The sequence below is a fragment of the Bubalus kerabau genome, chromosome 4, assembly GCF_029407905.1.
Source record: "Bubalus kerabau isolate K-KA32 ecotype Philippines breed swamp buffalo chromosome 4, PCC_UOA_SB_1v2, whole genome shotgun sequence".
NCBI classification, from domain to species: domain Eukaryota; kingdom Metazoa; phylum Chordata; class Mammalia; order Artiodactyla; family Bovidae; genus Bubalus; species Bubalus kerabau.
The window spans coordinates 118,284,834-119,132,794 of record NC_073627.1 but is presented as its reverse complement, the minus strand read 5'-3'; the positions used below and the strand labels follow the sequence as shown (position 1 = coordinate 119,132,794).

Below are 847,961 nucleotides of genomic sequence, written 5' to 3'. Positions count from 1 at the left end.
GACTGACGTAGAAATAAGTTAGCACTTATGTAAATTAAATATTCCTAAAATTCCCAGAAATTAAAGAAATTGAACTTCTAATATATTTATCCCTAATACTTCTAAAATGAAATTTTAATACTCAGGTGGCTGCAGCCATGAAATTAAAAGACGCTTACTCCTTGGAAGGAAAGTTATGACCAACCTAGATAGCATATTGAAAAGCAGAGACATTACTTCACCAACAAAGGTCCGTCTAGTCAAGGCTATGATTTTTCCTGTGGTCATGTATGGATGTGAGAGTTGGACTGTGAAGAAGGCTGAGCGCCGAAGAATTGATGCTTTTGAACTGTGGTGTTGGAGAAGACTCTTGAGAGTCCCTTGGACTGCAAGGAGATCCAACCCATCCATTCTGAAGGAGATCAGCCCTGGGATTTCTTTGGAAGGAATGATGCTAAAGCTGAAACTCCAGTACTTTGGCCACCTCATGCAAAGAGTTGACTCTTTGAAAAAGACTCTGATGCTGGGAGGGATTAGGGGCAAGAGGAGAAGGGGATGACAGAGGATAAGATGGCTGGATGGCATCACTGACTCGATGGACGTGAGTCTGGGTGAACTCCGGGAGTTGGTGATGGACAGGGAGGCCTGGCGTGCTGCGATTCACGGGGTCACAAAGAGTCGGACACGACTGAGCGACTGATCTGATCTGATCTGATCTGAAGAGTACTTTCAAGGTACTTCTGCAGAAACTATCCCAAATATTTAAAGAATTCAGGTTCACATAATTTAGGTAAATATTTGGAAAATAACACTAGCCTGATATTGTCAGTTTAATAAAAGTTTTTAATAAAAACTTGTCTTCTGAGTTATCGTCATCAAGCATAAAAAAAGCACACATTTTTTATTCTATTTGGACACATTCTTCCTAAAATTATCTAGATTTTCTAATTAATAAGCTAACATTATTGGAAAAATCCCTGATGCTGGGAAAGGTTGAGAGCAGAAGAATAAGAGGGCGTCAGAAGATGAGATGGCTGAATGGCATCACTATGGATGTGAACTTGGGCAAACTTCAGAAGATGGGGAGGGACAGGGAGGCCTGGCTTGCTGTAGTCCATGGGGTTGCAAAGAGTTAGCCGTGACTGCGGGACTGAAAAACAACAACAATATCTACTATATGTTTGTGGTAGTGGTGTAGTCACTAAGTCCTTATCGATTCTTTACAATCCTATGGACTGTAGCCCGCCAGGCTCCTCCTCTCCAGGCAAGAATACTGGAGTGGGTTGCCATGCCCTCCTCCAGAGGATATTCCTGACCCAGGGATCAAAGGAAACACATGGCTATAGAAAAAAGTTTTGAAATGTATATTCTTTAGCTTGGCCAGTCAGCTACAATATGGCAATATATAAGAGTCTGCAGTTGTTTACATCATAGTTCTCTCTGTAAGTGTATTATTAAATAGTTTTCTAAGGCTACACTAACCAAGTATCAGAGCCTGGCTGGCTTAACCAACAGCACTTTATTTTCTTACAGTTCTGGAGGCTGGAGGCCTCTAGGCTTGACACAAGTCAAAGTGTTAGCAAAGTTGATATCTTCTGAAACCTCTGTCCTTAGCTTGTAGATGATTGTCTTCTCCCTCTGTCTTCCTACAGGGACCCTGTCTGTATCGGATTAGGACCTACTCTAATGACCTCATTTAACTTACTATTTGAAGACCCTATCTCCAAATACAGTCATATATGGGGACACTTAGGTGTTAGGTCTAAAATATATGAATTTTAAAAGAACATAATTCAGCCCATAATTCATGGCATCCAGTCCCATCACTTCATGGCAAATAGATGGAGAAACAGTGGAAACAGTGGCTGACTATATTTTTGGGGGCTCCAAAATCACTGCAGATGGTGACTGCAGCCATGAAATAAAAAGACGCTTACTCCTTGAAAGGAAAGTTATGACCAACCTAGATAGCATATTCAAAAGCAGAGACATTACTTTGTCAATAAAGGTCCGTCTAGTCAAGGCTATGGTTTTTCCAGTAGTCATGTATGGATGTGAGAGTTGGACTATAAAGAAAGCTGAGCACTGAAGAATTGACGCTTTTAAACTGTGGTGTTGAAGAAGACTCTTGAGAGTCCCTTGGACTGCAAGGAGATCCAACCAGTCCATCCTAAAGGAAATCAGTCCTGGGTGTTCATTGGAAGGACTGGTGTTGAAGCTGAATCTCCAATATTTTGGCCACCTGATGTGAAGAGCTGACTCATTTGAAAAGACCCTGATGTTGGGAAAGATTGAAGGCAGGAGGAGAAGGGGACAACAGAGGATGAGATGGTTAGATGGCATCACCAACTCAATGGACATGAGTTTGAGTAAACTCCGGGAGTTGGTGATGGACAGGGAGGCCTGGTGTGCTGCAATTCATGGGGTCGCAAAGAGTCAGACATGACTGAGCAACTGAACTGAACTGAACTGAATTCAGCCCATAACAGTGAGTGAGACTCTACTTGGAGAAATACTACCAGAAAGAGACAACTTTGTATGTAAGGTCTACAGGATATATTTTTTTTTAAGAAAGGGAAAGTAATTTTGCCTAGAAGATAAACATTTTAGATCTTATCATAGTAACTTCCTGTGCCTTGGGTTGACTTTATCATGTTCTTGATTATGTAAAAGAAAAACAAAGTTGATTCACTTTTGAAAGAGCCATGGTTCTTTAGAGCCATGTTACCTCCTATATTTACTTCTAGAATCTTCTATTGCTACTGCAGGCAGATAGCATATAGGTCCCCTGGAAGAAGAGAACCAGACATAGCTCTTTTGACATATCGAAGATAATGTATCAGTTGTAAAGACTCCTAGTTCTTTTTTGAAGGTAAAGATTAGTCTGAAAGACATTCTTGAGGAGTTCTGTGGAACCCAATGCCCTGGAACACTAGGGGCTAACTGGAACCTAAGAAATGTTATCATTGACTTCACTGACTCTCCTAGATCTCAATCAACTGGAGCCTGGACTCTGTCAACCTTTACCCTACTCTATGCCGAATTCTCCTGTGTTCAAGACCCTTCATGAATATGCATGTACCCTTAACTTAAAACTTTCCCAATTTTTTTAAAATTTATTTTTGGTTGTGCTGGGTCTTTGTTGATGGGCAGGCATTTCTCTAGTTGTAGTGATTGGGGCCTACCCTCTAGCTGCTGTGTGAGGGTTTCTCATGGTGGTGGCTCCTCTTGTTGGGGAGCACAGGCTCTAGGGCACGTGGAGTTCAGTAGTTGAAGCACATGGGCTCAGTAGCTGAGGCTTCCGGGCTCCACAGCACAGGCTCAATAGTTGTGGTGCATGGGCTTAGTTACTGCACGGCATGTAGGATCTTCCCAGATTAGGGGTTGAACGCATGTCTCTGGCATTGGCAGGTGGATTCTTTACCACTGAGCCACCAGGGAAGCCCTCCTGCTTTTACTGTTCAGGGAGACACTTCTTTGGGAAACATCCTCGGGTTTTCTCCTTACTTGTTGCAAGTAATAAATCCTTCCTTCTGCTCTTGGGCTTGATTGTGTCTTTTGGCTCCACATCCACCAAGAGGCAAACCCTATTTTCAGGTAAAACCCCTTTGATTTTTGGATTGACTTCATTCTTGTATGCCACATAAACAAATTTTCTTGCTTCTTGCATTATTTCTGTCATGAATTCTCATCAGATCTTCCACTTTTGAAAATTACCAGGTATAAGTTAACCCTGGTCATTCTAAGTGTTTCATCATCTACAGATAGTTCTTTTTGTTTTACTCTGATGCTTCTTTAAACGTGCCTACAAATCAGCTACAGGTCAGAGTGTTTTGTCTTCTGCAGAGAAGGACTATCCCAGAGACCCAGGGGAAAGAACTCTGCCAACTGAGCAATCCTGTGCACAGACTTCCAATGGCATCACTTAAGTACCTTTGAGGATATACTAGTGGAATGAGTCGAGATTTCCAGAACTCTAGAGAAGCAGATGCATTCATGAGATTGCAAACCAAGATCAATCAGAACATTAATTACTTAAAACTGAATGAAGATCTGATAAAAGATGATTCTGAGTTTTATTTAAAATATTACTGATTCCCCAATATTCTATTTTTTTTGGATATACAGAACCTCTTTCTCTTTTCCCTTAAGCTATCTCTAACTCATAACAATTTAGTAGACTACATTTTTATAAACAGAAATGAAATTTAGGGACTTTTCTGGTGGTCTAATGGCTAAGACTACACACTGCCAATGCAGGAGACAGGGGCTTGATCCCTGGTCAGGAAACTAAGATCCCGCATGCCATGCAGCATGCCCAAAATATTAAGTAAATATATAAAAATAAAATGTAGAAAAAAGAAAGAAGTTTATCTTTCTTTTCCCTGCTTTCTCCCTCAGAATTAAGAATCTCTTATTGAACATTCTTATTTTCATGACAATATAATTATTTGTATAGGCTCAGTAAGACTCTCTCCTCTTTGTTAATAGGATATGATAAAACCAAGGCTTTGACTGGAATGTCAAATTTGAGAATGATGCTCACTTACTTTTATTCACTTTCAAGAAGCTAATGTTGACTTTATTCTAGAGCCAAGGCTTACTAAGCCCCTTTAGAAAAACTGGCCTGGTACCTGGCTTACAGGTTTCCAGCCTTACAGGTGGGCAAGAAAGGTCACTTTGAGGGGTCCAGGAATCTTAGAAAAATTTGGGGACATAGAGAAAGTGAAATCGCTCAGTCGCTCAGTCATGTCCAACTCTTTGTGACCCCATAGAATGTAGCCTACGAGGCTCCTCCATCCATGGGATTTTCCAGGCAAGAGTACTGGAGTGGGTTGCCATTTCCTTCTCCAGAGGATCTTCCTGACCCAGGGATCAAACCCGGGTCTCCTGAATTGTAGGCATACGCTTTACCATCTGAGCAACCAGGGAAGGCTAGGGACATAGAGAGAAGAGGGATTTACGCAAATCCATAGATACTGCAGGTGAAATGTGATGGCAAGTTCATGAGTTGGGTTCCTAACCTTCAGATGTCTGTACAAGTCTAACCTGAAATTCCCTATGAAAAAATTCCAGTAAAGCAAGCTTTAAAAGGTTTATATGTCAAATTAGCATTCTTGCTGCACCCATGTAAATTATCAGGTCAATCTTAATGAGGCCAGTCTTATTTTGTGATAAAGAATAATCTTTCTTTAAGGCTATTTTTCATCAAAAGAGGAATGAACATAGAAATTTCATGTTTCATAGAAAATAAAATCACACCCTCTGGAGTGATCAAATTCTGGTTCTATTCATTGCTTTTGAGCTATTTTGCATGTCTTTGTAAATTGCAGGTCACTGATGGATGTGCAAACTCATTTGTCAGGTAGGAATTTCATTTGTTTCTTTATTGCTATGGAAAAGCCAATTACATTCCTTACCTGTGACTTGGACTAGTTCCTGTCACCTAGTAAAAATTGTCAGCCCTTGCAAGTTTTCAATTCTTCCAGTTTCATGCAACATCTGGTTACAACTTCCAGACTAATGTTTCCTTTTTTTTTCCCTCCCTCTTGACCAAGAACTAAAATCTGACTGCCCAGACTGTTATCAGGACTCTGCCTTGTTGTTTTTCAGTCACTCAGTCATGTGCAACTCTTTGCAAAGCCATCGACTGCAGCATGGCAGGCTTTCCTGTCCTTCACCATCTCCTAGAGCTTGCTCAAACTCATGTCCATTGAGTTGCTGATGCCATCCAACCATCTCATCGTTTGTTGTCCCCTTCTCCTCCTGCCTTCAATCTTTCCCAGCAGCAGGGTCTTTTCTAATGAGTCGGCTCTTCACATCAGGTGGCCAAAGTATTGGAGTTTCAGCTTCACCATCAGTCCTTCCGATGAGTATTCAGGGCTGATTTCCTTTAGGATTGACTGGTTTGATCTCCTTGCAGTCCAAGGGACTCTCAAGAGTCTTCTCCAACACCACAGTTCAAAAGCATCAATTCTTTGGTGCTCAGCTTTCTTTATAGTCCAACTCTTACATCCATACATGACTACTGGAAAAACCATAGCTTTGACTAAACAGACCTTTGTAGGCAAAATAGTATCTCTGCTTTTTAGATTTGCCATAACTTTTCTTCCAAGGAGCAAGCGTCTTTTAATTTCATGGCTGCAGTCACCATCTGCAGTGATTTTGGCGCCCAAGAAAATAGTCTGTCACTGTTTCCATTGTTTCCCCATCTATTTGCCATGAAGTGATGGGACTGCAGGCCATGATCTCAGATTTCTGAATGTTGATCTTTGCTCTCCTCTTTCACCTTCATCAACATCAAGAGACTAGTTCCTTGTTGCTTTCTGCCATGAGAGTGGTGTCATCTGCATATCTGAGGTTATTGATATTTCTCCCGGCAATCTTGATTCCAGGTTGTGCTTCATCCAGCTCAGCATTTTGCATGATGTACTCAGCATGTAAGTTAAATAAGCAGAGTGATGACAATATACAACCTTGCTGTACTCCTTTCCTAGTTTTGAACCAGTCTATTGTTCCATATCTGGTTCTAACTGTTGCCTTTTGACCTGCATACAGGTTTTGCAGGAGGCAGGTAAGGTGGTCTGGTATTCCCAGCTCTTGAAGAATTTTCCAGTTTGTTGTGATCCACACAATCAAAGGCTTTAGCCTAGTCAATGAAGCAGAAGTAGATGTTTTTCTGGAATTCTCTTGCTTTTTCTATGATCCAACAGATGTTGGCAATTTGATCTCTGGTTCATCTGCCTTTTCTAAATCCAGCTTGAACATCTGGAAGTTCTTGGTTTACATACTGTTGAAGCCTGGCTTGGAGAATTTTGAGCATTACTTTGCTAGCATGTGAGATGAGTGCAATTGTGCATTAGTTTGAACTTTCTTCAGCATTGCCCTTCTTTGGAACGGAATGAAAACTGACATTTTCCAGTCCTGTGACCACTGCTGAGTTTTCCAAATTTGCTGGCATATTGAGTGCAGCACTTTAACAGCATGGGGACTTAAATCTGCATAACAACCTTTTGGGTTGTCTAAGGGTTGCCTCATAGCTGGACTTTTTCTCCAGGATCTGAGGAAATGTGGGAACTGAAGATAAGAAAGCCTTCCTCAGTGATCAATGCAAAGAAAGAGAGGAAAACAACAGAATGGGAAAGACTAGAGATCTCTTCAAGAAAATCAGAGATACCAAGGGAAAATTTCATGCAAAGATGGGCTCAATAAAGGACAGAAATGGTATGGACCTAACAGAAGCAGAAGATATTAAGAAGAGATGGCAAGAATACACAGAAGAACTGTACAAAAAAGATCTTCATGACCAAGATAATCACAATGGTATGATCACTCACCTAGAACCAGACACCCTGGAATGTGAAGTCAAGTGGGCCTTAGAAACCATCACTACAAACAAAGCTAGTGGAGGTGATGGAATTCCAGTTGAGCTATTTCAAATCCTGAAAGATGATGCTGTGAAAGTGCTGCACTCAATATGCCAGCAAATCTGGAAAACTCAGCAGTAGCCACAGGACTGGAAAAGGTCAGTTTTCATTCCAGTCCCAAAGAAAGGCAATGCCAAAGAATGCTCAAACTACCGCACAATTGCAGTCATCTCACACGCTAGTAAAGTAATGCTTAAAATTCTCCAAGCCAGGCTTCAGCAATATGTGAACCATGAACTTCCAGATGTTTAAGCTGGATTTAGAAAAGGCAGAGTAACCAGAGTTCAAATTGCCATCATCTGCTGGATCATGGAAAAAGCAAGAGAGTTCCAGAGAAACATCTATTTCTGCTTAATGACTATGCCAAAGCCTTTGACTGTGTGGATCACAATAAACTGTGGAAAATTCTGAAAGAGATGGGAATACCAGACCACCTGACCTGCCTCTTGAGAAATCTGTATGCAGGTCAGGAAGCAACAGTTAGAACTGGACATGAAACAACAGACTGGTTCCAAACAGTAAAAGTAGTACATCAAGGCTGTATACTGTCACCCTGCTTATTTAACTTATATGCAGAGTACATCATGAGAAACGCTGGACTGGAAGAAGCACAAGCTAGAATCAAGATTGCCTGGAGAAATATCAATAACCTCAGATATGCAGATAATACCACCCTTATGGCAGAAAGTGAAGAAGAACTAAAGAGGCTCTTGATGAAAGTGAAAGAGGAGAGTGAAAAAGTTGGCTTAAAGCTCAACATTCAGAAAACGAAGATCATGGCATCTGGTCCCATCCCTTCATAGGAAATAGATGGGGAAACAGTGGAAACAGTGTCAGACTTTATTTTTTGGGGCTCCAAAATCACTGCTGATGGTGATTGAAGCCATGAAATTAAAAGACACTTACTCCTTGGAAGGAAAGTTACGACCAACCTAGATAGCATATTCAAAAGCAGAGACATTACTTTGCCAACAAAGGTCCGTCTAGCCAAGGTTATGGTTTTTCCAGTGGTCATGTATGGATGTGAGAGTTGGACTGTGAAGAAAGCTGAGCACCAAAGAATTGATGCTTTTGAACTGTGGTGTTGGAGAAGACTCTTGAGAGTCCCTTGGACTGCAAGGAGATCCAACCAGTCCACTCTAAAGATCAGCCCTGGGTGTTCTTTGGAAGGACTGATGCTGAAGCTGAAACTCCAGTACCTTGGCCACCTCATGCGAAGAGTTGACTCATTGGAAAAGACTCTGATGCTGGGAGGGATTGGGGGCAGGAGGAAAAGGGGACAATGGAGGATGAGATGGTTGGATGGCATCACGGACTAGATGGATGTAAGTTTGAGTGAATTCCGGGAGTTGGTGATGGACAGGGAGGCCTGGCGTGCTGCAATTCATGGGGTCGCAAAGAGTCGGACACGACTGAGGGATTGAACTGAACTGAACTGAACTGAAACCCAATAACTTAATACATCCCTGAAAGACTCGTCATCACCACAGACCATGCATACACTCGCTGGAGTCTTCCCACACAAGCCCCTGGTTGGGCCACCAGAAGTCCGACAAAATGATGCTCACATCATACATGCCCTTCTGTGAGAGGCAATCAAGATCATAGATAACACTGCTAAGGGCAGACATTTTTGTTTTCAGAAACAATGACCAGTTCTTCCATAATCTAAAGATCTCTTAGACCGTTAACATGTCTTTTTTTCATTGTAAGTATATCTCTTTTTAGAGCCTGACTTATGCTACTATCTCTCTACACATGGTTCAATTGATTTGGCAGGAACAAAACCAATAAGAGACCTCAAGAAATTATTTCTTAGTCCCTGTCTTGCCTTGCTGAAGAGGTTCATGATTGGCTCTGGGTTGCTCAGCCATGGTTAATATTCACTCTTCTTAAATCTGAAGGGATACAAAATATACCACCCCAAGGTATGCCTTGTTTATTTTAATTGATTATTTTAATTATTGATTAATTTAATTATTTTAATCTGGTTATTTTTAATCTGGTTATTTTTTCTATAAAAGCAGACACAGGTGAAGCTCTGAAAACTGAGTGGCAGTTGCCCTTCTGTAAGAAATATTTACATTTATAAGGGAAATCTTCATTTGTAAAGGGTGTCTTCCTCTCTGTACCAGGAAGAGAAGGATATCCAAATTTCTAGAAAACTCTTGTCAATGAGAAGATGAGGACTTAAATCTACATAACAATCTTATACTTGTTTTCTGCGCTTTTCCTGGTAACCTCCCATGACTGACTCCTCACCACTATCATCTTTTGTCTTAGCTGCCTATGGTATTTCAGATGGCAGCTTTAGCCATTTCAGAGAGTTACTCAGTTTTCCTGGGTTTCTGGCATTGTATATAAGGAGGTATGTGCTCAGTCACTCAGTCAGTATACACATTATTAAACTTTTGCTTGATTTTCTATTAACCTGTCTTGTATTAATTTAATTGTTAGACCAGCCAAAGAACCTAGAGGGGAGGAAGGAACAACTTTTCTACCTCTACAGGTGGCAATGCAGTTGGGACTCTGCCCACTGCAGGGTTGCTGCAACTGAGGGATCCCAGGACCTCTGAGACAAGTATGCAGAGGGTGAGAATTCTCAGCATGCCATGAAACACTGTTTTTACTGATTTAACTGGACAGAAATATGGATCACACCCCATCTGCAGCTAGATCTTTCTTAGGGAGTGGATCTTCTGCATTTTTTGTACTTTCTTATGGACTACCTCTTGCAGCCTTGGTTAAACCATAAAAAGGATCATTTGTTTGAGTTGCTATTGAGGCTAATATTAGATGCAACTTGTCAGTGGCTACGTGATGGATCCCTTGAATTGGCTATGTTTAAGAGAGAAAATGGTAGAGGGCACAGCAGCCCGTTCCAGTATTCTTGCCTGGAGACTCCCACGGGCAGAGCAGCCTGGCAGTCTATGGTCCGGGCTAGGCTTGCAAAGAGTCAGACACCATGGAAGCGACTTAGTACACAACAGAGAAAAGTGGATACCTATGGAAATATCAAATTGAAAAGAAGACAGGGAAATATAATGCTAGCCACAAGGACTCCCTTAAGAAGAAGGGACAGAAATTATGTCCCTTAACAAGAAGAAAGGACAGAATTAATGTCTACATCCAATGTAAATTCCCCTTCTAAAAATCCAGACCCATCTACCTGCTTTAGCTTCTTCTTCCCTATAAGATTTATGGAAAGCACGGCAGGCAATCTCTAGGCCCAGAGTATACAGGTTACTCATAAAAATGCCAAAAGTTAGGAACTGAATTTAGCAGAAGCACCTGGTACAGGCAGGAGGGCTCCCTTGCTGTCTCTTCAAATTCCCCCTACTCTGCAGGGCTCTATGAGGCTCTGCCAACTTCAGACCTTCCTATGAAATGTCCTTTGCTGATGTATCCTGGACCTCCATGGCAATGCATTCACATCTCCTGACCAGCAGCAGATCTTCTGATTTATGAAGCCCTTTTATCTCCACCTTCAGAAGATCCTATTAAATTTAGAGAGGAATTGAAAGATTAGTGCATTTCCAACTAAGATGGAAACCAAAAGATCTCTACATTTTTAGAACTTCAGGTTTTAGTATGGTAAGAATACTGGAGTGGGTTGCCATTTCCTTCTCCCAGAGATCTTTCCAACCCAGGGATTGAACTCACATCTCCTTCATTGGCAGGCAGATTCTTTGCTACTGAGCCAGCAGAGAAGCCCAACTTAGGTGATTTTAGAGGGAAAAATTATGTTTCAGTAGCACATGTTTGTGGATTCGTGCGTGCTTAGTTGCTCAGTCATGGTCTGACTCTTGGTGACCCCACAAACTATAGCCTGCTACGCTCCTCTGTTCATGGGATTTCCCAGACAAGAATACTGGAGTGGGTTCCATGTCCTTCTCCAGGGCTTCTTCCTGACCCAGGGATCGAACCTACATCTCCTACTTTGGCATGAGGATTCTTTTACTGCTGAGCCACCAGGGAAGCCTTCCATAGAAATGCTTCTTATTAAACCCTGATTCATGTAATACAGACCTGAAAGGAGCATCATTCACCTCCTGAAATGAGACACAACTCTTTAACTGAGTGGACTTACTATCAAGACAGACTGGTTCAATAAGACGTGGAGCAATCTATTAATTTAGCTTTTGAATTGTGAAACTTCTTTAAAGTTTTGAAAGTAGTACTGATGAGAAACAAAATATACTGCCCCCAAATTATGCATATTGATTATTGTAAACTGGTTATTTTTAAAGAACAGTAGTTTCTAGAATTTCTAGAGCTTTAGTCATCCTCCTATTCCTGGTATGGTGAGGAAGACACCCTTTCAAATGGAGATTCCCCTTGTAAATATCCCATACAATAGGGTGGCTTCTACTCTGTTCTCAGAACTTCACCTGTGTCTCTTGTTTCTTAAAAATAACCAACCCAAGATAATCCTTATGCCAGAGAGGTATATCTAGGGGTGGCATATTTTGCTGCTGCTGCTGCTGCCGCTGCTAAGTCACTTCAGTCCTGTCCAACTCTGTGCGATCCCAGAGACGGCAGCCTACCAGGCTCCTCTGTCCCTGGGATTCTCCAGGCAAGAACACTGGAGTGGGTTGCTATTTCCTTCTCCAATGCATGAGAGTGAAAATTGAAAGCTCCTCTTCATATATTAACTATACTTCAATAATACTGATTTTTTTTTAAAATCTGTTTAAGAAAACTAGAAGGTATAAGGAGAAAAGAGAGAGATTTGTTGAGCAGGATCTGGACACACTGCGTTTGCAATGATGATGGATCTCAAAGAACAGAGGCTTTCTAGGCTCCTAGAAATATACCTGGACTTCATCTGTTTCCCATCTAGAAGTCACCTAGGAAGGGACGAGAGTACTTAAGAAAAGCTTTGAGGAAGTTTCACATTTAGGAAGCGTTAGTACAGCAAACAGAGAAGGCAATGGCAACCCACTCCAGTACTCTTGCCTGGAAACTCCCTTGGACGGAGGAGCCTGGTAGGCTGCAGTCCATGGGGTCGCTAAGAGTCAGATACCACAGCGACTTCACTTTCACTTTTCCTTTCATGCTTTGGAGAAGGAAATGGCAACCCACTCTAGTGTTCTTGCCTGGAGAATCCCAGGGACGGGGGAGCCTGGTGGGCTGCCGTCTGTGGGGTCGCACGGAGTCGACCACGACTGAAGTGACTTAGCAGCAGCAGCAGCAGCAGCAGCAGTATAGCAAAGGAAGGGGAAGGGTTGGAGGCAGTGGAGGAAAAACAAATTAACATTGTGCTTCCCTGGTGGCTCGGGTTTCCCTGGTGGCTCAGTTGGTAAGGAATCCAAATCCACCTGCAATGCGGGAAAACTGGGTTCTGTCTCTGGGTTGGGAAGCTCCCCTGGAGAAGGAAAAGGCTACCCACTCCAGTATTGTGGCCTGGAGAATTCCATGGACTGTATAGTCCATGAGTTCGCGAAGAGTCCGACACAACTGAGCGACTAAGCACAGCCTGGACACCAGGAAGAGTGGGCTGACATGCTAAGGGAAACAGAAGAGCCAGGTGGGCTCACAGAGTATTTTAAGCTGAGGACTAGAGTTCTCTTTCTATATTAGCGGGAACATCCCAAAGATAAATTTAATTCTGACTTGTAAGTGGTTGAAATATGACTAAAGTGCCCTCTGCTGGTAGTATGCAAAGCCAGATGTGTAAACATAAAATAGTTGAGAAATATGAGGAAAAGCAACTCCAGTTTTTATGTGTATTGAATATAATAAACTTGGAAAATTCACTACAGCTAGCTAATTTTATCTAAAATAAAGGGCTTGATAGAATTCAACTAGAAATGGAAGGAGGGAGCTGATTTACATGCTGTTAAAAACAAGACAATAGGCTCAAAATGGAATCACTTATATTAAGCTCCATGTCACCAAACCAAGGCTTAACTATAATTTTTGCTCTCCCAGAAACAGAAATTTCAACTAGTCAAACAGGAATCACCTGTTCAGTGTTAGTTAGCCAATCTGCCTCATTGGTCTCTGCCATCCCCTATAGGGAAAGTAACATTGCAATAACCAATTTGAATTTTTTTTTGCCTAGTATAACTCCCTTGTTCCTGTCTCCTATGAAAGTCTCTCATTTTGTACAGCTCCTTGGAGCTCCTTTCTTATCTGCTAGATTGGAATCCTATTTCTAGAATATTGAATAAAGCCAACAAAAGTTTTAAAACTTACTCAGTTGGGTTTTGTGTTCTAACACTTCCCATCTGAAGCAAATAAGAAATCGTACAAAATATATCAAAATTATTTTTGAAATAATGATTTTAAGAAATTGGGCATTGGGCAGCACAGGACAGTGATTCCTTCAGAACAGGAAACAAATCAGGTGAGCCATGTGATTGCCCTGGAGAATGCTTCCTCACGTGTGTGAGACTGCACATCTTTTCATAGAATAACAATGAAAGACATATAAGTCTCTAGTGCTACCAAGGCCAACTCTTCTGCTTGAGCACCTGATCCCTATCCTTCCGTGATACTTGAGAACACCAACCAGCAATTTTTTTTTCTGCAACATCAATTTTTATTCTTTCTCCTGAATCTTTTCAGCATACACAAATGTTATTTCATTCTTCTTTTATTTATTCTGTAGCCATGAAATTAAAAGACGCTTACTCCTTGGAAGGAAAGTTATGACCAACCTAGATAGCATATTCAAAAGCAGAGACATTACTTTGCCAACAAAGGTCTGTCTAGTCAAGGCTATGGTTTTTCCAGTGGTCATGTATGGATGTGAGAGTTGGACTGTGAAGAAGGCTGAGCGCCGAAGAATTGATGCTTTTGAACTGTGGTGTTGGAGAAGACTCTTGAGAGTCCCTTGGACTGCAAGGAGATCCAACCAGTCCATTCTGAAGGAGATCAGCCCTGGAATTTCTTTGGAAGGACTGATGCTAAAGCTGAAACTCCAGTACTTTGGCCACCTCATGCGAAGAGTAGACTCATTGGAAAAGACTCTGATGCTGGGAGGGATTGGGGGCAGGAGGAGAAGGGGACAACAGAGGATGAGATGGCTGGATGGCATCACTGACTCGATGGACGTGAGTCTGGGTGAACTCTGGGAGTTGGTGATGGACAGGGAGGCCTGGTGTGCTGCGATTCATGGGGTCGCAAAGAGTCGGACACGACTGAGCAACTGAACTGAACTGAACTGAACTTTTATTTATTTATTTTGGCTCTGCTGGGTCTTCGTTGCTGCACTTGGGCTATCTCTAGTTGTGGCCAGTGGGGGCTACTCTTGGGTTGCGGTGTTCAGGCTTCTCAATGCAGGGGCTTCTCTTGTTGCAGAGTTTGGGCTCTAGGGCTTGCAGACAAAGTAGTTGTAGTTCTTGGGCTTAGTTGCCCCTTGGCATGTGGGATCTTCCCGAACCAGGGACTGAACCCGTGTCCCCTGAGTTGGCAGGCAGATTCTTAACCATTAGACCACCAGGGAAGTCAAGTGGTCCTTAGGAAGCATCACTATGAACAAAGCTAGTGGAGGTGATGGAATTCCAGTTGAGCTATTTCAAATCCTAAAAGATGACGCTATGAAAGTGCTGCACTTATGCCAGCAAATTTGGAAAACTCAGCAGTGGCCACAGGACTGGAAAAGGTCAGTTTTTATTCCAATCCCAAAGAAAGGCAATGCCAAAGAATGTTCAAACTAACACACAATTGCACTCATGTCACATGCTAGCAAAGTAATGCTCAAAATCCTCCAAGCCAGGCTTCAGCAGTACGTGAACCATAAACTGCCAGATGTTCAAGCTGGTTTTAGAAAAGGCAGAGGAACCAGAGATCAAATTGTCAACATCTGTTGGATCATAGAAAAAGCAAGAGAATTCCAGAAAAACATCTACTTCTGCTTTACTTACTATCCTAAAGCCTTTGACAGTGTGAATCACAACAAACTGTGGAAAATTCTTCAAGAGCTGGGAATACCAGACCACCTTACCTGCCTCCTGAGAAATCTGTATGCAGGTCAAGAAGCAACAATTAGAACAGGACATGGAATAACAGACTGGTTCCAAATCAGGAAAGGAGTACATCAAGGATGCATATTGTCACGCTGATTATTTAACTTATATGCTGAGTACATCATGTGAAATGCCAGGCTGGATGAAGCACAAGCTGGAATCAAGATTGCTGGGGAAAATATCAATAACCTCAGATACGCAGATGATACCACCCTTATGGCAGAAAGTGAAAAGGAACTAAAGAGCACTCTTGATGAAAGTAAAAGAGGAGAGTAAAAAAGCTGGCTTAAAGCTCAGCATTCAGAACACTAATATCATGGCATCTGGTCCCATCACTTCATGGCAAATGGAAGCAGTGACAGACTTTATTTTTCTGTGCTCCAAAAATGACTGCAGCTGGTGACTGTAGCCATAAAATTAAGATGCTTGCTACTTGAAAGAAAAGCTATGACCAACCTAGATTGCATATTAAAAAGCAGAGACAAAAAAAAAAGCAGAGACATTACTTTGCAGACAAAGGTCCATCTATTCAAAGTTATGGTTTTTCTAGTAGTTATGTATGGATATGAGAGTTGGACTATAAAGAAAGCTGAGCGCTGAAGAATTGATGCTTTTGAACTGTGGTGTTGGAGAAGACTCTTGAGAGTCCCTTGGACTGCAAGGAGATCAAACCAGCCAGTCCTAAAGCAAATCAGCCTAAATATTCATTGGAAGGACTGATGCTGAAGCTGAAATTCCAATCCTTTGGCCACCTGATGAGAAGAGCTGACTGCATGGAAAAGACCCTGCTGCTGGGAAAGATTGAAGGCGGGAGGAGAACAGGACAACAGAGGATGAGATGATTGGATGGCATCACTGACTCAATGGACATGATTTTAAGCAAGTTCTGGGAGTTGGTGGTGGACAGTAAAGTTGGAGTTCTGCAGTCCATGGGTTTGCAAAGAGTCAGACATGACTGAGCAACTGAATTGAGACCATGAGGGAAGTCCTATTTCATTCTTTTTTAAAGCAAAACAAAACAAAAACCTTTTCTTAAACCCTTTCATCGTTTACTCACTGCCTTAATTCATTCTCTCTCTCTCCCTATTTCCAACAAAGCATGGCAAACTTTTCTGGAAAAGGACAGAGAGCTAGTAAATATTTAAAGCACCATGGGCTCTCTTGTCTCTACCCAAGACAACACATAAATGATTGGGTGTGGCACCCTTTGCATTAGTTTACCCACCCTGCCTTACAGAAAGCGGACCATCATCTCATCCTTACAGTGACCAGTCAGGAAGCTGTCATTATTCTATACCTTCCCCTGTGCAGGATTCTAGATAGGAGTTCTAGAACAGAACAGAGGGGCTGGGGACATAAACCTCCCTTTGAGCATGGCAAAGGGAGTTTCTGGAAGAACCTGATTGTTCGTGTCTGTTAAATCCTCTCTAATCCAGGGTTTCCTCCTGTGCCCCCAGGGACATCACTCTTGTCAAATTCAACTCCACGTTATCCAGCAGGCATTTATCTGAACTCATCTTATTTGTCATCTTGGCAGCATTTCAGACAAATCATCACTTTGTCCTTGAAAAGCTTTCTTCAGCTGGGCACTGAATGCTCTCTGTTTTCCTCCTGTCACTCCTTCTAAGCCTGCTGGTTCTTTTTCATCTCCCTTCATCTTCCAGGCCTTTTAACACTGCGAAGCCTCAAGACAGGCTTCAGATCTCTTCTCTTTTGTCCCTACACTCCTTTATTATGACCTCACTGTCTTGTTTGGGGGGGGGGTGCAGGCGGGGAGAAGCAGCAGGTTATATGAGATTGTCTTTCTTAATATTTTATTTAACACAGGTCCAATGTGGAAATTACAATAATTTCACAAGTCAATAGCATAATGTCTCAATTAGTTGCATTACTGTTCCAAGCAAGGGAAGATGAAAGGAATTGTTGTTTGGTCGCTAAGTCATGTCTGGCTCTTTTACGACCCCATGGGCTGTATAGCCCGCCAGGCTCCTCTGTCCATAGAATTTCCTAGGCAAGAATACTGAAGTGGGTCACCATTTCCTTCTCCAGGGGATCTTCCCAACCCAGGGACTGAACCCACATCTCCTGCATTGGCAGGTGGATTCTTTACCACTGAGCTACTGGGGAAACCCTTCTCAGTACCATATCCACATTTAAGTCAAGAAGGAGAAACAGAGCAAAGATGGAACCACTAGTCACTTTTGGAAAAAAAAAAAAAGTCCTTTCAAACCATATCCTGCACATATGTACAGACTTCCCTTAATGTCTCAATGACCAGGGCACTATACCCCCAGCTACAAGAAAGTCTGGGAAAATGAGGAAATGATTACTTTAGACCAATCATGACCTAATGTCTGCTGATGGGCATACTGCTGCCAGAAAGAGAATTTCCATTTGGTTAGCAGAAGGGTTCCAGGTTTAATAAATAAATATACAGGATGCCTTGTTAAATTTTATTTTCTGTGAAAAAAATGTGTTTTTTTTTTTTTTTTTTTTTTTTTAGCATAGGGGTATAATATTGGGGACATATTTATACCAAACATTATTCATTATTTATTTGAAATTCAGATTTAACTGGGCATCCTCTGCTTTATCTGTCAAGTAAAAGGGGAAGATAATGGTCACTGTGGAACTCTCAAGATCTTCCATGAGAGGGATTGCATTTCATTCTAAAGTTTGAATTTATGGTAGAAGAATTTCAGATCTCATCCGCAGGCTGGTGGGGGAACTCTTCTGTAACAAGTCCTCTAGGAGAATGTTGACCTTCCATTCACATATTCATAGTTTCAGGATATTCTATATAATCTCCAGGTGAGACAAATCTTCAGGGAGGTTGATGGAGTTTTCCACTCTGATAATCCAAAATCAAAGGGCTTCTCCTTTCCAGTGATGTTTTCTGCTCTGCTCATCCCAGTGCAGAAATCGTTCATTTCTGGAAAGCAAAATAGAAAAGTGACAGAAGCAGCCGAAACGCAGTTCTACTGAAAGTAATCCTGGCCCTTCTTTTGACTGATTCAGCTACTGGTTATGATGAGGTCGAGCTGGGAGGATCCCCTGGAGAAGGGAATGGCTACCCACTGCAGTATTCTTGCCTGGAGAATCCCATGGACAGAGGAGCCTGACAGGCCACAGTCCATGAGGTTGCAGAGAGTCAGACACAGACTGAACGACTTTCACACTAGACGCTAATGATGAGATTAGTAATTTATAACCAACACTCAATCAGAGAAAAGGATTATTAAAAATATAAAACTAGGGACTTCCCCTGACAGTCCACTAGTTAAGACTCCACATTTCCACTGCAGCGGGGCATGGGTTCAATTCCTGGTTGAGGAATTAAGATCTGCCTGCTGAGGACAAAAAAAAAAAAAAAAAAAAAGAAATTTAAAACTCTAATTTTCAGAATAAAAGCTCTGTCCCTATCAACTCCTTTCCTCTCATTTTTTCCCCCACTGTAATTTAAATATTCTGTAACCATCCAGGACATGGATTCCGTGGCCTGACAAGTCCTTTGGTCTGATATTTTTGACATTTGTTTTGAGCCAGAGCTGATGAACAGAAGTATCTCCAGAAACACATGGTGTGAATTGCTATGGAACACAGTTAAAGTATTTTGATGTTGATTCTGACCACACGTGAGCATTTCCCACAGTTGTTAGTCAGATTTAATATTAAAACCAAAACCATACTGTTAATTTTAAAAATTCATGATCACTTTACTTCTTCAGGGTTCTGGTTTCTCACACAGAAAAGCTTAATTCAGAAATTAATGCATGATGATTCCATTCAAATTGCCTGCCTCCTTCATTTATTGATAGATTCTCCAAACTCTTTTTGGTCTCTGGAAACCTCAAAGACTAATACAGCATTTACCAAGTCTCAGTCCTTGATGAGCACAGTGACACTTCCATAACCCCCGTAACAGTTCATTTGTGGCCTTCCTTATGAGTCACATTTTCCCTTTATGTATCAAATTTCCCATCTGTGAAACAGCAAGTGACGACAGTATAACTAATTTAGCTATGTGAAGTGCTTTGAACAAAATGGTTATGATGTCTTAGTGTAGTATATGATTGTGTACACAGTCTGGTCCAGTGGCTCTCAAACTGGCTGCATTTTGGAATTACTCAGGGAATTTTCTGGTGCCTAGGTCTGTACCAAAGATTCGGATTTAACTGATGTAGAGTATGGCCAGGGTGTCAATAGCAACAATGCTCCCCAGGTGATTCTAACGTGCAATTAAGTCTGAAAGCAGATAACACTGCACCCCAGAAGCTATAAACTGACCTCGTTCAGATGTGCACTTGTTAGACAGAGTCCCTCAGTGACACCCTGTGGATACAACCTTCATTCTGCCCGCTGGGCTTGGCTCCCTGTAACCAGGAGGGAGGCCGAACAGTGGGGGCAGGACCCGACCCACACTAAGGGGGCCTCACCCAAGTTGGAACAGCCATATAAAAGGAGACTCTGGAGTCTGACTGGACCAAACCATATCATGGAAACATGATATGGTTTTAATTCAGGTTTTCTCTGCCAATGTAGGGAAACATCAAGTGATGTCACCCTTGCTCAGGACAGCTTTGGTGAAGCCTGGGAGCTGAGGGAGCTCTTTGTTCACAAGGCAAACAAAGCTTTTGGTCTCAATATAGTTCCTCCAGTTTCCTTGAAGATAGTATTAGCTTGCAGGTGGGTGTGGGATAAAGACTTTTGAAACTTTTATGGGCATTGAACTGAATTTAGAAGAAAATGTCAAAGAGAATGCATGGGGCCAGGAACTGGAAGAGAAAGACTGCCCAAAAGCTGCCAAGCCAAGAAGAGAGGTATGGGAGAAGAGCTATCTCAAGTAGGGGATGGGAGGAGATGGAGGTGGGTTGGGGAACGTGGGCAGAATTAGCTTTTTAAAAATGTTTTTTATTTATTTGGCTGTGTCGGGTCTTAGTTGTGGTGCACAGGCTTAGTTGCCTTGTAGCATGTGGGATCTTTGCTCCCCGCTCAGGGATCAAACCCAGGTCCCCAGCACCGCAAGGTGGATTGTTAACCACTGGACCACCAGGGAAGTCCCCAGAATTAATTTTTTCAAAAGCAAAACCCTGAGACCACGCTACTCAGCCCCTCTCCTGGGGCTCTCCTCTAACATCTTGAGTATGTTTTATTTTCCTCACTAATGTGCTAGTCCTAGTGCAGAGAGAATACTGTTTTCAAAGATCTCAGAAAAGACAAGAGAAGATCCGAGTATGAGTCAGGGTATAAAGAAACAGGCTGTCACCTTTTACAAAAAAGTGGTTTGCTCCCATCTCTGCTAAGAACACGCAGACAAATATTTAAAGCCTGTCTCCTGGAAGGACTCAAAGGTATTAGTCTGCTAAGGCACCCACCTGCCTCCGTTCTGCACTGGGCAGAAAAATAAAAAGAAGGGTTATAGGGAGGCTTACAGCAGTGGTTTTCAAACCCTAGCAATGCATCAGAGTCCCAAGGAGGGTGGATTAAAACACAGATTGCTGACTCCACCCCCAGAGTTTCTGATTTAGTAGATAAGGACATTTCTAACCAGTTCTCAGGTGATGCTGACATTGCTGGTCTGGGGACCACCCTTTGAGAACCTCTGGTTCCTCATGCTCTCATAGAAATTTATTTCCTAGTGAAGTGTTTATTATGATCTGTTTCTTGACATTTTAACGGGTTTTATGAGACGAGAGTGACAAAGTTGAGTTGGAGAAACACTGGATTGAAGGAAGTTTTTTAAATTATTTTTTATTTGGAGTATAATTGCTTTACAATGTTGTGTTCATTTCTGATGCACAACAACACGAATCAGCTAAAAGTATACATACATCCCCTCCCTCCTGAGCCTTCCTCCCACCCCACAGTCCCGCCCCTCTAGGTCATCACAGAGCACCAAGTTGATTTCCCTGTGCTATACGGCAGCTTCCCACTAGCTAGTTATTTCACGCATGGTAATGTATGCATGTCAGTGCTCCTCTCCCAGTTCATCTCACCCTCTCCTTCCCGCTCTGAGTCCACAAGTCTGTTCTCCACGTCTGTGTCTCTATTCCTGCCCTACAAATAGATTCATCAGTATCGTTTTAAAAGATGTTAAAAGAGGTTTCTTTTGAGACACTGAAATAACTTCCTGTCTACACATACACAACTTTATTTGACATTCTTATTCCAGGAAACTCTTAGAAAGATGAAACGCAAAAAAAGATGATTATTTGTTCTAAGAACTTCCTGAAAATCCATTAATTGGAACTCTAGACTACTCAGTTTATGTTCATAAAGTAAATATGCTTTCCCAGGAAAGTATATACACAGAGGAAAGATCATGTGAGAACACAGTAAGAAAATAGCTGTCTACAATTCAGAAAAAGAGATCTCACCAGAAACCAACCCTGCCACGACCTTGATCTTGGACTCCTAGCCTCCAGAACTGTGAGGATATAAATTTCTGTTAAGTCACCTAGTCAGTAGTATCTTGCCATGGCATCCCAAGCTGGCTAATATACTTTTCTTAAGGCTGAACTCTAAACCAATGCGTCATGACCATGACCCTGACCTATGGCTCAGAAAACTCCTTGCCCAGCTTATCCCCTGACATTATAGCTGTTTTATTTGTTAATTTATTTCTGGCATATGGAACTTCCTCAATCATGGATTGAACCCATGTCCCTTACATCGGAAGAGTAGAGTCTTAACCTCTGAATCACACGATTATAATCATTGTTTTGATGTTACTCTACAGATTCTTTCAGAGACATGAGCTCAGAGGCCCTTCACAACAATTGAGAGATGTAAGGAGTTTTTTAAAAAATATATTTATTTATTTGACTTTATCAGGTCTTAGTCCTGGCATGCTGGATATTTTGTTGTGATACGCAGGCTTAGTTGCCCCGTGGCATGTAGAATCTTAGTTCCCCACATCCCCTACATTACAAGGTAGATTCTTAACCACTGAACCACCAGAGAAGTTCCAGATGAAAGGAATTTTACTGAAAGCCTGGAAACTGAAGACTTACTTAATAGTCACAGCCACTAGAATATAGAAGGGCCAGTACCCTGTGTTGTTCCAAATTTATCTCAAATCATCCTGTCTGATTATATTAAACTAACTAGATAGTAAACATTTCTAAATTCAATTGCTGGTGTTTTCAATGTGTGTGTGTGTGTGTGTGTGTGTAGTCACTCATTTGTGTCCAGCTGTTCATGATCTCATGGAGTGTAGCTCACCAGGCTCCTCTGTCCATGGGATTTCCCAGGCAAGAATACTGGAGTGGGTTGCCATTTTCTTCTCCAGGGGATTTTCCCAACCCAGGGATTGAACCCAAGTCTCGTGCATCACCTGCATTGGCAGGTGGATTCTTCACCATTGTGCCAGTTGGGGAGCCCATTGTTTTCAATAGACCATTTTAATTGTCATTGCCCACATATTTTTTGGACTGATGTACTATATTTTATGTTTCATAATAAAGAATTTATTGGGTCTTCATCTCAGGTTTCTGGCACAGAGCTTCTAAAAGCCTTGGAATTTTCTCAGGGAAAAGGTATCTTTGTTATGCTAAAGAGATGATTTGTATTGATACTGGCCCAACCTCCCAAAGCTTATAGATGGCTGCAGATTGAGTTCACTTATGTAGGCAATGACTAAACCAGTCATGCCTCCGTATTGAAATCCGAATAAAAATTCTAGACATGGAAGGTGATTGGAGCTTCGTATTTGGTGAATAGATGCATATTGATGTGCAGAGAGGGTGACATGCCTGTTTCTCCAAGAAGAGGGCAAGGATCTTTGTGTTCCCTCCCAGACCTCACTCTGTGTGTACCTTTTATAATAAAACTGTAAAAATAAGTATAGCACTTTCCTGAGTTTTATGAGTGAATCTAGTGAATTATTGAACCTAAGTGAGTCATGGGAACTCCTAAGTCTACAGACAATAGATCAGGAGTATAGGTGGCTTAGGGACCTTACTTAGAGCTGGCATCTGAAATGATGGCTGTCTTGTGAACCACAAAGTCTTTAATTTGTGGAGTCTGATGTTACTCTGTGTGGTTAGTGTCAGAACTAAATTGTCGTACACCCAGTTGGTGTTAGTTCTGTTTGGGATTTTACCAAAATATTTTAAATGAGAAGTTATTTCCCTCCTTCTGACTTACTTCACTCTGTATGAAAGGCTCTAGGTTCATCCATATCACTAAAACGGACTCAATTTCATTCCTCTTTGTGGCTGGGTAATATTCCATTGTAGGTATGTGCCACATCTTTATCCATTCATCTGTCAATGGACATCTAGGTGGCTTCCATGTCCTGGCTATTGGAAATAGCATTGCAATGAAATTTGGGTTACATGTGCCTTTTTGAGTTATGGTTTTCTTAGAGTATATACCCAATAGTGGGATTGCTGGGTCATATGGTAGTTCAATGTTTAGTTTTTTAAGGAATCTCCATTATGTTCTCCACAGTGGCTATACCAATTTACATTCCCACCAGCAATGTAAAGAGATTCCCTTTTCTCCACACCCTCTGGTCTCTAGAAAAATGGTTCAGACAAAGTTCAGGACTAGTGAATGCAACAGGGGAAGGAGAGGTAGGACGAAGTGACAGAGCAGCATCGGCATACACACACTATCATGCGTATGGACAGCTAGCGGAAGCCGCTGCACAGCACAGGGAGCTCAGCTTGGCGCTCCGTCATGACCTAGACGGGTGGGGGGAGGGCTCAAGAGGGGGCGGTGTATGTATATATGTGACTGATTCACCATGTTGTGTAGCGGAAACTAACACAACTGTGTAATGCAATTATATTCCAATTAAAAAATATATAATAAGGCTGCCACAACAAAGTACCACAGACTAGGTGGTTTATACAACAGAAATGTATTTTCTCACAATTCTGGAGGCTGGAAGTCTGAGATAGAAGTGTTAGCGTGGTTGGTTTCTTCTGAGGCCTCCCTCCTCTTATAGATGGCTGTCTTCTCCCTGTGTCTTCATGTGGTCTTCCTTACATGTGTGTCTGTGTTCAAATTTTGTCATATAAGGATATCAGTCTCATTGGATGAGGGCTTACTCTAACAACATCATTTAAAAAATGTTTTTTTGTTTGGCTGTATTGAGTTGGGGCACACAAGCTCAGTAGCTGTGGTGCGTGGGCTAAGTTGCTTCACGGCATGTGGGATCTAAGTTCCCCAACCAGGGATCAAACCCATGTCCCCTGCATTGCAAAGTGGATTCTTAACTGCTGGGCCAGCAGAGAAGTACCTGACAACATCATTTTAACGTAATTATCTTTCTAAAGACTTTTTCTCCAAATAGTCATATTCTGGGATATTGAGGCTTAGGTCATCCATACATGAATTTGGGGATAACACAATTCAGTCCATAACAGATAGTGAATGTTTTTTCATAGATTCAGTAACCAACTGAATTGTTCTATTGAAAATTTTTATATTTGTGTCCTTTGTCCTTTTATTGCATCCTCTTACAGGAACACCACCCTTATGGCAGAAAGTGAAGAGGAACTCAAAAGCCTCTTGATGAAAGTGAAAGAGGAGAGTGAAAAAGTTGGCTTAAAGCTCAACATTCAGAAAACAAGATCATGGAATCTGGTCCCATCACTTCATGGCAAATAGATGGGGAAACAGTGGAAACAGTGTCAGACTTTATCTTTTTGGGCTCCAAAATCACTGCAGATGGTGACTGCAGCCATGAAATTAAAAGATGCTTACTCCTTGGAAGAAAAGTTATGACCAACCTAGATAGCATATTGAAAAGCAGAGACATTACTTTGCCAACAAAGGTCCGTCTAGTCAAGGCTATGGTTTTTCCAGTGGTCATGTATGGATGTGAGAGTTGGACTGTGAAGAAAGCTGAGTGCCGAAGAATTGATGCTTTTGAACTGTGGTGTTGGAGAAGACTCTTGAGAGTCCCTTGGACTGCAAGGAGATCCAACCAGTCCGTTCTAAAGGAGATCAGTCCTGGGTGTTCTTTGGAAGGATGATGCTAAAGATGAAACTCCAGTACTTTGGCCACCTCATGCAAAGAGTTGACTCACTGGAAAAGTCTCTGATGCTGGGAGGGATTGGGGGCAGGAGGAAAAGGGGACAACAGAGGATGAGATGGCTGGATGGCATCACCGACTTGATGGACGTGAGTCTGAGTGAACTCCAGGAGTTGGTGATGGACAAGGAGGCCTGGTGTGCTGCGATTCATAGGGTCGCAAAGAGTCGGACATGACTGAGCGACTGAACTGAACTGAACAGGAACTTTTGCTTATTGATTTATAAGAATTTATTATATATTAAACTACTTGTCACAAAAGTTGCATGTTGTTTAAAAAAATGATTAGAGAAGACAATTTAGGTGATACAAACAAACTTTATTTAATATTTCCTGAAGTGTATGGTCTCCATTTAAAAAACTGCAAGACGGTGCAGAAGACAGGAGCCTTTTTAGCATAAAGAATTAAGAAGAAAGAGGAAAAATGGAAAATAACTGATTGGCAGGAGTCACACAGTCAATCTTGTTTGGACTGAGAAGGAATAATGAACTAAATAAATAACAACCAAAGTGGTTGACTAGTCATTTCAGGCAGAACATTTACAAGGACAGAAAAATTATTTAAGTTTCAGCTTGCAGACATGGTACCTCATGCCTAGAAAGTTTTTTCAACTATATTTTTTCCCAGTTTTTCATCGGTTATTTGACAGGATTTTGTTTCCAAGTAGAAGAATTTTGTTCCCATTCAGAAGTTTTATGTAGTCAAATGAAAGTCTTTTCTTTTATAGTTTTCTGCATTAAGAGTACCAAAAGCTTCATCTTTATACAGTTTTTCCTTGGCATTCACTTAGAATACCATTTCTCAAGAATGGTGGTGGTGGTGGTGGGAATCTCAAAATCTAAGGAAGTTCACCTTTTTTATGTAAAATATTATAATATTTGCATATAACCTTTGCACATCCTCCCATATCTTTAAAATCATCTCTAAATTACCTATAATAACTAACAAAATGTAAATTACATATGCATGAGTGCTAAGTCACTTTAGTCATGTCCTACTCTTTGTGACCCAATGGACCTTAGCCCACCATCCTCTGCTGTCCATAGGATTCTCCAGGCAAGAATACTGGAGTGGGCTGCTGTGCCCTCCTCTAGGGAATCTTCCCAACTTAGGGATAGAACCTGAATGTCTTATGTATCACATTGGCAGCTGGGTTCTTTACCACTAGCACCACCTGGGAAGCCCAAATTACATGTAAATAGTTGTAAATATAATGTAAATGCATAGCATACAGTTGCTAGCAAAGGGCAAGTTCAAGTTTTGCTTTTTAGAAATTTTCAGATTTTTTTTTTCTGAATATTTTCAATCTGCAGTTAACTCCATGGATACAGAAACTGCAGCTATGGAGAGATGACTATATATTCCACACACATTAAAAAACTTTTACTTGTAATTCATAGATAAATTTTACCTATAATTTACTTTACTTTTATGGTTTGTTTTTTACATATAAACACTTAAGCATTTTTTACATGTAAGTATTTAATCCAGATGCAATTCATTTAGGGTGCATTATGAAATGTAGAATTAAAATTTTTCCTAGAATAGCCATTTGCCTAAACTTGGTAGTCTTTATTTTTGGTAAATATTAAGTATTTTAAAAGCAAAATAAAAATAAAACTACTGTCTCTTCTTTTCGCTTCTCTTCTTTTCACAGCTATTTGTAAGGCCTCCCCAGACAGCCATTTTGCTTTTTTGCATTTCTTTTCCATGGGGATGGTCTTGATCCCTGTCTCTTGTACAATGTCACGAACCTCAGTCCATAATTCATCAGGCACTCTATCTATCAGATCTAGTCCCTTAAATCTATTTCTCACTCCCACTGTATAATCATAAGAGATAGCTGTGAAAAGAAGAGAAGCGAAAAGCAAAGTAGAAAAGGAAAGATACAAGCATCTGAATGCAGAGTTCCAAAGAATAGCAAGAAGAGTTAAGAAAGCCTTCCTCAGTGATCAATGCAAAGAAATAGAGGAAAACAACAGAATGGGAAAGACTAGAGATCTCTTCAAGAAAATTAGAGATACCAAGGCAACATTTCATGCAAAGATGGGCTCGATAAAGGACAGAAATGGTAGGGACCTAACAGAAGCAGAAGATATTAAGAAGAGGTGGCAAGAATACACAGAAGAACTGTATAAAAAAGATCTTCACGACCCAGATAATCAGGATGGTGTGATCACTGACCTAGAGCCAGACATCCTGAAATGTGAAGTCAAGTGGGCCTTAGAAAGCATCACTACGAACAAAGCTAGTGGAGATGATGGAATTCCAGTTGAGCTATTTCAAATCCTAAAAGATGATGCTGTGAAAGTGCTGCACTCAATATGCCAGCAATTTGGAAAACTCAGCAGTGGCCACAGGACTGGAAAAGGCAGCTTTTATTCCAATCCCAAAGAAAGGCAATGCCAAAGACTGCTCAAACTACCGTACAAGTGCACTCATCTCACACGCTAGTAAAGTAATGCTCAAAATTCTCCAAGCCAGGCTTCAGCAATATGTGAACCGTGAACTTCCAGATGTTCAAGCTGGATTTAGAAAAGGCAGAGGAACCAGAGATCAAATTGCCAACATCCGCTGGATCATGGAAAAAGCAAGAGAGTTCCAGAAAAACATCTATTTCTGCTTTATTGACTATGCCAAAGGCTTTGACTGTGTGGATCACAACAAACTATTTTTTTTTGTGGAATTGTGTGGAATTTTGTGGAATTTGTGGAAAATTCTGAAAGAGATGGGAATACCAGACCACCTGACTCGCCTCTTGAGAAATCTGTATGCAGGTCAGGAAGCAACAGTTAGAACTGGACATGAAACAACAGACTGGTTCCAAATAGGAAAAGGAGTACGTCAGGCTGTAAATTGTCACTCTGCTTATTTAACTTATATGCAGAGTACATCATGAGAAATGCTAGGCTGGAAGAAGCACAAGCTGGAATCAAGATTGCCGGGAGAAATATCAATAACCTCAGATATGCAGATGACACCACCCTTATGGAAGAAAGTGAAGAGGAACTAAAAAGCCTCTTGATGCAGGTGAAAGAGGAGAGTGAAAAAGTTGGCTTAAAACTCAACATTCAGAAAACAAAGATCATGGCATCTGGTCCCATCACTTCATGGGTAATAGATGGGGAAACAATGGAAACAGTGTCAGACTTTATTTTTTTGGGCTCCAAGATCACTGCAGATGGTGACTGCAGCCATGAAATTAAAAGACTCTTACTCCTTGGAAGAAAAGTTATGACCAACCTAGATAGCATATTAAAAAGCAGAGACATTACTTTGCCAACAAAGGTCTGTCTAGTCAAGGCTATGGTTTTTCCAGTGGTCATGTATGGATGTGAGAGTTGGACTGTGAAGAAAGCTGAGCACCAAAGAATTGATGCGTTTGAACTGTGGTGTTGGAGAAGACTCTTGAGAGTCCCTTGGACTGCAAGGAGATCCAACCAGTCCATTCTGAAGGAGATTAGCCCTGGGATTTCTTTGGAAGGAATGATGCTAAAGCTGAAACTCCAGTACTTTGGCCGCCTCATGCGAGGAGTTGACTCATTGGAAAAGACTCTGATGCTGGGAGGGACTGGGGGCAGGAGGAGAAGGGGATGACAGAGGATGAGATGGTTGGATGGCATCACTGACTCGATGGATGTGAGTCTGGGTGAACTCCAGGAGTTGGTGATGGACAGGGAGGCCTGGCGTGCTGTGATTCATGGGGTCGCAAAGAGTTGGACACGACCGAGCGACTGAACTGATGTGAACTTAACTGTCTCTTCTTAGCCTTTTGGTCATGCTTTACATATAAACTTATGTGGTTCAATATACTTTTTCCAGTGGAAGTTCTGGAAAAGTGTATCTGTCTGTTGATTTTAGTTGTAGGTTGACTGATTTCATTTTTACTGTTGCCTGAGGTGGAGTAAAGGAATCATGTTTGCCCTGATGTCAATATATAACTTCTTTCCTTTTCATTTTGAACAGGGTACACAAAGAGATTAGCTACTGTTCATCTCCTAGTTCTATGTTACTGAGATCAGTGTAGAAATGCTTCTATTTATAGGTTCGGTTTAGCTTTCGAAAAAAAGAAGGAACTCTAAGTATTGAATTACTGAAGATTTCTCATAACAGTCAACAAGAGAATAAAGACTGATTTTTTTTTTTTTCTATCAATGAGGATGAATATTCATTTCACTAGGGGAAAACACACTCTTCAATTCTTCCCCCAGCCTTGGTGGCTCCTTAGAAAGTATCATAGTTCAGAAAATGTTTAAACAGTCAACGCTATCACCTTTTATTCAAAGGTAAACCACTCTTTGAAATCTCTACCACGTAGTAGTGAATGCAAGGTAGATAGAAAAATGTCAAAACATAGTTCTAACAAGGCAAATTTAACTATGAACCGATTCTGTCCGATTTGAGCAAAAGCCAACGTTTGAATTATTTCAGAAATCAAAACAGTATTCTGTCTCAATAAACTCCTTGCCCATTCCACACTGGAAAGTTTAACAATAGCAGCACATTGACTCACTTCTATGGATTTCACTCAACTGTGTTATAGTGTATGTTATTCTTAGAAGAGTTGTAGAATTCTCAGCCATGGAGGCATGAAAAGCATCTGTGATATTCTCCATTTCTTTCTTGTTGCAGAACTGCAAGGGACATGTCATTTTGGGGAACAAATCTAGCCATTCTTTTATTCATAAGGGTTTTTGAAATGGGTTACTGTGTTGACCTGGAAAGAGGAAAACTTTGTGGCTAGAGGCAAGACGGGGAGAGGTGGCAGTAGTGGGAACTTACTTCTCATTCTATATCATATATTTGTACCTTTTCAATTCTATACCTTGTGCGTGTATAATATATTTAAATGAGTTCTCTTTGAAGTTATTTTTAAACAGTAATTTTTATGTTAGGGCCCAATTACATTTGGAATAAATGCAAGCCAGAGTGTAACAATAGGATGTACCACTGCTCCAGATAGAAAAAATTGATTTACATTTTAAACAATTTCTTTTTTCTTTCATTCATTCAACAAATATGTAGATAACAACTCTGCCAATAATCATGTAAATAAGCTGATGAAGATCGTGGTGGGGCCCTAAGGGATTCTGCACAGAGAATGGAGACGGGGGGATTACTGAGATTATACCGTCTGCACACCAACTAATAAAGCCATCATACAGGTGAAGAGTGAGTGAGATTTGCTATAATCTTGCTGAGATTCAATTAGTTGCCAGAAAAGTACACTCTGATAAACACTGAAATGGGTAAAAAAAATGATGACACATTTTGTCAAATATCTGTCACGCTTCTTTCTCTGCTGCCGAGGTGACATTTTTCATCCGTATGCTTCTTGTGCTGTCTTCCTAAATTACGATCCTTGTCTTAGAGTCTGAAGAGGGGGAGTCAAGGGAGGATTCCTTGTATTTTACCAGTACTTATCGAGGCAAATAATTTGAGGAACTTCTAAATAACTTTATAATTGATTCCAAAGAAAATTGTTTCTTGTATCATTGTTTAGATATAAAGCAGATAAAAGACAAATTTATGACCAAACGTGGTTCATAGCTTCTAAACTGCTAAGTATCATAAAAAAAAGCATTCTCATTGTCTTCAACACTTAAAAAAAAAGTTCTACCTTTGAGTGCAAACGAACAGAAAACAAGCCCTGCAAGGGCTTAAATGCGAGGGTGTGGCTTTTGCTCCAGATCTTACTATTAATTACCAAGATGCAAAGGGTAAGCTTGGCAACAGAGTTCAAAACGCTGAATAAACTTGATTTGAGGGCAGAACATAGGAAATCACATAAAAAGATAAATGCAAAATCTTTTAAGTTTTTTTCTGTTTGTCCTTTGTCTTGAGGATGAAGAGAAATACTTTTCTAAAGCACAACTATTAAATTATCTTTCATATCTATTTTCCCCACTCAAATACTGTTAGAGTTACCTTCTACTATTTCTTTTCAAAACCAATATTTCCATTTCATTAAAAACTGCCTGACCTTCTAAGAAAAGCCCAAAGGCTATAAGAGAAATTTAACCACATTCTTCTCATGTTTGTAGTAAACTTCATAAATTCAGAGAAGTAAACTTTTTATAATATAAATAAATTTTACATCAAAATGACCTTTTGATATAATTATTTAACATGTTTTTTAAGATATCAGATTTAATAGGGAGTTCTTATTCATTCCAGTAACACAGGGAAGCTAATGCAATTTTCCTATGGATTAGAGTTTTTATTTTGGAACCAGTGAGTCACATTATATGCCTAGAGAGGAATGAGAACAGCTTGATGGAACCAAATGAGATAAGAAGGATCAAATTCTCAACTAAACATCCAGTAATAATGTAATGAGTATTTTCAAATCAGAGCTTTCCTAACTATAAAGTAGAAAAACATTGGAATTGGTGCACTGATCTGTGCAATATTGTTTTGCTAAATATAGCACTATTCCAATTTCATTCAAAAAGCTTAGCTCACTTCTGTCAAGTGACAAAAACAGCACAATTTAGTAATGAGGTTGATGATTTTATTCAAGGGAAAATAATCCTTGGATTGTGGGGAATACAGCGCCTCATAAACAGTGGAATGCTTCTGGACGGATTTTGAACCGGAGAAAATTTTATAGAACGTTCATAGAGACAATGCAGAAGTGGACATGAGTGGCTAGGAGATCTGCGATTTCCTTACAAGGCTGGCAGGTCTTATTTTCTAGGATAAGCTGAGCTGGACGATTGTGATTGGGGGATGTTAGATCTCCTTGATTGGAGTTTCCCATAAAGTGCAGACTGACTTAGGTTTTGATCTGTAACATGGGCCAGGCCACTGGGGTGGCCTGCATTTTGTGGGTCCTGATCCATATATGGGGGATTGGGGTGAATTGGGAGATTGGGATTGACATATATATATACACTATTGATAGAAGAAGAAGAAGAAGTAAAAGTCGCTCAGCCATGTCCAACTCTTTGTGACCTCATGGACTATACAGTCCATGGAATTTTTAAATAGATAACTAATGAGAAGTTCCTGTATAGGTCAGGCAACTCTACTCAGTGCTCTGTAGTAACCTAAATGGGAAGGAAATCCAAAAATAAGGGAATATATGTATATATATATATATATATACACACAGCTGGTTTACTTTGCTGTACAGCCGAAACTAACACAACATTAGGAACAACTATCCAATAAAAATTAATTAAAAAAACAAATGAAAAACTTTTAAAAATGTTTCAGTGAATAAGTTTTAGCAGTTCAACTTTATAACAATTATAAATAAACCTGTTACATTTTTTTCTGGGCAATGCAGCATTGATATTTTTTAAAACAAGTAAATTTTTTATTGACTGCAAAGTAGAAACTAAAAGAATTAGCTATCACTTCATTGTTTACCTGATAACAACCTACCCTGTGATATTAGCTTAACATAAAGAGCAAACAGTTTGAGGAACTCACACAAAACTCTGTAACGGTGGGCAAAATTTTATATTACACAATGTTTACTTTTATGTATTATATATTTAAATACATTCTTAACATAGCTTATTTTTAATGATAAAATTTTTAAAGTAGTTTTTAAAATTAGCTTTGATAAGAAACACATGTTGAGTGAACATTCTCTTTCCCACCTCTATTAACTCCTCCCCACCCCCACCTCAGGTTCTCAGGAAATCAGCTTCTTGAGTAAGGAATTCTATACATACCTAAGCATTATATATGTATGTGACACCTTGGTTACACAGGGGTGTGATTAAATTTTATATTTTCTTCCTCTTGTCCATTTGACATTAATTCAACAGGCTTTATTTTCCTGTCCTGGATGAACACTCAGCCCGGGTGCAGCTAACACAGGACACATTCTTAGTTCAGTGATTTGTTCAGTCATGCATTAACAAACTCCAAAACTAACTTAAGGCTTCTTACTGCCACTACCCCATTCCCTTTGGTATTTTTATTATTATAAATTAATTTCTACTGTGGTATAGTTGCTTTACACTCTTGTGTTAGTGTCTACTGCATAGGAAAATGAATCAGCTGTACATGTAAATATATCCCCTTCCTTTTGTTTTCTTCCATTTAGGGCACCACAGTGCATTAAGTAGAGTTTCCTGCAATGTGCAGTATGCTCCCATCAGTCATCTATTTACATAATATCAGTAGTGTATTGCTTCTCTTTGAAAGTGGTGGCTTCCAAGAGGACTGCAATAGCCATCTTCAAATAAACCTATTCATAAATCCTCCCTCCTCCCTATACTCTATTTTTAAACCATTATTTTAAACACATGTGTTGTCATTCCCAGACACACATAGAATTTTTCTTACCTGATCATCTTTGGTCCCATCTACTACAACAGATTACTCTGTGTTTTGGAATGAAAGATGGGGCAAGAAGAACTAGACAAGGCTTTGATAAAACTTTTTTCACATCAGCATCACAATTACACTGGCTAGAGGTGGAGGAAAAGTAGATGATGAAATCTTTAAGAGATACTTTCTATAATGTATATTTAGTACTCTCTTTCCTGCACTGCCTTGCACAGTGATGTTAGTATTCAACACAGTCTTATTATCTGATTAACACTACTTTAGCCACCAACTGATGAGAACAGAGGAAAGGGAGGAAGTAGGTGATTAAACAGTTAATCCCCCTAGGGGATCAGAGAGAAAAAATATGGGAGCCCTAGTATGTTAATGATCACCCAAGAAATTACCCTTACTTAACAACAAAACCAAACAGGCTTGCCTAGCAACAAAACCAAGCAGATTTGCTTAATAACAAAACCATGCAACGGTAGCATGAGACATGCCCCAAACCATAGAACAGTGGTGAAACGATACATACCTATATCCTGCCCATTGGAGTCAGCAAGTTAGTGATCCTTTCGGTTCGGTTCAGTTCAGTCACTCAGTCGTATTTGACTCTTTGCGACCCCATGGACTGCGTCACGCCAGGCTTCCCTGTTCTTCACCAACTCCTGGAGATTGCTCAGATTCATGTCCTTTGAGTTGGTGATGCCATCCAACCATCTCATCCTCTGTTGCTCCATTCTCCTCCTGCCTTCAATCTTTCACAGCATCAGGGTTTTCCAATGAGTCAGTTCTTCACATCAGGTGATTCTTTAGCAGCTTTTTCCACATGTATGAAACAGAAATATAGGGAAAAGGTGACACACTGAAACCTGACATGACTTACTACATTTTAGTGTATGTTACTGCCTCATCAAAAAAGCAAGAGAGTTCCAGAAAAACATCTATTTCTGCTTTATTGACTATGCCAAAGCTTTTGACTATGTGGATCACAATAAACTGTGGAAAATTCTGAAAGAGATGGGAATACCAGACCACCTGACCTGCCTCTTGAGAAACCTGTATGCAGGTCAGGAAGCAACAGTTAGAACTGGACATGGAACAACAGACTGGTTCCAGATAGGGAAAGGAGTACATCAAGGCTATGTATTGTCACCCTGCTTATTTAACTTATATGCAGAGTACATCATGAGAAACGCTGGACTGGAAGAAACACAAGCTGGAATCAAGATTGCCGGGAGAAATATCAGTAACCTCACATATGCAGATGACACCACCCTTATGGCAGAAAGTGAAGACGAACTAAAAAGCCTCTTGATGAAAGTGAAAGAGGAGAGTTAAAAATTTGGCTTAAAGCTCAACATTCAAAAAACGAAGATCATGGCACCTGGTCCCATCACTTCATGGCAAATTGATGGGAAAACAGTGGAAACAGTGTCAGACTTCATTTTGGGACTCCAAAATCACTGCAGATGGTGACTGCAGTCATGAAATTAAAAGACGCTTACTCCTTGGAAGGAAAGTTATGACCAACCTAGATAGCATATTCAAAAGCAGAGACATTACTTTGCCAACAAAGGTCCGTCTAGTCAAGGCTATGGTTTTTCCTGTGGTCATGTATGGATGTGAGAGTTGGACTGTGAAGAAGGCTGAGCGCCAAAGAATTGATGCTTTTGAACTATAGTGTTGGAGAAGACTCTTGAGAATCCCTTGGACTGCAAGGAGATCCAACCAGTCCATTCTAAAGGAGATCAGTCCTGGGTGTTCTTTGGAAGGAATGATGCTAAAGCTGAAACTCCAGTACTTTGGCCACCTCATGCAAAGAGTTGACTCTTTGAAAAAGACTCTGATGCTGGGAGGGATTGGGAGCAGGAGGAGAAGGGGACGACAGAGGATGAGATAGCTGGATGGCATCACTGACTCGATGGACGTGAGTCTGGGTGAACTCCGGGAGTTGGTGATGGACAGGGAGGCCTGATGTGCTGCGATTCATGGGGTCTCAAAGAGTCGGACACGACTGAGCGACTGAACTGAACTGAATTGCCTTTTTGCTTATTTCTGTAACATCATGACAGTTCTGGTTGGGCCACATAGGGTCAAAAACTCCCCTGCCCAACATGGAGGAAGAACTGATGACAGAAGCTTAGCGTCTACTCAAGAGAGAGGAAGAAGGTGGCTTTCTTCCCTCCCCACTCTTCCTTTGATTACAAAAATGTAGCCCACTAAGCTCTCAGTGCAGCATTCCCTTACCCTCTTGCTTGTATCTCTCACAACTATCCAAAACTAATACAGTTTTTTTCATTTAGTAATATGCATTTAAGTTTCCTCCATGTATTCTTATGACTTGATAGCTTTTTTTTTTTTTTTAATGCTGTACCGTATTCCATTATCTGGATGTACCATAGTTAATTTATCCATTTTCCTACTGAAGGACACCTTGGTTACTTCCAAATTTTGGCTATTATGAATAAAGATGCTATAAAATCCATGTGCTGTTTTCTGTGTGGAAACAAATTTTGAACTCCTTTGGAGTAAATACCAAGGAGTGTGACTGCTGAATCACATGGTAGAAGTATATTTAGTTTTGTAAGAAACTGACAAACTGTCGTTCAAAGTGGCTGTACCATTTTCATTCCCACAAGCGATGAAAAAGAAAGTCCTATTGTTCCCCATCCCCAGCAGCATTTGATGTTATCAGTGTTTTGGAGTTTGGCCATACTAACCGTTGTGTGATAGTATCTCACTATTCACCTTAATCTGCATTTCCCTGATGACATACGACGTGAGCATCTTTTTATGTGCTTCTTTGCCACCTGTATATATCTTTGATGATGTATCCATTTTGTTCTTTGGCCCATTTTTAAAGACACTGTTAATTTTCTTATTGTTGACTTTGAACTCTGTTTTAGATAATAGTCCTCTATCAGTTACATCTTTAGCAAATATTTTCTCCTAGTCTGTGGCTTGCCTTCTTATTCTCTTGACAATGTCTTTCAAAGAACAGAAGTTTTTAATTTTAATGGTCTAGCTTATCAATTGGAGAAGGCAATGGCAACCCACTCCAGTACTCTTGCCTGGAAAATCTCATGGACAGAGGAGCCTAATAGACTGCAGTCCATGGGGTTGCTAAGAGTCAGACACGACTGAGCAACTTCACTTTCACTTCTCACTTTCATGCATTGGAGGAGGAAATGGCAACCCACTCCAGTGAGAATCCCAGGGACGGGGGAGCCTGGTGGGCTGCCGTCTATGGGGCTGCACAGAGTCGGACATGACTGAAGTGACTTAGCAGCAGTAGCAGCAGCAGCTTATCAATTGTATGTTTTATGAATCACATCTGTGGTGCTGTGTTAAAGTCATCACCATATACAAGGTCATTTAGATTTTCTCCTCTGTCATCTTATACGAATTTTATAGTTTTGCTTTCTTACATTTAGGTCTATAGCTCATTTTGAGTTAACATATTTTGTTGGATCTATATCTAAGTCTTTTATTTTTGGTGATGCTAATATAAAGGGTAATGTGTTTTTTGTTTCAAATTCTACTTTGTTTTTGTATATGTGCCATGTATCCTGCAACCTCAGTTTAATCACTCAGTTAATTGATTAGTGGACTTTTTTCTCTCAGCACTTTAAATATTTCATTTCACTCCCTTTCAGGTTGTATGCCTCTGAGAAGTGGGATGTAATTTTTATTTTTTCTCCTCTATGGGTAAGATGTTTTTCCCTCTGGTTTCTTTGAAATTTCTTCTTTGTCTTTGATTTTCTGCAACTTGAACATGACCTAGTTTTTCTGACGTTTACTTTGCCTGATGGTCTCAGCTTCCTGGGTCTGTGGTTTGGTGTCTAACATTAATGGGGGGAAATTCTCAATCATGATTGCTTCATATATTCTTCTGTTCCTTTCTTTCATCTCCTCCTGTTAGCCTCATTAGGCACATATTACACCTTTTTAGTTGTCTCACTTGTCTTGGATGTTCTGTTCCAATTTTTTCAGGCTTTTTTCTCTTTACTTCTCAGTTTTTGAAGCTTCCACATATCTTCAAGCACAGAGATTCTTTCCTCAGCCCATCAAAGGCATTCTTTATTTCTGTTACAGTTTTTTTTTTTTTTTGAGCTCTAGCATTTCTTTTTATTTTCAGAATTTCCATCTGTCTGCTTACATTGCCTGCCTATTCTTGCATGCTGTCTACTTTTTATATTAGAGCCCCTAGCGTATGAATGGTAGTTGTTTTATTGATAGATTCACAGTGAGATAATTCTAACATCTCTGCTTTATGTGGGTCCGGTTCTGATGCTTGGTCTAGTTCTTCAAACTGTGTTTTTTGCCTTTTAGTATACCTTGCAAGTTTTTTGTTGAAAGTTAAGTTTGGTACACTGTATTTTAAAAACTGCTATAAATGAGCCTTTGGTCTTCCCAGGTAGCTCAGTGGTAAAGAACCCACCTGCCAATGCAGGAGATGTGGGTCCGATCCCTGGGTCAGACAGAATCCCTGGAGAAGTAAATGGCAACCCACTCCAGTCTTCTTGCCTGGGAAACACCATGGTCAGAGGAGCCTGGCAGCTATAGTCCATGGGGTTGCAAAAGAGTCAGACATGATTTAGTGACTAAACAGCAACTTAAATGAGCCTTTAGTGATGTGATGGCAAACTGAGGGGAAGGGGAAGTCCTATGCTTAGGTCTCTGGTCTTTTGATGAGCCAGTACCAATGGCATGTGACCTTCACAGGTGCCTCTTAGTTTTTCCCCAACCTTAGGTGGGACAGGATGTCTGGAGGGGGATGGAGCTGAGTATTTTCTTTCACTCAGGTCAGTTAGACTCTGATAAAACTCAGTAAGTTAGGCTTTTGATAAAATAGTTTCTCTGAAGGGCAGACTTTCTTCAGAAGAATGAAATGCTATGTTGTATTTGAAATGGTTACTTTCCCCTTACCCTGCTGAAAGCCCAAGGATATTTTCCTCTGATATTTACTGTGAGCACCTTCCTGGTAGAGCTCCAGACAGACTGGTAAACATTGAAGTGAAGAAGAAGTGAAGTTGCTCAGTCGTGTCTGATTCTTTGCGACCCCACGGAGTGTAGCCTACCAAGCTCCTCTGTCCATGGGATTTTCCAGGCAAGAGTACTGGAGCAGATTGCCATTTCCTTCTACAGGGGATCTTCCCAACCCAGGGATCGAACCCGGGTCTCCCACATTGTAGACAGACGCTTTACCATCTGAGCCACCAGGGAAGTCCTTTAAGCATTGAACATCCAGCAATTCACCAATTACAGCTCAGATTTTCCTACCCTGGAAATAATTCCATGGAGGTTTCTGCTCCACTGAGTTGTATCTCCCTAATTCCTCTTTCCATTTTGGGGAGCAGTCATTTGTCCTGTGAACTCAGTTTTCTGACAGATCTAAGAAGACTTGTTTATTTTTCAGTTTGTTCACGTTTTTACTTGTTGGTCAAATGGAGTGGTGACTTCTAATCTATTTGCATGCCAGACCAGAACCTAAATTCCCTTTCATGATCCAGTATTCCTATAAACAAAAGGAAAATGTGATTTTGGAACCACAGAACACATCTCAGGACTCAGTAGAGCATGGGTTCTTCTGTCTTGACACAGAAAGCATTCAATGAGAGGCAGAGTGACAGATGAGGAAAGAGTTTACAGTAATCTAAAGAGACTGCATCGGAGAAGGCAATGGCAACCCACTCCAGTACTGTTGCCTGAAAAATCCCATGGGTGGAGGAGCCAGGTGGGCCGCAGTCCATGGGGTCGCTAAGAGTCAGACACGACTGAGCAACTTCACTTTCACGCATTGGAGAAGCAAATGGCAACCCACTCCGGTGTTCTTGCCTGGAGAATCCCAGGGACGGGGGAGCCTGGTGGGCTGCCGTCTCTGGGGCCGCACAGAGTCAGACACGATTGAGGCGACTTAGCAGCAGCAGCAGCAGCAAAGAGACTGCATACTATATAATTTCAACTATATGACATCTGGAAAAGGCAAGCCATGGAGATTATAAAAAAAAAAATCAATTGCAGACTTCCCTGGTGGTCCATTGGTTAAGAATCCATCTGCCAATGCAGGGGACTTGGATTCAATTCCTGTTCTGGGAAGATGCCACATACCACGGGGCCACTAAGCCTGTGTGCCCCAACTACTGAGCCCATACTCTAGAGCCCCTTTGCTCTGTGACAAGAGAAGCCACCACAGTGAGAAGCCGGTGCACAGGAACTAGAGAGCACCCCGCTGCTTGCTGCAGCTAGAGAAAGCCTGCGCACAGAAACAAAAACCCAGCACAGCCAAAAATAAATAAATTTAAAAAAATGTTGTTTAAAAAGATCAGTTGCTAGGAAGCACAATATAGGGAGGAATGAATAGATGGAGCACAGGTGATTTTGGGCAGTGAAACTATTCTGTATGACAGTAAAATGGCAGATAATACATCATTACACATTTGTGGAAAAGCACAGAATGGAAAATACCAAGAGTGAACCTGAAAGCAACACGAACTTTGTGTGAAAATGATGTCAGTGCACGTTCATCCATTTTAAGAACTGGACCGCTCTGGTGACGGATGTTGATTGGGGGGAAGCTGTGCACACAGGGAATCAGGGATATATGAAAACTGCTCAGATTTGCTATGAACCTAAAACCAAAAAACAGAAAACGTCTTCAAATTAAAGACTAACTAAAAGAAAAAAAACAAAAACAAAAAAACAGTGCCGGCAAAACAGAGTTCACTAGCTGGCTAGGATATCTATTCCTGCAGAACAAATTACCCAAAACTTAATGACAAAACACTTTAAAAAAAATTATTTGTTTATGGCCACACCAACACATATGGGATCTTAGGTCCCTGACCAGAATCAAGTCTACACCGCCTGCATTGGAAGCGCAGAGTCAACCACTAACCATCAACAAGTCCCAATTTTTTTACTTTTCATGATTCTTTGGGTTGACTGGGGCTCAACTGGATATTTCTTCTTCTGGGATCTCAGCTGCGGCTGAAATGTCCATGACGTATTAAGGTCTCTCTTCATACAGCTCTCTCACTGGCAAGGTGGCTGTACTCTTGATATGGCTAGCTTCTAAGAGAACATTCAAAGCATGTGAAATGAATGCTGTAGATCTCTTTGGATCTATTCTGTGAAGTTACAGAGCATCACTTCTGCCTAATTCTACTTGTCAAAATTACAGATTCAGGCCAGTTTAAAAGGGAGGGGAAATGGGTTCTGCCTCTCCATCGAAGGAGCGGCAAAGAATTTGTGAACATTTAAAAACTACCACGCTATCTTTTATTCAACTTGTGACCACTTTTCAATCTGAATCACTCTGCGTAGGTATACTTTTTTTGTCTTCAAAGTATAGCCATAATCCATAATGAAAACAACACGGTGAATTAGAGAAATTTTCTGTGTAGAGATGTTTCATACTGGGAAGAAAAAAAATGGCAGATTTAGAAATTTCATAGGCAGATTTAGGAATTTCATATCTTAATTGTGAAAAAGGAAACACCAGTAATTTTAGAGACAAACTGAAATAATTAAATATGTAATTAGGTTTCATAACACTGATATTTTTAACTTGATTGTCACATGGTGAAGCTATCATGAAGTTGAGAGAAATCAAGATAGGGGACTCTCATTGAAGATAGAATGGCCATTTTTATGATGAGTAAATCCTGCCTTAAAAAAGGAAGTTTTCTAGGAATTCCCTGGGGGTCCAGTGAATTAGGATTCCATGCTTCCACTGCCAGGGCTATGGGGAACTAAGATCCCATAATCTATGCTGCAGAAAAAAAAAAAAAGGAAGTTTTCTGAAAAGAAGTGAAAATGTATCTCCACAATCTGAGAAGTATTTACTAATTATTCTGAAAATATTCCAGCCTCCCGGAAATTTTTTATTACCTTTCTTCTCAGAAATTTTAGCATCTCTTTTACCCCACGGCTTCTCTGATGGCTCAGACGGTAAAGAATCTGCCTGCATTGCAGGAGACATGGGTTTGATCCCTGGGTCCGGAAGATCCTCTGGAGGAAGGCTTGGCAACCCACTCCAGTATTCTTGCCTGAAGAATTCCATGGACTGAGAGCCTGGTGAGCTACAGTCCATGGGTTACAAAGACTCGGACATGATTGAGCAACTAACAATTGCATTTTCTCCTATATCGTAGTCACACCAAATATATAATTTAAAACATTTTTTTTTTATGGGAAAGAAGTCTGTACTCTTCCATTGAATAATTATGGCTTCTCTTCCATGTTATTCTTCTTAAATGAATTCAAATGGAGCTTCAAAACTTATAAACTTTTCAAATTAGAACAATTGATTCTCAAATACTCTCATGATTGAGGAAAGTTCAAAGGTCCTTCCTTAACAAAGAACCAAATCCAAGTGCAGGGGACAGTGAGTAAGTCAAACTCTTCTGCTGAGGGTAGAATTCTCCTGTGACTAGTAGTGTCTGAAATGAACACGATTACTTCACTTTTGATTTTCTGCTGGCATTTCTAATTGCAAGTATCAGAGAAATAATAAAAAACAAAGTGGTAATGTGCCACCTTGTGGATGCACATGGAATGGAACGATTGTAGGATTTTTTTTTTTCCCCATGATAAGAATTTAACATTGTATTTTTATGCTTTTTCCAATTATATAAGCAATAATTGTTCAGTTCGAAAACTCAGAAAAGCATAAAGAAAGTGGATACTTGACTATTCCGTTTAGTTGCTCAGTCGTGTCCTACTCGCGACCCCATGAACCGCAGCATGCCAGGCATCTTTGTCCCTCACCAACTCCCAGAGTTTACCCAAACTCATGTCCATTGAATCAGTGATGCTGGTCAACCATTTCATCCTTTGTTATCCCATTCTCCTCCTGCCCTCAATCTTTCCCTAGTGAGTATATTTTTTCAAATATATGAAAAAAAATTAGTAATTATCCTAATCTTGACTCGGAAGATGCTCTACTGAAGCAGCACAATGAACGAGTGAATGAATGAATGAATTTTTTTAAATCTGATTTTTAAGGTCAGCTGCTGCCCAGCCTGATGTTAGGATCTTATCTTCCAGAAATATTATTATTGTTCCATTAGGGCAGAAAGTTTTCTTTACATTCTGTATGAAAGAAAATATTCTTTACATTCTGTATGAAAGTGGAAGTGTTGTTGCTCAGTTGTGTCCAATTCTTTGTGACTCCATGGTCTGTGCATGGAATTCTCCAGGCAAGAATACTGGAGTGGGTGGCCATTCCCTTCTCCAGGGGATCTTCCCAACCCAGGGATCGAACCCTGGTCTTTTGCATTGCAGGCAGATTCTTTACTATCTGAGCTACCAGAGAAGCCATTACATGCTGAAGGTAATAAAAATTATCTGTTAGTACTATTGACAACTCTCTGTCTCCATGTGTGAGGTGCATCACCATCAACCACAACATGTGTTTCACCATGGGTTACTATGGGATGATTGAATATAGAAGACCTGGACACAGTAGACTCCCTCAGAAAGGGTGATCTTAGGTCCATAGCCATCAGAGGTGGATGGCTCCCCAGAATTCTAGAGATTCTTCATGTTCTTCTGGATTTAGCAAGTTTCAGGCTCTAGGTCTGTGTTCTTTTCTGCAAAATAATACTGTTAGACAAGATTAGTAAATGTCAAGCTGTGTGTTTTAGTTTTATTATAAATATATATTTTATGAACTTAGTTCACAATATTTTTCTTATAATATATCGATACTTTCTGGATGTAGCATGTTATAAAAATGTATACAGTAATATGAACCAAATTTGGAGATATTAGAGATTGTCAATGCATTAATGTTTCCTCATTGAAAAAACTTAAAATATAAAAGTGGTCAAACAGGAGGTGGCAAGAGTGAACGTTGATATTTTAGGAATCAGTGAACTAAAATGGACTGGAAAGGGTGAACTTAACTCAGATGACCATTATATCTACTACTGCGGGCAAGAATCCCTTAGAAGAAATAAAGTAGCCATCACAGTCAACAAAAGAGTGTGAAATGCAGTACTTGGATGCAATCTCAAAAATGACAGAATGATCTCTGTTCGTTTCCAAGGCAAACCATTCAATATCACGGCAATCCAAGTCTATGCCCCAACCAGTAACACTGAAGAAGCTGAAGTTGAATGGTTCTATGAAGACCTACAAGACCTTTTAGAACTAACACCCCAAAAAGATGTCCTTTTCATTATAGGGGACTGGAATGCAAAAGTAGGAAGTCAAGAGATACCTGGAGTAACAGGCAAATTTGGCCTTGGAGTATAGAAAGAAGCAGGGAAAAGGCTAATAGAGTTTTGTCAAGAGGACTCACTGGACATAGCAAACACCCTCTTCCAACAACACAAGAGAAGACTCTACACATGAACATCACCAGATTGTCAACACCAAAATCAGATTTATTATATTCTTTGCAGCCAAAGATGGAGAAGCTCTATACAGTCAGCAAAAACAAGACTGGGAGCTGACTGTGGCAGAGATCATAAACTCTTTATTGCCAAATTCAGACTTAAATTGAAGAAAGTAGGGAAAACCACTAGACCATTCAGGTATGACCTAAATCAAATCCCTTACAATTATACAGTGGAAGTGAGAAATAGATTTAAGGGACTAGATCTGATAGATAGAGTGCCTGATGAACTATGGACAGAGGTTTGTGACATTTTACAGGAGACAGGGATTAAGAACATCCCCAAGAAAAAGAAATGCAAAGAAGCAAAATGGCTGTCTGAGGAGGCCTTACAAATAGCTGTGAAAAATAGAGAAGCAAAAAGCAAAGGAGAAAAGGAAAGATATACCCACTGAATGCAGAGTTCCAAAGAATAGCAAGGAGAGAGAAGAAAGCCTTCCTCAGCGTTCAATGCAAAGAAATAGAGGAAAACAATAGAATGGGAAAGACCAGAGATCTCTTCAAAAAAGTCTTAGAGCTACCAAGGGAACATTTCATACAAAGATGGGCTCAATAAAGGACAGAAATGGTATGGGCTTAACAGAAGCAGAAGATATTAAGAAGAGGTGGCAAGAATACACAGAAAAACTGTACAAAATAGATCTTCACGTCCCAAATAATCACGATGGTGTGATCACTGACCTAGAGCCAGACATCCTGGAATGTGAAGTCAAGTGGGCCTTAGGAAGCATCGCTACAAACAAAGCTAGAGGAGGTGATGGAATTCCAGTTAAGCTATTTCAAACCTTAAAAGATGATGCTGTGAAAGTGCTGCACTCCATAAGCCAGCAAATTTGGAAAAGTCAGCAGTGGCCACAGGACTGGAAAAAAGTCAGTTTTCGTTCCAACCCCAAAGAAAGACAATGCCAAAGAATGCTCAAACTACCACACAATTGTACTCATTTTGCTTCTGCTGCTACTGCTGCTAAGTCGCTTCAGTCGTGTCTGACTCTGTGCGACCCCATAGACAGCAGCCCACCAGGCTCCTCTGTCCATGGGATTCTCCAGGCAAGAACACTGGATTGGGTTGCCATTTCCTCCTCCAATGCGTGAAAGTGAAAAGTCAAAGTGAAGTCACTCAGTCACATCCAACTTGTAGCGACCCCATGGACTGCAGCCTACCAGGCTCCTCCATCCATGGGATTTTCCAGATAAGAGTACTGGAGTGGGGTGCCTTTGCCTTACACACTAGCAAAGTAATCTTCAAAATTCTCCAAGCCGGGCTTTAACAATACGAGAACCGTGAACTTCCAGATGTTCAAGCTGGTTTTATAAAAGGCAGAGGAACCAGAGATCAAATTGTCAACATCCACTGCATCATTAAAAAGCAAGAGAGTTCCAGAAAAAACATCTATTTCTGCTTTATTGACTATGCCAAAGCCTTTGACCGTGTGGATCACAACAAACTGTGGAAAATTCTGAAAGAGATGGGAATACTAGACCACCTGACTTGCCTCTTGAGAAATCTCTGTGCAGGTCAGGAAGCAATAGTTAGAACTGGACATGGAACAACAGGCAGGTTCCAAATAGGAAAAGGAGTACATCAAGGCTGTATATTGTCACCCTGCTTATTTAACTTATATGCAGAGTACATCATGAGAAACGCTGGACTGGAAGAAACACAAGCTGGAATCAAGATTTCCAGCTGGCAAAAGCTGGCTTAAAGCTCAACATTCAGAAAACGAAGATCATGGCATCCGGTCCCATCACTTCATGGGAAATAGATGGGGAAACAGTGTCAGACTTTATTTTTTTGGGCTCCAAAATCACTGCAGATGGTGACTGCAGCCATGAAATTAAAAGATGCTTACTCCTTGGAAGGAAAGTTATGACCAACCTAGATAGCATATTAAAAAGCAGAGACATTACTTTGCCAACAAAGGTCCGTCTAGTCAAGGCTATGGTTTTTCCAGTAGTCATGTATGGATGTGAGAGCTGGACTATAAAGAAAGCTGAGTGCTGAAGAATTGATGCTTTTGAACTGTGGTGTTGGAGAAGACTCTTGAGAGTCCCTTGGACTGCAAGGAGATCCAACCAGTCCATCCTAAAGGAAATCAGTCCTGAATATTCATTGGAAGGACTGATGTTGAAGCTGAAACTCTAATACTTAGCCACCTGATGCAAAGAGCTGACTCATTTGAAAAGACCCAGCTGCTGGGAAAGACTGAGGGCGGGGGGAGAAGGGGATGACAGAGGATGAGATGGTTGGATGGCATCATTGACTCAATGGACATGAGTTTGAGTAAACTCCAGGAGTTAGTGATAGACAGAGAAGCCTGGCATGCTGCAGTCCATGGGGTCACAGAGTCGGATAGGCCTGAGCAACTGAACTGAACTGATACTATAGAAAGTGAATTTTCTACATTTAAACTACAAAATACACTGGGGTGATACTTTTTTTTTTGCTTCATTTCTCTTTTATATTGGGGTTTCATGTGAGATCTTACATGTCTGTTTTCAAGAATGGCATTCTGAAGACATTTACACCTCAGCCAGCCCCTTTATGTATGATCAGGGCACTCAAGATGGCCGTTCTCTTGGTCTCTGTACATTTCCTGCTCAACCAGTGCCTGCTTCACATATACCCTACTCATGTGACGGGCCTTTTTACATCCTGGCTCCGGCCAGTGATTGTTTTATTAATAGCTTTAGGTTAGAATATCTCCACTAGGAGATCAAAGGGGTGGTGAGGGGCGGTGAGGGGTGTGCCCACCGCTGGTTTCCCTGGTAAACAATGAGCCAACTGTTATCAATTCCCCCTATAACTGGTAACCTCCCTCTCCCCAGAAGGAGTGAAGGCTGGGGTGCTGGCTGCTCCAGGACCTTGCTTCAGTCATGCAAGTTTTCTCCATCCATTAAACCATTGAGTCTCTGAGGCTGATTTCAGGCTCTTTCTTTGGTCTTGAAGCTGGGCAAATACAGGACTTGCAGACCTGTTGGAGGCAGCCCAACACCTGACTATAATAAATTCACTACAGCACATCAACAGGTATAGAGGAGAAACAATAATTTTCTGTTTACATTCAGGTTCTTGGCAGAGACCCCTTTGTAATAAAAGGCAGATTAAAATGAGAAAAACAAACAGAAGTTTACTAACATGGATAACTCCTGTATACATGGGAGTTCTGGGGGTAAAGGGGTAGGAGAGTTTCAGAGAAAAGGAGAAATTTGACAAGAGAATCAGTATAGGGGATTTTAGGGTAAAGTGGAGAGGTAGTTGGCATAGAAGTGAAGGCAGAAGTGGTCCTAACCACTGTACCAACACCTTGCCTCAGTTAATCTTAAAATTTTATTTTGCAGAGAGTAATTTTAGTTTACTGATAATGTTGGGATATTTGAAATAAATGTTCCACTGAACTCTGGAGATTTTTGAGTTATTGTATTCCAGTTCAATTTTAAGAAAATTAAGTTTGGAGATTTCAAAAATTCCCTATAGTGGTCACTGTTACTCTAAATTGCCTTTGGTCATATTGGTCCATTTAGTTAGAAATATGCATGAAGAAGGGCCATGGATTTTAAACATAAAATTGGCCTGAGTCCCTATGTGTGGCTTCCCTCAAAATACTTACATAACTGGAAACCCCCATCCTAGAGATTTTTCCTTTAGAACAAAGGACAATTCTCAAATGGCTTAAGCAACTTAAAGCATAAATGGCTCAATTTAAACAGCTTGCAAGCTAACCCCAGCCAGTTTTAAGAAGACAGGTTGGTTTGGTGGGAGCCAGGCCAGAGACTTTTTTTCAGCCATCTCCAAAAGACAGCCATTCCAAAGGAATAGGTCAAATCTGAAAAATCCTGGCCATTCTTCAGAAACAGTTTCAGAGAAACAACCCCTGATTTCGATGAATGGCCAGGACTAGCCAGTTTCAGTGAATCATTCTGATCGCAAAATCAGAGCAAAGTGCCAAATGAATACTTTAATATAGAACAAGGCCTTAACCAGAACAGAGAAACCTTTGCATATATCCTGAGTAAAACCTGGAGAGATAAAACCTGAGTAAAGCAAAGAGGGCGCAAACTCAGATCCAGGAACTCTAGGGCCTGTGAGAAAGCAGTGAGTGGCAGTGGCTCAACTGTGGTCATCAGAACTGCGTGCTCACCAGCCCCAGAGCTATCAGGAGGCTTTTTTTTTTTTGGCTGCACTGGGTCTTCCTTGCTGTGCGCAGGCTTTCTGTAGTTGTGGCCTGGGCTACTCTTCGTTTTGGTGTGAAGGTGTCTCTTTTTGCACAGCACAGGCTCTAGGACACACAGGCTTCAGCTCTGCTGCACACAAGCTCAGTAGCTGAGTTCAAGGGCTCTATAGTACCGACTCAGGAGTTGTGATGCCTGGGGTTAGTTGCCCTGTGGCATCTTCCCAGACCAGGGATTGAACCTGTGTCCCCTGCATTTGGCAGGCAGACTCTTAACCACTGGATGACCAGAGAAGACCCCATCAAAAGTCTTTTGTGGTCTCCTACTAGTCACAAAAATGTTGACTTGAAATGAATAGACTACTAGATATTTCTCCAGCAAAGATGGGTCTATTTGGGATTAGCAGAGAATTGTATTTGGGGTTAGCAACCATTGTAAATCATGTACAAGTCCCCTACATAGAAAGGGAAGGAGAATGCTTTTATAGAGAGGAAAAGGAATTTTGGAAAAATGAAAGTGTTAGTCACTCAGTCATGTCCAACTCTTTGCAACCACATGGACTGTAGCTCACCAGACTCCTCTGTCCATGAAATTCTCCAGGCAAGAATACTGGAGTGGGTTGCCATTCCCTTCTCCAGGGGATCTTCCCTACTCAGGGATCCAGCTGGGTCTCCTGCACCTGCAGACAGATTCTTTACTGTGCAAGCCACCAAGGAAGCTTATATAGCAAATAAAGAGTCTATGGCTTTTTTTTTGGCTGAGTTCTTGCCAGGGAAGGAGTCTTCTTCCAGTTGAGCTCTGCTATCTGCCCAGAGATAGAGAGTTCCCCCTTATGGTCTTCCAACTCTATTTGAGGTTTTTGTTTAATTTTTTATACTTCTAAGTTTTGCAATTCTGAATGAAGCTACTATAAACATATAAACATAAATGTGCAGGGTTTGTGAGGATATACGTTTTTAACTCATTGGATAAATACCAAAACTGTTGGATCATACAGGAAGATTATGTTCACCTTTGTAGGAAACTGCCAAACTGTCTTCCAAACTGGCTGTACCATTTTGCATTCCTAGCAGCAATGAATGAAAGTTCCTGAAGTTCCACAACCTTGTTAGCATTTAGTATTGTCTGTGTTTGGGGTTTTAGCCATTCTAATAGGTAGTGGTATCTCATTGTTGTTTTAATTTGTAATTCATTAATGACATATGATGTTGCATGTCTTCAAATATGTACTTGACATCTTTATAGATTCTTTGGTGAGGTTCTGTCCAGACTATTTGTCCATTTTTAAAAACTGGATTGTTTTCTTATTGTTGAGTTTTAAGAGTTCTTTAAATTCACTTTTTTAATTGTTCATTGTTTAATTATGGTGGGCCCTCTCTTTTTACTTCACAAGTCTCTCTAGTTCTGCTCCTGCTTGATTCCCCACTGTGCTCTCTCTTCCTGTTGAAAGTAAACTCAACAGCAGAGAAGTATGCTCTTTGCCTACTGCAGAGGAAATGATGCTGCCAGTGCAGCTCATAGGGCAAATCTAAAAGCATATTTCTAATATTTCTTTGGTTAAAAGTTCGGAGCTTCATAAAGACACACAGACATACACACTCTAGATTTACATCTGAAAATGCTGTAGCATATTTTTATAGTCAAAGGAGTGGGAAAAGCAATAAATCCATTAGGTCAGGGGTCCCCAGCCTCCGTGATCTATTGCCTGATGATCTGAGGTGGAGCTTATGTAATGATAATGGAAATAAAGTGCACAGTAAGTGTTATGTGCTTGAATCATCCTGAAACCATCCCCCATCCCTGGTCTGTGGAAAACGTTTCTTCCACAAAACCAGTCCTTGGTGCCAAAAAGGTTGGGGATCACTGCTTTAGGCTACAGAATAATCACCAGAATTGTTTCAAGCATATTCTTTGGCCACTGAAGTGGGGTGTGTGTGTGTGGGGGTGTCTCTGACTAGACTAGTCTATAAAGTACTTGAGGGGAGTCCTTAGAGATAAAACCCAGATGGTAAATTGAAGGGGACCCTTGAAAGGCTATTTTATTCTGTTGTACCAGGGAGCCATTGAGGGCTATTGAGTAGCAGTAGAAAAGAGTTAGGCTTTTGCTTTTCATATCCTGTGCTGATAACACAGTATTTAGGCATAGTAATTGACATGTCAACACACAGTTTAAAAAATTGGAGCCCAAATGCCTCATCTTAGAAATTCTCCAAATCTCCCTTTCCCTCTTTTTAAATTGGGGTTAATGCTTTACTCCAAAGCTGATATGAGGGTTATGTGAAATACTGTCAGAAGTACTTATTACCCATTTCATTAAGACCACTCCTCCTCATTTATCCGGACTCATTTAATTATTTTACTTCATTTAATTGTCACACTTCTTGTAATGTTGAAGGAGTAGGACCCATCATATATCCTTTCCCAGGCTCTGATCTCTAGGCTTTTCTTTTTTTTTAAATTAATTTATTTTTAACTGAAGGATAATTGCCTTAATACATTGTGCTGGTTTCTACCATGCATCAACATGAACCAGCCATAGGCATACATATGTCCCCTCCCTTCTGAACTTCTCGCCCACGTTCCATCCCATCCTATCACTCTAGTAGTCACAGAGCCCCAATTTGAGTTTTCGGAGTCATACAGCAAATTCCCACTGACTATCTATTTTACATATGGTAATGTATCTCATTGGAAAAGACTCTGATGCTGGGAGGGATTGCGGGCAGGAGGAAAAGGGGATGACAGAGGATGAGATGGCTGGATGGCATCACCGACTCAATGGATGTGAGTTTGAGTGAACTCCGGGAGTTGGTGATGGACAGCGAGGCCTGGCGTGCTGTGATTCATGGGGTTGCAAAGAGTCAGACACAACTGAGCAACTGAACTGAACTGAATGTATCTGTTTCCATACTACACTCTCCATTTGTCCCACCCTGTCCTTCTCTGACTGTGTCCACAAATCTGTTCTCTATGTCTGTATCTCCATTGCCACCCTGCAGATTTGTTCATCAATACCATCTTTCTAGATTCCATATATATATGCTAATATACCATATTTGTTTTCCTCTTTCTGACTTACTGTATTCTGTATACTAGGCTCTAGGTTAATCTACCTTATTAGAACTGACTCAAATGCATTCTTTTATGGTTGAGGAAAAATATCAATAACCTCAGATATGCAGATGACACCACCCTTATGGCAGAAAGTGAAGAAGAACTAAAGAGCCTCTTGATGAAGGTGAAAGAGGAAAGTGAAAAAGATGACTTAAAGCTCAACATTCAGAAAACTAAGATCATGGCCTCTGGTCCCATCACTTCATGGCAAATAGATGGGGAAACAGTGGCTTATTTTATTTTTCTGGGCTCCAAAATTACTGCAGATGGTGATTGCAGCCAGGAAATTAAAAGACACTTACTCCTTGAAAGGAAAGCTATGACCAACCTAGACAGCATATTCAAAAGCAGAGACATTACTTTGCCAACAAAGGTCCATCTAGTCAAGGCTATGGTTTTTCCAGTGGTCATGTATGGATGTGACAGCTGGACTATAAAAAAAGCTGAGTGCAAAAGAATTGATGCTTTTGAACTGTGGTGTTGGAGAAGACTCTTGAGAGTCCCTTGGACTGCAAGGAGATCCAACCTGTCCATCCTAAAGGAAATCAGTCCTGTGTGTTCATTGGAAGGACTGATGCTGAAGCTGAAACTCCAATACTTTTGCCACCTGATGCGAAGAGCTGACTCAATAGAAAAGACCCTGATGCTGGGAAAGATTGAGGGCAGGAGAAGGGGACGACAGAGAATGAGATGGTTGGATGGCATCACCAACTCAATGGACATGGGTTTGGGTAAACTCCATGAATTGGCGATGGACAGGGAGGCCTGGCGTGCTGCGGTTCATGGGGTCACAAAGAGTCAGACACAACTGAGCGATAGAACTGAACTGAATATTCCATTGTATATATGTACCATTCATATTTATCCATTCATCTGTTGATGGACATCTAGGTTGCCTCCAGGTCCTAGCTATTGTAACTAGTGCTGCAATGAACATTGGGCTACATGTGTCTTTTTCAATTATGGTTTTCTCAGGTTGCATGCCCAGTAGTGGAATTGTTGGGGCATATGGTAGTTTTATTTCTAGTTTTTAAAGGAATCTCCACACTGTCTTCCATAGTGGCTATATCAATTAACATTGCCACCAAGAGTGCAGGAGGAGTCCCTTTTCTCCACACCCTCTCCTGCATTTATTGTTTGCAGGTGTTTTGGTGATGGCCATTTTGACCGACATGAGGTGATATTTCATTGTAGCTTTGACTTGCATTTCTCTGATAATGAGCGGTGTTGAGTATCTTTTCATGTGTTTATTAGCCATTTGTATGTCTTCTTTGGAGAAATGTCTGCTTAGGTCTTCTGCCCACTTTTTGATTGGGTTGTTTGTTTTTCTGGTATTGAGTTGCGCAAGCTGCTGTATATCTAGGCTTTTCTTATTTAGTGTATCACTGATAAAGATGCTCCTGCCATTGTTGCTGTTAGGCCAGGCAATTTGTTAAGTGCAGTGCACACATTATCTCACTTAAAACCCACAAAATTATTAATATCCCCATTTAGTTGATAAGAACACTGAGACTCAGACAGAGTATTTTGCCTAAAGTCACCCAGCAATTAATGAGGCAGAGCCTGCATTCAAACCCTGGCTTATCTAGCTCTAGCTCCTACGCACTTCACCATTAACTACACAAAATGCCTTTTATGTGCAGGCTTCTCCCACTGGCAACTTTCCAAGCACTTTATCAGGACTTCATTGGCCTATTTACAGCATAGAATGCTATGTTATCAGGCTTCCCAATAGGTCTCCCCCACTAAACTGAGTCTTCTGAGGGCCAAGTCTTTGTCTCAGACACTTTTGTTCCCCAAGCACCCTGTATTGTGCTTGGTGAACACTGGGCTCATTAATTCATTCCTTCTGCAGATACTTACAAAATGTTTGCTATAAACCAGGTGCTATGCAGGAAGAGGAGAAAGGGACAACAGAGGACGAGATGTTTGAATGGCATTGTTGACTCAATGGACATGAGTTTAAGCAAACTCCGGGAGATGGTGAAGGACAGGGAAGCCTAGCATGCTGCAGTCCACAGAGTCACAAAGAGTCAGACACAACTGAGTGACTGAACAACAACACAGGTGCTATGCTAGTGTTAGGTAAATAAAACAGTGATACCAACAAAGCCCCCTTTGGTACTGTCAACTTAAAAAATATTCAACCTAAAACTTGAGTTATGTTATGTTTGGTGGGAGTTTTTAGGACTTCAAGCCCCAAAGGCAGCATCTCAAGTAACCCTGAGAGAACTGCTCTGTAGAAATGAGGGGTGGGGGAGTCAAGGTTATACAGAAGTTTTGCAACAAAGGGCAGTTACTCCAAAGGTCAAAAGATTATTGTTAATTAAGGAAAACTAGGTATCCCAAGTTCATAAATTCAGTGCTTTTCTATGTATGAGACTATGCAAGAGTCTGGGCTCACTGAAATCATTCCTTTGATAAGCACCTCAGCTATCTGGGGCCAATATCCTACAGTTTCACATCCTGCATTCGGTCAGCACTCACCAGTAGGTAGTGGCTACAGTCTGATGGTTACTAGATGGCAGGCATTCTTTCCTTCCAGAGTTCCCTCAGGGCTCACCAGCTCACTTTGGAGGGCTATAATCTCTAATGATGTGACATTCTTTGTTTACTGATTTGGCGGGCAATAGCCCATTTCTCAGTACCAATATAGGGAGAAGATAATTGGAACACAGGGTAAGCATATTGTCACCCTGCTTATTTAACTTATATGCAGAGTACATCATGAGAAACACTGGACTGAAAGAAGCACAAGCTGGAATCAAGATTACCAGGAGAAATATCAATAACCTCAGATATGCAGATGACACCACCCTTATGGCAGAAAGTGAAGAGGAACTAAAAAGCCTCTTGATGAAAGTGAAAGTGGAGAGTGAAAAAGTTGGCTTAAAGCTCAACATTCAGAAAATGAAGATCATGGCATCCAGTCCCATCACTTCATGGGAAATAGATGGGGAAACAGGGGAAACAGTGTCAGACTTTATTTTTCTGGGCTCCAAAACCACTGCAGATGGTGACTGCAGCCATGAAATTAAAAGACCCTTACTCCTTGGAAGGAAAGTTATGACCAACCTAGATAGCATATTAAAAAGCGGAGATATTACTTTGCCAACAAAGGTTTGTCTAGTCAAGGCTGTGGTTTTTCCTGTGGTCATGTATGGATGTGAGAGTTGGACTGTGAAGAAGGCTGAGCGCCGAACAATTGATGCGTTTGAACTGTGGTGTTGGAGAAGACTCTTGAGAGTCCCTTGGACTGCAAGGAGATCCAACCAGTCCATTCTGAAGGAGATCAGCCCTGGGATTTCTTTGGAAGGACTGATGCTGAAGCTGAAACTCCAGTACTTTGGCCACCTCATGCGAAGAGTTGACTCATTGGAAAAGACTCTGATGCTGGGAGGGATTGGGGGCAGGAGGAAAAGGGGACGACAGAGGATGAGATGGCTGGATGGCATCACTGACTCGACGGACGTGAGTCTGGGTGAACTCTGGGAGTTGGTGATGCACAGGGAAGCCTGGAGTGCTGCGATTCATGGGGTCGCAAAGAGTCGGACACGACTGAGCGACTGAACTGAACTGAAGGTAAAATGATGACTATATAAAGTTTGGACAGAATTTCACTCACGTTTGTAGAGAAAAGTAAGGGAACAATTAAAACTTCTATCTCAAGAACAAGAGGATGTGTCTTGTGAGCAACCCAGAAACGATTTCCAGAGGTAAAGTTTACAGTTCCAAGAGTCTGAAGGCCCAGAAAATTGCAGTTCGGTAGAGATCAAGTCTTTATCAAGCTTTTAAAGTTCCTCAGAGAGACCAGGAGATCAAGAGGGAGAGTGGGTAGACAGCCCTGTCCTTATCAAAAAAATTGCATTGCTGTAACCTTCCGCTAGTCTCTGGGATTGCAGGTTTACAGATCAGGGCACGCTCCCTGGAGCTTGAAGAAGTGAAGTGAAGTGAAGTCGCTCAGTCGTGTCCGACTCTTTGCGACCCCATGGACTGTAGCCTACCAGGCTCCTCTGTCCATGGGATTTTCCAGGCAATAGTACTGAAGTGGATTGCCATTTCCTTCTCGAGCTGATCTTCCCGACCCAGGGATGGAACCCAGGTCTCACGCATTGTAGAGACGCTTTACCGTCTGAGTCACCAGGTAACTTCAGATCGTGGACAAGTGGTCTAGAGAAGAGGATCACTTCCGGTAGGTAGTCGTGAAAATCCCAATGAAGAGGTGATTTCCGAGTTGAAATCTTTGAGGTTTATAAAGTGTTTAAAGAGCGACTGATTGATGAATGAAGAGCAATCTAGCATTTGTCAAGGAGCTAAAGAAAGTTTCTCTTTGGCGTCAAATCATAATGAAAAGGAAAAGGGGGGAAGAAACACTTAGGAGTGTCCGAGAATAGTGCTTTTCACAGCCCTCAGGCTGAAAAAAACGCGTCTCTGCCTCAGATCCCAACGCCAGGGATACACCTGAGGAAGGGCAAAGCAGCGACTCCCCAGCTACGGCTGGGGGCGGGGCTACGGAAGCCGAACGGGCGCAGGGGCGCTCCGCCGGAACAGTGTGCGCAGGCCCGGGGCACTCGGTGGGCTGGGGTGCCTCCGGCGCCGGCCCGCCCCCGCCGCGCTCCCCGCCCACACCCGTACTTACTTCCGCAGTCGCCGGCTTCCCGGAGCCCAGACGCAGCCTCTGAGTCGTCCGGTACCTTCTGTTGGGTCAGCAGGCGTGAGGCTCTCGCGGCGGCGTGTAGTCCGCACCGCTCTGCCGTTGGGCACCCTTCCGCTCGCCCGCCCGGCGGGCCGGCCGAGCTCCCTCACGTGTCTCCCGGCTGGTCCGGGGGGTCAGGGCACCGCCTCCACGGCGGCCCCGCCGGACTCGCGGTCGGGGCCGCAGCCCGAACCTGAAGCGGACGGCGTCATGAGGCAGCTGCCATACTTCTGCCGCGGCCAAGTGGTGCGGGGCTTCGGCCGCGGCTCCAAGCAGTTGGGCATCCCTACAGGTGAGCGCAGAAGAGCGCGGAGTCCCCGACCCGCACTTGGCTGGGTCACCTGGGAGCGGAGCTGGGACGTCAGCCGGGGGAGCTCCAAGCTGGGTCGTAGGACTACGGGCAGGGATGACACTTTCCTCCACCCAGGTCCCCCTTTGTTGAGGCAGAAGACCTTTGGTCGGGCTGATGGAGCGCGTCCTTACTCGTGGCTCAGAGCTCACCCGGCTTGTGGGGTGGTGACCTCAGAAAGCTGAAGCTGAGTTTCAGGATCCCCCTTTCCCGCCTCCCAGTCTAGCTGTGATCAAGCCGCCAGGCGTGGCGCCTGTTTTCCCTTTTAGAAAATGTAATGTGGGCCAGATAGGCTAAATTCTTAAGCCAGCAATATGGTTTTCTTCCTTTAAATACGTTAGTAAATTGTGTCCAAATGACGACGCAGGCACTTGAATGAGAACCAGGTATCATTTTGATCTTTTTACCTTAGTTTTCGTAGTTAGGACTTGAAGGTATGCTTACTCATCCTTAAAAGTACATTCCCGGGCTGCCTTTAGGCCTGTTAAAGTAGACTTTGAGCTTGGGGCCTAGGCATGTGTATTTCAAATAATAAGAATCTTCTCAAGAGATTCTGAGCCTCTTTAAGAAAGACCAGGGCTAAAAATCCAGCTGTTCATGTATTTGTTTTCTTCTCCTACTGTGAGACTTTACATTTTTTGATACACTTATATAACTAACCTGGTACCTTACACACTTATAATCTGGTACTTTTTTCCTAACCAGTTGGTATGAAGAAGAGAAAGAAATCCTAGCCAGAGTATGAAATGATGGTATTAATAGTCTTAGAGTCCTAGGAATCTTGTTTGATGATTTAGACTAGGCTTGCATGTGACTTTTATAAATATTGAATATGAAACTCTAAACAGCATATTTTCTTCTATTTAGCTAACTTTCCTGAACAAGTAGTAGATAATCTTCCAGCTGATATATCTACTGGCATTTATTATGGTTGGGCCAGTGTTGGAAATGGAGATGTCCATAAGATGGTGGTGAGCATAGGATGGAACCCATACTACAAGAATACTAAAAAATCCATGGTAAGAATTGTATTTCACTCCATAAATGAGGATGAGATGATGATTTGGAGTAATACACAGGTAGAACTCATCAGCGGTGATCACAACAATAATCCAGATTCTAGAATTTTGGCAGTGTATCTGAAGGGTTTAAAAGTGAAGTGTTTAGTTACTATTTGAATGGAATAACTTTTCCATCCTTTCACTTTCAAGCTGTTTGTGTCTTTGGATCTAAAGTGAGTCTCTTATAAAGAGGGTATAGTTGGATTTTGTATTTTTTAACTAGGCTGCTAATCTCTGACTTTTGGTTGGAGAGTTTAATCCATTTACATTTCGAGTAATTACTAGTAAGGAGGGACGTCTGCTATTTTACTTGTTTTTTTTAATACGCCTTCCAGCTTTTTTGTCCATTGGTTCTTCGATTACTGCCTTGTTTTAGCTGATTTTTTTTTTTTTTTGTAGTAACACGTGTTGATCCCTTCTCATTTCCTTCTGTGTATTTTCTATAGATATTTTCTTTGTGTATACCATGGGGACTGCATTTAACATCCTAAAGTTATAAAAATCCATTTTGAATTTATACCAAATTGGTAGTATACCAAAACTCACAGATTATGTCATTGTGTACCCAATAACATAGATTAATAAATTTTATAAATTAGAGAAAATAGAAAGTGGAATCACAAACCAAACTACAATACTTAAATTTTATAACTGCCTGTGTATTTACCTTTATTAGAAATAAAAGTGAAATAAAGTTGAGTTTGCTGCAGTTAATGTAGGTCATTTGCCCTTTAACTATTGCTCACTCTGTTAGGGCTTCCCAGAAGGCACAGTGGTAAAGAATCTGCCTGCAATGCAGGAGACCCAGGTTCAATCCCTGAGCTGGGAAGATTCCCTGGAGAAGGAAATGGCAACCCACTCCAGTATTCTTGCCTGGATAATCCCTTGGACAGAGGAGAATGGCAAGCTACAGTCCATGGGGTCTCAAAGAGTCGGACATGACTTCAGCGACTGAGCACGCACACACCCTGTTAAGGTAGAACTACTCACTCTATGAATGGTGCTTTCTGATAAAATTGCAGAATGATGCTTTTTCTCATCTTCCAGCCCCCTTTGAGGTTATACATATTCTGTTCTTATCATCAAATTTACACAGCTTTAGTGCATAATCTTCTAGATATGGCTGAATCTTTTGGTCATCTAAATTTCTCTTTGAAGGGTTTATAGAAATCTGTCACAGTTGGAAAGCTAGCTGAAAAAGTACTGGCGTAAGCAGTAGAAGTGGTTCAGGACTACTTAATGTTATGCTCAATGGTCCGCTTATTTTTCAGGATTAAGGGTGTGTTGGCGTAGATAAAAGAATTGATGAATGAACACAAAATATTTTTCTGTGGAGTGAGGGAGGAAATGAAAGGGAGGGGAGGCTATCCCATGACTAATTTTTTCTTATTTAGCTACTCAGATAACAGAACTGTTATTACAGAGCCAGTTAAGGAGTGCTTTCTGTAGTTAGGAGAAACTTAGTTTTCCATTGGTAGGAGGTTCATTTTAGAGTTTTTCTTTTCCTTTTCTTTGCTGATAACAGATGTACATGATGTACCTGTTGAAGTCTTTACTCCTTTTTTAAAAAATGGGATTGTCTGTCTTATTGACTGAAAGAAGTTCTTAATATTCTGGATCCAGTTCTTTGGTTGGAACTACGTATGACAAATGTCTACTGTGTTGCTTTTTTTTTTTTTTTTTAATTTGATTAATGGAATGGTGTCTTTTGAGAAAGAGTTTCTTTGCTCATTACCTCTTTGGTGTATTTGCTCAGTTTTTTTGCCTTAATAAGAGTCTTATTTTGTTGCGTGTTAACTTTTTCTAAAAACAGCAAATCACACCAGATTTGTGGGATAGCATCTACCTTACTCAGTTACAATGTTTACCTGTAAGGTCAGGGTCAAGAACAGGAGCAATGGAAGAGTTTAGAAAAAACTGCATGTATATTTTAACCTGTCTTTAAAAATTTAAGGAAGGTTGATTGTTTCATTTCAGTGACCCCACCATAAAAATAAAGATACATTCAATTTTAACATTTTTTAACTGTAGGAAACTCATATCATGCATACTTTCAAAGAGGACTTCTATGGGGAAATCCTCAAAGTGGCCATCGTTGGCTACCTCAGACCAGAAAAGAACTTTGATTCTTTAGGTAAGTTCTTTTTTAGATCTTCTTAGATATTGCTGCAGCCCCTTTTACTGCTTCTCCTAATAATAATCACGGCAGGACAGATTGTATTTGAGCATGTAATATGCCAGGCCTTGTTTTAAGAGCCTTACATGAATCAACTCACTTAATCCCCACAACGACCACATGAAGTATTATTTAGTCTATTTTGCAGGTGAGGAAATTGTTAGAAAGGTTAAGTAGTTTGCCTGGGGTAACATAGTAAGTGATGCAGCCTAGATTCAAACTGACTCTGTCTCTCCAACAGTATGAAGTTAGTGAAATATATTTCCTTTTGTATTTTAAGAACAAGTAAGAATTAATATTGTGAATAATGGGTGCTTAGCAGTACTTGAAATGTAAGAAACAGTAAATCAGAACATTTAAACTAATTGGTGCTGAGTATCTTATTGTAGTGTGATAGTTTTAATTCTAATGTAGAGTTTCTTTTACAAGTGTAAATATTGAAGAGAACTGATAGTGTTTGTTTCATTTAGTATGTGACTTGTACCTTTTTGCTAATGCCTTTCTCTAAGTAATTGCAAGACAATTAGGGACATCCTTTATGTACCATTGACTTTTACTTAAGTCTAGAAGAAAGGATGAAACAAACATTACTGGGCACCTACCCTGTGCCAGGGACACTGCCAGCTTCTGAGATTTAAGGAGAAGCTGAACAAAGTAGTAGTAAAAAGCACAGCAGCAGTTTTTCATTATCTTTACCTGGTATATTCTCTCCGCAGAGGCACTTATTTCAGCAATTCAGGGTGATATCGAAGAAGCTAAGAAACGACTAGATTTACCAGAACATTTGAAACTCAAAGAAGACAAATTCTTCCAGGTTCCTAAAAGCAAGATAATGAATGGCCACTGATGGAAAAATCATCTTATTTATTCATTCACTGTTGTCTAATATTTTACTGCTCATAACTCTGCAGTCTCATCTTGGTTATATTTTAAAAAAACATTTTCCTACAGCTGTGATTTAATTTAAATAGTGCAATGTAGTTACCATATTATGTTCCAACCGTTCAATTAAACCCATCATGTCACAGTACTAAAAAAGTTTATTTTAAAAAAATCAAGATTTTTATGTAATATGTTGATTAAAATATACCACTAGAAAGGTCTTAAGTATCTTATAATGGAAATGAAATATGTATAAATATGGTTAACAGGCAGGTCATTTTGAGATGAGAACAATAATTCTTATGGTAAAATTCTAGCATGCGTGTACTTGTATAGCATGCTCTGCTGATCAGAAAGCTTATAAAAGTAACTGTATTAAGCAGAGGTTTGACAGTTTATTATAAACCTAAGGGGAAAATCCAGACTTCATATTTTTTATATTTTGGGCATTTATGTATTATTAAAGACATGAAGACTGGTGAAATTTCATTTTAATTAGTCATTTCCTTTAAGGCCTCAAATCATTGTACTGTGTTCCATTTTTCATTGCAGCTGCCTCAGTTCTAATTGGTCTAGACTCCCTGCCTCTTATTTGTTTGTTTTTCTTTTAAAACAGTAAAATGAGTCTTTTTCATATCTCTAGGTCTCATTTTTGTGTTGTATAGCACTTCTCTCTTTTTAGGAGTAGATATTCTTCAACATTTTTCTTTAACCTTTGTTTCCTGTAAACAATGGTCAACATCAGTTTTTCCATTTACAAAATGTAGAGTTTCATCTGCATCTGTATCTGCCATTCCACCCCTTCAGTATATGAACAGTGGTGAAGTTGCATATCTCTTGTATTTAAGAAAAAACACCCCAAAACTTCATCTTTAGGTTTTCTCAAAGTTTAAATGAACACACAGCTGTTCATTTATATATACCAGTTTCCCAATGTAAGATACTTATTTCCCCCCCGCCAGAGAAAAAAACTTATTAAAGAGCCAACTGAACTGTGAAGTAGAAATTTACTTATTTTTAATGTGATTATATGTTCCTGAGCAAATACAAACTGTTGTAGTTGTGTGCACACAATGTAATTTAAGGCTAAAGAGTGCTTGTGGTTGGGGGGAAGGCATAAATAATAAAGTTTCAGTTAAATAATGTTCATGCTATGCATTTCTTCCTCTTGCTGACTACTAGGAAATGATTCTTAGCCACTCAAACTTCTGTTTATATCGGCAGAACAAAAACAGATATTTGGGATATTTAGGAAATTGAGACTACAGATTGTTGTGGATTTTGTAGCACATTGTAATATTGTCCACTTTAACACCAGATTTGGGGAGGGGATTGGGGGCAGAGTATCTAAATGGTAATTTTAAAAATTCATAAAATCATTTTCTCCTAATGTGCATAAATGAGAGAACTGATTGGAACAAAGCTGTTTATATAATATTTAGAGAAACATCTAAAGCTAATGTTGGAGAAGGGGGAAGCATGAGTAAAAGCAATTGGGTTGTTTTTCATTTTGCTGTATGAATTTAAGGCAAACAATGTAGTCTGTGTCTTTTTCATTTCTTTATAGAAATACTTAGGAGATGTAATTTAATGTTAGAAATCCTATACTTGAAAGAAGCCTCGATTATCAGTGGCTCTTTGAAACACAGTTAAAAACAACATGGAAAGTGTAAAAACATTTGTGTTTGAATAGCTTGCTGCTGGTTATGTCTTCATTAAGTGTGAAAATTGTTTGATATTGTCACCTTACGTCTTGTTAAATAACTAGCTTTTGAAAATCATATAGTGTGTGGTTTCGAAGTTAGTTAATAGTGTCTACATTTTTTTTAAGTTTTATATTAAGTATTTATACATTATAAGAAATTGCAGTAGGGCCTTTTTCAATTAGTCAGTGTTTTCAGGCCTTGAAATAAATCTTGACCAAGTGATGTTTCTTCTTTTTCTCTGTGTCAGTCTTGGTTTGTCTGTGTGAATTCCTGATTTGTTGGTTGATGGTTATTGGTTACCGTAAGGTTGTTAGAGGCCCTGAATAGTGAGTTACAGGCAACAGTTACAGGGAGAACCTGGCGAGCAGCAGCGGTTCTACAACCAGAGGCCTTGCCTTTAAGGGGCCCTGTAAGTAGGTCTGGATGCTTCCCTGATGGCTCAGCGGTAAAGAATCTACCTGCAGTGCAGGAGACATGAGTTTAATCCTGGGTTGGAGAAATCCCCTGGAAGAGGAAATGGCAACCCACTCCAGTATTCTTGCCTAGAAAATCCCATGGACAGAGGAGCCTGGTGGGCTACAGTCTGTGGGGTTGGAAAGTCTGACATGACTGAACACACACGCACTCAAGTAGGTCTGAGTATCTTTCCATATCTTCTGCTTCAAAACAGTTCTGTAACCCTCATGACTTGCCACCAACCCCACAGCAGTGAGTTGGGACTCTTGCCTATCTCTACTATATGCAGAAATTCACAGATGCTCTTTCAACACTTCATCACCAGTGCTGTCAATTATGAAGGCTTAAAGGCTTGCAGTTAGGGCTGTTAACATGGTTCTGATCAGGGAGACGTAAGCGGTAGTCTACTTGGAATTTATGAGGACAGCTCCGCTTTCCCTGGTGAAAGTGCTAGCCTTTTCCTGTTCTCTTCCTTGGAAAACGGACAGGGGCTGATAGAGGAGAACCCATCTGACCTTCAGGGACTGAACTAGGAAATAAATCTACCTTGTATAAAGAGATGCCATCATAAGTAAGAGTTTGCAAAAACAAAGTTACAAGATAAGCTCTACAAAGATGATGGATATAGGGATTATCAGACACTGAACTTGAAATCATTGTTAAAGAAGAGTGTCAAAAATGGGGAAATAACAAAGTTCTATAAAAACCAGGCAGATTTAAGAATTGTCAGAATTTATTTTGATGAAAAAATAATTGAAATTTAAAGCTCAGCAGACAGCTTAAGTACAGCATAGACACTGAGCTATGAGATCTGAGTCTGACTGCTCTCATATATTGTATGTACACTCCAAATTCACCTCTCACGCTCTTTGTGATGTGGCTGGGACTTAACATTTCTTTGAAGTTGGCTTCCTTTTGGGTCAAGTCATACATGGAGGTTGAGCCCAAGCTTGCGTCACAAGTAACTCAGCCCTTGGCCCTACAGTCTGCTTACCTCCCCTGTTCCTGAGTATGTATTTGGGATAGACATACATGCCTGACAACTGAAAGAATCCCCATTTTGATTCCCTGACCATAACAAGGGCCAAGTAGAAGTTGGAATAGTAAACCACATCTGCTATATCTTGGGAAATTGCCAAGTGCCATCATTAAAAATACAGAAAGATTTAAGGTAAAGTCTCCTATCTTCTGAGGACTTCCTTGGTGGTCCAGTGAATAAGACCTGTGATCCCAATGCAGGGGGCCCAGGTTCGATCCTTGGTCAGTGAACCAAGATCCCACGTACTGCAACTAAGCCCAAGGTCCACAACTACTGGGTGTGCATACTGCAGCTGGAGAAGCCTGCATGCTGCAGTGAAAAACCCAGCGCAGGTGAGAGGTTCATATCTGTTCAGGCTGTGCAGAAACTTGATGGGTCTCGGGAAATGACTGTATTATCAAAATTGTCAGGTGATGACCTCAGCTGCAGCTGTTGTACAAGATATATAAAACATCTCAACATTTCTAAGGATTGGTGAATGAACACATCACAACATAATGGAGAAAAATCAGTATTTTAAAAGTAACACAATGGAGAGCTATGTTGAATGATGGTATGCAACGTGCAAAAGTTCATAGGTTGTAACTAATGCTATCAAAATATTACAGCTTTAAATACAAAGAAAAGAAAGATCAATGACCTAAGCTTTGATGTGTTAATGCAGTTCATCCTCGGTTTAAAAAAAAGAGTACCACTCTGTTGATAATGGCTATGCATGTGAGGGGAGGGAGTATATGAGGAATTTCTGTTCCTTCCTGTCAATTTTGTAAACCTAAAACTGCTTAAAAAACAGGGAGGGGCCTCAAAAAATTAATATGCAGGGTAGATGTTTTTGGCAAAACTTTTGTTTCACTTTTATATATGTATATATATTATATATGTGTGTGTGTATGATGGATTGTGATACCAAATGTTATTTTTTTAGATCAAAAATGTTGCATATCACTGTAGTTAAATTATACTGGCAAATAAGAACACAGATTAACGTAAATCCCTGGTCTGGGAAGATTTCACATTGCCTCAGGGCAACTAAGCCCATGCATGCACCCACAGCTATTGCGCTCGTGCTCTTGAGCTGATCCATGCTCTGCAACAAGAGAAGGCACTGCAAAGAGAAGCCTGCACACTGCAACTGCAGAGTAGCCCCTCTTCGTCACAACTCGAGAGCCCACATGCAATAAGGAAGACCCATTGCAGCCCCACCCCCCCCCCCAAAAAGAAGGAAAAAAGACCTCAGTGAGCGCTCTCACTGTCTTTCCACTATGTGAGGATATAATGAGAAGTGGACAGTCTGCAAACTGGAAGAGGGTCTCACAGGAGGACTGGACCATACTGGCTCTATGATCTCAGACTTCCAGACTTAAGAACTGTGAGGAATAAATTTCTGTTGTCCCTGAGTCCTCCAGTCTGATATTTTGCAGAGTAGCCTGAACAAACTAAGCCAGAAACCCTGATGTGAAACAAAGTAGATGACCTCTTCCCTCCCCTCTCCCCTTCTTCCTTTACCTCTTGTTCAGGCTCTCCTCCTCTCCCACCTCTGTCTTCCCCCTTCTCTTCTCTTTTCTCTATCTCTAATGGAAACAGGTGTGAGCAGTTGAATTGAGAGCAAAGAAGATACAAAGGCATTATCTGTTTGTAACATTTCTCTTTGGAACTAGATACGAAATGCCCCAGGGCTTCCCTGGTGGCTCAGACTGTAAAGAATCCACCTGCAATGCAGGAGGCCAGTGTTCAATCCCAGGGTCAGGAAGATCCCCTGGAGAAGGGAATGGCTACCCTCTCCAGTATTGATGCCTGGAGAATCGCAGGGACAGAGGAACCTGGTGGGTTACAGTCTATGGGGTTGCAAGGAGTCAGAGATGACTGAGCGACTAAGCAAGCACACACACACACACACATGAAATGACCCCTAGGGTATTAGTCTTAATAGAAGTTATTAAGGTTAATGCTCCAAACCAGTACTAGTTACTCAGGACAATGGGGAGGGCATAGCTGCCGAGGGGTGTGCAGGAAAGGGGTTGTTGCTAGTCCCTGTACATTTAAGAGTCTTGTGTGCTTACCATTGCTGGGCAGAGTGGAGCCTCATCTTAGGAAGAGGTTAGGTTGTAAAGTCAGCAAGCATGGCCAAAAGGCAGATACAGAGGTCAAAAGGACCCCAAAAATTTTTTGGCCACATGGCTTGCAGGATCTTGGTTCCTCGACCAGCGGAACTTGCAGTGGAAGTGTGGGATCTTAACCACTGGACCATCAGGGAAGTCCCAGAAAACTTAACTTACCTTTAAATTTCTAAAACCTAGGTTGTTTGGTAATGCAAACCTAATTTAATTCTTTTGTGTCTCTCTGCATTTTGGCTACAGACTCTCAACTCTGGGATAGCAGAGGTTGAGTTTGAACAGGCCCTGGTGGCTTAGAGGGTAAAGAATCCTCCTGTATTGCTAAAGACCTGGGTTGGGAAGATCCCTTGCATGGCAATACCCTGCAGGCAAGAATACTCCAGCATTTTTGCCTGGAGAATCCCCAAGGACAGAGGAGCCTGGCAGGCCACAGTCCATGGGGTCACAAAGAGTTGGACAAGTGAGCAAATAAGCATAGCACTGTTCCATCTTTTATATTTCCCATAGCAGACAGCCTCATAGTTACCATCTCAGCTGGGAATCTGTTTGTAAGTAGCAAATGGATTCTGGCTGATTTAGTCTAGAAAGGAATTTACTGGATGGATGATGGGGAGCTCAGGGAACAGATGGGAAAGCTGGAAACTGGGTGGGAAAAGGGGACCTCTGAGCAAAGGGAACCTCAAAGCAGGGCCAGAATGACCACAAAGAGCTCGTTCACTGAGGGCAGTGCCACTGCTGCTGAGTAGGGAGGTCACAACTTCCCATCAAACGCCAGCAGACCCATGCCCTCCACACTGCTACCTGGCTCTGTTGCCCTAGAAACCAATGTTTATATGATTAGGATCAGATAGGCCAAGCTTCAGCCATGTGCCCATATGTTAGCTGCAAAACGGGCTGGAAAACAGTACTGGCTATTTCAGCTTCTTGGAGAGGAACTTTGCTAGCAAGGCTCACACAGTGGGAAATAAATTCCCTAATATATTTATCCCATATATATATATTTTTTTTTCAGAAGGGGTTCCGATGCTGTGCATGTGTGTGCTCAGTCATGTCCAACTCTTTGCAACCCCATGGACTGTAGCTTGTCAGGTTCCTCTGTCCATGGAATTCTCCAGGCAAGAATACTGGAGTGGGTTGCCTTGCCCTTCTCCAGGAATCTTCCCAACCCAGGATTGAACCTGCATCTCCTGCTTTGGCAGGTAGGTTCTTTACCAGCAGCACCACCTGGGAAGCTTCTGATACTGGGCATAAAAAAAAAAAAAAAAAAAAGACAAATATCCACTACTGTTATCTAATTCTGAAGGAAATGATCTTAGTATATGCCATCCATCCTCTCCTTCAGCCGCTCTGAACAGCATTCTTTATATTAAATTAGAATGTTTCAGAGAGACTGATGAAAACTTTTGTTTTATTGAAAGAAGAAAAAGTGATCCACAGTATCTCCCTTTTTATCTTGATTTGCAGGCTGCTAGCCCAGGGCTAGTGTTCAATCACAGTACCTATAATTGTCTAGAACCCTAATTTTCAAAATGTTCTCCAAAGAGCTGCAGAGCTTAGTGGAAGTGCCCTGGGCAATGGGCAAGCCAGGGGACCTCTGCCCCTTTCCGCTCTCCTTATTTTAAGGCAGCACTCTCAACTGTCTGGTGGAAACTATGGTTGATTAAAGGCCTCCGTTGCTAGGAAATATTTAACTTCTGCTTGGATGGATTAACCTACTCACACCCTCCTCCCTCAGGGTTCACGTCTTTGATTTCCATGTCAACAATTTCATTTGTGTAAAAGACAGCACTGCAGGCACTTTTCTGGAAGCAGATGGATATAAATCCTAGACGAGTCGCTCCTTCTGGGGCTTCGAGAGGATTCCCTGGTGTAGGTTCTGCCTTGGCTCCATGTAAACAAAATACCTGCTTCTAACTAGGAGTCACACATGGGAATTCCAGGTTAATCTCAGGTCTCTTTTGGGCTTCTCTGAGCTTCAAAATATTTTCTACCGTTGTTCAGGGAGTTGTTTTGCTTACAGATTTGCTTATATTTCAAATGAATTAAAGGCTTCCCATCCATGACAGTATTTCTGTCAAATGAAGTGTTGTTTTTTTTTTTTTTTTCCCCACATCTATCTCCTGAATCTGACAAAATGTAATACTAATATTCTGAGATTTCCACCATATTCCAAAAACAGGATTTCCCCCTAGCTCTTCGTCTAACCAGCTAGGCCTATTCTCTGTTGTTTCCTATTGCTTTGGTTTGAATACTTCTGTGAAGTTTTAGAAGATAGAAGGAAGTGTTATCTTGGATTCTCTGCTCCTTTTGAAAGTTTACTTTCTTCATTTCTTTTGAAACAGTCTTGCAAAGGTATGGCTAATGTGAAATATCACTGCAACAATTTAACTACCCAAAGGAGATCATGTTCTTTGTAAGAATATACGTTTAAAAGTCAAGCATAGATAACTAAGCACGCACTGAACATTCAGAAGAAGAGTAAGGTCCGCACGTTCCTCTATAGAGATTCAGATGGGAGTGGTTACGTTCTCTCCATCTCATCTATTGCCCCGTGGTAAACTGCAGTGACTGTACCCCCAGGAGCTTCGATGTATCTTAACTCACATCACTTCATTGTTCCTCACAAGCTAGGTGTTATTCTAACTACACTTCAGATGAAGAAATTGGAAGTCAAAAGTAAACTCACACCCACTTGAACTGCGTTGGCAGAAGATTTCAGAGCTGAGTGTGGAACCCAGGTCTTCACCCATTACAGGTGGGAATAAGTCTTAGTAGACTCAGGCTTAGCCTCCCAGTCCTGGAGGAGTTGAGTATATGGGAGTCTGGGAGCAATGGATGGTGGAGCGGTAGGTGAGCACAATCCCCAGGCCCATCCGTTAGCAGCTTTATTTTTAAAAAGTTATTTTTTAAATTGGAGTACAATTGCCTTACAATGTTATGTCAGTTTCTGCAGTACGACATCATGAATCAGCTATCATGCTCATACTTAGTCATTCAGTTCTATCTGACTCTTTGTGACTGTTTGGAGCCCACCAGGCTCCTTTGTCCATGCGGTTTTTCAGGCAATAATCCTAGAGTGGGTTGCCATTTCCTCCTCCATGGTGTCTTCCCAACCCAGGCATCCAACCTGCATCTCCTGGGTCTACTGCATTGCCGGCAGATTCTTTACTGCTGAGCTATCAGGGAAGCCCCTGAATCAGCTATATGTATATATCTATCCCCTCCCTCTTGAGCCTCCCTCCCACCTCCACTCCCATCCCACTCCTGTAAGTCGTCACAGAGCACTGAGCTGAGCTCCCTGTGAGTTTGCAGTTTTTGCACGAAATGGCAGCTTAGTCTTTGCTTGTCTCTTTCCTCTACTAGCTGGAGTGTTTTAGACACAGGATAGAACTAACAATGCTGAGATCAACCTTTTAGTTGAGGTAGTAAAAAGGCAGAAAGTTCACAAACACATAAGTCTTCATTCCATCACATATGGACCCTCCATGGCAAGCTCATGTTCCCTAGTACTCCCCAGACTCTGCTTATCCCAGACACCAAGCCTCTGATAATTCTCTTCCTTTCCCTCCACTTACCCATAGCCCATCCATCTGTAAAATGATGTGAATATGAAGCCTTTCTTTTCATCCTGCTTTTAGAAGAGCTTGCCAAGGAGAAAATCTCTGTAATAGATGATGCTAAATCTCCCATATTTCAATACTAAATCCTAGGAAATCTAGGCCATGCTAAAAGAATGTGAAACTGTTCTGCCCACCAGCCGTCTTCTACTTATGGGGGAGTGGAGTTGAAGAGGGGAAGAGGGAACGTTCCTTTGGAGATAAATAGCAGTGTACTCTGTAGCCCCTTCAAGTGTATCCAATGGAGAGCCTCTGGGCCCTCAGTTAGGAAGTGGGACATAAAAATTGTATGTATGAGAAGCTGTAGCTGGATTGGCCTTAGCCAACAGGGCAGAGAGAAGGGGGCACTTTCTTCCTCAATGGAGGGGAGAGGGTAAGGGGCAAAGGTGCCTGCTTCCCATGGACCAGAACTGCAGATATGGCTGGTTGTTGTATTCAGTTGCTCAGTCATGTCCGACTCTGCGATCCCATGGACTGTAGCATGCCAGGCTTCCCTGTCCTTCACTATCTCCCGGAGCTTACTCAAGCTCATATCCATTGAGTCAGTGGTGCCATCCAACCATCTCATCCTCTGTTGCCCTTTTCTCCTCCTGCCCTCAGTCTTTCCCAGCCAACTCTTTTCCAATGAGTTGGCTCTTGACCTCAGGCAGCCAAAGTATTGGAGCTTCTGCTTCAGCATTAGTCCTTCCAGTGAATATTCAGGGTTGATTCCCTTTAGGATTGACTGGTTTGACCTCCTTGCTGTCCAACAGACTCTCAAGAATCTCCTCCAGCACCACAATTCAAAAGCTTCGGTTCTTCATAACTCAGCCTTCTTTATGGTCCAGCTCTCACATCTGTCCACGACTACTGGAAAAACCATAGCTCTGACTATATGGACCTTTGTCGGCTGGAACCAAATCTAAATGAGACTCTACCCAAGATGGCAGCCTGGAGCAGTGATGTAACACAGAAGATGAGCAGAGGAAGGATTTCCTTCCTTCCTCAGGCTCAGGCTCCAAGGGGCCTAAAAAGGGCTTGGATGCATGACAAACATTGCAGTATATTTGGCCCAATAGAGAAATTTCAGAGAATCCATTTTAAGTACAGCAAGCTCAGTCAGCCAGGTAATCTTGAATTCTTTTCCCTCACCCAGGGTTTTTAAAGCTATGCATTGTGAAATCAAATTAATTGATGGTAGTAAGCTTCAAAAAAAAATTAGAATATGATGGAAAAAATGTAATTTGTGTAAGTATCTTTTCTTGAAACTTTTGCTTCAGTTTTATACAGGTATTGGTATAAAAAAATTTTTTTTTTAAATTGTGGATCATAGTCAAAAGACATTCCAAAGCCCCTGTTTTAATTTGCTCTTCTTGTGCTTGGTTCTGGAAGGATTAGGCAGCTGTAGTTTTGGAGATTAGAAACAAGGCCTGTGGAGCCAGTTTCTATTCAAACTTGGGCAAGTTATTTTACCTTTTTTTTGGTTTAGAGTCTTATCCGTAAAACAAGGATAACAAAAGCGCTTACCTCATCGGGTTATTATGACAAAAGGATTAAACAAGTTGATCCCTGAGTAGTGGTTCCCACAGTACCTGAAAAAGTATTTACTTGATAAATGCTAATTATTGTTGTAAAGTGGTTATTTTCTCCTCTGGCCAAAGGTAACATTGTAACTTTAAGGACACTGAAAACTCTTTTATAGATTATATGCAGAGTGTCTAGTATTGTTCAGCTAAAGACAACAACTTCTGTGAGCACAGAGGACCTCCACAAATATTTATAGAGCAATTACTGCGTTTTAGAACTCTGTTGTGCATTAAGGATACAAAGTGGAATAAGACAGTTTTTGAGGAACATACAGTTTCCCAAAGAAATTGCACGTTATTTGACTTGATCTCCATCAGCCCCATGTGGTGCCTGGTATATTTTTGGTCCACAGTAGATATATGTGTGTGTGTGCGCTAAGCTGCCTCAGTCATGTCCGACTATTTGTCACCCTATGGACCGCAGCCCCATCAGGCTCCTCTGTCCACGGGATTCTCCAGACAAGAATACTGGAGTGGGTTGCCATGCCCTCCTCCAGAGGATCTTCCCCACCCAGGGATTGAACCTGTGTCTTTTACGTTCCTGTGTTGGCAGGTGGGTTCTTTACCACTAGTGACTCCTGTGAAGCCCGTATGTTGAACGCATTCTGTGACAGGAATCACGAACTTTCTACCTCACCCAGATGCAGTAAATAAGGGAGCATCGCGTCCCTTTATTTTTTCCAGTATCTTCAAGATGTGGAGCAAAGAACAGCAGCACCGGAGACTTTTCTGTGGATGCCAAAAATCTACCCTTGAGGAAACATGAGTTTGCTCTCCTAGACATCCTCTGTTGTCTATTTCACTGTGTTTATTGGAAAAGGTTTTCAGAAAAGAAATGAGAGAGGGAACAGATTGAAGCTAGATGACAGAGAAGAAGTTTACAAATTTCATCTCTCTCTGCCGCTCAAAACAGCTGACAAGTCAGCAGGAAAGAAGAGCTGCTGTAGCCTCCTGAATCATCCATGCAGTCCCCTCCCTCCATTCCAACATTCCCAGCCCTTCAACTAGGTAAACAGAGCTCTAATGTCACAACCCAAGGAAGGTCAGGCTGGGTAACTATGTCCAGCCCTTCTTCCCGCTGGCTGCCCTTTGAGCAGGGCAAAGACGTCCACGCAGGTTACACATAAAATCAACAAACTGATAGGGTGGTTTGCTTTTCTTTTTAGCTCAGAGGCAGTGGAAACTAGAAAAAAAGAGGGAGAGAGACAGAGGGAGAGGCTGATTTGGGAGACTATAAAGTCCTTCCTGGGGCTTCCTAGGTGAAAAGAACCCACCTGTCAATGCAAGAGACATTAGAGACACAGGTTCAATCCCTGGGTTGGGAAGATGCCCTGGAGGAGGGCATGGCAACCCATTCCAATATTCTTGCCTGAAGAATCCCCATGGACAGAGGAGCCTGGAGGGCTAGTTCATGGGGTCGCAAAGAGTCAGACACGACTGAAGCGACTTAGCACACACGCAAAATCCTCTCTATCTGTTGCCTTGGAAGGAGTATACCGCTGCATCTAGGTGGCAACCAACTCAGAATGTGTGTCTGTCTTTTCTAAAAGGACCAAGAACTACCCTTAAAAATGGCAATGGTAAAAGTTTACACTTTGTTTCGCAGTTTACAAGCTTACAGTATACAAAGCACAGCCTGTGACATCATCTCCAAAGACTCACTCAGAATCTCATAGAGCTACGGTGGAAATGAAGTTATCCTGACTGGAAGATCAGTTGTCTTTCGATTTAGCTTTTCATCCTGAAAAGAAATCCTTCCTCTTCCAATATCTTGAACTCTTCCTTCATGTCGTCTTTACAGCTACATGTTTTGTAGATCTTAACGACCTTCTCATCCCCTTTCCCCAAAGTCACCACCTTTGGTGTCTAAATACTTGGACTCATTTGCATTAGTGGATGCATTTTGAAAACCTCACATTGCTTTGGCTATACTGAAGTCATGTTTAGCTTCATGGCTGTGCTACCTGAGAAGATGAACAGGGCCTGATGCTTACAAGGGCCCCAGGCTTAGTTTCAATGCTCTGTGGCCACCATCTTGAAATTCTCAATTTTTATTCTGGGTCCCATGACTTACGTAGCTGCCTCTGACTGACCCAGTTAGTTTTTCTGAGGAACCACACCCAAATGGTTGGCCTGAGAAACTTGTTTTTCTGTTTTGTTTTTTAGTTTCTTTCTTTCAAGCGCACTTGTGGGATCTTAGTTCCCCAATCAGGGATCTAACCCATGGCACCCTGAAATGGAAATAGCGATCCTAACCACTGGACCACCAGGGAATTCCCCAAGAATATTGTTTGATTTCTCTCAGTTTCCACAGTGTAAGTGGCATGCCTGCCTAGGATGGACTACAGGTGACTAGGGGAAATAACATTGATATAGCACCGTAGGGTTTACCATAGATATTCACAAGTCTTATCTCCTTTAATGCTCATGTGCAAGTGTTAGCAGGCAGGTCTATTTAAGGCCAACAGAAATCCACCTACAATGGATGAAATTGGGAAACAGCAAACAGCTGTTTAAAACTGAAAATCAACAGAAAAACAGGACAGAGAAATTATCCACATGTTATACAGCTGTGCTGCAAAGCATGTTGCAAAGGCAGTAAAGGACTCATGGAGTTTGGCCAATGGGATCACGGGGAATAAAAATTTCAATCCCAAGCCATAAGAGAGGGAGGGGGAGAGAGAGACATTGTTCTTAGATAATCCTGGAGCATCCTTCACAAAGATCCCTTCTGATCCCTTACAGCCTAGTGATAAGTATCACAAAGTCTGGCCTTTGTCAATTCTATCCTTGCCCAGTCACTTCTTGATTTGCAATTTGATTAAGTTTCTGTGTTCTTTTGTTTCAGGAACAGATCGATACTGAAAATACTTCCGAAGCCACCTTTATAAGGCTGCCGGCCTGAGACCGGGGACTCTGGAACCCAGGCCAACCACCACCTTTTGACAATCTTGCAGCACCCAGACAAGAGTTCTACTTCCACCAAGTTGTCTGATTCAAAGTGAAAGTGACCTAGAGAGGGTCTAAATTCCTGTTGTCTTTCCTTTTCCAATGTTCTCAGCACATGGCTAAGATTACCTGTGGCTTTGTAGCTAAAACCTTAACATTTCAGGTTTTTAAGACTTGGGGAGAAAGGAGGGTTTTATTATAGAAACATGGCTTCTCTTGGACAGTCATGGTATAAATAGGATTTCTATTAAGAAACTCTTCTGCTAGTTGCTTTGTAGAGAGTGATAAGTTGTGTGAGGAGAAACAGGTTTCATTAAGGTCAAGCATTTGGCCGGTTATGGAATATGTATATGGCCCTTTAACCAGAACGTATCACTTTAGTGAAGAATGAGTGTTTCCTCAGTATTTCTCCCCAGAAAGGTTTTAGGTGCATCGATTTGCTTTATCTAAAAGTCTCTGTGTTCCAATGGTTTTGTTGTGGCTTTTCCCCCCCTGGAATTATTGTATTGCTTTCATTCTCCCTCATTTTGTGGTTATTTGTACATGTATTTGTTTTTGCACCCCAGTATTAAGCTCTTTGGGGACAGATAATGTTGTTTATCTTTGCTTTTTACAGTTCAGCTTGCATAATCAACATAGATTTTTAATTTCAGAAATACACATGAAATGGCAGCATACATGAATTTTTATACCTTCCTTATTATATGTAACTATTACAGGGTATTTTGTATAGTCTTTGTAAACTTCAGTTCATGTCTGACTCTTTGCAACCCCGTGAACCACAGCATGCCAGGCCTCCCTGTCCATCACCAACTCCTGGAGTTTACTCAAACTCATGTCCATTGAGTCGGTGATGCCATCTAACCATCTCATCCTCTGTTGTCCCCTTCTCCTCCCGCCCTCAGTCTTTCCCAGCAGCTGGGTCTTTTCAAATGAGTCAGCTCTTCACATCAGGTGGCCAAAATATTGGAGTTTCAGTTTCAACATCAGTCCTTCCAATGAACACACAGGACTGATCTCCTTTAGGATGGACTGGTTGGATCTCTTTGCAGTCCAAGGGACTCGCAAGAGTCTTCTCCAACACCACAATTCAAAAGCATCAATTTTTCAGTGCTCAGCTTTCTTCACAGTCCAACTCTCACATCCATACATGACCACTGAAAAAACCATAGCCTTGACTAGACAGACCTTTGTTGGCAAAGTAATGTCTCTGCTTTTGAATATGCTATCTAGGTTGGTCATAGCTTTCCTTCCAAGGAGTAAGCATCTTTTAATTTCATGGCTGCAGTCACCATCTGCAGTGATTTTGGAGCCCAGAAAAATAAAGTCAGCCACTGTTTCCACTGTTTCCCCATCTATTTCCCATGAAATGATGGGACCAGATGCAATGATCTTCATTTTCTGAATGTTGAGCTTTAAGCCAACTTTTACACTCTCTTCTTTCACTTTCATCAAGAGGCTTTTTAGTTTTTCTTCACTTTCTGCCATAAGGGTGGTGTCATCTGCATATCTGAGGTTATTGATATTTCTCCCAGCAATCTTGATTCCAGCTTGTGCTTCATCCAGCCCAGTGTTTCCCATGATGTACTCTGCATAAAAGTTAAATAAGCAGGGTGACAATATACAGCCTTGACGTACTCCTTTCCTTTCCCTATTTGGAACCAGTCTGTTGTTCCATGTCCAGTTCTAACTGTTGCTTCCTGACCTGCATACAGATTTCTCAAGAGACAGGTCAGGTGGTCTGGTATTCCCATCTCTTTCAGAATTTTCCACAGTTTATTGTGATCCACACAGTCAAAGGCTTTGGCATAGTCAATAAAGCAGAAATAGATATTTTTCTGGAATTCTCTTGCTTTTTTGATGATCCAGCGAATGTTGGCAATTCTGTAGTTTTAAATTATAAACAATGATGATTTTTTAATGCTTTGGTTCTGTTTATAATATTTCCTAGCAGGGAATTGGTGAATTCAAATAGAACACACATCGAAATGACTAACATTTTGTTAGATTGATTTGTAAAAGAATTTTATTTGTTATAGTAAGAGGAATCCTAAAATAACACCTCAAGGCCTCAAGATTTCTCACTCTAATCCCCAGTGAATACAATGAGCTATCATGCCTGTGATTATGTTACACTAAAGCCAAAGGGAGGTTCTCCAGGTGGGCCCAATTGAGGAATCACAGAAGCCTTTTAAATGCAAAGTTTTCTCCAGCTGGTAATGAGAGGGATTATCAGATTCAGAGCATGAGAAAGATTCAATGCATGGATGTTGGCTTTGAAGGGGGCCAACCGTGAGGGCATGCATGAGCCCGGAGAGTTACCTCTGGGAGCCGAGTGACTTCTGGCTGACAGCCAGAAAAGAAAGCAGGAACCTCAATACTACAGCCACAAGAAACTGGATTCTGTCAGCAATCTGAATACCTGGGAAAACAGTTTTTTTCCAGAGCCTCCAGGTTAGAGCCAGCCTGGCTGACACCTTGGTTTTGACCTTGTTAGACTCAGGCAGAGAACCCAGTCAAGCCCTGGACTTCTGACTTATAACATTATGAGATAATAAATGGATGCTAATTTAAAAAATTATTTATTTATTTTTGGTTGTGCTGGGTCTTCGCTGCTGCACACAGGTGTTTTTGTTTTGTTTTGTTTTTTTTCCAGCTGCAGCCAGTGGGGGCTATTCTCTAGTTGCAGTGCATGGGCTTCTCATTGTAAAGGCTTCTCTTGTTACAGAGCACAGGCTCTAGGGTGAGTGGGCTTAGTTGCTCCATAGCAGATGGGATCCTCCCGGACCGGGAATTGAACCCATGTCCCCTGCACTTTTAATCACTGCAAGTGGATTCTTAATCACTGGACCACCAGGGAAGTCGTGAATGTTATCTTAAGATGCTAAATTTGTGGCAGTTTGTGATGCAGGAATAAAAAAATGATATATTGGCATACCCTATACCAAGTAATACATGAAATTGTCCATGTCACTATCGCTGGCAGTGGACAGAACTTCAGAATTATATGCTATAATTAAACAGTTTTTGCTGTGACATTATTAAATTTGCTCTTCTTTGATTGCTGGTAGAAATGAGCATAATAATAGCAGTTATACTATCACTATTATTACTATTTTTTTGTCTTCTGAGAGTATTAGAGTGGGGGAACTTTGGGAAAAAAAGAAAATTCTTGATGAGATATTTATTATTGAGAGAAAGAAAAAAAAAATCATAGAAAAGATTCTACCTAAAAAAGAGCAGAAGAGTGGAATGCTGAAGCTGTCTTGTCCCAGATTAGAAACCCAGTTGTTAATTTGTCAGGAATCTTGTGAATCAGTTGGTAGACACTCAGACACAGCTATTACTAAAAAAATTAAGTCATAAGACTTTCTACTAAAGCTGTATTAAAAACTCAGGTAACAAATAAGCAAACCTGATAATTTCCTAATTATTTTTCATTCTACTATTAGCTGTGTGCTTGAGGTTATTGAATCTGATGCATCTGTGCAATAGAAATGCTGTATAATGCTTCCCCTCTTTACACTTCTTCTAGTTCAGTTCAGTTCAGTTGCTCAGTTGTGTCCGACTCTTTGCAACCCCCTGAACCGCAGCACGCCAGGCCTCCCTGTCCATCACCAACTCCCAGAGTCCACCCTAACCCATGTCCATTGAGTCGATGATGCCATCTAACCATCTCATCCTCTGTCGTCCCCTTCTCCTCCTGCCCTCAATCTTTCCCAGCATCAGGGTCTTTTCTATTGAGTCAGCTCTTCACATCAGGTGGCCAAAATATTGGAGTTTCAGCTTCAGCATCAGTCTTTCCAATGAACACCCAGGACTGATTTCCTTTAGGAAGGACTGGTTGCATCTCCCTGCAGTCCAAGGGACTCCCAGGAGTCTTCTCCAACACCACAGTTCAAAAGCATCAATTCTTCGGTCCTCAGCTTTTTTTATAGTCCAACTCTCACATCCATACATGATCACTGAAAAAACCATAGCCTTGACTAGACAGACCTTTGTTGGCAAAATAATGTCTCTGCTTTTGAATATGCTATCTAGGTTGGTCATAACTTTCCTTCCAAGGAGTAAGCGTCTTTTAATTTCATGGCTGCAATCACCATCTGCAGTGATTTTGGAGCCCAGAAAAATAAAGTCAGCCACTGTTTCCACTGTTTCCCCATCTATTTGCCATGAAGTGATGGGACCGGATGCCATGATCTTAGTTTTCTGAATGTTGAACTTTAAGCGTTTCTTCCAAATGCACATTAATTGACATCACATTTGAAGCTTGAAATTGGCCACAGGTGGAGTATTTATACCTGGAAACTAGCAAATGCCTTTTCCGAGCCAATGAGATAGCACAGAAGTTTTCCTGAGATGTGATCAGAGGTAGGGCCTTTTTCCTACTGGAAGTGGACCAAGTCTGATATTGCAGGCCCTCATCCTGTCAATGTGAGGGAGACTTCCAAGGAGGAGCCAATATAGCAAAAGACAGGCAAGAGACGGAGAGAAACCTGTACCTGATGCCATTGTCCGAGCCCCATTTCCAGCAGTACCTGATTTCACCCTTAGCCCTAGACCTTTTTGATTAAATGAGCCAATAAATTCCGTTTTAGGCCAGTTTGGGTTGACTTTTGTATCATGTAAAACTAAAAGCCTAAAGGATACGGCAGAATTGATAGATGACCCTTAAACAACATTAGGGTTTAATCTGGGTATAATTTATAGTTGGTCCTCCAGGTCTGTGGTTCCTCCGCATCTGAGGATTCAACCAAACACAGCAGTACTATAGTATTTACTGTTGAAAAATATCTGCTTGTAAGTGAGCCCAGGCAATTCCAACCCAGATTGTTCAAGGATCAGCTTATCAGGTCCAGAATCACACTCCTTGACAACAAAGAGCCTTCCTGGATAACAATAACTTAGTCAGAGGGATGATAATGCTCCTGACCTCAATCTGGTTCTGCTCCAGTATTAGTTATAATTCTCTGTTGTACAAACATATTTCTTTTTCACTTAATATTTTAGCAAGGCTTATATCATTTCCCTTGCTGGCTGGGATCAGTTCTTATCAATGAACGCTTTTGTTAGAGAGGCCTTCTTATCAGGCTACCTAATAGCTACTCTGTCCTACCCTCCTCTTTCTGGATGATGGAAAGCTTTCATTCTGGTGGCAAAGCCCTAGAAGATTAGTCATGATTGTACTAAACTCGTCATGGTAATCTTATATCCTTATACCAAAAACTTGTTTTCAAGCCTTCTTTACAGTTAAGCATGGCTGCAGACCTTGTTCTAGCTTCTACCCTTAGCTCCAAAGGCACTCATATGCAATGATTTTCATTCCTGTAAATAAATGAATGGCCTTTCTACCTAGTGTTGGTAACTAAGACTGCATAAGTGAGTAAAACAGACTTCATTCCTCAACTCTTTCTTCACCTTATGACTTTTTAAAACAGGCTTCCTTGTCCATCACCAACTCCCGCAGCTCACTCAAACTCATGTCCATCGAGTCAGTGATGCCATCCAATCATCTCATCCTTTGTCCCCTTCTCCTCCTGCCCTTAGTCTTTCCCAGCATCAGGGTCTTTTCCAATCAGTCAGTTCTTCACATCAGGTGGCCAAAATATTGGAGCTTCAGCTTCAGCATCAGTCCTTCCAATGAATATTCAGGTTTATTTCCTTTAGGATTGACTGGTTTGATCTTGATGTCCAAGGGACTCTTGAGAGTCTTCTCCAACACCACAGTTCAAAAGCATCAATTCTTTGGCACTCAGCTTTCTTTATCTCACATCCATTCATGACTACTGGAAAAACCATAGCTTTGACTAGATGGACCTTTGTTGGCAAAGTAATGTCTCTGGTTTTTAATACGTTGTCTAGGTTTGTCATAGCTTTTCTTCCAAGGAATGTCTTATAATTTCATGGCTGCAGTCACCATCTGCAGTGATTTTGGAGCCCCCAAAAATAAAGTCTCTCACTGTTTCTGTTGTTTCCCTACCTATTTGCCATGAAGTGATGGGACCAAATGCCATGATCTTAGTTTTCTGAATGTTGAGATTTAAGCCAGCTTTTTCACTCTCCCAAGGTAGACATAGGAGGCTTTAAAAGTGAAATTCCAAATACAGCCTCAAATTTTTATCTCACTTCTTCAGTATCAGATGTTGTTTCTGTGTGGTGATTAATTAGACCCAGAGTCTATGCCAAGCATTCACTGATAAAATTCATATATTTCCTTTGGAAACGCAATCTATTTACAGTTCTTACATTTCAGTGTAAATTGCAGGCTACTCTTTATTTCAGTTGATGGCATCTGAACTTCAGTCTTCAACTGGGTAGTACCCTAAGCAGCTTGTTTTTCATGAGCTCTGAAGTAGACCTCCTTAACTCTGAACAGATCTTAAAAGGTCTACTCCAATGTCAAGTGTTTGTGTTCAGCACCTAAAATCTTTATCTCCAGTTTCTCTAAATAGCAGTCTTCTTTCCCCACTTGATGCCCTTCTGATTTCCATGTTTGGAAATTCTTAATGTTTGAATTTTTTTTTTCTTTTATATGGTAGAATCTCTCATGAATACCTTTTATCTTTTAAAATTGTATTTTATCATGAATACTTTTTAATAATTTGACTCATATACAGTTAATGTGCACAATTACCTAAGATTCTTTCCTCATTACCCCTCAACACTATGCCTCTAGGTGAAATTAGGCACCTGAACTGCAGGATCCCATGGGTGCTTCCCTGGCATCACTTTCTGATAATTCAAATTCCATATAGCTAAAAAAAAAAAAAATCCCCAAATGAAATCCAGGGATTACTGACAAAGGCCATATTCTTTCTTCCCTTAGAAGTAGGGTAGTACAGCAGAAGGAAGATGGACTAAAGTTCTAGGTTCACATCCCAGTTGGACCACTCACACCCTGTCTGATGGCACTCATCTGTAAAGAGGAAGCACATTCCTACTCTACAGCATTTGTGCTGTAAGGATTCAAGGAGGTTATATGAGAAAAGGGCCCAAGACTGTGGCTGGCACATAGAAGGCATCAAAAATGGTAGTTGTGTTATTATTTATTTCTCTCCCACTAGACTGAGAATTCCTAAAGCCCAAGATTTGATTGATTTCACTCACTGTTATTTCCAAAACAGTGCCTAGAATGTGGTAAATTCTTAATACACACTTAGTGAATAAACATTATAATTATTGTAAAAGCCAGGTCAACAACTTTTTAACTCCACTGCCTTCCTTGAGGAATACACTCTGCATCCTCTTTTCTTTTTCAAATCAAATCCAAGCATGAGTCCTTTTCCCATGAAGCCATCCCTAACAAGGTCTAATTTGTGTTTATCTCATACTTCTTGTATTTAACTGACAGAAGCACCTGCACCACCTGCCTTATCATTTACACTCAAGACTAGGAATGGACTGCATAATATATGTCTATATCATTGCCTGATTACTTCATATTTATGAATCCTGTCTTCTTAACATTCAATTCCATCAATATTTCTTGGTTGTTTATCAAATGCTGGACCCTGTGCTAGGTTCTGGAAAGGAAATAGTAGTTGCCTCAAGAAGTACCCAGTCTCTTAGTAGATAGATGTACCCAGCCTCTTAGTAGATATAGATGTAACGTATCTATATCTACTAAGATGAAACAGTTATAACAGAGTATGATATGAAAGCACACTACTGTTTGCACATAGCTGGTGCTGCTGCTGCTAAGTCGCTTCAGTCGTGTCTGACTCTGTGCAACCCCATAGATGGCAGCCCACCAGGCTCCCCGTCCCTGGGATTCTCAAGGCAAGAACACTGGAGTGGGTTGCCATTTCCTTCTCCAATGCATGAACGTGAAAAGTCAAAGTGAAGTTGCTCAGATGTGTCCGATTCTTAGCAACCCCATGGACTGTAGCCCACCAGGCTCCTCCATCCATGGGATTTTCCTGGCAAGAGTACTGGAGTGGGTGCTATTGCCTTCTCCAATCTAGGTAGCAGAGAAGTGATAAACTGATTAACCTTCTTCAAGAAGGTCAGGGAAGGGCTCCCAAGAGAGGTTATAAGGGAATATGATTTTTAAAGAATGGTTAGAAATTTCCCAGGTCAAAGTAGGGGTGGGGGTAGGATATTCCAAGGAGAGTGAACAATGTATGCCCAAGGACATGAGATAACAAGATATACCCTACAGACCTTAGAAGCAATTCAGTACTATTGAGTGTAAGTAGAGAAGCTAGGAGGAGAAGGCAATGGCACCTCACTCCAGTACTCTTGCCTGGAAAATCCCATGGATGGAGGAGCCTGGTAGGCTGCAGTCCATGGGGTCGCTAAGAGTCGAACACGACTGAGCGACTTCCCTTTCACTTTTCACTTTCATGCATTGGAGAAGGAAATGGCAACCCACTCCAGTATTCTTGCCTGGAGAATCTCAGGGACGGGGGAGCCTGGTGGGCTGCCATCTATGGGGTTGCACAGAGTCAGACACGACTGAAGTGACTTAGCAGCAGAGAAGCTAGGAAATGAGGAGGGGCCAAGAACTGCTGGATGTTAAGATTTGAGATAGAGGCAGTCGTCACATCTTGCAAAATTTTGAATGTTATAATCAAGGTAGGTGATGGTGAGCCCTGAATGCGATGATCTGATAGAACTTAGAAATGATCACTGATAGCAGGGTAGATAAATTGGGTGAAAGAGACTGAAGTTCAGTAATAAGTCAGGAGAAGTTTTATAGTAAAGGTCCAGATGAGAGAGACTAAGAACCTAATTGAGCCAGTGATGATGGGACTGACAGATTGGATTTGATTTTTAAGAAGGTTTATCATTGATATGACTAACTCAGTCAATGGAAGTAGACAGATAAAAGGGAGGGGAAAGAAGCACTTTCATTGCTTTGTACTCTTACTTGGTAAAGCATAATACTAATCACATAAAAAGTCAGTTCAGTTCAGCCGCTTAGTCGTGTCTGACTCTTTGTGACCCCATGAACCGCAGCACGCCAGGCCTCCCTGTCCATCACCAACTCCCGGAGTCCACCCAAACCCATGTCCATTGAGTCAGTGATGCCATCCAACCATCTCATCCTCTGTCGTCCCCTTCTCCTCCTGCCCTCAATCTTTCCCAGCATCAGGGTCTTTTCAAATGAGTCAGCTCTTCGCATCAGGTGGCAAAAGTATTGGAGTTTCAGCTTCAACATCAGTCCTTCCAATGAACATCCAGGACTGATCTCCTCAGAGGTAATTCATTAATCAGCTAGCTGCTATAGCATTATCTGGTTTTGATTTCATTTTAAATTTTAAAATTACATTCTATGAACTAGAACTTTCCAAGCTCTTGCCCAGTTTCTTGGTGTATTTCCAGTCTATGAGGATTCTCAGTATTTCCAAGTTATTAGCAAACAGAAAACCAAAAGGTGACTTTGTTTTACAACCACATATTTATGTCTTTAGATAGTTGTTAGTGGAATATTCAGAAGAAGTCTGAGAATAATATGGCCTAACTGTGAACAAAGAAGGAAAGATGTCAAAGTACCCATATACAGTTTGAGCCTTCTTTTTGGGATCACATGGAGTAATGACACAATTTTTCTTAGTTTTCAAGGTCATCTTGACCTCATTTAATGCTTAATTGTGTATCCTAAAGACAGAATTTTCTTGGGAAACGATTTCCAGGCTATACAAAGAAATGTCAGACTCAGTTTATCAGAGTTTTGAATTATCAGGGAAGACGCACAACACAGTATAAACAAAATCACTTATTTCCATAGGCTACACTCCAATTACATAACAAGAGATGCAGAATTCTTCCATTGATAAAATGGCTGGTGCGTGCATGCTCAGTCACTCAGTCGTGTCTGACTCTTTGCAACCCCACTGACTGTAGTCCACCAGGTTCCTCTGTCCATGAGATTTCCTGGGCAAGAATACTGGAGTGGGATTGACATTTCATTCTCCATGATGAGATGGCTATCTTATATGTATTTCTATTTGTTTCTAAGATTTGGAAAAGGATCTATAAAGGGTTCAGATAGGTTTTCAGGGGGTGATTTTAAATGATCAAAAGTTTTTGGAGCATATCGTATGTGTCTGTGATATACATGGTCTCTTAGGAATTTCTGTCAGCAAATTACAGTCTCTTGACCAAATCTGGCCCATTACCTGTTTCTTTACTGCCTTGAGGCAAGAATGGTTTTTCACATTTTTAAGTGATTGAGGAAAAAAATCAAAAGAAGAATACTATTTTATGATATGTGAAAATTATCTTAAATCCAAATTTCAGTGCCCATAAATACAGTTTTCTTGGCGCACAGCCCACCCATTTGTCGTGGGCTGGCTACACGCATGCCACAATGGCAGAGCTGATAGTTGTGCAAAGCCTAGGGTATTTGGGATCTGGCTCTTTTTGGAGAAAGTTTGCCAATCTTTGTTTTAAGAGCTTTCCCTTAAAGAAACACAGAGGCCTTCAGTAAACCGAAGACTTCTTTACAAAGATTTCCTGTGTCAGTGATATGTTCTTTAAAAGAAAAAAAGTACACATTCAGCAAAGATAATAGCTTTGCCATATCATAAAGTGAGATAGGCCTTTATTAGATTTAGGATGCTTCTTTTTCTACTTCGTGTCAGTGTAGCATGGTTTTTAGGAACACACACTTTAGAGTCATCCTTTTTTTCTTAAATCTTGATAAGCTTTCTGTGACCTTGGGCTATTTAACTTTTCATAAGCTTTGGCTTTCCTATTTGAAAAAGAGTAATAATGGTACCAACCTCAAGAAGTTACAGTGATATTAAATGGGGTGAGTTTTTAAAAGGAATTATCTAGCTCAGTACCTAGTGCATAGTGTGAAATACATTTGTGTGTGTGTGTGTGATTGTCCTCATTATCTGAAAATATCTCTTTCTGGTGGTTCACTCCCAAGACTGCCTATCACTTCTGTTTTGACAAGGAAATCCATAAAACCCTGCTTACTTAATTTCACTTAGTAGGAGCTCTTCCCTGTATTGCCTGCAGAAAAACTGTCCTGTGTGCACAAATCCAAGAGTGTACTGGACAGGAGGATGGAAAAAGGGATGCCTAGGATGTCTAGAAACAGAAATCATAGAGATGAAGAGTGTTGGAAGGCTGATCAACAGCTGGATTAAGCTGGTGAGCAGGATGTTGGGAATTTCCATGTTAGACTCCATCCTAACTTTTTCTGTGAAGAGCCCACAGTTCTGTGATGGGCTGTTCATAAAAGCCCTTAAATTTAGTAACTAAAACCTTTTTTTTAAAAGAGTATCTGAAGTTTTTGTCATTTTATCCCATTTTATGTTAGGTTAACATTACCAATTTTCTTTCATTACTTGATGTTTTAGCTGATGTTTCTAACCAGAAACACCCTTAGAAAAATCATGAGAGTGTAAGACTGACATTCTCAGAAACAGTGATGTCTTTCCTCTTAGGCTTGCTGCCACCAATCTCCTGCCTGAGCTTGCTCTAGAATCATCATGACTATGGACTACTGCAGAGGAACCAGGGCATGGAGGACACATGCTTCTTGGCTATGAAGCAACCTCTCATGTCTTTCCTCCTGTCTATAAATAGATCCTGATCAGCCTCAGCAGAGGTGGTCTCTATTACTCAGGGGTGAGCTGGAGTAATTGGTATAAATGGCATGAGGAGGAGAACTTTCTTTAGTGGTCCCCTAAGGAACAAATCTCTGCCCAAGAGAACTAAAAGGGGAGGAAAATCCTCTAAGACAAACAGTTCTTTTGTCTCCTCATCCCCCCAAATCAATTACAGAAATATCAGAAATCGAAAAGGTAGCAAATATCTCTACAATGCAGCTGGGAAACAGAATTTCTATAGGTCTATTTCTTTTTTTTTAATCACATGAAACAGTTTGCACAAAAATTTCACTTTTTTTTTTTTAAACTTCCTATGTTTTGTGTCTTGAGATATTGTTTTGAGAACAATTACTCTGAATTTTATCCTTGTCCCTCAGTCATGGTTGAATAATTATGGTTAATTGAGTTGAACTATCCAAAAGAAGAACAAAATATTTCAGCATCCTCATATACTCTAGTTGGACTCTTGGTTAAGAAGACAAGCACCCTCACGTCATCCTGGTATGTTGGGATAAAATCCAACTTTGTAATGCTCACATGCATGCCCATGAGTGCAATGTGGTGGGGTGGGCATGGCCTCTGTTTACTGGTAGGAGTAGCTCTCATCATCATATTCCAGGTCATCTTCATTGTCATCATCCAACAGCCCATATTTAAATTTCCGGTAGACAGTGCCATCTTGGCCCATGTAGACAATGTCATCATCATCATCCTCATCATAGTCCCGGTCTCTGTACTCAATCACTTGATCCTCTTCAAAGCTCTCACGATGGCTGCTCTTATAGGAGGAGTAGGACACGCTAGGTTCAGCCAGCTTTGCATAGCCACCTTTTTCTGTTGACTTGGCTCTGCTCCGAGATTTCCTCCAGACAATCACAGCTGCTCCGAGCAGAAGCACCAGCATAATGGAGGAAGTGATCAACAGGGCTGTCTTGGAACGCACACCTGTAGGCTCCACCTCACTTGCTCGAAGGATACACTCATCTGTTGGAAGATGATCCCAAAGGAAGAGGACAGAGGGGAAGGGTGGAAGAGAAGAAATGGAATGGAGAAAATTAGTTTCTGAAGTAAAGGGTTTCACCTTTATCTTTTGAATCTAAAATAGTAGAACCACTGTCTTTGATTTCCTTAGAGAGCATATCCCTCTACAGAATTGCTGTGTGTACTCCAGGAGAGTTTCAGCCTATCCCAGATGATACCAACAAACTCTTCTAGGGTGAAAGTCAGTCTGAGGACCAAAGGGAGTCCTCCATCATACCCATACCTCATGGGTCAGTCATCAAGTGTCCAACGTTACCAAATCGATTCTTCTGTTTCCTTCTTGAGAGAAATATTCCATTTTGGACCAGGTTTCAGTTATTGTTAAATGCTCTATTTCTGTTTCAACTTTAGCTCTTTCTAAGACTGAGTCTTTCCCCCAGCTTTAAATCAGGTTTACATTTAAACCTGATTCAACAGGATTGTCCCATCATTCAAAGACAGGAACAGATAATTTATAAAACCATTGACTCATTGCTGTGTGGGGCCATAGAAATCACAGGTCATTCTGTTGCTTGATAGTTGAGGAAACAGACCCACAGAGAGAAAGTGAATTATCACATCATCAGAGGTTAGAAGTTGTTTGTGGAGTGATCAGAATTCAAACCCAGGAATCCTTACTTCAGGCTACTGTCTGGAGACAGTAGGGCAAAACACCAGCAATGTGGTTTTTTGTTGTTGTTGTTGTTGTTGTTTTACTTTCTGACATCCTGTGGACCTTATCTGGCAGGAAGAAAACTACCATCTTTAAATTCTTTTTTTCCCTCATCTTTAAATTCTGACTGCCAAATTGAGAGATAGGTTTCTTCTATCATAACCAAGATTTCCGAAGCTGAGAGCTCTGCCTCTCTCTCATTCATCATCTTTGGTTTTGATGACTTAATTGAGAACATGGAGCAACCAAAACAGTTTCATAACTCAGTGATGAACTCATTTTCACTCCTTTATTCAGGTGGTATGATTTACCTAATATTTTTTTCTATTCTTTAACCCACCAAATGGGAGTATGAGAGTATGAAAGAACTAGAGAGAAAAACTAGCAGGCTTTACTGGATGTACAAGTTGAAATACAACAGTACATTTTCCATAAATATTTTTTGAACCAACTAGTTCTGCCCTCAGGATGTTTTATGAGATTCTAGGTACATTATGTACACTAGCTTAATGAATATAATACTGTGGCAGTTATTTTAGGGTTAATTACTTTTGCTTAATATATATTAGCCAATTAGGTGTGACATCACCACTATGTGTTTCTTTCCTTCTCTTTTTGTTAGTGATAAACAAGCTTTTAAATTTTATTTTATCCTAACTTTCATCCTTGTGGGATTTTGCCCATCAAACAGAATTTCATCTCCTAAAGTAATGATACTATCATGACCACTTTTGTCATTAATATACTAGAACAGAATTTTTCCCCTGGAGGAAATAGTAAAGCACTAGAGGAAGGATAAGCAATAAGGACTGCAATCTGTGTGTGGTGTGTGCATGCTAAGTCATGTTTGGCTTTGTGACCTTATGGATCATAGCCTGCCAGGCTTCTGTGTCCATGGCATTCTCCAGGCAAGAATCCTAGAGTGGGTTACCATGCCCTCTTCCAGGGATCTTCCTGACCTAGGGATTGAGCCCATGTCTCTTGTGTCTCCTGCATTGACAAGCAGATTCTTTACCACTGGAGCCACCTGGGAAGCCCTCTGTATGTGGTACTTTGTGATAAATGCTGTCTGAGACAGGAGGCTCAATAAAAGACCTTGTGAGGTTCTTTCAATTAATAGGGCATCATATGCAATCCTGTCTTACTATCCTCCAGTCTTAGGTCTGGAGAGTTAGGGTCAGCCTCTGTGATATGGGTTCTTCTTTGAAGGAGCAGAGTGTCTCAGTAAAGAATGAGCAGGTAATTAAGAGTATTTAGTCTTTTGAGTATTTAATCTTCAAGAGCTACAGAAAGCCCAGGAAAGCGGAATAAGTAGTTCTTAGTTGTAAAAGGCTTGCTGAAACTCTACATCCAACATGCACACAATTCTGGTTTCATTTAAAGCCATCAATGTAATGAGGGTTATTATTCTTAGCTGACACAGCATGAATATTAGGCAATCAGACCCTGAAGGTGGATGCGTGTGAATAGCTGGGGAAACCAGCTGCTCAGGGAGGCAGGATTGCTGAAAGGAGGAAATAATTAGTTTTTGGAAAGAGGATATTTAGAAGTAAGTGAAAAGGTTGATAAAAAATAAAACAGAAAAGGCTAGTAGTGGTTTGGGGTCTGGGATTTACTTTTTAAATAAATGGACAGGCTCCCATAAATATGATGTCTCTTTTTTTTGGTCAAGCCATGATGTAGCTGAACCCCAAAGAAATGATATGCTTTTGCACTATAGAATGTTTTTAGAATTTATATTTTTCTTTTTAGAAGAATGGAACTGGAGGAATCAACCTGCCTGACTTCAGGCTATACTGTAAAGCTACAGTCATCAAGACAGTATGGTACTGGCACAAAGACAGAAGTATAGATCAATGGAACAAAATAGAAAGCCCAGAGATAAATCCATGCACCTATGGACACCTTATCTTTGACAAAGGAGGCAAGAATATACAATGGAGAAAAGGCAATCTCTTTAACAAGTGGTACTGGGAAAACTGGTCAACCACTTGTAAAAGAATGAAACTAGAACACTTTCTAACACTATACACAAAAATAAACTCAAAATGGGTTAAAGATCTAAACGTAACACCAGAAATTATAAAACTCCTAGAGGAAAACATAGGCAAAACACTCTCCGACATACATCCTCTATGACCCACCTCCCAGAGTAATGGAAATAAAAGCAAAAATAAACAAATGGGACTTAATTAAACTTAAAAGCTTTTGCACAACGAAGGAAAGTATAAGCAAAGTGAAAAGACAGCTTTCAGAATGGGAGAAAAAAATAGCAAACGAAGTAACTGATAAAGAATTAATCTCAAAAATATACAAGCAACTCCTGCAGCTTAATTCCAGAAAAATAAATGACCCAATCAAACAACGGGCCAAAGAACTAAACAGACATTTTGCCAAAGAAGACATACAGATGGATAACAAACACATGAAAAGATGCTCAACATCACTCATTATCAGAGAATGCAAATCAAAACCACAATGAGGTACCATCTCACGTCGGTCAGAATGGCTGTGATCCAAAAGTCTACAAACAATAAATGCTGGAGAGGGTGTGGAGAAAAGGGAACCGTCTTACACTGTTGTTGGGAATGCAAACTAGTACAGCCACTATGGAGAACAGTGTGGAGATTCCTTAAAAAACTGGAAATAGAACTGCCATATGACCCAGCAATCCCACTGCTGGGCATACACACTGAGGAAACCAGAAGGGAAAGAGATATGTGCACCCCAATGTTCATTGCAGCACTGTTTATAATAGCCAGGACATGGAAGCAACCTAGATATCCATCGGCAGACAAATGGATAAGAAAGCTGTGGTACATATACACAATGGAATATTACTCAGCCATTAAAAAGAATACCTTTGAATCAGTTCTAATGAGGTGGATGAAACTGGAGCCTATTATACAAAGTGAAGTAATCCAGGAAGAAAAACACCAATAGAGTACACTAACGCATATATATGGAATTTAGAAAGATGGTAATGATAACCCTATATGTGAGACAGCAAAAGAGACACAGATGTATAGAACAGTCTTTTGGACTCTGTGGGAGAAGGCGAGGGTGGGATGATCTGAGAGAATAGCATTGCAACATGTATATTATCATATGTGAAACAGATCGCCAGTCCAGGTTCGATGCATGAGACAGGGTGCTCAGGGTTGGTACACTGGGATGACCCAGAGGGATGAGATGGGGAGGGAGGTTGGGGGGTGGTTCAGGATGGGGAACACATGTAAACCCATGGCTGATTCATGTCAATGTATGGCAAAAACCACTGCAATATTGTAAAGTAATTAGCCTCCAATTAAAATAAATAAATAAGAATTTATATTTTTCTTTTTAGATGATATGACTCCATTTGGGGCCTTTCTAAGCTTGTAGCCAATGATAACCAAGTATCTATACAAGTGGGGTTGGGGTGGGGAGACAGTTAGGGGGTTGGAATTGGTAAATTGGGTTTTGTAAGAAAGCCTTCAATAAAAACTCATTTATAAAATGTCTTAAGTCTCTAATGGGAGCCCTGGATTTGAACTGACTTCCACAGAATGATTTTTCAACAGAATCAAGATAATATTGGCATAAGTTTCTGTGATAGATGATTCTTTTCCTTTTTTCCTAAGAAAGGAAAAACCAAAAAAAAAAAAAAAAAGGAATAAAGTTTATAAATTTATAAAGATGAAACTTTAGACCTGCTTGAGTTTGAATCTGGGAGGCAGCACAGGAGTGGAGAGAATGCTGGCTTTGAGTCCAAATGATCCATATTCTAATTTCACATGAGCCTCTTATCATTGGTATGGACTCCTCTGCGCACGGAATTCTCCAGGCAAGAATACTGGAGTGGGTTGCCATTCCCTCCTTCAGGGGGATCTTCTCAACCCAGGGATCAAACCGAGATCTCCTTCATTGCAGACATATTCTTTACTGTCAGAGCCACCAGGGAAACACTTGGGCACACTAATCAAACCCTTTGAACCCAAGTCTTCTCATCAGTAAAATGGGATTGATAATATCTACTTAAATAGTGGACAGAAAGTTCCAAATATACTAGACATATAGTGAGCACTCAATAAAAAGGTATCTTTATCTTATAATAAACCATACTAGAAAAATATGAAAGACTATATATTATATATAAATATATATATATGTTTATATATATATATGTTTTATATATATAAAACATATATATCTTCCCCCATGGATCAGTGGTAAAGAATCTGCCTGCAATGCAGAAGACATAGGTTCAATCCCTGGGTCAGAATGATCTCCTGGAGGAGGGCATGGTAACCTGTTCTAGTATTCTTGCCTGGAAAATCCCATGGACAGAGGAGTCTAGTGGGCTACAGTCCACGCAAAGAGTTGGACACGACTGAAGCAACTGAGCATGCAGACACGCATATATATAACTGAATCACTTTGCTTTACACCAGAAACTAACATTATAAATCAACTATACTTCAATTTAAAAATATACTTAAAAAGTCATTAGGAAAAAAGGTAGCTCTATTGATCCTCTGAAACGTCCCATCCCTCTCTCCCTCATGCTCCTGTGAGCATCCTGAGGACATGTCCTTCCTCTGGTTCTGCAAAACTCTCTTCCCCTCCCCTCACCTTCGGTGTCCTGGCAGTCACAGCACTCCTGGGCATCGGTGGGATCGGAGGCATTGCAGCAACGCAGGCAGCGGCTGTCATCCATGTGCAGCACCAGGTTGGCAGGACACACGGTACAGTTCCTGGTGCCAGGTCCCTTGCATTCTATGCAGCTCTCGTGGCACTTTTCACAGTTAAATTTCTCCCCCTGTTAAGAACAATCAGATTCATTTTAAGTGTGGAGAAATTAACAAGGCACGGAGAGTTCCCAGATGGGGGTTCCCTCTTCTCTGGATAAAGGAAGGAGGCAGGTTGGGGATAGCAGAAAGGTGATTTGTTCTGGGACCATTTTAACTCCTCTGGGTGAAAACAGAACCAGCTGTCTGCACTTGATGGAGCCATTGTTGAGCTTCTCCTCTGAGATCTGCTGGTAATAATAGTGAGAGAACAAACTTCTAGAATAGCTCAGGTCCCTGACCGCCATGTGCTGTACCTGGTCAAGGACAAGTTTTGTTTGGTCCATACTCAATTGGATTTCATGGTTTAAAAAAATTTGAACTCATTGCCTACATTTCAAAATTGGGATATTTCACACATAAGTCAGTTCTGAGTTTCTCTTTCAAAACTATCAGACTTATCAACACTGGATTCATCACTCCCATATCACAGATGGAGTTGAGTGGCAGTGGCCCCTTTTATGCTCTCCTATTGGATACAATCCTCACAATGTGCTCTGATGTTACCAACACATAGATGAAATGTCATATTCTGCCTATGGTCAAGTTTGCAGGGTTTTTTTTTTTTTTTGACCCAGCACTCTTCACTCATTTACATGATCTGCTCTGCCTCTGTGGCTATTAAGATTCTTGTGTGCCTCTGCCCTCAGTTCAGTTCAGCCACTCAGTCGTGTCCGACTCTTTGTGACCCCGTGAACCGCAGCACGCCAGGCCTCCCTGTCCATCACCAACTCCTGGAGTCCACCCAAACCCATGTCCATTGAGTCGGTGATGCCATCCAACCATCTCATCCTCTGTCGTCCCCTTCTCCTCCTGCTTTCAATCTTTCCCAGCATCAGGGTCTTTTCCAATGAGTTGCATCTGGTGGCCAAAGTATGGGAGTTTCAGCTTCAACATCAGTCCTTCCAATGAACACCCAGGACTGATCTCCTTTAGGGTGGACTGGTTGGATCTTCTTGCAGTCCAAGGGACTTGCAAGAGTCTTCTCCAACAACACAGTTCAAAAGCATCAATTCTTTGGTGGTCAGCTTTCTTTATAGTCCAACTCTCACATCCATACATGACCACTGGAAAAACCATAGCCTTGACTAGACAGACCTTTGTTGGCAAAATAATGTCTCTGCTTTTGAATATGCTGTCTAGGCTGGTCATAACTTTCCTTCCAAGGAGTAAGCGTCTTTTCATTTCATGGCTGCAATCACCATCTGCAGTGATTTTGGAGCCCAGAAAAATAAAGTCTGACACTGTTTCCACTGTTTCCCCATCTGTTTCCCCATCTATTTCCCATGAAGTAAGGGGGCCAGATGCCATAATCTTCATTTTCTGAATGTTGAGCTTTAAGCCAACTTTTTCACTCCCCTCTTTCACTTTCATCAAGAGACTCTTTAGTTCTTCTTCACTTTCTGCCATAAGGGTGGTGTCATCTGCATATCTGAGGTTATTGATATTTCTCCTGGCAATCTTGATTCCAGCTTCTGCTTGATCCAGCCCAGCGTTTCTCATGATGTACTCTGCATATAAGTTAAATAAGCAGGGTGACAATATACAGCCTTGATGTACTCCTTTTCTTATTTGGAACCAGTCTGTTGTTCCATGTCCAGTTCTAACTGTTGCTTCCTGATCTGCATATAGGTTTCTCAAGAGACAGGTCAGGTGGTCTGGTATTTCCATCTCTTTCAGAATTTTCCACAGTTTATTGTGATCCACACAGTCAAAGGCTTTGGCATAGTCAATAAAGCAGAAATAGATGTTTTTCTGGAACTCTCTTGCTTTTTTGATGATCCAGCGGATGTTGGCAATTTGATCTCTGGTTCCTCTGCCTTTTCTAAAACCAGCTAGAACATCTGGAAGTTCACGGTTCATGTATTGCTGAAGCCTGGCTTGGAGAATTTTGAGCATTACTCAGCTACTGTGTGAGATGAGTGCAATTGTGTGGTAGTTTGAACATTCTTTGGCATTGCCTTTCTTTGGGATTGGAATGAAAACTGACCTTTTCCAGTCCTGTGGCCACTGCTGAGTTTTCCAAATTTGCTGGCATATTGAGTGCAGCATCATCTTTCAGGATTTGAAATAGCTCAACTGGAATTCCATCACCTCCACTAGCTTTGTTTGTAGTGATGTTTCCTAAGGCCCACTTGACTTCACACTTCAGGATGTCAGGCTCTAGGTGAGTGATCACACCATCGTGATTATCTGGATCGTGAAGATCTTTTTTGTACAGTTCTTCTGTGTATTCTTGCCACCTCTTCTTAATATCTTCTGCTTCTGTTAGGTCCCTACCATTTCTGTCCTTTATTGAGCCCATCTTTACATAAAGTGTTCCCTTGGTATCTCTAATTTTCTTGAAGAGATCTCTAGTCTTTCCCATTCTATAGTTTTCTTTGCATTGATTGCTGAGGAAGGCTTATCTCTCCTTGCTATTCTTTGGAACTCTGCATTCAAATGGGTATATCTTTCCTTTCTCCTTTGCTTTTCGCTTCCCTTTTTTTCACAGCCTCTACCCTAGGATAATATAAATTGTGACTGTTTAGCTAACACAGTGAAATATCAGTGGAAAGATTCTTGAGAGATTAGATAAAGTGATTTCCCTCCCAATAGGCTGCTTCGTTTCACTGGTGCTGAAAATGTGGACGAGGGAACATAACTTCTTATTTCACTTCTGCACTTTGGAAGGCAGAAAAAGAAGGAATGGAAATTGCCACTGTTTGGCAAGTTCCAGGTGTTGATAAGATGTTTTCTCAGCTGAGATTTCATCAAATCCTGGATTAGGAGTCAGAACCCCTGGGTTTAATCCCAACTTTGTTTTTTACTAGTTGTATAATCTTTATCAGTGTACTGTATTTAACCTCTGAGATTCTCAGTTTCTCCAAAGTGTAGTCAGGGCTCTTATCCGAATTTAAAGAGAGTGGCATGTGTGAATATGCTGGGTCATGTGAGTTTTACCCTTTACTTAATTTCTAAAGTTTGGAAACACAATCATGAAGTTAGTGGACTCAGGTATACCTATGGCTGATTCATGTTGAGGTTGACAGAAAACAGCAAAATTCTGTAAAGCAATTATTCTTCAGTAAAAAAAAAAAGTGGACTCAGAATCCATGGTTCCTAGGCTAGCAAATGAAACATCTCTCTCTTGATAGTCTGTGAAGGGAGGAGGTGAAGGACTAACATGGATTGTGTAGTTCTAACATTCTTCAGATGTTTCAGGTTAGTCAGCAGAGGGGGAAAAGAGAAGACAATTCTTATTTCTGGCATAATATTCCTATGTAGACCTGAAACTTCTAGGGTTGTGAGCAATATATTGTTGTCCTCATTAAATAACTTCCCATTATTTCTTTCAGGTCTTTTCAGCTCCTTTGATTGGAATTAAGGCTACAGATGGGTAGTACCATTATTCCACAATGCAGTGGTAGAAGATTTACAAATATTAAACCTGAGCTATAGTGTGTGTAGCAATTTTATGATTTTTTTGGACTTTGCCCAAAATGACAAGCAGAAACTAGCTCACGTCCCTCTGCAGCAATGGTTGAAGGCACACCACACCCAGCTCTGTACCTCTCCCACTCTGTACTCCCCCACAAGACAGTCCGAGGTACAGAGTCCTCCCACCAGGTGGTAACTCCACACACAGGATAAGCAGTTCAATGCTCCTTTTCCTGAAAAAAAAAAAAAGATTCCAAGTTATGAGACTGACCTTAGATTTCACCCTCTGTCTTGGATCTGAAACAGGAGCAAGGAACATGTCAAATAACTTGAAGTAGAAAGGTGAATTGATTGAGGATATGGAAAAACAAATTCTATGAGATACCAAGTAAAGACCTAAAAATCATCCAGTTAGTCTAATCAACATAAACTCTCAGTTTGGAAAATTATGGGTTAGGAGATGACAGATATTTTATTACAGCAAAAGGAAAGATTTTCAGAGAATGACAAATCATGTAGAAAGTTTGTAATAGTTTTTATCATTCTGCTTATTGTTTAACTAGTAGAGAGGATGAGAATGATTTGGAGGGCTCCAAAACTTTATGAGTAAATCATGAATGGGCAGTTCCTAATTAAGATACAACACCAGACTTGCAATTTAAAATGCTAGGGCTAAAAGAATTTAGCAGATCATTTTGTCCAGTAGTTCTTAATTTTGAACATTGTCATGATAGGTTCCTTTGAAATTCTCTAGAAAGCAGTCAACTCTCTTCTCATAAATTTGACATCCTATTTATTTAATTTTTAAATAAATGTAAACTAATGCCCAGACACGTGAATTCATCACTCAAGGTTACATGGAGAATGGTTGAGCCAAGAGTGAGAACAGGTTTGTTGACGGCCAGTGCCGTGCTCTTTGATCACACTACTTGCCTTCACACGTAGAGGAAGTCTGCTGCCTGTGGAGGTAATACACTTCTCTCCTAATTCAGAGACTGAAAGAATGACTAACCCAAGCATTTCTTTCTATGTAATTAGCAAGGGATAACTTCTGGAGAGAGTTTGGGAACAGGAGAGCTGAGCTTTAGTTCACTGTGTTAGAAAGAGAAGCAGGAGCAGGGAGATAGATGAGGCATGGAATGTGCCTGATACCATGAGCTGGAACGTGATCTATAGATCTTTCCATTAGAAAAATATTGTAAAGGGTGGTTAGTTGAACTTGAAGTAGAACCTTGAGTCCTCATCTTAAATTCACTATGGATTTCAATCTACTTTTCATATCTGATCTATGAACTATCATTTATAATGTTTCTGTGGAAAAATGAATTCTGACTTCTGAACAACAGCTCAGATAATAAATCTTTATTACCAAACTTCTTAGATTGGGGGCTGCCTATAATGATATAAATTCAAAGCCATTCTATTTCTATATTCCCTCCAGCTTCACACAGAATTTCCTACATATTCCAAACACAACTGTGGTCTCTGATGAAAGAATCAAACTTCTCCTACCTCTTTCCTTCCCCCTCGCCAGTTTTCTAAAATACATCTTCAGTGTTTTACTCCAATTTTAAAATACAAAACTGGGTTTTTTTCCTTTATGAAGAGAAATTAAAGGTAGGAGAAATTAACAGAGGGGGGAAAAGTGTGTAAAAGGTTAGATTACAAAATTTGGGTTGTAAGTTTGCTTACATTTACCCAGGAGGCCAGGAGAAATTTGGCTTGGCTTCTGGGAAATTCCCAAAGGTACTACCTGTCACTTCTGGGTGACAAGCCAGGACTCCATTTACATCGCCTACACTGATTTGTTACAAAATCTGCATACTTAGGGTACTCTGTGTCTTTTGCAAAAGGTAGTTTGTTAATTTCCAGAATGTTTTCTTTTTTTTTTTTTTTTCAAGTTTAACACCTTTCATTTATCATTGCTTTGAAGGATCTGTAGGAAACTTGGGACCTATAAAGACAGCTTTGGTATTTCCCTAAAATTCAGAACAGCTCACCATCTGCTCTCCCTTGGACTGACCCCCATGCAGAGCCACCCCAGGGTCTGTCTGTGGTGTCATTCCACACTGGAAGAGAGAGGCAGCTTGAGAGAGTTAGGAAGCTTTGGTTAACCAGACTGGATTTTTATTTAAAACAATTTTGTGTGGAGGATAAATACAAAGTGAAATGCATGAAGGCAAGGAAAGAGCCAATTATAAAGAAACCTGGTGCATAAAAGATACATACTGGTCCTTAGTAGGTTGTCCTTCCCCAACGCCTTTAGTTCTTTTAAGTATTTTGTAACAGCCTAATATTATTGGGCAGTCAAATGTGAATGAAACACAATCTACTTGGTGTTACTTATTTAGGGTGGGAAATTTTCCCTGGACCCTTTATTCACCCTCATTTCTTAGTATGACAGCTAATACTTTAAGAAGGAAAGAATTCATCCTTTTTTTTTTTTTTTCACCCAGTTTACAACCCAGGAGAAAACTTGTCCCTGAATGTTGTAATCTCTATAATGCAAAATCAGAAGGCAGCACAAAGATTCATTAACCAGCAAAGGATGTGTGTGTAGGTGAAGAAAGGATGGCAGAAGAAATGAACATCAAAGATAGAAGGCACTGACCAGGAATACTCGGGGTTCATGTCAAATACAGGAGGGGAGGCACAAACACTCAGGGTGGCTTTAAGATTCACCCAGCTATGCCCTGTCATCCCTGGAATACAATCTTGGGGAGGTTGTGTTGATGAACTTTATCTTTAAGGCTTTCCTATTATTATTCATTTAGAGCAGTTTTAGGTTTACAACAAAATCTTTGACAGAGAGGTACAAGGATTTCCTGTATACCTCCTGCCTTCACACATGCATAGCCTTCCCCGTTAACATGACTCACCAGAATTGAATTTTTTTTTTAAACAAAGATAAATCTTCTTTGACATATTATAATCACCCTAAGTCTGTAGTTCATGTTGGGGTTCCCTCTTTGTGTTGAATATCTATGGGTTTGAACAAGGGTATAATTACATGTATCCATCATTTTAGTATCATACAGAATATTTTCACTACCTTAAAAATCCTCCCGAGGAGATCCAACCAGTCCATTCTAAAGGAGATCAGCCCTGGGTGTTCTTTGGAAGGAATGATGCTAAAGCTGAAACTCCAGTACTGTGGCCACCTCATGTGAAGAGTTGACTCATTGGAAAAGACTCTGATGCTGGGAGGGATTGGGGGCAGGAGGAGAAGGGGACGACAGAGGATGAGATGGCTGGATGGCATCACTGACTCGATGGACGTAAGTCTGAGTGAACTCCGGGAGTTGGTGATGGACAGGGAGGCCTGGTGTGCTGCAATTCATGGGGTCGCCAAGAGTTGGACATGGCTGAGCTTTGACTAAACTGAACTGAAAAATCCTCTGTGCTCTGCCTATTCATCTCTCCCTATTCCACACCCCCTGCTCCCCACCCCCCCCCGAAACCACACCATTTCCACAATGTCACATAGTTGAAGTCATACAGTATGAAGCCTTTTCAGAGCTGCCTCTTTCACTAATAGGTATTTAAGTTTCCTCTGTATCTTTTTATGGCTTGATAGCTCATCTCTCTTTAATACTGACTAGTATTCCATTATCTGAAGGTATTGGTGAATTTTTGAGCCTGGGAATGCTCCAAACCATCATCATTAATTCACTCAGGAAATCCCAAATCCAAGTAAAAAAATTTATAGTTTTTTCAAACTGTGCTGACATCACTAAAAATTTTTCCAATCCCTACAAAATTCTTAAAAAGCTGGTGCTGCCCTGTTTTGATTGACTGATGTTAAGAGACATTACCTTACCTTATGATGGTTGCCTGATCCTTATTAGAAACTATTAACAAATGTTTCTCCTCCCCCAAGTAGCACTGCACTGAACTAGGGAGTTGGGACTTGTGTTTTTATATGTAGGAAATTAAAATACAGTATTTTATCTGGCAATCCTAGATGGAATGAAAGCCCCTTGTATCTAGTAACAGTGGCATCAGAGGTACTACCTTCAACTTTCAAAAAAACCTCATAGAAGGTCAATATTTACTATCACAGGGCCAATGACAATGCAAAGTTCCCACTACTCTCCCACTTCACCCCTAATTCACTGTAATCTCTTGTTTGTTATCTGATCCTGATTAAAAGTTCTGAGCGGCAATTATACATGCCTCTGAAATGGAAAAAAAAAAAAAAAGAACACAAATTAATGATTATTTAAATGCAGTTTGTTTGGAAGGTAATTCTTTGAAAGATTAAAATCAATTGTAGATGAGTGAAGAATGGGTACCACTGTATGCTATGGATTTATGGAGCTGCCTCAAGAACTGCCTGGAAGTGCTTGGGAGGGGACAAATGGGGGCATCAGATGGGGCTCTGATATCCTGTTCTGCTTCAATCTGAGCAGCAGCAGCAGCCCTGATTATTTACATAATAGGATTCAGCCAAAGGTTTCATCTGAAGAGATGGCCTACTGCTAAAATACAATCTGAAACCGCTGTTCTAAATTAGAAATGAGCTGTCCAATATGGTAGCTCCTAGCCATACAGTTGGAGAAGGAAATGACAACCCACTCCAGTATTCTTGCCTGGAGATTCCCAGGGACAGAGGAGCCTGGTGGGCTGCCGTCCATGGGGTCTCACAGAGTCGGACACAAGTGAAGTGACTTAGCAGCAGCAGCAGTCATACAGTGACTACTGAACACTTGTAATGTAGCTACTCCAATTTGAGTTGTGCATAAATGTAAAATAAGCATCAGATTTTGAGACTCAGTACAAAAAAAAGAAAGTATAATCTAAATAATTTTCATATTGACAATATGTTAAATATTTTTATATGTTGGTTAATATATTATTAATTTTATTTGTTCATTTTTAAGAATGTGACTATGAAAAAAACTAAGATATATCTGCCTTAGATTATCTTTCTATTGATCAGAGGTGACACACCATGCTGTGAGATATATAAAAGAAATTGTAGGACTACTATGAAAAGCACATGACCACTCCTAGGATAGTTGAGGTTGTCCACTAGCCTATAAGCACTTTCTAGCTATGAATAACGGAGAAGGCGATGGCACCCCACTCCAGTACTCTTGCCTGGAAAATCCCATGGACGGCGGAGCCTGGTAGGCTGCAGTCCATGGGGTCGCACAGAGTCCGACACGACTGAGCGACTTCCCTTTCACTTTTCACTTTCAAGCACTGGAGAAGGAAATGGCAACCCACTCCAGTGTTCTTGCCTGGAGAATCCTAGGGACAGGGGAGGCTGGTGGGCTTCCGTCTATGGGGTCGCACAGAGTCGGACACGACTGAAGCGACTTAGCAGCAGCAGCTATGAGTAATGTAATGTTTATGTTACTTAGAGTTACTTTAAAACAATACAAAAACTGTATTGAGCCCTCTCACCAAGTTTTCCCCCACTTCGTGTTAAGACAATTGAGGGGTGGGGGGTGGGGTGTTACGTTGGCAACCAGCGAAGGAGGAGGGAGGTCGTGGCTGGGAGTTTCAAAAAAAACCCACAGGTTACATCTTAGCTGGAAGAGGCGGTCCCACGCTGGAGATGGAGACCGTGGGCGCCACGCGGGGCAGTACCTTGGCCTGGCTCAGCTGCCCCGCAATTAGCATTGTGGGCTGCAGATTCCTCCTGACCTGCTGTAGTTTCCTTTCTCTGTGTGTGTGTTTTTGTTTTTTTCCTCGCAGCATTTTGCTCCTTTACTTGCAGCTTCTAGAAAGATTCTGATGGAATTCCCAGCCCTTCTGCTTTAGTTCCCTCATGCGGAATCTTCTCTGCTTTCTCTCCATTTCCTCTAGTTCTCTAGTTTTTTCTGTTTTCCTTTGCTCTGCTCCTCCTGTGCCTCTGCCTCTCTGGTGCTCTTCTGCTGTCTGCTGTTTCAGCTGCAGAAACTTCTGCTGCTTGAGGAACCAGTTCTTAATTGAGGCATCACTCAGGTGTTTGGTCTAATCAAAAGAAACCTGGAGGCCGCAAACCATGGCTTTGTAAGCCTCGCCTGTGTACGTGAGCGTCACCCCGCGCAAGGCGCCCGCAGCTTGGAAGAAGATCTGTCGTGCTGGACCTCAAAGGTCCAGTGTCCCCCAGACTGAATGTGTGGAAGTTCGGGTCGGTCATCTCCTCCTAGCCGGGGTCACCTGCCGTGTTTCCTCAGACTTAGACTCCTCGAGCAGAACCTCCTCGCCCAGCTTCTCCGAGCCGTACTCCTTCAGGAGGAGCCGTTTTCTGGGCTGCCCCCGCTGCCACGTGAATCGTGTTCAGCCTTTCGCGGCAGCGTTTCGTTCACTCCTTCCATCACAGGTGAAGGAGTCCCAGTCGTGGCGGGTGGTGAAATCCATTTTGAACTCGGCAGTGCTCACCTTGAGGACGTCGGCGAAGCTGCTGAGCTGAATGGTCTTGCCCTGGAGGCAGGCCAGGAAAGAACTGACTATTCTTGTCTCCACCTCACCCTTGAAATGGAGGAGGCATGTGGTGCTCTTGGAAAGCAGGTGCGAGCGCCATGCCCTCCAGCTTTTCCATCACTTCCCCATTGGAGATGGACTTCTTGCCTGCCTCAGCTGCGGGGTGCGGGCACACTGATGGTCATGATGGATTGAGGTAGAGATTGTACAGAGCGCAGAGCTCCACTGCCTTAGGTGTGTTGAGGACCGTGGTCAGTTCAGTTCAGTCGCTCAGTCGTGTCTGACTCTTTGCGACCCCATGAATCGTAGCACGCCAGGCCTCCCTGTCCATCACCAACTCCCGGAGTTCACTGAGACTCAAGTCCATCGAGTCAGTGATGCCATCCAGCCATCTCATCCTCTGTCGTCCCCTTCTCCTCCTGCCCCCAATCCCTCCCAGCATCAGAGACTTTTCCAATGAGTCAACTCTTTGCATGAGGTGGCCAAAGTACTGGAGTTTCAGCTGTAGCATCATTCCTTCCAAAGAAATCCCAGGGCTGATCTCCTTCAGAAAGGACTGGTTGGATCTCCTTGCAGTCCAAGGGACTCTCAAGAGTCTTCTCCAACACCACAGTTCAAAAGCATCAATTCTTTGGTGCTCAGCTTTCTTCACAGTCCAGCTTTCACATCCATACATGACCACTGGAAAAACCATAGCCTTGACTAAACGGACATTTGTAGCTGCTACCATAACCTGGGCCTTGGGCAGGTGCAGGGCTCTGCCTGCGAACCAGACCTCTGCTGCCCTGGCTTGAGGTCCCCACCATCGCCTGCAGGAGCCCTTGAAGTAACCCACTGCTGCTGCCACCCGTTCCCGTGACTGTGCCAAGTGCTAGAGAAGCCAAGGTAAGCAAGACACATTACTGTGTGCCTTTGAGGATCTCAGTCTAGAGGAAGAGAGACAAAAAAGCAAGCGATTATAAAATATGCCCTTTCAGCCGCAGGGAACCTGTTTTTCCTGTCCACAGTTGTATTGGCATTATCTGGGTCATAGTGCTTGATAAGTGTTGCATAAATAAAAAGGTGAATGATTGTAGAGTACTTATCAAACACAGATAAGTGGAGACGGGTTACAGGAGGCTTTCTAGAGACAATGCTGACTCTAACGGGTGGAAAAGAGGTAGCCAGACAAAACAGGCCACAGAAGTACTCCAGAAGGAGAAGCAGCATGATTGGCTCAGGTTTGCAGTAAATAATTGTGCTTGGATAAGAGGATGGTGGAGGAGGAGGAGGGGGAAAAAGGTGACTATGAGCAGAGTCTCATTATGAAGAACTTCCTATGCAAAGCTACTAAGATTCTACCCTGAAATCAATGGAGAGTCTTATAAGCAGAGAGACGTCCTTACAGTATTAGTCAGGTAGAAAGATCAGTCTGAGAGCTTAACAGAGAACTGGTTGGTTACTGAGTGCCTGATATTTTTTGATTTGCAAAAAGACATTAGAATTTATTTGTTTTCTATTCATTCATCCATTTGGAAAACACTTAATGAAAACTTACTATGTATGATACTCTAGACTAGAAATAGGGGCTACAAAATGAATGTGGTCCAGTCCTTGCTTTGCTGCTGCTGCTGCTGCTAAGTTGCTTCAATTGTGTCTGACTCTGTGCGACCCCATAGACGGCAGCCCACCAGGCTTCCCCGTCCCTGGGATTCTCCAGGCAAGAACACTGGAGTGGGTTGCCATTTCCTTCTCCAATGAATGAAAGTGAAAAGTGAAAGTGAAGTCGCTCAGTCGTGTCCGACTCTGTGCGACCCCATGGACTGCAGCCTATCAGGCTCCTCCGTTTATGGGATTTTCCAGGCAAAATTACTGGAGTGGGGCGCTTCTCCAGTCCTTGCTTTGAGGGTCTTACAATTAGTAAGAGAGATGGACATGTTTAATTGAAATGTAATGTAAAAACAGCTGTGACTGTAAAATTAGGAAGAAGAAAGATTTCTGGGAAGACTAAGTAAAGCTTCACAGAGAAGATGACATTCAACCTGGGTCTTTAACTTGAGAGTTAATAGTGTTGTTCTCCAGGAGGAAGAAATGCACAGATAAAAGTCATGGAGGCATGAAAGTGATGATCTATTTGGTGGCTGCTGAGTGGTTCTGGGTGGTTCCAGGTTCAAGGTATATGGAAGGAGAGTTGAGACCATAAACTAAGAGGACTGACTGAGGAAAGAATTCAGTTACTTTTTAAAGATAGAAAACATTTATTTAAAGTATCAGGAAAGAGTGAGTGCATAGATTGGAGAGATAGCTATCAGTCAGTCAGTTCAGTCACTCAGTTGTGTCCGACTCTTTGCGACCCCATGAATCGAAGCACGCCAGGCCTCCCTGTCCATCACCAACTCCCGGAGTTCACTCAGACTCACGTCCATCGAGTCAGTGATGCCATCCAGCCATCTCATCCTCTGTCTTCCCTTTCTCCTCCTGCCCCCAATCCCTCCCAGCATCAGAGTCTTCTTCAATGAGTCAAGTCTTCACATGAGGTGGCCAAAGTACTGGAGTTTCAGCTTTAACATCATTCCTTCCAAAGAAATCCCAGGGTTGATCTCCTTCAGAATGGATTGGTTGCTATACCATGTTCATAAACATGATGACTCCAGATTGTAAAGATGGATTTCAGTTCAATGCATTAATATCCAAGGGATTCTTTAAATGATATGTGACTGATTATAAAATTTATATAGAAAAAGAGCAAGTTATAGCCAAGACAATTGGAATGTATCCTACCAGCTATCAATATTAATCTAATATATTTTAAGAATAAAAACATCATAGGAGGTATTTCTTTCCTAAATGTTGAGAGGAATTCACCATAACATTCTGTATCAGACTATGGAGAAAATGAGCAAAGTTGAATTTTAGAAAGATTGCTCAGATATTACTTATTGTGCAGGATGACCTGGGTATGGAGTAGCAAGACCAGAGTTGGGGTGGTGTGCTGACTATTTCAGAAAATTATCTAAGATGCTAAGAATAAAGAATCAGGATAGTAGGAATTGAGAAAGAAATCTGAGCAGAGAAATGTTTAGTGGGGAGAATAAATAGGCCTTGAAGTTTACCATTGTTGGAGGGTATGTGAGTATACAGGATAACTTCAAGATAACTTCAAGATATCAGACCTGGGCAATTGGTTGGACAGTGGATCCATTAACAGAAGGAGTGAATATCAGAGGAAACCCAGATTGTATTTACTCTGGGACATGTTGATTTTAAGAATCTCTGAGACAGACAAGTAGGTCTCTGGAGAATAAGATGGAGCTTGGAACAATTTTAGGCCAACATAATTGTTGAAATAATGAAATTAATTCTGCCTGGCAGATTCCAAGTTAGTCAGGCAGAGAAGGAAGGCAGTAGGTGGAAAACACTTGCTGTAGCGGATGATGTCTGTATCTGGGCCTTGAAGGATGGGAGGATCTGATGAGGCAGCGGTGTGGTGCAGGAGCAGTTAGGGGTAGAGGGCTAATGCGCAGATGCTGAAAGAGAGCACTGGGTGCTGATCTTAGAGAGGATCGGCTATGAGGTTGGCAAGCAAGAGGAACCTCCAAAGGTGATGAAAGGAGAGAAGGAAAAAGCAGAAAGAAAAACTTTGCATTTTTCCATTCACATGTGCAGAATGATTAGATGGGCCTTCACCTTTGCATTTATCACAGGTCGGGTGGCATCTCTCACAGGTCTGGGTGCTTTGCTCCACGTAGTGATGCTCTGGACAGGTGCGATGGCACTGTCCTTTGGAGCGGAGCAGAAAGAAGAATGGATCGCAGGACAGGCAGTCTGTGGGCTGCGGGCCCTGGCAGGCCTTGCAGCTCCTGTGGCACCTCTTGCACTGTCCTGTGGAGCTTTCTTCATAATATCTGAACCAAGGAGAGAAGCAAAGCATCAGTACTAAGCTTGCTCAGAGGTTGGGTGTGGTGGGAAAAATCATGGTTACAAACTGAGTGCTTTTAGAATCTACTTATTAGATTCATTACCAATTATACTAATACATCTATTGAGTCTCAGTTTCTTTTCCATAAATTGGACATTACAATCCCTCCCTGCTATTTGTGGGGATTACATTAGATGACACACTTGGAAGGACCCAGCACAGATCACACCAAGTTGTCATTCAGTTGCTCAGTCAAGTCTGACTCTCTGAGACTTCATGGACTGTAATCACCGCTATCCATGGAATTCTCCAGGCAAGAATACTGGAGTGGATTGCCATTCCCTTCTCCAGGGAATCTTCCTAATCCAGGGATTGAACCTGGATCTCTTGCATTGCAGGCAGATTCTTTACTGTCTGAGTTATCAGGGATGCCCTTTTTTTTTTGCATGAGGTGGCTATGAAATCACTTGAACCTCATGGCCTGGAAGAGGATCTCATGCATAAGTACAAACAGTAACTGGGCCTTAAAAATGTTCTGAGGTTAAATACCAAAATAATGATGTGCATGGGGTCAGGGTACAGAAGAGTATACACCTGCCTTCCCAAGGGGATTTAACATACAAAGTTTATGCATGTGGATCAGTGATTTTACGAAAGGAACTATTTCAATAAAATAGCCACTTATATCTAATTACTACCCTATTTATTCCCCATTTAAGGGATTTATGGCAACCTGTGCCTCACTTCCAAAAGGGAACTTCACTTACTATGGAGTAATTGTTTTCTTAATTGCATGTTCTGCAATCTTTTTAGATTATTTTTTTTGTGTGTGTGTGTATCTGCATAAGAGTATCTAATGACTTGATTTGAGGAAGATGGAGATTCTTTATATGGGATACAGATTTTTCAAGCATTTACTAAAGTAAAGGTGAAGGGCTGAGCCAGGCCACCCCATTCCCTCTCTAGTCTGGCAGGAACCATTCTTTATTGATTTATGTGACTGGTGTTTTTTGAGAGCTGCTAATGTGTGTGGCTCTGTGCTGAGTGTTGTAGAAACTTGTGTGAAAAATAAGATGTGTTTTTCTTCCAAGAGCTTATAATTTTCTGGGAAAGAGATATATAAGAAGAATAGGCTCTTACAAAGTCTTTGTATTACTCACCTTAACTCTTTATTAAGCATGTGTTGAATGAATGAGGTGAATCAAAACACAAGACAATGATACAAGCAGTAATTGCTGCAGAACTGAAGATAAGAGATGTGCACATTTGATCAAGAGCATTTGGGGAAAGTCCAAGATTATAGCCCTGCAATTTGGGTCTGGAAACTCTCAATGCTTTAAGTTATTGACTGGGAAGGAAGAGTTAACAATAGACCTGTAATCAGTCTTTATCTTTTCTGGGGATGCCTGGTGGCAGAAGAGATGACCCAGTCAAATCCTCTTCCAAATGTGCTGGTAACCAGACCTTCTGATAAACACACTCAGTGTTTCCTAGCAGAATAAGTATAGGATGGAGAGCTCTTATCTGTGAGATGCTTTTAAAAGGACACGTCTGTGTATCTAGGTTGCTTATGGTAGCTAAACCTGCAATTTGTGGATTAATGGGGGCATGGCAGGTTGGAGAATTAGTGGGGTAAAAGTGGAGATATTTAATGGAAATTGTGCCCTTTATAAAAATCAATGCTCCACGTCCATTGCTTAGACCTTGTGTATTAAATATGATCAGAACAGATCCAGAAGAGAAAGAACCTACCTTCATGGTCATGGACTTCTCTAAGAGAAGAATCACCTCTGCCTTGTAATTATTGTGTCCTTCCCATTGGTGATGTTTGGCACGTGGGTCTGACTTGACAGTCTGACTCTGTGTTATCTCATTGGGTCCCTCTGCCTTTCCTGTTTACTCTTCCATCACTGTGAACTGGCTGAAATCCTCTAGAGAGCAATTACATTTGGGTTGGACTCTCACCTTTGTTTCTTACTGGCAGTAAGACTTCAGTCTGGCTATTTAAGTGTTCCAAGAGTTAGCTTCCTCATACGCAGAATGGGTTTGCTAACAGTGAAATCTGGAGTGATTATGGGCTAGTGTGTTGAGCATCTTACCCTTCTCTGCACTGGGTCAGGCACTCCTGTCCCAGCTGGAACCAGCCTGGCTGGCAGGAGAGGCATTGCATGCTGTGTTGTCCTTCACATGTCCTACAAGAGCTGTGGCAGGGGCCACACCGGTGGCTGTCCTCATCAGCGTAGTAGCCTTCGGGGCAGTCCTGCACGCAGGTTGTGTCTGCCAAGGGAGGAAAGAGTCTGACTTGATGTCAAGTATGACATGGGTCTTCCAAAGCCCTATATGCTCCCCACTGTTTACCGGGGTTGGGGGTGATGAGAGGGGATGCAGGAGGAATGAGACAGTGACCCTGTGGGCTGATGGATATCCAAGAAGCTAAGATGAATGTCCAAGAATCAAGCATAAGGTCATTAGGAGTTGAGGAAAAACAGAGGTCAGAGTGGATGGACTGTGGTGGGCAGGACAGAAACCACTGTCTGTCAGAGTGTGCAGGAGGAAGTTAAGGGTCTCCCAGGATGGGGAGAACGTTTGGGGCAGGGGCGCTGGGATGGCAGGAATCAGGGCTCCATTGAAGAAAACAAAGTGCAGGGCCAGTGCGATGACAGGTTCTTACAATTTCAACTATTTCTGGCCTAAACTATGAGATTTTACCCTCAGCTTTGCTGTGCTGTCCAGACAGTGTGACTCTTGAAAGTGAATTAAAATGAAATTTTAAACTTTGTTTCCTCAGTGGTAGGAGGACAGACATACAACATTACCATTAAGACACAAAGTTCTCTGGAGAGTGAGACTCTCTTTTTGCCCATGTATCTAAAATATTAGGTTCTAACCATGAATCCTCTGCTCAGCAAGATGAGTTGGAGGTTTGTTGTTCAGCCCCACATAACCCCAGTCCTTCCTCCACCCATCCTGGTGGAGTCTTGATTCTTGCCTTTTCACCTTCCTTGACAATATTTAGTGGGTGGAAGGCAAGGGTGGATTCCTAATAAAGTTAAAACATGAGATTTTCTGGCTTCACAGTTTAACATGGAGTCTTAGAGGCACCTTCTTCCCTGGCTTGTGCTTAACCTCATAGAACAGAAGCCAGGCTCTCCTGCCTTATTAATATGAGCCACTGGTCACAAACCTCTAGACCAGAAGCTGGTTTGTCTCTGTAACTTCAAGCAGCATTTGCACAGGCACTGGTGGGAACAACAACAAAAAACCCCTAAATGATATTAGAGTTGCTGTTAGTGCTGTCGATCTACCCAAACTCAGTCCTGGGAGACTCTGAGCTGCTTAGAGACAGTGGTCATGTCGTTCATCTCTGCTTTTCCAGCACCCAGCACAATGCCAGTTTTGGTTCAGTGGCTATTCTGTTAAAGATGGATGTTGACAGTGGTTTATTGTCTAGCTAATGTTATCTAGTGAACTAGGGGGGAGGCCTGAATCCCCCTAAGTTGAAGCACCTGTGTATTAGGTTCCTCTTACCACAAATGTGTAGGGTTAGAATAGTGCAAATTTATTATTCTGGAAGTCAGAATAATAATAGACCTCTAACGTGGGTCTAGAGGATTTTGTTCCTTTTAGGGACTCTGAGGGAAGATCTGTTTCTTTGCTTTTTCTAGCTTCTAAAAGTCATCTGCATGCCTTGGCTTGTAGCCTTCTCCTCCAGTTTCTTCTCAATATTCCAATGGTCTGACGTCACATAGACTTCAACTACTGACTCTGTTTTGTCCTGCCTCCCTCTTATAAGGACCCTTGTGATAATACAGAATAGTCCTATTAAATTAATAAATCACATCTGCAAATATTTTTTGCCATGTAAAGTAACATATTCACGGGGTCTGAGGATTAGGTCGTGTACATTTTTAGGGAGAGCCTTATTCAGACTACCACAGCTTCCAGAGGAGTTATCTAGTTTATAAGTAGCCTGACCCTGATGGGGTGGTGGTAAGGGGCAGGGTGGGAGAATATGAGAAGACCAGGTCTTTGATATCCTGCATCCAGCTTTCGCGGGGACCACAAGTACTGAAATCTCGGTACTAGTCTAATGTATGTCTCTAGTTAGAGATACAATGATAAGATATCTTCTGTCTGTTTGAAGGCACCTGAGGTGGTCTCTGGTAACACTCTAGATTGGGGATAATTAGAAAAGAAGTTTTGGGCATTGGGATGAGACAGGAGATCTGGAATGGTCTCAAAAAGCAGCAACTGCTGGGAAGAAGGTTTACTGAGATATATGAAAGAGGAGCTAAGACAGATGGATAGGAAGACTGAAGTCCTCAAATGTTTTCTATAGGGAGGTGAGTGAGTGAGAGGAAGCATATGTAAGGCCAGCGGGGGTCAGTTGGTACAGGGCACGTGTGCAGAGCTCTTTGTACTATTCTCCCTCTTGCATCTTTTCTGTAGGCTTCAAAATTTCCAAATACAGTGTGAAAAATTAAAAAAAAAAAAAAAGACACCAATTCCTGCAGGGCACCAGGCATTGTACAAGGTAGTCGCCCAGATGGAGGGGAAGACAAGCTCTCCTCAGAGGAGAAGTTACTCACTGAGCAGGAGGCTGTCGCGCAGGCAGGTCTGACACTGGAACTCTGAGGGCCCCGTGCAGTGGAGGCACTTGGCATGACAGGCCTCGCATGCCTGTGCCTCCTTGTCCCAGTACTCCATGGCGGCGCATTCAGCGTGAGGTACACAGCCCCCGTGGTTGTTCACCCTCAGGCCTTCCTGGCACGTCGTGCAGGCCCCCGAGGACGAGCAGGTGCGGCAGGACTTGTGACAGTCTGCAGGTGGGATGGGGACAGATACGAGAGAGAGAGTCAGGTCACCCCTCGAGGGAATCAGTTCCTTGAAAAGTGTGCTTGCCGTCCTTGCTCAGAGATTTCTAGGGCCCTGTGTCAAGGGTGTGGGGTCAGGATTTGGGCTCTCTAGGGTGGAGCATTCTTGTTGCCAGATGAGAAAAAAAATGTCTGGTTCACTTTCTCTGCAATCCCCAGGCAGTCCCTTCTTGCAGCAGCCACCTCAGAGATGTTAGTAAGAGCTACCATAATTACACAAGCTGCAGCATGGTAATAACCAGCAGTTCTGTGCCAGCGAAGTCACACGCTAGTATGTGGGCTTCTCACCACTGTAACTCCTCCTCTGTGGTCCTCTGCTGACCTCCCAGTAGTTTGAGCTTATTACTAACATAAAAATTGCCAATGTGTATTGTAAATACCTCTTGATTAAAAAAAGACATAAACCTCTTTTATAGTCATTTTGAAAAGCAGAGTGCCCATTAGAGGGCCTGGAATATCACAGGTTAATTCCCAATAGCTGAGCTGGCCTGAGTTCAGCCATCTGTATTTTTTAAAGCTCCTCTGGTGGTTCTAATGGGCAACCAGGGATGAGAACCAGAGGGCTTTTTCAATAAGAAAATTAAATCAGGAAGATTAAGAACTTGTACTCAAAACTTGTAAAGTTATCTATATGGCAGATTACTTTTATTATTGAACACCAGGGAAAGGCCCAGTCGATCCTCAGTTCCTACCCTAGTGCAGGCAGGATGGCCTGCAGGCAGGTGGCCTCTGGCCGAGTCTTTAACCTTCTTGTGGAAACTGACCCATAGGTTTGCAGCCTCCTCATGTGCTCACTCCCAGCCCCTTTCTGTCAGGTTTATAGAGATAAAAATGACATACAGCATTGTGTACGTTTAAGGTGTACAATGTGATGATTTGATATATGCATATATTGCAAAGTAGTGACCACGATAAGGTTAGCTACACAGGTACAGCCGCTCATCTTCATGTGCTTTCCCAAACAGGGGGAACATTGTCACTAAATAGGGCTTTACGTAAAACACACAGAAAGGTATATCCAGATCGTAAGGTTAGATCAGAAAGACTGTAGGAACGTACTATATCTTCACGTTTGACCAGACACATTTCCTGAATACGTTCTAGGATGTGGGTGGCCACGAGGTTCTCCTGCCACGTGAGTTCATCCTCTAGCTCTCACTGTGGTTAGGGGGCCTGCATCTGGATGACTAACTCATGTTTGCTTCGTGGCAACATAAGGAGCTAAGCTGATTCCCTGGTGGCTCAGATGGTAGAGAATCTGCCTGCAATGCAGAGGACCCGGATTTGATCCTTGGGTTGAGAAGCTCTCCTGGAGAAGGAAATAGCAACTCACTCCAGTATTCTTGCCTGAAGAATTCCATGGACAGAGGAGCGTGCTGGGGTCAATGGGGTCACAAAGAGTTGGACTGGGCTGAGCAACTAACACTTTCACTTCTTTCAAGGAACTAAATTACCACTAACTGCCTCATTGCAGTGAATCCTGTGATTGTAGTTAACAATAGTATACTGTATACTTGAAAGATGCTAAGAGTAGAGCTTAAGTGTTCTTACCGGAAACAAACAAACAAACAAAAAAACATAACTATGGCTGTATTAGCTGGTCGACCTTATTGTGGTCACCATTTATCAATATGTACATATATCAAATCATCACATCATACACCTTAAACTTATACAAGGATATATATGTTAATTATATCTCAATAATAAAACTGGGGGGAAAAGGAAAGTCCTTTCAATCAGAATGCTTCTCTTACTTGCTTTAGAATTACTCTAGTGGTGGACAGTATATTTAATTAATTTTTCTATTTCCTGACAACTAATAGGAAGCAAAGAATTCATGCCTAGTTAAAATATAAGGAGGCATAATTAATAACAGATAATTTCTTGAATCTACAGGGGTTGAAATGCCAAATGGGAGGTGGAATAGAGGACCCCAGGCAGTAGAGGCTGCCTGCAGGTGATGATGAGGGGGAGGGAGCTTTAGGGAGACAAAAAGCATGGAGAAAACCCTCTGTGGCACAGCTTTCCTTACACTGCTATGATCCTCTAATGAATTAACCTTTTAAGAAAAATCTTCTATAATTTGGATGACTTTCAAAGGCTCAGCATCTCTGTTGTAAATCTTCACCCGAGAATCTCTTTTGATCAGGTCAACATTATTCAGTGCTAATAAGTTACATCATGAAGCTAAGGAATGATTCATTTAAAAATAAATAATAAACTAGAGCAGGTATAGTGTTGAGATTGCAGCTCTGGGGCTGGAACTGTACAAACCTCAGACCTGCTTTCTCTCAGTAGAAGCCCATCATCCTCATGGGTTCCCTGGGATGTGGTGCTTGGCCACACACCCCGAAATCTTTACCTTTGCAGACCTTAGTCTCTTTTTCCAAGTAAGTTCCTTCTGGACACTCATCTAAACACTGCCCATCGTAGAGAACCAAGGATGCCTCGGCACAGAGGTCACAGTCATCCGCCCAGGGACCACTGCACTCCAGACAGTCTTCATGGCAGGGGACACAGTGGCGCCTGTCTGCATAGAAGTGGCTGGGACAGGACTGGTGGCATTCATCCTTGTGCAGGAAGAACTCAGGCATGCACTCTGGGGGAGGGGGAAGCAGCAGAAAGGAATTTATTTGTTCTGCAGAGGGCTAGCCCATCCCCTACCACTTTGACCCATTTGACTCCAGGGTACATTTGCCTCACCCCCATCCTCCCAGGGGCTTCCCAGGTGATGCAAGTGGCAAAGAATTTGCCTGCCAAGGCAGGAGACACGGGAGATACATGGGTTCAATATCTGGGTCGGAAAGATTTCCTGGAGAAGGAAATGGTAAACTGCTCCAGTATCTTTGCCTGGAGAATCCCATGGACAGAGGAGCCTGGTGGGCTACGGTCCATGGGGTTTCAAAAATCAGATATGGCTGAACACATACACTCATGAACACACACACACACACACACACACACACCCTCTCCCAGGGCATATCATTCTTGTCTCACAAGCCCTGCCTTGGGAAAGGAGACCACTTATGGTGGCCCAGTTAGATGGTCCTGGGTTCAAATCCTGCAGTGATCTGCCACTTGGATTGCAAAAAAACACAGGGAAGTTGAGTCAGGGCTGAGATGCTGGATGTATTGTTCTGAAAGCCCAGAAAGCATTAACAGATTTTTAAACTTCTATTGGACACTTCTGGTTCTATTTAATACAGAAAGCAGTTTCAGAATTAGTGGAATAGTTAATTTTCCATTCACTGATAGGGTAAACTAATGAAATATACATGGTTAATCCGTATGAAGAATGCATTGTTAGTTTATTTGTGCCTATTCTCTTATTCGTGGGGGAATTCCAGAAAGCACTTAGGTAACACCAAATCCTTTGGGTTGGACAGATGGAACATTTAAATGAATCTGTCTTATTCTGCAGAGGAAATTAGACAGCCTTTCTCAGGAGATAATCTCACGGAAAGTTCCTAGCCAGAGGGCTACTCTCCGAGTCTTACAGTTGCCTGATCCTTACTTTTGTATCTTTTATAACAGTTGAAATTCTCCAGCCACCTCTGTGTTTTGTTACTATTAGTCTCACCTATGAAATTTTGTGATCAGAACAGCAGAAACTTTGGGTTCTTATCTGTATCTCTAGCACTTGGGACAGTGCTTGTCACACCCTAACTGCCCAGGACATGTGTGTGGGAGAAATCTTATAAAAAATGAGCTCTTGTCTGTCTTAATTTGCAGAATCCATCATGGAAAGGCTTTATGTCACCCTCAGTTTTCTTGGTGACCCCCATAGAGGTCAGTTTCAGTAAAGGCGTGGAGATGGTTTCCCCAGATCTTGTTGGACATCCCACTCTCAGGTAGTGGGCCCCCACCCTCTCCCCTGTGAGGCTCCCAGGTACCTTTGCATGTTTTCTCATGGATGCAATCCTGACACATCTCTGGGCAGCGCTTGCACACCCCTCCCATGGCCACATGCCTCTCGGGGCAGGTTTTCCGGCACACCCCCTGGTCTAGGACAAGGCCTCTTTCGCAGGACTGACAGTTGGTGGCATTTCCCTCACAAGTTCTGCAGGAAGAGCTGCAGTGCTTACAGGTATCGTCATCTGCGTAGAAGCCCCTGTGGGGAGAAGAGGGAGCCGCTAGAGAAGCTTTCCAACTAGGGAGTTGATTCACACCTGGCAGTCAAGAATTAGGGCTGAAAATGGAAGGACTATGGCTGTTGTCAACTAAAATGAATTCATCAGATTTCCTGGGGAAGGTGCTTAAAAAAAAAAAAAAAAAAAAATCAGGTTTAAAAAAATTAAATGAAAGAGGTAGGTATTATCCTTGTGAATTTAGGGTGTTTGAAAACAACTTTTGAATTTGTATATAGTTTAGTCATCTTCTGATTTTCTATTTTATCTCCTAATTTTTGTTCTCTTTTTTTTGTTAGAGTAGAAAATGCTTTTTATCCCATTTAATATGGTTTTAATTTAAAAACAGTTTAAAATGTAACAGTTAAAATATTTTTAAAAGGCTCTAAAGGTTTAATGACATATACAGTTTTTGCATATGAAAAGGTGGGGAATGCCCTTGGAGTTAACACCTAGAACACGGGACCACCTCTGACCCCGTAGGGTACTTGTAGCCAGCAACTGGACCCTGTGGAATGGGGATACCCCTCTTGCCTTAGAGTCATTATAGCCACTACCCTTTCAGTTGAGGCCACTGAGAAAATTGCTGTGGAATCCCCTTTAGCCATTTTTGTTCCTTGTGTAATAGAAATTCTCCTGAATTCTCATCACATTCAACATTTCTCAGCCAGACAGTTCCTATGAAGTCTTTTTGTTAACTGCTCCTCACCTAATTCCTTTATGTTAGGATAACCATAACCCAACTACTCTTCTCCCTTCTGTTGCCGATGAGGTAGCTCACCTCTGGTTAGTGCTGATGACCACCTTCTGATTCCTCGTACTGATCTTCCGGAGACTCCACTGGGCAACACTGACTTCTCATGGTTTACTGATGGTCTCATTTAACAAGGTGACAATAGTAAATAGTGTACTGGGTATGTTAGTACCACTCCTTTTGATATTGTTGAGACAGCATCTTTAGCTATGGCTACTTTAACTGAACAGGCTGAGTCATATGCTCTTTTACGGGTTTGTACTTTAGCCAAGGACAAAACTGCCACTATTTAAATTGCTTTTAGAGTAACTCATGGTTTTGAAATGTGGAAGCAATGGAAATAAAACTTAAAATGCCCCTTATGTGTAAGAATTAGTGAATATACTTTTTGCCCATCACTTTAGCTATTATGGTTTTGGGGCTTCTCACTTGACTCTCTGGAAGCTAAGGGAAACCATCTTGTTGATATTTCTGCAAGGAATCCTGCTCTTAAAGGGACCAGTTGCAGCCAAATGATATTTTATAATATCTTTTTCCAAATGATTTAGAAAAACTGGCTAGAAAGGTACAACAGCTGGCCTCAGAAAAAGAAAAACAAGTTTGGAAATTCAACAGTTGTTAGTTGGATAAAAAGAGAAAACTCTCGTTTGGACTGTATAACAAGCCAGTCCTACTGAAGATTCTGAAACTCCCACTCCCCACCGCTGGTTACATGCATTAAACCTTCAGTCTGTGACAAAATGATAGACTTCATGAATCAGTATTAATGGAGAAACATTAACAAGGCCACAAAAAATATTTACCTTACTTGTCCTGCTTATCCAAACTACAACCCAGGGAAGCCTCTTCCTACTGTTCCCCGACATTTTAAACTGCCCAGACCACTTGAGGTCTGGCAAATGGATTACATAGAACTTCCTCTGTCTAATGGATGTAAATAAGCTTTAGCCATGGTCTGTATGTTTTCACACTGAATTGAAGCCTTCCCTTGCAGGCAGGCTACTGCCTTTTCTGTGACTAAAATAAATCCCTTTAGAAAAGATTATCTTTACCTGGAACTTATTGTGATTGAGGAATCTATTTTATTGGCCATGTACTTAGGTCTGCACTGTGTGGCCAGTTTTACAACTTTTCACTTGCTTAACTACCCTCAATCCTCTGGTTTAATCTAATGCACTAATGACATTTTTAAGACTCAGTTCACAAAATTTGTAGAGGCCCTCCCAATACCTTAGGGCTTCCCTGGTGGCTCAGATGGTAAAGAATCTGCTTGCAATGCGGGAGACCCAGATTTGACCCCTGAGCCAGGAGGATTCCATGGAGAAGGGAATGGCTACCCACTTCAGTATTCTTGCCTGGAAAATCCCACTGACGGAGGAGACTGGCGGGCTACAGTCTGTGGGGTTTTAAAGAGTTAGACGTGACTGAGCAACTGACACTTTCCAAATACCTAGGTCAAAAGCATTGCCATTGGTACTTCTGAATCTCATATCCACCCCTTTTGAAATTCATAAACTCTCACCACTTGAGATAGTCATAGGATGCCCATTGTACTTGACTCCTACTTCTTCTGACCCTCAACTGATAAAAGGAGAGAAACTTCAGTGTTGGAGGGGCCTAATTGCTTCTATTAAAAAGAACCGTGCTTTAGTACAGCAATCTTTTCATGGTGTGGCCATGGATTACATCCAAACAGGCAATTTTTCACAAAGAGAAACAAAGCTGCCAAGCCAAGCTGAGTATTATATGTCCCTCAGACTTTATCTCCCCGTTTTTTTGATAAACATAAAAATGGGGGAATCCCATGGTAATCAGACCACCCTACTCAAGACAGGAAAACATATACTTGTGATTTCATAGTCTGCAGGATATTCAGGTCAGTTTAATAGCTTCCCTGTTACTCAAAAAAAGGAAAAAGGCTGCCATGTATCCATGTGTGTGCATTTGGAGGATAAAAATCTCTTCTCCCTGCTGGGTTTTCTTACCCTGACCCTTTCACTCTTAAGCCTCTTTTAAAATACCCAACTGGGGAGGCAACTTGAAAATATTATGCTGAATAAAATAAGTCAGTTACAAAAAGTCACAATCTGTATTATTTATATAAAATGTTCAATAGGCAAATCTCTAGAGACAAGGTAAATTAGTGGTTGCTTAGGGCTGTGGGAAATTAGGAATAACTGCTGAAAGGGTACAGAGTTTTCTTTTGGGGGTGACGGAAAGATTTTAAAATCAATTGTGATAGTTGCACAAGTCTCTCACTATACTAAAAATCATTGAATTGTATACTTTATGTGGGTAAATGTGTGGCATGTAAGTTATATCTCAACAAAGCTATTATAAAGAAAAAAGAAACCCTGGTTGAATGAGAAGGTGACATTGTGTAGTGGTTAAGCACATGGATTTCAGTGCTAGAGAGATTTGGTTTGAAATCCTGACCGTGCCATGTATTAGCAGTGTGACTTAGGGCATGCCACTCTTTTTTTCATCTGTGAAGTGAGGGAGATAATGGTATAGTGTCCCTCCATATCTGTAGGAGATTGGTCTAGGACCTGACGTGAGTGCCAAAATCCATGGGTGCTCAAGTCCCATAGTTAGCCCTTTATATCTGTGGTTCTGCATGTGTGGGTTTGGCCAACTGCGGATTGTGTAGTACTGTATTTATTGAAAAAAAAAAAATAAAGGGGATGGTGCATTTGAAACTCTTAGCACAGTGCCTAGATATTGCAAGATCTCAGTAAGTATCTGTTTTTAAATGGTTTCTTTTCCCTTGGAATTTCTTAGCTCTTTGTGTATTAAGGACCTGAGAAGTATGACATTGATTGATGTAAACCTTCCCTACTGGATTATAAGCCTGTTGCAAACTCAGACTCCCTTCACTTGAGTTTATCTTAGCTTCTAGTATCAATTCTTAACACCCAATAGGTATCTGTAGAATTGAATTGTATATGTTTGGCTTCTATGGTAGATTGGATGCTTCTTGAGGGTCAGTTCCTTGACTTATATTTGTATGCTATAGGATCAGTCTCAGTAATGGATATAAACTGGTCATTAGAAAATAGGAGTTGTTTTTATTTGCAGCAGGCAAATAAAATTTCTAGTTCCTTTAGATGTTGGCTGCTTCCTCAAACCCATTTCTTGCCTCCTTCTCTCCACTCTTCCTGGCTGTTAGTGTTGTGATTTTTGTGGGTTTTCAGGGGCGAATCTCGTTCAGCCTACGTCAGTCCTTATATTTCCATTCTCCTTGCCAGAGATCAGTTTAGGAAGGTGTTAGTGATGCATTCTGGCTGATGAGATGTGAAGGGAAGTCTGAGGAAGTTTTGTTTCCTCTTAAAGAGAGATAAACAAGAAGAAAGGCACCCTTTTCTGTCTCTGGTTGTTGCAGCGTGGGATGATGATGTTGGGGATGGGCAGGCAACATGAACTCTGGGGAGGACCAGCTATGGAAGATACGAGAGCACAATGAAAAGATTGTGGGTTTCTAATGAAGCATTGGCCACCAAAATAATAAATGCTACACTTCCAACCTTTGTATCATATGCATAAATAAACACCATATTTTGTGCCAGGCCCTTTGACATCTTTGTTTCTTGTTACTGAAATTTTCCTGATGAACTTTTCCACTTGCTATTCCCACTTCCCCTTTAGGTAAATCTTGGAGCCAGGACCATTGATAGGAAGAGTAAAGGAATTGTAAACCAGGGGACTGAGGAAGCCATGAGGAATCAATAAATAACTAAGCAGGCATTGCTCTCTATTTATTATCTGTGATTCATACCTCTCTTTCAACATGTAGAAGAGGTTCGTGCGTTCCACAGCTTATCACAACCTCACGTTTGTCATGGGAAAAAAAAAACCCTGACAACTATTTGATCATAAATACAAGGTAAAATAAAGAACATATTTTCATAAGAGTAAATATATATACATCTTGTGGTCAGAAGGGAGAAGCATGCATCTGGCCTTAAGTAAGCTTTGGCTGCTGTGGCTGAGAGTGATGTCAGCCAGTTAGGCAAGGAGGAGGACATAGGTGCTCTAACTAGGGAAGAGAAGAGGTCTTTGGTGAATAGGGAGGAATTGCCCCCAGTGTTGCAGGAGAAGGAACACAGAGTAGCAAGTGAAAGGAAGAGGAAAACTTACTCAGGGCACCTGGTGGAGCACCTGCCTTGGTGGAGGAAGAGGGGGCGGTCTGGCCGCGTTTGGCACTTTTGGCAAAGATTGACTTCGGAGCAAGAAGCGCAGTCCTCTGTGCAATTCTCGCAGCTGCCGCTCCTCACCGAGGGCCACGTGCCTTGGGGACAGGATGGAACGCAGGTCTGAGCCAGCAGATAGGTGCCTGGAGTCCCAGGGAAGAAGACAGGTCAGATGATCGTCAGGTGTCTCCTCTAACAGTACACGCACCCAAGCAGAGAATTGACACTCCCAACAGCTTTTTGAACTGCTCAGGAGATGCAGGTTTGATCCCTGGGTTGGGAAGATCCCCTACAGAAGGAAATGACAACCCACTCCAGTATCTTGCCTGGAAAATCTCATGAACAGATGAACCTGGCGGGCTATAGTCCATGGGGTCAGATACAATTTAGCAACTAAACAGCAACAACAAAGACCCAAGTATCCGGAACACTTATTTCAGGATTACCAAAACATCTTTTAGTGATGCAGATCATGATTGCAGCCATGAAATTAAAAGACGCTTACTCCTTGGAAGGAAAGTTATGACCAACCTAAATAATATATTGAAAAGCAGAGATATTACTTTGCCAACAAAGGTCCGTCTAGTCGAGGCTATGGTTTTTCCAGTGGTTGTGTATGGATGTGAGAGTTGGACTGTGAAGAAAGCTGAGTGCCGAAGAATTGATGCTTTTGAACTGTGGTGTTGGAGAAGACTCTTGAGAGTCCCCTGGACTGCGAGGAGATCCAACTAGTCCATTCTAAAGAAGATCAGTCCTGGGTGTTCATTGGAAGGACTGATGCTGAAGCTGAAACTGCAATACTTTGGCCACCTCATGTGAAGAGTTGACTCATTGGAAAAGACCCTGATGCTGGGAGGGATTGGGGGCAGGAGGAGAAGGGGACAACAGAGGAGGAGATGGCTGGATGGCATCACCAACTCGGTGGACATGAGTTTGAGTGAACTCTGGGAGTTGGTGATGGACAGGGAGACCTGATGTGCTGTGATTCATGGGGTCGCAAAGAGTCGGACACGACTGAGCGACTGAACTGAACTGAAGTCTTCCAAGATGAGTTAAAACTCTAGAAAGGAAATTGACAACAGAAGACTTTTGGCTTGTTTCTTTGACTTTCCTATTGATATTGCTGCGGGTTACCATGGGGCTTCCCTTTGCCCAGGTGATCTGTCTATTAAGACCTTTGTCTTCCTTGTGTGAGGCAATTATGTATACCCAGTTCAATGGAGTCTGCTCTCCATCTCAAAGCATATCTGTTGGGAGACTGATGCAGTAGCAACCCTTCCACCCAACTCCACCTTTAATGGACAGTCCATCTATTTAGTTTTAATTGAAAAAAAATCAGATGTGTCATCATTAAAACAACCCAGAAATCACCCTGAACTCCAAAATTCCAAGAAAATTGTCAGTTTTTTTTTGTTGTTGTTGACTTTTATATATTGTAGAAGTAGAATTGTGGCAGATTGTACATTCTAACATAATGATCACTTTAATGGGAGTATAATATTCTTAGTTTCTAATGTGCCATATTGATAAACTGTCACGTTAATTCAGGGGAGTTATTTCTGACTTGATTTTATAGATGATGAAGCCGTTAATTTGTTGAGCTGCTATTGTGCTTTTTTCCCCTCCCCTAAATTCAGTACCAAAAATGAAGAAAAATACCAGGTAGACACTTCATCCCCTTGTAGATTCTCTACCTTAGTTCTTTTCTTTCAGCTAATGCACTTTAAAAGAACAATGGAACCTCTAGAAATGTCGGGCAGCCAGAGACCCTAGCAAACTCTGTGGCCAAATTAATCACTAACTTAATTGTGCTTTGGATAAGAACCATTTCTTTTCTTTTTTGTTCTGGTCCCTTGAAAACTAGTTTTTATTATAGGGCAGTGTTTGGGTCCCTGTGTTTCTCCAGAGTTCCTACTGTGACAGCAACATGTGATGGGACTATATCACGAGATGCTGACAAATAACTGAATTGGCTTGGCCACTGCTTCCTCCTGTAACATGCCACACTGACCTTTTGGACATGAAGTGCACAGGGTTGCCGATCCATGGCAGGTTTTACAAGAAGAATGGCATGACTGGTGTCTTCTCAAAAGGTCTGTATAAGGAGAGAAACAAGAAGTCTGCCTCTTTTGAACAGGTGCATAGCATTGTTGGGAAAATCTCATGAGTAATCTCATTTCCCTTTTCACCCTAAATAGACCCTTCAATTTGATAGTAGTTAAATGTTGGCACCACCCATTGCCTACCAAGTGGACTTCATTTATTTTATTTTCCTTACTCCTTCATTGACAATTGATGTCAAGACTTTCTTTGCAAATTTCCAGTGACAGGATAGCCTTAAATATAGGGGGATATTTGAACTAACAGATGTTACTTATTTTATATTTTGTAAACGTGTGGTTGTGTGTATGTGTGCTGGAGTTTTTGTGTCAAAGGTAATCACTTATTTCTCCAAGATTCTTTGATGATCACTTTTCTTTACTCCAGGATGATAACTGAGAATTCATTGTGCCCCCTCCTTTTTTTTTTGTTCTTTAGGACCAGATTTCATAAATTGGTCAGTGTTTGGGTCTCTCTGTTCTTCATAGTAGCCACTGTGGGATGCAGCCTAAATTGAACTTTTAAATTTGTCCAAAATCATCATTAAACATCAGTAGCCATCGGAGAGCTTGCTGGCTGGTCAGTGACAGGAAGGTCATCCCAGGTTAATAAGCCATTAATCTGAGAAACATGCGAGCTGCTTCTCCTTTCTTCCCCCACAACCATTCGCTGGGCAGGTTTTGTCAGGAAGGCAGCAGCAACTCAATGGGATAGTTGTGTAACAAAGAAAACAGCCTCAGTGACGTCACTCACTCAGTACACACAGAGATCTTGACTAAATTCCAGTAATTGCTCAGGAATTAGCATGACTCATACAGGGGAAATTTAGAAAAAGAAGTTCTAGCTCAGAATATGTCACACAAATGGCCCTGAAGTTCAGTCAGTGATTATTGTTGGCATCTTACCATTCCCCTCCCTTCCTTCCTCCCCGTTTTTCCTTCTTTCCTCCCTGTCTTCCTTTCTCCCTTCCTTCCTCTCTCGCCTGTCTCTTCCTTCCTTCTCTTCCTGAGAGTCTGGCAGAGTCTAGTCACACCTGCCTTCAGATCCCAGGTGTGCTTTTTCTGGGTAGGGTAACCATGGATACAGTAATTAAACTCTTCCAGTCTTACAATACTTTCCACATCTCTAAAATGAGAGCAAGTGATTCTTTACAGGACTCTTGTGAAACCTGAGTAAGATAACGTGTAAAGTGTGCACACAGTGGCTCAGTAAATGGTGGTTCCTTCTGCTTCATTTCTTTGTTTGTTATCATTCCACCCCATTTCTCAGGCTTCTGTTTTATTTCCCGTTCGCTTTCCTCTGTTCCATACTTGGAGTGGCACCAGGAGCCAGGACTTGATTCCTCTGATAGCACTCCCAGTCAATACACTGCTGAGCCTTGCTGCAGAGAAAGCTTGATAGGTAAGTAGGCAATAGATAGCCAGAGACAGAGGTCTGTGGACATAAATGATTGTCCATGCTGCCATGCTGAGTGGCAATTTCTTTCCAACTGTGAAAGAAAATTTTGTACTGGTTTTCTAGTAGACTGATTAAAATGTACTCTGCTGGGGAGTTCTGTTAAGAGTTCAGCTAGCCAGTGCAGAGCAATGCTAGTCCCTGGATTTTCACAAAAGTGATGATGATGGGTGTGTTAACTAACCTTATTGTAATCTTTTTGCAGTATACACATGTGTCAAGTCGTCATTTTATACATGATAAACCTATATAATGTTGTATGTCAGTTACATCTCAATTAAGCTGGGAGAAAAAGATGCTTACTTGATGAGAGCAGTTATTCAAGGAATAATAACTAAATATTCATTTGATATTGAGCACCTTGAAGATCTTTATACATCCAGGCCATGGGTTGATTTTGTTTTGATTTTATCATTTTTGTGCTAAAATGTTATATTTTAAAAGCTAGCCATTTTAATTAATTTTCTCACATTTCAAAAATATAATGTAAATATTTACACATAGTATACATATATTTATAATTACACATACATATCTCACGTTCTGGTAGCTCGATATATCACTCCAGTACACTTGGTATAAAATTCTGTAATGTCCTCACATCTCAACTAGAGGGTGCTCTGCACACACCATTAGCTGTCAGGCTTGGGCAATGGATAAACATCCCCAGCGAGAGCTCTTTTATCAGAAAAGATTAGATCTCAACAAGTAAAATTTTTGACTTTGATCAGTTTCTCTTTTTTCTACTCCAGAAATTTTAGACTGAACAGGACCTCACCCCCTCCCCTGCAAAAACAAAAAAGTCACCTTGACCAAGAAAATATAATGTATATCCTTCAAATATGACTAATAAAGTATGGGTTCTTCTTAAATGTTTTAGGTTAAATAAGCAATACTCACATGTTCACAATGTAGACAAGGTATATACTGTGAAGTCTCTCTTACCACCCCCTCCACCCTTTTTATACAGACTATTCTCAGCATTTATCATGTTGCCTTTTTTTTTTTTTTTTTTGTAGTTCTGTATTTTGGAGACCATTGTTTATCAGTATATAAAGACTCTCATTCTTTTTGATGGCTCCATAGTATCCCACTGTGTGGCTGTGTCATGTTTCATTTTTATACTCTTGTTGGTAGCTGTTTAGTTTTTTCCAACCTTTGTTATTTGAAACAAGGCTGCAGTGACTAGGAAGGCAAAAGTTGCTTTTCTTAAAGACCTGCAAGGACAGAGGCTTTTCTTGATAACTTTTCTCAAGAATGACCACTTTGTGCCTTAGGAATGTCCTTATATGTTCTTGAAGTCTCCACTGCTGAAATTCCTGCCAGTCTTTCCCTTTGGATACCCACTTATGTTTTAATCGGATGTCCCATCCTCTCTCCATTTTTCTCACGACTTCTGCATCCCTGCTTGTTCCTCACTGCCTGATTTCTTGGGTTGGTTTTTACATCACAGAGACTCTCCTGGTATGCTTGATCATCTTCTCCTCCCTATTTCCCTGTTACCTCTTTTGATTTGAAACTTCCACCTTCGTCGCTCCTGCAGCAGGCTCTTCACCAAAGATGGGCTTGCAGTGGACACAGGTACTTTTTTTATTAAAAAAAAAAAGAAATGTTTTATTTTTTTAATGCAAAAAGGATGAAGAAGATAAAGTTTGCCCCTTAATCTTACCACTCAGAAATGTCTGCTGTGTATACTTTGGCATTTAGATTTCCCATCTTTGTATTGAATGCATGAGTATAATTACATATGTGTATATATATGTAATCATTGACATCTTTTGCATATATAGTACTGATCTTAAATTTTTCATTAGTGTAATGAATCTTATAGGAATTTTCTTTTGCCATGAAAATTCTTTGTAAAAATATTTTTTTGATTGGTGTTTTTGCATGAATCTTAATTCACTTAATGTTTTTCTTCATTACATTTTTAGATTGCTCTCTTCTTTTTTTAGATTATAAATAAAACTGTCAACATCTTTGTACACATTCTTGTTTAAGTCAGGACTCAACTTGGCTGTTAGGCATCCCAGCTGACTATCATTTGCCCTTCTTTCTGGGACTCTCTCCTTTTTTTTAAACAGACATGTATTACTCCTTAGGCCTCCAAATTGCTTTATTTCATAAGCTCAAGAAGGCAGTTTTGAAAGTAAACTAGGGTTTCGTGGGTTGAAACTGGATTAGGTTAAAGGGTTAGAGAATAGATTGACGTTTTTTGCACCATACGATGTGCTGGGGGTTTCATATGTATTCTTCCGTGTAATTCTCAAAATGACCTTGTATGAGACATTTCATGTTCTCATTTTATCGGTGAGAAAACTGAGGCTCGGAGAGGAAGAATATCTTGCTCAAGGTCACAGAGCTGGTAAAGAATAGAGCTGGGAATTGAATTCGGGTGTGCTAAATTCTAAACTCTATCTTCCTTAGATGTTTTAGTAATTCATTTAGTTTCAAAATAGTTTGGTAGAGGTCAAAGCAGTGATGTCCTGGTAAAATGGTTCTTTGGAAAACAGAACGGCAACAAAGACTTGATTTGTCATGTTTACCGATTTCAGTGGTGTAAATATTCCCGCCATAGCTGATTTCAAGCTGCCAATTGTTTAATAATCCACTCATAAAATTCCTGGATGTTTAATAATCAGTGTAAGCCGATACACATGGCTCCTTCATATCACTAGGCCAGAAGTTCACTTGGCTGCCCAGCCATGATTTTCTGCACTCTGAATTATGATTGATTAGTTAAGTAAATACTGTGTCCTCAGTTGTAAGTGAGGCAACTATACACAAAGTTCTTCTAAAAAAAAAAAAAATCAGATTTTTATGTTTTTTTTTTTTAAATTGTCTGAAGTTCTTACTATGAAGTAACATATCTCCCCACTGTTGAGAATTTTTTTTTTCACACATGTGTGGCTTCCAGGGTTTGTAATTGACTCTGGGATTTCAGTCTTTCTCAGAGCATAGGAAGTAAAATCAAAAGACAGACCAGTGATAAATTGTTAGGATGTGGTCAAAGATAAAAAATTAATTTACCATGTCTGCGCTTTGTAGATTAGGCTACCATCAGAATATGTAATTGGAACCTGCTACAAACATGGTTTTAATCAATGATGGAAATAGGTGGGTAGGGGAAATGTGCAGGAATTATTCTGAGGACTTTCCAGCACCACCAGGGGGGAAACCGTTTAAGAAAACCCAAATGATTTAACAGTAATAAACTGTTTCCACTCCCGACAACGGTTTTAGGAAACCAGCTGAAGCTATCGTTTTCTTTCAAAGCCCATGGCCTGCCACACCTGAGCATTTCCACTAACAGTGGGTCTGCGTGATGCCTGAGGCCCTGCTGATGCCATTGGCAGCAGTCTATTTGACATCGGTCATTGCCACACAGGGACATTGGACTAAACAGTCCTCACAAATATATTAGTGACTGAGACAGGCAATCTGGGGATGATCTGTGCTTTTGTGCAGGGACTTTTTGGTGGTAGGAAGAAGCTTTGGAGATGACTTAGTCTTGGCTTAGGATTTTCCAGCTGTGGTCTGATGTGTAGGTAAATCTCCCATCTTGGACCAGGGTAGGAGGCATTCCTGCTCAGTTGGTAATTTTTTTTAAAGACTTATTTATTTAACTTTTTTTGGGGGTGGGGGACTGTGATGGGTCTTCGTTGCTGCACATGGGCATTCTCTAGTTGGGCTGAGCAGGGGGCTACTCTTCGTTGTGGTGACCAGACTTCTCATTGAGGTGGCTTCTCTCGTGTCAAGCATGGGCTCTAGGCTTCAGTAGTCACAGCATGTAGCTCACAGCGTTTAGTTGCTTGCAGCATGTGGGATTGTGGGATCTTCCTGGACCAGCGATCGAACAGGTATCCCTTGCTTTGCAAGGTGCATTCTTAAGCACTGGACCACCAGGGAAGCCCTCAAAGGGCTTTGACAAAGGGTGATGACCTGTCATCATCAGCACTCATTATGAGGAGCCACCTTATTAAAAGAGAAGTCCAGTGGACTCTAGTTGGATTTTTATTTCAAGGTGTTGTTTCTCCAACACATGCTGACATAGACAATGGAGTGGTTTTAGCTTTTGGATATAAGTATGATCTTATTGTTTCCACTGGCAGTAGTGTGGGTGAAGAAATGGGATTGAGTTTGTTCCATCTGCTCTGTCCTACATGCATCTGAGTCTGTGTTTGAAACAACAAAAACAACACAACACCTCTCTGGTACCAGCTGGATGGCTCCATTCTCTCATGAGCACTCTGGTTTGTCTGGGCTCCCTCTGAGTTGACCAAGGATGACTGCAGTCTTCTTTCTATCATCTTAAAGGTGCAGCTAATAGTGGTTGTTCTCGGGAATCCTCTACTCTCCTATTACAACCTCAGCCTTGTTTCTTAAGGAAAAAAAATCAGGAGGAAAAATGTAGGCATTGGTTTAAATACACTCAGGGCCTTGTGGAGTACGTTGACATTTACCGTCCATTTCAGTGGTGCCTAAACCATGCTGGGGAAGCTGAGCTGTGGCCACACCTTGCTCAGTGAAGACACAGTTTTTTTCTCATTGTTCATAGTTTGCATGCATGTATTATTCCCTGGATTGTAGGTGTGGAAAAGTTCTGCTATGTCATTGACTTCATTGCTCTTGTCTGGCCATGAGAAACAGTCTCATCTGCTTTTGTGAATCCCTCATTAGAGCTATCTCCCCAAATGGACTAATTCCTTTCTCTCTTCACAGATATTGCATTTTGATAGTAGAAAAGGCAGAGGGGTAGATGTGGTGCCTTGCAAAGTGGGGAGCAGTGAAGCCTTGATTTCTGCTTGCAGAGTGCGTAGTCCAGTTGAAAGGGATGTGTAATCATTTGGGGAATCGAGTCTGCTCTGGCTCTTGGCTCCCTGAACCTTTTCATCATCTGGACGCCAGATAAAATACAGATGTTCTGAGCTAGAAACACAGCACAGACTATTTTCCTCTTGGCTTGCACCGCCTCTTAAATGCCTGCATGCCAGACAAACTCGTTTTCAGCATTTTGGTTCAGCTATAATTCACGGAAGATATCCCAATCTGGAATGAATGATTTTCTTTCCAGCTCTGTCTCTGAAATCAGCCCGCATTCTTGGTGGCCTTTGGCCGCTGGGTTTGTGATGGTGTCTGAGCTGCTTCTTGCGTTAAGTCACGTAGGCGACACTGTCATTGTAGACAGCAGCTGTGGACATCCTTCCTCTCAGACTTAGCAAGAGGCTTTTCTCCTGCCCCAGATCATCCCTCCCTCCAGCTCTTACAAGACTCATCCCAAGCAGACCTGCTTTCAGCTGCTGCTGCTTCTGCACTGAAATGACCTTTTTAAACAAATCCTTGCCTTGAAATCAAGACAGAGAGCATCTCTTGTTTTCATCGGAATGTGAGTCAGATTTTTCCAGCAGGAGGAGGATTTTGTTTTTTAACCACCTCAGACATGGAGAGGCCACTGCAAGGTTGTAATTACCTTACCAGGAAGCCGGTGCCCAAGGCTTCAGGGTCTGGCGGCCACTTCTGAAGACTCAGGTGGGAATGAATACATGTAGGTCTTTACAGTTAGACTCCAAGCTCCCACACTTTTTCTCCCTCCTGCCCCCTTTCAAGCCCACCTGCTTCCCACATCTGCAACTAGAGTGGGTAAATTTTAAAAGGTAAACTTGAATGATGGCAAGTTCTAATAATCCAGCCAGAAAGACAAGCCATTTTAGCTGAAGTTCCCATGCTTTACAGTGATTCTTTTTTGTCTAGAGGCTTCTCAGGTGGCACAGTGATAAAGAATCCACCTGGCAGTGCAGTAGATACAAGAGACCTGGGTTTGACCCCTGGGTCAGGAAAATTCCCTGAAGTAGGAAATAGCAACCCACTCCAGTATTCTTGCCTGGAAAATTCCATGGACAAAGGAGCCTGGTGGGATACAGCCCATGGAGTCTCAAAGAGTCAAACACGACTTACTGACTAAGCACTGCCTTGTCTAACCAGACAGGCTGTCCCACTAGTGATTTTCTTTTCTCTTTTTTATAAAGAGGTATATGAATGTCATCGAAGCTATTCTGAAATCTTTGAGAAAATGGTAGTCATTTCTCTTTCTCTGTTTGTGTGCTCCATAACCCACTCCACCCAGCTAGAAACACAAGTGGCCAGATCAGTTGTCAGTTGCCCTTTGGTGTTTCCCTTCTGACCAAGGGCTTCCCAGGTGACTCAGTGGTAAAGAATCCGCCTGCAATTCAGGAGTGGGTTTGATCCCTGGGTGGGGAAGATCCCCTGGGGGAAGAAACGGCAACCCACTCCAGTATTCTTGCCTGGGAAATCCCACAGAGGAGCCTGTGGGCTACAATCCTTGGGGCCACAAAGAGTCAGACACGACTGAGCGACTAAACAGCAGCAGCTCCTGACCAAATGCCAGCCACACCCTCCTGCCCTTTCCTGTGGTGAGTATCACAGAGGCTCCGGGATACCACACTTTTGTTTCCCTGCCTAGCCTGCATCTCTTGGGTATCCTGAAAGCAAGGGTTTGGAGTGAGGGGAGGGGGAGGAGACAGCTGGACACCTGCGATCCCTCTTTGGGGGCACATACCATTCCAGAAGCTGCCTTCCTCCTGGGTCTGGTCGTGACGCACACATGTCCCCCGCAGCAGCTGCAGGCCTTCTCGGCAGCTGCTGCATTGATTGTGGCCAAGGCCGGTGCAGGTTTCGCAGGCTTGGTGGCAGGGCTCGCAGTCTCCCATCTCTGGGTCACCGTAGAAGCCAGGGCCACAGGTCCTCACACAGCTGCCCCCTACGTGAGAATAAGACAGGAAGCCTGAAGTGGAAGCCTGGCTGGCTGAGCCGGGTGCTCTGAGCAGGGCCAAGTTCTAAACAGGCCAAAGGAGGCTGAGGAACATTTTTTAATCTTTAAAGAAACCGTGATGACATTTGCATATTCCAACCCAAGAATCGTGTCTTAATAAATCCAACACTTTAAGTCCTCTTTCAACTGAAAATTTAAGTTGGCTATCAAGGGTTGGGAGCATAAAAACTTTTATGTTCTCAAGACCTTGAAAAATTGTAGATAAAATGATCTCCACACATACAGAACCCCTGAAGGTCACTGTGTCTGCCCCACTGTCTCTCCCAATGGAAGACTCACAGTATATTTCCTTCCCAACCATTCATTTCCATCAAAGTCAATGCATTGACTTAAATCTAAGACTAAAAGATCTTATTTAACTTTTACAGTGCAGGGAATATAGAACATGAATAAAGTCTCAAGGAAAGAGTCATGTTCTGAATGTTCCAGGTGACTTCAGTTCCAAAGCATTTATTTCTCTTCAGTGTCTGTCCCTCCCCTCCACTCACTCTGCTTTCTGTCAGCTTGGAGATGCTTGAGAGTAATTAGTGAAGTAGGAAATATGCTTCAGTAATAAAAGCAGAAGGAAGCAGTCCTGACTAACGATTATTTTCAAACCAAAGTAAAATTCCTCCTTGGACAAGAGGCATAGGAAGACTCTAAAACCTATCTGACGAGCTCTCTTGTTTCTGAATAGAGTTCTGGAGCCTTGTTCGCACTTTGTACCATGCCTGTTTTCAAGCTTGGGGCTTTCCTGGTGGCTCAGAGGGTAAAGAATCTGCCTGCAATGCAGGAGACTGGGGTTTGATTCCTGGGTTGGGAAGATCCCCTGGAGAAGGGAATGGCAACCCACTCCAGTATTATTGCCTGGAGAATTCCGTGGACATAGGAGCATGGCAGGCTACCATCCATACAGTCGCAAAGAGTTGGACGCGACCGAGCAACTATTTTCAGGCTTACCCAAGAGGAAGAAGCCCTCTTCACACCAGTAACACTCATTCTGGTCACAGTTGCCACAGTTGGTATCACATGCTTTGCATTCAAATTCTTCCCTGTAGGTCTTCTCAGGACAGGTTGTATAACAGTGGTCTTTGAACCTGGGGAGATAAGATGCAGTTTCTTCTGTGAGCTATGTTAACATATTAATATTTCTCTTTATTGCCATAATTTAATCTCCTTATGTGTCTACACATCATTTCTTTTGAAGTTATAATCTTTTCTCCCTTAATAACTTAAAATATAAGTGACATACACATTACATTAATTCCAGGTGTACAACATAATAATTCAGTATTTGTATATATTGCAAAAGGACCACCACAGTAAGTCTAGTTAACATTGGTTATCATAGGTACAGAATTTTTTTTCTTGTGATAGGAACTTGCAGGATCTATTTTGTTAGCAATTTTCAAATATTGTGCATCATTACATTTTTTATTGAGAAATAGTTGATGTACAATATTATATATTTCAAGTGTACCACGTAGTGATTCATAATTTTTAAAGATTATATTACATTTATAGTTATAAAATATTAGCTATATTTCCCATGTGTACAATGCATTCTTGTAAATTATTTATTTTCTACATATATTACACATCATTTTTAAGTTGAGGTCTATTAATTTACTATATTGTGTTTCAAGTATACAGCAAAGTGATACATATATATATACTGAATATACATATACACATATATGTACATATATGTACACATATATACTGAATATACACATACATGTATGCACATATATGTATACACACATATACATGTACACACATATGTACACATATGTGTACATATATATTGAATGTACACATATATACACACATATATATATATACATAATATACATATATATATACACACACACACGTGTATCTTCTCCTTTAGATTCAGTTTTATATTTATATTCTTTTTAAGATTCCTTTTCATTATAGGTTATTACAAGATGTTGAGTAGAGTTCCCTTTGCTATAGAGTAGGTCCTTGTTTTCTATTTTATATATAGTAGTGTGTGTGTGTCCAGTCCCTCAGTCATGTCTGACTCTTTGCAGCCCCACAGGACTGTAGCCCGCCAGGCTCCTCTGTCCATGGGTTCTCCAGGCAAGAATAGTGGAGTGGGTTGCCACTTCCTTCAATAGGAGATCTTCCGACCCAGGGATCAGAACTGTGTCTCTTGCATCTCCTGCATTGGCAGGCAGATTCTTTACCACTAGCACCACCTGGGAAGCCCCTATATACAGTAATTTGTGTATGTTAATGCCAAACTCCTAATTTATCTCTCCATCTGTATTACACATTGTTTTTAACAGGTGTCCACATTTGGGTTCAAGGGAGAAAACTTGGTCTGGTGTATTTGTGTGTGTCATTAATCACCTCCCTCAAAACTTCAAGTGCCCTTTATTGGGACCGCAGGGAGGGGCCTAGGAAGAAGGAGAAGGGTACATTTATTCATGGAGTACTGATTATGTGTCAGGTATTAGCTCACTTAAACCTCTGCACAATCCCCATATGGTAGCTGTTACCTATCTTTAATTTCCAGATAAGGGAACTGTAATTCCCTTAAAATTACATAGGTAAATCACATAGGTAAGAGGGGGGACTGGGATTCTACCCTAGGTCTGTTTGAACAGACAACTTGTGTGCTTTTGCCACCTGGCACTCGCCAGGTCTGAAACAGGTCAGTGTTGAGTTCAAGTAGTCTCATGAGTCCATGATGTCTATTACCAGATTATTGGTATTACCCAAGCTTTTCTGTGTTTATTGTTTTATATAGATCATTTCTTATTCTTGTTCTACGGTAAAACATTGTAATTCAGACTCCATTGAGGTTCATTTGAAGGGGGAGTGGAATGAAGTTGACCTTTGCCCTCACACTGTCAAAAAGATATCACAGGGAAGCTTTGTATTTCTTCCTTAACAACATCTATTGTGCAATGTTTAATTAGCTGTATGACTGCATATCATAAAGGGCTATAATATGTATTTCTGGAAACAAACGTCTGATGTTTTATGCTTAGTGATGCTGGCCATGTTCTTTCAGTGTATTTGTTTCTCAGGAGGTTTTATGAAATGTGTTCATTAGTGCGCAATGCCGAAGTGGAGAGGTGGGCTCCAAAGTCCAACAGAGGAAACGGCTCTCAGGTGACAGAGGATGTAGGTGCAGATGAAGGGGTGTGTTCTGGTATCAAAGTGAAGAAGGCAGCAGGGTAGAGCTAGGCTGGAGGGGTGTTGGTTGTTGTTTGGTCACTAAGTTGTGTCCAACTGTTTTGTGATGCCATGGACTGAAGCCCTCTAGACTCCTCTGTCCATGAAATTCTTCCCAGGCAAGAATACTGGAATGGGTTGCTATTTGCTTCAGGGGATCTTCCCTACCCAGGGGTCGAACCTGTGTCTCCTGCTTCGCAGGTGGAATCTTTACCATCTGAGCCACCAGGCAAGACCCAAGGTGGAGGGATGCAGAGCTGTAATAGGGGCAAAGAGAATTACCCACCTGCTTCTGCATGGTTGCTATTTTTTTTATTTGAGTCTGAGTTCTCCTTTCTTGGCTCCTAGAAGAACATTTTGTACCTTCAACCATGTGACCTTGCCAAGAAATGCCTGCATTTCTGCTCTCATGTCTGCTGCGGGTTCGTGTGGTGGACCACATGCCAGGTATGAATGTGCTAACAAAGGACTGGCTGCTCATTGAGTGTCATCTGGTCTACCTTACAATAATCAAGTCTAGACTCCTATTTAAATGGGACAGTAATTTAAATCATTCAATCAGGAGGATGTAGAGACATAGTCAATGTAGAGAATATTAGGCAATTCTGGAAAAGTTGAATTAAAACCATAAGTTTAAGTAATGCTGAGGTTAATAGATTATTTATAGTATGTCTCAGCTTGTTGGGTTTCCCTTCTCTCCCATTGTCCTCACCCCTTTTACCCTCTTTCTACCCGCCACCACATTTTGAGTTCTTGGAATCTGATGGAGGAGAAAGGCCAGGTGGTGACAGAAGGAGTCAGCCCACCAAAGTAGAGGCGACCCAAACATAGACCGCCCCGAAGAGCCTTGTCTCCCTTCTTTTCTTAGTTTTTCTTCCAAGATAGGCACCAATGTATCCTGGAAGGGAGACAAGAATAGGAGGGGGAGGTGATACTGAGACATAACATCCTTGATTTGTAGATTTGTATCAGAGAACTTTGTGGGTGATGGTTATCTGCATTTCATTTAACCTAGTGGTCTTCATCTCTCATTGCCTGTAGGGAGATTAAGAGCTTAACAAACACCTGGCTTCATCCTGGACTGTCTGCCCTTTAGAACGAGGTCTCCATGCAGACATTTGGAAACAACTTGCTTGGGGTCGAGTGTATTATTAAAGTCTGTCCATAAGCAGCAAGGTCTGAATCTTGGTAACCCATGGCAAGATTCCTAGACACCAGTGTCACGCTGGGTGACTTCCAGGACCAAGAGAGAGAGGACCTCCTTTCAAGGCAAGAAAACAGCTGGGCTCTTACTGCTAAATCCAAGAATTGTTCATTAATAGCCTGACAAGAGAGAGTTGCTTCAGGCTACAGGGCCTCTTTGCTTTAATCACTGGATTTAAGATTAAGTCAGTAATGCTTAAACTGTAGAAAAAGTTAGTGCCATGGAAAAAAAAAAAAAAAAAGACCAGACTTACATGTAGTACCCTGTAGCGCATGATGTGCACGTTCCTGGATCATCTGGAAAAAAATTATAATAATAATAATCATCGAGTTCATTATTTGAAAAACTGAGTTTTAGAAAAGTTGTGGCTTGAAACACATGCTTATGGGATGGTTTCACAAAATGTACTGTCTAGAAATGATGTTTCAGTAGATTGCACCATTTTTAAATTAGTAACAAGATGTACACTATGATTTATCTTTATTAAAGCTAGTAAAATAAGAGTTCTCATAAAAACTTGGCCCTGACTTTCAAGGAGGAATAGGTCCAAGCTACTGGGTCTTCAAATTGTTGCTCATGAATGATCTACATAAAGAAGCTCCTGACCACAACCTAGGTAAAGGCTTCCGCTGTGTCCACACACACATTTGGAAGGGACTGCAAGCTTCCGACCTGAATGGTGGATTTTAATTGAGTTACCCATTAATGGCAATGTGAGGGAATCTCATCTGGGAGGCTTCTTTGAAATCTGGATAAGTATTTATTTATTTTTCTAATACAGTATATCCTTTTGTTCTGCTCTTTATTGCCCTCTTAAAGAAACTGTCCTGTTTGCATTAAGTACAGTGATTCATTGTGTCCCTGTTGGCTGAGAGGACTCTTTCCTACAACTTTCAGGCGACTTAATGAGAAAGAAAGGACTTTGCGAATCACTGACTTAGACTGTTTCTCTCACCTGTCCCTCCCTGAAAGATCCCAACTCCAAGGTCGTTATTAAGACAATTTGGTGACTTCCTCTGGCCTGAAGTTCTTGTGAGTGACAGAGTTACTTCCAGTAAGTTCTTTCTGTGATCTAACTTATACTCTAAGTTTGCTCTTTTCATTCTAAAAGGAGATAGAAAACAGTTGCTCCTTTTTGAAATGTGCATCTTGGTATATGAGGATTTATGTCCGTCTAGTCAAGGCTATGGCTTTTCCAGTAGTCATGTATGGATGTGAGAGTTGGACTGTGAAGAAAGCTGAGCGCTGAAGAATTGATGCTTTTGAACTGTGGTGTTGGAGAAGACTCCTTGGACTGCAAGGAGATCCAACCAGTCCATCCTAAAGGAGATCAGTCCTGGGTGTTCATTGGAAGGAATGATGCTGAAGCTGAAACTCCAATACTTTGGCCACCTCATGCGAAGAGTTGACTCATTGGAAAAGACTGATGTTGGGAGGGATTGGGGGCAGGAGGAGAAGGGGACGACAGAGGATGAGATGGCTGGATGGTATCACCAACTCGGTGGACATGAGTTTGAGTAAACTCCAGGAATTGGTGATGGACAGGGAGGCCTGGCGTGCTGCGATTTATGGGGTCACGAAGAGTTGGACACGACTGAGCAACTGAACTGAACTGAACTAACTTTATTTAAACTAAATACTGGATTGGCCCAAAAGTTCATTTGAGATGTTATAGAAAAATCCAAACAAACTTTTGGGCCAACCCAATAAAATTATGTCCTTTGAACTTTGTGCTTGGTTTTCCTTTCTAATCTAATTTAGGCTTTATTCTGGTTTTTGAGAAGTCTGCTCCTTAATGGCAGAGTCAACTTCATCTGAGTCAGACTTTCATCTTGGCTCCTCCTAAACACTGCTGTGTATCACGCATACTGTGACTAATACATGTGCCGAAAATTAGTGGAAAAATTTCTAGAAGAGGTTCTACCATGGAAGCAGGGATCCCTAGAACCTTCTGGAAACAGTCTAGTGATGATACCATGGAGAGGGCACTGGCCTAGGAACTGGGCTACCTGTGTTTAATTTGAAGTTTTCACCCTGGCTCAACTGTTTTATGAACTTGCATAAGTATCACTCTACTTTCTGGGCGCTGATTTCTGCAGGTATAAAATGATTCTGTTGGATAAGACTGTTGCTAAGCCTCCCCCAAAGTCAAATATTCTGAAGCTAAGTCTAGCAGGAGTAGGCAATCTATGGCCTACTCGGGGGGCCCCTTTTGTTTGCATATTGTGTGTGACTTCTTCCATGCCACAGCCTCAGAGTGGTTGAAACAGTTAGAAAGTATTTACTGTCTGTCACTTTACATGTGCTGGCCCTTGGCTGTAGCGCTGTTGGCTCATGACTTGGTCGTGCTCACCTCTGTTAGATAACATGGATGTAAACATTATTATCTTAACAGCTTGTCCCAGAGTTCCCCTAAAGATCTGTCTATATTTAGGAAAATATCTTGTTAAGCCACTTGGGATACAAGTTTAATCAGAATGATTAAACAAGAGCCAAGACAATCAAGGAGATAGCCAGGCCCTTCTGCAGGAGGCCATGGTTTGCTCATGGGAGGGAAATAGTTTTTGTGTCTGGGTCAGCATGGTTTGCTGTAGGGTGACCAGAGCAGGACAGTAAAGTGAACCATAAACCAGGCGAACTGTGTCATCATGGAAAGGAAAAGCTCACTGGAATTTGTGGAATTCTCAGGAGTGGGCTTTATGCTTCTACAATCCATTGACTGGGGATCTGAGTCCATTTTAAGAGTGTGCAAAGGTCCCAGTGAGCACTAATGGTTATATTGGGTAAGTTTATTTCCCACTATGAGTCTGTGTTTGCATCTGCATTCTTTTTAGTCCTGCTCCTAAAGAAATTGCTACTACTCGGCTTGCATTTGGGCAGCTTTCCTCTTCCCTGCCTGTCCTCAATGAACATATTTGACTCTGACAGTTTTGCTAATTTGGCAAGGGCTGAGGAAATTCTAATCCTGTTCTCTAATGTTCTGGCCATCCCTCCCATCTAGGAACTTAATGAGTTTGCTCTCTGCTCCCTTAAGCAGGTCACTGTTGAAAATGTGAAACAGAATCAAGCCTCAGAAATGTGCATACCAATGTAATCTCCAGTCTAGGGACTTTTCCAGCCCAGTTGCACAGTGAATTTGGTACCTTTACAACAGTTTGCATAAATGAATAATGCATAGAACAAGAACTCTGTCTTATAACAGCTTATGAATGCCCATTAGTCTTGCTCATTATTACCAGTTCTAAAGCATAAGAATTGTTGAGAAAAAATTTTCTACCCCAGAAGATTCACAAGTCAGACATAACCTAAATGGATTTAGCTTGACCACTGGGAGGCAGCTGCTATGGGATTAAGGTAAGGTAACAATCCCAAACCTGGAAGTTGACTCTAAATCAAGTTGGCATTTGGATGGTAAGGAGGGCTTAAGGAAGAAAGATACATTTTCCTGACTTTGTGTGTGTGTGTGTGTGTGTGTGTGTGTGTGTATGTGTGTTGGGGTGGTGGTTGAAGAGTCTAAACAAGCTAGAATTGTTAACTGTCTTGGAAGGTGTTGTCCAGAGTAGGGTATTTAAATAGATCTGGTTATTTGATCTCGTCAAACTTGAGCTGAGAGAGCATATTTTGAGAAGGGATGGGGCAAGTTCAGACAGAATTCACAGTGAGAGCCTTCTACTTTTGGAAAAAAATCTTCAGAAACAGCCACTGACTTTCAGCTGCTTACATCCCAGCTAAGGAGAATGTGTGAGCAGATGCCTTGTCAAGACATCCCTTCTTGCAAAAATTTGTTTTATTGTCTCATTTTTACAGGATGGGCTGGGATGGGTAGGACTACAGTGTCCACTCTGTCTGGAGAGAGCTTCGTGATTCTCTGCATCCCTTTTCCATAGTTTCCTTGGAGACCAGCAGGGCTGGAGCCCAGCATGAGTGCACTGTCCTTGTGGAGACATTGACTCCTGCTGTCAGCGCCACCTTCAGTGGTCAGCTTACATTCTCTGCCATTTTATTATATTCTCAGTAATACTATAGCCTTTACCATTGAGTTGGGTGGGTCAGGCCACATCAGGAGTTAGTAGTTCTTAATTACCAACTATATTGGAAAAGGGGTATTTTAAACTTGAGATGGAGCTGAACATTTAAAAATGTCCAGAGAAAAATAATTTATTTTTATGGTTTACATAAACTTTGAGCCACATAATTAAAAATACATACAAGTTAAAATGATTCTAGTTTGCTTTTTCTAAACTTGTTTCTTATTGTGTGTTTATTTTTCATCTGAGGGAGGCAGAGGAAACTTGGTATCCTAAGAATAGCCTTTTATTAATATCATGTAATATCTAGATATGCCAGAATTAGCCAGGAGTTAGAGAGATTGTTTAGGCAGAATTGACTCTCTGCAGAACTGTAGGGATAAGTTAATGTCAAGGTGCTCCCAACTTAGTTATTGTTGTTTTTCTCAAAATTCATTTTTAGGCTCCTAGGACTTTTATCCACACCCTATGCTAGCCAGGCCTCTATCTACTACTGGCTGTTAAAACCTATCTGACCCCTGTCCCATCACCGCAAAGGCCTACTAGTTTACTGCCTAGGATTCTAGACTAATGGGCCTGATAAACTTGCAGTCTTGGGAGGCTCCTAAACCTCAGTCTCTTCTCCGGTGTCCTAGATTCATTAGAGTCCTTCTACTGTGGCCTCAGACCACGTCCGTAAAGGTGCCATAAAACAGTGCCCACCTCATTGTAATTCAGCATACCCTGGATGCTTGCTTTCTTTCAGATGGTTCCAACTTTTGGACTCAGTCACCTTCTTGGGTCCAGTCACCTATATCCTAGGCTTGAGAAAATCTGGGGCTTTACCTGTCTTCCCAGTGCCTCCTACATTCAGGCAAAGTATTAGACCAAACTGATGCTACTCCCATATTTTATAGGGTTCTAGTCCCAATAACTTTCCGAAGCTCCATAACAACACAAATCAAAAGCAGTAATCTCCATATTTTTTGAAATGTTTAAAAAAATTAGCATGTGCCTGCAATGCATATATGTCTGTCTAAATTATTTATATGTACTGGTGCATGAATATTTTACATATGTCAGAAAGGCATGCCAAAGTAGAAGATTTAAGAGGATAACATAATTTTGAATACAAATTCTGTATTTTTCTATAGCCCTAATGGATTGTCTTGCATACTTTAGAGACTGCTCACTCAGGCCACACCTAACCAAAAGCCATATCTGAGCTAATGAATTCATATATTAAACTCCCCAAGATGTGTCTTATGTTTGGTTCCTTAAACTTATAATTGAAAGGAATGGCTTTCCGATGGGTTCACTCATATGCATGTGTCTAAGGACTGTCTACTCTTGACTTCCAGCCCCTATTTATAGACAGACTATATAATTCTAATCAACTTGTTCATCTAGCACTTTTGGGTTGAAAGAAAAGTTGAAAATACAGATATGAATGAACATGCTTTCATGATGGGGCTGGGTGCCACTTTCTCTACCTTTCCACCACCCTCTATAGATTTAGTACACAAATTTATTTCTCTAGATGAAAATAACCAGTTCTCATGTCCCTGCAAAAGACAGCCTAAAAGTTCATCTGTTGGGAACAAGTTAAAAAAATATGGCACATTTGTATAAGATGGGCTAGTACAAAACCATTCAAATTTTGTTTTTCATGAGTGTTTAGAGATATGAAAACAATATGATGATGGGCTAGGTGAAATAGGATGAGAATCCATATCTAGGTACATGTATAATCTATCCATCTATATGTATGTATAGATACAACTTTATAAAAAATCAGAAGAAAAAGCTAAAATGTTAATAGTAGTCATCTGTGATTTCATTTGTGTGTTTGTGTATGTTTCTATTTTCCTAATAAGTGTGTGTCATGGAATTTGTTAGAATCAGAAATGCTATTAAGGGAAGAAAGAACGTGCTTAGGTTATGAGTCTCTGGCGCCCTTTGGGCCATGTGTCTGGAAACACTCTCTGCCCACAGATCTCCCCTGAGGAAGCTGGCCCTTTGGTTCTGCTCTTCATTTTTTGTCCCTTTCCTGCCCACTTCTGTTCTTTCATCTTTCCATTTTGCTTCTCAGCATTCTCTAATTCTACATCACTGGGACAGGACTGACGTTCTTCCATGGGGTGCAGTTAAAACAGTGGCAGATGTTTGTACAAACTCCCTTATAAAATATGAATTATTTTTCTGATAGGACTCTGTAAAGAAGGTAGTTGACTAGGAAATGGGGTTGTTCTTGGCTCTGTCTCAGACTCCCTGAGTGGACTAGGGCTGTCCCTTGGGCCAGCCATTTTAAAACCACCCCTTTATGAGCAGCTGCAGCCTTCTCAGAGCATCAGTAGGATGTCACCTCCTACTGAGGTGCACTCTGCTTCCTTTGAGGAAACAGATAGCATTATAAGCAGCCAGCACTTAAATTGCTTAGGGAAATAATTAAGCACATTGTCAATAATGCATATTCTCTGAGAGTAAATATGTACTTCGTTACTGCACAGTGCTGTACAAATCTGTAGGCAAGTCGGTGACATTCCTCACCCCACCCCAGGAAAATGAACTGGGCTAAGAGATTTATATGCCAAAAGAGTGCAACTAATTATAAGCCCCAAAAAGCACTAGAAAGCACATAATTCAAATATGCTTTGCACTTATAATTGCTTCAAATAGTGAACACTCAAATATGAAATGGACCCTCTGACAGCTTTGTCAAAGCAGAAGATTTTTCTGGAAGGCTCAGTGGTGCTGGGATACAAAGTATTTGGTTAGGGGGCCTGTTGATGATTTTCAATCGTTTTGTCCTCAATGGTGTCCAAGGACAATGAATAAATATTTGAATTGGCAGCAGTGCGAGTAGTGCAGCTGACGGTGGGGCACAACCCACTGGAGGGACACAGTAGTAGAAGAGACGTGAATAAATAATCTAAATCATTGTCTACAAATGTTGGCTAAAGAGGGCTCTGTTCTATGTTGGATTTTAGTCTTGACCAGGTCTCCTGATTCCAACAATGGAATCGCATAATAGTCGAGCTGTTTATGGATTTTCATCCTTCTCTAAACCAACTAGCAGGTAAAAGTGATGGCTGCATATACACAGCTGAGTTCATGTGAGGGTTGCTCTCTACAGCTGTAGGTTCTTTGACTTATTCATTCATTCTAGGACTTACATTTTAGGCGGAAGACAGATGATAAAAGAAAAATTAGAAAATTTTTAGAATCTAAATAAAAAAATATTTTTTAATAAATGTATTAAGTAGCCACTAAAATTCAGGCTCCATGAAGACAGCTTGTTTTGTTTGGTTTTTATTTTTCTGTACCTTAATACCGACAGCATTGCCTGGCACATAGCAGATACTCCAGAAATAGGCATTGAATGAAGAAGAAAAACAGAAATAATACATTTAGATAAAGGTTTAGAAGGAATGAGACTATAATGGAGAAGGGAGGCTTTAACTTAGGCTAGTTGGGAAAGAGCCTTTCAAGAACTGACATTTGAATAGAGATCAGAATGATAACACAGAGTTAGCCCTGTGTAGTTCTGAGGGTAGAATGTTCTAGACAGAGACCAAGAAAGTGTGATCTGTTTATGGAATGTCAGGAAGGCCAGTGGGGCTGAAGAGAATAAAGAGAAAGGGAGAGAGTCAGGATATGAGGCCAGGGTCCAGGGCAGGACCAGATAAAATATAGTCTTATAGACCAAGGTAGCAGGTTTGCATTCTAATCTAAGAGTCATGGGAAGACATGAGGTGCTGTATTAAAAAATAACTTATTTTACTATAGATATGATTACCTTTATTAAATTATAGACAGCAAAACTACTGTTGCATGTAACACATTGAGAAACACCCTTTTAAGGAATATAGTAGAGGAAAAATGATTAGGAATACACTAAAACTCCAGTACTTTGGCCACCTCATGCGAAGAGTTGACTCATTGGAAAAGACTCTGATGCTGGGAGGGATTGGGGGCAGGAGGAGAAGGGGACGACAGAGGATGAGATGGCTGGATGGCATCACTGACTCGATGGACGTGAGTCTGAGTGAACTCTGGGAGTTGGTGATGGACAGGGAGGCCTGGCGTGCTGCAATTTGTGGGGTCGAAAAGAGTCGAACACAACTGAGCGACTGAACTAAACTGAACTGAATAGGTGCAGTCATGAAGAAAAGTCAGATTTAAGAGAAACTGAGAAGATAAAATTGAGGAGAATAGATGTAAGATGTGAGAGATAAGGAAGTCAGATGACTCCCTGACTCTTGCTGGAGCACCTGCATGGATGGAAAAGGAGGAGAATTCAGCAATGAAATAACTTAGGAGCAATGAACACTTAACTGAAAGCAACCCATGCACTGCTTTTCACGTTGTACAGAGTACATGCAGATAAGAAAGGCAACCCCTGCTCTCAGGGAGCTTGCAATCTGGTGAGAGGACAGCAAGTAACAAAGCTGGCTAGAGAAGACATCATGATGTAGTAAAATGTAAAACAGATGTAAAAACCTTTAATCTAGAGCACCACAGAAATATTTGTTTAGGGCCTGAAAGAAACTAAGTTCTGATTCTCTTCTCGTCTCCTTTAAATAGGCTTTTCTCTCTCTTTTTGAATGGAAAAATTCAGAGTGTTCTTATTATTGTTAGGGTTGCGAGATAAAATATAAGACTAAAATGAGAACCTAAGGACTACAGTTTCAGTGTAAGGCTGAATTAAAAAGTAAAGTTGCCTGGAGAAGAGGGCAACAACCACCGAACAACAACCAAACCATCCTGGTCCTGCGTTTGGCATTGGGTGGATTAAAACAACGACGACAACAAACCTCCTCTGGGAATTTGATCTTACGTAGGTTTTTTTTTTTTTTTTTTTTTTGTTACCATCTTTCTAAATTCCATATATATGCTTTAGTATACTGTATTGGTGTTTTTCTTTCTGGCTTACTTCACTCTGTATAATAGGCTCCAGTTTCATCCACCTCATTAGAACTGATTCAAATGTATTCTTTTTAATGGCTGAATAATACTCCATTGTGTATATGTACCACAGCTTTCTTATCCATTCATCTGCTGATGGACATCTAGGTTGCTTCCATGTCCTGGCTATTATAAACAGTGCTGCAATGAACATTGGGGTACTCGTGTCTCTTTCCCTTCTGGTTTTCTCAGTGTGTATGCCCAGCAGTGGGATTGCTGGATCATAAGGCATGTCTATTTCCAGTTTTTTAAGGAATCTCCACACTGTTCTCCATAGTGGCTGTACTAGTTTGCATTCCCACCAACAGTGTAAGAGGGTTCCCTTTTCTCCACACCCTCTCCAGCATTTATTACTTGTAGACTTTTGGATTGCAGCCATTCTGACTGGTGTGAAATGGTACCTCATAGTGGTTTTGATTTGCATTTCTCTGATAATGAGTGATGTTGAGCATCTTTTCATGTGTTTGTTAGCCATCTGTATGTCTTCTTTGGAGAAATGTCTATTTAGTTCTTTGGCCCATTTTTTGATTGGGTCATTTATTTTTCTGGAGTTGAGCTGTAGGAGTTGCTTGTATATTTTTGAGATTAGTTGTTTGTCAGTTGCTTCATTTGCTATTATCTTCTCCCATTCTGAAGGCTGTCTTTTCACCTTGCTAATAGTTTCCTTTGATGTGCAGAAGCTTTTAAGGTTAATTAGGTCCCATTTGTTTATTTTTGCTTTTATTTCCAATATTCTGGGAGGTGGGTCATAGAGGATCCTGCTGTGATGTATGTCAGAGAGTGTTTTGCCTATGTTCTCCTCTAGGAGTTTTATAGTTTCTGGTCTTACGTTTAGATCTTTAATCCATTTTGAGTTTATTTTTGTGTATGGTGTTAGAAAGTGTTCTAGTTTCATTCTTTTACAAGTGGTTGACCAGAGTTCCCAGCACCACTTGTTAAAGAGATTGTCTTTAATCCATTGTATATTCTTGCCTCCTTTGTCGAAGATAAGGTGTCCATATGTGCGTGGATTTATCTCTGGGCTTTCTATTTTGTTCCATTGATCTATATTTCTGTCTTTGTGCCAGTACCATACTGTCTTGATAACTGTGGCTTTGTAGTAGAGCCTGAAGTCAGGTAGGTTGATTCCTCCAGTTCCATTCTTCTTTCTCAAGATCGCTTTGGCTATTCGAGGTTTTTTGTTTTTCCATACAAATTGTGAAATTATTTGTTCTAGCTCTGTGAAGAATGCTGTTGGTAGCTTGATAGGGATTGCATTGAATCTATAGATTGCTTTGGGTAGTATACTCATTTTCACTACATTGATTCTTCCAATCCATGAACATGGTATATTTCTCCATCTGTTAGTGTCCTCTTTGATTTCTTTCACCAGTGTTTTATAGTTTTCTATATATAGGTCTTTAGATTCTTTAGGTAGATATATTCCTAAGTATTTTATTCTTTCCGTTGCAATGGTGAATGGAATTGTTTCCTTAATTTCTCTTTCTGTTTTCTCATTATTAGTGTATAGGAATGCAAGGGATTTCTGTGTGTTGATTTTATATCCTGCAACTTTACTATAGTCATTGATTAGTTCTAGTAATTTTCTGGTGGCGTCTTTAGGGTTTTCTATGTAGAGGATCATGTCATCTGCAAACAGTGAGAGCTTTACTTCTTCTTTTCCAATTTGGATTCCTTTTATTTCTTTTTCTGCTCTGATTGCTGTGGCCAAAACTTCCAAAACTATGTTGAATAGTAATGGTGAAAGTGGGCACCCTTGTCTTGTTCCTGACTTTAGAGGAAATGCTTCCAATTTTTCACCATTGAGGATAATGTTTGCTGTGGGTTTGTCATATATAGCTTTGATTATGTTGAGGTATGTTCCTTCTATTCCTGCTTTCTGGAGAGTTTTTATCATAAATGGATGTTGAATTTTGTCAAAGGCTTTCTCTGCATCTATTGAGATAATCATATGGTTTTTATTTTTCAATTTGTTAATGTGGTGTATTACATTGATTGATTTGCGGATATTGAAGAATCCTTGCATCCCTGGGATAAAGCCCACTTGGTCATGGTGTATGATCTTTTTAATGTGTTGTTGGATTCTGATTGCTAGAATTTTGTTAAGGATTTTTGCATCTATGTTCATCAGTGATATTGGCCTGTAGTTTTCTTTTTTTGTGGGATCTTTGTCAGGTTTTGGTATTAGGGTGATGGTGGCCTCATAGAATGAATTTGGAAGTTTACCATCCTCTGCAATTTTCTGGAAGAGTTTGAGCAGGATAGGTGTTAGCTCTTCTCTGAATTTTTGGTAGAATTCAGCTGTGAAGCCGTCTGGACCTGGGCTTTTGTTTGCTGGAAGATTTTTTATTACAGTTTCAATTTCCGTGCTTGTGATGGGTCTGTTAAGATTTTCTATTTCTTCCTGATCGAGTTTTGGAAAGTTGTACTTTTCTAAGAATTTGTCCATTTCTTCCTCGTTGTCCATTTTATTGGCATGTAATTGTTGATAGTAGTCTCTTATGATCCTTTGTATTTCTGTGTTGTCTGTTGTGATCTCTCCATTTTCATTTCTAATTTTATTGATTTGATTTTTCTCCCTTTGTTTCTTGATGAGTCTGGCTAATGGTTTGTCAATTTTATTTATCCTTTCAAAGAACCAGCTTTTGGTTTTGTTGATTTTTGCTATGGTCTCTTTTGTTTCTTTTGCATTTATTTCTGCTCTAATTTTTAATATTTCTTTCCTTCTACTAACCCTGGGGTTCTTCATTTCTTCCTTTTCTAGTTGCTTTAGGTGTAGAGTTAGGTTATTTATTTGACTTTTTTCTTGTTTCTTGAGGTGTGCCTGTATTGCTATGAACTTTCCCCTTAGGACTGCTTTTACTGTGTCCCACAGGTTTCGGGTTGTTGTGTTTTCATTTTCATTCGTTTCTATGCAAATTTTGGTTTCTTTTTTGATTTCTTCTGTGATTTGTTGGTTATTCAGCAGCGTGTTGTTCAGCCTCCATATGTTGGATTTTTTAATAGTTTTTCTCCTGTAATTGAGATCTAATCTTACTGCATTGTGGTCAGAAAAGATGCTTGGAATGATTTCTATTTTTTTGAATTTACCAAGGCTAGCTTTATGGCCCAGGATGTGATCTATCCTGGAGAAGGTTCCATGTGCGCTTGAGAAGAAGGTGAAATTCATTGTTTTGGGATGAAATGTCCTATAGATATCAATTAGATCTAACTGGTCTATTGTATCGTTTAAAGTTTGTGTTTCCTTGTTAATTTTCTGTTTAGTTGATCTATCCATAGGTGTGAGTGGGGTATTAAAGTCTCCCACTATTATTGTGTTATTGTTAATTTCTTCTTTCATACTTGTTAGCATTTGTCTTACATACTGCGGTGCTCCCATGTTGGGTGCATATATATTTATAATTGTTATATCTTCTTCTTGGATTGATCCTTTGATCATTATGTAGTGACCATCTTTGTCTCTTTTCACAGTCTTTGTTTTAAAGTCTATTTTATCTGATATGAGTATTGCTACTCCTGCTTTCTTTTGGTCCCTATTCGCATGGAAAATCTTTTTCCAGCCCTTCACTTTCAGTCTGTATGTGTCCCCTGTTTTGAGGTGGGTCTCTTGTAGACAACATATGCAGGGGTCTTGTTTTTGTATCCATTCAGCCAGTCTTTGTCTTTTGGTTGGGGCATTCAACCCATTTACGTTTAAGGTAATTACTGATAAGTATGACCCCGTTGCCATTTACTTTATTGTTTTGGGTTCGAATTTATACACAATTTTTGTGTTTCCTGTCTAGAGAATATCCTTTAGTATTTGTTGGAGAGCTGGTTTGGTGGTGCAGAATTCTCTCAGCTTTTGCTTGTCTGAAAAGCTTTTGATTTCTCCTTCATACTTGAATGAGATCCTTGCTGGGTACAATAATCTGGGCTGTAGGTTATTTTCTTTCATCATTTTAAGTATGTCTTGCCATTCCCTCCTGGCTTGAAGAGTTTCTATTGAAAGATCAGCTGTTATCCTTATGGGAATTCCCTTGTGTGTTATTTGTTGTTTTTCCCTTGCTGCTTTTAATATTTGTTCTTTGTGTTTGATCTTTGTTAATTTGATTACTATGTGTCTTGGGGTGTTTCGCCTTGGGTTTATCCTGTTTGGGACTCTCTGGGTTTCTTGGACTTGGGTGATTATTTCCTTCCCCATTTTAGGGAAGTTTTCAACTATTATCTCCTCAAGTATTTTCTCATGGTCTTTCTTTTTGTCTTCTTCTTCTGGGACCCCTATGATTCGAATGTTGTAGCGTTTAATATTGTCCTGGAGGTCTCTGAGATTGTCCTCATTTCTTTTAATTCGTTTTTCTTTTATCCTCTCTGATTCATTTATTTCTACCATTCTATCTTCTAATTCACTAATCCTATCTTCTGCCTCTGTTATTCTACTATTTGTTGCCTCCAGAGTGTTTTTAATTTCACTTATTGCATTATTCATTATATATTGACTCTTTTTTATTTCTTCTAAGTCCTTGTTAAACCTTTCTTGCATCTTCTCAATCCTTGCCTCCAGGCTATTTATCTGTGATTCCATTTTAATTTCAAGATTTTGGATCAATTTCACTATCATTATTCGGAATTCTTTATCAGGTAGATTCCCTATCTCTTCCTCTTTTGTTTGGTTTGGTGGGCATTTATCCTGTTCCTTTATCTGCTGGCTATTCCTCTGTCTCTTCATCTTGTTTAAATTGCTGAGTTTGGGGTGTCCTTTCTGTATTCTGGCAGTTTGTGGAGTTCTCTTTATTGTGGCGTTTCCTCGCTGTGTGTGGGTTTGTACAGGTGGCTTGTCAAGGTTTCCTGGTTAGGGAAGCTTGTGTTGATGTTCTGGTGGATGGAGCTGTATTTCTTCTCTCTGGAGTGTAATGAAATGTCCAGTAATGAGTTATGAGATGTCTATGGTTTTGGGGTGACTTTGGGCAGCCTGTATCTTGAAGCTCAGGGCTGTGTTCCTTTGTTGCTGGAGAATTTGCTTGTTATGTCTTTCCCTGGAACTTGTTGGCCCTTGTGTGGTGCTTGGTTTCAGTGTCGGTATGGAGGCGTTTGATGAGCTCCTGTCAATTAATGTTCCTTGGAGTCAGGAGTTCCCTGGAGTCAGGGATTGGACTTAAGCCTCCTACTTCCAGTTATCGGTCTTAATTTTACAGTAGTTTCAAAACTTCTCCTTCTATACAGCACCACTGATAAAACATCTACGTTAAAGATGAAAAGTTTCTCTACTCCTTTCGAAGAGTTGGGCTGCTTTTCTGGGTGCCTGATGTCCTCTGCCGGCATTCAGAAGTTGTTTTGTGGAATTTACTCGACGTTTAAATGCTCTTTTGATGAATTTGTGGGGGAGAAAGTGTTCTCCCCGTCCTACTCCTCCACCATCTTGGCTCCTCCCCCTTACATAGGTTTTTAATTATGTTGCATCTTACATCGGCTCATACATAGGTCTTTAATCAGAATTCATGTTATCTGTGTGTTCTAAAGTATCTCATAAGGAAAACTTAAACTAGACCCAGGTAGGTAGTATCCCAAAGCAATTGGTAGAGGCAAATGCGAATCTTCTCTAGAGAAATGTAATCTTAACCCAGATCTCAAAGTATTCTCACATTCGTCCTTGATGTTAATCTCTCATTTTGATATTAACTTCTCATTTAAATTCTTTCTTTTCTGCAATTACCCTTTGTGTTTTTTCAGTTTTTTAACTTTATTGAGGCTTTTAGTGCTAAATCAAAGATCTCTCTTGGTAAATGTCCCATTGCACTTGAAAATATCTGGGTTGTTTTCAAGATACCTTTTTGTTTTTTTTTACATTTTAGTATAACATTTTTATTACCACCAGCACCTGTAGTATGTTTTCTTTTTTAATTTTAATTTTTTAATGTCAAAAACATTTTGTATTCGGGTATAGCTCAAACATCTTTTGACATTGATTTCTAATATAATTCCATAGTGGTAAGAGAATAGACTCTGTATGATTTCAGTACCTTTGGACCATGACATTTTTGCACTTTGTTTTGTGTCCCTGAATATGTTCCAGTGTCTCCTGGTTTATAGTGTATGGGAACTTGAATAGAATTTGTACTCTACTGTTGTGTGAAAATGGTATAAATCTCAATTATGTTGAATTGGTTAAAAAAAAAATAGAAATATTCTGACATTAAAGGAGAGTGGTCACAGTTTAAAAACATAAGCCATAAGGAAATCAGGTGCTCTGAATGAAAGTCAGCAGAAATAATAGACAGCAGAATCAGACCCACAGAGACTACAGATCTTGAAATTATCTGACATAAAAATAAAAATTTAATATTTCAGAGAAATGAAAGAGCATCTTGAGAGTAGAAAAGTAATCAAACAGTTGAAAATAACCATAGGTAAACTCTGCAAGTGAAAGACATAAAAATTCAAATTTAAAACTCAATGGATAGATTAAGTAGATTAGGCACAAGAGGAAGAAAATTAGTAAACTCAAATACAAATACAACGAAAGAAAATTCAGTCCAGATAGACAAAAAAGCAAACAGGAAAGAGCAATGAGAGATAGTGGAAGTTAAAATGAGAAGGTCTAATATATGTTAAAGTTCCAAAAAGAGATGATAGAATGTGAAAGAGGCAATGTTCAAAGAGAACAGAATACCTAAGAATTTTCCAGAGTTGTTAAAAGATAACTAGGCTGGGCTGGAAGAAACACAAGCTGGAATCAAGATTGCCAGGAGAAATATCAATAACCTCAGATATGCAGATGACACCACCTTTATGGCAGGAAGTGAAGAGGAACTCAAAAGCCTCTTGATGAAAGTGAAAGAGGAGAGTGAAAAGTTGGCTTAAAGCTCAACATTCAGAAAATGAAGATCATGGCATCCGGTCCCATCACTTCATGGGAAATAGATGGGGAAACAGTGGAAACAGTGTCAGACTTTATTTTTTGGGGACTCCAAAATCACTGATGGTGATTACAGCCATGAAATTAAAAGACACTTACTCCTTGGAAGGAAAGTTATGACCAACCTAGAACAGCATATTAAAAAGCAGAGATATTACTTTGCCCACAAAGGTCCGTCTAGTCAAGGCTATGGTTTTTCCAGTAGTCATGTGTGGATGTGAGAGTTGGAAGCTGAGTGCTGAAGAATTGATGCTTTTGAACTGTGGTGTTGGAGAAGACTCTTGAGAGTCCCTTGGACTGCAAGGAGATCCAACCAGTCCATTCTAAAGGAGATCAGTCCTCGGTGTTCTTTGGAAGGACTGATGCTAAAGCTGAAACTCCAGTACTTTGGCCACCTGATGCGAAGAGCTGACTCATTGGAAAATACTCTGATGCTGGGAGGGATTGGGGGCAGGAGGAGAAGGGGACGATAGAGGATGAGATGGCTGGACAGCATCACCGACTTGACGGACGTGAGTCTGAGTGAACTCCAGGAGTAGGTGATGGACAGGGAGGCCTGGCGTGCTGCAATTCATTTGGTCGCAAAGAATCGGACACGACTGAGCAACTGAACTGAACTAGGCATTAGTCCCAAGAAACAGCATAAACATATAATTATATCTTTGATCTGAAAGAAGACCTATTATACTAAAATAGAATAACCAAGAAAATGAACAGCTCTTAAGACTGTGGAGAAGAATCAAGAAACTTAATAAAGAGAAGGAAAATACCTTGAGAAGCAGATGTGAAATTTTGGTGTATAAAAGAATATCAGTCATTTCAGAAAGACACTAAAAGAGTTGCAGGAAGTTCTCTGAAATTGTGATGAAAGACTTGGAATAATAAAATATAAGAGCCAGAAGAGAACTTAGGCTCAAAGCCCAGCTTAAATGTTAGAAGAATATGAGGGATTTTTGTTTGTTTCTTTTGAATACTCTGCTTCTTCCAAAAGAATGAGTCTTTTTCTGAGTTTCCAGTGAATTTTGTGTTTATGCTGTCACTCTTATCCAGTGGGGGTGTTGTGAATTATTAATGATCTGCCATATTCAGGGAATATATCTTACTCATCTCTGCAACCCTAGTCCCTAGTGTTATGCCCAGCATTAATTTATCCCTTTTGCAAGTATATTTTGGATTCTACTATATGCTGTGGCTACAATGATGACTAATTCCTGATACAATATGGAGCTTATGGTCTATGGATCAATGCAGCAAGTAAAAAGATATTGTAGAATGCTATGTGATCAGTGTTACTAACAGAATTGTGAACAATTTATGAAGAAAAAAGAGTGTGTGTTTTTGTGTGTGTGTGTGTGGTGGGGGGTTCCTTGAGGAAGTGAAAGCTTAGATGAGATCTGAAAAGTGAGCTTGAGGGGGAGAGAGGGTGGAAACTTTTTAATGTGGAAAAGCCTGGAGGTAGATAAGAGCTGAATTTATGGAGATAATTCCTTTAGTAAATGGGTTCATGGGATTCTCCTTGAAGAAACCATAGAGAGAGTGGCAAAAACCTTGTTAGAATACAGCATAGATGCCCTCACCTTAAAAACATACAGGTTTTTAAATTAAAGAATGGGAAAAGTACAAAAGTGGTTTCCAAAGAATTTGAGGTAGCTCCTGTAGAGTAGATGTTAGGACTCAAGTAAGCATGAAGAGATAGGAGAGAGAAGATGGAAGAAACCAGTGGTTAAATTACGAAGTTTTTATGTCATGCTCAGGAATACAGGTTTTACACAGAGCTGTAGGAAATCATCTTAGATTTTTAGGCAGTTGTCACAAAAGGTTTAAGTTTTAGAAAGCACACCATTTTCAGGATAGAGCATGAAATTCAGAAGTGAAAGAATAGAAAAAGATTAGAATTAGGGAGACCAGTTAAAGGGACTATTGCAGTATCCAGATGAACTATGTTTATGACCTGAACTATAGTACTGGATGTGGGTTGACGTGGACAGAGTGAACAATATTTAGAAAGTAGAAATGACTTGGTGACTGTTTGGGTTGAATTATGTCCCCCAAACAATGTGTTCACATGCTAACCCCTGGTGCCTGTGAATGTGACCTTACTTGGAAATAAATTCTTTGCAGATATAACAAAATCAAGATGAGGTTCTACTTGTAGGTCGCTCAACCCTATCTGACTCTTTGCAACCCCATGGAATGTAGCCCACCAGCCTCCTCTGTCCATGCATTTCTCCAGGCAAGAATACTGGAGTGGGTTGCCATTCCCTTCTCTGGGGGATCTTCCCAACCCAGGGATTGAACCTGAGTCTCCTGCTTTGTAGGCAGGTTCTTTACCATCTGAGCCACCAAGGAAGCCTCACAGTAGATTAGGGTGGCCCCAGTCATTGGACTTAGGGGTCACACACTAGATTAGAGTAGCCCCTAAATCCAGTGATTTATATTTATATAACAAGGCATGTGAAGACAGACATACAGTTTCAGAAGGAAGATGTTAATGAGATCACGAATGAAGAGATTAGAGTAATGTAGTTGTAAGCCAAGGAAGGCGAGGATGACTAGAAACCACCAGAAGCCAGGAAGAGGTGAGGAAAGACCCTCCCTTGGAGCCTCCAAAAGGAGTCACTTGTGCTGACTCCATGATTTTGGATTTCCAGCTTCCAGAACTGTGAGAAACATAGATTTCTGTTGTTTTAAGCCAGTTCAATTTGTAATTCTTCGTTATAGCAGCCCTTGGAAACGAATGCAGTGATAATAGTGTTTAGTGGCCGTCATTTTTTCTCTGTGTTTCTGCCTTCTTTAAAATATTGGAAAGATTGCTACTAGTTCTTCTTGGTAATTCACCTATTTCTTTATAAGAGGAAGAGGAATGCTCTGTCTTACGTGATTGAGGAGTTTGGGAGAAGGGACTCAGCATGCTTGAGATGGGAAGTTTAATGGGGGTGGCGGAGTGTTAGGAGGCTCACTTTTTGTGGATCTAACACGTATTCTCCACTTTGATCTGTTTCTGTATTCCACCCCCCACCAAATCTTAATGCTCACCTGGTTCTGAATTGTGGGGAGAGGTATTTGTAATAAAGCCCAGAAAGAGGAGGAGAAATAATAGTTTCTGGGAATTTGGGCTTGAGCAGCTGAGTGGTACTCTATTTGGAACCATATACTCAGGAGTAGGGGTCATTGACACAGGTGGGAGCTGATGACGTGTAGAAGGTGCTTGATATATTGGCTAAATTGAAGGTGGTCCAAGCCCCTAATTTTTTTTCCAATTTTTTTATTTTTTAGAAATTTTTTTTTAATTGAAGGATAATTGCTTTACAGAATTTTGTTGTTTTCTATCAAACATCAACATGAATCAGCCATAGTTATACATATCAAGCCCTTCATTTTAAGGATGAGTAAACTGAGCCCCAAGGAATCTCAGCCACTTGTTCAAGATCATACAGAACAAATGAAGATTTGGAAACTTCTGTTCCTATGAATTCCAAGTGACTTTTCTATCTCTTCCATAATGCCTCTATTTAAGATTACATATCCTTGTTTAAAAATATTCCCACACTCACTCTAAAAGATCTTAACATGCAGGCTTACTGTGCTATTCAAGACTGCTGATTCGTCTATCCATTATTAAAAGCCCACATCACATTGTCAGCTAATGAATGTCCAGGCACAGCCTTGGGACACTTCAGCTGGACTTTGCACTAAGTCTACCCGCATCGTGTAACTAAGAGCCTTCCTCCCTCTACAGAAGGGGTCCCCAGGATATTTCATCATTGCAGTTTTCATGTCCAGACTTTGCTTGGAATCTCCAATCTATTCAGGATACTCTGCCAAAGTTAAACTGCCTGGAGCAAAACAGAACAATCCTTTGGATCCTGAAATAAGTGTCCAGGGCTGCGGGAGCCAAGCTGGAGAAGGCAGAGGGACTGGGTGTGCAGTCCCCCCTAAATCATATGTTTTATTACCTCTCTATTCAGGCAAGAAAAGGTTACAGAAAGCATAACCTTTCATTTCCTGACTCTGTTTAGGTGCACTTCACAACCTCAGCATCCACGGAAATTCTCCAGCTAAATATATCGTTAGAAAAAAAGAAAAAACAAGACAACATACGTTGTTCTCCCTTGCTGCCTAAACAGAAACAAAACTGCTGAAAAACAAAATTTACTCTCCAACAGACATATTTTCTGGTCATTACTTTTTGCCCAAATTGCTCGTTTGTGTAAGCAAACTAGAGCTTGTGTAAACAAGTTCTGTTATCTAGAGGAAAAAAAAAAATCTAAGCACCATCCTCTGTGATAGGCTCTTAAAGAAAAAAGACAAAAAGGAGCCTCTTTCGTTTCTAAGAAGATATTTTGAAAGACTCTGCCTATTCATCATCAGGAATATTTTAAAGAAGTGATGTTTTCTTTTGTGTATCTTCAAGTCGCTATAGCAACTGGATCACTTTCTGCTCGTTAATCAGGTGGCACCAGCCAGAGAATCTATCCTTCCCCCTAGGTTTGGAGCCTTTGCTTCTTACTTTACCTTTTGAAAACTTCACAGAATTTGGAAATAGTTTTCTTCAAAAATGTTTCCCTTGATCTGCAAGTTTTCCTGTGTTCAATGTCTTCTTCGTCACTACACATTTTCTCTCTCGTGTTATTTGATGGCTTCTGTGGAGTACTGGGTATGGTTCGATTGCTCCTTTTTTCTGTACTTCTGTGCTTTGATTTCTTACAGCCCTGGGAGGTTTTGCTGAGTCTCTAGAGTTGTGTGGTAGATTATATAGAGACCTACTTCCTCTTCATTGTGTAGACTATCAGCCACAAGTACATGTACAGTTAAAAGTGGAGTTTTGTTTCCTTTAATGTTCCTTTTAAGCCCCTCCTCCTTGTCAAAAGTCATCAATCCCATATTGATTTTCATCACAAACACTTGGACCTGCTGAAACAGTGTTGAGTGAGTGATGACCATAGCTCATCATTGTTCAGTGATCTGAGGGATTCAGTGACTGGGTTCCCCAGTGTCCATACATTCTTCTGAATACTCGGTTTGCATGCCAGTTCCTGGATGACTCTAAACATGATACAAAATAGGGCCAGAGGACCTTGGAGGTTAGGTAGTTCAGAAGCTGCTTAACTGGAGTCTGGTTTGCAGAAATGTTTGGTGGACCAGCACAGGGTTGACCTCTACTATGTCTAAAGAAATCAAAAGATTTCTCATGACAGTCTGGATTACACTCAAGTTCTACCTGCAACAACAGATAGCTAAGCAGCAAATGACTCATCTGAATTGTTGGACCCCTGGCCCTAGGCCTGAGCTCCCCAGCTGGCCAACCCAACTGTGGTTCCTGCCGGGCACCTGCAGGGATTTGAAGTTGGGCCCTTGATCTTGTTCGGTTTCCACCCCTCCCCCATTTGTACAGATTAAAAAAACTGAAACCTACACTTTTCAGGACTTGACCTAAGCAAGAAGCTAATTAGTGTCAGTTTGAGCTTTCAGTGTAGATTTACTGACCACTAGCCCAGGGCTTAAAGTTCTTTGATGATCAAAACTACATTTTATAGTGTTTCTCGGGTAGAACGGAGTTCACAGGAGATACACACTTGAAACTATGGCTCTTTAAGAACTACACACATCCACACACATGATCAACTGCAACTGGCGATGCTGTAACAAATCTTGTCAGTGTGAGCTTTTTGAATAACACTCTGCATGTTATTTAGAGTAAGAAGGGCATTTTTTTGCAGTTGTAGAGGAACAAAGTACTGAAGCTGAGCGTGTGCATGTGTATATGTATGGGATGGGTGGGGTGAGAAGGGAGAGACCCTCTGAGCACATTCTCCAAAAGTGGTAGTTTTTCAGGGTTTCTTAAGTGTACTGGATTGAGGTGAGGACTAGGATTAGAAAAAAGTGGAAAGAAAGTTAGAAGCAGCACTATGAGCACAGCACGGATTTATCTAGAGAAGGTAGTGAAAGAGCAGAAACATTTTTATGTATTTGCTTCCCCACCTGTTCATGAAGGGCACATGTCCTGTTTCCAGCACAGAGTTAGTCTCTCCACCCCCCAGTCACATGTTAGAACACTGATGTGCCTATGGCGTGCATATGAATGTACCCACAGCATGTATATAGGTTTTGTGAGGGTGGGCAATGAACTACTGAATGAAAAGGTAATACTCTTCAGGTTTTTGAGAGCCCTTTCTCCTTGTAGGCATTCCCCAAGAGAACAAAGATTAATAAACAAATCCTAGTTGTTTTGGTGCTGCAGTAAATCAAATGAAAAGTTGACCATACAAGAGAACTCAGGCTATGGCTATACTTAGTCCAAACAGTCCATGGGAAATGAATCCATTATCATAATAAAAATAAAAACATAGCAGCTGCTAAGGAGGCAAGCCCCCTGAGATGTGACGGCTTGCGGGCCTCGCAGGGATGGAGATGCGGGACTGCGGGGCCACAGTGGCCCTAACACAGGGGCCTGATGACAGAGAAAACAGGCTGTGAGATAGCCGGATCCCCAATCTCTACAAAGCCAAACTCTTCTTAATGAATCTCATGTGACCGCTCTAACAGAATTCCGGTGGCGCTTAGGTCTGAAAACAAGAGGGATTTCACTGTGTCATTAATTCTACACAATAACACAGGAAGTAGAGAGCAGGCTAACAATTGTCGGTCGAATTTGTGGAGAGCTTGGCCCCACCATGAAATATCTTTGATTGGCTGTCTATCTTGTAGGATTCTTTGAGGTAATTGCTGGCGGTGTCTTCCCTTCATTTCGTATTTTATGGGCCTGATTATTCTGTGAATGCTCTTCTGTTTTCTTTCTCCATGGCATGGGAACACCCCAGGACAAGTTTTCAGGGTTCACTTAGAAAAAGAGCTCTGTTTTATAAGGCAGGCCCCTTTGCAGTCAGCTGAGATTCCTCTCTCAGGAGCCATTAAGATTCTGTCTCTAAGGCCATTCTTCTTTCTGCCGTTCCTCAGCCCTCCAGGGGGCTTCATTCATATTGGCAGGTGATAAGCTATTTTCAAGTCACGGGCAATCATAGTAATTCAGCATTTTTCCTTATTAGCACCTCTGAATGGAGAAAGTGTGTGGAAACTGCTCATCTGTGCTGTCTCTTTTCTCTAGGCTTGGAGTTTTTATGCTCCAGATGGGCTGTGTTGTTAGTCCAAAGGGATTAAATGGAAGAGCATCCTTCAGTCTTTCTAATGGTCACAAATGACATGGATGAGATGCTCAGCATTTCTTTCTTCACTTTGAGAGAAGCCAGCGACCTGGTAGGAGAGACATTGCTATTTTCATTCCTGGGTCTTGAGACAGTTTTGAATAAGATGTTGTCAAATGATGGATGCACACGTGGGTGCCTGAGCGCATTCGCGTTTCTTGTCGGTTATGAGAGCAATTTTCCAAAGCTTTGATACATTTTAGGAATCTCCAGTGTTTTCTAAAGAAACTTGGCACTGAGGGAAGTGGGGCTGGCTTGACCGCAGAAGGCTCAAAACCTCATATATTTTGGTGTGTGAATAGAAGGGAAGAGGATTCAGTCTCCATAGCACACCACCCCAAACACCGACATTCTTTACCAACACTGTCAAAGATGAAAGGGCTTATAGTGCAATGAGAATTAAATGGGCAAACATTTAGAATTATTTGGAGGCACCTGTGATTTACCCAATCCACCATGAAACCTCCTGTAGGTGCATTATTCTCAATAATTCTGTCATGTGCAGTAAATACATGTAATTATTTTTTATGATGAACTGATTATTTCATTCATCTAACATTTTGGCTGACAGCCGTGCCACCTTTGAGGCAGTGCATTTAGTCTTCTGTATGGATATTTCTAAGCAGGCGGCAAGCACTTCAGGGTCTAAGAACTATTGTGTCTAAAACGAGTGGATTATTTGAAAACTGTGTTTTCTCTGACTAAGACTTATGTTTAATACATATAATGGAAAGTTTGAGAAAATTTTCTGTCTCGATGCTGGTTTGGGAAGCTGTACATTCTAAATGCCTGGAACATGGACAGGCATGATGAGATAGGGTATCTGATGGAATGACAAATCAGTAGAAAACATGTGGTTTGCCTTTAATGGACACCAAGAGCTACCCATTCCTTCCCTTTACAGTTTTGCAAACTGGGATTGCTTTTCTTTTAACATTGTACAGGCCTACCTCATTTCATTGCACTTCACAGATACTGTGTATTTTACAAATTGAAGGTTGTGGCAACCCTGTATTGAGCAAGACTTTGGCATCATTGTCCCAACAGCATTTGCTCACTTCATGTCTCTGTGTCATATTTTGGTAATTCTCACACTATTTCCAGCTTTTTCTTTATTATTGTATGTTTCTCCCTGTTTCCTGAGACACAGTATTGAAATTAGGCCAATTGGGGTTGCAAAGAGTCAGACATGACTGAGCAACTGAACAACAACACAACAAATAATCCTACGGTGGCCTCTAAGTGTTCAAGTGAAAGCAAGAGTCGCACGTCTTTCACTTTAAATCAGAAGTTAGAAGTGATTATGCTTGGTGAAGAATGCAGGTCAAAAGCTGAGGTAGGCTGAAAGCTAGGCTTGTGCCACCTAGTCAGCCAAGATGTGAATGCAAAGGAAAAGTCCTTGCAGGAAATTAAGAGTGCTACGCCAGTGAGCACACAAGTGATAAAGTGAAACAGCCTTGCTAATGTGGAGAAAGGTTGAGTGGCCTGGATAGAAGAGAAAACCAGTCAAAAACTTCCCTTAAGCCAAAGCCTAATCCAGAACAAGGCCCTAAGTCTCTTCAGTTCTACAAAGGCTGAGAGAGGTGAGGAAGCTACAGAGAGAAAAGGTGGAAACTAGCATAGGTTGATTCATGAAGTTTCAGAAGCCATCTTTATAACATAAAAGTGCAGAGTGAAACAGCAAGTGTTGACATAGAAGCGGCAGCAAGTTATCCAGGTTTAATTAAGACCGTTTATGAAGGTGGCTTCATTAAACAACAGATTTTCAATGTAGACAAACCAGACTTCTGTTAGATGGTGCCATTTAGGACTTTCATAGCTAGAAGAGATGTCACTGCCTGGCTTCAGAGTGTCAAGGACAGGCTGACTCTCTTGTTACGGGCTAATATAATTGGTGATTCAAAGTTGAAGCCAATACTTATTTACCATTTTGAGAATTTTAGGGGCCTTAAGAATTATACTAACTCTATTCTGCTTGTTCTCTATAAAATGGAACAACAAAGCCTGGATGGCAGCACATGTATTTACAACATGGCTTGCTGTGCTTAGTTGCTCAGTCGTGGCCGACTCTTTGTGACTCTATGGACCGTAACCCACCAAGCTCCTCTTTCCATGGGGATTCTCCAGGCAAGAATACTGGAGTAGGTTGCCATGTCCTCCTCCAGGGGGTCTTCCTAACCCAGAAATTCAACCCCAGTCTCCAGCAATGCAGGCGAATTCTTTACTGTCTGAGTATCTTAAGGCCACTATTGAAATCTGATCACAAAAAAGAGTATTAGTATTCACAGACAATGTATATCGTCACTAAAGAGCTCTGATGGAGATGTTCATAAGATTAATGTTGTTTTCTTGCTTGATAACACAACATCCTTACTGCACCCCATTGATCAGGGAGTCATTTTGACTTTCAAGTCTTATTATTTAAGAAATCTCATAAGGCTATTGCTGCATTAGATAGTGATTCCTCTGAGGATCAGGGTAAAGTCAATTGGAAATGTCAACTGAAAACTTTCTGCCCCCTTCTGATGTCTATGTCAGAAGCTTTCTCTATCTCCTTTATACTTTAATAAAACTTTATTACACACACACACACACACACACACACACAAAGAAAACTTTCTGTACAGGATTCACCATTTTAGATGCCATTAAGAACACTTGTGATTCATGGGAAGATGTCAAAATATCAGCACTTAAAGGAGTTTGGAAGAAATTGATTTCAACCTTTATGAATGACTTTGAGGGGTTCAAGACTTCAGTGGAGGATAGGGCTTCCCAGGTGGCTCAGTGGTTAAGAGTCTTCCTGCAATGCAGGAGACGTGGGTTTGATCCCTGGGTCAGGAAGATAGCCTGGGGGAGGGCGTGGTAACCCACTCCAGTATTCTTGCCTGGAGACTCCTGTGGACAGAGGGGCCTGATGGGCTACAGTCCATAGGGTTGCAAAGAGTCAGACATGACCAAAGCGACTTGGTATAAATAGCAAGAGAACTAGAACTCAAGGTAGAGCCTGAAGATGTGGCTGATTTGCTGCAATCTCATGATGAAGTTTGAACACATGAAGAGTTGCTTTTTATGGATGAGCAAAGAAAGTAGTTTCTTGAAATGCAATCTACTCCTGATAGAGATGCTGTGAAGACTGTTGAAATGACAGCAAAAGATTTAGAATATTACATAAACTTAGTTGATAAAGCAGTGGCAGGGTTTTAGAGGATTGACTCCAATTTTGCAAAAAGTGTTACTGTGTTAAAATGCCATCAACACATTGATGGCATTGCCTGCTTCAGAGAAATCATTTGTGAAAGGAAGAGTCATTCGATGTGGCTGACTTTACTGTTGTCTAATTTTAAGAAACTGCCAAAGCCATCCCAACCTTTAGCAATCACCACCCTGATCAGTCAGCCTCCATTAACATTGAAATAAGACCCTCTACCAGCAAAAGATTATGACTTGCTGAAAGTTCAGATGAAGGTTAGCATTTTGTAGTTATAATGTGTTTTGAAATTAAGGTACTTATATTGTTTTTTTAGATATACCATTGTACACTTAATAGACTACAGTATAGTATAAACATAGCATTTGTACTGGGTGAGGAGAAACAAATTTTGTTGAGTTGCTTTTTTGTGCTATGTGCTTTACTGTGGTGATCTAGAACTAAACCCACAACATTTCCAGGATATGCCTGTAATTTCAAACTTACAAAAAAGTTGCAAGACTAAAACCAATTATCCTTTACTCAGATTTATCTGTTGTTTACACTCTGATTGCTGTATAATTTACTCACTTGGTTTTATGTATATGTATATATATACATATATATACACACATATATACCTTACTAATATACATATACATTAGAAACATATGTGTGTGTTTACATGTACGTATACACGGGTTTCCTTGGTGGCTCAGACAGTTACGAATCTGTGCGCAATGTGAGAGACCCAAGTTCAGTCCCTGGGTTGGGAAGATCCCCTGGAGAAGGGAATGGTTACATATATTTTCCCCTGAACTACTGAAAATAAAATGCATACATTGTGGCCCTTATCTCTAAATATTTCAGTGTATATTTCTTTAAGAATAAATACATTATTTTATATAACCACAGTATAGTCATTAACTTCAAGAAATTTATCAGTGATAAATACACTGATCTACCCTCTATATTCCAATTTTTTTTCAGTTGACTCTGTCATGTCCAATGGGGATCTGTTCTGGAATTACATATTGCATTTAGTTATCTTGTCTCTTTTATAATCTGGAGCAACTCCTTGGTCTTCTTTGTCCTTTGTGACACATTTTTGAAAGGCAGCAGTTCCTTTTTAATAGCATGTTTCTCATTTTGCTTTTGCCTAATATTTCTTATTGGTTAGACTCAGGTTAAACGTTCTCAGCCAAACTGTTGCATAAGTCATGTGGTGTCCCTCTCAAGCCATCCTATCCAGAAATATACAGCATCCATCCATCTGTCTGCCCCTCTTTGGTGATGTTAATTTGCACTGTTGTTTTTTTGCATCTCAAGAAATTTCCTTGAGCTGCAATCCAGCACACCACTCAGCCCCTGAAACTGGTAAACAGTTCCTCTAAAACAGCTACAGAGATGATGTTCCAAAGAGAGGCAGGACAAGGGATTTCAGAATTCAGAGCTCAACATCCAGGCAGGAAGAGATAATAAAACAATATTAGTAATTATGCCATTAATAATATCTATAAGAAATGCCAGCATTTATTGAGCCCTTACCATATGCGAAGTACTTAATTATGTATTTTAAATGGTGTATTAGGTTTCTATTGCTGTTGTAACACATTACCGTAGCCAGCTGAAAACGTTACAGACTGATTATTTTACTGCTCTGTGGGTTAAAAGCTGATACGGGTCTCGGCTAAAATCAGAGCTGTGGCAGGGCTGGCTCCTTTCTGGGGGCTCTACATAGAGAATCCAATTCCTTACTCATCTGGGTCGTTGGCAGAATTCAGTTCTTCACAGTTGTAAGACTGAGATCCATCTCCTTACTGGCTATCTTTGAGGGTTGTATCCAGCTTTGAGAGACCACCTACATCCCTTGGCTTGAGCGGGGGTGGGGGGCTTCAACTAGCTTCAGAGCCAGCAGTGACGGCTCTCCCCTTCGCTCTCATTTCTCTCCGACTGTAGATAGAAAGGTTCTCCACTTTTAAGGACTCATGTGCTTAGGTTTTGCCCATATGGATAATCTGGGATAATATCCCCATCTTAAAATCTTCAACATTAATCACATCTTCAAAGTCCCTTTTGCTGCAGAAGGCAACATATTCGTGGGATTCAGGGATTAGGGTGTGGATATCTTTCGGGGAGCTGTTACTCGCCGAAAGAGGGATTGACTCCCAGCAATGCCTCCAGGCAGGTACTGAAATTGCCCCCAGTATGTACAATGATACTGAAGTTTAGAGAAGTTAAATGCTTTTCCCAGAATCAGACAACTGCTAAAGAGGCTGAGCCTAGATTAATTTCAAGCCGAAGGGTTTATCTAATCTGGAGGATTAACATTTTTATTTTAGCAGCAGAATCCTTCATCAAATGGGAACTTATGAAAAACCAAATCCATAAAAAAAGAGGAAAGCAAAGCTGCTCTGGCTAAATTGGGAGAAGTGGACAGTGGGGGAGAGAAAGGCTTCACAGAATAGGAGGCTGACCACTCACAGTCCAGTCTCTGCTTCCACACAAGCACGTGAGGCCCATAGACAAGTGTGTAGTAACTTGGCCGGCATGGTGTGCTCTGGGGCTGGAGTTCGGCTCTTCCACTCCCCAAAAGGGCCCTTTCAAACCTGTACCATAGGTTTGCTTGTTAGGAATCTGCTTGTCTGTTTGTTCTAAAACCGTGGATTGAGCATCTACTCGGGGTGGGCAGGATTCAGAAACTGATGAAAGGACAGCAAAGAAAATAACATCCCTGCCTGCCTGACTGGCAGTTACGTGTTAATGAAGAAATACAGCAAACAAGTTTTAAAACTACATACAAAATTGAAATAATAGATCATTGCATGTGATCTGCCAGCATTGAAAAAAGGTAATTGATGTGCGTATGTGTATTTGTTGAGGATGAGAATGGAGGTGAGGAGTGGGGGCAGGGAGGAGAAAGAGAGCGAGAGAGAGACAGAAAGAAAGGCTGGCTTTAGGTTGGGTGCTGAAGGGAAGCCTCTTAGAGGTGATGTTTAAACAGAGATGTGATGACAGGAAGGAGCCAGCCAGGTTAATATCTAAAGTATTCCAGTGGAGGAAACCACAGCTCGGGCACGGCCTGGGATAAGAATGGGCCAGAAACAATCATGAGCAGGAGCCCCCAGTGTAGCTGGAGAGTGAGGATGAGGGGAGCGAGGTAGTGTTGAGGTCAGAGTCCTGGAGGAGGCTAAAATTAGTAAGGCTCTTTGGATTTAAAAACACATCTGTCAGTTGCCCAGTGTTTTCTACTAATTCTAACTTGAATCAGGCTTAGAATCCCCAGTACAGGATCCCTGGCTTCTTGGCTGAGCAGAAGTGTTACGCCCTATCAGATGAGGTTTCTGTTCACTGGGCAGGGTTCCAGTGCTTTTTCTTGATTTCTTGCTAAGTTCCCAGGTGGCCCATCCCAGTAATGCACACTGGCACATAATGTGCCAGTCAGACAATGGCTCTGGGTAATTGTCGTTAGCCATGTGTGCCATGGTCAGGGTAAGCAGTTACTGATTTCATGGTTCTGATTTCCATTTTAACATTCAAGGGGAGGGGGTAATTATGATACCCAGTCCCCAGAAATAATTGACAGATTTTATGTTTTGAAATCTCAGTAGGTCAAACTTCCCATTTGTAAAACTTTTCAGTTGCACTTTTGCTGAACACATAAAACAATTTTACTTCTGAACTGAGACCTTGTATGCCAAATTTTTATAGCCTTAAATATAGTATTTTATCACTACTATAAATGGTTCCTGACTCACCTCCCACAGACCCTTCAGTGCTAAAGGCAATAGCCTCCCTAATTCACTTGTTTCAATTCATAGAAGATTTTTAAGTTGAAGCCAGGTCATTTGGATAATATTTCAGATGTACAGACTGCATTTCTGCTAAACATAATAAATCTGCACTTTTACAATTGGTGTGGGCAGCTAGCATGCTTGTACTAGGCTTTCCAATAAACACACCTTCTGAACGACCTCTTTTCTCTTTTTACACTCACCTCCAGACCTCACCCAATGGCTCGATGTCATCCTGAAATGTTGGGGACTACATACGGAGACTACATTTTTAGGTTGATTTATTTTTCTAGTGGAGCATCCAGGTTTATAGCAATTATTTTAGGGCATTAAGTTCCATCATGATGATAAATCAAGCTGTCAGTTCTTTCTGGTCCAAATTAGAGGTTGGAGAGATTGAGAAACTTTTCCGGTCGAATATTCCACCTTTTGCATCTCCAGATCAGTTTACATGTTTTGCCATTAGTCTGGAGGTAACGCCATGTGTATCCTAGGATTTGCTCTGATCCCGATGACCTGATTGGATGGGGACTTCTCAGGCAGAAATGCTCCTCTCCCAGTGCTCTCATGGGCCTCCCAGTTCCAGGTGGACATGGAACAAGGAAGGGGCTGGGAGGGAAATATCCCTGGGTTGCTTGCTTAGTTCATAACAAAACATTATCTAGTTGTCTCACCTAGGGGTAGATAGTTTATAGACAAAACACACTGTCTTAATGGAAAATATTTGAAAAACAAGTTGGCAGCTACAGATGGCTATAGGCACCGGTGGGAGGAAAAAAGGTTTGATTGACCTGGTAACATCACCAGTGAGGACAGGACTAATGTTTGGAGATGTTGGCATGGTTATCCCCTGCCTTCTAGTACTTCAACTCTGGGTACTTGGCCAGGGGGTGGGAAATGAGGATCTGTGCTGCCTGGGCCCTGTCCCTGCGCCCTCGGCTGTCTCCGTCTTGCTTGGCCATTTTGTCCCCATTCTGCTTCTTGTGCCCTGGGCTGGCCCACTATGCTGGACGCTGAGCTGAGGCTGCGTGTCAGGCTGCAGCCAAGGTTCCTCTGGTGGGAGTTGCAGGGAGACTTCATGGAAAGGATGAATCTGGACTCCTACCAAATTACCCTCCTGTTGACTGTTGGAAGGCTGGAATTTCAGACCCAGGAGGTGCAGAGGCAATTTACTGACAGTCATTGTTGGCCTGAGTCTTAGCTGGAGATCTGCCTGAGGAGCAGCTGGGTATCAACATGCAGATGCTCCTGCATCACCCCCATTCAACTTCTCTCGATTCTGGTGTCTGCTCTGTGACTTCAATTAATTTTTTTCCTCCCCTGCCAGTGGAGGTAAAGCTCTTCTTACCATCTGGCAAAGGACTGTGAAATGGCACTGTAGCAGTGGTCCTGGGAGATGGAGCCCTGGGGGTCAGAAGAGGACAGCTCCTGGTAGGCACAAAAATCACAGGTATTTACTGAGTACCTACCTGGTGACAAACACTATGCTAAGTGCTTATGACATGATGCCACGCAAGTTAGACATACGGCCTCAGGTATAGCAACAGACCTCTTGATGATAGCAGAGATGATAGGAAAGAAAAAGTATGGAAATGGAGAGAAAGCAAATTGCTTTTTATTTTGGTGTTAATAATGGAGCCTCTTGGTTTCACTCCCTTAGGGAGTCCAAGATATGATCATTTTTCTAGTTTTCATTATAATCTCTAGGGCTGTATTAAAAGGTAGAAGGAAGGCAACTTATGTATGTTTTCCTTTACAAAACAGGATGGAGTTAGGAAATGAAAAGTGTACCACAAAGATTTTCATTTGTGGTAGGGGAAGGATGGAGACAGATGCTATGATTATAGACTCCATTTTCCACAATCCCACAAAATCGAGTAAGATCTAACCATCCAAGATTCCAGTCACTACTGGTGGTCTCACTTTTACTTTTGTTTTAAAATTAGCAGATAGACGTAAGCTGAACTCTTGGTTACTGAGGGATTTCTGAGTATCAATAGTCAGAAATACCTTTCACTACAAAAAGTAATGTGGCAACATTTTTCCAGTTTGTGTTTCCAACACAGAAGAGGTACTCTCATTGGTTTCTAGAGAGCTCTGTTAAAGTGAAATCCATCCCCATCCAGCCCAAGTGTTCTTTGCCCCTAACTCCTGGCAGTTTAATGTTGCAGATACACCATGGTGCTTTCAGAAATGGCAGCCAGCCTTCTGAACCCCTCCAGCCTGTGTGTTGTGCTCACACACTCTATGCTTTTGTTTAACTAGGTTTGTTTTGGAAGTAATTGGCTCAGCTCTTCTCTGCAAGCATACGTGATTCAGACAGCCTTGGCTTGCAGCTTGACTTCACAGGTCACTTACACAACAAGTAGGAGGATCTTTGATTATACCCGGCTCTGGGGGAAAATAGTGTAAAGAGCCAGTGATGAGCTAGTTGCTCTAGCATTGAACTTAGGATACCTTCCCACTATTTTCTTCTCCCTCATTGCCATAAGAATGTGAACATGAGTGTAGGAGGGGAAGGGGGAAACTTCAGGAAACACAACTAATTTAGCATGAGGATATAGCCCAGAGAGAAACAAATATGGCAGATTGACTTAACAACCTTCATTTACATTCTCTAGGAGAATGATGTATGAGTGCAATCTGCTCTGGAAAAAGAGCATATATTTGAATATTCTGTTGGTTTGGAGCCAGAGAGTCCTAAGTTTAAATTTGGTTCTGAAACTTGCTACTTATGTGATTTTGGGCAAGTTGCATACTCTCTGGGCCTTGGTTTTCTCATCTGTAAAGTGGGGATAAGGATTTCGAACAGAGAGGATTGTATTGGGGAGTAGAGATCATGTTTGTAAAGTGCCTACCTAGCTGAGCACCCCATATGGAATGGACTATAAGTTGTAGTTGATAGAATGTATCTGACTCTGCTTTAGCTTCTGTCCTCAACAAAGTGTTTTAAATATGATAGTGAAGTTATCTTTTTATATTCTAATCTTAAATTAATTCTGATTTCACATTAGAATCAGTCCAAGACTTTTAAAAAAATATGGGTGTCTGAGCCTCACTCGAGACCAATGAAATCAGAGACCTTGGAAATGGGTCTCAGCACCACATTTTTCCATTCCCACCACCTCCCCCCACCACCCTGGGCAATTCTCAGAAGCACCCAGGCCTGAGAATCACCAAGCCTTCCGTTTTCACATGAGCCCTTTGAGAGCAGAGAGCATATTTTTCACTTATGCATGGTGGGCTGCAGTCCATGGGGTCACAAAGAGTTGGACACGACTGAGTGACTAACAGTAACACTATATCCCCAAGCTTAGCCAAATATAGGTGCTCAGTAAATGTTTCTTGAACTAAATTCCAACAAATGGAGAGAAGTTGTCTAGATTTCCAAGACTGGTCTCATACGGCACATTTCTTGGGCAGCAGATGAAGGCAAGAGATACCAGCATCTTATTATTTTCATAACAGGGATTTAAAAGTGCAAGGTAGAGAAAGATCAAGGTCCTTTCAGCAGACAGTTTACCTATCATGTCATTTATCATGGGTCCTCTTTTTGACTCTTCTGTTGCCAAGGGATCAGAGAGAAGTGAGATAGTAGAATACTTTGGAAAACTCCATCAGTTAAAAAAAAAATAGCACCTTTTTCAGAAGAGTTTTTTCCTTGAAAGAAGGAAAAAGTCAGACACTGCCAAGGTAGATAGTGGGCAGTTATCTTGGGTAAGATTCAGAGCTGCAGAAGAGAGAAATCAGTGACACAGATGGGGTGCAGGTTTGGGGCTGTTTCATGCACAAATATATGAGGTGAGATCTCAGCATATACAGTAACAGTCTTAGTCATTATCTTGTGAGAATGTCCTTAGGGTATTCACAGTATTAGTTTCTCTTTCGTGGGCACCTGGCAAGATTGCAACTCCCCCAGTCTGCAGGCTCAGGCAGAACCATATGACTTGCTTTGACCAAAAAATATGTGAGCAGGAGTTACAAGTGTTAATCCTGGGGAAACCTTTAAGAGCCATTGTATCAGGTTGGCCACAAAGTTCATTCAGGCTTTTCCGTATTATCTTAAAACTTTTTGGTCAACCCAATACGTTGCTTCTGCCACAACAAGGTAATTAATGAGTGCTCCATCATCCTGGGGCCTGGACTGAGGACCATGAAGAGCAGAGTTCTCAGCTGACCCATGATGGAGATGTTGCATGAGTGAGGCATAAACTTTCGTTGTTTATTAACTTAAGTCCTTGAGATTTGGGGATCATCTGTTATCACAGCACAACCTTGCCTATCATAGTGTATACTTAGGACAAACAGCTTCAAAGCCCACTGCTTCCTCTGTGGAAAAGAGTAAGCAAAGTTATGCACAAGATTGCTTGAAACTGACAGCTTAACTCCTCTTTCACTTCCCATATGCATAAAATCGATCAAGTTTTGGCAATTCTTTAATCCTCAGTTTCTCTATCTGTAAAAACCACTGGATTATAGATGTGAAAACACATCATCTACATTAAGTGTTCAGAGGAGGGCCTGGTGAATGAATGATGACGCTAGATAAATATTAGGTTAAACAGTCCAATTATTTGTGGAATAAATAATGGGAAAGCACAAAAGTATGCAATAAATATTTGCTAAGTGAATTCATCAAGAAAGCTAAGATAAATAAGGAACCATGAAACTGCAAAACTTATGCAAATTCTTTCAACAATGGGTTCTCTTTTCTTAAGGTTTCTTTCCCTCTAACCCACCGCCTTTGAAATAAGGTAGCACTTAGAAAATGAGGGGAGAAGGAGGCTCTAATAAATGGTAAATATATACACACACACACTTGAAGGCAGTACTGTCTGCACTGTCTAATGGAGCTTGCTCGTTTCTCTTTTCTTCAGCAAACTGATGACAGGGCCTTTAGATTCCAGTCCTTTCTCTGAAGATGGCTTGTGTTGGCCTTTTAAAGAAAAGAGGCGTTTTGAACTGCCCTTCCCCACATATCCATGGATAATGATAGTAGCAAACCACCCGGGTCACGCGCTAAGGCTGGTCAGACAGAGAGTAATGCAGTAGGTCACTAGAAGGCCCTTTGTTTCACTTTTACCGTCAGCAACTTCTTTCCAATTTAAAGGAGACACCAGCCTAGTATACATTTTATTCTGCAAAGCCTTTTCTTTGAAAGGCACCAAAACTGACACTGTTCTTGTTCCCCTCAGACTTTGTGGGAAAGGTCCAAAGGGAGATCTGGATAAAATTTAAAGAGTGATCTGTGACCATGATGTTTAATTTGAAAAACCCTGTATGTCTGCTCCATTGGAAAACTAAAATGTGAGCGTCATGTCTCAAATGTTTTGATATTATTTCCTCTATGAACAAGGTCTCACTCCTTCATAGAAAATAGAGTAGCAGAAGGAAGTGAGGTTGGTTCTCGTAATTCCTAGATCTGAAGCTTGAATTAAACATGGGTTGGGGGAGAGAGCACATCTCATCTTCATGTGGAGAAGAGAGGGTTGTCTCTTGTGATGGGCCTACTTTCCAGAAAGCAAGAGAATTACCGTGAAACTGAATGAACTGAAGGGATGTCAAGTCACAGAGAGGAATCCAGGGCTAAACAAAAATGTGCCACTTACTCTAAAGGATTGCACTGTCTTCTCTACCCCACCTCAGAACATTCCAGATGCAGGTCCTGAAGGCTGACAGCCTTAGGTGAACTGGGATCCCAGATTAATCTACATGACTGTTATGAATAGTTTCCTGATTCGGTAAATTTGGTTATGGCATCTGCATAAAGTTGTAGCCAAACAAAGAATCACTACTGTGTGTAGAACTGAGGAAAGGGGCAGATATAAGGATTTTTAAAAAATCTTTTTATAATTCCATAAAGCGTAAGACTCTTTGCTATAGAATCAGAAGGAAAGCACGTTAGATGGTACGGAGAGAGCGGTTGTAAAGCACATGGCTTTTGATCTTGAGCTATCCAGAATCAAGTCCTGGTCCTATGGTTACCAGCCCTGTTACCTTGCATAAGTTGCTTAACTGTTCTGAGCTTAATCTCCTCATCTGAAAAGTGAGAATGATAATTACACTTGCTTCTTAGAATACAAGTAAGTGTTCAATAAATGCTAGTAATTAGTTGACTGTCATGGTTTTACTATGTGGAAATGGGAAAGAGGGGCCTTGGTAGGCCCATTGTAATGTTATCCTTTTCTTTCTAAGTCGCATGTACTGAAATACAATTTTTATTGTGTAACATTTGCCCCTTTCAAGTGTGCAGTTCTATGAATTTTGACAAACATACAGTCATGTAATCACCCCTGACAGTCAAGACAGAGAATATTTCCAACACCCTGGATAGTACCTTATGTCCTTTATGATGAAGATGATGAGATTATTAACTGAAATCCATAATAGACTCATATTTCCCTAGTTTTTACCTATTGTCTTTTTCTGTCCCAGGATCCCATCTAGGATACTATATTATATTTAGCTCTCATGTTTCCTTAGGCTCCCCTTGACTATGACAGTTTCCCAGACTTTGTTTTACCACTTTAACAGTGTTGAGGAATACTAATCAGGTATTTCATGAAATATCTCATTATTGAGATTTGTTTGATGTTTTCCTCATGATTAGACTGCCCTTATGAGTTTTGAGGGGGCGTCCCTGGTGACTCAGCTGGTGAAGAATCCTCCTGCAATGCAGGAGACCCTGGTTCAATTCCTGGGTCAGGCAGATCCTCTGGAGAAGGGATAGGCTACTCACTCCAGTACACATGGGTTTCCCTGGTGGCTCAGATGGTAAAGAATCTGCCTACAATGCGGGAGACCTGGGTTTGATCCTTGGGTTGGGACCCTGGAGGAGGGCATGGCAACCCACTCCAGTATTCTTGCCTGGAGAATCCCCATGGACAGAGGAGCCTGGTGGGCTACAGTCCATGGGGTCACAAAGAGTTGGACACGACTGAGTGACTAAGCACATACACACACAAGGGTTTTCGCATGGAAAACTGCAGAGGCAAAGTGCCATTCTGATCTTATTACATCAAGGGTACCTGCCTATTAATCTGATATGCCACTGCTGATGTTGACCTTGATCATGTGGGTAAGGTAGAACTTGTCAGTTTCCTGCACTGTGTGAGGCTCTTCTCTCTTCCTCCCTTTCATGCTTCCCTCCTAGAGAGAAATCACTACATGTGACCTACACTTTAGGAGTAGGGAGTTAGGGTTAGGGTTAGGGTTAGGGTTAGAGGGAGGAGTCCTAGGTAGTTATTTGGAATTCTTTTGCACTGAAGGTGTGTCTCCTTTCTTTCATTTACTTATTTATTCTACCATTTATTTATTTGTATCTTATGATCTCAAGGATTCCTATTTCTTTAATTTAATTTTTTTGGCTTCTCACACGCTAGTAAAGTAATGCTCAAAATTCTCCAAGCCAGGCTTCAGCAATATGTGAACCGTGAACTTCCTGATGTTCAAGCTGGTTTTAGAAAAGGCAGAAGAGCCAGAGATCAAATTACAACATCCGCTGGATCATGGAAAAAGCAAGAGAGTTCCAGAAAAACATTTATTTCTGCTTTATTGACTATGCCAAAGCCTTTGACTGTGTGGATCACAATAAACTGTGGAAAATTCTGAAAGAGATGGGAATACCAGACCACCTGATCTGCCTCTTGAGAAATTTGTATGCAGATCAGGAAGCAACAGTTAGAACTGGACATGGAACAACAGACTGGTTCCAAATAGGAAAAGGAGTTCGTCAAGGCTGTATATTGTCACCCTGCTTATTTAACTTCTATGCAGAGTACATCATGAGAAACACTGGGCTGGAAGAAACACAAGCTGGAATCAAGATTGCCGGGAGAAATATCAATTACCTCAGATATGCAGATGACACCACCCTTATGGCAGAAAGTGAAGAGGAACTAAAAATCCTCTTGATGAAAGTGAAAGTGGAGAGTGAAAAAGTTGGCTTAAAGCTCAACATTCAGAAAACGAAGATCATGGCATCCGGTCCCAGCACTTCATGGGAAATAGATGGGGAAACAGTGGAAACAGTGGCTGACTTTATTTTTCTGGGCTCCAAAATCACTGCAGATGGTGACTGCAGCCATGAAATTAAAAGACGCTTACTCCTTGGAAGGAAAGTTATGACCAACCTAAATAGCATATTCAAAAGCAGAGAGAGACATTACTTTCCCAACAAAGGTTCGTCTAGTCAAGGCTATGGTTTTTCCTGTGGTCATGTATGGATGTGAGAGTTGGACTGTGAAGAAGGCTGAGCGCTGAAGAATCGATGCTTTTGAACTGTGGTGTTGGAGAAGACTCTTGAGAGTCCCTTGGACTGCAAGGAGATCCAACCAGTCCATTCTGAAGGAGATCAGCCCTGGGATTTCTTTGGAAGGAATGATGCTAAAGCTGAAACTCCAGTACTGTGGCCACCTCATGCGAAGAGTTAACTCATTGGAAAAGACTCTGATGCTGGGAGGGATTGGGGGCAGGAGGAGAAGGGGACGACAGAGATGGCTGGATGGCATCACTGACTCGATGGACGTGAGTTTGAGTAAACTCCGGGAGTTGGTGATGGACAGGGAGGCCTGGTGTGCTGTGATTCATGGGGTCGCAAAGAGTCGGACACGAATGAGCGACTGATCTGATCTGATCTGATGCCTCGAGGCATGTGGGCTCTCAGTTCCCCGCCCAGGAATCAAACCCACACACCCTACATTGGAAGCGCAGTGTCTTAACCACTGGACCGCCAGGGAAGTCCCTTGGATTCTTACTTTATGCTTTAGGCTATAAGTTAATATGACTTTATTTATGTTCCTGCTCAAATTGTCCCTGCTTCAGCTACTGGGAGCTCTTTCAGGTGTCTCCTCATCCCACCCCATCATGGTGGGGTTTTTCTCTGAGTGCGTTCTTACCTTCTGTCACTACAAGAGGCTGCCCCTCATCTTGTGTATTTCCTCTCCCAGTCCTAGAATCAACCAATTCTCCAAGGAGCCCTGGTAACTTTTACTGAAGAACGGTGTTAGGAATCAAGATCTGGGCACTAGGTGTGCTTGTTGCTACTGAGATGTTGCTTCTAGGCTGACAGAGCATGAAGTGCTCCCCCCGCCCCAACTTTAAAATATTTTTTCACATCTGCAGAAAGCCTGAAATAGTAACAAAAAACAATTTTGTATGCTTCACCTTGATCCTTTTTTCCGCCTGAACCATTTGAAAATAAGTTGTAAACATGATGACATTTCATTCCTAGCTCCTTAGTCATAAAAATCTAAAGTGTTTCAAAACATTAACGAATGTCCCCTGGGGTGACAGTCACCTCTAGCTGAGAATTGTCGGTCCAGACACTTTTATCGGGTCTACTAGGTGATATTGTGTACTTATTAATGTATCATATCAGGAGACACATGGTATTAGGTTATATGGAACCAACAATGGTGATGTTTAGTGCAATAGCTTGGTTAAGTTGGTAACCAGCAAATTCCTCTATTGTGATTAACTAGTAGTTATGGAAGTACTTTGAATCTGTGTGATTATTCTGTTCCAGAACAATTTTCCACCTAATAACTTTAGCATCCACTGATGGTTCTCCCTTGAGTCTGTACAGTAGGGGGTGTAAAATGGTAATTTTCTAATTACTTTCTCGCATATATACTAGGTAAAAATTTACTGTAAAGGTAAAAATTTACTGTAAAGAAGAGCTTTCTGCTTTATTCAATTTTTGTCCTCCCTTCTCTTCGTTGCTGTTTTTAAAATACCATTCTTGATGGATGGATTTTTATTTATTTATTTTTGGCTGCACTGGGTCTTCGTTGCTGCGTGCGCTTTTCTCTAGTTGTGTGCGCGGGCTTCTTATTGCAGTGGCTTCTCTGGTTGTGGAGCACAGGCTCTAGGGCATGTGGACATCAGCGCAGGCTCAGTAGTCGTGGTGTACAGGCTTAGTTGCTCTACAGCACGTGGGATCTTCCTGGACCAGGGATTGAACCCCGTGTCTCCTGCATTGGCAGGCAGATTCTTTACCACTGAGCCACCAGGGAAGCCCCTGGATTTTTACTAAGTGAATTGTAATTCTTTATCATCATTTTTTTTTATGTTCAAATTGTCCCAAATTGTCCAGTGGGAACCCATTCACACTAATTACTATGTCATTTGTATGAATATGTAACACGGTTCAAATCAAGAGCATGTAAAAAGGTATACTTAGAGAAGTCTCACCCCCATTCCCGTTACCCTTTTCTCTATGGGTAAGCATTTTCATGGTTTCTCAGGTGATGGAATAGAAAAGAATCTGCCTGCTAATGCAGGAGGTGCAAGAGACATGGTTGGATCCCTGGGTCAGGAAGATCCCCTGGTGTGGGAAATGGCAACCCAATCCAGTATTCTTGCCTGGAAAATTCCATGGACAGAGGAGCCTGGGGGGCTACCATCATGGGATCACAAAGAATTGGACATGACTGAGCATACACACACACAAGTATTTTCACTGGTTTCTGATTTATCTTTTCTGTGTTTCTTATTTTAAACTAAGTAAAAAATGTATACTACTACTACTAAGTCGCTTCAGTTGTGTCTGACTCTGTGCGAGCCCATGGACTGCAGCCCACCAGGCTTCTCCATCCATGGGATTCTCCAGGCAAGAACACTGGAGTGGGTTTCCATTTCCTTCTCCAAAAAAATGTATATATATACACAAATATCTTATTTAACCATCTTTTCTTACCAAAAAGATGGCATGCTATGTACGTTCTTTTGTACTTTGCCTTCCACTTAACAGTATATCATAAAATCACTATCAGTTCATATAGATGTTTGCTCTTTTATGGGTGCATAAAAGAGTATATGTCATTTAGTTGATTCAATGTCCATTAGTTCATTCAGTTTCCATTAGTATGTATCCTTTAGTTGATTCAATGAATTTCTTCCACAAAAAGGCATTTATGCCATTTAAAATAGATTATAAAATGTTTATACCACAAATATAGGCTTCCTCGGTGGCTCAAATGGTAAAGAATTTGCCTGCAGTGCAGGAGACTCAGGTTTGATCCTTGGGTCAGGAAGATCCCCTGGAGAAAGGAATGGCAACCCACTCTATTATTCTTGCCTGGAGAATTCTACCAACAGAGGAGCTTGGTGGGCTACAATTCATGGAGTCTCAGAGTCAGGTACTACTGAGTGACTAACACTATACCACAAATAATACCACAGTGAATAACATTGCGAATATACTGTTTTGAGTTTGTGGATGCATATCCTCAGGACAGATTCCTAGAAGCAGTGTTGTGGGGTCAAGGGATAAATTCATATGTGATTGTGTTGTGTACTGCCAGCTGTTCTTCAGCAGTAGTTGTACCATCAGTCACAAGTAAGACTGCTTTCTTATAGCCTTGCATGTACAGTGTTATAAGCTTTTGAAATCTTGCCAATCTGATAGGTGAGAAATAGTATGTTACAGTAGTTTTAATTTGCATTTCCCACATAATGACCGAAGCATCTTTTCTTATGCTTAAGGGCCATTTGTTTCATGTGATTTTTAAAACCTGTCTCTCTCTTCATAATTTTCTGATTCCTGTTACTTTGTACCCAGAATTCTGAAATAGTCATCTAGCTGGTTTCTCTGCCTACAGCCTCACTCCCTGTCAGCTACCCTGAACATATTAATAATTATCGTAGTTACAAAATTAATCTTCTTAAAACTCCTATTTAAAAAGCATTTTTTCCCCTGTAAGAACCTTCAATTATTCCCTTAAACCTATGAGTCCAGAATTCAAGTTATGGTTTTCATCCACTTCTTTAAACTTCTCTTTGCTTATTCCCTTATATTTATAGTCTTGTGTTCCTTTTGCAAAATTAGTACACTCAGTGTCTAATCCATGGCAGAAATTCTTCCCTCCAAACCTTTTTTCTTGCAATTGTCTAGTTCTAAAGCCCCTCCATGGTGCAACCCTGTTCTTTTATCTGTCTTAATTCCATGGAAACTCTTAAGACTTATGTCAAGTCCCATTTTCTTGGAAGCCTTCCTTAATCACTTGGGTGCCTGGGGGTTTCCTGCTTTGCTAAGTTCACTTGGTACATATATTTATCCCCTTAATTGGCACTTAGTTTAAATAGTCTTTTTTTTTTCTTTTTGCAGTTACTTAAAAATTTTCAAATTCATGTATATTTCCCCCCAAGAGTATGAACTACCACTATTTTAGTAAGCAGATATTAATCAGTTTTCATCATCCATTTCTGAGCCAAGATAAAGGCACATTAACCTCTATTTTACTGATAAGATAACGAAGTAAAGAGATCTTATACAATTTGATTAAAATCAATCATTATGTCAATGGTAATGTGGGTTTGGGCCCCAAATCTTAGGTTATAGTTAAGTGTCAAGTGTAAAAATGATTCTATTTGCTCATCCTCTCAATTAATGAAGAGATATAATGTAGGACACTTATGTAGATTTATCTTATTCAAAATTTCCATTTAAGGTATTGGTTAGAAAAACAAAGAATTTGGCATTAAATCCTCTTAGAATAGAATGGTATTATGTAAAATGCTGTTTTTAGCCTGAAGAAAGGCCCATGAACACGATTTGACTAGAGAAAATATATCTAAATCCCTTTGTGTTCTGAGCCATGCATCTCTGTTTTGAATTTGGGAAACTCTCAAGGGTTTGCACATTTATTGTGCTTTTATTATACCTTAGACAAGCTGCTGGTTCTAGTGGGAGTGGAGTATATAAGTCACAGAGTTTGTTTGCAAGTACTGATAGTTTACTCTCTGAGCAGAAAGATATGTACACACCAAATATTACACAAATCATCAGTAAAAGGTATGATCATTGGCCTGCAAACAAGGAGAGACAAGAAAAAAGAATTCAATTGGAAAGATTAATGAAAGCTTCAGAAATAAGATGATTGATTTCAGCTCAGGCAGTCCAAAAATAAACAAGGTCCAACATTTAGAGATTTTATAAATTAAGAGAAATTTTCAAATTAGAAATTAGCAGATTGTTCTGCGTCACTCTATGCCTCCCTGTCCTGTAATCCTACTGCACTGTGTAGCTCTCTCTACTCTGGCAGGTTGACTTGGAAAAGACATGGTTACAGGTGTGTCACTTACAGCAGCCAGAGGGGTCCTTACAGCAGAATCTCAGTCATATTGCCTTTGAATTCCCTCTGCCGTGGCCAACACTCTGCACACAGTAGACAATTAAAGTTTCTTAAAGGGGTGAATGTAGTCTTTTAACAGCACTTTGGAAAGTGAATCAAACTATCTAAGGTATCTCTTTTTTTTTTCAGATTGATTCTTTTGGATTTTGAGTCTCTAGATGGCTGGGGTCTTCTATGGAATTTGTTTCCCAGGGAAGATGGCTGTTTCATCTTTAACTGAATCAACTAGGGGATGGGTGGGTACAATGCATGGTTGTCACTGTTTCCACTCCCATGCCAAGATTCTCACTGATCCTAAATAAGTCCACACGCATTCATCCATCCCTTTAAACTTTGAGTCAAAATCATAGGTTTGAGATTTTACTCACATGCACATGCATGTACACACACACACAAACATATGCACACACACAGGCACACACCCCTCTGCCCATGATGCATAAAGATGTCAGCATGGACACGCAATACATGATAGCAAAGGTGTAAAAAGAGACCACAAAATTTAGCTGGGAAAATGAGCAAATGAGCTGGGAATGGGCAAATATGGTCTGAAATGGGCAAAAAAGTGAAATCAAGATTGTCAAAACATTTATCCTTGCTCCCTGCAAGAAAGACCACCTCTTGTCTCTTCATAAGAAACACTGGGAATTGCTCATCTTTTAGATTTTAATACTTTCATTACTTAGTTTAGATCTGTTTTTGCTTTCTAAAAAATTAGTATTTTGTCTTTAAATCTCTTGACTCTAACTGCTACTTCCTTCTTGCGTGATTGTCCTTTCCTAAAGTTGAGTTTCATGAAGACAAGGGACCTATCCATTGCCTCAAAAGGGAGTATCCCTCCCGGTAACCACGTTTGTGTCAGAGTTAACCTACATAATGGATATTGATGATGATGACAATGACAAGAGGCCCTGTTGAAGGAGTGACAGGAGAGCATGTGTGAAGGACACAGTTGTTTCAACTCTAAGCAGAAGAGAAGATGACATACCTAGGCTGCATCCCAGACACCCTTCTTCACAAGACACACATTCTTCATAGTCTGGGTCTTGGATTTCACCTACACAGTATAAAGAGAAATAAAAAAGCACAATTTCACTTCACTTTCACTGAGTGGAAACACAAATAATTGCTATAAAAATATGTTGGTGTGTAGCTTATTTTCAAGCAAATTGTAGAGCAGTTACGAAACCCCAAACCATGCTTTGGAGATAAGTATGTCACCCACATTTTTTATCTCCTATTAATTTAATATTTAGTAGATTGGATTAGCTTGATCGGGTATAAGTAGAACAGAATGAGACTGTATGCCATGCAACTAGTTTTGAAGTCAAGTTGGTGTGCTGTATCTATTAAAGAAGTAAGTTCTGTTTTGAAAATGTGGTTGGGTATATAAAATGATGAAGCTCTGTCTCCTTATGTCTGTTGTCGTAAATACTTTTTAAAAAGTTTTAAATTCTATACTACCTTAGTAGGACTTCCCAGGTGGCACTAGTGGTAAAGAACCCGCCTTGCAATGCAGTAGACTTAAAAGATGCAGCTTTCATCCCTGGGTTGGGAAGATCCTCTGGAGGAGACCATGGGAGCCCACTCCAGTATTCTTGCTTGGAAAATCCATGAACAGAGGAGCCTAGTGTGGTACAGTCTATAGGGCTGCAAAGAGTTGGACATGACTGAAGTGACTTAGCACACACACACAACCTTAGTAAGCATTAAGAAGAAAAAAGAAAGAGGTCTTCATTATTCTAGAAATGTGCTAAAGCTCCTTCAGCACCAGACCAGGCATAATTCTTATACAGCAGAGAAGGTCTGCAGCATTTTACATGAACAAGAGCAAAATCTATACGTGCTGTTTTTTGATTCCCTTCTTGCAGTGTAAGTAGGAATTGAACAATAACAGTAACACATATATCCCCAGAACATTTTCATATTTCCAGGTCATTTTAAGTAGGCTGACTCTCACTGGCTCCTGCCAGCAAGCAAGCACAGAGCATGCTATGCTCTCCCTGTCACAAATGAAGAAACCAAGGCATGGAGAAATTAGATTGATTTTGCCTGGGGTCTCATAACTAGTGATTGGGAAGGAGAAAATTGTTGATGGTTCTAATCTGATTTTCTCTCCATTATACCTTTCCCATATACCCTCCACTGGAGTTCACCTTCTATGTATGTGATTAGCTGCATTCCTTAGTCCTTGGATTGTGTCTAAGCAAATGCTTGGGGAAAGAGAGCAGGGTAGGTATCACTGTCCCCACTTGTGGTGTAGAGTCGTGAGAAATCATCCAGGTGCGACCATTGCACCAGGTAGATATTCAAGTCTCTGGGGCATCCAGGGTACAGCCCCTTTTGTCTGCATTGGCTCCAAGGCAGCTTTACCTTGTCCACATTCTAACTTCTGGCAGGTGTGATTGGAGGGCACCATGAAGTAGCCGCGCACACATCGTGTGCAGACGTGTGTGCTGTGACAGAGCTCACAGTTGTCTGGGCAGGGCTGGCAGGTGTGGCCCTCCTCAGGGTAGTAGCCTGGGGGGCAGCTCTCTCGACACTCCCCCCAGTACAGGAACCGCTCTTGGCCATGCTTATCTAAAGAGAAAGGAGCAAAATGAAAAGAGGGAAAATGTACAAAATTAGCTATGAAGATAACAATAGCTGAAGACATTTTGTTTAAATGATGTGACCAAGTGCTTTTACTCCCAGCAGATCAAGGAGATAAGAATGGATTGAATGAAAAATGCAGTATCTTTGAACTTTTAGTTGAAAAGATTTCCTTGAACTCCTTTTGGTATCAGTGGAAGCTCACAGAGTTGGTGACTATAAAGATCCCATGAGAATAAACAAGTGCTTGATGCATTTCTATGATAGTGCAATCTTTTAGAATGATTTTGAATTCTGTTATCAAAATCATATGCTTGTCTTAATTGTCTAAGGACTGAATTTTTGCACAACTACCAACTCCTGTATTGACAGCCTATTGAAGCTCTCAAACACCCCTCTTTGACTCCTTTGCATGAATTTCTGAAAGGCCTGTCAACATTGGACTCTACAAGGAAAGAATCAATAGTACCCCCAGTATGAGACTGGGAATTTGCTCCTGTGGAGAATCCAATGTTCAGTTCACTTCAGTTCAGTTCAGTCGCTCAGTTGTGTCTGACTCTTTGCGACCCCATGAATTGCAGCACGCCAGGCCTCCCTGTCCATCACCAACTCCTGGGGTTCACTCAAACTCATGCTCATTGAGTTGGTGATGCCATCCAGCCATCTCATCCTCTGTCGTCCCCTTCTCCTCCTGCCCCCAATCCCTCCCAGCATCAGGGTCTTTTCCAATGAGTCAACTCTTTGCATGAGGCCAAAGTAATGGAGTTTCAGCTTTAGCACCATTCCTTCCAAAGAACACCCAGGGCTGATCTCCTTTAGAACGGACTGGTTGGATCTCCTTGCAGTCCAAGGGACTCTCAAGAGTCTTCTCCAACACCACAGTTCAAAAGCATCAATTCTTCTGTGCTCAGCTTTCTTCACAGTCCCACTCTCACATCCATCCATGATTACTGGAAAAACCATAGCCTTGACTAGACGGACCTTTGTTGGCAAAGTAATGTCTCTGCTTTTGAATATGCTGTCTAGTTTGGTCATAACTTTCCTTCCAAAGAGTAAGTGTCTTTTAATTTAATGGCTGCTATCACCATCTGCAGTGTTTTTGGAGCCCCAAAAACTAAAGTCTGACACTGTTTCCACTGTTTCCCCATCGATTTCCCATGAAGTGATGGGATCAGATGCCATGATCTTCGTTTTCTGAATGTTGAGCTTTAAGCCAACTTTTTCACTCTTTCACTTTCATCAAGAGGCTTTTTAGTTCCTCTTCATTTTCTGGCATAAGGGTGGTGTCATCTGCGTATCTGAGGTTATTGATATTTCTCCTGGCAATCTTGATTCCAGCTTGTGCTTCTTCCAGCCCAGCACTTCTCATGATGTACTCTGCATATAAGTTAAATAAGCAGGGTGACAATATACAGCCTTGACATACTCCTTTCCCTATTTGGAACCAGTCTGTTGTTCCATGTCCAGTTCTAACTGTTGCTTCCTGACCTGCATACAAATTTCTCAAGAGGCAGGTCAGGTGGTCTGGTATTCCCATCTCTTTCAGAATTTTCCACAGTTTATTGTGATCCACACAGTCAAAGGCTTTGGCATAATCAATAAAGCAGAAATAGATGTTTTTCTGGAACTCTCTTGCTTTTTGATGATCCAGCAGATGTTGGCAATTTGATCTCTGGTTCCTCTGCCTTTTCTAAAACCAGCTAGAACATCTGGAAGTTCACGGTTCACATATTGCTGCAGCCTGGCTTGGAGAATTTTGAGCATTACTTTACTAGCATGTGAGATGAGTACAATTGTGCGGTAGTTTGAACATTCTTTGGTATTACCTTTCTTTGGGATTGGAATGAAAACTGACCTTTTCCAGTCCTGTGGCCACTGCTGAGTTTTCCAAATTTGCTGGCATATGGAGTGCAGCACTTTCACAGCATCATCTTTCAGGATTTGAAATAGCTCAACTGGAGTTCCATCACCTCCACTAGCTTTGTTCCTAGTGATGCTTTCTAAGGCCCACTTGACTTCACATTCCAGGATGTCTGGCTCTAGGTGAGTGATCACACCATCATGATTATCTGGGTCGTGAAGCTCTTTTTTGTACAGTTCTTTGGTGTATTCTTGCCACCTCTTCCTAATATCTTCTGCTTCTGTTGGGTCCATACCATTTCTGTCCTTTATCGAGCCCATCTTTGCATGAAATGTTGCCTTGGTATCTCTAATTTTCTTGAAGAGATCTCTAGTCTTTCCCATTCTATTGTTTTCCTCTATTTCTTTGCATTGATAGCTGAGGAAGGCTTTCTTATCTCTTCTTGCTATTCTTTGGAACTCTGCATTCAGATGCTTATATCTTTCCTTTTCTCCTTTGCTTTTCATTTCTCTTCTTTTCACAGCTATTTGTAAGGCCTCCCTAGACAGCCATTTTGCTTTTTTGCATTTCTTTTTCTTGGGGATGGTCTTGATACTTGTCACCTGTACAATGTCACAAACCTCTGTCCATAGTTCATCAGGCACTCTATCTATCAGATCTAGTCCCTTAAATCTATTTATCACTTCCACTGTATAATCATAAGGGATTTGATTTAGGTCATACCTGAATGGTCTAGTGGTTTTCCCTACTTTCTTCAATTTCAGTCTGAATTTGGCAATAAGGAGTTCATGATCTGAGCCACAGTCAGCTCCCAGTCTTGTTTTTGTTGACTGTATGGAGCTTTTCCATCTTTGGCTGCAAAGAATATAATCAATCTGATTTCGTTGTTGACCATCTGATGATGTCCATGTGTAAAGTCTTCTCTTGTGTTGTTGGAAAAGGGTGTTTGCTATGACCAGTGTGTTCTCTTGGTGGAACTCTATTAGCCTTTGCCCTGCTTCATTCTGTATTCCAAGGCCAAATTTGCCTGTTACTCCAGGTGTTTCTTGACTTCCTAGTTTTGTATTCCAGTCCCCTATAATGAAAAGGACATCTTTTTTGGGTGTTAGTTCTAAAAGATCTTGTAGGTCTTCATAGAACTGTTCAACTTCAGCTTCTTCAGCGTTACTGGTTGGGGCATAGACTTGGATTACTGTGATATTGAATGGTTTGCCTTGGAAACAAACAGAGATCATTCTGTCATTTTTGAGCTGCATCCAGGTACTGCATTTCAGACTCTTTTGTTGACCATAATGGCTACTCCATTTCTTCTAAGGGATTCCTGCTCACAGTAGTAGATATAATGGTCATCTGAGTTAAATTCACCCATTCCAGTCCATTTTAGTTTGCTGATTCCTAGAATGTCAACGTTCACTCTTGCCATCTCCTGTTTGACCACTTCCAATTTGCCTTGATTCATGGACCTGACATTCCAGGTTCCTATGCAATATTGCTCTTTACAGCATCGGACCTTGCTTCTATCACCAGTCACATCCACAGCTGGGTATTGTTTTTGCTTTGGCTCCATCCCTTCATTCTTTCTGGAGTTATTTCTCCACTGATCTCCAGTAGCATATTAGGCATCTACTGGCCTGGGGAGTTCCTCTTTCAGTATCCTATCATTTTGCCTTTTCATACTGTTGCCAATCCAATGTTGCCACTGGAGAAATGGATGCAAACTATCATAATCAATGCAAAAGGATTCTAATCAGTTCTAATCACACACTTAAATGCACAAGATTAACGTAGATGCACCTGAAATCCTCTACCTCCCACCCCCTGGCCCCCTGGAGTTTTCACTTGTGCTGCATGTGCCCAGGGCATCTGTCTTCTGTGAATCAGGTCTCCCATTTTGCTTCTAGTTTTGAAATATCTGTGTTCCCTAAAACAACTGGGTCTAGGGCTTGCTCATCATGTGATCTACCACATGAAGATCCTGAACCATTGACCTTCGAGAAGCAAGGCTGCCAGATTTCTAAAGATAGTGCTGACCTCATGTTACAAGTGCAAAATCCAAAAGTCAGAATAATATTAAATTGAACCACATAAATTTGCCAACAATCAGCTGTTTCTTTAACCTGTAAACTAGACACTTTAAAAAGATTTAACGTAATTTTCTTATTTAATTAAAGTCCTATTTGAAATACAATTTAAAAACCACACCCTTGAATTATGAACTCTGAAGCGCCCTTTTTTTCTGATGGCAGTTTCATGCCAGAAGTCTGCTGGTCCTTATAGGTCAAGGAATATAAAGAGAGCCTCCAAAGAGGTAGTTAAAAAAGAAAAGTGTTTGCAGTTTCCAAGTTAGACCTGGAAGAACATTATCCTCTAAAGGAAGGGAGTGTTTGGGAGGATGCAGCATGCATTTGGTGATTCTACAGCTACAGATCAAGGTTTGGAGCACAGAATCCTAATCTGGTGGGATCTGGAATCTCAAGAGACCACACAAATGTCAACTTTCCAAGCTGTGTTCTTTTCAGTCCACCATGACTCATTGAGAAAAGATCCTGCTTTACAGAGTGCCAGCCTTCCCACACATAGGTAGTAAGATGTGAAGGCTAGCAGTGACAAGCCCACCCTATCCTCCACCCTCCTGTCCACCCCCTACAACCTTCCCTTGATGTCAACTCAGGATCCAGAGGCTTGGGAACAGCTTGGCATATGGTTATGAGTTTTAAATATATATTTATTGAATGATTGAATGAATGAGTGATTGAATTCATATTTATCAACATTCCTGTTTTTCAAACATATCCAACTGGATCAACAATCTTAAAAATGAATGATGATGATTTCAGATATTAGAAGAAATGTTATTCAATTCCATTTTGGTTGTTCAGATATGGCTTTGTTATTTGAACCCCTTTGGGTATTATACTTTGGGCTCAAAGGACAGAGATTTCAAGGGTCTTGTTTAAAATACATGGACTGTGCAAAAGGAAGTCACTTAGGCACCTTCAAAATGGCAGGCTTTCCCCACCTGCTTGGGTCAGGATTATGCCAAGATTTGATCATATTTCTAATGGTTTGACAGCATGGCAGCTCACTTAGCCTTGGGTGATAATTTGGATACCTCAGTGATTTGCATATCATACATAAAATTTTGGCTACTTGCCCAGAATCTCAGAATTTAAGTTCCTGTAATGATATGTAGGAGAAGTTGGTTCTGATAGTAAAAGGGCTGATATTTTTGTTAGGTGCCAAATCCTTTCATGTGGCAATGTGAGACAAAAGTTAAAAAGCAAAGAACTCCCAGAGAGATTCAGGTTGGCTTTCATTTATACTGAAGAGTAATTAATTGTTTTCAGAGTATTTCTTGGCAGCTGATTCTGTTAGAAGGGAGGGTGGACCAACGTGAAGTCATTGGATGTTTGCCAGAGGTAAAGAAGGTTGAAGGTTGCAGGCAGGATGGGAACAGAATTGCTGGGAAGGAAGAAGGAAAGGCTGAGGACTCTGAAAATAAACTTTATAAAGTTTACTTCAACATTTTGCTTACTGCAGCTACTGTATAATTGGTAGAATTTAGCTTAGGGTTCAGTTTAGTAGAGGATAAACTGGGGTGAGAGTCTAGAGTGAATTTTCACCAATAGAACTAGCCTTCTGCCTTTCCAAAAGGATTCAGACCTAACTTTAACAAAGTTACAATTCAGCAAGAGGTGAAGTTTCTACAAAGAGTTGGGAGAGGCTTATGTGTGTGGATGGGGCTTCCTAGCCAGAGGAATTTCAGCCTTTGAATAAAGCCTCTTGATACAGAACTGCAACCATTCCATCATCTATCTTCTGTAGCACTGCATCATGGATTAGCTGCCCTAATACATGGACTTGGGATATAGCCCTCTTAACAGGCAGAAAACCCTGCTAATCAGAATCTGCCCAATCATCCCCTCTTCAGGAAGCCTCTTTTGCTCACTACAGCTGAAATTAGTGACATGTGGTAGGGTTACTGCCATTCATTCAGTCTTTATCTAATATCTTCTCATTTTATAATACACGAGGACAAACCTGTTTGTTAGATTGTTAACTTGAATGTGAGTATCATGCTATCATTTACTGTATCTTCCATGGCACCTATGTAGAGTAACTTATACACAGGAGTGGCACAATACATTTAAAAATTTTTATTGAAGTCTAGTTGATTTAAATGTTGGGTTTATTGTATGCACTTTTGAGCCTGACAGTTCTTCAGTCCTCAAAAACTTTTCTGATGAGATCAGTGGTGATATTAACAAATGTTAAAAAAAAAAAATTTAATTTCTGCTGTACAAAAAACTAACTCGGCTAGAGACTGAAATGTCCATAGAAGTAAGTGGGTACAAACAATAACAGTAGTAATAGTAGTAGTAATAATAATCATTATTAATATTTTTTGTGTGCTTCCTGTGCAGTTCACCTTGTTCTAAGTGCTTTATTATTTTATCTCATTTCATTTTCATAATAATCCTAAAGGAGGCAGCCATGATCACCATCTTATAGGTGAGGAAGGAAACAGAATAAGCAGGGTAGAGGTAAAATTGGACAGATATACTTGGTTTACAAACACAAAGAAATCATTTTAATTTGCACAAAGATATGTGCTTTCCCTCATTTTTCTGCAAATGCATGATACTATTGATTTATTCTTCATTTTTCTTTGTTTTATGACAAGCAAGAATAAAGCTAAATAATTCTTTCCCACCAGTAAAACCATGTAAATGTCGTGATGATGGTAACTGACAGCCTCAGGATCAGTGAGACAGCTGGGAGGGGTGGGGACTATGGCAAATGGAGAGCAGCCTGGAGGTCTCTAGTCAACTCTAGTCAATCATTTGAGGACCAGAAGCCACAGTGTTGCCAAATCTTCCAGGTTTTCAAGAGAAAAAATTTTTTTAATTTCCCAATTTCATTTGAATTTTTAAAGTGTAGGGCAAATAAAATATAAATCAGTCCCTGAACCTATTTGAAGGACAGCGGAGGAGACACAGACATAGAGAACAGACTTATGGATATGGGGAGTGGGAGGAAGGAGAGAGTGGAATGTATGGAGAGAGTAACATGGAAACATATTCATTACCATATGTAAAATAGATAGCCAGTGGGAATTTGTTGTATGACTCGAGGAACCTGAACCAGAGCTCTATAACAACCTAGGGTGGGGAAGAAGTTGGGAGGGAGGTTCAAGGAGGGAGGGGACATAGATATACCTATGGCTGATTTATATTGATGTTTGGCAGAAACCAACACAATATTGTAAAGCAATTATCCTTCAATTAAAGATAAGTAAATTTAATTATATAAAATAGAAATCAGTCCCTCATGAAGTCAAATTTGGGGACAGAGTAGGTAGGGAGGCTAGAGAGCAGTCAAGGGTCAAACTGCAGAGGACCAGAGTGATCACAGAATATAATTTATTGACAGCAGAAACTTTAGAATTGTGAAGGTCTGGGACAGTAAAGGTCATATTTGTGTGTGGAAAAGATTACCCTGCCATCCCACAGGGCTCTGACAGCTTCTAAATGGCGTCACTCAGGGCTGTGGGGACCCTGACATAGCCTCTCTTAGGCTGTTTTTCCTGAAGACTGAATGTGTCTGTCTTAATTTTCTAGCTTTTCACTTTCACTTCAGTGAAGCTTAGCTTTGCTGTCTAGCTCGTGCCTGTCATCATGTTTGCATGCCCTTACTTTCTCCTTCTCTGGAAAAACATCTCTTAGCTTCCCTATCACCTCCTCAGGGGAAGCAGGTCTGTGTCTCTAGCATTGTGAACTTATGTTCTGACAATATGCAGACACTTCAAGGTTGTACATATTCTTTAATGAACAGCTGTCTAATCTCACCTGGCTCTTCCCCAGAGATGAGGCTTCTGAGTCAAACAAAGTAATGTCCAGTGGGAGAGCAAGTTGAAGAAAGGGGAAGAAATGAGCAACCAGACTCCCTTACCTACTCCACAGGAGGTACAGTTGGAAGGCTCATCTCCTTGGCATTCTTGGCAGGTGAAGTGACATGGATGACATTGGTTCCTGAATTCAAATTTGCCCAAGGAACAGTTCAAAATGCAGCGGCCATCATCAAAAACCCTAGAGGCAAGCAGACGTTTAGTTTGTAAGGGTGGCTTTGTGGGATGGCACTAAGTATTAGAACATGTGGTGTTTGTGTTTTTCTGCACAGACTTGGTTTCATTGTTCCAGAAACTAGGGTGATGCCTGGGACTGATCATCTTAGAACATGGGGAGCATTAGTCACGTACCCATCCTTGGCCAAAGATTTGGACCTAACAGCAGGCATGCCAGGAACCGGCTGTGGATGTAATCTTGATTCTTGTTTCAAACAAATTAACCAGTGCCCTGGGGATTAAACCCACACGGTAGGCTCCAGCCAAACCCAGTCAACACTGAGATGGGGGTCTTTGAACTTTCAAGGTACTTTAATGGTCTTTGAATCCAGAGGCTTTGGAGAAAGTATCTTTCTTTAGTTATCAGTGTGCCCACACTTTGCAAGGAAATGTTAAGTCCAAGGGCTCCTGAAGAAGCACCATCCTATAGTTTAGGTGCTACTTATAAATTTGACCTACACATATGGTGAGTAATCAATGAACTCTGATTTTGGGTGTCATTTTTGCAAGTGTTTCCTGGTGTATAGGGTACCACAGTCTCTATTTTCTGACCATGTTTGCCATCACCTACAAGATAAGTTAGTATGTGGGCTTCTAAAACCTTTGGTTTTATACAATGCAGTATATATATATCATAATGTCATGGTTAATATTTTCAAAATTTTCTTCTTTCCCTTGCAAAGTAATCCCATGTGATGAAGTCAATTGTATCCAAGAATTTTGCTCAGAAAAAAAAATACACAGTGTCTAAGATTTTGCTCAGAAAAAAATACACAATGTCTAAGTGCAAGTCAGATGAGTAATGTGAATGGATGAAGTGAGCTGGGGAGCTCCAACCCCAGAATTTCAGATTCATTCGTGCCTTGGGGGAGAGAGCCAAGAATCTGGATTTTTGACAAGTTCTTGGATTGTATTCATGGTGCTGGTCTAGGGAATTTACTTTGAAAACTTCTCAGTGGTGGTCTAGGTTACTGTGGAACTTGCTAAATGACTCCTACCTAAGTCATACAGGTGGTGCAAACCAGTGTCTCAGAGATCTTCCTTAGAGCAGTGGTTACTGTGTCAGTCCTGAGGGTGACCGAGTAGTAGCACACACGTGCTCCCCGGGGGGGCGTGATGCTGGTATCCACGTCTGGGAGAGCTGAAGGCCTGCAAACACTGCTAGGGGTTCTTCCTCTCTCCACCCAGAACGATGTCACAGCTCATTCCTGGGGTGGCATTGGTTTGTCCAACTTCTTCTGTTTCCATAGCTGGAATCAGCCCTACATGGAGGGCTGGCATTTCAATCCTGGGTTTGGAGGAAACTGGGGTGGGGACAAGGCATCCTGAGTATGTGTTGCTTGCAATCTTCCACCTCATCCCTGAAAGTCTGTGTCATTTGCATCTGCTTGGAAACAGAATGGAATTCAGGCCAACCACACAAGAAAGTCGCCTTGTTCTTGGATCCTCAGCCCCTCAGGTTCTGGTCACCCTACCCAGCACAATGGCGTGAATAATACTTTTGGCCACTGCAGTGTGGAGTCCCAGCCCTAAAAAAGACACGCACACACATCTGGCTGTCCACGTCAGAACAGATCTCCTGCACCATAACCTGGAATGGGAAGACCGTGCTCTTACGCCAGACGTTCAGCTGATGGCACTAACGCTAGCTGGGAAATCCTGACCCCACCCTGGCTGTGGTCTCTGAGCTAGAGGATTTGTCAAGGAATAATTTGGATGCGGCTAGTTAAAAAAAAGAAGAAAGAAACATGAAAAAAACCTCCCTTTATGAAAAAGCTATGTAAGAGCTTTCTGAGGTTTTTAAACAAGTGAACTACTCTGTTCTTCACTAAGAAGGAGAATGGGGCATGTTTATTTGTGAAGGTTCATTTTCTTGCTAAATTGAGAAAAAGATGGAAAGTACATCATCATTTTATTCTTGGTGGGAAGAGATGACAGATTGGTTTTGGGGGCAATTATTTCTCTTGAGAGAGTGATCTAACACTGCAATGGTTGGAGCCTTTGAAAACCATTCAGAAACTTGAGTGGGTGTGGCAGTGAAGCAAAGGGTGTAGTGCTGCCGTGTTCGCGTAGGGGAAGGGCTGTCTGTATTTACTTGAGAGCCTGAGTTTAAGACAGTCCTAAGCAAATAATTGTGCTTTAAGCCACCTCCCTCTATCCCTACCTTGAAGAAAGCACAAGTGACATACGCAGTTTTTGTAAGAACATAATTCTTTATAAAGATTGAATGATAAGGAAACTAGTTGTGCTTGAGTGAAGGACGGAATTACATCATCTCCTGCAAACTCCCCCACCCCAACTTCCTTAAGAAAAATTGTTAAGGAACTTGAAGAAAAGTCCCATCTCAAGTGACACAGATTCCCGCAGATACCAACAGATCTCCCCTAGTGGAGGAAAAGAGATTATCTTAGTCTGGGCGTCATGGGGCTGATGAAAATTTTCTTTAAAGCCAACTCCAGACATCTCTGGGACACCAGTCATCCAGTTTGTGGATTTCTGAGATACCCGAGCAAGCTCATCTGTACTGGGGAAGTCCTGCTGTTCCCCAGGTCGCGTATGCTCTTGGCCCTTTCATTAGCAGTGAACCATTCTGAGTCCCACAGGCCTCATGGAAAGGAAGAAGGTGTAAAACCAAATGCTTGAAGAGCTGCCAGAGGTGAAGTTCTCAACATTGGCACTGAATTTTCCAGAGACCCCAGTGTGTGTGTGTGTGTGTGTGTGTGTGTGTGTGTGTGTAGAGAGAGAGAGAGAGAGAGAAGTGAACTGAAACAGAAAAGATGCAAGTTAGGGTTAGCTGGACCTCCCTGTTGACTGTTGGTTTGCCTAACTAAAACCATCCCAAGAGTATTTACTGTAATTTCTTGGTAATGTTGTAACAGAATTAAATCTGACAAAAGGTTTTTCTCCCCCTGAGTTCTTGAAACAGATCAAATAAAACATTTGAGGGTGGGTCAGAAAACTTTTACATGTTTTTAATTAGTTCATGGGCTCTGCAATTCCTTCAGGACTGGGTTGGGAAATTATCTTGGGCAGTGAGGACCATGACATTATAGAGCGATTGAATTGGCCAGAAAGTTCATTCGGATTTTTCCATATGATGTTATGGAAAAACCCAAACAAACATTTTGGCCAACTTGATACATGTTATATAGCCGTGACAAAGACTGTACCCCAAGTTTTAAATCATCTCAAAGGAGCAAAATAAACCCAAAGGTTTGTAGAAAATGTAATGGCAACCCAGTCCAGTATTCTTGCCTGGGAAATCCCATGGACAGAGGATCCTGGGGGGCTGTATATGGTCCATGGGGTCACAAAAGTCAGACTCAACAAGTGACTACACCGCCACCACCACCAAAGGGAAAACTAGAAGATAAAGAAAGGGCTTTTCGATTTCCTGTAAAACAACTTCAGAGCTGAATTATTTTTAAAATTTTTATTATGGAAAAACTTAAACATGTAAAATAAACAATACATAACAGAAACCACCGCCCCCACCACCACTCAGGTACTCATCTTTCAGCTTCACCAGTTATCAGCACATGCGCAATCTTATTTCACCTACATTCCCACTGATTTACTTCTCTCTCATATTAGGAAAACCTCTAAGTTAACATTTCTTTCCCAGATAAAAACTCCTTTAGGGATGACCTTTATTCTGTCAGTACTAGAGATCCTCCAGAAGCATAAGATTAGAAAGAAACTCAGAGGGCCCTTTGGTCCCGTTTGTCCCGTTTGCCCCACCTTACTGCTACTCCATGCCCATTTTCTGCCAGTCTCTGACCTGCTGTGCCTACTAGTGCCCACTCGAGACTGCATTCCTAAGCTCACTTTCCTCACTTGTAAGTGGTGTTTCCCTTTGGGATTCAGATGTTTCAGACAAAGAAAGGAAACGCCAGCAGGAGATCTGAGGATGGGAGGAGAGAGGTTGTGGTAATTATTCCTTCTGGAGCCACAGCTCAGGTTCCTCCTTGCATGTTTCTGGAGTGGTTATGTCCCCTCCAGCTCCAGTTTCTATCAAGCCTCTTTTCTTCTAAGGCTACAGGTTTTGTTCAGGCCTAGGGTGTAAAAGCTGTCCCAGTGTTCTGGTCCCTGAGTGCATCAGCCCTTGACTTTGACCCACCACCCCCAAGTCACCTATTAAAAAAAAAATTCATGGAGTTTGCACCTAACTCAAAACTGGACATAAAGCAGGTGCTGAAGATTGCCTTGAATAGACCTGATTCCAGTCAAGGAAATACTTTGGAGAACACCTAAAGAAAATACCTTGCTGCCCTTTTGAGAACAAACAAGTCAATGACTATATTTTTCAAAATAGTTTCTGAGATCTACACACTTGCTTTTCTATCTTCAAAAGGTAAACCATGGGCTGCTGAAGCCAGACTATCCACATGGCCCAGGAGACCTCTGATCTTCTTGTACCAATGAGCTTAGATTTTTAAGAATGGCCATTGATGGTAGTTGAACTTTTTCTCACTTCTGGTGAGCCTGGGACAGTCATGACTTCTGCAGTGTACACTGGATGATGGTAGCTGCCTTATTAAACAAATACTAACAAATTCCCTTGGTTCAAAGATGTTCAAACATGGTGTAGGGTTTGATTGTTGATAGGTGAGGACTTAAAGGAGAAACAGGAGAAACAATGTATTTTCAAAATGGTGTCTGTGTCTAATAATATGCCTCAAAGCTGACTTAACACAAATTCAAGAGGCATAGGTATCTTAAAGAGACACTTAGAAAATGTTATCACAGCACTAAGAATTCCTAGTAAGACACTTCTTTTGTTTCCTTCTTTTCCTCCTTCCCTCTTTTCTTTCTTTCTTTTTCCCTCTTTTCTTTCTTTTCCTCCCTCCCTCTCTCTTTCTTTCCCTTCCTCCCTCCCTCCCTCTTTCTTTTCTTCTTTCTGAGGGAGTTATTTGGAGAGCCAAGCTCATGATGTTAGTTATATACTTTATCAGGTTTGGTAAAACATATATTTATTGATTTATTACTGTGTGCTGATCACTAGAGAATAAAGAGACAAATACACAACAGTTCATGCTCAGGGTATTAGAGTCCAGATAAAGAATTAGATGAAATAACTCTTTTTTTAATTTTAATTTTATTTTATTTTTTAACTTTACAATATTGTATTGGTTTTGCCATATATCAAAATGAATCCGCCACAGGTATACATGTGTTCCCCATTCTGAACCCTCCTCCCTCCTCCCTCCCCATACCATCCCTCTGGGTCATCCCAGTGCACCAGCCCCAAGCATCCAGTATCGTGCATCGAACCTAGACTGGCAACTCGTTTCATATATGATATTACACATGTTTCAATGCCATTCTCCCAAATCATCCCACTCTCTCCCTCTCCCACAGAGTCCAAAAGACTGTTCTATACATCAGTGTCTCTTTTGCTGTCTCATATACAGGGTTATTGTTACCATCTTTCTAAATTCCATATATATGCATTAGTATACTGTATTGGTGTTTTTCTTTCTGGCTTACTTCACTCTGTATAATAGGCTCCAGTTTCATCCACCTCATTAGAACTGATTCAAATATATTCTTTTTAATGGCTGAGTAATACTCCATTGTGTATATGTACCACAGCTTTCTTATCCATTCGTCTGCTGATGGACATCTAGGTTGCTTCCATGTCCTGGCTATTATAAACAGTGCTGCGATGAAGATTGGGGTACACGTGTCTCTTTCAATTCTGGTTTCCTCAGTATGTATGCCCAGCAGTGGGATTGCTGGATCATAAGGCAGTTCTTCTTCTTCTTTTTTTTTTAAATTTTATTTTATTTTTAAACTTTACAAAATTGTATTAGTTTTGCCAAATATCAAAATGAATCCTCCACAGGTATACATGTGTTCCCCATCCTGAACCCTCCTCCCTCCCCATATCATCCCTCTGGGTTGTCCCAGTGCACTGGCCCCAAGCATCCAGTATCGTGCATCGAACCTGGACTGGCAACTCGTTTCATACATGATATTTTACATGTTTCAATGCCATTCTCCCAAATCTTCCCACCCTCTCCCTCTCCCACAGAGTCCATAAGACTGTTCTATACATCAGTGTCTCTTTTGCTGTCTCGTACACAGGGTTATTGTTACCATCTTTCTAAATTCCATATATATGCGTTAGTATACTGAATTGGTGTTGTTCTTTCTGGCTTACTTCACTCTGTATAATAGGCTCCAGTTTCATCCACCTCATTAGAACTGATTCAAATGTATTCTTTTTAATGGCTGAGTAATACTCCATTGTGTATATGTACCACAGCTTTCTTATCCATTCATCTGCTGATGGACATCTAGGTTGCTTCCATGTCCTGGCTATTATAAACAGTGCTGCGATGAACATTGGGGTACACGTGTCTCTTTCCCTTCTGGTTTCCTCAGTGTGTATGCCCAGCAGTGGGATTGCTGGATCATAAGGCAGTTCTATTTCCAGTTTTTTAAGGAATCTCCACACTGTTCTCCATAGTGGCTGTACTAGTTTGCATTCCCACCAACAGTGTAAGAGGGTTCTCTTTTCTCCACACCCTCTCCAGCATTTATTGCTTGTAGACTTTTGGATCCCAGCCATTCTGACTGGTGTGAAATGGTACCTCATAGTGGTTTTGATTTGCATTTCTCTGATAATGAGTGATATTGAGCATCTTTTCATGTGTTTGTTAGTCATCTGTATGTCTTCTTTGGAGAAATGTCTATTTAGTTCTTTGGCCCATTTTTTGATTGGGTCATTTATTTTTCTGGAGTTGAGCTGTAGGAGTTGCTTGTATATTTTTGAGATTAGTTGTTTGTCAGTTGCTTCATTTGCTATTTTTTTCTCCCATTCTGAAGGCTGTCGTTTCACCTTGCTTATAGTTTCCTTTGTTGTGCAGAAGCTTTTAGGTTTAATTAGGTCCCATTTGTTTATTTTTACTTTTATTTCCAATATTCTGGGAGGTGGGTCATAGAGGATCCTGCTGTGATGTATGTCAGAGAGTGTTTTGCCTATGTTCTCCTCTAGGAGTTTTATAGTTTCTGGTCTTACGTTGAGATCTTTAATCCATTTTGAGTTTATTTTTGTGCATGGTGTTAGAAAGTGTTCTAGTTTCATTCTTTTACAAGTGGTTGACCAGATTTCCCAGCACCACTTGTTGAAGAGACTATCTTTAATCCATTGTATATTCTTGCCTCCTTTGTCAAAGATAAGGTGTCCATAGGTGCGTGGATTTATCTCTAGGCTTTCTATTTTGTTCCATTGATCTATATTTCTGTCTTTGTGCCAGTACCATACTGTCTTGATAACTGTGGCTTTGTAGTAGAGCCTGAAGTCAGGCAGGTTGATTCCTCCAGTTCCAGTCTTCTTTCTCAAGATCGCTTTGGCTATTTTAGGTTTTTTGTATTTCCATACAAATTGTGAAATTATTTGTTCTAGCTCTGTGAAGAATACCGTTGGTAGCTTGATAGGGATTGCATTGAATTTACAAATTGCTTTGGGTTGTATACTCATTTTCACTATATTGATTCTTCCAATCCATGAACATGGTATATTTCTCCATCTATTATTAGTGTCCTCTTTGATTTCTTTGACCAGTGTTTTATAGTTTTCTATATATAGGTCTTTAGTTTCTTTAGGTAGATATATTCCTAAGTATTTTATTCTTTTCGTTGCAATGGTGAATGGAATTGTTTCCTTAATTTCTCTTTCTATTTTCTCATTATTAGTGTATAGGAATGCAAGGGATTTCTGTGTGTTGATTTTATATCCTGCAACTTTACTATATTCATTGATTAGTTCTAGTAATTTTCTGGTGGAGTCTTTAGGGTTTTCTATGTAGAGGATCATGTAAACTTCCAAACTCATTCTATGAGGCCACCATCACCCTAATACCAAAACCTGACAAAGATGCCACAAAAAAAGAAAACTACAGGCCAATATCACTGATGAACATAGATGCAAAAATCCTTAACAAAATTCTAGCAATCAGAATCCAACAACACATTAAAAAGATCATACACCATGACCAAGTGGGCTTTATCCCAGGGATGCAAGGATTCTTCAATATCCACAAATCAATCAATGTAATACACCACATTAACAAATTGAAAAATAAAAGTCATGATTATCTCAATAGATGCAGAGAAAGCCTTTGTCAAAATTCAACATCCATTTATGATAAAAACTCTCCAGAAAGCAGGAATAGAAGGAACATACCTCAACATAATAAAAGCTATATATGACAAACCCACAGCAAACATTATCCTCAATGGTGAAAAATTGAAAGCATTTCCTCTAAAGTCAGGAACAAGACAAGGGTGCCCACTTTCACCATTACTATTCAACATAGTTTTGGAAGTTTTGGGCACAGCAATCAGAGCAGAAAAAGAAATAAAAGGAATCCAAATTGGAAAAGAAGAAAAAATAATTCTTGTGCATGGCAGAGGGGATGTCCATGCTAGAGATTTACTTGCCACTGGAGCAGCCTCATTATATTGATCTTGGGAGAGACCCTGCTTCCTTTGCATTTATCAGAGCAGTGATGAGACCAACAAATATTACATACTAGAATTTATTAATAGAGGAATATTGATTAAAAAATACAGTGTGCTCCCAACTCTCTTCACTAGAGATTCTCAGTGATTAGCAAAGATGCTTGTCCCATTCAGAGATTTGCTATTTCCTCATTCGTTCAGGTACCAAACATTGACTGAATGCCTACTATTTTCTTAGCGCTGTGATAGATAATGGAGGTACAAAGATGAGTATTTTAAGGGGCTTACAGTCTAACAAATAGATTTGTGAATCAGTGTCTTAAAATGTCACAAGTGCAATTATGGAAGTTTGTACAGAGTATAGGGGACATAAAGGTGAGGTTTAATTCTATTGGAAAGAGGTAACAAATGCTTTCATAGAACAGTTCACCCTTGAATTGACCTAGAAATGTGAGTAGATATTTTATCAGCAGATGGAGATGATGGTTAAAGGATGGGTGTGCAGAAAGGGATGAGATTCTAGGCATCAAAGCTATCACCACCTTCATTGATGAGAAGGCTTATCTAGTGTCCAGGGAACCTATTTTTATGGTGGTTATGGGGTACCATGGCAAGAGGATGCAACAGAAGTGAGCTGTGGCCAGACCATGGTGGTTTTCTATGTCAGGGGAAGGAATCTGATTCTTTTTTTTTTGTATGCTCAAGGGGTGCCTCCAGGTGGTAAGTACCTCTTCTCTCCATCCTGCCTCTCATGAGCTTGCAACCCCAGGAGCTACTGAGAAAGGTCACTCACCTTGTGACAGGGCAGCCTGTGCAGTCTTCCTGGGTTGGTCCTCGGCACTGGGCACACGAGGCTTCACAGATCTGGCAGTGGCCATGCTCATCGATGTATTCTCCTGGGGAACAAAATCTAGTTGTTTATCTTGTTTCTACATGAGAGCAGCCAGATCCCTCTGTGGCTATGAAAAAACAGTGGAGACAATTCAGAGAGAAGAGACCTTGAATGGCTCAGCAACCAGTCCTAAATCCTGACCTTATGTTACTGTTGTTCAGTTGCTAAGTCACGTCCGGCTCTGCAATGCTGTTAACTGCAGCATGCCAGGCTTCCCTGTCCTTCACTATCTCCCTGAGTTTGCTCAAACTCATGTCCACTGAGTCAGTGATGCCATCCAACCATCTCTTCCTCTGTTGTCCCCTTCTCCTCCTGCCTTCTATCTTTCCCAGTATCAGAGTCTTTCCCAATGAGTCAGCTCTTCACATCAGGTGGCCAAAGTATTGGAGCTTCAACTTCAGCACCAGTCCTTCCAATGAATATTCAGAGTTGATTTCCTTTATAGTTACCACTATTATGTTCCCACAGGTCCCAGAAGTTAGAACGTCAGAAAGTTATGAGGCAGTGACATAATTCTGAATCTAGTCAACATGTGTTATAGATGTGTTATATAAGTGTTCTATGTGTTATATAAGTAGAAGGAGGCTGGGGTGGGATGTCCCACAGGACCCCCTTACTGAGTTCCTACTAACTTTCCTGTTAAAACCTGAGGGCTCCTGGCCCACAGAGATCCCAGGTATAATCCTGGTTGAGGTCAAGCCACAGGCATGACCTGCTCAGATCTTGTCCCACTGCTCCAGGGTGAGGGGTTGACTGTGATTACTAGTCAGAAATGACAATTGAATCTTAGCTGACATTGGACAGATGTGAGCTGCATCTCACCCTGAGAGAGTAACAATAAGGAGATAGCCAGAGAAGTTCATCTTTTCCAAGGAAAAACCCGCATGAGGCCTTCCCACATGAACATTTCATAAAAGTTTAACAAACTTGGGGACATTTAAAATTTTTTTCACATGGCAAAGGTAGGGGAGAGAAGCCAGCTTTATTGCTGGTGATAATCCAATAATGGGTCTCCATTCATTGAATTCAACCCTTTCTCCATACTACATTGTCATTGTCTTAAAAAGAAAAAAAAAAAAGTGGAAAAATGTCTCAGTCAGATCCGAAGACCCACTTTGTATGATGTGGAAACTGATTACACCCAGGAAATATAGTTTCAGATTTCAGTCGAGTCACAACCTTCTCTTGCCCCTCTACCTCACTTCCAACTTTCACAGCCCTGTAAGCCTGTTGCATTGTCGGTTTGAGATCCAGCCAGCCAGAAGAGGGATGGGGCAAGACTTGCCCCTGGTTAAGTCAAATGGTCTAACTCAAACTCCAAGATTCACAGCCTGATTTATTGCAGTTGCCTTGCAAAAAACCCTGGAAACTTGAACTTTACTGATGAGGAGTGGAGTGAAGTCCACCCCTCTGCCTTTCCCCATAGCTTTACTGAACTAGCAGAATTGGGTAAGGCAGACCTTACCTACATAAATCTCCCACTTGCTAGCACTAAAGCACAGAAGTGAAAATGAAGAGGCAACTAGAATTTGCCTTTACATAGCAGAAAAAGCCTTTCACAGAGACTAAGTCTATTGGTTTTGTTAATTAATGGGGAAGAATATATACTCAGAGCAGAGCAAGAATCTAACAGTGGTCCACCCTGCATATCTTGGATTCTTTTCTTCATTGCCAGGATGCAATGTGGACCAGAAAAGTGTAATTTTTAGAATGGGACTATGGTTCTTAGCCCAGGAGTGACTCCCAGAAGTCCTAGCCCCTAAAGAGTGAGGAACCAGAGGGGGCAAAGAATGCAGAGGTTGTTCACTGCGCTAAAAGCCCAAATCTAGTTGAGGCGGAAAACCATCGCTCCCCCCAGGTTTATCCCATCAAGCCAGGCACTCTGGTGTGGGCAGCCTCTGCCTCTGTAGGGAGCAGCACCCTTTACTAATTCACGCAAAAGTGTTAGAATGGACTAGTTGTACTTTTGGTAATCAGCATCCTGAGGCAGAAAAGGCTGGGATTTCTGTCTAGTAGGAGTGGTGGTTTCAAGATGGGGCTGTCTTACTCAATTACAATACAGGCATTGTATTTCTGCAGGCTTCTTTTTATTTACTCAGACTCCCCCATTTCACCTCTTTGTTATTGCCCTTGCTGAAATCGCTTCCATTTTTTGCTGAGGGAGGCACAGTCAGTTGAGCAGTGTGATTTTCAGCCCAGACACCAGCAGGATAAAGAGCAGAGGAGGACCCAGGGCAGACCAGGTGGGAAGAAGCAGATCATGCCTACACGGCCAATGAAAATGATCTGTGTTTAGAGTTAGATGACAGCTATGTGTCTTTCAAAAGATGTGTACTGAGGGCAACAGGAGTGGGAGACAGTCACAGAGACTCCTAAACCCAAAGAAAGTGTATTCTAGAGAAATGTAGGATCATGGAGAACACAGCTCACTCATTCATTCATTCCATGGATATTTTTTGAACTCCTGTGTGCCAGGTACTTGGTGAGATTTAGATACGCAAATTTTAAAAGGCCCTTTTCTTGGGTTTGCAAAGATTTTGGGGTAGAATGATTTGTAAAGAAATAGTTATAATACAAATGCTGGCCACATACCTTTGACTTTTTGGACAGTCTAGGTTAAAGTCTTAAACAAAAAAGCAAGGGTGTATGCTAGACTCTGCTAGACCTAGAGGCAAAGACCATCCCTTTGCCTTGGCACCCATGCCTGTAGAACTGACACAGTGATGTGGGTCTCCCAGCTCCTAGTATCCATATGCCTTAACCTCCATGATATATCAGAGGCAGTGCTAGGGTAGGATTTTAAACTAAGTACACCTTGCTCTGCTAAATCAAATGCTACTTAGCTGGTTCTGAGAGTTATCTTGTATCTATACCCAGAATCTCCTTTGTAATTACAGGTGATGCATGGCTAGGTCAAGCAAGGGTTATCCAGTTATTACTGTGAAAATTTTAAATTCTACTCTGTATCTGATTTGCCTCCTCTTTGGCTTCCATAAGCCAGTAGGTGGCACTGACAGCTTGGACTTCTACTTCTTGATCTGCTCACCTATTATGGCCTCTGTTGGTGTTCACAGAATGCCAACTTAGATATAATCATCACTTGGAATTGCCCCATCTCGAGTGAGATTTCAAGTACACACTCCAAACACAATCTTCTTATGCCCCACTATGAATCTAGCTTACCCTAGGTGGAGCCCTAGGCTGCTTGGTCATCTTTTTCATTCATCTGTCTAGTTCCCTCTTGCATTCCTTATTTGGACTAGGCCAACCTTTCCAAGACCCAAGTCCCACCCATTTTATCCCCACTGTTTCTCAGAATGTGATGTCACTACCTAATTTGCTGTTAAGATACTGAGTATCCCCGGCATCTTTTTTTTTTTTTTTTTTCTTTTTCAATGTCAAAATTCCTGTTATTGACTGTTCACTTGTCCCCTGTCTTTGAGGAAGTTAATTTTTTTTTTTCCTGGCCATTGTCAACTCTCCATCTAATGCTCTTAGTCTTTCCTCAGGGTATTTCCCCACCAGTCTTTCTTTAGTGTTTTCTTCACGTCTTCATCCTCTGATCTGTAAAAGTTCTCCCCAACCTAAAACCTTCCCAAGCATTTTTCTTCCCTAATAAGTGACTCTTTAAGCCTTTTCCCTCCTACCATTTGGAAACTAAATGGAGAAAACCTCATATTATGTAAGAGAGTCAGCATAGGACAGCTAAACTGTTCATCTCTCTCCTGTCTGCACGCCTCTTAACTTGAGAGCAAGTTCTGGCTTTGGAACAGATGAGAAGAGAGGAACCTGCCCCATTTTTCATATTTATGTAGATGTCCGATTAGTTACATAAACTACTGCCCCAAGCCCTTGGAGGCACAAAAGTTCCACTGCACATTTGAAACCAAAAAAAAAAAAAAAAAAAAAAAAACCCAGATTCCAACAACGTACTTTTTTTTTTTTTTGATTGTTGGAACAATAAATTCTTGTCATCTGTCTTCATTGTACAATGAAGCTGAATGTTTATGACAGGCGTGATATACAAAATTCTTAGGAAAAATCACTTTTAGCACAGACTTCAGGGGTCAGTATTTTTGTTCTCCACCTCATCCTACAGGCTCTTCCTTCTGGTGTCTTCATTCATTATTATAATGTCTTCATTCTTTATTATCATGTCCAAATTATCTTTCTTCTGTCATCAAAAAAATTTTCACTCTCCTTTTAGTTTCTTTTTCATCTTCTAATAATTCAAAGGACACTGAAACAGTAGGGTCTTCTGGTTGGGAATGATGTCTCTGCAGACACAGCTTAAAAATTAATACTTGTAAAAGAGGCTTAGTCTGCCCGTTCTACCTCTTGATGACATTGCGGAATGTGTTTGTTTCAACAAGTCTAAGTTATAAATAAACTTTATGAAATCATCCAGAATAGGTGAACATTGATTACATCCTCCACAGATACTAAATTTGGTCGAGACTCACATGACAATATTTTTTAGGCTTACATGGGCCAGAAGAGCTTCATGTCTCCCATGGAAATGCTATGCTTTCTTTTGTACCTTGTAATATTTCTTTAACGATTAGAGCCAAATTTATTATAATATTTAAGCAAATATATAAATTCAGTAAGTTAATAAACATATAAGTAGATTATAATGTGAATTTAAAACAACTTTTTATCAAGGGTGATTAATTAGAGAAAATCAGAAGGGACATTGGATAAGAAATCAGTCATTTGGTTTTTGATCCAGTTATTTCAGTGAGCAAACTTCTGTTCAGTTCAGTCACTCAGTCGTATCTGACTCTTTGCGACCCTGTGAACCACAGTACGCCAGGCCACCCTGTCCATCACCAATTCCCGGAGTCCACCCAAACCCATGTCCATTGTGTTGGTGATGCCATCCAACCATCTCATCCTCTGTCATCCCCTTCTTCTCCTGCCCTCAACCTTTCCCAGCATCAGGGTGTTTTCAAATGAGTCAGCTCTCTGCATCAGGTGGCCAAAGTATTGGAGTTTCAGCTTCAACATCAGTCCCTCCAATGAACACCCAAGACTGATCTCCTTTAGGATGGACTGGTCGGATCTCCTTGCAGTCCAAGGGACTCTCAAGAGTCTTCTCCAACACCACAGTTCAAAAGCATCAATTCTTCTGCAATCTCAGGTTTCTTTCTTGGGGTACCTGAATTATCTGTAGACCTCTGTTTAAGTGCCTTAGCACTCAGATACCAGAAACCATAGTATGTGACCTTCCTGAGTGTCTCTACAACCAGAAGTGCTAATCAAATAATACTATTTCTCTGCAGGGATGTCAATAACTAGTTTCCAACTTAAGATACCACTGTGTGAAGATAGTTTTCATGAAAAAAATCTATATATTTATTGTGTTTCACCAGCTTAAATAAATATGCTCAGTAATACTTTCAACTAGTTGTAAGTTATGTACTAATGAAATAGTTCAGGTTTTAAGGCCTCGTTAAGTGTGGAGTTTTATAGCAAGACTCAAAATATGAGGCCATCAACTGAGACTGTAATATCTTCACTTAAAAGTTTACACAATTATTCATCCTTAAAAAGGAAGGACATTTCTTATACATGCTACAACATGGATGAACCTTGAAGACATATGCTAAGTGAAATAAATCAGTCACAAAAGGACAAATATCACGATTCCATTTATATGAGGTACCTAGAGTCATCAACTTCAGAGGAACAGAAAGTAAAAGGGAAGTTGCCAGGAGCTGGGGAAATAGAACGGGGGAGTTAACTCCCTAAAGGGCACAGAATTTCAGCTGGGGAATATGAAAAAGTTCTTGTGATGTATCCTTGGTGGTAATGCTGTAGGTCTGTACATTCAGTTCAGTTCAGTCGCTAAGTTGTGTCTGACTCTTTGTGACCCCATGAATTGCAGCATGCCAGGCCTCCCTGTCCATCACCAACTCCCGAAGTTCACTCAGACTCACGTCCATCGAGTCTGATGCCATCCAGCCATCTCATCCTCTGTCGTCCCCTTCTCCTCCTGCCCCCAATCCCTCCCAGCATCAGAGTCTTTTCCAATGAGTCAACTCTTCTCATGAGGTGGCCAAAGTACTGGAGTTTCAGCTTTAGCATCATTCCTTCCAAGGAAATCCCAGGGCTGACCTTCAGAAATTAATAATGGTTAAAAACGTAAATTTTATTTTTAAACTTATTTTGTATTGGGGCATAGCCAATTAACAATGTTGTGATAGTTTCAGGTGAACAGTGAAGGGACTCAGCCATACAGATACATGTATCCATTCTCCCTGAAACTTGCCCCCCTGTCCAGGCTGCCACATAACCTTGAGCAGAGTTCCCTGAGCTATACAGTAGGTCTTTGTTGGTTATTAAAATGGTAAGTTTTATATTATGTACATTTTGCCACACACACGAAGTCTACACAATGAGTTTATTTCTTAGCAGGGCAATACTTAATTTTAACCAAAATCTCAGGATTATCAGCCTGTGGAGATGCATTTGAAAAGCACCAGCCATCTTGGAGAGCTAGTTTGTTCCACTGAGTCTTGGGAGACCCCTTATACTCATGGAGATAAGTGAGGAAGTGGATAAAGCTTGTGGCAGTGGAGAAAGCTGGCAGCTGGCACTGTTTCCTTTCCATTAGGATTTACAAAGATAGAGTGAACATCAACCAACTCAAAGGAGAGGTATTTCCACAGCCTGGAGGTGTCTGGGGCTACTGCTGCTCTCTCCTGTCCTGCCAATGATTCCCCCTTTTACTCCCTGACAGGTTTTTCTAATCGATGAAACTTATCTTTGCTGATCTTATTGCATTTTCATTCTCAGGCACTAGTGTTCTTCTGTGTGGTTTGTCCAGAGGCTCTGAAAGGCTAGTCTGGCACCCACCCCCCACATATCCTGGCACTCCTGCAAAAAGGATAGATCATAAAATGTGGATCCAACACATTGCAAATGTTTAGTTTCCCTCAACCTGCATGCTGAATGAAGAGTAAGGAATCGAGAGTTGATCCTTTGAGTTTTTCTGCTGTTGTTGTTTGGACCCTGACCGCAGGCTTCTTAAAAAAAAAATGTATCCAGTGTGTGCAACCCAGTGTTCATTGCAGCACTATTTACAATAGGTAAATAGTCCAGGACATTTAGGTTGCTTCCAGGTTATGGAAGCAACCTAAATGTCCATCAACAGAGGAATGGATAAAGAAGATGAGGTACATATATACAATGGACTATTACTCAGCCATGAAAAGGAATGACAATTGTTCCATTTGCACAGACATGAATAGACCTCAAGACTGTCATACAGAGTGAAATCAGAAAGGAAAAAAAAGTATCATATAATATCACTTATGTATAGAATCTAGAAAAATGATACAGATGAACTTGTTTGCAAAGCAGAAATAGAGACACAGATGTAGAGAACAAATATCCAGATACCAAGAGGGGAAGGGGATGGATGGGATGAATTGGGAAATTGGGATGGCATATATACACTGCTTTGTATTATATAAAATAGATAACTAGTGAGAACCTAAAAAAAAATGTATCCAGTGTGAAGTCTTGGCCAACATACCTGAATAGAGTGGTGATGTAGCAATCACACAAACTCCCATTCACTGACACCTACCATGTTAGAAATAGTGTTCTAAGCCAATAATGTTTAAGCCAAACAACAGTCTGTTTTATAAATGAGAAACTGAGGCTCAGAGAGTTGAAAAATTTGCATAAATTCATTCAACTAGGTCAGTCACAGTGTTGGGTTGTGAGTCAGATGTGTCTGGGCCCATGCTCTTTCTGCAAGATTTCCCTGGTACAAATTCATTTCCACTTTTGGAGTTCCAAGTAGCTTTGCTATTTATGAAGAGAAAGAACGGAGCACATGCCTGCTCTAAACCACTTGATGAGGTAAGGGTATCAAAAAGGAATTCACTGTGTAAACAAATGAACTTTGAGCAGGCATGGTGCACTAAGCAGATTTACTCAGTGACTGAATATACCCTCCACATTTATTTTCTCTGATACAATAGCCACCATTTATTAAAAGACAATTCTGTTTATTGACTAGAGATCTTACAGACAGCTTATTCTGTCCACTAGGATAGAAGCTTTTAAGGGAAACCCCCACTTTTTTTTAATGAATAAAATAATTGATTGGAGCTCTGCAAAGGGATTTTTCTATACTTAACTGCTGTCCAAAACCAAAATAAACTACCTCCTAAGAAATAGCTTACAATCAGAATTATAGTAACCTCTCTCTGGTCCCTCAATTTATATGAAAATTTAGTATAGATGGACTGGTTCCTGTATATCTTTTTCTCAATTAAGAGAATTTTGCATAGCCTTTATGTTAGTGAAAAATCACTCTTAAGTCTTATTTAGGGAAGCTGAAATTAAAAAGACACTGAACAGTTGATTCTAGAATCAGGCACAAGAGAACACAAGAGGCATGAGTATGATTATTATCTGTAATTAAACAAAATAAATGTACAGAGCCTGTTGTTAAATCTGTGGATGAGGGAAACTGTGAGCACTTTCCCACAAGCAGGGTTCAGTGGGTAGGAGCCATTTTATTGCCCATTGGAGGGGTACAAACTGCTATAATGCTATCTGCTCTCCCTGTAAGCGAACATAGGCTCACTACAGGTTCTTCTGGGCACTCCATCCCTCTCTTCCTTGGAGGTAAGGTTTTATCCCCCAGTGTTCAGTGTTCCCATCGTTTGTACCAGAGAGACCACTCATGGGAGAAACTGTACAGATTCTGATATGTTCATGGTAAGGGGTTATGTGAGGTTTAATACCCAGTGCTGGAAGTAAGTGATCATAATTTGGGAGAATGACTTGTTTACCTTTTGGAAAACATGGCTGATTTCCTGAGGCAGGTCACGCTTGGCTGACACTTGTGGAGACAACGAGTGACCTGAGAGGAGAGGTTGTTGACTAGAGCTTCCTACAAGCCCGTGAGTGATCATGGGCACTATGAGGCCTTGAGGACTGTGTCTAATTTCCCTGCACTTCAGACCTGATGAAGATGGCAGGTGAAACTATCAGGGCTGTGGCGCACAGAGCCTTCCTGACACTTTTGAACTAAACAAAGGTCCTAGCCCATGAATTGGTTGAACCTAAAGTCTTTCCCAAGGATCTAATACAATCTAAATGTTTTCTGTGATGAGCACAAGATGAGACTTGTTATCATCCACTTTCTTTGCTACAGTGACCCAGAGAGCCTCCCTAAATAACTGTTTTTATTGGTTGTTGGTTATTTTATTGGTTAAAAAACTTGCTCTTTTTTTTTTTTTTTAATTAAATGTAAGTTGGTACAGCCATTGTGGAAAACAGTATGGAGGCTTCTCAAAAAACTGAAAAATAGGACTATCATATGATCCTGCAATTTCACTCCCGAGTACCTACCCAAGAAAAACCCCAAATGCCACTGTGAATAGATAATGCAGCCCAGTGTTCATAGCAGCATTGTTTACAATTGCCAAGATATGGAAGTAACCTAAGTGTCCATCAACAGATGATTGGATACATGGGATATATATGTGTGTGTATATATAAAACACTACTACTATTCCATAAAAAAGAATAAAATTTTACCATTTTCAACAACATGGATGGACCAGGATGTTATTATACTAAGTGAAATAAGTCAGACAGAAAGACAAGTACTGTATGATATCTCTTGTATGTGGAATCTAAACTAGTGACTATAACAAAAAAGAAACAGACTCATGGATACAGAGAGCAGACTAGTGGTTACCAGTGGAAGTGGGAGGGGCAGTACAGTGGTGGGAGAGTGGGTGTTACAAAGTACTGGATGCAAGATAGGCTCAAGGATGTATTTTACAACATGGGGACTCTAGCCAGTATTTTGTAATAGCTGTAAATGCAAAGTCACCTTTAAAAATTACATAAAAATTTTTTAAAAATTAAAAAATAAGATGAATATAAAAGCCCAAACCCATGCGCTTAAGCCCATCAAGGCAACACTACTGTCCCTTCCCCAACGCCAGTGCCCCTGGGGAGGAACATCCTCAAATTATCCTTCTAATCTTGCTCTGCAGTAACACATCCAACGTACTGTCTTTGTCTTTCCTCTTCCTCTCTTAATCTTTCCTCTCCCTTCCTTAATCTTTCCTTTTCCTTCCTTAATATTTCCTCTCCCTTCCTTCGTCTTTCTGCAAGCCCTGCCTGCTAACGCTAAGTTGCAGACTAATTGCTAATTAAGAGAAAGAGAAGCTCCTGGAAAGAGAAGGAAGTTGCCTTCCAAGGCCTAGGGCTCCATCTGCACCTGAGCTGGTAATTGACAACTTAGTCTTTCATTGGGTCATCATTAACTCTCCCCATCCTCAGGCAGGGGATGCTGCCTTCTAAGAGATGGTTTGGTTTGCCTAGTGACAGGTCTGAGTGGAGCATGGCACCCAGCACATCGCAGTCCCTTAGTGATCGGGGAAGCATTTGATGAGTCAGGCTGCCATATGTTTTGTTGAGAGTAACCAGATTGTGCTTTTGAAAAGACTCAAGTATGGAAATAAGACAGGGAACCAAAGTCTGCATTGTGCCTACAGTGGAGTGCCAGCCTAGGAGGAATAATTGTCTTGGGTAAATGCACAAATTTCAGAGTTATCCCCACCACCTGGGTTTGATTTTGGCTTCCTTCTCCAGCTGCCTGACATTAATCAAGTCACATATTTCCCTGACATTCTTCTTCTGTGTACTGTGTATTGTGGATAATATTTTCTTTCTCACAGAATGTGGTGGGGATCAAATGAGAAAACAGACCTGAAAGTGCCTTGCATAGTGGATAAAAGAATGGTAGCTGCAGTTATCAGGTACTTTGGTGTGTTATCTCATTAAACCTCAAATTAATAAGGTAGGATGAAGTGAAAGTGTTACTTGATCAGTTGTGTCCGACTCTTTGCGACCCCATGGACTGTAGCCCGCCTGGCTCCTCTGTCCATGGCCTTCTCCAGGGAAGAATACTGGAGTAGGTAGCCACTCTTTTCTCCAGGGGATCTTCTTGACCCAGAGATTGAACTCGAGTCTGCATTGCAGGCACATTCTTTACCGTGTGAGCCAGGGCAGGAGCTATCAACTTAATTGGGAATTTAAGCATCAAAATGTTAACTCTCTGACCATCACTCATATATCCTGGTCTCACTAGATCCCAAATTGTGCCTTCTTCACTACCCTTGAGGGGGCTTGAACGTATTGCCTGCATAGGCCCATGGCAATGAGGCAACTGAAATTAGCAACCTGTATATCTAGAACATTCCCTTCTCAAAGCAATTCAGCTGCAAGATGCAACTTGCACACCTCACGTACCTCATGCAGGCAAGGTCATCTTCATACGTAATTAGCAGCCCCTTGGAGCCAGCCTCCCCCTATCAGAGCAGGCAGCTTTCCCTGCATTTAGCTGTGGAAACTTCTGAGGCCGTGACTATGCCCTTCTCAGCCTGCTGAGGTAGAAGTTTGGGAAGGCACATGAGGCTTTTTCCAAGCGGAGTCTCACTGAGTCAGGCACAGAGCGTGGGATTCTGCGCTGCATGCTGGGGTGGGCACTGCTCTTGGACAGCCCGCTTCTCCTTTGGGTGAGAGGCCCAGGACAGGCCCTAGCTTCTTTCCTTGGCTGTCACTGGGACAGATTACAGTGTTCCCTCTCTGTCTCAGTGATGCTGGCACACATAAGCAGACGACAGTGGAAGTGGGGGCGGTGTTGTAGGTTGTGAGTGTTGTGTGCTCCGTGTGTGGCCAGGGGGATGGGTGGGGGAGTTCGTGTTGTGAGGCAAGGGGCCTCAGACTCCCTGGGTGTCAGAGGGAAGAGTCTCAGGTGCGTCCCTGCCCACCAGCCTCCTTCTGCATGGCTTGTATCTGATTAGAGCTTTAGGCTCTGCCCAGAGCATGGGATCCAGGACTAGGAGCTCACTTGGCACCACCATAGAATGCCCTAGCCTCCCTCTCCACTCGTCATGATTCCTCTCTTTCCCATTGAGCCCCTGGATGACCGTACACTGGCCTTCCTCACTGAGAGAGGAGAGAGGCCGGAACAGGTGAAGTGCTTGTATGTGTTGGAACCAGCTGTCCTAGCTGTGAATCCCAGGGCTCTCTCCTGTGTAAACTTGCACACGTGCTGGAACTTCTCCCCTGGGTCTGACCGCCATTCTTCACAGCCAAGCCCACCTTAAAGCAGACCCTTAGCATCTCCCCAGGGGCCACTGCATCTTCCTGCTTTACTTACATCACTGTCCCGGCTAGGGGAGGGGCTCTTCAGCATCACTGTGGGGGAACAGACCCCATGGTAGGGGGTCCTGGGCCCTCTGGGACCAGCCCCTGGCTCCAGGTCTGCAGCCAGCAGGCGGAGAGGTGGGGCTCGCCATCCAGGACTCCAGAAGCCTGGCGCTCCCTATAAATTCCCTGAGATCCCCACAGGCAGAGCTGATGAGTCAGGCTCTCCTCCCCTTTTCAAACTCCCTCTGGCGGCTGTCTGACCTGCTTTGACTCCTTTTTCCTTTCAAGGCTGCTCTTGATATTCATCTTAACCAGATTTTACACGGTGCAATGTGCCTGAGGCCCTTAGTCCTCCCAGAGCAGGAGAGGGCCGGTTCCTCTCTCTGCCACTCACTGTTCACCAAAATGGGCAGGGATGGGCTGTGGAAGAGCTGCCCGTGGGCTCGGGAACTTGATCGGTCTTTTGGTTATGCAATCGCCAAGTGTAATTTAGGTTGTAATTTCCTAAATATGAATTTGTAAGAGGCCAGCATTTTCTATGGGATAAATACAAGTGCTTACTAAGGTAGCGTGAATGACGGGCAGGCAGAACTGCTAAGAGGAACAGAGACAGGAGAAGGATGACATGTGTGTTTTGGGGATTAGAAGTCCAGGTCATGGATCAGGTATAAGGGGACCTTTTCTGGGATAGCTGCTGGGTGCTTTCTCGATGGTTCCACATTTAATTCTCAGAGCCAACTTGTAGATGTAAGCACTGCTCTCATTTTGAAGATGAGGAACCTGAGGCTCAGGAAATTTAATCTGTCAAAGATCACTGAATTAGTGATAATCCAAATAGCTCACACTTACTCACTAATGGCCGAATGCTTGGAATTGTCCTGAGCACTTGGCATGTATTAAATCAGTCCTTATAATAATCTCATGGGGAAAGGAGGACTCTGTGTACAGCTGGTATTTTGTTTTTTAAAAATGATCCTCATTTTTCTGTTGAGAAAGTTGAGTCAATGAGATATGAAGTGACCTATTACAGTCACCCAGCTGGTGGCAGAGCTGGGACTTAAACCTAAGAGGTTAGATTTCAAACTCTGCTTCTTTAATCCTGGTTTTGCAGCACTCCTTTCCCCAGAAGACAGTGGAGATGGTATTTATCCCAGGCCCTGCTCACTTCTCATGTGCCTCTTCCACAATACCGGAAATTCGAATAACTGGTGGGGTGTTTGTGTGTGTGTGTATGGGGATAAGTTCTGCAATCCTAGGCACCTCAGTTGTGCAACCTGCACTATTCTTTTTTTTTTTTTAATTTATTTTTAAATTGGAGTATAATAGCTTTTCAATATTGTGCTTGTTTCTGCTGTACAGCAGCATGAATGAGCTATGCTGCTGCTGCTGTTTAGTTGCTAAGTTGTGTAGAATCAAGTGTTCAAAACTTCATGGTTGCCCAGGGCATCTGGTTCTCATGTACCCCTCCCTGAAGACAGGGCCATTTCTTGTTTAGTTTTGGGTCCTCGTGGCTTTACCGCATCAGTAGAAGATAGTTCCTAGACGTGTTTTGTGTTTTGGGGGGAGAAATTCAATAAATATTTGTTTGTTGTACTGAAATCAGTGACTTGAGTCTGAAAAATATAGGGGAAATGGAGCATATTTCGGGAGGGGAACACTTAGAAAGCAAAGGATTGGGAGACTGGATGAGGCATGATGTCTCTGTGACTCAGGAAAATGTTTGGATGGACTGAAGCAAAAACTGAGTTTGGAGAGAGGATACAGATCATGGAACATCAGACAGAGGTTTATCAAATGCGTGGGGTTGGCCAAAGTGAGCTGTGGGAGATCTAGGCATAGTGTCACTGATGAGAATAACTTTGGTGGATGATCACCCTGTTCAGGGGAGACTGACTGAACTGGGGGGCACAGTCTGAAAAGTCAGCTCTGAAGTTGCCTCAGAAATCCTGGAATGAGGGAGCTGGAGCTGTTGCAACCCAAATCATGACGATAAGGTGGTTTGAGGAAACAGTCACAGGCTCTCAGGGAGAGGGGGATTTTGGAGCTTATCTACTCTCACTACTCCCCCTCCCTTAGGGATCAGGCTTAATCGTCTCAGTGGTTTCCAGTCCAGTGACTGCCCAGTGTTTGAATGAAAACAAAAAGGGAGAACTCATTCTCCTCCATTTTTGGAAAATCCTGTCAGAAATGTCTTTGTAGTTAGTAGGCCAAAATGGCTTCTGAGTAAATTTTACATATCGGTCATTTCCAAAGAAGAAATAACTACTATGAAAAGAAAAAACATATTTATGAGAATAGTGAAAAGAATCAGATTTGAGTCCAAGACTCAGGCACATGTGGCTTCGAGTTAATAGGTAATTGCTGAGCTTTAGTTACTTCTGTGACAGTGGGGATAAAACATATCCTGCCTGGTTCTCTAGTTTATTTGGAGGATCAAGTGCTATGCTTTGTGATAGTGTTTTGGAAACTTCAAAATGCCTTATAAGGAAGGGGAAGATATGATGCTCCACAGGAGGGAATACAGTACAGTTTAGTGACGGACAAAGTTGGATCCATATTCTGACTTTACCGCTTTCTGTGTGTGATCTGGGGCTCTACTTCTAACTTCCTTTCCATAGCTGCAAAATGGAATACAAATAGCCCTACTGTATAGAGTTGTTGTGACAACTATTTGATAAAGGACTCAAAAGCACTCAGCATGGAGTCTGCCTGACATATAATAAGCATTGAGTAAATACAATTACTGATTATTGGCAAATGATGGCTCCAGCACACAGGAGATGAGCTGAGAACAAGAAATCAAATCCATGGGCTTGAACTTTCGGGATTAAAGAAGTGGTGGTAGCATTGATAGGGCCTGAGAATGTGAGGGAAGCTGGCTGGGATGAACTGGCAAATGTTTTGAAAATGCACAACTCCCGGGATGGTGCTCTGTGTTTATACAGATGCCCCAGGCAGGATTTTGACAGTGGTTGTTTTCTGGGTCTGCTCAACATTGAGCAGCTGTGTTCCCTATCCGACGCACATATAACAAGAGTTGATGGAGTAAAATATAGTGCAGGCGTTCACAGCCCATTCTGCCAAGAGCCATGCCATAAGCAATCAGGAGCTCAGTGCGTTATTACCAGATAGAGTGTCATGTTTAGATGCCAAGACATGAAAGAAATGTCATCACCTACATTCCGGTGCAGGGGCCATCCTGTGCTTGGCCGGGATGGCTGTTTGGCAGAAAAGTCAAACATCTGTAGACATTCAAATATAAAACCCATGTGGAAGGAAGGTCAGCTGTTACAAAGGGCTCTTACCATAGTGATTTCAGATGCTCCCTTGTGTTTCGTGCCCATCCTATAACATGCTTTTCAATCAGTGACGAGTCTCAGGTAAGTGAACTAGCATTAGTAGGTTAAAGGCGCATCACACTGGCAGAGGCTATGCTTGTGGAAGGTGCAGTGAGCAGTGTCCTTATAATCAATGCTAATCAATCTGGCTAAGTGCCTGGTAAGGTGAGAGCATGAGTTTGATATTATTTGTGTTCAGGAGAGCTAGCACTTTGAAAAGTCTATATCTCTCAAGAAAGTTTCATCAGTTAACTATCAGGCAAGCTGATATTCATCTAGGAGATCCCGTTTTTACAGGTGAAAAAGCTGAAAATGAGAGCTTACACCGTTTGCCCCAAATCACTCAATTTGCCTGTCGCGTGTCCATATTCAGCTCTGCTGAGGGGAAAAGAAATAATCATTTGGGAAAACTGTAGAGAGAAATAAAGGCAAAACAATACCCAGAGATGATAGAAGCCGTGCTTTTTCTTGGTTGGCAAAGGACTTGATACCAGAAGGCTGTTGATAGTGACATTCAACTTAGCTCACATATTAAAATTCTAGAGCTCCATGGGGTCACAAAGAGTCGAACACAACTCAGTGACTAAACAATAAAAGTTGTCAAAACATTTTGGTAAATAATCTATTTGGAGTCAGGAATACTCAAAAGTCACCTGGTAGTAGATAGCTCCGTGGAAATGTATGCATTCATTCATTTAACATAATTTTTGATCACCTACTGCATGCCAGGCACGCTTCCAGGGATTTGGGACACAGTGGTGGGCTAGACACAAGTCTCTTCCCTAGTTCAAACACAGGAGGTAGAGATTAAACCACAAGTACAATGAGCTAGTAAACTTTGTCTAATTAGAAGCTAATCAATGCTACAGGGAAAACAAGGCAAATAGGGCAAGCAAATTGGGGAGTGCTGGCAAGGGATGCAGGTTGCAAATGGAATATAATGAGATCCAGAAACAACAGCTATAGAACCCAAGATGTGAGTGTAGGCATTAAGCTGGAATTGTTCCGAAAGTTAGTTGAAAAGGTTAATTACCAACATGCAGTACACTAATTTTGCTTCCAGTAGGCTAGACAGTTGCACTTCAGAATACACTAGCCCTATTCTATCTAGACTTGTAATATCCGTAGTTAAAAATGACTGCTCTCCTAGACATGTGGTCCCCAGGCAGATTGCCCACTGTGAGTCCAATTTTTAATGCAAAATGTCTTTCCAGCACAGAAATGTACTGCCAATTTATTGAAGTTCACAGAGAGAATGATACTGGTTGACAAAAGCATGCTAAGTAGGAGTGTTATGTTTCAGGAGGTAAAGTGGAGGGATGAAGCAGACAGGGACCCCACATCCAGGCAATCAGGTATTCCCAACTAAATTCACATCACAGTTTTCATCAACCCACTTTTCAGAGAAACCACCCGGGCTGGAAAAAAGAATAACTGCTTGAGCATTCAGAATTACTGTGAGCTACCTAAGGCACTAATAGTTAATATAGTAGATCTATCTTTTGGACAACCTCATAAAAAGAACCATAAAGAGTAGGGGGTTAAATGTGATCCAGGGGGTTTAACAGTATTTTTAAGAGAAAGTACTTTAAAAATGAAATTGACAGGGAGTCTAAGGGAGATGATGGCTCACTATATGAGGAGGCTCTAAAAGTAAAATTCTTAAAGTATAAATCACAAAGGGTCTCAGTGAGGAAGAACAGGCAGGAGGTGCTTAAAGAAACCAGTACCACTTCACAGCGAAGTCTGCCAAGTTTGCTGCTTAGATGTGGAAAAGGCGGCCAAAGCATCCACGATTTCCTGCTTGGAGCCCTGGTTGCTGTTGGGGGATGGGATATTGAGGAAGGGCTGCTTAAACTTTTCAGTGGCTCTCCAGAGCACATGATGCTGTCTAGATCCTTTACAGGGCACTTGGGGCCATTCACAGCTGGGCCCTGGTGTGCACCGTTAGCTCGTCTCTCTATCTGCTCCCCAGCTTACTGAACCCAAGACTCTAGGCCAGAGAAACTCCTGGCACTTCCGAGCCCCTTTCTCCAACTCTGTCCTTCCACTCCTAACCTCCTGCCCAGAGTACTGACAACTCACTCTACTATATGCATGGATAGTATTTCCTCTCTGTTATTTTTTTTTCTTCATAGTCTATGTTGCTAGGTTAGGTTACTTTCTCTCTAGCATTTATCTGTTTCTGGTGGTGGTTTAGTCACTAAATCATGTCTGACTGTTGCGACCCATGAACTGTAGCCCACCAGGCTCCTCTGTCCATGGGATTTTGCAGGCAAGAATACTGGAGTGGGTTGCCATTTCCTTCTCCAAGGGGATCTTCCTGACTCCAGGATTGAACCCTGGTCTCCAGTACTGCAGGCAGATTCTTTACTGACTGAGCTACCATTGCAGTGTAAAAGCTGTAAAGGCAGGGTTCCTCATTCATTATATTCCCTGTGTCTAGACAGGACTTGGCACATAGTATTAATATTTAATGAAAAGGTGAGAAAATGAATAGTTTAATTAATTAATGTTAGATAAATGCTAATAAGAATGAATGTGTATGTTTTAAGCTACCAAGTTGTGGTCATTTGTTATAGCAGCCATAGGAAAGGGATAAACCGAAATTCCAAGGGCACGTCGGTGGTAGAAGAGTCTGATGATGTGTTGTCCAAACTCTGGAGTTCCCCATTAGTGCTGTGTGGTTGGGGATGAATTAATAACCTGTCAGTCTCAGGGAAGCAAGCCATGTGGGATACTGATCTTGCAGAAGTGTCAAGACAGTTGCCTGGTTCTCCCTCCTTGTAGACAGGATGCTTCTGGACAGAGGCAGGCGGAGGCTGAATTCACTGTGCCCTGCCCACCACCCAAATGTCCCACAGCAGCCCTGCCAGGGACAGTCACAGAGAGCATCCTGTATCCTTGAGGGAGGGCAGAGCATGGCATAGGGAAAGGGGTTCCTTCTCTGTAGAGGAAGGGGGTGGTTTGTATGCACCCTTGTCTATCACCATGCATTATCTTGTGTTATTATTATCTGGTGCTATTATTCCTTTTTTTTTTTTTTAATAGATGAAGAAATTGAGGATTAGAGGGATTCAGTAATGCATCCATGGTTACACGATAAATGGTCAAGCTGGGACTTGAATCCAGATCTCTCTGGTCTAATGACTGGGTCTGTGACTATCATCAGTGCCAGTGGTTCTCAGGGTGGCACTAGCAGCATCAGCATCATCTGGTTATTACATTATTAGAGACATAATTATTACATTATTAGAGATGTTAATTCTCAGCTTCCACCTTAAAGCTACTGAATCAGAGACCCTGGGGTGGGGCAGCAGTAATCTGTGTTTGAACAAGCTCTTCAGGTGATTCTGATATCTGTTCAAGTTTGAGAACAGGAGCTCCCTGCTGTTCTTCTTCGAGTCTTTTGGAAGGACAATCACCATCTTGCTTGCTACTCTGAGTTAGTATTTAGCACAAGTGCAAGAAAGTGGCCAGTGTGCACAGTACAAGGATATTCCAGACTGTTGTAGAGATTGATGTAAAGTCTTTCAGTAGTGGATATAAGCGAGAAGAGGGGGGATCCAGCACAGAGTCAGAAATTCTGTTTACTGCCTGGAGAGTATTTGCTATTTGTAACCGTTGTGAAAGTGAAAGTGTAGTTGCTCAGTCATGTCCAATTCTCTGTGACCGCATGGACTATAGCCCACCAGCCTCCTCTGTCCATGGGATTCTCCAGGCAAGAATACTGGAGTCGGTTGACATTCCTTTCTCCAGGGGATTATCCTGACCCAGGGATCAAACCCCAGTCTCCCACTTTGCAGGCAGATTCTTTACCATCTGAGCCACTGGGGAAGCCCTCTGTAACCTTTAGATACAGATAAATATCTGTATAATTACCCTAAGACAACACCAAGAGAGTGATGTTGCTTCTGTTGACATCATTATCAGCATTTTTAAAGCACCTACTTGCATCCGGAATTCTCAGCACTAGATGTGACCCCTGTGTTCTTAGAGCTTATGAAACCGAAAGTCCAAACTATAATGATCAGAAGCCCAGAGAACACATGTCACAGAATGGGGCAGGGCCTGAATTAGATTCTGGAGGAAGCCTGACCTTCATATTCTCCCAGTTTCATGAAGAATTTAGTGAGCTTGCCTATTTCGTTTAGTTTATGTTTCCAATTTCTCTCTCTCTCTTTATTCTTTCTCAGGCCTTTATCAAGTGTAGTAGAAAAGTTTTTGTATATATATATAAATTGGGGGCTTCCCCAATGGCTCAGCAGTAAAGAATCGGCCTGTCATGCAGGAGACATAGGTTTGATCCCTGGGTTGGGAAGATCCCCTAGAGGAGGAAATGGCAACCCACTTCAGTATTCTTGCCTGAAAAATCCCATGGACAGAGGAGCCTGGCAAACTACAGTACAAAGGGTTGCAAAGAGTTGGCTATAACTGAGCACCATATGTGAATGGTATATGTATATGTATATGTATAATGTAATACATGTGTATAATGTAATACATATTTTACAAACTTATGAATTTTTGCCTAGCTAAAAATTTTGACATTTTGGTTCCACTTGTTTGTCTGAGTATGAATAGAATGCTAGAATTCTAATTTATATTCACTCAAAACTTTGATATAGTTCTATTTATTCTAGCATCTAGTATTACTGCTAAAAGTCTAGAAAGCTTATTAGCTTAGTGATTAAAAAAAATTTTTTTTTGAATGAGGTCTGAAACTTGTAATCCAATTCTGAGAATATAAAGAAATACCATGTGTTTAAAAAAAAAAAAAACAGGAATTGAAGATGTGATACAGTATTATTAACTAAAGTACAGATTTTTTTCAAATTTTACAAAATCTTATGCTGGTGTCCATTATTTGTTTTCATACCTTATTCAAGATTCGGCATTGCATTTAATTGCATCTAGCAGCTTCAGCTGCATGCAACAAATTCTGATAAATTCTCTTCATTTTACTCTGTTGCCAATGTTTTCTAATTTTTCTTGTTATGGCTTCTTAGATACACCTATCATTTAAAAGTAGACATTTAATTTCCAAATACCTGATGTTTTTAAAGTGTCTTTGATATTAATCTCTCATTTTGATATTAATTTCTCATTTTGAAATGCTTCTCTTCAATCACACTCTGTCTTTTTCAGTCTTTTAACTTTATTGAGGCTTTCAATGGCTAAGTTGAAGTTCTCACTTGGTAAATGTCACATTGCACTTGAAAATATGTAGGTTATTTTCAGATATCTTTTGATATTGACGTCTAACATAATCCCACAGTAAGACAACAGGCTCTGTATTTTAAATACCTTTAGACCGCGAAATTTTTGCCTCTTGTTTTATGTTTCTGGATATGTTCCAGTGTCTCCTGGTTTATATTCTATGGGAAGTTGAATAGAATTTGTACCCTGATATTGTGTAAAAATTGTATAAGTCTTAATTATGTTGAATTGGTACATAGTGCTTTTCAGGTCTACTGTATCCTACTTTTCTATCTATTCTATTATTTTTTGAGAGTTTGATATTAAAACTCCAACTAAAAATCTTAATTTACCTACTTAAAAATAATTGCAATGTATAGTAAGACTATATGTAATTTTGTTCTGTATTTGTGAAGTCTCCTGTAAATGTGTTATCATACTTCATAATTTAAAAAAATAAAAAGAAGGTAAAATGATGTTTGCAAGAAAAAGGAAAGGAGTTTAGTGAGCTTGAACTTTCCCAAATGATATATCTATTAGTCGTCTTCCTTTCTGACATAGATATCAAATGGAAAATTGCCGACCCTAAGAAGTCCTCTGTGGTCTGAAATGTCTGGCCACTTCCTCACACTGTATTCTGTGGGAACAGCATGGGTGGGTCTTTACTTTACAGGTCTGGATCATGGCGTTTTACTCCCTCAGAGCTGGGAAGGAAATAAGGCCCAACATAGTAGTGAGATAGTAGCAAACTAACATGTATTTTTTTTTTTTTTTTGGTGGGGTTAAGATCTTTCTAGAGAGTCGTCCCTAAAGAAATAATAGGTTTCAAGCAGTGAGAATGTGGAAAGTCTATTTTTCAGCTTCTGTTTTTTATGTAACCCTTAAGACCTGTGTATCTTGAGATGATGGGATTCCCTGGTAGCTCAGCTGGTAAAGAATCTGCCTGCAATGCAGGAAACTCCAGTTTGATTTCTGGGTCAGGAAGGTCCCCTGGAGGAGGGCATGGCAACCCACTGCAGTATTCTTGCCTGGAGAATTCCCACGGACAGAGGAGCCTGGCGGGCCCTAGTCCATGAGGTCACAGAGAGTCGGACACGACTGAGTGACTAAGCGCAGCATATTTTGAGATGATACCTTTGCTAAACCAACTTCTGGTGGCATGTCTTGTGCTGGCTCAGCTGCTTCAAACATAGTGTGTGACATGCAGGCAAAGGTTGCATCTACTCGAGTTATCCAGCCAATGACTTGAAGTTTGTTTGTTTGTTTGATGATTTTATTTACTTATGGCTGTGCAGGCCCTTCCTTGCTGTGTGGGCTTTTCTCTAGTTGTGGCAAGCAGGGACTACTCTCCACTTGTGTGTAGTCTTCTCACTGTGGTCATTTATCTTGTTCCAGAGCGTGGACTCTAGTGCCCATGGACTTCAGTAGTTGCAGCTCCCAGGCTCTAGAGCACGGGCTCAGTGGTTGTGATGAGCAGGCTTAGCTGCTCTGTGCCATGTGGGATCTTCCCAGACCATGGATGGAAGTCGCATCCCCTGCATTGGCAGGTGGGGATTCTTTACCACTGAGCCACTAGGAAAGGCCTCAGGCATATTTTAGATTCTAGTTTCCCATACTCATATCTGGTGAGAGAAGTGAGGATCAAGATGCCTGGGAGCTAGGAGTTCTCAACCACAGTTCTGGCTCCATCAAAAGCTCTGGGGCCTCGCGAGCGCCTGCTACTTCCTCAGTTTTGTCTGACTCTTTGAGACCCCATGGACTGGAGCCCAGGAGGCTCCTCTGTCCATGGGATTTCCCAGGCAAGACAACTGGAGTGGATTGCCATTTCCTTCTCCGACTTGAAGTTTTGAAGCTAACAACATTTAATCCTCACCCTCCTTCCCTCCAAGCAGGAGTGAATCCATGAGACACATCAGCCCTTACTGGTCCTGCCTGTACAGTTGTGCCAGTGTTTTCGTTCATTAATTAAAACAAAGTTTATTGAGCAAAATATTATATGCCAGTAACAGTGCTAAGTACAGAGATGCAATGGTGAGGAAAGATAAATGCACTTCCTGCTTTCAGAGAGCAACTGGGTTCTGGAATGGTAGACAGCTGTCAGTCAAATAATCACAAAGGCAAGTGTGAAATTGTGACTGCAGCCGTGCTGAGGGAGGAGGTAATTGGACATGGAGGAGGGGAGTGGGAGACACATCTGGAAAGATTCCACATGAGGGGAAGATTGGCCAGCATGAGGAGCTGAAAGGAGGCCAGAGTGAAAGGTGGGGAGACAGGGAGACATTGAGACAGGGAGAGAGAGAGAGAAGAAATTGGGGTGGGGGGCAGAACTTTCGGGATCTTGAAAGACCCCTAATATACCTAAAAATCAGAAAGTTTCAGCAAGATTTGAATATTTTAAATGTCACTGAGGTTTCTTTATAAAGCAACAACTGGAGAGGATGTGGGAGGATAGTTGGCAGATTGCTTTTGGCAAATGATCTTGGTAGCTAACCTCATGTGGTAGTGGTAGAAATGGAGGGAAGAGGACAGACTCAGGAGGTAGTCAGGAGGTAAGTTAACTAGCTTTAGAGATGGGTCAGATGTAGGCAAGAGGTATCAAGGATGTATCCAAAGTTTCTGACTCAGGCAAAAATAACAACCAACACATATTGTGTCTAATATATATAAGCACAAGTGCTTTAACCATTTTAAGTGTTTCAATCCTCACAATAACTAATAACATCTCTAGGGGGAGAGAGATGATGATTGTCCTCTTTTTATAAATGGGGAGACAGAGACACAAGAGATTAAGTGGGTTTTTACTAAGATCTCATACGTAGTAAGTAACAGAGCCAAGGTGTGAATCCAGGCATCTTTCCTTCATATTCTGTGATTGTAATTATGATATTAAACTATCTGTATCCTGAAAAGGATGTATTGGAACTTATTTAGAGATGGATTGTTGTTCAGTTGCTTAGTCATGTCTGATTCTTTGTGACCTCATGGACTGCAGCACACCAGGCTTCTCTATCCTCCACTATCTCCCGGAGTTTGCTCAGATTCATGCCATAGAGTTGGTGATGCTGTCTAACCATCTCATCCTCTGTTGCCTCCTTCTCCTGGTCTCAGTCTTTCCCAGCATCAGGGTCTTTTCCAGTGAGTCAAGTCTTCACATCAGGTGGCCAAATTATTGGAGCTTCAGCATCAGTTCTTCCAGTGACTATTCAAGGTTTATTTCCTTTAGGATTGAGTGGTTTGACCTCTTGGCAGTCCAAGGGACTCTCAAGAGTCTTCTCTGGCACCACAGTTCAAAGGCATCAATTCTTCGGCACTCAGTCTGCTTTATGGTCTGACTCTCACATCTGTACATGACTACTGGAAAAACCATAGCTTTGACTTATGAACATTTGTCAGCAAAGTGATGTCTCTGCTTTTTAATATGCTGTCTAGGTTTGACATAGTTTTCCTTCCAAGGAGCAAGTGTCTTTTTAATTTCATGGCTGCCGTCACTGTGATATTTTTGGTGCCCAAGAAAATAAAGTCTGTCATTGCTTCCACTTTTTCCCCTTCTATTTGCCATGAAGTGATGGGACCCGATGCCATGATCTTATTTTTTTAATGTTGAGTTTCAAGATTTTTCACTCTCTTCTTTCACCCTTATCAAGAGGCTCTTTGGTTCCTTTTCACTTTCTGCCATTAGCGTGGTATCATCTGCATATATGAAGTTGTTGATATTTCTTCTGGCAGTCTTGATTCCAGCTGGCGATTCATCCAGCTTGGCATTTCTCATGATGTACTCTGCATGTAAGTTAAATAAGCAGGGTGACAATATGCAGCCTTGATACACTCCTTTCCCAATTTTGAACCAGTCCATTGTTCCATGTCCAGTTCTAACTGTTGCCTCTTGACCTGCATACAGGTTTCTCAGAAGACAGGTAAGGTGGTCTGGTATTACCATCTCTTTAAGAATTTTCCACAGCTTGTTGTGATCCACACAGTCAAAGGCTTTAGCGTAGTCAATGAAGCAGAAGTAAATGTTTTTCTGGAATTCCTTTTCTTTTTCTGTGATCCCACAGATGTTGGCAACTTGATGTCTGGTTCTTCTGCCTCTTCGGAACCCAGCTTGCAAATCTGGAAGTTCTCTGTTTCTGTACTGCTAAAAGTCTAGCTTGAAAGATTTTGAGCATTACCTTGCTAGCATGTGAAATGAGCACAATTGTATGGTAGTTTGAACATTCTTTGGCATTTCCCTTCCTTGGGATTGGAATGAAAACTGACCTTTTCCAGTTCCATGGCCATTGCTGAGTTCTCCATATTTGCTGGCATATTGAGTGCAGGATGTTAACAGCATCATCTTTAGGATTTGAAATAGTTCAGCTGGAATTCCATCACCTCCACTAGCTTTGTTTGTAGTGATGCTTCCTATGGCCCACTTGACTTCACAGTCTAGGATGTCTGGCTATAGGTGAGTGACCACATCATGTATCCGAGTCATTAAGATCTTTTTCATATAGTTCTTCTGTGTATTCTTGCCATCTCTTCTTAGTCTCTTCTGCTTCTATTAGGCCCTTACTGTTTGTCCTTTATTGTGCCCATCCTTGTATGAAATGTTGCCTTCATCTCTCTAATTTTCTTGAAGAGATCTCTAGTCTTTTCCATTCTTTTGTTTTCCTCTATTTCTTTGCAGTGTTCATTGAGGAAGGCCTTCTTATCTCTCCTTGCTGTTCTCTGGAGCTCTGCATTCACTTAGGTATATCTTTTCCTTTGTCCCTTGCCTTTCACTTCTCTTTTCTCAGCTGTGTGTAAAGCCTCCTCAGACAACCACTTTGCCTTCTTGCATTTCTTCTGCTTTGGGATGGTTTTGGTCACTGCCTCCTGTACAATGATCTGAACCTCTGTCCTAATTCTTCAAGCACTCTGTCTTCCCAATTTAATCCCTTGAATCTATTCATCACCTCCACTGTTTAATCATAAGAGATTTGATTTATATCATACCCAAAAGGCCTAGTGGTTTCCCTTCCTTTCTTCAATTTAAGCCTGAATTTTGCAGTAAGGAGCTGATGATCTGAGCCACAGTCAGCTCCAGGTCCTGTTTTTGCTGACTGTGTAGAGCTTCTCCATCTTTGTCTGCAAAAAACATAACCAGTCTGATTCTGGTATTGAGCATCTGGTGATGTCCACATGTAGAGTCATCTCTTGTGTTGTTGTAAAAGGGTGTTTGCCTTGGTTAGTGTGTTCTCTGGACAAAACTCTGTTAGTCTTTGCTCTGCTTCATTTGTACTCCAAGGCCAAACTTGCCTGTTACTCAGGGTATCTCTTGACTCCTACTTTTGTATCCCAATCCCCTATGATGAAAAGGACTTTTTTTTTGGTGTTAGTTCTAGAAGGTGTTGTAGGTCAATTTCAGCTTCTTCAGCATCAGTGGTTGGGGTATAAACTTGGATTATTGTGATGTTGAATGATTTGCCTTGGAAACGAGCTGAGATCATTCTGTCATATTTGAGATTGTACCCCAAGTACTGCACTTTGGAGTCTTTTGTTGACTATGAGGGCTACTCCATGTCTTCTAAGGGATTCTTGCCCACAGTAGTAGACATAATGGTCATCTGAATTAAATTTGCCCATTCCTGTCCATTTTCATTCACTTATTCCTAAGATGTCAGTGTTCAGTCTTGCCATCTCCTGCTTGACCACATCCAATTTACCCTGATTCATGGACCTAACATTCCAGATTCCTATGTAATATTGTTCTTTATAGCATCAGACTTTACTTTCACCACCAGATGCAGCCACAACTGAGCATTGTTTATACTTTGGCCCAGCCACTTCATTCTTTCTGGAGTTATTAGTTATTGCCCTCTGCTCTTCCCCAGTAGCATATTGGACACCTTCTGACCTGTGAGGGCTCATCTTCCAATGTCATATCTTTTTGCCTTTTCATATTGTTCATGGGGCTCTCCAGACAAGACTATTGGAGTGAGTTGGCATTTTCCTCCTCCAATGGACCATGTTGTGTCAGAACTCTTCACTATGACCCATCTGTCTTGGGTGCCCTTGTATGGCATGGCTCATAGCTTAGCGATGCTTGGGGATTTAATAGTATCATATATAAGGTTCAACCTAGTAACTACTCAAATATGCATAAGTGGGTGGAGGTGGTAGAAGATATGCCATCTGAATAGGAGGACTTTGGAAGGCTGGGATGTGGAAAGAAGAGGAACAGATAGGGGTAGCTGTTGGAGAAAGAGCACTGGACTAGGAACAGAAGACCTGGCTAATTACATGTCTTTGAGAGAGCAATCAGCCACTCGAATCTTCTGATTCCTCACCTTGAAATGGGGACAACTGCACTGAGTTGCCAAGTAATGAACACAGAAGGCCCTAGTGCTGTGCCTGACAGAAGGCCCTATTTCTGTGCCTGACCTAAAGTAGGTTATCAGTAAGCCGGTGATAATTTTGAACCTGTAGTAAGGGAATTAGAGAAGGATAAGTCTTTCACTTGCCTGTTTGCCAAAAATGTAACTGATCATGGAACTCATTTAAGAGGACAGATGTGGAAAATGGTCACAAGGACAGAGTCCTTTATCTCCGTGAGTACAAATGCTATCAAGGCAGAGCTTACTGGTGAACTGACTGGATTGCTAAAGTAGCTATGGACAGACTTTGTTGCTGCATCAACTGCTGAGACCCAGTGTTGGGAGCCTGTAAACAAATTTCCAATTCACAGCTTAAATAGCTGAGTCTTTCAGGCTCCCTGATCAGACTGGGGATCAGAACCCTCTAGCTGCCATCTAGTTGTCTGTTTAACCTAAACTGCTGTTAACTTGCCTCATTTCTGATGATTAATGGTGAGTCAAGGACCAGCTGCCTAATTCCTCGGTGTGCATCCTTTAACACTATGAAGTTTGTAGAAGTGACTCTCAATAAATCAAGGGCACACTTCTCACACTCTGGAAAGAAGTGTCCATCTGTGGCAGTGCATTTTAAGCTTTGTGTTTATAGATTATCTGAGGATTTTGCAAAAATATATATTCTTGTTGCATGGTTTTATTCTAATTGTATTAGTTTTTCTTTTTTTTTAATGAAAAGTATTCTATTTTTGAGGTATAATTGACATTGAACATTAGTTTCAAGTATATGACATAATGATTTCATATTTCTATATACTGAAAAGTAATCTAAGATCTGTTTTCTTAGCAACTTTCAAATATGCAATACAGTATTATTAACTATAGTCACCACACTGTACATGACATTGCCATAACATATATCTTATAACTGAAAATTTGTACCTTTTGACCCTGTTAACCTGTTTCACAACTCCGCCCCCAACCCCCGTCCCTGGCCAACTTCTGGCAATCACTGATCTGTTCTCTGTATATAATCTGTGTGTATATATACACACACACACACATATATATATTATATATATATATAACGATTCTACATATAAATGAGATGATACAGTTTTGTCTTCCTTTGTCTGACTTATTTCACTTAGTGCCCTCAAGGTCCATTCATGTTATTGGCAAATGGCAAGATTTTCTTCTTTTTTATGGGTGAATAATACCTCATAGTTTTTATCCTTTCATCCCTCAGTGGGTACTTAAGTTGTTTCCATATGTTGACTACTGTAAATAATGCTGCAATTAACACGGGGCTCCACATATTTCTTTGAGGTAGTGATTTCATTTCCTTCAATTATATGCCCAGAAGTGGAATTGCTGGATCATATGATGGAAAGTGAAACTGTTAGTCATTCAGTTGTGTCTGACTCTGTGACCCCATGGACAGGATCCTATGATAATTCTATTTTTAATTTCTTAAGACAGCTCTATACTGTTATTCAGTGTCAGACTTTATTTTTCTGGGCTCCAAAATCACTGCAGATGGTGACTGCAGCCATGAAATTAAAAGACGCTTACTCCTTGGAAGGAAAGTTATGACCAACCTAGATAGCATATTCAAAAGCAGAGACATTACTTTGCCAACAAAGGTTCGTCTAGTCAAGGCTATGGTTTTTCCTGTGGTCATGTATGGGTGTGAGAGTTGGACTGTGAAGAAGGCTGAGCACCGAAGAATTGATGCTTTTGAACTGTGGTGTTGGAGAAGACTCTTGAGAGTGCCTTGGACTGCAAGGAGATCCAACCGGTCCATTCTGAAGGAGATCAGCCCTGGGATTTCTTTGAAAGGAATGATGCTAAAGCTGAAACTCCAGTATTTTGGCCACCTCATGCAAAGAGTTGACTCATTGGAAAAGACTCTGATGCTGGGAGGGATTGGGGGCAGGAGGAGAAGGGGACGCCAGAGGATGAGATGGCTGGATGGCATCACTGACTCAATGGACATGAGTCTGAGTGAACTCCGGGAGTTGGTGATGGACAGGGAGGCCTGGCGTGCTGTGATTCATGGGGTCTCAAAGAGTCGGACACGACTGAGCAACTGATCTGATCTGATCTGATACTCTTATTCATAACGGCTGCATTCATTTACATTGTCTCCAACAGTGTACTAGGGTTCCCCATTGTCTGTATTCTCACCAACATTCATAATTTCTTGTCTTTTTGATAAAAATTGCCATTCTAACAGGGGTGAGGTGATATCTCATTGTGGTTTTGACTTTCATATCCCTGATAGTGATGTTGAGCACCTTTTGTTGTGCTTGTTGACTGTCTGTATGTCTTCTTTGGGAAAATGTTTTTTCAGATCTTCTGCTCATTTTTAATCAGATTGTGTGTTTTTTTTTGCTGTACAGTTGTGTGAGTTCTTTATATATTTTGGACATTAACTTATCAGATATATGATTTTGCAGAAGGTTCCTTTTTAATTTTGTTGATGGTTTTCTTAGCCATACAGATCTATTTAGTTTGATGTAATTCTGCTTGTTTTTGCTACCTGACTAAAAAATTATCACCAAGACATGACAAGGAGCTTACCACCTATGCTCTCTTCTGGTAGTTTTATGGTTTCATATCTTATGTTCAAATCTTCTATACATTTTAAGTGAGGTTTGTGTATGGTATTAGATAGTGGTCCAGTTTCATTCTTTTGTGCAGCCCAGTTTACTCAAACCATCACTTGAAAAGACTGTCGTATATCCTTGGCTTCTTTGTTATAGTTGACCATATATGAATGGGTGTAGTTCTAAGCTCTCTGTTCTGTTCCCTGATCTGTGTGTCTGGTTTTATGCCGATACCACCATAATGTTTTGATTATTATAGTTTTGTGATATAATTTGAAATGAGAGAATGATATGCATCTAGCTTTGTTGCTATTTCTCAAGATTCCTTTGACTAGTTGGGGTCTTTCATGGCTCCTACAAATTTTAGGATTGTTTGTTCTGTTTCTGTGAAAATTGCTATTGTAACTTTGGGGATTGCATTGAATTTGTAGATTGCTTTGGTTAGTATGGACATTTAAAAAATAATTAGTTTTTTCATGATACTGAATATCTTTCCATTTACTAGTCTTCTTCAATTTCTTTTCCATGAGTTTTCAGTGTACAGGTCTCCCATATCCTTGGTTAAATTTATTACTAAGTATTTTATTCTTTTTGATGCAGTTGTAAACGGGATTATTTTCTCAGTTTTTCTTTCTGATTGTTCCTTATTAGAGAGATGGAACAAATTTTTGTATATTGATTTTGTATCTTGCAACTTTACTAAATTTGCTTGTTAATTTTTTGATAGAGTCTGTAGAGTTTTCTGTATACACCATCTGCAAATAGTGACAGTTTTACTTCTTCCTTTCCAATTTGAATGCTTTTACTCCTTTTTCTTGTCTGATTCTCTGGCTAGAATTTCCAGTGCTATGTGGCAAGAGTGGGCATCCCAATCTTAGAGGAAATTCTTTCAGCTTTCATCATTGTGTATGATATTAAAGGCTACCCACTCCAATATTCTGGCCTAGAGTATTCCTTGGACTGTATAGTCCATGGGGTCGCAAAGAGTTGGACACGACTGAGCAACTTTCACTTTGTTGATGTAGTGACTTAAATTGATAGCTTTGTGGATGTTGACACATCTTTGCATTCCTGGAATAAATCTTTCTTGATCATGGTGCATTATGCTTTCAAAGTATTATTGAATTCAGTTTGCTAATATTTTATTGAGGACCTTTGCATTTATTTTATTAGGAATATTAGCCTATAATTTTCTTTTCTTGTGATATCCTTGTCTGGTTTTGGTATCAGGGTGATGCTGGTCTCATAAAATTAATTTGGAAGTGTTCCCTCTTTTTCTATTTTTTTGGAAGTGTTTGAGAAGTATTGTATTAATTTTTCTTTTAATGTTTGTTAGAATTCACCAGTGAAGTCATATGGGCCTGGAGTTTTCTTTGTAGGAAGGTTTTTGATTACTGACTCAATCTCTTAAATAGTAATTGATCTCATATTTTCTGTTTCTTCATGATTTGGTAATGCTAGGTTGTGTGTTTCCAGAAACTTATCCATTTCTTCTAGGTTGTCCAACTTGTTGGCATGTAATTGTTTACAATTGTCTCTTATTGTTCTCTGTATGTCTGTGATATCAGTTGTAAGACCTTTAATTTCTGATGTTGAGTCCTCCCTTTTCCTTGGTGAGTCTAAAAGTCAATTTTTTCTTTAAAAAAAAGCTCTTATTGATCCTTTTCACTGTACTTTTAATTTCTATTTCATTTATTTCTGCTTGGATCTTTGTTGTCTTTCTTCTATTAACTTTGGGCTTTGTTTGTTCTTCTTAGTGCTTTGAGGTGTAAAGTTAGGTCGTCTGAGATTTTTCTGTTTCTTGATGAAGGCATTTATCATTATGAACAACTTTCCAAGAACTGCTTTTATGGCATCCCATAAGTTTGGTATGTTGTGTTTCCATTTTCATTTGTCTCAAGGTATGTTTAAAATTTTCTCTCTTGCTTTCTTTTTTGACCCATTGATTATCAGCAGCATGTTGTTCAATCTCTATATATTTGTAAATTTTCCAGTTTTCTTCTTATAATTGGTTTCTAGTTTTATACCATTATGATTGAAAATGATACTTGATATGATTTCAGTCTTAACTATTTAAGACTAATTTTGTGGCCTACCACATGATTTGTCCTGGGGAATGTTCCATGTATGCTTGAGAAGAATGTGTATTCTGGGTTTTGTTTTGTTTTTGATGAAATGTTCTGTGTATCCGTTAAGTCCATCTGGCCTAATGTGGTGTTTAATACCAGTGTTTCCTTATTGTTTTCCTGTCTTGATGACCTATACATTGATATAAGTGAGGTATTAAAGTCCCATACTATTATTGTGTTACTGTCTATTTTCTGTCTTTAGATCTTTAATATTTGCTCTGTATATTTAGGTGTTCCTGTGTTGGGTGCATAAATATTTAAAATGATATATCCTCTTGTTGGATTAATCCCTTTATTATTATGCAGTGCTCATCTTTGTCTCTTATTATATTCTGTTTTACAGTCTATTTAATCTTGTGAATTCCCTCATAGTCCAGTGGTGAGGGCTTGGGTTTCATTACTGGACCTAGGTTCAATTCTGGTCAGGGAACTAAGATCCTGAATACCATGTTGCATGGCCAAAAAAAAAAAAAAGTCTGTTTATTCTCAAGTATAGCTACCCTGGCTTTCTTTGCTTTCCATTTGCATAGAATATCTTTTTCAATTCCTTCACTTTCAGTCTTTGTGCACTTTTACAACTGAGGGGAGTCTCATATAGGCAGCGTATAGATGGGTCTCAGTTTTTAAATCCATTCAGTCATTCTGTCTTTTGATAGAATTTAGTCCACATACATTTAAAGTAATTATTGATAGGTATGTACTTTTGCAATTCTGTTAGTTGCTTTTTGGCTCTTTTGTAGTTTCTCTGTTTCTTCTTTTGCTCTCTTTGTAATTTGATGATTTTCAATAGTGGTATGGTTGCCTTCCTTTTTTTATATTTTAAATCTTTTGTGTCCTGCTATAGATTTTTGCTTTCATGATGGCTTCCATGAAACTTACCTATAATAAGTTATACTTATGAAAGTGAAAAAGTGAAAGTCATGCAGTCATGTCCGATTCTTTGCAATCCCATGGACTATAACCTGCCTAGCTCCTCTGTTTATGGAATTCTCCAGGCAAGGGAGTACTGGAGTGGGTTGCCATTCCTTTTCCAGGGGATCTTCCTGACCCTGGGATCCAACCCGGGTCTCCTGCATTGCAGGCAGATTCTTTACCAACTGAGCCACCAGGGAAGCCTGAAGTTATACTTATAACTGTCTATTTTAAATTGATAATAACTTACATTTTAATGTATTCTAAAGTTTTATATTTTTACTCCCTTCCAACGATTTGTTTTGATGTCACAATTTACATCTTTTTATCCTATGTATCCCTTTACTATTTTAGTTATAGTTTTTTTTTTTTACTTTTGTCTTTTAGCTTTCTTACTAACTTTATAAGTGATTAATTCACCATCTTTACAACAGTTGATTATTCTAAATATTACTGTATATTTATCTTTACCAGTGAGGTTAGGTTTTCCTGTTACTAACTAGTACACTTTCTTTTCAGCCTAAAGAAGTCTTTTTAACACTTCTTATAAGGCCAGTTTAGAGGTGATCAACTTCTTTATGTTGTCTGGAAAACTCTCCTTCAATTCTGAATGACAGCTTTTCTGGATAGAGTAATTTTGATTGGAAGTTTTTTCCTTTCAGGACTTTGGTTAGTACATGCCAGTCCCTTCTAGTCCACAAAGTTTCTGCTAAGAAGCTGATGATGATCTTATAGGGATTCCTTTATATAACAAGCTGTTTTTCTCTTGCTGCTTTTATCTCCTTGTCTTTAATTTTTGATACTTTATTTTTCATGTATCTTGGTGTAGGTGTCTTTTTGGATTCATCTGGATTGGAACTCTCTGGACTTCCTGGATCTGAATGTCTCTTTCCCAAGGTTACAGGAGTTTTCAGTCATTATTTCTGCAAATACATCTTCTGCTGTTTTTTCTCTTTCTCTTCTCCTTCTGGGGCCCCTATAATGTGAATAGCTATCAGCTTGATGGTGTCTCATGGGTCTTTTAAGCTATCTTCACTTTTTTTTGCACTCTTTCTTTTTTTGATTCTTTGTTTGGATGAATCCCACTGCCCTGTCTTTGAGCTCACTGGCCTTTTCTCCTGCTCTGTCTTGTCTGCTGTTGTACCCCCTCTTTTGTATTTTTCAGTTAAGTTGTATTCTTCAGCTCCATGACTTGTGTTTGGTAGTCTTATGCTTTCTTTCTTTGTTGAAGTTCTCACTGTGTGCATCCATTCTCCTCCAAGTTTAGTGAGCATATTTATGACCATTATTTTGAACTCTTTATCAGGTCAATCATTTACCTTCGTCTCATTAAGGACTTTTTCTGAGGTTTATTCCTTGTTCTTTCATTTGGAACATTTTCCTCTGTTTTTTCATTTTCCTTGACTCTTTGTGTTAGTTTCTATGCATAAGATTAAACAGCCACTTTTCTCAGTTTTGAAGGAGTAACTTTGTGTAGGGGATGAACCTTGTCATTCAACCCTGTCTTAGATCTTGGTTGTTTCTCAAATCTTCATGATTTTATTTTAGTGGGTCAGTAGTTGAACTGTGCTAAAAACTTTCAATGTCCCAAAGGGGAAGATCTCAGTCAGCACCTAGATTCAGGTTGACTGGAAGCTGGATCCGCAAGCAGCAGCTTTTAAGGTATACAAACACATAGAGTTCTGTGAGATCACAAGTATAAATCCTGCTGGCTGCCAGAGCCAGGTGATCTAGAAGTGTCCCCTGCAAGGTAGTCACAAAAATCAGGGTGCTAGACAAGTGTACAAGATCCTTTCTGGGAGATACCAGCCACCTGAAGTGAGATGGAAGGGGAATACAACATGTCATCCACTGGCTTCTGTCCCAGGAGTGCTTCTTTCACAAAGAGACTGGGGGTACATTTCAGTCTTCTCTCTGCACAGGTTCCCTTGAGATGTTGGTCAGCCACAAACTGTTGGTTACAATTCCATAGAACCCAGGAATGCAGGCTTTGCTGGCCACCAGAGCTAGGTAATCAAGAAGTATTCCTTGGGTTGCAGCCATAAAAACTGGGGAACCAGACATAAAAGCTCCCCTTGGGGAGATACTGGTGCTTTGTAGCACGAAGAGGGAAAGTGAAAAGATAGCACCCACTTTTCATCTCTTCAGAAGATTAGAGTAGGCCCTTACATATGACCAACCTAGATAGCATATTCAAAAGCAGAGACATTACTTTGCCAACAAAGGTTCGTCTAGTCAAGGCTATGGTTTTCCCTGTGGTCATGTATGGATGTGAGAGTTGGACTGTGAAGAAGGCTGAGTGCCAAACAATTGATGCTTTTGAACTGTGGTGTTGGAGAAGACTCTTGACAGTCCCTTGGACTGCAAGGAGATCCAACCAGTCCATTGTGAAGGAGATCAGCCCTGGGATTTCTTTGGAAGGAATGATGCTGAAGCTGAAACTCCAGTACTTTGGCCACCTCATGCGAAGAGTAGACTCATTGGAAAAGACTCTGATGCTGGGAGGGATTGGGGGCAGGAGGAGAAGGGGACGACAGAGGATGAGATGGCTGGATGGCATCACTGATTCAATTGACGTGAGTCTGAGTGAACTTTGGGAGTTGGTGATGGACAGGGAGGCCTGGCGTGCTGCAATTCATGGGGTCGCAAAGAGTTGGACACGACTGAGCAACTGATCTGATCTTACATGTGTATTTAATTAGAAGCCTGCTTTTCAGGTCACAGTTATGAAAATAAGCTAATATGCATTAGTTTCCATTGCTGCTGTAACAAGTAACCATTACCTTTGTGGCTCCACAAAACATTTATCTTCTCACCATTCTGTAGGTTAGTCTGGTTTCAGTGTGGCTCAGCTGCTTCTCTGCTCCTAGTTTTACAAGGTTGGAATTAATGTGTCATAGGCTACATTCTTTCTGGTGGCTTTGGGAATGAATCTGCTTCAAGTTTATTCAGGTTGATGACAGAAGTTCAGAACTGAGGTCTCCATTTACTTAACAACCTGGAAGTTGGGGATAGTTCTCAGTTTCTAGAGACTGCATGCATTTCTTGGCTCATGGCCCCCTTCCTGCTTCTTCAAAGCCAGTTACTGTGGGACAAATCCTTCTCTTGTCTTGAATCTCTCTCTGTGATCCCCTCTTCTGCCTCATGCCTTCTCTGCCTCCTTCTACTGCATCCCTCTGATGTATACCTTGGGCCCATATGGATAATCCAGGAATCATCTCCATATTTTAAAGTCAGTTGATAGTATTCCATCTGTAAAATCTCTTCACAGCAATGAATGGATGGTAATTTTGGGGGGACACTTTATAACTCTGCCACCACACTACCTACCAGCTGTACACTTTTAGTGAAAAGATCCTAAAACATTAGCTTTAGTGAGTTTGGATAAAGGTTTTGTGTGTGGTGTTTTAGGGCTAGTGATAGAATCTCTATCATGGGGATTTTCCCTTACATTGAATACATGGGCTTAAAAGGTTCATAGGTATGATGCTGTAGATGGGTGGACACATCTTAGTGGAAACTGGGGTGGACGCATAAAGGGCTACACTCAAATTATATGGAATCAAGATTAGAATTTAGTTGTACTGATGTCTGGGCCAGGGCTATTTCTTCCCTGTCATTTATTCAGTTATTTACTTAATTATTCATTTATTAACTTATCTACTGATCAAAGAGTTATCAAGTGTCTATGAAACACATTTTGCTAGAGTCGTGAGATGTAAGCTTCCCTCATGGCTCAGGTGGTAAAGAATCTGCCTACAGTGTGGGACACCCAGGTTCGATCCCTTGGTAGGAAATATCCTCTGGAGAAGGAAATGGCACCTCACGCCAATATTCTTGCCTGGAGAATTCCATGGACAGAGAAGCCTGGCAGGCTACAGTCCATGGAGTCACAAAGAGTTGGACATGACTGAGCAACTAGGACTAACACATGAGATGTAAGACATTTACAGACTTTGTCCCCATGGAACAGACTTTGTACTGAGAATACATACATCAAATATTCCTACAACTAAATATATATTAATAGTATAATTGATATGAAAGTAGAGGCTTCCATGAAACCTTATAGTAAAGAGATCTAATCTTGTCTGTAAGGATCAGGAAATGAAATGTCATTTAAACTGAGATCCAGATAAGATTTAGCTGGGTGTAGATAATTAGGGATGGAATAGTATTAGAGTAGGGGGAATGTCATGTGGGAAAGTTATAGGGTCAAGGCAGAGTAGAGGAGTCAGGGAAAGTTAATGTTGCTGCAAAATATGAAGGGAGGGAGAGAATGGCATGAGATGAGGTTAGAGACATGGAGTGGTCGGATTGACCGTAGCCTGATTACCATGGAAAGGAATTTCAGCTTTATCTTAGGTGAAATGGGAAGCCACAGAGGGGTTTAAACAGTTGAATCTCATGTGAGCTTTGAATTTAGAGAAATAGCATCTGGCCTAATCTACTCTGTGTAGAGATTAGGGGAAGAAGATGAAGACATTGGAACGTGGACATAAGGGGTGCGTTCAGTAGGGAGATGGGAAGCAGCATGACCCAAGGTTATGTTGACAAGGATGGTGGCAGGTGAAGGACAGAAAATGGATCCAAGATATGTTTTGGAGGTAGAACTGTCTTGACTTGCTGACGGATCAGATATGGGACTGCTCAAGGGAAGATGATCAAGATGATTCAGTTCATTTCAGTTCTGTTCAATCACTCAGTCATGTCTGACACTTTGCGACCCCACGGACTGCAGCATGCCAGGCCTCCCTGTCCATCACCAGCTCCTGGAGTTTACTCAACTCATGTCCATTGAGTCAGTGATGCCATCCAACCATCTTATCCTCTACTGTCCCCTTCTCCCACTTTCAATCTTTCCCAGCATCAGGGTCTTTTCCAGTGAGTCAGTTCCTCGCATCAGGTGGCCAAAGTATTGGAGTTTCAGCTTCAGCATCAGTCCTTCCAATGAATATTCAGGACTAATTTCCTTTAGGATGGACTAGCTGGATCTCCTTGCAGTCCAAGAGACTGTCAAGAGTCTTCTCCAACACTACAGTTCAAAAACATCAATTCTTCAGTGCTCAGCTTTCTTTATAGTCCAACTCTCACGTCCATACACAACTACTGGAAAAACCATAGCTTTGACTAGACGGACCTATGTTGGCAAAGTAATGTTTCGGCTATTTAATGTGCTATCTAGGTTGGTCATAACTTTTCTTCCAAGGAGCAAGTGTCTTTTAATTTCGTGGCTGCAATCACCATCTGCAGTGATTTTGGAGCCCCCAAAAATAAAGTCCGCCACTGTTTCCACCATTTTCCGCATCTATTTGCCATGAAGTGATGGGACCAGATGCCATGATCTTCGTTTTCTGAATGTTGAGTTTTAAGCCAACATTTTCACTCTCCTCTTTCACTTTCATCAAGAGGCTCTTTAGTTCTTCAACTTCTGTCATAAGTGTGGTGTCATCTGCATATCTGAGGTTATTGATATTTCTCCTGGCAGTCTTGATTCCAGTTAGTGCTTCATCCAGTCCAGCGTTTCTCATGGTGTACTCTGCATCTAAGTTAAATAAGCAGGGTGGCTATACAGCCTTGATGTACTCATTTTCCAATTTGGAACAAGTCTGTTTTTCCATGTCTGGTTCTAACTGTTGCTTCCTGACCTGCATATAGATTTCTCAGGAGGCAGGTCAGGTGGTCTGGTATTCCCATCTCTTGAAGAATTTTCCGCAGTTTGTTGTGATCCACACAGTCAAAGGCTTTGGCATAGTCAGTAAAGCAGAAGATGTTTTTCTTGAACTCTCTTGCTTTTTCGATGATCCACCGGATGTTGGCAATTTGGTCTCTGGTTCCTCTGCCTTTTCTAAATCCAACTTGAACATCTGGAATTTCATGGTTCACGTACTGTTGAAGCCTGGCTTGGAGAATTTTGAGCATTACTTTGCTAGCATGTGAGATGAGTGCAATTGTGCAGTAGTTTGAACATTCTTTGGCATTGCCTTTCTTTGGGATTGCAATGAAAACTGACCTTTTCCAGTCCTGTGGCCACTGCTGAATTTTCCAAATTTGCTGGCATATGGAGTGCAGCACTTTCACAGCATCATCTTTTAGGATTTGAAATAGCTCAACTGGGATTCCATCACCTCCACTAGCTTTGTTCTTAGTGATGCTTCCTAAGGCCCACTTGACTTCACATTCCAGGATGTCAGGCTCTAGGTGAGTGATCACACCATCGTGATTATCTGGGTTGTGAAGATCTTTTTTGTGTAGTTCTTCTGTGTATTCTTTCCACCTCTTCTTAATATCTTCTGCTTCTGTTAGGTCCATACCATTTCTGTCCTTTACTCTGCCCATCTTTGCATGAAAAGTTCCCTTTGGATCTCTAATTTTCTTGAAGAGATCGCTAGTCTTTCCCATTCTATTGTTTTCACTATTTCTTTGCATTGATCACTGAGGAAGGCTTTCTTATCTCTCCTTGTTTCTAATGATACAAGTCAGTTAAAGATTACAATTCTGCACATAATAAAACTTACATTTTCTTGATAGTTTAGATTTTATTATGTTGCAACAGTTATGGATTTGTGTCAAGAAAATCCTGTTGAATCTCACCTGGAAAGAGTTTTTTTAAATGGATTTGTCAAAGGAGCTCATGGAATTTGTATTTTGTGATGGTTTTCAGCACTGCAATGTTTCTGTGTTCCCTGTATCTCTGTTCTGTTTCTTCTTCATTTCATTGAGGCTGCTGCTGCTGCTAAGTCGCTTCAGTCGTGTCTGACTCTGTGCGACCCCATAGACGGCATTTCACCAGGCTCCCCCGTCCCTGGGATTCTCCAGGCAAGAACACTGGAGTGGGTTGCCATTTCCTTCTCCAATGCATGAAAGTGAAAAGTGAAAGTGAAGTCGCTCAGTCGTGTCCGGCTCTTAGCGACTCCATGGACTGCAGCCTACCAGGCTCCTCCATCCATGGGATTTTCCAGGCAAGAGTACTGGAGTGGGGTGCCATTGCCTTCTCTGTCATTGAGGCTAGAGAATGCAAATGATGACTTCCAAGACAAGGAGAAATTAGCATGAAAGGGACATCATGTGCTCATTTCTTATTAGTCACTGCCTCCTTTCCTTTAGGTCCTATCTGATTTCCTTTGCCCACATGGCCCATTGGTCACTACTAATTCTCATAGTGATATTGAAATACACTCCTAGCTTGATCCCACAAAACACTATGTGGCCGTGCTCAGTAGTCCTGGGTAGAGATTGCTCTAGTCACAAGAGACAGCATGGACCTTGGACCAGACATTGTCAGGTGACCTATATAATCCTGATGTAAGCTTCATGATCACAGCCTGAAGCTTGTTTCAACAGACAACTTCCTTGGCTCTTGTATTTTTCTTGGAGACTTTGATATCAGATCGTCTGGATTTAAATTAATCCCAGATCTTCTATTTAACCACTGGGGTACTTAAAGCATTTACCTCATCTGCATTCTCATTTGTAGAGAGAATAAAATCAGGCTATTGGCAATATTGAATGAGATAGCTCATATGAAGAATTGAGCACAGTGCTTAGTACATAGGAAGCATTCCATATATGGGAGTTACTCTTTCTGTTGTTATGAAGGGTAGTTCCTCACATGTTATTAATTCTTTCCTTTTAGTCTTCTCTGGTAATGACAGTTTAGAGGACAAAGGGTTTTCTTTTAGAAGGAAAAGAGGATTCTGAGCCAGTCCTTGTCCCCTAGTCTTGCAAACAGGCTTTGCCAGATTTCTTGCTCTAGTCATGGACATCCCAGTGAAGAGAAGCTATGGGCTGCCTCCTCTCATGTGAGCTAATCTGATAGTTGAGCTCTGCTTAGTACCTTGTCCTTTGATTTAGTTGGCTCAATGCAGCCATCAATCCCTTGGGTACTGAAGCAAATACAGCCTTCTCAGCATTCTGCCTGAATGAATGCTTCCTGCATTTGTTGGCAGGAGGCCACAAGTTGACTTCATGGGGTCCTTAAGTAAGTCAGTTAGCCTCTCTGAAAAGAAAGGCTGATGATTCAAAAAATAAAGAGGTTGAAGAGGGCAGTAGCCCATCCTAGGCCCTTTGTGAGTTGAACTCTGGGGTCTTCCCATTCCCTTCCTTTACTTGCTCACCTTGCCCACTCTCTGCCTCTCAGTCCACAAGCCCTTTGATGGTTTTGTCCCTTTGTACCAGTTCTCTCTCTCAAGAATCCTTCTCTGACATCCTCACCTTCTTTGACTTACAAATTTCTGCTTATCTTTCAAGACTCCTATCTAATGTAACTTCTCATGGAAGTCTTCTTATTCATTCATTCCACAAATATTTACTAAGCAAGACACTGTGTTAGACACTGTCCAAGGCACTGTGTTAGACATCTTGTCCACTGTGGACAAGATGGAAAAACCTCAGCTCCTGTGCTTCTCAGCTCCTCCAATAAACAAGCCAATGAATTGTAGAATGTCATGTTTGTGGTGCTAGACCAAAAAGGTGGGCAGGTGTGGGGTGAATGAAGGAGCTGCTTCTGAGAAAGCTGTTTTTGAACTAAGATCTGTAGGATAAGAAGATATCAGCCATATGAAGAGCAGGGTTCTGGATGCACAAATACGCTAGTTTTGTTTGGAGAACAAAAAGAAGGTTGGTATGATTAGAATATGAACAAGGGAGCATGAGAAGATATCAGAAAGGTCTCGGGTAAGGAGTTCAGATTTTATTCTGAGTGAATAGAGAGGCGAAATCAGATTTTGTGTTTATAACAGCACTCTGCCATCTGCGTGGAGCATGGATGGGGGGAGAAGCAGAGAGCCTGATTAGGAGGCTCTGCAGTAGTTTAGGGTAGAGAGGATGGTGTTTTGATACAGAATTACAGCTACGGAGTGGGGAGAAGTCACTTAGAGATATGTCATGGAGGTCAGTGGGATCTTGCCAATGGATTGGGTTTGAGGGTAGCAAAAAGAGAAATCTTAGGGTTTAGGTTTGAGCAACTGGTGGATGGATAGATTTTTAGATGTGTTTTAATACCATATGCTGAGATGGGAGACAATCTATGATAATGTTTAGGGGATTAGCAAGTCTAAAGTCTATTTTGGACATGTTAATTTTGAGATGCCTGTTAGCCATCTGAAGGGAAATGGCAGGTAGCTATTTGGATCTACAGGTGGGAATCTTGAGGGAAGACATCAGAATTATGTATAAATATATCCTCCCCCTACATGAGGAGTGAATTTGTCCCTCCTCTGCAGGGTTAAATTAGAAACCCAACAGATCCTAGGTTCTCCTGTCTCTGCGAGTACCACATCATATCAAACATTAAAATTCACCTTTATCCCACATTAATTATGTGATTCCTTAAGTGTTGAGCTGCAGTTGACTAGTTTGATATGTTGCATTTTGTAGATATTTAATTAAAATATCATTTGATTTTGCACATTTTAAAGGCAAATCTGTTTTGAATGTTTCATGTTATTTTTGGATGCCCTTGGAAAGCTTATCATGTGAGCCATGGTACATTTAACCCTTAATTAGTAGAGTGAGTGTGCTTGCTCTTTTCGACTCCCAGCAATATTGTGATGTTTTTTAAAAGGCTTTTCAGTAGCTTCATATTATAACCATGTATTTTGGTTTGTTTACCACTAGACCATAAGCTTGAAGAGGGCACGAAGGACCTCAGTGCTTGGTATATAGACAGAAACTCAAAGATTGTTTACGGAAGCAATTCACTTGGATTAATAAAGAGAAAAAACCAAGTCCAGGGATATAGTATGCTTTCTATCCACACTTGGGAAAAGGCTCTTACCCCTGTCTTGCAATGTATGTAATATGGACTTGTTTTCTCCTTGGCACTCATAAAAGGGAGGCAGTGTTGTATAGAAAGTTGATGTTCTGGGCTTGATTTTAATCCATACCCTTGATAGTTGTGAATCTTGCAACAGAAAGTTAGTTTCTGTAGGTCGCTCTGATTTTTGTGGGGGCAAAATTAAATAAAGCCATTGTAGTAAAACTCTGCTGGCTTAAAAACACTGTGTTCTTGTAGTATATTCTTTTCTAAAAAGTGTCTTACAATTCAGACCTCAGGGAATGTTTCTGTAAATTTCTAGAAGTGGAGATGCAAAATATCTTTTGTTGCCTGACATCTGACCTGGAAAAAGCCAAGAATTGCAACAATTATTGTGGTGAGGGACTCAACAATGGCCCTTTAGAGAAGAAATCTTGCAAGAAAATCCTTCAGCAATAAGACAGTTAAACATCTTTTTAAGTCTCTTATAGGAAGAAGGTAGGAAGGAATAGCTAGAGTTCCCAGGTCCCAAACTTGCCATAGGAGACTCAGTGATGCTGTACAGCTGTATCCTTCTTGCCCAAGAATTGACTTTGGGCCAGATCTTTTCCTCTCATGATGAAGAGGAGACATGATTTTATGGTTTATAGCCCCAATGCTATTGCCAAATTGCTCCAATAAGCCATAGTGAAATTAAGTCCATCTTGGCTATGCCTTGCTAAATTTGTCAGTGGCTCCAAAATATTCTGCCAAGAATTTCAGATTTTATCAAAAATAACTTTGGAAATGGACATCAACCAGGGAAGAGAAATGGTTTATACTTTGTCATTGACACATACTGAGTTTGGAGCCCAGGCCCAGCTTGGGACAGGTGAGGTCGAACTTCAGCTAGCCTTTGTGTTCCCCTCCAATTTTGTATTAGAAAATTCCTCCAGTTTTCTCTAATTGTCAAATTGCTGTCTGTCACTGCCCCTTGTGTGAAGCTGAATGATCATATGAAAGCAGTTAAGAATGCATGACCACTTACATTTTAGCTGCATGATATTTTTTCTACATGAGGGGGATATTAAATACTTACATACTCAGATGTGCCTATAGTGTTGATCACTTGATGGAGAAATTTTAACTTAGCAGTTACTACAACAGTTACTTTCCCTTCTCTGTGAAGCACTCATTTTGCAAATTCCTCAAAATGAAGAGTAGATTGCTGTGTGAAAATGAGGAGTCTGATAGAAGAGATGAATAGCATGATGATGGAGGTCTAATACTGGCTGAAAGGTGAGAGAGTGCTGATCAGTCCAGGGATGGATATTAATGAATAGCAAGGTCTTCCATGAGTATGGAAATTGAAAAGAATGGGCACACTATCCATCTTATGGAAAATGTAAAAATGTTGATTCTTCTTGACTGATCTATCACATCTTGAATAACTGTTCTTTGTAGCAATGGGGTAATTAGTTAAAACCATTAGAACAATTGACTTGCTTCCCTGAACAACTCTTCGGCAGCAGATTTGCTGGTGATGCTCCTCCTGCTTTAGTTCCATCTGCTTAGTTAAGCCTCAGCCATCCTCCAAGATCCAATACAAGTCTAAACTGCTCTAAAAAACACCTGACTAATCCAATTCAAAGGGATTTCTACCTGTCTGAACTTAACTTACTCATCTGAGACTTAGAAGTCACTCCTTAGGATTAATGGTCTTACTGTTGAATTTTATGTTTATTATTCTGAGTCTGGTTTTGCAATCCCAGTCAATTTATTTCAAGTCCATATGCCTCAGCTTTCTCATTTATAAACAGAGGATACTACATGTACTTCTGTTCTAGAATTTTTGTGAGACTTAAAAAGAGTATATTTATTGGGTTGGCCAAAAAGCTCTTTCAGGTTTTTCTGTACCATCTTAGGGGAAACTTGAATGAACTTTTTGACCGACCCAATATATCTACACACACACACATACACTGTATTCCCATATTGTACAGCACATAGTAAATGGTCAATAAACTTAGTTTCTCCCCATCTCCGTAATGGGACTTCATGGCAACAGAAGCTCTTATACCTTTTTGTATCCCCAAATCTTTAAACCTAATCAGAGCTCAATATGTGTGTCACTTCTGTTGATTTCTCATTTCTTTTTTTGCAAAAGGCAGGGCATTGAACCTTCAGGGCTAGTGACCATCACAAGCAGGGTTCTCAAAGGTCTATGATCCATGGTTGTTTATTTGCTAACTATGCAGTTCTACCCTGTAGCATGTACTAGAGACTAGTTTTAGAGTCATCTTCTAGGCATCCAGGGATACGACCCCAGGGACGTGATACAGCCAGGGACAACGATGCACAGGATATCAGCCAACTGAATAAGGCCATCTTCTATAACGTCTTTCACACTCCCCACCTCTTTGTGCCCAGCACCATGGTCCCCACCCTTTCATACGCCCACAGACAGGTGTGCAGTATCCATGCCCTGGGGAAGCCAGGGCAAGAGCAGGTCCAGATGGCTTTCACTGGACATTGCGTCTGTACAATGCAGTAGCAACTGCACCAAGCTTCTGGAGATTTTTTCACAAGCTGCTTACTAAAAATGGGATTCAACAGTCATTCATGACCAAACCTAAACTGTTCCTTTCTTCTAGTGCTGTTACAGTCTCCTTTTTTCAGTTCCCACCTCTGTTCACCCTTTCTTCCCAATCTTATGTATATGCTCCATCCACCTCCCCCCTTTCTTCCATAGTCAGCTTCTGTATGGAAACACAAGTTTCTCATGACCTCACCCTTTCAGAGATGTTTGCACATGGTTATGAACAGATCAAATAAACAGGAACTTAGGTTAATTTAATAGAAAAAATAAAATATGGAATAACATTGATTTTGGCCAGTATCAATTACAACCATTCTACTATATTTTACAAAAAAACAACTGAACATTTTACACATGTACAGTATTTTTCAGTAAAAGTGAATTTGGATTTAACAATGGATCACTAATGAAAAGACAAAAGAAAACAGAAAATAGGACTTCTGGCTCTAGGTTAGAGTATTTGTTAAGTCTCCAAACTTTGTACTATCCATTACATATATCTCATTATGAATATATATATTTATACATAATATATAACATTAACTTAAACTTTGAAAGCATTATGTTCTAGTTAATAATATTCTGTAGATAAACGAGGCAGTAACCACTAGTAGTTAAACCAGTATTTCCACAATGTGTGCCTGCATGGTCAGTGAGAAATGGAACACATGTTGGTGCACCCCAATGGTTTTGACTGTCAGATTGATGGTTATTTGTCTAAGAACACAGACATCATTTTTATTTTTCCCTTCATAGCAACTTTGTGCCTCAAATACTATGGGCAGGTTCAGTTAAATGGATTCTTCTGCAGGCAGATCTGGTTTCACCATCAACTTGACCTTGCTTTAGGCTCTCACTTTTGTCCACTTAAGAGTGTGACTTTAAATGTTAAGACTCTACATGCCAGACCCAGGACTAACTTGCTTTCTTCAGGTCAGAAGGGCCTGCAGTGTTACGAAGAGGAAAAATTACTCAACAAAATCAGTTGATCCCCTAGTTATATATGAATCATTATATGACTTAGTATCACTGCAGTGCTATTAAAAGGGTCATTAGACTTTGTACTCATTATTTACCTTGGGTTAAACATTAACTTTGATGTCTTGGAATACAAAATTTCAAGTTAGGCCTTTTTACTAGCTTGCTTCTTGGACGGGGACCTTAGTTAGCATCCATTTCCCAGGATAACCTATATCATTCCTCCTCTTATCTTGGAAGTGAGGCTGTCCGAAGCCTAAAGCCTGTAAGATGGCTGGTCACTCTGAAAGCAAATGAGGTCACCAATGGAGCTTTGATATGAAACATGAAGAAACTTGATATTAGTCTCTGCTCTCCTAAATAGAGAAACTCAAGAGTTATAATAAGATCTATCAAGCTTCCTCATTTCTGACCACTGATCCAAAGAGTATTCACATAAGTCAGTCTGCTAGATTCCAGGATGTGTTTGGGGACTCAATGGAAACCAGTGAATATATTTCCAGGAAAACAGATGGTCTCATTGACATTCAGTGGACAGGTGTATCAGCATGGTTATAGAGAGACAGAGGAGTGGGGAAAGAACAGAACCAGGAGGGTACAATCATGCTGCCCATATTCCATTTCCAGTTTTATTTTCTTAAAATGATAAGATGAAAAACACTTCTAATAAGCACCATTGAAAAATGTTACCCGCCAACTTGGGCACAGGCTTAAATATTATTTAAATAAATTCCATTTCTTAAAAAATACAGGACCTTTTAGAAACTTTTGACTTTAGGAAGAAGTCCTTCATCATATTGAAAACACTTTCCACTACAACACATGGAATTTCTGATGGCCTTAAAAAAATGCTATGGGGTAATGGCTGAATAGCACCAAGAGCATGTGCAGGGTTTACGAGTGAACACTCTGGATTGGGGGGGAGCTGGATCAGTCTCAGCTATTCTGTGAATCTTTGCATTCTGTCCATCACCAATTTGACTATGCAGAGCAATCCCATTTGACCAGCTGTATGTAAAATAACCGAATCTACCATGGAAAAGCCAGTAGCAGCAAGTCTATCTGATGAAACCAGTGGAGCAGACTTATCAAGTGGGCATAATGCCAAAACCAGCACATAATGCATGAAGTAAATTATGTGTGGAAAGTATCAATGGCCAGCTGTGAAAAACCAAGACAAATGACACTGAACACAACTCTGTGGGATGTTCTTAATGCCCTTAGGTCCAGTTTTCTGCCATTTCCGCCAACAGTGGACTCAAGCATGAAAAATGATGGATGCAAGAGCTTTCTGTTTCATTTTGATCTATGTCTGCTCTTGTGATGTTTTTGAAAGGGATTTTTAGGCATCTCAAAGAGGGAAGCAAGCAAGTAAATGCAAAAGGAAAAAAAACAAAAAACAAAAAACAAAATGGACCTTCAAAAACAGGGCAGGAAATCAAATCATTACTTTAACGTCAAATTTTGGCATCAGATGCTTTGGTCATACAATACTGTCTCTGTGGTTCTGGCTGTTTAGCACTAAACACCCAGTTATAAAAGGTAGGCTTGTTGTAGGTTTATTTCTTTTTCCATTTAAGTTCTGACAAAACAGTTCACCATCTCCCTGCACAAATTGGAGCGAGAGAGAAAAAGAGAGCAAGAAAGAGAGAGGTGGCTTGCTTTTTTTTTTTTTTTTTTTGCTTGTTTTTTTCTTTTTAATAATAATATGGAGTAATCTATAAGTCTACAGGAACAAAGAAATCTAGGATGGCAGCTCAGCCTTGGAATGTACATGTTTTGCAGCACAGTTGTTGAAGAACCTTCCGTTGGCACAGATTGTTCTTTTTCACTAGCATACAGAAGCCTCCTTCCGCCCAGGACTCTTCCGTTGCTTTTCCAGGAATTCAGCAAGAGACAGGGGAAGTTGAGGACGAGAGCAGCATGATGGACACACATGGAAGAAGGTTGTGATTGGCCAGAGAGGCAGATTGGGGGGATTGGAAGAGATCATTCGGGAGCAGTCAACAGGAGGAAAATTTGGTCCACCCAAAGTGATTTCAGTCAACAGCATTGTTTTTCAAGAAGCATTGTTTTGCAGTCCAGCGGTAAATGTGATTGGTATCCATTTATGAAAAGGAAAAAAGATTAGAAAAAGAATAAATTAGAAATCAATAATAATACAAGCAAGGATTTTTCTTTCTGGAATTACCTACAGCAGAGCATACACAGTCATTTACACTATATTTCATTGAGTCTAAGACACTGGATTTCAGATACACCACTTTTCTAAGTACTGCCAAGAAAAATTCTTAATAAATGGTGACACAGTAACCTTTTGTCAATTAGCATATTAGTTTTATGCTTATTAAAATATTTGCATAACATGCTGTTTTGTTTCTGGGCTTATGTAATAACTCTTCCTTTGAATATTGAGACATAGTTTAACTTTTTGAAGCTATTAGGAAGTGCAATTAAATGCCACATAAGTAGGAGTGATCATGTGCCTCAGTTGACTAGATATATCTGTGACTAAGTCACAGGCGATGACAGCTACATGACATCAACCTGTGGATCAAAGCAGTTGTAAGCTGCCACGAATTATAAGTTGCATCTGATTCCAGAGCTATTAAAATATACTAAAAAAGTATGTCTTAGAATCACTGAAATATGACAGTTGAAAGAAAATAATAACACATCCCTAACAGCACATGGTGATTGCCATGTGATTTGAAAAGCCTAGTGAGCCGTCAATGATCTCATTCTTTAACCTACCTGAAAATAGACTCATCACAAGTCATGAGTCTTCATTTTCCACTTTTGCCCACAATCCTGACACTCCACTTTTACCAAAGTGCCACTGGCATAAATGATTCCGTGCTTACCATGGTTTAGGGAAAGCAGTTAAAGATCATAAACCTTTGCCTGTTACCAAGTACTATGGGTGAACCTCTCAAGTCATAGTGCATCTTTTGGGTCAATGGCTTAAAAATCTTCCTTGGTTTTTCAGTTACTAACTTACAAAAATTCTGATCATATTCAGATAGAGGGGGATCAGCTTTTAACGTGAGGGTAAGGATCACTGGCTGATAACTAGAAAGTAATACTTACATGGTATCTGGGGTGCTATCACTCCCAGTCTTCTTACCTGAGTGTTGTGTGGTGAGAATTAGCCCTGGCCATGAAAAGTCTGAATGCAGAGCCTGAGCAGGTCTGCCTGTCCCTGTCAGGTCAATCATACATTAGAAGAGCTATGAAGATGCAAAGTCACTTAGACGCTCTGTGGATATGAGAGCATAAATGATTTCCCTACTGGTGCCATCACATGCTCAGATATCTTTGTTGTTTGAGATTCCTAATGGAAAGTTATCAGATAACCATATGACGGCAACAGCATTATCCTTTCTATTTTCATAGATGAGGGCAGTGAGGCCCAAAAAATCTCATAACCTGTCCAAGGTCTGGAGTCTAGATAAGAATGATGCATCTACATTCTCCCAGCCATAGCACTCTTCTGCCTCTTGTGAAATTTCCAGAAGAAGAACCATTCAAAGGAACACAAAGACTAAACCCAGGGAAATGATTTTTATCAGGGAAAACTGTTCCAAATGCATCATTTTTTATTTTCCTATTTCCCTAACAGTCCAAGATGTTTAGAACAATGATGGTTCAAACATTTTATTTCTACTTTGTTGAGATGCACATGTGCATAAAGTCTAGGCACAAATTTAAGAGTCCTCTCTGCACGAATTATATCTAGAGTCAAAGCTCACAAGAGACTGGGGTTGGAATAATTTAAATTCATTCATTTTATGGATAGGGAAATGGCAGAAGCTAGAAAATGAGAGAACTTGGCATTTGCCAAATTATCAGAAGGAATGGCTGCACATTAAAAACACTTCAGAAGCTTCTAAAGCTATCAGTGCTTTACCCCAAGAGCAATTTAAATGAATATTGGGGGAAGGTGTGCGGTCCTGGCCTTTTGGTTGAGAACTACTGGTGCAGTGAAAAGAAAAATGGACCAATATTAGCATTAGAACCAATCTGTAATTGTTTTATCATTAGACAGATGCCTATCTATCATGGCTTAATAAACGATTCAGATGCCATTTGATTGTTATTTACATATCCCATTGCAAACAATCCAAATGAGAGGAGAGTGGCAGTAGACTGTGGCATATCCACAAGATAGACTGTTAAGCTGTTATTAAAAGTGAAGTTTCTGAAGATTTTGTAAAAACATAGAGTAGCATTTATCTATTGCTTAGAGCAGAAAGCAAGGTACAAAACTCTATGTGGTATTTTAAAAATCTAGCAAAAAGTACTTATGAGGCAAGACTGGAAAACAATACAATATGTAGCCTTTTCTAGTTAGTGTTTGTATAATTCCAACTATATGTCACTCTGGAAAAATCAAATCTGTGATGACAGTGAAAAAAAAATGAGTGGTTTCCAGAGGGAGGGAAGAAGGAAGGGATAGGCAGAGCACAGAGGATTTTCAGGGTAGTGAAGGGTGATCTGAATGATATTACAGTGGTGGATACTTGTCTTTATACATTTGTCCAAACTCATAGAACACCAAAAGTGGACTCTAATGTAAACTGTAGATTTTGGTGACAATGATCTGTCAGTGTTGGCTCATCAACTGTAACAAACATATCACTCTGGTGAGGGATACTGATGGTGAGTATGTGTGTGTGTGTGTGTGTGTGTATGAATGGTCAGTGTGGTCAGAGGATATATGGGAATTCTCTTTACTTTCTGCTGAATTTTGCTCTGAGCCCCAAGCTCTAAGAAGTTTTCAAGAACAAGGTCTACTAATTAAGAAAAATTAACTAGTGCCATCTTCGTAAATGGATGCTTTAGTTCTTTTTGCAGTTAAAACAACCAGAAAACTAAACCCATTGAGGGTATAAGTTCAAGGAACACCAACAAGACATCAGCATGTCCTATCTGAGACATGCTTGATAGTCAATATTTTCAAGTGGAAATATATATTAGACCTTAACATGGAAGGATCACGTGGTTCTCAGAAGATCAAAATAAGTAGTTGTACTCACCGTCCTTGCAGATGGCCCCCATCTGACACATTCCTAAGTCTAAGAGATACCCACTGGGACAGCTCGTACAGTTCTTGATCCCTGGACCATTGCATGTCAAACAGCTGGCGTCACATCTATGGGGAGAATGTACAATGTATCATCCTTTCACACATCAGGCGAAGGAAAAGATGTGTTTACTGTCAATCTCTTAACATCTTAAATTTAATTCTCCCTTTGAAGATGCCACAAAAATATTTTCTTAAATGAACTGCTTTAATTGACAACATTAAAGAAAACCTAGCAGGTAGACCGATTTTAAAGAGACAGCATGCACTTGAAACAGAAATACAACTTTAGAGGTTTTAAAGTGCTCCTGAGGCACACACACAAAAATCAGTTGGGTTTAAAGCTGCAGAGTGTTGGTGTCCATAGGTAAATGTTTGCACCTTATTTTTCATTAATAATTGTAGGTTTCATATTGTTAATGAAGGCAGTCAAATAAGGAACCCAGTTGCCAAACACTGGAGCTTAAATGGGGGGAGGGGAATCCACTTACTTTTTGCAGGATTTGTATCCATTTTCTGAAGAGTGGTCAAAGTAGTAGCTGATACTACAGCTCTGCACGCATCTCCGCTCCTCCATGAAGTAGCCCCCTGTGCAGTTAATACACCCATCAGCGCCCGCTCCTTAAAAGCAAGACAAATGCAGGACACAGAAACAAAGCCTCAGAAAAGGTTGCACAGCGGGCTGCTTTTTGCATAATTGGTGAAAATGGCATTAATAGATTGCAATTTTGAGAACTGTAACATTTGTACTTTTCCTTATGTTCTCTGGGGGAAAAGGCTTCAGTTTTAGATTGAACCCATTTGCCAAAAAACATCAAACCTCTTTTGAAAGCAAAGGAGGTATCACTGGGACGTTTTAAATTTTCAGTGAGGTTAGGCTGCTGATTACTGACTTTTGAGACTGCATGATGATTATCAGAAAAGCTCCATGCTTCTCCAGCATTTACACTAAAATTATCAAGAGGTTGCCTGCACACATCTTGCATCTACCCTTGGCCTCCTTGGAACGTATCTTCAACACAGAAGTTTGAGTACTACTGTTACATTTAAAATCGAACCCAGATAAGAAAAGACAAATACCTCATGATCTCACATAAATGTGGAATCTAAAAAAGAAGTCAAACTTATGAAAGCAGAAGTAGAAGAGGGGCTGTCAAGGACCTGGGGTGGGGAAATGAGACCTGGATCCGTGGGTGCAGTTTCAGTTATGCAGGATGAATAAGTTCTGGAAATCTAACGTACGCCATGATAACTATACAACACTATACAATAGTATTGTATAGTATATAGTATTGTATACAGTATATACAATAGTATATACTATATACTATTGTACAGTACTATACAATACTATACTGTACTGTATACTCAAAACTCAACTAAGAGAGTTGATCTTAAGTGTTCTCATCACACACAAACTATGTGAGGTGATGAATATGTTAATTACCTTGTATGATATATATCAAAACATCACACGTACATCTTAAAGTATATAATTTTTGTCAGTTATGCCTCAGTAAAGCTAGAAAAGTAAGTCTAATTAAAAAAATTACCAAGAGGGTGTGCATGACTGATGGATAAAGACAAATGAAAGCCAGACCAGAGCCAGAGGAAGAAACAAGAGGGTGGGGGAGGAGGTACCAGCACAGGCGGCACAGGAGCGGTGGCAGGGCTGGCAGTCTTGGCCGTTGAAGTACCAGCCGTCCTCACAGGTGATGGCACACCGGGACCCCTGCAGGCTGGAAACACAGACGGCTGTGGTCAGGCAAAGAGGTCATGACTCCCCAAGGCCGTATGCAACACATGCAGTTTCCCCCAGAGGTCAGTGGATTTGGGAGAACTTCAAAGCAGGAGAAATAGCCCCTGTACCCTCTCTTTTTCTCCTCCCGATGCCTAGACTGCTTCTCTGTGCCTGTAATAAGTCTGTAGCCTATACATGTGCTACAAGTTTGGAGGACATTCCTCTTAAATTATTAGGCTGGCTGACACATTTTTTCTTTACTCAACATTTTACAACCTGGAGGTTTTCAAAAGTATTTTATGGACCAAAACAATCACCTTCCCTAACAATATGCCTACCAATCCCAGATCTCCTAGACCTACTCCACAATAAATGTTGTGGACTAACTGTTGTTACTGTAAATGTTAAATGTTGTTCTGTAACTGTATATGTTGTAGGAATACGTGGTAAAATGAATTACACCTGAATAGAAGGGTACAACTATCCTGCCCAACCTTCAGCTCAAAATCCCAGGAATAGCCTTCTTAAAATTTTAAGTGTTTCTGATTTTAGTTCTTCTCTTGGACCAAAGCAAGAGAATCCTAACATACATTTGCTTCTATTGCTTTATTTGTTAATTTTAAACTCTAATGAAATATTTGGCAAAATTATTTACTTATATTGCTGCTTCACCAAACATCTCAACTTTTCTTAGTTACATTATCATTTAATATTTTTAGGTGTTATCTGTGCTATGTTTTCTCTAAATAGCAGTCTTAGGCATTAGCTAATATGTTGCTAGAATGTCGAATGAGGAATGTGTATTTTTTTTCTTCTAATTTTTTTAACACCTGTAAGGTTTTTCATAGCCTACAGATTGATGCTTAAAAACAAATGTCTAAAATTTACAGCATTTAATATACAAAAATTACTCATGGAATAACTCAGTAGTGAGACTGTTACCATAATCCCATGTCACCCAGTAGACAGTTCTAGAAAATGGGTGTCTAAGCAACAGGGTCAAATGCTTTCTGTGTTCTTATAGAAAATACATTTCTCTACATTGCTGCAATTCACATGTTACTTGACTGTGCTTTGTATATGGATCATACTATTAAAAACTAACATTTAGTTTTCCCTTTATTTTTTATAATATATGTATGTAAGTATTTTTATACATTTATTTTTCTCTTTAAAGTAATTTGAAAAGAACAAAACCAAAGTAGATGAAAAAGAATCCCAAACAGTCCTGTTCACATTTTAATTCATATCCTTCTAGTATTTTATGCATAGATATTTTTCTGTTTGCTTAGCCACTATTTAAAAATTTACAGGTCTTTTGAGGCAAAATGGTCAACCCTAGAAGCCCCTAAGAAAAACACAGGGAGCCTCAAGAAGACAGAAAGTGTATTTCATTCATAGATCTTCTCTTCTGGCCAGAGAGGTGTCATTTAAAAAGCCAATAAAAGAAAATCCCTTTCCTTTTGGTAGAGCTGGAAAAAGGGACAGTGCATCAAATGAATGTTTGTGGGAGGAAATGGGACCTCTGATAAACTTATCAAAGTTGTTGTTTTTTTTAAAGCTGCCTTGTTTTTCTAACAAAGAAATTGCTTCTGAGGCTGGCACTTGCTCAGCTGGAGACAGAGGGTGCAGTGTGTGAGGAGGGAACGCGCTAAGTGGGACGTGCAGCAGAGCACCGCTGGGAACCCTGATGCGCTCTGCCACGTCCAAACTCCAGGGGTGGCGCGGTAAGTGGACCCGGTCCTGGCTTCATGCTGGGGTGGGCCAGCTGAGTTAGATGTGTGCCGTCCCATATGCTCTAGCACCTGTGGGCTCGAGAGCACTTGAAATGTGGCTAGCGTGGCCAAGGCACAGAATTCAACATTTTATTTTCGTTCATTTCACTCTCAATCTTACAAATTGGTACTTGATTCAGTTATCAGAAAACTTTTAAATAAGTGCGGAACAACTTGGCTATCTAAAATCTACTTCAAAACGATGTTTGGCAAAACTAATACAGTGTTTCAGGTTTAAAAATAAAATTAAATTAAAAAAAATATTAAAAAAATAAAAATAAAATCTACTTCAACTAAATTTTTATAAAACCTATATACAGATCAAGTATTTCCCCAAATATTACTGTCTTAATTGAGATATGCTTTAAGGGTGAAATACATACCAGATTTCGAAGACTGGGCACTACAAACAAAATATAGAATATCTCACTGATTATCTTTCATATTGTCTTATATTGATTACATGTTGAAATAATATTTTGGATATATTTGGTTAAAGATTTCATTAAAATAAATTTCACCTGTATATTTTTACTCCTTTTAATGTGGCTATTCAGGTATTTAAAATTAATATATATGGCTCTTATTCCTATTAGAGAACATTTTTTACTCTATAAAATGTTCCCTAAGAAATATAGAAAATAATCTTGATCTTTTATTTTTCATGGGCCAATTCAGTGTCAGATATTGGAATAAGTGCTTTATAGATGTTATCACAATTAATCCTTATCATAATCCACCAATTTTGAGGTTAGTATCACCCTTTTATAGATGAGAAAACTGAAGCTCAGAGGAGTGAACGGACTTGACCAAGATCACACAGCTGATAAATGGCAGAGAAAGATTTAAGCCCACATTTATCTTCCTTTTTAAAAAATTATAACAGTCTGCTCCTTCTCCAAAAAGTAGTAGGATGCTGACTGGACTGATATTTATCAAAACTGAAGTCTTGAGATGAAAGGTACAAAACAAATGGACACTGAATGCATTTATGGGGCAAGAAAGAAAGCCACAAATAATTAATCAAAATAAAAATGATGTTCCCCTATTAATTAATGTAAAGGATTGCCTGCCTAGACTGTCTGAACCAAGATTATTGTGCCTTTGATCAAAAGTGGAAATAGAGGTACTAAGTGAAGTCGCTCAGTTGTGTCAGACTCTTTGCGACCCGGTGGACTGTAGCCTACCAGGCTTCTCCATCCATGGGATTCTCAAGCAAGAATACTGGAGTGGGTTGCCATTTTCTTCTCCAGGGGATCTTCCCAGACCAGGGATCGAACCCAGATCTCCTGCATTGCAGACAGATGCTTTACCCTCTGAGCCATCAGGGAACTCTTAAAAGGGATGGAATGGAGCAGAATTCTAGCTTTATGTAATAGCCAGAGTCCAGCCCCTCACTCAGCATGGGATGATCTGACCTTCTCTAAGGATATCAAGAATATCTACTTCACTTTGATTCTCTCCAAGAATCTATCAACTGTCTGGCTTTAGCAATGAGCAAGTCTCATCCATTCAAGGATGACATCCCCTGGTATTAAATCTATGTGCATACCACAGCATAATGGAACCAGCCTGAGGTGCTTAAGATAAGACAATGATTGGCTATATGGAGAGAAATAATAAAGATAAGGGAATAGTTTCAACCATCAAAGGAATGAATCAGGGGGATTAAATATAATTCATTGATGTTACCTACGCAGTAATCCTTGACTGATACACGGCCGGTCAAAAAGCCCAAAGAAAGCCTCTCAAATGGCCATTTATTTACTTGTAGTTGAGCCATCTTTTCTAAAGAGAATTTTATTTGGCTTATAAACCTTCTGAAGCCAAGGTAGCATCCAATTTTTCACATAAAATGATAGAGATAATGCAAATAGCAATCAAGTGTCTGAATGGGAGTCAAACCAAGGGTGACTTATAAGAGAGCTACCTATTTAATTTTTTTCAAATTTATTGAGAAGTCCTTGGGCTACGTTACTTGGTGAAATCTTTCACTCTCTTACCTTAACCCCTCCCTGCATTCTGTACAGTTGTCAGATTCAGTACATGTCTTGCAGTTTTCATTGCACTTCCGGCAAAGATTTTTCTCTGTTAAAAAAAAAAAAAAGGAACAAGGTTATAAATCAGTTGGTCAGCTGGATTTCATAAAAGCATATGCTCTAATGTTTGCTAATGTATGCTATAGTATACATGGCCTTGAGTAGGAAATTGTAGGAAAAGCCCCAGACTCAACATTTGCTATCACTTCTCATCAAATCAAATACAGGTAGGAATATATAGCATTGGGAAGTACCTTAGTAATATCTACCAGTTTGTAGACAAGAAAGCTACAGCCCACTTAATTCTTAAATAGTTTATTGGTTTTTTCTTCTTCCTATTCTCTTTCCCAAGCAGAGTTTCCTAACTTCCAATTGTGCAAATCTCACTTATAAAGCTGGGGCACATCACTAGTAAGTACAGAGAGGCAACACTAGCAGCGGAAGAACGGAATGGTAGACCTCATGCTCACAGCTTTAATGACTACTCTGATAAACTACACTGAAAAGGGGAACCTGCTTTTAAGATTGCAAGGTAAGGGTTGATTATTTCTTGCATTGTTTTATTGTCTTAAAGTTTATAGAAGCTGTGGAATCAATATAAATGTTACTATATTTCAGACAACACTTACATTTCTGGAGAACAGAAACATTTGAATGAACAAATACACTGTGAATACTGGCTTTCTTGTTTAATACCAAACACTGGGACTGGGGGAGGCTTGAGGGGGGATGGCAAGTACGTTACTGTCCTGTAGTGGAAAATGGTGATGTTATATTAAGTAAGGCCTTTTACCTCAGGTGACATTTTCCTGGAGACTTTGATCTCTTCTCTGAGATGCCGGTGGATCCTAATTTCAGGTATATATAGAACTGAATGAGGCTTTGTCCATAGGCTTCTCTGTCTGCTCTTTAAACGTTGGTGTTCTTCAGGGATCCAGAGAAGCACTGCTTCACCGGATCCCTCTAAGGACCTCTAGGAAGAGGTCTAGCTCCTTTCAGAATTCTGAGCTCCTCGGCATGAAATACTAAGTTCTTCACCATCTATGAGCTCCCCATCTTAGGGTCATCGAGAATGCTGGACATGACATAGGACCTGAAGCCAGAGGACCTAGCGTGGCATTCTGCTCTTAGCATTGCTAGTGGACAAGTTCACAATCTCTGTTCATTTGTTAACTAAATATTACAATGATGACTACCGCTGAGCTGCCCTTGAGGAGTTAATGACCTTATTCAAGGGAACTGTAGATATGTTGGCAGTAATTATTGCTAGTCACATACATATCACTATGCTATATGTAAATGGACTTACTAAAGGAGGAAATTAAAACAAAAGGCAATTGCCTAGAAGGGGAGAGATGCACAGACCACTTGTATCAGTGAGTGAACTGAAAATTGCTCAATCATCTGTGACTGTCTGCAACCCCATGGACTATGCAGTCCATGGAATTCTCTAGGCCAGACACTGGAATGGGTAGCCTTTCCCTTCTTCAGGTGAATCAGTAAAGTAATTGTTTAAATAGCCTTCTTTAATTATCAACCTTCCAGGCTCGGGCAAAAGAACTGATTGTCTCAATTATCATTTTCCTATCCGGTACCAACTAGATTTCTTTTCCAAGGCTCAGTCTTCTTGATAGAATTTTGATTTTTTTCCTCAAGGAATATTACTTTAAAACTTTTTTAAAGTATAGTTGATTTACAGTGTTTATTACTGCCGCACACATAGTGATTCAATTATACATTTTATACACATTCTTTTTAAAGTTTCTTTTTCCACTGTGGTTTTTCATAAGATATTCCATATAGTTCTGTGTGCTATTCAGTACGACCTTGTTGTTTATCCATTCTGTGCATAAAAGCTTACATCTGCTAACCTCAAACTCTCAGTCTATCTCTTCTCCAGCCCCTTCCTCCTTGGCAACCACCAGTCTGTTCTCTTTGTCCATGATTCTGTTTGTTTCATAAATAAGTTCATTTGCGTCTTATTTTAGACTCCACATGTGTTATAATATGGTATTTATCTTTCTCTTTCTGACTTACTTCACTTAGTATGATAATCTTTAGTTGCATTCATGTTGCTACAAATGGCATTATTTCATTTGTTTCTATGGCTGAGAACTGTTCCATTGTGTGTGTGTGTGCATGCATGTGTGTGCGTGTGTGTATACACACCATATCTTCTTTATCCATTCATCTGTCAATGGACATTTAGGTTGTTTCCATGTCTTTGCTGTTGTGAATAGTGCTATTAACATAGGGGTATATGTATCTTTTTGAATTACACTTTTGTCCGGATATATGCCCAGGAGTGGGATTGCTGGATCATATGATAGTTGTATTTTTAGTTTTATAAGGAACCTCTATAATGTTTTCCACAGTGGCTCATCAACTTACATTCCTACCAACAGTGTAGGAGGGTTCTCTTTTCTCCACATCCTCTCCAGCATTGCTTTTGCAAAGTTTTTCATGATGGTTATTCTGACCATTGTGAGGTGTACCTCACTGTAGTTTTGACTTGCATTTCTCTAATAACTAGTCATGTTGAGCATCTTTTCATATGCCTATTGGCTATCTGTATTTCTTCTTTGGAGAAATGTGTATTTAGGTCTTTTGCCTATTTTTCAGTTGGATTTTTTGTTGTTGTTGTTGAATTGTACAAACTGTTTGTATATTTTGGAAATTAATCCTTGTTGGTCAGATCATTTGTAGGTATTTTCTCCCATTCTGTAGGTTGTTTTTTCATTTTGTTTATGGTTTCCTTTGCTGTGCAAAAGCTTGTAAATTTGATTAGGTCTTGTTTATTTTTGTTTTTATTTCTATTGTCTTGGGAGCCTAAAGAAACAGTGGTATGATTTATGTCAGAGAATGTTTTGCCTGGGCTCTCTTCTAGGAGCTTTGTGGTATTACAGCTTATGTTTGAGTCTTCAAGCCGTTTTGAGTTTATTTTTATGTATGATGTAATGGAGTATTCTAATTTCATTGGTTTACATGCGACTGTCCAACTTTCCCAACACCACTTGCTGAAGAGATTGTTTCATTCCACTGAATATATGTGTCTCCTCTGAAGATTAATTGATGATAGGTGTGTGGGTTTATTTCTGGGATCTCTATTCTGTTCTGTTGATCCATATGTCTGTTTTGATGGCAGTATCATAATGTTTTGATTACTGTAGCTTTGTAGTATTGTCTGAAGTCTGGAAGGTTATACCTCTTGATTTGTTCTTTTTCTTCAGGATTGTTTTGGCAATTCTGGGTCTTTTATGGTTCCATATGAATTTTAGGATTATCTGTTCTAGTTCTGGGCTTCCCTGGTAGCTCAGTTGGTAAAGAATCTGTCTGCAATGCAGGAGACCTAATGTTATGGGTAACTTGATTTGTTGTTCAGTAGCTCAGTCATGTCTGACTCTGTGTGACCCCATGGACTGCAGCACACAAGGCTTTCCTGTTCTTCACTATCTCCCAGAGTTTACTCAAACTCATGTCCATTGAGTCAATGATGCCATCCAACCATCTCATCCTTTGTCGCCCCCTTCTCCTTTTGCCCTCAATCTTTCCCAGCATCAGGGTCTTTTCCAATGAGTCAGGTGTTCACATCAGGTGGTCAAAGTATTGGACCTTTGGTAATTTAGGGATCACATTAAACCTATAGATTGCTTTGGTAAGTATGGCCATTTTAACAATATTAATTATTCCAACCCAAGAGCATGAGGTATCTTTCATTTCTTTGAATCTTCTTTGGTTTCCTTTATTAATGTTTTATAGTTCTCAGCAAATAAGTCTTTCACCTCCTTGGTCAGGTTTAATCCTAAGTCTTTTATTTTGGGGGTGCAATTTTAAAAAGTTCTTTTTTTTACATTCCCTTTCTTATTTCATTGTTGGTATAAAGAAGTGGAACTGATTTCTGTATGTTAATCTTATATCCTGCTACCTTGCTGACTTCATTCATCAGTTCTAGTAGTTTTTGTGTGAAGTCTTCAGGGTTTTATATACATATAGTATCATCATCTGCATATAAGGACAATTTTACCTCTTTCTTTCCAACTTGAATGCCTTTTATTTCTTGTGTGATTGGTGTGACTAGGACTTCCTAGTATGTTGACTAGAAAAGGTAAGAGTAGGCATCCTTGTCTTGTTCCTGAATTTAGCAGGAAGGCTTTCAACTTTTTACCATCGAGTATTATATTGGCTGTGGGTTTGTCATTAAGTAGCTTTTATTATGTTGAGATATGTTCTCTCTGTACCTACTTTGGTAAGGGTTTTTATCATGAATGGATGTTGAATTTTGTGAGATGCTTTTTCTGCATCTATTCAGATGATCATGTGTTTTTTGTCTTTGGTTTATTTGGTGTATCACACTGATTGATTTGCATATGTGGAACCATCCTTGTGAACTTCAGAAGAATCCCACTGGTTGTGGTGTATGATCTTTTTTATGTGTTGTTAGATTCAGTTGCTAATATTTTGTTGAGAATTTTTGCATCTATATTCATGAAAGATACTGGTTTGTAAATTTCTTTTCTGGTGGTATTTTTGTCTGGTTTTGGTATCAAGGTGATAGCTTCAAAGAATGGCTTTGAGAGTGTTCCCTCCTCTTCAGTTTTCTGCAAGAGCTTGAGAAGGATCAGTATAAGTTCCTCTTTGTATGTTTGGTAAATTCACCTGTAAAGTCATCTGGTTCTAGACTTTTGTTTGTAGAGAGGTATTTTTTTTTTACTCCAGTGGTTACTCAATTTCTTAAAATTAATTTTTATTAGAGTATATTTGCTTTACAATGTAGTGTTAGTTTCTGCTATACAGCAAAGTGGATCAGCTATATGTATGCATATATCCCCTCTTTTTGAATTTCCTTCCCATTTAGGTCACCACAGAGCACTGAGTAGAGTTCCCCGTGGTATGCAGTAAGTACTTATTAGTTATCTATTTTATACATAGCAGCATATATATGTTAATCCCAATCTCCTAATTCATCCCACTCCCCTCATCCTTCCATTGGTAGCCATACATTGTTGAGAGTTTTTAAATTAGATTCTATTTCAGTTCTAGTGACTGGTCTTTTCGAATTATCTTTCTTTTTTATTCAATTTTAGTAGGATGTTTGTTTCCAGAAATTTGTCCACTTCTTCTGGATTGTCAAATTTGTTGGCATATAAGTGTTTATAGCATTCCCTTATGGTTTTTTGAATTTCTGTATCAGTTGTTATGTTTCCTTTTTCATTTATTTTATTTGGATTGTCTCTCTTTTCTTTTTGATGAGCCTGGTCTGAGGTTTGTCAATCCTGTTTATACTTTCAAATAACTAGCTCTTGGTTTTATTGACTTTTTTCTATTTTTTTTTTTTAAATCTCTGTTTTATTTCTTCTCTGATCTTTATTCCTTCCTTTACTGACTTTAGATTTTGTTTGTTCTTTTTCTTTTTAAATATTATTTTTGGCTGTGCTGGGTCTTTGTTGCTTTGTGTGGGCTTTCTCTAGTTGCAGTAAGTGGATGCTACTCTTTAGTGTGGTGCGCAGGTTTCTCATTGTGGAGCTTTTTTTGTTGCAGAACATAGACTTAGGCACATGGGATTCAGCAGTAGCTGCAGCACACAGGCTCAAGAGTTGTGGTGTATGGGCCTAGTTGCTCCACGGCCTGTGGAATCCATCCGGCCCAGGAATCGAACCTGTGTCCTCTGCATTGGCAGGGGGACTCCCATCCACAGTGCCACCAGGGAAGTCCCTATTCTTCTTTTTCTAATTTCATTAAGTGGTAGATAAAAGTGTTTATTTGAGATTTTTTTTTAAAACAGTAAGGAAGCTTTTTAAAAAAATTATCTTATATTGGAACACAATATTGAAGTTGGTTCATAATGTGTTAGTTTCAGGTATACAACAAAGTGATTCAGTTATATATATACATGTATCTATTCTTTTTCAAGTTCTTTTCCCACTTAGGTTATTACAGAATATTGAGCAGAATTCCCTGTGCTTGTTGGTTATCTATTTTAAATATGGTAGTATGTACATGTCAATCCCAAACTCCCAATCTATCTCTGCCCTTCACCCTTCCCTCTGGTAACCATACATTCATTCTCTAAGTCTGTGAGTCTGTTTATGTTGTGTAAACAAGTTCATTTGTATCATTTCTTCTAGATTCTGCATATAAATGATATCATATGATATTTGTCTTTTTCTTGCTTCACTTAGTATGATATTCCCCAGGTCTATCCATGTTGGTGCAAATCGTATTATTTCATTCCTTTAAATGACTGAGGGATATTCCATTGTTTATATGTAGCACATCTTCTTTATCCATTCATCTTTTGATTGACATTTAGGTTTCTTCCATATCTTGGTTATTGTAAACAGTATCACAGTGAACATTGGGGTGGCATGTACTCTCTCAAACCATGTTTTTCTATGAATATATGCACAAGAGTAGGATTGCTGGATCATATGGTAGCTGTATTTTTAGTTTTTTAAGGAACTGCCATTCTGTTTTCCATAGAGGCTCTACCAATTTACATTCCTACCAACAATGTAGGAGAGTTCCCTTTTCTCCACACCCTCTCCAGCATTTGTCTATAGATTTTTTGATCATGGCCATTTTGACTGGCGTGAGGTGATATGTCTTGTAGTCTTGATTTGTATTTCTCTAATAATGATGTTAAACATCTTTTTATGTGCTCCTTGGCCATCTGTATATCTTCTTTGGAGAAGTGTCTATTTAGGTCTCCTGCCCATTTGTAAATTTTGGAGACTAATCCCTTTCTGGTTGCATTTTTTTTTTTTTTTTTACCATTCTGTGAGCTGTCTTTTCATTTTGTTTAGGTTTCCTTCACTGTGCAAGCGCTTTTGAGTTTAATTAGGTAACATTTGTTGGTTTTTACTTCCATCTGAGAGATGGATCAGAAAAGATATTGCTTTGATTTATGTCTCAAGAATGTTCTGCCTATGTTTTCCTCTAAGAGTTTTATATTAATAGTACTCAGTCTTACATTTAGGTCTTTAATCCATTTTGAGTTTATTTTTGTGTATCGTGTTAAAGAATGTTCTGATTTCATTTTTTTGGTTTGTTTTTATTTTTTACATATAGCTGTCCAGTATTCCCAGCACCATTTATTGAAAAGTCTTTTGTCCATTGTATAGTCTTGCCTCCTTTGTTGTAGATTAATTGGCCATAGGTATGTGGGTTTATTTCTGGGCTTTTTATCCTCTTCCATTGATCTATATTTCTGTTTTTGTGTCAGTATTACACTGTTTTGATGACTATAGATTTGTTATATAGTCTTAAGTCAATAAGCCTGATTCCTCCAGCTCCATTTTCCTTTCTCAAGATTGCTTTGGCTATTCAGGGTCTTCTGTATCTCTAAACAAATCTTACGATTTTTTTTGTTCTAGTTCTGGGCAAAATGCCATTGGTAATTTGATTGAATCTGTAGCTTGCCTTGGGTAGTACAGTCATTTTGACAATATTGATTCTTCCAATCCAAGAACATGGTATATTTCAATCTGTTTGTCATCTTTGATTTCTTTCATCAGTGTCTTATAGTTTATAGTGTACTTTCCTTAGGTTTCAGTTCAGTTCAGTCGCTCAGTCGTGTTGGACTCTTTGTGACCCCATGAATTGCAGCACGCCAGGCCTCCCTGTCCATCACCAGCTCCCAGAGTTCACTCAGACTCATGTCCATCAAGTCAGTGATGCCATCCATCCATCTCATCCTCTGTCGTCCCCTTCTCCTCCTCCCTCCGAGCATCAGAGTCTTTTCCAATGAGTCAACTCTTCGCATGAGGTGGCCAAAGTACTGGAGTTTCAGCTTCAGCATCATTCCCTCCAAAGAAATCCCAGGGCTGATCTCCTTCAGAATGGACTGGTTGGATCTCCTTGCAGTCCAAGAACTCCTAGGTATTTTACTGTTTTTGATACGATGGTAAATAGAATTGTTTTCTTAATTTTACTTTCTGATTTTTGTTGTTAATGTATAGAAATGCAACAAATCTCTGTGTACTAATTCTGTATCCTGCAACTCCCTGAATTTACTGATGAGTTCCAGTGGTTTTCTGGTAGCATCTTTAGGATTTTCTATGTGTAGTATCATGTCATTTGCAAACAGTTACAGTTTTATTTCTTTTCCACTTCTTTTACTTCCTTTTCTTTTCTGATTGCCATGGCTAGGACTTCCAAAACTATGTTGAATAAAAGTGGACCTACTTGTCTTGTTCCTGATCTAAGGGAAAATGCTTTCAGCTTTTCACTGTTGAGTATGATGTTAGCTGTAGGTCTGTCACATATGGCCTTTATTATGTTGACGTATATTCTCTCAATGCTTACTTTCTGGAGAATTTTTATCATAAATGGATGTTGAATTTTGTCAGAAGCTGTTTCCGCATCTATTGAGATGATCATATGGTTTTTATTCTTTAATTTGTTGATGTGGTGTATATAGTATCCTTATTTTTCTTTGTGGCCTTTGTTTTAAAGTTTATTTCATCTGATGAGAGTACTATGACCCCTGCTTTCTTTTCATTTGCATCTGCATGAAATATCTTTTTCCATCCCCTCACTTTCAATCTTTGTGTGTCCTTTGCCCTAAAAATGGATCTTTTATAAGCAGCATATTGTAGGCTCTTGTATTTTTTTAATCAAGTTGCCACTCTGTGTATTTTGATTATAGCATTTAGACCATTGACATTTAAGGTAATTATTGATAGATATGTATTTATTGCCATTTTAAACCTTGCTTTCTCATTGATTTTAAATTTCTTCTTTGTCACTTTATCTTTTTTTGTTGTTGTTGTCGTTTGATTTTCTTTTGTATTATACTTAATGTTCTCTTTTCTTTGGTTTCTGTGAATCTATTGTATGTTTTTGATTTGTGGTTATCCTGTTTTTCAATTATGTTAACCCCTTCGTATATCTACTTACCTTAGACTGGTAGTCATATAAGCTCAAACACATCCTAGGAGAAGTAAAAAATCTACACGTTCTTACTCTTCTCCACATTTTATAACTTTGATGTCCTCTTTTATATCTTCATTGTTAGGGAAATTAAAATAGAGGTAGTCTTGTTCAGGCTTCAGAAGCAGGACAGCAGGCCTCTGACTTCTGACCCTGCCAGGACTATGTGCCTGCCTATAAGTACACCACTTGTTGCTGGAAAGTTAAGGGGCACTTTACATAAGAAAGTTTAGTGTGTCTTGAAATTTTAAGCCCTTGAGGGCCTGGCCAGCCCCCTCCCCTCTCCAGGGTCTAAGAAATCTTATGACTCACAAGGAGAAACAAATAGCATTGTAAAAGTTAAAGGAAAAAAGCAGGCTGCTGTTTTGCATACAAAGTGATGAATGTATCAGTTTTTGGCCTGGGATTATAAGCAGGAGCTCTCAAAACTGCAATTTCAAGTCTTAACCCGTGGAGTGTACACTTCCTGGGACCGTTTTCCAACTGGGACTCGAGATTGCTGTCATTTAGGACTTTAAAGCACTATTCAAGTCTAGATGTAGGTTGTTGGCCCAATTTGGTGATAATGTACGTTGTTACTTCTCTATTGATTCTATTTCTTTTCTTTTAATGACTATATAATTGAAACTAAGTCAAATAATCCTCTGTTAAAATATTAAAATTGTTCATTGTGTGTGCAATGAGTGGTTGCTTTTGTTAACTAATCCTTCGAACTGAAAATGAGGTAAAACTTTCAGCAAAATGTTCATGTTCATCCTTTTGCTATTCATTGTAATTGTCGTTACTTTCATAGAAATTTTTTGATTTAATTTTAAATCTATGTACTGGCTTATCAGTTTGTGTGCAAAATGGCAGCCCTGGTTTTTTCCTGATAGCTCAGTTGATAAAGAATCCACCTGCAATGCAGGAGACCCCCGGTTTGATTCCTGGGTTGGAAAGATCTGCTGGAGATGGGATAGGCTACCCACTCCAATATTCTTGGGCTTCCCTGGTGGCTCAGCTGCTAAAGAATCCACCTGCAATGCAGGAGACCTGGGTTCCTGGTCTCCTGGAGAAGGGAAAGGCTACCCACTCCAGTATTCTGGCCTAGAGAATTCCATAGACTGTATAGTCTATGGGATCACAGAGTCAGACACGACTGAGGAACTATCACTGTACTTTCCAACTGTGATTTTCTCTTACCTATAGATTATTTCTTTTCTATTTGGATAAGACCTTAATATTTCCTTTAGGATAGGTTTGAAAGTGAAAGTGAAGTCGCTCAGTCGTGTCCGACTCTTTGCAACCCCATGGACTGTAGCCTACCAGGCTCCTCCATCCATGGGATTTTCCAGGCAAGGATACTGGAGTGGGTTGCCATTTCCTTCTCCAGAGGATCTTCCCTACCCAGGGATTGAAACTGGGTCTCCCGCATTGTAGGCAGACACTTTACTGTCTGAGCCACCAGGGAAGTCCTAGGATAGGTTTAGTATTGTTGTATTCTTTTGATTTTTATCTGAGAAATTCTTTATCTCTCTATTCTAAATGGTAATCTTGCTGGGTAGAGTATCCTAGGTTGCAGGGGGTTTTTTTCCCTTTCAGGACTTTGACTATATCTTGCCACTCCCTCCAGCCTGCAACATTTCTGTAGAGAAATGAGCTGATAGCCTTATGGGGGTTTTCTTGTCATTAACTCTGATTTTTTCTTGTTGCTTTTAGAATCCTCTCTCTAAATTTTGCCATTTTTATTATAATATGTCTTGGTGTGGATCCGTTTGGGTTTATCATATTTCAAACTCTCTGTGCTTCCTGTACCTTGATAACCTGTTTCCTTTAGGTTTGGGAAGTTTTCTGCCATTATTTCTTAAAATACATTTTCTATCCCCTTTTCTTTTTCTTCCCCTTCTGGAATCCCTATCATGTGTACATTGGCATGTTTTATACTATCCCATATATCTCTTATATTGTTTCTAGTTTTGTTTTTTTTTTTTTTTTCCATTTGGCTTTGTCTGCTGTCCTGATAGGATAATGGAAATAATTCAGTCTTCCAGATCACTTACTCATTCTTCTGTAATGTTCATTCTGCTGTTCATTGCCATTAGCTCAGCTTTCATCTCTGTAAATGAATTTTTGTAATTTTTCTTTATAGTTTCTAGTTCCTTTTTACAGCATTCTGCATTTCTATCAACAGCCTTTCTTAGTTCCTTCAGTATTTTCATTATCTCCTTTCAAAAACTGGTGTCTATTAGGCTGAAAAGGTCTGTTTCATTGTTCTTTCAGGGGAATTCTCTTGGTCTTTTAACTGAGAGTAGTTCCTCTCGTCTTCATTTTACTTCTCTTACCTTGTGAGTTTAGGAGAAAGAATGACCTATGTGGTCTTGGAGGGCTGTGTGGGGGAGTTCATGTGTAGCTTGTGTGGGTTTAACGTATTTGGTGCAGGGGCTGCTTTAGTACTGGTGCCCGTTGCCTCTTTCCTCAGTGTGTGCTGGTCGTCATCCTCTTGATACAGGGTGTGCCCGGTCCTGGGGTTCTTGCCAGTGGGGGTGGCTCAGACGTGCCCCCAGGGCACACGATGGGAGAAGAGCTGGCTCACAACCATTCCTGGGGGCTGGGCGTCTTTTCCAAGGTTTAGCCTTCTTGACAGAAGGTTGAATTTTTTCTTCAAGGAATACTACTTACTTCTGAGCCCTTAGGTCTGCTCCACATTCTTTTTCTCCTTTTTCCATCAAGTTGCAGATCATGTTCCAAACTTGAGGGAAAATAAAAACTACAGCTGGAACCCCTCCCCATTGCTCTAAAGTAAGTCAAAAGCCCCATCTCCCTCATACACAAGTGCTGCCTGTGTTTGAATCAAAAAACTGCTTAAGGAGCAAAGGTATCCACTTGAAAATTCTTGCTGCTTTTGGGAAAAAAAAAAACAACTCTTGTTCCTTTAAAGTTGGGTTTTCTTTTTTCTTAGGTTGGGTAGAAACAAGAAATTTCACTGTCATACTGTGGTGTGACACTCTCATTCAGATAAATTATCCAGGGCTCAGAAATAAAGCAAAAAATTCCTGCAGTCCTTACCAGAGCTATAATAGAGCACTCTCTAAAAAGAGGTGTGCCTGAAGATTACTGGATTCTCTAGGGAGTGTGCCTTGTCTGTTCACTAATGACATTTGATTAGAGCCCACATTCTGTGAAGTTACATGTTAATTTATAAATTTTTGTTTGATAAAAGTTACAAGTGAGTTATGCCCATTTGAAAAAATAACCTTCCAAAATTCTAATTGTATTCCTATGTATGATATTTATTCAGTTTTTTCTCTACCTCAGCAAATGGAGTTCATTTGTCTTTCCTGGTGGACTGTGATACCTGATAATCTTTGAACCCATTTATCACCTTTAGATTCCTCTATTGATGGGTTAAATAACTCTCTGATAAATTTCCAGTGTCTATTTACACCTTACTGATATCATAAAAGTCTGTTTCCTTTGCTTAGTGTGCAGAAAAAAAACAGGCCTGGCTGCTATCCTTGTAAGGTTGGCCCATGGCTGACATCTGGAAAGTTGGATTTCATGAAGTTTCCCACTACCCTGACTAGAGTGGCTCATGGTGCCTAAACTGTAGAAACAACATGGTTTGTATTGAATACCTGCTTTCCTTTGCAGAGTCTGGAATTTTGGTATGGTACAGGCACAGGGTGCCTTCATGTTTTTGTTCAGTCACTAAGTCAGGTCTGGCTCTTTTGAGACCCCATGGACTGTAGCCCGCCAGGCTCCTCCGTCTATGGGATTTCCCAGGTAAGAATACTGGAGTGGATTGCCATTTCCTTCTCCAGGGGATCTTCACAACCCAGGTATCGAACCCACGTCTCCTGTATTGGCAAGTGGATTCTTTACCACTGAGCCATCAGAGGAGCTTTCATGACCAGATCCCAGTTACAACTCTGGGTGCTGAAACTCTAGGGAGGTTCCCTGGTAGCTGACATTCACACATAATCACAGATTTTTGATGGGGGATGGGATGTATCCTGTGTCACTCCATTGGAAGAAAACTCTTGGAAGCTTGCACCTAGTTTCCTCCAGACTGTCCTGTATGCCTTTCCCCTTTGCTGATTCTACTCTGTATCTCTTTACTATAGTAAGTTATAACCATGAGTTCTTGAGTACAATTATATACTGAGTCTTGTGGGTCCTCCTAGCAAGTCAGTGAACCTGAGGGTGAGGCAGAGCACCCCTTGAAGGAGTTAGTTACAGGCATTTTTACAGAAAATATTTTTTGCAAAACTTTCTAAAATTAATTTTTACAAAATATTCTAGTGTTCTCCTAAGAACTGACTAGCTCTTTTTTGATATTAAGAAAGGCCTAGATTTCATGAGGACTATCCCTCCCAAGGTCGTTCAAGTGAAAACCTTATATTTCCTCTCTAAAAACCAAATTTGGGAATCAACTCACTGGTGTCCTGATATGATCCATCAGGGCAGTGAGTGACACAGCTGTTGGTTTCTTCATTCAGGAAGTATCCATATTTACAGGACAGGCACTGGTCCCCATGGCTTCCAAAGCAGGACTCGCAGTTGGGGGCACACTTTCTGCATCGCTTCTTATCAGCGTGGTAGTGGCCAGGAGGGCAGCTGGAGACACAGATTCTGCGTTGTGGGATGATAAAGAAGAGGAGTGTCACCAGAGATTCAGTCCTGAGTGAGTGAGGTGCTGAGCACACAGCTGTCCTCATTCTCAAAATCCTTTTTAAACCGTGATGGTAATACCACATCCAAAGGGCCAAATTCTGTTGGTTAAAGCCTTCTCATATGTAGGGTGCTGACATAGCACTGCAGTTACATAATACCAAGTCCACCAAGCAAGGAATGTCTTGGTCCAAACCGTCTTCCAGTTTGGGTCTAGCTCTTTAAAGGGGATGATGGTTAGAAACTGAGTCTCAACAGGAAGGTTGTCTGTTGGGTTGAAGGGAAGACATGTGAACCAAGATTTTATGCAAAAATCCCTATATAAAGGATTAACTTCTATTGTTGTGTATTGTTATATGAATTCTGGGGTATGTATGCTATTGTCTAAATTCATATATTTAGGGAGTTCCCTACTGGCTTAGTGGTTAGGATTCTGGGCTTTCACTTATGTGGCTTGGGTTCAGTCCCTGGTTGGGGTACTGAGATCCTGCAAGCTGTGTGGCATAGCCAAGAAAAAAAAATGTATTTGAAAATTTAATGCTGTTTATGATAAAAAAAAAATAACTTCTTTGTTTGCCCATAACTGAAGATCTGGGCTTTATTTATTCATTTAACAAGTACTTGCTGCTGCTGCTAAGTTGCTTCAGTCGTGTCCGACTCTGTGCGACCCCATAGACGGCAGCCCATCAGGCCCCGCTGTCCCTGGGATTCTCTAGACAAGAACACTGGAGTGGGTTGCCATTTCCTCTTCCAATGCATGCAAGTGAAAAGTGAAAGTGAAGTCGCTCAGTCGTGTCCAACTGTTAGCGACCCCATGGACTGCAGCCTACCAGGCTCCTCCGTCCATGGGATTTTCCAGGCAAGAGTACTGGAGTGGGGTGCCATTGCCTTCTCCAACAAGTATTTACTGAGTACTAATTAAATGTCAGGCATTTGCCAGTCTAGGAGATAATGAGAGGGGCTGGGGTAGCCAAGGACTTTTCCTTTTAAAAAATTTATTTTTAATTAAAAATTCTTTTTAAATTTAATTTTTGCTTTATATTCCCTTTAAGGAACTGAAATTCCAGCATGGATGTGACAGGAATGGGACCCTCCTGGGTGACTGGAGTGTGGATACCAGGTTGGCTTCCTAGAGTGAGTTTCCTTCTGAAACAGGAGGGAGAGGTGTTAGGGATGTGGGAAACAGCCTGGAAGAACATGGCTTCTGATGAGCAGTGTGTTCCACAGCCTTCCCTGTGGATACATATCCGCTCGAGGCAGAAGCCAGGGGCTCAGAAGCATGGGTTCAAGCAGGCCCACCTTACTGTCCAGAGCAGAGTAGTGAGAATGCACAGGGACCAGTAGCTTTGCCACATGGAAAGCTTACACTTTGAGGAATTCAGAAAGGCATCCATTTCCTGGGGGGAAAGTGCAGCTGTGGGGCATCAGTGGGATGGAAAGGTCTAGAAGGGAAGATCTAGAAGGCATGTGCGTAACTAGTCCCTCCCCATCATCCTTTGAAATGTGAGAAAAGACCTCTGCAGTTGCCTAGCCTACAGATCCAAATCGGGTGTTTTGTAATTCAGTGTCAGTTTCACTATTCAAATGATGCAGCGAGGTGTAGGGGCCTGTGCAGCAGCATCTGGTGGGAGACCATGGAACACCCTGCCCCTGGGGAACTGTGGGAGCTCCCAGGAACTGCCACCAGGGAGCGCGCCTCAGGTATCCTGCTGGGGCATCTCTCTTACCTGGTGTTATTTTTCAGCTTGTAGTAGTAGTGCAAACAGTCATTGCAGTGGTCGGGTCCTGGCCCATCACAGCCCACCTCACTGCACTCAGGGTCACAGGGGCCTCCAAAAGAAATCAGAATAACACTTGGAAAAAGGGATTTTAAGCAAGTAAGTGTTAACTCGAATTTGGGATAAAAATAGGCTTTTTCTCCCCCTTACGCAGTGAGAGTTTTCCTTAAGAGTTTCTAATGCAGTGAGATGGAATAATGTTTAATGTGGCTATAAGCCCAGAGATGAATTCTTGCTTTTCTGGGGGGGAACCTCAATTACCTAAGTATCAAGCATGTAACTCCTAGTCGGGACCTTGTCTTCAAAGTACATGTATAGTTGCTTTGTGGGAAATGACAAATAATCCAGAATTCAAAGAACAAAACCACTGCAGAAACTAAAAACAAAACAAAAAAAACTGATTGCAATTAAATATGCATAATAATAAAAATGTTGGATTTATAGAAAAATGAGAATTTTTACGCTGTTGGCAGAAAAGAAAAGAGGGCTGTTATTCAATGTCCTGACCAGACTGCCTCTCTCATCCAAGGTCATTAAAGCCACTGAGTACCTCTGAGATTCTGGAGCCAGAAAGAAACATCATTAGGGCATCTGGCACAATTTTATCAGCATCTCATCTTGGATTACAAAGCAGGTACTTCAGGCACAGATAATAGATTTAAAATTGCATCCTACCCATAGGCCAATGGGCAACTCAACAAAAGAAAACTACACATAAGTTTTAAAAGATGCAAGCAAGCTTAAAGAATTCCAGACCAAGGATGAAGGTTCCTCATCTCTCTTGCTGTATATTCTTTGGTGAAGAACTAGAAAGAATGCACAGGCAGGAAAAAAAAATGCTAAAAAGAGCTATTTTGTGATTGATGAAAAGAGATTTTCTAATGACATGGGCTAGTTATAGATAACTTACTTCTTTGACTCCCTTTTTTTGTTTTCCGTAGTTTGAGACATTTGGTCTCATAATCTTCAAGCTATTTCCCAATGAAAACTCATATGATTTTAACTAGCGATTTACATGATGCATGATATGCACAAAAAGTCAGTCAAGGGTACCAGAATTGTCTTGAGCCACACTTATTTTAATCAAAAGGTCTTACTTTTGTTGAAATTTGTTTTCCTTTAGTCACTGTAGGACTATGTTCTACAGTTACTAAATTGAAACATAAAATGGTAGAAGTAGGGGAGGAATGACCTGGAGAAAAATCTAGTAGCCATACACCCTCATTTTACAGATAAAAATGATTTTCCAAGAGTTATAGTGGCTTGTCTAGTTGATCTCCCTAGGAGAGTTGGGGGTCAACAGAGGTCCTGCTTCTTAGTTCAGGTCTCCTACTTCGGGGTAAGTCATAACCTTTGGCTCTGAATAGAAATGAGTTATTTTAAAATGCTACAGACTTGATGTATATTTCTGCTTAATCATAAGAGTCATTTGACACTGTTTATCTCTATTTTCCCAAAAGCCTTAAAATTGATCTTGAAATTAAGTTCCACAGCTATTGCAACTTGCAACATTTTAGCTGACTACTGCAGTCCATGAGGAGAGAGTGCTTCTGCTGCCTAAGAGTTGAAGTTCAGCCAGCTGTGGGTCCCACAGTGCCTGGAATTCGATGAAACAGTACAGGGACCTGGTTATGAGAATGCCATCTGACCCTCTCAAAGTCTGACTTCTTAATGAAAGTGAAAATGACAGCTCCAAAGAAAAGGAGTTATTGGGTGGCCCTAAATTTTCACCAGATGATTTCTACAATTAAAAAAAAACCCAAACCATTTATTCTTGATATGTGCCAAAGGACTCTGTATGGCAGGGTCACATGCTGTGCTGTTTCTTTCATAATCCTAAACTATCCCAGATGCAGTTTAGCATTTTAGGTTGCTGGGTAATAATGAAATAATTGTCTTTGTTTTCTCACAAGTGCCAATGTGGACATTTTGGAGATGCAGTGAGAAAACCCACAAAATGTATATAACTGTTTAGAATTTTAAGATTACCAAAAATTGAATGGGAAACATACCATAAGACACATAGTAATATATTATTATTATGCTCCATTTATGTTTTTAAATATACTTTCTCCTATCAGAGAAGACAAAATAAATGGTTTGCTGGTTGTAACATGAACAGTAATATTATAAACGCAAAGCAAAAGTTGAACACAATCTAGCTCTGGTTAGTTCAATTGGTCTGAATTCTCTGTTGACACTGGGATACTACCTGTTCAGAATAAAAGGAACCAAATGCATATTTCAAATACTCTGTTAAAGTGATTAATGAAAAAGAATCTCAGAGAGCTTAGCTGCAGGAAGACAAGATGGTTCCAGTCTAAAGGTACAATCAACTGCTATTTAAAAACAGTTCTTCATTAGGGAAAGCCTTTTTCATTAAGTGTTACATCCCAGAACTGCATGCTGCTGGGAGTGGTAAACAATACAATAAGACAGGACTCAGAAATGCACTGGGAAAGAGACAAGACAATTTGCAGAGGATACGGCTACAGTACCTAACTGCTCCAGAAAATCAACTCTAAAATACACAAATTAATAAAGGTAAGTGAAATGGTCAGATGTAAGATAAACATACACTAGCCAATAGATATCTCTGATACCAGAATACAGTAGTTGGAAAATATGGAATATTTTCCATTACAGTAGTAACTAGACCCAAAATATGTAGAAATAACACTACCAAGAAAAACACTTCATAAAATTAAAGGATTTCAGTAAAAAAGTCTGTTTTGGATGGAAAGACTGTAAACTGTAAAGAGAATTCTTCCCATGAGATTGCATGTAAATTCAAACTAAATTTCAATGAGATTTTTAAAGAGGGACTTAAGAATTGCTATGAGAATAAGTAGATATTCAGCATATTAAAATATAGTGTGGGTGCTACTGGATTAAGTATTATTAGATTGATAAATCAGAAAAAGTGGTACCAGAAGAGACCCTGGTATAAGAAATTACTGTGCTGTTATAAAGGAAACAGTAAAAGTAGGGATGGCAACTCAGTCATTACTCTGGAGGATAAAGACAGAACTTCACTTTACACTGTATATTATAAATCAAAGTAAGTTGTAGATGAGTTAATGGCCAAATGTAAAATCAGATTACAAAAATATGCATATGGATATTTATTTTTAAAGAATAAACATTCTGTATAAAAGAAATTATAAATGTTATATGAAACTATAAACTCTGCCCTCCAAACAAAAACTGCATTTTGGAAGCAGGTGATAACAGAGAAATGGTTTTCAGCAAATGTGAGACAATGTGAGAGTCGATAGCATACAAAGGGTTTTTATAAATAAGAAAAATGCTGCCACTTTGAATTGAAAAGTGAGTAAAAGACACAATTCAGAGAACTACAAAGGAAAAAAATGGTTAGCTTTACTAAATGTTTAGATTTACTAGGAGTCAGAGCTATAAAAATTTAAATCTGTTCTTTTGCTTTTTTCTTTCCACTCAAGGCTGGCAGGAATGAGGGCAGTAACATTCGTGCACTGGTCATGGTGTAGATGGTACATGTTGTCTGGAAAGCAACATATCCAAGCCCTAAAACTGACGATTCCCTTTGAGGCAGTAATTCTTAGAACTCTTCTAAAGAAACAGTCAAAGATGATATAGTCAAAAACTGATAATGATATTCATTGAGCTCTTATTTAAAATAATGTAAAATGTAAAGCAAACTACATATCTCAGATTATGGATTAAATATAATACAATCACAGGATGGATGATTATGCTGTCTTTTAAATATGTGTTCTAAGGATATTTGACAACAGGGAAATATGCTCTTAATAATACCTTTAATGGGAAAAAAGGATATGAATATTCTATATACAGTGTGATTTTAGTTTTGAAGAAAAAAACATTGATATTTGAATATATGAATGTACACATGCAATATGTTTAAGGGATAGAAAGGAAGATGGATTAAAATAGATCACAGTACTAGTAGAAGTGTGTCTCCTTGGGGGAATGATGCATGAGTTCTTTCCTCAGCCTGCCTTCTCCCTGGAAGCCAGCTCACCTGCATAATCCTCCGTCCCGTAGTCGTCGGTCGGGTCTTCGACTCGGCTATACCGGACGCGTTCCACTTTAGGGAACTCATTGGTGGGTGAGTATGGCTGCACAGAGGTGCCATAGAGGACCAGAGACCATTCTTTCAATTTACCTTGGGAAACAATAATAAAAGTATGTCATGAGCAAACATTCTCTCTTGAGCTTTACAATTTCTTTCATTCCTTCTAACTGAAGAAAAAGCGGTACAAGAATAGAACTGCGGGAAACAGATTCATATGAATCATTGCATCACATACAGGGCTAGAAATGCATTTTCCACTGCTTGCAGAATTAACTATTTAATAATTCACATACCATGTATTTCCTGAGTAACAATTGCAGGATACATCCTAATTTAATCAGCTTTTTTTTTTTTTTTTTTGGTGAGAAACAACCATCTCAGATTGCTGGATCAAGGGCTGAATTTCAAATTATGAGTATTTAAGAGAATCCTAGAATCTTACAGAAGGCTTTCTTTTTCTAGGTATACAGGTCTTATTTACATTTAAAAGCAGGATCGACATTCTCTGACTTGTTTATCAAAAATCAAAAGATTATAACAACTACTTTGTTTCACCCAATTCAAGTGATCAGTCAGTCTTAAGAATACATCACTATATTAACTGATAGACCTGTGCTGTCCAATGACAGCCACTTGACCCATTTGGCTGTTTCTGTGTAACTAAAATTTAAAACCTCAGTTCTTCAGTCAGACCACATTTCAAGTGCTCAGTAACCATATATGACTAGTGGCGCTACGGTGGACGGCACAGCTATAGGAAACATTTCCACAGCTGGCAGCATGTTCTACTGGGTGGTACTGTCGGAGCATTTCCCTGCCAAGGGCATCTCGGGGCACGAGGGAAGCGCTTTACTTCCTTTGGATGGCAGGCTCTCAAGAAACATTTGCTTAATCCTTATTTAGTCATGCATTTCTCAGCTTTATAAAACTAAAATCTTTAATGCAAAAAGTAAACAGAAAACATGTTTCCCTGACTTAATATAGTGCTTTTTAATATGAATCTTAAGTAAAAGTGATCAAGACAGAATCATTAAAAACATGGAAATATGCTGGCAGGAAGGGAGGATACTTCCCCCCAACCCCCACACACCTTAGATCTCCTCCTTACCTTGGCATAATACAGAGAATCTAGGTAAGGTTGGGGTTGGGCTCTGTCACAGTCCGGAGAGTGATGAACTTCAGATGTCTGATAATTTATCTGTTAGCATCTATTATCCCCATCAAATTGATGCTTATTATTTATAAGTGCTTACTATATGCTAAGTACATTTTATTCTATTCAGTGGTCACAAGTGGGAAATAGATATTTTCACTATATAGATGAGAAGACAGAGGCACAGAGGCTGATAAAGTTCCCCAAAGCAGTAAGAGGACAGACTGAGATTAAAACCCATTTGGGGGGTTCCGATTTAAGAGTAATATAGGAAGGTCCTAAACTCACTGTTTCTCATACACTCAGTGAATCTACAGCCACACATGGGACAGTTTCCTCCAGAAAAAAACAAACAAACAAACAAAAAAAACACCAAAGCAGCCAAGTGGCTCCTGTGTGTGCATGCTCAGTTGTGTCTGACTCTGCAACACCATGGACTGTAGCCCGCCAGGCTCCTCTGTCCATGGGATCCTCCAGGCCAGAATACTGGAGTGGGTTGCCATTTCCTCCTCCAGGGGTTCTTCCTGACCCAGGGATTGAACCCAGGTCTCCTGCATTGCAGGCAGATTCTTTCCCACTGCATCACCTGGGAGTGGCTCCTCCTACTCATCAGGAAAATGAGGAAACCGCATGTCAAAATGGGTAGGAGAGGCTTAGATACATCTCACCGTAAACTCCACCTTCCATGCTGCAACCAACAATCAGGACGGGACACAGCACCCCCTGGCTTCTCCCCCAAGGAGTGAAAAGTTTGACCCCCACATTGGGTATCACAACTTTTAAGACCTGCACTCGAGCCCCCAAACCACGTAGCTCTGAAAGCCAGTGGGGCTTGGGTCCACTAAAGAGTTCACCAGCGTGGGTTCTCACCCTTGGGTATTGTACAGAGGCGGTTGACTGCAAAGCACCCAGACTTTCTGTGAAATAGGCTTATTTGCTTATCTTAAAGCACTGGCTGAGGGGCAGACATGTAATTTAATATACAGATAAGGACCTACTGAATACTCTCCAAAAATGGAGGCTCATGGGAGCCATCTGTGTGTTCTCCCTTGGCCTCTCCATCTTGTTGGTACCAAAAAGAAAGGGGTTGTACCCTCAGCTAGCACCCAGGGGACACCTCTAGGTTGCTGGCTCTGCTGGTTAGTGGGGCTTAGGTTCACACTTTCCCTAAGACTATGAATAAAATTGATAAACCAATTTATCAATTGGCAGATTCACAAAGAAGAAGAGAGGAAGCCTCAAACCAGAAATTAAAAAGGAGACATCTTAATACAAAATTAAGAAGGCTCATAAGACTATATCAGCAATTATATACTAACAAACTGGAAGACCTACAAGAAATGAATTCCTAGAAATATATATTCTACAAAGACTGAATCATGAAGAAATTGAAATCTGAATAGACCAATTATTGTAAAGAGATTGAATCAGTAATCAAGAACTTCATAACAAAGGCATGTCCAGGATGAGACACCTTCACTAGTGGATTCTACCAAACAGTTAAATAAAAATTAATACCAATCCTTCTTGTGCGTGCATGCAAAGTTGCTTTAATCATGTCTAACTCTGTGTGACGCTATGGACTGTAGCCTGCCAATCTCCTCTATCCATGGGATTCACCAGGCAAGAATACTGTTGTGGGTTGCCATGCTCTCCTCCCATGGATCTTCCCAACTCAGGGATCAAACCTGTGTGTCTTAGGTCTCCTGCATTGGCAGGCAAGTTCTTACCACTAGGTAAGCCTGATCCTTCTCAAATTCTTCCAAAAAATAGGAGAGGAAGGAATACTTCAAAACTCATTTTATGAAGTCAGTATTATTACTCCGATGGGTTTCCAGGGGGCACAGTGGTAAAGAATCTGCCTGCCAAGGGTTTGATCATTGGGTTGGGAAGATTCCCTGGAGTAGAAAATGGCAATCCACTCCAATATTCTTGCCTGAAAAATTCTATGGCCAGAGGAGCCTGAAGGGCTATAGTCCATGTGGTCACAAAGAATAGGATGTGACTGAATTGAGCATACATGTTACTCTGATACAAAACCAGATGTAAACATAGATGCAAAAATCCTTAACAAAATATTAGCAAACTGAATACATCAATACATTAGAAGGATAATACATCATAATCAAATGGTATTTCAGGGATGAAAGCTTGTTTCAATATCTGAGAATCAATCACTCTCATTTTCCACAGTAACAAAATGAAGGCTTAAGACTCGTAATTAGCTCAATAGACGCAAAAAAGCATCGACAGAATTCAACATCTATTTATGAAAAAGACTTTCAACAAAGTGGTTATAGAGGGAACATTTGTCAACATAGTAAAGATCAGGAACAAGGATGTAGGCAAGAAAAAGAAAGAAAAGGCACATAAGTTATAAAGGAAGAAGTAAAATGTTTGTAGATGACATATTACATATAGAAGCCCCTAAAGACTCTACCAAAAAACTTAGAACTAAGCAACAAAGTCAAAGAACTTTCAAGATACAAAATTAATGTACAAAAATCTGTTGCATTTCTTTACACAAATGATAGACTATCAGAGAAAGCAATCCTATTTACAGTTGCATCAAAAGAACACAATACCTCGGAATAAATATAACCAAGAAGGTGAGATATCTGTACATTGGAAACTGTAAGAAATTGATGAAATAAATTGACATGAATAAATGGAAAGATATTCCATGTTCATGAATTATAGGCATATTATAAAAATGTCCCTACTACCTAAAGCAATCTACAGATTCAATGTAATCCTTAGGAAAATTCCAAAGGCATTTTTCACAGAAATAGAACAAAGAATCCTAAAATTTTTATGGAACCCAAAGACCCAAAATAGCCAAAGCAATCTTGAGAAAGAACAAAGCTAGAGTTATCATGCTCTCTGATTTCAAACTATATTACAAAGGTATAATAATCAAATAGTAATGGTATTGACATAAAAACAGATAAATGAATGAAACAGAGATGCACATGTATATAGTCAATTTATGACAAAGGAGCCAAGAATATATTGATGCAATAGAGAAAAGGCAGTCTTCAACAAACAGTGTTAGAAAAACTGGACCGCTAACTAACACCATGCACAAAAACTAACTTGTAATGGCTTAAAGATCTGAATGTAAGACCTGAAACCATAACACTTCTAGAAGAAAACCAGTGGCACACTCCTTGACACTGATCTTGGGAATGATTTTTTGTATTTGACAACAAAAGCAAAGGAACAAATGCAAAAATAAACACATGGGACTATATCAAACTATAGAGCTTCTGCACAGCAAAGGAAATCATCAATTAAATGAAAATGTAACTTATGGAAAATATTTGCAAATCATATATCTGATAAGGGGCAAATATCCAAAACATATAAAGATCTCATACAACTCAACAGCAGAAAAGCAATCTGATTAAAACATGGGAAGAGGATCTAAAGAAACATTTTTCAAAAGAGTACATACAGATGGCCAGCATGAAGAGGTGCTCAACATCACTAATCATCCAAGAAATGCAAATTAAAACCACAATGAGCTATTATTTTACACCTGTTAGAATGGCTATTATCAAAAAGACAAGAAATAGCAAATATTGGTGAGGAAGTGGAAAAAAGGAAATCTTTATGCACTGTTGGTGGGAATGTGAATTTTCAGCCATTCTGGAAAAATTATAGGATTTCCTCAAAAAATTAAAAATAGATCTACCATGTGATCCAGAAATTCCACTTCTGGGAAAAAAAAACACTCTTAAAAGTTATATGTACCCACATGTTCACTGAAGCATTATTTAGATAGCCTAAAAAAGAAGGCAGCCCACATGTCCAATGATGGATGAATGGATACACACACACATATATAGACACATACACATATAAATGTATATAGATAATATTTGGCCATAAAAGGGAATCTTTCCACTTGGGAAAACATGGATGGACCTTGCTAAGTGAAGTCAGATAGAAAATGACAGATACTATATGATCTCTTATATGTGGAGTCTTAAAAAATTTTAAAAAGTAGAAGATTGAACACATAGATACACAGAACAGATTGGTGGTTGCTAGAGGCAGGAGGTGTATAGGAGTGGATGTAATAGATGAAGGGGATCAAATGGTACAAACCTCCAGTAAAAAATTATTAAGTCCTGGAGATATAACGTACAGATTGGTGAGTATATTTAATAATAGTGTATTGTATACAACAAAGTCGTTAAACAGTGTATTTTAAAAGGTCTCATCACAGGAAAAAAATTATGTGAGGTGATGGATGTTCACTAGACTTATTGTGGTTATTGTTTTGCAATATATACAAATATAAAATTGTACAACTAAAACTAATATGTCAATTACCCCTCAATTAAAAAAAAATCTGTATCCAAATCTTACATTCTTAAACTGTTATATAATTCTGTCTCCCTGGTCATTTCTAGGAGTATAAGAATATGAAGTTTAAAAATAAATGTATTCTGGGCCACATTCATTGTTTTCTGACATTTGCACTGGGCCAGCAGGCTGGTTTATATTTGGTTTGCCCTCTGCCAGCTTTTCTTTGGACTCACTTGTTAATAACTATGCTAATCATAATTAGGGCGTTATTCAGTCTCAGGATTTCAAGTCGTAGACATTAAGTGCTGTCAAGAAATGAATGACTACCTGAAATTAATGACCTATCTGACTGCCTTTAGGTGGCAATGCAAAAAGAGAACCTCTTCTCCTTATGGCATCTCTCAAGTGCATAATTGGAGCACATGATACAAAGACAGTATGGGAAACCCAATCCATCAGTCACTCTAAAACCTGGTCCATTTAACTTAAGATCATCTTGGATCTAAAAATTTACCCTTGTAAGTGTTTAGAGAGTGCTGACTCATAACTGATTATTTCCCTTGGTGCCATTTCTGAAATACATCATAAGCCCTCTGGGGACACCCTTGCCGGGCAATTTATCTTTTTATTTTTCACTTATTATGTAATTTTATTTCCTTAGGATCTCTGCCACAATTCACATCAAATGCTGCCATATTTGGGCTGTCAATTTTTTCCTCCCCTACTACTTTTTCCATTTGCTAATTTCTTTTTTTTTTTTTTTTGCCTTTACAACTTTATTAAAGAAAAAGCAATGATGGTAAATCTCTAGAGGTTTTGCAGTGGAAATGGCAATATCTTGTGAAGAAATAGCAGTATACATGCAGAATAAGAGAAAATCCATTCTGTTTGCTAACACTCAAATGCAATCTGCCCAAGGTAAAAATCAAAGATAGATTTAATATGCAATGGAACAAGAATAAGAAAAAAATCCTCCAAAAACCTTATTATGTTTTAATAATTAACAAGTGGGAAGAAATAATAAATAAATATAAACTCAAGTTTGGAGCCATGTACATATATTTGGAAATGATTCAACTATTTAATTGGGCTAGAAGATTCTACATCTGCAATTGAATTACTAAAGAAATCCCACATTAATTGGAGGACTGTATGCCATAGTAACAATGACAGAAACAGAAAAAAGTGAAAGTCCCTTTTCAAAATTGTGTCTACTGACAGAAACAGAAAAAAAGTGAAACTCCCTTTTCAAAATTGTGTCTAATCCTGACCTGAAAGGTTAGTTGAAGAAAGGATACCTGAAGACCATGTGTTTCTATTAAAGCCTTCTGACCCCAGGTTATATAGCATTAGGGTATCTCTTCTGGCACAAAGGAACATCTCTTAAGATGACTGGAGGTGACTGTGGTTAAACATTTAAACAGTATAAGGGGAAGTCAATGATACGAAATAGACAACATAGATCAGAGCTACTGCAAAGACCTTTTAACACAGATAATCACAATAAGGGGCTTCCCTGGTGGCTCAGAGGTTAAAGCGTCTGCCTGGAATGCAGGAGACCTGGGTTCAATCCCTGGGTTGGGAAGATTCCCTGGAGAAGGAAATGGCAACCCACTCCAGTACTCTTGCCTGGAGAATCCCATGGAGGGAGGAGACTGGTAGGCTACAGTCCCTGAGGTCGCAAAGAGTCGGACATGACTGAGCGACTTCACAACACGACATGACAATCACAATAAACTCTGGATAGACTCTGAACTCTGTGAGGGCAGAGAGAGAGATTAATAGCCTCACACCCATGAATGCAAACCCCAGGTCTGTCATCAGTGTGCCCCTAGGGGCAGTCTGCTTGTGGGGAGGAGCGTTTCATCACTGAGATGCATTAGAATGGTGATATTAAACAGTTACTTTTATACATAACTGTCTCAAATTCTCAGTAGATAGTGCACCCCTTATGTCTGTAGGCTGCACCTTTCTTGGCACACAACTGCCACATCTAGACAGTGTTTATTTTGCTTAGATCTCCTGAGACGTAAGAGTGACACATGCTGATGGATCACGTGGGAGCTGCCCTTTGGTCAGGGCAGCCCAGTCCAGCTACCATGCCTGCTATTGCCCCTGAGTGCCTTGACACAGTGCATCTCCATGGCATGAGCAAGAAGCATGGTTTGAAGAGAAGAGGGAAGGAGAGGGGAAGGTCCTGGAAACTGAGATTAGGAACAAGTGAAAGCTTTCCAGTAACTAGGATCTAGTTTATTCAGATGTTTTCTGTCAATCCTGCCTTGTTGACAAGAATCTGATTTCTGAGTAAGACCTTGGCAATTATTCCATATATGGTGGCTGCTGGAGGTGTGCTGGGCTGATATGCTTTCACAAAACTTTTACCCTGATTCATTGTGACCTTGCTACCATGATGGTTTTGATTCCCCTGAGTCTGGGACCACTGTGACAACACAGATGAACCACATCATGGAATAAAGGGAAAGAGATGGCTACACTGTGTGCCCTAAAAATGGATCTCTCAGAATGAGTGACTTCCCCTGACTGGTGGGCAAGAGTGTGGCAAATGTATGCAGCAGGGGGACTTCCTTGGTGGGGCCTGGATTTGATTCCACGTGCTGCAACTAAAGATCCTGCATACTCCACTAGGATCCAACACAGTAAAATAAATAAGAAATTAAAAACAATTTTTTAAAAAAATGTATGCTTCACTCTTCACTTTACTGTTTGCTTCTTTTGCCCAGTACAACCCACAGTGTCCAAATGATACATACCATTACAGTTAACTACAGAATGTTTGGGTTAATCTATTCCGATCAAACGAGGACTTAGAATTGTACACCAGTCCTATAACGGCCCTCAAGCCTTGTTCTTCTGCAGATGGACTAGACAAAGGATTAAGAAGCAACAACTTATTAGATGATGGAAGATGTGGCCACAGCTGGGTGGGAACTGGGGGAGTTATCAAACAGAGAGAGCATTTGTTACTAGGCAAGTACTACTCAGGGCTCCACCACAGGCAACAAAGTTCAGTCACTCTGTCATGTCTGACTCTACGATCCCATGGACTGCACACGCCAGGCTTCCCTGTCTATCACCAATTCCCAGAGGTTACTCAAACTCATGTCCATTGAGTTGGTGATGCCATCCAACCATCTCATCCTCTGTCGTCCTCTTCTCCTCCCGCCTTCAATCTTCCCCAGCATCAGGGTCTTTTCAAATAAGTCAGTTCTTAGTATCAGGTGGCCAAAGTATTAGAGTTTCAGCTTCAGCATCAGTCCTTCCAATGAATACTCAGGACTGATTTCCTTTAGGATGGACTGGTTGGATCTCTTTGCAGTCCAGGGGACTCTCTAGAGTCTTCTCCAATACCACAATTCAAAAGCATCAATTCTTTGGTGTTCAGCTTTCTTTATAGTCTAACTCTCACATCCACACATGACTACTGGAAAAACCATAGCTTTGACTACACGGACCTTTGTTGGTAAAGTAATGTCTCTGCTTTTTAGTATGTTGTCTTGGTTGGTCATAGCTTTTCTTCCAAGGAGCAAGAAGCGTCTTTTAATTTCATGGCTGCAGTCATCATCTGCAGTGATTTTGGAGCCCAAGAAAATAAAGTCTCTCACTGTTTCTATTGTTTCCCATCTATTTGCCATGAAGTGATGGGACCAGATGCCATGATCTTAGCTTTCTGAATGTTGAGTTTTAAGCCAGCTTTTCACTCTCTTCTTTCACTTTTATCAAGAAGCTCTTTAGTTCTTTGCTTTCTGCCATAAGGGTGGTGTCATCTGCATATCTGAGGTTATTGATATTTCTTTCAGCAATCTTGAGTCCAGTTTGTGCTTCATCCAGCCAGGCATTTCTCATGATGTACTCTGCATATAAGTTAAATAAGTAGGGTGACAATATACAACCTTGACGTACTCCTTCCTGATTTGGAATCAGTCTGTTGTTCCATGTCCAGTTCTAACTGTTGCCTCCTGACCTGCTTACAGGTTTTGCAGGAGGCAGGTCAGGTGGGCTAGTATTCCCATCTCTTTAAGAATTTTCCACAGTTTGTTGTGTCCACACAGTCAAAGGCTTTGGTGCAGTCAATAAAACAGAATTTGATGTTTTTCTGGAACTTGCTTGCTTTTTTGATGATCCAGCGGATGTTGGCAATTTGAGCTCTGGTTCCTCTGCCTTTTATAAAACCAGCTTGAGCATCTGGAAGTTCACGCACTGTTGAAGCCTGGCTGGGAGAATTACTTTGCTAGCATGTGAGATGAGTGCAATTGTGTGGTAGTGTGAGCATTCTTTGGCATTGCCTTTCTTTGGGATTGGAATGAAAACTGACCTTTTCCAGTCCTGTGGCCACTGCTGAGTTTTCCAAATTTGCTGGCATATGGAGTGCAGCACTTTCATAGCATCATCTTTTAGGATTTGAAATAGCTCAACTGGGATTCCATCACCTCCACTAGCTTTGTTTGTAGTGATGCTTCCTAAGGCCTACTTGACTTCGCATTCCAGGATGTCTGGCTTAAGGTGAGTGATCACACTATTGTGATTATCTGGGTCATGAAGATCTTTTTTGTATAGTTCTTCTGTGTATTCTTACCACCTCTTAATATCTTCTGCTTCTGTTAGGTCCATACCATTTCTGTTGTTTATTGAGCCCATCTTTGCATGAAATGTTCCCTTGGTATCTCTAATATTCTTGAAGAGATCTCTAGTCTTTTCCAGTCTATTGTTTTCCTCTGTTTCTTTGTGTTGATCGCTGAGGAAGGCTTTCTTATCTCTCCTTGCTATTCTTTGGAACTCGGCATTCAAATGGGTATATCTTTCCTTTTCTTCTTTGCCTTTTGCTTCTTTTCTTTTCTCAGCTATTTGTAAGGCCTCTTCAGGCAACCATTTTGACTTTTTGCATTTCTTTTTCTTGGGGATGGTCTTGAACACTGCCTCCTGTGCAATGTCATGAACCTCAATCCATAGTTCTTCAGGCACTCTATGAGATCTAATCCCTTGAATCTATTTGTCACTTCCATCGTATAATCATAAGGGATTTGATTTAGGTCATACCTGAATGGCCTAGTGGTTTTCCCTACTTTCTTCAATTTAAGTTTGAATTTTGCAATAAGGAGTTCCTGGTCTGAGCCACAGTCAGCTCCTGGTGGTGTTTTTGCTGACTGTATAGAGCTTCTCCATCTTTGGCTGCAAAGAATATAATCAATCTGATTTGGTATTGACCATCTGGTGAGGTCTATGTGTAGAGTCTTCTCTTATGTTGTTGGAAAAGGGTGTTTGCTATGACCAGTGTGTTCTCTTAGCACAACTCTGTTAGCCTTCGCCCTGCTTCGTTTTGTACTGCAAGGCCAAATTTGCCTGTTACTCCAGGTATCTCTTGACTTCCTACTTTTGCATTCCAGTCCCTGTAATGAAAAGGACATCTTTTTTGGGTGTTAGTTCTAGAAGGTATTGTAGATCTTCATAGAAATATTCAACTTCAGCTTCTTCAGCATTATTGGTTGGGGCATAGACTTGGATTACTGATACTGAACACAGGGTACTGCAAAAAACTGTTCAGTTTCCCATCTCACGCTGCATTTGTACTTTTCCTTATTTTATGTTACAAATAAGGTTCATACATTAGCAGGAAGAGGGAAACAGGCCATGTGTGGCAACACAGCCTGAGATGACCTGAAAAGAATTCTGTTGACATCATTACCATGTTTCACATATCAGTAAAGTTTTCTCTTTACTTAGCTCTTGGTCTCATGCAGGGCAGAATGCTATCACTCATTTTCTTTAGTGGCAACCAGTTTATCTGGCATAGGCCAAGCTCAAGGTCTTGTCTGCACTGAAAATTAAATTTAAAGCAAACTCAGAAAAAAGATATCGAAACCTGTCCGCTCTTACAACTATGTGATTTAACCCATTGCACGTGGACAAGGCTGGCTTGTTTTCTGATAAAGTAATGGAAGGTGGTTAGAGACATGGATCATAATTCTGAAATATCAATCAATAGCTGTCATTTTTTATCTTTTCTTTATATTTAAAGGTCTTTTCTTGAATTCTTATCCTAAATTATTACTTTTCTAATGGTAATCTCAAGAATTAGAGTACAGGAGGACAACTCGAGGCACAGAATTACATGATAAAGGATAAGATTGATATATGAATGGGAAACACATTTATTGGCCAAAATATACACCGTTTTTCTGTACAATAAATCAAATTATAGAAAGAGAGTTCTTACCTGGAGTCTTGAAGTTCCTCAGCTGAGAGGGAGTGTCATAAACTTCCAGGATCCAGTCACCAGCAGCTCGTTCTCCCCAGCAATGAATGGTCATGAATTCCCAATTTTTAAATCCTTCCATGGAATGATCGAAAAGCCTGAGAGAGAGAGCCATAAAACATTGCTTTTGTGTGTTGTTTAAAATCTAGCGAGGATCCAGTCAAGACCATGATCAATGACCTCTCTGTATCCATCACATGTTCAGTTCAGCACTGGAGATTGTCTTCATCCTAGGCATCACCGATTAGTAGATCCAAATACACACACACAAATACATACACACACATAATTATTGGGAAACAGGCATGGGACTTGCCATGCAGTAACAAATCTGGGAGGGATAATGACGTGGGTATCAGGGAACCAAGGCTAAAACTCTACCCACAAGCCTGGTAGTACCAAGAGTTGGAGATGTGGAGCAACTGAAGCTTGCTTACACTGCTGATAGATATGTAAAATGGTGCAGCTGCTCTGAACAACAGTTAGACAGTTCTTACCATATGACTAAGCTATCCCCCCACCACCAGATATTTATTTACCCAAGAGGAGTAAAGACATGTGTCCACATAAAGAACTCCACATGAATGTTCACAGCAGCATTATTCATAATTGTCAAAAACTATCAGCAACTCAGATGTCCATCATCTGGTGAATGGATAAATAAATTATGCTATATTCATACAAGGAAACACTGCCTAGTAATACAAATTTGAACGATTAATAACTGCAACAACATGAATGAATTTCAAAGGCAATAAGCTAAGTGGAAAAAGTCAGACACAAAAGATTATGTACTATCTGATTCAATTTCATATGACATTATAGAAAACACTACTTAAACAGAAACAGATCAGTGGTTGCCACAGGCCAGGAGGGAGGAGGCAGGGGCATGATGAAAGTTTTGGGAGTGGAAGAACAGTTTTATATCTTGAAACTAATGTATAGTTATACAAGTATATATTTATCAAAACTTACTCAATTATTTACATTGAAAGTGAATTATATGGAAATTACCCCTAAATGAAAAGACCATGCCCATTAATATTATCCAGTTCAGGAAGTCATGCCTGGAACTGCAGCCTAGATTCTGTCCTTCCAGTCTGCCCAAAAATTTTCTAAGTTCCTAATTCCCTGTATGAAATCTTTTTCTGCTTGAACCATATCCAGTTACTAGGATATTATCTATCCTTCAGAGCAGATAAATATAAAGGTCATGACAACTGGATGTTGATAGCTATTTATGACATACAGTCAACTCTCCTTGCTTTAATTTCATGTTCAGCAAGGAAACCGGTAGCTCTAATTTGAACTTCTGTGTGGTTCTTCCCATTGGGGGAAAAATATGCCGTTCTAAAAACAAAACCGGTTTAATCTCATTGTAACTAATACATAACAACTCTGATTTTGTGTGTGTGTGTGTGTTATATAAATGTGTTTGAGGCTCCCTCTAAAATACCAGCTGGCTTCTCAAACACAAGGGTTGGATGGTGTAAATAGGGACTGTGTAAGGTAAGCGGCTGACACTTGGAGAAGAACAATAAACAGGAAAATCACCTGTTACATGTTCCTGAGCTCTTGAAAGAAGAAAAAAGTATTTTAGCAGCATTCTCAGTGTCTCATGTCCAGAAAATTGAGAAGGCTGAGTTAAAGTTGAACAGATCTCTTTACTAGAGAACATTACAGATCTTTGGAATATTCATATATGTTTTGTGACTTTTTCATATAAGTTTTGAAAATCACTGCCTCCATTCATAATGAAGGAGGCCTTTTCTTTCTTTTTTTTTTTTTTTGTAGAATATCTGTACACTATCTGTAAAAGGCTACTTCTGAACAGAGGGGTGTGGCATTTCAATGAGGACCATGTTGGATCGGGCAGCTTTCCCTCGTGCTAACAGAGATGGAAATGGTGGCTCCTTACATGAGTGTCTTTCCATTGTAAATGATCTTCAATAGATCATGGGTGGTACATACATCCAGGAGATCCTACAATGCATGCACTATCACCGTAGGGCTTGTTTCACAAGTTAACGCTCGAAACTGGACTTGGCCAGGAAGAAATTGCTGGGCCATTAAACAACTGACTTACATATTGAGTCCTTCATGCAAAACCCAGAAAGTGTGTGTTGGCTGCAATGGAGACACAGAGGTAGAGAAGAAGGAATGTTTTCAAATAACCCTTCCTGCCAGAGAGACATTACTGAAGCGACCATGTTGACACAGAAATGGATGGAGGCAGAAAATTGGTCTAGAACCACTTCTCAGCCCTTCTCAGTTCTAATTTAGGTTCCAGTTCATTGAGGCTGTTGTGCCATTTGAGGGCACTGAAACAACAACTTGTCACGGAATACCTTTCCAAGAGTGCTGAACTTAAAAGCAATTCCCAAACAGTTTAGACAGAACACTTGGCTCACTGCCTCAGGTCCAGAAACCACAAAGGAGACTTGAGGCTGCCATCAGATGAGGGGCAGCCTTGTTTCCACAACCTCAGCCAACTCTTAATTACTCACGGGTCAGTTATTTGACTGCTGGATTAGCAGACCCTATGTTTTTTCCCTTACACCCTTTCCTCTCCAACTTTGAAAATCATTCCACTGTGATCAATCATTTTAAAATCACATTTGGAATGAAAATTAAATGTAAACTAGTACCCAGAAGAACTATCCATAATTCACTACTCACAAAAGTGTCTTAAAGCCCAAATATAAACGGGCTTTGTCTCTCTGGCTAAATGGTTCCCACCCTGGTCTCTTCATTTTATGCAGGGCTGGAATGCTCATTAATTTCATGTGGACATACAAGTTGAGGAGAGGAATTAAAATGCAGCCAAACACGATCACTGCATTTTGCTAAAAGAGTTGATGAGGAGAGAAATAGACACTGATTGTTGTTGTTTCAACTAGCTGGGCACTGACTTTTCTAATCCCACCCTTTTATTTTTATTCCAATTCAATACTTAATCTATTCCCTCTTTAGTACTGTACTGTTTAAAAACCTTGTGTTGTCTGCATATAACAAAAGGTAACATAGGTAGCAGATGAGATTCGTGTTGCAAAGAATATACTTGCTCAAACCAAGTGTCAAACCATTGGACACCACTATAGAGATTCTAATTGTGCGGTTGTTTATCAGCTAAGAGGTCCAGTGCTCTGTCTGAATGTCTGTGCTCTGCCAACAGTGAAGAAAACAGACACATGTCAGCATTATTAATGTGGATCAGATGTTAATAAAGCAAGGCCAGTGTGCTGAAAGCTGGAGTAGATTAACTCCATGCCCGTGTCCATATCTCCTATTGCAGTGAAACCTTGTTCTGTCAATTGACTTCATAATCGTGTGCTCACTGAAATGATATATGCATGCGGTGGCACAAATTATGTAGCCAGTTATTAAAAGGGTGCCCCACAGCCCTATCCCTGTGAGCGATTTTCAGATAAATTGCTTGGATGAAACCTGGTAGAAAGGACTGCCATTAAATGTAGTACATCCTTTTGAGGGTTACTTAACTCAGGAAATAACTCATATAATTACTGTAAGCTTTTTTCCTCCCCTTTCACTTAAAGAGTCAGTCAAGGTGTCAGGGCTACCACGTGCTTCTATGATGTTATGGCAACTAAATAATAAGACATTTTATAGCTATTGACAGCTATGTGTTATCATATTATTATTTCCCAAATGTAAATGGATATTAATTTCAGAATTATCCACGACTTCCTAGATGGTATTTGTGTTCACTACAGAATTAGACATTAATCGAATATTTTGGGAAGTTCTCCTTTTTCTTTTTGTTTTCTTTATTTAGTGCTTCATCACAATTTAACATAAAGCTGATAGACTGTGTAAAGCACTCATCTGGCTCAGTTGAAACTGAACTTTTGATTTTCTTTAGATGTTTGTCTTTTGTAAGTTTTAAATAATTTGCTTATGAAATAGGGTATTTAAAACACACCATAAAGGTTTTTGCTGTCTCCTAAATCATTTCTTTAAGAAATGTTGAGAGAAAGGTACTGGTTCTAGAAGTTTGGAATACCTGAAAACACGAGTTTCAAAATAAACTTTCAACATGTACACTATTACTAACTTACCAACCACCAAAGGCATTCATCCTTGTGGGTACATGATAAGTACCTGTAAATAAGTACTCACTTAATCGTCTTGAAGATTTATTCTTTAATAGTAGGCTTTATCTAAATATCTGGTTTACATTATAAATGCCTTTGTAAGTGACTTTCACAGCACCCAGCAGCATATGGCTCACAAGTCATTTGGTGACATGAAAATAAGAAGAATGTGTTTGAAAAAGTTGGGTGATCTTTTAAATTGGTGCTATTTAAAAATATGCTCTGCGGACAGGCCAGGAAGCTTCAGCGTCACCTGTGAGCTTTTGAGAAATGCAGATCCATGGGCCTCTCCCAGACCTTTCGAATCAGCCTCTGTGGGAGAAGGAGCCAGTCTTCTCTGTGTGATAGTCATTTGCAAGGTGTTTTGAAAAGCACTGTGAGTAAGGGTTAGCACTTCCAAGTGCTTACTATACTAGGAGCTTACTGTATTACCTTATTTACTACTTGTAACAGACTTGTGAGGCAGATACAACTACGTCTGTTTTCTAGATGAAAAAAATCACTTTTCCAAAGTTGAACATAAAAACGGGTGACATCAAGACCACCCCAGCTATAACTCCAAAGGCTATACTGTCTTTTGAATAAAGAAAGAAGCTTTTTCTCATGGTGAGGCCTTGCATAACGTGAACCTTCCACAGCAAAAGTGTAATTTTGGCCAGTCATACCTGCATTTATATAGCATGACTTTGCAAAATGTCAGTAGTCTGTCATTGAACATTTGGGCAGTGACAAAAATATTCAGGTAGAAACACGACAGTTAAACACAGTTAATTACAGAAACTACAGGTTGTACAGATAAGAAAGTATACCTTCTTTCCACTTAAGACCATAATTAGAACCAGAGATACACATCTGTAGTCAAATTTAGAAAGAGAGGCAAAGTTTCAGCTTTCAGTCAGAGGCCAAAATCTAGAACAGAGAGCCAATATAGCTAAACTAAGTCTAAAACTCAATGAGTTGAATAAAGTATGCGGGTATTTAGGGAAGAAAAAAAGCAAGGTTTTTATAATTCTGACAAATGCAGTTGAAGGAAGAATGCGATGGGACAGGCTTTCTGTTGGAAAATTTGTAGGCAGAAGTTGAACATGTGGTCATATAAGGGGTAACATCTAAAGTTGCTTTAGGAATGGACTGTGGACACAGCGGGGAAAGGGGAGGGTGGGAAGTGGGATGAATTGAGAGAGGGGCACTGACATACATACGCTACCATGTGTGAAAGAGATGGCTAGTGGGAAGCAGCTGTGCAGCACAGGGAGCCCAGCTCAGTGCTCTGTGATGCCCTAGAGTGGTGGGATGGGGGTGGTGGGAAGGAGGCTCAGGAAGGAGGGCATATATGTATGCACATGGCTGACTCACACTGTTGTACAGCAGAGATCAACACAACATTGTAAAGCAATTATCCTCCAATTAAAAATAAATTTAAAAAATAAAAAGAAGCTCACTGCAACAATGATGAAATATAGTTGCTCTTGTATCTATCATAAAGGGATCTAAGCCCACCTAGGTCCCCTACCTATGCCAGATCCCAACGATCTCCCCAGAAGTAAAGCATTTGTGCTGATTATTTGGTTTGATTCTTTGTTAGGCTGGGTGGACAGGCCAGGAGGAGGAGTGGAAGGGTGGGAGGGCAGGAGAAAACAAAGGGGAGAGAAGGCACTAACTGTCCACTCAAGGATGGCTCTGTTTACCCATGAAATCCTCCACCTGACCTGCTAAGGGTGCTGCCGGGGCTTGCCTGCTGGGCTGACGGGGCACGCAGCTCGAGTTGGACTAGCTGTGAAAGCTGCCGAGTGCCTTCCAGGGCTCAGCACCTGCAGATGCTCGGGTAAACCCTGCTTCCTGGAACAGCTGTTCTCCACAGGAGCTCTAGCAAGTGCCCAGCAGCCAGCGTGGGGAGACACTGAGGGGCTCCAGACGGCCCACATGGGCAACATGTTCAGCGACTGCAAAAAAATCGGTTCCTGAGGAATTCCCATGGTGAAGGGCTGAGCAACACTGAAGACACTCCTTCCTGAAATGTCGAGGAAAATAAGGACTTTTGGAATGCTAACTGTGGCCCCTTTGTTTTTGGAATTTACCATTAAGGATAGCATTTTCTGGTCCTAAGACTAGAACACAGGTTTTGTCAATACCAAAATGAAGGTAATATGGGGGGAGGGTTGCTGTCCCCTCAGCTTCCTTCCTAGCTTATTCTCCTGTTCTGCATGTCTAGTTAAGGGGAGATGCGTGTCATCATTAAGGGGAGATGACACGGAGTGAGCCTTGGATTCTGAGTCTGAGCTGGACCTCAGTATCCTTCCTTCTCACAGAGGCCAATGCCCAGTCCACTGTCAAGAGTCGTGCCTCATGGAGAAACAGGAGAGGTCAAATAGGGATGACTCTGCCACCAGAGCTCTAACTCTTCATCTCAGATGACCCCACGAGGAAAACTTTGTGTTTTAAGCCTTGCAGAATTCCTGTCTTTTAACTGCATAGTGTTCTTTGTTTTACATGGTCCTCCTCAGAAATACTGACTTTTCTGAAAGAAAGATGAGTGTCTAATAGGGGAACTATTTATTGTCCTCAATAATAATCTCTGACACACTAATAAAATACTAGGAATAAACTTGACCAAGGAGGTAAAAGACTTAAATACTGAAAATTATAAAACATTAATAAAGGAAATTGAAGATGAGTCAAAGAAATAGAAAGATATCCCACCTTTTGGATTAGAAGAATCAATATTTTTAAAATGAACATATTCTCCAAAGCAATCTACAAGTTTTATATGGTCCCAATCAAATGGTGGCTCAGACAGTAAAGAATCTGCCTGCAATGCAGGAGACCTGGGTTTGAACCCTGAGTTGGGAAGATTCCCCTGGAGAATGGAATGGCTACCCACTCCAGTATTTTTGCCTGGAGAATTACATGGACAGAGGAGCCTGGCGGGCTACAGTCCATGGGTCTGCAAAGACTCAGACACAACTGAATGACTAACACTTTCTATCAAATTACCCATGACATTTTTTTCACAGAACCAGAACAAATAATCTTAAAATTTATATGGAAACATAAAAGGCCCTGAAATGCCAAAGCAGTCCTAAGGAAAAAGAACAAGGCAGAAGGCATAACCCTTCCAGAATTCAGACAATACTACAAAGCTACAGTAATCAAAACAGTGTAGTATGGGCACAAAAACAGACATATGTATCAACAGATTAGAATAGAATAGGGCCCAAAAATAAACCCACACATCTACAGTCAATTAATCTTTGACAAAAGAGGCAAAAATATACAATGGAAAAAATCTCTTCAGCAAGTGGGGTTGGGAAAGCTGGACAACTGCATGTAAAAATCAATGAAGTTATAACACACCCTCTCATCATACACAAAAATAAACTCAAAATGGCCTAAAGACTTAAACATAAGATGTGACATCATAAAATTCCTAGAAGAGAACATAGGTAAAACATTCTCTGACATAAACCATACCAATCTTTTCTTAGATCAGTCTCCCATGGCAGTAGAAATAAAAATAAACAAATGGGACCTAATCAAATTTACAAGCTTTTGCACAACAAAGGAAACCATAAACAAAATGAAAAGACAACCTACAGAATGGGAGAAAATATTTGCGAATGATGTGACCAAAGGGCTTAATTTCCAAAATATGTTAAAGCTCATAAATTCAACAACAAAAACAACCCAACTAAAAAATGGGTAGAAGACCTAAATAGACATTTCTCCAGAGAAGGCATACAGATGGCCAATAGGCAGATGAAAAGATGCTTAACATCACTAATAGAGAGATGCAAAGCAAAACAACAATGAGGTATCACCTCACATCACTCAGAATGGCCATCATTAAAGGTTCATTCCTGGGCTGGTATATCAAGAGTGTCCATTGAAGGTGATAAGCATTAGCATGATTTTAATATTTTATAATAAGTATAAGTAGACTATAACCTTTAAAAATTATAAATCACTATGTTGTACACCTGAAACATGTAATATTATGTCAATTGTGCCTCAATAAAAATTTAATTAATTAACTGAAAAAAAAATAAAATAAAATAACAAATGCTACAGAGTGTGTGGAGAAAAGGGAACCCTTCTACATTATTGCTGGGAATGCAAGTTGGTGCAGTCACTGTGGAAAACAGTATGGAGGTTCCTGAAACTAAAAATACAATTACCATATGATCTAGCAATCCCATGCCTGGAAAAAACTATAATTATATCCAGAAAAAAACTATAATTCAGAAAGATCATGCACATCCCTAAGTTTGTAGCACCACTATCCACAGTTGCCAAGTCATGGAAAAAACCTATATGTCCATTGACAGATGAATGAATCAAGAAGATGTGGTACATATATACAGTGGAACCCTAGTCAGCCATGAAGAAGAAAATGATGTCATTTGCAGCAACATGGATGGACCTAGAGATTATCATACTAAGTGAAGTTAAGTCACAAAGATGACTTCCCTGGTGGCTCAGATGGTAAAGCATCTGTCTACAATGCAGCAGACCCGGGATCAATCCCTGGGTTGGGAAGATCCCCTGGAGAAGGAAATGGCAATCCACTCCTGAACAAAATAATGTCATTTGCAACAACATGGATGGACCTAGAGATTATCATACTAAGTGAAGTTAAGTCACAAAGAGAAAGGCAAATACCGTATGATATCACTTATATGTGGAGTCTAAAATATGACATAAATGAACCTATCTATGAAACAGAAACAGACATAGACTGCCCAGTGGAAAGGGGGGTGGGGGACAGATGGACTGGGGATTTGGGATTAGCAGATGCCAACTATTACATATGGAATGGATAAACAACAAAGTCCTACTGTATAGCATAAGGAACTATATGCAATATCCTATGATAAAACATAATGGGAAAGAATATAAAAAAGAATGTGTATATGTGTGTGTGTGTGTGTATATAACCGAATCACTGTTCTGTACAGCAGAAATTAACACAACATTGTGAATCTACTATACTTCAATTTACAAAAATTAAAAAAATATCTGACATACAAATTCCTTCTAAACCCTGACCTGGTCACCTTTTCCTTGAGGACAGGTATAGTGCCCAGGCCAGCAGGCCAACTTGAAGGCCACCAGGAGCAAAGCAGACCTTCCCCTCACCACCTTCCCATCCCATGTTGATGCTTCTTGCCCTCAGATCCCAATTCTGGGAGTGTGCTTTGAAACAGGGCCAAGGAGAGAGGACACAGAGGCCTCTTTGCCAGGAGGTCAGAGACTGGGAAGTTCTGAAGAGAGATTTCCTCTTATTAAAGTTTTGGAATATGCCGGAAGGAAAAAATACCTAAAGAAACCATCTTGCCTTAGCTACCTCAGTAGGAGGGATTCTACTAGTGTCAGGTACAACAAGGATGGGGGAGCCAGGCCCTGGAAGGTGGCCAGACTGGTTTGGGGACCAAGTGCAGCTGTTTTACATTTAAAAGGTCAGATGTTCATAGCAGTGTTTTGGGGAACTGTGGGTAAATGAATTCATAACATCCTTTTACATCCCTTATCTCCAGTCCCCTCCCTCCACTCCATTTTGTCTGCCATTTTTTGGGGGGTGGCTACTTATTTTCAGCGCTGAGATGGAAGATAGACAAAAGAGCAGCACTTTAAGAAATGCTCCGGACCAAGAGGATGTACTCTGCTTGCAGACCTTATTCCCAGTGGGTCCCTATGGGACAGACTAAAGTGAACCATAAGATGGGTCACCGAGCATCAGAAATGCCTGTTACTTTTATTTGACACAAGTCAGGCAGCACTTTGGGGTTCAGCACTTTGCAAAGAGCAAAGCGGATGCCTGCTGTTGAAGAATTCACGAGGAATTGGAGCCAGTGACACTGTAATTCACCAAATGCCTGTCTTGGAATCTTTTGCTCCTCTGCTCACAAGTTTCCTCACTGAAGTCATTTCCAGGGAAGCCAACAAGAAATATTGAAATACGCAGAAGATCCCAGAAAAGCTGAAGGGACTGAGTTTTCCAAGCAAACAACTGTGGGTGGACCGTTTTTCTACAATGGAGGGGGCTCCAGGGAGAAGAGTTACACATGTGTGAAGCCAACCTTTGTATTTCACTGGGGTCACCTGGATACTCCAGATTCAATGCACATGAACAGCAGTCAAGAAAAGAAAAAAGAAATCAAGAACAAGGTCTTCCCTGGCTTCGGTAACAACAGCTGGCATGATCTCCCTTAATCATAGAATTGTGCATCTGAAGGCCTTGCTTGCTGAAGAGAAGCCTCAGGCAGGTAGTAGCAAGACCTGGCAGCAGCTGAGATCCCTGACTGCACAGGGAGGAGGGCGTGTCCAGCGACTGGATGCCAAAGCATCCTTCAGTTTCTCACAGCTGCATATACTGATCCTGGCAAAGTTTCACTCATAGAATATGAAGCCCAGGTTACCTCATGCTCTAATGAAAGATGTTAGGTTTTAGGGACGAACACAAGACGACTTCCAAGAACAGAAATAAAATGCAATGAGAGACTCTAGAAATGCTCTTGCTTTCTCTTTTTCTTACTGTCCTACAACAGATGAATTTGGAGATTTTGAAAAGCCACTGAGAGTTCCTCAGTCTCACTTTCGGCCCTGCAGGCCTGCATTGGACTTGGCCCCTCAGCTCGTCTGGGCTGTTGTCAGTGTCCTACCAGAGATCACCACGGCCGCAGACACCTGGCATGTGGACAGGTGGCCCTGTCGACATAAAAGTTTGACTTTCATTTGGACGGTATAGGCCTTTGACAGTAAGGTTTTTGCTCCTATTAAATATTCCTCTTGGAGAAAAACATCAAATTAAAGAAACTTTTAGGCTTCTCACTGTGGCTTGGAGTTTGGAACCATAATGGGAATGGGGTGTATAAGAAAACCTGGCCTTCCCCATCTGGTCCCACTTGCTGACAAGTATCCCCCCACCCATGATCCCAACCACTCAAAAAGCCAATGGAGAAAAAGAAGACTTGTGCTAGAACATTCTGGCCTTTCAGCAGGATCCTGGAAATGTTTGAAGGGAGTAGAGGGAATGGAAGAGGCTACAAAGAGAAAGTGAGTGTTCCCTTGGCCAATAAAGACTAAAGGGCCAACCTTTAAATAGTGGTTGGGAAACTATTGCCAGCCCTCAAACTAAATCTGGCCCTTGGCCTGTTTGTATAAATAAAGTTTTATTGGAACACAGCCATGCACATTCATTTATGTTGTTTACAATGACTTTTGTACTCTAATGGCAGAGTTGAGGACTGGTAACAGACACATGACCTGCAAAGCATGAAACATTTACTAACTGAATCTTTGTAGAAAAAAATACGCCAAAATCTTTTTTAAAACAAATAGAATTTCCTTTAACTTTGGAAAGTGCTCAGGCAAGAGCATTCAGTTAATCTGCAACAAATGCCAGAAGACATTTAGGGGCCAGGAAGGCCATCTCAGAGGCCTAAAGAATCAGTGTTCTGCATTTCTTTTATAGGATAAAGAACAACAGGTGGCCTTTAACTTTTCTGTGGCATCCTTTTAATAGGACACAAATATTAAGTGTTATACTGTTTCATGCCAATTGATTCTAGGCAGCTCATTACTCTGTTTATGTGTGGGCAGTGAGAGCTATGACCATCTCATCATGACATCTAAGTGGCACCCCTCACTGAAGTTCTTAGGGTAGTAAGAAATTAAAGAACAGCTGTATATTTTTAATTAATTTTCTTTTTAAAAAAATCTACACCCAGGAGTGGAATTGCTAGGTCATATGGTAGTTCTATTTTTAGTTTTTTGAAGACCTTCCCTATTGTTTTCCAGTTGCTGCACCAGTTGAGATTCCCACCAACATTGTACAGGAATTTCTTTTACCCCACATCCTTGCCAACATTCGTTATTTGTATTCTTTTTGATGATAGCAATTCTGACAGGTGTGAGATGATAACTCATTGTGGTTTTGATTTGCATTTCTCCTGATGATTAGTGATGTTGAGCATCTTTTCATGTATCTGTTGGCCATCTACATTTCCTCTTTGGAAAAATGTCTGTTCAGTTCTTCTGCCTATTTTTTAATCATGTTTTTCAAGAAGATAAGTAGACCCCAATGTTCATAGCAGATTATTTACAATAGCTGAGATATGGAAGCAACCTAAATGTCTGTCGAAAGATGAATGAATAAAGAAGCTGTGGTATAAGTGTGTGTGCGTGTGTGTGTGTGTGTGTGTATGTGTGTATATATGTATATCTTGGAGAAGGAAATGGCAACCCCCTCCAATATTCTTGCCTGGAAAATTCCATGGACAGAGGAGTCTGGTGGGCTACAGTCCATGGGGTTGCAAAGAGTAAGCTAAGATTGAGCACATATGTGTATATATACATACATCTCTATATAGATACACACATACATACATATATACATGTAATACTACTCAGGCATAAAAACAATTTTTGTCATTTGCAGCAACATGGATGAACTTGGAGAGCATTATACTAAGTGAAATAAGTCAGAGAAAGATAAACACTGTATATCTTACATGTGGAATTTAAAACTACAATAAACTAGTGAATATAACAAAAAAGTAGCAGACAGATATAGAGAAAAAATTAGTGGATGGGGTTGGGAGTGGTAATATATAGGTGGGGGAGTGGGAGGTACAAATTATTGGGTATAAGACAGGCTCCTGGATGTATTGTACCACACAGGGAATAGAGTCCATATTTTGTAAAAATTGTTAATGGAAAATAATATTTAAAAATTGTATAAAAAATCATGATTTTATAATATTTGTACATGCACAATCTTCAACTTTGTAAAAAGTGAAGAAAAAAGAACTGCTTATTCTTCATTCTTTTTCCAGCTTAATGAGTAGCTGAGTGCACACCGATGGTCAGGGGCCATGACCGTACCTGTTGGCCAAAAGCTGGGACCTGGTTCCTGAGGGCGAGGTCAGGTAGATGGCCAGGTCTCCCCTCCTGGGGTGGGTGATGGTGATGCGTACGACTACATGCTCCAGGTAGTTGACGTGATGGTTGGGGTTGTCGGAGCAGCCCGAAGCTTTGTAGATGGAGCGCACTGCACTGTTGGGGCGAATCGTCCTGCAACAGAGAGAAGAAGTTTGAGCAAAGTGCACAGCAGAGCTCAACTGAGTGAACCTGTAGGCCTGGCAGGACTACGTGATGTAAGATAAGCAGTGGGTGCTGCTTACTAAAGGACCAATCCCTCACGCAAATGATTAGGTTGCTTAAAGGAGTAGTCCTGCTTGGACTGTGAGAAAGATGTTAAATGAGAGGAATGGGGAATTTAAGGTGTCTCTGATCTTCATGAAGGTAGTGGATACCGATCTTGTTAAAGATTACTATGCTCTGGAACTGGAGTTCCTGGGGTGGGTCACGAATGAGCATTTCCAGCAAGTTCTCCAGTGACAGTGATGTTGCTGATCTATGGAATCCACTTTGTGTACCACCAGTAGAGGGGACTTGGGGACTACTATGACCTTGGTTCAAATCACTGGTCTACCATTTTCTTGCTCTATAAACTAAGAAGAGCCCACTCTTCTTCTTGCCTACAAGGTCCTGTATTCTTCCCAAACTTCCTCCTGTACCTCTCTGCCCTCTGAAGACTGGGTTCCAGCCACACCAGCACTGGTTTGAGTTCTGGGATAATTCAAGTTTCCCAGCTCAGGGACATTGCATATGCTACTTTGCCTCTAGTGCCTTTTTATTACTGTTCCTATGGCTGACGCTTCTTCTGTCATGATCAAAGCTTAAATTTTACTCTCTAAGCACATCATTGAACCATAGGAAAATCATGTTCCCTACCTCTCATTTTCTACCCTTTTCATTTCACTTATAACTTGTAATTATCTATTTATTGTATTGTTTTGGTTTGACTTCCCCAATAGACTGTAAGCTCCATAAATGTGGAAGAATTTCTTATTCCTGTTTCTATCCCTAATATCTAGCCCCATTCTTTTTTTTTTAATTTATATTGTATTGAAGGATAATTGCTTTAAAGAATTTTGCTGTTTTCTGTCAAACCTCAACATGAATCAACCATCAGATCAGATCAGTCGCTCAGTCGTGTCCGACTCTTTGCGACCCCATGAATCACAGCATGCCAGGCCTCCCTGTCCATCACCAACTCCCAGAGTTCACTGAGACTCACGTCCATTGAGTCAGTGATGCCATCCAGCCATCTCATCCTCTGCCGTCCCCTTCTCCTCTTGCCCCCAATCCCTCCCAGCATCAGAGTCTTTTCCAATGAGTCAACTCTTCGCATGAGGTGGCCAAAGTACTGGAGTTTCAGCTTCAGCATCATTCCTTCCAAAGAAATCCCAGGGTTGATCTCCTTCAGAATGGACTGGTTGGATCTCCTTGCAGTCCAGAGGACTCTCAAGAGTCTTCTCCAACACCACAGTTCAAAAGCATCAATTCTTCAGCGCTCAGCCTTCTTCACAGTCCAACTCTCACATCCATACATGACCCCTCCCTTTTGAAACTCCCTTCCATCTCCCTCACCATCCCACCCCTCTAGGTTGATATGGAGTCCGTGTTTGATTTCCTGAGCCATACAGCAAATTCCCATTGGCTATATATTTTACACATGGTAATATAAGTTTCCATGTTACTCTTTCCATACATCTCACCCTCTCCTCCCTTCTCCCCATGTCCATATGACTATTCTCTATGTCTGTTTCTCCAATGTTTCCCTGTAAATAAATTCTTCAGTACCATTTTTCTAGATTCTGTATATATGCATTAGAATACAGTATCTATCTTTCTCTTTCTGACTCACTTCACTCTGTATAATAGGTTCTAGGTTCATTCACTTCATTAGAACTGACTCAAATGCATTCCTTTTTATGGCTGAGTAATATTCCATCATGTATATGTACCAGAACTTCTTTATCCATTCATCTGTCAATGGACATCTAGGTTGCTTCCATGTTCTAGCTATTGTAAATAGTGCTGCAATGAACAATGGGATACATGTGTCTCTTTCAATTTTGGTTTCCCCAGGGTATATGCCTAGGAGTGGGATTTCTGGGTCATATGGTGGTTTTATGCCTAGTTTTTTAAGGAATCTCCATACTGTCTTCCATAGTGGCTGTATCAATTTACATTCCCACCAACAGTGCAAGAGAGTTCCATTTTCTCCACACCCTCTCCAGGATTTATTGTTTGTAGCCTTTTTGATGATGGCCATTCTGACTGGTATGAAGTGATATCTCATTGTAGTTTTGATTTGCTTTTCTCTAATAATGAGCGATGTTGAGCATCTTTTCATGTGTTTGTTAGCCATCTGTATATCTTCTTTGGAGAAATGTCTGTTAGGTCTTTTTTCCACTTTTTGATTGGGGGTTGTTTGTTTTTCTGGTATTGAGTTGTATGAGCTGCTTGTATATTTTGGAAATTAATCCTTTGTCAGTTGTTTCATTTGCTATTATTTCCTCCCTTTCTGAGGATTGTCTTTTTACCTTGCTTATAGTTTCCTTTGCTGTGCAAAAGCTTTGAAGTTTAATCAGGTCCCACTTGTTTACTTTTGTTTTTATTTCCATTACTCTATTCTTGCCTGGAAAATCCCATGGATGGAGGAGCCTGGTAGGCTGCAGTCCATAGGGTCGCTAAGAGTCGGACATGACTGAGCAACTTCACTTTCACTTTTCACTTTCATGCATTGGAGAAGGAAATGGCAACCCACTCCAGTGTTCTTGCCTGGAGAATCCCAGGGATGGGGGAGCCTGGTGGGCTGCCGTCATTGGGGTCTCACAGAGTTGGACACGACTGAAGCGACTTAGCAGCAGCAGCAGCAGGAGGTGGGTCATAGAGGATCTTGCTTTGATTTAGGTCATCAAGTATTCTGCCTATGTTTTCCTCTAAGAGTTTTATAGTTTCTGGTTTTACATTTAGGTCTTTAATCCATTTTGAGTTATCTTTGTGTATGGTATTAGGAAGTGTTCGAATTTCATTTTTTTACATTTAATTGTCTAGTTTTCCCAGCACCATTTATTGAATAGGCTGTCTTTGCCACCTTGTATATTCGTGCCTCCTTTGTCAAAAATAAGGTACCCATAAGTGCATGGGTTTATTTCTGGGCTTTCTATCTTGTTACATTGGTCTATATTTCTGTTTTTGTGCTAGTACCAAACCGTCTTGATGACTATAGCTTTGTAGTATAATATGAAGTCAGGAAGGTTGATTCCTCCAGGTGCATTCTTCTTTCTCAAGACTGCTTTGGCTATTTGGGATCTTTTGTGTTTCCATATGAATTGTGAAATTTTTTGTTCTAGTTCTGTGAAAAATGCCCTCAGTAATTTGATAGGGGTCACATTAAATCTGGAGATTACATTTGGTAGTATAGTCAATTTCACAATATTGATTCTTCCTACCCAGGAACATGGAATACCTACCCATCTGTTTCTATGGTCTTAGATTTCTTTCATTAGTGTCTTATAATTTTCTGTGTACAGTTCTTTTGTCTCCTTAGGTAAGTTTATTCCTAGATATTTAATTCTTTTTGTTGCAATGGTGAATGGGATTGATTTCTTAATTTCTCTTTCTGACTTTTCATTGTTAGTATAGAGAAATGCAAGTGATTTCTGTGTATTGATTTTGTATCCTGCAACTTTTCTAAATTCACTGATTAGCTTTAGTAATTTTCTGATACTATCTTTAGGGTTTTCTATGGACAGTATCATGTCATCTGCAAACAGTGAGAGTGTTACTTCTTCATTTCCAATCTGGAATCTACTTATTTCTTTTTCTTCTCTGATTGCTGTAGCTAGGACTTCCAGAACTATGTTGAATAATAGTGGTGAAAGTGGACATCTTTGTCTTGTTCCTGATCTTAGGGGTGATGCTTTCAGTTTTTCACCATTGAGAATAATGTTTGCTGTAGGCTTATCATATATGACCTTTGCTATGTTGAGGTAGGTTCCTTCTATGCCCATTTTTTGAAGAGTTTTCATCATAAATGGGTGCTGAATTTTGTCAAAGGCTTTTTCAGCATCTATTGAGATGATCATATGGTTTTTATCTTTCAATTTGTTAATATGGGGTATCACATTGAATGATTTGCATATACTGAAGAATCCTTGCATCCTGGAAATAAACCCAACTTGATCATGGTGTATGAGCTTTTTGATATGTTGCTGATCTGTTTGCTAAAATTTTGTTGAGGATTTTTGTATCTATGCTCATCAGATACAATATGCTACAGGCCAATATACTGTGATATTGGCCTGCAGTTTTCTTTTGTTGTGTTGCCTTTGTCTGGTTTTGGTATCAGGGTGATGGTGGCTTCACAGAATGAGTTTGGAAGTGTTCCTTCCTCTGCAATTTTTGAAAGAGTTTTAGAAGGATAGGCATTATCTCTTCTCTAAATGTTTGGTAGAATTCTCCTGTGAAGCCATCTGGTCCTGGGCTTTTGTTTTTTGGGAGTTTTTTCAATCACAGCTTCAATTTAAGTGCTTGTAATTGGGTTGTTCATAATTTCTATTTCTTCCTGGTTCAGCCTTGGAAGACTGAACTTTTCTAAGAATCTGTCCATTTCTTCCAGGTTATCTGTTTTATTGCCATACAGTTGTCCATAATAGTCTCTTACAATCCTTTGTATTTTTGCACTGTCTGTTGTAACCTCTCCTTTTTCATTTCTAATTTTGTGGATTTAATTCTTCTCTCTTTTTCTTGATGAGTCTGGCTAAAGGTTTGTCAATTTTGTTTATTTTCTCAAAGAACCAGCTTTTAGTTTTATTAATCTTTACTATTGTTTCTTTTTCATTTATTTCTGCTTGGATCTTTATGATTTCTTTCCTGCTACTAATTTTTTTTTTTTTTTTTTTTTTTTTTTTAGTTCTTCTTTTTCCAGTTGTTTTAGTTGTAAAGTTAGGTTGTCTACTTGATGTTTTTTTTGTTTCTTGAGGTAGAACTGTATTGCTATAAACTTCCCTCTTAGAACTGCTTTTGCTGCACCCCATAGGTTTTGAGTTGTTGTCTTTTCATTGTCATTTGTTTCTAGAAATGTTTTGATTTCTTCAGTAACCTGTTGGTTATTTAGAAACGTGTTGTTTAATCTCCATGTGTTTCTGTTTCATACACTTTTATTCTTGTAATTGATATCTAGTCTTATAGCATTGTGGTCAGAGAAGATGGTTGGTACAATTTCAGTTTTCTTAAATTTACTGAGGTTTGATTTGTGACCCAAGATATGGTCTATCATAGAGAATGTTCCATGTGCACTTGAGAAGAAGGTGTATTCTTCTGCATTTGGATGGAATGTCCTGAAGATATCAATGATATCCATCTCATCTGATATATCATTTAAGACTTGTGTTTCCTTATTAATTTCCTGTTTTGATGATCTGTCCATTGGTGTGAGTGGGGTGTTAAAGTCTCCTACTATTATTGTGTTACTGTCAATTTCTCCTTTTATGTCTGTTAGTGTTTCTCTTATGTATTGAGGTGCTCCTATGTTGGGTGCACAGATATTTACAATTGTTATGTCTTCCTCTTAGATTGATCCCTTGATCATTATGTAGTATCCTTTCTTATCTCTTGTAATCTTCTTTATTTTAAGGTCTATTTGGTCTGATATGAGGATTGCTACTCCAGCTTTCTTTTGCTTCCCATTTGCATGGAATATATTTTTCCATCCTCTCACTTTCCGTCTATATGTGTCTTGAGGTCTGAAGTGGCTTTCTTTTAGACAGCATATATATGGGTCTTGTTTTTGTATCCATTCAGCTAGTCTGTATCTTTTGGTTGGAGCATTTAATCCATTTATATTTAAAGTAATTATTGATATATATGTTCCTATTGCCATTTTCTTAGTTGTTTGGGGATTTTGTAGATCTTTTTTTCTGTTGTATTTCTTGACCATATAAGTTCATTTAACATTTGTTGTAAAGCTGGTTTGGTGGTACTGAATTCTCTTAACTTTTGTTTGTCTGAAAAGCTTTTTATTTCTCCATCATTTTTGAATGAGATCCTTGCCAGGTCCAGTAATCTTGGTTGTAGATTTTCCCCTTTCAGTACTTTAAATATATCCTACCATTCCCTTCTGGCCTGCAGAGTTTTTGCTGAAAGATCAGCTGTTAAGCATATGCAGTTTCCCTTGTATGTTACTTGTTGCTTCTTCCTTGCTGCTTTTAATAATCTTTCTTTGTGTTTAGTCTTTGTCAGTTTGATTTTATGTGTCTTGGCATGTTTCTCCTTGGATTTATCTGTATGGGACTCTTTGTGCCTCTTGGACTTGATTGACTATTTCCTTTTCCATGTTGGGGAAATTTTCAACTAAATCACTTCTGAAATTTTCTCATACCCTTTCTTTTTATCTTCTTCTTCTGGGACCCCTATAATTCGAATGTTGGTGTGTTTGATATGGTCCCAGAGGTCTCTGAGACTGTTCTCAGATCTTTTCATTCTTTTTACTTTATTCTGTTCTTCAGAAGTTATTTCCACCAATTTATCTTCCAGTTCACTGATTTGTTCTTCTGATTCAGATATTCTGCTATTGATTCCTTCTAGAGTATTTTTAATTTCAGTAATTGTGTTGTTTGTGTCTATATTCTTGCATTTTCTCCATTTTGTTTTCAAGGTTTTTGATCATCTTTACTATCATTATTCTGAATTCTTCTTCAGGTAGTTTCCCTATTTCCTCTTCATTTATTTAGACTTCTGTGTTTCTAGTTTGTTCCTTCATTTGTGCAGTATTTCTCTGCCTTTCCATTTTTTTTTTTTTTAAAGTTATTGTGTTTGAGGTCTCCTTTCCCAGGCTTCAAGGAAATTTGAATTCTTTCCTTGATGACGGTTGAATTCTTTCTTTCTTTTTGTTTCTGTCCTCCTAAAATTGGTCCAGTGGTTTGTGTGAGCTTTGTATAGGGTAAGATTTGTGCAGAGTTTTTGTTTTTTCGTTTGTTTTTCCTCTGATGGGCAAGGCTGAGTGAGGTGGTAATCCTGTCTGCTGATGATTGGGTTTGTATTTTTGTTTTGTTTGTTGTTTAGATGAGGCATCCTGCACAGGGTGCTACTGGTGGTTGGGTGATGCAGGGTCTTGTATTCAAGTGGTTTCCTTTGTATGAGTTCTCACTATTTGATACTCCCTAGTCTTAGAGTCAGTGCTCCTATTCCAAAAGCTCAGGGCTTGATCTCTGGGGCATATGTTCCATGCTGAACAGCCTCAGAAGCTTCAGGCTTAGCATCTTGAAGTTGGGCTGGGAAGACTGGTGGGTGACAGCTGGTCACTGTCACCAGGCCTTGCTCAAAGTTCTGACATGGCTCTGGGTGCCTCTGGTCAGCTGGGTCTGAGCCACTTCACTGGGCTCTGAGGATCCCGGGCATCTGGCAGAAAGGGCGCAGAGATGCAGCACACGCAGGAGGAGATCTGGACTCCTCCCAGCTGCATGTGCCACCAGTCCCATTTTTGCTATCCAATAAATGAAAGAAAAATAGATGCTGAATTGGTAAATGAAATTTGTGTAGAAATAAACAATTATTCCATTTGATCTCATTTCTTCATTTGTCAAAAGGGAATAAAACCCATGTTGTTATCAAGTTTTAAGAAGAAAACACACTTTAAGTTGCTAGGGCTTGACCTATAGTAAGAACTCAATAAATACTAGTTAACTTTTTACTCCTTTATTTATTTTTTTTTTCATATTCTTTGCCACAAATGGGTAGAATGAGAAAAAATTTAGTCCATTTGTTTCTGCTTCCTAACAATTTCCTCAAGAATTATAATGGCTGTGTTATTACAAACCAAAGTTCATAAGTATTTTTCTGAGCTAACTCTGTATAAAAAGAAAGCCAAAAGCAAAATACGAATAAAATCACTATAATAAATCCTAATTCTTCAAATTCAGTGCCTAGGAGAGACTTCACTATCACTTGGTAAATCCTGTTGCACAGCCTCCAGGTTTGTGTGACTGAAACAGGTCACTGGGCCCTGGAATCTGAGTAAAGTGCAATCTCATTTACTGTGCATCCTGTATCACTCTCAGAGAACTACACGGTAAGCAACTAAGTTTCCAGAACATAAGGTTGAGTTTTGGGGGTATACCAACTTATGGGAAATACTTCTACCATCAGACAGAAATACTTACAGAGTAGAAACTTGAAGAATATCCACCTGTAAGGGTTCTCCCATCCCCTTATAAAATATGCTTTTCTTTTAAGGATCCTTGGCTTATACTAGCGGGCTTTCCTGGTGGCTCAGATGGTGAAAAATCTACCTGCTATGTGGGAGACCTGGGTTCTATCCTTAGGTTGAAAAGATCCTCTGGAGTAGGGCATGGCAGGTTATACTTGGACGGATTTAACAGTTGAGGGTCTTAGACATTCTATTAAGATTTTATAATTACGTTAGAAAAAAACTACACAGACTACTAGTTTTCATGTGCAACACAGGGCTGTCTCGAGACATCTGCATGGGCCAGCTCTCTTTTAGGGAATGGTCATGCTGTCTGCTTGCAGCAAACATTACTTGATTTGTCGGTCTGTGCTCTCCACACACACGTGCTGCTGGGGAACAGTGGTCCACTTCTCCGCCTCCATCACCATGGCTTCTGCATCCATCAGTCCAAATCCATAGAGATGGCTCACTACAGAAGGCAAGAAGTTGGTCAGCTTTACCATGCTTGGTAGCAACCTATGCTATATATGTTGACTTATACTTTCACTCTGTAGAAAAGCCAGACACAACCCAATGGGCGCCAAGCTTTCCTTCTAGCAACAATTAAAAAACAAATAAAACAAGTAAATAATCAAAAGAAGAAAATAAGATGAGTGCATATTGTTCACTGAATACGTATTATAACTAGTAACAGAACTACCATTTATGAATTGTTATTACATGGCAAGTATTAGTCCATATTTTTACATTTAATCCTCCTAACAATCTTAAGATGTTAGTGCTATTACTATTATCACTCATGGATGAGGAGAAAGAAATTTGGCTGAGACTGACTAGCAGTTCAGTGGTTGAGCCAAATTCTAACCCACAAAGATTTACTACCAGGCTCCACTGTTAACCACTTGTATTCAAGGGATAACACCATCCCATTTGTAAGATAAAATAATTAGTAAGTTTAAAGAGAAGTGTACACAACTTCTCTTAGTGCAGTCAGAACTAACATGCAAGAAATACCAATTTTCTGACATATCTAGTTTTTTGGTTGAAAATCCTAGAAGACATAAATCATTACCTTTCCTCTAGCATATGAAAAATTTATTAAAGTTTATGCATGAAATATTTGGAGGCTTCTAAACTTTCATGACACCTTCTTATCCTTGGATGTTGTCAACTTTTAGTTCTCAATGAGAATATCTATTGATCTAAAGCTAAGTTTGACCTAACTTTCTCAGAAACTTTACTTATATATAGGAAAATTTAATGATGATACAGTGATATCTACATTTGCAACTCTTTCTAAAAATACTTTAAAATCCCAGTTGAATACATAAAATCTCCACCTTGCATTAAACTCTTTTATATCTTTAAACACAAAGTCCTACTTTACTCTACTATGGCAAAGATATATGTAGAATTTTTATACAGGTACTTTTGCAACTTTTATTATATAAATGATATTTTTCTTAATTAAAAAATAATGTATGTTCATTGTAAAAACTTGTAAATACATCCAGAAAAGAATAAATAAAACTCATCAATAACCTCATCACAAATTGGTAACTGTTATTAAAAAGTCTATTTAGATTTAGTTACATAATATTACATGGGGCAAGTTTGCCTCCTTAATTTGAAAAGATACGGAGTAGCACACATATAATAGAGGAGAAATGTCAAATTTGGGATTAAGGAAACCAAACTGTGGAGCTCTTTTGTTAAAGTTCATTGAAATCCTATGTTGTCACTTATCACTTAACCACAGTCTATATCATTTCACCATGGATATTCAAAGGTATTTTCTTGCCCTGGAGGAATTGAAATTATTGACAAAGACGCACGGTGAGGCTCTCTAACTCTTCATGGTACCCAAATATCTCCAAGCCAGTGTCAAGTGATTTTAAACCAATATAATTTATAATTTAATCTCAGTTCAGGGAAATAAGATGAGAGATTTGATTGATATGAAGGGGGCGGGGAAGAGGGTGAGGGGGTGGGTTTGGGGAGGGTAAGGATTTTGAATAGTCTGCAAAATGGGTGTCTCGGCCCCAGCTCAGCTTTGCACATTGCCCTTCCCCACCTCCCCACCCCCAATAATTGTCAACTTAACAACCTTTAGAATAAATTAACACGCAGAGCTGTCAAATACAACAAACACTTCATGGCTGTTAAACAACCACTTGAGTTAAGTAGAAAAGCACCTTGAGTCTTTATGAAGGCTGTAAATTGTTTCCTTTTCCGACTCAATTCCTACCCTCCAGAGACAAGGTCTGTTCATGTAATACTCAAAGGAGGTGTTCAGAACAAAGGCTGAGTAGCTCCAGTCAAACTACAGAATGACGAGTCAACAGAAAAAAAAATTTTTATTACTAGAATATTAATAAACAAGGAAATTAGACTAGATCAGTGAAGGCCACCAAATCACTAATGGAGACTTGCAGCATTTTAAAATATTTTAATATACTGAAATTGAGAATCTGTCTACAATCATGATACACAGCTGAAGGAAAAAAAATGAAATAAATTTATTTTTTCTTTTTTTGGGAGGAGGGGGGCAGTGCCAGCAATGTATCAACTCTCTTCTGAATGGCAGTTATTTGTTTGGTTTTTGGTAAATACTAAAGAGAAAATAATTATACAATAAATGTGTTGGGCAGATAAACTCCTTCAAAACATGGTGTTAACAGGGAAAACAGCCATTAAATGGTTTGAAAGCTCTAGTAGTTTTATGAGATATAAGTGACATGTAATAATTTTTTTATATGACATGAAGTTTCACACTCTAAAATTAACATAAATTCAGAACATGTGTTTTATTTTGTTTGCTTGTTTCTGTTTTGGTGACCATTTGAGTCACATCTCGCTCATCACACTGTTACCATTGTTACCATGCCATACGGGGTATGATTTCTCTTCTGTGACTGCAGAGCGTCTGGCTCAGAGAAGAGGTTCCAAATATATTTGTGAAGTAAATGAATGTAACTGATCTGAGAAACTGTATTTAATTCACCAAGTGGCATAAAATGTTTACAGGAGAATTGTAAGAGGGAATTAGGAGGCCTGTTCTTTTTGTTACAGACTCCTATAAACTCATCATTAATAACTAAAAATGTATCCTAGTGTAGAGCCAATATTCCCACTTTCAAAAATTTTACAATTACCTGTGTATAATATGCCATGAAAACAACTGGTTGTGATATGACCATTCCATAACGAAAATAGTTTTATCTATGCACATTTCTCATGCCATGACCTGAGCCTGAAAATAATTTTATGATGATCAAGTGGAATCTCTCCATGCAGGCACTGTGCCAAATGCAAAATTCGATGGATTCAGCATTTAGAAAGACATTGAGGGAATAAAGCATGTATACAGACTAAATATCTTGAAGCATAGCTATGATAGGTATTTCAGAAACTATATCTAACTCTTTGAAGAATGTGGTTGAACAAACTTAATAAAAGGAATCTGAAAAACTTGCTTAGTAGTATATTTGTTCCATTAGGTGGCATGACTGTTTATGCAGAGAAGTTCCCAAAAGTGGGGCTGCCTCGAGCCAGAAGTATAACCAGTTTTTATTCCAAGTAATCCAAAGGCTTCCCTGCTTGGACAGTTAGGTGGACAAGCAAAGAGAGGAAGATAGATGATGTTCCTGGGAGGTATCTTTTCATTTTCTGATGAGACTAGAAGTGCCAAGAGGAGCTAGTCATTAAATACACAAGTAAATAATTGCATAGTTCAAAAGCAGATACAGTTGATTTAGACAGCAGTACTAGCTATGAGACCTAAAAAAGTCAATTCTAAAGAAAAGTTAGAAAACTTAGTAGGAAAAGAAAAATTGGAATTTTGTGGCACAGGAAGTTATAACCAGGAAATTTGATATATTCTTACTGATGCCAGCTATTTTAAACCCTTTAAAAAGAAATACCACACTGATTGGCTATTTCATGATAACTCTAAATGGCTATTAGTAAAGCCCTGTCTAATATAGTAAAGGAATTGATTGGAACAAGTTTGTTTGTTTTTTAACTTTTTTGAGCTCCCTGAAGTAATAAGGCTTTTTGCTACCAGCTGTCAGATATACAGACAATGCTATGTAGCAACCAGAAGGGCAAACAGCAACAAAAATGGCTATGAGAGATTTAAAATTTTGCCTGTGACTGCAAAAAATACAACTAAGTGACAGCTATCCATTCCTGAGCATTGAGTATAAAAGTACAGTCAATTTCTTCCATTGGGGAAATCATTTCTCACGACTAGTTTGACTAAATGTCTAGGTTACCCAACGTTGTCCTGGTTTGAGCACAGAATTCCGATGTCCTGGAGAAACTCCTTACTCATGGGCAAACCAGGGGAGTGGCCACCGCACATGGAACTGAGGGAGTATGGAGTGGCACTGAGCTTTCACATCTTTTACTATCAGTAGCCTAGTAACTGGGAGGCAGCTGTACAGGAATTCTGAACTTTGTATTTGTTGAGATGTATTCAATCATCAAAATATAGTGTGGTTGATAAATTAGGTTCGATTACTCAATTGTTAGAAAGGGACAGTTTCAATACACTTCACTGATATAAGCTAAGAATTTATCCCATTAATTCTGATATCACTTGTGCAGTTTGGAGTACCTACTATCGTCAACACAATGAGGCTCTGAAAGAAACAGAAAATGCTATGAGTTCTCAGACTGCCAGGGGATGAGATAAGAATAGCTCTATGATTTCACTAAGAAACAAAAGTGGTAACTGTGTAATCACTGTAAGTGTGTACAAAAGACTTCAAAAGTAAAAAAAAAGATAATGGATAAAAAGCTTCCAATAGAGCCTGCTCTATAGAAAGTACTCAATGAATGTTAGCTGAAATTTGGAGTTGGGAAGATGACATAGAGGGGAAGGTGATATCTGGACTGGGCTTTGGAGCTCTCGTCGGATTCAGCGAGGTGGAGCCAGAAGCTGGGGCCAGAATGGAGCCTCCTGATTAAAGAATCATCAGGTCTGTGTACCGTTCTTTGGCGCAGTGAGTAAAATGGCAGCCCTAGCGTATGGGGAGAGTGGTCGGCAGGGGATGGGCATTACAATGGCCGGAAGTAAGGGGGAGAGAGAACTGTGGGGGAACTGGATGCCAACCATGACTGTGGGGTGTCTTCTGCCATCAGTCAGGCTGCTGTTCTTCTACCTAAGGGGAAACCACCAGACTGAGAGATAGTTAGGCAAATGCAAATTACTGGCTTGAGGGGGGCTGCCGATCTGCAGGGTGGGGTTGAAACTTCCACTGAGATCAAAGAGCTCCTGCGGCTGCTGGAGTCCTCGCACCTTTGGGTTCTTTGATCCTCAATGTGCTGAACCACCTGTTCTGAAATAACTGTTCCCACCAGGGACTCTGCACCTCCTGCACCTACTAATCAAACGAGGCAGAAGGCGTGAAACACACCCCATTGCACATGAATAATGTAAATGCTTAAGTACTGCTTCTTTTAAAGTAGAAGTAAACAGCTAAATAGGAAAACATAAAATGTAAGATTCATAAGCATGAAGAAGCAGAAGTAATACTCTTCCGTCTATGTCAGCATTTCTACACCCAAACATCTTGACAAATGAAAACAGGATGCTTGCAGAATTAGCCTTTTCTTCCCTTTTCTTACTCCCTTTCTCAGATATCTATCTCTTTATTATGTATCCTTTAAATTTCAGCATGAAAAGCACATAAGCTTCTTAGAGAAATCAGAACTCGAGCTGCAGTGCTTTCTTCTGCCTCCTCCTGCAAAATGCAGACTCCCCGGGGGCAGGAAAAACCCCACAGCCAGCACCTGCCTTATTGCCTTACTTTGCATGGTTTGTTTTTAGTTTTCCTTTGCTTTTCCTAAAATTGTAGGCTCTACTAACAACTGCAGCCAGATCCAAAGATGCCAGCCATCACCAGCTCTATCAAGGAATTGCATGTGGAAGGTTTCCAGACACTGATACTTGGCTGTCTGCGGGGTCTGCACTTCAAAGCGCCCCTCGGGATATGTTTGGTCAGCAGCTGTAGGTAGTCAGGCAGGCTCATCATTACAGAGATGAAGTAAAAAGAGTTTAGGAAATCAGTGCTGAGTTTTTCTCCTCCATGTACAATGTACTTCATTATACTTGGTGCATATGCACACAATTTATTATATATGCATACACTAGTAAAGTAATGCTCAAAATTCTCCAAGCCAGGCTTCAGCAATACGTGAACTGTGAACTTCCAGATGTTCAAGCTGGTTTTAGAAAAGGCAGAGGAACCAGAGATCAAATTGCCAACATCCGCTGGATCATCGAAAAAGCAAGAGAGTTCCAGAAAAACATCTATTTCTGCTTTATTGACTATGCCAAAGCCTTTGACTGTGTGGATCACAATAAACTGTGGAAAATTCTGAAAGAAATGGGAATACCAGACCACCTGACCTGCCTCTTGAGAAACCTATATGCAGGTCAGGAAGCAACAGTCAGAACTGGACATGGAACAACAGACTGGTTCCAAATAGGAAAAGGAGTACGTCAAGGCTGTATACTGTTACCCTGCTTATTTAACTTATATGCAGAGTACATCATGAGAAACGCCAGAATGGAAGCAGCACAAGCTGGAATCAAGATTGTCGGGAGAAATATCAGTAACCTCAGATATGCAGATGACACCACCCTTATGGTAGAAAGTGAAGAGGAACTAAAAAGCCTCTTGATGAAAGTGAAAGAGGAGAGTGAAAAAGTTGGCTTAAGGCTCAACATTCAGAAAACGAAGATCATGGCATCTGGTCCCATCACTTCATGGCAAATAGATGGGGAAACAGTGGAAACAGTGTCAGACTTTATTTTGGGGGGCTCCAAAATCACTGCAGATGGTGACTGCAGCCATGAAATTAAAAGACACTTACTCCATGAAAGAAAAGTTATGACCAATTTAGATAGCATATTCAAAAGCAGAGACATTACTTTGCCAACAAAGGTCCATCTAGTCAAGGCTATGGTTTTTCCAGTGGTCATGTATGGATGAGAGAGTTGGACTGTGAAGAAGGCTGAGCACCGAAGAACTGATGCTTTTGAACTGTGATGTTGGAGAAGACTCTTGAGAGTCCCTTGGACTGCAAGGAGATCCAACCAGTCTATTCTAAAGGAGATCAGCCCTGGATTTTCTTTGGAAGGAATGATGCTAAAGCTGAAACTCCAGTACTTTGGCCACCTCATGAGAAGAGTTGAGTCATTGGAAAAGACTCTAATGCTGGGAGGGACTGGGGGCAGGAGGAGAAGGGGACGACAGAGGATGAGATGGCTGGATGGCATCACCGACTCGATGGACGTGCGTTTGAGTGAACTCCGGGAGTTTTAGGTGATGGACGGGGGGCCTGGCGTGCTGCGATTTATGGGGTTGCAAAGAGTCAGACATGATTGAGCGACTGAACTGAACTGAATATACATATTTACTGTTATCTTTTAAAATTTACAGAGTTAAGAAGATATGCCTGCCTTCTCTTAAGGGGATTTAAGAAAAGATAAACATGTCAAATTATTTTCTCTTCTTCTCTGGCCATTCTTCCTTTGTTTGCTTCCAAAGTGACTATAATAGGAAAGTAATTTGTTTAAGGTGCTTGACTAGTATTTCTTGACTGGAGGTAGGAAAACTATTTTACTACCTTGGGGAAACTTAGCCATGTATTCCTAGGCATACATAGATCACAACTGGGCTTGTTTTTAGGAAACTATGATTGCTGAGACGGAGATGAGAACAAAATAAAAAATGTTCCACAAGGGCTTTGGGGTGAAAGCTAATTGAAGATTAGATTGACCATATGTCAGCTCCCCAGCCTAGATCTTCTTGGCATATAACCTGGACAAACAATTACCAGACTGGGATCTTAATGAGCCAGCAGTCAAAAATTCTTATTTTTGAATTATTCACATATTATTTATAGATAACGCTTCATTTAACTTTCCTTTATATTTGCCTTTTCCTTAAATTTGCATAAAGGAATAGAAAATCTGACTGATGTTTATATTTTCGTGTGGGAGAGCCATGACCTCCAAGGCCCCGTGAGTATATTTTCATACTCAGTAGTTAACAGAGGTTGCAAAGATATGATTATTTTATCCAACTACACCAAACATCCATGGCTCACCTGATATGATGCCATCACCTACTGTTGATATGATGGGTGGCAAACCACAAAGAGTGATACACAGAAGAGCTTATTCCTTGCAGCTAGGAATGCCACCTTCTGATTGGGAAGAAAGCCAACACTTAGCTTTTTAAGTTTCAAGTGCTATGTAAGGCTTCTCGTGAAAATTCCTTTTCATTTAGATAAAACTCAAATAAGGAACAATAATAAGGAAATTTCTGTAAAACTCAGAAAAATAGGCCATTATAGAAGACTGCATATTCTCTTAAAAGAAATAATACTTGAGATGGTTCTTATGTCCTGAAGATCTGGATTCATAGAGGTATAATTCATGGAGTAAATTATGAGACAGGGATATTTGGAATGGTGCCTTCCTCAAGAAAGCTATGTGGGCCTAGAATCCCATGAATGGATTTAATCTGCAGGTAATGAAGTAGCCAGCAATCAAAAAATGACATCATTTATTTAATTAATATTTTAGAAAGACTGATCTGGCATTGATATGTGGGATATGAAATAGCAGAAGGACTGAGGCAGGGAACTAGTTATTTCAATGGTGCAGGCATGGGAGACCATAAAGAGGGTTATGGAAGAGGTGAATGAAATAAGAAATCACATAAGAAAGGGGCAAAGAAATTTCACATCTCACACTGTAGGATGCTCAGTCAGAGTGAACAGGATCAGAGTGAATGGGGTGATCTAGAGAAAGATATTCCCTGAGGATAGCGGTAACCTTGGGGGAGAAATTGCTTCATAAAAGATGACTGATAGTTCTATTTTGGAAGTTCTGAGTTTTAAATGACACAGGAGAGCCTTGTGCAGAGATTCTAGGTTGGTAATGGATTAAGTCAATGTGGAAGATGGTAGAACTGGGAATCATTAGTCAGGAGGTGATCCTTGTCATTGAATGGAAGGCAGGGATGTGAATGTGGAATTAAGAGAATGTGAAAGGGAGGAAAGGAAGAAGGCAGAGAGGAGTGGAGAAGGAAAGAGAGCCAAGGTGTTCTCCCCCTAGAGCTCTCAAAGCAACAGTCCTTAGGGAATGGCCCAGGGAAAGGGAGAGAAAGGACTCAAGAGAGTATCAAAGAAGAATGGGGCTGTATCTCTGCAGCACAAAAGGTAAGGAAAAGTAGTTCTGGACTGTGTAGATCAAAAGTATGAAACCCTGGAGAAAAACAAGGATCCTTCTGATCTGGCAAGCACAAAATGGTTGAATATCTTAAAGAGTAACTACACTTCAAAGGCAGAAGTGGAAACAAGACTGCAGGAGAATTAAAAGACTGCAGAGTAAGGAAACGGAAGCAGCTAAATCAGACTGATGTGTTAGTCACTCAGTTGTGTCCGATCTTTGCGATCCCATAGACTGTGTGTCCATGGGATTCTCCAGGCAAGAGTACTGGAGTGGATTGCCAGACCCTTCTCTAAGGGATCTTCCCAACACAGACATTGAATCCTGGTCTGCTGCATGGCAGGTGGACTCCTGACTATCTGAGCCTGACTATCTGAAGCCCCTAAATCAGACTACTTGTTGGGAATTTTTAATTGTGTAAGGAAGCACAGAACTAACACAGGAGGATAATGTAAAAGTTCCCCCTCCCCCCTGAAATGGGAGATACAAAGTTTGAAAAGAGAATGTGATCATCCAATTGACCAAAAGGAGAATGCGTGCAGCTGGGAGTACATGCATGCAGTAAGAGACTGACAAGAGATGAGATTTTTTATAGAGCATCTTTCATACATGGGAGTCTTTATCCAAGCTACAGAAAAAAATTATCGGAGAGAAATTTTTTTCATTTCTTCTGAGGATACTATTTCAATTAGCAACACTCAAATTTGACTAGGAGAGAAATTAATTCGTTACATACAGTGGATAACTTGGGTCAGTGTTTCCAAAACCTACATGTGCGTCACCCAGAGGACTTGTTAGAGCACTCATTGTGCAACCTCACCAATTAGTAGTTTCAAGACAAGGCTCAGATTCGCATTTCTACCAAGTTCCTGGGTGATGCTGATATTGTTGGTTCAGGGACCCCACTTTCAGAGCCACTTCTTGAAGCTACTACACTTAGTATCTTTCCTAGAAACCTAGTTTACCAGTGATAAAGCCTGGTTAATTAGGCTAATATCTCCAGCATAGGGCTTGAGTCTCTGCAGGCATGGTTTACAAATATCCTGCCCTCACGCCAGAAGTGCCAGAAGTAAGCTGCTTACACAGAAGACCATGTCAATATCTTTTCATGTGGGCTACCTACCAGAAACGTTTTTGCTTCTCTTACAAAACTACTTTTAGATGATAAAGTTCTCCTAATTAATCTATAGATGCAGATCCCTCGTTGTTCAAGCACAGGTTTGTGTAGGTCTTTTCTTCTTTGGATGCACATCACTTGAAGAGTTAAGTTCTCTGCATTGTTAGGATAGAATCACTGTTTGATTGAGATACAAAATCATGGTCAATCACAATGTTGAAAATAGTAAATGCAGTGAGTAGCTATCTCTTAACCCTACTGCCTCTATAACTGAAGTGCACTTATCAAGCATGTTTCAAGTATGCTTCCCAAAAGAAGAGGTCCAGAAGTTTCGTATGGGTGGTAAACATATCTCATACATGCACCTTTTTAATACATTAGCTAATGAAATCTTTAAAATAATCTTATTAGCCAGATTGTATTATTCACAATTTACAGTTGAAAATACTAAGTCTCATGAACTTAGTATTTAAAAAAAAAAAAAAAAAAAACTCTCTTAAACTCACTGGGACTTGATCCCAAGTATTCAAAATCTTCATCTATTATATACATACTCAGTGATCACCACTATACAAAAGACACATAGTATTTCTTTCAACGAAAGTACTCAAATCAATCATAAATTCTCAGAATAAGACAGCAAAGGTGGGGGGGACATTTTGGGATTTATCTATGCATCACAAATGAACACTGGAACATTTTATCCTCTCTGCTTTCTGCAAATCAACCACATTAAAAACTGCTCTCTTCTTCAAAACTCATTAAAATAGTATGTGCAGAAAAAGATATATGTGAAGTTTGGAAGAAAAGTTAACTGGCCCAGAGCCCTTATTCTTGCTGAGAAATGACCTTCTTCAGTCATTTCTATCAGGAGGTTTCCCTGACTGAGAAAATATTATTAATATGGCAAAGTTACTTTATTTTATATTCATGCTGAGGCCATTTTTTTTTATTACAGCTAACTAGGCACGCACAGATGGACGGATGGCACTGGGTGGCAAAGAGCAGCTTCCCATTTGTTAACATCCAGCAGTGATCACAATACCCTCTTTTTTTGGCTCTTTCAAAGATGACTCTGGAAACTTCAGGGTGTACCATGGCTTCTGGTAGAACATCATAAAATGAAGCCTGTTGAAACTATTACTGGGATGTGTGATGGAAGTTTAATTGCTTTGAAATGCCTAAGGCTAGCAAGATGTGAACATGTGTAAAGAGTTGAATTGAGATTCTAAGACAAAAAAAAGTCTGGATCTATTTATGTCACAGAAGATGTATTCAGATGGATTCCACAAAGTGATTGCCTGGTGTGTGTAACTGTACCTTCCTAGATGCAGTGGCCCTAGGAAGTTATGCATAAAACTAGGGAGGGATTAATTTTCAGGATTTCTTTTTGAATCCATGGGTCTGGCTTATATTGTAGACACTAGCATGAATATAAAGATCTCCATGGGTAGAGAAAAAGGATAGGCAAAACCATCTTTACTAAAGTTTAAAAAGAGAGAAACAATGTTTCTTCTTGTTCATTTGTCTTATCTTATTGATCTTGAGGGCTTCCTATGTAGCGCAAGTGGTAAAGAACCCGCCTGCCAATGCAGGAGACTTAAGAGATATGGGTTCAATCCTTGGGTCAGGAAGATCCTCTGGAGGAGGGCATGGCAATCCACTCCAGTATTCTTGCCTGGAGAATCCCACGGACAGAGTCTGGGGGGAAGTCCACAGCGTCTCACAGAGTCAGACACAACTGAAGCAACTTAGCATGGCACAGCATGTACATTGATCTTGAACCGATTTTCACAGCTGGAGCACTGCCCATTTGGCATGGTCTCAGTGTGGTCGCAGCAAGTTAGAGCCTCCTGTCCCTCCCGGGGGTCAGGGAATTGGTGCCGTAGTCTGTTCTGGGAAAGCTGATGCCAGATCCAAAACTGATAGGCAAAGACTCATTTCAATGACAGAGTTCCTCCAGGGCACCTCAATCACATCTCTCTCTCTCTCACATTTAAAGCTCTATTCCTTTGTAGAAAAGAAGGTCTGTTGGGAGTACCTTCACAAGACAGCTTGTTGATAATCATGAAAGCATCTCATATAGCTTTTTCACCACTGCCTTATGCCTGTGCTCATGTATCCTGCATATGTCAATTTTTAATCACCCCACATAAGAATCTCCTACTGACTCCACGTGAAATAAGCATACATTTGAATGCATGAAGCTTCAATCATTTTTGGTCAAAAAATCAGGCAGAATAGAGAAAGAATAAGAAGAGAAAACTAGATTTGTGCTTAAACTCATTCACTCAAAATTCTAAGATTTTACTTCAAACTATGTCTAGAAGCTGGGGATGATGAAAAAGATATTGGAAAACTCTGACTGCAATAACTTTGCAAATGAAAGTCCTGTGAATGTCAAGCTTGAAGCAATAGATGAAGGTTAAAATGATCAAAACCATCTCTGGAGAGATACCTTTTAAAATACACCCATGCCTTTTTGACAACTGTGGGAGAAATTACAGCCAAATTGTATGCAACATGGTTGCCTACATGGGATCCATGTGAATTAGATGCCTCTTGCTTTAGGGGAACGTCATTCCACTCTGGGGGTTTTCCTGTTGGCTCAGTGGTAAAGGATCCACCTGTCGATACAGGTTTGATCCCTGGGTCAGAAAGGTCCCCTGGAGAAGGAAGTGAAAACCCACTCCAGTATTCTTGCCTGGAGAATCCCATGGAGAGAGGAGCCTGGTGGGATACAACTCCTGGGATCACAAAAGAGTCAGACACACCTTAGCAACTAAACAACAACATCCCACTCTGGGGCACATGACTTGTTGAGACAATCATAGGCTAGATTTGTCTCCACTCAATTTCCTTATTTGATTCCCTAGTTTAGTTAAATAATCTGTGCAAAAAACTATGGTACACCCTAACATGTAATCATAGACATTTCATGCATTTTTAGGTATATCCTCTGATTGTTTAATCATATATAGCTGGAATTTAGTGCAAATTTTAGACTTGTAAGATGCACAATATTGAACTCTGGAACAAAGCTGGACACATATCTTTTACTTTGGTTGTAAAGACAATTCTGAGGGCAAAACATATAAAGAAAAGCAAAGGATTTCCAGACAAAACCATCCCATACAGTATATTAAGAAAGCATAGATGCTGTAGCCTCTGGCAGGTTCAAAAAATTTATGCAGCTTCCTAGGACTACAGATGATTCTAAGCTTGCTTCATAGCTAAGAAAAAGAATACTGATGTAAAACTTAAGAAAGGGAAAAAGTTACTTATAAACTGTAAATTAATCTGTCACTCTACCTGCAAGAGACTCACAGTGACTCCAGAAACTAACCAGAATTGTGTCACTCGCTTTCTTTAAATGTCTGCAAACTGACATGGCAAATTCAAAGACCACAGCTGTATGTGAAAATAATTCAAATATTGGAAGTTAAGTGGCTTTCTGAAGTTCATGGTGAACAATAATAAGCAACAAAAAGACTGGTTTGAAGGAAATTTGTGAAGTCTTCTTAAAGTACAGGTTCTGGCCTGACACTTTTCAAGAAACAATCTCTTCACACCCTTTGCCCTGGGTTTATTAAAGAGTCATTTCCAAAAGCATTTCTTTGTCTTCACTTAAAAAAAAAAAAAAGAATTTAGCAAAGATGATTATATATACCACCTCTATAACTCTCCTCTTAGAAGGAGACCAAGAGATGATAAAAAATTCCACTGAATGTCACAACCTTTGAGGTGAGGAATATACAATTGCATGCTAAGATGAGAGAAAACATCATTGCAAGAGCATTTTCACCCGTTTTAGCAAGTCAATTTCTTCTATCTGTGTCATTTTGTAGCACATATCATAGGACCCATGGATTTACACAATCAGCTTAAAAAAGAAAACTTTGACATCAAAGCAACTGGAACTGACTTTCTTGAAAGTCATTACTGTTATCCAGCTCACTTTCTCAAATCACTGCAGTGGCTCCAAAATGTTTTTCAAATCAAATAAGAACTTTTTACTCTAAGATTCAGGTAGCTTTGTTCTCAGTTTCTTTTAAATTCATTCATCACATGACACCTACCCTTTTTGCATACTGGGCTCTCTTTCTCCTCCCTTATCCTGACCAATGCTTTTAGCACAGCTGTTTCCTCCAGTTTTAATCCCCAAATCCTCCAAGAGATACGAAGAAAAAATAATGCATCTATTTAAACTAACTGCTTTATAAACTATTTCATACAAGTTTTGGTTCCCAGGAGTAGCTCTCAGACTGAGAGTTCAACAGTCTCTTTATACTCATCTATGCCTCTCATCTAGGTTATATACATACCATTAACTCAAATCACTCATGATCAGCAGATTATGCTTTTCTTCAAAACTTCTGAGTCTACCTATTATTTCTTGAAATCCAAGTAGTCTTCCAGAAAAGCAGAGAACACAAATAAGGAAATTAATCCTTCATCCAGAACCATCAACTAAAATCTTGGCAAATGGAAACAAGAACCCAAATCAGATAAAATAGACTACAGAGAGGGGGACAGAATTACAAGAAATATATGAATATAGTAGTGAAAGGCATATTTGCAAGGGAGAGTGGAGCTGGTTTCATTCCTAAGCTACATTCTGTGTGTGTGTGTGTATGCATATATATACATATATATATATAAAATGCGTGCTCCATTTTTATCATACAAAATTCTAACAATATTAACCGTTTATTAATTCAATATTAAATGCCGTATGGAAAGATGCATAACATGTAGATGATCAAGTTCCCTGAGTGTCTACCAAGAAGGAAGAGCTGTGCTCAACTCTGTATATGATACTGTTTTCCTTCTTCTTCCCTTTGCTACACACTGCAGCTAGGATGAATGGTCTTCCAGCTTTTCCTTGATTGAGTCTTAGTATGTGCTATATACCTGGCCTGAAATATTCTTTACATCTGGTTAGTCTTTTGGACCATCCCCTTACTCCTCAAAGTCTCTCCTTAAATTAGGTCTTTTGCCTAGTGTGTAAAGTTTAAAAAGTTGTAATTTGTCCACACAGAGGCTTGTCCATGAATATTCATACCAGCTTTACTCACAACACCCCCAAATTAGAAACAGTAAAATTATCCATGGAAAGGGGACTCTTCATGCACTGTTAGTGGAAATGTAAATTGGCGTAGCCACTATAGAGTAGAGTATGGAGGTTTCTCAAAAAAACTGAAACTAGAACCATATGATCCAGTAATTCCACCCTTGAGTACATATCCAAAGAAACCAAAGCACTAATTTGGAAAGGTACATTGACCCCAATGTTCATAGTGACATTATTTATAATTGGTAAGATATGGAAGTAACCTAAGGGTTTATCAACAGATGAATAGATTAAGTAGACATGGTATATATACACAACAGAACACTACTCAGCCATAAAAAAGTATAAAAGTTTGCATTTGTAACAACATGGATGGACCAGGAGGGTATTATGCAAGTAAAATAAGTTAGAGAGAAAGACAAATACGGTATGATACCACATATATGTAGAACTTAAAAACTAAAACAAACTAGTGGATATAACAAAAAAGAAACAGATTCACAGATACAGAGAACAAACTCACAGCTATCAGTGGGGAGAGGGAAACAGGAAGAGGTAAGATACTATATACAAAATAAAAAAGCTATATTGTACAACACAGGGAATATAGCCAATATTTTATAACTATAAATGGAGTACAGCTTTTAAAAGTTGTGTCATATACCTGGTATTTGCATAATATTATAGATCAAATATACCTCAATAAAAAATAAAAATTAAAATCATCTATAAAATAGTGAATGATAACAATAGAATACAGGTCAGTAATAAATAGAATAAACCCCTCATATACTTAATGATATGGATGAACCTCAAAAAATATATAGAGAGAAAGAAGCCAGTTTCAAATAATCCTATCTGTATGAAAGTCTACAAAAGACAATCTAATCTATAGTAATAGCAAACATATCTGGTTGCACAGGGCAGGATTAAGGGGGTGGCGGGGGATAAGAAAGAATGCAGAAGAACTTTTTGGGGTGATGGGAATGTTTTACACCTTGGCTGTGGTGATGGTTATATAGATGTATACATCTGTACATTTAAAATAGTACTTCTTATAATATGTAAACTCACTCCAATAAAGTTAAGAATGTATGCAGATTTCCAGATGTACTGTTTATTTGTTTATAAAGCTGGGATTCAATCCCAGGTTATTTGACTTTGGAGCCCATGCTCCAAACTACTATGCTAAGTGAGATTTTTTTTTGTTTGTTTTAAATTAACATAAGAAAATCACTGTTTTAAAAATCTCTGTAAGAGATTCTCTGTAAGAGAATTTTAAAAATCTCTATAAGAGAATGTGCATGTATGTGTAGGTAAGTGTTTTCCAATAAGACAGCCTTGGCTTAAGTCTTTCAGGCATCTTATTTTAGAACTGGATTCAGAATCCAATTATTAGTGATTCACATGAATTCATTTCCTTACTACATGGTTAACAACACACTTTTGGTCTGAAATAGTACTGGCCCTGGTTGATCACTCCCTGTAATTACCAAGTTTACAGCTTGATGATTTTTATCTTTGTCTAAAATATCAGTTGTAACCACAAAATATTAAGCTTTGTTAACATGAAGGATAGCCAAACTCATTTGCTGAAAGAAGAGTTTTAAAAATACCTAAGGAAGTCCAGCCTCATTAGAATTAGCAAAATTGAGTTTCATCAGGTGATAACACAAAAACAGACATCAACTCTCTCTTAGGTATACAAATTTTGCACATTGTTAAAAAATCAAATTTTATGCTCGTAGCTTTTATACTGTACATTAATGGCTAAAGAGTTGTCAGGACATTTATAACTACAATTAGTTCAAATTTCTGTCATTAGTTCCTATGCTAAAACAAATTTTCAAGATTTAGTAGGTTGAAGTCAAGGTGATATTTAAACATTAAAATTAATTTGCAAAACAGTAGAACTGTGTTCATATATGATTATAATATAGTCATTGATATGCAATTATGGAATAAAAGGAAGACCTATTGTGCTAATTTCATTACAAAAGCCTTAATGCATTTTGTCTTGCTCACTCAGATAATTTAATTAACTTCACCCCCAAAACAGTATTCTAATTCACAACGCAGTTCTGTATCTTTATCCTCATTTTGCAGTAGAAAGCTGTGACATATGAAAACACACTTTAAGAGTCTTATCTTTGTCAAGACTCTTTTTATGTTTGATATTTTCCAATTTCAAAGCACTTTTCATTCAACTCAGCTTTCTCGTTATGTTTGGTATTTTGTTACGCACATTCTAAAAACCCAAGGTACAAAAACTTTAATTGGTTTCTTCAAAGGCCAAAGAAAATATCAACAACAGGCTCTCTACTAGAAGAAGGTTAAGACTGTGGCAAAACCACAAAACTACTCTAAACATAATTCCCTTCATTAACTAATTATATCTGGTAAAGAGGTAACAGTCATGTAGTACAACCATCATTTTAATTCTATTTTGAAGATGGATTTTAAGTGTGAAACCACATACATTTAAAACTTCTGTGTGCAGGGGTATAAAACAAAATTATCCCCAAAGTCTAACAAACCTAACACTACCATTCAAAGACCAGCAATGAGAAAACAACATTTTGTTTGCATTTTCATTAGCAGAAAATATTTTTAAATCTCACATATGTAGTATGTATGAATAGAACACTCTGATGGGGCAAGTGAGCACTGTGAATGCAAGACTCCAGATTGAGCAGTGACCAGGCAGATGGCTGTCAGGGGTCCTATACTGCTGTTTCCAGGTAGATATTTAGGTATATCATCCGAGAGACAAAAGAATAAAAGTAAAATCCCTAAATTATGTGTGATTCATATCTTTTTTTTTAATAAATGAGCAAGAAGGTAAGCTCATATATTCAATGATCAATAAATGCAAAATGAAAGGTTTTAAATTAATAAATAAATAGAGTTCATAGAGTACAATGGAATAAAACTCAGAATCTTGAAAGAAACTCAGGTAGCATTTCTAGGGAGCAAATTTTATTAGGTAGGATCAAATGTATTTATATACCTCTCTGCATTTTAAAAGAACTAAAGGCTTTATTTCTGAAAACAGGATTGGGACCAAAGTCAAGCATCTGATTTGAATATCCCCTCCAACACTGACCAGATGAATAACATTTCACTTTGACCTTTTTTTGAAAACTTGATGTGCACATTTCCAATTACGGTACATTATGGACTTTAATCATAGCTACCAACATCACATCAGCATGCTAGGTGGCAAAGATAAAATATTATTTGTACAGTGAAATAATATGATAACAATATAGCTTTACTCTTTCAAATGGTAACACATCAGATATCACTTTATATATGCAAAAATAGCCGCACACATTTCAAAACCTTTAGTTTCAATTCAACACATGGCATGCTTAATGGTTTCAGCACTTCTAAATTCTTTTTAAATAAGCGTTACAAACTGGAAGCAAGACAAGTAGGTATTAAAAATATATTGGAACATCTTAAAATTACCAGCCCTACCAGTGGAAATAAAATGATGGCAATTAAAAGTAATAAAGGTTATTAAAAGTTAAGGGCCTCTGAGGCTAAGAAGTCATGTTAGACTGTCAATTGTTTTCCCCACAGTGGGAAATCAGTTAGAAATAAAAATTTAAAAATCTAGTAGTTTAGTTGTGGTCAAAGAAAGAGTCAATGGGGGATGGGGAGGTTTCAGCAACATGCTGGTAGAAAAAAAGAGACTTACATAGTCTGGGAGGGCAGTGAAATGGAAGGCGTGGTAACCTCGCTCACTTAGTTGTCATTTTGATTTTCAATGACATTTTTTTCTTTCTTTCGCCTAGTAAAGATGACAGAAGTTCCTAATTTATTATCTGACGTCTATTCCTGTTCCTAGATTTAAGAGAGTTTAACTGTATAATATCAAGTTATCATATCCAAATACAGACACTTTGAAAAAAAACTATAGCATTGATGTTGCATGCATTCAATTAGACTTCTCATAGCTGCATCAGCAAACCAGGGCTATGGATGTGGGGGAAAGATTCAGTGAGCACAGCCCAGGAGACTGGGGAAAGAGATGGGTAGGAAATAGGTAGGGTCCTCAAATTAAAGCAGAAAGAGGGAGGGGTTCTTCCTGAAAGGCTCTGAGCCATGGATTCTAGAAGAATGCAGAATTCAAGCAAGCCCTCTCTAGGGCCCTAGGATCCATACACCTTCTATGCAAAAACAGAGCTCGTGAAAATGTATGTGGCATGCCACAGGAGAGATTCTTTCATTAGCTGCCTTCTGCTGCTCAGGCTGGGCTGCATTTTAGATAGTGAGAGAAGGGTCACTGACACTTTTATAAACATGAACCTGAAAGACTGATTGGATTTGACTGGAGGGAGAAAAAAGTACAGCGTAAACTTCTGTTTCTGTAGGTAAATCACAGTGCAGCCAGATCACAGGAGGCAAAGTCATAGGACCTGGACATTTCCTTCTGCTTCTGCTCTTTGGGTGTGCTTCATCATGTGTTGGGCTGGCCTGCTGACAGTGTGCAGGAAATATTTGTGAATAAGTAAATCAGGAGACTATGTAAATTAAATTCCTTGAAGAAAGTCACCCAGATGGCAAAACCCTCACTTCTGTGGTTGATTTACACATTTTAAGGAGCACGAGGGGGTTATTAAAAAGAACAGAAAGGAAAAAAATAGAAAAGACATTTCATAAGAGCAAAGGGAAAAAAGGAGAAAGAAATACTAAAGAAACTCCCAAACAAACAACTGAATGCCAAAGTTGTCTCCAGGCATTGCAAATGTTGGTCAGTAGCAAAAATACTGGAATTTGGATTTTAGTTCTCTAGTGGCAGATAACACATCTGTTGATGTGGTTGCATGCAAATATTTTCCTATTTTCATGCATAATCTCAGATTCTATCTTAGAAGAGGTTTAAAATCAAAAGGTATTGTCTGAAACTTAGCTAGGATTATTCACAGGATAAACATATCAAAATAACATCCAGTTAGTTTTCATAGGTATGTATTCATTGAATTATGTTTATTTTAAAAAACATTTTCTACAAAAGGTATTTTATCTATGTTAGATTATTATTATTATTATAAAGAAGCAGCAAGATAGAATCATTTTAGTTCAGTTAACATTGTTAAAAGTTAAGCTACCATAACATAAAAATGTTGATGAGTGGCTTCCAGGTTTGGGGCTGCCTTTACTGTGAACGAATCTCACGACAGGACTGTTTATAAATTGATCTCACTGTAAGGAGAGTGCAGAGAAAGGGGAAGAAAGTTCTCTGCATCCAGCTCATCTGTAACTCGGCTCTCAGAGAAACGCACAGAGGAGTCAGTCCTCCCTAGGCAACTTCCTTGCCTGAATGCAATCTGTCCGTGCCAGTTAACGGAAGCCAGCAGTTGCTTCTGGAAGGAATGTCCTTCCAGGGGCCAGGAATCCAGGCCCATAACACATGTAGGTAAGAGTGGATTAAGTCTGCCTCGAACGGAGACCCACATCAGTCTAGATCTGATAGCATCTGGGTCTGTTCTCTAACTTAGATGGACTACACGTGGGTAGGTTCAAAGATATGTAAGGATGCTGTATGAAAGGCACTTGGCAGGGTTTGGGGAAAGACTGATCTGTAGGGTGCTGGCTTCTTCCAAGTTATCAGTGAGAACTAAGACTATCAAGACTATTGATGGAGAGACCCCCAAACCTAACTGGTTGTTACACTGAGCTGTCTGCTTTACCAGGTGAGAAAGAGGAAATCTGGACATTAATACTGACAGCCCCATTGCAGAAGAGTACCTGCCAACCAGTTTATGAAATTCTAGTGATTTGAAAAAAAAAAAACAAACCCCAACACCCCACTCTTCATACAAGTTAAATCACTCAACATGAGGCCGTAGGAGCAAGCCCAGGGAAGCACAGGTGTTTTCAGATTCGTTTCGTACCTACATCTCACTCAGCATTAGGACCAAGCCCAGTGGTAAGGGCGCGCACCCAGGGTTGCAGGCTTCTGTTTGCAGGCAACTTCTGTTGCCTAAGGAGAAACACTTGGCCATGTGTTCCCACTAAGTAAGGCCTGCAAAAGCTGGCTGACCTAATTTAAAATATGAGCTCTCATTGCATGAACATTTTCCAAGCCTTCCCTATTTTTTGTTCATTCAGTTCTTATTCCATAAAGTCAGCCCATCTTTCTCCAGTCCTAGTGACCTGCATTCCCCAACCCCTGCCTGCCAGAGCACGACTCCTCTCCTGCTAGCCTCTGCCTTCACCGCTTTTATTTGCGGGATGCTAGGGAGGGGATGGGAATGCTTAGAGAAGGGAAGAAAACGTCAAAAATTCTTCTTATCATGATCATGTTTAGATGAAATATGGGGCTTGCCATCAACAAAATTACAAAACAATTCCGCTGGGAGTCCAGACCATTCAGGGTAATTCATCTATGAAAAAGCGAACTTTAATTGTTACTCTTGGCAGTAATCTAGGAGAAGAGTGAAATATTATACTAAATATTGCCACGTGCAATAGTAAAACACTCTTTGCCCCCTGCCAGAAGCAGTGGATAGCCCCCTTCAGACTCAGGTTTGGATCTGGTGAGATTCAGTCTAAAGCCTCTGCTTCCCCCTCTCCAAAACCAACAGAGGTTTTCAAAAGAGTTGCGTTTTTTATTAGAACCATTTGCTCTTTTTAAGTTGCCAGAAAGGAATAAGTAAAACTAAGACTTTTATTTGGGTTAAAGTTGATTCCTCAACTTCATGGAGGTCAATGTACTTAGTGTATGAACCTTCTACTAAGAAGTTCATTGCAGTGTTGAACTAACCCAGGTTATGTTTTCATCCCTTCCCCCACCCCATCTTGCTCCCCAAACTCAACCCCTTGACTGCCTGAATTTATAGTAGGGGTTGGAAGCATGTGGAAGCTAATCAAAAGGAAACATACATATGGCAAATTACATCCTGGATTTTCTCGAACAACTGAACTTTCAAATGTTTTTTATGCTGCACATAGCATTTACTATTTTGGGACTGTGTCTTGATTTGGGCTTCAGAAAATATGATCTCAACTGGTATTTACAATGCTTTCGATTAAAAGCTCATTGAACACTGCTGCATTATATAGTTTACAAGCATGGAAAGGTGTTTGATAATACTTAAAAGAAGAGGGCTAGTCTTTATCTTTTCTAAAAGTGAAGTCTTCAGTGAAGATGTTAGTCAAAGAACTCTTTTATATGGCACTGGTTAACTGGCATATTGACAGGTTTTGGCAAAGCATGAGACTCTAGTAAGCTACTTGCAAATAATTTTTAAAATTACACATTACATTTTCAGCATGAATATTCATATACATTGAGTATAATACACTATGGATATATGGAAATCATACATGAGATATTCTATATAGTTAATATTATTCAGCTTCTAAACTAAGTTGGGGGAGTTAGGGCCTGGAAAAATTAAATGACTTGCCCAGGATTATTCAGCTTATTACCAATGATCTGAGGACCAGAACTGCAATTTGTAAGTAGTTATTCCTTCTGTTATGGAATACTGTTTTTCATCTATAGGGATATATAATGATACAAATATTATTTGGGAATAAATGTAAGTCTGCAGATATGACAAAAAGTAATCTTTGTTATAACTTAAATTAATGGTTTAAGATTTAGGTTATCTGAAACCTGAGTAAAGACACTAAACTGTAGGACATCCACTTTATTTAATTATTTTCTTTTGATTATAGCATATGTTATGTATGGCAACAAACAAAATAAGGAAGATAGTTTGAGGAAACTATAAACCTTATCAGCCACGGGAAAAATAGTTAGCACTTATTATAGCCTGTGTACACTTGCATAAGACCGCATTATGAAGCTTCATAAGAATTATTAGTTTATGTAAAGTAATGTCATAGAATTAGGCCTGTTTTCCTATTTGTGGAAGTTTGGGGAAAACAAAAACAAAATATATAGAAAGCATAGCCTACCAACTAACAGTGCTACCCTCAAAGGAACAAAAGATACCAGGTGTTATTAATCGGAAGTAATCACTCCAGAAGGTAAGGAATTTTTAAATTCATTGTTACAAATATCACTCAGATAATCAAGGACAGCAAATAGTAAGCTAACAAGGAGCCTCATAGGTCGACGATACCTGGGCGATGGTTACCTTTAAAAAATCTGACCTATGATATGGGAAGCCAAGGAAATCTGCCATAAATATGTTGTTTTAATTTTTTTAAAAGAGGAATCTGCCTTTTAAATTTTTTAATTTTTTTACTAAGAGATCAACCTCTTCCTGTGTCAGTACAAAATTTAAAGTTTCTGTGGAGGGGTTCTGTTTCCTGCTCTCCATTTAAAATGGGGGAAAATAAAAATATTTTGCCTGTGACAGAAGATGAAAGAAGTTCTCACCCTTAAAACCAGCAGCATTGGTTTTCCAGTCATTAGCGTTCAAATGTCCTGCACGGGAAGTCCTGACAATAACATGCTGCACGTCTCTCCAGGTCAGAAACGGACTGGGGAAAGACAAGGTAAGAATCATTGTACCAAAAAAAAAAAGATGGGGGAAGCAGAGAGTCACAAGCAAATTAAAAAAGCAAAAGCAAAAGGGCAAAGTACTAAAAACAAAGGGTCAGCGATTTGGGTTTGGGATAAACAAATGCCAAATGCCGCTCTTGTTTTCCACTTGGAGAGGTGACGTTAGTCTTAGGGAGGCAGAAAATGTAACCTTTAATTTGAGAAATAATGTGATACTAGTGGATGTAAGGTTTTAAAAGGGTGAGGATTTTCAGTTTCCTCAAAAAGGCTCCCGATTCTGGCCCTGTCATCCTGTGTGTAGAATCCTGCATCATCATTAGAAAATTACAACAAGCTCAAGTCAAAACCGAAGGGCTCTTGAACATTGCTTGTTCACTTGTTTAGCCAGGCAGTAGACTTGTAATTTAACAAAGAACTTAGCAATGTTAACCATTCTGGATGGATGTGTGGGATAGGAAAACAGTCTAAGCTGAAACTGAGTCTCCATTTTCAGTGTTCTGAAGGCAAGAGGATGTGGTACAGAGTCCAACACTGGCCACCAAGGCACAGACACCTATGGGAGTGATCTTAATTTGCAATAAACAGTTATTAAATTATTGAATATCTATTTCTAACAGCTGCTGGCACTGAAGATCACAGACACTACTGAATGGAAGATACTTTCATCAGAGAGCTGCAAAACTAATAAACACACAGAAAACAAATCCGAGTATAAATTCACAGTCTTTCATTCTCTTTCAAAGAACATGTTATTTTCTAGACAGCATTTGACTCAGTGCCTGCAAGAAATTCTAACCAGGATACTTATTCAATTCAATCTTGAATGTGAGCTATGACTTTTTTCTTATACTTAACCTGGAAATATGGCAACTTATCATGAAGCTTGTGTGGTTATTTTCTTTGCTTCTCGTCTACCACTTTCATTTTAGAAGGATATTTGCAAAGGATGGGTCAGAACATTTGGGGGAGGAGAGAGAATGACTTGCTACCTCCCTTGAGGTATGACAGGGGCAGGTGGTAATCTCTGCACCCCCTCATATGGGCATGTATGTACTCTGGTGTGTCTCCATGCAGACAGAGATCCTGCTATCTTTATAGCTAACTTTCAGTGATGAAACTGCACACTGCTTCCCTTGATACTACATTTTCTTATCATACTCACCACATCCATGTTTTTGAGGGTGGCCTCCTAATGAGAGGGGGCCCAGCGACCATTTTCTGGCTCCTTCATTTTCTATCTATGTGAAATTGACTTTTCAAAGAGTCAGTTTCCCCACTTAGAATGTGGATGCTAATATCTACTTTACTTTGTTGTACCAACTGAATCAAAGTATGGTTGCCCTTTGAACAATGTGGAGGTTAGGGGTACCAGTCCCTGAACAGTCAAAAGTCTGAATATAACTTATAGCTGGGTTTCCATACCCAGGGTTCTGCATCCATATATCCAACCAACAGCAGGCTGTGTGGTACACAATTAGTGAAAAAAAATCTGCATATAAATGGAACTGTGCAGTTCAAATCTATGTTGTTCGAGAGTCAGCTGTCATGCCAAGTATTTAACCTAGTTCCTGATGAATAATAAGGCATTAGAAGTGGTAGACAGTACATCATTTTGCTAAAATTAATAGCCATAGTTCCTATTTAATGATCTGCAAATGAAGGAGATGGGGATAGAAAAGTACTACAGAGTTCTTATACCTTTTTGTTATGTTCTTAGATGAAAAATGAGAGAGAGAGATTACTGTCATTTCCAAGGTTTCCACAGGGAACAAGATAGGATCCTGACTATTTTCTAAGACTGCATTAACAAAAGAATGTACACTAAGGAATTAACACCCAGGCATATGAGTTTTAAAGATATGAGAACAATGAAAGCAGACTTATTTTTGCTTTGTTTTGATACAATATTTGTTAGGAACCAACTTTAGAACCAGACAAGGTTCAACAACTCTCAAGAAAGGGAGGGAGGTTGTGTGACGGATCCCAGGAAGCAGAAGAGTTCTGGTTCTAAAACAATTAGCATATTTGGTTCTTAGCTAACTAATACTGAATCCACAACAACAACAACAACAACAACAAAAACCCTTGGTAGATTCAATGCGTTACAGTCAGGAAAATTAGAAGAATGAGTCCATGGATAATTCTGAACACTACTCTCAAGATGTTTTAGTTCTGCCTGAAATGCAATGTTACTCTCCTTTCCCTTTTCCAGTCCAGTTACTTGGATGAGGGGCGAAAAGAACAACAAAAAGTTCAGTGTGGAAAGACATTCTAGTCACTTATTTATGGGAAAGCAAAATCCACTTAAGTGAACATGTATGCTTTTATTTTTTTCATGAGCAAACAGATACCTAGAAGTACACTTGGATTTGATAAATATGTCTAAATCAACCTTGTAATTTTAAAATAACATTTAACACACAGTTGAAACTTTCACGTAAATGTTACCCTTCCGAGAAAAAAAAAAGAAATCACGCAAGTTTTCTTGATACCTATCACCAGGGTAAAATTCCTTTAGAAATACCAAACACACAGTTCTGACCATTGGGAAATCATTTCCCCACTGACCCTTAGCATTAAAAATAGAATAATAATAACAGAACAGGAAACACTTATCTTGTACCTTAGGCACTTGTATTCAGGCACATTCAGGAAGTCTCCTGCATTCAACTCAGCCTGAAGAAATACGAGTTACTTGCTCTCATGCTGAGTTGCAAAAACTAATTCTTCTTGGAGTGCTCATAATTAGAAGGGAGAAATTAGCTTCAGGAAATTGAAACTACACGTGGAAATAAGGAGGCATTCATATAATTTTACTGTGACATTTGATAATGCACAACTTCAGAAATGATTTAATTTCAAAATTTCCTGAATTTCACCAAAATGAAGTGAGAAAGATAATATGGGAAACCAATGTGTTTTTGAAGCAGTGGTGTTCCTACCTGCGAGGATAATTGATCAGCTTGGGAAATAGGCATAGGTTAAGTGACTAGTATCCTGAGAGAACTCTTATTTATGAGAAAGTCTGAGTCACAGTTTATGACCTACTTGTTTCATGCTCACAGGGATGATGTAGGAGTGAAGAAGTCATCAAACTGGAATAAGCCACATACAGAGTGAAAGCAGGCTGCCCTGTACGGTGAACCCACAGTACCTGACAGTAACAGAGGACCCCCTGAAACTTACCCTATTCTGCCAATTACCCTGGACTCACACTCCACTGGCCTCTCTCTGACAACCAGCATGCCTCTCACAGCCAAAGCCTCAAAAGCTTTAGGGCAAATAACAATCAAAAAAGCCCAAAGTCTAACCAACCTGGAGAAAAAGAGTGGTACCTCTCAACTCTGAGCCCAGTGACCACCAATCTCATAGTAAGCCACCAGGATTAAAAAAAAAAAAAAAAAGAAACACCACCAGGAGTTACACCACATACCCCTTGGGTTTCTTCTCAGAATCATTAACAATTACCCTTGGCCAACAATACACACATAAAGGTCACATGCATAAATGTCTGCAAAATGTGGCTAACTAGTGATGATCTTTCAAGACCACATGATTTTCTGAGGAGTCCTGTACGTGTCATCTTTCCCCGTAAGGGATTTTGCATCATTTGATGACTTCAAAATAGTAACCAACATTTACTGAACACTTGGCCAGGGGCAGGTACTGAATGCTGTATGTGTACGTGTACTGTGTAATCTTAAAAAAGCATATGATAGAGGTTAAGTTTTGATTCCCATTTCACAGATGACAAAAGTGAGACTGAGTTCCACATAGTAACTCAAGGACATACATACAGGTAGGTTGTGGTAGAGCTACAATTCCAACCAGCCGCACTCGGCTGCAGAGTGTGCAGTCAATTGCTATTTAACACCATCTACAGATAGATCCGTGAAGCTGAAACCAAAGTGCACACAGTGGTTTGTCAGGTGGTTCTCTAACAGCTGGGTAAGGAAGCCAAAGATGGCACACCCTGTCCTCATGGCCACACAATTTTGTGCCCACTCTGTCAATCTCAACCCAGTTGGCTAGGTTTTATTTGCCACAGAATTCAGGAGATTCTTGAGCCTTCATTGAGTTTTCAGGTTCCAAAGGCCGAACTTTGGCACACTCTATCAAAGGTAAACAGAAAGATACTGAGCTAGGAAAAGCCATATTCCTTTTCTAAAATAATAGTTTATCCTAGATGTCATAACATCCTATCATTCCTCAGCATTTGTTATGAACTGGTTGCCTTGCCTGACACACTCACACTTTGATGTGGTTTAAAGCCTGATTAGGTAACGCCTCCCCAATTAGGGAGCCTCGGCTGAACCTCGTCCCAAACACTTCCAGTGGCCAGCTGCAAAAACAGGATCGGGAACAACACTATCACTACCTTGTGCTTGTGCCGCATTTTTGTTCTGAGCTGTTCAAAGCATTTCATGCGCCCAACAACAGGTTTAGAAGAAGTAGGACAAATCCCGGGAGAGACATTCTGTCTAGTGCTTCTCATTGGACGTCTAAGTGCAAGTGTTGCTGTGGCTAAGTCGCTTCAGTCGTGTCCCACTCTGTGCGATCCCATAGACGGCAGCCCACCAGGCTCCCCCGTCCGTGGGATTCTCCAGGTAAGAACACTGGAGTGGGTCTAAGTGCAACTGCTAGCATTTAAATTAAAAAAAAAAAAAAAAAAAACTCTCCCCAAGAGTTTTCCCAGATAATTCTGCAAACATGTGAATAAATCTGTACTTGGTGGTCCTTAAAAATAAGAACTAATTTTAAATCCCGAATGACTGATTCACCTGCATTTATTAAAAAGAAAAAATAACTCACCTTTCCCTCAAACCCCCAGATGGATCTATCATTTGTAGAGGCAGTTTAAGGACAACCAATAAAAGGAATATCAGAGGCAGTTTAAGGACAACTGATAAAAGGAACAACAAATGCACATCTTATTACAGAAAGAGACTAGATCAACAAGAGGAACAACAGCAAATGCAAATAATGAAAACCGTTTCCTAAACAGCACGTGCATGTGTGTGCTAAGTTGCTTCAGTCGTATCTGACTCTTTGCGACCCCATGGACCATGGGATTCTCCAGGAAAGAATGCTGGCATGGGTGGCCATGCCCTCTTTCAGGAGATCTTTCCAATGCAGGGATCGAACCCGCATCTCTTATGTCTCCTGCATTAGCATGCAGGTTCTTTACTACTAGCACCACCTGGGAAGCCCTTAAACAGGACAATCTTTTTTAAACACAAGAGTGAGTCCATCTAATGCAATGATGAGAGATCACGTGGACCAGACCCATAGGGAAACAGCATGAGCAATCACCATCATCAATTATCCAACTTACTAAATAGTCAACCCAAAATCTGAGACCAAAGCAGTCTCTTTTTATGTTTCCTAAGCGTGTGTAAAATAAAAATGGGAATAAGTAGCCAAAGATGTCATTGTACAGATGCTAAATAAGCCAGCAATTATGCAAAAGGATTTATTGTGAGTTGGAATAACTAAGATGTGGCAGAAGTGTTTAAAGCATGCAGAGATTGGGAAAAACATTACTCTGACTGCAGCCTATGTGTGCCAACAATGATTCAACAGAACTTTCAACAAAGGGCACAAATCTTCTTTTGTCAGGTAATGAAGACTCCAAGGGGATCAACAGGTGGTGAGTCCCACTGTGAGCAGGAGTATATCACTAAAGGGCATGTATTTGTTTTGTGTTCTAAATTTATTCAAAAGTTCTAGGCCTAATGTTGGGTTGTAGTAAAAGAAAACACAGTTAATAATACCTCCAGATTTAGAAATATGACTTGTATTGGTATCACTTGGACCCCTGCTTCAGATCCATCCACACCTGAACCAAAGCAGAAAAGATAAAAGAAAAAAAACTCGTGTGAGATCAACTAAGTAAAATTTTTATTTTACTCGTTTGTGAAACTACTCACTGATTCCCTGAATTTAGTCTAAACCAAAGGTATGGAAACTTGGTGTCTAAACATATTTAAGACAGCCCCTAATTTACAAAGAAAAATTCTGTCATTTAAACTGAAGTGCTTTCTTTCCATTTTAAATCCTGGCTTATCTGTAGGATTTGTTGTTACACCTTAAAGACATTGATTAAGTTCCCTGTAGCCTTACAAATGATGTTTTGTTTGTAAGCTCAATAATCATTTCCTTGAAGTGCTTTGCTATGTAAATGCTTATGGAATAAAATCTGATGAGAGGTCAGGCACAGGTACTCTAAGCTGAGATCACATGCACCAAAATCAATTTATAGTCATGGAACTTTCTTTCCCACCTTCTCTGTGGTACCCTCAATTTTCTCCGAAAATATTACCCTGAGATTACAAATTCTGGCCATTCTAAAGGCCTCTCTCCTAAAAGGAACCATCTTACCCTGTTGGTGGGAATGTAAATTGGTACAGCCACTATGGAAAATAATAAGGAAACTCCTTAAAAAACTAAAAATAGAGTTCCCATATGATCTAGTAAGTGCACTCGTGGACATATAGCTGGAGAAAACTCAAATTCAAAAAGCTACATGTACCCCTACGTACAGAGCAGCACTAGTCACAATAGCCAAAACATGGAAGCAACCTAAGTGTCCACTGACCAAAGAAAAGGTATGTCGGGAGCCCGCGTGAGGAGCTCCACCCATGGCAAAGGTCATGAGGAAGGAGGCTTGGCATACGCAAAGGTGGGATCGAGCCTCAGGAGTTCCCCTGGAAATTCTCGAGCATCTACCCCCAAAACCAGAGTCTGCCTACTTTCTGCTTTGTGCTCTCACCTACACCTCTGACTTTACGGGGGGCTGTCCCCCACTACCTCTCTCTGAAAAAAAAGAGTTAACTTACAGCTCCAGTTAATAAAGTTTCTGGGTGTGATAGTGTTTCAACCTACAAACTCCTTTGGAAGTCCTCTAGCCTGCCTGAATAGGTTTTTTTGGGCCACATGTGATTGCTCAGAGCCTCCCAACTGTGAGAGGCATGAGATGTTCTAAACTGTCTAAATACAGATTCCTTTGAGCAGTTAAAAGATTGATTAGAAATTGTATGGGTGAAGGGTTTTTCACTTGTTGGGCCAATGTTTGCTGCTAAGTCTCCATATCCCTTACCTGCTGTGTCCCTGGCAGTGTATTGATTAATATAATTGGTATAAGTAGTAGCTTTAATGTTTGTAACCCTGGACCCTTGAGTTAATTCTTTTTCTTGTTATAGCCCACCACACCTTTGCCCTGTAGGAATGCAACTTTATCTAATGCTTTTAGAGGGTGAATCACCTTTAGAAAAAAATAAGTTTTCTGAAGAAAGGGTCTTAAAAATGTTAACAGGCCTCCGGGCCAGAAGATGATGCAAATCACCTAAACTTTTACATATGATAAGTTTGCAAGAAGAAAGCCCGGCTTACTGCATGACTCTACCCCTTCCCCCATTATCCTCTATGCATAACTTAAGGTATAAAAACTACTTTGGAAAATAAAGTGCGGGCCTTGTTCACCAAAACTTGGTCTCCCCTTGTTATTCTTTCTCTCACCTTTTGGCTGAATTATTCCGCCTCTTTTCTCCACTAAATTTCCTCACTGAGCTATCCTTATTTCAGCCTCTTTTCTCCACTGAATTTCCTCCCTGAGCTATCCTTATTTAACCACTCTTTATATCCTTAATTAACGTTTAATTAAGCAATTGTTTCCTGATCCTCGCTAACGCCGTCCCCGCTTCGAATTCCCTGGATCCACCAGGGCTGGACGCCGGCAAGGTATATATGTGTACACACACACACACACAATGAAATATTACATGTCCATAAAAAAGAAATGAAATAAATAATGCCATTTTGCAGTGATACTGATGAACCTAGAGATTATCATACTAAGTGAAGTCAGACAGAGAAAGACAAATATCATATATCACTTATATACAAGAATCTAAAAAAAAATGATGCAAATGAACTTGCAAAACAGAAAAAGACCCACAGACATAGAAAACAAACTTATAGTTACCAAGGGGCAAAGGCGTGGATGGGGAGGGGGGCATAAATTAGGAGTTTGGGATTAACATACACACACTATTATAACCGAATCACTTTGCTGTACATCTGAAACTACTATGCTTCAATTAAAAAAAAGGGGGGGGAGTCCTCTCTATGCAACCACAATCGGGAATCTAAATATGACTCTCATTTTTGTCACCAAACTTTGAAATTGGTTGAAGTGGACAGAATATATTGGTATGAAAGCTTCCTTCCTAAGTTTATCCTGGTCAAGCTAGGAGAAACTCTAATCTGGGACAGAAGCTGGAGGACACAGCTCACTCTTACCTATCTGCTAATTTTGTAGGCTATCTAGCGCTGGGCATAAATAAATACATTAATTCTAAGCTAATTGATCCTGTCCCACTGGAAGACACTATGACTCCCATTATGTATTTCTCATTTAAATTTGTTCTCAAAATAATATGAACATAGCTTTCAATCACATGAGATTTATACCAATCTCAATATTGGTATGTTTATACCAACCACATGAGATTTATACCAATCTCAATGTTGACACATGTGTTTTGGAGTCAGAAAGACTTGTAGTTAATGATGACCTACTGCTTAATAGGTCTGTCACCCTAGATCATTTACTAAAACCTTCTGGACTCAGTTTCCCACCTGAAATGCAGAAACAAATTCACCACCTCAATTCTTGGTTGCAAGAATTTGAAGTAATGAATATGAAGAGCCTGGCATATAACGGGCTCTCAAAAACTGTAGTCATTATGATTAAATAATCATATTTAATAATCATAAGAGGAACAACGTATTATGTTAGAGAAAAATTTAGAAGGACCACTTTTTGAATTTATACTAACATTTGATGAACTTCTATTCAATTAAGCTGTTTTCCTCTATCCATGGGGTTGCAAAGAGTTGGACATGACTGAGCAACTAACACTTTCCTCTATGCTCCTAAATTTTAATATTATGTTTTTAGTTGCTATAATAGTTGAGCAAAATACCATTTCCAACACCTTGACATATTTCTTTTTAGCAAAATAATGATGCTGCTGCTGCTAAGTCACTTCAGTCGTGTCCGGCTCAATGAGACCCCATAGACGGCAGCCCACCAGGCTCCCCCGTCCCTGGGATTCTCCAGGCAAGAATACTGGACTGGGTTGCCATTTCCTTCTCCAATGCATGAAAGTGAAAAGTGAAAGTGAAGTCACTCAGTCGTGTCCGACTCTTAGCGATCCCATGGACTGCACCCTTCCAGGCTCCTCCATCCATGGGATTTTCCAGGCAAGAGTACTGGAGTGGGTTGCCATTGTCTTCTCTGAATAATAATGCTAAGCTGTGACAAAAGTTCTGGTTTTAAAAAATGATGTTGGAGGCAGCAAGCTGACTGGTTGGGAAAGAACTGCTTGTACCCCTTGTGATTGTAATGAATCCTATTTGTGGAAGATCTCTTTTGATGGCTGGACACTGATGTGACATTGTAGAAAATGTTAAAAATGTTCTTTGATTTGATATCCTAGTGCTTTTTAAGTACCGATGTTAGAATGAAGACTGAACATACTTATTCGCTTAACTGAACTGCCAGACTGAAGTGTTTTTGAAACTTTTCTATGCAGTTTAAGGATTTGCAGAGTTCTCACCTCAAAAGCCAGCAGGTGAACCCATGGACAGGCAGCAAAAATATTTACTGCATCTCTGTTATTACTATTATTTTAAATTATAGAATTTTTCTCTCATTATTTTTTCCTGTTAAACACAAAATTAAAATGATCATTTTTTATATGCTTTTTGACAAAGTATGTTTTTAAATGGAGGCTTTCAACATTCAGCTTTAATTTTAAACTTAAAATTACTAAGCTTTTTGGATTCTAGAATTTTAAGTAAATGTTATTCTATTTTAGACACTCTTGGTTTATTATGTCAACTCCTAATAATTTTTCTAATTATTAGACTTCAATAGGAACAGAAAATATTTTTCAAAAATTTCATGCTACACATACACACCAAGGAAAAGATCAACTAAGGTGAACAGAAATCTATTAAAATAATTTTGAGGTATTTCAAATAACACTATGGCAGACGCGATTGGATTGAAAAAAATAATGTTTTAACTTTCCCATATTTCACATTAAGAAAACAAAGCTGACTTGTCACCTAAAGCAAAGTAGATGAACAAAAAGTAACAAATTCCCCAAACCTTAGCCCTGTCTTCCTATCTGTCTCCCAAATTAAAGAACCAAGATATTAATGGACTGAAAAATTAGGTAGGTAATTCCCTACTATACAAGTACTCCTTTTTAAATTTTAAGGCAGTCCATGTACTAACTCTGATATCTCTCCTGTCTTTATTATCAGGGTTTCAAATTCCCAGAAACTATGACAGAAAATAAAGGATAAATTTCAACTTTCTTTTTTATTGCTTCCTCTATTCTATATGGTGGGATGCCAAAATCTTTCCAGTGAGGAAAGACAGAGCTCTGACTAATAAAACATAAGTGGGAGTCAACTAAGCATTTCTGAGATAGTCTCTGCTTTCCTGCTGCAGGCAATGCCTGATCCTCCTCCTTTCTTTCCTTCCTCTTTTTACCTGAATGCAGATGTGGTGGCTGGCCCTGCAGCAGTCATTAAGGGAAGGTCAAGAGATAACACAGATTTGGCCTTGGTAGCCTTGAGCTTCTGAACCAACATCTTGGCTTGAGGATATCCTGTTGTACTAGCCACACTTAGCTACTAAATAAAATTCCTAAAATATGTATCTCCAAAACTATGGAATGTTAGACAGCATTTATTGAGTACTCACTATGCACCAGGAACATTGTGAAAAGTACTCAATATTTATTATTCATTTCTTTCTCATAGGTACTATTTTTATTACTGAAATAAAGGCATCCAAATAGAAAAAGTTTTACAAGTGCTGTTCAGGGTCACATGGTTAGCAAGAGCTGAAACTGGCTACAGGCAGTCTAACTCCAGAGCTCTAGATCTGACCTATTCCATGTCTTGTACTGGATGAGGGGCCACAAGGGGTAGAGTCAGCGTAACAATGCTTGTAGAGACTGGCTAGCAAGCCTCAGTTTGATAGTAGGGGTAGGAAATGATCCTGTGCTCAGTCAGCATCCTTACTTTGGATGGATCTCTGCCAGCATCTCAGAGCTGACTGAGGATTTTGTCCCTCATCCCACAATTTAATGGCAGATTGGATTAGATCCATGCCTGGATGCTAGCCAGAGCAGTTCAGCATAATACCCTTTTTGAAGCCAGAGTTTCTTATTTAGAAAAAAACAAATTTAAGCAAAGAATGGAAACAAAGAAAGTAAGGAAGGAAAAAATTTAAAGGTAAAAGAAACATAAGAGGAAACTGCAAAGGACAGGAAAGAAAAGGAAGAGAGAGAAGAAAGTAGTAGAAGAAAAACAATAATATGGAGCCCACGGAAAAGATAGTGCAGAAAAAAGGAATCAGTCAAGTAAGCAAGCTGAGATGTCAAAACAGAAGCTGAGAGAAAGATTACAAGAGTATAAAGTGGTATTAGCAAAAGCAGAGTTTGCATTGGAGGGAACAACTTGATACAGGTATGGATATTGGGGAGCTGATGTGGAGAACTGAAATAATGATGTGGTATACAAATGTAAGAATTTTCCATAATTCTTTTTTTTTTTTTTTTAAGGAAAATAGTGAAGAGATGACAAGGAAAGAAAAAAATGATAGATTCAAAAGATAGAAACCTACATTAGTATACTAGCTTTGTCTTCCTCTGAGGACTGACATCTACTAGTCTTTACTATTTATTCATCGGATATTCTATTGTGTATTTTGTATACATTACTTCACTTAATGCATACATAACAACTCCACGAGGTAGACAGTATCATTTCTCCATTTTTACAGATGGTACTGAAAAACCCAAATGTTGCGGCTAACCTATAGGAATTGAGGTTTCAAATAGTTGAATATCTTTCTCAAAATTGTAACAGTGACAACCAGAATGGGACTTTGAAGCCAGGTCTCTTAGACTGCAATCTTTGAAGGCCTATGGCAGACCCTACCAGGAATCAAAATCACACTTGATTAAAGATGCCCAAGAGAAGCCGAAAGGACACAATATGTTTCAGGAAATGTTAAGAGCTGTATCTCTGAGACTCCCACCAAATAAAATGTAACTCTCAACTTCTAGGTTGTGACTACTATTTTATATCAACACACGTCAGAATTCATAGATCACCTAAGGAGTTTTGGAAGAAAAACTGAAGATACACTAGGCCATCTCAACAACTGCCCTGCTGAAAAAGCAATACTTCTTAAAACACTGCCATTGCTTATCTGACTTTATTATCCGACCACAAAGCACTGAAAAAAAAAAAAAACAGTCAATAGTAAATCTCAACAGAAACAGTTTGTTAAATGATTAACACTACTATTCTCAACTGTCATTCTATCAAACAGGAAGACATTCTTAGAAAATAATGACATGCAGCCAAAAGTATGTTCAGAGGTAAATGTCCATTTCTAAAAATTGTATTAATGTAAAAGGAAAAATAAATGAACCATGATTCAACCAGTAAGATTCATAAAATAACAAAGAGTGATCTTAAGGAAAACAAGAAACAACAACAAAATAAAAATGGAACAAAGGAAAAACAGCATTACTGAAAATTAAATCTAAGAACTGACCTTTTAAAAAACAAGAACACAAACATCTAATAAAGAAAATAATATATATATGCATATTAATATAATGATACTATATAATAAATATCTTCTATTGTGAGAACACCAAAATCACAACTAGCTGTTGAACACCATTGACAGGAGGATGTTGGAAAACAACAAAAAAGATAACCCACATGCAACAACAAAGGGGAAGATGCAAGGAGATGGCTTTCTGTATGCAGGACAAGAAGCAACGGTTCAAATTCGACATGGAACAATGGCCTGGTTCAAAATTGGAAAGGGAGTACCTCAAGGCTGTATATTGTCACTCTGCTTATTTAAATTCTATGCAGAGTTCAGTTCAGTCGCTCGGTCATGTCTGACTCTTTGAGATCCTATGGACTACAGCATGACAGGCCTCCCTGTCCATCACCAACTCGCAGAGTTTACTCAAACTCATGTCCCAGAGTTTACTCAAACATCAAGTCAGTGATGCCATCCAACCATCTCATCCTCTGGCGTCCCCTCCTCCTCTCGCTTTCAAACTTTCCCAGCATTAGGGTCTTTTCAAATGAGTCCGTTCTTCGCATCAGGTGGCAAAAGTATTGAAGTTTGAGCTTCAGCATCAGTCCTTCCAATGAAGATTCAGGACTGATTTCCTTTAGGATGGGCTGGTTGGATCTTCTTGCAGCCTAAGGGACTCTCAAGAGTCTTCTCCAACACAACAGTTCAAAAGCATCAATTCTTCGGCACTCAGGTTTCTTTATAGTCCAACTCTCATATCCATACATGACTACTGGAAAAACCATAGCTTTGACTAGACAGACCTCTGTTGGCAAAGTAATGTCTCTACTTTTTAATATGCTGTCTAGGTTGGTCATAACTTTTAACTATACCATATACATAAGTATAACATAATATGAAGAGTACATCATGCGAAATGCTGAGTTTGATGGCTCACAAGCTGGACTCAAGATTGCCAGAAGAAATATCAACAACTTCAGATATGCAGATGATAACACTCTAATGGCAGAAAGTGACGAGGAACTAAAGAGTCTCTTGGTGAGGGTGAAAGAAGAGTTAAAAAGCTGGCTTGAAATGCAACATTCAAAAAACTAAGATCATGGCATCCAGTCCCATCAGTTCATGGCAAATAAATGGGGAAAAAGTGGAAAACAGTAACAGACTTTATTTTCTTGGGCTCCAAAATCACTTTGGACAGTAACTGCAGCCATGAAATTAAAAGACACTTGCTCCTTGGAAGAAAAGCTATGACAAACCTAGACAGTGTATTAAAAAGCAGAGACATCATTTTGATGACAAAGGTCCAAATAGTCAAAGTTATGGTTTTTCCAGTAGTCATGCACAGATGTGAGAGTTGGACTATAAAGAAAGCTGAGCACTGAAGTATTGATGCTTTTGCATTGTGGTGCTAGAGAAGACATTGGACAGCAAAAATATCAAAAGAGTCAATCCTAAAGGAAATCAGTACTGAATATTCATTGGAAGGACTGAAGCTGAAACTCCAATACTTTGGCCACCTGATGTAAAGAGCAACTCAGTGGGAAAAACCCTGATGCTGGGAAAGATTGAGAGCAAGAGAAGAGGGCAACAGAGGATGAGATGGTTGGATGGCATCACTGACTTAATTGACATGAGTTTGAGCAAACTTTGGGAAATAGTGAAAGACAGGGAAGCCTGGAATGCTGTAGTTGATGTGGTCACAAAGAGTCAAACATGACTTATGACTGAACAACAAATATAATAATGTTGTGAACAAAAAATATTGCCTGCCATATCAGTTAGTAATCACAGGCTTCTCTTGTGGCTCAGTGGTAAAGAATCCACTTGTCAATGCAGGAGATGCAGGTTCAATCCCTGGGTTGGGAAGATTCCCTGGAGAAGGAAATGGCAATCCCCTCTAGTATTCTTGCCTGGGAAATCCATGGACAGAGGAGCCTGGGAGGCTACGGTCCATACTGCAGCAAAAGAGTCATACAGGACTTAATGACTAAACAACAACAACAAATCAGTAATCAAAGGATATTGCAGCCATCGCATTACTGCCACCCCCATGGTGAGCCCTGAGGGAGTTCAGGACAGAAACATAATGTCTATCATCAAAAGACACTGCAGCCGATCCCCTCCCCTTTCTGCCCCCAGGTAGCTAAGGAACGATTTCAAAGGAATATCAAAGGAATGATTTCAGTGAGCCCAGACTCTTGCATCTTCTCATATATAGAAAAGCACTAAATTCCTTAACTTGAAATATCTGATTTTCTTTAATTAGTCATAATTGTTTGATGTTCCAACTACTTGGTCTTTGTTGCAAAAACTCCTATATCCTGGCTCCCCACCTTGCCTCTTTGGAGCAGTCTTTTAGAGCTATCTGAGATGCTATGTCCTGCGCTTATGTCCTCAGTTTTGTCCACTGAATAAAACACTAACTCTCAACTTTTAGCCTGTGCTTCTTCAGTCGACAATATACAATCTGTCTGTCTATCTATCTATCTATATATATATGCTATGCTATACTATGCTAAGTCACTTCAGTCGTGTCCAACTCTGTGCGACTCCATAGACGGCAGCCCACCAGGCTCCCCTGGCCCTGGGATTCTCCAGGCAAGAACACTGGAGTGGGTTGCCATTTCCTTCTCCAATGCGTGAAAGTGAAAAGTGAAAGTGAAGTCGCTCAGTCGTGTCCCACTCTCAGCGACCCCATGGATTGCAGCGTAACAGGCTCCTCCATCCATGGGATTTTCCAAGCAAGAGTCCTGGAGTGGGGTGCCATTGCCTTCTCTGATCTAGATATATACATACACATAATGGTATCACATACAATTGAATTACAGTTTTATATATATATAAAACTGTATATATATACACACACACACGCATATATATATATATATGCGTGTGTGTGTGCATGTGTGCATCGGAGAAGGCAATGGCACCCCACTCCAGTACTCTTGCCTGGAAAATCCCATGGATGGAGGAGCCTGGTAGGCTACAGTCCATGGGGTCGCTGAGAGTCGGACAGGACTGAGCGACTTCACTTTCACTTTTCACTTTCATGCATTGGAGAAGGAAATGGCAACCCACTCCAGTGTTCTTGCCTGGAGAATCCCAGGGCCGGGGGAGCCTGGTGGGCTGCCGTCTATGGGGTCACACAGAGTTGGACACGACTGAAGCGACTTAGCAGCAGCAGCAGCATGTGTGCATTCACGCTCAGTCCCTTCAGTTGTGTCCAACTCTTCGCAGTCCTTTGTAGTGTAGCCCACCAGGCTCCTCCATTTATAGGATTCTCCAGGCAAGAATGCCAGAGTGGGTTGTCATGACCTGTTCCAGGGGATTGTCTCAATATACATAATTCTCTATCTATATATATATCATTGGCTAAAATTTTTAAAAACTCATATAAAATGGACCTCACTCTGGAGAATATAAATGAAGAAATTAAAATTGAGAAAATTTACCAGAGACATGCCTTTCAAAGAGGCTTTAGAGCCAGATGATTTCCTTTAAACTTATAAGGACAGCAATCCTACGTGTCTCCAGAGGGAAAAATAAATGGCAAAATTTCACAATTTATCTTGTGAATTTTACATTGCTTGGTATCAAAAACTTGCAGAGACAGAGGCCAGCTTCAAGGTCAAATAAATCTGGGTTAGGAAGCCTGGCTCTTCATTTATTACCTGTGTTACCTTTAACAACAGGAATGAAAAAAAAAATAAAGAATACTTTAAAAGATTCTGTTTATCTGCCACAAGTACACAATTATTATTACCAAGCTGCTAACAAGAACACACACACATTATTCATTAAAAGAAAATTATAAATTTCTACAAAGAAAAATACACACAAAAGCATAAAATATTGTAAAGCCAAACCAAGAGCATATTAAGGAACTAAATTTAATTCATGAATATAAGAATAAAATATATTAAGAAATCTATTATCCTAGTAAGTCACATGAACAATTCTAGATGAGACACTATATATTAATCTCAACAGATACTGAGAAAAAAATCCAAATTCTATTCTTAACAAAATCTTTATAACATTGTGCTGCTATACAATTTGCTTTCTTTTTCTGACTTATCACAAACAAACATCAATAAAAAGTGAAAAAAAAGGTAAGTAAAATTACCCCCCAAAATCTAGTAAAAATCAGGACTAAGAGATGAAAGCCTACTGTCATTCTTGATATTTAACATTTTATATGGTTAGTTAATAAAAATATTGTCATGGTATCAGCTTCCATATACCTAAATTTATTTAATTCTAGTCACAATCTCGGAGAAGGCAATGGCACCCCACTCCAGGACTCTTGCCTGGAAAATCCCATGGACGGAGGAGCCTGGTGGGCTGCAATCCATGGGGTCCCTAAAAGTCAGACACGATTTCACTTTCACTTTTCACTTTCATGCATTGGAGAAGGAAATGGCAACCCACTCCAGTGTTCTTGCCTGGAGAATCCCAGGGACGGGGGGCCTGGTGGGCTGCCGCCTATGGGGTCGCACAGAGTCGGACACGACTGAAGCGACTTAGCAGCAGAAGCAGTCACAATCTGGTGATTCTAGGTTATTAACTCAAGTTTCAGATGAAGAAACTAAAACTAAAACTTCAGATTAAGAAACTTAGTTTTCACTCGTTCAAGGCTACACAGGTAAAACTGACGTAGAGACTGGTTTGGAATTGAAATCAACCTGACTCCAAGAACTGAACTTACAGCGACCAATTTATACAATAGGAACAAACATTAAAAATACTTAAAAGAACAGAGCTAAGTATTACTATCAGATGCTATGTATTGAGAAAAAAAAAAAAAACCCTCAAGGTATTCAGCTACAGTGTAATGTAATTAGAGAGGCAAGAGATAAGCAACATAGAAAAATAATAGCTCTGTAAGCAACAATCAATTAAAGGCATAACGAGAGTGAGAGTGAAGTCGTTCAGTCCTGTCCAACTCTTTGTGACGCCATGGATTGTAGCCTACCAGGCTCCTCCATCCATGCGATTTTCCAGGCAAGAATAATGGAGTGGGTTGTCATTTCCTTCTCTAGCCTATGGTAATAGCAAAAACAAATACTTACTATTCCAAAAATATCTAATTCTCAAAGTATGGAACTAAAGACAAGTCTAAAACTTTGGAAAATCAATTTCTATAAAGAGATCAGGCTTCATATAACTTTCATAAATTATCACTGGTATTGTTTTTGGAACATAGCAAAATGATGCTAAATTTTATCTGGAAAGATGAACAGAGTAAGAGTGGTCATAAAGTAGGGTGACAAACAAGACACTATGGAGACCAGTATGGAGATTCCTTAAAAAATGAGGAAGAAAACTACCATATGGCCTAACGATTCCACTACTGGGCATATACCCTAAGGAAACCATAATTGAAAAAGACACATGGACCACAATGTTCATTACAGCACTATCTACAATAGTTAGGACATGGAAAAGGAAAGATGTACCCATTTGAATGCAGAGTTCCAAAGAATAGCAAGGAGAGATAAGAAAGCCTTCCTCAGTGATCAACGCAAAGAAATAGAGGAAAACAACAGAATGGGAAAGACTAGAGATCTCTTCAAGAAAATTAGACATACCAAGGGAACATTTCATGCAAAGATGGGCTCAAAAAAGGACAGAAATGGTATGGACCTAAGAGAAGCAGAAGATATTAAGAAGAGGTGGCAAGAATACACAGAAGAACTGTACAAAAATGATCTTCACCACCAAGATCATCACGATGGTGTGATCACTGACCTAGAGCCAGACATCCGGGAATGTGAAGTCAAGTGGGCCTTAGGAAGCATCAATATGAATAAAGCTAGTGGAGGTGATGGAATTCCAGTTAAGCTATTTCAAATCCTGGAAGATGATGCTGTGAAAGTGCTGCACTCAATATGCCAGAAGATTTGGAAAACTCAGCAGTGGCCACAGGACTGGAAAAGGTGTTTTCATTCCAATCCCAAAGAAAGGCAATGCAAAAGAATGCTCAAACTATCACACAATTGCACTCATCTCACACGCTAGTAAAGTAATGCTCAAAATTCTCCAAGCCAGGCTTCAGCAATACATGAACCATGAACTTGCAGATGTTCAAGCTGGTTTTAGAAAAGGCAGAGGAACCAGAGATCAAGTTGCCAACATCCACTGGATCATCGAAAAAGCAAGAGAGTTCCAGAAAAGCATCTATTTCTGCTTTATTGACTATGCCAAAGCTTTGACTGTGTGGATCACAATCAACTGTGGAAAATTCTGAAAGAGATGGGAATACCAGACTGCCTGACCTGCCTCTTGAGGAACCTGTATGCAGGTCAGGAAGCAACAGTTAGAACTGAACATGGAACAACAGACGGGTTCCAAGTAGGAAAAGGAGTACATCAAGGCTGTATATTGTCATCCTACTTATTTAACTTATATGCAGAGTACATCCAGAGAAGGCAATGGCACCCCACTCCAGTACTCTTGCCTGGAAAATCCCATGGATGGAGGAGCCTGGTAGGCTATAGTCCATGGGGTCGCTAAGAGTCTGATACGACTGAGTGACTTCCCTTTCACTTTCACGCATTGGAGAACGAAATGACAACCCACTCCAGTGTTCTTGCCTGGAGAATCCCAGGCATGGGGGAGCCTGGTGGGCTTCCGTCTACGGGGTCGCACAGAGTCGGACACGACTGAAGCGACTTAGCAGCAGCAGCAGCAGACTACATCATGAGAAACACTGGGCTGGATGAAGCACAAGCTGGAAATAAGGCTGCCAGGATAAATATCAATAACCTCAGATATGCAGATGACACCACTCTTATGGCAGAAAGTAAAGAAGAACTAAAGAGCCTCTTGATGAAAGTGAAAGAGGAGAGTGAAAAAGTTGGCTTAAAGCTCAACATTCAGAAAACTAAGATCATGGCATCTGGTCCCATTGCTTCATGGCTAATAGATGGGGAAACAGTGGAAACAGTGTCAGACTTTATTTTTGGGGGCTCCAAAATCACTGCAGATGGTGACTGCAGCCATGAAATTAAAAGACACTTACTCCTTGGAAGGAAAATTATGACCAACCTAGATAGCATATTCAAAAGCAGAGACATTACTTTGCCAACAAAGGTCCATCTAGTCAAGGCTATGTTTTTTCCAGTGGTCATGTATGGATGTGAGAGTCGGAGTATAAAGAAAGCTGAGCGCCAAAGAATTGATGCTTTTGAACTGTGGTGTTGGAGAAGACTCTTTGAGAGTCCGTTGGACTCCAAGGATATCCAAACAGTCCATCCTAAAGGAGATCAGTCCTGGGTGTTCATTGGTAGGACTGATGTTGAAGCTGAAACTCCAATACTTTTGCCACCTCATGCGAAGAGCTGACTCATTTGAAAAGACCCTGATGCCAGGAAAGATTGAGGGCAGGAGGAGAAGGGGACGACAGGGGATAAGATGGTTGGATGGCATCAGCCACTCAATGGACATGGGTTTGGGTGGACTCCGGGAGTTGGTGATGGACGGGGAGGCCTGGCGTGCTGTGGTTCATGGGGTCACAAAGAGTCGGACACAACTGAGCAACTGAACTGAGCTGAGGACGTGGAATCAACCTAGATGTTTACTGACAGATGAATAGATAAAAGAGTTGTGGTATATATACACAATGGAATGTTACTCAACCACAAGAAGGAACACATTTGAGTCAGTTCTAATGCGGTGGATGAACCTAGAACCTATTATACAGAGTGAAATAAGTCCTAAAGAGAAAGACAGATATTGTCTGTCTTAATACATATATATGGAATCTAGAAAGATGGTACTGATGAACTGTCTGCAAGGCAGTGATGGAGATGTAGATATAGAGAATGGACTGATGGACACAGGAAAGGAAGGAGAGGGTGGGAAGAATTGTGAGAGTAGCACTGAAACATGTGCATTCTCATGTGTAAAATTAGACAGCTGGTTGGAATTTGCTGCATGACGCACGGAGCTGAAATCTGACGCTCTGTGAACCCAGAGGGCTGGAGGGATGGCGTGGGAGGTGGGAGGGAGGTTCAAGAGGGAGGGTACCTGTGTATACCTATAGCTGATTCATGTTGATATATGGCAGAAACCAACACAATATTATAGAGATATCATCCTCTAATTAAAAATAAATAATTTTTAAAAATAGGGTAAAAATAAAAGGTTATTGGAAAATTTTTGTAGGTTGAGGCAATTCATCTATGAACTTGTGAAACTTAAAAATATGTAAGGTGATACTATAATGTCAAAAAAGTTGTCAGAATAATAGAACAGGAAACTCTAAAACAGGCCTTCATAAATGCAGCAATTTGAATGGAAAACAAATTGTTTTGGGAGGAGGTAGATTACTTAACAGATGACATTGGGCCAATGGAGAACTCTATAAAAATTCAATCTAGGTGCTCACACTGAACAGCAAGATAAGCTCTAGTTGATTAGATACTAACACTGAAAAATGAAAAAATTGATTAGATTTTAACATTGAATTGCATCAAGAAAACACTAGATGCAAATGGAAATTGGTAATTAATAGATTTTGAGGTGGGAAAGGACTAACCTAAGAGTCATTAACCTGGGGTACATGATGAACTTGTGTGACAGCAAATCCCCTGCTATGTACGTTTGGGCTTATTCTAGGGGAAAAGCATACACAGCTTTCATCAGCATACAGAAAATTCTCCAGGAGGTACCAAAAGATGAGGCGTGATGAGCTGAAGAACTTGTAGAGAACACAAATATTTGACTAAATAATAGCTAAAAAATAAAGATATAAACTCTCTACATCAAAACAGTATGAAGAAACCTCGAAAGCAAATGACAAATCAATAAAATATTTGTAATAACTATGGTCAGGGGGTAATATATTGAGTAGATAACTGTAAGAAAAGTATTAATAACATGAAAGATTAGGTGATATATAGAGAATTCACAGCATTCTTACCCATCTGAGTGATAATGAAAAACATTTCTGAAATTCAATTTGAATATTAATTCTTACAATTTAGGAATTTCTAATACCCAGTTTCCAACAGGAGAAGACATAACCCACAAAAACTTGAAATCTTCTTTAATCTTCCTTGATTGCACAATAGAGAAAGCATTATTTGGTTAAAAAGTATGGTAAAAAAGCTAACGGAGAGATGACAAAATACACAACAAAATCTGAAAAGAAAGCAACATGCAGATTTATATTCTTTTTTTAATGAAGAGTATATATTATTTTAGTGATAATCTAGTTATAAAAATGGTCCTAGTGGCTATGGTGTTGCTCTTCCTAGGATCTTTCAATATTAAATATTTATTTGCTTCAAAGAAGTTAGTGGCAGAGGAATCAGTGGATGATTGGTAACTTCTAATTTTGCCAAATAGAGATAGCCTTATTTCACATAATTAAGAAAATTTTATATAAAAGTAGTATATAATTTCCTAATAAATCACTTAAACACTTTTTAAATAAAAAAAACCACAACTTTATTTTTAAAATAAGCTACCTTACATTATTAGTCTTCTCCTTTGCCTAGTGATCTTCAAATACTCTCACTAAATAGCATCTCTACAGACCAGATGGTCTCTGGGCAACCTTCCAATGTTATGATGTCTCACACAAACTGATAACAATTATTTTATGTTCCAGGTATGGTATCACATGTAATTGAGAGTTTTAGCACAATGAAAATTATAAAATTGAATACATCTGTTATGGAAAACGAGGCTATGAGATGTCAACTCCAATGGCACCAAAATTCAGAGCAATGAATAAAAATTCAGCATGACTAATATGATCACTTCCATAACATGCTCTCTCCAGGAAGCTCTACAACATTCTTTCAAGTCAGCTATAAAGGTTTCCAACAGCTAAATAACAAGCAGCCTCTTCTGAAAGCCTATCTTAAATTTCACTCAAATTCTCCTTTCTCTTCCCCAAATTCCTCAATTGTGGACCAAGTTTTTCAGATGTACTGATGGTACACATCAAAGACAAATATTAAGGTTTTTGCTGTATTCTTTTTGACTGGATAAACAATTGTAATCTTTGAAGTGATACTCACCAGTTTCATATACAGGCATGTTTTTAAGTTTGGTTGTAGGAATTTTAAAAAGTTATAGATCATACAGGCTTTTCTCCCTTTTACTTGGCCTTCTGTTGCCTTCTTGGTCATGACTGCAGTACCATTGCATGAAACAAGGTGAAACCTGGTTAATTTTGCAATTAAACAGTAACTCATTAAAACTCACAAAACCCAGGTATAAGTTGAATCACTTTAAGGACCCTTGTCATTGATGGCCTTGCCTTATCTTTATTTGCTATTATTGATCTTTTTCTACTCTTAGTCTATTTTCTGTCACAGTATTATGTTTTATTTTTTCTTTCATAGCACTTAATGTTAGTGTAATTGTCTTTAATCTATGGAATGTGTGCTTTACTGGAGCCAGGTCCAAAGGATCCCATACACTTGTACTCAATCTGGTCCCCCATGCCTGGTATCTCTGGCATGGAACATACATGTTTTGCATATAGGTATCTTCTAGTTCCAAGCATATTACCAGGCATATATTATGACTATGGTGCTAAAGATTATAACAATGACTGTAAGATGCAATACAATTTCAGAATGTGAAAAAAATGCCTATTCCAAAATAAAGAAATGATGGTAACAAGTATGACTCAATAAACATTTCTTCTTTTTTTTTTGCTGTCAAAGTGAGGAAAAACAAGGTAATAACTAGGGGAAAGGTAGAGATTGAGAAAGACCTTAACAATGGAAGAGGCTTGGACACATTTAAAACACTGATGAAAAAACTCAGGATAGAGACAGGGACTTGAAATACAGAGATGAGATCAACAATAGAACAAAATTCCTGAGAGCAGGGAGGAGTTGGGAGCAAGATAAGAAGCTAAGGAATTTGTCAATAAATGGATCTATGACAACCTAAAAGACCTTCCAGAATTAACACCAAAAAAAGATGTCCTTTTCATCATAGGGAAGTGGAATCTAATAGTAGGAAGTCAAGAGATACCTGGAGTAACAGGGAAATTTGGCCTTGGAGTACAAAATGAAGCAGGGAAAGGCTAACAGAATTTTGCCAAGAGAATGCACCCTCTTCCAACAACACAAGAGATGACTCTATACATGGACCTCACCAGATGGTCAATACCAAATCAGATTGATTATATTCTTTGCAGCCAAAGATGGGGAAGCTCTGTACAGTCAGCAAAAACAACATCAGGAGCTGACTGTGGCTCAGATCATGAACTCTTTATTGCCAAATTCAGACTTAAACTGAAGAAAGTAAGAAAACCACTAGGCTAATCAGGTTTGACCTAAATCAAATCCCTTACGATTATACAGTGGAAGTGACAAATAGATTCAAGGGATTAGATCTGATAGAGTGCCTGAAGAACTATGGACAGAGGTTTGTGACATTCTACAGGAGGTGGTGATCAAGACCATCCCCAAGAAAAAGAAATGCAAAAACGCAAAATGGTTGTCTGAGGAGGCCTTACAAATAGCTGAGAAATGAAGAGAAGCTAAAGGCAAAGGAGAAAAGGAGAGATATACCCAATTCAATGCAGAGTTCCAAAGAATAGCAAGGAGAGATAAGAAAGCCTTCTTAAATGAACAATGCAAAGAAATAGAGGAAAATAATAGAATGGGAAGGACTAGAGATTTCTTCAAGAAATTTAGAGATACCAGTGAACATTTCATGCAAAGATGGGCAGAATAAAGGACAGAAATGGTATGGATCTTAGAGAAGCAGAAGATATTAAAAAGAGGTGGCAAGAATACACAGAAGAACTATACAAAAAAGTGCTTAATGACCAGGTAACCACAATGGTGTAATCATTCACTTAGAGCCAGACATCCTGGAGTGTGAAGTCAAGTGGACCTTAGGAAGCATTACCATGAACAAAGCTAGTGGAAGTGATAGAATTCCAGGTGAGCTATTTCAAATCCTAAGAGATGATGCTGTTAACATGTTCCACTCAATATGCCAACAAGTTTGGAAAACTCAGCAGTGGCCACAGGACAGGAAAAGATCAGTTTTCATTCCAATCCCAAAGAACGGCAAAGCCAAATAATGTTCATACTACTGCACAACTGTAGTATTTCCCATGCTAGCAAGGTAATGCTCAAAATCCTTCAGGCTAGACTTCAACAGTACATGAACCGAGAACTTCAAGATGTTCAAGCTGGATTTAGAAAAGGCAGAAGAACCAGAGATCAAATTGCAACATCCATTGGGTCATAGAAAAAGCAAGGGAATTCCACAAAAACATCTACTTCTGCTTCATGGACTACACTAAAGCCTTTGACTGTGTGGATCAGAACAAACTGTGGAAAATTCTTAAAGAGATGGGAATACCAAAGCACCTTACCTGCCTCCTGAGAAGCAACAGTTAGAACCAATCATGGAATCATGAACTGGTTCAAAATTGGGAAAGGAGTATATCAAAGCTGTATATTGTTGCCCTGCTTATTTAACTTATATGCAGAGTACATCAATGTGAACTGCCGGGCTGGATAAAGTTGGAATCAAGATTGCTGGGAGAAATATCAATAACCTTAGATATGCAGATGACACCACCATTATGGCAGAAAGTGAAGAGGAACTAAAGAGTCTCTTGATGAGTGTAAAAGAAGAGTGAAAAAGCTGGCTTAAAACTCAACATTCAAAAAACTATCACCATGGCATCCAGTCCCATTACTTCATGGCCAATAGATGGGTAAAAAATGGAAACAGTAACAGATTTTATTTTCTTGGGGTCCACAATCACTGCAGATGGTGACTGCAGCCATGAAATTAAAAGACACTTGCTCTTCGGAAGAAAAGCTATGACAAACCTAGATATTGAAAAGCAGAGACATTACTTTAATGACAAAGGTATGTATAGTCCAAGCTATGGTTTTTTCAGTAGTCATGTATGTATGTGAGAGTTGGACTGTAAAGAAAGCTGAGCACCAAAGAACTGATGCTTTCAAACTGTGGTACTGGAGAAGACTCTTGAGAGTCCCTTGGACAGCAAGGAGATCAAACTAGTCAATCCTAAAGGAAATCAATCCAGAATTTTCATTGGAAGGATTGACGCTGAAGCTAAAGCTCCAATACTTTTCCACCTGATGCAAAGAGCTGACTCACTGGAAAAGACCCTAATACTGGGAAAGATTGAGAAGGGGGAGACAGAGGATGAGATGGTTGGATGGCATCATTGACTCAATGGACACGAGTCTGAGCAAACTCTGGGAGACAATGAAGGACAGGGAAGCCTGGTGTGTTGCACTGCATAGGGTTGCAGAATTAGACATGACTGAGGGACTGAACAACAATAATTTTCTTAAATGAATTAATCAATACTTAGATTTAAGAATGGGGCTTCCAAGGTAGCTCAGTGATAAAGAATCCACCTGCCAATGCAGGACATGTGGGTTCCATCCTTGGGTCAAGAAGATCCCTTGGAGAAGGAAATGGCAACCCACTCCAGTATTCTTGCCTGGGAAATCCCATGGACAGAGAAACTCAGTGGGCTATACTCCATGGGGTCAGAAAGAGTTGGACATGACTAAACAAAAAGAGAGTTAAGGCTAAACTTGTTGTCATTACACCCCACTGACTCCAGCTACTTGAATAGATATCTTTCTATCCTTTTGAAAAACCAAAGGGAGAGGTTCCTCCTAGCCTGCTTCCTTCATTCCCTTCCTTCATTTCTTTATTATACAAGTATTTGATTGCCTACCATGTGTCAGACACTGATTTTCTTGCTGGGTCTACAGCAGAATACCTGGTTTCAAGAGAGCTTACAGTCATGTGGGGCTGTTCTTATGATCCATGGGTCACCTGCAATTGAATCACCCAAAGTATTTTGAGGACTTCGAAATCTGCATTTTTAAACAAGATTCCATATGACTCACATGCACATTAAAGCTGAGAAAGCTTTCTTCAGATAAACAGGTTCCTACTGTATAGCACTGGGAACTATACTTAATATCCTGTGACAAACCATAATAGAAAAGAATATGAAAAATGCATATATACGTATAACTTAATTACTCAGCTGTATAGCAGAAATTAACACAACACTGTGAATCCACTACAAAAAATTTTTTTTTCAAAGTATAGATCAAGTCCCTCTTCTTTTATAAAGTCTTCCTAAATCACCTGTGTTCAAAATTTCATCACCGTTCTCCATACTCTCAGCCCTTATACTCCAAAGCAGCCATTTATAAATCATGTCTTATTATGGCTCTTAAAATAGATAGATGATGTAATGTAATGGTGGCCTCTGGTGTCACACTACTTTGAGTTCAACTTCCTACCTGTGCAAGTTTCTAGGCCTCAGTTTCCACATCTGAAATACTGTGAATTGTCTACTTTATAAGCACTGCTTTGAGGATTAAGTGGGATGACCAATGACAATACTGAGCACAATGCTTGGCACAGAGTAAGAATTCAATAAAAGCGGACAGCTATTTTTATTTTACTTTCTTGTATTTGTATGCACTACTTTCACACTCAGTTGGGGCCAGTGGCAAGAAGAATCTTTTGCCTATACACAGCATGTTACAGGCAGATGTGCTATGACCTTGACTGGTTAGGATGGCAGTACCAACTTTTGCAGGCATACTGGGGTTTTTCCCTATAATATGCAAAGAACATAAAACTTTACTTCATCTCACATATATGGTTACTCAATAAGATTCAGAATCAGAATGAAGAGAGAAATGAAAATTTAATCCAAGATGATAAGGAACTAATCTTCCAAAAACAAAATGTCTTTCTGTTTTCTTGCATGCTTTATTTCAGGTATCATAGTTTATTTCACTACAAACTTGTTGCTTTGAACTTTTGACATATCAAATGCCACAAATGACTTGTTGATGTCAGGATGAATAAATCTTATATGTTAGTGAAATGACATGCCTTTTAATCAGTCATGTGTATTTCTCTTATTTATTTGTCTCTCATATTGACGATGGCAAAATGTATTAAAACTAAAATTCTTTACAAAGAGAGAAAGTCTGCTGAAACCAGTTCAGTTCAGTCACTCAACTGTGTCTGACTCTTTGCGACCCCATGGACTGCAGCACGCCAGGCCTCCCTGTCCATCACCAACTCCCGGAGTCCACCCAAACCCATGTCCATCGAGTCGGTGATGCCATCCAACCATCTCATCGTCTGTCGTCCCATTCTCCTCCTGCTCTCAATCTTTCCCAGCATCAGAGTCTTTTCAAATGAGTCAGTTCTCCACATCAGGTGGCCAAAGTGTTGGAGTTTCAGCTTCAACATCAGTCCTTCCAGTGAACACCCAGGGCTGATCTCCTTTAGGATGGACTGGTTGGATCTCCTTGCAGTCCAAGGGATTCTCAAGAGTCTTCTCCAACACCACAGTTCAAAAGCATCAATTCTTCTGCACTCAGGTTTCTTTATAGTCCAACTCTCATATCCATACCTGACTACTGGAAAAACCATAGCCTTGACTAGACGGACCTTTGTTGACAAAGTAATGTCTCTACTTTTTAATATGCTGTCTACGTTGGTCATAACTTTCCTTCCAAGGAGTCAGCGTCTTTTAATTTCATGGCTGCATCACCGTCTGCAGTGATCACTTAAATACGAAAACTAGATGCTAGTGTCACTAGGAACAAGTATGCTCTTCTGAAAAAAAAGACACAAAATGTCTGAGAAGTAAAAAACTGTAGGTCAAGACAATGTGGGCATAGGCAAGACTGATTCAAAATGCAGCCCAAGAACACTTGGTATAAAAATAGATTTGAATTTTAAGGGTTTCAATATAGAGCTAAGAAACTTCAAATACAAAGATAGTGGTATTTGAGGAAGCCATAATGACAATAAGTCATTTTGCAGAATGTACTGAAATATGCTGTGATTAAAGTGATTAAGTACCAGATTATGATGTGAAACTATAATGAACCCTGGAAAAAAGTCAGCTTCTTTTATTCCTAGCAAGTTAAATTATATTTGCTAGTATTTGGAGTGTTACCATAGACACTATCAAGAACAAAAATTTCCTGGCAATGAATATAATCCACAAACCCTCATGAGACTAAATATAAATACTGAATTTTACATACTTCTTATAAACCCAATAATACATCAGTAGATTTGCTAAGCAATTTTATGGTGTAAATGCATAAAAATTAATTTGTTATTAAGACTCTACTTATATTAAAGAATATGGCAGCAGATGAACAATTTATAATGTAAATAAATCTATTCTATTTTCTTTCTCTTTTTTAAAATGTAAATTTTCTTAGACATTTATAGCCATCATGGTCTCAGTGAAGTATTTCCTGAGGATTAATTAATAAACTTTGAGGGAGCTGATACACCAAAGCACAGTCAGAAATTGCAGGAGAAATTTGCTACAGGTCTTGTCACAAGACCTGTAAACCTAGGGATCTTATTCCACTGGGCATTTCTGCTTCTTCTAATTCTCAGGATCTTATATGAAGAATAAAGGGTATTTATGAGACATTACTTTGCCAACAAAGTTTCGTCTAGTCAAGGCTATGGTTTTTCCTGTGGTCATGTATGGATCTGAGAGTTGGACTGTGAAGAAGGCTGAACGCTGAAGAATTGATGCTTTTGAACTGTGGTGTTGGAGAAGACTCTTGAGGGTCCCTTGGACTGCAAGGAGATCCAACCAGTCCATTCTGAAGGAGATCAGCCCTGGGATTTCTTTGGAAGGACTGATGTTGAAGCTGAAACTCCAGTACTTTGGCCACCTCATGCAAAGAGTTGACTCATTGGAAAAGACTCTGATGCTAGGAGGGATTAGGGGTAGGAGGAGAAGGGGACGACAGAGGATGAGATGGTTGGATGGCATCACTGACTCAGTGGACGTGAGTCTGAGTGAACTCTGGGAGTTGGTGATGGACAGGGAGGCCTGGCGTGCTGCTATTCATGGGGTCGCAAAGAGTCGCACACGACTGAGCGACTGATCTGATCTGATCTGATCTGATTTCAATAAATGGTATGTTATCCACCCAAGAGCTCAGTTGAGAAACTAGAACTCAGACTTGAGTTTTTCCCTTCCCCAAACACATGATCTAATTCCCTCTCTGTTTGCTGTGCCTGCAAAATGTACAGCAGATTTATCCACTTCTCTCTCTGCGTTACCATCACCTAGACCAGGCTATCCTAACCTCTCCTGAACTATGGCTCTAACTTCCAAAATGGTTTATCTGTCTTGTTCCCACACTAGGACTTCTCTGAGGAGAATCTGGAATGATCTTTAAAAAATTTAATCAAAGTAAGTCTGCCTCCTTAGAAGACTCCATAGATCTCTATCATGGTTACCTACTATGATGCCATATGTAAACTGGACTTTTGCAACCATGTCCTCAAACTAGCCATATAGATCTTACTACTCAAAACTAGAAACCTTGTTCTAAACACATGGTCTTCCCAGCTGGCTCCTCCCTCTTCCTGAAATGCACGGGCCAGTTCTTTACAAGACAGGCTTCTTCTCCTGTTTCAGGAATCAGCTGCAATGTTGCTTCCTCCCAGAGATCTGTCTTTAATCACTGTATGCAAAAATACCTGCTACTCTCTGTTATCCTACTCTGTTTTCCTTAGTGCTTATGATTTGCCTTTTTTTTTTTTTTAATAGACTGCCTCACCAAATAGGATGAAAGTTCCACCTCTGTCAATCTACAAATCAATTCACAACACCTAGCTTAGGAACGGATAACCAGCAGACCATTAATACATATTTGCTGAATGAATGAATGATTCCATCTAAGATCTATGTTCAGTTCAGTTCAGTCACTCAGTCATGTCCAACTCTTTGCAACCCCATGGACAGCAGCATGCCAGGAGTTATCCAGCACCAACTCCCGGAGTTTACTCAGACTCATGTCCATTAAGTCAGTGATGCCATCCAACCATCTCATCCTCTGTCATCCCCATCTCCTCCTGCCTTCAATCTTTCCCAGTATCAAGGTCTTTTCAAATGAGTCAGCTCTTCGAATCAGGTGGCCAAAGTGTTGGAGTTTCAGCTTGAACATCAGTCCTTCCAATGAACACCCAGGACTGATCTCCTTGCAGTCCAAGGGACTCTCTAGAGTCTCCAACACCACAGTTCAAAAGCATTAATTCTTCAGCGCTCAGCTTTCTTTATAGTCCTACTCTCACATCCATACATGACTACTGGAAAAACCATAGCCTTGACTAGATGGACCTTTGTTGACAAAGTAATGTCTCTGCTTTTTAATATGCTGTCTTGGTTGGTCATAACTTTCCTTCCAAGGAGTAAGCGTCTTTTCATTTCATGGCTGCAGTCACCATCTGCAGTGATTTTGGAGCCCCACAAAATAAAGTCTGACACTGTTTCCACTGTTTCCCCATCTATTTCCCACGAAGTGTTTGGACTGGATGACATGTTCTTAGTTTTCTGAATGTTGAGCTTTAAGCAAACTTTTCACTCTCCTCTTTCACTCTCATCAAGAGGCTTTTTAGTTCTTTACTTTCTGCCATAAGAGTGGTATCATCTGCATATCTGAGGTTATTGATATTTCTCCTGGCAATCTTGAAGCTTGTGCTTCATCCAGCCCAGTGTTTCTCATGATGTAGTCTGCATATAAGTTAAATAAGCAGGGTGATAATATACAGCCTTGATGTACTCCTTTCCCAATTTGGAAACAGTCTGTTTTTCCATGTCCAGTTCTAACTGTTGCTTCCTGACCTGCATACAGATATCTCAGGAGGCAGGTCAGGTGGTCTGGCATTCCCATCTCTTTCAGAATTTTCCACAGTTGATTGTGATCCACACAGTCAAAGGCTTTGGCATAGTCAATAAAGCAGAAATAGATGTTTTTCTGGAACTCTCTTGCTTTTTCAATGATCCAGCAGATGTTGGCAACTTGATCTCTGATTCCTCTGCCTTTTCTAAAACCAGCTTGAACATCAGGAAGTTCACGGTTCACGTATTGCTGAAGCCTGGCTTGGAGAATTTTGAGCATTACTTTACTAGCACGTGAGATGAGTGCAATTGTGCGGTAGTTTGAGCATTCTTTGGCATTGCCTTTCTTTGGGATTGGAATGAAAACTGACCTTTTCCAGTCCTGGGGCCACTGCTGAGTTTTCCAAATTTGCTGGCATATGGACTGCAGCACTTTCACAGCATCATCTTTTAGGATTTGAAATAGCTCAACTGGAATTCCATCACCTCCACTAGCTTTGTTCATAGTGATGCTTCCTAAGGCCCACGTGACTTCACATTCCAGGATGTCTGGCTCTAGGTGAGTGATCACACCATCGTGATTATCTGGATCATGAAGATCATTTTTGTACAGTTCTTCTGTGTATTCTTTCCACCTCTTCTTAATATCTTCTGCTTCTCTTAGGTCCATATAATTTCTATCCTTTATTGTGCCCATTTTTGCATGAAAAGTTCTTTGGTATGTCTAATTTTCTTGAAGAGCTCTCTAGTCTTTCCCATTCTATTGTTTTCCTCTATTTCTTTGCATTGATCGCTGAGAAAGGCTTTCTCATCTCTCCTTGCTATTCTTTGGAACTCTGCATTCAAATGGTATATATTTCCTTTCTCCTTTACTGTTCACTTCTCTTCTTTTCACAGCTATTTGTAAAGCCTTCTCAGACAGCCATTTTGCTTTTATGCATTTCTTTTTCTTTGGGATGGTCTTGATCCCTGTCTCCCGTACACTGTCATGAACCTCCATCCACAGTTCATTAGGCACTCTATCAGATCTAGTCCCTTATATCTATTTCTCATTTCCACTGTATAATCATAAGGGATTTGATTTAGGTCATACCTGAATGGTCTAGTGGTTTTCCCTACTTTCTTCAATTTAAGTCTGAATTTGGCAATAAGGAGTTCATGGTCTGAGCCACAGTCAGCTCCTGGTCTTGTTTTTGCTGACTGTATAGAGCTTCTCCATCTTTGGCTGCAAAGAATATAATCAATCTGCTTTTGGTGTTAGCCATCTGGTGATGTCCTTGTGTAGAGTTACCAATACCCATCGTCTCTTTATACAACTTTCAGAGATTAGAAAAATGAGAAATTTCCTTCCGAACTCCTTTCTTCTATACCTCCTCTTTTTTGTGTGGACTTGCACTGGGAGAAACTTCCTAACATGTATTTTTTCAGAGTGGTGTCATTACTTATAGAATTCTCAGATATAGTGTCCTTTCAGACAGATTTCTGTCAAGGTGGTGGAGAGGATCGCATATCACAGATAATGGTATCAGTGCTATCAAATCAGTCAAATCCCAGAGGACACTGTAAAGACCTTTCCCACCCCCGATCTTTCAGCATTACTGCTTATGTTAAATCAGAATTTGAATATTTAGAACATGAGACATTTCTATATATGACACTTGAAAATGACATTTGATCAGCTATATGTGAAAAACTCTGGGGATTGCAACAAGACTGAGAACTATTATTAAGAAATAACCTTTATTATAAGAAATAATCTTTATTATTACAGTATTAAGAGCAACATACTTTCAGTGAATAATAACTTGAGAGCTTCTCTGTTCTCAGTTGAGTCTCTGAGCAACTCAATCATCCATCAAGTTTTTTAGTTTCCGATAAGGAAGGAGATGGAAAACACTGGCTAAATCTCAAGAGAATACAAGGTGACTAAGCCTAATGACCAGGACCTTTCTAGCAGTAAAGGATAACTTTGAAAGGTCCATTGTTTTAAACCACTGACCATCAGTTAAGCTACAAAGTTGAGTTCAATGAAAATTGGCTCTACAATATTTGAACTTGAAAAGTGCTAGAGGACAGTGTATTGTCTGTGTGTGTGTAGACATAACAAAGCTATTTTCAAGCACAGTCCTGGCAGAAGGCCCGTGGTAACTGCTCTGTGGGTCTGGTTACAATTATTTCACTATAGGGAACAACCCAGGGCAGTACATCCCTTTTCTGTCTGCTCAGCCTCATATGGAAATATGTGCTGTTTTTACCTCACAAACCCCTTTTTTCAGCCCTCCTCCTTGACTACATTTTAATTTTCTGTCCCCTTGTTGCAGAATATAGCCCAGCCATTCATGCCAGAAATCTCAGCTCAGTTCTACGCCAGAACTACAACACTACATGAGAAACATTAAGAGTATGTGAAAGGAAGGGCATGTGTAATACCTCCTTCTTTACCCTGTAATTATACAGATCCTGGGCATACAGGCCTGTATACTCACTATCTGTGCATGTGCTAAGTTCTCGTTGAAATAAATAAAACCCTCCTAAAAGGAAAGAACTGGTATATCCACTGTTATTTTACCTCAATAACCAAATGCATTCATGCTCTCCACCCACTGCAGCATTTCATATAGCTGAATGTGGCCCTTGGGAGAGTTGTTAATGGAACATTTTATCCTGAAATGTGGTTCTAATTAAAACAAAACAAAGAAGATAAGAACAGTTTACAAGGTATCAGGCCTAAGATGCTCACTCCAATATTTAGAAATGTTTATGCCCATCATATACTTCCTATGTGGTCTCCCTTCAAGACGGTTGGTTTGAGAACTTTGAACCCCTCAATGAGTTACTTTAACTTGTACTCCCTTTCAATTGTCTTATGTATTAACTTCTCAAAATAATTGCATTTCAAATTTTTTTGGCAGTGGCCCATATTTTTCCTGCATTGGAAGTATACATGAATAAGGGAGAGATTACAGTGAAAGGTAAAACAGACACGAAGTGGCTGATGAATGGGAACTGCATACAATTTATACAGATAGACATTTGGGGCTCATAAGACATGCAGATTGTAGGTTTAATTACCTAAGAAAAGAATGTTGGGGATAGTATTTTGAAACCAACAGCATATGGTGTGAATCATCCTGTGGCCCAACACGTCTTTAATTCTTTGCATGTAGATCTTTCTATGTCTCACATTATCCCTTTCACCGAAGATCTAAGGTAAAGGAACTTCTTTTAGAAGCTAAAAGAGGGCATAACATCATGTCTTTATTTTACCCAGAGTAAGCCCAGTTCTAAGGAATCATAAGTAAACTGGGTAGGATGAACTGGAGCAGTGCATGGGAGAAGTTGCTAGGCAGTATCAAGGAGAGAAACTGAAAAGTAAAAATATATGAAATTGAGCAATTCCATTAACTTCATTTCCTTTGTACAAAAAACAAGAAGGTTGAAATACATGGATATTTAATGTTTATTTAGAATTGACCTTGTTTAAAACATTGTACTTAAGGTGTCACGACACAAAGGTTCCAATTTGGATCAAGTCTGGTATAGATTTTCATCCAAATCCTGCACCCTTCACCACCTTTCCACCAAAACTACTTCAATGACTTTCTTAAACTGTTTGGACATGAATGTTAGTGTCCATTTGCATCCCTAATGAGATTAAAAGATCCTCTGAGAACAAATGACATATTTTACAAATATTTATATTATGCCCTGCCTAATTCACTTAGCTCCTATCATGATGCTTTAAAAATTATTTTTAGTATACAATAGATATTGATTACATATATATTAATAAAGACTGTAAGGCACAATCTTTACTCTCAAAGAATTTAAGCCTTGTTTCGAAGCTAATATATACAAAAACATCTTCTGTACAAGAATAGAAATGGTCTAAGTTATCGAGAACTATATTCTTCCTATATACATTCTACAATCTTGTTCTAGATATATCTATATGGTATATTCTGTAAACCAATGGTCATAGGACAATTGAAATAAGAGAGAACAGACAGATAATAAAAAGAAAGTAGCTGAGCCTACCTAGGAATGTGTGTGTATGTATGCATGCATATATGTGGCATACCAAGGGCAGCAAGCTTCCCAGGCGGTTCTAGTAGTGAAGAACCCGCCTGCCAATGCAGGAGACATAAGAGACCCTGGATTGCGAAGATCCTCTGGAGGAAGGCATAGCAACCCACTCCAGTATTCTTGCCTGGAGAATCCCATGGATAGAGGAGCCTGGCGAGCTATGATCCATAGGGTCGCAAAGAGTCAGACAGGAAAGAAGTGAATTAGTAGATACCAAGGAGAGCTAACATTCAATGTACCGGGTCTATTTTTAGTATACACAGAATACATACATGCAGATATTGGATATATGTATAGAATGGAAAACATATTATAGAATACAGAGTAGAACAGAATAGCAGGTACCATCCCAATTTATTTATTTAGATCTAGATATATTATATGTTCTCAAAGGGCACTCTCCCTCTGGTCCCTGAGATATGAAATCTGAGGAAAAGGCTTTAGGTCACTTAAAACAAGAATTCATGGCAGATTCCTTGTATCAGTCCTAAATAATTTCAGATGTTTCTACCCAACTCAGTCCCTTTTATTTACCATTCACTGTGCAACATTTCTAGTTTGCCAAGTTCATATTATTCAAATTTCCAATGAGAGACCACTTGCAATTCAAGGCAAAAAGGTTTCTTTGGTGAACTTATATTTTGAATTTCTTGAGCTAATGCTGATAATTTAACATATAAAACATTCTACGAAAATGGCTTTCCTCTGCTAATAGTTGCAGACTCAAGGCAGGAAAACTTTCAGTAAAACAGAGTTTATGATTGTGAACACTATGTTTTTATGAATGTCAGTTATTTCAACTCTATTTTATAAACCATTATATATAAAACATCATTTGCTAGCAACATAGTTTTTCTTTCTACTTGTCTGGAATACTGGTAATATATACTAGCACTGAGATACAAAGCACCTTACAAATGTGACTTGATGTTTTTCTAGGTTGTTCACTCGAAACCATTAGTCATGTTTCACTACTTTCTTCATTTAAGAAACCTGCTCCCAGGTTCCTCAGAAAACTAAAAACAGAATGCCCATATGATCCAGCAATCTCAGTCCTGGGCATATATCTGAACAAAACTCTAAACCAAAAAGACACACGTACCTTTATGTTCAGAGCAGCACTATGCACAACAGTTAAGACATGTAAACAACTTAAATATTCATCAACAGATGAGTGGATCAGGAAGAGGTGGTATACATACATATACAATGAAATACTACTCAGCCATAAAGAAGAATGAAAGAAAGTCATTTGTAGCGACATTGATACAACTAGATTATTATTCTTAAGTGAAGTAAGTCAGAAAGAGAAAGACAAGTACCATATGATATCACTTACACCTGGAATCTAAAATATGGCACAAATGAACTTATCTATGAAACAGAGACAGACTCAACAGTCAGAGAAAAGACTAGTCGTCACCAAGGTGGAGGAGTTTGGGGGAGGCATGAGTGGAAGGCTGGGGTTAGCAAACCTAAATCATTGTACATGGAATGGATAAACAAGGTCCTACTGTACAGCACAGAGAACAACTATGTTCAGCATCCTATGATTAACCATAATGGAAAATAATATTTCAAAAATAATGTGTGTGTATATACATATGTGCATATATATATATATAAAACTGAGCCACTTTGTTGTACAGCAGCAATTAACAGAAAATTGTAAATCAACTACACTTCAATAAAAAATAAAGAAACCTGCTTCCAGGACACATTTTATTTAAATGTTTTCAGTTACACTATTTAAAAAGACATCGTTTTAAGTGGCGATGACCCAAATGATAATTAGTTTACTTGTAGTCACTGATTACATATTCCCTATTCACTCGGAAAAAAAAAAAAAAAAAAAAAAAAAAAACCACCCAGAAAACTACTCCCAAATCCACAAAATCCAAATTAGAGAAATACTGTAAGTCTCTGAATCAATACATATGTGATGAGGGTACCCCAACACAGAAACAGTTTTCTCTCCTTTAAGATACCAGTGATTTCTCTTATTCTGAAATTGCTCATAATTTTTAGAAGGGAAAATATTTAGAGCTTCTTTCACCCAGGGAGCATCCTTGGGAACAGGGGGAAGTTGCCTAGTAATTAGAGAGGTAAAGTTATGATCAGACTGTCGGAGGTGGCTGTAGAGCTTAAAGAGGATCAGACTCAGGGCAAAAAAGGAAGGGAGGCAGCTTTTTGGAGGAACTGAGAATCCTTCCAGTCTGGGGAATGGTGCACTTTTACCACAGTGTCCAGCAGTGTGTTACAGTGGAGACTGTTGCAACACATGTTCTTACAAACCCTATAGGATAAGGATGGCCTACAAGTCCTATTACAGCAGAGTTAATGATCAAACTTTTTTTTTGCATTCAGATAAGAGATCAGAACACTTTTAACTTATTTGTCTCTGTGTCTTATATTTATTTTCTCTTCCCTTAGTTTCCCAAGAATATTTTTCAGAAAAGCTCCAACCTTAGGGCAACAAGAAGACTCAGAAGGCAAAGGGGTCAATGGTTGGAGTAGCATCCAGAGTAAGAGCCATAATCCTACTGATCTAGGCAAATCTGCTGATGCAGGCAAGCACTTGCGGATGTAAAGGAAGCAGGCTGTAGGGAAGCTGGGAGGTGAGAGTTTTCCCCAAGTGAATACTACTGGAAACTAGTGGCACTGTGAGAGATGACACATTTCTCCTCGTCAGACAGGAAGAGCTAAGACATGCAGCTGAATGGGGACTGGCAGTCTATGCCTGCAGTTTATCACCAGAACACTCAGCCTCATTCAGGGACTCATCAGACCTGAGCAGGGGGTGTGTATCCAAAGTGTTGGCCAGAGTTCTGGGCCAGAATTCTGCCCAGCTCTGGGTCTCTCTCTTCCCTCCTTTTATAAGGGAGTATAGTGGTCCACCTCCCCACCCCAATCATTGTTTTCTCTTTCTGTGGTTTCAATTACCCATCAAGCCTGGTCCAAAAATATTAAGTGGAAAATTTCAGAAACAATTCATAAGTTTAAATTGCACACCATTCTGAGTAGTGTGATGAAATTTCATGCAGTCCAGCTCCGTCTCTGCTGGGATCCCCAACCATGGCGTGATGATCCAGATCACTCAAGGATGACCCTCCTTCTTATGCACCATCAGAAGGGCAACAGTAACCTAACACTACATCACAATGTCTATGCCATTCACTTCACTTCCTCTCATCATGGAGGCATTTCATCATCTCACAGCATCACAAGAAAAGTAAGTACAGTTCTACGGTTCTAAAAGATACTTTGAAAGAGACCACACTCATATAACTGTTAGTACAGTGTTTTATTATAATTGTTCTATTTTCACTTATTGTTGTTCACTTCTTTCTGTGCCTAATTTATAAATTAAACTTTGTTACAGGTATGTACTTATGGGAAAAACATAGTACTATAGGATTTGGTACTATCTGTAGTTAAAGGCATCTACTGTGGGTCTTGGAATATGGATAAGGGGGAACTACTATCAGGCTCTTCAACATGTGATAGTAAAGGCTGAATCTCAAAATATTACCAATGTTGAAGTGTTGCTAAGAAGTACTAGTGGTAGAGGCTGAGTGATTGGGTGACGTACACTTGCCAGGGTTAAACTTAGCTTTAGAACAACTGCGACCATGGTACACTGTTACCTGAGTTCCTCACTACAATTTCTTAGCTTCAGATCCTTTTTCTCCTGTGGGAGGCCTATTGCTTACTGAAGCTAGTTTATTCATGTTTGACCCACTGTTTAGGTACTCAGACCTCTTTTCCCTAATGTTCAGCTTCACTTAAAAACAGAGATTGGCCTGTAGAACAAACTGATGGAGATGTATGGAAAGATTTATTCATTCTCATATGATCAGGTTGTTTACTATATATTGTGGCCAAATCATTGGACTAGACCGTTAAAAACCTTGAAATATAGTGGATTTTCTACCTAAGCTGTATTTTACGAACTTCCTTCCACCCATCACAGTTTTGGCAAACATCAATCTTAAAAAAATACTCAAAATTTGCTCAAAATGCAAGGGAAAAGAAAACAGGCAGCTTTCCAGTGTGTTCCCTGGACCCAAAGCAACTTTATCCAACTGAGTGTGTTGTTTTGAGGCATAAAATTAAGGATTTTTCATTTGAGCTTGAATAGCGGTTAAAGGAATTATTGCTGAAAATATTCGTGTTATAGTAATATTTTAAGTAACTAAGTAGCATGTGGTTGTATAGCCATAGTTATAGTACTTGGTTGCCACGTTTGAGATTATTTATCTCTTTTTGGTGGGGGTATAGGGGGAACAGGGAGATGCAGGAAGAATTCCTGATTTTCTTTCAGTATTTTGTGGACAGAAAAATATTCCAGAGAAACAACCCAGATTTCAGAATGAAGATGATATATTCTTCAAAAGCCAATTTAGTCACCAAATGAGAAACACATACACTTAATGTACTTTCACAACAGTCCAGAGAAAGGTTACAAAGTGAGAACAGGATAAGTGCCAGTTCCTTGCTAAACTTTAAACACTTTAAAAGATATAATACGTTGAGATGATTTAACACTTAGCTAACACTGTCCAAAAAACCCAAACATTCAATGTCAATGCTAAGGGGCAGGAGGCCACCTAAAGATATGGTACCTGCTGTGGTCTGAATATCTGTGTCCCCTCAAAAGCCATATGTTGACACCTAACACCTAATGTGATAGGATTAGGAGGTGGGGCCTTTGGGAGGGGATCAGGTGACAAGGTTGGAGCCCTCTTGAATGGGACCAGTGCTCTTATAAGAGATGTCAGAGATCTCCCTTGCCCTCTCCTTCTACCACGTAAGGCCAAATAGGAAGTGGGTCCATGCCAGACACTGCCTCTGCGGGCACCTTGAGCTTAGCTGTTCCAGCTTCTCGAGCTGTGAGAAATACGTGTTGTTCATAAGCTACTCAGCTTATGGTCTTTTGTCACAGCAGCTCAAATGTGCTAATAGAGCACCATCCCCCGAGTCTGTGTTCTTCTGCCTGTCTCAGTCCAAGGAATTACACATGACTTAGCAATTGACTGAATCCACATTACATTGAGGCCCCGCTGCCTTACAGAGGCTGTTTGCCTTACAAAGAATCAGCTGTAAATGTTGGGAAGTCATCTGCATACTGAGAATGAAACTGTACTGTTCTTATTAATGCCCAAGTCTCGTCATGATTCTTATATTCTTTTCCTGTCACCTGCTATTGTTCTGCATCAGATTTAGATGAAAGAATCTTTCCAGTCCTCCCTACGGCACTGGTGCAAAGCTATTTTTGGAAAAACACTTAACGTCATTACTTCAGTTCTTTTGTCATGACCCTCTTGTACGATGGCCTCAGTGTGCAGGTTCACAATCCCTTCTACAAAATTCTTGGACCAGAGGTGTTTGGAATTCAAGATTTTTTCAGGTACGGTGTCCTTAGCATGTAGTACACAAAACTTTCAGTGAGGTCCAAGCCAGCACCTCGTAATCAAATACATTAACGTTTCTGCAGGGAAATGTATGAATTTTCACAATAAAGAAAAACTGTAAATAGCCTCAGATTAGTTTAGGGCAAGCTTTGCCATCAAATGAGTTTTGGTGTCAGATCTGCAAAAACAACTGTCAGTTTGGGGGGCATTTTGGCTTTTGAAATGGAGGATAAGAAAGTGTCGATCTCTACTGGGTTTTCAAAGAGTTAAGACAAACTAAACTATTGGTGCTTAGAGAAAGAAGAGACGAAAACTACCACCATACAAATCTAATCCAAGAACCTAAAATAACCTGAGGAGAGGCCTTTCAAAGGGGTCTTTGAAACACCAGATTTGACTACATTAAACAGGGCTTTATGGTAAGTGGGTTGCCTTTCTTCCTGGGCTCCCATCATATGACCCTTGACATACGTTATTCTCCAGAGTGAGGCTGTGATGATTCTATTGTCATGCAATCTGAGCTGCATTGCTGACCTGCAGGGAAAGGGCCCAGAAGTAGGCAGACCTAAGTGTTCTGAGACTCACAGAACATTCCCAGACTAGAATAAAAACCTCAACAAGGCAAGAAGAGTGTTGCAGCCAACTGGCAAGCTTACACTATGACTCCACAATAAAGTAATGACACTGTTTGATTTTTTAAGAAGATAACCCCAAAAGTTGCCTTTTCCCTTAATATAGGGGAACCGTTTGTTAAGCCCTATTCTTTGAAGTTTTAAAGGTGGAATTGTGAAGATTATATCCTGGCTTGTGCTAGGGATTATCTACTAACGAAGGGATAAAGTGTCCTTGAGCTGAGGGGCTGTCACCAGTGGAGACAAATGGAGGTAAAGGCTTACTTGGCTTCCAGGGCCAGTGCGATGATGCCTGCAGCCATGGGGGCTGAGGCTGATGTCCCTGTGTGGTTGTCCGTGCAACGCTGCCTCAGATCCGTAGTGATCTAGAAGACAAAAGTGGAAAATTTAGGGCTCTGGAGTCAATGTGAGTCACATGCAAGTAGAAAGAAATGTACTCATAAAACTGGAATGGAGGGGTGTTAAAATAGTTGTTTTAAATTCCTGGTTCCTGTGCTCCTGTGACCGTATCACTTCCAGAGAACTGCCTGTGTAAATCAACTTTGCAAAGGGAAGGGTCTGGAAATTGGATTCCACTTGTGTTACAACCGGGGTCAAGACTAAGGTGAGCCTTTGGCCAGAAACACTCAGGTTGTGCAAGTTTATCCTTAAAATCTCCACCTAGCCACCTCACTTGCCTCACTCTGGTCCCAGCTTTAGCTAACATCAATGTACTTTTATTACTCCAACATTTTAAATAATCAAACATGTTGAGCCAATCACCAGACACTGAGTTAAGCATGATCAGCGTAAGGAATAAAAGTACAGGGTCTCGTTCCTGCCCTCCTAGAACTATCACCTTGGAAAAGCTGCAGGTGCAAGCAAAAGATTTGTTCTGTTTTAGAAGGAACATTTGCTTACAGACTGATTTTTAGGATATACAGAAATGTGACTCGGATGAACCAAGATTTAAATCCTGACACATTTAACACAAACACTGAAAACAAGGTTGAAGCCAGTATAATTGATGTGAAATTAACAGCCCTAAGTACATGCTTGAACACTATAAGAGATTAGCCATTTTCCATTTTTTTGAAAACCAAAATGTAAGAATCAGATCATTGTCTCCTCTTGGTTTGAAGCCAGTTCACTTTAGCTGTGGTTGAATAACATGCCCATCAGCAAGGGCAGGATTTCTCAACCTGTGTTTCATGATCATTTCCTGAAGGAAGAAAAATAACAGGCAGATTCTTCATAACCAGCGAAAGGAAGCATCAGGGTAAAAGATTTTGCAAACCATTATAACAGCTAAGATTTAAAAATCCTTCCTCCCTGATAAGAATCCATTTTTGCGCTCCCTCCTTGGGACTAACAGCCCTCCTGTTGGGAAGGTATAAGACTTATGAGATGAACTTACTAGGACTCACATCGCAGCTATTGAAAGACACTGGTAAAGCTTTCTCAGGCATCAAGATAAGTACATCGCCCATATTTTACAGATAAGAAAACTGAAGTGAGGACATATCTGGTGGCTCAGTGGTAAAGAATGTGCCTGCCAATGCAGGAGACATGGGTTCCATCCCTGATCTGGGAAGATTCCACATGCTGCAGAGCAACTAAGCCTGTGCTCTAGAGCCCAGGAGCTGCAACTACTGAGTCCTTCTGTCACAACTACTGAAGCCCATGCACCTTAGAGCCTGTGCTCCCCAACAAGAGAAGCCACCATAATGAGAAGCCTGGGCACTGAAACTAGAGATAGCCCTGCTCGCTGCAACTAGAGAAAAGCCCACGCAGAATGAAGACCCAGCACAGCCATAAATAAACAAATAAAATTATAAGAAAAATTAAGAAGAAAGGAAAACAGGTGAAAGATCAGCAGAAAGATGCAGGGAGACAGAGGCGGCAAAAACAAAGCCCTGCTTTTCTAAGGTGCATCCTTCAAGAGAAGTATGCAGACAAGCTGATTTGGAAAGAAATTTGATCATCACCAAAAGAAACTAATGCGTAACTCCTTAGAAATGAATCCTCCCCTAAAAGTTTCTTTGGTGTCGTGTGAGGATTTCTGAAGGGACTCTCTAATTATCAGTTATAAAACGAGATGGGCATCTTGGTGATTTCATTTCACACGACACCATCAGCGCTCACTGTCTGTTCCTAATGCCTTTTGACACCTCTAATATTACCAGCTTGGGCTTCCAAGGTGGCGATAGTGGTAAAGAACCCGCCTGCCAATGCAGGAGACTTAAGAGACACAGCTTCAATCCCTGAGTCGGGAAGATACTCTGGAGGAGGAAATGGCAACCCACTCCAGTATCCTTGCCTGGAGAATTCCATGGACAGAGAAGTCTGGTGGGCTACAGTCCATAGATTTGCACAGAGTTGGACACGACTGAAGTGAGTTTGCACGCACACACACAATGTTACCAGCTTAGCCATCCTAGAGAGGTGCTGATACAAAAGAAGTAGGAGAAAGAACAAAAATATAGATAACCACATAGATATGGTGGCAGTAGAGAAGAGAAGAGTCTTGTACTCTTCTCTGGACTAACTGATTGCTGGGCAAGAGCCCGACAGTGTGTTTGGCAAGCAGGGAGAGTTGTTTCTAGATTCACAGATTTGACTAGCCGGCCATCCATGGAGTCTCCACATTGTGGATGTTCAAGAGATATCTGGGTAAAGAGAGCCCTACCTGTTTCTCCATTAAGAAACCCTCTTGCACTGTTGGTGGGAAGGTAAACTGATGCTGCTACTATGAGAACAGTATGAAGGTTCCTTAAAAATCTAAAACTAGAACTACCATATGAGTCAGCAATCCCACTACTTGGCATATACTCTGAGAAAGTCACAATTCAAAGAGACACATGTACACCAATGTTCACTGCAGAGCTATTTACAATAGCCAGGACACAGAAGAACCTCAATGTTCATCGATAGGTGAATGGGTAAAGAAGATGTGGTATATGTATGCAATAGAATATTACTTAGTCACAAAAATGAATGAAATTGGGTCATTTGTAGTGATGTGGATGGACCTAATAAAGTCTGTCATACACAGTGAAGTAAGTCAAAAAGAGAAAAAAATACTATACACTAATGCATACACATTAAAAATACTGTATACATTATGCATAATGCATAATATATGGATGTGAGAGTTGGACTATAAAGAAAGCTGAGTGCCAAAGAATTGATGCTTTTGAACTATGATGTTGGAGAAGACTCTTGAGAGTCCCTTGGACTACAAGGAGATCAAACCAGTCAGTCTTAAAGGAAATCAATCCTGAATATTCATTGGAAGGACAGATGCTGAAGCTGAAGCTCCAATACTTTGGCCACCTGATGCAAAGAACTGACTTATTTAAAAAGACCCTGATGCTGGGAAAGATTGAAGGCAGGAGGAGAAGGGGACGACAGAGGATGAGATGGTTGGATGGCATCACCGACTCGATGGACATGAGTTTGAGCAAGCTCCAGGAGTTGGTGATGGACAGGGAAGCCTGGTGTGCTGCAGTCCATGGGGTCACAGAGTCAGACACAACTGAGTGACTGAACTGAAAGTATAGACATGAAATCTAGCAGCACGGTACAGATGAACCTGTTTGCAGGGCAAGAAAAGAGATGTGATATAGAGAAGGGATATGGGGACATGATGTGGGGAAAGGAGGGTGGGATGAATTGGGAGAGAAGCATTAAAATATATACACTAACGTGTAAAGTAGATAGCTAGTGGAAAGCTGCTGCATAGCACAGGAAGCTCAGTCCAGTGCTGTGATGACCTAGGAGGCTGGTTTGAGGGTAGGGTGGGAGGGAGGCTGAAGAGGGAGGGGTTATATGTAACTTACAGCTGATTCACTTTGCTGTACAGCAAAAACCAACACAACATTATAAAGCAACTGTGTTGTTATTTGTTTAGTTCCAAGTTACATCTGATTTATTTGAGACCCCACGGACTGCCCTTCAGGCTCCTCTGTATATGAGATTTTCCAGGAAAGAGTACTAGAGTGGGTTGCCATTTTCTTTTCCAGGGGATCTTACTAACCCAGGGATCGAACCCGTGTCTCCTGCATTGTCAGGAGGATTCTTTACCACTGAACCACCTGGGAAGCCCTTAAAGCTATGATACGCCAATAATAAAATGTTTAAAAATTAAAAAAGAAACTTCTGAGATATTCAATTGTTGACTTTAAAAAGGTATTTCTTTTTGTGGGGGGTGTGGGTAAAAAAAAAACCCACAGATTTACCGTTTTAATAATTTTTAACAACATATACTACAGTATTGCTAATTACATGCACAGTGTTGTGCAATTCTAGAGCCCTGTGATATTTTCATCTTGCAGGACTGAACTTCTACCCATTAATCAACTCCCCACCCCCTCTCCCTGGCAACCACCATTCTGCTGTCTGCTTCTATGCCTGTCACTGCTCTAGGTACCTCATGTCAGTGGAATTACCCAGCATTTTTTGTGTGAGTGTGTGTGTGACTAGCTTATTTCACTTAGAATAATGTCCTCAAGGCTCATCCATGTTGTAGACTATGGCAGGATTTCCTTCTTTTTAGGCTGCATAATATTCCACTGTATTACTCCACTGTGTTATATAGTATATTTTCTTTATTGAGTTATCTGTCAATGGGCAAATGACAGATGAATGGATATGTTGCTTCCACCTCTTGCTTATTGTGAATAATGCTGCAATAAATATGGGTGTGTAAATGTCTCTTCCAGATCCTGTTTTCAATTCTTTTGGATATATACCCAGAAGTGGGACGGATGGACTATCAAAAAGTGATTTCTATCTCATTCGAATATATGGGTGAATCTGCAGCCTTATTTCCCAAAGGCCTGGTCCCTAAGTCAGTGCATAAACGCCACAGACACAGCCTTTTTCCAGGTCTCCAGATACACTGCTGTTGAGAGATGGCCTTGCCTGCATTCTTCTCATTTTACCTCACCCTCATGGCCACATTCCTTTGCCAAGTTCTATTTTTTTTCAATGACTTGTGCCTGAATTCAAGATTTTTCATGATGTGTTCCCACTTGGCTCACTTTGCTTATTCTTCAGCTGCACCAGAATGCACCACTTTCAATGCACAGAAATGAATCCAGAATAAACACTCCAAGTGTGTGTATGTAGTGTTTTTGAATCTAATAAATAACCACCTCCAGCCAATCTCAAACGTGAACAATAAAAGTTTTATAATGTTGGATTTGCCAAATACCCGATCCAAATAGAGTCAGCAGGCATAGACACGCATGATATGTACGTAAATAAAAAGCTACTCAGTACCTTTGTATATAAACAGCAATTTACTGTTAAATGCTATTAATATCGGTTTGTAGAATTCGACAACATCATTGTTGTACTTTTGTATTTTTCTCCCAATCAATTTCACTAAATGAAACTTGAGCAGTGAGTAGCGGTGTTAAGGGATTAGAACAGGAAGGTGATGGAAAGAAGGGAGGTTAAAAGGAATGAAGAAAAAAGAAACAAAAACATCCTCACTCCCTTCTCATCTTGCTTTAAGTGAACATTCCAGCTGGGTCATTTCAAGAGGAAGTTACTGTCAGTGGTGGAGATATTTAGGTGTAAATTACCAGAAAGATCTAAGGCAGGGTTTTCATCATTAAGAGAAGCCACAGTATCAGAATATTTTTATGTCCATCTTTAGAAGGAAAAGGCAAAGACCACCAAGAAGCAATCTTGAAGAAAAACGATGTTGCCCAAACTGGAACCACATGGGGTAACCCCATTAATCACAATGCAACATACAAGTTCTGACAGTGTAATTTAAAGGAGAAGCTGCATTCGAAGGTCAGCCCACATCATGGGGCTGGGAGTTCAGAGATTTGATATGTGAAAGCGGAACAACAAAGCACTTTAAGTTTCGATTCCATTTCAGAGAGTGTCTCAGAATTTGGTTTTGGTCCCGCTGGCGCATCTTGCATGCTCCAAATTCCCTAAATTCACTACCCAAATCAGAAACAGAATTTTTCTCCACAGAACTTCTCATGTTGCTCAAGAAAATATCATTTCTGTCCATCAGAGTGAAGGAAACAGGAGATGACACCAGGCCCCATGCCAGATCAAAGCTGTCTTGATCAGCAAATTAGATTTTCAGCCTGTCCCAGGATGGGTAGCAGATGGCTTTTGGAGTCTGCAGTTAGGGATGTTGTCCTGATCTGGTGAGAAGGGGTGGGTATTGTTCAGGTTGAGTCAGGCTCCTTCTGAGAAGAACCATCCCTTTTTCTCATCCTAAGCTCTTATTTCCTAATATTTCACATTTCATTACTTGGGCTGATTGGATCTTTTATTCTAGCCTGTTGATGTAATTCTCCAGGGAATCTCAGTTCAGATTGAGTCTGGCTATAAATGACAAGTCTTTATAGCAACCCTACAGTTAAGAGTTTCTATCTCCCTGAGACCCTGTGATCTGTTTTATTTTGAAGGTGCCATATTGTCTCATATCTGTTAAAAGAACAGCTGAAGAGATATTTTTAAAACATGAAATGATTCTGTCTGTTAGGTTGAATTTATTTCTGGTGTCGATTTGGATTTAGATTAGAAATGTGCTCCAAGGACAGAAACAAAATCTTAAATGTGCTAATGAATAAAATAGGAGATGCTGATTTATTAAGCCAGCAAAATAAAAAGGAACTGAAGACCAACTAAAAGCTTTCTGTGTTCACTGAAGTCACAAAGACTGGTGTAGAATTCATTCATGACTGACAAGGCCACACAAAATTCTACTCCCATGCTGCAATGAGAATCTGTAACGGTAGAGTGCAAATGTAAGGTTTTGCTTATATATGTGAGATTGCTATCACTAAAGAAGGATGCCATCTTATATCCTTTTTTTTTTTTTGCATCTCTATAATGTTCAGTTCAGTGCTGAGTACAGAGCAAAGGTGCAGTATTGGCTACGTTGAATTACTAGTGTCAAGCTACTTTACACTCATTTTGTTCTATATTTTAAACTCTCCCACTTGTTAGGAAAGACTTCAAGGTTATTTTTTTTATCGATTTCTAAATAAGACTCATATAAACTTATAAGCAGCCTACAAAAATTATGTGTGTATGTGTATATATACAGTTCCGGGGCTAAAGCAGACCCTTCCTCTTACTAGATGCACTGTTAACATTAGATCCACTGCTTTGAAAATGACTCACACAGCAAGTGCAGAGAGTGAGGGCAACGAACAACAGGTGTGTAGTGTATGCACACATCGGTGTATATAAAATTACCTTTGATTCCCTCAAGAACTCTACAAGGGAGATATACTATTTATTAACTAAGGAAATGGAGGCTCAGAAAGACTCATGAGCCCAAGGACATGCAGTCACTAAAGAGCTAGTAAGGGGTGAAGTATTAAATTCTGAAATGGCAGCAAAATAAAAAGTTGAGCTATGGAGTGTAGTGACCAATCTGAGCAAAGGCGGCAGTTTCAGACTATCACCGGCAATCTCAGGGGAACCACCCTTGGGCTCCTTCCCTGTCAGCAGGTGGGTATCTCCATTCTCCCTCAGACCATAATCAAAATTAGAACTTTTCAGGAATAAATTTTCCCCTCCTTCTATTTAACATTCTTGAGAGAATATGGATTAAATGTCCATACAAACTAAACACATCTGGATTTGCTAGCTTTGACTCATGAAAAATCATGACATTTCCCAAATCAAAAGGAGAAACAGAAAGATGATAGTCATGACTGCTTCTGAATAATGAATTGGGTAGTGAGAGAGGGTACTTTCTGCAAAAAGGAAATGTGTAGCTGCTTAGGAATATTAAAAGCAATAAGATAATTCCTCCACGTGGAATTGGTCTTTCAGGCCAACCCTGAGATACCCCAGGCAGCAAGTTTGACATGAACACAAATGAATAAAATGACATCAGAAGAGGGCTGAGCAGAGCATACATTCTCTAAACCTTGGCTCACAAAACCCCTCTGAGGAGGAATACAATGGCCTCCATATTCCAAACACTGAGATAAATTACTAGAGAAAAAAAAAAAAAGGTAAAAGGCTGAACTAGTTCCAAAAGAAGCAGATAATTTAATGATGGAATGACTGGGGGAAGAGGAAAGCTTTATCTCTAACACAGAACTTGGGAGAAATTCAGGAGGTAGTGAAGGGTTATATAAAGACAGGACCTTTAACGCTCCTTGACACTAAGAACGATTGGATGCACAGTTTTATGTAGCAGGATTCCTGCAGGCAATTTCCTATGTGAAATATATTGTCAAATACCCTTTGCCTTTCACCAACCTTTCTACCAGTAGAAGGAGATTCTCTGAAAGAGAGAGAATACCCACCTGTCTCCTGTCACAATATGAACTCCCTGCGATGCTTCTACCTTTTCCTATGTCTGAGAGTCAGTTATGCCTCAACATTTATGGAGCTCAGGTTCTGGGAAGGTACAAAATAAAGTTTTCAACCTCAAGTGGTTTCCAGTCTAGTATGGAAAATGGATAGTCAATAAGCAAATGTGTAACATCACATTAAGTAGCTCTAAGGACACTAGAAAGAAAATTGAACAGGATAAAAGAGGAGAGTGTAGGGGAGGGTCACACCATTCTTTCAAGGGATGGTGAGGAGGAACAGTCCTCCTGAAGAAAACTTTGAGAAGAGGCATAAAAAAAGTGGTTTCTGGGGAAACAGTATTCCCGCCAGATGTCATGTCTCACATGAAAGGGTCCTGGTTTGAAATCACACAAAAGGCATGGTAACTTTGGGGAGCTCAACGCCAGACCATAGGAATTAGCAACTCAGACTGGCAAAGGGCTTAGGTATTTTGCAAGAGGACTGATTGTCTGAGGCAATTAAGAAGAGGTCAAAGGCATGAAATTCAAAATTAGTGAGCCATAAAAATAAAAATATGCTGCTTGATGTAATTATCACTAGTCCCATGTGGATATTTAATTTTAAGTCAGTTAAAACGTAACAAATTAAAATTAAAGTTCCTCCATTGGACTGGCCACATTTCACAATAACTACATATGTCTAGTGACTACCAGTTTGACAGCACAAACGGAGAACCTTTCCATTATAGCAGAAAGTTCTACTGGACAACGCTGATATAAAGGACAAAGAAACAAACTGTTCATTGTATTCAGAGTTTATAAAAGTTGAATATACTGTTGCCAAGAATATAAATGAAAGTAAATGTACTAAATTTAAAAATTAAGATTACCTTCCATATGAAAAAAAAGTGAGCCAAGTAGTAAAAAACAATGGATGCCTATGTATTCCACAAACTTTTTCATTTTTTTGATCACTGTGAATGAACCTCAAACAGGCAAGAAAAATGCCATTCCTTCATACAGCCCCATGCTGGACGTCCTTGGACTGGACATGACAGCCCATTGGTCACAAGGTGGGCTGGGGGTTCAACCCAAATTTGGTTGGAATTCAGACTCTACTACTTACTAGCTGTGTTTCTTTTAATCTTTAGTTTCCTCATCAGTAAAATGGGTACAATACCTGATTTCCTGCATAGGGTTTTGAGGATACAAAGAGATGGTACATTAGAAGGGTATACATTAGAAGGGCAAAATGTTACATTTACAACATGTCAATATAATTATAAAAGTACTACATGCCCAGCATGGAATAAAATGGATATGGTGTTATTAAGAAAAACATTATTTCATAATAGCCAGTCATTTCCACTGATTTCTATTTAGTTTATAGGGGAGCCTCTTATCATAGTAATCTTGACACTCTGGATGCTTCCCTTGCTGTAATAAGGTTCAAGGCCAACACTGATCTCAATCTATTAAAGCATGAGTGGAATACTAAGGTCCACAACTGTATCGATTGTGATGGCAGGAAAACGAGGGATGGAGACTGGGCTACATTCTGAAACTCAGGGCAAGGTTCTCCTGCTTGAACACCATTAAAAAGACAAGTAAAATTTATTTAACAAAAGTGCTTTCCCAGAAGCAGTGAGACCTTTCCTCTCTCCTGGATCCTCAGCATCTGCCTCAGTTCAACTCACAAAGGTGCTCTATGAATGAAGAATGACAACTGTGCTCTTCTCGAGAAGGTACAAATTACAAAAGGAAATGGATGGCCTGGGGACGGGAGCCCCAGAACAAAGGGAGACACTGTTCCTGTAACACTCAATCACAGACGCCACTCACAGGATGCCGGCATCTCTGAGGGACCAGAGGCAGCTTGTTCAAAGCCCGGTGGAGAACAGGCCCCAAGTGCAGAGCTGGATTATCTGTCATTCTGACATCTAGAAGGGAAGGGGCAGCTGGACCCCCAAAGGCTGATGCTGCCGCCAACTCATGTTCAAACTGTTAGTCAACACGTTCACCTTCAAAGCGCCTTTCTTTATGGGGTGGATGGAGCAGATCATGGTTCTACAGATTGGAAAAATGAAGCACCTCCATTAACAACATCTGGAAAAATGACCAGCCTAAGCTCCCATGATGCAGAAAGCTACCCTGACTTAGGGAACAAGGATACCAGCCACTTAGTAGGTGGCTTGCTGCCATAGGAGCTGTGCAAATATCTTATGCTCAGTATCTTGTTATCTTCATGAAAATCCATGAGGTTGGTACTGGCTTTACCTCCATTTTACAGATGAGGAAACCAAGATTCCGGGAAAGTTACTTAGCCACTGAGTGGTCTGTCTGCAGCTAGAGATTATAATTTGAAACAGCTACAGCACTCCTGTCCAATGAAGGGTAATTTGGAGATTCAGACAAAATAAGAGATTCTGAGAACTGGCTACAGAAGAATTACTAACAAATGGCTGCCATGAGAATGGGAGAAGTTAAACAGAAGGTAGAGCCAAGTAAAAGTTACACAGATAACTTTATACATTGAGTGACTCAGTAAAGGTCTTCATATCAGTAGCAGCAACTAGGGAAAAGTGAAATATGACCGAGTCAAGGATATTGACATTATTTCATGGTGTCCGTTTTTTCTCTCAAGCCCTATTTTTCATCACAGAATGATTGATTTGTCCATCCGTGGGAGAATCCTAAATGACCACCCAGTCAATCGGGGACATAGCAGCTGCCAAGCAATCACAGGAGACACGGATGAAAGGCCCTAGGAGGTCAAGTGTAAGCAGTAAATCTCTGGGCAGTGATTCCGAGGTCCCTCTATCTGCACTGCGCTCTTCCACCTGGACCCAGGCAACCCTTCCTTCTTCCTGGATATTGCCCACTGGACTATAAGCTTCTCTAAAGGAAGGTATTTATGGAACTTAAAAACACCTTTCTCACAACCATCCCACAGGAAATAATAGCACTAGACAGGCATGTTTACTTTGAGGCAATGGTGAGACACCTTAAGATGCATTCAGATTCTGGAAGTTTGAGAAGAAAATTCTTATTCCAGAGAGTTTCATCAGGATTTCCATGATGCAGAACCGATAGATGCCACTCAGTATTAGTGGGCCTTGACCACGAGTTCTGCTGCTGCTGCTGCTGCTGCTAAGTCGCTTCAGTCGTGTCCGACTCTGTGCGACCTCATAGACGGAAGCCCACCAGGCTCTGCCGTCCCTGGGATTCTCCAGGCAAGAACACTGGAGTGGGTTGCCATTTCCTTCTCCAGTGCATGAAAGTGAAAAGTGAAAGGGAAGTTGCTCAGTCATGTCCGACTCTTAGCGACCCCATGGACTGCAGCCTACCAGGCTCCTCCATCCATGGGATTTTCCAGGCAAGAGTACTGGAGTGGGGTGTCATTGCCTTCTCCAACGAGTTCTGAAAGATAAGCAAATTTGGAAGCCAAAGAAATATTCCTAGATGAAAGCATTTCCATTATGAAGGTAAAATATCATAGAGCATCATTTCCCATGAAAAAAGCCATGATATTTCAAAACTTGTCATCTCTGTATTTTCTCCTTTCATAGTTTACTTTGTATTGTGGAATATGTTTATTGATGAATGATGGAAGTACTTTCAGTGGAATTTATATGAATATGTTTAATCCAGTTGTTATGAAGGTATTAGAGAAAGAATGTATTATATCCATATTGGTAGGCAGCTTTTATTTAAATCAATCTGAAAATGTAACTAAAGCAGATAGTAAAAGGGGACTCCCTGGTTGTCCCATGGTTAAGAACCCACCTTGCAATGTAGGGGACGTGGGCTTGATCCCTGATTGGGGAACTGAGATCCCATATGCCACAGGGAAACTAAGCCTGTGTGCCACAACTGGTGAGCCCGTGTGCCACAACTAAAGAGTCCATGTGCCACAAGGAAAGATCCTGTATGATGCAATGAAGACCCTTCATGCCACAAATAAGACCCAACTCAACCAAACAAATAAAATAAGAGGATAGGTGAAAGTAGCTGAGAAATCAAATATGAAGCCTATAATAATCAGGAATCAAGACGAACCAAATGGATATGGATGAAGAATTACATGTGGACATAGTAGCCTATCACCTCTATTTCTAGCACTGTATAAAGCCAGAGGGAGCATCACAGAGTGACTCAAACCTATATGAATCCTGGGATCTAAAAGCAAGGTGTTGGCTAAATGCTAAAAAGATTCAGATATAGCAGCTCAGCTTCACTTTAAAAGACAAATCCTGAAGACATTTTGCAAAATCATGATCGGGAAAAGAAGAAAGTGCAAAGGTGTCTGAAATTCAGAGTCGGCTATACTGAGTGGGGGCATCCCCAAAGTCAGATCTTTCTTGAGCACCAATGGATCAGTGTACAAAGCACTTTTTATCTACTTCCTCATAATCACTGAAATAAATCTTGTGAACTACATATTATTAAATGTCCCCATTTGACAGTTAAGGATGTTGAGACAGAAAAATTAAGTAATTTGTCCAAAGGTACCAGCTAGCAAACGGTTCAACAGTCAATGAAACCTAAGCAGGCTGGTTCTGCAAACATGAACTCTTAACTATTTTACCATCTGCATAATAAGGAGGGCATCTTGGTAAGCAGATCACACAAGATTACTGTGCTTTTTGTTCAGGCAAACTTTGTGCTGGTGTTAGAGAAACACTTTTGATATAGGTTTAGGTCACACTGAATTCGTTGTATCTACTTTGAAACCAAAGATCTGAAACTGAAATTCAAAGACAGTATGGGGACACCGTAATAGGGAACTGGGCTGAGAATTCCACCCAGTCGCTTCTCTACCACTAACTCACAGGGTGAATGTGGTCCACTCATTTGTCTTTGAGAAAACTGAGGCTTAATCCTGTCTAAGGCCACATTCAATGCTGGAATGTAAATGACCCAGAAAGCCTTTTCAATGACTTGGTAACAGAATGGTTACATTTACAAATACTTGTGTTGAAAGAAAGTGAAAGTGAAGTCGCTCAGTCAAATCTGATTCTTTGAGACCCCATGCACTATAGCCCACCAGGCTCCTCCATCCATGGGATTTTGTAGGCAAGAATACTGGAGTGGGTTGCCATTTCCTTCTCCAGGGGGTCTTCCTTACCCAGGGATTGAACCTGGGTCTCCTGCATTTCATGCAGACTCTTTACCGTCTGAGCCACCAGGGAAGTAATTAGCTAATTTAACATTCTATTTCCATATATTACTTGTGCATATAAATGTATGCATTCTCCCTTTGTGTTTCAAGATAAATAAACCAATCATGCCAGAGAAGCAAATGGTACATACTATTTTCTTATCATAGGACTCTCCACTGCTGTAGGTTGTGGCCAGTGTAGATGAACACTCTTCCAGGTACCAAGGCTTCTTTCCACTTTCAGCTGTGCTGCTGATGGAGATAGTATAGATGCTGTTGGTGTAGCCGTCACAGGAGCAGTGGTCTTTGCTCCTCCCACCATTTCCTGACGCCCAGACAAAAACTGAGCCGAGGCCTCTCCGCCCCTGCGCACAAACAGAAATAGGTCACAGATCCCGCATGAAGACAAGATCAATATCAACACAGCAGAATCAAGCATTTGCAGGAGGGGTATGATTCTTCCCAGGTGGCTCAGTGGATAAAGAACCTGCCTGCAATACAGGCGACGCCAGAGATATGGGTTCAATTCCTGGGTCGGGAAGATCACCTGAGTGGCACTCCAGTATTTTTTCCTGGAGAATCCCATGGACAGAAGAGCCTGGCTGGCTATAGTCCATAGGCCGCAAACTGTTGGACATGACTGAAATGACTGAGCACAGCACATGATGCTCTATTAATAATATGCTGGATCTGAGCTGCTCTCTGAGGTTAGAGGGGTTGCTTTTAATGAAAATAATCCAAATGCAATGTACAGCCTGATGACTATAGTTAATACTATTATATTGTACATTTGAAAGTTGCTAAGAAAGTATATCTTAAAATTTCTTATCACAAAGAAAAATACTGCAACTATGTATGGTGATGGATATCAACCAGACTCACTGTGCTGATCACTTCACAACTGTATGCAAATATTGAATCAATAATGTTGAATCCTTGAAACTAATGTCAACTATATCCCAACTAAACAAAAAGAAACAAAAATAATCCCCTTTACCTGATACAGTCCTAGAAGTAACAAGAGCACCAACAATGACAATGATAAGGGCTAACATTTGCTAGATATCTACCGTGGGCCAAGCACCATTCTAAATATTTCACATGAATTGGACTGAATTCCTCCAGTGACTGTGAGAATGGTACAAAGTTCCCTCATCGAGATAAAGAACTGAGATACAGAAATCATATTAGGTCACAAGCCAGTAAATGGTAGGACAGAATTTGAACCCAGACAGCCAGACCTCAGAGGTGGCATATTATTAGTCACATTTTATAGTCATATGATATTCCTATAAATCTACATCCACATGAAGTGGGTGCTATTATGTACCCTCATTTGATATATGAGCAATGCGAGGTGTACAGAAGTAATGTAATGTATTTACTCTGAGATCACACTTTCAATAAAGGGCAGAATTTGGGACAATATCTTTCATTCTAGAGCTGTGTCTCCTCTATGTATGGCAGGGACATTAATTATGAAGGATGCTAATAGATGCTACCAGAAATATAAGAATTTCAAGAACAAATATCTTTGGGAAACTGAATTAAGCAAATTAAACAGGTTTCCTTTTTGCAGAACTTCAAAGAGTCGTTAGGTGAGTGACCATTCATTGCAAAGCCCTAAAAGGGTGGCATGACTTGTAATTTCCAAACATATTTGCTTGTGGATATCTTCTTCAACCAGATCCAAGAAGTTTTTGGTTTTTCTTACAAAACTTGGCATAAACTCAAAGACTTTCCTAGGGTCATAACATAAGCAAGGAGAACAAGCAAAGAACGTAGATGTATTGATTATTTTTCTATATAAGATGAGATCTTCCAGAGAAAAGAGATAAATAAGCCAAATTGAAGATCTCTCAGAACAGTTATAGCTGAATCCTTCAGAAATTTTACCATATCAAATCTACAAGGCATGCTGGAGGAACCTAGGCCAAATCTATCATTTTGTAGTTAGGAATACAACAGTGTGTTCTAAGTTGTGCCTGACTCTTTGTGACTCCATGGACTGTAGCCTGCCTGCTTCCTCTGTCCATGGGGTTTCCTAGGCAAGAATATTGGAGTGGGTGGCCATTTCCTCCTCCAGGGGATCTTCCCAAGCCAAGGATCAAACCTGTATCTCTTCCGTTTCCTGCACTGGCAGGCAGATTCTTTACCACTAGCGCCACGTGGGAAGCTAGTCTGTAATTAGGAAGTGAGAACCAAAGTCACAAAGCTAGTGATGGTTAAATTTCTTTCCAGGCCCCAAGTCTTCTGGTCTCAGAGTATTTAGTGTGTTGTCCTGGAATTTCTAGAAAAAGAGCCAAAGAAAGAGAGACAACAAAGAATCTGGAGTATCTTTGATAAACTCTCCCTGACCTTGAATTTTCAAGGAATAGAATATTTATGACAGGATTTGACTTGACCTGAGCATAGATTTCTTTCTGTCCTTCAATGTGGAAAAATGCAATATGACTATAGAGGAATGGGAAAAATTCATGAAGAGAGGGGGGAGAGACTTCTGGATGTTACTGCCACTAGACAGCTGGGCCCGGTTAACCATCCTTCAATTTCCCATCAAAATATTCATGAAACATAGAGAAAGATGAAAAAACCACCCAGATATCATAAATGAAGGATTTTGTTCAATGCTTCTAATTCTCTAGAGGGAATTACTCCTCACTGTGATATGGACGGCAATATTAAGAAACTCTGGTGACTGACCCGTATCTGTATCTCAGATACATTACATTGCAGCCAGAGAAGAAGAAAGTCCCATTTCATCACCAACATCTGTCCTTTCCATCTACACACTGAGGAGCTCTGTCATCAGGAAAAAGCATGGTCACGTGGGAGCTTTACCTGACCAGTCAACAGAATGCTTGAGATGATGCCAAAACTTACCTGGTTTAAAGAGCCCCATAACAGATGATGGCTTAAAACCCACAAAATGATGGAAAAGCACATATGGCACAATCACATTTATATATCTATATAAAATTTTGACTGCGTGCTTATGTATAAACGTCAACGAAAACATCTTGAAAAACATATTCGATTTACTCCAATTTAAAAGAACTAATAAAATAAAAAGCATTGTTATTATGTGACTCAAAAAATTAAAAAAAACTATTTTGTAAGACAATATTTGGAAGATGCTTTTGTGTTGTAATATCATTACAAATGTAGGATACAAAATGATTTTGTACAATCTCAGTTTAGAAGTGTACGTGCTTGTGTATGCCATGAAGTTAATGTGCAATACAGTGATATGCTTAAAGCTACCATCAGGTGACAATGTAATAGAAGTTCTCCTGCTCAATAAGATTGGAAAGGAATTTTATTTTATTAATACCATCCCACTGTGACCATGTAGGATTTTTTTAAACAGAAATAAACACATTTATTTCTCCATTAAGACTGAAAATCCAGGGCTAATTCTTAAGAGATAATTTCTGTTTTATGATCAACAGGAATTTTACACATAGAAGGTTCATTGTGCCCTAAAAACCACAGAGGCTAACATTTACAGAGGCTTTCTATACATCAAGCACTGTAAACATTTTTCTGTTTGTACACAATCAGTTCCGTTCAGTCGCTCAGTCGTATTCGACACTTTGCGACTCCATGGACTGCAGCACTCCAGGGCTCCCTGTTCATCACCAACTCCCAGAGTTTACTCAAACTCATGTCCATCGAGTTGGTGATGCCATCCAACCATCTCATTCTCTGTTGTCCCCTTCTCCTCCTGCCTTCAATCTTTCCCAGCATCAGAGTCTTTTCAAATGATCAGTTCTTCGCATCAGGTGGCCAAAGTATTGGAGTTTCAGCTTCAGCATCAGTCCTTCCAATGAACACCCAGGACTGATCTCCTTTAGGATGGACTAGTTGGATCTCTTTGCTGTCCAGGGGAATCTCAAGAGTCTTCTCCAACACCACAGTTCAAAAGCATCAATTCTTTGACCCTCAGCTTTCTTTATAGTCCAACTCTCACACCCATACATGACTACCGGAAAAACCATAGCTTTGACTAGACAGACCTTTGTTGACAGAGTAATGTCTCTGCTTTTTATTATTATTGTACACAATAATTCTGCACAATGTAAGTCTGTATCAATTTTTCTTAACAGATGAGCAAATTGGGACTCAGAAATGCTCACTAATGCCAGACCCAAAGCTTAAATGCAACTGAGCATAGTAAAGGCAAACTCCGGAGGAGGAGGGTATGGAGTCTGTAGTCACCTCACTACACATCCCTGGCACTGAAGGGAGTGAGAGAGAGGGAGTCACAAAAACTGGAGACTGTGGGGTTAAACGGAGCTGAAAACTGGTCAGGGGATGTGCCAGCCCATGTTGGTCCTGCAGGGAAGGAGCCCAGGGGACTATGCACTGAGCAAGACCCCGTCTCTTCCTCTCTCTCCCCCATTTTCCACTAATGTACCCATTGGCTGGACGCCCCCAGAAGCCAGAGGACCTGGAGCCCATAGAGATCAGTATCCCAGAGTAGGAAGCTTGTGGAAAGAAGGGGAGAGGAGAGCTGGAAGGTCTATTGGAAGACGTGGCTTCCTCTTTAAGCCGTGCTAGGGTCTGGACTGTGTCCTCTCAAATTCATATGTTGATTTTCTAACCCCTGAGGAGACTGTATTTGAAACAAGAGCCTTTAAAGAGGTAATTAAAGTTAAATGAGGTCAGAAGAGTCGGCCACAATCAGACAGGATGGTGTCCTTTTAAGAAGATGAGACAACCAAAGTGTGTGAACAGAGGAAAGACCTCCTAACAACACAGCAAGAAGGCAGCTGTTTGCAAGCTGAGGAGAGAGGCATTCCCAGAACCGAACTCTGCCAGCACCCTGATCATGGACTTCCAGATTTCTAGCCTCCAGACTGTGAGAACATCCATTTGTGCTATTTCAGGCCCCCAGGCTGTGGCATTCTCTGCTGGCAGTCTGGCAGTGAATGACACAAGGTAAGAGGAGGAGATAAAGGATGCGTAGACCCCCCTCCCCGCCCCCAGGCTACAGCACGTTCAGATGCTGCCCCCACTTTGTCTACAAGGCAACCAGACCTCTCTGCCTGTGTGTATGGCTGATGATTAAAGTCCCAGAAATAAACAGACTGAATTTGTGGGCTGAAAATGCCATAAAGACAGCTGCTAAAGATCTAGGGGGCTAATCTGAAACAATTAGTAATTCAAAGGTTTATTTACTACAGATGCACAGAGAATTTTCATTAGTGTGCAATATTTGGAAAACCAAAACATATGGGGTAAAAAGAAATCTGGACATTTCTCCGAAATTCAGAGTAATTTAAGAATTAAATCTTAATGTGAATGTAAGGAGAAAGGAAGGTGGGCAGAAGATTTTAAAGAGAAAAAAATATTGAGACATATTTTCCCAAAGTATAGGTAATAACATTATTTTATACTGTGGTAAAGTATTATGATTACAACTGGTAACTCTGAATGAGAGAAAAAAAAAGAAAAGTCCTCCAATATGAGTGCCAAGTCAAAAGATAGTAAATTTACAGTAAAATATACTGTGAAATCCATGCAGGACCCATTTGACCAAATGCTAAATATTCTCTTTCATTGTGTATCTAATTGTGTATGTGTTTCTGGATCAAATCTGGGTCTCTTTACCATATAGTACTTACATTAGTAAATACTATAGTATTTACTATTGAAAAAACATCCATGTCAGAGTGGACCTGTGTTGTTCAAGGGTCAGCTGCATTCTTCAGGAGCATGACTAAATGACCAGAGGCTTCCGGCAATACAAAAGACGTGCCAGGATGCTGTGCTCGATGCTTTCACATCTATCAGTTAATTTCAAGCCAATTAGATATGCATTTTTACAGATAAAAACGTGAGTAACGTTAAGTAACGGGCACACTATAATGTAAGGGGAGTGGAATGGAGACAGGAAAGGGAGACTAACAAGTCTGATCAGAACCTCCATATCTGTATGTGTTGACAAGAAGAGACATAGACACAATAAAACAACTGGAGGAGGAGGAACTCGCATTGAAGGGCCATGTCTTTCAAGTACAGCCTGATACCCAATTTTACCAAAGCCCCTCAGTGCTCTGCTGCCTGCCCTTTTCTGATCTTTGTACATCAGTGAGAGAAGACTGCAGAAGACTTCCCTTTACGGAAGCTCTTCCATCCATGATTCACCAGGAAGGGGTTTCAGGTTGGAAGAGGCTGGAGAAAGACAAGGACACCTATGACTATTGAGTACCTAAGATATGAAGAGAGAACTTCCTCTTTTTGAAAGCTCAAAAGTATTCTGACAAACATTTCCAAAATAAATCCTGTTCCTTAACAGAGCTAGGTTCACCGAAAAATTAGTTTTGGTTTAGAATCATGATGTAAAGGCAACACAGTAGCAGCAACAAAGAAGATGCTTGTTTCAGAATTTAAAATATATACATATTGCATTTTAAAGTCATACTTAATAAATCTTTGAGTCACGATCATCACTAGGACAGATGAGTCTCATGAAAATGAAGTTTTCTTAAATGTTACCTGAAAAGAAATCTAACCCACAATTCAAAACAAATCAGGAGAACACAGCTTCTGGTGCCTTGGAGACTACATTGATGTAACTTGGTGGGAGGAAGCCTTCTCTGGGAAGACACCAAGAGAACATAGTCATGGGACAGATGCGTGAGTAGATGTCTTTGGGAAAGACTAAAGCCCGAGACTTGTTTCTTCAATCAGTGAATCTGGGCAAGGTGAGGATGGGGAAATTAATTATATGAGATGGAATAAGACCCAGGGAATAAGGTGGGTCAAGCCCCACAAATGCCCAAGGGAATTAAATGAGGCAGATATATATTATATGAGATGTTTTTAAATGAGTAAAAGGAGGAGATGTGGCCTCTGACAGTGAGGCATCTAGGGATTAAGTGCTGCTTTTGTTGGGAACAATCCTATGCTGAGGTGCTTCCTGTGCCAGCCACAGCATCCTCCCCTGGGAAATAAGCACACCGGACTGATTTTATGATCTACTTCATAACGGTGCAGTGCCCGATGTACAAAGTATACAGGTTTCTCTTGATTCTGCTCTGTGTTCAGAATGTTTAGTTATCGTGTTCTCAGGATTATTAAGGCAAACAGAGGAATGATTCTAAACATTTTAAAACAAAACTGTCAGACTTCCCTGGCGATCCAGTAACTAAGACAGTATTGTTCCACTCCAGGGGTGCAGGTTCGATCCCTGGTCAAGGAACTAAAATCCCACATGCCGTGAGTTGCAGACAAAAAAACAAAATAACACTGTCATTAATTGTGGTTTATCTCAGCAAGACTCGGGCTGTTACCCACTGGTTTCCAAGCAAAAACTCTAGGATTAAAAAAGCTTAAAAATGGACAGCAACAGCTTCTCAAAGACAATTTCACCAGGCAGCCAACAAACAACAGAGTGTTCTCCACCAGCACCTGTGGGGTTCAGCCCTCCGGGGCTCCAGAGCCTGCTCCTGCTGCTGTTCTCAATCTTTCCATCCCCGCTTTCATGTGTCCACTTTCAGAACAGCTCCTGTAGCAGGAAATTGGATTTGGTGGAAGGACCATCTAAATATTCACAGACTGACTTACAAAAAACACTCTGTGGGAGTGTCTTTACCAATCTCATTTTATGCTACTTAGCCTATCAAAGAATGGTTGATGAGAGAAAAAGTCTGAAAATACAAATGCAGTTAAATAAGGCTTTTGTGAATGATAACCTATTTCTCTGCAATTCTGTCTTTTCTCCCTTTTCTCAATCGATAGTACTTCATTGTCTTCTCTTCCTCTCCATCTCAACCTCACCCATCTTTTCTGCCTCACATCAGTTTTCCATATTCTGATTTGCTGTATACATAACAGGTCACTAAGCCATATATATTAAGCATTTTTAAATGTCCTATTGGCTCTTTAATAACACACTGAAAATATCAGATACAGTTATTGTTGCTGTTATTTAGTCACTTAGTCGCTAAGTCATGCCCGACTCTTTTGTGACCCTTGGGCTGTTCATGGGATTTTCCAGGCAAGAATACTGGAGTGGGTTGCCATTTCCTATTTCAGGGGATCTTTCCCACCCAGGAATTGAACCTGAGCTCAGTGGTAAAGAACCCACCTGCAGTGCAGGAGACCAAGCAGGAACCATAGGTTCAATTCCTGGGTGGGGAAGATCCTCTAGGGAAGGAAACGGCAACCCACTCCAGTATTCTTGCCTGGAAAATCCCATGGACAGCCCAGCGGTCTCAAAAGAGTCAGCATGACTTAGCGACTAAACAATAGATGTAGTTATTAGCGATCATATACATTTTACCATGCACAAAAGAAAATCCATTTTATATGATTCCTCAGCATACCACACGCAGCTGACTTTCCTTTCAAAGAAACAGAAAGCCTGATGATGATGACTGTAGAATCAGACGCTGGTGACGAGAACTGCAAGCATTTCCAGTAAAATGGCACCATTTTAAATTCTACTTAAGTATCTACATTTAGGGTCTTTCCACCATATTCTTTGTGTTTGAGTACATGAAGGAGCAGCATGATGCATTGAGTTCAGGGAACCTCAAAGAAGACTTTAGCTCAGTTTTCTAAAAGGACACTTACAGTTATATAGTCAAAGACTAGCATAAAGAACAATCAATCAATGCTGCAAATACAGAATTCTTCCAGTCTCAGGTTCCTGATAAAAAGCTACTATTATATTTACCAAGTGCATATAAAAGAAAAATAAAACAAAAACAAAACAAACTGAATTGCTTATTCACCATATCTGCCAGAACATAAATTCAGTAAAGCATCAGCTCTCTGAAGACATGTAGAATCAATCCTCTTATCAGAGCTGCCCTTTCTTCGAAGGGCTGACCGAGGACTTGGACACATAATACAGCTTCCGCACTTTATCACCAAGTGCACAATGGTGCGACCCTTGGGTCCCGAGAATAGTATGACATCAGGGTAGATTTATTTACCCTTCTTTATTTTTAACTGGAAGAAGAAAATCAGTCTTTCAGGGAGAAAGGATAGCAGAAGATCTAGGAGTAGATAAAAACCAGGTGTGTTTACTAATGGAAATAACTATGCTTTCAAGCAAGGAATTCTATTCCTGTTAACCTGTGGGTTTTCTGTACATTTAAAAACTCTACTTAATTAAAACGTGGAGCCAAGAACGTGCTATGAATATTATTTAAAACTGGACACGTAAGGTTCATACAGCAAATTTTTACATTTCTACATAAGGAAATTAAGGGAATAAAGTGAGCAGAGCCAATCAGTGGCAGGGCGAGGACCAGGTAATCCAGTCCCACCTCAACCAATGCTGTCCTGCACTGACTCTTACTGACACTGCTGCTGCTGCTGCTGCTAAGTCGCTTCAGTCGTGTCTGACTCTGTGCGACCCCATAACGGAAGCCCACCAGGCTCCCCCGTCCCTGGGATTCTCCAGGCAAGAACACTGGAGTGGGTTGCCATTTCCTTCTCCAATGCATGAAAGTGAAAAGTGAAAGTGAAGTCTCTCAGTTGTGCCCGACTCTTAGTGACCCCATGGACTGCAGCCTACCAGGCTCCTCCATCCATGGGATTTTCCAGGCAAGGGTACTGGAGTGGGGTGCCATTGCCTTCTCCACTTACTGACACTAGGTATAGCTAAAAATGCTTAACAACATGGTTTAGAGAAATACTGTTTAGCAATGGTGCATTCGAGGAGAGGAAAAAAAAACAGAAACAAACCCCCAAATCCTTCTTTTCCTTCCTTATCTCATTTACCAAGTCAATAATCTCCAAGTAATTGTCTGCCTTTCATGTTTTAACTATGGTCAATTCAGACTGATCAATGCCCCATTTTTTTTTTTTCTCAACTCCTGTCTTCCTCATTTGACTCACGGAAGCCTAAGTAATACTCAGGTTTATTACCAATATCAACTTCTGGTCACTTCCACAATCCTGCAAGCTCTAAGCCCTGTTCCAGTGGTCCTCTCAGGGCCTGGGGAAGGCTAACACTGGTCGTAGGGGAGGAGCAGACAATTTGGGTTTGTCAGTTTCTCATTCCAAGCAACTGAAAAAGTACATGTGAATCTCTGCCCTCAGAAATAATCACAAGAATGATTACATTCACCATCCCAGCACTCCCCTTTTGAGGGAAAAAGAGACACACATCCCAAAGGTTTCTCCATCCTGGGTCATCACAAAGCAAATGCAGTGTCATGCTCAGACTTTGTGGAGAGCCAGACTTATGAAATACAGAAGGATATTTTCAATATTAACCTTAATTCTCTATTTTGAAACTGCCCAGAAAGATACCATCACCTTTCAATTATACTGAAGGAGTAGAACTTGAAAACTTCCTTTCACAGAGAAGGAGAACATTTATTATCAACAGGAATTGTGGTGCTGGAAAAGCCTCTTAAGAATCCCTTGGAATACAAGATCAAACCAGTCAATCTTAAAAGGAAATTAACGTTGAATATTCATTGGAAGGACTGATGCTGAAGCTGAAGCTCTAATACTTAGGCCACCTGATGTGAAGAGCGGACTCATTGGTAAAGACCCTGATGCTGGGGAAGATGGAGGGCAGGAGGAGAAGGGGGCGACAGAGGAGAGGATAAGATGATTGGATGGCATCACCGACTCAATGAACTCAAGTTTGAGCAAACTTCAGGAGATAGTGGAAGACGAGGGAGCCTGGCGTGCTGCAGTCCATGGAGTTGCCAAGATTCGGACATGACTTCGCGACTCAGCAACAACAATGAAAGGAATTTATTGTAAATGTTTGAAAAGGCATTTGGAAAGAAGGATAGAGGATGATCCGGTAATAATGAAAAACTGATTGCCTTCTCTCAGATAGCTCTGGAGAAGTGAATATCTCCTGCCGGCTAGTTCCAACTCCCAGTTCAGCTTTGAAGGGGTGAGCAGAGCTGCCCTTCTCTGAAGCCCACCATGAGCTTGATGTCACAGGCCTGTACTCCATGAAGCAATGACTTTGCCTTCTGTGGGGTAGCTCATAACATTTCTGAAAGGGTGTAAATTGGTCCTTTACATTTTTTTCCCATAATAGTACTGATTCAAATGAAAGCAAGTCATACTTCTGAAAAAAATTACAACTGATATTGCACCTATATTATTCACAAGATTGTGAAAGATACTCTAGGGTCCTTAAAGATGCACCAAATGTTGGCCTTCCTCTTAGGAGAAGACCAGCAATTGGTCTGACAGGTGTGTATGTGGGACCTCAGTCAGTTTTCATGATGGCACCATAAAATGAGAGTCATCATAGCTTTGCCTCAGAGAAATGTAAACTCTGATAACTTAGTAACTTTTCAAAACTCTGGAGAGAAACCAAACTGAGGTTTCAACTCTGGTCTTCATGACTTTAAAGACTATACTTTCTACATCATCATGGGCTGCATCCAGGGATGAAGGGAAGAGACAATATACTGAAGTGAAGGATATGGCAAATCAGTTGCCTAAATGATAAATTCGCCAGGAGTTCAGAGAAGAGAGAGATCCCTGTTGCAGTGTTCATTTTCACACCCAGAATTAAAGCTACTGTTCACTGAGAGCTGGGTATGCAGAGACAGGCCCAGGAGACGCGTTTCATAAAAGCAGACATCACACAGAGCGTGGGGACCAAGAGAACCGGATTTGTGGCTTGAGTCTGACTCATAGTCGTGCTTCTTAATGGCCAGGTTACCTACTTTGCCAAGACTTAGTTTCCAAATCTATAAACTGGGGGATGTTCCATGAGGATTATCTCTATTCCTAACTCAAGAGGCCATCAGAGGTAATAATCATAATAATGTTTACAATCCTGAATATTAAATTTGGTTGTTTTCATCTTAAAGATGAGGAACATAGGCTCAGGGAAAGTGGAAAAAAGTCTTCAGTGGAAGTCATATATACTTTGAAATCATTTGATATTATCAACTCAGTTCAATTTATCCTTGTTTGTTACATGGTGGCCTGTCTTTTCTGATTGCTGACATGTTTTGTTGAAGGAAACGGATGTATCTGTCCTCCCCATCAGCTTTCTAAAATCTATGTTTAGAATCACAGAAGCTCAGAATTGGTATGAACCTGCCCTTGACCCAATCTAATCCTTGTATGATGTTGTATCTTCCCTATAACACAGACATCCAGACTATACTAGAATGACTTCTGTGATAAGGACTTCATTTATTCCCCAGGCGGCCCAGTAGTCACTAAAAATAGAACAAAACAAACTAAAAGAAAAGAGGACTGTTCTTGATATCTGGTTAATCCACGAGAAGAATGAAGGGAATTAGAATGGAATTTGCAAAAGTTAATAAAAACTACTCACAGTGTTAATAACAAATCTCTAAACTAAAAACAAGGTGACAAAAGATTCTTGACATGTGCATTATACAAGGCAGGATAAACATATGCTCCTTTCAATATAAATCCAGCACAATTCACAATGATATAGCAATCCAAATCTGATACTCAGATACCAGATAATTTTCAATTACAGAATGTGAAACCACCTATGTATTTATGAAAACATATTTCTTTGTTTCTAAAATGGATAATGATCTTCTGTGTCCATTTGGCAAGTAACTTCTTAGCTCTGTTAATGTTCTAAAAACACAGAATTCCATCGGACATAGTTCAGTTCTAGGGGAGGATTTTTAAAACAAACTCCAGTTAAAGTCAATTTTCCTGAAGTGGAACTGATATAAAAAAAGCTCCCCTGTCTATCTTTGCCTACCCATATTTTATTTCAAAGTTTTTCATCATTTGCCAACTAATTTCACAGCAATCTGTCATTTATTAAAATGCAAACTGGTACCAAGTTTGCTACAGCTGGGTGTGTATTGGATAAAAACATATCCTTTCCAAGAGGAATTGATTAATTTTATCATGATTATTGGGCTTCCCTGGTGGCTCAGCTGCTAAAGAATCCACTTGCAATGCAGGAGACCTGGGTCCAATCCCTGCGTTTGGAAGATCCCCTGTAGAAGGGAACGGCTACCCACTCCAGTATTCTGGCCTGGAGAATTCCATGGACTGTATACTCCATGGGGTCACAAAGAGTCAGACACAACTGAGCGATTATTACTGCTTTATTGTATAAGCTCATTATATCTCTTCTCTCCTGTTCTGGTGAACATATTCCTTTAAGGGTGAAGAAATGTGTGTGTGTGCACACGTGCACATGTGTGTAAATGAGACAATGTGTGATAATAAAGCAAGCTTGTGCTTTCAGCAAGTATTCCAAATATTCAATCAGTTGTAAAATCTGGTGAATTGAAAACAAAACTGATGATAGAAAGGAGATATACTAATCAGAGACGTCACAAGAGACTCAACAACCTGACCTATGCCAATAGATGTTCATCAAATGTCCTGGTTTCCCTCTGGACTCCTGAGAGTAGAGTGAGGATGGGATGAAGGCCACTGGTCCAACAGGGAGACTAGAGACCACTGATGCTGATTTCACCTACCTGTGTTCCTCATCCTTGACACTGGTTCTGTATGAAATCATTACAATGTTTTAATTGATAATCCCAAAGCCTAAAAAGCTCAAATAAAAAGAACCTGGTATTGAAAGTATACTTGTATAGATAAAATGGCAAAGCAAACACTGTAAGTCATACTTCTACAATATCTACAGTGAAGTACATGGTTTCTCCAGATGAAAGATTAAGCTAAATATCAAATCAGTGCTTGATATATAGTGAACAATGAAGAAACAGTTCTTCAGTAAAATAATCAGGGAAGTATTGGTAACCCCAATATAGGGTTTTCTGATTATGGGAAAAGAAAAAGATTTAATTCTAGGCTTTCTTGCTTGTTTTCTAGAGGATATTATTATAAACATTTGTCAGGAAATTGCAAAACTGTCAATGCATTAGATGCCTGCTGATGAATATCAAATGTATTGTTATAGTTTAATAACCCAAATAAAGCAAAAAAGATGACTGCAAGGCAGTAAGTTTTATTAGGTGTTTTTATCCTGTCCTTATTGTTTAATAGATCTGGGAGTCTGTCGGCACACAATTTAGAACTTTTATTCATCATTATATGCTGAGCTCCCCAAAGACAAGTCCTGACTGTTATTCACCTTTCACTAGCACCTAGCAAAGTGCTTGGAGCCAAAGCACCAATGAGTGTTTCCTGAATACAGTAAGAAATAAATGAATAGTCAATTGAAGACAACTTTAGGCAATTAGCTCCTTATTTTGACACAAATCTTGGGTCACCTATCCCTGAAACACTGTCAATCAACTCACTCATTTTATAAAATCATTTCTTATTTAGAACTGTCTGGGCAGATGAAGCCAAGAGTTTTCCCTGAGAGAAGTCTTTGCCAGTCATACCAAGGAGCCAAATCAAAGGATCCCATGGTAAGTGAAATAGTATCCATTTGAATGAGAGCAAATTTTTTAAAAACTATCCTTTCTCAAGATTTTGATTCTGGGACTCCTGCAAAAATTGAAAGAGACCCTATGTGCCCTCCTAAGAAGCTTAGAGGGAGAAGGCAATGGCACCCCACTCTAGTACTCTTGCCCGGAAAATCCCATGGATGGAGGAGCCTGGTAGGCTGCAGTCCATGGGGTCGCTAAGAGTCAGACACAACTGAGTGACTTCCCTTTCACTTTCCACTTTCATGCATTGGAGAAGGAAATGGCAACCCACTCCAGTGTTCTTGCCTGGAGAATCCCAGCGACGGGGGAGCCTGGTGGGCTGCGGTCCGTGGGGTCGCACAGAGTTGGACATGACTGAAGTGACTTAGCAGCAGCAGCAGCAAGAAGCTGAGAATGTTCCTTGTTGGTCACAGGGAGAAGTGATGAGTTTTATAAACAAAGGACAAATGTAACGATGTACATGTAAAAGTACTTCAGCTTCGGTGTTCATGCTGAATTGAAAGTTGACGCTCAAGCTGGGAGGATGGAAGTTTTAAAATCATGCTATTGCCAAAGCCTGTAGGAGAAATGTTGGTTCTAAGGACAAGAGGCCTGATTCCATGGACTTTTCAGAAGTAGGACAGGAAAGAAAGACTTATTACATGATTAGAATGAAGGAAAGAGGAAATGACAAGTTTCAGGAAGGGAGACTGGGTGAATGGAAGTAACATAAAGTAAACACATACATAAATGTTGGTAAAAGCAACTCAATCACTAAAATTATTTCCATTCTAACATTCTGACTCTAAATATCTAATGAGATTAGTTGAATTTTCACAAAGCAGTTCTAAAGAATTTAAAATGAAATTTAATAGCAAGTCAAAAGAGGTCATGAAAAGAAAAGCTTCCTTGTGGTTAGAGTTTAGAACGCTGATTAAATAAACAAACATACCTTTCTATTGGAAGACTTCTCAAAGCTTTTAATATGCTTTTAAATTTATAAAGGAAGCATATAGTAAGTGGTATTTCTTCAGTGTATTTAATAGCAAAATCCCTCTATTGGTCCCCCTTTTTAGCATTTTATTAGTGTTTTTTGGAAAAGCTTTAGAAAATATCCTCCCATTTTCTTCCATTTATTTTGGTCATTTCCTAATAACAATCTCAGGATTATATATTTACCTTCCCTAAGGATCATTCAGCAATATGAAACTGATTAAACCCAGAAATTTGGAACAATAAAAACTTTTTATAATATTTCACATGATTAATTGGTATTTTACTTTTATTACTCTTGCCATTTTACTAATGATAACGATTAAGATTCATAACATAATTTAGAGACTCTTATGTTCCAGAACTCTGCTGAGTAGTTTACAGGCATTAATCCTATAATCCTCATAATAGTTCTACAAAGTAATTACTAGCATTTAGCTCCATTGTATAGAGGAACAAACTGATACTCAGAGTGGCTAATTGACTTGAAAAGGGCAAGGTATCAGAACTCACTAGAGAGTCTGAATGCAGAGTCTGGGTCCAGTAATCACTAGACTATAGCATGCATAATAACTCACTTCCAATATATTAACCAAAAACAATGCAAGTGTTATCCTTAAGCAAATTAACTTAATATATGCAGCAAGTGGGCATGGAAGTCATTCATACATTCATTCACTAAACACCTACTGAGTGCAAGACACTGTTTTGGGTACTTGAGATATACCACAGAACAAAACAGTCAAACTCTGGATCTTTATGGAAGAGACAATCAACACAGTAAGTAAATCTATTACACAGAAGAAGAATAAAAATTGCCAAGAAGGGGTTCTGATGGGTTGGAGTGCATGTGTGTTATACTGTGGATGGAAAGAACCTGGCAGGCCTCCTTGTCAGGACATTAGATAAGAACTCAGGGAAGAGTACTGGATTTAACTGTGACCTTGACGAGGACAGTGAAAAAGTTGCCTCAACATTAAAATAACAAAGATCATGCCATATTGTCCCATCACTCCATGGCAAATAGATAGAGAAACAATGGAAACAGTGACAGACTTTAATTTCTTGGGCTCCAAAATCACTGCAGATGGTGACCGCAGCCATGAAATTAAAAGACGCTTGCTCCTTGGAAGGAAAGCTATAACAAACCTAGAGAGCATATTAAAAAGCAGAGACATTACTTTGTCGACATATTACTTTGTCGACAAAGGTCCATCTAGTCAAAGCTATGGTTTTTCCACTAGTCATGTATGGATGTGACAGTTGGACCATAAAGAAAGTTGAGCGCCAAAGAATTGATGCTTTTGAACTGTGGCACTGGATAAGATTCTTGAGAGTCCCTGGAGATCAAACCCAGTCCATCCTAAAGGAAACCCGTCCTGAATATTCATTGGAAGGACTGATGTTGAAGCTGAAACTCCAATACTTTGGCCACCTGATGTGAAGAACTAACTCATTTAAAAAGACCCTGATCCTGGGTAAAATTGGAGGCAAGTGGAGAAGGGGATGACAGAGGATAAGATGGTTGGATGGCATCACCGACTCGATGGACATGAGTTTGAGCAAACTCCAGGAGTTGGTGATGGACAGGGAAGCCTGGCATGCTGCGGTCCATGGGGTCGCAAAGAGTCAGACGCAACTGAGTGACTGAACTGACTTGACAAGAACAGCTTTAGTGGAAGGATGCGGCAGAGTCCAGATGCCATGGCTTCCCAGATAACAGGGAAAATGAGGTGGTAGAGGGCAAGTATGGACTACAGGTTCAAGGAATTTTGTTTTAAAGTGAAAAAAAAAGGGAGTAATTGGAAGGGCTTCCCTGGTGGCTTAGACGGTAAAGAATCCACCTGCAGTACAGGAGACATGGGTTTGATCTCTGGGATGGGAAGATCCCCTGAAGAAAGGAATTGCTACCCACTCCTGTATTATTGTCTGTAGAATTCCATGGACAGAGGAGCCTGATGGGCTACAGTACATGAGTCACAGAGTTGGACACAACTGAGTGACTGAACACGCACGTGTGCACAAGGAGACCAGAGATGGCTTTTCCTCTCTTTCCTTTTAGCAGTATGAATGAATGTGGATGGCAATAATAAAGTTGAGAGAGAAGTTCTGAAGATGAAATAAAAAATAATTGAGCCATGTCACTGATGAGGTGAGAAGGAATGGGGTTTAGTGAAGAAATAGAGGAAGCAGACTAAGGTAGAAGAGCAGTTAATTTGCCATGGTAACAGGAGAAAAGCTTGAATATGTGGTCACAGGTGAAGGGAGAAGGTTAGATGCACCAAACAGTATAAAAATGACACAAAAAAATATTAGTTTGTTGAGGCCCACATTCTAACTTCTTTATTGTTGTTCAGTCACTAAGTTGCATCTGACTCTTTGTGACCCCAAGAACTGCAGCATGCCAGGCTTCCTTGTCCTTTACTATCTCCCAGAATTGGCTCAAATTCATGTCTGTGTCAGCGATGTTATCTAACCATCTCATCCTCTGCCGCTCCCTTCTCCTTTTGCCTTCAATCTTTCCCAGCATTGGGGTCTTTTCCAATGATTCAGCTCTTTGCATCAGGTGGCCAAAAGTATTGGAGCTTTAGCATCTGTCCTTCCAGTGAATATTAAGGGTTGATTTCCTTTAGGATTGACTGGTTTAATCTCCTTGGAGTCCATGGAACAAAGCCATGTCTCTGCTTTTTAATACTTTGTCTAGGTTTGTCATAGCTTTCTTTCCAAGGAACAAGTGTCTTTTAATTTCATGGCTGCAGTCACCATCCACAGTGATTTTGGAGTCCAAGAAAATAAAATGTGTCATTGTTTCCAATTTCCCCCTTCTGTTTGCCATGAACTGTTAGGACTGGATGCCACGATCTTAGTTTTTTGAACGTTCAGTTTCAAGCCAGCTTTTTCACTCTCCTCTTTCACCCCCAGCAAGAGGCTCTTTAACTCCTCTTAGCTTTCTGCCATTACAGTGATATCATCTGCATATCTGAGGTTGTTGATATTTCTCTCAGCAATCTTGGGTCCAGCTTGTGACTATATATCCAGCCTGGTATTTTGCATGATATACTCTGCATATAAGTTAAAAAGCAGGGTGACAATACATAGCCTTGACATTCTCCTTTTTCATTCTTGAACCAGTCCACTGTTGCATGTTCAGTTCTAACTGTTGCTTCTTGACCTGCATACAAGTGCCTCAGGAGACAGGTAAGGTGGTCTGGTATTCCCATCTCTTTAAGAATTTTCCACAGTTTGTTGTGATCCACAGAGTCAAAGGCTTTAGTGCAGTCAATGAAAGAGCAGTAGATGTTTTCTGGAATTCCCTGGCTTTCTCTATGATCCAAAGACAGTTGGTAATTCCATCTCTGGTTCCTCTGCCTTTTCTAAACCCAGCTTGTTTATCTGGAAGTTCTCAGTTCACATACTGCTGAAGCCTATCTTGATGGATTTTGAGAATAACTTTGCTACCATGTGAAATGAGTGCAACCGTATGGTAGTTTGTACATTCTTTGGCGCTTGCCCCTCTTTGGGATTGGAATGAGAACTGACCTTTGTCCTGTGGCCATTGCTGAGTTTTCCAAATTTGCTGACATACTGAGTGCAGCACTTTAACAGCAGAATTATTAGTTCATCGAAGCCTGCATTCTGACTTCTTTAGCTATGTTATCTATGTTCTACAAAATTGAGAAGAATATATATCTTATGAGATTATTGTGAAGATTAAAAGCTATCTATTTTAGGGCTTAGGAGAGTGTGTAAAGTATAATAGACTGGCAAATGTTAAATATATTACTATTATTATTATTTTCATGCAGCCCAAATTATATAACTCTAATTCTTACATTTAATTTTATGGCCCCTTAGCATCAAATAAAGTGCTATTAACATCTTTAAGAGAAAGAGTAAGTTGTCACCTGTGACATGGTTTCTCTTAAGCAATTCTGGCACATTAATTCTAAAGGGGCGGTAAATTGAATCAATTCTGATTTTGTTAAAGTCTTTGAAAACAGTGTTCCATTTTACCAGGTCAAATACTTAAACAGAGAGCACTTTGAAATTCAATATTTGCTATATTTTTTGATTAGCAAGCAGAAGTAAAGAATGCAATCAATACCGGGACTCCCTGAGCAAAATTGATTTCCTTTGTGAAAAATCTTTCTTGATCCTTAGTCTTCTCTCTCTTGCCACCAGGCTCTCCAGATGTCTTGGTAATGCTGTCATTCTAGTCCACCTCATTAACAACTCCTTCTTGGACCATTTCAACCTTCCTCTCTTGCCTTCCCATCCCTTACCCCACCTGCAGTCCATTCTCTACACAGCAGTGATGTTTTCAAATTGTGTATTCCACCAGGCTGCTACTCTGCTGAAAACCTCCAGTGGCTTTCTCTATGGGTTTAAAAGGCAAATGCCCTCCATGGTTTAGGAGGGCCTGCTGAGCTGCCTCCTGCTACATCTGTGGCCGCCTCCTACTGCGTGCTATCTGTTCCTGTTGCTCCCACCACCCAAATAAACATTCTGTTACGGAAATACACCCTAATCATTCTCCACTCAGGGTGCTTTTTTTGCTTTTGCTGTCCCTTCTGCAGAGAACATTCCTTTTACATCTATCGATCTGACTGGCTTCTTATCATGTAGGTCTCCATTCATATATTGCCTCCTCCTCAAAGATGACTTACTGTCCTCCCTAACTAAAATTCTTCCCCAGCCCCCCACCCCTAGTCATCAGTTTAACTTCATTCATAACTCTAACCTTAGCTCAACAGTCTTGATAGTGTGGGGAAACTTTTAGGTATTACATAAAAAACTTAGATGTCATCTTCTCTCTTTTATCCACAGTGTGGAAGTTCACTAAGCTAAATAAAAAGAAGAAATTCCAATTTCTGTACTTTGTAGATGATGTAGGTAAAACTGTAATAAGTTACAGTGACTTTAAATTGCCACATGGGCTTTCAACTGGTTCCTTGAAGGAATTATTTTATTACTCATTTATTCCCTCATTCCTTAAATCACTCAGCCAATATATCACTTATTTCTTTTGTTATTGTGCTCTCTAATTTTACATAAACTAATTATCCAATTATTTTCCATATATTTGACAATATTATATAAAGAGCACAAATTAAAATAATCTCAAAGAATATAAATTTTACTATTTCATTTGATGCCTGATAATGGAAGAAAGAATGAGTTCTTTTACTTGGAAAAGACTGTCTAATATATGACTTTCAAAGTAATAATTATATAGTCACAGATATTTAGAGAAACAGCCCTTGGGAAATAATTCAAGCCACAATCATAGATAACTGAAATGAATCTGTATACTGATAGGCTATCTTAATGAAATTAAAGATGAGCTATTATAAGACAAGTAAAATTTAAGATGAGTATAGACACAGGAAGAACAAAATAAATGACATTACAGATCTCAAAAAGTCTATACTGACGTTTGTCATATTATTTTAATCTACCACTATAAGTAACTAAACAGAATCATCTAGAACTCCACAGTGTGGAAATGGTATGGGAGAGAAGAAGGAGGGATTGAGAATATATACAAAGTTTTATGGAAGGACAAGATCTCCTTCCTGAAAAAAAAAAAAAAAGAAAAACATATATATGGTATTTCTTGAGCACCTGTTATGCTCCAGGCATTGTGTCAATTGCTCTATATGCATTATCATCTCACTTAGTATTCATAACATCTTTGTAAGTAAATGCCATTATTGCCTTACTGTAGATGAGGAAATGGAAGCAGAGAGGTAATTTGATGTAAATAAGGTCAGAGAGCAGTAAATGACAAATCCTAAACTCAACTCTAGCCTAAGTCCCAAGCCCCATGTGTATTAAACACATGAAAACCCTTTCATGCTGATCTTATCACATTTTTTAATTTTTTAAAAACTTTATTTATTTTAATTGGAGGCTAATTACTTTACAATATCGTGCTGGTTTTGCCATACATCAACATGGATCCACCACAGATGTATGCGTGTTCCCAATCCTGAACCCCCCTCCCACCACCCTCCCAATACCATCCCTCTGGGTCATCCCAGTGCATCAGCCCCAAGCATCCTGTATCCTGCATTGAACCTGGACTGGAGATTCATTTCTTATATGATATTATACTTGTTTCAATGCCATTCTCCCAAATCATCCCACCCTTTCCCTCTCCCACAGAGTCCAAAAGACTGTTCTATACATCTGTGTCTTTTTTGCTGTCTCATATATAGGGTTTTCGTTACCATCTTTCTAAATTCCATATATATGTGTTAGTATACTGTATTGGTGTTTTTCTTTTTTTTTCTCTTTTTTAAATTTTTATTTATTTATTTATTTTACAGCTTTAGATTATGTTTTTTAATTTAATACATCAAAAGCATTTTCAATGTCACTACATATTTGAAAACCTGATTCTATGGCTTACTATTTTTATTTATTTATTATTATTTATTTTTACTTTACAATATTGTATTGGTTTTGCCATACATCAACATGCATCTGCCACGGGTGTACACGTGTTCCCCATCCTGAACCCCCCTCCCACCTCCCTCCCCATACCATCCCTCTGGGTCATCCCAGTGCACCAGCCCCAAGCTTCCTGTATCCTGCATCGAACCTGGACTGGCGATTCATTTCTTATATGATATTATACATGTTTTAATGTCATTCTCCCAAATCAGCACCCTCCCCCCCCACCGCAGAGTCCAAAAGGCTGATCAATACATCTGTGTCTCTTTTGCCGTCTCGCATACAGGGTTGTTGTTACCATCTTTCTAAATTCCATATATATGCGTTAGTATACTGTATTGGTGTTTTTCTTTCTGGCTTACTTCACTCTGTATAATCGGCTCCAGTTTCATCCACCTCATTAGAACTGATTCAAATGTTTTCTTTTTAATGGCTGAGTAATACTCCACTGTGTATATGTACCACAGCTTTCTTATCTATTCTTCTGCTGATGGACATCTAGGTTGCTTCCATGTCCTGGCTATTATAAACAGTGCTGCGATGAACACTGGGGTACACGTGTCTCTTTCAGTTCTGGTTTCCTCAGTGTGTATGCCCAGCAGTGGGATTGCTGGATCATAAGGTAGTTCTATTTCCAGTTTTTTAAGGAATCTCCACACTGTTCTCCATAGTGGCTGTACTAGTTTGCATTCCCACCAACAGTGTAAGAGGGTTCCCTTTTCTCCACACCCTTTCCAGCATCAAAAAATGGGCCAAAGAACTAAATAGACATTTCTCCAAAGAAGACATACAGATGGCTAACAAACACATGAAAAGATGCTCAACATCACTCATTATCAGAGAAATGCAAATCAAAACCACAATGAGGTACCATTTCACGCCAGTCAGAATGGCTGCGATCCAAAAATGATCTTATCACATTTAAATGAGTCACCACTGCCTTTCCATAATTAGGTATGCAATGCTGAGAGTTAGAATAATTTTTTCTTATAAGAATTATTTCTTTTGTTTCTATCTTAACTCTAAAAGTATAATAAATGGTTTGTTTTAAAATTAAACTCATTGTTTTTCCAGATTAAAACCTTGAAAGATCCTCTATGGAAAGTATAATAAACTATGGGATTTCCATACTCCAAAAATTTTAAAAAATGAAAATAAATGAGTCCTACCCTATGGAATGCCCCAGATGGATACCCATGCTGCACTGTCAGGGGAAAACAGCAACATGTACAGACATATGACCCCCATTTGGCACATGAATGTGGATAGAGTATAGAAAGCTACAGACCATACTCTTAGCAATAGTGTTCTAGTTGGATAGGAAATCTATTTTAATTTGATTGTTACAGTAATGATTATTGTAACAGGCATGGGTTACTTTTATAAGTAATGAGTATAGAATATTTTTTTCAAATTATTCATTTCTGAATATAATCTTCCTATATGTTTGCTAGTTTTCTCAGATCATCTTGTTTATAATCTTAGCTCTTTTCTTCTTCAATCAACATACCACATTTGTGTTTGTTTTTTATATTAGACTTCCAGTTAAGACTTTCAATGAATGAAAGATTCACTAGCAAAAATAAAATTGAAAACTATGGGTCCACACCATGTGATTCAGTGATAGCTAATGAATACAGGACATTCTCTCCATATATGGACATATTCATGAGGCTTTGTGCATTACTGACATAAGTAGATCCATTTTAATGAGATATTTCAGATTGTTCTTTATTTAGATACAAACAGTTGAAAATGAAATATGAACTAAACACGACTTATTTAACTTGAATAACCATTCCATTAATGATACACACAGAGAATAATAATGTGCAGTCCAGAGCTTTAGAATAATATCACCAGGCGGGATGGCATCACCGACTCAATGGACATGAGTTTGAGTGAACTCCAGGAGTTGGTGATGGACAGGGAGGCCTGGCGTGCTGTGATTCATGGAGTCACAAAAAGTTGGACACGACTGAGCGACTGAACTGAACTGATGGGAAACTGTTCAATATCTTGTAATAATCTATAATAGAAGATTAAACTAAAAAATATATTTGTCATTGAATCAGTTTGGTGTACACCTGAATAACACAATATAGTAAATCAAATATATTTCAATAATAGTAATAAAAGAGTGGTGAATGATGAAATTCCAAAAAAAGTAAACAGAGATGAGGAGGCAAAAAGAGGTCAGGGCCAGGTCAACAATGGCCTAACATGAATATGATTAAAATGTGTGCTTTAAACTCACACATATAGAGAACTAGTGGTTACCAGTCAGGAGAGGGAAGAGGAGAGGGGCAATATAGGGGAAAGGAATTAAGAGGTACAAACTATTAAGTATAAAATAAGCTACAAGGATATATTGCACAACATGGGGAAGACAGCCAATGTTTTGCAATAGCCATTAATGAGTATAGTCTTTAAAAACTGTGAATCACTATACTATATACTTGCAACTTACATAATATTATTTATCAACTATACTTCAATAATTTTTTAAAAAAGAAAGTAAAAAAAATGTATGCTTTAAGTTACCCAATGGTCCATTCACAAGTGAGAAAGAGAAAGGAGTCGCTTTTAATGGAATATTACAAGTATCTAGCCCTTAATCTTTATTTAATTTAAATAAGACAGTATTTCTTAAGATCTATAATTTGAAACAGATATTGTATTAAATTTTATGGTTCTAGTTACATTAGAATTAGGGGAGGTGTGGTCAGTGAATTCTTTAGTGAAATCAAGAAAATGATGATGAGTTAAGCTGCCCAGTTAGGGAATGTGGGAAGACGCTTACTCCTTGGAAGGAAAGTTATGACCAACCTAGATAGCATTGTCTTCAAAAGCAGAGACATTACTTTGCCAACAAAGGTCCGTCTAGTCAAGGCTATGGTTTTTCCTGTGGTCACGTATGGATGTGAGAGTTGGACTGTGAAGAAGGCTGAGCGCCGAGGAATTGATGCTTTTGAACTGTGGTGTTGGAGAAGACTCTTGAGAGTCCCTTGGACTGCAAAGAGATCCAACCAGTCCATTCTGAAGGAGATCAGCCCTGGGATTTCTTTGGAAGAAATGACGCTAAAGCTGAAACTCCAGTACTTTGGCCACCTCATACGAAGAGCTGACTCATTGGAAAAGACTCTGATGCTGGGAGGGATTGGGGGCAGGAGGAGAAGGGCACGACAGAGGATGAGATGGTTGGATGGCATAACTGACTCGATAGACATGAGTCTAAGTGAACTCCGGGAGTTGGTGATGGACAGGGAGGCCTGGTGTGCTGCAATTCATGGGGTCGCAAAGAGTCGGACACGACTGAGTAACTGAACTGAACTGAGGAAAGAGGTAAAGCTCTGTCCAGGGATAGAGGGAGAGGACTACACAAAGGAAATGCACAGAAGGGTGTTGTGGGACAATCCATCAACACCACCTGGAGGGTTTCAACATCTCTAATTCTCAATCTCATGGTTTCAAGAATATATCCAAATTAAAAATTAACATATTGTTGAGTACTACTACACAGTCAGCAAAAACAAGACCTGATGCTGATTGTGGCTCAAATGACGAGCTCCTTAGTGCAAAATTCAGGCTTAAATTGAGAAAGTAGGGAAAACAACTAGGCCATTCAGGTACGACCTAAGTCAAATTCAATATGATTATACCATGGAGGTGATGAATTGATTCCAAGTGATTAGATCTGATAGACAGAGTGCCTGAAGAACTATGGACAGAGGTTCATAACATTGTACAGGAGGTGGTGACCAAAATCATCCCCAAGAAAAAAGAAATGCAAGAGGCAAAGTGGTTGTCTGAGGAGGCTTTACAAATAGCTGAGAAAAGAAGAGAAACGAAAGGCAAAAGAGACAGGGAAAGATATACCCAACTGAATGCAGAGTTCCAAAGAAAAGTAGATGAGATAGAAAAGCTCTCTAAGTGAACAATGTAAACAAAGAGAGGAAAACAATAGAATGGGAAAGACTAAAGATCTCTTCAAAAAAATTGGAGATACCAGGGAACATTTAAGACTAAGGTGGGTACAATAAAGAAGAGAAATGGCAAGGACCTAACAGAAGCAGAAGATATTAAGAAGAGATGGCAAGAATACACAGAAGAACTATACAAAAAATGATCCAGATAACCACAATGGTGTGGTCACTCACCGAGAGCCAGTCATCCTAGAGTGTGAAGTCAACTGGGCCGTAGGAAGCATTGCTACTAACAAGGCTAGCAGAGGTGACGGAATTCCAGCTGAGCTATTTCAAATCCTAAAAGATGATGCTTTGAAAGTGCTGCACTCAATATGCCAACAAATATGGAAAACTCAGCAGTGGCCACAGGACTGGAAAAAAGTTTTCATTCTAATCCCAAAGGAAGGCAATGCCAAAGAATGTTCAAACTACCACACAATTGCACTCATTTCACATGCTAGCAATATTATGCTAAAAATCCTTCAAGCTAGGCTTCAGCAGTATGTGAACCAAGAACTACCAGATGTACAAGATGGATTTAGAAAAGGCAGAGGAACCAGAGATCAAGATGCTGACATCTACTGGATCATAGAGAAAGAAAGAGAATTCCAAAAACACATCTACTTCTGCTTCATTGACTACGCTAAAGCCTTTGACTGTGTGATCTCAATAATCTGTGAAAAATTCTTATAGAGATGGGAATACCAACCAAATTACCTGCCTCCTGAGAAACGTGTATGCAGATCAAAACTCAACAAGTTAGAACCATACATGGAACAATGGACTGTTTCAAAATTGGCAAAGGAGTACATCAAGACTGTATATTGTCACAGTGTTTATTTAACTTTTATGCAGAGTACACCATGCAGAATGCCAAGCTGGATGACTCACAAGCTGGAATCAAGATTGCCAGGAGAAATATCATCAACCTCAAATATTCAGATGATGCCACTCTAATGGCAGAAAGTGAAGAGAAATTCGAGTCTCTTGATGAAAGTCAAAGTGGAGAGTCAAAAAACGGCCTTAAAATTCAACATTCAAAAATGAAGATTATAGCATCTTGTCCCATCACTTCATTGCAAACAGATGGGGCAACAGTGGAAACACTGACAGATTTTATTTTCTTGGGCTCCAGAATCACTGCATATGGTGACTGCAGCCACAGTATTACAAGACCCTTGCTCCTTGAAAGAAAAGCTATGACAAATCTAGACAGTGTATGAAAGAGCAGAAACATCATTTTACCAACAACGGTCTGTATAGTCAAAACTATGGTGTATGCAGTATCATGTACGGATAGGAGGGCTGGACCATAAAGAAGGCTGAGTGCTGAAGACTGAGGCTTTTGAACTGCGGTGCTGGAGAAGACTCTTGAGAGTCTCTTGGACAGCAAAGAGATCAAACCAGTCAATCCTAAAGGAAATCAACCCTGAATATTCATTGGAAGGACTGATCCTGAAGCCGAAGCTCCAATACTTTGGCCACCCGATATGAAGAGCTGACTCAAGTCTCTGATGCTGGGAAAGATCGAGGGGAAAAGTAGAAGGGGGCAACAGAGGATGAGATAGTTGGATGGCATCACTGATTCAATGGACATTAACCCAAGCAAATTGCAGGAGATAAAGAAGGACAAGGGAGCCTGGTGTGCTGCAATCCATAGGGTCACCGAGTTGCACACAACTTAAGCAACTGAATAACAACAATGATGATGCTAATATTCATATTAATAAATATTTCCCTTGAACAAATCTAAGCATCCAAATATACCTCTGTTCTTATCAGAGGCAACTCTTTAACCTTTAGCTTATTTGCAGGACAGATATGACACACAGTCCTGTCTACTGACTCAGCGTAGAACTCCATCCATTCCTCTAGTTGGGAGAACTGGAAACCCATTTCAGAGGTGGCTTCATGATCACCAAGCAACACAGTTTGAACTGGGGTCTTTTAAAATACACAAAGAGCTCATGAAGCTCTATGTAAAAACAAACAAACAAACAAACAAAAAACACCAAACAACCCAATCAAAAAATGAGCAGAAGATCTAAAAAAGACACTTCTCCAAAGAAGACATACAGATGGCCAAAAAGCATACCAAAAGATGCTCAACATCACTAACTGTCAGAGAACGAGGTATCACCTCATACCAGTCACAATGCCATCATTAAAAAGTCTACAAACAGGAAAACAAGATGGCAGAGGAGTAGGTGGATACGGAGCACATCTCTCTCCACAGATACATCAGGAATATGCTTTCAGACACAGAAGTGCATGCAGAACACCAGTTAAGAACAGACAGGAGTACTTGACCAGTGGAAAAGAATATATAGACCCATGAAAAACTCAGTAGGACAAAGGAACTAGGGGAAAAAACAGGAGTGTTAGTAGGACTGGACCTGCCCTTGGCGGGTGGGGGAACTGAAGCAGGGGTCTGATCCCTACACTGGGGCCGCAGTCTGAGTCAGAGGAGAAACATTTAAGGCTGAGAGTGAAACAGCTGATCTGTGGCAGCCTAAATGGAATGAGAATCAGACAGGCGTTGCCGCAGCCATACATATCCTGGACAGGGATGTGGGTCCTCTGGAAGGCACAGCGGCTAGGAGCTGGAATTTAGGGATTGTGGTGCAATCCCAGGGCAAGGACCGCTGTTAACTGTGGAGAGACAGATTGAGGAGATGTGAGGGAGGAGACTGTGGTGCAAAATGCCTGTGGAGGAAAGCCAGGCAGCCATGGAAGCAAGGCGATACTGCTGAGTCACATATAGGGGGTGGAGTCATCACCACAGCCTCTCTCCTGACTCACCAGCATCCCCAGCTGAACAATTGAGAGGCTGGCCCATCAAATGCATGATGCACTGAACTAGAGTAGGACCTCACCCAGGGTACACCTTCAAATGCCTGACGCACCGATCTACAGAGTAGGACCCCAGCCACGGGAGCCCCTCTATGTGACTGAGGCTCTGAACAACAGAGAGAGACCCCAGGAAAGGGAGAGCTCTAAGTGCCTGAATGGGCAGAGCTACGGAGAAGACTGGACAAAGAGGCCTTCTGATCCCCTGCTACAAGAGGCTCGAAAAAAGACTCAGATAGGGCCATAATTCCTGGGACGGAGGCAGTCGGTGTCCCTGCACACTTTGCATTGCCAGGGTTCCTGCAAGCCAAGCAGCTGCGCCACCTTCATGCACAACTCTCACTGGGACAGAGCTGCCACAGGCAAAAAAATCTTGCATCTATACGTGCAGGGTAGCTTCAGTTGTGTCCAACATTTTGCATCTCCATAGACTGTGGTCTGCCAGTCTTCTCTGTCAGGGGGGTTTCCAGGCAAGAATACTGGAGCGTATTGGCCAATTCTGGTTGCCATACCCCTCTCAGTTCAGTCACTCAGTCATGTCCAACTCTTTGCAACCCCATGAACCACAGCACGCCAGGGCTCCCTGTCCATCACCAATTCCCAGAGTCCACCCAAACCCATGTCCATCGAGTCGGTGATGCCATCCAACCATCTCATCCTCTGTCGTCCCTTTCTCCTCCTGCCCCCAATCCCTCCCAGCATCAGGGTCTTTTCAAATGAGTCAGTTCTTCTCATCAGATGGCCAAAGTATTGGAGTTTCAGCTTCAACATCAGTCCTTCCAATGAATACCCAGGACTGATTTCCTTTAGGATGGACTGGTTGGATCTCCTTTCAGTCCAAGGGACTCTCAAGAGTCTTCAACACCACAGTTTAAAAGCATCAATTCTTCGGCACTCAGCTTTCTTCACAGTCCAACTCTCACATCCATACATGACCACTGGAAAAACCACAGCCTTGGCTAGACGGACCTTTGTCGGCAAAGTAATGTCTCTGCTTTTTAATATGCATACCCTTCTAGAGTACTATATTTCCTGCTTCCCTAGCCGCCAATTTCCCTGAGTACCTGGTGCTGCCAGAAGCCCTGCGACCCAAGCAGCTGCACCACCTCCACACCTGGCCTTCATAGGGGCAAACCCAAGTCCTCCAAGGCAGCCTCAGGAGCAAACTCCAGTGGACAACCCACATGCAAAGGTAGAAATAAAACCACAACTGAAATCTAGGAGCAGTGTGGCTAAGGAAGAAGACCCCTAACCTTCCTACCAGCTATACAAGCTGCAGATTAAATCCATATGATCAACTGGGCAGGCTCTGTGTCTATGGAATATATAAAAGGACATTGAGAGCTCCCACAAAAGAAAACACCCTAGTTCTGACAGCTGTAGACATTTGGAGGCAAGAACACACAGGAGTAGGATCAGATTAGAGTCTGAGCTGCCCCCAGAGTAGGTCCAGAGATCAGCACAGTGTTGGAGGGCATCCTAGGGAGGTGAGATGGACTGTGACTCCCAGCGAGGGAAAGACTCTGACAGCAGGACTCAAGAAAAACATGTATTATTCCTATGTCTTCACTTGTTCTGTAGATTCTTTTGGATATTTTTTTTTCTTTCCTTTTCTTTTCCCCCTGTGTTGTAGTTGTCAATTTTAATGGCATTATAAAATCGAATTAAGATTTTGAGCTTTTTTTTTTATCAGTCACATTTTTAATTATTGTCATAAACCTCTGCCTCTACATTGGGTTTTTGAAGTTCTGTGGAGTTGTCCTTTTTTCTTTACTCTTTTTTTAATTTTAATATTTTTAAATCTATTATTTTTCCTACACTTATTCCTTCATTTGTTTTTCCTACTGTCCTTTTCCTTTTGCAGCTAATTTTTAATGCATATAAATATTCCTTATCTACCTCTATTTAACTTTGCATATCTATTCTTCCTTTCTTTCCTCTGAACATATTTGTTAGTTTTATTTTCATTGCTTTATTCCCCAATTGGCACCTTGCTTTAGTTGTATTTTCCAGTTTGTGCTTTTGTGCTTTTTTAGTTTTGTTCTTAACTGGTAGATATAATTTTTGGTTTCCTTTGTTCACTGGGTCAATCTATTGTACTTTATTTTTGTTGGACTGTTTTGATTTGGTTATGGGTGTATATGTATATATGTATATTCAGTCACACTTTTTATTTTTGTGATAAACCTCTGCCTCTATGTTGGGCTTTTGCAGTTCTATGGAGTTTTCCCTTTTTTTTTTTTCTTTTCTTTCTTTTTCCTTTTTTTCTTTTCTCTTCTTTATAATTTTAACTTTTAACTTTTTTTACCGTTATATTTTTTCTACATTTATTCCTTGTTTGCCTTTCCTACTGTTCTTTTCTCCTTGCAGTTAATCTTTAAGTATATAAATCTTCTTTATCTATCTCTATTTAACTTTGCGTATCTATTTTCTTTCCTTTTCTAGGAATAAAACCACCATATGACCATATGAAATTCACCATATGAATAAAACTAGGAATAAAACCACCATATGACCCAGCAATCCCACTCCTAGGCATATACCCTGAGGAAACCAAAATTGAAAAAGATACATGCATCCCATTGTTCATTGCAGGACTATTTACAATAGCTAGAACATGGAAGCAACCTAGATGTCCACTGACAGATAAATGGATAAAGAAGTTGTGGTATATACACACAATGGGATATTTCTCAGCCATAAAAAGGAATGCCTTTGAGTCAGTTCTAATGAGGTGGATGAACCTAGGACCTATTACACAGAGTGAAGTCAGAAAGAGAAAGATAAATATCATAAAATCTAGAAAAATGGTACTGAAGAATTTATTTCCAGGGCAGCAATGGAGAAACAGACATAGAGAATAGACTTATGGACATGGGGAGAGGGGAGGAGAGGGTGAGATGTATGGCAAGAGTGGAAACTTACATTACCATATGTAAAATAGATAGCCAACGGGAATTTGCTGTATGGCCCAGGAAACCAAATAGGGGCTCTGTATCAACCTAGAGGGGTGGGATGGGGAGGGAGATGGGAGGGAGTTTCAAAAGGGAGGGGATATATGTATACCTGTGGCTGATTCATGTTGAGGTTTGAGAGAAAACAAAAAAATTCTGTGAAGCAATTATCCTTCAATAAAAATAAATTAATTTTTTAAAAAGTCTACAAACAATAAATTATGGAGAGGGTGTGGAAAAGAGAGAACCCCCCACACTGTGGGTGGGAATATAAATTGACACAACCACTGTGGATAAGATCATGGAGGTTCCCAAAACAACTAAATACTGAACTATCATATGATCCAGCAATCTCACTCCTGGGAAAATCTATCTGGAGGAAAAATATAATCTGAAAGGATATGTGCATCCCAGTATTCATTGCAGAACTGTTTACTAGAGCCAAGACACAGAAACAAGTTAAATGTCCACCAAGAAAGGAAAGGATAAAGAAAATGTGGCATATATATGTAATAGAATATTACTGAACCATCAGAAAAAATGAAATAATGCCATTTGCAACAACAGGGATAGACCTGGAGATTATCATACTAAATGAAACAAGTCAGAGAAAGACAAATATCATATAATCTCACTCATATGTGGAATCTAATTTTTTAAAAAATGAAACAAATGAGCTTATTGACAAAACAGAAACAGACTTATAGATACTGAAAACAACCTATGGTTACCAGGGAACTCTACTCAGTATTCTGGGATAACTTACATGAGAAAAGAATCTAAAAAGGAATGAATACATGTACATGTGTAACTGAATCACTTTGCTGTACACCTGGAACTAACATAGCATTGTAAATAAACAATACTCCAATAAAATTAAAATCAAAAAAACCTACCATTCTAACACCATTCTCGAAGGCTTGCCGGGTGAGTGGCGCTGGTCCATCCACAGTCTTGCCATCATCATCTGGACCCCAGCTTGCACTATAAATGTGCACATGCTGGGGATTGAAGCTAACGGATTTTGCTTCAACCATATCTGTGACATCTCCATCCAGCATTCGAACTCCTTCAAGACAGAAAGGAGAAACAACTCTATCAGAAGCTTTATCCAAACAGACCAAGATATATTTCAATTGCAGCATTTTAAAATGGAAACTATATTGTATGTAAAAGATCAAAACTTCTTTACCAATTGTTCTCTTTTTCTAGGTTTCCATATTCTCTCCCTTCTCTTTATCCCTGTCTTAAATGAGTACTTGACAAAGAGAGCCTCAAGCAATCCATCTTCCCTAAACTTTTCTTCATTAGGTTCCTAGTACTCATAATTGGTATAAAACATTCTAACCTAAGCAGTCTTCGAAAATTTGGAGAGCTGCCAACTTAGAGTGCTCCAATTTCCTCCATATTTAATATTATCTCCTAATCTGAAATACTGATGTGAACTTAATATATTACTTCTTTGCCAAGTTATTTATTAAGTAAAATAATAAATGAGAATGCCCTCTGTGCATGTAACACATCAAATAATTCTCAAAGGGTTTTGGCAATGTTTAGTCATTAATCTTCATGTAAGTATTCCCACCAGACAGATAGGAATTTATTATTAACCTTAATTTGCTAAAATAGACTAAAATCTTAAACATAAATTTTATGTCAAAGCTTTCTTTCTTCTTTTACTTTTATAGACTCACAATAGCAATGAAACATCTAATTGTTAAGTAAACATATCTTTCCTTCAGCTGAAGCTATATACCATCACTGAGACATCATAGTATTTTAAAATTGTATCTTTATAGCCCAAATTTACTCCTTAGGAAAATGTTGTTATCTAGTAGGATTTCAAGTTTTATTGGTTACCAATAAATGAGGATTAAATAATAAAACTCTAAATCAGGCAGCTTTAGAGGCAATGTGGCTTGAGGAACCCTGGTAGAATATAAAAAATATTCTTGAAGGACATATATATTTTTTGTGCTTTTAAAAATGTTTAACTTAAAATTACAAACATAGAAAAACACAAAGAATGACAATGAACCCAGATATAACCAGGGCTCAACAACTGTTAACATTTTGCCACATTTTCTTCATCTAAAAATATAAATATTAAGCTAAACCATTTAAAATTACATGACAGACATGACACTATCTTTTAATATTGTTTCCAAAAAAGGGAAGAAATAAACATCCGCTCAACCTTAAATCTCTCCAAAGCATCCCTAAAGATTTTGGCTACTATATCTCATGACTATCTTTTCCTCTAGACTTGCATATTTTTAAAGGAGAGGTATTATATATAAACAGGTGGGTTTCCCAGGGGCTCTGTGGTAACGAATTCACCTGCCAATACAGGAGATACAGGAGACAGGGGTTCGATCCCTGGGTCAGGAAGATCCCTTGGGAGAGGAAATGGCAACCCATTCCAGTATTGTTGCCTGGAAAATCCCATGGACAGAGGAGTCTGGTGGGTCACAGACCATCCAATCACAAAGAGTTGGACCCAACTGAGCACATGTGCATGAAAAATAGGTGATGTGAAAAACGGTTTTGAACATACCCCTTTAAAAACTACCAGAATGGAAAAGATACTTTGAAAACTCTTCAGCAGTTTATTCTGTGGGAGAAAATTACCCAGCAGGATGCTCTGCACATACTGGGTCCTCAGCAACTATCAGTTTGTTTTGATTTGACATGAATATTCAAAACTCATCTGCATGGCTTTCACCAAGTAAGATGAACTACTTCATATTCTTACGTTCTATTTAAACACATAAAACTGAACTATTTCACCACTACAGGGAGGTCTGAAATAATCTAACCAGTATGTCTAAACATGGGAGTGTCTACACATCTGAATTTGGTTTCTACATCATGAAATTCATGTGAAGTCCATGAAAACATGCTTGATAAAATTGTATCTACAGGGTAATATTTATTTTCTGACCAGAAATTGATAAGAATTTTATTTTTGCAAATTTAAAGATGAATGGTTACTTATTTTTCATTTAAGTGCGAGACTTCATGCCTTGGATCTGGAGGAGTTACATTTATAATTTAGAAGCTTCTTGTTTTCAGGATGACTGAACATTTGTCAGGCATTGCAATACATTCATTTTTTTAGAGGTCTTATCAGCTAGGTGAGCAGCTTATCTGTGAGGTTCAGAAGTTCATGCCTTCATTCCCTCAAGGTCAGAAGTGCTGGGTTAGCTCTGAAGAGTAATGACAGGGACCTGAGAGTATCTCCCTGGAGGAGGAAATGGCAACCCACTCCAGTATTTTTGCCAAGAGAATCCCATGGACAGAGGAGCCAGGCAGGCTACGGTCCATGGGGTTGCAAAAACTTGGACACGACTGAGCGACTAACTAATACTGAGAATGTTTCTGCATGTATGAGTGCGTGTGTGCTGGACTGCAAGGAGGGTTGACTGGACAGCCATTGTAGTTATCTGATTATCTTGAAGAGAGAGCAGGGGCCTCTAGCACCCTCACGATTCTTCAGAGGACGTCTGTCTCCTTTCCATAACTCCTCTAGGAACGTTTCACTTGACACACAGCAGATGCTCTCAGAGTACAGCTAATTACTGGTTAATAAGCTGCCATACTCTAAGAAACCCAGGTGAAATAAAGAGAAGAAAGAGGTTGGATTTACTGACAACTGACATACAAGACAGTCTCAGAAAACCTTTTCTTAGCATCATTATCATATACCTCAATTATTCCATGTTATAAGATGTCTACATTTACTTTAGAAAGGTCTATCATTTTTATTTTTTAGATCTGGTGGCTCAAGTGGTAAAGAATCTGCCTGTAGTGCAGGTTAGATCCCTGGGTTGGGAAGATCCCCTGAAGAAGGGAACAGCAACCAACTCTGGTATATTTGCCTCGAGAATTCCATGAACAGAGAAGCCTGGTGGGCTACAGTCCATAGGGTTGGACATGACTGAGCAACTAACACTTTCATGTTCACCAGTGGAGACAAATATTATGTTGGAAATGAGGATGTCAGCCTAATTCCAGGAACTTCATCTTAAGAAACTCTTCAGGTGATACCCAGGGGAACACTTCCAAAGCCAACAGGATCTACACATCTCTTACAATGTTTTCCTCCAATTTGTGTGTGGCTGTGGCACCAGGCTATACTAACAAAGATGATTGTACATGGGAAACTGAGAGCTTGCTTCTATTAATATCTGAATGTATACTGCTTGGGTTAGGTCCCTGTGGTAAGTATAGGTCTATTTGAATTTGTGTGTGTATATATACTATCTATAATCTGCAATTACTAATGGTAATAGTATTACTATACTCTTTCAAAAGGAGATCCTACTATTTAAACTGAAATGAAAAGAAGCTTTTTGTAAAGCCTAAGGGAAAGAAAAAAAAATATTTTCTGTTTGACAGAATTTCAAAATGCTTTTTTCTGTAGAGATATTCTGGCCTGGTGTTTATCTTTTTAGTTCTTTCTGACCTAGGTATCAATTTTACAGTTCCATATAGATGCTAATGACCCCATTTTTGCTATTGGACAAGCTTCTTTCATTTTTATCTAAAGAAAGATTTCTGTGTTTGCAACACTTCAGGGGGCTGCTTCAAAGTCTTTGTTTTAATAACACAGGTTAACACAGTCATTTTGCTGTTGGCAGTAGTTGAACACTGTTATGCAAACATATGCTTGTCTTTAGTTCAAAAAGGGTTCTGAAAACGAGTTAGCAGAACTCTTGGCTCATTTCTACATCCACAGGAGTCTGGGTCGCATACCTCCGATCTTGGCGTTGAAAGCAATGCCGACTGTACAGTGAGAGTTGTTTGCTGCGGCGGCCACTTCTCCAGCACAGCGGGTCCCGTGCCTGTAGGGAGAACACACACACACCTCATTCTCCCAACCTCAGCAAGTCCTTGCCACCACTCAGACCTCAAAGCGGTGAAGAATGTAGCAAGCTGTGGGTACTTCTGGAACTTCCTACCCATGTAGCACTTAGTCTGTCCATAGCAAATTTTAGCACTTAATTATATTCTATTTTGGGTTATATTTTTAAATGCTTATTTTTTGATGTCTTGCTTTCTCAACTAGAAAATCTCCTTGAAGGCTAAAATCAAATTGTATGTTTCTTTGTATTTTCTGAACTTTCAACATCCAACATGGTAACCACTAACCGCATAGGCTAATGGATACCTGAAATATGGCGAATGTGACTGCATATTAATTTTAGTTAAATTTAAAAACTAGTACTCAATTATTAGAAACCTCAAGAATGTGAATATAAGAAGTACTTTGTAGACTGGAAATTTAGATACACATCAAGGATCTTCAATGAAAATTTATCATCTAAAATGGGACTTCTGTAAATACACACAGAATTTCAAAGACCTTGAGTGAAAAGACACCATAAAATAATGCATTAGCACTTATTTCATATCAATTACATGTCAAAATATCATACTCAATACAATATGTTAACAAAACCTATTTCACCTGTTTGTTTTCACCTTTTTCCTGGTTTTACAAGATGTGACTGACAGTAAAGCACAAAATTTTTCTGAAAGATATTCTGTTCTTTCTTACCACGATAACAGTTCTTTGATCAGAAAATAATTTAGCTGAAAGGACTTCTAAGATCTTATACAAAGATTGCAAAGAAGTGTCAAGTGCAAACGACACGCTCTTTAAAAATGGTGGCCTAATACAGTGTGTGCTGAGAATAATTCTAAGGCATGGTTGAGCCTAGAGAAAGAAGGTGAAGACTGATGACTAATGCCTGCCCTGGGTGCAGGAAGGGGGTGACAACCAACTACATGTGGTGTAGTTCTAAGATGATGAAATCCAAAGCTCACCTTCTTTCCTACATTTTGAGAAATGAGTTAAGGAGGCCCTGAGATATAAAGAGATCTGTCAAAAATAGCTCAACAGTGACTAAAACTCAGGACCCCAAATTCTGTTTTAGTACTATTTGTTTTACAGTATATTCTACACTGTCATCATGGGATATAACTACTGTCTGTGCAACTATAAACAAGTTGCTGCTTACAACTGATAGGTACACATCAGTTTATACAAGAGATATACTGCTTTTACCACTTAGTAAATAGATGGGGAAACAGTGGAAACAGTGTCAGACTTTATTTTTGGGGGATCCAAAATCACTGCAGATGGTGATTGCAGCCATGAAATTAAAAGATGCTTACTCCTTGGAAGGAAAGTTATGACCAACCTAGATAGCCTATTAAAAAGCAGACATATTACTTTGCCAACAAAAGTCCATCTAGTCAAGGCTATGGTTTTTCCAGTGGTCATGTATGGATGTGAGAGTTGGACTGTGAAGGAAGCTGAGCACCGAAGAATTGATGCTTTTGAACTGTGGTGTTGGAGAAGACTCTTGAGAGTCCCTTGGACTGTAAGGAGATCCAACCAGTCCATCCTAAAGGAGACTAGTCCTGGGTGTTCATTGGAAGGACTGATGCTGAGGCTGAAACTCCAATACTTTGGCCACGTCATGCGAAGAGTTGACTCATTGGAAAAGACTCTGATGCTGGGAGGGATTGGGGGCAGGAGGAGAAGGGGACGACAGAGGATGAGATGGCTGCATGGCATCACCAACTAGATGCACATGAGTTTGAGTGAACTCTGGGAGTTGGTGATGAGTTGAGTGAACTCAGGGAGGCCTGGTGTGTTGCAGTCCATGGGGTCGCAAAGAGTTGGACACGACTGAGCAACTGAACTGAACTGAATGTCATCTATCTCTTCCTACATAAATATTAATCTATATATCATTTAAATGGTTACAATTATTCTTTACAATCTTTTAAATTTATATAAAATGGCATAAACCTATATACATATACCTATATATATGTGTGTATACATATACACACACATGCATCATAATTTTATTCCTAGAAATTTACCTATTTTTTGCTAGTATTAATGAAATATAAAAATAATAGCTTGTATATACATTTTAAATATCTTGGGATAAATTTCTAGAAGTGGAATTACTGGATCAAAGAGTACAGAATATACTGTCATAATGTCAACAAAAGATGAAAGTAGTATAATCGAACCTCATAAAAATGGCAAGACTGATAAATATTACTACAAAATACCAAATTGTTATGCATGACAAAAAGAAAAGATAGGCCATAAGCCAAGTTGGATGATAATAGGAAGAATGGAGAAAATATCTAGACAAACCTCTGTGTAGATAAAGCCCTATATATGAGTTTTTCCATCTTTTTCATCCTTGCCAAACTGAGTTGAAAAATATTATCTCATCGTCATTTCCCTCTTTATCCCTTATGATTACATTTGTTGCTATGCATCTTTTCAAATATTTATTAGCTATTTCTATGTCTTGCCTTGTGAATAACCTCTTCATGCTTTTTGCCCAAATCACTCATTGCCTTTCCATCATATCTGTTATAAATATGTTTCCAAATGTTTTATTTGGAACATGAAAATCTTGTTTATGGAATTTTTAGGTTGTCACACACAATATTTAATCTTGATATACTCATAATTATCTTGCCCCCTGATACTGGGTTATACCACTTTAATCATTACAAAAAATGATCTCTTTTTCAAAAAATACTTCTGGAAGCCCCAAGCTAAACTAATTTTCCCCTGAGCATAGCAATTATTTACTATGATTTTTTATTAGCCTCTTGTTGCATATTACTTCCTGGTGTAGGTTATTTTTATTCAAATGTCAAATTCCCTTTATGGGTTTACTGTTTTTATACTACATTGCATCTATTATTAATTAATGCAAGTTCTACAGGAGCATAAGGACATCTGTTTTTAATTCTGCCCTGGTTTATTCTTAGGCCCATGGGTTATTAAGAAGTAGGATTTAAATTTTTTGAATGTTTGCAGCTGTTATATTTTTTATAGTCAATAACTTCATTAACTTATGATAAAATAATTTTTATGAAGCAATCATTTGAATTTTGTGAGCGCACAAAATGGTGAAGTATGTGATCAACTTTTATAAATGTTCTATGTGGTTGAAAAGATGTATATTTTCCAATTATTCTAGATAAGTCCATCATGTCAAGCTTGTTCATTATTTTGTGGATTTGTTAATATTCTTTGTGGTTCTATCCATTTTTATTGCCTTTAGAATGGAACTATCAAATCTTCCTAGTGAAACAAATTGTTTATGAATATGTAATAACACTTTCTGTTTCTTAAATAAAATTAAAGATATCTTGTTAGTATTTAAATTATAAACCACTTGATCCTTTAACTTTCAAATATTCTGTTTATATTATTTATACCTCATAAATAGAATATAATTTTTTTAAACCCTGGAAATCTTTATTTTTGACTCAAGAGTTAGTCCATTTATATTATCTAAGTATTCATAAACACATAATCATTTCTGTATTTTTCCCCTGTACTAGTCTGGATGTTATACATTCTATTATTTAGTGCTTATCCTAGATATTTGATCATGGGTACCTAAGATCACAAAGTTACTGATATTTTTTTCAACTTTTCCCAAACAGTACAGATGTCAGAATGTTTTAAGTCTGATTATCCAGCTCTTGACATGATCCTCCCATAATTATAGTTACACACTGGATATTTTTTTTAACACTAGAAATCACCCATTACTGTTCTACTTTGAACAATCAATGTTTGTTTAGATTTACATTTCTTGCTTTGTTTATTTTTGTAGCACTTATTTCCTTCTGGGATCACTGATTTCTTTCTGAAGAACATTCTATAAATGTACCCATCAGAGAGGCTTTTGATAGTCTCAGAAAATGACTTTATTTTACTGCTCTTCTTAAATACTAATTTCAATGGATATAGTTAAAATAGTAAAAACGGATACTATACTCGATCTTAGCCAAAAGGTAGAGAAACATTTTTTTCAATGGGTATAGAATTCTAGACTAATAGCACTTCAAAGATGCCATTCCACCATTTTTTAGCTTCCCTTCTTTCTGGTGAGAAGTCAGCCATCTGGCAATCTAATTCTCTGGACGCTTTTCAGATCTTTGCCTTTTCTATTCTGCAGGTTCATTAAGATATTGTATGTGTGGATTTTAAAAACCTCTTTCTTGGAATTCCTAAACCTGTAGTTTAACATTTAAATTTTCAGAAGTCTCAGCTAGTACCTTTGTAAGCTAGTACCTTGATGTATTCCTTTATATCACTCTATGGTTCTTCTTATCAGAATCCCAATTAAGCATACATTAGACCTTTTCACACTTTTTAAATCTTTATCTCATCTTCAGGCTTCCCACATACATTGCTCTCTTGGCTGTGTTCTCTGTAACTTGCTAAGTTCTATATTTCACTTATCCTGTCTTTAGCCATGACTAACCTGATATTTAATCCATTCACTGAATTATTCTTTTCAGGTACTATACACTTTATTTTTGAAGTTTTTTTTCAAATTTGGTTAATTTGGATAGTCAATTTTTCTTAAAAATGCTTTTCAATATTTATTTATTGATACAAATAAATTATTTATAAATAATAATTCTAAGTAGGTGAATCTATTTCTACTATTTGTGTTTTTTACTGGCTTGTCTTTATGGCAATGTTTACTCCATGTAGTTGGTGAACTGTCCATTTAGAAGATTGTGCTGTTTAGGCTTTTATCTTTGTGAATTCTTTGAGGATGGTATGGAAAACTCAATAAGATCTGTGAGTTATTCTCAAAAGTAGTTATTTGTTTATCCCTTTGTCCCATCTATTAACCAGGGAGAGAAAGTCAAATACATCCTTTCACTTCCCATGTAGGATTTCTTTTTCTGTGTTTATTGCACTGAAGACAGTACCTCAGGGGTTCCATTTTATGCAAGTCTCAGCCCTTTGGACCAAAGCCTTGTCTCCTGCTATCTCTGGACTTTTAAAATTCAGTTCCAGGCTGGTTGGGATTGGTTAGTCACCCTGGGAAATGCCTGGTGTTGCCCACCTAGTTTATAGATTTGAGGTTTCTCAGAGAAATACCCTAGCACCCCATAAGCTCAACCATGCACTAAGAAATTCTTTAATATTTTCCCATGATTTTTAGATACACTGTGGGAGGAAAGATTTAATTGAATATCTGTTCTACCATATTACTAAAAAAATAGAAGTGACTTGGTTCTGTATTTCTAAAAGCCCTGTACATATCATGTGCATCATTCATGTACAGTGAATGTTTGTAAGTGAAGAACACAGTGAATATTCTCCTTATAAAAACATTTCTTCTGTACAGGGCTCTACATCATTATATGTGGACTATTTTGAGGAGACAGGCAAGTTATACTCTACTGCTGACACATATATTTTAAATATCAGTTAAATCATGTATTTCAGCATACTGTAATTGAGGGTCCAAATTGCAGCTCAACTACATTTAAACAGCCCACTCTTCAGATGACAATGATCATTATTCCAAGTAAAGTACTAGTCATCTTTTTTATTTTTATATCTTAGTTAGACTGTGTTTTGACATGGATTTTAAATAGATCATAGAACAATGGATATATCATCATGACCTATTCAAGTATGTGATCATGACTCAATTTCTTCCTTCTCCCAAAAAACAAAGGGTGGTCAACAAAAAGTATATTCATGATGTCAGTAAATATGAAAGTCACAAAACAAACAAAACTGCTTTTCAGATGTAGTTTTCTTCAGAGATGATTGAGTGTTAGCATTTAAAGTATTTTTAGCATAAGAAGAAAGATTTAGTAGATTTTAGTCTAGAAAACAATATACTTATTAGATTAAGCTCGGACAAACATGGTACCTAAATAAAAATTTTAATACCCAAGTCCCATACAATGGTCTTTGGAAAGAAAATGAGTCACCTGTTTAACTTTCTTACATATGTTCACAATATTACTAAGAAAGATATTTTCTGAGACCTTTAAAAGATAACCCAATTATGTAAATTTCAAGGACTTAAATTGAATAGCATCTAAAATAAAGTACATCCAGAGAAACTAGGAATTAAAAATGCATCAGTTCTCTGAATCCCTTAAGGATATGGTTATGTCTGCCCTGCTGCTGCTGCTGCTAAGTCACTTCAGTCGTGTCTGACTCTGTGCAACCCGATAGAGGGCAGCCCACCAGGCTCCCCCGTCCCTGGGATTCTCCAGGCAAGAACATTGGAGTGGGTTGACATTTCCTTCTCCAGTGCATGAAAATGAAAAGTGAAAGTGAAGTCGCTCAGTTGTGTCCGACTCTTTGCGACCCATGGACTGCAGCCTACCAGGCTCCTCTGTCCATGGGATTTTTCCAGGCAAGAGTACTGGAGTGGATTGCCATTGTAAGTGTAAAATGTTGTGTTATAAGGTATCCATAGGTGTGTGGATTTATCTCTGGGCTTTCTATTTTGCTCCATTGATCTATATTTCTGTCTTTGTGCCAGTACCATACTGTCTTGATGACTGTGGCTTTGTAGTAGAGCCTGAAGTCAGGCAGGTTGATTCCTCCAGTTCCATTCTTCTTTCTCAAGATTGCTTTGGCTATTCGAGGTTTTTTGTACTTCCATACAATTTGTGAAATTATTTGTTCTAGCTCTGTGAAAAATACCATTGGTAGCTTGATAGGGATTACACTGAATCTATAGATTGCTTTGGGTATTATACTCATTTTCACTATATTGATTCTTCCGATCCATGAACATGGTATATTTCTCCATCTATTAGTGTCCTCTTTGATTTCTTTCACCAGTGTTTTATAGTTTTCTATATATAGGTCTTTAGTTTCTTTAGGTAGATATATGCAAAGGAGGCAAGAATATACAATGGATTAAAGACAATCTCTTTAACAAGTGGTGCTGGGAAAACTGGTCAACCACTTGTAAAAGAATGAAACTAGAACACTTTTTAACACCATACACAAAAATAAACTCAAAATGGATTAAAGATCTAAATGTAAGACCAGAAACTATAAAACTCCTAGAGGAAAACATAGGCAAAACACTCTCCGACATACATCACAGCAGGATCCTCTATTACCCACCTCCCAGAATATTGGAAATAAAAGCAAAAATAAACAAATGGGACCTAATTAAACTTAAAATCTTCTGCACAACAAAGGAAACTATTAGCAAGGTGAAAAGACAGCCTTCAGAATGGGAGAAAATAATAGCAAATGAAGCAAGTGACAAACAACTAATCTCAAAAATACACAAGCAATTCCTGCCGCTCAATTCCAGAAAAATAAACAACCCAATCAAAAAATGGGCCAAAGAACTAAATAGACATTTCTCCAAAGAAGACATACGGATGGCTAACAAACACATGAAAAGATGCTCAACATCGCTCATTATCAGAGAAATGCAAATCAAAACCACAATGAGGTACCATTTCACGCCAGTCAGAATGGCTGCGATCCAAAAGTCTACAAGCAATAAATGCTGGAGAGGGTGTGGAGAAAAGGAAACCCTTTTACACTGTTGGTGGGAATGCAAACTAGTACAGCCACTATGGAGAACGGTGTGGAGATTCCTTAAAAAACTGGAAACAGAACTGCTTGATGACCCAGCAATCCCACTGCTGGGCATACACACTGAGGAAACCAGAAGGGAAAGAGACACGTGTACCCCAATGTTCATCGCAGCACTGTTTATAATAGCCAGGACATGGAAGCAACCTAGATGTCCATCAGCAGATGAATGGATAAGAAAGCTGTGGTACATACAAATAATGGAGTATTACTCAGCCATTAAAAAGAATACATTTGAATCAGTTCTAATGAGGTGGATGAAACTGGAGCCGATTATACAGAGTGAAGTAAGCCAGAAAGAAAAACACCAATACAGTATACTAACACATATATATAGAATTTAGAAAGATAGTAACTATAACCCTGTATGGGAGACAGCAAAAGAAACACAGATGTATAGAACAGTCTTTTGGACTCTGTGGGGGAAGGAGAGGGTGGGATGATTTGGGAGAATGGCATTGAAACATGTATAATATCATATATGAAACGAATCGCCAGTCCAAGTTCGATGCATGATACTGGTTGCTTGGGGCTGGTGCACTGGGACGACCCAGAGGGATGGTATGGGGAGGGAGGAGAGAGGGGGGTTCAGGATGGGGAACACGTGTATACAATGGATTCATGTTGATGTATGGCAAAACCAATACAATACTGTAAAGTAAGTAGCCTCCAATTAAAAGAAATAAATTTATATTAAAAAAAAGAAAAAAAATGTTGTGTTATGTAACATTATGTATTATGCAATTTTTACTTGAATAAACGATTTTGGCTCTTAAGGAGCATCTTGATTTAAAAATCACATCTGTCTTTGTCCTTTCCCTTTTTATTACTCAGAAATATAAATTTTCTCATCTGCTACATTACCTATTCCCCAACAAGAAACCACTGTAATTACAGGTCTCAAGAAGTTTTACCTTGGATATCTGATTGAAAAGATGGAAAATCAGATCAGAGTGCCTGTTAACTCATTTCTATAATATTGTGAACTCATACAAGTGAAGTGAGGGTAGAATATAAATTTTTGGGTCCATTACATCTTGCTACATAGTAAAGTACTGCCTTCACTCCTTTGTTTGCTTTCTCCTACTCTAGTCACACTGCTTTATAAGCTTTTTTTAATTTCATATGAGGTAGTAGGGATGGAAATATTAACTCACTTGAGATTTACCATGAATCTGAAGGTAAGACATGAACAAGCTCAGCAATGAATCAGAAACATCAGGACACACGCAAGAGGTCTCCAGTTAGTGATCACTACATTGCTTGAAATTATACTTGTATGGAATCAAGCAATGGCAAGTTGGAGAAAGACTGCTTTCTATGTCTTTTCTTTCTTAGGACAAACATCTTCAGCTGTTCATGGATTCTGTCTCCAGGCTCCCGCCCCCACTGTTTCTAGTCCCTTTGACATCTGATGTGTCCATTCTCCTTGGCATGTTTTGATTTTGTTTAAATCTGAGTGAAAACCTTCCATCTGAGCTTACTTCAAAAGCCCCCTTAGAAAGGGACAGGAGAGCAAGAATAATGATATGTTTGAGGTATTCTCCAATATATCATGCAGAGCCTTTCTTTCTGATTGATTTTGTAGCTCTTGATAATATTACCACTTTGTTTATATCACCCTCTCCACTTCTCAAAGTACTTTAACCTCATCTGGTTCTCACTTCAACTCTGCAAAGTAAGCAAAACAGACACTACTACTCTTATTGCAATAAATGTAGTCAGTCATATAGTGATTAGTAGCTATAAACTGTGATGGGGCAATGACTAGATCTGGGTCTCCTGGGCATAGATAAATTAATGCTTTTTACTCTTGCAGCAAGACTCACAGGGGCCCATATTTCCAAGTATTTGAATGATGGCCAAGATTTCTTGACTTCCTTGCCACTACCCTACTTATTCTGTGAGGTAGAGGCAACTACTTCCTCATTAGTATTGATGACAACATATTTGACAATATATTTTATAGAATCTCCAAACTAAATTATTCAACTTGAGTTATAAGGAGCAAATGCTGAGAATCTTAAAAATGAAAACTTCAGAAGAATGGGAAATAGCTGAAAATAGATTTTCACTCTATCTCCAGCGAAAAGCTTAAGGAACATGTTGGCAGCAGGGAGGTGGGGGGCAGGGGTGGAAGGGTAAATGAAAATTTTTAGGGAGGAAAAAAACCATACAGTCAACTTTCTGATGATTCATTTTTGTGAGAATATTAAGAGAATAGTTTCTGATATGATGACAGTTAAACATAGTCGCTGGGGCTTCCATAATACTAAATTTTTTTAATATACTAGGAAGAAATTCAAGAAAATTCATTCACAATAACTGCTATGGATTGAATGTTTCTGTCCATCCTATCCCAAGCCACATATGGAAACCCTAATCCCAGTGGGATGATATTTGGAGCCGAGGCCTTGTGGAAATGACTAGGTGATGAATGGTAGTCTCACGATGGAAAGAGTGCCTGTATAGGAAAAGACACAAGACAGCTGACTTCTCTCCCTCTGCCATGGAAGAAGGCAGCCATCTACAAGGCAAAAGCCAAATCTGCTCGCACCTTAATATCAGAATTCCCAGCCTCTAGAACTGTGAAAAATAAATGTTTGTTGTCTAAGCCACACAGCCTACTCTGTTAGAGTAGCCTGAATTAAGACAGTGAAGGGCACATAAGATATGATCATATTCACAGGCCTTTTGATAGTCTAATATTCAAAGAAATTTAAACATGAACTTAAATTATGACAGTTTTTATACCTAGCAATACATATTATGAATCCTCCTTTTGGCTCTCAGGAGTAATATATACAATATTTGAAGAGATTAATAAAAGCATTCATCAATTGCTCCAAAGCCTAACAGATACATTGCAGGCAAGGAAAGAAAATGAAAAAATACAGTATTAGAGCATTACGTAGTAACAGAATACTACTAAAAATTAGCATCAGAAATATAATATGCAAATAACTAATAAGTATTTTTTAAAAGGTACAGAATATTTCTCTTGGATGGTTAAAATTATTGTCAATCTCACACACACACACACACACACACGAATACACCTAAAAACTTGAAAAATATGAATAATGTGTGTAAATTGCATTAATGTAATTTTCCTGGCTTTGATATTTTGCTATAATTACACATGTTGCTACCACTGGGGGAATTTAGGTGAAGGATATGGGGGACCTCTACTATTTTTTAAACTCGCTGTGAGTTTATAATTACTTTAAAGTTTAAAAATCATTGTAGGTTTGAAGAATTTGTACAGTTATTTATAATATTGATTGTAATCCAAGAAGATTTCAGTCAGAACCTAAAATACTGAAAATAAATACATCTCAAGTGGTCAAACTGTTTTAGAATTTTTTTCTCACCTCTGCCATTTTCCTTCCTCCTTAACTTCCCCAGCCTAGGAAAATTACTTATTCATTGTTAAATAAATTAACTGTTAAACATACTAGCTCACATGTAAAGGAAAGAGTAAATAGCTTGGTTTATTAGAAAACCTAGTTCTTTACCTCACTTCTGTTGCTTTCCCAACTATAATGTTGTATGGAATGATGAAGTACAATAAAATCCACAGCAACTTAACTCACACACACTTCTATATATATAACAGATAACCCTATTGTATAGCAAAAGGAACTATATTCAGTATTTTGTAATCATCTATAAGGGGAAAGAATTTGCAACACAGACACACTGCATGGAGTAAAAACTTGTTTGTGTATATATATGTGGGCTTTTCTGGTGGCTCAGACTGTAAAGAATCTGCTTGCAATGCAGGAGATACAGGTTTGATCCCTGGGTCAGGAGGATCTCCTTGAGAAGAGGATGGCTGCTCCAGCATTCTTGCCTGGAGAATTTCATGACAGAAGAGCCCAGTGGGCTACAGTCCATGGGGTTACAAAGAGTTGGATACGACTCAGGGACCAACACTACATATGTATGTATGTATGTGTGTGTGTGTATGTGTATGAGTCACTTTGCTGTATATCTGAAACTAACATAACATGGTAAATCAACCACTGTTTGTTTGTGGTTTAGTTAGTAAGCCATGTCTGACTTTTTTGTGATCCCACGGACTGTAGCCCGCCAGGCTCCCGATCCATGGGATTTCCCATGCAAGAATATTGGAGTGGGTTGCCATTTCCTTCTCTAGGGAATCTTCCCAGCCCAGGGATCAAACCTACATCTCCCACTTGGCAGGTAGAATCTTTACCACTGAGCCACCTGGGAAGTCCAAAAACAACAATACTTCAATTTTTAGAAAAAGCCTACAGTAGGCATTTTTATACATGTTTTTGTATATAGTGGCTGACCAAGAGGTAGGCTTTTCATCAGCCTCCCTCTCTTCCTACCCTTATCTTATACATCAACGACAATGTCAAAGCACTGGGTACGAGAGATCCCTTTGATGAAACTCATTAATCATGATGATTAAATTAGGCCCTTTTACTTGGCTCCCTGGTTGATATTCTAAATTTACCCAACCATGCTTTTCAACTCTTTTTTGCTTTACTGATTACTATTTTGATTTACTGATTTCCACATGTTACTTGAGCTTATTTCTATGAATTCACATTGCCATGCCTGTCTATGCTGCTGCTAAGCCGGTTCAGTCGTGTCCGACTCTGTGTGACCCGATAGATGGCAGCCCACCAGGATCCCCCATCCCTGGGATTTTCCAGGCAAGAGTACTGGAATGGGGTGCCATTGCCTTCTCCGATGCCTGTCTATATCCCCTAGTAATTCTGTGATGCTATTCCTTCGCCACTGGATCTATTAAGAGCCCATCACCCTGCTTTTCCAGCTCCTTAAGCTCTTATCAGAGGGTTCTGTTCGGTCTCCGAAAATTACACAAACTAGTTTTTACTCCATGTAGTCAAAGCTTTGGGAACACTCTGATATTTTTCACCACAAATGGGGGCCTGAGACATTATCTCCCTTACCCCTTGACTACAAATATTCAGAAATTAGTCATTCATGTTGATTCTTTTTAGATGTGTTTTTAGTGAGCTGAGAGTCAAGTGTCTTCTCTTGAAAGTTCATAAATGTGGATCTGGAGGCTCCAACTCGTCCCTGGAGCTGGAGGAACAACATGATGCCCATCTTTTCTACTGGACATCTGTCTGCTTTACTAGGATAATTACTACCTACAGTTCCAGCACAGAGAAATGTAAAGTTTCTTTTTAGGTAAGCAATGAACTCTGTCAGGAATGCTATTTTATTTTTATTTTTTTGAAAATTATTAAAGTACTTACCAAGAATTCTTTTAGTTAACAATATTACTCCCTCCCAGCTCTTCCTTCCTCCTTCCTTCCATTTGTCCCTTCTCCCTTGCTCAAGTCCAGATAATCTACATCCTGTGTTCCAGACATCTTCTTAACAAGGGGCATATAGAGTTGAAGTATCCAAAGCTATGGCACTCACAGTCTTGGTGGGGAAAAGTCTGAGTAAAGGATTAACAAAAGATTTTCTCTTTATCTATGGAAAAATCACTTTAAGATTCTAGCTCTATTTCCCTTGGTATCTGAAAAAGGTGGAATGTCAGCTACCAAACAACACCATTTATGGTTAAAACAAAACAAAACAAAACAAAACACTGAACTTTAATTAGTGAGTGACCATGAACTGGGAGGTCTGTGGCCAGAGCAATAAACACATGGTGAGGAGTCGTGGCTTTGGGCTTCTGAGCGAGGACACTGGAAACTGAGTGTGACCTTCCCTGTGTGGCCCCGGAAGCTCTGTTCATAGTTGACTGCAAGAAATACTGTTCCTAAGAGCATGAGGCTTCTGGGGCAAAGGGACTCTCACACTTTTCTTTCTAGCACACCAGCAGTGTCACTTGGGTGTCACTTGGGTCATGGTGGGGGGACAGGGGAAGAGTAAAAAATAGTCCTGGAGCTGGTGAGCACTCCTCCTGAAGAAATATAGCCGATACTGTCTTACTAAAACATATTTCTATCCATCTAATTACCACTTGTGGCCTAAAGAGTCCTGTGATTTCAACTAACCAATGAACTACGATCACTGACAGGGGTGTTGTGAGATGTATGCAAATAATTACCAATTATTGAGGTACACACTAATCAAGGTTTATGTATAAGGTGTTACAGAAATTTCGGCTCCAAGAGTTCTGACTTCAGGTTGGTGTTTATGAAAATGCTTGGTATGCAGCCTAAACAACTCTTCCTTACACCTGAACTGATTTTTCCTGTAATTCTGCATCCTCATAATTATAAGAAAATTTCATAATTAGAACTCATGAAAGCATGAAATATGAAGGATATACTGAGTATGTATACCAGGAGACTGGAAAAAGATCTATAAAGATAATGAAAGAAATAATGACCTGTATCAAATTATAATTTTGATTTTTCTGGTCTATTTCTTTCCATACATACTTCTCTTCTACAAATGTATACTGAAAACCACTTCATATAAATATTTCTAAAGTAGCAAAAATAAGAGACCAGGATGCTAGAATGTACCTTACACAGAGAATATTTCAATTTTACCCATGGTCCTGTATATAGGTAAATTCTCATTTTATAAATATTATAATGACCTAGTTAAGTGTGTGTAATGAGACAACTCCCATGTCCTGGTTCATAATTAATTAACTTTTCTGTGTCATTCATTCAGCAAATATTTATTGAGTACTTAATACATCCTAAGGGATGTATTAGTCACTAAGGATTCAAATAGTGGGAAAAGTAGCCATGATGTAATGTATTTTCAATGAATTCTGTTGGCTTAGAAATCCTAAATAATAGGTAATAATTCACAAGTCTCTGTTCATTTAGCAGTAAACTATTTAACATTCTGCTTCTATTTGCTTTTGCTAAAATATTCAGGTAAAGATACCTTTCAGTGGTACATTCAGTGATACATACATTGTGAAACAGGCTAAAAATATTTGTTTTGCTCAAAATCTGTTAACGATTGACTGATGGTGAAATGTGATCTTATAAATACTTGACTTCAATTTGCTTGAAACTGCTTCAATATCATGAATGAACTGTCAAAACACTTTAAAAGATGTGAGTTGTACTTTTCAGGGAATAATCATCTAAAATAGGTGACTATTACAGAATCCCATTTGTTTGCAATACAGTAGGTAAACCATGGCCCCGAGGTCTAAGGAGCTGGGTGGCGCTTAATCCCAGGGTCCCTCTGAACTCGAGAAAGAGGTCCTAAAGTATAGATGAGTAACTCAAACACCTCCATTCACTGGGTGATCCTCACTTCAGCTCAGCTCCGCCAAGCACCTGCCAGCCCTTCTGTTTATTGACAGCTATTCTGGGTTCTCTCTGTAGAGTCCATCAGAATCATTTCCTTACATATTGGAAGGTTCTCAACATTATGGAGGTATGAAACCAACAATTAAGGAAGGCCTCCCTCCAAAACATATAATTTATCATAATTCCTAATTATCAGTTCAGCATTTTAGCACAGAAGTAATACTTCATTTAGAAGCAACATAAGGAATGGGTCTCTATTATGATGGTATTTGCATGAGTTTATGAGCAGGGGTTGGCAAACATTTTCTGTAAAGGGCCAAATAGTAAATATCTCAGGCTTTATAGGGCCACATACAGTCTCTGTCACATATCCTTTTTTTTTTTTATCCCTTTGAAAATGTAAAAAATATTCTTAATTTCTAAAATTAACAGATTTACCTGCATTGTCCAGTTTGATAAATTTCTGGTTTCTAGGTATGCAGGGTAAATACAGCCATAGCCATTTATGTCTTTTTGGTAACCAAAAACACATGCTTCTATGTTTTCTATCTCCCCTTCCTATGATTTGAGACTAATACTGAATATTTTTAAATGTAAATTCATCAACTCAATAGCTATTACATATCATGCATATCCAATGGTTAATTTCCATTTGAAAGAATGCTTATGTAATTTGCAGTTTAGACATCAAATCAACAAACAGTAAGGTTCATTTATTTATTATTAGATAATCTCACCTAAATGCTCATAAATTTAATTTAATTTGATCTCTCCGATAATCTTGCACTGCATGTACTTTTATCCCTCTTATAGCGAAGGAAATGGAGATTGCTATGGACTAAGTGACTTCACCAAGGTAATCCAGCCAGTTTACTGCAAAAAAACTTGAACCCAGATCTCCTGACATCAAGTCCTAGTGTTTCCACAACAGCAAATGCATAATCAATTTATGAAAAAACATGTATCTATCTTCAGGCGCACACACACTCAGCAGAGCCAATAAAGTCATGATGACTTGAGACTTTTTCTGAGAGGAATGCTTACAAGTACACCTTTGAAGCTATTTGGATCACTGCCCACAGGTTCTTTTTAAATTGGGTATCATAATGATTAGGATTCCTAACTAAGCAAGTAAAAATGATATTCACGAATGATCCTACCTCTAACAAAATCACTGCGGACTCAAGCAGCCCCACCCTTTTCAGTGCTAGAAACTTTTTATCTCTGCGTAAATAAAAAAGGCAAACAATACAAGGCAAATCAAGCAAACAACTGCCTAATGAACTTGCAAAAGACACAGGATTTCATACAATCAATGAAAATAATATTCGAGAATAGCTTTAATCACTCTGAAAGCGTTTGTTGAAAGAGGATCCAGAAGAGCGAGATTTAGTGAAACTGGAACAAGGCTGGCGACGTGACAGTGGCTTTAAATGAGAATGATTTGTCAATAAAATGATTCCAAATGGCCCTTGGAAAAACCGATAAAGATTTTTATAAACTGAGTCTGTTTATTACTCTACTAAAATTCAAATTTCATAATATTACATAAAAACTACAACTTTAAACATGATTCATTTTTGTTTGATATAAGAATGGCTATAGCTGCCTGTTCTGTTAGATAATAAACTACATGTATTTTCATCATTTTAGTTTTATTGTTTAAAATAAAACACCATTTGTATCGTTCATTACAAGACTCTGGCCCCAATTTAAGGGGATTCATTTTTAATGTTTTCTCCTCCCAACACCCATTTATTTCAGTAATGAGTCCCTCATGCACAGCTTCTTTAAACCAGGAAGGCTCTTGATTAAGTAAGAGAGTAAGGAACTTGCTCTCCTCTCTTGAGAGTGCAGAAGCAGTCACAGAGTTTGAGTCACTGTCATGCCAGATTGGCTTGTTATCTTGACCTTCACTCTATATTCTATGCAAGTCCCTTTCCATAGCCTAAGTGCTTTTTTCTTGTCACTGGAATACACAAGCTGTTTACACCAAAACAATCTGAGAAGGCTACTCCCCCATGAATACAATGTGATAATAGAAAATGTCAGGCCCTAAATCACATGATCAACAACAGTAAGATTTCCCTTGAAGCAGTCATGCAGTTTCTTAAGTTTGGGGTGAGGTTCTTATTTCCTCAGTTCACACATTACTTGCTTTGGCTTAGGTGTGAGACCACACTGACAGACACAGGGAGGGTCTGTGGCTGGATGTTATTATGTCTGGTTTTCTTTATTAAAATTAGACACTGTGACACTCTTTATGTCCCACAAGAAGTGAGTTCATAGAACTCCACTGGGTGATATTTAAGAACTTCTTGGTCTAGTATCTAAACATCTTAGAATATAAAAGAAAACAGCATGTGTTAATGCTACTACTAGGTTCTTTTCCAGCATTCAGATCTATTCCACTCTTTAGACTCAAAAAAAAAAAAAAAAAAAACACCCAAGATAAAAGAAAACAACTATATTGAGAAAGATATTCGGGGTTAAAGCATTTATTTATAGTATTCTTCATTATCTTCCCTACATAATAGTTCTAGAAAATGTAGTAACTGGAGGTGACAATCTTAGAAATAGGAAATCTTTGTGGCAAAATTAACAAACATTCTCTCAAGAGTGATCATTTTCTAACTTGCCCCCATGTACTCCCTTCTTCAACAGATTTTTTTTTCCCCTTCAAGACTCAGGTCATTGAAATCACTAAACTGTCTCTTTCCAACATTTCTGACAACATTTTTCTGTTCAGTGACCATCACTGGGACAGCAGGTGGACAACCAGGAAGGCAATCACAGGCCAGTTAAATCTCAATGAGGTAAGAAACTTTGTGAAGGGTGGAAAAGAGATTTAAACAGATTAGTCAGAAGAGGCACTCTTGGGCGTAGTATGTGTTTGATAACCATCAGTCAATAGCTCAGACAATCATAAAACTGCGTCCTTTTCAAAGGGAGAAAAGCAAAATGACTTGGCAAACATTTTCTATTCCTCTCTCTCTGCCACTTTAAAATGGAAGAATTCTGGATCCTTGCTGTTAACCAAATGGCATTTACAGCTCTCAGTTGGCATGGGGCAGCTGAGAATCTAAAACGAGGAATGCTTATTCCATTTCCATTTCCATGGAAACCAGTCACCAACTGGTGAAAACAAGGTAGATCAAATTTTTGAACAAGAATGTTGAAATAATCACTGTTTTAAAACTTTTCTCTTGCCTTGGGATGGAGAGCATACTGTAATCTCAGGAACATACCGAGATGTGTGTTCACCACTGTTTTGTCATAATTCTTTTCATAATCACAGTAATGATTGTATCCATGGGAGTTTTTTGGGTCATTCTTTGAAGGAAAGATTGCTGTAAATCCAATAAATAAATCATTTAATAAAATGCAAAATTAAATGATCTTTTAAGGGCTTTTTAAAAAATCAAAATAAACTTATAGCAATTAAGTAAACCTAAGGCAACCCACTCCAATACTATTGCCTGGAAAATCCCATGGACAGAGGAGCCTGGTAGGCTACAGTCTATGGGGTCACAAAGAGTCGGACACGACTGAGCGACTTCACTTTCACATTTCACTTTCACTTTCAAGAATGCCTTTCAAAATTTATGATCATGTTCCTCTTCTTCCATGTCCTCTGAGCAAATGCATGAGGCAAGAAATGTGGTAATTTCCATAGAATGGCTTGACTCGGATCAGTTTTCTTGAACAGATTCAGAAGTGATATTCAATATTTTATTGACACTCGACTATGAAAATCTGACTTTGAAAAGACTCTTAAAACAACCAATTGTTACAGAGTGTAGATGAACTCCTTAAGCTCTGGGATCCATTTAGTTTTTCCAAGAGAATTTGACTTGCACCCTCCCCTGGTCCCACTAAAATCCATTTACCACTCCCACTGTTTCCACTTTTAGAATATAAACATTCCAAACTGGGTAGAAGTGATTTCCCCTGGAGAAAAAGGAGGAAAAGTGTGTCCATGATTCATTTCATTCACAGCTACATTGCTAAGTGTTCCTGATGATAAAACCTCTAAAGCAGCGCTAATACCCTGCATTATCACATGGGCTAGTAGGGCCTATAGTATCCTGAACATTAAGAATGCATTATCTGTAATTCTCACAGCAAACTTCAAGGAGCTATTTTTGTCTCCATTTTATATATAAGAGACAATTAAGTCCCCCAGTGGCAAAAAGATTTGTCCCAAGTTATTCCTACAACCATCTAGTGTGTCTCCCCAGGTCAACTTTTACCATCACAGTCACGCTGCTCAGACACCATTCCCTAATTCCTGCTTGTATTCCTAGTTCAAAAACATCACCATGTCTTAATTCCTACTCTCTAGGTTAATTCTAATCTCCTCATATCAGTAAAAGATAAACATAATTGGAAATGTCTGACCTCAATCATTATTATTTTTTGAGTATGAAGAACTCATGTACGATTATTATTTTTAATTTTTCAGCTAAATTCTAAATCTGAAGCTGTTCCTTAAGTTGGTCCAATTATTTCTGATTTCCTTCTTACCTTGGAAAGATGCTAAATATTTCCAATGCTAAATATTTAAGCAGTTTGACCTTAATTTTTAATATCAACATTGTAGTTAATATATGAGAACACAATAAAAAGAAAGATATTTAAGTGTAATGAGATGGAAAGATAGATTTTCACTAGATTTCAAATCTCTAAAGGAATTATCTCAAAAGTTCCATTAATCAGTAATAAATGTGCATGGTCTATTTTTACCATTTCATACTAAAATTACTCTGTGAAAACAATTTTTTAGGCTTATAGTACTTGATTTAACTCCCTGTTTAAAGAAAAGCCAGGACATAATATCTGAAAGAAAAAAAAAAAAAACTTAAATAAAAGTTTAATTAACTTATAATTTTTCTGATGGCTAAGAATTAACGTTCAAGTGATATTAATGAACATGGTTCCACATAACTTGCAATATTTTCTTTCCATGTAAATTTTACTCTGCTATTCAGAGTTGAAATGAAGCTCCTTAATTTTATCTAAGGAAAATACTAACAAGTACGCATATAAAGGGAAGATTTCCTCCTGTTACTGAAACTGTTAGTTATTTATAGTCACTTAAGGCAGGAGAAGATTGAGGGCAGGAGGAGAAGGGGATGACATAGGACGAGATGGCTGGATGGCATCACTGACTCAATGGACATGAGTCTGAGCAAACTCCAGGAGATAGTGAAAGACAGGGAAACCTGGCATGCTTGGGGTCAATGGGGTCACAAAGAGTAGGACAGGACTTAGCAACTGAACAATAAAGACAAATAGAAACAAAAATGGCTGTTAGGGCAATTTACTCAATAACTTAGAATATTAGAATAAGGACAAATTAAAATAAATTTAAATCTTTTATTTCTGACACTGGTTTTAAATTCTTCACCACATTTCATGGTCTTTTTTCCTCCTCTGGTTTTCTCAAGGAAAAAAAAGGGCAATGATCTTGCCACAGAGCAGAGATATAGGGAAACTCAGCTTTCAATTGTGTTAAATTAGTAATAATTATAATGCATATCAAGATTACACCTTATAGTTAACAACTACAAAGCATGGCAGAATGATAATCACTTATTGCATGTCTATTATTCACCAGTGTCCAACCCAAATGAAGCATGCTGTTTTCAGAGAGCTGTAAAAAAATTTAGTTAAAACTAGAGTATAATGCAATATAAGTTAAAAAATAGAGGACACATTATGAATTCTTTGCATATATCTAAAGAGTTTGGACTTGGTCACAAAGGGCTTGAAGAAAGAGTAAAAACATGTTCAGATTTGTAATTTAGATAAGAGGCTCTAGGAAAAATAAGAAATTTATGACTTCTCTTAACAAAAAAGAAAAAAACAAAATGGGTAAACAGGAAGATGCTTTTTATTTCAAAGCTTGCAAGGAGCTCACTAATACCAAGGCACGTCCAGTCACCACACATTCTCTTTGTAATGATTATTCCCTCTCATCAGTCATTTTTCAAGACTCAGGTCAAATGCCACAGCTCCAGAAGACTTCACTATAATGTTACCTACCTCCAGTGGCAGCTCTTCTAAACCTTATTCCTCTGGTCTGTAGCACTGGTTTACAAAGGTTTATTTGGCTCTGTATAAATAGAACTCTTTATTTCAAATCTGATTTTAAGAGGAATGTTGTTGTTCCCACTCTTTTGCCACTCCATGGACTGCAGCTCATCAGGTTCCTCTGTCCACGGGATTTCCCAGGCAAGAATACTGGAGTGGCTTGCCATTTCCTTCTCCAGGGGAGATCGAACCTGTGTCTCCTGCACTGGCAGGTGGATTCTTTACCACTGAGCCACCAGGCAAGTCCTTTAGGAGTAAAACTACCAGTAAAATAGATTTTAATGAGGTTTTTAAAAAGGAGAGTGGTTTAGTTGAGGAAGAAGGAACTACACCCATTCCACACAGCCTCCTGACTGACAGAGAGCCTATTAAGATTGATTGATCAAGACTCCAGGCTCCCATCAAACACAAAAAACAAAATGTCTCCAAATTGCATCTTGCCTAATGGCTTGTTTTTACTGTATCAGTTTAGTAACCGATCACTGTATTAGTTAAATGGTGGATTAAATCTTAAATTTCTACATACTCTAAGTATATCACTAGTTTGATTTTTAAGTGCTATTCTCCTAGTAAGTATCCAGAAAGTCTTTTCTGAATGAAACTATATGTCATAATATAAGCACTAGATTCTCAAAAATAACTATAATTACTGACATGAACTAAAAGTGTTCATTATTTATCAACACTGTATTCAAAAATAGCACCTAGTATTATGTTCCAAATTAAAGTGCATGAAGTGATACAAAGAGCACAAATTTGGAAGATTCACTTTCATAAGCTATGTGAACCTGCCTTGAATTTTATTTTCCTCCCCTGGAAAAACAGGGACACCAGTGTTACTTCATTTCAGTTTCTTTGCTGCAACCGAGTTGAGCAGAAATGCAGTTTGTTCAAAAGCCACTGTGAAGCTGAGAATCAGAATGGTTGGGAGCACAGAATTAACAAGATGGAGGCGAAGGATCAAGAAAAACATCTGGCTGTTCTATGAGGAAGGACCTGCTGGGAGAAAGAGGGTCTGTGCAGAAAGAACACAAGCAAATGAGGGAGAGCTTACTTGGCCTTTTCTTTCGCCAGGCCTTTTCTTTCTTTTCTTTCTTTCTTTTGCACATGTGCTACTGATCTTTAGCATCTAGACTACATGGCCCCTGACTAAGACTAGAGCAGGGGAGGATGAGCAAGTCACTATTGAATCTGGCATTCTAGCCACTATACTGGAGAGCAGTCTCGGCTCTCCATCAAGATTCAAAAGACAGAACATTCCTTACACATAAAAAACAACGCAGACACTGGGGGCCCAAAACACTACCTACTACCTATCTGATATGAATTTTTACAAGTCAAGTGAGAATATATGTAAAAATGCTTTGTGAACTGTAAAGTTCTAAATAAATTATTATCCTTGGTAGATGGTGCCTCTGTTTTTGAGAAGATGAAATCTGAAATGTCTTGGAAGGACTAATGCCAGGTGAGGGAATCAGAAAGTCTGTTCTTTTTTCTTATCTCTCTTGGAAAACATATACTGACCCTGATGAACTCTATTTAGACTTTGCTGAGTTTATAGCCCAAGGGAAAAACAGCCAAGGTTTCTTTACAGGACAAAGTTGTTCCCCGCTCCCCCACCTAAATCATGTACCAAGCTCATCAAAGCTATAGAACTGTTCACAGGAAAACCAAATAAGCAGGTTGTATATACTGGGCTTCAAAAATTATAATTACATAGCTGTGAATTTTCAAGTATGATCAACATGTAGTGTTTGTCCATGTATCAGCACAGCTTTTGGAGGGTATGGCTCAAAACATCCTCTCAGTGTATAAAAGGATCATTCAATTTTATTTAGCAACTTATCTAACAGTTACTTGGGCCTCCCTCCTCCATTCACATTGTCCTGGCTTACTACAAATACATGTGTGGGGAATCTATGTGTATTATATTCATAAAGATTTCAGAAGCTTCTGCATTTAAAAACATGTGAATTTAAGATGAGTACCATTGTTCTAACAAAGTCTATTTTCTGAGCATCAGAAAAAACATTTCCCTAATAAGAAACAAGGGGAAAACATTAACAGATATGAAGTTGCTGTGGGTATTTTGTTTCAACCAAGATGAATTAAACAAGGATTAGTAGACCTTCCAGTTGAAATAAGTTTTACAATGGAGATTCTAACAGAAGCTCATCGAAACATTATTAGAAAATTGGATGATAATAAATGGCATCAACTGATATAAAAACAGTACATACGATCATAAAATCTGAAAGAAAGAATATCTATATAACTTGTAATGCCATACCTGAATAACTGCTCAGATTTGCATTTGAGTTACAAACATTTCAACAAATATGAACAAACACTCCTAAACATGAATGAACACCAGCAAAACGGGTCTCGCCCCCATACTTCCATGTTGTAGAATGTGGTTCTACCATTATAATGCCACCAGCATTACTCTCTGTAGAGCAATTTGATACAAATTCAGCACACTGAAAAATTAAGCCACAGTTGCTATGGCACCTCTGTATCAGGGACAACTACTGCCACAATAACTGGGGCCTCTCAGATCAGATCAGATGCTCAGTCGTGTCCGACTCTTTGCGACCCCATGAATCGCAGCACGCCAGGCCTCCCTGTCCATCACCAACTCCCGGAGTTCACCCAGACTCACGTCCATTGAGTCAGTGATACCATCCAGCCATCTCATCCTCTGTCGTCCCCTTCTCCTCCTGCCCCCAATCCCTCCCAGCATCAGAGTCTTTTCCAATGAGTCAACTCTTCGCATGAGGTGGCCAAAGTACTGGAATTTCAGCTTTAGCATCATTCCTTCCAAAGAAATCCCAGGGCTCATCTCCTTCAGAATGGACTGGTTGGATCTCCTTGCAGTCCAAGGGACTCTCAAGAGTCTTCTCCAACACCACAGTTCAAAAGCACCAATACTGGGGCCTCTATTGTCCCATCAATGGTAATGCTTCAAAGTGCAGATGAGATGAGGCAAATGCATGGTTGTTCATGGAGCTACTTCTGAGACTGTCCTTCACTTAGGGACTCCTTTTGCTCCCTTTGAATTAAATTTCAATCAAATCAAGACCTCTAATTCTTTTCCATTCAAATTCCAGTTCTTTCTCAGATGCTCCATTACCCAGTCTCCCACAACACTACTTAGGTGATGTGTGAGATGGGTGGATAAGAGAAAGAAAAAAATAATCAAGGGTTTTTGTTTCAAATATTCCTTTTTCCTTTGAGAAGCATGAAGGGGATCTGTCCTTCCTTTAGGAAGGAATTAAATTGTATGAATTGTATGAATGTTGTATGAATGTAAATTGTATCAATTGTATGAAAATTGTGAATTTCAGCCAATGAAATTAACAACACAAGTCACAGTTAAAACTGCTTGAATCACTCAAGTTCTAGCCAGATTCACCCAGTACAAACTATATAAACTGGTGCCAAGACCAGGAGATTGTGAGTGACAAATGCATTCTTCTGCATAATGGCAATATAATGCCAGAGCAAGCCTATGGGGCAGGGGGTGGCGGGGGGTGGGGGTTGGGGGAAGAGAGAGATCTGTGATATGAGGAGGGGAGATGCTAGAGGGTTGGGGAGAAAATAAAAGTCTATATTTGGTAATTAGGACAGGTGTGAGAGGAAGGTAATTGAGTGAGAATCAACCTCAGAAAGAGGGAAAAGCAACTAAGAGCATAAAGGTCATACAAAATCTTTAGTAGTCAGCTACTCTCAGCCCAGGATCTAGCCACAGGTACTTTATCTGCAATTCATGCAAATTTAAATGCATTTACTAGCATATGTATATGATATGCAGATGGTGTAAGGATATCTAAAAATGGAAGAGGTAAACTCTTCTGGCAAAGGTCAGTCTTTTCTGAAATTCATGAGATGGCAGCTTGTGATGAGAACATGAGGCAGAGAAAGTGGGAATTCAGGGAAATCTGCTGGAAAATCACGAGTAGTCAACTGTTTTTCTCAATTTCTTTAAGTTATTTTAGGTGTTCTATAGGCAAGATAATTCACAATTTTCCAAAGCAGGACACATCTTTAAGACTCTATACCTTCTGTACTCTAAACCTTCTCCACGCAAGAGAAGGTTTCTGATTCCCACTGGCTCTTATTGGTCTCAGTTTCTTCCTCCTAAAGAGATTCTTTCACAACCCACGTTTCCAGAGCACTCTCAAGGGCTGTCAATTACGTGTAAAAACATTGGGAAAGTGTCTCTTAGGTTTTGTGATTCCAACTTCAAACAGTCCCTATATCCATACAGAGAAAATTAACTACCTGCCACCTGAGAATCAGACTAAAACTTTATCTTATTACTCTTTTATCACCCTTAATAATATTAACAGAATCCATATCTGTGGCAATTTTATATAGTTTACCAAAACATTTATTTACATTAACAATATGACCAACCTGATAATCATTCAAAAATTTTAAAAGCTATTAATATATACTAGTAGAATTATTTAAGACCAGAGACCCAAGCTCTAACTTCCACATGGCACCCTCTGATCAGACCATAGCTGAAGCCATCCTTTAAAAAGAAAAACCAAAATCTATAAAGCTTTTCGGAGTATCATTTGGGTGGCCTTCATTGATTTCCACAGAATAAATGCCACTGTGAAGTCAGACCTGTACAGTCATTCTCTGTAATAAAGGATTTTTTGTTCTTTGGTCAAAGTCATGGGTACGTAAGGTGCTGGCAATCTTTGTGGACCAACCTCCTCTCTCTGGAGAAGCAAGGCTCTAAGCACCAGCATTTGGTAAAGCCAGGCTCTTGGTTCTTTACTGAATACAGCAGTAAGGCATTCTGGTAATTGCAGTTCTTTCAAGGTAGTAAACTTACTGAAGCATGTGATCAGCATAGGAATTAATTTCTCATCTACTTGACCACAGGTTAATTAACTATGCAGGTGAATAGATGGCATGGGAACAAATGAGCTCAAATTGCGATTCTGCCACATGGTGACAATAGCCACTTTAATTCACCTCTCCAGTCTCTGTCTCCGACAGTGGGTTGTTGTGAGCAGTAGATGAGAGGACCCACTGACGTGCTCACTGTATTAGCAGCTGTTTACACTGCATTCAAATGCAGCTGAGTAGCAACCCCACAGACATACAGATTATTTGTTTTTGTTTAAGTCAAACAGGGTCACAGAGATATTGATGTGGCAGGGGGAGGCTTTGCCAAGAACGTTTCTCCCCAAAGTCACAAAATGAACAGCAAGGTGGAGACTGTTAACCAGGTCTCACCCCAAAAAAATCAGGATCATTTTCTTTCTATCACCTTGCCTTCTTTGGTGACCTATTTTATGAGAAGAGAAATCAGCATGTATGTCCTGATCTAAGACATATTTTCTACCTCTCTACCTTTTGTTAAGGATTATAATTGAAAAGGACAGCTACATGGATATTACACACACACATTTATTTATCTTCAGTACACTGGAACAATAGGCTTCTACTGTAATTAACTGAATTGCTAAAACAAAAACATCACAACATTTCCTTTAGCTTGTAGAAACAAAATTCTGACTTCAGTCCCTTATCTTAGAGGGCATTTTATTTGAATAAGAAAGCAACCAATATCTAAATATTAATAATATCTTAATATTAAAATAAGCCCTTGGTTTGCAGTTTGATTATATTTTCAGCATATTCTTCTTCAGGGATCTATATCGGAGTGAAATAAACAAAACAACAGTGCTTTTCTCTTCAGTTTGTTTCCTGCTCAGCCTGTGGACACTGGCTGATCACACATGAATGGTGCTGGACGCCTTCTCCACCTCTCTGTAACAATAATACAAATAACTGTGCTCTCAATTGTACATATTTCTGGATATAAGGAAACAAGAAAAATAGAAGGATCCAAGGTGGAGGTTAGAGGAGAAGATGAAAAGAGAAGGATAAATAAATATACTTGTCTGGAAACCCTGCTCAAATGCTTAATCCATTATTTAAAAAGTATACTTATCTCTTTCTCTTACTGCAATTTCCATCTGCTTTAGAGGCTTTAGGAATTTGTGAGTTTGTTTTTTAAATAAGAAATTTAAATGGAAGCCACTATCAATTATTCATGTCAATAGTGCCCTGTTAAGCATAAATTAAACCCAAACTTCATTGTAACCTATAGCATCAATCAGACCCTTTATCAGAACTGGTACTGTGAGCCCCAAGAAACTATGTCCCCAAGTCCTTGAAGAGAACACACTGAAACTGACAGAGGGAACAAAGGGCCTGAAAACTGTGCCATTTAATCATGCTTATGAACCCTGGAGAAGGCAATGGCACCCCACTCCAGTACTCTTGCCTGAAAAATCCCATGGACAGAGGAGCCTGGTGGGCTGCCGTCTATGGAGTCGCAGAGAGTCAGACACGACTGAAGCGACTTAGCAGCAGCAGCAGCATGAGCCCTGGAATCATTCATACTGTAGTTTATAAAAGAAATACACGTCAGGTGTTAGGCTTACAGGAATTTGAGGTTAGACAACCACTTTCTGTATTTACTCAGCTCTCATTAAAGAATAAATAAACAGCCAAGACAACTCTTACAGGCGTAGTTATTTTCTTAGAGGTATCTGAGCTCTTTAATATTGGGTATAAAAATTTATTCCAGGGACTTATATCTTATTGTTAAAAAGTATATTCAAGGGACTTATATAGAGAAGCAGACAGGATTGGGGAAAATCAATGAGGAAGAACACAACATTCTAGACTAGCAACACTGGGAAATCCCTGGATCTAAGAAGTTTTGGGAAGTGGTCACTGAACCCACAAAAGGCAGTTCTTAGGAAGTCAGCCTTAGGGCCACCTAAAGGGAAATATGATCATCTGGGACACAGCTAACCCCCAAGGGCTCGGCAAGGAGAGAGCAAAAAGTAAATACCCTTTCTTTACTCTTCTGCATTCCACTGATGTCTTGCTTGAATGTTCCACTGGCCAAACCCAGTGGAAAGCCAGAGGGCCAGGGAGTCCCTTAATGCAGCCCTCAGAGGTCAGCTTTCTGGGTGGAGGGTAAAAACTATCCAACTCAAGGTCATTATATATAGCACCCTTTAATAGTTACTACTTTGGGATACACTTTGCTAATTCATCTAGATGAGCCAGTCAAGGTTGATACCTTTGCAACTTTTGTATGACCAAACAGACATTTCATATCCCAAACTAAATTGGAACTCATCTCAGAATCTGTTTTTGCCTCTCTATTCCCTATCTTGGTATGTGTGACCCCATTTACAATAGCAAAGGTTTTATTCACTAAAAGAAGTAAGTTCACAGATGCTGTGAAAACTCACTGGAGGGCATCCAACTCGGATGCAGGAGGTGAGAGAAGGCTTCCCAGAAGTGATGCGAATGGAAGGGAAAGGAGGAATTACACGGATGCAGATGGTGGAAGGCTGAAAGAGTGTGGCGCTTCAGGGACTTGTGCAAGTCCTGCAGGGTTGATAAAGCGGGGGGAGGGGTGGGCACACAAAGCAGAACAGACTTAATAATGAGGGAAGAGGCAGGTCAGGAAGGATCTTGCATTTCAATAAAATTTCAAGGTATTAAATCTCCCTGGCGGCTCAGATGGTAAAGAACCTGCCTGCAAAGTAGGACACCTGGTTAGATCCCTGATTCAAGAAGATCCCCTGGAGAAGGGAACGGCTAACCACTCCAGTATTCTTGCTTGGAGAATTCCACGGACAGAGGAACCTGGTGGGCCACAGTCCATGGGGTCGCAAAGAGTCGGACGTGACTGAGTGACTAATACTATCTTTGACTGAGTATCTAAAAGATTTTTTAGTATTCTTATTTTGGTTCTAAAATACCACTTGGGCAGCAGGATGAGGTGAGACTGGAGACAGGGAGACCATCTAGGAGATTTTCCAAGGATGCAGGTGAGAAGAAGGGATTAGACTAACAGAAGGCTAGTGTGGATGATGGACAGGGGAGACGAGCATCGGTCTTTGGAGAGCTATAAAGAGGGGGACTTAAATGGTGAGGATGGTCAGGACTTGTGACTAATGGCTGGTGAGGGAAGGGACAGGAAGGCTGGCTTCTGGTCTGAGAGCAGACTTTTCCTACTGTTAATCAGTTTTCTGTGAGGCCCCAGACATGGACCACTTCCCAGAATCTAGAAGATGGTCCCAAATGTTACTTATTTCAACATACTGCATCATGAACCTATATGATAGAAACAAATTTTATACAATGTTTGTTGTAGGTTCTCTCATGGACAAAAAATCTATAGATGTATACGGAAAGTATCAAGGTTATTTTTCACAACCATCTCTTTTGAAGACATTTGGACTCTGGTAAGTACATTTGTAGTCAACTTTACATAAATTCCTGGAGAAGGAAATGGCAACCCACTTCAGTATTCTTGCTTGGAAAATCCTATGGATGGAGGAGCCTGGTAGGCTATAGTCCATGGGGTTGCAAACAGTTGGACACAACTGAGCGACTTCACTTCCTTAAATTCATGTGCTAATCATTGATCAAGTATATAGTAGGATTGTTGTGATTTTTGTTGTTTAGTTCTAAGTCATGTCTGACTCTTTTGTGACCCCATGGACTGTAGCCTACCAGTCTCCTCTGTCCATGGGCTTTCCTAGGCAAGAATACTGGAACGGGTTGCCATTTCCTTCTCCATATAGAAGTACGAAAGTGAAAGTTTCTTAGTCGTGTCTGACTCTTTGCAACCCCATGGACTGTACAGTCCATGGAATTCTCCAGGTCAGAATGCTGGAGTGGGTAGCTGTTCCCTTCTCTAGGGATCTTCCCAGCCCAGAGATCGAACCCAGGTCTCCTGCATTGCAGGCAGATTCTTTACCAGCTGAGCCACCAGGGAAGCCCAAGAATACTGAGTGGGTAGCCTATCCCCTCTCCAACAGATCATCCTGATCCAGGAATCGAACTGGGGCCTCCTGCATTGCAGGCAGATTCTTTACCAGCTGAGGAATCCCACATAGGAGTATATCACAGTGTTGTTCTGTGAAAGGATGAGAGGAAATTTTTCAAAAATATTTGGAAAAAACCAATCAGCCTCTGTTAATGGCCCCACTTCTCTTGGGTAGGCTTTTGTCTGACCTACTTAACTACAGGATAATTTTATCTGAACATGTGTGGCTAAATCCTGGGTATCAAGAAACGATGCTCCTACAGGCTAAGATTGTAGATTTCAAATGTGATCTTCTCTCCAGTGCTGAGATAAAATACTTGCTGTAACGGTAGACAGCACGGCCTACATCCACCAGGTCTGCTTTTGAATACCATCTCCTGACAACAGACCTCATCTGCAGGGATGAGAAAGCAAAGGCCACACAACACAGTGACATTCTTAAAACCAGAAATGATGTGTGAAAAGGACACTAGAGAACCAGAAGAAATGTACTTCCATCCACCCTGGCTAAACCTTTCTGGGAATAGAGATAAGGGACAAAGATGAAAACTCCATTCCTTTTGGAAAATGAGTCTTTAACCTATGCGTTGGTTTGTTTTGAAAGGAAATTAGATTCTGGGCTCACAAAGCACATATTCAAGATTCAACGTGTGGTCTCATCTCCCACTAAATATGTTGCTATGACTCTTCAGCAGAGGGAACATTTAAAAAGAAGCAACCTAGGGAAGGAAAAATCTAACTCAGACATCCATAATTCATTTATCAGAAATGGGAGTAGTGGTATGAAATGCCAGGAGACTGTTTCATTTATAGGGAGGCATTTTCTATTTTAAGCCTAGAACAATACAGTCAGCTTTATTCTGCAAGTTAATATGAATGGAGGGAAAGTGAAATGGGAGAACAGGTTTTATGGTCTCTCTCAACCATGCTATTTCTTTAGTATCTGTTATTTAGCTTTAACACACCACTGTATGGGGACTTGAAAAAAGTGATAAGAAAAGGACTTTGATAACTTTTTTTACTTCAGAGGTGATTTTCTTTACCCCAAAGCTTCAGTGCTAGACATGTAATCAGGTAAATCTGAGAGAAATGATTTGCATATAGTTTTGAGGGTACATTGTCAGTACAGTCATCCCTTGGTATCCTCTGGACATTGGTTTCAGGGACTCCCTGCAGATACCAAACTCCGAGGATGCTCAAGTCCTTTACATAAAATGACACAGTACAGTCAGTCCCCCACACCCTCAGGCTGCACAGCACAGTTAGGAAGAGCCAATGACAGGACTAAAACTCGTCAGGTTACACATTCTAAGTCATTTCCTAATTAGTTAGTAGCTTAGATTACTGCCTCATTGTATCCCCTAAGCATGTAACAGAGCCACTCAACAGGTAGTGTTTCAATGATTATCCACTGAATGAATGAACACACACAGCTAGGTGTCAAATAATTCCAAATATTCTCTGAAGCCTACCAGATTGTAAAATGAGAAGGTACTTGCACAACATATGCTTCAACTGCATTCAGATGATGTTTAGAAATTCCTCCCCCTCACTCAGTTCAATTCAGTTGCTCAGTTGTGTCAGATTCTTTGCGACTCCCATGGACTGCAGCACACCAGGCCTCCCTGTCCATCACCAACTCCCACAGTTTATTCAAACTCATGTCTATTGAGTCAGTGATGCCATCCAATCATCTCATCCTCTGTCGTCCCCTTCTCCCACCTTCAATCTTTTCCAGAATCAGGGTCTTTTTAAATGAGTCAGTTCTTTGCATCAGGTGGCCAAAGTATTGGAGTTTCAGCTTCAGCATCAGTCCTTCCAATGAATATTCAGAACTGATTTCCTTTAGGATGGACTGGTTGGATCTCCTTGCAGTCCAAGGGACTCTCAAGAGTCGTCTCCAACACCACAGTTCAAAAGCATCAATTCTTCAGCGCTCAGCTTTCGTTATAGTCCAACTTTCACATCCATACATAACTACTGGAAAAAACCATAGCTTCACTTTAAATTTAAGGCACCATGATCAAGTAAAGGGAGATGGAATATTGAATGGAATTAAATAGAAGCAGATTTGGCGACTTCCGTGGTCCCAGATGGCTCAGTGGTAAAGAACTGCTTGTCAACACAGGAGATGCAGGAGATGTGGGTTCAAACCCTGGGTTGGGATGATCCCCTGGAAAGGAAATGGCAACCCTCTCCAGTATTCTTGCCTGGGAAATTCCATGGACAGGGGAGCCTGGCTGGTTACAATCCATGGGGTCATAAAGGAGTCACACATGACTTAGTGACTGAGCATGCATGCACAAACTCTCTACCGTAATGCTCAACATCATTAAATAGTTCATGGTCCTGCACCCATCGACAGACCACACTGAGCAGCACTTCCCTAGATTAACATTCCTCCTAACTGGTGGTCAAGTGGCTAAGATTCTGTGCTCCCAATATAGGGAGCCCAGGTTCATTCACTGGTCAGAGCACTAGATCCCACATGCCTCAACTAAAGATTCCGCATGATGCAATGAAGAAAAGACTCGACACAGCCAAACAAATAAATACTATTTTTTCAAAAAAACAGATTTACTGTCTACCAAATGAGTTGGTTCCCAGCCCCAATAGAAGCATAAAGCACATCTACACCTCTAACCATGGAAATAAACAAAGGCTTCCAAGTCTTAATTGAAATTTGTAATGTTCATATGCACATGTATTTTGAGACAATTATAATTTTAACTGATTATTTATTGAGAACTGGATGTAGGAACTGAATAATTATAATAAGTTATAATTATCTAGTACCTATTATACAGTCAGCACTATGCCTGCTGTTTTACATATTTTCTTGCTAATCTTTGGAAGTATTATTATGCCCATTTCAGAGATTTCTAAAAATACTAAAGCTCAGAATAGTTAAGCCTAAAGTGTTAGAGAAGACTCTTGAGAGTCCCTTGGACTGCAAGGAGATCCAACCAGTCCATCCTAAAGGAAATCAGTCCTGGGTGTTCATTGGAAGGACTGATGTTGAAGCTGAAACTCCAATACTTTGGCCATCTGATGCAAAGAGCTGACTCATTTGAAATGACCCTGATGCTGGGAAAGATTGAGGGCAGGAGGAGAAGGGGACGACAGAGAATGAGATGGTTGGATGGCATTACTGACTTGATGGACATGGGTTTGGGTGGACTCTGGGAGTTGGTGATGGACAGGGAGGCCTGGCATCCTGCAGTTCATGGGGTTGCAAAGAGTTGGACACGACTGAGCGACTGAACTGAAAGACCATAAAGGTATTAGGGTGAACCAAAGCTAAAAGTCAAGTATCAAACTACAAACCACTCTTTATTTTCTGATGTCAAGTGAATTCTACTAATACAGAATTATCTATCTAAGGACCCATTCTTAGAAGACAGATCCATCAATTATATTTATAATTATGGTCTAATGAACAGAGATGATATTTTAACCCTAAATGCCTAAATTTGGCCAAAAAGTTTATTTGGGTTTAGCCAACCCAATACATGCTTGTGGTTAGCCAAGAAAAATTGGGCAGCACTAGTGAGCCTCCCTGGAGAAGGCAATGGCAACCCACTCCAGTGTTCTTGCCTGGAGAATCCCAGGGATGGGGGAGCCTGGTGGGCTGCTGTCTATGGGGTCGCACAGAGTCGGACACGACTAAAGTGACTTAGCAGCAGCAGCAGCGAGCTTCCTGAGTGGGCAGTGATAGAGAATATGCCTGCCAATGTAGGAGACACAAGAGACGTTGGTTCGATCCCTGGATCAGGAAGATCCCCTGGAATAAGAAATGACAACCCATTCCAGTACTGTTGCCTAGAAAATTCCATGGGCAAAGGAGCCTCACAGGCTACAGTCCATGGGGTTGCAAAAGAGTCAGACACGACCAAGCATGCACACATGTGTCTTGGATGTGCATGGATTGATAGGGCCATCTGATGCCCCAGGTGACTGATGATTTTCATAAAACAGAGGCAGGAGTGCTGGTGCTGCACTCTGGAAAATGTCATATTTCACTGTCAAGGCTACAAACCTAAGCACACATCCAGAACATGCCTGTGTCCTCGAACACTCACACCCACATTATACTAAAGAGCACTACTTAGAACGGGTCAAAACAGCACACACTAGGATATACCAGTGTGACCAGGAAGATAGCTACTCTTCTTGAGCAAAGGTCTTGGCAAGCAACCAAGTTTGAAAGGTGTCCTCACAAAGGATACAATTTTTAAAAGGCAGCCAGTAAAAAAGCCATCAAAGCCAACACTCAAAGAATTGTCTTCACATACACACTTTGTGGTCAGCACTGTTAGTCACAGGACTGATACACCTTAGGAGAATAGTTTTGATACAAAACTCACCACATCTAGATTGAGACAAAACTGGCTACAGGGCACTACACACTTGCAGTTCCCACCTACAGCACCCCTGTCCCTTCACACTCTATACAAGGATACTTTGGGTATTAACTTCATCTTGACTTTCCTCAAGCTTTCCTGTTTCTCTTTTCTCGATACACACAAATATTGATGAGATAACTTTAGCCAATGGATATGGTATAATCAGTTCTACTATAATGCTTGCCTTGAAAACAAAACAAAAATTTTCAATAACATTGACATATTACAGAATGATCTGAATATAATGTGAAATTTGCATTTGTTTATGAACAGTTTTGTATCAGAAACTCTAGGTGAATGTAGAGAACATACCAAGTTGCAATGAGCACCGTAGGAATACACGAAACACACAGAACTACACACCTCAGGAACACAGTGTGTCTACATCTGATGCTGTTGTTTCCTCTCTGACCTCAGATAACCCTCCTTCCACTTCATAATAACTTGCAAGCTTCCACGCTTCCAAAGACCATCCTGGAGGGTATCCTCCACTCTACTGAATTGTACTCCTTCCTCCCAGCCTATTTCATTATTTTCCTATTTTCTGTTCTTCAAATTTTTCATCTTGATCTCATTTTTTCTTCCTCTTTTTCTCTTGCACACAGAGTGGCAAGCATGTGAGTAGAAGCAGGTGCAATGGGCACACACTTCTATAAGCCAACTTCAGGTCTTAATCAAGATAAAGTGATAGGAGGGGCAGAATAGGGGTGGGGGAGTGGGAGGTTCAAACTACTGGGTGTAAAATAAGCTACAAAGATGTTTTATATAACACAGGAAATACTTCATAATAAATATTTTGTAATAACTGTAAATGGAGTATAACTTCTATAAATTGTATAAAAATAAAACAGTACAACTTAAGAAGTCAGTGTCATAACAGAATTATAAACAAACTAGTTAGAATTTAATTTCATAATGATAAGACCACAGATTAAGTATAAAACTGATGGAAAGGGACTCTGAACCCAACCTAGCTCTCTGAATTATATTCTTTCTATTTTGAAGTACCAGACTGGCACATACTTTTTTTTTAGCCTTCTTTACGACAAGATGTCAAAGGTCAGCTCAGCACTCTGTATTATCAAACTATTTTGGTCAATAATTCAATCTTTCATTCTCTCAAACTTACTGTTATTGAAACCAATTATCTCTAGTCACAACTCATTGAAATGAAAGGTACTTGGATCATTTTCCTTTTCATTACCTTAAGAACTTAGCCTTGTGTATAATATACAGAGCAAGAGCTTATAAACAAACCACTTGAGTTGGAGTCTTTGCTTCCTAACATCTCCATCTCTTACTACCTGTTTAATCCTTGTCCACTTGACCTATCTGAGCCTTTTTCTTTTTGCTTCACATCTAAGGACTGCTGGGAGAATTTTTATATAAGATAAAGCGCCACATTGATTAGTTTTATATATTTCTTAATCACTTAAAATGAATAAAACTGGGCTATTATTTTTAATAGATGCCTACCATTTTTCTGTGCATGTCATTGATGAAGTTTCTGAGTGTGAGCTCCAACTACATTTTCCTATTACTCTGTGGTTTTAGACTTTGCAGAGTGCAAGTATTTTTAGGAGCATATATGTTGCACTAGGGGAGAAGGCAATGGCACCCCACTCCAGTACTCTTGCCTGGAAAATCCTATGGACGGAGGAGCCTGGTAGGCTGCAGTCCATGGGGTCGCTCAGAGTCGGACACGACTGAGGGACTTCACTTTCACTTTTCACTTTCATGCACTGGAGAAGGAAATGTCAACCCACTCCAGTGTTCTTGCCTGGAGAATCCCAGGGACGGGGGAGCCTGGTGGGCTGCCGTCGATGGGGTCGCACAGAGTCGGACATGACTGACGCGACTTAGCAGCAACAGCAGAAGCAGCATGCTGCACTAGAGTAGACTGCACTAGAGAGTGAAATTTATCACAGGTGACTTTTAAATATGGAAGCTTCAAATTTCTTTTTAGGTGTTTCATGTTAGTTTGCTAATTAGGTTAAGTAAATTAGCTCACGTTGTCTCAAATTATTGATTATAACTTTAAACAGTGTAATCTAGACAGTAATGACCAGGCTTGATGGAAAACTATCCGGTTTACTTCAGGGCCCTTTCTTTTGTTTCAAAAGTTCTGGAAAATTCTATCTACATCAATTTGTATATTAATGCTTTCACCACTGAATCTGATTTATAACATTGATTCAATTGCTAATATTATCAAATAGCATATTTTTCACGGTAACTTTTTCAAGGCTTCTTTGTAAATGGTTAAGAAGGGGGAAGGGAACACCCCATGCATAGTCACAATTATCCAGGCTGCATGAATTTATCTAAATTTATCGACTTAATCAAATAATACCAGGTGAGAAAATTTTCCCTTAGGAAAAATGCAGGGTAGAAACTGTACATAATAAATGAACAAAATACCTCTCTTTATAACTTTTGTGATCCCAAACAAAAATAGGTAAGTAAAAATTCAGATGATAGTATCTAAATCACAATATTATCCTGAAAAATCTTTGAAGTAAAAGCCCCAATTTTAATGTGATCTAGAGAGTAGAAACAGTCTACTAATCTTTGAAAAATACCTGGGTCATCATAAGCAAGAAATGATTGTGCATTTCATTTACTTTCCAAAAACTGCTGTACTAACTGGAAAGTGTAAATGTGGCAACATGGGCTCTTGACTTGGAGAATAAGAGTGATAATGTGTTCCATACATGAAAAACCATATAGGTATTGCAGGCATGTTAGTAAAGAATATAATTACTGCACAGTAGAAGACAGAAAAAAGAAGCAAACCGGAAAGCCCTGGCAGAGACCTCAGGTACAACATTCAATTCAATATGTTGAACTGGACAGAGTAAAGGCCAGGGGACACTTTGTTTTGCCTCTCCCTTGAGCATCCCTATTCTTAAACAAGTGGGTCACAGGCCAGTGACCACATGAGGAGCAATATTCCCCAGGCACATCCTCAAGTTATTCCCCTGGATTCTTTCTGCAACCATTCTTACCATGGGGACCACCCGGTTTTATATCCAGAAGCTTTAGCAGAAAGACACTTGTTTATCTTACAGCAAAGTAGGGATCATTTGTTACCAAAGATTTCCAAGGAAAGATTTCCCTTGTCAAGAGCAGAAAACAAAGCTCTGTAAGGGCCGCACACCAGCCACCCCACCGGCGTCTTACTTGTTCTCATTGCTTGCGTCGTAACGGGGCATAGGGTCTAGGTCATTCCCATTCACGTCACAGCTTGCCAGAGCATCCTGGGTCACAGAGGAGAGAGAGAAAGGATACAGGTGTTCATTAATTAGCCATGGACCTGAAGGCTCATGACTCCTTAAACACATTTCTGCAAGAGGGTAATTAGATTAAATAAAACACTCATGGTCCAGTGGTGTCAGAATGCCTTGTTCGATAACAATCAGTGTCATATATTGTCCCATAAAGGTGAAGAAATACTCTCTACAGACCAAAGATGTGCTCAGTCCATCCTTGCCAGCACTGTTCCCCCATACCTCACATTGACCCTTCACCCCAATAACCACCTACTCTGCAAAGTACTACTAGACCACCTAGAAGCAAAGTGATTTATTCTTCATAGACTCTCTCTCTATTGCTTACTTCATTTCTTGAGTGTGCAAATATGTTATCACAATTCAGAGATTTCTGGAGACAAAGATCATTCACAAATAACTGGCAAGTCAATTAAAGATGAGTATTAGAAATCTACTGTATCAGGTTATCTTGCGACCTCTATGAGGGAATATTTGTCTGGTTTCAAATGTTTTATCTACTATGAAAGGGTCTACAATTCAAGACTTCTTATTTATACCCAATGGGCTTTTGCCGCAACTAAAATAATAGTTTTACTTTATGTCAAGGTTTCAAATGAAACAGAAGTTTCTCTGAAACCAAAGCTGCATTTATTTGCTTTTTTAAATAATTTTGAAAAATATTCAAATTTTTAAGAAAAAAAATAGTGGATTATTCTATCATTCAAATTTATATCACGGTAGACAGAACTAATTTAAGATGTTTTGAATTTTTTTATGCTTTATGATTTCTGTTATCAGTTTTAGTAAAAGTAAATGCTCTTTGCTTTCTGCTTTCTTATCAAAGACTCTTGTTTCTGAAAATAACTTATAGGTACAGGGAGTTTGAAATGTTTGGGGGAAGTAAGTAAAATACACATGACATATAAAGATAGTAAGTCCTGCTTCCCATACAGAGAAACATACAAAGCAGCCCAGCTTAGTGTTCATTCAAGCATGAAGGGTGATATCATCTAATTTTACTCATAAGAAAACAGAGGCCTGAGACAGGTTATGTAACTTGGCCAAAGGCGTGAAACGAATTGCCTATGGAATGAAGACTGGAACCCAGGCATCCCATCCAATCCATTGTGCTCTTCTCTACTTTCACCAGCTCTAACTTTAGGAGAACCAAAAGGGCACCCATACTGCTAACTACACAGGTAAATTCTAGAGAATATTCTTTCAAGGGAGGAAAAAAAATGAAAAAAGGTAAAGAATGCAATCACATTTAGGTTAAGGCTCTTTGTATTTAATCAGATGCATTTCAATGCAGTGGAGAATAGGAATGCTCTATAAAAACTGCACTGCATATGGTGAGAAGTCTTTCTTATCATGGACAACCATAGTTCTGTTCTTTAGAAGACCTGGGCTAACTCATTTTAGTGTTCAGGCCTCAGTGTCTACCCTGTAAATGAGGAGTCTGAACTGAAGTTCCTTTGTAAGTTCTAAAGTCTATTCTGTGAAGACACATACGTTTACCTGTGTGTGTTTGGAGGCAAGGTGAGGGCAGCCACTCAAATGTTTGGTTCAAATGAGAACTAAATGAATTTGCAGTTCCTCCTCTCTCTCTCTTTCAACCTTAGGGAAAATCATCTAATTTAGGGGAAACTATTTCAATATTTCATTGTAGAAAATTGACTTGTGAAGTTTCTTGGCTGAATTTTTGAAATGAAAAGGGCAACAGGATTGAATACTGAGACGAAAAGCTAAAGTTGATAAAGTATCAGGTGATATTTGGTGACCCTGAGGGAAGGAAGGTCTTCATAGGTTAGGAATTGGGGTGGCTGTGTGAGCCAGCGGTAGCTTCTGATGTGTCTAGGAAGTGACTCGGAAGTGTCTTATCTGCAAAGATAAAAAGAATCTTTTCAGGTTTGTCTGACAAAAGGAAAACTAATCTGAGATTAAGGGTCATGTAATAAGTGATATTAAGCAAATGAGAAAGAAACACTGGAGAAAATATATGGACATTTCTACCTAAATGGTTTCATGTGAAGCTGAAGCGGTATTTGAGAGAGAGGGCAGAGGAGAGATGGCAACAGAGACAAACTGATTCCACTGTGAGGAGAAACCAAGCCTTCCCAGGCTGAAGATAAACGGTGAGAGAGAGAGAGAGAGAAATAGCAGATTTCAAGAGGACATTATGTTCTTTTCTTGGAATCTCAGCCTTAAAGAAAAGGCCACGTCCATTCTGAGTGCATCCACTACAAGGCTCCTCAGGGCCGCTGCTGTGTCCACCAGTTACTGAGGAGCAATGAGGAGAGAAAGCAGCAGGCCTATGAGAATGGCGAATCCTCTGTACTGATGTGTTTAGGGAACCTATGGGCCAAGCCTCTCTCAGGACTCCCACCAGCTCAGGGCACAGTGAGATAGGCTGGCCTTGCTGACGTTGCTCCTTTAACAACCATGAATATATTCAGTTCAGTTCAGTTCAGTTGCTCAGTCGTGTCCGACTCTTTGCGACCCCATGAATCACAGCACGCCAGGCCTCCCTGTCCATCTCCACTCCCGGAGTTCACTCAGACTCACGTCCATCGAGTCAGTGATGCCATCCAGCCATCTCATCCTCTGTCGTCCCCTTCTCCTCCTGCCCCCAATCCCTCCCAGCATCAGAGTCTTTTCCAATGAGTCAACTCTTCGCATGAGGTGGCCAAAGTACTGGAGTTTCAGCTTTAGCATCATTCCTTCCAAAGAAATCCCAGGGCTGATCTACTTCAGAATGGACTGGTTGGATATATTGGGTTGACCCAAAAGTTCATCCAGGTTTTTCAATACAATATTACATGAAAACTTGAGGAAACTTTTGGCCAACCCAATAGGAGAGAAGAAAAAAATCTGGAGGTGTAGTCCTCTGAGTTATAGCTTAGAATTTTCTGTGGGGCTCTTCTGTAAACACAGGGCAAACCCTGGCCCCTGAATTTCCTCCTTAAGGGTCAATATGAGTCCTGATTTCATCATGATTTAGAGCTGCTTGTCTTTTCAAGGCTGTGAAAGGAAATTCATAAGCTGATAGAAAATCACCAACTTCAATTTTTTTTTTTCAATAACAACATGAAAACAATATAGGGAAACTCACACAACCAAAGTTTTGGAATTGAAAGAAGTCATGAAGTATAGAGAGGGACATGGGTAAAAGTGACTGAAGTCTTGATGGGTTTGCAGCAATGCCAGTGTTCTAGTGGAAATAGTCGTCAACAGGAAAGAGATCAGAAGGCAATGTGGAAGGCACTGGTATGAGTGGGCTCCACCAGAAGTTTCTGCAGGGTCCTGACAGCAATCGGAGAGTTACATTTGCAGATACTAGGGAGTCACTGGAGGCTCTTCAGCAACAAAATGAATATTTTAAGGAGAACACTGAGGTATCAGGAAACACACATTTGGAGCAGAGAATGGCATATTGGGAGATACTTACGGACTTCTAACCAAACTTCCAGACCACCTGACCTGCCTCTTGAGAAACCTATATGCAGGTCAGGAGGCAACAGTTAGAACTGGACATGGAACAACAGACTGGTTCCAAAAAGGAAAAGGAGTACATCAAGGCTGTATACTGTTATACAGTATTTAACTTCTGCTTATTTAACTTCTATGCGGAGTACATCATGAGAAACGCTGGGCTGGAAGAAGCACAAGCTGGAATCAAGATTTGCCGGGAGAAATATCAATAACCTCAGATACGCAGATGACACCACCCTTATGGCAGAAAGTGAAGAGGAACTAAAAAGCCTCTTGATGAAAGTGAAAGAGGAGAGTGAAAAAGTTGGCTTAAAGCTCAACATTCAGAAAACGAAGATCATGGCATCTGGTCCCATCACTTCATGGGAAATAGATGGGGAAACAGTGGAAACAGTGTCAGACTTTATTTTGGGGGGCTCCAAAATCACTGCAGATGGTGACCACAGCCATGAAATTAAAAGACACTCCTTGGAAGGAAAGTTATGACCAACCTAGATAGCATATTCAAAAGCAGAGACATTACTTTGCCAACAAAGGTCCGTCTAGTCAAGGCTATGGTTTTTCCATTGGTCATGTACAGATGTGAGAGTTGGACTGTGAAGAAAGCTGAGCACCAAAGAATTGATGCTTTTGAACTGTGGTGCTGGAGAAGACTCTTGAGAGTCCCTTGGACTGCAAGGAGATCCAACCAGTCCATTCTGAAGGAAATCAGCGCTGGGTGTTCTTTGGAAGAAATGATGCTAAAGCTGAAACTCCAGTACTTTGGCCACCTCATGCGAAGAGTTGACTCATTGGAAAAGACTTTGATGCTGGGAGGGATTTGGGGCAGGAGGAAAAGGGGACAACAGAGGATGAGATGGCTGGATGGCATCACTGACTCGATGGACGTGAGTTTGAGTGAACTCCAGGAGTGGTGATGGACAGGGAGGCCTGGCGTGCTGCAATTCACAGGGTCGCAAAGAGTCGGACACGACTAAGAGACTGAACTGAACTGAACCGAACTGAACCAAACTTAGGGAGGAGAAGCTGGTGGAAGGGATATGTTTGGAGAGTAGGGGACAGAGGGGTCACTGACCTATTTCCAGGCAGGAAATATCACAGTGGTAAAGGGACCGAGAGGCCCCAGGGACAGAAACCGACCTGTGTCCACTGAGCACTGGGCATCAGGACTGTGGTTTTCAGTGAAAGTACTGAGTCTCAGCCCTTTCACTTGCTCTGTGATCTCAGGCTTACCGTATGTTCTGAGTCCTGGAATCATGGTTCTTTCTTAAACAAGGGAATTGACTGATTCCTGAGGACTATGGGGAGAATATTCATTATTGTCCTTTAATAGGGGTAGAGGCAGAGAGAGAGAGTCACAGAACAACTTGAGAAGAGTTATAAGTACGCTTTCTCCATAGGGGAAGGTGGGCGTGTTATCTGGCTGCATGGATGAACTGCGGGAGGATCAGCTGTTGGCAGCAGCAGCTGGGGTTTCTGCTACCTTATCACCTGCTTTTTGTCATCACAATATCAAAGGCACAGGAAAGTGGATAGCATTATCTCCTGATTCCTGTCCTCTGAGAGTGAATCTTCTGTAAGATGGGAGCAATACATAACAGCTATTTTTCAGTGACTTTCCTCATTTTGTTGTTGTTTAGTCACTAAGTTGTGTCTGACTCTTTTGTGACCCCGTGGACTGTAGATGGACTGTGGACTGTCAGGCTCCTCTGTCCATGGGACTTCCCAGGCAAGAATACTGGAGTTGGTTACCATTTCCTTCTCTAGGGGATCTTCCTAACCCAGGGATGGCACCTGCATCTCCTGCATTGGCAGGTGGAATATTTACCCCGAGCCACCTGGGAATGCTCCATGCTTTCCCCCATTTTGATCATCCTCACATGAGTTCCACTGTTTCCCAGGAGGGAAGGCACTGTGGCCACAGTAAACACTCACATAGTTTTGCATCAGATCTGGATGGGTCCTCTCAATGCCGTCGTCCAGGATAGTGACCACGATGTTCTTTCCCGTGTAGCCTCTCTTCCAGGCTCCTTCGATGTTCATGTCTGACTGGCAGGGATGTGTGTTGTCACTGCAGTGCTAAAGGAGGAAGAGGGAGAATTGGACATTGCAGATTACAAAAACGGACAGGAGATGGGAGAATTACCTACTTAAGACAATACATTAATTTGGTGGATTGCCTGTTCAAGTAGAAGCACAGATCTCCACCATGACAACAGGGGAAGGGGGGAAGGAGAGAGGTGAATAAGGCAAGTGAAACAGAAATCTCTTCTGCCAGTTCTGCCCTGCTCTAATACCGTAGATCCTTTGGAAAAACGTGATAAAGTATTTCAACAGCAGAGCAATGAGTGCACCATTTTATTATTAGCATTTATTAATGACACATAAAAAAGGCCTTGTAGCATTTCATTTATAAACCCAAACTAGATAACAGAATAACATTATAATTTCTTAACCAGGCACCTAGTAAAGCCTGGCTGCAAATGAGAAAAACCTCAGCAGCTTCTGTACAGTGTCAGCCAGAGGTGTGCCACTGCTGTGAGAAACCCATAAAAAAGAAAAAAATAACAATCTCCTCAAACTTCTTTCAGTAAATTAACAATGAGCATTGCACCGTAATTTGCAGGGGGTGAACAGAGTCATTCAGCACTACTTTGAGAAGGGAGGGAAGAAGAGTGCATAGTCCAGACGGGGGACAGACCCAGGAAAATGTGTGTGAGGGCTTTGAAGGGCAAGCTGGAGAGCCAGTGAACCTTAGCTCATTATGCATAGTGATTTCATTCCACAATGGCTACAACATACAAACACATCAAGAGATGAATTAAACCAGCAGTTCTTCCCAATATAATTGACTAGCATTCATCCAACCCACACAATTATTCCTTCAAAGTCCATCTCTGTGAAATATCCCTCTGAGTGGTATTGTTTTCCAGGTTCTTAAGGCTCAGTTAGAGGAACAAAGGAAAAGGGATGTGCCACTCTAGCCTACTGCCATGGCAACGCAAGCCACCCCAGGTCCACACCATTCACTATCTTCCTCCGGCTTTGTAACCGTTCAGCACTTCAGGAGGGGAGGAGAACGCGTGCTCTGTAGGCTCGAGGAATAATGATGACCCCACTGACACGGATTCATCTAACACATACTTTACTGAGCACTTATTGCACGCAGGGGAATAGCAGTGAACAAGGACAATGAGGTCCCCTGTCCTCGTGACCTCTCTAAACAGGAAACCCAGATGCTAAAGAAAACAAAGAAGACCATTTGAAGCACTCCTTATGTTGTAAAGGAATTAAAGAGGGTAATATGGCAGTCAATACTGAGGGGACTGAGTACACACCTCTCTCGGAAGGATGGTCAAAAAAAGACCCCAGCTTTTGAGAAAGTGAAATGTAAGTTATGTCTGAAGAGAAAGAGCTGGCTTGCCCAAGAGCTCAGAGCTCGTCTTGGTACTGCTTGTGCTTAGTAGCTCAGTCGTGTCCAACTCTTTGCAACCCCACAGAATGCAGCTTGCCAAGCTCCTCCATCCATGGGATTTTCCAGGCAAGATTAGTGGATGTGAGGGGAAATGGCACAGAAGGTAGCAGGTTAGAAGGGATAACAGAAGTCAGGTCATCCTGAGCTTTGTAGCCATGACTTGACTTCTATTTTAAATACAACCTAAATGAAAGTCCTTGAGAGTCCCTTAGACAGCAAGGAGATCAAACCAGTCAATCCTAAAGGAAATCAACCCTGAATATTCACTGGAAGGACCAACGCTGAAGCTCCAATACTTTGGCCACCTGAGGCGAAGAGCCAACTCATTGGAAAAGACTCTGATGCTGGTAAAGACTGAAGGCAGGAGGAGAAGGGGGCGACAGAGGATGAAATGGCATCATCAACTCAATGGACATGAGTTTGAGCAAACTCTGGGAGACAGTGAAGGACAGGGAAGCCTGGTGTACTAGAGTCCACGGGGTGACAAACAGCGGACATGACTCAGCGACTGAACAGCAACAAAATGGAAGCTCGCCTCTTTCCAAATTTCATCCCTCAATGTCACATGGTAACAAGTGGCAGACACCTCTAGTATCTCCTGACACAAATTTGTTAATTTATTCTCCAAAGGAGATTGCCTTTTGTTGAACATTATAAGCACACTTGAGTAGTTTTATGGATTCATTCTAACAAATGGTATACCCATCTTTCAACACAGATAATATCAATTTTGTTGAAAATAGAGGCTTATATATTTTATGAACATTTGCAACTTTCTGTTACTTTCTTGATTCCTTCTGGCACTTGAGGCCCTGCACACACTGACCCAAATTCCATTCTCCCCCTGCTCCCCAGTTTTTGGAGTACAGCTTGGGGACAACTTCTTCCCAAAAAGCTTTCCCTCATTCTTCAGCCTAGTTGGCTATCTCTTCTCTTCGGAATGGAGACAGACAGACACATACATATATTTTGTTCTACACAATCTAACCCCTACACACTGAATTCTGCTGCACTATGGTTGACTGTTGAAACTTATATGTAAATTTTGTCTCCTTTGACTGTAAGCCCCTAGAAGACTATGCATTAAACCAATTCTAATCTAGGATTTCAGTCAATATTAGCTGATCAGTTACACCCCAAAAGTGAGGGCATATTCTCACTTTATATCCAAGTTCACAACTGCCAAATGCTTGCTCCTCTTACCTCGTCAGAGATAGCCCAGCCAGCTAATGCTTGGTTAATAGATCACAAAAGAAATAGTGCGGGTTTCCAAAATGCCAATGTTTTTCACAAGTCTCATTCTGGCCAACAGTTTGGGCCGCACCTCATCAAATATTTTAATTTAACAGAAAGCAACTCTGACAGGTTTCTATTTCATTTTTTCCTTTTTCAAAACCTGTTCTGGCCACCTGTGGTATCATTTGTGACATGAAGTAATGTTAATGTAGCCAAGAAGTGGGCCGGAGGAAGGAAGTGTACAGGAAATGGGTCACCCACACATGGGATGACCGTCCTGGAGTGGAAGGATGCTGCCTGAAATTGCAATTATGAAAATTGAAGAAAACCAGCCGTGTATGGAAAACATGTGTGTTCAAAGTGGAGCAATTAGGTTTCTTTCTTCCACCTCTGCTTCTGTTGAATCTGACTTCACCATTAAACATTTTTGTACCACTTTTTCTTTTCATCTGCCAACATGATACAGGAGAAAGAGGAAGGAGGGGAAATATCCACTTGATACTTTCATATGGATAATTTACTATTGCAGGTGGCTGAAATGTCAAAGAAAAAAAGATAATGAGAGCCAGGGGTGTTTATGCTAGTCATAAGATTAGTGGACCCTTAAATCAGGACCCTTTAACCTGAATGTGACCTTTAGATTTTTAATACCTATTTCAAGTGGTCCAGGCTTCCGAACATGTTTCTAATGTTGTTTCATATGCCCAAGATACCCAAAGAGCAAAGACTGAAGAGAATATTGATGTCAGTCAACATGGCCCAAGTGAAAAGGAATTAATCATTTCCTTAACCGCCTGATCAAAATGGTCTTTAAATTGGACTCTATTTATTTGACAGCAATCTATGTTAGAGCATCACCCAAAGGCCAAAGGAGCACATATTAACTATGACTTCCTCATACTCAGTCTGCCATGTTGAGAACTGGAGGAACTAATAAAACTAGTTTCTGGAATTCTGTTACCACATACGCAGTCCCCAGACTGGTATTCACAAAAGGGATGGGTCAGAAACTTCCAGCTTATTTGAAGCAGATGAAAAACACGTATTTGCGCTGTATAGGTACGATAAATATTCACAGTAAATTTATGTACCTTCAGCTTTGAAAAATGTCTTGTGTTTCAATGATGGTCTACACATAGATGACAAACTATTTAGAAAGGACACAAAGCAGCAAATATCTGCAGAAACAATGGTTACTATCTAGGTCTCTCAGTGTTCTTATCCATAAAACCTTTTATTCTTTTCAGGAATGAAATTTTAGGGAGATTGTTCTGTGAGTTCTAGAAACAGCCTCTTCCATACCAGGGCTATGAGCTATTTTGCTTATAAACCACTCTGGGTGTGTCCACTTCTCTTGTGTCTTTATAAACATATCACAGTGCTTGCTCAATGAAAGAACAGTTTGTACCCAAAATAAACACCTTTGTTATGCTCTCACCATCATTTTCTTCAGACTGGGGGGTGGGGAGGAACCCTCAGTGTCATTGTTTTTACACTTTTCCAGGTTCTTAAGGTCTCTAATGAACTGCCAATTTATATGCTGCCAATAGCCTGTTAACATTGAAAACATCTGTTGTTCATTGTCATTGATACAGTGGTTCATAAGACTGCATCTCTGACTATACAATGATAATAAAAGAGTAGAGTTAAATATAAATATCTGCTTTAAGAAACAGACTCAAAGACCCAGGAAATAAATTTATGGTTACCAAATGGGGGAAGCGAGGGAGGGATAAATTAGGATCTTGGGATTAATAGATACACACTAATTATATAAAATCGATAAACAACAAAGTCCTACTGGATAGCATAGGACACAATGTTCAATGTCTTATAATAATCTATAATGGAAAATAATCTGAAAAAAAGAAAATATATATTCTGAATACCAGAAACTAACACAACATTGTAAATCAACTATACTTCAATAAAAATAATTAAAATAAAATGTAAAAATCTATTTTATAGACAAACTCAGAAACATATCTAGTTAACTTATTAAGGTGTAAATATGCCTGGAATTCTTTGTAAAATCTGGAGTCTAAGGTTCTAAGAAATGGAAAAAAATAGAATCGTTACTCCCTTAAGTGGACACAGAACTGACATCTAGATTCTTACCATAGCCAAGCATTGTACTAATCCCTTTATATGAACTAGCTTTATGTAAGACTCAGAACAGCTGGAGGGAGGTACTTTTATTATCTCCTTTTAACAGCTAAAGAACACAGGACTTAATCAGCCTTTAACCTTCTAGAGGTCAAACAGCTGGTCAATAGCAGAATTAGGATTCAAAACCAAGCAGTCCTATGGTCTAAGGAGAAATAGATTACTATGAAATGATGATTCTTTTCATTATTTTGAGATTTAGGTTAGGCAAACTTGAAAGGGCAATTGATCTTTGTAAGGATAGCTAAGATGATCTGAATAGTTTTTATTTGTGGCTGGGGCCTCAGCTGGTGGTTGGAGATTACAAATGGGGTGTAGGAAGAGAGAATGGTGTCCAACTATTTTCTAGTACATTGGTCAAATGACCCCCTATGAATCATCATGTTTTACTTCACATATTTATACTAGTATGCCAACTCTGCTGGAACCATGAATTACATCTACCATCATATGGGTTGGGGCTTCCCTGGTGGCTCAGACAGTCAAGAATCTGCCTGCAATGTGGGAGACCTGGATTCAATCCCTGGGTTGGGAAGATCCCCTGGAGAAGAGAACAGCTACCCACTCCAGTATTCTGACCTAGAGAATTCCAAGGACACAGGAGCCTGGCAGGCTACAGTCCATGGGGTTGCAAAGAGTTGGACATGACTTAGTGACTAAGCACACATAATATGGGTTGACCAAATGAACTTTTTGGCCAACACAATTTAACTGGTGGAAAATTATATCTCACTCACAAAATTTTAAGAGTGTCCCACTTAATACCAAAAAATATTTTTTTAATAAAAAAAATTAGAAGAAATGTTGTATAAAAATGCCAAATAGAGGATAATGAAAATAAACCTAGCTCCTAAAATTCCACTCATAAATGAGAATCAAAAAACTGAGGCAGCATAGTCAGTGGATCTTTGACAAAGGAGTGAAGGCAATATAATGGACCTAAGATAGTCCCTTCAACAAATGGTGATGGAACAACTAGACGTCCACATGCAAAAAAACAAAAGTGGGGGGACTTCCCTGGCAGTCCACGGGTTAAGAATCCACTTGCCAATGCAGGGGACATGGGTTCAAGCTCTGGTCTGGGAAGATCCCACATGCCACGAAGCAACTAAGCCCACACGCCAACTGCTACTGAGCCTGTGTTCTAGATTCCATGTGTCATTACTGAAGCCTGGACACCCTATAAGGCAGTGATCTGCAACAAGAGAAAGTGAGAGTGAAGTCACTTCAGTCGTGTCCAACTCTTTGCGACCCCATGGACTGTAGCCTACCAGGCTCCTCCATCCATGGGATTTTCCAGGCAAGAATACTGGAGTGGTTTGCCATTGCCTTCTCCAAGAGAAGGCACCACAATGAGTAGCCCACTGTTGCAGAAGACACAGAAAGCCTGTGAGCAGTAATGAAGACCCACCACATCCAAATAAATGAATAAATAAAATTTAAAAAAAGAAAGAATCACATCTTTCGTGACAATTAACTCAAAATAGCTCATAGACTTTAATATGAAATGCAAAACTAAAACGAAATCCTAGAAGATAACATAGGAGAAAAATCTAGATGATCTTGTGTATGTTGATGACTTTTTAGATACAATACTAAGGACATAATGCATGAAAGAAATTACTGAAGAGATGGAAACTTCTGCTCCATGAAAGACAATGTCAAGAGAAGGAGAGGACAAGCCATAGGACAGGAAAAAATAGTTGCAAAAGGACTGTTGTTCAAAATGTACAAAGTACTCTCAAACTCAACGGGAAGAAAAAAAAAGTCAATTAAAAAATGAGCCAGGGACCTTTATAGACACCTCACTGAAAAAGATGATACACATAAAGTAAATAAGCATATATGAAAAGATGTTCCAAATCATATGTCACCAGAGAAATGCAGATTAAAACACCTATTAGAATGGCTAAAATCCAGAACACTGACACCACCAAATGTTGGTGAAGATGTAGAGCAACAGGAACTCTCTCATTCATTGCTGGTAGAAATTAAAACCATATAGTCACTTCAGAAGATTGCTTGGAAGTTTCTTAGAAAACTAAATATACTCTTAACTATATGGATCCAGCAACTGTGTTCCTGGGCATTTACCTAAAGTAGCCGAAAATTTAGTTCCACATAAAAACCTGCAAAGGGATACTACAGCAGCTTTATTCATAATTGCCCAAACTTGGCAGCAACCAAGATGTTTGAGGATGAATAGATAGATAAACTGTGGTGCCATGGAAAATGAAATATTATTTGGTGCTTAAAAAGAGATGAGCTAGCAAGCCATGAAAAGACTGGGAGGAAACTTAAATGCATATGACTGAGTAAAAGAAGTCAATCTGAAAAGGCTAAAAAATGTATGTTTCCAACTATATGGCATTCTGGAAAAGGCAAAACTATGGAGGAAGTAAAAAGATCAGTGGTTGATAGGGACTGAGGATCAGCGGACAAACAGGAGAGCACAAAGGATTTTTAGGGCAGTGGAAGTGCTCTGTATGAAACTATAATGATGAATACACGTCACTGTACATTTGTCTAAACCCACAAAATGAACACCATGAAGAGTGAATCTTAATGTAAACTACAGGTCTAGGGTATAAGATGTGTCAATGCAGGTTCATCAACTGTAACAAATGTATCGCTCTAGAGAGAGATGTTGATATTGAGGGAGGCTGTGTATGTGTCAGGGTAGGCGGCATATGGGAAATCTCTGTACCTTCCTCTCCATTTGTTGTGAAGTTAAAACTTCTCTTTAAAAATTAGTCTTTCAGAAGAAAAGAAGATGAATTTCACAGAGCAGCCAAAGGGTAACTGGATGATCTATGAATTTAGTTTAGTGGACAAGCTTTCTCTCATTTGTAAATTTTGTGATCCTCTTTGAATCTTTCCAAGCCTGATACATCTTGAATTAGAAACTTTCAGTACTAAAAACATTTAAGAAAGCAAAAACAATAAGCCAACAACAATAACAAATCTTGCTTTCTTTAAGGAATTTCAACATGTCTTGTCTTAGTGTTTGGAGAACTGGTTTCAGCTACATTACCTGACCATGATGATAAAGGGTAACCAGTCTCCGAAACTTACTGGATATTTTTGCAACACTAAGACCAAGCTTACCTTTACATATATGGTCCTCTGCATGTGCTATGGTTCTCACTATTCTCAAATAGCTCAGATTAAAAAACCAGATCCAGATTTCAGATCTGGAAATCTGGATCTTAAACCACACCTCCTTCTCTCCTGTTTCCTTTGATTTTCACAGCACCTTGCAGTTCAGGTCATTGGTTCTGATCCACTACTTTTAATCTTTAACTCAGTTTAGATTTTCAATCTATCCTCCTGGCATTAAAACAATTTTATCAATCCCCTACTACATTCTGGCCACTATATGGTCAAAGCAATGTTATTACACTCAAGTCCTTGAAGTCAAGTTTGTATGACAAACAAGGAGCTTACTTTTCTTTCTTTCTTTTTTCCCCAAAACAACACAAGTATTGTAACAGGAGTTCTCAGGGTATTGTGGGAACATGGAACCCAGTCAGGGGAATGTGTGGGAAGGCTGAGACCACTTCTGAGAGAAAATGACATTTAAGCCCCCAAATATGAGTTGACTAGCCAGAGGGCAAGCAAGGGACAAGGAGAATGTGTTCACAGAGCTCAATCCAATGCTCTCTGACAATCTAGAGGGGTAGGAAGGGTGGGAGGTTCAAGAGGGAGGGAACATGTATATACTTATGGCTACTTCACATTGTATGGCAGAAACCAGCACAACTTTGTAAAGCAATTATCCTCCAATTAAAAATAAATTTTTAAAAAGTGGATGTGTTTATTTTTTATGAGGGTATAGAATAATCAAAGAGAGACTGGAATGCTCAAAAAATGGGAAAAAAATCAGGACCGCTGAAGGATACAGATGTGAGAGGTGGGGGGAAGATGAGAAAAATGGAAAGAGATGAAACTGGAGAGGCCAGACTGTAAACGTTCCTACAAGCCATGTTCCCCGCCCCCCCCTAATTTTTGAGCTTTATCATAATTTGATGAAAAGACCATTCAAGAGTTGTAAGATAGGGACTGACATGGGTTGGATGCCTAAAGTGCATCTCAAACTTAATTCTCAAGAAAAACACTCACTTTCCACCCTCTCGGACCTCTCCAAAGCTGCTCAGGCCCAGGCTTCTCGTCTCCCCTACAACACTGCATGGCATCTACAGCGGCTCTCCTCTATAAACACCCATCAGCAAATCCTTCCCAACAGCTACAGAACCTGACCTCTTCCCACCATTTTCACAGCTACAAACCAACTTTAGCTACTATCATCTCTTATTCCTCTAAGGTCTATTTTGCATACAGTAGTAATAGTGATCTTTATAAACTGTGTCAGAGTTATTCTCAATAAATATTCCAATAATTCCCAGTGACTTTACCTCACACTTCCAATATACTCCCTGTCTATTCTACAGCCTATAAAGTACTCGTGACCTGATCTGGAGCCGTCTCCCCAACCTTCTGGCCCATCCCTCTCTTTCCCATTCACTCCATTCCTCCACACTGTCCTCTCCCTCTCCAACCCTGACATGGAAATTTAAATAACATCCAACAGGAGTAGCCTATAGTGATTGGATATGTGGATCTAAAGTTTCTTTCTGCCCAGATCCACAAGTGAATTCTTCCTAAAATATTGGCACCGTGCTGTCATTTCCCACCTCAAATCTATTTCACATACATAAAGCACTAACATCTTGGCCTCTGAGCTGCTTCACAAGCTGGCAATGAACACACACTGTCTAGTGCCATTTGTTGCCTCAAAGTGCAAATTCCCTAAGGGCCATATATATATATATATAGTGTATAAATTTGACAGTCTTAGCAAATTCAACAGAGAAGGCAATGGCAAGCCACTCCAGTACTCTTGCCTAGAAAATCCCATGGATGGAGGAGCCTGGTGGGCTGCAGTCCATGGGGTGGCTACGAGTCGGCCGCGACTTCACTTTCACTTTTCACTTTCATGCATTGGAGAAGGAAATGGCAACCCACTCCAGTGTTCTTGCCTGGAGAATCCCAGGGATGGCAGAGCCTGGTGGGCTGCTGTCTATGGGGTTGCACAGAGTTGGACACGACTGAAGCGACTTAGCAGCAGCAGCAGCAGCAAATTCAAGTTCATCACCACCTGTGGCTGACAGCAAACATGGACCCAATTTCCACCACTCCCTGTGCCTATAGCACATGAACTCCTCATGAAGCAAGAGGGTTTTTCTTCACCTTTTGATTCTGGGTGGGCCTGGTGACTTGTTTTGACCAAAAGAGTGTAGCAGAAGTAACAGCGCTCCATTTGCATACTTCCTACACCCTTTCACTTGTAATTCTTCCTGGTTGCCATGTGTACAAGCCAAGGTAGCCTGCTAGAAGCTGGGAGACTATATGGAACAGATAAAACTATCCCAGCTAAACTCACACCAAACGAGTTAGCCCCCAGCTGACCTAGAATGGCTCACAGATGCATCCGTGAATCAAATTCAGCCCCAATTTCAGACATGCAGAATTATAAATCCAACAAAAAGCTGTTGACTTAAACTACAAAATTTTGAGAGTGGTCTTTATAGAGCAAAAACTAACTAACACATAAAGTTATAAGTCTGAGGAAACTAAGCAAAGCCAGAAAGAAAGTGGGAGGAATCAGCAAATCAAGGTGAACTATTGATAGCTTATCTAGAAGGGAAAAAGAATTGGTTTTGTAGTTGAGGAGGAAGCACAGTAAGAACACTTAATGTATCAAATATACAATTTGAAAGCAAATTCCAAGTTCCCTGGGATTAATTCCCTTCACGGGAAGCTCAGTATTTTCCTGTTCATCCCACGCAGGCTTCATATCAGCAATTTCTAATTTTATATAGGTTTTATCTTCTCAATGAAATTTCAAGCTTCTTGTAGTAATGAAGTTGTTATTACAAATTTTAATAACCCCTGGAGTTCCTAGTAAAAATGCTCAACAATTTATAAATTGATATTCAATGGAGAAGGCAGAAGTAAATTCTGAGGTAAAATGCAGAAGAAAATTTACATAGGTAAGATGTAAATGGAGGTAATAGAAAAGGTTCAAATAAGATCTAGAAATCTTTTCTTTTGCTCATGGCTCATAATAGGGCATCTAGTTATTCAACTTTACCAACAAAAGATTTAAAAAATTCCAAAAGATTCAAGAAATAATAGGAAATGTGCAAGGACTAAAGCCTTCACCAGGAATTATACAAGAAAAAAGGCCAATCAATGAAATATTTCCTCATTCATAAAAAGCAACAAAATTGAGTCACCCATAATGTGGCTGAACCTAGAACCTGTCATACAGAGTGAAATAAGTCAGAAAGAGAAAAACAAATATTGTACATGGAACTGAAAGTCGCTCAGTCATGTCCGACTCTTTGTGACCCCATGGACTATACAGTCCATGGAATTCTCCAGGACAGAATGCTGGAATCCCTTCTCCAGGGGATCTTCCCAACCCAGGGATCGAACCCAGGTCTCCTGCATTGCAGGTGGATTCTTTACCATCTGAGCCACCAGGGAAGCCCTTGGGATAAATTAATATATATTAACACATACATATGAAATCTAGAAAAATGGTACTGATGAACCTATTTGCAGAGCAGGGATAGAGATGTAGATGGAGAGAAGAGATTTATGGACTCAGGGATGGGGGAAAGGAGGGAGTGGGACGAACTGAGATAGTAGCATTGACATATGTACACTACCATGTATAAAATAGCTAGCTAGTGGGAAGCTGCAGTATAGCATAGGAGCTCAGCTCAGTGCTTTATGACAACCTAGAGGGGTGGGATAGGGGTGGGGGGCGGGAGATTTAAGAGGGAGGGGACATATGTATACATATGACTGATTCACACTGTTGTACAGCAGAAACTAACAACTACATTCCAATAAAAAAGGACATTCATTTGGGGGTACTGAGTATACTAATGCCCTGCTAATGATGTTCAACACTCTTGGCAGATGTCAGAAGAGATGCAACACTGTGACACATGAGCCATTATCCCCTTACAGGCTGTTTGGAAGATTCTCCTGGCCAGAGAGGAATTTGGGGATGCAAGTCTGTTTCCTCTGGAACAGTACAGGGTATGATGCTTCAAAGTAAACACTTCTTGACCCTTCTCTGGTATCCGGTCTATGGCTTAATTTTAATACTATTTTTCTTCTACGTCATGCAATAAATTCTTCCATGAGTTGAGGAGACATTTGGTGTTACCAAATGACTTTTCCTGATTATGAATCAAGCACCAAATATTCATAATACACTATTCTTTGTCTAAACTGTGCAATTAGTAAATTAGTAAGTTGTCTTTGCTTAGGGATATTATCAATTGAAATGTTTTCCTCAAGAGTTTATAAAGTCAAGAAATAATTCCTACACTGGAGTTCAAGAATATGAATTTGAGAAGCAACTCAGCATTATTTAATAATTATGCAAACATTAGCAAATAACACACCTCATTAATTTCTAAAATGTAACTTCTTTGTTTACATAGTTTACAAAATTTTGCTTGCATAGAACTCTTTTACTCTCTTGTCACCTTTATGTAGAAATCTTACTCAGAAACTCCTGTCTCTTCTTTTTTCAAGATCTCAGGAAGAAAAGCCAATAGATTGGAGGACTTTGCCTTTTCTTTACAATGAGTAGGATGCAGCATACTTCGGATAGTTGGTTAGCAACTGACTTTAGAATTCAGTTGCTCCACTACTTCTATTTTTCAATAGAAGTTTTCACAGAAGTTCCGAAAAGAAATGATAGATAACATTAAAAAAAATAATATTAGAGACCTTTAAGGTCAAGGAGGAAAAATCTGAATATCATTTGAAGATATGGGATATCTTCAAATACCCTAATATGTCATATTTCTTCATTTATATTGTTTCATAAATGGCAGTATTCTTCTGAAACATAATAGTAGAGGCAGCTATTTTTCAGGCAAGGAAAAAAATCCATTTTACAGTTAGAAAAATAATGAAGAACTACTATAAACCTATTCAAGACCTTCCCAACCTTCAAGCATTCTGCCATTAGGTTTTGGCCACATAATCATTTTCTCTTAGATGGTGGATGGACAGATGAATGGACAAACAGAGGGACAAGAGTGGATAGACAGTGAAGGAAACAGACAACACATGCAGGTTTACCTTCCAAGGCTTATTATATTTTAATGTTCTTTTTTTCCAAATTTCTACTGAAGGAGGTGTACCTTTCCAGGATCCTGCAGAGCTTATGAACACTTCCACGCCCCGAAGTCGATTCTTCGAAAGGATATTTCCAATCAAGACCAAGTCAAAAAATGAAACATATGTATAAGGGAGAGGACACAGAAGGATAGAAGAGGAAGAGAAGGTCAAATCTGCATGACACTGAAGCTACACACAGTCAAGTGATGTCCAGAGCTGTTAGACAGCTTCCTTCCAGAAGAACCACCGGAACTTTCCTAATAGAACATAAACTTCAGTTTCTCTATGTATTTAAAGTTAACATAGAGAGCAGCATAAATCTGGTCTTAAATAGTGGTTTCCTTAATTTTCACCTCAAGACAGTATTAAGTAGATACTTGAAAAGGACAAAAAAGGCGTGACAGTCTGTTGGACTTATATATATAAATTAATGGATATGGAATTTCAAAGTCTTTTAAGATTTTAGGTTTGCTTCTCTCTGGATATATGAGATTACTGACTCAACTTCCTGAAGGTTTGGAAGAATTTTCACTATGCTGTTTAACACGTCATTATCTCAAATATATTAGTTCTATAAGGAATCTATAATAATTGTGGTATAGAAACACTGAGAAGAGGGAGTAATATTATCAGTGTGTCAAAATTCTTATTCTTAAAATTAAGTGATTAAGTGATTATGTCACAAGAGGCAGGGTGGTCAAAGCTCACATGATCATGATTAGTTGCAGACAAAATTTGAGTTCACTTTTGCTTTCCTGTCAATACAATAGCCCACTTGGGCACCCATGAATCTTTCCTTTTTCCTGATGACATTAATTCTTCAGATATAATCTAGTCTTTATGTTTTTATAGAATCAAAGAAGAGATCTGATATTTATAATGAATCAAAAAATAATTGTACTGCTTGGAGAGAAATTCCTTAGTATTCACAAATGTGGTTTATACTGTTAACTTTTTCTTTTTCCTGTATAGTACAAACCAACAATCCCAAAATTGAATGTCTGAAAAAATTATTATGGCACATAGTTCAATGGGTTGGCAGGGCTCAGCTGGGTGGCTCTCCCTTGGGGTCTCCATGTTGCTGCAGTCAGAAGTTCACTGAGGCTACATGCATCTGAAGGCTTGACTGACATGGAAGTTTAAGATGGCTCATTCATTCACATGAACAGCTGGAGAATTTTCAACCTTCTGTGTAAGATTCAGTAATTAATTCAAACTTGTCCCAGTTGAGTTATCTGCAAGTCCTTCTGAAGGACATATTATCTATTATATAATGATTTTGTCCCATAATAGCTAGATGAATGGCAGATCCATTAACATTTCTCTAAATTGGTTAACTGTCAAAACATTTCATTCATTCACTTATGCTTTATTAGTTTGTTTTTAATTTTCCAATGCTAATTAAATGATTTCTGGATGCTAAGCTTACATCAGGGAATGAGAAAACACATGGTGTGGCCTTCAAAAAGTCTACATTCAAGTTAGAGTAGACAGATAATAGACAAATGAGATAAACAATATAATTAGAGATTATGGTAATAGATGAAAGGAGTCGACTCATTAGAAAAGACCCTGATGTTGGGAAAGATTGAAGGTGGGAGGAGAAGGGGATGACAGAGGATGCGATGGTTGGATGGCATCACTAACTCAGTAGACACGAGTTTGAGCAAGCTCTGGGAGATGATGAAGGATTAGGGAAGTCTGGTGTTCTGCAGTCCATGGGGTTACAAAGAGCTGGACACAACAGAGCAACCGAACAACATAAAGAAAATAAAAAAGAGCACTTGGATAGCAACAAGTGAAATGTGTTATTCAATTTATACCTTAAGTTCTTTACAATTTTACAGTTAATAGGTATCAGACAATAAACCCTAGCCTTAGAAAAGCAAGTTAGAGCAAAATTGAAATTTCAGGCCTATTATCATTTAAAGTTTAAAAAGTAAAACAAAAAATATTATCACATTTCAAAAACAAAGTAAAATCAAAACATTTTCTAAGACAAACCTACAACAATAAAGAGTGTGACACATGCTGCTACTGTGAGGCATCTACAGAAAAATACATCTATGCGGCAAAGCAAAAAAAAATCTCACCTCTGACAATCAGCCAAATCAATTCAGATTGCTACTAAAAAGCCTGCTTTAATATTGGTCCTTCTAGACTAAGTAAAAATCATCATCGGAATCTCCCTGACATCTTTGCTTTCATTGTCCACTTGAAGACGTAAACAAGTATAAAATCTACAAAGTGGCTTGAAAGGACAATGAAACATTTTGCTTGGACAGACCAATATGTCTAGTGCTTCTTCTCCTGTGACAAGTATAGATACTTCAGAAAAGATTAAGGATTCCATAATGCATTTGATTAGCTACTCAATAAAGAAACCTACAGAGAAGATTGCCTCTTTGACTGGTGAGACTCTCCAGAGCCTAAAGTATAATGAGTAAGAAAACCAAGTCATTTGAAGTCATTTGTATCCTACACTAGTAAGCGTAATTGCTAACGTTTCCTTATTAATAAAAAATGTTGACTCCTTTAAAGAATTTAACCAAGCAACTAGCTTTAAGTGTATCCTACAGAATTCCTTCTGTGAAAGAAAAACAACAATTTCAGAAAAGTAGCTATACAAACACAGCTGAACTTTATAGTAGCTCTTATAATGGCATATTCAGGGTAAACTGGAATAGGACTCTTGTAACACAAGTCACATCGTTTTCCATTCACTAATGAAAGCACTAATGTTAACACAATTAAATCCAACACTAATGTTTCAGCATTCCACAGACACATTCACAGGACTACATACATATTTTAGAACGTAGTTTTCCAAGCATCTGTAGTCCTTCCTATCTAATTAGCAAGCTCTTTACGAGTAACTAATATAAATACTTCACAGACAACCATGGCCCAAAACATTCCCACATCTGACAATGGTATGTTTACACCTTTGGATAGGAATTTCCAAAGTGGAAAAAGTAGAGAAAAAAATAGAGAGAGATGTTGAAAGATGGAGAATTCATGTTGGACAGATCCAAAGAGCTGCTCATCCACCATGGCAGGAACACCTACGCACTTTCCATTTGTTCAGCAGCACCTTACTTTCAGGAAAAGGGAAGAAAGCACACGATGAACTACAAAGTGACAGATCACTGTATCCAAAAGACTAACGAGAGCAAACAGGCAAAAAACAAACTGCTTTTAAAAAGATGGGGTTAATCTATAAATCCTAAAGGTACTTTTCAGTGAGAAAGGGTCTGTGTTAGTCTGGGATGTTTTTAGCTACAGAAAAGAAAGCCCAGTGAACCACAGTCACAAAGCTAATTATCACTTAAGAAATCAGCAAGCAGGGATTTCCAGTTTGGTGCAGTAGCTTAATGACATCAAGGAACCAGATTCTTTGTATTTGCTCAGCCACCATGCTTAGCTGACCTCTGTCCTCTGAAAGTGCCTCTTGGTTGCAAGATAATTGCCACCACTGCCTGTATATTCCTCACCAGTATCCCAACTGGGAACGAAGGAAGGAAGGAAGAAGTCACAAAAAGGCTTTTCCTCACAGAGGAAGAAGCCTCTCGATATTAGTAGATGTTTACTTGACAAACAGTAAAAAGTTATTTATTGTTTATCTGAAATTCAAATTTAACTGGACACTTTGTATTTTTATTTATTAACTCTGGCAATCCTTAGTACCACTAATCTAACAAAAGGTAATTTTATCAAGTGAAGAGGAACTAAAGAGCTTCTTGATGAAGGTGAAGGAGGAGAGTGCAAGAGCCAGCTTAAGACTAAATATTAAAAAATCTAAGATCATGGCATCCGGCCCCATTACTGCATGGCAAATAGAAGGGGGAAAAGTAGAAGTAGTGACAGATTTCCTCTTCTTGGACCCTAAAATCACTGTGGACAATGACTGCAGCCATGAAGTCAGAAGACTATTGTTTCTTGGGAGGAAAGCAATGACAAACCTAGACAGTGTGTTGAAAAGCAGAGACATTACTCTGCCAACAAAGGTTCGTGTAGTCAAGGCTATGGTTCTTCCCAGTGGTCACTCAGAGGTGGACTGTAAAGAAGGCAGAACGCCAAAGAATTGATACCTTCAAACTGTGGTGTGGGAGAAGACTCCTGAAAGTCCCTTGGACAGCAAGGAGATCAAGCCAGTTAATCTTAAGGGAGATCAACCCTGAATATTCACTGGAAGGATTCATGCTGAAGTGTAAGTTACAGTATTTTGGTCATCTGATGTGAACAGATGACTCACTGGAAAAATCCCTCATGCTAGGAAAGACTGAAGGCAGAAGGAGAAAAGGGCATCAGAGGATGAGATGGCTGGATGGCATCACCGATGCAATGAACATGAACTTGGGCAAACTCCAGGGGATGGTGAGGGACAGGGAGGCCTGGCATGCTGCTGTCCACGGTGTTGCAAAGAGCTGGACACAACTGGGCAACAGAACAACAACTTCTTTATAAAATGATAATAATTTGTCTTGTAGTTTAGCCAACTGCATCTATGTTTCTCAAGGAAGAATTAAGATTGCTATAGCAGAGATTTAAAGAGAAGGAAATATGCAGTGTTCACTGTTCTTCATATCCAGCATAGACTCTGAAGAATCTAATCCTGGCTCCAGTAGGATAATGAAAACCACCTAAATCTCAATTTCTGCCAAAAAAAAAAAAAAATACACATACACAAATATAGATCAAATAGGAAAAAATATTAAAATACTGATAATATATCTACATCATCAGGTCAGATCAGATCAGTCACTCAGTCGTGTCCGACTCTTTGCGACCCCATGAATCGCAGCACGCTAGGCCTCCCTGTCCAACACCAACTCCCGGAGTTCACTCAGACTCACGTCCATCGAGTTAGTGATGCCATCCAGCCATCTCACCCTCTGTTGTCCCCTTCTCCTCCCGCCCCCAATCCCTCCCAGCATCAGAGTCTTTTCCAATGAGTCAACTCTTCGCATGAGGTGGCCAAAGTACTGGAGTTTCAGCTTTAGCATCATTCCTTCCAAAGAACACCCAGGGCTGATCTCTTTCAGAATGGACTGGTTGGATCTCCTTGCAGTCCAAGGGACTCTCAAGAGTCTTCTCCAACACCACAGTTCAAAAGCATCAACTCTTCGGCGCTCAGCCTTCTTCACAGTCCAACTCTCACATCCATACATGACCACAGGAAAAACCATAGCCTTGACTAGACGAACCTTTGTTGGCAAAGTAATGTCTTTGCTTTTGAATATGCTATCTAGGTTGGTCATAACTTTTCTTCCAAGGAGTAAGCGTCTTTTAATTTCATGGCTGCAGTCATCATCTGCAGTGATTTTGGAGCCTCCCAAAATAAAGTCTGACACTGTTTCCACTGTTTCCCCATCTATTTCCCATGAAGTGATGGAACCGGATGCCATGATCTTCGTTTTCTGAATGTTGAGCTTTAAGCCAACTTTTTCACTCTCCACTTTCACTTTCATCAAGAGGCCTTTGAGTTCCTCTTCACTTTCTGCCATAAGGGTGGTGTCATCTGCATATCTGAGGTTATTGATATTTCTCCCGGCAATCTTGATTCCAGTTTGTGTTTCTTCCAGTCCAGTGTTTCTCATGATGTACTCTGCATATAAGTTAAATAAACAGGGTGACAATATACAGCCTTGACAAACTCCTTTTCCTATTTGGAACCAGTCTATTGTTCCATGTCCAGTTCTAACTTGCTTCCTGACCTGCATACAAATTTCTCAAGAGGCAGATCAGATTAGCTGGGAGAAAAAAAATATAACAAACTTCAAGTTACACATTAGCAGGAGAAAAACACACAAATCCTACAGAAGCAGCTCTGGAGATGACATGGGGCAAAAAAAAGTCAGGTGAAGACTGAGCAGAGATAAAGAGAGCAGAATCCCAGTGATGATAGAACAGATAAAATAATCATGTAGTGCAAAGGAGCAGAGATTCTGGGGAGAGGGGGCAACTTGAAAGGAACACTCCTTGAAGAGGTGATAGAGAAGGATATAAGAAAGAGATGAACAGTAGAAGTAAAGAAACAAAATAAAAAGAAAATCACAAAATCAAGACAAACTATCTTCCTTCAACTCCCTCCAAAAACATTGATCAAAACAAATAAACTTTACCAAAATACCAGCACTACTGAACTCTGGAACTTATTATCAAGTCATCCAAATTCCCACAGCTTTCTATATACAACTGCTACAAATGGGCTAAGAAAATAAAACATTTCAAAGTGAATGGAAACCAGTATAAAAATATTCATTCACTATTTCTACAAGAATATGATATACAGTGAATCTAAGTACTCCAGTTTGTAGAAATTCTGCTGAAAAATGCAAGAGGAAAAAAACTGCAACATAACACCTGAAGCGAAGTGAAATACACTAAAATAAAAATCTGTAGATATGAAACTACAGCTCATATAAAACATTTAAAAATATACATGGACAGAAAACATAGATGTGAAACTAGAGTTGACTAATCTTGCAAATAAAGTAGAAATTAAAAATTGAGAGAGTTGATTCAACTGAAAGTATAATCAAGAACACTGAGAAAAGGCATAAATACATGAAAAGGACAAAAAAAAGTAGAAGTCAAAATGACCCAAGAGCAAGTAACTAATAAAGAAAATGGCATAAAGATCTAATTTTTAACAATACTCTTTAAAGAAAATTGATTGAAAAAAAAGAAGAGTCACTTTCAAGGAAAGAAAAATCAACCAAGATATTCTTCAAGTATCAAGGCTTTACAATTACATTAATACAATTAAGATCTCAGTTCAGTTCAGTTGCTCAGTTGTGTCTGACTCTTTGTGACCTCATGGACTGCAGCACTCCAGGCTTCCCTGTCCATCACCAACTCCTGGAGCTTACTCATGTCCATTGAGTCAGTGATGCCATCCAACCATCTTATACTCTGTCGTCCCCTTCTCCTCCTGCCTTCAATCATTCTCAGCATCAGGGTCTTTTCAAATGAGTCAGTTCTTCACATCAGAAGATCTCAGGGAAAACCACTATTGCAAGCCCCTCCTAGGTAGTCTGGTAGAGAATGTGCTTTATTCAATCAAGATGTGGCTTAGTCACTAGGTCGTCTCTGACTCTTGTGGCCCCATAAGCTGTAGCCCTCCAGGCTCTTCTGTCTACGGGATTTCCCTGACAAGAATACTGGAGTGAGTTGCCATTTCCTTCTCCAGGGGATCTTTCTGACCCAGAGATTGAACCCAGGTCTCCTGAACTGCAGGTAGATTCTTTACTGACTTAGCCACCAGGGAAGCCTATCCAATCAAGATATGACCTGCAAAATAACTGAGTGCGCACATGAAATATATATTTAATTGTAAGTTTAAGAATAAAAGCAAAGGTGGGAACAAGGATGGAAGAAGAGTAAGTATAAGGTATGTGTTCTGACAAAGTAAAAAAAATGAACATAAAATGGAAGGGGAAAAGAAATAGAAATTATAAAACCAAATAAGTTAATGAAGAGTCAGTGAGGTAAGAGTTAAAGGATATGTTTTAAAGTTGATATATCAAATATAGAAGCCTAAGTGAGAAAACAGAAACTGGGAGGATTTAAGTTATTTTTAATGGTCACTCAAATAATGATATAAATCCTCCCAAAAGCCAGAAGAAATTATTTTAATAGAGCCAAAACAACCACATAATGAAACACAGTAAATGTAACACAATACAAATCATATGTAGCATAATATGACAATAACATGACAAAATTGAGACTTTTTCATTATATCTATAAATGTAAATGATCTTAAGTCTCTCCAAAAAAATGCATTAAAACTGGCTCACAAGACAGAATCTAACTCCTAAAATACAGTAATTCAAATGCCTAGGAATAAAGGGTTATTTGAATGCCAATAATACAAAAGCAGGCATTGTGATTCTGACATCAGCTAAAACACATAGAAATATAATTTCTCACATATCAAACTAGCCAAAAATGAAGCGACTGACAACAAGCAAGGTGAAGGGGACAGGTCCTCTTGAGCGTGGCTGATGGGAATATATCTGGCCTAGCCCCTACAGAGGGGGGTCTAACATTAAAAATATATATGCATCTACCTTGTGACTGAGCAATCCCACACATAGGAATTCACTCTAAAAATACACCTCCAACAACATAAAATCATAGCACAAGGTTATTCAATGAGAAGTTATTTGTAAAAACAAAATATTGAAAACAAGCTAACTGTACATTCACTGATGTCTAATCAAATAAATTATGGTAAGTCTACCAGAACACAGCTGTAAACAAAGAATAAGGATCTCTATGAACTAACAAGGAGTAATTTCCAGGGTATATTAAGTGATAAAGGCAAAAAAGAAAAAATGCATTTATAGTATTTTATGTATCTCACTTAGATATATATGTTTTACATATTCCAAAATAAAATTAAATAACAGAGTTAAATATATAATGATGGGAGAGGGAGCTCTAAAACTGAACAGGACAGAAACAAACTAATTTGTGTCTTGATAATGACATAATCATAGAAGAAAAATGCATTTATTAAAGCAACTTTCGATTCAAGTAGTCTGACTATATTGCCTCAGAGGGATACATTTTAAAAATAAAAAGAAATATTGAATTTCACCAGAGTATGTTTGTGGATGGTGGTGGTATTGGTATTGTAATTCCAATACATTTTTGTAAGTGCAGTACTACATTAGTGATATTGATGAGAAGTATGGTTCTCACTGGTGGTGGGGGGAGAGGGTAGAGAAATATGAAATGGGCTAAGAGGAGGAATCAGTGAACTAACATGGATGGGAATGGGCAAATTTAATTCAGATGACTATTATATCTACTACTGTGGACAAGAATCCCTTAGAAGAAATAGAGTAGCCCTCATAGCCAACAAAAGAATCCGAAATGCAGTACTTGGGAGCAATCTCAAAAATGACACAATGATCTCGGTTCATTTCCAAGGCAAACCACATCACAATAATCCAGTCTATGCCTCAACTATTGATGCCGAAGAAACTAAAGTTAAACAGTTCTATGAAGACCTACCAGATCTTTTAGAACTAACACCAAAAAAAAAAAAAAAAAAAAAAAATGCACTTTTCATCATAGGAGATTGGAATGCAAAAGTAGGCAGTCAAGCAATATCTGGAGTAACAGATAAGTTTGGTCTTGGTATACAAAATGAAGCAGGACAAAGGCTAACAGAGTTTTGCCAAGAGAACATTCTAGTCATAGCAAACACCTCTTTCAGTAACACAAAAGATAACTCTACACATGGACATCACCAGATGGTCAATAACAAAATCAGACTGATTATATTGTTTGCAGCCAAAGATGGAGAAGCTCTATACAGTTAGCAAAAACAAGACCAGGAGCTGACTGTGGCTCAGATCATGAACTCCTTATTGCAAAATTTCAGGCTTAAATTGAAGAAAGCAGGGAAAACCACTAGGCCATTCAGGTATGCCCTAAGTAAATTCTCTTATGATTATACAGTGGAGGCGATGAATAGATTCAAGGAATGAGCTCTGGTAGACAGTGTCTGAAGAACTATGGATGGAGGTGCATAACATTGTACATGAGGCAATGACCAAAACCATCCTAAAGCAAAGGAAAGGCAAGAGGGCAAAGTGGTTGTCTGAGGTAGCTTTACAAAGAGCTGAGGAAAGAAGAGAAGCAAAAGGCAAGGGAGAAAGGGAAAAATATACCCAAATGAATGCAGAGTTTCAGAGACTAGCAAGAAGAGATAAGAAAGCCTTCTTAAGTGAACAGTGCAAAGAAGTAGAGGAAAACAATAGAATGGGAAAGATTAGAGATCTCTTCAAGAAAATTAGAGATAACAAAGGAACATTTCATGAAAGGATGGGCATGATATAGGACAGAAATGGTAAGGACCTAACATTCCTTAGGTCCTTAGAAGCAGAAGAGATTAAAAAGAGATGACAAGAATACACAGAACTGTACAAAAAAGGTCTTAATGACCTAGATAATCATGATAATGTGGTCACTCTCCTAAAGCCTGACATCCTGGAGTGTGAAGTCAAGTGAATCTTAGGAAGAATTACTATAAACAAGGCTAGTGGAGATGATGCAATTCCAGCTGAGCTATTTCAAATTCTAAAAGATGATGCTGTTAAAGTGTTGCACTCAGTATGTTCAGCAAATCTGGAAAACTCAGCAGTGGCCACAGGACTGGAAAAGGACAGTTTTCATTCAAATCCTAAAGAAGGGCAGTGCCAAAGAAGGTACAAACTACCATACAATTGCACTCATTTCACATGCTAGTAAGGTTATGCTCAAAATCCTTCAAGCTAGGCTTCAGCAGTACATGAACTGAAAAATTCCAGCAGAATACATCATGTGAAATATCAGGCTGGAAGACTCACAACCTGGAATCAAGATGGTCCAGAGAAATAGCAACAACTTCAGATAAACAGATGATACTACTCTAATGGCAGTAAGCAAAGACAGAACTAAACAGCCTCTTGATGAGGGTGAAAGAAGAGAGTGAAAAAGCTGACTTATAACTCAACATTCAAAAAACTAAGATCATGGCATCTGGTCCCATCACTTCATGGCAAATGGATGGTGAAAAAGTAGAAACAGTGACTGATTTTATTTTCTTGGGCTCCAAAATCAATGTGGATGGTGACTGCAGCCATCAAATTAAAAGATGCTTGCTCCTTGGAAGGAAAGCTATGACAAACCTTAGACAGTTTATTAAAAAGCAGAGACATCACTTTGCCGACCAAGGTCCATATAATCAAAGCTACAGTTTTTCCAGTAGTCATGTGTGGATGTGAGAGTTGGACCATAAAGAAGGTTGAGTGCCAAAAAATTGATGTCTTCAAATTGTGGTGCTGGAGTACAGTGTTGATATTCCCTTGGACTGCAAGGAGCTTAAACTAGTCAACCCTAAAGGAAATCAGTCCTAAATATTCATTGGAAGGACTAATATTGAAGCTGAAGCTCTGATACTTTGGCCACTTGGTTCAAAGAGCCAACTTACTGGAAAAGGCCCTGATGCTGGGAAAGATGGAAGGCCAAAGGAGAAGAGGGTGGCAGGAGATGAGATGGTTAGATACCATCACCGAGTCAATGGACATGCATCTGAGCAAACTCCAGGAGATGGTGAAGGATAGGGAAGCCTGGCAGGCTGCAGTCCATGGGGTTGCAAAGAGACATAACTTAGCGACTCAAGAACAGCAGCATATTATGGGATTAGAATTGGAAGTAACACTAATAGATATACAACCCTCATCACTGTCCACTGAAATAGCACCTACAACCAAGGATGCCCTTGCTACCAGAATCCTGACTTTTAAGTATCACTCCTCAATAAAAGAAACCATCTACTTGGAGAAATTGATTATTTATAGGTCTGAGGTAGAGAAAATACAAGGTGAACACTTTGTTGTGCCATTGAGGAGGAGGCCCTAAGGACTAAAAAAGTGATTGCGGTCTTCTCAAAAGGACTCAGGGGCAATGTGAAAGGTTGCTCACTCACCAAACTTGGGGCAATGTAAGAATCAAAAAACAAATAATGTCAGTAATGAATCATAACATTTTAGAAGAATTCATGAGCTCAAAATGGTATTAAAAGATTAAGAGGAGTGAAGAAGGGATTGCAGAATTAGACAATCATCGTCTTGTAATCACTAATCTAATGATTAATTTAGGTAAGCATCATCAATAGATGCCAAAACCTTGGGGGAGAGTTGACAGGAAACAAGATAATTCACAAGACTCAAACTATTACATCCCAAATTTCTTATTAATTAGAAAGCTAATTATTTCTCCTTTACAATGGAGAAATCTAGTAGATACCTCAACCAACCAAGGAAAAAAAATTAACAGCACTAAAAATGAGACTTCTAACAATCTACCTCTTAATATGAATCACTGAAAATGTATAATCTCATCTGGGTAGTTCTTGCACCAGAAATGTTTAATCCCTCTAAAGTCCTGAAAAACCATCAAACAAACCAAAAGAGTGAGTTATTTTACAAACTACCAGCCTGGACTCATCAAAATCATCAACATGGAAAACCACACCTCACAACTCTACCCCCACCCACCACCCCACCACCCAGTAGGGAGACTCTTCTAAATTAAAGGAGATAAAAAGATCGAACAAATGTCAATGTAGGATTCTAGGTTCTGAATCAAAAGACACAAATCTATTATAAATATTTTTGTGACCACTGGGGAAGTTTGAATATGGACAGTAAATTGGATAAGACCATTGTTAACTTTCTTAGAAGTATGAATGGTACTTTGGTTGTACAGAAAAATACCATTCTTAGGAGAGGCATCCTGCAATAGAGGTGTATTTTTACAGTGTCTGTGATTTTCTTTCAATATTCAGGGGGTAAACTGTGTGTGTGCAAAGAGGCAAAATATTAATTTTGGTTAAATCCAGGTGAACGGAATGTATGTGTTCCTACTATTCTTTCCATGTGTCTATAGATTTCAAATTTATGAAAACAAAACACTGGGGGTGAAAAAATTTCTGGCACAATTAAAAAAAAAATAAAAATGTTAGTTTCCCAAGGGCATACAGCACAGAGCTCATGCCATAATGACAGACTTCAAGAGGATCCAGCAAGAGGCAGTTGCCATCTAGTCACACTAGGAGCCAAGTGGAAGCCAAGCCAGTGTCTACAGACCACCCACTACCCTGGTCTTGGACACCGCACGTTGCCCTTGCTGAGGCGGTGAGCCAACTACCTCTTCTTCAGGCTATCTGGTGAGGGCTTCTCAACAGCTGTCTTCATTCACTCTGACAAGGAACCTGCGTGACAAATCCTCAGCCATACCCCTGGATTTCTGTTGGGGTGGGGTGACCTCCATTCCCAAGCCTCATGCTGTTCTATGGATTCCAGCTACCTCTTAGTACGCACTCTTCCTAGAAATCACTTCATTCCAAAGGTATTCGACATGCAGATGAGGTTCAGTGTTCAGAAAACAAGAATAGACTAGGGAAGGAAGAGAGCAGAGATGGAAAAGGTGTAGTCTCCCAAGGATTTTTCTCAGCATACTAAAGGAAAGGCTATTTTTTTTTAACCCATTAGATTTCAACTAGAAATTACTGCCAGCTGTTATCTTGCAACCATGAATGGAAAGCTTGTTTGAGAATGAAACCACTATTTGGAGAGATCAGAGCTACCCTGAGTAGTGGAAAGAATTGGGTGCGTGGAGACCTGCTGTACCTCCTGGATCAAGTCTGGCATGCCCATCTGGAGTCACATGAGCCAATAAATTCCCTCCATTTGCCCACTGTTTACTTTTCCTTCTTCCACTTTGGACTGAATTTTCTGATCACTTACAACTCAATGTCAACTGAAACAATATTTCACTTAAAGACGTATTCTCTTGGACAAATAGATCAACTATGAGTTTCCATTTATAGCCCCCCTATCAATTCGCAAAGATAATAAAGGCTCTGAAAAGTCCAGCAATTAAAAAAAAAAAAAACTCTTTAAATTCTGTTCATATCAGCATGTCCCAAATCACTTGACTTTGGAGATGCCTATGAACAATCCCTAGAAGTAATGTTCCATGGGAAATAATTTTTGTAATAACTGTGGAAATCATTCATTTGCCTGCCAAGAAATCCTGTCATGTCTCACCATTTAATTTCAATATCACTTCAATTTCCATGTTAGGAATTTGAGGTCCAGGTACTCAAACCAAAGATTATAACTCAACATCAAAATTCTTAAATACACTGTTAGATATTACAGAAAGCTAGCTATTTCCTAGCTTGCCTATGACACAATCTTTTTATATTTGTATCTCCAGCAGTTTGAATTATGCCTGATACGTAGGAGGAGCTCAATACATGTTGCTGAATAAATAAAATCATTACCAATTTACTTTTTTTTCTGTGGGAATTACATTCCCTGTTGCTTTCTGACATTTTCCCTCCTGTTACATGTTGAATTAATGCTTTTATTGAGCAGTCTGTGGTAACTCCTAGTTCTTAAGTCCTAGGAGGACAGAACTAATTCAATGTTCATTAGTGTGTACAACTAGTTTAAATGATTTGCTCACTGCACATTTCTTTTACGTGTCCAGAGTGCATCCAGTTTGATCATTACAGATGTCTTTAATCTTTCATTTTCTTGGACAAACTTTCACAATTAGAAATGTTTCTAGTCCTGTTTTATCTCATTTTTATCAATAAAGAATGGCAAGTTTAACACATTCTTTTCTAAACTGGCACAGTAGGAGAAACGATCATATGCTATTGTGCACAGACCTAGTAGCATTAATGTCATCCCTCCAAAACAGAATATGAATTTCCAGGTTGCTAGCACAGATGATTTGGCTCCTCTGCATCTATGTCTTCCTACACAAGCCAGAAGACTGCTTATCTCTGTAATGTCTTTTATCTGTCATCAACAGCACAGAATGTGAAATAAACTAAAACCTGCTGATAAAACAGCAACTATGATGGTAGAATAGACTTGAAACCACATAACATGTAATATAAGGATTTAATTTTTAAGGAACTGAGGATGGTTAACCTTGAGAAGATTCTGGATCACCATAAGAGTCACTTAAACTTTTCATAGAAAGAGAAACATTTCAAAGCAATTTCAAACAAGTAATCTGATCATGTGACATGTGTGTAGTTTTCATTGACCATAGTCCTGGTTAATCTGTTAATCTGAGGTACTGTTAATCCAAGCTACTGTTGCATATAGTGGGAGATAAAACCAAGGAGGAATTCTGTTGGCATTACTGCGATTTTCAGCATGGAAAAAGTTACAGATATAAGACTGATGAAGGTAAATAACTCTGCTGAATTTATTCTAAACTGGAAATATCTATATAAATTCATTGTGCATTTTATATGTAAAATGCATGTTTCCAACTCTGTTCAATAAAAAGGCCTAAAGAATAACCCAATAGTAATGAGAGTCTCAGCATTCATATAGTAGTCTTTCAATATCAATTTTTAAAAAAGGGAACTAGGGGGTCTTTGGGGAAATGGTTGATTCCATATCTGGAACAGAAAATAGACAAGAGTATGGAATAGCTTGCCAAGCCAGAAAAATAGAATGCTGAAGTCATATCAAAAGACTTATGAGATAAATTGAATGATTTCTCACTGACCAAAGATGGGTCAATTTAAGAATAAGATTTATAATTTCAATGAAATAAAATATATCAAATATATTTAAATCCATGAACTTGTAATGAAGCAAGTGGAAAAAAAACTCATTGGTAGCATTCAGTGAATGCTAGAGAAGTAACCCCTAGTAAACACTGTTCCTGCAAGGACTGTACCTCACTGTACCAGGTAATGTACAGCAAAGTTTCTTCAAGTATTTCTGCCAGTAAGTGAAGAAGAAATCACAGATAGAGAAGATTACTACTTTGCAAATCCCAACGAATAATTAAAGGATCTATAGAATGGTGGGCTTCCTTGTAGTTCAGCTGGTAAAGAATCCACCTGCAACGCAGGAGACCCTGGTTCGATTCCTGGGTTGGGAAGATCTCCTGGGAAAGAGATAGACTACCCACTCCAGTATTCTTGGGCTTTCCTCATGGCTCAGATGGTAAACAATCCACCTGCAATGCAGGGGACCTAGGTTCAATTCCTGGATTGGAAAGATTCCCTGGAGAAGGGCATGGCAACCCACTCCAGTTTGGGCTTCCCTCATAGCTCAGTTGGTAAAGAATCTGCCTGCAACGCAGGATACCCTGGTATGATTCCTGGGTCGGGACCCACTGGAGAAGGGATAGGCTACCCTATCCCTTGGGCTTCCCTTGTGGCTCAGCTGGTGAAGAATCTGCCTGCAATATGGGAGACCTGGGTTGGGAAGATCCCTTGGAGGAGGGAAAAGCTACCCACTGCAGTATTCTGGCCTAGAGAATTCCATAGACTGTACAGTCCATGGGATCGCAAAGAGTTGGACATGACTGAGCAATTTTCACTTTCACACAATGGTAGATCCTTTGTAACATCACAGAGTAACAAGCAGATTTGTTGTACCTCCTGATACAACATATCTGCATACACATAACGACTAGATAGTAAGTGGTCACACACTTAGCAAAATGAAAATTGAACTTGAATCTGATCATGCCTCTAGTTTTTACTACCTACTAATTTATTGATGATATTGGAACTAGAATGCAGTTAGTAAAATCTAGACCACATGAAGCTCTAAATAACCCAGATTCTTAAACTGAACATTTTCAAAGGAAAAAATAAAGATCTATAGGATAAAAGAGATTGAAGAGGTATACAACCAATCAACATATGAGACTTATTTGGATCTTGACTCAAATTACAAAGAAAAGATTATGAGCCAATAGGGAAAATTTGAAAATATACTGGATATTCTATAATATAAAGAAGATATCATTACTTGTTTTTATATGTGATAATTATATTATGGTTTTATTGTTAATTTTTTTCATTACAGAGCTACATATTGGGTTGACTAGAATGTTCATTCAGGTTTTTCTGTAATATGTTATGGAAAAACCGAAACAAATTTTTTTTACCAACCCAATACTATAATACTCAAGGCTGAAATGAAATAAAATGTGTGATTTGCCTTGAGATAATCAGAGTGGGGGGGGCAATAAATGAATGAATACTGGCCTTGAGTTGGTAACTATTTGAAGTTGGTAACAGGAAAGGAGTGTTCATTCTATTTTATCTCTACTTTGTTTCAAAATTTCAAAAAGTTTCTGTAATATCTGTAGTTATGACCAAACTAGATAGCACATTCAAAAGCAGAGACATTACTTTGCCAACAAAGGTCCGTCTAGTCAAGACTATGGTTTTTCCAGTAGTCATGTATAGATGTGAGAGTTGGCCTATGAAGAAGGCTGAGCGCCGAAGAATTTGATGCTTTTGAACTGTGGTGTTGGAGAAGACTCTTGAGAGTCCCTTGGGCTGCAAGGGGGATTTCTTTGGAGGGAACGATGCTGAAGCTGAAACTCCAGTACTTTGGCCACCTCATGAGAAGAGTTGACTCATTGGAAAAGACTCTGATGCTGGGAGGGATTGGGGGTAGGAGGAGAAGGGGACGACAGAGGATGAGATGGCTGGATGGCATCACTGACTCGGTGGACGTGAGTCTGAGTGAACTCTGGGAGTTGGTGATGGCCAGGGAGGCCTGGCGTGCTGCGATTCATGGGGTCACAAAGAGTTGGACACGACTGAGTGACTGGACTGAACTGAGTATCTGTAGTGAGAGCTGGTGAAAGTAAGATCAGATGTAACCCTCAATCTGGAATGTAAACCATCGGGTGTGTGTGGAGTGACAAGGACCCACGTTTCTGATAAACTGCAAGGAGGTGTTTTTCAACTGAACTGTTCATTATGGAAAGAAAGGGCTGCCCAAGTAGCGTATTTTTCTGGTAACTGAAAATACACAAGGTGGGGGCTGAGTACAAGCTGAGGGCTTGAATGAAGTTATTATAATAGGCCCATCCCAATCTGGTGGTCTACAAGAGAGGGGGTTTCCTTTTCTTTTTTTTTTTTTAATTTCTTTTTCTTAAAGACCACCTGATTCAAGGTGCTAATTGCAGAAACATACACAGCACTGTTTCTAGGTGCTTCCGTATAGTTCATGGATGTGAAGCAGAAGGGTCTGGGCTACAGAGCAGGCATGAAAGCAAAATGAGGATGGTCAAATAAAACATTTTAGCAGAATAGGAATGATTTTAAAAAATACGTATACCTGCTATGTTTAACCTACTACTGCTGCATTTGAGTTCACTAAAACATAAGGATGGTTTCTCTATCACTAGGTAACAAACCCAGACATCAAGTTTTAAGACACTAATTTAACTAATCTTCAGGAAACCGTGCAAAGAGATCATTAGGAGAACACAGTCTTGTTACCTGGGCATAATTTTCTTTTCTTTGCTTCAGACATGTTAATTTGGTATGTCTGGATCAGAACGTCTATCCTGGGAGGCTTTTACAAGAGACAAAATTCACCTCACCAGAAAATTGAGAGAGAAAAGAAAGCCCAAGAAAAGAAAAGAAAAGAAAGCCCTCCAAAGCTACATTTCTTCCAAGCAGTCTTTGAGATTATTCCATAAATGTTGTACTAAATATCTGAATAGCTATCATCCAAATGGAATAGTTTTTTATTTTTTTTTTCTTAACGTAAGGGAAGAAATTAGGTTTCTTATCAGGTTCTTCTCCTTTTAATCAAGGAAAGAATAATCAGTGAATGCATTTTGTACTTTGTCCACATTGTCTACCACCAAGAATAGCATTCTTGCATTGTGAACCCAATCTGATTCTGACCTACTCAATTAAGTAATCAAATCCTGTTTCTCGAACTTAAAGTTTTATCCTACTTGCCTCAGTATAATTTTACCTCATCTGGTATGGTGCAGTTCTTGGTGCCCACGCAATTTGCATACCAGATTATCTATCACTGGCCTACAATCCCATACCCAAGGCTGAGATAGTCTACAAAGGAATTTTTTTTACATTTGAGAAACTGGGGGAAAAAACACACCAAAGTGCATTCAATAAAAGATGACTATTTCTTTCTCCTTCCCAGACGAATTAGATGTATTCTCCTTTCTTATTCTTCTCATCATTGGATTACTAAGAATTATTTCTTTTACTCCATTAATTTCCCAGTCAACTCACTGCCAACCAAAATTAAGGAAAAAACAGCATTCCAGCTGTCGCTGTCTCAGACAACTTTAGAATTTGAATTCTCAACACAGGATATTTGAATATGCACCATCATCTTTCAGGAAGAGCCAGCTCAGTTCTGTGAATCTGGAAAATGAAGATGTCTAAATGACCAACTCTCTCCTCATTTTATATCTATAAATATTTATGAAGTACTTACTAAGAGAACCCTACTTATTGGCAGAGAAATGTATAAAAAATAAGCCAAAGAATGTGTCTTGATCACTAGAACTAATCCCAATACAGGGTGAGAAGTAAATAAGAAATGAGGAATTCAGAGAAACTTTGATAAAGGAACTTGAATCAACATGTTAAGAAGACAAGGACAGATTAAGTGAGCTCAAGGGTCAATCCTATCAGCTCTCCAACAGAAAATGAGTTACTAATTAAAGAAAAATCTTACTAAAATCTTGATAAAAACAACTCTGTTTCTGTTAACAGACCTTCATCATATTAGAGTCAGGGCCAAAGGACCAGACTATGGACATACTTTTACTCTTTTAAGTAAAGCTGAGAAGATAAACCACCAGTGTGGAATAAGTTATATTTTGCTCAAGGAAATTAATAAAGGTTGTAATAATTTGTCCCAGGCAAGAATGAATATTATCCGAAGTGATTTTTTACTAGCCTCTTCTAAAAGTACTTTGACTAGTTAATTACAGGTTAACTTAATACCTCTAATGTATTTCCTGGTGACTCAGATAGTAAAGACTCTTCCTGCAACGCAGGAGACCCAGATTTGATCCCTGGATAGGGAAGATCCCCTGGAGAAGGGAATGGCTACCCACTCTAGAATTCTTGCCTGGGGAATTCCATGGACAAAGGAGCCTGGTGGGCTACAGTCCATGGGGTCACAAAGAGTCAGACAGGATTGAGTGACTAACACTAATACCTCTAATATACTGACTTCCACCACAACCATCTCATGGTCAGTTTGTCTAGTCAGTTGAGGGTAGTCCATTGAGGGTACCAATAGCAGAACTCTAACTGGATCTTGCTAATTAATTCACGATAATAATGATGACTTCATGTCATTTCATTATCCTTCATGAAGGGATTTTTCAGGCTGTAAAACAAATATGGACTTACACTTAGGATTCAAGTTTGCTTTTTCTTGGAGTTATCACTTATGAGCATTTTTATTTGGGGTTAATTTATTCATTCAGTGAACACAAGTTCTAATAAAGGAGGAGCATAATTCCAACTCAGCCATTCATGTGTTTGGCTGCCCAAATACTCTTGGCGGGCATCTGGGAATTTGGGTTTGGGGAGAGTTTTCACCATTCCTTCATAAAGCTGTCTCACTGTGTCTAAGCTGGTTACACAAACAATATGGTTGTGCTGAATGCCTCCGAGAGAATGGAATTTGGGTACATAGAAGGCCCTGGGTACGGACACGACCAACTCCCAGTAAAAACCCTGAGCACCAAGTTCCTCACGAGCTCCCTGGCAGCCAACATGTCACACACAGCACAATTCATGCTGGAGGAGTTAAGTGCTTTCCCTGTTACTCCACTGAGAGAAGTCTCTTGGAAGCTTCAGCCTGGTTTCCCCTGGACTTTGCCCCATGTGGCTTTTAATTTTGCTGATTTCACATTATATCCTTTCACTGAAATAAATCATAGCTGTATGACTCTTTGCTGAATTATGTGACTCCTCCCAGTGAATCATCTAATCTGGGGGTGGTCTCAGGGACCCCAACACGGGGACACACTGAGATTGAAGCAGTAATGAAACAAAAGCATGGGATACAGCAGTCAGGAACAGGGTAGGTCTGAGCTGGAAATCAAGATGTGGTGATATATGTCTCCCTAAGATTCCATCTCTAGTTCAACTTGCCATGTGGACCTAGAGGAGGTTCAAGCAGGAATGACCTCAAGAAAGCATCTAGTCTAGATTCCTCATTTGTTCAGATGAGCTAAGGGTGAGAGAGCTAAAATACCTTTCCACAGGACACAGAGTTAGTCTGAAGCAAAACATCCGTGCACCAAAACCACATCTCAACCCCCAGTAGTTCTTACCAGGAAATCATTTGCTGCCTGGCTGGAGTCCGTCCTTTCTCAGAAGGCCTCCTGCTTGCGTCAAGACGGGCCACATGGCTGCAGATTTACACCATGTTGCATTTTCAATTAAAACAGCTAAATGGGGTGCCATAAAAGGATGATCTCCAAGCTGCCAGGACAATAATGCCACAAACCCCACCAGATTTTATTAGAGTCAAATGACAGTATAAGTCATTAGGAAAATGTGTGCCAACCACAGAAACAGCAATGCCTCACACTCTTGGAGAACTGAATACCATCCAGTTGGCTGAGAACGAACCATGTGGCTTACAATCATTTTTCACAATTACTATCCTAGCTAGTTCATAGTTTCTGGCAGATATGCCTCACACGCAGAGCCGAACTCAGTTAATTTTCACTCTGCTGATCGACAAATATGATTTTTTTCCCTTAAAAAAAAAAAAAAAACCACCCAGAGAGTTTTCAAGAAATTTGAGGTAGTGCATCAAAAAGTAAGCCCATTTGTTAAATCCTGGCTTTAAAAATGCATATTAAGTAGGCCACCCAATATTCATCACAAAAAATTATGTGTTAAGGATGCCAGTCATACTCAACTACTCCAGTCTGAGAGTCAAATAGCAAGATTTCACAGGGCCTTCTTTACTTTTCCTTTTGGAATTGAGCTTGCCTTCTATAAGGCAGGAAAAAAAAATTTTTTTTTAATACTTCACTATGGGCTTCTTCAAAATCAGTATTAGTTCTTAACAGTTAGACAAGAAATACTGTACAATGCTATAACATGTTTCTAAGGAAATAAAATATTTACATGACTAAAGGAATAAAAGAGCTATTTGGCTAAACTTATAGCTTCCTCCAAGTTTCACTTCCAAGTTGCCTTCTTGGGACTCGTTGTCAATAGCCTGAGTACAAATTTCATGTAGAAATGCTCTAGGATGATTTCAGAAAATATAAAATCTATTATAAATTGAATAATCTCTCCCATAAAGAGAACCATCCTGCCAACAAAGGAGAATTCCCATCTCCTCCTGTATTTCAAATGCAGCATCTGCCATAACTGTGTAAGGGATCAACAGATGCTATAAAGACATGGCTCACAAGGGACTTCAACTGTATAGATAACATTCTATTCTTTAGATTGGGGGTGGGTGGACAGGCATTTATGGTTCTCTTTCAAATTTCTGTATGTCTTAAATATTTTGTAACAAAAAATATTTAACTCCCTGAATTTGCTCAATTGGCATTCTCAGATCCTTGAAGGGGCATCTTACGTAGCCATGCTCTTTCTAGAACCAAAGTGAATTTTCTTCAGGGGATCAAAATGGCCCATTATACACGCTTTGTATGTTAAAAACATTTCTATTACACCAAGTTCATGAAGACTTGGTCAGATTTTCACAATCTTTCCCATCAGATATCCTTTGTCTGTGGAACATCTTGAAAGACTGTTTTAGACAAGGGCACTTCTCAATCAGTGCCAGTAAAGTGAAAATATCTTTTTATATTAAAGCTGTCCGGTTTCCCAGATAGAAAATTTTGTCAGTAAGAAAAATGTATAAGATCAAGAGAAACAAGCTAAATTGACCAAGGGCACTTTAAAGTGTCTCTAAGTTTTTTGAAAGCTCTTCTTTCTCCAACTGATAATGGGGAGGTGGAGGCCAGCTGTGTTCATATAAACCCTGTGGTGAAAATATGTTAGAGCAAGGAGATCTCTAAGTGGTCCTGAGAGTCAAATAAAATCAGCATCAATTGGGAACTTGTTCAGTTCAGTCGCTCAGCCGTGTCCAACTCTTTGCGACCCCATGGACTGCAGCACGCCAGGCTTCCCTGTCCATCACCAACTTCTGAAGCCTACTCACACTCGTGTCCATTGAGTTAGTAAAGCCATCCAACCATCTTGTACTCTATTGCCCCCTTCTCTTCCTGCCTTCAATCTTTCCCAGCATCAGGGTCCTTTCTAATGAGTCAGTTCTTCACATCAGGTGGCCAAAGTATTAGAGTTTCAGCTTCAGCATCAGTCCTTCCAATAAACATTCAGGGCTGATTTCCTTTAGGATGGACTGGTTGGATCTCCTTGCAGTCCAAAAGACTCTCAAGAGTTTTCTCCAACACCACAGTTCAAAAGCATCAATTCTTTGGCACTCAGCTTTCTTTATAGTCCAACTCTCACATCCATACATGACTACTGGAAAAACCATAGCTTTGAGTAGACAGACCTTTGTTGGTAAAGTAATGTCTCTGCTTTTGAATATGCTGTCTAGATTGGTCATAGCATTTCTTTCAAGGAGCAAGCATCTTTTAATTTCATGACTGTAGTCACCATCTGCAGTGATTTTGGAGCCCAAGAAAACAGTCTCTCATTGTTTCCACTGTTTCCCCATCTATTTGCCATAAAGCGATGGGACTGGATGTCATGATCTTAGTTTTCTGGATGTTGAGTTTTAAGCCAACTTTTTCACTTTCTTTCACTTTCATCAAGAGGCTCTTTAGTTCTTTGCTTTCTGTCATAAGGGTGGTGTCATCTGCACATCTGAGGTTATTGATATTTCTCCCAGCAGTCTTAATTCCAGCTTGTGCTTCCTCCAGCCCGGCGTTTCTCATGATGTACTCTGCATATAAGTTAAATAAACAGGGTGACAATATACAGCCTTGATGTACTCCTTTCCCGATTTGGAACAAGTCTGTTGTTCCATGTCCAGTTCTAACTGTTGCTTCTTGACCTGCATACAGATTTCTCAGGAGGCAGGTAAGGTGGTCTGCTTTCCCATCTCTTTCAGAATTTTCCACAGTTTATTGTGATCCACACAGTCAAAGGCTTTGGCATAGTCAATAAAGCAGAGTTCGATGTTTTTCTGGAACTCTCTTGCTTTTTCTATGATCCAGCAGATGCTGGCAATTTGATCTCTGGTTCCTCTGGCTTTTCTAAATCCAGCTTGAACATCTGGAAGTTCACAGTTCATGTACTGTTGAAGTCTGGCTTGGAGAGTTTTGAGTGTTACTTTGCTAGTGTGTGAGATGAGTACAATTGTGTGGCAGTTTAAACATTCCTTGGCATTGCCTTTCTTTAGGAGTGGAATGAAAACTGACCTTTTCCAGTCCTGTGGCCACTGATGAGTTTTCCAGATTTACTGGCATATTGAGTGCAGCCCTTTCACAGCATCATCTTTTAGGATTTCAGTTCAGTTCAGTTGCTCAGTCGTGTCCAACTCTTTGCGACCCCATGACCGCAGCACATCAGGCCTCCTTATCCATCACCAACTGCCTGAGTCTACTCAAACCCATGACCATTGAGTCGGTAATGCCATCCAACCATCTTGTACTCTGTTGTCCCTTTCTCCTCCTGCCCTCAATCTTTCCCAGCATCAGGGTCTTTTCAAATGAGTCAGCTCTTCGCATCAGGTAGCCAAAGTATTGGACTTTCAGCTTTAACATCAGTCCTTCCAATGAACACCCAGGACTGATTTCCTTTAGGATGTAATGGTTGGATCTTCTTGCAGTCCAAGGGATTCTCAAGAGTCTTCCCCAACACCACAGTCCAAAAGCATCAATTTTTTGGCGCTCAGCTTTCGTTATAGTCCAACTCTCACATCCATGCATGACTACTGGAAAAACCATAGCCTTGACTAGACAGACCTTTGTTGACAACATAATGTCTCTGCTTTATAGCTCAACTAAAATTCCATCACCTGCACTAGCTTGTCAGAAATGCAAATTCCCAAATTTCCACTGGGGGGCATGAGAGAGGTGGGCAGTAATCCTTCCAGGTGATTTGTGATGCCATTCATATGAAGTCCAGTGACACAACAGTTGGAAGTCTAGCCTCTGGAGTCAGAGTGATTGGGTTCGAATAACAGGATCTGCCCACTGGTAAACAGTGCGACTCTGGACAAGTTACTTGTCTCTTCTGTAATTTCTTCAGTGTAAAATGAAGACAATGCATGTGTGTGTGCTAACTCACTTCAGTTATGTCTGACTCTATGCAACCCTGTGGACTGTAGCCCGCCAGGCTCCTCTGTCCACGGGATTCTCCAGCCAAGAATATTGGAGTAGGTTTTCATGCCCTCCTCCAGGGGATCTTCCCAACCCAGGGATCAAACCCACATCTCTTGCATTACCTGCACTGGCAGGCAGGTTCTCCACCTCTTGCGCCACCTGGGAAGCCCTAAAATGAAGACAATAATAGGTCCCAACTCACTGGAATACTGGCAATATAATACACATGAAAGTTTGGCAAAATGTTTGACACAGCCAATTATTTTCTCAACTATGAAGATGCTCACTGATATCCAGTTTACTCGTCTATTTATTTCATTAGCATTCATTGAGCATTTATCCCAGATGTGGGCAGTGAATAAATAACTCAGCATTCCTGGCTGCCTATTAGACTTACTAGGGGATTCTTATGAAATCTTGCTGCCTGAGCCCTCCTCTATACCAAAAATAAAAATCTCTTATAGGGGGACCCAAGCTTGGGCATCCATTACTACTCTGGACATTTTAACAGAAGAAGCAAATCTATAAGCAAAAATTAGAACCCAAAGCCCATGGAGCTGGGTGTATGCACATGATCCCAGAGACACTTTCAGGGCAGAACTATTGGTTCAGCAAACTCATTGGCACTTACATATTCCTCTTCTGCCTTACTGATCTTCGAAGGAAGTACAGATCATGTTTTCCTAAATCCTCAGGACTTGCTACCATGCTCACAAAGAGGAGATGCTGGAGTCTGTCAATACAATGAGAAGCCAGTTCTGTTTCTAGGACTGGACCCTGCAAGCTCCTGGAAGCCCGAGCACAGCCTTCCAGGTCAGAGAAGTAATTAGCCAGCCATCGTCTCCATAACAAACTCTTGTAAATGCACCTTTCCTTGAATATACTGCCCAGGTCTCAAGGCTGGACATAATGGTTTCACATACCAGTTTCCAAGGGGAGGAGCGACAGGGGTAAAGCTTTTAAATTAATTAAAAGAGACACTCAGGCACACTTCATGCCATTCTTTAATCTCTGTTCTCCTGTGATAAATATAGACTGACAGGATCAGGCCTAGGCTAACGAGCTGAAGGCAGGACCCTATGGAGGTTCGCCAAGTAACCCTCAAAAAACACTGCAGCAGGGCCCAGGGCTCAGAAAAAGGAAGGAGGAAATCAGCACTGTGTCTCAACAGTGTCAATGACATGTCACTGAGCCCTCTGAAGGATGTCCACTGCACATACGATCATACCCTTCTTCAACTGTAGCAATGAAAACAGATAAAAGGAAGATAGCATGTATTGTAATTCAAAAGAAGAACAATTATAATTTACTTTAAAGAGTCTTCTACTGCCAGGCACTGTGCTAAAGCTTTCCCATGTAGTATTTCATTTAATTATGGTAACCAGCTTCTTAACCATTCTTGATTCCTAGTACACACACCCTTATGTAGTTCCCTCATACACTAATTAGAGTTCAACATGTGGTCAACAGAAAATTACAGAAGTAACTTCTGAGATGAGATCATAAAAAGACATCACCACCTCTAACACAATCTCTTAAATCATTTGCCCTGAGTGAGGACAGAGCCATGTCAAGGGGCCACTCAAGCAGCCCTCTAGTGAGGCCCAGGTGGAGAAGAACCAGCCATGTGACCTCGTCAGTGGATCCTCCAACTCCAGTCACAATTCTGAGTCTTCCAGCTGAAGCCCCAGACATCATTGAACAGAGAAGTCATTAGCACTGGGCCCTCTCTGCATGCCTGACCCATGGAACTCAGGAGATCTCTGTCTTAAAAACTAAGTTCTGTGATTTGTTACACAGCAGTCACTAACTCAACTTAAGAGGTAGGTACTCTTATTTTCTGCCTCTTGAGGAATTTGTATGCAGGTCAGGAAGCAACAGTTAGAACTGGACATGGAACAACAGACTGGTTCCAAATAGGAAAAGGAGTACGTCAAGGCTGTATATTGTCACCCTGTTTATTTAACTTATATGCAGAGTACATCTTGAGAAACGCTGGACTGGAAGAAACACAAGCTGGAATCAAGATTGCCGGGAAAAATATCAATAACCTCAGATATGCAGATGACACCACCCTTATGGCAGAAAGTGAAGAGGAACTAAAAAGCCTCTTGATGAAAGTGAAAGTGGAGAGTGAAAAAGTGGGCTTTTAAGCTCAACATTCAGAAAATGAAGATCATGGCATCCGGTCCCATCACTTCATGGGAAACAGATGGGGAAACAGTGGAAACAGTGTCAGACTTTATTTTTCTGGGCTCCAAAATCACTGCAGATGGTGACTGCAGCCATGAAATTAAAAGACGCTTACTCCTTGGAAGGAAAGTTATGACCAACCTAGATAGCATATTCAAAAGCAGAGACATTACTTTGCCAACAAAGGTTCGTCTAGTCAAGGCTATGGTTTTTCCAGTGGTCATGTATGGATGCGACAGTTGGACTGTGGAAAAGGCTGAGTGCCAAAGAATTGATGCTTTTGAACTGTGGTGTTGGAGAAGACTCTTGAGAGTCCCTTGGACTGCAAGGAGATCCAACCAGTCCATTCTGAAGCAGATCAGCCCTGGGATTTCCTTAGAAGGAATGATGCTAAAGCTGAAACTCCAGTACTTTGGCCACCTCATGAGAAGAGCTGACTCATTGGAAAAGACTCTAATGCTGGGAGGGATTGGGGGCAAGAGAAGAAGGGGAAGACAGAGGATGAGATGGCTGGATGGCATAACTGACTCGATGGACATGAGTCTGTGAACTCCGGGAGTTGGTGATGGACAGGGAGGCCTGGCGTGCTGTGATTCATGGGGTCGCAGAGTCGGACACGACTGAGCGACTGATCTGATCTTTCTCTTATTTTCTAGTTGACAAGACTTTAAGTGATTCATTCATGGCCATATAAGCGAAGTAATGGGGAACTGAATCCATGTTTGCAGACTTGAAGTTCTGACTCCAATTCTGTCACTACTACTGACATAAACATAGGTATGTAACCAATTTCCCATTGCTTTCATTAACGAAAAAGTATGCCTTTAATAGGAAGCTTTGAAGTGCTTTGGCTGCTCCCAAGACACTTTGCTCATCCTACATGGCACCCATGATTCTCCCTTGAACTTCAGTCATTTCTCCATGGACAGATTAGAAGTTTCTGGAGGGCTGTAGTGTCTCGCTTACAGTTGTTGTGAATAGTAGAAGGGTGGGGATATGATGCCATGTTCATCCTGTGGACTCCCGTCAACCTGCCTGGCTTGGCATCTCTGTTTCATCACTTTCAGGTTGGGTGATCTTAGGCAAATGATGTAAATTTTATAAGCCTTGGATTCCTAACTCTTATAACACAGGGCCAATATTAAACACACATCTCTATTTAAACTACATTAGAAAAATATTAGAATAAAGTATAAGCACCTTATACTTTAGCATGTGCTAAGTGCTCAATGAACGTGATCTATTTGAATTATTACCATCAAGTATGTGTTGAAAAACATCCAGTATTTTAAAGAGCCAAACAAAAGCTCTTCCCTCTTAACCTTTCCTTACATCAAAAAGAGAATTTCCGAAGAAATGGCAGAGGTTCTCAGGTGTAAGGAGATCTTCCCCTATACACACTGAAATCTTTGGAGTCACCTTGACCATGGCTCCTGCAACAGCCCAACCTGCCCTGCTGGAGTGATGAGAGGGTCAGGGAGAGCCACTGTTCACCTGCACTGTTGAGTGGGACATGTGCAGATAGCAATGTGTTTCTTTCTTGCAAAAAAGAAATGCAAGTCAAAGAGGGTCTCACTGCCCCTGGGCCTTAAGAAGAGAGGTGTTATGGGCATGTTGCTTCCATTCTACTTCTTAATGCTATTACATCCTTATCATCTTGTCAGCATAGACAAATGCTCCTGAGCTCCTGCTAACACTCCCTCTAATGCCTTCCCTTGTGGTTCATTCTTTCTTGGTCTTGGAGCTAATAAGCTGGCAAGTGTCTCACTGTCCCCTCATTGTTGTTGTTTAGTCACTAAGTCATGTCTGACTATTTGTGACCCCGCGGATTGTAGCATGCCAGGCTCCCCTGTCCTCCACTATCTCCCCGAGTTTGCTCACACTCGTCTATTAAGTCAGTAATGCTATCCAACCATCTCATCTTCTGCTGCCCCCTTCTCTTTTTGCCTTCAATCTTTCCCAGCATCAGGGTCCCCTCAGGTGATTTCTACTCAAATGATGCTTTGAGTCTCATCTCCCTTTGAACTTAGCTTCATGGCTCCTTTATTTCCCCTGATGCATGAAAGAGTTTTCTGTGTAAAACTCTGGTTGGGGTCCAGAATCTTTCCACAACCTTCCACTTCTGGGTAAGACTAAGAAGAGGGAAACTGGGAGAAATGCCAGCCACATTCACCCATCTCCAAATGAACACAGATTCCTAGTGTTGCTAGGTGCTAGGCTACATTCTCAGATGGGAGGATGTAAGTGACCCCCACACACAAAGTAACAGAGGAGATTTAAAACTACAATAAAAACTATAAAACAAAGCACCAAGGGGAGGATGTCATGAATGGCAGAGACAGCAGGCCCAGGACAGCAGAGGAAGGACAGTGACAGATGAGGACATGGGAGACATGAAATAGTCAGCCTCAGGTGTGGGCTCTGAGCAATGGAGAATTCTGACCTGAGGAGGCGGGACAGGACAGAAGGCCACTCTGGGAAGAAGGAATGAAATGCAAGGAGGCAGAAAAGCATGAGACACGTATTTGGAATGCAATGGATGTATAGAGAAGCAGGGTCAGGGACTGCAAAAATACAAGGTAGACTGGGGGAAATAATTCTGGCAATAATTTACAATAAAGATTTTCAAAAAAATTTTTAAAAGTTAAGGTCTTTTTGCAGATTATAGAGCAAATTGATAACATATATATTTCATGATAAAGTATCATATTCTAGTCAATTTTTCAGGGATCACAAACATAAAACCCTAAGGTTAGAGAAGTAAATTTTCATAGGAGGCAACATCAAGTGAATTTCTAGATCATTCTTCCCAACACATTAAGTTTCCCTTGCTGAAAGTTTTTGCTTGAACCACTGTGTGCGTGCTCAGTCACATACGATTCTTTGCGATACTTTGGACTAGCTACAAGTCAAACACTTTTCAACTATTTTTTTCCTAGTCTAGTTTTTAAAAAATTGTTACCCAAAGTGAGAAGGTACATTTAGATAACTCAAGTTAGGAATCTGTTACCTACCAGCAGTCATTTCAATGATTTCAAGAGCCAGTATTCATTAACCAGACTAGTTTCAGAGTAGAGTTGATGTGTACCAGAGGTGAACACAACTATTGCTAAGTCTCAGGGTGTCTGCCCTTTATATTATTTTCCCATCTTCTGACCCAAACTTACAAAGCTACTACACAGAGTAAGATCTCAAGTAGAAACACCTTCAGGATCAGAATTTCTCTCTTTCTCCTTAGAACCAGAGAGTTAACTTCAAAAAAGATCCAGAAAATAGCACGGACCATTAACCCACCAGTGGCGGGTCCTGAAACAGGAAAAAATCCTTGCTCACTGTTTCTCTGTCTTCCTCATCCCAACATTGCTGAACAACACACAACAGGATGCCACAGGCCCTGGCCAGTCGAACTCACCATATACCACATGCTTGGCCACTTGGGATCATTGAAGTAAGTGGACTGGGCGCGGCTGAAGTCATAATCCCTCTTGGTCCGTTTTTTTACCACTTGCTGTTGGATCCACTCCACCTGCAAAGAAGGACATTTGGTGAGTGTTCAAGTTCTATCCAATGACAGTCTGAGACAGTTCCCATCCTGTGTCAGTCACAGGTTTCATTCTGGAGACTAGAATCCTAAGTCCAGGAGCTTCAGGAGTCCCTAGAAACCCTGGTTCTATTTTTTAAGGTAGGTAGGTTTTGCATTCTTTTATGAAAGATCATTCATATTTCTCAACAATGTGCCAACCCCTTAAAGCTTTTTCAGAAAGCACATTTAACTCCCAATTTATTTTAAATCGATAGTGTTAGTTTTAAAAACTGATTTATTCATCCTAAGGGCTGGCAAACTTCTTCTCTGAAGGTCCAGATAATAAATATCTTCAGCTCTGCAGATCATACAATCTCTGCTATAACTACTCATTCTGCCATTGCAGCACCATAGACAGTAAATAAATAAATGGGTGTAACTATGTTAAAAGATGCTTACTCCTTGGAAGGAAAGTTATGACCAACCTAGACAGCATATTAAAAAGTAGAGACATTACTCTGTCAACAAAGGTCTGTCTAGTCAAGGCTATGGTTTTTCCAGTGGTCATGTATGGATATGAGAGTTGGACTATAAAGAAAGCTGAGCACTGAAGAATTGATGCTTTTGAACTGTGGTGTTGGAGAAGACTCTTGAGAGTCTTTTGGACTGCAAGGAGATCCAACCAGCCCATCCTAAAGGAGATCAGTCCTGGGTGTTTATTGGCAGGACTGATTTTTTTTTTTAATTTTATTTTATTTTTAAACTTTACATAATTGTATTAGTTTTGCCAAATATCAAAATGAATCCGCCACAGGTATACATGTGTTCCCCATCCTGAACCCTCCTCCCTCCTCCCTCCCCATTCCATCCCTCTGGGTCGTCCCAGTGCACCAGCCCCAAGCATCCAGTATCCTGCATCGAACCTGGACTGGCAACTCATTTCATACATGATATTTTACATGTTTCAATGCCATTCTCCCAAATCTTCCCACCCTCTCCCTCTCTCTCAGAGTCCATAAGACTGTTCTAACATCAGTGTCTCTTTTGCTGTCTTGTACACAGGGTTATTGTTACCATCTTTCTAAATTCCATATATATGCGTTAATATACTGTATTGGTGTTTTTCTTTCTGGCTTACTTCACTCTGTATAATAGGCTCCAGTTTCATCCACCTCATTAGAACTGATTCAAATGTATTCTTTTTAATGGCTGAGTAATACTCCATTGTGTATATGTATCACTGCTTTCTTATCCACTCTTCTGCTGATGGACATCTAGGTTGCTTGCATGTCCTGGCTATTATAAACAGTGCTGCGATGAACATTGGGGTACACGTGTCTCTTTCCCTTCTGGTTTCCTCAGTGTGTATGCACAGCAGTGGGATTGCTGGGTCATCAAGCAGTTCTAGTTCCAGTTTTTTAAGGAATCTCCACACTGTTCTCCATAGTGGCTGTACTAGTTTGCATTCCCACCAACAGTGTAAGAGGGTTCCCTTTTCTCCACACCCTCTCCAGCATTTATTACTTGTAGACTTTTGGATCGCAGCCATTCTGACTGGTGTGAAATGGAACCTCATAGTGGTTTTGATTTGCATTTCTCTGATAATGAGTGATGTTGAGCATCTTTTCATGTGTTTGTTAGCCATCTGTATGTCTTCTTTGGAGAAATGTCTATTTAGTTCTTTGGCCCATTTTTTGATTGGGTCATTTATTTTTCTGGAGTTGAGCTGTAGGAGTTGCTTGTATATTCTCGAGATTAGTTGTTTGTCAGTTGCTTCATTTGCTATTATTTTCTCCCATTCTGAAGGCTGTCTTTTCACCTTGCTAATAGTTTCCTTTGATGTGCAGAGGCTTTTAAGGTTAATTAGGTCCCATTTGTTTATTTTTGCTTTTATTTCCAATATTCTGGGAGGTGGGTCATAGAGCATCCTGCTGTGATGTATGTCAGAGAGTGTTTTGCCTATGTTCTCCTCTAGGAGTTTTATAGTTTCTGGTCTTACATTTAGATCTTTAATCCATTTTGAGTTTATTTTTGTGTACAGTGTTAGAAAGTGTTCTAGTTTCATTCTTTTACAAGTGGTTGGCCAGTTTTCCCAGCACCACTTGTTAAAGAGATTGTCTTTAATCCATTGTATATTCTTGCCTCCTTTGTCAAAGATAAGGTGTCCATATGTGCGTGGATTTATCTCTGGGCTTTCTATTTTGTTCCATTGATCTATATTTCTGTCTTTGTGCCAGTACCATACTGTCTTGAGAACTGCGGCTTTGTAGTAGAGCCTGAAGTCAGGTAGGTTGATTCCTCCAGTTCCATTCTTCTTTCTCAAGATCGCTTTGGCTATTCGAGGTTTTTTTGTATTTCCATACAAATTGTGAAATTATTTGTTCTAGCTCTGTGAAGAATACTGTTGGTAGCTTGATAGGGATTGCATTGAATCTATAGATTGCTTTGGGTAGTATACTCATTTTCACTATATTGATTCTTCCAATCCATGAACATGGTATATTTCTCCATCTGTTAGTGTCCTCTTTGATTTCTTTCACCAGTGTTTTATAGTTTTCTATATATAGGTCTTTAGTTTCTTTAGGTAGATATATTCCTAAGTATTTTATTCTTTCCGTTGCAATGGTGAATGGAATTGTTTCCTTAATTTCTCTTTCTGTTTTCTCATTATTAGTGTATAGGAATGCAAGGGATTTCTGTGTGTTGATTTTATATCCTGCAACTTTACTATAGTCATTGATTAGTTCTAGTAATTTTCTGGTGGAGTCTTTAGGGTTTTCTATGTAGAGGATCATGTCATCTGCAAACAGTGAGAGCTTTACTTCTTCTTTTCCAATTTGGATTCCTTTTATTTCTTTTTCTGCTCTGATTGCTGTGGCCAAAACTTCCAAAAGTATGTTGAATAGTAATGGTGAAAGTGGGCACCCTTGTCTTGTTCCTGACTTTAGAGGAAATGCTTTCAATTTTTCACCATTGAGGACAATGTTTGCTGTGGGTTTGTCATATATAGCTTTGATTATGTTGAGGTATGTTCCTTCTATTCCTGCTTTCTGGAGAGTTTTTATCATAAATGGATGTTGAATTTTGTCAAAGGCTTTCTCTGCATCTATTGAGATAATCATATGGTTTTTATTTTTCAATTTGTTAATGTGGTGTATCACATTGATTGATTTGTGGATATTGAAGAATCCTTGCATCCCTGGGATAAAGCCCACTTGGTCATGGTGTATGATCTTTTTAATGTGTTGTTGGATTCTGATTGCTAGAATTTTGTTAAGGATTTTTGCATCTATGTTCATCAGTGATATTGGCCTGTAGTTTTCTTTTTTTGTGGGATCTTTGTCAGGTTTTGGTATTAGGGTGATGGTGGCCTCATAGAATGAGTTTGGAAGTTGACCTTCCTCTGCAATTTTATGAAGAGTTTGAGCAGGATAGGTGTTAGCTCTTCTCTAAATTTTTGGTAGAATTCAGCTGTGAAGCCGTCTGGACCTGGGCTTTTGTTTGCTGGAAGATTTTTGATTACAGTTTCAATTTCCGTGCTTGTGATGGGTCTGTTAAGAATTTCTATTTCTTCCTGATCGAGTTTTGGAAAGTTGTACTTTTCTAAGAATTTGTCCATTTCTTCCTCGTTGTCCATTTTATTGGCATATAATTGTTGATAGTACTCTCTTATGATCCTTTGTATTTCTGTGTTGTCTGTTGTGATCTCTCCATTTTCATTTCTAATTTTATTGATTTGATTTTTCTCCCTTTGTTTCTTGATGAGTCTGGCTAATGGTTTGTCAATTTTATTTATCCTTTCAAAAAACCAGCTTTTGGTTTTGTTGATTTTTGCTATGATCTCTTTTGTTTCTTTTGCATTTATTTCTGCTCTAAGTTTTAAGATTTCTTTCCTTCTACTAACCCTGGGGTTCTTCATTTCTTCCTTTTCTAGTTGCTTTAGGTGTAGAGTTAGGTTATTTATTTGACTTTTTTCTTGTTTCTTGAGGTGTGCCTGTATTGCTATGAATGGTAGGACTGATTTTGAAGCTGAAACTCCAATACTTTGGCCACCAGATGCGAAGAGCTGACTCATTTGAAAAGACCCTGATGCTGGGAAAGATTGAGGGCAGGAGAAGGGGACGACAGAGGATGAGATGGTTGATGGCCTCACTGACTCAATGGACATGGGTTTGGGTGGACTCTGGGAGTTGGTGGTGGACAGGGAGGCCTCGCATGCTGCGGTTCATGGGGTCGCAAAGAGTTGGACACGACTGAGCGACTGAACTGATGTTCCAATAAAACAGTGAATAAAAACACACGGGAGGCTGGATTTGGCCCATAGGCCAAATTTTGTATAAAAATTTTCAATGTTCTAGGATTACACATCAAACTATCCAGGGATCAAATGCTCTAGGATCACAAATTTTTTAAAAATGTCTATCCACAACAGAGTGGTGGGAAAAGCACTATTTGGGTAATCAGAAAAGCAAAGCTCTACTAGGCCTGTTTCTGGAATAAAGTGGGAATCGTCACTCAATTTCCTGAGTCACAGGTTCTCTGCCAGCTCCAAAATTCAAAACCTCTACGTTTGAGAAACGTCTTAACATTTAGCCTCAGCTTATGCTTAAACATAAGGGAACTTCTGAGTTTGATACAGATTTGTAACCTAAATGATATGGGTATGAATGGGGGTATTTTTAAAAACAGGAAATCATTATGGCAACATAAAAATAAGCATATTTCATTTTGAACAGAGCATCTCAAATGCAATATCAGCCCAGGTGGCATTCTATAATTTGTTCCTAAATTCTCTTTTGTTAATTTCTTCTTTCCATAGCTAATTTAGTCATACTATTCTAAAATGCTTCCTTCCACCATTTATCTGTATTCTCCATAAAGGAATTAAAAACAGAGTGACAGAGATGTTATTGTCCACTACTGTGATTTTATACCCATACCATTCAATAATGACTTTAAAACCTCTCCTTCCTATTTCAAAGATTACTGGAGGAGAAGAAATATTAAAGGAGAAATGAATACGCTCAAAATGCATGGCTATAAACAAGGTTTGTTGTTGTTTAGTCATTAAGTTGTGTCTGACTCTTTTGTGACCCCATGGACTGTAGCCCACCAGCCTCTGTCCATGGGATTTTCCAGGCAAGAACACTGGATTTGGTTGCCATTTCCTCCTCCAGGGGATCTTCCCAACCCAGGGATACTAGGGCCAAAAGCCCAACTAATAAATTTCTACAATTCTCATATTGGAAAATATTATTCAACAAAATATCGGAGGGCTTCCCTGGTGCCTCAGTGGTAAAGACTCCACCTGTTAATGCAGGAGACGCAGGAGATGTGGGTTTGATCTCTGGGTTGGGAAGATCCCCTGGAGAAGGAAATAGTAACCCACCCCATTATTCTTGCCTGAAAAACTCCATGAACAGAGAAGCCTGGCAGGCTACAGTCCATTGGGTTGCAAAGGGTCAGACATGACTTAGTGACTGAATAACAATTTGGTGTGCAAGATGAATTTAAATAGTGAATTCTTAGTTATACCACTAACAAGGCAAACAGAATCACACAGCCTAGCAAATAAATATAAGATCTATTTATGAGTAGGATCAACAGCTCAACATCATATAAGTACCTTCTCTGATAGGTTATTTAAGCAAAATTATGAGTACAAAGTCAATAAATGAAAATAATATTCTGGAAAATGAAAGTTTTCTGTTACTGTTTTAATTAATCTATACCAAGTGACTCTCTGGCACTGAATCATTCTACATCACTTACACACATGCACATACACACAGACACACGTGTATACACTAAATAAAAAAAGATGTGTTGTGTTAGTTGCTCAGTCGTGTATGATTCTTTGCAACCCCTTGAGCTGTAACCCCGTAGGCTCCTCTGTCCCTAGAAGTTTTCCAGGCAAGAATACTGGAGTGGATTGCTGTTCTCTTCTCCAGGGGATCTTCCTGACCCAGGGATTGAGCCCAGGTCTCCTGTATTGCAGACAGATTCTTTACAATCTGAGCCACTAGGGAAGCCCAAATAAAAGGTATTACAAATTATTTCTTTAAACTATTGAACAATAGTTCCAAGGCAAGCTAACAGGGATTTTGTTTTTGCTTTATTTCAAGAAACTGCTATTCAGAAATCACATTGAAACTAATGTGTCATTAAAAATGTATATAATTTTTTTAACAGAGACTAATTTCCAAAGTGATCATGTTTCCAAAACCACAGAACAAAATCAACTTCCTTCTTAAAGTAGAGCAGCAAGCATGGGCATGCATGTATTTTGTCTATTTCAAGGAAACATTTTAATCTATTTCAGACAATCTAAGAAATGAGTTTCTTTCACTCATTTATTCATTCAATATGCAGTAAGTGCCTATTCAATACCAGACACTGGGCTGGGAATACAAAGATGACTAAGAATAATCTTTGCCTCTGAAGGACTTAATTTTACCAAAGAATATTTAGCAAGTATTCTACAGCTCTTCACTTCATAAAAATGTTATCTTCATAAATGACATCTGATGCAGGATCTATCACTATACTAAACAGATCATTCATGAAAATTTTGACTATGCAAGTTATATTTATAATTCTTATAAATGTCTAAAAGACATTATAATATTTATTATAAATGTTTATAATATATAACATTTATTATTATGTATTATAATAATATAATTATTATTTATTAATTTAACAATTATAAATTCTTATAACTGTCTATAAGATTTACCCCAACAAGATTGAATTAGTTCATATTTGAACACTTGGTAAGATCCATTTGGACAGAATGGTTTTCAAACTAACCCTATATTGGTGGTGGTCTTTCCTAAGAGAGCCGCCATAAATTCTGAACTGCCAATGTCTATGTATTTACAAATCAGACATTAGATCTCGTGTGGACCCAATAATGAAATGACTCAAGCTCAGGACAAGTCTACAGTGGAGTAGGGGTGAATAGCTGTCTCTACAATGACACTGTATGTATTTCTCCCTATGTATACACACACAAAAAAATGGATAAATAGGATAAGTATATGAGAAAAGCAAGTGACAGTCATTTTCCTAAATGAACTATAGGTATGAAAATAGAACAAAATATCTCACCAAGCACCGTCTCTTCTGTAATTTTACCAAACAAAAACGCTTAGTTACAGGATTCAGTGGCTAGAAGGTAACACAGCAAGTTGGCATCTACATTTGACTATAAGTCACTCTGCCTGATCACAGGGCTGCAAAACTCAAGAAAAGCACAGTTGGGGTTTTTTTTAGTGTCAAATACCATGTATTTTGCTTTGGTGCTTTATGAGTCCTGAGCCCTACATTTTTGGGAAAGCGGGAAAAGCACCTCTTGGGGCAGAAGATTTCTATGACTGGAAAGACCATATTTATATTTTTAAACCATTATCCATATGTCTGTCCTTGAGACCTTAAAAAAAAAAAAAAAAAAAAGAAACTCAGATGTAATGCGTTATACAGGTTTCACCTCTTGACAAGAAGCCCAACGCAAAGAAAAGCCACTTAGAAATTTAGTTTCATAAAACTACAGCCAGCCCAGGAGAAAAGGAAAACAGTGTGCTTTCCCTCACTGGTTTAACTTATAAATGTTCTATTTCCTATATATTATGAATCTACATTAAAGTCAGAATTAAAAAAAAAAAACAAACTTCAGTCCTGATCAGTCTAGCCTCCATTAATTTCACCACATGTGTGGTACATCCCTCCCTCTATGCAGAGCTTACTGCTGACGTGGTCCACATGAATAGTGGACGTTTGCCACTCCAGGATCTTTGGTGAAACATGTTTGCTTTTGTTAGTTTGATATGTCAAGCGAAGCACGCTAATGGATGATTATGGGAAGCCTACCTACACAGTCTCAGCTGAACTCATATCTCATGATTTTGGAATTTACCAACTTTCTGATACTATATACGTGAGGAAGGAAATCTGTCACCTATCAGAGAAAAGGATGTTATCCTATGAATCTGTATTATTTAAGTATGGACAGTATGTGTGTGCTCAGTCAAGTCCGACTCTGCGACCCCATGGACTGTAGCCCTCCTGGCTCCTCTGTCCATGGAATTTTCGGGGCAAGAATACTGGAGTGGGGTACCATTTCCTACTCCAGGTTATATTCCTGACCCATGGATCAAACCCACGTCTCTTGCATCTCCTGCATTGGCAGGTGGATTCTTTACCACTAGTGCCACCTGGGAAGCCCATTATATAGCTAATCACAAAACAGAAACAGAAAATCGATGGTGGTATTACAAGAAAGACAAAAATGGCATGTATTACTTACATATGGAATCTAAAAAAAAGTCAAACTCATAAAAAATATAGAAAAAGTGGCTGCCAGGGGCTGGGGGTAATGGGGGAAATAGGGACAAGCTGGTAAAAGATATAAACGTTCAGCTGTAAGATGAATAAGGTCTGAGGATCTAAGGAATAATATGGTGACCATTCTGATAACACTATATTGTACAATAGAAATTTGTTAAGAGAGAGTAGAACTTAAATGTTCTCACCAAAAAAAGATAAATATGGGCAGTGATGGATGTGTTAGTTATAAATAACTAGAAGGGAGAAATCCTTTCAATAGATCAAATATATCAAATCACAATGATGTACAATTTTATAGTTTTAAAAGTTAATTATGCCTCAACTGAAAAAAATATGTAGTATCACTTTAAAAATGCATCCCATAGTGAGGAAAAATCTTCCCTTTAGATATTAAAGCTAATGACTGAAATAAATACCAACATAAATATCTGTATCAATTGAATGGGATGGAAAGTCAACAAACTGAAAATATGCAAGACTAGACTATGTCATAAGGTTGCTATCACAAATCAATGGGGAAAAACAGAGTACTTTATAAATGATGTTGAAACACCAAACAACTGGGGGAAGAATAAGATTTAAACCATTCCCACATCTTAATCATTAGGATCAATTCCAAATGAATCATATTAAAAGTAAATAAATAAACCCATAAAAGTACCATAAGAAACACAGATTTTTTTAGGAGATTTTAAGAAATAACCTGAGAGTGAATGATGTTTATGTATAATACAAATCAAAAAAGTGATTTGGAAAAATTGATAAATTCAACTAAATCATAAATATGGCATGGCAAAAATTACTTCATAAACAAGGTAAAGACAAATTAGAAAAGCATATAGCAAAGAGGAACTAAAGAGCCTCTTGGTGAAGGTGAAAGAGGAGTGAAAAGCTGACTTAAAACTCAACATTTGGGCTTCCCTGGTGGCTCAGTGGTAAAGACTGCATCTGCCAATGCAGGAGATGAAGGTTTGATTCCTGTTTGGGAAGATCCCAATTGGCAAGAGCAACTAAGCTCATCACCACAACTACTGAGCCCATGTGCTGCAACTACCGAAGCCCCCAGGCCCTAGAGCCCGTGCTCCACAGCAACAGAAGCCACCACAAGTAAAAGCCCATGCATCACAACTAGAGAGTAGCCCTGTTCACTGCACCTAGAGCAATGAGACCCGGCACAGCCAAAAATAAATATTAAAAAAAAAAAAACACACACACACATACACACAAAAAAACTCCACATTCAAAAAACGAAGATCATGGCATCTGGTCCCATCACTTCATGGCAAATAGATGGGGAAACAGTGGAAACAGCGACAGACTTTACTTTCCTGGACTCCAAAATAACTGCAGATGGTGACTGCAGCCATGAAATTAAAAGATGTTTGCTCCCTGGAGAAAAGCTATGGCAAACATAGACAACATACTAAACAGCAGAGATGTTAATTTGCTGACAAAGGTCCATCTAATCAAAGCTATGGTTTTTCAGTAGTCACAGATGGATGTGAGGGTTAGACCATAAAGAAGGCTGATCATCAAAGAATTGATGCCTTTAAACTGTGGTGCTAGAGAAGACTCGTGATATTGCAAGAGATCAAACCAGCCAATCCTAAAGGAAATCAACTCTGAATATTCATTGGAAAGACTGATGCTGAAGCTGAAGCTCCAATACTTTGGCCACTTGTTTGGAAGAGCTGACTCTTTAGAAAAGATCCTGATGCTGGGAAAGATTGAAGGCAGGAAAAGAAGGGAATGACAGAGGGTGAGATGGTTGAATGGCATCACTGACTCAACGGACATGAGTTTGAGCAAGCTCCAGGAGATGATAAAGGACAGGGAAGCCTGACGTACGGTAGTCTATGGGGTCGCAAAGAGACAGACACAGCTGACTGACTGAACAACAGCACCAACAACCATAGATAAAATGCTCTTTCCCTTAGATGTAAAGAGTTCCTACATTCAGTAAGAGAAAAAGCAATAGGAAAACAGGTAAAGAGAATAGTACAATAATAGCTGAAAATATAAATCAAGTTTCTTTAACATATAAAAACATGCCTAACCTCATGAATATAAATACAAAAAAGCAAATCAAACCCACACCAAGGTAAAGCTTTTCACATCTCACCTTTTGTATATAAACATTCCAAATACTGAAGACATTTTACAGTGTCTTCGTAAGACAGTGAGGAACGTAAAACAGTCATCCTCACATAATGGGACGGGAATGTAAATCTATCCAACTCTGTGGAAAGTAACTGGACATGACCTACAGAAATCCTAAGAAGATGTCATTCAGGTTTTAGAAATTTACCTTACATTTAAAAAAATATTTTATTTAAGTACAATTCATTTATAATGTTACATTAATTTCTGCTGTCCTCCATTTTTATTAACACATGTCAAAATGCAAGGCTATTTACTGAAGCACTTCTAGTTATAACTGAAGTAGTAAACAACCTGAATGTATACTGATAGAGACTAATTAACTAAATAACAACACATCAACATAGTGGAGTACAATGCAACCATAAAAGATTATGAAATGGGCTTTATATCTTGACAGAGAATAGTCTCCATGATGTAGCCTAAGATGGAAAGAAAAAAAAAAGGAAAGTACCACAGACTAAAAAAGATACAAGTTTTGCACCTCTCTGAGGTCATGGCTATACACAGAGAACTCTGATAACACTGGCTGCTTTCTTGGCTGGTTGGGGGCCGGGGGTGGGGGTTGAACTAGGTGGTTGGGTTGAGATCCAGGAACAGGAGGGAAACCTTTTACTGCTGACCCTTCAATATCTTGTTACTTTTGACCTATGCAAGTATGTTATATATACAAACGATTTTAAATTTCCTTTAACATGTTCCATTGGTTACTATTATATAAGCCTATAATATCAAATGTGACAAATGCCTAAATTATAACATATTTTAAAAGCAATAATGATAAACATAGTATATAAAAAGTACCTTAGGTGGTTTTAATGTACGTTATAACACAGACAATATTGAGAAAGATGGGTAAATAAGAGAAGATGGGTTGGAATTTGGGGAACTTGGTTTATAATCTCAGATTCTCCACCAGCCACCTGTGTGACCTTGTAAAATCTTCATGGGCCTCTTTTATCTGTAATAATAGAAGACAGACTAAATGCTCTCTCCACTCTCTCTCTTCTGGCTTTGAAATATTTATCTGTGTATGCGGTCTATCTCTGATTTGTCTGAAAATAAAAAGTTCGTGTTAAATGCAATACAGAGGTGAGGCAGGTGCTCCTGTGGACAGATGACCTTAAGTCATTCTGTGCAGATGCAAGATGAATATTTAGAAAGGAATACAGTAAATTATATTACTACTTCTATGACTCGATGAAGCAGATGCCAGGAAATAAATATGTGTGCTTCCATATTTCACAATTTTTATTAGCTTTGACAAAACAGGGAAACGGAGCACAAAGGGATTTCTCTCCTCGGTTTTCTTCTGACTTTGAAAACAAACAAAAAGTCCTACTTAAGGGAATATTGGCTATGCACTTTTTTCCTTTGGGCATAAGGGACTGATGGAGATGATTTAGCACTGACAAGCTACTTCTAAACCTTAAAATCTGAAGCCAACATATCCCCAAAGTTTTCTCAAATACTGATTAAGAAATCAGAGTTAATTAGTGAAAAGAATTAGAGAATTCAGTGAAAGTCTGCATTCAGGTAAGGATGCTCCAGTCTTTAAATCTTCCTCTATCTCAGTTCAGTTCAGTCACTCAGTTGTGTCCGACTCTGCGACCCCATGAATCTCAGCACGCCAGGCCTCCCTGTCCATCACCAACTCCCGGAGTTCACTCAAACTCACGTCCATCGAGTTGGTGATGCCATCCAGCCATCTCATCCTCTGTCGTCCCCTTCTCCTCCTGCCTCCAATCCCTCCCAGCATCAGGGTCTTTTCCAATGAGTCAACTCTTTGCATGAGGTGGCCAAAGTACTGGAGCTTCAGCTTCAGCATCATTCCTTCCAAAGAACACCCAGGGCTATCTAGTCACTAACAAATAATCAAGGTGTTACTAAATACTGACACTGTTATTTGATGTGAGTCACTCTTTTTGTTGAAAAAACCATAATCAAATTCTGCCATTTAAAAGAACTATATTTGTAACAAAATAAGCATTACTGTTTATCTGCAGGAGAATTTTCACTTGATTTCTTTGAGATAGGCACACTGAATCCTATTTAATGACTGTAGGCATCAGAAGCTTATATTAGAGAATCATCAGGTCAGGACTATGAGGAATCATACAGTTTTGAAAGGTAACTGAGAAGAAAGTTGTGAAATAAACATTGCACATATGTTTACTGCCACTGCTAAGTCACTTCAGTCATGTCCGACTCTGTGTGACCCCATAGACGGCAGCCCACCAGGCTCCACCGTCCCTAGGATTCTCCAGGCAATAACACTGGAGTGGGTTGCCATTTCCTTCTTCAATGCATGAAAGTGAGAAGTGAAAGTGAAGTCACTCAGTCGTGTCCAACACTTCGCGACCCCATGGACTGCAGCCTACCAGGCTCCTCTGCCCATGGGATTTTCCAGGCAGGAGTACTGGAGTGGGGTGCCAATGCCTTCTCCGCACATATGTTTAGAACAGGGTAAAAGAAGACAACACAGGCCACAGTAAAAAACCTCAACCGTCCTAAAACTCTATAATTAGCTGGCTTTCTCCAAGAGAATCCCAAGTTTTTAAATGTGTCATTAATTTAATCATGCTTTATTTCGTTTTGTGAAAAACTCATGGCATTATGTTTGTAACTGTATCACTCACTTTGAGAGAATTAAAGTCATATTTATTCCCTCAAATTATTCCACTCTTATTTGCACACTTAATTTCCTAAACTGTTGTCTGTTTTTTCCCCTCCCCATTCCTGCTAAAATGACGTGTAAGAGGGGAAAAGGAAAATGGTTACATCCAATTAAAGCAGTAAAATTTATTCTCCACCTTCAAGGCCTTTTCTTTCATTCATCTATTCACTCCAAAAATATTATATTGAGTACCTACTATGTGGCAGACATTGTTTTAAATGCTACAGAATGGCAGTGAGCAAAATAGCCAATTTCCTGCCTTCAGGTGCTTTCCATTCTACTGGAAGTTAGGCCATAATAATGGAAATAAATAAAAGATTATGTAATAGATTTCCATAATGTTAAATGGTGCAAAAAGTAAATAACATAAGGTAGTCCAGAGTGATTATGGAGGAGGGAGCTATTTTAGGTAAAACAGTCAAGAAAGGTCTTTGAAAGATGTGATATTTTAACAGAATCCTGAATAAGAAGTTAGTCATATAAATGTCTCAAGGAAGATGTGAATAACTAATGCAAAGGTCCTAAAACACTATGCGTCTCTACTTTGGCTTATCCATGGGCCACAGATGCCGATGGCAATCCCTCGAGGCCTAGAGGTGGGTATACCAGGAGTGCATTTCGCCCTCCAGTGGATGGATAAGAAAAGAAATTGACACAGGTCATGCAAACTGGTTCCCAGTCATCTGGTCAACTAACTCTGGGCTCCAGCTTACCAGGGAAAATGGTCTAGAAGAAGACACAGGTTCAGGGTGGGTATGTTTCCTAGACCCCAACAACTCCTCAGCTGATAGGGACAAAAACTCAGCTGAAAAAAATGTTCACCGAGCCCTCTAAAGCATGCTAAGTCACTTCAGTCGTTTCCGACTCTGTGCAACCCCACAGACGGCAGCCCACCAGGCTCCCCCTTCCCTGGGATTCTCCAGGCAAGAACACTGGAGTGGGCTGCCATTTCCTTCTCCAATGCATGAAAGTGAAAAGTGAAAGTGAAGTCGCTCAGTCGTGTCCGACTCTTAGCGACCCCATGGATTGCAGCCTAACAGGCTCCTCCGTCCATGGGATTTTCCAAGCAAGAGTACTGGAGTAAGGCCCTCTAAAGCATGAGGCCTTGGGCAGAACACCATTTTTACAATGCTCTTGTGATTCCAGCCACTACAAACTGGTCCAGTAAGGAGCTTTGAGGAAGACTCTGTTCTTTCAACTATACTGATATAAAAACCACAGGTTCAATGTCATTTAAATAGAGGAGAAATTGTAAAATGACTCCTAGGATAGAAAGGAAACCAAGTATGAAGCATTCAAGCATAAGACAAGGGTAATGACATAAAAGACACTTGCTCCTTGGAAGAAAAGCTATGACAAAGCTAGACAGCATATTAAAGAGCAGAGATATCACTTAGCCAACAAAGGTCCATAGAGTCAAAGCTATGGTTTTTCCATAGTCATGTACAGATGTGTTGGACCACAAAGAAGACTGAGCACTGAAGAATTGATGCTTTTGAACTGTGGTGCTGAAGAAGACTCTTGAGAATCCCTTGGACAGCAAGGAGATCAAACCAGTCAATCCTAAACGAAATTAACTCTGAATATTCATTGGAAGGACCAATGCTGAAACTCCAATACTTTGGCCACCTGATGTGCAAAGCTGACTCATTGAAAAGACTCTGATGCTGGGAAAGATTGACGGCAGGAGAAGAGGTGACAGAGAATGAGATGGTTGGATGGCATCACCGAATCAATGGACATGAGTTTGATCAAACTCTGTGAGATAGTGAAGGACAGGGAAGTCTGACATGCTGCAGCCATGGGGTTGCAGAGAGTCAGATACAACTTAGCCACTGAACAATAACAAAGGGCATAAAACGCTATTTAGTGTAACAGCAGGTGTGGAACACTGTATTAGAAAACAGTAGATATAGTTAATCCAGCTTAGGACATACCAATTACCACCTCTGCAACTCCATGAAAAAAAGGATAGCATATTGGAACAAATTTTGCAAAACAATTTCACATTAAATTAGTTTATATTAAAAAAGCAAGGAGGCTATTTCTGGAGCTATATGTAAAAGTATCTAGCATGTATTCTTCATACAAGCAAACAGACAAGAGTTAGGCTAGACTATGTCACAGACAGGCAGTGCAGAATAATGAACTGGGAACGTATGCTGCCTGAGTTCTTGATAGAATGTCACCAATCACTAGCCTGGCTGCCTTGAGCAAACCATGTACATCTTAACTTTCTATATTCTCATCTGTAGATAACATTATTGCTGTGAAGCTCCAAATACATTGTGTTATATAAATGCATGCAGGCTCATACAGGATTTAATACCTTGAATTTGAACTGCATGTTTTTTTCCCCACTTTCTTGAAAGAAAGAAACTAAGTTTTAGTGTTCCTAGTATCAAGGGCAATGCTTGACAATAGGCCCTCAATAAATAGGTGTAGAGGGGTAGATAATATTTTTACATTGAATTAATATATTTTCTATTAGGTATGTTTCATCGGAAAAGGCAATGGCAACCCACTCCAGTACTCTTGCCTGGAAAATCCCATGGACGGAGGAGCCCGGTAGGCTGCAGTCCATGGGGTCGCTAAGAGTCGGACATGACTGAGCGACTTCACTTTCACTTAGGTCTTCTAGCTATTAAAAAAAACTGCAGGAAATTTTAAACAGGAGAGAGTTCTAAAAAGGGAATATGCTTAACTCCATCAAACGTAATACAGTATTTCAGAGTTCAACAAAAGGAAGATGACAGCACAAGAGTTTTTACTTTACTAGCAATGAATAGGATGGTTCTTTCTACATACTTTAAGGTATCATGGAACCCTTCTTGGTTTAATCCCCGACTTGAAATCTATTGCTGTACAGACTTTTATCTTCTGAGATGGGGCCATTTCTTCCACAATACCAATCTAACTCTTGGAAGGAACAAAAGACAGTGTCTAAATTGAAATAGATAAACATACATGAATGAAGTACTGGTTGACACAGGACAAGAACCTGGAATATTATTGCAGAAACTAGCAGTCTTTCATAAACTACAAGGGCCCAGGGTTAAAGTCAATGAATCCCACAATGTTAAAGGAAGCATTCTCCCAGATTAATAAAGAGCATCTCTGATATGCAAATGGTCAACAACTTGTCCACAAGCAAAGCACACAGTAGAAGCATGGTTTTAAAAGCAGTTACAGAGGGGGAATATAAGAACAAGAAAATAATTTAAACCAACTCAAAGCAAAATGAGAAAAGGTGCCAAACTGATAAGAAAAAAACAAGCTGGGGCATACTCCTTTAAGGAACACTTATCTTCTAAACTCAAGACCGCCCATCCTAGGCACTAGTAATAATACCCACAAGCAATAGTATTTTCCCCTATGTTCAATAAAAACATTGTTGTTGGCCAAAAAGTTAAGGAAAAACTCAAATGAACTTTTTGGCCAACCCAATATATATTTTGCTTTACCTTTCCAGGAAAGATAACCTCAGAAGATTTTAGGTTCTTTTTCCCATTGATGTGTCACTTCCTAAACTTTCTTAAAATCCCTTGAAGGCATGACACATTATATTTGATTCAAATATAAGATATCTGTCTTTTGAGACCACTGTAATTTGTCCTCTTGGGAAAAAAATAACTCCCTATTCCTAGGCATGCCAAATTGCTTTCCAGTGCATAAAAACAGAATTCAATTTTTATTAAAAAAAAGAAGAAGAAGAAGAAAAGTGTGTGTTTGTGTATGCAAACACACAGATGCACCTAGCACATGAACTAGAGGTGGCAGAAAGAAAAGCCCGTGATATACACTCATTAGATACTTAAATGGCAAAGAATCTTACATTTTTTATGCTGGGTTTCAGGTTCTTCTATTTTAAACTTTAGGACAAGTAGTGCAAGCAATGAGAGGAAATTCGAAAACAATTTTGATTGCTTAAAAGTATTAAAAGGAAATGGAATTCTAAAGTACCTAAAACTAATTCTACTGTCTGCATGCCACCTGGGGTTAAATGTACACTTTTGATTAAATGCAATCTTAAGGCAGGGATTAAATTGGGACAGCACAGAATTCCCTCCAGCTTCACTCTGGGACCAAGATTATCACAGCATTAAAAACATCATGGCATGACTTCATTCTACATGTATTTGTCTTTTGAATAATTGTCCTCTAAGCAATTGGAAAGCCAAGGCAAGATAATTAATAAAATCCGTTGAGCATTTAAAATTACACCTCATTCTGCCCTTAATAGAGCTGAAGTTTTAGATAACTACCAAAATGACAATTCTACCTTAAAGTGTTAATCACTTAATAGATTCTGATTCTCTTTGACCAATCCTGCAACTCTGTGTATAAATCATTCAAGATATTCCCAGATCTGTATTTGCAAAAATTGGATGCCCTCAAGTTGTATATCAAGTGAATACAAAGACAAGCATTATTTTTTACAGAGTGGAGAAATTGTTCAATTCAGCTGAGATTAATATAAAAAGAGGCAAAGCCTGGCAAAGGAAAGGGCAGTCATTCTCATTATTTCTCCAAGCAGAGGACATGGGGTGATATGCTAAATATCAAAAGTATCTTACTTCTTTATATAATGTACCACTTAATTCCACAGCTCATGAGCAATGATTGTGAAAGTTGTAGTCATATGAGAAGAAACACTTCTCCAGTGACTATTCAGCTCCACTGCACACATTGTCTTATTCTCTAAGCTATTTAAATATAAATGGCAATAGCTTTTGTTTCTAATTTCCATGGACCCTAATGTTATGAGTTGATCACAGTGGAAAAAACCTGAGGGGGAGGGGTGAGTACATAAAAATTCAGAATTGGGTACGCAAAGTTTTAATTTCATGCATTTTATTCTTTTTTCAATTTGAGGTCTTCTCAATACTTTGGTAGCTTCTGCTTTTAATCTTTCCAGCATCTGTAAACCTCTTTATTGTCAAGGTCTCAAATCCTGGAAATCAAGAAACTGCTGCTTGTTAGGTTGGTAAGCTTGAGCACTATGAATCAAATGGGGTTGGGCTAAAAATCAGTGTCTTCTCTTCCTCCTGTTACCAAAAGATAAATGTACAACTTCAGGAGTGAATGCATGAAGTCTGCACAAGTGTTCTATGCTCTATTGAGGCTACCTGACATTTTTAAACCTAAAATGAGCTCAAAATGGGTTAAGTCAGCGAGCAGTAGGACATCTCTGATGAGGAGAGGTCTGGATGAAGACCCCCTCTGCTGGGTCCCCAAAAGGTTGAGAGAAATGAGAAAGGTGGGCCTTTGGGGAAAGTGTCTGACTTGGGTTTCCACTCTTTTCCCTTTCTCTCCCTGAACTCTAACCTTACATTTGGCAGGGAGGGCAGGGATGTTTTGCAACAAAAACACTGGAACTGCGGCAGCTCTTAAACACCATCATCACCCTCTGAAATATTCAGCAAACAGCTACTCTGGTCAGGATGGGGGGAAAGCATGCCTTTCAGCCTCTGGGAAAAATATGGTCCAAAATCCCTGGGCCAACGGGAATGGGACTGGCATTTTCTCACCTAAATCCAGTTGCCTGAGGCAAACCAAATGTTTTCTCAATTTCACTGCTGTTCTTTCACCTCAGAAACCACTGACAAGGCTTCCAGCAAGGTGGTACTTGACCAAACTTGCAGGTCAGAGCACATAAAAGTCTGGAGCGGGGCCTGATGAGTGAGTGCACCCAACGGAGCTTCCGCCTGCCCTCCGTGAAGGCCAGGCAGCGCCTGGCTCCCAGCTTCCTGGCGGCTTCTGTGTCAGCGCGGAGGAGTGCCAAGTCACTCCACTGGGCCTCCCTCTCCCTGAACTCGTAACTCATACCCACCACAGTCAATTATGGGAGCCCTGGGGCTGAGGCTCAGGGGAGGAGAGAGAAAGCACGTTCTCATCACTGTCATCAAATCTGACACTTGTTCAGTGGGAAGACCCAGGAGCCGCAGCTCTCCCCCATCCAGCTTCCTTTTTCCCTGCTGTGCCTTTTGGATAGCTTACCCAGTCTGATGTGTCAGTGTTCATGGGGTTGCGAGGCCCTTATTGCACCCGAGTACTGTCAGCAATTCTATGCCCCACTCTCCTCCTCCAACGTGTCACACTCGGGCACATTCGGGCTCTCAGCAATGGAGTGAGAGCCTGGCCTGGACCGTAGTTCCCACTGAGTCTTGGCTACTTGAGAAAGGGCCATCAAAACTGTAGCACCTGCTGAGTCTACTTCCTAGAGACTTGGTTCATTATAACACTTGGTAGCACAGAATCTAGGGGAGGGAAGGCAGAGGAAGAAAACCAAAGCAACAGGCTTAAAGATGATAGCTAGAATTCATGAAGGTTTGGGGCCAAAAGCAGCTTCTCAGGCTTTCTCAGCCCCCATAGCAGCCATTCCATGCCTTGTCTGAAGCAGGCACCCCGAAAGGATTTACAGAATGAATGACTGTTTTAATTACTCTTTCAGTAAAGGAATAAAGGGTAGGTCAGTCACTTTTCAGCCCCCAGTGTGTTAGAGAAAGCCAAAAAGCAAGTTCTTATAGGACAGGAGTTCTCAGTCTCTGGTAAGAGGAGGAGAAATGATCTTCTGTCATTTTCAGATCAGAGCCTCTGGATTTAGGCTCAAAATATACCAATGAGGTCACTGCTGCTGGGCAAAGGAAGAAATCACATAGGTGGTGGTAGTAGTGGTGTTTTTCTCCAGTACTTGGATTTCCAGTGGGTAAAGAACTCACTGGTTACTGCTTTTGAAAAGAAAACTGAATTTTTTCATGTTTTATGCAAAATCAAATCTACCTATTGTTTCTTTAACACCATCAAACTGTCCCATGATCATCCTTTCCCCAGTGGGGAACGCCTGGCACAAGGAGATTAAGTGACTTGATCAAGTCACAGAATTGTAAGGCACCTGAAACAAGAATCCTGATCAAGTAAATCTATGCCCAAGTTTCTTTCTATAGAACACGGTGGCTCCCTTCTGCAATCTCTTCTCAGCTGATGGAGTGGGTTGAGGGAACATACCTTTTTCTTCCCCTTTGTGTCATTATAACATTTCTATGCCTGGAGATTAGTCAAATCTGATCACTTTATTAGAAGTTTTAGTGGGTGAAAGGTGAGAGAAAGAAGAAAGTAAGACAGGAAATGGCATAATGCTGGAGTTTTTATCATTAATGTAAGGAATGTTGCAGAGGTCCTCCATTACTCAGCTGGAAGCATTTTAAGACAGTTAAGACACTCAGTCTGCAAATGGCAGGAGAGAATTGTCTGATGAATGAAAAATAGAAATCTCAATCAGGAAAAGAATTCTCAGCACAGCCCTGGCAGTGATGAAAGAAATCCTTTTTCCCCTCAAGGGCACCTTCTGACTTGTAACTTAGAGTCCATGAAGTTCAATGTCTAAATATTTCCCAAATTAAAAAACAACAACAAAAATTAAAACCCACTAACTCACTGTAACCAAATCCTTGGTTACCCAGCTCCTCTGAACTACACTGTATGGAAAGATGAGACAAAAGAAAACATGATGGTCACTAATTAAAAGTGAGGTTTCTGAAGTCCAGGCAACCTGTGTTTGAGAATGCTTGCCCGTCCACTGCAAAGCACGCTGACCTCAGACAAGTTACTTAACCTCTGAATGTGAAATGGGGCAGACAAATGAAACTGAAGACTAAAGGAAGTGATTCATGTCGGATACTTAGCAGAGTTCCTGCCACCAGACTACCCACCATGCAGCCATGGCAATGTGCTGGTGTGCCCAACTATGCCCACCAAGGAGTTTACTGCTCTCATTAGCCCAAAGGCTGGCTGCAAGCTTGAGTTCAGTCCCCATAGACCAGAATGCGACACTGAAGGCCAAAGTTTTATACAGGCACACTGGACTGGAAATCAGGAGATCTGTAGTCCAGCCTTGTTACCTCTTTGGTTTCAATTTCTCTCTCTACAAGCTCAAGGGGTTAGGCCAGAAGAGTGAGCTGGCCTTAGGGGTTCAGAGAGTAACCTCAAAGGCCAAGGAGGTGGGGTTAAACAGTAGGGCCAATGGATATCCCTTCCTCCCCACCCTCCCCAGTAGGCTGTTTCTTGAATAAAGTATTTATTTCACACCAGAAAAGAGACCCTCACTGGTTCCGAGATATCACCTGGTGAGTAAAATTCCACTGAATCTCTAAAATTTTTAGACCTGCTTTTTGTCTAGCGTGAGGACAATCTGCATTAACCTCTGAGAATTAAGATTTTTTTTTCTTTTTTTGTCTGTGCGTGCACACAAACTTTCCAACTGTTTTTTCCTTATGGACTAATCAGCAGTAGCCTGGGATTGAAGACTAGAACCAAGGAAAGCTACATTGATGCCAGAATTCCACTGAGGGCAGTCATGATGTTTCCCCATTCAAGAGGGTTTCCAGACCTTCCAAGGAACAATTCTAATGAACGTATATGTCTTAGAGTTTACCAAAGCAAAGTTTAGAAAAGAAGTAAGGTATATGATGACTTCTAAGATAATATAAATGATTAAATAAGCTCACGATAAAGAAGGTCACAAAAAGATCTCACAAACTGTATCAAATGTTCCTCATCATTGATGGATCAGATCTGACCACTTATCAGCATTTCCACAGCCATCACCCTAGCTCAGATCCTCATTCTCTCATATCTTTCTCACTGAGCTCCCTAATAATTTCCTGGTTGGATTTCTATAATGTTTGGTCCTCATTTCTTTCCTCTTCCAAACTCTTGGCAGAGGACTCCAGTGGATAAATTCTTTTATCCTAACATCTTGGTGAAGGTGTCTTTCCTCCTCTGGTGTATTCTGAGAAACCTATGTTTATCTCTACTACAACCATTATTACAAACCTTTGAACTATTGATTTTCTGGGTTTCCCAATGAAAGCTTACATTCCTAGAAGGAAGAGACTGTACTTCTCATGTCAGTGTCCTTGGCATTTAGCAGATTACCTGGCTGACAAAGGACTTACCGAAAGTGATTGCTAAATGAATCAATTTGCCTGTAAACACAGAAAGAATAGAACAGAACTTTTAACAGACTTGCCTTGACTCAGCTGGCCTAGTTCCTGAGACTGACCTCATGTTTGTTTGACACAGGTGGTCCTTGCTAATAAGTTGTCATATCAACCCAATTGGAGACCCCTTTTCTGAGCACCTACCAGAGGCCAGGCATTGGTGTTTCATCAGTGAATCCACCCACAGGCCTCTGACTTCCCAGAATAGGCAAGACAATTTAGTTAATTGCTGGCAATTAAGGATTAGGCTGGTCTGCCCTCTAGGAGATTACAGCCCAGGGGGTGCAGTTATTACAACACCAAGGCATGTATGTCTTAGCAAAAGAGGATTCTCCTTGGTCCCTTGTTGTAAAATGTTCTATGTTGGCACCTTTAGAAAGCTGCAGTACACTCTTCCTGCTACACTATAGGTCTTGTGAAGTGGACCAATGACAAAGAAAATAGGAACCCTCACCCAAAGAAGTGGTGAAAACTTAACATCTAAAGCACTTTATGGCTCCTTCCAGGCCCTGGCTAAAAACTATCACATTGTATTGGCAGCAAGGCTCCAGAGGAATGGATCACCTCCTTCCCCCTAGACGCTCTGTTTACTGAGGCTGGCTGTGCCCTGCGTGGAGAGAACCAGAAGCCATGAAGAGGCAGAACTAGTTTTCCAAAACTAAATGGCTCTAGATTTAATTCTAGAGAGCAACACTTCCTATACATCCTTGCTCAAGTGAGCTGACCTATCTAATTTAGGTTACCTTGGCTTGCAGAGAGCCAAGGCACATAGCAGTATGTATTTGTAGAAAATTCTACCTTTCCAATCCCCTCACCATCTTGAGACCAAACTGTCAAATATGTTTATTGACATACTAGCCGGACACTCTGGGGGTTCAAACATGGAGTTACTGAATTTAACTGAAGTTCATAGGACTATATAACAAGAAGAGAGATTTTTTTCAAGAGCACATTCCCACAGGCTGGGGTGGTAAGTTGGTCTCTTTTGGGGTGGAATATTCAATAAACACTCTATTTGTAAGTGGCTACTAAAAAAAAATTGGCAAGGGAAGCACTGCAGGTGACAAGCATGAAGTCATTTTTCACTCTCAAGCTACCTCACATCAAGAATAGGATGAAACTGTCAGAGTTTTCATTTCCCTATCACCAGTCTAAGCAATCTCTGAGAAGCATTTTGGCCAGTTCCTAGCCAATAAACAGCCCACTGAAACTGACTCTTGTCAGGACTTCTGCAGAGATTTCTCCTTTCTCTGACCTACCTCCAGGGCCCCTTCCAGCCCTGCCTCAGTACAAGCTGATATGCATCTGAGGCATTAACCCTGGAGTTAACTTCTAGACGCACTTACTGATACAGGGGCTGAGAGGCAAAAGCAGTCAAGATGGCATTACAGGGCAAACCCCCTGTGGGCAGGGACGGGCTCCTTGTTTGTGCATCTGCACACTGTACCAGGCATGTCGTCCACGTTCTGCTGCCTTTCGCTAATGTGCTCACCACAGCTCACAGGCTGGAGTCTCCTTCCCGACTGGGAACCTGTGGTCCTCAGGTGGCAGGTGCAGAGCGCAGGATGTTGTTCTCCCCAAGAATCCCTTCCTATTCTGGAATCAGTGACTAAACAAGCAAAACACTAGCTAGCTTTCTGCATCGATTAGTCTTTGCTTCATACACCTAAGAAAGGGGGACACACCCTTACCACAAAAAGTCACCAATGAACATGGGATTCAGGCCCACGGCATGATTAGTTAGCAGACTCATGTTCGGCCATGGATCCTTTGCCTTTTGGCTAGGGATCTTAGAAATTATCTAGCTCAAACCTTTCATTTTACAAATGAGGAACCTGAATCCAAGTGAGGTTAGAGTTTATTTGTGATAAGGAAGGTCTTTCTTCCTCCTCTGAGGCCTGCCCTTTGACCACCATTACACAGTCCAGTACTTGATACTTGGCTTTTACGTGCAACAGAATCAATACAGATAATGACCCCTCTACGTGGGCAGGAAGAGACAAAGGTGTAATTTAGAACAAACTTGGCTTTCTAAATTTTGAAAATAAACTGACTTAAAATATGAGCCTAGGGAAAAATAAAATAAAATAAAAAAACAAATAAAATGTGAGCCTAAGCCTGGATAGGAGGGGAGTTTGAGCATGGATACATGTTCGTATGCAGCTGAGTCCCCTCACAGTTCCCCTGAAACTATCAACATTGTTTGTTAATCAGCTATAACCCAATACAAAACAAAAGTTTGAAGAAAAAATGTGAGCCTACAAGGAAATAGCCTTGTAAACATATAGAGCAGATATGAAGGGAGGAGTCAATATGTGAATTGGAAATGAACCATGAATAATTAATAATGGCACTTATCAAACTGAAATTATGCTGTTATTAGTCATGCATTGGCATTTGTGGACTTTATTCCCTCAGTCATATGTAAAACACGCACGACACACACCTAGTAACCATCAAATACGACGGACAAACAACCCCGGTATGGAGGAAGCCTTGCTTGGTGGAGGCAGCTCTCTCTGGTGAGGTTGAGCTGACCACCCCATAGCTCATCCCTCTGTTGGCATTTTTTACAACTGTGTTGTAAACACAAGTTTTGTTTCATTGATTCTAAGCCAAGATGTGTGTAAAAGTATTCAAGTACATTGAGATGTCAGGAAGAGAGTTCTGAGAGTACTCTCAAAGTTCCAAACATATTAGTCAAGCAATGTAAATATTCACTGTCTAGAGGTAAAAATTAAAAAAAGAAGAAGAAAGAAAAAATGGTGATATAAGAAACTCTTGGAACACTCACTTGTTTGTATTCTGGCCAAAGAACTTTTACCCTGTTACGATATGACCTACCTAAGCGTGGAATTTACATTTTCCCAGTATCCTGGCCTGAGCCATCTCAACCCTCCACATGTAAACATGCTCTCTTGAGACAGAACAATTCAGCCACCAGCGCCAACGGCTCCGCTCACCAAGAACCACACTATCAGTTCCGAGTACTCTACCTAGACCATCTCTAACCTCCAACAAAAGGTTGGATGTTCTCTCCATTTCCCAGATAAAGAAACCGAGATTCAAAGAGCTAAGCAAAATTCAAGGTTACCCATGAGACCACGCAGAGCTGGGATGCAAACCCACTGCTCTGTCCACGCTTTTCCGCTACATGGTAAGCCATCATTCAATTATTCTTTAGCCAAAGTTAAAATGAACTTGAATAAACACTCTGATACTACCTGCACTTCCTTGCCTGGCACGGAGTCCACGACTCTCTGAATTGGCTGAGAACCTCGGGAACACTAAATGTCAGAATGCAGCGGGGCAATCATTGCCAACAAAATGATTCAGGTGAAGATGCCTCCCTGTAATTCTACTTCCAAGTTGCTTATTTTAGACACAAAAGCCCCTCAGATTTTCACTGTAAATTGTGAGAACTGGAAATGTGAGAATACTGTCAGAGGAAAGCTGTGATTTCCATAGGTTTGCCAGAGCCTGAAGCCCATGAGAGCCAAGACTATGTTATTTCCCCTCAGAGTAGTGTTAGTAGTGATCTCTTGATTATCAGAAAAAGTATCCCCAAAAGACTAACCAGTGAGCCATGGGCCTGAGCTGATCCTTTAACTCTGCTGTTATATGGTATTTAAAATGAATAAAAGAAAGGAAAAAGGGAATAATGAAAATGATACCAATAATAATAATAGCTATAATGTATTAAGCACTTTCTATAAGCAAGACTCTATGTATATATCTTATTGCTTAATCCCCATAACAGTCCTAGGAGGTCAGTTAGCATTATGTAAAGGGTGTGATCAGCAAAGAGGAAGCTGGGACTCTGATAGGTTTAGCTTTCTGCCCATGTTCTCACAGCTAGGAACTGGCAAGGCAGGATTAAGACCTGCCTCAAGAACCCATGCGATTGATCATTACACACACCGTTTCTTAAGAAGCAAGACAGGACCAGTGCTGAGTCCCTGGAGAGGCCTTAAGGACTCTGCCACCTCTCATCATTTTTGTTTGTTCCATTTCAGTCTGATCTACCCAGTTGGGGGTGATGTCTTACCAGTTCCACGGCACCTGCTTACAGAGCCACTCTTTACAGATGGGCCTATGATGTGTGTCCATCACAAATGCTGGTTCTCAGTCCACTTCCCAATCTCTGCTGAGACTTCAGAGAGCAGAGGACACAATAACTATCAATCCCAGTGCGTTCCACCCCTTTCCAAGGTTAGGCAGAACAACCGAGCCAGACACAAACCACAGTTTAAAAATCTACTGCGTATTCTGCTGTGAATACGCGGCTGTCAAAACTGAAAGCGTCTGGAGTCTTATGGAAGGGCCACCCTGTCACATTCCTAGCTTGAACATCCCGCTGGCTGCAGGAGGGTGAATCTGCCAACAGACTCTCTCATGTGCTGGCTGATGGCCTGGCCCCTGGCCCAGCTGGAGCTGAGCCTTCCGAGTTGCCAAGCCTGGTCTCAAGCCAGGCGCTTTCTCTACATCCTCCTTTTGACCCAGTAGCCCAAGAAGTCTTTCTGAATGAACTAAAGAAGCACAGTTTACCCACCCTTCAGGGCTCAGCTCAAAGATCTTCTCTTCCAAGAAACCTTCTATGATCCCCCCAGCAATTCCTCATCCTCCAAGGTCTCAGGCCAATTCATCCCTTTATCCCAGGAGGCTTTCCCCGACCACTCTCTCTAAACGTGGCCTCCCTCCACCAATCAGTCCAGCATCATCCTGCATAACTGCTTTGCAGCACCACAATCTGAATCATGCTGCTTATTTGTGTGTATCTGTTTATTTTCCACCCTCCGTACAGGAACCCTAGGCTCTACCAGGGCAGGAACCTCGCTGCTTCCAAGCCTGTTTGTGGTAAGCTCAGAGCTGGAGACACTGCAGGTAATCAACACCTGAATCAGAGCTACCCATTAAAAGGAGAAAGCAACCATGTGCATCGTTTTAAATTTGCTAGAGGCCCCACCCATTAAAAAGCAAAAATAAACAGGTGAAATGAATTTTAATAATTTTTAACACTACTCCAAAATATTATCATTTCATCATGTAAGCCATATAAGAAATTATTAACAAGCTATTTTAATATATTTATGAGATACATTCTGTTTTCTGGTCCTAAGTCTCTAAAATCAGGTATGTACTTTACCCTTACAACAAATCTCAATTAGGACATCAAATTTTCATTGGTAATACTTGGTCTGTACTTAGATGCCATAAAATTGGCAGTAGAAATAGTAGATTCACATACCCAAATTGTATCAAAGATCCCTAAATCCAGTTTCCAATAACTGGATCAAGGATAAGTTTTAAAATTTAATTAAGTACATTTAAAAATTGAGATCCACAGCTATAGTAGCTATGGGCTTCCCAAGAGGTGCTAGTGGTAAAGAAGCTGCTTGCAAATGCAAGAGACTTGAGATGTGGGTTAGATCCCTGAGTTGGGAAGATCTTCTGGAGAGGGGCTTGGCAACCTACTCCAGTATTCTTGCCTAGAGAATCCCTTGAACAGAGAAGCCTGGCAGGCTATAGTCCATGGAGTTGCAGAGCTGGACAGGACTGAGCACACACCCCACTGTACTAGCTACACGCCAAGTACACAATGGCCACCTGTGGCTGCCATTTTGGAGACTCATTTAAATGATTTAATGAGAGAATGAATTCTAAACTATCAACCAATTGCTCAATTAAACTGTTAAGAAAATGTCACTAGTTGATTAAAAAGCTCTAAATCTCTTGGATGTTCTCTGGAGCTAAGTCACTTTGTATCAAGTCAGTGCAAGCCTGAATCATTTCCCTGCAGCTGTACATCAGCCCCACCATCTGTGCCTTGCCAGGGACATAAGGCTACATAGTAACAGAAACCTGAACTTCAAGCTCAGTCCAATTACATAAGACTCAGTTCAGCTGGGGTGACAGTAACTGGTGGAATCAGAGACTAAGACAGAGCTCTTCTCTTAGATTAGCAAGAAACTGTCCTTGCTGGTACTTGCTGCCTGACCCAGCCCTTCAGCACTCTACCATTCCACTTTTCATTGTGATTGGATGCAGACTGCAGTTTGATCTATAAGGCAGTCAATAACTTAAGCCTCTGGAGCACCTTAATCATCATGGACAGAGGGATCAGATGTCCCTGTTGGACCAGGACATCTGCAGTTCAAGCCTGTTGTCCTGGTGTCATCTGCACCCCTTTTCACTCTCAAAATTCTGGAAGATTAGAATTCATCATGGAACCTTGCGGAGATCTGAGGTGCTAGTATGCACTTGGCAAACAGCTGTTAGATATAAGCAAACAGCATGGCGGGAGTCCTGAGGATGCCCGATGCTCACTGTCCTTCCTCTCTTTCATGCACATGATTTGGGGGAGTAATAAACAAAGGCAAACTTGTGAAAAATAAAACGAATAAACTCAACTTTAGACCAACAAGATCGAATTTGCATCTTTAGTATTTCAAATATCCTTTTGCTCTCTCCTTAATCATGCTGTTTCCCCATGATCACATGCCTTGCCTTCCCTGAATATTACAAATTAGTTTTTTCTGTGACAGTTTCTCTCTATGGCTTTGCTTCCCCCACCCCCACTTCCTTTCAATGATTAGCTGCCCACAGAGCTTTCTCAGACTTCTCACTCCTTCCAAAGTCTAGCCTGTTGAGTTTCCCTTATCTTTGGTTCTTTCAAACTAATATTCCTCCCCATTCTTTCATTTCTCCTTCAATTCATAAGCCTGTTAAAATCTGACATCTGCCCTGATTGATTCTTCTGACTTATGATTCAAGAAATGTAAGCAAAAGAAAGATTTTTTTAATGTTTTATTTAATATCCTGTAATAAACATTTTATTTTCATTTCCCAGTTGAAAATGGAACCTAATTCTAGTCTACATTATTTCCTACAATTTCCTTTACTCTCAAGTCTCCATCTTCCATTCATTTAGTCATGTATACATCTGTCTCCATCACATGCCACAAGCAGGCTCTGGAGCATGGATTCTTGGTCCTGAGCACCTGAGTCTGAGAGCCCAGCTCCTCTACAGACTAGGTGTATATGCAACACTGCTCATTCTGAGCTATGAGGAAAAGGGATTACACCACCATCTCAGAGGAGTGTTTAAAGGAGTTAACCCAAGTAGAGTACATACAACCATGCCAAAGCCACACCGAGGCCTTGATGAGAGGCGGCTACTGTCATTACTTGTCTTTATTTCTCCTTTGCACCTAGCACAGTGTTGAGCCGTGTACACGGTAGTGCCCAGTAAATGCTTTTTCAACTTGAATGTTTATTGTTGCAGATGAGACCAATGTGAGTTGACCCTCAGAAGGTTTCTTAAGCTTAACCTGGCAAATATCTCTACTTTTGCCAAAGCCTCAGAGTTGGCCCCAAGCCCAGCCACCCTGGGATGTGGTGGACTGCTTAGGTAAGAAGCTCACTGTGTTAGTGAAAATCCTTCTCTCATCTTGGAAGGAGTGATGAGGAGTATCAGACTGCATGTGCAGCTCACGGTAGCTGGGCAGCATCCTCTTTTAATAAGTACATGCTATTTTGTAGTCTCACATGTAGGACATGACACTCCAACATATGCAAGCGGACGCCTACATGCTTGGGTACGACATAGGCAGTACATCAGGACCCGGTTCCTAGGGTTCCTCCTTATCAGACTCTTCCTCTGTACCTCCCGTCTTACCTGCCTCCTGGCCCACATACACCCCTAAGCTCCAGCCAAAATGAATGTACCATCATTTCCTGTCACAGGCCAGAAAGCCTCGCCAGTCTTCTCCTTTAGAAACTCTTGTCCCATGTCAGTTTTCTTGCCTGCAGTCCAACTTCTATTCCATAAAGTTTGGTTTATGGGTCACCACTCCTCTGGGAAGATATTGCAGATTCCTCAAATGATTACACTTTTTTCCTCAATGTGTCCTCCATGTCAGGGGCACACTTCCACCACGGGCACACTTCCACCACGGGCACACTTCCATTGTGCTGTGATTGTCAGTTTCTCGTCTGTCTGCCTCTAGATTGCTAACGCTTTATGGGCAGAAATTCAAAGTAGATGTGTAGTGTTGACTGAATGAATAAACGAATGAATACAATGTGTTCAATTTTATAACATGTCTTCTGCATAAATCAACCTCTGTAACCTTTACATGAGTTCTTATCATAATTTCCATTTCATAGAGAAGGAAACCTTTGCTCATAGAGCTAAAAATCATTTGCCCAAATATTCACTGTCAATGAAGAATAAAAACAGAAATGTTTTTTCTGACTTCAAATCAAGGGCCCAGCCTTCCATGGAAAGAAAATTCCATGTGCATTATCTCAATTAATCTCTAAAACAACCCTGCCACATAGAATAAACTGAGTCCCAAAGTGTTTTAAGTTCATGAATCTCTAAGTTCATCAATCTCGCAAAGGTAGTGGCCTTGTTCCTGCACACAGTTTTTTGGCTTTTTTTAAGCCTCTACAGTTCAAGCCTTTCCCCTGAACTCCAAGCTGCACAATCCATGGATACACATGGGGACTCAGCAGAATGTCTTCCAGCTGCTGTTTACAGTCAGGTTGGACAAATCACTGTGGAATACACAGAATGTCCTAATAAACTTGCTTCATTCTCCACTTTTGAACTCCACTCTATTCCAACTGGGACAGGAGCTCAAAAAGTCAAGTCCTGACCATGGTTGAGCCTGAACTGGGTCAAAGGCTGAGTTTATTCTTGGCCCAATAAACTCAGGGACCGTTCTCACCCAGGCATCATAAATAGTTAGCTAGTTTTACCCCAATTTCAATCTTACACTTGCTATGGCTAATGTGTCACTTTTACAGATCTTTTCAAGTTTACAAAGCATCTTCAAATGTCATTGGAGCTTAAAGACGACTAGTTAGATAGACAAGACAGATATCATTACCCCCAGTAAATGAAGGCACACTGCATGGGACAAATCTCAAGATCTGGATTCAGGGCAGAAAGCTGCAGTCCTTTTCTCTGTTTCTTAAACTATCACTCTCAGGTGAGAAAGGATGATCTGTTTGCCCACTTATGGATCCTTGGAGGGGTGGGGGAGGGATGTGAAATGGACACAGAATCTCTCAGAACAGAATCACCTAAAACAATAATGCCATTCAACCACCAGCAAGCACCACTTTCTATACCTGCGTGATTGTCTCCATAAGGAAGCTAGACTATCACAACCGAGACATTCTCATCTCTTTGCGCCTAACAGGAAATGTCAATCTTAATACAGCAACATATTTCAACAGGATATTTTAAATTAAAAAAAAAATGAGATTTGTAAAAATTAGAAAACTGAAAAGCTAGAGACACAGGTTAGAACACTTGAGGCAGATCGCAACAAGCCAGCTCATTAAGAGAATGCTAGACTCCACTGCTGGAGAAGGCAGTGGCAACCCACTCCAGTACTCTTGCCTGGAAAATCCCATGGACGGAGGAGCCTGGTAGGCTGCAGTCCATGGGGTTGCAAAGAGTTGGACACGACTAAGCGACTTCACTTTGACTTTTAACTTTCATGCATTGGAGAAGGAAATGGCAACCCACTCCAGTGTTCTTGCCTGGAGAATCCCAGGGACGGGGGAGCCTGGTGGGCTGCCGTCTATGGGGTCGCACAGAGTCAGACACGACTGAGGCGACTTAGCAGCAGCAGACTCCACTGCAGCCCCCCTTCCAGCCTTCCACTGGGAGAGGCAGAATTGAGTCTCTCAACAGATGGTAGCCAAAATCCTCAAATTCTGTTTTTGTCAGAAAATAGGAGGAAGGAAATTTTTTTTTCCTAGTCACAATTTCTGATTCTTTGGTCCACCCACAAGTCCTCAAGTGTAGGAAATTTAAGCTAGAGTCACTAATTTGCTATTTATTGTAACAACATTGCCTTGTGTTTACACAGCACATTCCGTTCTGGGATCTCCTACAATGTTAAGATCCTTTCCACTAAAACAGATGGAGAAACTAAGGCAAGCAAGACCACCCACACGGCCACCGGGAGGAGCCAAGAGCCGAATCCATCTCACTCATCACTGGGCCCATAGCCTTCTCCCAGGACCGAGTCAAGACATGGTTTCATAACAAGACACAATAGCCAGGAGAACGGTGGGCTTCACTTAGCACGGAGTTCACATCTTGGAAAAGGTGGATACATAGGAAATCGCATGAAACCAACACTCAACTCAATTTGGAGCCTGAGAAACAGGCCTATGGGTGAGTCTGCAGTCTACAGCCATCTGGGGAGGCTTCCAGGAGCGCATCAGTAAAGCCCTCCTGTGAATTTCCTCACCCTGAATTGAAATTGTCACCCTTAACGTCTAAGCTTCAATTTCTGCCAAATTGCAAATCCTCTGGGAAGGAATAATACTTGAAGCAATTATTAGTCTTTTATAACTTGTTGTGAATTAAAGGCTTTGAGAGTCGGTCTCAGAACTGCTGAGGAAGAGAATATTGAGGATGCTGAGAACAAAAAATGTAAAGATACAGGGGAGAGAGAAGACTTCAGTGAGAGGCAAGTCACCAAGGAAAAACTGCATCTGTTTTATAATCCTGCCCAGGTTCCAAAATATTTTATCTTCGTCTCTAATTGATCTTCAGGCAGCAGTGCCTTCCAGCTATCATTTCAATATTTCTGTCTAGTTTGCACCTTAAGTTACATACAAATCATTCTATTAATCTCTTAGGTTTCACAGAAGGTGGTACATCTGACTCACTGTTTTGTCCATGAATCTAGAATTATTTCAAAGAAACATTTAAATGATATTAATAGATTTTCAAAAGTGTGATGAGATGTTGAACACCCACCCAGAATTTATGCTGCCATGGGAGATTATCTGGGAAGTGACTCAGGACATGCACGCACTTTGGAATATATGGATTGCTTGCTGAGTTCAGTAGTAGGTTATCTAAAGGATTAAAGTTGATAAAATAGTAAAGTGTTGAGACAGGGGACAGAGTAAAGGGCTCAGGCTGAGACTTACAAAGTATGCCAAGGCCAGAACTCAAATGTATGTTAATTAGGAGGTAACAAACAGGACAGACTCAGACAGACTCAACCACGTTGCTAACAAAGATTACTGTTTGAGACAGTGTAAAATGTATTTATAGAAAGGCATCCACTGGTATGAATGACTAAAGAGTCAGAAGCAATGCAGCACAAAACGGTTAAGATGGTACAGCCTGGAAACTTTAGCTACTTAAACAATTTACTTAACCTCTCAAGGTCTTTGTTTTCTCATCTGTAAAGTGGGTAGACTAATCACAGGATCTCACTCTTAGGGCTGACCTCACTCTTAGGGTTAGCATCAAATGATTTGAGTTAGTATACGTATTCTCACCAAGAGGACTATCATTGGAGGGTGAAAAGATCTTAGACATTAGAATGGTTTGTGGTGCTTTCAGCTCAATTCTGCCTGACAAAAACTTATTCCTTACTTATTTAATGTTTAAAAAAAACTTATTTAATGTTTTTCATTATAGTAAAATTGAAGTTAATTCAACTTCAAATTAATAAGGTTAATTGAATTTCACCCTTGAGGAGGACAATAACAAGAAAAAAAAGTTGCAAAGCACCAAGTTAGGATATATTAATATAGAACTACTACTACAGAGCCTGACACATAATAAGCAGGCTATCAGGATTTACGATGATGATTTTTTTTCTTACTTTTAGACATAACAGTAGTTTCCCGACTTCAGTTAAGTGTAACTGGATTAACTGGAAGTTAACTGTTTAAAACTGAAGTTCAAGTGTTTTAAGCTATTTAAAATTATTTAAATCATTAGAAATGACTAGAGTGTTGGTGAGAAGGGATTTAAAGAGCTGGGAGAAGGGAAGCTGATTTTTCAGCCTAAGTAATGTTAAACTTTCTTAACTGCTATTTCTTACCCTCCTGCTTTTTATCTTTGTCAAAGGCAGGAGTAAGCATGGTGGAGTGAAAACAGCCCATGCTTTGACAAAACCACCTAACCTCTCTGAGTCTTTCTCCTGGAAAGAAATGCCCCTTCTTCCAAAGTTTGTCTAAAACATTAAATGATAACATTCATGAATTGCATAGCACAGGGATTCAGCATATAGTAGGGGCTTGATGAATGCTAATTTTTCTTTCAAAGTATCTATTTTGAATGACTGTGATCCACACAAATGGAGTTTTTATTAGGATGCAGTCAATATTTAGTGTCAATCAGAAAACATTTCCAAAACCGTTTTTGAGAAAGATGTGTATTCAAGAAAAGAAAGATGTTTCATAGTTTGGATAGAATGTCAACAGACAGCGTTACAGAGGCCTGTAGGCCACTACTAGTAAGGAAGGTCTTAGCACGCGTTTTTATCATTTTCCTTTCTCGCTGGCAAGCGCTGCACAGACTTGGTCTCCTGTTGAGAAAGCCCTACAGCGAAAGAGTAAGGCAGTTTTTCAGGCCACGCTCCTGTCTGTCGGCTGACTTGAGTGGTTGGAGGCTTCCATGGGATATGTATGTGTTTATTTCCCTTTGGTTTTCCTCAGGTCTAAATCCACTTGATCCAGGCAGCCAAACTCCCTCTTCACTCGCCTTAATAGTGATGTTTGGAGAGCCAAGCATTTTAAGTGTAACAAATTGCCATTGTTAACAGCTGCAATTATGAATAAATTTGATCTTGAAAGAAGCCATGGCACTGTAACTCAATACCTTTGTAACACAGCTATCATTATAATAAGGATAAAGTACCACAGAGTCTTCCTGGTGAGACATCAGCTTTCTTGAGCAGGAGAAGAAGGAGAGGGAGCTAGACAAGGATGTGCTTCCTCTCCCTCCCGGGAGGATCATTAGCCAACTTGTACACTTGTAAATTCATAAGCTGCATCCAGGTCTACAGACACAAAGACAGATTATTGATGTTCCTTGAGTGTTAAAATGACTGATGAACTTAATCTTAACGATAATATACCTACAAAGAAAAAATGCTTCCCTGATGACAGTCTCAGAAATCATGGACAAACTACACAGGCGGCAGGTGGCAGGGTGGTGGGGGGGTGAACATGCCTGTTTCTAGAAACAAAATTCCAAGTATGTTCAAAATCACTTGGTTTTCTCTGTTTCCATGTACTGTTTAGTCACACAATTACCAATTATTAATCTTATTAATTATTAATTCAGATGGCTTCCTGTCCTTTTATTCCTATTTGAAGTTTATCCGTTTAGCACCTTTTGGTGCAATGCTAAGTCCAAAGTTTTCTGTATCACTGTTTCCTTCTTGATTCTTAGCTCAGAGAAAAGAGGGAAGCTTATCATCCCCACAGGATTTTACTGAGGCAAATAAGCCTAATTTCACTTCTGCTTTAATTCTTACAATAATGACAAAACTACATAGAAATCTTTTTTCTTTTACTAAGGTCTGGTTATTCTGACTTAAAATTTCAAAAGTGTGGGGATTTGATAGCTGCCTAATACGTTTCTAGTGAATATTGAGCAAATGAACAAAGCAAGCTCTTTGTTTTGCTATTTCCAACTCTATTATGAATGCACACACACACGCATGTAAGTAAAACGACCAAATTGTTTCTGCTTTCACAGAAAATGCAAGAAGCAAGAAGAGACAAGCAGGTTTCATCCCAGTAGGCACCTGGCAGCTTCTCACATTTGGCACTGATGTCTGACCAAAACAAAAGCACAATCTTCTGGTGAAATTCATCCCTTCATCAGTCGCTCAGCTCACTAAAAACCGGCATCAAGCAGACTTACTGTTAGGCAACTTGACCTGGTGTAACCGCTGCCACATAGCAACCCAGTGAAATATTTATTGGTGGTTCTTACTGCTCTGTGGAGCCCTCCCCTCTCCCATATCCTTTCTTCCCAATCTCACTTTTCTTGCTCCTTTACCATCAAATCTTTGCCCTTGGTACTCAGTACATCAGGGTGAATTATACATACTTGCTTCTGAAATGAGACTAGAAAATCAAAATATTTGTCCTGCCAAGGAGAGAAAAATGCTCCAAACCCAATTGAAAAAAATCACCCGTAAGACAGACACTTCAAACTATGAAATTCAAACAGTTAATGATATTTTTTTCAGGCTTCCAAAGTCAAAATGAAAAATGTCATGTAACACATACTGACATCTTGGATTTACAAGCTGCAAATTTCATATGAGTGAAATAACTAAACACTTTTTTTCCAGATCATATAATTCACACCTCTACCAACTCCTGACTATGCATTTGTCCCATGTCTGATAGAGGACTGGGGATTTACAAATAAACACCAAAACCTGAGTAGGGCAAATCCACCTCATAGCAGAATTAAAAATCTATTACACTTGGTGTATAGCAGCTTTATACATATTTGCCAAAATCTGATATGATCCAAATGTCCTTCAACAAGTGAATGGATAAACTGTGGTCTAGCCACACAACAGAACACTACTCAACAATAAAAGAGCTTCCCTGGTGGCTCAGATGGTAAAGAATTTGCTTGCAATGTAGGAGACCTGGGTTTGAGCCCAGCATTGCGAATATCCCCTTGGGAAGGAAATGGCAACACATTCCGGTATTCTTGCTTTGAGAACTACATGGACAGAGGAGCCTGGTGGGCTACAGTCCGTGGGATCCCAAAGAGTTGGACATGACTGAGTGACTAACACTTTTCTTTCAGCAATAAAAAGGAACAAACCACTGATACACATACAACCTTGTGCATGAAATCTCAAATGCATTATACTAGGTGAAAGAATCCAGACTCAAAAGGCTACAAACTATAGGGATGGAAAACAGATCAGTGGTTGCCAGAAGCTGGGTGTGGAGGAAGGGGGATGACTACAAACGATGCAGAAGAATTTCCAGTGGTGATGGGACTGATCTATATATTGTGGCGGTGGTTACACAGCTGTCTACATTTATCAAAATTAACAGAACTATACACTAAAAAGGACAAATTTTACTCTGTAAATTAGACCTTAATTTAAAAAAATCAATTTACAGTAGGAAAAAATTAAACAGTGATTTTCTTCGGGAGGGAGACTAGTGACTGGGGAAGAGGCTTGGGGGGTGATGGGAACAATCTATATCCTGAAAGGGTTTTAGGCTGCACATATGTATGCATTTGTCAGATCTCCAAGACTATACATTTAACATTTGTGAGTTTCACTGTATATGAAGTTTACATTAAAAAAAAAAAACAACCAGAAAGCAAATATATTAATGGCATGCATGCTGAAGTACTTGAAAGGGAATAGACTGATGCTTGCAATTTATTTTTAAATACATCAAAAACCAGACGGATAAATGGATAAATGATCACAGACAGGTGCATAGATATGCAAATTAAATGGACTAATAGATGAGTAAAGATGGATAGGTACATAGATAGGAGATTAAAAAAGCATGTAAATGCTAAAGATGGACTCTAGACAGCAAGTATAATGGTGATCACTTTAAATTCTTTAATTTTGCTGTATATCTGAAAATCATAATGAAATGGGGAAAACCAACTATAAAGAATTAAAATATATACATAACACAGTGAAGATTTTAAAGGATTTAATAAAAACATATCCAAGCTTAAAAAGCTGTTAGGTACCATTTTCCCCATGACTATTCTTTCTAGTCATGTAACATATCAGATTCAAAACTTGTAAATTATGCCACAAATGCAGAGAGCTGTGCTTGTCACTTCACAGTTTGCTCAACTATAAATTTGAATTAGACACATAAGGCTAAACATGGGCTCTACTTACACTTCTGATAAGAGAAAACTGACTCTTAAAGAATGGCTTCCTAATTTCCCTACCACTGTTATTAAGTCATATGCAGGATGCTAGAACTGATGCAAAAGGGAGAAACACTCTAAATTTTATTCCCAGTGAGATAATCGCAATGCCCCTCAAAGGTGGAGCTGGCGAGTCAAGGAATTGGAAAAGTCCAGCTCTCTGTACTAATGATTCATCTTGTTATCTTCCTTTAGAGCCACACGGGAGCCTTTGCCCTCTCAGGGGGTAATTTAGCAGTCTCAGGTTCTGTTCCAGGCTGGACTTCCAACCTGTTCCTGCTGCTACTGCTGCTGCTGCTGCTAAGTCGCTTCAGTCGTGTCCGACTCTGTGTGACCCCATAGACGGCAGCCCACCAGGCTCTGCCATCCCTGGGATTCTCCAGGCAAGAACACTGGAGTGGGTTGCCATTTCCTTCTCCAATGCATGAAAGTAAAAAGTGAAAGTGAAGTCGCTCAGTTGTGTCCGACTCTTAGCCACCCCATGGACTGCAGCCCACAAGGCTCCTCCATCCATGGGATTTTCCAGGCAAGAGCACTGGAGTGGGGTGCCACTGCCTTCTCCGAACCTGTTCCTATCAGTTAATAACAACTACTGGTTAGAACTCATGTCTAAGGAGTTGGAACTTTCTCTTGTGAAGGGGCACCGTTACAATGACACTGCTTTAAAATCTACAATACCTACAAATCTGCACAGCTGATCAGAAGGCTGATAAATAGATGCTTTCATTTCAAATGCCCTTGTTGTGGCTGCTTTCAGGTTAGCTGTAGTGACCCCCCCCCCGACCCCCACCCCCCCACACACACAGAGTCAGGTATACAGAGCTCAGCCACAGAGAAAATTGGCTTTGTCTCTTGGAATCAAGAAGAACAGTTTGTAAAATGTTTTACTAGGGGCTGAAAGAGATTTTCTACCAAACAACAAAGAAGCAATTATCATGGGTGGGGACAGGGGAACTTTAATGGCATTACTATAAGCTAGGGAATCAATCTAAATGTCCCAACATACATATATGGTAAATAAATAATGGTTACTCTAAGCAGGTTCTTATATAATGGTAACGAACACTTCATGACATAGGAAACATGGGAAATCTCCTGATTTACTGTGGTCATGGTAGAAGGTGGTTTTGATCCATTTTTACCCCTAGCTGTGCCTTACGGTAGTTACATGTACTAATGTCTCAGTATCAGTATGCTTTTTCATAACTATAGTCTCAAAACAATTTGCCTATAAATTAGCATTGTCAGACATACAAAACAATAACAGAGAACGCTCAGTTAACTTTCCATTTCAGGTGAAAACATATTATTTTAATAGAAGTATGGCCCATACAATATTTGGGACATGCTGGTATTAAGAATATATTCTGTTACTTGGAAGCCTAAATATAAATAAAAACTTGAAAGTGTTCGTGAAAAGCTTTTAAAACTTTATTAAGGGGAACTTCCCTGGTGGTCCAGTGGTGAAGGCATTGTGCTTCCAATGTAGGGGGGCACAGGTGTGAACCCTGGTCAGGTAACAAGGGTCCCGCATGGAACTAGGACCCGACATGCCACATAGTGTGGCCAAAACAACCAAAACCAAAACCCAAAAAGTATTAATTGATGCTTCAAAAGTCTCAGTTTTCCAGTGTTGTTGGAATTGTATTTGAGGATAGGAACTAATGCTAAGAACTAGGTTTTCTGGCTTCCAGCCTGGACTTTAGGTTTACTAGGTGGTAAGCTCCATGGGTAAGCCCCACAGGGAAAAAGCTCTGGTGTCTAGCCCAGTATTTTGCACAAGATAAGCTCTCAAAATTATACCTGGAGAAAGTAAATGAAAGAAGGGCTGAACTCCAGATAGTCCTCGCATGCTATCTCATTTCTGGGAGAATCCAGTTTTCCCTGTATTGGGTAATGGCCCCATTTTTTCCCCCAAGTCTCCATGGAGTCTCCATCTTTCTTATATTTTCTCGTGAATAGATGGATCTGAAAAGGGGCTTCCTGCTGGTCCAAAGAGTAAGTCTGCAAAGCTTGTCCATATATTCAGGGACATTACTGGAACATTCTTTCTAGAGCAAAGGCTGACAGCTTGATCTGGGGCCAAGTAAATTTGCACTAAGACACAGTCCTGCCCTTCATCTGCTCACTCTGCTCGCCTTTTGCCCTTTTTATTTCTGGGGTGTGGCATCACTGCCTAGGCTTGAAAACTCAAACCTGAAAACACTTGTTTAGCCTTGTCAACAGATTAAAGAAGAATCTACATCCCACCAACAGTTTCCATGAATTGTGCCCACCCTTATTCAATCTGATTTTATTTTTGGCCTCTTCTATTTCTACTTCCTACCTACCATTCTCACTACCCTCCCAATATATTTCTAATTTCCAAGGCAAGCTTTTAAAAATTTGTTCCCTTGTTGTTGTCTGTTCAGAAGGTATTATTTCTCTAAAAACCACATAAAATATTAAATTCCTTAGAAGAACTTGTGTTAACTATGTCTTGCTATACAAAACTGACTTTTGGAATTCATGAGCATCAGTAATAATAACTACCATTCTTTTTATCATACTTTTGTATCAGTGAGAGACAGGTACTGTGAAAACAAAGAAGCAATGTTACCTGTTCCTCATTTATCATACGCATTGCTGAATAGGTAAGGTCTGTATCTGTCTCAAGACTAACCAGATTATTCTCAAGTCTAATTGCAAAATTCACTCTTTCGGGTAGAACAGGGTCCAGGGGGAGAGCTGAATGTGCTAAGAAATATTCTAAGTACTGGGAGAAAGAGAAGGAGGAAGTTTGGAAAGACATTAGAACAGGAATATGAAAAGGGAACATTTGATGGGCAGTGTGGACCAACATTGGAGAAGGAAATGGCAACCCACTCCAGTGTTCTTGCCTGGAGAATCCCAGGGATGGGGGAGCCTGGTGGGCTGCCATCTATGGGGTCGCACAGAGTCGGACATGACTGAAGCGACTTAGCAGCAGCAGCAGCAGTGGACCAACAGCAAAATCACAAGTGACATTGGTTCAAGATGGTAATTAATGGCTCAGAATGAAAGTCAGAAAATAGATCACCTGCTCCATGATTTTACAAATGAAACAAGCCCAGTGAGGAGTGACCTGCTAATAGCAAGTTGAGCTAGGAGAATTGCTAAGACCAGAATCCAAATATCCCAACTCGATTCAATACTTCTTTCATTTTATGAAACAGTCTCTCCAACTGGCTGCCCCAAAATGAGATAGTACTGTGTATGTCACCATAAAATGATGATTTCTAAGCAAATTGAGAGACAGTTATAGCCCCTATGTTTATTATTTCCTCCATCATTTATTTTCCTATAAAAGTTAATTTGTAAATATCATTTATTCATTCATTTATTCTCCTATTGATGGTCCTTATGTGCCAGATATGACTCCAGGTCAAGGGTATACTACAGTTAATTAGATGGTGCTCCTACTCTTACTGAGTCTTATCCTGGAAGGGAACACCCACAATAATCAAATAAAGAAACAATATGGTTTCAAATTCAGATAGGTATCAAAGAGGAAATTAATATGTAAAGCTAGACAGGAGATGGGCAGATGAGCTTAAGGATGTATATTAGCAAGGATGACTCCTGAAGGTCCTTCAAAATAGGTGACATTTGCTTTGATATGTGAATGGTGAGAAGAAACCTTTATGCAAAGACCAAAGGAAATTTGTTCCAGCCAAAGGGAAAGAGTTTGGTGTTTATAGAAAGAGGTCAATGTGACTGCAAGTGATAAACGAGAAAGAGGCATTTCAAAGCCTAGCTCATGGAGGTAGGAAGAGGCCAGATCATGATGGCCCTGAAAGGTCATTAAGAAAAAGGATTTTACTCCAAAGTCCATGGAAAGTCTTTACAAGACTTGATCTCTGTACAGTTTAAGAAGTTTACTCTCTGTGGAGAAAGACTGCAGAAGAACAAGAGTGGAAGTGGAAGCAATTGCTGTGGTCCAAGTCAAGGACAAGGGTGGGCTAACCAGGCTGGTGGCAGTGCAGGAGAGGAGAGCCCAGATTCACAGCTTCAAGAAAAATTTCAGTGGTGGAGCCAGCAGGATCTCTTACTGGTTCCAAGAGGGGAAATGAGGAAAAGGGAGAGAATCAAGAATAGATTGCTCTATTTTTGGCTAGGATATCTAGATAAATTACGGTGCCATTTACTTGAAAGGAAAAGTGCCACGGTGATGGATGGAAATTTAAAGTATTGTATATGTCATATAATGGTTTTGATGCTTACTAGATATCTAATTGGAGATGTCAGGGAGGTGAGAGAAGGAGATGTAAATCAGAAGCAAGGACACCAGCATAAAGCTGAGCCCTGAGCTCCCTAAAATTTATAGGTGAGGTGGTGGAGAACCACCCAGAAAGAGTTGTTTTTCAAGAAGGAGCAAATGATCAATCCCCATATCAAGTGAAAGATACAGGCAGATGAGAAAAGAAATTAACTCACCAGACATGAAATATCAAAGCATTGTTGATATCAACAAAGACAGGGTCAGCAGAAACAGTTTTTTAAAAGTCATACAGTGTGGAAAGGTAATTATTAAGAGTTATTTTTATGTGTTTGTATTTCCTTCCAAACCTATACTGCATATAACTACACACACATATACACAGGTCTTTTTATTTGTTTGTTTTTAAATATAAAACGTAAACAGGATAGGCCCTTCTATACCATTGTTGTTGTTTTTTTTTTTACTTTACATATTATTTTCAAGATTTTTCCTTACCAGTATGTATAGATTTATAACACCATTTTAATGGAGAACTTACTATTTTATTATAAGAATTTAACCTATGCTTTTGATCTTTTCTTATATGTACAAATTGTTATACTGTACTATACATCAATATTTCCCTGAGTACATGCATGAACAATGATGAGTCTTCAAATGAGGGGAGAATCAATGCTCAGAGGAAACTAAGGGCTCACTCCCCAGAGATCAGAGCAAGAATAAGGATCCAAAGGTTCTTTATGCTGTACCATATTGTCTCTTTTTTATGTCATAGAATTGATTGACATTTGGTAGAATTGAGCACAGAAACAAAATTCACAAGCGCTTTTTAACAAATCATGCCTTTTCAATGGTGATGTTTTAGTTGGATCTCTTATTTACTCTCACATTCATTAAAATAAAGACATAAATCAGTACGTTTCTCTTCAAAGTCAGACAAATAAAACAGCTTTGAGCTTTGTTGTTGTTGCTGGCTTTTGTTGTTTTTTTGCTGTTTTCGCTTATTGCTTACTTATTATATCCTAACTTGCCCAAGAGTTCAACAGAATCTGTGGCTCTAAAGTTCCCTTCTTAAGACATGTTACAGACCAAATGTTTGTGTTTCTGCAAAATTCATATGTTGAAACCTAATACTCAACGTGATGCCATCTAGAGGTCTGGCCTTTGGAAGGTAATTAGGTCATGAGGGTGGAGCTCCTATAAATGGGATTAGTGCTGTTATAAAAGAGATCTCAGAGTGCTCCCTTGCCTCTTCTGCCAGGTGATATTACAGTAAGAGGATGACTGTCTATGAATCAGGAAGTGGGCTCTCGCCAGACACGAAATCTGCCAGCACCTTGATCTTGAACTTGATCAAGTTCATCACCTTGAACTTCCCAGCCTCTAAGACAAGAAGAAATAAACTTCTGTTGTTTACAAGCTACCTTGTCTATGATATCTTGTCCTAAGCAACCTGAACTAAGAACAGATCTATCTAGAAATTCAGAATGTTGTTTTCATTCCATTTTCATTTCATCACCCCCTGTTGTAGAAGCTGATACCTTAGAAATTCTACATAAAATAAGAAAGTAATAAAGATTTTACATTTGACATTTCCTTCAAGTGACTGAAGCGGCAAAAATCCATAATCTACCCTGCTGCTGCTAAGTTGCTTCAGTTGTGTCTGACTCCGTGTGACCCCATAGACGGCAGCCCACCAGGCTCCCCCGTCCCTGGGATTCTCCAGGCAAGAACACTGGAGCGGGTTGCCATTTCCTTCTCCAATGCATGAAAGTGAAAAGGGAAAGTGAAGTCGCTCAGTTGTGTCCAACTCTTAGCGACCCCATGGACTGCAGCCTACCAGGCTCCTCCGTCCATGGGATTTTCCAGGCAAGAGTACTGGAGTGGGGTGCCATTGCCTTCTCCATAATCTACCCTACGCCTGTCCTATCTAATTCCTCTTCCTCTTTTTACATGGTCATTACTTTATTTGTTGTTTGTTCTTTTCTTCAACTTATCCTGTTTCTTCCAGGTTTCATTTCCTGTTGAGACTGTTGTCAGTGGAAAACTGGTCAAAAACATAAGAAGAGCTGGGATGAACATTCCCCACACCACCACCACTGTGTCCTCACCTGCAGCAGCCCCTTCCTCAAAACTCAAGAGCCCTGAGCTTATTATTTATCCTTAAAAATCTTCATATTTTGGTTTGGAGACTAAGACATAGAGAAAAATCATGCTTGATCCACCCAGAGGAGTGTGACTGACACAATGAAACCAGCGTTCAGGTCAGGATAAGACCGAGGCCAAATTATGAAGGTGCCTGCTTTCCCACCTTGCCCATCTCAGGGATGACAACCTGGGGTGCCCTTCGGATGCTTTTTTGTTGGCCCCATGCATATGTTTAAACTTTTAAATCATTGGCCAACATTTCAAATTGAGAAATGTCCTGTGAAAGTCCAGACTTGCCGGTTCTGAAGTGGCAAACCCAGGCCAGCTCGCCAACACGATGCTGCTGGGCAGTGGCTACTCCCGCACGCATGGCAGGGGCTCTCCCCTCTGTCCTATGCCCACTGATTTTCCATCTGGCCCATCATACTTTTTTCTTATCTCCAATCCACTGTGGGCATGTGAGTTTATAACTTTGGAAATGAAATGCTGCCAAGTGCTCTCTAATAAAGATTTGGCAACTTTTCCAAAGTAGCTTAAAAAACTACTTTTTGAATTCACTCCTGTCTATAAGGGATTTGGGTCATGACCCAAACTTTCCCATCAGAGAACCTAGCAGTGTACAATCTGACTCTCTGGTTTCTGATCATTTTGACATCTAGGAGATGTGAAAACAAGACAGAAAAGAAGGGAAGGTGGAGGACTTAGTGGCATCTGTACCCACACACTCCTCTGTCTCTGCTACACTCCCAGCCATCCTGCCATTATACCTGCATCACAGGTTGCAAACTTACAGCTGAAATGCTTCTCCCAGGAGTCTACACAGTCTAATGGGATTTGCAAAGGCACAGAAATGCTATCAAAAGTTGAAGCCAGGACCTTGCTATAGCAGTCACATTTCATAACTGGTGAAAGGTGGTTAAAGGAGGTCATCCAGAACAAGAGAGCCCCCAACATGCCTGTTGAGCACTACATCCACATCCTCTCTGCTTATCATCAGACTCAAGTCTACACTCCTTCCAGAAGAACACAAGGCATTCTCAAGATACCTGGTAACTACTTTCATTCACTGGTGAGATCCTGTGAGGCAAGCGTGCAGTCATCAGGGTTATGACACATGCTGAAAACACACAGCCTCAGGTTCCTGCCCCAAAGGAGACAGCCCCTCTCGTCCAAATGAACATACCCAGAATCTGCCCACACAGTCACTGAGCACAAGCCCAGGAATGTTGTTATAAAACTGCACTTCACAGAACAAAGTGAAATCATGAAGTTAGCATCAATTTCAGACCAGAGAGCAGAAAACTAACACTAACCTACCAGAGAAAGCAGTCCAGGGGAGCCCCAATTGCAATGAGGGCACGTGAGGTGAGAGGAAGTGGGGCAGCAGCCCGAACAGGAAGCACTTGTACTCAGGGTAGAAGGAATGTGGAAGAGGCAAAGCTGCGGTTCATGCCTGGGAATAGGGCAAGATGGAGCGCAGACACTCCTGAGCATCTGTTTCTAACTGAATAAGGTTTTTTTACTTTCAAAGGTCCCCTGGGCAGATCAGGTGTGTGCCAACAACTTATAAATGGTTTGCTTCAGAGTTAAGGAAAAGAGTAAACTAATGCACTGGTTGTCTCCATAGATCAGTGATATATCAATCTACAGTGAAGATAAACTGATTCTGAAATTATAAAGTGAATCCATGGGAAATGGGGTTTGCCTGATAAATAGATGTATACAACTTTTCAGGAACATGACCACTATGTACAACAAAGTACTCCTGTACTCTCACTTTACTCCATCACATGGCCTTTTTAAAATTAGTTTTTATTGGAATATAGCACATACACATGCACGATTGCTTTACAATGTTGGATTCATTTCTGCTGTACAGCAAAGTGCATCAGCTACATGTATACATGTGCAAAAGTGCGAAGTCGCTCAACTGCATCCAACTCTGCAACCCCATGGACTGTAGACCACCAGGCTCCTCTATCCATGGATTCTCCAGGCAAGGATACTGGAGGGGGTTGCCATGCCCTCGTCTAGGGGATCTTCCCAATCCAGGGATCAAACCTGCATCTCTTATGTCTCCTGCATTGGCAAATGGGTTCTTTACCTCTAGTGCCACCTGGGAAGGCCATGTGTACATACATCCCCTCTTTTCTGGATTTCCTTCCCATTTAGGTCACCAGAGAGCACTGTGTACAGCCCCCTGAGCTATACAGTAGGTTTTCATTAGCTATCTAGTTTATACATGGTATCAATAGTGTGTGTGTATACACACACACACACATACAATGGAATATTACTCAGCCATAAGAAGGAATAAAACTGGATCATTTGCAAAGATGTGGATGGACCTAGAAACTGTCATACAGAGTGAAATAAGTCAGAAAGAGCAAAACAAATATCATATATTAATGCATATATGTGGAATCTAGAAAAATGGTATACATGATCTTGTCTGCAAAACAGAAATAGAGACACAGACCCAGAGAACAAGCATATAGACACTAAGAGGGGAAGAGGGCAGTGAGATGAACTGGGACATCACGTGGTCTTCACCCTTGAGGCAAAAAGAAAAATTCCTATCATCTGAAAATCAAATCCTGGATACAACAGGTGCCAACCGGGATTAGCAAGGAATTTGAACTTACCTTTCTTCCTTCACAGGTTTGATTTCTTCTGATCTTGCCAACTATCTCTAATTACTTCATTCTCCCTTCTTGTCTTTTTCCTACACTCCTTTAGCTCATTGTACAAAGTTTGAATGCCCTGCTCTAAAATTCCCTTCAGAGGAAATGGCTTATGTGTAAATATAACAAATGAGCAATTTCTCTGTAAACTAAAGCTTTGAACTTAATTCTGGGCCACACTGACAGAGGACCAATTGCAGTTCTGTATGACTAAGTGATGCACTCCAACTATATAAAGAGCTGTTATGTATAAATCTAGGTAAAAGTAGATCCTACAGGTAGAAGTTACAGGCAAGCAGATTTTAGCTCAACACGTTAAATCTCTTCAATTTTAGAAATGTTTGCCTTGTCCATTACTCAGCTTTCTGTCATTGGGCATGTTTAACAGATTTGAAAATGATCCTCACAGGAATATGATGGAGGGTATGCCAGCTATTAAATAAGAAAGAGAGAAGTCTTACTCTAAGGAGCCTATGCTGCTGCTGCTGCTGCTAGGTCGCTTCAGTCGTATCCAACTCTGTGCGACCCCATAGACGGCAGCCCACCAGGCTGCCCCATCCCTGGGATTCTCCAGGCAAGAACACTGGAGTGGGTTGCCATTTCCTTCTCCAATGCATGAAAGTGAAAAGTGAAAGTGAAGTCGTTCAGTCATGTCCGACTCTTTGTGACCCCATGGACTACAGCCTACCAGGCTCCTCCATCCATGGGATTTTCCAGACAAGAGTACTGGAGTGGGCTGCCATTGCCTTCTCCAAGGAGTCTATGACTGCACAGTAAATAAAACAATGTTAATAGTTTTTCCGTATTTGAGATACACAGCTATACAACACCCATACAACACCATGGGTTGATAAGATGAACTTTAGGAAAAAATAAGAGGATAAATTGCTCATCCCTGAGACCAGAGCAGAAGGTAATACTGTCCTAGATTTGGATAAAAATTGATCTTTATATCTGAAGACAGAAAAGGGATTAGAAAAGATAAGAGATTGAAAGGCCAATATCTTCGAGATAAAATCTAATGGGCAAAGGCAGTCGTTGTGTTTGCATATTAACTATACATGGAGAGGTCATGGGGGCTCACTGAGTAACAGTTTATAATTTTGTTTTTAAAAGCCTGCTCTAATGGGAAATGTAGGATTCTGACTTTCTGTTCTGGGGAAGGAGGAGAAGAATGAAAGAAAAGTATCTCCTCTGCCCCCGCCTGTATCTGCATGGGCAGCTAAAGAGCTGTAAAGAACTTTTATTCCCAAGAGCTCCTGTAGATTACGCCCTCTTTGACCAAAATGCCAAAGGGCTGGCAAAGATTTCTAAGCAGATTAATGAGAGGCTTCTGGGAATCTTAACTCAAGACTGCTGTTTCTCAAATTTAACCTAGGTCTCTTGGAGAAAAGTTGGTGAGTCAAGAACATTATAAGACTCACCCTTCCAACTGCTGTAACACTGTACCAACACTTTTCGGGGAACTGTGTTATTACTGTATAGCGATGCTATCTTAGAAGTCTGTGGATCCCTGTCATTTGAAAGCTACTCATAACATACTGTTAACATATGGGAATCCAGTCTATTCTTGTTCTCTGCACTCATGTGCCCCAACTGACCACAGCATTTTCTTAGCACCAAGAGGGTTATTCTTACAACATTGCTACTTTTGCATATCCTTCTTTAGAACCCTCTAAGTAAAAACGATAGCAGGGAGAAGAAGGAGCCATGCAATTTACTCCAGCAAGTAAAAGCTAGGATCTGTTGAGTGTATGTATTCCTTGCAATTCACCCATGTGTGTCTTCCTATTCTGGAGACGATGATGAACAAAAATAACTTCACGCATCACCAATGTTTTCCACCAAGCCATTTCACATGGTCCATCCCCTAATCATAAAAGTGCTTCCAACTCTGGCACACAAAGCACCCACCGCACACACACCCAAGATTAAAGAAAAGGAGATCTGCCTAGAAAGCAAGTCACACTGACACTTTATACTCCCCATGAGGTCTGCTGGGAGTGAAAAAATATAAAGTCAGCCAATAGAAATTTACATAGTCTCCAAGTCTTTCCCCACAAAACAGTTATTAATTAGGTGGGAGGAAAACTTTATTTTTAAAATAAAAAAAAACTGGCAGACACCACCTTCATCAAGTAACCGAAGTTAAAATCAAGGAAAATGAAACACATCAATGTCATGTACCTCTGATCTGATACACTGGGAAGAACACAGCACTTATCAGGTTCTTACCAAGCCTGAATCTAATCTCAAACAATCAGACAAGCCCAACTTGAGAGATTCGCCAAAATAATTGGTCAGTACTCTGCAAAAGTTCTAGATCGTGAAAGAAAAGAGAGGGGAAGAGAAGGGAAAGGAAGGAAAAAGAAAACAAAAAGAAGATGAAGATGAAGTATGACAGTGTTTATACCGAGGGGGCTTGGGGAACATGACAACTGATGTGCTCCTGGCTCGGAAAAGAGAGAACTGGCAAGATATGAATAAAATCTGTAAATCAGATAGTAATACTGAATCGATGTTAATATCCAGATTTTACCAAAATGTGAGCCAATGTATATCCAGTTATGTGTCAAAAATGTCCATGGTTTTAGTAAATACACAGTGAAGTATTTAAAGGGGCATTGTGTCTGCAATTCGCACCCATATTTTCAAAAAGAAACATATACATACCTGGAACTGCATGTGTATAGAGAGGAGAGAGAGAAAAAGATCAAGTAAACATGATAAAATGTAAAAAGTGTTAACATTTGGGGAATCTGGAAAGCAAACATAGGAATTCTTCATAATGCTTTTGCAACTTCTCTGTAATAAAGTTGTTTTTTGTTTGTTTTTTTTTTTAATTAAAAAGGAAACTTAACCTCGCAGGCCTGAGCTTTTTGAGGAGGAAACTGAGAAGGAAGAAGAATATAGTAGACCCCATCTCCTTCGCTCCTCCATCCCCAACACTGAGAAGCACTGTAACATCTTGTAATTAAAAAAAGCTATATCTGAAAGCTACTGTGGGAGGCTGCCGCAAGCTCGCTAAGAGGACTACCCTACCCACAAATCCTCAAAGCCTAACACAGGGGCTGGCATATCCCAGAGGCTCAAGAAATGACCAGTTGAAGGAATGATCGGACTTTAAGAAATATCTGAAAAAAACTGTGGGCGATTGCCCATTTGGGGCCCTCCATCTGCAAAGTTGGTAGAGCTGTGGCATCTCTTGTATAAACAGCTGGATGGGAAAGAAGGGCAGGCGTGTCAGAATGAGGAGGAAGGTACAGTCCTACCCTGGGCTGTTCCTTGCGCTGAGGAGGAGGAGGAACTGAGTTGTGTACCCTGAGGCTGGCATGAACCAGCCCTGCTTCTCTGCGCTGGGTGGGGAAGGATGAACACATCGAGCACTGTGTGTTCCAGCATCCGAGGTCTCGGTTGGGTCCTGCACGCGCAATCTGATACATTGAGATAGGAAGGGGAGACAGCGTCCCCAAGAAAACATTAAGGATTGAAACAGCTCTATGTTTTCTTCTGTTCTAACCTCCCAAACCAATTAGTACTCGGATTTTCAAATTCACATTGGCTATGCACATGAGGTCTGAAATTAAAATCATTTAAATTACTGAAGTTCAGGAAAGCTTTGGAAAAGTTAACAGATGAAAAACGTGACTCCGCTTCAAAAACTCTGCTAATTCAAGAACGTCCTAACAGATTGCTTTTCCAGTAACATTTAATTCTGAATAGAGATGAAGGGGAAATATATATATTTATATAATCCACAGGCTGCCAGAGTATTAAGTATCATGGGATGTTCCTCTAACCCATGGAAAATTGGGCCTTATGACAAAAGCGTTTTTTCTAACCACCAAGATATAATTTTACAATCATGAACACTGTGTGATAATATTCCAGAAAAAAATTAAACAAGGCAAACTGTGGCACATAACCGAGGGCAGGACTCCAAACTGCAAACCTGATTTGCATATTAATTCAAATAGGGACCTTGTTGCTTTAATAAGGAATATAATTTTCGAGGAATCTCGAGGTGAAATTGTTATGCTCACTGGTAGGGACTTGCTGACCAATTTATTTGAAAATGAGCTCATACAGTAAACCCTAATGATAACGAGGAAAAAGCAACGCTTCCTAACAAGTAAACAACAAACATGAGCCCACAGGTGACCAGGTTGGTACCCCTGTCCTCTCTTCATCCTTACTTACCATATCTGGGAGGCCAAGTGGTTCTCTGTCAGAGACAATCCCTTCCTCCAACTTAGTAAGGACAGGCAGTTAACTCATCCCCAGAGCTTTAGGTGCCAGTTAACGAGCCTGTTTGTCCCTAATACAACCCCACCACTTACTATCTCTCATTTCAAAGCTGAACTGCCACCAACATGGACTGGGTGAATCTAGACATAGAAACAGATGTCCTCCTAGCTTCTCCCAGGATTATGCTTTCTGTACAGCCCAAAAGGATTGGGGTCAAGAGAACGTGTAAGAAAGATCTCTGATGAGCCCCCAAGAGAAGTAGCCAGCTTCTATCTATTCTGTGCTCAGAATTCCTCCTGTCTCAGACATGGTCTAGGCCATGGTCTGGTCTTTGAGCTCCCAATGGACTGGCTGTATTAATGCCAACTGAAACTGCAAGGATCACGGTGACCTGAAGCTTCTGGAAGAGACCCCTCTATGGAGCTCAGATAGAACTTCAGATTTGTATGCAAATACGCAGAAGGTATGGTCTCCTTAACACTTCACTATTTCTGAATACATCCCTATCTGCCCTCACATATATACCCTTTTCATTTCTCTATGACAACTCCTACTTCTGATAGCCCTGGGCTGTTCTACAACTAGGATGATACAGGCACTTCAATAAGAAATCAAACCATCGCCTATTTTTGGTCTGAAAAGGAAACAAAGATACTGGATAGTATGATCACTCTTGAAATTTAAGCCTTCGTGCTAGTTACCAGCTCCTAGTGTGAGATTACCAATGAAAAATGCAGAAGATCTATCTCTTGGTCCCCACCCAGCTGGTTCTTCTTACCTTTGGTTCCATTGAAATGAAACTGTGGGTTCCTCTGCTTGAGAGAACTGACCTTTTAATCGTCCTGCTGTGATAGAAGTGGTAGTAATCCTTCAGGGCCCCGATCTGTAAAGGTAGGAGGGAAGGAACAAAAGAGAGTTCATGTATTAAAACATCTTCATTTTCCTGGTTTTTCATTAAAATAAGAACACTAAACCAAAAAAAAAAACACACAAAAAACCCATAAATTATGCAGTTGCTGGCCGCGCTTCAATGTTACTTGAACCTTGGTGATCACTTTTCAAAAGAAAGACATGTGATATGAGATGAGCGTCCTTGACGCAGTGACTGCAGAACTAAAGATTATAATGGGGCAGCCTAGGCTCTCCCTATCTCCTTTTTAATGTTTAATTTATATGCAGCATTCTAAGTAATTCTATATCAATCTATATCCAAATGTGGGAAAGAAAAAAAAAAATCGAATAGCTATCTGCTTATAAAAACACATTGCATTTTGTTTGCTCTGATAAATGTACAATGAAAGACCTTGTTAGATTACTTATATCATTAATTTGAAACAAGTCCTAAGCAGTTTATCATTTGCAAAGAAAACACTACTTAGTTTGTTTCCTGACTTCAGTAGACAGTATAAATACATAGCCTTTATTCATGTGTTGCAAAACTAAAAGCAGAATTTCTAAAACAAAAGATTGTATGTCTTATCAGCTAAGCTTCCTGTGTGAAAATAGCTTAATTGCCCTTATCTTAACCATTTCTTTAACAGATTAGTCTTCTCATTTATGTACCCCTTTCTTTAGTTAAAAACAATTAGGTTTAGGATAGCTGTAAAAATAAATCCCTGTACATTCTAAAAAAAACACAATCCCAAACAAGCATATTCTTTCAGTAGATCATGAAATATGGATCACATAATGGACATTAAATCATGCAATGAGCTAATGCAGGAGAGCTTGGTTCTAGATTTGGCTTACAGTCACCAAAAATGTCTTCTTGAATAAATTGCATATACTTACTATGCCTCAGTATCATTGTCTATAAAACTGGACTTCAGGCTAGTTCATGTCTAAGATCACTACAGCTCTCAGATTCCATTCTTTAACACTTATATTTCCTTGCTTTTGGGCAAATATATTAAGGGTCTATTTCTCCACTGCTAGAACAGCACTGCTCTACTGTAAAAGAATGACTATGATCAGGATATTTTCCAATTAGGACAATTCCAAAGTTAGGCCTTCTTAATTTAAAAAAACAGAAGTCATTGGCTCAGCTTACTTTTTTCAGATAAAGGGTTTATTTTTATTTCCATCTTTTCATCACATTCTCAAACATCGTCCCACCCTTCCAGTAGGGATGATTAACCAAATTTCTGTGCCATTTAAGAGTCATCTCCTCACTGAGACTTCATGCTTTAATTGAATGTTTTTTATCTTCATTAAATATGAATGTCTGGAGTCTCCCACTTCTGATTCAAGTGGAAACTGCCCAGATATACACAGAAGAGATCCTGGACTCTGCAAACAAGTGGGAAATGAGGAAATCTAGCTAAAACTTCTAATCTCAGTGATCCTGAACTCTGAAGTAATAGAAAACAATAAGGAAGAGGGCACAGCTGCCAGTCCCAGTCTGTAAGGGTGTTTTAAGAAGGATTTACAGGCCAATTTTAAAATTCCAAAGGACTAAGGGTAGAATTCAGGAGGGGCTGCTTAATCCTTTATCAGAAAATCTTAAAATCCCAAGAAGCTTAGAGCTTTCATCTCATGGAGCTTCTGTCAAGAATGCTCCTTGGGTAAATACAGTAGTTTTTGTGAAAAGGAACAGAGAATCTCTGAGGAAGAATTTATTACTAACATGAAAAATATTAGTGTGTTTAAGATCATGTCCACTCAACTATTACAGAATTTCTCCTACTATAGGAAATGACTGAATTCAACTCAACTATTAAACCATGGATGAAATACACCCTGAAAATATATTCAGATCCTTTGCGGCTTCAATGGTACAGGCCAGAATCCTGGCCTAATGCAGTGTGTACATAGAGCTGGAAAGTGGAACCCTTATCTTGACTTAACTTCGCTGAAATCTGGGATACATCACTTAACCTCTTTGGGCCTTAGTTTCCTCAACTGTGAAATAAGGACACAGGAAGTGTAGTACACAGAAATTGGGCATCAGAGTGAAACGGGAGATGACAGTGTTTATGAGTTCACATGGCTATAAAGATCGAATGTAACAGCAGGTACATTGCCTTGTCAGGTCACTGCCTGTCACACAGTAAGTGGCAGAAGGTTATGAGTTTCCTTTCTAAATTTATATTTAAATCCTACCTTCTCTCACCTCTTATCTTCGAATTAATCCCTCACCTCTGTCTCTTGGTCAGGATTCCTCTTGATCTACTCTGGTATCACCTCCCTTATTTCACTGGCAAAAATCAAAAGGGTTGATGATACACTGTTGACAAGATGTAGGCACAAATGCAGCTTCTACAGGATCGGAAAAGCTCTGGTACAAGTGTTTGGAATGTCATTTGGTCATATCAGTAAAATTATACACAGTACTTAACCTTTGACTTAGCCTTTCTACATCTTCAAATTAATTCTACAGATATAATAGTCACTTATGAACAAGAATGGGTGTTTGGCAGAGCAAATTTTGTAAAAGCAAAAGAAGCCAAACTGGCTGCCATCAATGGGTGATTGGTTCTACATGAACTGAAATGGATTGATCTTCAAGGGAGGGGGTTAAATAAATAAATATAGGTGCAGAGAGGCATATATTACGACCCAATTTTTTCAGGAGAAAAAGGAAGAATGTAGAGGGCATGTGTGTTTATATGCATGGGGTATTTCAAGAAGGAAACTTGACAAACTGAAGAAGAAGGATTTTCTTTTCATTATTTATGTGGATGCATTATTTTTTTAAACTTAACACAAACACATATCTGAAACAGTACACAACCAAATCCTATCTACTTTTCCAGGGGAAAATATGCTCATCCAATCCCATAGGACTGATACAGGGAGCCACATCTATTGGGGCCATTAAGTCTTTTTAGCAGTAATCTTTATTTAATATCCATCTTTAAGGGATTCCATTTCCAGGGGTCCCCAACCTCTGGGATCTAATGCCTGATGATCTGAGGGGGAGCCGATGCAATAACAGAAACAAAGTGCAGGGTAAATACAATGCTCTTGAATCATTCTGAAACCATCACCACCCCCTAGTCCATGGAAAAATTGTCTTCCCACCAAACAGGCCCTGTTGCCATCGAGGTTGGGGACCACTGCTCTACAGGTTGCAGAATGGTGGTCACTGATTGGCTGATGCTTCAATTACTGAACGCCTGTCATGTCATGTTATTTAACTTCATCTCCCCAAGAGCTTTTGAAGATAAATATCATTATCTCCAATTTGATAAAGGAGGCTGTTGAGGCTCTAGTAGTGTCCAAAGGCACACAGCTGGTATTGTGAGGTGATAAAATGTATACCTTTATTGACTGTCTCACGTCGGGGTGAATTTAGTTAAGTTTCATGGTGCATCTCATGAATGGGTTCAGAAGAAGCATTCCAACATCCTTCTAGTGAGTCTTCCTATACTGCAGAGCTAAAGTCTATGCAACCAGAGTTCTGAATGTGATTAAGGTTCTACCAAAAAAAGGCAGACTATGGCATTGTGAGGCATGCTCTTGGAGACATTTAGGTTTCTTAACGATGGTGGTGGTAGAGGTCTTAGTACCTGCTTGCTAGCTTTCTGGGCATGGATTTGCACATTCTGTTTTGTCAGTCAGTTGGAAAGAGATTTGAGAAGAAATACAGGGGTATCATAGGGTAGCTTCCTCCCTCCTCAGCTGCCTCACTGAAGCAGAAGCAGCTGTTCTGGTGGGGGCCCATTCTGTAGTGGCTTTGGGGCCCTTTTCTGAAACTTGGCCTTCCTGATGAATTCTCCAAGCTATTTAATAGTCAATAGTGAATGTCTTCCAAAACAGACCAAGCACTGGATTCAGCAGTTGGCTCCACTGAACATTCCAAATTGGACAGACGACAACTTCTGAAAAAGTAATTTTACGCGTATACAATCTCACGTGACTTAGAGACCCTCCAAGTTATGTACCTCTGAAGTCATGGGCTACAGGCAAAACCAAGCTCCAGGCTACAGATGAGCCACAGTGTCTGCTCTGATATCCTGTCTGTTAAATAGCTACACTGGTTTCTAGGCTTCTCACAGCTGCTTGCACCAAACTCCTCTCTCCAGTCTTTCTATACAGTGGCCAGAGTTAGGTATAAAATGTACATTTGGATGTCATATGTCATACCCCTGCTCCAAATCCTTGAATGGCTTCCCTTTGCTCTTAAAATAAATAGTAAGATTTGATATTATTTAATAATACAGTTTTTAAAGTAAATAATAATAATATCATATCAACATTTGTGTTGTACCAGGAAGCAGTCTACGTGCTTTACCTAAACTCATGGAGTAAAGAGCACGATCCACCTTCGACCTGCAGGGCCTGTGGGATCGGGTGCTGCCTCCCTCTTGCCTCACGTCAAGTCACATTTGCAGGTAATTCCTTCAGTTCCTGGACCATGTGATGCCGATATACACCCTCTCCCTGTTGCACCCTTCCCTACCAGCAGCCCCCACCTTGCTTTTTCTTCCTTACCCTTTAGGTCTCACCACAAGAAGGAAGCCTGCAAGCTCCCAGACCTGGTCAGCTTCCTTTATTACATCATCTCACAGAGTCCTAAGATTATATACCTTTAGTCATAGCTGATTAGTGCAATTATTCTTTGAATAGCTGTGTCCCCACCTGCATGCCTGTAAGTTCCTACGAGGTAGAGGTGCCTCTGTTTGTTCCCAGTTCCTGGTACATGGCTCAACACACAGTGTGTTCTCAGGAGGGAAAAGCCTCTTGAATGAACAATGTGAAAATCAGAATACTTATATTGCTAAAGCTACAGATGTTAGAGCTATATCTGATTCAAAATCTTCAGGATGAGAATCACAGAGCTATTAAATTAAGGCCCCCAAAAAAGAAAAAAAAAGGGGGGGGGTGGTTATTTCTACCGTAACTGAAGTCCCAAGTCTGCTGGGATTATGGTTCTGAAGGTGGTAGGTGAGACATCTCTACATTTTTTGGCAAGCCAAGAGCTAAGGAACAGTGTGCATTAGTTCAATTATTCTACCTCATCCAAACAAAGTAATCTGTATTAAATATTTTCATATCTTTCTTATATGTTTAAGATAAATATAAAAATAATATCTATATATAAAAACATCTAAAAGCATCATTATGCCTCTCATCTAGTAATATGTCTCTTATTGGCAAGAATTGTGTCTTTTACATTCTTTCAACAGCACTGTGCATGTGGAGGGCATTTAATAAACACTAAGAAGAAAAATGTCATAACATGTTGGAAGTGATTCAAAAGAAAGACAGTGTATGAAAACACAGCAGTAATATTGTCTATAAGGAGGAATTTCATTTAGATCCTCTGGGGTAATGTAAAAGAAAACATGACTGTGTTTATATGTTATGCAATAGCAACAAGGGCTAAAACAAGGAACAATACATAACTAACACTGGGACATCTTATAAATAAATCAAGAACTAAAGGAGTAGATGAAGTATATGATCAATAGCAGATCAAAGCGCACACTTTTCCTTAACACCACATAAAGGAACGAGAATAATTCCTTCCCATTTGATCTTCTTAAACTCCTCTTTTATATAGCTACTCTCTTCCTTGCCTAGCAACACAACTCGTATACACAACACTAAGTCGATGAGTTTCATCTCTCATTCTCAATTCTGTCAAGCATTTGTGCTTTTTCTTCCTTAGTCGGAGCCCTTTGTCCTTGCACTCAGAATTTTCCTATCACTACTTTTACTCAAACTAGATTATGTTCTTAGGAAAGGCTTTTTATAAATTCTTTTTACTAAGGTGTAAATGACTAGTAAGACACTGTCCTGGTTCTTCCATGGACAAGTGCATTTGATCAGAAAATTAAAACATAAGCCAAATAACTGAGTTCATAGTGCTTGCAATTAAAAAAAAATCACTTTTTTATCATTAAAAAAATGATAAAAAAGAATCATTGGAGGCTTTTTTCCCCTCTTTTTCTGCCAGTAGGAGAGAATTTTTCCAGTGTTCCTAAATTCCTGTCACAGGTGAGCTGTTAACTTCTGAGCAGAGAGCTGGAAGCCAGAAGACCCATATTATGCACTGGCTTTACCCCTGATGAGGAGCTTGTGGCCGGTCAGAATTCATTCACTACTAACAGACTTACCTGTGCTGGCAGCTAAAACCCTCACCAGCCTAATGACTTATAGTCATTACACACATAGAGTTTGCAAATTTCTTCTAGACAGTTCTATAGGGTGCCCAATCATGCTGTTTGCTCAGTACGGACATGTTTCTAGGGACACAGGATTCTTCAGTGCTTAAATTGGATCAGGCCCCGGCAAACTGGGAGAGTCGGTCACCTTGGTTATGAAGTGCCGAGATCACGGGCACCTCAATGAACCAGCAGCTCTTGGCTGCTTGTCTGCCTTATTTTCCTTCCCATCCTCTCCAACTTACATATATCCCCAAATTCTGTACTCTTTTTTGATAAGTTTTTTTTTTTTCACCACCAGTCGACAACTAGATTTTTTTTTAATGAGCAAAAGTTTGAACAGATATATCACAAAAGATATACAAATGACCACTAAGCATGTGAAAAGATGCTCAAATGAAAATTAAAATAATAGCAGCACTATACACATACCAAAATGGCTAAAATTTAAAAGGCAGACAATATCAATTTTTAATGAGATTGCAGAGCATCAGAATTCTTATACATTGCTAGTGAGAGGAGAAAATGGTTCAACATCTTTGGAAAATCATGTGGTAATTTCTTAGGAAACATATATCATCCTATTGATCCAGCTATTTCATTTATAGTATTTACGCAAAAGAAATGAAGACCTATTTTCAGACAAAAAAAATGTGGTTTTTTTTGTTGTTTATAGCACACACAGATGTTTACAGCAGCTTTCTTAATAACAGCCCCAAACTGGAAACAATGCAAATATCCATCAACAGGTGAATGGATAAATAAACTATGGTATATCTATAGAATGGAATGCCCAGCAATAAGAAGGAGCAAACCTCTGATGATGCATGCGGCAACATGGATGAAGGTCAAAACAGCATGCTGACACCAAGAGCACATACTGTATGATTCCACTGATAAGAAATTCTAGGACAGTTACTCTATCACGACAACAAACAGATCAGTGATAACCTTGGGGAAAGCCTAGAGAAACTTCGGAGTCTGGGGAATTTCTGTATCACAACTGTGGCAGTAATTCCATCAGTGATAAGTGCTCCTGCATGCTGGAACTAGCTCAATGAAGGTTTGCAAAATCCAAATGCATCTTTTTCCAACACATTCTTCAGGGACATCACATTGATAACCTGACATCAACAATGGCAGAAGTTTTTAGCACATCAGGAAAAATTGGTAAAGGTTACAATTTAAGGTTTCTTTTTTTCTCTGAAAGTCACTTGTTTAGTGTTTATCAGCACACCTCAGGGTATGTATGTTTGTCAAAGCTCATGTAATCTTAGCTAAAAATGGGTGCCTTGGGGAATATTTAAATTATACCTCAATAATGGTGAATTCAAAAGTTGTAGCTCCTCTAATGACTTCTGGTTCTCCTCCCCATCTGTAGAATGATTCAGAGACTGGGAAATGCGAGAACCCAGTGACATGGGGCTCTTCAGTCCAGATTTTCTCCCATCCTCTCAGGTGAGGTGGGGAGAAACCAAGTCAGTAAGATTATTCTTCTTGCAGCTCAACATCTTTCTAATACCCACAATTAACGTTTGAAACTCCTGCTTGCTAAATTCCATTCAGACAGAAAGCTCCAGAAGCAGTGCCAGGGTACACTGATTTCCCTTCATTAAAATGTTGACTGTGGTGACTCCTTTGTACTTCCCTGAAAGGATTCAAACCATTGTTATTATTTGCCTTCTGTGTTCCAGACTTTGTAACATTCAAAGGAGACTCAGAGAGAGGGTGGCCATGATTGCTTTCTCCAAAGTCACCAAGAACTCTCCAACTTTAGAGCCTTTACACCTGCTTTTCCTCTGCCAAAAAATGCTCTTCTAGAAATCTCTATGACTCACATCTTCTCTTCTTTCAAGTGTTTGCTAAAATGCCCGCTTCACAGGGAGGATTTCCAAGACCACCCCACTTGAAATTACCATCTCCCTCTTCAGCATACTCCATTGCCCCTTCCCTGATTTAATTTTCCCCTTCACACTTATCACCTCTTAACATTATATATTCTCTGTATTTGTCTCATTTATTGTTGGTCTTCCTCTACCAGAATGTTAGCTTCAGAGAATGTGAATTTTTGTTTTACTCACTGCTGGATCAGCCCTAGCTCTTATTAGCAGTGTCAGGTATCCCAATAAATAATTGAATGAATGAATGGTCCATGCTCTTGAGGTAATCAAAGCAACAGTGAGCATGTCTCTAAACCTTACGGAAGGCTTCTTGGAAATCTCTTTATAATCCTTTCTGTGATATAACATTAACACATAACATAACACAGACTTTACTCTTATTAAATGTTGAATGAATGAATGACATTATCATATGCAAACATGTTCAGAAGTTAATAATTTATTATGAACAACTGCATGATCACCAAAACCTGCCTTTATATTTCCCTCTCTTATTTTATCATAATCCATGACCTCTTAGAATCACTGAACAAAAGTGGTATGTATAACAAGGCTGTTGAATTCATTAAATGTTAAATTAGAAGGCAAGTAACTTCAGAAATCTGATGAACTGCTAATATTTATGAAGTACAAACAAACTGCCCAGCATCACTGCCCTGTATCCTCACAACAGTATGAGGTAGGTATCACAGTTTCCATTTCATATGCACAAAAGCAGAAGCTCACAAAATTTAAGAACTTGCCTAGAGCCAGTTAGGAAAGAGCCGAGTTCAGGTTGACTCCAGATAGCCTAACTCCACGGCAAATGTTAACTACTCTAAAAGATGTTTAAAATAAAAGGTTTCTAAGGGTGAATTTAAAACAATTACCCATAAGACGGTGCTCCTAAGAGTTGTATGCAGAGGGGATGTTTTTAGGGACATTTCTGTCTACTTTGAGCAGATACAGAAAAGAAAGTGTTGAAAAGCATCCCTGAGAGTAATGAGAGCCCATCCCTGTCCTCTATGCAGACAGGAAGCCTGGTCTCTATTTCCTATTCTACCACTGACCCCAAGACACTTACAACAGTGTCTTCACATAGATGAGAAAGTATCTTTAAGGCACACCTTCACCTTGAAGTTCAAGGGGCATTCTAAGTTAAATTAGTATAATACCTGGTACCAAGCACCTTGGATGCTATTTCACTGGGCCATGAAATGCCACAAAATGATATGAAAAATGTCTTACTTAGACTTGAAGTTTCAAGTCAATCACTCAGATCTTCAGAGAACCAACCATATTAGAATACATGAAATCAGAGCAAAAGCATTACAATCATTTTTTAAAAATCAGGATACTCAAGTGAAAATCTATTACCTCTATGATTTTAGAGAAACTTTCTAAAACATGCATACATGTGACAGGCTCAATTATGGTCCCCTAAAAATGTTCATATCCTAATCCTCAGAACCGGTGGCTATGTCACCCTCTATGGGAAAAAGGACAATGCAGCTGTGATTAAGAGTTTTGAGATGGGGAGATTATCCCGGATTATCTGGGTAGGCCCAATGAGATCACAAGGGTTCTTATAAGAAGGAGGTGGCAAAATCAGAGAGAAGTTATGGCAGAAGCATAGGTCAGAGAGAGAGAGAGATGGAAACAGAGATCAGAGATGGGGAGACAGGGAGAAAGAAAAAGAGGTCAAAGAGAGAGACCTAGAGATTTGAAGATGCTATGTTGCTGGCTCTGATGATGAAGGAAGGGGTGACAGATGAGTCAAGGAATTCAAGTGGCTTCTAGAAGCAAAAGGCAAGGAGATGAGTCTAGAATCTCATCTTGTCTAGAATCTCCAGAAGGAAGACAACTCTGATGACATCTTCACTTTAGGTTAGGACCTCTGACCTTAAGAACTGAAAGGTAATAATTTTATGTTGTTTTAAGCCATTAAGTTTGTGATCATTTGTTACATACAGCAGCAATAAGAAACTAATACAATATATAACTAGTATCTCAGTAGATATGCATGAGAAGCAAAGAAAATGAAACTAGACTATTTGTATTTGGAGTTTGTTTATTTTTCATAATTTTCAGGACCCTGGGTATTCAGTTATCAATTTCTATGTAGCTGTGAAAGTGAAAGTGAAGTCACTTAGCCATGTCCGACTCTTTGCAACCCCATGGATATAGCCTACCAGGCTCATCTCTCCATGGAATTTTCCAGGGAAGAGTACTGGAGTGGGTTGCCATTTCCTTCTCGAGGAGATCTTCCCGACCCAGGGATCGAATGCTGGTCTCCTGCATTGCAGGCAGATGCTTTAATTACCATCTGAGCCACCAGGGAAGCCAGATAGTGATGAGTATCAGCCCTGTACTCTGCTCAGCACCTTTGTTAGCACTCTCTTGCTTAATCTTCAAAGCAAACTGAAAAGTAAGATAAAGCATCTTGCCCAGCAAAAGAGGAGTAAGTCACTTGTTTGTTCAAAGCCATTATGTAATTAATACTACTAACAACAATAGCTACCACTTGCTGATGCTTTCCTACATAATATCCAATCTTTCCAACAGCCCTGCAAAAGAAGGAGAATTATTCTAATTTTATGGAGAAGAAAACAGCCCAAGTGAGAAAATGTCTGAGTCTGATCTCAAAAAATCTAAGCTTTTTCTAGTCACAGCACTTTGATTTTTATTTAAAATTTATTCAAAGGGTTTTTTCTATCACCACATTGGATTCAATGTGCACACTCAAATATCCACTCCTCATCCTACCCTTTTGCCCTCACCAAGATGAGGCCTCATTATTTTATTCTAAAGCTATCTGATCAGTACAGCATAGCAGAATCTATGTCCCTATAGTTCATCATAAAAGTGAGTGATCAAAAACGTCTTGACTACAAATACCAAGCAAGCAAGAAACAGGTATGACAATTTCACCAGGGAAATGTAAGACAGAGAATATAGAGTAAGCACCAGATTTTCCCAGGTTCAAGTGAGAAAACTACAATCTACCCCACTATTCACACAGGACAGGAGATCTGCCTCAAAACAAATCAGAGAGTAACAAAGTTGGAAAAGACTTACACAGAATTTTGATCTGCCTTTCCTCCATTGAGTACAGGAATCTATTCTTCAACCTTTATACACAGAGCACTGCATTTTCTGGGGCAGCACATTTGTTACAAAGTTATTCCAGATAATCAGTCTAAATCCACTCCTCACTCCTGGTTCTAGCTTGTGATGGCAACCCATAGGGTCATCCTTCTTGTGTGTGCAAGACAGCCAACACGTCCGGACTGGGTCTTCCTTGTTCTTGGCTGAACATCTGAGTTTTTCCATTTTTTCCCTCAGGAGACAAGCCGTCGCAAAGTTGCTTCCCCTAGACATGCCAACATCTGCTATGCTTCCCCAGAAAACTTGGAGCCCAGAACATAACACATCTCGACTCTAGGTATGGTGGAGCCAGAATGGAATCATGATCCTATGACCTCCCTGGGTGATGTCCTACTACTAGAGTAGCTTAGAATTGAAATATTTTTAGCAGAATGCACTTGGCCAACTAAAAAATCCTCAGATGCCCTTTTTAATTTGGTTCTCCTCCAGTCTATATTTTAACTTCTTAAATGTAAATGATAGAAATTTACATTTCTGTTGAATATAGAATGTCATTTTCTATATTTTGCTCTATATATTCACAGCATGCCTAAACATCTGGTTCTTTACTGAGAGCACACTCTAGGTCAAGCACTGATCCAAAGATACTGAAGATAGAGTGAACAAAACAAAGACCCTGTTAAGATGCAGGTAACGTTCTGACCTGACTCAGACAACCGCATTGTGTCAATTGCAAGTTTGAAATTTACATCTTCTCTATTGAATCAGAATATTTCTCCCAAGAGCACTGAAATAATTTTTTATATTAGTCTATTATACAAAAGAATGGGATTTCACATTCAATGTATAATATGTTTGTAACAGTTATGTAAGAATGAACTGTAAATGGTGTTAGGCTTTTATTTTCTTCTATCCATTTTTTTCCAAAATGAATAATTATGCCCTTAATGTAATATATTACATTATTACTGAGGAATCATACTATATTCCTCAGATAAAAACATTTATGACTGCTGTTTATAGTTAGCTATTCTTTTAAAAAGTTTTTAAAAACCCATATGTAAGTAATTTCTGGAGAAACTACAAGAAATTATTGTTTAATATTTAATCTATTCCACCTGTTTGTAATACACATATCACACAAATAAACACACACACATACACACAAAGTAGAGAGTCCAAGAGATGCTGAGAGAGAAAGAGCACACACAGCCTACATTATTCTTTTCATTACTGATCACCTTTGCAACTTGAAAGCATTTCCACATACTACATGGAAACACACACATTCTGATAGGTGGCCACATTTCTAGAATTACACCAGGAACACTAAATTTTCTCTTTATATTCAATGACTCTCAACCCTTGCTATACATTAGAATTATATGGAGGCTAAAAAAAATACTAAATATTAGTTTCCCTTTACATCCAGTCCAGAGATTCTGATGTAAGGATATGAGTTAAAGCCAGGGCATGAGTATTTTCTTTGAAAAAGCATTCTAAATGATTCTACAGGTGAACAACCACTGTTCTAATCTATTCATCTAATTCTTCAGAAATAGGACAATTTACTCTGAATTCTATCATCTTTGTTCAATTATTCCTATCTAATTAATTAAAGTAAGTTTAAATGAGAAAGTATCTAATCAATTTGATTTCAGCACTAATGTAACTGGTATGTTTTGTTCTTTTATTCATCCTTTTAATTATTTCAAAAGCCATCTTCCCCAAAAAAAATATTTTTAGAAAAATATATTTAGTATAACCAGATTCAGAATTTCCTATATTTTATCATACTGGTAAACAGAAGCTATGTTGAGCTCTACAGAATTTTAAATGACACAGTTTATTCGTAAAAGGGAAGACTCTGAGGGAAAAGCTGTGAGCATTAAGAACACGTGACAGAAACAATGTGTGCTTAAGACAGATGATGGTCTCATCACCCTCAGTTAAAAAACCTTCTTAGGAGGAGAAGCTCTGTCTCTTTCTAAAGGCTGTTCAGAGATGCCCTGTTCTTTTGTCCCTATCTTGGTCCTTCCTGGAGACTGGCCGTGTTAACACTTGCAGGAAAGTGACCTTAAACACAGAACCCAGAGCAGGGGATAAGCAATAGCATCTGTGTGTATGAGAGGTGGGAGAGGTGTCCAGTCAGGTGTTCAGTTCTCCATCTAAGCAGATGTGAGGTTGGGTCCCATTTTTATAGCTCCTGAAGCTCTGCCACTGGATACAGCTATTGGCCACTTGTATTAAAGATGTCACAGATGCATACCTATTGGTGGTGGTGGTTTAATCGCTAAGTCGTGTCTGACTCTTGCGACCCCATGGATTATAGCCCGCCAGGCTTCTCTGTCCATAACATTCTCCAGGCAAGAATACTGGAGTGGGTTGCCATTTCCTTCTCCAGGAGATCTTCCTGACTCAGGAATCAAACCTGGGTCTCCTGCATTGCAGGCAGATTCTTTCCCAACTGAGCTATAAGGGAAGCCCTATTAGAATGGATTAAATAAAAGAAAAACAGCAAAACCAAATGATGGTGAGGATGCGGGTAAATGGAAGGTCACACAGTGTTGGGAATATTTGGAAAATTGTTTGGCAGTTTCCTATAAAAATAAATATTCATGTATGATATGACCCAAAAATCCCCCTCCTAAATATGTTCTCCAAGAAAAATAAGAATTTACGTTCATACAAAAACTTGTACATGAGTATTTACATCAGCTTTACTCATAATCACCAACAAGTGGAAACAACCCTTTGTCCTACAACTGGTGAATGAATACACAAACTGGTATACCCACAATGGAATACCACTCAATGATTAAAAGGAATGCGTTTACTCATTAATTAATTAGGAATGAATCTCACATGCATTATAACAAGGGAAAGAAACCAGGTTCAAAATGTTGTATAAAAATGCATATTCCACTAATACAACATTGTGGAAGAGGTAATATCGACCAGAAAATACATTAGTGGTTGCCAAGAATTGGGGTGCAGCAAGAGACTGATTGGCTTCCCTGGTAGCTCAGCTGGTAAAGAATCTCTCTGCAATGCAGGAAACTTTGGTTCGATTCCTGGATCGGGAGGAGGATCCCCTGGAGAAGGGACAGGATACCCACTCCAGTATTCTTGGGCTTCCCTGGTGGCTCAGATGGTAAAGAATCCGCCTGCAATGCACGAGACCTGGGTTTGATCCCTGGGTTGGGAAGATCCCCTGGAGGAGGGCATGGCAACCCACTCCAGTATTCTTGACTGGAGAATCCCCATGGACAGAGGAGCCTGGTGGACTGCAGTCCATGTGGTTGCAAAGAGTCTGATAGAACTGAGCAACTAAGCACAGCAGCAGCAAGAGGCTGATTACAAAGGAGCACTAGAGAGTCCTTTTCAGGTGACAGAATTGTTCTGTACCTTTATTTTGAAGGTGGTCACATGACTATACGCATTTGTCAAAACCTACAGAACTATATAGAGATTTTTAATGTATGCAAATAATACCTCAAATAAACCTGATCCCCAAAAATGTGTATAGGGAAAGGTCCGGGAATAAAAGTGAATTAGTTGGAAAGGTGATGTAAATGGAAAAGCAAAAAGTTAAGGAGTTGTTTGGATTAAAATATATTACCAAATTGGCTTTATTCAATTAAAGAGCTTCCCTAAAGCCATAGCAACCACTTCAACATTTGGAATTACACAGTACAAACAGAAACCCTGAGAACCATTCACAATATGTAAAGCTTTCTTTTTATCAAAAGAATGAGGTCTTGCAACATCTCTTAGTAAAGGACTGTTTTCCACGAACACGACCACCTGAGTCACAACAAAATACAACTGATTATGCTAAAGAATGAGGTCACATGAAGCTACTGTAAACTATGAAAATATGGCTGGTGACTTTGAAACAAAAATGAAAAAGCATAAATGACTCGGTCTCCTAAATGTTGTTAACGACATCTAACATAACTGCCTTGAAAATAAGCAAAGATCTATAAATTGGTGGTTCTCAAAGTATGGCCCCAGGATTAGAGGCATCAGACCAGCAGTATTGACAGCTCCCAGGAGCTTAGCAGAAGTGCACACTCCCGTGCCCAACCCCAACCTGAATCAGAATCTAGTCATTTCCCTCTTGGCCAACTCTAAGTTCAAGAAGTGAGGACACGGCCATCATGAATGACTGATGAAAAAAACATCCAGAAAAGGACGTGAGTATGTTGCTATCTTCACCTGTGCAGCCAAGGTGAAGTACAAACCTACCCCCACCATATTCCCATACAATCTATATAGTTTTAGGGTTTTAATTATAGGCTTTGCCCTTTTAAAATGCTATGAGCCCAATCTATATTTAAAATAAAATTGGATTTCAAGTAGAATTTTATGCAAACTCAATTCTAGGAGATAATTAAAAACATTAATAATGTTCATAGTACTAAGAGAGGTATAGTTATCTGTGATGGATCAGTTCATTCCATAACCAAGTGAATAAAGTTTCAGAACTAAAACTTCACAAGTGATATATGTACTAATAATTGAAACTATTAAAAATTAAAAGTTGTCTCACAATAACCATTAGGTCTTGCCATATTCTACTTAATGTGGACTATATCTTCTTAGTTTCTGCTTTCTGTGTAGAGGATCAATAATGATTTCTAAATTTTCAATAACTATCTCAAGCTGTAAAGATCAGAACATGTTTTTCTTCTTCTTTTCAAGTAAACTGTTTTGATATTTCAACAGATGTCTTAGTAGAAAAATGTTATTTTCATCCATTTGAGAGTTTATCAAGCACTGAGAAGATGTATAAAGTTGCCCCAAATATCATCATAATTATACCATCAGATATACAAGGCTTTATTTGCATTATCAATATCTCCTCTGGAGTCCTGCTTTATTGACACTATCAGTCTATGATATCCAAGGGCTAGGACTTCATGATTGAGCACAAATGGAATACCTACTCTTTCAATCATGGGGGGCACATATTTAATCCAATGCCAGTTCCCAGGTGACACCTAGTTCTGTGGATAAATTCCCTTCTCCAGGGGATCTTCCCAACCCAGAGATCAAATCCAGGACTCCTGTATTACAGGCAGATTCTTTACTATCTGAGCCACCAGGGAAGCTCCTGTGGATAAATACTCAGAGGCAACAACATCTGAACATCAGTTTAAGCAAAATACCAACAAGGTAGATCTGTTGCCCCTCATATCCATGCATAAACTTGGCCCAAAATACTTGCAAGAAATACCAGTGTTCACAGACTTAGAGAACAAACTTATGGTTGCCATGAGGGAAGAACGGGAGAAAGAGATAGTTAGGGAGTTTGGGATCGATATGTACACACTGCTATATTTAAAATGGATAACCAACAAGGACCTATTGTATACCACAGGGAACTCTGGTCAATGTTATGTGGTAGCCCGGATGGAAGGGGAGTCTGGGGAAGAATGGATACGCATGTATGTATGGCTAAATCCCTTCGTTCTTCACCTGAAACTATCACAACATTATTAATCAGCTATATTCCAATATAAATTTTTTTTAAATGCCAGGGTTTTGGATGATCTGCATGTTTTAGCACCATTGCCCAATTTAAGAATTCTGCACTTTTGTAAACAGGATTAATAATTCATCAGGTTTTTGTCTTGTTTTATCCCAGAAAATGGCAATATTAATTTCCATCTTTACATTGTTCTACATGAGTAATTAAGATAATACCATGCTCCTTTGTAAAACTAGCCAACTACTTCCTGTTACTTTTATAATAAAATTAAAAATTAGTAATCTGGCCCACAAGGAGATCTGGCTTACCAGATCTGGCTCTATGTATCTTTCTATCGTCATCTTGTAACACTTTTCCCTTTCCCTCACTATGCTCCAACCCCACTGGCCACCTTTCTCAGGACCTTTGCACTTGTGGTCCCATTTGAATTAGCATTCCCTTTTTCCAATTTCCCATTGCCTAATTCCTTCTCATCTTTTACATCTTAACTCAAATGTCACTTCCTCGGAAAAAGTGTTCTCTAATCTTCTTCAGTTACTCTCTATCTGATCAAACTGTTTTCTTACTGTTTTTAAATATTGCTCCACTGGCTGCACCTGGCACAGAGTGGCTGCCCATTAAGCATTTATAAAATGAATAAATGAATGAGTACTGTGAAATAAGTGAAGGATTATTACCCCAGTTTTCCAAATAATAAAACTGAAGCCCAGCTAAATCCAGCAATTCACCCAACTGTATACTATGAGTGGTAACAGAAACAAGATTTTTCTGACACTAAGTTCAGGGGTAGTTTCACTATTCAATATAAATCCTAAATAGACTTTAAAAAAAAATCATAATCTGTGCTTGGAGCCCTATTTTCAATTATTTTTAAAGCTTCAACTCCTACCTGATTAACTGTAGGATTAATATCTTTATCTCAGCAATTCCTGAGCCAGCTGAAGTTTTAATTTTTTTTTCTTAACATAAAAAGTCCATTGACCTTTATCTCAGCAGCTTGTTTGATCTTAAATACATGTCAAATAAACCCAAAATGAGGGTTTAAATAACCATTATGCCTACCAAGTAAATGTTTGTATCTATAAAATAGAAAGTCAAAAGTGATGTTTAAGAAAATGTTCTTGGGAGGTAAGTATTTCCCTTCTGTCAGTCCTAAGTACTTACTGTTGACATAAAAGATAAACCCAATACAGTGTTTTACCAAAAGAATCATTGCCATGTTTACAGTTTTTTTGCAGTAACTGAAGACACAGACTTACCTGGACAAATACCTCATATCTGGATAAATAAATTTAAAAAAAAAGTAAGGGAATTTAATATATATTAATTTTGTGAGGTGTTCACAAGACTAAAAATTAACCAATGAATTATTTTAATACTCCAAACACTGGATATTGCCTGATTGCGATGTTTGCATCACTCAGATAGAGGCAGGCAATTTAGCAGAAAAACAGGGCTTCACAAGTTTTCCTCCCTCTTGGTTCAAACATGCCAACATTTTGTAGCTAAATTGTGAAATAGGTTTAAAGCTGCAATAAACTAAAGTGATAAAGATCCAGGGCGGACAATGGTTTGGACAGTCACAAGCATTTACTCCTGTATCTCAAATGTACCATATGAATTTGAATTCTTACAGTGATATGCTGAAATGTCTCTATTTTGTTATTTTAGTTACTGCCTAACTTCCATAGACCCTTAAAGGGAATGTGTATGCACTCAATGGAATGGCTACAACAATTTACCCCTCATCATACAGATTAACAAATCCAAGGAAAACAGAGTTCAGGTTATAGTCATGGGAACAAGCACCCCCATTACAACATGGTCATATTCCTATTTGTAAAAGTGACCACTACTCCCTCCTTTCCCAAAATGGGCCTTGTGATCTTCCCCAGAAAACAGCTCTCTGGTTCAAGAGATGAAGCAAGGTGTTCATGCTTCAGCCATTAGATCAATCATTTACCTCATTACTAAACAGCCACCGCCATAAAAATGACCTTTCGATGTACCAAAATCAGGAAAAACAAACAAACAAACAAACATTTCTTTTCAAGGTAGTTTAACAACAAAAGGTATAAATGTGAGATTTTTCACAGAAATAGGGAAAAGAATATTGCCTCCAAAATAGAGATACTTTTTCATACACTACAAACCTATCCATGCAAATGTCTTTGATAAATTTTCCCCACACACAGATCTCCTAAAGTAACATAGGTCTTGATAAATACAAAAATTATTAGCAATACTTATTAAAGAAATATATGTCCTTCCTATAAAGGATTAAGATGGCCAGAAAAGCTTCTCTATATTATTAATAAGACAGTTCTCAGCAGACACTTTTAAAATCAGAGCTTAAAGATACTATAACTCAGGTCTGCTAAATGCCCATTCATTGCTCTAACTATACCTCTTCTCTTGAGGCCTCAGATTTCTTCATCTTTATAACGAAGATCTAGGTGACAATTGCTAGCAACTCTGAAACCCGCTAAGTCTTGCTACCTAATGGGGCATTTACATTTTAGGAGACATTATTAGGAATCTTCCAAAGCCAAAGATTGTTGAAAGTGGCATTTGTCTTTCGAGACAAATTACCATTAATTAAAACACCCCCACACACACCCTTTCTTTCCAATAAGGAATAGCCAAATCTGATGAGATAATGCACAAGGTGGTGCCTAAATGGAATGCTGGATCCAGCAAAACTCAAAGCAATAAATGTTATGGAACTTGATCATACTCTCACATCACAAAGCCCTTGATGATAACACTTGAGTAAACCCATCTGGTCGAGTTAATAATTAGTGTAAATCTGTTACAAGTTAATAACGCACAGACAAGTCATTTTGGGTACATGATGATACAGCAAATTTGTGACACACGTTTCAGATAATATTTTGCACTGGCCTTTCATTTTTCTTTATTTCCTACTCTGATTAGAAAACAAAAAGGCATTAAAGAATAAGACCTTCAATTAAGACCTATATACTTACAGACTAGATGAAAAGGAAAAAGATAAAAGCACTTTCCTAAGGAATTTTTTCAGAAGGACTTCTCAAAGGTTGAGACAGACACCAGGCCCCTTCTATATTTTGCACTGCCTGGTGGATTGTAAAATAAAGAAATGTTTAAGTAAGCAGCATATTTATTTAAGTGCTTATGTGTAATACAAAAATATATCTGCTGTCCACCAGTGTTTCAGAATGCACAATGTATATTCATTTCTAGTGTTCTTATTATAAATAGTGAAATGTAGTAATGAGACATGAGATGAAAGTAAGCAGACATTGTATTCAGGGTATGAAACTACATCTATAAGCAACTTGGGCGATATTTCATAAACATGAAACCAGGAGCCAAATGATTTTCAGCCCATGCTCCTGGTATTCCATCCACTGGGTAAAGATCCTGGAGTTCACTTAACAATTTATTGTGTGGCCAGGGCCTTTAAACAGAAATTGCACACAAAAAGCAGAAATCTGTGAACCTCAACATCAACAAATATTTATATACGTGTAGCTATCCAAAGACAACCCCCACCCCACTCCAAAAGCAAACAGGTTGTAATTTAGCAAAACTTGACTACTGAGGCTGAAATTGTCAAAGTGCAACAGAGTTGAAAACAAGCTAATAATTCCTGTGTTTTGATGGTAATGAAAAGAGAGAAGGCTGAGACCGGAGTAGAGGGCAGGTGGCCTCCTTGGGGAGAGAGAAGCTCTGAGCGCTGGGGACACAGCCAGGCCATCAGGTGCTGAGGAAGAACTGAGCACAGTGGTGGCTGTCAACCCTGGCTGCACATTTAAGACGACTGATGCCCAGACCCCACTCAAGGTCCGCTCATCAGAAGCACTGAAGGTATCGTTAAAGGCTCCCAGGTGGCTGGAATGTGAGCCAGAGACTGACAGCCACTTAGTCAGGGTCCCTGAAGCTGGGGGAAAGAAAAAGGCTGAGTCCAGCCCAGCTCTATTAACCAAGACTTGGGTGACTGCAAGGAGATGGAGCCAGTTTACTATAGAGCAAATCCCATATGGAAGTGGGGTTGGGGAGAGGATGTTCAGAGACAGATCTCTTTCATGTTCACCAACAAAGAAGAAAACAGCCCTGTAGAGGAAAGGACACTCAGATGATTAAAGTCTCAGCAGACTAAATCCAGACCAAGTTCCACTCCACATCAGATGGCACGATGTTTCCACCTCCTGTACTTTGTGGATGTCAACATTCTAAACAATTAATATCTCAGCACATAACAGAGACCAGGTCACACCTCCGCTCAAAACTATCAAATGGCCTTCCTCTTCCCTCAGAGCAAGTCCAGTCCTTACTGGGCACGACCTACAGAGACCTAAGGCTTGTGCCAAAGTGTGGTCCCAGGACCAGTAGCCGTGGTGTCGCTGGAGAGCTTGTTAGAACCACAGAAACTTTGGCCCCATTGACCTAATCAGAATCTCCATTTTGACACAGTTCCCCAAGTGACTCTGTGCATATTAAAATGTGAGAAGTCATAAAATAAACAACAAGGTCCTACTGTTATATAGCACAGATAACTGTATATTCAATACCTTGTAAAAACCTACAGTGAAAAGAATCTGAAAAAGAATATACATATGCATAACTGAATCACTTTGATGTACACCTGAAACACCATAAATCAAATTACTTCAAATATTCTTTTAAATGTGAGAAACACTGATCTACAGAATCTCCCTCACCTCTCTTTCCCATCCCCATTGCCTCTGCAGCCCCTCTGTTACCTGACTTGTTCCCTTAACATCTTACCATTGCTCCATTCTATCAAGCTCTCTCCTGTTCAGGGCCTCAACACTGGCTGCTTCCGCTACTAGAATGTGTCTCCTCAACATTTCTGGAAGGTCCATCTCTTTAGCTCACCTTCTTCAGATCTTTACCCATGTCACCTCCTCCATGAAAACTTCTCCAGTCGTCCTGTTTACAACTGAAAAACTGTTCCAGACATTTCCCCTTCCCTGCTTTCTATCCACTGGATCTACCACCAGTTGACACACTTTTGGTTCAACATTCAATTATTTATTAACAGTCTCCCTGTGATAGACTGCAAAATAGACCACAAACTCTTTGCCTCTCTTCTTATGGAGCTGTGAAGTTTATGTCACTGCCTCTTGAAGCTGGGCTTGGTCATGTGACTTGCTTTGACTTAGGAGATGTTCATATACTTTATTGTTGCTCAGTCACTCAGTCTTGTCTGACTCTTTGATACCCCATGAACTGCAGCACACCAGGCTTCCCTGTCCTTCACTATCTAGCAGAGCTTGTTCAAACTCCTGTCCATTGAGTCAGTGATGCTATCCAACCATCTCCTCTCATCCCCTTCACGTCCTGCTTTCAATCTTCCCCAGTACCAGTTCAGTTCAGTTGCTCAGTTGTGTCTGACTCTTTGCGACCCCATGGACTGCAGCACGCCAGGCCTCCCTGTCCATCACCAACTCCTGGAGTCCACCCAAACTCATGTCCATTGAGTCGGTGATGTCATACAACCATCTCATCCTCTGTCGAGCCCTTCTCCTCCCACCTTCAATCTTTCCCAGCATCATGGTCTTTTCTAATGAGTCAGTTCTTCACATCAGGTGGCCAAAGTATTGGAGTTTCAGCTTCAACAGCAGTCCTCCCAATGAACACTCAAGACAATGAACACTCAGGACTGATCTCCTTTAGGATGGACTGGTTGGATCTCCTTGCAGTCCAAGGGACTCTCAAGAGTCTTCTCCAACACCACAGTTCAAAAGCATCAATTCCTTGATGCTCAGCCTTCTTTATAGTCCAACTCTCACATCCATACATGACCACAGGAAAAACCATAGCCTTGACTAGACAGATCTTGGCTGGCAAAGTAATGTCTCTGCTTTTTAATATGCTGTCTAGGTTGGTCATAACTTTCCTTCCAAGGAGTAAGTGTCTTTTAATTTCATGGCTACAATCACCATCTGCAGTGATTCTGGACTGCAAAAAAATAAAGTCTGACACTGTTTCCACTGTTTCCTCATCTATTTGCCACAAAGTGATGGGACTGGATGCCATGATCTTAGTTTTCTGAACGTTGAGTTTTAAGACAACTTTTTCACTCTCCACTTTCACTTTCATCAAGAGGCTCTTTAGTTCTTCTTCGCTTTCTGCCATAAGGGTGGTGTCATCTGCATATCTGATTGATATTTCTCCTGGCAATCTTGTTTCCAGCTTGTGCTTCATCCAGCCCAGTGTTTCTCATGATGTACTCTGCATATAAGTTAAAGAAGCAGGGTGACAATATACAGCCTTGACGTACTCCTTTCCCAATTTGGAACCAGTCTGTTGTTCCATGTCCACTTCTAACTGTTGCTTCCTGACCTGCATACAGATTTCTCAAGAGACAGGTCAGGTGGTCTGGTATTCCCATCTCTTTCAGAATTTTCCACAGTTTATTGTGATCCACACAGTCAAAGACTTCGGCGTAGTCAATAAAGCAGAAATAGATGTTTTTCTGGAACTCTCTTGCTTTTTCCATGATCCAGCAGATGTTGGCAATTCGATCTCTGGTTCCTCTGCCTTTTCTAAAACCAGCTTGAACATCTGGAAGTGCACCGTTCATGTATTGTTGAAGCCTGGCTTGGAGAATTTTGAGCATTACTTTACTAGCATGTGAGATGAGTGCAATTGTACGGTAGAACATTCTTTGGCATTGCCTTTCTTTGGGATTGGAATGAAAACTGACCTTTTCCAGTCCTGTGGCCACTGCTGAGTTTTCCAAATTTGCTGGCATATTGAGTGCAGCACTTTCACAGCATCATCTTTCTGGATTTGAAAGAGCTCAACTGGAATTCCATCACCTCCACTAGCTTTGTTTGTAGTGATACTTCCAAAGGCCCACTTTACTTTATATTCCAGGATGTCTGGCTCTAGGTGAGTGATCACACCATCGTGATTATCTGGGTCGTGAAGATCTTTTTTGTACAGTTCTTCTGTGTATTCTTGCCACATCTTCTTAATATCTTCTGCTTCTGTTAGGTCCATACCATTTCTGTCCTTTATTGAACCCATCTTTGCATGGAATGTTCCCTTGCTATCTCTAATTTTCTTGAAGAGATCTCTATTCTTTCCCATTCTTTCCTCTATTTCTTGCACTGATCACTGAGGAAGGATTTCTTATCTCTCCTTGCTTTTCTTTGGAACTCTGCATTCAGATGCTTGTATCTTTCCTTTTCTCCTTTGTTTTTCGCTTCTCTTTTCACAGCTTTTTTAAGGCCTCCTCAGACAGCCATTTTGCTTTTTTGCATTTCTTTTTCTTGGGGATGGTCTTGATTCCTATCTCCTATACAATGTCACAAACCTCTGTCCATGGTTCATCAGGCACTCTCTCTATCAGATCTAGTCCCTTAAATCTATTTCTCTCTTCCACTGTGTAACTGTAAGGGACTTGATTTAGGTCATACCTGAATGGTCTAGTGGTTTTCCCTACTTTCTTCAATTTCAGTTTGAATTTGGCAATAAGGAGTTAATGATCTGAGCCATAGTCAGGTCCCGGTCTTGTTTTTGCTGACTGTATAGAGCTTCTCAATCTTTGGCTGCAAAGAATATAAATGCAAAGAATATATTTTGGTGTTGACCATCTGGTGATGTCCTTGTGTAGAGTCTTCTCTTGTGTTGTTGGAAGTGGGTGTTTGCTATGACCAGTGCAAAGATCCAATATCAGGGTCTTTGCTAATGAGTCATCTCTTCCCACTGGCAACCCACTCCAGTATTCTTGCCTAGAGATCCTGTGGTCAGAGGAGCCTGGTGGGCTGCTGTCCATAGGGTCACACAGAGCTGGACACGACTGAAGTGACTTAGCATGCATGCACACACTGGAGAAGGAAATGACAACCCACTCCAGTATTCTTGCTGGAGAATCCCAGAGCCTGGTGGGCTGCCATCTATAGGGTCGCACAGTCAGACACGACTGAAGCGACTAAGCAGCAGCATCTCTTCCCAACAGGTGGCCAAAGTATTGGAGCTTCAGCATCAGTCCTTCCAATGAATATTCAGGATTGATTTCCTAAAATTTAAGATTTACTGGTTTGATCTCCTTGAAGTCCAAGGGACTCTCAAGTCTTCTCCAACACCACAGCTCAAAAGCATCAATTCTTTAGCATTCAGCCTTCTTTATGGTCCAACTCTCATATCCATACATGAGTACTGAAAAAACCACAGCTCTAACTAGATGATCCTTCATTGGCAAAGTAATGTCTCTGGTTTTTAATACACTGTCTAGGTTCATATATGGGACACAAGCAAAAATTTGAGAAGAGCTTGCACATTGAGGATTTCTCTCTGGCCACTGAGATACCTTCTTGTCACTATGGGAAGAAGCCCAACCAGCTTGCTGGAAGATGAGAGATCCATGGCCAGTTACCCCCATAATCTAAGCCAGCAGCCAGGACCAACCACTGGAACATGAGTGAAGCCATCCCAGACCAGCCCTACTTGACCCAACAGATGGCTGAAGAATCTAACAGTCGACTCACAGCCTCATAATAGTTAACGACTATCAGGTTAAGCTATAGGGTTTTGGGTGATTTATTTTGAAGCAAGCTTGTAAATCCTTGTAAGTTCAAAGAAGGTAGAGATTTTTGTGCTCTGCTGCATTTCCAGAGTTTAGTAGTGTACTTAGCATTGGGTAAATATTTTAAGATATTTGCAGTGTATGTTGAAGGACAGAGTGATAGCAAAGGAAAAAAAAAAAGCCACAGTGGGAAAAAAAAAAGAAAAGTCCAGAAATGGCTCCATTGCTGCAGGACTAAAAGGCAGAATCAGGGCCTCCTTGGGTTCATTAGAACCTTTGTCTCTTCAGATTTTCAGATTTAGGGTGAACTAAATAAGATTTTGACTTCTTTGGTAACAATATTTTAGCAGTGAAAAAAATATCCACATGTTCATTCACATGCAGTTTCAAATTTATTCAAAATAGTTCTAGTTTCATGGTGCTTAACTTGTCTAAGGCTGCACAGCCATGTGACCTTTAGAATATTTTTCACATTATGCAGCGCTTACTCTCCTCATTCTAAGTTATTCCGATTTTTAACAGCTCACAAATTGGCGAACCAAATCACTGCATGTTGCTTCAATTCTGTCTTGCCAAAGAAGAAAAATCTGCTGCTTTGGATTCATGTCAACAGTTGGAAATTCAGGTCATAACATTTTAAATCTCAGATGTTCTCCACTATGTCCACCTCACAGAAATCAGTAAGAACATGGATAGCCACATGTTTGGGAGGCCAGTTCACTAACAATGAAGACACGATGGCCCATGGAATGCAGCGGCAAATTTAAGTGGATTCTGTAGCAGTGGTGTTATAATCTGAGAGTATGGTGCAGTCCTTAGCCAAGGCACAAACAAACAAGTACAGTTGGCAAGCAGAAAGCAGGTTTGCTATTAAACAATTAATTGAGGTATAAAGCTAACATTTATCTTCATTTGATGGGAAAAAAATAAGACAAACTGTAATACATGGTTTCTGTCCCCTTGGACAAGGAAATAATCCTCAATTTTCCCTGGTTTTTTGAATGTACATCTGAACTCACGAAACAAATCTCCAGTCGGCTGGCAAGCCTGGAGAGAAGCACTGAGGTGCAATTAAGCTCTGGGATCTTCAGGGTTTCTTTCAAGAAATGCAAATCTCTAAGGAATAGAATCCTATACACACATTGGGAAATACCTAATATCTGGTTTCTGATTTTTTTAACACATATAATTATCACTTGCATAATGAGCAAAATGCATACCTGAGATCCCTGAGGTCTTCCTATTAAGTCACAGGGTTCTTATCCAGAATATCACATAATCTTTCTCCCTCTTCAATAACAGATCTCCATGTATACTGTGTGCAAGGCTAAGGCGAAAGCTATTGTACTTCTGTATTAGTGGGAACTGGCCAGGTTCCCCAGCAGAAACAAATGAACCCATGAATCTCAGTGACTGAAAACAACAAAAGTGTGTTTCTAGCTCATGTTACATGTCCATTGTGCGTTGGCTGGGAGCGCCGCTCAGCATGGCCCGCAAGGACCCAGGCCAATGGAGCACCCAGCATCTGGAGCCTGCAGATCACAGTGGGGCAGATGGAGAGCACTGACAATTAAAGAGGGGGTGTGTGTCACTTCTGCTCACATTTCATTGGCCCACAGAAGTTAGAGGCACACACCCACACCCCAAATGGGGAAATACAATCCTATCACATGGCGAGGAGGAGAACCAAAAATATTCAGGGGCCAGTACTAATGATGCTATGGTTTCTGTTTCCTTTTCACCTTCACTTACTCACAACCATTTCTCCATTTCAGAATATTTTTCGGACGCCCTCTGAATGGCAGAGCACACTCTTCTAGGTACCATATGTGATACAAAGATGAACCAGACAGAAAATCCTGTCTTTAGGGGGATTAATATCTATTAAAGGAGAGAAGATAGACAAATAAATGGAATACAAACTGAAAACGTCAAATGCCAGGAAAAAGAAGCTTACAAGTTCAATAAGAGTTTAAACAAAAAAAGTTTTATCCACAGGCAGTCTCATCTGAGGAAATGACATCTGAGAAGGGCTTTGCTGAACAAGTAAGAACTGGACATGAGGCTGTCCATGCAGTGGGAGCCACATGATCAGGGGAAGGAAGGCAGGGCATGGCAGTACATGCACAAAGAATGGCAAAAGGTTTAGGCTGAATGATATCTAGAATAGATGGCGGGGGCGGGGCAGGGGAGTGGTAAGGGGAGGCGGAGGTGGGAAGAGGGATGAAGAGCAGAGGAGGAAGAGGAAGTCTCTTTGACCAGAGTGGTTGCTGAAAAAACTAAACTGCCTTACATGACATGTTTTGCATAGGAAGACAGAGGGACAGGGCAGGACTGGTATGACAGTCCACACAAAAAGTAACAGGGGGCTAACATACAGCAGGGCCTTCTCAGGTGGCACTATTGGTAAGGACCCCACCTCCCAATGCAAGAGACATAAGAGATGTGGGTTTGGTCCCTGGGTCAGGAAGATCCCCTGGAGGAGGGCATGGGAACCCACTCTAGTATTCTTGCCTGAAGAATCCCATGGACAGAGGAGCCTGGCAGGCTACAGTCCAAAAGGTCACAAAGAGTCAGACAGGACTGAAGCGACTTAGCACACATGCACACATGCACAGCAGATCCATCGCAATGGAGAGAAAGGAACAGCTCTGCTCCAGAACCGTATACAGCACAAGAACACTCAGCTTTCCCATCTCCCTTTCATCTGACCCAGAAAATATAACTCACCTTCCTCTATCTGCCAGAACCTGAAGGGACTGGTTATTTGAGGCTTAGATCTGATCAAAGTGAAAAGGACGGATGGGGACACCCATCTTGATTGAGAGACTGGCTTCTGGCCATGTCACCCAACTAAGAGAGCATTCCATTCATAATTAAGTGGAGCTAACTCCCAATGGATAGTTTCTCTATTTGTCCTGAGTTTATTTCCTATCTCCAAGGATATTTCTGAAGCTACTCCTTAAGGACTGGCTGCAGGGCTTAATTTATGTCTGTTTGTCCTGGAGCCTTAATTCCTCCTCTCATGCAGATTTAACTTGAGAACTTCAGCCTTTCAAAATGGCCCATCCAGGTAAGCTCTGCCACGGCTGATCCAGGTAGGCCAGCCATGGGCCTCTGACTATCACAAGACTCTCTGGCTTATATTATACAGAGTTTTAAGATCTGTCACGTGCACCAAATATGCTTATTTTTGCTACTCCCACGATTCCACACAGACTAAAATTTGCCTGCCATCTGAAACCTCCTCTTACTACTGACCAATTCCATCACTGGGGGTCCCTCTGTGCTATTATTCCTCCCAGTCCAAAAGATACAAAGCTTGCACTGTTACCCCCAGAGAGATGAGCACAGACAGTAGAGCCCTCAGGGTTCCCTGGGATCCTTGGAAAAGCCATCCCAGCGCTAGGATGATCTGGGACTTGGCTCTCAGGGTGGAAGATGTCTCACTGTGTACTCTGACTCTCCCACTAAGAATTCTCATGAAGTTAAAGCCAGGAAGAACAACCCTGTTGACGATGCCAAGATCTGAAATAGCCAAAGATAAGGATTAGGCTATTTCCCAGGAATCCATGGACTTTAGAATACACACACACATATGACTCATCAATCCTGGATGTCTCCTTTATATCCTTTATATATTCCCCTATAGAATTTACTATGCACTGTTAGCCTTCCCTTTTGACTGGGTAGTAGAATTTTTTGTCATTTTTCTCTAGCGTTCAGATTTAATTTTATATACATTGCTGGCTCATAATATACTTCAGGATTTGATCAATATTTAATGATTATTTATATAGAGCCAACACCATGTTATGTGCTACAGAATAATTAAGACTTTTACAAGGAGAAAAAAGACGGAAAAACTTAACTACACTCAGCCTCTTAGGATGTGGGGCAAAATACAATTGGAGTCAACAAACTGAAATATCAGAGTGACTATGCCTATACCTGTATTTCCAGAGTGAGGTACTGTGCAAGTGACATCTGAGATGTACCTTGAAGAAGAGAATTTCCAGAAGAACACGGAGTCAGGTGGATATTCCAGGTGGAAAGACTGGCACAGAAACAGGAAAGGATTGCGTATAGGATCTGGGGAATAATGGGAAGTCCAGTTTGGCTTTGTTAAGGGACAGAGCAAAGGGAAAAAAAGGGACGGGAAAAGTATTTTGAGAAAAGTAGATAGCAGCCTTTAAAAGCCCAGATGAAGAATCTGTTTAAATGCAGAAGGTAAATGGGGGCTAATGGTCACTTTTGAACAGGTAAATGGCATCATCAAAATTAAGCCTTAAGACCATCCTCTTCGATCACAAGCTCAACCCCTTCATCCTTGGTAACTAGACTTCATTTGCACCAGCTGGTTTCTGTTCCTCTAGGGACCTTGCACTGTTGTCGCCTCTGCGTGGACCTCACCCCAGCCTAGACCTCTGGGTAGCCAGCTTCTTATTCAGATCTCTGCATAAGTGCTCCCTACTTAATGAGGCTCCCTAACTAGCCTATCTAAAGGAGTCCTCCCATCCTCAGGCACTTGAGACTCTACCAATGTATTCTGCTTTCCAACAGCAACTTATCATTTGAAATTATTTTATGTCATAACTGCCTTATAGGTTGGCTCCTTCCACTAACTATAAGCTCCATGTGAGCAGCTGCTGCTGCTAAGTCATGTCAGTCGTGTCCGACTCTGTGCAACCCCATAGATGGCAGCCCACCAGGCTCCCATCCCTGGGATTCTCCAGGCAAGAATACTGGAGTGGGTTGCCATTTCCTTCTCCAGTGCATGAAAGTTAAAAGTCAAAGTGAAGTCGCTTAGTCGTGTCCGACTCTTTGCAACCCCATGGACTGTAGCCCACCAGGCTCCTCCGTCCATGGGATTTCCCAGGCAAGAGCATTGGAGTGGGGTGCCACTGCCGTCTCCCATGTGAGCAGACATCTTACTAAAGACAGATATAGTAGGACTGGATCTATTAAAATGGCTGTTAAACAATAGGTACTCAATAACTATTTTTTAGCAGCTTTACTGGGATAAAATTCAAATACCATACATTCATCAAAGTATACTATTCAATGATTTTTAGTACAGTTACATAGCTGTGTAAAAATCACCACATTCAATTTTAGAACATTTTCATCACCCCCAAAGAAACCCCAAACCCATTAGTAGTACCCCCCACCACCACCAATTCCTCACTGCTCCAGTCCTAGATGACCACTAATCTACTTTCTTTCTCTGTAGATTTGTCTACTCTGGACATTTCGTATAAACAGAATCCTACACGCATGGACTTTTGTGACTGGCTCTTTTCACTTAGCCAGGGAAAATGTTTTCAAGGTTCATCCACGTTGTAGCTATATTAGTTCTTAGTCACCCAGTCATATCAGACTCCTTGCTAATCCATGGACTGGAGCCCACCAGGCTTCTCTGTCCATGGGGTTTCCCAGGCAAGAATACTGGAGTGGGTTGCCATTTCCAACTCCAGGGGATCTTCCAGGTCCAGGGATCGAACCTGCGTCTCCTGTGTCTCCTATATTGCAGATGGATTCTTTACCCAATGAGCCAACAGGGAAGCTGTATTAGTACTTCATTCATTTTTATTGCAGAATATTCCATGTAAGGAAACACTATGTTTTGTTTGTCCATTCATCAGTTGATAGACATTTGGGTTGTTTCCATTTTTCTGGCTCCAGTGAATAATGCTGCCATGGACTTTTGTCTGTAAGTTTTTGTGTAAACAAATGTTTCATTTCCCCTGAATGTATACTTAGGGGTGGAATTGTTGGATCATATGGTACGTCTACTAATACATTTAACCTTTTAAGGAACTGCTAGATTGTCTTCCCACAGTGGTTGCAACACTTTGCATTTCTACCAATAGCATATGAGAATTCCAATTTTTCCACATCCTTGCCAACACTTGTGATTATCTGTCTTTCTGATTATAGCAGTCCAATTGAGTACGATGTGAATTAGTATCTCATTGTGGTTTTGATTTGCATTCCCCTAATGACTAATGATGCTGAGCATCTTCTCATGTGCTTATTGGAGACGTGTCTATTCACATCTTTTGTGCCCATTTTTAACTGGGTTATTTGTCTTTTAGTATTGAGTGTAGGTGTTCCTTATATATTCTGGATACAAGTCTCTCATCAGATGTGATTTGCAAATATTTTCTCCCATTCTGTGGGTTGTCTTTTGATTTTCTTAATGATATCCTTCAATAACTATTTTTAAAATAAAACAATGAATAAAACTAACCCTTTAAGACAGGAAAGGAGAAGGCAATGGCACCCCACTCTAGTACTCTTGCCTGGAGAATCCCATGGATGGAGAAGCCTGGTGGGCTGCAGTCCATGCGGTCGCTAAGAGTCGGACACGACTGAGCAATTTCACTTTCACTTTTCACTTTCATGCATTGGAGAAGGAAATGGCAACCCACTCCAGTGTTCTTGCCTGGAGAATCCCAGGGACGGGGGAGCCTGGTGGGCTGCCATCTATGGGGTCACACAGAGTCAGACATAACTGAAGTGACTTAGCAGCAGAAGACAGGAGAAAAAAAACAACAACAACAACCTGTGACCAGTGCGTAAGTATGTGGAAAATTCGTGGCAGGGCAGGACCTAGAGGAGAATTCAAGTCACCTGTTTTCATCCCTGAGTTTTGTTTACTGATTCTCAGCATTGTCCAACCAGCCCAGAAGCAATGACATTATCCTATCATGAGTCAAACAATGCAGCATTTAGTAAACTGGCTCCTGAGCACCAAACAAGTGGAAAGACACCCCAAGGTTAAAAAAAATAAAGAGAAAAGGTTTTGCTGGAAACTAGGCTATAATAAATCTTAAATGGCCTACAATTTAGTTTTCTCTTGAAAAACTGAAATTGATGAATGGGTTCCACACACATACAGGGGAAAAAAAAAACAAAAAACATTAAATGCACCTAGAATAGGCCCAGGATGAGTAAGCGGCAAACTTCTAAACTTGTAGTTATGGATATACACTTACAAGATTAAAGGTCCTGAAACTGTCTTCCCCGCCTGCACTGCATTCAAACTCGTAAGCACTGCCCAGTTTTATTATGGTTGAGAAACTTCAACTAGTGAAAACAAGGTACAAGCCTGGGAACATTGATATGGAGAGAACTGGTATATTTTTACAGCTGTAAGAGCTTCTCAGAGTAGAAAAATGCCAGGCCTTAAGTACTTATTACAAAAATATCAGCCTTTAAGTACTCAGGGAAAATATATATGAGATATATATTTGTGTGTGTGTACACATACATGCACACTGGGAAAGGCATCAGGGAAGGACTTGTTTTTAATAAATCTTAACCAGTTTCAATGATGGCAGGGTATCCACAAAGCAATTTGCCCAGGAAAGAATTAACCCCTTAGATGATGCACAGACAGGGCTTCCTAGGTGGCTCAGCAGTGAAGAATCCACCTGCCAATGCAAAAGCCACAGGAGACATGGGTTCAATCCCTGGGTTAGGAATATCTCCTGGAGGAGGAAATGGCAACCCACTCAGGTATTCTTGCTGGGATAATCCCATGGACAGAGGAGCCTCATGGGCTACAGTCCTTGGGTCACAGAGTCGGACACAACTGAGCATGCACGCATAATGCACAGAACATTCAACTAGAAACTTCATGCTTCTTGTATGATGCTAACCCTAACCTGACAATCTGATTCACATATAAATGCAAACAAGATTAATCTAAGATTGTAGAGAGCAATCTAAAAATATTATACATTATACCGAGAGCAAATTATAAATAAGTTTAAAAACACATTTCAAAATATATCCATATTCTTATAAGGCAGTAAAGTTAAACTAGGAATACATAAAAGATACATAGTTTCATTATACTATATAATTATGTAAAGGGCAGACTACATGATGTGAATAAATTATAGGTATAATTATTTATTATAATGGAAAGTAGTGTACCTGACAACTAAAAGGTAAAGGCAAACATAAAATGTGGCATCGTATAAAACATTTTAAAATCACCCTTAAATATTATTCCTGGCTTCACATTCTTTGTTTACAACCTTCCCTCCATATTCAGTGCTCAACACAATCTTCAGTTTTTAAATCAAATATGGAAAGGTTCATTTGAGAGTTGAAAGCAATCACTCATGTGTCTGTCTGTATCCCTTAAGTTGACATGGACCTGCAGTGCAAATAGTAATGCACAGATGTGTAAAGTAGAGATAATACCTAAATTTACCAAAGGAGAACTGAAGTATGGGGCAGACTTCATGTTTATCTGCCTAGTGGGTACACCAGCACGAAATACTTGGAAACCTTATCTTAACCAAGCTGATAACCCTGCTAATATCAGTCTCACAGTTTCCTGATTCCATCCAAGTCACTGGCCTTCACCTGTTCTCTACCTGGTCATCCCACCTTGGACCTTATCTTTATGCAGAATAGCTCTAGTCTATACAAACAAAATTACCCTCTGGGATGACTTCCATCTTTCCATCTCTATTCCTCTTACCAAACTGGCTTTCCATTTTCATTTTGAACTACAGCCTTTATAACTGCCCTATGCCTTTGGTTCACCAGTCCTATTTTGGCCCTGCCTGGACACTGTGGTCTATCATTTCAAAGATGGAATCCTTTGCATTCAAGAACCATTCATCCCCATCACCCCCAGCTTCCCACAGTCTCTTGTTCCTTTCTCTCTCACCCTAACACATTCTAACTCCCTGTTTTGTCCTTAACTAACCTCGGGTTCCGGAGAAGGCACTGGCACCCCACTCTAGTACTCTTGCCTGGAAAATCTCATGGACGGAGGAGTCTGGTGGGCTGCACTCCATGGGGTCGCAAAGAGTCGAACACGACTGAGCAACTTCACTTTCACTTTTCACTTTCATGCATTGGAGAAGGACATGGCAACCCACTCCAGTGTTCTTGCCTGGAGAATCCCAGGGACAGGGGAGCCTGGTGGGCTGCCGTCTATGGGGTCTCACAGAGTCAGACACGACTGAAGTGATTTAGCAGCAGCAGCAACCTCAGGTTCCTGAGTATTAGTGACAAAAGCACAAAACAATGGAGGCTGGTTCATTTTCTCACCCTTTCTGTTAACCACTACTTACTGAGCAATAACTACATAAAAGCAGCTATTGCCATCGCTATTTGGCAACTCATTTCACTGGCATTGGTCATTATCTCTTATCAGAATTTCCTAACAATGTTCCCAAACACTGAAGCACTGGGCCACTAATTTCACCCAGTTCCCCCTCTCTCTGCCGGTGGCCTTCACCTCTGAACTGATAATGAGATCCAGGCCATTGTCCACACACGCTTGCTTCCTTTCCTCCCCAACATGAACTCCCTATATTTCCATTCACCCTCATTCCTCTTTAGTCTCAAGGCACCCATGTTCCTCTTGCTTTCCAGATCCATTCCTCTCTAGGTATACCCATTACGCTTGCTGCCCCAAGTGCCCACTGTGCTTCTATGCCACCCACTGTGCTTGGTGCTGGGGACACAAATAGGAATGAGGCACAGCCCAGCTTTCCCAGCTAGTGGAAGAACAGATATGTAATTACACACCCACACACAAACACACACATTCAATCAGGCTGACCATATCATTTCTCTGCCAAACTCAGATATGTTTGAAAGTGAAGGGGATATTAAAAAAAAAAATACTGAATGGAGGTAAACTGATTTACTACAGGCATAAACCAGTGCTCTCCCTTGCAAACTGTGGTATCAGTTCAGTTCAGTCCAGTCATTCAGTCATATCCAACTCTTTGTGACCCCATGGACTGCAGCACGCCAGGCTTCCCTATCCATCACCAACTCCCGGAGCTTACTCAAACTCATGTCCCTCGAGTTGGTAATGCAATCCAACCATCTCATCCTCTGTCATCCCCTTCTGCTCCTGCCTCAATCTTTCCCAACATCAGGGTCTTTTCAAATGAGTCAGTTCTTTGAATCAGGTGGTCAAAGTATTGGAGTTTCAGCTTCAGCATCAGTCCTTCCAATGAATATTCAGGACAAATTTCCTTTAGGACTGACTGGTGTATGGTCACACTAACTGCAACTTAGTATGGTACCTTCAATTATGCAGCCATTAAAGTGTGTGCAAAAGTATTCAGTAACATTGGAAAAGCCTCACGATATAATGTAAGTATATAGAAACTGAGCATAACTTGGCTTATAAAAACAAGATAAAACAATTGAGATTCACTGGGTATGTAATATGTGCCAGGCACCATTCTAACTACTTTTAACTAATCCTCACAGCAATTCTAGGAGGGAAATACTATTAGATCTTTTTCACACATGAAGAAAGTAAGACAGATGGGTGCCTCTTTAAGCATCTTTAAGATGCTTGCCTACGGTGCCCCAGCTAGGAAGTGGCAGTATTAGGATTCAAACCCTTTTAGTTCTATACCTATGATCCTAAATACTCCAGGACATTGATGAGAAAGAGATGAGGGGAGATGATGTAGGAGGGAGGGCAGATGCGCAGTGAAACGTCCCCTCACTATTCGGTCAGGCACTGGTGTTAAGAGCACGGGCACCATGTTTCAATTCTCATCACCTAGATTCTCTCTAGTGTAGCCCTCCGTGGCTTCATGACTGTGTCTTCAGGGCCTCCCCACCCTCTTCATCTACTCCCTATATCCCTTGCCCTCTACATGGAGACATTCCTTCGGGTTGTATTCTCAGCCCTCCTATCTTGTTTGCCTCACATCTTAGCATCCTGCATCCTTTCACAGCTTTACTTATACTGAGATGGCTGAGCGGCAGTCCTCACTCTCTCCTGCCCTAAATTCTCTCCTGGCTACTGTACATTCCCATCTGTATGACTCTCTGACTGACAACACTACAGCTGGACCTCCCATGTTGTTCCCCAAAAGGCTCCTGCAGGCTGTCCTCATGCCACAGATGACCCCCATGTTCCTGGTCCCAAGCTATCAACTCTTTCCTCTTCATCTTCTCACTCTTTCTCATCGTTCCCTTCCACTGGATTACTGAGCCACATTGAATCCACCTATACTAGAGCTTCCAAATCTATTCCTTCAGTTTTCCCAAGTTCTGTGTTTATAACAATAACTTTGCCGAACACAATACCTTCTCTGCCTCCTCCAGTTCATTATGCACACAGCTACCAGCGAATTCCCCACCAGGCAAGGCTGAACCATACTGCACTGCCTGAGACTGCATCAGTACTTGCCTTCCTTAGCAGTGGTTATGGATAAAAACATCCTAGGTCCCTGACAGCAGAGAGTATAGTATGGATTACATGGTAGATTCTCATGTGTTTTGAATCAATAGGGTGTTGCTTCCTTCTCAGGGATCTTCAATGTAATTCTTTATCTTCCTTGATCATGTTGAAACTCCCTAACCTAGGCATTTAAGGCTTTATATAATCTGATTTGTGGTGGATATTTTTCTTGTCCTACATGTCCTTGCCTTTATTAGTGGTGGCATCCTCTCTTCTTTTAGGAAACTGTCCTTCCTCAGTTGGTAGGGTGCCCACCCAATGTCAACATCTCCCTCACTTCAAGGGTGGACAAGTGACCCAAGCTAACTCACCAAAACACCACCACCCCCACAAACAAAGTGACTGGCCTGAAAATAGGGATATGACCCAATTGGGGAAGAACTGAAATCTTTTTCAGGGGTTAATTTCAAGACTGCATGAGAGAGGTACTATGAATCAAAAGAGCTCTACTGCTCATGGAAAGGGCCCAATTGAAAATGAAGCAAATACAGGGAAACAGATAAGAATCCAATGTTAGTACTGCCTCTGACTTTTCAGCTGGATAGACCCACAATCACTTTTCTGAAACTTGAATCTATATGTGTTTCAGAAATTCATAATTCTTCAGATGAGAAAAGTACAGTGGAGTGTAATATACACTCTATGTGGATCAAGGACAACATCCTCAAAATCAAACTCAGTCATAGATTTCTGCAATCAAACACATTAATGTCCTAATTGATGTCAGTTTAGGTCAGGGTAGGTTTTTGCCATGAAGAAAGTACAGATAAGATGAGGCTTGGCTGCAAAAAGTTTCAGCTTCTGCCTTTAGAACTTCACATAAAGGCATGTGGATCTGTTTAAACCAACAGATTTCCCTGCTCCCTTATCTGCCTGTTTATCGGTTTTATTTGAGCACTATGAGTTGGGTTTTTCACACATGTACTCAAAAGAGTCCCATCTGTATTCTTTATGGGCCTCTCTTTATTTCAGTTTTATTTCCCACTACTCTCCTACACATAACTCATATTTGAGTCAATCTTAAAAGACTATGTTTGATTGTCTATATAAAAATAAAATATCATGCAACCTCCACATTGCATATGCCTTATAAACCAAAGCTGTTCAACCAAGAGATGGGGAGCCCTGGCTGCTTGATGCTCTGGTCAGCTGTCCCAGCCCTACACCACCCTCCAAGGCTCTCAGGGGAAATGTGAGACTTTCCATGCAAAATGCTGGGCTGGATGAAGCACAAGCTGGAAACAAGATTGCCGAGAGAAATATCAATAACCTCAGATATGCAGATAACACCACTGTTATGGCAGAAAGCAAAGAAGAATTAGGAGCCTCTTGTTGAAGGTGAAAGAGGAGAGTGAAAAAGGTGACTTAAAACTCAACATTCAAAAAATAAAGATCATGGCATATGGTCCCATCACTTCATGGCAAATAGATGGGGAAACAATTGAAACAGTGAGAGACTTTATTTTCTTGGGCTCCAAAATCACTGTAGATGGTGACTGCTGTCATGAAATTAAAAGACACTTGTTCCTTGGAAGAAAAGCTATGATAAACCTAGACAGCGTATTAAAAAGCAGAGACACTGCCAACAAAGCCCCATCTAGTCAAAGCTGTGGTTTTTCCAGTAGTCATCTGTGGATGTGAGAACTGGACCATAAAGAAGGCTGAGCACTGAAGAATTGATGCTTTTGAACTGTGGTGTTAGAGAAGACTCTTGAGAGTCCCTGGACTGCAAGGAGATCAAACCAGTCAATCCTAAAGGAAATCAATCCTGAATATTCATTGGAAGGACTGATTCTGAAGCTCCAATACTTTGGCCAACTGTTGCGAAGAGCCAACTCATTAGAAAAGACCCTGATGCTGGGAAAGATTGAGGGCAGGAGGAGAAGGGGATGACAAAGGATGAGATAGTTGGATGGCATCACTGACTCAATGGACATGAGTTTGAGCAAGTTCCGGGAGATGGTGGAGGACAGGGAAGCTTAGCATGCTGCAGTCCACTCTCAAAGAGTTGGACATGACTGAGAGACTGAACAACAATGGGAGAGTCAGATGCCACACTGACTCCTCCCCATTTCTGTTTCCAGTAGATCCCCAGGGGCAATTACGAGAACCTGGAAATTCACCAGTGCTCCACTTGAGAAACTCCTAGTAACTCCTGCATTCTCTTACTTTTCCTCTGGAGCAGCCTCCATCTCCTTGGAGCCCTTATAGATCATATAATACTTCCTATGTCTGTCTTTATTTATATGTTCATATTTGTTCTTAGGGCACTCGATAACACAGCAATCCTGAGAGGTAGATGGGGCAGGTGCTCAGGTCCCCAACTTGAGGGTCAGGTTGATAAATAAACGGGAAAACCCTAGAGTTTCACTCAAACCTTCTGACTTAGTTTAGTTTTCTTTCTAGTCTCTTTTTCCTCCTAGGGTTAACTCAAATAGAAGAGTTTATTGGCCTGGATAGTTCCTTCTTGGTACACTTAGGTGGAGAGATGTAATCTGTTGAACTAGTGAGAATGTTGCACGCGCAACTACACTCTAGTCAGTTCAGTTGCTCAGTCATGTCTGACTGTTTGCAACCCTAAACTACGTGCAAATTTAATCCTGATAAAAATAAAAATTCATATACACAGCATATTCATAACATGAGCATCTATACGTGTTCATTTTTACTACCCAGGAAGTCAAAGTCAGCTTCTTTGTCATTTAATCCAACCTGAATTAGCCAAGTGATCAAATCCCGAGGCACAGAGATGTCTGCAGATACTTCAGCCTTGGGGAAAACCCAGACACTGCTTCGCATAACTTGAACCGACAACACAAATACCCCTCCCTGCCCAGGGGATGTTTCTGGGTCAGGACTCCCTCCCTTAACCAAAGAGTCAGACATGGCTGGACACTTTCCCAGCGCACTACCCTGCTTCTCTGGCTGACCTTTAAGGTTAGGACCTCTGGATATAAACTCATTAAAGATAGTCATAAGGCAAATTCAACTGCCTTGGGGCTCACAAAAATGCAGTGTTTCATTTCAAATAGACCCCGAAAATCCCAATGGCCACATACAGCCATTCCTAGCCTATGAGGTTAAAGCAACAGACCCACCATCAGCAGGCCAAGCGCTCTGAACTGCTTTTTCTTCTGAAAGGTTCTCCCACTCATGAGAACGACACATGTGAGGGTGGATAGCAGAGGTCAGAGCTAAGGTTCTTGGGTGTGGAAATCAGAGCCGAGGTCCTGGCCTGGTGCAAAGCCAGATGCATCCATCACACAGGGATCACTCTGGGACTCCCACATCCATTTACAAAGGCCTAAGGATATAACTCGGAGACGGCAATGGCACCCCACTCCAGTACTCTTGCCTGGAAAATCCCATGGATGGAGGAGCCTGGTAGGCTGTAGTCCATGGGGTCGCTAAGAGTCGGACAAGACTGAGCGACTTCCCTTTCACTTTTCATTTCATGCATTGGAGAAGGCAATGGCAACCCACTCTAGTGTTCTTGCCTGGAGAATCCCAGGGACGGGGGAGCCTGGTGGGCTTCCGTCAATGGGGTCGCACAGAGTTGGACACGACTGAAGCGACTTAGCAGCAGCAGCAGCAAGGATATAACTAGGGGAGCACAGTGCACTCCCATACAACCCACCAGACTATCCCTGTCCCCTATTTCTGATGCCATCCATAAGCACTGGGCACTCACCCTCCACTGTTTAGCATCCCACATTATTCACAGGTCAAAACTAACCAAGAAAGTGAGAGACCTTCAGGACATTGCTGAACAAGGTTCTTCCTGCTAAAGCATCCTGTCCTGCTGATTTGGAAAATGGTTCTTGTCACCTTTCTCATGCAAACCACATTCAGAATTAAGTGAAATAGGAATTCATATATGATCTCTCATAATGTACCAAGGCAAGTTGCTTTATAAAATAATCTGTCTTCAGATTATTTTTTGTCCCTTTTTTCCATGTCCAGTGAGCTTATCCTATATTATTTAATGGATTATAGCAAAGATCAACCAGGGAGGGGAGCACTGCCATGGGAAATCAGCCAGAATTGTTTAGAACCCAGCAGAAAACTATTTTAAACTATTTCAAATTGTTAGTTGAAATGGAAAACCCGTTTCCGTGTCTATAGAGCTCTGATTTAGCTTTTTTGACTCAGTCATCAAACATATTTTCCTGATCTTCAGTGTGTTGCATTTTCCATTATAAAAATGTCTTCCTTTTATCATACCTAAATAAAGTCTGAATCTCACTTACTTCAGATCCGGATTCAACAAACCTTCCAAAGCTACTTAACTATGTGCTGAGCAGTACAGAGCCGACTCCCTCTATTATCTCATTTATTCTTTTACAGATGAAGGAACAGGGGCTCCATTAAGTTCACTGACTTTCCTGCTTTCCTAGACCTTGCAAGTGGCATCTGTAGAGTTTCCAAGTCTCTGCTCTCAATGGGACTGCCAGGTAAAACATTCTCCCCAGTATTACTCTCAGCTGGCTTTATCTTTCTGGAATCTTGCTCAAGATAAGTCACACTTTTTTTTTTTTTTTTTTTTTGGCAGGGGGATGGTAATCTGGTAATCTCAGTTTGGAATCAAGGATTAAAAGCACCTCACAGAAGGATAAATGCAGCTGGTGCACAGAGCAAACAATCTTTACAGAGGACCTTCTCTCTGGGTTTGAATACACAGAAGTTAATTCCTCCAGGTTTGTAGACTGCAGCCAAACAAAGGTTCACAATTAACATTATGTTGGGTCTTATTCCTTCATGTCTTTTACATCCTCTCACCACTACACTGCTAGCTAAAAACTAGGCCTCTTTTTTCCACCCCCGTGTGGGCCAACAGACAGATGTACCTACCCTCAGCCAGCCTAGCAGTGCTCATTATGATAAATATTGAGACTGCTTGGCGTTGGGTCTTGTAGGGGAAGAAATGCAGGACTTTCTAGAGCTGATGGTAATGCCAAGCAAAATATGATATATAATGACATGAAAACTACCACTAGTTACAGCATCATTTTAGAGTTTCGAGACATAACCATTCACAAAATACAAACATTATGTGAAAACCTACCAAAACAACTGCTATCTCTAGAACCAAAGCCAAGAAAAGCTTCATTATTGCTCCCTTCCAGGATGTCAAGCGTGTTCTTTTTGCCTGTTTGCTTACTTCTCCTGTGTTACTCTCCACGTACTATCTTTCTTGAACACAACGGGCCAGGTTTTCTGTAGAAATCTCCAGGCCAGAAATTTACCTATGGCTTTTTGTGGCTTTTAAATGCTAAGATGCTACACAAAACATGACACTGAACAGATATTCAAAACCAGATTGTTACTGTGGTACAAAGTCACTACCTTATTCACCTAAAATATTACACAGAAAGACCTCAAAAATACTACCAGGATATTAAATATCTATAGAAACAATAAAAGGCCTCAGTTCCAATCTGTGACACGAGGTGGGACCCCAAGCCCAAATGCTTAAAAACAGGGGCACATTCTAGAGACATTTGCAAATTAGTTACTGCCCTCAACTGAACCACAGCTGGCTTACTGATATAAAGAAAGGACAACAAAAGGATGGCCCTTACAGTGCAATGATATTGCTTGTGTGAACTCAATTTACCACCTTCAAGACTTAGACCTTTGATCTACAGAGGAAATGCTTTTCACTGTAAGAATTGTTTTTACACTGGTTAGGGCATCAGTTCAAGGAGTCCTCTGTCACCCCTGTAAGCTCTCAATTTCCTCATTGGCATTGTAAAAACCACAATAAACCACATTTGGTGTTACTTGAATGTAAATTTTCTTAGTATTACCTTTTAAATGAAAATCCACAGATCTTCACTATAAAGCCCTTTGTAAAAAGTCAGGCAAGGTTGCAGGATACTGCAATGTTTGGTTATTCAAAAATGAGTTCTGTGACAATTTCTTCTCCCCCATTCTGCCAGGTTCCAAATGTGTAAGTTCTACTGAATGAGTTTATTTTGATACAGATCTTTCCACTTTCATAATTCCTGAAGCTGCTTAGGTTCAAGAAGTCCAGGTCGGTTGAAATTAAGTATCTGTGTATTAAGCCTGGACATTTGCTTTCCGTCTACTGGGTCACTAAATCAGAATTCAGGGAAATGGGGATTTTACTTTCTTCCGCTTCCTTTCATCCTCACAGGCAAGCGTAGGCCTGGACCAGACAGTCCTAGATCTGATTCACACCCTTGTACTGTCTAGATAAGGTGACCTGTGTGGGTAACTTCTCCAGAATATTGGTTTCCCTGTTGCTGTAAGTAACGTAATATCCAACAAAAATGGTTGTTCTGTGGATTATGAAGTAAGTGTATGGTCAAGAACTATTCTTCCAAATATGCCTTTTTTTTTATGGGAGATGCCCAGTGTTAGCGGAACCTGAAAGATGCATCTGGAAAGATTATTAACATGACTACTTTTCTTATTAGCTTTTCCTTTTAAATTCCCCAGGTTACATGCAGCACCCCCCAACTTCGAGCTCATGTAAAAAAGATTTGAATAGACTTAATGTTTTCTTCCATAAGAAGAAGATAGAAGAAGCAGGTAGAATCCCAACAAGCCATTAGGATGAAACTCTCCTGAAAATGACAAGCACTCAGACAAAAAATATCTGGCTGGCTGTGGCTTCCTTTCCGGTATGTGTTAGACCGGGGGACGAGAAATACAGACCATGCCCCTTGCCTTGGTCTCAGCCCTCCACCAGACTGGTTTCTCCAGAATATGTCCACTCTCTGGCCCCTCAAACAGCAGCAAGATCCCCCCACCTGGCCCCCTCCTGCTCCTCCGAAGCCCCAATGCTCCTGCTAGATGCAGTAACAGCAGCTTTGCCTGCTCTGGATGCTGCGTCCCCCAGGCAGCCCAGAGTACCCATGCTGGAGGACATGTTCCTGGCCATGGAGTTCCATAGCATCAGAAACCAACAGTCTGTGCTCTTCTGCTCCAGTGGCCCCAGCCGGCATCTTCCTCTCCCCTCATCCAGGCAGAGCACGCGGGGCGCGTGCAGCCAGAGCAGTCCCAGCAGCGCGTCTGCTGTGAGGGCGCCTCTATCACCCTCGCCTCCCTCCCCCATTAGAGTCTCATCAGAGTCAGACCAGCGCCACTCCTCGGGCCAGGCCAGGGGAAGCGAGTGGGAGGGGTGTAAGGCTGGGGGAGCACTTTCTGGGACCTGCTTCCACTGCCCCTTCCACCCATTTCTTGCAGGAAAGAGAGCGAGGAAGCCAAGCCCGGAGGTACCTCCAAATCTGTAGTGCTTCCAATCATTCCCATAACGTCCCTCAATTCCGAGTCCCCAGCGGGGCAACTCCTTCCAAAGCACCTCACGAAAACCCGCGCCACCGCCGCCTCCGGGTCCCGCACGTAACTCCCAGAGGGAAGACCCACTGTTTTCCAAAGCAGAACCAGGTCAGTGGTCTCGGAAGTTTGACACCTCCCACTTCGACTCTCCATCTAGAAGCCCCCACGCTTATCCAGTTTGAGAGGGGAAGCCAGAAGGTCTCCCCACAAGTCTTCGCTCACGCCGGGTCCGGCCGCCTCCTCTCTCTCCTTTCTCGAGTCTAGCTCCAGCCCTCCACTCCTCTGGCGCCTTCACTGAGTGACCAGAGGTTCTCTCGCTCCTAAAAGAGGAAACTTCTTTTCAGGGCTAAATTCAGGTCCGAGAAGGAAAGGCTTTCCCTTCTTTGCCTCCCCTCTTATCCCGGCTCTCAGAAACCACAGGGAGCCGGCACCAGGGGCGTGCTTACCCTCTAACCCCTAAAAGAGTCCACTGCTCCCCGACTTTCCACTGCAAAAGTCCGGTCGGGTCTGAAACTACTTATGTACCCTCGTGATCCTTCCAGAGACCCTACCTGTCCCTCCTGATTTGCAAGAAACAAGTAAACAAAACACAAATCGTAGCAACTTTGGAGAGCGAGTGTGTGTGTGTGTGTGTGTGTGTGAGTGCGAAAGAGGAGAGAGAGAGCATCGCAGAAGAGTTAGGGCAACAGCTGCAAGAACACATCTGGAAGAGGGGGAGGGGACAGGCGAGGAAGGGACAAGCGCGAGGTCGTGGGGGACTCCCCCCATTCCCCCGCCCTCGCAGCTTCAGGGCCGAGAACCCGGCCAGCTAGTGGTTACCTGTCCTATGTTGATGAATCCGTACTTGCTGGCTATGCGGTTGGCCTCCGGGAAGCCGCCGGAGATTTTGACTGCCCAGTGGTTGGTGTAGACGCGCGTCCGGCACACGGGGAGCAGGCAACCCCCGAGCAGCGCCAGTACACAGAGCAGGTCCAGCCGTCCCGGGCAGCAGCAGCGGCTCCCCCAGCCCATGGCCCCGGCGCTTGGCTGCTGCTTCGATCGCTCGCTTGCTCCGCTCTCTAAGCTGAGCGCACAACTAACTTCTTCGGCCTGGGCCGCCCGAGCGCGCAGCCCCCGGCCGCCGCGGCTCGCAGCCCTGGGAGATCGACAGGAGGCGGCGAGCCCCGGCAGGGAGCTGAGCAGCGAGCCTCGCACCCACTCCTAGACCATCCCTGGGGCTCCGGGGACCTGTGCTTCCAGCTCTACGGCCCGCGGGGCGGTCGGCCGGCGCTCCCCGGCTCCGGCGCAGGAGGCGGCTGAGTGGGGCGGGCGCCCTCCCGCAGTTGGGTCTCGCCGGGCTCGGCTCCCGGACTCTCCGACTCGCCCTCGCTCCTCCCGGGGCCCCCGAGCGCGGCGGAGGCGGCGGTGCAGGCAGCGGCTGGGCGCCCCCTCTGCTGGCCCGGGCTCCGAGCGCTCGCTAGCTCGCTCCCCGCGCTCCCTCCGGCTCTGAGCAGCGCGCTGGGAGTGTAAGTGGCAATGGCAGCAGCGCCTGCTCTGCATAAATGACTCCCCCCGCCCCCCTCTATACCCCTCCTTCCCCACATCTCCCTCCTCCTCTCCCTCCTCCGCCCGCCCGAAAGCGGCCACGGTGAGGCGCCAACCAGGTCCTAGCGCCGCTGGGTTCTTCGGGCTGTAACCTATAGGGTCCAGAGCCGCAAAAGCGAGTGTTTCCAAAGGGCTGAGAGCAGAGCTCCGGTGTGGGGGTTTTACCCTCTTCTCTCCTCTCCCTTCTGGATTTGTATTAATTTACCGCCACTTCCCGAAAGACTAAAGAGATTTACAAGCTGGTTCTGGTCAAGCGGCCCCAAGATTCATTCATCCTAGCTCTGAACCTCCTTAAACAAGTAAGTATTTAAGGAGGTCACTTGCGTGTCAATTGCCGAACAAATAGCCCGAGATTTTCACTTCATTAATTCTTCATCCTTTTCAACAACTGTTTATTTCACAAAATCTGCTCCCGGGAGAAGCTACCACACAGGACAGTAAGGCGCATCGACTCTTGCAAAAGCCAATTACTGGCAATTCCAAAGCCGAGTGTGTTGCCTGCTGACTTTCGAAATCCGTGCTTCCTATACTAGGCAACACCACGGGAGAGTAAAATTTCAGTCGCGGAATTGGGGAAAGATGTTTCTGTGACTATTTGGTATGAAAGTGGATGGGCCAAGGGAATAACTTCATTCATTCGTTCCACTGAGTCTGATGAGAACTTCTTTTTCTCCACCAAGGGAAAAGTTTTGCAACTTTTCCAAGAACGACCCTGTAACAGTGTTGAGTTCGATATAAACAGGACCACAGAGGAATTTCGAATGAAATAAATGTGTGGCTGCGCCGCCTTCATCACTGTATCTTGCACTGTGACTGCAGCAGGCAGGAAGAAGCTCCGATTTACCCGCTTCTGCTGAAGAACCTCCCCGCCTTTTCTGGCACAGAACGATTTCTTGTGAAAAGAAAATATACTCCTTATGAAATAATTCAACTGACCTTTAAAGTATTCACTATACCTCTAACCCGCTCCCCGCCCCCCCACCCCCGCCTTCACCCTTGCTCTCTCCTCTTCCCATCCCCCATTGTCTTTCTTAACTGTATTTGAAGGTAATTAACACATCACACCTTGGGTAATGATTCTTTTATATGCCTAGGGCTTCACTTTTCTTCCTCCTCCCCTCAGCGGAACCAAAGCTGCAGAATCAAAACATGCAAATTTTATAAAACTCATAGTTAAAATCATAAAAATATCATCATTTTATGATTTTACATATTGTATAAAGTATGCCATATTAAATATTTAATCTTGAAAATAAACCCACCAAATGACTTTATTCCCACTCTACTGAAGAAGTGGAAGATCAGAAGAACTAAATCATTTGCAGAAAGGCATGTATTTTAGTTATTTACTTATTTGACTGGTTAGACACATATCTTTTCAACACCTAGAATGTGCCAGGCATTGTGCTGGATACCTGCGAAAGAGGAGGAAGGGGAAGATGGGGGGGCAACAAGGACTAGTGCATTTCAGACTCTGACTAACTCTAGAGTAAATGTGGTTTGTTGCTGTTGTTTATAGGTGGTAAAGCATAAGTACTATGCTTGGGCTTTAGAGTTTTGATATAGCCTCCTTACTGGCTAGCCCCTTTGCACGTTCCCTCTTCAACCTGGAGCCTAGAAAGTTTACAAACTGTTAGTTCAGTTCAGTCGCTCAGTCGTGTCCGACTCTTTGCAACCCCATGAATCGCAGCACGCCAGGCCTCCCTGTCCATCACCAACTCCAGGAGTTCACTCAGACTCACGTCCATCAAGTCAGTGATGCCATCCAGCCATCTCATCCTCTGTCGTCCCCTTCTCCTCTTGCCCCCAATCCCTCCCAGCATCAGAGTTTTTTCCAATGAGTCAACTCTTCGCATGAGGTGGCCAAAGTACTGGAGTTTCAGCTTTAGCATCAGTCCTTCCAAAGAAATTCCAGGGCTGATCTCCTTCAGAATGGACTGGTTGGATCTCCTTGCAGTCCAAGGGACTCTCAAGAGTCTTCTCCAACACCACAGTTCAAAAGCATCAATTCTTTGGCGCTCAGCCTTCTTCACAGTCCAACTCTCACATCCATACATGACCACAGGAAAAACCATAGACTTGACTAGATGGACCTTTGTTGGCAAAGTAATGTCTCTGCTTTTGAATATGCTATCTAGGTTGGTCATAACTTTCCTTCCAAGGAGTAAGCATCTTTTAATTTCATGGCTGCAGTCACCATCTGCAGTGATTTTCGAGCCCCCCAAAATAAAGTCTGACACTGTTTCCACTGTTTCCCCATCTATTTCCCATGAAGTGACGGGACCAGATGCCATGATCTTAGTTTTCTGAATGTTGAGCTTTAAGCCAACTTTTTCACTCTCCACTTTCACTTTCATCAAGAGGCTTTTGAGTTCCTCTTCACTTTCTGCCATAAGGGTGGTGTCATCTGCATATGTGAGGTTATTGATATTTCTCCTGGCAATCTTGATTCCAGCTTGTGCTTCTTCTAGTCCAGTGTTTCTCATGATGTACTCTGCATATAAGTTAAATAAGCAGGGTGACAATATACAGCCTTGACGTACTCCTTTTCCTTTTTGGAACCAGTCTGTTGTTCTATGTCCAGTTCTAACTGTTGCTTCCTGACCTGTATACAAATTTCTCAAGAGGCAGGTCAGGTGGTCTGGCATTCCCATCTCTTTCAGAATTTTCCAGTTTATTGGGATCCACACAGTCAAAGGCTTTGGCATAGTCAATAAAGCAGAAATAGATGTTTTTCTGGAACTCTCTTGCTTTTTCCATGATCCAGCCGATGTTGGCAATTTGATCTCTGGTTCCTCTGCCTTTTCTAAAACCAGCTTGAACATCTGGAAGTTCACGGTTCACATATTGCTGAAGCCTGGCTTGGAGAATTTTGAGCATTACTTTACTAGCGTGTGAGATGAGTGCAATTGTGCGGTAGTTTGAGCATTCTTTGGCATTGCCTTTCTTTGGGATTGGAATGAAAACTGACCTTTTCCAGTCCTGTGGCCACTGCTGAGTTTCCCAAATTTGCTGGCATATTGAGTGCAGCACTTTCACAGCATCATCTTTCAGGATTTGGAATAGCTCAACTGGAATTCCATCACCTCCACTAGCTTTGTTCGTAGTGATGCTTTCTAAGGCCCACTTGACTTCACATTCCAGGATGTCTGGCTCTAGGTGAGTGATCACACCATCGTGATTATCTGGGTCATGAAGATCTTTTTTGTACAGTTCTTCTGTGTATTCTTGCCATCTCTTGTTAATATCTTCTGCTTCTGTTAGGTCCATACCATTTGCCACCCAGACCACCTGTATCTATTCATAAGGACATTGGATTATTCCTCTAGAAAACTGATGGGTTTCACATGGGATGGGAAGACCTCAGTCAAAATCCAATATATGCCAGTCAGCCTTGCTTTCTTTCTTTCAGAAAGGAAGGCATTTGCTGTTGGATGGACTGAGAGCCTGTCTGGTGATGACCCAGAGGAGGGTGGCCACTGTGGGGACAATATAAACTACTTCAGGACTTGAGTTTGTAGCATGGGCTGTAGGTTTCTCTGGGACTCTGGCGCCATTATTGTTTAGAACAGCAAAGGCAGCCTCCAAATGCTGCTCTTTGTAAGTTGTGTTGCCTCTGGGCTTCACCTTCTGAAGATAATGGGGAGCTGCTTCTGCACCAAGTCTCCTGAGGCCTGGAGGGTGTTTCCTAAGAGGGGCAAATTACTCATTGACATTTTTTTCTCCATGTTGTGTTTCTCTTTTTCTTTCCACTAACACCCTTGCCTTCTGTGAGTGTGCCCTGCCTGGCACACACACATACAGCATTCACTGCACCAAGCATGAGAGAGAATTGGAAAGGCAGGTAGGAAACGGGTAAACCACTTTTCTGCTTTGTAAACCAATCCCTGGGCCAGCATTTAGCTGACTCAAAGGGTATATTCTTCCATTTGTATGCATATATACTTAGAAGGGAAAACTCTAGCTCTGTTTTTAAAAAATACAGACTTGGAGCCCCCATTCATCTGTCAAATCAAGCATATGAATGTAGATTCATTCATCTTGTTGTCCATGGCTTTCATGGTTATGTTCCACTTCAGTTATGTGCGTTTTCTCAGAGAGTAGGATTCTCAAACCTAAATAATACCTAAGAAGCCCCTCTCCTACGGGTGCACAAGCACACACCGCTTCCTGCTTTGGGATCTACCTTAATGAACTCATTAACTTCCTTGATTAGAGCCAGTTGGCCAGAATGAAGCTTCCAAATAAGGATCAATAGCTGCAGCAAAAAAAGAAAATCACCTTCTTTGATGACCTTCAGCTCTGCTGGTTATCCAACTCAGCCCTATTTTCAATGCCTCAGTAGCCAAAAGAACAAGGTACCAACGAAATAGTAGTGGTTAGAGTACAACCAGCACTAACACTGGAAAAAAAGCTGAAATCCAAGTCTTCCCCAAATGCTTCCTTTTTGTATGCTAAGAGTAGCACTCATGATCTGACCCTCCTCTCTCCCTCTGTAACATGCCATATGGCAGGAAACCGGCAGTTTTAAGTTCTACTCTGCCTGATACTTAGCAACATATTACTTGATAATGAGGCCCCACTAGTGTTTGGCCTCTCTGCCAAGGTCCTTCACAGCTCTTAACAGAAAAATTCAGTGAAATGAGATGAAGAGAAACCCAGGCAGTTTAGCACAAGGAGAAGTGAAAAAGTACTCCATGGGACTCATCTTAAAACTCTACAAATGGGAATTATTCTGAGAGGAGTCTGCCTTTTGAGACATCTCATTTCTTCCTCTGCTACCTCTTTTGTTGGAAAATGACCTTTAAGATCTCTTCCAACCTGAGACTCTGTGAATCAATGATAAATTGGTAATGGGCACTTTGGAGCTGCCAAGAGGGAAAACTGTTCCTAGAAATTTCACTGTCCAGTAGAGGAGTCAGTAAATTTATGGGGATTCTAATCACTTTTCTAGTCGATCAAATTCAGAATCGGCAGTGAAAATTTGTCAAATTTCATAATGATAATAATAATAAATGGTAGTTATTACTACCATTTATTAAGAACTAGTTATATGCCAGGCACTGAGCCAAATACATTTCAGGCCTTAATCTAATTCACAGAATATCAAAACTGAAAGAGACCTTAGGTATTGTAGACTCTAACTTTTTTATATAATAGAGAAGAAAACTGAGGCCAATACTCTAGCCTATGTGGGGAAAGAATCTGAAAAAGAATAGATGATATGAATATGTGTAACTAAATCACTCTGCTGTACACCTGAACTAACACAACACTGTAAATCAGCTGTGTCTTTGTGTGTTGCTCAGTCGCTCAGTCATGTCTGATACTTTGCAGTCCCGTGGACTGTAGCCTGCCAGGCTGCTCTGTTCATGGAATTTTCCAGGCAAGAATACTGGAGTGTGTTGCCATTTCCTACTCCAGGGGATCTTCTTGATCTAGGAATCAAACCCACGTCTCCTGCATTGGCAGGCAGATTCTTTATCACTCCACCACCTGGGAAGCCAGGATAATCAACTCTACTCCAATATAAAATAAAAAAAATTTTAATTACATTGGCTTTCATGTTTAAAAAACTAATTTGGAAGACATTAATCCTATCATGGAAAAATAAGTTAAGAAATAGGTAAATAATATAAATAAAGGAAGGGCTACAAGGTGCACTATGAACCTAGGATTAACATAAATCTAATTTGCAAATTTGTGTTAAATTCGATCAGAAGAATGGAAACTTGAATTAACATTTCAGATTCTTTGGATGTTTAACCACCACCATTTAAAAATATGACCTTTGACACATATAAGCCCAGGAAAAAAGTTAATTCAAGGCTTGATATTACTTTTATTGTTATAATATTTAAATAGTGGGATACAGACAGGTGACATATCTTGTAGATTCGGGAAGCTTTAGCTCCTTCTTTGAGCTGCTTAAAGTTGACTTAGATTGACATAGCGCCTTCATCGGTGGACATTCAAATCCTACACAGACAGGCTAGTTCTCAGAAAGCTTTCCAGTCAGAAGCAAAGTATAAAGGTTGTGGGTGACCTCCTTCCGTGAAGTGAAGTGACACCAACTGTCTGTTCTATCCCTCATCTCAGAGCAGTATACCCATAAGGATAGATATGGTGAATGGATGTGATGTTCTCCTCTCCCTAGCTTAGACTCTAATTCAGGGAAAAGCAGGTAGAGAAGAAGTGGGAGAAATCAAAGCAATACACTTGGGTCTTGGAGCCTCACCCACCAAAAGGAATGAATCCTATGACAATGGCAGCAGCCCTTCCCCAGGAGTCAAGTCTTGCTCTTTTTGTAATGGCATTGGACCCTTGCTTCAAGACATTTTGTAATGCCACTGCACCCTTTCTCCAAGACTCTTAAGCCTCTCAGAGAATCGGGGGTTTAATAACTACTGACTCAACTTAATCTTGCTTGGAAAGACCAAGTTGAACTGACACTTGAAATTAAAATATTTTTTGAGTTTAGGCTGTGTAGATCTGATTCAGTAATGCCAAATGATGCATTGTAATTCAAAATATATCTGTGAAGACTAACTTGTTTATCTGAAGCAAGATAAATTATGACAAAACAGGCTTCCCTGGTGGTAGAGTGGTTAAGAATCCACCTTGCAATTGCAGGGGACACCAATTCGATACCTGGTCTGGGAAGATCCACATGCTGTGGGGCAAGCAAGCCCATGGGTCACAGCTACTGAGCCCAGGCACCAGAACTTCTGAAGTTCTGAAGTTCCAGCCCGTATAACCTAGAGCCTGTGTTCCACAAAAGAAGCCACTTGCAACAAGAAGCCTTAGCACTGTAACTAGAGAGTAAGCCACTGCTTGCCACAGCTAGAGAAAGGCCACACATAGCAATGAAGACCCAGCATAGCCAAAAATAAATAAATAAATGAAAAAATTTTAAATTCAGACAAAATTATTTCACAGATACCTGGTGTGAGTATATCCTTTATGCTTGTTACATTTCACCATTTCCAGAAATGGTGTCTCTAGATCACTCAGCACCCACATGCATGATGTCATTTCATTCTTCTGATAGTGTATTCTGGGTGTAGTTATTACATAACAGTTGTAAAGCTTCTGCTCCCTACCATCCTTCCCTAAACCTGCTTCAGATTTTAGGAATGCATGAAAAAAAGGTTCATCTTTTGTTGTACTTTAAACACATGGTAACAGTATTTCTCAGTAAGGTACTCCAGAGCTGAACCTCACTGCAATAGTTTGCCTGGAAGAAAAAATGTTTAAACATGACAATAAGCAGCTACTATTCTTTACTGTTCTGTATAGAGAATGGCAGCAATGTTCTGTTTTCAAAAAGGTATCCCATGCTTACAAATAATTCATTGACAAAATTTTGTCTAAAGGCAGTGAAAATACAATTCACCAGGAAGCTTTTTTGGGGCTTTCCAATTTTTAAAAAGTATAATATTTCCCTGGCTTTTTATTTACAGGTTTCCTGTGATGGCGTAAAACCAGATACTGACTGAAAAAAGGAAAACTGACTATGATTTGAACTCTGGCAATGCCACCCTTTTAAGTCCCATGACTTAGTTGGCTCTCCCAGAATATCAAGGACTGAGAGTTCCATAAACCACTGGAGACCCTGAGGAAGGCTTCTCTCTTCAATTTTCTCCAAATATGAACAGGGGAACCAGATTCATAGATGTGCTAAATAAGGCTATAATACAAATAGGCTTATAAATGCTAAACACTGCCTTCTGTGAGTGAAGATGAGACTAAGTTTTATGAAAATACTGTGCATTGTAATCAGAGTATGGATAAGGAGGACATCCTTCTCTAGTACTGCTGTTCATTTATTTAAAAAATAATTAGAGCATTGTTTTGAGATCTGGTGGCATAGTGAGCCATGAGAGGTGAACATAGATTAAATCTTGTGCAGAAAAAATAGGCAATATAGTTGGTATCATTAATCATTTCTTATTCTAGTCTTTGTTGTACATTTTTTGCGTGTGTCCATACAGATACAAGTTGGCAAACTCATAGGATATTTGCATGTTGACATTTTGGCAGTGAAATGAAAAATGAAAAGAATTTTGCAGAAAATGTCTGCAATGCAAAACTTAGTGACATTCTATAAAACTGGGCTAAGCATTATTAGGGGAAAAAAAATCCCAAGGGATGGTGGAAGTTAAGATTTCTAGGCTCAAAGGAGTTGGATGCTAGATGTTAGACGAAAAACTTAACAACTATAAAGCTGATCACCTAAAGGTCAGCAAAATATTCAAGGCCACACCTTTGACTAGACGAAAGAACTGGATGCACGTGGAATTGATTTTGCATTTAATACCCTGGACATTTTGGAAAACACTTTTTCTGCCCATTTGTGTTGTGTGGAGGTGAGCTCTAGGTTGAGCAGATGGAGTCTCACGATTTGAAAGATGTGAGGCTCCAGAAGTGGTTCATTTATGTGTGGAAACTAATGACTCTGAAACAAATGATCTAATCAATATTCTATTATCCAATAGCCTTTTGACTTACATTGGGCCTGGAATGCTGCAATTTCTCCTGTGTTAGTCATGCCTTCTGTATGTTTAATGATAAACTCTCTGCCAAATGGAATCTCGGTGGGAACAGGACTTTTCCATTCTACAAATTCAAAGTAAAATTCCCTGAAAACATCTGGATCAAAGTAAAGAGAGGAAACTGAAATCTCTATAGCCAAGGTGAAAGTCAATCCTGCCTCCTTGATTGGATAAATAATGACCCCAAGTGCTCTTGAGGACTATTTCTGATAGAGCACTGAGAGAGCATTTCTTTAGACTTTTCAACATAATTTTAGGTTATTATATTTACTCCTCGGAGTGATATGCCAAATAAGTGGAGACTTCGTCATTACTTTAACACTGTCACAACCATCAGAGTTACTTTACAGATATGAAAAGAGGGTGCTGAAATGATGTTTTCAGCTGCACACAGCTAGTGAGTGAGAGTACTTGGCCTGGAACTCAGGTTTTCTGAATTCTGTGTTTGTGCTAATTCCACCATACCAGAGTTGCAACAAAGTCTCTACAAAGATAAGCCCCCTAAAATATATACTTCCATCCTATTCCTGTGAATTTACCAAGTCACTCACTATAAAGTTTTTGTGTTGTTGGTTGAGGAGAGAAACTGGAGCACTCACAGCTAAGGGCCTTCCTTCAGGGGTTTCCAAGTCGGTCATCAAGTAGCAGCTACCCCTCCCCTCATCTTTCTTCACCTCAAAGTCCAATCATTTCTCAGCTCTGTCCCCAGATGAATATCCAAATCAACACCCTTTCAAAAGTTTCTAGGAAGAAAGCAGATGTGGGATTCATTGTGCCTCAAGTGCTTTTTCTCCTTTCTGATTGAATTCAGAGCTTTCCTTTTCATTTGCTAAGTTTCCAGGTCCTGCAAACTCGAAATGTGATTAGTTGCAGTGTGCCCATATGATGAAACTCCACTAGTTTTAGGAGAAGCGATTGTGAAATCTCGTTGAAATTCATTACAATGGACACTCTCCATCAAGAATGGTTTTAAGGTTCTCAGTTACAGGCGTCTTTTATAGGTGTTCCAATTATCACAGCTGTTCTTACTTGATGGCCCAGGTACATTTCTAAAGTTGGACTTTCTCCTTATATCAATTATACCTCAATAGAGCCATTTTAAAAACTGTGTTCTCCCATAACACACACACACACACACACACACACACACACACACACACTCTCCACATAATTATCAGTAGAACTTGGAGAACAACAGAAAGTTTCACACAAAAGTATATAGGTAAGTAGCAGATGTCACAGTAAGCTTTATCAGGAGCGAGGCAGCATTAACTAAATCTCCTTCCCTTTATAGTAAATTTAACTCCTTTACCTTATATCCCCATTTTCTTCCTTGTTCCAAGTTTTCTGTCAATTTGTCTATTTATCACATGTTGTCCTTCATCACCCTGATCTTCATAAATAATAATAAATAAGAGAATATGTTTAGAACATTTTATAAAAAAAAAGAAAATATCTAATAATATGTCCACTACTGAAACATAGCTATTTTCATATTTATGTACTCTCTCCTAGTACTGGTATGAAATCAACTATATATTTATTAAGTTATAAACACAACACACATACACTTTTATATTCTGCATTTTTTACATAATATATACTATAAAAATGTCTGTGTGGTCTTTGTAATTATCATTTTAATGACCATATTCTATTGGGTTGATGTATCATAATTTACTAAGCTCTACTGTAAGACATTTAAATTGTTTCCAATTTTTTCATCATTGTAAATAATACCACAGAGAATATCTTCATGGATAAAAGTTGTATGTATTTTAGATTTTTTTCCTTAGATGCATTAATGCGTTTTCTTTAGATCCTTTTGGATCTCTCAGACTCCAAGAATTAGAGAGACTTTACAGGGATTAGGATGTGTAATTTAAATAAGAGAAGTGGGACAATAAATATGGTAATGAATCAGCTCTTATCTCAACTCTGATAGCATTCCCCAAATCTACTTCTCTGACTACCAGTATTACTATATCCATCCATCCGTCAATCAAAAGCAGTATTAAAGACAACAGGCCCAAAATGGAGTCCCTTATGCCAAGCCCCACATCAACAGATTGAAACTTCACTTTCACAGTTTTGACTTTCCCAGAAATGGACTCTTAAAGCAGTCAATCAGGAATCACCTAATCACAGCAGTTAGGCAATCTACCTGATAAGCCACTCCCATTCCCTATTGTAAAGTAACTGCAATAATCAATCTGCTTTTTTTTTTTTTTGGTCTAATATAACTTTCTTTTACTTGCTCATTTTTGCCTATAAATATCTTTCATTTTGTACAGCTCCTCAAAGCTCCTTTTAATCTGCTAGATTGGATGCTTCCTAATTCATTAATTGTTGAATAGTCAACAAGCTCTTTAAAATTATTATTTATTAACCCTGGACTAAGGGCCATGATCAATGACTAAAAAGCCATCTGGTGAAACTCTTCAATTGTTAGATTGTTATTTAGTGTGTCTAATTGTAATGCTAAGTGATGACACTAAGAAAGAAGGTGAGGGGATGAAGATGTGCTGACGTGGTCTAGGCAACAATTTTCATGGAGAAAATAGAGCTTGGGATGAATTTTTAAAGAAGAGTTAGGGGTTGAATTTAAATAGAATGAAAATATCATATGATTTTAATATTTGGTACACTTCTCAGTGCAAATCTTAGGGACCTTAAAATTTTAAGAATTTGTTTTTTAATGCTTTTAATCAAAGTTCTCTAACTCTTCAGGATGAAAAATATGAAGGAATTCCTCTTCAACCAGTGAAAATCTTTATGACTCTCTGTTTTCCCTTAAGATTTAAAGTCAGTTTCTGAGCAAAGTAGGAGGATTTGAGCTCTTGATTAGATTAGGGGAAAGTGCTCTGTTCTCTGAGATATTTAAAATCCATTCAAAATAATCTCCTAGCCTTCAACATATGGAGAAAACCAGGCAGGGGCAGGAAAGTGGAATATCATTAACCTTCCCCATAAAGGTTGTCAGTCTGCTAACATGATCCACAAAATGCAGCTTTTGACTTCTCCAGTAACCAGGGCACAGAGGCTTGTTTCCAATAAGTTCAACCATTGTGAAGGATGCTTGATGGGTCTATAAAGTAATTTAAAATTTACCTGAAACTCTGCAATCTAATCGATAACACCAGAGGCCTTACTCAAATGAGACTATCAACAAAAATCACCAATTTCCTGTTCTAACAAAGAATGAATGGCCATTTCCCCTCTCCCTCCAGGTCTCAATCATGTGTTTTCTCATTAAATATCAGATATAGTAAGAGTTCAAGTATTTTCTCTAAAAACGTTCATGTTTTTCCTTTCACTCTTCTCCCCTTTTGGGCTTAAAGTCTTTAATACTTATTTTTAATTATTTAATTTCTTTACTCCATTATTTAAAGAAAAGACAACTCTGAGCATGCAGTATTCATGAAAGAAGTATGACTCCATGTAAAATCGAAGAAAATTATGCAACACCACACTGCAGTAGGTTATTTAGTGCAGAATATTTTGCAAGCTCTAAGTATCTTTTTCCTTAATGTATCCTCTTGCAAATGTGGACTAAATGACCATTTTGCTTACTGTGTCAGATAAATACCAGTGAAGAAAAAGATTTTCAGGGGCTTGAAGAAAGGTGATATAAGTAAAGGTATATCCCTCTTTTCTGTTAAAAGCATTTAGAAATGGGTCGAGATAAAGATCTGGTAAAGAATCCGCCTGCAATGTGGGAGACTTGGGTTCGATCTCCGGGTTGGGAAGATCCCCTGAAGAAGGGAATGGCTACCCACTCCAGTATTCTGGCCTGGAGAATTCCATGGACTGTATAGTCCATGGGGTCACAAAGGGTTGGACATGACTGAGCGACTTTCACTTTCACTTTCAAAGATAAGACTAGAAATATTCATCACAGTATTTAACTATAGTTTTCATTGAATCTTTCTCCCAACATAAAATGGGATAGCAGTAGCATTGGAAACAAGTACAATTGTAAAACTGCATGGTTAGCTTATGCATTCTTTAACTAAAAGTTTAATTTCCTCAAAGCTCAAGATAGCTGTACTTTAAAAACAAACAAAAAGTTCTTTTTTGATTGGATGAGTATAAATGACGGCAGAAAACAATAAAATAGATAAAAATATTTCATAATTTCCCCTAATACTTTTAACCTCTAATCATTATCTGGGCTTTTGTTTTTAATCCCCTCTATTCTCTCTCTTTTATTATACATTAAGCAAATTAAGGCAATGGCACCCCACTCCAGTACTCCTGCCTGGAAAATCCCATGGATGGAGGAGCCTGGTAGGCTGCAGTCCATGGGGTCGCTGAGGGTTGGACATGACTTGAGCGACTTCACTTTCACTTTTCACTTTCATGCATTGGAGAAGGAAATGGCAACCCACTCCAGTGTTCTTGCCTGGAGAATCCCAGGGATAGGGGAGCCTAGTCGGCTGCGGTCTATGGGGTCACACAGAGTCGGACACGACTGAAGTGACTTAGCAGCAAGCAAATTAAACGTGTATATGAGTAATATATGTACATATACATATATACTTTTTATCCTAATTTAATGTTTCATTTTCATTTATATATTCCAAATAGACTCCATTTCCCTATTTATTTTTTAAATATATCTTTTCATGGCTGCAAAAGAGTGTATCAGATGAATATACTGCACACACACACATTGTATAGACGTGTTAGTTGCTCAGTTGTGTCCAACTCTTTGTGATCCCATGTACTGTAGCCCACCAGGCTCCTCTATCCCTGGAATTTTCCAGGCAAGAAAACTGAAGTGGGTAGCCATTCCCTTCTCCAGGGTGATCTACCCAACTCAGGGATTGAACCAGGGTCTCCTGCATTGCAGGCAGATTCTTTACCATCTGAGCCACCAGGGAAGCCCATACACATATAACCATTATTCTACTGTGGACAATACAAGCAATTTCCGACTTGGGGGGAGTATGTTATAGATTATAGATAATACTGTACTGACATCTGCATAGAGGCATATTTTCTTGGTTCAATGATTTTCACAAAGCAAGGTTCATAGTCTCAAAATAACATACGATATAGCTTGACTATACATAGAAGTCACAAAATATCAAAAACTCTATAAATGAAGCTGTACTACATGGTGTAAATACTACAGATGACCTGGGTTTAAACACCAGATTTAGCACTCGTAGGATATTAGGACAGAGAAGGCAATGGCACCCCACTCCAGTACTCTTGCCTAGAAAATCCCATGGACAGAGGAGCCTGGTAGGCTGCAGTCCATGGGGTCGCTAGAGTCAGACACGACTGAGCGACTTCACTTTCACTTTTCACTTCCATGCATTGGAGAAGGAAATGGCAACCCACTCCAGTGTTCTTGCCTGGAGAATCCCAGGCACAGGAAGCCTGGTGGGCTGCCGTCTATGGGGTCGCACAGAATCGGACACGACTGAAGCGACCTAGCAGCAGCAGGATGTTAGGAAAGTTCCTTAAACCGTTTTTTTGGTGTGTGTGTGCATGTGTATCTTTATCTGTAAAGGGTATAATTCTAGGGCCTATTTCATGAATCTGTAGTGAAGATTCAATAAAATAATTTCTGAAAAGAGATTTAATATGTTACTTCACATAGTAGTTTCTTACTAAGAACTGGCAGTGAATATTATAAACAGTCTATGAACTATGTATTACAAAATACTTCTGAATGCTCTAAAGTGGTATTTCAATTTCTCCTTGCAAACATTTTAACAGTTTTTCAATGGCACACATGTGAGAAAAGAACAACTCAACCTTCAGAGTTGATTTCATTGATTTTGTTAGCATCCTGGCTATATCATTTATCTACTTCTTCATTTTATGCTGCAAACACTCAAATCCAACAGCCTTGTGGGTAGCACAGAGAAAGGATGGCACAAAGTCACTCTCCATAGATGGTGCCTCTCCGTAGATGGTGCCTTCTGATTCCCCCAGATCCATATACATCTCCTTCCATGCTGGACTGAACTTCTCCAGGTGGGTCAGGGGATGCAGGGACTTCCCTGGTGACTCGGTGGTAAAGAATCCACCTGCCAATGCAGGAGATGCAGGTCTGATACCTGGGTCAGGAAGATCCCCTGGAGAAGGGAATGGCAGCTCACTACAGTATTCTTGCCTGGAGAATCCCATGGACAGAGTAGCCTAGCAGGACATGATTTAGCGACTAAACAACAGGAAATCCAAGGCAAAAATGCTGGTAAAAGCTGTAAAAGCAGTCATAGATGAATAGACCTGTTCTCTCTTAGTGACTAGATTCATTTTGGAGGTTCTGTCTGGAATAAGAATCTGACCGTGAGCAAGTGTCTAAGTGCTGCTAAATGACTCCTCTGGGAAAACTGGACAGAGTAATTTCAATGCTGGGCAGATAGGCATTTAACAGACAGCAGAGGTGGGGAGTTTCAGATGGTTTTTTCCACTGCACAGAACATCTTTTAACCTTCATGTCATCATTTGGTGATGAATGTTCAAAAATTCACTCAAGATATTGGCAAAGAACACTTCCCAAAGCTTGTGCCTCTCTGTCTACAACAATCACAAATTGCACCATTGCCAACTTTATGCATTTCTTTCCTGCCTCCCCCTCCAAATACCTACCTACCCGCACCCCCCACACACTCCTCTACATATGCACCACACACAAAGAACTTAAAACTCCTGAAGGCAAATACCGTTTCCAGTACTATTTTCTGTTCCAAGTAACAAGCATATAATAGGGATGCTTAATCTGTCTGTTGAATGAATAATTCCGGAGTCTTCCATCTTTGATCTAGACTGATGGCTCACATCAATACCAGGAGATGTGCTGATAAATTAGTAATATTGATAGGGACTAAAGAGTATGTCTCTTCTGAAGTATCTGTGAATGGAATGATATATCTGGGGTTTGCCTAAAACAAATCAGGTTTTATTAGAGTGGGAGTGGAGAAGGGGGTGGCAGAAATTACAGGTATTAGTGGAAAAATTGGCCACAATACTAATAACTGTTGAAGCTAGGTAATAAATAAAGAGGAATCAAATATGTCATACTTCCTACATTTCTATTTGAAAATTTCCATTGTTATTTGAAAATTCCCATAATACAAATAAATGTATATATACACACAACACAAACACAAAACATAACATATAAAAGCACAACATCAGAAGAGTGACTTTATAATGACAGCATCTTAGAGAAGGGCCTCTTTGATGGAACTTCTGATTTTACATCACATGTCTATTATGTTTTAGGGGACATGATTTGAACGAGGCTCATGGATAGTTTGGTCTTCTCTGAAAGGCAACTACTACTGTACCTCAGCCCAAACTGGTGGGACTGTAAGAGCTATAAAGTCTCTTTTATACAAAGACCCAAAGACAGACATTGAACCAAAAATAAGAAGAAAGAGAAACAAACTACAAGCTAGAAAAAGAAACAAACTATAAGCTCTAAACATTGAAAATCTAGCCAATAAAACTCATCTGCAAAGTCCCGGGAGGCAGCAGCATGACTGAGGTGGTGGTATTTATGTTTATGTTGGCTGTTTCATTCCCCTAAATGCATCTGACATCTCTAATTAATCCCTTTGGAGCAGTGGCTGCTGGAATTCTCAGCTCAGAACCTTGGCTCATGCCCACCAAATGGAATCCTGAGATGCTGCACGTACATGGTAAGAGATACTATCGTCTTTCAGATTCAAGAATAACTATCTGATCTATTAGATAGAGAGATATCAAGCCTGGCTTCACACTGAGATCAATTCAATCAGAGAGCAGATATTGGGTGTTCATACTTTTAAAAGTTGCCCCAGATGATTCTACTTTGTTAGACAAATACTCCCAAACTGAAAGCCAGCAGCCCCAAGATGTCAATGGTATAGAGGAGCAAGAAGAGAAAATTGTGCAATTGGTCACTGAAGTGGCTGCTATGGTTTGGTACCCAGATAGTTCCCCTCTATAAGAGGGGAGAGACAAAGGCTCTCATTCCCTGAGTGTTCTTTCTGAAACTGTTGACAGCTGTAGGTGCCCTTCATACCTGATTCCTGCCTGGGACTTGCCTCAACCCAAAGAAGCACCTCATCCAAGCTTGCACTCCTCCCAGGAGCTGTCCCTATCCAATGACTGCACAGGTAAAGATGCATGGCCCCCAGCTTCAACCTGGGGCCTATCTGAATGGTGTCCTTACTTCAGAGTTCCCCATGGGATCTGCTGAGCACTGTAGATCAATTCTCCCTCTAGCCAATCCTTTCTGGAAAAACCAGCTTCCTCACATCTATGGTTCTGCATCATACTTCCCAGTAAACCAGCTTCCTGGAAATCTCCAATTCAGAGGCTGTTTCTCAGGGCTTCTAATCAAACTAACATTGGAGGCTCACTAGAATGCTGCTTGGGCTCAGTACTTACCTATCTGTATCAAGCGGGGACATGAAATCTTCATATTTGCTTTGCTAAGAGTGATTATTTATAAAATCAATTCCAAACTGGACCAGAGCTGCTTTTCCAAAAGTCTCATCATTTCTACTAGCCATAACAGATGAGAAACTTGAGGCTATGATGCATAATTAATGTACCCAAAATATTACAACTATGAGAAACATTTATCTATATGCTACAAATCAGTCAAAGCAATCATGAACAACCATCAGTGTTATTTTTCTCAGATGTCACCAGAATCACTGGGCGATTGGGGTATTTTTTTAGACTGTTCAGCTTCTTCGTTCCCCAGTTCAGTTCAGTTCGATTCAGTTGCTCAGTTGTGTCCGACTGTTTGCGACCCCAGGGACTGCAGCGCTGCCAGGCCTCCCTGTCCATCACCAACTCCTGGAGTCTACCCAAACTCATGTCCATTGAGTCAGTGATGCCATCCAACCATCTCATCCTCTGTCGTGCCCTTCTCCTCCTGCCCTCAATCTTTCCCAGCATCAGGGTCTTTTCCAAGGAGTCAGTTCTTTGCATCAGGTGGCCAAAGTATTGGAGTTTCAGCTTCAGCATCAGTCCTTCCAATGAACATTCAGGTTGATTTCTTTTAGGGTTGACTGGTTTGATCACCTTGCAGTCCAAGGGATGCTCAAGAGTCTTCTCCAACACCACAGTTCACAAGCATCAGTTCTTTGGCTGTCAGCTTTCTTTATGGTCCAACTCTCACGTCCATAAACGACTACTGGAAAAACCATAGCTTTGACTAGACAGACCTTTGTTGGCAAGATAATGTCTCTGTTTTTAATACTCCCCCTCTCCCCCTCCGCCCCACCAACCAGGCATCGCTTAAGGCTCTCTGATGCTGCTTTGTTCTTTTTCCAAATGCCCTCACTTCCTGGCTTTTCCTTGCCTCGTGGTCAAAGTAGCCAAAGACAGATGTATGCTTCTATTGGAAAGTTTTTTAGGAATAGATCTTTTGGTTCATAGAAATCCACTGAGTTATTCACAGATAGCAGAGGCTCAGTATGTGGATCTGCTGGACTTGGGTGATATTCTAAACAGAAACTCTCTATTTGAAGTTCTATGATAGACTTAGAAGTAAGAAGCCTGAACAGTCTAAGTGTTCTGGCAATCCAAGAATGAATGTCTTTCTTTCTACTCTCTGGTGATTAAACTTGATGTGGAGTGAAGCACAATTTGTTAGGCTGTGTCAGTGGTCGCTCCCTTCACAAGCTTATGAGATTAAGAGCTTGTAATTATCTTCACTTTGATAAGTAACTTTCAAGTTATAAACAGTTACAGAACAAATAGAACTGTGCAAATTGGTAACTTAAATTTACCGTTGCCTGTCAATGTGTGGTTTATGAACCAGCAGTACTGACATCACCTGAGAGCTTGTGAGAAATGCAGAATTTCAGCCCCTAGATCTACTAAATCAGATTATGCTTTTTAACAACACAATTCTGTATTTATGGAAGGTGAAATTGTTGCTGCTACTGGATCACAGAACACATTTTGAGGAGCAAGGCTTTAGAGAGTTCCATCATATTCCTAGTACTTAAAATTCTTACTCTTTATAGGAAGCCAGTTATCAGTGTGTCCTTCTATATCTCAGTACTGTGGCCCTACCCATTTGGGTTCGATCCCCGGTTGGGAAGATCCCCTGGAGGAGGGCATGGCAACCCACTCCAGTTTTCTTGCCTGGAGAATTCCCATGGACAGAGGAGCCTGGACGGCTACTGTCCATGGGGTCACAAAGAGTCAGACACAACTGAGAGACCAAGCACAGCACAGCATTGCCCCAATAAGCCAAAACCCATGAAAGAGAATTAGACAGGAAGCAGCATCTAAGTGATGCTAGATGGCAGCTGTCCCCAAAGAGATGAACAGAATCCTTGTCTTCTGGGCCAAACTGCTCTCAGGTGTAAGGCATGTAGCTTACAGCCCAGTGTTGAGAAATGGTTAATTGTGTCATAGGGAAAGCTCACCCAGAATCAGCTTTCATGTGGGAAAGAACATTGCCTATTCAGCGTGAGGACATCTCTATCAGCTCTGCTTTCAGTGGCAGCAGAAAGCAGGACCTTGGGGGGAAAAAATCACATCAGTGAGATTTCTGAAATACAGTGAAATAGCACTTGATTAGTAGACAGCAAACCTGGGTACTGAATCTGGCTCAGTCACCAACCAGATATAAACACTGAAAACTTACTTCTTGTCCTCTTTGGGTTTCAGTTACCTCCTCTGTAAAACAATGGGATTTCTAAGATCTTACCCAGCTCTTTAGCATCAGGAACTCAGATTCTCTAGAATTAGCTGCAAAAACTGCTCTTGCCACAAGAGGGAGTTCTCTTTCTGAAATCATAGAAATTCTGTGCATTGTCTTAATGAAAAGACTTGGGTAAACCATAACATTTGAGCATCCAGAACTAAACGGTCTTTCGTAAATAGTTGAAACAAGTTCAAAGGCTCATTAACATTTTAAAACTTAGATTAAATTGTGACTAATTCCTTGCTTGAACAAAGCAGAAAAGTAGATTAGTTAGACTGATGGGGGACAGTAAACAAAAACAAAGATTGAGAATTTATAAATTTAATGAAGGTGAATGGTTCTAACTTTCCTCCTCAGCTTTGTTAAGAATTTTAGGCCCATTTAGTGCTTTTCTCCTTCTTCACAAATCAGCAAATCTTGGGAGTGTCCTGACCCTATATTAGAATTTTGTGTGTCTGCATATTAAATACAGGATTCAAGGTGTGTAAATGACAACAAATAATTCTGGCAGGGAATAGACTGGCACAGAGGGTGATAAGAGGAGCTGTTTATAGGATTCCAAATATTTGCATGAAAAGAGACATATTCCATCAAGATTCAACATACTGTCTCCCTAAGAGATGTTTTCAAATACCCTGATGTCAGGTGATCTGGGGATTCCCAGATGGCACTAGTTGTAAAGAATCTGCCTGCCAGTGCAGGAGACCTAAGAGACAAGGGTTTGATCCCTGGGTTGGGAAGATCCCCTGGAGAAGGGCACAGCAGCCCCCTCCACTACTCTTGCCTGGAGAAACCCATGGACAGAGGAGCCTGGAGGGCTATGGTCCACAGGGTCACAAAGAGTGGGACATGACTGAAGTGACTTAGCACAGCACAGCAGGTGACATGTGGGTACACATTTGGTTGAGGAGCTAAGAGTTTCCTCCATTCCTCCTGGATCACCCTGATGCCTAGTTCTGTAACTGCTGCTGCTGCTAAGTCGCTTCAGTTGTGTCTGACTCTGTGCGACCCCATAGATGGCACCCCACCAGGCTCCCCCGTCCCTGGGATTCTCCAGGCAAGAACACTGGAGTGGGTTGCCACTTCCTTCTCCAATGCATGAAAGTGAAAAGTGAAAGTGAAGTCGCTCAGTCGTCTCCGACTCTTCGCGACCCCATGGACTGCAGCCCACCAGGCTCCTCCATCCATGGGATTTTCCAGGCAAGAGTACTGGAGTGGGGTGCCATCGCCTTCTCAAAGTTCTGTAACTGATCTACCTTTTTTTCTTTCCTCTATTTTGCTGTGTTGTTAAAGAGAGATTTCCAGGCTGAAGTCATTTGACTTGCCTCCAACAGGTGGAGGGCAGAAAATGGGACGTGATATTTTGGCTAGGCCTGGGAGAAGGGGAAGCACTAGCTGACTCTTGGTGGGCTTCAAATGGCATCTCTCCTTATGCCCCAACCAAGCGTGTGTCTCAGAGTGTGGTGCCATTCAGCATCAGCCATCTAGTCCAGTGTTTCCCAAAGTGTAGAGAGTCTTCCGTCCCTAGAACAGTATGTGACTTTCACTTATGCATGGGCATGATAATAGTGTGAGATCACACACTGAGAAATGTTATTCCCTTTTCAGTTCTCGGCCATCCCTCCTCACAGTCTCAAGGAGATGCCTCATTCTCATTCTGGAATGTCTCTAAAACCCCTCTAACAGTTGTCAATTTCTCTTTTTAACAAAAAGAGAGAAGACCTCAAAAACCAGAGCCTTTAGCAGACAGCATTATCTAGCTCTAATACAATAGTATTGCTTGATTTATTGTATTGATTTTCAGGGCTGTGTTCTATTTACGGCAATTATACTGGTTCTTCTATCCAGATGACATCAAATTTGTTTTTGAAGTAAAAGAATGAATCAACATAAAGTAGAGCAGTGTGTAAGTAACGGTACAGGGGGCACACAGGTAAGTCAAAGACTGTGCAGAGGGTGGCAGGAAGTAGAGTGACTTGACAATAGACACCAGTTCTATCTTCTGATTCTGTGATAAATTCTCACACATGTTGTGCCTCTGGTTCTATGATGGAATTGACCACTAATGAGTGACAGAAAAACAAACGTGCCCCAATTTTCCTGCAACTAGTCAAGTTTTTACTTTATTACATACATTAAATACCTCATATTGTTCCTTGGAGACAAACAGGAGAAAGAGGAAAATTCCTTTTGTGCCACATAATACAGTTCTATGTGAAATCCCACCATGGCCCATAGGCAAAATCCCAGAGCTGCCAATGCCATTTCAAAGGAAGTTCTCTATTTCCATATCCCTGCAGCTCAGAGTTAATAGTACTTGCTTTACCTAATTACAACAAATTCTTTCCAATAATAATCCTTACAAATAGCGCTTTTTCTGGCCCTGAGCCAGTGACTGAACAAAGCAAAACCCTGTTATTTCCTTTAGGCAGGAAATCCTTTTGCTATTACCTCTGATATATTTTATAAATTATAATTTTATTTGTATGTTTACCGCCAATCGCTACAATCACACTTGACCTGTGTGAGCTCCTTGAAGGCAGGGCTCTCTGTGTTGTTCCCTGCTGTATTCTCAGTGCTTGGAACAGTGCCTGCTCTTCAATAAACATTTGTTGATTAACTGGTAGATTCATTAACTGCACTGGTGGGAACAAGTCTTGATTTGGGGGAATGACTCATTTATGTAAAGCCAACTGGAACATCTGTTCAGTAGAGATGCATGTCACATAAGCAGCTTTCGTCTTCAAGAGGGAGATAAAGAAAGATACTAGCAATGCAGGGTATACTCAGCTTGGGAAATTACCTCTTTCAAAAAGTGCCAGAGATTATTCATCATATTGAAGAGTGGAATCATCCTAGATGGGGAAACGACAAGTGATTATCCAAGGCCATCAGGGAAGCAGACTGGTTGACCACTCATTGTACACTGCCAACAGCAAAGGGTACTTCTTGAGAAAGAATACAGATTTACATAGTCTTCTGAGGTTATTTTGATTTGGGCTTTGATTTTGTTTTAGCTAAACATTCTGTTGGTTTCACATATACTTTGGATTTCATACTGCCAACAAAAATAGTTTCCTTTAATTCAGTGGGAAATATAAAATCAACAGGAAATTTCAGGATCACAGAATTATTGGTTTAGAAGAGACTGATCCCTTGAATCCTACCTGTTGTCACAACATTTTGTTTTCTCAACAGGTGTTTATTTCCAAATTGGAGAGCATCAGTGATACAGTGTGTAGGCCCTTCTCGCAAGAAATGTAATCACAGCTGTGTGAAGACAGACAGGCAAGCCAGTAACCACAATTCATATGTGCTATAGATCCTATAAGAGGAGAAAGTACCTGGTCCTGTTGGAGCATGTGGGAGAGGCATGTACCCCATCTCTATGTGCAGAGTGGGGGCCAGTAGGAGCCTTTGGGATGATACTAATAACCTAAGTACCAGTGCTTAGCCAGTTCAGTTCAGTTCAGTCACTCAGTCATGTCTGACTCTTTGTGACCCCAGGGACTGCAGCACACCAGGCCTCTCTGTCCATCACCAACTCCTTGAGCTTACCCAAACTCATTTCTATTGAGTTGGTGATGCCATCCCACCATCTCATCCTCTGTCGTGCCCTTCTCCTCCCACCTTCAATCTTTCCCAGCATCAGAGTCTTTTCCAAGGAGTCAGTTCTTTGCATCAGGTGGCCAAAGTATTGGAGTTTCAGCTTCAGCATCATTCCTTCCAATGTATATTCAGGACTGATAGCAAGAAGGCAGCCATCTGCAAACTAAGAAGCAGGCCTTTACGAGACATTGAAGCTGCAGGCACCTTTATCTTGGATTTCCCAGCCTCCAGAACTATGAGAAAGGAATGTCTGCGATTTCAACTACCCATTCTATGGTATTTGTTGTAGCAGCCCAAGCTAAGACAATGACGATGAACTTCAGCCCATTATTACGTAAGCATAATCTGACCTGCTGCTTCCAGCCTAAAAGAGTCAGAGTGCCTTCTCTGTTATCCCAATAAAACCTTTTCAAACCCAAAGTGAAGTCTGGCCAGGGACCCTGATGCAGTGCTTGGGCCAGACACCGAGTGATACAAAGAAAAATTGCAAATACTCCCCTCCTCTAGATAGCATCAGAATTCATGCTGCTGTCAACTGTTTGCACAGCACTTTGCAATGATCAGTGTTTAGAGTTCACATACTTTTTAAACCTGGTTCTTATTCTCAGATGAAAAGGGAGAGAAGTCTTTTTGTATCACAGGCTGTCTTTGAACAAAACACTGGTAGTGGGGAGGGGAGGAGAAGGAGACATAACCAAAATATGCCTTCTGCGTTTTCCTAAGAAATTCTTGGAAGACTCCATCCATTCTTCTTTAGGAGAAAATAGAACAACTGATTTCAATTTTTTAGAAGCATGTTGATTTTTGAATAATTTATAGGAAATTAATTGCTACATGGAGTGTTCTTTTCCTTAGATTAAAAAAATACTTTATATTTCAAATAGTTTAAGACTCACAGGATGCTGCAAAAATAGTACAAAGGATTCCCAAATACCCTTCACCCAGCTTCCCCAATTACATTATGTACACAACTATACAAAACTGTCAAAACCAGTTTTCCTTAGATTTTAATAGGTAACTTTATAAACGAGAAAAGTTTCTTTATTGTACATTTGTTCATTTCTAAATGCATTAATTTCCCAGGCTTAGTGATTGAAATTTGACTGAAACGTGGTTCATTCCCTCAAGGAATTCATTATCTGGTGGGGAAAACAGACGAGGGTGCCATGTAAGTTCTAGGACACAGTTCTACCAGAAACTGGAGGACATCTCCAAAGACTCTGTGACCACACAGACTCCTTGAAGACAAGCCTGAGTTGACCTGAGTTACACAAAAAGACCAGAGAATATTTCAAGCCCAGGAACTGCATATGCTCAGTCCCACCAATATAAGATAGCAGGACTCCTCCAGAGAACCAAACTAAATCAGTTTGGAAGGATCAAAGAGCAAAGAGCATGTGCGTGCTTTGGGGAAGAGGAGAAGGGGAAGGGGAAAAAAGGACAGCAGATAAGGCGAGGCAGGCTCAAGCAGGAGGTTATATAATTATGCCTGATTTGCAGTGTTGTATGGTAGAAACCAACACATTGTATACTGATTTCCCCCAGTTAAATTAAAAATAATTAAAAAAAAAACCACAATTTTTTTTTTTAAAGTTACAACAGGCTGTCAGGGGCCATATAATGAAAGGTCCTGCTTGCTACTACCATTGAAAGTTAAAATTCAAGGTGAGCCACTCGGGGCTTTGAGCAGAGAAGTAAGTAATATGTAGTAATATCTGCATTTTAGAATGATTGCTCTGACAGCATTGTGGAAGACGGAGTGAGAAAGAGATCCAAAGGTCGAGAGATGAGAGGTGGAGATCTGGGAGGAAATTTAGTCTTAAATACATTAAAATAAGGTGGAATTATCCAGTTGACTATATAAAGATACACACACACACACACACACACACACATATGACAGCAAGGAGATCAAACCAGTTAATCCTAAAAGAAATCAGCCCTGAATATTCATTGGAAGAACTGATGCTGAAGCTGAATCTCCAATACTTTGGCCACCTGACATGAAGAGCCAACTCATTGGAAAAGACCCTGATGTTGGGAAAGATTGAAGGCAGGAAGAGAAGGGGGCAACAGAGGATGAGATGGTTGGATGGCATCATCAACTCAAGGAACATTAGTTTGATCAAACTCTGGGAAATCGAAGAGGACAAGGAAGCTTGGCATGCTGCAGTCCATCAGGTTGGAAAGAGTTGAACACAACTAAGCAACTGAACAACAAAAAAATGTATATATATACATGTAGCTGGGCTTCCCAGGTGGCTCAGTGGTAAAGAATCTGCCTGTCAATGCAAGAAGCACAAGATAAACGGGTTCAATCCCTGTTGGGAATGGCAACTTGCTCCAGTATTTTTGCCTGAAAAATTCCATGGACAGAGGAGCCTTGCAGGCTACAGTCCATGAGGTAGCAAAGAGTCAGACATGACTGAGGGACTGAGCATACACACATACATATAGCTAATTATAGTGATAAAATTATTAATTTATTATATAATAGTTTTTTATATAATATATATAATAGTTTAAACCTTCCATACCCGGTTAGAGCTGCAACTTTGTTTGATATGAGAAAACCAAGCTAAAGTAAGTTCTTATCTTTCAATTCAGTTTGTTCCTTTGACAACATGAAGTCTCCACCAAAACATCAACTTGGGCGATCACCTTTGCTCCACCAGAGTCATGCAGATAGTAGGGGCTCAGTATATCCTAAATGAATGCATGACCACTCTGTTAGTTTCCTAGGTTACTTAAGTTTTTCCCATTTTGATCTCTTTCTTCTCACTAGCTGATGTCCCATCTATATGACCCCAACCCCCATTTATTTCCTTTTCCTCTTTATTCTTGGTCATGTGACAACACCCACTTGAGTAGCTTGACAGAGACAGCCCTCCTCATCCAGCAAAAGTTAGAATGGCACGGGACACCCAGCACCCAACTTGTCTGCTGAGAGAAGAGGGAGGTAGTGTTTCCTGGAGGCAAAGCACACAGTCGTCAGCCCATGGCTGCTGCCATTGCACCTCAGAAGCAAGAAACTTCACACCTCTTGCCTCTGACTTCTCCCCCATAGATGGGAACACAGTATTTGTCTTTGTTCACCATTTCTAGTTTTATGTAGTTTCTAAGATATTACATAATATCTCTACTCCAATAAAAACAGAATATGACAAACAGTAATTTTTGGAAAGTGCACTCAAAGAAATTGAGTTACACGTTGCCTGGGGAATCCCACGGACAGAAGAGCCTGGCGGGCTATAATCCATAGGGTTGCAGAGTTGGACATGATTGAAGTGACTTAGCATGCACGCGCGCACACACACACACACACAAGGTCTTTCAACTGAATTTTCAACTGTATTCATTAGGATTTTGGCTAATGAAATTCCTTTATGCTATTGTTATCTAATAATAAGCAAACACACACAAAATACTTGGCAGCATACACGAACCATTAATTCATTCTTCTGTTTATTAAACAAATACTCCTTGGGTACCTGGTGATACTACAGCAAAATAAAGAGCTTGCTTTTCTGGAACTTACATTCTGATGGAGTGAGGAGTTGGGGAAACAAACACAGCTTGTAAGAGGGCGCCGAGCTCCAAGGGGGTAAAGCGTCTGGAGCCACACGCTAGTAGTAATCACTATCGTTGTCCTCATCCCTGTGTGTGCAGCACACTTGACAGCCCCCAAAGTGTTCTCTCACTCGTTATTTCATTCTTCACATTAGAGGGAGGGCAGATGTTTTGGTAGAAAGGAAAACGAAGTTCAGAGCATGCAACATCATGTGGCCAGGGTATCTAGTGATTAAACTCTGGAGCTTGGCTTTAGAAACACTCTTAACCCAAGAAAAATCTTAACCCAAGACAACCCAAGGAGATGTCTTGATCACTTGTGGGCTGACAAACTGATTGCATTTAAAGTAACACCCATGCAACCATCAAACAACTATTTGCATTTTTTCCAAACTGATAAGGACTTTGCTCACAATGAAAGGAGCTGTAGGAATGAAAAGCAGGTAAAGACAGGGTGGCCACAAACTTGGCCTCTGAGCCTAGAGGAACACTCCCAAGTACATTCTCAGGGGTGGGGTGGCCCAGAGAGATGCATAGGTGGGCTTCTCATTCTACATCCCCAAGCTCCTTCCCTACTTTGGGAAGCTCCTTCCCTACCTTGGGAAGCCCCCTTAAAAGGGCTCCCATTTGATTCTGAAATTTCTAGATTTGGAAGAGCCTGTATTACCCTTCAGAAAGGGTTAATCGGTAGATGAATATTCATTAACCAGCTAAATAAAGGGATGATTTTAATAACCTAAAAATCATTTTGCTTTAGGATGCAACCCTATGCTGTGTTATTTTTGCACTCATTTGTCAGGTTTCTGTCAATAAAAAGGTGTTTCACTAGAGCACATCCTTTTTGTTAACAGAAAGTTACCCCTTTATTTTTGGAAAACAAATAGAGCTTGGGGACTGCGGGGAAGCTCCTTGCTACTGACTAATTTATGTGTGTGCCCAACTGTTCACTGAGGTAGATAATGCAACTCCTTGAAAATGCTGACACGGGAACTCTGCTGGCCCCTTGTACTTCTTTGGTTTAACAAGACAGCAGAGTTATTGAGTTTAAAGGTGACACCTTCTGACCCCCAAAGTCTGTCTGAAGTCCAGAACCAGATGTGCTATAATACCAATAAACTCTATTTCCTGCCAATGTAACAAATACATTTCAGCTTGATTCAGGTAATAGTATCTCTACATGTCAGGCATGTTGGAAAAGTTGGCTTTGTTTGGAAACGTAATCCTGGAAGTTTTTGTGAGCACGATTCTCAGGAAGAGAAAATAGATGAGGATCTCGACACTCAGGCCATCTTTGCTTTTCTTTGGTCACATGATATGAGAAGGCGCATGGCTCCCTGGGTAGCTGTTATACTACTTTTCACTTGTAAAATGTTGAGTTTTCTGCTGCTTATGTTTTGTACTGTTTGAGTCAGTAAAAAATAAACACAGGAAGAAAATTATATTTGGCAAAGGGATCCCAGCAAGAGGATGCAAAGGCAATATCTGCTGTTGTCTCTTTAATACAGAGTTATGTCAAGGATGAAGAAAAACTATCTCCTCTGACATGTATCTATGCTTATTTTTTACTGTGGCAAATATGATTATAATTATGACATGTTTCTATCTTTTCAGACATCTCTCAAGGAGATGACAATGTATTTTGCGTAGTTTTAGAGCAGCTGAGCCATGGTTTAGGAAAATGATTTTCTCAGGGGACTGAGGGCATGATTGAATGGATGGCAGTGGGGCTACTGATTTTTAGAAGTTGGTCCTACCCTTCCAGCTGGCATGTTTCAGACTGGTTATTATCAGGAGAAACCCATTCATTCGATGAAAGAGTGAGGTCATTGAGATGTCCCCACCCTTCCTACACTTACAATGCTGAGACCTTTTCTACCAGTGTCAGATGCCAAAAGCTGGCAATGGGTGGAGTCTCCCAACCAAATTGAACCGGGAGACTTGTCTTCTGGAGAAAGCTGATTTCATGCTCCACATGCAAAGAACTAAAGACAGTATGTAGGAGACAGGCTTGGATAAGGGAAACTGCAGATACATAGAATTTTCAAATAATTGAGAAAATCAGGGATCACCTAAATCAACCAAATTGTGTACCAGTGGAAAAAACCTTTGAAATTACATCACCTTTGTTTCCCCACCCATACTCCACAATGGTGAAAATTAGATTGTTTTAAGGAAGCATTACATGCAATAATCTTGAGCATTATCTGATAGAGCAATTTCCTATTCTGGCTCAAATTCCATAAGTAAGTGCTTTTCTCAAATTCTAATTCCAAAATCCTGCTTTTTATATCTCTAAAAAGAGAAAAAATAAATTTAAGGTTAGTATTTTTCCCCTGTTCCTATTTAGTGTCAACAGTCTGTGGAATATCACTCATGATAGAACAGTACTTGGTGATCAAAGCAGGTGATCAATATATGTTTTTGCATGAATGAATGAATTGCAGTTGATGTCTTCTTTGTGCTAGGCGTTTGAGGACCATTGAAATTAACCCACCAGAGTATTTATGTCCAATGAAGCTACAGGTAAAAAGAAGGAACAATATACGAAAATAAATTAGAAGCATACAAAGTAGAAAGTAACTTATGCTTATATACATCAGCTCATTTAAGCTGCACAACAACCAAATAGGTAAATATGATTATTATTCCTGTTTTACAGATACAAGCAAAAACTAACCAGGACATCTTTATGAAGAAGAGATATTTGAAGTATACTTAAAGATAAACAAGATCTTGGTTTCTTAGGGATAAAAAAGTACGAAGAACTGTTAGGGTCTGAGATTTTCCCTACATGCAAGCTAACAAGTTAACCTGCTCTAGTATAGATTCCGGTAGAAGACATGAGACTCTGGGGGTGAGGAACAAAGAACAGTTTATTACTCACACTGATAGCTTGCTCTCGTGGCAGGATCCCCGTTATTAGCTGTCACCTGTTTCCGGGGTGCCATCTGCAGGTGTCAGTGGTGAAGAGGTACAACTTCATTTGCCTTGCACAGATCTTGTTATCTTTCACAGTTGTGTCCAAATGGGAAAGCCAGAAAAATGGACCTAGTTATATGTCACTGTGGCACTTGGAAGAAAGTATGCTAGCAGAAGTATGTTTCTAGTGGTGAGGAAAACACTTTGGGCTAATTCTAAGCTAGTCCAGAAGTGAGCTAAATTCCTAATCATTTTAATGTTCTCTTTATTTGAGTAGGGGAGAAAAGTAAAGGAGAAAGAGAATGTTTTTAAAGCCCTAGTGGGGTTTTGCACACATTTCATTATGATATTGTATTAGTCTGATATGTTGGGCCACCATAACAGAATACCAAAGACTGGCTAGCTTAAGCAACAGAAGTTTATTTTCTCATCGTTCTGGAGACTGGAAATAAAAAAATCAATGCATGAGCAGGGTTGATGTCTGGTGAAAGCTTTCCACTTGGGTTGCATATGGCTGCCTCCTGTCTGCTCATAGGGGTTTTTCCTTGGTGCAAATGCACAGAGGAAAGGGAGGGAAAGAGAGAGCAAGAGAGAGACAACATGCTTTCTATTATCTTTTCTTATAATGACACTAATCCTATTGGGTCAGGGCCCCAACTTTATGACCTCACTTAACTTTACCTACTAAAAATTTAACTTTACTCCAGGGAATTCCCTGGTGGTCCAGTGCCTCAGACTGCATGCTCCCAATGCAGGGGGCCTGAGTTCCAGCCTCGATCAGGGAACAAGATTCCACATCCCACAACTAAAGATCCCACATATCATAAAGAAGATCAAAGATTCTGCCTGCTGCAACTGAAACCCAGGGCAGCCAAATAAATAAATGAATAAATAAATATTGTTTTAAAAAGACTCTACCTCCAAGCACAGTCATCTCAGGGGTAAGGGCTTAAACACAGGAACTAGAGGTAGGGAGTGGGTGGAGGCAGACAAAATTTGGTCCAGAGCAATATCATGTAATCCTCAATCAGTTCCAGAAGGTCTTGGTTTCCATTATACAGATGGGGAAACTGGCTCAAAAAGGTTCAGTGAATTGTGCCAGGTCATGAAACTGGTAAGTGGAACAGATAAGAATGAAACATTGTTCTGGTTTAAAGCTCATTTGGTTTTCAGCGTCACAGGCTAGCTTGCAGCGGTCATTTGCTAATATCTCCAGTATACTAAACACTCACAAGTGTCAGCAACTTTGCCATAGACTTTACAAGGTAAAAATTTTGATCGCTCAACAACAAACAGAGAAGTTAAATGACTTGCCAAAAAACACAGTTAGAGAATAGAATAGTCAAAAACTTAAATCCAGGTTAATTGTACTCTAAAGCTAACATTTTTGTTCTGTTCCTCTACTGTGCACTTTTGGGGTTTGTCAGTTACTTAATAATCAATATTTTAATTAGAATGTATTATAAACCAGCATAATTCAAACTTTCTATAACCATGTTAATTTCATAACATGAAAAAAAATTCACAGAACACTGATCAGGCTGTGAAGTTTCAATATATATAAAAGGCAAAAGACATCAAAATCAAATTTATATTGGTTTGTGCCTGAAATTCTATATTAACAGGAAGTCAGTATGAATTGCAATCATATGGAAGAAACATTCATTGGTATTGGGGCTGCAGGCCATGAGTCTCAGTACAATATCTTTCATTTTAAAGTTTTGTCTGGTCCAGTTAAAGTTATGTTTTCCACCCAAAGGTGGCAGCACATGTACTGTAGCTCTTTGGTGTGCTTTTGACTGCATTTAACACAGCAAAGTCTTTGTGAGCGTCAAGGACCTTAAAGATCATCTAGAACAGTCCCATCATTTTGAAGTAGAGGAACCTGAGGCTGAGAAAGATTCTATGACCTGCTCAACACCGCACAACTTTCAGAACCATACCCCAAACTAGAATGCAAGTTACCCAACCTTAGACCTGTCTTCACTATACTAAGCTCTCCTTAGCTCTGTAACACATTCACAGCGGACAGGTAAAGATGAAAGAGTACACTTGAGTTTGAAAGAGGAAAGGTAGAAAGAAAGAAAAGAGGAAGAAAAGCAAGAAAAATAGATATCAGACTCAGGAAAAAATATTTGATGCAAACTTAAAGTCTTTAAGCAAGCTGTAACTTCACAGCAACTTCAGAAGCTTACTTCCATTTGTAAAACAGGTCTCCTGTTCTAGATGTACAACATCTAGATGTTTGATGTACAACATCAAACGTACACAGGCCAGATATACTGAACTGGCAAGCCCTGGGAGCTTGTTGGATACACAGGGCTTCAGCCCTCTTTCCTCCAGAATTGCTGAATCAGAATCTGTATTTTACAAGATCCCCAAGAGATTCAAAGTCACATCAAAGTTGGAGAAATACTGGCTCAGAGTTTAGCATGGTTCTCAAGTGTGATCACTGGACCAGCGGCATCAGCGTCACCAACTAAATCAAAAACTGGGCGGAGCCCAGCAATCTGTTTATTACAGGCCCTCCCGGTGATTCAGATGCATGATGAAATTTGAGAAGCCCTGCTCTGAACTTTCTGACTCCTTTGCCCTCAAAAGTCCTCCATCTCTGTAACTACAACTGTTGGACTTGGTCTACATTGTTTTTTATCCAGATACCATCTCTCATTTTCCTCCCTTCAGCCTGAGTGCTTTATAACAGTCCTACTCAAATAAATGGCTTAGCTTCTGTTTGTTGGCTTAAATTATGCATGCATGCACACACATACACACACACACCTACAGATCTATATAATTGCTGCTAAGTAACTAATTTCCTGGTTAAGGTACCAGTAGGAGCCATTAACTAGTTAGGCAGAATGACAGTGCCTGAAATGGGAACATTCAAACTTTCAGGATTTACTGAAGAGGAGATTGTGATGAAACTTGTCATTACTTTGCTCTGGCCCCAGTCCACAGGGATGATCGCATGGGGACTTTTGGATTCCCTTCAGGAACCTATGAAGTGACCAAAAGTCAGAAACCTTCTGTAACAAAATATTGAATTGGGGTGCATTTATAGAAGCACATGAAAGAACACAGCACTACTTATTCTCCCTATAGAAGAATATTGAGATGCAGATGTTACTCCGGGAAACAAAGGTCTTCACAACCCTGTTTTTATGCTACAAGTATTTTCTGCAGCAAAGGCAGTGCTCTTTCAGACTATGGGGCTCAGAAAAATTTAAATGCAGTAAAACCTTATTTCTGCAATAGAACCATGGTGCCTCCAGCATGGGGAGTTATATGAAGCAACATTCTTCAAAGCTCAACGCTGGACATTTTCAGGCACCAGCTTAGTGGTAAAAGAGGAATAAGGTTATAAGGTGAAATTATTATTATTTTGTTTTTGTTTAACGACTGGGTATTAGGGAAAGACCCAACTGGAAATCAAATTTTTAAAAACAGTTTATCCCCCACAGCAAGTAGTTTATTTCCTCATTTGTAAAACAAGGATATAATTTCCCTGTCTACCTTTTCTAAATGTTAATAGAATCAAATGAGACTACATATATAAAAGAATTTATAAATGTGTTTTTTATATGTAGGTATGTAATGTATAGCCATTATCATAAAACTATCATTAAATATTATTATTTTCTTTACTGGGGAATTTTCAAGGCTTCTTTTCCTGTTCATAACTAATACACAAGAAGAGATACTATAGTTTTGTAGTTTAAATGAGCAAGGCAAGCAAGGAAAAGGCAAGCTTTTCCTCTGAATTGCCAGATAGGAAAGGTTTTTGGCTTTATAGGCCATATGATTGCAACTGCATCATAGTCGCTGGAGAAGAGTAGCTATAGGTACACACTCATGGGCATGGCTGTGTTTCTGTAAAACTTTATTTAAAAAGACAAGTGGCAGGTGGAATTTGACACTATAGTCTGCCTACTCCTCACCTAGAGTGTTGGCTTGAGTCTTAACATTCTGATAAATTTCTGTCACACTTGGAAGTCCAGAAACAAATGAAAGAAAAAGTAAAGTTCCTTTACTTTTGATTGAAACTTCCTTTCAATGTGGGGTTTTGGAAGGAGAAAGGCAAGCTTTAAGTAAAGGTAATGGTGAGAATTCTATTCAAATTAACAATTATTTATTGCATGTCTGCTGTGGCAACCACTGTCCTGGGCTATGGGACTGTAATGTTGAATAAGCCTGCCCCTAACCCCCTCACTTGTGTGCTAAATCACTTCAGTCATGTCTGACTCTTTGTGACCCTGGGGACTGTAGCCCTCCAGGCTCCTCTGTCCATGGGATTCTCCAGGCAAGAACTGAATACTGGAGTGAGTTGCCATGCCCTCTTCCAGGGGATCTTCTTGACTCGAGTCTCTTGTGTCTCCTGACTCCCTCACAGTGTTTGTCATCTAGACAATAGCAGAGATTCCACAGGTGGAGACATGTGGGTTGGGCTGAGAAAGGGCACAGTTTTGAACAGTAAGCTGAGATGTCAGAATAGATCAGCTTAAGCACTTACTATAGGTTCAGGGCTGTGCTGGTCACCATAGGGAGAGACATGATCGTGTTACCCATGGTGATCAACACAGCCCACAATCTACAGCTTACTAGTTGTTGGAATTAATAAGCAATGCAGACCAAATATTAAAGACAATAAGTAAGGACTAGACTGAGTATGAGACAGAGGAGGCTTCATCAAGGAGGAGGGACTAACTTCAAGGGTCTGGGAAAGGCTCAGGTTGACCTTCCTCTGAAGGTTGGCAGTTTGGAAGCAGAATGGATCATGCAGCACATCCAATTCCACCTAGTATCAGAGTTCTTGGCCAATAAGCAGAGAGAAACCATGTACCTCCTTTTTGATCTGCCAATTTTCCCAAAGAAAGACAGACTGAATACTACCTTCCCTTGCCGCCCCCACAAAGAGTAATCTGGGAATTGTTGAAAACTTTCTGGTTTGGCAATTTTTTGGGGACAAAAGAAAAATCCATTCGAACCATTTTGAGACTCAAGACAAAGCCAACTTCACATTGCCTTAAGTCTATTACAGCAACAGTAAAACCAGATTTCTTATAGCTGGAAAGCTAAAGTCATTGACAGATGGTGCTGGGCCACCTGACTTTGTGGGAGAAACAATAGCCTTTCTTCAGATGCCTGTGATACCACTGAAAAAACTAAGGTTAGAAATAGAACCTTGACATACTAAAGAACTGATCACCCATCTGTGCTCTGTAGTATAAAATACATTCTTATGTGGTCCAATTCAACTATCAAGGTGGCAAATGCAACAAGTAACAGACACATTTCCTGAAACCTTGCTCAACAAATACACACTTAAATATTTTATTTTCAAGTTAGAAACAAAAATGTTACCTCATATTCCTAACACATTGGTCAAGCTGTGAGAGTATTAATAAAGTCATAAAAAAAGAGAAATTACAAGAAATACTTTGGAAAATAATATTAATCATCAGTTCAGTTCAGTCAGTCAGTTGTGTCCGACTCTTTGCAACCCCATGAATTGCAGTATGCCAAACCTCCCTGTCCATCACCAACTCCTGGAGTTCATCAAGTCGGTAATACCATCCAGCCATCTCATCCTCTGTCGTCCCCTTCTCCTCCTGCCCCCAGTCCTTCCCAGCATCAGAGTCTTTTCCAATGAGTCAACTCTTCACATGAAGTGGCCAAAGTACTGGAGTTTCAGCTTAAGCATCATTCCTTCCAAAGAACACCCAGACTGATTCTAAAGGACTGATCTCCTTTAGAATGGACAGGTTGGATCTCCTTTCAGTCCAAGAGACTCTCAAGAGTCTTCTCCAACACCACAGTTCAAAAGCATCAATTCTTCAGTGCTCAGCTTTCTTCGCAGTCCAACTCTCACATCCATACATGACCACTGGAAAAACTATAGCCTTGACTAGATGAACCTTTGTTGGCAAAGTAATGTCTCTGCTTTTGAATATGCTATCTAGGTTGGTCATAACTTTCCTTCCAAGGAGTAAGCGACTTTTAATTTCATGGCTGCAGTCACCATCTGTAGTGATTTTGGAGCCCAGAAAAATAAAGTCTGCCACTGTTTCCACTGTTTCCCCATCTATTTCCCATGAAGTGATGGGACCGGATGCCATGATCTTAGTTTCCTGAATGTTGAGCTTTAAGCCAACTTTTCCACTCTCCACTTTCACTTTCATCAAGAGGCTTTTGAGTTCCTCTTCACTTTCTGCCATAAGGGTGGTGTCATCTGCATATCTGAGGTTATTGATATTTCTCCTGGCAGTCTTGATTCCAGCTTGTGCTTCTTCCAGCCCAACGTTTCTCATGATGTACTCTGCATATAAGTTAAATAAACAGGGTGACAACATACAGCCTTGACGTACTCCTTTTCCTATTTGGAACCAGTCTGTTGTTCCATGTCCAGTTCTAACTGTTGCTTCCTGACCTGCATACAGGTTTCTCAAGAGGCAGGTCAGGTGGTCTGGTATTCCCATCTCTTTCAGAATTTTCCACAGTTTATTGTGATCCATACAGTCAAAGGCTTTGGCATAGTCAATAAAGCAGAAATAGATGTTTTTCTGGAACTCTCTTGCTTTTTCCATGATCCAGCAGATGTTGGCAATTTGATCTCTGGTTCCTCTGCCTTTTCTAAAACCAGCTTGAACATCTGGAAGTTCACGGTTCACATATTTCACGGTTCACATATTGCTGAAGCCTGGCATGGAGAATTTTGAGCATTACTTTACTAGCGTGTGAGATGAGCAATTGTGCAATAGTTTGAGCATTCTTTGGCATTGCCTTTCTTTGGGATTGGAATGAAAACTGACCTTTTCCAGTCCTGTGGCCACTGCTGAGTTTTCCAAATTTGCTGGCATATTGAGTGCAGCACTTTCACAGCATCATCTTTCAGGATTTGAAAGAGCTCAACTGGAATTCCATCACCTCCACTAGCTTTGTTCGTAGTGATGCTTTCTAAGGCCCACTTGACTTCACATTCCAGGATGTCTGGCTCTAGGTGAGTGATCACACCATTGTGATTATCTGGGTTGTGAAGATCTTTTTTGTACAGTTCTTCTGTGTATTCTTAGCATCTCTTCTTAATATCTTCTGCTTCTGTCAGGTCCATACCATTTCTGTCCTTTATCGAGCCCATCTTTGCATGAAATGTTCCTTTGGTATCTCTGATTTTCTTGAAGAGATCTCTAGTCTTTCCCTTTCTGTTGTTTTCCTCTATTTCTTTGCATTGATTGCTGAGGAAGGCTTTCTTAGCTCTTCTTGCTATTTTTTGGAACTCTGCATTCAGATGCTTATATCTTTCCTTTTCTCCTTTGCTTTTCACTTTTTTCTTTTCACAGCTATTTGTAAGGCCTCCCCAGACAGCCATTTTGCTTTTTTGCATTTCTTTTCCATGGGGATGGTCTTGATCCCTGTCTCCTGTACAATGTCACGAACCTCCATCCATAGTTCATCAGGCACTCTATCTATCAGATCTAGTCCCTTAAATCTATTTCTCACTTCCACTGTATAATCATAAGGGATTTGATTTAGGTCATACCTGAATGGTCTAGTGGTTTTCCCTGCTTTCTTCAATTTCAGTCTGAATTTGGCAATCAGGTGTTCATGATCTGAGCCACAGTCAGCTCCCAGTCTTGTTTTTGCTGACTGTATAGAGCTTCTTCATCTTTGGCTGTAAAGAATATAATCAATCTGATTTCGGTATTGACCATCTGGTGATGTCCATGTGTAGAATCTTCTCTTGTGTTGTTGGAAGAGGGTATTTGCTATGACCAGTGCATTCTCTTGGCAAAACTCTATTAGCCTTTTCCCTGTTTCATTCCATATTCCAAGGCCAAATTTAACTAACTCAATATTAATTATCAGATCAGATCAGATCAGTCACTCAGTCGTGCCCGACTAACAATAGCTAATATTTATTTACTATTTGCCATGCATCAGGTAGGGCTTGGGCTTCCCTGGTGGCTCAGACAGTAAAGAATCTGCCTGCAATGTGGGAGACCTGGGTTAAATCCATGGGTTGGGAAGATCCCCTGGAGGAGAGCATGGCAACCCACTCCAGTATTCTTGACTGGAGAAGCCCCATAGACAGAGGAGCCTGGTGGGCCAGTCCATGGGGTTGCAAATAGTGACCAGACATGACTAAGTGACTAAGCACAATACAGGTAGGGCTTTATATTAACTAACTTATTAAACCTTATACTTCCTCTGTGAACTCTATGATCCTATATTAGAGGTGATATTATTCTTGCTGTATTAGAGGTGATAAAACAGACTAAGAAGGACTACATAATTTTCCAAGGTCTCCCAGATGGTAATTCCTTTCCAAGCCAAAGTTTAAATCATAGAATAAGACTTCCTTGGGTGTAATCAAGGGAAGATATGAGAAGGTCCCTCCAAAGAGAGAATTTTTAAAGGGAATGATGAAAACAGGATCTACCTATCTTTGAATCTACAAGTTGGAGAGTCCTTATTGTCATGGCTGGTTAAGAAAATTGTGGCCCAGTGAAACATAACATGTCAATGTCCACCACCTGGGTCTCCTGACCCCATTTCCTGGTTTCACATTTCCTTAATTGACTACTCTAAAGCCTTTGGCTGTGTGGATCACAACAAACTGTGGAAAATTCTTAAAATGATGGGAATTCTAGACCACCTTACCTGCCTCCTGTGACACCTGTATGCAGGTCAAGAAGCAACTGTTATAACAGGACACGGAACAACAGACTGGTTCAAAATTGGGAAAGGAGTATGAAAAGGCTGTATCTTGTCACCCTGCTTATTTACCTTATATGAAGAGTACATCATGTGAAATTCCAGGCTGGATGAAGCACAAGCTGGAATTAAAGATTGCTGGGAGAAATATCAATAACCTTAGATATGCAGATGACACCACCCTTATGGCAGAAAGCCAAGAGGAACTAAAGAGCCTCTTGATGAAGGTGAAAGAAGAGACTGAAAACGCTGACTTAAAGCTCAACATTCAAAAAACTAAGATCATGGCATCTGGTCCCATCACCTCATGGCAAATAGATGGGGAAAAGATGGAAACAGTGACAGACTTTATTTTCTTGGGCTCCAAAATCATTGCAGATGGTGACTGCAGCCATGAAATTAAAAGATGCTTCCTCCTTGGGAAAAAAGCTATGACTAACCTAGACAGCTCATTAAAAAGCAGAGACTTTACTTTGCCAACAAAGGTCTGTCTAGTCAAGGCTATGGTTTTTCCAGTAGTCATGTATGGATGTGAGAGTTGGACTATAAAGAAAGCTGCACAGAAGAATTGATGCTTTTGAACTGTGGTGTTGGAGAAGACTCTTGAGAGTCCCTTGGACTGCAAGGTGATCAAACCAGTCCACCCTAAAGGAGATCAGTCCTGGGTGTTCATTGGAAGGACTAGTATTGAAGCTGAAACTCCAATACTTTGGCCACCTGATGAGAAGAGCTGATTCATTTGAAAAGACCCTGATGCTGGGAAAGACTGAGGGTAGGAGGAAAAGGGGAAAACAGAGGATGAGGTGGTTGGATGGCATCACTGACTCAATGGACATGAGTGAGTAAACTCCAGGAGTTGGTGATGGACAGGGAGGCCTGTCATGCTGTGGTCCATGGGGTTGCAAAGAGTCAGACACGACTGAGTGACTGAACTGAACTGAACTGAACTGAATTCGAAGAGCTGACTCATTAGAAAAGACCCTGATGTTGGGAAAGATTGAAGGCAGGAGGAGAAGGGGACAACAGAGGACAAGATGGTTGGATGGCATCACCGACTCAATAGACATGAGTTTCAGCAAGCTCCGGGAGATCGTAAAGGACAGAGAAGCCTGGCATGCTGCAGTCCATGAGGTGGCAGAATCGGACACAAATAAGCGACTGAACAATAACAACAATGTTTCCTTGAACCATCTGAAAGATCTGAGAAGAAATATACATACTAGCTGGCAATGCCTGCTAGGCTCATTCATTCTACATTTAACAAATACTGTTTGATATGATTTGGTGTGGGAAGAGGGAAAGCTCCTAATTCCTTTTTTTTTTTTTTAATGTATTTCTACTTCTTTAAAAATCTTTCTTAGTCCCCATATTGGAGATGTATAGCTTTTTCTTCTAAAAGAATGGACCCGGTATTTGTTTACTGCATATTTTAAAGGAGAGTCACAGTTGCACATAATTAAACTAAGGGAGATAGAGTGCTTTGTCCAAAAGGGAAAAGCCTTCTTGAAAGCTGTTAATGCTGTTCTCCATAACCTCTCTCGTCCTTCATCATTCTAGCTTGCATTCAGCACACTGAATGCTGCTCTGAGGCCACTGTTGCAACACATGTTTGTTTTCCTATGATTGTTTTAAGAAGCTCCCTAAGTCATTTGTACTTTTTTGAGGGTGAGATCAAATTCTTAAGCAGGGAAGGAAAGAAACATTTTCTAGGTTCTGACTGCATTTTATACTTTCTTGCCTCATGAATCTTTAAAATGCCACTCTAATATGGGTGCTGGGATTCAAGGTGAGTTGTCTAGAGCTACCTAACCAGACAAAACAAGGATTTGTTTTTTGTTTTTTTTTTTTTAATTTAATTTTATTTTTTAAACTTTACATAATTGTATTAGTTTTGCCAAATATCAAAATGAATCCGGCACAGGTATACGTGTGTTCCCCATCCTGAACCCTCCTCCCTCCTCCCTCCCCATTCCATCCCTCTGGGTCGTCCCAGTGCACCAGCCCCAAGCAATCCAAAGCCTTTCAGCTCCCAAATTGCACTCTCTTCCTACTGCACTGGATAGCGGCCTATATTGTCGGTCCCTTAACCTTACGGGATAAAAAGTAATATCTTCAAACATTTTTAAACTTTATTTTATCTTATTCCAAAAAAAAAATCATATGAATATCAGGCTTAGGTTACAAAGTTCCATAGAGAATAACAACATTTAAAACAATTACAACTACAGTGAGTGGAAAATGAGGTTAACATTCATTTTTAACACATTACAGAATTCTTCAGTATGTGCAGCATGACTCAGCAACTTGATCCTATTCATTTCCCTTTAACAGATGTGTAAGGAAAGAAGGAGAGGTAGGCCGGTTTGGTCTAAATTCACAAAGCTTAGTGGAGCTAAGCAATCTCTCACTCCACCTCCATCTCATCCCTCCCAGGTTTTCTGACCTCACCCCCATACTTTTCTTATTAGAATGATTATGATCTGTAAGTTGACTATAAACTGACTGTATTCCAACATGAATTGACGGCATTGACGTTAGAAGGTAAGTTGTAGTTCTTGCATTGCTTTTGATTTTGTAGGGGTCAATGCTGACCTTTTATTTCCTTTTTTGGTGGACACAACATATCAGTCTCTTGAATGGAATAAACCTACCTCAGTTCAGTTCAGTTGCTCAGTCATGTCTGACTCTTTGTGACCCCATGGACTGCAGCATGACAGGCCTCCCTGTCTATCACCAACTCTAGGAGTTTACTCAAATTCATGTTTATTGAGTCGGTGATGCCATCCAACCATCTCATTCTCTGTTGTCCCCTTATCCTCCTGCCTTCAATCTTTCCCAACATCACAGTTTTTTCTAATAAGTCAACTCTTCGCATCAGGTGGCCAAAGTATTGGAGTTTAAGCTTCAACATCAGTCCTTCCAATGAGTATTCAGGACTGATTTCTTTTAGAATGGACTGATTGGATCTCCTTGCAGTCCAAGTGACTCTTAAGAGTCTTCTCCAACACCACAGTTCAAAAGCATCAATTCTTCAGCGCTCAGCTTTCTTCACAATCCAACTCTCACATCCATACAAGACTACTGCAAAAACCATAGCCTTTGACTAGCTGGAATCAAGACTGCCAAGAGTAATATCAACAACCTCAGATATGCAGTTGACACCAGCTTGTGCTTCATCCAGCCCAGCGTTTCTCATGGTGTACTCTGCATATAAGTTAAATAATCAGGGTGACAATATACAGCCTTGATGTGCTCTGTTTCCTATTTGGAACCAATCTGTTGTTCCATGTCCACTTCCAACTGTTGCTTCCTGACCTGCATACAGATTTCTCAAGAGGCAGGTCAGGTGGTCTGATATTCCCTTCTCTTTAAGAATTTTCCACAGTTTGTTGTGATCCACACAGTGAAAGGTTTTGGCATAGTCAATAAAGCAGAAATGGATATTTTTCTGGCACTCTCTTGCTTTTTCAATAATCCAACGGATGTTGGCCATTTGATCTCTGGTTCCTCTGCCTTTTCTAAAACCAGCTTGAACATCTGGAAGTTTACAGTTCATGTATTGTTGAAGCCTGGCTTGGAGAATTTTGAGCATTAAAACCTACCTATGGATCTCTAATCTGAAAACTATAAGATACCGATGAAAGAAATTCATGACATAAATAGACAGAAGGATATACCATGTTCTTGGATTAGAAGAATCAATATTGTTGAAATGACTAAACTGCCCAAAGCAATCTACAGATTCAATGCAATCCCTCTCAAATTACCAATGGCATTTTTCACAGAACTAGAAAAAAACAAATCCCAGATCTTACATGGAAACAAAAAAGATCCCAAATAGCCAAGTGAAGTCGCTCAGTTGTGTCCAACTCTTTGCAACCCCATGAACTGCAGCCCACCAGGCTCCTCTGTCCATGGGATTCTCAAATCCTGAGAAAGAACACTGGAGCTGGTGTAATCAGGTTCCCTGACTTCAGACTATACTACAAAATTACAGTCATCAAAACAGTAACAGTTCAGTTCAGTTGGGTCACTCAGTTGTGTCGTGACTCTTTGTGACCTCATGGACAGCAGCACACCAGACTTCCCTGTCCATCACCAACTCCTGGAGCTTGCTCAAACCCATGTCCATTGAGTCAGTAATGCCATTCAACCATCTCATCTTCTGTCATACCCTTCTCCTTCCACCTTTGATCTTTCCCAGTATCAGGGTCTTTTCCAATGAGTCAGCTCTTTGCATCCAAATACTTTGTGCCAAAGTATTGGAGTTTCAGCTTCAGCATCAGTCCTTACAATGAATATTCGGGGCTGATTTCCTTTAGGATTGACTGCTTTGATCTCTTTGCAGTCCAAGGGACTCTCAAGAGTCTTCTCCAAGACCACAGCTCAAAAGCATCAGTTCTTCTGCACTCAACCTCTTTATGGTCCAACTGTCACACTCATACATGACTACTGGAAGAACTATAGATTTAATTATACAGACCTTTGTGGGCAAAGTAAAGTCTCTACTTTTTAATGCTCTGTCAGTGTGGTACCAAAACAGCTGGCATAAAAATAGAAATATAGGTCAATGGAACAGGACAGAAAGCCCAGAAGTAAACTCATGCACTTCTGGTCACTTAATCTAAAATAAAGGAGGCAAGAATGTACAACAGGGAAAATACAGTTTCTTCAATAAGTGGTGCTAGGAAAACTGAACAGCAACATGTAAAAGAATGAAATTAGAATACTCTTTAACACCACACACAAAAATTAACTCAAAATGGATCAAAAACATAAGTGTAAGACTGGACACTATAAAACTTTCAGAGGAAGACATTGGCAGAACACTCTTTGACATAAACCACAGCAATATGTTTTTGATCCACCTCCTAATGAAAATAAAAACAAAACTGAAAAAATGGGCCCTTATTAAATTTAAAAGCTTCTGCACAGCAAAGGAAACTATAAACAAATGAAAAGATAACCCACAGAATTGGAGGAAATATTTGCAAATGACTAACAAGGGATTCATCTCCAAAATATACAAACAGTTCATGCAGCTCCATGTTAAACAAAAAAAACAAAAAACAAAAAACACAACAAATAAATAAAAAAATGGGCAGAAGGGTTAGGAGGTTGGAGGTAGGTTCAAGAAGGGAGGGGACAGAAGTATATCTATGATTGATTCCTGTTGATGTATGAAAGAAGCTAACATAATATTGTAAAGCAATTATCCTCCAATTAAAAATAAATAAAAAAAATTTTAATGGGCAGAATATATAAATAGACATTTATTCAGAGAAGACATACAGATGGCCAAGAAGCACATGAAAAGATCCTCAACATCATTAATTATCAGAGAAATGCAAGTCAAAACTACAATGAGATATCACCTCATACCAGCCAGAATGACCATTATCAAAAAGTCTACAAACAATAAATGCTGAAGAGGGTGTGGAGAAAAAGGAACCCTTCTTCCCTGTTGGTGGGAATATAAATTGGTATGACCACTATGGGGAACAGTACAGAGGTTCCTTAAAAAACTAAAAATAGAACCACCATATGATCTCGCAAACCCACTCCCATGGGCATATATCTGGAGAAAACCATAATCAGAAAGGATACATGTACCCCAATGTTCACTGAGGCACTATTTACAATAGCCAAGACATGGAAGCAATCGAAATGTCCGTTACCAGAGAAATGGATAAAGAAGATGTGGTACATATATACAATATTACTAAGCCATTAAAAAAAATGCAATAATGCCATTTTCAGCAACATAGATGGACCTGGAGACTATCACACCAAGTGACATAAGTCAGACAGAGAAAGACAAATATCATATGATATCACTCATATATGGAGTCTAAGCAAAAAAATAAATAAATAAAAGGAAAGGAAAAGAAACAAATGAATTTACTTACAAAACAGAAACATACTTACAGATGTCAAAAACAAACTTACAGTTACCAAAGGGGGAATGTGGGGATGGGGGGGAGAGTAGGATAAATCAGGAGCTGGGTATGAATGCACACACACTACTATATATAAGATAGGTAACCAACAAGGACCTCTGTGCAGTACAGGGAACTCTACTCAATATTCTGTGATAACCTATATGAGAAAAGAATCTAGAAAAGAATGAATATACTGAATCACTTTGTTGTACACCTGAAGCTAATACACTGTAAATCAACTATACTCCAATAAAATTTTAAAAGAAATAAAAATAATACTTAGAATGAACAACAATAAAATGAACTAAAATAAAATAAATGTCTCTCTTCCAGAATACACTGCCTGAAGTCAACAAAAATTTCACTATAACGTTATATTATATTACATGTAATGTAATATTATATCCTATATAATATATGCTATAGTTACCTTGTGAAGTTAAGAATCTTACAATTATATCTTATATATTTTAATTACATATGTATAGATAAGATATATCCCATAGTTATCCCATGAAAATAAGAATATTATAACCCTTTTAAAAATATTAAGCCATTACTTTGATGTCAGCCTATAGGATATCCTATAATTTTTGTGATTCTGCTTTCAGAGCTCTTCATTTATTAGTAAACCAGGAGCTTCAAGAAATGCAGATTGCCTCTGCAAAGCACTGGTTTGGGAAGCAGTCTGTGGCTCTGCTTTTGTTAGTGATGCTATAGACTAGCAAATGAGACCTGGGCCCATCACAGAGAGAAATGTCTCTGATCTTGTTTTTAGAAGGAGGTTGCTGATTGGCAAAGTTCACACTTGATCGAAAGTACTGGCCAGGACCTGTGACAGACCTGACCAGGCTGCCTCTCTCCGTGGCCAGGCTGCTCTTCCCTCCACTCCCCATGGTCTGTCTGCTGCCTGCCCTCCTGTCCTCTGCAGGAGTCAGGGTACACGTGAAGGAGGACAGTGCAGGTGATAACATGGTGGAAGTGTGTGAGAGAGCTTACATTGGAGGCACCTAAGGGGGATGGTTGTTACAGGCAAAATCTCCAAACAGCAAAATAACCTGCTCATTCCTATAGTTGCACATCTAACCATATATCACATTTCCAGAAGTTTAAAAATACCCAAGGGGCCTTTATAGGTCTGTGATCTTAGACTACTTTCTGCATTTTGGTTTTTTTCATCTATAAAATGAGAGGACTAGATTCATTAGAAAACTTCTGAGTCACACACTTCTTCCATTTTATATGAAGCAAATATTTATTGCTTGCCTGTTACGTTCAAAGCCATGGGTATACTTTATATTCAGGCAGTCTCAGGCTTCTTTCCTAGTCATCTGCTAAAGTTTGCCTGAGTCAATGTTATTCTCATATGAATATCTAAAACATCTCAAATGGCATGACATTTCTCAACCTGCAAAATTATCCAATTTATTAAGATAATTTGCACCTTTTTACTAACAAAAAGTCATTTCACCCACAAATGAGGAAAATTGGTTGCATTTTGCAAGAGAAAGAATGACAGCTTTTGCCACCTTGCCTGGTTGTTGAAAAATTAAACCCCAGTACATGAGAAAATTAGATTACTCCTGGGAAAAATATCATTTGCTCTGGAAACTGTCCATGCCACTAGCTTCAAATTCTGTCAAATTGCCACCTTCTCTATATAGCACAGAGAGAAATGGATCAACAATTGTATCATCAAATGGGAAGTTAGAAGCTATGTAATAATATCCATTAAATTGGTGACATTTTTGGGGTGGTATTTATTTGTGGCAAGCTGAAAAATGGCTCCCAGAGAGTTGTTGTTTAGTTTCTAACATATGACTGACGTATTCTTTTGTGACCCCATAGACTGTAGCTCACCAGGCTCCTCTGTCCACGGGCTTTTCCAGGCAAGATTATAGGGTGGGTTGCCATTTCCTTCTCCAGGGGATATTCCTGACCCAGGGACTGAACCTGTGTTTCATGCATTGGAGGGTGTGTCTTTTACCTCTGAGCCCCCAGGAAAGCCTAGAGTATCCAGATCCTAGTCCCCAGAATCTGTGAATGTTACCTTATATGGCAAATGGTATTTTGCAGATGTGATTAATCTTGTGATGGCGAGATTGTCCTGAATGATCCAGGTAGTCACAAGTGTCCTTATAAAAGGTGGGCGGAGGAGAAGGAAGTAGGAGGTGTAATGATGGCAGTGAGAGGTTAGAGTTATGTGGCTGCAAGCCCAGGAAAGATAAGTAATACCAAGGAATGCAGGCAACCTCCAGAAGCTGACATAGGTAAGGAACAGACTCCAGAAGGAACCAACTGTGCCAGCACCTTGATTTTAATCCTATAAAACTAATTTTAGACATCTGACATGTAAGAATAAATTTGTGTTGTTTTAAGTACTTAGTTTGTGGTAGTTTGTTACAGCAGAAAAAACAACAAATAGATTCTTTTTCAGGCTTTCTTATTTACTTAACAGTTTGATTTCAGGAGAAAGAGTGACAATCTTTAGGAGCAAAAGTAGCTATTTGCCTGAATATTCTTGGAATTCCTTTGGTTGGCAAGGTTTGTCATGGAAATCCCTTTCTGATACAGTGCAGAAGGAAACACAGATGATGATAGAGTTCAGTTCACTTCAGTCGCTCAGTTGTGTCCAACTCTTTGTGACCCCATGAATCACGGCATGCCAGGTCTCCCTGTCCATCACCAACTCCCGGAGTTCACCCAAACTCATGTCCATTGAGCCGGTGATGCCATCCAGCCATCTCATCCTCTGTCGTCCCCTTCTCCCCCTGCCCCAAATCCCTCCCAGCATCAGGGTCTTTTCCAATGAGTCAACTCTTCACATGAGGTGGCCAAAGTACTGGAGTTTCAGCTTCAGCATAAGTCCTTTCAATGAACACCCAGGGCTGATCTCCTTCAGAATGGACTGGTTGGATCTCCTTGCAGTCCAAGGGACTCTCAAGAGTCTTCTCCAACACCACAGTTCAAAAGCATCAACTCTTTGGTGCTCAGCTTTCTTCACAGTCCAACTCTCGATTACCCACTCATAGAAACAAGAAGAAGAGGATGGAGAGACCAACAAGATTCCATTGGCTGAGTGGCTTAAACAACAGAAACTTATTTTCTCCAGTTTTTAAGGCTAGGAAGTCCAGTATCAGGGGTCTGACCAATTCAATTCCTGGGGAGGACTCTTCCTGGCTTGTAGTTGGCTGCCATCTTCCTGTATGTTTCCATGACCTGGTCTTTATGAATATAGGGAATGACACTCTCTCTGGGTCTTTTCTTAAATGGACACTCATGCCATGTGAAGAATCCCACCCTTATGATGTTATCTAACCCTAATTACTTTCCAAAGATCCCATCTACAAATACCACTGCATTGCTGTTAGGGCTTCAACATATGAATTTAGGAGTAGGTGCTCACAATTCAATCTGTAGCAACAGATAAGTGTAATAACTATGAAAGTCCTCTCTTTTTGGAAATGTTTATAATGTGGACTGAAAAATATTATGTAGTTTATACTGGCATCTGAGTTTGAGAATCTTCCCTCCAAAGATGAAAAATGGAAAATATTTCTTTGTATTTAGAAAGTGTATTTAGAGATACAGCACTACGTGACCCACAGCCCTTGTCCACTTAACATCAACGTGTTAGGAGTGTGAATGCATAACCTCTCTTTGTAAATGAAATTGGTTTGGTGACTGCCTTCTGTAAATGCATATGTTCTTCTTTGGACATAACAGATAAATGTGAAAATGTACATAGAGTGCTATGTTCCAAAATGATTAACTTGGTCACTGAAGTAGTTCTTTAGACCTCAAGAATCCCATGGTTAAAGAAAAGATTATGTTAGTAGCTCCTGATAAAAGAATCATCTATCCCATAAGCACACGAGTAAAGGTGGTAAGAAGGCTTGCATCATTGCTTCCTGCACAGTGGTCATTGTTAATAGTATCTCCAGTAAGTTTATAGACATATATGAATATACAATGTTGTCAGATGAGAGTAACACATGAAGCTGTCTTCAAAAACCAGGAGTCCAAGAGATCCTTTCTTTTATCTAATAATCTCCAGTCATAAGACCTTTCACTGGAGTTGAAACCTCCTGAGAGAAGACAAAATTCTATGTAGATTCTTACAGGAACAAGCAAGCAAGAAAGACGTGTCAAGTATTCCCTAAGGCTTGCTTTTTCCCAAATGGTCTATAAATTAAGGCTGTGCAATCTGTGTGAGTTGCATGTGTGAATACATACATTTCAAGTATAAAGATATGTATGTGTGTGTGTATATATGTTTTAATGGATCAAAGAAACTGTCTAGCCTTAGGGGAAGGGACATTAGGAAAGATTCTATTTAAGAGATTATAGGGAATCTAGTCAAGCTGGAAAGACTTGACTGAGAGGGTTCATTTGCAGCAAGAATATACTTCTTCATGAAATGTGGGTCTTTTGATGGCATTTATTAAATCTCTTTCTCAGAGAGGCTCCACTTGACAACTCCTGCTGCAGACATTTTTCAGGGCTCATCCTTCTTCTCACAGGTATATTGGTACCCAACGCTATGTACAAATATTCACAATAAGAGTTCAGGCGAACCTCAGACCACTTTCAGCTGGGTTGACTCAAAATCAATACTACTCAATAGAAATATAATGTGAGATATATATATATATATATATATATATATATATATAGTATATATATTATATATAATTGTAATTTTTCCATAGCACACGGCTAAAAAGGTAAAAAGAAACAGGTGGAATTAATTTTGGTAATATAATTAATGCAGTATATTGAAAATGTTACTTCACCATGAAATCAATATTAAAAAATAATAAGGAGGTATATTACATGATCTTTTGTACTAAGTCTTTGAAACTGGGTATGTTTCTTATACTTTAGCTGCATTTCAGAAGGTTGGTAGCCACATTTCAGTTCAGCAGCCACCCTTCCATATTGGGCAACTGCTCTGGATAAAATGCTGTAAGATTTTTCCTTACTGGATTATTGGGGTATGAGTAGGACATGGATATTTATTTTATCGATCCATGCAGTTCAAGTGCACAGTAAGTACTCACTGAAATGAAAGAGCACATTTTTTCAGGTGTGAGAGCTCCTGCTTTAGTTTCTGGGTATTCCAGGTTTCTAACATTGTCACTAACCTTCCACGTACCCACTCCGCCTCTGTTTTGCCACTTGGCTCCACCAAATTTCCTTCACTGCTGCTCCACCTCTTGTAACTATCACACGAGCCCCAGCCCAGGTTCTTTCCACCCCACACTCCTTTTCCTCTTCCCCTTCCTTGTGTAACATGCTGCTGTGAGGTTTCTGAAGGGGTCCTTCTCTATTCCCAGAAATTGGCAATCAGATCCCATAGCTAACCATAGGGCACAGAATACCTCTTGTTAGAATGATAGAGAACTTCCAGCTGCAGGGTCAGCTCCCTTCTCAAAATATGCTGAGAGGTTTACCAGTTCAGAAGAATCTGAACTCATTCCTTCCCTTCCCGTGTTTAAAAGAAGGATTCCAGGAAGCAAAAGTCATCTTGTAGGAAAGACAGAATTTATAAAATGGCAACCATCCTTTTGCCCTCTCTTCCTACATATGTGCTTGTCTGCCTATCTATCTGTCTATCTATTATCTATCATAGCATGTAGTACTTACCGTATTGGAATGTCTTGCATTGGTAGAGGATTCTGTTTTTATCATCACTGTGTACTTTCACATTTCTTATCTCTTTTGATCCTCATAAAAATCTTGTGACTTAACAGATTAGTTTTCTTTCATTTTTCAGGTTATAAAACTGAAGTCCTTGCATAAGAGAAAGAAACATCACTGGTTTAAGTATCCATTCTAGGACTGCCTTCCATAGCTCAGGATTGCACTGTCCAAAGTGATAGCTACTACCCCTCATGTGACTGTTTAAAGTTAATTAATATTAGAGAAATGAAAATCAAAATTAGAGTGAGGTATCTCTGCCTACTAGTCAGAATAGCCATGATTAAAAACTCTACAAATAACAAATACTGGAGAAAGTGTAGAGAAAAGGGAACTCTCTTGCATTGTTGGTGGGAATGTAAATGGGTGCAGTCACTATGGAGAACATCATGGAAGTTCTGCAAAATACTAAAAATAGAGTTGCCATATGATCCAGCAAGGCCACTCCTGGAACTAAACTATAGTTAAAAAAAAATGCACCCCAATGTTCATAGCAGCACTATTTATAATAGCCACGACATTTGTTGCTATTCAGTCACTCAGTTGTGTCTCAGTCTTTGTGACCCCATGGACTGCAGCTCGCCAGGCTTCCCAGATGTCCTTCACCATCTCCCAGAGCTTGCTCAAACTCATGTCTACTTGGTTGGTGATGCCATACAACCATCTTGTCCTCTGTTGTCCCCTTCTCCTCCTGCCTTCAATCTTTCCCAGCATCAGGGTCTTTTCTAATGAATTGGCTCTTTGCATCGGGTGGCCAAAGTATTGCAACTTTAGCTTCAGCATCCATTCTTCCAATGAATATTCAGGATTGGTTTCCTTTAGGATTGACTGGTTTGATCTCTCTGCAGTCTGAGAGACTCTCAAGCGTCTTCTCCAACACCACAGTTCAAAAGTCAATTCTTTGGTGCTCAGCCTTCTTTATCGTCCAACTCTTGCATCCAAACATGACTACTGCAAAAACCATAGCCTTGACTATACAGACCTTGTTGGCAAAGTGAGGTCTCTGCTTTTTAATATGCTGTCAGGTTTGTCATAGCTTTTCTTCCAAGGAGCAAGCGTCTTTCAATTTCATGGCTGCAGTCACCATCTGCAGTGACTTTGGAGCCCAAGAAAAGTAAATTCTGTCACTGTTTCCATTGCTTCCCTATTTATTTGCCATGAAGTGATGGGATTGGATGCCATGATCTTAGTTTTTTGAATGTTGAGCTTTAAGCCAGCTTTTTTACTCTCCTCTTTCACCTTCGTCAAGAGGCTGTTTAGTTTCTCTTCACTTTTTGCCATAAGGGTGGTGTCATCTGCGTATCTGAGGTTTTTGATATTTCTCCCAGCAATCTTGATTCCAGCTTATGCTTCATCCAGCCCAGCATTTCTCATGATGTACTCTGCACATAAGCCAGGATACTGAGCTAACCTAAATATCCATCAACAGATGAATGACTAAAGATGCAGTATATATGCACAATGGAATATTTGTATGCCACTTCAGTTGTGTCCGATTCTTGGCAACCCAATGGACTGCAGCCTGCCAGGCTCCTCCATCTGTGGAATTCTCCAGGCAAGAATACTGGAGTGGGTTGCCAAGCCCTGCTCCAGGGGACCTTCCAAACCCAGAGATCAAACATGTGTCTCTTAAGTCTCCTGCATTGGCAGGCAGGTTCTTTACCAATAGCACCACCTGGGAAGTCCCATGGAATATTCCCCAGTGTAATATTACTCAGCCATAAAAAATAATGAAATAAGGCCATTTGTAACAACATGGTTGGACCTAGAGATTATTATATTAAGCAAAGTAAGCCAGAGAAAGAAAGACAAATACCATATATACCATATATCAAATACCATATGGTATCACTTATATGTAGAATCTAAAATATGAGACAAATGAACACATCTACAAAACAGAAACATTCATAGATACAGAGTACAGATTTGTGGTTGCCACATTGGGGGCGGTGAGAAAGGAAGGACTGGGAGTTTGGAATTAGCAGATACAAACTATCACATATAGAATATATAAACCACAAGGTCCTATGATAAATCAGAGACAACTATATTTAATATTCTGTGATAAACCATAATGGAAAAGAATGTGAAAAATGTCTGTATAACTGAATAATTTTGCTTTATGGAAGAAATCAACACAATATCGCAAATCACCTATACTTCAAAAAATTTTTTTAATAAATAAAGTTAATTAATATGAAATAAAATGAAAAGTTCAGTTCTTCAGTTGTAATACTCACATGTAGATAGTGTAGATACAGCATAGATGTACAGCATTTCTATCATTGTAAAATATTCTACTGGATAGTGCTGGTTTAAAGAGTTAATGCGAGTTTCCTAGTCCTAACCTATTTCAAAGGATCAGACTTTGAACTCTGAAATCTTGTGGCATCCCAGTCCCTGTACTCCCAGCTTTACAACTGAACTAGCTGACAGTAGGCTTGCCCTGGGCTCCACAGTTGTACTGTGATTTTCATGCCAATCAGATGACATATTATTGTCAAGGCATCACTCATTAGCGAGGAAAAGTAGCCTGGAGAAGTACCAGTCCATTTTGGATGATGCTGGAGTTGAAACTGTTTCACTGAAACTCCATCCAGGCACTAACTTCAAGTTTATGTTACAATGTAGACAAATAGGTTGCTTTCTAAGGAGCTGTCTGATTCAGTTTTGGAATTGCTTTTCCAAGATAGTAGCCATCAGTTCAGTTCAGTCGCTCAGTCGTGTCCGACCCTCCGCGATCCCATGAATTGCAGCACGCCAGGCCTCCCTGTCCATCACCAGCTCCCGGAGTTCACTCAAACTCACAACCATCCAGTCAGTGATGCCATCCAGCCATCTCATCCTCTGTCGTCCCCTTTTCCTCCTGACCCCAATCCCCCCCAGCATCAGAGTCTTTTCCAATGAGTCAACTCTTCGCATGAGGTGGCCAAAGTACTGGAGTTTCAGCTTTACCATCATTCCTTCCAAAGAATACCCAGGACCAATCTCCTTTAGAATGGACTGGTTGGATCTCCTTGCAGTCCATGGAACTCTCAAGAGTCTTCTCCAACACCACAGTTCAAAAGCATCAATTCTTTGGCGCTCAGCTTTCTTCACAGTCCAACTCTCACATCCATACATGACTACTGGAAAAACTATAGCCTTGACTAGATGGACCTTGAGGAATTTTCAAACTCTGCTTCTTCTGCATCCTTTAAGGTGGTTTTTCAGAGGAATTTGTATTAAGAATAACAAATGTTTACTTCATATTACAATGATTTCTTTAGCTGAATGGGATCCAAGGAACATAAGGCCATCGATTGGCAAAAAAAAACCTATGAAGTAAGCAACCTCATTTCTTCAATAAATATTTATTAAGCCAACTATGAGCCAGACGCTATGCTAATTGCTAGGAGGATACAAAGAAACATAAGACTTGGTCCCTGTCCTTACGGTGCTTAAAGGTAATTAGGGAGATTAAAATAATCAGTCATAATAATAGCCCCGCTTTATGGAGCACTTATTCCATCTCACAAACTATGCAAACTCCTCTATTTCACTTAAGGCTCCTCACAATCCTGGAGGCAAATAACCAGACAGCTGTTAAAGCAGAGATTAAATAGGATTTAAGAAGACACAGAATGCCAGCCTCTCCCGTGTTGAAGGGTGGAAACAGCAGGTCACAGGGGCAAACCTCACTATTCAGAACAGAACCAAAGTACCCACTCAATTTTACAAACTACAGTGTTAAAACTGTTTTTACTTGATCAATATTCCCACTCTTCTTGGTCCTTGGGATGCAAAGCTGGTCCTAGGAAGAGATGGCCCAATTCACATGAGAAGTTCCAAGTTCTTCTGAGGAGGAAGGTACAAATAGCAGGCTCCCTTCCCATACCTTCTCTCTGATACTTGGAATTATGGTGGCTCATCAATGTGGACTGAGTGGGTCCCAGCCAAGGCCCTGTGGTTGGTGGCCTGGACCAGAGATAGTCATCTATGTATATAGTCAGAGTAAGAGGCTATAAGTTACAGACAGTTGTTAAAGGAAATGCCAGGGAAATACCCTCACTTTGGGGCCCAAAATGCCAGTTTCTAAAACAGGGGAAAGCACATAAGTGAAGAGATTTTTAATAGATATTAACTGAATAGAGTCTCTGGGGCATTCACAAGTAAGAGATTTTTGTCTATAGATTTTGTTGAACTCAGTATTTCCCAAAGTTATTTAGTTATTTAGATGGAGAGATGTAGATAGACCTAAGATATTTTTTAAAGGCAAAATCTATAGGACTGAAGTACATTCTTGGGTATGGGAAGTGACAGAAAGAGAAATGACAACAATGATACCCAAGGTTCTCATCCGTGGAACTGGTTACATGGGCATGAAATGTGCTGAGGTAAGCACATTGGAAGAGGGCCAAGTTTGGGGGGGCAGGAAAGAATACAGAATAGGAGGTCAGTTTTAGAAAGATTTTATTGAAACCTCCAACAGAAGTGTCAAGGAGACAACTGGCTAGTTGGTAGAACTGGGGAGAGATATGACTTGAAATAGAATCTTAGAGGACAGTTACATATTGGTGGAGATAGAAACTCTGGAAGTAGGTGGGAGGGCTCAGGGAAAGAATGTAACATAAGAAAAGAGGGGCTAGAGATGAGCCTAGAGGAACTCTAATATTAAAGAGCTTCAACTTGGAGGATGTGCAGGCAATGAAGCCTGAGGAAGAATGGTCAGAACAGGAGGAAGAACATCAAGACAGGGTGTCTTAGAGGCAAAGAGTGGGGGAATATTTTCAAATAGTTAAGATAGCAAACTCTATGATATCAAAGATGGTTTCTAGCTCTGAAATTTTATGCTTCTGTATTTTACAAAACAGTATGAAATTTTCTTTGCTACAGTTGTTTTGAATATCACTCAGCACCGTGAATGTAACAGAAAGAAACAACTTGACATGTGACGTCAGTAGTTTGACATTTGCATAGCACTTCCACATATACTATTGTCTTGGCCCTCACACATGTGAGGAAGCATGAGGACTCGATCTTTCAGTTATTTTCCAGTAAGAAACTTAAGTTCAGAAAATTAAGTGTTTTGCCTAAGATTATGTAACTAGGAGAGATTTTCTGATTTATTGGCCAATTAATTTTCTCTCTCTTCTACTACTGTTTCTCATATATATAGTGTAATATTAAATTTTAGTCAGTCTTGCTTTAAATTTAAGAAATTCTGTTTGACATGTATATATTTGTATATATTTCCAAAGCTCATAGCTTACCAGTCTTGAAGCTATATTGGAGTGTGGTTAAAAAAAAAATCATTATTACCTAAAATCAAGAAATTCATCTAGATTAACTATTTATTTTATAGAATAGTCTCTTTCTACATACATTATTAATCAGTTTGGTACTTTCAGTCTGTTAATTTATTGCCATGGAAATATGTGCAAGGTTACAACCTTTTATGACCAAATCTGCAGATGGTGACTGCAGCCATGAAATTAAAAGATGCTTACTCCTTGGAAGGAAAGTTATGACCAACCTAGATAGCATATTCAAAAGCAGAGTATTAGTTTGCCAACAAAGGTCCATCTAGTCAAGGCTATGGTTTTTCCAGTGGTCATGTATGGATGTGAGAGTTGGACTGTGAAGAAAGCCGAGTGCCGAAGAATTGATGCTTTTGAACTTTGGTGTTAGAGAAGACTCTTGAAAGTCCCTTGGACTGCAAGGAGATCCAAGTCCATCCTAAAGGAGATCCATCCTGGGTGTTCATTGGAAGGACTGATGCTAAAACTGAAACTCCAGTACTTTGGCCACCTCATGTGAAGAGTTGACTCATTGGAAAAGACCCTGCCTGGCACTGGGAGGGATTAGGGGCAGGAGGAGAAGGGGACGACAGAGGATGAGATGGCTGGATGGCATCACTGACTCGATGGACATGAGGTTGAGTGAACTCTGGGAGTTGGTAACAGACAGGGAGGCCTGGCCTGCTGCGATTCATGGGGTAGCAAACAGTGGGACACGACTGAGTGACTGAACTGACTGACAGTTGTTACCTGGAGAGTTCCCCATTGAAGACAATTGTAATCAATGTAACTAACTGAAATTTTGATTTATGACAGTAATTTAGTAACTAATTTTGATCTCAAAGCCAATCTCATAGGTTAATAAAAGAGAAGAACAAGTTTTTCTTATAGAAAAAAATGCTTGCTAAGATTGGCAACAAAAGTGAATGCAGCATACACAAAAATTAATAGTGGTTTAAGAAACAAGTCTCTTGGCTTTAACCATAATCTGTTATGGGCATTGTAAGAAACTCTACTCAGAGAGGTATTGAGGAGGATAATATAGTCAAGAGAATAATAAGTCACCACTTACATTAAATGTTGTACATATTGTCATGGAAGCCAGGTCAGTTCATTAAAATGAACAAGCTGCCATCTTTATTTCAGAAATTAATGATTAAATAAAGTTATCAAATTTTACTCATGTTCAATATTGTATAACAATTGGCTGATACTTCAAAATATTTTAAAATCTCATATATTGAAATTTATTTTTCTTTAGTTTTCCTTGGGTGACTTTATAGTGATATTCCCTCCCCTCTAGCCTGACAGCATAGAATCTCTGCCCACTCAACCCTTCTCCTTCCATTCTAACACACACAGTTGCCTTGTTGCCAATACACTGCTTCTAGGATTTCACATTATCTTATTATGGTGTTTGCTTCCTTCTGACTAACTGGAAGTAATCTCCTCTTTTTTGAATCTAACTGGACTGGCAATATTTTATGTTCTTACTTGTTTATTTTCTCAAGAGCTTTTCTGCCCCTCTGATTACTAAATAACATCCTTTACACAAAATCCAAATAAATACAGAAATGTGAAAATCAGAAAGTGATAATGCCCTATACCCTCACCATCATAACCACTGTTCTATAAGTATACAAAAATATGTATTTTATTTTGTGAGTGTATTTATATTTTATATGACTTTAGGCTACATTTTCTCTTCCAAAACTTACTTTTTTTCAATTGAATCATAGATTTATTTTTTCATTCTCTATTTCATATAGAAGTTACACAAAATGTTGTTAACATCTGTAGAGAACTCTGCTGCATGATGAACTCAATGTATTAATAACTCCCAAGTTATGCTTATGATACCTGAGTTGGAATATTGACACAGTGACAGAAAGAAAGCCACAGAGTCCAAAGTCAATGTAAAACAGGGATCAGGAAACTTTTGTAAAGCCCAGTAAATATTTTAGGCTTTGTGGACCATATTGTCTCAGTTACAATTAATGGTCCCTTGGTATCCTAGGTGGATTAGTTCCAGGAAACCGTGCAGATAATAAAATTCTTGGATGTTCAAGTCCCTTATATAAGATACTTTGGTATTTGCATGTAATCTAAGCACATCCTCTATATCCTTTAGCATCTCTGGATTACTTATAATATCTAATAAAACAATAGAATTGGAAAGACTAGAGATCTCTTCAAGAAAATTAGAGATACCAAGGGAACATTTCATACAAAGATGGGCTCGATAAAGAACAGAAATGGTATGGACCTGACAGAAGCAGAAGATATTAAGAAGAGGTGACAAGAATATACAGAAGAACTGTACACAAAAGATCTTCATGACCCAGAGCCAGACATCCTGGAACATGAAGTCAAGTGGGCCTTAGGAAGCATCACTATGAACAAAGCTAGTGGAGGTGATGGAATTCCAGTTGAGCTATTTCAAATCCTAAAAGATGATGACTCAATATGTCAGCAAATGTGGAAAACTCAGCAGTGGCCACAGGACTGGAAAAGGTCATTTCTCATTCCAATCCCAAAGAAAGGCAATGCCAAAGAATGCTCAAATGATTACACAATTGCACTCATCTCACATGCTAGTAAAGTAATGCTCAAAATTCTCCAAGCCAGGCTTCAGCAATACATGAACCGTGAACATCCAGATGTTCAAGCTGGTTTTAGAAAAGGCAGAGGAACCAGAGATCAAATTGCCAACATCCACTGGATCATGGAAAAAGCAAGAGAGTTCCAGAAAAACATCTATTTCTGCTTTACTGACTATGCCAAAGCCTTTGACTGTGTGAATCACAATAAACTGTGGAAAATTCTGAAAGAGATGGGAATACCAGACCACCTGACCTGCCTCTTGAGAAACCTGTATGCAGGTCAGCAAGCAACAGTTAGAACTGGACATGGAACAACAGACTTATTCCAAATAGGAAAAGGAGTACATCAAGGCTGTATATTGTCACCCTGTTTATTTAACTTATATGCAGAGTACTTTATGAGAAATGATGGGCTGGATGAAGCACAGGCTGGAATCAAGATTGCCGGGAGAAATACCAATAACCTCAGATATGCAGATGACACCACCCTTATGGCAGAAAGTGAAGAAGAACTAAAGAGCCTCTTGATGAAAGTGAAAGAGGAGAGTGAAAAAGTTGGCTTAAAGCTCAACATTCAGAAAACTAAGATCATGGCATCTGGTCCCATCACTTCATGGCAAATAGATGGGGAAACAGTAGAAACAGTGGCTGACTTTATTTTTTTGGGCTCCAAAATCACTGCAGATGGTGACTGCAGTCATGAAATTAAACGACGCTTACTCCTTGGAAGGAAAGTAGTGACCAACCTAGACCACATATTAAAAAGCAGAGACATTACTTTGCCAACAAAGATCCGTCTAGTCAAGGCTATAGTTTTTCCAGTAGTCATGTATGGATGTGACAGTTGGACTATAAAGAAAGCTGTGCCGAAGAATTGATGCTTTTGAACTGTGGTGTTGAAGACTCTTGAGAGTCCGTTGGACTGCAAGGAGATCCAACCAATCCATCCTAAAGGAGATCAGTCCTGGGTGTTCATTGGAAGGTCTGATGTTGAAGGTGAAACTCTAATACTTTAGCCACCTGATGTGAAGAACAGACTCATTTGAAAAGACCCTGATGCTGGGAAAGATTGAAGGCAGGAGGAGAAGGGGATGACAGAGGATGACATGGTTGGATGGCATCACCGACTCAATGCACGTGAGTTTGGGTAGGCTCAGGGAATTGGTTGGACAGGGAGGCCTGGCATGCTGTAGCTCATGGGGTTGCAAAGAGTTGGACATGACCAAGCAACTGAACTGAACTGAATAAATGTAGATGCGATGCATCTACATAGTTGTTGGTACACATCAGATTCAAGTTTTGCTTCTCAGAGCTTTCTGGATTTTTTAAAAAAGATACTTTCAATTCAAGGTTTTTTTGAATCCAAGGATATGGATTCAAACCTATGGATACCTAAGATACCTGAGAGCCAACTGTACTTAACTCATCTGTGGTGGTGCTAATACAAGCATAGATGATCCATAAATGAACAGATGGAGCTGTGTTCAAAAAAAACTTTACTTACAAAAGCAAGCAGTGGGTCAGATTTGCCCCTGAGTCATATTTTGCCAACTCTAATGTAAAATCATTGCTTTTCCTACTGTGTCAGTCTTTTCAGAGTCCACTTCTGCTGAGCATGTGGGAATCACCCTCCTTCTGTTCTCCCTTCTTTTCTTTCTCCTCCATATTCCTCATAAACTTGTATATCCCTTTGCCCTGTTTCTAGGGCTTCCAGTTTCATCCTAAAATAGTAGATTCAGATCTGAGGGTTCTGTCATAGCTGTAAAAGTAGTCCTTCAAGTTTTTCAAAGTGAACAATCTACAAGACAAACACTTTTTCTTGCTAATATTCATTGTTTCTCCAAGCATAACTTCTTAAAATATTGACTCTCTGGCCCTTTAAGAAAAAATTTGTCAATGTCTTTTTTTCATCTACCTTTGGCCTCAGAACTGTTCCATTACCACAGAGGATCTCTCTTGCGTTACCCCTTTTTAGTGGCATGCACCTCCTTGCCCTTGTCTGTGTCCCCTGGCAACCACTAATCTATTCTCCACCTCTATAGTTTACAATCCTGTCTTTTCATCTTTGCATCCACTTCACCTACTATAATTGCCTGGCACACAAGTTTTGAATAGATATTTGCTGAATGAATGAATGGAAACATGTTAAATATTCCTGTTTAATATTGAAGACATAAAATATAGGATATTTCATTAATGAAATTCTGATTGTTTGAAAATTATTATCAAGATTACAAAATAATTGAATCAACTTACACTAACACTGTTAAACATAATGTTTTTTGATTATATAAATGAAATCCACAGAATAGTGAATAAGATGTGGTTAAAACATTGCAATGATCTCCCCTGAGGGTTTGCTAATTGTGTTACACAGGAAGTGTTATCCTGGCACTTCACAATGGTCAATTTTTCAGCTCATGCACTAATCAGGAAGTGGCTATGACCAAAGGACCTTAAAAGGCCCACCCTTTCCTGTACCACTGTAGAGACTGGAGCAGGTCTTTGAAGAGAGATTAGATCAAGTCTGAAAACCTAGCTATTCACTGTCATTTCTGGATTCAAACCTTCTCAGGTTCCTCTGGGATAGAGATCTTATAGAGGAATCCTTGGGCAAGTTAATAAGTATATCATACCCGTACAAACCGCAAAAGTCACACAGACGACCATTAGCTGAATCTAAACACTGCAAGGAGAAAATGGATTAGGCCAGCATGCATGTATTAGAGAAGGAAATGGCAACCCGCTCCAGTATTCTTGCCTGGAAAATCCCAGGGATGGAGGAGCCTGGTGGGCTGCCATCTATGGGGTTGCACACAGTCAGACACGACTGAAGCGACTTAGCAGCAACAGCAGCATTCCTCAAATTGGGCCAAACAAAGATTTTCCAAGGGTTTTTTAGGCACAGATTTAGATATTCAATTTTAGATTTTCAATATTCATATACGCACCTTCCTGAAAATTTAGTAGCTGAAACTGAGTCTAAGGTCACAATAGTTTTTCTCTCAGCTGACAAAACAAAAGTGTTTCTTTTCATTCATTGAAAAATCTTTCCTGGTAGGTAGAAATCTCAACAGTGCCATCTAAAGGAGAAGGCTTGTTAATGATGGATCGAGCCCCCATTACCTGGTAGGACAGCCTTTCTTATACATACTGAACTGCTGTTTGGGGTGAAGCTTATTCTTGGAAAGTGGGTACGTTTGTTCTTGCTGGCATATTCAGAATTCAGATATGTGATAGAGTATGTCAGTAATGACAGATTTATTTAAGTCCCTGACTATGGAGGCTTCATAACACTGAGAGAAGTTCCCACAAGAGCAAAGCAAAGTAGAAAATACTGAAAACAGAAACAGTTTCAAAAATTATCAAAATGCAAATTCATTTCAGCTACTCAGCAAACTTATTCTCACCTACAACTAGCTGAGAACAAAAAGCATCTTTCAACAATTGAAGCAGTATAAAGAGGTGGTGTTGTTTAGTTGCTAAGTTGTGCCTCTCTCTTTGTGACCCCATGGACTGCAGCACACCAGCTTCCCTGTCCTTCACCATTTCCTGGAGCTTGCTCAAACTCACATCCATTGAGTTGGTGGTGCCATTTGACCATCTCAGGTTCTGTCGTCCCCTTCTCATCCTGCCCTCAATCTTTCCCAGCGTCAGGGTCTTTTCCAATGAGTCCGCTCTTCACTTCAGGTGGCCAAAGTATTGGAGCTCCAGCTTCAGCATCAGTCTTTCCAATGAGTATTCAGGACTGATTCCCTTTAGGATAGACTGGTTTGATCTCCTTGCAGTCCAAGGGACTTTCAAGAGTCTTCTCTAGCACCACAGTCCAGAAAGCATTAATTCTTTAGCGCTCAGCCTTCTTTATGGTCTAACTCTCATATCCATACAAAACTACTAGAAAAGCCATAGTTTTGACTATATGGATCTTTGTTGGCAAAGTAATGTCTCTGCGTTTTATATTTTTAATACACTGTCTAGGTTTGTCGTAGCTTTTCTTCCAAGGAGCAAGCGTCTTTTAATTTCATGGCTGCAGTCACCATCTGCAGTGATTTTGGAGCCCAAGAAATTAAACTCTGTCACTGTTTCCATGGTTTCACCATCTATTTGCCATGAAGTGATGGGACAGATGCCATGATCTTAGTTTTTTGAATGCTGAGTTTTAAGCCAGCTTTTTCACTCTCCTCTTTCACTTTCATCAAAAGGCTCTTTAGTTCTTTGCTTTCTGCCATAAGGGTGATGTCATGTGCATATCTGAAGTTATTGATATTTCTCCCTACAATCTAGATTGCAGCTTGTGCTTCATCCAGCCTGATATTTCACATGATATACTCTGCATATGAGTTAAATAAGCAAGGTGACAATATACAGCCTTGATATACTTCTTTCCCTATTTGGAACAAGTCTGTTGTTCCATGTCCTGTACTAACTGTTGCTTCTTGACCAGCATACAGGTTTCTCAGGAGGCAGGTAAGGTGATCTGGTATTCCCATCTCTAAGAATTTTCCACAGCTTATTGTGATCCACACAAAGGTTTTAGCATCATCAATGAATCAGAAGTATATGTTTTTCTGGAAATCTCTTGCTTTTTTCTATGATCCAGCAGATGTGGCAACTTCATCTCTGGCTCCTCTGCCTTTTCTAAATCCCACTTGTATATATGGAATTTCTGAGTTCACCTACTGTTGAAGCTTAGATTGAAGGATTTTGAGCATTGCCTTGCTAGCATGTGAAATGAGAGCAATTGTACTGTAGTTTGAACATTCTTTGGCATTGCCCTTCTTTGGGATTGGAATGAAAACTGACCTTTTCCAGTCCTGAGGTCACTGTTGAGTTTTCAAATTTGCTGGCATATTGGGTATAGATTGGTGTGGTAGATCCTTTTAAGTATAACATAAGGCCTTGTCTGGCAGTCTAGTGGTTAAGACTCATGTTTCCAATGCAGGGAGCATGGGTTGGATCCCTGGTTGGGGAACTAAGATTCTGCATGTCATGTGGTACGATCAAAAAATTTTTTAATAAATAAATAAATAAAACTAGGATATTTATCAGTACTATCCGAATGTTTCAGACACAGTGGGTAAAACCCGTGGATGAAATTTGTGTGTGATCACTTTAAAATTTTGATGTATCATTTAAAAGTAATTACTATTTTATCAAAAATATGTTTCAAAATAATTATTTCAAGAATAATAAATATTTTATCTTATAAAATATTTAGTATTTTCATTTTGGATTAACAAAAAATGCTAGCCAATTATTCAATTTTTAGCAGAATATGCTTTTTCATTAAGTACCTAAGTAAAGTTTGACCATAATGTTTCATGAATATGTAGTTATTTCTGATATTTAAAATGTAATTATTACTCCTAAAAGCCAAGCATCAAAATATATTTACTAAATTTCATTTCTTTTTAATCATACTTCTTGCTTCATAAAAACACAATCTTAGAAACATTTTACATTTTCATTAGGTAGAAAATGAGTAACAGGGTATTGATTTATTATCTTAAAAACATATTGTAGAATAGATGTATTAATTATATTAGATTTATAATAATTTAATCCTGAATATTTTTAATAATGTATTTTGCAAGATGTGGTCTATTATTTTACATGTACTAGAAAAATATTCTCTGAAGTATATAATAATATGCTATTTCAAGAAAAAAATAGAATCAGACTTTTTTTGATGGAAAATAGATTTATATGGCTGATGGGTAGAAAATAAGAATCAGCTTTCCTAACTAAGTTATACGGTAGAGAATTCTGGTAACCTGAAAAAGCAAAATCTGTAGATCTAGGGTTTTGATGAATGTATATTTAATTATGATTAAATAATAGTATTTTATCAGAAAATAATACAACTGCAAAGTATACTATGGTTCACAATACTATGCTCTTCCTCAATTTTTTCTTATGCTAAGCATGATGCCTTTAAATTGAACAGTAGCAAGTATAATTAATAACAACTTTCTAAGCTTTCTATATTTCCTAAAATATAAAAAGTTAATGACTCAAATGTCTAACTCATAAAAAATTTTTGTGATTCAAGTTGTCTTCCAATTCTTCACATTCCACAAAATCAAAGAAGAATCCAATTAAGTTGTCAACTGATACATCATATATATTATCTTAAAAAAAAATTAGATGATAGAGCACTATGTGGATTTCAGTTTATAACCAGGAAGGAATTTTAAAACATCAAGTGACATTTATTTTTAAAAGAAAATATAATATTCATACCATACTATGTGCACATGGTTTCTCAGGGCTTACAGTTATAGAATTAATGGATAATCAGTGATGACCCTTATTTGATTTTGGCAATAAGCCATTTTCACCCATAGATGCAGATACTAATTGAAAAAAAAAAACTATCTCATTGAAAGGCACTTGCACTAAAATTCTACTTCCTGTATTTTAATTACTTTATTATATATTATAATATAAGTATAATATAATAAGTACATACTTATTACTTTATTATATATTTAATTATTACTTTAATTACTTTATTTTAAATTTTATAAAATAGTTAAGATCAAATATTTACCAATAATAATTGCAATGACAACTTACTCCAGAAATAATTTGATCACATTAAGACTTAAGGTCATAGGAAATTAAACTAATTTGAAAATTTTGTATATAGATTTTGATTTACATTTGTTTGGTACAATGATTAGTAAAGGACTCTCAACATTACATTTATATGAAAGCATGTCAAGGAAGTAGAATAAAAATTTGAAAAACCCAAAGGGAAAAGAAAGCAATGATTAAATTTTTCAGTTTGTAAAGTAAAGCTTTTTCATGTATTCTTTTAAAAAGGATGATTGGCAAAATCATTTGTTACTGATTTAGAATCCCAATATTAGAGCTAGGGCCATAGAAAGAGGTGTTAGTCTGGCTTGGGAGAGAGAAACCATGGAGAAGAGGCAGCCACTGTCAGAGATCTTTCTAGCTGCACAGGAAAATTGGAGGAGGGACGCCCTAGCTTCTTTCTTGATTCTGCTGCCTTTCATTGACTGAGTCTAGCCCTGAGCTAACTGGCAAGGGAGTTTGAGAAATTTAGTTTGCAAGGAATGGCACTGAATAGATCAAGAGCAACAAGCAAAATCTGGCATGTTAGTTTTCAGCATTATGTGAACCAAGGACTTCCAGATGTCCAAGCTGCGTTTTAGAAAAGGAAGAGGAACCAGAGATCAAATTGCCAACATTCACTGGATCACAGAGAAAGCCAGGGAATTCCAGAAAAACATATATCTCTGTTTCATTGACTGTGCCAAAGCCTTTGACTATGTGGATTATAATGAACTGTGGAAAGCTCTTAAAGTGATGAGAATACCAGAGCATCTTACCTTTCTCCTGAGAAACCTGTATGCAGGTCAAGAAGCAACAGTCAGAACCCTGTATGGAACAACTGATTGGTTCAAGACTGAAAAAGGAGTACGACAGGGCTGTCTGCTGTCACTCTATTTGTTTAATCTATACACTGAGCACATCATGAGAAATGCCAGGCTGGATGAGTTACAAGCTGGAATCAGGATAGAAGGGAGAACAACAACCTCAGACACGCAGATGATACCACTCTAATGGCATAAAATGAAGAGGAACCTAAAGAGCCTCTTGATGATGGTGAAGGAGAGTGAAGAACCAGCTTAAAACTAAACACCAAAAAACCTAAGATTATGGCATTCGGCCCCATTATTTCAAGGCAAATAGAGGGGGAAAAGGTGGAGTAGTGTCAGACTTCCCCTTCTTGGGCTCTAAAATCACTGAGGATGGTGACTGCAGCCATGAAATCAGAAGATGGTTGCTTCTTGGAACCTTCTTGGAAGGCTATGATAAACCTAGACAACGTGTTGAAAAGCAGAGACATTACTCTGCCAACAAAGTTCTGTATAGTCAAGGTTATGGTCACATACAGTTGTGAGAGCTGGACTGTAAAGCAGGTGGAGCACCAAACTGTGGTGCTAGAAAAGATTCTTGAAAGTCCTTTGGACAGCAAAGAGATCAAACCAGTCAATCTTAAGGGAAATCAACCCTGAATACTCATTAGAAGTACTGATGCTGATGATGAAACTCCAGGATTTTGGTCATCTGATATGAACAGTTGTCTCTTTGTGAAAATCCCTGATGCTGGGAAAGACTGAGGGCAGAAGGAGAAGAGGGCGTCAAAGGATGAGATGGCTGGAAGACATCACTGATGCAATGGACATAAACTTGGGCAAACTTCGGGAGATGGTGAGGGATAGAATTCTCATGGGAGATGGTGAGGGACAGGGTTCTCAAAGAGTTGGACGAGACTGGGCAACTGAACAACAAGCAAATGACATTAAACAAGTTAAAGTTTAAAGACAACTGATTGAACCCTATCCCCACCCCCACCGTGAAGATTAAGAATTAGCTCCTTTTTATGAGTCACTCTTTCTGCTTTTCATTTTCTTCCCTTCCCAATAAGGTTATATAATTTTGATCCTATCAATAGTCAACACCAACATTACTATGTTTAATAAATGTTTTACACCTGAGCCATGCCGTTTACTGAACACAGTATTAGTTTAGTTCAGTTCGGTTCAGTCACTCAGTCGTGTCCAACTCTTTGAGACCCCATGGCCTGCAACATGCCAGGCATCCCTGTCCATAACCAACTCCCAGAGCTTGCTCAAACTCATGTCCATAGAGTCAGTAATGCCATCCAACTATCTCATTCTCTGTTGTCCCCTTCTCCTCCTGCCTTCAATCTTTCCCAGCATCAGGGTCTTTTCCAATGAGTCAGTTCTTGACATCAGGTGGCCAAAGTATTGGAGTTTCTGCTTTAGCATCAGTCCTTCAAATGAATATTCAGGACTGATTTCCTTTAGGATAGACTGGTTGGATCTCCTTGCAGTCCAAGGGACTCTCAACAGTCTTCTCCAACACCTCAGTTCAAAAGCATCACTTTTTTGACACTCAGCTTTCTTTGTAGATCAACTCTCACATCCATACATGACTATTGGGAAAACCATAGCTTTGACTATGGACTTTTGTTGGCAAAGTAATGTCTCTGCTTTTTAATATGTGGTCTTGGTTAGTCATAGCTTTTCTTCCAAGCAGCAAGCATCTTTTAATCTCATGGCAGCAGTTACCATCTGCAGTGATTTTGGAGCCCAAGAAAATAGTCTTTCACTGTTTCCATTGTTTCCCCATCTATTTGCCATGAAGCGATGGGACCGGATGTCATGATCTTAGTTTTCTGAATGTTGAGTTTTAAGCCAACTTTTTCACTCTCCTCTTTCACTTTCATTGAGAAGCTCTTCAGTTCCTCTTCACCTTCTGCCATAAGGGTGGTGTCTTCTGTGTATCTGAGGTTATTGATATTTCTCCCAGAAATCTTGATTCCAGCTTGTGCTTCATCCAGCCCAGCATTTCACTTGATATTCTCTGCAAATAAGTTAAATAAGCAGGGTGACAATATACAACCTTGATGTACTCCTTTCCCTATCTGGAACAAGTCTGTTGTTCCATGTCCAGTTCTAACTGTTGCTTCTTGACCTGTATACATATTTCTCAGGAGGTGGGTAATGTGGTCTGGCATTTGTTATGATCCACACAGTCAAAGGCTTTGGTGTAGTCAATAAAGCAGAAGTAGATGTTTTTCTGGAACTTTCTTGGTTCTTCGATGATCCAACAGATGTTGGCAATTTGATCTCTGGTTCTTCTGCCTTTTCTAAATCCAGCTTAAACATCTGGAAGTTCATGGTTCATGTACTATTGAAGCCTGGCTTGAAGAATTTTGAGCATTATTTTGCTAGTGTGTGAGATGAGTGCAATTGTGCGGTAGTTTGAGCATTCTTTGGCATTGCCTTTCTTTGGGATTGGGATGAAAACTGACCTTTTCCAGTCCTGTGGCCACTGCTGAGTTTTCCAAATTTGCTGGCATATTGAGTGCAGCACTTTCTCAGCATCATTTTTTAGGATTTAAAATAGCTCAACTGTAATTCCATCACCTCCACTAGCTTTGTTCATAGTGACGCTTCCTAAGGCCCACTTGACTTCCCATTCCAGGATGTCTGGTTCTAGGTGAGTGATCACAACATCATGGTTATCTGGGTCATGAAGACCTTTTTTCTATAGTTCTTTGTATTCTTGCCACTTCATAATATCTTCTGGTTTGGTTAAGTCCATGACATTTCTGTCCTTTATTCTGCCCATTTTTGCATGAAATGTTAACTTGATATCTCTAGTTTTCTTGAAGAGATCTCTAGTCTTTCCAATTCTATTGTTTTCCTCTATTTTTTTGCACTGGTCACTGAGGAAGGCTTTCTTATCTCTCTGTGCTATTCTTTGGAACTCTGCATTCAAATGGGTATATCTTTCCTTTTCTCCTTGCCTTTCACTTCTCTTCTTTTCTCAGCTATTTGTAAGGCCTCCTCAGTCAACCATTTTGCCTTTTTGCATTTCTTTTTCTTGGGAATGGTCTTGATCACTGCCTCCTGTACTATGTCAAGAACCTCCATCCATAGTTCTTCAGGCACTCTGTCTGTCAGATCTAATCCCTTGAATTTATTTGTCACTTCTACTGTATAGGGGATTTGATTTAGCTTGTACCTGGATGGTCTAGTGGCTTCCCTGCTTTCTTCAATTTAAGTCTGAATTTGGCAATAAGGAGTTCATGATCTGAGTCACAATCATTTCCTGGTCTTGTTTTTGCTGACTGCATAGAGCTTCTGCAAGAAGAAGCAAAGAATAATCAATCTGATTTTACTATTGACCATCTGGTGATGTCCATGTGTAGAGTCTTCTCTTATGTTGTTGGCAAAGGGTGTTTGCTATGACCGGTGAGTTCTCTTGGCAAAACTCTGTTAGCCTTTTCCCCACTTCATTTTGTACTCCAAGGCCAAATTTGTCTGCTCTAATATTAAAAACAAAAAAACCTCAGACATAAATGATACACTTCTAGGCACCCAGTGCCCAACTACAACAATCACAATCTCATGTCCATTCTTATTTTATCTATGTTCCACTTCATATATTTTTTTTGGTGGCGAGGGGCCAAGTTTTGGACTGGTAATTGTGTTCTGTTAATTTTTTTATTGTTTTTCATTAATTCATCCCAAACTCTCTACTAGTACTTCAAATTCCTTCTCAAGACATTCAGATATACTGCTTATTCTACCAGTTTCGTGTTAAAGATGACTTTCATGGGAACTTTTCACTTGCTCTAATCTGGACAGATTTCTCTCTCTGTCTGGTATACATTTGCTATTCTGGGGTCTTTCTTAAACTTCTCCTTACCTTGCTCTCTGAATTTTGGCTTCATTTTTAATGTATATATGAGTATGCATAAATTTGATTTTCCAATTAATTTTGATAGCACTCATCTTTCAGATGCCTGATGGAAAAAGAGGCAGGTATGTTAAGTTTTTTGAGGCACTGTGTACTTGCAATGTCATTTAACCCTCAATCTCAAAAATAAAAGGTTAAATGACAACTAATAAATTGAGGGTTAAATCTCAACCAATAAATGGCTTTCCAGGTGGCACAGTGGTAAAGAATCTGCCTGCCAATGAAGAAGAACTCAAGAGATGTGGGTTCAATCCTTGGGTCAGGAACATACCCTGGAGGAGGAAATGACAACTCACTCCAGTGTTCTTGCCTGGAAATTTCCATGGACAGAGGAGCCTGGTGGGCTACAGTCAATGGGGTTTTAAAGAGTTGGACACAACCGAGTGCAACACACACACAAGTAATAAATAGAATGATTAAATATACATATATAGAATTCGGGGGTGGAAATCATTCCCCAAATCTTTTTTTGGGCTCTGAAATCACTGCAGATGGTGTCTGCAGCCATGAAATTAAAAAAATGCTTACTCCTTGGAAGGAAAGTTATGACCAACCTAGACAGCATATTAAAAAGCAGAGACATTACTTTGTCAACAAAGTCTGTCTAGTCAAGGCTATGGTTTTTCCAGTGGTCATGTATGGATGTGACAGTTGGTCTATAAAGAAAGCTGAGTGCAGAAGAATTGATGCTTTTGAACTGTGGTGTTGGAGAAGATCTTGAGAGTCCCTTGGACTGCAAGGAGTCCAACCAGTCCATCCTAAAGGAAATTGGTCCTGGGTGTTCATTGGAAGGACTGATGTTGAAGCTGAAACTCCAATATTTTGGCCACCTGATGTGAAGAGCTGACTCATTTGAAAAGACCCTGATGTTGGGTTAGATTGAAGGCCAGAGGAGAAGGGGACGACAGAGGATGATATGGTTAGATGGCATCACAGACTCATGAGTTTGGGTAAACTCTGGGACTTGGTGATGGACAGAGAAGCCTAGCGTGCTGCAGTTCATGGGGTCACAAAGAGTCGGACATAACTGAGTGACTGAACTGAACTCAATCCATTGTCTTCTAGCTTCCAACATTGCTGTTGAGAAGTCCCGTAACCATCCGAAGTCCTGGTCTTTTATTTGTGACCTTTATTTTATCTTTTTGATAGCTTGTAGTATCTCCTTTTCATTTCAAAGTGTTGTTAGTTGTTCAGTCATGTCTGACTCTGTAGCAGCCAGACTCCTCTGTCCATGGAATTTCTCAGGCAAGAATACTGGAGTGGATAATCATTCCCTTTGCCAGGGGATCTTTCTGACCTAGGGATTGAACCCAGGTCTGCTGCATTTCAGGCAGATTCTTTACTGTCTGAGCCACTAGAGAAAAAGAGCTCTAACATTTTGAATTTCAAGTGTTCCAAAATTTCACAGCTGATGTGTCTCATTGTGAGTCTCCTTTCATCTATTGTTCTGGGTAATCACTGGATCTTTTCAATAAGGAAGCTAGTTCTTTAGTTCTGGAAATATTTCTTAACTATTCCTTTGATTATTTTCTCCTTTCTCTGTGACTAGTTTTCTAATTTTCTAGTTCTTTGTCCTTTCGCTCTACTCCAAGGGAAATTTCTTTAATTTTATCTTTGAACACCTCTATTTAATTTTTAGTTTCTGTTATCATGCTTTTAATTTCTGATAGTCTTTATTTTGTCCTCTGTTCTTTTCTTTTAAGTATTCTGCTCTCGTTAATGAGCCCAAATCTTTTCTTATTCCCTGAGCACATTAATAATAGCTTATTTCTTTCTCTTTTTTGGCTATGTCATGCAGATTATCTTGAAGAATCTTAGTTCCCCCTCAGGGATTGAACCCAGGCCCCCTTGCAGTGAAAGCATCAAGTCCTAACCTCTGGATGACCAGGGCATTCTCAGATAGCTTATTTCTAAATTTTTTTTCTCCCTGCAGTTTGTTTCCTCTAAAAAAAAAAAAAATTGGTTTTTGTTTTCCTTTGTGTTTATTTTGGTCCAGATCATTCATTTTCGATATGGATTATTGGGTAACTGAAATTTGGTTAGTTTAAACTAAGATGTATTATAAGTATAACAAACACTCTGGATTTTGAGAAATTGGAATGAAAGAAAGGATGTATTTAATATATATTATTAATATTTTTATATTTGTTACATGTTAAAATGATAATATTAGGGGTAAATAAAATATATTATGAAAATTAATTTTTAAATTTTTACTAATTTTAATGTGGCTACTAGAAAATTTAAAAGTATATATGTAGCCTGCATTATATTTCCAATGGACAGTTCTGTGTTACATCCCTCCTCAGATGTCTGGTGAATTTTGGTTTTGTGCATGTATGTGATATGCAGATGTGTTTATTATAACAGTTTTTTTTGGAGACATAATTCATGTACTATAAATGTACCCTTATAAAGGGTATGATCCAGTAGTTTTTAGTCTATTCACAGAGTTGTACAATCATCATCACTATCAAATAATAGAACATTTATATCATCCCAGGAAGAAACCCTGTACCCATTATCAATCACTTCTTATTCCCATGTCCCTACAGTCCCTAAAAACTTCTAATCTACTTTGTTCCTATGGATTTATCTATTCAGGACATTTCACATAAATGGAATTGTACATTATGTGGCCTTCTGTGACTGGCTTCGCTCACTTTGCACAATGTTTTCAAGGTTCATCCACATTGGCATGTATCAGTACGTCATTCCTGTTTATTGCTGAATACTCTTCCATTGTATGGATATACCACATTTTATTTATCCATTCATTCACTGATGGATATTTGTGTTGTTTTCCCTTTTTCTTTTGCTGTAAATAATGTTGCTATGAATACCCACAAGTATATTTGTGAGGACGTGTGTTATTCTTTCTTTGGGCAGAGACCTTGGAGTGCTCATTTTTTCAGAATGAAGCACTATAACCTGGCTGGACTCTGAGCATGGATATGAGGTTGGTACAGTGTGACTCTCCCTGCATTGGGACAGGACTAGAGGGGTACCATATCACTCTCTTCATTTCCTTTGGACTGGAAAGATTTCACAGAAAAGCCCTCCAGTGCCTCACTACTATCCTGCAGTGACCTTCCCTCTGAGAGTGTTTTAGAAATTAACTGAGAGAAGAAGGCTTGATTTTTCAACATAATATTCATTCATTCCTCCTGTTTACATATCATACTTTCACCCTTGACTATCTCTAGTATCCTCTAGTTAAAAATTCTCTGGTTTCTGTTTACTAGGAAGAAGGTGGGCAAGAGTTAGTCCTTAACTGGACAGAGTGGGCAAAGGGGTCAGGACCTCACCCTTCTTAACCAGGTTTATCTCTAGCTTTAAGCACCACCAATAAGGCCTACTTCTGGAGATACTGGAGAAGCAAATGGCAACCCACTCCAGTATTCTTGCCTGGAGAATCCCATGGACAGAGGAGCCTGGTGGACTGCTGTCCATAGGGTTGCACAGAGTTGGACACAAAAGAAGTGACTTAGTATGCATGTATTCATTGGAGAAGGAAATGGCAACCCATTCCAGTATTCTTGCCTGGAGAATCCCAGGGACAGAGGAGCCTGGTGGGCGGCCATCTATGGGGTCGCACAGAGTCGGACAGGACTGCAGCGACTTAGCAGCAGCAGCTGGAGATACCTGGGGTAATTAGTCTTGGAGACTTTGGTATATTCTGTGGAATAAATCAGTTTTCTTTTTGGCTTCCCCATTGCCAGCTTAGGATTTAGCATTCTTTACTTTCCTTATTTGCTTCCCAGATTCCAAAGTTTTGTGACTGTTGTCTCCTCGCCCATATTATTTTGTTCTTGTGAGTATATGCCTTAAAAATCTCTGTGAAATTTTAGAGAGCTTCAGAAGGGAGTGAAATGAAATGCATGCAATCAGCCACCTTTATCCAAAGCCTGTCCTTGCATTTTTCACGCATTGTTTCAATTGCTTCCTCAGACAGACCTTTTCTCAAATTCACAAACCAAGTCATCCTTCAAGACTCATATCCTACTGGGGTACCTGGAAGATATGATTATTTGTCATTAGTTGACTGATTCCCTGACTAAATTAAAAGCTCTTCAAAAGTAGGCATTGACATTCTTCTTTATCTCTCCTGATGCTTAACACTGTCCCTGGCTCTCAAGGAGCCCTCGATAAATGCTTGTTGAATTTAATCAGCATGCAGAGGACTGAACGATGGTGGTCCGGGCAGATGAGGGCTTTAGGAGGAACAGAAGACCCAAATTACTCATTTTCCATGCAAGGTTTTTGTCCATCTACTCTCTGCTTTTGGTTATAAAGATGCATGTCTATTTAGATATTTTCAACTTTGTAATTTTAAGGAGGCAAGCCAGGGAAAAACTTTATCTACCCTGTTCACCACCAGCAGATGGTATCAGCGGTCCCATGGACATAGTGCCTTTGGATGTGTAGACAAGTGGACTTTGGGACAGTTTAGGAAGTCCCTGGGGTTTAAGATCTTCCCAGAACCTAAGCTGCTCATGAGCTTGTGGAGTTTCTGTAACATGCACACACAGAGCTGTCTATCCCCCTTGATGTCATGGTTATTCTAAAGAAACTAAATGACTGCCTTTCTCCTGCCCGTTGCTATCTTCTGATACCATTCCCCTCAGGTCTTTGGGCCATGCTGACTTGCAATCAGCTTTCAACTGAGCAAGGGACTGGAGATGGTTCGGTCTGAAGGTGACTGCCTCTGTCTCCAGATACCCGCCTTGATACTGCTGTTGCTGTTCTTATCCTGATGCTAGTCCCACGTGTGGATTTTCTTGCTTTTTTTGATAGATCCTCTGTGCAACCACGTGAGTTGGCTTCAGACCTCCAACTGGCTTTGCACTTGGGCCATTATAGTCTCTTGGCTTTCCAAGCTTTTGGCCTACTGTGGTCTGGCCCTTCAGTTTTCTGTTTGATACCCAGTCTAGTTGTTTCTCCAATATCCTCCATGGCCTGGTGGAGTAAGCACTGAGTCGCCTTGTTTTCTGGCCTCTCAGCACTGGCTACTCCACTCCAGATCCAGCTTTCCTTGTCCCTGCCATCAAAACCATTTCTTAAGCCTGTGCATTTTCAACTCACTCAGTCACAAATTGGCCAATGGGAGTGACACAGTGCTAAATGCTGTGACATTTCCTTGGGGCTGAGGAAAAAACTTGGATTAGAGTTCAGACATAGACGGGTATGTTGGATGCCTTGCAGACGACGACTGGGTGGCACAGATTACAGGCTGCACCAGACTTAACAGTATGGTGTGAGTTGAGGAGGTCACTGGTTCAAGGTATGAAGGGAGGCTATATTTGAACCACCCCGAGGCACCTTGGGGATACCTAAGTATTTAGGGTAAGAGAAGGATGAAAAATAACACAACTAGAACTTGGCATTCAGATGCTCACATGACTGAAAGACCCCCTTCTCTTACTTTCCAAACAGCAAGACATAAGGCAGCAAGCAGTTTCCCCCGTCCGCTGGAGACATGAGGTGCTGAGGTGAAGAGCAAGTCAGGAACACTACAGGAGTGGTCTGACAGTCTGGGCAGCAGAGAGAATCATGGCAGGTGACACGTGGTGATGGAGATTCATGGTCAGACAGTTACAGAGCTCCAGGCGGTGGCAGCAGTGGCAGTGACAGTACAGGATGCCAGGGCACAGGAATAAAGGTCAGGTCAGTGACTCCTCATGAGGAGCCCTAGGAGAATGCAGGATGTGCTTGAGGTCAAGTGATCAGAAAACAGAAGAGAGGGACGGCAAGAGTCTGGCTGGAACATGAAGAAAAGCAGAGGGATAGGCAACAGGGAAAATTACACGTGAATCCACAACCCCCCTATTTTGGGCCTCTCAGCAAAACATAATAAAGGGAAAAGAGAGTTTTCTGAGTGCTTGCCCCTTGGAAAGTAAGAGGTTATTATCCAGAAGCACCTAGGGATGAACTGTCACTGTGGTCCTAACCTTTGGTTCATAAACTGGTAAGAACTCAGGTTATATGCACATTGTCTGAGAAACAACATTGCAGAGTGCCAAAAGCTCCAAGCAAAATTTAATATTTATGACTCATTGTGGAGCTCATAATCACTAGTGGATGGAGTCTCCTATTTATAATAAAAACAATTGTACATAGCCATTTCCTTCAGATGTAAAAAGAAAACACACATGCATACCCATGCATACACAGAAATGCCTTATTAAAAAGACTAGAGGGCAATAGGATGGAAGAGCGTTAAAAAATTGAAAATGACAATTACAACTTCCCCACGAGAGGCCCACATTTTAAAGTGTGTTGTCTATTTGCAGTGCTGCTCTCACCTCTGTTGTTCATTGTTCGTGTCCCTTTGGCAAATTAAGTCATTGGAAAATATAACAGTCTTGCATTTATATTGCAGCTTATTTGTAGAGACTCAAGATACTTGTCTGTGGTTGTGGAGGCTTTGTTTCCTATATGAATGCATTTCCCAAGATGTCTGTGTGGGAATCACAGTGTCCCTGTTTTTTGTTGAACTGATAAATGCAAAACAACCAACTCATCTGGAGAGTCTTCATAGCCCACAGGCAGCTTCTGTTGTACAATTTGGACTTGGGAGTTGTGTGTGTGGGGGGTGATATTTCATAAATCAGAGAACGAGTTGGTTCAGACTCCCATCAAGGGAGGGTTGAGATGTTAAAAGCAACAAGCAGAGGAGGAAGTTAGATGTATATCAAGTCAAGGAGATCAACTTCAAGAGGAGTAAGATCAGATCCATGGGGAGGTGCAGAATTTGAGTCCACAGGTCAGAGTCAGGGCATTGAGTCAGCTGCAGATGCTGGTGGTATTGAGCAAGGCTTACCACTTCCCAGGTATGTCCCCTTGGTCCAGTCACTTAATCCCTCAGTAGCATAACTTGCTGAATTTTTTAAAAAATGGGGATGATAATATTTAATAACCACAGAAATTTCATACAGAATAAATGAATTAGTGTTTGTAAAATTATTAAAGTGTTTTGAAATTAACCTTCAAAAATGATGAGATGAGCACTGGTTTTAATAAATGAACCATAATTCAGCATCACCAGCCTTATGTCTTAGCTAGGTCTGTATTTCCATGTGTAGCACAGTATCTGGTGCACTCTAGGTACTCAGCCAATACTTCATGAACTGCTCTGACTCCACACCATGGTCTGCAAGCTGGTACAGACACTTGCCCGACACAGCCCAGTCTGGCAAGAACTTTGAGATGCTTGGTCTCCAGTAGTATGCTGCTCATCCTGGACTCAGCCTTTGCATTGGGGTCAATGCTACTACAGACTGGCCCAACCAGGTGAATGGGGCTTTCTGTCAGGTACCAGCTGCTTTCTTGTCATAGCAGGCTCACCATGTGGCCAGCAATTTAGGGATGTGCTGAGTCTATTTCCTTAATCATAATATCAACTATAATAATATATTAGGATGTTATTATTAGCGACCCAACACCTTTTAAGTGGCAAATCTGCTTTAAATACATTAATAGTCTCTGTCTCCATGGTGACGGAAGAAACTGTCAAAATGTTCAATACCCTCCTTAGTAATCTCATCTGGGCATATACCTTGTGTGGAGCTTATATTTCAGAGATGATAAAAATATGAACAAAAATTTTAAATAAAGAACACATTAGATAATCATAGATAAAGCACTATGATCAAAACACAATGGTGTAAGGGGAAATATATGAGATTAGTCATCGCTCAAGATACTCTGAAGCAGTGATTCTTAAGCTGGGTCCCTAAATGACCAGAATGTTTCAGATACGCAACTGTCTGAAGTGGGGGTGAACTTGGCCTGTTAGAGGAAAAGAAGACTGTGGTCTAGTGAGTGAAGCAAGAATAGGAGGCAGTCAGTAGGGGAGGTAGGGGTCTGAGAGAACAGGGCTTTGTAAGTGGCTTGGATTTTATTTTACATCCAGTGGGATACTTGTCAGGAGATGGGTTTGTATAGGAGAGTGAATTTCCTGCTGAGACCAATCTAGTAGCTCAGGAGAGAGTTGCTTGCAGTAGGGTGACTGTGGAGCACAAAAGATCAGTTAGGAGGCTATGCAGTGGTCCTCATTACGGAAAATAATGGCTGGACTTGGATAGTAGCAGTGGGTTTAGAGAGAAGGAAATGAGTTAAAGCAATGTTTTGGAGTTACAGAGCCAATAAGACTTGATAATGGGTTGGATGATGAAGGTGAAAAGAAGGGAGGAATAAGGAAGTCTCCTGGGTTTTGAGCTTAAGTAATTAGATGGTTTGTGATGCCATTTACTGAGATGAAGAGAACTAGGGGAAGAACAGGTTTGGAAAGGTTAGAAATCAATGATTCTGTTTGGGGTATATTACATTCAAGATCTAATACTGCTTCCAAAGTTTTTAATTTTTATCTCAGTGAGCTACATGGCAATTCACTGGAGAAGGCTTATCTGCTAAATTTGTAGTGGAAAAAGCAATTACCAGAGAAACTGAAAGAAATGGCTTATATCTCAAAGAGCACAGGTAGGAGCTGCAGGAATCCCTCCATTCCTATGAGCCCTGGGGCTCCCCATAGGAGAAGTTGAAAAGCAGCTCCCAGGATTCTCTCTAACTTATTGCAGTTTTCTCAGAACCATTCTCTTCAGGAAAAGGAAAACAAGAAATGTGCTTATACCATATTGCATTCTTTTCCTAGAAAAATCAATCAAAGCTATGTTTATTTCCCTGGCTTGCTATATATGGAAATGAGAATTCTCAAGTACTATGAATGATGTCTATGTGCCTCAGTACATAGGTGCCCTGAACCTTAACGTGTCTCTTTAGAATTAGTTCCGTAATAGTTCTCATAGACTTAAAGAAGGGAAAATTTCTTAGTCTTTGTATAAATATTCTTTCCAAGTGAGTGATATTCTTTTTTCCTACCTCCTATGGAATGTGTTTTTCTTGGAGGGTATATTCAGACCAGGAGTTCTCAAATTTCCAATACTGAAATATGCCACTTAAACTACAAAGTTGCCTACTGGGAGAAGAATGATATGCCCAGTAGAGAGACAGGGTTTGTAATTTAATGAATGGTAAATAATGCATATTTGTCTCTAGTGTGTTCAGAAAGTTGTATAATCATTAGCACCATCTAATTCTAGCATGTTTGCATCACCCCCAAAATAAAATGATTTATGGTCTCCTCATTTGCCCCAAACTTCCTCTCTCCTGACCCTTTAGCTTACTTTTTGTGTCTATGAATGTGGTTACTTTGGACTTTTCATAAAAATGGAGTCATACAATATGTGACCTTTTGCATCTGCCTTTTCTGACTTAGCATCAGGTATTAAAAGTTGATTTATATGTAAAGTACAGACCTAACAGAAGCAGAAGATATTAAGAAGAGGTGGAAAGAATATACAGAAGAACTATACCCAAAAGGTCTTAATGACCCAGATAACCATAATCGTGTGGTCACTCAGCTAGAGTCATATACCCTGGAGTGTGAAGTCAAGCGGGCCTTAGGAAGCATTACTACAAACAAAGTTAGTGGAGGTGATGGAATACCAGCAGAGTTATTTCAAATCCTAAAAGATGATGCTGTTAAAGCACTGCACTCAATATGTCAGCAAATTTGGAAAACTCAGCAGTGACCAGAGGACTGGAAAGGTCAATTTTCATTCCAATCCCAAAGAAGAGCAATGCCAAAGAATGTTCAAACTACTGTACAATTGTGCCCATTCCACACGCTAGCAAGGTATGCTCAAAATCCTTCAAGCCCGGCTTCAATAGTATGAGAGGCAATCCCAGAGGTAAAGGCTGGGTTTAGAAAAAATAGAGGAACCAGAGATCAAATTGCCAACATTAGTTGGATCATAGAGAAAGCAAGGTAATTCTAGAAAAACATCTACTTCTGCTTCATTGACTACGCTAAAGCCTTTGACTGTGTGGAACAAACTGTGGAAAAGTCTTAAAGAGATGGGAATCCCAGATCACCGTATCTGTCTCCTGAGAAACCTGTATGCAGGTCAAGAAGCAACAGAACCCAACATGAAATAAAGGACTGGTTCAAATCGGGAAAGGAGTACATCAAGTCTGTATATTGTTATCCTGCTTATTTAACTTATATGCAGAATATATCATATGAAATGCCAGGCTGGATGAATCACAAGCTGGGATCAAGATTGCTGAGAGAAATATCTATAGCCTCAGATATGCAGATGATACCACTCTAATGGCAGAAAGCAAAGAAGATCTAAAGAGCCTCTTGATGAGGGTGAAACAGGAGAGTGGAAAAGTTGGCTTAAAAACTCAACATTCAAAACACAAAGATCATGGCATCTGATCCCATCATTTCATGGCAAAGAGAAGGGGAAAAAGTGGAAACAGTGACAGACTTTATTTTCTTGGGCTCCAAAATCACTGCAGACAGTGACTGCAGTCATGAAGTTAAAAGATGCTTGGTCATTGAAAGAAAAGCTATGACAAACCTAGATTGTATATTATTGTCCACAAGAGACCCACCTCAAAACAAGGGACACATACAGACTGAAAGTGAAGGGCTGGAAAAAGATATTTCACGCAAATGGAGACCAAAAGAAAGCAGGAGTAGCAACACTCATATCAGATAAAATAGACTGTGAAATAAAGGCTGTGAAAAGAGACAAAGAAGGACACTATATAATGATCAAAGGATCAATCCAAGAAGAAGATATAACAGTTATAAATATATATGCACCCAACATAGGAGCACAGCAATATGTAAGGCAAATGCTAACACATATGAAAGGGGAAATTAAGAGTAACACAATAATAGTAGGAGACTGTAATACCCCACTCACACCTATGGATAGATCAACTAAACAGAAAATTAGCAAGGAAACACAAACTTTAAATGATAAAATGGACCAGTTAGACCTAATTGATATCTATAGGACTGCTGCTGCTGCTAAGTCACTTCAGTCGTGTCTGACTCTGTGTGACCCCAGAGACGGCAGCCCACCAGGCTCCCCCGTCCCTGGGATTCTCCAGGCAAGAACACTGGAGTGGGTTGCCATTTCCTTCTCCAATGCATGAAAGTGAAAAGTGAAAGTAAAGTCACTCAGTCGTGTCCGACTCTTAGCGACCCCATAGACTGCAGCCTACCAGGCTCCTCTGACATTTCACCCCAAAACAATGAATTTCACCTTTTTCTCAAGTGCACATGGAACCTTCTCCAGGATAGATCACATCCTGGGCCATAAATCTAGCCTTGGTAAATTCAAAAAACTTGAAATCATCTCAATCATCTTTTCTGATCACAGTGTGGTAAGATTAGATGTCAACTACAGGAAAAAAACTATTAAAAATACAAACATATGGAGGCTAAACAACACTCTTGTGAATAACCAACAAATCACAGAAGAAATCAAAAAAAAGAAATAAAAATATGCATAGAAATGAATTAAAATGAAAACACAACAACCCAAAACCTATGGGATTCAGTAAAAGTAGTGCTAAGGGGAAGGTTCATAGCAATACAAGCTTACCTCAAGAAACGGAGAAAAATCAAATAAATAACCTAACCTAAAGCAACTAGAAAAAGAAGAAATTAAGAACCCTAGGGTTAGTAGAAGGAAAGAAATCATAAAAATTAGGGCAGAAATAAATGCAAAAAAAACAAAGGAGACTATAGCAAAAATCAACAAAGCTAAAAGTTGGTTCTTTGAGAAGATAAATAAAATAGACAAACAGTTAGCCAGACTCATCAAGAAAAAAGGAAAGAAGAATCAAATCAACAAAATAAGAAATGAAAATGGAGAAATCACAGACAACACAGAAATACAAAGGATCCTAAGAGACTACTATCAGCAACTATATGCCAATAAAATGGACAACTTGGAAGAAATGGACAAATTCTTAGAAAAGTATAACTTTCCAAAACTGAACCAGGAAGAAATAGAAAATCTTAACAGACCCACCACAAGCACAGAAATCAAACTGTAATCAGAAATCTTCCAGCAAACAAAAGCCCAGGACCAGATGGCTTCACAGCTGAATTCTACCAAAAATTTAAAGCAGAGCTAATACCTATCCTACTCAAACTCTTCCAGAAAACTGCAGAGAAAGGTAAACCCAAACTCATTCTATGAGGCCACCATCACCCTAATACCAAAACCGGTCAAAGATTCCACACACACACACACACACAAAATTACAAGCCAATAACACTGATGAACATAGATGCAAAAATCCTTAACAAAATTCTAGCAAACAGAATCCAACAACATATTAAAAAGATCATACATCATGACCACGTGGGCTTTATCCCAGGGATGCGAGGATTCTTCAATATTTGCAAATCAATCAATGTGATACACCACATTAACAAATTGAAAGATAAAAACCATATGATTATCTCTTTTTCAGTGTTGCTGGATTTGGTTTGCTCATGTTTTTCTGAGATTTATGTCTATATTTGCAAGGAATATTGATCTGTACTTTTCTTGTGATTTCTTTGGCTTGGGTGCCAGGGTAACCCTCACCTTGTAGAACGAGCTGGGAAATATTTCCTCCTTGTATTATTTTATTACTATGAATGGCTTATTTCACATAGATAATATCTTCACAATTCATTTATATTGTAGCATGTATCAGAACATGATTTCCTTTAAAGGCTGAATAATGCTTCATTTGGATGCATCCACCACATTTTGTGTATTCATCTGTCAATGGAGACATGGGTTATTCCTACCTTTTGCCCACTGTAAACAACACTATAAACAAATGGCATACAAGCATTTGTTTGAGCTCTTCCCTTCAATTCCTATGAGTATATACATAGGATGGGAAAACCTCAGTCATATGATAATTCTGTGTTTAGATTTTTGAGGAAGTGAGTGTTCATTCTTTTCAAACATAAATTTACAAGTGAAGTCATATGGGACTGAACTCTTTGTAGAGATGTTTTTTCAGCTTTGGTGTGTAAATGGCAAATACAATTATAAGATATTTAAATTGTACACTGTGGTGATTTTATACATGGTGATTTGATACATACTGGGGAAGGATTCTCAACATCTAGTTGGTTAACACACCCATCGTCTCACTTTTTTTTTAATGGGAACATTTAAATTCTACTGCTACCAAGCTACAATTATGTAACAGTGTTATCAGTAATAGCCACATTTTACATTAGATCCTTAGAATTTATTCATAAATTTTTACTCTTTTATCAACTTCTCCCTATTCCCCCTACCCCTCCATCCCAAGCAACCACTTTCCTATTCTGTTTTGATGAGTTTGACTTTTTTTTTTTTAAGCATTCATATACAGGTGATAACATGTAGTATTTGTCTTTGGTTTATTTCACTTAGCATAATGCCCTGAAGGTCCATCCAATGGTGTCACAAATGGCAGGGTTCCCTTATTTCCCATAGCTGAGTGAAATTCCCTGGTGTGTATGTGTATGTGTGCATGGACTCTTTGATTGTTTCCATGTTGGGGCTATTATATTATTGCACAATGAACATGGAGATGCATCCAACTTTAGTGCTTTCATTTCCTTCAGATAAATAACAGAAATGGAATTGATTGACTGTACGGTAGTTTCATTTTAAGCTTTTGAGGAACTGCCATACTGTTTTCCATAGTGACTTTATTAAATTACATTCCCACCAACAGTGCTCAAGGGTCTCCTTTTCTCCACATCCTTGCCAACACTTGTTATCATTCATCTTTTTGATGATAGCCATTCCAACAGGTGTGAGGTGATATCTAACTGGTTTTGATTTGCAGTTCCCTGATGATTAGTAATGTTGAAGACCTTTGCAAATACCTGTTGGCCATTTGCATGTCTTCTTTGGGAAATGTCTATTCAGTTCTTCTGCCCATTTCTTATTTGGATTGTTTGTCTTTTTGCTATTCAGTTGTATGAGCTCCTTATATATTTTGAGTATTAACCTCTTATGATTTGCAAACATTTTCTCCCATTGTGTAGGCTGTTATAGAACATTTTTTGAGTATCAACCAATTTAAAATAGAACAGAAAGGTTGACCCTCCCTGATGGCTTTGATCCTTTCCTGCCTTTGGACTCACGCTGAAACGATAGCTATTTCTGGGTCTTGAACGTTCTAGATTTGGACACCATTGCTTTTCCTGGTTCTTAAGCCTTCAGACTTGGACCGGAATTATATCACTCGATCTCTTGGTCTCTAGATTATGACTACAGATCTTGGGACTTGTCAGCCTGATTGTGTGAGACACACACACACACATACTAGCATTCCCTTATAATAATTCTTATTTCTGTAAAGTTATAGGGATGTCCCTTCTACCACTTCTAGTTTTAGTAATGTGTAATTTTTTGCTTGATAAGACTAAAGGTATATTAATTTTGCTTATATTTTTGAAGACAAATTTTTGCTTTGTCAATATTCTCTACTGTTTTTCTATTCTGTTTCATGAATTTCCAGTCTAATCTATTATTTCCTTTCTTCTGGTTAATTTGTGTTTAGAATAGTCTTTGTTTCTTCAGGTAGAATGCTATTGACATCTTTTAAAAATATATAGGTGTTTATAGGTATAAAATTTTCTCTAAACACTATTTTAGAGTATCCTGTAAGTTTTGTTGAGTTTTAGTTTAATTCATCTAAAGATATTTCAAAATGCCCCTTGTGATTTCTTTGATGTCTTATTGGGAGTGTGTTGTTTAATGTCCATATGTTTGTGAATATATCAAATATTCTTCTATTTGATTTCTAATTTTATTCTACTGTGATTGGAGAATAAGCTTTTTATGCTATCCATCCTTTAAAATTTAGTAAGATTTGTTTTATGGGCCACCATTTGGACTTGCTTTGAGAATATCTTAATTTGGCTATCTTTGTTAAAAATGAAAGTGATTTTTAGAGAAAAACTATCTTTGAATAATATACTTTTGTGAATATGAAGTTATAGTGTTGTTAATTGTCTTTGAGTTGTTGCCTAAGACTCACTTCGTAGATAGCTCTTTTTTGCTATGTTCAGATCAGATCAGATCAGTCGCTCAGTCATGTTGGACTCTTTGCAACCCCATGAATCGCAGCATGCCAGGCCTCCCTGTCCATCACCAACTCCCCGAGTTCACTGAGACTCACGTCCATCGAGTCAGCGATGCTATCCAGCCATCTCATCCTCTGTCATCCCCTTCTCCTCCTGCCCCTAATCCCTCCCAGCATCAGAGTCCTTTCCAATGAGTCAACTCTTTGCATGAGGTGGCCAAAGTACTGGAGTTTCAGCCTCAGCATCATTCCTTCCAAAGAAATCCCAGGGCTGATCTCCTTCAGAATGGACTGGTTGGATCTCCTTGCAGTCCAAGGGACTCTCAAAAGTCTTCTCCAGCACCACAGTTCAAAAGCATCAATTCTTCGGCGCTCAGCCTTCTTCACAGTCCAACTCTCACATCCATATATGACTATAGGAAAACCATAGCCTTGATACTGCAAAAGTTTAATTAAATTATTAAAAGGACATTCTAAGCTTGTTTCTGAAGCTTATCACAGTATTCTATCTTTGGATGAAGATCAGATGCCCCATGACCTACAACCAGGAGATTATATATGCTGAAAATGACCCATATAAAGCATTCTCTCCTACATAGATGGAAGGGCCCTTATTGCACATGTGTGCTCCATCAATTCAGTCATGTCTGACTATTTTCCATCCTGTGGGTTGTAGCCCATCAGGTTCCTCTGTTCAAGGGATTCTCCAGGCAAGAATGCTGGGGCTGAACCTGTGTCTCCTGTGTTTCCTGTATTGCAGGTGGATTCTTTACTGCTGAGCCATTGGTGAAGCCCCAAGGGCCCTTACTGGGTACTCCTAACTAGCTCATACAAAGGTCTATATAGTCAAAGCTATGGTTTTTCCAGTAGTCATGTACGAATGTGAGAGTTGTATCATAAAGAAGGCTGAGCACCAAAGAATTAATGCCTTCAAATTGTGATGCTGGAGAAGACTCTTGAGAGTCCCTAGGACAGCAAGGAGATAAAACCAGTCAATTCTAAAGGAAATCAACACTGAATATTCACTGGAAGGCCTGATGCTAAAGCTCCAATACTTGTGGCCACCTGATGCAAAGAGCTGGCTCATTGGAAAAGACCCTGACGCAGGAAAGATTGAAGGCAGGAGGACAAGGAGATGACAGAGGATGAGATGGTTGGGTGGCATCACTGATTCAATGGACATGAATTTGAGCAAACTCCAGGAGACAGTGAAGGACAGGAAATCCTGGCGTGCTGCAGTCCATGGGATTACAAAGAGCTGGACATGACTGAGCAACTGAACAACAAACTTAAAAGGCCCCCTGCACCTGACTGATCTACAGAGAGGATTGTGGACTTCAAACTTACTTTAAAACAATGCTCAGAGGACCAACGACACTCACACCAGAACAAAATGACAACAGAAATATTAATAGATAGCTATCCCAAGATGCTGGACCTGACCTGAATGATTATTTATGTTTTCTTGATTTCTTGGACTTTTGTATACAAAGCATATATTTTTCTATCATAGGCATGACCCTATACAGGTTTTTTAAATTAACTCAATTTGTTAGTTTGTGGTCAAGTACCTACATTCGGTACTTCTGGTTTACCTTGGTGGATTTCTCTTCTCCAAACCTCTGATTAGATGACTGTTAGAAAATTTATTTTAGAAAAGGGGAGTTACAGTTCTGTTCAAACTACTATTGATATACTAGGTGAGATTCTCTCATTTGGCCAGCCAGTCATATTTTCTCTGACCCTGGCCATAAAAATAAATTTTCTTTAAAAGTTACTGAAGCTTATTCAGAGCAATAAGCTAAATTTTGGTAAAAACAAAAATCATAACTTCCCAATTATCAGGAGGGACTCTCCCTTAGTTATGGGATGAATTTATACAGGTTATTTAAATTTAAAGGCCCCCTTATGTTGGAAACGATTAAGTCATGCTAAGGAATATAATGCATTTAATGACCCACATTAAAAATATCAGGTTTCTGTCTTAAGTGATCATCTTTCTAGCCTTAGTGATCCTTTAAGGATACGATTTGTTTCTGAAGTTCTTGACTTAAATTCTTACTTATGACCTTACTAATGTAACTATTACTTGTATTTTGCCTATTTTGCAAGGTTGTTGTTTCTTATATTACCTAATGTGTAACTGAGCATTCAACAAAAATAATGATGATTAAAAAAAAAAAAGATGATTAAGTGACCTGAAAGATTCTCTAAATATACTGTTCTATATAAGAGTTAAATGATTATATGAGTATGACTCTAGATATGAGAAGATACAACAAGGGAGAATCACTTCCTGGACCACAGCAGAATAGTAAGAGTAGCAGTGGCCCATTAGAAGAAGCCAGTCCAGTCACAGCACATACATATACACATACACAAGAACTAAAGTCGTTAACTTGAGATAACTATTCTTTGTGACTAGCAGCCATCTTTAATTCAAGATGTTTGCTTGTCAGCATGGATTCTCTAGCCAAAAATCATACATACACTGCCTTCTCCCCTAACTCTGGGAGCAGTTCCCTCAAAGCTACTGAAAGGCTGTCTTCCAAGGTGTAGTCCTTAGAAAGGTCCCCAGAATAAAAGTTAAACCCACCACTCTCATATTGTGCATTTTTTTCCTTTAAGTTGACAGTTTGTATGTCTAAAAATTTGTTGTTGAAAATGGATATTTTTAACAACATAGTGTGGCAATTCTGGAAATTCTTCTTCCCCAGAGTTTGTTACCATTGTTGTTGCTGATGTTGCTTTTTAGTGACTTTTCTAGACTAGTTATTGTCCTTTGCAGCCACAAAAATCTCTACTGGGTTGCTTCAGTGGTCAGCTAATGTGTGGACAGAGATTTCCTAAAATGTCTGCAACCAGTAAGTCTCCAGCCATTGCTGAGATGTTCTGGGTGTGTGTTGTGTGCCTTCAGGGCTCAGAGTGCCACTCTGCCTTTTCCTTCACTTATAACTGAGATGGTCTCACGGTCAGCCATATATATGTGTACTTAAGGCTTTCTCAGGTCTTTCCTTAAGTAGACACACAGCTCTGGGCATGCACACATCCCTACACATGTGTGGTCTTCTAGATTCCCCAGAATATGTGGGAGCTCTCAAAACCTCTTTATAGATATCTCATCCTGCAGCTTTTAACTATTTTTGTCAGCTTACCATTTGCCCCAACTGTTATCACTACCTCAGGCAGTTTCATCATTAAACTATTGACACATATCATTTTTTTCTGCAAATACCACTGGAGGAAAATCTGTTATTGAGTAGAGCTCTGAAATAAAGACAAGCCATTCAAGTGAGGTTTTCCAGGGAACTGCTAGATAGAACAAATGACAGTTCTCTGGAAGAAGGGCTTTGGAGGATCTTCATCCCCTTTCTGTCATTTCCAGAGGCTGCTGAGTTGCTGGTTTTCATGTGATTGTGGACATGCTGGTTTTCAAGGCTGCTGTGAAACCATGGAGTGGTGAATGGGAATAGAGCAAGTTAAAATGCCACAAAGCTTGTTGCTTTTACTGATATTTGGCTGTCTCTCTCAAACTATCCCTGGATTGTTACAATACTTTGGCTAATTTCTAGAGTTCTGAAAATGTTGATATGACAATTTTTTTTTTTTTTTTGCCAGTGTTGGTCATAGAAATGTGACGTAATAGTTGATTCAGGTAAATAAATGTTAATACAGTGTGAAACAGTCGACAATTTTCCCAAGATGAATGGACTGCCTTAGAAGATCTGCTTACTGTCATCTTGCATCCTTTAGAATGGAGGTCTGCAAACTTTTTCTTAACCAGATTGTAACTATTCTATTCTTGTGGACCTTAAGTCCCTGTCCTGATCTTATGATTTTTAAGCAGAAGCTCAACAACAAACACATGGCCAGGAGTATTAAGGGAAAATTCTAACATCGGAAGAATGGCTGGACTAGATTATGTTGTTTTGTATTATTAAGATGTGCTGCTATTGCTAAGAATTTTAAATATCCACAAAATCAGAGAAAACAGTACAGCACATCTTTATATACTGATTACATAGACCTTATCACATTATCTTCATTAGTACCCTTACCGTTATTCTCTACTGAAGGATTTAAGGCAAATCTCACATATCATGTAATTTTATCCTAATATAAGTCAGCCTATGTCTCTAAAACAAATGGATTATTTTTTAACATAAATGATTTCTAAAAGCTACTTTGTGAGACCTGGAGTCCATCATAGGAAACTGGGAAGTTACAAACAAATTGAAGAGGCAGTTTATTCTGAATGAGTTGAGGATAAAAATCAGAGGGAGGCAGATGATACATAATTTCAAAAAATATATAACAACATTCTGATAAAGACTGTGGTGAAGGTTTAAATTCATCATCAAGTCAGCACATCAAGATGGAAAATGCCTTCAGGCTTTAGCAACTGCTTTGTATATTTCCAAAGTACTATCTCAAGGGAATAACCCATGTTTTGTTACACTTTAAGCCAACTTCAACTCAGCTATAAATTTTAATGGTTTAAAAAATAAACAGTGCAAAGTTCTAGATAAAATTTTATCTTTGCTAATATTTAAGTTTGAACTCAAATTCCCACTAACTGCAGAAAGAATCCTATAAAAACTCTGTTGTTAGGTCATGGAAGAGGAGTGTCAGGAGACCTTGAGACAGCAAGCTGTGTTTTCCTTATGATTGTAGGTCTGGCCTCTTTCAAGTCACCTTTCTCCACACCAAGACCTCTCTCAGGCTGGACCAGTGTTGACCATGGAACCATCTGCTTATATACATTTTGGTAGAATAAAAGAGTTAAATTCTTCACTGAGTAGGCATTATCTTTTATAGCCATTATTATGTTAAAAAAAGGCAAGTCTTTTAACGTTTGTGCAGATATTTGCTAAATATTCCCCTTCTCTCTGAAAACTGCCTGTGAGTGACAAATGTTGGCTGCCCTATCAGTAAACAAAGGGTGTTGCAGCCATCAAGCCACCGCAGCCAAGCCAGTGAGCCCTGAGGGAACTCAGGATGGAGACAAACAGGCTGCCTGCCTTCACGCCATGGCCACTGCGGCTGCCCCCAGAGGTGCACCCTGAGGGGACTCAGGATGGGAGAGAACAGGACATGGGCCCCAGGCAGCCAAGGTGCTAACCAAGGGAATGATTTCAATGAGCCCAGACTCTTGCGTCTTCCATACTCAGAAAAGTGCTAAATGTACTAACTTGAGATGTTTGGTTTTCTTTAGTAGTAATCTTTTGAAGTTCCAACTACCTGGTCCTTGTGGTGAAACCTCCTGTGCATCCTGGCTCCTGCCTTACCTCTTCGGAGCAGTCCCTCAGAGTTATCTGACAGGCCATGCCCGAGGTTTAAGTCCTCAGTTTTGTCCACAAAATAAAACACAATTCTCAACTTTTAGGTTGTGTATTGTTTTTTTCAGTCAATGGCCCCTAACTCCTCACAGAAATGGAAGGCAGATACCCGTGTCTGTGTCACATGTTGTCCTATCTACCACACTATGTGCCCACACTGACTGTGCCTGTTAGACCACCAGAGGACATCCCATCTGAGCTCATTGAGAAACTTTGGCTCCTAGTAACTCAGAGTAACTCTCGAAAGGCCCTTGGACTACAGGGAGATCCAACCAGTCCATCCTAAAGGAAATCACTCCTGAATATTCATTGGAAGGACTGATGTTGAAGCTGAAGCTCCAATCCTTTAGCCACCTGATGCAAAGAGCCCATTCATTGGAAAAGACCCTGATGCTGGGGAAGACTGAAGGCAGGAGAAGGGGACGACAGAGGATGAGATGGTTGGATGGCATTACCGACTCTATGGGCATGAGTTTGAGCAAACTCTGGGAGTTGGTGATGGACAGGGAAGCCTGGCATGCTGCTATCCATGGGGTCACAAAGAGTTGGACACAACTGAGTGACTGAACTGAACTCAGAGCTGGGAGTCACAGATAACCCATTCATTTCAGCCTGTGGACATGACTAAATGAATGTAACTGAGGGAGCTGTAGGCTGGACACCTTCTCCTGTGAAAGGAGATGGTGAAAAACTGCACAGTAAATAACAGTATAGAGGCTCATTAAACTAAAAACAGAGTTACCATGTGATCCAGCAAGCCCATTCCTGGGCATATATCCAGAAAAGACAAAAACCAATTAGAAATGATACATGCACTTCAATGTTCATAGTAGCACTATTTACAACAGCCAAGACATGAAAGCAACTTAAGTGTCCATCAATGGATGAATGGATAAAGAAAATGTGGTACATAAATACAATTGAGTATTAATCAGCTTTAAAAAGGAATGAAATAATGGCATTTGCAGCAACATAGAAGGACTTAGAAAATATCATACTAAGTGTATTATTAAGTCAGAGAAAAATTAATATCATATTTTTGTTGTTCAGTCACTCAGTCATGTTTGACTCTTTGTGATCTCCATGGACTGCAGCATGCCAGGCTTTCCCGTCACTATCTCCCAGAGTTTGCTCAAATCTATGTCTATTGAGTCAGTGACACCATCCAACCATCTCATCCTCTGTAGCCCCCTTCTCCTCCTGCCCTCAATATCATACTACTTATATGTGAAATCTAAAATATGATACAAATGAACTTACTTAAAAAACAGAAACAGATTCACAGATATAGAAAACAAACTTATGGTTACCAAAGCAGAAGGTAACGAGGAATAAATTAGGAGTTTGGGATTAGCAGATACACACTACTATAATAAACAGATAACCAACAAGGACCTACTGTATAGCACAGAGAACTATACTCAATATTTTGTAGCAAACTATAATGGAAAAGAACCTGAAAATTATATATATATACATATATATATACACACACAGTTGAATCACTTTGCTGTACTCCTGAAACTAATGCAACATTATAAATCCACTCTAGTTCAATGAAAAAATTAAGTATAATAAAAAAATACTCCAAAACTTCTCAGTAGAGAGAGAAGAACAGAGATGCACAGAGAAGCAGAGACAAAGAGCTGGGAGAGAGATGGCTGGATCCCTATTCCCTTTCAGGTTCTGGCTGCAGGTACTTGGCAAGCCCAGTTCCTCCTGAATTCTGTAAGGGAACTTAGGAACGTTCCAAAAAGTGCATTTTCCCCCCTCAAGTAAATTTCAGTTGCTGTCAATTACTTGCAACCAAAAGAACCTTGACTAAGACAGTTTGCCTATACTTTAGGGGAAGATGGAATAACTCCAAGTGTCAATTGTATACAGTCATGAGCAGTCAGTTTCAAACAGGCATTTTTGAAAGTAAAGTCATTTGTATTTCACCAGGGAAGGCACTGATCCTCTCTCATTTACATGTTGTCTATAATGCACTTACTTTCATTCCTCCAAGAAGAGTTTCTCCATGTTGTAAGTAAAATCAGCAGGAGGCAAGATGTCGGTCTAGACCTCTTGGCCCCATGACGATATGAAATGACACAAGTTCAAAATGACACCCTAACCAAGGTCTTACTGAATCAGACCCTGGTCTTTTAAAGATAAAACGGCTTTATTAAGATGCCAAATCAAACAAAGCAAGACGGATCTTAGTTAAAGAATGATGGACAGATCTCCTTTAAGTGAATTGTCAATTATTTTTTCTTGTGCAAAGAGCGACGTTGATTCTCTTTTATCCCTGTGTTTGTTTATGTGGGACTTTTTACCCTAATGGATGAATACTGACTAAGAACGCAAATCAAACCTACAATTCTGAAGCTCACAAGAGCTGGCAGGGACAAAAGTGATTATAAAAGTTCCAGGGACAGTGTTTTATTCTTTATTTTGGCATTACGATTATAGTTTAAAAAACTTTTTCTACTCTTTAGGGGAAAAAGAGAAGTCTTTTTTATTAAAAGGCTCTTCTATTTTTAAACATATGGTGGTTGCTGCTGCTGCTAAGTCGCATCAGTCGTGTCCGACTCTGTGTGACCCCATAGACTGCAGCTCACCAGGCTCCCCCATCCCTGGGATTCTCCAGGCAAGAACACTGGAGTGGGTTGCCATTTCCTTCTCCGATGCATGAAAGTGAAAAGTGAAAGTGAAGTCGCAGTCGTGTCCGACTCTTCGAGACCCCATGGACTGCAGCCTACCAGGTTCCTTCATCCATGGGATTTTCCAGGCAAGAGTACTGGAGTGGGGTGCCATTGCCTTCTCCGCAGAAATAGATAATTTTTTTAGGAGATCCTAACTCAAACTAGATTCTTCCTGGTTTTGCAGTTTCCCTCCCCAAGTAGATGCTTGATTCTATCCTTTACACAGCACTTTCTCTACCCAAGGAGCCTGGAACAGGGTTTGCAGGTTGAGAAATTACAAATGTAACTTGGGGATAAGGACATCATTTTAGTGCTAGCACACTAAGCCATTTTCAGGCACTATTATATCTTATAGCCATCACCTCATTTAGCCCTCATATCACTATAGGTGAAAGTGAAAGTGAAGTCGCTTAATCGTGTCCGATTCTTTGCGACCCTATGGACTGTAGCCTACCAGGCTTCCCCGTCCATGGGATTTTCCAGACAAGAGTACCAGAGTGGGTTGCCTTTTCCTTCTCCAGGGGATCTTCCCGACCCAGGGATCGAACCCAGGTCTCCCGCATTGCAGGCAGATGCTTTACCCTCTGAGCCATCACTATAGGTAGGACGGTTTTAATCCTGTCCTATCAATGAGAAAACCAAGGTATAAAGAGCTTAAGTAACCTGCTAGAGGTTCCCTAAGTGGCCAAGCTGAGCTTAAGATACAGGCTCTTCCTGAGCCTTTGTTAAGAATCACCATGGTGAGACTTCTCAGGTGGTGCAGTGGCTAAGAGTCTGCAGTCCCAATGTAGGGGGCTTGGGTTCGATTCCTGGTCAGGGAACTAGATCCTGCACACCACAACTCAGAGTTCATGTGCCACAACTCAGAGATGCCACAGCAAAGATGGCAGATTCTGTGGGCCACAACTAAGATCCGGCACAGTTAAATATATAAATAAATAAATACTTAAAAAAAAATCACTGTGTCACGGGGGTCTTAAAAACATGTTGTTTTCTTTACACACCTGCTCTGCTATTAAAAAAGAAAAAGTCAAGACAGATATTATACCCATTTTACAAATGAAAGAAAATGGAGGACCAGCAGCTAAAAGCAGAATACTCAAGACTCTTTATTACTGGCTTTCTACAATTTGATTTTAATAGTAGGTAGGTTTTGTATGTGTGTGCTTATGCTGCTTAGGTTCATTGAGATTCTTGGAATGGTGGGTTAGTTTTCTTCAAATGTGGGAAACTGTCAACCATTATTTCCTCAACTTTGCCTCCTTGTTTCCTTCTGCAACTCAAGGTACAGGTATGGATTGGGCTGCTGAACACTGTCCCACAGCCTACTGAGGCTTTGCTCATGCTTCTTTTCCATCTTAAAGCTTATAGTCCTGGAATCACGAGACAGCTAAATTACACACTGAAAACAGATCCAGGACATTTGGAAAAATTTCACCATCACAAAAATATTGTGCATTATCCAATAAATTATAATTTCTTTACTTTTTAGGCTATTTCTTAGAATTTACAAAATTTAGTGTACATTTTTTCAGAACTCACCTATTTCATAGAATAAGCTATATGGTACACATATATATGCAAATATACATGTACCATAATGTATTCAGAGGTGCTATTATCTCTTCCTATAGTGAATTATACTGGTTAATAAACAATCACTTATTAAGCACCCGCTATTTGAAAGACATTGCTCTGGCCCTAGTAGGGAGATGAACAGAAGGGAGATACTCTGCTAAAGGATTGGACACAATCCCAACTCTCAACGTGCTTATAACAGGAGCGGGAGATATGACATGAACACATATGTGAAAAGGTCAGTAACAATGAGACTGCATCTTGTCTTATCATGACACCCAAACTGATCTCTCTGAAATCACCTCTCTTTATCCCTCATGACCATCCCTACCCCTCCTCCACCACATCACACTCTTTTGTCTGGACAATCTTCTTCAGGATGCTTATTCTGATCCTCTTAGTTCAAGACAACCCAAACCTGTTCTGAGTTCCCTAGACTCCTGTGCGTCTCTCTCCGTATTAAGTACCTGATTCAAATAACAAGTATTTGTTGATAATTCACAAGGGCTATGTCAAAAAAAAGTAGCTCCCTGGCCTCATAGAGCTTATATTTTAGTGATTACACCATCTCTCTTAACTACAACAGTTAATGTGAATGCCTTACCAACAAGGCTCTAAGTTCTCTAAAATCAAATCTTGTATAGGGTTAGGAGTGCAGTAGCTATTTAGCAAATGTTTGTTTTTAAAAAATGATGAATGAAGTAGGTAACAGAGGAAGTAGTAAACCATGTAGACCAGGGTTTCTCAACTTCAGTACCACTGATATTTTGGGCAGATAATGTTTTTTGAAGGATGTTTAGCAATATCTTTGGCCAGAAAGCCTAAGATAAAATTTCTTTGGATGGAGGAGGTGAGTATGAGTGGACCGTGTGTGCTGCTAAGCTTTACTGAGTATGACTAGGACTTCATCCCGCAGTCTGGAAACTCTGGTTTATGGAGTAAGCCAATGAATTAATTCACTGACTAACTGTGGCTGAGCTACAGGAGGGCAAACCACAGAGGGCAAAGAGGAAACGTTTGCAAGAGAGATCCAAGGTGGCCACTGTGGATCAAAAAACCAGGAGCAGGTAGTTTACAACTTCCTACGAAGGTGATGACCCAACACTAACATTCATCAGAGGTGCCTAAACTCCCCACTCCCCACCAAAAAAAAAGACTATGAATTTATACTTCTAAAAATCACACTGTAGAGCTGAATACAAGAATTGAATGACAAAGTTTCGTGTTTTTTTTTTTTTTAATTCTACAAGAATTGGCTATGAAATCAAACAAATATCTGTATTAAAAGAACACAATTACTTTTTGGTTCCCGACACTTAGTTTTCCACTGATCCTGTAACAAATCACCATAAACTTAGTGGCTTAAAATAATACCAATTACCTTACAGTTCTGGAGGTCAGAAGTCTGAAACAGGTCTCAGTGGGCTGAAGTCCAGGTGTTGGCTAGTCAGGTTTCTTTCTGGAGGCTCGAGAGGAGAGGAGTCTGTTTCCTTAGCATTCCCAGTTTCCAGAAGCCATCCACATCTCTTGCCTCATGGTCCCTTCCTTTATCTTCAAAGCCAGCAGTGTGGCATCTTCAAACCTCACTCCGCCTCTGACACTGCCTCTCCTGCTTCTCTTCTCTTTCACGGTGAAGGACCATGTGATCTCATTAGGCCCACCTGTGTTATCCAGAATACTCTCTCCATCTCAAGGTCACCTAATTAAGAACCTTAATTTTCCTCTGCCACAAAGCCCAACATTTTCACAGGTTGGGATTAGGATGTGACACTTTTGGAGGACCATTATTCTTTCCACTACAATCAGTAGAGCCTTTTAAAATTTAATTCATATCTTTATTTGGTGCCACATTAGGGATTTGGAAGAAAACATCTCAACCAAGTCAAATCTGCAAAATAAAGAGGGGTGCAGGAGTCAAAGCAGCAGTGCAGAAACCCACTCACCAACCAGAGACTGGGCACATAGTGTCCAGCTCTGCGCTAAATGCCGGGAGGACTACAGAGGAGTATCAGGCACAGTCTCTACCCACAAAGAGATAACATGCAGACAAGTGTTGCCATGTCCAGGCAGAAGGTAGGGGGCATATCCAGTGTGAGAGATGCCTCTGAGAGGGGATGGAAAGGAGATGGGATATGATTTCTGAATAGGGTCATGAGAATAGCCTCATTTATTGTGATGACAGAAATAGAATTCACTCTTGATAGTTCACATAGAAATGTTCATGAAAGGAAGGTGAGGGTGTGGGCAGGATTTAGGGAATGAACAAAGGGGAGTGTGGCACCTAGATTCCAGCTGCAGATCAAAAAGGTGAGGTGAGGAAATGCAATGACTAGAACCTAGAGAGACATGATACAGGGAAGCATGGAGGCGGGTTCCCCTGACAAAAGCTGTGGTCATGGAAGGATGCAGGCATTCAGAGACATGGTGCCCCAGCAGAGAGGAGTAGGTGGGGTGGCTGGGTGGACCAGTGTGCCTGGAACTGAAGGTTTTCCTGGGATGGGGGACTCGGCTAAAACCGTAAAGTTCCAGGCAAATTGGGATGACTTGGTCACCCTAGGGGTAGAGAGGAACTGCTCTGAGCCCTCTCTCCTCCCACCCTCTCTGCACTCACTGAGCCCAGTCACGGGCAACTGCAGCAGCCAGGAAGTGAACACAGCCTGCAGAGGCCCAGCAGAGAAGGGAGAACCATGGAGCTGGGCGGGTGATGACACCTGAAGACAATCCGCACATAGGTTTTCGTTAAAATTTGAAGAAGAGATAGACGTTGCTAGGGTGGGAGAGAAAGGGATTCTAAATCACCTATAAAAAGCTTCAGTATTTCAGAAAGTTTTTTCTTTCTTCATGTTTATCCACCTCTCCCCAATCCTCAACTCCAAGGCACATGTCTTTCTGCTCCTAACTCTTTACCCCTCGCCCTCACTCTGATTGCCACGAGTCCCCCACCAAGCTTCCCTGCAGCCAAGTGTTTGAGGGAGAGCAGTAGCAGCAATTAAGAAGAATTTGCCAGTGGCCCTTCATCCACAGGGCCTGCTATTGCTTCAGAGCTAGTTTGATCTAAATCTTCCCCAAATCTAAGTACTTTAACTTTCAGAGCCCCAAACATAGCGAGCACACCTTTAACCAGAGTATCCTCCAGCATCTGATGCCATGGCTGCCAGTGGAATCTCTTCAGTTCACACATTTCCAGTATTATTCACCACCCTCAAGCAGGCGTGTATCATTTTGAACATAATGTTTTGGATGCATTCCATCTGAGTTCTGGATCAAAATGCATCTTGCTGCCTTCCCCTCTCCACACAGCCCGAGTTCACATGTTGAGGAGTCTGACTCAGCAGGCAGCCCGGGTTAAATCCCCACTCTGCTGAGTCCCGCCTGCCTGCGGTCAGGTCACTAAGCTTCCCTCTGTTTCCTCAGTACTATATGGACAAGGAATTGTTCCTGCTTCACAGGTTGTTCTATGGATTTTTTGAAATAATTCATATAAAGGATTTAAAACAGTGCCTAGAACCAGAGCAAACACTCAGTAAATGTTTTATATTTTTTTGTTTCTATCCTGCTCATCTTATATAAAAATGTCCTGAGGATGAGAAGCGTCATATATAAAGTTTCCTTATCAATTACTTGTTCTTATGTATTGAAGAAAATTTTTAAATTACATTTGACAAAATACAATCAATTCTTGTTGTTTGTGGTAGTTAGGTTCTATAAAGTTGTCCTGAACACTGAGAAACCGAAACACTGCTCATAGGAGAAAGGCAGCGCTAGATCTGTGTGAGCCTCTGGTCACATTTTTGTCAATCAATCAACACTTAGCCTTGTTTTATGTGTGTTGCTATTTAAGGACACCTTATTTAAGATATGTGCTCCCCAGGTGGTGCTAGTGGTAAAGAATACATCTTTTGATGCAGGAGACAAAAGAGACGGGTGTTCAATCCCTGGTTGGGAAGATAGCCTAGAGTAGGAAATGGCAATCCTGGAGAATCCCAAGGACAGAAGAGCCTGGCAGGCTACAGTCCATGGAATCACAAAGAGTTGGACATGACTGAAGCGACTTAGCATGCACATATTTAAGATATATTATTGATCCATTCGGAGAAGGCAATGGCACCCCACTCCAGTACTTTTGCCTGGAAAATCCCATGGACGGAGGAGCCTGGTAGGCTGCAGTCCATGGGGTCTCTAGGAGTCGGACACGACTGAGCAACTTCACTTTCACTTTTCACTTTCATGCATTGGAGAAGGAAATGGCAACCCACTCCAGTGTTCTTGCCTGGAGAATCCCAGGGACAGGAGAGCCTGGTGGGCTGCCATCTATGGGGTCGCACAGAGTCGGACACAACTGAAGCGACTTAGCAGCAGCAGCATTGATCCATTGCCACTGTATTATATATATTATACACACACACACACACACACACACACACACACACAAGCTTATATATTGGCCATCAGCACTATAACTCATGTCTGAATGTATCTGACACACATTTTCTCTGTAGGCACATCACAGCCTTCTTGGTCTTAGGAACACTAGGCCACACTTCAGCACTGCACATGGGGCTATTTTAATCAGCCAACTCAGCAAAAAAAAAAAAAAATGTGGAACTAAATGTATTGTGAAAAAGCCACTTGTTTCGAGTATGAGAGCTGAAACGAAAAGGCAGAGCCTTGCCTTTCTCCCCTCAGTTGTGAACACATGCAATGACAGACAATTTTTTTGCCTCTCTGCGTATGTCTGCAAATGATCACAAAAGCACCATGAGTATCGATTTGGGAGTTACAAGTAAATTTTGGCAAATAGGCAGATTTGTGAATACAGATCTGCAAAAAGAGAACTATGTATAATTAATTCAAACTTCCCACATAGCTAAGGGCTTTATGACTGGGGTGGGGGGTGGTGGTGGAAGAGGATTATTAGTGTCCATGTAAGCATTAACCTGATAAGGTAAAGATGTGATGTTCTGAATTTCTGCATAAGTTAATATTTCCCTCAAATGTATTTAAGTATATTGAATGATAACCAACCTGTCACTGTATTACAGAAACCTTCAAATTCTTTGATATGCTAATATACATTGTAAATGTCTACAAAGCATAGTATTTCCTAAATTTGATCATTATACCCTCCGGGAAATGCTGCTCTAAGGTCTTTTTGACAAAATCATCTAGAATTTAATCCTAGTGCTCAGAAAATTTCTATTTGAATAGAAAAGTAATTTGCAGTGTAAAGGCTGTCGTTCCTACAGCCAAATGACCATTCTCTGGAATATTTCTTAAGGTCAGTGGGTGGATTTATCCTATTTCCAGATCTTAGATGTACTGTCCATTTCTCCCTCTGTGTTCTGTTCGATAAAGTTTGATCTCCATGGGCACGAACTTGCTGGGCGATTTCCCAGAAGAGAGGCTCCTAACAGAACATTTGTATTCTTTCTTCTCATGGTTGTACATTTCCAATTTTAATAAGCAATTAAAACAATTTATATCAAGAGCAAAGCCTATGCACATCCACTGAAACTTTGCTAGGAGAGAAAAGATTGAGAGCATGATGGCTGAAGATTGATGACTAAGCCATAGCTCTCCAGGCGCCGTCTTGGAACTACTGTCTTAATGATAGACAGTGATTTAACCCATGGAAATGAAAGAGGTTTTCATTAGTTTTGCAGTTTATTCCTCATGAGCCCACTGCAAGACAGATTTGCAGCCTATTCGTTTAGGATTGTGTTTAAAACTTTCATGTGTTTCTCAGAGAAAAAAATATGAGTAATTTCTTTCTGGAAGATATTAGCTCTATTTTAAGCCTGAAACCTGGGAAGCCTGTCGTAGACACTGACTTTGTCTTTTTCTTTGTTGGAATCAGGGAAGTAGGACAACTGGTCCAGGGTTTGAAGAATGTACAAAGGTCCTGAGGATCTGTAGGAACCAAACAGAGAGAGAGGGAGGTAAAGAGGGTGCACATTCAGATAAGGATGCTGGAAGCAAAGGTCCAGGAGCCACTGGCTTGGGCACTTATCTGAGTCCCTCCCCTTCCTGCCTGGCAGACATGGCCAAGGTACTAAATCTCTTTGTGCCTGTTTCCTCACTAGAAACATAGGGGTTTATTTTTTTATTTATTTATTTTTTTACCTAGATTTATTTTTTTATTTTTTTTTAGCCAGCAAAGGACTTTATTATTTTTTTTTGCTCATTTTTTTAAATTTTATTTTATTTTTAAACTTTACATAATTGTATTAGTTTTGCCAAATATCAAAATGAATCTGCCACAGGTATACATGCATTCCCCATCCTGAACCCTCCTCCCTCCTCCCTCCCCATTCCATCCCTCTGGGTCGTCCCAGTGCACCAGCCCCAAGCATCCAGCATCGTGCATCGAACCTGGACTGGCAGCTCGTTTCACACATGACATTTTACAAAACATAGGGATTTAAATAGTCCCTACCTCTCTTAGTGGAGACTGGATTCAGCTGCACAAAACAAAGGTGAGTTCAATGGCTATTCAAATAGTAGTTATTTTTCTAGGGTAACGACAGTCAGGAGTAGGCAGTCCAGGGCTGCAACAATGGCTCCGAGAGGCCATCAAACTTTTTTCTTTAGCTTTGTGTCATCATCCTTAATGTATGGAACAAATACGTAACTTTTATTCTCAAGATCTCAGGATGGTTTCCGTACCTACAGATATTCATGTTTTAGGCAGAATGTGAAAGACGGGAAAACAGAAAGACAAAAAGCAAGAGTCTTGTTTTGGTTTGTTCTATCTTATTATTTGATGATGCTAGTCTATTTCAAAATTCTATCTCATTGGGCAGAACTGCATCATATTTACCATGTAAGGAAGGTTGGGGATTTTACTAATTTAACTGGCCACACTGTCCCCCCAACAAAATTATGGTATTATTTACATGGAAGAAAGGGAGGAAATGGATATTGTCTAAGCAAATAACAGTATCACGGGATAGTTGTAATAATGTTGTATGAATCAAATGAGTTAATACTTATAAAGAACAAAGAACCACAGAGGAATATCGGAAGTATCCAATGTATTAATCACAGACTTGGAGTGGAGCAAAAACTACACAGGGATGCCTTTGAAAGGAAGAATAAACTCACCTCCCCCCCGCCCCATCTCCATGTCCTACCGTGACTCCCTGTCCTATACCAAGTGAAACTGTTTTTCTAATATGTCCTTATCTCCTGATTTTCAAATGCTTGCAGAGCATTTATACAATGGTGACTTTTTGCCCAAGGCTCTTTCGAACAATGGGAAATTGTTATGATCTCCACCTGGTGTGCTTTTTTCAGTCTGTGGACTGTGTTACCAGGTGAGAACACAGGGCAAATGAAAACAGAATGGCTCTGACGCAGCCAAGCACCTGGATGCAAGAGAACGACATTTCTCAATATCTGAGTGGGTTCTGACAGCCAAATATGGGTTGAGATTTGCAAAACCCTCCACAGGCAAACATTTTATTTAGACGTTTCTGTGAATATTTTGGTATAAGGCAACAGAGACTCAGAATCCAATGCCAAATATATTACATTCTTAAAATAACAAACACGCTGGTGGTCGCTGACGTCTGTGATTTCCTTTGGAGCAATATTCCTCTCCTCAATGTCTTCAAAGAACTTTTCAGCTTGCCTCAGAGTTCTACCAGAGGCGTTCTTTCCCTCTTTCCTTCCCCTTTTCTTCACCAAAAATTTACTGAGTGCCTACCCTGAATTTAATAATAGCATCCATGGCAGTGAGACAGAGGCTTAGTAGGCTATAAATCATTAATTAACTCATTCCACAGATACGTATCTGCATGTTCTGTGTACAGTGCTTCACTTTGGGAAGTGGCGGAATGTAATGGTGTGCAAAACAGAGGAACAGGAGGAGGTCTGGACCCTGAATTCTACTTGGGAGAGAGATGAGTCAACAACGCTGTAACAAAGAAAAGTGATATGAACAAACAGGATGCCAAGGTCAACCACAGGCTGGCTGGATTTGGTTTAAGCTAAGAGCACCCAGCCCTGCTGTCTTCCTTTAGAAAATGGGAATGTTTAACTGGAATGATGCTTAAAAATAACAGGGAAATTGAAAAATCCTTTCCTTTTTAGATTTGTTTTATACAACATACCCAAAATTGCATATTTATATACTTTCTTGGATGAGATGGTTGGAAGCTCTAAAAGTATGAGCTATAATAATTTGCCTTCAAGTTATTCATAAAAATCTTGGCTTTTCTATCAAGTTTTGCCCTAAGTAAAATACAACTTTTAGTGGGGGAAAAAAAGATACAATATACATGCTATTATTCGTTGCCTGAGGGATCCTTCAATTTTGTCTTGTCTTACAAAAATAAATGAGATTTCAAAAGTACAAATTCGGGCATAGTGGAACAGTGGTTGGAGAAGTGACGGGGTGTTTTTCTTTCTTTCTTTCTTTTTTTTTTTTTGAGAAAGAAGTCTTTAAGTTGGGAGAAATCAGGATTTCCAGGCTGAAAGAGCTTTACGGCACCTGGCATGCAATGTGCAATGCGGGACGTAGAAATGATGAAGAAGTCAACTGGGACTAAAGAATCCAGCATTCTGTACAATTTTTAATGCTCCATTTCCAAGTCAAGAGGACTTTGATGTGAATACTGATGAAGCCAAATGAGATCATCTCATATATTGTTGAATGCATTACTCTGAACACCAGGTTCTGGTGATGAGAAAGGAAGACATAGCAAACAACCTCTACCCAGAATTTAAAATTTTAGAATGACTTTAGGAACAGTTTTTAGATTCAGCTTTTACTATGTGAACTACTATAGCAAAACACATAAACAAAAAAAGAGCTTGTTTTGTGTTCATATAAATGCATATGCTAGTAGGAATTGTGAACCATGTACCATTAAAATATATGCTACAATATATAACATAAAAGATTCTATAGTGTAAATGAGTTTCAGGAAATACACTTGCATACTGAGGTTTAGCTAGAATTGCTATGACAACCATAACTTTTGCATTTCTTTCTTTTTTTTTTTTCAGTTTGAATTTGCAACTTAAATGTCACATTACCATAGGTTTTGGCTTTCTCTTTTCTATGTAGTTCAAAAAGAAAAATTACACACCACTGCCCCTGTTAAATCCCCACTTAATACAGTATACCTCTTGAACATATCACACTTGTTCAGGGATCAAACGTTTGGGTGGGTATGATTACAGTTAAGAAAAAAATAGGGAAAGGAAAGACTACAGTGAAGTCTTAGAGTAGAATTTTCAAAAGATTTATAACATGTATAATATTCAATCAATGTACCACGTTTTCCTATTACAGATTTCATTCTTCTTGGTTATTCACTGGAAGTAGAAAGATACAAGAAAAAGGGGACATGATTTGACTCTTAAGACATGAAATCTATCTATATATGAAACACACATAAAGTTTATTTCTAGATTATTTGGAAAAAGCATGTAAAGGAAAATCTTTCATAATAATTATTGTTTTGCTTAATCGTATCCCACATTAGCTTTGTAAGGTCTGAGTCACCCTGTGCTTTTATTTAAATTTTTTTAAGGTCTGAGTCACCCTGTGCTTTTATTTAAATTTATAGTATTTAGCTGTATTCCCTTGCAACTCAACTATGTGGCATAAAAGTCTACAAACTGTCCCTTCTATCTCTTTATCAGGGTTCATCATTATTTCTGATCTTCCATAGTTATTTCGAAAATTAACAAATACTAGTTTAGAATTGTAAAAGATATTTAAAGAGCCATTAGCTTTTATCTATTCCTCAATCTTAGGGGGTCAAACAATCTTATAGGGGAATTAAATAAGTATATATATTTATATTCATTTATTAACTTAACAAGCATTTATTGGGTACCTATTCTATGCCAGGTCTGTCTTTCTCTCCCTCTGTCTTTTTTTCTCTTTCTCTCTCACATAAGAGAAGCTGGAGATAGTGCATGTATATCTAGACTTTGTTAAAATGTGAGGGGAACTGGGGAAACAAAGGTCTGGAAAGGGGCAGTTGGGATATTAGACACTGAGTCCCTCACTAATCAGTTCACCTAGACATTGGCGTGTGTGAACAATCTGGAGCTTGCAAGGAAATCCAAGAAGTTGAGCACGTGCTGTTACTGAAGAGACACTGAGAAAGGGGAGCATCATCACCTCTGTATGGAGCATCTGGGGCCGTTCTGTCCAGCAGCCTGCCCAGCATGGGCAGGAAATGACTGCATGTGGAACAAAGTAGACTGGAGACAGGCTAGGACTGCTGGGCTTCACTGCATCCTTCCAAAACAGTGTCTGACGTGAAAAAACTTATTGAGAATAATAACTGCTGCTTCAATTTGCTGCCCAAATCTTATCCAGGTTCCTGCTTTGACCAACTCTAACCAGCTACCAAGACAGAAGAGATCTAGCTTCTCACCTAACCAAGGCGACAATAGCACAGTCCAGCACAATGAGCAATACAGAAATAGTTGCTGCTTCTCAAAAGTTTAAGGACTTACGCACATACATACAATGAGGTTATAAGAGAAAAAGGTGAAGAAGTGAGTCTAAGTGAAAGGACAGAGCTGTATAGAATTAACAGGGAAAGATGGAGAGACTCGTGGACCTGTAGTTTAAAAATAAAAGGGAATAATAGGAGATGAAGAATATAATAATTCATGTAAAATATATGTTGTATCAAACACTGAAGTTATATGAATTAGATGACTTTATTCCTATTTCTATTAAGAGAATCAAGGGCAAAAAAGCAAAGTAACTTGCCTAAGATCATATAGCCATCAAACACCAGAGCCAGAGTTTTAACTCAGTTTTCCTGATCAAAGTTTCTCTGCCCTTTCTCCTGTACTGCTGCATTCTGAGTGGTCTCTTGATTAAAGACCTTCCTTATTCAATAAGTACTTTTTAAATGGTTACTCTGAACAACCTGGTAGTCAGTTCTGCGAATGGAAAAAACAAGAACATTCTCTACCCTGGGGAATACAGAACCTTGAGGAGGAGATAAACACTAAATTAACATGTAAGAAAGTCAATCTCCTTTACACGCCATGGTAACAGGACAAAGATGGTTCAGTGGGAGCTTAGGGAAGGAAGAGAACAATTCTGAGTACTGGCAAGATAGGGCTTTGCAAGGGCATGGTGAAGTAGCACTTGAGAGCAGGGTTATCAGAATCAGCCTACCTGGGTCCAAACCTCAATGGCACCACTTAATAGCTGTTTCTTCTTGAATGATTTAGTTTCTTTGTCTCTGTTACTGCAGTTATAAAATCACAGTGATAATGACAGACTCTATCCCTCAGATCAGATCAGATCAGTCGCTTAGTCGTGTCTGACTCTTTGAGACCCCATGAATCGCAGCACGCCAGGCCTCCCTGTGCATCACCAACTCCCGGACTTCACTCAGACTCACGTCCATAGAGTCAGTGATGCCATCCAGCCATCTCATCCTCTGTCATCCCCTTCTCCTCTTGCCCCCAATCCCTCCCAGCATCCGAGTCTTTTCCAACGAGTCAACTCTTCACATGAGGTGGCCAAAGTACTGGAGTTTCGGCTTTAGCATTATTCCTTCCAAAGAAATCCCAGGGCTGATCTCCTTCAGAATGGACTGGTTGGATCTCCTTGCAGTCCAAGGGACTCTCAAGAGTCTTCTCCAACACCACAGTTCAAAAGAATCAATTCTTTGGCGCTCAGCCTTCTTCACAGTCCAACTCTCACATCCATACATGACCACAGGAAAAACCATAGCCTTGACGAGATGAACCTTTGTTGGCAAAGTAATGTCTCTGCTTTTGAATATGCTATCTAGGTTGGTCATAACTTTCCTTCCAAGGAGTAAGCATCTTTTAATTTCATGGCTGCAGTCACCATCTGCAGTGATTTTAGAGCCCAGAAAAATAAAGTCTGACACTGTTTCCACTGTTTCCCCATCTATTTCCCATGAAGTGATGGGACTGGATGCCATGATCTTCGTTTTCTGAAGCTTTAAGCCAACTTTTTCACTCTCCACTTTCACTTTCATCAAGAGGCTTTTGAGTTCCTCTTCACTTTCTGCCATAAGGGTGGTGTCATCGGCATATCTGAGGTTATTGATATTTCTCCTGGTAATCTGGATTCCAGCTTGTGTTTCTTCCAGTCCAGCGTTCCTCATGATGTACTCTGCATATAAGTTAAATAAACAGGGTGACAATATACAGCCTTGACGAACTCCTTTTCCTATTTGGAACCAGTTTGTTGTTCCATGTCCAGTTCTAACTGTTGCTTCCTGACCTGCATACAAATTTCTCAAGAGGCAGGTCAGGTAGTCTGGTATTCCCATCTCTTCCAGAATTTTCCACAGTTTATTGTGATCCACACAGTCAAAGGCACCTCAATAGATAGGACAAACAGTAGCAGACATAAAAGGAGAAATTGACAGTAACACAGTACTAATAGGAGACTTTAACACTCCATTCACACCAATGGACAAGCCATCAAAACAGTAAATTAATAAGGAAACATAAGTCTTAAGTGATACATTAGATGAGATGGATCTCATTGATATCTTCAGGACATTCCATCCAAATGCAGAAGAATACACCTTCTTAAGTTCATGTGGAACATTCTCCAGGATAGACCACATCTTGGGTCACAAATCAAACCTCAGTAAATTTTAAAAAATTGAAATCATATCAAGCTTCTTCTCCAACCACAACGTTATCAGACTAGATATCAATTACAAGAAAAATACTGTAAGAAACACAAACATATAGAGGTTAAACTACAGGTTTCTAAATAACCAACAGGTTACTAAAGAAATCAATAGGGAAATAAAAAAATTTCTAGGAACAAATTACAATGAAAACACAACTCAAAACCTGTGAGATGCAGCAAAAGCAGTCCTAAGAGGGAAGTTTATAGCAATACAATCCTACCTCAAGAAACAAGAAAGACATTGAATAGACAACCTAACTTTACACCTAAAACAACTGGAAAAAGAAGAACAAAAGAACCCCAAAATTAGTAGAAGGAAAGAAATCATACAGATCCAAGCAGAAATAAATGAAAGAAACAATAGTAAAGACTAATAAAACTAAAAGCAGTTTCTTTGAGAAGATAAACAAAATTGACAAACCTTTAGCCAGACTCATCAAGAATAAGAGAGAGAATAATCAAATCAACAAAATAGAAATGAAAAAGGAGAGGTTACAACAGACAACGTAGAAATACAAAGGATTATAAGTGGCTGCGATCCAAAAGTCTACAAGTAATAAATGCTGGAGAGGGTGTGGAGAAAAGGGAACTCTCTTCCACTGTTGGTGGGAATGCAAACTAGTACAGCCACTATGGAGAACAGTGTGGAGATTCCTTAAAAAACTGGAAATAGACCTGCCTTATGATCCAGCAATCCCACTGCTGGGCATACACACTGAGGAAACCAGAAGGGAAAGAGACACGTGTACCCCAATGTTCATCACAGCACTGTTTATAATAGCCAGGACATGGAAGCAACCTAGATGTCCATCAGCAGATGAATGGATAAGAAAGCTGTGGTACATATACACAATGGAGTATTATTCAGCCATTAAAAAGAATACATTTGAATCAGTTCTAATGAGGTGGATGAAACTGGAGCCTATTATACAGAGTGAAGTAAGCCAGAAAGAAAAACACCAATACAGTATACTAACACATATATATGGAATTTAGAAAGATGGTAACAATAACCCTGTGTACGAGACAGCAAAAGAGACACTGATGTATAGAACAGTCTTATGGACTCTGTGGGAGAGGGAGAGGGTGGGAAGATTTGGGAGAATGGCATTGAAACATGTAAAATATCATGTATGAAACGAGTTGCCAGTCCAGGTTCGATGCACAATACTGGATGCTTGGGGCTGGTGCACTGGGACAACCCAGAGGGATGGAATGGGGAGGGAGGAGGGAGGGGGGTTCGGGATGGGGAACACATGTATACCTGTGGCGGATTCATTTTGATATTTGGCAAAACTAATACAGTTATGTAAAGTTTAAAAATAAAATAAAATTTAAAAAAAAAGAGACTATTATAAACAACTATATGGCAATAAAATGGATAACCTGGAAGAAATGGACAGATTCTTATCTTCCAAGACTGAACCAGGAAGAAATAGAAATTATGAACAACCCAAGCACTGAATTACAAGCACTGAAATTGAAACTGTGATAAAAAATCTCCTCCAAAACAAAAGCCCAGGACCAGATGGCTTCACAGGGGAATTTTATCAAACATTTAGAGAAGAGCTAATGCCTATGTTTCTAAAACTCTTTAAAAAAACTGCACAGGAAGAAACAGTTCCAAACTCATCCTATGAGGCTACCATCACTCTGATACCAAAACCAGACAAAGACAACACTAAAAAAGAAAACTGTAGGTCAATATCACTGATGAACATAGATGTTAGCAAACAGAATTCAGCAACACATCAAAAAGTTCATACACCATGATCAAGTTGGGTTTATTCCTGGAATGCAAGGATTCTTCAATATAGGCAAATCAATCAATGTGATACACCATATTAACAAATTGAAAGATAAAAATCATATGATCATCTAAATAGATGCAGAAAAAGCCTTTGACAAAATTCGGCACCCATTTATGATTAAAACTCTTCCAAAAATAGGCATAGAAGGAACCAACCTCAACATAGTAAAGGCCATATATGATAAGCCTACAGCAAACATTATTCTCAATGGTGAAAAATTGAAAGCATTCCCCCTAAGATCAGGAACAAGACAAGGGTGTCCACTTTCACCACTATTCAAACATAGTTCTGGAAGTCCTAGCTAGAGAAGAAAAAGAAATAAAAGGAATCCAGATAAGAAAAGAAGAAGTAAAGCTCTCACTGTTTGCAGATGACATGATACTGTACATAGAAACCCTAAAGATAGTATAAGAAAATTACTAGAGCTAATCAGTGAATTTAGCGAAGTTTCAGGATATAAAATCAATACACAGGAATCACTTGCATTTCTCTATACTAAAAATGAAAAGTCAGAAAGAGAAATTAAGGAATCAATCCCATTCACCATTGTGACAAAAAGAATTAAATATCTAGGAATAAACTTACCTAAGGAGACAAAAGAACTGTACACAGAAAATTATAGGACACTAATGAAAGAAATCAAAGACCACATAAACAGATGGAGAGATATTCCATGTTCCTGGGTAGGAAGAATCAATATTGTGAAAATGACTATGCTACCAAATGCAATCTACAAATTCAATGCGATCCCTATCAAATTACCAATGGCATTTTCCACAGAACTAGAAGAAAATATTTCACAATTCATATGGAAACACAAAAGACCCCGAATAGCCAAAGAAGTCTTGAGAAAAAAGAATGGAGCTGGAGGAATCAACCTTCCTGACTTCAGACTATACTACAAAGCTACAGTCATCAAGACAGTATGGTACTGGAACAAAAACAGAAATACAGACAAATGGAAAAAGACAGAAAGCCCAGAAATAGACCCTTGCACCTGTGGGTACCTTATTTTTGACAAAGGAGGCAAGAATATACAATGGGGCAAAGACAGCCTCTTCAACAAATGGTGCTGGGAAAACTGGACAGCTACATGTAAAAGAATGAAATTAGAACACATCCTAACACCACACAGAAAGATAAACTCAAAATGGATTAAAGACCTAAATGTAAGACCAGAAATTATAAAACTCTTATAGGAAAACATAGGCAGAACACTCGATGATCTAAATCAAAGCAAGATCCTCTATGACCCATCTCCTACAGTAAGGGAAATAAAAACATAAGTAAACAAGTGGGACCTGATTGAAGTTAAAAGTTTTGCACAGCAAAGGAAACTATAAGCAAGGTGAAAAGACAACCTTTAGAATGGGAGAAATTAATAGCAAATGAGACAAATGACAAAGGATTAATTTACAAAATATACAAGCAGCTCGTACAACTCAATACCAGAAAAACAAACAACCCAATCAAAAAGTGCGAAAAAGACCTAAACAGACATTTCTCCAAAGAAGACATACAAATGGCCAACAAACACATGAAAACATGCTCAACATCACTCATTATTCAGTTCAGTTCAGTCGCTTAGTCGTGTCCGACTCTTTGTGACCCCATGAATCACAGCACGCCAGGCCAGAAATGCAAATCAAAACTACTATGAGATATTACCTCACACCAGTCAGAATGGCCCTCATCAAAAAGTCTACAAACAATAAATGCTGATAAATGCTGGAGAGGGTGTAGAGAAAAGGGAACCCTCTTACACTGTTGGTGGGAATGCAAACTAGTACAGCCACTATGGAGAACAGTGTGGAGATTCCTTAAAAAACTGGAAATAGAACCGCCATATGACTCAGCAATCCCACTGCTAGGCATACACACCAAGGAAACCATAATTGAAAGAGACACGTGTGCCCCAATGTTCATCACAGCACTGTTTATAATAGCCAGGACATGGAAGCAACCTAGATGTCCATCAGCAGATGAATGGATAAGAAAGCTGTGGTACATATACACAATGGAATCTTACTCAGCCACAAAAAGGAACACATTTGAGTCAGTTCTAATGAGGTGGATGAACCTAGAATCTATTATACAGAGTGAAGTGAGTCAGAAAGAGAAAGATAAATATCGTATTCTAACACATATATATGGAATCTAGAAAAATGGTACTGAAGAATTTACTTACAGGGCAACAGTTGAGAAACAGACATAGAGAATAGAGTTATGGACATGGGGAGAGGGGTGGAGAGGGTGAGATGTATGCAAAGAGTAACATGGAAACTTACATTACCATATGTAAAATAGATAGCCAATGGGATTCACTTTACTGTATGGCTCAGGAAACTCAAACAGGGGCTCTGTATCAACCTAAAGAGCTGGAATGCGGAGGGAGATGGGAGGGAGGTTCAAAAGGGAGGGGACATATGTATACCTATGGCTGATTCATGTTGAGGTTTGACAGAAAACAGCAAAATTCTGTAAAGCAATGATCCTTCAAAAAAAAAATAAATTAAAGAAAAAGAACTCTTACACATTTATTTCAATAGATAATGAACAGAAAATTTACAATAACTAAGACAACTGGAAACAAATCAAATATATACAGAGTAGAAAACAATGTTTTAGTATATCATTTATACAATGTAATACTATATTACAATAGGAAAGAATGAAATGAAATCTTTCACAATGACAGAATAAGGAGTTTGGTGGACCATATCCTTGGCAAAATAACAATTTAACTATTGAAAGTTTAAATATATAAAAATTTTAAGTCCTTGGAAATTGTCTTAGTACATAAAACAAGTGAGGAAATAGTTACTCAACAAAAGCAACCAAATCTTGGTAAGAATCCAGCAACATATAAAAAGGATCATACACCATTATCAGATGAGCTTTACCCCAGGAATGTAAGGTTGGCTTAATGTACAAAAATTAATCAATGTAATAAACCATATTATTAGAATAAAGGAAAAAATAACAGAAGCAAGAAAAGCATTTGAGAAAATACAAACTAGGAATAGAAAGGAACTTCCTTAACCTAATAAATACCATGAAGATCATATATGAAAATTACAACTAATATCACAATTAATAGTGAAAAACTAAGTGCGTTCCCTCTAAAATGAAGAACAAGACAAGGACATCCATTCTTACCACTTTTATTCGACACTGTATAGTATTAGAAGTTCTAATAAGAACAATTAAGCAACTAAAAGAAATAAAAACTTTCAGATTGGAAAGGTAGGAATGAAATTCTCTCTATCTGTAGGTGACATGACTTTTTTTTTCCCACTGCATTTAGAAAATCCTAGGGAATCCACTAAAGCTATAATTAGAAATCTTTGTGCTTCAAATGATATCAGGAAGAAGTAAAAAGAAAAGCCCACAGAATGGGAGCAAACATACCAAACCATGTGTCTGGTGAGAGACTTGTATATGTAACTTTTAGAAGTAAATAATAAACAGACAAATAATTTAGTTAAAGTGGGCAACAGGGACTTCCCTGGCTTTCCAGTGGTTTTCCAGTGGTTAACTTTGACTTCCAATGCAGGAGGTATGGGTTGGATCCCTGGTTGGGGAGCTAAGGTCCCACATGCATCAGAGCCAAAACAGAAGCAATATTGTAACAAATTCAATAAAGATTTGAAAATGGTTCACACCAAAAAAATTTTTTTAAGTGGGCAATAATTTGAATAAATAGTTTTCCAAAGAAGATATTAAAATGGCCTAATAAGCACATAAAAAGGTATTCAACATCATGTCATTAGGGAAATGTGAATCAAAACTACAATGAGATATCACTTTACATCCACTAGAATGGCTATACTAATAACATAAAAAAGCAAAATAGGTGTTGGTAAGTATATAGAGAAACTGGAACCTTCTGTGCATTGCTGGTGAAGATGGTCTTTTACTTCTGACTTTTATTTATACTGATGGAAAGACTGCTGTTCTTCTAATTATTGTATTTGTTCAGATAATGGGCCTTTTACTTGTGATAGCTATTATGAGTCTTCCCTTTTATATTTTATAGTTTTTGTTATGATTTGGATTTGGCTTTATGGATCTGCTGTAGCTTTCCGTCTAAAAATTATGTTCTTCTTTGAGCTAGCTTTCTTTCAGTTATAATATTATCTCTTCACTAGTTCCTCTCCAGTTATTTTCTCTTTGGAAACTCAGATATATGTTAAAGCTTGTTATTAGTTACTCAATACTCTTCTGTAATTTCCATATCTTTAACTCTTCTGACTTCTTTGTTCAACCCCTCGTTTATTTTTTTAATTTTCAAAGCCCATGGTCTTCATTTATAGATGTTCTAGTTGTAAAAAAATTTACCATAAAATTTCTACTTCTTCTCTCTCTTTGAATATTCTATATATAAACACATATAAACTTTCTTTTTAATTTTTAAATTGAAGTATGGTTGATTTACGTTACATTGGTTTCAGGTATTCAATACCATGATTAATTTTTTATAGATTATACTTCATTTAAAGTTATTATCAAATATTGGCTACATTCTCTATGCTAATTAAAGGCCTCGTAGTTTTTGGAAAATTGTGCTTTTATTTTCATTTGTTTCAACATATTTTTTGATCTCCTCTTTAATTTTTCATCAACCCATTTGCTCTTTAGTAGCATGTTGTTTAGTCTCCATGTATTTGTTTTTTCCCCCATTTTTCTTCCTGTAGTTGATTTCTAGTTTCATCCTGTGGTAGTCAGAAAAAATGCTTCATATAATTTCTATCCTCTTAGATTTGTTGAGACTTATTCTGTAGCCCAGCGTGTGATCTATCCCAGAGAATGTTTCATGTGCCCTTGATGTGTTTTCTGCTGTTTTTGGAAGCAAAGTCATATAATAGACATGTATTAACCTAACTGGTCTAATATATCATTTAAGACTACTGTTTCCTTATTGATTTTCTGTCTGGATGATCTGTCCATTGGTATAAGTGAAGTGTTAAAGTCCCCTGCTGTTATTTTATTATTATCAGTTTCTCCCTTCCTGTCTGTTAATATTTGCTTTGTATATTAATGTCTGCCTATGTTAGGTGCATCTATGTTAATGGGTACTACAGCCTCTTCTTATATTGATCCTTTTATCATTATCATTATGTAATACTCTCTTTTGTTATAATCCCGTATGGGTATACAGTGGAGGTGACAAGTAGATTCAAGGGACTAGATCTGGTAGACAGAGTGCCTGAAGAACTATGGATGAAAGTTTATAACACTATACAGGAGGTAGTGACCCACACCATCCCAAAGAAAAAGAAATGCAAGAAGGCAAAGTGGTTGTCTGATAAGGCTTTATAAATAGCTGAGGAAAGAAGAAAAGTAAAGGCAAGGGAGAAAGGGAAAGATATACGCAACTGAATGCAGGGTTCCAGAGAATAGCAAGGAGAAATAAGAAGGTCTTACTAAATAAACTATGCAAGTAAATAGAGGAAAATAATAGAGCAGGTAAAGCTAGAGATCTCTTCAAGAAAACTGGAGATATCAAGGAACATTTCATGCAAGGATGGGCATGATAAAGGACAGAAATCCTAAGGACCCAACAGAAGCAGAAGAAATTAAGAAGTGACAAGAAAACACAGAACAACTATACAAAAAAGGTCTTAACGACACAGATAACCACAATGGTGTGATCACTTATTTAGATCCAGACATCCTGGCGTGTTAAATGGGTCTAGTCAAGGCTATGGTTTTTCCAGTGGTCATGTATAGATTTGAGAGTTGGACTGTGAAGAAAGCTGAGCACCAAAGAATTGATGCTTTTGAACTGTGGTGTTGGAGAAGACTCTTGAGAGTCCCTTGGGCTGCAAGGAGATCCAACCAGTCCATTCTAAAGGAGATCAGTCCTGGGTGTTCTTCAGAAGGAATGATGCTAAAGCTGAAACTTCAGTACTTTGGCCACCTCATGTGAAGGGTTGACTCATTGGAAGAGACTCTGATGCTGGGAGGGATTGGGGGCAGGAGGAGAAGGGGATGACAGAGGGTGAGATGGCTGGATGGCATCACCGACTCAATGGACGTGAGTTTGAGTGAACTCTCGGAGTTGGTGATGGACAGGGAGGCCTGGTGTGCTGCAATTCATGGAGTCTCTTTGTGTCGGACACAACTGAGTGACTGAACTGAACTAGGAAGCATTAGTACAAACAAAGTTAGTGGAGGTGATGGAATTCCAGCTGAGCTATTTCAAATCTTAAAAGATAATGCTGTTAAAGTGCTGCACTTGATATGTCAGCAAATTGGAAAACTCAGCAGTGGCCACAGGACTGAAAGAGGCCAGTTATCATTCCAATCCCAAAGAAGAGCAATGCCAAAGAATGTTCAAACTACTGTACAATTGTGCTCATTTCACATGCTAGAAGGTAATGCCCAAAATCTTCAAGCTAGGCTTCAGCAGATCATAAACCAAGAACTTCCAGATGTATTTCCAGAGAATAGCATGGATTTTGAAGAGGCAGAGGAACTGGAGATCAAATTGCCAACATTCACTGGATCATGGAGAAAGCAAGGGAGTTCCAGAAAAGCCTCTACTTCTGCTTCATTGACTACCCTAAAGTCTTTGACTTTGTGGATCACAACAAACTGTGGAAAATTCTTAAAGAGATGGGAATACCAGGTCACCTTACCTGCCTCCTGAGAAACCTGTATTCCGGTCAAGAAGCAACAGGTGAACTGGACCTGAAACAATGGACTGGTTCAAAATTGGGAAAGGAGTACAACAAAGCTATATATTGTCACCTTGTTTATTTAATGTATATAAGAGTACATCATGCAAAATGCCAAGCTGGATGAAACACAAGCTGGAATCAAGATTGCAGGAGAAATATCTACAGGTATACAGATGATACCACTCTAATGGTCAAAAGTGAAGAGAAACTAAAGAGCCTCTTGATGAGTGTGAAAGAGGAGAGTGAAAAAGCTAGTTTAAAGCTCAACATTCAAAAAATGAAGATCATGGCATCCAGTCCCATCACTTCATGGCAAACAAAAGGGGAAAAAGTGGAAGCAATGACAGATTTTCTTTTCTTGGGTTCCAAAATCACTGGTTAGTGACTGCAGCCATGAAATGAAAAGATGCTTGCTCCTTGGAAGAAAAACTATGACAAAACTAGATAGCATATTAAAAAGCAGAGACATCACTTTGCCATAGAGTCAAAACTATGGTTTTTCCAGTAGTCATGAACGCCTATGAGAGGTGGACCATAAAGAAGGGTGAGTGCCAAAACATTGATGCCACTGAATTGTGGTGCTGAAGAAGACTCTTGAGAGTCCCTTGGGCTTCAAGGAGATCAAACCAGTCAATCCTAAAGGAAATCAACCTTGCATATTCACTGGAGGGGCTCATGCTGAAGCTGAAGCTCCAATACTGTGGCCATCTGATGCAAAGAGTCAACTCATTGGAAATGACTCTGGTGCCAGGAAAGATTGAAGGCAAAAAGAATAGGGGATAGCAGAGGATGAGACGGTTAGACAGTATCACTGACTCAATGAAAATGAATTTGAGCAAGCTTGGGGAGATAGTGGAGGACAGAGGAGCCTGGCATGCTGCAGTCCATGGGGTCACATAGAGTTGGATATGACTTAGCTACTGAACAACAATAGACTTTGTATTAATATTAAACTATTTTGTCTGATGTATTATTACTTCCACTTTCTTGTCATTTCCATTTGCATGAAATAGCTTTTCTATCCCCTAACTTTCAGTCTTTATGTGTCATTAGCTCTTAAGTGAGTCTCTGGTAAGCAACCTATAGTTGTGTCTTATTTTTTTTTAAATCCATTTATCCACCCTATGTCTGTTGACTGGAACATTCAGTCCATTAACATTGAAAGCCATCAATAAATATGGATTTTTTTTAAAAGTTCAGCATGAAGGAGTCGTAACTATACTAATACTGATGATTAATCATGCTAAGTGAGGAAGAGAGTTTTTCACCATGTCTTGCTGTAAGGGAGAAGAGAGAAATGAGATTATAGTTAAAGGAGAATATCAGTCAAATAAGTTAAAGAAAGCTTTTATTTTTTAATGGGGAGGTATTGTAGCTTGTTTGCATACTGATGAGCATATGTAGAAGAGAGGGAGAAACTGATGATGCAGGAGATATGGGGCCTAATTGCTATAGGGGACTGGAACCCACTGCACTTTCTACACAAACAGAAGCAGAATATTTGGGGACAGGTGCAGGTGGGCTGGGAGATGCATCAGGGGAAGCACTATAGAAACTCTGCGCTCATTAATTCTATTTTCTTAGTGAAATGGGAACCAAATCTTTGGCAGAGAAGACACAGCGAGATGAGGTGTCCAGAGTTAGAGGAGTCTGACTGGACATAGCACATTTGTATAGGAGAGTGAGAGTGAATGGACCAGAGAAATGTAGTAAAACTGCAAGAGGTAAAAGCCCTCTTGAAGCTGGTGGATATAAAGTGAGACAGATTGGCATGATTGTGTGCTTTTCATCAGCTACATTTAGTCACCTAAGTGCTGATTTAATCAGGGCAATTCAGTTCAGTTCAGTCGTTCAGTCGTGTCCAACTCTTTGCGACCCCATGAATTGCAGCACGCCAGGCCTCCCTGTCCATCACCAACTCCTGGAGTTCACTCAGACTCACGTCCATCGAGTCGGTGATGCCATCCAGCCATCTCATCCTCTGTCATCCCCTTCTCCTCCTGCCCCCAATCCCTCCCAGCATTAGAGTGTTTTCCAATGAGTCAACTCTTCGCATGAGGTGCCCAAAGTACTGGAGTTTCAGCTTTAGCATCAGTCCTTCCAAAGAAATCCCAGGGCTGATCTCCTTCAGAATGGACTGGTTGGATCACAATAAACTGTGGAAAATCAGGGCAGTATTTTGTCTTATTAGTAAAATATGATGTAGCAGTGAGGATAAGCTAATTGGAAGAATACAGGATGAAAAACTGAGAGTACTGGCTACTGAAATTTTCACTGGTGTCTGTGCTGCCCACAATGGTAGCCACTAGCACATGTGGTTATTTAAATGGATTAAAATTAAATGAATGTAAAACTTCAGTTCCTCAGTTGCACTAGTCATATTTCAAATGCTTAATAGCACTTGTATTTCATGGTTACCATATGAGCTAAGGCAGAGATAGAACATTTACTGAAGAACAGTCTATTGGCTTGATTTATACAGATATTGCTATCGATATCACCAATGATCATGACAGGTTGAATTTTGGAAAAAGTGACAGGGAGCCAGCTTTTAGCATCTTCAAGGAATGAGTACTAATGAGGATATCTGCCCTAACTCTAGTGGCCCTGACAGGTGGTGAAGAGAAGACAGTTACTTTAGGGACAGATGAGAGGAAACAACATGCAGAGGAGAGAATCAGGTCTCAGACTAAAAAGATAAAAGAATCATTCAGTTGGCCACAGCAATCAGAGCAGAAAAAGAAATAAAAGGAATCCAAATTGGAAAAGAAGAAGTAAAGCTCTCACTGTTTGCAGATGACATGATCCTCTACATAGAAAACCCTAAAGACTCCACCAGAAAATTACTAGAACTAATCAATGACTATAGTAAAGTTGCAGGATATAAAATCAACACACAGAAATCCCTTGCATTCCTATACACTAATAATGAGAAAACAGAAAGAGAAATTAAGGAAACAATTCCATTCACCATTGCAACGGAAAGAATAAAATACTTAGGAATATATCTACCTAAAGAATCTAAAGACCTATATATAGAAAACTATAAAACACTGGTGAAAGAAATCAAAGAGGACACTAACAGATGGAGAAATATACCATGTTCATGGATTGGAAGAATCAATGTAGTGAAAATGAGTATACTACCAAAAGCAATCTATAGATTCAATGCAATCCCTATCAAGCTACCAACAGCATTCTTCACAGAGCTAGAACAAATAATTTCACAATTTGTATGGAAAAACAAAAAACCTCGAATAGCCAAAGCGATCTTGAGAAAGAAGAATGGAACTGGAGGAATCAACCTACCTGACTTCAGGCTCTACTACAAAGCCACAGTTATCAAGACAGTATGGTACTGGCACAAAGACAGAAATATAGATCAATGGAACAAAATAGAAAGCCCAGAGATAAATCCACGCACATATGGACACCTTATCTTCGACAAAGGAGGCAAGAATATACAATGGATTAAAGACAATCTCTTTAACAAGTGGTGCTGGGAACTCTGGTCAACCACTTGTAAAAGAATGAAACTAGAACACTTTCTAACACCATACACAAAAATAAACTCAAAATGGATTAAAGATCTAAACGTAAGACCAGAAACTATAAAACTCCTAGAGGAGAACATAGGCAAAACACTCTCTGACATACATCACAGCAGGATCCTCTATGACCCACCTCCCAGAATATTGGAAATAAAAGCAAAAATAAACAAATGGGACCTAATTAACCTTAAAAGCTTCTGCACATCAAAGGAAACTATTAGCAAGGTGAAAAGACAGCCTTCAGAATGGGAGAAGATAATAGCAAATGAAGCAACTGACAAACAACTAATCTCGAGAATATACAAGCAACTCCTACAGCTCAACTCCAGAAAAATAAATGACCCAATCAAAAAATGGGCCAAAGAACTAAATAGACATTTCTCCAAAGAAGACATAAAGATGGCTAACAAACACATGAAAAGATGCTCAACATCACTCATTATCAGAGAAATGCAAATCAAAACCACTATGAGGTACCATTTCACGCCAGTCAGAATGGCTGCAATCCAAAAGTCTACAAGTAATAAATGCTGGAGAGGGTGTGGAGAAAAGGGAACCCTCTTACACTGTTGGTGGGAATGCAAACTAGTGCAGCCACTATGGAGAACAGTGTGGAGATTCCTTAAAAAACTGGAAATAGACATGCCTTATGATCCAGCAATCCCACTGCTGGGCATACACACTGAGAAAACCAGAAGGGAAAGAGACACGAGTACCCCAATGTTCATCGCAGCACTGTTTATAATAGCCAGGACATGGAAGCAACCTAGATGTCCATCAGCAGATGAATGGATAAGAAAGCTGTGGTACATATACACAATGGAGTATTATTCAGCCATTAAAAAGAATACATTTGAATCAGTTCTAATGAGGTGGATGAAACTGGAGCCTATTATACAGAGTGAAGTAAGCCAGAAAGAAAAACACCAATACAGTATACTAACGCATATATATGGAATTTAGAAAGATGGTAACAATAACCCTGTGTACGAGACAGCAAAAGAGACACTGATGTATAGAACAGTCTTATGGACTCTGTGGGAGAGGGAGAGGGTGGGAAGATTTGGGAGAATGGCATTGAAACATGTAAATATCATGTATGAAATGAGTTGCCAGTCCAGGTTCGATGCACGATACTGGATGCTTGGGGCTGGTGCACTGGGACGACCCAGAGGGATGGAATGGGGAGGGAGGAGGGAGGAGGGTTCAGGATGGGGAACACATGTATACCTGTGGCGGATTCATTTTGATATTTGGCAAATCTAATACAGTTATGTAAAGTTTAAAAATAAAATAAAATTAAAAAAAAAAAAAAAAAGAATCATTCAGAAAAGAGCTGAATATATTGGGACTGGCAGACAGTGCAAGGTTTTGTGAAGGTGGGGAGAACAGGAAATTGGATCAGAGCAAGGAATTTGCAGGTGGAGATGAGGGTCAAGGTAAAGAAAGACGACCTCCAAGTGTTGAGCTTCTGTTCAAAGCGACTCAGGTAAAAAATGGAGTTTAATAAGGTCATTTCTTACAGTCTCTTAGGCTGGTCATGTTCCTGAGGTTGTCTGTACTGGCAGGGAGGGACAAGTAGGGTTCTAGTCAATGGTGGTATCAGGCGGGCAGAAGGGAGGCTTCCTAGGAGCCACTGATAAGTATGTGTTTGTATATATGTTAGTTTTAAGATCTAGATAATACTTGTGAAATTAGTTCTATAATTATATATCTTTTCATAATTATCTTCTGTTTCCCCAATCCATTTTAAAACAGCATTAAAATACTATTGAAATATTTTAAATATGAATATTTCTCAGCCCTTTTATGATTTTCCAAGTCCTGGAGTACTTAGTACTGCTTCATCTCAGTTCCTTGAAGTAAGACACATATTTTCCAAGATGGGGATGTGGACAGCCTATTTCCTGGGATTTTTAATACCTTAGAATGTCTTTCTATTACCTTTGTATAAGGATGGCATTTTTAAATTATATAATTATTGGGCCATAGTATTTCTCCTAGAACTCCAAGTGTTGTTCCATGATTTGTGTGGAATGTAATGTTACAGAAAAGAATTCAGTGGTAAATTGATTACTGCTTCTTTGTTAGAAATGGTTTCTTTTATTTGGTCTGAGTACCAGTAAGATACTGTGTCTCTTTTCCTGTCTGTATCTAGAAGTAGGTCTCTTAATTAGTTTTGCCTAGAGTGAGCTTGTTCAATATACAGTTGCTCCCTCAATACAAGAGAGTATTTTCTGCTAGTACCTTCATTCCAGGCTCTATGCTCTTCATTTCTCTACAGTAGCCCTTCCTTCCCCCTCAGTTTCACTTTCTGCGGTTTCAGTTACCTGTGGCCAAGAGCAGCCTGAAAATATTAAATGGAAAATTCCAGATATACACAATTCATCACTTTTAACTTGTGCATCATTTTCAGTATCGTGATGAAACCTCATGCCATCCCGCTTCATCCTGCCGAAGACATGAAATCATTGCTTTGCTCCGCCTATCTGGTGTGTTAGTCACTTAGTGGCTGACTTGGCTATCAGATCAACCATCTCAGCATCTCAGTGCTTGTGTCCAAGTCACCCTTATTTTACTTAATAACAGTCCCAAAGTGCAAGAGTAGTGATGCTGGTCATTCAAATATGCCAAAGAGAAGCCACAAAGTGGCTTCAGTGGAGGTTAGCCTGATCTTGAATTCTGTGTTTGCTATTCTTCTGATTTTTTAACTAAATGTTTTATTTTAGAACAGTTTTATATTTACAGAAAAAATGTGAAGATAGTACAGAGAGTTCCCACATAGCCCTGTGCTATTTTCTTTAACGTGCGGCAATTTGGATTCTCTTTACCTAGTTTAGTTTATTTTTATTTTAATAGAGTTTATATCTATTCATATTTTACAAAGGATGCTAGACAATTTACCAAAATTTTCATCTGTGTCTTTCCAGAAATTATTTTTAGAGTATGTTTTTCTTCTGAGCCTTCTGGATGGTGATGTTTTCTTTTAAACATGGTAATGGCAAGAGTAGACTTTTCTTTTTGAAACTTGCTCTTTAGAGTTTATACTTTGCATTTTAATATTGTTAGTGATTTGAGAACTAAGATATTTTTCTTTTAAACAGCTGTCAATTGGGAAAACAAATTAGCACTATTAATGTCTTGTAATAAATGATCACAAACTGGGTGACTTAAAACAGCACAAATAATTCTCTCGCAGTTCTGAAGGCCAGCTGTCTGAAATCAGGACCACTGGGCAGGGAGCAAGGTGCTGGCAGGGTTGTGCTCCCTCTGGAGGCTCTGGGAGAGAACAGTCCTTCCCTCGTCCAACCCATTCTTTGCCTTGTGGCGGCGTCATGCCAGTTCTCTGCTTCTGTTTTCTCATCTCCTTTTCCTGTGTGTGTGTGTGACATCTCCTTCTGCCTCCCTCTTGTAAGGAAACATGTCATTATATTTAGGACCTGCAGGATAACCCCCGCCGCACCCCCTCATCTCAAGATACTTAACAATCATATCAGCAAAGATCCTTTTTCTTATAAGGTAAAATTCAGAGGTTCCAGGATGTAGGACCTGATATCTTTGGGCAGGGGGGGTGGTGCTTTATTCTACTTAACACAGGCACAATCTACTATGACTCAGCAATTCTACATACACATACACTCATTTTTTTTCCTACCAGAAGACATGTTAAAAAAAAAAAAAGTTCATAGTAGCATGATGTGTAATGGTCAGAAACTAAAACAACCCAAATATCTATCAAGGGTAGAGTGGGTGGATAGGCAGTGATACAGTCATCCAGTGGAATACTTCACATCAGTGAGAATGAAATCACATACACTACACGCAACAGCACAATGACTCGTGCACATATAACGGGGCTGAAAGAAAGCAGATAGAAAAGAGTAAGCCCTAGAAGAGTCTACTTATGTAATGCGAAAAATGTCAAGACTGTACTTTCCTAGTGGTCCAGTGGTTACGAATCTACCTGCCAAGGTAGGCGGCATAGGCTCAAGCCCTGGTCCAGGAAGATTCCAGATTCCATGGGGGTAATTAAGCCCATGCACAATTACTGAAGCCTGCATGCGAGTCTAAGCTCTGCAACAAGAGAAGCCACCTCAAAGAGAAGCCCACACACTGTAACTAGAGAGTAACCTCTACTCCTCACACCTAGAGAAAGCCTTTACATAGCAATGCAGACCCAGTGCTGCAAAAAATAAAATAAATTTTTAAAAATATGGGTGAAATTAATCTTTGTGTTAGAAATTAGTATAGTAGTTATCTTGAAGGGGGTGATGACTATAAGAAGGTGAAAGAGGGCTTTTGGGATTTTAGCAGGATTTTCTGATCTGAATTCTGAGTGAGAATCCATTAGGCTGTCTATGTATGATTTGTGAACATTACCAGAAGAGGATAATTCAGTGAAAAGCAAGTGAACAAATTTCTCAGGGCCATGCAGAATTTCCAGAAGACAGAAGAGGAAGGGGTCTGAACTTCAGATCAAAGTGAAGGTTTCAAAGTTTGAGATGATAAGAACTTACAGACCAGTAGGTGAGGTTGATGATATTAAGAGGAATGTCAGCTTCCTCACATTCTCGTATAAATGAATATTGTATAAATGAATCAGTTGATAGAGAGGTGAGAGAGATGTATCAATAGCTAAAGTAGACATTTGGTCTGAATTCAAGGCATTGGGTCAGTTAAGCCAAGTCATTTACTATCAAAAACTACACTGTTCAGTATGTGTCTATCAATCATTTGAAACATTTCTGGTCCAAACTGAGACATTCTGTATATCATATTTCAGACATGGTACCAAAAATAATATCATTTCTTAATATATTGATCATACTTTGAAATGATAACCTCTGAATTATTGGGTTAAATAAAATCTATTATTAAATTTCATCTGTTTCTTCTTAAAATGTGGCTACTAGAAAATTTTAAATTATATTATGGGACTAGCATTTGTGACTTGCATTCTATTTTTATTGGACAGTAGTGATCTAGATCTGGAGAAGGCAATGGCAACCCACTCCAGTACTCTTGCTTGGAAAATCCCATGGATGGAGGTGCCTCGTAGGCTGCAGTCCATGGGGTCACTAAGAGTTGGACACAACTGAGCAGTTTCACTTTCACTTTTCACTTTCATGCATTGGAGAAGGAAATGGCAACCCACTCTAGTGTCCTTGCCTGGAGAATCCCAGGGATGGGGGAGCCTGGTGGGCTGCCATCTCTGGGATCGCACAGAGTCAGACACGACTGAAGCAACTCAGCAGTAGCAGCAGCAGCGATCTAGATCATGATAAATCTGATAGGCAGTTACTAGGCATGCAAGCTATCAATTACTTACTTTTCTTACACATGTAGGACTTCGACTGGGCCTGATTAAGTTTGGCCTCATGATGTAAGGGCTGAAGTTATAACTGAACTATTATAATTGAACTATTATTTCTGAGTTTTCTTATCTATGGAAAACCTAATTGTTCTAAACAACGAGTTCAAAACTAAGGCACCACTGCTCATCTGGTGGTTATATAATCTCTTAACAGACCTAGTGTCTAATACCATGTAAGCAGTTTTTTGGGAGATGGTGATATGACAGATGCCAACAAAGGTCTAGTCAAGGCTATGGTTTTTCCAGTAGTCATGTATGGATGTGACAGCTGGACTATAAAGAAAGCTGCTACTGCTAAGTCACTTCAGTTGTGTCTGACTCTGTGCAACCCCACAGACAGCAGCCCACCAGGCTCCCCCGTCCCTGGGATTCTTCAGGCAAGAACACTGGAGTGGGTTGCCATTTCCTTCTCCAATGCGTGAAAGTGAAGTCACTCAGTCGTGTCCGACTCTTAGCGACCCCAAGGACTGCAGCCTACCAGGCTCCTCCGCCCATGGGATTTTCCTGGCAAGAGTACTGGAGTGGGGTGCCATTGCCTTCTCGAGCGCCAAAGAATTGATGCTTTTGAACTGTGGTGTTGGAGAAGACTCTTGAGAGTCCCTTGGACTTCAAGGAGATCCAACCAATCCATCCTAAAAGAGATCAGTCCTGAGTGTTCATTGGAAGGACTGATGTTGAAGCTGAAACTCCAACACTTTGGCCACCTGATGTGAAAAGCTGACTCATTTGAAAAGACCCTAATGATGGGAAAGATTAAAGGTGGGAGGAGAAGGGGATGACAGAGGATGAGATGGTTGGATGGCATCACCAACTGAGTGGACATGAGTTTGAGTAAACTCTGGGAGTTGGTGATGGACAGGAGGCCTATCATGCTTCAGTCCATGGGGTTGCAAAGAGTCAGACACGACTGAGCGACTGAACTGAACTGATAACGACAGAATGAGCAGAGAATAGTCATTGGAGCCCGACACTCCTGAACTCAAGCAGGATGTCCGTGACTTACAGGCTGGGTGGCTTCAGTCCAAGGACATAACTTCTCTGGACCTCAAGTCCCACAGTTATATAGAGGGCTTTGCAATATTCACCTGGTAGGGCAAGTGTCTGATGCTGGGAGGGATTGGGGGCAGGAGGAGAAGGGGACGACAGGATGAGATGGCTGGATGGCATCACCGACTCGATGGACGTGGGTTTGAGTGAACTCCAGGAATTGGTGATGGACAGGGAGGCCTGGAGTGCTGCAATTCATGGGGTCACAAAGAGTCGGACATGACTGAGCAACTGAACTGAACTGAACTGAGGGCAAGTGTTAGAGCTGAAATAATGCATAAAGTATACAGGGTGTAAATGACCCTCAAAATGTGGTAGCTGCTGTTGGTGTTATTCTTGGGTTCATTAAAAAGTATGAGGAAAATGCAATGAACACAAGCTTTGATGATAAAAATTCTAAAGGCGTTTCTTTGCAAGTTCTTGGGATACTTCAGACCAATCTTGGGCCATTTCAAACCTTTGGTTTCTCTAGCAAATAATGAGGATAGGCTCATACACATAGAAAGCCAATCCACAGAGAGTCACTTCTTTCTCATTGTGTACACTGAGCTTTGAGGATGTAACGCCAGGATCACAAAGCATTACTCTGCATTCAAAACACTCAGTGATGGCAACCCGCTCCTTCTAGTCCCAGATGCTAGCGGCCACCGCATCAATCACTCTCGCAGGCACCTATCAGCGTGTCATCGCCGTGTCAGAGATCTGTTTTGGCAGGCTCACTGCAGGGTACACGTAATCAGCAGATACGCCACACTTAACTGTGATTGATGCCCATCTTCTGACAATTTCTCCTGCCAGACCCCTCCATCATTCCATGGTAATGTTTTCCTGAGTGCTAAATAATTTCTCTGAATTATCACAGATGCTTTATAGATTGACTTGCAGAGATGTCTTTTTGTCACAGTCGCATTTGGAAGGATTTTTATCTTGTATGTTCCCCCCCCAACCTTTTTTTTAACCTCTGATGATTCGTCCCATGTTTCTATCACTTTCTTCATTCATCATAGCAGGACATTTTTCAGAGGTAAATAACAAGGATATTATGATCAGTCTAGTTGGGCAGATGTCTGAAATCCATTTCAAATTCTTCATTTGGCTGGCAGCATGACCTTGAAAATCTAATTATTACTATGACTTTGTTTAAACTATGGTTTTGTTATTATGATGTCTTTTTTCTTAGAGGTTATGATTCTTAAGAATATGAGAGGTCAGACAAATCCAAATAAGTGTTCTGCACCCCCCTTTATAATCTGCCATTTGATGTTAGCCAGAGAAGTGTTCCATATCGGCACCTGGGTGAGGTAACTTCATTGCTCCCTGTCCTTCTTCTTCCGTCAAGCCCTAGTTATAACCCAGATGCATGAATGTCATGAAATCATTAGTAGATGACAGATTCAGGTGGCCCAAGAACCTCCTCTCTTACAAGAAGACACGTGTAACTGAAAGCTAAAGATTTGCCAAATGAAACATTTACTTGATCCTCTTTAATGAAAATGAACAGCACTTTCATTTGATGATATCCAAAGATTCACTGCAGAAAAATATATTTAAAATTCCAAATGTAATGTACGAGTATAAAATTTTGAGGCAGGTCGTATCTCCAAATGCAGCTACAGTGAGGGTTAAGGATTCAATGTATGAGTTGTGGGGAACACAGTCGAGTCCTTCATACCACTCCTCCCAAAATTATGTTCTTGACAAGTATAAAAGATAAATCTGTTTTCCTTCCAGAATTGGAGCCATAGAGGGCTGATGAGCCTGGAGGCTACAGGGTACTCAGAACCTCCAGAGCACAGTAAACAGAAGTAAGTAAATGAGGTCATGAGAGTGGGGCTTTATGAAGAGGAAGAGACAGCAGAGATGCACATACATGGAGGAAAGGCCACGTGAGGACACAGAAAGAAGGTAGTCCTCTGTAAGCCACGGAGAGAGACCTCAGGAGAAACCAACTTTGCTGATACCCTGACCTTGGACTTTCGGACTCCAGAAATGTGAGAAAATATGTTTTTGTTGCTTAAGTCACCAGTCGGCAGCATTTTGTTATAGAAGCCCAAGAATACTATGGCAGGTAGTATTGCTTCCTCATTTTCTGTCCATACTACCATTCCATACCCCGCAGTGGTCTTTGCACTGCTCTGGAAATGGTTACCAGTCTTACTAGTAAGGAAGTCACACCATCATGGAGTAAGAATGTACTCCTTCCATGAAGCAACTATCAAACTTTAAACTCAGTTATCCTGTATGTCCTTTTCCTTATCTTCAAGATGGTGTATGTATGTGGGGTGGGGGTGGGGAGCAGTGGTTGCTGAGAATTCTTGCACATCTTGTGGGAAGAAGAAGAGAGGAGATACTGTACTTTCTCCCAAAGCTGTTTTACCTCCCCAGCCATTCTGCATACTGACTGGGTTGGCTGTGGTTGTGGTGGGAGTGCTCTTTCTGGCGAAATGACATCTCCTGCTAAAACTTGTGAAATGATCTCTCATTGCCAAAACTTAAGGAATTATCTCGAATTATCATGAGGTGTTCAGTCCTCTTTGTTTTCAGCTATAGGACTGAGTCATTTTCTAAAACAACAGGGATGTTCTTTCTCATCTACTACCATATCACCCTACTTTACAAAATGCCTAGCATTTTCCTAGAAACATAGTGATAAATCTATCAAAATTATTGAGGGTGGTTTTAGTATAAAACACATATGATAGAAATTATCTCTGTTGTCTGGTTAATCGCTAATCAAAGCATTAAGGCAGAGTCCTTTGATAGCCAGTTAAAACATCTCAGATAATATAATTCAGTGACTAAACTGAGCTGAGCAAATCTCTCTCTTAACCATTTGGTAACGATTTCTTGTCATTTGATTAGGAAACAGGTTGTTTTCATAGCAATGATTGGTTCCATATCACTGTTCACTCCTTGGCCCTGGACCAATTATTTTGCTCCCAGTCACCTCAGGAATTTTCAAGATGTCAATTTTTCCTTGAACAGAAGCCACAATAATGGTTTCAGAAAAGATGGAATTAAGAAATGGAAGTGAGGGTAAGAAAACCGCTTTGTCTTTATCACCATGCTAAGCACGGACACAGCTAGTTCCATACTATGCTGCCCAAACCAGGCCAAAACCTTTAGCGAACTTTACTGAAAACTGGGGTGTAGCAAGAGGGAATTACATTTCATAGATGCTCAAGCTCAAATACTAGATATAACTGATCTCATAGCCACAAGGGCCCAAGTCCTTACCTTATGATCCCCTGGATGTGTCACAGTCTAGTTCTGAGCCTGCTTCCACATGGAGAAAGTCTGCCATACTCCCTGAACAGAGGGGTGAGGGTGCAGAGAGAGAGAGAAAAGAGAACATGAGCTCCATGCCTGCTCCCTGTGGCATCACAGGCCACAGACACCTGCTCCACGTCTGCTTCCCAGAGTCTTCACTTTGTATCCCACATCCCTCACCTTCTGAGATGATAGGCTTTTGCAATGCTCAATACTTTCATTGAAAAAAAAAGCATTCGCTATCTTTGGTAGTTACTCTTGGCATTGCCCTACAATCTTCTTCAGGATTTTATGTCAGTCACAAATAACTACTAAGAGTATTTTCATCAATATCTAGGAGATTCAGTCCATGGCTGCAACTAACAACCTTGACGTGGTTCTTGTTGGGTGTCAGTAATCAAATCTTTCACCAGCATGAGATGAGATCATGTCCCAGAACTCTTCCTATCATTTTCTGGTTTCTAATTCTATTTGTGTGTGGATAACTGCTTGAATGAGAAAATTATACACATACACACATTTTTAAAAGCAATTTTTTAGAGGCAGTGAAATCTTAATCTACAATTTTGGAAAAAATAATCCTAAAAGAAGTGCTATCTAGAGATCAAACTTACCACAAATAAGATAAATTTGATATTTTAATGGATTTGATTCTTTTCTTTTTTCTTTGCTTTCCTTTTTACCACCAAAAGTCAATAGAAATAGACTTTTCAGAAAGAACTATTTGTCCTCAAGAGCAAATCCAAGCCCCCAACTTCTTGAAAATTTGAGATTACATTTTTTTCTATTAAGGTTTCAAAACTCCAATTCATAAAAGTACAATTTTTTTAAAAACCCTTATCTTTAGAAGTCTCTACAAGCAGAAAGCTTCCCAAATGTAAGAACACAGTCCTAAGATGCAGACAGCAGATCAGCCTCCACTTCCACAGCAAACCCCTAGGGGAACGAGTCCTCCACTGGTAGCCTCGATAGAAGCAAGATCCCTGTAGCTAGAGATGGATTCTTCTGCCACCTTCAATCTTCAAACCTAAGAGAAGTAGCCAGCATACAATGATCCAGCCCCTTCCTCCTAAATGTAATAAAACTATAATTGCTAACCCTGTAAACCAGGCTTGCACAGAGAAATACAATCTAGTAAGAAATATTACTCTAACACCATCACTTTAAAAAATAACTTAAACTCCAAAGACTGAGATGTTTTAATGAAATGAGGTGAGGCAAGCCTTTTTTTCCAAGACTGTTCAGCCCAGCATCAAGCTCCTAGTCTGACAGTACAGAGCTACATGACTTTCCAGGGACCTCAATGCCTGACTGAGCCTCCCAGTGGGCCTTACCAACTCCCAAGTCTCAGGCCCCGGGTATAAGAGCCCCATTACTCCAAATCTGCATAATCATATTTTTTCCCTTAAACCCTTGGCTTCAGGGGACTACCTTGCAAAAGGAAATGCCAATTTACCATTAAACATTTAATAAAGAAAATCCTCTTTTAATCACACTGCATGTTTGAGACAGCTTTCATGATGAGAAATGCTAAACTGAAACCACAGAGAAGGATGTCTTAAAATTTTTCTTTCTGGAAACAAAGGATTTGTCCACTTCTCCCCAGGAAGCATAAATTTGCACTCTTCACCAGGCACGGGGCAAGGCTCTGGGGTTACAGTTAGGGAAGAGCCTTGCTCTCTGCAAGCAATGTACATTCCTCCGGAGGAAACACACTGGAGCTTCCACCAGTATCAGGCAGAATAAAACGTACATCAAATATAAAGCATAGGCAAAATACTATGGGCACTCAGAAACAATAATGATTATGATGATGATGCTACAGGTGATGATAAAATATCAATAACAGAACACTTCCATTTTTAAAGGACAGGTACTCTGCTAAGCAATTTATATACAGTGTAGTAGAGTCTTCATGATACTTCTATGTGATGGGTTCTATTATACCTCCATTTCACAAATATGGAAACTGAGGCATGCAGAAGAAGGAATGCCTTGGTGGGTTTCAAGCAGACAGAACGTTCTCATTGAGGATGTTAGTGAAGCCATAGCCTCGGAGGATGAATGGGATTTAAATAGATGGAGTAGGAAGAGGGGAGAGACAGAAGGATGTTCAGACCAAGGAAAGAAAGTAGAAGATAGAAAGAACCAAGCTAAGCAAAATTAAAGGGACAGTTGTGCTGAACATGGAAGGAGGGCAGTGTTAAAAATGACATAGAGCATTGAAAACAGTTGCAACAGTACCACACACCTAACAGATCCTCAACAAACGTGATGTTGTGAAGTGAGGTAATGACTATTTCTCAGCACCAGCCTCACTTTCACTTCTACTGGGCCGTATTAATTGATATTTGCTTCTTGCTCATGCTTCAGACACTTTTATTATTATTTTTAAAATTCTTTAACCTGTATTATAACTCCTTTCTCCTATAAACTGAAGGGCAATGCAATCACAGCTGAGCAATGGGCTGGGATACCAAACAAAAGTTTGAAATGTGAAATAGGAAAAAAAAAAATCTACCTTGTCAACACATCAGCAAAATTGAATGAAAGTTGCCACTTGATGACAGGAAAAGAATGTGGAGGGTAAATGAAAGACATCAACTATCGCTCCAGTGACAGGAGAAATAAAGCAGGTGTTTTCTGGTGAACACCTGCTTCACGCCAGTACTTTCTCTATGTTCTCTCTCCAAACTCTACCAGCAAGGCACTATTATTCATATTTTACGGATGAGAATACTGATACTTACAGATGTGACATCTTGCCTGAAATCAATGCAGTTAGCAATGGCAGATTCCACTTTCAAAACCTTGTCTATCTGACTCTCAATCCTGTGTTCTTTCTACTATGATGTATTGTAGCCACAAGAACTAAGAGTCAATCAGGGTATTATTTTTATCTCAATCTTTCTCTCCCCTGCCCCAACCTATATGTTATATAATATGACATATTTGATGTCATATTTGGTCAACATGACATATTTGATAAATGTTTTTTTACTTACTCAATACCATGAATAGATATTGAGTCAGTCAAGCTTTAGGATCCCAGAACAAGTTTTCATGCATAAGAACTTGAGAAACAATCATGAGTAAAACAGAGCTATAAGAATGGCTCTATTCATCAATGTGTTGGTATATTAAATAAAAAATATGAAAACAATTGCAAACACTACTCAAATAATTAAATAATTTTGGTATTTTAAAAGACTATCTTAAAGTTAAAATGGTTAATCTTTCAAAAAACTGGAAAAGCTGTTTGAGAGAGTTAGGAAAAGAACCACATCAAAGCTGTGAAAAACACTATTTCCTGACTGCATGCAAGCCTGTCTCTGACCATCTTCTAAACAATGCCTTTATGAGCTGTTGCTCCTCCTGCAGATTCCAGTGATTAGCCAAAATGTTATTTTCATAAGATAGAGAAAACTGAGACTTTATCTAAATAGAAAGCTTTGCCACTGTCTGATTTAAAATTTCACTCAAAATCACCTAGAATTGGTTTAACTTTGTAACTGGAAAAGAAGCAAAAGTGTGATGCTATTGATTAAACCATACACATAGAAATGATAAATTTGCACCCTTCCTCTGATACTAATCAAGCCTATGTCAGTGTAGGGCTGTGTAAATTTCAAAGCAGTTATATATATTTATCTTGGCATTGAATTTGGTCAACATTCCTTTGGAGTAAATAGCATAGGAAAAAGAATCAGCATATTATGTTAAGAAAACTTGAGGTCTGGAGACATTAAATAGCTTTCTTACAGTCTCAGAGTTTGGGAAAAGTTAGTGAGGACTAAACTTCTTGTCTCAGTTCCTCCTAGCCTGATGTTTGTTCTACTGCTCTAGCATCTCATGACACAAGCAAAGGCTACAGATATCACATCCCTTGATGGGCTCCCAGGTGGCGCTAGTGGTAAAGAACCTGTTTGCCAAAGCAGGAGAGACATAAGAGATGCAGGTTTGATCCCTGGAGCAGGAAGATCCCCTGGAGGAGGGCATGGCAATCCACTCCAGTATTTTTGTCTGGAGAATCCCATGAACAGGGGAGCCTGGTGAGCTACAGTCCATAGGGTCGCAGAGTCAGACACGACTGAATGACTTTCACTTTCACTGTGAGGATTCTACAGCAACAGAGATGGGATCTGAGACTCTGATGCCTTAAAAAGTGCCAGGGCATTCCTGATCAGAAAATCTGGGAAACTAGCCATTGGGTAAAAATCCCAGCTGAAAGCAACATACTGCAAAATACTTTTCTTTGGAAATTCAAGCTCATATTAATTGCAGTTAAAATTTCTTTAATATTCTTAGAGATAATTTTAACAACTGAATCAAAATATGAGTTACTTCATGGTTCATTAAAATGTTGTTTACAAATAATATTTTTAAAAACAACAGAGTGGGATCACAACTTCAATAGGTATAGAAACAAAACAAGTATTATTTTGGGTGAATGGATGAATATTTTATGTACAGTGATTATGCATATAATTAAAAATAGAGTTATCTTTAAATACCATCAAGAAAGAGAAAAAGTAAAAAGAAAAGATAACTACAGAACTGTAAATTCTTCTAGAACTACACTTAGAAACTCAGTTTCCATTCTGGGCACCTCTTGACTTGATTCTATTGTTGACTGCCTAGATGCTTATTTGATAATGATAGAAGTAGGAGAGTCATGAACTGTGTATAAAGACTTCCCACAATTAATTTATTCATTCATTCAACAAATATTTGTTGAACTCTGATCACATAGTAGGTACTGTGCTAGAAGCTAGTTTTACAAGGTGATGCAAACTCAGGATCTTTTCTTCCAGGATTTATAATCTATTGGGAGTTGAAGAAGAGTAAACTGATAACTATAAATAAAAGAGCTATGAGTACACAGGAAAGGAAATTACTCAAATCTGAGTGCCAGACTCCAACTACCATTTAAACTGGGAAGCAAAAATGAATAGAAGTTGGTCAGGTGAAGAGTGGTGGGGGAATGCTCCAGGTAGAGGAGATATTTGTACAACATCCTGTAAGTGAAACAGAGCCTGAATCACTCATGGAACTGAAAGAAATTTAGTGTACAAACAGCAGGTTGTCAGGGGGAAAGTGGGATGAAAAGAGGCTTAAAAGATAAGCAATGCCAGATCATCAGCATTCTGGACATGGAAGTATTATAAGCAGTATAGAGAGATATGATTAGGTTTGTGTGTTTGAGATGCATCGTACTGGCTATAGCATGAAGAATGATTGAAAGAAGGAACGTCTAGAGTTTTATTAGAAAGCTTTTTTCATAGTTGAAATGAGATATGGACTAGAATAGAACAGTAGCAGTGGGGATAGAGAGAGGTAAGTTTATTCAATAGAAACACCTGACTCGGTGAGTGATTACACATAGGAGTAAGAGGAAGGGAAGCTCCAAGGAAAATGTTAAAGTTTCTGACTTGAGGAACTGAGTAAGTGATTATTGCATTTCCTATTTTTTGAGTAGGAAACATAGAAGAAAAGCATATTTTAGGAAGTTGACAGTGATTTTGAGGGGCTCAAGTTATATCCAAGTAGAATATTCAACAGGTACCTTTATATATATATGTATATATATACATGTATATATCTGAGTCTCTGAGCTGGGACCATACATTTAAGAGGCATCACCAGAATTCTATGCTGCAACTAATAAGAGATGTTTCATCTTTTTAAAAAACTGCAAAATCAAATGAAAGATGCTGTAGTAGCAGCATAGTTTTTACATCTAAAAACAGGCCATCCCACTCTCATATTTAACTCATCATCTAGAAAGGGAAAGTTTCATTTGAATAGCTAGACTTAATCACAAGGCCCATGCTGATGGAAGAAGAGCTGGTCCTGAGTACATTGTCTGGATCTCTCCTGGTCCCATTTGCCAGGGCACTCTGGGTGTGTCTCTAGGGAAGGAGCTGCATAGGAGTTTGAAATGGCATTATTGGTTATTAATAGCTGAAAAATGAAACAGGCCTACATGTGCAATAGGCTCCTGAGACTAAGTATAATGTTAGGAAAAGTAAAGACAATCATCAAATTACAAGAGAAGAGAAAAAAATAAAAGAACTACAAAACAACCAGAAAACAGTTAACAAAATGGCAATAGGTACATCAGTTCAGATCAGTCGCTCAGTCATGTCTGACTCTTTGCAACCCCATGAACTGCAGCACGCCAGGCCTCTCTGTCCATCACCAACTCCCAGAGTTTACCCAAACTCATGTTCATTGAGTCAGTGATGCCATCCAACCATCTCATCCTCTGTCATTCCCTTCTCCTCCCACCTTCACTCTTTCCCAGCATCAGGGTCTTTTCAAATGAGTCAGCTCTTCACATCAGGTGGCCAAAGTGTTGGAGTTTCAGCTTCAACATCAGTCCTTCCAATGAACACTCAGGACTGATCTCTTTTAGGATGGACTGGTTGGATCTCCTTGCAGTCCAAGGGACTCTCAAGAGTCTTCTCCAACATCACAGTTCAAAAGCATCAATTCTTTGGTGCTCAGCTTTCTTTATAGTCCAACTTACACATCCATACATGACTACTGAAAAATAGGTACATACACATCAGTAATTATTTTAAGTGAAAAAGGACTAAATGCTTCAACTCAAAAGACATAGAATGGCTGAATGGATTTAAAAATGTATATATGATGCCACAAGAGATTCACCTCACATCTAAAGAAGTTGACAATGAAAAATGGAAAAATGTACTCCATTCAAGTGGAAATAAAGGAAATCTGTGATAGCAATACTTAGACAAAACAGACTAAAACAATAACTGTAACAAGATACAAAAAAGGGACATTATATAATGATGAAAGAATTGATCCAACAAAAAGTACAATTATACAAATATATGCACCCAACATAGGAGCATCTAAATATATAAAGCAAATATTAACAAGCATAAAGGGAGAAATTCACAGTAATACAATACTAGTAGGAGACTTTAACATCCCACTTACATCAGTGAGTGCTTCATCCAGACTGAAAACCAATAACAAAATGCTGGTCTTAAATGACACATTAAAGCAGACGAACTCTCTCTCTCTCTCTCTCTCTCTTTCTGTAAGTCAGGGGAGATGGAGACAGAGAAAATATTCCACTCTAAAACAGCAGAATACACTTTCTTTTCAAGTGCACATGGAATATTCTCCAGGAGAGATCATATACGACATCACAAAATAAACCTTGGTAAACTTAAATTAAAATCATGTCAAGCATCTTTTCTGACCACAATACTATGAGACTACAAATCAACTACAAGAAAAAACAACTGAAAAAAAAAAAAACACAAACGTGGAGTCTAGACAGTATGCTACTAAACAACCAATGAGTCACTGAAGTAAGCAAAGAAATAATCAAAGAATACTTGGAAGACAAATGCAATTGAAAACACAACAATCAAAAATCTATGGGACACAGCAAACACTATTATAAGAGGGAATCTTATAGCAGTACAAGTCTACCTCAGGAAATAAGAAAAACTGCAAATAAATAACCAAATATAGAACTTCCTTGGTGGCTCAGTGGTAAAGAATCTGGCTGCTAATGCAGGAGATGCAGGTTTGATCCATGGGCCAGGAAGATTCCCTGGAGAAGGAAATGGCAACCCACTCCAGTATTCTTGCCTGGAAAATCCCAGAAGAGCCTGGCAGGCTGCAGTCCATGGGGTGGCAAAAAGAGTCAGACAGAACTTAGCAACTAAACAACAATAAACCAAACAGACACCTAACAGAACTAGTGAAAGAAGAGCACACAAAACCCTAGACTGGTAGAAGGAAAGACATTACAAAGATCAGAGCAGAAATAAATGGGACAGAGACTAAGAAAACAATATGAAAGATCAATAAAACTAAGAACTAGCTCTTTGAAAAGACACATGAAAGTAATGAACTTTTTGCTAGGGCCATCAGAAAAAAAAAAAGAGAGAGGGCCTAAAACAATAAAACCAAAAATGAAAGAGATGTTATAACTGACATCACAAAAAAAAAAAAAAAAAAAAAAAAACCAAAGGATCATAACAGATTACTACAAATAATTAAACACAAATAAATTGGACAACCTAGCAGAAATCCATAAATTTCTAAACGCATACAATCTCCCAAGACTGAATCAGGAAGAAATAGAAAATATGAACAGATCAATTGAATCAGCCATCAAAAAACTCTCAATAAACAAAATTCCAGACTAAAGGCTTCACAAGTGAATTCTACCAAACTTTTATAGAAGAATTATCACCTATTCTTCTCAAACTATTTCAAAAAATTAAAGAAGGAATGCTTCCAAGCTCATTCTACAAGGCCAGGCTCATTCTGATACCAAAGCCAAACAAGGACACCTTAAAAAAGAATATTACAGTCTAGTTTCACTGATGAACATAGACATAAACATCCTCAACATAATATTAGCAAATCAAATTCAACAATACATTTAAAGGATCATACACTGTGATCAAGTGGAATTTATTCTAGTGCCGCAGGAATGGTTCAACATCCACAAAGAAATCAATGTGATACGCCACATTAACACACTGAAGAATAAAAATCATCATTATGATCATGTACCACCTACATCTTGGCTTCAGTGTCTACTTTCAGGTGAACTCAAACTGGGAAGAACCCGGGAAGTCTTTAGGATGTACTCGAATTTTATATTTTTCTTCATGAAAATTACCTGAGAGGTATCTATTTTATGGTGCCAATAAGAAATATAATAATAATAATAATGGGTAGTATTTGTAACAAGTACTCTATACCAAGCACTGAGTCAGATGCCTTACACAGATTTGGTCCCAAGACAAACCATATGAGATAAGAGCTATCATTACCTCTGTTTTACTGATGACAAAACTGAGATTTAGAGTCATGACACTATGTGTCTGAAGTTATGACGTTAGCAAGAGGCAGAGCAATTTATATCCAAGCAAATTTTACCCTGTATCTTAGGAAAATACGTAAGATTAGCACTCACTTAAGAAAGTGAAGAAGTCTGGGGGAGCCTGGGAATACTCATTTAGGTAGGAGGCAAACCCCTTGCTTGATAGTTGGTTGAATGAGTGGCCAAGCCTGCACAGAAGGAAGGAATACCAGGTTATGGTTGCCTATCTTGGCCTGCATTAAAAGCAACACACCTCCCAGGGAGTCTGTGTTTAACATATAAATAAGTAATCCAAATGTAAATTGCAATCCCTACAGTGCCTTTGTCCTTTTTTTTTTCCATTTGAGATATAAAAAGCATCTACAAACATATGCTCCTGCCGGATTTTTCTTTGTGGCCTGCTCCAAAAAGACACTTCAAAAACAACTGCCCACGGTCCTTTTCAGAGCCTGCATCTCTGGTGTGTCACTTGCAAAGGACAGAAATATTCCATGCGTGGTTAAAGGCAGTGCCAAGAGAAAGCATGGAAGATTTATTTTTCAGCTGATTAGGTTACATATTAACGAGGGACTGCGGTTCGAAAAAGGAACTCACAGCTTTTCACATTAGAGGTGTCCCCTTCTGCTCAGTGTTGAATTAAACTGAACTGTAGCCACAAGGGAGGAAGGAGTATGCTGCTAAGTCGCTTCAGTCGTGTCCGACTCTGTGCAACCCCAGAGACAAGCAGCCCACCAGGCTCCCCCGTCCCTGGGATTCTCCAGGCAAAAACACTGGAGTGGGTTGCCATTGCCTTTTCCAATGCATGAAAGTGAAAAGTAAAAGTGAAGTCGCTCAGTCGTGTCCAACTCTTAGCGACCCTATGGACTGCAGCCCACCAGGCTCCTCCGTCCATGGGATTTGCCAGGCAAGAGTACTGGAGTGGGGTGCCATTGCCTTCTCCGAGGAAGGAGTATAACAGGTTACTTTTAACAAGAGTGTCCTGAAGAGGGATCACTGTGCTTCCCCCCACACCGCCTCCTGCCTCCTGGGCTATAGCCATTACAATTAATGTTAATTATAATGCTGTGGCACTTTAAATGTCAATTTCAGTCTGTGACTTAAAGAAAAGCAAAATTATAAAACCCGACATTAAAGCAGTCAGAACAACTTCTAATTTGGTTAAGGAGCAAGCCCTCTCTTTGAGGTTCTAAATCTCTGCAATTGCTACTACAGCAGGAAACAAGCAAAAGAACGAATAAAAATCTAGGATGGTTCCTTTCCTCCTTGGAAATCTTTATACCAAGAAGTAAGGAGTAGCATTTTGGATACATTTGAGATACTAGGTTATAAAATGAATCCTTTTGGGGGGCTTTTTTGTGAATTCAATATCAAAATCTAAACAAACAGCAATATTATGATCTGAATACAAAAGAGTTGATGCCAGTTAGAGCTGGAGCATAGGGTTTCTGAATGTGTGAATGACATTCCAGCAGCTTCCTGCCTCTCAACAAGTCTTCTGAATATGAACTCTTAAAGCCTAGGAAGAATGTCCCAGATAACTAAACCATGTTTGCATATTTGAGAAGGAAAATGCTAATAACTGAACTGAATTAGAGTTAAATATTAAGTCTAACTGGTAGCAGTAAATGATTATATTACAATGTTTTTTCAAAGATTAATTTCACAACTTTTTTTGTAGTGGACTCAAATAACCTTTAAAATATATGGTAATCACAGTTCTCTTCCTGAAGATACCTGCATTCCTGAGAAGAAAACGGTTCCTCCCCCGCCTTTTTTCTGTTGTGATCAGTAAGGCACTCAATGAAAAAAAGGAAAAAAATGTGCCTGGATTTATAGGGGACAAAATTTAAAATTTCACTCAGATATACTTTGTTGTTGCCTTATCATCTTCTTTATTCAGAAATATTTAGTTAGGAGACAGATGTGGGACTTCCCTGGTGGTCCAGTGGCTGGGAGTTTGCCTGCCAATGCAGGGGACATGGGTTTGATCACTGGTCTGGGAAGATTCCACATGCTGTGGAACAACTAAGCCTGTGAGCAGCGAGTACTGAGCCTGCACTCCAGAGCCCATGATCCGCAACAAGAGAAGCCTCTGCAATGAGAAGCCTGAGCACTGCAGCTAGAGAGTAGCCTCCACTTGCCACAACTACAGAAAGGCCACATGCAGCAGTGAAGAACCAGTGCAGCCAAAATAAATGAATTAATTGAAAAAAAGAAACAGGTGTTGTCAGGGTTGGCCAGGGCCAGTGCTATGTGAGATGAGTAGGGAAGTTGGTAGGGTGCAAAATTTAAGGAGGTTCTCCCTTTCAGAATCATGCAATGCTTGACACAACCACAGGGACCCACCTCACTTCAGTACAGCTCAGTGAAACCGGAATGGAGCTTTCGCTCTGGCCTGTGACCACTAGCACTTTGTACTGCACTTCATTCTTTTATCTATTTATTCACTCAATAAATATTTATTGAGCATCTGATATGTACCAGGTACTACTCTTGGTGTTCGATAAACAAAATCAACAAAATTTCCTGCACTCACATTCTCAGAAAGGAACACAAACAACAAAAAACAAACATAATAAATAAGACAAAGAATGGTATGTCAGAACCGGCTAAGTACTCTGGCTAAATAAAAAGCGAAAGGATAAGGGAAACCAGGAGTGCCAGAAAGAGCTACAGTTTTAGATGGAGGTTTCTATATTTATGAGGATCCGTGGACATGGGCCTCCCAGGTGGTTCAGTGGTACAGAATCCACCTACCAATGCAAGAGACCTGGGTTTGAACCCTGGGTTGGGAAGATCCCCTGGAGAAGCAAACAGCAACCCACTCCAGTATTCTTGCCTGGGAAATCTCATGGACAGAGAAGCCTGGCGGATCACAAAGAATCAGACATGACTGAGAGACTAAACAACAATTGGACATCAGCGAGAACTCATCTAAGCAATTACTTGAGGTACATGTGGAGTAAGCCAGGCAGATATTGGGTGGGAAGGCATTCCGAACATCAGGAACAGTCTGTGCAAAGGCCCTGAACAAGAATGTGCCTAATGTGTTTAAAAAAAGGAAATGTAGTCAGAGAGGTGAGAGAGTACAAGGGGACTTACTGTACATTGTAAGGACCATGGATTAAATCCTGAAAGAAATAAGGAGCCACTGTGAAATTTCAAAGTCATCTGTGCCAGGTTTAGCACGACTACTCTGGCTGTCTTGTTGAAAGCAACCATAGCAAGGAGCAAATGTGAAAGCAGGGAGACAAGTTAGGCTACCATAACACACTAAGCCAAAGATGATAGCAGACTGGCTCACCCTGGTGATGGAAAGTGGTTGTATTCTTGAATCTATTTTAAAGGTAGCCGCCAGAATTTCCGATGATTTGGATACAGGGTGAGATAGAGGGGAGTCAGAAGTAACCTTAAGATATTTGGTCTGAGTGAATGGAAAGTGGGCATTTCCATTTTCTGAGATGAGAATGAATACAGATGTGGGCAATTTTAGGATAAGGACCCCAATTTTGATTTTGGATAAATGTGAGATGGTATAAGACTTCTAATTGAAGATCCTGAGGGCTTCCCGTGTGGCTCATCTGGTAAAGAATCTGCCTGCGATGCAGGAGACCTGGGTTCGATCCCTGGGTTGGGAAGATCCCCTGGAGAAGGGAAAGGGTACCCACTCCAGTATTCTGGCCTGGAGAATTCCATGGACTGTATAGTCCATGGGGTCACAAAGAGTCAGACACGACTGAGCAACTTTCACTTTCAGAAGGTGACTAAATATATGAGTCTAGAGGCAGGGGAGAATCCAGGTTGAATATACATATTTGGACATCAACATAAAGAAGTTATATGAAATTATTATAGATAAGATCACCAAAAGGAGAGAGAAGAGATCTAAGGATTAAAGCTTGGAGAATTCCGATAGCAAGAGATGAAGAGGAGGAACCCACACAAAGAAAACCAAGGAAATGTTCTATCAAAGAGTCAAGTAACAGAGTTTCCAGGAGGAGTGATCAGATACCAAATGTATCTAATGATCAAATTAGATGGAGACTGAGAGTCCCTTAGACAGCGGTCCCCAACCTTTTTGGCACCAGTGACCGGTTTTGTAGAAGATACTTTTCCCACAAATCAGGGAGGTCGTGGTTTTAGGATGATTCAGAGTTTGAGGACCCCTGCCTTAGGACATTAAAGGATGTGGAGACCATCAGTGACTTTTGGTAAGAACAGTTTGAGTGGAGTCAGGTGAGAGGTAAAAGCCAGATGGGAGTGGAATTAAGAAAGAAACAAGAATGGGAAATAACAATAGACAAAATTTTAAAGGAGATTTGAATGAAAGGAAAGTTAGAGAAATGGTACTATGGCTTTTAGCCAAAACAAGGTCACAAACATAGTTTAAAATAAGATCAGAGAAGTAAAGGCTGGAAAAAATTGTAGTGTGTTTCTGTGCTGATGGGAACTGGCTTTTGCCAATGGGCTTATTCTGCATTGGCACTCTGCTATTAACATTCTGTCTTACCAGGAATAACTTTATCTACACAGCAAATAGTTTAATGCTTTATACAGAATAAAAGAATTTGGGATTATTTAATAGTAAAAGAGGGTTTCTCAGGTGGCTCAGTGTCCAACTTTTTGTGGCCCCATGGACCACCAGGCTCCTCTGTCCATGGAATTATCCAGGCAAGAATACTGGAGTAGGTAGTCATTCCCTTCTCCAGAGGATCTTCCCAACCCAGGGATCAAACCTGGATCTCCTGCATTGGAGGCAGATCCTTTACCATCTGAGTCACCAGGGAATCCCCTAAATTTATGCTGGTCCTTATGATTGCTCATGTAGAAAAGTCAACATGGTTGAACCCTTTAAGATGTGTATTCAAGAGCATTTTTGAGGAGGCTAGAAGCTCATATAACTAACATTTCTTCTCACTTAAATGCATTAAGCTGTTTGTTTTTCTCAGATTAGTCCTCTATTCTAGGCAGAAAAGTAGCATGGTAGGGAAAGTAGGCGTGGGTCTCCGGAAACATACTCTTTTCTGGTGTTGGACAACTTCTCCCTCCCTCAGATTGACAGTTTTTGCCTCTACTACCCAAACTAAAACACTTCTCTGTCTCCCTTGTATCCGTTTATGTAAGTTATACTGCAGAAATAAACGCTTAAGAGACTTTCATAAAGGTTTATTTAAACCTTACACAAAGGTTTATTTCTGCCCATATTCATGTCAGCTGCAAACTGGAGATGACTCTAATTCATAACTTCTTCATTAGTGGATTCAGGTTGTTGGAGCTGCCCTTAACTGCCCTCATGGGAAGAAAGCAAGACCATATTATGAAATGCTCCTTAGGTTTCTGTTTGGGAGTGGCATATATCAACTCTGCTCAGAATATATCATCCAAAACACATCACATGGCCAAGCTGATGGGCAGGGAAGTAAACTACTCACAGGGAGAAACATGGAAGAATTGGGAACAATAACACAAACTACCGAACTCTAGATCCTGGGGCATTTTAGAGAAACAAAATGTCAAGTTTCTTCCCTGGAGGTAAGGTAGCAATGAGAAAATCAAACCAGTGAGCATTTTATTTCTTATTAACTCAGTTTGCTGTGTTGGCAAGCACACTGTGGTTACACAGAGATGCTACAGGAAATTTGGGATAGTGGGGTCTATCAATTCTATAATATTATCAAGCAGGCTCTGACCAAGCATTTAATACATATTTATTCATTTAACCCTTAGAAGAAATCCATGAGGCAGATACTATTTTTTTACTTTCTCTCCTTGTTTGTACAGATAAAGGAATTTAGGCATAAAAATACAGTCACTTAAGAAAAAACAAGTGATAAATTGTGGCTGGAGGATTAGGTATTTCGCTCCAGGATCTGAGCTCTTAACTATGTCCTAAAAATATATTGAGAATTAGACCTAGTCACAGTACTTAGGGTGCCCTAGTAAGAGAATCAGTGGCAATTATCCAGTTTCATTTTATATAATGTCCTTCTATAAAAGTCTGGAAAAGGATTTTTTTCCCTCTGTGTTTCCTTTGAAACATAAAGTCTTGCTGTGCCATCTTCAGATGAAAGCCCAATTAAGGGGAAAAAAAAAATTTAAGCTGTTGCTCTTTCCGTAGGGAAGTTACAGTCATAATCATGTACTCTTAGGAACCAGTTATCTTTCCAGATGTTCAGCTGTGACCTTTCATTCATCTTTAGGGATTCCAAGTCCACAGTCCAGGCCCTGACATGTCTTGCTGTGTGCCAAGAATTACTCACAAATTTTTAAGGCTGTATATGCAAATCTCACCGCAGAAGTTTCTGCCATTTTCCCACTTCCTTCCTGCTTCCCTTCTTTTTCCTACACCTGATAAGAGTAAGAGAGGTGACTGGCTAAACTAATGAGTTTATAAAAGCAACAACTGCAGCCCATGTTGTTACCAGGACTCTTCCTCTCTCTGTCACCTTTCATTGCATTTGGGGGAGGGCACATTATTCAGGATGAAATGCCACACTACCACTGCTGTGCTTTTCCCCTTACTTCATACATATGCAAACATGCAAATACCAACACAAACACACAAAGACACCTAAGTATGCATACAGGTATGCATAAGCATTCCCCCTGATCTCATATTTTCTAGAAGTTTCACTTGCTGAATGTTAAGGGCCAAGTTGCTGGACCTAGTGCTAGGTAGGACTACCTCAAGAAATAGCATTGGAAACACATAGAGATGACTGACAATTCTATAATCCCATTTCTTCCTTCTTAAGGAATTTAAAATTTGAATACTTAAGCAAAATTGGCCAGTTTTAATTTTCTTTAGAAAATACTTTGCATAAACTAGAAAAATGCTTTCTTCATTCCTTCACACCACAAATCCTAGCAACTTCTACAACAGAGACCATCAGGATCTTCTCTTTTTGTTAAGTACTCCAAATTCTATCATTAGGAAATACAGTATTCTGTAATTAAAATATCCTACAACAAAAGGATTGTAAAAAATTGTTTCAGCTCCATATGGAAAAAAAAAACAACTAAATACTCAACTAAGTCAATTGTAAATGTTCAAAAGCTTAAATATGAATGGCAAAACTTTAAAGCTTTTAGAAAGAAATACAAAAGTATATCCCAATGACCTGGGAGGTACAGAATCTGACTGCTTCAGAAACAAAAAGCACAAACTATCTAGGAAAAGACTGCGCAACTTGACTGATTAAAATTAAGAACATTCCTCACTGAATGATTCTATTAAGGAAGCCAAAATATAAGTCCCAAATTGGGGAACATATTTGCAATATCCAGAACTGAAAAAGGATTAACATACAAAGTAAACAAAGAAGAGAACTTACTTTGATAGAGACACGAAGGCCTAAGTCACAGGATGAAAAAGAAGTGAAGGGTGGAAAAGCACTCTAGCAAGAAGAGAGAATTCAAAGAGCAGTGTGGCTGGAAAACACAGGAGAGAGCCTGGAAGAGGTAGACCAAGATTAGAACCAGCAGGACTGTAGAAAAAAGAGGCCAATTGAGGGTTTAATTGAGCGCACCTAGCGGCTAGGTCGGAGAAGGCAATGGCAACCTACTTCAGTACTCTTGCCTGGCAAATCCCATGGACGGAGGGGCCTGGTGGGCTGCAGTCCATGGGGTCGCTGGGAGTCGGACACGACTGAGCGACTTCACTTATTTTTTCACTTTCATGCATTGGAGAAGGCAATGGCAACCCACTCCAGTGTTCTTGCCTGGAGAATCCCAGGGACGGGGGAGCCTGGTGGGCTGCCGTCTATGGGGTCGCACAGAGTCGGACACGACTGACGTGAGTTAGCAGCAGCAGAAGCAGCAGCAGAGGCTAGGTGAAACGCGCATGTGTGGCTGAGATGACAGTGGTGGGGATGGGGGCATGCCTGTAGTCTAGCGGAGGAGCTCTCATAGGCTCTGAGAGAGGCAGCTACAGGGACTTGGTTAGAAGCGTGAACTCTGGAGCCAAATCACCTGGGTTCCTATCCTAGAATTGTGCCTTATCAACTCTGATCTTGAGCAAATTGCTTAGCTGTCTTTGTCTCAGTCTCCCAATATATGAAATGGGTAATAGTGCCTGTTGTGTGCTGTGTGCTCAGTCGTGTCCAGCTCTTTGTGACCCCATTGGCTGAAGCCTACCTGGCTCCTCTATCCATGGAATTCTCCAGGCAAGAACACTGGAGTGGTCTGCCATTTCCTCCTCCACGTAATCTTCCCCACTCAAGGATTGAACCTACCTCTCTGGCATCTCCTGCATTGGCAGGCAGATTCTTTACCACTAGCACCACCTGGGAAGCCCAATAGTGCCCATCAGGTGTTCTTAATCTTATCTATGCCTTGAACCCCTAGCAATCTCATTAAGCCTATGGATCCCTTCTCAAATAAAATAAAATAAAATAAAATACAACAGGATTCCAAAAGATGTGATATATTTTTCAATAGTTATATTTTAAAAGATATAGTTGTTATATGTATTTGTATATTAGATCAGATCACATCAGTCGCTCAGTCGTGTCCGACTCTTTGCGACCCCATGAATCGCAGCAGGCCAGGCCTCCCTGTCCATCACCAACTCCCGGAGTTCACTCAGACTCACGTCCATCGAGTCAGTGATGCCATCCAGCCATCTCATCCTCTGTCGTCCCCTTCTCCTCCTGCCCCCAATCCCTCCCAGCAGCAGAGTCTTTTCCAATGAGTCAACTCTTCTCATGAGGTGGCCAAAGTACTGGAGTTTCAGCTTTAGCATCATTCCTTCCAAAGAAATCCCAGCGCTGATCTCCTTCAGAATGGACTGATTGGATCTCATTGCAGTCCAAGGGACTCTCAAGAGTCTTCTCCAACACCACAGTTCAAAAGCATCAATTCTTCAGCACTCGGCCTTCCTCACAGTCCAACTCTCACATCCATACATGACCACAGGAAAAACCATAGCCTTGACTAGACGGATCTTTGTTGGCAAAGTAATGTTTCTGCTTTTGAATATGCTATCTAGGTTGGTCATAACTTTCCTTCCAAGGAGTAAGCGTCTTTTAATTTCATGGCTGCAGTCACCATCTGTAGTGATTTTGGAGCCCAGAAAAATAAAGTCTGACACTGTTTCCACTGTTTCCCCATCTATTTCCCATGAAGTGATGGGACCGGATGCCATGATCTTCGTTTTCTGAATGTTGAGCTTTAAGCCAACTTTTTCACTCTCCACTTTCACTTTCATCAAGAAGCTTTTGAGTTCCTCTTCACTTTCTGCCATAAGGGTGGTGTCATCTGCTGTGCTGTGCTTAGTCACTCAGTCGTGTCCGACTCTTGTGACCCCACAGACTGTAGCCTGCCAGGCTCCTCTGTCCATGGGATTCTCCAGGTGAGAATGCTGGAATGGGTTGCCATTTCCTTCTCCATTAAGTGGTGTAATAACTATCATAATTTTGAAGTTGTGATGAGTGTAAATATTTCAAGATGTCTACAACAATTATTATAATGTGACACAAAAAATAATTTTTACAGGTCATAAAATGACAGGTATTGCCAATTCTACTGTGTGGTTTGTTACTTACATTCTCAATTGAAGGATGTATTAAATTTCAGTTAAAGGTTACTGAAATTAAAATATATATATATATATATATATATATATATATGTCTTTAGATATTGATCTATATCTGTGTCTATCTAGATCTGTCTGTCTATGGCCAAGTTGAATTCTCTGAATTCTAACCACTAACTCTTTGGTCCCCCATGATTTCTAGGATAAAAAGTCCTTGTCTTACTCTGTCCTGGCTGTCTAACAGAATTCCTTATACTGGGTCCTTATAAACAATAGAAATATATTTTTAAAAAGAGTTTCAAGTTTTCCAAAAGTAGAATGAGGGATCATAAGCTCTCTGCTGGGATAAAATGCATTTCTTGATTTGCTTATAGTTCTTTATTTCATAAATATTAAAAAGTTTCTCTGCTGCTGCTGCTGCTGCTAAGTCGCTTCAGTCGTGTCTGAGTCTCTGTGACCCCCATAGATGCCAGTCCACCAGGCTCCCCCGTCCCTGGGATTCTCCAGGCAAGAACACTGGAGTGGGTTGCCATTGCCTTCTCCAATGCATGAAAGTGAAAAGTGAAAGTGAAGTTGCTCAGTCATGTCCGACTCTTAGCGACCCCATGGACTGTAGCCCACCACACTCCTCCATCCATTGGATTCTCCAGGCAAGAATACTGGAGTGGGGTGCCATTGCCTTCTCCAAAAGTTCCTCTAATCTGTGATAAAAGCAAATAATGACACTGATGGTAACCCAATGCATCAAAGCTTCTATCCTCAAAGTCTGTTCCTTCCAGAAACACTGGATTCTTTAAAGCTGTCAATTGGTGTTTTGGGTTGGCTTCTTAGGAGCACCAGTAAGGGGTAGGGGTGGAGGAGGAAATGGCAACCCACTCCAGTGTTCTTGCCTGGAGACTCCCAGGGACGGGGGAGCCTGGTGAGCTACCGTCGATGGGGTCGCAGAGAGTTGGACACAACTGAAGCGACTTAGCAGCAGCAGCAGCAGCAGCAGCAGCAACAAGGGGTGGGGAAATGAGATAAGAAAAGATTGAAAGTCAAGAAATTCAAGTGTTATAAAGCAGGTGGGCTACTGCAGCTTGGTCCCACTGGGGCACTCTGAGAGATACTAGAGAACATGGTTTCCACTCAGAAGCTATTTCACCCAGGGAGCAAGAAGACTATGGTTCTCATTCATCAGTGATTAAGGGCTGCTCCCAAGGGCTTTAAATCCCTAGCACTTCCAGCTTTCCTCTCACCTATGGATCAAGCGAAAGCACTTAACTGCTTGTAGTTATGGGCCCATACTAGAATTTTTGTGTTTTGAGGGGACATGGGCAGGGCATCAATAATGTCACTGCAATTAGTGAGACATTATAAATAGACATCTGGTTAAATCATTTTGAAGTATATAAAAATGACAGCTAGGTTGCTTAGCTGCACATCTTTTCATGTCCTTTTAAATATTTATATAGTAACTCTAAGAAAAGATTCAGCTAGTCCAATAGACTTTGCTCAAGAATTATTATTTTCACAAGTAAGGACTTTTCCCTGTTGTCATTATCTGTTCTTTATACCTAAACATAAAACATGATTTAAAGTGAAAAGAAAGCCACACTCACATATTTGGAGATTGAAATTCTCATTTCTCAAAAGAAGAAATCATAATGGAAATTTGAAATTTTAGAAGTAACAATAAAAACACTGCATATTAATATTCATGGAATGTAGCAATACGTAGGAAATTTACAGCATATAATATACATATGTATACTTGAAAACAGAAATTTTGAAAACTGAAAAATGAGATAAGGCTCCAACTCAAAAATAGTTGAAAAAATAATAAAATGGTTATTTTTCTTCCTCGTATTGTACATGAATTACGAAACAGTCACATCCCAGAAAAACTGATGTGATAATTCTGATGCTTAGTGTATGCTAGCTGCTGCCCACATGCTCTTTGCCCTTAGGCCATGTTCAACTGAAAGGATTAAGCATTACTCACTATAATAACATTTGCTTAGTATTTGGCTGGTTTATGTTTTCCATCCTTTTGTTTTTTCTTTTTGTCGTCTTACATTTTTAGAAGTCTTCTCTAAATAGAATAAAGCAGTACTTGTTTAAAAAGCAAGCTGAGACTCCATCTTTGAATTGGTGAGTTTAGCCCATTGGCATTTATTGTGATTAATGGTATACTTGAATTTATTTCTTCCATATTACTTTGTATTTTCTTTGAATGATGTTTTTTCTTAGGTTTCTTTACCTGTTTTCTCTTGGTTTGAGTTTTCCTCCCTTCCATCTATACCTGCTCATTGAGGGGTTAGAAAGCTTGTACATGTTTATGAATTTTGTTAGTTTTTCTCGGAAATGTGTGGTCTTTCTGGGAAAAGCACTAGCTGGATTATGTCCACAAAGCTTTACCGAAGACAAACTTCTTTTGATCTGTCACTGCTATGATGGCAGTTCTGCATGGGTGAAAGTAGGAAACAATTTAAAGATACAGATGTCAACCACAGAAGGTTATGAAACTATAGAAGTAATATTTAGAAACAATGAGAATAATAGCTGATGATTAGTTATTTTGAGTAGAGGTAAATGGACTTGTTGAAAAAACATTTTATTAATGACTTTTTCTTGGATTTCTGCGTTTTTTATTTATTGCCTTACAAAAGATAACTCTACAATTGATTTGAATATTGGCATAGAAGACAGAGTCTGTCAAAACTTTGGCCAAATAAACTCTCTGAGACTTGCATGCATTCCACCTGAAAAGATGTGTCTTTTGCTTGTTCTACAAATGGCATTGATCATTGAATATTGTATTATATTGAACACTGCCAACAACCATTTTATTTTCTCTCCTTCTGAACTCCTATTAGATAATGTTTAATCTTCTCACCATGTCCTCAATGGCGCTTAGACTCTCCTTTTATTTGTTTCATTTCTTCAGATCTCTGAGCTACTGTCTGGAAAATTGCTCAGATTTCTCTTTATTCATACCGGTTCTCTCTGCCACCAGGTCTGATCTGCTAATTAGCTTATAGATTGAGGTTTTAATTTAAATTGCTATATTTTTAATTTTTATAAATTCAAGTTTGATTTTTCTTTTCTTGACATCTGCCTATTATTTTTTTCAGTGTCATGTTATTTTCCAATGGGTTCTATTTCTGACATTATTTCAGATATGTGTCTTATATATATGTATGTATATGTGTGTGTGTGTATATATATATATGTATGTATGTATGTATATATTTATGTGTATATATGTATGTATATGGGGCTTCCCAGGTGGCTCAGTGGTAAAGAATCCGCCTGACAATACAGGAGACTCATGTTCGATCCCTGAGTTGGGAAGATACCCTGGAGAAGGAAATGGCAACCTACTCCAGTATTCTTGGCTAGGAAACCCTATGGACAGAGGAGCTGGGCAGGCTGCAGTCCATGGGATCACAAAAAGTTGGACACAACTCAGCAACTAAACAACAACAACAACGTGTGTGTGTGTGTGTGTGTGTTTAAAAAATATTGTTCAATTATCCCAAGTTTGGGGAGCCATTAAACTGCTATTTATTGTGCTTGATAACTGACACAAGTGGAGTTTTTCAAATATGTTTTGTAATTTTGAATGAGAATTAAATTTCAACAAGGTCCTTTTTCCTAATACAAATCCTTCATCTTTGCTTGTAGCTGTATGTTTCTTATGTGTGTGTATGTGTGTGTGATATGTGTGTGCATGAGCATACATGTGTATATATGATTTCCTGCTAAGTGCCTCAAGGATATAACTTTGAAAATAATTCATCCAGCTCTCCAAGTAGTTGTTACATGAGAGTTTCTGAATAGTTTAGTTTGCCAAGTTACCAGAATTAGAAGTCAAATTAGACTATTGTCTGCATTTTTCAGTTCAACTCCCTTAGTATCAACAGTCTGTATTTCATGACAGGCATCACTTGGAGCCCTTCCATGGACACTTCAATTCTTTTTCTTGGCCAATAAAAATACTTGGTTATAGCACAGTGGTTTAAAAAAAAACAAGGTGTGGAGTTAGATTGTCCCAAGTTGGACTTCTTATTCTTTTATTTAGTAACTTGATAATTTTGGCTGGGTTACTTAATCTCCCTGATCCTTGGCTTCTTTGTGTGAAGGAAAAAGGACAAAAGATATACCTGTTTGAACAGTAAAAATAATACGTATGTAAAGCACTTAGCATAAAGCTTGGCACATAGTATAAATTAAAGAAATGTTAGCTCTCCTTCTCAACCAGAGACGACTGTGAGCTATCTTCAGCATCTGTAAAGTGATGTCATCTTTGTTGCATTATGAGCTAGAGTATATTCCAATTCAATTAAATTCAGCTAAAACTGATTGAGTAGCTATTCTATATCATATATTATGCAAAGTTGCAATTCAGGGTCTTCTACTGACTAACTGGCAGGTTATGCCACCTCCTATGGCCAGAATTTCCTTACAGTAAAGATGATCTTTCAGGCATCATTTGAATCATTTTTCCAATTCAGTGTATTATCACAAAAGTGTAATATTCACATTCTACTTAGAATGGTCATAGCTATTTCATAAATAGATTTAGGAAGACATAAAAAGCCATGCCTTTTCTTTTTGGGTGAGTTCCAAAGACTCAGCTTTGGACAGAATCGGTGTTGAGAACACAGAGGAAGGCTGGGGAGCAACTATGCAATTGAGCAATAGCAGAGCGTCCAGTGCAATCTGACAGGGACATTTCACAAATCCATTCAATGATTCTCATCCATCCTTTATCTCCAGGGAGGTGTACTTCTTGTCTGTTTTTGCTTTTCAAGAAGGTATTGCTCAGATTTTTATAAAAAGAATGAGATACATTTGAATTGTCATGACTGAAAGACCTTGGATCAACTGGCACTTCACTGTAACGGGAGTTAATTCAAAATAGACATTCATCACCTTTATCACTTTGCTCAAGAGAATTGCAAAGCTACAAAACATGCTGGCAAAATCCTGACCCAAAGAAACAACTGTTCTGCAACCACTGAATTATTTGCTGATGTTTTATGTGTGGAACAGAGACATATAATTCTACTTTCAATATCTCCTGGACTGAAATTTGTATTATTTGATTTTAATGTAGCAAACCTAGTCTATAGGCTTCTGACAAGAGGACAAGCCTCCCCCTGGGCAGAGTTGTCTTTGGTTTCTTTGAACCATTTGTGTTCTTTTCACACTTGTATGTCTGCATAGCAGACTAATATTTGCTTTCATTCTACGCCCCCCAAATTTTGTTTTTTTAAGTCTTTCAAGGGAGGAAGTAATAATAATACAGACAATCAAAACATGAAACTAAGTTCAATTTCACTATCATTCTTCAAGACTGCTCCCTACGTAATGTGTACCAAGAGGGACTAATTCAGTAGGTAAACTCAGCAACTATATTGTGTATTAGACACATCAAAACAACATTAGTTTGCAAACCACTCCTGAACCTTAATAAAATTGTTTTTAGTAACAGAACACAGACCTTTCAGTGACTTCTTAGAACAGTATGATTTTTGTCTATTCAAATATTTCCCTAGTTAGTTGTCATAGAGAATTAATTTATAATGAGTGTTATGTAAAGAAAGGTAAATACCTCCTTAGAGAAGACTATTTCATGGATTTGTAACCAGAGCTCAACAATTCAAGGCCTTTGCTAGTGCATCAGATTTATAATAAAAGGCAAGTGACAGTCTTCAGGTTCCTCGTATTTTTCAGCTATGATTGGAAACATATTTCTGTGCAGGACTCTTAACTCTGCTAGCACTTGTGTTCCTTTCTAAATCAGGGCTACACACAAATTGCATTTTTCTGTGTGAATTTTCTGTAGTGTATTTAGCAATGACCAAACTAAACAAGTACAAATCCTCAGTCAGCTACATGAATGAATCAAAACAGGCAGGCTTATCATCAACCCTAGGCTCACATGGTCCCATTCCAAATTTCTGTTCACCTAAGCTTGTGTATATGTATTGGGGTGGGAAGACAGGAGATGGAAGTATTTCAGGCAGATATAATGAGAAATACAAAGTTTTGGATGCAAAGGAACTAATGGTGTATTTTAAAAATTGAAAGACTTTTAACTAGAGTAAGGCGAAACACAATTTGTTAAAGGGGTAAAGTAACGCTTGGGAGAAATAAATTTGTGCTAGTCTCTGGAGAGGTTATGTATCTCTAATTTTAGTAAATTGCTATTTACTTCTGCTGAGGATTGCTGCTGCTGCTGCTGCTGCTAAATCGTTTCAGTTGTGTCCGACTCTGTGCGACCCCATAGACGGCAGCCCACCAGGCTCCCCAGTCCCTGGGATTCTCCAGGCAAAAACACTGGAGTGGGTTGCCATTTCCTTCTCCAATGCATGAAAGTGAAAAGTGAAAGTGAAGTCGCTCAGTCGTGCCTGACTCTTAGTGACCCCATGGACTGTAGCCCACCAGGCTCCTCCGTCCATGGGATTTTCCAGGCAAGAGTACTGGAGTGGGGGTGCTATTGCCTTCTTCGTCTGCTGAGGATTGAGGGATCTATTCTCAGTTACCTTTTTGTGATCATTTCCTCTGGGAATTATGGAGTATTCATATTGCAGAAAAGTTGATGAGAACCAGAAATGTTTCCTCTATCCATCTGCTGCTCCAGTGTACCCTGGCTAGGGTTTCCCCCGATCTGAAAGCCAGCAGCATCACTCCATCCATGATGAACAGTGCAGAGAAATCCATTTTCCATGGATTCCAAAATGTAGGCCTTAGGGCCTAGCATCCCAGAATGTATGTATATCTGAGGTCCTGCTACCTACTACGGCCAAAAATATAAGCAGGGTCCTGGTCCCACCACTCATGAAACCAACTCACCTGTATTTCTGGTTTCACAGGAATGAAGAATTGGTTCTCCCTCTAGGACTGGGTCACATGACTTTCCTTATCAAAGTATCTTTTTCTATCCTTCTTAGGCCTTCTAAACAAAGGCATTCATTAGTGATATTATGGAAAAACAAAGGAATTATTAATCCTCACTATTACCCAATGGCTCAGCAGGTAAAGAATCCACCTGCAGTGCAGAAGACACAGGAGATGCAGGTTCGATCCCTGGGTCAGGAAAATCCCCTGGAGGAGGAAAATGGCTACCAACCCATTCCAGTATTCTTACTGAAAAATCTCATGGACAGAGGAGCCTGGCAGTCTACAGTCTAAAGGATCACAAAGAGTCAGATATAATGGAGAGACTAAGCACAGGCTCAATACCAGGACAAGGAGTCCAGGAGACAGAGGCTTGGCTGTCTTTTCAGGATACAAGTGGAAAGAATGTTTAGTTTTTCATTCTTTGAGCTTCTTACAGTAGACTTAACATAAGACAATAAAGTGATACCTAAATGAATTTTTGTGCTATATAAACCATGTTAAGGAGTTTGAACTTTATCTCTAGGGCTATTCTCAATAGTTAACTGTCAAATGAAATGAAAGGAAGGAGCAAAAAGGATGACCCTAGACCATCCTTTCCAGGGTCATATATAAGGGCTTACAGAAAACTCCATTTGGAAGGTAAAGGATGGTCCAGAGAAATGACAAATGGAAACCAGAGCAAGAAGCCTACATTGGGACCCAAAGGAGAAACAGGATCCAACAGAGGAGGATGGAGCACAGAAAGAAGGGATATGAGGGAAAGCAACAAAAGGGCTTGCAGACAAGGAGTAGGGAAGAACAAGGAGAGTTCCCACCCTTTAAACTGTTGAAGATGCTAGACAAGTTATTTAGGAATAAGCAGGCATTACCTTTTTAACCCAGGTTAGGAAAGACAGAATCACACCACTTCAGTGCTCCACCCCAAAGTGGGCAAGAGCTGGCAGCTCTTCCTGTACTTTCTGCTTCAATCCAAGGATGTTTCTCAGCTCCAGGAGAGACTCTGAACTTGTCAAATGGGGATAATAAGCTTACACCATAGAGTATTCATTAAAAATAAGGAATAAGGCATGAAAGCAGTCTAAATGTCCACTGACTGGTGAATGGATAAAGAAGATGTGGTACATATATACAATGGAATATTACTCAGTTACAAAAAAGAATGAAATAATGCCATTTGCAGTAACATGGATGGATCTAGAAATTATCATACTAAGTGACAAAAGGCAGAAAGACAAATACTATATGAAATCACTTATGTGTGGAATCTAAAATATGATACAAATGAACTTATATACAAAACAAAAACAACTAGCAAACATGGAAAACAAACTTACAGTTATCAAAGGGGAAAAGGGGCAGGAGATAAACTAGGAGTTTGGGATCAGCATATACACACTGCTATACATAAAACAGGTAACAAGGTCTTACTGTAGAGCACAGGGAACTACATTCAATGTTTTATAATAAACTATAATGGAAAAGAATATGAAAAAGAATATATAAGATCAGATCAGATCAGTCACTCAGTCATGTCTGACTCTTCCCGACCCCATGAAGAGCAGCACGCCAGGCCTCCCTGTCCATCACCAACTCCCGGAGTTCACTCAGACTCATCGAGTCCATCGAGTCAGCGATGCCATCCAGCCGTCTCATCCTCTGTCGTCCCCTTCTCCTCCTACCCCCCATCCCTCCCAGAAGCAGAGTCTTTTCCAATGAGTCAACTCTTTGCATGAGGTGGCCAAAGTACTGGAGTTTCAGCTTTAGCATCCTTCCTTCCAAAGAAATCCCAGGGCTGATCTCCTTCAGAATGGACTGGTTGGATCTCCTTGCAGTCCAAGGGACTCTCAAGAGTCTTCTCCAAACCACAGTTCAAAAGCATCAATTCTTCAGCGCTCAGCCTTCTTCACAGTCCAACTCTCACATCCATACATGACCACAGGAAAAACAATAGCCTTGACTAGACGAACCTTTATTGGCAAAATAATGTCTCTGCTTTTGAACATGCTATCTAGGTTGGTCATAACCTTCCTTCCAAGGAGTAAGCGTCTTTTAATTTCATGGCTGCAGTCACCATCTGCAATGATTTTGGAGCCCAGAAAAATAAAGTCTGACACTGTTTCCACTGTTTCCCCATCTATTTCCCATGAAGTGATGGGACCGGATGCCATGATCTTTGTTTTCTGAATGTTGAGCTTTAAGCCAACTTTTTCACTCTCCACTTTCACTTTCATCAAGAGGCTTTTGAGTTCCTCTTCACTTTCTGCCACAAGGCTGGTGTCATCTGCATATCTGAGGTTATTGATATTTCTCCTGGCAATCCTGATTCCAGCTTGTGTTTCTTCTAGTCCAGCATTTCTCATGATGTACTCTGCATATAAGTTAAATAAACAGGTTGACAATATACAGCCTTGACGAACTCCTTTTCCTATTTGGAACCAGTCTGTTGTTCCATGTCCAGTTCTAACTGTTACTTCCTGACCTGCATACAGGCTTCTCAAGAGGCAGATCAGGTGGTCTGGTATTCCCATCTCTTTCAGAATTTTCCACAGTTTATTGTGATCCACACAGTCAAAGGCTTTGGCATAGTCAATAAAGCAGAAATAGATGCTTTTCTGGAACTCTCTTGCTTTTTCAATGATCCAGCGGATCTTGGCAATTTGATCTCTGGTTCCTCTGCCTTTTCTAAAACCAGCTTGAACATCAGGAAGTTCATGGTTCACATATTGCTGAAGCCTGGCTTGGAGAATTTTGAGCATTACTTTACTAGTGCGTGAGATGAGTGCATTTGTGCGGTAGTTTGAGCATTCTTTGGCATTGCCTTTCTTTGGGATTGGAAAGAAAACTGACCTTTTCCAGTCCTGTGGCCACTGCTGAGTTTTCCAAATTTGCTGGCATATTGAGTGCAGCACTTTCACAGCATCATCTTTCAGGATTTGGAATAGCTCAACTGGAATTCCATCACCTCCACTAGCTTAGTTTGCAGTGATGCTTTCTAAGGTCCACTTGACTTCACATTCCAGGATGTCTGGCTCTAGGTCAGTGATCACACCATTGTGATTATCTGGGTCATGAAGATCTTGTTTGTATAGTTCTTCTGTGTATTCTTACCATCTCTTCTTAATATCTTCTGCTTCTGTTAGGTCCATACCATTTCTGTCCTTTATCGAGCTCATCTTTGCATGAAATGTTCCTTTGCTATCTCTGATTTTCTTGAAGAGATCGCTAGTCTTTCCCATTCTGTTGTTTTCCTCGATTTCTTTGCATTGATTGCTGAAGAACGCTTTTTTATCTCTTCTTGCTATTCTTTGGAACTCTGAATTCAGATGTTTATATCTTTCCTTTTCTCCTTTGCTTTTCACTTCTCTTCTTTTCACAGCTATTTGTAAGGCTTCCCCAGGCAGCCATTTTGCTTTTATGCATTTCTTTTCTATGGGAATGGTCTTGATCCCTGTTTCTTGTACAATGTCACGAACCTCATTCCATAGTTCATCAGGCACTCTATCTATCAGATCTAGGCCCTTAAATCTATTTCTCACTTCCACTGTATAATCATAAGGGATTTGATTTAGGTCATACCTGAATGGTCTAGTGGTTTTCCCTACTTTCTTCAATTTAAGTCTGAATTTGGCAATAAGGAGTTCATGGTCTGAGCCACAGTCAGCTCCTGGTCTTGTTTTTGCTGACTGTATAGATTCTCCATCTTTGGCTGCAAAGAATATAATCAATCTGATTTCAGTGTTGACCATCTGGTGATGTCCATGTGTAGAATCTTCTCTTGTGTTGTTGGAAGAGGGTGTTTGTTATGACCAGTGCATTTTCTTGGCAAAACTCTATTAGTCTTTGCCCTGCTTCATTCCGTATTCCAAGGCCAAATTTGCCTGTTACTCCAGGTGTTTCTTGACTTCCTACTTTTGCATTCCAGTCCCCTATAATGAAAAATGACATCTTTTTTGGGTGTTAGTTCTGAAAGGTCTTATAGGTCTTCATAGAACTGTTCAACTTCAGCTTCTTCAGCGTTACTGGTTGGGGCATAGACTTGGATTACTGTGATATGAATGGTTTGCCTTGGAAACGAACAGAGATCATTCTGTCATTTTTGAGATTGCATCCAAGTACTGCATTTTGGTCTGTTTTGTTGACCATGATGGCCACTCCATTTCTTCTGAGGGATTCCTGCCCGTAGTAGTAGATATAATGGTCATCTGAGTTAAATTCACCCATTCCAGTCCATTTCAGTTCGCTGATTCCTAGAATGTCGACATTCACTCTTGTCACATCCACAGCTGGGTATTCTTTTTGCTTTGGCTCCATCCCTTCATTCTTTCTGGAGTTATTTCTCCACTGATCTCCAGTAGCATATTGGGCACCTACTGACCTTGGGAGTTTCTCTTTCAGTATCCTATCATTTTGCCTTTTCATACTGTTCATGGGGTTCTCAAGGCAAGAATACTGAAGTGGTTTGCCATTCCCTTCTCCAGTGGACCACATTCTGTCAGATCTCTCCACCATGACCCGCCCATCTTGGGTTGCCCCACAGGCATGGCTTAGTTTCATTGAGTTAGACAAGGCTGTGATGCTAGTGTGATTAGATTGACTAGTTTTCTGTGAGTATGGTTTCACTGTGTCTGCCCTCTGATGCCCTCTTGCAACACCTACTGTCTTACTTAGGTTTCTCTTACCTTGGGCGTGGGGTATCTCTTCATGGCTGTTCCAGCAAAGCGCAGCCATTGCTCCTTACCTTGGACGAGGGATATCTCCTCACCGCCACCCTTTCTGACCTTCATTGTGTGATAGCTCCTCTAGGCCCTCCTGCGCCTGCGCAGCCACAGCTCCTTGGACGTGTGGTTGCTCCTACCCACTGCCACCCTTGGCCTCGGGCTTAGGGGTGTGGGGTAGCTCCTCCCGGCCGCTGCCCCTGACCTCGGACGTGGGGTACCTCCTCTTGGCCATGGCCCTTCAGGCATGGAGTCCTCCTGGCTTCTGCCCCTGACCTCAGACGTGGGGTGGCTCCTCTCGGCCGCGTGCCTGTGTTATGGCGCGCCAGTCACAGCCGCCTGCGCTATGGCACGCCATAACTGAATCAGAAACTGACACAACATTGTAAATCAACTATACTTCAACAAAAAAGAGACACTGTGTCTAAAATGCCCAGTAGGCATTTAATAAACAGTAGATACTCTTATTTTGCTAGCTCAGCAACTCTCAAAACCCTGAACATATATATACACAACCACTCCAATTGCCACATAAAGCACAATTGCCTTTTTCTTGTTTTCTTTATTGTTTTACTAAGATGCTTTTCACTTAAATAGATTGGTCCATAATACATTTCTTCATGTTAAATACACCTTCTACCATCTTCCACTATGAAGGGTAGGTGTTTCCACACTCCAAGGTAAGTATAAGAAAAATTTGCATCCAGCTAAAACTAGAGCATCCAGCTCCACATTCCGCACTGGCATGACAAATGATTTTGGGATTTTAAACTTTTCCACGAATGAGTCATTCAGTTCAGTTCAGTTCAGTTCAGTTGCTCAGTCATGTCCGACTCTTTGCGACCACATGAATCACAGCACACCAGGCCTCCCTGTCCATCACCAACTCCCGGAGTTCACTCAGACTCACATCCATCGAGTCAGTGATGCCATCCAGCCATCTCATCCTCTGTCGTCCCCTTCTCCTCTTGCCCCCAATCCCTCCCAGCAGCAGAGTCTTTTCCAATGAGTCAACTCTTCTCATGAGGTGGCCAAAGTACTGGAGTTTCAGCTTCAGCATCATTCCTTCCAAAGAAATCCCAGGGCTGATCTCCTTCAGAATGGACTGGTTGGATCTCTTTGCATCACTATACTTAAAAAAACAACAACAACAAAAAAAAACAAAACCAAGTGAACTGAATTTTCTTCCCTTGACACTCAGTTCAGTGATCTCCTGTGTGCTTTCTTTTGACCATTTGTGTTTTTCAGGGAATAAGAGTTTTCTTCTTTGAGATAATCCCAGTGGAATTAACCAATGAAGCATAGAACCAAATTAGGGGAGGGGTGTGTTTCCAATACCTGCCTCTTTGTGGGTGTCACATGATCTCAGTGTGTGCCTGGGCACAAAGTGGTGTCCCAGTGAGCTTCCAGGGGCTCTGGACTCTGGCACTTTTAAAAGGCGACTGACCTTTTCTTGCCTTTGTCAACTGCATATTGAGAAAGAAGTATTTACTTGGAAGTCCTTCATGCGATCGGTAAATGAATGTTAGTTATAGACCAGAAGTCCTGACAGGAACAATCAGTAACGCCTCCCCTGACCAGCCTTCTATAGGTACCCGTGTACATTTTCACATCTTTCTCAGCACTCTTAAAGTTGCAACTTTTTTTAATAAAAAACAATTTGTTGTCATTTTTTTTCAGTGAAACATGCCATATAAAAAGAATATATGATTAAAATACATTTGAAAGGCTAATAATAAGGTGAACATCCATGAAGTTCACCACTCTGGATGAAGCAAAAGAGCATCGTCATGAACACTAGAGTCTCCTGTATGTCCCCTTCTGAATGGATTTTCCTCCCTGTCCCTGACAGATGTGCCTACTGCCTTCAATTTGTTATTAATCATCCTTGCTTTATTCTTGCAAACAGCTGTATAAGGTTCTATAGGGATAAGAAACCATTTAAATTTTAAACAATTTTTTAAAATTTTAAGAATTTAAAAAATTCTTATTTATTTTTGACTGCGCTGGGTCTTTGTTGTTGTGTGCAGGCTTTTCTCTAGTTGAGGCAAGCAGGGGTTACCTCTAGTTGAGGTCTGTGGGCTTCTCATTTCAGTGGCTTCTCTTGTAAAGCACAGGCTGTAGGGTGAGCAGGCTTCAGTAGTTGCGACACGTGGGCTCAGTGGTTGCAGTTCCTGGGCTCTAGAGCACAGGATCAATAATTGTGGCACATGGGCTCAGTTGCTCCACAGCATGTAGGATCTTTCTAGATCAGGGATGGAACCTGTGTCTCTTGCATTGGCAGATAGATTCCTCACCACTGAACCACCAGGGAAGCCTGGGAAAATTATTTATTATAACAAAATGGCTCATGGGATTATGGACACTGGCAAGTCACAAGATCCACAGGCTGAGTCGTGACCTGAAGCCCCAGGAGAGGCTTGGTGGAGTTCTAGTCCAAGGCTGAAGGCCAGTGGTGTAGTTCCTGCCTGAAGGCCAGTAGGTTTGAGACCCAATGTTCCAGTTTGAGTCTAAAGACAGGAAAAAAGCAAATATCCCAGTTCAAACATCATCACACAGATACAATTTCCTCTTACTAGAGACAGAGCTGGGGCTTCCTAGGTGGTGCTAGTGGTAAAGAACCCACCCGCTAAGCCAGAGAGAGACAGGTTCAATCCCTGGGTTGGGAAGATCCCCTGGAGGAGGGCAAGGCAATCCACTCCAGTATTCTTGCCTGGAGGATCCCATGGACAGATAAGCCTGGAAGGCTACAGTTCATAGGGTTGCAAACAGCTGGACACAACTAAAGTGACTTAGCATGCATGCTGAGGGAGAGTTAGTCTTTTTTGTTTTACTCAGGCCTTCAACTGATTAGATGAGGTCCACACACATTAATTTGAAATAGCTCAACTGGAATTCCATCACCTCCACTAGCTTTGTTCATAGTGATGCTTTCTAAGGCCCACTTGACTTCACATTCCAGGATGTCTGGCTCTAGGTCAGTGATCACATCATCATGATTATCTGGGTCATGAAGATCTTGTTTGTATAGTTCTTCTGTGTATTCTTGCCATCTCTTCTTAATATCTTCTGCTTCTGTTAGGTCCATACCATTTCTGTCCTTTATCAAGCCCATCTTTGCATGAAATGTCCCCTTGGTATCTCTAATTTTCTTGAAGAGATCCCTAGTCTTTCCCATTCTGTTGTCTTCCTCTATTTCTTTGCATTGATCACTGAGGAAGACTTTCTTATCTCTTCTTGCTATTCTTTGGAACTCTGCATTCAAATGCTTATATCTTTCCTTTTCTCCTTTGCTTTTTGCTTCTCTTCTTTTCACAGCTATTTGTAAGGCCTCCCCAGACGGCCATTTTGCTTTTATACATTTCTTTTTCTTGGGGATGGTCTTGATCCCTGTCTCCTGTACAATGTCATGAACCTCATTCCATAGTTCATCAGGCACTCTATCTATCAGATCTAGGCCCTTAAATCTATTTCTCACTTCCACTGTATAATCATAAGGGATTTGATTTAGGTCATACCTGAATGGTCTAGTGGTTTTCCCTACTTTCTTCAATTTAAGTCTGAATTTGGTAATAAAGAGTTCATGGTCTGAGCCACAGTCAGCTCCTGGTCTTGTTTTTGTTGACTGTATAGAGCTTCTCCATCTTTGGCTGCAAAGAATATAATCAATCTGATTTCAGTGTTGACCATCTGGTGATGTCCATGTGTAGAGTCTTCTCTTGTGTTGTTGGAAAAGGGTGTTTGCTATGACCAGTGCATTTTCCTGGCAAAACTCTATTAGTCTTTGCCCTGCTTCATTCCATATTCCAAGGCCAAATTTGCCTGTTACTCCAGGTGTTTCTTGACTTCCTACTTTTGCATTCCAGTCCCCTATAATGAAAAGGACATCTTTTTTGGGTGTTAGTTCTAAAAGGTCTTGTCAGTCTTCATAGAGCACTCAATATGCCAGCAAATTTGGAAAACTCAGCAGTGGCCACAGGACTGGAAAAGGTCAGTTTTCATTCCAATCCCAAAGAAAGGCAATGCCAAAGAATGCTCAAACTATCGCACAATTGCACTCATCTCATGTGCTAGTAAAGTAATGCTCAAAATTCTCCAGGTCAGGCTTCATAATACGTGAACTGTGAACTTCCTGATGTTCAAGCTGGTTTTAGAAAAAGCAGAGGAACCAGAGATCAAATTGCCAACATCTGCTGGATCATGGAAAAAGCAAGAGAGTTCCAGAAAAACATCTATTTCTACTTTATTGACTATGCCAAAGCCTTTGACTGTGTGGATCACAATAAACTGTGGAAAATTCTGAAAGAGATGGGAATACCAGACCACCTGATCTGCCTCTTGAGAAACCTGTATGCAGGTCAGGAAGCAACAGTTAGAACTGGACATGGAACAACAGACTGGTTCCAAATAGGAAAAGGAGTTCGTCAAGGCTGTATATTGTCACCCTGTTTATTTAACTTATATGCAGAGTACATCATGAGAAACACTGGACTGGAAGAAACACAAGCTGGAATCAAGATTGCCGGGAGAAATATCAATAACCACAGATATGCAGATGACACCACCCTTGTGGCAGAAAGTGAAGAGGAACTCAAAAGCCTCTTGATGAAAGTGAAAGTGGAGAGTGAAAAAGTTGGCTTAAAGCTCAACATTCAGAAAATGAAGATCATGGCATTTGGTCCCATCACTTCATGGGCAATAGATGGGGAAACAGTGTCAGACTTTATTTTTCTGGGTTCCAAAATCACTGCAGATGGTGACTGCAGCCATGAAATTAAAAGACGCTTACTCCTTGGAAGTAAAGTTATGACCAACCTAGATAGCATATTCAAAAGCAAAGACATTTCTTTGCCAACAAAGGTCCATCTAGTCAAGGCTATGGTTTTTCCTGTGGTCATGTATGGATGTGAGAGTTGGACTGTGAAGAAGGCTGAGCGCTGAAGAATTGATGCTTTTGAACTGTGGTGTTGGAGAAGACTCTTGAGAGTCCCTTGGACTGCAAGGAGATCCAACCAGTCCATTCTGAAGGAGATCAGCCCTGGGATTTCTTTGGAGGGAATGATGCTGAAGCTGAAACTCCAGTACTTTGGCCACCTCATGCAAAGAGTTGACTCATTGGAAAAGACTCTGCTGCTGGGAGGGATTGGGGGCAGGAGGAGAAGGGGACGGCAGAGGATGAGATAGCTGGATGGCATTACTGACTCGATGGACGTGAGTCTGAGTGAACTCCGGGAGTTGGTGATGGACAGGGAGGCCTGGCATGCTGCGATTCATGGGGTCATAAAGAGTCGGACACGACTGAGCAACTGAACTGAACTGAACTGAAAACACATTAGGAAGAGAAATCTGCTTTACTGATTCAAAGTTTAATCTCATCCAAGAACACCGTCACTGAAACACCCAGAATAATATTTGAACAAAAATCTGGGCATCTTGTGGCCAGTCATATTGACATATAAAATTAGCCACCATAATGAATATGAACTTCCTTGGTGGCTCAGACCGTAAAGTGTCTGCCTATAATGCGGGAGACTCAGGTTCATTCCCTGGGTCGGGAAGATCGACTGGAGAAAGAAATGGCAACTCACTCCAGTATTCTTGCCTGGAAAATCCCATAGATGGAGGAGCCTGGCGGGCTACAGTCCATGGGGTAGCAAAGAGTTGAATATACCACCTATGAATGTATACCTAAACAATAAGTCTCTAGTTTTGTATCATTTAAAACTTTACATAAATGGAATCATTTTGCCTGCATTTTTCTGTGATTTTCTTTCATTAAACATCATGTTTATGATGGTTGACTCATGCTTATTCCTGTTTTTTTTCCTCCACTATTTTATATTCTACTGTCTGGCAAATTACATTTATCCTTTCTGTTCTTGATGGATATTTTAATTGTTTTGGTTTTTCTTCTTTTTTAACAATTCTAAAAGTAGCTTCTAGGACTGTGCTTATGCATGTTTCCTTTGGCTTTTTTGGTTGTGCTTTCAAATCTACTCTGTCCCTCTAGTAGTTAAGCTATATGCCAGTGGTTAAGATATATTAATAGCACAGGCCCAACAAGTCTGTGACTTGAGGGAGAAGTATATTTTTCTCCCAAAGCAGTCCGAGCATAAGCAATTCTGGGCTGTTATGATAATTATTATGCCTATCCACCTTGCCAATGTATACTTCTCACTGCACATAATGCAACCTTTCCTCCCTAGATAACAATCTGTCCCTGTAATCCCTTGCAGAAGTGCAGAATTGCTGGGAGAGGCCCTAGTCAGTCCATCAGGCCTGCCTCTGTAGGACCTGACCCAGCTGGGTCGGGTCCTACAGAGGACTGTAGGCTGTTTATATGCTCGCCCTTGTCTGCCTCCTACACAGTTGTGGAGTATGAATAGAATTTTGGCAATAAAAACTCCTCACTGAGACAAGGGGACTTTAGCAACACCCAGGAATCACTCCTTCACAGGAAAATTTCAATGCTACTGGCATGTGAAGATTTGCTGTCCTGACAGTGGGGACAAATTCTTGCTTAGCCCATGTTGCAGTGTCATTTCAGGTCTGGCAGGAATCCCTTTGTCCTCTGGATTTGCCATTCGAAGGAGTTTTCCTGCCCCTTACCTGCCCTGTGGCACATTGAAGAGGCTGTGAGAAGGTGCACCTCTTTTGTCAGGCAATGGTATTAATATTACAGACATTTCCAGCCTCTCCAGACTTGGGGGCTTGAGAACTACTTTGAGAGGTTAACAAGGACAGATCTTGTAAGTTAGACTTGAAACTTCCTTAGGCTTCTTAGGCTTGCTTCTGGTCGGTTCCACGCTGGAGTGGCCATAGCCTAAGACAGTATGTAAAACCGAACTCTGCAAGCAGTGCACTGGGCATACTATGTAGCCACAAATAGGTCACAAATACATCCAGGATATTGTTCCTTTTGGGCTCTACTTGGGATGACCGGAGCATGCAGCTTGGTCACCACCAGCTATGAGTAGCCTCACTGATGTACCCCTATGGTCTACATAAATATTAAAGTATATTTTGAGTGCTTGAGTGAACAAGGTTGAAAAGCACTAATCTCAGCAGTTTTTCACTTCTGGAGTTTTATTAATGATCTCCATGCTCTGCCAATCCTATTCTGCTTCAACTTATTGGCAGCTACCTTGAAGTCATTCAAAATAAAGAAGTTGAGAAGGAAGGCTGTGTCAGCATGTGAAAGACCTGCCAAAGCATCAGAGGAGACAGATTTACCACGTGATTTGTGCAGGCCTCCAGATTTTCAGCTTGCCCTGGCTGCATTCTTGGAGCCTGTAGGGTGTCTTCCAAGCAAATGTCACCCAGATTCTGTTCCTGTAGCTCTATCTCCAGGGACTAACTTTGTATTTGTTGTGATGTAGCTGGAGAAGGAAATGGCAACCCACCCCAGTGTTCTTGCCTGGAGAATCCCAGGGACAGGGGAGCCTGGTGGGCTGCCATCTATGGGGTCGCACAGAGTCGGACACGACTGAAGTGACTTAGCAGCAGCAGCTATTGTATCAAAGATCCACAAAAACTGTGCTTAAGATAGAGAGGGGTCTACTTCCCTCTTACACGGCAGTTAGGATATAAGCCATGCAAGCATTTATAGTGTCCAGGGCCCACACTCCTTTTGTTCTGTTGCTCTTCCTCCTCAACACATGACCTCCATCTCCTGGTCCATCTCTAGCTCTTACCTTCATATTTCCAGTCTAGCCAGTTTCTTTAAAAAGGCATGATCCAAACAGTGTGCTTGTCACTTTCATATTTTTTCCTTTAGCAAGAACTTGGTCACAGAACTATACCTGGGTGTCAGGGAAGTTGGGAAATATAGTCTTTGGATGTGAAGTACATTTTTTTAAAAAAGGGAAATAATCCCAGATATTGGAGGAAAGTAGCTCTTGCCTGGAAAATCCCAAGGACGGAGGAGCCTGGTAGGCTGCAGTCCATGGGGTTGCGAAGAGTTGGAGATGACTTCACTTTCACTTTCACTTTCATGCATTGGAAAAGGAAATAGCAACCCACTCCAGTGTTCCTGCCTGGAGAATCCCAGGGACGGGGGAGCCTGGTGGGCTGCCGTCTATGGGATCGCACAGAGTTGGACACGACTGAAGTGACTTAGCAGCAGCAGCAGCTCTCTGCTATAATCCTTATGATTTTTCTCTCCTTGACTAGCAATCACAAATCTTAAAAATCTATTAAGCTAGTGGATTTGTCAATATCTTCTTGGGTTCTGTTAAGTTTTGCTTTATATATTTCTAAGCTATAGCACAGGAATAGACAAAGTTAGAAATATATCTTTCTGATGAAATTACCACTTACTAATATGCTTTGATCTTCTTTCTCTCTTATAATAACTTGTCAAACTCTATTTTGTCTAAAATAAACTTTTTTACCCCTCTCCACTTCTTGTGGTTTACATTTGCTTTATATATATTTTTCTGTCATTTTACTTTCAATCATTTTAAGTTCCTTTATTTCTGAAATATGTCTCACCAACAGTATACAATAGAGTATTTTATTGATAATCAACTTCTTAGTTTATTATAGTAATTTATTCATCTCCTGCTCTATGAGCATTTGCATTATTCCGAGATTTTTGCTGTTACAAATAGAGCTGCAATTTTTAGCCACTTGCTGATATCAACTTGTGATTTTTTTTGGCAGATAGTTGGGACAGATCCTTAGAAACAGGTCCCATGTGTACAAGGGTGGATGTATATGTGATTTTACTAGTCTCCTCCATGGAAGTCGGAGCATTTTGTAAGACTCGTCAGTAGTTAATGAAAATGTCTTCCTCTGCAACCTCCCAGCAATAGAAAATAAGACACTTTGGTATTTTTTACCAATTTGGTGGCTGCAAAGTATTATCTCAGTGTATTTTTATTATGACTGAAGTTTATCATCTTGCTCTATGCTAAATAGTCATTTGCATTAATTTTCCCTATGAACTATTGGAAACACCTTAAATTACAATTTTGGCCTCAAGCTCTTTGGTCTTCACATTTAAATTCAAGCCTCAATATCAGGTGATTGAAGGCTATAGTAATGGAGTCTCAGAGGAGCCTGTTTTCCTTTTATTTCATTCTGCTCCACCCAGAGATGAGGGTGAGACTGAAATGAACTCATCTGTGGGATGGAGTTTGGCTGCCTCACTACCGTATGATTACTCCCTGGGGTGTGCCCTCAGTAGGGTTTCTGACCTGATCTCTCTTCCGTAGCTCCTGGCTTGCTTCCTCTCACTCGTAGCTTGTTGTAAACAAGCCTTGAGGACCCCACGGATATGGACCTTGATGTCCATTTTAGGTTATTTTGAAGCAATTACTATTTTTATATCAAACCAATCACTTCTTCCCCTCTATATCTGCTACTCAGCTATGGTTTTCTAAAGAATGTCTAAAAAACAAATTTATCCATCATTTTCATAGCTCCTGAGTTGTATTCTCACAAATATGAATATTTGATTGACATATATTCCCTCCATTAGGTGATCAGTTCACCAAGGCTGGAGCCATGGCTTCTCTGTTCACCACTGCTCTCCCAGTCCAACACAGGACTAGACTAGTGGATGCTCCACAACAATTTTCGAATGAATATGAGCATCATAAAAACCTTGGAGGTGAATGGAACAGTGGTGTCTAGAGTGAATTCAAATGCTGGAAACACAGCTCAGACAGGTCGGCAGCTCAAGAGTGGGGTGTTTGTGCCAGGAATCAATACTAAACTGAAGCAGTGGCTGATGCAGCAATTTGTAAGCAACAGAGATTGATTGAAAAAGTGAGTTAGCCATGGTTATTGACTAGAAATAAAATAATAAAGTTATTCCCATTGCCTATTTACTTACAAACTAGAGACAACGTGACAAGGAAGGAAATCTGAATCAGGCATTGTTAAGGGACTAAAGAAGAAGACATTGAAAGAGCCACCTCACGAGTGACTGAACAAGAGGAAATCAGAGAGACCAATGGCTTGCTTCCTGCCAAGGTGGTACAGTGAGAACTGGACTTATATTCCCCCAAAACACATTCTTAAAGAAATAGGCAACCAGAAAATAAGTGATGAAAATTTTTTTTTCAGGCAGTTGACAAACAATACAGGGTAATGGCCTTTGAGAGAGGGGACACAATAAGAAGAGGTCAGCTGTCACCCCACTTACTGCTTGCAGAATGCTCCAGGCCTCATCATGGAAAGGGAAACCCAGGCAAGTCCTCCAGGTCTCCCTGAGTTTGGGAGACTGAGATGGGAGCTTTTGAAGGCCCAGGCAGCTAGAGCAGAAAGAAGAGAAGTACACAGAGCAGGAGCTCCAGAGATCTGCACACTAACTGCCTCTTAAACGTGTGGAGAAACTAGCCGAGGCCAGGGAGTGAACTACCAGAAAAGGAGCAGGCGGAGACAGCACCAGGGCTCACACCGGCCTGGGATAGTTCCTATTCCTGCCCACAAGCAGGCAAACATGTGGCCTATGGGGGCTGGGCCAAGGACTCAACAGGCTGTTAGTTTCATCATGGGGCAAAGTTAACACTACAATAAGGCCCTCTAATCCCACTTTACAAAGTAAAAAGAAGGTCTTAAAAGGATCCTAGAATTTCCAAGTAACCTACCTGGATCCCAGCACAAAGTTCACTGAAAGAAAAGCCAGCACCCAACAACGAAAAATTCAAGACATCTGGCATCCAATCAAAAATTATCAGACATAAAAGAAGCAGGAAAATATGATGCACAATGAATAGAAAAATCAACTTATCAAAAATGACGCCTAAGTAACAAAGACAATGGAATTAGGACCAAGTATATTAAAATAGTTATTATGACTGTTACTTATAGGTTGAAGACAGCAGAGAAAAACATAAGCACAGTAAGGAGAGTTATGGAAAATATTTTTTAAAGACCCAGATTGAACTTCTGGGTATGAACAACACGAAGTCTGAGATGAAAAATATATAGGATGGAATTAAAATACACTAAGTACTGAAGAAGAAAATATCAGTGATTTTAAAGATATAGGAATAGAAACTGTCCAAAATGAAACACAGAGAAGAAAATGTCTGAAAAATAATAAACACCACTCATAGGACAACTTTATGTATACCCAATACATGTGTAATTTTGATGGAACTTCTCTATATCTTGATTTTGGTTGTGGTTATATGATTTTATGTGTTCTCAAAATTTGCCAACTGTACACTAAAATTAGGGTGATTTTATGAAATGTAAATGATAATTTAAAAAACAACGGGCAGGGAGAAGTGACCAGTAGCAAGAAACTGGACCCAGCTGGACTGGCAACATAATCTAGGGACAGTTCGCAGTTGGTATGTCCTCATTTGTGTTCAGAGTTTACCTTTCACTACCTCAAGGGCAGAAAGACCAAAGTTCCCTATACTGGCTCTGCCTGTTTTAACAGTACAAACTTAGATACATCACCTAACCTCTTTCAGTTCAGATGAGTTGCTCATTCATGTCCGACTTTTTGTGACCCCACAGACTGCAGGACGCCAGGCCTCCCTGTCCATCACCAATTCCCAGAGTTTATCCAAACTCACATCCATTGAGTCAGTGATGCAATCCAACCATCTCATCCTCTGTCGTCCCCTTCTCAACTGGCCTTCAATCTTTCCCAGCATCAGGCTCTTTTCAAACGGGTCAGCTCTTCGTATTAGGTGGCCAAAGTATTGGAGTTTCAGCTTCAACATCAGTCCTTCCAAGGAACACTCTGGACTGATCTCCTTTAGGATGGACTGGTTGGATCTCCTTGCAGTCCAAGGGACTCTCAAGAGTCTTCTCCAACACCACAGTTCAAAAGCATCAATTCTTCGGTGCTCGGCTTTGTTTACAGTCCATCTCTTACATCCATACATGACTACTGGAAAAACCATAGCCTTGACTAGATGGAACTTGGTTGGCAAAGTAATGTCTTTGCTTTTTAATATGCTATCTAGGTTGGTCATAACTTTCCTTCTAAGGAGTAAGAGTCTTTTAATTTCATGGCTGCAGTCACCATCTGCAGTGATTTTGGAGCCCAGAAAAATAAAGTCTGCCACTGTTTCCACTGTTTCCCCATCTATTTGCCATGAAGTGATGGGACTAGATGCCAGGATTCTTGTTTTCTGAATGTTGAGTTTTAAGCCAACTTTTTCACTCTCCTTTTTCACTTTCACCAAGAGGCTCTTTAGTTCTTCTTCGTTTTCTGCCATAAAGGGTGGTGTCATCTGCATATGTGAGGTTATTGATATTTCTCCCGGGAATCTTGATTCCAGCTTGTGGTTCTTCCAGCCCAGTGTTTCTCATGATGTACTCTGCATATAAGTTAAATAAGCAGGATGACAATATACAGCCTTGATGTACTCCTTTTCCTAATTGGAACCTGTCTGTTGTTCCATGTCCAGTTCTAACTGTTGCTTCCTGACCTGCATACAGATTTCTCAAGAGGCAGGTCAGGTGGTCTGGTATTCCCATCTCCTTCAGAATTTTCCACAGTTTATTAACCTCTCTGGGACTCAGTTTACTCATCTTGAGAATGGGGATAACACTGATTCACTCACTCGTGCATTAAGTCCTGCACTGAACAATACTTACTGAGTGCTGACCACATGCCAGCCACTGTGCACTGGACAAAACGAATACAATGTTTGCCTTCAAGGTGCTTCATCACAAAAATCACAGAATAAATGAGAGCAACAGAAATACTCAGAAGTCATCTGGTCTTACATTAGGAAACTGATGTCCAGAAAATAACTTACTGGAGGGTTTTGAGTTCACTGGTATCAGAGTTGTGAATACAACCCAAGTCTCCTTATGTAAAAATGCAGACCTATTGTTAAAAATATGACTGAGGACAAAAATTTCCTCATCTCTTTTTCCCTTAAAAAAAAGGTATTTCCTCTTTAATCTTGTGGTGGAAACTTTAAATCAGTGGATACTTGCAGAAACCAGGCTTATTTAACCATGTTGATGATGATGATAACAATGATTTTACTTGAATTGGGTTTTCAAAACAATTTAACCAGTCATCTACATTTTTTAAAAGTAGGAATTTACATTAAAGTTGGGATGTTTTGTTTTCCTTAAATAATTGTATAATGTCTGGATGTATTGTTACTGAAATTCACCTTATAAGGGAGCAATAGTCACTGAAGTATCTGCTTCTTCTAGTAGCAGGGGCCTCACTCTTGAGTGGTTGCAGCCCTCGCCCAGCTTCTTGGCCTTTAGGAAATTATATATATGGGCTTCCCAAGTGGTAGGCCCACCTGGTAAAGAACACACTTGCCAATGCAGGAGATGTGGGTTTGATCCCTGGGTGAGGAAGATCCCCTGGAGTAAGAAATGCCAACCCACTCCAGTATTGTTGCCTGGAGATCCCATGGACAGAGGAACCTGGTGAGCTACAGCCCATAGGGTCACAAAAAGTCAGACATGATTGAAGTAACTTTGCATGCATGTACGTGTATATATATCTTAAATTTTATAAAATTACTTCCTAATGACTGGTTTTAGTTATCACCTAGCACAGATTATACTGGGCATCTCAATCTTCCAGCGGTTTTGCAAGGCAGCCATAGACACAGAGTATGAATAATTCAAGTCCCAAGCCAGGCCATAATAATATTCAGTGGTCAAGGAGTCTCACAGCAACTAAAGGCCTCTCTGACCACAGTCCATAGATACAGGATGTGAATCTTTATATATATTAATAAATAAATGCGAAGGGTATTGTTCTATTTTTTTCAATTTTTAAATTAATTTTCAAAACTTGGGTTTTACTTGCACGTCCCAATTCAGGAGTTCATATTGCAAGAGGTAATTTCTTGTGCCCTTTGCTGGCCTCCTCTTTGTGGCTTTGACTTGGAGTTCATTCTAGTTCCATAAATCTGCATTACAAGGCAGCCCATAAACACAGACAGATGCCAATAAGTCAAAGGGACTCTCAAGAACTAGGCTCTGCCTTTATTGGCACTAGAGAAATGTTTAAACATTGTAAAAAAAAAAAATCTGTCCCTGTTCTCTGAAGTGTTTTGTGAAAGGATAAACTGGATTGTGCATTCGAATTGATGTGCCTTGTCTGGATAGCTAGCTACTACACGCAGTGAGCTTCAAACCCCATCATTGCAACCAAATCAAATTGTTCCCATGCCAAAACATGTCCCCACAGCCTATGGGGTGAATTGGTTTCTGGAAAAGGGACAACTGAAGTGTCAGAGCAAGCTGAACGCCCGGGGTTTCATTTTCACAGCTGCAACCCACAGGGTTGGCATGCAAATCTAAGTCCAGTGTCTAGCCCTGGCCACAGACTCGACGGGCAGTCTTGGGTTGGTGTGATGCCTTGGGAGAAGTGGAGAGGACGTGCTTGTTGCACCGCATTCAATTGTGTACTGGCTTGAATAGTGCCCTCCCAAATTCACATCCATCTGGAAACCTGGATGTGATGAGTGAAGTTAAAATGAAGTCATACTGGATTTATGTGTGTGCATCTGTGCATGTTCAGTTGTTCAGTCATGTCTTCCTCTTTGCAACCCTATAGCCTGTAGCCCAGCAGGCTCCTCTGTCCATGGGATTCTCCAGACAAAAATACTGGAGTGGGTTGCCATTTCCTTCTCTGAGAATCTTCCTAGCCCAGGGATTGAACCTGAGTCTCTTGCATCTCCTCATTGGCAGGCAGATTCTTTACCACCCTACTACCTGGGAAGCTCATACTGGATTGTGGTGGATGCTAAATCCGATGATAGTTGATGAACAACACAGGTTTGAACTTTGTGAGTTCCCTTATACATGGATTTCTTTCACTAAACACATACTACAATACTACACAATCTGTTGTAGGTTACATCAATGGAGAATCATGGATATAGAGGTTGACTGTAAAGTTATATGTGGATTTTCACCTGCACAGAGGTCGGTGCTCCTAGTCCCCACATTGTTCAAGGGTCAACTGTAGTGGTGTCCTTATAACAGGAGAGACATGGACATACAAAGGAGACACAACAGAGGAGAGAAGGCCATGTGCAGGTGGAGGCATGGAGTGACGCAGCCACAAGCCAGGGAACACCAAGGATTGCGGGCACCGACCAGAAGCTGGGAAGAGGTAGGAAGGTTTCTTCCCCAAAGCCTTCAGAGGGAGCACAGCCCTGCTAGCACCTTGATTTTAGATTTCTAGCCTCCAGAACTTTGGAAGAAAAAGTTTCTGTTGTTGAAATCACCCAGTTTTTAATGACTTTTAAGGTCAACCTAGGAAATGAATACAAATAGAAATGAAGGCTGCAGTCTAAACGAGAAGAGTTGCAACACTGGGCTGGAGACAAGTTCAGGACAAAATCAGGCCCTTAGAGCTTATGGGCTCATGACAGAGAGAATGAGGTAGAATCAAGAAAGATTTAGCAACACTCATTAGGACTGTGGGATTTCCAGGTGGTGCAGTGAGAAAGAATCCGCCTGCCAATGTAGGAGATGCAGGAGATGTGGGTTCAATCTCTGGGTCAGGAAGATCCCCTGGAGTGGGAAATGGCAACCCACTCCAGTATTCTTGCCTGGAAAATTCCATAGACAGAGAAGCCAGGCAGGATACAATCCATGAGGTCACAAAGACTTGGACATGACTGAGCAACTGAGCACATCAGGACTGTAACATACAGCACAGAATAAATGACATATAATATTATTCAAAAGCCAAAAACTGAAGATCAAGTATCTGAGATCATGATTTTCTTTTTATCACCACGGTGGTCTAAACTTGTGGGTAGGATAATATCTCAGCACTTATAGCCCATAAATCTATAAACCCACTTTATACAGCTGATAAGGAGAGAGAAAGAAGGGGAGAGGTTAGGAGGAGAAAGAATGGAGAAAGGAGAGAGCGGCAGGGACGTGTTTTCAGGGAACGATATGAATGATATTTAATGTGAGTCACATGCTTCAGTCCCAGAGAAAAGTCAACAGTTAAAAGAACATGGTCCTTGTAATCTGAAGCAATTTAAAAATAACTCAAGTCTATTATGTATCTCTTGAACACCAACAGATACATATATATAACACCTGTAATACTTGTTTAAATCGCCTATGTTTTTTTTCCTGCTCTGAACACTGCCTTCACGTGCCACAGTGGCTTTCCTCACTTGAGATTCCTCCCAAGCCCTTCCTATTCTTCCATTTCTATGCCTCTTTCCATGCTCCTCTTTTCTCCTTTCTCCAGATTCTCAACTAGGACAATTTCAGAATCAGTTTATCACATCAGGACCTTCACTGGGGTAGGAGGTGGAGGGCAAGTGAACAGATTGAGAAGGTCAAGCCATCATCCTCTTGAGTAAGCAATGCCTTGTGGTAACACTGGGATATCCAAAAGTGAATAATTTTTACCAGTCAATACTGGGTTGTCAGGGGAGGTGGCAGGCAGATTATGTTTTGAAATTTTAACCTATACTTTTTGCTGCCATATTCTGCTACCCTAATTCTTTTTTCCCCACATTCCCCAGTTCAGGGTAGAGTTGTCTTAGCAGAAATACAAGGAGAAATAAATACACAATGCTCAGCTTTTGAGCTTCAAAATATAGGTTATAAATTGTGATAGAGACATTAGCTTAAAAGAAAAGGTTTTAATCTTTGCCACTAGAAAAGTAGATATTCAAATGCATGACATAATATTGTGTCTAATCCTGTCTCCAAGGTGATAAAGGTCTGGACTTGATGGGATGGGGGTGGGAGAGTCAAAAGCAAAGCAAAGGAGTAGGACATTGGGGACTGTGTCTCAGTGCTCCTCCACCTAGGACTTGTCCTGTGTAGCCTTGGGGCCTGGGGTCAGGTCCCTGCAGCTAACCTTTACCTGCAGGAGCTGTTTTAGTGAGCGGGCACAGACTCATCTTACAGTGGTGGCATCCTGTGACAAATGACAAGCTTCCTCTGCTAGTCTTCCCACTTTCTGCCTCAAGGCTATATGCAATGATGTAAGAGAACCAGAATTATAGGGAAATTAAACCTCCAGGGTTAATGTTCGCCCACTGGGGTGGGAATATGGCAGGGGCGAAGGGGCAGAGCCAGAGAAGGGAAGCATCTCACTTGCCCCACCCTCACTCTGGCCATACTTAGCTCTGTCTCTAGAGCCCCATCTTTTTATATCTAGCAGTAGTAAAGGTGCTCCAGTGTCATCAGCTTCAAGGCACCATGCTTTCTCTCATCTCCATGACATTCTGCCCACACCATGGAAATAAGTCATCTTCAGTATTATTTTGATGGGACAGTCTGCCCCCATGAATGGCCCAGTGTTCCTATCATTTTTTAAAAGTGCTATTCAAATGATGACCTTTCCCAGCATCTGTCTTGATCAACTGAGATGTACTACTGCTGTCCTTCATGAAAGGCTGATGCTTGTATTGTCTCTAAGTTCTGTCCTAAAGAATTCATATCCTATTGTAGGACAGACAATCATAAAAATGACTAAGCACAGCATCAGTTCAGCAAATTAAGGAATGTTCAGTCTTCCCAAATCAAGGTTGTTGTTGTTGTTTTTTTAATCTACCACAGAGTATAAACTTCTGTCTTAATCTTAGGCAAATACTTTTACAAGCAAGCTATATTTGATTAGGGGGAGAAAAAGGAAGAAAAAAAATTAACATTAGCCACTGTGGGATCCATTTTCTGTACTTGCTCGTATTAGTAAGCAGTGCAAGTAATTCCTTCCAAGGATGATTGATTTTAATTTTATTCATAAAGTTTGGGCTTTTATTATGATTCCTTATGAAGCTTTTTTTAATGGAGAAATAGCACTATAAAGTTCATAGTCCCTAAATGAGACATCACTCCAAATATGAAACAAGATTAAACTTGACAAGCTTCTCCCCCAAAGTGGTTTGTTCTTGTTTTCATACAGATGTAAAAATTATGTTTTGGGAATCACACACAAACATCAATAGAGCAAGTTCCATGATGTGATGATTAGAATAAAGTTAAGAATTCTTTTCGCTTTCAATTGTAAATATACTGTAACCAATTTAGAAGTGCAGATTAGCTTATATGCATTTTGACTCTCACTGGAAAAAGAAACCTAAATAATGAACAGATTATAAACTGAAGTAGGTAAAGATGATAACACTTAATTGAAAAAGAGACAGTCTCTCTGGGCGGCCACTAATCTTGTGACAGTACCAGATGGGTCCTCCAGTTGCTGGAGGTAATACAGGATAAGGAAGGAGCCCAAACCCACTGAGCCTACCTTTCTTCTGCTTTTTCTCCTTCTTAAGCGTCTTAATAATTGCCTTCCCCAGCTTTCCATAGTTGGCTCTAGCAGTAAATGAATTTGTTAATTTTGATCAGGAATATATCTGAACCCTAGCCTTTCAAGTAGTAGGAACAGAAATTGTCTTGTGATAGCCTGCAAATCAGGCTGTAAGCTACCCTGGGGCTGAATCTCTAAGTGCTGACAACCGTCCTCAGAGGGAGTAAGACCGGCATGAGCGGTGGGGAGTGAGAGCCTGGCAACATGATGCTCTGGGTTCCTGCATCATTGATGACACAAACCCCCACCCTGGACGTTTTGAGAGCTAACAATTCTCCTATTGACCTAAGCCACTGTCGTCACTTTTCTGTAACTTCCAAGTGGTAGAATCCTGACTATCTCAAAGGAGATTTTAGTTGGAAATTAGCTTATTCACTCAGTGGTAGAGCTATGTCTCAAGTGTGCCTGCTTCTTCCAAGGACACCATTGAGGCTATTGGGTTCAATGTCAGGCCCTGTTTTCAGAGAGCTTTTTTCTATGGGTACAATAGTAAAGTAGTCCCCAAAATCTGACATGAAGGTATTCCTTGAGACTAAGATATAAACTCAAAACACACTGGGCCAGCATAGAAAAGAGTTTATATTTGAGATTATTTTCCATATTGAATTGGAGCTAACCCAACTGTAAAGGCAAAAGCAGAAAGACAGAGATGGAAGCAGAGGTAGGGATGGGAAGTGCATTCTTAAATTTGATGTGCATCAAAATCCCTGATGATCTTATTAAAATACCCAATCTGATTCAGTGGGTATGGGGTAGGGCCCAAGATTTTGCATTTCTAACAAGCTTCTAACAAAGGACAGAAATGGTATGGACCTAACAGAAGCAGAAGATATTAAGAAAAAGTAGCAAGAATACACAGAAGAACTATACAAAAAAGATCCCAATGACCTGGATAATCACAATGGTGTGATCACTCACCTAGAGCCAGACGTACTGGAGTCTGAAGTCAAGTGGGCCTTAGGAAGCATCACTACAAAGCTAGTGGAGATGATAAAATTCCAGCTGAGTTATTTCAAAACCTAAAAGATGATGCTGTGAAAGTGCTGCACTCAATATGCCAGCAAATTTGGGAAACTCAGCAGTAGCCACAGGACTGGAAAGGTCAGTTTTCATTCCAATCCCAAAGAAAGGCAATGCCAAGAATGTTCAAACTACCACACAATTGTACTCATCTCACAGGCTAGCAAAGTAATGCTCAACATTTTCCAAACCAGGCTTCAACAGTACATGAACCAAAAATTTCCAGATGTTCAATCTGGATTTAGAAAAGACAAATTGCCAACATCCAGTGGATGATAGAAAAAGCAAGAGAGTTCCAGAAAAACATCTACTTCTGCTTTATTGACTATACCAAAGCCTTTGACTGTGTGGATCACAACAAACTGTGGAAAATTCTTAAAGAGATGGGAATACCAGACCACCTTACCTGCCTCCTGAGAAATATGTATGCAGGTCAAGAAGCATCAGTTAGAAATGGACATGTAACAACAGACTGGTTCCAAACTGAGAAAGGAGTATGTCAAGGCTGTATACTATCACCCAGCTTATTTAACTTATATGCAGACTTGCTGCTGCTACTGCTGCTACTAAGTTGCCTCAGTCGTGTCCGACTCTGTGCAACCCCATAGATGGTAGCCCACCAGACTCCTCCATCCCTGGGATTCTCCAGGCAAGAATATTGGAGTGGATTGCCATTTCCTTCTCCAATGCATGAAAGTGAAAGTGAAGTCGCTCAGTCATGTCTGACTCCTAGCGATCCCCTGGACTGCAGCTTACCAGGCTCCTCCGTCCATGGGATTTTCCAGGCAAGAGTACTAGAGTGGGTTGCCATTGCCTTCTCCCATATGCAGAATACTTCATACAAAATCCTGGGCTGAATGAGGCACAAGCTGGATTCAAGATTTCTGGGAGAAATATCAATAACCTCAGATATGCAGATGATACCACCCTTATGGCAGAAAGCAAAGAGGAACTAAAAAGCCTCCTGATGAAGATGAAAGAGGAAAGTGAAAAAGCTGACTTAAAACTGAACATTCAAAAAACTAAGATCATGGCATCCAGTCCCATCACTTCATGGCAAATAGAGGGGGAACAATGGAAACAGTGACAGACTTTATTTTCTGGGGCTCCAAAATCACTGCAGATGATGAATGCAGTCATGAAATTAAAAGATGTTTGTTCCTTGGAAGAAAAGCTATGACCAACCTAGACAGCATATTAAAAAGCAGAGACAATACTTTGCCAACAAAGGTCTGTCTAGTCAAAGCTATGATTTTTCTGGTAGTTGTGTATGGATGTGAGAGTTGGACCATAAAGAAAGCTGAGAACTGAAGAATTGGTGTTGGAGAAGACTGTTGAGAGTCCCTTGGACTGCAAGGAGATCCAACCAGACAAGTGTAAAGGAAATCGGTTCTGAATATTCATTGGAAGGACAGATGTTGAAGCTGAAGCTCCAATACTTTGGCCACCTGATGCAAAGAACTAACTCATTTGAAAAAACCATGATGCTGGGAAAGATTGAGGGCAGAAGGAGAAGGGGACGACAGAGGATGAGAAGGTTGGATGGCATCACCAATTCGATGGAAATGAGTTTGAGCAAGCTCAGGGAGTTCATGATAGACAGGGAAGCCTGGCATGCTACCATCCATGGGGTTGCAAAGAGCTAGACACGACTGAGCGACTGAACTGAACTGAACCGAACTGAACAAGCTTCCAGGCGACACCCATGCTGCTGGTCCCTAAACCATACTTTGAGTGGTGAGTTCCTTCAGCATACTTCAAAAAATAATAATAGTCTAAAGAACAGACTAACAATGATGACAACAAAAGTAATAATCCTTCATTGATGTTATTATCATATCTAAAGAAAGAATATATCAATCAGAAGGATAGGGAGGAAAGTCAGCAGGAATAATATAGAGACAAAAGAGACTCAGAAAAGAAAAAAGTCAGAATAGCAATGTCTAAAAAAGTACAGCATCTTGGCAAGAAGAGATCCACTTTGCAGTTAATCCCTGTTGTGAATATAGATGTACTGGGCTCTAAATTTCTAGTGACATTAAACTTTTTCATTCCATATTTGTGAAGCAACCTTTTGAATTTTATTTGCCTCTTTGTATAACTTTTCTATGGGAAGAAAATAGACTCTCCAGGTTAAGATGAATAATCTACTCTTCATGCGAGTTATGTTGTTCCTTGTAAAATATTAAGTTGTCATTATGTCATAAATAGGACTTCCCTGGTGGCTCAGATGGTAAAGAATCTGCCTGCAATGCAGGAGATCTGGGTTTGATCCCTGGGTTGGGAAGATCCCCTGGAGGAGGGCATGGCAACCCATTCCAGTGTTCTTGCCTGGAAAAACCCATGGACAGAGGAGCCTAGTGGGCTACAGTCCATGGGGTTGCAAAGAGTGTGACATAACTGAGTGACTAAAACACAGCACATGTTATAAAAGCCTCCGTGAGTTTAGTTTGTGTGACTCAGCATCGCTACATCCAGTTGTGTTTTCAGCATTGATGAGCTGGAGTTTCTGATACTCCAACTGAATAAAATAAACAAAACTGAGGGTGTTTAAATCATCACATTGAAATGCTTGAGGTCTATTGGCAAGAAGATCCACTCCCCACCCACATCAGAGATTGCCAGGTACTTTTTTGAAATTTAACACATCCCATAAGATAGTGGGTCAGAGTACTGATCTTTAATTTGTTAACTGGTGTCATTCTGTGATTTTCTTTTCTTTTAATATAATTATTGGGTGCTGTTATTTTTTTTTAATCATCAAGTAGATCCTGATATTGGAAATAGCCCTTATCTGTCTTCTCTATTCTCTCTTGATGGCTTGGAGTGGAAATAGCCCTTATCCATCTTCCCTATTCTTTCTTGATGGCTTGGAGTGCAGGAGAGGGGAAGAGGGGCGGTCACTGCTTTATTTGCATTTGCTTTTCTTTAGTTTCAGGACATTGTCTTATTCACTATCCCACTGTACTTTATCCCCCAGTTATTATTTTCATTCTTCCTTTTCTATTCTCAACAAAACAGGAGTGTTGTTTGAATACATTTCTATATAATTGGTTATGTGTATTATATTACGAGGCCAGTCAAATTCACCTTTTCCATTAATAAATCTCATATCAGCATGTCACACACAATTAGGAACTGTTAGAAATGGATGTGTTCACTGTTTGAAAAGTAGACACACTTTGGCTGATAGTGGTCTCTGGGCTTCTTGGTTTTGTGTCCACACTAATATTGTTCTTTAAACTGAGCTGCCTTGGTGGCATCTTGTCAAATGATTCACCAAGGAAAACAAAAGGGGATGGGATGGCCTTCAAATCACTCTTATGTTAGTTGACTATTTAATCTTCTATGCAACCACAAAACCAAATTAGTTTAGACACCAATGAGATGTTCCTCTATTAATTTATGAAAATAAGAGGAGCAAAAATTGGGAAGATGGGTGGAAAAAATAATGATTTGTTATAGGGTCTCTCAGGGGAAAATAAGAAAGGATCAGCAATTTATTTTCAGTTTTGTAGGATTATTGGTTTTTGACTTTGATGTGGTTCAGCAGTTTAATTTCAGGTATACAGACTGCCATCTTGTGAAAATGTAACTCAGCTTTCATCACATGCACACCATCGAGGCATCTGCTGTTGACTTTGTTCCTCCCCAAACACTACAGAAGCTAAACATGAGTTATCTGAATTTTCTGTGTCTCTTAGGAACTAAGCAAGTTTGTATAAAACATTTCAGACATCTGAATTATTGTCCACAAACCAAAATTTTGGGCTGCATTTAAAATATGTCATCCTTTCTTATTCCATACCTACTCATTTCATTTTTTTCTATATGCCCATAATCCATTTTAAAATAAGATTTATTCTGGTTTATGACATTCTTAATTTAACAGAATATTAATTGTTAAACCTTACTGTCTACTAACTGTATCTTTTAAAAGGACAAAGAAAAATATTTCATTAAATGACTAAATATATTTTTCATGCTTGTTAAGTTCTTACTAGATCAGACCTTCTTCACTGGAAGGTCTTAGAGAGGTATTATAGTAACTGAATTTCCATTCCCACACCTCAGATGATTGACAAGTGCCTAAACCAATGACCCCGAATGGAGGGATTTGGAAATGCCAGTTTCTATTCCTCAAGGATGGCAAAGTTCAGAATAAAAATCTCCACCAACAAAGCAGGGAGTTTCCTCCTATAAACCTCCTGTGGATTCTTCCTACTTTAGGTAAAGAGTTAGTCTAACTTTAAGACATATACCAACTCTTGACTACTAAAATCTTTCATTGGTTTTTATCCCTCAGTCCTGGCCTTGGGTGTCCTCTTTGTGTCCACTGCTCATGTACCTCAAGGCCTGTTTCCTTTAGACCTCATGTCCACTTGCTCAGTGCAACCCTCCTTAGCTCTGAACTGGTAGATTCCCTAAAGGAAGGCTAAGATTTCTATTTTGTTCCTTATCCTGCAGGGCAAAGTGACACTGTGGTTTCTTCTGCTTACCTGGTCACAAGTGAGAAGTGAACAAAAGTCTCTCTGATCTTGGATTTCCCCTGGATTTATCTATACCACCTCCCTGCTATAGAACTGAGGCCAACATGCCTCACAACCTGTTTCACTACCTCCAATTTTTCCTTCCCATAATTCATTGAGACTGGTAGGAACTAGAAGTGTCCTTTCACCTTACCTTATACCTGGAATTTTCTGGGTTTGATCCCTGGGTTGGGAAGATCCCCTGGAGGAGGGCATGGCGACCCACTCCAGTATTCTTGCTTGGAGAATCCCCATGGACAGAGGAGCCTGGCAAGCTACAGTCCATAGGGCCGCAAAGAGTCGAATATGACTGAGTGACTAAGCACATAGCTTATAAAAGGGCTCCATGATTAAGCCAGCCTCAGGTGCTAATGAGAACATAAAGGAATTTAGAAAATCCAACTGGTCATCTTGCAATGCTCACAGAAAATATTCTAATTTTCTAGCAAAAGAGGAATCTACTTTTCTTATATATCACTAAAGCTGACTGTTTTAACTGGTGTAGAGACCCCAGGGCAACTTACCTTGGGTGGACAAATATACCTGGAAACTTAAAAGAATGTTATCCTATTATATTAATATCCTTGAAGCCGAGCTCAGTGCCTCACTGCATGTTTGTTGAGTGACTATATGACAGTGAACCATTAGCCATTGTGAGCGTGGCTGGAGATACAAATTGCTAGAACCCACATCTCTTCAAGACCTTGGGATCCATTTGGGGAAGGGGAAACAGCTGATAAAATGCCACCGGAACTAGGCAATAGGTGTTTCTTAAAATTAATGTTCATACAAATTTCCTGGGGTTCTTTCAGACTGCAGCATATGATTCCGCAGATCTGGAGCGGGGCCAGAGAATCTGCCCTTCTAACAAAGCTTCCATAGTGATGCTATGAGCATGTGTGCCTCATCTGAGGAAGCAGAGGTAAAGCGGGGGAGGGAAAGAAAGGCTTCACAGGGAAAGACAGAATCAAGCTAAGACCTAAAGAGTAAATACAACAGAAAGAAGCAGAGGACACACAGAGAGAAGGGAGGAGGGGGAGAGAGACAGCATCAGAGACAGAGAAGCAGAAAGACAGACAGAAGAGAATGAAAAAGGCAGCCTAGATAGCAGTGGCGTCGTGAACAACTGTTTGCTGCCAGGACTACCTCCAACATGTCCAAGGGTTGGTGAACAGATTAGTGGAGAAGAGGGTTGGTGATGGGATTAGGAGAGAGGGCAGGAAAACAGGTAGAAATCAGATTCCACACAACTCGTGAACGGGTTGAAAGTCACAAGCTGACTCTGCCAGCAGTCTCATCGTCAGACTGAAGGCCGTCAGTAGGTTTGGAGGCCTGAACAATATTTGGACAATATTGACCTGATACAGACAGAATCCATATTGGGAAACCTAGTTATTAACAACTTCCTCCTCGGCCAAGCTAAGGAAGTAGGTTTCCATCAGTCCCATTAAAAAAAAAAAAAAAAAAAGGAAACAAGGTTGTTATGGTTCTTCAGCACTGACCAGCCTTTCCCACTCCCAGGCGACCACAGGGCTTCAAGAAATTAATTGCATCTTGAAGTCATAGTGATAGCCAGCCCCATAAATCCATTCCTTGTGCTTCTGTGTTATCTCCTCATTTGAAACACAGAGAAGACAGACTGGAGGGGAGGGAGAAGTGAGCCTGGAGTAGAGTTCTCTGTAGGGAAGTAACTATACAGTACTGAACTTGAAAATCTAAATTCAGGCCATTTTGATCAAAACACAGGAAGCCCAAGTCATTTTTCTTACCCAGTCTTTCCCACTAATAAATGGCAGGCAGCTGGTCATGGGGCTCTAGGAGGGAGTTAGGCAGTTTTATTTTTGTCTTAGCACATAAGGGGAAAACAGCCAACCTGTTTACACCAGAGGGGCTATGCTTGCAAAGTCCTGGGGACTGCTGCCCTGCATTGGTGGCTTTGCCACCTCCCACACATGTAGATAAGATGACAGAGGTCTTCACCTGCTCCTGGCTTTACCACTATGAGGACTGGAGGGCATGCCGTTTCTTTGGTAAAGCTGAAAATCAATATTACTTACTAGCAGGATATTTAATTGCCAAGATTTGCTGTCTAAAACAATGCTTGTTACTGATCTGTTGAAAAATCTGAATATCCAAGAGTTTCTCTCTTCTACTTTTATGATCCTTTCTTGCTTTTCCAAGACCCTTCCCAGACTCATTCTCCTTTGCTCTCCTCCTACCCTTCTCTTACTGCTTTTCCAATGTTATAGAGAAAATAAGTCAATAGTATGGGCAACCAGATGTGCTGCTACCACCAGGTGGATAAGTCTGGTTTGCAATCTAGGCTTTGTCTTAACCAGCTTTAGAGCCTGTGCTCTGATGTTAGAGCCATGTTTTGCAGTTCTTAGGAAGCACACATGGTTCATGGGTCCCCTCCGCCACCACACCCACTGTCAACACTGCTCAGAAGAGGACATCCTTGGCAAGTCAGATCCTTCCCTCACCCATCCACTGGGCAGCACTGGTATTTGGGACAGTTCAAAAGAAGCAGCGGTGGGCAGAGAAGGTGTACACTCCTCAAATTGCTATCTAAAAGTAGGCAGGAGCAGCAACTGCCCACGCAATGCAATCAAGGCTCCTCAGAGGGCTTCCAAATGCCTCCCTCAGTGGCCTGACCCCCAAAGAGCAGAGAGAAGAGAATAAGACCTGTTTCTGGGAGGCCAGCGTGTTTCCGGAGAAAGGATGCTACGGTAACTATACATATGCATTGCTAAGACAGTTTGTCAAAATAGCTAACATGTGACATAAGGATTATAAAGGAACAGGACACAGGATATGTAAACTTTGTCAGTGAATAAAGCTGGACAACCAGGAAGCAGCACGGGAGCTGTCAGTGTACAAAGGTGGCAAATGGAAGGTCAGAAGAAACCTTGCAGAAGTCAACTACTTTCACGCGGGAGACAGACTCCTCCCTTTTCACTAACTACTGATAGGTAGTTACAAGATCCTGGGGCTCCATCCGGAGCCTGTCTAATCTCATTTGATTAATCCAATACCCTTTGAAGTTAAAAGAGGCTACTTCTATTTACTGCTCCCCTCCTACATCCCTTACTTCCTGCTGCTTCTGCTGGTCATTTCTGGATTTGTTTGTCCATCATGGGGCTTGAGCAGGAGACTTAAAGCACTAGACATGAAAGGGAGAGCAAGGGACAGATGATCAAATATTCCTAGCGACAAAGACAACCAGACATGAACAACAGAGGTGTTGGGGGCAGAGGACATAGAAGGCAGCAGAGAAATAAACATTCATAGTGTAATGGTGAAAATGTCCATGTTGGAGTCAGGCAAACTTGGAATTAACAGTCATTTAGTTTTTTAATTTTATAACTTGAGTGAGCCCCCCAAAATACTGAGGTCTAAAATCCTACAACCTTCTCTCATAACCTTAAACAGCTGGTAAATCGTAACAATGTCCACATTTGGATACTTCATATTGTAAGAAAGTTCTTTCTTATGTTTCCACTGTGTAAACATACATAATATGATGCACATGTGGTTAAAAAGCTGGCTTAAAACTCAACATTCAAAAAACAAAGATCCTGGCATCCAGTTCCATCACTTCATGGCAAATAGATGGGAAAACAATGGAAACAGTGATAGACTTTATTTTTTTGGGCTCCAAAGTCACTGCAGCCATGAAATTAAAAGACGCTTGCTCCTTGGAAGAAAAGCTATGACCAACCTAGACAGCATATTAAAAAGCGGAGACATTATTTTGCCAACAAAGGTCCATCTAGTCAAAGCTATGGCTTTTCCAGTAGTCACATATGGATGTGAGAGTTGGACCATAAAGATGGCTGAGCGCTAAAGAATCGATGCTTTTGAACTGTGGTGTTGGAGAAGACTCTTGAGAGTCCGTTGGACTGTGAGGAGATCAAACTAGTCAGCCCTAAAGGAAATCAACCCTGAATTTTCATCAGAAGGACTGATGTTGAAGCTGAAGCTCCAATACTTTGGACACCTGATGCAAAGAGTTGACTCATTAGAAAAGACCCTGATGTTGGGAAAGATTGAAGGCAGGAGGAGAAGGGGACAACAGAGAATGAGACGGTTGGATGGCATCACTGATTCAATGGACACGAGATCGAGCAAGCTCTGGGAGATGGTGAAAGATGGGGAAGCCTGGTGTGCTGCAGTCCATGGGATCGCAAAGAGTTGGACACAACTGAACAACTGAACAACAGAATGTTATGCACATGTGGTTTTAATTTTGCATCTAACATTAAATTTAAAATCACAAAATAAATTACAGTATATCAGGATGTTTTTCTAACTCAAAGTGTGGGTCTGCAGTTACTAAATAAAGACACTCACTTTATCTTTCTTATGCTGATGTCCAGGAGTGTTGTTAAGATTTATATTTAGAACCTTTTAAATCAGAATGCAAAGACAGGAAAACTCTCTCGAAACCACTTTATCACCTCAAAATATTAGCTATTTATTCAACTCCATTTTCCTCAAATAAAATTAAAAATGTATAGATAACATGAAATTCTTTTAGTCCCATGTCTAAAAAATTCTGCTCTGGGGGATACTTCACAAGACTTCATAAATAAACTTTATAGATCTGGGGCAAATATCTAAATATCTAAAACAAAACAAATATCTAAAACAAAATAGAATTACATGTATCCTGCTATTAAAGAATCTTTCAAAATTATTACTAAATGAATATTTTTCTCTGGTTTTCTAGGCATTTTACTATAGTGCTCTCAATTTTTAGAAAGTTTCAACACCAATTTTCCTTTTAAAACCAACAGCTGGTTTATGAAAAAGGAGGAAATCAGCCATGAGACAGAAGGAAATTCTGCTATTTGTGACAACATGGATGGACCTTGGGGACATTAGTAAATGAGATTATTAATAAATCCTTTAAATTGTACTTATTATCCGAGTTGCAACTCTGTATTTTTTAGTAGTCTTTTCAGCAATAACAGTATACATCCTTAACTTCTCACAGTCTACATTAAGTTAACATTGTAATACTTTACTTAATACATAGAAACTTTGAAATCACATAGGCAATTTTGGCAAACTTGGTGCTATAATTGATATATATATATATTAAAATTAAATGCATTTTGAAATTACAGGATAATGCTCTGCTATTTTGTTTTAAATCATCCGTTTGTTTTTTAAAATTAAATACAAACAATCTTTTACATTTACCAAGATATTTACCATTTCTTTATTGTTGTTGTTCAGTCCCTAAGTCAGGTCCGACTCTTTGTGACCCCGTGGGCCATAGCCTGCCAGGCTCCTTTGTCTATGGGAATTTCCCAGGCAATAATACTGGAGTCTGTTGCCATTTCTTTCTTCAGCAGATTTTCCTGACTCAGGGATTGATCCTGCATCTCCTGTACTGGGAGGTGAATTCTTTACCACTGAGCTACCTGGGAAGCCCTCTGATATTCTTTACTCCTTCTCAAAGATACACATTTTCTTATATCATTGCCCTTCAGACTAAAGAAATTCTCTTAGCATCTTATCTTGAAGTTCTGTTGGCAATGAATTCTCTTAGATTTGTGAGGTACCAGTTTTTGTCTCTCACCAATATTTTTGTAACATATCATAAAAAATCAATGTGTATTTCATGACAATGTCAACTTGCTTAAGTGTATATAAATGTTTGATATCTTTTGGATTTATCTCATTGTTAACTGGTAACAAATAGTTCATGAAGGGTTCTGCAGGTTGCTCACTATAATAACTGGTTTCATAAGCATACACTTTACTGGCTTTATTTCCTTCCCTGTCTTACTTCTCTACCTCTCCATTGGTGTGTTTTGGGATCACCTCCCAAATAAACTACTTGAACTCAAATGCTTCCTCCAGTCTGCTTCTGGAAGAGTCCAGTCTAAGACACAAGGAAATCCAGCCAAAGTATCAAATACAACACTAATTGGAGGGGTTAGTACTGTCAATAAACAAATTAAAATGTTCTCTTTTACTCAATGAAAAAGAAACTCATAAACTTTAAATGTTAAACCACTGACTAGAATCTTTGAAGTTGAAAGATGAAACTAAAAACAAATGTGACTCAGACCCATAATTTCATTCCAAAGTAGAGAAAAATCTGATTTCAGAATTCTGATTATATGCTGCTACCGTCCATCTGGTAAAAGAATGCCATTTTCTTTGTGAGTCATGTGATTTGATGATTTCCTTCATAATGTCACAGTAAGCCATCAAAACAATAACTATTTTTCCCCTTTGGCTTCAATAGTGGCTTATAATTGGACATGAAATGTTTCTACATCAGTTAAAATAAACACAATCCTTTTCTTTTTGTCCTAAGATGACCTCCTTTATCCTAGTGCTTGACTACAATCCTACAGTTGGGAACAGAATGAGTGTAAGGACCAGAATGCAAAAATATAATTTGGATTTGAGCTTTAAAGGTAGAGTGCCCAGGATGAGTTAGTGGTATAGAAAATATCTTCTTTTTCATTAATGGTGTATATGAAATAGGAAAACTCAGCAAGATTTTAGCATCATGCAATGGCACCCCACTCCAGTACTCTTGCCTGGAAAATCCAATGGATGGAGGAGCCTAGTAGACTGCAGTCCATGGGGTTGCTAAGAGTCAGACACGACTAAGCAACTTCACTTTCACTTTTCACTTTCATGCATTGGAGAAGGAAATAGCAACCCACTCCAGTGTTCTTGCCTGGAGAATCCCAGGGACGGGGGAGCCTGGTGGGCTGCTGTCTATGGGGTCACACAGAGTCAGATACGACTGAAGTGACTTAGCAGCAGCAATGAAAGTATATAACTTTTGAGTTTCATTCCTGACAGCTCTAGCTTGAATTCTAATCTTACCATTTACTACATATATGATATATGTAAGTTTCTGTAGTGAATTTAGTGATTATATCTATCTCTTAGGAATATTGAAATTTAAATAACCTAATTAAAAGACACTTACTCCTTGGAAGGAAAGTTATGACCAACCTAGATAGCATATTCAAAAGCAGAGACATTACTTTGCCAACAAAAGTCCATCTAGTCAAGGCTATGGTTTTTCCAGTGGTCACGTATGGATGTGAGAGTTGGACTATGAAGAAAGCTGAGTGCTGAAGAATTGATGCTTTTGAACTGTGGTGTTGGAGAAGACTCTTGAGAGTCCCTTGGATTGCAAGGAGATCCAACCAGTCCATCCTAAAGGAGATCAGTCCTGGGTGTTCATTGGAAGGACTGATTGCTGAAGCTGAAACTCCAATACTTTGGCCACCTCATGCGAAGAGTTGACTCATTGGAAAAGACCCTGATGCTGGGAGGGATTGGGGGCAGGAGGAGAAGGGGACGACAGAGGATGAGATGGCTGGATGGGATCACTGACTTGATGGATGTGAGTCTGAGTGAACTCCGGGAGTTTGTGATGGACAGGGAGGCCTGGCGTGCTGCGATTCATGGGGTTGCAGAGTCGGACACGACTGAGTGACTGAACTGAGCTGAACTGAATGATGTATTTGAAAATATCTAGCTCAGTTGAAGACAGAAAGAAATTAAAAAAAATTATAGTTGTCTGATTTCTGTAAGTGTGGATAAAAAGCATGTGAAAGAAAAAGTATCATGTGATATTGGGAGTTAAGGAGTATTCCAGTAAAGACAATAACTGTCTAGTGTTGTTTATCATTGTTCTACCAGATAAAATTTGCCAGTCTAATTCCCTCTTCTCTGTCAACAGGAAGGGAGCTAGCTTAAATGGAGTACAGTGCATTGAACAGATGCCTCTCTGGCTTTCTTTGATTGTGCTCTGTGGAATGAAATGAAGCTCAAAAAAAAGAAAATCAAAGTCAAGTCTGCTGCATATGAGGCCACAAGGACACTCAATGTAACCATACCATAAATCATCAAAGAGAAATGCCAGGGAAGATCTATGCTTCTAGGACAGCTCGCTTCATTTAATATATCTAATGCCGCCATAATAGCAACTCTTTAGTTCCCTTTTCCCTTTGTTCAATGGTAATTGTCCTTCTGCTGGACCATTCATCTCTCACAGATTTGTCTCCTGACTAGGAGATGTGTACAACTGGTTGTGAGTTATGGGTTCTTAGCCTGGAAAACCTTGTTTCAGTTTGGTACTGTTCAGAGTTGAAGTGAAGAGCAACCAAAAGCACAGGGGGGATAAATGACCCTTGGAAAAGCTGGCTGAATAACAGAGGGATGTTTGATAAAAATTCCTTCACTTTCTGCTGTATTTCTTTAATAAAGAACAAATAATGACAGAAACTAGTTTTGGAGAATAATTAGGAGTATGGCAATAATGATATAAAATGCCACAAGGATGCCAATTTAAGAGCCCAAATGCGGCGTGTCACGGTCTTTTACAAACATAAGTGGGTCATGATGAAATTTTTATAGTGCAGTTTGAAGCCAGTGAGTTAAAATGATCAAGTATATCTTCACTTGAAATCAGTGTCCTGAAAACAATATGGGGCTTCTCTGGCGGCTGAGATGGTGAAGAATCTGCCTGCAATGTGGGAGACCCAGGTTTAATCACTGGGTTGGGACAATTCCCTGGAGAAGGGAATGACTATTCACTCCAGTATTTTTGCCTGGAGAATTCCATGGACAGACGAGTGTGGTGAGCTACTGTACATGCAATATACAACCTACAAGAGTTCCTTAGGATTTGACAAATCCACTAGGACTACTCGTAGTCACGAAACCATGAAGTACCGAAAGTTTAAAAGCTTTCGTCCTTCTCAAGTATTGTAGCTACATCTCCCACTAGAGAGCTATTCATGCACAAAAGAGATGAATAGATTTAGCTGAGAATTTGAAAGCAAAAATTGATCAAAATACAAAGGCTCAGCCCAGAAGAAAATTATGAGTGAGTAAAAATAGAATAAGTAGCATTAGTATTCTGATTTTACCTCACACACTACTTATGAATCCTTTAGAAATAAACACAAAAAGAAACATTCCAATAACACAAGAGATCCCACATAAGCCTACAAAAGGAAAAAATTAAAAGCTGAGAACAGAAAGCATTATAAGAGTACAGTGAGGTAAGCACCCAGGGTAGCTGGTTAGAAGCAGCTGGCATAATAAATATATATTATATACATTTCTTGATGAGATGCATAGTCCAACATTTTTCTTGATTTGTAGTCACAAAAGCAAGATAGATTTCCTTATTTTCATCCACAGCAGTATTCAATACAAAGATAAAACCCAACTTTTAAGGAACTAGAACACATGCAGCCTGACCAAAGCATTCACTTTATCTTCCAAAGGACCAAGACAACAACAGCAGAAAGCAAAGCAATGCTCTGAGGATATTAAGCATTCAAGTTCCCTTTAAAATTCATATGGCAGCTCCTGAAATTTTTACTGTTTAAATGATTCCATCTAAATTCTCTTTTCCTGTCTGGTTGAGTCCATTTAAATTGATCGCTAGTGGAGTTAATCATCACAAGTCAGAACCTGCACTTTGAACGGGGTGTGACTTTAACATGATTTAATGCTTATTCTTGACCTCTTCTTTCTTCCTTTTAAAGGACATACCTGGTAGATGCAAAGCTGGTGAGAATTCTTTCTGTCCCTTGAGGAGGAAGCAGAGCAATGAGCCTTGTTCCCAGTAGCTCACAGCCAGTCTTTCCTGACCTGCTATAGGATACTGGGGGGACCAAAATCAACAAAGCTAGAAATCCTTACTCAGGTGGCAGGGGTGAAGTTTGCCCTTTAGCCTTGTGTGAAACTAAAATCTCTTTAGTACATTCACTCGCATGTATTACCTTCACGCCACAAGTTTGCATTTGCTTTCTTGTGTTGACAACACAGCAAGTCAAACTCTACAGAGAATATCCATCTTATAGGTTACATTTTTGGCATATCTTAGATTAGTGACATTTACATAGAAGTAAGATTTTAGAGAAGCTCAATTTATGGCAGGAAACAAAGCCCATGCCTGAGTGGTCTGCTATTTAATTCACAGTCTCCAGTTAGTACTGAAGCCTCAGTTGCATTCTCACCAAGATCTGCAAAGAAGTTGACTGTTCCCTGTAACAGTCATGGGAAGGTAATGCATTATAAAGACCTTCCTTCGGGTCTCCAGTCCCACGTTGCTCTATAATTCAGGGAAGCTAGATGAATTATAGCATATTTTTATATGCTATGTAAAAATGCAACATACTTAGCTATGACAGGTGATTTCCATCAGACAGAAAATTTGGTTCAGCACTTAAGCATTTTTACCCCACACTTAGTCATTGAGTTTAGCAGGAGTCTTCTTGCTGAGAGTTCAGAAAAAAAAGAGCTGAAAGCCTAATACTAATCACTGGGTCATGTCCCTCCACCCCAAGTGCTAATCCAGACAACTATGACAATTAAAAGAAAGATACACCAGTCTCCACCACATAAGGGACTACATGATTGAGGAGGTTATAATAAGAATAGCAAACCATCCAACATGGAAAAAAAAAAAGACAACGTAAGACTATGGCCTCAGAGGATTAGCAGAGAGGAAGACTGAGACTAGTCAAGAAAACCTGGGGAAGTTCAAACAGTTTGTATAGATCTGCATCCAAGTTTTGGTTAGACCATGTCTTAGCTATGTCATTTTTAATACATTGCTTAACTTCTCTAAGGCTAAATTTCTTAAAATTAGGGTGATTATACCTACTGCATAGTGTGCACAGAGCAATAAAATAGAGGAATAAAATGATGATGCATAAATGTTAGCCGCTGCTAAGTCACTTCAGTCGTGTCCGACTCTGTGCAACCCCATAGACGGCAGCCCACCAGGCTCCCCCGTCCCTGGGATTCTCCAGGCAAGAACACTGGAGTGGGTTGCCATTTCCTTCTCCAATGCATGAAAGCTAGGATAACATAAATGTTACCAGAGCAGGGGTAGTTAAGACCTAAACAGAAGCCACATGTTAATCTAATGGGGTTAAGGGATACAACTCTGAAAGATGACCTTAAAAATGTGTTCAGTTCAGTTCAGTCACCCAGTCGTGTCTTACTTTTTGTGACAAAATGTGTAGTGACAATTATAAGATGTGTAAAACATTTCTAAATGTGCAATGAGGCCTATTAACAGTAAGCCTCAGATATTCAGCTCAAGAGTTTGGGTTTGGAGTATGGACTAACCGAGATTCACAATCATGTGGAAAATATAAAAGAAGAAATGTTTTTGATGGTTAGGCTGGAGATGATGACTAACAGTAACTTTAATGACACTTGCTATGTACCAGGCACTGTTCTAAGTGCACTAAGCATTATCTCAGTTAATGATACTACAGAGGAAGTGCAAGGAAAGCTGAGAGGCAAAGGGAGGAAGGCAGTCACGGGAAGATAAGAAGCCTGAGTATCATGGTGGCTACAGAGAGAGATGGAGAAATATGGTAGACATTTGGAATGAGGACAAATGAGAGAAAAGGGTCACAGTAGTTGACACCAGAAGGCTAGAGCATATGATTCCTCTATTAAGATGAAAAGTGATGAACAGCAGTTGTAAGAGAACTTTCCACTGACAATTCCCCTTTCTTGTCAACCTTGATTTAGTTCTTCAGCTCCCTCTACCCTCTAGCAGTTCACACCTTTTGTGTGACTGTTGGATGGAATCCAGCTGAACCTTTTGCATTTCTTGACAATGTGCACATGCTTCAGGACTCTTGGTTGTTTTTTCAGTTGTTGCTTTCCTCCACGCATCCTTAAAACTGACACAGTTGCTCTTTTGATTTTTCAATTTGCACCACATCTTCAGTACACATGAAAACTCCAAAGAGGCAAAAATGCTACAGAATCCATATGTGACTTATTGAATAAACCATTAAATAAAGATCATTCTCAACTTCCCAGAAGGAGAAATAATTAAAAATTGATACTACAGTTTAGAAAGAGAGTGGGAAAAAATGTTTCTGAGATGAGAGACCTTCTGGGCTTCTCAATCCACAATAATTCCCTTATAGAAAAGTCATAAAGTACTCAAAACAGAGGTTTGTTCCTAGATATGTGTCAGGCCCTTTCTAAGTGACAAGATGGGTCATAATTTTAATAAACATTGTGACACACCCATCAATTATCTTTGAATGCGAATGTGACCATGTGAGGGTACGAAAGCTGAAGAGTAGGCAATTTCAGTCAGCACATCCTGCACACCTGTCAACAGTTGTCAAGGATCTAAATGATCCACACTAGATAAAATTAATTTTGTGTCTAAAAAGAACCTCACCTGCATATTCAAAACACCTTTGGCTGAAAACCATGCAGAAAAGAATTACACAACAACCCACAGTAAAATATTGTGCTCAAGTACAGTAATGAGGAAAGCAGGGCAGGGAACAACTTGGAATTCAGAGCTAAAGAAGTTAAAACTATCAATGGAAGCTAAGGTTGTCATGGAAACCTAATGTAATTGAGGAGCCAGGAAAGCCACTGTGTAGCTATATCACACTGAAAGGTACAGATGCTATTGAGAACAACTGGAATTGACTGAGAAGATAACTCTCAGAAACCAGTAAATGAGTTAGTGATGGGTCTAAAAATGACAAATATAGGATTGGAATGATGGAGTTACGGAATAGAGAATTCAGGTGGTCCCAAGTAGAAAACAAGAAAATCCCTTCAAGCACATGTAGAATTGAATAGCAAAAGAAGAAATGAGAAAAAAGTAATTAGGACTGGCTGGATATTCTAATAAAATTAAGGATGACATTGAAGTTGCACAGTAAAGGAGGAAAATTGGAAAGCAAGGACATTCTTTCATTATAGTATTAATCGTACTATCATGTATGAATTGCTAATGTATGATCTTTCTGTAGACTATGAGCTTCTTGAGAGTCTGCCTTTGTTTTCCATTACTTCTCCAGCTCTCCTCTCTTAGGGGCCCAGCACAGTGTAGGCACTCAACCGAGGTTTGTTGAACAGTAATAATTGCTACTATTTGTTTTAAAGTGAACTGTGGTATAGCTACTGAAAAAGCTGTATTAGTTTGCTATGGCTGCCATAACAGAATAGCACAGACTGGGTGGCTTGGACTACAGAAATGTATTTCCTCACAGTTCTGGACCTTGAAGTCCAGGATCAAGGTGTTAACAGATTTGTTTCATTCTGGGGCCTCTCTCCTTGGCTGACAGATGGCTGTTTTCTTGCTGTATCTGCATGGCCCTTTCCTTGGTGTTTCTTCCTCTTCGTATAAGGACACTAGTCATATAGGATTAAGGGCCTACCACAAGACCCCTATTTGAACTTGTTAACCTCTTTTTATCTCCAAACATGGTTACATTCTGAGGTACAGGGGGTTAGAACTTTCACATATGAATTTTAGGTTGAATTCAGTCCACAACACAGTATACTTGGCTCTTAAAAACACGAGTTGGAACTCTCGGGTCCACTTATGCACAGATATTCTTCAATAAGTACCACATGACTACACAAGCAGAGGTTTGTTGAATCCATGGATGCAGAATCACAAATATGGTATTTGAACATCATGGAATTTGGTATCCAAGGCAGGTCTGGAACTAATCCCCTGAGGATGCTATAAGATGACCATATATAGCTCATTTTGTTCAATCATCACCCCCTATTAGTATTGCTATTTTGCAGAAGAGGCAATTTGAATCTCAGAAAGATTATATAACTCATTAGTGGTCATACAGCTAGCAAAGAACCAACTGAGGATTTAAACATAGGTTTACTGACTTGGAAGTCCACATTCTTTACAATGTACTCCAATGAAAGAATAAAATGGAAGTTAAAGGTGAACTGGGAAAGTTAAACTAATAGGCGTAGTTCTATCATCATCATTAGGCTTAGAATATAAAGGTCACCTAGTAATACTGCATGGCTCTTCAGTCTCATAAATGAGGAGACCGAGCTTCAGGGAGGGGAAGCTTGGCCCTTCAAGATTCATTTTGTGTCTAAAATTTCCAGTTTTGCTTCATAAAGAATCACTCCCACAGTCAACATCAGGTAAATTCTTCAAGTCTCCAGGTAAAAGACTAGAGACAAGGGCTTCTGAGAAAATAAACAAAGAATACACTGAAGCCAGCCTCATGCAGTACAAAGCATGACATGGAAATCCGTACAAATGTACAAAGACTGGGTTATCTTTTACCTGTAGGAACTAATGGTACTAAAAACATATTTTGTTGTGGTTTTTTATTTCTTTGAAAAGTTTTTAAAACCAAAGCTGATCTTTTTCTATTAAACTCTGCTGATTTCTTCCTGTTCATTTAAATAGGATATCTCTAGAACTATGTGGCAAATTTGCCCTATGTTTTCCTGAAAAGAAAAAAAAAAATGACTTTAGACATTCCAATCAGTCCACTTGATTCTCCTACTAAGGAAGTGGTGATTTATTTTTCCAGTTTTGGAGACTTAGGAGAATCCCAGAAAATCAGCCACTCTCCAGGTCTCTCCCATTTGATGAGGACTAATGAGGATCTCATTAATAAACTGATGCAGAGAGAAAAAGTGGCAGCTGTCAAATTCTATTTCAGCCTCTAACTGTTACTCGCTCTCTATTACCTTTGTAAATTTTCAACTATAACAAGCCCACTTGTGGAATCCTCCTCGTGAGGGACAAGAGGTCTTTAAGAAGAAAATTTATCCTGCAGGCTCGCAGGCAACTAAAATTAATAGATTGACTGGGAGGTCCACCATATTGGGCTATATGTAATCCCATAGTCCTCTGCATTGCTCTTGGCTCAGATCTTACCAATGAACAGGATATGTTCCAGGGTTTTGTGTGCTGCTTGTGGGGGCTCTTTACTTTCTGTAGCCCCACTATTCCTCCCCTCCTCAACCCGCTAGACTATTTCATGAGCTCTAGAGTTTGCTTCCTGAAGCAGAACTAGGAAGACTGAACAATTTTCCTCAAATTAATGGCTCTACAGCTAGATGGAACTGATTTAACCCTTTGGGGATGGATATAACCCCTCTCCCAGCAAGAGAGTTTGAAAAACTGGTAAATTCTAGCCATTCCTAAAAAGTGATTTTGCTGCCTCACGATTCATAGCACACAGTGCTGAATGAAATGCAGTGAGGCCTTGTTATAAGGTATCCTGACATGGAGGAGGTTATGCAGAGACAAGGCCACACAAGGCAAGACTTGCAACACTTGGAGAATCTTGATTTGGGATGGATGGAAGCAAGAGGGAGGTGCCCAGAGGGAAGTAGGGAAGCTATCAAGGTAAATCTAAACTCCAGCATTTACTGAGCACCAGCTATATTCCAGGCATTGTGCTGAACTTTGGGCTTAGTGGAAGCATAAACAATTCCCTGGTGGCTCAGCTGGTAAAGAAACTGCCTGCAATGTGGGAGACCGGGGTTCGATCCCTGGTTTGGGAAGATGCCCGGGAAAGGGGAAAGGCTACTCACTCCAGTATTCTGGCCTGGAGACTTCCATGGACTGTATAGTCCATGGAGTCTCAAAGAGTCGGATACAACTGAGCGACTTTCATACACACACAGACAATGCACAGTCCCTCCCTGGGAGGTGCTCAGGACTGAAATCAAAGGTTTTTTCTGTTTTTTTTTGTTTTCTTCTCAGATGAAATTTCAATCATAAATACAGTAGCATTTATTATAAACTTAGAAAATCCATAATCGATCTTTGATATAACTAGTACAATCATGAGAATCAGCTTTTCTCCCTAGTTACTGCTCTACTTCATAGTCTTTCAAATGATATTGGTCATCTTGGATATTTAGAATTCCTAACAACTGACTCTCAGTTAATGAGTTACATGAGACATTTATCTACTTATCTACTATCTATTATCATGTGTTTCTATACATTATATAGAAGCCAAATTTTTTAAAAGATCATACTTTTTTAAAGAGTTCAGATTTTATGGTTAAGGAATAGAGGGTGGAAATCAGGGAGTTTTTGACCTTTCCCATTTTGTAAGAGAACGAGAGGCCTGTGCACACTGCCAGAAAGAAGCTCTGGAGCACAGAGAGCCTCTTCCTTTCCTTTCTGCAAGTTCAACCCTGGCTTCAGTAGAGCTCAAACCCTGCCTATGACAGATAGAGCTGGAGCAATTAAATAATTACTGTGTCTGTAAACTCTATAGAGAAAAGGCAAAATGCTAGGCATCAATAGACACCAAATCAGAATTAAAAACTGCTTTCACTGAAATTATAAGGTTCATCCTGTTTCGTGTCATCTCATCCCAGCTGAGAGAAGAGATCCTAACTAACCTCAGAGAAACAGCCAAATGAATGACACTCATGGTGGCCAGGCCTAGCCAGAGTGTCTTGAGAACAAGCAAAGAAGCCACTTGGTGGAGAAATTAAAGCTCCTCTTTACACCCTATAAAGAGAAACTATTAATGTTTTTTTGTCTTACTGACACACTTGTTCTCTTCTCAAGAGATCATTTCAATCCTTACAGCTACTGTCGTCCTTTTTGTTCTTTGCCAAGAAAGCTAGGTAGTTTAAAAGTAATTTCAGACTGAAGTTAAAGATCTGTCTTAGTCCCAGTTTTTCTACACTTGTGTCCTATTTTCTCTCTAGGAAGGTGTAAGTGGTGAACACAACAAAAAAGAATTAGAATTATTATAGTTAGGCTTTTATTTTAAATGAATATCAACTTTAAAAGACTAGACTTACATTTCAAAAGTATGAAAATTGGACTGCTGGCATTAGAATCATCTGGGGATTATTATTTTGTATAATAGCTTTATTGAGAAATAATTCACTTTTCACGTGCTTAAAGTGTGCAATTCAATGATTCTTACCATATTCACAGTTACACAACCATCAACACAATCAATTGTGGAGATTTCCATCATTTCCAGAACAAACCATACACCCATTAGGAGTTACTCTCCTTTTCCCTCCAGCCTCCTCATCTCTAGGCGACAACGAATCTACCTTTTGTCTCTATGGATTTGCTTATTTGGTGTATTTTATATAAATGGTATTATAAAATATGTGGCCTTTTGTGACTCAGTTCTTTTATTTATCAAGATGTTTTCAAGGTTTATCCTCATTGTAGCATGTATCAGCACTGCATTTCTTTTTACAACTGAACTGTGCTTCACATTAAAAAAAAAATCCATTTATCAGTTGACAGACATTTGGATTGTTTTCACGTTGGAACTATTATGAATAATGCTGCCATAAACATTTGTGCACAATATTTTTTATAGACATGTGTTTTCAGTTCTCTTGGTACACATCTAGGAATGGAATTGCTGGCTCATCTGGCAAGTCTATGTCAACACTTGAGGAACTTCCAGACTGTTCCCAAAGTGGCTACACCATTTTCCATCCCACCAGCAGTGTGTGAAGATTCTAATTCCTATGCATCCTTGCCAACACTTGTTTTTATCTATCTTTTTGAATACAGCCAGCTTAGTGGCTGTGAATTGGTATCTCATTGTGGTTTTGATTTGCACTTCCCTGATGGTTGGGATTATTATTAAAATACACATTCCTGGCTTATGACCTGACCCTGAATTAGAATCAATGAGTATGCATTTTACGGAGACTTGTATATCCATTATCTGCTCCTGTGTAACAAATATTTATTCTCTCTCACAGTTCTTGCAGGTCAGATATTCAGGAGAAGCTTAGTTGAGCATTTCTGGTTTGTTATCACATAATGTTCTATTAGATATCAGTCAGGGCTGCAAAAATGTGAGGACTTGACTTGAACAGGAAGATCCACTTTCAGGTCTGCTTTGGGGGCATATAGTTTGTGCAGTCTTACAAGCACCATGCTCGGAAGGGTTTCACACACTTTATTTAATGCACTGCTGCTGCCATCTTGATATTCTTATATAACCTGTTATCTTTGAACTTGTGCTTTATAAGTAAAGTCCGATGAAACAGGGAGCATGTGTGAGCAGAGGAGATATGTACACATGTGTGTCTGTGTTCTTTGGGTCTCCGTTTGTATTTGATGATTACATATCAACATAGCATTCTGGGGAACCTATCATGAATGAGTTCAGTGAGACTCAAAGTCAGTAAAAGGTAGGCATTTATATTAAGGACTGTGTAAATGGAGGTGCTGAGAGTCCAGAGAGGCCATACTTTTTGTTAGAACCAGAATTTGCTATGAACATAGTAAACACTGCCTGTGACCTTGGAGGTGAAGAAGGAGAAGAGAAGAGGGATAAAGCTGTAGTGACGACCAAAGTCCTACAGTGCACCATGGACCCCCTCCATGTTCCCATTCAAACTCCTAGGAAAGTTACCAAACCCACTAGATGCAGGAGTGAGTCTTTGTGTGTGTGAAAATCAGTATAAGGTTTTAGTTTGGAGCATAGATGGATATGGGAGAAGGGAGACACAGCATAGATGGGTACAGATATAAGGGTTATAATAGTCATGTATGGATGTGAGAGTTGAACAATAAAGAAGGCAGAGAATGAAAGAATTGATGCTTTCAAACTGTGGTGCTGGAGAAGACTCTTGAGAGGCCCTTGGACTATAAGGAGATCAAACCAGTCAATCCTAAAAGAAACCAACCCTGAGTATTCACCAGAAGGACTGATGCTGAATCTGAAGCTCCAATACTTTGGCCACCTGATGTGACGAGCTGACTCATTAGAAAAGAACTTGATGTTGGGAAAGACTGAGGGCAAGAGGAGAAGGGAGTAACAAGATGGTTGGATGGCATCATTGCCTCAATGGACACGAGTTTGAGCAAACTCTGGGAGACATTGAAGTACAGGGAAGCATGGCATGCTGCAGTCCATGGGGTCACAAAGAGTCAGACACGACTTAGTGACTGAACAACACCATAAAGGATAGAGGGGATCAAGAAGCATTTTAATTTTTTAGGACTAACTGAAATCATGAAGGAAGACTTTGGACTGTCACTGGTCATAGAATGGGAGGATTTGAGTTTGAGTCAACTCTGCGATCTTCAAGGGTCATGGAAACCTCAGTTTACATCTGAGTTTTATTTATAAATTCTGCACACTGGACAGACTGTATAGCTTCCTGATTCCAAAGGAGTCATGCATAATTATCATTGATCTCATATATTTAAACATCCTTGTGATTACAAATATTTGAAACATATATCTTTGGATCTTTAAGAGGCATGAAGAAATAATGCTCACTTTCTAGATACAAAGAACTAGACTATCTCATATTCTGAATTAAGTGAGTCCCAAGATCTCAAGTTTTGACTGTTGTTTGGGGGCAGATTTGGGCTAGAGACCACAATGCTGAGCCTAATTGAAACCCGTGGATCCCTCCCACAACCATAGTGTTAGCTATGGTTGACACAAGAGACAGGAGGAAGAAGGAAGGCCTTGCTGGGCTGTGGGAGAGCTCCTGGGGAATTATAACCACATGAAACATTGGTATCTGAGGAATGTGAGGCAAAGGGGAAGAGGAAATGGGATGTTCTGGTCTCTAGGTACAATTGCTGCTGAGTCTTGGCATGGCTTGCCCTGCAGCCCATCGTCATTCACTAATTGGTAGAATGTCCTCCTTGTTATACTGCCTCCATTGAAAACCCACTGAAGGAGCAAACCTGCTTGTCAAAGCACTGGCTTCAGTGGTGCTGTGGCTCTTCAACCTGCATGGCCTTCATGCCTGAAAAATGCTGGGTGCAGCATGATGCTGCGCACAAACAGGCCAGCAAGCACCAGACTAGTGAGACAAAGGACCTCGCCTCTGCTCAGTTGAGACTTATTGACGAGATCCTGCTTTGCTGTTTCAAATGACCAGTAGAAAGATGATAGACCACAGCTCTGAATCAGAAGCTTTTCTTCTTGGACACAAATTGAAAGAGTAAATTGCTCAGGAATAAAACTATTCTTGTGATTTATTTTACATTTCAAAATCAGTGGACTATGTTAGGAAGGAATATTTAGTATTATTTTAACCTGTATTGCTACCTATTTTTAATATAATTGCATATGTGCTTTGACCTGCAGTCCCATGTAACTCAACATGCACTTTGGCTTCTAGGCTCATCTACCCAATTGTTTACTCAGCCCTTCAGTTTGGAGGCTTAAAGAACATCTCAAGCTAAACACAACTAAAATCAAACTGCTAATTTCCCATAGACTCCTGTCCCACTCATCCGGCCAAACCTGTCTTCATCTTATTAAATGTCACCTCCATTCATTCTGTTGCTCAGGCCAACACTTATGATCAATCCATGTACCCCGTTCTTGATCAACCTTTGTCTAGAAGGATCCCTGCCAAAATAGCCACATACCTTGCTCCTTTAGGTCACCAATGTCTCATAGCAATATTTTTTTGGATTTATCTCCTAAAATAAAGGAAATAAAAGCAAAAATAAATGAATGGGACCTACTTAAACTTAAAAGCTTTTTCACAGCAAAAGGAAGGATTGACAAAATAAAAAAACAACCTACTGAATCGGAGAAAATATTTGCAAATAATGTGACCAATATGGGGTTAATATCAAACATACAGAACAGCTCATACAACTCAACATTACAACAACAAAAACCTGATTAAAAAATGGGCAGAAGATCTGAACAGATATTTTTCTGAAGAGGAAATACAGATGTAATAGGCACATGAAAAGGTGCTCAACATCACTAGTCATCAGGGAAATGCAAATAAAAACAACAATGTGATATTACCTGATACCTGCCAGAATGGCTAGCATCAAAATGAACACAAATAACAAGTCTGAGAAAGGGTATGGAGAAAAGGGAAGTTCTGTACACTGTTGGTGGGAATGTAAATTGGTGCAACCACAATGGAGAACAGTATGGAAGTTTCTCAAAAGACCTAAAAATAGAATTGCTATGTGTGTGTGTTGTTCAAGTGTTCAGTACTCAGTGTGTCCAACTCTTTGCAACCCCATGGACTATACCCGCCAGGATCCTCTGTCCATGGAATTCTCCAGGCAAGAATACTGGAGTGGGTAGCCATTCATTTCTCCAGGGAATCTTCCCAACCTTGGGATCGAACCTGGGTCTCCCACATTTCAGGCAGATTCCTTACCATCTGAGTCACCAGGGAAGCCCCTATAAACTGCTATATGATCCAGCAATTCCACTCCTAGGTATATGTCTGAAAAGAACAAAAACTATTTGGAGAGATACTTGTACCCCAATGTTTATAAAGATACATCCTGTCTTTTTACTATTGGGTTTTTAAGATTCATCCATTTTGTTGCATAACGTTTCATTGTGTGAATATGACCTAATTCCATTGTCCCATAGACAGGCACTTGGGATGGTTCCAGTTTATCCTATTACAGACTGCTGCAATGAGCACACTTTTATTTCTATTATGGTGCACACATGCAAGAGTTTCTCTGAGAATATAACTAGAAGTAGAATTGCTGGATTTCAGGTCTTGTAAACATTTATTTTATAAGATAATGACACATTGTTTTGTAAAGAATTTTTGCTTGGTTACATTCTATTAGCATACATAAGGGGCTTTCCTGATGTCTCTGTGATAAAGAATCCTCCTGCAATGCAGGAGACTCAGGAGAAGTGGGTTGGATTCCTGGGCCAGGAAGATCCTCTGGAGAAGGAAATAGAAACCCACTCCAGTATTCTTGCTGGGGAAATCCTATGTATAGAGGAGCCTGGTGGCCTACAGCCCAGGGGCTGCAAACAGCTGGACACGACTGAGCACACATGCATAAGAAGTAGTATATAAAGTATCTGTTTAGCCATATTCTTGTCAACACGTGGTATTTCGGACTTCTTTTTGATAGTTAATAGATGGAAAATAATACTTGACTGGGGTCTCAACTCACATTTTCCTGGTTGCTAATGAGGCTGGGTACCTTCTCAAATGTTTATTGACCATTCAGGTTTCTTCTGTGTGTGTGTGCGTGCTTAGTCACTCAGTCATGTCCGACTCTTTGCAACCCCATGGACTGTAGCCCGCCAGGCTCCTTTGTCCATGGGGATTCTCAAGGCAAGAATCCTAGAGTGGGTTGTCCAACCTCCTCCAGGCAATCTTCCCAACCCAGGGATCAAACCCAGGTCTCCCATATTGCAAGCGGATTCTTTACCAGCTGAGCTACCAGGGAAGCCCCAGGTTTCTTCTTGGAAATACCTATTCAAACCGTTTATCCTTTTATCTATTTAGTTCTTTGTCTTTATTTTTTAATACATGGATCTTATATACTTGTTATATTTATTGCAAATATTTTCTCACCTTTTTTTTGGGAAGGGGTGGTTAGTTTTTTCACTTTTTATATTGTACTATATGAAACACAGAAGTTCTTAATTTTAATATAAGCAAACATCAATCTTTTCTTTGATATTTAGTGCCTCTTGATTGAAGAAATTTTTTCCTTATTTCACTGTCAAAAAGTTATTCTTCTGTCATTTCTTGTAAATGCTCTAAAGTTTTGCCTTTCACATATAAGCCTTTAATCCATGATTATGGCAAGAGGTAGGCACATAATTTAATTTTTTCCCACATAGATAACTAATTGTCTGAGCAACATTATAAGACAGTAACTCTGTAATATATCATGTATTGATAAATGTATGTGCCTATTTTATTGACTTTCCTCTTCTGTTTTTAACAGAGACCATACCAACACCACACTGTCACAGTGAGTAAAGCTTTTTAATAAACATTGATGTGGGTGGGACATATCCTACTATCTATTGTCTATTCTTAGCATTTTGTTCTTTGATATGTTTCAGAAGCAACTTTTCGAATGTCTCTAAAAATTCTATCGAGGCTGTTTTGTTTTTTTACTGGAATGCATTACATTTATAGATCATATTGGGAAGAATTAAAATCTTTATGATATTGGATCTTCCTATATGTATACCTGATAAATTTCACAATTTAAGTATTCTTTAATGTTTCTCCATAAAGTTTTATAATATCTCCAAACAGGTTCTGCACAATTTTTGTTAGATTTACTTCCAAGGCTCTTATATTTTCATTGTCATTTTAAATATCATGCAGTTTTAAAAATAACAAAGTTTAGCTAGTATTTTAAAATGAAATTAATGTTGGTATATTGATTTAATCTATGTTCAATTTGCTTTATTCTCTTATTTATTCTAATAAATAACATAAATCAGCAATCTTCAAATAATGACCATTTTATTACTCCCTTGCTAATCTCCATGCCTTTAGTTTGTGTGTGTGTGTGTGTGTGTCTTATGGAATTGACAAGAGCCTTCAATAAAAGTTGACTGTATGCAGTACAGTGAGCACCTTATCTTAATTTTATCATTAAAGAGAATACTTTCAATGGTTTTCCATTAAGAATAAAGTTTTCTCTAGATATTTTAAAATAATATTTATCAAGATAAAATATTTTCTTCTACTCATAGATTACTACATTATTTTTAATTTGAATGGGTGTTGTCTTTTATCAAATGATTTTTCTGTTTAAATGGAATTGGTATATGGCTTTTAAAAAATTCATTAATATAATGAATTACATTTATAATTTTCCAATGTGAAACCAGTCTTGGCATCCCTGAGATAAACTTAGTTATATCTGTGATGCAATTGCTTCTGTATATGCTGCTGATTTTGGATTGATAGTATTTTGCATAGGCTTTTTATTTCTATGTTCACACAGAAAAGTAATATGGTTATCAACAATGTACCAGGCTGTATTTTTCAGTTAGAATGTATTGTTGGTTCACTACAGCAATGGTAATGACAAATACTTAATAGCCACTTAGCAGATCCTTTTGATATTGATGATGAACATACAAGAGTTGGCAGAGTGCATTTCTATGTTAAGAAACTGCCTGTCTGAGAGTTAACAAAGTGCATTTCTATGTTAGGAAGATGTCCATTTAAGACTATAGTTTAGAAGATAAAGAAAGTCTCTGATTACAGAGTCCATCATAGACACTAACACAGCAAGTCCACAGATCTCCAAATAATACTGAAATGGCCAACAGAGAATAAAAATATTTTCAAAGCAGGATAATATTTCTAAGCTTCTGAAGTATAAAAGTGAAAATTATTTTGGGGAATGAGATGTTTTTATTCACAGCGTAGAATTTCTTGACTTTAAATAAACTAGCCTGTCTCTCCAAGAATACATTTCACTGAGAGTCCCTCATGCTGCAATGGAAATTCAAAGGGACAAGGTAATTGACTGTTCCTACAATTCAGTGTGTCACTTGTTACTATAGTAATTACACTCACTGTCCTCTTTATATACCTTGCCTTTCACCTTGCTTCAAACATCAGAATTTATGTTTGCTTCTCAAACTGATTTTATACATGGACTACAACAGGAATCATCTCATTTTAAGACCTTGGTTATAGTGCTTACTATCACACCAGTCTTTCTTCTTCTTTCTTTGATTTAATCATTATTTCAGAACTCCATATTATTGTTCTGTTATCAGTTTTTGTACTGTGTTATGATATTCCTTTATGACTTGCTTTCATATACCAAAAGACATGCAATGAATCAAAAATCAATACTATAAAATGATAAAGCAACTCCAAAATAGATAAGCAACCAAAAAACAAATAAAATATGTAAGGTAGAAAAATAAATACACATCTACTGATGGCATGGTAATATATTCTAAGGACTCAGGTTATTTCACAAGCAATGCTGACCCTGGGATTAAGAAATGGCAAGAAAAATCAAAAGAACCATTGGGTCTTGAAATTGTATCTCCTAAAAGAAGAGAATTTCTCTTACTAGTGGCCTCCCAATGTATTATTTTTATCCTTCAGCTTATATGAGAATTATAGAGGCTAACAAGAGGATTGCTTTTGCTATGATAAAAATAGAAGGAGAGTTGTATGGCAGGAACGTGTCTTAGGCTTTTACTTAGACGAGGTAGCCTAAACCTGGAGATACCACTGAACACGGAACATGGTGAAAGTCATTTAAATTCTAGTACTGAAACAAAGGCTAAGAAACAAAGGGAAAAACACCAAATGAAAGGTAACATAAGGGTCGATTTTGTTCATTTCTGAGACATACCATGTGACGGGACATGCCACCTTGCAGTATCTGTCCTGATGGACTGTCATAGGTAATTTCTTTTAAAGAATCTTGCCCCTAAGTATGTGATTCACTAGATGGCAACTCCAGTCCAGAATGCTAATAATCCACATTCTATCACTGACATGTTTTATTAGTTATTTATTCAACACACTCACTTCTATCTGACTGGAGGAGAGAGACATGACAGCTATTCCAAAGAGTTGCAGGTTAAAAAAAAATTATCTTAAAATATTGAAGACAGTTTGAGGCATCCAGTATAAAGCTCCCCAAATGATCATTCACTTTAAAGAATCAAGCAATGTCGAAGTAGCTTCTTTCACTTTCTGCCCTTCCAGGAGAGCTTTCAAGTATTAAAACTACATGGATAACTCATGACACAGAGAAAAGGAAAGGACTTTCAAAGGACTTCCCTGGTAGCTCAGCTGGTAAAGAATCCACCTGCAATGCAGGAGACCCCAGTTTGATTCCTGGGTCAGGAAGATTCCTTGCAGAAAGGCTAGGCTACCCACTCCAGTTATTCTTGGACTTCACTTGTGGCTCAGCTGGTAAAGAATCTGCTTGCAATGTGGGAGACTTGGGTTCGATCCTTGGGTTGGGAAGATCTCCTGGAGAAGGGAAAGACTACCCACTCCAGTATTCTGGCCTGGAGAAGTCCATGGACTGTATAGTCCATGGGGTTGCAAAGAGTTGGACACAACTGAGCGACTTTCACTTTCACACATTCAAATTAACATTGGCCTTCTACCTCAATAAGCCATAGAATTTTAAGGTGAGACTTTATCATTTTTTTCTGTATCTTATACAGAATCTTATACAGATTGTAATGAAATATCAGAGATGATAAAACAGGGAAAAGCATTTGACCTAGAAAGAATACTGAAAAGTCCACTTTTATAATATATCACCTGTTAGGCCATTAATATTCTAATGGAGAGCACTGAGGACATTTGCAAAGACAAAGGATAAGAGCTCCATCCGTACTTCTAATACTATGACACCAGGTAAGTTATTTTCCACTGATCATAGGTGCTACTCCTAGCCAGAAGGGGAGTGAGGAAAAATCCTGAATTACCTGTGTTAAAATCTGAAGTTACTAAATTACTTCAGAATGGGTTGTTTATTTTTCCCATAATCAGATATCATGAAGTTTAAAATGGAGATTACATTGAGTTACAGAAAATAAATAACATTTTCTTTCCTACACATGAGTAAGAAGCCATTACACTTTTCTTTTGATTTGTATATTAGTTATTTATTGCTGAGTAACAAGTGACCCTCATAAGGCAGCTTTACCATCTGAGCCACCAGGGAAGCCCCCAAAAGTGGCAGCTTAAAACAACTCTAAATATTTAGTTAACATAGTTCTTGTGGTTCAAGAATTCCAGAGTGGCTTAGCTGGCCCTGGGTGGTTCTGGATCAGGGTTTCTCATGGCTGCTGTAAATATGATGATTGGGAGAGCAATCATATGAAGGATGGACTGAAATTGGAGGATCTGATTCCAAGATGGCTCATTCAATCACTGGCAAGTTGGAGCTGGCTGTTGGCAGGAAGCAGCAATTCCTCACCACGTGTAATTTTATATAAAGTTGCTGGAGTGTTTTCATGACACAGTGGCTGACTTCCTTCCAAGAAAATAATTCCAAAGAATACAAGGTGGGAGCCATATGTCTTTCATTATCTACCTTCAGAAGTCACATGCCATCATTTACACAATACCCTATTAGTTATAAGTGGTCAACCCTATTTAACAGAGTGGGCGAGGATCACTGGGGGACCGTGTAGAGGATGGCTACATTTCTAGTGTAAACTAGAAATACATCTTGCTTAGAAGGCTTTCCAGCAGTAACTATAAACCTGGAAATGATATTTCAAAGTATATACATTCAGATAAGCAAACCCAGCCAAACAGTCTGAGAACTCAGTTTTGTATTGTTTTCTTGTTGGCACAACATTGTCTGATAAAATTAACAGGATTTTCCATAATACATGGTTTCTTTTTTCTACTCCACGGTGTAGTGCAAATGGCATGTTATCAGCCCTTGTATGTGCTAAGTTGTTTCAGTCATGTCAAAGTCTTTGAGACTCTAAGGACTGTAGTCCACAAGGCTTTACTGTCCATGGGATTCTCCAGACAAGAATATTAGAGTGTGTTGTCATTTCCTTCTCGAGGGGATCTTCCCAATCTAGGGATCAAATCTGTGTTTCCTGCATTGGCAGGCGGGTTCTTTACCACTGAGCCACCGGGGAAGCCTGTACACAATGCTAAAGCCAGATTCCTTGTTAAAAGTCATACAGCATGTTAGAGATGAGTAAGGCTCCAGCTGAAGTTATTTCATACACATGAAGCATTTTGTCTATATCTCTTTGTTCCTACAAATAGAAGCAATAAAATAAGAGGTTTGGAAATAAATGTCTGAGTAAATGAAATAGTTGTAACTGGTCGGCAGTTTTATAAAACACAGACTTCTTTTCCCAAGTAAAATAAGTGGTGAAAGAAAGGTAAGGAAAGAGAAATAAAACAGAGAGACCTCCAACAGGGTCTTCTAACTTACTCCCTTAATTCTACAAATAAGAAAATTAAGGCTCAGTAAATTTAATTCACTTATCCGAAACCATAAAGGAGATTAACCAGTTAAATAGTCCGTGGCCATTTCACAGGCCTGACCTCTTTTCTCTTAATTTTGGATTTATACAACATCACATAATGGGCCAAAAGAATTGAGTTGAATCAGTTACTGATTATCACCTTGACAAAAACCAAAAGTGATTTCTTCATAGATTTCAACTATCCACAAATCTTAAGAAACAGAAATTTAGCTAAGCAACTTTGCATTGTGAAGACAATGCAAATCACCAGAAGAAATCTTTCTCTCTGGCTCTAAAACTTTAACTCAAAGTATTATTTTAAATTAAAGAAATATTTTATCACTCTTCGGAAGACACTGCCACAGAAAGAAATATTTCTGTTTCTTTTTTAAAATGCTTTTATTTTTGATATTTGTTGTTCAGTGGCTCGGTTGTGTCTGACTCTTTGCAACCCCGTGGACTGGAGCATGCCAGGCTTCCCTGTCCTTCAGGAGCTTGCTCAAACTGTGTCCACTGAGTCGAGGATGCCGTCTAACCATCTCATCCTCTGTCATCCCCTTCTCCTCCTGCCTTCAATCTTTCCCAGCATCAGGGCCTTTTCTAATGAGTAGACTCTTTGCATCATTTTTAATATAATTTTGGATATAAAGGATACTTCTGTCATGTAGGAAGCACTAATCATAGAAAATAATTTCATATCATGCCAAAAATTCTGATTAGATGAAACTGTTATCCCTTAGCTGAATGTCTCTTTAGCTGGCATTTCACAAGTGTTTTAGGAATTGTTGTCCAACCTACAGTGTGACTCATTACCTCCTTTCAATTCTACATTGTCTGCTCCTCTTTAGTGTGCAAAACTTTCTGATCGTAGTAATTTTATTTTCATGCCGCATTACCCTAGAAAAGATTCTTCCAAACAAACAATTGCTGTCAAAAGGCATAAGATGCACTGTTTGTCTTGGATGCTAGTGAATGAAAATAACTCATAATAGTTTATGGCTTCATTTAGAAATGTCACTGCCTCATATGGAAACTTATTTAGCATATGCTAAATGGCAGCTCTTAGTTGTTAGGACAAGGTAGAAAAGGTCCTTGGACTAATTGATTAGAAAATGTGAAAATATTTTCTGTGATGAAGCACACTAATGATGCACAGGCACTTGATTTCTCTATAAAATTAAACATTTACTGAGCACCTATCACTGACTGGTATCTATCACTTATCATGGATCAAAGCTGTTGTGGGTTCAAGGTGGAATTTGGGTTTTAGGGCTCAAATCCTGTTTCTCATTTCTTTTATTCTCCAGGTTATATGCTAAAAGTATTAAACACAGAACACAGAAGTGAGAAAGGTCAAATATCTTAGAAAATACTCAACAATCAAGACCCCTCTAGAAAAGGCTCTATAGCATGGCTAAGACCAAGAGGTTTAAGTAAGTCTCAGTCTCTTAACACCTAGTAACTTCCACCACATTGGAAAGTCAATTCAAAACACACTCACCAGTGCCAGTAATAAGGAAACAAGAAAGAAGTTTAAAAATAATCATGTAGTTATCACCAATGCATACTGTTGAGCTGCCTAGGCTCCCCAGACCCCACTATCTGGGCTGTCAAACTGATAGAGAGCTGTTAGATGATATGCAAGAGAGCAAACAAAAGAGGCCTTGCCTTTCTGGGGAGAAAGGGTCCAGGTAGAGCCTGCCTCTGCAAGGTGGGTCAAGAGTTCTGCCCAAGTGGCCCTCCTGTGTGAGAACAGAAGGCCCAAGGGAAGAATGCAGGAAGCAGAAGTGTGAGCTAAGGGTCTGCTCTGAGAAAACTGCCATTGTGAGCAGAAGATGCTTGTCTGCTCTCAATGTGATGATCCCACCTGTTAGTGGACTGTGACCAAATGAAAGTCAGGCTTGGACAAAAAGAGGATATCCTTCTCTCAGGTAAGGAAATCCGGTTGCAACCACTAACATTTCCTTCTGGAGTCCTCTAACTGGGGAAAAGATGCATGGGCAAGAATCATTTTCCTTTGTGCAGAGGCTAAGCCCAGGGGAGAAGGACTCTTCGTTTCTATTAGGTTATCAACATGCCCCTCAGGGACTTTGGAAACAGAAAGCTTGTGTTCAAGGCAAAAGCTGTCACCTTCACCAACCCCTAGCTGGATAAATGTTGGCAGTTCTTTATCACCTAGAAATCTCAATTCCCTCTGAAAAATGTGGGTGTCATACCCCACTAGTTGTGATAAAGGCCTTCTCCCTGTTGTTTTATCCAAGGAATTTTCTGAGCCAATCCTGAGTAGGTCGAGGAATCTCTTAGAGGTCTCTTATCCCTGGAAGGAAGAGGAAGGATGCAAAGAAAAAAGTGTAGAATAAGTCTTACAGCATAAAGTCTGTGTGCCTGGGGTAAGGTATTGAGTTCAGAGGCCCATTGAACAACATTTCTCTCTAAATCTTCCTGTGATTTCCCAAGACTGGCTTCTACCCTGATCTCGTAAGCACGTTCCAGTTTTCCCAGGTTGAGACCTCTATAACTGCAGTGTGACTCCTTCCCTGGCTCAACAGAAGAACCTATTTTTCCATTGCAGTAGTTGATTGGATCTTACTGCAAAGACTACATTGCCAGCTGGCTAGTCATAACAGTGTTGCCTGCCAGGAAATGTTAGGATCATCTCTTGAGTGTCAGCCCCAAGCTGACCACAGTCCTGGTTTAGTGTCATGTGTACTATGGGTTAGCTTCTTTGGGGCCAGCAGCACACCTGGGTTAGCCCTGTTGGCACTGGCCCACATGTTTCCAACCTCCTCTCCAATTTCTAGTAGTGTGCTACTGAAGTTACACACCTCCTGTCTAAGACTACAGCTCTCCAATCCTCAGAGGCCCATGGAGTGATAGGCATTTACACCATAAACAACCCAACAGCAGTCAGAGGTGGACAGCAGTGCTTTTCATTTGACAACGCTCTCTGCTTGAGTGTAGTATGGCTAAGAAATGTGTGAGGCTATTTTGGGGACCAGAAATATCCCTGCTCCATCTAAACAGCAGGTCTAGGTCTGTTCAGCCTTCCCTAGAAAAGAAGTTTGTTTGTTTATTTTTTTTGTAACAGTGCAGTCAGTTCAGTTGCTCAGTCGTGTCTGACTCTTTACAACCTCATGAACTGCAGCATGCCAGGACTCCCTGTCCATCACCAACTCCCAGAGTCTAACCAAACCCATGTCCATCAAGTCAGTGATGCCATTCAGCCATCTTATCCTCTGTCGGCCCCTTCTCCTCCATCAGGGTCTTTTCCAATGAGTCCACTCTTCGCATGAGGTAGCCAAAGTATTGGAGTTTCAGCTTCAACATCTGTCCCTCCAATGAACACCCAGGACTGATTTCCTTTAGGATGGACTGGTTGGATCTTCTTGCTGTCCAAGGGACTATCAAGAGTCTTCTCCAACACCACAGTTCAAAAGCATCAATTCTTTGGCCCTCAGCTTTCTTCACCGTCCAACTCTCATCCATACATCAGATCAGATCAGATCAGATCAGTCGCTCAGTCATGTCCGACTCTTCACGACCCCATGAATCACAGCAGCCAGGCCTCCCTGTCCATCACCAACTCCCGGAGTTCACTCAGACTCACGTCCATGGAATCAGTGATGCCATCCAGCCATCTCATCCTCTGTCGTCCCCTTCTCTTCTTGCCCCCAATCCCTCCCAGCATCAGAGTCTTTTCCAATGAGTCAACTCTTCACATGAGGTGGCCAAAGTACCAGAGTTTCAGCTTTAGCATCATTCCTTCCAAATAACTCCAGAAAGAATGAAGGGATGGAGCCAAAGCAAAAACAATACCCAGTTGTGGATGTGACTGGTGATAGAAGCAAGGTCCGATGCTGTAAAGAGCAATATTGCATAGGAACCTGGAATGTTAGGTCCATGAATCAAGGCAAATTGGAAGTGGTCAAACAAGAGATGGCAAGAGTGAATGTCGACATTCTAGGAATCAGCGAACTGAAATGGACTGGAATGGGTGACTTTAACTCAGATGACCATTATATCTACTACTGCGGGCAGGAATTCCTCAGAAGAAATGGAGTAGCCATCATGGTCAACAAAAGAGTCCGAAATGCAGTACTTGGATGCAATCTCAAAAATGACAGTATGATCTCTGTTCATTTCCAAGGCAAACCATTCAATATCACAGTAATCCAAGCCTATGCCCCAACCAGTAATGCTGAAGAAGCTGAAGTTGAACGGTTCTATGAAGACCTACAAGACCTTTTAGAACTAACACCCAAAAAAGATGTTCTTTTCATTATAGGGGACTGGAATGCAAAAGTAGGAAGTCAAGAAACACCTGGAGTAACAGGCAAATTTGGCCTTGGAATACAAAATGAAGCAGGGCAAAGACTAATAGAGTTTTGCCAAGAAAATGCACTGGTCATCCATACATGACTACTGGAAAAACCATAGCCTTGACTAGACGGACCTTTGTTGGCAAGTAATGTCTCTGCTTTTCAATATGCTATCTAGGTTGGTCATAACTTTCCTTCCAAGGAGTAAGCATCTTTTAATTTCATGGCTGCAATCACCATCTGCAGTGATTTTTGGAGCCCCCCCAAAATAAAGTCTGACACTGTTTCCACTGTTTCCCCTTCTATTTCCCATGAATGATGGGACCAGATGCCATGTATTTCTGTTGCTTTGTATTTAAGTCTATTTCTGAATTTTTCTGTAAGTTTCTTAAGGTTCAGGACACTATATATTAATTATCATTGTATTGTCAGCACCAAGCATTATGCCTGGGCCTTCAATAAATTTATTGTATGACTGAGTACATAGATGGATGGATGGATGAGTGGATGGTTGAATAAATGAATGACTCCTACAACTGGACTGGGGTATCATGGCATATAAATGTAAAAGATCATTACATGTCCATCCCAAAGTATCATGTGTCCTCAGAAGATCTCCAACAAACTCCAATTTGTAGGGCAAGGTGTCACTTCTACATCACAGATATTTTTCCTGCACGTTTTACTTCTCTGCAACAGTGAGGCATCTCCTAAGCCCTTTGGACAGAGTCAGGATATGGTTGTCACAATGTATTGTTACAATACATCAAAGTAGTAAGGTGGGTATCAGTGGTTTTGAAGGAGTTCATGGAAAAGACGAAGGATGGTTTTAAAGAAATATGACATCACCAACAGTCCTGACACCACGGAAGATAACAGTGAGACAGGCTGGGACCTGGGACCTGGAACCCTTTGCTGCAGTGCTTGTACCTGGACAAACATCTCCTCAAGCAACAGAATACAAAGAAGCTATCAGGGGCTAGGGTTTCCCTTGTAGCTCAGATGGCAAAGTATCTTCCTGCAATGCAGGAGACCTGGATTTGATCCCTGGGTTGGGAAGATCCCCTGGAGAAGGAAATGGCAACCCACTCCAGTATTCTTGCCTGGAGAGTTTCATGGACAGAGAAGCCTGGAGGGCTACAGTCCATGGGGTCACAAAGAGTCAGACATGACTGAGTGACTAACACACACACATATCAGGGGCTAAACACAAATGCACGCATGCACAGTTAGGGCAAATTATGAACAATGTGATGCAAAAAGACCAAGAATCTAACTGCCACTTCTGATATGTTGGGAGCAAAACAGAGTACTACACATGATCCCTGCATGCAGCGTCACCAAGGGGGTGGGAAGACCACCCGAGCCACCCCTCCACCCAACCTACAGACTCACCCCTACCCTCACCCCATTCAAGGAAAAGCTCACCGCTGCTTAGGGGGTGAGCAAGGGCACCTGTCATTTGTTTTCACACCGTGTTGCAGCCCCAATCCTAATAAAGCCTTGCCTGAATCTCTCATCTGACCTCTTATCAATTTCTATTGATTAAAGAGTCTAAGACCCGGGTCAGTAGCAATAGTACGTGGAAAATCACAGTATCTACTGCTTTGAGTGAAAAAGTTTGTAGAAGAGACAACATCTAAATGTGAAGAAGTTTTTGGAATATCTCAACCAATTTAATTTGCTTGTTTTTCTTAAGAAAAGCCTAAGAGTTCTATATTATAATAATCTATGTCTAAATAACTCCTAAACAGCTCATTCAATAAGAAGGAAATAAAAACTCTAATTGAGAGAAAAATGTTATGTAAATTTAATTGATAGTATTTTTTCTTTCTTCAGCAATCTGTAAAATAACGGTGGTTCTTGCAGTCAGTGACATTATATTCCATGAAATATGGGATACTTGCTGTAAAATTAGTGACTTTTTTCCCTCTTTAGGGAAACAAATGGGATTAGCAAATTGTAACTGTTATCTCTTTTACTAAAGTAAAAGCACATGGAGATCTCTATGTACCTTTCTCAGAAAGATAAATTTTACACTGTTGCAATAAACAGAACACATGATGCTTACAAATTCCCCTAGAGAAGTTTTTCTATTCACACAAAGATTTTGTTATTGTTTAATGTTGCCCAGGGAAGCCACATTAAAAAGAGTCAATATGCTTTTGACAGCACTGCGAATCAACTTCGCCTTCCACATTCCCCACCCCAGAAAGATATAAGCATATAAAATATAAGCATATAAGCCTCTGTTCTTACTCACCCTCACTTTGAAGCAAACATGAGCTTGCTGAAAAAAAAAAAAAATCCTCTCTTTCCTCTAAAGAAGGTTGTTGGCCCACATCTTAGACAATCAAAAATAAAAGGAAAATAACAGTACCAAAGCAAAGAATCTTGTGAGCGCAGAGATAAACCATTAAAGAGAAGTAGGTAACTCTGGATAGTCACAGGGTCTCTGCTAAGGTTCTCCATGTCCTGAACTTTATATTTTGTTGCTTATTTTAAGGAACCAAAATTAGATCTCACCCAAGTGGACGCCAAGCCTGATATTTTGGCAAAGGCCAAAAATACACGTAAAAGTACCCATATTAGGTCTACCATCTCTACATTTTCTTCCTTGTTCCCACCCAAGTGAGCCCATCTCTCCATGGCTTCTAAATTCTTCTCATCTTCCACTTCCCCATCAAACAAACAGTGAGAAGCAGTACCAGTGGGGGTATAAATGATAGCCTTTGACCTCACTCCATGGATGGTACATTTGAGAGCATCAGTCCTGGATGTTATACAGGCAGCACACAGCCCAGTTCCAGCGCAACCAACCAGAGGAAAGATGACTAGAAGAATAAATAAAAACTTCCCTCCCATATGCATGTGCCCCAGTGTTCAATTATAGCAGAGTCTGTAATTCCCAGCAGTGTCATTTAAGTTCTTGCTTTTTCAACTCTCATGGTAGATTGTAAAAATGCTGATTTACCACCTTTCTTGGCAAGTTGTCTCTGGAAATGCTGACCTTACTCCACCCAACACTTAATAAAAAACTAATGTCCAAAGGGTTATAGGTTCATCTCCAAATTCCATATTTGTTCTAAGAAGAAAAAAAAAAAATGTCGTTCTGGGGGTCCAGAAAAAGGAAATCAAGAAAGAGAAAAGATTTGATATCCCAGGAGTGGCAAGTCCCAAAGCTTCACAACCCTCCAGCAGCATTCTTCAAAAAACCTGTAGTCCCTGGAGCACTGGAGGCTTTTGCCCAGGTCCCTAGTACTCTCCATAACCGCATAAACATGCAACTTCATGATTTTAGAGTGAAGTAGCTACAGAAACCTCTTTAAAAAAATTTTAACCACCATATCTCTTTAGAAACATGCCATGTTCCATGGGAGGAGGCTGGACAGCCCCCTGGGCAGGTTACACACAGAGAGCAGCTGCTGGGAGCCAAGGGGAGGCCGTATAGAGGCCATGAGGTAGTGTCTCGTCTGAAGGAAATGAAATACTGCATGCAGAGGGCTTATTAAAAACTTCATGCTTGAAAAATCCCTAGTAAAGTCAAGTCCTGGAAGCGGACAGTTTCCCTTTTGCTGGTCATGTTAACTTTATAGCTGGAAATGTGAATGCAATTTTGACATTTGTATGGACTTAGAAAAAAAAAAAAGATAGTGGAGCATGCAGCCAGTTTTTATTGAAAAAACATGACAGAGAACAAAACTTCTCAAGTCAGCACTTTGCCAATGACTAAGGTGCAGGCTTCTCTTCTGGGGCTCTGCACACCACCTCGTCACAGCTACAGTAAACAACAAAGCAAAACAGTACAGTGGCCATGGAGGCCATGGCCCTCCTTCTGAACTACTCAGACAAAATGACTCTAGAAATTCAGCCAGGATATTTCAGGACATTGTATTCCAAGCAGCAGCAAGACAGCTCCTTGTGTTCTCCAAATTTAACTTCTAAAAACTCAAATGCCTTTATTTTTTAAAAGCAAATTTTATGCTTAAAGCTTTTAAATGGTAATTTATGCACATGGTACAAAATTCAAAAGCTGCAAAAAGTTTGTGCTGAAATGTAGATCTCGCCAACATTCTCTCCAGTCTTCTCCCCCTCCTAGAGGCAGTTCTTGTTACCTTTTTCTTGTAGACTCTTCCAGAATCCTAAGGCATATACAAGCATACCCTATACAAACCTTTTATTTTGCTTCTTATATGGTCTTTTTTTTGGTTCACCCAAAAAGGTTAAATTTAAAAAAGATAATGCATTTGTCGACATGAATAATTTTTACACAACTTGATGAAATGGTTATTTTACTAGATTCAACCAGACATTTAAAAAGTAGTAGCATGTTATTAAATGACTCCCCAAACTAAAAATGATTTAAGAAACAATGTATGTATCCAATATTCACACCAGATGGATTCCAATGGGAGACTTTCTCTTGTTCCTTTTACTGTTCATGGGATTGTGTCTTTCATCAAGGGAAGTTTCCCTCTTATTCCAGTTTATTATGATCTTTAAACATTCTCACTGATGCTCATTTATCTCAGCCATTCCTTAAAATTATTCCTAAAAATAATTTTTCAAGGTTTTCTAGATAGAGATGGCAAAAGCCATGATTTTTAAAATTAGCCAACACAAATCAAAGTCCTTACTGCTGGCCACAGATGGCCGAACACTGGCAAGAATGAGAGAAGTAGTGTTACACTGTAGGAAGACACTGGCTAAGATTTAAGTGGATTCTGATTTTTCTCTCTAACCATATTATCATCCAGATCTCAATCAACTCTTAAAATCGCTCAAAAATCCTATTTCTTTTTTCTTCTATAAATGAAGGGAAATCGCAATTAAAGATTTCCTGTCAAAACACTGTATTTCTCATCTGACACTTTGCAGTGTTTTGTCCATATGTATCTAGTCCTTAAAGTCCCAAATTGATCAGTGTAACAAACTTCCTTTTCTCAAGTTAAAATGAAAATGGAGAGCACCAAAAACCAAATCAAACTGAATTTACTAGGTGTTATGGCCTGAATATCTGTGTCCCTCTAAAAAGTCCTGTGTTTAAGTCCTAATCTCCAAAGTATTTGGAGTAATCTCCAGTATTTGGAGCTGATGCCTTTGGGAGGTTTAGATGAGGTCATGAGTGTGGGACCCCCAAGGTGGGATTCAGTTCAGTTCAGTTCAGGTACCCCTTAGAAGAGCTCTCTTTTAACAGAGAATGCTGCTGTTTAAGCTACTCAGTCTATTGTATTTTGTTAAGGCAATCAAAAATGTATACAAATCAAAAATGTGTATTTTGAAACATCAATAACCTCAAACACTCAGATGAAACCACTCTTATGGCAGAAAGCAAAGAGGAACTAAAGAGCCTCTTGATGAAATGAACGAGGAGAGTGAAAAAGTTGGTTTAAAACTCAACATTCAAAAAACTAAGATCATGGCATCTGTTCCCATCACTTCATGGCAAATAGATGGGGAAACAATGGAAACAGTGAGAGACTTTATTTTCTTGTGCTCCAAAATCACTGCAGATGGTGACTGCAGCCATGAAATTAAAAGACACTTGCTCCTTGGAAGAAAAGCTATGACCAACCTAGACAGCATATTAAAAAGCAGAGACATTACTTGCCAACAAAGGTTTGTATAGTCAAAGCTATGGTTTTTCTAGTAGTCATGTATGTATGTGAGAGCTGGACCATAAAGATGGCTGAGCACTGAAGAATTGATGCTTTTGAACTGTGGTGTTGGAGAAGACTCTTGAGAGTCCTTTGGACTGTAAGGAGATCAAACTAGTCGATCCTAAAGGAAGTCAGTTCTGAATATTCATTGTAAGGTCTGATGCTGAAGTTGAAACTTTGGCCACCTGATGCGAAGAACTGACTCGTTAGGAAAACCCTGATATTGGGAAAGATTGAAGGCAGGAGAAGGGGATAACAGAAGATAAGATGGTTGGATGGCATCAGCAGTTTGATGGACATGAGTTTGAGCAAGCTCTGGGAGTTGTTGATGGACAGGGAAGCATGGCATGCTGCAGTCCATGGGGTCGCAAAAAGTCGGACACGACTGAGCAACTAACCTGAAGGCAATCCAATTTAATACATTTCCTAACTCTTGACAGCAAATAGTTTGGCCCCTCAAAGATATGGGTTTAACTTATGTTTTCTTTGTTTCATTCAGTCATATAAACCCTTTCAACATTAGTGCCTTAGAAGTGTATGTTCCATCCTGCATACACATGGCAGGCCCCTATTCTCCTGTGCTGGCCACTGGGCACATTTCCAGCCCCTGGATCCTGCCCCTGAACTCATTGGAAACAGAACTGGAGTAGGCCAGTGACATCTGTCCAGCTTTTGCTTACCAACCACCCTGAACTGAACTGGGCTGTATGCGAGAACCTAAGATAGAAAGGACAGTGGGCTGCAATGACAGAAACTAAGAGACATGTGAAATATTCTTTCCAGGGGTGAGGCCAAGATCAGGAACCACAAAATTGGCCTTCTTAAGGAAAGACTTAAGAGGTGGAAATCAAGTAGCAGGCTGCTTATATTTTGTTCTTCTTATTGTTACATTGAATCTGCGTTTTACTCAACAAATTTATGTTAAGGGAAAATTATGTGTTGAGCATTGTTCTAGGTGCCAGAAATACAACAGTAAAGAGATATTCCTACTGAAAAAAAAAAAAAAAAAAAAAAAACTTTGTCCTCAAAGAACTCACATTCTTGCATTATGTCTCCTACTTCTGCTCCATCACCTAATTAGTGTCTCAACTAACTCTTTATCTTTTTAAAAATTTTGTTATCTATTTATTTTTGGCTGCACTGAGTCTTCATTGCTCCTCGAGGACTTCCTCTAGTTGCGGCTAGCGTGGGCTACTCTCTAGTACAGTGCACAGGCTTTTCATTGTTCAACTAACTCCTTATTTTTAACATGAGGCTAATGGTACCCAATTCTTTTATAGCTGAACTTATATTTTGCACATTATCAGGATTTTTAATGTTTCCATTCTGTTTTTCAAACATAAATAGGTTGATTCTAAAAGTCAAAAATCTATTAACAGATTTATATTATCATAACTATGTACATGTGAATGACTGCAAAGACAAGTAATAAGCTAGAATTATATATTTTTTCTAAAAGGTCTAATGACATAACCCTGAGAAATTTAAAGGAAAATATTTATATCCTAATAAATCAAATTTCCCACTCTTATGACAAATCAATTAAATGCTAAAGCATCCCACATCTGATCACATTTTACTTTATTTCATAATATCTGACCTAGAATTTCCTACATAGATTTTTATTTTTCCTGAAGTTTGTAATTGCTTTCTCTTTTCTTATTCATAGAAGAATAATTCACCTTCACCTTATCCTCAGGATTATCTAGACTATCAGTCATGCTGTTCAGTGTATGGAGTTCATCTTTTCCCCCAGAACTCCCTCATCTCTGCATTCTCCTGCTCTACTCAGGAGTATTGCTGCTTAAGCCCATTGTATAGCTTTTATTCTCATTTCTTCTTGGATCTACTGTTTCTTGGATCTTATCTATTCCTCTTTATTTTTCACCCCTGTCTTCTTAGAGGATATCCCAAAATAGCTTACTAAGAAAGGCTATTAGGAGATCCTGGGACATGTATACCTAAAAAAAAGTCTTTATTTTTACTCTCATATTCAGTGGACAATTTGACCAAGTGCAGAATCGTAGGATAAATAAAGAATTTAAAAGGCAAGCTACAGAGTAGGAGAAAATATTTGCAACACACATACCTGAGAAAAGCCAGGATCTAGAATTTATAAAGAATTTCTAAAAGTCAATAAGAAAAATTAAAAAACCCAATTTTAAAAAATGGGCCAATACCTGCATAGGAACTTTGCAAAAGAAAATAGAGGAGAGAACAAGATGGCAGAGTAAGTGGACATGGAGTAAATCTCTCTCCGTGGATATATCAGGAACACACCTTCAGACACAGAAGTGCATGCAGAACACCAGCTGAGAGCAGACAGGAGTACCTGACCAGTGGAAAAGAATACATAGACCCATGCAAAACTTTGTAGGAGGAAGGAACTAGGGGGCAAAACTGGACTGTTAGTACGACTGGACCTGCCCTCAGCAGGTGGAGGAACTGAAGCAGCGTTCCGATCACCACATGGGGGCAACTGTCTGAGTCAGAGGACATTTAAGGATGAAAGTGAAAGAGCTAATCTGTGGCAGCCTAAACAGAATGAGATTCAGACGTCCTTGCCGCAGCCATACATACCCCAGACTGCAGCAGCTGGGAGCTGGAGTTTAGGGATTGTGGAGCAATCCCCGGGCGAGGGCTGCAGTTGACTGCGGAGAGACGGATTGAGGGGCTGTGAGGGAGGAGATTGTGGTGGGAAATGCCGGTGGAGGAAAGCCAGGCAGCCATGGAGGCAAGGCGATACTGCTGAGTCATGCGTAGGGGGTGGAGCCATCACCATAGCCTCTCCCTGCCCCCCACCCCTCCACACACATGCCAGCATTGGCGGCGGAACAATAGGCCCATCAAACGCCGGAGGCACTGAACAACAGAGTAGGACCCCAGTCAGGGCAGCCCCTCTATGTGCCTGAGGCGCCAAACAACAGCGAAGGATCCAAGGCAAGGGAGCCCTCTAACTGTTTGAATGGGTGGAGCTACGGAGAAAGACTGGCCAAAGAGGCATTCTGATCACCGCCTACAAGAGGCTCAAAAAGAGACTCTGATAGGGTAATAACTCCTGCGGTGGAGGCAGTCCATGTCCCTGCACACTTGGTGCCACCAGGGTCCCTGCAAGCCAAGCAGCTGTGCTACCTTCATGCTCAACTCTCACTGGGGCAGAGCTGCCACAGGCAAAAAAGTCTTAGGCCTGTGCGCACAGGGTCTCTTCTGTAGCGTCTGACTCTGTAGACTGTGGCCTGCCAGGCTTCTCTGTCAGGGAGCTGGGTTCTCCAGGCAAGAATACTGGAGCGTATTGGCCAATACTGGTTGCCATACCCTTCTGCTGCTGCTACTGCTGCTAAGTCGCTTCAGTCGTGTCCGACTCTGTGCGACCCCATGGACGGCAGCCCACCAGGCTACCCCGTCCCTGGGATTCTCCAGGCAAGAACACTGGAGTGGGTTGCCATTTCCTTCTCCAATGCATGAAAGTGAAAAGTGAAAGTGAAGTCGCTCAGTCGTATCCAACTCTTAGTGACCCCACGGACAGCAGCCCACCAGGCTCCTCCGTCCATGGGATTTTCCAGGCAAGAGTACTGGAGTGGGGTGCCATTGCCTTCTCCGGCCATACCCTTCTAGAGCACTATTTTTCCTGCTGCTCTAGCTTCCAACTCCCCTGAGTACCTGGTGCTGCCAGAGGCCCTGTGACCCAAGCAGCTGCACCACCTCCACACCTGGCCCTCACAGGGGCAAACCCAAGTTCTCCAGGGCAGCTTCAGGAGCAAAGCCCAGTGGATGACCCACATGCAGAGGTGGAACTAAAACCACAATTGAAACCCAGGGGCAGAGTGGCTAAGGAAGAAGACCCAAAACCTTCCCACCAGCTGTACAAGCAGCAGATTCAATCCACATCATCAACTAGGCAGACTCTGTGCCTATGGACTATATAAAAGGTCACTGAGAGCTCCCACAAAAGAAAACACACTAGTTGTGATAGCTGTGGACATTGGAGGCAAGAACACACAGGAGTAGGACCAGATTAGAATCCGAGCTGCCCCCACAGCAGGTCCAGAGATCAGCAGGGTGTTATGTGGCATCTTAGGGAGGTGAGGTTAACCGTGACTCTGAGCAACAGAAAGGACTCTGACAGCAATGACTCAAGAAAAACAATTATTCTTTTATTTTGACTTGTTCTGTAGATTCTTTTGGATTTTTTTTTTCTTTTTCTCTCCCCTCTGTTTTAGTTGTCAATTTTATTTATACTATGAAATCTAATTAAGCTTTTGAGCTTTTTCTCTTTTTTTTTCTCAGTCATATTTTTTGTTGTTATAAACCCCTGCCTCTGTGTTGGGCTTTTGCAAATCTGGGGAGTTTTCCTTTTCTCTTATTTTAATTTTAATTTTTAAAACCTATTATTATTTTTCTACATTTATTCCTTTGCTTGCTTTTCCTACTCTTTTCCCCTTGCAGTTAATCTTTAATATATATAAATCTTCTTTATCTACCTCTATTTAACTTTGTATATTTATTCTTTCTTTCTTTTCTTTATTTCCTTTCCTCTCAACATATTTGTTAGTTTTATTTTAATTGCTTTATTCCCCAATTGGCACCTTGCTTTAGTTTTTTTTTCCAGTTTGTGTTTTAGTTAGTTTTCACTGGTAGATAGTTTTTGGTGTGTTCTCTGGGTCAATCTATTGTACTTTACTTTGGTTGGACTGATTTAATTTTGCTTATGGTTGTATATGTATATGTGCATATTCAGTCACACTTTTTATTGTTGTTATAAACCTCTGCATCTGTGTTGGGCTTTTGCAGTTCTGTGGAGTTTTTGTTTTTGTTCCTTTTTTCTTCTACTTTTTCTTGTTTCAAAATTTTAACTTTTAATTTTAAAATCTATTATATTTTTTCTACATTTATTATTTTCTTAGTGCTCTTTTGCCCTTGCAGTTAATCTTTAATGTATATAAATCATCTTCATTTACCTCTATTATGGGCTTCCCTGGTGGCTCAGATGGTAAAGCGTCTGTCTGTAATGCAGGAGACCCAGGTTTGATCCCTGGGTTGGGAAGGTCCGCTGGAGAAGGAAATGGCAGCCCACTCCAGTATTTTTGCCTGGAAAATCCCATGGACGGCAGAGCCTGGTAGGCTACAGTCTGTGGGGTCTCAAAGAGTTGGACACAACTGAGCAACTTCACTTTCACTAACTCTGCATATCTATTCTTTCTTTTTCTTTCTTTCCTTTCCTCTCAACATATTTTTTAGTTATGTTTTCATTGCTTTATTCCCCACTTGGCACTTTGCTTTAGTTTTGTTTTCTAGTTTGTGCTTTAGTTAGTTTTGCTCTTAACAGGTAAATATAATTTTTGATTTCCTTTGTTAGCCTGGCCAACCTGTTGTAATTTATTTTTGTTGGACTGCTTTGACTTTGTTCATGGGTGTATATGTATATATGCATATTCCATTATTTTGATTATTATTTGCCTGATTTTGTATGGCCATTTGCCTGGGGTTCATCTTTGGTTTCTCATTTTTGGATATTTGTTTTAATCTCACTTAATGCCATAACAAACCATTTGTGGAATCTTCATTCCTGAACAGAGATCAAGCCCTGAGCCTTTGGAGTGGGAGCACTGACTGCAAGACCCTAGACTACCAGAGAACTAACCCAGGGAGTATCAGATAGTGAGAACTCACTAAGGAAACCACTAGAATAGAAGACCCGGCATCACCCAACCACTAGTAGCACCCTGTGCAGGACGCCTCATCTAAACAACAAACAAAACAAATATACAAACCCAATCATCAGCAGACAGGATTACCACCTCACTCAGCCTTGCCCATCAGAGAAAAAACAAACAAACAAAAACTCAGCACAAATCTCACACTATATGAAGCTTACACAAACCACTGGACAAACCATAGCAGGGCAGAAATCAAAAGGAAGAAAGAATTCAACACTGAAGCCTGGGAAAAGTGGACCTCAAACAAAATAAGTAAAAAATAATAATAATAAAAAGGCAGAGAAATACTACACAAATGAAGGAACAAACTAGAAACACAGAACTCCAAATAAATGAAAAGGAAATAGGCAAACTGCCTGTAAAAGAATTCAGAATAATGATAGAAAAGATGATCAAAAATCTTGAAAACAAAACGAAGTAAATGCAAAAATCAATTAACAAAGACCTAGAAGAATCAAAGAATAAGCATACAGGCAAACAACACAATTAGTGAAATTAAAAATACTCTTGAAGGAATCAATAGCAGAATATCTGAAACAGAAGAACAAATCAGTGAGCTGGAAGATAAAATGGTAGAAATAGCTTCTGAAAAGCAGAATACAGTAAAAAGAATGAAAAGAACTGAGGATTGCCTCAGAGACCTCTGGGACAATATCAAACACATCAACATTTGAATTATAGGGGTCCCAGAAGAAGAAAAGAAAAAGAAAGGGTATGAGAAATTTTTTGAAGAGATTATAGTTGAAAATTTCCCCAACATGGAAAAGGAAATAGCCAATCAAGTCCAAGAGGCACAAAGAGTCCCATACAGGATAAACCCAAAGAGAAACATGCCAAGACACATACTAATCAAACTAACAGAGACTAAACACAAAGAAAGAATATTAAAAGCAGCAAGGGAGAAGCAACAAGTAACATACAAAGGAAACCCAATACGCTTAACAGCTGATCTTTCAGCAGAAACTCTGCAGCCCAGAAGGGAATGCAGGATACATTGAAAGTACTGAAAGGGAAAAATCTACAACCAAGATTACTGGACACAGAAAGGATCTCATTCAAAATTGATGGAGAAATGAAAAGCTTTTCAGACAAACAAAAGTTAAGAGAATTCAGTACCACCAAACCAGCTTTACAACAAATGTTAAATACTTATCTAGTCAAGAATACAAGAGAAGGAAAAAGATCTACAAAATCAACCCCAAACAATTAAGAAAATGGCAATAGGAACATATATATCAATAATTACTTTAAATGTAAATGGATTAAATGCTTCAACCAAAAGACACAGATTGGCTGAATGGATACAAAAACAAGACCCATATATATGCTGTCTACAAGAAACCCACCTCAGACCTAAACACAAATACTGAAACTGAGAGGATGGAAAAATATATTCCATGCAAATGGGAAGCAATAGAATGCTGGAGTAGCAATCCTCATATCACACAACATAGACCTTAAAATAAAGAAAATTACAAGAGATAAGGAATGACACTACATAATGATAAAGGGATCAATCCAAGAGGAAGACATAATAATTGTAAATATCTATGCACCCAACAGAGGAGCACCTCAATACATAAGAGAAACACTAACAGAATAAAAGGAGAAATTGAAAGTAACACAATAATTGTAGGAGACTTTAACACCCCACTCATACCAATGGACAGATCATCAAAACAGAAAATTAATAAAGAAACACAAGTCTTAAATGATACATTAGATGAGATGGATCTCATTGATATCTTCAGGACATTCCATCCAAATGAAGAAGAATACACCTTCTCAAGTGCATATGGAACATTCTCCAGGATAGATGACATCTTGGGTCAAAAATCAAACCCCAGTAAATTTGATTAATTGGAATCATATCAAGCATCTTCTCCGACCACAGCGTTATGAGACTAGATATCAATTACAAAAAAAATACTGTAAGAAACAAGAACATATGAAGATTAAACTACAGGTTTCTAAATAACCAACAGGTTACTAAAGAAATCAAAAGGGAAATAAAAAAATTTCTAGAAACAAATGATGATGAAAACACAAGTCAAAACCTGTGGGATGCAGCAAAAGCAGTCCTAAGAGGGAAGTTTATAACAATACAATCCTATCTCAAGAAACAAGAAAAAAATTGAATAGGCAACCTAACTTTACACCTAAAACAACTGGAAAAAGAAGAACAAAAGAGCCCCAAAATTAGTAGAAGGAAAGAAATCATACAGATCCAAGCAGAAATAAATGAAACAGAAATGCAAGAAACAATAGTAAAGATTAATAAAACTAAAAACTGATTCTTTGAGAACATAAACAAAATTAACAAACCTGTGGCCAGACCCATCAAGAATAAAAGAGAGAAATCAACAAAATTGGAAATGAAAAAGGAGAGGTTACAACAAACAATGCAGAAACACAAAGGATTATAAGAGACTATTATGAAAACTATCTGCAAAAAAGTGAATAACCTAGAAGAAATGGACAGATTCTTAGAAAAATTCAATCTTCCAAGACTGAACCAAGAAGAGATAGAAATTATGAACAACCCAATTACAAGCACTGAAATTGAAGCTGTGGTCAAAAATCTCCCCCAAAACATAAGTTCAGGACCAGATGGCTTCACAGTTCTATCAAACATTTAGAGAAGAGCTAATGCCTATCCTTCTAAAACTCTTTCAAATAATTGCAGTAGAAGGAACACTTCCAAACTCATTCTAAAAGGCCACCATCACCCTGATACCAAAACCAGACAAAGACAACACCAAAAAATAAAACTACAGGTCAATATCACTGATGAACATAGATGCAAAAATCCTCAACAAAATTTTAGCAAACAGAATTCAGCAACACATCAAAAAACTCATATACCATGATCAAGTTGGGTTTATTCCAGAGATGCAAGTATTCTTCAATATACAGAAATCAATCAATGTGATACACCATATTAACAAATTGAAAGATAAAAACTATATGATCATCGCAATAGATGCAGAGAAAGCCTTTGACAAAATTCAACACCTATTTATGATTAAAACTCTTCAAAAAACGGGCATAGAAGGAACCCACTTCAACATAGTAAAGGCCATATATGATAAGCCTACAGCAAACATTATTCTCAATGGTAAAAAACTGAAAGCATCCCCCCTAAGATCAGGAACAAGACAAGGGTGTCCGCTTTCACCAATATTATTCAACATAGTTCTGGAAATCTTAGCTACAGCAATCAGAGAAGAAAAAGAAATGAAAGGAATCCAGATAAGAAAAGAAGTAAAGCTCTCACTGTTTGCATATGATATGATACTGTACGTAGAAAACCCTAAACACAGTATCAGAAAATTACTAGAGCTCTTCAGTGAATGTAGGAAAGATACAGGATACAAAATCTATACACAGAAATCACTTGCATTTCTCTATACTAACAATGAAAAATCAGAAAGAGAAATTAAGGAATCAATCCCTTTCATCACTGCAACAAAAATAATTAAATATCTAGGAATAAACTTACCTAAGGAGACAAAATAACTGTACACAGAAAATTATAAGACACTAATGAATGAAATCAAGAATCACATAAACAGATGAAGAGATATTCCTTGTTCCTGGGTCTGAAGAATCAATATTGTGAAAATGACTATACTATCAGATGCAATCTACAGATTCAGTGAGATCCCTATCAAATTACCAAGGGCATTTTTCACAGAACTAGAACAAAAACTTCACAATTCACATGGAAACACAAAAGACCTCAAATAGCCAAAGCAATCTTGAGAAAGAAGAATAGAGCTGGAAGAATAAACCTTCCTGACTTCAGATGACACTACAAAGTTTCAGTCATCAAGACAATATGGAACTGGCACTAAAGCAGAAATATAGACCAATGGAACAAGATAGAAAGCCCAGATATAAACCCATGCATCTATGAGTACCCTATTTTTGACAAAGGAGGCAAGAATATTCAATGGGGGCAAAGACAGCCTCTTCAACAAATGGTGCTGGGAAAACTGGACAGCTACATGTAAAAGAATGAAATTAGAACACTTGCTAACATCATACACAAAGATAAACTCAAAATGGGTTAAAGACCTAAATGTAAGACCAGAAACTATAAAACTCTTAGAGGAAAACATAGGCAGAACACTTGATGACATAAATCAAAGCAAGATCCTCTATGACCCACCTCCTAGAGTAACAGAAATAAAAAGAAAAGTAAACAAGTGGGATCTGATTAAACTTAAAAGCTTTTGCATAGCAAACAAAACCATAAGCAAGGTGAGAAGACAACCCTCAGAATGGGAGAAAATAATAGCAAGTAAAACAACTGACAAAGGATTAATTTTTAAAATATAGAAGGACCTTATATGACTCAATACCAGAAAAACAGACAACCCAATCAAAAAGTGGAAAAAAGACCTAAACAGACATTTCTCCAAAGAAGACATACAGATGGCTAACAAACACATGAAAAGATGCTCAACCTTGCTCATTACTAAAGAAATGCAAATCAAAACCACAATGAGATATCACCTCACACCTGTCAGAATGGCCATCATCAAAAAGTCTACAAACAATAAATGCTGGAGAGGGTGTGGAGAAAAGGGAGTGTCCTTTCACTGGTTTGGGGAATAAAAATTGATACAGCCACTATGGAAGATGTTGCGGAGAGTCCTTAAAAAACTAGGAATAAAATCACCATCAGTTCAGTTCAGCTCAGTTCAGTCGCTCAGTCGTGTCCAACTCTTGTGACCCCATGAATTACAGCACGCCAGGCCTCCCTGTCCATCACCAACACCGGAGTTCACTCAAACTCATGTCCATCGAGTCGGTGATGCCATCCAGCCATCTTATCCTCTGTCTTCCCCTTTTCCTCCTGCCCCCAACCCCTCCCAGCATCAGGGTCTTTTCCAATGAGTCAACTCTTCGCATGAGGTGGCCAAAGTATTGGAGTTTCAGCTTCAGCATCAGTCCTTCCAATGAACACCCAGGACTGATCTCCTTTAGAATGGACTGGTTGGATTTCCTTGCAGTCCAAGGGACTCTCAAGAGTCTTCTCCAACACCACAGTTCAAAAGCATCAACTCTTTGGTGCTTAGCTTTCTTCACAGTCCAACTCTCACATCCATACATGACCACTGGAAAAACCATAGCCTTGACTAGATGGACTTTTGTTGGCAAAGTAATATCTCTGCTTTTCAATATACTATCTATGTTGGTCATAACTTTCCTTCCAAGGAGTAAGCATCTTTTAATTTCATCTGTAATCACCATCTGCAGTAATTTTAGAGCCCCCCAAAATAAACTCTGACACTATTTCCACTGTTTCCCCATCTATTTCCCATGAAGGGATGGGACCAGATGCCATATGACCCAGCAATTCCACTCCTAGGCATATACCCTAGGGAAACCAAAATTGAAAAAGACAGATGTATCCCATTGTTCATTGCAGCATTATTTAGAATAGCTAGAACATGGAAGCAAGCTAGATGTCCATCGACAGATGAATGAATAAAAACGTAGTGGTACATATACACTATGGATTATTACTCAGCCATAAAAGGGAATATATTTGATTCTGTTCTGATGATGAGGTGGATGAACCTAGAACCTATCATACAGAGTGAAGTGAGCCAGAGACAGAAAGATAAATATCATATTCTAACACATATATATGGAATCTAGAAAAATGGTACTGATAATTTATTTACAGGGCAGCAATGGAGAAGCAGACATAGAGAATAGACTTATGGTCATGGGGAGAGGGTAGCAGAGGGTGAGATATATGGAAAGAGTAACATGGAAATTTACATTACCATATGTAAAATAAATAGCCAATAGGAATTTGCTGTATGTCTCAGGAAACTCAAACAGGGACTCTGTATCAACCTAGAGGGGTGGGATGGGGAGGTAGATGGGAGGGAGTTTCAAAAGGGAGGGGATATATGTATACCTATGGCTGATTCTTGTTGAGGTTTGACAGAAAACAACAAAATTCTGTAAAGCAATTATCCTTCAATAAAAAAATAAAATAAAATAACCAAATGGCTAAAAGTATGTGATAAATTGCTGCATATTAATGCTCATCTGGGAAAATCAAATTAAACTCATAGTGAGATATCACTTTGCATTGACCAACATGGCTTAGGTTAAAAAGATTTATAATACCAAGTACTGGCTAAGATGTAGAGAAACTACAGAATACATTGAATATAAATAAATAAATATAAATAAAATAATAAAATTTTAATAATAATTATTAAATAATAATGGAAATAAATAAACAGAAATTTCAGAATACATTGCTTATCAGAGGGTAAAACTCTTTTAAATACTTTATAGCAGTTTCTAATAAATTAAACACACATTACCAACCCAGCAATTCAAATCCACCCAAAAGAAATTGTCAAACAATTCACAAAAACTTGTGTAAGAATGATTGCAGTAGCTGTAATCAAAATAGCTTCAAAGTAGAAACAATTCCATGCCTACCAAAAGGAGAACGGAGAAAGAAACCATACCATAATAATGCAATAGAAGACTTCTCAGGAATAGAAAAGAATGACCACTACCACACCCAACAACTTGGACGTTATTAAAACAATTATATCAGTCAAAAGAAGCTACACATACCTGTATATACTCTATGACTAAAATCATAGAAAGCTTAGAAACAAATATACAGGGTTAGAATTCAAATATCGATTATTTGAGGGAGAAGGTAATGCGTATTGATTGAGAGAAGACATGAGGGAGCTTTCTGGGGTGAAGGAAATAGTCTATATCTTGAGCTGGATGGTGGTTATTCATCAGGCTCTACACCTGGACTTCCCAGGTGGCACTAGCGGTAAAGAACCTGCCTGCTAATTCAGGAGACATAAGATATGCAGGTTTGATTTATGGGTCAGGAATATTCCCTGGAGGAGGGCACAGCAACCCATTCTAGTACCCTTGCCTGGAGAATCCAATGGACAGGAGAGCCTGACAGACTGAAGTCCATAGGGTCACAAAGAGTCAGACATGACTAAGCGACCTAGCACACACTACACTTAAGATCTGTGCATCTCACCACAGGTACTATACCTCAACTATTTAAAAAAAAGAAAAATATCTAGGTTGAAAACCACCTTCCTTTAGTACTTTGAAAACTTTTCCTCATTATCTTCTAACATCCACAGGTAATGATAAGAAGTCTTGTGCCAGTCTGATTCTCACTCCTTTGAAGTTTAAATTTATTTTCTCTGGAAGTTTTAAGAACTTTTCTTTAACCTTCATTTTCTGAAGTTCCATGAGGATGTCTCCAGATAGGAGTCCTTTTTGTATTCATCCCATATGCCCCTCAGTATGACTTTTCAATTTGAATACTCATGTCTATCTTTATCTGTGGGTCACTTTTCTATTAATTTTTAAAAGAATTTTCACCTCTTCCTTTTATTAAAATCTACTGTTCTTGAACCTCAGTGTGTCAGAAGATGGACTTTTTAAATTAAGCTGCAATGTCTCTTACTTTCATTTTTTAATAATTTCTTTGGCTTTTTGCTTTGTTTTATAGATTTCTGTCTGCTTTATCTTACAGCAATTATGTTTAATTTCTAGCACTCTTACTTATCCTGTGTTCCTGTTTAATAACAATTTGATTTGATTTTAGGATACAATAGCTTCTAACATCTCTTTGAGAATACCAGAGGATTTTGAACAGGTCCCTCTCTATTTTCTGAATTATATCTATTTTCTCTGATAATTGTGCTCTTTCTCTCTCAGGCTACTTGTTTTCCTCGTGTTTGATCCTCCTGAGAAGATATTATTATTAATATAATAATGAAGGTGTATATATTTTTTTCTTGCTTGGGGGTCTTCTTGGAAGATCTGTGTAGAAGGTAAGGGGAGGTGGAAAGACCAACTTTATGGTAAGTAGGTGTGGAGCTCCCTGATAGTTCAGTGGTATCCAAAGACCAGAAGGAAGAATGTCTTTGGTTGAACAGTCAAAACTCTCAAAAGAGGTCATGGCTTTCCCTGGCTTAGTATCTTTGGAGAAGGATCCTGGAGACAATGGCCAGGTGGCCTGCAGCTCTGCTGTGGTGGTCAGGGAGCAAGCAGAGCTGCCAGACACAGACTTTCAAACAACCTCCCCTGTTTACAGGTTCTGTTCACCCCGTCTTTCTTATCATTCCTGTGGCTCCAAGTCTTTAGCCCATCCAGACAGGTGAGTGCTGTTCTGTACTGCAGACCATCATAGCACATTCTAGGATATGGTTTTTCTACTCTTCTTTCATCTGCCTAAATACTTTCAACCACTTCAACCACTATTGTCTACAAGTTTCTTGAAGTCCCTCATCTACTCATTTCCTCCTCTCTACACTCTTTCCACTCCTTTAAAAACTTTTATTATCATTGAAATGTAGAGCTTCCCTGGTGGCTCAGATGGTAAAGCATCTGCCTGCAATACAGGAGACCCGGGTTTGATCCTTGGGTTGGGAAGATCTTCTGGAGAAGGAAATGGCAACCCACTCCAGTATTCCTGCCTGGAGAATCCCAGGGACGGAGGAGCTCGGTAGGCTACAGTCCATGGTGTCAAAAGAGTCGGACACGACTGAGCGACTTCACTTCAATGTAGTCTCTACAGGAGGGGAGGTGAATACGTATGTTCAGTGTATCTTGAATTAGAATATACATTCTTTCCTTTTTTCCCCCAAAGTACATTAATCTATTTAGAAAAACACAATAAGATGTTAAATATAGTGAGTTAAAGATATTACCAAAGCAAACTCATTTTTTAAGGCATCAAGTGATCCTTCAGTGGAGATAATTCTCAAGTCTATATGCAGTATCTTTCCATGTGCTTGCTGATCATTCCCACGTCTCTGTCTTCCTTTACCTAATTTATACCAATCCAAGCCTATTCTTATTGCCTCCCTCCGCATGAAGACCTTCTTTTCCAACAGTACAGGCCCACTCAATCATTCTGCAGGCTCTTTCCACATCCTGAACATTTCACGTAAGTCTTTGACCTTTCTTTGCCTTGTTTCTTCATTGGTAATGAACACTCAAATCCTCTCTGTTCTTCCTTTCTATTTTATTCTTTGTTTGAAGAGAATTCTCTCCTTTAGTTTACCTTGGGACTAGAAAATAAAGGGGACTAAAACTCAATATGCCAGCAAATTTGGAAAGCTCAGCAGTGGCCACAGGACTGGAAAAGGTCAGTTTTCATTCCAATCCCAAAGAAAGGCAATGCCAAAGAATGCTCCAACTACCACACAATGGCACTCATCTCACACGCTAGTAAAGTAATGTTCAAAATTCTCCAAGCCAGGCTTCAGCAGTACGTGAAGCGTGAACTTCCAGATGTTCAAGCTGGTTTTAGAAAAGGCAGAGGAACCAGAGACCAGACTGTCAACATCCACTGGATCATTGAAAAAGCGAGAGTTCCAGAAAAACATCTATTTCTGCTTTATTGACTATGCCAAAGCCTTTGACTGTGTGGATCACAATAAACTGTGGAAAATTCTTCAAGAGATGGGAATACCAGACCATCAGACCTGCCTGTTGAGAAACCTATATGCAGGTCAGGAAGCAACACTTAGAACTGGACATGGAACAACAGACTGGTTCCAAATAGGAAAAGGAGTACATCAAGGCTGTATATTGTCACCCTGCTTATTTAACTTCTATGCAGAGTATATCATGAGAAACGCTGGACTGGAAGAAGCACAAGCTGGAATCAAGATTGCCGGGAGAAATATCAATAACCTCAGATATGCAGATGACACCACCCTTATGGCAGAAACTGAAGAGGAACTCAAAAGCCTCTTGATGAAAGTGAAAGAGGATAGCGAAAAAGTTGGCTTAAAGCTCAACATTCAGAAAACGAAAATTGTGGCATCTGGTCCCATCACTTCACAGGAAATAGATGGGGAAACAGTGGAAACAGTGTCAGACTTTATTTTTTTGGGCTCCAAAATCACTGCAGATGGTGACTGCAGCCATGAAATTAAAAGACGCTTACTCCTTGGAAGGAAAGTTATGACCAACCTAGATAGCATATTGAAAAGCAGAGACATTACTTTGCCAACAAAGTTCCGTCTAGTCAAGGCTATGATTTTTCCAGTGGTCATGTATGGACTGTGAAGAAGGCTGAGTGCCGAAGAATTGATGCTTTTGAACTGTGGTGTTGGAGAAGACTCTTGAGAGTCCCTTGGACTGCAAGGAGATCCAATCAGTCCATTCTGAAGGAGATCAGCCCTGGTGTTCTTTGGAAGGAATGATGCTAAAGCTGAAACTCCAGTACTTTGGCCACCTCATGCGAAGAGTTGACTCATTGGAAAAGACTCTGCTGCTGGGAGGGATTGGGGGCAGGAGGAGAAGGGGACAACAGAAGATGAAATGGCTGGATGGCATCACTGACTTGATGGACGTGAGTCTGAGTGAACTCAGGGAGTTGGTGATGGACAGGGAGGCCTGGTGTGCTGCGATTCATGGGGACGAAAAGAGTCGGACACAACTGAGTGACTGAACTGAACTGAACTGAAAAGCAGTAATGGGTACATTGGCTGCATCATTGCCAGGAGAAAGGCAAAGGAGCCATCACTTAACACCAAGCACTATCTTCCTTCACACAGATGTGCACAGCTGATATTTCAAGTGAGCAGAAAAATGTGTACCTAGGAAACATTTAAAGAAAATAAATTGTATTTGTCACAGAGAAGAATTTATAAACATTTTCTAGGATTTGGGTGCCAAATGCACATAGTCTTAGACCCCAAATTAGTTTCAAGTCCAGCAGACCAATTTCAGTCTCTCCTACTTTGCAGTCATTTTGATAAAGTCCCAGCCCCATCTCATCTCTTTCCTTCTTTTATGTAAATAAGACACTACCAGTGCATATATTATCTGAATGATCACATTAGCTAAAGTCCAGATCTTCTGAAAGCTGTAGTATATGTGGGTAGAAATCTCCTTCATACTCCCTCAAATACCATTGAACTTATGTATTTTTAGTGTTAGTCTGATGTTTGCATCATCAGTTATAATTAGAAACATAAAATTGTTATCAGGCTGAACTGCTGATAAACCTAGTTTAGGAATTTAATGTTTTTATGCTTTAGTTCATGCTCATATCACTACTGATAGATGACTGTACGGTTTACACTAAGACATTTGGAAAATCCATCTTGCCATTATTTTGTAACTTGTGTGCCTCTTTCACTGAAATACTGATTAGACGCAGCCCTGAAGTCTGTTGGGAGGATTTGGTGGGGGTTGGGGCAGGCAGAGAGACGCATGGTGATGGGAGGAAGGAAGGTATTTATATTTGGTGAGATTTTGATATTAAACAGAGAGGAAATCACAGATGGTGTCTGATTACTGCCAACAAATTATAGGTGTATACTGAAGGAAAAACCAAACATGGCACCCATGGGAACCCCATTCTCAAACCTCAGCGCCCTTTAGGGGCACAGGGTTATGTTCTGTGTCGTTGTTGCTGATTATATGCACATTTACACACACATACATAATTTCAGATTTAGAAATCTCACCATACCAAAACTTGAATTATTGAACACATACATTAACCCAAACATTTCCATCACAGAGGAGGCTTTCATTCCATTAAATGGTTTTTAAATGGTTTAAATGGTTTTTAAATGCTTTTTCCTATTAATGTAAAATTTAAGAAATTCATTCTCCATGTACTTTTTTTTTGCAGTTCAACTTTCTATTTTAATAAAATCAGAATCTGCACAATACATGCAGTGCTAGTGTGCATGCATGCTAAGTCGCTTAGTTGTGTCTGACTCTTTGCAAACCCTTGGACTGTAGCTGACCAGGCTCCTCTGGACATGGAATTTTCCATGCAAGAATATTGGAGTGGGTTGCCATTTCCTACTCCAGGGGATCTTCCTGATCAGGAATTGAACCCATGTCTCTTGTAACTCCTGCATTGGCCACCTGGGAAGTTGACTTGAGGTAAACTCAATCAGATATAAAAATGTCTATTGATGACACCCACTCCAGTATTCTTGCCTGGAGAATCGCATGGATGGAGGAGCCTGGTAGGCTACAGTCCACGGGGTCGCAAAGAGTCAGACACAACTGAGTGACTTCACTTTCATACTCACATTAACAAAAACACATAAGTTAATGTAGAATAAGACTAATATATAAATCAGGACAGGCCAAGATCCTGATTTAACATGGTATCCTTTTGTTTTCATATATAAAATTGACAGTGACTCATTTTTGCTAAGTAAAGCCTCAGTTCAGTTCAGTCACTCAGTCGTGTCCAACTCTTTGTGACCCCATGAATCGCAGCACGCCAGGCCTCCCTGTCCATCACCAACTCCCTGAGTTCACTCAGACTCACATCCATCGAGTCAGTGATGCCATCCAGCCATCTCATCCTCTGTCGTCCCCTTCTCCTCTTGCCCCCAATCCCTCCCAGCATCAGAGTTTTTTCCAATGAGTCAACTCTTCGAATGAGGTGGCCAAAGTACTGGAGTTTCAGCTTCAGCATCATTCCTTCCAAAGAAATCCCAGGGCTGATCTCCTTCAGAATGGACTGATTGGATCTTCTTGCAGTCCAAGGGACTCTCAAGAGTCTTCTCCAACACCACAGTTCAAAAGCATCAATTCTTTGGTGCTCAGCTTTCCTCACAATCCAACTCTCACATCCATACATGACCACAGGAAAAACCATAGCCTTGACTAGCCGGACCTTTGTTGGCAAAGTAATGTCTTTGCTTTTCAATATGCTATCTAGGTTGGTCATAATTTTTCTTCCAAGGAGTAAGTGTCTTTTAATTTCATGGCTGAGTCACCATCTGCAGTGATTTTGGAGCCCCCCAAAAATAAAGTCTGACACTGTTTCCCCATCTATTTCCCATGAAGTGATGGGACCAGATGCCATGATCTTCGTTTTCTGAATGTTGAGCTTCAAGCCAACTTTTTCACTCTCCACTTTCACTTTCATCAAGAGGCTTTTGAGTTCCTCTTCACTTTCTGCCATAATGGTGGTGTCATCTGCATATCTGAGGTTATTGAGATTTCTCCCAGCAATCTTGATTCCAGCTTGTGTTTCTTCCAGCCCAGCATTTCTCATGATGTACTCTGCATAGAAGTTAAATAAGCAGGGTGACAATATGCAGCCTTGACGTACTCCTTTTCCTATTTGGAACCAGTCTGTGGTTCCATGGCCAATTCTAACTGTTGCTTCCTGACCTGCATATAGGTTTCTCAAGAGGCAGGTCAGATGCTCTGGTATTCCCATCTCTTGAAGAATTTTCCACAGTTTATTGTGATCCACACAGTCAAAGGCTTTGGCATAGTCAATAAAGTAGAAATAGATGTTTTTCTGGAACTTTCTTGCTTTTTCCATGATCCAGCGGATGTTGGCAATTTGATCTCTGGTTCTTCTGCCTTTTCTAAAACCAGCTTGAACATCAGGAAGTTCACGGTTCACATATTGCTGAAGCCTGGCTTGGAGAATTTTGAGCATTACTTTACTAGCATGTGAGATGAGTGCAATTGTGTGGTAGTTTGAGCATTCTTTGGCATTGCCTTTCTTTGGGATTGGAATGAAAACTGACCTTTTCCAGTCCTGTGGCCACTGCTGAGTTTTCCAAACTTGCCGGCATATTGAGTGCAGCACTTTCACAGCATCATCTTTCAGGATTTGAAAGAGCTCAACTGGAATTCTATCACCTCCACTAGCTTTGTTCGTAGTGATGCTTCCTAAGGCCCACTTGACTTCACATTCCAGGATGTCTGGATCTAGGTGAGTGATCACACCATTGTGATTATATTGGTCATGAAGATCTTTTTTGTACAGTTCTTCTCTGTATTCCTGCCACCTTTTCTTAATATCTTCTGCTTCTGTTAGGTCCATACCATTTCTGTCCTTTATAGAGCCCATCTTCGCATGAAATGTTCCCTTGGTATCTCTAGTTTGCTTGAAGAGGTTTCTAGTCTTTCCCAATCTGTTGTTTTCCTCTATTTCTTTGCATTGATTGCTGAGGAAAGCTTTCTTATCTCTCCTTGCTATTCTTTGGAACTCTGCATTCAGATGCTTATATCTTTCCTTTTCTCCTTTGATTTTCGCATCTCTTCTTTTCACAGCTATTTGTAAAGCCTCCCCAGACAGCCATTTTGCTTTTTCGCATTTATTTTCCATGAGGATGGTCTTGATCCCTGTCTCCTGTACAATGTCACGAACCTCTGACCACAGTTCATCAGACACTCTATCAATCAGATCTAGTCCCTTAAATCTATGTTTCACTTCCACTGTATAATCATAAGGGATTTGATTTAGGTCATACCTGAATGGTCTAGTGGTTTTCCCTACTTTGTTCAATTTAAGTCTGAATTTGGCAATAAGGAGTTCATGATCTGAGCCACAGTTAGCTCCTGGTCTTGTTTTTGCTGACTGTATAGAGCGTCTCCATCTTTGGCTGCAAAGAATATAAGCAATCTGATTTCGGTGTTGACTATCTGGTGATGTCCATGTATAGAGTCTTCTCTTGTGTTGTTGGAAGAGGGTGTTTGCTATGACCAGTGCATTTTCTTGGCAAAACTCTATTAGTCTTTGCCCTGCTTTATTCCATATTCCAAGGCCAAATTTGCCTGTTACTCCAGGTGTTTCTTGAGTTCCTACTTTTGCATTCCAGTTCCCTATAATGAAAAGGACATCTTTTTTAGGTGTTAGTTCTAAAAGGTCTTGTAGGTCTTCATAGAACCATTCAACTTCATCTTATTCAGCGTTACTGGTTGGGCCTACTGATTGGCAATTGATGTCTAAGTTTATCATCAACATCATAACCTTAGGATTGCATCTTGATGGTCTGGATTCTCCAGCTTTATACCATCTCCACAATTCCCTGACAACCTGATGAAAATTAAAACTACCTAAATAACCAGTCACTTGTCTGTAGTACATAATTGTAACTGAATCAGTAGGTTTCTCTTTGAACATCATAGACTTAAACTAAATAGTCTCAACCTGACATGTACTAGATTTCTAAAACAGTGAAAAGAGAGGCCATTCACTGCAAAAAAGAAGTGCAAAGCCCTATGATGCTCTCTCAAATTCATGGGAGCCATGTCTAAACAAAAATAACAGAAACAAAATTCCATTTTATTTCTGTGGATAGAAAATCCACACTGTTACTATGGTGGTGGTTGTTGTTGAGCTGCTAAGTCGTGTCTGACTCTTTGCCACCTCATGGACTGTAGCCTGCCAGGCTCCTCTGTCCATGGGATTTCCCAGGTAAGAATACTGGAGTGGGTTGCCATTTCCTTCTCCAGGAATCTTCCTGACCCAGGGATCAAACCCACATCTCCTGCATTGGCAGGTGGATTCTTTACCACTGAGCCATCAGGGAAGCCCATTACTATGGGTAGGGGGACATTAACATTAATCCATATAAGGCTCTTCTAAAGTGAAGAGCACAAGTCTAGAGATTAAGAACCATGATCAGACTGCCTGGGTTTGTATCTTATAAGCAAATGTATGTTTTAGGGCAAGTTACTTAAACTTGCTGTGCCTCAATTTCTTTACCTGTAAAATGGAGATTAAGTTGTATTTAATGGGGTGCTGGGAAAACTGGTCACCTACACATAAAAGAATGAAACTAGAACACCTTCTAACATCATGCACAAAAATAAACTGAAATGGATTAAAGACCTAAATGTAAGACCAGAAACTATAAAACTCTTAGAGGAAAACATAGGGAGAACACTCTGACATAAATCACAGCAAGATCCTCTATGATCCACCTCCCAGAGTAATGAAAATAAAAATAAACAAATGGGACCTAATTAAACTTAAAAGCTTTTGCACAATGAAGGAAACTATAAGCAAAGTGAAAGACAGCCCTCAGAATGGGATACAATAATAGCAAATGAAACAACTGACAAAGAATTAATCTCCAAAATATATAAGCAGCTCATGCAGTTCAATACCAAAAAATGAACAACCCAATCAAAAAGTGGGCAGAAGATCTAGACAAACATTTCTCCAAAGAAGACATACAGATGGCTAATAAGCATTTGAAAAGGTGTGCAACATTACTCATTAATAGAGAAATGCAGATCAAAACCACAATGAGATATCATCTCACACCACTCAGAATGGCCATCATCAAAAAGTTTACAAACAATAAATGCAGGAGAGGGTATGGAGAAAAGGGAACCCTCTTACACTGTTGGTGGGAATGTAAATTGATACAACCACTATGGAGAACAGTATGGAGATTACTTTAAAAACTAGGAATAAAACTACCATATAACATAGCAATCCCAGTGCTGGGCATATACTCTGAGGAAACCAGAATTGAAAAAGGCACATGTACCCCAATGTTCAGTGCAGCACTATTTAATAGCTAAGACATGGAAGTAACCTAGAGGTCCATCGGCAGATAAATGGATAAGGGAGTTGTGGGACATATACACAATGGAATATTACTCAACTGTAAAAACGAATACATTTGAGTTAGTTCTAATGAGATGGATGAACCTGGAGTCTATTATACAGAGTGAAGTAAGTCAGAAAGAGAAAGACAAATACTGTATATTAATACATATATACAGAATTTAGAAATATGGTAACAACAATCCTACACACTGGGCAGCAAAGGAGATACAGACCTAAGAACAGACTTTTGGACTTGTTGGGAGGACAGCATGGGATGATTTGAGAAAACAGCACTGAAACATTACCATATGTAAAATAGATAACCAGTGTGAGTTTTATGCATGACACAGGGCACCCAAAGTCAGTGCTTTGTGACAACCTGGAGGGATGGGGTGGGGAGGGAGATGGAAGGGGGTTCCAGATGGAGGGGACACCTATCACTAAGTTATACTTATGTATAACAAAATCATCACAGTATTGTAAAGTAATTATCCTCCAATTAAAATAAATCTTTTTTTTTTTAAAAATGTATCTA

The 847,961-nt window shown here is 40.0% G+C and overlaps 2 protein-coding genes, 4 long non-coding RNA genes and 2 other non-coding genes across 12 annotated transcripts; 3 read left to right on the top strand and 5 right to left on the bottom strand.

Moving 5' to 3' along the window:
- The first annotated feature begins 55,967 nt into the window (after window positions 1-55,967).
- Window positions 55,968-62,507, top strand: RFK (riboflavin kinase). Its single transcript, XM_055578334.1, has 4 exons — window positions 55,968-56,403; window positions 57,328-57,479; window positions 59,553-59,655; window positions 60,414-62,507. The coding sequence occupies exons 1-4, from the start codon at window positions 56,322-56,324 to the stop codon at window positions 60,542-60,544; spliced, it is 468 nt and encodes a 155-aa protein (XP_055434309.1). The 5' UTR covers window positions 55,968-56,321; the 3' UTR covers window positions 60,545-62,507.
- A 22,062-nt stretch (window positions 62,508-84,569) lies between these two features.
- PCSK5 (proprotein convertase subtilisin/kexin type 5) lies at window positions 84,570-606,013 on the bottom strand. 5 transcript variants are annotated; one of them, XM_055578327.1, is made up of 38 exons: window positions 605,331-606,013; window positions 560,589-560,693; window positions 508,462-508,575; window positions 465,011-465,154; window positions 459,495-459,571; window positions 421,974-422,062; window positions 418,112-418,284; window positions 385,802-386,014; window positions 372,477-372,577; window positions 330,612-330,715; window positions 307,151-307,268; window positions 298,579-298,767; window positions 285,542-285,678; window positions 273,786-273,929; window positions 269,711-269,813; window positions 267,751-267,944; window positions 254,367-254,451; window positions 250,489-250,586; window positions 249,339-249,468; window positions 248,801-248,916; window positions 197,633-197,735; window positions 188,196-188,332; window positions 180,164-180,370; window positions 178,779-178,847; window positions 134,852-134,894; window positions 131,145-131,281; window positions 129,933-130,133; window positions 124,859-124,939; window positions 121,812-121,895; window positions 119,748-119,943; window positions 114,623-114,840; window positions 113,092-113,328; window positions 110,442-110,672; window positions 107,952-108,129; window positions 105,621-105,838; window positions 95,670-95,770; window positions 91,903-92,089; window positions 84,570-86,579 (listed from the first exon to the last, which is right to left on the bottom strand). In XM_055578327.1, exons 1-38 carry the CDS (start codon window positions 605,520-605,522, stop codon window positions 86,179-86,181), a joined length of 5,655 nt encoding a protein of 1,884 aa, XP_055434302.1. In that variant the 5' UTR covers window positions 605,523-606,013; the 3' UTR covers window positions 84,570-86,178. The 5 variants fall into 5 exon arrangements, with proteins under 5 accessions (XP_055434302.1, XP_055434303.1, XP_055434304.1 ...); XM_055578328.1 differs by lacking the exon at window positions 124,859-124,939; XM_055578329.1 differs by lacking the exons at window positions 84,570-86,579; window positions 91,903-92,089; window positions 95,670-95,770; ... (13 more) ...; window positions 188,196-188,332; window positions 197,633-197,735 and adding an exon at window positions 243,019-245,634.
- Window positions 280,823-280,894, top strand: TRNAS-GGA (transfer RNA serine (anticodon GGA)). The gene has a single exon. It is a non-coding gene; the product is annotated as a tRNA-Ser (tRNA).
- On the bottom strand, window positions 514,171-535,672 carry LOC129650152 (uncharacterized). Its single transcript, XR_008713618.1, has 3 exons — window positions 535,313-535,672; window positions 534,809-534,913; window positions 514,171-514,594 (listed from the first exon to the last, which is right to left on the bottom strand). It is a non-coding gene; the product is annotated as an uncharacterized LOC129650152 (long non-coding RNA).
- Window positions 606,014-606,414: 401 nt separating the features above from the next.
- Window positions 606,415-610,959, bottom strand: LOC129651582 (uncharacterized). Its single transcript, XR_008714213.1, has 3 exons — window positions 610,083-610,959; window positions 607,161-607,229; window positions 606,415-606,987 (listed from the first exon to the last, which is right to left on the bottom strand). It is a non-coding gene; the product is annotated as an uncharacterized LOC129651582 (long non-coding RNA).
- A 43,567-nt stretch (window positions 610,960-654,526) lies between these two features.
- Window positions 654,527-655,879, bottom strand: LOC129651581 (uncharacterized). Its single transcript, XR_008714212.1, has 2 exons — window positions 655,739-655,879; window positions 654,527-654,630 (listed from the first exon to the last, which is right to left on the bottom strand). It is a non-coding gene; the product is annotated as an uncharacterized LOC129651581 (long non-coding RNA).
- A 70,259-nt stretch (window positions 655,880-726,138) lies between these two features.
- On the bottom strand, window positions 726,139-750,354 carry LOC129650150 (uncharacterized). Its single transcript, XR_008713617.1, has 3 exons — window positions 750,201-750,354; window positions 733,947-734,018; window positions 726,139-727,696 (listed from the first exon to the last, which is right to left on the bottom strand). It is a non-coding gene; the product is annotated as an uncharacterized LOC129650150 (long non-coding RNA).
- Window positions 750,355-830,288: 79,934 nt separating this feature from the next.
- On the top strand, window positions 830,289-830,360 carry TRNAY-GUA (transfer RNA tyrosine (anticodon GUA)). Its single transcript has one exon. It is a non-coding gene; the product is annotated as a tRNA-Tyr (tRNA).
- Window positions 830,361-847,961: the final 17,601 nt, after the last annotated feature.

Bases quoted from the DNA above. Each gene is read 5' to 3' on its own strand.
- RFK (XM_055578334.1), top strand. From the start codon at position 56,322: ATGAGGCAGCTGCCATACTTCTGCCGCGGCCAAGTGGTGCGGGGCTTC. The intron at 57,480-59,552 runs GTAAGAATTGTA...TTTTAACTGTAG, and splicing joins AGAATACTAAAAAATCCATG to GAAACTCATATCATGCATAC. The intron at 59,656-60,413 runs GTAAGTTCTTTT...TTCTCTCCGCAG, and splicing joins AAAGAACTTTGATTCTTTAG to AGGCACTTATTTCAGCAATT.
- PCSK5 (XM_055578327.1), bottom strand. From the start codon at position 605,522: ATGGGCTGGGGGAGCCGCTGCTGCTGCCCGGGACGGCTGGACCTGCTC. The intron at 298,768-307,150 runs GTAATGTTTGCT...TCTCTGTTGCAG, and splicing joins AGCACAGACCGACAAATCAA to GACGATTCGCCCCAACAGTG. The intron at 131,282-134,851 runs GTAAGTCTGGTC...TTATCTCCCCAG, and splicing joins TGCGCTACAGGGTACTACAT to GTTCAAAGACCACTGTTATA.